Consider the following 1,153,433-nt stretch of genomic DNA (forward strand, 5'->3'; position numbering starts at 1 on the left):
CGGGATAGCTCGAGTGTGTTGATCACACATAGCAGCAACGGTATTGGCTGGAATGCGTACAGGAACCGGCCTTCCCATGGGATCGAGAAGGACGTCCCCCAGACTCCTTGCTTGAGGAAACCTGCTGGCAAACCCTTGGCACTGGTCACTGTAGCTAACGGGTCGATCTGTGGATGGCCCCATTTGCTGAAGATCCAAGACACCAGAGCCTGTTCGGGCTCCCACTCATGGCAGGACCGCAGCTCCCTGCTGAGAGAGTCCGCAATGGTGTTTTGAAAGCCTACCAAGTGGAAGGGGACAAGAAGCATCCAGTGAGCAATGGCCCAGCACCACAGGCTCTGTGCCTCCCTGGAGAGGACGGGGGATCTCGTCCCGCCCTGCTTTTTGATGCAATACATGGTAGTCATGTTGTCTGTGAAGATCCTGACCACCCCAAAAGCTGTGGGCTCAAAGACTTGAGAGCCCAAAAAATTGCTTGCAGTTCCAGGATGTTGATATGCAACATCTTCACTTCTGGGCTCCCTAGTCCCCTGGCGTACAGGTGGCCCATGTGGGTGCCCCAAACCTCAAGAGGCATCGGTAGTCACCATTTCCTGATGTGCTGGGGTCCGTAAGGGAGCCCCTCGTGAGATGTGAAGGCGAATGGACTACCACCTCAGGGCTTTTTCAGAATGTTTGATTGAGGACTATCTTGTCGCTCCTGAGCCAGAGGTCTGATACCATCTGGCATCCAGGAACTCCTGTGCAACCTGCAATGAGTTACCAGATGGATGCAGGTAGACATCATCCCTAACAGGGATTTGATGGACCGCACTGTCGCCACTCCGATGGAGGATAGCCTTTGGACCTTTCCTAAGATGGCACACGCATCCTTTCCTCCAATGGGGGTCACCAGGCTTTTGACTGTGTTGAGTTGGGCCCCCAAGAACAGAGCGTCTTGGGATGGCACCATGCAGGATTTGGGATAGTTTATGGATAATGCCAAAGAGGTTAGAGTCTGCACTGTCTCTGCTGAATGCTGCGCCGCCTGGGTGTGGGAACGTGACCAGACCAGCCAACCATCCACATAGGGGTAGACGTGCACTTCCTTCCGACGAAGGAACGCTGCCACTGGGGCTAGGAATTTGGTGAACACCCGTGGGGCTGATTTGAGGCAGGAGGCTAACACCTTGAATTGATAAGGTCTTCCTTGGATGACCAATCTTAAGAACTTCCAATGTTTTGCGTGAATGGGGATGTGGAAATATGCATCCTCCAGATCCAGCGCCCCGCCAGAAAAAACACCTCTTCTAGTTGGCTGAGCATGTGCTGCAACGTGACCATCCTGAACTTTTGTGACTTTAAGAATTTGTTGAGATGAAACGGGTCCAGGATGGGCCTGTACCTGCCTGACTTCTTACGAACCAGAAAGTATCTGGAGTACACTCCGGGCCCCAAAGGCGCAGAGGGACAGGTTCTATTGTGACTTTTAGCAGCATGGCCTGAACTTCCTTGACAAGTTGGGCTCTGTGCTGTTCTTGTCTCATCACAGAAGGAATGCGGGGGCACTTGTCCTGGAACTGCAGAGAGGATCCCTGCTTGATGACATCAAGTACCTATTTGTCTGTGGAGATGTTGCACCACATTGTCGACAAACTGAGATAGCTGGCCTCCCACTGCGGTGCTGAAGTGGGGGCTCAGGGACTGAGCCTTGCCAGGCTTCCTTCGGCATCTGTGTCCTGGTGGCTTTGCGAATGGCGACTCTGGGCACTTCCCCTATAGGCCTCTATACGCCTTTGGGGTAGTGGAGCGAGAGGGCTGGCGGTAGGAAGGACTGAGCACCTTGGAAGTTCGGGAAACCTTTCCTTTCTGGGAGCAACAGGTCTGCCTCCTTTGTTGCAGTGTCCCCAGAAAGCATGCCATCTCTGTCTCTGTCTTGATGGTGGGAAGGGACTTGTCCACCGCCTTGCCGAAAAGGTTATCCCATCAAAAAGCATGTCGATCACCTTGGCTTGGATGTCCTGCCTAAAGCTGAGCCAACCTTGACGGCGTGACCCCATTGCCCATCTGTCGGAAACCGGCATCTACAATGCCAAGGGTGACTGATCGCATGGTCAGATGCCCCTTCCCCCTCCTGAAAGATGGTCATGGCCTTTATTGTCATCTGGCAGGAAATCAAGAATGGGTCTCAACTTATACCAGAGTTCTCTGTCGTAGCGCGCAAGGATGGCTAGGGCATTGGCGTCCTTGACTGTAGACGCTGCAGTGGTGGTTATGTGCTTTCCAGCCGCATCAAGCTTCGTTCTATCCAGGTCATGAGGAACTGAGCAATAGGATGATGGAATAGATTACCTCTTCCTTGCCGCAGCCAAGACCAGAGTCCAGTGTCGGATAGCCTCTGAGGCATTTAGTGGCTGTATCTGGGACCCTATATTTCTTCTCCAGACTCTGCTTTTTAGCAGGTTCTAAAGGGTTTTCGCATCACCACCAGCCCGTCCTCTCAGACATCATCCAGAAGCGGGACTGAGACCACAGTCTTTCTGGAAGATTAATGGTGTTGGAAAAAAAATCCCTCCCCCTTCTTTTCCTCTAGAACCAGGTTGAAAAGCTTGGCTGCCCAGAAGATCATTGCCTGGAAAGATCCCACTTCATCCCAGGGAGAGTCCCTAGATGGTAGATCTACATCTGGTGGCTCACCACGTGCAGGGATGTATCTGGGTTGGTGTCGGTATTAGTGTGTTCCTGTCGGGACCAACTTCTCTACAATAGAAGGCCGTGGAACAAGAGGTGGCGGTAGTACAAATGGGTTATACCCTTTACCCCAAAATACATTATTACAGATTTGTACTCGTAGCTTGCGCTTGGCCAAATTTTTTTTTTTTAAATGTGCACATGATGGTTGCCTGTTGTGAATGTATTAGTTATGAATACGATCTTAATTTATTGACTATCTTGTCATTAGCGTTCATTCAGCCGACATTTGTTTTGACATAACGTCTTTTTCAAGACTGACACAGTTAATCATAACAACAGAAATTATATAAGCATTAGTTTGGTGACAAAGCAAAATAAATGAACATATAATCATAAAAAAGAAAAAATACATACCAGTGGCAGGATGGGTATGCAGATGAATACAAACGAGACACAGGGGAATCCGAAACTGGTATTGAACAGGTTGCTCCTATAGCATTCTTTATTTGTATTTATTTGTAAAGCGCAGCCTAGCCCTGGGGCAACTGGGCGCTAATCTTACAGGTTACACAGACATGAACTATAAAAGAACCTTACAGGTTACACAGGCATTTTATTTTATTTATTGGTCATTTGATAGGCACTTATACAAATAGCAAAAACTGTTTCAAAGCGCCCATAGGACAACAGGGTGGGGACAGGGGAAGGTAGACAATGAATTACATCAAAGATAAATAATGTAATTAATAGTACAACAAATAATGAGAATAACAGGGAGGGGAGACAAACCTACTATGCCTTGTGAGTGTTCAAAACGTGCAAGTGCAGAGGGGAGGGTGAGGGGGGGGGGTAAGGGATAGGTGTTGTGGTGCTCATGGATAAGTGCTTGCGGTGAAGTGCTTAAGAAGAGAAGAATGTAAGTACAACCTCCAGTGGGAGTGTAAGTGCAGTAAAAATAAACAGAAGCTAGGATCAATGATGCGGGGGGTCAGGGCCCCCGGGATGCATAAGGCCCTGCACTGCAGTCACGCTACTGTATTATTTGCAGGGAAGAGAGGAGGAGAAGGTAAAGAGAAAGGTCTTGAGGCTTTTTCTGAACTTAAAGAGGTCCTGCTCAAGTCACAGAGGGAGGCTATTCCACAGAAGGGAGCCCGCCAAGGAAAGTGATCGACCACCAGCTCTCTGTTTAGCAATACGCTTCACACGCAGGGAGTTGGTGCCAGAGGAACGCAGGGGTCTAGAAGGGGAAAATTTGGTCAGGAGGCGTGGAAGATAGAGTGGTCAGAACACTGTGGTCAAAACATCAGAAAACCGCTTTGTATCTCAAATATATTTTGCTAAAAATTCTACTTCAAAGCTTGCTACATGCCTGTTTGCCAGGTCCGTACATACGTGAAGCACCCTAGTGCTGGTACATGAACAGGCATTAGATTACATCTGTGCATCCATTACTTGTATGTTAAACTTCCCCACAACAGAAGTGACTGTGTGGTGATTGGCCTATAAAGTAAGTGCTTTCTGGCTGATGCCATGTGACATTGTTAATTAGTCTCCAATAAACCATTGCCTAAATTTGGTTGCTGAATGTCAGACTCACCCCGATCACAGAGTAAGGTGCTCTGTAATATGAATTGAGAGAATCAGGTATCCGGTATTACGCCTGGAAAATAAGCTCTGCATGTTCAACTATTTGGAGAATGATCGAATTCAGAGAGGCTTGAGGATCCCGATTTTTCCAAATGTTGACAATGCAGAAGATAAAGACTTGGCTGATAAGTGGGAAGATAACCTAAATACCAGTTCTACAGTAATGATCGAATTACTGGTAGAACATGCTACCAGGGAACATGTAAGAATTCACGAACAAATTGATAAACGCAACAAGAAATTACAGATGTGACAAGTTTAGAAAGTACCAAACAAAAAAATGATAACGAGATGTATGACATCCTTCGATCTTACCAAGATGAAATCAAAAATCAAAAATTCAGGAAGTCTTTTAGAGATGACCGTGATAATCGCGAAGATCGGGTTTACACGTTTTAAAACAAATTTGATGATACTTACAGAATTAGGTCAAAAGAGAGCACACCCAATTCATCGCAGGGCAGCTAAGATATTGAATCTTTTTTAGAAGATATACGTCAGTATAGGAAAGGCACTACAAGAGATTTTTCGAAACGTGCGATTTGAGGCTCCTCTCGCAACACATATATTAACAGTAAACACAACAGGGGCAGGAGGAAGCTCAGAAAAAGAGTCAAGGGTAACGTGCAGACTGACAGGATCGGGCACATGGCATCAGCCAGAAAGCACTTACTTTATAGGCCAATCACCACACAGTCACTTCTGGTGTAAGGAAGTTTAACATACAAGAAATGGATATACAGATGTAATCTAATGCCTTTGCATGTACCTCCATTAGGGTGCCTCACGTATGTACGGACCTGGCAAACAGGCATGTAGCAAGCTTTGAAGTTGAATTTTTAGCAACATATATTCAAGAGATACAAAGCAGTGTTCTGATTTTTAAAGAATGCTATAGAAGCAGCCTGTTCAATATTAGTTTCTGTTTTCCCTGTGTCTCATTTGTATTCCTTATCTGCATACCCATCCTGCCACTGGTATGTATTTTTTCTTTTTCTTTTTTACGATTATATGCTCATTTATATTGCTTTGTCACCAAACCAATGGTTATATACTTTCGGATATTATGATTAACTGTGTCAGCATTAAAAAAAGGCGTTATGTCGAAACATGTGTCGGCTGAATGTACTGCAACGTCAGGCTGAATGAACTTTAATGACAAGATGGTCAATACATTAAGATCGAATTCATATCTAAAACATTTGCATCAGGCAACTGTGTCATCTGTACATTTATAAAAATATCTTTGGCCAAGAGTAAGTCACGAGTACAAACCTGTAACACTGTTTTTTTTTTTTTTTAACGATGTTGTACAAGGTTGGTGATACACAATAACCTTGGGTGTCCTGTGAAGGCATCACAGAGCAGACAGCGACAACAGAGTCAAGTTTTATCTTCAAAGTTATATTTAATTCAAAATGCAGAGTGGAGTAAGGCCTAACTGGCACTACACTAAAGTGGTATTTCCCCACCTAAAGAAAACTAAGGATAGTCTGTGTCAGAAAGTCCAAGGTAAATGTCTGTCTGGGTCCAAAACCTATACTTACCCTCTTGTCTAACTGTATGCAATTTGTAGGGATGTCAGCATCAAAATGAATAGTGTTCAAAGTAAAGTTCAGAGCTTTGTCCAGCTCTTGGCTTGCAATCAGCTTGCCCTTCCCCAAGTTCAAAACAGTTCATAAGGCACAGGGGGATCCCTTCCCCAAGAGTTAAAATATTCCAGCTTTTCAAAACACAATTCCTGGGGACACTTTCCAGCTTTTATGAAATGGCTCTTTCCACTAGTTCACATAAACAGTTCTGTTTCTTGACTTCAAAACATATATAAAAGTATGTTGTGATATACACACAAGCTTCTTTATGGGTGCATTCAGTGGCTTTTCGATACAGGGGTGCACGCGGACTAGGAGCAGTTGTCGGACCACACGGTCCACACATTACAGGCCAAACAAAACCGGTCCCCCTTCCTTGCTGCTTTTTTATCACCACTAGGTCACTCTTTGAACTTGACAGTGCTCTTTGCTTTATCCACCTATGTCACACTCTCCCGACACTGTGTGGTGGCTTGCTGGCTCACCATGCACTTGGTACACTTTCTCCTGGCTCTTGCCAATGGGTTTTCCTTATAACATACAATTATTTGCCTTCTCTTGGCTGTTGCCAATGCTCGCTTTCTTATCTGATACAGTTCTCTAGAACTCTCTTGGCTTGTGCCAATGCGTGATTCCTTTATAATACAGTTTTTTGCATCTTGTAAATTCACAAACTTTCTTTCACTTTGTTCAATATTCACAAGTTCTCCCAACTTGCTTTCACTCTGTTAGGTATTCAAAATTGCTCATAATTGTATTCATTTAGTTTGGAATTGAAAGGTGCTTTACTTTCACTTACAGTTCGCTTTAAATCAATGTTCATTATCTGCTTTACATATTTGCCTGCTCGTCCAGTGTTCCCCCTTCTTGTACACTCACTGGTCAGCGCTTAGGGCTTTGCTGCGAGGTCCTCAACCGCCACGGGCTCTCTCTTTCCCGTGCGGTACCTCGCTCCTTCTCCTGGCAGCTCTCTGCAGCACCGCTCACCCGGCGATGCACGTCCTGCAGCTTGGGGCTTCCACGACCGCTTGGCTCGGTCACGCTGGTTTCCCTTCTTCGGTCTGCCAGCGTTGTTCAGTGCGGCTTCTCACTGAATAAACTCTGCATTCTTTCTCGGGTCTCGAGCGCTCGGTTTGCCACACCGCTGACTTAGGGAGGTCTGCCTGCACCAGCGGTTCGCATCACTGCTTCCAAAGCCAACTCCATGTTCACAAGGATGTTGGCTTTTAAAGTTCACACCACCATGATTAGCATGGAAAAGACTGACTGCTCACTATGGAAACAGTAGTCTGGTCTTCCTCTTGTCGTCCTCTTCTTTCTCTCAGTACTAAGTTGAGGTTGGTATGTGCGTGTCGTAAAGTTCGTCTCTTCCTCGTCCCAGTACTAAACTGGTGTTTCTTAGGCAATCTGTTATGAGCAAAACAGGAAAGGGGTTGAAAGGAAACGGGATAACATGTCTCACTTAAGGACATCCCCTCCCCCCTCCCCAAGTTCCCTCCATCCGGGTGATCCTCCCTCACATAAGCACCCCAAGGGTCAGGATCTGATAGCGACTGCCTTTCCCAGGTCATCTGGGAGGAGGACATCTTGGGAAAAGAAGTGAGGATGCCCTCAGATTCCTCACAGTCCCCACAGGTGATGGGAGCAGGAGGAGCAGATGCTATGGGAGAAAAAATTCTCATGGACCGGCTGGAAAGAAAAGAGGAGATCGAGGCGGTAGCTTCGGTGGAGAAGTGAGCAGCAGAGCAGAGGTGTTGGCACAGTATTTGATGGTCCACGAGATCAAGGGCAGCTGAATCAGTCAAGCAGAAGGAGTGCTGCCTTGCCAGAATACTGAAGTTCATCCAGTTGACTTTTTAAGTCAAGAAGTGCTGTTTCTATGCCATGGCCTGGTCTGAACCCAGATTGGGGCTAGCCAAGGATGTTGTTGGATTTGAGGCCTGATTGAATCTGGAGGTACGCTGCATGGTCCAGGATTATAAGAAGGAATGGGACGGTTGCGATGGGGCAGTAGTTCGTAGGAATGTTTGGGTCAAGGGTTGTTTTTTCTTTTAACAGTTGAAGGACCTATGCATCTTTTAGGTTGGTTGGCACTGAGCAGGAGGCAAATTAAGTGTTTTCAAGAGTAGAGATGAAGGGAGCGAGCACTTCTGCACAGGCCTTAAAGACAGTAGTGGGGGCAGATGTCCCCTTGGCATTTGGAGGGTTTAGGACCGTTGATGATGTGGATGACCTCAGGTACTGAAACCGGTTTGAAATGGAAAAGCAAGAGGTGTTGCAAAGGAGCTGACAACTCCGCGGCCGGGTGGTTAGGAGGGCAGCTATTCATGGTGTCATTATTCAGCTGAATCTTGTTCTGAAGTGAGGTGATCTTATCAAGTAGGACGATTTGCATGCTGGAGAACCAGGAGATGGGGGTACAGGCGATTCCAGTTCTCGTAGGATAGCAAAGAACTCCTATGTGCTTGAGTTGGCTTTGGTGATTCTGGAGTTATAGGTGGAACTTTTAGTTAGGAGTATTGCTTGTTTGCAGGTCTTAGCTAGTGAGGTGAAGCGATCTTTGTTGGCTGTCGAGGGGTTATTTCTTCACATGGTTTCAGCCACTCACTTGTTAGCAAGGTGTGATTTAAGGTCAGGGTTAAACCAAGTGTTGCAGTGGGCAGCAGTTTTGGCCTTGCGTTGGGTCATGGAGCCACTACATTGATGGTCAATGTGAAGGAGGGATTGTAGGTGGCAACAAGGGTACCCGGGTCACTAGCAAAGGTGTGTGGGTTAGTGAGCTTGCTCAACAAGGGTAGGATGCATGGGGAGGTTATGTTGAGTTGATAAAATGTCAAAATGTCCAAAGGAACATCTCTTGGCAATGGATCTCTCTGAGCCTGAGGCGTCAAGATTGGTGCATGAGACCAGCGGCTCGTAGGGTGAGCAGGCTGAAGCTGTTGCGCAGGCCACGGGCCAGCTGTGGAAACAGAACACCACCACCCTCCATAGGATGTGGGACAATGTCTTCAAGGACGTTCTCCTCCTCTGACAGGATGGAAGGAATGGAGACAGGGGGTAGAGACATTACCATGGGAGGTCTCACAGGGGATGTGGCAGTCAGCTGAGGGGCCCTTGTGGGCTTTGGCAGAAAAGAGATCTGGTGATGCCTCCCTTTCTCTGCTGGAATCTCTCAGGAAGGTCCCCAGCACAGGCACACCTGGAAAAGGCAGATTTGATGGAACAGACCCAGCCAGGAATGATAGAAGCCTTGGAGGCAATGCTAACCTTGAGACATCCGTCATAATCATGGAGGTGCCTGCAGTAGTAGAGGAGCCTGTAGACGTGACAAAAACCGATACCGCTGGCTACGAGTCTTCGTTGACTATGACGATGCTTTAGACAACTGTCTTGGGGTTGTCAATGATGACGCTGCCTACGACGATGAACATTGCTTCGTTGATGGGCTTGATGGAGTGGACGATTTCCGGCCTTCCGAAGACAGGTTTCCCTTCATACCCACCGCTGATCCAGATGACAGAAGCTGCAGTGCTGGTTGATGAGGAAGTTGGAGCGTGCTACTTCCCCCGTCAGTCTGCACGTTACCCTTGACTCTTTTTCTGAGCTTCCTCCTGCCCCTGTTGTGTTGTTGGAACCATCCTCAAAGGATCTCGACCTCTTACCAGAGGGAGTATGCTCCTTGGGCCTCCTAGCCCGTGCAGAGGCCTGACTGCGCACAGCTTCCTCCAACCATGACACCAGCCGCTGATGGCGATCCTTTCTAGGCTTAGAGGAGAAAGACTGGCAGATGGTGAATCCCTCCACATCATAGTCCGGGTGCAGGTAGTAGATACACTTTTAGTGGTGGTCCTCGATGAAGACATTCTTCTGACTACAACTGGAACAGGCCTTGAACAGGCTCTTCTTCTCTGCCTCTGACCTGGCACATGTACTAGGCCCAAAACTAGGTTTGTGGCCTCACACAACACAGCAATCTGACAGAAGGTGGGATCGAGACCAGCAACGGATCCCCACTGCCGACAAGTCACAACGGTGACGGATTGAAGAAAATTCAAAGAAAGAATGATAAAGAATAAGCAAAATACTTGAGAAAATCGAGGACCGAAACTCGAGGACCCCCAGCACGAAAACGTGCAGTACAAATCTGGAGGTGGCCACTAGGGGTGGAGCTAAGGAGGGGAAATGCCATTGTTTGGGACAGTATGACCCAAAGTGACAGCAATGGGCTATACAAGTGACAATGCAGTTTTTAGCTTAAAGCTAAACTACTTTATTTTACTGAGGATTCCCAGCCTGATGAGAGGGAATATTCAAAGCATGTGAACACATGTAAGACCCCATGCTGGAGAAGCAGTGGACTTTGGAGGATGTTCTTTGAAAAGGTGAGGCAGTGTTTTAGTGAGTGGCGGATACTGAAGTGTGAGTGTGCGTGTTTGTGTGGCGTGTGTGTAGAAAGGCTAGTGTAAAGAGTATATGAAGCATATGGCAAAAGGGTCAAATGAGGGTGTTTGAGTAAGAGTAGTGGTTGAAGGGTGGAGCAGTGGTTGGAGGGCATAGTAGATTGGAGGAGGGAGCAGTGGAGTGGAGGAGGATGCAGTGGAGTGGAGGAGGGAGGAGCGGTAACATCAAAGGGTAGAGGCTATAGCTAGGAGGAGTGAAACATCAGAGGGACAGAGAATTGGTGGGTGGAAAAAGGAGGAGGAGGGAGAAAGTGAGAGTAGAAGACGAAAGGAAAGCATGGGTGTGAGTGAAGAAGCCTGAATCGAACCAAACAAGTGCAAGCACTTTCCTAATTCCCTCAAAACTAACAACTGGATAGAGGAGAGCTAGATAGTCACAGAGGAAGTTTAAAGAGCCAGTGTCTTAGGGAGTCACCTGTAGCCTAAGACAGAAGCAGACAGTAGAGGTTACTGGTCGATTGTAATCACGCAGTTGAGGAAGATAGGGACGGCCCCAGGGCCCACAAACCTTAAAACATTCCTTGGAATTCCCCTAAGTCTCAGGAGTGATTTGTGTGCCATCTGTGACACGTTGCACACTTTCTTCCAAGAGAAGAAAACAGTAAAGGCACTAGAGGTTAAGGACCTAGTCCATGGAAACCTCACAGTTATTGAGTTCAAGCAAGCATCTACCGGAGGAGATACGAGCAGGAATTTTCAAGAGCTCAATCCCCAAACAGGCTGGGTCTCTATTTGATTCAATTGATTTAACAATTTTAACAAATTCACATCCAAAATGTTGCCCTATATGAAACAAAAAGGAAACCATGTTCATTTGTTCCTTCTTAAGTTCTTATATTCCTATACTCCCAGCCCATCATGCTTCTGGAGTTTAAGTCGTACTGTTCGCAATTAATTGTACATTCATAAAACGGCCTCGAGTCATAGCCTCTCGGCGAAAATTTGCTCATTTGCGTTCTTTGTCCCCATCTTCTTTTACAGTCTTGTTAATTTTGGCTTCTTTCTACTTGTTACTTATTTTACCAATGCTGCTCTCAAGAGACTCTGGTGGACCCACTTCTAAAGAGACTGACCCGTATCATAGACACGGCAGCGATGACCCAGGCTATTTTAGCTCCTGACATCAGGGCTTCCCAACATGCCTCCTCATCCATAGTCCTAAGGTCCTTCATTAGTGGTTTTAGATATCGTTTTCAAATAGTTTTCAACCCACCACAATAGATCAGTAGATGTTTAATGGTTTCTAGTTGGTCCTGAGATGAACAGAATCAGCAAGAACCTTGTTCTAATTTGCCTCATATTATGTTTATCTGGTTGGTATGTATTAGATTCAAACGCATTCAAGGTGTCTCTATATATCTTGTTAGAAAACTTTCATAAATAACCTCAAAAGACAGTTTAGCTTCATACTGGTAGGGGGTCATTCTCTAGTAAGTTTGTTGGCAGCAGCTTTATCAAAAGTGGTTATCCAGTCCATCTCTAGTAGCAGCTTCTTCACTCGTATAGGGTTCAATATCAGATCTTGTTCAGAGTATCCCACACTCATCCATGTTTTTCTTTTACTGTCTGCTCACTCTGTTAACATATTGTTTGAGTTGGACAGTAGTTCGTCGTATTGAATCTTGAAAAGGAGAGGACTTTCTGGTAGTATAAGTTTGCGATATAAAGCCAAACTATTCCATTCAACAATTGTGGCTACAGATGAGACACCAAGCTCTCTTCGTATTAGTGGCAGGGCCGTTGAATTAGGCAAATTGAGAATTTTCCGCCAAAATGATCCTTCCAGTTTCAGCCACAGCTTCACAAGGATGTTTGGCATTTCCTCCGCTCCATAGGTTAGAGCGGGAACTACTTTCCTCCTGTAAAAATTTATTACAGCAGCCATGGAGAAGCAGCCAAATCTCCTATCCATTATTCTTGCCTAGGTATATAATGTTTTTGCTTTTCCCATAAGGACTTCCTGGACAGGTATCTCTGGCCAACTGTTGTTTAGAGTAACTCCCAAGTATTTAAAAATGTCCACCTGTTCAATCCTATTTTGACCTAGAAAACATTTGAACAAGTTTTTGCCATTTTGCTTTTTGTGAAGGGTCAGTCTTCTCTTTATTTATCTCCAGATGGGTTTGGGTAATGCATCTCTGCAAACTGTTCAGTTGGCGTTGTAGACCTATTTCCGTCTGGTTAATCAATAGAAGGTTGTCCGCATAGAGCAATCTAGTGACTTTCATGTTGCCAATAGTCTGAGGAAAGGACCTTATAGAGGGCTCAAGCTGAGGGAAGTCTGAGATGTAGAAATTATATATGGCCGGAGCCAACAGACATCCCTGTTTACCCCTCTTGTAGTTGGTATTGCTAATTTTAGAGCTCCTGCGCAGTTTAAACGCAATTGTATTGTTGTATCTGAGTGTAACACAGTCAGGGGTTCCAGGCTATCAACTGGGCAATCTTTATCCGTCAGCTTACACCACAATAGCTCTCTGTTGACCAGATCAAATGCTTGTACCAGGTCTATGAAAACTATAAAGATCTTTTTTCCAAAGATGGCTTCGGCTCTTTAATATTCTTAGCAGCATGATGTTAGCTGAGGTTCCGATGTTTTTGACGTATCCTGTTCGGAATGGATCAAGCCAGTTAAATTGTTTTGTCCAGGCGCAAAATTTTGAGAGCAGAAAATAACAAAAGATTTTTCCTATCAAGTCAATTAACGCAAATCAGCAGATAGTTGCTGGGATCTCCCTTATTTCCTTTCTTGAAAATCGAGACTATCGTTGCTCAGACGTTGTTCAGATACGTTCTTAAAGACCATATGAATGAAACAAGCCCATTTGTCCGGATGGTCCTTAAGCATTTGGTTGGTCAGACCATCTGGCCTAGGGGCTCTTGAGGGGTTCAGTTTCTGTATCTTAGATAGAATATCTTCACTCTTGTACTCACAGTTCCAATATCCTTTTGCTTTCAATGTTCTTAAAGGATCAATCTTTGTCAAACCCTTAAAGAGAGTAAGGAAATGTGTCTGCCAAGTTATTTCATTGACGTAGTTCTGTTGGACGTCATGCGTTACAAGTGTGCATGGCTTTATTAGGGTCCAAAAATCTTTGGACTTCCTACTAATTAATGTTCGCAGCATTTGCTCTGCATCATGTTGTAACATTATTGTTCTTAATTGTGCCACCCAAGTTTTATAATGTTGACTGGCTGTTCTTGCTTGTTTTAGGTCCTCGCAATTTGATTTTGCTGCAGCTCTTTTCATTTTTCTCATTATTCTCTGTTTGTCAACTAAAGGTTTATCATAGGTGTGACGGCCTGATCGATCTATTTTACGGCCGCCTACGTTCTTTATACTGAAATAATCCAGGAGAGGTCTATAGTCCACGTACTTACTCTCATGATCTCCAACCTTCACGTTAATCAGTGAAGTGTAGTCGATGGTTAGAGTTTTGATGTCTTTACTCTTTAATCGTAAATGGTTTCCACTATTATTTACTTCTACTGCTAGTCTCATTGTCTGATCAGAAGGATTTAGATCTGAACTCCATGCGGTAGTTAGTAGGTTGTGGTCACTGTTAATAGTCCTGATTACTTCAAATCTTTTGTTTATTTGTAACAGATCCCTGGAGACGTAAATGTAGTCCAGGTCAGTCGCCGGGTCTCTGATCTCCCAAGTCGGAATTAAAGAAGTCCACTTAGAGTTCAACCGTTTTAGGGGGAACATATCTCACGTTTTCATTAGAGTCGACCATAAGTCTCCTCTTATTTCTTGAGGGCGTCTTGGATTTAGATTTCCCTTGACTGTTAGCAGTTTTGGGCAATTTGGATTCAAGTCTCCACAGATAACCACATATGAGACGTTATTGTTTGTGAGTACATCATCAATTATGTTAGTGGCAGTGTCAATGAAGCTGGAATTTGTGGCCGTTTGAGGATTACAATAGCAATTTATGATGACCCTTCTTGATCTCTTGCCACTATCAGTTGTCGTTGGTGTATTTATCAAAGTTACCAGTGGAGACAAAAATCGGGGATCCGAGAACAATACTTTTGAGATGGACATCCCCAATCCTAATTTGATGGCTATCAGCTGGCTGGAGGTTGGACGGGCTTTAGGGCCTCTAATTGCAGGAGCCACCCTTAAATCATAGCCATCTAGGTATGTTATTTTTAATAGCAATGTCTCCTAGAAACATAGGTCATATTTTCCCAGGTTGACGTTGCTCAGGCTTGTAAGTTAACTAAAAAATCTGGTGTTCCAAGATGCCATGGTAACATCATGTGATTTAAAACAGGTTTCAGCCACCGTTGGTATTGATATATCAGCCCAATCTTGTTTTGCGTATGGCTTTTCCTTATGTCGTTTCGCTTGGGCCTGTGTGATCCATGACCAATTTTCTGATGAGTCCTTCTCAATCAGTAACTCTCTATCTTCATCTTTGGTTATTTTTAGATCTTGTCCTTTTTTTGGATTGAAAGTGACCGTTAGGTTTACCCCCAGTCCACTGGGTTTCCTAACCACATCTAAAGGGTATTTATACTGGTTTCATGATTCATCCTTTTATGATCTTGATGGAGTCAGGTGGTAAAGTCGTGACCTCCAGTTTCCTTTGTCTTGGTTCTAGTTCCAGGGTTTTACACTTTTTGATTTGAGCCCTAACTGGCTCCCGCTGTTCTACACAGGTCAAGTAAAAAACAAGTATTCAAGGATGTCCGTTGCCTCAAGTAACATATTTTTCACGACTAGTGAAGTGATATGTAGATATACACTATCCGTAACATGTTTTTCTCAGAATTCCACTATTTTGATGTCTTCAGTTATGATTTGGCGTAGATTCGGTACACAGTGAAGTACCTGCATCACAGTGTTTCTGTTTAAAATCAATGTATCCTTTTTTCGTGGAAATCTTTTTAATTTGAAGTATCGTTCACTTCTTTCGGGGGGTTCTTGGTATCCAAGCTCTCGTTTTGTAATGGACTTTATCCCTCTTTCTCACTGGGGTCTCAGGTCTTCGTTTTCTTTTGACCCCTTCGTCGGTTGTGCCCAGAGGGCTATTTTCTATGCAAGGTGTTAAGGGACCATCGTCCAACCTCCGATTACTCGCCCTATGACCGGACCTAGGTAGGTGGTCGTTGGTGTTTTTGGGTCCTAAGTTCCCTACCTTGTACAGATCTTCCACAACTTTCATCCTGGTGGCAGATCGTTCAGGATCTCGTAAATTTGTTTTTCTCTGTGGATTCTTTCTCGTTTATCTGAAAGAGTTAAGAATAATGGTGATTTTTGACCATCCTTCGTTTAGTGGTTATGGTCGATCCTCCGTTTGCTTTATTTTAGACCATTCCATTTGCCCCACCCCAACGGGCGGGAGGTCCAATTCAGCGTTCTCAAATGAATATGGAGATAGGTCCATAAGGTCCACTGGCTCCTCCTTTTTCTCTGTGATTGTCAGTACAATGACCCTCTCCGAGGCAGACTCCTCAAGTTTTTTTGTTTTAAGTTCCATTAGGTTATCTGATCTTGTTTTTAGTGTTCTGGGTATTGGTCAAGGTGGTTTGGGAATTTCTTTTCCCGTCTTTGTTTTGTCAATTCCCTCCTTCCTTATAACATCTCTTTGATCTGCGGTTTCGTGAGGGACTTCTCACAGGGTGTCATTTCTTTGATTGGGGAAAATTGAGTAATCTTTAAGACTCTTATCTAATCTATTTGACTTTAGCGCTTGTGTTTCTGCAACTGTACATAATGTTATTTCTCTTGAAGAGTCAGCCAGCCTTAAGTCCACACAGCCGTTGTTTCCCTTTTTTGGGTTATTCATGTTAAGTGCAATGGACGTTGTTTGAATCCTGTCTTCCGCTTGGTCGGCAGTCATATCACTCCTTTTTCTCCTGAAGGATCTTTCATGTGCTGCTTTTGTACTTATGTGCATAATGCGTTCCATGGTTAAGTCAATGGGTTCAGTTGGATCTACGATCAAAGTGTCACATGGTATTTTACTTTGAAATTGGTTCAGTTCTGCCATCTGAGTTCCCCGATCTTTTCTATTTCCATGTTGTTGCACTTGAAGATGGGTTTTTTCGAATGCTGTCACATATCCCTCCAGGAAAAACAGTTTAGTGTGCATCATCGTCATGATGGTAGTATGGTCTTTTAAGGTCTTGGTGATTGATTCATATAAGTTTGAAAAAGGTGCAAGTGCAATTGTCACTGTCGACATAATGGATAGTAGGTCTGATTTTCATATGGTCTCGCGCTTTTCTGTTCCGAGAATTTGGTTGACTTTTATTTGTCATTGAGGTGACACGCGGGGTCACGTTGTTATCCTTGGGTTGTTCCATTCCTAGATTCACAGAATACTCTGTGGTATCCATCTGGCTTTCTTCTCCAACCCAGTTATTAAGTTGTTTGTCCTTGATGGGTTTAGCCTGTATGGCTTCCTCATAAGTTTAAATCTTCGTTGCTGAGAGGGCATTGGAGCCCGCCCACCCCGGCCCTATTTTGGAACCTGAAGGTAAAAATTCTTGCAGCGGTTATTTGTGGGAGCTGTGTTGCGGGTTGTCTCGTGAGGCTCCTTGGCACCACTTTCCGCAGCTGTTCCTAAATTAGTACCTTCTTCGTTCGTTGCTGTAGGTTGTTTCGACGAGAGGGCAGCTAAACTTTGACCTTTAGTCGTCAGAAGTCTGCTTGACACTTGTGATCCTCGACAGGTGCTTTCAGTTAGAGTCAGTTGCAGACACTTAGAGATGCTCCTGTTTCCCAGGCTAGAGCTGCTACTTGTTTTGTCCACCAGGAGTTTTTCTCTGAAGCTTTTAATGCCCAATTCTCAACGATTAAAGTTGGCCATCCAGCAGCCTTGGTAGTTTGGGGACCAAGTTCATAGAGGTGAATTTGGTGCATTTTGTCACCGATAGATAGCTGCGAAAATGGCAGGTTTCCAGAGTCCACCTAATTCCAGGAACCTTCTAAAAACTCGACGTCCGACAATTCGTGTGGAGATTCTATGAATGTTTCATCCAACTCTGGTTTCCTTAGTTTAAGGAAGAAGTTCGTCAGGTTCGTTGATAATATTGGTCTTTTTGGTGTCATTTTCCTAAATATTCTTTGGTTTGTCTTTTCCGGAGCACTCTTTTCGGGTGATAATCTCTTGCTTGACTCGTTCTCTACAGGTTCCAGGCTTGTTGAGGTCGTCCTTTTGTTCTTTCCCTTTTTCTTGTTCTTGTTAGTGGGCACCAAACGTTGAGATTTGAGTTTCACTCGAGTTGCGTTCGATTTTCGAACCAAAGCCGTAGTTTCTTTTTTCTTATCTGAGGCAAATGATTTTGATAGGGGAGTCCGTCTGGTAGTGGTATGGGTCTTGGACCTTCACTGTGATTGGCCATTTCACCTTTCCCCCTGGGTTGAGGGGCTTCTCCCACTAACGGTTCATCCACATTGTAACCAGCGTCGCCACTCTCTGGCGAACTGCTGGGGATTTTTCGGTTCTCACTGTCGTCTCCTAAATTACTCTCTGAGGCGATGTTGAGGTCGAGGACAAGGTGTCATTATGGACGTTCGATGTGGGGGCAGAGTGCATTTCAACCTGGACACTGAGGTTTGTGGTTAACCCTCCTTCCTACTGATTAGGATGTAAACTCTCCTTGGCCACTTTTTAATTTCTGATTTTAAAGGGATGGTCTAGTAAAAAATTTTATTTCAAAAATAGATAGGCCACATAAAAAAAAAAATACTAGCATCCTCCATTTTAAAACTTCCTATGTAAAATTTTGAGCTATTCAAGTTTTTAAACTGCAGCGTTTTCCAACACAATAACGTTGTATTTATGTTTGCGATCGCTTCAAAAGCGACCGCAAACATAAATACAAAGTTTTTAAAGCTGCGGTTTTATTTCTAAGTTTTCCGGGCTCCTCCAGCCCGGAAAACTTAGAAAAAAAAACGCAGCTAGTGCTTATTTTTTGTAAAAAAAATAAATAGCACTTACCGAGATTCAGCTGCAGCTTTCCTGCTCTGGTCTCCGGTCCGCATCCTCCGAGTCCCGGCACTAATGAAGGGAAAGCCACCCAGCGGTAGACTTTGTTTACTACAGCTGGCTGGCTTTTCCTTCATCAGTGCCGCAAAAGCCAGCACAGGAGGGCCTCCATTTCACAAAATGTCTGCGCCCCTGTGCTTGCTTTTTCGAATTTTGAGCTTGAATAGCTCAAAATTTTACATAGGAAGTTTTAAAACGGAGGATGCTAGTATTTTTTTTTTTTAATGTGGCCTATCTATTTTTGATTTAAAATTTTTTACTAGACCATCCCTTTAATTCTGGTAGCACGGGAGGCGGTGGGGGGGGGGGGGGGGAGAGTTAAACTCCTTGATCTCCGCTACAGCTCTGCCTCCAGTAGGTGATTCTGTTCGAGTGGAAGGGGTTTTCCCTGTTAATTGAGCCCTTCGATCGTCTTTAGCGTGGTGTGTCGATCCCCTCACTGTCTGTAGGTCTGACTCTTGGTCGGTCCTTTTTCGCTTTTTTCGCTCAATCTGCTCGATCTGTTCCATGACCCCATATGGAGCCTCAACATTTGTTTTGTCGTCCGTGTCTATAGAGATATATTGCGACTGGCTCTTATGTGTCGACATATGTGAGTGTTTTGTCCAGTATGAACGGTTGCGAAATCAGAGTTAAATTTAAAGTCTCATTTGGCTCAGTTGACTCACCCATCACGCCTGCTCCGGATTCTTCAACCATTACGGACGGGTCAGGCATTTCCAGCTGCTCACACTGAACCCTCCCCGTGTCTGGGCACCCCCTCTCCTCGTCTCGATGTTTGGTACTCCGAAGGAGACGCCCTTCCTACTTGTTGGAAACCGTAGAGAGGGCAAGCCAGCCAGGGGAGAACCGCGAAGTGAACCTGCACGACTGCAGGACTGCAACTCACCGCAACTCTGCGGTTAAGGTAGACTTTTAAGTGGGTCCTCCCACTAGTCAGTAGAAGCTGAAAACAGACTGTGGCACATAGCACAAAACAAAGCAGCACACTCAGAGTTGCCTTTTCAAGAACAAATTAAAATTGAATGTAAATACAGAATACGCCTGGAACTCTACTGAAGCGTCCACCTGAAGTTAAATAGACTTGCTATCCCACCATCGCCTGACTATTATTTGCCACTTACCACTAGCATCGGCCAACCATGCCTCTGCAATCTGGACCCCTAACTTAGCCTATTAGCATACTGACTTATAAAATAACACTTCAGCCATGTGCTAGCTTCATTGACTCTCCAAACTCATCCACACTTATCCACCGTAGTTATCTCTAAAGTTTTGCCCAAACCAACATAACCATTTACTTGTCTTAAAACTACTAATCTAATGGTAACCAGTGATTACAATTCAGTAAAAAATAAAGAGACCTTAAATGAAGGGGTAAAAATAATGCAATACAAAAGTAAAGAGGGTAAAAAAACAGTGGCAGAATGAAAAAATAACGACATATTGGCAATTATATATTAATGCAGATTTAAGTTTAAGTGGGGAAAACAAGTCCAACTAGACTTAGGTTAAAAATAGTATAATGGGGAGGATGAAAAAGAGGAACGACAGGTATAAGTGGTCTGGGGGTTACCGGGGGTGTCCCCCCGTAAATGGTATTAGCAAGGCAAAAGTAGGTATAAAGTAATATGGTCAAAGGGAAAAGTTACAGAAAAAACATTTAATAGTCATAAAACCATGATTCTACATTATTAACTGAGCCACTAGATGGCAGTCACAGACTATAGAAACAGCCTGCATGTACATAATATGTGCGATGCATGTCCATATTTATTTAAGAGTTATTAATACTGCTTTATAAATGTGTTTAGATGTTTTGGGAGCGATAAAAATCACATAACCAATCGAATTAGGATGCCTCCCAGGCACCCAACAAAACATAGGGTGAAGGGCAGGCTTAGATTGGCCTATAGGGTAATGCCCGAACCAAAAACACAAAATGCTAGTAGTGTGGGCCAGTTTTAGTGGTCAAAGTGGGCCACTTTTTTAGCCCATGTGGGCTAGTTTGAAATGTTAGTTCACCATGGGACTAGTAGTTTTGACCAGTGTTACTGAATAAATATTCTTTAAAATGCACAATTTGCATCACATTTTATCAAAAACCTCCCCCATTGTTACTACTCAAACAGTCTGTGACAAAAGGAATAAATTGCTATTTACAACAGTGGGCCACTTTTTTCATTGGTGCCCGAGACAAGTTTATGCCCCAGTCCGACCATGGTGAAGGGCGGAAAGACTGGAGGCGTTGGAGGTTTTTCACCTGCAGTACCTTCAACAGAGAATCATCTGGAGGACTGCAGCACTGTAAAGGGTTTTACGCTCATTCTTCTGCTGAGAAGTAATCCAGTCCCCTCCCTGTACTAGTAGCAGTAGACGAGAGAACCAACCTCTATTGGATCAGGTGATAATCACAAGGAACGTCTCACAAGGTGTACTATGTTTTGAATTTGTGGAGAACTGTTACAATGACAAGTGGTGCATTCACAGTTTAGTGTTCCTCAGCAATGCTTGGTCTTTGCCCCAACATAATGGGTTAGGATAGCGTATTAAATTTAGTTAAGAGGCAAACAGACCAATCTAGACATTATTTCATTTGAGGAGGTTCGCCTTAACCACTGCCGACTGGAGAGATTACCTACATGTCTAATCTGCTCAATTGATCTGCGGCAACACCCTATAATCCAGTCCCAGAAATAAGTGCCCACAATGAGTTGGCAGAGCAGAGTAAAGTGAGTGTCACTCTGCCTATTTATAAAAGCCACTGTTAGGACAGATTTCCCCAGCCCACTGTGCAGGTTGAGGGGATATTGGCCCACCACCTAGTCAACAAGGAGTCATTGAAGTACTACTGACTCTTCTAGTGGCAGAGCAGTCAAAGGCAACTCTTAAGAGGAACAGCCCGAAGCCAATTGTTTTTATAAGGGCATGCCCACAAATAAGAGGTTATACAAATATTACATTATCTAATGGTCAGATAAGCGAACAGTTGTGATGGTTACAGTTAAGTAAACTGTTCAAAGAAGTCCTTTAAACGCCCAGAGTTCGTGAAGCAAGCCCTCTAGGCCACAGTCTGTATCCAAAAGTCTGCCAGGCCCCTCTGGTACCCAATCCCTCTGCATTCCTCATGGGCACTTGAAGCGGTCTAACCAGGAGTTAGTGTTTCATAGGAATGAATGGGAGAAGCGGACCGAGCTATGATGGGCTTAACAGAGTACAGTTCCTGTTGCTGTGATTCCCCCATAAAGATGGAGAGAGTCCCTTTAATGAACTTTGAAATTGTCCTTCTTGCTGCACCTAGCAAAGACACCCAAGCGAAGGACCGCAAGAGCCCTTGCTTAGGGAGTTGTAGATCAAGGGTCAGGGTGAGTATGTGGGACACGCAGCAGGTCCTACCAGAATGTGATCCAAATGTTAAGTGCTCCCATGCTGCTGCTAAGCCCCTCCACCTCCACCCAGGAAGCCAGATACTGCAGACGTGGGCCGCCTTTCTCAGTCTCTTGGTAAGACAACACTTGAATCAGTAATCACCGACAGATGAAGATGGCGGGGCTTCTGGCTCCTAGTTCACTCTGGCTGTTGTAGCCCAAGAGAACAAGTTCCCAAAGTATGGCAACTCACGTCCCCTGCGCCCTATGAAAGCCAACATTTTAGTATGCTCAAAATAAAGTATATTATGGAAACAAATGCTTGGAAAAAAGTACTAGTGTAACAATGGATACTCTTCAAGGCTTATTATCTTGTTGAAATAAATCCATATTACTCAACATAGTACAAAAATAAAGTTTATAATATACAAAGATTTGTGGGCAGAGTTACAGTCTGTGTAGGCTGTTCGAAAAATTATGAGTTACTCACCAAAGTGACTAACGTACTACTAGTCCATAGTCCCCTTTCCACCATACCGTAAGGGTGTCCTTTGATTCTGCCCAGTGACAAAACCTGGTCCACTTGCTTTTGTACTGACTCCTGGTAGCATTGCTCCTAGCCCCCTCTATAATGGGCAGGTTAGCCAGTGACAGGTGCAGATTCTTCAGGCTGACCCGTTCAGGAACGAGCTGCAAGGGCTAACTTCTGCGGGCAGGGGTGGATGACCGAGCCTCCGGGCTGAGAGAGTAGGTGTGCTGGGCACAGCCTGAGGTTTCCTGGGGCCTGGTCCGACAGGCTGAGCAGTTCAGAGAACCAGGGTCTTGCTGGTCACAAGGGAGCTATCAGAATCATCTGAAGGTCCCGCGACTCCCTGATCCTGAAGATGACCCTGTGCCACAGGGGAGTGGGGGGCTAAGCATATGAGTTTATGTTCAGCGGTGTCTGCACCGCGTCGCCCAGACAACCCCTTACTTGCCCCATCCAGGAGGCAAACTGGGGGCACCTCCTGTTGGTACTGGTGGTGAAGAGGTCCACCTGTGCATGACCACACCTGTTGAAGATCCCCTAAAGAACCTGCTTGTTCAACTGCCATTCGTAGTTGTCCGCAGCCAGCCTGCTGAGCCTGTCCGCCTCTAGGTTGGACTCCCCTGGGAGGTGGACTGCTGACAGGTGCATGTTCACCAGGGCCCACTCCCACATGTCGATAGCCAGTCTGCAGAGTGGAGGAAACCTTGTGCCACACCCTGCTTGTTTTTGTAATACATGCTGGATAAGCTGTCGGTTTGAACGAGAATCACCCTGCCGGTGATCATGGGTAGGAAGGCCTAGAGAGCAAGCCAGATAGCCATCATCCCGAGCCAGTTGATGTGTGCCAGCTGCTCCTGACGGGACCATACTCCACGGACACTGTGGCTGTCCAGGGTAGCTCCCCATCCCTTTATGGATGAATCTGTGATAATGGTGGCCTGAGGCGTTGGTTGCCAGAAGGGCCTGCCTATCCACAGGCTGTACCCCCACCAGACTAGATCCTGGTGGAGATGTTGTGGTATGCTGAACTGCTCCGCCTGTGAACCCTTCTCCTGGTTCCAGGAGGCTGAGAAGTGTAGCTGCAGCTGCCTCATTTTGAGCCTCGTGTGTGGCACTGCAAGAAGACATGTGGCCATAACTCCCAGAAGGTGTTGGTACCACCATGCCGAGGTCACTGCTCTGCTGAGAAAATGTCCAGTGGCCCTCTTGATTGCTCTGATCTTGTACTCAGAGGGGAAGATACTCTCATAGCTTGGTTCCCAGATAAGGCCCATGAAGGTCCGATTCTGCGTGGGCACCAACTGTCAATTTTTGAGATTGATAGAAAATCCCAGGTCATATAGTGTATCCATGAGGGCGGAGGCCGTATGCTGGACCGCCTCCAGAGATCTCACCCTGACTAGCCAGTCATCTAGATATAGATAAATGTGATGGCCTTGTGCCCCAAGTAGGGCTGCCACTGCGTTCATTAGCCTTGTAAACACCCTGGGGGCCGAAATGAGTCCATGTATTGAAAGTGAAAACCCATGATCCTGAATCTCAGGAAGGACCAATGGGGTTCCCAGATCGGGACGTGTAGGTAGGCATTCCTTCAGATCCAGGGAGCACATCCAGTCTCCCGCACACAATGTCTCCGCTATGAAGGCTGGGGTAACTTTTGGAGGCTAAGTGAAAGGTTCAAGGTGGAAAGGTCTAACACGACTCACAAAATTTGTGAATAGAAGCCCATACCCCGCTGTGAGGCTGGGACTTCCTCCACTACCTGGCTCGCTACTAACGAGCAGATTTCCACCAACAAAGTTGCTGTACCAATCTGAGGGAGCGGCCGGGAGGAAGGAGGAATGGGGAGCCGGAAGCCCATGTATACTACTGAGAGGATACAAGAGTCAGTGAACTTTGTCCGCCACTGGTGTATGTGAAGTGCAAGCCTGCCCTCCACCGGAGACTCGTGGATCCGGATGGGCCTGTCATCATTTCTTCTCTGAAGCTGGAGCGGAGGGGGACTGGAAAAACCACTTGTTAGCCACCTTGTGCTGTTTGCGCCTGTGCTGGCTAGGGGATCTGTCCGGTTGTCTGGACCGTCTCTCCTTTGCGGCTTTGTTGCTTTTCGTTGTGCGCAGGCGCGGGGAGTGTGGTGGCTTCTCGGTGGGAGCTTTGCTTGCTCTGTCCCGTAGCCACTAACCCCCTGCGCATGCGCAGCGCCAGCACTGTTCTATTGGTTGACGCACCCACTGCTCCTCAGCACAGGCGCACATCCTCATATTCTAGCCTAGCGTCTTTGCCGGCTGGACGCATTTTCGCGGCTGCGAGCAGCCTTATAGGCAGCCATATCCACGGCCCTATGCAAGTAAGTTGCTTTCCCCTAGGGGCCCCACTCTGGCTAGCCCCTTTAATATACCGGTGGTCAACTTTTTGTCTGCTGGCAGCATGCTCAATATAGCATTTCGTCTTCTTTCCAGACACACCTCACAATGAAAGTGTTTCGGGCTCTTTGATCGCCCCTCCAGACACACGGACCCCTCTATGCTCAAGTCCCACGCCTATCCGCCTCCGACTGAGCTGGTGTACCATAGGTATGTGAAATTTTTGACACTATCAAATATCGATGCCCAGTGCACCTGCATTTTAGTGGTCCTGCAATAGCACTGTGCATACTCTTTTTGTCTGTTGTGCCCATCTTCACGGCATGTTACTGACATAGCCCTGTTTTGGACATTACAGGATACAAATAACTACTATCTTCAACACCTTAAACAAGGGACATCATACACCGTGAGACTGGATCCCTTTCCACATGATCCAGTTCAAGCTTTGTCCTTCACTCCATTCTCTCCTTAGCCCGGACACATCCAAGGTCAGTTGTTTTAATCCCTTTTTTTAGACCAGAATGCACCTTTATATGTACTTTATCTAAATTCCATCCCCTTTCTTTACACATTATTGCAGGCCTCCACCATCCTCCTGGCCCAGAAGAAGGCCGTTACCTCTAAGGCCGAAACGTCACTGTAGCAGGCTTTTGCCTGCCTCCAGTTAAACATCAGGGATTTTTTTCTGTACCCGACGTTGACCAAGGATTGGCCACCATTACATTGATGTGCAAAGACCTCAACACAAAACATCAAAACTTGACTGACTTAAATTAAACTGCATAAAGCCAGACTGAGCACTTTCTAAATTATGCCACATTTTATGTTAAGTGTGGTCGTTTTGCTCTTTTGCTCTTTTTGCTTATTTGTTGTTCTTTTCTTCCCCCTGACCCTAATGTCATGTACATAACGGCGCCCACATAATACAATACATTCTACTTGTTGTGAGTATTTTCATGATTGGGTCAATGAGCACATACTCTGATTGCATTAGATAATATTGTAGCTCTGTTAGTAAATTACAGGAGCAATATCAATATATAGACCTTTGTTGGAGAAAAAAAGTTATGCTTGATGTACTAGGAACAAACTCTCCTCTGCAGATAGGTTCATGCACAAGAGCTATCCTTCCAACTAAAATGTAAATGCTGGTTATAGTTCTTAACATAGAACTTCTGTTTTTCTTTCATATGGACAATCCTAGTGTTTAACATTGTCTTTCATTGTGTTGCTTTATACACCATGGCAAAATGTAACATAACAAGTCTGCTTTGCCTAAAGATGTGAATATGTCTTTCTTTCTTTTTTATCACATGTAAATAAACACATGCTCCCTGATTAATAAGGGCACATAAAGAATGATTTAATCTGCTTTGTTACTTACAGATAAATGCGAGTTCATGTTTCAGTTCTTGCAGGTTTGGAATAGGGTGATCATTTTTAAACACCACTACAGTTCCTTCGAAATACAACATTCTACATTTTAAGAATGGTTTAACTTTGAACGGCGGTAACCACCCCCCTTGTTATACAGTTTTGTACGTAGCCTTAGGTTCCGCTAGTATGGCTTCCCCCTTCTGTAAAACCATCCCTTCGATGCAGCACTTGCTGTAATAGGGCCCAGTTCAAATAAACCTTGTCTGAGCATCTATTTGCTCCCTCCAAAGACTAGTTACTTGACCCACTGGGATATATTCTTCCCTTCTGACCAAGGTTGTCCATCACACCCCACCCAACCCATACTCCCCATTTTTTCTCCCCCTCTCCTTCTCTCTCCCCCCCCCTACGAACTCCATCCAATCTCACAATGGACCGCACCATGAGCTTCACAGAGGATCAAATAAACGCTATCATAGAGGGCCCATCATTGTTTAACATGCCAGGGGCACTACAAACTACTACTGCCACAGCCTCAGGAGATGAACTCTTGAAATTAAAAAATAAATGCTTTCGGACTGAGGTCCATGGTCATTTTCTAAGGGAGTATTTAAAAGCCAATTTAGTACCAATGGGCCTAACTGTACGCAATGAACCAGCTTTATTTCTTGAAGATCAGGAGTACATGCTGGGTTTCAGCCAAATTGCGACTAAATGCAGTAGAGACCTGATGGTTTTAACCATCACGACGGCGCAACGCATCCACCTTCGGATCCAACTAGACCTAGAAAAAGAAGAGAGGAAATTCCTGAACAACACGGCACTGGATAATGCCAAAGAAAAACTGAAAGAAATTAACACAATTTTGGACCAATTCATGTCTGATACATTAGAGAAAAAACATAAAAAATTAGCCAAAGATATGAATGAGTTCAAACTGGAAAAGGTGTATCCGTACCTGGCTCCCGAATTTAAAGAAAACAAGGAAAAAGAGAGAGCGCAAAGCAATGCAGGCTCGGCAAGACAAAGAAGAAGATGGGTCAAGTTCTCTGACACCTCCAGCTCTGGGTCAGGCTCAGGAGATTCCAATCAGCCAACCAGACCGTACCCTCCACAGAGACCTCCATATTTTCAACACCAGCCGCCTTTTTTAGGCAGAGGGGGTCCCGGCAACATGTTCTGGGGCCCCCCACCCATGCAAATGTACCCCCAGTGGCAGCCGCCTCCAGGACGCCGCCGCAACCGACGACGCTAGCAAATAGTGACACCTTGCCAATCTTTAACCTCTCGGACTACAATCTTTCAAACGAAGAAACAGCTGTCCTTGGTAGAGGGCTTTCATATGTACCTACCAATCCCACCAACTGGTTCACTTTGGAAAATGAGATACAAAGTTTTTTTCGAAAAATCCGTCTGAAAACCTTCTTTCAAGACTCTGAGCCTCCCAATGTGGAAGATAGCACAGGCTTGAAACCTAAATCTACGTTTTGCCCAAGTGATAATGAGACTAAACCAGCTCTCATCACTTTTGAGAAATGCGTCATACAGGAGATTAAAAAACTCCAGAAGAAACAAAAGCCACTCCGTCATAACCTCTCGAATGGAGAACAGCAAGCCCTCAGGCAACTATCATCTAACAACAACATTGTCATCAAGAAAGCAGACAAAGGCGGCGGTATAGTAATACAAAGTCTAAGCCAATACAATGGGATGGTCGCCATACTTCTTGAGGATGAAAACAACTATAGAAAACTTAGTCAAGATCCAACGAGAAATTTCCACCAGTACCAGATACGCCAGAGAACAAAATTGGATCACACAGGATGAAGAAACATTTCTCAACACCTCTGAAGGAAGAATTCCAGCTTTTTATGCACTTCCTAAAATTCACAAAGATGCCTCCAATCCACCTGGCAGGCCTATCGTGTCAGGCTGTGGTTCCATTTTGGAACCCCTCTGTAAATTCATTAACTTCTTTCTGAAGCCTTTGTGCCAACTTACACCGACATATCTTAAAGACACTATGTCTACTATTAACATCTTTGAAGACCTTCCGTTTGACAATAGCCATGACACTCTTGTCACTCTGGATATCAAAGCCCTCTATACAAGCATTCCTCAAACAGCAGCTCTGGATTGCATAAGACACCACCTCACTCATTACATGGAGCAAAGCAGAGTTCCGGTTAACTTTATTTTGGAACTTTTGGAAATTGCTTTCACCAAAAATGTCTTCACTTTTGAAGAAACATTTTACTTACAGGTCAGCGGCACCGTCATGGGAGCAGCATTTGCTCCCAGTCTTGCCATCATTTTTATGGCAGAATATGAAGCATCCTTTGTACTTAATCAACAGAATCCATTCCTTGAGAAAATCTTTCATTGGCACAGATACATTGATGACATTTTGTTTGTCTGGAGAGGTACCATACCTGATCTCACCACATTTTTCACATGGCTGAACACTCAAGTAACAGAAATTCAATTCACTCTCAATTACAGCCGGACCACTATCAATTTCTTGGATTTAACAATCTCTCCAGATGACAACAGGCTTCAATGCACATTATATCGGAAAGAAACCGACCGCAACACACTGCTTCATTTCAATAGCAATCACCCACAAAGTCTGAGAACCAATCTACCTTTTGGACAATTTCTCAGGGTCCGCAGAAATTGCTCAGCAACGCGAGAATACCGCCAACATGCATCTCATCTTGAAAGCAAACTCGTGGAACGAGGTTATCCCAAAAAATTGGTCAAAAACACCCGCAAAAGAGTACTCTGCATCCCTCGAGAAACATTGCTCCAACCCAAGGATCAAGATACATTAGAAGACCGTATCACCTGTGTGACTACCTTCGGACCAGACACAAATAAGATTTAAAAAATCATTAAACAATTCTGGCCTTTGGTACACCAAAACCTTCCAGATGAACCTATACCCAGGATGGCACTGAAAAGGTCTAAAAATCTCAGCGAGTGGCTTACACATGCTCGTCTACCTAAGAAATCTATCAAAACAGGATTATGGGACCTCAGAACACCGACAGGCCACCACCCTTGTGGTAATTGCACAGTCTGCAAATACACAAGTAAAATAAAATCCTTCAAAATTGGAGGGAAGGACTGGACACTTAGGCAATTTACCAACTGTAAAACTCCTAATGTGGTATATGCCATTGAATGCCCATGCGGTTTACGGTATGTGGGCCAGACGACAAGACCAGTACATAAACGCATCGGGGAACATCGTTCAAAAAAGGATGCCGCTCAACTTCAGCACCACTGGTCTCCCACTATGTGGAATTTAAACACACCCAGGATCAGTTGAAATGGTGGGTCCTTGATAAAATCCAACATATGTCAAACATCAGAAATGCTCTGAACTACAAAGAAGCGTGGTGGATGTTCAAATTACATACAATTGAACATGGGCTGAATGAAGCCCCAGCATCAGAAAACTACTACTAAACCCACCCACCATAAACCAACCCACCCCCCCCCCCCTAATCCACCCTTTCCCAGCCTCTTCCAGCACTCTGTTACTATCTACATTTGGGATAGGTCCCTATCGATCTTGCCCACAGAGTCTCTTACATACTGATACAAGTTACATCCTAGAGCGCGTCACAGCCTAGGACCCTTGCTTCCGCCTTTCTTTTTAGCTTCTTCTTAGCTTTTTTCATCTTTTTTGTCTGTGGCTCACAGTACTTTGCTGAGCTTCCATCATGCGCATTCGAGACGCTTAAACATCAGGCTCGGATGCACTTATAGCATGGCTAATCTGTACAGTGCTTCTGATAGTGTATATCCATCCAGGACAATGTTTGTGGCTAAACTGAAATGTCATTGACATGTTTCCGTACAATATGGATATAGCTAATTGGTTCATATCCCCCATGATTGTGGAAGGCTGTGTTTGTAAAGGCAACACTTGCATTTGTAAATGTGGATTGTGTACACGAGGGATTGTTGAGGATGCTGCATTTACTTGTATGCAATATGTTCTCTAGGTTGGATAGTATAGACGTTTGTCTTAAAACGCCCACACGCACATTGTCGCCAGTGTCATCTCTCCTCATTGTATCTGCATCTTTCCGAAGAAAATTCTTGAATGGGAACAGCCTCTCCTGGCCCAGTTCAAAAGGCCAAGACCACCATCCCAAATATTTCCCAATGGCAGAAGTTTGGAATCCATCCAGCTTAGTGTAATTCTGGACATTGGCCTGTGCCGTATCCGGATAGAGCTGTGGGGAACATCATGCTCGGATACACATATAGCATGGCTAACCTGTATAGTGCTCCTGGTGCCGGTGCCGTATGTTTTGGTTGTCTGCCCGAGCCGTCTGCTCGAGGCCGGGCTTCTCCCGTGGCGAGGGACGTGCGGCTTTGTTGCTTTTCGTTGTGCGCAGGCGCGGGGAGTATGGTGGCTTCTCGGTGGGAGCTTTGCTTGCTCTGTCCCGTAGCCACTAACCCCCTGCGCATGCGCAGCGCCAGCACTATTCTATTGGTTGACGCACCCACTGCTCCTCAGCACAGGCGCACATCCTCATATTCTAGCCTAGCGTCTTTGCCGGCTGGACGCATTTTCGCGGCTGCGAGCAGCTTTATAGGCAGCCATATCCACGGCCCTATGCAAGTAAGTTGCTTTCCCCTAGGGACCCCACTCTGGCTAGCCCCTTTAATATACCGGTGGTCAACTTTTTGTCCGCTGGCAGCATGCTCAATATAGCATTTCGTCTTCTTTCCAGACACACCTCACAATGAAAGTGTTTCGGGCTCTTTGATCGCCCCTCCAGACACACGGACCCCTCTATGCTCAAGTCCCACGCCTATCCGCCTCCGACTGAGCTGGTGTACCATAGGTATGTGACATTTTTGACACTATCAAATATCGATGCCCAGTGCACCTGCATTTTAGTGGTCCTGCAATAGCACTGTGCATACTCTTTTTGTCTGTTGTGCCCATCTTCACGGCATGTTACTGACATAGCCCTGTTTTGGACATTACAGGATACAAATAACTACTATCTTCAACACCTTAACAAGGGACATCATACACTGTGAGACTGGATCCCTTTCCACATGATCCAGTTCAAGCTTTGTCCTTCACTCCATTCTCTCCTTAGCCAGGTCACATCCAAGGTCAGTTGTTTTAATCCCTTTTTTTAGACCAGAATGCACCTTTATATGTGCATTCTATGGCCGCTCGTTTTAACTGTTACCTAGATTGCACTAGCTATGGTTACACCCTCCCATGCTTGTACTTTATCTAAACTCCATCCCCTTTCTTTACACATTATTGCAGGCCTCCACCAGCCTCCTGGCCCAGAAGAAGGCCGTTACCTCTAAGGCCGAAACGTCACTGTAGCAGGCTTTTGCCTGCCTCCAGTTAAACATCAGGGATTTTTTTCTGTACCCGACGTTGACCAAGGATGGGCCACCATTACATTGATGTGCAAAGACCTCAACACAAAACATCAAAACTTGACTGGCTTAAATTAAACTGCATAAAGCCAGACTGAGCACTTTCTAAATTATGCCACATTTTATGTTAAGTGTGATCGTTTTGCTCTTTTGCTCTTTTTGCTTATTTGTTGTTCTTTTCTTCCCCCTGACCCTAATGTCATGTACATAACGGCGCCCACATAATACAATACATTCTACTTGTTGTGAGTATTTTCATGATTGGGTCAATGAGCACATACTCTGATTGCATTAGATAATATTGTAGCTCTGTTAGCAAATTACAGGAGCAATATCAATATATAGACCTTTGTTGGAGAAAAAAAGTTATGCTTGATGTACTAGGAACAAACTCTCCTCTGCAGATAGGTTCATGCACAAGAGCTATCCTTCCAACTAAAATGTAAATGCTGGTTATAGTTCTTAACATAGAACTTCTGTTTTTCTTTCATATGGACAATCCTAGTGTTTAACATTGTCTATCATTGTGTTGCTTTATACACCATGGCAAAATGTAACATAACAAGTCTGCTTTGCCTAAAGATGTGAATATGTCTTTCTTTCTTTTTTATCACATGTAAATAAACACATGCTCCTTGATTAATAAGGGCACATAAAGAATGATTTAATCTGCTTTGTTACTTACAGATAAATGCGAGTTCATGTTTCAGTTCTTGCAGGTTTGGAATAGGGTGATAACACCACTACAGTTCCTTCGAAATACAACATTCTACATTTTAAGAATGGTTTAACTTTGAACGGCGGTAACGACCCCCCTTGTTATACCGTCTCTCCTGGAAGCCTCTGAAGGACCGACACTTGTACGAGCGCTGGTGCGTTTGGCTGCAAGTCTTAGGAGTGGACTTGATGAGGATAAAAATGTCACTGTCTGTGAGCTATTCTTTTTCTTATCAAGTTCCTCATCCGTTGTCGAATGGAACAGGTCACCCCCCTCGAAAGGCAGGTCTAGTATGCGTTCCTGCACATCTGGATTGAATTTTGTCACCCTTAGCCAAGCCATCCTTCTCATGTCTGTGGCAATACAAATGACATGGCCTGAGGTATCAATGTGGGACACCGTGGATTCCATTATGTCTTGTGCCACGATTTTGGCCTCTGCCAGTTCAGCCTTGAAGCAAGCCTGTCTGTGGGTAAGGAGCTCAGGGAGGAAATCATCAATCTCCCTCTAAAGCTTCTGGTTGACAGCTGTCAACATGGCGTCAGCGTTGGCCTGGCGCAGTTGGAGAGTGTTGTTGGAATAAATGTTCTTCCTGAATGCCTCCAAGATCTTTTCCTCCTTGCCCAGGAGTGCCAAGGCCAAAGTCCCCAAAGAAGATTGTGGCTTGGAGTATAGTGATACTGTCACTATCAGTGAGGAATGTGGTTGGGGAAGCGCCGACAATATGAGGGGGCCCCCTTCCGTTTGCCTGTACTTAGCGTCAAAATGCCGATTGGTAGGTTGGGTAGAGTGTGGCTCGAGCCAACCTTCATGGCAAGCGCTACGACATCTTTCTGAAGTGGGATTCCCGTTCTAGAGGTAGGGCATAGCGTGAGAACCTCAGCCAGTACCCCCACCTCCGGTTGTTCCACCTGTGGCTGTGGGATTCCTAAGTACTCAGCGAGGCCCGCCAGCCGCTCATGAAAGGCTTTGGCTGACGATGGAGTGTCCAGATCCTCCTCTTCGTCTGTGTACACTGTTGTGTCCTATGGATCCGGGGGAGCAGGAGGAGTGCTGGGCGCAGGCAGCTGTGGTGTGCTGATTATCAGTGCCGGAGGCTACTATGCTGCTGTGACTGGTGCAGGCATGGGGGCTGGGGCTGCTGTGTCTGGCACAGGTATGGGGACCGGGGGTTGACCTGGACCCATGGGCGGTGTGGCTACTTGTGGCTGTATGGAGGGAGCATGTCCCTATCACGTCCCTGAGGATGGTACCCATCTGTGGTGATCTCATCAGTGTGAGGGACTTCTCAAAGAACCTGTCTCGCTGCATAGGGCTAAGTATATCTGCCCTGCGAACTGGATGGATATGATGTTTTGCTCCATGCCTTTTGCCTGAGTCGTGGAACTTGCTGAGCTGGGACCGGCTTCCACCAGTATTCTGAGCGGTGGTGGTGGTTGTGGCCTTCCCTGCACCTCAGGTCAGGCCTTGGCTGTGGTGCCGGTAGTGCTGCGTACAGGCGCCCCCTCAGACATGGGTCCGATGTTGGGGCATAGCCCCTTGGGTTGGGACCCGGTAATAGAGCCTTGCGGCCCCTCAGCTTTAGCACCGGTAGGATCTTGCGACCCCTCTGCCTTGTGGCCGGTAGATGGAGCAGCCTTGATGTTCTTGCTGGTCTTAGGACCTGAGAGGTCCCTCCCACTTGGGCACTTCCTTGGGAAGGAGTCACCTTTGCGGGGTATGGAGGAAAACAGGGCACCTACCTTGGGCCTGGTCTTGTGCTTCACGAATGCTTTGAGGTTCTCTGGAGGCAATCTTCTGAAGAGCTCCCGCCACCTGGCTAGTCGATTCTTGAGCATGCGTGGAGTCAGGGCGTCAGACGCGGTACAGCCGTCCCAGCTGTGGTCTGGGCCAAGGCCCCGGAGGGAAAGGGTGGGGGGGACGGGTGTTGGGAAGGGACCATCAACGCGGAAAAGAGGACTGAGGAGTGGCGCCGGTGAGTGCGAGTCAGGGGAGTGCATTCTCCCCGCACACATCTAAATTTAAAGGGGAAGATGATTTTTCGGGTGAAAAAGGTTCTGTCTCCCGTTCCTAGTGAGGGATCCCTGTGTCCCGTCCCTAGCGAGGGACGCCCATACAGTATGGAGGAAAGGGGACAGGACATCGGAGTAAACTGTGTCTTTCCTTGCTTGCCGTTACCTGGAGAAGGAGCCAGAGCTCCGGAATTGTGAGCAGAGTTAGTCTGTGCAGTCCGTGCTGTGGCGTGAGGATGCCGTTCTACGGGTGCCCGGAGTTGCACTTCTTGAACCACACAGACTCCAAGGGAAGTGCTCCAGATGACGTGCTGTCAACGCTAAAAACTGCTCCAGGGGTAAGCACGTTTGTATTCCCCAGATCTCTGGATTAAAACTAATCTGGGACCGGGCGTTCGGGAGTGCTGCTAGTCTTATCCCCGCAGCCTGCCGCAGGTCGGCTCCTCCCCCTGTTGACCTTAGTCGCTTGTCGGCAACGTATTGTGTAACTGTAATTAACCAAAACAACTGATTAGTCTGAAAAAGGTTTGGCTCGCGTTTTCGGGACTGTGTGGACTGCCCTAGGTAATTAAGTGGTTGCGATGAGGTTGACTGTGGGACTGGGTCCTTTGAACCTCAACCGCGCCAAAGATGTTGTGATGCTAGAAATGCATTTGAAAGACAGGGCCTTCATGTCCTTGTCCTGTACTCCTTTTATCGTGTGTTCATGTGTTATTTTCTGCACATGGGCCCATGTGGGACTCCTGGCAGTGCAGCTCTTCCTCTTTTTGGTTTGGTGAACAGACCCTTGGGATACCCTTATGGCACCCATGGGTGGGGGTACAACCCTGTATCCCTAGTTTATGTTTTTGGGCACCTGTGTGTGACCCACAGAGCAGGGTATGGGCTGGTATCCTGCATTTTGGGATACCCAGGCCCTGCCGCTGGAATCAGTTGATTCCTGATAGGAGACAAGATGGCCCCTGTGGCCTCTTGCTTTCTATTGCCTGTTACCTTGTATTACCAAATTTATGGGAAGCCATGACTCTGTCCCTTCCCCTGACTGGCTTTTGGGTGGAAGTTCCATATATGCTATTGTGGGGAAGTCCAGGCCAGACTGGCTGGAGCCTTCCCAATGACTGTATGTTGTGGGTACGCCCTTGGGGTGGGACCTGGGTGAATGGAGCTTGTGACCAATATACATTTGATGTTATGGGTGTCTGGTTTCTGATGTGTGACACAATTACTGAGACAGCCCTGCCCGAAACTGGTATGAATGCAGTGTGGAGTGCTGAACGTCTGGGTACTTGTCCTAATCCCCATTCCTCGTTGCGAGTGTCTGGATGGAGAAGAATGGCATGAATGCACTGTGAGCCTGATTGGCTGCCTGCCTGCCTGTCTGAATGCCCTTCTGAATGATTGGCAGCTGAGCTTGGCCCAGTAGTGTGAACGAGACAGAACAGTATATCTGGGGAACTCTCACTTACCGGAAATTGTTCAGAAGCTGAAGTTGAAACTTGAAGCTGCTTATTCTTGAAGCCCGCTGGAAGGAGAAGAATTGCTGATGCTTTCCTTCACCAATCTGAAAGCTGCTGTGTCTGCCAAGGACTGATCCAAGAGAGGACCTGGCTAGTAGACCTCTTCCCAAGCTACGAGGGACCATCGTGCATCAGCTTACCTTCATCAAGGCTCCCTGGAAGTCGGTTCTCGAAAGGCTGCCGACCGGAGACGGGGACTGCCGAGGAATCTGAAGCGAAGCACCCAGACCATCATCGTCGATCGCAGCTGCAACGCTCAATTGCCTAAGACATTTGAATCCAGTACTCCCTTGCTCATCACTGTCGATCGCTTTGTCCCACCGGAGAAAGTCAAGGTCGCCGATGAACCAAGGACAATCCGCCGGTGGGTTTCCCGCCACCCCAAGTCCTCAAAGACGCTGACGAAGATCTGAAAAGCCAGCCATGGTTGCGTCCCGCTTGCCGACCCCAGAGGCCGACGACCCGACACCCATGCTGGGCCCACGTTCTTCACGGACTCTTTGCGGCAATGAACTATCGCTGTCGAGGTGCACCACATGCCTCATCTTCGCAGGACATCCACGATCGATCGTCGAGCAGCGCAAGGCCTGAAGCTGCTGCCTTGACAACATTGTTCAGCCCTTTGAGGAATCTCAACGATCTGTGGCTCCTGCCTTTAAGGCAGTTCACTCAAGAAGGATCTGTCGAACAGTTGTCGAACTCTGCTAAACCAAGTACATTGGGGTAGTAGAACATTTGCAGAAGGAAATAAGACTCTGCTAAACAATATATGGACTGGGCTAGTTTAAAATCGTATTTACAGGTTGCCCAGGTGGGGGGGATACTCACACACAACTGTGTCTTTGGTAGGGACCCAGTATCCTGCCATTTGTTTAACCAAATTGTTTTCCTCCCAAGCCTATGTTTGATACCTTTGGCTGCTGATTTGTATGCCATTTGAAACTGTCAGCAGTTGGTGCATTTTAATTGAGTCAAAGAGTAATTGTGGTACCACATAGAAATTGTACATTCATCATTATAGTATTGCCTGAGCACAAAGTGTGTTATTGTATGTGTATATAACTTGAACCTTATTTATATAAAGAACTCTATTATCACTAACATAGTGTGTGGACATTCCTTTGTGAGGGCTTGGGGACTACACTGTACTTAAGAACCAGCCTGCATCACCCCCCGAGAGCTTAAGCCTTGATTGCTCGTCCAACTTTACCAAATAGAGAACCTTGGCTGGGGTGCTCTGTGCTTCTACTCTGCCGTATAGAGAGCAGGAGTACAGATACCCCCCTCCAGTCTTTACTCTCGTAGGAGTAAACTGTGTCTTTCCTTGTTTGCCGTTACCTGGAGGAGCCAAAGCTTAAAATCCCTGTCACACCGCGGAGCAGAGTTGTGAGCCAAGTTAGTCTGTGCAGTCCATGCTGCGGTGTTGTGGTGTGAGGCTGCCGTTCTACGGGTGCCCGGAGTTGCACTTCTTGAACCACACAGACCCCAAAGGAAGTGCTCCAGCTGACTTGCTGTCAACGTTAAAAACTGCTCTGTGGTAAGCACATTTATATTCCCCAGATCTCTGGGTTAAAACTAATCTGTGCCCGGGTGTCTGTGAGTGTGGGTGTGCTGCTAGTCTTATCCCCACAACCTGCTGCAGGTCGGCTCCTCCCCCTGTGGACCTTAGCCACTTGTCGACAATGTATTGTGTAACTGTAAAGAACCGAAACAACTGAGTAGTCTGGAAAAGGTTTGGCTCCTGTTTTCAGGACTGTGTGGACCGCCCTAGGTAATTAAGCATTTGCAGTAAGGTGACTGTGGGACTGGGTCCTTTGAACCTCAACCATACTGAGGACGTCCCGCAATCGCGCTAGCCTATCTTTCTTTTGCTCCTCTTTCCAACAATCCTGGTGGTACAGCTCCGTAGCACGCTGGCAGCCCAGTAAAACACTGTGGAGGTTTCCCAGGACTTTTTATTACCAACTAACCTCCACACATTTGCTCAAACTACCTCAGATTCACCTTATTTATTTATTTAAAATGTATAGAGTGCAACTAAGGGCCAAAAGGGAATCTAGGCGCTAACAGGAGCGGTTGGAGCAAGTTCAAAGGACTAGATGCCAGTGACTTAGCAGGAATGGAGGAAACAATTAAACAGATGTGTCGTCAAGACTCTCTGAAAGACGGAGTAGTCAGACAGAGTTCTTAAAATCAACAGGGAGGGCATTCCATAAACTGGGTGCCAACACAGAAAATGAGCGACCACCTAGATGTTTCTGACCAAATTTGGGTATCCTGAGGAGCTGATGAGAATTAGAGCGCAGATTTCTCGTTGGGCAGTATTGATGCAGTTTATTTTTCAGAAAATGAGGGCCTACATTATGGAAGGCTCGGTGAACTACACATAAAATCTTAAACTCTATGCGGGCCGCCACCGGAAGCCATTCCAACGGTGTAACAAAGGCAGAGAAGGAGTAAACCGGGGTGCTCCAAGTGCCAGACGGACTGCAGCGTTCTGCACAACTTGCATCTGCTGGATCTGGTACTTGAGTTGACCCAGATAGATGCCATTACAGTAGTACAATGAACTAATTACAGTGGATGTCACCAGGGTTATCCGATTTTCAGTGGGGAGAATGGGAAGAATTTTCCTTGGAGCCTTTAATCTCCCAGACCCAGTACTGCAAATGGCAGAGATCTGGGCTTCTCTGGACCCATTTGGGAGAGGTTTGACTCCAAGACTATTTACAGAGGCACAGGTTTGGGCAGGGCCCAAAAAAATCAGGACAGTAGCAAGAGGTCCAAAGATGGTGTCTCTCCAGAGGATTTAAGGCAATTGGAAAGTTAGATAGGTACTTCAACAGTTCAACCAAAATTCCAGTCTAGTTAAGAAAATACAATTTTATTTTAAACATAGTAGTTACAAAATTATTAAACTCAACATGATATAGTACATATAAATTAATACACTTAAAAACTATTCTAAAACAATAGTCTAGTGACGTTAAGATCCACTGAGATGGAATTCAAAAATAACCATAAATGAGTCAGTTAATCAAAAGACAAAGAAAAGCTCTTGTTCTTTCCAATGTTAACAGTGTATGTGACTAATAGTAGTCTTATATAAATTAATATATATCTCCATAGATCTTCATATTGGATTGGATTAATAATAAATCATCCATACGAGCTTCCAATTGAATTGGAATCCCACTAAGGACCGCTTCCACATACTGGCTCAGGTAAATATCTGATTCTTGTTTTATAGCCTAAGACTGTCAATAGTAAATTAAGCATTTATAGCTTACACTATTGTGTGTTTTATCAACAGCTCATACGAATTCAAGCTGAACTATTTTAAAAGAAGGGAAGACAGAGTCCAATACTCTTCATAGTCAATGTGACCCACTACACTCCTCCTGAAGAATGTTCCACAATCAATCAGAGAACAGAAACATTTTGAGCGATATTTTTTAGAAATAATTATAATAGATTCTGATTATAATCTAACATACACTGTTAACATTGGAAAGAGCAAGGGCTTTTCTTTGTCTTTGATTAACTGACTCACGTATGGTTATTTTTTAATTCCATCTCAGAGGATCATAACATCACTAGACTATTGTTTTAGAATAGTTTTTAAGTGTATTCATTTCTATGTACTATATTATGCTGAGTTTAATAATTTTTTAACTACGTCAAAAATATAATTGATGTATTTTCTTAACTAGACTTGAATTCTGGTTGAACTGTTGAAGTATCTCTCTACCTTTCCAATTGCCTTAAATTCTATACCCCCAAAAAATGTAGAGATTTCACTATTTATTTTAATTTTTTTTTTTGCATTTTGGCATTTATGATGTACATCATCAGCTTGCTACAAAGTTTGCATCTTTTTCACATATACATGTAGATTGCATTAAAGCAGTGATTAACCTGATAACAAAACAGTCTTCATCAATAGCTCAGTTCTTGGGGTGCACTTCTTTCTGATGCAAGGGAGAATAGTTGTGTGGGGTGCCACCAGTGTCAGCCAGAGCTAGGGGAGGTTTATTTGAGTTTCCACATTGCAGTGGCCCTGTCCTTAATGAACCTGGGCTTCTCAGATGTAAGCATAATTTGTTCATGGGGGTTTATCGTCTGATGGGTGAAACATGTCGAAGGTCAGTGCCTTCCAGGCCTCAAATGCAGGTCCCACCTCGTCTCCCGCCCTGGCTACCCCATCACCCCAGACCCATGTCTCTCCATTAGACCAGTGCTCAAATTCACTGTACCATCTGGAGTACTGGGGGCCTCCAACCTTTTTCCATGCCATTGCTATAGCCCTTTTAGCCAGCATGCATGCCATATCCATACCTTTAATTGTATGTCTGAGTTTGTTGATTCTTGGGTAAGTCCCCAGGAGGCTTTCTTTAGGTGTCCAGTCATATCTAGTCACCGTGGCCTTTCTGCAGGCTTTCTCTATTGCTGCCCAAAAGCTCCGTACCGTCAGACATTCCCAAAACATGTGCATCATTCCTGCACCCTCCGACCTGCACCAGGGGCAACCTGGATTTACATTTTTGCAGAATTTGGCTATTCTGCTTAGAGTCATGTAGGTCCTATAAAGAACATTTGACTGGATGCTAAATGCTAAATCGGGCATCTCTTGACACTTCCCGGGGGTATGCTAGAGTCCTCTCCCATTCCCTCTCTGTGATGACACACCCCAGGTCTGCTTCCCACCATAGTTTCAGTTTAGCACTATTGGGGTTGGGTCTGTCTGCCAGTGAGTTGTAAAGCCTGGACATAGGTTTCCACCCATCACCCAAGTTGTGTAGCAATGTTAGTAGTGGGTCCGACTCCGGTTCCCCAGGCTATTCTTTCCAGCACTTCTTAGCTGCCCTCCTGATCCTCTGGTACCATAAGAACTGGCCTTTGGGCAGTCCTTCGTTCTCATTCATGGATTCAAACTCCCTGAAGACTCCCTCTTCATATGTGTCCCCCATGTGTATATGCCGTACCCCTCCCACTGCCTTATGGTCGCCAGATCTGCCCTGGTTGTGCAGACTGCGGCTGTGATTGGGGTCTCAGGTGAATAGGGGTATTCGCGTCCTGTCAGCTTGTCCCTGACTCTCCTGCCTAACCGTACAATCATTGGGGTGTTGCTCAAGCACTTTAGTGGAATCCACAGCGTTTCTTTTAGGTGCACAGGTGCAACCAATTGCTTTATCAGTTTTGTCTCTGAGGTGGCCTCATCTGCAAGCCATTTAGCCACAAAGCTTAATTGTGCTGCCAGGAAATACCTTTCCAGGACCAGCAGTTGTACCCCACCTTCCTTGTGCGGTAATGTTAGCATGGTCAGAGAGAGCCTGTGTTTAGCGGTTCCCCAGAGTAGCTCCCTCAGTAGCTTTTCTAATAGATGGAAAAAGGAGGCCGTAACGTAGCAGTGAACGTTCTGAAAGAAATATAAGAATCGCTGTAAGACTATCATCTTGGTAATGGCCACCCTGCCCATTACTGATCGTGGGAGCTTGGACCAAAATTGCATGGACTTCCCGAGTCCTTGCATTGCTAGCACAGTGTTTCCTTTGTGCGTGAGTTCAGGTGTGTGCCAGATATTCACCCCCAGGTACTTGAATGAGTGTGGCTGTCATCGGATCCCAACTTCTGTGAGTTCATCCCCTGATTTGTCCGCTAGTCCCGCCAGCGGGAATATGCAAGACTTCTCCCTGCTGAATGAGATTCCTGACACCCTTGCATAGTTCTTCAGTACTTTTAGTATCGTTTTTATCGTTTTTTAGTACGTCAAGGTGAGGGTCCTGTAAATACAATAGCACATCGTCAGCATATAGGGGCACAACATGATACACCCCTCCCACTCTAATGCCGGCGTCAAATAATTGTTTCCTGAGGAACATCGCTATAGGCTCTAATCCTAATATGTAGAGCATCGGTGACAGTGGGCAGCTCTGTCTGGTTCCCCTTTGGATATCCCATGGTGCTGGCACTGTTCTGCCGGTCTTTACTCTTGCCAAAGGTGCTTCATATAGTATCTTGGCCCACCCAATGAAATATTCTCCCAACCCGAACTTCCCCAGGACAGTTATCAGCCATTCCCAGTATATGGAATCGAACGCCTTTATGGCGTCTAGGCAGACCACAGCATATTGTTGCAGTGATTCTGCCGTTTGTGCAATAATGTGCTGTAGCCTACACAAATTTATTGCAGTGTTTCTGCCTGGAATGAACCTCATCCACTCATGCACTATGTCTCGTCCTCATGCACTATGGTCCCTATGACTTGACAGCCGTTTGGCCAGTATAGTCGTCAATATTTTGATGTCGTGATTCAGCATTGCCAGCGGCCTGTTCGAGCCGCATTCATGTGTGGGTTTGCCGGGTTTGGGTATGGGGACCACCAGCGTTTCCCTCCTAGTTTTTGATAGCATCTTTGTTTTGTATGCCTTCTTGAAGACCTCATGTAGGACCAGGGCCAGTTCGGCGCAGTCCGCCTTATAAAACTCAGGGGGGTAACCCATTGCTCCCTGGGGTGTTACAGGTGGTCAGTGATTTAATCGCCTCATTTATATCGTCGACTCACAACTCCCCGTTCAGCATTTCCCATTGGGCGTTGTCTAGTGAGGGTAGGCCTATTTCTACCTGGGGCACTAACGTGTCATGGCGGTACAATTGGTAGTAGAACTCATAGAAAGCTTTGTTAATCGATGACTGCGTTGTATGCATAGTGCCGGATTAATCTCTTATTTCTGTGATCAAGTGTCTAGGGTTCTCCCTTTTGCACAGCCATGACAGCAATCTACTGGGCTTGTCCCCCTCTGAATGTGCCCTGGTGGTCTTTGCAATGCAGTCGAATTTTGTTAGTCTGGCCCAGGCTTCCTGCCAATCGCCCCTTGCTGTCACCAGCTCTAGCTCCGCCTCCCTTGATTTGTGGGCAGAGGCCTCCATCTGCCTGATCTTCCTTCACTCGCCTCCAGTTAGCTTTTTAGCGACTTCCTAATGCCCCCAGCACTGGCTATGACCTCACCCCTAATCACCACTTTTAGTGCCTCGCAGATTGTGTCCCAGCCCCTCATGCTTCGCACATTATACTCTTTGTATTCTACAATTCTGGTCCAAAGGTCTAAAGGTGCCGGTCAGTGCATCCGTCGGCTTGCACCATAATGGCATGGGCGGACTAAGGCCAAGCTTCCTCCACTCGATGAGTAACGGCGAGTGGTCAAATATCGACTTGCCCAAGTATAGTATCGACTCCACCTGGGGTAGATGTGTTTTGTCTATTAGCAAATAATCTATCCTGGTATATAACCCATGAGGAGACGAGAAATAAGAGTATTCCCTGCACGCTGGATGAAACGCCCTACAAATCTCCGCCAAAGCCACCTCATTGAGTGATGACTGGGCAGCTATTGCTCCCTGCGCCAGGGGGCTAGATCTGTCTAGGGCAAGGTCTCTGACACTGTTAAAATATCCCCCCCCAAATAAACAGGCAGTCTAGGTAGGGGGCCAGCCTCGCGCTCAGCCTGGACAGATATGTTGAGGTTCCACAATTAGGGAGGTAGGCGTTAACTATGCAGACCTCTAGTTGCTCAATGCTTCCTCGTTCTACATCTACTTCCTTAGATATCAGTCTGAACAGCACTGTGTCACTGATCTATGTGTATACTCCCCGTGCATATTTAGAGTATGCTGCTACGTACCCCCGACCGCCCCAGTAATCTGTTACCTGGTCATTGCAATCTGTGGTGAGTTTCCTGTAGCAAAGCTATGGAGGTTTTCTTCTTCTTTAGGAAGGATTTGATCCTGTTTCTGCACATGTAGGAACCCATCCCTCTGACATTCCATGTCAGCACTTTTATGCCAGTTGCCATTGTTGTATAACGTAACCCAGACCCCTGCCACCCATTCCTTGCCATCGGTCACTCACCTCCTCCCTTTCGCATCGCTCCCTGTGTTTCCCGGTTTGGGTATTCTGTTTCCCCTTATTCTAGTTCCCTCTGCCCTCGCACCACTCCCACCCCGATCTCCCATACGCTCCTCATTTAGCAGCCAGTATCCCATTGCGTGCAGCATTGTGAAGACTTTGAAACTTTTCAAACGGTAACAGCAAAAAAACAATATAAACCAACTGCGCCCAGCAGCTGCTCTGTCCGGGCAGCCCTCAGGCGCCCCTACGCCTTCTTGGGCCATCTGGGTCTTTGTGTGAAGGACTCACAGTGTCAGCAGAAGGCCAACACAAGTCCTTTCGCAGAGCGTGTGAATCAGCCCAGGCCAGATGGCCCAGCTGCGCTCCTGTCTTAAGCAAATTCTACATCCTGGCAGTGATGTTTGTTGTCTTCAGTGTCGAACTCCTCTAAGCACTCCTTCTTTTCGCCTCAGTTGCCGGCTTCGTGTTTCCAATTGCGAGAATATAAGCTATGGTGCATGTTGTTCTCCTGTGTCCAGATTGTGTTCCAACCACATGGTGGCCGCTGCAGGGGTCTACAGAAATACAGCCCGGCCTTTGTATAGCACCTTGAGTCTTGATGGGTACATCAACATGTAATTGGTGTAGTTGGCACAGTTTGGCTTTTATCGGGACAAAAGCGTTCCTTGCCCTTTGTACTGCCGGTGTGTAGTCCGGATATATGGCGATTTTAGTGTTGTCCCTTTTTGTCTCTCCTCCTTCTCTCGAGTATCTTGGTATGGTTTTTCGGTCCTGGAAATTCAGGATCTTTGCTATCATTGGACGGGGATATGGTCCCGAAGGGGGTCTCTTCTGCAATGGTCTGTGTGCCCTCTCCTCCACAAAGCCCTGTGACAGCCGGCCAGCACCTATTTCTTGCTGCAGTAATGTCTCCACAAAGTTTGTGGGGTTAGTTCCTTCCATTCCCTCCAGGATTCCCAGTAGGTGCATGTTATTTCACCTAGCACACCCTTCTGTGTCATCTGCTCTCTCCTCCAGGGCAGTGTTTCTACTTTCCAGGTCCTGAACTCTGGTCTGTAGATCTTTTAGCGTTTCAGATGCTTCCTTTTGTCCTGACTGTGTGGTCGTCACTCTCTCCGACAAATTGCGCACATCTTGCCTCATAAACTGCATGTCATCTTTAACTTCCCCTATTTTGGTGTCAATGAATGAGCATAGAGCTGTTATTGCATCTAGCACTTGCTTGACCTTGCTCTCTTCACTTGGGGTTTCCTGTGCCGGTCTGGACCCATTATTAGCTTGAGATTGATCTTTGGCTTTGGTTGCAGCAAAAGCGTCCATGATGGAGGCCTTGTTTTTGTCCTTCGTTGAGGGCTTTTTCTTCTAGCCCAGTGGGGGGTAACAATTCTCTGTGTCCCAACTGTTGTTATCCAGTCGCTATCCTGCTACACACCTGCGCATGCTTCATATGTTCCCAGCACCGCCTCCTTCTCGGCAGCGCAACCCGCACTGCCCAGGGACCCTCGCTCAGGTTCCAGAACTAGTATGTCAGCTTATTTGTGCGTCGCTCCCTGACCCTCAGGTTCTGTGTGTCACCATGTCTTGTCGTTTTGTCCTATGCCAGGTATTGCTTTTAGCGTTCCTCCTTTCCTTTCAGGGCCCAGATGTTGTGGCTGCAATCCTTGTTGTCGCTATCTGTTTGTGCCCTTTAGGCTGTGTGAGTGGCGCGGTTCCACCTATGCGAGTCTCAGCGGGTTATAATCCCTGCTTGGTTCTGTTTTATTGTGACCACTGCTGGGTGAGCAGCGCGTGACTATGTCCCTTTCTGCCCCGTGGCCTGAGAGGTTTAGTTACCCACTGTCCGGGCGGTACACATTCGTTCAAGGAGGTGGCAGATATTAATGTTGTATTTGCTGCAGGTGAAAGCAGCACGGTTGCCAGTGTTTTGTGACAGTTTGCTCCACTTTTACCGGGGTCCAAGTTTTTTCCACCCAGCGTGCACCCAATGCGTGCCTCCTTGTGCTCCAGGGGTAGTAATATAGTGGCTTCGTGGGCAGGCCCCAAGGCAATCGCCGAGCAGCTGCAGGCGCTAGCTCACCATAGTCTTCTTAGTGTCCCTGCAGTCTCTCAGGGCTCCAGGTGCTGGTGTGCCAGGGAAAGGGGCCTCCTCCACTACATCCAACATCGAGCCCACGGCCCAGGCTCTGTGTCCCTGCGCTGTGTGCCAAGTGCCGGCATGGATCAATGCGGGCTGCGCTGCTCCGCTGTGATCCCTCGGTGCGGCGGTTACTGCTCTGTTGCCGCTCTGTCGCCGCTCCGCCAGTTCGTTGTGCCTTCACTCCTGTGCGACACGGCCTTCTGTCACTCGGCTCCAATCCTCCTAGGGGGGGGGGGGAGGGTCAGCCAACTGCAGCAGGGGCTCCGATGCCAGTCAGCGGTTGGAAACACCCGTGCTGCCCATCTCCGCCTTGTCCCCTGGGTACCACTCCAGCCGGGGGTCTCTGCCCGGACGGTCCACCGCTTCAGCGTCTGTCGGGGCCTCGCCTGGTGCGGTTGTCTGATTGTGACAGGTGAGGCCCCTGACACTAGGGCACCCCCCGCCAATGCTGAGCAGTACGCCAGCAGCCCTCTTAACTTCAGGGCGCCGCCGCTCTCACTTCCTCTCACAGTAGCATCCGCTCTTCTTCTCCCCGTCACTAGGTCGTGGCTGCGTCCGCCATTTTTGTTTTCACAGGGCACCCTGTTCGGAAGCGAATTTCTGCGTGAAAGCTGCTCCAATTTCAACCGCTTCCGCACGTTGGGGCCAGGGAATCGGTTGAGGCACCCTTATATGGGTTTATTGATGTTCAAATCTTTATGTGCCGCCAGGTAAAGGATCATATTGAGGATCTCGACAGGAGTCCTAGGTAGGCTCGACCAAGCTCCATGGGTTCAAGCCACGCCCCCTGGGATTTCACTAACTATATAGTGTATTTTGGGTTTCCCTCCTAAATTTTGAGTACTCTCTCTTGAGGACCCATCACCAGTACCTCTATCTTACTGCCATTTAAGTGCAGCCAATCTGCTGCCATCCAGATTCCCACTTTCTCATAGCCATTCAGGGGGAGCACTCCGCGGGGAGTCAAGGCGTAATATAAGCTGCGTATCATCTGCATAGGAGTAAAACAGAACTCCGCATGCAGTGATAAGGTCAGCCAGGAGCCATATATACAGATTGAAAAGGAGAGGGGAAAGAGCTGACCCTTGAGGGACTCCACAAAATAGCTCTACCCGAGAAGAGGGACAGGCCTGAAAAGAGACAGTTTGAGATCGACGAGTCAGAAAATCGTGAAACCAGGCAAGAGTAGGTCCTGGAATGCCTGCCGGCTCGGGCCTGGTCAGGAGAATCTCATTCCACAGTGTCAAAGGCCGCGGAGAGATCAAGGAGAATAAGGACTCCAGTCGCTCTGCGGTCCTGAAGCAATGCAAGGTCATCGAGCAGGGAGATCATCATTGCACTCCATGGTTACAAGCCCCACGAGGCCTATTATGGCAAGTGCCATTACATCTAATTTGCAACACAACGACAATCCTGCAAAGTATTGCTCCAGCACTGGTGGTATCTCTCCTATTCAAGTGCCTTCCGGGGAGTCTCCCTCACTTCAGGCAGAATTCGGCATCTACCAGGCACTACATTTAAATAACCATGACCATGTTTCTGATGTGTCTATCTTGGCTCCTGCAATTTGTCACAAACTTGGGAAATGTGTGAGACTCTCGCTTGACGTCAAATCCAACTGTAGAGGAGGAGCTGAATGCCTCTTCAGAACGTCCCACCCCTAGTCTACCTATATGTTGGAAACACAAAGTCGTGACCTGTGCAATGCCAGTAATGGTACCTATACCGCAAAGAATCTTTGAGGCAAGATATCCGTTGATTAGACCCTATGTGAGGTATCCTCGAAGGACAGATGGGCTCTTAGGAGAAGCACCTGAAGAAGTATAAAAATGCAAAAAGAAAGGAGCTGGTGACGTCACGGAAGAAGAGTGATGCACTGAGGATGACGACCAGAGAAGAGAATGCATAGATGATGAAGAATCTAAAGTCAGAATAAAGAATCGAGTAAGCTTTCATGCGCGAAACGAAGATTGCACATGTGAGGAGCACAGCAGAAAACACAAGTCGTTTTTATAATTGTACAGATGCTGTAACGCAAGTAGACCAAGTATCCATAAGGCTGGCTATAAGTAGTATATAGTGAAATAACACGCCACACACTTGAAAAACTGCGCCACACTTGTGTAAGTGAACTGGTTTGGATTTATGTAGTTTGATTCACTGACATAAATTAACAAACAATGCCCTTTTAGGATAACACGTGTTTCGACACACCAGTGTCTTTTTCAAATCAGGGCTTAAAACAGGTTTATACGAGATACCGCATTCAGACACTGTACCCGACGGCAGGAGAATGTAACGAAACTTTGGAGGGGGATTCATCCCGTGATATATTGGCTCTTCAGATTGGAACAATTGATTTGTAATATAGTTTTTTACTAGCCCTGATTTCAAAAAAAGACTGTTATCCTAAAAGGGCATCGTTTGTTAATTTATGTCAGTGAATCAAACTACATAAATCCAAACCAGTTCACTTACAGAAGTGTGGCAAAGTTTTTCAAGTGTGTGGCGTATTATTCCACTGTGTTTCAAAGGGGTTGGGGTCTTTGCCCCTTTTTTGCCCCACAAAGCTGTGACACTCTTTTGAATTATAAATATCTACTAGGCGAATGGCTATAAGTTAAGTTGGTACCAACAAAACCCCAATAACACTTGCTTCTATAAGTAGTATATAGACTGCAGGCGGTGCCGCCTACATGTATATAGAGTTCTAGACATTCGATGACATAACTTAGTAAGCGAGTCTCCATGGAAGACGACTAATTGAAGGCAATGTGTGTCACAGCAAAGAATCGGTTCAAACTCGAAGCAAGACCGAAGAGGTTGCCTGGCTTGGTGTCAAAGACTGTAAGCAGCCACAAACTGGTTAGCAGCTGCAAAGAACAGTATACGTGAGAAGCTCTGGCATCCCTTGTTAAGTTGCAAAGAGAGAACATCATGGGTGCCAAGTTTTTTCATTAAAGACTATTAATTGCTCGAATATGAGCAAATTCACGGTCTCTGATCACTGAAAATAGACGAAGAGCATTGTGCACTAGATTGAAGATAGCGAGTGACTATACTCCCTTTTATTCCCAGAGGCAAGAAGCTACTACAAGGCTGAGTTCAAAGACCATGTGAATGGCAGACGGCATGAGTGATGAGATACTGGGCTAATTGGGTGGGGAGACATGGTCAGGGTCACCCACCAACATCTGGGGTACCAGCTTACGTGCTACTAGAGCATCAACTATTCCAGAAGGGTACAGGCATGCCAACCAATTGTAGAAGGCTGAATAATGAAGAGCCTTATAGTTTAAGAGCCAATGAAGTGTTGTGTTTCAAGTAGCTATCGAGGATGACTTGCACTTGGGGAGAGCCCGAGTGCCCACCTGACTATAGAGGCCCAATCACAATCCTATCCCATATAGAAATATACTTAGATGTCCCCTTAGAGCCAACCACAATCCCACGTAGGTTTTCTTAATTTGCCACGTAGTATGAGGTCACATATGACTAATTATTATTATATAACTGACTTTTTACGAGCTGCATTGAGATTATGATGTGCGACGTTCGTTGATGTCCGTTGTACTCCCCGTTTTACACAATTGATATTAAAACAGTTAATTGCCAACTTCCTGAGTCGGTCTTGTTATTTAGTTTGAGAAGTTACTCTCTGTCCCATCCACAGTACGACATGTTACCTTGAGTAAAAGAGCCCCCCGGGTTCACGTGGTAGCATGTCGGATGGTTGACAAGACCCATCGACCAGTAGACTCCAGCGCTTCGGACGATTGAGTGCCCTGTGCCATCTAGCCAGAAGATCGCAAGGTTTCCTGTGGAGAGCGGCCAATATAGAAATCTTGCTAGAAAATCGTACAGAACTAATGGATGGGAGGGCAGATATTGCTTATATTAGATGGGAAAAGCATCAAGTGAGTTAGGCAAATGGAAGATCAAGATGAACAAGATAAGAAATACAGGGAATGAGAACAAAGATTAAAAGAAGATGAGCAGAAGAGAGCCAACAGTGGCAAGAACAGCTGTATCAGGAGGAACTACAAAAGAAAGAAGAAAGGGCAGAGGAACAAAGGAAGTATGACAACAGGCAGAGGGCAATGGAAGAACGAGGCAGACAGGAGAGAAAGAGAGGAAGAACAGAAATTAAGAGATAAGAGGATACAAAGAAGACAGGAAGAGGAAGAAAGAAGAGCGGGGAAAGGAGAGAAGAAATGAGAAAAAGGAAGAAGAGAGAATTAGCTGGGAAGCAAAAAAGTGAAGAGAGTTAGATGAAGGAAGAGAACAAAAGACAGCGAGAACGCGAGATACATTTAGCGTATCCAGAATGAATTAATGGAACCAAGTCCAGTGACATGATGGAGCGATATAGAAGAGTTCCTCCCATTACAGGGAGTAACGTCGGGGCCATCTAAAGTTGCATTAGATGAGAACTTCGATATAGGGAGCATCGGAGATAGAATCGATAAAGCTTATCAGGATTTGAGAGCAAAAGGCGAATCAGGAAGCAGAGGAAAAGAAGAGCGTTCTACAATCTTCCAATCACGAGGCAAAGAGGGAGACCCACTTGGTCCTGAGCATAAAGCTCTGTCTCTAAGCAGGTTAACCTTAGACAAGGGCGAAAGAGAAGAGAGCCATACTAGTTGGGGACTAGATATGTCAGACAAAGAGAGGCAATCCTTCAGTGGGGAGGGAAGGAGTATGGGTGCACCCGAGGAAGGTTTACAGGCAGACAAAGAAGTAAGATGGTCTGATTTAGAAGAACCTAAGGATAGGATGCCAGATCCTATAGCATGTCCAGGGCACCCTAAGGGATGATTGTATAGAGAGAGGGACGAATCACCGCCATATGCAAGTCGGCTAAGGTCCCTGCCCGGATGAAGGCGATCAGGAACCATTGTCCCTACTATAGATAGGCAGACAATGGGAGTGGATTGTGGTATAGGGTTTACGCAGTTTCCTTTATTGGAGAAGGGAGGGGAGAGACCACAGTACATTCCGTGGCCACAAATGGACAAGGAAAATTTAAGGTGCAAACTCTCCAGTTTAACGGCGGGTGCAGGAAAATTGATTTATGAGTTAGAGAAAATGACCGGAGGAAATACTCTGGCAACAGAGGACATTAAGGCTCTCCTAGCAGCTATTCTGGATGAGAGCAGGCTATTCGAATGTCACAGCACAAAACATGGCGCACAATGGAGTGCCATTTAATAACTGTAGGGCAGACATTATGACACGAAAGAAGATGAAGATCTGCGTGCTTATATTCAAGACATACAAGAACGCTGGTCTCTTGAAACATGCGAGCTGTGGAGTAAAACAGTGGCAGTATTTTACCACATTTTGTGTCAGGGACTGCCTCAGCCAGTACAAAGGCAGCTTAAGAAATTAGTGGGAATGGAAGCAAAACCATGGCCTGAAATACAGTTGACTTTAGCACATCACTGTCAGCTGCTGCAGGAGAAAAATGAAAAGAAAGACGATGCTAGAAAAATTGAGGAAGCTAAGTTGCTCCAGAAAAACTGTCAAAATATGCCATAGAAAGAGTGCTATTGACAAGCGGAGAAGGACTAGGAGTACAGCAACCAGGGGACACTTTGCAGGCGAATAATCAGCGGCTGATGAACCAAGGAGGCAGTGGGTTTATACCACGAGGCAGAGGCATGGGTTACAGAGGAAGGGGTGGGTTTCAGAATGGACAGAATGAGAATCAGAATGCACAAGGAGGATTTAATCAAGGAGGGCTAATTAGACGAAACCCTCCTATATGATGGACATGTGGGATGACAGGACATATTGCACGCACATGTGGGAGCCAAGGGTATATACAGAATGGTCAATACTTAAGGGGGGGTACAGCTTATCCTCCAGCATATAGCTCACAGGCTAGGGATGGATTCACCCAAGTTCAGACAGTTTATCAGTCACAAGCACAACAGGTACAGCAACCGCAGCAGTCTCAGCAAACACCATTGAACCCACCCCAAGGACAGTCGCAGCATTCCCCTATGCAGATACAGAAGAATGCAAACACAGGACAGCTATTGACACCAAGAATAGGAGATGTCACTGTAGTAGGAGGGAACCCTTTCACAGGTACAGGGGAATGTATGTACTAACACTAGGACAGCTGAAAAGGAGACCTGATGTGTTCACTACTATCTGTGACACCAGACCCCCAAGAGGTACCAAGGGTCGATGTGACAATAAGAGGCAAATCTTTTTCATTTTTAGTTGACACTGGGGCTACTCGTTCATTTATACGAGAGGAAAAATATCCAATGTGAGAAAATGCCATGAATGCTCAAGGGTTCTCTGGAGCTATAAGTAGAGTTCCTTTTACTGATGAATTACCAGCCTCTATAGGAGAATGTGATATGTCTGTTCTGCTATTGTATTCACAGCAGACACCAGTTAATATTCTGGGAAGAGACTTAATGACAAAACTGAAAATGACAATTTCTTTCACTGATGACGGTATAGTGTGCTCCACTCCTGGGATACATTATATGAATGTGGGTGAGTTTATATTGGCATTTACAGGGCAAATGGCCCTGTGAGGTGTCCCGATGGAACCAGAAGTTTTTCTTTATGGGGTGACCATTCTGTTAACATGGCTACCTGGCTTAGTGGGAAGGACTTTGAGAATACCTAATGAGTTTTTGTTCAGACCACAGATACCTATGGATGAAGACTGGGAGCAAACCATCCCCATAGAATTAGATGCAGCCATAGTACGAGGGGACATGGAGATGCTCGAAGGCACAGATGATGAGGGTAGGCCATGGAGAACAATAATTGCCATTGGAGCAGAGTGCAGATTAACTGACATCACTGATGATGACATGTTTAGAGATGATCCAACAGATGAGGAAGTAATATTTGAAATGAGCATTACGTATTGGATCAGGATAGAGGAAAGGGAAATCCCACAACCCATGACAATAATGCGACAACGTCCAGAATTTATTGATGAAGACTTGGAAAAGATGCCAACCGTTTTATGGACTACAGGCCCATTTGATGTAGGCCTATTGAAGGGAGTGGGAGAGGTTAAGAAAAAGTTGAAACCAAGAGCAATTTTATCTCTAGCGAGACAATACTCAATGTCGAGAGAGGCAGATGAGGCTATTTTCAATACTATTTCAGCACTGATGGATCAAGGTATTCTGGTACCATCAGAGTCATCGTGTAATACCACGGGGTATCTTATTAAGAAATCAAAGGGAGTGTCGTGGAGATTTATACAGGACATGAGACCAATTAACCAGATTGAAGAGGCCCAGTTTCCTTTAGTTACAAATCCGACGGCAATACTATGTAGTATCCCGTTGGAAGCGCAATATTTCACAGTGATTGACTTGCAAGACCCGACTACGTTTTAGTTTCGTCAGATTCGACTGAAGCACACAAGGCTGCCTCAAGGGTACTGCGAGTTTCCATCGCTCTTTAATATGGTACTGCAGATGGACCTTGGCAATATTGATTTGAAAAGTACTGTGATGACATTTTGATTTGTAGTATGACAGAAGATGTGTAGACAAGATTCGATTCATTTAATGACTATCCTCGCAGACAAGGGATACAAGGTAGACAAGGAGATGTTACAGTATTCCCAAGAAGAACTGTTGTACCTGGGCCAGTTAATCTCTCATGAGGGGAAAAGGTGACAGAAAGGGCTGAAGCAATTATGAAAACTGCAAAACCGCACATGGTAAAGCAGATGCAGCGATAATTGAGACTATGTAATTATTTGAGAGCATGGTTGTTTGACTACAGTTCATAAACTAGACCACTTCTGCAGGCTTTAAAGAAAGCACAGACAAATAAAGAGAAAATAGAATGGTCTGAGGAAGGTGAGGAAGGATTTGAAGAGCTAAAGAAGGCAATGTGCGCAGCTCCAGCTTTACGGATTCCCAACAAAGTTATTATATCTAATCCAGCAATTAAAATCGGTAAAAGTAAAAGGTTAAGTTACAACCAGGAAAGCTTCAAATTTCACCTTATTACTACAAGGGACATGGTAAAGCTGCTGGCGTCCATGAAACCCACCTCCTGTGCCGAAAACCTACTCCCTCTGAAAATTATCCTAGATAACAGACATTTTTGCACCATTGCTCACCAGGATGGTGAATGCTTCTTTTAGAGACCGAACAATACCAGAATGCATTAAGACAGTCACCATCACACCCCTGGTGGAAAGAAACAGGGCTGGACCAAAAGGACCCAGGTAATCTGCGCCCTATAACCAATTGTAACTTCGTAATTAATGTTTTGGATAAGGTGGCCACTGCACTGCTCCAAACATTTGTTGACGCAAAAGACATCCTGCACAACTGACAATCCGGTTTCAGAGTAGCTCACAGCGCGGAAACAGCTATGTTGGACATACAAACACACATGCTAAGCATTATGGATAAAGGCAAAACAGGTCTACTAGTGCTATTAGATCTCAGTGCAGCTTTCGACCTCCTAGACCAGCAACAGCTCCAATGGGCTCTGAAAAAATGTGGCTAACTGTTCCACAGAAGCCATCAGATGGGTAGTTTCATTTCTATCAAACAGGAAATCTAAAATCCATTGGGGGAAAAATTCTCAGACGAAACGCCAATCAATTGTGGCGTACCGCAGGGAGCCAGTTTATCTCCACTCCTTTTCAATCTATACCTCAGGTGTCTCTGCATAGTGCTCGATAACATCTGAGCTTTTTTTTACAATGCTGATCACAATGCTGTGGTGGAGTTGAGTGGCTATTACACCAGTGATAGTACTAGTGTGGCGGCACAATACATCATCATCGAAGCTTGGATGGAAAGAAATTGGATGCGTCTGAATGGAAAGAAAACAGAGATGATCGTTGGCTCCCACCAAGCCCGAGCCAAGCTGAGCCCAGAATATAAGACCTTTGATATCAGGTAGTCCCCCTTTCCCTGTGGTAGGGAAAGTCAAAACTCTGGGGCTATTCTTAGAAGCTTCCATGGGTGCCAAAGGGCAGGTTATGTACTTAAACAAAAATTGCCTATACTACCTACGGCTCCTTAAAGCCATCCATCCCTACTTGAGCGAAGACAATTGTGCAACCATTGCTAGGGCCACAATATTATCTCGGCTCGATTATTGCAATGCTCTCTTGCTAGGTGCAAACAAGGGATGCTTAACGAAGTGCCAAATCATTCAAAATAATGCATTCAGAATAATAAAAAAAATCAAGAAGAGAACACATCACTGCCAACAGAGTGGCTCTCCACTGGCTGACCGTAAAGGACAGCATGCATTTTAAGTCCATGACTATAGTCCACAGATGCCTGTTTGGGCAGGCCCTGACCTACCTTAAAGAATGGATCACACAGCATGTACCCAGGCGATCACGAAGATCAGAGGTACTGAGTCTGTTTAAATGCCAACCCCACAAATGGTCTAATGGCCTGGGTAGAGCTTTCCCTGTGATGGCAGCACCAAAGTGGAACAGCCTAGATACCGATCAAACTATACAACATTCCGAAAGACCCTGAAAAAACACTTATTTAAATGATGCCGCTGACCCATTTATCCCTCCCAGTCCCTTAGGCAGACTTACTGTCCCATTTTATATGTCTGTTCTCCGTCTTCATGTATGCGCCCTGATGCCTGCGGGCTCTCAGCGCAATATAAACCAATAAATAAATAAAATTTGTGATTTAGTATTAATTTGGAATTTCACCAGGAAATGGTGTGAGCCCTAGATTCGTAGGCCCATTTGTTGTAGAAAACATTACTTTCTCTGCAGTAAACGTTCAGAGCATAAGAGCATGGATCCATCTTGGTGATGTAAATGTTTGCAGTGGAGAGGCTGACATACCCCCAACGATCAATTTGGAAACAAGAAGAAGAATTTCAGCCTGTGCAAACTCTGTCGATGACGAGGAAGAAGGACAAGAAACCAGCAGATTGATTAAAAAGTGCAGATTTGCACTTGGACTGTGGTTCTCACGGACACTCTATATAGATATTATAGCAGGAGTGCAAACTCAGTTCTTGAGCCACAGAGTTCTTTGAAAATGAACTTTAGAAAGTTGATGACACATTATAAATATGCTCAAATGACATCTAATACAAAACTGGAAGCGTGAGCAATACTACACTTCTTACACAATGCTATTATTTGGTTGACCCCATGGTTTTGACAAACGATGATGCCCATAGGATCTTACTTGCTGTTTTCTTATTCATTCTCAGAGCTGATCCTGCTATTGTTGGGTGTAGTATCAACATACCTACTTTTTTGCATGATCCTAAAAATGGCCCTGCAATAAGGAGACTGCTCACAGCAATAATTGACCAGATTCTGCAGCTACCCGATTTACCTGAATTGCCTGATTAAAAAGGTTTTTTCCTTCCTTAAAAAAGTATACAGGCATAATGAGGAACGTTGAACATGGTACCATTTTTAGAAATGAGCAAGTCCAACGACATTCAGAGAATCACAAATGGTAGGGACCAATGTATTGGTGTATAATATATGCATGCTCAGCATTCATCCTTGTTTTTCTGGTTCTTGTGATCCCTGCACTTTATTTCTCTGGTCCAAGCAAAGTAGAAATCCTTTTGATTCTCCCCACACAAGTGATTCACGCATTATTATCTAGAACTGAAATACAGAGACCCTTTGTGATTTTCCCCACTCCTGTAGCTCGTATAAGATTGCCTAGTGCTGAGACAAACGTTCCTATGATCTCTTCTGTAGGATGGACTATTTTGATATGCTTCTTAATTATTATGCAAATACTTATCTTAAAGGAAAGAAACACAAAAGGAGTACAGAGGAAGATGATAATATTGACACATACTTAGTACGGCACATCTGGGTGACATGTGGTATCAGTACATGAAAAAGATGGATGAAAAGACCTCTAAGGAGAGCGGTTATGTTTGTGCGCTCATACCTTATGCTGTGGGGACCTCTAAGATCTTTATAGCTACAGAAGTCCAAGTCCAGAAGGCTCATTGTCTAACACAACTTGCACTCTGCCAGACACAAGGTCAATTCCAAGGACGATCAGCAGCTCTGATATGGGTGGCTTAGAAGACGTATCCACGAGAAGATAACTATGTACAAGATTTGAAGACAAATGAAAAGCCAGAGACACGAAATATAGTAATAAAATGTGAGCAGTCTGGAATGAACGGAGCAGGCATCAGAAGAGAAGAAAACAAGATGCTAGATTGTCAAGGCAAGAATCCAGAAGAGTTACAGAGATGTAAGTAAAGAGGCCAGTTACAAATTAAAGGAAAAGTGTTGACTGCGGAAGGATGGGTGGATTGTGCGCAGAGCAGCAGCAATAACGGGATTTTATGAGCCAGTCAAATACTGCAGAGAATGAATGCAAGCACCAATGGCCAAAGATTGTAAAGCTGTTGGCATGGGTCAACGATAAAGGAGGACCCTTTGCAGATAGTGCCATTGGTTAGCGCAGCCCTAAGCTTCAGAAATAATGGAATGAGGAATGTTGGAATAAATCATCAGTGTGGCCGAATCTTTGATGTACCAGGCATGAATGATGGAACAGTAGTACTAATGGATCACTACTGGGCCTGTGGGTCCAGAGCTTACATGAGGCTGCCCAAGGACTGGGGAGGGATGTGTTCCCTAGTGCTCCTTAATGTTCCAGCATTAGCAATTCCAAAAAGTGACATGAATATTGGAGAATTTCCAAAAGCAGATGCTCATTTGAGAAAGAGAAGATCACTCGAGTTCCTTAATCGAACCAGGAGAGAGAACTACTTTTCAGCAAAATAAATACAAGCCTTTGATGACATTCAATATGAACACAGATTGTTCAGCCAGACCTCTGCGATATTCACAACTATCTTTATGCCTGGAATCCAGACGATGGCCAATGCTAGATGGTTGCAGATTACCAGATGGGAACTCCAGCAGACGATCAACACTACTATAAAGGGATTCAATGCGATCAAGGAAGAATTGAGAGTCATAAGACTGATGACTCTCCAGAATAGGTATGTTCTGGACATGATCACAGCAATGGATGGAGGTGTTTGCGCCAAAATTGGAGAATCATGTTGCACGTTCATACCTTGTCATGATGACGAGAATGGGACCTTGACAGAGGGGTATGCAGTGATAAAATTGCGGCAAAAATGTCACCTATACAAAAACAGTGGTTTGAACTGGTAAAGGTGAACCCTGTTATACCATTTAAGGGGAGCAGGGGTTGCAGGGGTGTCCCCCGCTCCCCTTAAATGGTATAATGGGACCAGGGGTTGCAGGGTGTGTCTCCTGCATCCTTTACATGGATTGCGGCTGCAAAACCACTGCATTTTTGCAGCGATATTTTGTAACCACAGCAATTTTTGCCGCGATTTCATCACATGGAACTGACAGAGGCCATAACGCTGCTGACAAACCTGCATGACAAGATGGAAGACGAGACAGAAGATATTGCAGATGCTATGCTAGTTGGTTTGCATATATCTTCTCATGGGTTCCACAATGGATGGCGAATATCTTCAAGCTCTTGGGAGAAATACTTGTGATGGTGATGTTTGGATTCTGTGTAATCAGGTAATAATTACACAGTGCAAGAAGACAGCGAAGAAGGCAGTAGGAATGAAGATCATGATCGAGGTTGAAACAGGACTTAAATCTAAGGAATTGACAGATGAGGAAATCAGACTACGTAAAGGCCACCACCTTAACATCAGAGGGAACGAAGTTCCTGCATCCAAGAAATCACAAGAAGTATGTGGGATGATGGGTTTACTGCAATCCAAATGGCTGATGCAGTCCTATGACATGGATAGTTCATGAACACGTGAAATCAGCAGAATCGTTGAAGAGAGTAATAAAAAATTAGGCTCAGAAAAGGCACTTTTTCAAGAAAGGATGGCAAGATGTGGAAACTGGTGAAGGTGTGGTCCGTGACTCGACCAGAGGGGGGAGTGTGGAGAAGGAGCTGAATGCCTCTACAGAATGTCCCGCCCCTATTCTACCTATATGTTGGAAACCGGAAGTTGTGACTTGTGCAACGCCAGTAATGGTACCTATAGCACAAAGAATCTTTGAGGCAGGATATCTGTTGAGAAGACCCTATGTGAGGTATCCTCGAAGGATGGATGGGCTCTTAAGAGAAGCACCTGAAAAATGCAGGAAGAAAGGAGCTGGCGACGTCACAGAAGATGAGTGTGGTGCACTAAAAGGATTACTAGAGAAGAAAATGCATAGACGATGAAGAAGTCGGAATAAAGAATAGAGTAAGCTTTCATGTGCGGAACAAAGATTGCACTTGTGAAGAGCACGGCAGAAAACACACGTCATTTTATAATTGTACAGATGCTGTAATGCAAGTAGACTAAGTATCCATAAGGCTGGCTGTAAGTAGTATATAGACTGCAGGTGGTGCCGCCAACATGTTTATAGAGTTCTGGAGATTCGATTACATAACATAGTAGGCGAGCCTCCATGTGGTACTATGGGCCCCATTGGACTGCCTTATGGTGCAACCGATGATTGTGCTGCTGGGAAGGAAGGTCTGGGGCAGAACACTGAAACTAACGGGACAAAACCACCCTTACTCACCGGATACTCCGATAGCCGCAGACCTCAAGGTCACTAGGGCAGATCTACCTGCGATCAGATTATAGGAAAGACACAACATTTATACTTGGGGAGATCTGTATGAGGAGGGCTGTTTTAGAGATTTTGACGCCATTAGGGAAAAGGAGGGACTACCCGCAGGCCAATTCCTTTTGGTATCAGAAGATCAGAAAGGTGGCGAGCACATACAGGCAACCTGGCCGGAGGAACCGGAGGCAGCACCACTACTAACACTGCTTCATAACCTGGGGGATGGGTGGAGGCCGGTGTCTAGGCTCTACGGTCAGCTTGCGGACAGGCCAAACCCTAAGAGTGAGCTGTTGAAACAGAGGTGTGAGGCGGATGTAGGCAACACTATCACGGAGAACCAGTGGGAGAGAATTCGGTCATATCGCAGAGAAGTGTCCAGAAATGCCAAGTTCTGTCTGATCCAATTGAACGTCCTCTATAGAACATACATGACCCCGGATAGAATCGCCAGGATTAGCACTACTGCAAACCGACTGTGTCATTGGTGTAAAACTGACAACGCTGATATAATTCACATGCTCTGGGAATGCTTGAAGGTATGTGGATTCTGGCACAGAATCTAGCAGGCATGCAAGAGGGCGGGGTTGACGCGGTATGAGTGGACACCGAAGACATGTCTCTTGGGCTCCTAACCGAGGGTCAGCAAACATCGGCACTCAGCCAAATTAATGGACATGGCATGTGTGTTGGCCAAACAAACCATTGCCATGGCATGGAAGAAACCTGGGGGGCCACAATATGCTAAATGGCATGCTGAACTTGAGCGTTGGTCAGGCTCTGAAACTACTGTGTGGGGTGAAGGTGTGGCAAAGGCGGGAGGAGAACAAAGCCCTGCATACAAGGCCTGGAAGGTGCTAATATGGGATATGTCCATCCATCTGATGATAAACCTCCATGAGCACCAAGCATCTGTTCCTTGCCGCTACAATGACAGTGCTCGACTGACACACTTAAATACATAAACTATTGAACTGCCTGATCTCCCCCGCTGCCGGGCCTCTCCCGCACCATGCCCGCAGGGCTCCCCACATCATCTGCGGGCCTGATCCCCGATGCTAATGGTACAAAGACCACCTATTGTTTGTTTTGCTGTTGTATTACTTTTTTGTGGTTGTTATTGGTAATATAAATGCTAATAAAAACATTTTAAAATAAAATAGTAGGCAAGTCTCCATGGAAGAAGATGAATTGAAGGCAATGTGTGTCGCAGCAAAGAAGAAGTTCAAACTCGAAGCAAGGCCGAACAGGTTGCCTGGCTTGGTGTCAAAGGCTGGAAGCAGCCAAGAACTGGTTATCAGCTGCGAAGAACAGTAGACGTGAGAAGCCGAGCCATTCCTTGTTAAGTTGCAAAGAGAGAACATCATGGGTGCCAAGTTTTTTCATTAAAGACTATTACTTGCTAGGGTATGAGCAAATTCACAGTCTCTGATCATGTGAGCTAAGGATGAAAATAGACCAAGAGCATGGTGCACCAGAGTGAAGATAGTGTAACGCTCACCTGGTATCCACGGGGACGTCACTCAGCCTGTTCTGACCTCTTACGACCTCGAACCCTTCCCTGGAGGCTATTCGACTGGAGACTGGGCCTGAAACACAGGATTGGTAGAGTTTAACTCCCTATTGTCTGTGTGCTTGAACCCCTTTTTACCCGGGGTCCAACCCTTCCCTTTGATCCACAGCTCACCTTGTTTTCTTGGCTAGTGTGCTCTCCGTCCTGCTTTCAGCGCAGGGGCGCGTTGATTGATGCAGGCTCGTTGCTGTCTAGTTACTTCACTGGCAAGAGTCCTACAGGTAAGTATAATGAGTCTTTTGAACAGTTCTCCAACTTCGTTCCTTTCCTTCCTTAGATGATGGCTGTCGTCCGGGGATGGCAGCGTGCTGCTGAGATGAGTAGCGCTGAAGGTGAGTGAGAGCGCGATGCGCGATGGATCCCTTTCGTATTTGCATTGAACTAGGTTCTTTTTCTGTGTCTTTTAGGTGCTGCGACGTTCTCAGCATGGATGCCGGTTATGAAGAACAAATGCGGTGGGTAAGCGCGGTATGTGGCGCCTCTAGATGTTTCCATGCTAACCTGGAGTGTCTTTTCCCTCTTGCAGATGGATGAGAAGTTCCAGAGACAGAGTTCCCCCAAAGCGGCTGGGATTCAGGTAAGCGTTTGAAGCTCGTACAGTATTTAAAAATAAGCGAAGATTTGCAGAATGCTTACTAATGCCTTTTTTCTGTTCTTTTCCCTTAGGAAGCGGCGTGCCGGGATGGGAATGACACCGCCAAAGATGCCCGCAGAACAGAAGGAGCGATGACTGATGGACAGAAGCACCGCAAGGTAAGGCTGTTCCTAACGGTGTTCTTGTTCTTGCAGGAGCTGAGCGCAGAAGAAAGATGCAGGCCTACTGGAGACCGATCCGAACACGGTGAGTTTCACGCTGCAGGTGCAGAAAACGCAAAGCATGTTTCTCAGCCTGGGTGTGGCTTAAATAGTCTCTGGGTATCCCAGGTGTCTCTGGGCTGAATCACACCCAAAAGACTAGACCGCACATGCAGTTCTGGGAACCGAAATATGTGGGGGCATCCACCTTGTCCCCATCAATGCACTACAAGTCCAATCTCCAATGTTATCCTATGGGAGTGAGTGAGTGAGTCTGGTGCCACAAGCGCCAAGTCTGACTCCAAGTGGGTCTTTGGAGGGATGGAGAGGGCCATGTAGGTGATCGTGGCCTGGCTCCAGCCTGACATCTTGGAGGGCTGGGGACATGAGGGGCAGGAATCATGACAGATAGCGAATGCCTATACTCCCTTTTACTCCCAGAGGCGAGAAGCTACTACAAGGCCGAGTTCAAAGACAATGTGAATGGCAGATGGCATGAGTGATGAGATATTGGGCTAACTGGGTGGGAAGACATGGTCAGGTTCACCCAACACCACCTGGGGTACCAGCTTACGTGCTACTAGAGCATCGAATATTCCAGAATGGTACAATCATGCCAACCAATTGTAAAAGGCCATATAACGAAGAGCCTTATAGTTTAAGAGCCAATGAAGTGTTGTGTTCCAAGTAGCTATCAAGGAGGACTTGTACTATGACTTGCACTTGGGGAGGGCATAGTGCCCACCTGACTATAGAGGTCCGTTTTTTACAAGCTCCGTTGGTGTACAACTTCCTGAGTCGGTCTTATTTATTGTGACAAGTTATTCTCCGTCCCATCCATAGTACATGTTACCTTGAGCAAAAGAGCCCCCCAGGTTCACAACCAATGGGTTTTACAGGCCCTATCGATGAGGAAGACTATGTCATGGAGGTTATGTTGCATCGGACTGCTATGTCTGGCTATTCACTGAACGGTCTCAATGGGGCCTCTCCCTTAGCTAATGTACTAACGATCTCCACACAGGAAGAAAAAGGCTCTAGCCCCTTTGGTGCCACCAGTCCCGAAGGTGGCAAATAGGGGGTCTCATCTACCACCCAATTTGGTAGAGCTCGGGGGCTGTAACCCTGTACTTGAGCAAACAGTGATCGAAAACTTTCCTTTCCGGTTCTGTCCTGTTTTTTTGGATTCTATGGGCAGGGGTTAGGAAACCCTTAACTTTGAATTAAGGGAGGTGCAGACAATTCTAAAGGATGTCTGTTTCCAAGGTTAATTTTATTGAAGGATTTATTATAGGCTCCCAAGCAAAAATCCCTATCACCCCAGTGAATCTTGAAGAAATTAAGATACCATTTTCACATAATCCTATTCCGAAAGTCCCCACCCCTGACTTTAATATGTGGCTAGCTGCTCCACTGCCCTTTGAGAACTGCTCGGCTGCCGAGACGCAGGCTCCCGAACATAGGAGCTTTGAGAAATCAACTCCCGAGAAGGTACATTCGCCTACCGTCTCTGTGCTTGGCCAAATTGGCCTGACACCACATGAAAGGGCTGGCAAAATCACCATCAGCAGGAATAAGATGAATCTCCAGAGCTGACCCCTCAAAAATCTTCACAGAGGGGGGAAACCAAAGGAAGGTAGCCCCAAAAAATTTCAAAATCTAGAAAAAAAGAGCGAATAACGGCTCTAGGAAATTTCTTCATAACCTAACGTTAAGGATTGACGACATGATGAGGAACTCTGGAGGTAGTCCTCAAGTATCAACATGTGGAAAGAAAAATGGTTCTAAGGGTTTGAATGGGAAAATATTTGTAATTTGCACGGCTACGCCTACCACCTCTCAGGGCCCTATTTCCCCGTTTCTTGGTGCGGTACTCAAAACATGCAAGTCTTTTGACCAGAGTAAGATCTTGGTTTATTCAAATACTGGGAACCTGTCCCTAGACAAGAATTATACTCAAACTAATTCCCTGGGTGGAGCTCACGAAAGTAGTATAAACATTGTGTTGGGTAAATGTACGCTGCCTGAAACCCCGGTGACGACTGGGGGGATTGTGTAAATCGAAGTGCCCCACCAACTGAGGGCCCGATAAAAGAAACAACCACCCAGGGGAAGGAGGTGCTCCCAATATTTAAGACCCTAGAAGAGAAAAGAAGGGACATTGCCCAAAGACCATAGCTCAATGCGGTTTCTAATAATATACTTGCCCACAGCGCCAACCCCCAAAAAAAGGGCTCAATCCTAGTTCAGAACCAAAAAAATGTAGGGGGCCCAATCTCCAAACATAACACAAATGTGAAATTTGCTGAAGAGGATCTTTTTGTGTACTTGGGGTGTTTATTTGAGGAATTCGACAACAATCCCTTACACCGTCAACATATCATCTGTGTCCTCTGAAATTCCAAGTCTAACAGGTGGATTTTGTGTCCAAAGACAGCTTGAATGTTGTAAAATTGAGAACTTAATGACTCCTGCTTCTCCATCAGGTAGGGATACCACTATTGAAAATTGGCCCCCCAGAGAGCATTCCCAGCACTTAATCAATTTGTGTACCAAACAGTCCCAGGGGTCCCAGAAATTTCACCATAATATGCAGGAGGGAGACCAAAGTGCAAGCTACGATTGGGTTAGGATTGTGAAAGCACTACATGGGGGAGGTGCTACCCCGGATGTCCACGCATGATCCCCTATAACTTCTATGGTGTCTTAGAACTCGAGAGGCTTAATAACATTCTCAGTAACAAAGATGTATTAAGTGCCTTTGATATTGCTTGTTTGCAGGAAACCCTAATGTGTGATGTCCCCATTTTGGATCGCCCTAAAGACTACATTTAAAAACTGGGTTTGAGAGCACAGGTTTTTGAGGTCAATCAACGATGCTGAATAAATGCTGGGCTGTTTGCTAAAATGCTGGGCTGTTTGCAAGAGTCCAACTCTGCTAATTTTTGGCGACTCATTAGGTCAAAAGGGATTGATCTGTTTTTACAGATGCAATCTATACCAAATCCAAGTTGGGTCACCTCATTTTGAAACCCTATACAACACAGACAAAGAAGGGTGCAGAGCTGACTACTAGGTACTGTGGCAGGGTGCCCTCTCCTGGGAGCTGGATGATTTGCTGGCTCTTAATGGTTCCAGAAAGAGTTTGAATGCTCCAGGCCTGGATGGTGCATTAGTTATGACACTAAAATCTGATCTGATACTGTGGGCAAAGATACTTTCAGCACTCTTTGTGAATGAACTTGCTGAGAGCAACATCCCCCAATCTTGGGAACTGGCAGCTGTGATGGGAGGAGACAGATTCTCACCCCTTAACTATAGACCAATGTCCCTTTTAGATGCAGGTTGAACAATTTTCTCGAAGCTGATCCTTCAGGACATGTTGACTTGGGCTCAAAGTTTAGGCAAGCTTGACTCTTCCCAATCAGAGTTTAAAAAGGGAGTGGAGACGGGCCTAAATAGGTCAGGAATTCTATCTAGCTACCTGTAAACCATTAGTGGCCTGCAGGGCCAACTGTGAGCATATACTAACAAGGATTTAATCCTCTGCTGAGGAACTTGTCAGTTACCCTAAGGTGAAAAGCAAATTATACACTAGTGAATGGCTGAAGAATAGGCTGACTCTGGTGAACTACCAATGCTTCAATGACCATTTTGAACATAATATAAAAAGCTTTAACACTTCATCTGTTTACTTGAGGAAGCACCAGTCCAGGGACTTCCGAATGAAGGCCGTGAGAATAAGATTAAACTTATAATTAACAAAGGAGGTGCAGGGTTCATGAGATGGCTTGTCCCCCAGCCTGAGAATTTGTCGGTATTGTAACCAAGAACAGGAGTCAGTAAAACATTTATGTGTGGAATGCACCAAGATTTCTCACCTCTTTTATGGGAAGCTGGGTATATGTATCCACAACCCAGGGGTTATACTCCAGACCATTTATGGATTTGTATCTTAAACCTGAATAAAAAAAGTCTTTTAATTGCAACTTTTGAACTTTTAGAAAAAATCCTACCCCCCAAATGTTTATTATCATGAAAATGTAGTAAATTATATTCAATGGTGGTTTTATTTTTTTAAATGATAATGAAATAATACTGTTATATTGTGTTTTAAATTGCCATGTAAACACATGATCAGATGCTTTTGACTGTGTGAAAGGTTTTAAACCTTTAACCAAATGCACAATAAAAAATGGAATAAAAAAATACAAAAATATGTGAAACGCAACACGTTTCGAGAGTTGCTCTCTTCATCAGGGGTCTTGCTCATTTGGAAGTCGGACCCAGACTCAGGACAGAGCCGCACCAGGGGAGACTGCGCAAGCCGAGCGCCTGAATTCAAGATAGAGACGCAAACTAACCAACCCTACTAACAATTTCCCTTTCTGCATACACCTCTCAAACTCCAAACCAAACACAACCAAAATCTACAGCACAACAAACCGCACAAACGTCACTACATTGCAACAACAAAACAAAAAAAATGCATAGTCTTGCACAACATTACACGACGACTACTGGCTGCTAACACCCCAGGCCCAGCCAACGGACCCACCGGGCTGAGGCCGCCAACAGCACATCACTGCTCTCTTGCACTTTTCCTGCCTCCTCCCACTAACTCAACCTCCCCTCCTCTTTCAGAGCCGCCAGAGCGCCAGGGGACCACTCCGGGGGTGATAGTGCGCGGTACAAATGTCCTTTAACATTAACATATAGTATGTTCAAATCTCAAAATCAAAATAATAAAAATTATTTTTCTACTAAATAGCTTGTTAGGATACCATAAGTATGAAAGTGTACCTCATTAGTTCCTTAGTCCAATCTAAACCAATATGAAAAAAAGGATGGTCGATGCTGATAAGAGCAAATGGTAAACGTTCAGTTGCTAATGATGTAAGAGAGATATTGCTGTATTTAGAACAAACCAACTTAAGTTGAGAAAGTAAGTTAGAGTGATAAATATCCAGGATATGGGAAGATGAGAATACCAACTGTCTCAACTCCTCCTCTGTATTGCCCACGTGGGCAGACCTCCGAATATCGTGATTCCTACAGCTCTTGTATTTTCTACTGCCTAGGGTCAAGAGTCATACAGTAGGGAGTTGTTATACAAGTCCCCGTGAGTTACCAGTGATCTGTCATTTAGAGAATGTCCATGAAATCAACAAGGTAAATCACGCACCTCCCATCTTGTTCACTCAATGTACAAGCATGCAAGGATGGTGTGATTATGGTATGATAGCTTGTTGATCAGTTTTCTTACTGGTCTGTAAACCTAAAGGTGCAAGTCATTTCATTAGAGATACCGGATCTTAAGATGTAACAATGTTTTATTTTATATTCATACAGTGTCATGAGCACTACTCCCGAGGAGCCAGGACTGGCCCAGCGCCCCCGGAAGCAGACCCTTCTTCCACATCTCCGGACCCAGCAGACCCCTACAGGGGCCCTTTGGACCGTGTCCTGGCGCCTTTGGCGCCAGGCTCATAAAGGACATCCGTCCCGGCGCCATAGGCGCCGGGCTCATATTGATAAACTGTGTAATAATGCTTGGGTGGACTTACCTGAGGCAGACCATGCTGCACACTTACCCAGAACAATTCAGTCTGGCTGAAGTCCCCAGCCATCAGGGCTGGGAGGAACTATTTCCTCTATTCAGGAACTCTTTTCTTACCTGGGTGGGGCCGGTGGAAGAACACACACCTGAAGCACTCTCTGCTATTTAAACCACGCCCGATGGAATACACGTGCTTCGCGTTATTCTGCATCAGCAGCAGGACGCTCACCGAGTCGGCTCCTGCATCGCCCGCCAGCACCCGGAACACCTGCAAACAGACAAGAAAAGAGAAGGCGAGCATTAGAAATTATACTTACCGGAATCCGGCCTCAGCAATCCTACCTCCGACGATCCTGCAAAGGAAAGGTACAAGATTAGCAGCGCTCTCAAACGCTCGCAGCTGCGCCGCCTTGCCTTACCCATCCGTGGCCTCGCCGAACTCCACCGCGGCCACGACGCCGGCAGCATCTCGGCACCTGAAAAACAGAAAAAGACAGTCATTAGAGGTGCCCGCTCTAAAGCGGCCACATTTACTTACGTGCCTCATCACGCGCGACAGCGGCTGTGTCGCCGGCAGCATCTCGGCACCTGTAAGCAGAAAAAGACAATCATTAGAAGTAAGCAGTCGCTTTTCTTTCACTTACCTTCCTCCACCGCGGCTACGACGCCAGCTACATCCCAGCACCTGCATAAGAGGAATACATGGTGAGCACTAAATAAGCACGGAGAACAAATACTCACCAAGAGACTTACCTGCTTTAGGTTTCTGGGCCCCGGCTCCTGTGGAGAAAAGACACTCATACTTACGGCTACCGCAGGAGAGACGAAAGGACACAGTGTCCGCAACTATTTCCCATCCAGTGACGTAACTGGATTCTACGCACCCCTGCACCTGAAGCAGGATGGAGAGCTCATCTTAACAATACCTAAGGTGAGAGCTCGCAGAAACCAAGTTGGGGGTCAAGAAGAGTGAGAAACGGGAGATTGGTGGGAACACATATCCACCCCATCCACCCCAGCTGGTAATCAATCCCTTTTCTTCCACCTGCAGAAAACATACTCTACAAGCCAGGCAATCCAAATTCGGAGGCCCTGTCCAGAGCATCTTCCGGGCCCTGCGCCTCACGATAGAAGAAAGGTAGCAGTCCAGTTCGGGTCAGCGTCTCTGTGGGAATCAGGTGAGCGTTACATACAGCACATACTTATGAGGCTGAATACGCCTTATTGGCCGATAACAGGAGGCTCACTGGGCGATCTACCTTACTACCGAGACCTTGTTTACACTAATGACATCATTGCCATCATAACGGGATGACATCAGGCAGGCTTTGTACACCACTATAGTGAGCAGCCATTTTAGATCCAGATTCTCCTTTTACATATTAGAATCGGTAACAGTCCCCGAAGAGACATGAAGATCACTCAATGGAAACTAAAGAAAGGCTGGCAGTCCATTGGGGAGGAACCAGCTACATAGCATAAAGACCGAGGAAGGACTACAAGAAGGGAGAAGCCTGCGTGAATGCTGGAAACCCCCGGGAAGTTCAGACCTAGGTGCAAGGAAGCAAGCTGTAGCAACTGATCCTCGCCAGAAAGGATACCGTGCCCTGGTCGGCAGAGAACTCGGGGGAAGGCAGGAGAGAGGATATGGACAGCAGCTGGAAGGAGGACTTTGGTGGCATCACCTCAGCGAGGTTGACCATTCAGTCCTACGATGACACCCGAGCCAAAGAACCTCAGACCATGCAGAGCCAGCGCATGGTGGCAGGGAATTGAGAATGAAGGAGCAGTGATCTCCCTCGTCACAGTAGTGATACCCAAAGAACCAAGAGTCAAGTATTCCTTGGGAGTGATCTCCCTCATTACAGTGGTGATACACAGAGCCTCAAGAGTGAAGGACTCCTCTGGAGAAATCTCCCTTGTCACAGTAGTGACAGTCAGAAAACCAAGAGGCAAGTATTCCTCAGGGGTAATCTCCCTCATCCCAGTGGTGACATGAGAAACCATAAATCTCAAGGGCGCCTCAGGAGTGAACTCCTTGTCATGGTGGAAAAACCAGCATATGTGAAGGATACCTAAAGAGCCAAGAACTGTCATGGAGTAATCTCCCCAATAGTCAAGATATGAAAAGTCCTGACAAAGCTTCAGCAATTAGACAGATAATTGATAAAGTCTTAACTATGTTGTGCATAACCCTCTGGGAGGAATTAAAGAGACTTCTAAAGACTTGTCCAGATAGACCAGGAGACGGGAGTAATTCTCCTGGTCTAAGCATATTTGGTAAACCAGACCCTACTGTTAGAGATCGTTATTAAGTCAACCCAAGACTAGCTGATCACTTCCTTCTGACTGTACCTCCGTCCCCGTGTGCCCCCTCCCGTTTCCACTCCTTCCAGCTCCTAGCTCCCCTGCACTGGAACCCCCTGCCTCTCTCAATTCGTTCTATTCCTACTTTCTCCTTATTTCCTACCTCCCTTAAATCTCTCCTTCTCCACCCCCCGCCTTGAAACTCCCTCACCTTCTTGCTCCCCCTCCTTTCTTTCTGCTGCCCTGGATTCCCTCCCTCCACTCCCTACTACCCTACTCTCACCCTTTCCCCTCTCCTCTCCTCCTCCTCCTCCTCCTCCTCCTCCTCCTCCTCCTCCTCCTCCTCCTCCTCCTCCTCCCCACCTCTCCTTCTCCCTCACATTCCCACTGCTCTTCTCTCCCTATTTCCTTCAGTTTAATTGCTCTTCTTACTGGTTTGTTGATTGATTCATACTGTAATTTGCTTCTACCGTTGTATTGTTTTATGTTTTATGTACCAAGTTGGTCAATTGTGCAGCGCTTTGGCGTAAAGTGCTATATAAACAAATAAATACAAATACAAATAGTTGAGAAGGGAGTCATTCTCCTGGTGGCTTGAATTAGAAGTTAATTGAATCCTTTGTTTTTGTTTAATTGGGAAACAGTGGTTGGTTTGGACAGAGGACTGTATTTTTGTATTAAAGTGTTATGTGGCTTCTTTGGGCTTGCATCTTGACAAGCACCTGTGTTGAGGTAGGGAAACCCCTCTAGAACTAGGGAGGGGTAGTTTCTTCTCTTATTTTCGATTAAAAGTAAATAGCCAAGATGATACCATCTTGACAGCCTCCTTACTCTGTCAAGCCACAAAGTCTGCAGTGCTACTTATAATTGTTGAATCATTTCACAGTACCTATTACTTTATTATCATAACTCTTCCCAAAAGGGTGGTGCCCACTCCCACACTCCTCCATGTTGAGATGATAGCCATTTCTCCCATTGGTCATTCGGTGGCACAATCATTTCAATGGGTATATTACAAAGCACAGAAACTCTGAGAATATTCTGTGGCAAAGGGAATGTGCAAAGCATGTTTTGTGGCATAATCATTTAGATGCCAACCAAATATTGGTATCACTGAAGACTGCTACTGATTTTGCTTGGTGAAACAGACACAAGGTACATTAGTAACTATGGTGACAAACTATAGTTATTATGAAAATGTGCAACAATGGTGTCTGGAGATGGGTACAGCTGGCGACACGTGCATTGACACATTGGTGGGAGAAAAACTCACATTTAAGCAAGATCAAGCTATACAGGTCTAACCATATGGTTGTGCCAAGTCATTTTACCATTGTAAAGACTATACTTGAAAGTATGAGACTATGGTATAAAGCACAGGTTCACAAAAACACTGTCGTAGGGTGCTTGCAATGGCACATTGTTGTACAGAATAGAGATTACCTCCAGGAAGCCTAGCAAACTTTAAAGAAATCTAGATGTTTATAACGTTGCTGGTTTACAAACTGGGTGCCATTCAGAAAAGGGCATTTGAAACAAAGGTTATGTGTTCTGTGAATGATTTGGCTGACGGATAGAAGTGACAAACTGGTCCATTGCTGCCGAACTAGCTCTCTAATGACATATGTGGAAAAGCCTTTTTTCCTGTTGAATGCTAATAGAGTGTATCCTACTTGTATCACCTCAAACGCAATGATTGATTATCTCATAGCTTAGCTTCATGGTCCACAAAGCAGATCACCTAAACTCCACTGATAAGTCTCAACGGTACAAATCAAAGACAAAAGACAAAACAAGGATAGGAATTGAAGTTAATAAAACAAGAAGGATAATTATAATGCAGCGTTGCTGTAGAACAGGCCCTGGAAAGGGCTAACAGAGTAGAAGGTGGTTTGTCTAACTATTCATGGCATTTGAAGCCTAAATTGGGAGCTATACCGTAAAATCAGATGGATTTTCCACAGACAGGCTTAGCACTCTAACTATAAATATTCAGGAACTAACGACCCTATTGTTCAAGGAGATCCTCTCTGAACTCGAGGCACCTTAAAAGTACCTAAACCTGTGCATGGCTCCACATAATCCTAAACCATGATAGTTTGCTCTTGTAAACCTTGTACAGCGCTCTATTGCTTTCTACCTATGTTTCTGCTATATAATTACCATACATATTTGTAAAACAAATATTAAACATACAAAAGAATTGTTAACAGACAGAGGCCCATATTGGGACATAAAAATGTTTATCGTGGCGGGATAGAGGGAGAGATGGCAGTGAATAGTCCAATGACAGACAATGGCAGGAGCATCAGACTCATTTCTTGATCGATTGTTGCATTTGTTTGGTCAGCATAAAAACATAAACCATGACTTATCAACGTGTTCAGAATAAAATCCTTTCTGATGTTTTTCTTTCCAGATTATCTGTACAAGGTAGAAAGAACACAGTCCCTTTGATAGTGTAAAAAAAATGAATGTCCGTTGTTTTTATACACAGCACACAAGTCCATTCCCTTTCACAATTATTTTCCATGTTTCTGCTTCCTGGCTTTATTTTTCTTCAATTTCTTTTGGTGCTTGGATTCTTCTCTCTCAGTCTTTTCCAATTTTCTCTTTTTGTCACTGAAATGAAGGAAATATTTTCTTAGTTTAATTAAATGTACAAATTCCACTTCCTTGAAAACAAAAAAAAATGGTTATTTACCTGTAACTATAGTTATGCAGTGTTGGCATACATTCATATAATTTGAATATTCCCAATCAGCAGGCTGGTAATCCTATGTTTAGGTTTAAAATGGCAGTTCTAGAAATGCTTCAGCGCTATACATGCATCCGGACCACCTACTTCATGACATCTCTTTTAGTCAATGTGGCCACAGCAACGTCAATGGAGGCCATCTTCAGATTTTTAGTGGTAGGGAGTGGAATGTACTATTTAAGAGTTCTGCAAGGGGAGGTGGGTGGGTCACATGAAAAATATAGGGAAGATTTCAAAGCAGGAAAAAGATAGTATGTAAGTAACTTGTTTTTTTCTCGAGCACTGGTTATTGCATAGGTTCATATGCTTTGAATATATTAACAAAGATGTGCTCCAAACATAGCTTCACAGAAATTGACCTTTTCATTTGATCTAAAAATTATTCAATGCCCACAAAGGGAGCCCTGAATTAATGGCAATTTGTTCTAACCGGTTTAGGGTCTGCCACTGTGTGTCTGCTCATGAAAATAAGGTCTTATTGGGAGGCCGCCAAATGCTTGAAAGGTGCATGATATGATATATATTTTATTTATTTCGCGCCCATACACAAATGTTTCAAGGCGTAACGAGGCAAGGCAGCGAAAGCCTCAACTGACACACGCTTCATGGGCCGGATGACCGAGAAGGTAGGTGGCAGTGCTGGAGCTGGGTTGGCCTGCGGGGTAGAGAGGGAGAGATGGGAGGAAAGGACAAAGTGATCCTGCAGACTGAGTTGGGCCAGAGGGAAGAATAGAAAGAGAGAGAGTCGCAGAGGTCGCAAGAGTCCAGAAGAGGGACAGGAAACATGCAGTTTGATATTGAGGTCCCCAAGGAGGATGAGTTGAGTGGTCATGGCCAGGAGGAGGAGGAGGAGCGATCAGCCCACTCGGACAGGTAATAAGGTAGTCGGACCAGGTGGCCAATGGATATTAGCAATTCTGAGAGAGTGGCCGGGAGAGAGAGAAAGCCTACAGACAAGGCATCCGAAGGAGGAGTAGGCCTGCATGGGAATCACAGAGGCAGGAATCCACTTTGGGAAGATCAAGGTTACACCCCACCCCAACGGTTGGATCAGGGCACGGTGAGGATCTTATAGACATCAGGGAGAAGAGTGTCAAAGCTTGTGACAGAGCTGGCTGTGAACCATGTCTCTGTGAGACCGAGGAAATCGAGGTCGGATTCTTCCAGGAGATGGCTGATGTCAGAGGAGTGTTTGACAGCCGAGCGAGAGTTGAGAGTGGCAATATGGAGAAGGTTGCCAGCCTTGAAAGACTTCCAGGGAGGTGTACAAATCAGAGGTACGCCCTGCAGAGGTGTAGAAGGAGACCGAGCGGGGGGTGGGGGGACAGAGGAGAAGAGGGCAACGTAGCCAAGGAGGGGGCAGAGGTGGTAGGCAAGAAAGCCAGAGAGGGGAGAGAGAGGGCGCAGCAGGAGAAGGAAGGAGGTTGATGTGGCGCCAGAGGCGTCTATTCAAGAGAGGGTTGACCTGAGGACCTTGGACCAGGACGGTGCCATTCAGGTAGACATTAATGATTACCTTAGAGGAGTGGAAGGGATCCAGGAAGGCCTCCAACCGGGTGCCACCATTAATGGGTGAAGAAGAGAAAGGAGAGAGCACAGAGACCATATGAGGAGTTGAAAGGTCAGGCGAAGGAATGACAAAGAGGATGTCAGTGAGGGTCTGTCTAGAGGATGCGCGGTGTAAGTGTCAGCGATAGGGAGAGCTGGGTTAGAGACCAAGATATCTCTAGGATAGGGGGAGGGAAGGGAGTGAGAGAAGAGCAGAGGGTGGAGGGGGAGCAGAAGAGGCAGAGCAAGACAGGAACAGCAGGAAAGAGTAGCTTAATGCACTCACTGGGCGCAGCCAAAAACAAAAAAACACAAAAACACAAAACAGCCACAGGGCACAGCTAAATTAAAAAGTTAGCAAAAATCATTTAATGATATCATGTTATTTGTAAATGTATAGAAGAGGTATACAACAATAGTTGTTCTTCAGCAGCTCTCCTCTTGCGAGTTGTCTACCCTTTGCCTTCTTTATAGTCCTCAAGCTGTGGAAGGCTGGTTCCGAGTTGATATCGGATCATTAGGTCACTAGGAGGTCACCTCATGAGGAGTGTGTTCATTTCTTAGTAAACGGCAGTCACAAAAGCGGTAGGGTGCACAGCCGCTTCAAAATACTGGTTCTGCAGTAATCGTAATTAAGTATAGTGAAGCTCGAGGGTCCACTAGTTGCCCTCACAGAATTACTTGCAAACCCTTGCGTCTTATTGAGCAGATATAGGTGTGATCTTGCAAGACAGAGGGAGAGGATGAACTTACATCCCATCCTCGTCACCAGAAAGGAATGGAATGGAACAGAAAAGAAGGGCAGTTAGGGGATAGGAATAAAGGAATACAGACATGCAGACAGTATTCTGTCATCATTTAATGATATCATGTTATTTGTAAATGTATAGAAGAGGTATGCAACAATTGGCGATGAGGAGATGTCTCATATGGTGACTTGTTATCTATACTTAATTACGATTACTGCAGAGCCAGGATTTTGAAGTGGCTTGGATATGCTCTGGTGGGGTCCTTTATCGATTTCGGCCCAAAACTTTCTTCCGCTGCAGCTCCCCTACATAGTTGGGAGCCTTTGATAATGCTCACCCACAACTGGGAGCCACCCATTACCTCTGACACGCTGATTTGTATAGACAAACTTAGAAACAATTTACTTTTGTTTGAAGTCTGTTAGGACATCCATACTTTTGTTTGCTAGATTTCTCAATAGAGTACTTACCTGTAATTGCAGGGCAGTTCTTATTGCATTACTTTTGATTAAATAAAAAGGCGATAAACTCATTTTTTAACTCCAATGATTGATTTGTTTTACGGCTGCACCCGCTTTGACCTGCTGGATTAATTTTCTTTGCATTTTTTTCTGACTATTCTCTTGCTTGTTTGTTGTCTTTTATGTGTGCACCGAGGCCTATGGGCGAGCTGCGAGTAATACGAAATAAATAATAAAAAAAAGATATATTGTGCATACTTTCCATTTTTCGTTATTGCTTATGTGTGTCAAATGTATCTTACACCCTGTCCCCTTTAAGAATGAAGCTTTGAATGCTTAGCCTAACTAATCCAGGAAGTCAAGGTAAACTTCAGGGAAACTCACCAGAGGGCTTTTGGAAAATCTCCATAACAGATGTCTTACTCGAAGCATAACTTTGGTCAGCTCAAAATATAAGTATGAAAGAACTCCCATCAATTTTGCTAGTACTGTACTCAACTACTTTGAGGGAAGTGATCTCCTCCCCAGAGGGAAACTTCAGAAGAGACCATTCAATACAAAGACAGTAAACAGATGTATGATCCAGAGTTTTGGCAAATCTAGAAATGAGTGCTAAATCAACTTGCAAGAAAGCATGTACCAACCTTTCAAGGGTACCATTAGAAGTGGTAGGCTCCTAAATGGAAAATCATGCATCTCCTCACAACAGCAGCAGTGGAAACAAATTTTGTTTGGATTGGAGTCAGCAGTTAACTCGTCGAAAACCATCTTTACTACTCTTTGATTGTTAATAAACAAAAAGATCCTAAATTGTCTTTTCCTATCATACCGATCTAGATACAGTTGACCCATGATACTTCTTACTCGGAGATTACTTTCATTAGGGTCGAAAGTATGCAAACTATTCAATCATCCCCCAGTTCCTTGCAGGAGCTTTGCAGTTCCAGTAATAGTTTGCCCCAGAACCTCCCGAATTTCACTTCAAGACCATTGACAGCAAAGATCTTTGCACCATGATAATTTCAATGAATGCCACTTCATGTGCAGATACTCATTGCCCTAAAGCAATAGCTAAGGATTGTGTTGCTTAGCATCTACCCCCTTTACATGATTTTTGTAAACAGCTTTCTCTCTTTGGGCACTGTTCCTAATTCTCTCAAAATGTTGTGAATATCCTAACTCTTGAGGAAACCTACTTTGGAGCCTGATGACCCGTACCTCCCACCGCCTAATTATTGTCCAGTTGCTAAATCCCTTTTGTGAGGATAATTCTGTCAGAAATAGTTACTATCCAACTTTGGGAATTTGTTGAACCCCATAGCGTCCTGGGTGACAGGCATTCGTCCCTCCCAAAGAAACAAAACTTGCTTTATTAGATGCTTGTGAAAACCTTCTCTGGAACAAAGGCAACCATGAGACTAAACCTTTGGGGATGCTAGATTTCTCATTCAACACCCTTGATCATACACGTTTTCTTAATAGACTTTCTTCGGTGGCCAGGGTGTTCGCTATAGCGTTCAAATTATTTGCTCCCTACCAGTCCAACGGGTCATCGTCTACCAGCCTAAATCACTTTATGGATCGCAAGAGGCCCATCTGTTGTCCAAGTTCTTTGTTGTCCCTTCTTTTTAATACCCTCTTTTCCCTTTCTTTTTAGTACCACCCTTGGAGAAAACAGAAGTGCCAATTCAACTTTTTTGGTAGCCCACCAATTCCAACCCAAAAGCAGAGAGGTGGTAGATCTTTTACAGTGTAAAGCACCCTTGTTTGGAAAAGTCTTCGACTGTTGCTAAGACTTTAATCCAATTATGACCAGTTCTGCCATGGGTTTTTCCCCCCAGTGCCAAGGCCTTTTTTGGTGATTTTGGTATATCGACATACAATGCCTTCTAATGTTTTCTCTTTCATTAACCCCTTAAGTGCCAAGGACGAGGTATCTCGTTTTTAGCAACAAGGAGGTAATCCCAAGGACGAGGTACCTCGTCCTTGGCACTTAAGGGGTTAGGAAAGAATTCAAAACCAACTTCTTTTAAAAACACTGTCTACCTCAGTTCCGTTGAGTGGCTCAAATTACAAAGTGCCTCGTAGTCTTCTGGCCTTCTAGTGCTTGAATGTCTTTGGGCCCTCAGCACTTTATAAGTAAATTTAAATTAACACAATATACCATTTCCACTTCCATTCATATGTTTTCACTTAAGACCCTGACTTGGCAGCATGCAGAATATCCATGCATTCGTCCGAGTTCTACATGTCCAAATTCAGGGGCAACACTTGCAGGCTCAAGGATGTTGGCTTGTGGTCAAGACCTGGATTCAGTCATTGCGTAGAAAAGCCTAAATGGCTTTTAGGATTATTGGGCTTTCTTGGGAGAAACAATTTACACCCGAGTACCAATTCTAACAGGTGTATCGCCAGGGCTAGGCGTATCCTTTGGCATGGTTCTTGTTACATATTCACCCATATCCCTCGAATAAGTATATTCACAGGAAAAGCGTAGGCATATATCCTTGACCAGCAAATCGAAAACCCTTGCTGCTGCTGCTTTAACTCCCATTGATATACGGACGTCGGGCCCCTTAGAGGTGTACCAGTGCGAAGATACACAGATACAATTTGTTTCCACCCCTCCCATACCAGAAAAGCACTTCTTAAGAGCCAGGCGCGCACATCAAGGAATTGCATCAGAAGTGCGGTTAGCTGCTGTGCTGGACATGGTGTTGCTGACATGATATAATTTGTCTCTGCCCCTCCCATACCTGAAAAGCACTACTTAAGAGCCGGGCGTGCACATCAAGAAAGTGCATCAGAAGTGCTGTTAGCTGTTGTGATGGTCGTGCTGGTGCGGACAGGGTGTGCATCAGCGTGAAGACGTACAGGGAGAATTACTTCCTGTTGCTCCCCAATCTGAGCCGTTTGCTGAAGTACTAGAGCACTATTTGGACTATATGGACATTTGTTAAAGACTTATATACTTGTTTTCTTTTTACTTCTTAGATATAATTTGGCTCTGCCCCTCCCATACCAGAAAAGCACTACTTAAGAGCGGGGAGCGTGCGCATCTGTGTATGTGCGCGTCAAGGAAGTGCACCAAAAGTGCTGTTAGCCGTTTGCTGGTTGAGGGTTGAGGGTTTGAGAAAGGCTAATTTTGCATTTAGCTGTGGGAAAAAAGGGAAAGTAGGCTATATTTCCAGTAATATACTAGCCCATATACATGACCAAGTTTGGAATGCTCACTAAATCGAACACTGAGATGGAGATGGAAGGAAATGGCAGCAAAGAAATCACTGAAGTGGCTGCAATGGCGAGTGGCGAGTTAGAACGAGTGAAACTATTAACTAAGAAAACCCATGGTGGTCTGCTGAGCTCACAATCTCCTGTGCGGTCACCTGTGCGTGCCTACCCCCGGCGGGCAAGCAGAACTTGTGTACCAAAAACAAATAGTAGGCAAGCAAACCTGAAAGGGGTGGTGGTGATAACCAATTCCTAGCCCAAATTGGACGTGTTAAGTGGGTCAAATGGGTTAAAAGGGGTAAAAAGGCTAAATGCGGTTGTGGAGGATAGCAGTGCAGGAGACTGTCGGATTAAGTACAGCGCTACCCTGCCTCGATTCATAACTCATTGAACACGTTATGTGCCCGCAAGCAATAGTGGATATGGTCACAAACCAAATAGTGGAAAATCAACATGCGACCTGTGATGTAATCTGCGTCAGGAAACTGGTGACAAGTTTGAAAGACAATGAGTCATCTAAACAGGTCACTGAGAATGGTGAACAGGAGACATGCAATAAAGATGATAAAGATGATAGGTGTGTTGAAGAGGAAAACGGCAATCAATGTGTGAGAAGTAGTGAAATATTGGTTGAATGCTCCGTAGGTCTTCATACCAAAACCGATAGAGCAAACATTGAGCATGTGGGGAGGTTGGTTTAAGTTACAATATCGACTCGGTTGAATGTGAATGTGTTTTTCCACTGATCGTACTAAAGCAAGGAACATACCCGCAATCAGTGTTGGATATAGCTATGGGGGATTTACTTCATGTGAGCAGTCAAAACTCTTTATTGGCTGACTCTACTGAAGCTGAAGCGTTGAGAGGGTTCAGAAAAGTAACAAGAGGTGGGAAAAGAGAAGAATCTAATATGAGCATCACAAGTATTTCCTCTAACGCTATGTTTTCGGTTTTTGAAAATGTGTTGACCACTGGTGGAAAAATATGAGCGTGTGGAAAAGAAAATAGATGTACAACTGTATTGTTGCACAAAAGTATTAATAGAGGTAGGAGAACATGTAGAGATTGTAGCACAAATACTGATGTTATGATGAGGGTATCAGAAACATTGGTAGGCAATAAGGAGGTGCTGTGGGGGGGAGGGTGCAAGGAGCAGCTTTGATCAAATAGGTGTGATTACTCAGAGGAGCACACCACTGATGCAAGCCGAGGTAAACGCAGGTCAACACAGTAGAACTTGATCTAGCTAGAATATGATAAGGTATTTATAACCCGCCTTTACACAAGTGTTTTAAGGCAAACATCTCCTATAAATAGTTTGAAAATAAATACTCACCCGAGTGACTAACGTACTCCTAGTCCATAGTTCCCTTTCCTCCATATTGTATGGATGTCCCTCGCGAGGGACAGGAACGGAACCTCTTTTCCACCAGAAAAAGACATTTCCCCTTTACATTTCCTGACGCGGCCTCAGGAGCGCTGGCTCCCTTAACCCCGCCCAGAGGCACCACACCTCAGTCCCCTTATAACTCGTCAGCTGTATTAATGTCTGACAACCTCACTGGTTTTATTATAGGGGGATGGATGGTGGGACGTAGGGAGGAAAGGGGACTATGGACTAGGAGTACGTTAGTCACTCCGGGAGTAACCCTTAATTACTCCTACGCCCCTGTCCCTTTTCCTCCATCCTGTACGGGCGATTACAACTAACACAACGCCCTGGGGAGGAGAGCCTGAACTCTTAAGCAAATAGATTGTGCAGCACCGCTTGGCCAAATGCTGCATCAGCATAGGCACTGGTATCCAAGCAGTAATACTTGCAAAAGCTGAAGGCATGTCCCATGTTGCCGCCCTGCTCATCACCTGCCAGGGAACGTGGCGCTGGAACGCGTCTGCTGACGTGTTGGCTCTCGCTGCACGCGTGCATGCCCTGCAGCGGATCCTTACGTTGCACCTTGTATGCCTCCTGGATCGCTGCTGTCATCCAACAAGCTACGGATGCCTTGGAGGCCTGCTGCACAGGCCTAGAGCCTCCGAAAGTTACAAATAGTGCATCATTTTACGGATGCCCTTCATTCTGTCTAGATAGAATTTCAACGCCCTCCTACTGACATCTAGGCAGTGGAGCGTTTTAACTTAATTTTCCTTGGGACCGGGAATAATGTGGCAAGCACAATCTCCTCGTATGGCAGGATGAAACTATCTTCATAAGAAATTTGGGGTGTGTGCGGAGCACGACCTTGTCCCTGTGAAACCTAGTGTATGGCTCTGAGGCGACTAATGCATGGATCTTGCTTACTCTGCAAGCCGAAGTCAGGGCGACTAGAAGGCCTGTCTTTAGTGTGACCAACTTAATGTCTGCCGTGGCCATGGGTTCAAATGGTTTATGTGCTATAGCGCTTAGGACTGCATTCAGGTCCCAGATGGGATGAGGACGCCTGAGGGAATAGCCTGGTCAGCCCCCTGAGGTGCCTTTTTACTACAGGATTGGCCGAAGAAAGAACGAGAGAGTCGGAGTTCCTATATGCGCCAATAGTGGCCAGGTACGTTCTACAGGCATCAACCTGGCCACCAGACCTGGTGAGATAGACCGAAAATGACAAAACTTGGTTAAGGGTGCACGTCAGTGGGTTCACACCGTGTTCCTTAGCCCAAAAGCAGAATCTTGTCCATTTGCTTTTGAACTGCTTGCGTGTAGCCTGGCTCCTGGCATTTTGGATGATCTCCAGACAGTCGGAAGACAGCTGAAGGTGCTGTAGGGTCAGCTGCTCAGGAACCAGGCTGCTACGGCTAATCTCTCTGGAGAGGGGTGTAGCACTGTGCCACCCTGCTGTGCTAGTAGAGGGCCCTTCGAGGGGAAGTAGAATCTCCAGCTGAAGTGACATCTGCCGTAGGTCCAAAAATCAGGGTTGCACCGCCCAGCGAGGCACAACGAGGATGATCCTGCGGATCCAGGAACTGTTGATCTTGCTCACTACCTTGTGCAGAAGTGGTGTGGGTGGAAATGCATACGCCCACATCCCGTCCCAGGGTACCTGGAGTGCCTCTCCTAGAGAGTTGCGTCCCCTTCCTCCCCAGAACGCAAACTGCTGGCACATCCGATTGTGAGTTGTCGTAAAGAGTTCTGTTGTTGTGTGACCCCATCTGCTGAACACTTCCTGTAGAATTCTCTCGTTCAGCTGCCATTCGTAATGGTCAGCGGCCAGGCGGCTGAGCCTGTCCACTTTCAGATTGGACTCCCCAGGAAGGTGTAGCCACACTCCTTGGCTGACCGCCCATTCCCAGATGTCCAGGGTCAGCGTGCACAGTTGCAGGGATATGGTGCCCCCCTGTTTGTTGATGTAAAACATGCAGGTCGTATTGTCTGTCTGGATGCACACCGACCTGCCCTTGATGGTCGGCTGAAAGTACCTGTGTGCCAACATTATAGCCATAAACTCCAGCCAAATGATGTGATTCTGCCGGTCGATCGGAGTCCATAGACCATGGAGTGCGCTCCCAGGTTGGCTCCCCGGCCGTGGATCGAGGAATCTGAGGTAATGGTGTACTCTGTGGGGGGCGGATGGAAGGGTTTGCCCACCAGGATATCCTCCTCCTGCTTCGACCAGCTGAGGTTGTGGACCAAGTGTTGTGGAATGGAGGTAGGGGGCCCCCTGGTGGCCAGATTCCTGATCCCCAGGAACCTGAAAAATGTTGTTGGATCCTCCTCATGCGGAGCCTTGTTTAAGGGATTGCCATTAGACATGCCGCTAACACTCCTAAAAAGGTGCTGATACCACCAGGCTGTGGTGATTGATCTGCTGCAGAAATGGCTGACTGCTGATCGGATCGCTGTCACCTTGTCCCCTGCGGGGAACCCGCTCTGCTGCTGTGTGTCCCACAACAGGCGCAGAAACACCAGCGCCTGTGTAGAGGTGAGCTGGAATTTCTGGTAGTGGATGGAAAATCCCAGTTCCAATAGGTAGAGAGGAGTCTGTCCGCTGAGTACCAGACCTGTTCCGGAGAGGAACCTCTGACTAGCTAGTCGTCGAGGTACGGGTAGACATGCAACCCCTCCGATCTGAGGAGCGTCGCCTCCACATTCATGAGCCTTGTGAAGCCTCTCTGAGCTGAATTTAGCCCAAAGGGCAGACCTCTGTACTGGAAGTGCAGACCCATGACTCGGAACCTGAGGAAGGCCCGGTGAGGCTGCACAATGGGAACGTGGAGATACGCGTCCTTCAGATCCAGGGAACACGTCGAGTCTCCCCCACACAGTGTCTCGGTAATAAGTGCTGGCGACAACATCTTGAATTTCTGCAAGTGAAGGTAAAGATTCAGGGACGATAGATCCAACAACCCTCACAGGCCCGCCTGGATCTTCTTCTGGATAGCGAAGATGCAGGAGTAAAAGCCCTGCTCCGGCTGGGAGGGGCGGGGGGGGACCTGCTCTACTGCTTCGCTCTCGACAAGGGAGCAAATCTCTGCTAAGAGAGATGGTGTGCCGATCTGTGGAAGTGGAAGGGTACTGGGAGGGGGAAGAGGTAGCCGGAAGCCCCAGGACACTACTGAGAGGACCCAGGTGTCCGCAAACCTCAACCACCAAGCCTGACTGTGCAGGGCCAGCCTGCCCCCCACTGGGGTGCTGTGGAACTGACACAGAGCGTCATTGCCTATTCTGGTCGGAGGCTGCTGCAGAGGAGGGGGACTGATGGAACACCTTATGAGCAGTTTTTGGTGCTTTCTCCGGTGTTGACTTGGAGATCTGTCCTGTGGCCTGGCTTTGCGATCATCGAGCCCTCAGAAGCCGCCAACTGAGCGAGACTGCGACTCAGTGAAGGGTTTAGTGGCCGATTTTGTATGTATGGCCAGAGACTTTGCTGTCTGGGAGCTAGTCTTCTTTTTGTCGAGCTCCTCATCGGTTTAAGCGTGGAAAAGATCCCCCTCAAATGGAAGATTGAGGATTCTGTCCAGGACATCTTGGTTGAACTAGTGGCCTTCAACCAGGGAGTGTGCCTCATGTCTGTTGCCAGACTGATAGCCTCATTTGCTGTGTCGATGTGGCCCTCCGATGCTACTATTTTCGCCTCCGCCAGACCTGCCTTAAAGGAGGCTTGCTCGTCTTTCGGGATATCGGGCAGGAAGACTCTGATTTCCCTCCACAGAGGTTGGTTAGCCACAGCTAGGACGGCATCTGCGTTGGCCTGCCTGAGATGTAGACCTGCGTTGGAATAGACCTTCTTGCCCTAAGAGTCAAGGGTCTTTTCCTCCTTGTTGAGAAGCGCTGTAGTGGTGGCACTGGAAGCGGAAGCCTGAGTTTTGGCATACATAGATGCCGCAGCAATTACGGGCGACAAGGGCTGCAGGTGTGTAGAACGTAGAATGCTGTCACCCTCAGTTTGACTGATCCTGGCATTGAGTTTCTTGTTGACAGGTTGTGTGGAGTGGGGCTTAAGTCAGCACTTCTTGGCCAACGAGTCCACATCTTTTTGTAGTGGGATGCCAGAACGGGTTTTGGCCTTGATGCCAAGGACCTCTGTCAGAACTCCAGCTTCAGCAAGCTCCTTTTGTGGCTGCGGGACACCCAGGTATTCTGACGGGTGGCAATCCTGTCATGAAAAGCTTTTGCTGAAGAGGGCGTATCCTGCTCCTCCTTGTGTGAGTCCTGTTGGTCAACTGTCCCTGGGGGGGTGGTGTCAGTGAGTCTCTGGGTTTCCTCTGTGGTGGTGATATGGGACCGCACCGGAGTTGCTTGAGGCTCTGCGCTGGGCTGCTGCAGCGGTGGAGCCTGCGGGGTAGGCATGAGGTTTGTTGCGGTGGGCTGCACCTGTAACGCTCACCTTGTTGGTCCACGGGGGCGCCTCTCAAATATCTGGAATGCTCTCGGGAACCCTTTGCCTGTCCTGGGACCTGGATAATCGAGGGACGACTCTGGAAGACAGGAGGGGGAGATAAGCTTTGGTCCTTTCCTTGCAACCCACCTCCCAGGATCCCCTCACAGTTCCCCAGGGAATGTCTCTCACCTGGTTCTCTATAAAGGTGCACTCTCTGTCCTGCCGCGCTGGGCAGGGGCGCGTCGAAAGGTGGCACCGTTCCGCCAAGTTTCTTCACTGGCGAGGGCTGGAGTTCAGACCGGCTGCAACTCCTTCTTTCAGGTAAGTCTTTCTGGCGAAAGCAATGTCTTTTAGGTGCAAGCAAGTCCTTAGTTGAATTTGCAATATTGTCTTTTTCGCTTCTTGTTGCAGATGGCAAGCACTGCGGTGGAAGTCGAAGTCCGGTTAGGACAGGTAAGAAGAACGCCAAGCGGCGCTGGGAGCATCCTAGCAAGTGGCTAACCTGTGATTTTGGTTTTGTTCTGTAGGTTGCAAGGACCTGGAGGAGGATGTTTCCCAAGAGTCCAACAAGATGAAGATGTCTTGCAAATGTTGGCCTTCCGGGCGACCAGTGGAGCTGGTAAGGATGGCGATGAATCTTGCCTCGGATGATATTGAACCCGATGAGTGCTGCTAAGCAGGTAAGGATGGCGATGGCTCTGCCTTGGAAGAGTTTGAAACCGATGGATGCTGCAGAGCAGGTAAGGATGGCGATGGTTCTTGCCTTGGATAAGTTCAGAGCCGATGGAAGCTGCCGAGCAGCAAAGGATGGCGATGGTTCTTGCCTTGGAAGAGTTTGACACCGATGGATGATGCAGGGCAGGATCAGATGAGCGTCACGCTGCTAGGCAGAATAACACGAAGTGCGCGCCCTTGATCGGGCGCGGTTTAAATAGCAAGGCAGTATCCCAGGTGTCTTTGGGGCGGGCCCCACCCTGAAGGTTAGACCGCAGAATGCAGTTCTACAGTATTCCAAATGGGGGCGGCCATGCTTGTCCTTAGTTCTTAGAAACCCCGTCCCAGCAAGCGTCTCCTATGCCAACAGCGCCAGGACTGGCTCCAAGGCATCCAAGGGGATCCGAATAAGGTCCTTAGGGCCCCGTGAGCCCTTGATGGGGCTAAGGTTGTGACAGCACCCATGCAGCCGGATGCAACATATCTAACAATGCCCCTGAAGATGGTGCCCATCTGAGGGGAGAACATAAGTGTCAAGAACTTGTCAAAAAACCTGTTCTCACAGGCTGGCTGCGAGCGGTCTCGCAGTGGGGGCGAACAAGCCAGCTGTCTGCCTAGCCCCTGGCTAGGCAAGGGATTATTGTACCCAGACCCCGGAATGGTAGGATAAGACGTAGAGCAGGTGACCGGTGTCAGTGGTGCCCAGTCTGTCTCATGAGCACTTCTCCTTTGCTGTTCGGTTGGCTGACGGGCTTCCGTGCCCCCTTGCGTGGCTTCCCGCCTTTGAGGTTCGGGAGTGGCAGCCATCTTGTCTTTAGCCGCCATCTTGCCCGCGCCTTGTGCATATGGACCTGCAGCTGGCGTGTTTGCTGGCTCAGTCTGTATGCTCTAGGGCACCAGGTTTGCCCGGCCCCTCGTGTGCACACCCGGCCTCCCTGACAGTAGTGCAGGGTTCTCCATGAAGTTGCCCCCGTGGGTAAGTACCCGGTATCAGGGTGATGCCCCTCGGGACATGTACCGGTGGTTGTAGAGCTCACAGGCCCCTTTGGCTGTGGGGCCGTGAGGGCACTTGGACCCCTCAGCCATGAGGCCGGTAGCTTTGTGAGCCTTGGTACTCCCTGCACTGGTGTGAGGGCCAGACTGACCCCTTCCCGCCAGAGGGCTTCCCCAGGAAGGAGTCGCCTCTGCGGGGTGCCTTGGAAAACAACACACCTGTATTCGGTGTCTTCCTGCGGACGTAGTCTTTGATGTTCTGTGCTGGATTTTTATTGAAGAGTTCCAGGCAACACTCGAGTCAGTGCTTGAGCGACTTGGGCGTGAGGGAATCACACGTAGAGCATCCGTCCATGCCATGGTCCTCATCAAGGCATCGAAGACAGAGCGCGTGGCGATCTGCTGTAGGGAAGGAACCATTGCACGATGGGCACCTGATAAAGCATGTCTGGGCCGACATGCGCTAGGGACACCGTGGATGGTGTTCCCAAGTCTGCAATAGAAGGAAAAAAGTTAGATAAACTACTGGGGAAGCACGTGGAATTACGAGGCTAGGCCTCACCCAGGAGTCCTGGTGGAGAGGTCCATTCCTGTCGACACAGAAAAGGGGACTGAGGTGTGGCGCCAGTGGGTGGGGTTAAGGGAGCCTGTGCTCCCGAAGATTCGCGCCAGGAGATTTAAAGTGGAAATGTCTTTCTGATGGAAGAGAGGTTCCGTTCCCGTCCCTCGCGAGGGACTCCCATACAGTATGGAGGAAAGGGGGCAGGACGTAGAAGTAAGAAAGAAGATTGCCAAAGCAGTGATGTACAGTAAAAGAAATTGTAAAACAGTTAGCATCTCTCCCAAAACTCTATAGTCTGAGCACACACCACCTTCTGTGGAGTGCCAAAGGGATACCTAGTATCCCCCTTGTCTCTACTCCAGTGGCTTTTTAGTCACATAGATCCTGTATGGCGGGCACAGGGAAAGGGAATGGTGATTAGAAATCAAGAAAATGGAGCATCCTCCGAGATGCAGAGAGAGTGCATGACTGACAGTGTGATAGAGATACATAGTAATGCGATAGTGGCAGGTAAAACTGTGCCTATGGAAGTAACATTATGAATGACATTCGTCAGTACCTATGTAATCCTGTTGGAGTGGGTGGTCCCTTGAATACAAAGGAAGTGAATGGTGGCACTGCTCGGTCACAATTACATAAAAAGAATAAACAAAAATGGGCAGTTGGCGTCAGAGATTGTGTATTGGAAGCAGTGCACAGCTTGTTTGTGGATGATGGCGAAAAGAAGCGTAGTGATCGTAAGGTGGTTGGTGGTGCTACTCAGAAGGAAAGTGTGACTTCCATAGTTTTTGAAAGGGTGGTTGTTCCCTGTTTAATGTGGCCTCTCAGACAAGGCCAGTTGGACACACTGAAATGAATAAATGGACAGCCCACAGAGTGAAGTGTGGAGGAGTACCATAAAAAAAAGAGTGCAGCAAAAAAAGATGGCTTCAGTTAGAGTGTTGCAAATGCGATGTGTGTCAGGCATTGGTCGGTATCCACCACTAAATAGGGATACTGTGTTGAATATCTTACAGGCTATTTTCCCACTTCCAGGCATCAACACAGAAGACATGATTGTAGATCAACTGGAAGATAAGAAAAATGTGACATCTAACATATGGTTTAGAACAGTGTGTTACTACATTTTCAGGTATGAGGATGATGTTTTCAAGCTTGGATATTGCTGTAAGGAGGCAAAAATGTCAACAGTTAAATATAGTGCCGATAACAGACACATCTGAGCACACAACTAAAGAAGATGTGAGAAAACCAGATAGGGTTAGCACTCAGAGTCATAAACATGTAGGCAGTGCCACTAACAGCGATCAGAAGAATGAAAAAAAAGTAATATAGAGGACGTCAGCGATAATGTGTGGTTTTGGAAATGGCTCCCTAAGGCCAATAAGGCCCCCTTCTCAAAAACACAGTCGATAACAATAGGTCTGTTCATGGAACACTAGGGGTCATGCCCACCTTTCTGCAGAAGATGGTCTGTTGGCCAATATTAACCGTTTTTGTAGTGTAGCGTTACAGGAGACGTGGATGACCTTGGTTTGTGAAATAGATGGTCGTAGCACATCACAGAGTCTGGCAGTGAAGGGCCCCATTGGGAGACCGAAAGGAGGGCTATTGGTCACAACGCGACATCCGTGGACCATTGTTGACTGTTAGGGAGATTTATCATGATTATGCTTAATCTCCTCTCCTAGTAAGACCCCCAGCACTTTCTCGCCTGACTTCTAGAACTTTCTTTAAATTCTAAATGAGTGGAGCCTTTTTCCATTCATTCATGCTTTTAGGCTCTATCTTTTGGAACTCTATTCTTTGTATTCTACCTATACAATGAAGTCTAGCTCTTAAAAGGCATCTGTGTTTTACTACTGCAGCACACATCTCCTTATGGGCAGTGTTGCTGGCGACCCTCAGGATACTCCTTTAAGATTTTTTTTTAATATCCCCAAGTAACTACAGTTCTCAGGGATAGAAAGATACTTAGTATCTCTCCCAAAACTCTATAGTCTGAGAGATTGGCACGCAACACCTTCAGTGGAGTGCCAAAGGGATGCCTAGTATCCCCCTTCTCTCTACTCCAGTGGCTATTGTGTATTTTTTTGATACCGCAGGCTATGTCCATAGCCTCAGTGGTGAACATTAAGGGCACCCAATACCATATTGGGACCCTCCTTTTTTGCCATTACTAGCATGGTTGTTCTTTGTCAACCCTTCTTCTACCATTGTGGGAGGGGGAGGCCCGTCTGTATGTTTTGCCTTTGGCAGGAACGCTTCGGCTCCAGAATGTCTGGGCAGGCAAGAAATAGGGGAGGAGTTTTCCACCCTCCTGGCCTTTGTCTGCCAGAGTGCCTTAATAGGTCCAGCTCCCGCAGGGGGTCTGGCTGTTCTGAATGGACAGCCAAACATCCCTTTCTGTAAAATGCTGAGGGAGATTGCAGAGGAGTGTGTGCTGGAACTGTAAAAAAAGGTGAGGCTTCTGGAGTGAAAAGCAAGTCGACCACTGGAAGCTGAAGTAACCGAATAAGACAACTAGAGACGCCTGCAGGCCCTTTGCAACACTGAAGTGACCACTGCAATCCTGACCCCGTTTTCTGTACCACAGAGGAGTTCCGAAGAGGACGACTCCTCCCCTTTGGCTGGTGGGAACAACCTGTCCCAAGACGAACTTTGAAACAAGCCATCTTCTGAGGTCATAGGAGTTTCCAGAGCTGCAGAATCCCAATACTAGGAGACCAGCAGCCCATTTTGAGTGCATCGTCGAGGAAAGGCCTAATCTGTCCAAATCTTTGCTGAACCCGTAAGGACACTCCAGAGATCTGATCCAACTCGCCCAGACCCCCTTATTAGAGTGTGGGACTGCAGAAAACAGAGAAGATTGACCGGGCGATCCGTGTCCTTTGTTGGTGCTGCAGAAAAGGCGTAAAAACCGCAGAGTGAATCAAGAAGTTGCTGAAAAGTCATGCCACAGGTGCTCCCTCGACATAGCTGATAAGAGAGGCTGTCCATTGTCCTGCCTTCAGTCATCAGACCAAGCAGATTCAGTGTACTTACCTGCAACTCACATCTTCCTCTTAAAATAAGCCTGACTGCTCTACGATTCTACCAAGGTCCTGCGATAGTACAGACTGATACTAAGAGTTAGGGATCTACAAACAACTGGGCTAGTTTACTAAAGTCTAACTGCCAGTAGGACTATAGGAAAACTCACCTAACACTGGTGTTACAGCTGGTGGGATTTGTGTAGGTCGGATTACACCGATTTCCGGTTGTATTGCACACAGAGAATCCATCCTCTGGGTCACTATACTGTAAAGTACTAAAACTATGTCCACTATGGAAAACTATAAGACAAAAGCTCTTATGTCTCTTACTGTTGAAAACTGAAAGAAATGTGTAAAGATAAATGTCTTAGTACAAAAGGAAAACAAGCTGAGTAAATCCAAAACTTGTTGTATTACCAAACTGCAAGTAGGCTTGTAACCCTTACTTCCAGAATAGATCTAAAAGATAGTGAGGGTCAATGTTTAACTCTTGGCCCTCAACTTCAAGATAATGAGGTAGAAAATGATGTGAAAGACCATGTGAATATTAATCCACCTGCCAATCCTATGGCCTCACCCCTACCTGTATCTAGCATGTCAGCTGAGCTGGTGCTAGAGCTAGCAGAGTCTGAGCAGAGTCAGTTGCAGTCACTGCAGGTCGGACTCTTTCTCCTGCTCCTGTTCTCCGAGTCTGTTTTTGCCCTCTACTACCTGGGTGGATACAATTACCCAGCTACACCGCGGAGCGGTCGCAGTGTCTGAGCAGAGTCAGTTGCAGTCTCTGCAGTCCCTGACAGGACCGGCAGAGGCATAGCAACCGCCCCTGATACCCGGCACCAGCAAAGCCCCAACACCTCCAGCGAGACACTGGATGAAGAAACAATGCGCCTCAGAAGTTCGCGGCAACTCCAACCGCCCGCTACCCACCTGTTTTCCGCCAAACACCCGGTCAAATTGAGACCACAAGCTCTGCTACCCACAAATTCCATCTTGTCAGGCAGTGGCCAAAATTGCACACCAACGGGACTACAGCGCCCAAAAAAAGCGGCAACAACCAGCCAGAAATCCCCAAAGAGGAGCGATCAACCTGGGGCGGACTCTCATTTTCCGCTGATTGAAGCTCCAAATATACAAAAAGCTTCAAGTAAAAGAAAGAACAACGAGACGGAAGCTACTGCAAAACTCCTCTCTGAAAACAAGGAAAACGCCGCTGTAAATGACGCGCACGAGGAACTCGCTTCGAGCAACCAGCCCGTGCCCTGTGACACAGACTGCCCCGACCGGCCGGCCCACCGACCGACCGCGACGGTACCGCCTCCACGGGAGCACGGGCTCGGTCAGGAAGCGGCGGCAGCGAGGCAGGCAAAAGCTGCAAAACAAGCAAACGGCTGCGCTCTACCAGAACTAGCTCTCACCGTGGACGTCTGCCTGGAACAGAGGATTCAAAGCGGACGAGCAGGATTGCCATCCCATGCCGCGAGCCAGGCTGGGGAGCAGTCTTTGACTTCAAGGGCGGAGGACCCGCCAGGGCGAAAGGGCGTGGCGGCTTTAGCGGTCTTGGCCACGGAGACTCGTGCCCTGATACACACGGGCAGCCTCAAGTCTGCCGGAGCCTCTGGCTCACCACCCCTTCCATCCACGGAACCAGCGGGCGGCTCGCACCTGAGTGAGTCTGAATTCAGCGTGGATTTGCTAGCTCCCCGGGAGGAGACTAGTGGAACTGCAGAACAGCCCGAAGAAAATAAAACGAAAGCCGGAGAAACAACTGTCCCTCCCGAGAATGCTGAAGAATGGGAATACATCCAAGATCCTAAAATAAGCCCTCAGACAAAAAAAAAAAACAGCGCCCAAATCCCAAAGGGCGAACCGACCATCACAAAAAAAAAATTGCAAAAATAAACAGGACAAAAGAACCCAAAAAGACTTGGCCAAACTAAGAAGACTCAGCAAAGAGTACCAGCGGACACCATCCCGTAAACCATGATCTGCAACTCCTTAAAGGAACTGTTTGCCAGACAGGGCAAAAGAAAACATGAGGTCCTCATGGAACTAACAGACGATGAAATACTCGAGGCCCTGACGGACCTGCAACCAGCAGTGAAGACAAGAAAGACTGCCCCAATATTCAAAGCCAGCAGGGCTCCAAACAATACAAAAGACAACTCACCTATAAACCTTGCAGCCGAGCCTGCACAAGCCGAACCGAACACAGCAACAGGGGTGGCCAAACCGCCCTTAACATTGGGGCCTCAAACCACAAATCAACCCTCTGAATCTTCACCAACTAAAGTCTTAGGAGACGTAGAGGCAGTCCAGCCCTGCAACATCGAACCCAAGAAAGCGGATGAAAGCCGGGAGACTGGCAGGCAAGGCAGCCAAACAACATCCACGCCGGACCATCCGGAAGTCTTCCTGAAACCTAAACCCTCAAGATCCCAACACGCGAGAACATCAGCAGATGAAGAATGGCTGCTCTATGGCGGACAAAGTTCGGTGAGAAGGTCTTCTCTTCCACACTTCTCACGCGAAGCCCGAACATCGAACCATCACCAGGAGCCAAGGGCTACCCAAGACTCCGACTATGAGGCCCCCAATAGAAACCAATCAGACCCATTGGGTGCGCTGAAAGAAACCCCTACCAAAAAAAACAAGACCTAACGACAATAATGTCAGCCATAACGATAGGCCTATCACCATTTGGGAAACTCTACGAGTCCTTAAACGAGACACTAAAAGACTGCACCACGTTAATTGCTATGCTCCACACAAAGCTAATTTTCATCGAAGGCTTCATCACCGCAAAAGAAAATAGCACAAAAACAAGCGAGGACTCGTCTAACCTCGCCTATGCAAGCTCGAAAGCGAACAAAATGTCAGTAATGGAACCCAAGCCTAAGAGCTCCTGTGTACACACACAAACTGATGCCCTACAAGGACCCTCTCAATTTGTATTTTCGGGCACTACAACTAAAAATGGCGCGGTCAACTACGATCAAAGTGAAATCATATACATTAGTGAAGAAACATCATCCAGATCGTCCAAACATCGAATCGAACACATTGAAAAAGAGCCATCTTCAAGTCAAAACGGAAATCAAATCGAATCAAACGACAAAGACCAGACTTACCCGATCTTCTGCCTACAACATGGAACATCGACAGGGAAAACGGATACACCGGAACCAGGGCCCACACTCCAGAAGGCAAAGATCATCCAATCCTTAAAGGGTAGCCCTCCCATTCTTCAGGGTCCTCCTCTCGTTTTTAAGATCACAAACGACACAAGAGCTAAACACTCGCCAAAAACAGTAGAAGACTTTCTGGCGGACGACCAATTAATAAATATCAGCGAACATCTAGAAAAGGACCTGACAAGTAGTTCGCAAACTGGAAATGACCAAGTTGAGAAAAGGGAAAATAGGAACAGCCCACCACACCAACAAAAGAGCCCCCCATTTTATACAATGGAAGAACGAAGAAATAATCTTCAGTGCACTTCAAGACCAAACCAAAACTAGTCAAAGAAAAGTATCATTTACCTCAAGATCTGAGCCTCCATTTTTTCATCAAGAAACCCCAAAACTGGAGAACCGACATAAATACAGAGAAAGACAGAAAATCAAGCAGAAACAATTCACGACGTGAACCAAATAAAAGGAGCTCAAAGGATCAGCGACCTCAAGAAAATGAGTCGTCGGCGAGACCCCACTATAAATCAAAAACTGAAAAATACCATGATCGACGCTATCCCACTAAAATATCCGTTTGGACTCTAAAAATAGAGCAACGGTCAGAAAATCAGGATGAAATAATTCTCAACAGAAAAGGAATCCTAACCCTTTTTGGATTTATTCCAGCACTTCGCCAGATTAAATCAGAGGACCTGAAACTAGTGGACCCTTATCACTCTAACCATAGAGCAAAAACCAACTTGCACATTCCTTCAAAGAAAATACAGATGCTAATAATCAACGAAGCAGAGGATTTAGCTAAACTTGGCTTTAAGGTGTTTGAAAACTCGACGAAACCTAAAGAGCAGAGAGAAACTCAGGAAAATGACCCTAGGACGCCGAAAAGCAAAGGCACTGCGAGTAACAAGATAAAGGACCATCCAGTCACTGAGAAACTGTGCCAGGAGCAGGCAGACCTTGGAAGAAGAACTGAAAGGAACCCAAGAAGCAGGATAAACAGAGACCTAAACCCTCAAAATAACCAACAGAATTCAGCAAATAATGAACCCTTAAAAAAAGGTGCGCCTAAGGCGCTGCAAACAAGCAATTCACCTCTTACGAAACAATCAGAACCTCAACAACTAAATGAAAACCCGCAGGGAATCTGGTCCTGGCTGCCAAAAGCACTCGCAAAAAACTTGAACAAATAGCAACTCGAAGGTTGGCAGAGCGCCGACGACGACACCTTGCCAGCCGACAAATTCCCCACAGTTCTAAAACTTTGTTCCTGGAACACTCGCAGACACACCCACTTGACGACTAGAAACAATGCCTATCTGGTATCATTCGACGTGATTTGTCTTCAAGAAACATGGCTCATCGTCAAACCCATCCTGGACGGCTACAACGTAGTCCTGGCACCTGCAAAAAAAGGCCTTTTAGGCCGACCATCATCCGGATTACGAATGGCATGCAGAAACGGTGTAGGTTTAAGAATGAAAGAAACCTTGCTGTCAAACCAATCCATACTGGCAGTACTCATCGATCTTGAAGTCTGTGAAAGGACGTCAAGCACAGAAATAGCGATCTTGAACACCTACTGGAATCCGGCACCATTAGATGCAAAAAACTTCACTCATATGATGGAGGCAATAATAGACGAAATTCAGTCAAATCGCCAAGTCTCGTCTTTCATAATCTGTGGAGACCTCAACATCGCTCTCAAAAACCCCAACTCAATAGAGGAGAAAAACTCCAATTCGACAAAACCAACTCAAAGAGGAAAACTTTGGTGCAAACTGATGACCTCACGGCATATGTTAAACCTGGACACAGTCTTTTCAGATAAAGACCGTTTGCCGACTTGGGAACAGGGAGCGTTGCGAGCAACAATTGACTATACCTACGTCTCCCATCCCTTTTTGGACACCGTAACAACCTTTAAGGTGCGCAAGACAATAAACAGTGACCACAACCAACTAATAACAACGTGGTCAACCAACTTCTGCAGAACCAGCGACGAACCATTTGGCATTGAAGTAAATAACCAGGGAAATCGGCTAAAACTTTCAACATCGGCAGTAAGGAAGCTCACACAAAGATACTCCGAAGGGGGTATATGTCGGAAGAAAATCCAGAACCTGACTATGTGCCTCTGCTCGCGGCTTTTTCCACAAAAACGACAGTTCAAATTACCGACACCAAACATAAGCATACCTATGATGCCCAGTTAGCCCAAAAAAGACGCGAATTTCGAAAAACCAAGAGGCAACTGAAGCGCACACAGTCCAGCGACCAGGGGTCAAAACTAGCATAAGCCTCGAGAAACTACAGAAATTGGGTTAAAAACCATCGCTCAAACCTCTACCAACAAGATTCGGAAAAAGTACTGAAGGCGATTTGCGGCAACAAAACAAGAGAATTTTGGTCCCTCATAAAAACCACGTCATCATAAAAAAAAACTCGATTATCAACTCAATGGGGGAGCAGAAATGGATCGATCACTTTTTAACGCTCTTTGAATCTGCAACCAAAGAGGACGTTGGGCCTAGAGAAAACGACCCCTCGAGCTGGTTATGTTTTGATGACCAAGAAGAAATCTTCGAGACTCTAAAAAAACGAAAAAACTCACGAGCGGTTGGCCCAGATGGGATTTCCAATATGGACCTTAAAAAAAATACGGCAGAGTGGTCATAACTACTAATAAAGATCTTCATGAGATGCGCAAAATCTAAATCCATTCCACCATCCTGGACCAAGGCAACCATCGTCCCGATTTATAAAAAGGGAGATGTGTGTGACCCTACAAATGTTCGGCCAATAGCCCTTCTAGACTGTATTGGAAAGGTCTTCGGAGCCTTACTGCTGAAAAGGCTGCAAACTTGGACTAAACTTGCACCATGCCACGATCTATTCCAAACTGGCTTCAAAAAAAACATTGGCACAGCGGCGAACATCTTGGTCATCAACATATTAAAAAGCAAGGTCCTTGAAGGAAAACCAAGAACTTTTGTGGCCTTCGTTGACCTTTCCCAGGCCTTTGACCTGGTAGATAGGTCAAGACTTTGGTCAAAACTTGAAGGATGGAAATGTCCAAAGGAGATCCTTCTACCACTGAAGGCCTTGCATACAAACACCACCCTCAGAGTACGATTAACCCCGCAAGGTCAAGTCTCAGCAGAAATCCCCACAAGTAGGGGGGGTCAAACAAGGTTGTCCTCTCGCTCCGGAGTTATTTCTCGCATACATGGGCGACTTCAGTGCAACAGAAGATTTTACAAAAACCTTTCCGCCAAAACTGTCCGAGGTACAAATCAGCCGCCTTATGTACGCCGACGACCTCGCCCTGTTGGACCAGACCCAAATAGGTCTACAGAGACAACTCACAAACCTGCTACACTACACAGCGAAAAATAATCTACAAATCAACAAAGAAAAAACAAAAATACTAATTCTAGAATCAGCATCGAAAAGATCGGACAAATTCAAATGGCATCTAGAAGATACAGAGATTGAAAGAACAAAAGAGTTCAAGTACCTCGGAGTGACCCTTGACAGTTCCCGCACAGAAAGTGCAATGCAAGAAAGCTTAAAAATAAAAATCAGAAAACTAGCAGCACAAGGCAAAGCTATAGATCTCAAATTCGGAAAATTTTCAACAATCCCGGTAGTTGAATTCTACAAGAAAAAAGTAGTACCATCAATTACATACGGAGCCGAAGCAATGCCCCAAATTCCCAAAAAACTCTGGACAAAGCTTGAAGGGCATTTTTGGAGAAAAGTGGTGTGTTTGCCAAATTCAACTTCAATGCCGGCGATTCGATGAGAATTGAAACTCCTCTCTTTAGCAGGCACGGTAAATATCAACTCGGTCCTGCTCTACCGCAAGTGCATCGCCCAAGACAAACAAAACATCTACACAATGATTGGCAAGGAAATGAAAATGGACAGTGAAAATGTTGACAAAATGGAAAATGGAAAATTTAGCATCACTGGATTCAGTAGCTTGTACAGAAGCTGACCTGTCCTCAAAACTGGCCAGGGTGACTTAAAAACTCAAAAATCTGGACTGGTCAATCACCATAGCAGATGTTACAGCAAATAAACTTTTAAGTCATCTTCCTCACACCCAGTGCAAAGTAAATGAACTCCAGAGGTACATTAAAAAATTCCCAAACAGAGCTTCCAGAAACTACCTACTCAGGATAAGACTAAACTTAATCGAAACAAATGAGATTCGCCACATTCGAGGTATCTCTGAAACAAGCGAGTGCCTATTCTGCGGTGCCGAAAAGGAAACAATTCGCCACCTACTAATGGTCTGCCCAAAAAACCAAGCAATAAGATCTGCTTACCTCGACCACCTACTCGCAAACGAACACTTAGATGCGGACCAATGGTGGCTAAGACTGATTGGAGAGGATCGAACAACGTGGCAAATCGCCTTGGTAAAGATCATCCAAGAAACATTGAAAATCCTGGGCATAGGCCCCTGAGGACTTGCGGATATAAAGGAACAACATTTTGTAAAGTTCCATTTTGGAACAAACACAAATAAAAATAAAAAAATAATAAAAAAATAAATAAATGCAGCTTGAATTTAGGAAATTGGAGATTCAGTCTGAAATGAGAGACAAGGAAATGAGGAAGGAACTGCAACTTGGGGGAAAAAGATGAAAAAGGTTGTCCCTTGATTCCACTTTCAGAGTCCTCTTTGCCAGACAACGCCAAAAGCAGGCAGCCTGGTCTCCCCAAAGATTTGGTGGGTATGTATGATGTGAAAACTGATATTCTTGATTGGCTGAGTATATTTGAATTTACATGTAAAGTACAAGGGATTTGTGAAAGTGAGTTTTTTTCCATGGGTAATCTCTATGCTCCCTCAGAATGGTTGTGATGGAGTTGAATGATGTTGATAGACAATATTACCAGTTGGTAAAAACTGCTCTCATAGTCAGGTTTCGGAAGACCCCTTCCCAATTCCTAAAAAGGTTTTGGGATCACAAGAAGAGAGATGATAACTTGTGGGCCACTTGGGTGTGTGAAAGCCTGAAAAGCCTACATAGGTGGATTAAGGGCTACAAGGTGAACTCTTATGAAGGCATGAGGTGTCTTTTCATGCCGGAAAGTATTTTTGATGTCTTTTCCCCAGAGCTGAGACAGTATCTTGTTGACTCTTAGGAACTGGATCCCAAGAAGCTAGCAGTGGCTGCTGACATGTGGGTGGCCAATATGGCTACTCAAAAGGAGTCTGTGGCTCCTCACAAGAAAGAGGATTGGGAAAAGGCATAACAAGGATGAGAAGGATCATTCTAAAAATCCCCCACCATAAGAGGGCCACAAACATAACAAGGGTAAATTCCCCCATAAGCAACCTTATAGAGCTAGTGAAACCTTTGGACCCTAAACCAGAGGAAGGTTATCAGAAACCCCCATTTCAAAATACATTTGGGAAATGGGTAGTTTGTGGGTGTGTTGATCATGTGAAAAGAGATCCCAGATGTAAGGGTAAGGCTTCAGTGATCCCCTCTGTCAGCTTAGCATTCACACATGATGTGGATATTCCAATGACAGGAGCTAGCTTTCATCCTCAAGCTGAAGAACCCATTGGTGTTCAGGCTCGAGTTTCTTTAGTATCTCTGGGACTGTGGGAAAAACAGAACATTGAGGTCTAGAATTCCATTCCTGATCATACCAAAGAGTATTATAAAGACAGTGTACTTGTGAATGGTCAGGGCACCCCTGCCATTAGAGACACTGGGGCCAGTACAACTGTGGTAGATTAAAGTTTCTTTCAACCTGAGGAAGTTGCTAAGGCTCCCAAAAGGCTTACCAAGTTAGCCGGAGGGTCCAGCCCAAATGTGCCTAGTATTGCCAGCTATCATTAAGTGTAATGAGATGACTGTTATAAATGCCTGTACGTATTCATTCATAAGTACCAGGAAGAGTACTGTTGGGCAATGATTTGAAGGCCTTATGTGTAGTCTCCAGCAAACCCAACCCCCCTCTAAGAAGAAAAGGGAGTTGGCAAGGAAAACCAGAGAGGCAACCTTAAGAGATCTTCCACCAAACCTAGATGTCGTCACCCCTGCAACCCCATCACCAGCTGAGGCTGAGTTGGTGCCAAAGGAATCCCCTGAAGAACCCTTTTCTGATGAGTCCGAGGAGGAGGAGATTCAACCCTCTCTAGAAGATCTGGATCCAAGAGACCATCCTAAGCTGCAGACTTTGCTTGCAGAAGGTGGACCCTCAAGGACAGACTTCAGTAGGGAACAAAGAAAGCATCCCTCTCTAAAAGGTCTGCGCCAGCAGGAAGCTACCTAGAGGGAAGGGCAAGACTCACGGAAGCATTGGCTATACTGGGAGGATGGATCCCTCTACAGTGAGCCTATAGACTATTGCCGGAGGGGAGCTCATGGTGGACAGAGGCTGAGGCGCCGAGTTCCGGCCGAGACGCCGCATCTTGATCCTTTTTCGCCGTAAGCAGGCATACCTCCGGGGCCACATCGGACCACGGTGGTGCGGAAACCGATCCTCATCAAGAAGCAGTGCCTCTGATAAGAAATCGGGACGCAGAACGTCCACAATCCCGCCCGTTCTGCCCTACCCCTCCGGCACCTAAGATGGTGGCCGTTCCATGACGCTGCACCAACTCGAGAACAGGCAGTCAGTTATTCACGCCGCAGCGCCCGCAGGAGGAGAGAGGCGCCAAGACCGCGGTCGAGGAACGCACTGAAGACCGCTGCGCTTTACCGCCCCTTACAACACAAAATGCACCGGGCATCGGACGACCGGACACAGCTCTTTCCCCGAGTCCGTCCACGGAAGCCCGAAAACGCGAGACATGAGGGGGAAACCGCGAGGAGACACTGCATCGGCTCCCTGCCATCAACGAGACCACTATGTTGCCGAGTCCCGTGGAGAGTGGAGCCAAAGTCAATGAGGTGAGGAGACCTGGGGGGCAAGCCACCAGACTCTGGGGGCTATTCGAATCACCAGCATAAGGGCCATAAGCGAGAACTGAGGCACGAATCTGACCAGACAGGCCCAGCGCTAAAGCGCCAAGACTTTAACATGTCCTCCAGGAGCAAGCCGAAACCCTCCACAATGGACACGTACGTCACCGCCAAGTCAAAAAACTCAGCCTCCCCACACCTCCACACTCCAGAACCCGCACAATCAAAGGGTGCTGAATCCGCCAAAAATCAAACCCAAGTACTAGAAGCCATAGCATCGCTTTGCACATTCAACGATTCCAGAATAGACAAATTCAGATCAGACATCCAACTGATGCGCCAGGATGCTAGAAATTTAACAGAAAGGGTGACGAACTCCAAATCGACCATAAAAGAGACGACGGAAGAAACAGTCGAACTGAAATCCAAAGTCGCAGACCTTGAAAGGCAGGTCGCCATCCTCGAGGCCAGAGCCGAGGAAGCCGAGGGACGTGCCTGACGGGGCAACATCAGGATACTGGGAGTGCCAGAAGGCGACAAAGGCCCGAACCCAACAGCTTACGTAGAGGCCTTCCTACAACAAGAAGTATGCGCAGGAAAACTCACACAAGGCTTTGCAGTTGAAAGGGCACACAGGTCCCTCCAGAAGAAACCCCCCCCCCCGGATCCCACCCTCGCCCGATAAATCGCCAAAATACTTAATTTCCAAGACCGAGAAACCATATTGAGGCACTCCAGGGAAGAGGGCCCCATTGAACGTGGCAATGCTAAAATCTCTGTCTACCCAGACTATACCCCAAAGGGGCAAAGGGAGAGAAACTCATTCGTACCTATCAAGGCCAGACTCCGGCAACTGAACCTAAAATATATGTTACTCTATCCATCGAGACTAAAGGTCATCCACAAGGGCCGTGCGATCTTCCTAGAGTCCCCAGCAGCCGCCAATATGTGGATGGAAGACAACAATCTAGCAAAAGACGGGGACACTTATCCCAAGAGCAAATGAGGAAATCCACTTATCTACGCACTTGACACATAAGCGCATACCGCATCACTACCCTACGACAACCAAGGAGGTAACCTACACCACTATTTATCAAACAGATGCGGCCCTCGCTTGGCCTCGCACCAGGCACAGGACCTAGCCCCCACGAACAGACCAGGACAGACCAGTTGCCTGCCCGACCCCGCTCGAGCCCGATACCCGGATGGGACCTGACGGCGCGAGAGCGCCTGAGCACCGCGAGAAAAACGCAGTCGCTGGGCGCACCAGTTCCAGTTTTGTTAAATGTTATTCTAGTTACACAGTCTTCACACTAGCGCAACCAACAAGGCAGGAGGCAAGACCACCGCAGATCACAAGCAAAACCAGAACTAAGAACCGAGATCTGGGAACCACCGAGGATGATCAACAACCGATGAGAACCACAGGAAAGGGCAGACGCACGGAATCCAACACTCCATCCCAATGGCGACACAACTGAAAGTGATAACTTGGAATGTACGTGGTATGGGATCATACATGAGAAGGAATAGGATCCAATCCTATCTCCGCAGAAAGAAGGTATCCACCTGTCGAAGGAGTCCTCGTCCAAGTTAGCTGAGCGGTGGGGAGGCAACCCGAAAGGAGCACCCTACTCTAGCTATGCTTGAGGAGTTTTCACGTGGGTGAACCCGAACGTGCTATTCTGCATACTGGGCTCGGAGGCAGACCCTGAAGGCAGGTATCTAATAATATGGGGAACCATTGAACATACGGCAGTCTGTATAGTGAACTCCTAATTTCCACAACACGGAATTCCCTCACACCTTAAAATTCTCTGTGCCAAAATGACGCATCACAGGGAAGGCACCTTCATATGGGCTGGCGACTTTAACTGCTATAGAAACGGAAACATGGATAGATCCACACCCCCCAGCAACCGAGAAACGCTGCCACTCAAGCACTCAACGATGCGCTAGATCATCTCAACTTGGTTGACATTTGGAGAGAACACCCCCCCAACGAAAGAAGCTACTCATATTACTCGGCCCCTCACAAGATTCACACAAGGATCGATTATCTGTTCATCAACAGAGAGCAAACCTCAATGGCAGACGCAACAGCATACCTAGGCAGATCGATCTCCGATCATTCACCATTAATTATGGAATGGAAATTAAGGGGACCCAGACCACCGATCCCGACATGGAAAATGCCCACCGCAGCCCTCATGGATCAAGAACTCAGGGAAGCCCTCGGCAACAAACTTGAGGACTACATAGACAATAATAAAGGTTCTGTATCAACCTGGAGCACGCTTTGGGAGGCGATGAAGGTAGTGGTAAGAGGAGAGGTGATAGCGGGCGCCGGAGGCATCCAGAAACACCTGACGGCAGCCCTAGAAGAACGAGAAGCTGAAATAACACGCCTCGAGGCATGCACTGTCACCACCCCGGAAATGGAAAAGACCCTACAAGAAATTTGCGAAGAATGTCGCACAACCTGGGACAGGCTAGCCAAATTCGACTTTGCAACAAACACCGCCAAAACCCATAAAGAAGCCGATAAACCAGGCAGGATACCAACCTGGTTATGCAAACGAGAACAACCAAGACACACTCCTACAGAGATCATAACTGAGAACGGGACAACATGCAGGACCCAACAAGATATCAACAACGCCTTTGCAGAGTTCTACTGTAAACTATACTCCCACAATAGGCAAATATCCAGAGAGGAAATCAAGAACACCCTGGAAGAGATTGGGCTACCGAGACTATCCGAGGAACAGAGAGAAGCTTTGGAAATGGAGATCACTACAGAGGATGTTAAGGAAGCTATCAGGTCGCTGCCCACCTGTAAGACTCCTGGCAGCGACGGCCTCCCGCCTGAATTTTATAAAGCTTACGAAGATATCATCAATCCTATACTACATGAGGTCTACATGGAGGCATACGAAGTAGGGATACTCCTTAACACTATGAAAGAAACAATCATAATCCCCATGCTTAAGCCCAACAAACCGCCCACGGACTGCGATTCATACCGCCCATTAGCAATGCTAAACTACAACAGTAAGATCCTAACCACTATCCTAGCCAACAGACTTGCAAAGGTGGTGGGAACCCTGATTCACGACGACCAAAATGGCTTTGTCCTGGGACGCAACACCACGGCCAACTTAAGAAGACTTCAACACACTATCGAGGAGACCGCCGCGAGAGACGAGGATCTTGCGGTACTCTCACTCGACGCCGCCAAGGCCTTCGACTCCATATTGTGGGAATGGTTGGTCGAGGTGCTGAGAGAGTTTGGATTTGGAGAGGGTTTTGTGAGATGGATCTAGGTGCTCTACAACTCACCAATGGCAAGAGTGAAAACTGGAGGGATGATCTCGAAGCCCTGGGAGATTCAGAGAGGCACTAGGCAAGGATGCCCGCTATCACCGATGCTATAAATCTTAGGCTTGGAACCAATTGCCATCTATTTTAGATAAGTTCTTCGACGCAGGCATTAAACTGGGCAACCAACACTCCATAATATCCCTATACGCCGACGATGTACTCTTGTATGTGAAAGACCCACAAATAAATGCACAAGTCATACTAGACGTCCTCGACAACTACGCACTTTACTCATGAAAAAAGTTTAGCAGATCGAAATCCTGTGCATTCCCGCTGGCAAGACTCGGAAGCCTAGCAAAAACTGATTTACCAGTAGTGGGGATAAAATGGCAACCCGAAGCATTCCCATACCTGGGAATAAACATCCATCACTCCCCAGAACTCACACACGACCACAACACCGAAAAGGCGTTGAAAGGACTCCGCAACTATGAAATTCTGGTCAAAACTGCCACTTGCAATGATGGGTCGGGCGGCCATTACAAAAATGATAAATCCTCCCCCGCTTCCTATACTTCTTCACGAACATTTGTTACTATATCCGCCCCACCTTCTTCAAGACACTTGAAATATTAATCCGGGACTTCCTATGGGACCCTTCCAGACACAAACTACGCCTCTCAATCCTCACGCTACGACACAAAGAAAGCGGAATACAACTCCCCGACTTTCAGATGTACTACTTAGCTGCACAGCTCAGCCACGTGACAAGGTGGCTTCAAGACGAACAAAACAATGAATCTGCGCTGCTAAGGCAAATACCCTCCAATCTCTTCCCCAAGGAAGTACTCTGGAACCCACTCAAGCAGACACAGAATGTCCCCATGATTGTGAAATTAGGCAGACAGATCTGGACCAGAACTCGCTCATTCCTACAATCGAGCCATCCATATTCACCCAACTCTCCCATCCTAGCGGATGCATGCAAAACCACGACGGACCTGAAGGTAGCAAGAAGCTGGGAGAGTGCCGGGATCTATGTATGGGGGGACATGTTCAAAGAGGACAAATTCAGAGACTTTGAATCGATGCAGGAGGTTGAAGGACTCTCCAGCGGCCAATTTCTATGGTATCACCGACTCAAACAGATCGCCAGAAGCAAATGGGACAGCTGGCCCGAGGAACCCACTCCGGACCAGTTATTACAGGAGATGTACAAGCTAGCGGATGGATGAAAACCGGTAACCCGGCTCTACAGCCGATTGATGGACAAACCTAACCCCAAAGGCCTAGCACTCAAGGAGAGATGGGAAATGGACCTGGGCATCACACTAACCGACAAAGAATGGGAAAGAATTTTATTGTACCCAAAAAAGGTGTCCCGCAACGCCAGGTTCAGGCAGATACAACTGAATACCCTATACAGGACCTACATGACCCCACAGCGAGTGGCTAAATTCAACAAGAAAGTCTCACCGAATTGCCCCTCGTGCGGCAGTGAGACAGCTGACATGATCCACATGTTTTGGACCTGCAATAGGGTAAAGACACTCTGGTCCAGAGTTAGGCAGACCTGCACAACTGCTGGCATAACCAGATATGAGTGGGACCCGAAAGTCTGCTTATTAGGAGCTCACCCCAAAATAAGCAAATACAGACACATAGTCAAACTGATGGACCTATCCTGCATCCTTGTGAAAAGAACTATAGCTATGGCCTGGAAGTCCCCAGGGGGCCCGAGATATGAACGTTGGATTAAGGAACTAGAAAGGTGGTCCGAGGCAGAGACCAGAGCATGGCAGGAAGGGGCCAACTATGGAACAGACGAAGCAAACACCCTCGAATCGTGGAAGGCCCTCCTAAGAGATGTGCCCTTTACTGCAGACCACAAACCCCCCTGAAGGGAACCCCAGAAACAACATAATGCCAGGAAGAGGTTCACCTAAACTTCCAAAGACGCCCGACTTGCCCCAACCTCGGCACCCAAACTCACAAATTCACCTGCCTCTGCCCTTGTATAGACACTGAAGATACCACAAATCCTAATGAAGACTGTTTTGTTTGTTTAACACCTCATTTTTTGTTAAATATTAACTATATTTAAATGCTAATAAAATACGTTAAAAAAAAAAATAGACTATTGCCGGAGACCTCAGGAGACTGGTGGCACCCCAAGAATTAAGACCCAAATTCCTACAGTTGGTACATGAAGTCCCCCTGGCTGGTCACTTAGGTTTTAAGAGGACCAAGGGGAGGATATCATTGTACTTCTACTGGCCCAAGATGGGTGCAAAGATTGAATAACACTGTAGAAGGTGGCACACTTGCCAATTATCTGGTAAGAGTGGAGCCAAATATGTAGCACCCTTAGTGCCTCTCCCAGTTGTGGGAGTTCCTTTTGAGAGGGTGAGGATTGACATTGTTGGTCCCCTAGACCCTCCAACATCTTCAGGCAACCGATTTATATTGGTTGTGGTGGACCATTCCACCAGACACCCTAAAGATATTCCAATGAGAACTGTTAATGCCCAGGCAGTGGCTAAGGCCCTACTCAGTATTTTTACCAGAGTAGGATTTCCAAAGGAGGTTGTATCCGGCAGGGGTTCAAAGTTTATGTCCCACTAAATGCAGGCCATGTGCAAACCCTGTGAAAACACCTACAAGTTCTCAACTGCCTACCACCTTCAGACAAATGAGCTGGAAGAGAGGTTTAATAGGACAACGAAGAGCATTATTGGAGCTTTGGAAGAACCACTTAAGAGAAAGTGGGACCTTCTTCTGCCATGCCTTCTATTGGCCTACAGAGAAGTTCCTCAAGCTCGAGTGGGCTTTAACCCCTTTGAATTACTTTATGGTCATCCATTCAGAGGCCCTTTCACCCTGAGAGTCTGGAGAGTGCTCCTTCCCTCAAGCCAGTAAGGAATGCGGACTATGTGCTTGGCCTCAGATAGAGGATGGCACTTATGATGACAAAGGTTACTGAGAATTTGAAAGCCCGTCAAGCTCTGGTTAAGCAATGGCATGCCCAGAAAGCAAACCTGGTGGAGTATACTCCAGACCAACCAGTTCTCATCATGGTCCCAGTAAGACAAAGCCTTACAGGACAAATGGACAGGACCCCCCAAAGTTGTAGGAAAACCTGGATAGGTCAATTGTTTGGTAGACTTGGGTAACCCCAAGGTCTTTGATGCCAACGGCCTGAAGGCTTATGTTTCCAGAACAGAGATAGGAGCTTTGCTCTTAGCTTCTGATCAAGAAGAGGAGAGTGAGCTTCTCCCAGATCATATGAGGGATACACCCTTCAGTTGGTTCAGTAGAAGGGGTAAAACGTTCTACCAATCTGACAATATAGCAAAAGGAGGAGTACAAGGCTTTGTTAACTCACTTTGCCCCTCTGTTTTCATTTACACCAGACTTGACCCCTTGGGGCCAGCATGACATTGACACTCGTGATAGTGTACCTGTAAAAAGCAGGATGTCAGATAATGTGAGGAATCACATAAAAGAAGGTCAATAAAATGCTTGACCTTGGGGTGGGTGATTGAACATTTTACAAGTCCATGGGCTAGCCCAGTTGTGTTAGTACCAAAGGAAGAAACTAAGGAACTTAGATTCGATGTGGACTATAGGGCATTAAATGCAGTTACCACGACTGATGCCCATCCCTGCCAAGGACAGATGAACTGGTGGATAATCCGGGCTCAGCAAAATTCCTCAGTACCTTTAACCTGACAAGTGGTTATTGGCAGATTGCCATGACTGACCAGTCCAAGGAGAAGACAGCATTTTCAACCCCAGAAGGGTTGTACAAGATTAAGGTCATACGCTTTGGTTTAAAGAACGCACCTCCCACATTCCAGAAAATGGTTAACCATGTTCTGAATGGGTTAGAGAACTTCTGGATGACATAGCAGTGTTCAGCCCTACCTGGGAAGAACAATATGACCACCTGGGACATGTCTTGCAGGCCCGTCAGCCGGCCAATCTAACCATCAAAGCAAGTAAGTGCCAAGTTGGTCAGAGTAAAGTGGTCTACCTTGGTCATGAGGTAGGAGGAGGGGAGATCAAGCCCTTAACAAGCAGAGTACAGGCTGTACAAGACTGGGCCACTCCAACTACTCAAACTCAAGTAAGAGCCTTCTTAGGACTTACTGGTTATTACAGGAACTTCATTAAAAACTATGGGACCATGACTTCTCTCCTCTGAATACCATATCTCTCCCAAGTACCCTACAAAGGTCAAATGGAATGAGGACTGTGAAAAAGCCTTCCAGGGGTTGAAAGATGCCTCTGTAAAGCTCCAGTGCGGAGAGCTCCAGATTGCACTCTGGCCTTCCTAGTCCAAACTGAGGCTTCCAACACAGGGATAGGAGCAGTCTTGAGCCAATTTGATAGCAAAGGCAGGGAGCACCCCAGCGGCTTATTAGTAGAACATGAAAAGATAGGGAAACAAGGTGGGCAACCATTGAACGTGAATGTTTTTCGATTGTGTGGGCCCTGAAGAAATTCAGACCATACCTCTATGGAACTACTTTCAAGATTCAAACTGACCACCAACCCTTAAGGTGGCTGATGCAGATGAAAGGGGAAAACCCCAAATTGCTCAGGTGGTCCATAAGCCTACAAAGCTTTAACTTCACTATTGAGCACAGGTCAGGTATCCAACATAATAATGTTGATGGGCTCTCCAGGAAGTATGACCGACTGGATCAGGAGAGCCATCCAGGAGTGGATTAGAACCTCATGTCCCTAGTCTGGGGGGACGGGGTATTGCTTGCCTGATTCCAAGAAGTTACTCCAGAGCATTGGATTGCACATAGAGGTGTCGAGGGCAAACCCCTCGGACCCAAGCTGCTGCTTGTGTCCCTTCCTCAAGTCCGTTTTAAGGTCTCCCTGGTTAGTTAATGTTCTGCTTCAATAACACTAGAGACTGGAAGACGTCCAAAGGAACTCTTCATAATTTGCTGCTTGTCAAGTCTTCAAGCCCTCTCCGAACTGCCTTTAGCTAGGGTTTGGGGACAAAAGAGTTACTATGCGAAGAAACCCTAGTAGAACCTTGAATCAAGCTCCTGTTTTACTAACCATTTTCCTCCCTTTAAGTGACTTTACTACATGTGTTTGCAGAGTAAATGCATTACTGTATAAACCATTGAAAAGAGCATGAGTGCGCAATAACCGATAATACGATAACATTTTTTTTCCCCTTTCTAACGTTGCTACACATGTTACTGTGAACAAACACAAAAGCGAAAGTGCACTTTGAAGTGTATTAACAATTATTCTGAAGTGTTCTAGTATACACGTCTAAAGTATTTAAAGTGATTCTGGTGTAAATATAATTAATATATACTTTTATATAAATTATAAGTGTAAGTGCTTCTTTGTTGGGCCTGTCAAACTAGACTTACTTACAGCTCACGTCTTCCTCTAAGATAAGCCTGACTGCTCTGCCACTCTACCAAGGTCCTGAGTTAGTACAGACTGATACTAAGAGTTGGGATCTACAAACCACTGGGAGGATAGCTTACTAAAAAGTCTTGCTGCCAATAGGACTTTAGGAAAATTCCCCTAATATGGACACTAAGTGGTCAACATCTACGGTGCAAGCTTTGAAAATAACTCAACATATACCATCCACCTAATCTAGTGGCACATAGCCAAAATATTGCAACAGTGAGAAATATAAGTGAGATAGCTAGTGGGATTCCGATCATGGTGGTAGGTGAAGTTAATGCCAGAATAGGAACAAATCAGGAAGGGTTTTCTATACAGAGAGCATCTGCCCCCTTTAAGATGGTGGAGAGCAATAAGCAGGGCAAAGGGTGGGCCGAAGTGCTCTACTTGCACAGTATGATTATGCTAAATGGCACTGTAAGGGGGGCGGCCAGAAAGCCTATGCGTGCATTAGTGGGAAGAGTGTATCCACTATAGATTATATTTTTGTGATGATGTGGCACTTGCACTGGTGGAGGACATGGCGGTTTTAACACGTGAAGAAAGTGACCACATGCCTATGTGTGTATTGTTAACTACACATGGGAGTGGCGAACAATATGATTTGAATGGAGACATTTGATTTATAATGAAGCATATCGAGTACAGTGGAATCCCACCAATCGAGATAAAGTGGGGGTTGTGTGCGATCGGGTACTTCCCTTGTTTGCTGAGAAATGGCTAAACAAAAGTACAAGTAATGGGACCGTGCAGATGATAGAGTTTGTGGAGATGATCGCCAGTAGAAAGGAACTAACACAAAAGAAACACAAGTATAAGAGCCCCACTGAGCGCTGGAATCGAAAGCATGGTCGCGGACACTGTTGAGAATAAAATACAGGCTGCAAAAAAGAAACAAAGTATTGACATGGCTAAAACATTACAGCTAGATGCAGTGGTAAGGACATAATCTGAAATTTCTAAGTATATAAACTGCTTAAAACTAGTTATCGACGATGGCCGAGAGGTCATTTTGTGAGGAGTAAGAACGAGTTGGGGATGCAGCTTGCTCATCACGCCAGGACCAATAACAAGATGGGAATATGGTTAGTGGTGAGGGGAGCAGCCAAGAAATATCTATCGATTAACAGTGCGTCTGAGGAGACTTAGCTGGCCCACATAGGGAATACACTGGGGTCCGTGACACCTGTCGATGAAACACACACAAGTGAAGCTGTGAGCTGGACTTGTAAATCCACCATCTCTGACATAACCAGTATGATGGCAAGATTGTCTTCATCCTCTGCTGTTGGTCCAGACGGTACCTGCAATGACTTGTATGAGAACCCAGAAGGGGTCTCACCCGCTAGTACCCGGTGGTCAGTCTCTCAGGTGGCCAGGGCACGGCCATCTCCTTTGGATCCAGACCCTGGGGGTCGACCAATGCGGGAGGATCACCTGGGTGAGGGGTCTTTGGGGAGTGGGAGACCTGATCGCGAGACGCAGTATCCCCCTCCCTGTAACACCTTTATCCCCATCCTAGCCGGTAGGATATTTGGGAACTTAACCCGTCCGCCCTCTTTTCCCTTCACGAACACTTTCACAGGGACAGCCTGCTCTGGGAGAAAACAGACTCACACCCGAGCATTGTACCCAACATGTCCCACTACTATGGTCAGGCAATTACTGGTAAGCACTCAGACCCGACTTCCATTAAGCTTCCCCACACGGTTAAAAGTCGGAGACCGAGAGCACACTCTGAGCGAGGCAAAGCACACAAAGGAACAGCATTTTTCAGACGGCAGCTGAACGAGGGAAGAAAGACGGCAAACCAAGAAGGGTGTGCAAGGACGTAGATACCTTTGACCTTTCCAGCGAGAAACCGTTACTTTCCAAAATACTTCTTAGGCCAGGAAATCAGACTGAAGAATCCTGCATTGTATGTCGGAGATACCTGGGGCCCTCCTGCATGGCTGACCAGGTCAGGGAGGAGTAGCAGCCGCCGTGGTACGGTCCGTGGCTCCAGGATCAAAGCAGCACCAGAGATATCAACACAGCTGGCGAGTTGGGGAGACCGATGCAAGACCTGTCTGTGTTGAGTCAAGGTTGCAAGCGGCAACACTGCATAAAGAGCTCAAGAACGAAGATTAGCAACGCGTGTGATGAAAGACGCAAGGAAAGCTTAATTGCTGATGGATGAAAGATACAAAACCAATGACAGAGTGGTCCGACATCGCAAGAGTGTTCAATCAGGTCTCTGTGAGGTATCCATCCAAGAAATGGCAGAAGCAAAAGTAAAAGATGAGCATGAGAAATGAAATGATTCGAAGTGGTCCTAAGATAGTTTAAGCAAAATCCATTGCACAATCGAAAGTCATTGGATTTTTTATACAAAGAGAAAAGCTTAGAAAGTGAGAATAAAGGGTCAGAGCCTGAACGAGGGACTTGAGAACTTGTGAATGTGAAAATCCTGATAAGAAAGTAACTTTGGTGCTTGTTTATGATGTCAGGTCCTCTGTAATAAGAGATTGTTATTTGGAAAGAGACTTGGCAGAAGGCCCTGATACCTATGCTTTGAACTGTATCCCCATGGCAGAGAAGCCAGAGTGCGTGCGAAGCTCGAGCGTGCCGCCTTGTCCCATGTTGAAAACGTGGGGAAGGGAAGCCAACTGCTCAACTATCCTGACATATTTCTTGAATACTTTCGTTTTGCATACATTGTTGTCCCACATCATTTGTATTTAGAAGTAAGGATTGGCAATAGGTTTATTAGTATATGCTCTTTTATTTTAACAGAGACTCCACAAGGCCTGTGTTATTATTTGATGGTCGTAGCTTGCTCTCATCCTTAGATTTAGGGTTAGAGGGGCATTCAACCAACCCAATGAAGTTCAATAAACATCCTTGAACTGTGATCACTTGTGTCCATCTTCACTGTTAAATATCATGCCTTTCTTACACCTGGTAAAGGTTTCGCCAGGTAGATAGGCACCGGCGTTACATACACTCTTTGAGTATTGGTAAAGACGGACAGGTTCCCCCTTCATGGAATGAAAGCACAATTCTCCCAATTTACAAAAAGGGTTGTTGGAAAAATCCCTCTAATTATTGCATGCTAGCCATGTTTGATATCCCGACCAAAATATTTGCAAGAGTATTATTGAGTGAACTAAATAAATGCATAACAGACAACAAAATTCTTCCGCCTAATCAGACGGGGTTCAGAAGTAAATCCAGCACCATCCACCTACTTACTTTGGTATCCACAATCGAATATGCATGGAATCGTCGCCATCTCCCTGTGTATGGTGCGTTTATTGATTTTAGCACAGCTTTCGATACGGTCATGAGGAACAGAATATGGAATAAATTTGATTCATGGAACATTCCCTCATGGCCTATTGACTATGATTAGGCTGTTACATGATGACACCAGTGTAAGGGTGAGGCTGTATGCTGAGGGGAGGGTTGTGTGCTCATTCCCCATGGCTAGAGGAGTGAAGCAGGGATGCATTCTGGCCACTACCCTCTAATTTATATTTGGCAGATCTGGTAGAGGTCTTAAATCCCACAGTAGCATGTACGGTGAAGATTGTGGCGCTAAAAATAGGTCAGCTCGGATACGCTGACAAACTTCTTTTACTAGACCACACCCTTAAAGGCCTTCAATGTACACTTGCTGCATTAGGGGAATATGCTAAAGTCAATCGGCTATGAATTAATATTGAAAAAACTAAGATGGTGGCTTTCACTGGGAAAAATGACAATAAAACCAGTTCACAAATCATTTGGAAGCTTAATTAGAAAGTAGTGGAGACTGAAGGATGTTATACATATCTGAGTGTACTGACTGATAATAAACTTAAATGGATGTCTCAGTGGGAGGAAAATAAGACTAACTGCATGAGAATCACACAATCACTGAGCCTGTTCATTAGTAGACATTAAGACGATATTGCTTCTATACGTGGCCAAAATTGTACCCTGTTTATTATATGGTGTTGAAGTATAGGGAAATTTGCTGAACCTTGACAACGGAACAATCATGGTTGAGGTGTTTTAGGCCCATAAAAATATAATGGTATGAGAGATTTAGAACACTTGGAGGTTAGTTGGCTAAACACCAAACTCTGGATGGCAGGACATGAATGCCAGGTTGAGGGGTCAATGTGAAAAGGCTGAACATATGAGTAAATGAAAAAAACATACCATTGTGGGAGTAATGCTGATTTTGTACGATTAACATCAACTGTTAATGGTGGGTTGTTTATCCCGTACTGGTTGGAACATAGTGCTGTGCCAAAATATATTGAGGCCTACCCTAATAGTGCCATAATCAGGCAGTATCTCCTGTTTAAATTTAACAGCACTCAGGTATTGGAAATAGAGGGAGCAAAAGGGGGAATACCCCCGTCTGAGCGCTTGTGTCAACTCTGTGGGGAAATGGTCATCGAATCTGCGGAACACATAATGTGCCATTGTGTTAGCTTATATGCTATCAGGAGTACATACATGAAAGCCTACTGTAATAAGATAAATTGTGATGATGCAATGTTGCTGTGGACCTTGTTGCTACAGGGTATTGACGTTAATCTCATGTCACATGGTTACATTTTATGTTGCATGTATGGCGATTTTAGGAGACTTGTCTCAAGGGACTTTTAAGTATAACAGGAAGCGCTGTATGAGGTGGAAATGACTCCTCCTTTTATGTTTATATGTTTTATGTATTTATTGTGTGAAATTGCATATGTGTTGTATACAAAAAGCAATTTTTGTGCTGGAAGTATATTAAATTAAATAAGGAAGTAACTTCTGTACTGAAAATTTCTGCTATACATTGCTCACACATGTCAGATGCTTCTAGTGGTCTTATTATTCATCACCCAGCTTTATTGTTAAGGCTGGATAAAAAAAGAGGAAAGGTCTAGTTTATTATTTGTATAGGGCTGCCTGGCCCTGGGGCATCCAGGCGCTTGAGATGAATACAACAAGATTAATACAACAAATCAATATGATAAAATATGGTCATAGGGGACCAGTAACAGAGGTTGCGGGAGTTGTCACTCAGTTGCAATTACAGATAGTTACATATATGGTATAACATGATCCAAGGTGGATGAAAGCAATACATTAAGGACATTATCAAACAGTTGCAGGTAATGTACAGGTCGATTTACAAGTTTACAGTCTAAGTGCATGCTAGTAAGGTAAAGCTATGCAGTTTACGTTTCTTTGGACAGAAGCTATGTTTTGGTGCTGTGTCTAAATCTGTGAAAGGACGGTTCTGATCTCAGCTCGAGTGGAAGTGAATTAGAAAGTTTAGAGGCAAGCATGGGGAAACTAGAGCCACCTGCTTTTTGGAGCTTATATCTCGGGATATTTAAGCAGTGTGTTTGCGCTGATCTAGTAGGGCGTGCTGGGGTGTGGTGAGTGAGGTTGTCAGATAGGTATCTGGGTGCTTGGTTAGCTAGGCATTTGTGTGCGAGTGAGAGGGTTTTATATTCAATTCTTTGTGGTATGGATAGCCATTGGCAGGAGCGTCTGGCGTCCGAAATGTGTTCATGTTTCCGTATGTTCAGGGCTGCTCGCAGGGCGTTGTTTTGGATGACTTGTAGTTTGTTAATGTTTTTCTGACTGGTGCCCAGGTATAGAGCATTGCAGTAGTTGACTTTGGAGAGGACTAGCGCTCTGGCTAAGGTGGTGCAGTTGGATGGTGTGAGGTAAGGTCTGCTGGCATTAATGAGCTTACAGGTGTAAGCAGTGGCGGATGAGATGGAGTTGATCTGTCTTGTCAGTGTGAGGGAGGAATCGAGGTAGATTCCTAAGGTTTTGACGCTGTCTATAGTGAATGCCTGATAGAGTTTGTCTAGTTTATTAAGTCTGGGTTGGGATCCTAGGAGAAGAAGTTCTTTCTTGTCGTCGTTGAGGCATAGGCCATGCTTGGCCATTCATTCTTGGATAATGGAGTAAATGTTGTTGAGAGCGGTGAGGTTGGTGGAGTAGTCGCCTGTTAAAGGGATTAGTATTTGGGTGTCATCTGCGTAGTTGGTGTAGATGACACCCAAGAGGTCCAATATGTCAAAGAGGGGTTTCGTGAACACATTGTATAGAGTGGGGGAGACGCAGGAGCCCTGGGGGACGCCGCAAGTGACTGGGGCTGGGTTGGCAGAGGCTGTGGGTGCGAAGACTCTCATGGATCTGTTGTTAAGGAAGGATTGGATCCAAGCATTGGCATTATCTGAGAATTTGGCTGCTGAGGATAGATGTTTGCAGAGGATGTCGTGGTTGACCAGGTCGAAGGCGGCTGATAAGTCGAGAAGGAGAAGGAGGGCCAGTTTGCCATTGTCTTTGATGTTGTCCATCTGTGTCTTAAGGTCAATCAGGGTGGTCTCAGTGCCGTGTTTGGGGCGGAAGCCTGATTGTCTGAGTCCTAGTAAGTTATTTTTCTCGAGGTGGTTCTGTATCTGGAGATAGGCAGCTCTGTCAAGGATTTTTAGAAGGAAGGGTACAGTCGTAATGGGTCTGTAGTTGGTGGGGACACTTGGGTCTAGGGTGGGCTTCTTAAGTAAGGGAAGAACCCAGGAGTCCTTGAGGTTGTTGGGCGCTATGTTGGATGTGAAAGATGAGTTGATGAGGGACATGATGAAGGGAGCAAGTTGTTTGGCTGCTTCTTTAATGACTGGGACCGGGCAAAGGTCACCTTGGCATTTGGACGGTTTCAGTGAGTTGATTATTTCTTCAACCTCTTTGATGGTTATGGTGGGAAACTCAAAGAGGTTATTGTCATCATTTTGGGGGGTGGTGTGGGTGTGTGTAGAGGGGGTGATGTTGTCAGTGAGGGTGAGGCTTTCTTTCTTGGTCAGGATTTTGGCTTGTAGCGTGGCAGTTTTGCCTAGGAAGGCATCCTGGATGTTCGTGCACCAGTGGATGTCTTTGTTGCAAGTGTCTGGAATGGGGGAGGGTGATTCGAGATCTCTCAGGATATTGAAGAGCTCTTTGGTATTGGATTTGGCGTTGCAGATTCTTTCATTGTACATGTTTTTTTTTGACTGGATGATAGCTGACTTATAGATGTTAGAGGCCAATGTGTAAGATGTCTTGTTAATAGTATATGGTGACTGTTTCCATGCTAATTCAGCTTGTCTTTTGGTTTTGCGGAGTGTTTTTAGTTCGGGGGTGAACCAAGAATTGAGGTGTGCGCGTGGTTTGGCTTTCCGAAACTTGAGTGGTGCAATGGTGTTTATGGCCTCAAGGATGGTTGTGTTGTATAACTCTACTAGTTCAGTAGGGTTAGTCATGGTAGGTGAGAAGTCGATGATGGGTTGGAGTAACAGGAGGAGTTTCTCTACTGTGAGGTTTTTGTTATTTCTTATGAGCGTGGGTGGGGCATTGGGGGTGGCCCTGGTGTTTGAGTGCCTTTGTTGATGGTGAAAGTAATGAGGTGGTGATCGGTCCAAGCGCATGGTGTGTTGGAAAGGATGGTAGTGATGCAGTTAAGATCAGCTATCCAGTCAAGGATGCGGCCTTTGTTATGTGTGGGTTGTGCGATATGGTGGATGAGTCCTAATTCTGAAATGGTGTTGGCGACAGTGTAAGCTTTGTCATCTTTCTCATCGTTGAGACCTAGATTAAAGTCTCCTAGGATGAGTAGTCGAAAGTTGGGTTTGATATTGTCCCATTTCAGTGCCATCAATGAAATATGCATGTGCAAATTCTTTTCACATGTAGACAAAGAGCCTTTTGTTTACTGCTCTTCCAAGTGTGCCCCCTAAAACCTTCAATGAAGCATGTGTCACTATTGGGGCTATGCAGTCTGATTCCTGGAATAGTGTTCCCTTGATTAGGTGGCCCACATTCTTCCAGCAGTGTAGGGGGATGCCCTGAAACTCCAATCCAAGGAAATCATGTCTTCCTATGAGACTGAGATTTGCTGCACTCTTGTGCATAGGTAATGCCGAACTGTTCTCATATGCAGTCTGTAAAAGAACTGTTCTCATATGCAGTCTGTAGTCGGGTCGGTGGTCCGTAGCAGCAATTTGTATTGGCACACCAAGACTTGTCTTTGGCGATCATCTGGCTTAGATTTTGTAAGGAACACATCCTTCTTTAAAGTTCAGACTGGAGCCACCACAGAGAAACGCAGCTACCAAAAACATTAAAGAAATTGATGACATGAACAGTGGTTTTTCAAAAAACAAAAAAGGTGGTAGATTGGTCCACTGGTTATTGCAAAGATACTTCAGTCTGCTCCCGTCAAGGTGCAGATCAGTCACTTGTCTAGATAGGGATAGAAGTGGTACCTTCCCCTCTAGTGGCGGGTGTCTACAGGTGTCAATCATTTCATGAAAACCTTTGGAGAACATTTTAAGCTAAATAGTAGAACATTGAATTGGTTGTGACTGTTTATTACTCAATCAGAAAAATCACCTGCGTTTTATGTGAATGGGAAAATGAAAGTATGTCTCTTAAAGGTCTATGCAGGTTAAAAAAAAATTCCCAACTGGCAGACCCTCTACCGAGAAGGAACACGGCCAAATAGCATGTTCTATGGGAAGATGCCCATTCGGGAGGGCTTTGTGCAATTATTTATTAAGTGTATAAAATACACACCAAGCAAGTTAAACCTTTAGTCAAATATTGTGCCACCAATAATATAAAACAGATAAATACATATACTATGCGGACGATTTTTATTAATGGATAAAACCCAGATAGGCCTGCAGAGGATGATTAACAGCTCCAAAGACTACACAGACAGGAATGGTTTGAGTATAAATGAAAAAAAAAACTAGGATTCTAATTTTGGGTAAAAATAGTAAATTGAAAAAATTCAGCTGGTACTTCAAGAATCACAAACTCGCAATTAGAAATTCATTTAGGTATTTAGGCTACCCCGTGTTTACTAAATTGAAGAAATGTTAGTATTGGAATATATTGGAAGAACGAGTGGTTTCTATGATGTCTATAATGAAAAGAATGAACAGGATATATTGCAGATATTCCATGCTTCCCCTGTTACGTTTCAATAATCTAAAAGTTATCTCAAAAATGAGCTACGGTCTTGAATTTTTTCCTAAGTGTACTCAAAATTGCTTCAATGGGATGGAAGCAAAAATTTGGAAAGGTTTGTTGTACTTTCTTCCAAAATGCATCCCAATATCTGCTATAAGGTATGAATTGGGTTTGCAATCTCTCAATAGTATTGTTGAATGGAAAAAAATGGCACTATTCCGTAAGCTGATTACGGCTTCAGGCAATTTATATGCTATTCTGGGATCACTTAAATCAGGGAAAACAAAATCCTGGTTATTAATCTCCATGTATGAAAGCTCTAAACTATCTCTAGGTAAGATCGGAGTTGATATTAATCTTCTTATACAGAATCCCATGAAAGTGAAATCCATATTAAAATGCTCAGATTGGGAGGACTCAAACGCTCAAGTACTGTCATCTCCACTCTCCACTCTATTATCACCTAGTATCTAATTGGAAGTCTATTGGATTATTGGAACCCTTTCTTAATCAATTTCCTGATAGTAACTGGAGGAATAATGTAATGCGCTTTCGCTTTAATGTTTTGGCTACAGGGGAAATCCTTGAAATTAGAGATAGGTTGGGAGGGGGACATATACCCTGTTGCTTTTGTAAAAATACTAATAATATGAAGGAAACATTAAGACACTTACTTGATTGTGAAATCCTACGATTAGAAAGATTGGAGTATTTTGGAAAATGTGTGACCAACACGGAGAGAGTACTTCTGGAAGTAATGTGGTGGAATATGTTGCATGGAAAATCTGTTTCCTTGAAAATGGCTATTGTGAGATTCGGAAATCACGTCTGTAGTTTAATGTCTATTGTACGATTGTTCGACTTTTAAAAGGAACTTATAGTTAATGCTCAATGTTGCGGCTAAGGCAATTAAGAGAATCAGCAAAATGGGTGTAGAAGGAATGCTTGTTTCTACATCTCTAATGACATTGAATATGCTGTACAAAACCTGTTTTAGTGTGGGGTTTTAATCCATGTTTGATTTATGTCTATGAGTAAGGCACTTTTTGATCACAGAACAACAAATCTGCATTTTGCCTTACTTTCACTTTAAAAAATCTATTAGAGATCTAATGAATTTGCGAGATACAGTACCATCTAGTTGTTTAAAGTAATTGATGTGATCAATGGAAAGTAACAGAGAAGTAAACCTTTTAATCTCGTAATTGTGAATGTGATGATATGTATATTTTAATGGAAAAATATTACTTTGTGTATTTTTGTAAATGTTTTATTTGAAAAGCCAAAAACAAATAATTAAAAAAAAAAGGATATATACATTCACTGTTAGGAGATGCAGGAAAACATTTGATTCAATAACCAGTACAACCCAGGTAAGAACTCCGATACGTTAGAAGTAGGAAAGACACTTTAGAATAACCACAGAAAAGCTTCCCTAGAGCATCTAAAGTCCAACCCTAAGATGATTTGGGGCCTTCTGCGCAAAAGCTAGGTAGGTTTATTTAGATATTTACAATGCCAGTGGTAAAGAGCCCAAAATTTAGGTAAAGTTCAGGCAAGTAAATTCACTCAATCCCAATCACTAGCATAGGCCTATGAATTCATCTTTGACCAGGCATCCACTGTCCAAAGTCAGGAAAGAGTCATTTAGGGATAGGACCTTATGCCCATGTAACCCTATGAAGAACAGGGGAGACAAACAGGTATGTTAACTCGACTCACCTCCCCAACCCCAAATCTGATTTCTACAGAGACCACTGTTGAAGCTACAAAGACCGTTGGGGATACGATCTTCTGCGCTTGGTACTGTTGAAGAAGGCCATGGGGTCGCGGATGAAGACGCCACTTTTGGACCGGGGATTTAGTTTCGGTCAGTCACGGTGCTTAGGAATCAGTTCGATAAACACAAAAGGTGTTCCCGACAACCTATAACAGTCTCAATAATTTAGATTGTAATCAAGCATCAAATGCAATGTATACTTGTAAAGTAGTATTGATCCAGTATGTTCTGTTAATTTATAACATTTCATTTTATTTCTTGTTTTCCTTCTTTTACAATTAACAGTAATGCCAAGCTGCACTGAATGCAACCCTCAACTTCTGCATACAGCAATGATGTAGTGATTCCACTTAAGCAACATACACACATACAATATCATATTCTAGACGCAAAACAATTAAATACTTAATGAAGTAACAACAAAATAAGCAACAAAAAAATCAACAGGACATAGTTCCATGCAACCAACCATAATACAAATAGCTGTCTAAAGTGCTGACATGCTCTAAAGTGATCAGTGTATTCATGTGCTAAAAAACTATTCAGGATTCCCCAGGAATTCCGACCGGCCTGTTAATCTCACCAGTCCTCGCACTTGCCCCAGGCCTCTGCACTCTGCTCACCACTACTGCACTTCAGGAATTCGTTCCATGAGAAGGGTAACCTCTCTGCACTTAACCCAGGGCCCTGCTGGACTGGGCGCACTTGTTCCCTTCCCCCCTTCCACTCTGCGCACTTACATTACCTAGAATGCACTAGGCCTAGTTCGCCAGGCCTAGTATGGTAGTTATTTGTTTCTGTATGTTCTTCTCCTTCTCCTCCCCATTATCACCTACCTCTTTTGTCATGCACTTGCACTATCTGAAACGTCGTTGGTCTAGTACGGTAGTTTAAGGATTGATTGTTTTTCTCCATCTCCCCCACCCCCCTTTTCTCGCCTTCTTTCTAGTTTGCTAGTCGTTTTTTGTTAGATCATTCGGAAACTTCAAGGCCTAGGAATTACTCTGTATACCCTTGTTCCCTTCCCGCCTTGAAGCGCTTTGAAGCACTTCACTTGTGTATAAACGCTTTACAAATAAACAATTACAATTCCCATGAAATAGGAATCGGTTCCGGACAGCTTCCAGCCGAACACCCAAACAAAGAAAATATGAAGATTTTGGTTGGGCAGACCACCTTAAGACACCTCCAGGGAGCGATGAAGACAATGGGGGTTAGCACAATCAGGCAGCGACAAGCGATCTTCAATGTACTAACAAAGGAGCAGGCCCAGCACAGCTTCTGTGATGCACGAAGGCTGAAAATGCAGGGGCAGTTGTCTTGATAAACATACTGAAGATTCCCCAAGTTCCAAGGATGAACTCAGAATGGCGACAGCTGCAGCGACGTAGCCCAGGAGAGAGCGGGTTAGTCCACCAGTGTGTTGAGGGACACTTCTGAAGGCAAGGATCCTCGATCAAGGGTTGAGACAGGTTGTTCCCAGCCGTTGAAGCACCAGGGTTTCACTGGGACTCCAATCGAGTTGCTGCTGGTCAGCTATGCGTCATCCTTGGGTTGTCAACTGGATGTTCTTCTTCATAGAGGACTTGGCTACAACTATGATCTGTTGAATGGCTGCAGGAGCGCTCTTTCAGTCCAAGATTTGGGCTAGGAGTTTGCCCAAACCAAGTAATGGTAAGGATCTGCACCATTCAAACCAGCCTTTGCTAGCCAAACATCGATAGCCAATCGCCACAAAATCTGCCCAGCAACAGACATTCAGTCACCAGACTGTGCACTGGGACTAGTCACTCCCAGCACCCACATGCGGGCACACACAGAAACCAGCCCTTTGCCTGGGAAAGGCCCTACCATAAACAGCATTTCCTGGCCTAAAATGGCAGGAAGAAGACCAAAGAACAATATGGCCAAATGACAAGCAAAAACCTCATGGCAGTGCCATCTAACGGTGCTAGCCACCCTTACTAGACATTTGCAGTAAGTGCAAAAGGGCACAAGTGAAATATTACAAAAACGGTAGAAAAGTAACCGCTGCCACCAACTTATCCTAGGTACATTGCAAAAGTAACCAAAAAAGCCATTATAGTTATAAGCATACAGAATATCCTAATCACGCTTCAAGGTGATGTGTGCCTTTGTAAAAATATAAGAAAGGCATAAAGAGAGGCTGTGTTTCCCCATAAGAATGAGCAAAAGGGTAGAGAAGTAAAGTTGAATGCTTTACTTACCTCAAAGTTAGGAGCGGAGTCTAAACAAAGCAAAAGGAAATGGTGTCCATAGACGTCTATGGGAGGAAAGCAGCCAAAAGAAATTATTTCCCAACAGTCATCACTTGAAAACTTTAGTTTTTCCTTAGTAGCTTCTTTTCTTCGGCTTTTTCCACATGATGCGAGTTTGGTGGCTCTAGTGTCAACATACCTCTTGGGGCAAACACATGCAGCACTTTACAAAATCCCTACCATACCACAGCATGCACTGCAAGCATGGCCCAAGGCTTGAAAATGAAATACAATGTGTGACTATGTTGCAGAAGGGAGATGATCCATTTGTCTGAAGCAACAGTCGCCCATTAGTGCTGAAAATGGGTCATCTTCTCTCCCACCGAGAAGGAGAAAGTTCAGGCCTTTACAAGAGAGCCCCGATACCCCCAATCCCTCCAAAAGGGCCACCTATGGGAGAAACAACCCTATAACTCCTCAAAATGAAAACAATTTCAAGAGGTACAGAAATGGGAAGATTAGATTCCTGCAGCTGTCCAAATCTCAATGGATGTAGAACAGTGTCCTGAGGACTCCCTCAACACAAAGTCAGTGAAGAATTTGAAAAAAGCCTCCATCGGAGGTGCTTAGGCCGTCTCCCCTCATTGGTCACAAGACAAATGGACTAAAGGTGCTGGACAGTCTTCTGCAGTTTTTCTTTTAACTATGGTTTAAAATCTATAACTAGTATTCTTAGTCTGCCGGAGGAAGGGTGTGGGAAGGTGAATTGAAAGCATGTAAATCTATGAAAAGGTTAAAAGCTGGAAAAATAAAACAATTTACATTGGCTGCTCTTTCCCGCATCCTGCGTCTTCTATGGAAATAGATTAGTATTTGTATACAAACCAATTTTATTGGCAGAGGGAATCTTTTCTTTCAAGCTCATAGTAAGTAACTCATGCAATATAAAATATACACTAAAAATACTCATTTTTTTTTAAAAGTACCTCCGCACACTATGATCGAAAGAAATGCAGAATGACAAGACTCAGAGAATGGTAATGTCTCCAGTGTAACAAATGAGATCTCATAGCACTCAATGGCTCACTGAAAACATTTCAGATGTGTATTGCCAGAAGGTAAATGTTTAGTTGTAATCAAAGATTTTGGAACGGTGGTAAAAGTCCTTAAAAAAGATAGGCACATTTATGGCCTAATAATTTATTTATTTTTATTTACAAATACTACAGGTTTTGGTTGAAAATGGAAAATGTGTTACTGTTTGAAAAGTACAGTCATAAGATTGTATTAATCATTGTTGCAACCTGGCCTTTGCGGGCTTAACTACACCATGGTCTGTCCCCTTTACCTTTTTAAGCTTACGATGGAAGCATTCTTTCCAGCTTTCTTCAGGACATCATTCCACTCTTCATCCTCCCCACGGATGATGTACCTGAGTAAGAATACGAGAGAAAAATTTAGTGAACTTACCAGTGTACTCAAGACCACCAATGTTGAAGCATTCAAGAATGCTGTGAGTGTGTGACCCATCGATTCATACAAAGGCATCCATTCCTCATCTAAGATGGCCACGATCTAACTGGAAGTTGGGCCCCTCTTTCATTTCCATGGCAGCCATCATTGATGTCTGGTGAGGTCTGCGGTGCCGCAACCCTGCTACAGGTAAGTGGGGGGAGGCATGGAACGGAGATGTTGAAGAGGGGGTGGAGAGGGAAGAAGGTCACCGGGTGCCTCCAGTGCTCGGGTTATTCAGAACCTGGCTTGAATCGTTATATTAAGCCTGGGTTTTGAGAAACCTGATTGGCTGATGCAGCTGCTGAGGGTGCTAATGATAAAATAAGAAAATGCTGCCACCCACCGGCAGAATAGCTAAACAGTAAATACCTGAGACGGGAGCCTGGGGAGATGCGCCCCCAATTCCCCATTGCATTCAGGGCCTCCATTTCACCTTATTTATAAGGAAGTAACACTTACAGCAGAGGCACATGCAACAACCCCTAATTCTCAGTTGTAGTGACAAATGTAAGTGAAGCTCCATCTGGTTATGATAGGCTTTTCAGCGCTAATCTTCTGAATGGGGGAGGTGCATCCATGGTGTTAAAATGGATTTTCAAAATCAGACACTGAGAATAGCCACATCCAATCAAGAAAAAGTAGCAGAGCACTACGGCTTAGTCTCAGAAGGGCTGTGAGAGTGGTCTAGGGCTACAGTGAGTCCATACAGAACACCACCAATAATTCCAGTTAGACAGGCAAGTTGAAAAATATAAAATTAATTAGGCTTTTAAATAAAACACTAAGCAACTAAAACTTCTCGGCAACAACTACCACACACATACTATAAAACAAATATATACAGTTGCCCATATGAGAAGAAAGCATTTGATTCAATAAGGAGTGAAAGAAGTAAATACTCTAGATGCATGAACTCCAGTAAAATAAACTTTAGAACCTCCACAGAACAGTGTTCCTAACACTTAAAGATGGTTTGGAGCCATGTGCCCTAAAGTCACCAATTCTCAAGTTATACTTTTCAGGTACGTTTACTAAGAGATTGGATGATGCTAGCGGTTATAATACAAAGTTCAAACAGGTAAGCAAAGTTCAGGTAAGTAAACTCACTGAATCCCAGACACTAGGATATGCCTAAGAATGGATCCTTAACCAGGCCTACACCAACCAAAGTCAGGAAAGAGTGATTTAGGGACAACTTTAAACCCATGCAACCCGATGGAGAACAAGGGGGAATGAACAGGTATTTTAACTTAACCCCCTGACTCTGATTTCTCCAGAGACCACTGCTAAGGTTCTGGAATCTGTTGAGGACACAATCGTCTGTGCTTGGTCCAGTTGAGGAAAGCTCAAGGTTTGTGGGTACCGAGGTCACTGTTGGATGCAGGATTTAGTTTCAGTCCTGCTGAACACCCAAACGAAGAAAAGATGAAGATTTCTTAGGTGCAGGCGATTTCAGGACACCTCTAGGATGCAAACAAGACAATTGCAGTGGGGGTGTACCACGATCAGACAGCAAAAGGCGATCTTCCAGGGACGAACAAAAGAGCAGGTCCTGCATGGCTTCAGTTGATGCAAGGCGGCTAAAAATGCAGGAGCAGGCATATTGGAGTAGAAGTTGAAGATCCTCCAAGTTCCAAGGGTGCGCTTGGTAGCCCAGGAGAAGGCTGGTCAATCCACCAATTGGTCTAGGGACATTTCCGCAGGCTCAAAAGGCACAGATACTCGAGCAGGAGTCAAGACTGGTTCTTCCCACCAGTTCAGGGGTCAAAGCACAGACAAAGGTCCTCTTGAGGTCAGGCAGAGGAGCAGGGCTTCATCAGAACTTCACTGAGTTGGTGCTAGTCAGCTGCATGGGTTGTTCTCAAGTCTCCAATAGACTGTTCTTTGTAGAGGACTTTGCTCCAATAATAATCTGAAGACTGGCTGCAGGGGACCACCTGTTCTGTAACATCTGTCTACCAACAGGAAGGATCTGGACCATTCAAACTGGCAGTGGCTATCCAATCCTGGATAGCCACTTGCCACAACATCTGCCCAGCAACAGACATTCTGGCACCAGGATGTGTACTGGGACCCATCAGTCCCAGGCCAGGCACACAAACCGCCTCTTTTCCATGGAAAACAGGAGCTTTCCCCAGGAAAGGGCTTCCCATATATGGAAATTCCAGACCTGAGAGGGCTGAAAGAAGGCCAAAGGACAAGCAAAAACCATGTGGCATGCTCATTTTAGGGTGCTAGCTACCTTAACATAGCCCTTTGTACAAGCAAAAATACAGTAGAAAAATATCTGTTGCCAACAGCTCATCCTCGGCACATTGTAATTGTAACCAAAAAGCCACTACACAAAAGGTTATAAGGATGCAAATTATCCTAACCGCACTTCACTTTAGGGTGATGTGTGTGGTTGTAACAATACAAGAAATTTGCTAGGAGAGAAACATTGCTTCATTACAAGTACGACGGTGCGGTAAAGAAATGGCAGTAACATTGTGGTAATTCCGTTACCGTTGGATTACTGCACCACCATACTATACGTTTGGTGGTAAGGTAGGGGATTTTTGCTGGAGGAAAATCTGCCGCCTTATCACCCCCCAAAAAGGTGGTGAAAATCAGCTGAATTACAGCTGGTGGTAATTCTGCCAAAATCACCATGGCGTAGTATGGACTCCAGAAATGGGGACTTACACTGCCTACCACAACTTGTAATCCAGCATTAAATCTGCTGGACTGAGTGATGTTAACAGTAATTCCGTTTGGCGGTATTCCACCGGATTTACCATCTGAATACTGCGATACTTGTAATGAGGCTCAATCTCTCAGAACGGATGGTCTTATGGACTGATCCGTTTTCCCATAAGAATGAGAAAAAGACAACAGAAGGAGAGCAGGCGGCTTTACATACCTGCAAAAAAAAAAATCATATCAAAGCATAAAGAGGGTCTCCCAAAGAAGTCTATGGGAAGAAAGTGGCAAAAAGAAAATCTTTCCTAACACATAATATTGAAGTTCTTTAAACATTATTACATACAGGGAAGAACAGTGTCCTTCAATACTTAATGGTGCTACAGAATTAAGGAACACAAGGTACTAAAGAGGCGGGGGATAGCTGAATGCAATTCAAGTGGTCCCCATTATCCATCCAGTGACAACTATGAAGTCCAAACAAACTATTTAATGAAATCAGAACTGTTATTTAATTTAGGTGTACTGACATCTGAGCTCCAGTAAACAAATATATGCAAGAACTGATAGTGTCACTCTCAGTGCCAACTATTTCCGTGGATACAGGATCCACAAATCTTAACTACCCCGCCTGACCCCTGTAACTTCAAGCCGAGGAAACACTAAGTTTCATATTTGAACAGTAAACGAGCATCAGGAAAAATGTACATGGAGGGAGAACCCCAGACAGCACAGCGGTTATAGTGACTCAATGCTGAAGACCAGAGACAAAAACAAGGCAAATCTGTCACTCTCTCTATTCCAGGAGGTAAGAGTCAGAGCAGAATTACTTTCGTAACCTTCACTATCCTGCAGCAAACTGCTGGCAGGACACTGTTAAAAGATACACTCTGGTTCAGTGGAAAAACCAGTAGATTAACACACTTGAACGTACCATCCCCAACATATGTGTTTATATGTTTAAACAACTGGGAACCCATTACAGCAGGCTCCCAGAATTCTTTTTACTTTTATCCCCTAGTAACCAAGCTACACGTAAACACCTGTGAGGCATTCTGCCTAGACCAAAGAACAATTTACATGTTAACAAAGGGCCCCGATATGGCACTCCCTATGAACCCCCCCCCCCCCTTGCGGGTCTCAATAGAGGCACTTCGTATCATCGATCAGCTGAGCAAGGTTGTGCACTCTAGGGGCAGTAGTCTATCGCACAGAATTCTAATCCTAAAACCTCAACTACAAAGGCAAGGCCAGCATTTGAAGACATTCGGGTTCCAGTGTTCCACCAAAGGCTTCACTTAGACGCACAGTGCACCCAGCCTCAATATCATACCAAATAAAATACTTCATATTGGAATAGGGTTAGCAAGCAAGAACCGCCTCTAAATGCGCTCCTTTAAAACATTTGACCTTTTACTCACATCTTACTTATAAATTGATATTCAGTCATTTTGCACTGCACTAACATCCCTGATCCAGAGTGTCCAAGCCTTGCCCAGTGCTATGCTCGGTCTACTGCAGAAACATTCTGTTAAGAGAGTTCGTCAGAACACACTCTGGTGAGGGGTTCTGAATAGCCAACTCAGATGCAACCAATATATACTTAAGTCTTTGATTAAACTCTCAGTGGTAAGATAGATGATCAGTTAAGCTTAGCAGAGAACAGGCATACTGTAAAGTTGTGCTAACCAGAGCAAATTCTTAAACAGATGACCACTCAGGTAAGTAGTAAGCTTTAGTGCCCGTGGAGGGGGGCTGGACATTCTCAGCATTAAGTGCCTCAACGTCCAACTTTAGTAGGTCTTCTGGCACCTAATGAACAACTAAATCCCCTCCAGCAATCCGTGGATTGGGGGCGGGGTGGTGGTATGCTGCAACAGTGTTTTATTTATTTATTTTCAAAAGGCAGATGCTTGGGGGGAAGAGATCCATAGTGCTGGGTTATGGAGACCGGACACTTCGCACAGAAAGGACAGGCAACATGAGGATGTAGGTGGCACACTGAGTGGGGTAAGAGCTGTTCACCGGAGAAGGCTGGAGATTAAGAAGCCACAGGCAGGCAAAGCAGTTCCCGGGAGAGAGTGAAGAGGGTAAAGCAACGAGGAGGGACAGAGGGGAGCTCCAGGTAAGAAACATTATGGCTGTGCAGCAGGACAAGAAAGATAATTCCAAGCTACAACTTGGAGATAGTGCCCTGAATTCTTGTTTCTGATTGGATGAGCCAATCAGAACGTTCGAGTAAGGGTACTAACATGTATTAATACAGGGAATCAGTACAACCAACACACTACTTGCAAGTAAAGTCACTATAAAGCATACACACACCACAGTTTGTGGTAACACTGAAGTGAAATGACTACCCCTTTAAATTATAAGGCAGCTTAGTAAAGAAATGTACACTGCAAATAGCTAAGGAGGGGGGCAGAAATGTTTAAGAACAGTTTCTCTGGTTAGAAATACTTTAGCAACAGTTTAGAAGTCCAACCCTAGCTTTGTTAGAGTAGTCAGTCAGAAGCAGGTGCTTTTATCAATGAAGGTCTTGTAAAATGTCACTGTAGCAGAGTCCCAGAGAGTCCTCGGACTCTGGAAGGGGTAGACTATCAGTACCCACAGTCAAGATGACCCAAGAGACGACTCCTGACTCAGGCTCCACCACCGTTGTCCTAGTAAGGTGGCTACTTTGAACTTAAGGGCTTTGTGCCCAATTGGGATAAGGGTGCATAAAAGATGTAGGGCCTCTCCAACCCCTGGGCTCTAACTTGTAACGCCACAGACACCATGGGACAGGTAATCGGTAGGAACAACTAGGCTCACTATAGACTTTGCTGTAGGAGGCTCACAAACTGCGGGTTTGAGGCTTCCAGCGACAGTTAGCGATGGCTCTCTGCCAGTGCCTTGTCAGGGAGAGATCACAGGCCCAAATGGACTCTTTTTGGAAAAGCTAGAACTGTATCTTGGGTCTGAAACCCTATAATGTTCCAGAGTGATGATTCCTGGGGATTTTAATGCTTGGTGTAATGTCTCCAACTATGCCGATTGATTAAGATTGAATTAATTATTGGTGGCGTGCAATTTTATCAGACTAATGTTATCCTTGAAGGGTTGCGACGCAAAAGCCCCCCCATAAAATGAAAAATCAAAAATGGCGTTGGTGGCGTACAAACCGGGAACAGTGTTGGCGATATCTCAGTTGCTCCAAAATCAAATTGAATCTGCCAAAAATCATTCTAAAGTATTATTCGCCACAATAAAAAAATCTTACATCACCAGTTTGCGCGTTATCTAATTTAACTCCTTCCCGTACTTTGGCTAATTAATTCAATGTTTTTTTCAATGAAAATGTTAATTCTATTTGAATGAATATCGACTGCCAAATAATACATGTGGATTCAATGCCCCGTTTCTCATTTCCACCCGTAGATTTGAAGGCTATCGAAGCCATTATTCAAACGTTTAAACCCACGAATCATGACTAAGATCCCATTCCAGCATATCTTGCTATGAAACATGCTTTTAATCCTCAATCTTTAATAACAGAGTTTATGAATGCATCTTTAATTCTAGTGGAACAATTCCCTGAATCAAAGACATTTTTTCTCACGCCGTTATTAAAAAAACCTTATCATGCTTTAGCAAATTATCGCCCAACTGCTGGTCTGTCATGGCCATCAAAGATTCAAGAAAAACCGTCACCCTACAGCTGCAGAAGTACTTGGAGGAAAATTCCATCCTTGATTCTTTGCAATCGAGCTTTAGGCCCAGGCCCAGGACCGAGACAGCTTTGGTGGCAATATGGGATGATATCCTAAGGTGATCTGAGCATGTTGATTATGCCCGATTTATCAGAGGCCTTTGACACAGTTGATTTTGGACTTCTGCTTTCCAGGCTCTTTTAGGTTGCCTTGGTATCATAAGGCGCAATGAAATGGTTCACTTCCTTCTTAGAAAATCAATCCCAAGTGATTAATCTAGGAGGTTTTTACCCTGATGCTCTCCCGATCTTATGTGGTGTACCTCAGGGGTCGTCACTATCTCCAATTTTAGTAATGTTTAGCTTAAACAATTTTTTCAAAGTTCAAATTGAACTATCATTCCTACGCGGACGACACCCAAATCTATGTTAGATTAATAAATGCATCTGATGCGATTGAACGCATGCTAGCTTGTGCCAAAGCGATTAAAAGTTGTATGATTGAAAAGCAAGCTTCAGCTCAACCCCTCTAAAACAAAGATTACAGTGTTTGGGACTAAACATCTTCTCAGTAACTATCATAATATTACTACATGTCCAGCCATTTTTGATGCAGCAACATCCTTTTCAAATAAGGTAATTAATCTCAGCTGCATCTGGCAAGCTTCTTTGGGCTGTAATGCCCACGTCTCAGAGGTGGTTAAGTCGGTGTTTTATCATCTCAGGCTATTAAAACCTATTTTGCCATTCATTTCTGAATCAGACCGTGCAGTAGTCGTGGGGACAATGGTCAATTCCAGACTTGACTACTGCAGCACTCTCTTTCTGGGAGCACCCGAGAGCCAACCTCAGAGGTTCCTGGTGGCCCAGAATGCCGCTGTCAGACTGGTATTTAGCTTGCCAAAAACACTTCCCATTTCCACCTATTGAGGAAGACTGTACTGGTTACCGGTTCGGAAGAGAATTGAGTTTAGAACACAGTCTCATTCACAAGTGCATCCATGTAATAGCACCCAAGTATCTGGTTTCTAAAATTAAGCCCCATTATCCTATACATGTTTTGCCCTCATTTGATAAAAATATGTTGGCCATTCCATTCCCTCATTGGTTTTCCCAGAGTGATCGTTGTTTCTCTATCAGCGGCCCAAGTCTATGGAATATACTCCCTGAAGACCTGTGGAAAATTAGCTCTAATGCCCTTTTTTGCTACATACATTCCAAACCAATCAATCACAGGACATGGTAAAGACAGCACACATTTGGCTCTAGCAGTACAGGAGGAATCCTCAGGAGCAGCAGACTGAAGTGGACGTTTGTGTGACCCAGTACAGGGTCGGCAGGCCCCGAGGAGGAGCACAGGCAGGCTTTGGGTTCCTGCAGGTCCCTTCCTGCAGCAAGTTGGGGAGGTCCCAGCAGAGCTCTGAGGATGCCAGTAAAGTTATCCACAATAAGGCAATAAGGGCCCCCATGAAAAGCTGCAGTCCAGTCTAGGTCAGCTGCAGGCTAAATGCAGGCCTGACAAAAACTCTGGCCTTGAAACAGCAATGTTTTCAGAGTAGGGCTGCAGTATGGTGGGTGCCAGTATTGGGTAAGATTTTCATATCAATGATCAATCTTCCTGACCTTGCTTTGACTAGGTAACTATTTTACCTTGTCCCTAGGTGAAGGGTAATCTTTTTCCCCTCTCACCTAGCCTTTTACTCTTGTATGGGTGACCCTTTTTATGTCTCTCCATAGTGTATGATTGAAGTTATAGTTTCCTACAATGTTTGGATTTATGGGCTCCCCTGTTAAGTTCTCTTTGACGTACTTGGGTGAACTACAGTTCCCAAGTAGTAAAGAGGGATTTTCATCCCCCTTTACATTGTATATAGTGAGCCAGCACACCCCACCTTATGTGGAGTGCTGGGGGGATACAATGTATCCCCTTTCTTACTTACCTGGTAACATTTTGGTACAATTGCGAGTTTTACATGAATGTCTGAAGGCAGTGGTTTTACATTTATGACGTTTAGTCTTTATTACTCGCAGGCTGTTAATTCAGCCTCAGTAATGCACAAAAGGGCCACCATTTTTGTAAAATGGTGGGCTCCTTTTTTGCCATTTCTTGTGTGCTTGCCTTTTCTGAAGTCTTCCCCTGCCATTCTAGGCAGGAACAACCTCAGTGGCGGTTTTGTCTTCAGCAGGAATCGTTTAGATTCCCTGCCCAGGCTCCAGAGTGTCTAGAAAGGAGGCTCCAGAGTGTCTAAAAAGGTAGGAAGCAAGGGAGGAGTCCAAAACTCTGCAGCCCTTTGTCTTCCCACCTTGCCTGAAAGGAATCAACTCCCAGTGGGTGGGTGGCTGTCCCGATTGGAAAGCCAGACCATCCCCTTACTGTAAAATGCAGGTAGAGAATGCAGAAGCTGTGCTGGAGTTCCTGAAAAATACTCTGATCCTGCAAGCTGCAGACGAGTGGACCACTGGAACCAAATCCGAAGAGGAAGATGAAGAAAAGGCAGCTGAGAAGATTTCCAGTGAACGGAGAGCATGCTGTGTAACCAGAGCCTGCTGTTACCCATCCTTCCAAGTGACCAGAGGACTCTGGAAATGACGACAGAGCCTGGTGAGATCCACTAGACTCAAGAAGACCTGCATTTTGAGCCATCCCATGTTGTGCTGCGACCTTGCAGGGCTGCAATAGCCCAAAACCCTGCACGGTCTTCTGAAATCGAGTTGAAACTTGGTGGCATCTTGCTGGAACTTTAGCGACACGATTTGAGTCCTAAAAGTCCCCTCACCAGAGTGTTGGACCTTCCAAGTGACGAGAATCCATCCAGTGATATTCTGCCGTCTGGCTCCTGAAACAGACGCCAAAACCACAGAGCTGCATCCAGCCATGAAGAAACTCTTGCCTGAAGCCTTCCCCGTTGATCCTTGCATCAAAATCCCTTCCAGAGTCCTGTCTTCCGTCTTCATGACAAAGGAATCTATCGACTGGGTTTTTGGCTGCAGATCCTGAAGTATTCCTGCTGCAACTCTTCTTTCTGTGCTGAGGTACTGTGTTGGCTGGGGAATGTACTTACCTTAAGCCTGTGTGATTTTTGTAAAGCTTTTGGGGTGTTTTCTGTGATTGGGAGCCCTCAGCCAGTTCACCCAGGCCCACCTTCTGCGAAGACACCCTGGGAGGATTCCAGAAGTTCCTGGACCCTAACTAACTTTAAAGTGAACTACTTACTTGTTTGAACAATCTTCCACAAGAACTGTGAATTTTGCCTGCAACAGAAGCCTATCTCACCCTGTCTACAACTGGCACCTAGACCACTAAGATCCCTCTTCTGCCTCTGAGTGACTCGTGCAATAGAATAGGGAAGGACTGGATAAGTAAAGGATTTTGTCTTGAAAAGTATAACAATTGTTGAAAAGTACGTACTTGTTTGTGAAAGAGTTAGTTGACAACTGTAACTCCGAGAGTGAGCAGTTATAAAAGTTCTTACTTACCTTGAATGTGTGTGGTGCCATTCTGAAAAGTATATCTAAGGTTATTTTACTCACTTGTGAATTGGTTGTTCCTCTTTCCCAAAAGTAATGCTGTTGGCTTCACTAACTATTTCTTTCAGAGAATAGGTGACAAGGTTCCCCAACTGGGTCTTGCTTCCCCTATGTCGCTTTATAGCCGGTTTAGAATAAGTCTGCCTTAGGTTTTACCTACCTAGAATAACATTGAGTCAATCAAAGTGCAACACTGGGGTTTGCTTTCCCTGGTCTATTTTATACAGATTATAAAACCGTCTTAGGTTTATACCCACCTTTAAGTTGCTGGTAGTTCCTTAAAAAAAAGGTATATGGGTTTTGCTTACCTTGGTCTGCCTTGGGACATCGTAAATAAGTTATTGCTTACCTTAGTCTGTGTTTCACTGATCTGAAAACTAACTGTAATAGTGTACTACATCCTTGGGTTTTACCTGCCTAGAATAGCTGTGTGCCATTCTTAAAAGGTGTTCTTAGGTGTAGCTAACCTTGGCCTGCCTGGTGCATCATAAATTAGTGGAAAGAGTTCTTGCTCACCTTAGTCTATGTTCCACTTATCTGAACAGCAACTGTATTGAATATTACACCAAAAGGTCATATTCACCTGGTACAACTGTGTATTCCTTAATTTAGTTATAGGTATATACTGTTCCTTGAGTCTGTGTTCCACTATTCAGAAAAGTATCCTGGTCACAGGGTTGGTTGATTATGTGATTTCTTAACAGAGTGACGCTGCATGACTGACAGGGTTCTACTACCCTTTAATTACTGTAAAGTAATCTGAAAGTAACTTATCGTTTTACTCTCCATGAATAGGTGTGCACTAAATGTGTTTGATGAGGTCTGATTTACCTAGAAATACTATGCTTTGAACTGTGTACTTTAAAGCATAGTGTTGTGTTTTTATAATTGTGGTTATATATAATGTGATAGGACTTATTTACCCACAATTTACCTTGGTCTACTTGTATTTGAATAAAACCCTTTATTTTTTACAATCCATAGTGTTTCTTTGGACCACATGTATGTTACAATTTCTTTGTACCAAGCTACAGCCCTCTCTCCCTCCTAAGATGAGTCTAGCTGCTCTGTCTACGCTACCATTTACTCAAGTGGTACAGCCTTATAATAAGAGTGGAATCTTGTACTGTCTCAGTTGAATGGTTATACTAAGCCCTTAGTAGGACTTCAGAAAAATTGTCCTAGCAGCGAACAGCCCATTAAAGGAAGGAAACGGGTGGAGGTCTTCCCAGCTGAGCGGAAGGCAGATCCGGAACGTGGTGTTTGGCTTGGTCAATGCTGGCCGCAGCAGCACTTCTCTGGCACTCCCTCAGTTTCAGATTATTTGATACTAGTGGAAAGGCCGTTGCACACAGGCCAAGGTTGTTTTGGATGGAAAATAATTGTATTTATAGAAAGTTCTTGTAGGGGGGGGGGACAGGATGGAAACAAAGTAATTTATTCCAAAGGCAACAGCTCCCTCTAGCTGTGACAACAGTCGAAGCGACAAGGAGGTCCTCTCCTTTTATCCAGATTTCGAGGTGGGGGCTGCCCTGCCCACTTATCTACATGACCTGCAACTTTCTTTTTTGAGTATACATCACAAAATCGGGATGCTACTTATGATCGCAAAAATGAGTCAGTATTCAGACAGAAAGCATTTATTCTAGGGGACTGAATTAAAGTCAATGGAGGCAAGGTGGGAAAAAAAAAAGAAAAAATCATTTTCTAAAACGACCTCTTGAAGGACCCTTTTCTGAGGTGCAGAGAGCCATACAAGTATGGCAGAATAATAATAGTGATTTATGTGCGAGAGGGGCTCACACTCCCATACCTAAAGGAAGGAAATCGTCTGGAGTATACAAAGGAAAAACCTCTAGTCCAGGATCATTGTAGATGAATCCTTCCCCATAAGCACATTTACTATTGGTCAGAAGCATGTTACATGCCTCACTTTGATAGGTTAAACCACCAGACAGTCAGCATACGTCACCTCCCCAGGTGTTCTGATGTCACAGTGCTGTACTGCACTACAGTCGAAAGTATGCTGCATCACAGTGGCCTCAGCTAAATAATCAAACTGATCCCTGCAGGTGATGTCACTGCCAACATCGGGGAAAAGATGAAGTTAATCGTCTGCCAGCCATGCTGCAGTCCCAACGTATAAAAATACAGAAATGACAGAGGAATGCCAAACACCAATTTAAACAGGGTACATGCATGACGACATCATCAGCACTTCAGAAACGTTCGTTCAGTTACAAGGGGACTGCTTCCTTGCATCACCAAGCCTCTGCCAAACTGTGATGCGGGGGCAGAGAAGGGGCGTGGAGAGAGTAATCAAAGTCAAGGGAGTGGTAGTTACCCCTTCCCTTCATCTGCAGCTCTTGCTGTGTGGGACAGCAAGAGCCCCAGTTGGAAGGAGGTGGATCTGGATTTCACAATCATTCACACTTCTGCCCCTCCTCTTCCTCGCTGCAGAGATTGCCACAAGTTCAAGTATATGAAACGATGAGCGGCCATTCTGTTTGAAATAAAGTCCTAAATTGGGACTCTGTGGTCTCCTGTTATTTACGGATTTTCCTGTACAGCCCGTTGGTCTTTTTTTTCTAATGTTAAGATGGAATTGCAGAAGCAGCCCTGTGGACAAATTCTGAGAGGGCACCCTATTCTGATTAACAGGGACAAACACAAATGTCTAGCCAAACTCTTTTTGGATGGTGTAACTGAATAGCAAGGCTTAAACTTGGGAGGATGAGAGTGTAGTCTAGGGTTCAGTTAGGCAGAATGTATAAAAATACAGTTAGTTACTTAGGCCTTAGACAAACTCTCAATGGAAAAACCACAGGTAACACACTAAAACATTCACTACTAACATACATGCATGCATTCCCCTTGGTGATGCCTAATAAGAGCACCGACACTTCAATTTCAAAATACTGTTAGAATCAGTTTTCAGATGTAGTAAAGCAGGTGTATAAAAAAATAAAACAAGGTAAGTAATCAACTCTTTAAGAACTAACATGCTGAAAATAAAGGCCTTCGGAAACACCATACAAAAGTAAGGCACTATTCTTTAAAAGTCCTTCCCTACCTAGAAAATCTGAGGCCTATTGCCTGTAGAGTGTCACGTACCAATTAAAGTCTTTTCAGGAGGAGAGTAGTCACTTTGAGAAAGTTGAACAAGTGCTAGGTTGATTCAACAAATAGTTTGTAAGTGCTCTTAAGTAAAATAAAAACCAGAGTATAGTCTTTAAAAGACCCCCCTTCCATTCCAACCACCTAAAGGGAAACTCATCGGAGGATGCCCGACTAGAACACCACCGTTCAAGGCCAGGAAATGGAGAGGTAGAGTTAAGGCTTTACACACATACAACCTTACGCAGAGGACTCCCAGGAAGCAATGCAGGGGGAGAATAGCCATTGCCACTTGAAGAAAATGGCATAGGGCGACCCTTGTGGCAGAAACAAAAACTGATCCTGCAAGGCCCCTCTTCATGGTGGAGAGCTGCAACCTCAGGAAACCGGTGCAGCGAAGAAGCCCAAAAGGTTGCCTGGCTAGCCCACAGGATGACTCTGGGACTCTTCCAGGCTCGCCCAGCAGCTGGACCTTCGAGCAGAGGTCGGGACAGGTTGTTCACACCAGTCCAGGGGTCAAAGCACCGATTAAGGACTCCAGGAGACCTGCAGAGAGGCAGACTTATGCCAGGCAAGACAAGAAACGGCTGCTGGGTAAACGAGTTCTAGGTCTTAAGCAAGCTGCTCTGCTTCATATGGGGTTCGCTTCCAGTAATGATATGAAGATGGCAGGAGTCCCCCCCCCTCTTATCCAGAATCCTGGATGGAGTGGCCTCCAGCCCACCAGTGCAAGGATCAGCACCATTCAATATTGGCAGGGGCTGTCCAATCCTGGACAGTCTCTGCCAATGCATCTGCCAGCAACAAAGGCACTCTGGCACAAATGTGGACTGGGTCCAGACAGATCCAGCCTCCACATCGTGCCACACACACAGAACCCCACTTTCCCCACGAAAGCTCAAGCTTTCCCCAGGAATGGGCTTACCCTATATGGAAATTCCAGCCGCACCAGGAAGAACGTCAAACTACAAGATGGCCAAAGGACAAGCGAAAATCTCATGGTACGTCAACTGTGGATTATATGGTACTCTAGTTGGAATTAAGCAGTAAAATGCAAAAGTGCATGTCACTATAGAAAAGACAGCAATACAAAAGTATCAGCTGCCACCAGCCCATTGTGGACACAACATGCAAGTAACCACAAAGTTGGCAAATACAAAGTTATAGAGATAGAAACTGTCTCTACCAGACTTCTCAGAAGGTCATGGGTGCAGGTAAAAAAACTGAGAATTTTACTGTGGAGAACAGAGTTCTCCGGGAAGAAGAGCCATAGGAACTCGGTGGCACCAAAACAGATGAGCATAGCAAGGGAAGTCGAGTGAAAAGGCTTCACTTACTTCCAAAAGTCAGGAAAGGTTCAAGACAATAACAAAAGTAGAGAGTACCATTGTAGTCTATGCAGGGAAAGGAGCAAAAAAGAAAAATCTTTCCTTACACCGAGTAAGTCACCATTCAAGACCTCACTGGCAATATAACTAAACATATGTGGCCCTGGGATTCTTAAAGATTTCCAAGTTAGGGTGCTCAATTAAAATGGCCACCTGGGTTTAGAGGGCCACTGGGACTAAGCAAAGTATGTGCCATATTTGGTCATGGCATTCCAGAGACGCTAGGACCTATTGGTAGCCATACCAGCTCTGGTTGAATACATGAACATATGCCTGGGATTCACTCTTGAACCCACACCTTGTGTGTTTGCCGTGAAGAAGCACAGCAAGGTTTTTATGTGGCAACCACTCCTAAATGGGGGTGTCAAATAGTTGCATGGAGCAGCCTGCCTGACTGTAGGCTACATGTGCATCCAGCCCCCAGGATTTGTATGAGAACAGGGGTATCTGCAGAATACCTTTGTTAAACGCTGGGACTGGCACCAAAACAGCTGGAAGAAGGGCTTATCCAAGGAAGATCCGATAGCAAAGTGCTGTTGCACTCCAGACCTTACTGTGGAACAAGAGGGAACCAGGCCAGCGTTCCCTTCCCTTGAATTTGCATCCACAGTTTAGTTAAGCTCCCCAGAAATCCAGATCTGACTGGAATAGCACGTGTAGCCACTTAAAAGGCACCCGTTGTGTCCGAGATGCCAACTCGCCTGCATCCGAAAAGCAGTAGTTAGTGTCGAAGACCTACAACTCAAAAGCATCATCTCACATTCGGAACAGCTTGGCCTCCCTCCACATAGCAGTTTTGCTCAGTTCCAATAACCTCTCACCTGACCTAAAAAGTCACTGGAAATTGGACCCTAAAGTACATTTGTGAAAACCTAGGGACTTCTGGCAAAGTCTTTACCTCTAAAAATAGCCAATCCTATAAAGGAACTTAGCTATATATTACCACCCAACCATTTTTGCACAATCCTACATCACAAGCTTATTTTCCTAACTATACTGACAATCCCTTATTTGCTTTTAATTCAGTGGATTGGTTTACTTAATAAACCTTACACAAAAGTAGACATGCAGCAAGAAATTCAACGAATAAATACAAATCGAGAACATGACCCCCTTATTGTGTGCACTTATAGGTTACCATGTACCTTCTTTTCCACCTCACTCCGCACTAAAAAGTATAGTTTGGAAAGCTTAATCACGCTATGCACTGAGTGAGGCCATGAACTGAGAAACCCTGCAATCGAGGTGCAGATTGATCTTCCTGAGCCTTACATATAGGGTCTAGGAAAATCCTTCTAACACTCTGTATTGGATTTTTATACAGGGGTCCCCTCAAGATCATCCCTTTGGAAACGGCACGCTGACTACTACTTGTACAAGTACCATAAAACGGAGAAGCATGCACAGCTGTCTGTGCGATGTTGCTAGCACAGGTAACAGGGGTTGTCCCGCAGCACCCAAACCCTCAGAGACTTTTTGCATCTCAAGGAGCACATCACAGAGATGTTTCCAGGATAAGGGTCATGGAGGCAGGCTTCTCAGGCAAAAAGGTTGACAAACATGTCAAAAAAACTCAAAAAAGGTTCAGAGTCTCGTGCCAGAGGTACAGTTTAGGACTTTCATCCTCACACTCCTCAACCAGGTCAATACCAAACTGCTTCAAGTAGGAACACTCTTCGATTTGCAGTGTGCCCTGTGGTTCTTGACACTCTGGAGTTTTCCTTCACTTAACCCAATCCTACTGGGGTTCGTTATTGGCATCATGTTCCATCAGCATCTTCCGAATGGATCCAATATACTCCTCAGAGAGAAACAGTTCTTGTGGTAGTGAAGTGCAGACTCATTTATTACATTCCTTACATTTTTCTTTTTCACTTTGTGTGTCTCTTTTTCCCCCATTGTTTCCCTTTCTCTTTTAGCCTTATGTTATTCCCCCGATTAACTTGTATTCTTTGTTCTCTGTCTTTTTCCCTTATTCTAAGCGCTTGTTCAATAGTTTTTAATTGTTCTTGCCTCAATTGCTCATTGCTGTTCATTGCAAGTGAACATTCATTTGACTGTCGACAGACAGCATTGAAGGTACAGACGATGGTTCTTTACTAGCACTGATTCTCAGGACACCTGTTTTGCAATTAAAGTTGATCGATGTGAGGGCTGGGTTTAGTTTTGGGCTGCTCCTGAGAATTTATTCGGTTTTCAGTGACCCTAAAATGTGGAAACCCCCGGGTAGATTGCTGCGCACATTTCAGCTTAAATCAGAGGGTGACAAGAAAATAAATATGTAATGCATAATTACTTGGAAAGGAGAGGTTTGTGCCCTTTGCATAATTGTAACGTGTGAATTGTACAGAATGGCTTCTCAAAACACGGGTTGGAGGTCTGCTTAAAACAGACACCAAAGAAATGAATCCCAAATTGTAAACTCCAAACGTCGGTTGCCTACTTTAGCCACAAGATGACAGAGAGCTACAGGATTGTCTTAGATTTTATTGACAAACCCTGTAACTCGCCAATTCCTCTTCCCTGTTGCCTCCCCACCTTCCCACCCTCCCGCTCACTCCCCCCAAAGGAAAATAACCTTTTATCACACCCTCTCCCTCCCCACTTACCTGGTGGACCGGAGCTTTGTGCTCAGGTCCTGGCGCTGGTCCCACCCGCGTCCTCCGCCATAGAAATGGAAAAGGGACTTGGCAATATGCGCAGCACATGACCAGAAAAGAAAATAACTATTAGCACACTGGGCAAACCCTGGGGTGTGAATTCGGGGGTAATAGCTATAATCATGCCATTAGCCTTTTCAGTCAGTGGCAAGAGCAATAGGTCCCCACTAACTACTACTGAATTGACGATAGAGCACATTTACCATTGTCTGTTGTAATTCATATTCCCAGAGATACTGATAGTGAGGGTTCCAAGGTACAATTGAAGGGGTCAATGTGGGGAGATTTTATAAACTAGTGAGTTAGTTCAGTGAATATATTTCATTTGTTGAAAGCTTCACTGGTTCGAATCAGGAGGTTCAATTCAAGCTTTCAAAGTGCATGCTATTTTAATTGTTAATCTAGAATCAACCCGAGGACACACCTCAAAATGGATGACGATCACTACTAGTCACAATTATGATAGTTTTGTTCTTGATACATAATCCTGACATAATGCTAATGGTATACAAATTGAAAGAATTCGGGAATTATCCCAGGATCTCACTTCTGTAGTGGTGAGACATTAATTCTTCTAATTCCAATCTTGAGAAGAAATTGCTGCCACAACACTAGGTTCCAACAGAAATTAGATTTACCATCTTGACCAGAGTATAAGACTTTCACTTCCTGGATCTATAATAGAAAAACCCTAGAACCAATTAAAGGAACCATCACCTTTAGCTCACGTCTTACTGCATTCCTAGGAAACCATCTCCTGGCAGAGCTGTGGAAGCACAGATTTTATTGTCAGCGCTAGGGCAGAATTCTAGTTTTGGTGGTTGTGCGGTTTTACATTATGGGACCCCAATAGTTTGCCCCCTTTGGTTTTTCAGGATTGCAGTCGTCTTTTTGTGGGCAGCGGGACTTTATTTATATACAAGAGGAACAATGCTCTTTTGATCATAAAAGAACATACAAATAGATAAGAAATCAGATTTGACGGGAAGCAGTGGGCTTCTTACAATAGAGAGTCTGAGGGACATTCTGACCAGGTTGTGGAGGGGAGTAAATGTAACAGTCACCAGGGACAATACATAAGTAGACATACATAGATTAAGGGTAATGAACATTGGACATTTTTAAGTGCAGGTAGGCAGTACGGCCAGCTGTGCTCGGGATATGACCATGATGGGTGAAATGCTATAATCGAGGCAGAGGAAGCGAGGTACAGAGGCAAATTAGAGACAAGGGAAAAATGTTAGCTAGCAGGCAGATGGGAGGTAGTTTAGGAGGGTAACTTGGAGGCAATGAGGTAGGCTTTTTGTTTGGTGTTGAACAAATCCGTGTAGACTGGTTCTCTCGGATGTCTGGGGGAAGAGAATTCCATGCCAGTGAAGCAAGGAGAGAGAAGGAGAGAGAAAGAGAGAAAGCACAGGGAGGGCCAGGAGCCACAAGGGTAGTCAAGGTGGCAGAGTGGAGATTACGAGAAAGTGTGTAGACTTCAATTACCCCCCTGCCACCCTTTTAGTACATGGCTGTTCAGATGGATTTCTAGAATTTAGCCTGGACGACATATTTTAGAAGGCCAACCAAGTTATAGTGAACAAGAAACGCCGAGAGGTTAGCCAAAACCCGATCAATGTAAACCTGGATAGTAGTCAACGCTATTGTCAGGAGAGTGGGATCAGGGGGCCTCAATGAGTCCACACAATAATTAAATTTAGACAGGAATGTATTGAAATACAATAGTGATACTAGGTCTTCCACAAAAACTGAAAAATGAAACTAGCAGGTTATATCACAAAATACTCAATAAACCTATACACCACAGGTTCATAAAATGCATTCAAATGACTTATTAAACACAGGAGGTAAGTAATATAATGCAGTAATGATGGCACCAGGTCACAAGTGAAATTCCCTAACTTCAGCAGTCCAATTCCTAACAAGAATGGGGCATTGTGCCCAAAATGTCAGAGGAGCCACAATGCTTGTCACCAGAATGAGTCTTTGGAGGTAAGTTCTAATTTACTTGTGTTGATGATAGTTCAAAGAAGATAATCAACAAGGTTACTCAAAGTTAAGCAATTGTATTCTTATCTTTCAGAAAAGATTACCCAGGTTCAATGACCAAGAGACAGTGGAATGGATCAGGAAACAAACATATTCCAAATGTTATCCTATGGAGGACAATTGCTTTGCGTTGGACTTCGATTTTCCCAGATGACTCGACGGCTTGACTGGGGGTCGCTCGAGGTTGCATTTGCCGCTGTTGGTTCTGGTGAGAAGTGTCCAGGAGCTGCAAGTGCAAGGATTCTTCCTGTCAAGTTCAGGAGCCGAGTGTAACCCTTGGTGATGGAGAAATGCAAGAATCACTGATGCAGCCCTTGTCAGGACACTTCAAAAGGACAGGGGAAGGAAAGTTCCAGTGACGGCCACTGCACACAGATGACGGCAGGCATACTTCCAGTTGCAGAAGTCCTTCCAGGACAGAATCCTGTGATAGAGGCACTGAAATTCACTGGGAAGGCAACTTATACCACACGCAGGCGGCCACCAAAGTTCCGGTTGCAAGCAAGGAATGTCAACAATTGTGGTAAGGTAGCCCACAAGAAAGATGATCAGCCCACCGGGTGGTCCAGGGACTCTTTCGAAGGCTCAGGACAGCTGGATAATCGAGAAGGCGTAGAGATTAGTTGGTCGCACTAGTCCAAGGGCTGAAGCACCACTCATGGTCTTCGGAGATCAGGTACTCCAACAGGGTTTCACCGCGCCAGACGCAGGAAGGGATGCCAGGCCTCGTCAGGAGTCTTCTTTGGATCTTCAGTTGGCTGTTTGTCTGCAAGGGAGTCTTGGATCCAATGCTGATCTGAAGAAATGGCTGCAGAAGTCCTCTTATACAAATTCCAGCTTGAAAAAACAAGTCCAAGCTCACCAATGGTAAGGATCTGCACCATTCAAACAGCCAGCAGTTGTCCAATCAGGGTCAACTACTGGTTTCACTCATGCCGACACCTACACTCTCTGGCACCATGAATGTGGAATGGGACCAGACAGTCCCACCCCCTTCCTGGGCGAGACACAGACACACCTAGCCCATTAAAGCAGCAGCTTTCCGGGGGAAGTACATGACCTCATATGGGATTTCCTGCCCAAGCAAGGTAGGAAGATGGCCAAACTACAACGTGGCCAAAGAACAAGTGCAAATCTGATGGTTCGGCCATTTTAGGGCACTAGCCACGTTTAGTAGCCATACATGGTAAAAGCAAACGTGCACACTAAAAATAGTGCAAAAATTGTAACAATGTATCTGCTGCCACCAGCTTGTCTTTAGGCACGTATACAAGTAAATAAAAAGCCCAAGTGAAAAAAGCTAGGGTGATACAAAAGTATCCTCATTGTACTGCATTCTAAGATGTTGTGTGCAATGTTAAAAAGTCTCAAAAGGGAAACTGTTCCGATACTGATAGTCTGAAGGACTGATTTCGCCATAGTAAGTGAGAAAAAGGGAAGAGAAGCTGAAGGTCAAAAGGTCAGAACGGGTTCAAAAACAGAGCAAAAAGATTGGGGGTTGATAGGGACTATGGCGGGAAAGCTGCAAAGAAATAAATCTTTCATAACAATGGCCGTTTATTAATCCATATGGTTCTTAGAACAGCAATGATTTTTAAACATCCCATTTTGGCCCTAGGGTGAATTAATCACTACATATGCTTTGGTGAGTAGGATGATGGCAGATGTAATTTAGTATTGGTTTCAAGCAGGGGTGCAGCCGATTTTACAGCATTAGTAGCGTAATGTACATTTTTGGTAGCCATTGCCAGGCTATTATGCAAGTCTATGCAAAAAGGATGAGCATACTCGTCCTTGGCACTTAAGGGGTTAAATTCCACTATTAGTCACTTAATTTGGGGGAAAAACACAAGACAGGCCTAAGGTAACTGTTAAGCAAACATGAGCCCACTCCGAGCCCCGCCCTGCCCCCTATATTAAGGTCTGTACTGGTTTACACTGGTCTCTGGCCCTAGACAGGCAATTACACATATGGTGTGGGTGGATCTGGGTGTTATAAGGCCATTCTGACTGGCTGCCTGCCACAACCTTTGTGCAAGTGCTCTCATTTGTGACTGCAAAGCTGGCTTAGGCCAGCCCATGGGTGAATTTTTATTTTTATTTATTAGCATTTTTAAAGCGCTCACACAGCCCGTGGGCATCGAGGCGCTGTTACAGGAATATTTTTTTTTGTAGTTGCGTAATGGTTTTGTTTTCTTTGTCGAACCTGTGTTGCTTCGTGTCATCTTGCTTCCAAGGCGCGCACGTTGCCGCTGAGCTATCCTCCCGGGACAATTTGAGAATATCTTTGGGAGACCCTGACTGTTCCTGAATTCTGCTGGGATTTTTGAAGGTTCCTTAACCTGTATGTTGAAAGATTTTGCCACAAAGCGGTTCTGCTGCAATTTTAGGGCCAGGTTTGGCCAGACTGGATGGGCCTTGTTTCCTTACCTTTAGCTCTCGTTTTCAATTGTGGCTGCTGGACATCCTTCCTGGGCTGTCCAAGTCTTATCCCCCATCCTCTAGGGATGGGCTGTGTTTCTCAGCTGTTTTCCCACCATCTTCCCTAAGGTTGGTGGGGCAACACTACTTCAACTCAGTTGTTCATTTGGGCCATTTTGGATTGCCCCAACCATTGTTTCCATCATGGGACTGCTGGATGGCAGCTTCCTTTTGCCCATCAAGCTATTTGGATTCGATTGGTCAAGTTCCTCAATCTTCCAGGGGTGGTCCTTGCTGTTGTTTTCACTTAGTGCTGGTGGGTCACCCATTGGGAAGGCCAATTGTTCTTTTTGTTCAGCTGTGTCTTCGTTGGTCTTGGGTTCAAGTACCTGGGTGATGGGATCCTGCAACTCAAACCTAAAAGAGAGGATTTGTACTCATCGGGTTGTTTGCCGTTCCTGAGCCATGGTTTCAGAAACTGCTGCCTTCAGTACTTAGCTGCGGACCCTGGGCTGGTGGTTTATTCTTCAAACCTACCCTCAGCGGGTCCCTATGGTTGTGGATTTCTACAGGTCCCCTTCTACCATGTTTGAATTAGACTTACATTGGCATGAATCCTTCTCCGTGTCTCTTCTTACTGGGCCTGCCGTACCTGAAACATAGTACCAGAGCTCTACAAGAGGGTCTCCTCTGGCACCCCCTCGGGTCAGTTGCGATCTTCTCGGCAGACTTACCTGACTTCTGCCAGTAACTGCGGCTCTGCCTACATACTTTGGCTCCTTATATCCTATGGGGAACTTTTGCCACCTTAAAGGTACTTAACTGAACACTGGCATTTTTCCTGTAGTTTCCCACAAAAGACTGGCATTTTAGCACATACTACAGATTTTATACATTTTTAAAGGCTTAGTATTACGCTCGTCGACTAAAAATAAATGCTCTGGTACATTGTATGATTGTTGGTTCCAGAAGTGTAATGACACCATTTTGGGTCTAGTGCCAAGAATCTAACCTAATCGCAACTTTTGTTGACCCTCTAGGTTTAGCTGAAAAGTGCCCACTTCTTTTTCTCCTTTGAGGTACTATATTTTCTATGCATTACTGAGACTTGGCTCTCATCTTTTAAGTCTGCTATTCGTGCTTCCTTATTCACTTCCGATACTGTGTTTACTTATACACCTCTTTCTCTGGGTCGTGTAGGAGATAGTGGTATTCTTTACTGCCTTCCTCCACGATTCATCTAATTCTCTCTTGTTACCTACTTTTACTTCCTTTGAATGCTCTCTTTCCACTTTCTCCAAGTCTTGTGTTGTACCTTTCTTTTGATCTATCGTAGTCCGAGCCTTCTTTCTACTTTGTGACATTGATGCTCTACTCAGTGTTGTCCTGCTTTGCTCTAGTGCTTTTGTACTATTGGGCGATTTTAATCTGCATCTTTTTTCTAGTCATGCCTCTTCTCCATTTCTTGCGATTATTGACTCTTATTGTTATCTCCCCTTCCAACGCCTTCTTCACACATTTCTGGATCCTCAGATCTTATTTTAACCTCTTCTATGTCTAGCTCTGAGGTTTATATTTATCAGGTTTACTCCTCTGATCACCATTTGCTCTTCTTTTCTATTTATTCTCCTGTTTTTGAAACTTGTTAATCCCCACCTGGACCTACCCCATCTTTTCTCCGTGGTGCTCTTCATACTTTCAATACCCCTCTCTTTGCATCTTCCATTCACATCTACTTTTTCAGCTCTCTCAATGGATGATGATGCTGTTTCAGCTTTCTCCACTTCCCTTTCCACCTCTCTTGACACTATATCCTCTCTATACATTTGTTCCTTCTCATAAACCTTCCCAGACTTGGCTCACTCCGTAACTTTGCTCCATGTGAAGGGCTCTCTGTCGCCTGGAGCGTTGTTGGCATAGATCGCGATCTATGTTTGATGTTGTGTCCTTCTCTTCTCATCATACATTATATGAGGCACTTCTTTCTTCTAAACGTCTCTATTATTCTGATCTCTTGCACTCTCAATCATCTCATCTGTGCTGACGTCTACTCTCTCCCCCTCTGCCTGATCACTCCCTTCTCTCTAAACTTACTGCATCTGACTTTGCTAACTCATGTCCCTGCTTTCTTCTTGCCATTTCCCCTGACCCTCCTACTGTGGTTCTTTCTTCTTTCTTGCTGATCCCTAATTCTGATACTTCTTTACTCATCTTTCGGGCTCATCCCACTGCCTCTCCTATAGATCCTGTTCCATCTACTCTTATTTCTAAAATCTATCCTTCTCTCAATTTTCACATTACTAGTCTTCTCAATATCTATCTTGCTACTTTTACTTTCCGTCTTCTATTCAAACATGCGGTTATTCATTCTGTCCTGAAAAAACCTTCCTTGGATCATGCCGCTGCCTCTAATATTTGTACTATTTCCCCTTCTTCCTTTATTATTGGAGCATCTTGTTTACTCCCAGGTTTCTTCCTTTGTTACTCTTAATTCTATTCTACCTCGCTTTCAGTCTGGTTTTCAACCTCTTCATTCTACAGAAATGGCTCTTCTTTCCGTCTGTGACTCTCTCCTTTCTGCCTGTTACGCTAAACATTCTTATACTCTTGGGCTTATCCGCTGCTTTTGATACGGTGGATCACACACTACTTCAATCCTTTTCCACCTTTGGATTCTCTGGTTCTGTAATCACATGGTTTCAATCTCATCTCTCCGATCGCACCTACTCAGTATCCTGGGCTGGTGTCTGTTCTGATCCTCTTCGTCACGGTGTTCCACAAGGGTCTGTTCTTGACCCATTTCTTTTCTCTCTCTATACCTCTCATTTTTCTTATATCTCTTTTTTTGGGTGGTCTCATTTTTATGCTGATGACACCCAATTATTTCTATCATTTTCTTCTTTTACATCTTCGATTCACTTGAACCTCTATGTCTGTCTTTCCAGCTACTAAAACTTGAATGTCTGACCACTTTCTCGTTCTAAATCTATCTAAGACTGAAGTCCTCTTTTTTCCTGCTAATACTGTTCCCCTGCCAGTCTCACCTCCCTTTGTTCTGTTTTCCCCTTCGCATCTGCCCTTTTCTCTGTCTGTCCGCAATCTTGGCCCAAATCTTTCTTTCGCTCATATTTCACTCACAACTCGGTCCTGTAGTTTCCATCTTTTTAATATTTGAAAAGTTAAACCTTGTCTCACTTTCAGTGCCACTAAGCTTCTAATCTCTTTAATCTTTTCCCGATTATTTTACTGTTCTGTATTCCTCTTTGGTCTTCCTGTCTCTCGTCTAGCACCTCTTAAATCTATCTTCAATTCCTCTATTCGTCTTCTGTATTCCTTATCTATTCGCAACTTCGCAACTCTATCTCTCCCTCTTTGGCCTCTCTTCGATGGCTACCCTTTCACTGTCAACTTAAATTCAATTTTCTCTGCATAGTATTTAAATCCCTTTATGGACTTGCCCCTATTTATCTTACCTCTCTTTTTTCCTTCTACGTTCCGTTCCTTCTCGTACTCTTCGCTCTCTGAGGCAAGAATTGAGGTAGTAACCCTGTGGGAGACTACACAACTCTTGTCCTCTTGGTATTAGGTAACCCACCTTTTGGTATAGGCCTGTACTACACAAGTTTGGTAGTGTGACTGAGCAGCCAGGCTCATGAGTGTCTGTGTGCCCCCGGTACCCCCCTTGAGTGTCTGTGTGCCCCTCCTCCCTCCATGAGTGTATGTGCCCCCACCCTGCCTTGCCCCCTCCTTTTTTTTGGCTCTGTGTACCCTTGCCCCTCTTATCTGCCTTTCTACCTCCTCCCCCCTCCATAAATCCCTCCTCTTCCACCTTCTTCCTACTCCCCATCCCACTTATTTCTCCCTCCTCTCAGCCTTCCCCCTCTTAGCACTTACTCTTATCATCTGTTCCCTTGGCTTTTGATAGCAGCTGGTCTGTCTCCCCTCCTTGTCCTTCTCCCCGCCCCCCCCTCCCACCCCTCCTCTGTATACCTCCTGCACTACATCAATTGTCATCAGACATAGTAATGTTACTGCTTGCTTTGTTCTTCTTTTCCCTTCCCTCTTGCCTTACTTGTTTCTATGCACCTGCACTATCAGAAATGTCGACAGGCCTATTACGATAGTTATTTTTCACATTCTGTATTGTTTCAAGGACTTTAACTGAATGTAACTGTATTTTCCTATGTTCCCTCCCTCCTTGAAGCGCTTTGAAACACATTGTGTATAGGCGCTATATAAATAAAGTATCAATCTCAAGAGGGGTACGTGTGAGCTGTAGAGTAGTAGCAATGAAATTCACAAATACAAGTAGCCAAGTAACACTTGCACTCAATGTTTTAGTTATAGTTATTTAACAAAATAAGCATTCTTTGAAAAGGGCAATATATGTAACAATCAAATATACTTTAAAATATTTTTCCAGAATCAGCACAAAGCTAGTGGATACTCTTTAGAGATGTTTTTTACACACTTCCTACGCCTGGAGGTGACTTCATTCAGAAGGACAGTAATGGCATTTATATATCACTAGTACACTTTGCACATTCTGAGGTTTGCAGAAAGGAAAGGTTAAAGGAAGGAAAAAGGTTAAACAGGTTCTCAGGGCATGTGAGTATACTTAAATCTTCCAATGAAGTCTAGACGAAACCTTTCCCAGCAATTATAGTTTAAAACAAAGTTATCACCTCTGATGGACAGAGGGGAGCCAGGACAGCCAAAGTGAATTGGAGCATGGTCTATGGAGCTGAGGCACTTCTTATTTAATAAAAGTCTTGCAGAGTTTTTTTTTTTTTTTATATCACTGTAGGGTCACAAGCGGTTACACTTGTGGAGAGTAGAGCTGAAATCAACTCTAGCAAAAGAATAGCTACTGAAAGTCTCAACTGAGAAAAGCAAAGTTAAAGACACTGAGGTAAGTACACCAATTCTGAACAGTACCTCTGGTTAGAAGAAGAGTGGTCTAGCTGGCTTCTGTCGTGTTGCAGCAATGCAGATCTGGAGTTCCTGAGCCTCAGTCGTGGGGACAAGAGGGAGGACATCTGGAGGACTCCTGTGGCAGCAATTTGGAGGTCGGCGGCAGCTATGTGCTCTTTATGGATAAGCAGCACTTCGCAGTTTCAGCGTGCGGGAAAACAGCACCACCTGGATCTTGGATACGGGTTGGGATTCCTTCACTCCTTGAGTCCTGCACTCTGGTGAGGGGACTCGAGCTCTGTTTGTCCTGCTTCTGCAGGGTCCTTAGGAGTCTCCTGGAGTTTGTGGCCGGATCACAGATGTTGCACTCGACTATGGATTTCTTGGTCCCTGGCACTCGGTGCCCGCACAGCCAGTCGGGGAAGGTGGTCCAGTGGAGTTCATCTTGGGGTGAGTTGGTCCCACTAACCGAAGGGAAGAAGTCGTCACCTTCCAGAGCTACTCTTGTCGATCAGAAAAAGGAGTTTCAGCACAGCAGCAGGGCTTCACCGGGCAATTCAAAGGTCCAGGAGGATGCAGCAAGCTTCGTTCACAGTTTCTTCGTCGGGTGTTCTTACCAGTGGTCGACTGCCTCTAGTCCCAAAACCCTCGCCTTTTAAGCAGGTTTCTACCATTCATGCAAAGGCTAGGCTGTCACTCAAACAGCAGGGTGGCTGTCCTAAAAGGACAGCCAGACAATCAGAACTGGGTGCATTCAGGCATTCCTAAAGACAAAGGACAGGGGAGATTCGGGAACCTCTCTCATTTTCTGCACTTCCAGACACAATGGAGCCAGAGGCGGGTTTCAGTACTGAAGCCTGCCAAAGGCAAAATGAACAAAGGGCTCAAACCTGGCTTGGCGTGCAGAGTAAAACCCAAGAAAGACCTCACAAACAGAAAATGGCGTAAAAAGAAGACCAGGGCCATTTTGACAAAATGGTCACCCATGGGTGCTATACTGGAGCGGAGGGTTCAGCTGCGGTAGAAAAGCACAATGCCATTGAAAGTAGTGAGGGTAACATAGCATTTTATACATGAGTAGGTAGGAATAGGGGCTACCAAGTAACCCCCCCAGCACTCCACATACGTAACTAAAGTCAATCTCACTTTACTATTCTTGGGAACAGAAGTTTACACAATAAAAAGTTACTTAAACCGTATGAGAAATCTAAAGGATTTTTCTGTGACACTGCACTGAAGGTGATGTGTGTCACCATACAAAAAGTAGATGCCTATGGAGTTTGTGAGACTCCAAAACCAAAGGAAACGCATAATCCAAATCAGATCAAAACACATGAAAGAGTGAGAAAAAGGGCTCACTTACTCCAGGGTGAAAATTAAAAAGTCCTAAAGTCCAGCAAAAGAGCTGGGGTCTATAAGGTTGTAGGGAATCAGCACAGAAATTAGAATTCTCCCTAACACTCTCAAACCCACTTTCTTGTAACTGTACCTCGTCCTCCAGGTGCTTCCTCTCGTTTGTTCTTTTTCTCTATTGGCTCCTCCCTACTGGAACGGTCTTCCTTTCTCTCTGCGGTCTATCCACTATTATTCTACTTTCCGTGCTGCTCTAAATAAATTCTTACTTCAACCTTAGTTGTACTCCAAGTCTCATTGTAAATCATATTGTTTTTATTGTATTCACTTACTCATTTCTATTGTACTGTAAATTTGTTTTGGTCAGCGCCTTGGCGTAAGGCGCTATATAAAAAATAAATACGAAAAGAAAATATTGATGTATGGTGCCTTTGTAGCATCTATGCTACTATGTGCTAGAGTTATAGGAATTACTGTAATCATTATTTTATTTGACTCGTTATCCAGCACTGGTAATACCGAGAGGGTCTCAAAGAGCCTTCCGAAGTTCAAAAGGGAGGCAGTGAAGGAGAAGTTAGAATATTTTCAGATCAGGATAGACAAAGGATAGCGAGGGTGGTGTGGTCTAGCTGGATTAGGTGTGGGGAAAGATGTATAATTTGAAGCTTTTTCAGAAGGTCGGGTACGGATCTTAAGTGGCAGGATGTTGCAGGATCTGGATGCCCATTGGGCAAAGGCTTGTTTTTTTAGGTGACTTGCCTGGTGTTTGTATGTGGACGAAGAGTTTGTTGTGAAGCTAGGATTGGGTTTTAAGGTGGATGGCTTTGTATGCGAAGCAAAGTCCATTGAAATCAATTATCTGGGGCACTGGGAGCCACTGGAGCTGTGAGAGAGTTTGGGAGATGCTTGAGTGTTTGGGTAGGTGTGTAACTGTTTACTATGTGGCATTTTGTGGTCCTGTTCATGACTGTATTAATTTATGTTTTTATTGTTTAGGGGTCCCCTTTTCTTCATACTCCTTAGCATTGTACTGTGTCTACCACCAGTTAGTGGGCAACACATGTAGTTTAGGAAGTGGTTGGATCTTCACTGACCTCTATGCTTCGCATTGTGTGTGGTTGCCCCATATATTGGTAATACAATACAATTTGATAAAAATGATATGGCATTTATAACGCACCTTTACACACACGTGTTTCAAGGCGTAAAATTAGGAGTACCGTTGTTGGAGTAGGCAGACACACGTCTGCTGCTTGTAGCACCAACCTTTCCTTAAAACCTCAACCTGTTCAGCAGCTGGAGCGCCCTACCATATACTCAAAAACCTACGTTTCCTATAACCAACATACTTTATAACATGGGACAAGAACGTAAATATAATCTTACTGGGAGAGGTCCATGCCCTTCAATTTTTCAATTTCTTGGTTGTGCTTGTCCTGGAATTCTTTTGCAGCCTCTTCCTGAATGAGGGAGAGAGAAAGTTAAACAGAAATTATGCAAGCAAGAAGAGTGTTCTTCTATTAGGCATTGGAATCGGGTCTACATTCTCAGTCTCCTAATCCACTGCATGGCAATCTTCCATGCATACTTGCTCATAACGTTAGTTCACAAGGTTGGGTTGGATAACTAATTTAAATTCACGGTGCAGCAACACCATGATAACAGTGTAAAGGTGGCATTGCATGCTGCCTACATTGCAAAACCTTTAGAATACTCAAGTTACAGGGAGCCGGCTGCCAGGTGACAGGAAATGACATTGCAAGAATTTCTGCTGGAGTTAGTGTCTCCGTTTATGTGCAACCTCGTGAAACGGATAGTTTTTCCTACCATTTAAACAAAGCATTGTAAAAGGGGTTTCAAAGAGGAAAGGAAGCATCACTAGTCTTACAACGAAACCCACCTCAAAGTACTGCTAAATGTGCAATATGACTAAACTCCCAATCAGCTATCATGTATGGTTCTTTCCACTTAATTATGGTTTTATTCAGAAACAGTTTTGCATACAATTAATAAAATATAATGATTTGACTTTATTCTTTCAGCTAGGGACCAACTGAAATTCCCCGCTAACATCGGACACATTCAGGGAGTGTTCGGGAATTAAGTTTTATGTAACATTTCTCTTGCTGTGGGCAGTATTTGGGAGATGTGGTCCCAAATGATAAGCTGTCTGGATCTGCAAAACAGTGATCCATAAGACAGTATAGATCCAGTTCCTTACCAGGTTTGCAAGGCAAACGGGCCTCTGCAAAGATGACTCTGGTCCAGTCCCATAAACCTTTACCCTGCAAGGAGTCATGTGCTAGTAACATCTTTAAAATGTTTCTGCTGTGGGGCACACAATACCCTTTACTCATCACAGACAATTAGGACATAAATACAGGTAAAGGGCAAGAAAAGGACAATTTAATTCTGACACGTATAAGTCTACTCTAACGGCAGTCAAAATGTGTTTATCTTACTTTAGTATTGGGTGGAATTCACTACTCCTGTCATTATCTATGTACACGCAAAACTCTTGAAAGCGAACAAGAACTTTATTCACACAGATTCAGTGCAAAGAGAATTCCACAATCAAGGTCAGAGTAAGACATTGTTTTTTGTAGTGTAATTTCAAACAAATTGATTAGAACAATTAGCAGTGATTAAGATTCATTCATAATCATCCAGCCATCAACCTTCAGTTTTTCATTGGTCTCCCAAAGTGCGACAGGTATGCCCAGACGTGTGTCCCAAGTCTGATGCACCTAGAGACCCAAGCTACACCTCACGGATAATGACCTAATGAAGAGTAAACATATCTGGGGTTGCTTGTGGTCTTGTACCAAAGGGGTGTGACTTAGCAGTTAGGGTTGGCCTGCCCTTTTTGGGGTGTTACCAAGCCTGATATGCACATGGTCTTTGCCCTTCTACAAATGAATGGCAGGCTGAATACAATGGTCGGTAGAGTTGCCAAGAGCTCCTGCCAGTGGTTAAGATTCATTGAAAACCTTTCAGCCATCAACCTTCATCTGCATTCAAACTGGCCACTTTCACTCCTAGAAGAGGTGCCGACAGCAGAGCAAATCGGGGCCTTTTAGTTTTCCTTTACACTAGAACGGTAGCTGTTTGGAGCATTTTGGAATTTCTTGGAGCTGGTCATGCGTGTCACGTTAAAGTCATGAAGGCTCATGAACATGGGAAACATTTTCCTAGTAGCTGGTGCTGAGGCCATTCTTCATGGAAAAGAGGGGCAAATAGGATCGGGTAGAGGTGATGCTATACTGGCAAGTCCTTATACTGGAGACTAGACATTGTTCCAGTTAAGTCTTGGGTTGACTATGGCAGTTACCAACAAAATATGTTCTCTAGTGGCCTGAAATGCAGAACTCACTTTACAGCAAAAGGTGTAAAATCCAGGTTAGTCTTGAAGCAGCATAAACAGTGAGAATGAAGGTGTGTAATTACTATAAGTGGACAATTTAAGAGGGGGTATTACGTTGTCGAGCTAAACCAACGTTGGTCTCAGAGGGAGATTCTTAAGAGGTTGGAGAGAAAGGTCAAGCAATACCCTAATACACAAGTTTTACAAATCACGAAATGTGAATAATTTGCAACTACTGAAAACACACCCTGAAATGATCATACTTTTAAAGAGCTCTAGTGACAGTGTGATTCAGTAATTGGTAAAGCATGTGATAATGGCTCGGATGTCATTTGGGTTGGAACTGAAAAAGCTAGTAACTGGTAACTGACGGGCATCTGCCAGATGTGTAGAACAGTGTTGGCTTGGGAACAGGCAATCCACAGTAAACCATGTCTTTCCTTCCCTATGTGAAAGCCAACAAGCAGTCTCCAATAACGATCAAAGAATGTATTCTCATCAACCCATATCACCAAAGTAAATGTCATCTCACCAGGTCATCATTCAGAGATTTCAGGGTTGGTTCCATGACAATCTCTTTGGTTGCCACCATCTGTTCCTCCACAGACTTCTCCAGGATTCTGTTGAACAACTGGCAAAACAATGAACACACATTAACAATGTGACTGAGCACTTTGGAAAAGCCATGGAAATTATGTCACATCAAGCTTGAATATAAAAATCTTAACCTCGTGACTATGTGTTAAGATGGATTTCTAAAATCTGATTGGTGTACAGATTTTAGGAGGCCACATTAGTTATAGTGAACAGAGCAACTCTGAGAGGTTACCCAAAACTCAATCAAGGTAAACGTGGAGAGCAGTCAAGGCTATTATCACGAGTGTGAGAGTGGGATCAGGGGGTCCACAATGAGTCCACACAATGAGGCACACAATAATTCAATTTAGACAGGCAAGTACAAAAATATTATATTTATTTTGGGCCCAAAACACACTATAAAATGAGACAAGCAGGTGATAATATTGCACTTGCACAACACTCAATTATAAACCTATATACAGTCAACATTGGTTCTTAGAAATGCATTCACTAACAATCAACACAAAGGTAAGTGATGCAGGAAATGGAACCAAGTCAAAAGAAACGTGCCCTAACTTCAGAAGCCCAATCCCTATGAAGAGTGGGGGCGTTGTGCACAAACGTCACAATGCTTCTCCCCCAGAAAGTGTCCGATGTAGGTAAAGTTCTTGTGTTGGTGAAAAGTTCCAGAGAAGATGTTCAACAAAAGTTACTGGTGGGTAAAAAATGTGCTATCTTTCAGGTACAACTGCTTTAGACACGACGATCAAAGAACAGTCGAATGGAATAACTCTGGTGTATTCTAAGGAGAACAGGGGTGGGGGGGCACAAGATATGCGTTTACTTACCCCCCTCTAACTCCAATTTTCCCAGATGACTAGGTGGGTCGATTGGGGGGGTCACTGGAGGTAGGTTTTCCCACTGTTGGTTCCAGTGATAGGTACCCAGGAGCTGTTGGTGCAAGGATTCTTCCGGTTGCTTCCAGGAGCAGAGAGCAACCCTTGGCGATTAAGAAATGCAGAAGGCACCGATGCAAACCTTTTCAGGACACTTCACAAGACAGAGGAAGGAGTGTTCCAGCGATGTTCACCTCACACATGCGATGGAAGATGTCCTTTCAGTCACTGCAGAAGAAGACCTTCCAGAGCAGGATCTCTTGAAGCTGGGAGACTGAAATTCATCAGGAAGGTGACTTACACCACAAGCTGGTGACTACCAAAAGTCTGGTGACAAATGCATAATGGGGACGGCTCTAGCGTGGTAGCCCACTAAAGAGCTGGTCAGACCACCGGGTGGTCCAGGGACACTTCCGAAGGCTTGGTACAACTGGATCCTCGAAAAAGCATTGAGACTTGTTGGTCCCAACAGTACAGGAGTTGAAGCACCACTCAGGGCTTTCGCAGATCATGTAGTCCAACATGGCTTCACCAGGGCAAACGCGGGAAGAGATGCTGGTCCTCTACGGGAGTCGTCCACGGATCTTCAGTCAGCTGCTTTTCTACAGAGGATACTCTGCTAATCTCCGGAAATTGCTGCAGGAGTTCTCTTATTATCCAAGATTCTGCCTGGAAGGAAGTCCATCAATGGGAAGGATTTGCACCATTCAAACATCCAGCAGTGGTCAAATCAGGGACCACTGTGGGTTTCACTCATACCACACACATAGCTTCAGAAATCACAGATGTGGAATGGGGCCAAACAGTCCCCACCCACTTCCTGGGCGCCACACACAAAGGTATCCCTAGCCCACAAAAGCAGCAGCTTTCCCAAGCAAGTGCATGGCCTTATATGGGATTTCCTGACCTGGCAAGACAGGAAGGCGGCCAAACGGTATGGCCAAAGAACAAGTGAAAATCTTGTGGTGTGACCATTTTAGGGCACTTGCCACTTTCAGTAGCCATATGTGATAAACGCAAATGTGTACACTAGAAATGACGCTAAAACGACTGCTGCCACCAGCTTGTCTCTAGGCACATATTAAAGTAACCAAAAATCCCAAGTGTAAAACACTAGGGTAATACAAAAGTGTCCCCACTACACTGCATCGTAAGATGCTATGTGCACTGTTCAAAAGTGACCAGGAAAAGGTAAAAAGGTAAAAGGGAAACAGTTTTCCAGTACTGCTGTTTTCCAGTACTGCTAGCCAGAAGGACTGATCAGTTTTCTCCATAACAAAATTAGCAAAAGGTCAGGAGAGTGAAGCTGGAGGCTTCACTTTCCTGTAAAAAGTCAGTACAGGTTCAAAAGCAAAACATTTGGGGATCCATAGAACTATGGAGGGAAAGTAGCCAAAGCAGAATCATATGAGCAAAGACTCATTGTGCCATATTGTTCGTTAAAAGAGCATTCAAAGTGAGAGAGGGATTGCATTTTCCTCAGCGCAGTTATTGGAACCGAGGTGTTCCACCAGAAGTTCCACTTTCTAGAGCCTGATATGCAGGGTGCAATAATTTCATTTCTTCTTGCCTGTTCATTAAAGTCCTGTCATGTGGCAATGTTTTATAAAAGGGGAAATTTTGGTCCTTGCAAGGGAACAAATGACCCACATGGTTGAGCTGGCATTCAGGTCAGAAAAGACTGACTAAAAGCAGGTAACTTGACTTTGGGTTCTATTCACTGTAAAGTGCGGAAGGAATAGATAGTAGCTACAACCTCCAAGAGGGGTACTTCATTTTAGTTTATTTATTGAGCTGGTTGTATCGCAGCAGCACCATCACAGGCACCTTCAGAGCACCTGAGAATAAGAACTTTAAGAGAATAGGGATATTAAGAACCCTGAAACCTGGGTGGTCTAATGTTCTGAAAAAGACTTTCAGAGTGAGGTTCCCAGTGCAGGTGGCGTTTGGGTACCAAGTTGGGATGGTTAGTAGAGCGGACGGGAGACAAGTCGATAACGTGTGGAATAGGCTTTGGACTTCAAACGGATCCTCATGACAGGGGCAAGAGCATCAAGATTAGGTCAAGTATAACAGTCATTGTGGTTGAGAACAGTGAAAAATTCACTCAGAAGAGTTCTGAATGGATTGCCTCCATGACGATTGTTAAGAAGAATCTTCTGAATCAGCCCTGTTTACAGATTCTGAGAGGCAATGCTGTACTGATGAACAGGGACCAACACTAATGTCTAGGCAAACTATAAATGGGTAGTGTAAATGAACAGCGAGGTTTAGAACTAGGAGGGTGTGAGAGTGGGGATGAATTCAGTTAAGCACACACAGAGAACTCCATTATTTATTTACGACTTCGACAACTCTTACCAATGAAAAACCACAGGTTTTAAGTAACACTAAACATTCACTACTAATGAATTGTGACAAATTCAATGAACTCGTCCCCTCTCCCCAAGGGGGAGTCAACCCCTTGGGGACTAGGGAGCTTGGCCCACTAAGCTACATACCCGCTAGGGGACAGAGTAAGAAGGATCCCACTGGAGTGACCCTCACCTGGAGGAGAGGCCGACGCTTAGTAGGGATATGTACCACCCTCTACTTCCTCAGACAGCCAATGCCTTCATGGGCTATCTGGGAACAATCTCAAGACAATGTAAGAAAGTTGTACCTGTCTTGGCTTCTGACCCGTTGCTGTTCTCGTTACCTAACCAATGGGTCGTTTCCTCTCAGTTTAGAGGCAGACGTAAAAGTAGGGTCTCACCGACACCAAGAAGAAAGAGAGCTAGCAGGAGGGAGGCTTGCGGACCTGCGGAGCCAAGATGCAGAGGAGAGCCCATCCCCCTTCGAGGTGGAGTTCAGGAGAAGTCCTACGCAGTCAGTGTAGAGCACTGGGTAGAGAGGAAGCCGGCAGAACGCTGCTGCCTGCCACCAGGACAGGAGCTCAAGGAGCCTGGCCTTTTTGTACCAAAGAAGTGACGCAACCACCAGAGTGGTTGTCGACTGGCATTCCGGGGATCTATGTGATCACTGCGTTGCCCGTAATTCCACCGACAAAAATTTCGACTCCAATTACGGCACGGCGCAGTGATGAGATAGATCACTTTTGCCAGCATGCCCCGGCCCACATTGCCATACCTGCTCCTGCACCACTTATCTTTACGGTGGCACATTTCTGTGTGCACAGCCGACACCCCACTAACCCTGCAGTGTCAGTTCCTACCACTTACTTGGGTCTGAAATAACGCAGCAGGGTTCTTCATCTTTTTATTTATTTATTTGAACTTTCTTAAAGAGGGTAAAGAAAGTAGGAGTCGGAATTTTTTGTAATGCCGACTGCGCAGTATACGTGCAGTCGGCATTATAAAGGTGCAGTATTTGTACGTTTACCATTCCAGGAAGCCGCCAGAAATAACCTAAGCCTGCGCACTGCCACAGAGGCCAGAAGTGAAGGAGGACCCATGCTGCCGCCATCCCTGGGGAATGTCCCACTGTGAGCCAAGAAGCGGAACAATCAGAGAGCCAATAGTAGGCAGACTGGCCAGGAAAGACCACAAGCCAGGGTGAGATGAGCTAAAGTAATGCCAATACAAAAAGGGGCAGAGAGCCCGAGAGCGGGAAGAGCAGACTTACAACCCCACGATGGGGTGAAGAATGCGAGATTGCAGGCAAGGGCTGGGACCAAAGCATTTCCAGAGCAAACCGGGAGTGGCCCGGCAAACAGACATTTTGAAAGGAGTTTGTTAAGACTTTAAGAGAACCACAGGCCCAACATCATTGAGAGACTGGTTTCCAGGAGCCTTGGGAGCTGATCTAGGCTGGAACTGGTAAAAGGGCAACAGCTCTTAAACCACCACCTAACAAGGAGTTACAAGGCTACAGTGTGGGCCAGAATCCATTACACTCTCTTTAGGTTTTGTTTCTTTATGGTGGAAGGTTAGATAGGTTGCTGGATGGGAGACATTTATTTGGACGGCTATCTGACGTGCACTTTCAAACCCTTTTTCTTTCTTTTGCTATAGGGAACAGAGTGATGGGGTTAGAGTAGAGAGTAATGTGAATAAATAAAAGTTCCAAGCCAAAACTATAATGAGTTTTCCATCTCCTGTTTCTGACTTACCTCAGTATACACATTCACCTCAATGTGCTCTGCTAAGAGTGCTAACACTTCACTTTGGAATATAGGTAGAATCACTTTTCAATATACTGAAAGAGTAGCAAAGTAAGTTAATAAAGAAATAGAACTAGGTAAGTAGTCAATACTTTGAAAACGAATAGGTTTAGATTAAAGAAGTTAGCAAACAACACACAAAATCTTAAAACAGATTCTAACCTTAAGAAGTCCTTCCTTAGCTAGAGAAGATGGGGCCTAGTGCCCCAAGAGTCACGGTCCAAATACATTTTCAGGAGGCTAGGTGTCTCTTTGGAAAGATTTCAGAAGAGTTGGACTGAGCCAACAAGTAGCTGTAAGAGGAAAGTCTTTAAAAGACCGTCTCCCAATCCAGCTAACTTAGGTGAGACGCAGGAGAGAATACCAGGCTAGAACATCACTGTTCAAAGCTAGATAAATCCCTGTTGTGACAGGGCCAGCGTTGTGCTCCGTCAATTGGGGGTTTGAGGGGGAGACCCACCCTAACCCAACATGGGTGGCTAAGTGCAGGCTGGCCCTATACCTACCCCTCCTTACATGCAGAGGAAGACAGCAGCGGTCTACAAAAAATGAAGGGTTGCCACAAGCAGCACAACACTGGACGCCTAACGCAGGAGGGCGTGGAAAAGGATTGCAGAAAACCTTCCACATCAGCCATTCACAACATCAGCCATCAGTGTGAGCCTGCACCGGGACAAGCCTCCACTAGCCCACCAGAGATCATTTTAAATAATAAAGGCCACACAAAGGCCTTACACCTACTATGCCACAGGGAATATTATTTTTAAAAGGCCATGCAAGCCTTGAGCAATCCCCAACAGGGATCTGGTTGGAACATGGCAGAGCTTACCAGGCCTATCAAGGCCTCCCATGGCCTTCCCCTATTTAACTCCTGGAGCCAGTTAAGTTATTTGTTAAGGTAAGTGGCCAATCCTGGGAGGGGGTGGAGTATTTAAATAAGTTTGTGTGAATGCTTTAGTGTTACGCTCACCTGGTATCCACGGGGACGCCACCCAGCCAGTTGGTCGTTGGTGCCCTTCCCAATGATTCCCTGGTGTGGTCTCGGTGTCGATGGGATTCCGCCTGGAAATGAAGACTATATTAGGACTGGGCTACCAAGGTAAGTTTTCCCCCACCTCCCTTGTGTTTCCAGCCCCTCCAGGTTCTCTTACCTGGTTGTCGGAATCGGTGGGCTCTCCGTCCTGCTTTCTCTGGCAGGGGCGCGTTGTCTTTTGTGGGCGCGGGCGGTCCAGTTACTTCACTGACTGCTGCCCTTGTAGTGTCTTTCAGGTAGGTCTTATTGCGATTGATGGCGTCGTAATTCTTGCATGCCTTTTCTCTGTTCTAAATGTCTCTTTTTTATCTCCCTAGGAGCGCGTAGTGTCCGCTTGGAGAACTGGATATGCTGGCTCTCACCGGGAGATGATGGCGCGCTATATCGCTATGATGCGGTAAGGAGGCGCTTTGCGTAGCGCAGCGATGTCTTGTCCTCACTGACCTGTGCTTTTCTCTTTTCGTAGGTCGCGGTGAGTTCCCAGCGCAGATAGAGTTCCGGAGCTATGCCGGCCGAAAAGCAACCAACCAGGTAAGTCTTTAAGCGCTTTGTGGTTGTAATGTCTCCACTACCTCCTTTAATGATGTCTTTCTCCTTTTCTCAGGTCCTTCGATCCGGGCGGTGAACTCCACCACCAGAGCTGCCCAGGAGCTGCGAGCAGTGAAGGATGATGAATGCAGGTAAGATTCTGCTGCTAACGATGTTCTTGGTTTTTCTGCAGGTCCGGAATTCACCAGGCTCGTGAGAAAGCTGGACACGGTGAGCGTCACGTTGCTAGAAGCAAAGAAACGCAAAGCGTGTTGTCTTGTTCGGGTGTGGTTTAAATAGACACTGTAAAGTAGTCCAGGTAAAGTAGTCCCTAGGCCACCACACCCAAAACACTGGTTCTAGGAATCAATCTATGTGGATGCCTCCATGTTGCCTGAAAGCCTAAATAAAGTAGTTCCTCAAGCAGATGTATTTCCTTACTAATGAGCCTGGCACCAAAGGCCAAAGGGCCTGAGAAGTGGATGCCAGGCCTCATTAGTGATCCGAGCCCTGATTCCACCTGGCCAATGGGCTTGCCAGTGGGGATCAGGGCTGAGGGTCGTGACATTTAGTGTGGGATAGTTGGGGAGGACAGGAGGCGGTGGAGGACGTCAGAGAGCAGAGGAGGCGAGAGTGATTGAAGTGCATAGGCTATTATTAAGGAGGGGGTCCGTGGAGTGTTTCAGTGTGAGAGTATAGTGTGTGATTATAGCAGTAGAGCATGAGAGGTAGAGCGGTGGGGGAAGGGGGAAGAGGGTGAGCAGGGCACCATATCCCAGAGGTTTGTGAAGTAGCACTGCTAATTGGGAGTTAGGACAGTAGGTAACGGGAGTAGTGAAGCGGAGAAATAGGTAGAAGAGTGGTACTGGGTAGCCGAGGGAGATAGTGTACATTAGTGAGTAGAGAGAAGTAAATTTACAGCAGTGGTAGTGGGGCGGGGGTGAAGGTAGTAAGGAGATAGTGAGCAACGAAGTAGAAACAATAATAGAGTCGGAAAAGTGACAGTGAGTGGGTAAACGGCAGCAGCTATTGACCTAGAGTGAAACAGGGAGTCTATGTAGAAGAAAAGTAAGAAGCAGGGAAGTAGTGTGCACGGAAGGAGGGAAATGAAGACAACAGAGGTAGAGGGATAGTTGGAGGTACAAGCATTAGTAAAAACATGAGTAGGAAAGGAAGTAAGATGGAAGGGTGGAGGTGGAAAGACATAGTGAAATATTGGAGGCATAGGGACATGGTGGGAGGAGAACATCTTAAAGAGACCAGTATAGTGAAGGGTAACATACAAGTGGGTGTGAGTGAAGCGAATGTGATACCGGGTGGAAGAAGGCACCATTCCTAACTCCCTAAAACTACTAAGAGAGCTAGGTCAGGAAAAGCCTAGAAGGTCCCTAGGGAGAGAGGTAGCCATTGTCTTGGGGACAATATCTTTGTTAGGTAGAACTTAATTTTTGTACAATATTCTCCCCACTTATGAGTCCCCCAGCTGGACTCTTGGATTTCTGATCAGTTCTCCTGAGTGATTTGGAACCTTTTTCCTCCCCTCACTCAGTCTTTTACTCCAACACTGGGAACCTTTTTTACCCTTCTGGTTGTATTGTTTTGGAGTAATGCCTTCCTCCACCTTTTAAGGAATCTGCGATTTACTATTGCAGCACACATCATTTTCTATGCAGTGTTGCTTGGAGATCTTTGCACTGCCCTTTTTACTTTTCTTATGATAACGGTTTCCAAGGATGGGGGATACTTTCTATCATACCTTACTTTTATTGTGTGGAATCAGCCCACCCCACCTCAGGGGTGTTGCTAGGTCTGGAAAAAATCTGAGGCTACATTAATGTTAGGACTGTCGGGACTCGGGCCTAGCTAGCCTTTTGGTTGTAGCCTCTGAGCTTCTATCTGGGACTAGAAACAAACAATCCTGGGCCATAGCCCCCTCAGATTTCCCCTAGCAATGCCTCTGCCCCACCTTATTGGGGAATCAGCACACCCCACCTTATGTGGAGTGTTGAAGGGACACAATGTATCCCTTTTTCCACTTCTCCTGTAACTTTCTAGTTACATTGACAGGTTCATCTGAGTAGCTGGTGGTAATGGATATTTTCTACCGATTTTTGGGGAAACTTACATGCAGGCTGTGGTCGCTGCTGAGATAAGGGACACATCGGTCACCATTGTACTAAAAATGGTGCTGGTCTTTTTTCGCCAACTTTTGATGACTTGTCCTTTTTCATGAGTGTTTTTCTGCCGTACTGGGTGGGGGAGGGCCCTCTCACTCTTTGCCGGGCTCCCACTGGGAATCCCGCCTGAGGGCGCCAGCGTGTCTGGGAGGACAGGAAGCTGGGAATGCACCGGAATTCTGCAGGTCTTTGTCGTCCAGTGTGTCTGCTTGAATCCAGTTCTGACTGTGAGGCTGGCTGTCCCCTTGGGAAAGCCACCACCCAAAGTTTGAATGTTTTATGATGGCCGATTGGCTGGGTTCCTGCATAAGGGCGAGGGTCCTGGAGCAGAACGAAAGAGTCAACCCATGAACGAAGAATCCGATGAATAAGAAGGAAGGACATCTGCAGTTACCTCCAGCGACTGCCAGTGACTGGTGTGTGACCGCTGCTGCTCCAACCTCCTTTTCTGATCGACTGGGAAGATCCAGACCAGACGACTTCCTCCCCTTGACTGGTGGGCCTAACCAGTATCGAAACAACCTGCATTTTTAGCTGTCCCTCGACTGCAATTCCCCAATACCCTGGGACCCGGACCAATCTACTGTGCATAATCTCCTAAAGCATGGCTTCGGCTGGAACTTTGTGCATCCTGCTGGACCTAGATAGAGTGACTATTTCCCACTCTCTACCCTTCCAAGTTGGGGACCGAGAAATGGAGACAAGCCAGACGTGTGACAACCATCGCTGAACCAAAGCCTGTGTTAAGTCCCAACGAGCCATTATCTTGAAGATAGTCTGCTGGGTGACCCCATACAAAGAAGCTGATGGTCTGCTCCCGCCAAAAGTTCCTTCTTCAGCCTCCAGGCCAAGAATTTGAACAGGAGCTGCTGTCTCCTCACCTGGTGGAACCTCCAGTGACATTGTCTTCTTTCTTCATCTTGCGCCTAGGTACTTACCTAGGTGCTTGCTGTGTTGAATCGGAATTCTCCTGAGCTCTCTGAGACACATTGGGATGAACAACCAAATTGTGTTCTCGAGGCCCAAGGACACTGGTCCTTTGGTCTACAAACCTTCAGGGGTTCTACCCGACCTCCAAGAACCATTTTTAACTAAACATTTTACTTACTTGCAATGTTGAAGATTCCTGCTATCTTGACAACTTTGCCAGCGTCTGCCTGTCTTTGTTCTGCTGCACATGCTTAAATGTCTTACTGTATAAATGTGAATAAGTTTACTTACCTGTGTTTCTAATATTGTGCTAGTTGCCTTAGTATTTATAATGAATAACCATATTTTTATAAATCTACTGTGTAGAAGTGTATTCTTGACTATAGGTGTGCCCTGAGGTCTTTGTACTTACCTACACATCTCTTCTCCCGCCCCCCTGGACTAAGCCTGGCTGCTCATCCTTTGCTACCAAACCTTTTGGGTAGTTCTAGTCAAACCTAAGAATTGGAGCCATGCACACCTAAAAGTGAGTTTTTTTCGGCCCTACCATAGGTGGACTTAAGTAAAAATCTCTAACAATCTTTAGCCCCAGTGTTGGGAAGGAACTGGGGTCTTCCCGCACCTCCAAGTGCTTTAGAATTGGGCAAAACTTCTTTTAGGCGCTATAATGGACTAGGGGGGGAGGAGGGGCACTGGGAAGGCTCTCTTATGCAGATATAATCACAAACACCGACATGGGCAGGCACTGAAGAAGGCAGTTATTGTTTAAATATAAGGCGCAATTAACTATTAGCTGGATATATTTGTAATGTCAGATCCGATGCATTCTAAAATCTTAGTGCTGTCGAACTCTTCCCTCCGTCCCAGAAGGAATGTGGTCTGCGCTAAAAATGGACTACAGGTGCTTCCGCTGTGTTTCGTCACTAAGACTAGCAATGGGAGCACACAAATTAACTCACCAGCTGTCCGTCAAGGGTCCATGCAGGATAAAAATGGGATTTACATGTTCTGTGTGACAAAATTCAGAATGGGACAGATTATGAAAATAAGGTGTAAATGAGACTACAGGGCCCAGATAACATTAGCAGGAGTGAAATATGGACAGAATGAATGAAAACTGTTTACTAAAATGTTTAGTTTTTCCTGGGGCTAGGCCTCAATGTTTGTAAAATTCTGCAGGGCTGCAGTGTGTTTCTGAATAGGGCAGAAAAATGTACAGCAGCATGCCCTGACATAAATCCACTAACAATGAAGAAAAGAAGGCTTTGGAGCATTCCTATTATGGAAGGACGACGGTTTGGGATGAAGCTATGGTCCATATCCAGTGACGCCACTACAGCAAGGCAGGACTATATAAACCCCTGCCGGGCACCACTTTGGCAGGAAGGAACGGAAGAGGGACAGAAGAAGACCATTCAGGCAGCAGAGTCCTTTGCTACCATCCTCATGTTTGTAAGATTAAAACTAGTTATCCTTACAAGATAGACTTTTTGCCTTATTTCCCTAGAGGGGTGCATTTATTCTGGTGTGAGCGTAATTAGGGACACCCTTATATCAGTCAGAAGACAACAGTTAGGGGTTACCAATCTAAGACCTACTAATCCCCCTATTAGGGAAACCTGGGTTAGGGAGGTGGGGATAAGACCGGAGAAGCTGATGCAGAGAGGGACGGCCCTAGCGCCAATTCCCCTTAGACCATGGTGGGCCCTGAAGAAACTTGAAATCGGAAGCCATTTTGACCATCTGTAATTTTTATACACACCCTTGGATGTACGACCCATGTAGCAATGTAGTCCAGGAGGATACCTGGCTAGCAAACAGGATGCACTTCCAGCAACTGGCTCTTCGAGCAGAGGTCGCGAATGGTTGTTCCCATCAGTTCATGGGGCGAAGCACTGATATAGGTCTTCAGGAGATCTGCAGAGAGGCAGGACTTTGCTGGGCAAGTGAAGAAAGGGCTGCCAGCGATCTTCTAACAACGAGGTCTGGGTCTTCAGCAGGCTGCTCTCTTCAGGGGTCTTGGCTCCAATGAGGATCTGAGAACTGGCCGCAGGAGTCCATTTATCCAGGCTTTCGACTGGAGTTGTCCCCAAGTCCACCAATGGCAAAGATATGTACCGTTCAAACTGGCAGGAGCTGTCCAATCATGGACAGCCACTGGCACAACATTCTGCCCAGCAACAGACACTGAGTGGCATTGATGTGGACTAGTACCAGACCGTGCCAGCCGCCACATCCGGCCACAAAAGTAGACAGCAAATTTACCTGGGAAAGCAGGAGCTTTGCCTGGGAAAAAGGCTTCCCATATATGGCAACTGTGGACTGAAGAGGGCAGGAAGGCGGCAAAGGCACAATATGGCCAAAGGACAAGCAAAAATCTTGTGGCACAGATATTTTAGAGTATATGTTATGTTAAAAGCTCACAAGTAAAATGTCAAAAATAGTGTACGAAAATATCTGCTGCCATCAGCCCATCCTGTGCAGTTTGTGCTTATAGCCATAAAGTTACAAAAGAAAGAGTTATAAGGATGTAAAGTATCCTAACCGCACTTCAGTTTAAGGTGATGTGTGCAGCATTAAAAATACAGAATTCCAATAAGGGACACAGTTTATCCCAGGACTGACTGATCAGTCCTTAAGACTATCAGCTTCCCCATATAGTGAGCTAAAAGCAAGGGAGGTAAAGATGAGGGCTTTACTTGCCTTCAAAGAGTCAGGCCAGGTAACAGTCAATAGCAAAAATATAGGGTGTCCCATTGAAGTCTGCAGAAGGAAAACAGCAAAACGAACATCTTTCTTAACATTCGCACCCTGGGAAGACGGCTCCTGGCACTGGACAGCTGGACGTCCCTGGCACGATGAAGAGAGGACCACCACATTGGCGACTATTTCAGAGGGTCCGCCTCAGAACAAGATCCAGGCGGAGAGCAGCAATGGCCACTGCAAAGAAATGGCGGAGGTCAACCCTCATGGCAGAAACAAAGAAGTTGGCCCTGAACTCAAAACAGTGACTTAAGATGGATTTCCAAAATCAGCCCTGGGGGGAGAATTCTGGGAGGCCACCATGTTGTGGTGAAAAGGGAAGAAACAGAGATTAGCCAACCCCAAACAAGGTAAAATAGCAGAGCGTTAAGGCTTAATCTCAGTAAGGGTCCAATAGTGGTCTAGGGCTACAATGAGTCCACACAGGCCACCACCAATATTTACGGTCAGGCATGTAAAAATATACAATGATGTATTAGGCCTTTAAAATACACACTAAGCAAGTAAAACCTTTATCTTTTGATTCAATGATCAGTGAAACACAGGTAATTATTACTCATATGCCTTAGAAATACAAAACACTTTAGGATAATTATAAAAACAGCTTCCAAAGTTCTTATACAGTCCAACACTAAGATGATTTGGGAACTTGTGCCCAACGTCACCAGTTCCAAAGTAGATACTTCGAAGGTAGATGTATAAAACAATTGGCAGTGCCAATGGTTATGATTCACAAGAGAGTCAAAAAGTCCATTAAAGTAGGATCACTCAATCCCAGTCCTTAGGATAGTGTGAGGAAGGGATCCTTGACCAGGCCCCCACCGACCAAAATCAAGAAAGTTTGTTGGAAGGAGAAGACTTTATGCTCATGTAACCATATGGAGAACCAGAGGGGGACAAAAAACAGGTAGGTTAACGTACCCCTCTGACTTCAATTCCTCCAGAGACCACTGCTGGTGTTTCAGAATCTGCTGGGGGCACTCTTCTGTGCTTGGTCCCATCGAGAAAGGTCTAGCGGTCTCTTTCGGTGTCAGGATTTAGTTTTGTTTAGTCACAGTGCACAGGAATTGGTTCCAGACATTTTACAGTAGAACACCCAAAAGAGGAAAGATTAAGACTTCTGTGGGACAGAACTCCCTCAGGACATCCCACTTGATTGAAGGAGGAACGTTGCAATGGGATTCACCATGTTCAGGCAGTGACAGGCGATCTTCAGGGTACGAATACAGGAGCAGACATAGCACAGCTTTAGTCCATGCAAGAAGGCTGAAAATGCAAGAGCAAGCATGGTTACATAAGCTGAAGATTCTCCAAGTTACAAGGATGCACTCAGAATGGCAACGGCTGCATCGAGGTAGCCCAGGAGAGAGCTGGTCAGTCCACCAGTTGGTCAAGGCACACTTCCGAAGGCGTGGATCCTCGAGCAGGGGTCGAGAGTGTTACCACCTAGACGGGATGGAGGTCTTCTTGAGATTAGGCAGTGGAGTAGGGCTTCACCGTGACAGCACTGGAGTCGATGCTGGTCAGCTGCAGTGGTCGTCATTGGGATGTCAGCGGGATGCTCTTCTTCATGGTCAACCCAGCGATGATCTGTCAAATAGCTGCAAGAGCCATCCTTTTATCCAAGATTTGGGATGGGAGCACCCTGAAGCGCCCCAATCGCAAAAATCCACCAATTCTGGGTTGGAGATATGTGTGCCCAATTTTAGAGAGTAGAGTGTAGTCAATAGTATCGAATGCCATAGAGAGGTCGAGAAGCATCATTAGTCAGATTGACCACGATCCATTATGTACAAGTTAGAGTCCATAATATTCCGTAATATCTAAGAGTCGTTTTAGTACCTCTACCGGGACAAAAAACAGATTGCTGGTCACCCAAAAATTAGTATGATTCCAGGTGGGCTTGTAACTGGAGATCGACCGCACAATCTCTAATTTTTAGCAGGAAGGGGGTGTTTCTAATGGGACGATAGTATGCACATTCAATAGGGTGTAATGACATTTTTTTGAGAATGGTGCCATCCAGGTCTCTTTGAACGTATCCGGTACAATTCCCTCGCTACAGAAAGAGGAGATATGACTAATTAGTGGGTTCAAGGGAGCGAGCACAATATGATAATTCAGGCCAGACATTGATCACTTGGGCAAGTGTCAACACCCTGCCTTCACTACCCACAATAATGTTGTATTTTGGGGAAGGTACATTGACATAATGATTTGGAAGGGAACCCAAGAACAACTAATGGTGTACTACAATCACTTAAATCAAAATAGGCACATTTTGAAATTAAAAATTACATCCAGTCAAACTCAAATCAATTTCTTGGACCTCCAACTATATGTCGAGAACAATACCATCCATACCACACTACATATCAAACCAACATCAGTCAATAGCACATTGCACGTGACAAGTAACCATCCAACCCACGTCAAACCAATATCCCGTATGGAGAATTGTTACGAATCAAACGGAATTGTACAACCAGTGAGGAATTTGAAAAACATGCAACCAATTCCATATTGAAGTTTAGAAAAAGAGGCTAAAACCCTGAGCATCTGAAAAAGTCCTATGCCAAAACCACAAACCGTACAAGACAAGACCTTTTACTTGACAAACCACCAGCTCAACAAACCTTAGCTAAACCAAGGTTCATCACACCGTATAGCAGCAACAGCCAACAAATCAAACGCATTCTTAAGAAGAATTGGAATATACTAAAATTGGACCAAGAACTTGACAACATACTGGATGATCAACCAACCATTACATTTCGCAAGTGCAAGAATCTCAAAGACATGCTGAGCCCATCACATTTAAATCCTAAGAAATATACACAAACATAAAAATCAACCTCATAGCTACAACCACCTACAACAGGACATTTTAAATGTGGACAATGCCAAATGTGCCATTTTTCAGAAAATGCCAAAAGCTCAATGCCACACAGGTCTAAATACTGACCAGGAACTACACCACTTAAACACTGCTAAAATAAAAATAAAAAACACTAGCACTCACACCATATCAAACAGATGCACTAAGCACAATTATAACTATTCTTAGCCCTCTATCGACCCCATACATACAATTCCAAATCAATCAAAAATGCAACCCTACACCAAAATTGCATAATCAACAAACCCACTTTAGGTTTAATTATCATTGCCATCTATTAACTTTAATAGTTATTACAATCCATTTTATCAATGGTCCAGTCGCCATAAGTTCCATGAAACCTAAGCATGTACACTAAAATGTTTATTTTGACTCATTATCAAACCAAAAGAAATAAGGGCTACATTCTATCAAAACTAGTCCCCCTTTTTTCAAATTGAAATCAAGAAAATTGAACTTTTATTGACATAAATACGAGCAGTAATACCGAACTAATCCAAAACCAACCTAAAAAGGCGTCGGTGCACATGACGTCAGAGCGTAACGAAACGCGATGACGTCATCGCACACTATAAAAAAAAGCCTCAAAATTATTAAACAAGGCAATCGGACCGCGGCAACCAGAAAAAGGCGAATCTGCAAAAATAAGGTAAAATTCTTCTCTTTCTTTCCAAAATTAGATACCCTATGATCTCTTTTCTTTTAACCAATTACACTCTTGATACTGCAACAATATGGGGAAAGAAATAGCATGTAAAACAGAGCCATATTTTTCTCACAGGAAGCTAACTTTGAATTATTGGGCTTGAAACAAGACATCCCAATATACACAATCCTCACTATCAGAAGTACTTAGAATTATCCTAACCAGTGGACAGCATAAGGATGAGAGCACAAGAGTATCTCAGGTAAAATCTCAAGACCTAGAATGCTATTAGCATTTTAAACAACACGTTTACCTCTTTTGCTGTTTTTGAAAACAAGAGTGAGGACATTTGTAGGCAAAGTGCAAATTTAACTCGTGCAATTCTGCCCTAAAGGCTACAAACTGCAATCTGCACAGCTATACCAATAATTTGAGGATAATGACAAAAGCTATGCAAAAAATGGAAAACAATTAAGAAAATCTTTGCAACAATATCCCTTATCGACTCACAACTTGAAAACTTAGTATCACAACAGATTTCTTTTTTTTTTAAACAATAGAGCCCTAAACCCATGTAGCACATGTTTGGGACATATGCATCCTCGTTTCATACATCTTTTGATTTTCCAATTTTTAAAGGGCATCAATACACCATCCAACAAAAAATATGCACCTCCTGATGAACCGCTATATCATAAGGCGGGGAAACACGTGTTGAGGAGCAAACTACAAAATAATTAGGGGCAACATTTGCACCCATCAACAAATCACCAGAATGACAGTATAATCCTAACTACCTAAAAAGCGACGAGTAAGAACACAAAGTTATCATCACCTACTAATTAAGAAATCAGCAATTACTGGATACCCTATCCAACTATTTACTCAACTTAGGATCCATAATCTCCAAGAACCCAAGTGTCTACAAATTGAAGGGAAAACTGAATGACAATTCATTCACACATGAAATAAGGATCTAAAGGACACCATTGAATTACATTAAATTTAATCATGCAGTAAATCGTGCACTGAACCAAGGATCAAAAGGAAACAATTGCATGACATTAAAGCTAAACTGAATGACAATTCAGTCATGCAATGAAATAAGGATCAAAAGACAAAAGGATCTAAAGGCAACAATTGAATGACATTAAAGCCAACTATATATTGAACCAATGATCCATAAACGTTATGAAGAAAGAAAACAGCAACTGAATGATCACAAATTCAATTGTTCTCCCCATATTGAATCCATTAACCTAACAAACTAAATTTAGGATAGGCTCCAAAGAATTGCCAAAAATACAAGTGTATATATATCAAAACTAAAAAAAATCAAAAAGTTAATAACTTGAAGAACCTACAGTGTACTACTGTCATTATTTATACCTATTATCCAACTAATACAATTGTAATCAGTGAAAGCGCAACTGGATTCTTATCTCTTTGTTACTTGTTTTAAGAGAGGTAAGAATGGCTTTAATATCTTGATCGGAGAGTGGAAAAAAGTTGAATACTAAGGAGATGTCACTAGAGGTATCTCTGGGAATGGGATTCGATGAGACTAAAAGATAGCCATTGCCAGATTTTACATTCACCGTTAATAGGGCCTGACTTAACATCTCTGATTGTTAAGATTTTATCTTAAAAAGATGTCTGAATTTTGTCAGGCAAAGAGGGAGAGTAGTTCTCAAAATTGGAGGGTGATCCTGCATTCTTTAATTTATTGAATGTTTTTAAACGTTAATTATAAGAATTTGAAGCAGAATCTATGGCAAGAGCATGACATTATTTTTTGCACTCACCATGGCAGATTTATAGACCTATTATTTGGGTTCTTTTCCATCTATGTTCCTGACATCTAAGACTGTTTTAAGGTGGAGAGTTCTGGAGTAAACCATGTCTTGCCAACATGGGTAGCTTTAATTTAGTCTTTAAAGGAGCAATTGAGTCTACAATGTTTCCAATCTGAGATTTCTAGTTGGCATCTCCGTCAAGGTCAATAAATATATTATTGTACACATGATCCAGAGAACTGGCGGTGAGTAAATGTTTCTCTCTAAAAGTTACAGTCAAGTTGAGGCAGGCAAAAAAAGGATAGCAGCATGGTTGGACCAGTCCAAGGGAATAACAGAGCGAAGTACAGGAATTACTTCGCAAGAACAAGCAGGGCCCCTGCCATGACCGGCTGACAAATGCCTTCTTGCCATGCCCAAGATAGGTCGAATTTCCAGCAGGCCACCGAGCACAGCAGCAGAGCATGCTAGAGTGAGATTTGAGGCATCTATCAGTATTCTTTGGAAAGGCTAAATGGGTGCCTGCAGCGTCAAAAGTCACTTAGCCCTTCACTGAATCAAAGATTCTTGCCTCCATTAACCCTTAGCATGTAGGGTGTCATAATTGATGAGTTTCCAGATTGTTCCCTCCCCTTTGTTAAGATGGATTTCTAAAATTGGGCCTGGTGGACAGATTTTAGGAGGCCACCCTAGTCATGGTGAATAGGGAGCTCAGAGGGAAGTCACAACCTATTCAAGGTAATGTGGAGAGCCTTTAAGACTGCGGGCCTCCTTATAACATTGCTGGTCCGGTAACAATGGTGCCGGTAGGCTTACCGGCACCGTTGTTACCAGACAGGCAAAGTACAAGTTTGTGGCTGGGATGCCCGCCCACCAAATCTGACCTGGCGGGCAGAACAGCACCTGCACGCAGACTTTCACAGTAGCACCAGCACCATTATTAACAGTGCTGGTGCTATCGTCCTCCCCATTCCCATGGAATCCTGTGGCACTCAGATGGGAACGGGGAGTAACATTTTCCGGCGCCTGGCTTCCGGGACCGCTGGAGCAGGCACCCTCAATGAGTACACACACACAGTTATGAAAAGACAGTTATTTATTTTGGCCTTTAGAACACACTGAATAATTAAATTAGCAGGTTGTTTTATCATACAATACTCTATAATACAAATATATACTATCACCAGTATGTTCAGTCACACCAAATCATCAAAAAACGAAACATGTAAAACAGTTAAGTAATGCAGATGAAGGTTCAAATGATGATAACCAGTCACACGTTCAAATCTCTATAGTTTAAAGTGCAACCTTAAGACGTATGGGGCCTAGTGCCCAAAAGTCGCAGGTTCTAAAACATGGTTGGAAGAATCAATAAATATTATAGGGGTACTTTACATTTGACCACACATAAATCTCCTAAAATAATTAAGTTCTGTTTATAAATCTTCAAGAGCAATTCTTGGTGTTTGTAGGCTTATGCTGGTTTCTAGCGAAAATTAATAACAATAACAGTAAAGCATTTGTTACAATTTATTTTATTGAATTGTAGGAATTAGGAAAACAAAAGAGGACAAGCGCGCTGATGAATACACATTTTCGAAATGCGTTGTGCAATCTACAGTTTCACATTAGGAGAAATAGATTCATTTATGGTTACATTTGAAAAATATGGAGTTCAATATGATTGTTGGCTCCAAAACCTTTTGTTATGCAAGTTTAAAAAATATTGATCAAGTAATCAAATATTAAATAAGACTTGTAAGTGTTGTATTTTGAAATTTTGTTAATTTAAAGGAAGGAACACGTTACTTACCTGTAACTGTTGTTCTCCAGCATGGATCTGGCATGGATTCACATGCTCATGAATATTCCCAGTCGTCAGGCTGGGAATCCTCGCTAAAGAAAAAATCAGTATCAGTTTTGTTTCTAATCTGTCTTTCTTAGTAGCAACCAATCACTGGTCTCTGGGTCATACTGTCCCCAGCCAATGACTGCCCTCTCCCTAAGCACTGCCCCTGGCAGCCATCCTCACATTTGGTAGCACGTAAAGTGGCAGTATGACCAAGTGAAGAGCCGCAAAGGGGGAGGAGGGAGGGTTTGCATGTGAATCCATGCCAGACCCAGGCTGGAGAACAACAGTTACAGGTAAGTAACTTGTACCTTCTCCAGCATGGGGTCTGGAATGGATTCACATGCTCATGAATATAAGAATACATAGCAGTACACACATGCACAACCACGGGAGGTGGCAAGGCTCAACATTAAGCATTACATAAAACTCAACATTAAGCATCTCGTACCTCCTCACCAGGCTCACCTTAAGCGAACAGGTTGCGCAGCACTGCCTGGCCAACTCTGGACTCCTCCCTGGAATCCCGGTCGATGCAGTAGAATCTTGTGAAGGTGTGCATCGACCTCCACGTAGCAGCCCTGCAGATGTCCAGCAGGGGCACACCAGACAAGAACGCCGTGGTAGCAGCGATCGCTCTGGTCGAATGGGCTCTCGGACGGCCGGGCAACAGTCAGTTTGCCAACCGATGATAGTGCATGATGCAGGCAGAGAGCCATCTGGAAATGGAAGCCTTCGAGAGAGCCTTCTCTTGGTTCACAGGTCCAAAGTTCACAAACAGCTGTGATGTCTTCCGAAAACTCTTCGTTCGGTCCACGTAGAACTTCAGCGCTCTAGCTACATCCAGCGAGTGCAAAGTCCTCTCGGCCGGCAACAAAGGCGACGGGAAAAAGACTGGTAACACCAAGGGCTCGTTGAGATGGAAGTCCGACGGCACCTTGGGCATGAAGGAGGGGTGCGTCCTCAGCACTACCCTCGTCTCGTGGAAAGTCAAGTATAGAGGCTTGCAGGATAGGGCCTGAATCTCTCCCATGCGTCGTGCAGAGGTGATGGCCACAAGGAATGCGGTCTTCCACGACAGGAACTTCAACAGAGCCGAATACAAGAGGCAAATGGCGGGCCCATGAGCCTGGTCAGCACCATGTTGAGCTCCCATGCCGGGGCTGGAGCCTTCGCCGGCGGGAACGATCGAAACAGTCCTTTCATAAACTCCTTCACCAGCCGATGAGACCACAGGGACGACCGTCCTGCAGTTCTGGTGTATCGGGAAATCGCTGCCAGATGTACTTGATGGAAGCATGAGCTAGTCCAGCTTTTGCCAGCGACAGTAAGTATGGTAGCACTTGAGGGGCCGTAATCCGTAGAGGGTTAATCTTCTGTGCACGGCACCAGACAGAGAACCTTTTTCACTTGTGTCCGTAGCACTTGAGAGTTGAGGACGCCCTGGCCTTTGCAAGAACCTCTCTGCAGTCAGCCGGGATATCGTACCCTCCAAACTCTAGTGCTGCAGGAGCCAGGCCTGCAAGTTCAGCGACCCCGGGTCGTGATGAAGAATGGCGCCTCCTTCTCTGGAGAGAAGATCTGCGTCCGTCGACAATTTGACTGGTGGGGACGCTGACAAGTCCAGAAGGTCCGGGAACCATATCTGTCTCGACCACCTCGGTGCAACGAGGATCATCCTGCACCGGGACCTCTTGAGTTGGTTGATGAGCCTGAGCAGCAACGGCAAAGGAGGGAACGCATACAAGAACAGGCCGTCCCAAGGGAACGAGAAACTTTCGCTCATGCTCCTCGGCTGGGGGAACATGCTGGCGAACCTCTGGCACTTGGAGTTCGTCGCCGTCGCGAACAGGTCGATTTGGGGCTTGTCCCATCGCCGGAAGAGTTGATCGACTTGATCCTGGCGTAGTTCCCACTCGTGGCAAGAGCGCAGCTCCCTGCTGAGTGAGTCGGCGATGGTGTTTTTTATCCCTGCTAGATGAAAAGGTACCAGAAACATCCCCTGGGCAACGGCCCAGTGCCACAGATCCTGGGCTTCCTTGGACAGGGCTGGGGATCTGGTTCCTCCCTGCTTTCGGATGTAGAACATTGCGGTGGTGTTGTCGGTGAAGATCCTCACCACCTTACCCTTGAGGGACGGGAGGAATGACTTGAGGGCCCAGAACACTGCTCGGAGCTCCAGTATGTTGATGTGGAGCGGCCTCTCCTCCGGAAGCCACAGGCCTCTCGAATGAAGATCTCCGGTGTGCGCTCCCCACCCCTCCAGGGAGGCATCCGTCATCACCGTCACCTGGTATGCTGAGGTCTGAAAGTGCGTGCCTGCCGCGAGATGCGCGTGGGTGCCCCACCATCGAATTGCTTGGCGGACTACTTTGTTGAGCGAGATCTTGTCCTCGAAGGTGCCCGTCACTTGATTCCAACGGGCGTCGAGGAACTCCTGCAGAGGGCGCATCCGAAGCCTGCACAGGCGCACCAGATAGATGCAAGAGGACATCATCCCGAGAAGGGACTTGATGGACCTCACTCTGGCCACGTCCGTGGCCAGCAGACGCTGTACCTTGCCCAGGATGGCCTGTGTTCTTTCCTCCGACGACGAGGCCAATCGCGCCACTTTATCGAGCTTGGCTCCCAGAAACAGCGCGACCTGAGACAGAACCAGGTGGGATTTGGGGGAAGTTGATGGAGAATTCCAGGTCCGTGAGCAGCCGGACGGTCTTTGCTGTGTGTTCGACGGCGAGTTTCCTTGTTCCTGCTCGGATGAGCCAGTCGTGCAGGTAGGGGTAGACGTGGATCCCCTGCAGGCGCAGCCGCGCCGCCACTGTTGCCAGGCACTTGGTGAACACCCTGGGTGCCAACTTCAATCAGAACGGGAGGGCCTTGAACTGGTAGTGCCGCTCTTGGACCTGAGAAACTTTCGGTGTCCCTTTAGTATGGGGATGTGAAAGTACGCATCCTCCAAATCCAACGATGATAGGAAGTCGCCTTCCTCCAGCTGGTCCAGCACGTGCTGGAGGGTGACCAACCGGAACTTCTGTGCCTTGATGTATTTGTTTAGCCGACGCAAGTCCAGGATGGGACGCCAACCTCCTGTCTTCTTCCTGACGAGGAAGTATCTTGAGTATACTCCGGAGCCCCGGAGCCTCTTTGGGACGAGCTCAATGGCTCCTTTTTTGAGCATCACCCTTACCTCTAACAGCAGTTGAGGGACGTGGTTTTCCTTCCTGGCCACTGGAGGAATTCGGGTGCACCTCTTTAGAAATTCCGAGTGTGCCCAGGGGCCAGGGCATCCAGCACCCAACGGTCGGTGGAGATGGACTCCCACACGCTGACTAACTACGCCAGCTGGCCGCCCACCGGGGTGCTTCGGTGGGGGACCGACGCAACGGCCGGTTCAGTCTTGCTTGGAAGCAGCCTTGCCTCCTTGGCCTCCCTGGCGACGACGGTAAGATCCACCTCACTAGCCTCGTCCCCTGTAGGCTTCTTGCGACGAGGAGTGGGCCGCCTGACGGTAGGTCGAGGAGCGCCGCCGAATCCTTTGGAGGTACCTTGCTTGCCTCCGGAGTTCTGAAAGGGCAGCCGCTGTTGCTGCAGAACTCCCAAGGCCCGAGCCGTCTCCGTGTAGGTCTTGATGGCCTGCAGCGACTCATCCACTGTCTTTCCAAACAGATTGTTCCCGTCTAAAGGCATGTCCAAAACCTTGGCTTGCACGTCCTGGCCGAAATCCGTCGCCTTGAGTCACCCCCGCCGTCGAAGGCAAACGCTGTTGCCCAACTGGCAAAAACCGGTGTCGGCAATGTCCGTGGCCACAGTTATGGCGTGGTCCTACACCACCTCACCCTCCTGTAGGATCGCCAGGGCCTCTGCCCTCTTGTCGTCCGGGAGGAAGTCCAAAAGGGGGGCGATCTTGTACCAATATTCCCTGTCGTAGCGGGCCACAATCGCTAGGGCGTTAGGCGCCTTAATCGTCGTCGCCGCCGCCGACGAGATGACTCGTCGTCCCACAGCGACCATCTTCTTTCCCTCGCTGTCCGGTGGGGAAGTTGAATATTAAGCCGATGCCCCCCCCTCGTTTTCTTCTTGGCCTCTACTGAGACGACCGAATCCGGGGTCGGCTGTGCCCTAAGGCACAATGGGGTGGCGTCAGGGACCTGGTACTACTTCTCGTACCGGTCCCTCTTGGCGGGTGTCGTGGACGGGTTCTTGAGGAGGGCAAGTCCCTCGTCCTAGATGTCATCCAGCAACGGCACCGTGAGGACCGTCTTCCTCTTGGCCTCGCGCCGTTGGTAGAGGAAGCCTTCCTTCTTCTCTTCGGGGCAGAGCTGAAAAAGCTCAGATGCCCTGGCAATCATGGCGTGGAAGGAGCCAATCTCGTCGAGGCCGCGTCTGTTCCCGTGTCGTCCCTCGGGACCAGGGAAGGTGACAAAGGCTGAGAAGGCCGTAAGGGCTGAAGGGGCACTGGATGAATTCTCCTCCTCTTGTTTGGAGGGCTTCTCGACGAACCCAGTACAGCTGGTCGTCCATCAGGGGTAGGGCAGTCTCGCCCTTATCCCTGTGCATAAGGCTTGGATTGCCGTCAAAATTGGCCACCAAGTTGTCCTGCGGCTCGGGTTGCGACAGGTGTGCCGGGAGTGACGGTTGTTCCTCCTCCACGGGAACCTCATCGTCGTTGCCACCCTCGATCTCGTCGTCCCCCTCGTCGGGATTCCTCCCGTGGGACCGGGCCTCTTCCAAATTCTGGTCAGTTCTTCCTCGGAGGTTGTGTCTGTGTCCGTAACGGCCACCGGCACCGCCCCCTCTTTTTCCACCGGGGTCTTCATGGGGGTCTTCTCGATGGGCTTAAAAGAGGATTCCCTCCGCGGAGGCAGGGAAACTCTGGGCCCCGAGGTCGCCTCCACTCGGATAGCCTCCACAGGCTTCGCCAGGGCTACAGCGACTCCCTCGATAGAGGCCTTAGCCGGGTGAATCAAGGCGTTCACCACCTTGGGCGCGCTTGAGGCCTTCACCTTAGGGGGAGGGTCACCGCCTCGCTCCCCCTCGGCCGGTTCCTTCGAGATCAGCCGGGGCCTCTCCAGAAACTTGGCCAGGTTCTCGGATTTTCTCTTCCCCGAGCCAGAACGTTGGCTCGTGGTTGATGGTGTCGGTGAAGGTGCGCCCTGCCCGGCAGCCGAGGAGCCCGACCGTTCGGCGCTCCCGGTGCCCACGAACTCACGGTGCTTTGCCTTCTGTTGGGCCCCCGTCGCCGGGGAGCCCTCACAGGATTTAGAAGACCACTCGGACTTCTCCTTCTTCTCACCTGCTGGGCTCTTGCCTTCCAGCCAGTTGGAGGGACGGGTCCGACGATCCCTCATAGTCTGATCCGACATGTTCATGCAAAATGCACAGTCCTTCACGTGCGTTTTGTCCTTGTGGAGGCAGTAAAGGCATTTCGAATGCTCGTCCTCTTTGAACACATTTTGTAGATTGCATCCAGGGCAGATCCTGAGCTTCCCTTCTCCTGGGCCATGTTCTTCTCGTCTGCGAGGTAGGCCTCAGAAACTTCTGGAATCCTCCAAGAAGCATAACTTGATGAAAACTTCGCCCTTGAGGGGTGTAGATAAATCCGAAACGGGTCCCCGTTGATCGGAAGTAGAAACGGTGGAGCTTGAGGCTCGATTAAACCGAAAAATGAGGTAAAACTCTTTGAAAAAGCGCAAAACACAGTAAAAGCTCGAGAGCTATAGCACGAGGACTCCCAACACTTGAACGTGCGGTAAAAATCTGAGGATGGCTGCCATGGGCGGGGGCTTAGGGAGGGGGCAGTCATTGGCTGGGGACAGTATGACCCAGAGACCAGTGATTGGTTACTACTAAAAAAGACAGATGAGAAACGAAACTGATACTGATTTTTTCTTTACCGAGGATTCCCAGCCCGACGACGGGGAATACTCATGAGCATGTGAATCCATGCCAGACTGTTAGGGAGAATTCTCTGTGAAGGCTAATTTCCCAAACCTGGTGAGTCCCCCCAGCAGCTTTGCTGGATTTTTGGGGTTTCTTTTTTTCTCCTGCTAAGAGTGAGACTCTTTTTCTCCCACTCTTAGACATGATTTGAGGTGTTCCTTTGACTTTGAATGTGTTTTATGGGCTATGGGGTCCTTTACCCCATAGGGCTTCATGTGTTTTTGGTATGTGGGTTACACAGCACTCTCCGTGCTGTAACCCAGGGGTGTCGTAGCGACCCCCAAACATAGACTCCATACCCTGGGACTGACTACTGTCTCCCAGGGCATGTAAAGTCACCACTGGCTTTACTAGTCCCAAATTATGAACAGGAACCAGTACAAACCATCATATTGTGGACGTACTGGTCGAGGCAATTCGATTGCCCCTGGGTCTGTTGTTCGAGGGGGCACGTCTCCGTCCCCCCTGATCGAGTTTTGGCTGGTGTCAGTGGATACTACTTTTTATATTCGACCGCAAATATTTTCCTATGGGATTTTCCCATTGTTCGAGGCTACCACTTTTTAATATAGCCTCGAACATACCGCCGGTTTATTAAATTAATATAAAATCACTGGTTGGTAATTTTTGACGAAACTCGGTTCCAAAATGGCTTGTGTTCCCTTCTGTGACTCCAACCCAAGCCGAGCCCTTTGTTCCACTTTTTGGCGGGCTTCTCCACAGAAGCCTCCAAAAGTGGTGCCACTCTGTCTGGGTACCACAGGGGGTGTGGGAGGGGGTTTAGGCACCCTGGACTGAGTTGCCTTGGCAACTCAAGTCGCACTCTTGTATGATTGGCCCAAGTGGTGAGCCGCCCGGCTCACCAATTAGCATGTTTGATTGACAGCTAGGCTGAATGAATGGGGGTTTGCTGCATAAAAGCAGGGCTTTGGGGACTGGAACTTCAGAAGTCACCGCAGGACCTAAAGAATCCGAAGAGGGAGAAGCTGAGCCGACCTGCAACGACGACACCACTGGTGGAGCCCTGCTGAACTGTCTCACCACTTTTCCCGACGACAGAGGAGATCTCCAGTCCGGAGAGTCTTCTTCCTTTGACTGGTGGGGATAACCAGTTTGCCCGTCTTTTCGCCTTCCCGGATCATCTCGTGGCCACCTTGCCTGTGCCAAGCACCCCGGCAACCGGAATACCACGGTTTTTCCACCACCACGAATAAAAGGGTCTGACCTTTTAACCGGAGAACTCCGCGGCTGGTTTCTTCCCTGGCAGTGCAACGACCTTCAGCTTTCCTCCATGTCGAGACCATCTCTTCCTCTGGACGACGCCATGACTTGCACCTGCTGCCAGGAACAACTGCCCCCGCTGGAGGATCCTCTCCACTTTAAAAAGGTACTGTGTCCGCCTGGCCTCCCTCGCAACGGTCTGTGTGGAGTGACTGTTAAAGCTTCCACTTCCCACTTGGGTCGGCCCTAGGCTGGCTAACTGAACTTTTCTGAGCTGACTTAATTCTTTTCTGAACTCCCTGCAAGACTTTTCAAGACTTTTAAAACTGTGTGATCTTGGGCGCATTGGTGCTCTGTTCTCTCAAAGAGGGAGCCTGGCCTCTGAACATTTTTCTCACAAGTAGACTTGACTTTCCTGCCTTGCTGGGTGCTTCAAAAGTATTGTGCTGTGTGCTTTTCCTAATTTCTGCCTTTTCCCTCCCTTTTTCTTAACTTATTGGAGTGCCATATTTAGTTAAGCGCTCACCTCTGTCTGGAAATAAGTTGTGTTAACTAAGACTTGTCTAATAAGGAATAAGGGATGTACATCTAGTAATAGTGACTGTGTGTTGAATTTACTTATCTCTTTTTGTGCTAGTGTAAATTACAAGTGTGTCTTTAAATAAATCATTATATACTTTTACACCAAAGCTCTGGTCAGTGTTTGCTTGTACTACTTTGTCTCTGTACCTATTGTGTATACTCTGCATACTGCCTAACTCATCTTGAGAGAGGTCCGACTGCTCAGCCCCAGCTACCAGGTAAATCTGGGTGGTACAGACTGCTACCAATTGGGTTTACTGCCAACCACCTGTAGTCCTAAATCTTTTACAGTGGTCCCTAAGGGAACTGCACAGGTTTCTGCCTAACACAGACCCCATGCTGGAGAATAATGTTTTACTGTCTGATATTCCTGTATTTATAAAGAAAGAGTATTTTTACTCAATAAGTGTGCAGTTGGCTTGCAACAAAAATGTTGCTGTGATTGTGATATTAATTCCAACACAAGTTTACTCACAGGCAAGTATGCTCTAACGGGATGCAATTAACTTGCGGTGGCGATTCAGAATATTTTCAAACTATTTAAAAGTTCTGCAACAATTTACCAGAAGACAAGTAAGCTTGTGTCACTCTTCCAGACCCACGGTTAACCCAGTGGCAGGATACTTGACCCAGGTTCGGCAACCAGAGGTAGGTAAGAGGGAGATAGGAGACAAAGGGCTTTGTTCCCAATATTATCCTATGGAGGACAGATGGGACAGACACAGGTATGCTTACTCCTCCACCTTACCCCCCTTCCCCGACTCCAATTTTCTCAGGGATCACAATGGGTCAAATGTGGGATTGATGGGAGAGCAGTCTTCCGTCCTTTGTTCCAGTGAGAGTTGCCCAGGGGTTGCAGGTTTGAGGATTCTTCCATTGGGTGCAACTGCAAGATGCAACCCAGTCAATGAAGAAATGCAGATTTCAATGATGCAGGCCTCTTCAGGACACTTGACGGGATGGAGGAAGGCGAGTTCCCGAGCTGGGGGCTGTTCACTGGGCTTATCTACGTGACACCAGGTTCCCAGCCAAACTGGGACAGAAGTATTGCCATCAGATCTAGGTGAATATACAGTTAAGTTTGGGGCGAGAAGTGTGCCTGGCAAGCAGTTAAATAGGGAAATAGATAATCTCATGTGTAATAATGTTATCCTTTTTTCTCTCTCAAAGTGTGTTTCGCGCCAACTTGTGTCCAAGGTCAGATGGTAAGATTGTGCACAGCTGTTTCTGTTAATGTGTGTGAACACAGTAATGAAAGGCATTTTTTTTCTCATGTCCATGTAACTTGTATCACATAATGTAGTTGTCTGTACAGCTTTGAATTTTACCATTTGATAAAAACCGAAAGGTTTCAAAAAAACTGGTTGTGCCCGTATTATGTGACTGCAATTTTATTAGCACATTGTCTGAGGATCAACAGGGGTTCGTTTTTTACCATAGGCAGTAATTCATATTGCCACATGAGGTAAAATCTGAAATAGATCGTTTTCTAATAAATGAGTGTTAGGAGTGCCAAATGCGTGTGCGTGTGTGTGCGTGCGTGCGATTATTTGTTTATGATATAAGCTATAGGCGTTAAATTTTGGCCATACAGCGCTATTGTACATACAATGCTGTGAGTTGGAAGTACTGATCACCCCACTGAGTGTACCAAGTCCAGTACCTAGTTGCAGTGAGTAACCCTGGTAAATACAACACTGTTAGGATATATTCTGAAGTGAGTCTTACCACTGTAAAAGGGAATATACCAACGAATTACCACAAGAGATAAATCACAATAAAATACCACTCTTTACCATTGTAGTAAAATACAACAGAATAAGGTTTAAATCCAAAATATTTCCAACACAAAGTAAGTCCAAGCCCGCCAATGGCAAGGATCTATACAATTCAAACAGCCAGTAGTTGTCCAATCAGGGCCAACTAATTGTTTCACATATGCCCCAGTAGCAGACTTTCTGGCACCAGTGATGTGGACTGGGACTCCAAGGCCCCTTCTTGGGCCTTACACAAAGGTTCACTAACCTGCGAATACAGCAGATTTCCCGGTCTAGTGAATGGCCTTATAAGGAATTTCCTGACCTGGGACGTCAGGAAGAAGGCAAAACTACAATATGGACAAAGAACAAGCGAATATCTTGTGACACTGCCATTTTAGGGCACTAGCCATGTTTAGTAGCCATACGCTGTAAATGCGAATGTGCACACAGAAAATAATGCAAACTCAGTAAAAACGTAACTGCTGCCACCAGCTTGTCTTTAGGCACACATAAAAGGAACCAAAAATCCTAAGGAAAAAAAGTTAGGGTGATACAAAAGTATCCCCATTGCACTGCAAGGTGCTGCGTGCAATGTAAAAAAATAAATTTAAAAAAATTCAAAAAGGGAATGTTTCCTAGTCCTGATAGTCTGAAGGACTAGTTAGTTTCCCCGTGACAAATTAGTAAAAGGCAAGGGATGTGAAGCTGAAGGGTTTACCTTCCCTTCAAAAGGTCAGGACATGATCAAAAACTGAGAAAGAAGAATGAGGTTCCATAGAAAACTATGGAAAGTTACAGAAAGAAAATCCTTCCTAGCATTCCTTAGCCGTCAACTCACAGATGCTTGTGTGTTGCATATGGGATACAATGTATCGATTTCAGAGCGAGATGGATTAACAGTGGAAATGTGAGCTAGTGAAATGTGACCGGTCTGGAAGAAGCCAGTAGTCTGAGTGCAGGGTTGCAGATTGTTTTGCCTTGCAAGGCCTACTCCTCCCGTACCCTTGACAAACCGACTCCACTCTAATATCTTCTGCCACCTTATACTATACACACATACATACTGCCCCAACAGGGGACCGCCAAAGGCCTAGCCATTACCACATTAACACTAACTTTTAAGATGGATTTCTAAAATCTGGGCTGGTGGACAGATTTTAGGAGACCACCCTAGTTCTAGTGAACTGGGAGTTTAGCCACACCCAATCAAGGTAAGTGTGGAGAGTGGTCAAGGCTAAGTCCCAGGAAAGGTGAGTGGGTTCAGGGGTCCACAATAAGGCCAATCTGTGAAATACAGAATGATTCTACTTATACAGGCAAGTACAAAAATGCTCTATTTATTGTAGGCCCCAAAACACACTATTAAAATGAATCAAGCAGGTAATATGATCACACAACACTCTAAATATAAAACATATATACAGTCGTAGTTGGTTAATACAATGTATACAATTCACCATACACCGGAAAGTAAAGGTAAGTAGTTAGGCAATTGTATAACCAGTCCAGAGGAATAGAAGCCCTAACTTTAGGAGTCCAACTTTAAGTTGAATGGGGCTTTGTGCCCAAAAGTTCACAAATTACCTTTAGAAAATGGGTCAAAGTTAGGAAATGGTCCTGTGGGTGTGAAGATTGTCCCATAAATCTTTCAAAGGGATTAACAGTTAAGTGAAATACCTTTCCTAGCTCCTAGAGCAGAATTTTCAACAAACGTTTAAAAAGCAATGGAATGGAATATAAATCAAGTTCTTCATAAACGTTATAATGGAGGAGATAGGGGAACTGGTAAATACTGCGACTACTCACTGCTCTTACTCAGATTTTCCCAAAGGACTTGGCAGGTCGAATGGGGTGGGGGGTTGGGCCACTGGAGGTAGGTTTTCCCAATGTTGGATCCAGTAGAAAATGCCCAGGAGCTGCGGGTGCAAGGAAGTTTCCAGTTGGGCCCAGGAGCCGAGTGCAACCTTTTCTGGCGAAGAAATGCAGCAGGCACCGATGCTGGACTCTTCAGGACACTACCAGACAGGGATGGCCGGTTCCAGCGACAGTCACCGCACATGGGCGACAGCAGGCATCTCACCAGTAGCGAACAAAGGAAGCCTTCCAAAACTGGAACCGTTGATGCTGGTACGCTGAAACTTGACAGGCAGGCGACCTGTATGACTAGTTGGAGACCACCGACGGTAGTCCAGAACGGAGATGGTCAGTCCACCAGGTGGTCCAGCGACTCTTTCGAAGGCTCCACACTGCAAGATCATGAGCAGGCATCGAGACTAATTGGTCCCACCAGTCCGAAAGGTCGAAGCCCCAGCAAGACTCTTCTGAGATCCAGTAGTCCAGCGGGGCATCACCGGGATAGCAGCAAGAATGGTTGCTATGCCTCTTCAGGATTCGTCCTCGGGTCTTCCATCGTCTGCACAGCTACACAGCCTACTTGGCTCCTCTTCTGATCTACTGCAGAAGTGGGACCATAGTGGTCTAGGTGCCAGCTGTAGGCAGGATGAGCTAGGGTTCAGTTGCAGAAAAGGTCAGAGATCCTGTGGAAGACTGTTCAAACAAGTAAGTAGTTCACTTTAGAGTTAGTTAGGGTCCAGGGAATTCTCAGCACACAAGAAATGATTGAAAAAAGAAGGAGCCCGCCATTTTAGAAAAATGTGAGTGATAAAGACTAAAAGTTATAAAGGTAAAATCACTGCCACCAGCCATTCATGTAAAGCTCGCAATTGTAACAAAATGTTATCAGGTAAGTAAGAAAGGGGACTCATTGTATCACCCCAGGACTCCACGTAAGGTGGGGTGTGCTGGCTCACTATATAAATGTAAAGATGGACAGTAAATCCCTCATTAGTACTTGGGAACTGTAGTTCACCCAGGTACATGAAAGAGAAATTAACAGGGAAGCCCAAAGAGGCAACCCAGCCTAAGCCCAAAAGTTGTAGGAAGCTATAACTTCAACCATACACTATGCAGCGATATAAAAAGGTCACCCATAAAAAAAGTTAAAGACTAGGTCAGAGGGGAAAAAGATTCCCCTTCACCTAGGGAAAAGGTAAAATAGTTACCTAGTCAAAGCAAAAGGTTACGGGGTAGACAGAGGTCAGGAGATGAATCATTGATATGAAAATCATACCCAACAGGTGTAGCTGACCTTGGCCTGCCTGGGGCCTCATAAATTAGCGTAAAAGGTTATTGCTCACCTTACTCTGTGCTAGTTATCTGAAAAGCAACTGTAATTGTATATTACACCAACAGGTCTTACTCACCTAGTATAACTGTGTGTTATCATAAATGTAGTTCTTGGTATATACTGTTCCTTGAATCTGTGTGCCACTATTCAGAAATCTATCCTGGTAACATGGTTGGTTGATTATGTGATTCCTTAACGAAGTGTCACTGTCTGACTGACATGGTCTACTACCCTTGAATTACTGTAAAGTAATCTAAAAGTAACTGGTGGTTTTACTCCCCATGAATAGGTGTGTCCTATACTAAATGTGTTTAAAAAAAGGTCCAACTTCCCTAGAATGACTGTCAGGTTTTCTGAACAAGGTCTATGCTTTGTGTCTGTGTACTTTAAAGCATAGTGTTGGGTTTGTATAATTGGGTTCATATATAATGTGATAGTACTTATTTACCCACGATTCATCTTTCCCTACTTGCATTTAAACAAACCATTTATTTTTTACAATACATACTGTTTCAGTGTTTCTTTGGATCATTTGTATGCTTCAATGTCTTTGTAACAAGCTACATCCCGCTCTCCCTCCTAAGATAAGCCTGCCTGCTCTGTCTACGTTACCATTTACTCAGGTGGTACAGCCTTATACTGCCTCAATTGAATGGTTTTACTAAGCCCTTAGTTGGACTTCAGAAACAATGTCCTAACAATGACATAGGTGTTGCATCTGCCTCTCGCACTGTTGCACTGATGACCCTCCCCCCTCTTGTCACAGAGCAAAGCGTAGTGAAGGAACCAATAGTGTCAGAAGGACGCTATACAAGGCCACTTACTTTACATTATTTTGGAAGGTAGTGCCAAGGTATGGCAGAATGCTTTAGACTTTGCCAAGTATTGGCACAAAAATGTAATTGACATCTCTGAGCACGAGTTACTTATAGCACAGAGATCTGTCCATACCTAATCTGTCATTAAATGGGGTCATTTATGCTTTTCTTGAAATAAATGATACAATAGCACTGATGGAAGGCAGTTGGCAGGCAACAAATCTCTAATTCTTATCAGTGGCTCAAAAAAAGAAAAAAACAGCTTTGTCAGATAATATTTAGTCTTGAATCCCCCAACTCTGTGCTAAATATTCTGACTGAGGGAAACAAAGCACGCAAAGCCATCTTTTGCAATTTGAAATCTCTGGCTCATCGAGGGAAAAGAAATTGCAGTAACACACTTGAGGTGGAACTATACCTGGACTACTTTACGGAGGATCCTGTTAAAAAGTCCCATTAATTGACTAACTGGAAGCTCAATCTCCTTTTCCAGTTGGTCCATTGTTTTGTGTTGCAGTCCAATGCCTACGAGAAGAGCCTGGCAAAGAAGAATTCACTTAATTAGCATTCAAAAATGTCTTTGTATAATACCTATCAAAAACAAATATAAGAACAGAAAGTCCCTCTTCCCTAGCTCCCATCTAACTCCCAAGCTAATGTTACACAACAAAAGCAGCAAAATAAGCCATTCAGGACAGCACAGCTTCAACATGATCACATACAGACTGTGCTGGAGACAGGGTCATCTCGCCAAGCTGCTGCAGAAAGAACATCCTGGATACGACGGGGATGAGGTCCATTATCAGATGATAGTCCACCATGTTTCTTGAGTACATCTCTAGCCGCTTCAGATCGTAGGGGATGAAGAGAGATTCTAGCTCTGGACGACTTATTACTTTGAAGGAAAAAGAAAGTTTCACTCCTATATCAACATACCAAAGAGTAAGGATTGACATACATCACACATTACAGTACTCAATTACATAGCTGCAAATCACTGTGTAAAGCAAATGAGGAATTCCTTCTATCAAGGCCATGCAGGGATCCGGGGGCTATAATAAATGCTTTTTTATTAACAACTTGCACAGATTGAAACAAGAATCACTTTTCTTTCTTCCCAAGATTTAAATCCATGTTGACGCTCAGAACAGAAGTAGGGCCAATGATCTGAGATCAATGGTACAGTTAAACAGGGTTCTACTCTTGGTTCTTCAAGGCATTAGTTGCCAAGGTTTGGGCAAGCCTTGCGGTTAGTGAGATTTGTCATTTGTATGCTTCATCCCCCTTCCTAGTGAGTACCCAGTACTTTTTGCTGGACTTCTGGACCCTTTTCTGAAATCCTGAATGAGTGGAGCCTCTTCCCACTCATTCATTCTTATGTGCTGTCTTTTGGAACTCTATGCGTTGTATTCTTCTTGTCCTACAGAGTCTATTTTCCTCCTTAACTCTTAAAGGCATCTGTGTTTTACTGTTGCAGCACACTGCTCCTTATGGGCAGTATTGCTGGGGACCCTTAGGGTCCTCCTTTGAGATTATTTTCATTATCCTAGAGTAACTACAATTCTTAAGGATAGAGAGATACTTGGTATCTCTCCTAAAACTTTAGAATATGAGAGATTGGCACACACCACCTTATTTGGAGTGCCAAAGGGATACCTAGCATCCCCCTTCTCTCTGCTCCTGTGACTTTTTAGTCACATAGAAAACCTCTAGTTATGGCTGTTGGCAGTGGAAGTTTCCTACCTACTATTTTGAGACTATTTGTCCATAGCCTCGGTAGTGCACAATAGGGGCACTCAAGTACTAGCTTGAAGTCTTCCTTCTTTTTGTCAGTCCTCCTACCACCATTCTGGGAGGGGGAGGCCTATCTGCATGTTTTGACTTTGGTGGGAACTCTTGGGTGTCCCCGCCTAAGCACCAGAGTGTCTGGGTAGACAGGAAGTAGGGGAGGAGTTTTCTACCGCCCTGTCCTTTGTCTGCCAGCGTGCCTGAATGGACCAGCTCGCACTGGGGGTCTGGCTGTCCTGACTGGACAGCCAACGCATCTTTCTGACTGCTGAGGAAAATTGCAGAGGATTGAGTGCTGGAACTGGATAAAAGGCGAGGCTCCTGGAGTGAAAAGCAACTCGACCACTGGAAGCTGAAGTAACCGAAAAAGAAGACTACCAGAGATGCCTGCAGACCCTTTGCAACACCGTGAAACGACCGCTGCTGTCCTGAACCCGTTTTCTGTGCGACAGAGGAACTCCGAAGAGGATGACTCCTTCCCTTTGACTGGTGGTAACAACCAGTCCCAAGACAAACTTTGATTTGAGCCATCTCCTGAGATAATGTGAGTTTCCAGAGCTGAGGAACCCCAATACCAAGAGACCTGCTGCCCATTTCGAGTGTATCATCGTGAAAAGTCTGACACCGTCCAAGTCTTTTCTGAGCCCTCCAGGACACACCAGAGACGCAATCCAACTCCTTCAGACCCGCCCATCAGAGTGTGGGAATGTAGAAAGCGTAGAAGATTGACTGGGCAAATAGAGTCCATTGTTATGGCTGTAGAAAAGGCGCCCAAACGCAGAGTGACCAAAGAAGTTGATGAAAGTGTGCCGGAGGTTCTCCCTAGAGACTGCTGCTGAGAGATCCTGTCCACTGTCTTGCCTTTTGTCAAGACCAAGGAATCCGAAGGTCGGGTCCAGGGCTGCAACATCGCAGAGCATCCACCACAAAAGTTTTCTTCAAACTTAAGGTACTGTGGGGAAAAGGTATTCCTTACCTTATTCCAGGTATCTTCTTTCTTAGAGACTAGAAACTAACCACAGGAACTTTTGACTTCTGCCGCTTTTCAAGACTTTAAGCCTCTCCAAACTGCCTTTTATCTAGGGTTGTGTTTTGGACTTTAAAGGGCTGGTGGACTTCTTCTCTGATGCGCAGGGAAACTGCCTTTAGAACCTGAAACTCTGCTAGGATAACAATAACCAACTATTTTCCTTCCCAATAATCACTATCTCATATGTGTATGCCGAGTAAATGCAATTCCTGTATTACTTTGTGGGTGTGCATTATTACCGATAGTATTACCGATAGTACGGTAGACCTGACAAGCTCCTGTAACAATTGTGCGTGTTCAGCAACTACCAACTAAGAAGTGGCCTTTTGAAAGTATTGAAAAGTATACCTATGTGTTTTGGTTTATTGTGCTAAGTACTTAACAGTGACTCTTGGGTAAATATAATGAATCTATATTTTACTATACATTTATGTTAAGTGTTTCTTGGATGTGCATTACTAACTAGGTTCAGTGTACTTATCTATAGCTCACATCTTCCTCTTAAGATAAGCCTGCCTGCTCTGCCACTCTACCAAGGTTTCCGAGTAGTACAGAATGATACTAAGAGTTGGGGATCTACAAACCACTGGCATTGCTTACTAAAGTCTTACCTCCACGTGGGACCTTAGGAACACTCCCCTAACACTTGCAACCGAGAACTCAAGTTCCATGCCCAAGAAATGTATGCAGTGAATCTTTGGGAGGCGGAGGTGTATTAGTGAGCTAGTCGAATCTGCATTTGCGGCAGCTCAAACCTGGAGAACTTGTGTCAAGGAATTCTGAACAGTCAAATATTCCAAGGTATGAATACTTTTCTAAAGGGTGCCAGCCAGTTATAGCAATGGAATCGCTATGTGCCTAGGGAGCCTTGCAGCCACAACGTGAAATATTTACATGTTTTCAGGTGCCAAAGGATTAAACTGAATATTTCAGAAGGTGAATGAGGCACAGGAACAAATATTAAATATCATGTCAGTGTGAGTAGTGTACACTATGGCTGTAAAAGCAGGGGGTACGTTTATATGATGTGCACATAAGTATGACTGCAATGCTTACAGAGCAAAATATTTACGGCTAGCTACTTTAGCTGTTCAATACTGACATGTATGATTAGAGTCTACAGAAACCAATTACCTTGTATAACTGTAAGAACATTCAACTACACACAATTGAACTTTGGGAGAATATAGATGCAATTCTGGGAAGGAAATCAGAACCATATAAAAGCACTCACCAGATGAAGAGGCTTTCCTGACATTCTTGTTCTGCAGAATGTTAAGTGCCAGGGCAGGAGAGAAACTACTGAACTGATACGAAAGTAAGGTCAGGAAGCGCCGTCTAAAATCTGCATGCAGAAAACAAGTGCAAAGAAAGGTTGCTTATTTGTCAACACTTTATGAAGGCAAGCCTAATTTTACCATGTGGACCTCTGGTCCTTCTCGGCATGGCTTTGGGAGAAGTTACAATGCTCCAGAGCAGAACAAAAATGTTCTCTTCACTCCTGAAAAGAGGTGGTTAGCGTTGGCAAGCAATGCTTTAATCAAATGGAAATTGAAGACATTTAAATGATTAAGTGGGCGCAAAAGGGAAATAATATGGAAGGAAGTTGTGTGTCGCAGGAATTGAAAGCAAGAATGGATTAGATATAAGTTAATGTAGCTAAAACAAATACAAATATGATTACCTTTCCAGAAAGCTGTCAGCCAAGGTTCCCTCTCAGCTTCCTCCTCCTCACCCAGTGTCTTTAACATTATGCATGAGTGTTCTCCCGTGAGGTCATTCTGGGGGACAGAGGATTTAATTAGGCCTTAATTACCTTCTAAAAATGTCACAGTTATATGGGAATAATGGTGACAAGTCAACACTAGTGATTCACAATAACTGCATTCTCTTTTTGGACTAGACACTAGGAAAGAGCCATTCCATCAAGCTCTGCGTAAACACTAGAGACAATGCAACACACATATGCTGTCAGCTGTTAAATGATAGAGGGTGCCTTACATTGGCATAGTAAATTTAGTGAAGTGAGCTTCACGCTCTTCGCCTACAACGACCGAATAGCCTCATGTCTCCTAAATTATACCAGAAGACGACTGAAGGTGCTGAAAGTGCTCATCTAATGAGCCACAACACGAAATCCACTGTGCAGCTTTTAACAGTCATTCTCCAACATCAACAAAATCAGTATCATGTGAAACATCGTCTGTTTTCCAAAATTAAGGTAAATGCAGAATATGTTATTAACCCATTCACTTGGTCAAAAGCAAAAACTAATTTGGCCATGCCAGCCACTCTCCAGGTCCCAGGCAAAGTGACTTGGGTGGCTGTTTGCACGGTCAGAGAAGGGCACCGATCAACAAGATCATACCGCCCCAGACTCCCTGAATCCCTATTTGTCTGTTGCATGCCACTGCCCTTGTTTCTAGAACAATACCCTTAGCTCCATTAAGTTGCCACCAATGCTAAACCTGGCACTAAATTACCACCAAGGAGTCACAACTATGGAGCCTAAGGACATGAGTAGATTATGTATGGTTCTACAATGCAATACTTACACACACAATATATCAACAATATTGCCTCACACATTAGCATGAAAGTGTAACCTATGAGCAAAAACTAAAAAGAGAAAATGTTCACTATGTTCAGATAATTGTTGACACGATCTTATATTTTGGTAGCTGCTAGGTGAGCAGTCTAGCTTTGTTCTAAGGAGGAAAGAGTGGTGGTACTAAGGTACAGGTAGGTCTACACAGAATATTTTATGAGAAATATATCCATTATTATAAAGTCAAGCATCAAGAAATATATACAGCACAGTGTAGGGGAGGCATGGTATCACAAGTATGACACTGACACAAAAGGAACAATTTGTAAAACCTTTATTAAAGTTTCTGGGTTTGGAGAAACTCCTACTTTGCCCTATAACTAGGACGGGAATAGTCTCGACCATCAAATAATAAATACAACAGTCCTAGTTGAGCCCGTCAAATCAAAATGGCCTGTGCTAACAACACCTAATGCATGCCCCATCTCTTGTACAAAAAGTGTATAAAGGAGATATGCATGTAAAGGTAAATCAATGTTCAAATATAAAGAAAAAATGTGGCTGAATCAGCTCTACTCCCCACGTTCAACAGCACAGAGTAAGGCGGTCCCCAGAGGCAAGATGACACACTGGCTCACGTTTTTAACACAAAAACAGCTCAAAACATGGATCGAGGCTCGTCTGGCCTTCCACGTTAAAGTCTCTCTTTCCAGTCTTCCAAACAACGTTCAACAAAAAGTTCACGCCGGTCCCCCTCTGTCAGGCTCAGATCTCTTCAAAACAATAACAGACAATGCTTCCACGCTATTGGAAGCATTGTAAAGGTTAAGAAGCGCAACTCCAATCCAAGGATAAATAATTGTTTTTCTGAATAAACAAAGGGGATTTGATCTCTTAGTCCAGCCAGCAAGGTTATATGTAAGCTGCTGGACATCGTTCAATCATTTATTTGGAATATTTAAACAGGAGAAAGGTAATACATTGGCCCTGAAGAAGACCTGTGTTCTGTAAGGTCGAAACACGTGTTGGCAGGAGGATATTAATCACCAATTGAAATTAAATTTGAACATGAAGAATCTGTTGAACTCTCATTTGCGAAAAATTGGAAAGAACACTGATACCTATTGATATCATTGTATATTAAGGAGAGAATTGATCAATGGTCTATGCGCAGTGGTTGAATCAATACCTTGTCTGTTATACCACTTGTTAGGCTCATCAGGGACTCTAGGTCTACATTGGCAAAACCCTGCAGCAATGATGTTCTTGGGTTGAACATTTGAGCAATATTTTGTGTGGTTGCGCATCAGAGAAGAAGTCCACCAGCCCTCATTTTTGAGGGGGAGGTTTTTGTCTTTTACTCTTCAAAACAATAGTTCACGTTGGTCTCCCTCTGTCGGGCTTAGACCTTTCACAACAAAAGTTCAATACTTGCAGGGGGCTCCCTTCCCCAAACTTATTACACTTCAGGTCTCCCTCAGTCAGGCTCAGACCGTTTCCGGATGTCTAACACTTTTGAATGTGCGTGGCATTCTCTACAGACCTCTGCAGGACCTGCCACATGTAAAACCAATTGAGCAGGACCTGCAACATGTTAAACCAATTGATCCCTTAAATATTCATCTGCCACCCCTGTAAAGTTTCACGACGATATAAGACCTCATAATGCAGATATATAGGTGTCAACACTTTCTCCTTTACATTGTTTCCTGGAGAAAAATCTGTATCGCTCCAATACAATGTTGGTTTTATTTACAAAATGTTTGGTTAATTTTGTCATTGCAGTCTCATATTTCCTAACACTACTGGCAGAGTCTCCAAAACCCTCCTCTGTATCTGTTAAATCGGGCAGTGTCCTAAAGCTACTCAGAGCTTCTGCACCCACACAATTCAGCAGTGTGGGTTCCTTCAAGTCATCATTGTATTTAGCCCCTCCAATTGCTCTTAGGTACACCTGAAAACTGTCTTGCCACTGTTCCCATGTGCATATCGGGTTGCCGGGGTGTGCCAGAAATTGTACTGGGGCTGCAATGTTCTGCATGTTGCACTTGTGTACTTCCTAGGTTTATGTTCACTCACTTCCTTATAGCATCTCTTACTGTGGCATTATTATCACATGTGCTAATTGTATAAGTCTTTTCAAACAAAATCTCCTTTATGTGGTAATTTGTCTGCAAAATGACTATCTTGTAAAATATCGGTTAACAAAACTTTGCGATATTCCTTTTAATATTTATTAACTTCCTTGTTGCATTTGCACTTGACATTTGGTTGCACTCCATGCAACGTTTATGCTGTCAGCATGGCAACGTAAGTTTGTGATTCCAAAATGGCGTCACGTATTAGACGTTTTCCAGGTGCCTTACTTTAGCGTTATTTCCATTCACCACTAACAGGTCCCAAAATGGTGGCACGTAGCAGACGTTTTCCAGGTGCCTTACTCTAAGCTTATGTACGTTGGCCCTTATAGCACGCACACCGTTTGTAAGATGCAGCGTCTCAAACCTCTAACTATAAAGGTAATTTCAACTTTTTTTTTTATATTGAGTTCCGACCGCCGCATTTACATATGTCCTTGACTTCTGTTCTCTCTGTTTAGCATGATGTTCGATATGTCACCACTCGGCCCTCGTTCATTCACAATTGGGTTCGTCAATTCGAATACACTCGATCACAGCCAGGGACTTCCTTGACGAACAACTTCTTGTCGCCAATTTGTAGCAAAATGACGAGTTCGTCACTTCAGAAGATTATAATGCATATGCTGGTTTATTGTACTAAGGAAGTCCCCGGGTGGGCCAACTTCTCATCAGCAACTCCGCTTCATATATGATTCTGGAATCAGCATTCCAGAATCATATACAGATGCATGTGCATAAGAACATAGAACTATGTACATCATAATAACTATAATACATCATAACAGGAACCTTAGAAACTTCCTGTGGTTTTGGTGTATCGGCACATGGAAATATGCGTTCCTTCGGTCTATCGACACCAGCCAATCCTGGAGCTCGAGAGTGTGGAGAATCTCTTTCAACGTCACCATCCTGAATTTGTCCTTCCTCAGGAGCTTTTTCAAGGCCCTGAGGTCCAAGATGGGAGGGAGACCCCCCCTCCCTTCTTGGGCACCAGGAAGTAGCAGAAATACCAACCCGACCCTCTCTGATCGGGAGGCATCTCTTCCACGGCACCCTTCGATAACAGGGCTCTCAGTTCTTCCTGGATCTCCTGTCCCGGTTGGATTGGGGGAGGTGCAGGTCTGTCTGGAGGCCTCTTTAGGAAAGTCAGACAATAGCCCCACCGAATCAACTGCAGGGTCCAGGCATCGGAAGTTATTTCCTGCCACTGGGGCCAATGCCCTGCCAACCGTCCACGAACAGGTGCATCGTGGGAGGAGAAATCAAAGCAGCTTTGAGGGCATGGGTGACCCTGCCGCTGTTGCTGCTGCATGTTGGCCTCTAGAAGCCCCTCTGCCCGTTCCAGGACGCGAGAAGAGCCTCTGCCCTTGCCTGGCTTGCAGGAGCTGTGCCTTTCTGCCATAGGGCATATAACGTCTGTAGCCCCTGGAGGCATAGCTGAAGGCAGGCCGTGCCACTAGTCCCAAAGATTTAGCAGCCAATTTCTACTCCTTCAATTTCTCCAAGGACTAATCTGTTTTCTGTCCGAAGAGCATATCACCTTCAAAAGGCATGTCCAGCAGTCTATTTTGGACATTGGGGGAGAAACCAGACGTTTTAAGTTAAGCTTGGCATCATATCAGAACTGCTGAACCCATTGCTCGGCCAACACAGTCTGCCACGTCCAGGCCCGTCTGCAACAACTGTTTGGCTACCTCCTTCCCATCCTCCATCACCTGTAAAAAATGTCCCGCATGGCACCCTCAGGGACGTACTCAGCAGCCTGTTCTACTACATAAGCCAAATGAATATTTGGCGAAACCACATGCCACGTTAGTGGCCTTGAGCACCATGCTACCAGAAGTGAACACCTTTCTGGCCAGCGTGTCACATTTCTTTCTCTGTCCATAGGCAGATTTGAGGTGGATGCCGCAGATCTAGTGCAGACAGTGGCAGTCTGAATCACTAACACCTCTGGGGAAGGATGTGTGTTGAGGAAAGAAGGATCTCCTCTTACCGGCCTATACGTCCCTGTGAAAATTGCTTTCAAAGGAGGAATGGTACATGGTCATGCCATAAGGAGGCTAAGGAGTCTGCAATAGCAGGGTTGAAAGGCATTTTGGTCTTGACTGTGGGACGCTCATCTAAAACGTTTGTAAGATCATAACCCCGAAGAGAGACAGAGGACGTCTTCAACCCCAGGGTGTTCACTATCCTGTGAACCAGCTCCCTGAACTTCACACTAGTGTGGGTATAGGGTCGTTTGTTGTAACTCCAAGTCTGGAGAAGTATCTAGACCACTGTCATCATGTAAACCCTGAGCCAAAGCTAATAAATCAGCCTGGTCATCAAAATAGTGGACAACGCTGCCGCATGTGTCCTCAGGGTCATCATGTTCCTCAGCTCTGAAAATGGGAGTGCATGGAATCGAAGAAGAAACCTGATCGATAGTGAAAGAAAGGAACCGTCGCCGACTGTCAGCGCCGAAGGTTTGAGGGTAGACTTCGAAGACGAAGCTATAGATCCCGATGGTACTTTCGGCGCTGAGGGATGCTCGGCAACCGGGAGAAGTCTGGGGCCTCGGCCCTATGGCCTTCTGGTGACTGATTCCTGATGGCAGTTACACCTTAAGACGCTTTCGACGCCGACGATGGTCGGCTTGGGGTCGGAGCACTGGTGGTGGTGCCACTTCTTCTGCGAGGAAGACGACGATGAATGGCTTCTCGAATGGGACCGCTTCTTGGTCTTCTTACAATGTCAGTCTTTTCCCTGAGCAGGGGTGGGCTCCGAGGACTGGACGAGCAACCGCGCCGGAGACTTGGCGACAGGTCTGCCTAAAGCCAGTTTCGGATTTCAGCTGCATTTTTACGCACGACGCGCAGGCCTCCGTGCCGTGACTACCACCCAGACACCACAGACAGATGTCATGGGGGTCGGCCATAGACATTTTGGCCTCGCAATCGCGGCATCTCGTGAAGTCCGAAATCCTGTGGGAAATCCTGTGGGATGGCATCGCTTTGAGGTTTGTAAGAATACACGTATGAAAGTACAATAAGAACGTTGAGTAAACTTGAGTCGTGTTCCCTGTGCAAGCGTACGACGCCCGACGTCACGTCCGGAGCCACCGATCGAGAGTGAGACAAGACGGATCGATCAGTGACCGAGCGTTGAGGTCCACTACACCACCTGGCGAAAAAGTTTTCAGAGCAGCAAAGCTGGAGATGATCATCTATCGTGATGAGGAATCTATACGAGAAAAGCAATCCATTGAAGAATACCCCTGTGATAATCTCTTCCTCTTCATAAGGAAGTGTCAGATTCACATAGTGGACTCCCAAGGTCTTACCCTTACATCTGGGGTCCCTCTTCACATGGTCAATTGCTCCACAAGCTACACAAAATCCACTGGACCTCGGCATGTAAAGAGGCTTATAGTGTCCCCTCTCATACTTGGGATAAATAGTCCAACTACCCATTCCAGGCTCGCGTGACTTATCCCGCTTATGAAACCTTTTGTGGCCCCTATAGGAAGAAGTGTTATCAGTACACCGTCTCATTCTCTTTTTCCCCTCCTCACGCTTATTAGAAGCATGCTTGTCCTTATGGGACACTATGAGAACCCACAGTTCAGCAGCAATGGCCAGCTTCTTAGGATCAAACTCATTTGAATCTGCCAAATGCTGCTTAAGCTCAGAGGAACAAGAGGCAAAAATATGTTCCATCAAAACCAGGTTGATCATGCTTTCAAAAGTGGTTACTTTATGGCATTTTACCGAGCTACTGCAGTTTTTCAAAGAATCTGTAACAAAATATACCCAAGTATGATTATCCTTTGTATTGTACTTTCTGAACCTTTTTAGGTATTGGGCAGGAGTTTTCCAAAACTTTAAAAGGAGAGACTGTTTCAATTTGTCAAAGTCCTTTTGACATATACATAAAAACAGTGCACCTAGATTGGAGTAGTCTGCTGATTAACCAAGCATTCTTATCAGGCTCACTTCTTGCACCTTACTAGCATACGCAAAAGTTGTAAGCCAATCAATAATGTAATTTTTTCATCATACATACTGAGCAGATCAGTAGGAAATCTAGGATGAGAATAGAATCCAGAACCACTCTCTTACCCCTAGGAAAGCCTTGAGACATTTGTAGTCAGGGTAACTCCAACTGTGATCTCTATCTTTTTGTTTCTCAATCCTGTCAAATTCCAGCGTAGACATGTTAAAATCCAACTCTGTCTGAGCCGAAGCCTCTCTCGTTTAAGCTCCCACAAGACCTTGGCTTCTGAAGTTGACAGTGAAACATCAGAAGTCACTTCTTCCTCTTAATGTGCATTCTAAATATTGGCAATTACCACAATCCTATTGCTACTGCTGGGACCTGCCTCATCATCTACTGCATCACTATTAACAGGCAAAGGAACAACTTTAGACTCGTGGTGAGCCAATAATTTCAGTACCAATTCAGCTTTGTTTCCAGAGGATGGCCATCCTCTTTCCACACAAAACTTTTTTAAATTGTCTACTTTAAGTCCAGCAAAGGTAGACATAGTGAATGTTTCCATGTTTAAAAAAATCGTAGGCAACTGCTGTTAGAAAACATTTCTCTTGCAGAAACTTTTCCTCCATAGTCTATGAACCCCCCAAACTCTTTGCATTTGTTACTGTATACCTGACTTTTTACAGTGGAGCACAGCCTTCACCTGCACTTCACTGGGCATTAGCTCATTGTAATGGGGAAAATGACACGTCCTTCAGGATATCAGTACTGAGAACCCTTGTTTTCTCTTAGTCTTACAACTGTGTTGCCACGTGTTGGTAACATTTTAACATTGCACAAAGTACATTACAGTATTGCGCAATGGGGCCATTGTGTTTTGTGACCCTAGACACCCTCCAAGAAATGTGTGGTGATTATACAATGTGCCTTGGAATAGACTGGTGGCAGTAGTAGCCTTTTCTTGTATTTTGATAACCTTTTACCAAGCCCTACCGTGTTTATTATGTATGGCACATAGCTGTGGCTAGTGTTGTGGGATGTTTTTACCCATGCATCCAAGCCCTACCATAAAACTGTGCAGTACTGGCATGGAAAACATCATGATGGCCAGAATTCCCCAGAGAGTGCACAGGGAAAACATGAAGAATAGGCTGCCACCCATTTTTGCCTATGTTGTGAGCACAGGAGGGCACTGCCTAAAACCACCATTGGGCTACACACACAGTAGCCTGAAACCATTGGGAATGGCAATGCTGATTGCCAAAAAGCAACTCACAACTGTGGGGAATTCATTTTCTTAATCCCAAAAATGGTTGCATTACCAGTACTCACCACTATCAGAAAGCCAGCGTTTTAAAACCACCAGACTTTTGTGTAAAACTGAACAAATGAAACAAAACCAGACCAAGGAAAGACTTGCTAAGAGGTGGATACAATGTAAAACTATATTCTGAAATGACTTGAAGGAAGTAATTATTTAATGTATAGGTAAAAATTGTCAGTTTGATTTGAATGTATAAAACTGGGAACAAAAAGTGACATTTAGCTGAAACCTGGATTAATGAAACTGAATTCTGCCTGACAACTACCCCCGACAGGAGTTGAAACTGGAACAACAGCCACTCTTCCCAGGCCTAGCTGCATCCTGCTGCCCCTTGCCAAAAGGAGTTGACACCTCTCTGATTAGATTAGGGGTGGAGCACCTGGGAACTGGAAGGGACCGAACAATGCAACTTCCTTGACTCAGGCAAATGTTATATTGGGGGTGTCGTAAAATAGCTTCCTCTTGGGAGAAACTGGGGGGCAGCTGTGCCTCTGAACAAGCTGGCTTGGGGGAAGTGGATAAACCAGTTATTCCACCATGTGATGTGGGAAGCCACACCCCTTTTTGACCAGGACATAATTTAAAAAAGATGGATAATTCATAGTACGGACTTGTCAGAATTATAGAAGTAATACCATTATTCTTGTGATTTTTCGGTGCACATTTTAAGAGGCGTTAGGACCCTGTGGTGTATTCTGGGGGGTTGCTAGCGGAAAATAGGGTCTCACTCCAAATGTATGCATGTTAAAAATCTGACACTTTATCATCTGTAACCCATTTACCTGGTGCACATTTGTGTAAAATCTGGAAAGGTTTAGAGGTCGTTATCTGGATGAAAAGGGGAGAATTCTGTCATCAGTGGACACGACATCGTACAAAGACAGGGATCGGATGGTTTGGTGCTACAGAAAATATGTTAACTGGACCTATAATATTAGAAAAATGGTACATAAATATGTATTTGGGTCAGAAATAGATTTGTGTGCAACCTGACAAGGGGAGGTTCCTCTGACCATAAAACCTACAGCATCACTCTGACTCACATTTCCTTCCCCCAATCAAGGGAGAGAGGAGGAATTGGCCTATGATAAGTGAGAGGGGCAGGTTTAGATGACCAACGCACACACCCACTTTCCAAAACACATAAAAAGAGACTGCTGGGACAGGTAGAGACATTCAATTCCATTTGCTGCGGAGCATGCTGACCGACGACTTCACATCCAGAGATCCAGACTTCAAATCCATCAATCTCCAGAACCTGTAGAAGAAATTAACTCCAGAATTTGTAGCAGAGAGGCCTGAATCCACCAGTTGAATCCTCTTCAGCAGGCCTGAAAACTATTCAACAGCCGGGCCAGCTGTTTGAATTTTTGCCGAGAATTTTTGCAAGTACCTGTAGCAGTACCCAGAAAGCAGTGTTACATCCAGAATCCAGAGAGGCTAGACCAGCAGAGCAGAGCTGACCCAGATCGCTGTGAGCAGAACCGGTGCCTGATTGACCCGCCGAGCAGACAGAACCACAGCCGGACGTGTTGACCAGGCCTAGTTCAAATTTATATTGTGAGTACCTAGCAGAACTGTGCAGAACCAATCTCTTAGTTAAAATAATCTAATCCAAACTATTTTAACCTAAGTAGAACTGCCTCCTAGAAATCGTGTCATCTGTCATTTTTAAAGCTGCACAACTGTCACCTGTCAATTCTGCAGCTGCAAGCTGTCAGCTGTCATTTTGAGTTTACTTTAAATCCGAAAAACTACCTTTATTTAATCGTCCGTATCTCTGGAACCGTTTGGACTAGGAACGCAATTCAACTTTCATCTGAAGGCTTAGAATCTAGGCTTTACAACGAACCTAGAACCGACTTCCTACTCCCTATACCTTTCCCGTAATCGCGAGACACGCACTCGCGAAATTTACAGCGATTTGGCCCTATTTCTTCATCTGTAGAAATCAGCAGCTTTTTGCTTATCTTTGCTAAAAATTTGTTTGCAATCTGCTAATACCTCATAGGGCATTGCTAAAGTTAGCCTGAACTAATACCAACAAGCATCTCTCACTGACCCTGAATTAAAAGCAATTTTAGCACCTTTTCACTTCCTTGCAAACCACATTAAAGTAATTCGCCTGTGTTTTCTCTAAGCTTGCTGGGGGAACTGGAACTGTGTATTGCATTATAAAGTGTGATTTGTTGGGACTCTTGAAGACTGTGTGCTCTCCTTCCATTTCTTGTATTGCATCGGGGGGGGGGGTGAATTGTCAAAAGAAAAAGTGATCATATTACCTTTTGCTAAAATCATAACAAGTTATTTCTGTACTGCATTTTATTCCACCTTGCGTTTCCTTGAACCATATAAAGCATTCTTTCCCACCTTATTCTTCTGTTCCTATTCATAAGTTACCTCTTGCGGACTACTGCTCATATTCACAAGTGTAATATCCATTATCAATTTATTTATAGAAGTGTGATATATATATATTGTTTAAATTTTCAAATAAACCTTTTAATTTGCAAACCTACTTCTTGGCTCAGTGGGGTCAGGGGGATTCTAAGAGGGGGAGTTATACAAGGGTTGTCATCCAGAGTACTGAACTGGATATAAAAATACATCAATAAGGGTTTTCCTCATTATCCCAGACTAGGCATTGACTTAGCTGTAGTGTTGATTGAATATTGCTTACAGTGTCCAACATGTTTATTTATTTATTACATTTGTATAGCGCACAGCAGTCCTTGGGCATCGAGGAGCTGTTACTTGAAGGGAGCTTAGTTACAGGGGGAGGGCACACGGGGAGCAGTAGTTATACATTGAACAAATATAGAGCAAATATACATTAGGAGACATATAATATACATATAAGCATGGTACATTTAAGTGATTTAGCAGGTTTAGCTGGTGATCATGGCGAACATGGCCGTGCCACAAGGTCCTTTGTCTTTTCCTTTGGCCATTGTGTCTCTTGGTCATCCGCCTGCACTTCCAGGTGTGAGACTTCCTTATTTGGGCATGCAATTGCCCGCAAAAGCTGCTTCTTTCACAGGTCCCTGCAGGTCACATGTGTAGGCACCCAGAAAGTGGGCTAGGACTGTCGGGTCCCAATCCACATTACTGGTGCAAGGGTGTCTGGTGTGCATGAGAGCATGAAAACCCCAGTGGACCCAATTGGACCACTACTGGCGTGCATACATGGGGGCAAATCTTCTCATTGGCAGGCCAGATGAGAGCACTCGCCTTACTTTGGATATGAGGTGGGGTCCTGCATACATTCCATCAGATCAGCAACAGATTTGAATGGACCTGCAGAAGGAACAAAGTATCCTGAAGAGCCGAGCAGAACAAAGGACGATCCTGAGACGCACTGAGGAGGGCTGGCACCAGAGTCCCGTTGTTGTCCCGGTCGAGCCCTGCTTTATGCTTGATCTCAGAAGACCTGCGAAGGTGCTTCAAACCCTTAGAGTGGCCAATCACTCTCGACGCCTTTTAGTAGCCCTGCAAGTGAGCCCCTTTGCAAGTGTCCTTGGGCCATCCAGTGGACTGTCCAGCTCAATCCTTTGTTACCGCTCAGGAGAGTCACTGTTTCGAGTTTCGACCATAGACTTTGGGGAATCCCAACTTATCCTACACCAAGCACCCTTCTACTGAATTTCACTGTCCCAGCTACTTTGGGTCGTGAAATAGGAAGCTGCATCTTACCGGCGAGAGTTGGGTGACCTTGCATCACTGTGCGACAGTGACTGAAGCTAGTTTTCCTGCTTTCCTTCTAGTGCCCTGAGGCCCTCTGCATCAGCGTTTTCTTCGTTCTTCATCTGAATCAAGAGTAGCAGCTCCTGTTCCATATCAGACGTGCAACGCCTGTTCATCTGGAAGCCGAACCGAGGATGGGAAATCGAACCTCTGATGACCACCTATAGACCTGTCAAGTCTGGACCAAAACCGAGCTAAGGGCGGTGAGAAGTGAAGTCACTTACCGGTGGCCCTTTGATCATCCAAAGGCATTTACGCATTGAAGGTTATTTTGACCTTCTCTTGGGCAGTATTCGCTCCCTAAAGCCTTCCGAAAGTCAGGAACAGCTTTGTTCGCCATAGCAAATCCTATCCTAACCTTTGCCACCCCTTCAAAATTCTTCCCCTAACTTTTTCCTGCATTCTAATAAGTACTTTGCGAACTTTACAAACTTTTATGCACGTATCAAACATTTATCTAGGGGCTGAATTTTTTAAGTTAGGGTTGTCATCTCTGAAGTTTGTCTGCGCTATAAACGTTACTCGCCCTTTTCCTTTGCAGGTATTGGTGGGGTTCTTAACTTTCTCACACTGACTCCAGTTATTGTATATTTGTTATATAGTGTGCTGCTTGTGTGATATTTTACTATTGTATTTCATGACTCATTTGTTTTGTTATTTGGCTTATAATACATAGTATAATTTAGTATACTACCGTCTAATTGTAATTCTTGGTGTTTCACTGTGTGTGCTCATTGGAGACCTCTGAACACACTCACCCCTCCTGAGATTTAGCCTTGACTGATCTCCAAGCTACCATGAATTGGTTTAGCTATCTTCCCAGAAGTGTTCCCATGTTCATTTAACAAGGGTGGCCTCCTAAACATCTGTCCACCAGGCTACAGTTTAGAAATCCATTCTAACAACTGAAATCCCAACTACTAGGTTCAAATCACAGTGTTCTGCGTAAATACAATTATGCTACTACACCAGTGAACACCACTGGGGTACCAAATACATTACGCGCACCGCTGAGTACCAATTTGTTAAGATGGATTTCTAGATTCTGGCCAGGTGGACAGATGTTAGGAGGCCACCCTAGTTTTAGTGAACTTGGGAACTCCAAGATCAGCCAAACCCAATCAAGTTAAGCATGGCAAGTGGTCAAAGCTTAGTCTCAGGAGAAAGGGAGTGGGGTCAGGGATCCACAATGAGTCCCCACAGTGAAGCACACAATTCAATTTAGACATTTAAGTACTGTGAGAAACCTGAAGGTGTCTCACCCGCTGGTCCCCGGGGATCTGTCATCCAGGTGGCCAGGACATGGCCATTGCTTTTGGATCCAGTTGCTGGGGGTGGACCAGTGTGGGAGGATCACCTGGATGAGGGGTGTTCGGAGTATCCCCTTCCCTGTAACACCTTTACCCCATCCTACTAGGTAGTATACCTAGGAAACTGAACCCCCCCCCCCGCCTACCCCTTCCCGGCGCGACCAGCTCACCGTGAGCGACAACAGACTGGCACCAGAGCCGTATAACCGACATTTCCCAATACAATGGTCAGGTAAGGTCAGGCAATTACTGATCATTACTGTCACAAGCGTGGCTGTTATGGAGAGTATGAATACCTCCGTCCCCAAGTACCGGTCAGAGAGAATAGATGCACTCACTGACCAATCTTTAGGGCCACAGGTGGCTGGAACAGTGACACCGGGTCTCCGAGGCGGGAATGGAAATAGAACAGGTAAGGTTCAAGGCAAGCATACAACAGGTATTACTAGGGCAGGTGTGAACACCTACCTAAGCGGAGACTGTAGTAAGTGGGAGCGGAATATCAGGGTTCCCGCAGTGCAGGTGTCCGCTGTCCACCCCAATACGGTGCAGGGTAGATGACGAGGTTCCAGCAGCCAGGGGCTCCTTCAGGACGATGACGGAAGGATGACCTCCAGCAAACAATGAGGAAAAGCACCTCAATCAAAGCAAACAATGTTCGTGGGGAGTTCAAGGCAATCCGTTAGGCAGTCTGATTGACAATGGCAGGAATAAGACAGTTCCGTGGGAGAATCCAAGACAGGAGTCAAAAAGGGTGGTCCGAGGTCAAGTACCAGAGCAGCAGCAGTCCAGGCGAACAAAGCAAAGGGAAAAATCCAAGATAGTACGTGGTCCGGAAGCAGGAGGGGTCAGAAGCCAGGAAATCCAAATGTTAGCAGAAGAGCGAAAACCGAACGCCACACAAACCGGCAAGAGCACAGATGCGAAGCAAAGTGTGCTGTTAGCCGGGGTGTAATAAATTCTAAAGTTGAATACCAGGAGAAAGACGGCAAGGCCATAGAGGGATGCACGGAGGGAATTGTCCTTGACCTTTTCAGACCGCTACTTTCGCAAACCTTGGAAAGTAAGAAACCTAAGACCGGGAACTAAAGCTGAACAAACCTGCATTGTGTGTTGGAGGTACCCAGGGCTCTCCCGCGTTGATAACTGTTAGGGAGAATTCTCAGAAATGTGCTAATTCCTCTCTAGCTTAGAGAGCCCCAGCACCTTTGCTGGATTTTAGAACTTTTAATTTTTAACCTGGAGAGAGTGAGACCTTTATTCCCAGTCTCTCATGTATTTTCTTGTGATTTGGACTGTGTTTCTTTTGGTTGTGGAGTCTGACAAACTCCATAGGCGTCATCTTTTTACATTGTGGCACACAGCACCTTCAGTGCAGTGGCACAGGGAAGTCTTTCAGATTTCCCAAAGGTTTAAATACCTTCTCTTGGATAAACTACTGTTTCCAAGAGCAGTGAAGTGAAATTGACTTTACTTACATTTGTAACTTTCTAGATCCAGCACACACTATCTTACAATAGGGTGCTGGAGGGGTTTCTTATAGTTTCTCATGTAACATTTTTGTGTTACCCTTTCTACAATTAATTGCTGGGGGCAGTGGTTTACTTTTAACTACTGTTGTGCATTTTTACCGCAGGCTGTGTTCGCAGCTGCAGTAAAGCACCCATTGGTGCCATTTTTGTCAAAATGGCCCCCGTCTTTTTTTTTCGTCATTTCTTGTTGGAAAGATCTTTCTTGAGATTTACTCAGGTTTGGTCCCCTTGTTCGCTTTGTCTTTGGCTCCAGGGTGTCTGGCAGGGGCAGGAAGTGAGGGAGTACTCCCTGTACTTAATCTCCTTGGTTACAGGAATGCACCCAAAGGCGATTGGCCGGCTGGCAGTCCGGCAAGGACAGCCACCCTGCTGTGTGATTGACAGCTAGGCTGGAATGAATGCGAGAAACCTGCATAAAAGGCAAGGCTTTTTGGCTTGGAAGGCAGAGTCGACCACTGGACGAAGGAATCTGAAGAAGAACTTGGAAGAGACGCCTGCTGCAACTCCTGGACCGTTGGTTTGCCCGGTGAAGCCCTGCTGCTGTGCTGAAACTCCGAATTTGCCTCGACTAGAGAAGCCCTGCAAGGACGACTTTTCCCCTTGAGTTGGTAGGACCAATCAACTCCAACATGAACTCGTCTGGACATCCTCTCGGAGCTGGCTGTACTTCCACTGCTGCTGGAACCGAAGTGGCAGGGAGAGGAACACCAGATTGAGTGCATCACTTTTAAGTCAGACCCGAGCTCCAGGAAGATCCTCCGGACTCCCAGGAAGCAGGACTGACCAAGCCTGAGCCACCTCAACAGAGTGCTGGACCCCAGATGCAGGGAAAGTCCAAAGTGGTAGACAGTGGTGCTAGTTGCTGAGAGGCGAGGAGCTTAAAGAGCAAAGTGCCGCTGAAATGAAGTTGGCCATTTGCTGTTGCTGATCGCCTCATTGCAGTGCAGGAGTCCCCGGAAGTCCTCCCTCTTGTCCCCACGACTGAGGCACAGGAACAAATGGATCTGCAGAGCTGCACAGGAACAGAAGCCAGTTGGAACAATTTCTTCTAACCAAAAGGTACTGTAAAACTAAGAGGACTTACCTCTTGTTGTGTATCCTTACTTGTTTTCAGTTGAGACTTGTCTTGGTTGCTTCTGTAGAGTTGCTTGCAGCTTCTACCCCTCACAAGCCTCCCAGCTTGTGGCCCTACATTGATTCTACTTTCTTCACAAAGACTTCTAAAACATTGTGCAAGAGTTTTACTTACCTGCAAGAAGTGCTTCAGCTCACCTAGACTTTTGCCCAATTGACATTGGCTGGCCTGGCTCCCTGAATGACTCTTCTTCCATCTGATTGTGTGTTTTGACTTCCTTCCAGGAAAGGGTTAACTTACTTTGCATTGGGGGTTCAAAAGTACTTGCCTGCTTCAGAATATTTGTGTGACCTCTCATCTCAGTATTCCTCTAAATGTACCAGTGACATATTAATGTCCACAGTGTCCTAGTCCTTCAAGTCTGTGTGCGATCCCAAATGGGTACTTGCTGATTTTGTTACGCTCACCTGACTCCCACTGAGGCGCAGGTCTGGTTTGGAGTGTTGTTGCTTCTTCTATGGTGAAGCGCAAGACCCGGAAGATGGACTGGACCGGACCTTCGAATCTGGCTTGTCTGGCTCGCAGGAATATCTTTCTGTATGTGAAAAGGGAGTATTAACAATCTGCGGGAGAAAGTATAAGCCTCCCGCTCCCTTCTCACCCCTCTACGAAACCCTCCTGCGACCCCCACGTGAAGTCTCACCTTAGGGTTTGAAAGGTTGAGCTCTCCATCCTGCTTCTCATGCAGGGGCGCGTTGTATCCAGTTACTTCACTGGTATTTTGATTGTAGAGGGTTCAAGTTTTGTTTTCCCGGTATAGTACCGTAAGGATTCTGTTAATGAGTATGATTCCGCAATAATAATTGTTCGTTGTCTCTTTTTCAGGTGCGGAAACTATTCCGAGAAGAGCTGTGGAACCGAAGAATGAGACTCTGGTGAGCTTGATGAGAGTTCTCAGTGTCCTTGTATCAATGCGCTCACTAACGCTGATGTTTTTTTTCCCCATAGGGGCCGGGGTCCGGAAATGCCTGGATGCGGCACCGACCCGAAACAAAGATCAATCCAGAAGAAATCAGGTAAGTCTTTAATGGGCGTTGGGTAACGTCTTTTCATGCGCCCACTAACAGTGATGTCTCTTTTTCCCCTTAGGGGCCGGGGTCCGGAAATGCCAGGATGCGGCACCGACCCGAAATGAAGTTGGAATAACCCAACAGGTAAGCTTTGTAATGGAAATTAAGGTTTCCTTGTTTTCTTTCCCCTCTCACCTTTATTCTTGTCTTTTTCTCCCTAGGCGCGGTGATGTGGCTGCGAGTCCAGATGTCGCCGTAGAACGTGGTGGTACCTTGTACAGGTGAGTGAGATGCGGCGCTGCAGCGATCGATGCGATGTGCTTTTAAATGGATGTCTTCCTTTTCAGGACCGTTGGCGAGATGTCTCCGGAATGCGGATTTAGCAGGTAAGGACTCTTCTTTACCCTTTTCTCTTCTCTTCTCTCTTTGCAGGTGTTCCAGGATGCTGGCAGGAGTGGCAGAAGACAGAATGCAGGAGCAAACACGGTGAGCGTCCAGCTGCTAGATGCAGAACAACGCGAAGCGTGAGTTGCTGCTTGGGCATGGCTTAAATAGCCTTCAAAGTAGTTCCAGGTATGTATCCTTCCTCTCAGGTATGTATTCCTCCCCTGACCACACCTGTGTGGTTAAGTAGTTCCAAAGATAAAGTAGTCCCATTCGGGCCTCAGAAGGCCTGGATGTTGCAGCATGGTCTGCATCAGGTAAGATAACACTAAGCACCTTTAACACAAAGTCCCCTTTTATGAGCCTGGCGCCTATGGCACCAGGACTGAGTCCAAAGAGCCCCTACTTGAGGCTGTTGTGACTTCCCTTGAAGACATGATGTCTGCCTCTGGGGTAGCTGGGTCTTGTCTGGCACCTTGGAGGTAGGCATCATGACAGATTTAGAGAACTAAGAGTGCGTATTTTGGAGTGTATTTGTGTGTTACTGTGTTGTTATATTGCCCCTTCTGAAGAAGGCTTTTTCAAACTGACTGTTAAATAAATTAATAATTTTTTAACCAAGAAAACCTCGAGTATAAGCGTTTATTTGGATACTTGTCACTGTGAATCTCTGTGTAAAAACCCTACGGCTCACATTGACCCGTGTTGAGATAAGCCTGGCTCTTCAGCCACACTACCAACCTGTGTAGTACAGGCTTATACCCAAGGTTGGGTTCCTATTGTTGTAGTGCACCCATAGGGTACTGCACCAAATCTTTCCTAACAATAACCAAGGCAGGGAGGAGTGTTTGCCGCTGTGGTACTGTCCTTGGCTCCTACAACAAAGCAGCGCCAGTAAAGACAGCAAGCCGGTGAGTCGGAGAGACTGATACCAAACCAGCCTGTGTTTGAACTAAGGTTGCAAGCGGCAACATTGTATGAAGAAATCTAAAGAGAAAAGTGTGTGGAACAGTGTGCGTAACGAGCGACAAGTATATAATTGAAAACCAAAGAGGTAAGTGAACTTTGGGATGCCAAAAAAGATACAGTAGACAGTGCTCATTCGGCAATCTCTGTTAGGTATCCAACTGATGCTAAGTGTTATAAAGGGAATTTTGAGATCGAAGTGGTCCTGCAACTGGTCAAGCTAAACCCTGTGCACATTCGAAGGTCTTCTATACATTTATGTGATCTGCAATTGGTCCTTGCCTGGCTGGGGGAGTCTAATTGGGTAAAAGGAAGGATCTGAGCCCGGCTGAGTGGGATCCGGGGTGAACCGTGAGTCAACTGAGAAATAATATTCAATGAACATTGTAAACAAGGGGATCTGAGCCCAGCTGAGGCGGATCCAGGTTTAACCATCCGAATTGAATACTTGTATAAATGAAATTTGTATCTTGCTTTTGTACATCAGGCCCTCTGAATCAATAGACTTTTTGAGAAGTAAAGAGAGTTGGACACAGAAGGTCCTGATGCTGGTAATGGAACTGTATCCTCGTGCTGTAGAAGCCAGTGTGTGTGCTATGCTCGAGAGAATTGCCTTGCCCTGTGCTGAAAACGTGGGGAAGGTAGGCCAGCGGCCTGAACATCCTGACGTATTTCATTTTGTGAACACTTCTTTCTTGTTCATGAACACTAACCCACACTATTTGTAATTAGTGGTAAGGATTGGCAATTGTTTTTTTTTTTAGTAAAGGCCCTTTTATTTTTACAAGACTCTACTAGGACTGCATTATTATTTGATGGTCGTAGCTTGCTCCCATCTATGGAGATAGCTGTTTATCACACCCTTGTGAAAGTTCAATAAACACCCTTGAACTGTGGTCACCTGTGTCCGTCTTACTGTTGATACCATACCTTCCTTACAGTACAACAATACTATATTTATTAAAGGCCCAAACACACACACAAATAAATGAAATAAGCAGGTAGTAATATCACACAATACTCAATTATCAAACATTGTATGCATTCCTGCAACCCTAAAGGTGACTGTATACATAATTTAGACAACTAAAAGAAGGTATGTAGTGATGCAGTAGAATGAAGCCATTTCACAAGATGTATGTCCTAACTTTATAAATCCAATCAATTCACAAGATGTAAGTCCTAACTTTATAAGGCCAAGCTCTATGATGTATGAGGCCTTGTGCCCAAAAGTCAAAAGCTTCTTCTTAGAAGAGATGGCCGATGTAGCAAGAGTTCTTGTGATGGTGAAAATGTTTCAGAAGATATTTAACAAATGTACAGGTAGGTAAAATTACATTCCTACTTTTAAAACACAAGCTTTTAGATTGGACCATCAATAAGCAATGGAATAACAAAAGGTTTATTCTAAGGGGAACAGGGGGAGATGAATGCGTTTCACTTAGCACCCTGACTCGGATGTTCCAGGAAGACCAGATGGGTCGACTGGGGGGTCACTGGAGGTTAGTTTTCACGCTGTTGGTTCCAGTGAGAGGTGCCCAGGAGCTGCGGGTGCAGGGATTCTTACGGTCTGTTACAGGAGCAGAGTGTAACCCTTTGCAAAGAAGAAATGCAGAAACCACTGATGCAGACCTCTTCAGGACACTTCACCAGACGGGCTAAGGAGAGTTCCAGAGACATATACCGGACGCAGGCAAAAGCAGGCATCTTTCCAGTCCCAGTTGAATAAGACCTTTCAGAGCAGGAGCCCATGATGCTGGGATGCTGAAATTCAGCAGGAAGGCGACTTTTCCCACAAGCTGGAGACCACTGAAGTTCCGGTGACAAATGCAGAGCAGCAATCATTCTACCAAGGGAGCCCACTGGAAAGCTGGTCAGTCCAACGAGTGGGCCAGGGACACTTCCGATGGCTCAGGAAGCTGGATTCTTGGGAATATGTCAATACTGCTTGGTCCCACCAGTCCAAGTGTTGAAATACTGCTCTGGGCCTTTAAAGATCAAGTAGTCCAGCAGGGCTTCACCGGGCCAATCACCGGAAAGGGTGCTGGGCCTCTTTGGGAGTTGTCCACGGAAATTCGTCCATCTACTCTTCTACATAGGATACCTGGCTCCAACGCTGATCTGAAGAAACGGCGTCAGGATTCCTCTTATCCTAAATCCAGGCTGGAAGCAAGTCCAAGCCCACAAATAATGAGGTATCTGCACCATTCAAACATCCAACAGTGATCCAATCACTCTGGGTTTCACTCATGCCGCACACCCACACTCTCTGGCACCACACATGGAGTGGGACCAGACAGTCCCACCCACTTCCTGAGCAACACACACACACACACACACACATACACACACACACACACAAAAGCATCACTAGCCAGCAAATGCAGCAACTTTCCCGGGTAAGTGCATGACCTTATAAGGAATTTCATGACCTGAAAAAGCAAGGAAGAAGGCCAAAGAACAATATGGCCGCCAAAGAACAAGCGAACATCTCATGGCACTGCCATTTTAGGTCAATAGCCATGTTTAGAAGCCATACGCAGTAAATGCTAGCGTGCACACTGAATGTAACGCAAAAATGGTAAAAAGTTATCTTCTGCCACCAGCTTGTCTTTAGGCACATATAAAAGTAACTGAAAAATCCCAGTGTAAAAGTCAAGGGTGATACAAAGGATGCTGTGTGCACGGTTAGAAAAGTTACCAAACCTGTAGGGCTTCCTATGCCCCCCCCTCCCTGAAACCTCTGGGGCTTCTCTCTGACACCCAACCTCTGGGTCATCTCTCTCCCCCACCCAACCTCTGGGAAGTCTCTCTACCACTCTCCCCAACCACTGAGGTCTTTCTCTCAAACGTCAGAGGTATTTCTATCCACATCTTCTTTCTGATCTTCACCATCCCTTTTCCCTTCTTTACAAGCCAATTTTGTATATCTATTTGTCAATTTACCTCCTTCCCAGTCACTTCCTCTCCTCACTTCCAACCGCCTCAAAAATACTTTTCTCTCCTACAGCACACTCCTCCGATTCCACTCTCTCCAAACACCAATACCACCAGGTCCTTATGCTTGCCTTTTATACTCCGTCAACTACACCCTGGGGGTAGGTCTTTGGGCTATGGGTTCCAGATGTGTATATTCAGGACCATAGGTTTGTAATTGGGTCTATCTTTCCTGGATATTTGCTTAAACAGCCCCGCCATTTTCTTCTGCACAGACCTAGCTCTCGTTCCTCTCCACAGAACTGGCTCTTTTAAAGGTGGTCAGCCTTATTGAAATGTTGGCCCACGGATGTAATCACAGGATTATCTAGGGGTCTGAGGATCATGAGCTATTTTATCTGGTCTTCTGTACCTGCGCAATAATGTATGTGTGAGCAGGGATTTCAAGCTTGCGTGTATCAACACCCAAAAACAAATTGATTCTGGCATGGAACTCATGAGCATCCGCTAGGAAAGCATGCATTTGGAAGTCTCTGTTCTTTAAGGTCTTTTTTCTCTATGCAAGTTACACCTGCATCTCCACAGCCTAAACCCATCACCTTAAAGGGTAATGTCAACAGTTAAGCACCTGTCACAAGTCCCTACCAAGACTGCAAGTGAGGGTGGGGTAGACCAAGGGATTTTCCTCACTCCACTCCAGTATCACATGTCTGGTGGCGATACAAAGCCTTTTTGTTCACCCTATCACCAGCCGATGGAGCATGGCAGGGCGCTTCGTCACAACAGAAAACTTCTCAGAGACAAGCTGTCTTTTGAGGCTTTCAACCCAGCTCTTCCTGACAGATTAGGGGAAGGGCATAGCGATCAGTTGATTCCCTATGGTCTCACAAGAAGTCCATTAGCCATAGGCAGAGCTTCACTGTGAGATGGGTCTTGGCAAGTTGCAGCAGCAAGGCTTCCTCACAATCTTCAGTTTGGAGTTCTCTTATTTTAGGTCCCATCCCAAGGTCTCACAAACTAATGAGGCAAACTCACAGTTTATACACACTACATCACAAGGGTGCATCCATTCAAACATCAGATGGCCAGCCAATCACTGGTGGTCGCCACATTCAAACTTTTCCTGTGCTACTTCCTGGGTAGCCACTGTGAATGTAAATTCTAAGGAAATCCAGGCCACCATTTAAATGGCCAGATCTTCTTTTGGCTTCTTCTGTCGTCCTTCACGTCAAGCAAAAGCCATTATCCTATATGTTTCTTTAAAAGTTTCATTTCAGACAAAAGGGAAAGGTTTAGATATAAAAACTCAAAGTGGATTTCTAACACAAGACCACCCTTTACAGTCGTCTTACAGTGTAACTTGCCACCAATCAGAATGAGACAAAATTAACTGTGTGAGAAGACTAACACAGGCACAGAATGTCTTTGGGACACCCTAGCCCTGACAGGCCATGGGTCTCTCAGGGGTACACCATAGTAGCATCCTAGATGAGTGAGTATAAGGGTGTTACCCAGAATTCATATTTTGAGCATTCTAGGCCCACTTTTTGGGGCCCCTCAATCATTTTTGCTGTCTTTTTTAGTTCAGTGGTCTTTTTGGTTGCCAGAGGGACTTTTCCTGAAGCCCCCTGCCATTCTGTCCCTTTTTCCCTTCTACAAGTTACAGGGTGTTGGATTGCCCGTAAGGTGCCTCTCAGGCTCCCTATTCTATCACCCTTCCCAGGTTTTAGGAAGTAGACAGGAGGCAGCAATACCTTTGTTTTGCCTCACCAAGGGTGCAAGCCATTTTATTGCATAAGTTGGCCAATGTACCTTTTTGGTAACCATTTGGGTGCCAATAAGATTTTTAAATACTGACCTCTGCTGTTTTGTGTTTCAGGGCTTTACTTTGTCTGGCTGACCATTAGGGTAGGCTTAAAAGGGCCATTCTAACCATGTGGGCCTTTTGTGAGCCAGCAATGGCAGCCCTACTCATCTAACCGTCAGCACCCATCCCCTTTTAGTGATTGGCTGGCTGGCCTATGACCAGCTCCTTTGTGCAAGGGTATTTAGCCTTTTTCCGGCCCCTGTTGCACTCTCTTGGTCCATAAGGTGGTTGCAGTCTCAACTACCCACTAGATACTTAGCTTGGAACATCCGAGGGTGCATCAGACATTGTTTCTGTCTTGGGGCCGTTGCTGCCATACTACTGCCTTTTTTTGTTTGCTCTGCTGCTAGTAGCTTGCTCAGGTTCCCTCTTCTTCCTGAAGTCTACCTTGCTAGATTTTTCACTTCTGGCTTTAAGGTAACTGCTGGGAAGGACTGTTTTCCTGGGTTGCTAGGGCCTTCGTTGGGCCAGGGTACAAGTCCTAGAGAACTGAATCTTCCTGCAAACCACACCTGTGGGAAAGATCCATTTACTCACCGGATTGGTTAGAGTTGCGAGAGAGGTTTTCATGGAATATAGCCGAACTACCTTTGGGTCCTGGGGTGGGTGATTATTCAAGATGCTCACCCATATGTGTCCCTCTGGTCTGGGCAGAGATCTCTTGGGGGCAAGTCCTTATTGCAATTCCCATAGGCCTCTACTGGGGGTTCTCCAGCTCTGCAACTTATTCTGGGATCATGGGTCAATTTTTCTACCACTTGAACACTTTCTTGGGGTCTCCTGTGGCCTTCCCTGCAGCTTCCGTATGGGGTCAAACAGACCTACCTCTGCTAAAGCGGATGGACCTTTACTTTCTCTCATTCACTCCAATGGAACTGTGAACTTACCTGGAACTCTCCTAACATGGACTCTGGGGGACTTAGATGCCCCCTGGACAATTTTCCTGGATCCCCCAGGGGCTCAGTGAGCTCTAGACCACGTTTGGTATTTTTGGTACTTATCTGTGATTTTTAAACACTTCATCTGCATTTCTTCCATAGGGCTGTAAGTGTAACATTGTGACTTTCTAGTAACTATGTAATCATTTTTCCCTTTAAATGTATGAATCAGGTAACTGTTACTAAACTGTTTTGCTAATTCTTGGACAGTTTTGACTAGGGTTTACAATTGTTTCATTCCCTCTCTGCCTTTACAATGATATTATATGTGAAGCTGACGTTAAGTGGCTGCAGTCACGCAGTCAAGCAGGAAACAGGTAAGGGTGAGGCCCCCCCCTTACCGTGTGACTCTTATTGTTGGGGGATTCAGTTACATAAACAAACCCGTCACTAAACAGCTTTACGCAACCAGCCGACACACGCTTGGGCAGAGTGAGAGGGAGCACGCCGCTCATTAAATCTGTCAAACTAGTACTTTACCTGATACCCACCGCAACCACCGGGGGAAGTACTTTCGCGGAGTCTTTGCGCGGAGACTGCGTGGCCCTAGCAATTTGATCAACGTGGGCACTTCACTAATGAAGGAATGTGACAGGGGAAGGGGGAGAGAGGGAATATCTCCCTCGTAGCAGCGTGCCCAAAGTAATGCTTATGAACGACTCGGCTAACTTCAGTGACATTATCACTAATGCTGTAAATCATGCCGATCTAGAGAAATCACTGGATCAACATACATCACTCATGGTGGACGTATCGACGCCATGTCAGCTGGACATACGGGTTGAGATCACCACAAAGACAAATTTGCTGCTTAACATTATGGAGAGCCTTAGCGAACAAGTTACTTTCGAACTGCCGGGGTACGCACCAGGAAACAAAAATGGCAACAATAACTTTGAGGCTGAACAACCCCCTGAGGAAACTCTGAAACGTCTAACAACTTAGACATCAGAACAGTTGGGGACTCTTCAAACACGTCCCCGACAACAAGGATAAGACACTTTGACAAGGAAGTAAAGGTGGCAAAGGACATATCTTTGAAACCCTACACTTTGAGTCACCAAACAAAATAAGAAGCAGTCCTGTAATGTGCCGGGCCCTTCGGTTTGGAAACCAAAAGGCCTTACTTCGATCATCTCACAGACTAAGCAACACTTCTTCTACGCATGGCACAAGCCAGTTATAACTTCTAAAGACACACCTGGTACTATAGAATAAAACAATATTACTTCTATAAATGAACCGCCTGCCCAGAGGTAACCTGGAGTGCGCAGGCCTTCACGAAGAATTCATAAAAAACCCACAACTGGAACCACATATAGTGGCAGTAACAGAATGACAAATTGGACAACCCGGGAGGGTGTTGGGGGTGCACGCGCAAGAAACCGGCTACAAGCAGAATACGGCACTGGATGGACCACAGACTAGGCCGATAGACCAGGCCCCGGAGGAAATTCTAAGTGCCTCACCTGAAAAACAGCAACATATAAGAGAAGCACCCAGTAAAAAAGGAATGTTTAATGACTCTATATTGCTGGGGACTAGTTTGTCTCACTCAAGTTTGGGAAGTCGGCTGACCCAGGCTACCAAACGTCACCGATTGACATCCTGCACCGAAGACGCCAACATAGCAGAAATGAACATGTTAACTGACGAAGACCTGCTTCTAGACTTAGTTGTTGCCCAAATAGAGGCGATAACAACCAAAAGTCTGTCAATAGACGCAAACATGGTTGCAGTCTTCTCCCTGACAATGGCACCCTTCATGAAGTTGTATGAAGGAGTAGCAGATAAACTTAAGGACCAAACAACTCTACTGGCCATGTTACACTCAAAAATGATTTTTGTTGAAGGATTCATTACGGGCCTAAAAGGGAACGAGGACAAAAGTCTCGAGCATATAACAACTTTAAGAAACTTCCTCGAGCCTATTACAAAAGAAAAGGACAAAAGGAGGGCCTCTATGCTAATAAACCAGAGGTCTACCCGGCTGTTTGCTCATGCTCTAAATGACACCCCGACTCAAGGAAAAACGGACAAAGAAGTCGTAATTGTGGAAGACCAAACCACCAATACTGAGGTGGGGGGAACAAATATAACCAAAATACATGATAAACACGACAGAAATAACCAATCAGCAAAAAAACAAAAAACAAAAAAAAAAAAAGGAACAATCGCTAAAAACGTCTCTATTATAGCTCGACCCCAAAATGAAAAAATTACAAGGACCACCACTGAACACGACATGGAATCCAGCATTGTGTCCGCTTCCGAACTTCGGTTTGATAAAAATGATGGGAAATTCTCAAAACCTTTGGACTCACCACAAAACATAAGTGAGATCAGCAGACAAATTACCAAAAGAAACGTAACCTTAAGGATATCCTCGCAGAGGCAAATCAACCAAAAATCAGAGAACCCACTCCCTAAATAGAGAAGAAGAACTGAGCTAGTGAAGAATCTGAAGGAAACTGATGGCCTATAGTTCTCTAAAAGAAATAAACAGTTGGAAGAATGTAGGGGGACTCTAAAAGACAATTCAATGGATGGCTCCTACATAAGTGAACCATATGATGGCGATTCTCAAAGTTCTCCTACTAAACCAGAACCCATGGTACTACAAACAGGTGGTGATAATTTATCTTTTTAACACCATTTAGACAAACAATTTATTCCAATTACTTAATCCTATGGTCTAAGTCCCTATGTCTAACTAAATATCCCTGTATTTGCTAATTGGCCCTCTCTACAGGTAAGGGGCTCGCCCTCGGTGGTTACTAATATTACACCTGTCAAGGGAACACAAAAGGAGGTGAAGTCTATCCCTATCCTTACTCACTACTTTCCTGTCTGCTAAAATGTTGCACACATCATCAGGTCGATATTTTTACTTTATTGTCATCTCCTTAGATCTGTGTGGCTTACAGTACTCAAAGCCTTGATTTTACCAATCAAGGAATTCCTAATACCAAAAAACAGCTACCAATCTTGTAAGGGCTGCTTATCTTAAAAAGATGCTACTATGTCTGTGCCGTGTCTACAACTTCCGTTTGTAGGGAACACGGGATCTAGGTCATCACTCCTGGATCTGTTGTCTACCGGTTTCAGCGGTATCTCATTACTTCCCGCTTTCTTCAGGACATATACTGATTTTAGTGTTACTGGTCTCAATTATTAATAACAGAACAGCAGAGCAGAAAAACAACAAGAAGAATGGTGACTATTCTTGTCATGTGTGGCCACATTTATAGGTTGTGGATCCTTTCCCCCAATTTACTGAAGGCCGTGGCATTCTGGTCACGTGCCCTAAAGGGGAAGAGAAAGAGAAAAGGGGGAGGGAGGGAGGGGAGTGTTTGTTTTAATCTAGTGTATGTGAATTAATACCACATATGGTTGCATATCAGGGAGGATTTCTCACCTGTCTTCTCTTTTGTAAAGATGATCTTATGTGTGCTTTTCCCAAACGTGTAATTGAGAAATCTGTAAAACATTCATATATTTGTTTTGTATTTATTTTTTATATGGGAATATCCTTTTTGTCTCACCACTGCTTACATGGTGTGTACCTGTATCTTCCAGGGTCTGAAATTTCCTATTCTACAGTTCTTTTCATCTCCCCGCCCGTGTGCGTGGTTATGGATAAGCCAGGCTACTGCCTTCTCGCCGTGCTTCCCACTGACTAGAGACAAGGGAAAAACACATTGTTTCTATGATGTGTATGCATATAATTATAGCGCCACTTCTATATTTATCCACTATTCTTATAGCCTGTACCCAGTCCTGCTATATTTAACTTCTGTTGCTCTTACCTAGCGTTCAAGTTCCACAGGCACTGCTCTGCTGTCACTGGTGCGGCCGCCATTTTGGAAAAGCTCCTATTTATATACACAGTGGTCATGTGATCGTGTCTCATTCCGTGTTTTGTATCGCTATGAATCTAGGTCATTTGTTCTCTCAAGTAATGCCTCGGATTCCTACTTCTAAAAGTTTGACTTCTACATCACGTTGTCCTGTTTTTCACCTCGTTTGCGGTGTTCGTGTCAGCTAGGCTTATGAACTACTGCTGACCCTAGGTGTCATGGGAAATGTAGTTTTTGGCAATGGCTATTTTGTTTTTTCTCTGTTGGTGCCAAGGATCTCCTCTTAGCTACTTGGTGCAATTCCAAGACTTAAAAGCCCCCATGCTTAATTTTCATGCGTTTCTCCCTTGTCTCTAGTCAGTAGGAAGCACTTCGAGAAGGCAGTAGCCTGGCTCATCCATAACCACCCACCTCATCTACAGACCGCCGGGTCCCATATCCTCATTCAAAGAAGACATGGCTCTCCTGCTTTCCAACAATACCAAACCCAACTCACGACTACTTATTCTTGGGGACTTCAACCTCGGACTGAATGACAAAAAGGATAACATAGCAAGTACCATCGCTAATACCATCTCAGAATCAGGTCTTACCCATCATATCTCTCAACCCACACACAACAAAGGCCGCACACTCGATTGGATAGCAGACTTCAACTGCAATACCACTATCCTCTCTAACACACCATGCGCCTGGACCGACCACCACCTCATCACATTCACCATCGACAAAGAAACAAAAATCTGCCTCCTCCCTAACGCTCCACCCACACTCACCAGAAACAGCAAAAATATCACAGTCGACAAACTCCTCCCTCTACTCCAACCCATCATCAACCTCTCATCCACCATGACCAACCCCACTGAACTAGTAGACCTCTATAACTCTACCATGCTCAAGGCCATAAATACTGTAGCACCACTCAAACTATGAAAAGCCAAACCACGCGCCCATCTCAACTCCTGGTTCACCCCCGAACTAAAAACTCTCTGTAAAATCAAAAGACAAGCGGCGTGCAAACAGTCACCCTCAGCTAACAACAAAACTTCCTATTCCCTAGCCTCCAATACCTACAAGGCAGCAATTATCCAAACTAAAAAAAACATGTACAACGAGCGAATTGGCAACACCAAATCCAACACCAAAGAGCTCTTCAACATCCTAAGAGACCTCGAGTCCCCTTCTCCCATCACTGACACATGCATCAAAGATATCTCATGGTGCTCTAACATACAAGAAGCACTCCTTGGAAAAATTGCATGTTACAAGCCAAAATCGAGTCAAAGAAAGAAAGTCTCACCCTCACAGAGAACCCGACCCTTCCCACCTTCACCTCACGAACGGACGACACCAAACTATTCCAATTCTCCACCATCACCACCAAAGAGGTCGAAGACATAATCAACTCTTTGAAACCCTCCAAATGTCAAGGTGACATCTGTCCCGCGCCAGTCATCAAGGAAGCGGCCAAACATCTCGCCCCCTTCATCACATCTTTCATAAACTCATCCTTCACCTCCAGTACTGTACCCGACAACCTAAAGGACTCTTGGGTTCTACCCCTTCTCAAGAAACCCACACTTGACCCTAGTGTCCCCACGAACTACAGACCCATTACCACTGTGCCCTTCCTCCTAAAAATCCTCGACAGAGCTGCCTACGTTCAGATCCAGAACCACCTAGAGAAAAACAGTTTACTTGGATTAAGACAGTCAGGTTTCCGCCATAAGCACGGCACTGAGACAGCCTTGATCGACCTTAAATCACAAATGGATAATCTCGGAGACAACGGCAAACTAGCCCTTTTGCTCCTCCTCGACCTGTCGGCCGCCTTCGACTTGGTAAACCACGACATCCTTTGCAATCACCTAGCCTCAGCAGCTAATTTCTCTGACAAGGCCAATGCATGGATTCAGTCTTTCCTGAACAACAGATCTATGAGGGTCTTCGCTCCCACAGCCTCTGCCGAACCAGCCCCCGTCACATGCGGCGTCCCGCAGGGTTTCTGTGTTTCCCCCACATTATACAATGTGTTTACTAAACCTCTTTTCGACATTTTGGACCGCTTGGGTGTCATCTACACGAATTACGCAGATGCCACCCAAATACTCATCCCACTGACAGGCGACTACGCCACTGACAACTCAGTTCTCAACAACATCTGCTCCATTATCCAAGAATGGATGGCTAAACACGGCCTTTGCCTCAACGACGACAAGACCGAACTTCTTCTCCTAGGCTCCCAATCCAGACTCAACAAACTCTACCAGGCATTCACCATTGACGGAAACAACATTACAGTCTCCAACAATGTCAAAACTCTTGGGATTTACCTGGACTCCTCCCTTACATTGACAAGACAAATCAACGACATCTCAGCCGCCACCGCTTACACTTGTAAGATCATCAACGCCAGTAGACCTTACCTCTCCACCTCCAACTGCACCACATTAGCCAGAGCACTAGTACTCTCCAAAGCAGATTACTGCAACGCCCTCTACCTGGGCACTAGCCAAAAGAACATCAACAAGCTGCAAGTTATTCAAAATAACGCTCTCAGAGCAGCTATGAACATACCCAAACACGAGCACATCTCTGACGCCAGACGTTCCTGCCACTGGCTATCCATACCCCAAAGGATTAAATATAAAACACTCTCCCTCACACACAAATGCCTATCCAACCAAGCACCTAGATACCTATCAGACAACTTCACGCAACATACCACATCTCGCCCAACCAGATCAGCACAAACACACTGCCTAAACATCCCCAGATTTAAGCTCCAAAAAGCAGGAGGCACCAGCTTCCCTGTGCTCGCCGCTAAACTCTGGAACTCACTACCAGTCGATCTCAGATCCGAACCATCCTATCACCGATTCAGACACACTGCCAAAAACTGGCTTTTGACCAAAGAAGTCTAAAACTCCAACTTACCCGACTACCGCATTTACTGCCTGCATAAACTGTATTAGCCCAAAGCGTGTATATATGTATGATGTGTATGTTATCTATAACTGTTTTTATATACCTAAATGTATGATGTAACATATTGGCTACTATGTAACTGTACCAAGCGCCTGGATGCCCATGGGCCAGGCAGCGCTATACAAATAATAAACTAAACTAAACCACGCACATGGGCGGGGAGATGAAAAGAACTGGAGAATAGGAAATTACAGACCCTGGAAGATACAGGAACACACCATGTAAGCAGCGATGAGACAAAAAGGATATTCCTATATAAAAAATAAATACAAAACAAATATATGAATATTTTACAGATACCTGAATTACACGTTTGGGAAAAGCACACATAAAATCATCTGTACTAAAGAGAAGACTGGTGAGAAATCCTCCCTGATACGCAACCCAGTGTGGTATTAATTCACATACCTTAGATAAAAACAAACACACACCCCCCCGCCCCCTTTTCTTTTTCTCTTCCCCTTTAGGGCACATGAGCAGAATGCCACGGCCTACAGAAAATTGGGGAAAAGGATCCACAACCGATAAATGTGGCCACACCGGACAAGAATAGTCACCATTCTTCTTGTTGTTTTTCTGCTCTGCTGTTCTGTTGTTAATAATTGAGACCAGTAATGCTAAAATCAGTATATGTCCTGAAGAAAGCGGGAAGTAATGAGATACCGCTGAAACCGGTAGACAACAGATCCAGGAGTGATGACCTAGATCCCGTGTTCGATACAAACGGAAGTGGTAGACACGGCACAGAGATAGTAGCATCTTTTTAAGATAAGCAGCGCCAACAAGATTGGTAGCTGTTTTTTGGTTTTAGAAATGTCTTGATTAGTAAAATCAAGGCTTTTGAGTACTGTAAGCCACACAGATCCAAGGAGATGACAAAGTAAAAATATCGACCCTGATGTGTGCAACATTTTAACAGACAGGAAAGCAGTGAGCAAGGATAGGGATAGACTTCACCTCCTTTTGTGTACCATTGACAGGTGTAATATTAGTAACCACCGAGGGCGAGCCCCTTACCTGTAGAGAGGGCCAATTAGCGAATATAGGGACATTTAGTTAGACATAGGGACTCAGACCATAGGATTAAGTAATTCGAATAAATTGTTTGTCTAAATGATGTTAAAAAGCAGTCGGGCGAAGACAGGATAAGGAAGCCTCTGACTCTGAGTCATTTGTATATACGGTGGTAATTTATCACCAAAGGATGTATCAATTGGTTTTAATGAGCTATTGAACCTTTCAACTTATTCACATGATTGGGACGAGATTTTTCCAACGAGAGAGCCAACGAGATACGCGCTGGTAGAACGTCTAGTGGTGCTGAGATCAAGCCACCATACAAGTGGTCAGCCTATTGTTGTCACAGACAGCGTAAGAAGTGACGAACAAGAAGACATTTGAGCGACAGATTACCAAAGATGACAATAAAGTACATATCCAACCGGGGAACGCTGCCTCACGGTCTAGACTAAAGGTAACCTCACGGGTACACATGGGCAAACGATACCTAGTAATTAAGAGGGTTACCCTGTTGCAGAGCCCTAAGAATTGCTTTAAGGCTTTAGAACAAAAAAGGTGAGACCTAAATAGACAAGTCGATTGGCGGGATAAAGGGAGCCTCTCACGTGGCTTTAAAAATAAAAACAATACATTGTCTCGACCAGACCAAAGGTATCGAGAAGCAGAAATGAGACGTGAACCCAAGCTAAAGATGAAACTGGAAAGAATATTGTACATAAAGGACGATTTGATCCAAAATAGAGCGAACATTTTGAGGCTATTTCATAGCGTTCCCGCATTAACCTCGATCCGCTCTAAGGATCTTGACTTGACTGACTTTCCGGACAAATGAAGGAAAGACAAGGTGGTAATTCAACTTTTTTCAAAAGAAATAAAACTGCTTGTCAGTGAAACATCACAACTGACCTTGATGGGATTTTCTTTAAAAGAAAAAGATCTACATACACTTGAGAACATTGAGAAAGTAGAGGAATCTAGAAGACCTCAGCAGAAAGGTATCCATAACTTGAGGAACAGACGAGCTAAGGGGCAGAGCAATGACGAACTGACACCACTAACGAACCTCAGGATAGTTGTAGACAACTCTAATCGAAAGAATAAGAGGAAATTGCACCAGTAAAAACATGTAAAAGATAAAGAAGATGTAAGGGAGTGGATCGCAGGTGCATTAGCATCAAATTTCTAATGCTTAAGAAATGGGGCGGACGGAACACTGAAGGATTTTACCATTGGCTGCTGGAACACTAGAGGCTTTAGGCACCTGTTTGGTGAAAGAGAATTGCCCTATGAGACTCTTGACATAGTTTGTTTGCAGGAAACCTGGTTAAGAGAGACACCTAACTCAAAGGTTTCACATCTTACTTAAACGCGGCCCTCAAAGGTCAGAAGGGCGGACCGATGGCAGGCCTGATCTTCTTATTAAACGACAAAGGCCTAAAGGTAACTTGGGTTAAGAATGTGTCACCCCTCATCCAAATTGTCTTGCTGGGCAGAGAAACTCCTCATGATAATACCACTAGGGCAAGGCTTATCTTCAATCTATACTGGAATATAAATTCTGAGATGGCTAAGAACTTTATTGACCAGGTCATGAACAAGATCGATGATGCTAGCGTTACAAGGCCAGACCTGATGATAATTGTTTGTGGAGATCTTAATATACACCGTTTCAGCAAGGACTTAACCCTAAGTGAAAACCCAGTAGCACACTCAGACAAAGCCGTCCTACGTGGTCTGAAGTGGAGAAGGGAATTGGGTCTAAGAAATATCGAGATTTTAAATGGCTTCACTATGTGAGATTCACCACCAAGTGGGACTTGGAAGAGGGGCCCTGAGGGGCAAATTCTCGACTACATCTTCACTTCAGATAATCTTAAACCTTACATAAAGGATTTACTAGAAGAGGAAAACCTTTCACCCATCAGCAAACTTTTGACATGGCCGTGCTTGAAAAGCGGTGGCAGCTGAATAGACTAAAAAGTGCATTTAAAAGAAGAACTTCGTCAAAATCCTTGGATAAACTCAAAAAAGGCAAGCAAAATTATAAAAACTGGCTGAAACAGCACAAACCCACCATAATCTAGAAGGACGCAGAACACATGTTAAAGTTAGTAGCTACCAAAAATTCTGGCGAGATCTGGAGAGTCCTTAACTCTATTGAGGCTCCCCAACAATCTTTGCTAGCCAATCCCATCCCTGCTGGAGAATGGATAGTCCACTTCAGTACACTGTTCGCCAACAAAACAGAAGTTGACATGGACAGACGAGACTCCTCAGGACACTCTTGGTCTTTTGACACAGGAAGGGAAGACATCCTGGATTTAATTCAACTTTCAAGTACTTCGAGAGCCGCAGGACCAGACGGTTTAACAAACATGACCCTGAAGAAGAACCCGTAGGAATGGGCATGCTTCATGTTTGACTTGATTAAACTAATAAAATACCGGTATCCTGGACCACATCGATAATAGTGCCAATCTTTAAGAAGGGTGATAGGTTGTTACCTGGAAACTATAGGTCTATCGCCCTTCTGGACATTATTGGGAAAATATTTGCGCCCCTCATCCTGAAACATCTGACCGTCTGGACCAAAGAAACAAAACATTGTGATCCTTGGCAGTCTGGTTTTGAGAAAAGCACCAGAACCACCCTGAACCGGTTTCTGATCAACATGTTGAAAACAAGAACTACATTGAAGAACAGCAAGAAACTTTATCTGGCCTCAGTGGGCTTATCGCAGGCATTTGACTCTGTAAATCGTCAAATTTGTGGTCTACATTAAACGCCTGGGGTTGTCCTAGGGACACAGTGGAAGCCATTAAGAGCCTCCACACAACCACCACAGTCCGAATATGATTGAATAAAGCTTGAGACTTAACAGATGCGATTACTACAACAATTGGCTTAAAACAAGGGTGCCGTTTGGCACCAGCAATCTTTAACTTATACACTGCTGAGATGGAGGAGGCATTTAAAGGCACAAGGTGCATTCCTCCCACTATAGCCGGAACATCAGTCAATAGATTGCCATAAGCAGACGATGTAGTAATTATGGATAAAACACCAATTTGCCTCCAGCGACAACTCGATGTACTGGCTACGTACCTGACAGGAAACGACATGCGAATAAAACCTCTTAAGTCTAGTGTTCCGATATTTGGGAGGATATCTGGCGAGAATGCAAAAGGCTGCAGTTGGATTATCGAAGGAGCATAGATACCACTGATAACTCAGGTGACCTTTTTGGGAATATCGATAAACGACAGTTCAGCCGATGTACACCGTGAAGAGGGGTTGAGAAGGAAGACAAAATGCCTGGCTGCACAGGCAAAGATCATCAGATCATGATACTGTACATTTTCACTCAGTCCAGTCCTCCCTTTCTACAGAATGAAAGTAGCTCCCATATGGACATATGGGTCGGAAAGCTCACTATCGCTGCCTTGGAAAATCTGGCCCATCATTGAGGGGCTTTTTTGGAGACACGTCTTATCTTTACCAAACTCGATGCTTGTGGCAATTATCAGAAGAGGACTTGGCTTAACTTCCTTATATACTCTAACAGTCCGGAAAACCCTTTCCTTCTATTGAAAGTGCCTTATGCCTCCATCTGAAGGAGGGTTTACTTTATTGAACCAGGCCATTCACACCAGAAGTGAACAATCACTGGAAGAATGGAGATATAAATGTATAGGAATCTTAAACAGCATGGGCCGAACTATGATCTCATTAAAAGAAAACCCTGAGAAAGTAAAGAAGGTACTTTATGAGCAAGACTGGATCAATACAATAAAGGCAGTTTCTGAGTATAAACTTTACGGGAAACACTGTATGGACATCAGAAAGCAAGGAACAACCCTGCCTTATCTGACAAAATTTCGATCAGACAAAGCCCGCACTCAGTTCTTGAGAATACGGTTAAACTTGTTCCCGACAAAGGAGTTGCTTGAAGTCAGGAAACCGGAGGAATGCAGGGATTACCGTTGTAGACTTTGTAGTTACCCACTGGAATCCATGCACCATCCGATCATGAACTGCCCAGGCGTTATGGATGTTAGATCTAACCTGATGAAAACATTCTTTGTACATTACCACACATTAACAGAGAGAGACATTTGGCTCCAACTGATGCAAGGGTCCAGGATCTCAGTGACATTTGCTTTACTGGAATTTGTTTCGATTATATTTGAAAGAATCGATGTACTAGCTAAGGGAACAACTGCATCTGCTGAGATAGCTACGAAGCTAATTGTAAATGACTAAATCACACAGAGGAAGTGATATCCTTTCTCATTTTCTTTTCTTACTGCCTTTCTTTCTTATGATATTTTAGATGCATTTGTTATGAGTAAGAGCTAAAAGGTTTCAATTGGGAACCATATGTTAAATAATAAAATTTTAAAAAATGATTATATGTGTCTGGGCATTAATACGTGTATAATGCCCTAACGAATTCAAATAAATATGGAGTGCTGTTTTAGACCCTATGGATTTATTACATATTTTTGCTGTTGGTACAATTATATTTCTCTTCTTTTCCAATAGGTGCTTACTAGTAGGGTCTAGAGAAGTGGTCTTCAAACGTTTTATGCCAAGGCCCCTCTGAGCAAATAATAAATTGTTTGGGACCCTCTTGCCCCGCCCCTGTGTGGTGTTGGTGCTTTTTGTTTTATCAAGATAGCTGCAGAATGCGTGGTGCCATAATTTCAAAGGGATATGTTGTTGAGGAGACATTCCAAGACAGTAGGACAATCACTTCCAATCCAAACATAGAAACCATGTAAATAAACACAAAATTCGCCAGTAGGGCTTTTATTTTCTCAAAATACATTCCTATTAGTATATTCAGCAGATGTAAATTTGATATTACAGAGCAAGTACTAACGGGAAGGGTGGGCCTGTCTCTCTGCAGAAAGTGAGTCAATGTGTGGCTTTATTTTTGAGACCGCCACTCTGAGGTTGTCCTCCACTTCCAGCCTTGTGCGGTATTTCGTTTTCAGTACAGCCAATGCTGAAAAGCCTATTTCGCACAAGTAGGAAGGGCCAAAGGGTAAGAGACTGAATCCTTCAGCCAAAAGTCACCCACTGCAATTTTCCTAAATTCAGATTGCAGAGTAGTGTACGACTGAATCAATCGGCTCCTCCTGGACATCAAATGGAAAGGCTGCATCCCCCAGTCATTAATGCCAGCATTTTCTTCAGGGAAGTATTAATCAAAGCTGGACCTTAATGTTGTTAGGTGACTTGATCAGCATTCAGTGAGTAAAATAACCTTGTAAAAATAAAATGCAGTTTTGCATTAAATTAAAGAGAATTTTGGGATTATCAGGAACGGTGAAGGCCCCTCATATGAAAATGATGAAATGCCCTGGTGCCCTACCTGGCCACTGCTGCTGCAGAGGAAATTAGGACCATGAGGTCTTTGTTCTATTCACTTGTACAGAGTCCCCACAGTCCTCATTTCTCCCCCGCTTAGAGTGGAACCAGTCTGCGGCACACAGCTTGGAATGCAAAGCGCACATTTTAAGCACCAGGACAAAAAACAGAACTAAATACATTGCTGACCTAAATTAATTCTGACTGGCAACATGGTGGCAGTTGCCCCCCCCCCCTACGACTTCCTCCCATCTGAAAGTAGTGCAGTATGTCAATAATGAGCCATCATTAGTGATTTCCTGCTCTGCATTCAGATGGGGGTCGGTGGGCTGGTCATCCCCGCAAAGGAAGGTGGGTGCTGTAATCAGGGCAGTTTCTAGCCAACTTGGAGCCCAGGGCGAAACATCAGAATGCGCCCCACCCCACCCCCACTGACTGGCACACGTCACTCCCAAACTACACCTCTGTCGTGCGACAAAACCCCTCCTCAATATGAATAAATAATTGCTACATAAATGAAGCTGGCTTGATTACAGTGTAATTCAAGTACTTTACAATTCTGTAATGTGAAAACACAGCTGTTGCTGCCCAAGTAAATGGTTTTTCTGTCACCTGCTCTAAGGGAAGGCCTTGCCGGAATGCAGTTTCAAACTGTCCGTACTGGCACACTGCGGTGTGAACAGCCTATCGGCGTCTCAGGGCCCACTGATCTGGCCCTGTGTTGCAGGTGTTCTGTTCGTACCACATCACTTGTATTTCGCAAGGGGCATTACTAGACTAACCATATGAATTATTTTCCGATAGAAGGTTATCATTCCAAGAGGGACAGTCTGGTACACTCTTATTGTACTCTTTCAAAATACCTCTCTGAGAATGGGAAAGGGGACAAATATCACCAATGAGTATTTCTGTATACTTTACATTAAATCACAGAGCATTTCAGGACTAGAACAGTGATCCGAGATCTCTTCATTTGCTAAACAAGTCTGTAATAAAAGGATTGTATGTGTGAATCTCTAAATGCATAACTGATGCATGGCTTGGTGCTCACATCACGGTTCACAAAACTCACCCTAACTTTAAAATGTTTGTAACCATGAACCATACATGCTCATTTGGACAGCTTACATTTTTGGAGAGTATAGAATGGCTGCAACATCAGACACTCAAATGGGGTACAAGGGCTCTTTTGCTTCTTGTTTCTGAAGAATTTTAGAGGAGGAAGGGCTGGGTCTCAGTGTGGGCATGCCCAACACAAACATATTTAGGGAATTATATCTACAGACAGGGCAGGATACCGCACAAGAGACGCTGCACAGAAAGGCTACACAGAAAGGATTGTACCTCTTTCAAACTTTAGCCTGTCCAGTGATAAGCTGATGAAGCGTTTTAAACAAAACCGTTTTCTGGTGCGTGATAAAGGGCCAGAAGTTCCTCAGCCACTACCTCCTCACCATTGCGCAGGCCTCAGGGGTTATTTCAGCAAAAAATAGCAGGCCCATGCTTTATCTAATCGAGCTAGCATTAGCATCTCTTATTAGTGCTGGCCTGCAACTAGTGAAAATCATGGTGTGGCAGTGTAGAAAGGGCATTTGGCCTCATGGATTTACAATTAGAGGCAACTTCTTTGATTGCTTTATGTGTTTAAGTGTGGGCACAGTATGGCATGCTCAATCGAGTCCCATACACAACACAGTCCAGTGTGCTCTTGTATGGACATTGGGCACATCAGACAAAAACAGGTTTATGTGCTGTTACTTAAGGGAGCAACACAGACACCATTAACCAACAGGGTGGTGACTTGTGCAGCGCACAAATCATTGCTGCACACATCACTGCATTGATTTGCCATGGACTACTGTCTGCATGGTGAGACACAATGAACTCCACTTTCCTAATCAAGGTGCCAAGTGACAATCAGTTGCCATCTGGTGTGCTCGCTAGGCAGTGGCTGGCTTGTTTAGACAATTAAAAGACAATTGATGCTGAGAGCATGCATTTAGTCCATGTCCCAAAGCAGCCACTAGAATACTTAAGTAAGAAAATTACAGTTAACCTTTCCAGGGATGCGCCATATGAAACCAAAAAGTACATTTAAAAATAAAGAAAATAGTTTTAAACTTTTCTATGTGGCACAGTAATTCTCTTTTGCATAGGTTTGGTCAACAAACTGATACTGTTGCTGGCCTGGTGAATAAAAATGACCCATGTTTAGTTCTTAACACTGAAATGTTTGTTTTTTTAAAACAATTTTTATTGATTTTAACAAACAACAACCAAAACAAACCAAACGGTGAATAACGGTCATAACATCCGGTGTCATATACTGTATCATGTTTTATCCTTGAGTTTGCTGACATGTGCCAGCTTACGCGGCCTAGAGAATCCCCGCACCATGCATGCCCACAAAGATTCTACCTCCAGTTTAATCTCTTTCTCGGACAAGAGATGGGCCACCTCCCCCCAGAATTTCCTTATTTCAGGGCACGCCCAGAACATATGTATTATTCCTGCATCCACCGCCCCACGTTTGGGGCATGTTGTATCCCAGCATTCTTAAACCCTGCAATCCTCGGAGGGGGAGCGGGGGGGGGGGTAGTCAAATACGCTGTATGAGTGACATATAACTGGATTTGCTGCAGCCTTGCATTCCTAGATGACAATGCATTACTTACCGTAAAAGCATTTCTGATGGTTGTATCTGCTTAGATTCCCATGCTGTGCATACTCCGACATCCAGTGGTCACTGCGGAGTATTGCATTTTGTTTTCGTAGTCGAAAAGGGGGACGTCGACAAGGCGGGTCTGTAACACTATCCCTATAGTGATGTGCAGTGTACCCACAATCCCTCACGCGTCTAGGTCTCTCTGTTTGTATTTTTTCTGCAATGAGGGAGCCTATTAGACATGAGTGAGTACAGAAAAGAGAGAGATAAAGGATGTCTATGTTCCTTCCAATCCGAGCAGGGAGGAAGGGTGGGCGCATGTGAATCCAAGCAGATACAACCATCAGAAATGCTTTTACGGTAAGTAATGCATTGCCTTCTGATGTTTGTTAATGTGCTTAGAATCACATGCTGTGCATAGACTAGCGAGCAGTACCCGGAGTTGGAGGTGGGTTGTGAGAAGGAACAGTAGAAAAAAGAGGTCTTAATACTGCTTGTCCCACCTGGGAATCAGATCTAGAGTGGGCATCTAGACAGTAGTGTTTTGTAAAGGTGTGTACAGAACTCCAGGTTGCCGCTTTGCAAATGGACTCGAGGGATATTTGCAATGAATGCAGTGGAAGCCACAGTGTCTCGAGTAGAATGTGCTCTCGGCTTGTAGGGTAGTTCTCTCTTAGCAAGAGTGTAACAGAGAGTGATGCATTGGACAATCCATGTAGACATAGTGGATTTTGAAACTGCATCTCCTTCTCTTCCTGCTGCCACCGAGACAAAGAACTGATTAGTCTTTCTAAGAGGTCTAGTTCTTTCCATATAAACATGACGGCTCTGCGCACATCCAGTGTATGCAGGCTCTTTTCTCCCAAATTTGAAGGGTTTTGAAAGAACGTTGGTAGTTCTATTGACTGGTTGACATGGAATTTAGAAATGAATTTTGGTGCAAACCTAGGATGTGTGCGTAGAACCACCTTATCCTTGTGAACTGTTACAAAGGAGTCTAGTATAGAGAGCGCTTGTAGTTCACTCACTCTCCTAATGGAGGTGATAGCTATTAAGAAAGCAGTTTTAAGAGTGAGGTTCTTAAGGGATGCTTTGTGCATGGGTCCAAAGGGTGAGCCCATCAGCCTGGTAAGTACCACATTTAGGTCCCATCAGGGAGCTGGGTTAGCTATAGGAGGGTGTATCCTCTTTACTCCCTCCATGACGGCTTTAATAACTGGGACTTTCCACCATGACACTTTGTGTTGAGAAGTGGCATATGCGGAAAGTGCAGCTAGATGAACTTTAATAGAATTAAAGACCAATCCTGAGTCTAATAAGTGAGTCAGGTAAAGAACAATCAGTGTGGGAGAGCAGTCAACAGGGTTGACGCTCTTACCTCTACACCAGATGACGACTCTCTTCCACTTGCTAGAATAGCAGTAACGAGTGTTAGGTTTTCTAGCCTCCCTAAGAATGTCCATGCATCTTTGAGGGAGCTGTAAATGTCCAAATTCTATGACCTCAGGAGCCAGGCTGCTAAGTTCATCGTCTGTGGGCATGGGTGTAGCGTCTTGCCCCTGTCCTGTGACAGCATGCTGTACAGGCAGGGTAGTTTCACCGGTGGAGATAGAGACATCTCCATCAGGTGAGCGAACCATGGCTGCCGGGCCCACTAGTATCATGGTCTCCGTGAAAACCTGGGTATCACTGGTCAGGCTCTGGCGTGGCTGACTACTTTCCTTTCCAATCGACCCTCCCAGGTCCAACTTGGGTCCTTCCTCTCTGACGTCTTCTTCTCCACCTGTGGTGTTCCCCAGGGATCTAATCTCTCTCCCTGGCTTTTCAACCAGTACTGGTCACTCCTTGCTCACTGCATTGCCGCCCTCTGCCCCAACTTTCAGTGCTATGCGGACGATACCCAGCTCATTTTCAGGCTACCCTCGGCCTCCTCCTCTCCTTCCCTCATCTCTGATTGTCTGTCTGCTATCCAGGTATGGTGTGCCGCCAATGACCTCTGCCTTAATGCCAGTAAGACTGAGATTCTACTCATTGGCACACCCACTCCCTCCTTCCCTGCAGCTCTCTGGCCGGCCTCTCTTGGCTCTCTTCCTGCTCCTACCTGCAAGGCTAAAAACCTTGGGGTCATCTTCGACTCTACACTCTCCTTCTCTCCTCACATATCTGACGTCTCTAAGAAGTCACACTACCAGCTGCACCTCCTCAGAGGTATTCTTCCCTTCCTCTCCTTCCCCCAGAAGCTCACTGTCTCCCGAGCCCTGGTTCTCTCGAAGCTGGACTACTGTAACAGCCTCTATCTTAATCTGCCTGCCTCCACTCTCCGCCCTCTGCAACTCATCCAGAACAGAACTGCGAGACTTGTCCTTGGCCTCAAGCCCAGGGACCGTATCTCTCCAGGACTGAAATCTCTACACTGGCTCCCAGTGGCTGCGAGGATTAAGTTCAAAACCCTCTGCATTATCCACAAGGCCTTCTGGGGCCTGGGGCCAAAATACCTTCAACTCTCTCTCCCTAAATATCTTCCTTCCCGAGCCCTTCGCTCATCCGTCTCCAACTCCCTCAGGGTCAGCCGCTTCTCAAAGCAACGAGCTGGGGGTAGATCTCTCTCCGCGGAAGGGGCCTCCCTCTGGAACAGCCTTCCTGCCTCCCTGAAACTTGAGGAGAACCATCTCCGGTTCCGGAAGCACCTCAAAACCTTCCTCTTTGCCTCTGCCTTCTCTGTCCCTCTCCCATGCTAAATTCTACACTGAAATTGCACTGAATCTGCAACTGGGCCACTCTCACCGACCTCGGTCCTGGGCCCAGCCACTCTCCACTTGCACTGCCTCCCTGGCATCGCAACCCCTGCACTGCGGGACTGTCTCTGTATCCCTACAGCGCCCCCTTCCCAGAACTTGCCTGCACCTACCTTGTATTTGCCACCAGCTGGCCCTATTTATTTATTTATTTTTATTTCTACTTACTTGTACTGCACTTCCCCCTCCCCTTCCCCTTGCACCTTTTCCCTTCACCTACCCCTGCACTTGCGCGGTCTGAATGATACCTGGCCTAGTAGGATCGTTGTCTGTCTTCCCCTTGTTCCCCCCCCGCCTCGTCGCGCCTTGAAACACTTGTGTATAGGCGCGTTACAAATGCCATATCATATCATGGTGACTGGTTCCTGGTGCATCTTGTGCACTATTTTGTTGAGAAGGGGAGTCGGGGGAAAAACGTAAACAAATTTTGCTGACCATGTCATCCAGAGACCGTTGCCCTTGGATCGGTTCTGGGGGTACCTGGTGGCGTAATGTTGGCATTGGGAGTTCTCCAGAGTTGCGAACAGATCTATTTCTGGGAATCCCCATTGTGTGAAAACGTTGAAGACGATGTCCTCTCATAACCGCCATTCGTACTTGCTTGTTCAGGTAGTACATGGCTGTGGTGCTGTCTGTGAGGACCATCACTGTCTTCCCTTGCAGATGTGCCTGGAAAGCCTTCAGTGCTTTGAAGACCGCTAGCAGTTCCAGCAAGTTTCTGTGCTTGGACGCTAAACACGGAGTTCAAACTCCATGTGCAGTCTGATGGGATAGGTGAGCCCCCCATCCTGTGAGGGATGAGTCTGTGGTTAGAGTGGCTTCCACTACGGGGGTGGCGAATGGTTTCCCCATTACAAGGTTTTCTTTCGACCACCACCGTTGCGAGAGAACCAAGGCCTGCAAGACCACCACTAGTTCGTCCGATTGTCCGCTCGCCTGACACCACTGGCTGTTGAGCCACTCTTGCATTGGGCGCATGCGCAGGCGCGCGTGAGGTACCAAATATATACATGACGCCATCATTCCTGCATTGCTTTGCGTACCATCACCTCTCGACCGGCCACATATTGAGGGATCTGAAACAGCATATTTTGGACCCTCTCGTTGGAGGGGAAGACGAGGCCGTCCTTTGTTCAAATTAGAGCCCCTAGGAATTGTTTGATCTGGCTGGTGTCTAGGCTGGACGACTTCTCGTTGATGGAGAAGCCCAGTTGGAACAAAAGGTCTACAGTCTTTTGGGTATTTGAGAAGCATGTCTCGTAAGAACCCCCTGCTATGAGCCAATCGTCGAGGTAAGGGAATACTGGGATGGACAACCTGCGCAGGTGGGTCGCTGCCACTGCCAGTACTTTCGTGAATACCCTTGGCGCTGACGCTATGCCGAAGGGTAGCACTCTGAACTGGTAGTGTTTGCCCTCTATCATGAAGCTGAGTTATTTTCTGTGCGCTGGCAACATTAAAATATGAAAGTATGCATCTTTCATGTCCAGTGTTCTCATGTAATCTCCCTGTGAAAGCAAGGAGATTACTTCCTGTAAGGTCACCATGCGAAATTTTTGAGGTTTGACAAATTTGTTTGCTGGGCGCAGATCTAATACAGGGCGCATGGTTAAGTCCTTTTTGGGTACAAGGAAGTACACTGAATAAATACCTTCCGTTACCTGTGATAGAGGCACAACCTCTAATTGCTCCTTTTAGTAGCAGCAGTTCCACTTCTTGAAGGATGGCGAGGTGCTCCGGTGATGGGCGTCGTCCCCTTGGGGGTCTGTATGTGGGCGACCGACTGAATTCTATGCAGTAACCGTGGGCTATAGTTGACAATACCCAGCATTCTGATGTTATTCCCTCCCATGCTGGTAGGAAAGATGTTAACCGGTCACGACCGGCGATGCATGGGAGGGGACCCGAACCTCGGGTCATTTGGTGTTAGTAGCCGGGGAACCTTTGGGAGTGGGGCCCCGACCTCTACCCTTGCCACAGCGTTGTCCTCTGAGTGTATAGGCCACTGGTTCCCTGAGTAGAGGACCAGTTGCCTGCAGTGTACTGCTGTTGTTGATGTTGGCCTCGAAAAAAGCGTTTGTTGCCGAATCCTCGCTTATTGGGAGGCCTTGGGATCTGGTCTAAAGTCTTTAGGGGGGTCGAAATCCTTCTTAGCGGTCTCCAGTGCGTCGTCCACCGCTTTCCCAAAGAGGTTAGAATCCTTGATTGGTTTATGAGTGACGCCTGGGTCTCTGGCTTAAAACATGAGTTCCGGAGCCAGACATGACGCTTCAGAAGTATCCCCTGGACTAAAGAACGGCCAGCCGTTTCTGCAGCATCAAGTGTGTTTTTAATGATGCTCTGGTTAACCAGAGTTCCTTCTGTTACAGTGGTTAACAAGCGAGTTCGTAAGGGCTCAGGGACCTCCTCGAGGTCTTGGCGAAACTTCCCCCATTGGGCATCAGCATAACTTGCCAGTAAGGTATTGTTATTGGCAATTCTGCTGGAAAAAGCTGCCAAGGCTGTAATTCTCTTACCCAGGGCGTAGAGTTTCTTTCCTTCCTTGTCCGGGGGTGCTTCGCTAGATGATAGTGGAACCCCTGCCCTTTTCCTTGTGGTAGTTACTACCAAGGAATCTGGTATTGAGTGACCCTTAATGTATAATGGGTCCGATGGAGAGGGAGTAAACAGTTTTTCAATTCTTGGGTTGACCCCTCTAACCAACGCAGGTGTAGACAACGATGGGATGATTCGTCTCTTAACTGAGGCGAGGAGGGGAATGGGCTGGCTAGTGGGAGGTTTTTCCTTAATCATTTTTTCTACAAAATCAATATTGGGAGTAATTTCCCCAGTTTCAATTTCAAAGTGCGTTGCTGCTTTCCGTAGTAGCGCGTTCAAAGTGGGTTGGTCATCTATAGGTGAAGAGTCCCTGACCGGTGTGGTTTGAGGAGAGGAAGGTTCAGAATCACAGGGTCTGTAGACGCTGTTGGGGACTGCCAAGGCTGTGAGCCACCTTCATCTGGGTCTTCTTCGAAGCCCCCCCACCAATGTCAGCGTTTTCCTCAAAACCTTCTTCTTCGAGGTTCTGTTGGTCTTCACTATTTAAGAACTCCTCATCCTCTTGGAAGTGAGAGTCTTCTTCAGTGAGGTCATAAGTATTAACCTCCTCTTGAAGGGGGGTTAAATAGTCTAGGATATTTAGCCATGGGGTCCTCATGAAGTGCCTCTCTTGGCCTCTTGGGTGTTTTATGTTCAGGAATGGACATAAATCTATCCAGCTTGTTCATACATGATTGGAATCTCTCAAATGTCCAATGTGGTAACCCAGAACAGTCAGGAGGCGTAAAAGGAAGCTCCGCTCTGTCCCATAACGTCAAGGATAAACTCCCTTCGCCTTCTGAGAAACCTTCTCGTAGGCTAGGGCCTTCCTTCGACGGCGGGAGCGGACCCTGCCTCCCTTCCGGCATTCTCGGCGTCTCCCTGGCCTTGTGAGCGGGGTTCAGCGTATTACTCGCCGTCCGTCTCTGGCCGTCAGTGGAAGCTATACGAGCCAAGCTCTCGACGATTAATTTCTCCGTCCAGGGTTCATCTGGCGTCGTGTTGGGCGGTGCCAAGTCTCTTTTGGCGACGGTCGCACTCTTACGAGGCGCGTCGCCTGGCGTTTTGGTGGTAGCGCCCTTGTCTGCAGGTAGCCCAGTCGCTAGTCGCGTCTGCGATGGCGGGGAGGGCTTGCGACCCTTACGGTCGGTGGAGGACATCGATAGGCCTGGCATCTCCGTTGGCGCTAGGGCTTTCTTTGTCTTTGACGAAGAAGTGCCATAGGTTGTGTGCTTATGTTTTCCGTGTTCGTCAGTGTCGCCAGGGTGTTCAACCCCATAAGTAGGGCGAGAGCCGAACTTGTCGGGGCCAGGGACAGGCGCTGAGGAGCGGGTACGCTCCCTAGAGAGGTCTACAACCTCCGAAACGGAGGTCGGGTTATCACTGTCCTCGTCACACTCGGCGGCGGCGGCAGGTGAGGAATCAGCTCTAGACATAGCGTAGGCTGCCCACCTCTTGACCCTGCAGTCCTTTAAAGTCTTTGGGCGAAGAAGTTTACAGGCCGCACAGCGTCCTCGTTGTGGTCGAGGGGTAAGCAACGGTTACACCGCTTATCCTTCCATGTGAATTTGCCCTTACAGCACAGGCAAAATCTAAAAGGAGTTCTCCTCATAGCTGAGGATACAATTAAAAGTGATAATGACCCCAAAGGAAAGGGGGGTGAAAGAGAAAGGCATTCTTAGAAGAAAAAGAAATGTCCCATGACCCCCAACCTCCCTACTGTCGAAGTTCTTAATCGGCGGTGAAACAGCTTCGCCGTCGAAGGAGGGATCTGATGTAATGTATAAGAAATAACGACCAAAGAGTCGAATAAATGCTTTGCAATTTCTCTCAAACGAGCTCTGCGTTAAGGCGACCAATTTCTGGGCAGAAAAAAACAATCTGAGGGACCTCGACGCGTGAGGGATTGTGGGTACACTGCACGTCACTATAGGGATAGTGTTACAGACACGCCTTGTCGATGTCCCCTTTTCGACTACGAAAAACAAAATGCAATACTCCGCAGTGACCACTGGATGTCCGACTATGCACAGCATGTGATTCTAAGCAGATTAACAAACATCAGAAATCTTTTTATGGTATCTCTGAACCCTCCTCCACAACCCGTCACTCAGATTCCCCAGCATGCTCTTCCCAGTCCTGTCTCAACTGGAGCACCTCCTTCCCCACAATTCACATCAATAGTTCATAAATTTGGGAAACTTCATGGCCACCGTCTGACATATCATAGAATGTTTCTATGGCCGTATCGGGCGGACCCTCCAGCACTATTTCTGACCACGTATCTCTCATCTTCCACACCAGCCTAGTATAGGTAATATATTGTCCTCGATGTAGACCAGTATCTGCCATCAGTGTGTCGAACCCCACTACCTTCCCTTCTTGCCAATCTCCCAACATAGCTATTCCAATCAATTGCTTGTCTACTTCTTTCAATGCCACTAGAGGCATTTGTGGGGAACATGGGGTCGGGTTCCCCATGATCCGACATGCTCTTCGCCAAATCTTCGATCCCAGGTCTAACATTCTTGTCCTCCTATCTTGCTGTGGCTTTCCCATCCATATCCACTTTTTTAAAAAACGGGCTACACTCAGCCCTCAACAGTTTGGACTCTGATGTTGAGTCTTCCCATAACCATCTAACCACATATTGTAACTGGCTGGCCAGATAGTAAATCTAAAAATTGGGCAATCTGATGCCCCCTTGGTCATATGTATTTTGATGCTTCCACAATGCTATCCTGTTTCTAGTATTGTGCAATACGAACCCTCTGCATATACTTTCAAGCTTGACAAAGAATCTCTTCGGTATCATGTATGGTATTTTCCCAAAGAAATGCAGCAACCTAGGAAGCACCACCATCTTCAGTAATGCGCTCTCCCCATCATGGCCATGGGGAGTTTGACCCAGAACCTCATACTGTTTTCGATATTAACCACTGCCTTCTCAGTGTTAGGCTTATATTCAGCCTCAACTGTATGGTATACTTCGATCCCCAGGTACCTGAAGGTTCTGGTATCCCATTCTATTTGTAGTACTGGCATTCCCCGCCCCCCCCCCCTCCCGTGGTATCCCCTTATATCTGCCTACGTGGAATATACATGATTTCTTGGGATTTACAGTTATGCCTGACAGCACCGCATATCTCCCCATCACTTCCAGAATATACTGTAGGTTATCCTCAGGGTATCGTAGATACAGCAGCATATCATCAGCATACATTGATATCAAATGTTGCCCTCCCTTCGTGCCGATTCCCACTTCTCCATATTGCTGCCTCAGGTATATAGCCTGGGGTTCTAGTGCTAAAATAAACAGCATCGGGGACCACAGGCATCCTTGTCTAGTACCTCTACTAAGCTGCCATCCATCTGAGATCGTCGCTCCCGTCCTAGCACGGGCCAGGGGAGTACTGTATATCAGCTGTGCCCATCTCAATAGTGGGTCCTTAGTTTAGTTTGTTTATTTATAAAGCGCGTCTGAACCCTCAGGTAGCTGGGCGCATAATCATGTGCACAGCAGAGTTACATATCGTTACACAAACACCTTAATACACCAGTCAGAGCATACATTAGTCCAGGCTCTGAGTAGTTACATACAAGAATAAAGTATACATAGAACAGTGTACAAGATAGTTACAGTGGAGAGCGAGGACCGGGTTACAGGGTGGTCCTGAATCGGATAAAGCCAGGGTGAACATTACTACATGGTGGCGAACGGCGGCTGGCCGAACGTGTCATTGAGAGATTGGATGTTTAGGCTAGTAACCATGATTTCACCATGGCTCTGAATGGCCAGAATGCGAATTCCGATCTAATTGCAAGAGGGAGGGTATTCCAGCATTGTGCTGCGAGCCCTGGGAAGCGTGAACCTCCTGCTGTTTGTAGGTTATAGTTGGGGATCTTTAGTTGGTGCAGGTAAGGGGTTCTGGTGGGTCTAGTGGAGCAATGTCTAGCGGATTTGTCTGAGAGGTAGCGACGGGCGGTGCGTGACAGGCACTTATGGGTGATGACCAGGGTTCTTAGCTTGATTCTGTTGCAGATCGGGAGCCAGTGGACCTTCAAGGCCGCCATCAGCCAAGGCCACTTGACCGAGTCGAAGGCCTTCACTGCATCCAATGAGATTCTAGCAACCTCCTGTGGGTCCTCCTCTGTCTGTTATATGACGTAATGTAGCCCTCTAAGATTATCCTATATGCTCCAGCGCGGTACATACCCAGTCTGGTCGGGATGTATGAGTTTGTTGATAACCGGTCTCTGTCTATTCGCCAACACTGCTGTGAGTATCTTGCTATCCTGATTAAGCATGGACAGCGCTCGATATGACCCACAGTCTGTGCATAGTTTGTTGGGTTTAAGAAGTGGGATAATAATCGCTTCCCTCAGGGACTCCGGCAGTATCCCTCTATCCAGAGCTTCATGTAGCACTGCTAATAGCACGGCTACCACCTCCGCCCTGTATGTTTTGTAGAACTCACTAGGGAGTCCATCCGCCCCTGGAGTCTTACTAGTAGGTAAAAGCGTAATCACTGCTCCTAGTTCCTCCCCTGTAATGGGAACCTCCAAGGCCTCCCTCCTTGCAGACTCCAACTTGAGAAGGCCAATACCTGCCAACGTTTCAGTCACCTCCTCCTCTTCACCCTCCTCAACATCCCTATACAATTGCTGGGAAAACTCTACAAAGCCTCCGTTGACCCCTTCTTGGGTATCCAGTATTTGTCCATCCATTCCCCGTACTGCTCTAATTGTTTGCCTGGGTGTCTCGCTCTTATAGAGCCAGGCTAGTAGCCTTCCCGGCTTGTCTCCCACCGCATGTTGTCTTGCCAGTATTTTTTATAGCTCAAGTTACATAATGTCACCCAATGCTCCCCATAATCCTGTTGCAACTGTCTTATCAATCCAGCCTCCTCAGGGGAATGCTCGCCCTTCCGCATAATTGCCTCCATCTTCCTCTCTGCATCTTGCTGCTCGTGTATTATTCACCCATGCAGACCTTTGGATTTGGATATTGCTGCTCCCCTCACCACCATCTTAAATGCCTCCCATACTGTGTCAGCCGAGTCTACACTTCCCGTGTTATGTTCAAAATATTCCACCATTTCCTTTCTCATATCCTCCCTAAATATTGCATCTTTCAAAGCTTCGGCACCAAGTTTCCATGTGGGGATCCGTGGCCTAGGTGGCGAGTATTGCCACGTTATAATTAGAGGCTAGTGGTCAGAGAGGACTCTCGCTTTGTATTTCGACCTCACCAGCTCCCCCGTCAACTCCGATGCAGCAGATGAACAAGTTACTTCTTACCTGGTAACGTTCTTTCGACGGGATGTTCCTCCGACGTATTCCTTATCTTTGATAATACGTTTCCAGCTTGCTGGCCTCGGAGAAATTTTGTGTGTAGAGGGCGCTGCGTGTCGACGTCCGCCGAGTCGATGTCCCTCGACGGCCACCGTATCGGCGCCGACGTCACCATGCCCATAAATAGCCACGCGCTGCGTCTGTTACTCAGTTCCGTTTTATAGCATAAGAAAAGTCATGCCTGAATTGGTTAGTGACCTTGAAGGAGCGTAAACTGCAACCACAAGGGAAGTTATCGCTGCGGGGATGGTTGGGAGGGGCGATGAGGAATACGTCGGAGGAACATCCCGTCAAAAGAACATTACCAGGTAAGAAGTAACTTGGTCTTCGAAGGGATTGTGTCCTCCGACGTATTCCTTATCTTTGATAGACTCCCATAGCAGTGGCATGTAATTGGAGGTGGGAGTGATATTGTTATGTATCCCTTTAGGGATGGACCGAATGTAATACGGCCTTGCCAAATCTGGTCTCTTGAGCAGTGGAGGAATCCAGATTGTAAAATTTTGTGTATGTATGTGCGGACGACCATGTGGCAGCCGCACATATGTCCCGGACCGGTACCCCTCTTTGGAGAGCCGAAGAGGCTGCGATACCCCTGGTTGAATGAGCCCTGAGATTTTGGGGTGGCTCTTTCCCTGCTAGTCTATAACATTCCAGGATGGCCAAAATAATCCACCTGGAGATGGTTTGTTTTGTTATGGGTAGTCCAAACTTGTGACCTGAGCATCCTATAAACAGTTGGTCCGCTTGCCTGATCCTAGCCATTCTGCTGATGTAAAAGCTGAGAGCTCGCCTATGGTCCAGCCTATGTAGCCTTTCCTCCTCTTTACCCGGATAGGGAGGAGGGTAGAATGAAGGCAAGGTAATTTTCTGAGTAATATGAAATTCAGAAACCACCTTTGGGAGGAAATTAGGCTTCACCTGTAGGACAACTTTTTCCTTGTGGAAGATTGTATGTGGGGGTTTACAGGAGAGAGCTTGTAGCTCACTCACCCTCCTAGCAGATGTTAGTGCTACCAATAGGACAGTTTTAAGCGTGAGAAATCTCAGCGCGCAAGAGTGAAGTGGTTCGAATGGAGTGCCCATTTAGAAGTTTAAGACTAAATTTAAGTCCCATAAGGGAACCTGGAATGGATTTGGAGGGTAAACATAAGTTAGTCCCTTGAGAAATTGTACCACTAGAGGAATTTTGAAATACAATGGTTCCTCCGCAGTGCGCTTGAAGATAGAAAGCGCTGCAAGATAGCCTTTTACAGTGCCCACTTGAAGGCCTGAGTTTGCCAAGTAGAGTAGAAACGATAACACCGTTGGTGTACCACATGAAAAAGGGTCGATATTCTGTTCCCTACACCAGCTGCAAAATTTGTTCCAACGGCAGCGGTATAAAGACTTTGTTGCTGGTCTTCTGGCCGAAAGCAACACCTCCATGACGTCATCCGGGAGATCCCAATCCTTGTACCTCAACCTTTCAGAAGCCAAGCGTGAAGGTTGAGGGTTCTGGTGTCTGGATGGAGAACCTGACCTCCCTTCTGCGAGAGAAGATTCTCTTTGAGTGGAAGACGGATTGGAGGACACATGGACATATCTAGAAGGTCCGGGTACCACGTTCTCCTGGCACAATCCGGGGCAATTAGGATCATGGTTTTCTGGAATCTTCTCAACCTCCTGATCATTTGAGGAATAACAGGGACTGGTGGGAACGCGTAAAGGAGTGGAAACTCCCAGTCCACTACGAACGCATCTCCTAGAGCTCCTCTCGGGGGAAATTCCCTTGAACAGAACAGATCGCACTTCCTGTTGGTGCTTGTGGCGAACAGATCCACCTGAGGGGTTCCCCAAAGGGTGAAGATCTCTTGAAGGACTTCCTGAGCTAGCTCCCACTCGTGGGAGACTGTGCTCTGTCTGCTCAGAGCGTCCGCTGTCAAGTTCTTCTCTCCGGCTAGGTGGACTGCCGATAGAGAGATTCCTTCTTGGATTGCCCAAAACCAGAGCTGCATCGCCTCTCTGCACAGTGGCAGTGACCCTACGCCTCCTCTTTTGTTGAGGTAGTGCATGGCCACTGTGTTGTCCGTCATTATCAGGACATTTTTCCCCTGTACGGATGACAGGAAAGCTTTCAGCACTAGTCTGATTGCTCTCAGCTCTAATAGGTTGATGTGTAGTCTGGACTCCGATGGAGACCAACGACCGCTGATGGTCAAGTCGTTGGCATGGGCTCCCCACCCAGTGAGTGAGGCGTCTGACTACTGTTATCTCCGGCCATGGTTGTCAAAACAGTTCTCCTTTCAAGATGTTCTCTGGATAGGCCCACCATTGCAGGTCGCGGGCTACCTTGTCCGGAATCCGGATGAGATCGGTCATTCTCCCCGAGAATTGCGACCACTGACTTCTCAGTGCCCACTGAAGAGATCTCATTCTCAGGCGAGCCTCTGGCACAAGGAAGATGCAGGATGCCATGAGGCCTAGCAACCTGAAAAAGTCGAAGGCTGGGAGACGTTGGGCATTTTGAAACTTGGTGACCATCTGTAGAATATCTTGAGCCCTCACCTCTGGCTTTTCCCAGGGAAGCGTCCAGGACCGCTCCAATGAACTGGAGTCTCTGTGATGGTATCATCTGTGACTTCTTTAAATTGAGGGAGAAGCCCAGTCTGTGAAGAAAGTGGCAGACATAATCTAGCTGGGTCTGGGCCTGTTCCGAAGATACGGCCCTGATCAGCCAATCGTCCAGATAGGGGTAGACGTGGATCCCTTCCCTCCTTAGACTCGCCGCCACTACCGACATCAGCTTGGTGAAGACCCTCGGGCAGAGGTCAGCCCAAATGGCAGAACTCGAAATTGATAATGAGATTCGCCAATTGCGAACCTCAGGTATTCCCTGTGTTTGAGATGGATTGGCACATGGAAATAAGCATCCTGAAGGTCCAGAGATACCAGCCAATCCTGGAGCTGGAGGGCCTGAAGGATCTGAGAGAGAGTTACCATCTTGAACTTGTCCTTCCTGAGGAACTTGTTCAATTCTCGTAGGTCCAGGATGGGTCTCAGTCCTCGGTCCTTCTTTGGTGTGAGAAAGTAGGGGGGAGTACCAGCCCTTGTTTCTGTCCGCTACAGGTACCGGTTCTATGGCACCTTTCTCTAGCAGGTCTATAATTTCCTGCAAGAGGAGCGGATCTGGAACTTTTAGAGAGCTGTAGCCCCGGTGGATGACTGAGGAATGTGTAGAAAGGGTAGGCAGTAACCTTGGGCAACTGTCTCCAATGCCCAAGCATCTGACGTTATAGCCTGCCATTCCGTCAGATGGTGAGTTAACCTGCCCCCTGCAGGTGTATTGTGTGGGAAGGCCTCAGAGTGGTTTGGGGGCGGCTGATGCAGATGCCGAGGGTAAAGAGGCACCTGCTGCTGCTGCGGTCTTAGTACTTTTGACCCGTCCACCTCGGGTGGATCTCCTTTGGCCTCTTTGAGCCGGCTGTCCTCTGCCTTTCCCGAATGCAGAATAATAGCGAAAGGACTTTCCTCTCCCAGAGGTTCCTGAGGGGCGAAAAGGAGTTTGGCGGATAGCAGCTCCTAAAGATTTTGCTGCTGCTTTAGAAGTCTGTAACTTTTCCAGACGGTCATCAGCCTTTTTCCCGAATAATGAAGAGCCATCAAAGGACATATTCAAAAGTCTGGCCTGTACATCATGGGCAAAGCCCGACTTTCGCAACCACGCATGCCTGCGGATTGTTGTACTTGCCGCCATGGCCCTGCTGAGACTCTCAGCGGAATCGATGCCAGTTTGAAGTGATTCGCACATGGCATCTTTGCCATCTTTAATAATGTTAAGGAAGGCTTCCTTTTCCTCTCCTTCGGGCATGCAGTCAGCCGCTGATGAAGCACACTCCCACAGTGTGTGACTGAACCTGGCGAGCGTACAGGTGGTGTTGATGGACTTCAACGCCATACTACAGGCAGAGAAGACTTTCTTTGCCATAGAGTCGTACCTCTTGTCATCTCTATCCTGTGGGACAGTAGGGTAATGTAACGCTCACCTGGTTCCCACGGAGGCGCGGCGTCGAAGGCGCAGAACTCTGAAGATGGACAGGAAGGGCCCCTCTATTCTGGCTTCCCTGGCTCGTTGGATACCCGCCTGTGCGTGAAAAGGGAGTATTACCAACTGTGGACCAAATGCTCAAGCCTCCCACTCCCTTCCAACCCTCCACGATACCTCCTCCACGATTCCCCGTGAAGCCTCACCTTAGGGTTTGGAAGGATGAGCTCTCCATCCTGCTTCTGATGCAGGGGCGCGTTGAAACCCAGTTACTTCACTGGATTGAGGATTGATGGGAGTTCAGGTAAGCTTGACTGTTCAGGTAAGGCGCTGTAAAAGTTCTGTTCAAAAGTTCAAGCTTAATAATAATGTTCGTTGTCTAATTGCAGCAAGCGCTAATGCTTATGTCTTTTTCCCCTTAGGGGCCGGGATTCGGAGTGCCGGAGATATGGCGCCGACCCGAAGTGAAACAGTTCTGGATGAGCGCTCAGGTAATGTCTTTGCATTCGCTCATTCAATGTCTTTGTCTTTTTTCCCCATAGGGGCCGGGGTCCGGAGATGCCAGGAAGCGGCAGGACCCGAAATGCAGTGGGAATAATCCAACAGGTAAGACTTAAAAGGAAACTGAGCTTTCCTTATTCCTTTTCTCCCTCTCACCTTTGTTCTTGTCTTTTTTCCTCTAGGCGCCGGGGCGTAGCTGAATCCGGAAGATCGCTGCTGAAGATGGAAGCGCCTTGCAAAGGTGAGTAAAATGCAGCGCTGCAGCGATCGAAACGAAATGCCTTTAAAATGATGTCTTCCTTTTCAGGGCCGTTGGAGAAATGACTCCGGGATGCAGATTTAGCAGGTAAGGGCTTTTCTTCTCCTATTCTCTTCCTTTCTCCCCTTGCAGGTGTTCCAGGGTGCTGGCAGGCGTGGCTGAAGTCAGGATGCAGGAGCTGACACGGTGAGCGTCCAGCTGCTAGGTGCAGAACAACGCGAAGCATGTGTGGCTGTTCGGGTGGGGTTTAAATAGCCTTGGAAGAAGTTCCTGGTATGTATCCTTCCACCAATCAGGTATGTATCCTTCCCCGACCACACCCGGGTGGTGAAGTAGTCCTACAGGTTAAGTAGTCCCATTCAGGCCTCAAGAGGGCCTGGATGAAGCAGCAAGGTCTGCATCAGGTAAGTGTGCACCCAAGCACTTAAACACATATCCTCTTCTATGAGCCTGGCGCCTAAGGCGCCAGGACTGGGGTCCGCTAGGAGCCTGGCGCCTAAGGCGCCAGGACTGAGTCCAAAGGGCCCTGACTTGGGCCCGCTGAGACTTCCCTGGGGAAAATGATGTCTGCCTCTGGGGTTGCTGGGCCCGGCCTGGCTCCTTAGAGGTAGGCATCATGACAGTACTCCCCCTCAAGGCCCCTCCCAAGGTCTTTTCCTCCGGGGGTTTTGGTTTGTGCGGGAATCTTCGATGGAATCTTTGAATTAATCGTGGTGCGTGAACATAGTTACTGGGTTCCCAAGATCTTTCCTGAGGTCCATATCCTTTCCAATCAACAAGATAGAAGAGTTTCGACTTAACTATCTTGGAATCTAAAATGTCTTTCACTTCGAATTCTAATTCTCCATCAATTTGGACAGGCCCTGGGGGCTCAGACAGTCTGGTTCCAGGTTGTACTGGTTTTAGAAGAGATGCGTGAAAACCGGGATGAATCCGCATGTTGGATGGTAAATCGAGTTTAAAGGCCACTGGGTTGATAATAGCTTTGATGGGGTAAGGCCCAATGAATCTGGGATTAAAAGTTCGCTGACCCTTGAGGGGTAGATGTTTAGTTGCTAGCCATACCTGATCTTCTACTTGGTAAGGAGGAGTTTTACTTCGGTGCAAATCAGCGTTTTCTTTATACTTTTTCTTGGCTTGCTGTAAGTGGGTTGTAGCTTCTTTGAAGGCTTGGGTTATTGTGGAATGTAGGTGATTTACTGCAGGCATCTCCAGGGTCAGAGGTGGATCTAGGTCAGAGGTCCGAGGATGGTGACCATACAGGGTATAAAAAGGAGTCTGTCCGGTTCCAGAATGCACTGAATTGTTGTATGCATATTCTGCAATCCAAAGGATGTCCTTCCAATTCAACTCGGATTGGTGTAACATGCACCGCAGATATTGCTCGAGAGTCTGATTGGTTCTCTCGGTTTGTCCGTCGGTCTGGGGGTGGTGGCTGGTGGATAACCGCACGTCTATTTGTGCTAGTTGGCAACATTTCTTCCAAAAGTGGGAGATAAATTGACTTCCACGGTCTGATACTAATATGGAAGGGAAACCATGTAACCGCACTATATTTTCCATAAATTCCTTGGCCAAGGTGGAAGCTGACGGCAATCCTTTTAAAGGGATAAAATGGGCCATTTTGGAGAATAGATCCACTATTACGAGAATCGTGTTGTAACCACCACAAGGAGGCAGGTCAGTTATAAAGTCCATTGACAAGGTGCCAAGGTGCTGGTGGAATGTCCAAAGGTTGAAGTAGGCCGGCTGGCCTTTTCTTTTGACTCTTATTTTGGGCACAGATTCCGCAAGACAACACAAATGACTTTGTCTTTTCTCCAAGAAGGCCACCAGAAGTGGCGTTTGATCTTTTCTTCTGTTTTCGCGATACTGGGGTGTCCTTCCATTAATGATTCATGATGACGGGTAATGACAAGTTCCTGCAATTCTTTACTTGGCAGAAATAACCGCTCTTGGAAGTAGGGTAAATCATCCTTAATGGTGTAGTGAGGACCCTTTTGACTCCATTCCAGTAAGGCAGAAGAGTCAAAAAGCTGTTTTACTTGAGCTTGGATGTCCTCAATGGTTTGCAATGAAGTCAAGCCCAGAATTCTTTGTTCCGGTATGATTGGCACAGGTTCTAAACTCGAATTGGGTTCTTCCATGCCTATCCGGGATAAGGCATCTGCCTTACCATTCTTGCAGCCAGGGCGATAGGTAATTACAAAATCAAATTCCGCAAAGAATAAAGCCCATCGGAGTTGTCGCGAAGATTGAGCTTTGGCCGTCTTTAAATACTGCAAATTTCTGTGGTCCGTAATTACGGTGATGGTGTGTCTTGCACCGAGAAGATAGTGACGCCAAGCCTTGAAAGCTGATTTGATAGCCAGTAGTTCTTTGTCGGTAATTGCGTAATTGAGTTCAGGTGGAGAGAATTTTCTGGACCAAAAGGCTACAGGGTGTAGTTGGTTAGTTTCTGGGTCTCTTTGCGACAGGACAGCGCCCATGGCCGAACTGGATGCATCGGTTTCCACGATGTAAGGGAGATCTGGGCGCGGGTGCTTCAATACAGGTGCAGAGGTGAATTTGGTTTTCAGGTCCTGAAAGGCTTGTTCAGCCTCAAGAGTCCATTCAAAGCGTTTATTTTTCTTTAGGAGAGCTGTGATGGGTTGAACAGTTCGAGAAAATTCCGGGATGAACCTTCGATAGAAATTGGCAAAGCCAAGCATGCTTTGCACTCCCTTCACAGAGCTAGGAGATGGCCATTTGAGAATGGCGTCCACTTTCCGCGAGTCCATTCGGATTCCTTGAGGTGTCAGGATGAATCCGAGAAACTCCACTTCTGTGGTATGAAAAACGCATTTTTCGAGCTTGGCAAATAATTTGTGCTGGCGCAATTTCTCAAGAACTGCCCTAACATGGTTTCTGTGATCAGATTCTGAGGAGGAATACACCAGGATGTCGTCAATATAAACGATGACACAAACATCGATAAGTTCCCGAAGAACATCATTCATGAAGTACTGAAAGGCGGCAGGTGCGTTGCACAAACCGAAGGGCATTACTTGATATTCGAAGAGCCCAAATTTGGTGCGGAATGCAGTCTTCCACTCGTCGCCCTCTTTTATACGTACCAGGTGGTAAGCTCCTCGGAGATCTAGCTTGGTGTACACACGAGCATCTTTTACTTGGTCGATAAGCTCAGGTATCAGGGGCAAAGGGTAACGATTCTTAATCGTTATCTGATTTAGGGCGCGGTAGTCAATACAGGCCCTAAGGTCTCCTTCCTTTTTAGGTACGAAGAACAAAGCGGAAGAGACTGGTGACTTTGATGGGCGAATGAAACCATTGGCCAGGTATTGATCCAAATACTGGCGCAATGCAGGTTCTCAGGTTCAGTAAGAGCATAAATCCTACTACAAGGTAGTTGTGCATTGGGTACCAAGTCGATTTGGCAATCGTAAGACCGATGGGGAGGTAAGGTGTTAGCTTGCTCTTTCTGAAAAACGTCTTGGAATTCTTGGTATTCAGATGGTAGCTGTACAGGGGTGGAAGTTACAGAGGCTAGACCCATAGCTGGATTCCTTGGGTAACAGGTTGGTTCACAATCAGGAAAAGTTATCTTCTTTGCTCGCCAGTCTATTCTCGGATTATGGGTTTCTAACCAAGGGATTCCAAGAAGTACTTGAAATTGTGGGGCCTTGATCACATCAAACACTATTGCTTCCCGATGTCCGTCCTGACCCACCAGAGTGATTTCAACTGTGGAATGCGTTACAGGCCCTGAGGCTATTTCGGTTCCATCAACTGTAGTAATTACATCTTGGGTTACTTTCAGGCGGAGAGGAAGCTTAATCCTGGAAGCCAATTCACGGTCTATGTAATTTCCAATAGCTCCACTGTCTATGTATGCTTTTATAGCATGCAACTGCTGAGGCTGTTTTGGGTTCACAAGCACCATTGGCATGACAAAATGCGAGGTCAAAGAGTTTGTTTCAAGCTCGGCAAGCGGACCCCTACGCTTGTCGGGCTAGGTCGTTTCCCGAACCAGGTGTCAATAACTCGTTATCAGTGGCTCCAACCACCTTCTTGGGTGGTTTAACTGGACAACTTTGAAGAAAGTGACCGGAAGTTCCGCAATACAGACAAAGTTGCATTTGTCGCCTTCTCTCTCGTTCCTTCTGCGTTAATGGTCCTTTAACACTGCCAATTTGCATAGGTTCGGAAACGTCAGTACTCTTGGAGTTAACGTGGGTCTTGATAGGTACTCTGGTTTCATACTTGAGCCGATCTGCTTTTCTATTTTGAAGTCTGTGATCAAGTTGAACCACTAAGTCTATGTAGTCTGCGCAGGCCTGGGGTGGATCTACTATCTGAGCTATAACATCTTTAAGCTCTCCGCGCAGGCCTCGATGAAACAATGTGATCCTTTTATTTTCAGGCCATCCGGTTTCCACAACTAGTCTATTAAAGGTGGCGATATAGGACAAAAGATCCTGATTACCTTGTCGTAAGGATAGCAGTTCGTTGTCAAGGGCCTGTCCCTGCGAGTGTCGAGCGAACAATCTTTCCATGCTGGCCTGGAAGCCCTGGAAATCCCGGAGAATGGGATCATCCTGATTTACCAATGGAATAGACCAATCGGCAGCACAGCCACTGAGGTAAGATAGTACAAAGGCTACTTTGGTCTGGTCGTTGGGGAAGGCCCCGGGCCTGCATAAAAAGTGTAAACGGCATTGGTTCATAAAAACGGCATATTTCTTGGGATCCCCCGCAAAACGTTCCGGCGGGGCCAAAGGCATGTGTCCAGGTTGATTGATTTGTACCGGGTTATTCGAACCCATTGTTGTAGAAATATCTCCGGAAACAGGTAAAGGAGTGTGCTCTGCCTGGCCCTGCAATAACCTTTTGGCCAGATCATCAGTTCTTTCCTTGGATAGGATTAGTTCCCTTCTGAGAGCATTAGTCTCCTGGCGGGCTGAGTGCACTTCTGCCCGTAATTCCCCTAAAAGATGGGCCAGCTGATCTGTCTCGGAAGTCTCCATAGCGCCCAGGTGGGAAATTGTGGTATGGCTTCGCGTTCTGTAACGCTCACCTGGTTCCCACGGAGGCGCGGCGTCGAAGGCGCAGAACTCTGAAGATGGATAGGAAGGGCCCCTCTATTCTGGCTTCCCTGGCTCGTTGGATACCCTCCTGTGCGTGAAAAGGGAGTATTACCAACTGTGGAACAATGCTCAAGCCTCCCACTCCCTTCCAACCCTCCACGATACCTCCTCCACGATTCCCCGTGAAGCCTCACCTTAGGGTTTGGAAGGATGAGCTCTCCATCCTGCTTCTGATGCAGGGGCGCGTTGAAACCCAGTTACTTCACTGGATTGAGGATTGATGGGAGTTCAGGTAAGCTTGACTGTTCAGGTAAGGCGCTGTAAAAGTTCTGTTCAAAAGTTCAAGCTTAATAATAATGTTCGTTGTCTAATTGCAGCAAGCGCTAATGCTTATGTCTTTTTCCCCTTAGGGGCCGGGATTCGGAGTGCCGGAGATATGGCGCCGACCCGAAGTGAAACAGTTCTGGATGAGCGCTCAGGTAATGTCTTTGCATTCGCTCATTCAATGTCTTTGTCTTTTTTCCCCATAGGGGCCGGGGTCCGGAGATGCCAGGAAGCGGCAGGACCCGAAATGCAGTGGGAATAATCCAACAGGTAAGACTTAAAAGGAAACTGAGCTTTCCTTATTCCTTTTCTCCCTCTCACCTTTGTTCTGGTCTTTTTTCCTCTAGGCGCCGGGGCATAGCTGAATTCGGAAGATCGCTGCTGAAGATGGAAGCGCCTTGCAAAGGTGAGTAAAATGCAGCGCTGCAGCGATCGAAACGAAATGCCTTTAAAATGATGTCTTCCTTTTCAGGGCCGTTGGAGAAATGACTCCGGGATGCAGATTTAGCAGGTAAGGGCTTTTCTTCTCCTATTCTCTTCCTTTCTCCCCTTGCAGGTGTTCCAGGGTGCTGGCAGGCGTGGCTGAAGTTAGGATGCAGGAGCTGACACGGTGAGCGTCCAGCTGCTAGGTGCAGAACAACGCGAAGCATGTGTGGCTGTTCGGGTGGGGTTTAAATAGCCTTGGAAGAAGTTCCTGGTATGTATCCTTCCACCAATCAGGTATGTATCCTTCCCCGACCACACCCGGGTGGTGAAGTAGTCCTACAGGTTAAGTAGTCCCATTCAGGCCTCAAGAGGGCCTGGATGAAGCAGCAAGGTCTGCATCAGGTAAGTGTGCACCCAAGCACTTAAACACATATCCTCTTCTATGAGCTTGGCGCCTAAGGCGCGAGGACTGGGGTCCGCTAGGAGCCTGGCGCCTAAGGCGCCAGGACTGAGTCCAAAGGGCCCCGACTTGGGCCCGCTGAGACTTCCCTGGGGAAAATGATGTCTGCCTCTGGGGTTGCTGGGCCCGGCCTGGCTCCTTAGAGGTAGGCATCATGACAGGTAAGCGGTCCTACTGCTAGATGAAGTTGCCGCTTGAACCGCCAGGCTCTCTGGGGTCGGGTGTTTTGACAGGTATTCAGGGTCAGCAGCCGCTACCCTATACTTGGTTGACAATCTTTTATTGACTGCAGGGATAACTTCGGGAGTTTCCCAATTAGATGCAATTTTCCTTTGTAAGGCTGCATGGAAGGGGACCACCGGGTCCTCCTGTGGGCCTTTGTCCAATATATCTGTTAGGTCATCCTGTTGGAAAACAGGTGAAGGAGCAGACCAACCCATAAACTCAATTATTCTTCCCATCAGGGTTCTATATGGTGTTTCGGGATGTTCCCTTGGGTCTGGCTTAACAAATTCCACTTCTGGGGAAGTGTCCACCCCACTTGCCACATGTAGTGACTCCTGTAGTTCCTTCAGCCTTCTTTCCTCAGAGGTGAAATCCTCTGCAGTAGGCAGTGTGGTCCTCTGTAACCCGAATGTTTCCTGGTCAGAATCTTCCCCTTCTTCATAAATTGAAGAAAGTCCAGGGTATTCTGACCTCTGAAATGGAGTAAAACCCATTTCTAAGGCAGAAGGAGCCAAACTCGTCGTTATTGGACGAGAAAACGTTGATGTCGTTGACGCTGATGTAACAGGCTTCGAAGGCGCCGAAAACGGTGTCAAAAAAACTGGAAGGGGTCTCGAAGAACTCGAGAGGATCGGGATCCTACTCGAGGACATCGACAACGGTCTCGGCGGCGTGCCTGAGGCCCTTGAAATCACCGTTGGCTGGGTGGCCTTGGTCCTCTCTTTCATCAGCGTCGAGTCGATCGACCGATGCGTCGAGGAACCCTTTGACAACGGCGTTGATGGCGCTGATCCGTGCGTCGAAGGAATCCTCGACGACGGCGAAGACGGTGCCTTCTTACCCGATGGCTCATGGTGCTCTCGGGTGGAATGTTTCGCCGGGTGCTGCGACTCGCAGCGTTTTGATTTTTTGGGTATTTCACCCGGGGTATCACCCTCAGCTGTCTTCGAGGGGGTCGAGGACGCGTTCTCGAAGACGCTTAACATTTTCTTTCTGAATTCCTCCCACTCAGCTTGAGAACTGTGTTTAGTGGGACAGGAGACTCTTTCTGGGGACACAGAAGACGACGAGGAATGGGACCTTCAACGTCTCTTTTTTGAGTGTCTTGATCTCGACGAATGGTGGGAGCTGCTTCGAGATCTAAAATGGGAATGTTTTCGATGGCGAGGAGATGAATGCCTTGACTCAGCCGACGAAACTTTCGAGGAGGTTTTGGCTGACTTACCTCTCTCGAGCTTCCCCTTGCGCTCCTTCAAGGCTTTCGCCGTCATGGACATGCAGTCCTCACACTCCGAACAATGGTGCTCGGATCCCAAGCACCATAAGCAGATCCTGTGTGGATCCGTTATTGACATTTTTTTACCGCAGTCTCGACATTTCGGATCGCGGCATCGTCGGTTCTGATGAAGAAGCCATCGAGAACGATAAGGTATATTTCGAGTAGAAATAGATACTATCCTGACTGAACTGAGCAACGACGTTCCGAAGCCCCGCGAAGCGTGGAAAAACGGAACTGAGCAACGGACGCAGCGCATGGCTATTTATGGGCATGATGACGTCGGCGCCGATACGGTGGCCGTCTCAGGACATCGACTCGGCGGACGTCGACGCGCAGCGCCCTCTACAGAAAGAATTTCAGAGGCCAGCAAGCTGGAAACGTATTATCAAAGATAAGGAATACGTCAGAGGACACAATCCCTTCGAAATGTAGTCTAGCCTTGTGTACAGGTTATGTGGGGTGGAATAGTGGGAGTAATGCCTGTCCTGCGGGTGGTGCATCCTCCACATGTCTACCAGATTGAAATCACTCAATAGGGTCTTCAGGGCTTTAGCTGCCGAGGTAGGCTTGTACATCTTCATGTCTGATCTACCTAACCTGGGGTCCAGTGTTCAATTAAAGTCGCCCCTCCCCCCACCGTATGGACTGATTTTGTTGAATAAGGACTTGAAGTAGCCTGTAGCATCTTGATACGTGTTGATAATGCTCAGCACCCTATTTTCCACTAATCCCCTTATTAGTACCATCCTCCCATCGGGCTCTATGGTAGACTGTAGCAGTTTAAAGGGGACATGTGGTGCAATCCACGTAATAACCCCTCTGGCGATTGCCGAATAAGTCGCCCCTATGGTGGTACCGCTCCATTTCCTCCCCACCAATTCTTGTTCCTCTTTTGTTAGGTGAGTCTCCTGCAATAAGGCAATGTCAATTCTCTGTCTTTTCAAGTACATCATGACCTTATTCCTTTTTAAATAAATATTGAGCCCCCTGACATTCCATGTCACCATCTTGAGATTCCCCCATCCAATCCATACCCTGTTCCGCCCTTCACCCCCTTCGCCCTCCGCAGTGATGTTTAGATGCAAGCTCGCTCCCTACCTTTTAACACCCCTTCAAACTCCCCAGCTCCTTCCCCACCCCCCCATCCCACCCATCCTCAACTGTTGCCCAAACAACCCCAACTGTCACCCAGCTCCATCCCTGGATCTCAGGCTATCCTTCATCTAGCTCTTTCTTGGTGGTGCCAATACTCGTTGCACTGCAGGGGGATACTAATTTAATAGTATCCCAACTAAACTGTCCATCTATGGAAAGATAGCGTGTTTCTCTGTGCTGCCGCTTTAATGCAGCCCCTACATCTCCCGCTTAAAGCTCACACATTACCGCTCAGCCATCTCATTTTGTCTTTTTCCTGTTCTTTTTCCGCATTGCTCTATATTCCAGTCCCAACGTCAACAATTCCCACGCTCACCCACTCCCAGCACCCACAGGTTCACTTATCCGTCCCACTCTCCGTCTGGTCATCCGCGCCCGCCGGGAAATTCTGTGAGTCCAGCCATTCTGTTGCATTCTCCGGAGTCTCAACAAATAGGGCCCTTCTCTTATGAACACACCTTCAGTTTCACTGGGTACATCAGCATGTATTTGTAACTTGCTTCGCGTAGTCTCCTCTTGATTGCCCCATAGTGCAGTCGCTGCCTCTTTCCCTGGAAGGTGTAGGCTGTGATGGACGCAGATGCTCTTTGTATCGTTCCCCCTTTTCGGAAGTGCTCCAGGATCTTCTCCCTATCCCTGTAGTTCAATATTTTGGTGATAATCTGTCTTGGGGGGTCAGGGGGCCGCCTGGTGGAGGTTTTTGCACTTGTGCTCTCTCCACTGCAAACCTCTGGGTGAGCACTCCTCCCTTAATTTCCTGCAGCAACATAGTCTCAACATAGTTAGTCAGGTCTGATCCCTCCGCTCCCTCAGAGCCCCACGATTCGTATGTTGTTCCTGTGCGCCCTCCCTTCTGCTTCCTCTGCCCGGGTCTCCAGGTTACACACCTGTTGTCGTAGCGCGTGTACTTCATCAGCATTCGTTGTGCACGTCGCCGTGTTGGCTTTCACCTTTTCTTCAAGTCCGCTAGTGTGTTCCGCTAGCGCTCTCACATCTTGCCGCAGCAGATTAATGGCCACTTGCACTGCGTCAATTTTAAATTCCAGTGATGCTTTTAGTTTGGCCACTGCAGCATCTAGCTTAGCCTCCCCCGATGCCTTCAAGTCTGCTATTGCTTCCAGGATCTTCTGATCGTTCCTCATCTGGGCCGCCTCGCTTTGTGCACTTTGCCCCTTAATTCGCACCACTTCTGCAGTTTGTGGGGATTTAGCAAACTCTTCCATCGTGGACTGCTTCCCTTTCCACTTCATCAGCTTAGTGGTCATTGTTGGTATAGGGAGTGTACCTTTCGTGTGCTGTTCCACCTTGGCACAGTTCCGCTTGACACTCCGGTCTGCTTCGGTTCCTGCCCTACAGTGGAGTTTGTGGCTGTGCAGTGCAGCACACGTATATTGAGTCCCATCACTTAATTGCGCTTCTATCCATTTCTGGTGCCACATCTGCAGGTTACAACCTTCTCCTCGTGGCAGTGGATGTTTTCCAACCCTGTTGATGCTTTGGAGCCTGTCTCAATCTTCGCAGGCCATTTAGTTCCAGGCGTCTAGCAGTTTCAACTCTCCGGACCACCCTGCGCCACTCCTGTAATTGCTGTGTTATCGATGCTGCGGTACAACCAGCAATGGAATGTCTTAGATGTCTGTCCCACAGCGGGCTGACCACCCAAATAATAGATGTGCAGGGGTCTGTGCAATTTTGTTAATTGATTATTTTGTTTTGCCCAGACAATTCATTCTGTTTTCAGTGCTTTTGGGAGTTCTCAGGGCTATGGAATCTGGGTTGTGGGCTCCCTGCACAGTGCACAGTGACACCCGGCCTCCGTATATTGGTATTCTTACAGTATTTAGCATAGGTTGGTGCCTTTCAGGAACCCTCCTGCCATCCTGCTGTTTCCATTTTCTAGGGGGCTGCTTTGTACCTGGGTATATTGTCCCATCAGGTGCTGGACCTGTATATGTGGTCTCAGCGTGGGGATCCCCGTGTTCAGGAAACCGAATGATGATGTTGCAGTGCTCGCAGTCAGCTGAATCACTCAGGGCTCATTTCCATATTGTGCTACAGCACGCCAAACAAGGAAGACTTTCACCTTCATGGTGCTAACTTTACTGCTGCAGTCACTGCCTCCAAGACACCACTTGCCAGCTTGTCTTGTGTGTCAGTGCTACTTGGAACCCCATAAGCGCCAGGCGGCTTTGTTGGTTTTATTTATTTATTTATTTACCCTCCCCCCCCCCCTCTTATGTATTCTTCCATTTCGCAACAGTGGCAATCCCATGGGACCCGTCGCGCTGTGGTAATTCCAAATTGCAACAGTAGCCCGTATCGCGCTGCTTCCCTGCTCACTATAGTCCCGGCTCGTTTCGCGTCTCCTTCTGGCACCTATCCTCGTGGGTGCACGCGTGATCAGGAGTCTCCACCGAGCCGCCCTCTGTACTTTGTTTCAGTGCAGGGACCCGACTCCTCTGCCTTCAGGTTCCGTGGTCACTTTCCCTTGTAGATGCCGTTACGGTGCGGGCTCACCGAATCCTGAATCCTTTGTCTTCAAAGGGCAGCCACTTGCCCTGCGTGTGTCTGGACTCCGTCAGGATCACAGTCTGTATCTCGCTTAGGGTGCATCGGATTGAGCTACCACTCAGTGCACAGCATCCTGTTCCATTCGTACACATGTGGGTCCAAAATAGAATTATAGGCGCCTTCTTCTTTTCACAAGTGCTTCAGGAGGATTACGAATCCGCGGGAGACATCGAGAAACACTGCCTATCGCATGGCTTGCTAGCCACACCCCCTTAACACTGACATTGTTAAGCATATACTGTATAAAAACAATGGCTTGTTAAAGGAGCCATCCCTTACAAATGAGCCCTGAGTGATTCACCACATATACAGGTCCAGCACCTGATGGGACAATATACCCAGGTACAAAGCAGCCCCCACAAAGAATGAGGGGCGCTGGGTGTGTGACTGCAGAGCATCTCACACGCTGCGTTTGGAATATGCATTCCTTTGTTTGCATATTCCGAATGCATCGTAGTCATCCATAAATAAACAGATCAGCCAGCCACACACCGCAGAGCAGCGCTCACCAGCACAGCAGGCTTCTTAATCTGTTGTCCGGCAGCTTTTCAGGCTATGGATGTCCGCCCACCTGGGCATGAGGCTGCAGCCCACCAGAGGGGCGCGCCCCACAGTATGAATACTGCTGGTCTAGAGCCTTCCACATACACCAGGGTTGAAATGATTATATAGGACACTGTACTGGATGGTGCAGGCCCCTAGGGGACTTACCCGCTTGTTAGGCTTGACGGTTCACCGATTCTGCTTACCTCCAGTTATTTTAAGTTGGGGGCTTACCATTGGTAAAAGGACCAACATATTGACACTGGTGTTAGGACAGTCCTTGTATAGACTTTACTGTTTTTATAATACGCTGGTATCAATTTAATACTGGACATTAATACCCAAAGAGCTTATGTGAACTTATAGTTTCATATATGTCACTTTATTAAAGGATATATTTTTCAATATATCAAAGTCGTGTATACTCAGAGTTCTGTGTGTGGACAAACGGGTACCTCTGTATCGACCTACTACCACTGCCTCTACCTTTACCTGAGAGTACAGCTTTGCCGCTCTGACCACATTACCTACACTAAGAGGGGTTTGGCTTCCCTTTCTTGTAAGGTGTTGTTAGGGAGTTTTACAAAAGTCCATCTCTAGTAGGACTTCAGAAGACCAACTCCTGGATGCACAACACTCCAAATCTTAGGTTTGGCCTGAACTACCCAAAAGGTATCATCGATATGGTCAAGCAGCCAGGCTTAGTCTTGGAGGCAGGAGGGTTGTAGGTAAGTACAAAGACCTCAGAGCACACTTCTAGTCAAGAATACACTTGCACACTGTGGTTTTATCAAAATATGGTTATTTATTATAAACACTAAGGCAGACTAACACATTACTAGGATTTCAGGTAAGTAAACTTATTCGCATATATACAGCAAGGCATTTTCTAAGCATTACTCAATTCAATGGTAGACATTAGATGATATACAGGTAAGTAGTCAGAGGAGTCATCGTATAATCTTACTAATGTGTGATATGTGGTTCAAGAAACTATAAAGTCATTATATAAAATCTGGCTGATGTTTTCAGCAATAAGGTGTGCAGTGGACGGGAGCATCCGATACTTTGGATACTTTTCTTCTGTGTCCTGATTGGACAGCCAGTCGCCCCTTTCTGTAAACTTCAGGTAGAGTTTGCAGAAGTTGTGCTGGGTTCCCGATAAATAGTCCTGACAAGTCAACTACTGGAACCAAATCTGAAGAGGAAGATGAAGAAAAGACGGTTGTAACTGTTTCCAGCGACTGCAGTCTGTGCTGTGTAACCAGAGTCAGTTTTAACCCTTCCCTCCAAGCGACATGGGGGTCCCAAAAATGATGGCTCCTACCCAGAGCTGGTGAAACCCACTGGTCTCAACAAGACCTACATTTTCAGCCATCCCTGGACGAGCTGGTATCTTTGTTAGGGAGAATTCTCAGAAATTTGCTAATTCCTCTCTACCTTAGAGACCCCCAGCTCTTTTGCTGGACTCTAGGACTTTTACATTTTTACCTGGAGAGAGGGAGACCCTTTTTCCCACTCTGTCATTTATTTTAATGTGATTTTTACTCTGTTTCTTTCGGTTTTTTGGAGTCTGACAAACTCCATAGGCATCTTTTTACTTTGTAGCACACAGCACCTTCAATGTAGTGCTACAGGGAAGTCTTCCAGATTTCCCCAAAGGTGTAACTACCTTTCTCTTGGATAACTACTGTTTCCTACAGTAAAGTTAAATTGACTTTACATACACTTTTACATTTCTAGACCCAGCACACACTATCTTACCATAGGGTGCTGGAGGGGTTACATAGTACCCCCTGTGTCTAGCTTCTCATGTAAAATCTTTACGTCACCCTTTCCTCGATGAATGGCTGGTGGCAGTGGTTTACTTTCAACTACCGTGGTGTGTCTTTACCGCGGGCTGCGTTCGCAGCTGCAGTGAAGCACCCTTGGGTGCCATTTTTGTCAAAATGGCCTTGGTATCTTTTTTTTTGCCATTTCTTTGTGGAAAGGCCCTTCTTGAGATTTAGTATGCACGCCAAACCAGGTTTGGTCCCTTTGTTCGTTTTGTCTTTAGTGGGATTCACATGTGAAGCACGCCTCTGACTCCAGGGTGTCTGGTGGGGGCAGGAAGTGAGGGAGGTGTCCGAAACTCCCTGTGCTTAGTCTCCTAGGAGACAGGAATGCACTCCTAGGCGATTGGCCCGCTGGCTGTCCGGCAAGGACAGCCACCCTGCTGGGTGATTGACAGCCAGGCTGGAATGAATGGGAGAAACCTGCATAAAAGGCGAGGCTGTTTGGCTTGGAAGGCAGAGTCGACCACTGGACGAAGGAATCCGAAAAAGAACTTGAAGAGGAAGCCTGCTGCAACTCCTGGACTGTTGGTTTGCCCGGTGAAGATCTGTTGCTGTGCTGAAACTCCAAATTCGTATCGACAGAGAAGCCCCTGCAAGGACGAAGTCTCCCTTTGAGTTGGTGGGACCAATCAACTCCAAAGTAAGCCACCTGGACATCCTTCTCTGAGGTGGTTGAATGTCCACAGAGTTGCTGCTGGAAACCCAACTACCAGGGAGAGGAACACCAGTTTGTGTGCGTTGCTTTTAAGCTGGCCAAGAGCTCCAGAAAGATCCTCCGGACTCCCAGGAAGCAGGACTGACCGAGCCTGAGCCACCTCAACAGAGTGTGCTGGACCCCAGATGCAAAGAAAGTCTGTCTCGACATCCAGGAAGCGTGGTGGTACTGTTTGTGGTAGACGCGAGGAGCTGAAACACCAAATTTCCACTAGTTTGAAGATTGCCGTTTGCTGTCAGTAACCATCCCGTTGCAGTGCAGGAGTCCTCAGAAGTCCTCCCTTTTACCCCTACGACTGAGGCCCAGGAACACCAGGATCTGCAGAGCTGCATAAGAACAGAAGTCCTCTGCTGCATTTTATTCTAACTAAAGGTAGTGTAAAGTCTAAGAGAACTTACCTCTTGTTGTAGATTTGCGTCTACTCTTCACTAGCCTCACAGCTTGTGGCCCTACATTACTTACCTGCAAGAAGTGCTTCAGCTACAGAGACCTTTGCCTATTGACTTTGGCCTAGCCTGTTTCTCTGAAAGACTCTTCTCTCCTCTGACACTGGGGAGGTTTGAAAAGTATTTGCCTGCTGTATGTTCTTAATAATCTTTTTTTTTTAACACATCTCAGTACCATTCTAAATGCTAACAGTAACATATCAATGTCCACCGTGTCCTAACAATTGATGTCACATGAGGTTGTAGGAGATGTCTGTGTGGCATCCCCAATGGGTGCCTGCTGATTTAGAAAATAAAAGTGTGTATTTTGAAGGTATTTGTGTGTTGCTATCATATTGCTCCCTTCTACAGAAGGCTTATACAAATGACTGGTAAATAAATAAATAATTGTTTTATCAAGAAACCTTGAGTTTAAGTGTTTGTTTGAATACTTGTCACTGTGAATCTTTGTGTAACCACTCTACAGCTCACATTGACCCCTCTTGAGATAAGCCTGGCTGCTGGCTACCAAACTAACAACCTGTGTAGTTCAGACTTGTACCAAAGGTTGGGTCCTATTGCCAGGAGGCTGAGATTGTTGTAGTGCCCCCTAAGAGCACTACCCCAAATCTGTACCCAACAACCTTGCTGTGCTACAAACCGCCAATACCCAGGGACCTCGAGCCAGTGTGCGTTGCATGGTTTTCCGAAGTCCAACTCCTGCCGAAACATTGATGGACTCCTGCTGACCTCCTTAGACACAATTTGAATCCTTGAAATCCCATCACCAAAGTGCAGGACCAGATTAGTGAAGAGTCTAACCGGCGATATCCATTTTTCATCAGGTACCTGTAAAGGGGTGTGTGAGAAACCCGAGGGTACTCACATGTACTCCCCAGGGATCTTCTGTTCAGGTGGCCAGGGAAGGCCCATCGCTTTTCGATCCCAACTCTGGGGGTGGACAAGCGAGGGAGGATCACCATGGTGGAGGGTCTTTGGCCATTGGAAAGAGGGTGCCTGAAGGCGAGACATGGTATCCACCCTTCACCAACACTGACCTACCCGACCCTCCCTCAGCCTTCATGGGATATTATCAATACTATCTCATTCTTCCCTGTAGTTTCCCACCAAATACTGAAAAGAGGAAGAGGCAGCTAAGAGCAGTGCACACTTCCTAAGGCAAACAAAACTCTAGTACTGTGACAAAGAAGAGTGGCCTGGTGGCATCTAATAGTGACGATCAGGCAAGTCACACTAACAGGCTTATACAAGGTCAGGCAATCAAGTCTAACACACCTCACCTGCAACCTGTTAGTAATAGTAAAGAGTATAAAAGGTGGAGCCCAAAATCACAAGTAGCGAGAAGGGAGAGAATCAGCTGTGCTGGGACTAGAAGCAGAGACGCCGGCTATGATCCTGAGAGACATGCAAGACCAAGGACCCTCTTAATGGAAGACGGACAGCAGGTGCTGCCGTACAGCAGAGGTGTGTGTGTGTCTGTGTGTCTGTCTGTCTGTCTGTCTGTCGATCGATCTGGCAGTTTGTTTCCAAATTGGGGAGAACCACCAGGAGGAGCTGCAACAAACCGATAAGTGTCAGAGGGCACTGTGGAGACCGGAGTGCTCCAAAGGGACCGTAAATAAGTAACGGTCAATGAGCATAAGTAAATGCTACCCATATTGAATAACACACTGAAAGAAAGCTTCTAATTGAATACATTATGATGCCATTTGAATGAGCACAAGTAAATACTACACATATTTGATATTGAACTGAAAGAAAGCTGCTATTTGAGTAAACTATGATGTGCTGAACGGTGAATGAACACTCTAAGCCAAATAGACATATCAAACGGCACACTGACAAAATGCAGTATGAACTTTTAACATCACAACTGCAAATATAAGAAAGGCTGTCAATTATAACTGTAAACTTGAGAAAGCGTCACAAGTGTACGACAAGCCAAGGACTGGTATCAAAGAGTGTTATAAGTAATACAAGTGTGGAAAGTGAAACCCCAAGGCAGAAGAGCCTACAAGGGGCACAACAGGTTTGGGGGAGACTTGTGGTTGCACGACCTGTGATGGGTGGACCGTGCAGTCTAATAACTGCGCCAAGACAAGAAATTCTCCCAATGTGAACATTACAAACATCAAGAATGAAGCCAAAGAAAAGTATAGGATTTCTGGTTGCGTGACCTGTGATGGGTGGACAGCGTGGTCTGATAACTGCGCCTAGACGAGGAAACCCTGAAAGGTGGACAAGCTGTAAAGAACTGTGAAACAATTGGTGACGCAAACCTGAAGATGGGTCTAACGGACCCAGTGATTTCTTTTGAACTTTGAGCAGATGAAACCAACAGCGTGGAGTGAAAGTCTTGGGGAAGTCTTGGGGAAGGGAACCCTGAGAATCAAACAACCGGAGAACTTTGTCTTGGTGAAGGGAGTCCCAGGACCTCTGTTTTGTGTGAACTGTGCTACATTTGTACTTGGAGAAGGTAATTTCAGAACTTAACCAAACACTGTTAAAGTGAACTTCCATTGGAAGTGTATTGAACTTGCAATAGGGAACTTGTTAGGGAAAGTTTGTATGCAGTACCCTTTGGGACCACTACACACAACTAGGACTAGAGGCGTAAGCAAAACCAACCGTTGGTATAAGTCTGTACTACACAGTTTTGTGGTAGCGTTGCTGAGAAGCCAGGCTGATCTCAAGAGGGAATGTGAGCTATAAGGATGCTACACAGAGGTCTATAATTACAAGTATTCAAATACTCTTATACTCCAGGTTTCTTGGTAAAACACGTATTAATTTATTTCACAGTCAGTGAAAACATTTACTAGAAGGAGGCAATCTATATCACACAAAAACATACTTCAGTACTTCACAATATCAGGTTCTGAGGCATTTAAACTACTTTGAAGGAGGATCAAAATGGCATTCAGAGCATTTGAAGTATGAGCAAAAAGGCATAAGTTAATAAAACAAATATTACAGTTACTCTTAAACAATGCAAATAGTTTGAGTTCACCAGAAGAGTTAATTCAATGCAATTGGTTAGGCCAAAGTCAATGGGCTAAAGTCTTATATAGGATAAAGCAGTTCTGGAAGTTAAACAGAAAAGTCTTTGTGAAGTTCTCAGAAGTAGTTTGTAAAAGAAAGATTCATATGTTGGTTCACAAGCTGACTAGGCCTGCAAGTTGCCAAAGTTTCAAGCACTTTCGCAGTGAGAGGTAAGTGTTCTCGGTCGGATTTTCACAGTACCTTACAATGAAGAAAAAGATGCAGCTGAAGTCATCTGTTCCTGGCAGTTTCTGCAGATCTCGCTGTTCCTGAGACTCAGTCGTGGGGACAAGAGGGAGGACACCGGGGGACTCCTGTACTGCACTGGGACTGGTCAAAAAGCTGGTAAAAGGCACATATTCAATTCCGGTAGCTGTCGTCAAGCACACAAACTGGTGTCCTTCTCCCTGGCTATTCGGTTTCCTCCAGCACTCTGGGGAAAATACAACCAGCTCCGAGAATGGTATCCAGGTGGCTTACGAGTTGATTAGTCCCACCAACTCAAAGGGAGAAGTCGTCCTTTAAGGGCTTCTCTGTCGAGATGACCTTGGCGATTCGGACCTGCAGCAGGGCTTCACCGAGCAAACCAACGGTCCAGGAGTTGCAGCAGCCGTCCTCTTCCAGCTCGTCTTCGGTTCTTTTGTTCCAGTGGTCAACTCTGCCTTCCAAGCCAATAGACTCACCTTTTATCCAGTTTCCTCCCATTCATTCCAGCCTAGCTGCCACTCACCCAGCAGGGTGCCTGTCCTTGCCGGACAGTCAGACAGCCAATCATGCAAGAGTGCATTTGGGTCTCCTAGGAGACTAAGCACAGGGAGTTTCGGGCACCTCCCTCACTTCCTGCCCACCCCAGACACTCGGGTGCCAGAGGCGGTCTTCAGTCCTGAAGCCCACCAAAGGCGTAGGAACAAAGGGACCAAACCTGGTTTGGCGCGCAGAGACAAACTCTAGAAGGACCTTTCCAAAAAGAAATGGAGAAAAAAGAAGACCGGGAGCCGTTTAAACAAAGGGGGCTCAGATGCCATCTTGAAAAACATGGCTTCCGCAATTTAACGCTACCGGTGTTCGCGGTCGGAAAAAATCATGGTAGTTTGTTGTAAAACCACTGCCACCAACCATTTCGAGAGGAAAGGGTAGCATTCGATTGCTACATGAGTTTCTAGACATAGGGGATACTAGGTAACCCCTCCAGCAGATATGCAGTAATAAAATCGCAGCAAAAATGTCACCTATACAAAAAAAATCAAGGCAAAAATGCTGTGGTTTGACCTGGTAAAGGTGTACCCCATTATGCCATTTAAGGTGAGCGGAGGTTGCGGGGGTGTCCCCCGCCACCCCTTAAATGGTATAATGGTCTGGGGATTGCGGGGTGTCCCCCGCATCCTTTACATGGATGGCGGTGGCAAAACCACAGCCTTTTTGCCGCAATTCTTTGTGTAAACGGCCATTTTTGCCGCGATTTTAACACATGAACCCTCCAGCATTCTAGTGTAAGATACGGTGTGCTGGGTCTAGAAATTTGAAAAGACTAGTAAAGTCAATTTCACTTTACTTTCTCTGGGAAACAGTAGTTTATCCCAGATAAGGTATTTAAACCTTGGGGAAGGCTGGAAAGGTTTCCCTGTGTCACTGCACTGAGGGTGCTGTGTGACACATGAAAAGATTATGCCTATGGAGTTGTCTCAAACTCCATAACCAAAGAAAACACACAGAAAACAAACATAATTTAAAATGTTCAAAGTCCCAAAGTTTAGCAAAAGAGCTGGAGGGCTCTAAGGTGGGAGGAATTGGCACATTTTGAGAATTCTCTCTAACAGACCCAAGAAGAAACCAAGCTGAAAGTAGCTTAGTCTTTACTTTTGAACACTTCTGTCTTGCTGAAAATATTCATATACCATGTTTTGTTATAGTTGTGAGGACAAGCATAGGTTTTGACGCAGACAGACTGTTATTTTGGACACAGAGACAAACTTTCCTTATTTTCTTTAGGCATGGAAAATCCCACTATCATATAGGGCAAGTTAGGCGTTACACCATCCTGAACATTAATAACGTTTTGTTTACAACTATACATCTGTGGTCTGCATAATCGCTCTTGATACAATTCCTGTCTCACAAGTGCCAAATCCACAGAGCCGTTAGAAGCCTTGAAGAATCCTTTGTTGGAAGCCTCTCCTGTCAACTGCTGTTGCCAGTTTCCCTGCAGTGTCCGTTTATTCATCCACCAGACCAAGAATCCAAGGACCGGATCCTGTGCTAATACCTCAGGAAGACAACCATCTCCAAGTTATTCTTCTTAGCTGAGGTACTATGTAGGTTTGTATACTACTTACCTTAAGTCTTGTGGGGCTGAGTGGGTGATTTGTGTGTTTGCCCATACCATTCGCCCAGGCCAAATGCTGAACGCATATAGGGAGCCTTCTGTGATGTCCCTGAACACTTTTCACTAAATCTGATATTTACTTTTTTGGAGAGAAATCCTCTGGAACTCTGACTGTCCTGCATCTGAACCCTATCCCGACTTGCAAACTGCTGGCTCCTAGACCTCTAGGGTCCCTCCTCTGCCTCTGCTGAAAAAACTCATGCCATAGAATATGGAAGGACTTTAAATAAGGCTTCTGTCTTGAAATTATAACAAGTGTTGAAAGTACCTACTTGTAAATGTGTTGGTTTTGTAACTTTGATTCCTGAACACAATAGTGTCCTGAGGTTAATATTTCCTTTTGAGTTGCTTACTGCCCCTCTAAAAAGTATATAAGGTAAGCTACTAGCTTTGAACTTTGGTTCATTCTTCTAAAAAGTAATTAAGTTGGTACTGTTTTATGATTTCTAAAGTGACAGTGTAAACACTTACCAATACAGTTTTACTCACCTTCAAAAACTGTTGCTCTTCTAAAAGTGTACTATTGGGTTTGGTTTCCCGTGATCTGCTTTAGTGCAATTCTAAAATAATCTTAGGGTTCCTACTTGTCTTAGAGTTGCATACTGCCCTCAGAAAAGTATCTGGGTCCTGACATACCTTGAACTGCTGATTGCCTTTCTTAAAAAAAGTCTCCTACTGAACCTAGAATTGTATCCTACACTTCTGAAAAGTATAACTGGTTAAAGGAATGGTGTGCTCAGAAATATTATTGGCCAAAAAGATGGCCAATAATAACAAAAATATCGATTTTTTTTTTTAAAGTCCCTATGTAAAGTATTGAGCAAATGAAGCTCAAACTTTAAAATGGGAAGCACTAGGAGGCATCCATTCTGTGAAATGGATGCCGCCTGTGCTTGCCTTTGCGGCACTAATGAAGCAAAAGCCAGCCAGCTGTAGTAAACAAAAGCTACCACTGGGTGGCTTTTGCTTCATTTGTGCCGGACTCGGAGGACGGAGACTAGAGACTGCAGGCATGAAAGCTGCAGCTGCATCTCGGTAATTGCCAATTTCTTTTTTTTAAATAAGCACTAGCTGCGTTTTGTTTTCTAAGTTTTCCAGGCTGGAGAGCCCGGAAAACTTAGAAATAAAACTGCAGCTTTTAAAACATTGTATTTATGTTTGCGGTAGCATCAGCTGGGCTCCAAGCTGAAGCTACCGCAAACATAGATACAACGTTTTTGTGTTTAAAAACGCTGCAAGTTTCTTTCCAAGTTTCTCACGCTCCTCAGAGCCGGAGGAGCCTGAGAAACTTAGAAAAACCACAGCATTTTTGAAGCACAACCGCGTTATATATGATATATGACATGACATTTGTAACGCGCCTATACACAAGTGTTTCAAGGCGCGACGAGGCAGGGAGAGGGGAACAAAGGGAAGACAGACAACGATCCTACTAGGCCAAGTGTCATTCAGATCGCGCAAGTGCATGGGTGGAGGGAAGGGAAAAGTGAGGGGGGGGGAAAGTGCACTACAGGGAAGTAGAGTAACACATAAATAATAGGGCCGGCTGGTGGCAAGTGCAAGGTAAGTGCAGACAAGTGCTGGGAAGGGGGGCTGTACGGATGCAGAGACAGTCCCGCAGTGCAGGGGTTGCCAGGGAAGCAGTTCAAGTGGAGAGTGCCTGGGCCAAGGACCGAGATCGGTGAGAGTGGCCCAATTGCAGATTAAGTGCAGTTTCAGTCAAGAATTTAGCAGGGGAGGGGGGGAGAGAAAGCAGAAGCAAAGAGGAAGGTTTTGAGGTGCTTCCGGAACTGGAGGTGGTTCTCCTCAAGTTTCAGGGAGGCAGGAAGGCTGTTCCAGAGGGAGGCCCCTGCCGAAGAGAGAGATCTACCCCCAACTCGTTGCTTGGAGAAGTGGCTGACCCTGAGGGAGTTGGAGACGGATGAGCGAAGAGCTCGAGAAGGAGGATATTTAGGAAGAGAGTTGAAGGTATTTAGGCCCCAGAAAGCCTTTGGACAATGCAGAGGGATTTGAACTTAATCCTCGCAGCCACTGGGAGCCAGTGTAGAGATTTCAGTCCTGGAGAGATACGGAGATACGGTCCTGGGGCTTGAGGCCAAGGACCAGTCTTGCAGTCCTGTTCTGGATAAGTTGCAGAGGGTAGAGAGTAGAGGCAGGCAGATTTAGATTTAGAGGCTGTTACAGTAGTCCAGCTTCGAGAGAACCAGGGCTCGGGAGACAGTGAGCTTCTGGGGGAAGGAGAGGAAAGGATGAATACCTCTGAGGAGGTGCAGCTGGTAGTGTGACTTCTTAGAGACGTCGGATATTTGAGGAGAGAAGAAAAGTGTGGAGTCGAAGATGACCAAGGTTTTTTGCCTTGCAGGTAGGAGCAGGAAGAGGGCCAAGAGAGGCCGGCCAGAGAGCTGCAGGGAAGGAGGGAGTGGGTGTGCCGATGAGTAGAATCTCCCTGGGGGGAGCCCGCAAGCCCCAAAGTGAAAGCCGCTGCAGGCAGAAACACAACACAGGTGTTTTGAAATGCTGCAGTGCTTCTCACTGCGGCAGCTTCCGCATGGAGTCTCCTGGGCTCCCCCAACCCTGAGGGAGTCCAGGAGACTCCAAGCGAAAGCTGGCGCAGTGAGAAATACAACGTTTTTGTATTTGTAAATGCCGCAGTATTTACAAATCCAAAAACGTTATTCTAAATGCGGCAGCTTTCGCTTGGAGTCTCGTGGACTCCCTCAGGTTTGGGGGAGCCCAGGAGACTCCACGCGAAAGTTGCCACTGTCAGAATAACAACGTTGTTGTATTTATGATTTCCGTGGTTTTCCAACCACAGCAATCACAAATACAACAACATTCTATTTTTAATTGTTGAGCCTCAGCTTTTTGCCTTCATTTTACGTTTTCTGTGCTTCCCTGGGCTTGGGGAGCACATAAAACATAAAATGAAAGTGAAGGCAGCCTCCCCAGCTCTGCTCTGCTCTGGATGCAGTAAGCAAACGCTCCCAGTAGGGGGCTTTTGCTGCTTGTTTAGTGCTGCAAGGGCAGAGCTGAGGAGACTGCCTGAAATCACAAAACGGATGCTCCCATGTAAACACTTTGAGCCTCGTTTTCTCAAAGTGTTTACATAGGAGCTTCCAACCATTCAAAATATGTCTAGACTATGTTTTAGACTATTGCCAATCATTTTAGTAATTAATATTTCTGAGCGCACCATTCCTTTAAACTGTCTATTCCTGTATTATAAATAGTGTAATAGTTTAGATACCAATAGGTTATACCGACCCTGTATAGCTGCTGCTCTTCTAAAACTGCAACATTGGGTTATGCTTACCTTGAAGTGCACTTCTAAAATAGTGTATTGGGTACTTACTTGTCCATTAGTAGCTGGCTGTCCCTCTGAAAAGTATATGAGCTACTCTACTAGCTCTGAACTGTGTTCTTAAAAGTAATAGTGGTATGGTAACTTATCAATTCTTAACAAAATAAAGTTCCATATGTTGCAAGGTAAATACTTGTAACAGAGTTGGACTAACCAGATGATTCTTGAGGCTGAATAACACTGTAGATTTGTTTTTTTATTATTGAACGATTAAGTTTGAAAACAAACTTTTTCACTCATATGAACATTTCATGACTATAATTTAAAAATTAAACTTATGATAAAGTCATTCTCATATTAAAAAACAAAAAAAAAAGCTCAATATCTGTATATTCTGCACAGATCAATCAAATCCAGTGAGTCTTTATTCCAGGGTACTGGTTGTTGTTATGAGTATCCAGAATTGGATGATTGTATAGATTAGCTTGTTTTGACTTCCTGACAGAATGCTGGACCAACGCTCTCTCGGTTCTAGTGCGATAGATTGTCGCGGCCACATGTTCTGGAGCAGTTGTCTTTTAATTCTCAACACTAGACACTCCATAATAACATGGTGTAAGGTCCCAACCTGGTTTTTGTTCTGGAAAAATCGACATAAGAAGAGACCTGGCAGTTGTTTGATTAGCGTCAGTCTTTCCCTGGTCGGTAGTAAATTCAGCCGTAGTCTTAAAAACACGTGTCTCAGTCTACCGTCCGGGATCTGTTGAAGATAGTGTGGGAGTTGAAGAAGGGCACGAACATCAATATCATGGGTTATTGATAGTTTGTAAGTTGCATTTTGTTTAATCGTGCGTAGCCAGTCATTTCTTTGTACGAGTAGTTTTGCTTTTTGTGTTCTATCTAGGAGCATTTCCAGCTTCATTTCTTCACGCTCTAAAAGTTTCTGGCAGGCGTCTTTCCACGCTTGTAACACTGTTGCAAGTTTGTGCAGAGGATGTCGATGGAGGAAGACTGTCATTTCGGTCTTTCTGAATAGCATTAGAGTTTTCCAGTTTTTCGTTGCTTCTAGCGATAATAGGCCTAATTCATGGTGTATTCGCGGATCCGGAAAACTCTGTAGGTTATGAACAATCGGGTCTACTGCCCTTAAATTACTTATTGTATTCTGAGAGTAAATCGAACTTGGTTTTACTCCCCAAGAATAGCATATTGCCATTCAGAATGTGTATCTATAGGTTTGACGTACCTTGACTTGCTGAATGCTTCTCTAAATAAGGTTATACTTTGATGTGTACACCACACGTATTGGGTTGGTTTCTAGGATTCCGTTTATATAATAGGTAACAGTACTTACCTTTCCAAAGATTTATCTTTGCCTACATCTTTTTATAATAAACCATTATTTTTACAATACATAAGTGTATCAGCGTTTCTTTGAACTATATGTATGCTACAATTGTACTTATCTACAGCCCTCTCTCCCTCCTAAAATAAGCCTGGCTGTTCCATCACGTTACTAAATATCTCAGGTGGTACAACCTTATACTAAGAGTTGGAGAGTCTGCATTGCCTGAGGTATAGTTTTATAAAGTCTTCGTAGAACTTTAGAAAAACTGTCCTAACAGGCAGACGCTGTCAAAGTTAAAAGTTTAGCAGGAGTTTTCAATGTTGCAGGTGAGTAAAATGTTCAGTATAAAGAGGGTTCAGAGAGATTCGATAGACCCCATGAAGGAATGAAGCCCAAAGGACCGATGTCCTTAGGCCTGGGAGCGGTGTCCCCCCAATGTGTTTGGAAGTTCAGGAGGAGTACAGATCAACACAGCAAGCACCCAGGTAAGCCCCTAGAAGTGGAGCAGTACCTTTTCTGAAGAAAGAAGACAGTTTCACCTCACCAGCCGGTCTCTGAGGTAAGGCAACAGCAGCTCTGGTTTGGATTCTTGGCCTGGAGGCTGAATGCAGAACCTTTGGCGGGAGCAGATGGTCAGCTTCTTTGGATGGGAGGCCCAGCAGACTATCTTCGCAGTACTAGCTCATTGGTTATCGACACATGCTGCAAAGCAGCGATGGTCGACACTCAGCAGACTTCCCTCTGTTTCTCAGTCCCGGCTTGGAAGGGGAAGACGTCTCCGAGCAGGAAAGTCACTGCAGGCCCAGAAGGAGGCCCACAAGGTTCCAGCCAAAACTCTGATACAGAAGACTATGCACTGCAAAATGGTCCAGGTCCCACGGTATTGGGAGATTGCATCCCAGGACAGTTGCAGCTCTTCGAGGGAAGGCTCAAAACGCTGTTAGTCTCGAGACTGGTTAGGCCCACCAGTTCAAGGGAGGAAGTTGTCTGGTCTGGATCTTCCCTGTCACGCAGACAAGGACGTTGGAGCAACAGCAGTTGCTGAGCAGCCACTGGTGGCCGCTTGAAGTGGCTGCAGACGTCATTCTTTGGATTCCTCTTTCCAGTGGTCGACAGAGTTTCTGCTCCAGGACCCTATCCTTTTATGCAGGAAAACCGGCTGGATTCACCAATCACCATTTCAATCCTTCATGCAAATCTTGGAGCTGGCTTTTCCACAGGTCAGCCAACCTTCCAGTTCGAACAGGATCCAGGCAGACACACTGTAGGACAAAGACCAGGGGAAATCCGGTCACCACCCCACTTCCCGCCCTTTCAGGCACTCAGAGAACTGTGGCGAGCTTTCACAAGGAAGTCTGCCAAAGACAAAAGTCCTAGCATGAACTCCCCCACCCAAGTAAGTAGAATAAGGCTCAGGAAAGGACAAGGCATCAAGAGATGGCCACAAAAAAAAAGTACAGCCACCATGTTCGGTTAATGGTGACCCATGTGTCTCTTACGGCAGCTGTTCGCAAAAAGTCGGTAGAAATCATCCACTGCCACCAGCCACTCAGATTAACTTGTCACTGTAACTAGAAAGTTACAGGAGAAGTAGGAAAAGGAATACAATGTGCCCCCTCAGTCCTCCACATGAGGTGGGGTGTGCTAAATCCACAAAATAATAGTCAGGTAGGACAAAAATAATCCCCCCATCCTTTAACGTTTGTTATCAAAAGGAAAAAGAAAAGGGTAGCTCAAAGAGCTCCCAGAAGTACTGCACAGAAAGTTCTCTGGGGTGCAGTAATACATTGCAGATGTCTTAAAAGTTGGATAACTCCAAAAATATACAAGAAAGGTTGAAAAAGGTTCCCAAAGACACATAAATGGATGAGTGGGGGAAAAAAGGTTCCCACTCACTCAGGAGAACTTGAACACTATGGTCCTGATTCATGGAAGTGTTTTATAATGGCGCAATCCCATAGGATAACGTTCCATAAATCAAGCCCTATGTATTGTAAAAAAAAAGTGCTTATTTAAATACCATCATCATATTAAGTTTATTCGGAAACAAATTATCCATAAACCATACACAAACCATACACAAAATAGAACTGCATAGTAATACAAAATCCAATTCAATTTCTTTTTTTAGAAGTCCACGATATAAGCTTACAAACATTACATATATTAAAAAGAAGATTAAAATGTGCATGTGTGTAAATCAAGATAAAATCCACAGGAAGCGTCCAGGCGAATCAATAAAATGTTCAGGGTTCGATCATATTTTGGGCAGTAATTTTAGTTCTCTGATACCAGACCCTTCTCAAGTAGTCCACCATGCCCCAGGCCACTGCCATCGTAGCGGCTGAAAGCAAATATCAAAGCAGGCCTAGCCTGAGACAAGCCAGCGGACCTAAGTAGTGACAAAAGTGTTTTCCGTCTTAGGTCTGTGAAATGGGGGCAGAACAACACGAATTGTAGAAGGTCCTCCACTGGCCACTGACAGCAGGGGCAAGCTGTAGGTTGCACATTATGAGTCCAGCTTTTTGTTCATGTCCCTAGCCATAAGCAATCAAACCAGGCTCGGGTCAAAGCCCAGCGATCTTCAGGATTATCACTGTGGAGCAAGTACGGCTGAATAGCGTCCGCAGAGGTTAAGACAATATGCCTTCTGTTTGCAAGAATGCCCAGGGCAGCGGACTCCCTATTTGCCACCAAGATGGATTTAAACATTTCCTTGTATACCCTAACCGCACAGGGGGTCAAGAAGATTTGGGGGGGGGGGCAGACAAGAATAGCACAATTTAGCTGTCTAATTCATTTCTGTATGTACATCAGCCAAGGGATTTTCATTACAGCTGAGCTACTCACCAGGGCTCTTATGATCTTGTGTGAGAGAGTGACTTTCTGGTTACCCCACAGTGCCAACCAGTGCGAGACTGGAGCCAATAGCCACTCATCGGCAATATGAGGACATCCCAATTCCAAATGTGTCCCATAGTTTGGAGCAGACTGTGGTAGCCCAAGCAGTTTTTTAAGAAAGGAGTTCTACACATTTTCGATTTTTGGGATCCTTTTGTCACAGGTTTCCCCCCTTCTCACCTGTCTTTGTTGCCTGATGACCTCTTTAGGCGGAGTCTTCTTTCGTATGGTTCGGGACTTAAATAAGCCCACTCGGCTGTCCTCGGCTTCCAGATTACGTTCAGCTTCGATGTCCAGGATCAAGAGAAAACTCCACGAAATTCAGGAAGGAGTGGGGGGGCACGCGGAAGCGGCGCAGGGATTCCGGGAAGACTGGATGAAAAGGAAGAAAGTCGGAAGAAGGGAATCCAGGGGCCAGGGAATAGCAAGTAGCACAAGGGAAAGTACAGAGCACACATCCGATCACAGCTAGCAGCAGCGTTGAGACGCGCAGGGCCGCGGTGGTGTGGTTTCTTTATAGAGTACGCTGCATAGAACATGAAATCTGTGAGCAGCGTTCTGAGCTTGCCGCCATGTTGGTAGTATTATGGAGTGTAAGGCTCGACGTGTCAGGGACCAGGAGGCCCAGAAGGGGCGAGTTTGATGGTTCATGACACCTTTCCATACCCCACAGTGCTGCCCCATAATTAGTGGCAGTTTTTGTTTCAGCCCTATATACTTCGACAATTAATTTGACTGGGCGCCCCACAGTTATATTGAAACCGGGACACGTAGGCCCAGATAAATCTTGGGGGAAATAGGTACTATCAAAGATCATGTAAACAATTATAAAAACCCAACATTATGCTTTAAGGTACACAGACCAAAGTATAGACCATTTTATTTTAGAAAACTACCAGTATTTCTAGGTAAGTCAGACCTTATCAAACATTTAGTATAGGGCACCACTATTCACATACACCATTAGTTACTTTCAGATTACTTTACAATAATTCAAGGATAGAAGACACTGTCAGTCATGCAGTGACAGTTAAGGAATCACATTATCAACCAACCCTGTTACTAGGATACTTTTCTGAATAGTGGAACACTCATTCAAGGAACAGTATAAACCTACAACTACATTTATGACGACACACAGTTATACTAGGTGAGTAAGACCTTTTGGTGTAATATACATTTACAGTTGCTTTTCAGCTCAGTGGAACACAGTCTAAGATAAGCAAGAACTCTTTACACTAATTTAGGATGCACCAGGTAGACCAAGGTCAGCTACACCTAAATAACACTTTCACGAATGGCACCCAATGTTGTAGTATATTATTACAGTTGCTTTTCATATCAGTGGAACACAGACTGAGGTAAGCAATAACTTTTAAACTTATTTTAGGATGGCACACAGCTACTTTTTAAAGGAGCTATGAGTAACTTAAAAGTTTGTATAGACCTAAGACTGTTTTAGCATCTGTATAAAATAGACCAGGGAAAGCAAAATCCAATGTTACACTTTATGAATGACTCCATGTTATTCTAGGTTGGTAAAACCTAAGGCAGATTTATTCTAAACAGGCTATACAGCAAGTTAGGGGAAGCAAGACCCAGTTGGGGAACTTATACACACTTGTTTATAAGCGTGTTATAAATGCCATATCATATCATACACCTATTCTCTGAAATAAATAGACAGTGAAGCCAACAGCATTACATTTCGGAAAGAGGCACAACCAATTCACAGGTGAGTAAATTAACCTTACATATACTTTTCAGAATGGCACAACACACATTCAAGGCAAGTAAGCACTTTTGTCACTGTCCTCGCTCATTTATCAACCAACTCTTTCACAAGTAAGTACTTTTGAACACTTGTCTTTTCAAGGCAGAACCCTTATCTTAACCAGCCCTTCCCTGGTCTATTGCATGAGTTCTCTCGGAGGCAGAAGAGGGACCCTAGTGGTCTAGGAGTCAACTGTAGGCAGGGTGAGATAGGGTTCTGTTGCAGGCAAAAATCACAGTTCTTGTGGAAGACTGTTCAACAAGTAGTTCACTTTAAAGTTAGTTAGGGTCCAGGGACGATTCCAGCAGTGGGCCTGGGTGAACTGGATGAGAGGACTCCAAATCGGAGAAAACACCCCAAAAGCTTTTGCAGAAATCACACCGGCTTAAGGTAAGTAAATACCTCAGCCAACACAGTACCTCAGCACAGAAGAAGAGTTGCAGTAGACTTCAGGATCTGCAGCCAAAAACCAGTCGATGAATTCCTTTGTCATGAAGACGGAAGACAGAACTTTGGAAGGGAATTTGCAGCAGGGATCGACAGAGAAGGCTCTAAGCAAGAGTTTCATTGCAGCTGGATGCAGCCCTGTGGTTTTGGTGCCCTTTTCAGGAGCCAGAAGAAGACTGAATATCGCTGGTCGCATTCTCATCATTTGCAAGTTCCAGTACTCTGATGAGGGGACTTTTAGGACTCAAATCGTGTCTCTGCAGTTCCAGCAGGATGCCACCAATGTTTCAGCTCGATTCGGAATTCGGAAGACCATGCATCGCACATTTTCTCGAGTTCCCATTGTATTAGGGTATTGCTGCCCTACACGGTCGCAGCACGATGTGGGATGGCTCAAAATGCAGGTATTCCTGAGTCTAGTGGATGTCACCAGGCTCTGGGTCGGGCTTGTCCGTTTCGGGATCCCCAGGGCGATTGGAAGGAACAGCAGGCTCTGGTTGCACAGCAGGCTCTCTGGTTGATGGAAATCGTGAGAGCCGTCGGTTCTTCATCTTCCTCTTCAGTTTCAGCTCCAGTGGTCGACTTGTCAGCAGCTTCCAGGTTCAGGGTTTCAATCGGGACCTACAGCACAACCTCTTCATTCTCTCCCTGCATTTTACAGCAAGGGATGGTCTGGCTGTCCAATCAGGACAGACCAGCCCCCCACTGGGGGTTGTGTCCTTTCAGGCAAGGTGGAAGACAAAGGGATGCAGGGTTTTGGACTCCTCCCTTGCTTCCTGCCTTTCCAGACACACTGGAGCCTGAGCGGGGAATCTACAGGATTCCTGCCAAAGACAAAAAAGCCACTGAGGTCGTTCCCGCCTAGAATGGCAGGGGAAGACCTCAAACAGCAACCACACAAGAAATGGCGAACAAAAGGAGCCCACCATTTTAGAAAAATGGTGGCCCTTCTGTGCCTTACCGAGGCCGAATTAACAGCCTGCAAGTAATAAAGACTAAAAGTCAACAGTAAAACCACTTGGTGGCCATTCATGTAAATGTTACCAGGTAATTAAGAAAGGGGATACATTGTATTCCCCCAGCAATCCACATAAGGTGGGGTGTGCTGGCTCACTATATAAAACGTAAAGGGGGATGAAAATCCCTCTTTACTACTTGGGAACTGTAGTTCACCCAAGTACATGAACGGGGAAAATAACAGGGGAACCAAAAGGGGCAGGTCATCCTAAGCCCAAAAAGTTGTAGGAAACTATAACTTCAACCATAAACTATGGAGAGATATAAAAAGGTCAACCATAAAGAGTAAAAGATTAGGTGAGAGGGAAACAAGATTCCCCTTCACCTAGGGACAATGTAAAATAGTTACCTAGTCAAAGCAAAAGGTTCTGGGGTTGGCACAGGTCATGAAGATTTATCATTTATATGAAAATCCTACCCTTATTTTTGCAACTTTCCATCCATAGTTTCCTAGTTTTCTTTTGGCTCTGTTTGTATCCTGTCCTGACTTTTTAAAGGGAAGGGAAGCCTTCAGCTTTCCTTCGTCTGTTACGATTCAGAGGATGTCTTCCCTTCTTCCCTATGGGAACACATTTCCCATGGGGCCAGGGCGGTGCGTCTACAGAACAATAGTCCCCCTGGGTGATGCATCGCGGGAGGATCACATGGGGAAAGAAGCCCTTTATTGGACTGGACCATTCTTAGAGAACGTGGTGTACCCCTGCTTCAATACACCCAACCCCTTATCCATGCCAAATCCTCCTTCCCCCCCAGATAGAGCCAATGTGTTCTGTTGTCAAATAAGTCAAGACACTGAGAGACAGAATGCGCAGCCGGCAAGAATCAGACGTCTTCAGAGCCGCTGCAGACACCACCGGTTACCCGAATGTTACTGGTGCCTCGAGAAGGGGTGCAGTCGCTGGTGCCTGCACGGAAGAGACAAACAGGTACGCAGGTTACCCGAGAGGTGAAAGAGGTCGGGGGAAGCAAGATAGAGAAAGAGCAAATGTATGTTTAGCAGGAAAGTGAACCAAGCAGATACGATAATGAATTGCAAGTCTGGGACCTGCACCCATATGAGAAGCCAAGAATAAGATGATCTGGGACCCCGATTGTAAAAGAGGCAAACAAGGAAGAGTTGTGTGTTTGGTAAGGGAGTAAACCAAGAGGATACAATGCTACATTGCGAGTCTGCGACCCGCACCCATGTGAAAGACAAAAACAAAGTCACAAAGACTAAGAGGGTCTGGGACCAAAGAGACAGTCCATGAGAGGATAGTTGCTTGGCAGGAGAGTAAACCAAGCCGTTCAGAATATTGCGAGTCTTGGAACCCCACCCACAGGAAAGGTTGAGAGTAAGAGGGTCAAGAACCCTGGAACTGAAAAGGACTAATTAGAAGGAATCCATCGCTTGATAGAGAAGCATGCCAAGGTGGTGGGCTAAAGACCTGAATCTGAAACACATCCTTGTGAATTACCCAGTGACATTTAACCAAGAGGATATGGGGCTCAGGAGCCCAAAAGGAAGGAAAGTGGAACAAGAAGTCTGGGGGCACGACCCTAGCCTTGGTGCATTACATTTGTGATTTTTTTTTTATTGCATCTGATTACCAGAGAGACTGGGAACTTTTCTATTGGTTGGAACAACCATAAACACTTTACTTTGGTAAGAGATCATCCTTGCACAGTTGATTTAAGTTATTAGTGTTCAGGACAGAGGTAGGCTTTTGAGAAATGACAGCGACAGACTTTTTAGTTTTGGACAAGTTTTCTTTAAGGCAGGAGAACTCCTCTTAGCTTTAGGGATAGAGAGGCATGTTCCCAAAAATATGCCACCATTGTGTTCGAGCCTTACTTCTGCACCCTTACACACCCTAGCTTTATACACAGATAATTTCTGTTTATTTTTATATGTGCCTGGCAGCAGTTACATTTTGTACTTTTTTTGGATTTTGTCTGGTGTGCACATTCATGTTTTCTGTGTATGGCTACTAAATGTGGATAGCGCTCTAAAATGGCTGAGCCACGTGATTTTCACTTGTTCTTTGGCCATATTGTAGTTTGGCCTTCTTCCTGCCCTCTCAGGTCAGGAAAGTCCTTATAAGGTCATGCACTTGCCCACAAAAGTGTTGGTGTTTGTTGGTGTGTATGTGTGTCTGTCTGTCTTAGGAAGGGGGCTGTGACTGTCTAGTCCCAGTCCACATCCTAAGTCAGCTACTGGGGCAGCTGTGAAACTAGTAGTTGTCCCTGATTTGGCAACTACTGGATTTTTCAATGGTGCAGATCCTTACCACTGGTGGGCGTGTCGCCTCCCGCTCATATTTTGGATAAGAGTAAGATCTCTGCAGCTATTGTTCAGATCTACACTGGAGCCAAGAAACCCTCAAAAAAGAGCAACCCGCTGAACACCAAAAGACGACTCCTGAAGTGGCCTAGCATCCCTTCCAGTGGCCAGCCAGGTGAAGCCATGCTCCTCTGCATGATCTCCAAAGACCCTGAGAGGTGCTTCAGCTCTTGGACTATTGGGACCAACCAGTCTTGACGCCTCGCAAGTATCCATGCCTTCGGAAGTGTCCCTAGACTGCTTGGTGGACTGACCAACTCGCATGGGCTACCTCGCAATAACCGTCACTGCTCCGAGTTAAAGCCCAGAACTTTAGTAGTTGCCAGAGCGTGCCACAAGCCGTCTTATCCCTTAATTCCAGCTTCCCACCCCTAAAAGGGAAAGTGTGCTCAAAAATGTTATTTTCCTGAGTGTTCAGGCATGTGTTTTTAAGCATACTGTGACCGATGGTAAAAAAAAATTCCTATGTATCTTACCTTAGTTTTCCTCACTTTTACACATGCGAAAACAACGGGTCGGGCATGGCTATCTTGTGCTAATCTTATCCATTGCTGCATCGCCCTAAATTCAATTGTCCTTGTGGCAGTAAATCATATCACCCGCCCCTGAAGCTGACATCACTTCACAACGCCAATGCACGTCTTGCGTCAAGGTTCTCTGTGTGCAAGCTATTTACGTGTTTCCATGGAAATGGCTGCACGCCTCTTTCCTCAATAAGTATAAACAGACCCTTCCTCATCAGATAACATCAGAGTTGCTTTTTCAATCGTTTCACTGTCTTTTTTTTGGATCGCCTGTGACTCGTTTCTGCTTTGTTCAGCTATCTTCATCGCACAAAGCCCCTGCAAACAGATACTTACACTAGCATTACTATTGATTTGAATTATTACTTGAGTTTAAAAAAATAAATTGTCGTACAATGGCAACAATATGGCCCTACCAGTACGAGCCTGAGTATTCTGAGGAGGAATTAAAATTGAAAGAGAAAGATGCGCACGATAGTTGGCAAGATGTATCACCGGGGCATGAGCCTGAGACTAGTCACCTGGTGTACCTGCAATCGCTGCTGGGTCATGGGAGTACTGCTGCTGCAAAGAAAATTCTGAATGCTTGGTCTACATATCAGAAGGAGACACACCACTGCTATGTGTTACCAAGCTGCAGGACTCCCGTGTTGAGGATTATGATGGTGCTTATGCACGAACTTCGCGCAACAGTTCGCCCTCGCAATCCAAGTGACGAGTAAGTGTACTTGAGATGTGATGTCATTTTGAACACTGAGACTACCAACATTTCATGTTTGTCTCCTATATTGTCCTAACTTTGATCGATCACTGCCAAATGAATGAAGTCTGCAAATTGAATTTATTTCTCGTGCTTTTGGGAAATCGAGTGTACATCCGACGTGTCTTTCACATTCAACTGAGAAACAATATTTCTCTGTGCCCCCAAACGTTATGGATTGAATGGGTGTTCACTTTTGTAATGTGTCGAGACTTCAAAGCCCAAGTTCATTTATCCATGAAGTAACTTTTGTACGGGCAACTATGCCATAGAATACAGTGTCCATTTTCAATTAAGGGTTGTACAATTTTCAGGTTCAATTAATTACAGTATGTATGTTTTTCTTCCACAGGTGGTCCAGGCTGGTGGCCTACCGTTCATTTACATGGTGGCATCAACATCACCTAACGAAATAAAATACAAATGAGCATATACAAATAGTTGTTTCAATTTTTCAGTGAATAAGAACACGCTCACTCATTTATGGAGGGACATAAAAGAATGGTTGGTGTCCTTTTACGGTCACCTCGTCCGCAAAAATCCATTCCCACTCCATTATACCCCAGGTGGGTGTGAACGGCCAAGGTGCCAAACGCCATGTCTTGGGAGGATAGCTCAGGGGCAACGTTCTCGCCTTGCAAGCAAGACGACATTGAGCACCACAGGTTCAATCCCTGGGGCAGCGCTTAGAAACCTCTGGGTATTAAGTGCGTTATAAATAACTTATCATATACACTTCAAAAGTGTTTCTTCTGCACGATGACCATTGTTCTCATGCCCTCCTCAGACCCAGTGTCTCCAGGCTCCCCTCTTCAAGACCCAGCCCCTGAAATCCACATAAGTGTGTCTCTCTTCAAGAGTGTTCCGGGCCTTTTGCACTCGCCTCATGCCCATCCATCCCCTATCCGGTATCAATGGCCGTTCGCACCTGTGACCATGCGCTTGCAACGGGGCTGGGAGGATGGCAACGGCCAAGGTGCCAAACGCCATGTACACTTCAAAGGGATATTCTGCACACGGACCATTGTTCTCTTGCCCTCCCCAGACCCAGTGTCTCCAAGCTCCCCTCTTCAAGACCCTGCAACAAACACGTCACACATTCACATACACAGCCACTTTTCGAATCCTTTATATACACCTTGACATTTTACAAGAGAACATCTTTGAGCTCTGCAAGGTATCTCTTTATCGTGCTACCTGTTCCCTGGCTACTTGCTCCCCTGCTTGCTGAGTCGGCTTGTTTGTTCGTCCAGTTAAGGGTAGGTCACCCATTTACTTCTCTATATTCAACGATTGCTGATCTCAAATTTTCTATCTATTTCCACCTAATGTACCCAGTATTGTAATGTCCATTTATCTCAATGACTTCACCTTTGTCTAATGTTTCAAGTATTTTGATCTAGATAAATAGCACATTGCATCTATGTCCATTGTAATAGAATGGAATCTTTCATAGTCCATGTCTGTAAGCATGTTTCCTTTTGATGCATGAAAGTGCATTCAACAGAGGAGTAACACGTTACGATTTGCGGTATACCAATCAATTCTGTAAGAAAGTTATCGCCGTGTTCATTCGACTAGGTTACACAGGCTTTCCCTCTTTGACTAAAACAAATATTGCATAGAAAGCTGTGATATAATTCCATCAATCACATGCATACAGTACAATTTTTTTAAACTGCTTTTATACAGATCTTACAGACTTTTAAAAGGATGCCTGCTTGTATGGTTTTCGGTTGCCCTTCTATGAGCCATGCCAAAAGTCCGGGCACAGTCCTGCATACATTCCCGAAGGATATTGATTTAATAAGAAGATGGGTTAAATATTGTGGTTTTCCAGTGGACGAGATTGAAAGTAGAGCACAGAATGTCTTGAAGGACGTGAGGGCCTATCGATTCTGCATCTGCAGCAGGCACTTTACCGATGATATCTACGAACAATCGAAGTACACAAAAAAGCATTGACCCAGAATTCTTCGTAAATTGCTTCCAAATGCAATTCCAACTAAATGTATGCACACGCTGCCTCGGGTGAGTCCTGGATGATGAAATAGCTGTATTTGCTGTTATGTAGGAAGATGTTCTGCAAAAATAGGTATTCTCTCTTATCTCTCGAACTAATTTGGGTATGGTATTGAAAAGTTAACGTCGACGGATGAGCTTTTGTGTATATTTACTTAAAATGTGTCCTACTAAAGTTTCCATAGTTAGCAGATTTTATTTAATTTTTACTATTCTACATTTTACTGTACTACATCCGTCCCCGCTTTCTGGAGGCTCTAATAAATCAAGGAATTATGACCATTAGAAAACAATGAAATACTGCCCTTTAAAAGTTGCATAATGTTTTTGTAATCGGTTGCTTGACATGCCCCTTTTCTTCGTAGAGCATACTGATGGAAGCACAGACCCTCACAAGCGACAAAACCACTGACACGTCCAGTATCCCAATGGTGAGTCCTACCGACATGCACAAAGTGATATTCTCGAGCGTTGGATCTGCCCACATATCTAATATAACTTTAATTTTCCCTTGTACCACTTTATGACCATAAACTGAAAATGAAGAAGCAAGATTCTGCATCAATTTCTTTTCCGGAGTCAACATCAAGTTCACTCGCCTATCAAGTAATTTTATTTTACTTGCCCTTTACGAGAATGTGTTATGGTTGAAATTTCAAATATTGTGAAAAAGTTTATGTATGCTATCGGTTATGTACACTGAGTGGAGTGTATGGGTGTCTCTATATGTGCACCATTGTCTGCCTCTCATTGTCTCAGTTCCATTTCGCTGTTTTTTTTTTTTTTTAAACTTTTATTTTTGGCGGCAGAAGGTTACATGGTACAAACAGCAAGGCCTCAAGCATGGGCACACGTTACAAGGTGGAGCAATACATAAAGCATAGTACAATGGTAACAGTAGTGTCAGGCATTGGTCACATGAGATTTATACAAGTATGTGTTCATATAGTAGGGGTGGATACGGAAGGAGTGGGGGATAAGCCGGAGCTGGAGGTGTTCGTGCTTCTACTGTTAAGGTATGAGTTGAATTCCATCCATATGTTCTTGGGGCGAGAGGTGGCAGGGAGCATGGATATGAATTCTTCCTCACAATTGCGTGACCAAGTAAGCATTTGGAGCCACTTCCGGTGGGCCGGAGGGAAGGGACTTTTCCAATTCTGAAGAATGCATTTTTTGGCTATCATACAACCAATATTAAGGAATCTAGCTGAACATCTAGTGTCATCGGTCCTCCAGGCACCAAACAGGACGGCCAGCGGATCCGGGTCAATTACCGTTTCAGTGATAGCAGAGAGTGTTTCTAGGATACCCTCCCAAAATCCAAGCAGTTTGTTACAAGACCAGAACATGTGTAGGTGATCAGCCTCTGTCGCCCCGCAGCGGGGGCAGGGGTGCGCCGCAGTACGGGCGAACCTCGAGGTTCTATACGGAGTATAATAAAGTCTATTTAGAAGTTTGTACTGCATGGCGCGAAAACGGAAATTGAGGGAGACTCTTTGGGTGTGTAGGCACATAGTCTCCCAGGCCCCATCCGATATTTCCAGGCCCAGGTCGCTGGCCCATTCATCTCGTGCCTTGAGAGTGGGAGTAGGGGAAGCAGCCTGAAATATCTTGTAAAGTGAGGAGACCACTCGACGGGCACCACCTGAGTTGGCAATGTATGCGATGGCCGAGTTGTCTGGGGGCTCGTCCGGGAATGTGGGCCATTTGGAGCGAAACGCGGCCCGCAATCTATAGTATTGGAGGGTTTCCAAGGCGGTCCCGGTGTGTCCCGGTTTCCAAGATCGGGGGTCAATGAACCTGCCTTCGGGATAGAAGTCCGTCAGTGCTTGGTATCCCAGCTTCCCCCAGTGTCGGGCCAGCGCTGCATCGTGAGTTGGTTCCAGGCCGGGAAAGGCCCACACAGGAAGCCACTTGTAGTACGGGGAGGCTCCAGGTGTCTGGAATAGCAGGTGAGCCCAGGCTAAAAGAGTCGTATTGAGAGGGTCAATGGGAGAGTCGGGTGTGTATTGACGATGCAGTATGATGGACATTAGATCGGTACCAGCAGTTGCCAGTTTGTCCAGTTTGACATGGGGACGCACCGGTGTACCAGGATACCAGTGAGTAGCATGTTGGGCCTGAGCTGCGTGCCAGTAAAGTGATAGATCCGGAGCCGTGAATCCCCCTAGTTTGTATGGAAGTGTCATGTCCATCCACTTTTTGCGTACTGCGCCCGAGTGCCAAAGGAACTGCGCAAATAATGTGTGTAGCCTGGCAAAATAGTCCTTCCCAGGCCACACGGGTACGTTGCTAAACGTGTAAAGAAGTTTGGGGAGCAGGATCATTTTAATGAGGGAGAGCCGTCCAGCAATGGATAGTGGGCGGGTACGCCACCGGAGGACTTTAGTCTCAACTATTCGTGCTACCGCAGAGTAATTGTCAGCAAGGAGGGTGGATTTAGCTAAGGATGTGTACGCCCAGATATCTAACACCATTCGGTGACCAACGGAGGGGGTATTCAGAGGTAGGTTGCTGGGTGGATTTAGTGAGCGGGAAGATCTCCGATTTGGAATAATTAATAGTGAAGCCGGAGTGAGTGCCAATGCGGGTAATATCCCTCAGTATTGAGTCAAGGTATGTCGCAGGGTCTCTGATATATAACAAAACATCGTCCGCGTATAGAGATATAATTTCGGGGCTGTCTTTCAATCTTATTCCCTTGCGGGCGTGATGAGCACGGACATAGTCTGCCATTGGTTCTATTGCTAAAGCGAACAGTATTGGAGAAAAGGGGCATCCCTGTCGGGTACCTCTGAAGAGTGTGAAAAGGTCAGATGTTAGTGTATTGGTTCTAACCCGCGCCACAGGAGAGGTGTATAGCAATTTGATGAACCTAATCATATTTGGGCCAATGCCCATAGTCTCCAGCACCAGCCAAGTGTATCTCCAGGAGACCATATCAAAGGCCTTTTGGGCGTCCAGTGTGACCGCCACCGCTTGTACATCCTGATCAATGCGGGACATTACGTTAAATAGTCTTCTGATGTTGTGGGAGGTGGACCTTCCAGGTACAAAGCCGGCCTGGTCCTCATGGACCAAGTACGTCATAATGGGCAGAAATCGGTTTGCTATAATTTTTGCAAAGATCTTTGTGTCAAGGTTCATAAGGGAGAGGGGTCTATAGGACCCACATTCATCATCCGGTTTGTCAGGCTTGAGCAGCACTGTAATGGCTGCCTCGCGCATGGAAAGGGGGAGGATAGAGACTCGGAGCGATTCATCCCAGACCTCAAGTAGCTTGGGGGCGATTATGGAAACGTGTTCTTGGTAGAAATCGGCGGTTAGGCCGTCAGGCCCCGGGGCTTTGCCTTTGGGTAGGTCGGAGATGGCTGTTACTATCTCATCAAGTGTAATTGGGGAGTCTAGTCCGTCTCGAGTGGTGGAGGAGATCTCTGTGGTGGGGATCCGGTCGAGGAGTTCTCGCATATGTTGTTCAGTGTGCTCAGCAGGCTGAGAGTAGAGGGACCTGTAGAACTCGGTGAATGTGTCTAGGATTTGTTGGCCAGCCCATTGAACATTGCCCTGTTCATCTTTAAGAGAGGTGATTTGTGTTCGACCAGATTCCCATTTGATTAGTGTCGCTAACGTTTTCCCGGGCCTATCTCCCTCACCATATTTCCTGGCCGCTTGAGGGCGGCCAAGGAATTGTATCTCGCTGACGGCGAGTTTGTTGAATGCCTGGAGTTCATCGGAGATCTGGGCAAGTGTGGCAGGGTCGGCACCAGAGGCACCTTGCAGCTCCAATTGCTTCAGTTTGCTTTCAGACCGACCCAATGCTGTTCTAATTGATTTCAACACCCCAGCTTCCCGGGAGATGGACATTCCCCTGATATATACCTTGAAGGCGTCCCATCTTACTGCAGCAGAAGTGTCCCGGAGTGTGTTTTGTTCGAAGAAAGACAGAATGTCAGCAAGTATTTCAGCCTTAAATACAACATCTCGCAGGGCATTGGATTTGAAACGCCAGGTGCTAAACGTCGGAACAGGTATCCCCAGTCTGGCTGAGAGTGTAATCGGGGCATGATCAGACAGCGTGCGAGGCAGGATCTGGGAGTCCACCACCCCTCCCATGACTCCTTTTGAGACAAAAAATAGGTCTATCCTAGAAGAGCTATCGTGCACTGATGAGTAATAAGTGTAATCCCTAAGATGGGGGTGTAGCATTCTCCAGGCATCGCAGATGTCGAGGGTCTTAATGTGAGAGTGCAGTCTGCGTGCAGCGCTGGACAAAGGCCGGGGAGTAGTTCCAATTCTATCTAGGGCCGTATCAAGGATAAGATTTAAATCTTCCCCCCCAAAGGATCAGTGTGCCCACATATCCCAGCACTATGGTGGTGATTTTATCCAAAAAATCGGGAGAGTCCACATTTGGGCAATAGGTATTGACAAGTAGATATTCTTTGTTGGCCAAAGTACAGTGTAGTATTACATAACGTCCCTCAGGGTTAGTGTAATTTTTGTGCAATGTAAACTTAATGGATTTATGAATCATGGTTAGAACCCCCCTGGATTGAGTGGAGTAGGAGGTAAAAAATCTAGCAGGTCCCCATGCCGGGGCCATGGTTCTAGGAATGTGGCCATTGGAGTGTGTCTCCTGTAGGAGCAGTATTTTGCAGCTATGTCTGTTGGCATAGGCCATGATTTTACGTGCCTTGGTGTGATTGCTTACCCCACGGACATTCCATGACATTATGACGGTAGCCATTGCAGTGACTGACACCCCATTATGCAACACGTATTCTCAATGAACGTCTAGGATCCAACAATAGTGTATGACCCGAAGCTTGAAGATAAACTCGCGATCGCGGCCCATTAGTGCTCGCCCCATGCAACCTCGTGTGCCTTTGTAGATAACACCCGGTTTCCTCCCCCCCACCCTCACCACCAACCCATGGTTAGCAGTGTACACCCCACCCATCCCAAACAGCGCACAGTCGGATCGACCCCAACATGATCCAGCCTGTGCAAGAGCCCAACAGGGGCAAACCCAGAACAAAGGTATAAGAAGCAGTGCAATCGCAGTGGGGTGCGCTATTGCCGTGTGCTAGCACGCTTGGGACCCAAAGGTGTCCGTGAGAAATTAAACAGTGTTCGCGGTTTAGTAATGCATGTCACAGCATCTATATGTAGCCGTGTCGGGCCTAAGTGTGAAACAGAGAAACGTTACATTCGACGAAGACAGGAAGTCAGCATGGTCACGATGAGTAGTTCAACAACATGAAAAATGAACAGTGCGTATCTGAGAGTTTAGGTACAGTGAGTACAGCCCGGAGGGCATGGGAAATATAACAGCAGGGTAGTTGTGGGGGAGGCCGATAGATGGTGGAGCCGTCAGACCGCTTGAGCAAACGACGATCAAGGAGAACAAGTTTCGGACTAAGTTCAGTCATTCTCCACCACATCTTCAGCAGGTGGATGAGGGGGAATGTGTGCCTCTATGAATTTCACCGCTTCCGAGGGCACCGTAACGAAGTAAAGTTTGTTGTTAAATGTGAACTTTAGACGGGCAGGGAATAGGATGGCGTATGGAATGCTTCTATTCCTGAGCAGTTTCTTGACTCCAAGAAATTGGCGACGCTCCTGCTGAACTGCGATCGAGAAGTCAGGGAACATTCGGATCACCTGCGAGTCCAATCTGAGCTCACCCTTCTCACGTGCGAGGCGGAGGATTTGATCCCGATCTCTAAAACTCAGAATTTTTGCAATAATGGGCCTCGGAAAGTCTCCCGGTTTGGGACGTGGGGCCAGTGCCCTATGGGCCCTTTCGATGGTGAAGAAGGGGGACATATCCGGGTTGCCCAACAGGTCTTTCAAGAGGTTCTCGACAGCCAGTTCGAGTCGACCCTTCAGCGCATTTTCCGGGACCCCAATAATGCGTATATTGTTCCTCCGTGATCTAGATTCGAGGTCATCACATTTGGCCCTCACTAATTTCATGTCCGTGACAAGGGTGGATACCGTGCTCTGCAGTGTGGTTATATTGTCCTCATTGGAACTGATCCTGTTTTCAGTTTCGGTGATTCGCGTCCCTTGTTGGTCTAGTTTGGTCCTGAGAGATGCCACATTTGCATTGATGTCATCTAGCTTCTCATGAAAAGCTGCAAAGTTTCTAGCCATTGACTCCATGACGACCGTCAGGTCCGTGGGGGGGCCTTCTGCAGAGAGTGGTACTTCGATCTGGTCGCATGATGTATGGGCCGAATCGGGCCTCGGGGTGGCCTTCGCAAATTTGCCCATGGCCCCTGTCTTACTAGTGTTCCTGGACCTGTTGGACATCGTGTGTGGCGTGTGGTACAGAGTGTTCAAAGTGGTTAGTCTCGTGCGGGTATCGTGTACCCTGAAGCGGGGCGGAGCAGTGACAAGATGGAAAAGGCTGCTCTCCTGTTGGTGGCGTAGCAGCGGCCCGCAGAACCGGTAGGCAAGGATAATAAATGTCCTTGAGCCAGAAATCCAAGTGCCGGGGGTGGTGGCTAAAAAGTTCACCCTAATGGAGCACAGCGCAGTTCCTAGGGCGGCAGTCAGATTGAACCAGGGGGGTTTGCAGAAAAATACTGCACACAATGGCCTCCCCAACTCCTCACCTCAGGCTCGGTTCACATCCGTGAGCAGGATCAGGATAGTGGCGTCTTCAGCGGAGTCTTCAGCGGCATCACACGCAACCGATGATCCAGCCCCCAGCGGTGACCAGAAAGGCCTCCGGGCCGTTAGGCGCGGAGGGAGCGTTGTCTCCGGGGCGTGCTGCGGTATCACAGAGGCAGCAGGGGGAGAGCCAGGCAAAGGCGGCGCACGAGCCGCGGTCGGCCGCCAGGAGTACCAGATGTCAGGCGCCGGACTTCCACGCTGGATCCGTCCACGCGCATCAGCGTAGGCAGCACAGGCGGCCCCCGCGCAACGAACCCGGTCCCAGCCACAAGGCAGCCGGGCGCGGAGGGCCAGATAGAGAGCCAGATAGGGAGGTGAACCGCTGGGCCGCCAGCGGCCACAGGCGTCAATCAGCGCCGCCGCTCGCGTCGTTCACCGGCAGTGCGAGGGCACAGCTCGGCCCAACACGGGGGCAGCGCCAGCGGCCGAATACAGGGTCAGAAGGTCCGATTCGGGGCCAGATTTCACGAGCAGGTGGCCCCGAGTGTCAGCAATGTGGGAGCCAAATCCAGAGACGGGGCAGAGTAGCAAACCGCAGATCGAAGCAGATGCAAAGCGGCAGCCCACGGAGCTGAAAAGCTAGGCAGCCATTTTGTCGGCTGTCCAACAGCGCCCCCCATTTCGCTGTTTTTGTCCGTACTAAAACAAGTACTGTGCTACAGGGGGATTCTGGAACTTTGACTACAATCACTTCCTCCTTTGCAACTGGTCCAGAGTATGAGGTATGCAGATTTACAGTTCCCTTGCAAGAATGTAAGTAAATCCTACAAAGGATAGTATTAGAGAATCAAATGCATATGTTTAACACTTTTATTTCAGTTGTAACGTTACACTTCCTCCCTAGTGCAGAATACATAATGATCAAGTACATGTGTATTATTGTACAGTTATCAGGTGAAATTTGAAAAGTATATTATGACTAAATGATGCACACTGTTTGTGAGGGTATATTCATACGAATGTTCTATTAGTGTTGCAACAACAAACCTTGTAGTATACGGTTCTTCATAATTTAATACTACTTTGTGTGTAGGTGCTCTGTACGATGAAAGAATTTAATTTCCAGTACGATTGACTTTTTATTTTTTTAATTAATATTCTTTCTAAGGAATGTACACAAGTTGTGGAATTAGAAGAGGAGGCACATGGACCAGAGGTGAACATAACCTAATATTGAATACAATTTGACAATACATTCCATTTCTAATACATTTTAATGTTGTCATTTTTTCTATTCAGTCAAGTTGGTTCTGTTTGTAGATATTTAAATATGTTTGTTTGCGTGGAAATGAAATGTGCTTGATTGAAACCATATAAAAAGCTATTTTGTCAGCTTGCTGGTGCATTGGGAAAGGAGAAGCCCACGGTTTCAAAGAAAACAAAGAAAACCAGGATAATGAACAAACAAGTTTGTTTTGTAGAAGGTTTTAGGCTGGTGTTTTATTATAATATCATGTTTTTGTTTTTAAAGTGGTATCTGCTGTATGTGGGCTGTACATTGAGCATGTTTTTCAACACATCTATTAGAGGCCCAGAAGGAAGAGAAGTATAAAGACACAGACAACAAATGAAACCAAAGATATCGCTTGCCAAACAGACTTCACAATGGAGCAACTACTGTTTGGGGTGCAACGTGGTCCCGTCACCAAGCAGACTTGTGATGCTTATGCCCAATGGCCGGAAACTGAATGGAATGTGACCGGCGATTCGTGCAAAGTGTCCATGGACCATTGTTACCATGTGACAACTGGACAAGATGAAACTGAATATAATGAAGATGCATTGCAATTTCTCGCAGACCCTTTGACACACAATCTACACCCGCTAAAAATGTTCCACCCAAGTACCATTCCATGTTACCTGTTTCTCCAATTTGTGTGCGAATATCACAACCTAAACTAACAGAGACTGAAGCGTCAACGCAATTGACCAAGGATCTTGCTAAAGATCTTGACTTTAGTTTACCTAGTTTGGGCGATTTGTCCACCACAGCCGATTCACAAACCCCATTCATGTCGGACGATTGGCTAATAAAGGAGCAAAAATACATTGTATTTGACAGCTGCCTGGTAGTGCCTGGTAGAGATTGTACAGATGCTGAAATGTGTCCATACATTGAGGGGGAACATATGCGGGGAGCCATTGTCTTGTGTATTACAAGGCACTAACCTGAAAATCCAAGCCAGCTGTGTCCACCTCCATAATACATTTTCATGGGCCGCTCAAACGATGCTGGGCAAAGGGGCAGCAGGAAAGCTATGTTCAGCAGCTTTACTTTTCAGCGCGTGTACTTTCGGTAAGATTTCCAGTTTCTGTCAATTTGTGGCAGTTGAGTTCCTTTCTAAAACCCAGTACTACAAATATCAAAGGGAATTCTTATTCCCCGCTATTAGTCAAGCCTGGAAAATTGAACAGATGTCAATCGAAAGCACATTCTCCGGCAAACGTTTCTGGCTAGCTGGCGACAGACAGCAAAATTTCAGCAAAATACTGCACATACCATTTTCAAGACATGGAAAGTAAAAAAGATGGTGAGTTCAGAGATTGTGCAGGTGTCCGAATGGACATCTTCTATGGCTATGCAGAAACATGTTTTCATCAAGTCCGTAGAACATCTTCAATCGAGGGGTATGCAAATAGACCTGACAGACACGTTTCAATAGCCAAGGCCATGCAAGAGCAGTTTCCACACATTCGTCATCAATTTGATGCTATGTTATTTGGCATTTATATAGCGCCTTATGTATCATTGGTATGATCTCAAAGTGCTTGTAGGTTGAACACCCTCAGGAACCGTAGTTCAAATCAGTAGAGAGAAAAAGAGTCAAAGGGTGCGTGGTTGCACCAGATGTGTGTGCAGCCGGTGTGGCAGTTGCATGATAGCTACTTCTTAGCGGTAGGTGTGGTGGTGGGGCGGTCAGTTGTATGTGTTCAATTCTGGAGGGTGGACACCCAGATTGATTTCTGGCTGTGTTAGGCCTGAGGAGACGCATAAACTAGCGGTGTGTGCTAGCTGTGTTTAATTAGGATGATGAGTATGTGGCGGGTGTTAGTATGAGAACAGCTATACCGAATGTGTCATAGTATCGCTGTGTTCTAGTTGAGTAGTGGTGTGTAGGAGAGAGTAAGCGTGGTAGTGTGATATGGTGGTTATCAGTAAAGCGCTTGAGATAGAGTACTCCATCTGTGCCATCTATTCTATCCGTTTTATTTACTCTGTCTGTTCATTCCAGTTTGTCTGTTCATTCATTTCGTCTTTTACATCTATTTAATCTAACAGTCCTTCTATCCATTCCATCCACTAGACCCTTCACCACATGGTCTACTTCATCCATTCTGTAGACCCATTTCGTCCTTCTCATCCGATTAGTGTGTTCTATTCGTTCCATCCTTCCTATTCATTTGATCCGCTCTATGTGTTCGACCCAACTCCACTTGTTCCATCCGCTCCATCCGTTCCGTCGACTCGATGTGTACAAACCACTCCATCTGCTCCACCCACTCCATCTGCTCCACCCGCTCCATCTGCTCCACCCGCTCCATCTGCTCCACCCGCTCCATCTGCTCCACCCGCTCCATCTGCTCCACCCGCTCCATCTGCTCCACCCGCTCCATCTGCTCCGTCCTGTCTACTGTATCCGTTTCATCGACTGCATTCGTTCCATCTATTCCATCCTTTTCCTCCGTTCTATTCGTTCAGTCTACTCATACTTTCCATTTGTTCAATCTGCTTGTTCGTCTCATCCGTTCAATCTACTTATCTGTTGTATCCGTTCCATCCCTACCATCTACTGTGTGTGTTCCTTCCACTCAGTTCCATCCACTCCATCTGTTCCATCTAGTCCATTTGTTCCATCTACTCGTCCACTCCATCTGTTCTATCTAGTCTGTCCTATCACTCATCCGTTCCATCCATTCCTCCATTCCGTCGGTTCCATCCACTCCTCCATTCCGTCGGTTCCGTACACTCCGTCAGTTGCATCCGTTCCATACACTCCATCCGCTCCATGTATGTATGGCACGTTGCCAAATCAGTCAATAAAATACCTACAGCTGCAGGTTAAAAAAAAAAAACGGGTTTGGAAAATATTGTAGAGTGGTGTCAGTCTATCAGCAACCATCTTTGGTGGAGCTCCAAAACTCGAAAAATGGCATTCATTGATGCACCATTGTTCCAACGTACACTCAGACAGAAAGCCAACATTTTCACGAATATGCACATGGACCTTTATCCAAGGAGCAGGAAGGCAAGAAGAAGTGGTTGGTGCCATGTTCACCTCCGCACAAAGCTCTTGAGAAGATTGTGTACGATAAAACTCTTTCAAGAGACCTGACGGGACTCACAGAATTCTGTCATACCGGAGATTTGGAGGTGTTCCATAATATGTGCCTAAAGTACAGGCCCAAAAGGTTGCATTTCGTCACAGACGGTATGGAGGCCAGAACAAGACTAGCTGTACTTGTGCACAACAAGAACGTTGGGAGGGAACAAGCGAAAACTGCAGGAAAGTTCAGGATGCTTTGTTACCTCTTGGCCTTTACAAAAATGAGGCAAACAGTGGGTGGCCAAGCCAATATACCAGGAAATGGAATTCTAATTTGTGAAAGATCTGACATTAACTGTGTTGGCCATGCATACTCATGGAATCGAGCCGGATTTTGTTCCTAGGACACATACAATGCCACAAAACATTGCTAACGAGCCCTGTCCACCCTAAAGTGGAACTTATTGAAAAGTTGACTTCCCGATTTAAATGATTTGTAGCTGTCTTCATATATGTTCACAATAACATTTTCAATATGTTCTCCAATGTTTGGACATTGTACATCAACAATCGAATGCTATTAGACTGAATTTCAATGCTATAAAAAGTATTTAATTATGCAGATTTAATCAGGTGTATGATTCATTAATGTATATCTTTTACCTTCCCTTCATTTATATTACTGGTCCTCGATCGATAAGACATGTCTGTGGTTGCTATTGGTGAAATATTTCAGAATAAAATTGCCATAGCACAATGGTGCTGCACTGCCCATTTGGGTCGCTGAAATACTGATAGGCAAATTAATATTTGACATCAGTACAAGGTACACTGAGGCTTGGTGTCTGTCAAGCCCTCTGCTAGACCCAAACCACATCCACACATGCAGTGCATGGCACTGGCGTTGATGGCCTATGGCGGGTAAAGTTTTCATAGCAATGATCAATCGCCTGACCTGTGTCCACCCCATAAGTAACAGAACGTTTTGCTTTAGCGGTGTATTATTTTTTCAAACACCTTGGCGAACGGGCACCTTTTTACACACTCACAGAGTATTTTAGTCTTTTGAAGTGTGTAATTTTTTGGGTTCTCCATAGCTCTACATAGCTCACCATAGCGTCCAAATTGTCTTTTCAAACGTAACCTCTTTGTCAACTTTTTGCCAATAAGTGCCTGATGTTGCTAGGTTGCCATACAGTGCAACTCTGGGTTTTGCTTTGCATGAGCCCCTCCCTGTGTCCTTCCCCCCGCCTACCTCTGCCAGCCTTCCTCTTCTCTCCTCTCCTCTCCCTACCTTCCTACCCTATGGTGCACTCTCTCCTATCTTTTCTAACTGCTTCTCTATCGACTATCCTGCTCTCCTCACTAAATCTGGCAGGAAGAAGTTTAAAAAGGACATCCTAGTCTCCAACCTAGGACTTCCCCATCGCTGATACCTATACCAGTGCTTCCTCCAGGCCAACGCTCACCAACATCCTCTTCGTCGTTCCCTCGCCAGACCTTTGGACTCTACATATGGTCTCTGTGCTCTCTCCTTTCTCTTCTCCCAATAATGGTGGCACCCGGTGGGAGGTCGTCTTGGCCTCCTACTCCTCTAAGGTCATTGTTAATGTTGACTTAATGCCTCTTAATTAATGCCTCTGTCATTCCTACGCAGGCCAACTCATCTTACGAATGCCTCGTCTGCAGGCTCTCTCTCCTGGCCATTCCCTTACTGTGGCTAGATAGATATCTGCCACCTGGTCAGGTCGTCTCCTTCTGAGTGGGCGGACCTCTCTTCTTCCCTCCGGGTTTCGACTACTGAACTCCTCCTTCTTGGAGACTTTAACATCCACCTGGATGCTTCCTGTCCTTCATCTGGACTCACAGAAACTGTTTCGCATTTGTGAAGTGGTGCGGAAGTATGGAGACGGCACTACACATTCTGAACTACTGCAGATTGCTTATTTGACTGGAACTACAGCGCTCTTTCTAAAGTGGATTGGCCACATTGTTGTCACTGTGCTGCAGCGCTGTTTTCAAGGCAGATTGTCCCTATTTGCCATAAGAAGTTGCCGCCCATTTCCACACTGCCTGCCTTCTCCACTTCCTATAACTAACACGAACATGCGCATTGCGCGCGCCGTTCGTGAAGTCGCGAGGAAGTCTGGAGGTAGGCTGCTTTGCTGCTTCGCTATTTAGACACTTGTTACGTGAAAGTCATTCATAGTTGCTCCAGTTGATGAATTTCTGATTCAGTGCTAAGCCTTTTCTGAGGGGTATAAAGTGTTCGTTCTCTCATTACTTTTGTTATCACTATCATAATTGTAATTTAGATCACACTGAACATGGCTGTTCGGACGGTTGTTACACGTGCTTCTTCAATTCCCTAAAGGGCTCTCACCAAAAGCGATGGTGTTAAAAGTGTCAGCTAAAAAAAAACAAAGACCCTTGAATTATTAAAATTGAAACCAGCTAATGTAGACATTCGTGAATTTTGCATTATACTGCTATTAACTCCACTACATTGGAAGACGACTGTTTTAGCCAACTACGATAGAACCTCTTGAGTCTTTGTCTATTCAAACTGATGAAAACATTCAGATTCCAGCAATATTGGATACTAACACTGACCCAGCTCTTGTAATAGCAAGTGATAATGTAATTCTATCAGTAACGGACAATAACAAAATGACGCAGTCTGCGGATAACTCAGAGGTTGATTTAGTTGCAGATACTCCTATGCAAGATGTGTTTCTGGCAAATGAACCTGATATAGTAGATCTTTCTGATCACCCAGTGACACTCCCTTGCACGCCAAGTGCATCCATGGCATTAAGTCAGGATAAGACATTTGTTGCAAACAAGTCTGCGGTTGTGACCTCCTTGCCCAGTAGTCACCACAATGATTGCTCGAATTCCTCATCGCAAACACCAGATATATTTGAAACGTCCAAATGCAATTCCCTGATGTCATCCTTTATATTACCGAGACCTCGTGGACATCAGGAACGCAGTAGGACATCTCCACTTGACAATGCCCCAAGCAAGGGATCATTAATACAACCATCCCTAGTGGAAATCACATTAATGGACATGCATTCCACAATTAAATCATTGTTCACACTATTTGATGCGATGGATGAAAAAATGAGTAGACAAGCAGTTCAACTAGAGCAGCTTATTAAACGTATGGAAAATATACAAATAAATAGCATTGAGGCAAAAATAAAGGTGACTTGCCCATTGAAAACTAAAACAGTGGCCGATTTAAAATTGACGCCTGCCCTTCACTCTGAAATTATGCTTAAGACCATGGCCATGGAGTCTCTTCCTTCCATTCCATATATTATTTCCGAAGAGTCAGAATGTAATAATGTTTGAGTGAACCTACCTATAGAGATTAGTCAGCTAACCAATAAACCTACAAATGGGGCAGATCAGGTGAATGTCCCCAAAACATCCCTTGTTCCTCACTCAATTTTTGTTAAACCAACTAAAAATGACAAAGTTGAAGCCCAGCGTGAACAGGTGCATTCAATACCAAAAGGCAAAAAAATGAAGAATGAGAAAACGCCAAAAATGACTAATACCTCTCAAGTAAAGCAATTTGTCAACATAATACAAATACCTAAATCACAGTAGTCATGCGAGTCTGGCCATTATAGCCAAATACAAGTCGCGGATTGGCCTTAAGACCAAAATGAAGAAATGTAACAATCCATTAGTTGCCCATCCCCCATTGGACAGCTAGGTACCCTGATTGAAGATGAATAGTCACAAAAGAAGTCCACCCTGGGCATGCAAACTGCCCAGAAAGAAACATGTGCTGATACAGGGGAATTGAATAGTGTGAAACGAATTTCCACGACAACAGATAACTGGTTACCACAATTAAAGGTTGAAATTTGTAAATCGAATGAAGAATACCTGCGAACCAAAATAAGTAATTCAATGTCGACTCTTCAATGGGTAATGTTTCAACTGACCTAAGTAATCCAGTGATTGTGAATTATCACCAATCAAACCACACGCAGATTATTAACAGCAATCAAAATGCAAATTCCACCCGACAGGAGCTGTTGGTTAGGAATAAATGTGACTGAGAGGTACAAGATAACAAATCTTCTAAGCTGAGTTGTCGGCCTCAATGTCATCAATTGATTTTGAAATGTCGACCTGCCCCCTTTGCCTCCTATGATTTATGTCGGGCAAGCTTAATAAATATATTTTCAGAAATACAAAAATTAGAGGACATAACCACAAATGATATTGAACAGGTCGAATTTCTAAATGATCAAGATCCATCTGTAGTGAGGCTGTGGGTCCCTTCAGGTATGGTAAGGAACACCATTTGGTTAGCGAAAATGGATCTGTTTGCAATGGGATTCCTGATAGCAATGGATCCAACGACATTTGATTTCGTTGATTATAGCAAAAGTGCACCTAATTCAAACAATAGGAATACAGGTGGCAGAACTAACAAGGTCTGTCAATCTGATCAACAAAGACAATCGAGTAGTCTTGCTGGGTCAGGTGACCGCTGGAGTAAATACTCAAACTGAGAACCAATTTTGTCTGATGAAAATAGAATGATAAATGTGGCTTGTTAGAACACTCAAGGCCACCTCCACTTGATCAGTGAAAGTTCCGAACTAATTGACTCTTATGATATAGTCATTTTTCAAGAAACCTGGCTGGTTGATGCACCAATTTGGAATAATCATGAAATCGATTTAATACCAGCTGGGAAAAAACACAAAGGTCGCCCGACCTCAGGTCTTATGATAGCCTTAAAAAACAACATAGGCTTGGAATTACAAGCCTGGGCCTCACAACGATCATGTACAATTAGTAAAGATTGTTGGTTATGAGAGAGTATTGGCTATAATAAATATATACAGGAATCCTATAGCTCCGACTGATGATACATTTTTTAGCGACTTGGAAGACATCATGACGACTATACGTATATCATCTGATATCACAGATGTTATACTGGCCGGTGACATCAATTTTCGGTGTATTAATGATAATAGAGGAATACATACCTCTCGGGAAAGAAGCCAAGCGATAGTTTGCAGGGTTTAACAAGGTTAACGTTTTCCGAAATAAAAAACATCTTCAAAAAGGTGTCTGCTCTTCCAGAACGTTGAGACTCCAAAATGAATGATTTGGCCTATAGGTTCATAACCCGCACTAGTGATTGGTAAAAAAGTATTCATGACCGTGCAGCATTGCTGGATGCCATCAAACAATTAATTTATTTTTCAGGCGTATTTTGAATGCCACGTTGGTTAGCTGGGCTCATCGCTCCCATGAAGTGAAGGTCACTTCATGGGATGATGCTTGTGGGGATAGAAGAAATTAATCAGTTCACACTGACATGTCTTGTCAGGTATGTTTTATTATTGTGGCATTCTTTCACAAAAACGAAACCTACCACGGTGAAAACAAGCTTCAATTGTTATTTGACCTTGGACGAAAGGGAGCATTCGCTCAGCTAGAAGGAAATAAGGTGTTGAATACCCGCAAAAAAGATAACCTTTACTATATTGAAAGTGGACATAGGAAAATTTAGTTTCAATTTATGCAAACTGTTGTTCTGAGCGGACACTCTGCATTACGCCAAGAGAATGGAACTACCAAACATAACATAAGTTCAGCTATCCATAATATTATTGCGATTAAAAACGGCATTTGTGCTGTATGCATATGGAACAATTCAGAGACTTGTGAATATGCCATTTGACGAAAATAGTGTAGACAATACGTTGTTCCGTTGATTACATTTATACCATGCCACATTTAAAAAACCAATTGGATAAACTTGTGGTTTGTTTATAAGTCTACTAATAATTGTTATTTGTGTAAAGTTTAAAAAGGAATGTATTTTTTTAATGGTATTGCTTACTGACATAGTTATGGGTTGTTAGTTGGAGCATATTGTGAAGATTATTCATCGACGACCTGAAACCACAAATTGTATGCAGGCTAGACATATCTAAACCATTTAGTCCCATGGAATATCAGGGTGTGCAATCAATGTTGCATTATTGGATGTGCCGGGGGCAGAACATTTTCCAAGGGAAGTTGGTCTGCTTTTCGATTTATAATATTCCAAGTTCTGTTATAATGCCATCTGTCTGTCTGTTCCATTTGTCCGTCAGCTTCTCCATTCCATTTGGACATATACCTATTTCACAGCGCTAACCTTTCATGCACATCGTAGTCTCAAATACTCTCCCATGTTGCCTGTGTCTGTTCATTAATTGTGGTTTGTGTTCATTATTAGGTTTCATCCGGTGCAGAATTACAGGGTAAATGGATACATTTGAATAAAGAACGGCTACTAAATATATTTTATTATGTTATCTACACAGATATATTGTACCTTTCTGCGAATGCCAGTTTCCAGCTGCCGTGGGACGGTTTCTTCAACCAACAATGGCAGATACTCCTATATGCATCTATTTGCATCACCCTCATGTGGGACGATAGACCGGGACCGATATGCCCTTTGGCGGTACCAGCGACAAGGAGCAACCAGTCATCGTTTACAGTCTAGCAAGAAGCTGATGCCAAAGCCTTGCGATTTAAGGTGCGTTGAATCTGCATCTTCTCCCGAAAGGAACACCATGTGCGTTATTATAAAGTTTTGATGCTCTAACGTCCATAATGTCCATAGCTGTGCACGTTGGAAACTTTTTCGGCAGAGGGCGTCCTGCGTGGATGGCGTCAGGTCCATGTCCCTTGAAGTCCTCCGTCGAGGGCTATGTCACAGGATGTTATAAATAGGACGCACGACGCCTGTAGCCTCAGTTTAAGTTTTGTCCCCCAGAACGTGTGGCACCAGTCTGATGACTGCTTGACTGCACTTAGCATTGCGGGAAAACAGAAGCTGCAATCGCATAGGAAATTCTCACTAAGGGGCAGTCTGGGAGGGCGATGTGAAATGCGTTGGAGGAACATCCAGTCGAAAGGACGTTCCCAGGTGGTAAGTAACTTGTTCTTCGAATGGCTTGTGTCCTCAAATGCATTCCACATCTTTGACAGACTCCCAAAGCAGTACCAGTACATGGAGGAGGGAAAAGAATTTAGAGTACCCAATTAGATTGTGGAATAAAGAACTGCCTTCCCAAAGGTCATATCCTGACCATGGATTGTACCCAGGGAATAATGTTTTACAAATGTATGGATTGAAGCCCAAGTAGCGCCACACCCCTAGTGGAATGAGCTCTCAACCCATCAGAAGGGTTTTTCTCTCAACCCATCAGGAGGTTTTTTACCCCCCCAACCGGTAACACTCCATAATGGTAAGGATAATCCACCTGGACAAGGTCTGTTTGGTAACAGCCTGGCCCAATTGGTGTAAAGCATATCCTACAAAGAGTTGATCGTCCACTCTGACCCCGGACATCCTAGAAATGTAAAAGCTAAAAGCTCTCCTAGGATCCAACCGATGGAGACGCTCCTCTTCCTTACCAGGATGAGGAGGAGGGTAGAAAGATGGAAGAACCACCTTTTGACTCAAATGATATTCAGAGACTACCTTAGGTAGAAAAGAGGGACATACTCGCAGTACAACCCTGTCCTTGTGAAAACCAGTAAAGGGTGGATTAGATGAAAGTGCCTGCAATTCACTCACTCTCCGAGAGGAAGTAACCGCAACCAAGAACACAGTCTTGAAGGACAGTGATCTCAAAGGACAAGAGTGCAAAGGTTCAAACAGAGCACCCATGAGAAACTTCAAAACCAAATCCGGCACCTGGAAAGGGGATGGCGGAAATACATTAGTCAGTCCTTTGAGAAACGGAGAAATCAAAAGGTATCTTAAAGTAAGAACATTCTTCAGACGAGCGCTTAAAGATAGACAGCGCCGCCAGGTAACCCTTAATGGTACCCACTTGGAGGCCCCTGTGGGCCAAAGAAAGTAAAAAAGACAAAACCATAGGAATGGAGCATTGAAAAGGATAAACGTTGTGATTTATGCACTAGTCGCAGAACCTGCGTCAACAGCAACAGTACAGGGATTTTGTTCCAGGCCGTCTGGCTGAAAGCAACACCTCCATCACGTCATCCGGGAGGTCCCAATCCTTATACCTCAACCTTTCAGAAACCAAGCGTGAAGGTTGAGAGTCTTGACCTCTGGATGGAGAACTTGACACCCCCCCCATGCCCTCACTCATGCGAGAGCAGATCCTCTCAGTGGGGAAGAAGGCGTGGAGGGCAGATGGACATTTCGAGAAGGTCTGTGTACTACGCTCTCCAGGCCCAATCCGGAGCAATGAGGATCAAGTGGGAACCGAACTTCAATAACCTCTGCAACACTTGAGGAATGACGGGGACTGGAGAAAGCGCGTACAGCAGTGGGAATGACCAATCCACCACGAACGCGTCTCCTAAGGCTCCTCTTGGAGGAAATTCCCTTGAGCAGAATCTCTTGCACTTCTGGTTGGCACTGGTGGTGAAGAGATCCACTTGCAGGGTTCCCCAAAGGGCGAAGATCTTCTGAAGGACTTCCTGAGCCAACTCGTGGGAGACCGTGCTCTGCCTGCTCCGAGCGTCGGCCGATGCATTTTCGTCTCGGGCCAGATGAACTGCCGAGATCCAAATTTCCAGCTGGATGGCCCAGAACCAGAGCTGCATTGCCTCTCTGCACAACGGAAGTGACCCGTACCCCCCTCCTCTGTTTGTTGAAGGAATGCATGGCCACTATATTGTCAGTCATGATCTGGACACTCTTCCTCCGTACAGAGGGCAGAAACTCCTGCAGGGCTAGCCCGATAGCCCTCAGCTCTAACAAATTGATGTGGAGTCTGGACTCCTACGGAGACCAACAACCGCTGGCGGTCAAGTCATTGGCATGAGTGCCCCATCCTGTGAGGGAAGCATCCGTCACTACCGTTACCTCTGCACACGGTTGCCAAAACTGTTCCCCCCCACATCAGGTTCCCTTCGTTGGCCCACCAGAAAAGATCCTGGGAGACCGAGACTGGAATCTGAACGGGATCCGACATCTTGCCGGAGAATTGCGACCACTGCATCTTGAGCGCCCACTGTAGGGATCTCATCCGCAGCCTGGCCTCTGGCACCAGAAAAATGCAGGATGGCATGAGGCCGAGCAACCTTAAGAATTAGAAAGCCAGGAGACTCTGGGCATGTTGAAACTTGTCCACCATCTGCACAATGTGATGAGCCCTTACCGTGGGAGGCGTACACTTCCCCAAGGACGTGTCCAACACAGCCCCGATGTACTGGTGCTGTTGGGAAGGTGTCAGGTGCGACTTCTTGAAATTCAGGGACAAACCCAGCCTGTGAAGGGTGCGGCAGGTGACACTGAGATGATGCAATGCTAGCTCGGGAGAGCGCGCCCAGATCAGCCAGTCGTCCAGGTAGGGGTAGACGTGAATCCCCCCCTCGCCTGAGGTATGCTGCCACCTCCACCATGAGCTTGTTGAAGACCCTCGGGCGGAGGTCAATCCGAACAGAAGGACCGGAAACTGAAAGTACGAGTCGCCAGCTGCAAACCTCAGGTACTTTCTGTGTGTGGGATGGATCGGCACATTGAAGTAAGCATCCTTGAGGTCCAGAGACACCAACCAATCCTGAAGTTGAAGGGCCTGGAGGACTTGAGAAAGAGTGACCATCTTGAACTTGTTCTTCCTGAGAAGTTTGTTCAACCAACGCAAGTCCATGATGGGTCTCAATCCCCAGTCTTCTTTGGGATAAAAAAATAAGAGGAATAGCATCCCTTGTTCCTCTCCGCTACAGCCACCAGTACTATAGCACCTTTCTCCAGCAGGCTCAACATTTCCTGCGCAAGGAGCGGATCCAGAAGCTTCAAAGAGTTTCCTCGGTGGATTTTCGTGAGGCCGCTGAAGGAAGGGAAGGCAGAAGCTGTGGGCAATGGTATCCAGAACCCACGCATCTGAAGTAATGGCACGCCATTCTTCAAGATGCTTAGACAGTCTGCCCCCAAAGGCGAACCATGGGACATGGCCTCACGACTGTTTGGAAGCGGCTGCGGCAGTGCCTAAAGGCATAGAGGCAGCTGCCTGAGCGGATTTGGCACCACGATTTCTCTGACCACCACGTGTACTCTTTCGCTGGCCCTCTGACTGGCGGCCCCACTCGGTCTACCAAAGGAGGAGTAGTAACGAAAGGAACCTCCCCTCCACTGCTGTCCCCAGGACGAAAAGGCGGAGGATGACGCACCGCAGCGCTTAAAAGATTTTGCCCCAGCTTTTGAGGTCTGCAACCTCTCAAGGCTCTTGTCAGCCTTGCTGCCAAACAAATGTGCGCCATCAAAGGGCATGTTGAGAAGACGGGCCTGCACATCTGGAGCAAACTCCAACTTCCGCAACCACGCAAATCTGCGTATAACGGTGCTCACAGCCATGGATCGGCTAACACTGTCAGCCGTATCCAAACCCGACTGAAGGGATTCACACATGACATCCTTGCCGTCCTTCACAAGAGCAAGGAACCCATCCCTGTCTTCCCCCTCAGGAATATGCTCAGCCGCCAAAGAAACAATTCCACAGAGTGTGTGAAAACCTTAAGGCACACGTGGAGTTGGCCGATTTCAGGGCCATTCTCCCAGCAGAAAATACCTTCCGGGCCCAACCGTCGAAGCGCTTGTCGTCCCGATCCAGAGGGATGCTAGGGTATTGCGCCTGCCTCGAGGTGGCTGTAGCCGCCTGAACCACCAAACTCTCGGAAGTGGGGTGAGTAGATAGAGAGCTGGGGTTGCTAATGGAAGGGCAGTATTTCTTGGTCAAATACTTAACAGCCGGAAGAGATTCCAGGGACTGCCAAGCAACTGCCACCCTTTTCTGCAAGCTAAGATTAAATGGCAAAACAGGGTCAGAGGACGGACCTTGATCCATGATGTCCGTCAGATCATCCTGCACAAAGTCTTCAGGAGGACTAGACCAGCCCAGATACTCAGACTTGCACCATGAGTCTCCTATAAGAAGACTCTGCATGAGCCTCGGGCTCTGGTCTACCAAGCTCCACTTCCGGGGAAGTGTCCAGCCCACTTGCATCATGGAGGGTCTGCCTCAACTCCTCCAACTGTCTCCAGAAAAAAGTGGATCATCAAGGTCACCAGGTTCCTCAACCTCAGACCTTTCCTCCTCTTCATAAATATCATCCAGAGTGAGTTGAAACCCAGGTCTGGGGACAGAGGAGGGCCTTGAGGCCCAAACCAGCCTCACAGACTTCGACGTAGCCTTCCTTGGAGGATCCACGATATCCGGGTACTCCAACAGCAAATTTAGAGAAAAAATCCCCAAAGGCGCCGTTGTGATCGCCGAAGGCTTCGGTGTAGACACAGGCGCTGACGGCGCCGTGGGCTGATACGACGGCAAGGCATTGATGTTTGAATCGGACAGACATGGCACCGAACTAGTCGACGCCGGCCCCAAGCCCTCAATAGGTTGCTGCGGTCTCGCTGGGGACGAGGACCGAGACCTAGAGACATGTCTCTTGCGACCTTTCGATTCCTTGTCCGTACGGGACTGCAACGGCTCCCGATGTGTCACCACGGAACAAGACCGATCCTGGCCGGCTTCGTCAGAAGGCGCAACCAGACCCGTGTCCTGCGATTGAAAAATCGCCATCATGGATTTCTTAAACGCTGCCCATTCCTCCGGAGTTGAGGAATTTGTAGGGCACAATCCTTCGAGGAGGACGGGGAAGGCGACCGGTGACGGCGCTTCCTCAAGTGCCGGGACGAGGAAGAAGAGTGGCGGGAACCACTCTGGGACTGAGATCCCCGGGGAATCCTTCCGACACGAAGAGTCGCCCCTCGAGTCATCAGTGGAAACCCCCTTGGACTTGGAAGCACGGGACTTAATGGGCTTTGAGCCCTACCTACCTGGAGCTTCCCCTTCCTCTCCGGCAAGGCCTTGGCAGTCAGCGACTGGCATTTCGAGCAGTCGTTGGTGTCATGCGACTCGCCCAGGCACCACAAACAAATGTGTGGGGGTCGTGAGCAACATCTTCGACTTGCAGACCCGACAGGTCTTCAAGCCAGACCGCAGAGTCGGAGGGGTCGAAGAGAAAGACATCTTCTACAAAGAAAACACGAGTCTCACAAAGTTAACACGTTCGCGGAAAAATCGGAACTGAGACTACGGGTGCCGTGCGTCCTATTTATAACATCCTGTGACGTCGCCCTCGACGGAGGCCTTCGAGGGACATGGACCCGACGCCATTGACGCAGGACGCCCTCTGCCGAAAAAGTTTCCGAAGTGCACAGCCGTGGCCATTACATGTCAAAGATGTGGAATGCGTTGGAGGACACAATCCATTCGAAACTGTGTTGAACTCTGACTTTTGAGCAAAAGGCCCCTCAAGTTAGGATATTGTTCTTGTGATTGGTTCCAAACTTGTACTGCATCTAACTTACTTACTGCATTGCTTAAGTTATCTGATGCCCATTAATTGAACCTAATGGAGATTGCATTATCATGTATTGTGTGGTAGTACTACCTGCTATTTTCATTTTTGAGAGAGCTGCAAAGGCCAAAAATAAACAACTATTTTTATAATTGACTAAACTGAATCATTGTGTGCTAGACTGTGTGGACTCATCCACCTACCTTGATTGGGTTTTGGCTAACCTCTCAGAACTCCCTAGCTTCCTAAAATCTGTCCACTGAGCCTGATTGCAGAACTCCATCTTAACAAGGTGTATTCGCCTTCCCCTAGGGTAAGTGGTTGTAGCATTCCCAACAGAGGGTGGTACACAAACTGCCTTAACAAAGGTTCAGTAAATCTTTCCAGAAAAACAGAAAAGAAAAAAGGGTCACCAGATCTAGGACTTTTACCCTGACCGATTTTCATCCCCCTTGCCTACCACTTCAAAGCACTTGTTCACTATTAGCACAGTGTCACTGTGAAAGTCTGGCCTCAAGTTGACATATTGCAGAACATTTATACAAATGTCCCCAAATCTCAGCCCAAGTGCTAACCAGTTTGTAATTTTACATCTAGTGGTAAATGGCTGCGAGGCAGTGATGATGCAAGTGGTTGAAATACATCTTTAGGGATTATGAACATTTTTAAATGATTGTCATTTTCTGTGTATGGCAAATAAATGCACTGTCAAACTAAATGCATTTCCAAATAGTTTACAGAAATTGTGTTTAGTAATAACACAAACACTATCCACAAATGTTTGGCGCACGTGTAGAAATACAATTTCACAGTGAACTTACTGGAGTCTGCCTTAGATAAACTGGTACAAATCCACTGCGCTTCCAGAACCTGGACAAACAAATAAGAGTTAACATTATTCTGTATAATTAAAAAACAGTTAAATTAATACCACCATTTACTGCAATGGACTTTGCATAAACGACCACAAAGTGCTTACATAAAAGGCTGAATCAAAACAAAAGACCTCACTTGAATTGATGAGGCAAATGCATTGCTGCAACACTTAAGTTTCAACAAAGCAGAAATATATGTGGTGATGAAAATGAAATCAGTTCGGAAAGGCTGCTTTGTGGTACAATGTTTAGCATACAGCCCGGGCAGAGTTTAACTCTCTCAGGTGATTTAAGGCTCTCTTGTTTGGGTACAGCCATCTAACCCCACTTAACTCAGTACCATCCTCATGAATTTCCCAGAGCAGCCGAATCTAGCCACTGACAGCTGATACAGACAAAATCCTAACAGTGGATCATGCCTGGAGTCTAAGAATGAGGCACTTTGGAGAGGTCATCATTCTCTGCCCACTGTCTTTGCAACTGTCCCTCCAAACAGTAGAGTCAGCCACTCACTTAGACAAAGTTACCTAGCATACCCTATGAATGTGATAAATGTTTGCACTGGAACTGCACAGCATCCATAACTTGTATATACATTTTCTTGAACTTTTATGTATATGTCTTTTAGATGTGTTTTTACTCTGGTTTTGAGATTTTGTTCAATTGGTCCTCTTGTTTGATTATCATTATAATTGAGTTTATTTTGATTCCTTTGTATTGTTTAAGAATGTGCCATTAACATCCATTTGCAGTTTGCACATTTGAATCATCCCTGAGTCTCTGCGGGCTACCCCGGTTGAGTGATCCCCCTTCATTCACCTATGGATACCCCCCAGTCACTCCTGTTCTTTTCATTTGTGGGAATTTATTTAGATCGATTTATTTCCTGCTGATATATATGTATATTTTTTCGAGGTTCACAATTGGCATTAGCACTTTACCACAGTATGCACTTTATTTTCTTACATTATACAATATAACCTTATGCATTGCACAGGTTTTTGTAAGCTATTTAATTCTGTGTTTTAACATATTGAAATAAATTTATATGAAATCCAATAAATGTAATTTTTTAGTATATATTAATTGATGTATTGTGATCTGCTTTATGACCGGCATTACTGAGTCCATTTCCATAATGGTAGGACTAGGTCTCTAAGGTGAACTTATATATTTCCCGCTGACTTGATTTCTGTTCATTATGGTTGTGCTCTTCAGACAGAGGACGGTAGGATGGCAGACAATCGAAGTAGTGATAGGTGGGAACAGATTCAGATCAAACATTTCACCACAGTCCTAGGATATCCTGGGTTAGCTGCTCCTAGGCCAGAGATGATTGAGAACCGTCAAAAGGGCCTTATCTCAACCCCCCCAGACCCGATAGAGTGACAGGATTTATGATTCCTTTTTAATAGGCTATCAAAGCTTGGGGAAATTCAATATAGTGGTTCAGAGTTAAGTGATATAAGTGGCCATCGCCTAAACAAGCCTTAGAATGGGAAAGGTGCCAGCAAATGACAAAGTTAGATGGTGCTTGGATCTAATAATCATGCATCTTCAGAGTAAACCCATCATTAACTTACTTTAATAGTTGGGGTGTTAAACCGTATGACACTCCAAGGTAGTCCAAGCTTTCTGCTTGTCGCTCACTTAGTTTTAGAAGTAATGGAGGCAAGTCTTTTCTTGGTTTCACAGCCTCTTCTATCAAACTAACAGCCTGGAGGAAAAACAAGAACAGCAGATTGAAGACCGTCTCAAGGATCGATCCATTTTACAACATGCCCTAAAGATTAACTAAATGCTGATAAAACGAGGCTTAGAATCTGGACTACATTTTTATAAGAAGTTATGAAGCTGTGCAAAGAAATGTACAAATGGTTTTATAATGTGGTGTAACATGTAACAAAAAGCCAACACTGATATTCTATAAATAATATAAATTTGCTACAAAGAATCTCTGCTGAAAAAAAATCCTTGCCCAAAAAAAACAAATTACTTTATATATACACAAGTTAATAGCGCTTACTTGAAGCAACTGGTACCATCAATCAGTAAACATTAAGGAGGGAGTCCTATTTTACACAAACCCTTAAAGTGATTGGATACCTGAGAATTTAAGCGGTATAAAATAATAAAATTGCAAGCGGAAAATGCAATCAGTTCTGCTCGCAGACTTACTCTTCTGCATAGTTTTCCCCAACAAAAATATTTCACTCACGTAAAGTAGAAACTGTTATCTGGTGCCTTTCAAAGTCAATGTTGCAAGGCTGCTGCATGCAGATAGTAAGGAAAGATGTGAAAACAATGTGGAAGCTAATAAACTGATAGAAGTGGAATGAGCAAGGTAAGTGGCTGAAGTTAGAACTTGCACCAAAAAGGATGTTTACCATACTTTTTCAAAGGCCTGCCATACTGTTTCAATATGCGTTTATATTGGATCCCAATCTAAGGCTCACCTTTTCATACCAGGAGTGATTCAGGCTCAGGAATTTTCCACCCACCCCAAAGCAGACGCGCACAATTATTATTTAACAAAGTTATTTTTATGAACTTGGGAAATGCCAATTTAACATTATCAATTACCTAGCATCTCCCTCTCCCCTTTCAGGACAAGAAACACACAGGTTTGCACAGAACATCCATTTATTAATTAAATAGCAACAATTAAATCAATTTAACAGATGCACACTATACATCTATAAAATCACAATGTCAATGGTTATTACAATGAAGGATGATCAAAGAATCATTAACTTCAATGTAGACTTTTAATGCACACGCAACACCATATATACATTGGGTTTGCCCTGAGCGCACATCCACCACGCGTTGAAAAGTGTAGAATGGCTCAAGAAAAAGCTGTCATTTGATTAAAAAAAGAATGCAGAACATCCCTGTTAATCGAAATATCTCTACCTCTCCTTTATTGAAAAGAAAAACCTCTCTGCATACTCAATGGACATGCAAGCCTCTCAAACATCATTAATCTTTACTCAATTAAAAAACAGGCTGTTAGGAAAGATTTCTCTTTTGGTAACTTTCCCTCCATAGTTTCTATGGACCCCCAATCTTTTTGCTTTGCTTTTTAACCGGTTCTGACTTTTTGAGATGAAGTACTTCCCCCTGCCTTTTGCTAATTTGTTATGGGAAATGTGATCGGTCCTTCAGACTATCAGTACTGGGAAACTATATGTCCCTTTTTATCTTTTACTTTTCGTAACTTTAACATTGCACACAGCATCTTACAATAAAGTGCAACAGGGATACGTTTGTATTACCCTAGCCTTTTACACTTAGGATTTTTGAATACTTTCATCTGTGCCGAAAAAAACGCTGGTGAGCAGCAAGTATATTTTTACAATTTTTGTGTTATTTCTAGTGTGAACATTTGCATTTACGGCTACTAAACGTGGCTGGAGCCCTAAAATGGCCACGCCACAAGGTTTTCGCTTGTTCTTTGGCCATATTCTAGTTTGGCCTTCTTCCTACCTTGCCAGGTGAGGAAATCCTATATAAAAGGGCAGGCGCTTGCCCGGAGGGCTGCAACTTTCAAAGACTAATGATGCCTTTTGTGTGCATGTGTGGCCCAGAGGGGGGTGGGACTGTCTGGTCCCACCACACAAGGTCTGGATGTGGGGCATGAGTGAAACCAGTAGTTTTCCCTGATTGGACAAATATTGGCTGTTTGAATGGCGCAGATTCCTACCATTTGCGAGTTTGTACTTGCTTGGACTTGCTTCCGGGCCGGATTTTGGAAAGGAAGAGGATTCCAGCAGCAATTTCATCAGATCAGCATTGGAGCCAAGAATCCCTCGTAGACCAGCTGACGAAGACTCCTGAAAAGGCCTGGTATCCCTTCCTGCGTCTGGCCCCGTGAAGCCCTGCCGAACCTCTAAAGACCCTGAGGGGTGCTTCAGCCCATGGACTAGTGGGACCAAACAGTCTCAAGGATCCAGCCGTCCGTCCTAAGGATCCAGCCGCCCTCAGCCTTCCGAAGGGTCCCTGGACCACCCGGTGGACTGTCCAGCTTTCTCATGGGCTACACCGCCAGAAGCATCCCCATTCAGCATTTGCATCTGGAACTTTGGTGGTCGCTGGTTTGTAGTACAAGTCACCTCCCCTGCAAATTTCAGCCTCCCAGCCTCAAGGAATCCCGTGCTGGAGAAGCTCCTACAACTGCAACTGGAAGGAAGCCTGCCATCGGCTGTGTGCAGTGGTCGTCGCTGGAACTAGACTTCCCCCGTTCTAAGAAGTGTCCTGAAGAGGAGTGCATTTGCGGATCTTGTATTTATTCCTTACCAAGGATTGCATCTTCCATTTAGACAAGATTGGAATAATCCTTGCACCCACAGCTCCTAGGTAGTTCTGACCTGAACCAACAGTGGGATATCCAACCTTCTGAGACCCAGCTGCCCCCCAGTCGACTCATCAAGTAATTTGGGGAAATCGGAGTCAAGGTGTAAGTAAACGAAAAGTCTTTGTCCTTTTCGAGTGAAATTCTCACCACCTGTGAGTCCCCCAGCACTTTTTGGACTTTAATTCGCTTGAGTGGTAATCTTTTTCGACACTCATTCTTTTACTCTGTACTTGGGAAACCGTTTTTCTCTCTTTTTGGTACTTTTTAATGAAGTTATGCTTTTATCCATCTTTTCGGCAACTACATTTTACTATTGCAGCACACAGCACTTTGAGAAGTGTTTCTGGAAGCTCCTTGAGCTTTCCTTTTTATTTTGCCTGGGTTAACTACTGTTACCAGGACAGGAAGACGCCCCTTTGTCCCCCCCTGTGTTTTATTTTGTGAGTTCAGCACAACCCACTTTATGTGGAGTCCTAAGGGAAAACATTGTCTCCCTTTTCTCACTGTTCCAGTAACTTTTAGTTACTGTGTTAGGCAAGATTGTATGCAGTACGGTATCCAGTCATTGCATAGAATACAAAGCATTGAATGCCAAAAGCATCGAAAAAAAGCATTGAATGCATTTTAAGTATTATGGGTTTTAAGGGGTAAAACAATGGGGGTTGAGGGGACCCTCCACCCACATTAAAAAAAAATGCATTTGATGCTTTTCTTTTTAGATGCTAAGGCATTCAATGCTTTGGCATTCGATGCAATCACTATAAACCATGCAGTACCCTTTGGGAGACTACACCACCTTGCCCTCCTGGCAATAGGAACCCAACCTTTGGTAGAAGTCTGTACTACACAGGTTGGTAGTGTGGCTGAGCAGCCAGGCTTATCCCAAGAGGGGTCAATGTGAGCTGTAGGGTTGTAACAGAGATTCACAGTGACAGTTATCCAAATAAACTCTTACACTCAAGGTTTCTTGATTAAACAATTATTTATTAATTTAACAGTGAGTTGAATAAGCCTTCTTCAGAAGGGAGCAATTATATGTAGCACACAAATATACTTCAAAATACACACTCCGTTTCAGTAAATCAGTAGATACCCATTGGGGATGGCACACAGACACTTCCTACACCCTAAGGTGACTTAAATAACTAGGACACTGTGGACATTGATATATCACCGGTACATTTACAGCAATACTGAGTTTGGTGTCAAAGAAAAGGTTTTTGGTAATAAAACAAAGGTTAACAAATATTCTTAAGCGGGTAACTACTTTTTGAATCCTCCAATGCAAAATAAATTACCCCTTTCCTGGGGGAAAGGTAAAACACAAAGTCAGAGGTAAGAAGAACCAGGACAGCCGATGTTAAGTTAGCAAAAGTCAAGGTGAGCTGAAGCACTTCTTGTAGGTAAGTAAAAAAGTCTTGAACAATGTTTGAGAAGTCTTTGTAGAAAAAGTAGAACCAATGTAGGGCCACATTAGGCTTGTGAGGGGCAAAGCTGCAAGCAACTATGCAAAGCAACAAAGACAAGTCTCAACTGAGAGCTAGCAAAGCTACAACAACAAGAGGTAAGTCCCCTTAGTTTTACAGTACCTTTGGTTAGAAGAAATTTATTGCAGCTGGCTTCTGTTCCTGTGTAGGTCTGCAGATCCTGTTCCTGGGCCCCAGTCATGGGGACAAGAGGGAGGATGTCTGGGCGACTCCTGAACTATGAATGGAAGGTCAGCAGCAGCAATGGGCAAACTTCGAATCAGCAGCACTTTGTGATTCCAGCTCCTCGCGCCTACAGCAAATGGCACCACTGCGGTTCTCGGATACCACTATGGACTTTCCTCGCATCTGGGGTCCAGCACTCTGTTGAGGTGGCTCAGACTTGGTCAGTCCTGCTTCCTGGGAGTCCGGAGAATCTTTCTGGAGCTCGGGTCCGACTTAAAAGCGATACACTTAACTTGGTGCTCCTCTCCATGGCACTTTGGTTCCAGCAGCAGAAGTACAGGCAGGTCCGAGAGGATGTCCAGACGAGTTCACTTTGGGGTTGATTGGTCCCACCAATCCAAGAGAAGAAGTCGTCCTTGCAGGGCCTCTCTAGTGGAGGCGAATTTGGAGCTTCAGCACAGCAGCAGGGCTTCACCAGGCAAACCAATGGTCCAGGAGTTGCAGCAGGCGTCTCTTCCAAGTTCTTCTTCGGATTCCTTCATTCAGTGGTCGACTCTGCCTTCCAAGCAAAAAGCCTCACCTTTTTATGCATGTTTCTCCCATTCATTCCAGGCTAGCTGTCAGTCACACAGCAGGGTGGCTATCCTCCAAGGACGGCCAGCCAACCAATCACTTTTGGTGCATTCCTGTAACCAAGGGGATTAAGCACAGGGAGTTTCGGGCACCGCCCTCACTTTCTGCCCCTGCCAGACATACTGGAGCCAGAGGCGGGCTTCACCAGTGAATTCCACCAAAGACAAAATTAACAAAGGGACCAAACCTGGTTTGGCGCGCAGAGTAAATCTCAAGAAGGACCTTTCCAACAATAAATGGCGAAAAAAGAAGAACGGGCCATTTTGACAAAATGGGCACCCATGGGTGCCTTACTGCAGCTGCGAATCAGCCCGTGGTAAAAACGCACAATGGTAGTAAAAAGTAAACCACTGCCACCAGCCATTAATTGTAGAAAGGGTAACAAAATGTTACATGAGAAACTAGACAAAGGGGATACTAAGTAACCCCTCCAGCACCCTATTGTAAGATAGTGTGTGCTGGGTCTAGAAAGTTACAAATGTGAGTAAAGTCAATTTGTTAGACTCCAAATCCAAAAGAAACACAGAGTTCAAATCACAGGAAAATACGAGAGAGTGAGAAAAAGGTCTCACTCTCTCCAGTTGAGAAATTAAAAGTCCTAAAGTCCAGCAAAAGAGCTGGGGATCTCCAAGGTAGAAGGGAATTAGCACATTTCTGAGAATTATCCCTAACCTACTGTTTCAAGTTCATCTGACAAGCTGGTGGCAGTGTACCTTTTTGCACAACTTTTTGTGGACTTCTAGCGCAGGATATCTTCTCAGCTGCAGTATGAGACACAGGGGTCACCATTTGCCTAACATGGTGGCTGTACTTGAAGCCCTTTTCCTGGTGGCTTGCTCTTACTTTAGCCTTATTCTACCTGCATGGGTGTGGGAGGTCTTGATAGGTCTTTTGTCTTTGGTAGACTTCCCTTGGGCCCTAGGCCACACACATCTTAGGGTTTAGACTTCTAAAGGTTAGGGAATTAAACTTGCGACTGGTTCTTGTTGGGTAGAATTTCATTTGTGTGCTATATTCTCTGATTTGTGAGTCCCCCAGCACTTTTTCCTGGACTCTTGGATTTTTGTGATCAGCTCTCGAGTGAGCGGGACCTTTTTCCCCAGTCAGTATTTTTCTTTACTTCTGGGAACCTCTTTCAACCCTTTTGGTTGCATCTTTTTGGAGTAATGTTTCCTCCACCTTTTAAGGCATCTGCAATTTATTATCGCATTACACGGCACTTCCTGTGCAGTGTTGCGGGGAGCTCTTTGCGCTGCCCTTATGATTTTCCAACGATAGAGGGATACTTTCTAGCCTGCCCCAACATTTATTTTGTAGAATCAGCACACTGAACCTTATAAGGAGTGCCAAGGGGACATAATGTATCCCCTTTTTCACTTCTCCTGTAACTTTTCAGTTACAGTGGCAAGTTCTTCTGAGCAGCTGGTGGCAGTGAATATTTTCTACCAATATTTTGTGAAATGTACACGCAGGCTACTGTCGAAGCTGCGGTAAGGGACACATGAGTCAACATTGTACTGAAAAGGGCAGGTCGTCTTTTTTCCCCAACTCTTTATGACTTGTCCTTTCTTGAGCCTTCTTCTGTCGTCCTGGGTGGAGGAGGTCCCCGCTCACTCTTTTCTTTGCCAGGCCCCCATTGCGAAGAACGCCCGAAGGCGCCAGCGTGTCTGGGAGGAAAGGAAGCTGGGAGTGCACCGAAACTCTGCAGGTCTTTGTCCTCCAGTATGTCTGCTTGAATCCAGTTCTGATTGGGAGGCTGGCTGTCCCCATGGGAGAGCCACCACCCAAAGTTTGACTGTGGTATGACTGCTGATTGGCTGGGTTCCTGCATAAAGGCGATGGTCCTGGAGCAGAGCAAAAGAGTCGACCCATGGAATTAACAATCCGAGGAAGAAGAAGCAGCAGAAGGATGTCTGCAGCCACCTCCAGCGACCGCCTGTGACTGCTGGGTGACCGCTGCTGCTCCAACATCCTCTTCTGATCGACAGGGAAGATCCAGACCGGACAACTTCCTCCCCTGAACTGATGGGACCAACCAGTCTCAAGACCATCTGCATTTTTAACTGTTTCTCAAGGGCTGCAACCATCCTGGACTGCAATTCCCCAATACCTTGGTACCTGGACCAATTTGCTCTGCATCATCTCCTGAAGCTCGATTTTGGCTGGATCTTCGTGGGCATCCTGCTGGACCTACTGTGACTCAGACTTCTTACCTTCCAAGGTGGGGACCCAGTGAGAAGTCTGCCGTGTTACAACCGTTGCTGAACAAAAGTCAGTGACGAGTCCCCAGCTAGCCAGTATCATGAAGATCGTCTGCTGGACGACCCATCGCAAGAAGTGGACCCTATGCACCCGCCAAAAGTTCCCTTTTTAGCCTCCAGGCCAAGAATCCGAACAGGTGCTGGTGTCAGCTTACCTGGGGACTCCCTGCTGACCGTCTTCTTTCTACAAGAAAAGATACTGTCCCGCTCCTATGTATTCACCTGGGTGCTTGCGGTGTTGAATCATACTCTTCCTGAGCTTTCTGCGACACTTTGGGGGGGACAACCCATCAGTGTTCTCTAAGGCCTGAGGACACTGGTCATTTTCTCTACAATCCTTCAGGAGGGGGTCTGCATGACCTCCCTGAACCACCTTTTACCTACCTGCAACACAGAAGAAACCTGCTATTTTTGACAACTTTGACATCGTCTTGTCTGCTTTGTTCTTCTGCACAGGGGCCCTGGTCCCCCAGTGTTCCCACTGACTTTAGACACTCATTAACAGACAATGCTGGCGTTTCTAAAGTATAGGTTGCCTAAAAGTACTTCCCAATATCTGTGTTGCTTACCTTAAAAGTGGGTTATAATAAATGATGTGCTAAATTTGAATGCTACTCTATGATGAATCGGATGAGGTCATCACTCCTTTCCCGAAGGTAGCCTCTCCACATGTGGCCAGAGGGTGGGAGCCGCTACCCGATCACGACCCTGGGGGTGGCTTTATGAGGGATGACCACATGGTGGGAGGTGATGCTCAAAGGGATACCATGGCATCATCAGATGAAGGCACATGCCCCCGTTCCCTTTTAGGGATGTTCCTTCCATACCTCAAGCTTTTATGGCTTGTTGTAAAAGCTCCCTCCCAGATCTACTTATAACCCCTTCCGGTATCATGTTAAAAGAAAACCCAGAAAGGCTCAACCTTTTCATACATATGAGAATAATGAGACTAGGAGGCTGAAGATTAAGATCCATGAGACTGAGACGAGCAGAACGCACTTATGACAGGAGCCGGGACATTTAAAAAGCGGAACCTAAATGGAGAAAGAGCTCCCAAGGGAAGCTGTGTCCACTCGACGCTGACCAAGGGACTACCGAGCCGCTGAAGAAAAGTCTGTGGAGCCAACTGGCTCTAGGGGGAGGCAGAAGGAGGAAGGCTGCAGGAAACGGTTTACCGCTCTAGGACCACACCAGAACAGAAATGCAAGTCTGGTTGGCGGCCGCGGGAACCAAAGAGCAGCACTTCAGCCGCCCGAACACAGAGAAAGTCTCAGCAATCCGGCTGGAGCCGTTAAGGACGTGGAGACCGGCGAGTGAAGCTGGTGAACTAGAGACGGAGCACCAAAACACTGCTCCCCGTCTACCGCAAGAGAACCGAAGAACGCTACAGAAAACCGGTGCATCCTAAAGAGGGAGATTGGGACACTGAGGCGCTTCAGCAATGATACCGAAGAACGGTTAAAGACAGTGAATGGAATGTAAAACATATGTGACACAATTTTGCCAAAAAGGAACTAATGGAAATGAGTATAATCAGTATAACAGTGTTACAAGTGTGTGAAAGGGAAGCAAAGCCCAAGAGAGGTCAAGGGGGGAGAAGGATAAACACCCTCACCTCATGAACTCTGTGACATAACGACAATTGCAAGTATATAAAGAGACTTATGGTAAAAGGCCTAGCAGGAAAGTATACCAGGCAAACCTAAATCTGCAAGTGTGTGAGGAAATTCAACATAAAAGCCCTGCCAAAGAGTATACCAGATAAACCTAAGGGTGCAAAGTGAATTGTGTTTAAAGTCCTGTCAAGAAGCACACCAGGTCAAAGCCAAAGTTTCAAAGTCTATAGAGCAGACCAGATAAAGTCCTAGTCGAGCAATACGACAGGCCAATACAAGACTGTGAATAAAGTCAAACTAAAGTAGAGGCAAACCTCGCAAGGGAGTACACCAGGTGTCGTGCATGGTTACAATTCACATGCAAGTTGTTTTTGAACATACGTGTTTTGTTGCTAACCAGGAACCTTCAAAGGATATTTGTACCCTTGGGAATCTTAAATCTCTTGAACAGAAACCTGGGGAAGGGAGTATCCCCTGGAACGGTGAACCTTATCCATTGGGAACTTTGTGTTGGAGTATATTAACAGACTTCTAAAGCACTACATAGACCCGAGGGTATCATGGCACTGAGGATTACCTGTGGTGGGATCCAGTTTGGGAAGAGCAATGGTGCTGGGGCAGAGAGGCTAAAACAGGTGGGTTTTGAATGCCATGCAAAAGGCAAGATGATCAGTAATGGTGCGCAAGGCCAGGAGGAGCGTATTCCAAAGCCCCAGAGCCGAAACAGTGAAGGCTCATCTGCCAATTGTGGACCTGGTAAAGCAGGCAGCACACAACAAAGCTGATTAGCAGATCGAAGATTCCTTGTGGGAGCACACACAAGCTTTTCGTGTAGATAAAGTGCTAAAGAGTCATAGAAAGCCTGATGGACCAGCCAAAGTGTCTTAAATGTAATTCTGATCTCAACCAGTGAAGATTCCGTAACACTGGCGATATGTGGCCAAATTTGGGGAGACCTACTGCCAAGCGGGCGGCAGAATTCTGCAACACTTGGAGACGCTGTATTGAAAACTTGGGTTGGGAAAGTAGCGCTGCGTTGCAATAATCAAGAATCCCCGACATGGAAACAGAAACAACCCGGCTCCACAAATATGCACAATTATAGGGATAGATGTTCTTCAACTGCCTAAGCTTAGCGTGATTTATGGTGCATCTGGCACTTTAAGGGGAAGCAGAAAGGGATTAACCTATTTTTTAAAGTTTTTTTACAACGAAGCCCAGTGAAGGTGGACAGAAATCGCTGGTACAGAGGGCCTTGGCAGCTGAAGAACGCCCGAGGACCATAATTTCAGTTTTCTCTACATTAAGTTTTAGCCAATTAGCGTTCATCCAGATGCCAATGTCATCCAAGCAATTTCTCAGGGGAGAGGCCATCAGATCCTGATCTTCATCAATTCTAAGAATAAGTTGCGTATCGTTCGCATATGCATAGAACCTGAACCCATGAGAATGAATTAGTTTAGCAACACAGATATTCAAGAGAAGAGGTGAGCAAGCAGAACCCTGAGGGACTCCACAGGTCAAGGAGGACAAGGAAGAAAGAAAAGGAGGAAGTGAAAGCACTTGCGTCCGATCCACCACGAAGGAGCTAAACCAATCCAGGACTACCCCCCAATTCCAATCACTTCGAGACATTGACATAGAATGTAATTGTCAATTGTTTCAAAGTCAGCAGAGGGGTCAAGCAGTATTAGCAGACCTACTCCGCCCTGGTCAAGGATCATGGTCAGTTCATCAATGACAGACACAAGCAGACTGCATACCCATTGTTGGATGGAAGCCAGATTGAAATGTGTCAAGAATCGAAGACTGTTCTAAAGAATCTCTAAGTTGGGGGTACCAATGGCTTCCAGAGCCTTGATCAGAAACATTAGTAGGGAAATGGGTGAAATATTTGTGAGGACTACAGGATCCAGGGTAGGTTTCTTCAGAAAGAGCGATATGATGGCACATTTAAAAACGGAGGGAATGAACCCAGTGGTCAGGGAATGGTTAAGTGCTGTAGTAAGCAGGGTCCAGTTCCGGCTTAAATATTTTTATATCTTATCAGGGATAGGGTCCATTGGGGAGTTGGGGGGGGGGGGGGGGGGGGGGATTTGAGATAGCTGACAATAATAAGGACCAGACTTGTGTAGCAGGAGAAAAAGACAAAGGAAGCCGGTCCACCTCTTAACACCCTCTACGCGGAGATGTATCTCTGATTTTTACAATTTTTTTAACAAAAGAACAGAGTGAGTCACACATGGCCTGAGAAGCTGGAATAGTTAACTTAGCAGACGCTGGGGAGCATAATTATCGCACAAATGAGAAAAGCATTTTAGATTGGTTGTTTGCTCCAAGGATGCGTTCCGAAAAATATTTAGTTTTAGCATATAAGATAGCTTTGCGATAATGAAGACACTGATTTCAGCAAAACGTTCTTGCAATCTAAGTATGCTTGGCGCCAGAGGCCTATATTGTAGCTTCAGTGCTTCTACATTTTAAGAAAGTCAGGGAGCTGGTGAGCTTCTTCCATTTCTTTATGGGTGCTAACTCATATGCTGCGAGATTAAAAGCAGTGAATAGTGCAGAGATAGGGTCCGTGGGAGGGAGAGCCGTAGCAGCAGCGCGACGATTGTGAATAGCAGCAAGCAAAGTGGCGAGATCATCAGAGGAACAAGCAAAGGAGGATAGCCAAGTTGGTTTGCTACTGGGGGGCGTTGGCGGGGAGTGTAGGAGAGCGATATCTAAAAGGAATGACATAATGGTCAGACCTCTCAACCGGGAAGTTGGAATGAGCAGTCATACTGCTAGCCTCTTATAAAATAAGATCTAAGGTATGGTGTGACAATGGTTAGGACCCGAAATCCGCTGTTCGAGATTTAAATCAGCCACAGTGGCCCAAATATTGGCCCCTTGTAAATCTGCGTGATCGTCAACCCAGAGATTGAAATTCCCCAAAATGATAAGATGGGGGTGCCTCAACTGAAACATAGCAATACAATCAGCGAAGGTTGTAGAGAAAGAACTATCATATGATGGTGGGCGATACACCACTAGAAAATGAGCTCTAGGAGTAAGAGAAAGTCACGCTAATAGCAGTCCGATTTAGAGGTGACAGGAATGACTGTGCGTTTTAGGTGTTTCTTAAAAATCAGCGCTGTCCCACCTCCCGGGTGAGTGTCGTTCCGGTAGGCATGCAGGATAGACTAGGCCGCTGGGACAGCATGAAGCAGGTCAGGTATCAAGGTCTCTGATAACCAGGTCTCTGTAACACAGAGATCAGGATTATGGGTACATAAAAGATCAGAAAGATCAAATTTATGTTTCACCATCGAGCAGATGTTTATGAGCAGACCAAAATAAGGCATGCTTTCCAATAGCGGCTACAAAGCAGCCTGTATAGAGTGAGGCTGCTAGTGTAAACGCCAGCTGGTGGGGCAAGTTGAAGGAGATCCGTAGGGTATTTAATTACCCAGAGGGCCTCCCTAAAGGGGGAGCCCAGACCCCATCCGGTACACGGGCCGGTTTGCCTTTTGCGTGTCTTCAGTGCGCATTAGGCACACCCGCTGCGCAGACGTGGTTGTCGGCACATAAGTGCCGAGTGGAAGGATCACGTGACAGTGACACACAGAGCGTTGCCGGTCAATGGCCAGAGAGAAGATACTGCAGCGGCATCCATTGGGAACATCTATATATTTCTTTTGAACTTAGAATTACTTTTAGAATGTAAGGGCAAGAATAGGAGTTCGGACACAGGACAGTTTTGCTTTGGACATCTTGACATTGGACAGATTCTTAGTTTTTGGTTGAGGTAGGAAAATACCTCTTAGGATAGGGAGGCAGTTTTGAATAAAGGATTATGACAACAAACTTGAAGTCCTCTGTGTCCGTGTCTCATTCCTGTTTCATCACACTGCTTACCTGTATATCATCTAAGCGTTTACTATTGAACTGAGTAATGCTTAACAAATGTCTTACTGTAGATACAAGTGAATACGTTTACTTACCAATAATTCTAATACTGTGTTAATTGCCTTAATATTTATAATAAACAACAATAGTTTTATAAAAATGACTGTGTATAAGTGTATTCTTGACCATAGGTGTGCCCTGAGGTATTTGGTTTTACCTACAGCCCTTCTCCCTCCTAGACCTGGCTGCTCGTCCATTGCTACCAAACCTTTTGGGTAGTTCAGGCCAGACCTAAGAGTTGGGGCCCTATACATCTAAGGGATGTACATGAAAATATCAAATCCATTACTGCGAAGCAGAAAATGCAGATTTATTTTTCTTTTATCCCTTTTCTCCACATATACATGTAGGCGGAGACCCCAGTAGTTCCCCCATACACCCCCACATTTGCTATTAACTTAACGCATCCCTCACATTTATATGCAGTGAAATGGGGCTGTACAAAACTGCATTTTTGGCTTTGCAGTGATGGTCTGCAATATTTTGTAGTAATACCCATCTAAGATTGAGTCTTCTTTAGTCCTACCATAGGTGGAATTTAGTAAAACTCCCTAACAGTTCTCATTTAAACTGCATCTGCATACCCTTACTTGTTTTACATGGAAAGTTATTTTAGGATCCTCCTCCCTCCCCTTACTTGTCCTTCCCCCTTACCGCCCTCCCCCCCTCCAGCACTATCTGAAATGTGTCAGGCCTAGCACGATAGTCGCTTATTTTGTTCCTCCCCTCCCTTTCTGCACCCCTCTCCCTCACCTTTTGTTTTTCTCTGACTCTACCAGAAATGTCGTCAGGCCTAGTACGGTAGTCGCCTGTGTTTCCATTTCCTTCCCACTCTCCCCCTCCCTTCCTTATCAATGTCTTAGCTCTTGCACTATCTGAAATGTCATCAGGCCGAGTACGATAGTTAATTTCACATCCTTACTGTTCATGGGCTGCAAGAATATCATTGTATTTTCCCTTGTTCCCTCCCTTGCCTTGGAGCGCTTTGAAACACATTGTGTATAGGAGCTATATAAATAAACTATCATATCATGCATAGTGAATGAACATACTAGTGATTATATATATTTGTATTAGAATGTTGCGTTATAATACTACCTGCTAATTTCATTTTTCAGTCTGTTCTAAAGGCATAAATGAATTGGTTCTATGTCCGTTCGACAGTTTTTTCTATTTTTTTTGCCGAAATTAATCCATCAAAAAAACAAATCAAACCCACTCCCCCTTATTATTACCACCAGACCACTCCCCCTAACCCCTCCCCCTATATATTTCAATTCGTTTTTTCGATTGTATTATTTTGGTAAAAATTCCAGTGAAAGAACTACGGTTGATGAAAGGACAGTTTACCAAATAAATTGCTGTATTTTTATGACTGGCTGTCTGAGGCTTGACTGCTTTCCATTGCTACCTTGATTGGGTTTTGGCTAAACTCTCAGAGCTCCCTTTCACCATAACTAGGGTAGCCTCCTAAAATCTGTCCACCTAGCCATATTCTAGAAATTCATCTTAACAGGTGACGCTTTAGCTTAAGCCACCTCTTTAGACAGTAGGGTCAACCTTCAGTAGAACTAACTTGTTTTATCTATATCATGGGGGAGACTGGCCAGAGGTTTCACATTCTTGTGGAAATCCAAGGTCTCCCAGTGTTAGGAAAGGTTTCTCTTTTAGGCAACTTTCCCTCCATATTTTACGGACCCCCAAACTTTTTGCTTTTGTTTTTGACATGTCCTGACTTTTTTTTACAGACAAGTGAAGCCTTCATGTTCAATTCCCTGGCCTTTTTGCAAATTTTTCTTGGAGACACGGACTAGTCCTTCAGACTGTCAGTACTAGGAAACGGTCTCCCAGTTGTCTTTCTACTTCTTACCTTCTTTGGTAACTTTTTAACATTGTACACAGCATTTTACAGTGCAGTACAATGGGGATACTTTTGTGTCACACTAGTCGCTTAGCTATGGGATTTTTGGTTACTTTTGAATGTGCCTAAAGTCAAGCTGGTGGCAGCAGATGGGATACATTATTCACCGTAATTGTATTTCTGAGGCTTGAGGATCTGCTATATTTTTAGTATGCACATTCGTGTTTACTGCGTTTGGCTATAAACAGTGGCTGTGCCATGAGTTATTTCACTTGTTCTTTGGCCGTTTTGTTGTTTGGCCTTCTTTTCCCAGTGTCAGGAAATCCCTAATATGGTAATGCATTTGCCCGGGAAAGCTATTTTCGCAGGCTAGTGCAAGCCATTTGTGTGTGTTGGGCAAGAATTGATCCCTTCCGGAGCTTCTCTTGTCGATCAGAAAAGGGAGTTTCAGCACAAAAGCAGGGCGTCACCAGGCAGTTCAACAGTCCAGGAGTATGCAGCAAACTATTTTCACGGTTTCTTCTTCTGGTTGTTCTTCCCAGTGGTTGACTCTGTCTTCAGTCCAAGAAGCCTCGCCTTTTAAGCAGGTTTCTCCCATTCATGCACAACCTAGCTGTCACTCACACAGCAGGGTGACTGTCCTGCAAGGACAGACAGCACCAATCAGGACTGGGTGCATTCAGGTAACCAAGGAGACAAAGGACAGGGGAGTTTTGGGCACCTCCCTCACTTCCAGCCCTTTCAGACACAATAGAGCCAGAGGCAGGTTTTAGTACTGAAGCCAGCCAAAGGCAAAATGAACAAAGGGCTCAAACCGGGTTTGGCACGCAGAGTAAAACCCACGAAAGACCTCACAAACAAGAAGTGGTGAAAAAAGAAGACCAGGGCCATTTTGGTACTATGCTGCAGCTGAGGATTCAGCCTGCGGTAGAGAAACACAATGGTAGGAACATTAAACCACTGCCACCAGCCATTTAAAGTAGTGAGGGCAACATACAAAATGTTACATGAATAAGTAGGAAAAGGGGCTAATAAATAACCCTGCAGCACTCCCCATAAGATCAGGTGTGCTGTACCTACAAAGAGAAAAGGTAAATCAAGTCAATTTCACTTTACTAGTCTTGGGAACTGTAGTTCACCCAAGAAAAGGTATTTAAACCTTATGAGAAATCTAAAGGATTTATCTGTGACACTGCACTGAAGCTTAGTGCGAAAAAGGGCTCACTCTTTCTAGGGTTAAAATTAAAAAGTCCTAAAGTCCAGCAAAAGAGATGGGGGTCTCTAAGGTTGAAGGGAATTAGCACAGAAATGAGAATTCTCCCTAACAGTCTCTACTATAAGGAGCCAGGAATGAAACTAACACAAGGGGTTCATAGTTTTGGTCAAAGACTTATTAAAATAAAAGGGGTTGGGGAAATGACACTCTGTCCCTTCACTAGAGGTGTTTCCCTACCTAAAACCAAAACTAAGGGTGCGTCAATGTCAGAATGTCCAAAGCAAAACCGTCCTGTGTCCAAATTACTATTCTGGCCCTCACACTCTAACAAAATAAACTCTAAGGTGAAAAGGTTAATGTCTTTGGCCATGAGTGGTTTGGGAAAATGCGTAACTCCAACACAAATGTTCACGAAAGACAGAGTTCCTTATTACAGAGGGCAGCTCCCTTCCCCTGGAATTCCCTTCCATCTGTGGTATGTTCAAAGATATCAGTTCCTTGAATGTCTCCTAATTCAAAGTGCAACTGTTCCAAAAAAATAACTTGGTTATTTCTCTTTATCTTGTTGGGATACCTGGTGTATTCTCTTGCAAGGTTTACACTACTTGGTTCCACGCAGGTTTGTGACAGTGCTGTGGGCGTAGGCGGACTGAGTGGAGCAGTTTGGATCCTGCAAGCTCCTCTCGCATCTCGACTCCGCTACTGCGCCATGCCCGGCTCCCGGGGGCCAGGTGAGTGGAGCCCAGACGGCATTGCCGCCTGCGTGACTGCGGGTCCCACACATGTGGGCCTATCAGCGAGTTTTCGCCTAGCTTGATGTTGAACCGGCAGTGGGAGCCAGCCGGACAGGACAGGGAGAGTAGTGCTTTGCGTTGCCTCCTTTCTGCGTGTGGGCCAGAGGCTCCTCACTCCCCGGCGGGTGAAGCAGGGCAGTGCCCCCCCGAGGTCAGCGGCACGCGCCGGCCAGGTGGTTATCGGGTGTGTTTCTCTGTAAAGAGGGGCGGCCGCCCCAGTGATCGCCTTTGTGGTTGGCGTCGGCGGCCCACCTGGAGGTCCCCGCTGCCTGGGGGCGCCCCCGCAGGGTCATTGTTCCGCCCAGTCGACACAGCTCCTCATCCGCACCTTCCCCCAGGCATCCGGGACTGTCGGGTGTGGGCGGATCGCCTGCTCGGCCTCACTCCTCTGGATCCCCAGCGGACAGGGCTGTCTGCATGTTGTGCTGGGTGCATCCGACAGACTTCTCACCGATTCCGCTGCACCCGACAGGCGTCTCCAGGCAGTTGCGTAGCACGGAGCCTGGCGGTCGAGGCAGCCCGGCCCCCTGCACTGTATGCCGCCCCACGTCGAAACACGCACTCAGCTGGATCGGATTGGCAGAATTCATACACCGGTACGTTCAGTGGGACTCACAACGGCACTTTCCGCCAGCTATCTGTTGGTTTCTGCTCTCCAATCGGCTATAAATTCAGGGTTAATGGGAGCCCAACGTGGAGCTCAAAGCAGAGCCGCCATCTTGGTGGGCTCTCTAGCGCCCTCTCTGTTCTTAATCTTTGTATGTGTGTTCAGCTAACAGTCCTTTACACCCTCTTGCTATTACTAATGGCCTCTGAAGCTCTCAGGTTTCCACTTGGCCCTCTCCCGTACTTTAATAATTCCTGTTACCTGGTACTTGGTGTTGGGAGTCTTCACTGGATTGGGCTTCGTTTTCGTGAGGGTCAATTGCCTTTTTCCACTCTCGTCACAGCTCGCTTCCTAGGACCTGTACAGCTGGCTGTCGGGAAGCAGGCCAGGGACTCGACCTTCCTTCCCTGAACGTCCAGTCACCACCTCTCTGTCTACTGTACATGTCTGTGAAAGTGGCTGTGCGAACGGGTAGGGTTAGTAGTTTTGGTGTAGTTGTTCATCCGCCCGGTCTACCCTTTACACATCACGCCACCACGACCCAATCTTGTGTCCTATGAATGATGTACCTCTGGTTAACCAGGGTGTTCTGCCACTTCTCTTGTTTGGCTTGCCTCTCTCCCACTGGCCACCAGCTTTCAGTTGTATAGAGTTTGGCGATCTACCTCCATGTGGAATGCCTACTCCCTTCTTCGTTTCTGCTTTCTCCATGCCAATCCCCCGTCAGCCTTCGAGACGACCTTGTGCGTTCCCTTGCACCACACCCTCCATGTCTCTTGCTGGAGCTTCTCAGGCATTCCTTCGGGTTTTCTCTTGGATTCGATCTCTATCTGGTTCTCAATTTCTTTCTCCACCTCAGCTGCTCTGTCCCATAGCGTCCTTATCCCAGAAAGGAATCTCTGTCCAAGTGATCCTCCCGCATATTACCATACCTAGAGGGACTATTGGTTAGCGGCCTCACCTCCCTAGCCTCATGTAGAGGGGTTCTGCCCTGGTGAGAAGTGACACCATCTGAAGCATTGTCACAGGAGTGAGTGGTTCTGCTGTTTGATCGTCCATGTTTGTGTGGTGAATATGTAGGAAGGCTAGTGTAAGGAGTGATTGTAAAGCAAATGTTACAGAGTGAAAGGAGAGTTTGTGTAGCTTAGTAGAGTGAAGGAGGGAATCACTCAGCAGAGTGAAGGAGGGAACAGCAGAGTGAAGGAGGGAACAGCAGAGTGAAGGAGGGAACAGCAGAGTGAAGGAGGGAACAGCAGAGTGAAAGAGGGAGTAGTGGTGCAGAGGAGACGGTAGAGGTGCGGGGGAGAGAGTAGAGGTGCGGGGGAGAGAGTAGAGGTGCGGGGGAGAGAGTAGAGGTGCGGGGGAGAGAGTAGAGGTGCGGGGGAGAGAGTAGAGGTGCGGGGGAGAGAGTAGAGGTGCGGGGCAGGTGCGGGGGAGACGGTCGTGGTGTAGAGGAGGGAGTAGTGTTGGGAAGGAGGGAGTAATGTTGGCAAGGAGGGAGTAGTGGTGGCGAGGAGGAAGGAGTGGTGGCGAGGAGGAAGGAGTGGTGGCGAGGAGGAAGGAGTGGTGGCGAGGAGGAAGGAGTGGTGGCGAGGAGGAAGGAGTGGTGGCGAGGAGGAAGGAGTGGTGGCGAGGAGGAAGGAGTGGTGGCGAGGAGGAAGGAGTGGTGGCGAGGAGGAAGGAGTGGTGGCGAGGAGGAAGGAGTGGTGGCGAGGAGGAAGGAGGAGGGATTAGTGGTGTGGAGGAGGGATTAGTGGTGTGGAGGAGGAGGGATTAGTGGTGTGGAGGAGGAGGGATTAGTGGTGTGGAGGAGGAGGGATTAGTGGTGTGGAGGAGGAGGGATTAGTGGTGTGGAGGAGGAGGGATTAGTGGTGTGGAGGAGGAGGGATTAGTGGTGTGGAGGAGAAGGGAGTAGTGGTGTGGAGGAGAAGGGAGTAGTGGTGTGGAGGAGAAGGGACTAGTGGTGTGGAGGAGAAGGGACTAGTGGTGTGGAGGAGGAGGGACTAGTGGTGTGGAGGAGGAGGGACTAGTGGTGTGGAGGAGGAGGGACTAGTGGTGTGGAGGAGGAGGGACTAGTGGTGTGGAGGAGGAGGAAGTAGTAGTGTGGTGGAGGAGGAAGTAGTAGTGTGGAGGAGGAAGTAGTAGTGTGGAGGAGGAGGAAGTAGTAGTGTGGAGGAGGGAGTAGTAGTGTGGAGGAGGAGGGAGTAGTAGTGTGGAGGAGGAGGGAGTAGTAGTGTGGAGGAGGAGGGAGTAGTAGTGTGGAGGAGGAGGGAGTAGTAGTGTGGAGGAAGAGAGACTAGTGGTGTGGAGGAGGAGGGACTAGTGGTGTGGAGGAGGAGGGACTAGTGGTGTGGAGGAGGAGGGACTAGTGGTGTGGAGGAGGAGGAAGTAGTAGTGTGGAGGAGGAGGAAGTAGTAGTGTGGGGGAGGAGGAAGTAGTAGTGTGGAGGAGGAGGAAGTAGTAGTGTGGAGGAGGAAGTAGTAGTGTGGAGGAGGAGGGACTAGTGGTGTGGAGGAGGAGGGACTAGTGGTGTGGAGGAGGAGGGAGTAGTAGTGTGGAGGAGGTGGGAGTAGTAGTGTGGAGGAAGAGAGACTAGTGGTGTGGAGGAAGAGAGACTAGTGGTGTGGAGGAGGAGGAGGGAGTAGTGGTGTGGAGGAGAAGGGAGTAGTGGTGTGGAGGAGAAGGGAGTAGTGGTGTGGAGGAGGAATAACATCTAAGGGTGAAGGCGATGCCTAGGAGGAGTGAGAGCATCTACAGTACAGAAGAGTGGTGGGAAGTGTGTAGGAGACCAGAGCAAAGAGTAGAAGGAGAGACGAGAGTGGACATGTAAGAAGTTTGAATCTTACAGGGTTGTCTGTAAGGCACCATCCCAGAAGATCACCAACAACTGGATGAGCAGGGACAGTTAGGAAGTCTCAGAGGGAGTGTAGACCACCATCTTTAGCTTAAGCCAGCTCTTCGGAAAGTAGGTTTTGTGAGAAACCTGGGGATATTCTCCCATGAAGACCCTGAGAATCCTCTATACGGGTGGCCAGGGGAGGGCCATCGCTTTTGGATCCCAACCCTGGGGGTGGACGAGCGAGTGAGGATCACCTGGGTAGGGGAGTCCAGGGTTGTGCCCATGGGAGGACTCCATTTGAGACAAGGTATCCCAAAGGGACAAGAACTGAAGAGGAGGAAGTCCCTGAAGCCTTCATGGGATATATAAGTCCTGCTGTCCCTGATCTAAGAGGGAGTATTGTACCAGAATAGAAGCAGGCACGAGGAAGGTCAGCAGAGACAAAGGTCTGGCTTTGACCTCAACACCCAGGCACCTAACATTCACCATAGACCCCTGACTCCACTTGACCGCCAGTTAGGGTATAAAAGGTGTGTTTCTGCAGACAAAGAGCGAGAGCTGCGATTGCTGGATGGATCGTGGAAGCCAGGGAACAGGTATTTGCAGCAGGAGGAGCCCTGAGGATTCGGAGGAGAACAGGACGCCAGGACGCTGACCCGGTGTGTCAGAGGGGTTGCAGCATGGCGAGGGAGACATGACCCCATTGATATGGATTGGGGATAGCTGTGAGCTCTTTGTCGTATCCAGGCCAGTGCTCATTCCCCTGGGATGTGTGCCAGTCCCAGGGGTTTCCGAGGGGCAGGTGGTGAGACCCTGACATTGATTCAGATATCCCGAAGAAACTGCCCGCCAGCGCTGCGCTACTCAGTGAGTTTCATGAGAAAGAGAAACTCAATAGCGTGCGGGTGGCTGGAACAGTAGCAGCGGAAGGTGCAAGCGGCACGATACTGAAAAGCGAGAGAAAGTAAGGGAAAGAAAGTGCGCTAGTGGAGCAAAAGCAGAAATAGTGAATAGCGGAACGGAAAAAAAAGAAAGGGTATGAACAACCAGACAGAGAAGGAAAAGTGAGAAAGGTGCGGGCAGCACGCAGCAATCAGAGAAGAAGTGTGCATGGCAGAGTAAAAGAAGGGTGCAAGAGGCACGGCAAAGTGGGAAGTTTGCAAGAAGCCCAGACAGACAAAAAGTGGAAGAAAACAAGAACCAGAGTGAAAGAGCCACAGGAAGGAAAAGGTGCAGAAGAAAAGTACAGCGAGGGGGTCTAGAAATCAGAGTGGTCGTGCATAGGAGGAGCAAAAGCCCTGCGTTTTCTAAGGTCTCCAATACTGCCCTGTGCTATGAGAGGTACAGCCTGACCAGGTGAACTTTTGTTTGAGACAAGAGGGGCCTCGGCTTGGGAAAGGGAACCCCGAGAGGCCCACAGAAAATAGAAAGACATTGTTATAAGCAGAAAGGTCAAGGGTTGGGGAAGGGAACCACTTTTGGAACCAGTGGGCCAGAGCCTGGGGAAGGGAAACCCAGAGATATTGTGAACTATATTCTTTTGGAACAAGAAGGGTCAGAGATTAGCGAAGGGAACCCAGAGACATTGTGAACTATATTGACTTGCTTTAAGAGCCCTACCTGGAAGATCTTGAGGACACCCCTTTTGCGTTGAACTATTTTTAAACTGGCAGAACCAAACCCGACAGTAAGGCTACATGAAACCAGCCTTGGTTTGCATTTCCTTTCGAACTACTATTTTTCTTTGAGAAGACCCTACAACACATTTGTTTTAAGAGTGATGGCAAGCATAGGTTTTGACACAGACAGACTTTGGTTTTGGACTTGCAGACATTGACAGACTTTAGAAGCATTAGTTGAGCGACAAACCGAATTAGAGTTAGGCCCAGTTAGGCATTACACCAACCCTAGAAAGTTTTATAATAAAAGGTTTTCAAACTGTTACTTTTGAGTCCGTCGCCCTCTTGATACCATGCCTGCCTCACAGGGTCAACCTTCAGTAGCACTAACCTGGAGCTGAAGGATGCCTGGGCTAAGGAAGACATTTGTTACAAGAGGAGGGATAGCGCTAAGGCCCCTCAAAACCTCCTTAAAACACAAACTCCCTCAGAGAGTTGGAGTATTTTTGTTGCCATCTGACACACCCTTTTCCTTTTAGTAACATTTATGTTCATTTTGTGATATATCCAAGAGGGGCTGGTTGCAGCAGCACTTTTGCATTGGTCAGCAGAATACTATTACGGGTACTATACACTCAAAATGGCAGTGTCACATGTTTTCTGACCTGTCCTTTGACCATCTTGTTCTTTGGCCTTCTTTCTGCCCTCTGGGGCCTGCAAATGCCATATAAGATGAGCTCTATCATGATCAAAACCTTGAGTTTCCCAGGCAAAGAGATGGTGTGAGCATCTGGTCACATGTGGAGGCTGGGACTGTCTAGTCAAAATCCACACTCTGGCCAGGAGCATGTCTGTTATTGGCAGATGTGCGGCAAGAGGCTGTCCATGACTGGACTGCCCAGGCTAGTTTTTGTAGTGCCAATGCTTAACATCGATGGGTTGCGGGATGTCCCTGGCTTGAATTCTGCAGACCGTTGTTTGGATCCAAGAACCCTTTGAAGAATTGCAGCCCACTGAAGACCCAAGGACGCCCACTGAAGGCCTCTAGCATTGCCTCCAGCCAAATCCCGGTCAACCTCCGTCTCTCTCCAACCAGCCCGGACCCCTGAAAGAAGATCCTGCCCTTTGCCTTTGAAAATTTCCTTGAATCATCCTGTGGACTGACCAGCTCCAGACGGAGCATCAGTTCCCTTTCTGAGTTTTGGATTGGAACTTCACAGGTCACCATCTTGTGGCCTAAGAACAGTCCTCCTGCAGGTGCGGCTCTCAATCACAAAAGGTGACCTTTTGGAGCAGTTTCTTTGTCCAAGGTCAGTTTTGCGAGTCGAATGCCACCACCCAAGAATAGTTTTCTTTGCTGCTGTCCACTTTCATAGTGTTCTTGGGGTCTCCTGTCATTGTGGGACCTGTGGTGGTCTGCCTCTAGGGGTGTCTGGGTCGTCCAGCTGCAAAGCACCAGGAACCATCTCACCAGAGCTCAGAACTGCTGCCTAGCTAGAACCAAACCCCAAAATGAGCACTACACCCACAACCCAACTATTATACTGGGATTTTCTTAAGGTCCACATTAGGGGCTCCTGAATTCACTGGGCCCACTTGCTCTGTCGAGGGAGGCTCAAGGGTCGCTGGCGCAGAGGTCACTTTCGGTGTTGGGATATAGGTAGTTGGAAGTTCTGTGCTCTGGCAAGACGGTACCTGGGCTGGCAAGCTGGGCGACTTATGGCACGATGAAGAAAGGACCACCACATCAACTACCTTGGAAGATCCCCAGGACAAAATGTAGGCAGAAAACAGTGATGGCCACCACAATCAAATAGCAGAAGTCAACCTTCATGTCAGAAACAAGGAAGCTGGTCTTGAAAGACCCCTCTTCAGGTTGGAGAGCTGGAACTGTAGGTGGTGGGCACTTGTTTAATAGGTGGAGGATCTGCTGAGTCTCAAGTGCAAACTAGGGATGGAGACTGATGCAGCAATGCAGCCCAGGAGGGAGCTGGTCAGCCCAGAGTATGGTTAATGTGAGGCAGCTGAAGGTTTACATGGGCAGAATTCTCAAGGGGGTTGAGACTGGCATTCTGGAGATCTGAAAAGGAGCAGGGCTTTGCCAGGATGGTTGTAGAAGATAATGCTGATTGGCTTGAAGCCGAGTTTCAGATCTTCAGCCGGATGCTCCTCTTCAAAGGGGTCTTGGGCTCCAATACGATCTGAGAATGGCAGCACAAGTCGTCCTTTTACACTAAATTTGAGCTGGAGTTGTACCAAGCCCACAAATGGTAAGGGTCTGAAACATGCAAACTTGTAGGGGGCTATCTAATCATGGACAGCCTCTGGATACCACATCTGCCCAGCAATATACACACTAGGCCAGTATGTGGACTGGGACAAGACAGTCCCAGCCCCCACATCCGGCCACAAACACTGCTGCTTTACCCAGGAAAACTGAGGCTTTCCTCAGGAAAGGGCTTACCATTTATGGCAAATCGGTCCTTCAGATGGCAGGATAAAGGCAAAAGACAAGATGGCCGAAGAAAAGGGCGAAACCGGTCAAACCTCATGGCACAGACATTTTACAGTATATATGGCTCTAAAAGGCAATATAAGGTAAATTGCAAAAGTGCACAGAAGAATGTAAAAACCACGGTACAAAAATAGCTGCTGCCACCAGCCCATCTTGGAACCATCATGCAAATAACCATTAAGCTACTAAAAACAAAGAAAAAGGCATACAAAGTGCCCCCAGCGCACTTCACGGTTATGTGATGTGTGCAGTGCAAAACCAACAGAGAATTTCGCAATGGAGGTCAGTGTCCCCCTCGCACAGTGTGTGCTAGCTTGAAGGTCCTGTTAACACTGCTATCGGAACTGTGTGAGAAATGTTTGGGGGAGGCTGATGGTATTCATATTTTAATCTCAGGTGATCTAAATACAGTGTGTGTACAGCGGGACGGACCATTGTCTGCCTTGCAAATGTCTAATATAAGTGGCCCAAGAGCTGCGTCTTCGGAGGGTTTGAGATGGTGTGAATTTTGCGACGTATGGGGTTTGAAGATTGTGAACAGCTCTGTGGCCCATGATGATCCACCTACGCTGAGATGGGAAAATGGTGGGTAAACTTCATGCAACAACCAATTAATCCTGTCTGATTCTCTCATTAAGGAGTGTAGGGACTTTAAAGTGGTTCATACATCACTAAGTGATCATAACATGATCACTGCAACTTTCGGAATGGGGGTCCTGGATCAGGTTCACTTGGCTTTTGCCAGTTTGGAGGTTAACTCTGGGAAAAATAGGCTGGCCAAGAGAATAACACAGGCGGAGATGTTAAATGGTAGATTGAGTGATTACCAGGTCAGTTTCCCTCTAGATGAAAAGCTAAGAAAGAAGAGATAGAGAAAGACTATAAAGGGGTTAATTCACAAAGGTCCCTTGTGACCAGTATATTTAGAACAAGTAAGGAGAGTAAAACAGGAGAATACAAATTGGATTAAGAGTTATAGATTCACACAATTACAAAAGGAAGGAGAAAGGATGTTACGGATGGCGACCCAGAAGGACTCTCGCAAATTCTGGGGCCTGAATGAGGTTGAATACTTAAGGCCACAAGATCTTGTACAGAGAAATCCGGTACCTGAGGGCGCCTGGGAAAATCATTTCAGATGAATCTATCGGGAGCTAGTGAACAACATACCTCATTTACAATCAGATGTTCCATGGGAAGTCCTGCTCTCTTTAGACTCTACTGAAGACAAAAACAGTAACAATAAAGACCTAATGGCATAATTTCAAAGCTAGCAGGCTCTTTTTCAATGATCTGTTATCTAATAAGTCAACAGATCTTTAAACTAAAATTGCTTACGAATTGTGTGTGCAGTGCTAATAATGTGGGAATCCGAAAATCACTCTTCCAACTCTTCGCCAGGGGCACTGCCCCCATCGGATTCCTGCAACTGGCTGCTTCTATGCAAAATTCTGAAGTAGAGAAGTTCAGCGCGGCAGCCACATGTTCCAGGTGCTCTCACCCCCTCTCTAAATCTCTACTGAAGACAATTTGTAAATCATCCAACTCTAGAACTCGTGATCCAAATGACCTGTCTAATATCTTTAAGAAGGCATTGGGCTTTGGGCCACGGACCTGTGTTTTTTATTCTCCTTCAGCGCAAGACCACTCCCTTGTCTTGGAACCAATCTGTGGTAGGAGCGTTCCTTTAAACTATCGCCCAATTGCCCTTTTAGATAGTAAGAGCAACATTTTTGTGAAGTTGGTCCTTACTGAATTAGAGGCTTGGACGAGTGCAGCAGGGGTGCTACAGAATTATCAGAAGGGATTTTGGAGGAGGCTCTACACAGTGGTCAATGGTTTTGTGGTAAGTTGTTTGCAGGAGGGTGGGGGTGCAGGGCTGCCCCTCCATTTACATGGCTACCGCGGGCTTCTCCATGGCGTTTGATGCTATCAATCGCTCATTGCTGTGGGCAAAGCTGAAGAGATTGCAGATCCCAGATAGTCTGCTCTCAATTTTGGTCTACCTGCATGAGGGGAGCACCCCGCGAATGAGGTTGAACAGGCTGGGCACCTTGACGGATAGTTTCCCTACACTTCGAGGTCTCCTTCAGGGATACATACTGTTCAACCTTTGTCCAATTTAAGATTCACTTTGGGAGTACAATTTAAGAGTACTTTGGGGTGGAATCCTTTGCTCCCCCTCGTATTGGTACTTTATCTGTCCCATACCCAACATATGCATATAACGTACTACTGCTGGACATAACAATTGAGCCGACAGGGCTATTGAATGCAATCACTCAGTATTCAGTGGAAAATGAATTGCAGATCAATGGGGGAAAGACGTCCATTATATGTTTTTGTAGGAATGTGAAAAAAAAAAGATGGGTTTTACCAGGACAATCAACGATCAGAGATTGGCCCCCGTTCAGAACCTGACATATTTAGGCTTTAGTTTGGACGCATGTTCATTGATGAAAATTACGCAGTTGAAAATTTTATCTAAGGGGACCGGTGATGGCCCAAATGAGGAAGATCCATTTGAAATACTGTTGTTTCTCAATCAGGCCTTTGGTGGACTTTTATAAAAATGAAGGCGTTACCTGCCTTGCTCTATGTCATGGCTTTGAGTAAAACCTCAAGGGCAATTAATGATGAAAGGGTGAAGGCCAAACTTTGGAAGAAGGTCCTTAATCTTCCAAACAGATTCAAACTAGGGCTGATGTCTATGAAATGTTGTTTGGACTGGCGGGACCCATCAATTTTTCATATGTTTCTGGATCCTCCTGATGGATCTCCATTATCTGATTTGCGGGTAGTCCTACATTTTAAATCCTGTAGGTCTGTGCGGAATTTCCAAAATTATGCAGAACTTATTTTGCCTAAATGTAACCAGTCTGTTGTACAGAGTATTACAAATCCAGACCGCATTAAAAAAAAAAAGATATAGGATTACGATTGGACATTAACAATCGAGAAAGTGTGGGCTCTGAAATTGTCAAAGTGTGTTAGTGAATTTAATTGAATTGATTGTTCATTTGTATAGCGCTTATACACAAGTGTTTCAAAAGCGCTTCAAAGAGGGAGGGAACAAGGAAAAAATACAATACATTCTTACAAGTCCTTGAAACAAATCAGAATGAAAAATGACTATCCTAATCAGCCTGGCGACATTTCAGAAAGTGCAAATGCAAGGAACAATTAAGGAGGAGAGGGGAAGGTAAAATCTGAAAACAATACTAGCATTAACATTACTATGCCTGACAACAATTGATGTAGTACATGAATAACAAGAGGAGGAGAAGGTGAGGGAGAGGGGTGTGGGGGGAGGAGTGAGATGGGAAGGGGGAGGTACAAAACAAGCACTATCATGTTGGGACAGAAAAGTGCTGGGGGGTAGGAGGAGAAGACAACATGGGAAGGGGGGAGACAGACAGGCTGCTATCAGAGGTCAAGGGACAAATGATAAGAGTAAGTGCTACTGAACATAAAAGGGAGGGGGAGAGGAGGGTAGATGGCTGCGCAAGACAGGCAGCTACAATTACTATGCCTGACGGCAATTGGGGTAGTACCAGGCTTTGACAAGAGGAGCTGAGGGGTGGGGGAGAGTAGGTGGCTGCACAAGACAGGTGGCTACAATTACTATGCCTAATGGCAATTGGGGTAGTGCCTGAATTAAAACAGGAAAAAGGAGGAAAAATAAAAGAAAATGGGGGGGGAGGGGTTAGTTAAGAAGGGGAAAGAGGTGAGTAGGAGGGGAAGGGCAAAAGGCAATTTACTAGGTCAAGACCTAACAAGTCATGCTATGGGGGATGGGCAGGAAACTCACAGGGGTCAGGGTTTGGGACGGGGGCCCAAGAACACTCACGGGGGCAGGGGGGCACAAGAACACTCACAGGGGCAGGGGGGGACAAGAACACTCACAGGGGCGGGGGGACAAGAACAGTCACGGGCGGTGGGGGTGGGGGGGAGGGCACAGGATGGGTGGCAGTGCAGCATACCGTGGTAGACAGGGGCCTTAGGATCGGGCCTTGGGAGGAGGGCCGGCCAAGCCTGCTAGCCTCCTCATTGGCCATTATGTAGAAGGCCATGACCAATCCTGGGCCCCATGCATACCAGCCCCAGCACTCCGGTGCCTGAACAATGGAACCGCCATCTTGGTATGGCAAGTTCAGCAAATATAGTATGTGCGCACTCGCACAATAAAAACGTATAACGGAGCGATATTGGGCTCAAATACAACATTGGACAAAAGAGGATGACGCACATGTCCAATAAAATGAAGTACCTTCAATTATCAATTTTTTACACGCAACGTGTGCCGCTCACTGCAGCCCAAGGGGGCAAGCCAGGCAAAGTGGAATTGCAATCAGTGCACTAGGAGGCCATCCGATACAGGCAGAAGTAGCGGCAGCGGCAGCAAGAAAACAAAAGGAGAGAGGCAAAGTGAGCACTTTACATGGGGCCAGGATCGGACCTTCGGAGGAGGGCCGGCCAAGCCTGCCAGCCTCCTCATTGGGCATGATGTAGAAGGCCATGGCCAATCCTGGGCCCCATGCATACCAGCACCAGCACTTCGGTGCCTGAACAATGGGCACCGCCATCTTGATATGGCAAGTTCAGCAAGGATAGTATGAGCGCACTTGCACAATAAAAACGTATAACGAAGCGATATTGGGCTCAAATAAGTGGGAGATAAACCTTTGGGGGTCGGTCTTGTGCAGGTATCTGTGTAGGTCCCCCAATGCCTCCTGGTGGACTCAGATATGGGTTGAACTTGATTCCCACTGGGGAGATTTTCAGAGTAGGATCTATTACCAAAGATGATACAATGGGAAGTTGTGTACTGTGTGGGCCGGGGATCCCTTGCAGCCCAGGAAGCATATCCTGGTGGATTGCTCCGCTTTGAATTGCATGAGATCGTTGCTTTTGGAGTCTTGGTACACAATGTAGTTTACACAAACTTGGATGATGTATTTCTAAGATTGTCTAGTGGCAATGTAGCCATTGCGGTTATCAAATTACTACATCATGAGGAAGGGGTGAAGATCACATGGTGATTTAGAGATCACTGTAGCTGTGACCGCGTTTTATGGCAAGAATATTATTGTAACATTTATTTATGATTTTGTGTTTGTATGACATTGTACGATACTGTTAATTTTGTGTAAGGTTGTTAATTGTCAACCAATCTATCTATATTTATAAAGGTCAAAATGTGTGCGTTTGTGGCTTGGCAAAGCGTTGTTCCTTATACAATTCCAACTGTTTCACCAATCTGCACCAAATGTTGCATAGTTACCTGTTAAGACCCTCTGAACATTACCGGCTAAATGACATTTGGACACCTCACCCCTTTCTCTGGATTTCAGCATCTTCACACACGAGACGGTTGCCTGAAATCAGCGAAACATCAATGTGGTCATAGAAGGACCTGCCTCGACACAAGGAACAAAACTCGAAGGTCCCTATGGGATCTCGAAAACCACGTTTCAAGGCCCTAGGATGCAAGGTTTCTGAGATATATGCACCGCAATGAACTGCACCAAACGAGGGGGAGGCAACAGGTGGCGAGGGAGCACAGAAGGTCCCAGTGTGCAGGAACACACCAACTCTCGCCTCCCCCCCAACGTGTGCTACAGGGTATGACAGCCAGCCACACATGCCCATTTTCAGTGCAGTTTACTTAAGGGTGCAAAGCACATCAAGCAATAAGCGAATCGGAACAGTGACCTACAGGATCATTGATTTTAAACAATTGATAAGTGTTATGTCTATCTACAGAACCAGTACTTTGTTAGAATAACAATAAAAAAAATAAAAAAAGACATTATTTCCCAACAGCCAGAATTCCATCAACCAGTGATAGACTCGGGCGTAATGCTCCCTTTCCTTGCTCTGGTGGGACAAGCCTTGCCACAATCTCTTAAGGATGCCAGCAAAGAATTGCTACCGGTCTGTGCAGACCTGGCACAAATTGGTGAAAGCACTGGACACTGGTAGAACGGACAGATTCTGAGGCATTTGGTTGCAATCAAATTAAGATCAATTTCTAAATATTACTGGGCTTCTCATCTCATCGCCGCGAATGAGTGGGATTTTGGCAACCATGGTCTGGCACACATTAGAATGGGAAGGGATGGGAACTCATCCCCTCTTCTGGTTATATATATATGGGCAGCCACATAAATACAAACTACCCCAACCAGTAGTATGCACACTCGAAGCCCGGAGGGAAGTACTCGGGGCTGGGAGTGTATTTTAACGCTAGAAGCACCACTTTGGGGAAACGTAGACCTCCCGGAAGTAAACAAAATTGGGCCCCAGTATAGATGGTATGCACAAGGGATCAGGAAACTCCAGCACGACATAATCAAAAATCAATTGTCTTCATTCCAACAACTACAGGAAACGTCCTATCTAGCGGACAGAGGCTGTTACACTTACTTGAGATTACAACATGCCATGATGCAAGAAAATAGAGATAGCTGTGATATCCCAAAGCGCTCCCATAAAGAAGCAAATCTCTTGGAAGGGGAAATTACGGGGAGCGCAATCACTCTGCTATACCAGGTAATAACTAACTTCACTTCAAAGCCCCTGTGCAAACTAAAAGAAAAATTGGAGACAAACGTAGGGACACTCGAAGAGGAAGCCTGGATAAAGGCCCTGGGTTCACCTAGGGAAGTGAGTATAACTTGCAGATGGCGCCTCGTCCAATATAAAATAATGCATCCAGTATAATATACCAGAGATAGGCTGCATCGTATGGGGAGAGCAACTGAATCATTTTGTTTGAAGTGCAAAATAGAAACTGGCACTTTCACACAAACGATTTGGGAATGCCCCGCTGTACAATCTTTTTGGAGATTAATTAGGGACTCTGTGTCCAGAATCCTTGAGCCCAATGTACCAGATTGTCCCAAATTAGGTCTCCTGCACATTTGGGGTAACACAGGTTTCAACTCCAAGGAGAAGAGCTTCATTAAGACTGCTCCAATGGTAGGCAAAAGGAAACTCGTGGCCGGCTGGCGCAGTCCAACAGCACCAAATATGCACAGATGGTGAGAAGAACAAGTTACTTACCAACTGTAACATTCTTTCGATTGAATGTTCCTCCCACATATTCCTCATCTTAGATATTCGTATCATCAGCTTTGCTGCCTCGGAAAAAAAAATCCCACCAGGGGGCGCTGTGCTCGATGTCGTGGCGTCGATGTCCCTCGAGGGCTGCCGTAGAGTGTCGACGTCATCAGTAGTATAAATGGCTCGAGCCGCACCCGTTGGCTTCAGTTCTGTTTTTTTCAATATTCCCAATCGATAAGTTGATAAGGCGTACCATTAGACCATAAGCTCTCAAGGAACATTCAGTGTAAAATATGTAAACTGTAATGTGGGGTAGGTAGGGAGGGTAAATGAGGAGTACGTGGGCGGAACATCCAATCGAAAGAACGTTACAGTTGGTAAGTAATTTGTTCTGCGAATGGACGGTGTCCTCCCACCTATTCCTCATTTAAGATACCAAAGCAGTGAACATTTGGAGGAGGGAGTACTAATACATTCTACTCATGGACCGTATGTAGAACAGCCTTAGCAAAAAGACCCCCTTTGGGATGAGGTGGAATGTAAATAATAGTGTTTCATAAAAGTGTGCATTGATGACCAGGTGGCTGCTGCACAAATATCCTGCACCGGGACACCCCTCTGAAGAGCCGTAGAAGTCGCCATGCCCCTAGTAGAATGAGCCCTTAGCCCATCTGGAGGTTCTTTACCCGCCAGCTTGTAACACTCTCCAATTGTTAGAATTATCCATCTGGATAAGGTTTGTTTTGTTACTGTCAGGCCCAATTTGTGGCCGGTGTATCCAATGAAAAGTTGGTCACTGTGTGGAAAGTTTGCTAGTCTAGAAATGTAAAAGCTGAGAGCCCTTTTTGGGTGCAGCCTGTGGAGCCTTTCTTCCTCCTTACTTGCATGAGGGGGAGGATAGAAAGATGGCAATGTGATCTTTTGAGACAAGTGAAAGTCAGAGACTATTGGTTAGAAATGAAGGTTTGACTTTTAGTATAACTTTGTCTTTATGAAATATGGTGTGAGGAGGCTTACAAGAAAGAGCCTGTAACTCAATCACCCTGCGGGCTGATGTTATAGCCACTAGTAGTATTGTCTTTAAAGTGAGAAGCCTTAGCGGACAAGAATGCAAATGCTTGAAAGGAATGCATGTAAGGAATTTCAATACTAAATTTAGATCCCAAACAGGGACTTGAAATGGGACTGGGGGGTACACATTTGTGAGACCCTTTAAAAACTGCACAATCAATGGAATTTTGAAGTAAGACACCTCTTCTGAGGAGTGCTTAAAAATAGAAAGCGCAGCTAGGTATCCCTTTATCTGGAGGCTGCGATTGTAGTAGGAGAGAAAGTACCACAGGTGTACCACATAGGATTGGATCCACATTCATATCCTTTCACAAGTTACTGAATTTTTTCCAACGACACTGGTACAAGGATTTTGTTGCTGGCCTTTTGGCCGAAAACAAAATGTCCATTACGTCGTCCGGGAGGTCCCAATCCTTATATATGAAGGCTGAGTGTCTTGACCTCTGGATGGAGAACCCGACCTTCCTCTTGCGAGAGAAGATCCTCTCTTTGTGGAAGACCTATTGGAGGGCAGATGGACATGTCCAGAAGGTCTGTGTACCACGTCCTCCTAGCCCAATCCGGGGCAATTAGGATCATGGTTTTCCTGAACATTCTCAACCTTCTGATTACGTGACGAATCGAGTAAATGCATACAGAAGTGGAAATTCCCAGTCCACCACAAATGCATCTCCTAGAGCTCCTCTTGGAGGAAATTCCCAGGAGGAGTACTGATCGAACTTCCGGTAGACACTGGTCGCGGACAGATCCACCTGAGGGGTTCCCCAAAGGGCAAAGATCTCTTGAAGGACTTGAGCTATTTCCCACTCGTGGGAGACTGCTCTGCCTGCTCAGAGCATCCGCCGCTGTGTTGTTCTTTCCGGCTAGGTGAACTGCCGACAGAAAGATTCCTTCTTGTATTGCCCAGAACTAGAGCTGCATTGCCTCTCTGCACAATGGTAGTGACCCTACACCTCCTCTCTTGTGGAGGTAGTACATTGCCGCTGTGTTGTCCGTCATTATCAGGACATTCTTTCCCCGTACAGAGGGCAGAAAGGCTACAGCGCTAGTCGGATTCCCCTCTGCTCCAAAAGGTTGATGTGTAGTTTGGACTCCGATGGAGACCAACGACTGCTTATTGTCAGATCGTTGGTGTGAGCAACCCATCCCGTGAGTGAGGCGTCCATCACTACCGTTATCTCCGGCCATGGTTGCCAAAAAGATTCTCCCTTGAGAATATTGTCCTTGCAAGCCCACCATAGAAGATCTTCCGCTACTCTGGCCGGAACTTGCAGGAGATCTGATATATTCCCTGAAAATTGGGACCACGGAGTCCTGAAAACCCATTGAAGGGATCTCATTCTCAATCTGGCCTCTGGCACCAGAAAAATGCAGGATGCCATGAGGCCGAGCAACCTCAGAAAATCGAAGGCCGGTAGATGCTGGGCATTCTGGAACTTTGTTACCATCTGCAGAATGTGTTGAGCTCTCACCTCGGGAGGCGAGGCTTTCCCAGAGGAAGTATCCAGGACTGCTCCAATAAATTGGATTCTTTGGCATGGTATCATTTGGGACTTCTTGTAATTGAGGGAGAAACAATGTCTGTGTAAGAAGTGGCAGGTCATGGTCAGATGTTCTTGGGCCTGTTCGGGTGAACGCACCCGGATCAACCAATCATCCAGGTAAGGGTAGACATGAATCCCCACCCTCTCCTGAGACTCGCTGCCACTACCGCCATCAGCTTGGTGAAATCCCTTGGGGCGGAGGTCAGCCCGAATGGCAGAACTCGAAATTGATAGTGAACTGCCAACCGCGAACCTCAGGTATGGATTGGCACATGAAAGTAAGCATCCTGAAGGTCCAATGATACCAACCAGTCTTGGAGTTGGAGAGCCTGAAGGATCTGAAAAAGGGTTACCATCTTGAACGCGTCCTTCCTGAGGAACTTGTTCAAGTTTCTTAAGTCCAAGATGGGTCTCAAACAGAAAGTAAGGGGAGTACCAACCCTTGTTCCTCTCCGCAACAGGTACATGTTCTATTGCACCTTTCTCTAGCAGGGTTAAAATTTCCTACAACACAAGCAGATCTGGAAATTTTAGCAGAGCTGGCTCCCAGTGGATGATCCCGAGGCCTTTTCAGAAAAAGGAAGGCAGTAACCTTGAGCCACCGTTTCCAGTGCCCAAGCATCTGAAGTGATGCCCAACCATTCGTTCAGATGCGAGAGGTCCTGCCTCACACGGGGTCCTGTGGGTCAAGGCCTCAGAGTGGCTTTGAGGAGGCTGCAGCAGCAGCTGAGGGGACAGTTGCCGCTGCTGGAGTTGATCTAGCACCTTTTCCTCTTCCACCACGAGGACATTTTCTTTGCTGTCCTCTTTGACTGGCCTGTCCTCTTCCAAATGAGGAATAAAAACGAAAAGGACAACTCTTCCAGGAAGATGAGCCCGAGTAGGAGTGTTACTGAGGTTGTCGTATGGACACGCTAAGTGACTTAGGTGCTGCTTTAGAGGTCTGCAGCTTCTCCAAACTTTCATCCGCCTTGCTGCCGAACAACCTCAAGCCGTCAAATGGCATATTAAGAAGTCTGGTCTGCACATCCGGTGCGAAGCCCGACTTTCTCAGCCACGCAAACCTGCGTAACACTGCTAGAAGCCATGGACCTGCTGATGCTGTCAGGAGTGTCCAGTCCTGACTGGAAACATTCCCCCATAGTCTCCTTTCCATCATAACAATTGCTAGGAATCCATCACGTTCCTCGCCCTCAGGAAGGTGTTCAGCCACTGCAGTAATACAATCCCACAGGGTTTATGTGAATCTTGCATGGGTGCAAGTCACATTTGTTAACTTTAAAGCCATACTGCTCGAAGAAAAAATCTTGAGAGACCAGGTATCAATGTTCTTATCGTCCCTATCTGGTGGAATAGAAGGGTATGCAGATTGCCTGGTGGACGTAGCTGCCTGGACTACTAAGCTTTCTGGAGTGTGATGCTTAGTAAAATATTCAGGGTCAGAGGAAGATGGTTTATATTTTTTTGCAAAATGTTTGTGTTGACTGCCGGTCCATATTCTGGGGTTTCCCATGCGGCCATAACCTTCCTCTGAAGTGCTGTGTGAAAAGGAAGAACAGGATCTTTTTGAGGACCATGACTGAGAATGTCTGTCATATCATCCTGTTCATAGATGGGTGAACCTCTGTTCCATCCCATGAATTCCACCACCCTATTCATAATATTTCTATATGCTGAGTCTGCATGATCAGCGGGGTCCAGTTTGTCGAATTCCAATTGAAGTGATGTGTCTATACAACTAGCTGTTTGGAGACAGACAGAGGTCAGACATTTTTGACTCTGTGTCAATGAGTTCCTCAGGTGGCGCGCGGCTAAAGCGAAGAGCGAATAAAGACAAACAAGGGACTCTGGCCCAACAGTTTCCATGGCGATCAACAAACATTAAATATCGGACTAAGATGCCATTCAGTGCCCGATTAAGCAGCCAACGCGCATGGAGACAGTTTTACAGATGAGACACGGTAAGAGACCGTCGCAAAATTATAATCCCTTATGGTTAGTTATTTCAATCTAAGAAATGCTCACTCGCAATAGGCAAAGCGCACGCATATGCAGTGTAATGGAGAAAACGTTTGAATAACATTGCTCAGTTCACTCGCTAACATGTATTAGATATAAAGGATACACGTTTTAATCGCAATCTAGATGAATGGTATAATCATGCATCACAAGTTATCTACAAGATATACACCTATATGGTGAAAGTACAAATGCTTATTTAAGACTTATTTGTGTTTAATTCACTGCATAGGGATTGAACCCTTTTATTGATCGAGCAACCATTCCATAGTCCACTGGGGACACACATCAGAAGGTAAATCAATTATAATAAACATAAATTAATACATATTTACAAGTGTATTGGATTGGGGTCACAACTACTAATTATGCCCTTCTCTTTGTCCCCTTTTCTCTTATATTTAAACATATCTCTTCTTATTTTGTTTCTCCAACCCTTTCCTTTTAATAACGGTTTTATAACTTATTTAACATGAATGTGAATGAACATTTCATTATCTTGCATACATTACTTATTATTTTGCGCAATGGTTCAAAACAATCAATATGTAATAATTTAATTTGACAACCTTTGATTTGTCTGCACTCTGTCAAACATTTTTTAATTAGCACTTGAAACCATTGTTTAATACAGTATTTTAAGCCCCTGATTTGAGAAAGGCTTTAAAGTCTGATAAAGGCTTTGAAGATAAGCGAAACACGTGTCATCACCAAGGGCAACCATTTAAAATAAACTTATGTTTTGAGCACTAACTTTGGCGCTGTCTGAAATCTGAGTATTTTTGTTCAATACTAGTTCCTCAGGAACGTTCCTAGTACCATATTTCACCCCAAAAGGAGAAATCTTCCCCTCAGATAATTGCTCCTCCTCATAAATAGAGGCCATAGACCTGACAAAGTATTTTCTTGGTACATGGGTATAAATATTACCCATGGTTTGTGAAGGCATCAACCTTAGTTTTGCCAAAGGCATCGATACTGTAGCCGGAATCAATGTTTTCCTCGACAAAGGCGTTGATGGCGTCAATGTTGTCGACGCTGGCTTCAATAAGATCGAAGGAGCTTCAGATGGAAGCACCGTCGAAGATGATGTCGACGGAGCCTTCGACACTGGTGTCGAGTAAGTCCTCAACATAGGCGTCGAGGAAACCTTCAACACAGTTCTCAATGATAGCTTGAAACTTGACGCCATCTTGTCTGACGTCGCTTTATGCACCGATAGGTCTGTCTTGCTCTTTTTATGAGGCATCGGACAGGTTTCTCTCAACGACACTCTCGACTATTTCTCACCCGATTTTGAGCATCTAGTCTCTGACCTTTCTCTGTCATCCTTAGAATGAACTGGGGCATGGACTTCACGCAATTTCTTCGAAGGGGTCGGGCCGCGTTCTCGAAGATTTGCATCATTGAGGCTCTAAACGCCTCCCAATTTCTAGGGGAATCATACTTAGGACAAGTGATAACTCCTGTATCAGAAGACGAGGGAGATCGGTGATACCTCTTCTTTGCCTTCTTCGAAGAAGATTTTCTTGACCGACTCTCCTCTACCTAGATGTCTTCAATTTAAGTCGGGACTTATCCCTAGACTCCGCAGAGCCTTTATTTTTCTTCGAAGAGGCCTTTGAAGATTCCTCCCCCACCGCCAATTTACCTTTATGTTCCTTGAGAACTTTATTTGTCATAGCTTGACAGGAACCGCACTCATCAACTCGATGGTCCGGACCGAGGCACCAGAGGCAAACTCGATGGGGGTCAGTAATAGACATTTTCTTCCGGCATTTCTGGCACTTTTTAAAGCCAGTTTAGGGTTAGAAGGGTTAGATGAGGAAGACCTCTTGAAAGACTGAAGCGCCGTTTTCATACACACGAAGCAAAAGCTTTCGGAAAAAACAGAACAGAAGCCAACGGGCGCGGCTCGAGCCATTTATACTACGCATGAGGCAGCTCTCGAGGGATATCGACACCACGACATCGGGCACAGCGGCCTCTAGTGGGATTTTTTTTCCCGAAGCAGCAAAACTGATGATACGAATATCTAATATGTGGAATACGTGGGAGGCCACAATCCATTCGAAGGGATGGATCACTGTTGTGAATTGGAAAGGAGGGTATATAGAGATTGGGGTTGCACCCAGAAACATGACAAAATCTGCAAGCAATGGATGGAGATGGTGTGAACTACACCACAGAGGGTCGATTGAACGGGACTATGTGCTTTCAATGCTGGGACAGTGTATGGAACCTGCCGACACAGGGCAGGAGCACAAGGGTATTGGATGGGAGGGGGTGCCATGGGCTAAGAACTGGGGATCGGTGATGTGGGATTTCAATTCTATCGTACTGAATGGTGGATTGCTTCTTTGGTTTGTTTACTGTATTGCACTGATGAAACTGATATTGTTTTGGGAAAAAATCTGCTTTCTAGAATTTGGCCTGGGTGACAGATTTTTGGAGGCTACCCCCGTTGTAGTGAAGTGGGAACTCTAAAAACATGGAGCAGTCAAGGCTATTCTCAGGAGAGAGTGAGCGGGGTCAGGAGCCCACAATGAGTGTCACACAATATAATACACAATAATTCAATTTAGACAGGTATATAAAAATATAAATATTCTAGAACTTTACAAACACTAACACATGAAACTAGCAAGTGACATTATCGCACAATACTGGATAATAAACATATATACATTTGCCATAGGTTCTTAAAATGCATTCAAATGACAAACACCAAAAGTGGTAAGTAAATTAAGGCAGTAAAGGTGGAACCAAGTCTTAAGTAGATTTCCCTAACTTCAGCAGTCCAATCCCTAAGAAGAATGGGGCCTGGTGCCAAAAAGTCACAGGAGCCACAATACTTCTCCCCAGAATGTATCTGTAGCAAGTAAGTTCCTTCAGTGAGTGATGGTTTTAAAGAAGATATTAAAAAATTGTACTAAGTGAGTAAATTGAGTGCTCATCTTTCAGGTGGTACTACCGAGGTTCGACGACTTAATTACTTTTCAGTTAATATTACATGCAGGCTTTCAAACGAGCCGCAGTAATGCACAGAAGGGTCGCCATTTTGCTTGAATGGTGGTTTCTTTCTTTTTTCACCATTTGTAGTGTACTTGTCCTTTATTGGGTCTTCTGCCGTCGTAGGTGGGGTAGGTCCTGGTTGAAGTTTTGTCTTCAGCGGGAATGTTTTGTGTATCACGCTGAGGGAGGAGTCAAAATCTCTGCAGCCATTTGTCTTCTGGTGTGCCTGATAGGAACCAGTTCCTACTGGGGAGTTGGCTGTCCTGATTGGACAGCCATAAGCCCCTTTGTGTAAACTGAAGGGAGAGTTTGCAGAAGTTGTGCATGGGTTCCTGGCTATACATCTGATTCTAGAAGCTGAAGACAAGTTGACCACTGGAGCTGAATCCAAAGAGGAAGATGAAGAAAAGACGTCTGTAACTGATTCCAGCGACTGGGGATGCCTGCTGAGTATCCAGAGCCCGTTCTGACCCATTCTTCCACCCGACCTGGGGGTCCTGAAGACGACGACCCCTACCCAGAGGGTGGTGACACTCACTAGTCTTGAGACGACCCGCAAAACGAGCCATCCCTCGAAGTACTGCGACCTTCCAGGGCTACAAACCGCCAATACCAGGGGACCTTGAGCCTGAGTGCTGTGTAATTAGCTAAGAGAATCAGACCAGCGATACCCATTCTTCATCAGGTACCTATAAAAGGGCGCCATATCCACAGAGGTGCAAGAAGCATTGACGATTCCTTTGTTGGGAGCCTCTTCTGTTGACAGCTGCTGCAGTTTCTCATCCAGTGTCAGTTTCTTTCGTCACCAGACCAAGAATCCAGGGACCAGGTCCGGTGCTGCCACATCGTGATGGAGTCCATCCACCAGCTCTTCTCTGCTGAGGTACTGCGTTGGCTTGGGTAATACGTACCTTAAGTTTTGTGGCGATCCTTTGTGGCAGAGAGTGATTTGTGTGTTTGGGAGTGCACCCATACTGTTGGCCCAGGCTTAATGCTGGAAAACATCTAGGAAGACTTCTCCAAAGTTCCTGAACACTTTCTGCTAACTTTGAGGTCTGTACTTACTTGCTGAAAGAGAAATCCGCTGACACTCTGCATCTGAGCCTCATCCTGACCCGCCTGTTGGCTCAGAGACCATTAGGGTCCCACTTCTGCCTCTGAGCTAACTCGGGCCCTAGAGTAGGGAAGGACTTAAAAGTACAAGCCTCTGTCTTGAAAAGATCACAAGTGCTAAAGGTGTGCGTTTGTAACTTTGAATCCTAAACAGAATAGGTTACAAAGTGTACTAAAGTTCGTAACTACCTTTGAGTTGCCCCTCTGAAAAGTATAAGGAGTTGTTTACTTACCTCTGAAATTGTGTTTCACTCTTGTAAAAAGTAATTGAGTGGATAGTGTTTTATTATTCTGAAACTGACTGAGTGTAAAAGCTTACCAATAGGGTATCCTCACCTTGAATAGCTGTTGCCATTCTAAAAATGTACCATTGGGTTTTGCTTAACCTGAACTGCTTAGTGCATTTCTAAAATAGTCTTGGAGTTCTTACTTATCCTAGAGTTGCACACTGACCCTCTGAAAAGTCTGCTTGAGTTCTTACTTAACTTAGAATTGTATTCCACACTTCTGAAAAGTGTTACTGGTAAACTGCCTATTCCTGTATTAGAAATCGTGTTAGAGTTTATTTACCAATAGGGCTTTATTTACCTTGAATAGCTGCTGCTCTTCTAAAATTGTAATATTGGGTTGTGCTTACCTTGAATTGCTTAGTGCACTCTAAAACAGTCTTACTGAGTTCTTAATTATCCATGAGTAGGTGACTGCACCTCTGAAAAGTAAGTTCTTTACTTGCCAAATTACTTATGTTGCAAGGTGTATACTTGTAACAGAGTTGGTATAACTAGGGGATTATTGTGCCATGGAATTAATACATTCTAAAAGTCTAACTAATTTGGTTTTACTTCCCATGAATGGCCGTTCTAAATGTGGATCATTAGGTTTTACTGGCCTTGAACTGCATGTTGCTGCTCTAAATGAGGTTATACTTTGGTTATCACACCATAGTATTGTGTTGGTGTTTATAATTGTGTTTATAAGCTCCGACATAGTACTTACCTTTCCAAAGATGTATCTTTGCCTACATGTATATAAATGCACAAAAAGGTCTGGGAGCCCCTCTACTGAGAATGAACACGGACAAATAAACAGTTCTATGGAAAAGGTGCCCACTCGGGAGGATCTAAAACCACATTTTAGCTCACTGTACCTTTCACAGAGGAGAATTACCATTTGCATATCAGTCTTTATCCCACCCACAAGGTCAGTCCAGCACCAAAATGCTAGGCAATTCTCCTCTGAACAGGAGTACCGACAGCAACCCCAGACACGTGTTTCGGCCTAGTCAGGCCTCATCATTGAGGTGAAGCTGTGCCACTCTTAAGCACAGTGAGCAAGGGGTCCACGTCTGGATAATCCTGGGTAACTTAGGGTGAAACCCCAAGTTCTGAAACATACAAGAAAAGGTCTGGGAGCCACTCTACCAAGAACGAACACAGACAAATAACCTGTTCTTTGGGAAGGTGCCCACTCGGCAGGTTCATGACATCTGTGGTGCCAAAGAGTCTGGTGTGGGGCAGGAGTGAAACCAATAGTTGTTCCTGATTGGGCAAGATCCTTACCATTGGTGGGCTTGGACTTTCTTGCTAAGAAGAGGCCTCCTGCAGCAATTTCTTCAGATAAAGGTGGAGCCTAGAATCCATCCCTCAAAGAAGAACAGCTGACTGGAGAGCGGAAGAAGACTCCCCAAGACGCCTAGCATGCCTTCCTACCTCTGTCCAATGAGGCCCTGTTGGACTACCTGAGCTGTGTTGGCCCTTTGCAGTGCATCAACCCCTGGACTGGTGGGACCAACCTGTCTCAACGTGTTTGAGGATTCAGCCGCCCTGAGCATGTGTTCCTGGATCACCCAGTGGACCGTTCAGCTCTCCAGTGGGCGACCTCGCTAAAAGGGTCGCTGTTACGCATTTGCACTTGGAACTTTGGTTGTCACCAGTTCGTGGTATAAATCACCTTCCTGGCAAATTTCAGCCTGCCAGCCTCAAGGTATCCAGTCCTGGAAGGACATCTGCAACCGTGAATGGAAGGGCACCTGTCATCTGTGTGCGGTGGCCATCGCTGGAACTCTCCTTCCCCCGTCCTCTGAAGTGGCTGCATTGGTGCATTCTCCATTTCCCCATCACCAAGGTTTGAACTCTGCTCATGGACCCAACTGGAAGAATTCTTGCACCAGCAGCTCCTGGGCACCTCTCAAAGGAACCAACAGCGGTAAATCAAACCACTAGAGACTCCCAGTCGACCTATCAAGTCATCTGGGAAAATCTTTGTGGGGAAGGTTGGTAAGTAACTGCAAAGCATTTGTCTCCCCCTGTCCTCCATATGATAATATTGAGAACAAGTCTCTTTGTATCATTCCATTCCACTGCTTTTTGGTCATCGTAGTACTGCTACTGAGCAGTAAAACCTGAAAGATGAGAACACATTTTTACTTAACTAGTAACTTTGTTGCATCTCTTATTTTTAACAATCATCAACACAAGTACCTTGCCCGCTACAGATACATTCTGGGGGGGGAAGCATTCTGAATTTTGGGCACAATGCCAGGCCACACTCTTCTTTGTGACTGGACTGCAGAAGCTATGGAATATCACTTGGGACTGGTTCCATCTTACTGTATCACTTTAATTATCTCTTGTTGATTTAAGTCACTGAATACATTTTAATAATCTGGTGACTGTACGTAGGTTTATTGAGTGTTGTGCAATATCACCTGCTTGTTTCATTTTTTTAGTGGGTTTAAGGTCTAGGATAAATAACTTTTTATACATTCCTGTCTAAAATGAATTAGTGTGTGCTTAACTGTGTGGACTCATTGTGGACCCCTGAACCCACCCACACACTCCTGAGAATAACCTTCACTGCTCTCCATTGCTACATTGATTGGGTTTTGGCTAACCTCTAGAAGTTACCCTATTCACTATAACTAGGGTGACCTCCTACAATCTGTCCACCAGGTCAGATTCTAGTAACCCATCTTTAACAAGCTCTCGGAAGTGAAGTGGCTAGGACACCTGCCAGTGTGAGGAGGAAAGTTCCTAGAAAAGTTCTGTTGGAGATAAAACTCCAAGACTTTGGTCCCGAGAGAACCACTGCAGACTTTTCAAGCACAAGGTCTCAAAATCAGGCTGCCTTAGCAAAGTGTAAGGTGAAGCCTAAGCCAAAGCGGAAACCTACGGCGAAAAAAAAGGAGAAAGAAAACATCAAGGAAGAGAGCAAGAAAATATTTCCCCCTGCTATACCTACAAATGAAGTTTAGGTAGTTGTCAAAGACCCTAAACCCGACGAGGAAGAGGGACCGTTAGAAAATGGATTCCTATGAGTATCCTGCAAGGCCAAGCTTGCTTGCAGAAAAGGATTACTCTAATGATGAGATTAGTAAGGGTTAACAAGAAAGAACATCCTTAAACGGTCTATGGAGAAAGGGCTGCTTCCAGTTGGAGGGGGAGCCCCCTTTGAAGCAAAGAAGCCAAGAAGAAGGTTGGTTACTAGTGTGGTAGCCCACTAGAAGAGACCATAAGAGGTTGGTGGTTCCTCAGAATGTATGGCCCTTCCTCCTGCAGTTGATGCATGAAGTTTCCCTTGCAGTTCATCTTGATATCAAGATAACTCAAGAGTGGTCAACCATGTAATCCTGCTGGCCCAAGATGAGGGTCACAGTGGATAACCACTACAGGGTTACACACTTTCTGTCAGCAATCTGACCAAAGTGGAACAGGGATTTAGAATTCATTAACACCACTACCAGGAGTGGGTGCACCCTTTAAGGAGATAGACACTAACTTTGTTAGTCCCCTGAACTCTTTCGCATCCTCAGACAATAAGGTTATTTTAGTGGTTGTGGATCACACCTCAAGGTATCCTGCAGCTAACCCATTCATAGTGACTGTCTTGTCAGTTACCATAGCTTTACTAGAACCTTACCAGGGGTGGCTTCCCTGAAGAGGTTGTGCCTGCTACAGGCAGTAGCTTCAGGTCTAGATATAGCCAGGCCTTGTGGAAGGAATATGGCGTGACATATCTGTACCACCCATATCCAAAACAGTTATCTAGTCTGATTGAGAACCCCTGAGGAGCCCCAAAGAAGGCAGCGGGACCTTCTTCTGCCATACTGTTTCTTATTGAAGGCGTTATCCCCAAGGTAGAAGGGGAGCCCTGCTCCCGGTTTCAGAAAGGGAGACAGAACTCTGCATCTGTGACCTGTGCCAGAGCAGCCCTTCTTCTAGCTTCACTGAGGGTGACCTTGAGTCTCCTCAACTGATTCTACATCAGCAAGGTCAGGTGAAAGCTTTGCTGAGGCAACTTTCCCCCTTGTTTTCCCCTTTTCCCCATGTCCAGGTTTAACACCTTGGTGGGAGCATGACCTTGTCACAGGAGTTGGTGGACATACCAAGTTTAGGAGTTGTGGACCATCAGACCAAAGCAGGTCTTACATCATGATTGAGGTCAACAATATGTTGAAACTAAGGGCGATAGAACCCTCCAGTTGTCCTTGGTCAGTATAGTGGTTCTGGTACCAAAAGTAAGAACTCCTGAATTAAGATTCTGCATGGACAGATGCACGAACAGATGAGTTGGTGGACAAGCTAGGTGCTGGCAGGTACCTCAACACCATTGACCTTAATGCAAGGTATTGGCAAGTATCCCTGACAGAAAGTGCCAAAGATAATACAGCATCATTCCGAACACCAGTGGGGCTTTACCAGTTCAGGGTAATGCCCTTTGGCTTGTAGAATGCACCTGCCACTTTTCAAAGGTTGGTCCACCATGTCCTGAATCAGTTGGATGTATTCTGCATGGCTTATCTGGATGATACAGCAGTCTTCAGCCCCACTTGGGAGGAACATGTGATACACCTGGATAATAGTTTTGCAGGCTCTTCAACAGGCCCACCTGCCCATAAAGGCTACCAAGTGCTAGACTGGTCAGGGTTCAGTGACCTACCTTGGCTGTACAAGATTGGGCATCCCACATAACTCAAACCTAGGTTAGGGGTTTTCTAGACCTCACTGGGTATTACAGAAACATCATGGCAGACTGGAATCTTAGCTGCCCCTCTGACTACCCACACAACTCCTATAAAACCAAAAAAAGTTACTTGGACCGAGTATTGTGAGAAGGACTTCCAAGGCCTGAAGGCTTGTTCTCAGAGCACCTGATTACCAGAGACCTTTTATTGTGCAGACAGATGCCTCTGACACTGGGATAGTTTTAGGAAAGATTTATTTTTAGACAACTTTCCCATTTTGCTTTTGAACCAGTGCTGACTTTTTACAGAAAAGCGAAGCCTTCAGCTTCACACGCCTGGCCTTTTGCACATTTGGTCAGGGGGAAACTGATCATTCCTTCAGACTATCAGTACTGGGAAACTGTTTACCTTATGAATGTTTACCTTTTTCAGTAACTTTTTAACAGTGCACACAGCATTTTATAATGCGGGGCAGAGAGGATACTTTTTATCAGCCTAGTCTTAAACACTTGGGATTTTTAGTAACTTTTATATGTGCCTAAAGACAAGCGGGTGGCAGCAAATGACAATGCATTACTTACCGTAAAAGCATTTCTGATGGTTGTATCTGCTTAGATTCACATGCTGTGCATAGGTCCGACATGCAGTGGTCACTGCGGAGTATTGCATTTTGTTTTTCGTAGTCGAAAAGGGGACGTCGACAAGGCGCGTCTGTAACACTATCCCTATAGTGACGTGCGTTGTACCCACAATCCCTCATGCGTCGAGGTCCCTCTGTTTGTATTTTTTCTGCCCTGAGGGAGTCTTCTATACGTGAGTGAGTACAGAAAAGAGAGAGATGTAGAAAGATGTCTATGTTCCTTCCATCCGAGCGGGGAGGAAGGGTGGGTGCATGTGAATCTAAGCCGATACAACCATCAGAAATGCTTTTAAGGTAAGTAATGCATTGTCTTCTGATGTTTGTTAATCTGCTTAGAATCACATGCTGTGCATAGACTAGCGAGCAGTACCCAGAGTTGGCGGTGGGTTATGAGAAGGAACAGTAGAGAAAAGATGTCTTAATACTGCCTGTCCCACCTGGGAGTCAGATCTAGAGTGTGCATCTAGACAGTAGTGTTTTGTAAAGGTGTGCACAGAACTCCAGGTAGCAGCTTAGCAGATGAACTCAAGGGGAACATTTGCAATGAATGCTATGGATGCCCCAGTGCCTCGAGTAGAATGTGCTCTTGGCTTGAAGGGCTGTTCTCTCTTAGCAAGAGTGTAACAGAGAGTGATGCATTGAACAATCCATCTAGTTATAGTGGACTTTGAGACTGCATCTCCTTCTCTTCCTGCTGCCACCGAGACAAAGAACTGATTAGTCTTTCTCAGTGGCCTGGTTCTTTCCATGTAGAACATGACAGCTCTGCGTACATCCAGTGTATGCAGACTTTTTTCTCCCAAGTTGGAAGGGTTTTGAAAGAACGTTGGTAGTTCTATTGACTGGTTTACGTGGAATTTCGAGATGAATTTCAGTGCAAACCTTGGGTGTGTGCGTAGAACCACCTTATCCTTGTGAACTGTTACGAAGGGGTCTAGAACAGAAAGAGCCTGTAGTTCACTTATTCTCCTAATGGAGGTGATAGCTATTAGAAAAGCAGTCTTAAGAGTGAGGTCCTTAAGAGTTGCCTTGTGCATGGGTTCAAATGGCGAGCCCATGAGTTTGGTAAGTACCACATTTAAGTCCCATCCGGGAGCTGGGTTAGCTATCGGAGGGTGTATTCTCTTTACCCCTTCCATGAAGGCCTTGATAACTGGGATCTTCCACCACGACACTAAGTTGGGAAGTGGTGTATGCAGAAAGTGCCGCCAGGTGGACTTTAATGGAATTGAACACTAGACCTGAATCCAATAAATGGGTCAGGTACAGAACAATTTGTGTGGGAGAGCAGTCAACCGGGTTGATGCTCTTTCCTCTACACCAGATGACAAATCTTCTCCACTTGCTAGAATAGCAGTGGCGAGTATTAGGTTTTCTGGCTTCCCTGAGGATGTCCATACATCTCTGCGGGAGTTGTAGATGTCCAAATTCTATGATCTCAGGAGCCAGGCTGCTAAGTTCATGTTCTGAGGGCATGGATGCAGTGTCCTGCCCTTGTCCTGTGACAGCATGTTGTGTGGGCAGGGAAGTTTCACTGGGGGGGGGATAGAGACATCTCCATCAAGTGAGCGAACCATGGCTGCCGGGCCCACAACGGGGCCACTAGTATCATGGTGACTTGTTCCTGGTGCATCTTGTGCACAACTGTTGAGAAGGGGAGTCGGGGGAAAAGCGTAAACAAATTTCCCTGACCAGTGAATCGACAGACCGTTCCCCTTGGACTGGTTTTGGGGGTACCTGGAGGCGTAACTTTGGCATTGTGAGTTCTCCAAAGTTGCGAACAGGTCTATTTCGGGGAATCCCCATTGCGTGAAGACGTCTAAGACGATATGTTCGTGCAATCGCCATTCGTACTCTTCGGGCAGGGGGAAGTCTCTGCTGAGTTTGTCTGCTAGCAGATTGAGTTCCCCTGGTACGTGTTGTGACAGTAGGAACATGTTGTGTCTGAGAGCCCACTTCCATATATTCTGGGACAGCTTGGACAGTCCTGGAGAGTGTGCGTGTCCCCCTGCTTGTTGATGTAGTACATGGCTGTGGTGCTGTCTGTAAGGACCATCACTGTCTTCCCTTGTAGATGTTCTTGGAAGGCTTTTAGTGCTTTGAACACCGCCAGTAGCTCCAGTAAGGTTTATGTGCTTGGATGCTACGCTCGGAGTCCACACTCCGTGAGCAGTCCGATGGGATAGGTGAGCCCCCCCATCCTGTGAGGGATGCGTCTGTGGTTAGAGTGGCCTCCACCGCGGGTGTGGCAAAGGGTTTCCCTATTATCAGATTTTCCTTTGTCCACCACCGTAGCGAGAGAACCAAGGCCTGCGAAACCACCACTAGATCGTCCCATTGTCCGCTGGCCTGACACCACTGGCTGTTGAGCCACTCTTGCATTGAGCGCAGGCGCGTGTGAGGTACCAACTAAATACACAACGCCATCATTCCTAGCAAGCGCATCTCTTTGCGCACCGTCACCTCTCAACCTGCCACATATTGGGGGATCTGAAACAGCATGTTTTGGACCCTCTCGTTGGAGGGGAAGACGAGGCCGTCCTTTGTTCGAATTAGAGCCCCTAGGAATTGTTTGACTTGGCTGGGGTCTAAGCTGGACTTCTTCTCGTTGATAGAGAAGCCCAGTTGGAACAAAAGGTCTACAGTCTTTTGGGTGTTTGAGAAGCATGTCTCGTAAGAATCCCCTGTTATGAGCCAGTCGTCGAGGTAAGGGTATACTGAGATGGACAACCTGCGCAGATGGGCCGCTGCCACTGCCAGTACTTTCGTGAATACCCTTGGTGCAGATGCTATGCCGAAGGGTAGCACTCTGAACTGGTAGTGTTTGCCCTCTATCATGAACCCGAGGTATTTTCTGTGCGCTGGCAACATTAAAATATGAAAGTATGCATCTTTCATGTCCAGTGTTGTCATGTAATCTCCCTGTGATAGCAGTGGGATCACTTCCTGTAAGGTCACCATACAAAACTTTTGGGGTTTGACAAACTTCTGATACAGGGCGCATGGTTAGATCCTTTTTGGGTACAAGGAAGTACACTGAATAAATACCTTCCGTTACCTGAGATAGAGGCACGACCTCTATGGCTCCTTTTTCCAGCAGTTGGTCCACTTCTTGGAGAAGGATGGCGAGGTGTTCTGGTGTCATGCGGCGTCCCCTCGGGGGTCTGTATGTTGGGGAACTGTTGAACTCTATACAGTAGCCGCGGGCTACGGTGGAAAGTACCCAGCGGTCTGATGTTCTTCCCACCCATGCTGGAATGTTATCCGGCCCCCGACCGGCGTTGCATGGGAGGGGACGCGAATCTTCGCGTCACTTGGTGGTGTTGGTGGCTTGGGAGCCTCTGGGGGTGGAACCCCGGCCTCTCCCTTTGCCACGGCGTGGACCCCTCTGATTGTACTGGCTACTATTTCCTTGGTAGTTGCTGGCAGAATACTTTTGTTGTTGGTTTTGTTGCTGGCGTTGGCCACGAAAAAAGCGCTCATTACCAAATCCCCACCTGTTAGGGGGTTTAGAAATTTGGTCTAAGGTCTTTATTGTGTCAAATTCTTTCTTCGCGTTCTCCAGCGCGTCATCCACTGCTTTCCCAAAGAGGTTGGACTCCTCTATGGGCTTATTAATAAGGGACGCTTGTGTTTCTGCCTTAAACCCGGAATTGCGAAGCCAGACGTGACGCTTCAGCAAAATTCCTTGGACCAAAGTGCGGCCAGCCGTCTCTGCTGCATCGAGGGTATTCTTGACGATGCTTTGGTTGACCAGAGAGCCCTCGTTAACTGTCGTCAGCAAACGAGTTCTTAGGGGTTCAGGAGCTTCTTCAATGTCCTGTTTGAGCTTTCCCCATTGAGCATCAGCGTAGTTTGCCAATAGTGTGTTATTATTGGCAATTCTGGTAGAGAATGCTGCAGAGGTGATGATTCTCTTGGCTAGGGCATAAAGCTTCTTCCCCTCTTAATCTGGGGATGCCTCGCTGGTAGATAGTGGGACTCCGGCCCTTTTCCTGGTGTTGGTGACGACCAGGGAGTCCGGGATTGAGTGACCCTTAATATATAATGGGTCTGATTGAGAGGGAGAAAACAGTTTCTCAATCCTCGGATTGACCCCTCTCACCAGTGCAGGAGTGGAAAGAGAAGGGGTAATACGTCTCTTAACTGAGGCGAGGATGGGGATAATTTGGCTAGTGGGGGGTTTTTCCTTGATGATCCTCTCCACAAAATCGGTGTCTGGGGTGACCTCCCCAGTTTCAATTTCAAAATGTGCTGCTGCCTTATTGAGCAGTGCATTGAAGGTGGGTTGATCATCAACAGGCGAAGGGTTCCTGACTGGTGTAGTTTCAGTGACTGCCAGGGATTTGGGTCGCCCTCGCCTGTGTCCTCCTGGAATCCCTCCTCACCTAGGTTAGTGTCCTCGTGAAAACCTTCCTCTTCTTGTTGGTCTTCAACATAGGTGAACTTGTCTCCCTCCTGGAAGAAGGTGTCTTCCTCAGTGAGATTGTAAGAGTATATGTCCTCCTGTATGGGGCTATAAAACTTCTGGTATTTAGCCCTTGGACTCTCCAGGGGTGCCTCCCTTGGTCTCTTGGTTGCCCTCTCTTCTGGGATGGACATGAACCGGTCTAGTTTATCCATACAGGTCTGGAACCTTTCAAAGGTCCACTGAGGTCGGCCAGGACGGTCTGGGAATGAAAAAGGAGTTTCTTCCTCCTGTAATTGTCTGGTTCTGTCCCACAACGTCGAAGAAAGTGAGCCTTCGCCTTCTGAGTAGCCTTCTCGCTGGCTAGGGCTTTCCGTCGGTGTCGGGAACTGGCCTGATCTGTTTTCTGGCGCTTTCGGCGTATCTTTGGCCTTTTGCGCGGTTTTCGGCGTCCCACTCGCCGTACGTCTCTGGCCGTCCTTAGATGCTATGCGCGCGAGGCTTTCGGCGATCATTCTCTCCTCCGAGGGATCGGTCGCCGTCGCGCTATGTAACGTCGAGTCTTTGCTCGTGGAGTCCTTGCTCGTCGAGTCCCTGCTCGTCGAGTCCCTGCTGGCAACGTGAGCGCTCTTACGATGCGCGTCGCCGGAGGTTTTGGTATTAGCGCCCTTATTTTTAGAATGCCCAATCGCCTGTCGCGGAGGCGGTGAGGGCTGACGACCCTTACGGTCGGCGGAAGACGCCGGTGGGCCCGGCGCCCCCGTTGGCGCTATGGCCGCCTTCGTCTTCGACGAATGCATGCCGGGGGGGTATGTGCTTTGGTGTTTTTCTGTGTGCGTCCTTGTCGCCGGGGGGTTCATCACCATAAGCTGGGCGTGAGCCGGGCTTGTCGGGGCCGGACCACGAGGAGCATGAAGGCTCCTTTGAGAGGTCTACAACCTCAGTTACGGGGGCCGTGTAGTCACTGTCCTCGTCACATTCGGCGGCGGCGGCAGCGGGCGAGGAATCAGGCCTAGACATGGCATAGGCCGCCCACCTTTTGACCCTGCGGTCTTTTAAAGTTTTGGGCTTTAGTAATTTACAGGCCGCACAGCCGTCCTACTGGTGATCGAGGGGTAAGCAACGGTTGCGCCGTTTGTGCTTATCCTTCCAGGTATATTTACCCTTGCAAAGCGGGCAAAACCTAAATGGCGTCCTCTCCATAGCTGAGGGCAAGAAGTGCGACTACGACCTCGAAAGAGAGGGAGGGGAAAGAGAAAGGCATTCTTAAAGAGAAAGAAAGACCACACAACCCCACTCTCCCTACTGTGTGTGGCCGGCGAGGCCAGGCCACGTGTTCTGCAGCGCCGAAGGATCCCCTTCGCTCGTCTTTCCGTCAAAGATCTTGCTCAGCGGAGAAACAGCTCTGCGTCGAGGGAGGGATGTACGTTATTGATATTAATAACAAACGACCAAAGGTCAAAGAAACTATTTGGCAATGTCTCTCGAGGAGCTCCACATAAAGGCGAGCAGTAGCTGGGCGGAAAAAAACAATCTGAGGGACCTCGACGCGTGAGGGATTGTGGGTACAACGCACGTCACTATAGGGATAGTGTTACAGACACGCCTTGTCGACGTCCCCTTTTCGACTACGAAAAACAAAATGCAATACTCCGCAGTGACCACTGGATGCCGGACCTATGCATGTGATTCTAAGCAGATTAACAAACATCAGAAAAATTGTTACCATTTTGGTGTTATTTCTAGTGTGCACATTTGCGTTTACCGCATATGGCTACTGAACGTGGCTAGTGCCCTAAAATGGCCATGCCACAAGATTTTCGTTGTGTGTGTGTCCTAATGTCTGTCTGTCTCCCAAGAAGAGTGTTGACTGTCTGGTACCATGTCACATCTGTGGTGCTTGAAAGTCTAGGTGTGGGGCACGAGAGAAACACACAGTGGTCCCTGACTGGACAACTGCTGGCTGTTTCAATGGTGCAAATCCTTACCATTATTGGGCATGGACTTTCTTTCAGGTAGAATCTTTGATGAGACGATTCCTGCAGCCATTTCTTCACATCAGCTTTCCAGCCAATTATCCTGTGTAGAAGAGCAGCCGAGGGAAGATCCGGGGATGACATCCAAAGAGGCCCAGCATCCCTTCCTGCGTTTGGCATGGGGAAGCCCTAGTGGACCACCTGATCGGCAAAGGCTCGGAGCGGTGCCTCAACCCTTGGACTGGTGAGACCAACCAGTCTTGACACATTCTCAATGATTCATCCATACTGAGCCTTTGGAAGTGTCCCTGGACGACCTGGCGGGCTGACCACCTCTCCAGTGGGCTACCCTGGTAGAATCGTCACCGGAACTTCGGTGGTCGCCAGCTTGAGCATCAAGGGATCCTGCTCTAGAAGGTCTTCAACTGTGACTGGAAGTACACCTGCTGCCGCCCGTATGAGGTAGCTGTCACAGGAACTCACCTGCCGTCTGGTGAAGTGTCCTGAAGAGATCTGCCTTCTGTATTTCTTCTTCGCAAATGGTTGAACTCTGCTCCTAGTACTGACCAGTAGACTCCTTGCAGCAGCAGTTCCTAGGCATCTTCTACTGGCTCCAATGGTGGGGAAACCTACCTCCAACGACCCCATGTCGACATGCCTAATCACCTGGGAAAATCGGAGTCAGGGGGTAATGAATTCCAATGCATTCACCTCATCCTGTTCTCCTTACAAAAAACTTTGGTTATGCCATTCTATCGCTTCTTGATTGCCGGATCTAAAAGCTTGTATTTGAAAGATAGGAATAATATTTTACATACTTGTAACTTGAATATCTTCTGGAACATTTTTATCAGCGCAAGAACTCTTCCTACATCCGTCCCCTATCCTAAAGAAGAAGCTTTGTGACATCACAGGGATTGGACTTCTAAATTTGGGCCATCATTCATGTGAACTGGTTTCATTCTACTGCACACTATTTACCTTCTTTTAGTAGTTTAAATGATTGTATCCAGTCTTAAAAACCTAAAGATGACTGTATATATGTTTGATAATTGAGTAGTGTGTGATATTACTACCTGCTTGATTCATTTGCCTGGTGTGTGTTTCTGGGCCTATAATAAAAAGACTATATCTGTACTACCTGTTTAAATTGAATTTTTGTGTGCTTCACTATATGGACTTATTGTGGACCCCTGACCCCACTCACTTTCTCCTTGACCACTGTCAACGCTTACCTTGATTGGATTTGGCTAACCTCTTTTCACTATAACTAGGGTGGCCTTCTAAAAAGTGTCCACCAGGCCAGATTATAGAAATCCATCTTAACAGATAGGTGCTATCCTTTCACAGTTAGCACAGCTGGATGATCAAGTCAGGGAACATCCTATATGTTTTAATAGTTACCAGCTTAAGGACCGAGACCTCAGGAGAACGAACATGGAGACGGAATGTTTCTCTATTGTGTGTGCCCTTCGGAAGCTGAGACCCTACGTCTTTGGGACTCACTAAACTGTGCAGACTGACCATAAGCCCTTAAAGTGGCTAATTAACACTTTTATGCTGGAACCCATTCATTCAGCCCTATGGAGATGGCAATCACCTGGGGCTGGCTGTCTTGCAGGACAGCCAGCCTCCCAGTTCAAACTAGATTCAGCCAGGCATACCATCAGACAAAGGCCATCGAAGGTTCGGGATCCTCCATCACTTCCTGCCTGAGGAGACACACTGGAGCCTTGGCGGGATTCACAAAAGAATCCCTCCGAAGACAAAACTCAAAGAATGCCCGGTCCCACCTGGAACGGTAGATGAAGGGCCAGGAAGGAAGAGAATCCTAACAAATTATACAAATGATGAAAGGGCATCGGAAGTGAAGCTGAAGGCTTTATTCACCCTCAAAAAGCCACAACAGGTTAAAAAACAAAGCAACAAAGATTGGGGGTCTGTAGAAACTATGGAGGGAAAGTTGCCAAAAGAGAAAGCTTTCACAACACAAAGAAAGATAACTAAGCTAACAAAGAGGGGATGCCTTAAACTGTGTGCCCTGTAGAAGCCTTGCTGGTCACTGCAATAACTGTAATTGTTAGGTATGTTTTTCTAAAGTACAATTTGGGTTGGACTCTAAGACTCATTTCTTGGTTTCAGGGCTCCAACTTCTAACATAGGCCTGTACTACCAAAGGTTGGTAGCGTGGCCGAGCAGCCAGGCTTACCTTAGGAAGAGAAATGTGAGCAGTAAATCAGTACACAGAAATCAGAACAAACAAGGCCAAAGAAACACACACTTCTGGTTATATCACAAATTGTAATTGATTGTATCTATACACATGGCAATAAGTAACTAAAGAAATACTGCATCAACTAATAACATCAAATGCACATCAGGATAAAATTAAGATATAAAGCAGGTGAGTAAATTACAATGGGCTCTTTTAACCACACATGAATGACTTCAATCAAGTAAAAGCACTTTTTGAAATAACTTGGCAATAAATCAAGAATGTGGAGTGTTATGGAGAATTCTCTGTTAAGGCTAATTTCCCAAACCTAGTGAGTCCCCCAGCAGCTTTGCTGGATTATTGGGGTTTATTTTTCTCCTGCTAAGAGTGAGACTCTTTTTCTCCCACTCTTAGACATGATTTGAGATATCCTTTGACTTTGAATGTGTTTTATGGGCTATGGGGTCTTTTACTCCATAGGGCTTCATGCGTTTTTGGTATGTGTGTTACACAGCACCCTCCGTGCCATAACACAGGGGTGTCATAGTTACCCCCAAACATAGGCTCTGTACCATGGGACTGACTACTGTCTCCCAGGGCATGTAAAGTCACCATTGGCTTTACTAGTCCTAAATTGTGAACTGAGCCAGTACAAACCATCATATTGTGGGTGTACTGGTAGGGGCAATTCAATTGCCCCTGGGTCTGTTGTTCGAGGGGGCACTGTCCAGTTCCCCCTGAGCGAGTTTCGGCTGGTGGCAGTGGATACTACTTTTTATATTCAACCGCGAAAATATTCCTATGGGATTTTCCCATTGTTCGAGGTTAATACTTTTTAACATAGCCTCAAACATACAGTTGGTTTATTTATTTAATATTAATTCACCGGTTGGTATTTTTTGCCAGAACTATGTTCCAAATTGGCGTTCGTGTTCGCTTCTGTGATTCCAACCCAAGGCGAGCCCTTTGTTCCACTTTTTGGCAGGCTTCTCCACAGAAGCCTCCAAAAGTGGTGCCACTCTGTCTGGGTACCACAAGGGGTGTGGGAGGGGGTTTAGGCACCCTGGACTGAGTTGCCTCGGCAACTGAAGTCGCACTCTTGTGTGAATGGCCCAGTGGTGAGCTGCCCGGCTCACCACTTAGCATGTTTGATTGACAGCTAGGCTGAATGAATGGGGGTTTTCTGCATAAAAGCAGGGCTTTGGGGACTGGGACTTCAGACGTCGCCACAGGACCAAAGAATCCAAAGAGGGAGAAGCTGAGCCAACCTGCAACGACGACACCACTGGTGGAGCCCTGCTGAACCGACTCACCACTTCTTCCAACGACAGAGGATCTTCATCCCAAAGAGTCTTCCTTTGACTGGTGGGGATAACCAGTTTGCCTGCCTTTTCACCTTCCCGGATCATCTCGTGGCTGCCTTACCTGTGCCAAGCACCCCAGCAACCGGGATACCACGTTTTACCACTACCGCGAATAATAGGGTAGTACCTTTTAACCGGAGAACTCTGCGGCTGGTTTCTTCCCTGGCAGTGCAACGACCTTCAGCTTTCCTCCACGTCGAGATCTTCTCTTCCTCTGGACGACGCTGCGACTTGCATCCACTGCCAGGAACAACTGCCCCCGCTGGAGGATTCTCTCCACTTTCAAGGTACTGTGTCCGCCTGGCCTCCCTCGCAATGGTCTGGTGTGGGGTGTCTTGTAAATCCTCATCTTACCACTTGGGTTGGCCCTAGCCTGGCTAACTGAACTTTTCTGAGCTGAAATGATTCCTTTTTAAACTCTCTGCAAGACTTTCCAAGCCTTTTAAACTGTGTGATCTTGGGCGCATTGGTGTTCTACTCTCTCCAAGAGGGAGCCTGGCCTCTGAACTTTTTGCTCACAAGTAGACTTTGACTTTCCTGCCTTGCTGAGTGCTTCTAAAGTATTGTGTTGTGTGCTGTTTCTAATTTCTGCCTTTCCCTCCCTTTTTCTTAACTTATTGGAGTACCATCTTTAGTTAAGCGCTCACCTCTGTCTGGAAATAAGTGGTGTTAACTAAGACTTGTCTAATAAGGAACAAGTGATGTACTGTGTTTTTGAACTTGCTTACAAAAATAGTGCTAGAGTATTAAGTGTGTCTTCAAATAAATAATTATATACTTGATACCAAAGCTCTGGTCAGCGTTTGCTTGTGCTACTGTATTTTGGTACCTATCTTGTATACTCTAGATACTGTCTAACTCTTCTTGAGAGAAGTCTGGCTGCTCAGCCACAGCTACCAGGTAAATCTGGGCAGTACAGACTGCTACCAATTGGGTTTACTGCCAACACCTGTAGTCTTAAGCCTTTTGCAGTGGTCCCTAAAGGAACTGCACAGGATTCTGCCTAACATGGAGAACCAACATTAACAGGTAAGCAACACTGTAGTAATTATTTGTAAGGCTTAGTTGTAAGGCTTATGCAGTATTTCCCTAACTAGAAAATAGTTAGTAAGTTCAGGTTTTGTAGGGAAACAAGCAATGCCAAAGTTAACAGGAATGGAGCAGTTCTGATGAAATTCTTCTGAGCACAGATATATAGCAAGTTAGTTGTTCTTAAAAAGTAACAGGGGCTTTGGAGAAGGCAGAAGGGCTTTGGAGAAGCCTCCCTTTAGGGGCACAAGCTGTTAGGCCTGGGCGACTGAATTTGGGTGAACACCCAAACGCGCAGAGACAGCACTCCAACTAGAAAGGAGCGACACCAATGGCTCAAGGTAAGTTTACCAAGAGCCCCACAGTACCTGGAGAGTGAAGATGATGATGCAGCTGGACACCTTCACGATGCAGACCCAGTCTCCTGTTCCTTGGTCGTGGGGACGTAAGAAGGGTCTCTGGGTGGGACCTTGTAGGAGTAGATGAGAGAGGGACTCAGCAGCAACGGATTCTTCAGCCTATGAGTTCAAACTGGATTCAGCCAGGCATACCATCAGACAAAGGCCAGCGAAGTTTCAGGATCCTCCCTCACGTCCTGCCTGAGCAGACACACTGGAGCCTTGGCGGGATTCACAATAGAATCCCACCAAAGACAAAATTCAAAGAATACCCAGCCTCACCTGGAAAGGTAGATGAAGGGCCAGGAAGGAACTTACAAACAAAAAATTGCGAGAAAAGACGAGGGGGCCATTTTGGGAAAAAGGTCACCTATGGGTGCTTCACTGCAGCTGTCAAAACAGCCTGCGAGTGAATTACACACAAATGGTAGAAAAATTGAACCACTGCCACCAGCCATTTAAGTTTGTCAGTCACTGTAACTAAAAGGTTACAGAAGCAGTGGGAAAGGAGTTACAGTGCAACACCTAGCACGACATATAAGATGGCGTGTGCTGATCCCACAAAAGAAAGGGTAAGATAGAAAATACCCTACTACCCATGAGAATATGTGTTCTCGTGACCCCTAGCAACACTGCACATAGGGTGCTGTGTGCTGCAAAAATCAATTACAGATGCCTGTAGTAAAATACACGGAGGAAAGCATGACTCCACTGAAGTAAAAATAAAACAAAAACAGGGTTCCCATGTCAGAGCAAACAAAATGAGTGGGGAAATGTTCCGCTCACTCAGGCCAACAGAATAAAAGAAATCCCAGAGTCCAGCAAAGGTGCTGGGGGTCTCAGGTTGAGGGGAATTGGCACAGAAAATGAAAATTCTCCCTAACAGTAATGAAGAGTTCAGAGTACATGCACCAAAAGAAAAGAAACAGAGTCCACACAACCTGCAGTTACAAGGTTTATCACAGGGTAGAGCCAGCCAAGTCACCAGGCCTGGTGCTTTCACCTCTCTTTCAGGAAATAATGTTTTATATATGGTGACTGCACATTGGTGCATGGATATCTTTTGGGGTTAATATTAAGTAACATGTATTGGCTGCACAGAGACCACTAACCGTTTTGATAATGAGTAAGAAACGCACTTAGAGATTTTCTGGACCTGCATTACCAGCACCAAGCTATTTCACATGCTTACCAGTAGAAGAACAGGTTACTTACCCCTGGTAACTTTCTTTCGACTGGATGTTCCTCTCACGTATTCCTCATTTTATGATATCTTCCCATCCAGCATCAGCTGCTTCGGCAAAAAAATGTCTGCAGAGGGTGCTGTGCGTTGATGCGGTCGACTCAATGTCCCTGGAGAGCTTCCATCTCGGGTTGACTTCATCATCGGTATATATAGCACACGCATTGCCTGTTGGCTTCAGTTCTGTTTTTACACCTTCCTCATGCAGAATGACCAGCCTCAGTGAGTCCTAGACAGTACTAGACTCTGAAAGAGCATAAAGTGTAATGGCTGGGAGGGCCGATGCGGAATAAGTGGGAGGTACATCCAGTCGAAAGAACGTTATCAGGGGGAATTAACTGTGTCCTCCCACGCATTCCTCATCTTTTGATAGACTCCCAAAGCAGAGTTAGATTTTGGAGGAGGGAATACGAATTGTCAGTTTCAAGATTTGTCATGGATGGAGTATAAGACTGCTTTCCCAAATCCTCCATCCTGGCTAGAGGATGAATCCAGACAGTAATGCTTAGTAGAAGTGTGGATTGTAGACCAAGTGGCTGCCGCACAAATGCCTTTTATCGGCCCCCCTCTTAGAAGAGCGGAAGATGTTGCCATGCCCCTCGTGCAATGGGCTCTTAGGCCTTCTGCTGTATCTTTCCCGGTCAATCTGTAGCACTCTGAAATAGCAAGAATTATCCATCTGGACAGAGTTTATTAACCGGAAGTCCCAGTTTGTGTCCCGTGTACCCAATGAAAAGCTGGTCATGTTCCTGTATCTTCGTCATCCGAGAAATGCAAAAGTTGAAAGCCCTTCTGACATCATGGGCATAATTATAGGGGGGGGGCGGAGGGGACAAGCCCCCCCCCAACTTTTGTGGCATGCCTTTTGTCCCCCCCCCATCATTTGGCAGTGACAGGGCCGGGGGCCTGAATTGCGGCTGCCGCCTCAATTCAGCGCGCACTTGGCTGGGACATCCAGCCAGCCTTGCGATGTCCCATTGGTTGGGTTGACACAGCTGTTGACCCTTCCGAAGTCAATGAAAGAGTAAGAACCACTGAGTCGGTAACAGTGAACACCTGTTAGTTAATACATAAAGCGGGCAGTATTTTGTTTCTATGTGCGCCTACGCCTGCTGCCCCATTTCTAATCAGCAAGTACTTTTGGTTGACGTTTGCTGGTGTCCCCTTTAGTGTAGTCTTTGATGTATTTCGTGCCCCGACTTTGCTGCCATATGGAGGCATACGCCTGACACACAACAAGCATCAATGCAGTGTTTCACTGGGGTTTTAATACTCAGTCACATTTCGGAAAGCCTTCAAATGTATTCCTAGGTTGGTGTATTTGGATGTGTGTTCAATGCTTTCCCAAACTAATTTTTATTTTTTGTTATAATCAACAGCAGACTGTGGGCCTGAATCATGGACGTTTTGTCACGGTGCAAAGTGAACTTGCACAAGGGAAAGGTCACTTTGCACCGTGCAAACAATTCCATGAATTATTGGGGGGGGGCGGGGGGGGGGAGAGAAAGAGAGAAAAGTGGGACACATTGCAGTTACTGAACAGTGGTCACAATCTCAGAGCTGAATCCAGAATGTTGTTGGTCTATGTATTGACTCCAGTTATTGGTCGAAGGTTTGGTTGCTTGTTCAAGTTCAGTTGCTGTGCTCCTTCATTGATCCCACCCATTTGATCCATTGGTCGCTTGTTCACTCCCACAGGCAGCGCAATCCTGCCAACATAATCTCTCAACTATGTTTATGCAATAGAGTGGCATAGCTATGTATATCCAATCACTCCAGGGGCCACTTGCCTCATTCCTCTACACATGGGCGTAATTATTTTGGGTGTGGGTTCAAGGGTGTTTGTCCCCCCCACCTTTCCTGGCACACCATTTTGTCCCTCTCATTTGGCAGGGGGTCCCTTTCCTTTAGATGTCATGTCCCCCCCCCCAACATTTCCAGCAAAGTTACTCCAGTGTCTGCCATCAAACCTATGTAGCCTTTCCTCGCCAGAATGAGAGGGCGGCTAGAAGCACAATTGTCTGGGCTAAATGGAAATCTGACAATTCTTGGCAAAAAGAAGGTTTAACTCCCAAGGACAACCTTTTCCTTGTAGAATATGTTAAATGAAGGCTTACCAGATAGGGCCTGCAACTCATTCACCCTGCGGGCAGATGTTAACGCAACTAACAGAATGGTTTGCAATGTTAGCAATCTTAATGGACATGAGTGGAGTGGCTAAAAAGGAGCCCAGATCAGAAATTTCAATACCAGAGTAAGATCCCAAATTCGGGCTTGAAAAGGTGTAGGAGGAAACACATTAGTGATCCCTTTAAGAAATGGTATAATCAATGGCATTTTGAAATATGATGCCTCTTCCGAGGTGCACTTGAAGATTGAAAGCACCGCCAAGTATCCTTTAATGGTCCCCATCTGGAGCCCCAGATTAGTCAAATGTAACAAAAAAAGACAACACCACAGGTGTATTGCACTGAAAAGGGTCCACCTCCTTTTCCCTACACCAGCTGCAGAATTTCTTCCATGTCAGCGGTATAAGGATTTAATTGCTGACCTTCTGGCCGAAAGCAAAATCTCCATTACGTCATCCAGGAGGTCCCAATCCTTGTATCTCAACCTCTCAGAAACCATGCATGAAGGTTCAGTGTCCTCTGGATGGAGAACCAGACCTTCCTTTCGCGAGAGAAGGTCCTCTCTATGTGTAAGACCCATTGGAGAGCAGACGGACGTCCAGAAGGTCTGGGTGCCACATCCTCCTGGCCCAATCTGGAGCAATTAGGGTCATGGATTTCCCAAACTTTCTCAGCCTCCTGATCAGTTGAGGAATGACGGGGACTGGAGAAAACACATATAGAAGTGGAAACTCTCAGTCCACTATGAACACGTCCTCTAGAGATCCTGTTGGGGGAATTTCCCTGGAGCAGAACAGTCTGCACTTCATGTTGACACTTGTCACGAACAGATTCACATGAGAGGTTCCCCAAACGGTGAAGATCTCTTGAAGGACTTCCAGAGCTACCTCCCACTCGTGGGAGACTGCGCTCTGCCTACTCACAGCGTCTGCCGCCGTGTTCTCCTCTCCGGCTAGGTGACCTCTGATATGGAAACTCCTTGAATTGTCCAGAACCAGAGCTACATTGCCTCTCTGCACAGTGGTAGTGACCCTACACCAGCTCTCTTGTTGAGGTAGTACATGGCCACCGTGTTGTGTGTCATTATCAGGACATTCTTTCCTCATACAGAGGACAGAAAAGGCTTCAGCGCTAGTCAGAGCGCTCTCTGCTCTAAAAGGTCGATGTGTAGTTTGGACTTCGATGGAGACCAACAACTGCTGACTGTCATAATGTTGGTGTGAGATCCCCAATCCGTGAAGCGTCCTTAACTACTGTTCTCTCCGGCCATGGTTGCCAAAAGGGTTCTCCCATCAGAATATTGTCCTTGCAGACCCACCACAGAAAATCCTGTGCAACCCTGTTTGGATCCTGAAGAAAGTCTGACATGTCTGAGAATGGAGGCCACTGCATCCTGAGAGCCCATTGAAGGGATCTCATTCTCAGGTGAGCCTCTGGCACCAAGAAAATGCAGGATGCCATGAGGCAGAGCAACCTCTGAAAATCGAAGGACAGAAGACGCTGTGCCCCCTGGAATTTGGTGACCATCTGCAGAATGTGTTGAGCCCCCACCTCGGGTGGCAAGGCTTTTCCCAAGGATGCGTCCCTGACTGCTCCGATGAACAGTCTATGAGATGATATCATGTGGGACTTCTTGTAATGGAGGGAGAAGCCCAGTCTCTGGAGAGAGTGGCATGTTATGCTGAGATGGTCCAGGGCCTGTTCAGGAGAACGTGCCCTGATCAGCCAACCATCCAGGTAGGGGTAGATGTGAATCCCCCCTCTCCTAAGACTTGCTGCAACCATCGCCATCAGCTTAGTAAAAACCCTCAGGGCGGAGGTCTGCCCGAATGTCAGAACTCTAACTTGATAATGAGAACCGCTAACAGCTAACCTCGGGTACTTCCTGTGCTTGTGATTGATAGGTACATGAAAGTAAGCATCCTGAAGGTCCAATGACACCATCCAATCCTGAAGCTGGAGGGCCTGAAGAGTCTGCGAAAGTGTGACCATCTTGAATTTGTCCTTCCTGAGAAACTTGCTCAAGCGTCTCAAGTCCAAAATGGGTCTCAACCCCCCCGTCTTTCTTGAAGATTATGAAATAAGGAGAGTATCACCCTTTGTTCCTCTCCATCACAGGTACTGGTTCTATAGCACCTTTCTCTAGCAGGCTCCAAATTTCCTGCACAAGGAACGGATCTGGAACTTTGAAAGAGTGGCTACCCAGTGGATGATTCTGCGGCCTTTTGAGAAAGGGGAATTATACCCTGGGCTACTGTTTCCAACACCCATGCATTTGAAGTAATACCCCTCCATTCTTTCAGATGTTGCGAGAGGCTACCTCCCACCAGGGTTTTGTGGACTAAGGCCTCGGAGGTTTTGAGGCGGCTTTAGCAGCGGCTGATGGTAAAGTAGTAGTTGCTTTGGAGGACGATGCACCTCTCCCTCGTCCACCATGAGGGAACCTTCTCTGACCCATTTGACTAGCCAGTCCTCTCGCCCTTCCAACTGAGGAGTAGAATCGAGAGGACTTACCCCTCCAAGATGATCCACTGGGACGAGAGGGTTGTGGCTGTCTGATGGTGGCTCCAAGGGATTTGGCCGCTGCCTTTGAGGTCTGCAGCTTCTCTAAACCTTCATCAGCTTTGCTGCCAAACAGCTGGGTGCCGTCAAAGGGCATATTGAGGAGCTTGGACTGTACATCCGGTGCAAAACCTGACTTTCTCAACAACACAAATATGCTTATTACGTGCTTGCTGGTGAGTCCAATCCTGATTGTATAAACTCACAAATAGCCTCCTTGCTATCTCTTACAATGTTCAGGAAGCCGTCTCTCTTCCCCTTTGGGCAAATGATCAGCCTTCATAACCATACAGTCCCACAGGGTGAATGAATTTTGCTAAAGCACAAGTGGCATTTGCAGACTTGAGAGCCATGTTTCTGGCAGAAAATACCTTTCTGGCCCAAGCATCGAAATGCTTATCATCCCTATTGAGTGGGATGGTAGGGTATGCAGTCTGTTTTGAGGTAGATGTCTGAACAACTAGGCTTTCAGGTGTTTTGACAGGTAGCTACGGTTGCTACTAGATGTTCAGCAGTTCTTGGTGAGGTTTTTGTTCACCGCTGGATTCGACTCAGGAACCACCTAATTTGCTATAACCCTTTTCTTGAGAGCTACATGAAAAGGAAGTATGGGATCCTTTTGTGGACCTTTATCCAGAATATCTGTTAGGTCGTCTTGCTCAAACGGTGGAGCAGGTCTGCCTCATCCCAGAAAGTCAATGACTCCAGTCATCAGGTGCCTATAAGGAGGCATCCACATGGTCTGCTGGGTCTGGCTTGCTAAATTCCATCTCAGGTGAAGTGTCAACGCCACTAACCGACTGCAGGTTTTCATATAAATCCTTTAACCTGGATTCTTCTGTTAGGTGTGCCGAATTCCAATCCAAATGGTGGAGATTGTGGACTGAAGGTTCGTAATCCTTATAAATAGAAGATAAAGACTTAAAGAAATCTTTCTTTGGTAAAGGACTGTAAGATTTCTGAATTTCCTTTGGTTTAGAAGGTAAAGGCGTCTGCTTCACCAAAGGCATCGACGATTGACACCAACGGTGTCAACGACTTTATCGTCGATGGCATTGACGGTATCGACACTAAAGGCATTGATGTCCTCGATGATGGTTCAGTCGATTTGGTCATCGACTGAGCCCTCAAAGGGCTTGACTCTCGACTCAAAGGAGTCTTCGACGATTTCTCGTTGTTGTGAAATCTCAAAGGATCTTAATGGATCTTCGACTTACGTACCGGGCTCGAGGGCGCACGGGGTGTAGCCCTAGGCGTTTCCTTGTCTGCCTCAGGTGGCTCGACAGGAGCATGGCTTTTTACCTTCTCCTTCGAGGGGGTTGGAGCCTCTTTCTCAAAGATTTTCAACACTTCCTGTCTGAAATGTTCCTGCTAAGATGGAGTAGAGGATTTGGTAGGGCAGGTTATACGTCTCTCCGGAGTGGAATCAGATGAACTCGAAGAGGGTGACTTACAATGCCTTTTCTTCGACTTCCTCGAAGATGACTAGGAGTGGTGGCACCCGCTCCTGGAGCGTGAGCGTTTTCTTTCTTTACCTTTTCCTTCGTGGAGAGTCACTTCTCAACTCAGATGATTGTTTTTTCGATGGAGCCATCAAAGGGGATTTAGTAGGGGGCCTACCTGCCGCTAGTTTCGTTTTACACTCTTTCAGAGCCTTTTCTGGTCATATTCACAGTCCGCCGTCCTATGCTCGACGTCAAGGCACCACAGACATACCCGATGGGGTTCTGTGAGGGATATCTTGGCTCATCAGTTGTAGCACTTTTTTAACCTGTTCTTCGGGGTTGAAGGTGCTGAAGACTAGGCCGTTGTACTCAAACAAAGCTTTTCACACAACAACTGAAGTAGACAGGTGCATAATGTAATGCAGTTTGGTTGCACCAGGTTTGTAGCCACCTCATTATTAGCCCAATGAACCCATGTCGTGGCCATTGGTGTAAAAAGCCCTGCTCCCTGTCATTTTCGTTTGTGGCTTTTCTTGAATGTAGCCACAACCAAATCTGATTCAAGAATTGCTCGACTGGCACCCCCAACAGAACCTGACCGTAAATGCCTGAGAAAAAAAAAGGGGAGCAACTTAAACATCTATATTTACAGTATACTATGCGTGGTGTGTCTTATTGCGTATGTGTGTCTAATTGTTCTTTGATACCAGCCAATTACCCTCCTAAGAGTAAAGCCTGACGGCTCACGCACACTAGCAATTGTGAGAGTTGGGAATAACTTGATGGAGACCATGCTATTTCATGAATGCTAAGTACACCGACACCCCCTTATCACAGGTCTGTGGAATAACTTCCCTAACATATACAAACAATGTAATAGTGACAATTGCAAAGTCTTAGGGAGTTTTGCAGAAATCCACCAAAAGTAGGACTTGAGAAGCTTCTCACTTGGAGCACAGGGCTCCAACTCTTATTATAGGCCTGAGCCACACAAGTATCTTGGTAGCAATGGTTGAGCAGCCAGGCTTATCTTAGGAGGAAGAAAGGGTTGTAGGCAGTACAAAGAACGTAGAGTATACATATAGGCTACAGAAACACCAACACACTAAAGGTCATGTACAAATTAATGATTTTATATATACACTAAGGTAAAGGCAACTTAACACACAATAAGTAACTTAGAAAAACCAATGCAATATTCACAGTTAGTAAAACACTTTTGTATACTTTGAGAATAGCAGATTCAAAAGGTAAGTAAAATACTGTTGTAAAAACTGTTCCAGATAACTATTCATGAAGCAAGACCAACATAAAGCAGGTAAATGCTTGCAATAATTTCAGAGAGGCCTTAGGCTTAAGTAGTACATCCCTATCTAGTTATAAGTGTCTAAGACTTAGATTGGAGGGCCAAACAAGCAAGGCACAAGCTGCAGAAAGTCCAAAGTTCCCGAGGGAGTCTTCAGTAGCAAGTCTTGGTTGGGAAAAGGTTCAGGGACTTCGTAGAAGGCTCCCTGAGGGCACACATGAGTTAGTCCTGGGTGAACGTGCATGGGCAAACTTCCAAACACACAAATCAGCATTCCAGCAACACAGGAGCAGCACAGCAACTCTAGCTAAGTACTACCAGGAGTCGGACAGTACCTTAGATGTGAAGAAGAAGAAGAAGAAGATGCAGCACGATGCCCTCACGATGCAGCAGCCGCAGACCCAGTCACCGGATTTATGGTCAGGGAGACGAAAGAAGGGACACTGCAATGGATCTCGCAGCAGCAGTCGAGTAAAGAGGCTCCAGGCAAAGGATTCTTCATGGTTCTGTGATGTTGGCACCCTTTTCAAAGCACCAGTGAAGAACGGTTACCGCCCAGTCGATTCTACTCGCTTTATCGGTCCAGAACTCTGGTGAGGGGACTTCAAGGAGTGGAATCTTGCCTCTGGAGGTCCAGGAGGAGTCCAGCAAAGACAATTCAATCTTCAGAAGGCAATGCATTGCACAGTTGCCACCGGTCCCAGGGTATTGGCGGTTTGCAGTCAGTGAAGGTCACAGCTCGTTATGGGATGGTTCGGGATGCAGGTCGTATTGAGATTGATGGACCCATGGGCGTAATTTTACCGGGGGGCAGGGTGTTTGTCCCCCCCAACTTTCATGGCACACCATTTTATCCCCATTCATTTGGCTGGGGCACCTTTTGTTCAGATGTCATGTCCACCCCCCCCCCCCCCAACATTTTCAGAAAAGTTACTCCACTGATTGGACCCACCAGTATAAGGGAGAGAGGAGTCCTTTTCAGGGCTGTGTTGATGCTTGGAAGAAGGGGTCGGATAGCAGCAATTACTTAGAAGGCATCTCCGGTCGTCTAGACAGGCTGTGGGCGTCTCTCCTCTTCCTCCTCCTCGTCGTTGCTTCAGTTCCAGTGGTCAGCTTGTCTCCAGCCTCAGGGTCCATATCTCTTATGCAGGAACCTAGCCAATTAGTACCATGCCTCACCATTCAAACAGTAGGTGGTGGCTGTCCTTTTAGGACAGCCAGTACCACGAATGCAAAAGAGGTCCATGTACTGAAGAAACAAGTGGCCAATTTGGAAAACCGGGCAGAGGAAGCTGAAGGACGAGCTAGACGAAGCAACATACAGGTGGTCGGCTTGCCGGAAGGGGAAGAAGGCACGGACCCCACAGACTATGTCGAGAATATGTTGCTTCAGGCAGTAGGAGCTGGTAAACTCTCCCAGGGATTTGCGGTGGAGCGAGCGCATCGGGCCCAGACGAGAAGACCGCAACCAGGGGCGCCGCCCAGAGCTATAATTGCAAAGGTTTTGAACTACAGAGATCACGAAAAGATCCTGGAATTCTTCCGGAAAGGTGGTACTATAACACGAGCGTCAGCAACGATCACGGCCTACCAGGATTATACTATGCTGGTGCAGAGGCAACATTACAGCTATGTGGCAGACAAGAGGAGGTTATGCACCGCAGGGATGAAATACATGTTACTCTACCCGGCTAAACTAAAAGTTCTGCATAAGACCCCGGAGGAAGCAACATGTTGGCTGGACACGCATGGATGTCCAGAGCCGGAGGGGGACCAGGACCGAAACGGAGAGGATAAGTGAGCCGAAGATATGGGGGCCGAGGAGGTGGGAGCGACATTGCATAAGGGTAAGGGGGCGGGGTTAGAGTTGAATGGTAGCAGGGCAGAAGCCTCCTGCCATAAATGCTTGCCAAATGAACACTGTGGACTGGAATACAGTTATAAACATTCTGGATATGTGATGCATAGCTCTGCTCCTTATAGATATATCGGAGCCACAGGATACATGCGCTTTACCCCCATCAGTAGAAGTAGTAGGCGCGCCGATGGGACTCAGTGGGGAGATGTCGCCCTAAGTACAGGCAGTGCCAATGAAAGGGCTAGATGTAGGGAGCCTGAGATCCAGGGATGGAGCTGGGCAACAGTTGGGAGGGAAGGTGGGGGGGGGGTTACAGTGTGAGTTGGGGCGGGGAAGGGGAGGGAGTTGGGGGAGTGTGGTGGGGTTGAGAAGGGAGGAGGGTGGGAGGGAGTGGGGTGGAGGGGAAGAGTTTATAGTTGAGGGATGTTTAAAATGGGGAATGAGTCTACATGAAAGGAGGGAAGAACTGAGACTTGGACTGTACTTGCAGAGCGAAGATTGGGACCTGGAGATGTTATGGGAGACCTTAAAGTAGTTACCTGGAATGTTAGAGGGCTCAATAGCTATTTAAAAAGGAATAAGGTTATGATGTATTTGTGCAGGCAGAAAATAGACACAGCCTTGTTACAAGAGACTGACCTAACGCAAGAAAAACTGGAGGTGGTCCGAAAGAAGTGGAGAGGGACTGTTGTGGGTACAGCATATTCAGCTTATGCCAGAGGGGTGATTACCTGGGTCGCACTGCATGTCCCGTTTCAGTTACTGCACTCCACGGTCGAGCCAGACGGGAGGATGGTAATAATAAAGGGGTTGGTGGAAAAGAAGGAAATAAGTATTATAAAACACATATGCCCCGAATCAGGATACGGCGGCATACTTCAGAACACTATATAGCAAACTTAGCGGGAGCTTGGGGGGGTGGGGGGCTGTGATTTGGGGAGGAGACTTTAATTGTATATTAAACCCGAAAATAGATAGATCAGATACTAAAATAGACAGACCCACCCCAGCTGCCAGGACATTGCAGTCTCTGTTTGCGGATTTCGGGTTAGAGGATGCACGGAGGTCACGCCATCTACAGGATAGACCATATTCGCACTATTCAGCCCCCAGAACCTACACACTAGACTGAATTATGTGTTCGTCACACATGAACTGATGACAGAAATAGGACAGAAATAGCGCAGATAGAATATAAAGCGAGGGTCCTTTCGGACCATTCGCAGCTAATATTAGCATGGCAATACCGGCCCCCGAGAGCGAAGATACCGACATGGCGCCTCCGAGCAGAGGCGTTGAAGGATAATATTTTTAGAGAGGACATGAGAGAGGAAATAATAAGCTACTTTGAGATCAATACTGGCAGCGTGGAGTCAGCGGGTATGCTCTGGGAAGCCTTTAAAGTAGTAGTGAGAGGGATAGCTATAGCCAAGTCCAAGGGGCTACAAGAAGGGATCTTGGCTGAACTACAAGAAGCGGAAACGGAGCTAGAAATAGCATTGAAAAGGGGAGGGAACACCAAAGGAGATAATGAAGCAATACGTAGGCTGCAGCAGAAATGCGCGGGATATTGGGAAAGGCTGTGCAACCTCAACTATAAAAAATACATAGAGAGGCAGCATGCGGGGAGGACAAACCAGGGAGAGTTCTGGCATGGCTATACAAAAGCGAGACTCCCAGACCAACAATCAGGACTATAGCAAAAGAGGATGGGCGTATAGTAGACACTCAAGAGGGAGTTAATCAGGAATTCACAGACTTACCGTATCCTATACAGAGATGCGGAAGAAAATGACAGCAAGGAAATAAGAGAAACACTGGAGGATATTGGATTGCCGCAGATTAGCGCTGTGGAGCTAGAGGCACTGATCACACTAGAGGAATTGGAAGAGGTATGATATGATATGATATGGCATTTGTAACGCGCCTATACACAAGTGTTTCAAGGCGCGACGAGGCAGGGAGGGGAGGAAACAAGGGGAAACAGACAACGATCCTACTAGGCCAGGTGTCATTCAGATCGCGCAAGTGCAAGGGTGGGGGAGGGGGAAAAGTGCAAGGGGAAGGGGAGGGGGGGGAGTGCAGTAAAGGTAAGTGGCGTAAAGTAATAAGTAAATAGGGCCAACTGGTGGCAAGTGCAAGGTAAGTGCAGAACAAGTGCTGGAAAGGGGGGGGGGCTGTAGGGATACAGAGACAGTCCCGCAGTGCAGAGGGGTTCCAGGGCATCAGTGCAAGTGGAGAGTGGCTGGGCCCAGGACCGAGGCCGTTAAGAGTGGTCCAGTTGCAGAATCAGTGCAGTATCAGTGAGGAATAATTGGCTGTTCAGCAGGGGAGAGGGAGAGAGAAAGCAGAGGCAAAGAGGAAGGTTTTGAGGAGCTTCCGGAACCGGAGATGGTTCTCCTCAAGTTTCAGGGAGGCAGGAAGGCTGTTCCAGAGGGAGGCCCCTGCCGCGGAGAGAGATCTACCCCCAGCTCGTTGCTTCGAGAAGCGGCTGACCCTGAGGGAGTTGGAGGCGGATGAGCGAAGGGCTCGGGGAGGAAGATATTTGGGAAGAGAGAGTTGAAGGTATATAGGACCAAGGCCCCAGAAGGCCTTGTGGACAATGCAGAGGGTTTTGAACTTTATCCTCGCAGCCACTGGGAGCCAGTGTAGAGATTTCAGTCCTGGAGAGATACGGTCCCTGGGCTTGAGGCCAAGGACAAGTCTCGCAGTTCTGTTCTGTATGAGTTGCGGAGAGTGGAGGCAGGCAGATTAAGGTAGAGGCTGTTACAGTAATCCAGCTTCGAGAGAACCAGGGCTCGGGAGACAGTGAGCTTCTGGGGAAAGGAGAGGAAGGGAAGAATACCTCTGAGGAGGTGCAGCTGGTAGTGTGACTTCTTAGCGACGTCAGAAATATGAGGAGAGAAGGAGAGTGTGGAGTCGAAGATGACCCCAAGGTTTTTTGCACTGCAGGTAGGAGCAGGGAGGGGGCCAAGGGAGGCAGGCCAGAGAGCTGCAGGGAAGGAGGGAGTGGGTGTACCGATGAGTAGGATCTCAGTCTTACTGGCATTAAGGCAGAGGTCATTTGTGGCACACCATTCCTGGATAGCAGACAGACAGTCAGAGATGAGGGAAGGAGAGGGGGAGGCTGAGGGTAGCCTGAAAATGAGCTGGGTATCGTCCGCATAGCACTGGAAATTAGGGCAGAGAGCGGCGATGCGGTGGGCAAGGAGTGCCATATACTGGTTGAACAGCCAGGGAGAGAGATTTGATCCCTGGGGGACACCACAGGTGGAGAAAAAGATGTCGGAGAGGAAGGACCCCAGTTGGACCTGGGAGGGTCGATTTGAAAGGAAAGAGGTCAGCCACGCCAGAGCCCGACCAGTGATACCCAGGTTTTCACGGAGACAGTTGAGCAGGATGGCATGGTTGACAGTGTCAAAGGCAGAGGAGAGATCGAGCAGAATGAGAACACAAGGAGTGTTGGAATCGAGGTTCAAGAGCAGGTCTTCAAGGATGTTCAGGAGAGCAGTTTCCATGCTTCTGGCAGCTCTGAAACCAGATTGATGGTCATGAAGACTACCAACAGATTCAGCATGGAGGTTTAGCTGGGAGATGGCCAGTTTCTCCAGGAGCTTGCCCAGGAAGGGAGTGATGGAGATAGGGCGATAGTTAGCCGGGCAGGAGGGGTCGGAAGAGGGTTTCTTGAGAAGAGGGTGCACAAGGGAGTGCTTGAGGGGGGAAGGGAAGACTCCAGGGGCGAAGGAGTGGTTGCAAAAGTCAGCCAGGGCAGGAGCCAGGGAGTCGATGTGGTCCTTGATAGTTTTGGAGGAACAGGGGTGAACCTGTTTAGACGAGACTTTCATAGATCGGACTTGTCTGGAAACCTCGTCAGAGAAAAGTGGAAAGGCAGAGAAAGAGGGAGGGGGGGTGACTGCAGAAGGGCCAGAGGAAGAGCCGGGAAGGGAGGGAGGGAGGTGAAAGGAGGAGAGCGAGGACAGGATGTCCTGAGTTTTAGAGATGAAGTGAGAGGCCAATGCAGTGCAGAGGGCCTGGGAGGGGACAGGAGAGGTAGAGACTGCAACAGGGTTGGCCAGCTCCTTGCAGATTTTAAAGAGTTCGGCGGAGTTGTTAGATGCCGCAGAGATGCGGGCTTGGATAAGGGCTCTCTTCTTGGTGAGAACGGAGAGCCGATACTGCCTTTGGAGCAGGCGGCAGGCCAGTTTGTCAGAGGATGAACATGAAGCACGCCATTTCCTCTCTGCAACCCGGCACTTGCGTTTTAGGGTGGCGAGATCGGAGTCATACCAGGAGTTACATTTGGCTTTGGGCTTCAGGCGGATTCTCATGACGGGGGCAAGGATATCAAGAGTAGCAGATATAGCAGAGTGGAGCATAGAGAGGGCTGTGTCAGGGTGGGAGTCAGCCGAAGGGGCGGGGGGGGGCGAGAAGGTAGCAGCGAAAGCCTCAACTGACACACGCTTCATGGGTCGGATGACCGAGAAGGTAGGTGGCAGTGAAGAGGGTGGCTTTGCCTGTGGGGTAGGGAGGGTGAGGTGGGAGGATAGGAGAAAGTGATCACTCCAGGAGAGAGGAGTGGAGAGAGGGACGGAGAGGGGAAGGTCAGAAGAGATCAGAGCATCAAGAGTGTGCCCAGCAGAGTGAGTAGGCCCAGACGGGAGAATAGAGAGTGAGAGAGAGTCGCAGAGGTCACGAAAGAGAGCAGTGGAGGGACTGGAGGCATCAAGGTGGATGTTGAAGTCGCCATGAAAGAGGAGTTGAGTGGTTGAGGACAGGAGTGAGGAGGAGAGGTCAGCCCACTCAGAGAGGAAGGAGGAAATTTGACCAGGTGGCCGATAGATAGTAGCCACGGTAAGGGAATGGCTAGGAGAGAGAGAGAGTCGGCAGACAAGACATTCAAAAGAGGAGTAGGTCTGCGTAGGAGTGACAGTGGCAGGAATCCACTCAGGGAAGATAAGGGCAACACCACCCCCTGCACGGTTAGGCCTGGGCATGGAGAGGATCTTGTAACCGTCAGGTAGGAGTGTGTCAAAGCTGGTGGCAGAGCTGGCTGTGAACCATGTCTCAGTGAGACAGAGGACGTCGAGGTCCAGTTCCTCAAGAAGGTGACAGATATCAGAGGAGTGTTTGATGGCAGAGCGAGAATTTAGAGTGGCAATGTGGAGAAGGTTGCCCTCCTTGAAGAGCTTCCGGGGAGGGGTACAGATCAGAGGTACGCCCTGCGGAGGTGTTGAAGAAGGAGGTGAAGAAGGAGCACGAGAGGGGGCAGGGAGGGAGGTTAGAGGCAAGGTAGCCAAGGATAGAGGAGGGGGGACAGCAGGAGAGGAGAGGAAGTTGATGAGGTGTGGGAAGCGTCTATCAAAGAGGAGAAGGTTGGCCTGAGGGCCTTGGACCAAGATGGTCCCATTAGCGTAGACATTAATGATGGCCTTAGAGGAGCGGAAGGGGGCCAAGAGGACATCCCAACAGGTGCCACCATTAATGGGAGAGGAGGAGAAAGGAGAGAGCACAGAGACCATATGAAGGGTCCATAGGTCAGGCGAAGGCACGAAAAAGAGGATGTCAGTGAGAGTTTCCTTAGAGCAGGCACTAGTGTAGGTGTCAGCGATAGGGAGGCCTGGGTTGGAGACCAGGATGTCCTTTTTAAACTTTTTCCTACCAGATTTAGTGAGGAGAGCAGGATAGTCAATGGAGAAGCAGTTAGAGAAGATAGGCGAGACAGAGAGCACCATGGAGTAGGAGGGAGGGGGGGGAGACCGATGAAACGAGAGCACGCAGACAGGAAGTGAGCGGCAAGCACAAGTTACCACAATTAGAGCAAACAAACAGTAGAGCGTATTAGGTACAGGGCCACCTAAGTTTGAGAATCCTGCGAGGGGATAAAAAACACCCTAGTTTACCACAGTTCAGAGCAAAAACAGTAGAGCGTATTAGGTACAGGGCCACCTAAGTTTTAAAATCCTGCGAGGGGAGAAAAAACACCCTAGTTTACCACAGTTCAGAGCAAAAACAGTAGAGCGTATTAGGTACCGGGCCACCTAAGTTTGAGAATCCTGCGAGGGGAGAAAAAAACACCCTAGTTTACCACAGTTCAGAGCAAAAACAGTAGAGCGTATTAGGTACCGGGCCACCTAAGTTTGAGAATCCTGCGAGGGGAGAAAAACACCATAGTTAACCTCAACTGTGAATACAGTGAGGCAAGGCCCCATGCGGATGTAACCAGGAGTAGGAGGGGTGGGCCGGGGAACGGAGAACAGGTGGAACTGGCGCCTGGCGTCCCCTGCGGACACCTGCAGACACACAGGGAGCCGCACTGTAGGAGTCGCCTTTGGCCTGGGGCCCTTAGCCGCGGGGGCTGCCGGGCAGAGGGCTGCCCAGGAGGGGGGAGGTTATAGGCAGAGGGAGAGGAAAGGGGGGGGAGGTGTGGGCGGGCAGGGAGGCGGGGAGGGAGAGGAAGACCAGGAAGTGGGAGCGGGGAGCAGGAGAAGGCCAAACACCGCGCTAGGAGCGCGAAGAACAATTAAACTAGGTTTGCAGAAACAAAACTCACGGAGGCCCAGGCAGGGCTTTCCAGGCCTGCTGTTCCCCTCAGGCCACCGGCGACCGCTCTCCACGCTCAGCTGGAGAAAAGAAGCGAGCGGGGGGAACGGCCGTCGAATAGGCCAGAGGGGAGGCAGGCACACAACCAATCAGAGGGGGGGTGGGCGGGCAGGGAGGCGGGGAGGGAGAGGAAGACCAGGAAGTGGGAGGGGGGAGCAGGAGCAGGCCAAACACCGCGCTAGGAGCGCGAAGAACAATTAAACTAGGTTTGCAGAAACAAAACACTCACGGAGGCACAGGCAGGGCTTCCCAGGCCTGCTGTTCCCCTCAGGCCACCGGCGACCGCTCTCCACGCTCAGCTGGAGAAAAGAAGCGAGCGGGGGGAACGGCAACTATCCACTAATAAGACCCCGGGGTCTGACGGACTCACCAGCAAATTCTATAAAATGTACAAAAATGAGGTATTTCCCCCCCCCCGCTCTTAGAGATGCTAAATGAGGCATATGAAGTCGGAAGACTACCAGAGTCCCTAAGAGAGGCGATCATCATACCACTCCCCAAACCAAATAAGCCTGGCCATGAGTGCGGCTCCTACAGACCCCTGTCGATGTTGAACCAGGACAGCAAAATATTGACGGCGGTCCTGGCAAATAGAATGAGTCATTAATAAATTAATACACCCCGACCAGACAGGTTATGTCCCTAACAGGAACATATCCAACAATCTTAGGCGACTCCACCGAGTTATTGAACATGCAAACGGGGAGGCGGGTGAGATGGCAATAGTTTCTTTGGACGCAATAACGGCCTTCGACTCGGTCAAATGGCCATGGCTGATTGCGACCCTGACCAATTACAGAATAGGGCCGGAGTATCTCAAAGGGGCCAAACTACTATATAGTGCGCCGCTGGCCAGGGTGAAGACAGGAGCAGTTATATCAGAGAGGTGGCAACTAGGCAGGGATGCCCGTGGTCCCCCATGCTGTACATTTTGGCCTTAGAGCCCCTGGCGACATACCCGAGGCAGCAGTATGATATAATAGGCATCACCATAAAGGGGGAACCGCATCTAATTTCCTTGTACGCTGATGATATGTTGCTGTATCTAAGGTACCCGGAAGAAAACCTCCAGTATGTCCTGGAAGTGATGGAGCGATTTGCAAGGTTTCAGGCATAGCTGTGAACCCCAAAAAATCTTGTGTATTTCCACTGGGCAGGTATAAAGGGATCCAGCTAGAGCAGTTACCGATCCTGCAGATACCATGGGAGGTCACAGCAGGTTCCGATATCTTGGGATAGACATATCATACGGTGGAAGCAGAGCACCAATACAACACTGAGAAAGCTATCCGGAATATTGAAAAGAGTATGAAGTTCTGGGTGAAGCGCCCCTTGGCGATGATGGGGCGAAGGGCAATGCTTAAAATGGTGGGCCTCCCAAGACTGTTGCACTATTTTGGGAACATCCCATATTTGATACCTAGGCGATTCTTTGCTAGTATGAACAGCATATGCAGGGAATTCCTCTGGCAGGGGACAAGGAACAGAGTGGCCCTTTGGAAGCTACAAAACCCACACGAGAAAGGGGGTATAAAACTACCAAACAATGAAATTTACTATATAGCAAGTCAACTACAATATGTAGCTAAATGAACCCAGGCTGTTCCAACTGGACTGCGCCCCATTCTTCCTAAAAGAAATTATGTGGTTGCCCAGATCAGATAGGGAAGGGCGCCCGAGAATGATTACATTCGGATGGGAGATATGGCGGAAAGCCTGTCAGGTAATGGATAGCCCGTCCCTGTGTTCCCCGCAGATCCCATTAGTCGCTCTGGCGGGAAAAGAAAAGCAACTAAGACTAATGATTAGGAAGCACTGGGAGCCGGTGGGGATAGTGACGAAGGGCGATATATGGCAAGAGGGGAGTATAAGGGACTTTGAGGGGCTGGTGGAGGAAACGGGGTTACATACAGGGCAGTACATCACATATCATAGGGTGGTGCAGCGAATTAAAGAGACATGGTCCAAAGCAATACTAGCAGATGAACCGGATGCCACCATACACACAATATATGATATAGCAGGGGGGAGCACAAAATATCTAGAATATATGAGCTGATGATGACCAAAGTGGGGAAGGAAGTAGTACAACTCAGACAAGACTGGGAAGAGGAAGTGGGTGCCCCAATGAGTGATGGGATATGGGAGCGTGCCCAGGGATATCACAAAAAAGTGTCAAGAAATGCCTGATTACAACAGATACAATTATATATTACTCACAGGGCGTATATGACACCCCAAAGGATAGCCAAATTCAAAAATACAGGACAATCATGCCCCAAATGTGACGAAGAAAATGCCGGAATGGTACACATGTTTTGGTCATGCCCAATAACAGAGATTCTGGGGAGAAATAGCACATAGGATGGAAGACAAAGGGATTAAAATAGAGGTGGATACAGTGTGGGCTTGCCCGATAGGAGGGTTTCCTAGACCACGTAAACTCAAGCATGTGAGTAAATTGAAAGACCTGGCGTATGTACTAGCAAAGAGGAAAATTGCAATGGGGTGGAAGGCATGTCATAGACCAGTAATAGAGGTATGGTGGAAAGATCTACAGAAATGGGCAGAGGAGGAAACGGCAGCATGGCAAGAGGCAAGCAATGTTGGGGGTGGGGGGAGAAGAGGCTGAACCTTGATAGCTTGGAAAAAACTGATAGCTGAATTATTTGGGCCCACGCATGATGGGTCAAGTGACTGGGATCCAACAGAAACCAGTGACGAGGAATCCCTACTGCAAGACGAAGAAACAGTACAGGAAGGAGAGTAGGCTCGGAAGGGAAAAGAGAAAAAAACAAACAAAAAAAAATTAACATCTACCCAACACAAAGCTTAACACGTTCATCCTGTTACAATTCAAACAATTGTATCTAAAAATGTTCACCTAATACAAGGAGTGTAATGGGAATTCAATTAGCTAGACAGAACAAAATGTGGAACGAGATGTATATAAAGCCATCTGTGTGGTCTGGCTTGTCTTATTTTTTTATTATAATTGATAGGTCAGATTCAATTTGAACCTCATCTTCAGCATTGGACAGTTAATGGTATGCCAAGATTAAAGTTTGTACATGCGTTTTTTGAGCAGGTTATTAACTCAACAATAATATCCCCCTCAAAGAGTATGATGACAGAAATAACAGTCCTGAATTCCAAACTCTTCCCGTAGAATAGGTTTCATCCATGCTTAAGTGTAAACCGAAATAAAACATAATAAAAAGAAAGTTGTTGCAGGAAATAGCATACCTCACTGCTTACTGTGACTATCTCCTGTGACTTCTGAATACCCTTTTCTTCCAGGCATGGAAACCTTCCTTCGTAATACATTTGCAACAGCTGCAGAGCTCGGCTGCCATAGCCCATCTGGAAAATATAAGGCAAGTCTATTAAAAGTGAAAAAACAACATGACGTCTGAACAGATTTTAGGAGGCCGCCCTAGTTAGGTTTGTTTTTTTATTTGTTTTATTAGTTTATAAAAAACTTTTAACAATTTACATCTACAGATTACCAACTTCTGTGATAAAGGCGAGCCAAGAAGAGAAAATAGACAATAGCCATTAGACAATCGGTCATACAAAACAACTGAAAACTCAATTTCTCCTTTTAACATTCGCCCATAAAACAGACTCTTCCTAATGGAGGCACGACCATAGTTCTCGTCACTCATGATCATCAGTTTGTGATCAGGGGTCTATTTTCTCAAAGTTTCCTAACGCTGCTTCCAAGAATTTTACCAAAGCAAACATAGTTTTTGGCTTTTGCCTCCATATAATGTCTCCCACCACATCTCAGCGTCCAGCCCAACTTTTTCAATGACTTTGTTATAAAGCTTTATCATCCTTAATTCTTTGAGCTTTGGGCAGAATAGAGCTAAACCTCAGGGACTTGTTCTTTGGCCCACAAAGTTATTGTGAACAGGGGAACCCGGAGTGGTTAGCCAAACCTAATCAAGGTAAGTGTGGAGAGCGGTCAAGGCTTTGTTAGGCAGAAACCTGTGCAGTTCCCTTATGGACCACTGCAAAAGATTGAAGACTGCAGGTGTTTGGAAGTAAACCTACTAGGTAGCAGTCTTTACCACACAGATTCACTTGGTAGCTGTGGCTGAGCAGTCAGACTTCCCTCAAGAAGAGTTAGGCAGTATGCAGAGTATACACAATAGGTACAGAGACACAGTAGTACAACCAAACACTGACCAGAGCTTTGGTGTAAAAGTATATAATTATTTATTTAAAACACACACTTGTAAATCACACTAGCAAAAAAAAAAGAGGCAAGTAATTTCAGCACACAGTCACTATCATATATATACAACTCTATTCACTTTTAGACAATTCTTAGTGAGAAACACCACTTATTTTCAGACAGAGGTGAGCGCTTAACATAAGATGGCACTCTAATAAGTTGTAAAGAAAGGGAGGGAAAAAGGCAGAGTTAAAGAAGCACACAAGTTTCAATACTTTCTCAAAGAACCACAGTAAGGCAGGATAGGCAGAGTTCTACTGGAGAGCAAGGCAGTCAATTGCAAGGCCCACTCTTGGAGAGAGCAAGCAGAAGGGGTCCAGGTTCACCAGTGGGGTTATGCCCAAAGAGTCTTTGTAGACAGTTCGCACAAAAAGGATGAAATTACAGTCAGGAAAAGTTAGCTAGGTTGTCCCAGGCCAGCCCAGGTTAGAAAGTCGAGGCTTTACTGTCACCCCGAACGATCTGTCTCAAGGGAAGCCAGGCGGGACACAGTACCTTAAGTGTGAAGGAAGCTCCAGCGGGGGCAGCAGGTGCAAGTCGGTGTTTCGTCCAGAGGAAGAAGATATCTCGCCGTGGAGGAAAGATGAAGGTCGTTGCACTGCCAGGGAAGAAAGCAGCCGCGGAGTTCTTCGGTTAAAAGGTACTACCCTTCTCTTTGCGGTAGTGGTAAACCGTGGTGTTCCGGTTGCCGGGGTGCTTGGCACAGGCAAGGCGGCCACGGGATGCTCCAGGAAGGTGAAAAGAAGGCGAAACTGGTTATCCCCACCAGTCAAAGGAAGAAGACTCTCCGGTCTGGAGATCTCCTCTGTCGTCGGGAAAAGTGGTGAGACGGTTCAGCAGGGCTCCACCGGGGGTGTTGTCGTTGCAGGTCGGCTCAGCTTCTCCCTCCTCGGATTCTTAGGTCCTGTGGCGACTTCTGAAGTTCCAGTCCCCAAAGCCCTGCTTTTATGCAGCACACCCCCATTCACTCAGCCTAGCTGTCAATCAAACATGCTAAGTGCTCACCACTTGGGCCAATCACACAAGAGTGCGACTTGAGTTACCAAGGTAACTCAGTCCAGGGTGCCTAAACCCCCTCCCACACCTCCTGTGGTACCCAGACAGAGTGGCACCACTTTTGGAGGCTTCTGTGGAGAAGCCCGCCAAAAAGTGGAACAAAGGGCTCGACTCGGGTTGGAGTCACAGAAGAGAACACAAACGCCATTTTAGAATCGAGTTCTGGCAAAAAATACCAACCGGTGAATTAATATTAAATAAAGAAACCGGCGGTATGTTCGAGGCTATAAGAATTAAATAATTAAAGTTGGTAGCCTCGAACAATGGGAAAATCCCATAGAGATATATTCGCGGTCGAATATAAAAAGTAGTATCCACCGCCACCAGCCAAAACTCGATCAGGGGGGACGGAGACGTGCCCCCTCGAAGAACAGACCCCGGGGGAATCGAATTGCCCCGACCAGTAGGTCCACAATATGATGGTTTGTACTGGTTTCTGTTCATAATTTGGGACTAGTAAAGCCAATGGTGACTTTACATGCCCTAGGAGACAGTAGTCAGTCCCAGGGTATGGAGTCTATGTTGGGGGGTCGCTACGACACCCCTGGGTTAGGGCACGGAGGGTGCTGTGTAACCCACATAAAAAAAACACATGAGACCCTATGGAGTAAAAGACCCCATAGCCCATAAAACACATGGAAAGTGAAAGGAACACCTCAAATCATGTCTAAGAGTGGGAGCAAAAGAATCTCACTCTTAGCAGGAGAGAAAAAAATAAACCCCAAAAATCCAGCAAAGCTGCTGGGGGACTCAATAGGTTTGGGAAATTAGTCTTACACAGAATTATCCCTAACAGGCTTAGTCTCAGGAGTGAGCAAGTGTGGTAAAAGGGTCCACAATGAGTCGACACAGTGAAGCACACAATAATTCTGCTTAGACATTGAAGTAAAAAAATACTCTATTGTAGGCCCAAAACACATGAGAAAAATGTATCAAGCAAGTAATATTATCAAACACTGAAGTTATCAAACATATATAGTCATCTTTGGTTTGTAGAAAAGCATACAATTCACTTAAACAACTAAAAGAAGGTAAGTAATGATGCAGTATGGAAAACCCGTTCACAAGAATAATACCCTAACTTTATAAGTCCAATCCCTATGTTGAACGGTGCCTTGTGCCCAAAAGTCAGAAAAGCTTCTTCTCAGGGGAGGGGACAAAAGGTAGAAAAGATTCCTGTGGTGGTGAAAACATGTTGCAGTAGACTTCGAGAATATTACAGGTAAGTAAGATGTTTTTTCTATCTCTTAGAACAACATTTAAAAAGCGGAGGAATGGAATAACCCAAAGTGTATTCTAAGGTTTATTAAAGGAGAGACAGGGGTGGCTCCAACTATTGCGATTACTCACCACCCTTACTCCAATTTTCCCAAGTGACTAGGAAGGTTGACTTGGAGTCGCTGGAGGTAGGGTTTCCCACCGTTGCATCCCTACAAGAAGTCCAGGAGCTGCGGGTGCAAGGTGGATTCCGGTCAGGTCCAGAAGCTGAGTGCAACCCTTTCCAATGAAGAAATGCAGCAAGCACTGTTGCAGGCCTCTGCAGGACACTACCAGATGGAGGAAAGCTGGTTCCAGAGACAGTCACCTGTCAGAAACCCGAGGGTGTTCTCACGGATAGACCCCGAGGATCTTTTGTTCAGGCAGCCAGGGCACGGCCATCGCCTTTGGAACCAGACCCTGGGGGTGGAGCAGTGCAAGAGGATCCCCTGGAAAGGGTGTCCTTGGGGACAGCGGGAGGAATGCCCTCGGGAGAGACGCAGTATTCCCCCCCCCCCCCCCTCTCTGACACACCCCTACCTGACATCCCCTCAGGCTACATAGGATATGTTAAACCCAATTTTCCCATAATAACCAGAAAACACCGACTTTCCAACCCCCCCCCTTTCTAAACACAGACAAAGAAGAGAGGGATTGAGAGAATGAAGATCACGGAGGAGAAACACACTCAAACACAGAAGACCGGCTCTTCCCTTTTAACAACAGACTGTCTCCTTAACAAGGTCAGGCAAGGTCATGCCCCCCCTTGACAATCCGTCTAACCTGAGCCTCCCCCTAACTATAAAAAGGCAGAGCACAAAGGCACACTCTGAGCGAGCTGGGGATACTGGATGGTGCACGGAAGCCAGAGGGAGAAAACTCGAGCTGGAAAGACCCTGGGAGAACTGGAGGACTGCCTTATTGCTCGGCTTGCGAGTACAGGGGAGGTTTTGGAGGTCTTCCAAATTAGAGATGCTGAGAAGGCGAGAGCCCGCTTAAAGGAATATAAAAACGCCTCATTTGTGGCAAAAAAAGAATTCCTCCAAGGAGAAATCAAACAGGCAGGTAATCAAGATAAAGCTCTATTTGATGTAGTGACAAGGTTTAGGCACCCTAAATGTATGGCAGCACCCACTGCCGACTCACAGGAGCAAGCTAACAAGTTCAATGGTTTTTTTTAACAAAAAATTGTGGATATCCAGAAGAGCATTACCGAAGTGATGATTGCGGAAGAGTGGGAAGAACCCAGAGGAGAGATAGAAGTGGTAGAAAACCAGGAAAAAGAAGAGAGCTTCTGCTTCCAACCCATTGAGAAGGAAGCAGTTCAAGCCCTAATACTCCAATTAAAACCCACAAAGGACTCGGCTTTTCCTATGCCAGCATGCACTGCCATTCGCTTGGCAGCTAACCTCACTCCATTTATAACCTCCTTTGTTAATAAATCCATAATGGAGGGCTATGCCCCACTCTCACTTAAGGGAGCTTTGGTAAAACCCCTGTTGAAGAAGCCTAACTTAGATCCTATGGTTTTGAAAAACTACCGCCCAGTTGCCAACTTATGCTGGCCCACTAAAATCCTAGAAAAAATCGTCTGCAACCATTTCCAGCAGTTTGTAGACAGTAAAGACCTTCTAGATGAATATCAATCGGGGTTCCGCCCAAACCATGGTACAGAGACTGCCTTATTGGCAGTCCAGGATGATCTGTTGGAAGCTGCAGATAGGGGAAGCTCTAGGATACCACTGATGCTCGACCTGTCGGCGGCGTTCAACACGATCAATCATAAGATCATCCTTCAACGGATTGAAAAAATAGGGAGAGCTACTAAAGTAGTGGTGGACTGGTTTGACTCCTTCCTGCAGGATAGAACCCAGCAGGTGATACTGGGAGCCTTCCTTTCAGAGTTAATACAGTTGAGATGCAGAGTCCCCCAAGGCTCAGCGCTCTCACCTCTGATCTTTAACTTGTACATCCGACCACTGTTTGATATTGTGAGAAAACACAGTTTACGATTCCATTCATATGCTGACACCCAGATTTACGTGGAGACAGATAATTTGTCTGAGGCAATTCAAGGGATTGACCGGTGCATGCAAGATATAAAAAAAATGGATGGCGTGTAACCAGCTGCAGCTCAATGCAGCTTAAACAGAAGTAATAATATTTAGATCAGAGAAAAAAAAGAGCAATGAAGAAAAAAATATAACACCGCAGATCCTGGGTGAAGACATTCCGTTTTCGAAGAAAGTGAAATACCTTGGGTGCACTTGGCAAGAAAACCTGGCCAGCAAAGCCCAGGTAGGGTCCAAAGTTAAAGCAGTGTACTACTCCTTGTGCATGCTCAGGACCGTACTCCCTTTTATACCACCTCAAGATCTTTCTGTGGTTGTAGGAGCTTTGGTAAATTCCCATCTCGGCTATTGTAATAGTCTGATGACAGGGATCCCAGTGAAACAGATGGTGAGACTCCAGAGGGCCCAGAATGCGGCAGTCAGGCTAATTGCCCATCTGGGAAAAAGGGAACATGTCTCAACATCTCGGAGAGCACTCCATTGGCTCATGGTGGAGAACCGAATTAAATTCAAGGTGGAGCATTTTATGTACAAATGTTTTTATGAACTCGCACCTAGATATCTTAATACCAGAATCCACCATTACCAGCCAACCAGAGACCTCTGGTCAGGAGATAAACTCTTTGGTCCGAGGGACGTCCACCAATGCACCTCAAAGGGTGACGGGAGGTTTTCTGTGTTTGGACCAAAGCTGTGGAACCAGCTACCTATAGGTATACGATCATGCACCTCATTAGAAGGCTTCAGAAAAGAACTTAAAACCATCTTATTTAAATGAATCTAAGTAATAAGGGCGAATACAGTTCATCACAGCTAGAACTCGACTTTTTAGTTAAGAACCGCGCCCGAATTCAGTTTATTCTGCCCGGTGCGCGTAAGAAATAACCAAATAGACATACAGTGTGGAAAGAGAACTGTACCTCCAGAAAGCCAGACCAGGGGCATTTGGGGGTACCTGGCGGTGCCCACACCAGAGCTCATCCCCTGGGAAAAACAGGTAAGCCCAGGCCTTTGAGGGGCAGGTGGCGAGACCCCGACCTCAACAAGAATCCCCATAAACTCCTGCAGCTCCCAAAACTGTCAAAAGAGGAAGCTAGCGAAGTGGGAGCAAAATCTGAATGAAGGATTCTGGGACTGGAAATCCAAGGACATTTATTTTGTAAACCTTTTGAGGGGTCTGAGCCCCGCTGAGGGAGACATATGTGTGAAATTTAAGGAGGGGCTCCGAGGCCGATCGAGGGAGACCCCTGGAGAAAACCAGGAAATTGAATTGTGCTTAACGGACGCCAGCAACCCTCCTAGGCGAACGGCAGAGTTGGGGAGGCGAGGCTAAACCTGTGGTGTTAACCTTGACTCGTGGAAAACTGCAGAAACAAGAAGGAAGATGCACGCAGCCGGTGAGTTGGCAAGTAACCGGAGGGACCGATGTGCGCTAAGAAAGATTCTAGTTTGCAACAATATATCGCAAGTGAAGGCTGCAGGCCTTGCAAATGTACCTTAAAGCAAGGACAGCTGTGGAATCAGCGATCCTGATTAACGGAGTGGTCCGGCGAAGGGATGTAGACAATTCGTAAGTCTCTGTGAATGGTACATTGTTTGTAGTGATAAAAATGATTGAAAGTGAACCAAGTTAATCCAGAGAGAAGTGGAGAGGAAAAGCTGAATATTGAATTCTGAGTTGAAGTAGTTGTGCAGTGGTCTGTAAAGAAGCCACGCACATTTGAAAGTATTTGACATCTGAAAAGCGGTCTGAGCCCAACTGAGGGAGACTTAAAGTGTAAAAAGCTTGGGCAAGAGAGCCCCGGCAAGTGTTTGTAGAACTGTGATAGGGGGGGGAGCAATGTTGAACTTTATACAGAGAATGAGACTGTTGGAAAAGGGTTGGTGACTAGATACATGAAGAATATCATTTCCTGGATACAAAAGAGTGAATTCTGAACTGAAAAAGCCCTGGCAGGAGAGTAAACCAAGCATACTGCAAGTCTGGGACCCACACCCAAGTAGCAATATCATAAAACCCTGACAGGGGAGTAAACCAGGGATAAGAGAAAAGGGGAGGAAGTTCCCCGAAGGTGAATTCTGGAATAAGTACAATTCTGAAAGGGAAGAATCATACCCCTTTGCAAAGGAACATTTAAGGCCCAGAAAGCAAGAACTGTATATCAAAAAGAACTGTGTTATTTAAGGAACTTTAAGGGAAGAGCTGTCCCGCTTGTGAGTTGAAACAGGTTAAAGTGACACTTGAAAAGACAGAAGTAATCTAGGGGCGGGAAGGTCGCTTTTCTGGTAGAACTTTGTTTTTCTTTTCTTCACTTTTTGAACTTTATGTTTGGAACTTTGAAAGTAAGCTGCAGGTGTACATCTTACAGACATCGATATCTTCACGTTTTATTGATTTTAGTGTGTGAGGGTCAGTTTAAGATTTTGGACACAGGACTGAACTCTGTGATTTGGACATCCTGACACAGACGTTCCGTAGTTTTGTTGAGGCAGGGGAAACCTCGTCTAGATTTAGGGATAGATAGGCTTTCCCCAAACACTTCTTTTTGTTGTTGTTTGTTTGTTTATTAATTTATAAAGCGCACCGGACCCATGGGTATCTGGGCGCATACATGTCAGTTTCAAGGATACAAATTAGGTTACAATCATTATATACATGCCTCCGTTTTCAACTTGCAGACAGGAAATTAGCATACATTATACACACAAAAAAGAATGTAATAGTACATACATAGTTTGCCTTACATCTATAATTTACATAAGAGTAGACAGAGTTATGCAGTGAGAAGGAGATCTAGAATATCCAGCAACACTTCATGAGTCTTTGGTGAGTAGCCGGTTTTTGGTGTTTTTCCTAAAACTGTGAAATGACTGGTCTGTTCTCAAAGAAATGGGAAGAGAGTTCCATAATTGGGAGGTCATAACGGGAAAGCTGCTGCCTCCTGGTTTTTTCAGATTAAATCTTGGGACTAAAAGGCAGAAAGAGTTGGCTAACCTAGTTGGTCGTGTAGATGTTTTTTTGATAATATTTTCCATTAAGTAACGTGGGCTGAGTTATTGAGGCATTTGTATGTGAGCGAGACAGTTTTGAACTGAATTCTGTCATTGATAGTAAGCCAGTTAATGTTCCGTCTAGCCTCTGAGATATGTTGTCTCCTAGGTGTGCTAAGGGCAATTCTTGTTCTCAGGGTGTTATTGTGAAGTATTTCAAGTTTATTGACAATGTATTTACTTGCCAAGTAAAGGGCATTACAATCAAGTTTGGATAGAATTAATGCTCACGCTAGCATGATGCAGCTTTCAGTGGAGAGGAATGGTTTGCAAGCTTGTATCAGCTTGCAAGTGTAGGCTGTTGCTGAAGCAGTAGCCTTAACTTGTTTGCCTAGACAGAGAGTTAAATCTAGGTAAAAACCTAAGGTTTTGACCTCCTTAGCCACATTAGTGTTGATGCCGTCGATGTTGAAGGCAGAGTATTTACTGCTAAGTTTGTTAATGTTGGCCGAAGTTCCTAAAATGAGGAGTTCCAGATGTGTAGGAACGTTGCATGATAGAAATGAAGCATGAATTAGTTTGGTAATGAAGGGAGCTAGCTCACTGGCCGCTTCTTTGATAATCTGGGCTGGGCAAATATCGCCCTTACACCTTGTAGGTTTAAGCAAGGCAATGATATTTACCACTGCTCGGGGGTGACTTGTGCAAATTTGAAGCGTGGAAAGGGTTTCAGAATATGATCTTGATTTTTGTGATGTGAGCCTGTAGTGGACAGGTTCACATTTTGTTCTGTTATTTTTCTTTGGAGGAGGGACATTTTGCTAGAGCGTGCATTCTGGATGTTAGTGCACCATACTTGATCCTGCACGTGTCCACAGGAGGAATGGGGGCTTTGTTAGGCAGAATCCTGTGCAGTGCCCTTAGGGACCACTACACACAATTAAGACTACAGGTGGCAATACAAGGTTTACCTCTGGTACAAGCCTGTACTACTATGTTAGAGTGGTAGCAGTAGCGGAGCAGCCAGGCTTATCTCAAGAGTATATGAGCAGTAGCAGAGATTACATAAAGGGACCACAAGTACTGTGACTCAAGCAAACACTGACTCAAGGGTTTAGGTAAAAAGATAAGTACATTTATTTTTAAACCATTTGTTATCAACACAACACTTCTATAAATTGAAAAACCACATGTAAAATTTACAACTAACCAATTCACTTTGTACAGTATTATTCGAGGTAAGTACCCTGTGTTTGAATGGACTGGTGTTACGAAACAGAACACGTTACCGTGAATACAATTGCGATCACTTTTTGACAGTTCCGTCTACTACATAAACGCATATCTGCGGCAAGAAATGCTACCGGGGTAAAAACACACTTAGCACCCGAAATACCCAGAGAGAGATGGGGCAAATATCACAGGCAATATGTTGGTTAGGCAGACAGAATCGAAGAACACACAGACAGGAATTCAAGAGTCAAAGGGCCAGAGCCAAAGTCAGGTGACACCGGGTGCTTGTTGTCGAGGATCACACCGTCGGACAGTTCGAGATTCAACGTTGCCAAGAGTACTTTGATATTGTCAATGTTCGGAAGCAAAAGTTATAAGAAGGAGAGAAAAGTAAGGACAAGCCTTAAAGTAGAGAAATAGGGATTTCACCCAAAATTCCTCAAACAGGACAGTACCTTTCTCAAAGAACGAAGCTGGTGCCACGGCAGTTGTTTCTGTTAGTTTCCCGCAGACCCACGCTTTCCTGCAGCTTCAGCACGAAGGAGGACTATAAGGGGGTCCGCACCACACAGGGATGAGGCCGGCAGCAGCGACAATGAATAAAAGGTGCACTCCTTAAAAACAGGAGAGGGTCTTCAGGTGGCTATCCGGACCACTAAAGCAGTGTGCAGCGATTTCAACCACAAAGGCAACCTCTGGCTCAAGAAGATGAGCTGGTTATCCCCACCAGGCTCCAGGGAAGAAGAGTCCGGACTGGATCTCCTCTTAGTCGTTGAAGGGTAGATAGCGCAGGACTGCATCAGGGCTTTACTGGTACGGGGTAGTTGCAGCAGTCGACCTCTCCTCCACTTCTCGTCGGTTCCTTGGGTTCCATGTAATAATGTCGCCACAAAGATCTCACCATGCAAAAATATCGCTGAAAAATGGCCGGTTTTTGTGGCGACATTATTGCATGGAACATGCGGGGGACACCCCCCGAAACCCCCAAATGTATTTTTTTCTTTTTAATTTTCTTTTTTTTTTAAAAAAAATGTTTTTGCCCCTGTCCCCATATATGTGGTCACCCATATAATATCGCTGCAACCTTTTCCCGGCGATATTATTTACGGCAACCATATATATATGGGAATAATATTACCTGATACCGTTCCTTGTAGGTCCAGTGGCGACTCTCTGACTTCCAGCCCAAGAGACATGCCTTTTATGCGAAAACCCCCCATTCACACAGCCTGGCTGTCAATCACCCAGCAGGGGGGTTTGTCCAGCCCGGACAACTACTCTGGCCAATCATGACAAAGTGCGACTTGGGTTTCCTAGGATACCCTGTGCAGGGGGTGACTACACCCCTCCCTCACATTCAACCCACCTAGACACCCAGGCGCCTTGAGGAGGGCTTCGAGGTAGAAGCCTGCCAAAATACATTGAACAAAGAAGGCGAACCTGGTTTGCCACGCAAAGAAAAACACAAGAAGGAGTTTCACAAAAAGAAATGGCGAATAAACCGCACCGGAGCCAAACGAAAAAATGATTTGGTCAAGCGGGTTTAAGTTTGAGGCTAACACAATAGCCTACAATATTACCACGGTTATATAAAATAACCGTGGTAGAAATCTAGGGTAGATACCACTGCCACCAGCCATGTCTAAATGTTAAAAGAGTGAAATAATGCTCTAGGAGGTACAGATAAAAAGAGTTCCGAGTTAACCCTTCCAGTACTCCATGTAAGATAGGGTGTACTGGATCTGTGGTTATGTTTGACTAAGTAAAGTTAATGGCAACTTTACCCTTGTCTGGGAGACAGTAGTCACCTCAGAAATTGAGTCAGTGGGAAGTCTGAATGACAACCCTGTGCCACTGCACAGAAGGTGCTGTGTGACAAACAAAAAGAAGGGGGCTACTGAAGTGGTGTACTCCAGAGCCCATAATCACAAAAACAGGTAAGAACACATAGCAAAATACAAGTAAGAGTGGTGAAAAGCTCACACTCTTACTAAGTGGAAAAGAAACAACTCCAGAGATCCAGCAAAGCTGCTAAGGGACTCACTAGGTAAGGGAAATTAGCCATGAAATGAGAATTCTCCCTAACAGGCTTCCAAGTCTCTAAGAATAATAAAAAGTTCCTTGGTGCTTGAACTGGCTTTATTGATCCTGTTATAGGTTTCTCATTTAGTGAGTAGTATTTCAGCTTTATATTTAGCAGAGATTTTCAACAAGCTACATTTGTTGTCCTTAGTCGGGAGGTTTTAACACTGGACTTCCATTTTCCTTTTTTCAGCTCTAAAGGCTTTAAGTTGTGGTGTAAACCATGAGTTCAAGTGGGCTCTAGGTTTGCTCTTATACAATTTGAGTGGGGCAATAATATCTAGGGCATGTGTAATAGAGTTATAGAAGTCCACTAAGGTAGCTGGGTCAGAAGTAGCCGGCAACAGGTTCACGATTGGCAACAGATGTGGCATTAGCCTGTCCACTGTGATATTCAGTTTGTTCCTAGTAAGGAATGGGGGAGCTATTGGCATGGTCTTGGTGGGTGGAGTACTAGCTTGTATAGTGAAGGATACTAAGTAGTGGTCAGTCCACGACTGGGGTACAATGGAGGTAATCACGGTCTCGCAATTGAGACCGGCCACCCAGTCTAAGGTTCTGCCTTTCTCATGGGCAGGCTGCTTGACTCTTTGTGTGAGGCCAAATTCAGTGAGGGTGTTCGAGAGCGCCAATGTGTGTTGATCATTAGGGTTGCTAAAACCAAGGTTAAAGTCTCCTAGCACTAGTATTTGCAAGGTAGGTTTGGTATTTTTGTGGATATTATGGTGGTAAGGTCTTCCTCGAAGGAGCCGATGGGACCTGGAGGTCTATAGATTAGGTGCGCCATTACGGTCCGAGACTCCGATATGGGGAGTTTCACGGAGAGCAGTTTGCAGGACTGGACATGGGGTGAGGAGGATACTCTCAGCCCTATATTCGACTTGGCAATGAAAGCAATGCTGCCCCCTCTAGAGGTTTCTCTGTCTGTTCTCAAGATGGTGTAGTTCTCTGGTATCGCAAGTAAGAGAGAAGGGCTAGCAGCAGCGTGGAGCCAAGTTTCCCGTAATAGCTAAGAAGTCTAATTCATCTGAAGTGATCAGGTCAGCTGTCAATGGCATGTGCTGCCAAGGATCTCGCGTTAATTAGGGCACCTTTGATAATCGTGGTATCCGTGATTGGAGGGTTAGTGATGGGGTTTCTCTGCCTAGTTTTGTATTTCTTTTGTATTGTTGGTCTTGGTGGACGGGTTGTTAAACACAGGATTAGTAGACAGGCAAGCCTGAGGAGAGAAGGTTCAGTAAATCTTGAACGAAGCCTAACATTTCTGGTTTCAGTGGAGTATGTTATGTTAGGTACTGGTCTGGTGGTAGGGTTTTTTGGCTCTTGGTTGAGAGATAAGGTACCTTCTGAGTCAGTAGAGGAGACAGCATCTAAGTGATGATGCTTGCTTACTAGTTTTAATTCTGGTAGGAAGGTAGTGGATTTGATGGATGTTGACTGAGGCAATACATAAGGTGAGGTAGGAATTTGGTTGGCTTTATCCATGACGGTAGTGAGAACAGGGCAACGGTGTGTAGGTAACAGTGAGGACCGTGTCTACCGGTTACAGGACTGGACTGAGCGTCTCAGAAGTTCAGCGTGCTGGGTTGCAGAGTGTACATAGATTTCAGGCGTACACTGCCTAGTAGTGTCGAGGAGAGAGGTCTACTATAAGAGTGCCGGTTCCATTACGTCATTCGTGGTTTGTGAGAATAAAAGTCTGTACCCAGCACTAAAATGCCACTGTGTCCGAGTCTTACTCTTGATTCCTCACAGGGGATACAAAAGTATCCCCATGCACTGCATGTAAGAGGCGACGCGCACTGTTAGAAAAGTTAACAAAACAGATCAAAAGTAAAAGACAAATGGGAAACCGATTCCCAGTTCTGATAGTCTGAAAGCCTAATGAGTTTTCCCATGACACATGAGCAAAAGGCCAGTGAACTGAAGCTGAAACCTTCACTTCTGTGTAAAAAGTCAGTACAGGTTCAAAAGCAAAAAGTTTGGGGATACATAAAATATGGAGGAGATAAAGTTGTCTAAAAGAGAAATCTTTGCTTACAGACCTAAGCCCCCATTTTTCTTAAGAACCAGAAAAATTCACAAGCTATGAATAGATTATGTAGCATTACACAGTAGACTGGGGTGTATAAAGGTAAAAACCACTAAATTTCCGCTCAGTAAAACATTAGAAGCATACCTTATTGGAACAGGCATTGCAGGACTGCAATCTCTGCTTGCACATCCTTGGCGTGCTGCTTCTCCAGGCACTAGTGCCTCATGACGTTATCTGGCACTGACCAGGTAGCAGCCTGGCAAATGGCTACGATCGGGACCCCCGACCACCACGCCATCGAGGCAGCCATTGTTCTTGTGGAGTGTGCATGTGGGGGCACCTGGAGGGGCTTACCTGCTTACTGGTGACAGAATGCGATGGTAGAGGAGATCCACCTTGCTATGCTTTGCTTCGAGAGTGGATTGCATTTATTCATTGGACCATACGCTAGAAAAAGCTGCGTCGAAGTTGCAGATGGATTGGGACCAGACAATGTAGTATTTCAACGCTTGCTTGACATCAAGGGGATGCAATGCTACTTCTGCTGGGGCGATGTTGGCTTGTTGAAGAATATATTTGTAAAGAAGGAGATCGACTTAATTTCTTACAATTATCTCATCAACCAGACTACAAGATCACTGATTTTCCAGCACACTTAGTCCTGAAAAAATAGACTGTATGCAATTATTCTTCAAAAGTTCTTAAAGTTAATTTTTTCAAAATATTCATCACTAAAAAAACATATCGACCCAGACTTCAAACACAGTGAGCAAAAGTTATTTATAAATTATACATTGTTAAAGAAGACTGGCAGTGCGATTTTTGAGTTTTTGTTAAAGACTGAGGGAACTTTGGGAATAAACCGTGGGTTGGTCATAGGAGTCCCTTGTCTTTTTGAAAACGCAGGTAGGGCTGGTTAACTGCGAGGGCCTGCAGCAGGGATACCCTCCTGGACGATGTTACCACCACCAGAACAGCTACCTTCCACGACAGATATTTCAGTGATGTAGTGGCCATCGGCTCAAATGGTTTCTTTATGATTCCCAAGAGTATGGTGTTAAGATATCCGTTTGACTGAGGGGAAAACCCTAAAGAAGACTACGAGGCAGTGCTAGATGAGTCTGCGGCCGTAGAGGGGAGTATCTTCGATCCGTCTAGTACAGGGGTCTCCAACCTTTACGTTAGCTAGAGCTACTTGTAGTGGAGGCCAACAGTGGAGAGCTACTAGCGGGCAATATCGGGGTGGGGATGTATATAAACCTCCGAATTTTAACCAATATTTTTTGGGCCCAATTATTTCCCCTCTATAAACAGATGGAATAACATATTCCTTCGCGATTATATTAAGAACTTCAAAAACCTCTTTGTTGCATTATTATTTATTAGTAGCTGTCTCAAAAAAGACAGATATTTGTTGGACTACCACACAAATATCCTGTAATTTTTGCGCCTCTTGCTTTGCGTTTTATGCAGGCTTTCTACATGCTAGGCACACTATTGTTTTCTAAATGTGCATTTCACACTTCATAAAAATACAGTAATTTCCAAATTGAAAAATGCTGCTTGCGTTCACTAGTTTTCTTTGAAATGTTTTTTTTTGTCAGACACCACACATACTCTGTTATTTGTGTGCCCCTCTGTGTTTTAGCACAGGTTATATTTATAAATATGTTATCTGCTTGTCAAACTGGTTAATCACAGATAAATGCTTCTGTTGTGCTGACAGCAGGTTTTAGGAAATGAAACTGTGGATCAATGGGTGGCAACTTTTGATTTTCACTACAGGGGCAGAAAAATCCCCCCTCCTCCCTGAATATAAGCAAGCAACCAGCCCAACCCATGCCCTGGCCAAACACATTTTATAGCCCTTTTTTTATAAGGCATTGCAAAAAGGCATACGATTAACATGTAGTTTTGAATATATAACATCTCAGCATCAGTCTGTCAACCAGCTGAGCTACCCTGGTAGGCTTTTACTGTACAGCGTGTCTATGGACCGCTTAATGTACTAAAAGTGGGTGTACCTGTGTCATGGAACTGATTTAAAGTGGAAATGTACAGTGTGGAGTTTGGAAAGAAGCCACATGAAAGAAATTGCACCATTTTTTAAATATTATTTTGAACATTTCCAGGCGAGAGGCAGTGCTACTGTGATATTTTCATTACATGGTCACAATGATCCTGATCCTCCCAGCCCCTCCGACATCTCTGGCAAACAAGAGCAGCTTGCTTAAGCAAGACAGTGTCATGGGGGCGCACAAGGCCAACTGTGGTACTACAGGCAGCCTGCAGAAGCAGAACGTGATACTGACATCTGTCAGTGAATCTACAAGCAGCTCCACGTGGCACAACAGCCATGCTCCCTACCTGCAATTGGGACGACCAGTGTTCGCATCCTGAGCACAGAAAATAGCTGCAAAACAGACCATTAAATAATGTAACGAAAAAAAGTTTTTATTTTTCGGTATCCCCAGTGCGGGCGACTGAAGAGGCTCAGGCGAGCTACTAGTCGCTCGCGATCGACCATTTGGCGACCTCTGGTCTAGTATATCTAGAGATGGCTTCCATGGAGCTGTAGGAGAGGTCCTGCTTGGCTAGTCTGAGGAGGTATGGCAGTATGTCTTCCGGCGTTACCTGGAACAGGTTGAGCCTCTCCTGGTTTTCCCCACACTGGGTTTCGAATCACCTGCAAAACTGCATCCACTTCAGGCCGTATGACTTGTTAGTGGAGGGGGACCTTGCAGCTGCTAAAATGTCCCTGCATTCTTGCAATATAGTCAACCCTCCGAACTCTGCAAAGTCAGGAGCCACGCCGTCGGGTGGAGTGATTGCAGGTCATGATGTATCAACTTCCCTTGGCCCTGGGTGATGAAGTCTGGGTGATCGGTGAGCCGGATGGATTTGTCCCCGAGTATTACCTTGCAGGGGTGCCTCTTGATCATCTGTATTGTACTGCGCAAGTTTGGGAACGGGGGGAAAGCGTACGCGAAAAAGGCAGTCTCGTGGAAAAGCAAACATGTTTCCCAGTGAGCCCCCGTGGGGCATCCTGCTGGCGTACCTGCAGCACATTGTGTTGTGGACTGTGCCGAATAGGTCTACTACGGGTTGCCCCCAGTGCCGGAATAGTGACTGCAGTGTTGAGGTGTTGAGTTCCAATTCGTGGCTTTGCTACGCTCGCCTGCTGAGGCTGTCCGCAGTCTGGTTCTGTACTCCTGGAAGGTGGAACGCGTGTATGCCGATATCGTGGGTAATGGCCCAATGCCAGGTCAGTTGGGCTTCCTTGGACAGCGTCTTGGACCTCGTCTCACATGCTTCCGCAGATAATACTCATTGTGGTTGTATTGTCCATTAGGACATTGACGGTCTGGCCTTTCAGTATTGGGAGAAACTATTTTATTTATTTTATTTCTAGAGCGCTTGAACAGAGGCCCAGAGGCATAAGAGCACTGACACAGACAACAGAAAACATGTAAAGCAGAAAATCCTAGGGAGAAAAACAGAAGGAGAGCGAGGCAGGGGTCACTTTTTTCAGCAAGAAAGGTTTTCAGGTTACGTTTGAAACTGGAAAGACTGGGGCACAACCTCAGGTCAAGCAGAAGGGTATTCCACAGATGAGGGGTCGAGATTGGAAAAAAATGTTTTACCTGCACCAATTTGGCCTTGGGTATAATTAGACTATCAGTGTTGTTGTAGCCATTTCAGCTGTGCTGCCAGGTAGGATGGACTCTTGCCATACATGCAAGAGAGTGCAATGCAGAGAGTACGAAACATGACTCTCTTTGCTATGTGGAGCCTCTGAGCTGTTAAGACATGATCCGTTTCACGCATACCTACTACAACAACTTTTAGACTATTAATTCTCCTTTTCCCATGCCTAGTAAACTACTGCCACAATAGTCCAAACGGCTCCAATAATAGCCCTGGCCAAAGTGGCACAGCTGGATACATCAAGGTATGGTCTGATTTGTGGCAGCGGTTTGATGTAATAAGTGGAGTTTGACACTAGACAACTGATGTGGGACCTCAGTGAGACCTCTTGGTCAAAGGTAATTCCCCAAGTCTTTACTTTCTTGAGGGTGGGGAGAAGACAGTCTGCCATTTGGAAGGATGAGTAGGCCTGATCTAGATGATGCAGCTTGGGGCCAGTGCCCAAGATTATGATCTCAGTTTTAGAGTTGTTCAGGGCTGGGCCGTTATACAACATCCAGAGATGGATTTGGCTGTATGAGGCATTGATAACCTCAGTGTCTTTAATGTAGTCACCTGAGAGTGGAAAAAGACACAGAGTATCATCAGAAAAGTTAGCATAACAGGTACCCTCAGCATCAATTTGATCAAACATTGTGAGCATGACTAAATTGAAAGGGGTAGGAGAGAGACAAGCCCTGTGGTACTCCACACTATAGGTTAAGACCCTCTGACATAGCATCTCCATGGAAGACCTTGGCCGTCCGGTGTGACAAACGGTCTGACAGAAACAAGAGCACCCAGCCGACTGCTTCCTTAGAGAAGAGGGCCCTCTCTAGCAGTCTGTTGGCTCAGATGGAATGATCTACCAAGTCAACTCGGCCGTCGGGTCTAGGATCATCAGCATTGATGTTTTATCCTCGTCCATATATTGTAAGATGTTAGTCTTAAGGTCCAGCAGGGTGGACTCGGTGCTATGCGCACTCCGAAATCCTGATTGTTTATGGCCTAGTATGCTATGTGCACTCAGAAACACTGGATCTGTTTGTGCGCTATGTTGTCCAACACCTTCAGAAGGAAGGGAGAATTGGTAATTGGGCAATAACTGCCCGCCAAACATGGATCCAATGAGGGCTTCTTCAAAAGAAGGGTGATCCATGCTTGCTTGACGCAAGCAGGTACAGAAATGTCTCCAAATAATGCATTTACAAATTGCATAATCAGCAGTGTAAGCGACTGGGTACACGTCTTGACTATTTTGGCAGGACAAATGTCACCTCCTACAGCTGGTGGGTTTTATCCTGGTTAATAAATCCAAAACCTCAGTTTCCGTCGCCTCTGCAAAGGCAAACGGATTTGGCGGGGCTAGCTGGAGTCGAACATAAGGTAGGAGAGGTCAAGGATTCAATTGGGAAAGCCTAGATTTAATATCCTCTTTGATTACGGAGATCTTATTGGACAAAGCCTTTTCAATTTGGGTACACCAGTCTGAATCTTTTACGACTGACATTACTGGGACAAGGGTCTCCGACTTCTCTGAGGATCTTGAACAGTTCTGTTGTGTCTGAGGCAGCCTACGTAATCTTCTGCTCATAGGAGCCCTTTTTTTGCAGTGCAAATAGCATCTGTGTGCTCTTTAGCTGCACGGCTATAGTTGGAGCGATTTCTGCCATTTCCACCAAGTCTTGCTTTTCTTATCTTTGATGAGTACCAGCTTTTACATGGAAAAGCTTTTTCAGGTCTTAACTTCAGAGGAGCTAGAATCTCTACAGCTTCGATCATCATCTTTTTATATGCTGCTGACAAGTAGGCTGCAGATTTATACTGAGCAGGGTTCTTTAAATAGGGAGCAAAGAGAGGGGCTAGTACCTCTGGGGTAAGTTGCGACAAAACACTTTCCCCCGTAAATGTTTAACTTTCTTTCTGGCAGAGGTTAATGGTATTTCCAAATGTATGAAGCCATGATCTGACCAGGGGCAGGGTTTAATAATTTCTATCTTATCAAGTCCAATTCTGTGTGCTACTACCCAATCTAGAATTCTGCCACCTGAATGGGTTGCTTGCAAGATATATTGTGTGAGATCCAGGTTTTCCCGTGCACTCTTGGTTGCTTTCGCAAGGAATCTGATGGGTCGTGGAAACCCAAGTTGAAATCTCGAACAAACATGAAAACCTAATTTTAGCCCTGCAGCAACGCAAAACTCAACTAAAAATATAACAGGCACAGAGGAAGAACACATCACCTTATTAACAACATCCACACTTTGGCTTCTATCAGATGTTCAGATAAAGTTCAAACCATTTGTCTAATTCATAGGGCCACCTATTCCGATTCAACTGCCTCCTTGATACCAAAAGAAAAAAATGTGTATGTTCGGGAATCCAGTTTTGTTAAATTTAGTTTCATTACGTTTTTGTGAGTATGTACTTAAATAGTAATACATGTTAGTTACAGTAAAATGTATTGTATTTCATATATTTAAAGCTTTGTGCAAGGTTAGATTTAAACCAGATGCAAGCAAAATTAAACAATAGAATATTAACTATGTATCCACTTAATCTTCTAACTCAAGATAACAAAGCAGGCCTTTCCCGCATAGATCCCCATATTTGGTGCAACACAGAAAACTGTAAACATGGACACCCAGACATGGCTGCTTTTCAATATTAAGCCAACCTGAACCCTCATGCGATTTTTGGGTGCAGTAAGCTTATTTTCTATGGAGCACACAGCATAGAAGGTATTCCATGCAGCTGGTAAAACCTATCCTGAACTAGTCAAGGAACGATGAGCACAAGCAAACAAGAGAAAGATATAATGCATCCTACGTAACTTATCCTCAACGCTTCAATAACTGTACATGGACTCTAAAGAAATTCAGAAGTTTAGGCACACTTGTTTCAATGTATTTACATTGTTCATCAAATCACTCTTTGCTATTAGGACCCTGTGATGTACACTGGCGTTTCCTATGGGGTGGTTTCTGGATGTTTTTGAAAAATAAATACATACCCCCTGATAGTCCGGGTGAACAGCAATACGTACTACTCGAGCACCAGACAAGCAGCCAAAATCTGGATCTTGAAACTACAAAAAGTGACAACAGATTAGTGAGAAACGACGACTCACCCACAAAAGTATTAAGAGACATCAATATGCACCAGATATTACCTGCTCTGATACAGTCCATGGAATAAGGTCTCCTGATGCCTTCTTTCCTCGTGACAGACTGCTCATGATTGACTGCCGAGAGATCTCACCCTCCAGGCACACCTGTCAGGAATAGGCGAATGAGAACAGATAGGCCATGTATGATGGGACAACAAAAGCTACCACATTCAGGGTCAAAGCTTCACACACTGCATATTATATGCTCTAATGTGAATGGGGCAGCAATCCTGCGCTTTCAGTGTCTGAGGATTTGAAAAGATGTTGCCAAAGTAAGAGTATAAATCACTACCCGCGGCCAAGGTTTGGTGCAACTGGACACCATGTAGAAACCTTGTTACCAAAAAGGTGGTAACATTCATTACTATGAACAGTGACTACCACTGGTATGGGGCTAAATGATTATTTCACATGTTTCTTGTGGGTATTTATGAAGCTCAGATCTAGCTTCGTCAGGTAGAGTGTTTGTCAAAGCACATCAAATAGAGAAATTAGGTCTTTCAATTCTAATATGATCCTTTTCTTAGTCTACAATTCAGTGTGCTGGGACCTGGCAGTCATGGCTTCCTACACTATGATTGGGACACCATCTATTAACTGTACATGCAGAGTAAGCTACTGCGCCTGACAAACAGACCAATATCCTTCTGTTAAGCTGTGCAAAATGCATGGCGGTGCTCAGTGCTTCTAAAGTGTGTCAGGGTTACACAGTGTTGAGATGTATTTTGAGAGGCCAACCAATTATGGTGAATGGGAAAGACACTGAAGTCTAGCCAAATCTAATCAGGGTAGGTAGCAGGGGGGCAAGGCTTAAACTCAGAAGTGGTATGAGAGTGGTCAAAGTCTACAATGACACCCACACACTGAGCACTCCAATAATTCCAGTTAGATAGCAAAAGTACAAACATATATAATGATTTATTAACCCTTCAAAATATACACTTAGCAATGAAACCATCAGGAAAGTGTTATCAGGCAACTATTATCAAAATGCATATATACATCCACAAGTGGGGATTCTAAACAGAATCCCAACACTTTACCTTAAATAGAGTTAAGTAGCAGTTAGCAAGACATTTAATAACTGTATGAGGTTAAGTGAGTGAAGAGGGTAAAACTCCCCTAACTCTTAGTAAGTTCAGCACTGAGATACAATGTGGCCCCGGCCTAATGCCCTAGACTCACCAGTTCCACAAGATATACTGTTCAGGTAGGTTTAGGTAGGCAGTGGGTGCGATGACGTGTTCCAAAAGTGTAAAACAGTTTGGCTACATTTGTCTCTCAATCCCACTACACTAAACTCGTCCCGGGGGCTGGAGGGCGAGTTCCAGCGACTGCCACCGCACACAGACGACGGCAGGCATCCCTCCAGTTGCGTTTGTATAAGTCCTTCCAGGAAAGGGTCCCTTGAAGCTCTGTGGCTGAAATTCGTCAGGAATGCTACTTATAAAACAAGCTGGCGACCACCAGATTTCCAGCTGTAAACATGGAACAGCAACGGTTCTATCAAGGTAGCCAACTGGAGAGCTGCACAGTCCACTGGGTGGTCCTGGGACACTTCTGAGTGCTTAGGACGGCTGGATCCTCGAGAACACATTGAGACTGGTTGGTCCCACCAGTCCCGGGGTTGAAGCACTGCATATCAGGTAGTCTAACAGGATGTCAGCAAGGATGCTGGGCCTCTTGGGGAGTCTTATTTGGATCATCAGACTGCTGTTGTACAAGGGATTCTTGGCTCCAACGCGGATATGAAGAAATGGCTGCAGGAGTCCTCTTATCCAAAATCAAGCCTCGAAGAAAGTCCAAGTCCACCAATGGTAAGGTTCTGCACCGTTCAAACAGCCAATATGTGTGCAATCAGGACCAACTATTGGTTTCACTCATGCCGCACACCTAGACTCCCTAGCTCCAGGAATGTGGAATGGGACCAGAGAGGCCCACCCCCTTCCTCAGCCACACACAAAGGCATCACTAGCCGAAAAAAGCAGCAGATTTCCCAGGCAAATGCATGACCATATATGGGATTTCCTGACCTGGCAAGGCAGGAAGAAGGCCAAGCAACAATATGGCCAAGGAAAAAGAGAAAATCTTGTGGCATGGCCATTTTAGGGCACTAACCACGTTTAGTTTCCATACGCGGTAAAAGCAAATGTGCACACTAGAAAGAACACAAAACTGGTATAAATATAATGGCTAAGAAGAGCAAAATTGGTGTTGTAGACTGTAAACTATGTAATAAGGAGCTTGTTCTCTTCCCTAAATATTGTAGATTCTCAATGGTTTTAAATTGCAGAAATGTGTTAAGTTTTGTGTTGTTTTATATGAATTTTATAATCCTCTTTAATTAACTGTTTCAACTGTACAACTGCTTTTATGGTTAACAATGATGAATAAAGCTTGTTTGAACACATAATTGCTGTCACTAGCTTGTCTTTAGGCACACATAAAAGTAACCCAAAATCAAAGTGTAAAAGACTAGTGCGATCTAAAAGTATCACAATTGCACTGTATTGTAAGATGCTGTGTGCAATGTTAAAAAGTTGCAAAAAGTTAAAGACAAAAAGGGAAACATAGTTTCCCAGTATTGATGGTCTAAATGACTGATCAAATTCCCCATAACTAATCAGCAAAAGGCAGGGGAAGTGAAGCTGAAGGCTTAAGTACCCCCCAAAAAGTAAGAGCAGGTAAAAAAAAAAAAAGCTAAACGATTGGGGGTCCATAGAAACTACAGAGGGAAAGTTGCCAAAAAATACAATATTTCCTAAGAAGCGTTTGCCATGTACAGCCATCTCTGACCAGTGGACCTTTTCTTTTCCATTGAGAATATAATATGCCCTGTGATGGTGGACATTTCACCTTTTTCTTAAAAGAGAGAGGCTGGCCATTTTCACCCTCAAAGCCTCACTCTCATTGTTGTAGAGGTGTGACGGAGGAGAGGTAGGTACATAAGAAAAGGTTGGGTGGGGACAATTTCACTAAAACATAGGGAAGGTTATATAGCGCTTATACATATTTCAATGTCAAACAGAAAAATCTGAAAAAGGACTTTAAAATGACCCACTACGCTAAATGGAACCTCAATGTAAGATGATTTTGTTTTAATATAAGAATGTGCCCCTTTATAGGAATCCTTTCATCAGTGGATAAACACATATTTAGATACATCAAAATGGCACATGCCACATTTATCATGCCATATTGAGCTTGTTGGAAACAATAGTACAATACTATATACATTTACTAGAGAAGGAGTGCTTTGCAAACAACCCCAGCAAACATGGCTAAACATTAAAAGTGCTTTCAAAATTAAAATTCCTTAACAACCATGTGTGAGGGCATTTAGTCATGAGGTGTTTGATAGTTTCTAATGCTTCAGATTATATGTAGGGTTTCCTGTTTTAGGGGTTTATATATTATTTACTTCTGGGGATGTTTGTCCAGTGTTTTCAAAATAAAGTCAGACTCTGTTTCAGTGTTTTATAGTGTGCCCCCTTTGAAATACACAGATAACAGTTTTTTCCAGTGTAAACACAACAAATATTCTTTTATTGTTTCATTGCTTGCATAAGTAGGGTAGTATCCCTCATGACCGGCTGCAAGAATAACATATGCCCAGGTTAGAGAGGTTAACCTTGAAATCCAGTGATATTGTTATGTATACAAAACGGCAGGCTTGGATTAGGCAATGCACAGTGAGATTAAATTATTTGCCATGGATCACACACTTTGGATCACTGATGGTGTGCTTCATTAAGTCACTCACAAAGCTCTCCATCGATCCATGTACACTGTGCTCCATTGTGCCACTGACTCTGCACTGCATTGAGCCACTGCCAGTGGCTCAATCATATCACTGGCACTGCACATCACTGGGACATTCACACTGTCCTTCACTGATCCACTGACACCGTGCTCCATCAGATCCCTTGCACAGTGCTCTATTGGGTACTTGCACTGCACTCCATTGGGCCGCTGGCACTACACTCAATGGGAGGCTTCTGATGATACCATTAGAACATGATCTTCATGGTGCCCTTTTCTCTTTTGCACGTGTTTGTTGGGGGTGAGAAATCGGTCGACTTCATCCCCTTGCATTTCCTCTATTGCCTCTATAGCCTCAAAGCTAATGCAGGCTCTGTACAAATCCAGGCAGATCAGTAATAGTTTATTCCTTTCCTCTTGATTTGGTTCTCAGTTTTCAAGGAAATCACAGAGATAAAAATGGTTTAATGTCATTTCCGCCTATCAAGGTACTATTCTAAATGCTTGATCAGATCGTAATCAACATATGTGTTTTTAATGGACTCTTGAACAAGTGAAACTGGTATTTGTAAACACATGTAACCATCCTGGAAAGCATAGCTGCGATACATGGGTGTCGAGAAACTGCAGTGCTGCCTCATGGGAGCATCCCCATAGAAAGTTGTACGTGCAATGGGTGTCTGACTTCAGACATCGCTGAGGCTCTTAAGTGGGGGACATCTGCACCTGACCTCCCTATGGTGTACAATAACAAAACATGCAGCATTTTTCAATAATTGACACAAGGCATTACAGTAATTGTTTGAAAGGCACTGCTCCATTATGTTGGTAACCACCCTCCTGAATATATTGTTCAGATAGATCACCTCATGTTACGCTGCAATTATTGTACTGCAGCGGACTGTGTGTCATAACGTGTCTTTGGGAACCGTGGCTAGGCAAAGTGCAGTGTACTACTCTACTAGAAATACAGCATCCGTGCCCCATGATGGTTTCCTCTCGCAAGGGGCCTTCAGAGCAAGTAAACGCATGAGACACGGCATGGTAGCCAAAAAAACAGATTACCCTGGCAAAGGCTATGACTTCTTATCAGAATGGTTCTGAATCCGCTCCTATCCGATGATCCTTTTGCATGTGTTAAAATGTCGTGATCAGTGCTGGATATCTGTAAGAGCAAGCTAATCAACACTTTTTACCCATCCACCAAAGTGGATAGTGACATTTTAATTTTTCTCAGTCCGTTTCACATATATATGTAACACGATTCGCTCTAGATATAGGGGCTTGCGTTTTGGACTTCAACTCCCATCACGTTTAGCCAGCATAGTCAACTGCGTGGGATTATGGGAGATTTAGTCCAAAACATCAGCAATTGCTTCCTTATATTATGCAATCAATGGGGCTGACCAGATCCCTTCCCAACAAGAGATTCAACAGTGCCATCTAGTGGCTTGTAAAAATAAATAAAGTCATCTTTGAAGCAAGTCAACGCAGAGCAACAGGGTTTTGAATCCCGATTCCGCACTTAAACCTGGCGTGATGGCGAAATTAATTAAAATACTGGTGTTTATTGGAGCCCCCCGAAGAAGGAAACTACAATCCCGGGGTCCGTTTCTGAATTCTTTTCGGAATTTACCGAAAACCAGAAACCCTACTCATATAAACTACAAGTCCTGTTATCCTTACTCGGGCCGAATAACTTGCTAGTTGGCACTAGGTGAAATATAAATATGTTGACCTTTATTAGTGGGCAATTTCACGAGATGGTTTGGTAAGGTATTCCAAGATCATATTATTTTTCACTGTATTAAGTATATGATTTGATGTTCACTTGAGTCATTCAGCAGTCTAGGTTGCATAACTTATTCTCAACTCTTTTGGGATTGGCTAACAGTATATCAATGTCGACTCCAATAGAATGCAAAATTCTCTCATTTATATCAACAAATTTAGTTAAGGTCAGAACCCACTTATTAAATTGAATCAGTCTAAGAGCTTCATAAAGGGAGTTTATAACAGGATCAACATTTCTTTGCATATAGACAAACAAGTTACTTAACTTCAGTAATGTTCTTTCTGATGAATGTTCCTCCCACATATTGCTCATGGATATCCATCTCTCATCACCAGCTGCTCTTTCGGAAACTTATTCTGCCGCCATGGGGCACAGCTCCGCTTCGTGTTAACTCTGCCCGACACCTCTATGCGACCCATGCCAGACATGATGTCGGGGCCAGTATGGGATACATTACTCACCCTAATAGTATTTCTGGTGCTTGTATCTGCTTAGATTCACATGCTCTGCAGAGTCCGACATCCAGTGGAAGTCACAGAGTATTACAAGATTTGTTTTCAAAACTCAAAAACAGACGTCAACAGGGCATGTTAGTAATACTATCCCTAGTGTGACGTGTACTGTGCCAATGGCCCTTCACGTGTTGAGGTCCGTCAGATTCTTTGTTTCTGACATGAGGTTGCAGGAAGTGTAGCGTGAGTACAGATATGATAAAGCAGAGACAGTGATAACCCAGAAAACATATATGCGCCTTCTACTCCAGAAGGGGAGGAAAGGTGGGCGCATGTGAATCTAAGCAGATACAAGCACCACAAATACGATTACAGTGAATAATGTATCCCTTCTGGAGCTTGCGGATCTGCTTAGATCACATGATATGCATAGATTAGCAAGCAGTATCTGGAGACAGTGTGGGAAGTTAGAAGGTACAGTGGCAAAGATCTGTTTTAGGACCGCTTGTCCCAAATGTGAATCTGCTTTAGAGTGTGTGTCAATGCAATAATGCGGTGTGAACGTACGGGTGGAAATCCATGTAGCAGCCTTGCAGATGGCGTCAAGGGGAATGTTTTGCTATGAAAGCTAAGGTGGCTCCTGTACCTCTGGTAAAGTGTGCGCTGGGGGTGAAAGGTAAGACTTTCTTGGTTAAGGAATAGCAGAGCTGGATGAACTTGACTAACCATCTGGAGATGGCGTTCTTTGATATGTGTTCGCCCTCTCTACCAGGTTCTATGGAAACAGAGTTGGTTTGTTTTCCTTAGAGGTTTTGTCCACATAGTACAAGACGGCCCTCTGTATATCAAGTGTATGGAGGCTTCTTTCTGCTGAATTTGAAGGATTTTGAAAGAAGGTAGGTAGTTCTATGAATTGATTTACATGAAACTTTGAAATGAACTTAGCTGAGAACCTAGAATGTGTCAGAGGACCACCTTATCCTTGTGTATAATGAAAAAGGGGTCTCGTACGGACAAAACCTGTAGCTCACTGACTCGACTTATGGAGGCGATAGCTACTAGGAACGCAGTCTTGTAAGTAAGATGTTTTAAGCTGGCCTTGTGCATAGGCTCAAATGGTGGACCCATGAGCTCGGAGAGCACAACATTGAGATGCCAACCCGGAGGAGGGTTGGAAATTGGGAGTTATATAGCCTCTTTACCCCTTCCATGAATGCCTTGATGACAGGGACTTTCCACCAGGACACCTTATTCTGTGAAGTGGTGTAAGCTGATGGGGCCGCCAGGTGCTCCTTTATGGAATTAAATACTAGGCCGGAGTCTAGTAAGTAAAGCATGTAGTGTAGAATATTAGCTGGAGAACATTCCATTGGATTTAGTGATTGTGATGAGCACCATATCACAAATCTCTTCCACTTATTAAAACAGCAGTTCATGGTGTTGCGTTTTCGTGCCTCTTTAAAGATATCCATACACCTTTGTGGAAGATTTAAGTGGCCAAACTCTATGACTTCAGGAGCCAAGCTGTCAAGTTCATAGACTGTGGCCGCGGGTGGAGGGATGCCCCCTTGTGTTGTGTCAGCATGTTGTATGGGCACACAAGCTTGATTGGGTCACACATCGCCAATTTGAGCAGGTGTGGAAACCAAGGCTGTCTCGCCCACATAGGTGCAAGCCGGATCATAGTTACTTTCCTGGTGCATCTTGTGCACTATCTTGCTGAGGAGTGGTGTCAGGGGAATAGCGTAAGCAAATTTCCCGGACCAGTTCATCCACAGGATGTTCCCCTTGGAACCCTAGTTGGGGAAACCTGGATGCGAAGTCTGGGCATTGTGCGTTTAGGTTCGTGGCGAACAACTCTAGTGGGGGGTTACCCCATTGCGAGAATATTTTGTCTAGGATATCTCTGTCGAGTCGCCACTTGTGTTCTTCTGGTAGAAGATGTCTGCTTCGAGAGTCTGCCAGAGAATTGAGTTCCCCTGGAACATGTTGAGACGTTCGGTACATTTTCCGCTGGAGTGTCCACTTCCATATTTTTTGGGATAGCGTGGACAGACTATGAGGGTGTGTACCTCCTTGCTTGTTCAGATAGAGCATGGCCATCGTGCTGTCTGTGAGGATCTGCACTTTTAGACCCTCGAGATGTTGCTGAAAGGCCTGAAGAGCCTTGAGGGCTGGCAAGAGTTCTAGGAAGTTCTTTGGGCAGTAGCATGTGTCCACTGGTGTGGACTGTGTGGTGGAGGAAGTGCCCCCCCCCATCCGACGAGTGAGGCATCTGTGGTTAGCATTGCTGGTGAAGCGTGAAAAGGTTTTCCTTTTAACAGGTTGTCCTTGGATCACCAGTGAAGAGCCTGAACCAGGGCTAGTGAATAAAAAACCACTAGATAGTCCCACTGTCCGCTTGCCGGAGACCACTGTTTCACTAACCATTTCTGCATTGGACGCAGGCATGCGTGTGGGCCCAAGTGAATGCATGAGGCCATCATCCCGAGCAAGCGCATTGCTTTGCGTGCAGTTATCTGGCGACCAACCTTGTAGTGAGGTACTTGCAACAGCATATTTTGTACTCGCTTGTATGAGGGGAAATCTAGCTCCTCTTTTGTGTTTTAGATAGCCCCTAGGAATTGTTTTATTTGGCTGGGGACTAGACGATCTTTTTTTGATGGAGAAACCCAGATTGAAGAGAAAGTTTATCGTCTTTTGCGTGTTTAATTTGCAAATTTGAGGATATTCCCTGGTGATTAGCCAGTCCAGATAAGGGTATACTGGGAGGACTTTCTGCACAGGTGTGCTGCCACTACTGCAAGCACCTCTGTGAATACTCTTGGTGCCGAGGGAGTTTCTGTGTGCAAGGTGCATTGAAATATGAAAGTATGCACCTTTCATATCCAATGTTGCCATGTAGTCTCCCCGTTGTAGGAGTGGAATCACCTCTTGGAGAGTGGTCATACTAAACATTTGGTGTCTGACATATGTTTGCAGGGCGCAGATCTAGTACTGGGGCGCATGTTAAGGTCTTTCTTTGGCACAAGGAAGTACGTTGAATAAATACCCTTGTGTACCTCGTTTGCCGGCACGATCTCTATGGTGTCCTTTTTCAGCAGCGCCTTTATTTCCTCCAGCAGTATGCATTGTTCTTCTGCTGTCATCTTTTTCTGTATTGGTAAGTGGTAGGGAGATTTTTGTAGTAACTTGATACAATACCCGTTTGCCACGGTGGACAACACTCACATATCCAACATCATTCCCTCCCATGCGTGGGTGAAGTGTGAAATCCGGCCTGAAACAGTGCGTCATTATTTGGGAGGGGTTGAGCCTCTCCCAGGTGAGGTACTGCCCAATCCTCGGCCCCTTTTATTTCTTCTTTGAAAACTGGACGAGAAACCTTTGCCTTGCGACTGGCCCCAAGACGAGGACTGTCCGCCCTGAGTGTAGCTTGAGGAATGTTGAGCACCCTGGCCCCAAAATCTCCTAGAGTTTGGGGAGCTCCGTTGGCAATACGGTTTGTTTGTTAACTGTCCAAGGGACTTAAGAGTTGTATTCCTGCGGGGGCGTGGCCTGGAGCGCCGCGGATGATGCTGCTCCATTGATGGCCTGCGTTGGGGTCCGCGGCTCCCATTGATCTTTGGCTGGTTCCCGCTATGCTGTTGCGGTCTCCTGGAGGGGATCGATAGCGGAACAAATCCTGCACCTGTGGCCGCATCCCGGACAGCTAAAGTGGCGGAGTCTCCGAAAACGCGGCGTGGGAACTTTGCTGCTGCGTTCCCCGCCACAATTCATGATGGCCACCGTGCCCAGGGCTCCTCACCACCACGGCCCATGGGCCCTCCTCAGCGAGCCTTAACCCGATGCGGGGGTGCGGCTTGTCTCCGGCCCGCCAGTGCACTGCGCTGGCAATGCCTCCGCTCTCCTATCCCCCATCCTCACGGGGCACATGATTAGAGGCGCCAGCTCCTGTGACCGCGCTGGACCCTTCCTACCCCGACGCCGGGAGCTGCAGCATCTCAACCTTCCCCTTCGTCTGGGCCTGGCGGCGCAGGGGATCCCAGCTGCTGCTTCAGTTCACTCCCGGGTGGCTCTCCCTGCATCTTGAGGTCCGGTGGACCCGCTGCCCAGCGCTCGTCACCCTTGGCCGGTGGGCGCGACGTATCTGCAGTTACTGGGGACCGTCCTGGAGGGGGGCTCCCCAGTCACCATCTCCTGCACGGCCGGCGCCCTAGGATCGGATATCATTCCAGGTGAGCGCCTCTGGCCTCATTGAGTGAGGCAGGCTCCTCTCCCCTTGGCCCGGAGCCTGTGGGGGCCCGGCCTCCCACCCCACCTGACCTGGGGCTTCACCCCACCGGCACCTGCTATCAGCTACCCCCGGAAGGCTTGCTCCTGGAGGCCTGCCGCCATTTCTGCATCCCTAAATCATTGAGGCTCACCGGATCGCTCTCCCCCCACTGACTGTGGTTCCCAGGCTCCCCACGCTCCTGGTCACTCATGCCCTGATCCCCAGGCGATTGCCTCCCCAGCGGTGGACCCAGTGCCCCTGCAGCTTCCTGGGGTGCCCCTGCCCACCATCACCACTCATCGCTGAACAGAGCCGCCTCCTTTCCATTGTCCTGGATCCTGGCTGCGGTGGAGGGGCCTCGTGCCTCTCTCTTTTCACCCTGTGTGGCTTGTCACCAAGATTGTTCTACCACCCCATGAAGGCACTCCTGCCCCTCCTGCCTGCATAACCCCCTGGGGCGCCCCGGCCCACTTTGCTCTTTGCCAACACCACCTTAGGTTCCTGTGGCACCTGGCGGTGCGCACACCCCTCCACCCCCCAACACGAGGCCATCTCTCGGAAGCCATAAATTGCCCCCTACAACCATGTCAAAAGCAGTGAAGTCGTCGAGGTCCACCGACATTACCACCATGCTGCTGGCCCCGGAGAAGGGGAAGAGAACCGATCCCCCCCAAACTAACTCCTCAGAAGGCCCCCGATGAGAAGGGAACGCTCGCCACCAAGGAGGAGCTCCAGGCCTTCATGCCAGACATTAAAGCGGAATTACGGACCTGCATGACCGAACTCACAGCCAAGCTGGAACACACAGAACAACGGGTAGACAACAATGAACACCGCATAGTGGAGGTTGAGGAACTGGCAGTGGACAACTCCAACTCGCTGTCGGAGTTGCAATGCACCATCCATACGTTAATGGATAGAACCGAAAATCCTCGAATTCAAGCAGGAAGATATGGAAAACCGCTCCCGGCGCAACAACCTACGCATTCGAGGGGTGCCCTCATCATTCTCGGATAAGGAGCGTCCTGAATACATAAGCACCCTCTTCCAATCCCTACTGCCGGACTTGGATGAAACGCAACTCCTACTTGACTGCACCCACAGAATGTCATCACGAGAGTCCACTTTTTCACCACCAAGGAGGCCATCTCTGCGATTGGCCGCTCAAAGGACGAACTCTCCTTCCAGGGTTGCCCACTTCAAATCTTCCAGGATCTATCCCCTCTAACCCTCCAAAAGCACAGAATGCTCCGTACCCTCACTCTCTTTCTCTGAGACCAGCAGATTTGTTATCGATGGCTGTTTCCCACGGCGCTGCAATTTTCATACAAAGGCACTCCTCGCACCATCAGCCACCTGGACGACGCGGCATCCATTCTGCGGCCGGACTCCCCCCGGGGGCATGGGGCCTTCTCTCCCGCCACGGGCAGACCGTGCCCTCGAGGCAGGCTCCCCCCAAGCCGAGACGGACCCCCTAGTCGCGGGTGCAGAGATCCCGCAAACCCAGATGACGACTCATGTTTCCCCCGAGATCGCATAGCACTGGAGCCATCTAGATTCCTTCAAGCTCGCCGCGGATCCCGTGCAGCCTAAACCCTCCTCCAAGGTGGATGACACTATTACCCTTGGAGAACACCTCAACCATGTTGCCGAGGTTGCCCGTTGACGACCTGGGCGTCCGGGGAACCCACTGACAGTCTTCGATCGGTCCCCCTGGCCACAGTTAGACCCTCCCGTTGGAGGCCAAAGTTGGAAGTTCGGATCTCCTGTTGGAGATTATTACTAAAAACCATCAGCCACAGAAGATCCAAATTCTCTGACACCTCGCAGCTATGGCTAACCTAACTCCTTCTCAATCCCCCCCCCCCCACGGCAAACGACCTCGGATGGCCGGCCCCCGCACCTGAAACTGAAACTCACCACGCTAAATGTCAGGGGCCTAAACTCCCCCCCGAAGAGGAAATCTATTTTACACAGGCTGCAAACCGACGGAACCTCAATCGCTCTCCTAAAGGAAACACACCTAATTCCAGCGGACTTCCCCCGCCTGCGAAGCAGGCTCTTCCCCACGCAATTCTTAGCATCCAATGGTATGAAAAAGGGAGGTACCACCATTCTCTTCGCTGCAGGCCTGAATCCCCAGATTCTTGACTTATTGCGATACCAAGAGGGTCACTTTATGGCAGTCAAATGCACTATTCATGGGCCAACTCTACACCCTCGTCTCAGCCTACGCCCCGAACGAGTTCCAAGAAGGGTTCTACTAAGACCTGGAGGAGATCCTCCTCCCGTTCACTGAGGGACAACTCGGTAACGGGGCCCCGGACCCCCTCAAAGACAGATCACATTCCCCAACCTAAGGATCAGAAGCTGGCTGCGGCCCTGCTCCACTTGTTTCGCACGCTTAACGTCGTCAACACCTGGAGGGTCTTGTACCCAGAGAAGGACTTCACCTTTTATTCATACGTACACCGCACGTTCTCCAGAATCGATCTGGTGCTGGCCTCTCCCCAGATCCTGGCCTTCACGGACGACGTCACGATTGGCCCCCGGATGTTCTCAGACCATGCCCCAGTCTCGCTCTCCCTCTGAGCCCATGACCCAGACCCCCCCTCCTCACCACCAGTGGAGCCTGTATGACCCTATTCTGGGGGACATGACAGAGATGCGATGGCCAGGACAATTAAAAACTTCTTCACCGAAAACCGCAACGAGGACACTTCCCCAGCTAATACCTGGGACACCATGAAGGCCATCCTCAGAGGGGAACTGATCGCCCAAGGTGCCGCGTTTCACAAACAGAAGAAGGCGACTCGAGATGCCTTGGAGGCTGAAGTCTGCGCAGCCGAAGCTATCCACAAGCGGAAGGGCTGGTCCCCGAAATCTTACAAAGCCTTACAGATGGCGAGGAAGAGGCTTGAGGCGCACCATGCCGACACCACTGCAAATCTGATTGCGAGGACCAAACAATGGTATGTCCACAACAACAAGCTGCTGGTCAGTAAGCTAGCCAGGGAAAAGACCCGGAGATCCAGCCTAGGGCTTTGCGATCCACAGGGGACGGTCCACTATGCGGACCAAGAGAAAATACGGCTAGCAGCCGCCCACCAATCTGAAATTATGACAGCTTTCCAAGGGACCTAGAGGTGCAGCGCGCCTATATCCATGATGCAGCCCTCCCGCGCCTGCCCACTGAGGTTAGACAAGAGCTGGAAACTCCTATCACGAGCGAGGAGGTGGCAGAAGCTATGAAAATCCTGAAGCCCAGGGCCCCCGGCCTGAACGGATTCACCACCTGTTTCTATAAACTCTTCCGCTCCCAACTGGTCACACCTTTGACCCGCTTCTTCAATTCATTTGCGGCTACCGGAGCGGTCACTCCAACTATGCAGGAATCCATCACTGTCCTCATTTTAAAGCCCGGAAGGGACCCCCAGGAGAACAGCTCGTACAGACCCATCTCTCTGCTAAACTTGGACGCCAATATTTATTCCAAGATCCTGGATAACCGCCTCGCACCTGTCCTAACGAACATTATAGACCCGGACCAAACAGGCTTTATTAGCCACCGCTCGACGAAAGACAAAATTCGCCAGGCATTGAACCTCATAGAGGTGGCCACGCAGAAGTCTCAACAGCTGGCCTTACTTGCCCTGGATGCGACCAAAGCCTTCGACAAGTTGGACTAGCCATACCTGACCCTTACCCTCGAAGCCTTCAGCTTTGGCCCAACCTTCAGGAAAATGATTCTGGCAAACTATCAAGCCCCCAAAACCCAGCTCGGAATTAACGGCCGCCTGTCGGACCCTATCCCTCTTACCTGTGGAACGAGACAGGGATGCCCACTGTCCCCCCCTACTTTTCGTCCTGGCGATGGAGCCGTTGGCCCAACGAGTCCGGGCTAACCCGCAGATCAGCGGCCCGAGGATAGGCACCACCCAACACAAGATTGACCTCTACGCGGACAATGTATTGCTAACCGTCACTAACATCAAAACCTCCCTGGGGGCGGCCCTGGCGGAGTTCCGGAGTTTCGATAAGGTAGAGGGATTCACCATCAATTTCTCAAAATCAATAGCCCTCGGAGTGGGCCTGAGCCCAAACGAGAGGGACGCCCTGGTGAGACAAAGCCTGTTCCAATGGAGCACCCAAGCAATCCCATACCTGGGGGTCCAGATCTCTACGCAGCCGATGAAAGTTTACCAAGCCAACTTTCCCCCACTCTTTGAGGAATTGGATAAAGACCTAATTCGCTGGCAATCACAGGAAATCTCCCTGCTGGGCCGCATAACGACATGCAAGATGAACCTTCTTCCCCCCTTTCTATACGCTTGCACCTCCCTTCCCGTCTTAATCCCTCTTCCCCCTATACAGAAGCTCCAGGGGAAAATGATCGACTTTATATGGAAAGGCAGGAAAGCGAGGATTCCCTGGAAAACAATGGTGACCAGCGCAAGACTGGGTGGGCTGGGGGTCCCCGACCTTCGCAAATACCATATAGCAGCACAGCTGGCCAACCTCCAGGCATGGGGACTGGCCTCAGGTCGCACAAAGTGGGTGGAGATCAAACAATCCCGCCTTCCCCTTCGTTTCTTCCAGTTTCTCCCCAACGCCTTACGCCGGACCTGGCCGGATGTGCTGATGGCCACGAAACAATCGATAAAGGCATGGGAGTGGGCCTGCAGATATGGAGGTGTCCCAGGTGATATAAGCGCGCTCTCCCCCATCTTTCACAACCCAGCCTTCTCCGCAGGAGCTCATCTAGTGAACTTCAGGAACTGAGTCGCAGGAGGCCTTGAAACGCTGTGACAACACTTTGCAGGGGACTCCCCCGACACCTTCGAACAATGCAAAGCCATCTTCCGGCTAGCGGAGACGGAGAGATTCACTTATGCCCAACTAAGACACTGGTGCTCCAATCCCCAGATTCGAATGGCTGCAACCCAACCCCTTACCCCCCTAGAGCTCACAGCGACAGACCTGCTCACCCGGGGGAAGCTCTCGGCTCTTGACAAATTACTTCAAGAAGACCCGCTCCATACTAAACCCTCCTACATGTCCCAATGGGAGGCTGACCTGGGCCAGGCTGTAGAGAACCATACTTGGGTGGACATCTGGACTAGGACGCGCACGGCATCTCGCTGCATCACCAACCGGGAATGTGCCCATAAACGGCTCTTGCGATGGTATTACCCCCCCCTTTGCGCCTGCATCATTTCCAACAAGCCCTGGACCCTCACTGCTGGCGTCTTTGCGGCCACTCAGGATCCTACTTCCACATGTGGTGGACCTGCCCCAAGGTGAGGCAGTTTTGGACCCAATGCCTCGCTACTATAAAAGACATTACCCAAGTGATTATCCCGCTGACCACCAAGCAGGTCCTCCTGGGGATCCCGCACCCAGACGCTTACCCGAGAACAAGGAGGGGAGCCACGCTGATAACTCAACTCTTGTTGGCTGCCAAAATCACGGTAGCCCGCACCTGGAAAACTGTGGAAGGCCCCCTAATCCCCCTATGGTGGATTAAACTCTGGGATATACTAATAGCCGAAAAGGTCACGGCAGCCAAGGCGGGCCGACTCCACTAATTTACCGACACTTGGGCCCCGGTCCTAGACTATGACCAGAACTATCCAGCGCCAACCTTTAAGCCACGCTTGATCGCAAGAGCTCTCCACTATATGGGGGACACCTTGCCGCCTTGCCAATCTGAATGAGGCCCAGGAACAATGACCTCCTGAGGAGCGGGGGGTGGGGGGAGGGGAGGATTTCAAGTTTTGCAGTGTTGTATTCCTCCTTGGCACTCTTAGGGCGTCCTCTACGGCCTTCCCGAATAACACATTTGGCTCCACTGGCATATTCCAGAGGGTTGCCTACGTTTCTAGCTTAAACCCGGACTGTCAGAGCCAGGCGTGGCGCTTGATGAGCGTTCCCTCTGCTACAAGGAGTCCTGCATTATCTGTTGCATCAAGGTTATTATTTAGGATGCAGTTTGAGATGTGATTGCCTTCTAAGATGGTCTTCAGTAACTGAGCTTTTAGTGGTTGTGGGATGTCTTCAATTTGGCGTTTTAGATCATCCCATTTGTGGCAGCCGTAACTAGCTAACAGCGTAGTTTTGTTACCGATTCTGGTCTGGTATGCTGCAGAGGAGGTGACCTTTCTCCCGAAAGTATATATCTTTTTGGTTTCCTTGTCCAGCTGGGCTTCAGCCAATGCCAGGGGAGTGCATGGCCTCTTTCTGGTGGTGGTGACCACTAGGGAATCTGGTTTAAGCTGACCCCTAATATACAGGGGGTCAGTGGGCACGGGTCTGAATAGTTTTTCTATTCTGGGGTTGACCGGCAGCTTGAGACTGCGCCAGTAGGGATGGCTGGATGCATCTTTGGATAGACTGCAGGAGTGGTACTAACTGGGTTGCAGACTTTTTGTCCCCCAGTATATCTTCCACGTAGTCCTTGTCGACCTGTGCCTCCCGAGTGTCGATATTAAAATGTTATGGCACCTTTATTAGCAGTTCCTTGTACTGAAGTTGATAGTCAACAGGCAAATCTGCTACCAGCTGGTCCTAGTGGTCTGGCGACAGGATCACGTAAATGTCATCATCATTGTCATAAAACTGGTCTTGCTCTTGTCTGTAGAGGTCCCCCTGAGACCCTGGGTATGCTTGGTCCTCATAATACAAGGTCTGAGAAGGGTCTTGGTATGTCGAGGCCGGAGTGCCTAGAGCAAGACTTCTTGGCAGGGGGCTGCTGTGCGGATGCCCCTGGCTGTGAAGCATCTTTAAGAAGTGTTAATTGGTCAGTGTGTCTCTTCATGAAGTCTATGAAACTAGACATTCTTCTTAATATTTTATTGAACTGTTCAGGTGTATATTTGCATGAGGGCGGGAAGCCTGACAAGACAGGGGTGGCTTGGGAGGGAGTTGCATCGTTGTGGTGCATGGCCCCTGAGGGAGTGCTAAGGGGGTGGAAGAGACCGCCTGTGTCTTTTGGGACCAAGGGCATCAGAAAATGTGTCTTTCAGCGACCATGCTTTAAGCAGGGAAGCACCGACGTGTTTCTCGATTAGTTCCTGCATTTTTGGCATTTTCTTGGGGGACACCGAAACGCCCGTCGCCGCCTGTTTTTCGGCTTGCGAAACGAGGGCCGTTTTATGTGCGGTAACCGATCCAACTTTCGCTTTCGGCTTTGGGGAACTGTCATGAGGCGAAAGCGTATGCGATGGCCCAGAGGACAGTGAAGTACCTGAGGCTTTGGCTCTGGACACCGCATGGGCCTCTGCGCTTGATGGTATTGTCGAGAGTCGGCCGTGAGGTATGTCCTTAGTGTGTTTGTGCTTATTTGTGCCTTGGCCGCCAGGTGTCTTCTCCATCACAGAACCACCGGCCTGCTTCTTGGAGCCGGGAGCCCGCACATGGGGTTACGATGGACCCTGGTCACCTTCGGTGTCACTCATGACCCAGATACTGCCCTTGCTTGAGTCTTCCGTCACGCCGATGGACGCCTCTGTCTGCATGGGGTGAGCGGCTTACAATTTGGTCCACCAATCCTTTAAGGTCTTTGCCTAAAAAAGTTAACAGGATTTACAATCATTTTCGGGGTAATCCCTCGGGAGACAGTGATTGCACACTTGGTGCGTGTCCTTCCACAGGAATTTGCGGTGGCAGGAGGGGCAAAATTTAAACAGGGTTTTGTCCATTATATTTTAAAAGTGCAGCTTGGCGAGAAAAGAAGCAAGATAACAGAATAAGCATTCTCTAAAGAAGTCTGTATGACAAACCTCCCCCCGCTCTCCCTATTGTAATGGGCCGAAGCCCAAAGAGGCCCGTGAACACCGCGCCTGTTCATCGATCAGTCAGTCGTCGACGACAATGAGGGTGTTAGTTGAGAGCCGTCGAGCAGTCAGGTGGTCGTGCGGCTAGCGAACAAAGGAAAGAAAGAAGTCTATAATTACAACTTTAACTAATTAAAGGCATCAGCCTGTAAGAGAATGCCGTATTTGCGACCGACTTCGATGGAGGAAAAAAACAATCTGAGGGACCTCAGTGCGTGAAGGACCATGGGTACAGTATATGTCACACTAGGGATAGTATTACTAACACACCCTGTCGCCGTCATTTTTTGAGTTTCGAAAACAAATCGTGTAATTCTCTGCGACTTCCACTAGATGTCAGACTATGCAGAGCATGTGATCCACAAGCTCCTGAAATGCTATTACGGTGAGTAATGCATGTCATATTTGCTTAGATTCACATGCTGTGCATATAGTCCAACATCTAGTGGTAATCACAGAGTATTGCATCTTTCTTTTGAAGATCGAAAGGCGACATCGGTGTGACTGTAACACTATCCATAACGTGGACAACGTTTATCGGAAAAACCACGTGAACGATAAAAGAAAAGTTTTTGTCCAACAAATTGTTGTGAAACAAAATTGTAGACTGATAACAGAATGGTCACGTACTAATCTCACTGTTTGCACAATGTGCTTATATGTAATTAACAGTAGCCATTTAAAATGACAGTGTGCAGATTTAAAAGCACACAATCACTCTGAATTGTTTGTGTTTTTTTGATGAATAAAATATAATGATGTGTAATAATCGGTGACCCTACATATGGCCTTAGAGGCCTGACATTTCCAGAGCGACTTGCCAGCCAAGGTGCAGAAAAAGTTCATACAGAAGACCTCCACCTACCTTCGAGACCCTTCTCATTTTATGAACACATTAGAAAACATAACTGATCTACAACTGAACGACTCTGTTTACCATTGAAGTACAGAGTTGGGGGCGTGGCTAATTGGACAGCCATGGAGTAGGACGTGTGTCCTGAAGGGCTCCAGAGGATCCGACAAATGATCCACAGAAACTACGTTGAAAAACGCCTCAAGGACCCCACGAATAATAGCACGGGCGTCGGAACGTGTGCTCTGCACACAGGGCAAGGATCGAGGGAATCGGACGCTGTGAACCAAAAGTATCACTTGAAATGGAATCACGACCGTGAGATTCATTGTCTCAAGATGGCCGCTAACAAAGGAAGGAAAACGGAAACTACTGAAGCGGCTCCGTAGGGCCAACAGAAGATCGCGGAAAAGGACGTCGGGAAGAACCCGGGCTCCTGTGCATATTGCAAGTGAGGAGGCGGCGAGCACTAGACAGCTACAGTAGCGCGAGGTCGCGCCGACGATCAGCTGTTCCAGCGAATTCGAGTGGAGCCGCCAGCTGGGAGAAATGATTCATGCTGGCATGCGGGGAGAAACTGGAGCCCCCGCGACAATAAGCCGCATGCAGGCTCTAAGAGTAGCTGGCCTGCGATGCGGACCCAACTAAGGGAAAGTCTAACCTCAAGGCGAGGGCCCGAGAGTGGTGGGAGCGTGAAGAGGGGGGGGGCTGGCACACGGAGCTGCACAGTCCTCACTCGGGTACAGCAGGAGCCCCTGCTTCGCATGGCCAAGTGTGCAAACAGGGCGATCCTGCAGTGGGAATTGGCCGGAGTCCCGGGTTGCACAGTGGCACGTAGCGCGCCGGAGGGAGAAGTAATAGGTTGCCTTCTGCGCGAGGACACAGCAGTGGACGGCCGGTACAAACTTCTCTTCGCTCCCAGCAGATCTGCCTTTTTGGTGGCTGGAGACATAAGCTGGTCTCCTTCCTGCAAATCCGTTGAAGAGTCTTAAAGGATTAATTTCTTTCCAGCCCACTACACCATCTGCATGTTAATGGGCATGACATTTCTGATGTTACCTCTAAGTGCAATACTGTGGAAAGGAGTGGCGAACAGGGCACGGCGGCGGCCTAATAAACATTAAAATGGTAGCTGAGGGTGGGATAGACACTTGGAAGCAGGGACTATTGAAATATGGGTTATGGACATTGAACAGGCTCTGATGGAAGCGACCAGTGGGCTTGTGAGAAGTACAAGGAGCGAATAACGGTCGTCACCACGCAAAGCAAGGCACGCACAGCAAGCTCAAGCGGCTGTGGACACAATCGGTGGGCGTTGCACATAAAGGGTCTGGAGCTAGGCGACTACACCAAGGGTAGTGTGGTCTCTAGGACGCAGTGAGACACTTGATACGAGGGAGGACAAAACCCACTCTGAAGTTGGAGCTTAATATACAAAAGCTAACGCCAGGGCACCTTTAGGACGGCTGCCTCACACCTGAGGAGGTACACTGGTGCTGTGCTTATACAGATAAGCAAGACTGTACATCTGAGGCCAGTCAACCTCTGGGGCGTAACAAAGACTGCGAGATGTCGGGGCGAGGGGCCGTGAGCAAAAACACGAAATACCAACCCACGATGGAGGCATACGCCAAAACGCAACAATCTCCAGCGGCCATAACGCCTAAAGGCTTGATAGCACCGGGGGAGAGTGCCGCAGTCACTGACAATCGCCAGATACTAACGGCCATAACGGAGCTGCAAGACTCATGGGGGACAGCGATGTCGGACCTGCGCACTTCCCTGGAGGCTAAAATAGACGCAGTAGGTATACAAGTTACCCTGCTGAGGCAAGACGTTAGGGGGCTGGCGTAGAGAACGAGCAGCTTGGAAAGTGCGGTGAAAACCAATACCGACACCAGCACTAGCAACGCAAAGGAGATCCACGTACTCAAACAACAGATAGCTAACCTGGAGACTCGGGCAGAGGAGGCGGAAGGGAGAGCGAGAAGGAACAATATCCGCGTGGTGGGACTGCCGGAGGGAGAGGAAGGACAGGACCCGACAGACTACATTAAGAATCTACTCTTACAAGAAATAGGGGCTGAAAAACTCTCGCAGAGATTTGCAGTGGGGCGCGCACACAGAGCCCTGTGAGGAAGCCTAGGCCCGGGGCCCCACCCCGAGCAATCATTGCCAAAATTCTTAATTATAGAGATTGCAAGAAGATACTGGAGTACTTTCGAAAAGGAGGGACGATTGAAAAGGCTTCAAACACTGTCACGGCGTATCTGGACTATACAATGCTGGTCCAAAGGCAACGGTACAGCTATGTGCCGATCAAAAGGAGGCTACGAGCGGCCGGCGTAAAATACATGCTTCTGTACCTGTAACGCTCACCTGACTCCCACGGGGGCACTGGCCTGGTTCGCGCTGCTGTGACCTCGTCTAAGGTGATGCGCAGGGTTCGGAAGACGGACTGGACCGGGCCCCAGATCTGGCTTTTCTGACTCGCAGAAGTATCCTTCTGTAGGTGAGAATAGGGGGTTAACTGTCTGCGGGGTAATGCAATCGGCCTCCCATTTACCCCTCTCACCCTCTTCAAAACCCTGCTGTGCTTCCTCGTAGCGTCTCACCTTAGGGTCTGGAAGGACGAGCTCTCCATCCTGCTTCTGATGCAGGGGCGCGTTGGTATCCAGTTACGTCACTGGATTTTCGGATGGGTGAGAACCAAACTTGCTTGGCTTCCAGGTAAGTTTTTCTATAAGTGGTTCCCCTTGTGTCCATGCATTAATGTTCTAATGCTAGTGTCTTTTTCCCCATAGGGGCCGGGGTACGGAATGCCGGGGAACAGGCACCGACCCGAGGTGAGCGGTGAAATCCTTGTGGAAATCAGGTAAGTCTTTAATGAGTGTTTTGGTAATGTCTTTTCATTCACTCATTAACGCTGATGTCTTTTTCCCCTTAGGGGCCGGGGTCCGAAAATGCCTGGATGCGGCGCGGACCCGAAATGAAAAGGGAATGACCCAACAGGTAAGTCTTGACATGGAGTTTTAGCTTCCCTTTTCCCTTCTTTCTCTCACCTTTGTTCTTGTCTTTTTCTCCCTAGGCGCGGGGGCGCGACTGCGAATCCGGATGGTCGCTGCTGAACATGGAGGCGCCCTGTAAAGGTGAGTAGAATGCGGGCTGCAGCGATCGATGCGATGCGCTTTTAAAAATAAATGTCTTCCTTTTCAGGATTGTCGGCGAAATGTCTCTGGGATGCAGATTTAGCAGGTGAGGCCTTTTCCTTCTTCTGTTCTCTTGTTCCCTTCCTTTGCAGGCGATTCAGGATGCTGGCAGGTGTGGCAGAAGTCAGGATGCAGGAGCAGACACGGTGAGCGTCCAGCTGCTAGATGCAGAACAACGCGAAGCACGTGTGGCTGATCGGGTGTGGTTTAAATAGCCTTGGAACGTGTGGCTGATCGGGTGTGGTTTAAATAGCCTTGGAAGAAGTTCCTAGAATGTGTCCTTCCTCCAATCAAGTATGTATCCTTCCCCGACCACGCCCGGGTGGTAAATGAGTCCCACAGGTAAAGTAGTTCCTTTCAGGCCTCAAGGAGGCCGGGGTTCTGCAGCATGGTCTGCATCAGGTAAGTGCACCCAAACACTTTCATAATGAGCCTGGTGCCTATGGCGCCAGGACTGACGTTTTCTATGAGCCTGGCGCCATAGGCGCCAGGACGCTGTCCAAAGGGCCCCTATAAGGGGTTGCTGGGACCTTCCCAGGGGACTTGATGTCCGCTTTCGGGGACGCAGGGCCTGAGCCGGCTCCCCGGGAGCGGGCATCGTGACAGTACCCTGCGAGATTGAAGGTGGTGCACAAGAGTAAAATGTAATTTTTTGATTCTCCAGAAGAATCAACAACATGGCTGGACCTGCAGGGTTGCCAGGAACAGGACGCGGAGGAGATGCGAGAGGAACATGATAAATGACTGGTACACTGTATGCATGCATATAAGGCGCATCGTGAGCACCTCAGTGATGCATAGATGAAGATTGATACTGCTGGGTGGGACTAAGCATGGTTAACATTTTGTTAAGACACCACTGGCTGGAACAAACCTTAAGGACTGGAATATAGCAATAAGTAGGCATGCGTAAATTGCGCAGCTGTGCGTAGTTAAACTGAAGCGAATAGGAGCGGCAGGGCAAAGCACCCTACCACCCCCCGAATTTTAGTTGTAGTAGTAGTAGGCTAGCCACTAGGGCGACCTCACCCTGCGGCGCTCCCGAGTACAGGCGAGGGCCGGAAAGGGCTAGATGCGGGGGAGCCTGAGATCCAGGGATGGAGCTGGGCAACAGTTAAGGGGAGTGATGTTGGGGCAGGGATGGGAGGGGAGGGAAAGGGGGAGTTCGGGGTGGTTTTAGTTAAGGGGAGTTTAAAGTTAGGGTACGAGTCTATACGGATTGGAAAGGAACTTGGAGGCAGACTGCACCTGTGGGAGGTGGAATGGAATTTGTACAGACCATGGGAGACTTTAAAATAGTTAGATGGAATGTACAGGGGCTCAATAGCTACTTAAAGAGGAACGTATGTTGTACCTGCGTAGACAAAAAATAGATATTGCATTGCTGCAGGAAACCCACCTCACGCGAGACAAAATGGATAAGATAACTGGGAAATGGAAGGGAGTGATGGTGGGCTCATCATACTCTGCTTATGCGAGAGGAGTGCTTATTTGGGTGGCGCCACATGTCCCCTTTAAGCATCTGCAAGTGATAGCTGAGACAGACGGTAGGATGGTGGTATTGAGGGGACTGGTGGAAAATAGGGAGATAAGCATAGTCAATACGTACACCCCGAACCAGAACACAACGGCGTACATCAGAACATTGTGTACTAATCTGAGCGCATGTGTGGTAAGCGCGGTGATTTGGGAAGGGGACTTCAACTGCGTACTAAATCCAAGGGTAGACAGATCGGATGGGAAGACGGATAGACCGGCTCCTGCTGCCAAGGCGTTACAGGCATTGCTGATGGACTTTGGCCTGGAGGATGTATGGAGAGTGAGACACCCCCAGGAGAGGCAATACTTGCACTACTCTGCCCCACAACAGGTCTTTACCTCGCCACAATAGTGGAGATCACGCAAATGGAGTACAAGGCCAGGGTCCTTTCGCATCACTCGCCCTTGATCCTCGAATGGCAAGACTGCCTGCCCCCCCAATGCCCCCCCCCCCCCGAGAGCGAGGATACTGACATGGCGTCTACGAGCGGAAGCACTGAGAGACCCCTTCTTTAGGGAGGACCTGAGGGAGGAGATTGTAAATTATTTTAAAACAAACACCGGGAGTGTGGACTCGGCAGGTACACTATGGGAGGCCTTTAAAGTGGTGCTGAGGGGAGTAACTATAGCAAAATCCAGGGGCCTACAAGGTGGGATCCTAGCTGACCTACAGGAGATAGAGGAGAAATTGGAGAAGGCTCAGAGGGGCGGGGATGATACAGCAGAGAGGGTGGAACTGGCACTCAAGCTAAGGCAGAAATGTGTAGAGCATTGGGACAGATTATGTTATCTCAATTATAAAAAATATGTAGAGAGACAGCATGCGGGGGGTGATAAGCCGGGGAGACTTCTGGGGTGGTTATACAAGAGCGAGCATCCCAGAGTCACAATCAGGACCATAGAGAGAGGACGGTAGCGTAGCAGACACCCAAGAGGGAGTCAATCAAGCATTTATGGACTATTATAAGATATTATATGGAGATGATGGTGAAAGTAGTTACGCAATGATGAGAGAAACGCTGGAGGACATAGGAAGATGATTGCCGAAGATAAGCGAGGAAGAGAGGGAGGAATTAGATGCACCAATTACCTTATAAGAGTTGGGGGAGGTGGTGAGGCAGCTGCCTAACAGCAAGACCCCTGGGACCGATGGACTCCCAAGCGAGTTTTATAAAGTGTACATAGAAGAGGTCCCCCCCCCACTGCTAAAAATGCTAAACGAAGCATTTGAGACAGGAAGCTTACCCGAATCATTGAGAGAGGCCGTCATAATTCTGCTCCCCAAGCCCAATAAGCCGGGGCACAGCTGCGGCTCTTACAGACCCTTGTCGATGCTGAATCAAGACAGCAAGATATAGACTGCTGTCCTAGCAACTAGACTGAAGAAGGTCATAGGCAATCTAATCCACCCAGATCAGATGGGCTATGTCCCAAACAGAAATATTACCAATAATCATAGACGGCTCCATAGAATTGTTGAGAGTGGAGGCGAAAATGAGGATATGGCGATTGTGTCTTTGGACGCAATAAAGGCCTTTGATTCAGTTAAATGGCCATGGTTGCTTGCGGCCCTGGAGTGTTTTGGCCTAGGGCCTGGATATGTAAGGTAGGCAAAGATATTGTACAGCGAACCACTGGCTAGGGTTAAGACAGGATCTGTGATATCGGGGAGATGGCAGCTCAGCAGGGGCACCAGGCAGGGATGTCTGTGGTCCCCAATGCTCTACATATTGGCCCTGGAACCTCTAGCAATATACTTGAGACAGCATAGGCATCCAAGTAAGAGGGGAAAGACATCTGATTTCCCTATACGCTGATGACATGTTGCTGTACTTGCGATACCCAGAAGAGAACCTCCAGTACATCTGTAATGAACAGATTCGCGGGGTTGTCTGGCATCGCGGTGAACCCCAGAAGTCCAGCATGTTCCCATTGGGGAGGTACATAGGGATCCCATCGGAGTGATTGCCTGTACTGCAAGTACCGTGGGCGGTCAATACATTTCGGTATCTGGGGATCAATATATACCATAATGTGGCAGAGGAGCATAGGTGTAACACAGAGGTAGCTATTGCAAAAATTGAGAAGTGCATGCAATTCTGGGCCAGGTTACCCTTAGGAATGATGGGCCGGGGAGCAATGCTCAAGATGGTGGTTCTGCCAAGACTTCTACACTATTTCGGGAATATACCGTACCCGATCCCTTAGAGGTTCTTCACTAAACTGAATAGCATGTGTGGGGATTTTTTGTGGCATGGCACGAGGAATAGAGTGGAAGTTACAGAATTTCCATGACAAAGGAGGGATAAAACTGCCCAATTATGAGGTGTATTATGTGGCTAGCCAATTGCAATATGTCGCCAAATGGCTTTCAGATGAAGAAACCTCAGAATCTAGGCTGTTTGGTCGAGATTGTGCACCATTTTACTTAAAAGAAATCATGTGGGTACCCTGGGTGGAAATGATGGGGCGCCCTAAGATGCTGTTATTGGGGTGGAAGATATGGCATAGGGCATGCCAGATGGAGAGCCCGTCCCCATGCTCTCAGGAGGTTCCATTGGTTGTATTAACGGGGGCAGATGTGCAGCTAAGAATGACAATCAGGAGCCACTGGGAACCGGTAGGGGTGACAACAATGGGAGATATCTGGCGGGAGGGCTCTAGTATCATCACCTTCAAGGAACTGCAAGAAGAAACTAGGTTGCACAAGGGCCAGTACATTACATATTACAGAATGGTGCAGCGAATTAAAAGAATATGGCCTGAAACAGTGCTGGAGGAAGAACCAGATGCCACCATAGATACAATATGACATAGCAGAAGGGGGTCATGAAATTTCCAGAATATATGAAATGTTGATGTCTAAAGTGGGGAAGAAAGTCACGCAGTTGAGGATGGACTGGGAAATAGAAGTTGGTGCCCCGATGGAGGATGGGATGTGGGAACGGGTGCAGGGGTATCATAAGAAGGTGTCTAGGAATGCGAGACTGAAACAGTTACAACTATATGTTACACATAGGGCATATACATGACACCTTGGAGGATATCGAGGTTTGAGAATGCAGGACAGCAGGCATGCCCCAAATGTGATGAGGAGAACGCGGGCATGGTTCATATGTTCTGGTCATGCCCGGTCATTGAACGTTTCTTGAGTGCAGTAAAAGAGAAACTGGAGAAGAAAGGGGTTAAGATCGTAGTGGACACAGTGTGGGCCTGTTTGTTGGGGGGGTTCCCAAGATCACGGAAACTCAAGCTTGTGAGTATATTGAAGGACCTGGCTTATGTGCTTGCAAAAAGGAGAATTGCCATAGGTTGGAAGACCTGCCATATGTCAAATGTGGAGGTGTGGTGGAGAGATTTACAAAAATGGGTGGAGGCAGAAACCATGGTGTGGCAAGAGGCTAGTAATGCAGGGGGTGAGGAGGAGGCGGAGTCCCTGATGGCCTGGAAACTAATGATAGCCGAGTTGTTTGGGTCAATTGAGGACCCGGCAGATACTATAGAAGGGGAGACCGTACCACAGGTTGCAGAATCAGAAGACTAAAACTGACAGACTCGTGAAGGGGGGAGGGAATGGGAAGCACGAAGCGGTTGTAGGTTGCACTGCTTGTTTGGTTTGTATTGTTTGTTGTGTGAATAAATCAATAAAAACATTTTTTTTTTTTTTTAAAAGTACAGAGTTTATACACCTCAATTCCCCACAGTTAAGCTCTATAAGCAATAAAATGGCTACTACTCCAAGAAGAATATTTTCGGGCTAACAAAATTCTAACACTAGAACTCACGAAACTCATTCTGTACAATGGGCCTCATTACGAGGATGGAGGTAGCCATGGCGCTGTTAGCGCCATGGCTACCTCCAAACTTGTTCCGACTCCGCCCTGGTGAATGGAGCAATTACCGGTCCATTCCAAGGTTGGTGGGACCGGTAATTCCCCATTCACCCGGGCCCATCCCCATTCCCATTTGAGCCCCCGTAGGGCTCAATGGGAATGGGGAAGGCGCTAATAACGGTATCGCAAATAGCGGTACCGTTATTAGCTCCGTACCGTTATTAGCTCCAGAGTCCCTTTGCAGGTCCCGTCCTTAACGCCTGGAAAAACCAGGCGTTAAGGGAGGACCCGCAAAGGGAACTCGTAGTAGGGTGGTAAGGGATTACCGGCACCGGTGCCCTTACCGGTGCCAGTAATTCCTTACCGCCCACCTCGTAATGAGGCCCAATAACTCGTTCCGCTTTGGAAAGAACTACCATCTACACACATCAGGGACCTCAATGGGCTCAGCGGTGGCCCCAGCCAACGCAAATCTTTTTATGTACGCTTTTGAAACAAAACACGTACTATAGCCAACTGAATGGGCAGACAACCTAGAAGTTTGGAAACGATTCATCGATGACATCTGGAAAGGCTCACAAGAAGAAGTGGATAGATTCTTTACATGTCTTCATTCATGTCATCCACGCATCAAATTCACATTGGAAATAGGTAACCCCAATACACATGTTCTTGATGTCGAGGTAACACTCAACAACAAATTGGAAACATCTATTTACCGTAAGCCAACATACGTGAATAACACTTTACATTATACTAGTTTCGATCCACAACATCTCAAAGACTATTTGCCACTCAGCCAATATCTTAGAATCGGGAGAATCATTTCAGATGAAACAAAATATGAAGGAGCCTCAAGAGTCATAACAGACGATTCAAACAAAGAGGATACCCAGACCAAGTACTAACCAAAGCGAAACAAAAATGTAATCTCAGAACAAGGAAAGAACTTCTGGGACCAAATAAATACAAAGACAGTCCAACTTTGATTCACCTAATGAAATTCTCCAGGCAAAGCGCACAAATTTCACGCCCGCTGAAAAAAAACTGGCAAATTTTACAACTGGACACAAAGCTGGCCAAACTCTTTCCAAAACCACTCATGGTGACCTACACTAGAGGGAGAAATCTGAGATACTCGTAAAAGCAAAGAGTCACAACCACCAGGGAATCCTTTTTAGCAAAACCAAAACAAGGGACATTCCTGTGTCTAAATTGCAGCAATTGCAATCACATTAAAAAAGGAGAACACGTCAGACACCTATATTCTGGTCAAAATATAACATTCAAACATTTCACCACGTCTGACTCTAAAAATTCTATTTATGAACTGATTTGCCCCTATGGGAACTACGTGGGACAGACCACTAGAGAAATAAAGGAATGTTACAATGGGCAAAAGTAAAACATCCGAACTAAATCAAAAATCCCAAGTGGCCAGCCACTTCGAAGCCATGAGACACACACACTCACAACTAAGGTTTGTCGTCTTCGTACAGATATGGAGACCCTCCCAGAGGAGGGTACCTAAACAACCTGATGACTAGAAGATATATGTTCTGGATACACAAAATGGATTCACTGGAACCAACGGGCATGAATGAAGAATTGTCCCTAGCCCTCTTTCTTTAAATTAACTAGGAAGTTACATGACTACATTATGTACATTCTGAGGCATAACATACAGGGTACAATTTACCAAGACATATTGTTAATGATTACTCTAATTAAACAATCAAGACATTAGGGGCTCTAAAACCATTACCCCAAGACAACATGGGCATTGGGCAAGGAGGTGAACACACTCGGTAGCATCATATGCAAATATTTGTATGTTTCATTTTGAAAGGACATACATTTTGGAGACCCAACCCTGTTTGTCTAGAATAGTATTCTGGAGAAGGTATATAGACAATGTGTTCGCTATTTGGAAAGGAACTAAAACAGAAATCTTACAGTTCTTCGGGTATCTTAACTGTCACAAGCACATTAAATTCACCCTGGAAGAAGGGGAACCTGATATTAACCTTCCTCCCGAGTATATATAGAAAACCTACTGATGTCAACAATGCACTGCATTTTAAAGGTATCCATCCGTCACACTTGAAAGAAAGTCTGCCTTATAGTCTTATTGTAAGACTGAAACAGATAGTCTTGAATGCAGACATCCCACCTAAGGAATATGACTTGATGAAAGATAGATTTAACAAATCGAGGCTACCCCGAAGAGATCTTAGAGAAAGCAATATCTAGATCTGAGATACATAAGAGGGAAGACCTCCTTAAAACTGGCTCTATCGAAACAAAGTACTAGAATGAGCCGTACCCTACGTTTCTCTGCACAGAGTCACCAAGTTAGCAGGATAATCAAGAAAAACTGGTATCTGATAAAGTTGGACCCTACCCTACCTCGGTTATTTCCAGAGCCTCCAATGATGGCATACAAGAAAGTAAGACATTTAAGGGAAACTTTGGTTAGGGCAGAAAGGCTGAAGAAATCAACACAAAGAACGCTATACATCCCTAAATCAGGCACATTTGCCTGTTTGATCTGCCAACATTGCAACAGCATTATTAAATGGGATCACATTAGACACCCAAAAACAGGCAAAAAGATTAAACTGCATCATTATGGCACATGCAACAGAAAGAATGTCAAATATGCATTAAGATGCCCTTGCAGGAAATATTACGTGGGCCAAACCACACGTAAAGCGAAAGACAGATGGACAGAGCATAAAGCTAACCTTAGAACAACCAATATTAGATCGCCAATATACAGACACTGAGACAATTGACATACACTAGCACAAAGTAGATGGGCCATTCTGGATATTGTACACCCCTTAATGAGAGGAGGAGATTTAGCCAAGAAGCTAGCACAGAGGGAACTACATTGGATCTACCTTCTGGATGCAATAACTCCCTTGGGTATGAAGGGGTGTTCTACCTTGCCCACATCAATAAACGAAGGGCCACAACATCTAATACCAAGGAGTAGGTGTTAAGTAGACAACATGTACGATGAGATGGTTGCATTTCTGGTGTTCTATTACATCAAGAAGACATTTTCTGAAGACCATTTAACACCCACATAAGATGTCATAGATTGTGCACTCTTCAGAGGTAGATGCACTTATAGGACTGAATAACATTCTCGATGTCTAATTATTGCAAGATACAAGATGTTTTCCTATCATTAACCACTATGGGCACTCGTGAATATGACGCGGTTGCTTGTGTTTTATTCTAAGGAGTTGGTTACATGTTATAACCTCACTGAGTTACATAGATTGTATGCCCCTGTGAGGGATCATGAACATCTGTCCTGACCAGCTAGTCATTCTAGACAGACTATCTCTATGATAGACTTTTCGACATATAGTACTCTACTGGGGTATTTATTGGCCACACGATGGGTAATCATTTTTGATTGATTCCACTTCAGGGTTGGATATTTTACAACCAGATGCAGAGTAAGGATGTTTACCCCTATTTCTTGTTTATAATTGGTTTAGTTATACATTTTCCATCAAGTGACGTGGACAACTAATTACATACCATCTATTACCCAGCCTTTTTGGTTGAGACGGCCTTGAGGCGAGGGCACGGTTCGCTACACAGCAGTACAGCAGACATTCTGATAACAATTGGGTTAAGGATTTAGGTTAATTCACCATACTATATACCCTATGTTGAGGGTGATATTCAATATTAAGTTTATAGGATGTTATGATACAAACCTGTGTTCATTTACAACAGGGATTGATTCGAGGGATCACCATTTTTAAAGCAGCAGTGTGCTATGTCACTCGTTGAAGACACATTATAAACACCTCCATGATGAGGTGAGTTTATCATTGTATTACATAAGTGTTTGCATTGGGAAAACAATATGGAATGTTTTACTTAACATACCGTATATTTACAGTGACCATTTATTTCATAGGTCACAGATTAGGCAATTTCACTGACTCACTATTTAGATTCTGGTGTATTAATTAACCCAGAGTATTCGACACCTAAACCTGGGTGAGTAACATGATTGGATACTCTTGATAAATCATGATTTTAACAATTGCTAAATGAGCACGCAAGTGGAAACTTACAAGTACTCTATGATACATTATATCAATAGGCGGACAACACTGGTTATTACACAACCCGACATAGTGAATATTCGGATTTCCTCTTTTGTGAAGAAACTTTGAGCCGCAGGATTATAAGGAAAGATGCAATTTCTCAAAAAAAAACTGGTGTAAAATGTAGCTTGGGTGAATTACGGAAATTACTTTTTGAGCACATTAGAGCAGGTCATCCAATAATTTTTTTTATCATTGGGGACGGATCGCCCCACCTTTGAATTCTGGAGTCCCAGAATTTCTACTTCCTAGAACAGTGGTAACACAAACCATGGAATTAATTAAGTACATCATTATTATTATTGCTGTTAAGTTTCTGAAATGTAATGCTAATTTGTCATCATACTTCAGAAAACGTGTACCTTAAAAATTGGACACCGAGTAGATTGCTTTGAGGTATTTTGGTAAAGGCACCAACAAAAGTCTATCTTCGTTATTATTTGTAGAAAAATCAACCTTTCAAGACCCCGAAGAAGAGTTGAAAGCTCAAAACGCGTTGGGTCATACTAATAAATATATGTTTATAATTATTTTTCTTTGAGAGCATATGTTACTGAAATTGATTGAAATCAAGTCCATTTACAAAATGTAACCTTGCAGTTACTGCAGACTGGACATTAAAATTGTGTTTACTGATAACTACGTTACATTCTTGGCTGATTTTTTCAGCCGTGCAAGTGTGCAGGGGACGGGAGTTCCCTATCATTTGGGAACTTTATCTTGTTCTTCAATACATCAACGTAGCAATGCAATGTAAGGATCAACCATGAAAGTGTCATCAGATGATCGCGGCATGATAACATCTATGTGAAAAAATGTAAATTGTGATTTATATAAATGTGTATACATTTAAGCACCCGATATAACCATGAAAATTAACTATATGCCAATGATACTAGGTCGGGAACTAGATTGTGAATGTGGGATGATTGCTCCCATTCATACCTGGCTGACTCATGTCATTCATGATTATCCACCATACATGCTTGAGATGACTGGCTATATTATGGCCATACATATCAGAGCCCAATTAAAATGTATTTATTTTATTTATTGGGTATTTATAATGCGCCTATACAGCAAAAGGTGTTTCAAGGTGCAACAAGACCGATGCGGGGGGGATAGATGACAAACAAAAAATGGTCCTACTAGACCTTGTGACAGTCGGAATGTGCAAGTGTAGGGGGGAAATGTCGATCAGAGCAGAAAGCACCAGTGCCAAGGAGGGAAAGGAAGTGCAGGTCAGAGTGGAGAGCGTGCAAGTGCTGTGGTGGGGAGAGGAGGATGGGGGAGAGGGCCCCTGGGTTAGGCGAATGCTATGGGGAGGCTAGGTGGACAAGTGCCAGGGGAAAGCAGAAGTGCAGGGGAGAGAAGGTCCACAAGCAGTGGACGGGGATGAAGGGATCAAAGCAGTGCAGGCCCAGCCAGGCTAGTTGAGGGGAGGGAGCCCAGGTGGGCAAGTGCAGGTTAGAGGGTAGGGGGGGGTCAGGGGAGAACGAAGTGCTGGGGTAGACTGGGCGAGGAGGGCCTGGTGCCCTGTATGAATCGGAAGGCACAAGGCAGCCAGTCGCAATGGCAGAGGGGGGACTTTAGCAGGGGAGAGGGAAGGAAGAAGAGAAAAGGAGGGTCTTGAGAAGCTTCTGGAACTTAAGGAGATCTGGCTCGAGTCAGAGGGGCACGGAGGCCATTCCAGAGGGAGGCTCCTGCGGAAGAGAGAGAGAGAGAGGGATCTACCCCCCCCCACTCTCTGCATGGATCGACAGAGAATTGGAGCTGAAGACCGAAGGGCTCTAGCAGGGAGATATTTAGGGAGAGAGTTGGATGTAGTGAGGTCCCAGTCCCCAGAAGGCCTTGTGGATGATGCAAAGGGTCGTGAACTTGATCCTCGCAGCAACTGGGAGCCAGTGGAGAGATTTTAGGGCTGGAGAGTAGTGGTCCCTGGGCTTGAGGGCAAGGATAAGTATTGCAGTCCTATTCTTGATTAGTTGAAGGGGGCAAAGGGAAGATGAAGAAAGATTGAGGAATAGGCTGTTGCAGTAGTCCAGCCTGGAGAGGACCAGAGCTCTCGAGACATTGAGTTTCTGAGGGACGGTGAGGAAAGGGAGAATGTCTGAGGAGGTGTAGCTGAAAGTGGGCCTTCTTGGCAAGGTCCATGATGTGAGGAGAGAAGGAGTGAGAGAGAGGGGTTGAAGATGACACCAAGGTTTTTTGCCTCATGGGTGGCTGAGGGGACCCATGGAGGGCGGCCAGAGAGTAAGAGGGGAAGGAGGGAGCTGGGGTCCCAATGAGAAGAATCTCAGTCTTACTGGCATTAAGGCAGAGATCGTTAGCAGTGCACCATGCCTGAATAGCAAACAGACCGGAATGAGAGCGGAAGAAGAGGCAGTGGAGGGAAGCTGGAAGGAGAGCTGCATGTCATCCGCATAACACTGGAAGTTAGGAGAGAAGGTGGAGATCAAACACTGAGATCCTGACTACCACTCCTTGTGCTTGGTACGACCACGTGATCACTTTCACGATACAGGACCAACTCACTTTAAACCCTGGGCACATTGTCCCTCCAGCCCTCACAAGAAATAAACGAAATATGACAGCAGAAAGGATACTACCCCTACTCAACCCCATTATCAGCCCTGCCAACCTTGACACCCTAACACCTACAGCTATGGTAGAGTTATACAATCAGACTCTGTCCCAAGCCGTAGACTAGGTGGCCCCACTAAAAATGCGTAAAGCCAAACAGGCGGCTAATCGAAATAACTGGTTCACTACAACAAAAGCTACTCAAGATTGAGAGAACAGCAGAATCAACATGGAAAAAATATCCCTCATCCGTCAACAAAGACGGAATTGTAATCGCCTCCAAGAACTACAAAAAAAACGCAATCCACCAAACTAAAAGTGACAGTTATAATGCAAGAATCACTAATGCCAAAACAGGTACAAAAGAATTATTTACAATCCTGAGAGAATTAGAAACTCCAGTGACCCTGCCGGAACACTGCATAAAAGACACTGCTTGGTGCACTAATATTGAAAAGGCATCGCTAGAAAAAAATCTTGCTCCTTCAAACCAAAATTGACACCAAAGAATGTAGCCTCTCATCTGACCCCTCACGTTTCAAGCACCCAGACTCTACCTTGAACCGGCCCTCTTCATTTCAGTTTGCACCAGTCTCGATAACTGAAGTGACAAACTATTGAAGGCCTCAAACCATCTAGATGCCAGGGAGACATATGTGCTGCCACACTTACCAAAGATGTTGTCGCGGAGCTCACTGCCTTCATCATCACATTTATAAATGCCTCATTTGAAACTGGCACAGTCCCCACTAATCTCAAGGATACACGGGTTCGCCCACTCCTTAAGAAACCTACACTAGACCCAAACACACATATTAACTACAGTCCCAGAACCACAGTACCCTTCCTAGTGAAAATTGTGGATAAAGCAGCATATCTGCAAATCCAAAGTTATCTAGAATCTAATAATCTACTAGGCCTACGCCAGTCAAGTTTTAGACCAGGTCACGGCACAGAAACAGCACTCATCAACCTTAAAAAACAAATGGATGAGTTAAAGGATAAAGGCAACTTATCCCTCCTTCTCGTAATAGATTTAGCTGCTGCCTTTGACCTGGTCAACCACAATATCCTGTGTCAACATTTGACCTCAGCGGCACACTTCTCTGCTAAAGCCACATCCTGGATCAAATCCTTTCTCTCAAATAGAACAATGAGAGTATTCGCCCCAACTGCTATAGCCGACCCGTCGCCTGTTCTTTGTGGAGTTCCCCAAGGATCCTCTGTTTCACCTACTTTGTATAATATTTTTACCAAGCCACTATTTGACTACCTTGACAGTTTGGGTGTCACTTTCACTAACTATGCAGATGACACACAAATACTCAATCCCCTCTCAGGTTGCTATGATACGGACTCTAAGCTCCTGAACAAAATATACACCAGATTATTCAGGCCTGGATGGCCTGGATGGCCACTCATGACCTTCATCCTAACTACGATAAAACTGAGTTGCTACTGATCGGATCTCAAAATCGCCTAAACAAACTGCCAAAACAGTTCTAATCTTTTCATATTGATAACATTAATATAAAAGTTGCTAAAGAAGTCAAAACTCTTGGTATCTACTTGGACTCGACACTGTCGCTAACCAAACAAATCAATGATACAGCTTCCTCAGTCACGTATACAGCTAAACTTATCACCGCTTGCAGGCCTTCTCCCCCCGCGACTAGCTGTATCACACTGGCCAGAGCCTTGATACTATCAAGACTGGATTACTGCAATGTCCTATACAAACCTTAACAAGTACTACAAAAGAACAAGTTACTCTCTTACCTGATAACGTTCTTTGGATGGGAGGGTCCGACGACGTATTCCATATCTTTGACAGTAATCACCACAGCTGTGCTGCTTGGGAAACATTTTCGGCGTCTGCGTCCTGCGTCTATGACATCGGTGCGCCGTCCCCGAGGACCACCTCCGACGGCCGCCGTCACCCGATGTGACAGTAGGACGCACAACGCCCGTAGCCTCAGTTGTAGTTTTTTCCCCCAGAACGTGTGACACCAGTCTGCTGCCAGTCAGACACACAAGGCCTTGCGGAAACGTAAGCTGCAATCGCATAAGAAATTCTGCAGCGGGGAAGGTAGGGAGGGAGCGATATGGAATACGTCGTCGGACCCTACCATCGAAAGAACGTTGCCAGGTAAGAGAGTAACTTGTTCTTCGAGGGGATTGGGTCCTCCGACGTATTCCATATCTTTGACAGACTCCCAAAGCAGTACCAAAGCAAGGAGGTGGGGAAAGAATTTAGAATACAAATTTAGCATGCCCAATCAAATTGCGGAATAAAGGACTGCCTTGCCAAAGGCCAGATCCTATCCTCGGATGGAATCGAGGGAGTAGTGACGTACAAAAGTATGTACAGTAGCCCAGGTGGCTGGTTCACAGATGTTACGAATAGGAACACCCCTCTGCAGGGCAGTAGATGCAGCCATACCCCCGGTAGAATGGGTCCACAAGCCAGCCGGTGGGTCCTTTCCTGCCAAGCGGTAACACTCGGAGATAGCCAAAATAATCCAACGAGACAAAGTCTGTTTCGTCACAGCTTGTCCCAAACGCTTTCCAGCGTAACCAATGAAGAGTTGATCGTCCACTCTGACCCGAGACATGCGTGAAATATAAAAGCTCAACGCTCTCCTCCTAGGATCAAGCCTATGGAGCCTCTTCTCTTCCTTACCAGGATGTGGAGGAGGATAGAATGCCGGAAGAACAACCTTCTGGCCCAAATGAAATTCCGAAACCACCTTCGGAAGAAAGGAAGGACGAACTCGAAGAACAACCCTGGTCCTTATGAAACACAGTGAAGGGTGGCTTAACTGAAAGTGCCTGTAACTCACTCACTCACTCTGCGAGCGGAAGTAACCGCAACCAAAATCACAGTTTTCAGAGTTAACAGTCTCAAAGGGCAAGAATGCAAAGGCTCAAACGGAGCACCCATAAGAAACTTAAAAACAATATTCAAATCCCAACCTGGCACTAGAAAAGATGACGGAGGAAACACATTAGTGAGCCCTTTCAAAAACGGAGAAATTAAAGGAATCTTAAAATAGGAACATTCTTCGAACGAGCGCTTAAATATGGACAGCGCCACCAGGTAACCTTTAATGGTCCCCACTTGCAAGCCCCTGTGGGCCAAAGAAAGCAAAAAATACAGAACCTTGGGAATGTCACATTCAAAAGTATCCACATTCTTAACTCTGCACCAGTCGCAGAATTTACACCAACGGCAACAGTACAGAGACTTTGTTGCCGGCCGTCTGGCCGAGAGCAACACCTCCAACACGTCTTCAGGGAGGTCCCAATCCTTATACCTCAACCTTTCAGAAGCCAAGCGTGAAGGTTGAGGGATCTGACCTCTGGATGGAGAACCTGACCCCCCTCCCGTGAGAGCAGATCGTCTCGGTAGGGAAGATGACGTGGAGGGCAGATGGACAAGTCGAGAAGGTCTGGGTACCACGTCCTCCAGGCCCACGCCGGAGCAATGAGGATCATCCGGGAACCGAACCTCCGTAACCTCCGCAGTACTTGCGGGATGACGGGGACTGGAGGAAACGCATACAGCAGTGGGAATGACCACTCCACCACGAACGCGTCTCCTAAGGCTCCTTTTGGAGGAAATGCCCGCGAGCAGAACCTTTCGCACTTCCGGTTGACACTGGAGGCGAAGAGATCCACTTGAGGCGTCCCCCAAAGGGCAAAGATCTCCAGGAGAATCTCCTGAGCCAGCTCCCTCTCGTGAGAGATCGTGCTCTGCCTGCTCAGAGCGTCCGCCGTCTCGTTGTCGTCTCCGGCCAGATGAACAGCCGAGATCGAAACTTCCTGCTGGATGGCCCAGAACTCGAGCTGCATCGCCTCCCTGCACAGCGGAAGTGACCCTGCCCCCCCTTTTTGTTGAGGTAGTGCAATGCCACCGTGTTGTCCGTTAGAATCATGACACTCTTTCCTCGCACAGTCGGCAGAAAAGCCTTCAGAGCTAGCCTGACGGCCCTCAGCTCCAACAGATTAATATGGAGTCTGGGCTCCAACGGAGACCAACGACCGCTGACTGTCAACTCGTTGGCATGAGCTCCCCATCCCATGAGGGATGTGTCCGTCACGATCGTCACCTCCGGCCAGGGCAGCCAAAATGGGGCCCCCTTCATCAGATTGCCTTCGACGGCCCACCACAGAAGGTCCTGGGCGACCGAGGGTGGCACCTGAACAGTGTCCGACATCCTGCCGGAGGACTGAGACCACTGGAGCTTGAGTGCCCACTGCAAAGATCTCATCCGCAGACGAGCCTCTGGCACCAGAAGAATGCAGGATGCCATGAGGCCGAGCAACCTCAAGAACTCGAACACCAGGAGCGTCTGGGCAAGTTGAAACTTGTGCACCATCTGCTAAATGTGAAGAGCCCTCATCTGGGGAGGAAAACACTGCCCCAGGGATGTGTTGAGCACTGCTCCGATGTACTGGAGCCGCTGCGTTGGTGTCAAATGGGACTTCTTTAAATTGAGGGAGAAGCCCAGCTTGTGAAGGGAGTGGCAGGTGATGGACAGATGATCCAGGACTTGCTCGGGAGAGCACCCCCTGATCAACCAATCGTCCAGGTAGGGGTAGACGTGAATCACCCCTTTCCTGAGATGGGCTGCCACCACCACCATGAGCTTGGTGAAAACCCTTGGGCGGAGGTCAATCTGAACGGCAGGACCCGAAACTGAAAGTGTGAGTCGCCAACCGCGAACCTCAGGTACTTCTTGTGGTTGGGATGGATCGGCACATGGAAGTAAGCGTCCTTAAGGTCGAGAGACACCAACCAGTCCTGAAGTTGAAGGGCCTGGAGGACGAGTAACCATCTTGAACTTGTCCTTCTTGAGGAGTTTGTTCAAACCGCGCAAGTCCATGATGGGTCTCAATCTCCTGTCTTTCTTCGAAATCAAAAAATAAGGGGAATACCATCCCTTGTTCCTCTCCGCTACAGGCACCAGTTCTATGGCGCCTTTCTCCAGCAGGGCTTGAATTTCCTGCGCAAGGAGCGGATCCGGACTCTTCAAAGAGAGGTTCCGAGGTGGATTGTCGTGAGGCCTCTGCCGAAAGGGAAGACAGTAGCCGTGGGTTATGATCTCCAGAACCCACACATCTGAAGTAATGGCTTGCCACTCTACAAGATGCTGCGCCAGCCTTCCCCCAACCGGCGAACCATGGGACCTGGCCTCATGACTGAGTGGTAGCGGCTGCGGCGTTGCCTGAGGGTAAAGAGGCAACTGCCCGAGCGGCCTTGGCACCTCGCGTACCTTTAGTTCCACCTCTGGCACTCTTACGATGGCCTCTTTGACTGCTAGCTCCCCTCGCTTTACTGAAGGACGAGTAACAGCGAAAGGAACCTCCCCTCCATTGCTGTCCCCTAGGACGAAAAGGCGGAGGTTGGCGAACTGCAGCGCCCATCGACTTCGCTGCAGCTTTGGAGGTCTGCAACCTCTCAAGGCTCTCGTCAGCCTTGCTGCCAAAAAGATGTTCACCGTCAAAGGGCATGTTGAGGAGCCGGGACTGCACATCAGGAGCGAACCCCGACTTCCGCAACCACGCAAACCTGCGTATTACGGTGCTCGCCGCCATGGACCAGCTAACACAATCTGCCATGTCCAAACCCGACTGAACGGCCTCACACATGGCATCCTTGCCATCCTGAACCATAGCAAGGAAACCATCCCGTTCGTCCCCTTCGGGAATATGTTCAGCCGCTAATGCAACACAGATCCACAGAGTGTGTGTGAAACGAGACACGGAACATACTGAGTTTGCCGCCTGAAGCGCCATACCCCCTGAAGAAACACTTTCTTTAACCAGCCATCAAAACGTTTGACGTCCCTATCCGGAGGGATGGTAGGATACGATGCCTGCTTTGCCGGGGCCGTAGCCGCCTGCACCACCAAACTTTCCGGAGTGGGGTGCCTGGACAAGTAGCAGGGGTCGCTACTGGCTGGATGGTATTTTCGCGACAAAGACTTGCCCACTGCCGGGAGACTCTCCGGAGCAATCCAAGCCGCCGCCACCCTTCTCTGCAGAGCCATATGAAACGGGAGTACCGGGTCAGTGGGGGGGACCAAGATCAAGGATGTCCGTGAGATCATCCTGAACAAACTCCCCTGGGGGAGCCGACCATCCCAAGTACTCGGTGACCTGAGACATAAGGTGCTGGTACTAAGAATCGGCATGAGTGCCAGGCTCCGGCCTACAAAACTCCACCTCCGGAGAGGTGTCCAGTCCACTGGCATCATGCAGTGACTGCCTCAGGTCATCAAATTGGCTATGGCTCGAGAGAAGCTCATCAGACACCGTAACCAGAACCAAGCCCTCATCAGAGCCCTCATTACCCTCTGAAATGTACTCCAGGCGGTGAGAGGAAGACACCTGGGACCAAAGCTAAGCCAGAGCCTTTCTAGGGGCTACCCCCATGCCACGGGGCCCCTCCGACACCACCGCCTCGAAAGGCGTTGAGGGCGCCGAACGAATCGGCGTCAGCCGCAGTGCCGCCAGCACCAGCGGCGTCAACACAGGCCTCGAAGCCAGGGCTCCGAGCATGTCCTTCGACGACCTAGGTGCTGACAGTATCGACTTCCCCCTCGAAAGCGGAGCCTCGAGAGAGGTCGTCGACGAACTCGGCGCCACAGGCGTTGACGTCTTCCTCAAAGACGGCACAGGATCACGCGGTCTCAAGTGCGTCGAGGACCGGGACCTGGAACGGGTATTACAAGAACGGTTACCCTTGTCCAAGCGGGACCTCACCCGCGAACCATGCCGACCACTCGAGCCCGAAGGCGTGCGAGCAGTGTCTCTCGACCGATCACGACCGACCCCACTTGGAGGCGCGGACGGACCGGTGCCCTGCGATACAAGAATCGCCAACATCTTCCCGAAGGAAGCCCATTCCTCTGGTGTCGCTTGCATGGTGGGATAAGCGACCCGCCAACGGGCGGAGTCTTCGGAAGAGGACGGGGAAGGCGACCGATGCCGGCGCTTCCGGAATGCCTCAAAGAGGCAGAGGAGTGGCGAGACCAACTCCTGGAAGGAGACCCACTGGACCTCCGACGATGACGCGGAGAGTTGCCTCTCGAATCATCCGTCGAAAGCCCCGCAGACCTCGACTTCCTGGGCTTAGACACCCTATGTACTGACAACTTCTTCTTGCGCTCCCCGCAATGGCTTGGCCGTGAGCGACTGGCAGTTGACACAGTCGTCCGTGTCGTGGGCCTCCCGGAGGCACCAGAGGCAGGTGTAATGCGAATCCGTTACCGACATCTTGGACCCACAGTCCCCGCATTTCTTGAAACCCGGACGCAGGGTTGAAGACGAGGTAGACATTGTCACAAACAGGCTTTTCATAAAAACCGAACAGGTTCAAAGAACCGAGATAGAATATAACAGAACTCCAACGAGTCGAGGTGTACTGAGATTCATGGAGCGAACATGTTCGCGGAAAAAACGGAACTGAGGCTACGGGCGTCGTGCGTCCTATTTATCACATCGGGTGACGTCGGCCGTCAGAGGAGGTCCTCGGGGACAGCACATCGACGTCATTGACGCAGGACGCAGAAAATTTTTCCGAAGCAGCACAGCTGTGGTGATTACTGTCAAAGATATGGAATACGTTGGAGGACCCAATCACATCGAACAACGCTTTAAGAGCAGCGCTCAACATTCTTAAAGTCTATGTCTCTGGAGGATAGCTCAGGGGCAACGTGCTCGCCTTGGAAGCAAGCCGACACGAAGCAACACAGGTTCGATCTCCGGGTCTGCGCTTAGAAACCTCAGGGTATTAAGCGCTTTATTAATAACCTAACATATAATAACCACATTACTACCACTAGACAATTGGTCCATTGGCTCTCAGTCAAGAACAGAAAAGCTTTCAAAACACTATCCTTGACCCACAAGTGTCTGGCAAACAAAGCCCCTCAATACTAAAATTATAAGTTCACCAGGACCCAATCAAACAGACCCACCAGACCTGCCCAGATGAACCAAATATTGGTACCAAAATACAAACTAGCAAAAACAAAGTAAGAGTTTCCCAGTCCTAGCATCCAAACTTTGGAATTCGCTGCCACCTGACATTACAAATGAGACTGCCTACTGGGCCTTCTGAAAAAAACAAATCCTGGCTATTCTAAGAGGACTAACAAAGATCCCAGTACCAGATTACAGACCTTTTTAAAACACCATGCCCGGCACCAATACTGTATCCCCTCACTATAGTTTACTCTTTTGCAATGGTCTTTAATCTGACTCTGATAACTGCTGTATCTACTGTGTTTACTGAATGTACATCACATGGATCTTGTAAAAGCACATTTTACTACTGTAAATATTATTACTGTTTTTAACTTTAATGTATATATTACTATTACTGTATGCACCATGTTAATATAAAATTAAACTACCTGTACATCAATTCTAACCTGTAAAATGTGCACCCAGATACCTTTGGGTTAGGAGCACTATATAAATAAATTAAATAAATGGGCTGGAGGGGCAAGGTAGATGTTGAAGAGCCACGGCAAGAGGATAGAGCCCTGAGGGACACCACAGTTGGAGAGTATGATGGATGAGAGAAAAGAGCCCAGTTGAACCTGGGAAGGTCGGTCAGAGAGGAAGGAGGTCAACCAGTCCAGAGCCAGGTCTGTGATGCCAATGGTATCACAGAGCCGATTTATAAGGGTGGAATGATTGATAGTAGCAAAGGCATAGGAAAGGTCAAGAAGGATGAGATCGGCAGGAGAGATGAAAATCAAGATTAGAGAGCAAGTCTTCACGGGTGATCATGATTGAATTTTCCGTGCCTCTGTTGGTCGTGGAGACAACCAACAGATTCAGTGCGGTGGGTAAGATGGTAGATGGCCAGCTTCTCCAAGAGTTTGCCCAGGAAGGGAGTAATGGAGATAGGGTGGTAGTTAGCCAGACAGGAGGGGTCGGCAGAAGGCTTTTTGAGGAGAGGGTGCACAAGGGAGTGCTTGAGGAGTAGCGGGAAGGAGCCAGTTGCAAAGGAGTGATTGCAGAAATCAGCAAAGGCTGGGGCAAGGGAGGAAATTCTGCCCTTGATGGTTCTGGGGGAGCAGGGAAGCATCCGTTTGGTTGAGACTTTCATAGAGAGGACTTGTCTAGAGACCTCATCAGGTGATATGAGAGAGAAAGAGGGGAGTAGGAGGGAAGGGGTTAGGGGGGCCAAGGGAGGACTGAGAGCAGGTGAGGGTTGCAGAGGAGAGGGAGGACAGGATGTCCTGAGTTTTAGTAATGACGTGAGAGGCCAGTGCAGTGGGTTAGGGAAGGCAGATGCGGGCTTGGATATAGGCCTTCTTCGAGCAGATGGATAGTCTGTATTGCCTTTGGAGTAGGCGGCAGCCCAGTCTGTCAGAGGATGTGCTCGAAGCCTGCCACTTCTGCTCAGCAGCCCTGCAATTGGGTTACAGAGAGTTTAGGTCGGAGTCATACCAGGTATTGCATTTGGAGGCAGGCTTCATGCTGATACTCATGATGGGGGCAAGGATGTCCAGAGTGTTGGAGATGGAGAGCTGAAGGTCTAGAAAAGGCTATGTCAATGTGAGGGTCAGTGGCAGGAGTGGGAGGTGTAATGAAGGTGGCGGAAAAAGGAGCAACTGATACTCGCTTCATTGGTCGAACAACAAAGGAGGAGACTGGCAGTGTGGGCGGGGGCTTAGCCGGGGGACCCAAGAGGTCCAGGTGAGAGGGCAGGAGAGCATGATCAGACCAGAAGAGCGGTGTAGTGAGAGGGTTGGAGATGGGGGTGTATATGCTGAGATGAGAGCATCCAAGGTGTGTTTGGCTGAGTGCGTCGGACCAGAAGGAACAATGGAAAGGGATAGATTCACTGAGGTTGCTGGAGAGCCAATTCCTACGCTACAGAAGGAACATCTCTGAGAACACCGAGTATGAACGCCAATAGTCACTACTTGAGACTAAATTTAAGTCAAGAGGTTACAATCACTCTAAGATCACTTAAGTGGCAGAGAAAGTTAGGGGTACCGATCGAGATACACTGATGGTTCCTAAACCACCCAAATCGGGGGAGCCGTTAGTCTAGGTTATAACTTATTCTATGCAGAGCATGAAGATAAAGAGGGCAATCCAAAAGAATTGGGCAATGCAGGGAATGGACCCACAGCTACAACAACTATTTCAAGATCTGCCTACCTTCGCATACAGAAATAGTAGGTCCTTACGCAAAAGTTTGGTTAAAGCAGAAGTACCATCCCCTCAAGCACAGAATCAATTCAAGGGAACTGCACTGTGGGAATATCATCAAAGGCAACAACATAGCACATCCTCACTCTGGCAAACCAATTTCGCTCAGACATTCCTGCACTTGCGATGCCCAAAATGTGACTTATGCATTGAAATGCCCCTTTGGCTTTTATTATTATTTTGATTAAAGCGCTACATAATCATAATAAATACAAATACAAATTACGTGGGTATGACCACCAGAAAAGTGAAAAGAAGATGGTCTGAACATAAATCCAATATCCGCACCAAGACCAAAAGATCCCCGGTAAGCACGACATACCATCGCACAACTGAAATGTGTTATTTTAGAACAGGTAACAGTGGGGAGCAGGGGTGGTGATTTGCAGCGTAAATTGCTACAATGGGAAATCCTGTGGATTGAACTTTTGGACTCACTGAGCCCTCGAGGCATGAACACTGAATTTGACTTAATGTGCTTCGTATAACACTGATATGTCTGTCTTCTAGGTGAATAAGCAGTGTTATCATCCTGAATGTACATGTGAATATATATACACATGATGTATGAGGTCGTACATAATGATCCACAGTGGCGGACTGACTCGATTCACACAGTCTGCATTGGCTTCCGTCCCTGTGTTTTGACTTCTATGTGCCTGTGGAATTTATGGAGATGTATCTGAATTTGTAAAAATATAGCAGATTGTGGGTACACAACTTACTCATATAGACGTGAGGTGATGTCTAGATATAGTCGACCCCTTATCCCGCGATTCTACGTGTAAGCACCCTTATTTCCATTTCTAGTTGTTGGATTCCTGTAACAGTCAGTGTGATTATTCGAGCATGATTTATCCACAGGAGACTCGTTACCTCGGGACACGCTATGGGGGCACCACGCGGATTCTTTTGAACTGCGGTTGTGCCCCCATGCGTGCCTTCAAATGCGGACCTCTGATTTTACTATTTCAGCCTTAGAGACTCTACCTATAGCACACAATGGGGGCACCCCGGAGATTGTATCTAGCCACAGTTGCCCCCATAAGTGCGTTTGAATGTCTCTTTCCAAACACTACATGCAACCCACTGGACGTGGGTGCCAGTTTTCTGACCAGATTTATCCACCGCGCCATGGGGGCCCCACGCGGTTTCTATGGCGCTGCGGTTGTGCCCCCATGCGCGTTCAAAGTTACTTTACCGCATCTTAAGCAGATCAGCTACTATTGTCTGGGGCTCACACGGATACCTCAGCCTGACGTTGAAAACTTGTAGGCAGGGGCCACTGGTTGCGCTCTTGCTCCGTTGTCTAGACGACAAAGCATTGCACCAAGCCCACACCAAGATGGGCGTCGTCCTGGCGCCCCACGCGCATGCGCGGGGTTGCCAGGACGACGCATAATGCTATGGCTCACTCACACCGCGCGTTCCTTTGCAGTCTGACCGAGCAGAAGAGCTTGTGTCCCGAGGTAAGCGGAGCACACGGCTCGGTGCGACACCAGAACCAAGCCCTCATCAGAGCCCTCATCACCCTCTGAAATGTACTCCAGGCGGTGAGAGGAAGACACCTGGGGACCAAAGCTAAGCCAGAGCCTTTCTAGGGGCTACCCCCGTGCCACGGGGCCCCTCCGACACCACCGCCTCGAAAGGCGTTGAGGGCGCCGAACGAATCGGCGTCAGCCGCAGTGCCGCCAGCACCAGCGGCGTCGACACAGGCCTCGAAGCCAGGGCTCCGAGCATGTCCTTCGACGACCTAGGTGCCGACAGTATCGACGTCCCCCTCGAAAGCGGAGCCTCGAGAGAGGTCGTCGACGAACTCGGCGCCACAGGCGTTGACGTCTTCCTCGAAGACGGCACAGGATCACGCGGTCTCAAGTGCGTCGAGGACCTAGTCTAGGTTATAACTTATTCTATGCAGAGCATGAAGATAAAGAGGGCAATCCAAAAGAATTGGGCAATGCAGGGAATGGACCCACAGCTACAACAACTATTTCAAGATCTGCCTACCTTCGCATACAGAAATAGTAGGTCCTTACGCAAAAGTTTGGTTAAAGCAGAAGTACCATCCCCTCAAGCACAGAATCAATTCAAGGGAACTGCACTGTGGGAATATCATCAAAGGCAACAACATATCCTCACTCTGGCAAACCAATTTCGCTCAGACATTCCTAGCCACAGTTTGCCCCCATAAGTGCGTTTGAATGTCTCTTTCCAAACACTACATGCAACCCACTGGACGTGGGTGCCAGTTTTCTGACCAGATTTATCCACCGCGCCATGGGGGCACCACGCGGTTTCTATGGCGCTGCGGTTGTGCCCCCATGCGCGTTCAAAGTTACTTTACCGCATCTTAAGCAGATCAGCTACTATTGTCTGGGGCTCACACGGATACCTCAGCCTGACGTTGAAAACTTGTAGGCAGGGGCCACTGGCTGCGCTCTTGCTCCGTTGTCTAGAAGACAAAGCATTGCACCAAGCCCACACCAAGATGGCCGTCGTCCTGGCGCCCCACGCGCATGCGCGGGGTTGCCAGGACGACGCATAATGCTATGGCTCACTCACACCGCGCGTTCCTTTGCAGTCTGACCGAGCAGAAGAGCTTGTGTCCCGAGGTAAGCTGAGCACACGGCTCGGTGCGAGTGTGTGTCCTCTTTCCTGAGGGGCAACGGCCTCGTTAATGAGGTTACTTTACTTAGAGACCCCTTGAGAAGGACAATGATTATTAGTTTTATGACTGGATTGGACAACTCCTGGCCACTCTTAATGCGTAGCGGTCTAGTCGATTCCTGATTTAGCACCTTGCCTCTTCCATCTACCTGGCTCCTTATTTACATATCATGAGCCACCTGTTAGATTGACTCAGTAACACAGGTTTTTACACACGAGCCCTTGGTTTGATTAAGCACTCCGCTTTATCCATTTCCACAGCATCCTGTATACAGAGCAGGAGCCACCTGCTAGATTGTCTTGATAATGCATATTCAATGCATGTAATTACAAACAGGCCATTTAGTTTGTTTTAGAGCTTCTATTGACCGCACTCTATTGTAGCCCAGTCATTCAGGATCACTGCCCGTAGGCTGGGTAAGTAGATGGGTCAATTCTATTTATGTTTTTACTGAGTTTAATACTTATGGGACTGTTGGAGTTTTTGCCCGGAGTCCTGACACTCCTCTTCTTTTCCCTGGTACGACTGTTAGGTCATTCACTGGACCCCCACTTTTTTTCGGAAAGTTTAGTGGTTTCTACTTACTATACATTATTGGCCATTGAATTTGAACATAGAAGCCGAGAGTAATTACTAAATAGATTTCTATTTCCATTACCCTGTAGGCTCCATTGTATGATTACAATTACGAATAGGAACAGTGAAGTCCATACCCTGAAGATGGTTCTTGGAACCGAAACGTGTCGGTTATCTTTTGATACTCAAAAGGGACTTATTCCCAACTCTACGTGGAATAAAATCCTCAGACCTAAAGATAGTGGACCCTTACCACTCGCATGACAGAGCAAAAGCGTACATCTACATCCCTTCGAAGAGTGTTAAAAGGGAAATAGCTCGAGCAAAGGAGGATTTAGCCTTTTTAGGTTATACCATCCAAAACCAAAGCCTAAATGCACATCCAAAGGACTTGCGCCACTCGGAGAGAAACTTGGCTCGCCAGATTAAATCCACTGAACACGAGAAGGGCCGCGAAAGCAAAAGAATTACGGGAATTTCCCAACCTGGGGCCAATTTAAAATCTAAGCTCCAAGCATCCCCCACGACCCTTTCACGGGGCAAAACAAGGCCGATCAAAGCTGACAAAAACTATCGTATGTCAGGTAGAAAGACCCCCTGATGATCAATTCCGAAATGTCAAAATCGGAGACGAATCCGCTCCCTGTGCAGTGACAGAGGGACACCCCGCGAGCGACAAAAGAAAATGCCACCCCGAACGTAAAACAGAGATAAACCACAGGGGCTTTGGGCTTGGCTTCCCAAGGTGCTGTCGCAAATGAACAAATAGCAACCCGCAGGTCGGCTCGATGGGCCTTTGGATTGTCCGACGGTCGACCACCATCGCACTACACTCCAGTTCTGCTCATGGAACACCCCAGGTCACCTTCACCTCACAACGAGGGGCGATGCAAATCTAGCATCACTCGACATCATTTGCCTCCAAGAGACTTGGCTGGTACAAACACCGGCAGTGGACGGCTACGACACCATCCTGGCACCAGCCAACAAAGGGCTACTGGGCCGTCCGACATCGGGTCTCCTGACGGCATGTCGGCAGGGCATCGGCCTGAAATATAAGGCTACCCTTCAAGCAAACCTCTCAGTCCTGGCAGTGCTATTTGATTGGGTTGAAAAACCGCATTCTAGACCATTCCAAATTGCTATTGTCAACCCCTACTGGAATCCAGCATCCATAAACCAACAGACCTACCTAACCTTGATGGAAAATCTGATCGATGAAATTCAAGCCTCACACCAGGTCCTCTCCATCATAATCTGTGGAGACTTGAACGTCAAATGTCACGACGGCTTCGCAAAGTCGGACAAAACATCAAATACGACTCCAGCAGCGAAAAGAGGAAACCTGTGGTCATCCTTAATGTCATCAAGAAACTTGGAAAACTTGAACTTAGTCTTCCCAAACGCTCAGCGCTTCCCAACTTGGGAACAGGGTTCCTTCCAGGCTACCATCGACTACATCTACATATCTAGACAACTCCTGGGCAGGGTGAAAAACTTTGAAGTGCGCAAAACAACCGCCAGCGATCACAATCAGCTCACAATGTCAATGGTTAACCACTTAACACAGCCTAGCCCGTATGTCCTGGGAGTGGAATCAAATCCTTGTGGAAACCGACTGAACTTGACAGTGCTTGCAGTCAACACCCTGAGAGCCAAATACGCTTGCAAGGGGATCATCGATGTGAAAGAAATCCTAGATTACGTTCCTTTACTGGTCCAACATCGGGTGAAAGCAAAACAGTCAACTTCCACGTTTATCCAACCAAGACACACCTTTGACGCTACACAGGTAGCAAAAAGACGTGAAGTCCGCAGGCTGACAAGGCAGCTGGGAAATCGACCGCAAAATAAAGACCAACTAAAACGGGCAATATCAACCTATAAAAACTGGGTAAAACATCACTGATTCCAACTCTACCAGCAAGATGCGGAATCAATGCTAAAGGCTATTTGAGGAAACAAAGCAAGAGAGTTCTGGTCACTACTGAAATCTTCGGGGCCCTCATTTAACAACTCTACCATAAACGCCATGGCTGAGCATAAATGGATATCCCACTTCACTTCTGTCTTCCAAGCTCCTGATATAATTGCCCAAACTGGATGAAATCTGGCGGACTCGGATTGGGTTAAACTAGACGATCAAGTTGAAATCGGAGCCCGCATTAAAAAATTGAAGACCTCCAGAGCAGCAGGTCCTGATGGAATCTCTAACACAGATCTGAAGGCAAACCAAGCTGAATGGGTACCGATGATCGCATCCATCTTCAAGAAATATGCAGAGCAGAAATCCCTGCCGCACTCATGGACAAAATCCATCATCGTCCCGATCTACAAGAAGGGTGACATTACAGAGCCACTAAACTACCGCCCTATAGCTCTCTTGGACTGTATCAGTAAAGTCTATGGGAGTCTGTTATTGAAACGATTTCAATCTTGGGCAGAGTCGGCCCTGTGCAATGACAAGTTCCAGACAGGCTTAAAAAAAAAGATGGGCACGGCGGCAAACATCTTAACCATCAGCACCCTGAAAGGCATGGTCTGGGAGGGCAAACCCCGAATTTTCATTGCTTTCATCGGCCTCTCCCAGGCCTTTGACCTAGTCGACAGGCAACATCTGTGGCAAAAATTGGAAGAGTGGAGCTGCCCTCAGGAGATCCTGCAGCCAATCAAAGCCCTACACTCAGACACCACCCTTCACCCTTAGGGTTCGTCTGTCACAAAGGGGAAACCTATCAAGTGAAATCCAGACTGGGCGGGGGGTTAAACAAGGCTGCCCCATGGCACCAGCACTGTTCCTGGCCTATATTGGCGACTACTGGGCCACAGAAGATCTGGCGCGTACTTTTCCACCATCAATCGCAAATACAAAAATAAGTCACCTTTTGTATGCAGACTGTCATGATCTCTGCTTCCAAAAGGTCAGGGTTTTCCCAACTCCCTTGGAAGCAGATCCATAACCAAGGTTCCGAGTGCCAACCAGTCCCAATTGGGACCTTTTGGACCCAGTCCTGGCGCCAGTGGCACCAGGCTCATAAATATGCCCAGTCCCAGCGCTGGAAGCGCCGGGCTCATAATGCTTGGGTGGACTTACCTTCAGCAGACCATGCTGCTTACTTGCCTGCCAGTTGAGCCTCTGATCCTCTTCTGTTTGGAACTACTTTTCCTGTTGGGTGGGGCTGGAGCCACTCCCTAGATTCAGAACACTGGAACTCTTCTGGAAGGCAGGAACTCTTTTCTTACCAGGAACTCTTTTCTTACTTAGGCGTGGCTGTGGAAGGAGACACCTAAGCACTACAGGAGGCTATTTAAACCACACCCGGTGGATGAATCTTGCTTTGCGTTATTCTGCAACCTCTGCAGCAGAACGCTCATCGTGTCTTCTGCATCCGGTCCTGGGCCTAAGGAAAAAGGCTTACCATCCTGAATCCAGTCTTCAGCAACACCTATAAAGACAAGAAAGAACAGGTTAGCATTCCGGCATCTGAAAGGCAAAGGCTTACCATCCTGAATCCAGTTTTCAGCAACACCTATAAAGACAAGAAAGAACAGGTTAGCATTCCGGCATCTGAAAGGCAAAGGCTTACCAACTCTTTGCACGCTCCGGAGGCCTTCGGCGCTGCATCCCGCATCTGAAAGACAAAACAAGGTGCGTTTAAAGACATTGGGGAACTTTAATACTCACGTGCCATTACTCCTTTACACATCTAATCCAGTGGGTATTCCAGCACCCTGCAGCCGCTCCGAACTCGTACCTGCAAAATAAAAAGACAGTTAGAGCGCATAGTGAAGCAGGCAACAAGCGCTTACTTACGTGCTTCCAGGCGCTTCTATTCATCACACAGGCTCCATCTTCAACGCACTTCAGCCCGTCATCCGCCATCGCCGGAACCCTGCAAAACAAGAGACATCATTACTAAAGACTTTAAAGACATTTGAATGACTCGAAACTTACCGTTCGTGCAGTAAACGACGGACAGCAGTCCTCTGAAGTCAAGAGGCCTGCGCTACCAATCCAGTGAAGAAACTGGTTACAGCACCCTGCCCCGAGGCAGATGGAGAGCTCGGCATTCACTTACCTAAGACATCTTACTCTACACGTCAGGCATACAGTGCACAGAGGTCCAGCCCAAAGAGCCAACCGGGTGCTACACATCACCTTTGAAGATACGGTAGTCGCCCAGTCAAGACCGGCGCCTCTGCGAGAATCAGGTGAGCGTTACACAGACGACTTAATCCTTCTGGATCAGACCCAGATTGGCCTCCAGAGGAAGTTATCCAACCTACTCATTTACACCAAAGAAAACAACTTAAAACTAAACAAAGAGAAAACCAAAATCTTGATAATGGCAGCTGGAAACAAAAGCAGCAACGACAAATTCAAATGGTCTCTTGAGGGAAATGAGATCGAGAGTGTCACCGAATATGAATACCTGGGAGTTTCGATAGACAGCTCGAAACATGAGAATTCTATGAAGGCTTCCCTTCAGATCAAAATAAGGAAGCTGGCCTCGCAAGGGAAAGCAATAGACTTAAAATTTGGAAAATTCTCATGTATCCCAGTGATCGAATTCTACAGGAAAAAAGTGGTCCCTTCTATCACCTACGGTGCTGAAGCTATGCCGTCGATTCCTCCCAACACATGGCAGAAATTAGAAAGCCAGTTTTGGAAATCGGTCCTTCCACTCCCAAAATCCACACCTATTGCTGCAATTGGTCGTGAGCTGAGCCTGCTGTCATTAAAAGCAAAGGTAAACATCAATGCCCTTAGGCTATACAGGAAGTGTATCATGGACGACAGCGATCATATCTATGGAGTGCTAAATAAAGAACTCCATTCCAGTAAGGTGAAAATGTTGACATCATGGAAGGAATTCAACAGGGCTCCACTCGAGTCGGTTGTGTGCTCGGAAACCGAACTTTGCGCAAACCCTACAAGAGTCTTCCAGAAATTGAACGATCTCGATTGGATCCAAACACAAGAGTCAGCAGCAAATAACAAAATCCTCCTTCATCTTCCACTCTCGTTCTGCAAACTCAACGAGCCGATGAAGTACCTTCAAAAATTTCCTAGCAGAGGGGCCTGAAACTCTCTCCTAAGGATTAGGCTGAACCTGCTAGAGACAAATGAAATTCGGAACATCAGAGGTCTATCGGATACAAGCTCCTGTCGTTTGTGTAACTCGGAGACAGAAACTATCAGACACCTGCTTCTGGTATGCCCGACAAATTCCAACCTGAGAGTGGCTTACTTGAATCATCTAATCGCGGACAATCAGGGGTAGGATGACGACACCTGGTGGCCAAGACTGATTGGAGGAGACCGCACTTCCTGGCTCCTAGCAACTATAAAAATTCTTGAACACACCATGAAAATGTTAACACCGTGAGGGCCCCACCCTGTGTAGTCACTATGATTTTCATTTTTTCTCAACTTTTTCTTTGTAAAGTTCTCTCTTGAACACAAACAAACAAATAAATAAATAAATAGGGACTTTTTCTGGAAACATATGTCAATTCGATCGATTGAGTTATGAAGTGACTATTTGTGAATACTTTAAATTGATTTGCATAATGCCTGTTGCTATAAGGCATTTCCTGTGTTGAAAATGCTTTTCTGCCCTGTATGTAACATTGACAAAATATGCTCTATGTGTTTATATGGGATATATTGCAAATTTGATTTCCTCACTTCAAATGACTTTCGTACTTGAATGATTAAAATTCAAGAGCTATCTCTATGATCTAGAATCTGGTTTACCTATATGTTTGACATTGAATTGTGACGCTTCATCTTGAATATTATATAACAGCCATTCGATTTAACTTGAGAAGAGATTTAGTTACGTTTGAAATCTAATGTCCGCCATTTTGGCGCCAATGTTTATGAAAAGTACTAATGTGTAAATGGGGATTGTGGTCCCCTAGGAGTGCATCTTGATTTGCCGTGTAGCAATACACGGTTCTGGATGTGTTTGATTTGTTTGTCCCAAGTATCCTTGTGACGTCAACCCGCCTGCACCTGAAATAATCTGTAAAAAACCATTTAATCCTTGATGATGAATATCCCCCCTAAATATTTATTATAGAAACAGTGAATGACCTTTTACACAGATCAGTGCACCCCTATATCTCACCCGTTGCTGGAGAGTCCCCAGGCCACATCGGGAGAGTCAAGGTGAATACTGAAGTCTCTGAGGAGAAGCTTGGAGGTGGAGGCCAAGAGAGAAGAGGTGAAGTCAGACCACTCAGAGGAAGTGGGAAAACGGACCGGGGGGCCCATAGATGATGGCAAGGGTCAGCAAGAGGATAGGAGAGACACCAAGCCTGCAGATGAGGCATTCGAAGGAGGAGTAGGACTGAATGGGTATGATAGTAGCAGGGACCCATTCAGGGAAGATCAGGGCCACTCCGCTCCCGGTCCAGTTAGGCCTGGGCTTCGAGAGGATCTTGTAGCCCTCTGGGAGGAGTGTCAAAACACGTGACAGAGCCGACTGTGAACCACGTCTCGGTGAAACTGAGGACATCAAGGTGAAAGTCTTCAAGGAGGTGGCAGATGTCAGAGGTGCATTTAACGGCAGAGCGAGAGGAGTGGCTCAGTGGAGTTGGATGCCACTTTTGAAGGTACAGGAATGTGGTACACCCGTCGGTGGTGGAAGAGGGGTGGCAGAAGGAAGAGTAGCAGGAGAAGGGAGGAAGTTGATGAGAGACAGAAGACACCTATCAAGGAGGAGTTTGGGCTGAGAGCCCTGGACCATGACAGTGCCATTCAGGTAGACATTAATGATGACCCTAGAGGATGGGAAACATGCCACGAGTACTTCCCATTGGGTGCCACCATGAATGGGTGCGGAAGAGAAAGGGAAGAGCACTGAACATATGGGGAATCCAAACGTCCAGAGAGGGAACAACAGAGGATGTCAGTGACAGTCTGCCTGGAAGAAGCGTTGACATAGGTATCCGCGATGGGCAGTCCTGGATTGGAGACCAGGAAATCCTTCTTGAACTTTTTCCTTCCTGACTTCGAAAGAGATAGGATAGGTAGAGAAGCAGTTAGAGAAGATAGGGGAAATTGAAAGCACGCACCCTGGAGGGAGAGCGCAGAGAGAGGAAGGGGGGGAGAGAGAGGTGGGGGGGAACTGCAATGCACAAACTTCAACACAACAGCAATTCATCCAACCAGATGCACGTTTCCTGGATAGAGGAAAAAAGCCTAGGTTTCAACATAAAGAAAAAAATCGAAAACACCCGGAATCGGTCTTTCTGGATAGGGCAAGAGTGCCCGATATGGACAAGCATTTTGGTAAAAGGATTAATAAGAGAGGTGGGACAGTTTAATATGGAGCAGCAACGGCTGTTCCCCCTACCCGCAACAGCTGCCGTTTGCCTCCGCGCCCTTTGCCGAGAGGGCTGCATGGGCAGGGGGCTGCCCTGGAGGGTCCTGTTAGGTAGGGCAGAAGGGACCAATCAGACAGAAGGGGTGGGAGGTTTTCGGGAGGAAGGGAATCCACAAAAGGGAGCACAACAAGCTTGCAGGCCACAAGGTGGCTTACCAAAAGATTACAATTCAATACTGCTTTTAAAAATGTGTGCTACAATTTGAAGCTAAGGCACAGAAAGGATGCTGCCACAACGTTACTCACTGCAGATTGGATACAAAAAAAGCAGCCGAGCATCGGCGGGGGAGGGGGTACACTTCAGCCCGAGCCACAGCAGGACCGAAGGGCCAATCAGACAGCAGGGGAGGGGTGGGAGGCGGAAGGGAGGGAATCCAGAAGAGGGAGTACAAAAATTACAAAAAAATTACAATTCAATTACATCCGAGATTATGGATATACCATTAGTTTCTTTAGTACAGAGAAGACAAACCTTTGGATACCTAACACTTTGTCCTCTGTGTTAGAAAAATGGGATCATTACCAACAATCAACACTCTTAGTGCTAGAAGAATTGTAGGTTTATCGCGATAAACGCAGGGACCACACTGACGTCATTGCGTCTGAACGCGATGTCACATGAACGTGCGTATACATTTAGCGGCCATTTTGTCCTCTAACACAAGGATTCTTGAATGAATGGAGCGCTGGATGAGAACCCGATACAGCATGCAGGTAAGAATAAAAGGAATGAAAGCTAGAATCATTAACAACCGTTTTAAGTTATTATGATCCACTAACCTAATGACAGACGGGGTCATATTTGTCATTTCAGCTCATGATGACATTCAATCTTGCATTAATGTGCCATCAATGAAGCACACATTCGTTGAGCATTCTACCATTCCTGCTTTTGAATGGGTAGTCATCTATTACTAACTTGCCAAATGCTGAAATATCTGGAAGACATTGCAGTAGAGTACATCCTTACACATCCCCATATATCTTACAGCGAAGACATCATTCTGAACTGTGAAATAGTGAACACTGGAGCCAGAACTAATAGCAGTTGGGACTATGTCATTACTTGACAATCATCTTTGCTAACTAAGAATCAGCCACTTATATAGAGAACATCTATTGTTACACTGATAGAGAGTCTGTTACAGTAGTGAGCACATCTTTTAAAACATTTTCAAGACATTGCTGGAATCTGATTAATAGGGAATCTGCTTGTTGGTGTTGATACACATCATTACCACACAAATATACCCACTTCCTGAGTCAGCCAGGTAAATGGCAGTAAGATACCATGAAGACTTGAACACAGTTTGTGCACTTAAGCGACAAGACTGATGTAGAAATCACTTAAAAATACTTATAATTCTCTTTCTACTTATACTTCAGATATTTGAAGCAGACAGAAGAATCTATTGAATTGAAACTTGTTCCTGATGAAGGCATACCACAAAACGTGTTGAGCTATTATATATTTTGTTTAAATTTGTTTTGATGAATTAAAGATATTGTCACAAAGGCAAAAAACTGTTTCAGAATACCTTGTCATGTTGAAAATGATGTTACTTCCTAAATTCTAACAAATCTTGACTGATCCTAGATCAGTAAGCATGGTGTGTAGGGGAGGGTAGTGTTCAATACTCAAGGGCACTATTTTGGTTGTTGATTGTAAAACAGTTTACAGTACCAAAGCTGCATTCTTCTCCGCAGCACCTCAAATAGAAAAACATTGTGCTCAAGTTCATACAGATTACCCTCATATCTAGAGGTGTATGTACTACAATTTTAGTTATTGCCGAACAAGTTCATGCTATCAAAGGTCATCTCCTGGAGCTTCTCCGGGACATCTGTAGTGAACCCGGACACCTTCAGCTAAGAAAAACGCTGCACGACGGTGCTAGTGACCATCGTCCTAGCGACGCAGTCTGCGGTGTCCAGTCCAGACTGCAAAATCTCTCAGGAGGCTTCCTTGCGGTCCTTAATAAGGGCCTTAAAATCATCCTGCATCTCTCCTTCGGCGATGTGCTCAGCTGTCTCGGCCATCACTGACCACAGGCCAAAGGAGAATTTGGCTAAAATACAAGAGGCATTTACGCACCAGAGAGCCAGACTCGAAGAGCCAAAAATCTTCCTGCCCCATGCATCCAAACATTTACTCTCTCTCTATCCAGAGGGAAATGACGGCAATCAGGTGGTCTTGATGTTTGCCATAGCGGCCTGTAATACCAAACTCTCCACAGAAACATGGCCAGAGAGAAATAAGGGGTCTGAAGGAGCTGGCCTATGCCTCTTAGCCAGGTCACGGTCCATAGTAGGACCGACGCCGGTTTGGCCCACAGTTCCATCATAGGCTTCTCCACTGCTTGATTGAAAGGCAGCAACGTCTCCTTAGGACCCTCGGCCAAGATATCAGTCGGGTCATACAGCACCTTAGGCCATGAGGGGGTTGGGAGGCAGACCTAAGTTTTCTATCAACTTTGTTATTAGGCACTGCAAAGCTGCCTGTGGCTTGGCACGGGTGGCAGCAGGCATTGTGTTGACCTCTGGTGAGGTGTCCAAGTCGCTTGCCTCCTGCAAGTCAGCTGCCAGGTCCACCAAACCACCTTGTTCCCCATAAAACACCTTTGGGAAGTCTCTTACTTCCCCTGGGGTGGGTGCATTCTAGTACAAAAGGAACAGGATCCCCTTCCCCATCATAAATCCCCTCCAGCTGTGACATATGTGCTTTTCTTGGGAGCGGAAGGCCTGTTTCACAACTCTGGTGTCGTCAGCGCCGCTGGACCAGGACAATATATGAGGGGACCGACGTCTAAAGACAGAACGGTGTGCCCACGATGTAGCATTTCATTGCAGACTCCTTGCCGGCTCTTTCAAGTGTGGTGGGACCCGTCCGCTTGGCCAAAGCAGACGGCACCGATGCCTTGGCCACTGGTGTTGGGGCCAGAGTCGCCAGAACTGGGGCCTTGGCAAAGATGTTAGCATCTTTAATCAGAAAGCTTCCCTTTCCTCTGGTGAAGAGAATTTAGTTGGAAAAGGTAGCTGTGGGTCCCCTTCCACATGGCCCTCCTTGGAGTGATGGCTCCTCTTAGAAGACAAAGATGAGTGATGTTGTGAAGAACCGCCGGGTGATCTTGACCTCTTGCAGTGCTCCTTTTTCTTTTTGTCATTTCGGTCAGCGGACCACTCCATTGTGCCGCATTCTATGCCCGGTGACCTCGTGTGGGTCTGCTTATCCCCCTTCTCCTTGTGGAGGAAAGTGAACAGTTTTACTTCATGTTCTCAGAGCGCCTTTGGGGTGCATCGACTAACAACGTACAATCCTGCACATTGTAGCCTTCACAATGGCAGTAAAGGCATAAACGGTGCACGTTCGATACGGACAGCTGATGTCCACAATCCATGCACGGTTTGAACCCTGAAGACCTTGTCAGATTCGGCATTGCGACGAACTCGAGAGGAAGTAAACATTTGGTAAACTAATAACGCTAAGAGCAGTGTTCCTATTAGCAGAGTGCGTGGAAAAAAGGAACTGAGGTCACAGGGTGCGGCGCCTTTATATATACTGGCCCCGACGTCCTGACTGGGGCACATACAGGCATCGGACAGAACTGTGCGGTGCCCCCTGCCGATGGAAAAGGTTTCTAAAGACCAGCTGGTGCTGGGAGATGGATATCATAGATGAGGAATACGTGGGAGGAAGGAATATATCAGAATCAACCTTTTCCAAGCTGTGTGTGTTTGAAGGAAGTAATACCTAGTTCATTTTTCAATATACAAGGCAGTGAGGCAGGTAGTGAAATCACTTATCTCCAAATCATTGCTTCCAGTCTATTAAGAAGCGATGTTAGCAATTTACTGTCTTTACAAACACATGATGCAACCATTACAATAACCCAATACATTTTTACTTCAGGGAAAATAAGTAACAGAAAAAGATGACTGATAAACAAATTACATTGTTTGAATTTTAAGTGACTTGTACCTGAATCACAGCTAGCACTTCTGGCAGGGAATTCTGGGTAGGAGTGACAGGTGGCAATAGGCAGAAGAGGTGATGCGCAGGAGCATCAGAGAGCATCTGGAGATCATTGGGAGAATTCTACAGGAACAGAAGCAAAGTACTGAACATTTCAGCATGGGAACAATGTATATTACAAAACACTGGGGGACCCACATTTTAAAGGAACATTTCACACAATTCTTTGTTCATACCTACACAATGAATCACTTGGAAGTTTCACGCTTGAATTACATTCCAGTCCCTTTGAATCAACATTCGTTCTGACCACAGCGGAACATTTACACATTAATGCATAACGAACATTTTTCAGTAAAGTAAAAAAAAAATTTAAAAAAAAGTTGATTTAATGACGTCAATTTTGAAGTGATGTACAGGTAGTTCCATTTCATGAGAGGGAGAAATGTGTTCCCTTTTAGTACGGGTTCTCTCTTCCCCGATTTATTGGGATGAGGAAGCATTAGGGATATTTTTCTTAGGCCTTATTTATAGGTGCAGTGTTAAGATCGATTGTCAGAATCAGCCCCGTGGACAGATAGGGAGAGACCACCCTATAACTGATGGAAAGTGAAAGCCACTAATGTGTAGCCAAACTATCTGGGTAGTGTGAATGAACAGCTAGGCTTAGGGGAATGGGAGTGGTGGAGGGTTCAGTTAAGCACAAACGGAGCACACTTAACAACACAAGTTAGGCAGAATGTATACAAATAAAATAATTTAAGCATTGGGCAGACCCAAGTATCATATAATATTGTATGCTCATTTACCTTTGGGGTGCTCTGGTTACAGAGCACCAATACTTTACTTTTGAAGAGAGTTAAAACAATCTTAGCAACTCAGTGTAGCAAAGTAAGTGAAAAAGTGCAAGGTAAGTAAGAAAGAAAATAGAGAACTAATATGCAGGAAAGAGTTAGACACACCATACACTTGTGTTCCCTGGTTAGAAAAGAGGGGGCTTAGTGCCCTTGGATTCCCAGGTCCCAATGCAGTTCTTTCCAGAAGACTAGGAATCTTTAAAGGGGTCTGAATAACAGTTGGCAAAGCCAAGAGGCAGCTTGTAAGAGTTTCAAAATCGTAGAACAATTGTGGAAAAATGATTGATTGCTGTGTATGGTTAACTGTACTACCACCTCTATCTCCTGAAGTCTGCCTTACTGCTCAGTCTATGTTACCTTGCTAGAGTTTGGCTAGACTTAAGTGTTAATCAACCTGGTAACTAACTACGGTGGCCTAAGAACCCTCCCACAGGGCTAACAATTAGAAATTTCACAAATGAAACGGTCACCAAGATGAACTTACCTCCATGATCCAATTACCACAATTGTGGACTGATGTGTAGCACTAATCTTAAAATATGGCAGTAACACAGAAGTACAAAAATATACTAACTTATTAGAGCTTTAACTCTAAGCAGGTAAAGTAGTTATCACTAAAAACACATTAATATACACATAAATGTATAGACAGAGGGAAGTAACTATTACCGGATGCGCTGGTCTGCCTAAATATAAATGTGGCTATGATGCAGCAAAAAGGTGGTCCCGCTAAGGTGCGCATATTTGTTCACTACGCAGGATCGAGCACGATTACTTACATTCAGGTATCAGCACCTCTAATTGGTATGACTCATTACAATACCGTACGATTTTGAGATGGAGGGTTTTTAACCTTACGAGATTAGTGAAACTACAATAGATGATCGGGAAAGGAACCCAGTGACTACACGCCTATTCTTTACCAAAATAGGGTCAGTATTTGTGAACTGCACTTGCGTTGTTTGATATAAAAGAATAGCAGAAGACATTTCCACATATCAGTTGCACAAAGATTCAATCCTGTGAAATTCTGTGAAACTCTCCACACCAGGAATCAGAATCTGCATATTACAGTAATCGCCTTGAAGATGACCAATTGGTCGAAACGTGTCGGCTGTGCTAGGCTGTGTTAATAAATTAGGCATACTATATGAAACTAGTGATTTCTGTGGACTGTATTAAGACAGATGATTTCTTTTGGACTTATGAGAAAGACGTTTATTGGGGTCAGAGCGCGCAAGGGTAGCCGCAAAAAATCTATTTCTATTGCATAAATGTATAAAGTTGAGGATCTCAAAGTGAGATAACCCACGCTTTACAATTGAAAACATTGAAAGCAGTTCAAATCAATGAAACGAGGAAGACTTAGTAGTAAAGTGATAAACAATGCATTTAAATCAGTAACTATTGTTAAGATGGATTTCTATAGTCTAGCATGTTGGACAGACTTTAGGAGACCACCCTAGTAATAGTGAACAGGGAACTCTGAAAGGTTACCCAAAACCCAATCAAGGTAAACGTGGAGAGCTGTCGAGCCTGTTCTCAGGAGAGTGAGTGGGGTCAGGGGGCCTCAATAAGTCCACACAATATAATACACAATAATTGAATTTAGATAGAAATATAGCAAAATACAAATATGTATTCTAGGCCTTCTACACACACTGACAAGTGAAACTAGGACACGATAATATTGTACAATACTCAATAATAAAAATGTATACGTTCACTACAGGTTTATAAAATGCATTCAAAAGACAATGAACAGAGTGGGTAAGAAAAAATGCAGTAGATGATGGAACCGTTTCACAAGTGATATCACCAACTTAATCAATCCAATCCCTATGATGGATGGGGCCTTGTGCCCAAAGAGTCACAGAAAAAACAATGTGTCTCTGTGCAGAATGAGTCTTTGCATGTCAGTTAGAATGTACTTGTGTTGGTGATAGTTAGAAGATATTCATCAGTGGTACCAAGGTAAGTAATTGTGTTCTTATCTTTCCAAAAATATTACCCAGGTTTGACGACCAAAAGGCAGTGGAATGGAAGGTTAGGAGGCAAAGGGACTGGTTCCCAATGTTATCCTTTGGAGCACGGAGGGGAACAGATGCACTGTTTACTTATCCCCCTGACTCTGATTTTCCCAGATGACTTGATGGGTCGACTGTGGGTCGCTGGAGGCTGGATTCACTGTCACTGGCTCCAGTGAGAGGTGCCCAGGAGTTGCAGTGCAAGGAGTCTTCCGTTCAGGTACAGCAGCAAGATGTAACCTCTGGAAATTAAGATATGCAACATTCACCGATCGAGGCCTCTTCAGGACACTGCACAGGACAGGGGAAGTTGAGTTCCATGGGCTGTCTCCACACGCAGCGCAGAGGACGACCTGCATCCTTCCAGTCACGGTTGTAGAAGCTTCTCTAGGACTGGATACCTTGGTGCTGGGATACTGAAATTCGAAGGGAAGGTGACCTGGACCTCAGGCTGGCGACCACCAAAGGTCCAGGTGCAACAACAGAACAGCAACGGTTGCGGCGAGGTAGCCCACGAGACAGCTTGTCCAATCAGGGACAACTACAGGTTTCACTCATGCCCCACACCTAGACTCTCTAGCATCACAGATGTGGAATGAGACCAGACCATCCCACCGCCTTCCTGGCCACACACACAAAGGCATCAGTAGCCCGCAAAAGCAGCAGACTTCCCGGGCAAGTGCATGACCTTATAAGGGATTTCCTGACCTGGCAAGGCAGGAAGGCGGCCAAACTACAATATGGCCAAAGAAAAAGCGAAAATCTCGTGGCACTGCCATTTAGGACACTATCCACTTTTAATAGCCATATGCAGTTAACGCGAATGTGCACAATAAAAAATGCAAAAAAGGTAGAAATGTATCTGCTGCCACCAGCTTGTCCTTAGGCACATATAAAGGTAACCAAAAATCCCAAGTGAAAAAACTAGCGTGATACAAAAGTATCCCTATTTGCACTGCATTGTAAGACAGGGACGTAATTTCACCAAAATGCCTGGGGCAGCGGAAGTGACATCACACAACCCTTGACCTCTGATGACATCAGAGGAAGTAATGTCATTTGACTCCACCCCAAGTGACATCATGGGAAATGATGGAACAGGAAAAAACGGCAGAGAGGTGGGCACCACTATAAGTTCAAAATTTGGATCAAGTGGCGTGTTTATTGCGTTTGCAGTAATTTGCTTCTCATATATGGAGCTACCAGGTTAGGAATAGCCCAAATGACACCAGGGCTATAACGAAAACATAGCATCAAAAGAAAAAAAGAGTGGGGTCCACCTTGTAAAGCCTGGTGCTCCTCGTTGCTCCTCGAAAGGAGCTCAATTTATTTGTTCTCAAGGTTCCAAAATTTTAAAGCTTTTGTTTGTAATATGTTTGCTTCAATCTTCGATTATATTTTTGCTAGTTTACTTGCTTCAATGATCAGATGTTCAAAATATACTCATTCGAAAATATGCTGTAAAAGATTTGTGTTTTAATCACACAATTATCCCAAGAGAATCAACAAATCCTCAGTTAACAGTACAAGCTCTTTGGCCAATGCATTTCGGTGCAAAGCACCTTCATCAGGGCTACGTTAGTTCAAAAAAACATTAATTCAAACAAACATTCCAATCATGTAATTAATTGTAAGTATTTACATACCCCCATTTGAGCGTGTCACAAAAGATGCATGGTTGTATGCCGATGAACAGGTCAGGAGAAAACAGAAAAAGACAGAGTACCCTAATTAGAATGTTCAAACCCATATTTGCATTATGCATCGTACCTTTTACCAAATTCAGTTACTCGCGTCATGTTTAATAATTACCTTAGCTATGACTGGCGGGAATATGTGTCTCGTGTTCCTTCAATTTCAAGTATACGGGGTAGAAATCTCTGCGGGAGAAATGGTATGCAATGAACGTGTTGAGCTTCATGGTGTTGCTGTGTGCGTTTCAATACCCGTACAGGTAAAGCCCTTACCTCTATGCCGTATTCGTTGAACCGTTCTGCTCGCGCGGCGGGCTGCAAATGCAACTGCTCACCCAAGCTTCGTGTTTAAACATTGCCATGATGACCGAGGCGGCGCCACACGTCCAGGATTGGACAGTGCAGACGTGCCTCGGGTCCAACCCTCCCAAGGCATTGGAGGGGCGGGACGTGGTCAACGTCATGACACCGCTCTGTCTGGAAGTAGACACTTCATTCCTGGTCAGTGAACCATGTAGTTATGTGTGACTGTAAACACGGCGGTTCGGATTATCCTTAAATCAAAGTGCGAGCCAGACACCCGACTCACACCTTGGTAAGAAATCGCATGCAATAGGTTCTGGTGTGTGTTGAAACGAGATCGGAAGTCGTCACAATCGTTATAGAAGAACAAGTTACTTTCTTACCTGGTAACGTTCTTTCGATGGGATGGTTCGACGACATATTCCACATCTATGACAGGTAATGTCCACAGCTGTGCTGCTTCGGAAAATCTTTGGCGTCTGCGTCCTGCGTCGATGACGTCGATGCGCCGTCCCCGAGGACCTCCTCCGACGGCCGACATCACCAGATGTGATAAGTAGGACGCACAACGCCCATAGCCTCAGTTATAGTTTTTTCCCAGAACGTGTGCCACCAGTTTTCTGCCAGTCAGACACACAAGGCCTTGCGGAGGAACGCAAGCTGCAATCGTAAAAGAAATTCTGCAGCGGGGAAGGCAGGGAGGGAGCGATAGGGAATATGTCGTCGGACCATCCCATCGAAAGAACGTTACCAGGTAAGAAAGTAACTTGTTCTTCGAGGGGATTAGGTCCTCCGACGTATTCCATATCTATGACAGACTCCCAAAGCAGTACCAAGCAAGGAGGTGGGAAAGAATTTAGAATACAAATTTAGCATGCCCAATCAAATTGCAGAATAGAGAACTGCCTTGCCAAAGGCCAGATATTGCCCTCTGATGGAATCGAGGGAGTAGTGACGTACAAAAGTATGTACTGAAGCCCAGGTGGCTGCATCACAGATGTGACGAATAGGAACTCCCCTCTGCAGGGCAGTAGACGCAGCCACTCCCCTGGTAGAATGGGCCCACAAGCCAGCCGGAGGGTCCTTACCCGCCAAGCGGTAACACTCGGAGATAGCCAAAATAATCCAACGAGACAAAATGTTTCGTCACAGCTTGTCCCAAACGCTTTCCAGCGTAACCAATGAAAAGTTGATTGTCCACTCTGACCCGGGACATGCGCAAAATATAAAAGCTCAGCGCTCTCCTAGGATCAAGCCTATGGAGCCTCTCCTCTTCCTTACCAGGATGTGGAGGAGGCTAGAACGCCGGAAGAACAACCTTCTGGCTCAAATGAAATTCCGAAACCACCTTCGGAAGAAAAGAAGGACGAACTCTAAGGACAACCCTGTCCTACTGAAACACCGTGAAGGGTGGCTTAACTGAAAGTGCCTGTAACTCACTCACTCTGCGAGCGGAAGTAACCGCAACCAAAAACACAGTTTTCAGAGTCAACAGCCTCAAAGGGCAAGAATGTAAAGGCTCAAACGGAGCACCCATAAGAAACTTAAGAACAAGGTTCAAATCCCAACCTGGCACCAGAAAAAGTGACAGAGGGAACACATTAGTGAGCCCTTTCAAAAACTGCGAAATTAAAGGAATCTTAAAATAGGAACACTCCTCAGACGAGCGCTTAAATATGGACAGCGCCGCCAGGTAACCTTTAATGGTCCCCACTTTAATGGCCCTGTGGGCCAAAGAAAGCAAAAAAGACAGAACCATGGGAATGTCACATTCAAAAGGATCCACATTCTCAACTCTGCACCAGTCGCAGAATTTACACCAACGGCAACGGTACAGAGACTTCGTTGCCGGCCGTCTGGCCGAGAGCAACACCTCCATCACGTCTTCAGGGATGTCCCAATCCTCATACCTCAACCTTTCAGAGGCCAAGCGTGAAGATTGAGGGATCTGACCTCTGGATGGAGAACCTGACCCCCCCTCCCGTGAGAGCAGATCGTCTCGGTAGGGAAGACGACGTGGAGGGCAGATGGACAAGTCTAGAAGGTCCGGGTACCACGTCCTCTGGGCCCACGCCGGAGCAATGAGGATCATCCGGGAACCAAACCTCCGTCACCTCCGCAGCACTTGCGGGATGACGGGGACTGGAGGAAACTCGTACAGCAGTGGGAATGACCACTCCACCACGAACGCGTCTCCTAAGGCTCCTTTTGGAGGAAATTCCCGCGAGCAAAACCTTTCGCACTTCCGGTTGACACTGGAGGTGAAGAGATCCACTTGAGGGGTCCCCCAAAGGGCAAAGATCTCCAGGAGAATCTCCTGAGCCAGCTCCCACTTGTGAGAGATCGAGCTCTGCTTGCTCACAGCGTCCGCCGTCTCGTTGTCGTCTCCGGCCAGATGAACAGCCGAGATCGAAACTTCCTGCTGGATGGCCCAGAACTCGAGCTGCTTCGCCTCCCTGCACAGCGGAAGTGACCCTGCCCCCCCTTTTTGTTGAGGTAGTGCATGGCCACCGTGTTGTCCGTTAGAATCAGGACACTCTTTCCGCGCACAGTTGGCAGAAAAGCCTTCAGGGCTAGCCTGACGGCCCTCAGCTCCAACAGATTGATATGGAGTCTGGACTCAGACGGAGACCAACAACCACTGACTGTCAACTCGTTGGCATGAGCTCCCCATCCCGTGAGGGATGCGTCCGTCACGATCGTCAAAATGGGGCCCCCTTCATCAGATTGCCCTCGACGGCCCACCACAGAAGATCCTGGGCCACCGAGGGCGGCACCTGAACAGGGTCCGACAGCCTGCCGGAGGACAGACCACTGGAGCTTGAGTGCCCACTGCAAAGATCTCATCCGCAGGCGAGCCTCCGGCACCAGAAGATTGCAGGATACCATGAGGCCGAGCAGTCTCAAGAACTCGGACGCTGGGAGATCCTGGGCAAACTGAAACTTGTGCACCATCTGCTGAATGTGAAGAGCCCTCACCTGAGGAGGAAAACACTGCCCCAGGGACGTGTCGAGCACTGCTCCGATGTACTGGAGCCGCTGCGTTGGTGTCAAATGGGACATCTCTAAATTGAGGGAGAAGCCCAGCCGGTGAAGGGAGTGGCAGGTGACGGACGGACAGATGATCCAGGACTTTCTCAGGAGAGCTCCCCCTGATCAACCAATCGTCCAGGTAGGGGTAGACGTGAATCCCCCCTTTCCTGAGATGCGCTGCCACCACCACCATGAGCTTGGTCAAAACCTTCGGGCGGAGGTCAATCCGAACGGAAGGACCCGAAACTGAAAGTGCGAGTCGCCAACCGCGAACCTCAGGTACTTCTTGTGCTTGGGATGGATCGGCACATGGAAGTAAGCATCCTTGAGGTCGAGAGACACCAACCAGTCCTGAAGTTGAAGGGCCTGGAGGACTTGAGAAAGAGTCACCATCTTGAACTTGCCCTCCCTGAGGAGTTTGTTCAAACCGCGCAAGTCCATGATGGGTCTCAATCCCCCGTCTTTCTTTGAAATCAAAAAATAAGGGGAATACCATCCCTTGTTCCTCTCCGCTACAGGCACCAGTTCTATGGCGCCTTTCTCCAGCAGGGCTTGAATTTCCTGCGCAAGGAGCGGATCCGGACACTTCAAAGAGGTTCCCTTGTGGATTGTCGTGAGGCCTCTGCCGAAAAGGAAGACAGTAGCCATGGGTTATGATCTCTAGAAACCACACATCCGAAGTAATGGCTTGCCACTCTACAAGATGCTGCGCCAGCCTTCCCCCAACCGGCGAACCATGGGACCTGGCCTCATGACTGAGTGGTAGCGGCTGCGGCGTTGCCTGAGGGTAAAGAGGCAACTGCCCGAGCGGCCTTGGCACCTCGCGTACCTTTAGTTCCACCTCTGGCACTCTTACGATGGCCTCTTTGACTGCTAGCTCCCCTCGCTTTACTGAAGGACGAGTAACAGCGAAAGGAACCTCCCCTCCATTGCTGTCCCCTAGGACGAAAAGGCGGAGGTTGGCGAACTGCAGCGCCCAATGACTTTGCTGCAGCTTTGGAGGTCTGCAACCTCTCAAGGCTCTCGTCAGCCTTGCTGCCAAAAAGGTGTTCACCGTCAAAGGGCATGTTGAGGAGCCGGGACTGCACAGCAGGAGCGAACCCAGACTTCCGCAACCACGCAAACCTGCGCATTACGGTGCTCGCCGCCATGGACCGGCTGACACAATCCGCCAAGTCCAAACCCGACTGAACGGCCTCACACATAGCATCCTTGCCATCCTGAACCATCCCGTTCGTCCCCTTCGGGAATATGTTCAGCCGCTAATGCAACACAGTTCCACAGATTGTGTGTGAAACGAGACAAGGCACATATGGAGTTGGCCGTCTGAAGCGCCATACCCCCTGAAGAAAACACTTTCTTCGCCCAGCCGTCAAAACGTTTGTCGTCCCTATCCGGAGGGATGGTAGGATACGACGCCTGCTTTGCCGGGGCCATAGCCGCCTGCACCACTAAACTCTCTGGAGTGGGGTGCCTAGACAAGTAGCAGGGGTCGCTACTGGCTGGACGGTATTTTTGCGACAAAGACTTGCCCACTGCCGGGAGACTCTCCGGAGCAGTTCAAGCCGCCGCCACCCTTCCCTGCAGAGCCATATGAAAAGGTAAAACCGGGTCAGTGGGGGGACCGAGATCAAGGATGTCCGTGAGATCATCATGAACGAACTCCCCTGGGGGAGCTGACCAACCCAAGTACTCAGTGACCCGAGACATAAGGCGCCGATATGAAGAATCGGCATGAGTGCCAGGCTCCGGCCTACAAAACTCCACCTCCGGAGAGGTGTCCAGTCCACTGGCCTCATACAGCGACTGCCGCAGATCATCAACTGGCTATGGCCCGAGATAAGGTCATCTGGAACCGTAACCGGAACCAAGCCCCCATCAGAGCCTTCATCACCCTCTGAAATGTACTCCAGGCGGGGAGAGGAAGACCTCTGTGGACCAAAGCAGTGCCGGACCTTAGCCATAGCCTTTCTAGGGGCAAACCCCGTGCCACGGGGCCCCTCCGACACCACCGCCTCGAAAGGCTTCGAGGGCGGCGAACGAGTCGGTGCCGGCGTCGACAGAAAAGGCTTCGGCGTCGAGCGAATCGGCGTCGACGTCAGCTGCAGCGTCGCCAGCATCGGCGGCGGCGACACAGGCCTGGAAGCCGGAGCTCCGAGCGTGTCTCTCGACGACCTAGGTGCCGACGACGTCGACTACCCCCTCGGAGGCGGGGCCTCGAGAGAAATCGTCGACGACCTCGGCGCCACAAGCGTCGACGTCTTCTTCGAAGACGGCACAGGATCACGCGGTCTCGAGCGCGTCGAGGACCGGGACCTGGAACGGGCATGGCGAGAACGGCTACCTTTGTCCGAGCGGGACCTCTCCCGCAAGCCGTGCCGACCACCCGAGCCCGAAGGCGTACGGGCGGTATCTCTCGACCAGTGCCGACCGACCCCACTCGGAGGCGCGGACGGACCGGTGCCCTGCGATTCAAGAATCGCTAGCTTCTGCTTCCCGAAGGAAGCCCATTCCTCCGGTGTCGCTTGCATTGAGGGATAAGCGACCCGCCGACGGGCGGAGTCCTCGGAAGAGGACGGGGAAGGCGACCTATGTCGGCGCTTCCGGGAATGCCTCAAAGAGGCAGAGGAGTGGCGAGACCGACTCCTGGAAGGAGACCCACTGGACTTCCGACGATGACGCGGAGAGTCACCCCTCGAGTCATCCGTCGAAAGCCCCACAGACCTCGACTTCCGGGGCTTAGAGACCCGGCCTACCGACAGCTTCTTGCGTCCGTATCATGGGCCTCCCCGAGGCACCAGAGGCAGGCGTCGTGCGAGACCGTGACCGACAACTTGGACCCACAGTCCCCGCAGTTCTTGAAGCCCGGACGCGGGGTTGAAAATGAGAAAGACAGCGCCACGAACAGGTCTTCACAACAAACCGAACAGGTTCAACGAACTGAGAATTGAAAACAGCAAACTCCAACGAGTGGAGGCGTACCGAGATTCACGAAGCGAACATGTTCGCGGAAAAAACAAAACTGAGGCTATGGGCGTTGTGCGTCCTACTTATCACATTGGGTGACGTCGGCCGTCGCAGGAGGTCCTCGGGGACCGTGCATCCACGTCATCGACGGAGGACGCAGACGCCTAAGATTTTCCGAAGCAGCACAGCTGTGGACATTACCTGTCATAGATATGGAATACGTGACAATACTCATGGGGGAAGATTGAGCGTGCACTCTGACTGCAAACATGGTTTAACTTTTGGTAACCACACCGTGAGGTTGTCATGTCCCTATCTGTGTAGGGATATGGGTGTTGACGCTACACAGACGATGCACTAGCACCTTTTTAGGGAACCATGTGGATATGACGTAGGGACCCTTTAAGGATGGGTGGCCCAATCTACATTTCTATAACGATCATGACGACTTCCGATCTCGTTTCAACACACACCAGAACCTATTGCATGCGATTTCTTACCAAGGTGTGAGTCGGGTGTCTGGCTCGCACTTTGATTTAAGGGTAATCAGAACCGCCGTGTTTACAGTCACACAACTACATGGTTCATTGACCAGGAATGAAGTGTCTACTTCCAGACAGAGCGGTGTCATGACGTTGACCACATCCCGCCCCTCCAATCCCTTGGCAGGGTGGGACCGGAGGCGCGTCCGCACTGTCCAATCCTGGACGTGTGGCGCCGCCCCGGTCATCATGGCAACGTTTAAACATGAAGCTCGGGTGAGCGGTTGCATTTGCAGCCCGCTGCGCGAGCAGAACGGTTCAACGAATATGGCATAGAGGTAAGGGCTTTACCTGTATGGGTATTGAAACACACACAGCAACACCATGAAGCTCAACACGTTCATTGCATACCGTTTCTCCCGCAGAGATTTCTAACCCGTATACTTGAAATTGAAGGAACACGAGACACATATTCCCGCCAGTCATAGCTAAGGTAATTATTAAACATGATGCGAGTAACTGAATTTGGTAAAAGGTATGATACATTATGCAAATATGGGTTCGAGCATTTGTAATTAGGGTACTCTGTCTTTTTCTGTTTTCTCCTGACCTGTTCATCGGAATACAACCATGCATCTTTTGTGACACGCTCAAATGGGGGTATGTAAATACTTACAATTAATTACATGATTGGAATGTTTGTTTGAATTAATGTTTTTTTGAACTAACGTAGCCCTGACGAAGGTGTTTTGCACTGAAATGCATTGGCCAAAGAGCTTGTACTGTTATCTGAGGATTTGTTGATTCTCTTGGGGTAATTGTGTGATTAAAACACATCTTTTACAGCATATTTTCGAATGAGTATATTTTGAACATATGATCATTGAAGCAAGTAAACTAGCAAAAATATAATCGAAGCTTGAAGCAAACATATTACAAACAAAAGCTTTAAAATTTTGCAACCTTGAGAACAAATAAATTGAGCTCCTTTCGAGGAGCATCGAGGAGCAACAAGGAGCGCCAGGCTTTTACAGGGTGGACCCCAGTCTGTTTTTCTTTTGAAGTGATGGAACACAACCTTTCACCCCTTGACAAAACTGGAAGTGACCTCACATAGCATTGTTCCCAAGTACACTACGAAAAATATGGTTACGATATCACTGTAATGTGATATACATTTCATACAAGAATGGATCACCATATGTATCGTTAATATCAGTGTGTCTAGGCCCATATTACCAAATTACTGTGCATGCAATGCAGACATCCAAGGCCAAATGATAATGTTGTGTTATTATTTAGCACTTATACTTTTGTTTATTTAGAACAAATATACATACAATATCACCGAACCAGTGTTGGTAGTCATTTATCAACCTCAGAAGGATGAAAGGCTGAGTTGGCTTCACCGGGATTCAAACTTGCAACCTGCAGATCATACAGACATCGCAGCAGCGAGCGCTCAACCCACTGAGCTATCTTACCGGCTATAGTAAAATGAGTAATTACATGCCTGAATGTTCTCAAAGTCAGAAAGCAAATTACACTCTGTACTGGATACCATTAAACTGGTAACTGAGATTTCAAAGCAGGCCATTTCATCTGCAGGTCTGGTGCAAAGTTGGCCACATGTCAAGCCTGCGTGATTCGACTTTACAGGCTTCAGAGGTTGGCAAAATACATACCATTGTGAGGATTCATAACTGTGTATTAAAGAATTTAGAGTAGCACAGGGAAAACAGCACACGACATCCCGTATTCTGGGCACACGTTACCTCATACACGCAAACTAACACCCTGAACAGCATGCCAGGAAAGATAGACATATTACAACAAAGCATTAATTGTGGCAAAATAAAATCAAGGGCCACTTTATGTGCTACGATCAAACATGTCTACATTGTACACAAGCTTTTAGGCACAATGATTTTGTCAAGTGACTGAGGACACTGAGATGGAATGTCTTGGGATGATTGTAACAGACAACACCAGAAAAAAACATGCTAAAACTGAAACTTGCGAAAAGCAAAATATAGTCCGAAATGGATGCTTATCCTACTAGAAGTGCTTTTTGGATGTTTTTGTCTGCATTGTGAAACAGACTAAATCAGTGACTCACCCCATGAAGTGTGCCTGAAATAAACCTTTAATGAGTAGTAATTATTGTATCGAATTCCAGAAAGACAAATTATTTGTTATTCCTATTCTTTCTGAATTAGGGTCACTGCTCAGTGTTACCCTTGTGGCCCTGTGTTTTTTTTTTTTTTTTTTAAAGAGGCCTGAACAAGAAAGTCAGCCACTACAGAAACAAAGAACCACATGGCACTGGCCACAGGCCAGGAGATTCAATAAAACGTTAACCCCTTTAGGTGCCATGGGTTTTTTCCCCCCCAGTGCCAAGGCCTTTTTTGGCGATTTTGGTATGTCGCCATTCAATGCCTTGTAACCTTTTTGTTACATGAGATATCTCGGCCAAATTTGGCTCCTTTTTTCCCCACTTGTAGGCGGTCGTAACGCCACCCAGGAATCCTAGGTTGCTGTAGGTGGGTGAGACAAAATAAGCCAAAAGGGCAAAAATGTTGGCTTTTTCAAAAAATAACAATAAAATGATGCACAAAGAAGCCTGTGTTTCTTTCCTTGTAAGAGCTAGGAACAAATGGTTTGCTGTGCTGAATCCCCCAAGTTCCTGGCCTTCAAGAACAGGTTGAGTGGGAGGAAGGCAATTTTGCCCATTTTTGCCAATTGGACATGCGTGGAAGGAATGGAAGAAAAGGGTAGGAAAGACGAATTGGAGGACAGAAAGGCATACATTTCTGAAAAGTAGACGACAAAATTCCAAGTTTAGGAAGGGGTAATTTGCGCAGGTCAGGCAACAACTAGGTAGGGGAAAATTCCATAGTTTGGGGAAAAAGCGGGAAAATGACAGAAAAAAAAGGTATGTGGTGGACATGGTTGGCTTGGTACGGCAATGGCTTCTATGAATGTTCAGAAAAACAGTGCTCCGCTACATTCCCCTGACTCTTGCAGTTAAGAAATCACTCATTTTTTGTAGTGTTTCACAAAACAAACAATACCACAAGCCAAACACTGATCCATGGTACAAAGGAGTTTTATGCTTACGGCCTGAACAGACGTACATAGCATGCGTAAATCAGGAAAACTAATGTAGTGAGGAACGGCAAGCATACATTTATTGAAAGGGCACAGGCAGACCTTTTCAAGGGTACGACTTGTGCAGGTTACAAAAGTGTATGGTGTCTAAAGCAGCGACTAAATGTAGGGCACATTTAGGAAATGAAAGGGTTGTGTGACAAAGGGAACCAGCAAATGGGTCGAAACGTTATGAAAACCACACAAACACAACAAATGTCATACATCCCGAGTTCCCACACGTGTCCCGATAAAAACGGTACCTCACATGTGTGGGTGCACCTACCTGGGGGAAAAGGCGAGAGCCAAAAATGCGGCTAACCCCAAGTCTTTTCCGACAGCTGAATTTCACGATTTTTTCAGAAGGGCGCACCATACAGATATGGTCCTAGGGTGTCCAAGCCACCAAGGAAAACAGGGAACCCCATGCATTTCCTAAAAGAGGACACGCGCGGGAATCCGCAGAGGTCTGTTGCACAAATCTGCACAGAATTTATTACCCAGAACCCCTTGCAAAGTCAGAAATGTGGCGGGAAAAAAAACACAATTTTCGCACATTTCACTCGGCACACCCACCGAAACACGCCGCCAACAACACATGGCCTAGCTTCCCGCGTTCCCACAGGTGTCCTGACGAAAACGGTATCTCACGTGTGGGTGCACATACCTGGGGGCAAAGGGGAGAGCCAAAAAGGTGGCTAACCCAAAGTCTTTTCCGACAGCAGAATTTGATCAATTCCATGGAAGTGCACACCATACAGATTTGGGCCTAGGGTGTCCAAGCCACCAAGGAAAACTGGGAACCCCATGCATTTCCAAAAGGAGGACACCTGTGGGAATCCGTAGAGGTCTGATTTGCGGATATCGGCCCAGAATGTATTACCCAGAAACCCTGACAAAGTGAACATTGTGTTTTTTCCCCACCAAATATCACACTTTGTCGGGAATTGTGGGTAATAAATTGGTAATAAAAATGGGTGTATACGATTATAGAATAAAACACCTTCGGAGTTGTGACAAATCCATAGATGTCGCACTTCACCCTGAGGGGGAACCTCTTCCCATGAGGCCAGGGAGGTGAGGCCGCTACCTGATAGTCCCCATGGGGGTGGTAGACAGCATCTCATGGGGAGAGACTCCACCTCTAGGTACAAGGACGACCATCTAGGAAGAGCACGGTGTGCCAACCCTTCTTCACCTCCACCCACCTACTACCAATCCTCCTATCCCTTCACTCAACCCTCTGTAGCCCACACTTCCATTTGTCTCTGCAGCATTAAAAACTCAAGATTAACTGGGACGAGGAAAGGTAGGAATGACTGTAGAGGAGCAGGTAGACTCCATCCTGCCAGTTCCCGCCCCCTCGCCGCCATCATATTGGAACAATCGGAGAAGAGCCGTAGATGGGACCTCCTACATCGTTCCTATACCGTATTGAGTGTATGAGAGACATTATGCACTCAGGCAGCCATATAGAATGTACCCTTGCACGGAAGGTGTGGAAGGATGTCGCCTGCCAAGATGTCAGAAAGCATCTGTGGACATGATGGAAATATGTTGAGATGAAATCTGAAAAGGACAAAGTGATGTCACGAAGAAGATATATGAACCTATGTTGAAACTATATGAAAATACAAAAAAACAATGCAACTGAAGCACTAAGACTAACATGTACCTAAAGCTAAAGTAATCATGGATCTAAAGAAAAATAAAGTAGCTAACTGACCAATAACTGTAAATACGCTGTAATGCAAGGTAGAAAGACAACATATAGCTTGCTATAGAGGAAAATATAACGTGGCAAGGACTGCCATATTAGGAAAATGGATGTTGGCTCACGTTGAACATAACCAAGCTACAGGCAAGCGATAGGCCGATGCTGTAAGAATCAGGAGATGCATTAACACAGTTTAGTGTGCAGAGCCGACAAGGAGTCAGAGTTAGCCTCGAGTTAATAGTGGTATTTTCAAGGAATAAGCACAGAACCCAAAGGGAGTACATGGATAAGCTCTGAATGTGGGACATTCTTCATAGATGGAAGACGAAAACATCTCTGAGAGCCAAACTGTTGGTCAATTAAAAGTGTACAAAGTTCATATGAGATAAGTGTGCAAGTCTCTTGAGGCCAAGAGGAGCAACAGCACCTTGCATAAATTGAATCAAATAGCAGTAATGGAAGAATGAAATGGACAAATGTGTGGTCTTTTAAAAAAATGAAATAATTGTGATTTCAGTTGCCAAAGCAACCTTACAGAAAAAAAAACATATGGATACTGAACATACTAAATAAAATGGGAAATGCATAATTCTCATTAAATAAAAGACAAAAGCAATTCTCACTGTATAAGAGCAGGAACACAATAAAAATTGATAAAAGGATAAAATAAGTGAGACATTATGGCCCCACATTAACCGGGACCAGAAAAGGTCAATAAAGAAGTCATATTCCCTTGGAGGGTATCGTTTGAAACATCTTTATTTTCCTGAAAAGCTGTATGGAGCCGGAGCATCTTAAGTTCTGGAAACTCCTCAAGGCCTTCCTCTTCTCCCTCCCTCTCCCCTGCTAACCTCTGTTCGCTTTCTTCTCCCCCCTCCTTCCCTCTTCTACTCCCTAACTCCGTTCAGTTTTTGCTGACTAGTTGCCTGGTACACCTCCAGAGCCTTGCAGGTCCCAGGCTCCCCCGCCAGTCTTTTGCACTTGCCTCTGGGCCACTGCACTATGTTCAGCATTACTGCACTTTCAGCTTATGCTCCATGAGCAGGGCAACTTCTCTGCACTTAACCCAGGGCCCTGCTGGACTGGACGCGTTTGTTGCCCCCATCCTCACACCTCCGTCTGTAGGCATGCATGACTTAAATGTACTAGGACTAGTAAGTTTGTCTGTCCTGTCCCACCCCTCCCCTTTTGTTGTCCCCCCCCGCCCTTGCTTGGTCGCAATTGTAACACTTCATGCACTTGCACTAGGAGTATGCTAGATTTTCTGTTAGATCATTCGGAAACTTCAAGGCCTAAGAATGATTACTGTATTCCCTTATTCCCTTCCCGCCTTGAAGCGCTCTGAAGTACTCCACCCGTGTATAAGCGCTGTATAAGTAAACAATTACAAACAGTGACCCAAGGCTTAAGGGTTTCCTGGTCATACGTACTTTCACAGAACCTGCAATGAATGTTATAAAGAAGAGGTTGTTGACCTTTCCAATGTGAGATACGTTCCTTTGAGTGAAATGAGTTGAGGCGAAGTGTAGATAAGCCTCAGGAACTCTATTACAAGGTAACTTCTGTAGATATTGAGGGATACATTCAATTTTATGTACAAATTTAGCATATTCAGTATATGTACTATACAGATAAAATGTATCAACTGTTTCCACTGAGTGTAGTTTATACAGTTTAGCCTTTAGATATCCAGGACGATGGACTAATTCCTCTTCCGTTCCACTGATATTAATCAGAATATCATGCACTCTCGTGATAAAGTGATTAACGGAGGGAACTGAAGATGCTTTGGTAATACTGGACAGATTGTGAAGACTATTGGCTGGTGGACAGAGGATCTTAGAATAGGTAGCCAGCATACACCAAATATAGCGTTCCTTAAGCGAGATAAGGCCCAATTCATGCCCGATGATACAGTTGGGGATAGCGGCAGAAAGACGCAAAAACCTGTTCCCACAGTTTTCCTTGCACAATATTTAGATAATCCCCCAAATCTAGTAGGCAGAAATCAAGTCCGTACAATATCACAGGTTCAACTTTTGCCAAGTAAAAACAGCAGATTGATGGTAAAAAGGATGTCTGTTAAGTGTATTTCTTCCAGAATGTTCAAAAAGTGAGTACTGTCTTTTACGTAAGTAGGTGTTTTCTGTATCAAAGGCGGTAGAAATTAGTCAATATATGTTCCTAATGGTTGTAGGATGCCTCCAGTGGCGGCCACTATTGGTCTTCCAGGTGGGTCGTTCAGACTTTTATGGATGTTTTGGTAGGAGGTAAAAATGAGGAGTTTTAGGATTCGGATTAAGTAAATATGCCTTAGTTTTCTTCGTTATCATCTCTTTCTTCAGCTTTATCAAGTAGTTCTTGCAAGTTTCTTTGTATTTCTGAGATTGGGTTAAATAAATAAGATGGTTCACAGATGTTATAAGTAATGACAAATGAGAATTGCTATAACAGAAATGCTATAACAAAATATATTTATGAGATACTTTTTTGCTTATGTTTTCTCCTTTCTGTTGATTGTGTGTTTGTAACTGTGGGGGCCCTGTACATATTAAATGGATCAAATATGTTTCATTAATGTCTTTACGCACAATAGATTTGAACATTCCAATATATAATGTAGTCTTGGTATTTATGATTTAGTGGACATTTACAACCTGGCTCTGATGAAGGATTTCATTCCGAAATGCATTAGCCACATAGGGTTGCATAATTGTTTGCCTCTGACACAGCATTAGCCTAATTGGTGAAGCTGCACTTTGAAAAAAATTGGACAATTGAAATCCAAGAGATACTTGAGAAATAAAGGATCTTAACATAACCAGACCTAGATGACAACTTTTTTTGATAAAGTTTCATAAAAAACTGATGAACCCGAAGTGGGTATTAAGGGTGTGCGGCCCACACCGAAGGTTTAAGACAAAGAACCCTCCCATATAAAGCGCACCCTCAGAGAAGTGCCAGAGTGGAGCAACACCAAGAGCTGAAACAGCCTTTTGGGTACATCCCAGCTGAGCAGTTTGTTCCACAAATGGGATCTCACCACACAATCAAAGGCACTAGATAAATCCAGATAAGCCATATAGACCTCCCCTGCATCTTTATTGTGTGTATTGGATTAAAGATGCGCAAGTACAGTGGCACTGAGTGGAGTGCCCATGGTTTTTCTAAACCCAACCTGGAATTTTTTAAAAGTGACCAAATTGCCTATTATGTAGGTCAAGGTCCCTAAGTAGGAGAATAGAAAAACCTTACAGGTGGCATCAGTGAGGGCCATTGGTTTATGATTGCTAGGGTAAGCAGGATCTCCCTTTTCGTAGATGGGTATAATTGACTGAACCCATGACGGCAGGATAAGAGGAAACGTGAATATTGCATCAAAGAGGGGCTTATGGAGGGACACCCATCAAGAGGGAGAGCTCTTTAATACAAATGGCGGCATACCATCCAGGCGAGGAGCCCTTGATGGTTTGAGGCTTTCAGTGGCTCAGATAATATGAGACACTTCCCATGTGTATTACCCCATTCAACTGGTCCCAAATGAGGGTCTGCACAAGAAACCCTTAGATCTGGAGGCAAATATTTAGCCTCATAAAAGGCCACCCAAGTGGTCTCAGAAATGACAGAATCCATAGCTATGGCTATCGGTTGCTTCCCACACACAGAGTTAAGGGTCGCCAAAAGGGTTGCCTCGTTATCCACACATAGGCTGTCCAGCATAGGCAGATTATCTCATTCATAAAACTCGATAGCTAGAGATTTAACCAGATTTTTATTAGTCTGCACAGCTTTCTTCCTGGCAAGTTGGTACTCTACAGAATTTCGTTTCAATCTCTTAAGCCCCCTGATAGCTTGTGGTTTGGCTCATTTAGAAGCCCGAATCCTATGATGTAAGGTATGGCCCTTTCTCCCTGCAGTCAAAATCCCCTTATTGTGCCCCAAGGCATCAAGACCTTCACTTGCAATACACTGGACGAAATTGACCTGTGTCCCCAAAGACAGCACACCCCTATTCATTTCAGAAAACCTCTTAGAAATGAATTGAGTTAAACTGTCCTGTAGTTCCAAGTAACTGTAACTGAGGGAAAGGAACAGGAGTGTCAACAGTAAATGGTCTCCCACCCCAGGGTCGACATGGGTCAAAGAACAGCAAGCTCCCAGAGTTGTGGAAAAATTGACATAGCCGATCCTTGATTGAGAATTCCCCCTATGCCAGGTATATGCTAGTTCACTAGTGGTCAGATCTTCCAATAAGAACATACCCCATTAGCTCAGGAACTAATCCCATTCAAACCCTCACTTTACGTTCAAGGCCTTGTGGTGAGGGCCACTATTAGAGTAGTTCAGCAAGGCACCCTCAGCACAATTAGAATTGAAGTCCCCAGCTTGAATGATGTATGCCCCATTCCCCTTGGCATACCAATCCTCAAGTAGTTGTCCTAAGTGATTGGTTACATCCTCAAGAGACACCATGACAGGATTCCAATACAGATTCACCACAAGGTATGCCCTCCTAGATCCAGTGGGGGTAATTTTAACAGCAAGGAGCCATTCGGATTCACAAATAACCTCAGAGATCAGTTTAAGGCTGAGGTCAACAGCTACTGCAAGCCCCCCACGCTCCCCCCCCCCCCCCCCCCCCAACACCTTTGGACATCCAAATCCAGAGCAAACAGCTGGTCTAGTAAAGGTCTGGTAGCCAACCAGATCAAAGTGTACAGTGGGCATAGTTGCCTGCAGTAATACCATTTTAGGCCCTTCAAGATGCCGCATATTCGGGCAGAACTTGTGTAGGTTGATCAGCCGCCCCGACATTCCAAGATATTAAACTGACACATTTGTGGCCCCTACACATGTGACTCCGAAGCAGAAAACAAAGCCTATTCATTAGAGCCTTAAGCTAAGATAATGGTGTGTTTACACTCCCTTGAATGTCCCAGGACAGTGAGCAGGCACAAGTTCAACTACAAATGGAAGACTTTGGCTGATAGCCTACCGATGAGAGATGGACTAATTGGGGAAAATGGGGAGTAATCCGATGGGATTCATACACCTAGGTTTCGTTTCATGTGTGTGCTGCTAAGTAGCCAAAAGTCCAAGGTTATGATAGTATGCCAACCAATCAGTGGGGTTGGGGAACAACCCAACAGTTGCAGAAGACAATCCACTGTTATGTCCACTATAATAAGTATTATACGTATTAAGAGGTAGTTCAAGGCATGCCCTAAAGAGAAGGGCCTTCAGATCCCCCTTCTCCAAAGACCCCGATATACTCAGACAGACTTATAATACCTCTATTAAATTAGCTGTGGAAGCTATTGCCCCTCTTACATCTCGGAAAGCCAAGCCAACTAGACACACCAAAGCCTGGTTCAACCCTGAGTTACAAGAACTCTGCTCTAAAAAACGGATAGAACTATCTTTCTGGCAAGCAAATCACCCCGATTCAGCCAAGCTCGAGTTTCGCAAGCTTGCCAAAGAATACAAAAAAGCAATCATCCAAGCCAAAGCCACGTCCTTCAACAGAAGGATTGCCAACGCTAAATCAGATACTAAAGAGATCTTCTCCATCTTCAGGGAATTAGAAACACCTACCCACCCCTCCGCAGACGGTCAGCAAAGATGAAGCTTGGTGCAATGGTATACAAACAGCCACGCTAAGCAAACTAGACACCCTTCATAGAAATCATTGATCCATCCAACCTCACTCCACCCACTCCATAAAACTAGCATGGCCTCCCCTCTCTTCTGCTTCAAGGATGTCAATGAGCAGGATGTCCTCATGAATACTATCAAACCTTCAAATTGTAAAAGGGACATCTGCCCGGCCTCTCTCCTCAAAGAATGCGCTAGCACACTCGCACCCTTCCTGACAGCCTTCATTGACGGTTCCTTCGCGGCTGGATCTGTCCCAGCCTGCCTCAAAGAAGCATGGGTTTGCCCCCTCTTAAATAAACTCTCACTTGACCCCACCTCCCCTGCAACTACAGGCCCATAACCACAGTGCCATTCCTGCTAAAAATACTGGACAAAGCTACCAGCCTCCTTGATCTCTGTCAGTCCGGTTTTCGCCACGGAACCAAAACAGCCTTACTTTACCTAAAAAACCAAATGAACGACGTTCGGGACTCTGGTAAACCTGCCCTACTCCTCTTAGAATCTGGGACCGGTCAGCAGTTTTTGACCTTGTAGACCATAACATCCACTGCCGCCACCTTACATCCACAGCTAATTGCCCCCCCCCCCCCCCCCCCCAACGCCACAGCCTGGATCACCTCATTCCTGCAAGGCAGGGCCATGAGAGTCTTCACAGACCAAGCCTCTGCTACACCAGACATCATCCAATGCAGTAAGGCTCATGCATATCCCCCCCACTCTATACAACATCTTCACCAGTCCACTCTTCAATATTTTAGATTCGCTAGGCATCACATATACCAACTACGCTGACGACACAAGTCCTCCTCCCATTATCTGGTGACGGAGTCTGATGCCAAGACCCTCAACGCCGCTTACTCCACCATCCAAGCCTGGATGGCTGAGAATGGGTTGTGCTTGAAAGGAGACAAGACAGAACTACTACTGAATGGATCCAATGAAACTTTAAAGAAACTGGACAACAAATTCCTTTACTTCACAATTGACATAAAAATCACAGTATCTCATGCTGTAAAAACCCTCAGTCTACCTAGACTCCAACCTCTCCATGTCCAGGCAAGTGAACGCCATTGCGTCTTCCGCTGCTTGTCACGCTAAGCTCCTCAATGCAACTAGACCCTTCCTGTATAGGGATAATTGCCTCACCATAGCTAAAGCTATAACAGGATCCTGACTTGACTACTGCAACATCCTCTTTGCTGGCACATCAGTAAAAGACGTGAAGAAACTCCAATCCATCGAGAATAGTGCGCTCTGTGCTGCCATTGGCATTCCTAGAAGGGACCATATCTCTGTTGCTAGGAAACAGGCCCACTGGTTACCCATCAAAGAGTGTGTCCTCTTTAAAACCTTGGCCTTAACCCATAAATGCATCAACCACACAGCCCCTCAATACCCAACACAAAGAATAAACAGATCAGCTTCCTCTAGTCCAACCAGAACACCATATGCTAATCTGCTCACAATGCCGATAATTAAACGAGCCAGAGCAGGTGGCTCCAACTTCCCATTCATCGCTGCCATGCAATGGAACTCTCTTCCACCGCACCTGAGAGCTGAAACCTACCACCTAGCTTTCCGTTAGCTATCAAAACACTGGTATTTGCCTGAAATCAACAGCTGTTTTAGCTAAACGTACCCCTTGCCATGTAAAGTTCCACACGTTAATTCCTAACTGTATGTAATATGTATAATGTTTGTCACTTGTAACACTTTTATGTATGCTCAATGTAACTGAGTAATTTCCTTTTAACAGCACCTCAATGCCCCTGGGCTGTTTGTGCCCTTTATAAATTAAAAAAATAAATAAGGGGTAGCCAATGATGCACTAATCCTTAAATGTTCTATAAGTTCCCTTTAGCAATTCCTTCCCTGGATAGGTTTTGTATTTTGCCATGTAGAATGGCGTCACAGACGATGCATATTGGGGTATAAGACCTCCATGTAATCAAATTTGGTTGTGAGTGTGCAAGCATCAGTCCGATGTCTGCCAGTTGACCCTACTTTATTCAACTGATAATAAAGTAGTACTTTGCCATATTCTTTCAGTCTGTCCGATTATTTGGTCTGATATTTATTATTTTAATTCCATCTAGCACAAAAGACGCTTCAAGGAGCTTTAGCACATGACTTTAGAATGACTTCCCTGGACGGTACTCAGACGAGGAAAACATGCAGAGCAATGAAGCATCCTCAAAAGAACATACATACACATTCTAGTTGGTTTACTAGATTCAAAATAAAAACAGACAAGGGATTTGCAAAGGAGTTAAGCCCTCCCTCGAAGAGCATCGATCATGGAAGCTGTGCCACGCGAGAAGGGGCTGTAGACCAGTACGCCTACCAGAGAGACAAGGAAACCCTGAGAGCCTGTACAAAGAGGAGAGCTGTGGGGGCCCGAGAAACCAGAGAGGACCGGGGAAGCAGTGGGAGCTGGAAAACCACAAAAAGACAGATCAGAGAATCTGGGGCCTTATGATCGTAGCACACACAGCAATAATCTCTCTCATGAGGACAGGCAACTGGTGTTGAGTTCTCCACACAAGGGAACTTCAGTGCTGAATGGCAGCAAGGGAAGAGCATAGTCCGGTGAGAAGACGCCAAAGGAGTGTTCCGCTTGCCCAGGGACAAACCAGACACTGCGGATCTGCCACAAAAGACAGGAGCGAGGACAAGGTAACACAAGACCCAAAACCGAAGAAGGAAGCATCCGAGAACAATCAGAGAACGACGGCAGAGGCCCAAAAAGGTACATGGGTTGCCGAGACAGTTGGTGGGTTGGGGCGACAGACTTGATATGGTAAGTCATTTATAACGTGCATGTACACAAGTGTTTCTATAACAAAACTGACGTGGGTGTGGGGACGGCACCCACAGAAGAAGATCCCTACACGTAATCATCTTCGTGGCAGTACCTGGCAGGGAAGTGAAGCAGGTTTGCCACACCTAACTGACACAGAAACAGGAGTCTGGGACACACATACATTGGGAAATAACTCTTGGAGAGTTATCTTCTTCGTGGCAGAATCTGGCAGAAGAGTGAACCATGTTTGCCAAAACCAAAGCCTTTGAAAAGCTAGGGGAAGGGAGACATTCACCCTGGTGTTGTGAACTTTGAAAGTAAGCCAGGAGAGCGTGTGAACAAAGCCGAAGGAGGCCAGGGGAAGGGAGTCATTGCCCTGGAATTGTGAAATAGTGAAACCAAGTGAAGAGAGAGTCCAAGGGAATGGAGTATTTCTTCCTGGCTGTGTGTGGAGAAAATCACAGAGAGCCAGACAAGACCTCGGGAGAAGGGAGTCATTCTCCTGAAGATTGAGTTGACAAAGAGAATCAAACCAGTAATCCAAGGGAACTGAGTCAATCCCCCTGGAGAGAAGAAAGCATGAAATCAGCAATCCTTTATGTTGAAATATTGAAGTCAGGGGAAGGAAGTAATTCCCCCTTGTGCTGGAAAAACCAAGGAACAAGACACCTGGAGAAGGGAGGCATGCTCCAGGAACCCAATAGTGAAGAAGCAACTATGTGCAATAAGGAATGTTGATGTTTGAACTGGAACTTTATCTTTTGAGTTTGTTTAAATTTCATACTGAGAACTTTACTGCTTTTTTGCATTACAACCTGGAACTTTGCTTTGTGCCTTGGAAAAGTATTGAGACCTGGGTAAGGGAGTCATTCCTTCAGGTAAAAATACCACCTAACAATCGGAACTGTGATCCGTTGTCCAGAAGAAGGGCGCAATTCTTCTTGACCAAGATCAACTACCTCTTTAGTTTAGTTATAGGTGTAAGGGACAGAAGTAGGTTTTTGACGGTAGATTCTTGATTTTCAGACATCTTAATCACATCCTTAGTATTTTAGTTGAGGTAGGGAAACCCCTCAGAGTAGGTAGAGGTAGGTTTTCTCTTTATTTCTGGTATAATAAAGTTTTATTCCAACCACTATGATACCTGTGTGTCAGTCTCCTCCTTCTGCACCCTTAGAGAGTTTATAAGACAAGTAAAGATTTTAGTGGCACTCTTCCAATTTCACCGTACTAGGGGCTTCCCGGGCAGGGGAGTGGGGCTGGGGGGGATTGATCCTTGGCCAGAACCCCACCGATCACAACCAGACAAAAGAGTTAGGGAGTGAACTTTACAGCCATATAATTCTGATGGTGGGGGAAAGGTGTGCAAAAACAGGTACGCAAACCTGCAGCCCTTACTCTGATTTTTTGAGTGAGTACCCCTGGCAGCTCTACCTATGTAGGCTCTTTCAGAGCTCACACAGGCCTCTGATGAACAGCGTTCTGCCAGACCTCCCATACCACATAGGTGTGGATGCACCAGAGAGTATGTAACTTTGGCTGGCTGTTACAATAGATTTCTCTTTTGACAACTTTCCCTCCATGGTTTCTATGGACCCACAAACTTTCTTTGTTTTTTAACCTGTTCTGAATTTTTGAGGGGTGGTAAAGTCTTCAGCTTCATGTCCCCCCTGCCGTTTGCTCATTTGTTATGGGGAAACCGATCAGTCCTTCAGTGCCTGCTGCATTTATTCATCGGGAAGAGTTGCACTCAGCTCCTGTACCGACCAGATACATCGCAATAGTTACAGCCACCTCTGTCTCCACTATAATAAACCTTACAATAAACTTTTGTTTATTCCATTCCTTAACTTTTTAAACATTTGTTCTAAAAGTTGTTCCAAAAGATAGAACAAGCATCTTACTTACCTGTAATATTCTTGAGAAGTCATCTGGAAAAATGTTCACCACCACAAGAACCTTTCCTACCTTTGTCCCCTCTCCTTAGAAGAAGCTTTTGTGACTTTTGACCACAAGGCCCCATTCAAGATAGTATTTGACTTATAAAGTTTGGGTATTATTCTTGTGAACTGGTTTTCCTTACTGCATCATTGCTTACCTTCTTTTCAGGTATTTAAGTGAACTGTATGCATTTCTACAAACCAAAGGTGACTGTATATATGTTTCATAACTGAGTGTTATGTGATATTACCTGCTCAATTCATTTTTCTAGTGTGTTTTGGGACTATAATACATAGAGTGTGTTTGTACTTACTTGTCTAAGCACAATTATTGTGTGCTTCACTGTATTGACTCATTCTGGACCCCTGACCACACCCACCCACTCCTAAGACTAAGCCTTGATGACCACTCTCCACACTTACCTTGGTTGGGTTTGGCTAATCTCTCAGAGTTCAGCTGTTCACTATAACTCGGGTGGCCTCCTGAAATTGGCCTACCAGGCCAGATTTTAGAAATCCATTTTAACACCCCACCCCTTTATCATCAAGTTTTGGTTAACATTTTCAGTACATTGGGGCGGCGGGTGCTAGAGAGCCCGACTAAGATTGCTGCATCTCTGAACTCTTTGACGCCACCAGGGAACTTCTCAGAAATCCTGATATACCCTGGTCTCTTGCCGTGCTAGAGAGCACTTGAATGGACATTGGGGCTTGCTGTTGGAGTTAACTCCTAAACTAGAGGAACTACGCCTGTGAGGGTGCACACTGCGGCACTGAAGGCCTAGCCATGAACAGTGTCGGCTGGAGCCAGGGAAGCTTGGGTGAGCCGTGGAGGGGTTGTAGCAGTGACGGTGTAGCGTAGGTATGTGAGCCGCTGGCAACCGAGGTACAGTCCCGCGATCCCCCTGGGATTCCATTGGCGCAGCCACACTGGTGTGGTGCCTAAGCAGGGAATCGACTTTCCTGTGGATTGCTGGAGCAAGGGGTCACACTGCCCGGGGTGCAGAGCCAGGAGAGGAGAGGCAGCCAGGCCTTCCGCAGTGTGCACTGCAAAGAAGCTGTGCGGGCCCGTCGAGCACGGGGGGGAAGCCACAGGAAGAGGAGCAAGGGAGGGGGTCGACTTGCAGGATGTTAGGAAGGGCACGTGGGGAGCTGCCCATTCTCAACTTGCTGAGTCGCCATCTAGATGTTTGAGAAGGAGAGCTGTGCCTGGGCCCCCATTGCAGGCCCCCAGGGGTGCTGGAAAAAGAGGACTGGAGATCTGGGGCGATACCCAGGTGAGAACCTACCCTTGTGATGGCCCTGTGAGGGGATATGGGCGGGCGGAGGTGCCTTTAGAGGTGGCCGGTCAAAATATGGTCAAGGGCCAGCAGCAGAAGCTGGAGCAGAGTCTGGGTGGCAAAGACAGGTAGCCCAAGCAGAAGCAACAAGCTATGGAGGTGAGCGGAGATGCTAAGGGACCGGAGGGTACCATTACAATAGTTCGGTTTACATATTCAGATCAGTATATATTCAATTATCTTCATCTGATCCCAGATCCTCACTCTACAAAAGAGTATACATATAAGTTTTCATAAAACAACATATAGGAGCTCCAAATTAAAACCATTAATTTCTACTACATTCCTGAGTAGAACATCCCCTTCTAAAAGCTCCTTAAATGCAAATCCCTCAACCCCAGGGACATAATGTGCAGGAATGCAGTAAAAGGCTGTTAGAAAAACTGCCACCCTTGCAACAATCAATGGTAAACGCTACTGAGCAGCAAGCCCTGGAGGGGGTTACTTTCCCATTCAGCGCTTGGAAGAGAATTAAACAAAATACATTAATAACTTGAAGCCAGAGTAAGGTTTTCATCAGAGAAAGGCAGGACCAAGAAATAGGAAATTAAATATTCAAATTTTTCCATGGATTGCCGCTCAAGTTTTTGTCTACCTACAGGAAAAGCCAACATGTGTCCTCTGTTCCTATAAAAAGAACCCATTTTACAGATGAGGTTTGCTTCCTAGTGCAGTACAAGATAGTCCTACCTTGTAATGAGAAGCCACATAAAGGGCCATTAATCTCTGAAGAAAAGCTTCTGATGCTTTGTGGTAGCAGAACAGTGTGTCCCGGTTCACATAATACCTGCAGATAGCTTGCGTTAAGGTCAAATAAAGGAAAGACAGTGATTTCATGACATCTGACCATTCTTAGTAGTGTATTATATGACTGAGCCCCAGGTTGCAGACAGGGATATACACTTCCTTTAATACTTTCAAGCCAAACAAGAGCCTTAGTGCTCTACGCAAAAGACAATGAGTAAGCAGCACGGATGTTGCAGTTTGAGGATGTGTTTGGAGTGAGACCACCAATATGCAAACTGCAACATTTTGCATTATTTGAGCTTTCTTCCTAATTTCTCTCTCCCCTCTCGCACCCCCCCTCCATCCAACACATTCTCCAAGGAAGAAATCACAGGCCATGTTTTAGGGCGACCAGTGATGATCTGGGCAACCCAGAAAAAGACCAATACGCCTTTGCTGGGGTGTGGGGTTTTCGGGTTACCAGGGAGGTGTAGGAACCCAGCCAAGTGGATCCGGATAGCTCAGAGGGTGCAAAACAGAGCCACCACCCATCAGAGAGCATTCCCTTGAGAGGGGCAACAGTGTAGGCAACCCAAGAAGGCACATACAAAGAGCAGACGTGGGGCAGCAGTTTCCCACAACCCTCCTGGATGACGGAAGCTTTCAACCTCAAGGCACTAAAACCAGGTGGATAAAACGAGAAGAAGGCTGGGCAATGGCCCAGACATAATCCCAGCATGAAATATCCAGACCATCATGTAAGGAAAACCAGGAGGAGGAACTGGAGGAATAGCCCAGGAAAAACATCTAGCAGCCAAAATGTGAAACCATATCAAGAGACCAAGGACCCAGGGCTCTGCCAGTATGGCCAAACCGGATCATAAAAGATTCAGCAGCCCAGCTTTGTAGCAAATCCTCCAGTGATTCAGGTAAGAATCATTCAGAATTCAGGCATGCACCGGGTCTTCAATACAATTACACATTCACCCATGGGTTGTCCTAGACAAGCCCTCCAATCACACAAAAGGGAGACACAGAGGATTTGGCACCAGCCAGTCAGGCTGGACTTAAAAACTGCCAATCACTCAAGGGTAACCCATAACAGTGTGTATTGATCTATTTGAGGCAAGGGATCAGTCTAAACAAGTCCAAATCAGAACAGGGGGTCCAGATTTGGGCTCAGAGTGAGCCCATTTTTTCAGAACAGCCATTTTAGGCCTGCCTCATCATTTTCACAAAGAGGGCCCAAAACAAAATGTCCAAGTGTATGTGTTAGGCAGAATAGTGTGAAGTACCCTTTGGGAGACTACAGCAACCTTGACCTCCTGGCAATAGGAACCCAACCTTTGGTATAAGTCTGTACTACACAGGTTGGTAGTGTGGATGAGCAGCCAGGCTTATCTCAAGAGGGGTCAATGTGAGCAGTAGTGTTTTTACACAGAGGTTCGCAGTGACAAGTATTCAAATAAACTTTTATACTCAAGGTTTCTTGATTAAACCATTATTAATTTAACAGTTTGTTCAATAAGCCTTCATCAGAAGGGAGCAAATATATGCAACACAAAAATATACATCAAAATACAGACTCAGTTTCAGTAAATTAGTAGATACCCTTTTTGGATGGCACACAGACACTTCCTACACCCTTAGGTGACTTAAATAACTAGGACACTGGACATTGATACATCACTGGTACATTTAGAGCAATACTGAGTTTGGTGTCAAAGAAAGGGGTTTAGGGAATAAAACAAAGGTTAACAAATATTCTTCAGCAGGCAATCATTTTTAAACCACCAATGCAAAGTAAATTAACCCTTTCCTGGAGGAAAGGCAAAGCACAAAGTCAGAGGTAAGAAGAGTCTTCCAGGGAGCCAAGACAGCCAATGTAATTGAACAAAAGTCTAGGTGAACTGAAGCATTTATTGTAGGTAAGTAAAAGTCTTGCACAATGTTTTAGAAGTCTTTGTAGAAAAAGTAGAATCAATGTAGGTCCACAAGCTGTTAGACTTGTGAGGGATAAAGCTGCAAGCAACTCTACAAAGTAACCAAGACCAGTCTCAACTGAAAACAGGTAAGGCTACCACAACAAGAGGCAAGTCCCCTTAGTTGTACAGTACCTTTACAGTTTTACAGTAGAAGAAATGGTTCCAGTTGGCTTCTGTTCCTGTGTAGCTCTGCAGATCCCGTTGTTCCTGGGCCTAAGTCGTGGGACAAGATGGAGGAAGTCTGGGGACTCCTGCACAACAACTTGAAGGTCAGCAGCAGCAATGGGCAGATTTCAGATCAGCGGCACTTCGCGGTTTCAGCTCCTCGCGTCTCAGCCAATAGCACCACTGCAGGTTCTTGGCTACCACTCTGGACTTTCCTTGCATCTGTGGTCCAGCACTCTGTTGAGGTGGCTCAGACTCGGTCAGTCCTGCTTCCTGGGAGTCCGGAGGATCTTCCTGAAGCTCAGGTCTGACTTAAAAGTGATGCACTCAATCTGGTGTTCCTCTCCCTGACACTTCGGTTCTAGCAGCAGCAGCAGTGGAAGTACAGCCAGCTCCGAGAGGATGTCCAGACAAGTTCACTTTGGGGTTGATTGGTCCCACCAACCCAAGGGGAGAAGTCGTCCTTGCAGGGCTTCTCTAGTCGAGGCGAATTCAGAGCTTCAGCACAGCAGCAGGGCTTCACTGGGCAGACCAATGGTCCAGGAGTTGCAGCAGGTTTCTCTTCCAAGTTCTTCTTCGGATTCCTTTGTCCAGTGGTCGACTATGCATTCCAAGCCACAAATCCTTGTCTTTTATGTAGGTTTCTCCCATTCATTCCAGCCTAGCTGTCAATTACACAGCAGGGTGGGTGTCCTCTGAGGACAGCCAGACGGCCAATCACCTTTGGGTGCATTCCTGTAACAAAGGGGATTAAGCACAGGGAGTTTCGGGCACCTGCCTCACTTCCTGCCCCTGCCAGACACACTGGAGCCAGAGACGGGCTTCGCTCGTGAATCCCACCAAAGACAAAACGAACAAAAGGACCAAACCTGGTTTGACGCGCAGAGTAAATCTCAAGAAGGACCGTTCCAACAAGAAATGGCGAAAAAAGAAGTCCAGGGTCATTTTGACAAAATGAGCACCCATGGGCGTCTTACTACAGATGCAATCGCAGCCCACAGTAAAAACACACAATGGTAGTAAAAAGTAAACCACTGCCACCAGCCATTAATTGTAGAAAGGTTAACATACAAATGTTACATGAGAAACTAGACAAAGGCGATACCAAGTAACCCCTCCAGCACCCTATTGTAAGATAGTGTGTGCTGGGTCTAGAAAGTTACAAATGTAAGTAAAGTCAATTTCATTTCACTGCTCTTGGAAACAGTAGTTATCCAATAGAACCTTGGGGAAATCTGAAAGACTTCCCGTGTCACTGCACTGAAGGTGCCGTGTGTCACAATGTAAAAAGATGATGCCTAAGGAGTTTGTCAGACTCCAAAACCAAAACAACAGTTCAAATCACAGAAAAATACATGATTGAGTGGGAAAAAGGTCTCGCTCTTTCCAGGTTAAAAATGTAAAGTCCTAAAGTCCAGCAAAAGTGCTGGGGGTCTGTAATGTAGAAGGGAATTAGCACATTTCTGAGAATTCTCCCTAACAGTATGACTTAAACAATACATTAGTACCACAATGGGTACAACGGGCTACTAAAGTTGCAAAACCCAGCTGCATCCCCAGTAAAGCCAAAATTAAATTTCTGCTGCCATAATCCTACCGCACAACAGTTGTGTTGGGTGTTATACTCACGTTAGGGCCAAAATTGGGATGCTAAAACACCCCTGCCCCAGCAGCCATATGGGCTACCATAAGGCAGCATAGGAAAAGGGTTGCAGTGGGACTCCTACCGAAGTCCCTCTAACCACAAAATGCAGTCCAAGATACAAGCAAAACTACAAGGAAACAGGGTAAAAAGCATAGGCGTCCCATAAAATGGGACAGCAGAACACTCACAAATGGAATTCACCCAGACAGTATTTGTTTTGGCATCCTGCTTGCTTTGGGGGTGAACAAGACAGTTTGAGCCTTGCTCACCTGCTAAACTCGCTTGGTTTGGGGGCACTGGTCAGTTCCTCAGACTGCAAACGCACAGTGCATTTTTCTCCCATCTACCCATCTCTTGTGCTTTTACTTTGGAATGCAAGTTACCTTCAGTGAAATGGTACACTTTCAATTTGTGTCTCTTATTCTTTGTCTGGAAATATTTCTTATGCCTTTTTGATGTTAGTGACGTTTTATTTTTTCTGCTTTGTGTAACTGCAACTGGTGGAACATGGAATTGGTACTGCCTGCTCATATTTCTCACAGGGCATGTCTATTGCTGAGCAGATGTAGGATAGCTGGTTTTCCATAATTTGACAACCATTACCTGTTTGAATGGTGCAGATCTTTCCCATTGGTAGGCTGAGGACAGCCCCCCATCCCTGATTTTAGGATAAGTGGATAAGGTCTAGAGCCAACCTGAAGGTTGTACACAGGAACCAAGATTCCGAAGAGAAGGTATCGCCAAGAAGAGCCATAGGACTGCATATGAGGGAATCGGCATTGCCAAAGCCAGCCACCAGGGTTCCTCTGCTTAATCTCCAGCAACCAGGGAAAACTTTTGTCAGTGCCTTCCTCTTCTAGTGGACTTAACCAGTCTCATGTCCTGTAAGTGCTCCAGGAGCATCCTGGTGGCTGACTTCCAATTTTAGAGCTATCTTCGCTGCACTGGACACCGCCTCAAGTTGAAGATTGAGACTAGGCAGATACTCAACTTGTGGTCCAGGAACCTTGTTGCCCACAGCAGCTGCCCCCTACCTTGAAGAGGAGCATGCCTAGATACGGTCTTACACCACCACCAAGTGGCAAGCCTGCCAGCCCCTGACCAGAGTTTCCTCGCAGTCTCTCTGTGCTTGCAGTGTCCGTCTAGTTGTCCAGTTGTTGGATGACTGTATAGATCCATGGATGGGACCCTGACCCTAGGATTTGGGTTAAGAGAAAATGGGTATTAGTTTGAAGAGATCGAGCCAGGAAGATCAGTCATCCCAGAGCAAGAATACAGGAAGAGGGGTAGACCCACCGAATCCAAGTGATTTTCCCGCGGCTGAAATTACTACAGGTAAATCGTTCGCATGAGAAAGGTGCGAACCACCAAAAGTTTGCACTTTTCTCATGCGAACACACTTACATACTACGGGGGCTGCAGGGGTTTCCCCCGCGGCCCCTGATTTTTTTTGTTTTTGTTTGCAGGTGTGTTGCAGGGATGTCCCCCGCAACACCCCGCTCACTATACCACACAGTATAGTGAGCGGGGTGTTGCAGGGGACACCCCCGCAGTCTTTTCTTTTTTATACTTACCTATAATGCTACCACTAAAGGTTTGAACCTTTGGTGGTAGCATTTTTAGGAGTTTTTGACCATGGGAACTTTTGCATGCGGCAAAACGTCCTAAACCGACCCACCGCCTTGACATTGGGCGTTACCCCCCCCTGTAACCACAGAGTTCTGCCAGACAGGCCAACCCTTCCTTATTGAGACCTTTCTTTGGTTGGGTTCATAGGCTCTGTCCGGCAAAGTAGGCAATTAACTGTCTGTTATGCCTCCCTCCCCCTACCAACCTCCCTATTAACCTTAACCTTTGTGCATGCAAGAATAAACATTACCATATTCTAACGGTAGCATGGCCACAAAATTATTAATCAGCAACCAGCAGGTTACTCATATGGTTGCCACCACAATGTTTTAGTGAAACAACCTAAGAAGATTCAAAAACACAATGAAGTTCACTTGCAAGTCTGACAATAAATTAATATGCACGTGGGTCGTGAAATGTTGGGGTCTGGACTTTCACTTTAAATAATCACAAACTAGCCCTTTTCCAGTGTAATACACTACAGTACTGCAGGTTACTTTGAACAAGGTTGCATTGAAACACCAAACAGCACAGTCATTAAGTGTGACATTTAACACACAAAAACAGCCTCCCTCCTGAAACAGTACTCAAGGAGGATACAGATCGCAAGTCTCTGGCAAAGGGCAGCCAGAGATGATTCTTGTAATGTTCAGGCAATCCAAGCACAAGAGTTCGTTGAGCCACTTCTCCACTGCATCTCCAGGAGCATATCGGATTGACTCATGAAGCGACACCTCGTGCAATGTTCGAGCTGCAAGACATTGAAAATTCAAAGATGAGCCAAGAAATAGAAATGGACTTAAAACAAAGAAAACCCGGGAAACCAACCTAATTCATACGTGTGTTGCTAGGGTTATAAGGGTGCAGGGATCGCAGAGGAACCTAAAATCTGAGTGAGAACCTTTTCCCCCAGTCACTCAGTCTTTTTCTCTTTCTTTCGGAACCTTTTTCAACCCTTTTGGTTGCATCTTTTTGGAGCAACACTTTCCTCCACCTTTTAAGGCATCTGCAATTTATTATTACAGCGCATGGCACTTTCTGTGCAGTGTTGCTGGGCGCTCTTTGAGCTGCTCTTTTTATTTTATTTTGGCTAACTATTGTTTTCAAGGCTAGGGGGATACTTTGTATCCTACCTTGCATTTTATTTTGTGGAATCGGCACACCCTACCTTATGTGGAGTACTGAGGGGACAGAAAGTATCCCTTTTTCCACTTCTCTTGTAACTTTATAGTTACAGTGACAAGTTAATCTGAGTGGCTAGTGGCAGTGGATATTTTCTACTGATTTGTAGTGAAACTTAAACGCATGCTGCTGTTGCAGCTGCAGTAAGGGACTCAGGGATCACCATTGTACTAAAACGGTGCAGTCTTTTTTTCACCAACTCTTGATGACTTGTCCTTTCTTGAGCCTTCTTCTCCCATGCTGGCTGGGGGAGGTCCCGCTCACTCTTTTGCTCCCATTGGGAAGCCCCCTTATCCCCCGAGGGCGCCAGCAAGTCTGGGAGTACAGGAAGCTGGGAGTGCACCAAATTCTGCAGGTCTTTGTCCTCCAGTATGTCTGCTTGAATCCAGTTCTGACTGGTGATTGATGGGTTCCACCATAAAGGCGAGGGTCCTGGAGCAGAACGAGAGTCTCGACGGATGTAAAGAAGAATCCGAGGAAGGACGATGTCTGCAGCCACATGCATCGACCACCAGTGACTGCTGAGGGGCCATTGCTGCGCCACCCTCCTCTTCTAATTGACAGGGAATTGACAGGGAAGATCCGAAAAAGACAACTTCCTCCCCTGGACTAGTGGGCCTGACCGGTCTCGAAACAACCTGCATTTTGAGCCGTGCCTCGAAGAGGTGCGACCGTCCTGGGCTGCAATTCCCCAATACCTTCGGACCGGGACCAATTTGCTGTGCATCATCTCCTGAAGTGAGGTTTCAGCTGAAAATCTGTGGGTATCCTGCTGGACCTATAGTGACTCTCTTCCGCTCTGAGACATCTCCCCTTCCAAGTCAGGGACCGAGCAAGAGAGAAGCCTGCCGTGTGACAACCGTTGCTGAAAGAAAGCCTGTTTCAAGTCCCAACAAGCCAGTATCGTGAAGATCGTCTGCTGGGCGTCACATCCAAAGAAGCTGAAGGTCTGCTCCCACCAAAAGTTTCTTTTTTTTCAGTCTCCAGGCAAAGAATCCAAACAGGAGCTGTCGCATCACCTGGGGGCCCGACGGTGACACCGTCTTCTTTCTTCATGAAAAGGTACTGTCCCGCTCCTAGGTACTTACCTGGATGCTTGCTGTGTTGAATTGGAATCCTCCTTAGCTTTCTGAGACACACTGCGGTAGGCAACCCAACCTTTTTCTCTCAGGCCTAAGGACACTGGTCTACAATCCTTCAGGGGGTCTACCTGACCTCGCTGAACCATCTTTTAACTAAACATTTTACTTACTTGCAATGTTGAAGATTCCTGCTATTGACAGCATCTGCCTTTCTTTGTTCTGCCGTCAACAGCCCTGGTCGCCCAGTGTCCCAAATGACAGACTCTCATCCCCAGATAGGGCTGGACTTAATAAAGTATAGGCTGCCTAAAAGTACTTACCAGTATTTGTGTTGCTTACCAGAGTGCTGGTAAAAGAATGAATTGCTACTCTGACTACTTACCTGTATTCATCTAAAGTCTACTATTGCCTTGAGTAATGTTTAAATGGCTTACTGTATAAATGTGAATAGGTTTACTTACCTGTGATTCTAATATTGTGTTAGTTGCCTTAGTGTTTATAATAAATAACCATATTTGTATACATCTACTGTGTATTAGTGAATTCTTGACTATAGGTGTGCCGTGAAGTCTTTGTAGATACCCAAGGCCCTTCGCCCTTCGTAGATAAGCCTGGCTGCTCAGCCATTGCTAGCAACATACTTGTATAGTTAAGAGTTGGAGCCTTGTGCCCCAACTATGAGTCTTCTACAGCGCTTTGCTGACGAAATGGGGGAGTAAATTAGTTTTAGTGCGCTCTACCCGTGTAATGAAGTTTTGCGAGTTTCTGTTTAGGTTTGTTAGGGAATTATCCAGTTGCTGCACAGCTACATAGATACTGGTATCCACCAACCAGTCAAAGTGGCCTGTGCGCATTTGGATCGGTGAATTGTCAAGTACATGATTCTAGATGTGATCTCATTGTTTTTCTGGTTTTATTGTATTTTATTCATAGTTGCATAAAACCTTTATCCCAACATTAATGTTTGTATTGTAATGCTGTACAGTGCTGCCAATATTTGTATTGTAATGCTCTACAGTGGCGCCAACAATCTCTACCTGGAGGCACTTGCAAGCGTTTCACCCTTTCTCTGGCTTTTTCAAGGCATAAGTGATACAAATTATTCAATAATCAATTGTGAGACAATACATTTGTCCTTGCATATTTGATTCATTTTGCAGTCATTTTACAGGCAAAAATATTCCTCTTATTTAAGTTTTTTTTATTGCTGAATGGAGGAGTTTCCTGTGTAGCTATAATGGTAGAAGGGGAAAGAGTAAACTATGGTTGGAATCCATTTTGATAGCTACATCGTTATTGTAGCTTGACATTTTATCAATGTTGGAATTCAAATTACTTAAACATTGCTTACCTTTCTGATTAAATAGGTAAGAATGTGATGATTGATTTCTACAATTATTGCAAAGGCAATTTTGCTAGCTTCTTTGTTCAGTATTGGTGGGGTTCAGTTAACCCAAGTAGAGCGCCCTTGGTTGGGTCCTTGTTGGGTTATTCCTTATTCCTGTTGATTTAAAGAATAGATTGACTTCCATTTGAAATGCGCTTGATCCCATTGGTCCCTATTCTTGTATATTTTGTACAATTCCATGGTCCCAGGAGTCATTTTAAAATCGGGGATGGTCGTTTAGTACGATTATCATACCTTGTTTAGCTTGGTTGTAAGAGTCCCCGGATCGTGAATGCTGCGGCGGTCAAGGAGCTAAATACATGCTGATTCAATCCGTGTGTGCTCAGTGCGTTTTTTAGAGGATTTCAGGCCGGGTCTTTATGCGGTCTAATCCTCGTATTAGTGGTTGATCTATCAGGCCGTAAACTAAGTCGGTTCCATTCTAAACTTTTGCGTGTACTGCATTCAGTGAATAGTGGGGACGTGTCCCTGTTCTAACAGAGTTATTATTGCGTGCTGCTGTATTGAGATTGACTGTCATTGGAGTTAGTGTTCAGTGTGTTTTGGTTCTAGTCAATACGTGCGAGTGCGCTGCATTCAGTTGGCTGAGTGGACGTGTCCCTATCGTGACTTTGTTGGTATTAAGTGCTACTGCTTACAGAATTAGTGATAAAGTGTCAACTAGTCAATAAGTTTCCAATGTTGGTCTGAATCTTACCTGGTTATTCGATATGCTGCGGTTACTGACTTATTGTTATGGCGTCTCCTCGGGGAGAAGGCAGGGCCCTCATCCCCCCCAGGAGATGACATAACAATATGCGTCACAGTTTTCCCAAGCAAGTCACCCTGTTTGGTCTTCCATTACTCACTGGCTGGTAGCAACTCTTTGTATTATTTTAGAAGGCAGCAGGCTTCTGCAGTCATTTTGTGAATAGAGAACAATGTCTTGTTCAATGCATGAACCAAATTTTGATCTGGGATTATAAACCCAGTGAAACTCCACCTCAAAGCTGTTTTTACCTGATAAGCATGGAAAAAAGTGTGTGCCATACATGACTGTGGCCTTTATGAGACCTGGCTTGAGAGCTTAGTGTAGCCCTCATCATTGGGGCCAAGATTCCTACGAAGAAGAGAGGCCGCCGACGGCCCAAGAACAACTCTTGAAACTAACCACCATCGACTCCAGGGGTTGGTCTTCTTTGCACGCCTTGGAAGTCTTCGGAAGTGTCCCTGGACCATCCGGTGGATTACTTTGCTGCAGCCATCGTTGTTCCGAGAAGAAACTGGGACTTACAAGATCTTCAGCATTTGCCATTAGTCGCCTGCTGCTGGTATGTCAACTTCCTATCTTCAAGGAAGGCTGGGCTGGAGATGCTTTTGTGTGATTTTAAGCCCTTCTCACAACAAGGGAAGCTGAGCTGATGCTACTTCTGTGTTCACTGTTGGACGATCACCTGACCATGGTGACCTCTGCTGGAACCATCCTGCTGCAATCCCATGAGGTGTCCTAAAGGGTCTGCTTCGCCGAGGTCTGCATCTTTTCTTCATTTCGAGGTCTTCTACAAGAAGTTGCCTAGAAACGTCTCGTGAGAACCACGACCAGCTCCCGACATGAAAAGTGACCTCTGCACCCAGAACCCATCTTCTCTTGTTAACTGAGCCCAGGACAGAAGATTTGAGTCCCAGAGAATTCCACAAGACTTGCAATGTCACCTGGAAGAATCAAAGTCAGGGAAAAGTAAGTGAACATACCCGTTTCTGGCACCCATGTCTCTCAAAGAGTAACATTGGGTAGAGTCCTCAACACTAAACTCTCTCTGGCCTGGCCTTTGGTCGTTGAACGTGTGCTAAGGATCCTGTCCTAGGGCTTACCTTTGCAACAGGATAGAGTGGGGTACTTGCCTAACTTAAAGTAAATTCTTACCTTGATTTAATGAATTTTCCAATCACCACCACAGCCCACTGCATCAATTCTGGAATACATACATTTTGACTTTTTGGGAACAAGGCTCTGTGCATCTCAGGGCTGGACTACACAAGACCAAGGGGACTGGATTTGTGATTATTCTAACTAATTTAACTGTTTTTCTTGCATTGAATTACTCACCTTTGGAATACTGGTATTGAATGAATATGCAATCTTATTTCTAAGGGTGAATATATACATATGCTATATAAGGTTTTTGGTTACATTACTTACCTGTGATTTTATTATGCTTAGTGTGTTCAGAAAAGGCCTAATACATAATGATATTTTTGATACTTACTGACTAACAAATTATTGGTGGTGTTCTGTGTGGACTCATTGAAGCCATAGACCACCTCTGACACTTTTCCTGAGACTAAGCCTTGACTGCTCTTCCACTCTTCCTTGATTGGGTTTTGGCTAACCTCTCAGTGTCTTGACTATTTACCATAATTAGGGTGGCTGCCTAAAATCTTCCCCACAGGGGCCGATTTTAGAAGTTAGTCTTAACAAGGTGGGAGGCGACAAAGAAAAATGACACGGAGGGATTGTGTGAGAGAGTAGGCACGCATGAGAGAGTGTGTTGCGGAGCAATATATGCAGGAGGAAAATGTGCTTAGATGGGGCATAAAGTAGTGGTAAAGAGTGCAAGCATGATAAGTTGGAGAGCAGGAAAGGAGAGACATGGTGATGTGATATATGAAGTGCCGAGATTAGGGGAAAACATAGGGTGAATTGGGTAGGGAAAGGGAATTGAGAAAGGAGAATACAAGACAGTGGATTGGCTGCAGATGCTAGTGTGACATTTCTGGGAGTAAGGAGTTTACAACAGAGTACCTGATGACAGTTTTGTGGTGGTCGTCGACTTGTTTTCTGCAGTCATGCTGACTTGGCTTTGGGCGCTCTGTTGTCTTAGCTGTTGAATCAGTTTAAGTGACAAGGACCGGCCTGTTCCCTCATACCTACAAATGAGCACAGGCAGAGTGTAGTTGGAGTCTAACCAAAGGATTTGTAGCAACCTCTCTGCACAACATTCAGATATTTTCATCAGCACATAGTGGAGCCATATTTATGGCACATTTAGTGCATGCACGAGTTCCCCAAATAACTTTAAACATTGATTTCCAAACATCCAAAAAGTCACACTTTATGTCAAACCCAGAGCATCCCTTAGGAACCATAAGGTGGTCTGTGCCCACCAACTGTGAAACAAAAAAGCCCTCACTGGTAATCATTCATGGGATACGTCCAAAGACCCTACATTTATGGGTCCAGAAAGGTCAATCCAAACTTAGGTCGCAGGCTTTTAGAAAGTCAATATGAAAGCTCAATAGTTATGGAAAAGTGGAGCTTTTAAATTATTGCGTTGACAAGATGTGGTTGCGCTCAGATTGTGCCAAATGACTTCTAATGTGTCAATGTTATTCAATGAGAAAAAGCCAAGTGGAAATTCAGTTATAGTAAAAAGTTGTCAAATCCGTGATTTTGGGGAGGCGGCGCAAGGTATGTGCCCTCCATGCCCCCCAACCTCCCACCAGAAAGGACTTTGCAAGAACCTTAGGTGATGTCCCTGGAGTGAAGGAAAAGGAAGCAGATACCTGGGATATAATGCAGCTACTTTGGTAGCACGGATTGCAGTCTTGTTATTTAAAGAAGTACAGCTGATCGCACACGCGTTTCAAAAAAGGTGTGTTGCCATTCTGGACAGTCGAAGAGCACAGATCCTACCTTTTGACAGTCCTTTACAGGAGATTTGTTTTTCAAGAAATAAAAAGGGCTGCATGGGGTCCAAAAAGTGTTATTCCAAGGAACCAGTCTTGTACCCAGTTGTGAATATCAGATTGGGTACTCCCAAAAATGTTTGGTTACAGGGGGGGGGGGGGGGGGGGGGGGGTCAAGTCTGTTTGAAAGGGAGAGTATACTGAATAGAAGCAAAGGACAGACTGACTACCCCTCTCTAGAGATCCTTTATGGACACCAGGGTCGGAGGAAAGTGGTCTACCCTATTAGTGGGTAGAGGGGTCACCTGGGTAGAGTTGGATTTAGAGCCAACAGCTTTTACTGCAAAACAAAATTCTCTTTAATTATTTATCATAAAATCATATTAAAAAAACATTTAACATTTGATCCTTCGATCATCATTCATTCAACATGAACTAATACAATCTTGGGGTACTGATTGTTCAACTTGATTGTTCTTGGAGCATAACAATCAATAGATCATGCATGTAAGACATAGGAAAAAAGCATTAGATTCCCTTTAGAGGTCGAGATATGTTTCGGCCCTTGGATGTATACCACCCTTGTCTGGGGTGATCACTTGTGCAAATTTAGGGCCATCTTCAAGACATAGATTATTTTTGCTGAAAGATCAGTTTCATTCCCCAATGGTAGATTTAATGATCTACAAACATACATTTAAAAAAAAAAAAAAACTTCTTTGTTTTAACAGAGCTAGTGTTACCCAGCTGGTTTGTAAAGGTGATGACTCATGTAATATACTTAAGGAATCACCCACTTAACCCACCTGTTGTCCATACAGTGTAATTTAGGACGTCTGAGTTTGTCTACTTGGAATTATTTCAACCAGTATGCAGTTTTCAGAAACAAAATTGAAAACAAGGAACTTGTGAGTGTTCCCATATTTATTTTTGCTACGGATGTATCCTTAAAGATTTTAATGGAACTTACAAAAGTTCACTTGTCGAGCCGTATGTTCTATTATGGTATCTCGATGACGCTGGAGCTAAATCTAATCTCGAAGGAGGAAGAACCGGGAATGACAATCCTATGACATGTCATGTCATTGTCATATGGGAACACTCAAAAATTCCTTGTTTTCTATTTTTTTCAGAAATCTGCACCCAGCTGTGCCCACAGGATCAAGGGAGCAGCAGTGGGGCACCCTCTGGTCATGTGGTGAGTGATCTGGTGTGTGTTGAGCCCAGTAATCTTTTGCTGTCAGATTGTAGATTCATAGCGGATACAGAGCCTTTAACTTGCATAAACTAAGGTAACGTGCTGGTACACCTATTTTTATACAGTTCTTGTGAGCCGAGTGCATATCCTGATTCGGAACAGTTACACTGCACAATTCAAACATTTAGTGTCCTGTCAATATGGGATAGCCACCACATTCAAGGGTTCCCGGCTACACCCTGGGAAAACACTCCAACTGTGCATTCAGCAGTGTATCCCAGTCATTGTGGTAGGTCAGAAGAAGGAGACAATCACTGGTGACATTTTAGCAATCAGTTTTATTTAAATAATAAAGGAAAAGGCCTATCTATCCCTAATAGTACCTAACGCAAATCTAACTCGGGTGCTTGTCGTCAGTGAGTGTCCAAAGTAACAAACTGTCCTACATCCCAAACTACACTATTCTGTGCCTACCCCTGTTCAAATAAGGCACTCAAAAAAATGAGGGGTCCAGAAGAATGACTCCCGTCTCCTGGATAGGCTTTTATAGCCTCAACAAGTCTTTCATGGGATGGCCTTTGGTGGCTCTTTGAACAAGTTCCTTTAATTCTTCAATGGGGCTCTTGTTCCCCCGGGGCTTCCTCTTTCCAACTACTGGGACTGGGATGAGTTTGGTCACTCCCTTGTGTAGGGCAGGCATGGTATCACAAGTATGACACAGACACAATGCATACAATTTGTAAAACCTTTATTGAAAATGTTGGGACTGGAGAAACTCCGACTTTGCCCTATAGCTAAGATGGGAGTGGTCTCTACCATCAAACGGACAGTCCTAGTGGAGTCTGTCAAATCAAAATGGCCTATGCTAACAAAACCTAATGCCTGCCCTATCTCTTGTACAAAAAGTGAAGAGGAGAAATGCATGCAAAAGAAAAATCAGTGTTCAAAAGAATAAATGTGGTTGAACCAGCTCTTCTCCCCACGTTAGATCTCACGTAGTAAGGCTGTCCCTTTAGGCAGGATGACACACTCTGGCTCGGTTTCCAACACTATAAACAGTTCCAAAACGTGGATCGAGGCCCGCCTGGCCTTCCGCGTTAAAGTCTTTTAGTTCAACACAAAGTTCAAAGGTCCCACTTCTGCCAGACTCAGACCTTTCACCCCTCAGTTCACTTATGTCCCCCTCTGTCGGGCTCAGACCTCTCACATCAAACTTCAACACAAACTTGCAAGGGCCTCCCTTCCCCAAGCTTTTTATACTTTGTCTCTCCCTATGTCAGGTTCAGACCACTTTCAGACATCGAAGACTTTTGAATGTGCGTGGTTTTCTTTCAGACCACCGAAGGACCACATTGACTCAAAGTTCACGTTTACTCTTGTTTACTTCACTTTTTCTGTTCATCCCTTTTATTATTCCAAACAATGCAACTTTCACGTAGACTTTCGAGTGGGTTACTTCCTTTCGCCGGACCACTTTGTTACTTAGTATCGCTGATCTCACAGCTGTCCTTGTTTCAAAGTTCACTCACAGGTCTGCCTTTCTTCACGTCGCATTCACACGCGTGCAGCCTTCACTTGCTTTTCATATAATGTTGCCACTTCATTCGCTTTAACACACACATTCGCTTTAACACACACTGGTCTCTTAGGTCGCTTGCCAACTCACCAGCTGTATGCGTCTCTTTTTTGCCATTTCCAATTTACGAGTCAAGGTAAATACCACAGGCTTGGCCTCGCCTCCCCAAACTCTGCCGTTCAGCCGGGAATGTCGATGGCTTCCTTGAAACACAATGCAATCTTCACTTGTGAGATTCGGCCTTCTCCACGTGTCTTTTGCGGCCTATCGGAGGAAATGACATCCAGTAGGGATCTCCTGATGTTTTCGACCTGCTGCTCTCGCCCCTTGGTCCGTTGCTTTTCTCCAGAAGGTGTGCCTTTGTCCCGGAAGTTCTGCTTGAACTCATGTTCCGACTTGCTCAAATTGTGTCTTTAGGTGTTGCCTTTTATTCATGTGAGGAGAGCCAATTGGTACCAGGTGTATGCACTTAAAGTGCCTAACTTTGCCTGACTCGATTAACGGGACATGTCCAATACGATGTGAGAGAGTTGGTCTGTCTGGTTGCTCTCAGTCACCCTCCTTCCTTGGCCCAGTGTTTGTGTAAAAATAAAAAAGGGAGGGGGGGTTGGGACTTCAGAAGATCCTAAAAAAATAGGATGGATAAGATGAACAAAAGAGGGGGGAATACTGCATCTCGCCATGGGTTGCCTCACCCCCAGTCCCCGAAGACCTCTCACTCAGGTGATCCTCCCGCACTGGTCCATCCCCAGGGTCTGGATCCAAAGGCGATGGGCATGCCCTGGCCACCTGAGAGATATCCCAGGGGACTAGTGTGTGAGATACCCTCTGGGTTCTCACACTTGGTAGCCTTTGTTATCTTTACACCATTCACTGGTACTGGCACGAGTATGATTGGTCCCTTGGAAATCTTTATTCAATTTGTGCCACTTCTCCGCCCCCCCTCACCCACCCTGGTCTCCTGCTGTTTTCGTTACCTCTGTCATAGAGGGCAGGCGTCACTCGTTCTTCCCGCAGGATCAGGTTTGCCCATCCGACATAACCTGCATGGACTTCCTCTTCTTCCTTCTGTGGCCCAGCTAAGCCATTCATGGTACAGTATCAGCATTGTTCCTGGACAACTCGGTCCACCCTGTCTGGGTCACGCCACCGCCTACCTCCAGGCCTTCCTCGGGTGTCCAGTTTGGGCTTGTGCCTCCCGAATGCTTCTCTCTTCCCTCGATCTGGTTCGCCTGCTCCACAACAGGCAGCTTTGCATTTGCAGACTGCTTCCTCAGCTCAGATTCGAATCTCCCGGGCTCCTGGAACGAGATCTCTTTCCATTGGTCCTTCCTTGGTTTTTATGGAGGAAGTGTTGGGCCCTCCCAAGCGTAGGCCCACAGTCATTTATCTCTTTCCATGGTGCATTCGTCATGCTTTGCCCTATCTTCTTCGTCTCAGTGTGGTTGGCTGCCAACCACTAATTACACTTCATGGTTCTCCCATTCCTCTTCTTCATAGTATGAGTGGTTGGTGAAGGTTGATTACTGATAACATTACAGTAGCAAATAGTGACTGGTTTTGAGAGAATGTTTTGATTCTTTGATGTTATAGTTAGCTCCTCAGGAGAGGTTATAGGGTGTTTCTGGACAGAACGGGAGTCCTTGTCCTCAAGAGGGGAGTCTCTCCCTGTGAGGCAACGCTGACCGCCACCCCCTAGAGGGATTGTTGGATAGCAGGCTCACCTCCCTAGCCTCAAAGATGAGATCCTGTGACTCATCATAACACCCATTCAAACATACTGGTCCTGACTACTCGAGATCCCACTTTGCAATCACAGGAGGACCAGGACCATATAACCCAATACAAAATAATGCATTTGTGCTCAAAAACTGATTCCAGAACATGCAATGACTTCTCTTGCAGAAATATATATATCGTGCATTACTTACCGTAATAGCATTTCTGATGATTGTATCTGCTTAGATTCACATGATGTGCATATAGTTTGACATCTAGTGGTAATCGCAGAGTATTGCATGTTTCTTTCGAGAATCGAAATGGGACGTCGACATGGGCGTGCCTGTAACACTATCCCCAACGTGACGTGTAGCGTACACAAAATCCCTCACGCGTCGAGGTCACACCGATTGTGTTTTTTCGGCCATGAGGGAGCCTTATGACTACGGTGAGCGAGTACAGAGAGAGAGAAGTGTAAGATGTCTATGTTCCTTCTACTCCAAGAGGGGAAGAAGGGTGGGTGCATGTGAAGCTAAGCAGATACAATCATCAGAAATGCTATTACGGTAAGTAATGCATGTCTTCTGATGCTTGTTAACCTGTTTAGAATCACATGCTGTGCATAGACTAGCAAGCAGTACCCAGAGAAGGTGGTGGGATGTTTGCAGGAACAGTAGCAAAGAGATGTCTTAGCACCACTTGTCCCACTTGAGAGTCAGACCTAGAGTGTGTATCTAGGCAGTTGTGTTGTGTAAAGGTGTGTACAGAACTTGAGGTTGCTGCTTTACAAATTGACTCAAGAGGAACATTTGCAATGAATGCTATGGAATCCCTAGTGCCCCAAGTAGAGGTTGCTCTAGGCTTGAAGTGCACATCTCTCTTGGCAAGAGTGTAGCATAGTGTGATGCAGTTGACGATCCACTTTGAAATGGCTAATTTAGAGACAGGGTCCCTTTCTCTACCAGCTGCCACTGAAACGAAAAACTGGTTTGTCTTGAAGTGGTTTTGTTTTCTCCAGATAATATATCACTGGTCTCCTCACATCAAGTGTGTGGAGACTTCTTTCTGCCACGTTAGTGGGGGTTCTGGAAAATGGTGGGTAGTTCTATTGACTGGTTCACATGAAACTTTGAAATAAATGTAGGTGCAAACTGTGGGTGAGTGCGCAGGACCACCTTATCCTTGTGAATCGTGACACATGGGTCTTGAACTAAAAGTGCCTGCAGTTCACTAACTCTCCTTATTGATCTAACTGCCACCAGGAAGGTGGTCTTGTAAGTGAGTGCTTTAAGGCTAGCCTTGTGCATAGGTTCAAAAGGGAGGTCCCATTATTCTAATCAGTACAACTTTCCGGTCCCATCCGGGAGCTGGGTTGGAGATAGGGGGATGAAGTCTTTTAACCCCTTCCATAAAAGCCTTGATCACTGGAATTTTCCACGATTAAACCTTTTTCTGGGACGTGGTGTAAGCTGAAAGTGCAGCTAAGTGGACCTTTAAGGAAATGAAAACCAGGCCTGAATCTAGTAGGTGAATCAGGTACAGGGCAATATGTGTTGGTGACCGGTCAATAGGATTGGTGCTCTTGGTATTGCACCAGACGACAAAGTGTTTCCATTTGTTGGAGTAGCAATGTCTGGTGTTAGGTTTTCGTGCTTCTCCAAGTATGTCCATGCATCTTTGAAAAAGTTAGAGGTGTCCGAACTCTAGGACCTCAGGAGCCAGGCTGCTAAATTGAGAGTTTACGGGCATGGATGAAGTGTCTACCCCTTGTGGCAGCATGTTGTACGGGTATAGCAGCTTCCTCGCAGGTGAGACTGACATTGCCATGAGATAAGAGAACCAGGGTTGGCGGGCCCACCAGAATCATCGTGACTGGTTCCTGATGCATCTTGTGCACTGGTGCATCTTGTGCGTTTTGTTGAATAGTGGAATCAGGAGGAGGGGCGATCCGGGGGGTGGGGGGGGCAAACTAGACACATTTCCCTGACCATTTTATCCAAAGACCGTTCTCCTTGGAGAGGTTCTGAAGGTACCTGAAGGTGTAATCTGGGAATTGTGTGTTCTCCAGAGTTGCGAACAAGCCGATCTCTGGGAAGCCCCAGTCTGCGAAGACGTTTAGAACAATGTCTTTGTGTAATTGCCATTCGAACTCTACAGGTAGTGGGAAGTATCTGCTGAGCACATCCGCAAGGTCGAGTTCCCCGGGAACCTGTTGTGACAGGAGGAACATCTTGTATTTGAGAGCTCATTTCCATATGTTCTGTGACAGTTTGGAGAGTGTGTGCCCCCTTGCTTGTTCAGGAAAAACTTGGCCATGGTACTGTCCATGAGGACTAGGACCATCTTTCCCTAGAGGTGTGTTTGAAAGACATTCAGGTCCTTGAACACTGCTAGCAGTTTCAAAAGGTTTATGTGGTTGGATGCTACTGTAGGGGCCCAAATGCTGTGAGCCGTCTGATGAAGGAGGTGAGCCCCCAGCCAGTCACAGATGCGCCTGTGGTGAGAGTGGCTTCTACTGCAGGGGTGGTGAAGGTCTTCCCCTGCAAGAGGTTTTCCCTTGACCACCTCTGCAGAGAGAGAAGGAGGGCTGCCGAGACAACCACTAGATCGTCCCATTGTCTGCTGGCCTGACACCATTGGCTTGAGAGCCACTCTTGCATGGGTTTCATGCGCAAACATGTGTCCCTAACAGTCGCATGGCTGTGCGTACTGTCACCTCACGATTTGCTACATAGTGAGGGATCTGGAACAGCATGTTTTGAACCCTCTCGTTGGGGGGGGGGGGGGAGACTAGCCTGTTTTTGGCCCGAATTAGAGCACCCAGAAATCACTTGACTGGCTGGGGTCTAGGCTGGACTTTTTCTCATTGATCGAGAATCCCAGACTGAAGAGGAGATCTACTGTCTTCTGGGTATTTGATAGGCATGTTCCGTACGAATCCCCTGTTATTAGCCAGTCGTTGAGGTAAGGATGGGCTGGAATGGACTGCCTGCGCAGGTGAGCCGCTACTACCGCCACTACCTTCGTAAACACCCTTGGGGCTGAGGCAATGCCAAAGGGGAGAACCTTGAACTGATAGTGCTTTTTCTCGATCATGAACCTTAGGTACTTTCTGTGCGCTGGCAACATTAAAATATGAAAGTATTCAACTTTCATATCTAGTGTTGCCATGTAATCCCCCTGCGTCAAAAGGGGGATTACTTCCTGCAAAGTTGTCATTCTGAATTTTTGTGGTTGACAAATTTGTTCGCTGGGCGCAAGTCTAACACAGGGCGCATGGTGAGATCCTTTTTGGGTACAAAGAGGTACAATTAATAAATACCGTTGTTTACCCGATTAATGGGGACGACTTTGATGGTGCCCTTTTCTTGAAGGATCTGCACCTCTTCCAGCAGAATCTGCAGGTGTGCTGGCGATAGGCATCTGTGTTTGGTGGATGGTATTGAGGTGGCCGGTGGAAATCGATACAACCGTGGGCGACGGTCTTGAGCACCCACTGGTCTGAAACAACCCAATTCTATGCTTGAAAAAAAGATGTTAAACGTCCCCCGACTGGTGAAGCATGGGAGGGGACCCGGCCTGGCGAATCATTTGGGAGCAGAGGCTGGGGAGCTTCTTGGGGTGGAGTTTATACCCCTATCTTTGCCTCTTCGTTGTCCCCTCTGCTGGTATTGGCTGGTGCCAGCTGTGCCTTGTGCGGAGGACCATAAGGTACCTCCTAATAATAATAATAATTTAGCATTTATATAGTGCTACAAACCCTCAGGTATCTGCGTGCTGCTTATTACCCACAGTGTGTGGTGCTCATATTTCGCCCTCGGAAGCATTAAAGGCTGAGTTTGACCATGCCGGGATTCGAACCTGCACCAGGCTCTGCATAGATGTCAAAGCGAGCGCTCTACTCGCTGTGCCATCGTACCGGCCTAGCCATACTGGGTGTGTGGAGATCAGGAAAAAGACTGGCACCGAAAGGAACGGAAAGTGGTTCCTCCCCATTGTTGATAAGGTCTAGCAGTGATCCGATTAAGAGACTCAAGAGTCTCATGCTCTTTCTTCGCCGTCTCCAAGGCATCATCCACAGCCTTGCCAAACAAATTTGTGTCTTCCACCGGTTTGTTTATTAAGGAGGCCTGCGTCTCTGGCTTAATCCCCGAGTTCTTAAGCCGTCTCTGCTGCATCCAATGTTTTTTTTTTAATGTTGTGGATCACCCGTTTCCCTTCCGAGACAATCGTCAGTAGACGTGATCGCACCGGTTCAGGGACTTCTTGGAGACCTTTCTGAAGCAGGTTCCACTATAACTCAGAAGAAGGGTTGAATTATTAGCAATTCTTGTTGAATATGCTGCCGAAGTGGTGATGCTTTTGCCAAGGGCGTACCATTTTTTGCAGTCTTTGTCGGGTGGTGCTTCTGCAGTAGATAGTGGTACCCCACCCCTCTTTCTGGTGGTAGTGACAACCAGGGAGTCTGGAGTGGCATGTCCTTGGATGTACAACGGGTCAGAAGGAGAGGGTTGAAACAGTTTCTCCACCCGAGGGTTGACAGCCCTTTTAAGGGAAGGGGACAGCAAAGAAAGTGCAAAGCGTTTCTTGATGACATTTAACAAGGAGATTGCCTGACTTGTAGGGGGTTTCTCCTTCAGAATGTCCTCAACAAAGTCAGTGTCTTGAACAGCTTCCTACGTGGCAATTTGGAAATGGTCTGCAGCCCTATTCAGGATTACATTAAAAGCCATCTGATCGTCAATAGGCAATGCTTGCCTCAGTGGAGGCATTTCTTTTGGACCTAGGAGCGTGTGAGCAGCGAAGTACTGCATCTAAACCGGCATTGTATCTGCCAGGATCCAGGCACTGCGAGCGTTGCTCTTGCCTGGCCCGGACTGCTTCCTGGAGGGGGCGGAGTCATCCGGACCATGTGTGTGATCACGTGACTGGCCGCGAGCAGAAAACTGCGCTCGAGCCGCCTGAGCGGCGCATTTCTTTTGGACCTAGGAGCGTGTGAGCAGCGAAGTACTGCATCTAAACCGGCATTGTATCTGCCAGGATCCAGGCACTGCGAGCGTTGCTCTTGCCTGGCTCGGACTGCTTCCTGGAGGGGGCGGAGTCATCCGGACCACGTGTGTGATCACGTGACTGGCCGCAAGCAGAAAACTGCGCTCGAGCCGCCTGAGCGGCGTTAAGCCCGACGGTGAAAAGGCCATTAGCTGTTGTGCGGCTGTTTGGCGGCGTTCAAAGAAGGTAGATCGCTGGGACTAGATTAATTACTGTCAACCGCGGAGGTTCTACTTTTAAAAGTGTTTATGCTCAATTCTATGTGGAAAGTAGTGAACCCATTGATATATTGTCAGAATTTAAGGATTTTTTAACTTTTATATGCGCTGAGGAGCGAAAGTGTGGTTACATTGATGACATTTTTATATAAAGTGCTAGATGCTTGTCATCATCTAATGTTCTAATTCATATTTCTCTTTAATCATAGGTGTAAAGTTGGATTAGTCCCTACCTTTTACAGGTCCATACTAACTTTTATTTAGTAGGTTGTGATTTCTGTTTTTATATTAAAATTAACTATGGCTAATGGATTGCGTAGTGGGCGGTGTACAGAAGCAATACTAAAAGCTTGTACTGAAACCAACAATGACTTCCTAGGTCATAAAAGCAGTATTCCTGATAATGAACTATTGGTTACCAATACTTTAGCTGTGGAAGCTAAAGATGATAACTTAAATAGTATTGATATTCCAGCACAAACTACCTACTTCGCTCAGATTCATGCTAACCCAACTGCTAATATCTGCAATTTTATAAAAGAGGAAGCTAATAATGTTGCTAGGGTGGGCTTGGCGAGCTGCATAACCCCATTATTACCTTGCACTTTGAATGAAGACCCGTTTAGAAATATTATGAGGAAAATGGGTGAACTAGATGAACAAGTTAATCAATCTATTGATATGATGACCCCACTTGTCTATAGGCCTTCTAATAAGGGGATTTTTAACTCCACCTCTAGAAATCGTATTGTGCAAACTCATAACGAAATAATGGGTGACGGAGGCACTGAAGTGATTTCACATGCTTTATCGTATTCCCCTGAGCAAATCAAAGCCCATAGAAGGTCTATAAATGACGATCCTGAGGGTAGCACATCCGACAAGGGAAGTGCCGAATTTCAATCTCCTAGTCCCCTTCCTGTGATCACAAAAATATTAGATCTTCTGGATAAGGGCCACGAACTTACCCACTTGGAACTAAGGGAATTAAAGGCAACTATGCATTTTCTTTGTTCCAAGATGGATAAAATTGAGGGCTTTATAACTGCAATTGATACTATGAGATATTTGCAATATGAAATAGGTGGACAAAGACCTAGAGTGGTTACAAATGATTGTCATGAGAGAAGCACGCAATGTTCGCTCCCTGATCACCCAGAACGTAACAACTCCGGGCAAATATATGGGGTATCATCAGAGATATTGAAGTGCTCCTGTGAGAACGATTTGAGTGAGATTAAGGCTTCGATAATTGCATTAAATAATACAATAGCTTCACAACTACTTAATAAACCACAGCCTTGCGATATGCTGCGTAGTCCTATTCCCCAAGTGTTGACATTAGACCAGCCTGATAGTCCTTCAGTTTTGTTGGATGAAATTGAGAAGCAAAAAGAAGCAGAAATTGAAAATTTGCACACTGAGGTAACCTCAACTTTTATGTCTCGTCGGGCTAGAAGGATGCATATGCGTGCTGTGAAAAGACTTGCGAAAAGAAGGAGGGAGGAGAAGTGCATAAAATCTACTTCTATCCTAGAAATTGCAGATGAGGAGATCATTGACTTGGATCAGCTGTCCAAAGAGAGTCAGGATTCCCTCACACCTGCAACTGAACCAAGTGTAGAAAAAGAGGGTGGAAGCCTTGGCACATCTGCATTATTGAAGGTAGATGTGCATAAGAATACGAGAAAGAACAAAACTTATACTACACAATTGGATCAGTTGTTCAAAGTGAGTCAGGATGCCCTTACACCTGCTACTGAACCAAGTGTAGAAAAAGAGGGTGAAAGCCTTGGCACCTCTGAATTATTGAAGGTGGATGTGCATACGAATATGGGAAAGAACAAAACCTATACTACACAATTGGCAAAATTGAACACTCAGAAAACCCTAACTTCTAAAGCTGTGATACATCAAGACGCAGCTACGATTATTCCAAAGGTCCACTTAATACAGGGAAAGGGAAATGTAAAGCCTAACTCGGACTGCATCATTCAAAACTCACCAAAAATCACCTTAAATGAATATTTCCCCTCAGTAGGTAGATGCTGCACGTCAAAAAATCAGATTAAGCATCAGGACGGAGGAATTAGTGTCCCCCTAAAAATACCTCTGAGGAAATCATATAGTGAGATATGCATTAGTGCCTTGAATATCCAAACACATGTAAATAATGCACATAGACTGAGTAATATAAGAGAATCAGGAGTAGGAATTGGAAATGGTAACAAAATGAACGTAAGATGTGCCGATGCAATAATGTCGGATAATTGCTTACCGGATAAAAAGGAAAATGTAGTGATGGTAAATGGCCGGGGGAAAAAAGTGGAGACCTCTGAAGTACCTTTTACGACGCATTTTGGGAATTTATCAACAAATGAACTAAACAACGTGAATACCCTTTTTGCCCCGAGCCACATCTCCATCCATAGTCCTGCAATGAGTAAGTCCCTACCTGAGAATCAAATTAACATCTCTAACTCAAATAGGGATTACGATTTACCTGTTAGTGGGAGTACATTTTCACCTGAGCCAAATCCCTGTGCGGTTTCTACGACAATTCCACAGGTTGTATCTTTAATGAACACAGAAAAAAGTACACCTGCTACTAGGCCTCATCGAAGTGAACTGGCAACTCAGTGCATCATTGGATTTGAGGGGGATGCAAAGATATTGGCGGATAATCGCATTAATCGATCCTATACATTCTCCGTATTCTCAAAAATACCTCAATTGAGAATAATCAAATCTGAGGATATTACAAGGGTTTCTCTGGCAAGTACAAATAATCACAGGGCTATTTGTTATCTTGCCTCTGAAGCTATAATGAAATTTATATGGTTTAATCGTGAGGAAATAAAAAAGGAGGGTCTGACGTTGTTTACTTTTGATTGTGAGTCGGAGGCTTTAATATTTCTAGAAACACCAGGCAAGGGTATTGAAAAAATTCAAGCTGCAGGTGGTCCTTGTGTGCAATCTGAAGCAGGGTTGGAGGGAGGAATGCTGGAAATTTTGAAACTTGCAGCCAATACAAAAGGTCTACCATGGTTGGAACCTATGCTTTCGGCAATCTTATGTCCGAATCCCCCGTTCCCGGCGAAATAGCTATGCATTGATACGCGCATGCAAATTATATCATGGAATTCTTGTGGGTTTGTAAACCTGATGAAATGGCACTCTGCTCTAACCTATTCAGAACAACCTAATATAATAATGATACAAGAAACGATGAAAACTGACCCATTTGTGATTCCTGGATACTTAACTTTTACATCACCTGCAAGGAGATCTTTGTTAGGTCGTCCATCTGGGGGTTTGTTGGTTGGAGTCAAGATTTCCTTGCAGGCTCAATCAGAATTAGCTTGGGAATCTGTCAGTATATTGGCGATTCATCTTGTAATACCCTCATTTAGGTACTCATCTCTTATGATAATTTCCTTATATTGGAATCCAGCTGCCCTCTCAGTTGATGAAATGTTAGACGAATTAGATGCATGTTTATTAGATATATCTACCAGATACCGCACTTGTGAAATCATTATAGGCGGTGACTTTAATTGTGATTGTAGAGATTTGACTGTGATCCATAAATTTAAATCATCCACTCTTTCACGTAGTAGAGGAGGCAAACTTAGAGAACTCCTCACAGAGTGGGACATGGACTTAATGGTCAGAAACGACATGAATCTTGGTAATACATGGTCAAGAGGAACAATGCAATCAATGATAGATTATATATTTGTATCTCATAATCTGTTTATGCACATGGCACCCCTAGAAATAGGACGGATTGAGATAGGCGATCATGCACAACTTTCTACCTTTTTTCAACTAAAATGTAATTCGCTTATACCTAATATAACCCTGGCAGTGGTTGAAATAGATCGTCCTTTCCATTCCATCAGATGGAACCAAGGAATATGTAACCTTGTTGTTACACATATCTCCTCAGAGATTGAGAGGATCAGAAGTGCAGGGGGAAATTATGATTATACATTGTGTATGCATTATCCAGATATAGTTGCAACTGCTCTTGAACGATTCGGCAATATACAAAGCAATGTGCAACATGCACATCCATATGATCACACATGTAAATTATTAAAAAGGGAGAAGAACAGGGCATTGAGATATTTAAAGAAAGGCAACTTGGGCAGTGAAGTTAGTAAGACAAGGAGGAATGGAATACTATTAGCCTATAAACATAACTTGAGATCTGCTCGTATTTCAAATTATAACGATGCAAATTGTACATTAATTCGTGCCATTTTAGCTCATGACACACGAATAATCTGGCGCACTCTGAAAGCTGATAACAGACGCGTGGCAACGTTCTCGTTAAATTGTATTCCTGAGCACATTTGGCAAACTTTTATAAAGGCTAAATACCAACTACCTTGCAAATTTCACTTTGTCCCTGATGTTTCTCTCGAATATTCTAATATCCCAAGGCTGAACTGGGATTGCAACGATATTATATGGGCAATCTCCAGGTTGACTTATTCAAAAGCCGCAGGACCTGATGGCCTTCCCCCCTGTCTTTATAAGGCAGATCCCGTGTTGTGGGCTGACATCATAAATCTTAAGTTTGATTCTATTATTAAATCTGGGGAAGTTCCACCCTCTTGGCTAACCGCCAATATAGTACCTATTTTTAAAAAGGGTGATCCATCTCTCCCAGAAAATTATCGTCCAATATCGTTAATTGATTCTGAGGCTAAGATCTTTTCTATCCTTCTCTTAAATGAATTGGAGAAAGTAATCAGGGCGAATGACATGTATTCGAAATATCAAACTGGATTCAGGAAGTCTATGAGTACAACCCTAAATGCTTTTATCATGTCGCATGTTATTGCTGGAGTAAAAGAAAGGAACTCTAATCCTGTATATATAGCAATGATTGACATGAGTTCTGCTTTCGACACGGTGGTCCGCAATTTACTGTGGAAGAAAATGTTGAAGTTAGGGATTCCAGCTGTGTTGATGTATTGGATTATTAAGTTGCACTCAAACACTTCGTATAGAATAAGAATCTCCCCAGAAGGCGGGACCACAGCCCCTATACGTACAACAATAGGTGTGAAACAGGGCTGTAATCTCGCGGCTACTTTATTTAATTTATACCTATCCGATCTCGGTGAAAATTGGGAAAAGGGCGATTTGTTTTCTGTTAAAGTGGGGAGTATTCATTTGAAATGGATTGCATTCGCTGATGATATTATTTTGTTTGACCCTACTCCAGTAGGGCTCCAAACTAAACTCTCATTATTTGAGAATTTTGCAAAAGCACATAATTTGACACCTAACCCAGCAAAAACTGCCATTATGACCTTTGGAGTGAAATCAAAAAACGCGAATTTTAGATGGCAAATATTGAATACACAAATTTGCCGTGTGAACAATGCTATCTATTTAGGGTATTATATATCAGCCCTTAACTCTATTAACGCATGGTCAAACATTATTAGAAATAAAACTCGACCACTGCTGTCCCAAATGAAAAGGATTTATAGCCAATACTGCAAATTCTCTTTAATCCCGCTAATAGACTTCATGACATTAAAAGTCGAAAGTGTCATATTGTACACATTAGATATTTGTCTGTGTGACATGACTAGCGTGCTTGATAGTATACAGGGTTCTCTTTTAAAATCTGCAATGTTTCTCCCGATGTCAACTCCTAATGCCATTATTCGACATGAACTGGGTTTGGTTTCATTATCAACTCGTTGGAAATGGAGACAATTGTCCAATTTCGTTAAAATTCATTATCCTCCTATTAATTCATTGTATATCGATTTAAATAAAATGTTGGGCATGCGAACTCCAAAATCCCTTTTTAATTATCAATTGAAAATGCAACAAATTTTAGATAATATAAATACAACCGTTGAGGACATGCAATATCGTCCCGGTTTTGTTAAGAAAAAACTTTTTGAAATGGATTGGTGTATTACTATTGATTTAATTAAAACCTATGTGTTGTATAAGGAATACAGTATGCATGTAAAACAGCGCATTCCACGTTATGACCATGTTTTGTTATTCCCTTGCGAAAATATCCGAAAGGTATATATTCGCTTTAGATTAAATCTATACCATACACGGGAACGGACTAAAAACTGGGAAATGAATAAATTAAATGATCGCGTGGGATGTCGATTTGTTGAATGTAATGAATCGTACGAAACGTTGAAACATTTTATACTGTATTGTCCGCATTTTAAGAATACAAGGACACTCAAATTGAGGAAATTTGCGGAAATTGAATTTGAGGACTGCCTTGAAGTTTTGTGGACCAGAATGATGCAGGGATGTCACAAACCCTTAATATATGAATTGGCAAGTTTTTGTAAACACATTGAGAATGAATTAGAGCTATTTTTGTAATTGTAAAATGATTATTTGTAATATTTTAAATTTTGTAAAGGTTCTGCATGAATTGTTGTGTATTATGAACCAAATGCAAATAAAGAAAAAAAAAAAAAAAAAAATGGTGTCTGGGTCAGGAATATGAGTGGGGAAAAGCCAAGGTACTTCCTCTACAGGCTAATCTCGACCCCAAACTGGGCACTGGTCAGGTGTGTCCTGCCCAAAAGGATTGTCATCCTGGCCATAGGGATCCTCATAGACCTCTTAAGGTTCAGAGAGCCCAAATACTTCTTCCTGTGGAGTATGGCTTGAAAGCTTTTGCACCTTTGGTAAACTAGGGCAGGCATCTTCCTCCCTAGGTCTCTAAGGAGTTATAAACCTTTCTGGGAAGTCTACAAACTGAAGGTTTGTCCATATAGCTCCCAAACCTCAATCTGGTCCACAGGGATGAACCAGAGAGGTCAGGAGGCGGGGTGGGGGGGACGCTCTCCAGGAGGACAGGGGTCCTTAAAAGGAAGGGACTTATCAGACAAAGTCTTAGAAAGGGGCTGGGACCCTTCTGAATACTCCTGTCGACGAGAGGGTGTGCTGCTTGGTCTATTCACTGCCGGAACAATAGCTGCTAAACTCTCGCACAGGTCCAGCGGATGAGAGGGAGATTTTGATGTGCCTGAAGGCGTCGTCATGGTTTTCAGCTCCGCCAAAACCTTTGGGACTGATGCACTCTTAGACGGCGTGTCGGCACTCGTGTGTTTAGAAGAGAAGCCCTTATGGGTCGAATGCCCGGACGCATGCCGAGTCAACAAATGCAGGGAGGCGCGACCGATGGAGAGGATCGCTAGGCACCGTCGAAACATTTGTCGGGTCTGTTGGCATCTGATGCTTCCTCGACGTATCTGTCGAGGGAGCCCGTGGGGTTGAATGTTTAGCCTTCAATGGTGCTGGTGTGCCCCTGTCGCCGGGGTGTGATCTCCCCATAGCAGTGCCGGGCAAATGGGAACCGGACGGTTCTGCAGAAAGGTCTATGGCCTCCACATCAGAGCCATGGCTGCCGCTAGAATCCTCACTGCCGGCGACAGCGCCTACAAGGGAACCACACTATCTGCATCGCGTAGGCCATCCACCACTTCGTCCGCCTATACTTTAGCATCTTTGGACGAAAAGGTTTGCAAGACTTGCAGGACTTCTCGTCGTGATCGCGGGGTAAGCACCTATTGCACTTGCAATGGGTGTCTTTCCAAGGGTATTTTCCGTTACAAGACAGACAATTTAAAATGAGTCCTCTCCATAGCAGCGGTAGGGGCGGCAGCTAGACCAGAAAGGGAAAGAGGGGAAAAGTAAATGCATTCTCAGAGAATCAAACCCCGGGGGCCCACCCACTAATGTATAGGCCTGGACGGAGGGCCGAGGACACGCAGTCGCCAGCATCGACCGATGCACCAGTCGCCGAAAGCCATAGACGTACACAAAGGGGTCCACAAAGCAGCTGTTGAAGGTGAAAGTTGAAGATTAGACGACCACCGGTCGTGGGACAAAGAAATTATGAATTTGCAATATATCTCTTTCGAGCTCCACCTAAGGCGACCAACTAGTTGGGTGGAAAAAAACAATCTGTGGGACCTCGACAAGCGAGGGATATCGATGTTTGAAAGAAAGATGCAATACTCTGCGATTACCACTAGATGTCGGACTATGCACAGCATTTGATTCTAAGCAGATTAACAACTGTGTTGTAGGATTATTTAGCGTGTTTTTGGAGCGCAGCGTCACTACATGGAATCAATATATAGCGTGTTTTTGGAGTGCAGCACCACTGCATGGGATCAATGTATTGCTATAACGTGGTACAGCAAGCTATGTGTTGCCGGTGTAACATATGGATATGTAAATGAAGACAGGCTACTCAGTCAAAAACACAGCATTTTTTTCACATTTAAAAACGCACCACTTTTTTTTTCTTTCACCTGAAATGCCTTTGTTGCAGGAGACACATTAGAGGATTAATGAACTAATATAATTAACAGTACTAACATGATTCTAATCAAATAACATCATAATGTGTTCTCCAGTGCAAAATGAGGTAGAAAAGACAGGCTCTGAAAGTCATTTTAAACGTGCACTTGGATTCATTTTTTTCTCTGTTCACTGTGTTAGCTGGAGTTTCTAAACCCTATAAGCCAAGCCATTGTTGAAAGAGGAGGATAGATTGTGTATTTTGATTGGTGACATGTCACCTTAGGGGCTGTAACAGAGGTTTCCTGAAGAATCCCGGGGAGAAAGAAAGGCAGTGGACATTTTTACACAGCTTGGGTGAGAAGCCTGAGGGGAGTTGCTGTGGGGCTGCCTGATTGAGGGGCATCGTTCCAGTGTACTGCTGACCTTCACAGGCTGGAGATTCCAGTCAATTGGCACCGGTTTGAGGACCAAAGAGTGCAGATTGGAACTGCATGTCCTCGCCAGGTGTTCCAAAGGGAAGCCCCGAGCCATTTAAAGAAAGCGACCTATCCAGAGAGTTTGCGTGCTGATCTGCTACAATTTTGCTGGTAATTATCTTACACAAAGCGAGAATGCGGTGTGTGAATGAAAGCTATTTCAGTCAGGCAGTGTAGCGATAGCTGCGTTCTAATGTTGCTATTCAGAAATGCAAGTCAAGTGATGCACTGTTCTTTTTATTGTTGCAAAGAATCTAATGAAATGCCATGTATTTTGCAATTGCTTCTCTTATGTTTATTCTAGAAAAGACTGCCTCGCAAAACTGGTAATGTATGATTTTTTAAATGAAACTGATGTAAATCACAATCCGTGTAAAGGCTTCTATTTGCTTCTGTTTTTCTCTGGTACAGTTAGCCCATATCACCTGATAAAAGGGGAGGTTAGTAGGCAATATATGCCAAGCATCCCATGTGGAAAAAGTTATGTTATGAGTAATTATAAATAGCTGTGTGCATGGTTCCACTCAGTGTATGTTTCTGTGACTTCTGAGTGGAACACAATCTGATAGTCTGTTGGACGTACATGAGTCAGCAGAGAAAGAGGCCTCTGGAAATAGTTTGACTAATGTAAATACATTAGTGATTATACCACATGTTATTGTGAATACTTTATGGAAGCATAGCTCTCTGGTGTAGATAAATCAGTGATAACAGCCATAAGTGGCACTCCATATGAAAATGTGGTGTTCTTGAATAATGTAGAAGCCTGAGACCTTTAGAGATCACAAGAACAGTCTAAACAAAAGAAAGGGGTTTTGTATGTTGGGGCCACAAATAAAACAAAGAAATTATGCTCATCACTATACCACAACGAAACGCATACCAACTAAATGCATCTGTGTACTGAAATAATGCATAGCCACGATACCACTATAATACCAAACCCAATCTGAATGCAAGGAGTGATTGTTGCTAAATTACTTTTATTCTTGGTGGTAAGAAAATACCGCTAAGCCCTAAATCTACACAAAATACCCTACATATTTATGGTGCGTTGCAGGCCGGGAAAGCGATCATAGAGCACCTACTGGGCGTGGCAAGTGTGTCTCACACCGCCATCTGTATATTAAAGGGAACCCATTTCATAATAGCAGTGTGTCACTAAAAACGAATTTCAGAATGTCTCAAAGGGAAACCACATTCTCAGACCTAGTGCAATATTTAGAGGCAAAGTTATTCGCACATGGGACGTGGTCACCAAACAGTACCTCAGAATGCCATGACCGCATTCAGGGTGAGGTGCAGAAAGAGAAACTAGACAATATTTTTACAGAAGGCAGCACAATTCAGGTCTGCCTTCTAAGGTTATTAAATGCAGCCGATAAAAATGCAGAGAAAGACTGTTTGATACGGCTATGCGCCAAAATCTGGTTTATTTTGAATAGGTCCCTGCGAATGCAAGAAAATGACACCCAGCTAATTAACAGGTTAAAGACTGACTTAGATAGGGCAAGTAAAAATCAGGAAATGTTAAGAGCAAAATTGGATGTATGCCAAAAAGACATGCAGTTAAAATGCAGAGATGTTTATGTTCAATTGTCCAAAAGCAAGAAACAATTTGAGGACAGTGAACAAGAATTGGTACACTTAAAAGCATTGGTGGACCACATTAGACAAGATAAAGATGATGAGGTGGTGTCAGAGATGCAGATTTTACAAAAAGAACATTATGAGAAAGAAAGTGACCCCCAAAATGCGGAACAAGAAATGGTTAAAATGCTCCACGAAAGAGACAAGAGGAATAAAGAATTTAATGAGTGTCAAATGCAAATGTGCGACATGCAGGAGGTAGTTAATAAAATGAGTGATGAAAACAACTATTTGCAAAATCAAGCAAACAGGCTCCTTAAAAGGTGTAAGGACTTAGAACAGCAAATGTGCATTTGCATGTCCCAGGAGAGGCGACAGGGTAACACGTTCAATGGAGTTGAGGTGAATTCTATTTCTACCCAAAAGGCTAGTGCCCCAGTGACTGGGCCGGTGACTGGACTTGGTTGCAGCGCCCTTGGGGGATTTGATACTCCCATTGGGGGCCGCCACCAATCCCATACACCTGGAACCAGGGTTGAGTCACCAAGAAGTGCAATTCCATGCATTGCAACAAGTAGCCCCATAAAGTTAATGAAATCCATTAAAGCCCTGATCAAACCATTTAAAAAAGGAGGGGAATGCTGCATTGAGGATCACTAAGAAGCGGTTCATGACATTTTTAAAGCACTCCAGATACCTAAGGAACAGTACAAGCAATATTTTCATTTAACTTTAGATGCCCCGACGGCCAGTATTATAAGAGGATTGAATGAACAGCAGAATATGACATGGGCGGAGTTTGAAAAAGAGATCAGGCGTCATTTTTCTCCTTTCCAGTCATTGCAGGAGGCAAAGAAAGTCGCTTACACAATCACTGCTGGGCCTAATACATCCCCCCCTTGCCAGTTTTTACAAGACTTAAAAAGAGCATTTTCTCGCTTTGATGTGTTTTTGACCCCAATTCCAATGAGTTTAAAACTGCCTACTTCTATGGGCTGCAGAAAGACATCATATCCCAATTGGTCCGTGAATTTTACCGTGACAAGTCCCTGGAATGGATTGTACACCAAAGCACAAAACTATATGAAGTACTCCATTGTCAGGGTAGAGAAAGTGATAAAATGAGAGATACTAGACCTAAATCTAAAGAACCCTCAGCAACAGTGATGGAAATCAGATCAGCCAAAATGTCCCTTGAGTCTGCTCAAAGTCCAAGTAAAAATAATTTGGCACCTGAACAGAGGGGTAATCAACAAAAGTCATCACACACTGCACCAATGTTCCAATCACATGATCCTAGTAATAGGGAGAGCTACATCAGCCCCAGGTACTTAGGAGATAGGCCCCGGGCAGGCTATCGACCTGATATGTCAGGTATGAACAATAACCAGAGACAATCAGGATCAAAGAAATGATGGTCCTTATCAGACATTGGGGACACAAAGCAGATTTGATCCCAATACCATGATATATGGTTATCAGGATAGACCCCGATATGTGGATCAATTTGCTGATAATGGGAATCAACATAGGGGCCAGCACCCACAACCTGAGAGACAAGACATGAGACAGAACATGAACTACACTTCACGTCAGTACAATGATTCCCCACCAGGGGACTACAACCAAAGGATGGGTGCACCCCGCTCCCCTCCGCAAATTAATCAAGAGTTCAGGAACCATCCCAATAGAAATCATTCTCCTGAGAAGTATCAGAATAGATCCAATCAGGGAGAAAACAACCAATATCGATCTAGGCCACAGAGAGAGGATTCTAGAGAGATGGAAAGATTCCAGTGCCTCGAGGCCCAAGTGAAAATGTTGGCTGAGCAAATAGGAAAGCTCTGCACAACACAAAAACAGTCATCAAGGAGACCGGCAGGGGGCGCGGAGCATGCTGGACGTGTGAGACCAGCGCTCCTCCACCACCGCAGTGCCTAGCACTCTGAGCCAATCCCCGGCCGGGAGTTTGGAGTAACCCCGACAGGAACGTGCGCCCCCGCCGCGACAGCGGCCCAACGAATTGAGCGCCCCTCCGAAAGTGGATATAGCCTGGCCCCGATCTGAGGCCCCACTCGCCGAGCAACAGAGAGGATACCTTTTCGGAGGCCGTGCAGCGGAGCCACTGAGGGCGTCACCTCTCGCGGGGCCTCGGCCGGACCTGCCGCGGAGCCCGGAGCAGCCGATCGTCGTCTCCGCAGCCGTGGCCCGCGCCCATAACACAGAGGGGGGGATGCCGGAGCACGCCCCCCACCGTGCGCAGACACTGAGCGGGCCCCGGAGCTCTGCCTCGGTGGCGTGTGGACATCGCACGAGGCCAGGGACGAGTGGGGCGCCCGGTGGGAGCCCCACGCCACCAAGAACCGCTCCGGTGTGGACAACTAGCAGCAAATCAGGACTCCGGGAGCCTCCCGACCCATCCTCCGCACACGGAGGCCTACTTGAAAAGGAGCCCCCATTGAAGGGGTCCAAGCCCACAATGGACGTGTGGAGGCCCTCGACGGCCCGGAGAAGGTGAGGAGCGCAGGGGGGAGAACTGATACTCGGCGGACTGGGTTTGCCCCCCCCCCCGGCGCCCTCCGGGCACGGACCAGCGCAACTCACCCCATAAAAGCTGGCACTGCCCTCCCCCTTGGAGTACATGGGTCCCCCCTGGAACATTTCAGCCGTGACGCATCTGGGGAAACGGGCCCCAATCACAATCCTAGCCCCCCTCGTGAGGACCGGAGCCATCACTTGCAAGCTTGCCTCTGCAGAAGCAGGGAGGGCCCAAGACGACCAGAGGAAACCTCAAGGCATTAAGGCAGGGTGAGAGGCACCCCCCGCCCCCACCCATACTCCAAAGGGCACCCAGAGACCGGAGCCCTGGAACCAACTCAGCCCACGTGCGCAATCCGCTCCCTCCAACGCTTCCGCCGGTCCGACGCACCCCTCGGTGATCCACACAGAGTCACCATGCCTTCAAGTGCCGACCCCCCCCCCCCGCAGTGCTAACGAAGAACGACCTCAAGGACATCCTCCAGGAGATAAAAGCGATTCGAACGGACATACAAGCCTCTATAGTTGATCTCAGGGGGAGAGTGGAGACGCTCGAGGAAAAAATGGAGGGAATGGAAAATAATCACCTCCAAATGGACCTGTTAGACATGAAATACGAAGCGAGGCTAACAGACCTAGAAATCAGAGAGGAGGATTATAGCCCTGAAAATGGACGACCTAGAGAACAGAGAACGCCGAAACAACCTGCGCATTATGGGTGTGACTCAACAGAGAGGTGAGACTGCCGCAGACGTGGGGGGAAAGGTTCAGGGCCTGATCAACCAACTCTTCACACTCGAGGGGGGGCAAGGAAGTCCAGGTGGAAAAAGCCCACCGAGGGGGAGGTGGAGCGAGGGGCGGCCCAAGGTACATAGTTGTGCGCTTCCTCCGCTACATAGAGAAAATGGAGGTCCTCGAGAAAGCGAGAAGGCTGGAGAGTTTCTTGTTCGAAGGAGACACAGTGAGGATTTACCAGGACCTCTCGGCTTTCACTCTTACCTGCAGAAGAGAGTGCCGGCCACTCACCCAGTGGCTCACCAGCCAAGACATAAGATACAGGTGATCCTTCCCATTCGCCTTGTCTTTTGAACGCTCAGGAGTGGACTATAGAGTAACCAGCGGCAAGGAGGCATCCCAAGTGCTGCAGGTACTCAAAGGGGGTACCCCCAGAGGAAGGAAACGAGATGGAGGCGCAAGAGCCTCTGAGCGCTGTGAGGGAACCGGAGGGCCCCTGGTCCACAAAGAAGAAGATAAAGGGCCGAAGGAAATTCAAGAAACTTAACACCCCCACAACGGAAGCCGAAGGGGACTAAGTGATCAGAGGCTCGCTATTAGTGAGACAGAGATTGAATCAAACAGCCCCGGCCGGGGACGCGGAGCTTAACAAGGGGGCTGCGGTGGATGGACTTGCATTCACCCTGGTGGCTTGCCCGTTGGCAGGCGTCATGATAAAGAGGGGGAGGGGGAGGAGGGAAGGGAGGGAGTTGGGGTTGGGGATCTTGGGGACCCACACAGTCTCAAAACCACATTGGAAGGTGGCAGCAAGCACAGATCCGGGAAGGTATACACAAGACAAGGACCCAATGGCGGACAATGAGAATAGGGGCCGGGCTGAGTCACTGAGAATTGGCTCACTCAATGTAAAGGGTCTGAACTCCCCAGCAAAGCGCTCCCTCTTGGGTAGGGAAATGAAGAACGCTAAAATAGATATCCTCTTCCTACAGGAAACTAGAACGGTCACGGGAGAGGAGAGGGCCATCCCGGGAGCACACGTGGGCCAGACCTTCTGGGCATCCGCTCCCACGAAACGGAGTGGAGTCGGGATCATCCTGCAGAGAAACCAGAGACTCACAGAGGTAACCAGGTGGGGGAGGGAAGACGGTACAGCCATGACTATATCAGGTGACTTGCACAACTCCAGGGTCTCCCTAGCAGCGATCTATTGTCCTAATGTGGGCCAGGTTGAATTTCTCAAAGAGGCGATGGGAGAGATAATGGCCAGGACAGAGGGGCTCCTTATACTGGGTGGAGACTTTAACATGTGGGCAAATCTGGAACTAGATCATAGTGGAGGGGCCATCCCGTTAGGCAGCCGAGGGGGCAGACCCCAGGGGAAATTCCGGGAGCTAATGTGGGGCTATGGGCTCGTGGACACATGGAGGGAATTGCATCTTGAGGGTAAGGGATACACCTTCTACTCAGCGGTCCATGGCACCAGAACGAGAATAGATTATCTTTTCATGGGGCACCAGAACATGAGCCGAGTGGAGTCCTGCATCATCCGCCCGGTTAGCTGGTTGGACCACGACATGGTCTGGGCAGATATTAGTGTATTGGGTCTGAAACCCAGAGAATCCCTGCGGAAATGCAATGACTTCCTGCTAAGGGATGTGGTTTTTAAGGAGGAGATGGAGATTGAGAAGGCGATCAATGAATATTTTGAACTCAATAACACGGGTGAAGTCAACATAGAGACAGTCTGGGAGGCCTCAAAGGTGACCTGGAGGAGTGTTCTGATTAGAGAGGGGGCTTCAAAAAAAAGGACCAGGACTCTCCTGGCTCATAGGCTACGGGCAGAGATAATTGCATTGGAGGGATCTGTTGAGGAGAGGGAAAGGGACTTGGGGGATGCAAGAGAGAAAAGGCAAGAGCTGAGAGTATTGGAGATGGGGAAAATTGTAGCGGGCCTCCAACACCTGCGCCAAAGCTATTATGAGAAAGGGGATAAGGCTGACGCAATGCTGGCGGCCAAACTCCGGGGCCAACGGAGAGATAGATGGGTGTCAAGGATCTCATGCAGGGATGAGGGGACAAAAACAGATCCCGAGGGAATAGTGGAGGAATTTGCGGGGTTCTATGAGACTTTCTACGGGAGGGAAGGAGAAGTGGAGGCGGAGGCACTGGGAGCGTACCTCGGAGGAGTAACATTACCTGTGATGGGGCCCCCCCCAGAGGCATCAGCTTTAGACGCCCCAATAACGAGCGAGGAGGTACTCAAGGCAATATCGGGTCTTAAACTGGGCAGGGCCCCCGGGCAGGACAGATTTACCGCAGGCTTCTATAAGGCCTTTGGAGGCCTACTAGCGGGGTTTCTGGGCCTATTCACAAATATCATGAGGACCGGGAGGGTGCCTCCGTCTTTTGGCAAAGCACTGATAACAGTGATCCCGAAGGAGGGCAAAGATCCAACAGATTGCCGGTCATATAGACCAATCTCCCTCCTGAATGTGGACGCTAAACTGTTCACCAGGATCATAGCCACAAGACTAGACAGCCATATGCCGGTACTCATCCACTCCGACCAGGTGGTCTTCATACAGGGGAGACAGGGGGCGGACACCCTCCGAAAGACCCTGCATCTGATGAGGGAAGTGGCCCCGAAGGGAGACAACCCTGTCTTGGTGGCCATCAACGCCGAAAAGGCGTCGACAGGGTGGACTGGGAGTTTCTACATGGAGTCTTTGTCAAACTGGGCTTTGGCGAGGGAATCAGGCGAGCCATTAAGGCCTTATATACACAGACCCCTCGGCTAGAGTCACAGTGAATGGTCGCCTTTCACGAACATTCAGCCTTCAAAGGGGGACGAGGCAGGGCTGCCCCCTCTCCCCAATCCTGTTCGGCATGACCATGGAAATACTCGTGGAGTACATCAGATGTGTCCCGATGGTCCGCGGTATTGCTGTTGGAGGTCGGACCTTCAAGCTCGGCCTCTATGCAGATGACATACTGCTCCACCTGAGGGAACCTACTAGCTCGGTCCCGGCGGCCGTTCGGGTTATTGAACGGTTCGGCCAATTCTCAGGCTTCAGGATGAACATAGGGAAGTTAATGATCTTCCCCTTTGCCCCAGACGCAGACAGGGACCTCAGGGAGCTGTCCCCCCTGTGGTTCCAAATTTGCACCAAAGGGATTAAATACCTGGGGATCAACATCGTCCGGCCCCACGAAGATCTAAGCCAGGCAAATTACCCCCCGCTGTTTGACAACTTATTTAAAGATATGGAGACATGGGGTAAGAGGCAAATCTCGTGGATGGGAAGGATAAACGCTGTAAAGATGAACCTTCTCCCCAGGGTCCTGTACGTTTTCCAGATGCTCGCTTTGGAAGCCCCAGACACACTTCTTAAAGAAGCCAAAAAACGTATAACGAGATTCATATGGCAAGGCCAGAGACCCAGAATAGGTTACGAAACACTCACCCTCCCCAAGGATAGAGGGGGGGGGGGTCAGCCTCCCAGACTTACGAACTTACCACAGAGCAGCCCAGCTCTGAACCCTGGCCCCCCCACCTCAGAGAGGACCCCAACAAACAATGGGTCTTTCTCGAAAACTCCCTCCTGAGCCCGGTCGCAGTGGGTGAGTGGTTATGGGTCCCGATGAAAAAGCTGCCAAGGAGAATCAGGGATCACCCAATACTAGTAACAATGTGGAAGGCGTTGGAGGGTAAGGGACACGGTGAGAAGGTGACACCTTGGCCCTCCCCCATGAGTCACATCTGGTCCACACCAGTTTTAGAGGAAATCCCAGGCCATGAACACTATCAGCCCTGGTTTGACGCGGGCCTATGCAGTGTTCGTCAGTTGGTCAGGGAGGAGTCCTTTATAAGCATCCAGGAGCTTGAAGAATCCTTGGGAATAGGTAGGCTCTCCCCACTCCTCTACCTGAGACTCAAGGGAATCCTAATGAAACCAAAACTAAAGCCCAAATTACAAAGAAAACTCACCCCAGTTGAAAAAATCTTAGATACCCATGTAGAAATGAGAGGCCTCATCTTTACTCTGCCCTTTTAATCCCCGGGAGGGAACCACCAAAAGCCTCAGGGGGAAATGGGAAAGAGACTTGGGTTGTAGGATAGGAGACGGTCTCTGGGGGCGACTCTGTAGTAGATCATTTAAGACCTTGATCTCCTGCCAATACAAAACCCATGCTGTCAAACTCCTGCACAGATGGCAGTATGACCCGACCACACTTTCTAGGATGTTCCCAGACGTAATCCCCCTTTGCTGGCACGGGTGTGGGGAAAGTGCAAACTAATGGCACATGTGGTGGACATGCGGGAAGGTCCAAACTTACTGGGCCGAAGTCCTTAGCTGGCTGAAAGAGGCGGGAGAAGGTGTGCTCCCGCTGGACCCGATATTGATACTGTTTGGCCTGCAGCATAAGGATGACCACTGTGAAAAATTACCGGACCTCTCACACTCCCTACTGGACTCCCTACTGTTGGCAGCCAGAGCGGCCCGCGCTAGAACGTGGAAGAGGCCCGCCCTCCCCTCGAAGAAAGAATGGGTGATTGCCAAAGACATATTCCTAATGGAAAGACTCACTGCGGCTTTACATGGTTCAAGTACCCAAATAGAGACAGACTGGCTGCAATTTCAACTGGTGTTTGGCAATACATAGGCCACGTCCTGAGACCCTCAAGCGTCCTTGGCCCAGCCCAAAAACAAGCCCCGACATGGAACGAATGGCCTTGGAACCTGGAAAGCCGGTCGACCACTGGCGGAGAAAACCCGGATTGACGCTGCCCTATGCTGCATCCTTTCTGTAAGTAGACAGCAGCGCTCGAGATACTGTGTGGGGTGGGGGGAACAAACGCAGGGAATAATGGCTTATAGTTTGATTTGTTGAGGGCGATTGCCCAAATCTTATAATTTGCGTACCTATGCTGTTTTCCAAAAATCAATAAACATTGAATTTAAAAAAAAAAAACTCAGTCATCAAAGCAGGGGGCAGATGGTCATAGCAATGATCGGCGGGCTTCTGAAAAGTGACTAAGTACTTATGATACCTGCAGCGCCGAAAAGACAGTTTGCTCTGATGTAATTTTGCATGACTGACTGAGATGCTTAATGATTTAAAAGTGAAAATACCAGTACATGAACATGTAACAGAAAATGCAAATACTTCTAAAAGAGAGGTACGGTTTAACCTAGAACTAAATCCAACATTGGCGATCTGTACAAATGAAGTAGGAAAACCTGAAAATCCAAAAGAACAAAGAGACAGGTTTAAGAAAAATGACTCATGCATGGGGAATACCAGTGAACCGGGAGTAAGTGGCGATGCTATAGCTACTTCCCTGGGCAATCCAAACAATCACCAAACACAGGCAGGAAAAAGAAATGCTCAAAAGGAGGATACAGGTCAATCACCTGAAGAATTCTTTGAACCACATATTTTTGAAGAGGTTAAAAGGGCTGGTATCATACTGAATAATCATAAATGCGCAGAATTAGACAATGACAAATTCCCAAGTGATGTTACACATGTTCAGTTGGAGGGTTGTAGTGCGACCTCTGATGATACTGGATGGATGGGCGAACGGTGGCCACACTCCAAAAAACCTCTGAACATGGGGAAATTAATAAAGTCTCTCACACAGGAATGAGCAAAAAGGAGGGAAGAATGTCTTTCCATTTACCAATGTGCTTAGCCAAAAGTGAAAAAGGCCTGAGAAAGGTGAGCCCTGAAATCAGTAAGAATTCGCATTTCCTATGTGTGTTAGAGGAAGTTGAAGACAGGTATTATGCTCCCATCATTGTGGAAGAAAAATGCCATACATTTGCAATGATTGACGCTGGCGCACAGGCCACAATTATGTCTAAAGAATTAGTAAAGAGTATCAATGAAGGGAGATCCCCGCAGAATCAGATCACAGTAAAGGAGAATCAAGGTCCAGTGCATAATTTTAACAGGGAGGAGGTGCCTATTATAGGCACCACCGAGGTTGACAAAGATAGGTAAACAGAATGAAACAGAAGGTATTGGTCACATCCATTTGTGATATTCCATTTCTAATGGGAACAGATTGCCTGAAAAGATTATCTCTGCTCACAGATGGGGTGAATGGAGTACTGTGGTCCTTAACCAAAAAACCATTGAGACATAAGAAACTAAAATCACAGAACAGCAATATAAATGAATGTCACACCGTTGCAAAAACAAATGATGCAGTGGAGGTGTATCTCCAGAATAGTTGCATACCAAGCGTCACTGTTATATTAATGTGTCAAGACAAGATGCAGAATGAAAATAAAAAATTACCTGTGCAAATATACTTGGACCCAAGGAAAGAATGGCCAACTGCCATAGATGAGCACACCTCACGTTTTTATTTAAAAGAGAAGACATGCAAACAGAATACTGCTCCTAGAGCAGGTTCAGAAAAACACATTACCACTCTTGATGAAATACACATGGAAGATGAACCACCATGGGTTCATGTTGGGATAAATGACTATTTTAAAACAATAAAAGCCACTTTAGCGCTTGAACAGGAAAGGAGCTTCATTCATGAGAAATTGTTGCAAAAAATAATGGAAAGGGAGGAGATCCCGAAATTTAGGATTAAAAACCAGTATGTCTCTGGTTTGGACGGTCCAGACTTTGAAAACCGAATTGCAGGTAGATGCATGCTGAAAATTAGCATTGGACAAAAAACAATTTACCATAATGTTTGGATAGTGTGTGGAACACAAAATTACTTTTACATGGGCAATGACATCATGCACAGAATGTGTATGGTGCTAGATTTCCTTAATCAAAAGATATGGTCATGCATAGGTGGGCCGGCACCTGAATTTGAAGACAAAAGACGGGCTTATTGCGCACAGCTGGTCCCTTATGCAATTGAATTACAAATGAGGAAAGATACTGTTATCCCTGCATTCACAAAGCAGTTTGCAATAACACTGAAATGCAAAAATGGACAGATGAGATTCTGATGCATTTGTGTGTCTGAATGAATCCATAACACAGCAAGGCCTGGATTATGAATACATTCCATTGGTAGATGTGGGTGAAGGGTCTGTAAAAATTATGCTGAATAATAAAGGTTATCAGAATATTCATTTAGAGGAAAACTCCCCAGTAGGAATGGCCATACAAAAATCACATTACACAGCAGATCTAAATAACATGGTGATTGGAAATATACCTGAAAAGTATGTAGATGCTAAGGGTGAATTGCCAGAATACCTGGACTCTCAGCCCAAAGGGATATTTAAAATTCTTTCTGTGTACCCTTATGATTCAAGCGAGACGGTGTGCTGTCATCAAAAGGATTGCATAACATTTAACTTAAATGAAAATGAAATAGAAAATCAGCCCATTGAAGTGGAAGCTGATATGCCAAAACATTTAAATGTGGCAGCTTTACAAAGAGACACAGTCACACAATTAGAGGAAAGCGCAGAGATTCCCATGCCAGAACATTTTCCAGAATTCCCCAAAATGGTAGAGGAGCAGATTTTGTTAGCGGATGCATGTGACAACGAGGAGGATAGGAATGAATTGAGGAAGATATTTATGGAGTTTAAAGATGTATTTGCAAAAGATGCTTATGATTGTGGGCTAACTAATTTACATGTGGCCACACTTCCGGAAGGGTGTAGCAGAAGCCCAGTATTTGTACGCCAGTATAGACTACCGCTGCCATGTTTAGAATCATTGGCAGAGATTATTAAAAATTTGGAGTCGCGGGGAATCATCAGGCCCATTCATAGCACATCCAATACACCTATTTTAGGTGTGTTAAAACCAAACGGTCAATGGCGACTGTGTGCAGATTTGAGAGAGTTAAATAAAAGAGTGCCAGTATCCAGATGGCCACTGCCATTCATTGATCAGGGATTAGCTCAGGTACATGGTTCAAAAGTGTTCACCACATTAGATCTCACCTCTGGATATTGGTGTGTGCCATTGGCAGAGGAGATACAGAATTTATTTTCTTTTTCATTTGATAAGACTCAATAACGCATGGGTTAGAACTCCATTCGGGTACGTCAATAGTGGGAGTGAATTTGGCATATTTTTGAGGAAGGCTATGCCTGATGCAGCAGAAAGAGGAAGAATAATTTATGTGGATGATGTCCTGATAAAAAATGATAGCTTGAAAAGCCATTTTGATGAAATAAGACATGTTCTTGGCCAATTGCAGAAAGCAGGCGCCAAAGTATATTTACAAAAAGCACAATGGTGCAAGAAAAAGGTGAATTTTTTAGGCCATGAAGTGACTGAACATGGACTAAATCCAAAAAAGAAGAAAATAAGAGGCCATACAGAAACTAAAAGATCCTAAAAATGTGAAAGAGGTAAAAAGTTTATTAGGAATGACAGGCTATAACAGAAAGTTCATTGAAAATTATGCTGAAATCACTCAACCATTGACTAAACTGCTTAAACTGAATACACCCTGGAAATGGGAAAAAGAGCAGCCTGAGGCAGTAGCTAAATTAAAGGAATGTCTTGTAAAGGCACCATCTTTAGCATATCCCATAAAGGACAGGGATTTCTTTATAGAAATAGGTTTCTCTGAACATTGTATGTCAGCAGTGTTATCACAAAAACATGATTTGAATCACAAAACCATTGCATATGCAAGTAAGGCATTTTCCCAAGTTGAAATTAAATTCAATGAATGTGAAAAGGCCCTATTAACCACTGTGTGGGCGCTACAACATTTCCGCCCCATTGTTCAGGGAGAAAGGTGATTATTGAGACAAATCATCAACCTTTGCAATTTTTAGAGAGTAAAAGAATTAGGTCAGGTAATTAGGCGCAGTCTAGAATCACTTCATGGACGCTAGCATTACAGGGTTTTCCTGTAGAAGTGAGATATGGCCAAAATAAAAAAGCCCAATTGCTCAAGGTTTAGCAGATTTACATGACTGTGCAGCTGAACCAGTATCAAATGAAATAGAAGTGGAACCTAATTGGCAGGAATTTGAACAATCACCACACAAAGCTTTTGATGAAAAAACATGCAAAGACTTGCCAACTGTATATGTTTATGGTTTTGCCTTTCACATTGAAAATGACAGTGATAAACAATTAGTGTCAGGAATAGGGAATGTCTGGTTGAAGTGTGAAGGTATCTCGAGTATAGGGATGAGAATTGGTGCTAGGAGCAGTCAGGTAGCGGAATTGGCAGCCATTTATAAAGCAATTGCTACTGCAGTTGATAATAAATTCTGTGAAATTGTCCTGATGACTGATTCTGATTACGCACGAAATAGCTTTGTGGAATATTTACCTGGCTGGAAAGCGAGAGGCATGATTACATACAATAAAAAGCCATTTAAACATGGAAAAATGATACAAGCCATGGACAAATTGGTGTCAGAAAATGATTTAACAATATACTGGAGGAAAATTCGTAGGCATTTAAAAACTCCAGGAGAGGATAAGGAGGGAAATGATAAGGCAGATCACCTGGCTAAAATTGGGGCTGTGATGGGAGAATTGCTACCTATTGAACATTTACTGGGTGAAATAGAAATTGATGCATTAACACGTTCTAAAGCACCAAAGGAGACAGATCAACCAGTGGTACAGTGGAGTTATGATACACCAGACCAAGATCTGATTGAGGCACAAAAGAATGATCGAATTTTGGGAATCTATTATAATCATTTGATAGATCCTGGACTAAACCCTTTAACAGAAAATGATTGTATGGTAAAAGAAGAGTTGAGGGTTCTATTAAAGAATAAAAAACGAATAAGACTACAAGATGGACTCATGATTAGAGAGTCCATAACAGGACAAATACAGTGGGTGGTACCCATTTCATTCAGAGGGTTAATGCTACACCATGCGCATGATGCTATAACTGCAGGCCACAGAGGCTCACAGAAAACAATGGAAATACTAAAAGATTATGCTTATTGGCCACATATGTCCCAAGATGTAGAATTATATACTAGAGGATGTCTAGTATGTGCCCAATTTAAACCTGCTTCACCAATGCATAGAGCTCCATTAATGAAAAGAGGCCCAACTTTTCCATGGTCAGATTTGCAAATAGACTATGTAGGGCCTGTAAAGAGGTCGAGCAGGGGGAACCGTTATATTTTAAGTGTGGTGTGTTTGATGTCGAAGTGGATTGAGTGCATTCCTGCACCAGATTGTAGTGCGCAAACAGCAGCCACATTGCTGGTGAGCCATGTGTTTTCAAGGTTTGGGTTGCCACAAAGAACAGAATCAGACAGAGGAAGTCATTTTACAAGTGCTCTAATGAGTAAGGTATGGCAAATACTGGGTGTGAAGAGAAAGCTACATATCGCATATGGGGCGGCTTCTTCAGGTGGAATTGAATGCAACAATAGGTCTGTTGTGGACATTTTAAAGAAATTCGTGGCAGAAGCAGGTTCCAGCTGGGATTTACGCTTACCTTTGGTTCTGATGGCAATCAGATCAACTCCTGCCAAAGCAACAGGTATTAGCCCTCATGAAGTTTTAACAGGTAGGAAAATGGTGTTACCACAACACCTGCTATACAGAACACGAGCAAACACTTGTGAGCGCATCCACAGTTCATGAATACATTGATGAACTGAGGAAGCATTTACAACATGCATTTGCTTTTGTACAGAAAAATTTAGAAAGAGCTGCTGACAGTGCAAAGACATATTATGATAAAAAGACGTCCTTAAAGGAATATTGTGTGGGCGATCAGGTGTATAAATTTAATTTTGGAAAAGGTAAACAGAAAAATTCCAAATTTCTACCAGCCTGGCAGGGGCCATATCGAATTATAGATTAAGGTCTCTCCTGTGGTCTATAAAATTTTGAAGACTGACAGTGAAACAGCAACAGAACAGTTTGTTCACGTGAATCAAATTAAACCATGTCACCCCAAACATGAGATTAAGCAACTTGAGCGTGTAGAAACAGATAAAGTCCTTTGAACATACAAAGGTAAAGTAAATGGGTCTAGTAAACAGTAGTGGCAGAGAAGTTGAATGAAGATGGTTGATTATAATAATGGCACATAAACACTAATATATGTAAATATATATATTAAAAAAATGGAAGCTGAAATTTATGAAGTTGGTGTGCAAAATGAAAATGTATTATATATTGAATGCTGTTTTATGTATGTTTGTTTTCTCTTTAACCTATGTTTAATTTCAGAAGGCGAGAGAAAAGGGACAAAATGTTTTGCAAAGCACATTTTATTTTTGGCAAAAGGGTGAAGTTAGTATTGTGCTATATACTTAATTTGTTTCTTTTCTATTTGATTTAGAACATTAACATATTTGTACTTGAAGGACACGGGACCAGAGGACACGGGAGGCGATGGAATCTTGGAGTCCCCTGGAAGAAGATCAAATGATGCCTGCCTCCGGGTGGATGTGAAGACAAAATAATCGGAATGCCAAAGAAAAGATGACTTCTATGGAAAAAGGATCCAAGAGTGCCAAGATGGAAGAGCACCCGAATGAACAAAATGATGCGACATCGCCGGTCGGGACATGTCAGAGGCAGACAAGTGTCCCGGAGTATGGAGTTCCACGTATTTATTATTTTAATTAATTATTTTAACTATTTGTTTTATCTTATTGTTTTGTGATTAACTTCAAGTATAAAATTAAAACACTGGACTATGGACACGTCCATTGGGAAGAGAAAGGTAAAATATTTTATAAGAACTGATGGACTCGAAGATGAATTTTGATATTATGATGATTGAACAGTGACTTTTCAGTTTCATTTTTTTACATATGAGTATTGATTTTAAAAGAAGAAAGGGGGCAAGTTGGATTTCTTTCAATTGTGGCTTGGACCATGGCCAAAATTCTCAGAAAAAGGAGGGGATATGTAGGATTATTTAGCGCGTTTTTGGAGCGCAGCGCCACTACATGGGATCAATATATAGCGTGTTTTTGGAGTGCAGCACCACTGCGTCGGATAAATATATTGCTATAACGTGGTACAGCAAGCTATGTGTTGCCGGTGTAACATATGGATATGTAAATGAAGACAGGCTACTCAGTCAAAAACACAGCATTTTCTTTCACATTTAAAAACGCACCACTTATTTTTGTTTTCTTTCACCTGAAATGCCTCGGTTGCAGGAGACACATTAGAGGATTAATGAACTAATATAATTAACAGTACTAACATGATTCTAATCAAATAATGTGTTCTCCAGTGCAAAATGAGGAAGAAAAGACAGGCTCTGAAAGTCATTTTAAATGTGCACTTGGATTCATTTTTTTCTCTGTTCACTGTGTTAGCTGGATGCGAAATCTGCATGCCAGGAAATGAGTAGATACAGTTTCTAAACCGTATAAACTTGAAAGAGGAGGATAGATTGTGTATTTTGATTGGTGACACGTCACCTTAGGGGCTGTAAAGGAGGTTTCCTGAAGAATCTCGGGGAGAAAGAAAGGCAGTGGACATTTTTACACAGCTTGGGTGAGAAGCCTGAAGGGAGTTGTTGTGGGGCTGCCTGATTGAGGGGCGTCGTTCCAGTGTACTGCTGACCTTCACAGGGTGGAGATTCCAGTCAATTGGCACCGGTTTGAGGACCAAAGAGTGCAGATTGGAACTGCATGTCCTTGCCGGGTGTTCCAAAGGGAAACCCCGAGCCATTTAAAGAAAGCGACCTGTCCAGAGAGTTTGCGTGCTGATCTGCTACAATTTTGCTGGTAATTATCTTACACAAAGCGAGAATGCGGTGTGTGAATGAAAGCTAGTTCAGTCAGGCAGCGTAGCGATAGCTGCGCTCTAATGTTGCTATTCAGAAATGCAAGTCAACTGATGCACTGTTCTTTTTATTGTTGCAAAGAATTTAATGAAATGCCATGTATTTTGCAATTGCTTCTCTTATGTTTATTCTAGAAAAGACTGCCTCGCAAAACTGGTAATGTATGATTTTTGAAATGAAACTGATGTAAATCACAATCCGTGTAAAGGCTTCTATTTGCTTCTGTTTTTCTCTGGTACAGTTAGCACATATCACCTGATAAAAGGCGAGGTTATTAGGCAATATATGCCAAGCATCCCATGTGGAAAAAGTTATGTTATGAGTAATTATAAATAGCTGTGTGCGTGGTTCCACTCAGTGTATGTGTGTGTGACTTCTGAGTGGAACACAATCTCATAGTCTGTTGGACGTACATGAGTCAGCAGAGAAAGAGGCCTCTGGAAATAGTTTCACTAATGTAAATAAATTAGTGATTATACCACATGTTATTGTGAATACTTTATGGAAGCATAGCTCACTGGTGTAGATAAATCAGTGATAATAGCCATAAGTGGCACTCCATATGAAAATGTGGTGTTCTTGAATAATGTAGAAGCCTGAGGCCTCTAGAAATCACAAGAACAGTCTAAACAAAAGAAAGGGGTTTTGTATGTTGGGGCCACAAATAAAACAAAGAAATTATGCTCATCACTATACCACAACGAAACGCATACCAACTAAATGCATCTGTGTACTGAAATAATGCATAGCCACGATACCACTATAATACCAAACCCAATCTGAATGCAAGGAGTGATTGTTGCTAAATTACTTTTATTCTTGGTGGTAAGAAAATACAGTTAGGCCCCAAATCTACACAATACCCTACAGTGTGCAGAGTACTTTGTTAGAAGCCTGTGTGAGACAACTTTACTGTCATAGCAGCCACCTCCCCTCTTAAGAGCGAAGCAAGACATCTCTGTCTCTAAGATGGAGAGAGCTTGGACAAACCTAGTGGACACCCTGTGAACACTACAAGTTTGGCCGTCATACAACTGAGGATTTTCTGAATTACCACCCTAACACTGAAAACACTTAAAAGGCATGCAACAAAACTATGGTAATTATTGTTTCATAAGATTCATCAATTGTTTTATTTAAGACACTAATTAAAGAATGAAGACCACATCATTTTTAAATATAACACACAGACATTTTCTAAGTTCATATTGGCATTCTTACCCATTGATTGTAGAAGCCATGAACACAAGATAGGGCCCAAGCAAGTTTTTCACCAAAGGTAGAGGAATAGCAGCGGCTTCATCTATCACCACAAGCTCAGCTTGGCCCAGTTTAACTGCGTCTGCGGGATGTATGTACTAGGGCAAAATAAGCAATACATCAGTAATACATTTATCACTGCAAAAGAACTGGGCTTGCGTTAGGATTACAGCTTCTAATGTTATGGAAAACACACCAGCTGTTACACAATACAACAAAAAGTATTGATATAATACTTTATTACTGACCAGGTATTAATTGCGAGTGTGCTTCTTTACAATGATGATCCGAAACAAGGACAGTCTACCCACAATTAATGTAACCTTTTTTGGTCTTCCATTTTAAGCTGAGGAGGAACGACTATTATATTTATCCACAATCGTTTTATGGGCCAATGCAAACGATAAGACAATAATTCTAAAATAACAGTGTTGCCTGTTTAAGAATCTGGTCACAAATAATCCTCTGAGCAAGAAATGCTGCAAAAGACACTCTTCTGGCAAAGGGCCCATAAGAACATTTTCAGTAAGTATGGGGTCCACAAAACTGGTGAACAAGAGGAAAGTCACAAATAGTGACTGAGCCATGCACAATCTTTCAATGGAATCATCTGGATAGACGATTAGGAGTGCACATTATTATGTTTATTTATACGTAGATGAGAATTAGTCCCAAATGTGGAACATGCAGTTCTTTCTCCCATGAAGTATTAGCCACTGTCATGAACAACTTGAACAGTGTTAATATAAGAAGAAGGATTACCAATCATCCTGAGAGGGGGATCAATGGAACGTGGGTCACACTATCCTACGAATAGGGGAACGCAACCAGTTACCCAAGGAACATTAAAGGAGAAAGATTATTTTAAAGTGAAGGGCAGAGAAGCCTCAGGAATAAATAATTTACAATATAGACTGTGTCAAGAAAGGTTGAAGGATAATTACACCGAAAACAAACATATAGGAAAGGACACTTTCCACGAATTACCCAGAACATATTAGCCTGGATCATATTCGACAAGTGCCAAAGAAAGTAATCCTGGACATTGAGGGGAATCTAACAGAGAAAGATTATTATAAAGTGAGGCACAGAGAAGCCTTAGCTTATTACATCAAGTTTCTGACCCAAATTCGACCTTTTATCACTAAGCAGAACTGTGCCATGGTTGCTATAGACATTATTGGTATTAAGCTTGATTACTGCGGCAGCCTCTTGTATGGCATCTGCAAGAGCGATATGAAAAGGCTCCAGGTACTTCAGAACAGCACAGTTCGGGTGGTAGCTGGGCTAAGGAGGCAAGATCATGTCTCACAGACCATAAAAGACTTACACTGTCTACCGGTAGCTAAGAGAATCTAATTTCGGCTCCTGACAATAACACATAAGTGCTTGTTTGGCATTATCCCTGCATATTTATCCAAATGCCTGAATCAGCGCCTGGAGCGTAGAATGTTGCATTCTAATAACAGCAACCTTTTGGCGGTTCCCAGAACCAAGCTGACATTGATTACTAAAAGTGCCTTTTTTTGCTGCTGCTCCCATGCTTTGGAATGCACTGCCCCCCAATTTGAGAGAGATCTCTTCGATAGATATTATGTTATGCTGATTTGTGCCACACACCTCTTCAAACGGTCTCCGAAAACTCACATCTTTGCTTTAGATGCCTACTTCTCTTTGCTTGTTCCTGACCTGTATTGCGTTACTTGACCTGTATCTTGTGTCTGCGCCCCGGGCCTTTTCAGGTGCTATACAGATATAATACAATAGTTGTCGACAGTGGACTTATTCCTTTGGACAGTTATTGACGACTGGCAAGCACCTTAGTTAGTAAAATAGGTAGGGAATACCCCATAGCGATAGGGAAAGTTAGGCCTTATTCTTAATCAGTACCCGGTGGGGGCGTGGTCTTGGCCTGCCAGCCAATAAGGAGGCTCAGAATCCCCACCAGATAATGAGGTAAGTGCTCCCCCATCCCCCGCGATCCCCATACACCTACCATATCTACCCCCTTTTCCACACATTTCGCACCCTCCCATTCCCGCACCACCTACCTTCCGCTTCCATCACAACGTGCGACTTACCTCCATGGAAAGTGTTAGGTAGAATTTCCATTGTGTGTGATAATCAGAGAGGCACAGCTCCACCTCACTGATGAGGCCCAACTAGGCCGAAACACGCGTCTGCGGTTGCTGATCCTACTCTTGTTCAAAGGAGGTTTGCCTGGTATTTCGGTGCTAGACTGCCCTTGTGGGCGGGTCAATGACCGATATGCAAATGGTTATTCCTCCTTTGTGAAAGGTACAGTGAGCTAAAAGCGATGGCTGCAGACTCTCAAAGTGGGAAAAAAACCACAGAACATGTCATCATGCAATGTTCTTTCCGAGAGGGGCGCCTGCTTCCTTTTTTGTATTGTGTGATATTCTATTCTGGTGAGTCGACTAGCACTTTTTGCTGGACTAATGGTTTTTCTGACTCTTATGAGTGAGTGGGAATTTTTTTCCTCACTCACCCATTCTTATTTTTTGTACTCTAGGCACCCCTTTTTGGGTTTACTTTGATGGAGTCACTTTCCTCCATCTTTTTTCTATGGCCTCTGTAATTTCCTATTGTCGCACGCAGCAGTGTTACCGGAAGCTCCTTGAGCTTCCCTCTTTTGGTTTTATTTGTATTCCTTGACAGAACTACTGTTCTCAAGGATTGTTTATTTATTTGTTTATTCAGATTTGTAGAGCGCACTTCAGCCCGGGGGCATCGAGGCGCTTGTTACAGACAAAATCTTAGTTACATAGGATACAGAAATTACATATAATACAGAATTTACAGTAGACATGAATACATTAGCAATGCAGAATATTTACATGGATTCCTGAGAGTTTCCTAATTATTTTGTAAGGAATGAGGTTTTTAGTTTCCTGCGAAAAATGTGGAGTGAGTTTTCCGCTCTAATATCTGCAGGGAGCGCGTTCCAGGTTTTGGCTGCAATGTAGGGGAAGCTCAGACCTCCGGCTTTGGCTTTTTTGATGCGTGGGATGCAGATAAGGTTGGAGTATTGAGTCCTGGTGGGACGGGAGGAGGAAGGTTTGAGGATGGTTTCTGATAGATAGGACGGGGCGGAGAGAGAGAGAGGCATTTGTGGGTGAGGGTCAGGATTTTGAGAGTGATCCGTTCTTCGACTGGGAGCCATTGGGCTGAGTGCCTGGCCTGAGTGATATGCTCTCTTCTTGGGATACTAAGAGCGGCCCGGAGAGCATTGTTTTGCGTGACTTGTAATCTGTTTATGTTTTTGGCCGAAGCGCCTGCTAGGAGTGCATTGCAGTAGTCCAGTTTGGCTCCAATGGTTGCCCTCGCTATAGAGAGGCAGTTGGGTTTAGAGAGGTAGGGCTTGATGGCGTTTATGAGTTTGGTGGTGTGTGCGGATGCGGAAGTGATTGCGCTGACTTGTCTGGTCATCGAAAGTGAAGAGTCAAGGTATACTCCCAGTGTATTTAAGGCTGTGGATACGGGGATGATGGAGTTGTCAATGGAGAAGTTAGCGTAAAGTTTGTCAAGTTTGTCTAGGCTGTTCTGTTGACCTAATATCATGATTTCGATCTTGTCACCATTGAGGCAGAGGCCATTAACTGCCATCCATGCCTTAATGACGGAGTAGATTTTGTGGAGTGCCTTGGCGTCTTCGTTGTAGGATCCTGAAAGGGGTAGAAGTACTTGTGTGTCATCTGCGTAGTTCGTGTATGTGATGCCGTATGAGTCAAGTTTGTCAAAGAGGGGCTTGATGAACAAGTTATAGAGTGTGGGTGCAGTGCAGGATCCTTGAGGGACCCCGCAGTGGATTGTCGTGGGAGTGGCGTTGGCGATGTCCGAGAAGACTTTCATGGCTTTCATGGATTGGAGGGTACTCTTTTTATCCAACCTAAACTGTTCTTGTAAGCCCAGCACCCTTCACCTTATGTGGAGTGCTGAGGGGACACTGTGTCCCTTTGTGATGCTGAAAATGCATCGGAGGGACAGGGCCTCCGTATCCCTGTCCTTTACTGGTTTTTTATCGTGTGTTCTGTCGTGTTTTCCATGCAGGAGTTCATGTGGGACTCCTGGTGGTGCAGCTCTCTTTTGGTTTGGTGTACAGACCCATGGGATACCCTTATGGAACCCATGGGTGGGGGTACAACTCTGTGCCCCTAGTGTATGTTTTTGGGCACCTGTGTGTGGCCCACAGAGCAGGGTATGGGCTGGTGGCAGCTCCATGCTGAATTTGACAGGTGTTCCGAGTATCCTCCATTTTGAGATACCCAGGCCCTTGCATTGGAATCAGTTGATTCCTGATAGGAAAAAAGATGGCCCCTGTGGCCTCTTGCTTTCTATTGCCTGTTACCTTGTTTTCCCAAAGTCCTGGGAAGCCCTGACTCTGTCCCTTCGCCCTGACTGGCTGTTGGGTGGAAGTTCCATATATGGTGGTGTTGTGAAGTCCAGGCCAGACTGGCTGGAGCCTTCCCAGTGACTGTATGTTGTGGGTACACCCTGTGGGTGGGACCTGGGTGAATGGAGTGTGTGACCAATATGCACTTCTTGTTGTGGATGTCTGGTTTCTGGTGTTTGACACAAAGACAGACAGCCCTGCCCGAAACTGGTATGAATGCAGTGTGGATTGTTGAATGGCTGGGTACTTGTCCCAATACACATAACTTGTTGGTATATATGGGGGCCTCTCACTGCTATAATCCGTGTTCAGAAGCTGAAGAGAAACTGGAGTTGAAACTGAAGCTTAACCTTGAAGCCCTGCTGGAAGAGAAGTCTTGCTGCTGCTCTACTTCACCAATCTAAAAGCTGCTGTGTCTCCAAGGACTGACTCAGAGAGGACCTGGTTAGGCACCCTCTTCCCGAGCTACGAGGGCCATTGTGCACTGCTAATCTTTGCCAAAGCTCCCTGGACAATCTAGAAACGAATTTGATTTACCATTCAGAGAATCCATATACACACAACATCTTGTGTTGGCAGAGGTATATCGATGTTTTAATGGTGTGGAGGGGTTCAGCGGCTGATCTCCACTCATTCTCTGAATGGATGGATCAAAAAAACTCACATTCAATTTACTGGGACCAACAACATCAACTCGATCGCCTTTTTGGATCTTGTGATTAGAAAATCCCAAGATGGACTTTTAGAAAGCACGCTATATCGAAAAGAGACTGATAAAAACACGCTCTTACGCTTAGACAGCTTTCATCCCTCCAGTTTAAAGGAGAATCTCCTAATAGGACAATTCCTTAGAATTCGACGGAACTGTGCCGAGATTTCAGAGTTTGAACATCACGGCAAAACTCTTAAAACCTGCTTAAAAAAAAAATCGCTGATATCCTGAAAAAACCATCCAAAGGCCATATAGAAGAGCCAAACAGGCAAACTTGCCTCTCTCCATCGGCTAAAATCATCTCAACAAGATCACATGTGTATCAACCTTTTCACCCATTAGTCATGATTTGAGGAAAATAATATTACAAAACTGGCAGATTGTCAAAACCCCTGACTTTGACCCTTTGACGCCTTGCTTCACATTTAAAAAACAATCTAACCTTAGGGATAAACTCGTACATACATACCCCCATACACACATCTGGTCCAATTCTCAGTCAACCCTTTGGTCCTTACCACCAGTGATAGGCCACTATAAAAAATTGGCTCATGTTCTGTCTGTGCCTTGACTAAAAATTTAAAAACGATCGAATTATATGATTTGAAATGGACCTTTCTATCATTCACCAAATGCAACACCCCATGGGCAATTTATGGTATCAAATGTCCTTGTGACTTGATTTAGATCGGAAAGACCAAATGCCTGGTAAAACTGAATTTGTGAACATCGTTCCTGTATAAAAACAAAATGAATAAACCCAAGGTATCCCATTTCACCCAGATGAAACACTCTCATAATGATCTCCTCTGGTTTATCATACAAACCATCCCTGCACCACCATGAGGCAATAACAGAACCTTAATCCTCACCAAACAAAAACAAAAATGGATCTTTAATTTAAAAACAGCGACACGGGGCTTAAACTCCACAGTGGAGTGGTCTTTGTTCTGGTAAAACATGATCCCATTTAGATGTCAACCTCAGTTCCATCATCCAATAATAAGGGAGCTCCAAATGCAATTCCCACATATGGATAAAAAACTGCACAGTACACATGTAACCCACGTTTCCAACTTTTTGTGGTAACTTGCTCATAATGTGACCATCAGATGAATAGTCCATCATGCATCTGATCAGAAAACCATCGATCTTAGTCACTAGTTTTTTGTCTAGAAGTGATGTGACATCACATTAATTTTTTAAGCATCAGCCGTGCTGTGTTTAAAAACCCACTTTATTAGGTCGATAATTGTATAAAAAAGTTTTTTGTTTTTTACACAGTAATTGTCCATTGACTGTGTAATGACTTTGTAAGGTAATGGGGCGTTCTATTTTTTTTTTTTAAATAAGGACCCCCACCATGTTTACTCATTGAGGAACCCGCTTTCGAGTTAATCACACATATGGGACAGAAAAAATGGACAGGAGAGGTCTAGTGTTCAGGACCAATGCACGTCACTTCCGCCTCTTGAACTCACGGCGTTATATGTCTGTCTGCAATGAAGCATTCGCCATTGCCTGGATTAAGACTCTCTCGCACACTTGCTGTTCCTTTCCGTATCCATTCGGAACACTAAGGTAAGAACGGCTCCATGCACTTAAGATTTGTGATCCACGTCTAATGCATTTTGGTGACCTGTCTTCCATTCTCTCTCTCCCCCACCGCCCTCCTTTCTGATCCGGGACTCTTGAATAGGCACCTTGTTAGACCACTCATAAGGGCTTCTAATCCACCTGACATCAACGCCTGTCAAGTACACGCACCTCAACGCGAATGAAGTCAGTCCTGTAAAGGTAAACACACAAGTTGGTTATAGTTTTTCCAATGATGTTCTTTTGGCAATTTAGCAGAAATGAGGGCTCATAATAACCACGCGACATTTCCCTCTTCTGTGTGGCTCCCATTCTGCAGATCATTTACGTGACTGCAAAACGAGCATCTTCTGCCTTGGGTAAAACATCCTGTCATTTAAAGACATAGAACAGCACCCCCGGCCCATCATCCATCCAGGAGCCCTTGCGCTTATGAGAACCTAAACAGGTATTTTAATATAAGAAACACCCGGACGTAGTTCTTCCTACGCCGACTCTTTTCTCTGTTTGAGTTATTTACTTAGACTTTTGCCACTAGAAAACTGTTATTCTTCTTGCTTAGATTCATCTTATAAGAAGCATAACGCTGCATTACCAAAAGTCAGCGCCACGCAATAAAAACTTTTGTTACAACTTGCTTTAATAGGTGAGCAAAATATATCTGTCTTTATTAAAATGATACCTTTGCAGCACTTAAGATAAAGGTTTTAATAAAAAACATTGGATAACACAATTCGTCTTCCAGTAAGAAATAAGAATCTCTAGGATTTGTAATGATACACTTACCCTAGGAAAGCATGAAAAAGTAAAAATAGCATGCAAGTCTTTGCACTACAACCTTTTTGTAAAACGTGCAAGTGATGTACACTATGAGGGCATGTCCTGTTTTTTATGAACGTCGTAAAATTCCATTATGCCTTCTTGTCACCAACCTTCCTTTTTTTGCTTTGTAGTGGGTTATACTTACAATACGTAACGCCAATTAAGAAGTACTTAACACAAGAAAGAAGACCGCCTCTGGCATCTGAGTGTCCGGGGTGGGCAGGAAGTGAGGGAGGTGGCCGAAACTCCCTGTGCTTAGTCTCCTAGGAGACCCAAATGCACTCTGGCGTGAATGGCTGGCTGACTGTCCGGCAAAGACGAGACAGCCAACCTGCTGGGTGAATGGCAGCTAGGCTGTAATGAATGGGGGAAAACTGGATAAAAGGCGAGTCTCCTGGACTGGAAAGCAGAGTCGAAAACTGGAACGAAAGAACCGAAGACGAGCTGGAAGAGGACGGCTGCTGCAACTCCTGGATCGTTGGTTTGTCCGGCGAAGCCCTGCTGCAGGTCTGAATTGCCAAAGCTCCTTTCGACAGAGAAGCACCTTCAAGGATGACTTCTTCCTTTGAGTTGGTGGGACCACTCAACTCGTAGGCCACCTGGATACCATTCTCGGAGCTGGTTAGGATTAACCAGGGGGGAAGGACATCAGCATGTGTGCTTGATGAACAGCTACTCGAACTGAAGTGACTCCATTTTGTCAGCGTTTTCCGACAGACCTGTGCAGTGCAGGAGTCCCCCGACATCGTCCCTCTTGTCCCCACGACTGAGGCTCAGGAACAGAGAGATCTGCAGGAACCAACGTCTTCAGCTGCATCTTTTTGCTTCATGCTAGGGTACTGTGCCAACCCGATTGAGAGAACGGTTCTCTCGCGGTGAAAGTTCGTGAAAAAGTTCCCAACTTGCAGGCCTAATCAGCTTGTGACCCAACATATGATTCTTTTTCGAACAAACTACTTCTGAGCACTTACGCAAAGACTTTACCGTTTACTTCAAGAACTGCTCTTTCCTATCCAAGACACTAGTTCATTGACTTTGGCCTAGGCCTAGGCCTATTGAACTGAATCAAGTCCTCTAGTGAACTATAACTATTTGCACTGCCTAAGAAAGTATTTGTGATCTATTCTGCTAACTTTTGCCTTTTTAAAAAAAATAAAACACTATTGTATTTTCGCATACAAATAAACATTACATCAACCAAAATGGCTTCCATTGAAGCCCATCAAAGTGAACTACTAACATCAAACAATAGATTCGGTCTTGAATACAAGCAACTTCGATGTTTGTTATCACAGCGTTCAATGCACAGTATCAGCATAGCCCCTGGTATCGGAGACCCTGTCGGCCTGATAGGTTAACAGGCATCCTCCCACTTCTGCCAGATTTTCCGCGCTTTCCCTGGGCAACCTCTTGCAGTGTATACTCTGTGCTCCATTGCAATGCCTATTTCTACATCTGTGGCCCATTGCTCAAATCTCAATGTTATATCAGACCCCCATAGCTATGCTATATTTCTTTTAATCAATGCTGTAGTGGTGGACAGAAATAGTTACTCATATCGTGACAGTTCACCTTCTTTCTCCACCCCTAACAGCAACAGTTTCGGTTCTCTGGGAATCGTTCTGCACATAACCCGCGATATTTCGTCACAGCATGCCTGCCAGTACTGCTGGATGTGAGCACATTCCCATAAGATGTGAAAGAAAGTGCCCTCCTCGCTTTTGCAGCGCAGACAGTGAGGATCTGTGGTCTTTCCCCATCGGTAAAGTGCCACTCTCGGGTAATATATCCGGTGCAGTATTTTTAATTGGACAAGCCTAAGCCTGGATGAAATGGCCATCTCCCGGGGGTACATCAGGGATGTTATCCAATCCTCCGGAAGGATAGCACCCAGGTCCCTTTTCCATTTTTTTAAAAAAAACCTCAATAGTTCAGTTGTGGCAAAAGAGGTTATGGCATTGTACATGACCGATGTTATCTTTTGCTTAATTATTTCTGGGACTATGTTACGCTCCAGGCATGTTATTCAGGCATGTTGGTCAGTGCTGGTAGGTGAGCTTGCAATGCGTGCTTCAATTGAGTGTAATGGTTCTGTTCAGAGAGTGGAAGATGGAAGCGGGTTATCAGAACCTCAAATGGGACTACTTTATCCTCCTTCACAACATCGCCAATTTTCAAAATCCCTTGCTTCATCCATTTGGGCCACCTAGGGAGTTTAACTTCCAAGAGATTCCTATTATCCCATAACGGTTGTATGGAGGTCAGTTTTTTATCCCATCCCATCCCATGCATTTGTGCGTTTCAACCCATATTTGCGGCATGTGTTAACATGGATGGTGGGGTCGTATGGCCTACCTAGCGGTAGAGGTATTCCATGGGGGTTTCAAAGGGAGATTAGTGTCTACCCTCTGTATGTGTGGCAGTGACGTGTCCCCGTGCAACATGTCGTTCACAACTGTCATCTGGCTAGCCAAATAATAGGTTTTCAGACGGGGGAGTCCGATCTCACCCTCCCATATAGATCTCTCAAGGGTAGCAAGTGCTATGCGTGGGTGTCCCCCTCACCACAGTAGCTTCCTAAGGAAACGCTCAATTTGGTGAAATTCGCACTGCGGTATGTGTAGTGGGGCATTCTGCAATATATACAAGAAATACAGGAGGGCCATCATTTTGAAGAGTGCTGCTCTACCCAGCAAAGTTAGTGGAAGGGAGGCCCAGTGACTAGCATCTTCTGAGAATCGTATCATAACCAGATGCAGATTTTTAGGTATATAGTCACGGAAATCGTTTGTAACTTGTATACCCAGGTATCTGAATTGCCTCGTCTCTACCCGGTAAGGACAGTCAGCTGGTACTGTGTCTCCCACACTTCCTATCGGAAAGAGTATGGACGTGGCCCAGTTAACACATAGGCCACTCAAAGAGCCCTACCTCTCCAGTAGGCGTGTTACAATGGTGCATTAGTTAATTGGGTCCTTTAAATACAGTAACAGGTCATCTGCATACAATGAGACTTTATCTTCCCAGCCATCTGACCATCGAAAGCCGTTCCACGTCTCTGTGTTCCTTAAAAGTATGCCAAGAGGTTTGATTGCCAGTGCAAAAATCATAGCCAATAGGGGATAACCTTGTCTTGTCCCTTTCTCTAATCCGAAGGGACGCGATAGCCACCCATTCACTCTTGTTACAGCCTGCAGGGAACTATAAAAAAGCTTTACCCAGCTCAAACTGTGGACCAAAGCCCATGCGGAGCATTATTTCCCAGATTTCCTACCAATACACTGCATCAAAGGCTTTCTCAAAATCTATTGCAAGCAGGGGTAGGGGACTCTGGAGAGTGGCAGTCTTTTCAGTGCTGAGTGTAGTCTGTGTATATTAATGCGGATAGATCTCTGCGGCATGAAGCCGCATTGTCTGGACAAATCAGCGATGGTATGACCTGCTGTGATCGGTTAGCTAATACTTTCGCAAGTAATTTGGTTTTGCTATTTATGAGGGAGATAGGCCTGTACTAGCTGCATTTATCAGGAGATTTATCCGCTTTGGGATTACTATTATGGCAGCTTTTGTAAGGTCTGGAGGTAAGCAGCCCTGTTCGAGAGTCTAGGTACATGCGTAATAGATGTTGGACAATTTCATTTGCACCTATTTTCCAACACAGCTCTACCGGAAAGCCATTAGGTCCCGGGGTTTTCCTAAATTGGAGTTCCGACATAGCCGCAACCAATTCTTCCTCTGTGATGGCCTTTTCAAGGAGACTGTGCTGGTCATCATCTAGGGTTGGGAAAGTAACTTCCCCAGGATCGAGGTATCGATAGGGGAGGGTGGAGCCTTGAGCCTTGAATACCTCGGCATAGTAGGAGGCAAAGCCCTCTGCTATTTCCTGGTCTGCAAGTAGTGGATCAGTGTCTTATGGTCTGATCATTCTGACCCTACTATGGCCCTCGTCCCTATGCCCCAGCCACGCCAGCATCTTGCCAGCTTTGTCTCCAGTCTCATACACTCTGGCATGCATCGCTCTGTGTTCATGTTTGGCACGGTCTATAGCTATGTTTTGTAAATGTTTCTGCGTTAGCAACAGTGCCCGGTTTGTTTCGGGTTGGTCAAGAGCCAAGTGGTTCTCTTCTGCTGGTTTCACTTGCCGTTCAGCTTCACGTAGTGTGTTTTGGTGTTTCTTTTTGTGAGCTGTGGTCCAAGAGATGATTTCACCTCTAAGCACCGTCTTGTATGCCTCCCATAGCACCCCCGGGTTATCGACGGACCCTGTATTAAGTTCAAAGTATGTTTTCGTGACATTTTGAATCTGTTCCACTAGATATGGGAACCCAAGATAGTAATTGTTCAGTTGCCACAGAGGAGGGGGCACCGGTCTAGTGGTTCTTAACTCTATTATAGGGGGGGAATGATCCGATATGCCCCTGGGGAGCAGGTATGCCACGCATGCTTTGTGTAAATCGACGGATGGAAGGAAGAAATAATCTAGCCTCGAAAGTGAGGCGTGTGCTCCAGAGTGATGGGAGTATTCCCTTGTGCTGGGGTGTAAATCACGCCATAGATCTCAGAGTGCACTAGCATTGGCGAAAGCAGCAAGATTGATGTGGGTGTTGGGATTTCTGCCACGTAGGTGTGTACAGTCCAATTCTACATTCATGACCTCATTGAAGTCCCCTCCTACAATCAGGACATCTGAGGTGTCCCTGGTGATTATGGGTGTGATATCACCGAGTAGGGTGGCCAGCAGTCCCGTTGGTGCATAGACCGCAAGCATTGCGACAGTATGATCCCATAGTGTCCCTGTTATGTATACAAATCTGCCTCCCGTGTCCTGTGTGATGTTGGAAAGAGCGAGGAGAAGCTTTTATAAAAAAAAAAAACATTCCTGTGGCAGCTCAATGGCAAGATATTCCAGGGTTGCCTAGATTTCTAGATTTCCCATTGTCCAAACTAAACTTTGCAGGTCTGTTTCGGACATCCTCTCCAGCGGCGGCAAGGTAAAGCGGGGCAGCCAGCGCAGGTTTTCATACTTCCTCCTCTCCTGGGCGATCTTGTGCCAGTGGTTGTGGTGGTGGTAGTCTCTGATCTGGAGGGACCCGGGGATTCCTGTTCCTATTGTTCCGGAGCACTGTCCAATCCTCTTCAATGTGCTGTTCAGCCCATCGCCATGCCTCTTTGGGGTCGCTAAAGTGGACCGTTGCACCTTTGTGATATATTTTGAGTTGGGCAGGAAAGAGCAGTCCATATTTGACTTAACATTTGCAGTTGCCTCTTGAGTTGGTTGAATGACTGTCTGGCTTTCTGTACTTCCCCTGTATAGTCTGGGAAGAAGGCTATCTTGGAGCCATTATATGTTATTGTGCCTTTGGCGCTGGCTCTTTAGAGCAGCGCATCTCGATCCCTGTAGTTCAGGAGCTTGGCTATTACAGTGCGTGGAGAGGCGCCAGGCACTGGTCTGCCGGTAGGCATGCAGTGTGCTCCCTCTATTGAGAAGAATTTGAAGAAAGAGTGGTTCAAACATATCCATTAGCCATTGTTCCAGAAAGAGTTCCATACTGGGACCTTCTACCTTTTCTGGTAGGCCGAGTATCCGAATGTTATTGCACTTGGTCTCCCCTCTCCTTCATCCACTCTCTCCTCCATTGTTTTCAACCTATTCTTGACACTAGTCCATTGTTGTTGCAGATCACGTATCCCGTCCTTTATGCCAGAGATGCGTTGTTCTGCCTCCCCAGCACGCAAGGTCAGCTTTTGCAGATCATGACGGAGGAGGGACATGTCCATGCTAATGCCATCCATTTTTTGTTCCATGGAGGCACGCGAGTCCGCAATGGCAGTCATGACATCTTTCAGGGACAGAGTGTTTTCAGTCTCAGCCATTGCGCCTAACATACCTTGGCTATCATGCGCATGCGTCGTCGCTGTTGTGTATTCATCAATTCTGTTTTGTGTGGACTGCTTCGTTGCTTTGTCCAGATCTGTTGCCAGTTTGCTCTACTCCGAGCCGGACAGGTTAAGGGTGTCGATAGTAAGCGATGTTCCTTGGTAGTGCCACCAACTGGTTATGATGTTTTGGATCTAATGCGCCCAGTGCGCGGAATCGCTGAGTTTGTGGGCTCACCAGCACACGACGGGGCAGAAATCCGTCCCACTCCCGGGTGCCGAGTGGTGTGACCGACCCAGGTATTCACATCGGCCCAACTCTGCTGGCATAAACACAATTGTTTGTTTGCATGTTGCTGTGTGCCTCACAGATTCTATGCTATTGGGCTCGCATTATCCGTGTGTCATGTGGACATCTGTTACTCCTGGACTTCTGATTTTAATGCTTACCGCTTCTTACTTCGGTTCGGTCCAGAGCTTACGAGGAACCGTACATTCATCCAATGGAGACGCTCTCTGGCGTTTGAAAGCAACTGTGTACTCCTTGGCTCGTCAGCTCATCAGCACTTTGTGTTTGAGAATTATTGCTGCAGCTTTCCTCTATGTAAGGCACTGCCACGCAGGTATCAGGATTCAGAACTCCCTTCAGGTCAGCCCAGTGGGGCGTGCAAAGGACCCAGACACCTCGGCGGGCACAAGCGGCGTCGTCGTCCGCTGTGCTGCAGCTCCCCACAGGTTTCCCTCACGGTGCTCCGGGTAGGCAACAGCTCTGGGGGCAATCGCCAAGTGTCTGCACCCAGGGGGCTGCCTTTTAGAAGCACTTTTAGCATTCACAAATGCTGGATGGTAGTGGTTTCATTTGGTGTTTCCCCATGCCTTGGTTTCACTTTATGCTGGTCCTCTGCGCACTGTTTCCGACACACCACTGCTTGGTATTAGTTTCAGGGTTGCAGGGAACACTCAGGTGGCCGGAACACTTAAAACATCAGTGTTACTTACTGCGAGCAATGCATGTGTCAATCGGGGTCTTTTATCTCGCAGTGCCTCTGTTTACGAGCAGATCTGTGGCTTTAGGCCTGTGCTTCCGTCTCACCCCTGGAGTTTCCCCATATAGCGCGCACCTTTCCCTCCCGCCGAGGTCCAGTTCTGAAGTGCAGATTGTCTGGGGCTGGCTGTGTGTGTGGTATTACAGCCTCTGCCCAGCCTTTGCTTCCCTGTGCGCCCCTTTCCCACACAGGGTGTTCGGATCCCAACTGACAATGGAGGGTTTGCAGGAGAGCATAGCCCGGTCTCAGCGATTGTATAGCTAGGCCCCGGATCGGTAATCAAAAGGCACCTCTTAATGTCACTTTCCCAGCGGGGCAGCTGTCGGCTATGTGTCGTACCTGATGTACGCTGCAGCGTTGCCTGGAGGGTGATTCGTGGCTCACCGATCTCACACCGAGACTTTGGCAGAAGTGCCACTTCACCGCCGGGCGTTTCACCGGCCATGTCTAGTCTGGGCTCGTAGGTGGTTTAGCGGTCCCTGGGCGTCCTCAGTGCGCCCCATGCGCTGTCCTATTAATTGGGCTGCTTCCCGCTACTAAGCGAGGCAGAGGAGTCCGATATCTCAGCCGCCCCACCGAAACCCACGAGGCGTGAGAACATAGTCTGCAGCGTGTTCTGCAACGATGCCCAAGGTGTATTGTACCAGGGGTTCGGGTGTTTGTAGCACTCTCTGCTACTCTCCTTTCGCCTCACAGCCAAGTCTACGGCATCCACTACGCAGCACCTCCGAGCTCAAATTCGTAATTATCGGCTTCTGCGCGCAGCCATTTTGGTTTCCTCGCCAGAGAGCGTCGTCGGGTTTCGGTTGCCTCCAACTTTGTGCAGTCGATTTGTTTTGCGCCCAACTTTCCGCTATTTGATGCCGCTGGATTTATGTTACTAGCTATGTTCTTTGGGAGTCAGAAGGTGTGGAATAGCAGGCTGGAAGAACAGGATGTATGCGGCGGCCACAGGAGCAGAGTGAACTCACGTCCACATTGTCTCGCTGCTAGCCACTCCCCCCCAACGTGTGCCTTTTTACTCCCATTGAAAGTAACTGAAATGCCATTTTGCTCCTATTTCAGGGGAGCCTAATTTGTCCAGAAGCTTATTGGTTTGCTATTGAAGTATATTTGTTTATATTATAAAGTTGCCTCCTTCTAGTGAATGTTTTCTAAATGATTGTGTAATAGATTAATAAGTGTTTACCAAGAAACCTTGAGCGTGTCTACTTGCACCATTGTGATTGTAAGACCTCTTTGTAACCTCTTGTACTGCTCAAATTCCCTCTTGAGACAAGTTTGGCTCTTCAGCTCGCTACCACAAAACTGAGTAGTACAGACTTATACCAAAGGTTGGTTTTGCTTACACCTGTACTCCTAATTGTATGTAGTGGTCCCAGAAGGTACTGAATGCAATTCTGCCTAACACCCTATCCACTCTATAGTCTCTCTCATCTCTTCAACATTTTCTGCATTTTCTCATTTTCACCTCATCTTGGTGTTTCTTGGGAATATCATACATAATCTTGCAATTTGTATCCTTGGTTTTAGCAGAAGAGTTACTGGCTTCAATGTCCTCTTTGACAGTGCAGATGGCTGTCACTATTGTCACCATGCTCTATTAGTAATTCCAGCATGATTTTAGATCCTGTGACTATGTTGTCTTCCCATTTTCCTACTAAGTCTGCGTCCTCAGGATTGTTAAAGTCAGGAAAGATAACGATCCTGAGACCTCTCAGTATCTTATCTTGTTCCAAGTAATATTGGAGAGTAATTCTCTCCCAAAATGTTTTTCCTTGGTGGATAGCCGTTATAGTTTAATGAATTTATATTGCAGAGTTTCTGGTGCATTCGATTGTGGTGGAAATGCGTGTATGGTGGATCCTCTTGTGTAAAGAGGCATTTGATGTCCTTGTTTCTGGATAGCTAGCTCATAAAGGAGATATCAAGAGAATATTCAAGAAGATTGTCATAAGAAACATATGTTAGAAAGAGAGACAATTCTATAAAGAGAATACAAGGAGACAAGAAAAGACCAGTAGAAGAGAGACATTCTTTTGCCCTACTTTGAGTTGATCATGTTAGTGGTAGGGCCAGGTAGTGTTAGGTTTGGACCAAGGACATTTATTTTGAACTTCCTGGCAACAGACTAGCACCTTTAGTTATTAATATAGGCAAGTTAATCACTTTAGTGATAGGAAAATAATTGGCCTTTTTCTTATAGTTTAAATTAAATAACCCTTGAAATGTCCTTAACGTTTCTGACTCCTTCTTTCGACCTGCCACAGTACGGGGCAAAACATAAAATGTGAAACCTTTTGCATCTACGTTTTCCACTTCCACTTTTTCAAGATACCTGCAAGATAGGGACGGGGCTTGACAGACCAGAAGAATCTTCATTATTGACATGCTACGGCTGTTCAACATCCGATGTGCATAATTAACACAAAAAAATGGAAGGCATTGGACTAACTAGTATGTGAACATCCTCCGTAACACAACATCTGACAGTAATGAAATCTGCTAGGTGTAACTTCTCTGGGATCACCGATATCCCACTACGAGCATGTTGTCTCCAACTACACTGCTGATTATGCAAAAGTGCTTGAGAATAAACTTAATCCAAGGCTGGCTGTAAATGAGGATCTTACCTGTATGGTCTGCCTGTGCTCTTTGAAGACATTCACTCGGACAACGGCTTTGTCAAACTCTGGATTCAAAGACTGAATAATCTCATAATCCAAATGTTCCTATGAAGTAAAACAACAAATTAAACAAAACTGGAACACAACTGAAAAGAAAAGGTTCTCAGGCAGAAAGAATCACGTAATCACACAAATCTGACAGAAAAATGTGAAATTAACTAGACTGAAAGCATGCTTAAAGTAAAGGAACAATTAAGCTTCTGATTTTTGAAAAATCAACAGTAATTCACAGACTTCCAATGCCAATCACTGGAGTTACTGCCACCACCTTGTATTAAACAACTGACACTTTTCACAGTGTTTCAAACTAGTAGGCTAGGGGCATGCAATTACTGCCTGTGTGAGAGTGGATGACATTTGTTAGTCATGTGATGTGGCACCAGAGAGACCTTGATCTTTTTGCTTGTCCTATACTAGTTCACGGACCGTTTCACTAGTTAGTCTAGTCCTCATCCATGTGATTACAATAAGGGTCTATCTCTGTGTTGTGGTCCCTGAGGCAGGGAACCATAAGGTATTCTGTGTTTTCCTGGGCACGTAACCTTGCCCAGTTGGCTGAGAGTGCACTCGAAAATGGGACAATGGCACCCAATAATAGATCTGGAGAATACATAAATAGGGTGTATAGATTCAAGACTGAATCCATATCATGTGCACTTGCCTGGAAAAATGCACAGGAAAGTTTTAATGAGGCTACACTACAAATATATGAAAGGATGCATGACTGATTGGAGGCCGATTGCAAACTCTGCTTTCAATATTCATGTAAGCTAAGGGAGTCTGCACCTAAACCGTTGACAATTGCTGTGAAGCGTCTCGAAGCACAGAGAAGCAACCCTAACATGAAAACAACCGTGCAGAAGCTCTGTTGTGACAACCTGCCCAGGATTACTCTCAGAAGTCAAGGTGATGCGCTGTTGGGATCAGAGTATTCCAGCCTTAACATCCAGAGGGCACCATAAGTGTCAATCACCACTTGAGGAGTCATCTTCGGATCTTCAGTTGGCTGTTCTTCGGTGAGGGATCCTTGGCTCCAACACTGATCTGAAGAAATGGCTGCAGCAGTCCTCTTCTTATCCAAACTCCAGACTGGAAGCAAGTCCAAGACCACCAATGGTAAGGATGTGCACCATTCAAACAATCAGTAGTTGTCCAATCACAACAGCTACTGGTTTCACTCATGCCCCACACCTAGACAGCTAACCTTTGTACATTTTAGAGACACTGCACCATTGCTCACAAAGTCGTTTCGTCTACTCGCATAGTTAAGTAGATTTTATGAAGGGTGAGTAGCATTTACAAGAGATGTTTGAAACTTTTTTTTAAACATTTACTTTGTAGCAAATTTCAAATAAAAGTTTCACTGTGCATGGCTGGCCTCTGGGTGGCAGCAGTGGGCCAAACAAAGTGGGTTGGTAGTGACATGCACCATTTTACAGAAATCGCATTTTACATTTGTTGTCGGGTCGAGTGCATTTCTCTTAGGTTGAATAGATAAACTAAGTTAGCCGACCTGCAGGTCTAGCTGACGTTTAAAGAATTTGCAAGACCCGAATCCTCTCAATGTCTTATTTCAGCGGTACGCAAAACTGCTGTATTGTTACTCATTTCATGTCTAGGGTACAAATAACTTCTGGTGACATTAACAATATTAGTACAAACTTGCTAATCAAATGGGTCTGTTTGCTAATCAAAAAAATTTAAATTAGCAAACTGTTAATCACATTTTGAAAACGAATGCATGCCTTGCACACAGAAAGACATCACTAGCCCACGAAAGCAGTGGCATTCCGGGGCAGGTGCATGACCTTACATGGGATTTCCCGACCTGGCAAGGTAGGAAGAATGCCAAACTACAATATGGTCAAAGAGCAAGCGAAGCTCATGGCACCGGCATTTTATAGCACCTGGCATATTTAGTAGCCATATGCACTAAACGTGAATGTGTGCACTAGAAATAAGGCAAAGATTGTATAAATATATCTGCTTTCACCAGCTGGTCCTTTGGGCACATAAAAAAGCAACCAAAACCCAAAGTGTAAAAAGATGGGTGATAGAAAAGTATCCCAATTGCACTGCAGTGCAAGATGTTGTGCACAATGTTAAAAAGTTACAAAATGTAAAAGGGAGTGTCCCAGTGCCGATAGTCTGAAGGACTGATCAGTTTCTCCCACAACAAATGAGTAAATGGCAGGGGCAGTGAAGTTATAAGCTTTACTTCCACTCAAGTCAGAACAGGTTAAAAAACAAAACAGAAATATTGAGAGTCCATAGAAACTATAGAGGGAAAGTTACCAAAAGAGAAATCTTTCCAAAGACTCACCCCCCAGAATAGGAACAGAGTGGGAACTAATCCACTCCTGGGTGGGTTTCCTGTACAGTTGGTTATACATCCTGGAGAGACCCTCAGCATTGCTATGTTGGGCACCAGGTTCATGCTCAATGGTGAAGACAAATCCTTGGAGGCTTATGGACCACCTGAGCAATTTACGATTCTCTCCCTTCATGCTCACTAGCCACTGTAAGGGTTTATGGTCAGTCTGCACAGTAAAGTGAGTCTCAGCCTCCAAAGGGCCCACACAATATAGAAACATTCCTTTTCCATGGTCGCCGATCTGAGCTCTCTGTCCTTAAACTGGCGACTAATAAAATATTGAATAGGTTTCCTGCCTTTGTGATCTAACTGTGAAAGGACAGCACCTATCCTAGTGTTAGATGCATCTGTCTGCACAATAAAATTATCTGGTAATCAGGTGCCCCAAGGATAGGGGGCTGACAAAGGGAATCCTTGAGGCTTTGGAAAGCCTTCTCTCAATCCTCAGTCCAAGTGACTTTCTTTGGGATCTTAGGAGTTGTGACGGCGGTCAGCGGGACAGCTATGGTACCATAGTCTGCCATTAAATTTCTGTAATACCCAATGAGGCCTAGAAAACCTCTCACCTGGGTTTGGGTTATGGGGTTTGCCCAGTCTTGTACAGCCTTTACTTTACTGGGAAGGACCAAGTTACTTACCTGTAACTGTTGTTCTCTAGCATGGGTCTGGCATGGATTTACATGCTCATGAATATTCCCCGTCGCCAGGCTGGGAATCCTCGATAAAAGAAAAAAACAGTTTCCGTTTCGTTTCTGAACTGTCTTTCTTCTATACACCAATCACTGAGCTCTGGGTCATACTGCCCCCCCCGTCAATGACTGCCCTCCACCTAAGACCCTCCCCAGGTAGCCATCTTCAGATTTGGTAGCACGTAAAGTGGCAGTAGGACCAAGAAAAGAGCTGCAGAGGGTTAGGCGGGACAGTTCGCAGGTAAGTAACTTGTTCCTTCTCCAACATGGGGTCTGGGCATGGATTCACATACTCATGAATAAAGAATACATAGCAGTACACACATGCACAACCATGGGAGGTGGCAAGGCTCAACAGAAGCAATTACTCTTACCTCCTCACCAGGCTCACCTTCAAGCGAACAGGTTGCGCAGCACTGCTTGGCCGACTACGAACTCCACCCTGGAATACCAGTCATGCAGTAGAATTTCGGGAAGGTATGCGTCAACCTCCACGTAGCATCCCTGCAAATGTCCAGCAGGGGCACACCAGACAGGAACGCCGTCATAGCAGCGATCAATCTGGTAGAATGAGCTCTGACGGTCAGGCAGCGGTCGGTTTGCCAACCGGTGACAATGAGTGATACTGCCAGAGAGTCACCTGGAAATGGAAGCCTTGGACAGTGCCTTCCCATGGTTCACATCCAGCAAGTGCAAAGTCCTTTCAGCCGGCGACGAATGCGTTGGAAAAAACACAGGTAACACGAAGGGCTTGTTGAGATAAGTCCGATGGAACCTTGGGCATGAAGGAGGGACGTGTCCGTAGCACCACCCTCGTCTCGTGGAAAGTCAAATAAGGTTGTTTGCAGGATAGGGCCTGAATCTCACCCACTCGTCGTGCAGAGGTGATGGCCACAAGGAAAGCCGTCTTCCACAACAGAAACTTAAGCAGAGCTGAATTCATAGGTTCGGAGCGAGAGCAAGAAAGAGTTGGAAGAATTCCTGATCTATTTGAACAGCATCGACAGGGAACCCCAATGTACACTGTCTGATGTACAGTCATCAAAAGACCCAAAATCACCACAACTCTATTCCCAAAAAATACTGACAGAAACAATCTACTTCATTGTATGAGTTTCCACCCTCCCAACATTTTGCGTACTATTCCTTACAGACAAATGCTAAGAGTGAAGAGGATCGTAAGTGATCCAGAGGATTGTGAAATACAATTGATAAAATTACAAGAAAAACTATGCATGAGAGGATATCCCGATAGAGATTTGGAAACAGCTTCATCTAAAACAAATACTCAAGAACGTGGTCAACTTTTACACAACAAACTGCAAAGAGAAAGCCCAGATTTAGTCTTCTTGACTAACTACTCCATTCAAAGTAGGCAAATCAAACAAAGCATTTTAAACCGGTGGAGCATCTTGACCAGTGACAATAGAACAAAGGATTTGTTCTCTCGTCCACCAGTATTCGCCTACCAAAAAAGTAGCAATCTACGAAACATGCTAGTGGCCACACAAGATAGATCATCGCACAAATAACCAGACAAGCATCCAGGCATTTTCCCATGCCTCAACTGAAATAACGTCATCAAGGGCACCTCAGTGTCACATCCAAGAACTGGTGAAAGAATAAAATTGAAGTACCACGCCACATGCCTCTCAGAGAATGTGATCTACACAATCAAATGCCCCTGTGGGATTTACTATGTTGGGGAAACATCAAGGAAAATAAAGTTACGGATTAATGAACACAAATCATGTATCAGAAAGAATAATCAAACATCAGCAGTGGCCAGACATTTTATGCAGAAAGGACATGCAGTAACACAATTACGATTTCTAGTGTTAGAAATTGTACAAACTAGAGGTTACAGCACAGACATTAAGAAACTACGAGCACAAAGGGAGGCCTTTTGGACCGAGAGACTAGATGCTCTCTCGCCTGCGGAATTAATGAAGAATTCGATTTTAGTTTTTTTATGATTTCAGCATTACAATTCCAGCAAGATGACCATTAATATGTACAATGTATGAAATCTGTATGTTCTGTCAGACTGTCATCATGACTCAAATTGATATGCATAATGCCCATCCGGTCTGACCTATAAAGTTACTAGCTTTGAACACAACGGTACCACACGTTATTAAGGTAGGTTATAGCTCAGTCACTAATTCTCTTCATCCTTCTTAGTCTAAGTGATTACATATTACAGTATCCGAGGTATTACATTTGAATAACACTGCGTTTTTACCATACACCAGAGGTCCCGTGGCAAGGGCTATGTGATTTTATGAATGACCCAATACCAACTTGTTTGTATACCTATTCCTTAAAATTGTGCAGTTATAACTTGCGAATTTTCATCATAACATCACATGCGCTTGAGTCGTGTGCCATATAAAACATTACCATGATTGCTTAATACGGTTGAACATACATAGCTAGGGTAGCCTCTCCATCCAATATGCTTGATATGTTTAATAACCAGTTTATATCCAACCCACTTGCCCACCAGTGCCCCTTAGATCAGTGACACTAAATTGACCATTCCAAGATGGCCGACATGTACAGCGTGGAACTGCGGAATGGTTTCCATGTCCACTCCTTACAACACTAAATATCCCACGGTGCACTCAGCGCGTCCTCGCGGCGCCCGAAGGACACAGCACAGATATACAGTCCAACATGTATGAAGTACGATAGATTGTAGATTTTAGCACAATCATAACCGAGTGATCACAAACACGCGATCCTGATTACTGAATTTATATTTCCTAATAGAGATACTGTCTCGGCGGGAAGCTACCATTGAAACTCGGAACGCCGCATTTCTTACGTGATTCATTCCAATCGTGAATAAAATAGGTAAGGAAACCCTGTTTTTGTAAATGCTCACGTGTAAATCACAATTTCGGTAATACCTATGAGTAATCTGATGGCAATTATTTTTCTTCGAGATATTGAAAAGATCTATAGCATCAGGTTAGTACCAACTCGCAACTATATGCAATTAGCATCCCATTATACCGTTTTATGCGCTGACACATACGCTTTTCTCTATTTTTCCCCTCTTCCTTCTACCGTGACCACATAAATGAACGTACTTATGAATGTTGAAAAACTGCTACACTTTATTGTGATGAACTTTAACCTATACATTTGGATACTGTGTAACATTAGATTCTCATGGATACCGTGATGTATTTCATAATTTGGACTGAAATTTGGACCGATACAATGTGGGTTACATCATTTGATGTGGACTTTTATAATCATAACGAAAAACTGTGGGGGCTGAAATGCCTTGTACATGAAATGTATTGGAATTTTGATGATTACAATGTGAACCTAATGTCGTATGACAATATTGGTTTGAAACCACTCTTTTTTTTTTTAAATATTTATTTTAAACAGGCAGGATTAGGCAATACAAAATGATCAATCACGACAAATGGCATAAAGAAAGCACAGTAGATTACTCTCCCCTTCCCTCCCCCGTGTCTTAACATTCTTCTTCTTCCTGTCGCCGCTGGGAGTTATCGTCCCGTAAGGTCCTCCTGGCTAGTTGGGGCTTGTATGTCAGGGCTGGATAATTCCGATCAAAGTCTAGGATTGGGCCCCAAATGTTTTCGAAGCGATGTAAGCGGCCTGCCCCGGCAGCCGTCACCTTCTCTGCGATTAAGATGTCCCAGATTTTTACCCACCAAAAGGGCATTAACGGTCCTTCTGCTGTTTTCCAAGTGCGAGCTATTACGTTTCTGCCCGCCAATAGGCATTGGGATAACAGTTTGGCCATAGGGCCAGATCTGGGGTAGATTCCAGTGACTGGGGCTCCCAGGAGGATGGGCTCGGGCTCCAGGGGAAGTCGCACCTGAGTGATGTCTGTGATTGTTGCTAGGCATTGTTCCCAAAAAGCCTGGGCCCTCGGGCATGACCACCACATATGGAAGAGAGTCCCTACTTGGCCGCATTGCCTCCAGCAGTTCGGGTTGAGCGTGGGGTTCATATGGTGTAGTCTTAGGGGAGAATAATACCATCGGAGGAGGATTTTAATGGTCATACCACTTTAACACTGTATGACAATGTCGATTTGAAATGTGGATGAAATGTTAACCATGGTACCCAATGAACAGTAAGCATTGGCTCTGATGAAGCACGAGTACGTCCGAAATGCATAGGCCCTGGCTCTGATGCATCTGGAATTATTGACAGAACTAGCCCAGGATAAAATTGAAAAATTTGAATAAAATTGAAAAATACATGTCATAGCTTGTACACGTTTTTCATCGAATCTATGACTTGAAATATATACCACATCTATGTGGTTTTTGGGAGTACAGCCAACACCGCTGTCTGTTCAGCCAAGGTCTTGTTTTTTCTGCCCCCATGAGCCTAGTCAGCACCACGCCGAGTTCCCACACCGGGGCCTACACCGGTGGGAATAAGCAGAACAGTCCCTTGATGAATTCCTTAACAAGACGGTGCTATCACAGTGAAGACCGTCCAGGAGACCTGGTGTAGCGGGAGATAGCTGCCAAATGTACCTTGATGGAGGCGTGAGTTAGCCACGACTTAGCCAGAGAAGATCCGGGTACCAGATCTGCCTTGGCCACGCTGGGGCGACGAGCAGCATCCTGCACTGGTACCGTCTGACTTGACGGATGACTCGAAGTAGTAGTGGCAACGACGGGAACGGATACAGAAACAGGCCTTCCCAAGGGAAGGAGAATGCATCCCCCATGGTCACTTGATCCTGCCGAAGCTCCCACTCGTAGCAAGAAAGTCAGCGATAGTGTTCTTTTCTCCTGCCAGTTGAAACAGAATTCCCTGGGCGACGGCCCAGTGCCACAAGTCTTGCGCCCCTACAGAGCGCCGTGGATCGGTTTCCCCCAAGCTTCCGTATGTAAAAATTGTGGTGGTATTGTCCGTGAAGACCCTCACCACCTTGCCCTTGTGGGACAGAAGGAACGACTTCCAGTACATTGATGTGTATCGTCTTTCTCTCCGGTAGCCACAGGCCTCTGGCATATAGACGTACGGTGTGGGCTCCCCATCCTTCTAGAGAGACGTCCATCGTGACCGTCTCCTTGTACGGGGGCTCTGGAAGGTCGTGCCTCTGGTGATGTAGGAGCTCATGCCCCACCAGCTTACCGCTCAACAGAACTCCGTGCCGAGAGCGATCCTGTCCTGGAAACCTCCGGACCCTGGGCCCAACAGGTGTCGAGGAACTCCTGGGGTGGACGCAACCGCAACCTGCAGAGCTGAATCAGGTATATGCATGACGACATCATGCCGAGCATCGACTTGATGGTCCTCACCGTGGAGATCTTCAGTGCTAACAGCCGTTGCACCTGGCACAAGATGGCCGCTATCCTCTCCTCCGATGGAGCCGCCAGGCAGGACACTGTGGAGCCTGGATCCCAGGAACAGCGCGTCCTGCGATGGAACCAAGCAGGACTTTGCATAATTCACGGAGAACCACAGATCCGTCAGCAGCCGGATAGTCCTCGCTGTGTGATCGATGGTGATGTCCTTTGATTTGGCCCGGATGAGCCAGTCATCCAGGTAAAGGTAAACATGAATCCCCTGTAGTCGCAGATGGGCCGCCGCCGGAGCCAGGCACTTGAATACTCTGGGTGCAGACTTCAGTCCAAAGGGAAGAGCCTTGAACTGGTAATGCTTCCCCTGGACGACAAGCACAGGAACTTGCAATGCTTTTCGTGTATGAGGACGTGAAAGTACGTGTCATCTAGATCCAACGACAACAGAAAGTCTCCCTGCTCCAGCTGGCGGAGCACGTGTTGCAGTGTGACCATCCTGAACTTCTGGGATTTTATGTACTTTGAGTCGTCGTAGGTCGAGAATGGCCTCAAGCCCCCGGTCTTTTTTCTTACGAGAAAGTATCTTGAGTAAACTCCAGAGCCCCGGAGTCGCCTTGGGACCAGCTCTGTCGCCCCTTTTGTTAACTTGGCCGGGACTTCCATCAGCAGCTAAGGGATGTGTTGTTTGCTGCACGAAATTACCCCATCTGCTCGCGAGCAGCGGCGGACACATTTGTGCAGCCGTCGCTGTATTTTGGGGACGAATCGGACCGGGGGACTCCAGTACCAGCCTGAAGACCGCCGGCGGGAGATCCGCGGCCAGCCCAGCGTGAGCGGAAGCGACCGCCCACCCCTCCCCCTCCGAGACTCTCCGACACTGAAGAGCCCGGGCAAAGGGACGCGCCGGAGAAACGCCGGCAGGAGTCACAACTGTGGTCCCTCCCTCCTGCCTGATCTGGGGACACCGCAGGGCGCTGGGATCGGAACGGCTGCTGCCATTGATACACCGCATCCCCCTGGCCCCTGGCGGTGCAACGCACTCGAGAAGCCCCCTCTTTTCTTTCCTTCCTGAACTTGCTGATGACCACGAGGGAAACGCTCCACCATTCCCCAAGCACAGACCCGGGAGCTACCTGGAGCGCTTGCACCAGGCCTGGGCCCACGCTGCCAGCCTTCCCCCAGTAATCTCCCCCCCGTCAGCGAGACTGCATCACCCAGGGTCGAGTCGCGGCACGACTAGAAAGATCGAGTGCTGCGCTCCCCTGCTGGTGGACAACACGATGGCAACGGACCCAGGTACAGCGAGGTAGGAGTGTGTGTGGGGCTGGGAACTTGCCCTGTTTCCCCCCCTACCCCTCCACGTCCCCTCATACACATGGACCGGCGACAGGGCCTGTGAAGCCCATGAACGGAACTGCAAGGGGCGGAGATAGGTACTTGCTAGTGCTACACCAGGGGACAATACAGCGGCACGATCCCGCATTTCCTTGAAAACTGTTTTCAACCCCCCCCCCCCCACCCTAAGCAAGCCTCAGCACACTTGGACTGCAGTGGGGGACAACCTGGAGAACAGCCCCTACAGGGCTCCACTACTGCGGGGGCGAGCTCTCCCCTACTCATACGGCATCACCCCCAAGCGCCTGGCAGCCCTGAAGGAGGGGGCTACACTCCGGGGGAACACGCTCCACTGTCTTCGACGCCGCCCTTGCGTGGACACACCGTGGGCGCCCCGTATTGCTTCAACGTAACAATCTGACCCACGCAGGGCCCCTCCAGGCCTCATCATCCATCCTCCTTGCCCGACAATGTGGAATACTCGGGCCTGCTGCCATACCAGGCACGCCACCTGCGACATGGGGAAAGAAAAATCTAAAAGGCAAACTCTTCAAAGTAAAATGGACTTCTACACAACAGGGCCCCGCCCCCCCGCCAGGGGACTCAAAGACTCCAGAAGAGGAAGGTGCCGGCGAAGAGCCCCATGACCCCCCAATCTCTCTGACAGACCTCATGAAAGCGATTGGGGACTCGAGAACATCACTGGAACTCAAAATGGGAGGCCTATCCACAGAGGTTTCCATTATACGCCAAGACCTCTGCAATCTATCGGCCAGGGTCGGTGAGGCGGAACAGAGAATTTCGGACACAGAAGACAGTTCACCGTTTAGAGCAACAACTTACCGCGATCACTCAGAAAGTAGCCCAACTGGAAAACCGTGCGGAGGACAGTGAGGGGAGGGCGCAATAACCTCAGGATCCTTGGAAAACCGGAGAGGGAGGAAGGCCCCAGCGCTGAACTCTTTCTTGAGGACTGGCTAGCTCATATCTTCGCCCCCAGAAAACTGTCCAAATTCTTCTCTATAGAAAGGGCGCATAGAGTCCCCACCGGTCCACCAACTCCGGGCGCCCCACCCAGAACAATAATCGCACACCTGCTGAATTACCGGGACCGAGATGCAATCCTACAAATGGCAAGGGCCTCCGGCTCGATAACATACAACGGCTACAGGATCGGGTTCTACCCAGACTACACCAAGGACGTCCAGAAGGCCCGCCAATCTTTTGACTCGGTCAAGAAGAAACTTCACTCGCTCTCCTTCAAATACGCTTTATTCTTCCCGGCATCGCTTTAAGTCCACTATGAGGGCACCACTCATCTGTTCTACACACCCAAAGATGCATGGGACTGGCTGGAGACCCAAGTCCTCACTGGTTCCAGAGCGAGGCGCACGCCACCGGGACCGCCCACACAGAGGCCCCGGTCCGATCGACCCTCGCCCCCTCAATCTCCGAACAACGCAGACAACGACGTGACGGGGACCCCCACCGAAAAGGGGTAAGGACCACGCAACGGGGGGACTAATCTGCAACGTAACAACATGGGAGCGCTCAACTAGCGGCCACCGCCCCTGATGCGGCGCGGGCACTATCACAGTCAGGGTTATCCCGAGGAAGTTCACCAAGTTATAAGTTTGTTCACCAAGTTATAAGTTCAATGTTTGGGTGACAGGTGCTCCCAGTTGGAGGGGGGGGGCAGGGAGGAGTACAGGGTGGGGGGAGTTTTGGGGACTCAAGGAAACGGAATCACGAGACAAGAAGGCTGGAAACCGACGAGTACAGGCAATGTAAACGAACACTGTTTTTGGCCAGGACCGTGGACGCAACTGTCTGCCAGTCATCAGGCACTTCAATGCGAGGCAACCCGTGGATGTCTCCTCTGAGAAGAGATCGACATAGGCCCCCAAGAAAGGCGCAACTGCCACTAATCCTCCAAGCCACCCCAACAAGAGGACTCACGCAGACAGGATGAACTCCAACAAGGTGACAATACTGTCCTGGAACGTCAACGGCCTCGGCTCCAGCATAAAGCGGAGACTGGTGCTCCAGTACCTAAACCGACACTCGCCGGACATTGCCCTCTTAAATGAAACACACTTGATAGGCACAAACACCAACTTTTTCAAAAGATCCAACTACTCTAATGTTTACCATGCAGGATTCACAAAAGTTGCTAGGGGCACGATGATACTCGTTCACAAGAGAGTCCCTCTCCAGGTTAGGAAGATCAGAGCGGACCCCCGGGGCCGCTATGTACTGCTGCTAGTGGACATCTGGGGCGAGAAGTGGGGCCTGGCAGCGATCTATGCTGACGAAAGAACTACTCTCCGAACTACAAAGCTTGCTCCTGGAAGAAGAGGCTGATAGGTGGATGCTTGGAGGGGACTTTAATGAAGTCATGAACATCGCAGTCGATAGAACCCATAGGAGATCTGGAACACGCCCCACCTCCACACTGCTCGCCGAGGCCTTGGGATTGGCGGACACATGGCGCTCACTCCATGGAGACGAGGCAGGGTTCTCCTTCTATTCGGGTGTCCACAAATCTTTCTACAGGATTGATTACGCCTTCATCCCCTGCAATATGACCCATAGGCTTCTCAACGCTGAATTCCTCGCGAGAGGAATTTCGGACCACTCCCCGCTCCGTCTAACTGTTAAAAACTCCTGCCGCCGCCTCAACACATACCATCTCAGTCTTCCTGAAATTGCAGAGGAGCTGGAAAGAAAGACTACGGAATACTTCGAACTCAATGAAGGCTCCGTGGACTGCTCGATTTCGATCTGGGAGGCGTACAAAACAGTCCTCCGAGGGGAGGCTATCGCCGCGGTTTCTGCCTACCAACAACGCCAAGTCCAGAAGGTCAGAGAAGCAGAAGCACGCGTCTTGGAGTGTGAACAAACAACCCTAATACACAACACCCAAGAAGCAAAGGAGGCGATGCTCACGGCGCAAGAAGCCCTTAGCAACTTATCTCTAGACAATGCACGAACTGCTCACCAATTAGTCCGGGGCCAAATATACGAACGGGGCGACAAGGCTAACAAGACTTTGGCCTGGGTGGAGAGACGCGAACTAAGCAGAGGACACGTAAGTGCAATCACATCTCCAGATGGAATACTGTTGACAGAAGACTCTGATCTTGTCGAGGCATTCGCAACCTACTACAAAAACCTCTATATCCCACCCACTGGGAACCCACCAATTGAACCCTCACGCTACCTCGACCAAATCGAGCTTCAGATACTCCGACAGCACCAATCAGATCTCCTGAATGCTGATATCACCGACACTGAGCTGCAAGAGGCGCTAGCACAACTCCAACCCGGGAAAACCCCGGGCTCCAATGGGTTCCCGACAGAGACATGGAAATGCCTCGGTGGCATGTTACCTACCCACATGCATCGCATGTTACTGCGCAGCAGAGAACTGGGAGCTCTCCCCCCAGACCTCAGGAAGGCACGCATAGTTGTCATACACAAGCCGAGAAAACCCCAGAGGAATGCGCCTCCTATCGTCCGATATCCCCGATTAATGGCGAAGCTAAGGTCCTCGCCAGAACACTAGCTAACCGACTACTGCAGGTGATTGAGGCCCTCGTCCACCCAGACCAATGTGGTTTCATGCCCAATAAATCAACTCGAATGAACTTACGTAGAGTCCAACTGGCGCTGTCCAGGGCAAAGGAAATCCCAGCCCCACTGGCCCTCCTGGCGGTGGACTTTGAAAAGGCATTTGACTCTGTGGGGTGGGAGGCCCTGTGGGAGATCATGGCTAGGATGAATCTGGGGCAGACATTTATATCATGGGTAAAACTCCTATATGCATCCCCGGAGGCCACGGTAAGGGTGAACGGCAGGTCCTCCAAAACATTTCCCTTGGGTCGGGGCACGAGACAGGGATGCCCACTTTCCCCACTCCTCTTCCTCCTGGCCATCGAACCACTAGCGATTGAGCTTAGAGCTAATACCACCTGGACCGGTTTCGTTTGGCCGGGTGGGGGTGAAGACCGCCTTTCGCTCTATGCGGATGACCTGCTCCTATACCTCAGTAACCCGAGCATATTGTGCCCGGCTGTCTCCCTCATTCTCAGAGAATATCAGTACTTTGCGGGCCTAAAGGTTAATGATGCTAAGACCATATTCTTCCCGATTCAGGGTGGTGAGTCGGCGATCCCGGAGACCTGCCCATACCATGTCTCTATCAGGGATTTTAAATACCTGGGTATACGGCTTGACCCGATGCTCGATGGGTTCCTCCGACTTAATCTACAACCTGTAATTGAGCGGTTCAACAGAGACACCCCCCATTGGCAATCACTTCCCCTATCGCTAATGGGCCGAGCCGTGCTTTTCAAAATGATGACCCTCCCCAGACTGTTGTACGTTCTCCAGAATGCTCCACTCCCCATCCCCCGTGAAACCTTCGCACTCATTGACAAGAACCTGCGCACACTGCTATGGGGTGGGAAACAATCCGAGATCGCCCCGGATACGCTCCAGAGATTGGTGTGGGAAGGGGGCATCGGTTTACCCTGCATACGCACCTATTACCTGGCCACACAGACAGGAGTAGTGAATAATTGGATGCACGCGGACCCCACACTACCACACACCCGTAACTGGAGACCATGGCCCCGCTAACACCGCTGCAAATCCTCTACGCTACCCACGATCAACTCCCGGCGCTGCCGAAAATGACCCACCACATCCGTCGTGCCTGGCGGGACGCACACAAACTAATCGGCTGGAAAGGACAGCCAACATTGACACAACCCATATGGCACAATGCACTCCTCCCGGAACTAGTGAAAATGGGCTCCTTTGGCCACTGGCAAGCAAAAGGAATAAACACACACTAGCACAGGTGATACAAGGGGGTCGCCTCCTGAGTTTTGAGACCATGCAAGACCAATTCGACCTGGCACCCAGGGACCGGTTTCGGCATGCGCCACTGTCCCACGCCATCCACACCCAATTCCCTGACACGACGATCATACCCCCCTGCTCTCCCATTGAGACCAATATTCTCCCGCAGCGCATCTCTTCTAAGGTCACCTCCACTCTCTATCAGGCCCTTAACTCGTTTGGGGCTGCACAGCTCGATGGGCTCAAGGCAAAGTGGGAAAGGGATGTGGGTCCCCTGGAACCTGAAGATTGGATGGAGGCATTAATGTCCCCCAGAGCAATTGGTATAGAATCTAAGCTTAGACTAATCCAGCTGAGGATCCTTCATCGCTCATTCCACTCACGCACCATGATGGCCAGATGGAGAGGAATAGAAGACGGGACATGTGTTCGATGCAAAAAAGAACCCGCCACCTTCTACCATATGATATGGGACTGCCAGGTGATACAGGCCCTTCTGGGTGGACTGTGTTAACACAATCTCGGACGCTCTGGCGACACCAATCCCTACGGATCCCAAGATGGTACTCCTGGGCATCGGGGGTGAAGTAGACCTGTCTAAATACGAGAAAATGTTTGACAACTGCGCTGGGGGCAGGCAAAAAACATATTGCGGCCAATTGGGGGATCAGCCGACCCACTGTGCCTGAACCGTTGGAGTAGGTGCGCAGCCTCAGAGCGCCGGATCTATAACGCACGGGGCTGTCCCCGCAAATTTGAAAAAATATGGGGTAAATGGCTCGATGCTAGCTGAGACCTGCGGGTGGGGGTGCATTAGCAGCACTGTTAGCATTGTTTGCCTGCCTTGGCCTATTGATGTCTTACGGTCTTCGTCCACGTGGGCCCATGCAAGCTGTTATTATTGCCAAATTGCCTTCGTCATATGTATGCCGCTGAATTCATGTCTCATTTAAGTTCATTTCTTTATGTTATGCTGTTTAAACTCAATAAACAGAGTTATTAAAAAAAAAAAGGGATGTGTTGTTCCTGCCAGACCATCAATGGTACCCGAGGACACTTTCGTTGTGATGGGGTGGTCCGACGCCACCTCTCCTTCTTGGAGAATCTCCAAAGCCTCGACCCGCTTGTCATCAGGGAGGAAATCCAAGAGCTGAGCCGTTTTGTACCAAATCTCCCCGTCGTATCTGGCCACGATCGCTAATGCATTGGCAGCCTTGACCGTCGCCGCCGCTGAGTAGATGCCCTTTCTACCGATGGAATCCAACTTCTTCCCCTCATTGTCCGGAGGGGAGGATGAAGAAGATGCCGAACTCGACAATTTCTTCCTGGCGGCTGCCAAGACCACCGAGTCCGGCAACGGTTAAGAACGTAGATACTTGGGTGCAGAGTCCGGCACCCTGTACTCATCTTTTTGAGGCTCTTTTGTGCTTGAATTTGGGATTCTCCTTTTATTCTGAGCAATTTAGGCTCATCTTAAACATTCTTTGAAATCAATCACGTTTATACTCCTTGGTTGTGGGGATAGAAGGCAAGGCTACCGATATGATATGATATGATAAGGCATTTGTAGCGCGCCTATACACAAGTGTTTCAAGGCGCGACGAGGCAGGGAGGGGGTAACAAGGGGAAGACAGACAACGATCCTACTAGGCCAGGTGTCATTCAGATCGCGCAAGTGCAGGGGGAGGGGGAGGGGAGAGGTGCAGGGGGAGGGGGAGGGGGGAAGTGCAGTACAAGGTAAGTAGAATAAATAAATAAAAGGGCCAGCTGGTGGCAAGTGCAAGGTAAGTGCAGAACAAGTGCTGGGAAGGGGGGGCTGTAGGGATACAGAGACAGTCCCGCAGTGCAGGGGTTGCCAGGGAGGCAGTGCAAGTGGAGAGTGGCTGGGCCCAGGACCGAGGTCGGTGAGAGTGGCCCAGTTGCAGATTCAGTGCAGTTTCAGCGAAGAATTAGCAGGGGAGAGGGAGAGGGAAAGCAGAAGCAAAGAGGAAGGTTTTGAGGTGCTTCCGGAACCGGAGATGGTTCTCCTCAAGTTTCAGGGGGGCAGGAAGGCTGTTCCAGAGGGAGGCCCCTGCAGCGGAGAGAAATCTACCCCCAGCTCGTTGCTTCGAGAAGCGGCTGACCCTGAGGGAGTTGGAGACGGATGAGCGAAGGGCTCGGGAAGGAAGATATTTAGGAAGAGAGAGTTGAAGGTATTTAGGCCCCAGGCCCCAGAAGGCCTTGTGGACAAAGCAGAGGGTTTTGAACTTTATCCTCGCAGCCACTGGGAGCCAGTGTAGAGATTTCAGTCCTGGAGAGATACGGTCCCTGGGCTTGAGGCCAAGGACAAGTCTCGCAGTTCTGTTCTGGATGAGTTGCAGAGGGCGGAGTGTGGAGGCAGGCAGATTAAGATAGAGGCTGTTACAGTAGTCCAGTTTTGAGAGAACCAGGGCTCGGGAGACAGCGAGCTTCTGGGGGAAGGAGAGGAAGGGAAGAATACCTCTGAGGAGGTGCAGCTGGTAGTGTGACTTCTTAGAGACGTCAGATATATGAGGAGAGAAGGAGAGTGTGGAGTCGAAGATAACCCCGAGGTTTTTTGCCTTGCAGGTAGGAGCAGGAAGAGGGCCAAGAGAGGCCGGCCAGAGAGCTGCAGGGAAGGAGGGAGTGGGTGTGCCGATGAGCAGAATCTCAGTCTTACTGGCATTAAGGCAGAGGTCATTGGCGGCACACCATTCCTGGATAGACAGACAGAGATGAGGGAGGGAGAGGAGGAGGCCGAGGGTAGCCTGAAAATGAGCTGGGTATCGTCCGCATAGCACTGAAAGTTGGAGCAGAGAGCGGTGATGCGGTGGGCAAGGAGTGCCAGATACTGGTTGAACAGCCAGGGGGAGAGATTAGATCCCTGGGGGACACCACAGGTGGAGAAAAAGATGTCAGAGAGGAAGGACCCGAGTTGGACCTGGGAGGGTCGATTGGAGAGGAAAGAGGTCAGCCACGCCAGAGCCTGACCAGTGATACCCAGGTTAACACAGAGACAGTTGAGCAGGATGGCATGGTTGACAGTGTCAAAGGCAGAAGAGAGATGGAGCAGAATGAGAACACACCTGACATGGTATCCAACCACATTGGTTCTTAATACTCTGCAAGTGCAAAAGAACATTGTCAGGGGATCATAGCAAGAATATTGCACCTACTGTGCTTATTTCGATCTCACATGGTTACGACAGGAACCATACTAATCACACAGGGGGCTACCAGCACTTGTCCTTTTGCATATTGTACCAGTGATTGAACAATATACATCATAGGATCATATCTAGTAGCATGACGTGGTCAAGCATCACTGTAACCCCTATTGTACAAGGCTACATTATCAAACGTACACTTAGTCTGTAATTTTTCTCCACATTTTCAGGATATTAACTATTTTTTGCGCACAGGAAATGTCGCCATGATGACAGTTATCACAACTCTCATTTCTGTATAATAGCAGGCTTCCCTTGACGAGACCCAGATCACGTGGTTGGCTCTTGATTATATAGGTTGATACTATATTTCTTCGCTTCAGTCGACCACGTGACTTCGATCACGTGGTTGGTTCCTGAGTATATTGGTTTATACTATAATCCTTATGGATCCATCAAAATATTAAAATCGGTGATTAAATAAATTCTCATCACAGCTTTATTTTCGGGGCAATGACGACAACCAATATACATTTCATCATGGACAAGAACGTGGTTATCCAACACAACTTCAATCATGTGACCGGCTCTTGGCATTATCGGTTTACACCATAACTTTTTCTTTGATCCCCCGACATCATGATTCTTATCTCAACAGGGCATATGCCCTTAACTTTGTAGCAAACTAATCTTTAAGTTACAGATTCCAATCTATATAGATTTTTCGGCATCAGTAACATGATCGTGACACGATCACCTGATTTCTACCATAGCACTTAACTAATAGTGGCAACGGGGGACGCGAGAAAGTGTCGCTAGTACGCAACAAGACGCCTACACGCGCCTTTGGCTAACCATCATAAGGTAAATCAAATGAATATATTCCTCTTTTTTACTTTGCTTGTTAGCTTAACGCTACATTGACTATACTTTGCAGAATGTGATCCTTTTTTTAATGTGCCTGCTTGGATTTGCAGGTAGCTTTGAATACAAGATGGACATAGAATGAGGCTTGAGTCACACAAAATCACTATATCCGTTTGACTTGCAAGGAATTTTTCGCTATAACACAGTACAACGTCTATGTGGAACCGCTAACCCACAACAGGGAAATTAGTCAGGCATTTCTTCTTTTTCACTTTACTGTGCCCATGTGCATATTACTCTATGAACATTAAAGATTTTATTCAGTCTGTGTGCTTGCTTGGCTTTGCAGGCAGCGCGGAACACGATATTGACGTGGAGGTTTAATAAACATCGCTTTGAACACTGTCTGTCAAGAGCCTAACGTATGGCTTGACTGCGGAGGTGGCGACGACCACAACTAATTAAGGTATTGCATTTGAGCTAAAGTTATCATATTTGCACCCCGCGGTGCAGACTAACCAGTAACTAATAACGCGTTAACTTTTATATCCATTCACTTCTACCTTCATTTCTTTCTATTGGCATATCTCAGCAAGCAGACTTTCTGGTGTCAATAAACACACAACACTTTCATTTCCAGCCTAATAAGGTAATTACAAGTGGCGTTCACACGGGTGTGGCCTTTGTATACTCACGGTAACTAATATCGTGGACATAAATTGTTTCAATGCACAATTGCCTTATATATATATGTTTGTCAATTTACCTTCACATTGGTGTTTGAGAGCCATGACACGGCTACTACATGCGAATTATAAGAGTAACATTCGATCCCAAATTTTATTCACATATTCGCTCACTCAGCAATTTGAATTTAAATCTCACCTATGTATTGGTTGGCCTTACCTCATTCTTTATTGCTATTTGCCATCTTCAAAAGATTACATCTGTTATGTTATCCTAGTTTGAAGCTTATTTTGTTTCAGTTGTTATTCAACAATATCATTATAGAAATCCATTAATTCAATTAGATCTCAATGTCATCAGATGTGTTTGGAACATATTAGGTTTTGTTTCATAGTCAGGATTTTCATCATCACTTATTTATCAACTTTGTGCATTTAATCTGAGTTCTCTTCAGAGTTTTTGACATACAAGTAAAAATGAAACTCTACTAGATGACGGATATTAATGTAAGATATTTTATAATCCGTTTGCCAATAATTGTGTCTCATCTTTCTTTGTCTCCCTTTCTTCCTCCTCTTCCTCTCTCTCTTTTTCAAATTATTTGTTTCATGTACATGAAAATATTACCATTGTGTTTGATAACTGTTTCTTGCAAATGGGGTCCGGATGGACATTCAATGCAATTTCTTTTTGTTGATTTTGTCATCAATAATGGACTGCTGTCAATATAGAAAATTGATTTTGCCCTGAAGAAGACCAAACTGGTCAAAACACGTGTTGGCAAGGTAAATGTGGCACAAGCAGCATTGACCACAAAATAAAAATACAGTCTTATACATTTGCACTTATTGTAATGTGTCATGTGACAGCGCATGTTATTGTAATAACATGTTTTTCTTCTGTATTATTCTAGATTGGGGTAACCTAGCAGTTGCATAACCTGTAACGCTCACCTGATTCCCGTAGAGGCGCCGGTCTTGACTGGGCGTATACCGTATCTTCAAAGGTGATGTGTAACACACGGCTGGCTCTTTGGGCTGGACCTCTGTGCACTGTATGTCTGACTCGAAGGGTAAGATGTCTGCAGATAGAAAATATGGGATTAAGGAACTGGGTTATTGAATGTCTCTCTCTTCTTCCCTTTCTCTTCTCCTGTAGAACCCCAAAGGTTAACGCTCTCACCTTAGGTAAGTGAACGCTGTGCTCTCCATCTGCCTTGGGGCAGGGTGCTGTAACCAGTTTCTTCACTGGATAAGGGGGGCAGGCCTCTTGACTTCAGAGGACTGCTGTCCGTCGTTTACTGCACGAACGGTAAGTTTCGAGTAATTCTAATGTCTTTAAAGTCTTTAGTAATGATGTCTCTTGTTTTGCAGGGTTCCGGCGATGGCGGATGACGGGCTGAAGTGAGTTGAAGATGGAGCCCGTGTGATGAATAGAAGCGCCTGGAAGCACGTAAGTAAGCGCTTGTTGCCTGCTTCACGATGCGCTCTAACTGTCTTTTTATTTTGCAGGTACAAGTTCGGAGCGGCTGCAGGGTGCCGGAATATCCACTGGGTTAGATGTGGAAAGGAGTAATGGCACGTGAGTATTAAAGTTCCCCAATGTCTTTAAACGCACCTTGTTTTGTCTTTCAGATGCGGGATGCAGCGCCGAAGGCCTCCGGAGCGTGCGAAGAGTTGGTAAGCTTTTGTCTTTCAGGTGCCGGAATGCAGTGTGAAGACCTCCGGAGCGCACGAAGAGTAGGTAAGCCTTTGTCTTTCAGATGCCGGAATGCAGCGCGAGGCGTTGGTGACAGCCGATGGACCAGGTAAGTGAAGAGCTGTCACTGAAGACCGTAATGCTAACCTGTTCTTTCTTGTCTTTATAGGTGTTGCTGAAGACTGGATTCAGGATGGTAAGCCTTTTTCCTTAGGCCCAGGATCAGATGCAGAAGACACGATGAGCATTCTGCTGCAGAGGATGCAGAATAACGCAAAGCAAGATTCATCCATCGGGTGTGGTTTAAATAGCCTCCTGTAGTGCTTAGGTGTCTCCTTCCACAGCCACGCCTAGGTAAGAAAAGAGTTCCTGCTTTCCAGAAGAGTTCCAGTGTTCTGAATCTAGGGAGTGGCTCCTGCCCCACCCAACAGGAAAAGTAGTTCCAAACAGAAGAGGATCAGAGGCTCAACTGGCAGGCAAGTAAGCAGCATGGTCTGCTGCAGGTAAGTCCACCCAAGCATTATGAGCCCGGCGCTTCCAGCGCTGGGACTGGGCATATTTATGAGCCTGGTGCCACTGGCGCCAGGACTGGGTCCAAAAGGTCCCAATTGGGACTGGTTGGCACTCGGAACCTGGGTTATGGATCTGCTTCCAAGGGAGTTGGGAAAACCCTGACCTTTTGGAAGCAGAGATCATGACATAACCGCAGCAGTCACCACGTAAATAACTTTCATTAACTTTCCTAGTCTCAGTGCACTTTTTCGTGGATACCCCGCTATCTTTCGTTTCTTTTCAAGTCTGCCTCTTTTTGCCCGGGCTGAGGCAGGGTTCTTCAGCAGTGCCTGCCCCTCATCCTAAACGTCATCCAGGAGCGGGACCGAAAGGATGGTCTTCCTCTTCGCCTCCCGGCGCTGATATAAGAAGCCTTCCTTCTCCTCCTCCGGGGTGAGCTGAAAAGGCTCCGATGCACGAGCGATCATGGAATGGAAGGATCCCACTTCGCCCAGTGGAGAAGCTTACTATTCCTTTCCCGGAGGTTATGAGGGTCCGGGTCATAAAAGGGCAAGGTTGTTTCTCTCCTTGTTGCCCCTTCGGTTCTCGCCGCCTTTGTCCTACTCTTGAATTGCTGTGCTGGGTTAGCTGTCTCGTTGTGCGGTCTGCCTTGCTCTCTGTGTGCTTTTGTGCTCCACCTGTTAACCGTTCGGTGTGTGGGGCAGTGTGTCTGGTGGTACCTGTGGCGAAATATACCCAGGCGGAACTTAATTCTTAACAAAAATACTTTTGCAACATTTTGCGGCGTTTGCAGCATTTGTGTGCCTTTTTTCCAAGTCTTTCCACGTTGCTTGCTAAGAGCCTGGAGGCGTACCCAAAAGAGGAAGATCCTTAAAACTCCAACACGGGCACGGAGCGTGGCACGGTATGTGGAGCAGTGTGTCTGGTGTCCGGGGGCTTGCTGCTTTGTTTATGGTGAGGAACTGGTTACACGCGCTGCATTTTCCGTCTAACCCCCCTTTTTTAACCTAATTACTGGTCTTACAACAGTGTTTGGACATAGCCTATGACCTATTTCAACCTTTGATCCGCATTGTGAACGTTATCGGATTACTCCTTTGCAGGAAATCTATAAACATCCAACTGTTGTGGAGAGGTGCCGACTGGGAAGCGACTGTGGGCTTAGGCCTTTGAACTTCCCATGGCAGGCTCCGTGTTAGGTTCTGGCATGGGGGACTCACTCTGGGTTACGGCCGTGAGCCCTCCCAAGCTGCCCTTTTGCCCAACAATTTTCTTCTGAAGAGTTTGCCTGGGGGGTAACTGTGGGCTATGGCCTTTGAGCTTTCCCAGGTAGTTGACATTACTGTGAGCTCTTGGGAAGCTGTGTAGCTGCTCCTACATGCCAGGGGCACAATACAGGAAATACTTCTGGTGATATTACTGGCAACAGCGTGAGGTGGATCAAAGGGGTTGCGACTGTGGGCTAGGGCCTATGAGCTCCCAGTCTGTTGGGTTGTCTTGGTACACTGGATCCCCTGAAATCAAGGTTTTATAGTGTCGGTATATTTTATATATTGCAGTGACAGCAAACGAACTTATTCTGCCATCTACGCCTGGACAGACCTAAACTGTGGGGAACAGTTTTTATTATTTAAACCCCACTTACTTGCGCACCGTATTTTATGTTGGCTTTTTGCCTTTTATGTTGCAACATACGACAAGGGTTTTTTATCTTTGAACTTTTCTTGGTGATCTGGTCTGGGAGTAAATATTTTTAAGCCTAGTTTCCAGTATTGTTCTGAAATGACTCAGTTTGCACATTGCACCCTACACTGAAATAATACATAGGGTGGCAGCTAATTATATTTGCACCTTGCACTTTAAGGCTTAAATACATTTATTGGACGCCCCTGCTCTTAGTTTTGTATGGCCAAGGAAGGTATGTTACATGGTGCTTTTGGGTCACCAATATTTAGTACTGCCTTGTTCCTACCTGCACTAGCAATTTTGTACTACACATATCAGGGGACCTATTCGTCCAGTAAGTTCTAGGATTTTAACTTGCACACTGCACTTTGTAATAATACATTGTATTATCCTTGCTATCATGTGTACAGTGTACCCTGCATTGGAACATTTCTAGTGTTGGGTAGTGCAATAGGTAATTTTGGAATAATACTTAACTGATAAAAAGTAGGTTATTCCCTTTCTAAATTGGCACTAAAAAGAAGGGTCCCGCTCAAGTCGAGAGGCTCTGGTGTGCCTAGATTACAATAGGGGTATCGCTAAGAAGTAGGGGTTGTATCCCCGATCCTATCATAACTCACCAAGAGCATGACAGTGCTATGGGATCGAGCAGAGGGCTTAAATTTGGACAAAATAATTGTTCCCCTCCCCCACTCTGGTCCCGGATACATTGCCCGTAGTAGAGACCACAGAAGTCTGTAAAAACCCAGCCTGCGGTCGGAAATCCCTGACAGATGGGGAAGTCTGGGCGCATGGATCTCCCTTGTGTGGTAATCTAGGAGATCATGCTGCAGGGGTTCTAAGTAATATAAATCTAGTTTTGTCTAACATAGAAGGCAACTTAGGATCTATGGTTTCTGATGATATGCTGCATGAGTGGGATTTGGTTTCGGATGTTTCAATTCTGGCTTCGGCTCTTTCTCATGAGCTGGCCAAGCATGTGCGGCTGTCATTCGATTTTAAAACTAATCAATGGTCCATTCCAGAATCCCCTGCTCGCGAGGTTGGCCTCACAGAAATAATGTTGCACCAGCATATTGGTAAAGTGTCATCATTGGTAGAACCTTGTCCTATATTACATTCAACCATCCCGGCAAAGCCACATGGTTATAATTGAGCGGCTGAATGTGCTCAAGGTGGTGAGCTATGGGATGGAGACCCTAGGATCAGACGGCAGGGGGGGGGGCCAAGACAAGTAGGGAGAAGGATACAGCAACAGTGATAGATGAGCTGCCCTTCCCCATTTTGGCACAGATTCTTGACTCCATGGATAGAGGGTACGATTCTCTTAACTATGTAATTCGGGAACTAAGACACTCTGAGGGAACTGGTGGTCAAGGTACACTTTTTGGAAGGGTATATAATTGCGGTTACTAATCAGAAGGCATTATTTAACAAAAGGGAAAACATGGCTGAGGAAGCCAGCATGCGGGCAGATGGCAATCGAAAACAGGGGCCTATGTTTTTCTGGTAATCCAAGCAGTTGTAGAAGCAGTTCATCCCCTGCAGGGTGAATCTGTAGCTGAGGAACCGCCACCGCCAGTTTTCTTGTTGGTGGTACCCTTAGAGCAGGGAGATGCTAGGTTACATAGTAGCCCAAAGGAGAAACCCCATTATCTAGTGGCCCGAGTGGCCACGCAATTAAGGAAAAAATACCCTCCCAAAAGAAAAAAGAAAAATAAATAGTAAATTGCCTCAAACAAAATAACAGGGGCTCTAGAAATTTTCTGAGAAAGTTAAAATCCGTCATTTTAACCAAGTAAAATTTCTGTGTAGCCAATAGAAAGGGAAGCCCAGGAAACTTCGGGGAGGAAGGGGAACGTGGAGGATACAAAAATAGTGAAAACAACTGCCCAAGGTGGTGGGAAGTGTTGTGTTTTAAGGGATTCCGGTATGATAGGATTGCTGGGGCCTACTAACTAAAGTCACCGGAGACGGTAAATCCTACTTCATGCCATCAAGGAGGCGAAGTAAAGCAAAAATTGTTGGCAATTTTTTCTAAACCAATGGTAGTGCATGACCTTGCTGGGTGTCTGGATGTTTGAGAGGTCATTTGCGAAATCCCAGTGCCCCCGTCCCGAACAATGGAAGGAGTGTTTGAGTATCCGAAAGTGTCAACAAATAAGGGTAGAAAGGTCAGATGCCATTTGCAAAGACTATGACAGGGAGAAATTTAAACCCCAGCGGACAGTACCCCACAGAACACCTCAAAAACCAATAGTTCAAAAGGATCAGATTTGTATCTACTTCAGACATTTATTTTAGAGTTCTAATATGTACCCGCTGAATAGGCACTACATCCCATCTCTCATGCACGAAATTCCAAAACCTAGGCTGGTGACCACAGGTGATATTAGTACCGTTGAGTTCATGCATGAAGACTGTTTGGATGTAGAAAAAACTTCACTTAAGCCCTTATATTATTAAAGATGTAATCCTGGCAGAAAAGGAGTGCTTCTTGTCATTAAGGTTTGAAGTGGGCGAAGAAGGCACATCAATAATTTCAAGATAAACCCAGTTTTACCCAGAAAAGGGTAGGCCAGAGCATGGTTCATCTAATATGCACCAGGCTGATATGTATAGTGAACGGGTTACACGCAAGGGTCTCTACAAAACCTTGGAACTGCTGGAAGGTGTGAAGGACACACTATGAGGTGGGAGGTCAATCCCAGGGACAGACGTTATTCGCGATGGTCCAACTGGACATTGGCATCTTGGAATTCCACAGGCTTTAAAAATATACTGGACAATCAGAATTTGTATGTTTCTTTTGATATAGTGTGTCTACAAGAAACTTTACTCCTTGAATCGCCGAACACTCAAGGCTTTGATTTAATACATATTAAAGCTTTGCGGGGGGAAGAGAGGTAGGCCCTATGGTGGGTTGCTTAAAGCAATTAAACGGAGCCACGGCATGACCCTCCGAAGAAATGAAGCAGAGTGACATGTTGGTGGCATGATGGAATGGCAACCTGGGGCGATGGGTGTATCCAATAAATGTCGAATGTTTACTTAAATCCAGATAAAAAGCAATTGGAAGAGGCTCTTGCAGCACTATCGTTTACATTATTGGGTGAACTACCTGACGAGGGTGCATCAGTTATTGTCATGGGTGATTTTAACGCAGAATGTCTGGATGATCCCGTATTTGCTATCTAATAGAAGGCAAACCTCTAAGGAATCATGGTTCAGGGATAAGAGAATTCAACAAGAGTTGGAGGTATGGGACCTCTCTTTTAAATGGGCAGTTCCAGGGCGATAGCCCACCTAACTTCACTTGGCAAAACGGGCTCTGGAAATCAACGCTAGATTATATTTTTGTATCCTCAGATCTGCTTCTGGAGGGGGGAACCCTGGCAGTAAAGAAATTGGATTTAAGTGATCATTCGCTAATAACTTACAAAATTATGATGTTACCAAAAAAGCAGGAGAATAACACGAATTTGGTGGTGGAAATAAATCCCTGAAACTTTAAGGTTAAATGGTCCCCAAAGCCGGCAAGGGCTTTCGATATTGGGATTGTGGGACTGAGTGTGAGGGGCTGGCCTTCTTGCGCTCCCCAGAAGGGTTTTCACCTACACTAGCGGCTGTTCTGGATAGCCTTACCGCAGAAAAATACCTGAAAAGAGCGGTGGAAAAGCTAGGGAGCAGTCACGGTTTTGACAGATGGATCCAGGCTCGTAAAAAGTGAATGCGTAGGGAGATAACAAGGCTGAAGAAGACATTTCCAGGAGCATGTATTAATGAGGTCCGGAGGGTAAAACAAGATTATAGGAATTGGGTTAAGGGCAGGCAATTTGTAATGTACATCAATGACGGCAAAAAAAGGTTGCCATTTTTGTCTGGGAATAACTCAGGAAGATTCTGGCAACTGATTAAGCCTGAAGGTAGAGATCGCTATTTACAAACCCAGCCAATCTTAGAGGAAGCTTGGGTTAAACACGTCAGCGACCTTTACGTGAAACCCGGGTTAAATGGGAACCCTGTGTGGTTGCAGACCAGTTGGAAGGGGGCTGTCGAATGGGATCTTGACGATATTGTGATTTTGATGAAAAGTAAGAAGTCCAATGCTCCAGGCCTTGGCGGCCTCTCAAATTTGACCTTTAAATCAAACGTTTTTGTTTGCTCAAAACTATTGTCAACATTATTTGCAAATATTGTGACTAAAAAGAAGTTCCCTGGAACCTGGTCTGCTGCCACCATAATTCTTATCTTTAAAGGCGGAGATAGGTCCTCACCCCTATTCTACAGACCCATTTCATTGTTAGAATCTCGAGCCCAATTTTGGAGCTCCTTCAGCAGCATTTTGGCAAAAATCTTATTCGAAGCATCCAAGTGTTTGGACCCCTTCCAGGTGGGTTCCGGCAGGGTATGGGAACTTCTCTAAATAGTTTTTTTCTGGAATTACTCTCTTCCCAGGTAAAGGGTAGACTTGTGTTCTTGGCATTCTTGGACATTAGCAAGACCTTTGACCATGTAAATAGGGCCTTGCTATGAAAAGTCTGCAAGAAAAGGGCTGTCCATTGCCATTGGTGGGGATTGTGGAGGATCTGCACATGGTCACAAGGATTAGAGTTAAATTAGATGCCCATCCTATACATGATGGATAGAGACAAATAGGTGCTTGCGACAAGGGTGTGTGCTGGCACCTTTCCTCTTTTGCTTCTATATATTATAGGAATACTAGATTATTTGAGCCATATAAGGACAAACCCACCAAGGCTGGGCAAGCTTAAAATTCAACATTTACTGTGTGCAGATATTGTCATCTGGGATTTGACACCGATTGGTTTACAAAGAGCCTTATATGCAGTAGAAGAATGTTTGGGTAATCTGGACCTGTTAATAAATACAGTAAAATCTAAAGTACTGGTCTTAAAGGGAGGAAATAAAAAATGTAAACCTTTCACCTGGAAGTTGAAGGGCTGTAGCCTTGACGTGGTGAAAAAGTATTTAGGGTCCCTAAGTTTACGATAGTAGGAGGGGACCCGATTTACTGATTGACATCAAGGCTACGTTTATGGCAGCAACAGTGCAGCTACGGCAGTTCGACTTCAAATTTGGAAGATTTTCGTTCCTACCAGTTCTAAAACTATATAACCGGCAAATTAGCCCAAAATTAATCTATGGAGTACAGACCAGGAATGTACAAATTGACTGGTCAAAACTTGAGGCGATTATTTGGAGAGGAGTGTTACGCATCCCGCAGTCAGTACCTTTAGTGGGGATATATGAATTGGGTCAGCTCCCTATCCAGACTATGAGTGATTGGGGGAAGCTCTAGTTATTTGCAAGCATATTGGCCCCTCCAGCTGCTTCAATGTATGAGTGTTTGAATATACGTTGGTTAAAAGGCTTGTGGAAGGTCTTACTGGACTGGGGGGCAGATTGTTTAAAGATATTGCTAACGATTGGTGCTTCAGTAGAAGAGCTGAGAGTAACAGCTTACTTGGTAAAGCAAAAACATTGCAGACTTGTGGATTTCACTCAGAGAGGACTTAATGCAATATCAGTGCTTTGGTGACCACTTTATCTGGACTATGAAGAACTACAACAATGTTGCACCATCTGAAAAAGCACCCGTCAAGGATTTTCATTGGGTGGAAGGGAGGTAGATGTGAAGCATCCTATAAAAGCCGCCGGGACTTCATCCTCCTCGCCTTCTTCCCTGGTATAATACCACATCTCACCTGGGGCATTTCCCTGAGCAAAATCCCGGGTTCCCCTACCCAGGTGATCCTCCCTCGCTCGTCCATCCCCAGGGTTGGGATCTGAGATCACAAGCCCTTCCCTGGCCACCTGAATAAGGGATTCTCGAGATCTACTCGGGAGAATACCCTCAGGTTTCTCACAGGTCAGTGAGGAATGTTCTTTAAGTTAAATAGAAGCATTGTAAACTGAATATGATGAATAGCCCACGAAAGCATCGTAAAAAGAAGAAACAGCACTCCAAGCGTTGTATCGTGAACAATCATCCGAAGGCCAATCTTCCAGCTGTGCCGGTTGTAAATTTTTCCCAATTTTATACTGCTCTGCCTGAGTGTATTATGGTCTCCAGGGACCAGGGGGGTGGAACCGTCAGGCAGGTGGCTTTGCACGGGCCATTTAATAAATGCCCTTGACCTCCTCCCATTATAGTTGACCCCTTAGTGCTGGGGTTGGATGGTATTGTCTACAATAAACATGATGCAGGCCTAAACTGTTGAGCTTCCGGGGAGGTCCAGTGAAATCATAGCATTGCCAGCTTCCTTAACACAAGAACAAGAAAACAAGCACTCTCCTGAATCGGGTTTGCTGGTTAAGGATGCTGCTTGGTGCTGAGCAATTCAAGATGCCATGCATGGCAAGTTAAACGGTATTAGGGCAGACATTGCAAAAAATAAAAGAGAGCCTATCTAGAGTAGTAGTAGTAGAAGATTCTAGCAGGGCTCCTGTTAGGTGCCCTTCCATTCTGCAATTTAGCTTTTCGGCTATAATGGTAGCCAATTTGGCTATTATAATGGAACAGTTGAAGGCCACAAAATGTAAAAGTGACCCTTGTTTGGCCATTATTATTAGGACTTGCCCTCCCACTCTGTTAGAAGCCATCTGCAAGTTTGTGAACCCATCCTTTGCGGGGGGGCTCGGAACCCAAGGATCTAAAAAAAAAAAAAAAAGCATGGATATCCCCAATTCTAAAAATAAAACAGTATTATCCATAGAGGCCCCGACTAATTACAGGCCCATCACCAATAGCCCTTTCCTAGATCGAATGGCGTACTTGCAAATTGCAGAGCATTTGAATACATGTCCTATTCTCAACGACCACCAATCAGGATTCAGGCAGGGGTTTGGAACAGAGACGGCGCTGAGTGAATTGAAGGCTAGGCCCCTGGATCGCATGGATAAGAATATGGCATCCATGTTGATGCTGTTGGATTTGTCAGTGGCCTTCGACCTGGTGGACCATTCCATCTTGGTCACCAGGTTGAGGGATGTTGCATATTTCACACCTGCAGCACCTAAGTTGATAGCATCATTCCTCTGTAACCGGAATAGCAGAGTATACTTCAATGAGGCTGGGGCGATGCCTTTAACTTTAAAACGTGGTGTACCACAGGGTTCATGTATATCGCCATGTTTGTACAATATCTTTACAGCGCCTTTCTTTGCTCTGCTGGTACAACAGGGAGTGGTGTTACCAAATTATGCTGATGACACGCAGTGTGTCATCCCTATGTCTGGGATTCACGATATTGATGAAGCTCTGTTAAATAGGATTTATGCACTAATAGAGAATTGTATGGTCCAAAATAGCTTAGCCCTGAACAGAGATAAAACTGAGCTGATTGTTGGATCTCCCTAATGGATACAAAAACTTGGGCCGGCTTATGAGTGCTTTCTCATTGGGGACTCTAAAATAATCCCTTTAAAGAAGGTTAAAACTTTAGGTGTTATGTTTGATCAACACCTTAGTATGAAGGCTCACGTGGGGAGCTTGGTGTCGGCTTCAGCATACTATATTAAACTTTTGGCCCACCTTCGGCCTCTTATTACGCAAGCAAAAGCGTAGACTATCGCCAGAGCAATTGTGGGGGCCAAGATAGACTATTGTTGTAGCCTGCTTGTGGGTATTAATACATCAATCTAACAGGCTGCAGGTTGTACAGAATGGGGCAGTGCAAGCAGTCATGGAACTTGCTCGGAGAGATCATGTATCAGTGGCTAGAAGAGCTTTGCACTGGTTCCCTGTTGAAACAAGGATCCAGTATCGGCTATTGGTCATCATGCATTAATGAAGGCAGGGCATTATGCATGCTTACCTTCATGATCTATTAACGGAAGAAATTCACAGGAGATCGCTTAGATCTAGCAATCGGGAGCTTTTGCTGCTTCCCAAGTGTAGGACCCTGAAGGCCTCAAAGGGTGCCTTTCACAATGCAGCCCCCGAGGCATGGAATGACTTGCCCCTGGAATTAAGATGTATAAAGTCGACAGACCTGTTTAAGAAGAAACTAAAAACACTTCTGTTTGCCTAATGTGCCTACGCATGTTATAACCTGGTCTGATACTCTCCTGCATATGTTTGTTATGACAATGCATTACTTACCGTAAAAACATTTCTGATGGTTGTATCTGTTTAGATACACATGCTGTGCATTGTCCGACATCCAGTGGTCACTGCGGAGTATTGCATTTTGTTTTTCGTAGTCGAAAAGTGGACGTCGACAAGGAGTGTCTGTAACACTATCCCTATAGTGACGTGCAGTGTACCAACAATCCCTCACGCGTCGAGGTCCATCGGTTTGTATTTTTTCTGCCCTGAGGGAGCCTATTAGACGCGAGTGAGTACAGAAAAGAGAGAGAGGTAATGGATGTCTATATGTTCCTTCCATCCGAGCGGGGAGGAAGGGTGGGTGCATGTGAATCTAAGCAGATACAACCATCAGAAATGCTTTTACGGTAAGTAATGCATTGCCTTCTGATGTTTGGTAATCTGCTTAGAATCACATGCTGTGCATAGACTAGCGAGCAGTACCCGGAGTTGGAGGTGGGTTGTGAGAAGGAACAGCAGAAAAAAGATGTCTTAATACTGCTTGTCCCACCTGGGAATCAGATCTAGAGTGGGAACCTAGACAGCAGTGTTTTGTAAAGGTGTGTACAGAACTCCAGGTTGCCGCTTTGCAAATGGACTCAAGAGGGACATTTGCAATGAATGCTATGGAAGCCCCAGTGCCTCGAGTACAATGTGCTCTCGGCTTGAAGGGTAGTTCTCTCTTAGCAAGAGAGAAACAGAGAGTGATGCATTGGACAATCCATCTAGATATAGTGGATTTTGAAACTGCACCTCCTTCTCTTCCTGCTGCCATCGAGACAAAGAACTGATTAGTCTTTCTCAGAGGTCTAGTTCTATCCATATAAAACATGACAGCTCTGCGCACATCCAGTCTATGCAGGCTCTTTTCTCCCAAATTTGAAGGGTTTTGAAAGAACGTTGGTAGTTCTATTGACTGGTTGACATGGAATTTAGAAATTCATTTTGGTGCAAACCTAGGATGTGCGCCTAGAACCACCTTATCCTTGTGAACTGTTACAAAGGGGTCTAGTATAGAGAGCGCTTGTAGTTCACTCACTTTCCTAATGGAGGTGATAGCTATTAAGAAAGCAGTTTTAAGAGTGAGGTTCTTAAGGGATGCTTTGTGCATGGGTTGAAAGGGTGCGCCCATCAGCCTGGTAAGTACCACATTTAGGTCCCATCCGGGAGCTGCGTTAGCTATAGGAGGGTGTATCCTCTTTACTCCCTCCATGAAGGCTTTAATAACTGGGACTTTCCACCATGACACTTTGTGTTGAGAAGTGGTGTATGCGGAAAGTGCAGCTAGATGAACTTTAATAGAATTAAAGACCAATCCCGAGTCTAATAAGTGAGTCAGGTAAAGAACAATCTGTGTGGGAGAGCAGTCAACGTGGTTGATGCTCTTACCTCTACACCAGACGACAAATCTCTTCCACTTGCTAGAATAGCAGTAACGAGTGTTAGGTGTTCTAGCCTCCCTAAGAATGTCCATGCATCTTTGAGGCAGCTGTAAATGTCCAAATTCTATGACCTCAGGAGCCAGGCTGCTAAGTTCATGGTCTGTGGGCATGGGTGTAGCGTCTTACCCCTGTCCTGTGACAGCATGTTGTACGGGCAGGGTAGTTTCACCGGTGGAGGTAGAGACATCTCCACCAGGTGAGCGAACCATGGCTGCCGGGTCCACATAGGGGCCACTAGTATCATGGTGACTGGTTCCTGGTGCTTCTTGTGCACTATTTTGTTGAGAAGGGGAGTCGGGGGGGGAAAAGCGTAAACAAATTTCCCTGACCATGTTGTGCAGAGACCGTTGCCCTTGGATCGGTTCTGGGGGTACCTGGAGGCGTAATCTTGACATTGGGAGTTCTCCAGAGTTGCGAACAGATCTATTTATGGGAATCCCCATTGTGTAAAAACGTCAAAGACGATGTCTTCTCGTAACCGCCATTCGTACTCTGCAGGCAGAGGGAAGTCTCTGCTGAGTTCATCTGCTAGCAGATTGAGTTCCCCTGGTACATGTGACAACAGGAACATGTGTTTGAGAGCCCACTTCCAGATGTTCTGGGAAAGCTTGGACAGTCCTGGACAGTGAGTGCCCCTTGCTTGTTCAGGCAGTACATGGCTGTGGTGCTGTCTGTGAGGACCATCACCGTCTTCCCTTGCAGGTGTGCCTGGAAAGCCTTCAGTGCTTTGAAGACCGCTAGCAGTTCCTGCAAGTTTATGTGTTTGGACGCTACACTCCGAGTCCAAACTCCATGTGCAGTCTGATGTGATAGGTGAGCCCCCCATCCTGTGAGGGATGCGTCTGTGGTTAGAGTGGCTTCCACTGCAGGGGTGGTGAATGGTTTCCCTATTACAAGGTCTTCCTTCGACCACCACCGTAGCAAGAGAGCCAAGGCCCGCGAGACCACCACTAGATCGTCCCATTGTCCGCTGGCCTGACACCACTGGCTGTTGAGCCACTCTTGCATTGGGCGCATGCGCAGGCGTGCGTGAGGTACCAAGTATATACATGACACCATCAGTCCTAGCAAACTCATTGCTTTGCGTACCATCAACTCTCAACAGGCCACATATTGAGGGATCTGAAACAGCATATTTTGGACCCTCTCGTCGGAGGGGAAGACGAGGCCGTCCTTTGTTCGAATTAGAGCCCCTAGGAATTGTTTGATCTGGCTGGGGTCTAGACTGGACTTCTCGTTGATGGAGAAGCCCAGTTGGAACAAAAGGTCTACAGTCTTTTGGGTATTTGAGAAGCATGTCTCGTAAGAATCCCCTGTTATGAGCCAATCGTCGAGGTAAGGGTATACTGGGATGGACAACCTACGCAGGTGGGCCGCTGCCACTGCCAGTACTTTCGTGAATACCCTTGGCGTTGACGCTATGCCGAAGGGTAGCACTCTGAACTGGTAGTGTTTGCCCTCTATCATGAACCTGAGGTATTTTCTGTGCGCTGGCAACATTAAAGTATGAAAGTATGCATCTTTCATGTCCAGTGTTGTCATGTAATCTCCCTGGGAAAGCGGGGGATTACTTCCTGTAAGGTCACCATGCAAAATTTTTGAGGTTTGACAAATTTGTTCTCTGGGCGCAGATCTAATACAGGGCGCATGGTTAAGTCCTTTCTGGGTACAAGGAAGTACACTGAATAAATACCTTCCGTTACCTGTGATAGAGGCACGACCTCTATTGCTCCTTTTAGTAGCAGCAGTTCCACTTCTTGAAGAAGGATGGCGAGGTGCTCCGGTGATAGGCGTCGTCCCCTTGGGGGTCTGTACGTGGGGGACCGACGGAATTCTATGCAGTAACCACGGGCTATAGTTGACAATACCCAGCTGTCTGATGTTATTCCTTCCCATGCTGGTAGGAAAGATGTTACCCGGCCCCTGACCGGCGATGCATGGAAGGGGACCCGAACCTTCGGGTCATTTGGTGTTGGTAGCCGGGGAACCTCTGGGAGTGGGGCCCCAACCTCTACCCTTGCCACGGCGTTGTCCTCTGAGTGAATTGGCCACTGGTTCCCTGAGTAGAGGACCAGTTGCCTGCAGTGTACTGCTGCTGCTGCTGTTGTTGTTGACGTTGGCCTCGAAAAAAGCATTTGTTGCCGAATCCTCGCTTATTGGGAGGCCTTGAGATCTGGTCTAAAGTCTTTAGGGTGTCGAAATCCTTCTTAGCGGTCACCAGTGCGTCATCCACCGCTTTCCCAAAGAGGTTAGAATCCTCGATTGGTTTGTTTATGAGTGACGCCTGGGTCTCTGGCTTAAAACCTGAGTTCCGGAGCCAGACATGCCGCTTCAGAAGTATCCCCTAAACTAAAGAACGGCCAGCCGTTTCTGCAGCATCAAGTGTGTTTTTAATGATGCTCTGATTAACCAGAATTCCTTCCATTACAGTGGTTAACAAGCAAGTTTGTAAGGGCTCAGGGACTTCCTCGAGGTCTTGGCTTAACTTCCCCCATTGGGCATCAGCATAACTTACCAGTAAGGTATTGTTATTGGCAATTCTGGTGGAAAAAGCTGCCGAGGCTGTAATTCTCTTACCCAGGGCGTAGAGTTTCTTTCCTTCCTTGTCCGGGGGTGCTTCGCTAGTTGATAGTGGAACCCCTGCCCTTTTCCTTGTGGTAGTTACTACCAAGGAATCTGGTATTGAGTGACCCTTAATGTATAATGGGTCCGATGGAGGGGGAGTAAACAGTTTTTCAATTCTTGGGTTGACCCCTCTAACCAACGCAGGTGTAGACAGCGATGGGATGATTCGTCTCTTAACTGAGGCGAGGTGGGGAATGGTCTGGCTAGTGGAAGGTTTTTCCTTAATGATTTTTTCTACAAAATCAATATCGGGAGGAATTTCCCCAGTTTCAATTTCAAAGTGTGCTTCTGCTTTCCGTAGTAGCGCGTTGAAAGTGGGTTGGTTATCTATAGGTGACGGGTTCCTGACCGGTGTGGTTTGAGGAGAGGAAAGGTTCAGGATCTGTAGACGCTGTTGGGGACTGCCAAGGCTGTGAGCCACCTTCATCTGGGTTTTTTTCTTCGAAGCCCCCCACCCATGTCAGGGTTTTCCTCAAAACCTTCTTCTTCGACGTTCCGTTGGTCTTCACTATTTAAGAACTTCTCATCCTCTTGGAAGTGAGAGTCTTCTTCAGTGGGGTCATAAGTAATAACCTCCTCTTGAAGGGGGTTAAATAGTCTAGGATATTTAGCCCTGGGGTCCTCATGAAGTACCTCTCTTGGCCTCTTGTGTGTTTTATGTTCAGGAGTGGACATACATCTATCCAGCTTGTCCATACATGATTAGAATCTCTCAAATGTACAATATGGTAACCCAGAACGGTCTGGAGGCGTAAAGGGAAGCTCCTCCGCCTGTAGCCATCTAGATCTGTCCCATAACGTCAAGGATAAACTCCCTTCGCCTTCTGAGGAACCTTCTCGTAGGCTAGGGCCTTCCTTCGACGGCGGGAGCGGTCCCTGCCTCCCTTCCGGCATTCGCGTCGTCTCCCTGGCCTTGTGAGCGGGGTTGGGCGTATCACTCGCCGTCCGTCTCTGGCCGTCAGTGGAAACTATACGAGACAAGCTCTCGACGATTAATTTCTGCGTCGAGGGTTCGTCTGGCGTCGTGTTGGGCGGTGCCGAGTCTCTTTCGGCGACGGTCGCACTCTTACGAAGCGCGTCGCCTGGCATTTTGGTGGTAGCGCCCTTGTCTGCAGGTAGCCCAGTCGCGTCTGCGGTGGCGGGGAGGGCTTGCGACCCTTACGGTCAGTGGAGGACGCCAGTAGGCCTGGCGTCTCCGTTGGCGCTAGGGCTTTCTTCGTCTTCGACGAAGTGCCGTGGGTTGTGTGCTTATGTTTTCTGTGTTCGTCAGTGTCGCCGGGGTGTTCATCCCCATAAGTAGGGCGTGGACCGAACTTGTCGGGGCCGGGGACAGACTCTGAAGAGCGGGTACGCTCCCTAGAGAGGTCTACAACCTCCGAAACGGAGGTCGGGTTATCACTGTCCTCGTCACACTCAGCGGCAGCGGGTGAGGAATCAGCTCTAGACATAGCGTAGGCTGCCTACCCCTTGACCCTGTGGTCCTTTAAAGTCTTTAGGGGGAGAAGTTTACAGGCCGCACAGCCGTCCTCGTTGTGGTCGAGGGGTAAGCAACGGTTACACCGCTTCTGCTCATCCTTCCATGTGACTTTGCCCTTACAGTGCAGATAAAATCTAAAAGGAGTCCTCTCCATAGTTGAGGATACAATTAAAAGTGAGAACAACCCCGAAGGAAAGGGGGGTGAAAGAGAAAGGCATTCTTAGAAGAAAAAGATGTCCCACGACCCCCACTCCCCCTACTGTTTTAGGTCGGCGAGGCCGGGCCACGTGTTCGGCAGCGCCGAAGGATCGCCTCCGTCTAAGTCACCGCCGTCGAAGTTCTTAATCGGTGGTGAAACAGCTTCGCCGTAGAAGGAGGGATCTGATGTAATGTATAAGAAATAACAACAAAAGGGTCAAATAAATGTTTTGCAATTTCTCTCGAACGAGCTCCGCGTTAAGGCGACCAATATCTGGGTGGAAAAAACAATCTGAGGGACCTCGACGCGTGAGGGATTGTGGGTACACTGCACGCCACTATAGGGATAGTGTTACAGACACACCTTGTCGACGTCCCCTTTTCGACTACGAAAAACAAAATGCAATACTCTGCAGTGACCACTGGATGTCGGACTATGCACAGCATGTGATTCTAAGCAGATTAACAAACATCAGAACTGTTTTTATGTCTGTTGCGCCCTTAAGCCTACGGGTGCACAGCCTGCGCATTACAAATTCTGTAAAGTAAAAAAGTAAAAGGAGGGGAAGCTTTTCCATCCTGCACTCCCTGTCGGAGCTTCCCTCCCCCAACTTCGCCTCTGGAATCAACATTTGGTGACTATATAAAGAAGATGGTTTTTGGGAATCTCATAAAAATCGAGGCAATGTGCCCAAAGGGTGGAGGCTTGTTTAATAGATCTCGATCATTAGACATTTGCAAACACTTTTCGAACCTCTCGGCCATTTCTAGTGCAGACATTTTGCATGCCGAACTCCCGAATTGGCTTGGTATTACGAACTGGGCATTGATTGAGTGTGTCTCCCCCATTGTGCCTTCCTTACTATTTCTGTGTAGGGACATATTGTCTAACTGGGGCTTTTGGCTGATGGTCTGTGATCTGCAATTAGCAAGAGCCCATGAGGCAGTTAACCACAGGGGGCCCTTACATATTCCATCTTATAATCGTGCTGTTGGCCATGTACCCATCAGATCAAATCTGTTGCCCGGGGGCGCATTTGTCTCAACTGATTACTGCAGGTGCCATAGGGCGAGGGACAGAGTACCCCAGGATGTATAGCCACTGCGCCAAGTTTGACTGTGTTCCTCCTCCTGATGGAGTGGTAAGTGTTTTTAATCTTGTCCAACTACCACCAATTCCTTTTGCGGAACACTGATTTCAAACATGTGTTGTCGTGTAACATTGCTGGTATCACAAAGCACATGGGGGATTCAGAGTGGCTGGACTTTGAGTGTCCCCCACGACTTGATAGCTATGCAGGAGACACGGTCGCTTGCGGCACATGATCTCCAGGGATATGTTTCTTTTCACATACCAGCGGTAAAGGGGAATAAAGTTCAATTTCCACAGTTCAGGACCTTCTGTGTCCAAGCCTCTTTACTTCTTGCATGTCTCTTGAATCAGAGGGCTTGCAGTACAAACACAACAAGCAAACGTTATTTTCCTTTCACCAGTATTCAATTTGGGTGTTCACACTGGATCCCCCTCAGCCAGGCTCAGATCCCTTTCAAAACAATGTTCAGAGAATTCTCTCTTCGGTGACTCAAGGTTTACCCCGGATCACCCTCAGCCGGGCTCAGATCCCTTTCTTTCACTCAATTAGTCTTCCCTCAGCCGGGCTCGGACCAATTGTGATATACATTAAACTATCGAAGACTTTCGAATGTGCAAGGGGTTTAGCTTGACCCGTTCCATGACAACTTCAATCTCAATATTCCTTCTTCTCACACTTAGCATCAGTTGGATACCTAACAGACTTTCAAATGAGCACCCACATTGGGGGGGGGGGGTCGTGGCCTGCTGCCGAACGATGTGTACATGAAGTCCTGAGAGCTCCTGAAGGCGCAGATTACATCCTGCTCTTCGTGGCGGAATGTGCAGAAAATGCACAGGCTGATACTACAATATATGGAGCTCCTTTAGACCAAGTTTACCCTACGAACTCTGTCACCTGGCAAGGAAACTGGGACCAAGTCTCTGCACCGGAGCTCTGCCCACGCTAGCTCCAAAATGGCTGACTGCCGATGAGGGAAACAAACAAACGTCCATAAAGAACGGACCGCCTGACGAGGCACCTGCCAGCTCTGAGACACCAACTCCTGCCGTACCGAAAGGGACAGCGGCTGGCAGACACATCCTAATCCCAAGGGATTGTGCAGACTACGAGACTGCACTCGTATGTGTCACAAGGTGCCTGTAACCCTCACCCAACTGCATAGACCGAGGGTGAACTGGGATACAACCGCAGGTGTGGCAACGGAGGAGGGGGAGCAGGCGGCTGCCTGAGAACACCACTAGCCTCACTAAATGGGCAATAAGAAACAAATCTGTTGTGACGGCCCAAGGGGGGAGCACACACTGCGCCATGACCCCCTCCTCACTGGGATGCAGATGATACGCAGGACCCGGTGAGAGGTGCTCCCCCCGCCCGGTCCTGCACTCCTATGAAACGCTGCACTGACCTTGGACTGCGGAGAGGCAGTGTCTGGTAGGGTGACCAGATGTCCCTGTTTTCCCGGGACAGTCCGGGGAAATCACCCTCTGTCCCGAGGTCCCGGGCGTTTTTTCATTTTCGAAACCCCATCCGGGGTTTGCATGGTTGGGTGGCTATGGTAATTAAAATTGTAAATATTTTCATAACACTTTCAGAATATCAAGTCAGAGGATTGGCTCGAACCGCCAACCTTTCAAGCACAAGTCACAACACTTACTGACTGTGCCACAGAGACTGACATGGAAATTCTTGTACAGCAAGCCATGTCATATCACTGAGAGCAAACGTGTGTTTTGAATTAACGTGACAAGATTCACAGACAAAACTGCAGTAAATTAGATCATATACACTTTATAGAACGGAGAAGTGCTGGAAATATGACTAGGTGGTGGTTGTGGGGGCGTGTTGGGGGATGGGCGGTAATTGGTGGGCTGCGATGGGGTAGTCCCTCTTTTATGTTGTTCATCGTCCCGGTTTTACATTTTGGAAATCTGGTCACCCTAGTATCTGGACCCTGCTGAGAATGGACACACTGGACCTGGGCTGTGTTCATGTGGCGTAGCCTGAACCCTACAGCTGGTAGCTGCGCAAAAGCCTCCCAGGGAGCGGCGGCTGCCCTACTGCGACTCAGTCGCACTAACAACACAATTGGCACCACATACAGCGGTGCGACCTACAACACCGCCAGATGCACCTAGAGGTAACAGATCCATGCCCTCAGAGTAACGCTGCATGGGACACATGCCCATCCGAGCATCGGACTACTACCCCCCCCCCCCAGTGGGACGCTCATAGCTGAGGCCAACACCATGCTCCTGCCACTCCTGCGGTGAAGCGGACGGGCTTGAGAAGCCCAAGCGGGTTGGTACCGGTACAGGTGCTTCAATACAACCTACACGAGAAAGTGCCTCCCCTTCCAGAACTTCACAACAAGGAACGCGGGTGCTGCAACCGAGACACTGCTGTGGATGCACTCGGCAGGAACATTCCAGGAGCACGGTGCTAACCCCCAGGGACTTGCTGTGATACACAACCACAGGGCGCAGAATCCAGGAGAAAGTCAGTGGGGCGGCCCTCTCCCCCCCCTCCCCAACGAGTATGCATATGTGTTGACCATCGGATGAGCATGGACATACTAGATACTCCATACACAAAAGACGCAGCTGGATTGATGCTGGGCCCCCTGAACTCCATCTCCAACACACTATAAGCCCACAATCTTCCCAAGCACCGGCCTGCCTCTGGGCAGTGAGACTACTGGTCGGGGGGCTTGGGTGGACCGGTAGGTGGGCTGGGAACTGGGCTACATGAAGACACCCAACCTCACCACAAACAAGACAATCAGCAGGCTAGATAAACGGCTGCTGATTTACTACTAACGGCCCAACACGTTGGGTGTGGATGTCCCACAGACAGAGTCCAAGAGATTAAAAAGGGAGAACGCCCAAGCTCTACACACCTCCGGCCCACAATAACACCTGCAGAAGGCACTTGAATACTGTACAGCTGAAGGCAATACCCTCCTGTCCACTTGCACAACATGGTAGGACAAGCCAAAAAAAGACGTCCACGCAAAGCAAAATGGACCAATATGCGACCAACGCCACCCTGCACCTATGGACCAGGCGCCGCAACCAGTCATCCCAGTCGCAGAAATTCTCTCTCCTTCAAAGATGTGATGGCGGCCATAGCCAGCTCCCGCTCCTCGATGGAGAAGAAAATGGATGGTATCACAGCAGAAGTCTACACAGGAGAAGCAGAACAATGTATTTCTGGAACAGAAGATGGCCTCAGAGGGGTTCAACAGCAGCTGTCACATGTAATGACCCGCCTCAAGACCATGGAGGCCCATGTCGATGAAGGAGAGGGCAGATCATGCCGCAACAATGTGCGCATCCTGGGGCTCCCAGAGAAAATGGAGGGACCCAGTATGGAACTTTTCTTAGAGCAGTGGTGGCTGGCAGATGTCTGTGCACCCAAATCCTTGAAATTCTTCTCTCTGGAAAGAGCCCACCGAATACCATCGGGTAGGCCCATTACGGGCGCACTGCCGAGGACAATAATGACCAAAATATTAAACTATAGGGTTACAGATGCCCTACTAAAGTTGGCTCGCACAAAAGGCTCCATCACGTAAAGTGGCTCCAGGATTGTCTTTTTTCCGGACTACACCCATGAGGTGCAACGTGCCAGTCAATCGTTTGAACTGAAGAAGCGGCTCTACTCCATGAATGTGAAATACAGGCTGTTGTTCCCGGCCCAACTCAAGATCTACCATAATGGCACCACAGTGCACTTCAGCCCAACTCCAGGCCTCTCATGGATCCGTGAACGACATCTATATGGTGACTGGGGAACAGAGCCGAAAGGAACGGGTGGGAGACCTTGCTCCCGACCCAAATGCCCCCCCCAAGAAAGACACCCAGCGCAGCCAGACCAGAACGAACCTGAACCAATGGAAGCCTCCTAAGGGCCAGCTGTAAAACGTGGATGCAACACCGGAAGGAACAATCCTGTGGCAATGGAGGACTAGCTGGTAAATCAATCCACTCCCCGGAGCACAGCAGGAAATAGCCATAGAGCTGATATGGCGTCTGCTCTCATGACAAAGTCGAGAAACCCCACCCCCCTTCACCTCTTGTTTTTTCTTGTGGCCTGGACACCTTGCCAGCAACAATTGAAGGTCTATTGCCCAAGACCTCTAGATTGCTCTTGTTTGGGCAAAATAGGTATTTTTGGTTAGAGCGGTCAGCAGGTTCCTTTTGACTGCCAGCCAGTGTTCAGGCAAGAGATGCTTCGGGTTCGGGCAGAGTATGGGGAGGAGGAGAAGGGGGGATACTGTTTACCCTCGTTTACTGTTCGAGTTTGTGCAGATTTGTGTCTTCCCATCGTGCTGGATCTGGAGTTTTGCAGGGAACAACATGGAGTATGAAATGCTGCAGTCTCTCAGGCGTTTCTTGACCCCGCAAAGGACGGTCGCGAAGCCTGCACTGCCACCAAGAAGTCCGGATATATCATCCTGCCAGCTGCTTTTGGGTCCGGTCCGCCCAGAGGGGCCGTATGTTATTGTTCCATTATCAGGGGACACCACTAGCGGGGCGCCCACAACTGTCCGCCAACTCCCTCATCTGACCGCACTGCGGCCGATCTCGCAGCATGGGCGCAGCAGGGTCCACGGCCACCCCAAATTTCAGAAACATATGAGGGGACTCAAGCTGCTCTTCGTGTTCCCCCGAGCTGATTGAGGCTGCCTCAGAAGCGGATCTTTACAGGAATAGGAGCCCTCACGCAGAGCAACAGGAGTACGCCATCTTGGTCGGGCTCTCAAGCACCACTCCCACGTCTCTTTATTGGTTTATCTATCACTCTGTTCTGCTCAATCTCCCACCTCTTATAATTAAAGATTCCTTTTTAGGTGGCCATAGCAATGCATCCAGCGAGCTCCAACAGTTCCATTTATTTTAAGAAAAGTAATGCTATGTCAAGGTTTTCCTATTCATATATATGTGCAATGCATTACATTGTTGGACTATTTGCAATATTTATGCTTGGTTGAGGAATATATTTGAGGTGTACTTTCATATGGGGTGGGCAGGCTACCATTAATGGGTCTATTCAGGATGCTAACGTGACCAAAAGGGGAATTCAGGATGTAAATGGGACCCAAAAACGTTACACACAACACTGTGGCCAAAGACAGCGATGTTGTTGATCAAATGAGAAGTGACAGCCCCACTTGTGATACTACTGATTTCCAAGATATCCTTCGATCTCACCAGGTCTCTTGAAAGTGTATATAGCTTAAGTTTAACATGGAAGAAAAGGCAACTTAGAAAATATAGATATGAGAAGTATAATGGGCTAGGCCTAGATACAACAGAAGATGTGCATCATCCAGAATTCTCAAATAGTTGGTACGCAGACATGCATTCGGCGGGAAAGAGAAGGGTGAATGAAAGTGGCGATGTCTGTTCGTTGATATCACAAGCATCAGGGGCACCCATGGTAATAATATCACAAGAACTACCAAATTTAAGAGGCTAAATGCCGGGGGCGTGGCTTGGAGCCGACGCGATACAGTCGCTCCTGTAAAGCCGCCCGTGGACGGCCCGCTGCTTTAGCAAAAATTCCGTGGTTCCTGGGGCCTATACGACCTACCGACGCCAGCTATGTTGATCGGAACCGATGGAGCACTAGCGGCTCAGGGATGAAAGCTGGGAGAGGGAGCACTTTATCAGTACTCGTCGCCTGAATCCTGGTCCCCCCCTCTACGGCTCAGAAAATCCAAGATGGCGGGCGCACGTATGATGACGGCCGCAGTCACGAGTCGAGGGCTATCATCCCCGTAACACTTGAGCTAGAGGGGACGGCCGGACATCCGGATATCCAGACAAACGGGGACTATTTCCATCGGCCGGCGAGGGCCCCCCCCTGGAACCGGCAGGGAGCCCCGCATACATATGCCCCGTTTTGCGCACCCTCTCCTCTTCTTCCTGGGGCACCCCGGCCCACGTCACCTACACACTTCCAGCAGACGGAGATCTACACGGCTGCGTTAGTGGCCCACCTGGATGCTCGGTGGGGCCTACTTTCCGGGTTATGGACACAGACATCGGCCCTAAGAAACGATTCAATTCCTGGAGCGAAGATGAGAAACCCTCCCCCCAACGGTTGGCGGCGGGAGCCTTCAGCGGGAGCCCCCGGAGGGATTTAAGGTAGGCCTAGCTCGCATGCGCTTCTCCCCGAGCGCCTCCTGGGGCGCCCCGGCCCACAGTCCGGCTCCTCCTCACCACTACATCGCTCCCAGCGGCCATTTCCCTGCCTCTAACATCTAGCGCGATGTTCAAGCAACAAAAGACCACCAAGTCTTCGGACATAGCAACTCTGCTGACCGCTTCTGACAAAGCTAAAAAACAAGATTCTGGCACCTCTCTCCCACGGGAATCCCTAGATAACAAGGGACCTTTGGCGACCAAAGAGGATATTCGTGAATTCATGGCGGATATCAAATCAGAATTCCGCTCTTGTATGGCAGAACTCAAAACTAAACTGGACAGCACAGACAAAAAGGTCTCGGAGGTTGAACAAAGTAGGAGTTGTTGAGGATCATATCCAAGACCATGCCTCCGCGCTAACAGAGGTCCAACGCACAATCGGACTACTGCAGGACAGGTGCGACATCCTGGAATACAAGCAAGAAGACCTCGAAAATAGGGCCCGGCGCAACAACCTCTGCATTCGGGGGGTTCCCACCTCAACCCCAGACAAGGGGTTAGCTGAATATGTGGACCTCTTTTTCCAATCTCTTCTCCCTGACTTCGAAGATTCACTGCTCCTCCTGTATCGCACTCACAGGCTGAACCCCCGACGCGGAGTGGAATCGGATGGCCCCCCCTGACGTCATTACTAGGGTGCACTTCTTTACTACGAAGGAAGCCATCTCGGCAATAAGCCGCTCCAAAGACGAAATTACATTTCAAGGGACTTCTCTCCAGATCTTCCAGGACCTTTCTCCGCTTACTCTCCAAAAGAGGCGAGCCCTTCGCCCTTTTACCGCCCTTCTTCAGGCTCAAAAAATCCACTACAGATGGCTCTTTCCTACAGCTTTGCAATTTTTCTACAAAGGCACCCTCAGGAAAATTAGCCACCTGGAAGATGCTACCGACATCCTACGTCCAGATGCCGTCTCTCCCGCCCTCCGAAGCAGCGGCTGATTCGACCCTGGAGGCCTCCCCTAATCCCACACAAAACTCCTGGTCGAGGGTTCCCAGATTACGGAAGAGGAAATAGCCAGATGTGACCACATGGTGGAACTTCTACCTCGATCCCAGCTTACAGTCCGGCACCATGATCCGATCTACACCCTCAGGAACACAGATAAGCTTTATTCTTAAGCAGCGGGCATTATTCCACGGCCCATGCCCGGTTCCAAGGCACAATCCATCTACGAGTCCTTGGAACAACCACTACGATTGCACATACATTTAGCCATGTTGGCTACACACTGTTCGATGGCCCCGTTGGCCAAGGGAGGCATTAGACCCGCAAAAGGTCAGCCACCCTCAGTTAAAACTCAGTCCCCCCGTTGGCGGCCCGAGAAAAAACCCCACAGGCAGGTTGGGGAATGGCTACACACTCTGCAACATGATGGCTGATTCCTCTATATCTCCCCCTCTTCCCCAAGACTCGTCAACCTCCCCGGTCCTGGCCCCGGAACATCGAACTTTAAGGTTCGTCTCCTTGAATGTCAAGGGACTAAATTCACCTGCCAAACGCAAGTCTATCCTACAGAAGCTTCAGAACGACGGTGCAGCTGTGGCTATGCTACAAGAAACCCAGCTGCTGCCGGCAGACCACAGCCGCCTGCGCTCCCGAGACTTTCCGAAGCAACTTTTCGCATCTGGGAACTCTAAGACGGGTGGCACAGCTATCCTATTCGGGAGGGGCCTGAACCCTCAGATTCTGGACTCTATAAGCTGCACAGAGGGGCGATACATGGCGGTGAAATGCCTATTACTAGGACAACTCTACTCTATAATCTCTGTATACGCACCCAACTCAGGCCAGGCGCCGTTCTATGAATCCCTGTGTACAACCCTCTCCCCGTTTTTGGAAGGCCAGATAGTGATCGGAGGGGACTTCAATGGGGTCCCGGACCCCTCGAAAAACAAGTCACACCTACCCAGCGCTGGCAACCTCGCCATAGCCCTGGCTCTCTTACAACTATTTAGAACCTCGGGGGTGGTGGACTCGGGGAGAGTTCTCTACCCATCCGAAAGAGACTTTTCCTTTCATTCCTATGTCCACCGGACCTTCTCCAGGATAGATCTTCTCCTTGTGTCCCCACAAATCTTTACGTTTACAAACGATGTGACGATTGGCTCCAGAATCTTGTCTGATCATGCTCCGGTGACCCTGGAGATCCGAGTCCAGGAACCAGCTAACCCCCAACAGCGCAGATGGACCCTATATGATCCAATTCTCAACGAGATGCTACTCAGGGACGCAATCGCAACCACGATCTCCAACTTCTTTAAGGAAAACCCCAGTGAGGACACCTCTACCACCAACACGTAGGACACAATGAAGGCAGTAGTGCGGGGTGAACCGATTGCGCAAGGAGCGGCCTATCATAGACACAAGCGTCAAATTCGCCAGAGCCTTGACGAAGATCTTAAAAAGGCAGAAAGGACCAATAAGGGGAAGGGCTGGACCCCTAAAACCCAGCGGGCCATCCGGATAGCACAGAAAAAGATTGAGGCCCACTATGCTGAACACACTGCCCACCAAATGGCAAAAGCAAAACAGTTTTATTATGCTAAAACAACAAAGCAAATAAGCTACTAGTGGCCAAACTCGCCAAAGCGAAGAGGAATAATACAATTGTGGGACTGCGGGACCAACGAGGCAAGGTCCATTACGCTGACCAGGACAAACTGCGGCTCGCTGCGGCCCACCTAACTCAGGTGATGACCGCTCCAGCGCGGGACACGGAGGAACAGAAGGAATACTTGAGGGGTGCGGCACTTCCCCAGCTAAAAAGAACAGCCCGTGACTCTCTGGAGGCGCCGATCACTGACGAAGTGGACGAGGCAATAAAAGCTCTTAAATCCCGAGCCCCTGGCCCTGATGGCTATACAACCAGGTTCTACAAGATTTTTAGACCCCAGCTATTGGCTCCTTTGGTACAGTTGTTTAACTCGTTCAGGACCACGGGCACTGTAACCCCGTCCATGCAGGAGTCAATGACGGTCTTACTACCTAAACTACCTAAACCAGGGGGCGATCCGAAGAACCCTGCATCATATAGACCCATTGCCCTGCTTAATATAGATGCCAGCATTTACTCTAAAATCCTGGCGTCTCGTCTGTCTCGATTCTTGCCGGAGATAAACAGTGCGGATCAGAGTGGCTTCCTCAGACACCGCTCCACGGCCGACAACATTCGCAGAGCTTTGGATCTGGTGGAGCTCGCTTCCCAAGAGTTGGTGCTCCTGGACCTGGACGCGACCAAGGCGTTTGACAAAGTGGATTGGACTTTCATGAGGCTTACCCTGGAGGCTTTTGGATTTGGCCCAGAGTTCTGCACCATGACGCTGGCAAATTACAAAGCCCCCAAAACCCTTCTTAGAGTTAACGGCACCCTCACCTCCCCCATCAACCTAACTTGCGGAACCCGACAGGGATGCCCGCTGTCGCCGCTTCTTTTCGCTTTTAATTTTGGAACCATTTGCTCAGCGCAACAGGTTGAATCCTGCAATCAAAGGCTTTCAATCAGGCTCGGCGCACCACAAGCTGGCGCTCTATGCAGACGATGTGCTGACTATCACGAAACCCCGCTCCTCCCTCCCTCAAGTCCTGGCTGAGATAACGAGCTATGTCAGGGTCCCAGCCTTCACAGTTAACTACTGGAAATCAGTTGCCATGGGAGTGGGCTTGACCCGAGAAGCCCTGGTTCCGCTGTGCCCAATACACTGGTCGACCAAGGAACTTAGCTACTTGGGAGTTCAGATGCCGGCCAGCCCAAGCGAAACTTAATCGGGCTAATTTTCCCCCATTATTTACGAACTTGGAGGCAGATTTGAGACGCTTGGCAACACAGGAGATATCGCTGATGGGCCGTATTACAGCCTGTAAGATGAACTTACTGCCAAGATTTTTGTATGCATGCTCCCAACGCTTACAGAAGAAAATGCTGCAGTTTATTTGGAGGGGGAAAAAACCCAGGATCCCTAAATCCACGATGCTGGGCAACGCGAAACTGGGTGGGCTCGGGGTCCCTGACTTGCAGAAATACCAAATGGCGGCTCACCTGTCTTGTATCCAATCATGGCAAGTCCTTACCAACCGCCCTAGATGGGTAGACCTCGAACAAGCGACAGTGGCGGAATCTCCTGGCATCCACCAAACACACCATTTCAGTGTGGGACAAGGCGTTGAAACAGAAGAAGATCCCGACGGGGCTCAGCCCCCTCTCCCCAGTGTTCATGAACCCGACCTTCTCTCCTGGTCTGTCTCCCCGGAATTTCAAGGCCTGGATTGCAGGAGGCCTAGAGACTCGGTCAACTTTTTGAAGGGGGCCAACCCTGCACCTTTGAGCGATGCAAACAACTTTTTGGGATCCAGGAACGAGATAGGTTCAGATATACCCAGCTACGCCACTGGTGCACTCATCCTCAGATGCGCCAGGCGGCTACTCGTCCCCCCACAGCCATCGAATTGACCCTTAAGGAGCTTCCGCCCTGAGGGAGAATCTCCACTCTGTACAGGTGCCTCCAAACGGACTTCCTAACCTCCAAAACCCGGTATATGGCCCTATGGGAGGCGGACTTGGGCCATACGATTGAAGACCAACAATGGGTAGACATCTGGTCCCGGGCTTGCACCTCCTCATCATGCATCACGAATAGAGAGTGCGCCTACAAGATCCTCCTCCGGTTGCCGGTGGTACTACCCTCCCCTAAGACTCCACCACATGAACTCCACGATCAACCCGCAATGCTGGAGGCAGTGCGGCCGAATAGGCTCCTTCTTCCACATGTGGTGGTCCTGCCCCAAGGCCCAAGCCTTTTGGAAACAATGCCTAGCGACGATAGCGGACATCACTCAAGTGTGACTGCCCTTGGCCCCCGAGCCTATCCTCCTTGGAGCACCGGTCCCCGGGATCTACCCCAGGTCTGGCACCAAGGCCAAACTATTGTCACAATGCCTACTTGCGGGTAGGAACGTGATAGCCCGCACCTGGAAAACGAAGGAAGGCCCTCTCATGCCTTTCTGGTGGATGAAGGTCTGGGACATCCTGATCGCCGAGAAGGTGACGGCTGCCGGAGCAGGCACCTTACATCGCTTTCGCAACATCTGGGGTCCGGTATTGGAGTTTGACCAAAGGTTCCCAGCCCTGACTTTCAAACCCCAACTGGCCAGAAGAACTATCCGGGATGGAGATCCCCTACAGGGAGGTGAAGAAGGAACTTGAGCCCGAGGGGTGGGGTGGGAGGAGCGTCAAATGGGATTACTGTATGCTACATGTCGCAAGTGATTAAGCTTTGTATCGCCATAACCTGCCTGTTTAAAAAAAACACGTTTAAAAAAAAAAAAAGGCTCAATGCCTGGTTGATCTGGCACTGTGTAGGCTGCGAGGCGCATTCCAGGTACAAAATGTATAATTAGAAACTATGGATCGTGATCAGTTGCAATGCAAACAAAACCAGTGAAATACGTAGACAGCCGGTGGCAAGAAACATCAGAGAGTTGTACAGCAGGAGGGTTAGTGGGATTCGCAGATTAAGTATTGGCTCAAGTGAATAAAGTATGTGCACAATTCTGAAATGAACATGTCGCCAAACTAACGTGGGTCAAAACAATGGAAAAGCTAGTAAAAGTGCAGCAGCAAGAAACTCATGAACTATGCTTTTATAACAAAGGAACTGTTTTCGTGGGGGCTAATCTCAAATGCAATTAGAGACTGTTTATCCCAGAACTCAAAAAAGGTGCTGCTGCAGTAATTGACTACTACTGGGTGTGTGGACAGCATGCATTCTTGCACCTCCCACCCTCATGGTGGGGCTATTGTTCATTGGTCACGGTGCACTCAGTAATCCTTATGATACCTGAAGAGCACCTTGCAGTGGGATCAAAGACTTTGCCTGCCCCAGACCCAGCTCAAGCAACAATGGGACCAGCCAGAAACTCGTTACCACACCCCAACATCTGTGTCTTGCCTGAGAAAGAAAAGAACAGCAATTTACACAGAAAAAGAAGATCCAATTATCTATCTCAAGACTCCTCCAAATTGCTCAAAGAAATACCTAATGAATATAGACTGTTTAGCAAAGAAGATTGTTTTTTTTGCATCTTTACTATTACCTGGGGTCCTAACAGCCACCTATGCCAAATGGATCAAAATCGTCAGATGGGAGGTCATACAGCTGGTGAACGATGCCTGCCCTAAGATTGATGGCTCTCCAGAACAGATATGTGCTTGACCTATTAACTGTGATGCAAGAGTGGGGAGAAGGGGGGGGGGAAGTTTGCTGAAACATTGACGATTCCTGCTGCACGTTCGTGCCACCAAATGACGCAGAGAACGGCTCCTTGACGCAGATAATAGGAGCAATGCACAACCTCGGATCGCACATGCAAACTGAAGCTGGCATACAAAATGATGAGTGGTTTGATGGACTTTTTGTTGGGCACCATCCTTGGATGGGGGCGATCATGAATATGCTAGTGCCCATTATCGTGCTCATATTGGTCCTTTTTTGCACGTGCCAATTGGGACTTCGATGTTGTGATAAAGCAGTACCTAGCAGTGCCAGGATGATGGTTTCATTTGGGCTATCAAATGCACCTTGCATTACAAAAGATTGTGCTGTCCAAACAGATGACCCAAACCACCTACACTTGAGCGGTGCTTGCACCCTCCCGGTACCAGCACTACACCTCCACCATACCCCGAACATTATACAGAGCACTGGGGCGATTTAGCAGGGGATGGGGGTTGTATATACATGACTTGCACCTGTAAGGAAGGCATGGTATCAACAGTAAGACAGACACAAGTGACCACAGTTCAAGGGTGTTTATTGAACTTCAACAAGGGTGTGATAAAAGCCTACCTAATCCTAAATCTATAGATGGGAGCAAGCTGCGACCATCAAATATTAATAATGCAGTCCTAGTGGAGTCTCAACAAAATAAAAGGGCCTATACTAATAAAACCTATTGTCAATCATTACCGCCAAGTATAAATAGTGTGGGGTAGTGTTCATGAAAAAGAAAGAATTGTTCACAAAATAATATGTCAGGATGTCCAGACCGTTGGCCTCCTCCCTTCCCTACGTTTTCAGCACAGGACAAGGCGGTTCACTCGAGCAAAGCACACACTATGGCTTCTTCGGCACGAGGATACAGTTCCATTACCAGCATCAGGGCCTTCTGAGCCCAAGTCTCTTTACTTCTTAAAAGTCTCTTGATTCAGAGGACCTGATGTACAAAAACAAAGTTCTTTTCCTCTTATAAATATTCAATTCAGGTGATTCACCCTGGATCCCCTTCAGCCAGGGTCAGATCCCCCTTTTTACAATGTTCAGAGAATATTCTTTCTCGGGCGACTCACGGTTGACTCCAGATCCACCTCAGCCGGGCTGAAATTCTTCCTCTTATACAATTAGTCTCCCTCAGCCAGGCTCGCACCAATTTCAATTCGCATTAAAAGTATCAGTCTTTTGAATGTGCAAAGGGTTTAGCTTGACCCGTTGCAGGACCACTTCGATCTCACAACTCCCTTCTCACAGTTGCCAACCAGTTGGATACCCAACAGACTTTCGAATGAGCACCCACGTGGCGCCAGACCACTCTGTCTACAGTATATTTCTTGGCCTCCAAAGTTCAGTCACTCATCTGGTTTTCAATTATATTCGCACTGCTCGTCACATACGTTTCACATACTATTCATATTAGATTTCTTCATACAATGTTGCCGCTTGCAACCTTGGTTCTAACACAGGCTGGTCTGTTCTCAGTCTCTCTGACTCACCGGCTGTGCAGTCTTTACTACTGCTGCTTTGTTGTAGGAGCCAAGGACAGTAGCACAGCGGCAAACGCTCCTCGCAGCCGTGGTTATCGAGGCAGGAGAGTCCCGCACAGTCAGTACTTCAGACACACCAGGCAGGTTGGTTCAGCTTTAGTCCCCGGTCTTGGGTTTCTTATTATCCAAGGTTCACAAAAATAATGGTCTGAAAAGGTCAAGGGCACTTCCCTCCTTGCAACTCTCTCTGGTCTCACCATCTTTCTCATCATTTTAAACTGCCATCTTGGAACTGATTCTTCCTCATGTGCTTTGCCTTGCGTGTGATTTTGCACTCCACTTTTTATCCGTGCGGGGAAGTGTGATGGAAGCCAGGTGTGTGCAATGATCAATAATTGCCTGACCATTATTTTGGGACATGCCGGGTATACAGCGCTGGTGTTAGTCAACTTTTGCTCACGGTGAGCTGTCCGTGCGAAGCGTTTGTCTCGGGAAAGGAGGGGGTTGAGTTCCTAGGGATACTACCTGGTAGGATAGGGAAAAGGTGTTACAGGGAAGGGGATACCACGTCTCACCATCCAGTGTCTTACTCCCAGAAGACCACCCCCCAATCCAGGTGATCCCCTCCCCCCCCCCTCCCGGCACTGGTCCACCCCGAGGAACTGGATCCAATAACGATCCCTGTGTCCTGGCCACCTGGATGACAGATCCCCCGGGGACTAGCGGGTGAGACACCTTCAGGTTTCTCACATACCCTTCTCCTATCCGTTGTAGCCGCATCTGTTTCACAGGGGAACCAAGAGAGGAACTCCACGTTCCCTTGGTCTTTGCCTTTTTGGTACTCCACAGTGAAACTGTAGGAACGCAGGTCTAAGAAACATTGCATGACTCGAGTGTTAGAATCTTTTCGCTGGCTAATCCAAACTAGTGAATGGTCCGTGACGAGAGAGAACTTTCTTCCTAGGAGGTAGTATCTAAGGTGGATAATGGCCCACTTGATGGCAAGGGTTTCTAATTCCAGCACAGAGTCATTTTTTTCACGTGGAAAAAGTTTGTGACTCGTAAATAAGATGGGATGTTCCAATCCGTCGCAAATTTGTGACAAGACTGCTCCTAGCCCTGTAAAGGAGGCACCTGTTTGTAGTACAAATTCCTTTGGGAAATCTACTACCTTTAGGATTGGGTTCTGGCACAGGGTTTGTTTTAGGTTGTTGTAACATATATCATCCTCGTCAGTCCAATTAATTATCTGGGGTTCAGAGTTCCTTAATTTGTCTGTCAGCCTAGCTGTCCTGTCCGAGAAGTTTTGGATAAACCTACGTTAATAACAGATTGACACTAGAAATGCTCTGCAATCTCTTTTCGTTTTTGGTGTTGGCGGAATCTAGGACGGTGTTAGGCAGAAACCTGTGCAGTTCCCTTCGGGACCACTGCAAAAGATTTAAGACTACAGGTGTTGGCAGTTAACCCACTTGGTAGCAGTCTGTACCACCCAGATTTACCTGGTAGTTGTGGCTGTGCAGTCAGACTTCCCTCAGGAAGAGTTAGGCAGTATGCAAAGTATACACAATAGGCACTCAGATACAATAATACAAGCAAACACTGACCAGAGCTTTGGTATCAAAGTATATAATTATTTATTTAAAAACACACTGTTGAAAACACTCCAGCACTCTTATTGTAAAATATTCTAAACACAGTTACTATTATAATATATACACCCCTTTTTCCTTATCAGATGAGTCACTGTAAAACACCACTTATTTTCATACAGAGGTGAGCGCTTAACTAGATGGCACTCCAATAAGTTTGTGAGAAAGGGAGGGATAAAAACAGAATATGGAAAGGTATACCACTCTAAGATTCAGGAACACTATTAGTAAGGCAGAAGAGCAAAAAGTCACTGGTGAGCCAAAGTCCAAAGGCTGGGCCCCCTCTTAGAGAGAGCAGAACACAAATGTGCCCAAGATCACACAGTTACACTAGGCTTAGAAAGTCTTGCAGAGGGTTCAAAAAGAGTTTAGAGAGGCTTAGGAAAGTTTAGCCAGGGTGTCCCAGGCTAACCCAGGTTCAAAAGCTGGGGGCTTAATCTACCCCGTACAGTCAGTAGCAAGGGAAGCCAGGCGGGACACGGTACCTTAAGTGGGAAGGATCCTCCAGCGGTGGCAGTTGTTCATGGTAGTGGGTGCAAGTTGCGTCGTCGTCCAGGGGAAGAGAAGATCTCCACTTGGAGGAAAGATGAAGGTCGTTGCACTACCAGGGAAGAAACCAGCCTTGGAGTTTTCCGGTTAAAGGTGGTACCTTTGTTTTGCGGTCGTGGTAAAACGTGGTATCCCGGTTGCCGGGGTGCTTGGCACAGGCAAGGCAGCCTCGAGGTACGCCGGGAAGGCGAAAAGACGGTGAAACTGGTTATCCCCACCAGTCAAAGGAAGAAGACTCTCCGGCGGGAGATCTTCTCTGTCGTTGGGAAAAGTGGTGAGGCAGTCCAGCAGGGCTCCACCGGTGGTGGTGTCGTGGCAGGTCGGCTCAGCTTCTCCCTCGTCGGATTCTTAGGTCCTGTGGCGACTTGTGAAGTTCCAGTCCCCAAAGCCCTGCTTTTATGCAGCAAACCCCCATTCACTCAGCCTAGCTGTCACTCAAACATGCTAAGTGGTGGACGGAGTGCGACTTGAGTTGCCTAGGCAACTCAGTCCAGGGTGCCTAAATCCCCCTCCACCCCTCCTAAGTACCCCAGACAGAGTGGCACCACTTTGGAGGGCTTCTGTGGAGAAGCCCGCCAAAAAGTGGAACAAAGGGCTCGACTTGGGTTGGAGTCACAGAAGAGAACACAAACGCCATTTTAGAATCAAGTTTTGGCAAAAAATACCAACGAGAGAATTAATATTAATGAAATAAACCGGCGGTATGTTCGAGGCTACCGTAAATAATTAAATAAAGATAGTAGCCTAAAACAATGGGAAATCCCATAGGAAAATATTCGCGGTTGAATATAAAAAGTAGTATCCACTGCCACCAGCCAAAACTCGATTAGGGGGGATGGAGACGTGCCCCCTCGACTAACAGATCCTGGGGCAATCGAATTGCCCCAGCCAGTACGCCCACACTATGATGGTTTGTACTGGTTCTGTTCAGAATTTAAGACTAGTAAAGTCAATGGTGACTTTACATGCCCTGGGAGACAGTAGTCAGTCCCAGGGTATGGAGTCTATACTGGGGGGTCACTATGACACCCCTGTGTCACTGCACTGAGGGTGCTGTGTAATACACATCACAAAAACACATGAAGCCCTATTGAGTAAAAGACCCCATAGCCCATTAAACACATCTAGATTCAAAGAAACACACTCAAATCATGCCCAAGAGTGAGGGTAAAAGAGTCTCACTCTTGGCAGGAAAAAAAAATAAACCCCAAAAAATCCAGCAAAGCTGCTGGGGGACTCACTAGGTTAGGAAATTCAGCCTAAACAGAGAATTCTCCCTAACAGACGGCCTTCACTTTCTTGCATTGAGGTTGCACACTACCATTCCCTGCAAAGAAGCCAAGGTATTTCACGGCTGATTGAGCTAGTCTGCATTTGGATGGATTGGCATTTAGGCCAGCTTCTCGGAGGGCTCTCATAATACTTAAGAGATGGAAAATATGGTCTTCCCACGTTTTACTATAAATGCAGATATCGTCAATATAAGCCCCACAGAAATCAGAGTAGGACTGCAATATTTTGTCCATAAGTTGCTGGAAAGTGGTAGGAGCCCTGTGTAAGCCAAAAGGGAGGACTTTGAAATGAACAGTCCCGGGTGCATTAGGAAAGCTGTCTTTTCCTCACCAGGTCCATACACTGGGACCTGCCAGTACCCATTTCTTTAAGTCCAAAGTTGATAGAAAAGTGGCGTTTCCGAGTTTATCAATTAGGTCATCGATGCAGGGCATGGGATAGGCATCAAAGTCGGAAATGGCATTAAGTTGGCGGAAACCTATGCAAAACCTCCAGGAATGGTCAGGTTTGGTGACCAATACGATAGGGGAGGACCATGGGCTTGACGAGGGTTCGATAATATTTGCTCTTAACATTTTATCCGCTTCCTCAACCACTATCTGTTTACAGGCTTCGGGGAGTCTATATGGTTTCAGATTAACCACTTTTCCCTTGGGTGTTCTAATGTAGTGATTGGTGCCTTTCACTCTTTCTGGTTTCTCCGAGAATACATCGGAAAACTAAATAATGAAATCCTTTAAATCATCTTGTTGTTGATTAGATGGATCTTGAGGAATTATTTCAAAGTTGGCTATTTCTTCTGGCACCAAACAGGATAGTATTGTGGCATTGGTGGCAGACAGGTTTTTCTTCCACTCTTAAGAGAATTACGTGATATAGGTGGACTTTGTTTACCTTATACAGGTTCCTGTTTGTTCCAGTATTTCATATGGCCCATGCCGCTTAGAGACAAGCTTGTTTTCCAAGGTAGACAAGAGGATCAATACTTTTTGTCCTATGGAAAACGATCTTAAGTTCTACTTTTTGTCATAGGTGGACTTTTGTTGGATTTGGGCCTTTTCCATAGGAGTATAGACTAGATTTCGAACAAGTCTCAAATGCTCTTGAAATATGGCAGCAGTTTGTGAAAGGGGAATGGGTGCCTCTCCTTTCTTCCCAGGTCTCCCGGAGCATGTCCAGGACATCTCTAGGTTCTCTACCATAAAGTAGTTGAAAAGGAGAGAATCCAGTAGATGCCCGAGGGGATTTTCTTACTGCAAATAGTGCCCAGGGTATCATATGGTCCCAGTCCTTCCTGTCCTTATCTACCAACTTTCTTAGGATCATTATAAGCATTTTATTGAATCCCTCGACCAAACCATCTGTTTGGGGATGGTACACTGAAGTTCGTAAGGTGGTAATATGGAGCAGATGCTTGACTTCACCCATGAGCTTGCTCATAAAATGTGATCCTTGATCCATCAGAATTTCCTTAGGAAAGCCAACCCTAGAAAAATACAATAGTAGGCGCTTTAGAATTTGCTGGGTGGTGTTGTTCCGCATAGGGAATGCCTGAGGGTATGTGGTTGTGTAGTCGGCGATCACAAGGACATATTTGAACCCAGTCTAGGCGTTTATAAAGGTCCTACGATGTCCATACCAATTCTTGAAAAAGGGACTTCTATGATTGGTAGAGGATTCAGAGGGGCAGGCAATGGGATGAGAGTACTGGTTTTCTGAAATATTTCACACGTCTGAATAAAGCCTCAGTCACCCCTGAGGAGCATGTCTATTCTGGCCAGAGTTTACCTCATGTATGTAGAGCATGGATTCCACAGGAGGGATCACTGCCTTATTTGGAGGCTGAAAGGTTGGAAGAAGAAAGAAAGGTGGGCTTATGGGGAAGTTCATTAATGTAGGATTAACGAAAGGGGGGAAATGTTGGGAAAGGAACATGATCTTCCTGCACCCCCAGGTGCTTCAGAATAAGGCAAAAGCCGTCATCTGCAATTTAAGAGACCAGAGGGGTGGGGAGTGCCTTTACAGGCATCTACACAATCATATCATTGCATATTTTGTAGGAGTAGTGCACATTTGGGAATTGCTGCTTAGATATTAGCAGCCATATTGTGGCACAAAGCTTAAACGTGGCGTGTCAGTCAGCACCCCAGTCCTGGGCCGCGAACATGAGCAAAGGAATAGGTTGTATCCCAGACACTGATGAGAAAGGCCAGAGCTACATAGATCCATAAAACCCTTCATTGTCCTAAAATGTTACCATCCTTCGTGCCCAGGGAAGAATGTGCCCTGCAAGGCCACAGGAAGAGGGCAGAGTACCTGTGAACAGTGCAATCCCATGAGAAGGAGGGCATGGGCCTCCAACCCCCACCAGTCTCAATCCTAAATTAAAGTACCCAAATGCCATGGCTTTAGGACCCCTGAATTTTAATGTACCAGATAACCCTCAACCACGGACCATGAAGAAGTTTAACCCCCCGATCGTTCAGAAAGCAGGGCCTTCGTGCCATCACTTCCAGGTCACGTGACTTGTGCTGCGAGGTGCAGGGAGTGATGAAATTATAGCCCAGCACAAGGATGGGAAACCGTGGAGAAATAAAGTAAGAGTTGCGCCCAAATTGCTTCAATGCAATAGTTCAGTATTGAAATGTTTTGTTTTGAGCCAGCGGTCTGTTTCGGAGCGCCCCGGGGTTACCTGACAAAGGGAAACTCTCCAGTCTATCTGTGCATCTCCGCTTGACCCGCAGCTCCTATTTCCTCTGAACTGGAGCTTCCAGCCCTTTAAGATGAGGTAGCTGTACCCTAGAGATGGATGGTGGATGCAGAACTTACTCGTATATCAATAATCAAAACGACTCAGGTAGTTGGCAAAAGGATAACTATTTTAATATCAATTATCTAAAACAGGCAGTACAACGGAGGTCAACAACGTTTCCCATCACAATCTCAATGCATTTTGAAAAAAAGCTGGTTTATATAACAAAAAATCATCATAGGTGACGTTGACCTACGTACTACTAACGTCATCCTACGTGGCAAACTACAAAAACTTAGTGGCAAAGGTGATAGGGTATAAGAAGATCATCTAAATATACGATCCATACTCATCTAGGGCAGTGGAATAATGTGATTAGCATCTTAACAGGTGGGGGCAACCAAGCCCTCCCCTTAAACAGGTCACTAAATATACAACGTTCCATTGGTTAAATAACTATAGGACCCTTGATCGTGCGGTCCCCTATCATTGGTTGGCTTCTAACCTCTATCAGTACCTTCCCACCTACGTATAGCAGCAGGCAGGCCGAGAGTCCAGGTGCTGGTGAGCTCGTCTTAACCATAGCTTCCGACCAATTAACATATCCATCCATCATCACCTCAGTGGTCTGCTGTCAATCATGACTTTGAACTTGTCCTTGGGAGTGTTCTTTGCTCTGGAGAATTCAGGGGAGTGAAGGCACGCTCTGCCCTCGTGAGTAGGTGTGACCATCATGCTCATCCAACTTCTTCTCCCCATGTGACTGAAGACCACGAAATCGAGCATCCAGTGTATTAAAAATACTAGTTTCTAATAGACCTCTGACGGCTTCTTGTTTTTGTCCATGCCTCCTGAACAGGAGCTTTGTTCTTTCACACGATTTGTATCTAATGTCAGCTCACCCCAGCCTGATATGGCCTTGGCGTCTTGGCTCATCCAGCCTCACCTTTCTGGGATTCGTCCGTGGGAAACATCCATTCTTTACTGACTCCAAAATATCTGTGTATGTTGGCGCATGCCCCTATCTATTCACTCAAGAACACTTCATCTGCTTGCGTTTCTTTGCATATGTACACGTGTAAAACTGGCTTGATATCTTCATCAGTTCTATGTCATAAACCTCTTCACCTTGATCCCAAGATGTCACTCATCCTTGATGCTTTATAGTATTGCCTGCATTCTTTAGTCTCTGCGTCTCTTCTATGTACGTCAACTCTGTTCTGTGTGATGTCACCATTCGTCTTCATCATTCAATCCTCCTGTTTCTTCCGGAATTTCATTCAAACAGCCATCGCATTGTCTTGTATGCAGGTATGGTTTTCTCAATGGGAACCTTGCTTCCCAGATCCTCCTAGGTATCAGTATTTTCACAGGTACTGCACGTGTCTCACACTCTGGCTTCCAACATATAGGCACTATAGGTGAAGTGATTGAGGTGGGGGTACTTGGCTCCTCCTCTACACCGCTTATTTTATTTTATAGCATTTGTTACACGCCCAGACCCTTAGGTATCACGGCGAGGTTACAGACCGCTTAATAATGCATAAGAACAATGGGCCATTGTGGCACAATTACATTCACATATAAAGGAAATTAATTAACACATGGTAAAAAAAGACAAACACAGTTATTAACAATGCAGTGGGGTATATACAAGTACAGAAGTATTAACATGTGTTGTGCTGGCTGTTTATTGGTATTGATTGAATAGCCAGGTTTTTAGTGATTTTTTAAACCCCGTGAACGTTTCCTCATTTTTGATGGTAAGCGGTAGGGAGTTCGTGTTTAGGGGCTAGGAATTCAAAGCTGCTACCCCCTGCTCTGGTGTTTTTGAAATGGGGGATTGCTAGTAGTGAGTGGTTGTTAGATCTTAGGGATCTGGTGATTTCTTTTTTGGCGATTGCATGGTTTAAGTAGATGGGAGCATTTTTATGGAGGCATTTGAAGGTGATACACAGAGTTTTGAAGATGACTCTGGCTTTGATGGGTAGCCAGTGATGTTCTCTTCTAGTTTTGGAAATATGGTCAGTTTTTCTTATTCCCAGGGCTGCCTGAAAGGCTTTGTTTTGTAGAAGTTGTATTTTGTTGAGGTTTGAGATGGAGGTACCTAGTAGTAGTATGTTACACTAGTCAAGTCTTGGCTAGTGTGATGCAGTTGGTGTGTGTCAGGAATTGGCGACTAAGAGAGATGAGCGGTGTAGGATAAGATTGTGTTGATATGTTTAGTCAGAGAGGTTGGTATCCAAGTAGACTCCTAAAGTTTGTACATGTTTTAGTACTGGGATAGTGGTACCGTCTATGTTGATGGCAGCGTAATCTGGATGAAAAGCGCTTATTTTGGATCAAGGGCCCACGATGAGAATCTCTGTCTTCTCATTGTTGAGGCAGAGGCTGTTTAATGCCATCCAATTTTGGATTATGGCATAGATTTTGTTGATAATCAGGGTATCTTGGGTGTAATTCCCTGCGAGTGGGATAAGGATCTGCGTGTCAACAGCAAAGTTTGTGTAGATGACACCCATGTCATCCAGAGCTGAGAAGAGCAGCTTTGTATAGGCGTTGTAAAGCGTGGGTGAGAGGCAAGAACCTTGAGGAATGCCAATAGGAACTGGTATGGGGTCTGCAGCTTCTTTGCCTATGGACACTCTAGATGTTCATTCCGCAAGGGAGGATTTGATCCACGTGATAGCATCTGTGGAGAAGTTGAAATCTCTAGCTAGGGTAGAGCAGAGTTTATTATGATCTACAAGATCGAACGCTGCAGATAAGTCCAAGAGCAGAAGGATGCACAGTTTTCCTGAGTCTCAAATGGAATCCATTTGGATTTTAAGATCCAGGAGGGCTGTTTTCATACTGTGGTTGGGACGGAAACCAGATTGTCTGGTCCCAAAGAGTTGGTTCTGTTCCAAGTGTGCTTGGACTTGGTTGTAAGCTATTTTGTCGAAGATTGGGGGTAGAAACAGGCCTTTATTTTATTTTATAATTATTTTTTTTTTTTTAGGAGGGGTGTGACCCAGGCTTCCTTGATGCTGGCTGGTACCTGATTGGTATTGAAGGATGTATTTACGAATTTAGTTATGATAGGTGTCAAGAGTATGGGCACATGATTGGACTACTTTTGCTGGGACAGAATCTCCTTTGAATTAGATTCTTTGGGCCTGGATATTGTGTTGAACACTAATTCTTGTGAGACAGTAGTGAAGTAGAATATGGGATTGGTGTTTTCGTTAAGGTTGGGTAGGCGATTGTTAGTAACAGGTGTATCTGCTAGGAGTTGTTTTTTGGTTGTGATTTTGTTTTGAAGTAGGTCAATCTTTGCCGCTAGGGCGTCTTGGATAGTGGTACACCACTCTTTGCTGGAATTGGTAGAGTTGGTGGCTGGGGCTGGATTTTCCAATTCTTTTAAGATTGAGAATAATTCTTTTGAGTCCGAAGCAGCGTTACTGATCCAAGCGCTGTATGCATTTGCTCTTTCTTCGGGTTTGTACAGGCATGTGACAGCTCGGGTAATGTTTCCGTTTCTCGTGCCTTCTGTAGTTGGAGCTTTCTCTGCTCTCTGCTTGCACTCTGTTGAACACCACAGACCGGAGCAACACGCAGGACCAGGAGACCTTCTCCCTCTCCCACGGGACAACTATTCTTAGTGCCACTTTCCACTGCGTGTCCCCTGCATTCAGGATTCCCAACTCCTGCCACTCTTCCAACATGGTGGCCCACTTGTAATACAACAGCGCCTCCAGCGTCTCCTTCCCACTCCTGCTTCCACTGCTTCTTCCTATTGGCCCACACCTGAAGGGCCTTTCAATGTTTAAAGATCCCATTCAGGTGTGGGTCATTACAACCACTAGACTGCACACTACAGTTCAGCAACTCTGAACCCCTCTTCCTCGTCTCAATACTAAGAGAATTATGGGACATGAAGTCCCAAATGTTATTCATTTTAATCTCAGAATTCCCCACTTTACAATATGCCATCAATACCGTATAGTCATTAGCGAAATTATTCAGAGTACTCTCCCATTCTTCCTGAACCTCCTCTCATGAGATCCTCCCACATAATACCGCCCCCAGGGTCAGGCAGCGGCTGTTTCAGGGAGAATGTTCAGTCCTTGTGCAATTTCTCTCAACCTGAGAGACCCCCCCAGCAGTTTTGCTGGATTTTCTAATGTATTCTCCTGACTCACAGTGACTTTTCACCACTCATTCTTTTTTGCACTGGCTTGGGAACCCAGTTGTACTGCTTTTGTAATTCTTTTTACTTTAATGGAGTCATGCTTTCCTCCATGTATTTCACTACAGGCATCTGTAATGGATTGTTGCAGCACTCAACACCCTATGTGCAGTGTTGCTGGGGATACTCCGCACGTACCAGTAGATGGCGGCCTACACAAAGCATGTGATTCTAAGCAGATCCACAAGCCTCAGAAGAAGAAGTTACTTACCAACTGGTAACGTTCTTTCGACTGGATATTTCTCCAACGTATTCCACATTTTTGACATGTAATGTCCAAAGCTGTGCTACTTCGGAAATGTTTTGGTAGAGGGCATCCTGCTTCGATGGAGTCGGGTCGATGTCCCTTGAAGGCCCCCGTCAAGGGCGATGTCACTGGATGTTATAAATAGGACACACGGCGCCCATAGCCTCAGTTTATGTTTTTTCCTCCATAACCTGTGACATGCTCGTACACAATGCCTGCTTGACTGCACATAGCCTAGAGGGAACGCAAGCTGCAATAGCATAGGAAATTCTCCAGAGGGGCAGGCTGGGAGCGCGATGTGGAATACGTTGGAGGAACATCCAGTTGAAAGAAAGTTACCCATTGGTAAGTACCTTGTTCTTCGAATGGATTGTGTCCTCCAACATATTCCACATCTTTGACAGACTCCCAAAGCAGTACCAGAAAATGAAGGAGGGAAAAGAATTTAGAACACCCAATCAGACATCAGATGGCAGAATACAGAACCGCTTTACCAAAGGCCATATCTTCACCATGGAGCGTATCCAAGGAGTAACTTTTGACAAAGGTGTGGATAGAAGCCCATGTCGCTGCGTCACAAATATTCCTAATAGAGACTCCCCCCTGGAGGGCTATGGAAGTAGCCACACCCCTAGTGGCGTGAGCTTGCAACCCTTCAGGAGGGTCCTTGGCTGCCAATCTGTAACATTCAGTAGTGGTGAGGATAATCTACCTGGACAAGGTCTGTTTGGTAACAGCTTGGCCCAATTGGTGTCCAGCATACCCCACAAAGAGTTGATCGTCCACTCTGACCATGGACATCCTAGAAATATAAAAGCTCAGAGCTCTCCTAGTGTCCAACCTATGGAGCCGCTCCTCTTCCTTTCCAGGATGAGGAGGAGGATAAAAAGCAGAAGTACCACTTTCTGGCTTAAAAGAAACTCAGAACACTACCTAAGGCAGAAAGGAAGGACGTACCCTCAGTACAACCCTATCCTTGTGGAACACCGTAAAGGGTGGCTTAGATGAAAGTGCCTGCAATACACTTACTCTGCGAGCGGATGTAACCGCAACCAAGAAAACCGTCTTGAAAGACAACAGCACCCATAAGGAATTTCAAGACCAAATTTCAGATCCCATACCGGCACCTGAAACGGGGACGGCGGGAACACATTAGTGAGCCCTTTTAGAAATTGGGAAAATCAAAGGAATCTTAAAATAAGAACATTAATCAGACGAACGCTTGAAGATAGCCAGCACTGCCAGGTAACCTTTAATGGTACCTACTTGAAGGCCCCTGTGGGCCAAAGAAAGCAAGAAAGACAGAACCACGGGAATGTAACACGGAAAAGGATCTACATCATGTCCTCTGCACCAGTCGCAAAAAACGTACGCCAACACCTCCATCACGTCATCCGGGAGCTCCCAATCCTTGTATCTCAATCTTTCAGATCCAAGCGTGAAGGATGAGAGTCTTGACCTCTGGATGGAGAATGTCCTCTCGGTAGGGAAGACGCCTAGGAGGGCAGATGGACATTTCTAGAAGGTCCGGGTACCACGCTCTCCTGGCCCAATCCGGAGCAATGAGGATCATGTGGGATCCGAACCTCCGCAACCCCCATAACACTTGAGGAATGATGGGGACCGGAGGAAATGCGTACAGAAGTGGGAATGAACAATCCACGACGAATGCTTCTCGTAAGGCTCCTCTAAGAGGAAATTCCCTTGAGCAGAATCTCTCGCACTTCCAGTTAGCACTGGTCGCTAAGAGATCCACTTGTGGGGTTCCCCAAAGGGCGAAGATCTCCAGAAGGACTTCCTGAGCCAACTCCCACTCGTGAGAGCCCGTGCTGTGCCTACTCAGAGCGTAAGACGCCGCATTCTCCTCTCCGGCCAGATGTACTGCTGAGTGATATTCCTTGCTGGATTGCCCAGAACCAGAGCTGCATCGCCTCTCTGCACAACGGGAGTGACCCTAACCCCCCTTTTTTGTGTAGATAATGCATGGCCACTGTGTTGTCCGTCATGATCAGGACGGGATCCAACATCTTGCCTAAGAATTGTGACCACTGCATCTTGAGGACCCATTGCAGGGATCTCATCCTCAGCCTGGCCTCTGGCACCAGAAAAATGCAGGATGCCATGAGGCCGAGAAACCTTAAGAATTCGAAAGCCGGAAGACACAGGGCATGTTGAAATTTGTCCACCATCTGCACAATGTGATGAGTCCTCACCTTGGGAGGCAAGCATTTCCCCAAGGGCGTGTCCAACACAGCCCCAATGTACTGGAGCTGTTGGGAAGGTGTCAGTGGAGAAGCCCAGCTTGTGGAGGGAGTGGCAGGTGAGACTGAGATGATCCATCCCTTGCTTGGGCAAACGCGCACAGATCAGCCAGTCGTGCAGGTAAGGGTAGATGTGAATCCCCCCCCTCGCCCGAGATACGCTGCCACTACCACCATTAGCTTGGTGAAGACCCTCAGGGCGGAGGTCAATCCGAATGGCAGGACCCAAAGTGCGAGCTGCCAGCCGTAAACCTGAGGTACTTTCTGTGCTTTGGATGCATCAGCACATGAAAGTAAGCATCCTGTAGGTCCAGGGACACCAATCAATCCTGAAGTCTAAGGGCCTGGAGGACCTGAGAAATAGTGACAATCTTGAACTTGTCCTTCCTGAGGAGTTTGTTCAACCAACGCAAGTCCAAGATGGGTCTCAATCCCACGTCTTTCTTTGGAATACAAACATATGGGGAATACCATGCCTTGTCCCTCTCCGCTACAGGCACCAGTTCTATAGCGCCTTTCTCCAGCAGGGTAAAGATTTCCTGCACAAGGAGTGGATCCGGAAGCTTCAAGGAGAGATTCCCCGGTGGATTGTCGTGAGGCCGCTTTAGGAAGGGAAGGCAGTAGCCGTGGGCTATTGTATCCAGAACCCACGCATTCGAAGTAAGAGCTTTCCATTCTTCGAAATGCTGAGACAGTCTGCCCCCAACCGACGAACAATGGAGCATGGCCTCAGTTGTTTTGGAGCAGCTGCGGCAGCGCCTGAAGGCAAAGAGGCAGCTGCCTGAGCGGCTTTGGCACCTCTATTTCCCCAACCACCACGGGTACTTTTACGTTGACCCCTTTGACTGGTGGCTCCTCGCGTCCTACCAAAAGAGTAGTAACGAAAGGAACCTCCCCTCCACTGTACGCTAAGTCATTCCCCCACGAGTGCATTATTCGGGAAATGGCGCAATGTCCCGGAGAGGAGGCTCAGATCCTTTATAAATATGGGCTGTGGAAGGACACTAACCCCCCATTGGGAAAGGACTGGCTAACAGAACCGACGTCGGTGGAGGATTGTGAGGAGTTATTTATAGGAACATTGCTGTGCACATCCAAACCTAAATACATTTGGTGCAAATACCCTGTGTACTTAACCCAACTACAGTCTCCATGAACACACGCTAGATTGTATTGAATGCAATGCTGCAAAAGCCTGAAAACGTTGTCTTTTTGATTCCATTACTCTATCTAATAGACTGTTTTGATGTATGTGCCTAACTCTGGAAGATATGGTTACCCACTGTATATTCCGCTTGGATACTAGAATGATAATTGTATGTCTTTTTGCACAAAGTGTAAATAAAATATTTATGATGGGAAAGTAGAGTCTTGTGTAAGTAAAAAACTGCGAATGACCAGCTATGGCCTAACTCTCTGTTTGACCCTAAAATGTAAGCACAATACCTAGTGGAAGACTGTAGATGGATTTCTAGAATCTGGCTTGGTGGACAGATTTTAGCCGGCCACCCGAGTTATTGTTAACAGGGAACTCGGAGGTTAGCCAAAACCCAATCAAGGTAAACATGGAGAGCTGGCAAGACTATTCACAGGAGAGTGCGAGTGGAGTCAGGGCCCTCAATGAGCCCACCCAATATAACACACAATAATTCAATTTAGACAGGTATGTATAAAAATACAACTATTTATTCTAGGCCTTCTACACACACTGAAAAATACAACTAGCAGGTGATATCGCACAATACTCAATAATAAAACATATATACATTCACAATAGGTTTACAAATGCATTCAGATAACTTATTCAACACAGGAAGTAAGGAACAAGTTACTTACCTGTAACTGTTGTTCTCCACCATGGGTCTCGCATGGATTCACATGCTCATGAATATTCCCTGTCATCAGGCTGGGAATCCTCGGTAAAAGAAAAATCAGTTTCGTTTCTGAACTGTCTTTCTCCTATAAACCAATCACTGAGCTCTGGGTCATACTGCCGCCCCCCCCCCCCGCAGCCAATGACTGCCCTCTACCTAAGCCCCTCCTCTGGCAGCCATCTTCAGATTTGGTAGAACGTAAAGTGGAGTAGGACCAAGAGAAGAGCTGCAGAGGGGCAGGAGGGAGGGTTCAAATGTGAATCCATGCCAGACCCATGCTGGAAAACAACAGTTACAGGTAACTTGTCCCTTCTCCAGCATGGGGTCTGGCATGGATTCACGTGCTCATGAATAAAGAATACATAGCAGTACACACATGCGCAACCACGGGAGGTGGCAAGGCTCAACAGAAGCAATCTCTTACCTCCTTACCAGGCTCACCTTCAAGCGAACAGGTTGAGCAGCACTGCTTGGCAGACTATGGACTCCTCCCTGGAATCCCTGACGATGCAGTAGAATTTTGTGATGGTGTGCTTCGACCTCCACATAGCAGCCCTGCAGATGTCCAGCAGGGGCACACCAGACAGGAATGCCATCGAGGCAGCGATTGCTCTGGTAGAATGGGTTCTCGGACGGTCAGGCAATGGTCGGTTTGCCAAACGGTGACAATGGGTGATGCAGTCGGAGACACGTGACCACAAAGTTGATGGGTGGAAGGTTTTGAATGAATCTGTACCACTGGCATTGCTCTGGGCAACCTTCCACACCACCGTTTTTTAGCCTGTCTTCGCCACTTCAAAAGTGGTCCAGCCATATGCAAATCAGTCAGGTACTGCCACCAATGGTAGCAGCCCAGTCCGAACTGCTAAGCCAGGTCCCCTCTGCATGGAAACACAAGCAACCCCAGACATGTTTCGGCCTTGTTGGGCCTCCTCAGTGAGGTGCAGCTTGCCCACAGTTTTTCGTTATTGTTTCAGTCACAATAAAAGGCACTTGGAGTGAAGATCCCAGTACAAAAGAAACACACTAGCACTAAGGATTTGCCTCTACAGAGCAAGTATTATAAGCCGACCAGGACTGAAACCGAATATAAAGAAAAAGACAGTTTGTGCCTAACCAAAGAAAAGAACTTTCAAAAAATGTATGAAATTTTAAAAGAATACCAAGACGATATCAAATTGAGGAAACTACGAAAATGGGATTGAGCCCTAAGACTTCGGTTAATTGATCAATTATGAGAGACTTATCCCAGAGGGGGAATTAAAACCGAAATAGAAAGGCCCGGATTTGAAAAAGGCGCGAGATACACGCCGAAACACGTGTCATCCAACAAGGGCTAAACGACAAGTCAAATAAATTAAGAAAAACTTTTTCAAGTGAACCGACTTTTGTGACTTCTTACTACATGTTATAATTGGCGCAAAGAGGTGCAGGCACAAACTGTCTTTTTCTCATATTTCTCAAACGGAGTTGGGGAACTCAGTGTTTCTGTGTTGACCTACACCCATGGGACAACCCAACATTAAAGGATGAAAAAATAAGCAAATATTAGAGAGAAGACATAATTGGACCTAAAAAGCAATCAGAAACAGGTCGCGAAGGTACACCTCAAAGATATCTCCATACCAAAAAGTTCCTCCACATTACAGTCGAATATAAAGAACACCCTGGCCTCGGCGAGCACCGCCTTGCAGTCCGCTGGAAGATCGTAACACCCAAACTCTAACGCTGCAGGAGGCAGGCCTTCAGGTTCAGCGATCCTGGGTCGTGGTGCAGTATTGCGGATCCTTTCCTGGCAAGAAGATCCGCGACCACTGGGAGCTTGACTGGAGGGGATGCCGACATGCTGAGAAGGTTCAGGTACCAGGTCTGCCTCGGCCACGCTACCAAAGCAATAGCAACGGGGGGAACGCCTACAGCAACAGGCCATCCCAGGAGAATGAGAATGCATCCTCCATGCTCCAGGAGAAACCTGATCGATTTGGTGATTGCCCCATCTGCCGAACAGGTTGTCCACTTGGTCCTGCCGAAGTTCCCAATCCCCACTCATGGCAAGAGCGAAGTTCCCTGCTGAGGGAATCAGCGACGGTGTTCTGTACTAGGTGGAACGGAATGAGGAGCATCTTCTGGTCGACGGCCCAGTGCCACAACTCCTGCGCCTCCCCAGAGAGCGCTGGGTGCAGATCCTGCTCTTCCGGCAGCCACAGGCCTCTGGTGTGAAGACCATCGGTATGGGCTTCCCAATCTTCCAGAGATGCATCAGTCATGACTGTACCCTGGTACGGGGGGTTCTGGAAATCTGCCTCTGGCGATATTGGAGCATACGCCCCACCATCTGATCGCCAATCAGAACTTCTTGTCGAGAGCGATCCTGTCCTGGAAGCCTCTGGACACTTGGACCCACGGGCATCGAGGAACTCCTGCAGGGGCCGCATCTGCAACCTGCAGAGCCAAACCAGGCATATGCATGATGACATCATGCCAAGCAGCGACTTGATGGTCCTCACTGTGGCAATCTTCAATGCCAACAGCCGTTGCACCATGCCCAAGATGGCCGATAGCCTTTCCACCGATGGTGACGCCAGGCATGACACTTGAGCCTGGATCCCAGGAACAGAGCATCGTGCGATGGAGTCAAGCAGTATTTTGCATAGTTCACCGAGAACCCCACGGTGCACGCTGTGTATTCGACGGCGATGTCCCTTGAACCAGCCCCAATCCAACGACGACAGAAAGTCCCCTTTCTCCCGTTGGCCGAGCATGTGCTGTAGCGTGACCATCCTGAACTTCTGGGACTTTATATATCTATTGAGCCGTCGTAGGTCGCGAATGGGCCTCCAGCCCCCGGTCTTCTTTCCCATGAGGAAGTATACGCCGGAGTCGCTCTGGAACAAGCACTATTGCCCCTTTTTGTGACATTACCCGAACCTCCTGCAGCAGCCGAGGGATGTGGTTTTCCTGTGGGGCCACTGGTGGTATTCTCTGGCACTTGATGAAACTCCAGGGTGTGTCCGTTGGTGAGAGCGTCCAGCACCCATCTGTCGGTGGAGATGGTCTCCCACGCGTCGAAGTTCGCCAGCCAGCCTCCCACCAGGGTGCACGGGTGGGGGCCCAACGTCCTGGCCGGTTCAGTCTTGTTTGGAGGTCGGCGGGGCGCCCTGTGGTCCTGGACGACCGCCCCCGAAGGCCTTGGATCGAGGAGCGGGAGGGTTGGCTGTAAGAGGATGAGCCCCTGCAGAAACCCTTCGATGATCTGAAAGACTTCCCCCTCCTGAGGAACGAAAGGACGTTTGACGTTGCTGCAGGGCCTAGAGCACCTGCCGTCTCAGTGTCCGTCTTGATGGCCTGGAGAGACTCATCCGCAGTCTTCCCGAACAGGTTGTCTCCGTCAAAGGGTATGTCCAAAACCCTTGTCTGGACCTCCTGACTAAAGTTGGTGGCCTTGAGCCAACCACAACGGCGAAGACAGACTCCATTTCCCATCTAGCAGAACCCTGTCTCCGCAATGTCCAGGGCCACTGTGATGGGGTGGTCCGATGCTACCTCGCCCTCTTGAAGGATCTCCAAAGCCTCGACCCGCTTGTCATCAGGGAGGAAGTCCAGTAGAGGACCCAACTTAAACCCCAGCTCTTGGTCGTATCTGGCCGCGAGGGCGTTGGCAGCCTTGACAGTTGACGCCAAGTAGATCACTTTTCTACCCATAGAATCCAACTTCTTTCCCTCGTTGCCCGGAGGGGTGGAGGATGAAGAGGACGCTGAGCCTGACGACTTCTTCCTGGCGGCAGCCGAGACCACAGAGTCAGAATGTGTATGCAGAAATCGTGTGATGTTTCTCTGAACTTTCAACTGGACGTGCTTTGGAATAAGAGCACACTTGTAGGCTGAATTTGTAACGATACTTATGATCTCTTGTCGAGAAATGACAGTGTTAGATGCCGACGTCTTGGATGGCATTGGTGGATGCGTGTATGACTGCTTCAATAAGGGTGTGGTGGGAAGAGGATAGTGGAAAGGGAAGGAGGACTGGTCTTGCTGCACTGGGGAGCGGCCCACACAGCAGTTTTGGAAGCGCACGTGCCACAATCTGCGCTTCTCAGCATGCTGGACAATAGAATTGGCAGTGGGAATTAGCCAGTCAGGTACTGAGTTTGTGGGTCACAGGAAGGGGCGGTAATACTGGTAATCAGTAATGTGTGTAGTGAGGCTGGCTGACATGGAGAAACGCATTGTGTTGAGGTCGGGTGATGCGTTTGTGATGGATCTGCACAAGAATGTCAAAGAAAGAAACTATTGCCAATGTGGGTTTGGAAGCCCTCGTCGCATTGTGGTGCGCGTTCCATGACCTCAGTTTAGGCGACATGCATGGAGTTTGCAGAGAACTGCCCAGTTCAGCAACTGTGCATGGTGGCGTCATGCACTATGGCGGCTTGCATTTGGGTAACGTGTGTTGTTTACGTTAGATCTGTCGACTGAAGAGCTGTTGAATGCAGTGTAGAGGCGTCTCCGCACTGCTAAGGTGGTGTGCTCTGCCACACCACCAAGGACAGTATGGACCAATCAAACGGCTGTTGCGCCCAGCATAGGCTGGGAGTTGTCATTTTAAACAGAAGTAAGTCCGTTTTTATATGCGCTCTTGACATGTTTTTCTGTAACAATCACATAATTAGTTCATGAAATGCGGACGTCTTCCAATGAAGTGGCATGTCGTTCTCATCCATTGGTAATGCCGTTTTCAATGGTCATCTCCAAGATGTTCTTAAAAGGTTTACGTAAGAATCGGAGGACGAAAAGGAAACAACTGTATGAAACTGTATGAAACCGTAAAATGTGAAATGGAGAGCGTACGTGCCACAATCTGTGCTTCTCACCTTGCTGCCCATTGGAAATGTGACTGTGGAAATTGTCCAATCAGGGTGTGCGTCACAGGAAAGGGCGGCCATAAGATCTGCTTCAGTATGCTGTTCAAAGAGGCTTCGATGGCAATTTACATTTAGGGGAAGTGGAGGCTTTGTAGTGCGGTGTGGATGTGCGTGCTTTGGCACATTTGATTGCAGAATGTCGACGAGTGGCCACTTTCGGTACTGTACACGTAGTGGTCGTGCACTATGGAGCCTGCTTTTGGGTTCAATAGCTTGTTCACATGTGTGTACCATCTACATAAAAAGATGATGAGAGCAGTGAAGTGCATTTTTCCCACTGCGAAGTTCATTTTTTCATGTATACCATCAAGTCCAGTATATAACTATTCCAATGAAAATTGTCGTCAGCCAGAGGTTAGAAGGCATCTTATTAATAGAAGCATGTGTACATTTTTGCATGCTGCTAGGATGTACTCCTGTGAGAATGACAACATTGGCTATCGATATGTGCACCTTCTCAATGGAAATGGCCTTTCATTGTCGGCCAGTGGCAATGACATTTTGTTTTCCAATCTGCAGGCTGCAGTGAAGACGCTATTGTAAGAATGTGAGACGAGTGCAACAAACAAAAACACTTATGGAAACTGGAAAAAAAAGTGTTTCTATGGACCCACCTAAAATACAAAAATACAAAAACGACTCTTTTTAGAGCTACCACTACAAATGGAATCCACTACCCAGGTTGTCATTTTTTAACCCACTCCCGCACACACAGCAGCACAAGTACGCGGACATCGCGATAGATGGAAGGCTGCACGTACCACATTCGGCCCTACTGGAGATGGCGGACATTGCATTGGCACTGGGCACACAACGGCATTGCTCATTAACATTTCTGAGTGTGGTTCTAACGCCCAAAGTGTAATACACGGTGCACCTGTCCATAAAAATGCTTAAGCAGAGGTTAAGGCTGTGTGCTTCACAAAGCACTGGGTACGGTTTTTGGGGGAGGTCGGAAAACATGGATTGAAAATGAATGGAACACACTGTGCATTGGATGCTCATTTTGGATTCCACTATGTGGATTTCAACTGGTATGGAGTGCCTGAAATGCAGTGCCAGCTTTTGGTTTCTGTTTGTGAGACTTTGGTGACGCGCGATGATGCAGTCATTATTGCTGTACATTGTGGAGGGAAAACTGCACAATATGTTAACAGAGTTGCTGTACTTTTTGCAATGAAGGAGATACTTGCTGAGGTCATGCGCATGTTTCCCATTGTAAGCATATCTCTTTATGGCATTACGCAGACTCAGATGTGCCAGCGTTATTTTTTATTTCGTGTGGGAATGCAGAAAGCGCAGTACATTGTTAAGAGATCCATTTGTGGCTTTTGAACTGTAAAAGCAGCTTTTTTCATTGACTTTGTTTCCTCTTGCAGTTGCTTTCCATTTATTTAGCTCTTGCAACGTTCCACACACAACGAAAAGAAGCCAAGGCCAGGTACGGAAGGTGCACCACCTACAGGCATAACATAGGGGACGTGCAGAAAGAGAGGGAAATGTTGGGTGGCCCTCATTTAAATAGGCGTCAGTCATTGTCATGCTCCCGGCCCAAACTTTCCCAGGCACTTAGAAGAACAAGTTACTTACCAACTGGTAACGTCCTTTCGACTGGATGTTCCTCCAACGTATTCCACATCTTTGACATGTAATGTCCACAGCTGTGCACTTCGGAAACTTTCGGCAGAGGGCGTCCTGCGTCGATGTCATCCGGCCCATGTCCCTCGAAGGCCTCCATCGAGGGCAACGTCACTGGATGTTATAAATAGGACGCACAGCGCCCATAGCCTCAGTTTAAGTTTTTTCCCCCAGAACGTGTGGCACCAGTCTCATGCCTGCTTGACTGCACAAAGCCTTGCAGAAACGTAAGCTGCAATTGCATAGGAAATTCTACAGAGGGGCAGGCTGGGAGGGCGATGTGAAATACGTTGGAGGAACATCCAATCGAACGAATGTTACCAGTTGGTAAGTAACGTGTTCTTAGAATGGATCGTGTCCTCCAACATATTCCACATCTTTGACAGACTCCAAAAGCAGTACCAGAAAATGGAAGAGGGAAAAGAGAAAAGAATTTTGAGTACCCAATCAGATGGCGGAATAAAGAACCGCCTTACCAAAGGCCATATCTTGATAATGGATCGTATCTAGGGAGTAATGTTTAACAAAAAGGTGTGGAGCGAAGCCCATGTAGCGGCATCACAAATATTCCTAATAGGAACACCCTGCTGGGGGGCGGTGGAAGTGGCCACGCCCCTAGTGGAATGAGCTTGCAACCCCTCCAGGAGGGTCCTTACCCGCCAATCGGTAACACTCCGTAATGCTGAGGATAATCAACCTGGACAAGGTCTGTTTGGTAACAGCCTGGCCCAATCGGTGTCCAGCATATGCTACAAAGAGTTCATCATCCAGTCTGACCCTGGAAATCCTACAAATGTAAAAGCTCAGAGTTCTCCTAGGATCCAACCTATGGAGTCGCTCCTCTTCCTTACCAGGATGAGGAGGAGGATAGAAAGAAGGGAGAACCACCTTCTGACTGAAATGAAATTCAGATACTACCTTAGGTAGAAAGGAAGGACGTACCCGCAGTACAAACCTGTCCTTGTGGAACACAGTAAAGGACGGCTTAGAGGAAAGTGCCTGCAATTCACTCACTCTGCGAGCGGAAGTAACCGCAACCAAGAACACAGTCTTGGAGGAAAATAATCTCAAAGGACAAGAGTGCAAAGGTTTAAACGGAGCACCCATGAGAAATTTCAAAACCAAATTTAAATCCAAAACCGGCACCTGGAAAGAACATTCTTTCAGACAAGTGCTTAAAGATAGACAGCTTTAAGGTATCCCTTAATGGTACCCACTTGTAGGCCCATGTGGGCTAAAGAAAATAAGAAAGACAATACAATAGGAATGAAGCACTAAAAAGGATTAACATTTTGTCCTCTGCACTAGTCACAGAACTTATGGCAACGGTACAGGGATTTTGTTGCTGGCCGCCTGGTTGAAAGCAACACCTCAATCACGTCATCCGGGAGGTCCCAATCCCTATATCTCAACCTTTCAGATACCAAGCGTGAAGGTTGAGAGTCCAGACCTCTGGATGGAGAACCTGACCCCCCCCCACTCGCGAGAGCAGATCCTCTCAGTAGGGAAGACAGTGTGGAGGGAAGATGGACAGTGCTAGAAGGTCCGGGTACCATGCTCTCCTGGCCCAATCCAGAGCAATGAGGATCATGTGGGAACCGAATCTCTGTAACCTCTGCAACACTTGAGGAATGACGGGGACTGGAGGAAATGCGTATAGCAGTGCAAATGACCAATCCACTACGAACGAGTTTCCTAAGGCTCCTCTCATAGGAAATTCCCCTGAGCAGAATCTCTTGCACTTCTGGTTGGCACTGGTGGCGAAGAGATCCACTTGTGGGGTTCCTCAAATGGCGAAGATCTCCTGAAGGACTTCCTGAGCCAACTCCCACTAATGAGAGACCGCGCTCTGCCTGCTCAGAGCTTCCGTCGCCACATTTTCTTCTCCGGCCAGATAAACTGTCAAGATCGAAATTCCCTGGTTAATGGCCCAGAACCAGAGCTGCATTGCCTCTCTGCACAACGGGAGTGACTCCTACCCCCCCTTTTTTGTTGAGGTAATGCATGGCCACTGTGTTGTCCGTCATGATCAGGACACTCTTCCCCCGTACAGACGGCAGGCTAGCCTGATGGCCCTCAGCTCTAACAGGTTGATGTGGAGTGTGGACTCTGACGGAGACCAACGACCGCTGGCGGTCAAGTCGTCGTCATGAGCACCCCATTCCGTGAGGGAAGCATCCGTCACTAGTCACCCCCATCATCAGGTTCCCTTCGTTGGCCCACCACAGAAGATCCTGGGAGACCGAGAGTGGAATCTGAACGGGATCCGACATCTTGCCTGAGAACTGCGACCACTGCATCTTGAGGACCCATTGCAGGGATCTCATCTCAGCCTGGCCTCTGGCACCAGAAAAATGCAGGATGCCATGTGGCCGAGCAACCTTAAGAATTCGAAAGCCGGGAGACTCTGGGCATGTTGAAACTGATGAGCCCTCACCTTAGGAGGCGAGCACTTCACCAAGGGCATGTCCAACACAGCCCCGATGTACTGGAGCTGTTGGGAAGGTGTCAGATGTGACTTCTTGAAATTGAGGGAGAAACCCAGCCTGTGGAGGGAGCGGCAGGTGAGACCGAGGTGATCCAATGCTTGCTCGGGAGAGTACGCCCGGATCAGCCAGTCGACCAGGTAGAGGTAGACCCTTGCCTGAGGCACACTGCCACCACCACCATTAGCTTGGTGAAGACCCTCCCTGCGAAGGTCAATCCGAACGGCAGGACCTGAAACTGAAAGTGCGAGTCTCCAGCCTCACACCTCAGGTACATTGTGCTCGGGATGAATCGGCACATGAAAGTAAGCATCCTGTAGGTCCAGGGACACCAACCAATCCTGAAGTTGAAGGGCCTGGAGGACTTGAGAAAGAGTAACCATCTTGAACTTGTCCTTCCTGAGAAGTTTGTTTAACCAACGCAAGTCCAGGATGGGTCTCAATCCCAGTCTTTCTTTGGGATCAAAAAATAAGGGTAATACCATCCCTTGTTCCTCTCCGCTACAGGCACCAGTTCTATAGTGCCTTTCTGCAGCAGGGTTAAGATTTCCTGCACAAGAAGCGGATCTGGAAGCTTCAAAGAGAGTTTCCCCGGTGGATTGTCGTGAGGCCGCTTTAGGAAGGGAAGGCAGTAGCCGTGGGCTATCGTATCCAGAACCCACGCATCCGAAGTAATGGCTCGCCACTCTTGGAGATGCTGAGATAGCCTGCCCCCCACCGGCGAACCATGGGACATGGCCTCATGACTGTTTTGGAGCGGCTGCGGAAGCGCCTGAAGGCAAAGAGGCAGCTGCATGAGCAGCTTTGGCCCCTCTATTTCCCTGACCACCACGGGTACTTTTTCGCTGGCCCCTTTGACTGGCGGCCCCTCTCGTTCTACAGAAGGAGCAGTAACGAAAAGAACCTCCCCTCCACTGCTGTACCCTAGGACGAAAAGGCTGAGGTTGATGCACAGCTGCGCTTAAAGATTTTGCCGCAGCTTTCGCTGCGATGAAACACGAGGTGCGTCGAGTTCTCGAAGCAAACACGTTTGCAGAAAAAACAGAACTGAGGCTACGGGCGCTGTGCGTCCTATTTATAACATCCGGTGACGTCGCCCTCGACATCGACCCAACGTCATTGATGCCCTTCGCCAAAAACGTTCCGAAGCGCACAGCTGTGGACATTACATGTCAAAGATGTGGAATACGTTGGAGGACACAATCCATTCGAAGTAGTTTACCTTTGTAAAGTCGCAAGTTGCATTACACGCACAATACAATGCCATTTGGCAGGTATGGGTGTGCAGCGCAGCATATGGTGTGCTAGGATGTTTTAAGGATCTGCTGCCATACACTACTGTTCCTGTTGGCGGCCGGAGCCGCTGTGCAGAATGCTGCACATAAAATTATTGTACTGCACTGCTGGTAGGGCAGTACCCTGTCGACTGCTGCCTTATGCTTCCCATTTCAGTTCTCGCCACATGCAGTTCGGACACTTCATGGTACACCATTAACCGTACCAGCAACATTCACGGACATGCATATATTATGAAATGAAACCATGTTTACAAGTTGAAATGCACCTTCCTTACGTGCAGCAGGAAGACATTCAGCGAGACCCATGCGGCTACATTACTTTTTTAACCAAGACTTATAATGTTTGCACTCCAAAGAATCTGCTGCTTGTGCACTTTTCATAACATGCTCTTGTATGTAAATGAGCAAGGCGCACCAGCTTTGCCATTGTGCAAACTCACTGCAGACTGTTACATCTGCAAATAAATGTTTACAGCAACAGTACAACCCGCCGGCGAACCCTTTACGCTTTCCGTCATAGTGCTCACTGCAGAAACAGTGCATCTGTTTCATGGGTCATGGAAAGTCAAGCAGTACATCAATCAAATGAATGTGCCATTTAAGACACTCACCGTATATTGGAGGTTATTGTTCCTTGTTTTCCAGTGCGCGTCATACAGGCAGGCATGCGGCCATTGGTAGGTTTGTACAACAACCCACGCTGTCGCCATGACTGCTTGAAATGCAGCAGCCTATCGTATGAATTCATAGGTCTGGCGACAGGGGCTGTGTCACCAGCACACAGAGGATGCCCTACGCATGTGAATAGCTGTGCAACAGACAGACGTCCACCCCCACAAACGTATAAACGTGCATTAGAAGATGCGCCCAGTTCTGGACTGCAATGGAAACTTGCACTGCGATTGCACATACAGCATCCAGGTGGCGTCTCCCTGGGAAACCTCCATATTACTCCCCTGCAACCATCTGATAAAGTACCGTGCGCCACAGATTTACCATGCACTGTTAACAGAAAAAGAAAAACCAATCACACCCTCCCCAACATTTCACATGCACACCTTTAATTTCTGCGATTAGAGACACAATTACCAAAGGGAAGGGGTAGCACTAGGGCATTTGCAGGTTGACCACTTGGAGCAGGTAAGGATTACATGAACACATGTTTATAAAGACACGTTATGGTTCAGTTGCGCTACCTCACAACTTTCACCTTCACAGACAACACTATGCTAATGCAACGTTCTTGTTACAGTGCCCTACTAAAAGCCTACCACATTCACCAACACAAAACACTGCTAACAGACGACCCTTATGATTATGTTGTACTACTAAAAAAATACCCCCTGTAATGAAATAACTAAGCTACAGGAACTTTCGGGATACACTACCCTACTAAAAACCCATGAAATTCACCCACAAAAAACATTGTTTAAGGGATGTTATGGTTAAGTTGCACTACTAAAAAACTATGAAATTCAATGGAAAAACATTGCTACAGGGACATTATGGTTACAGGTAAAACCGAAAAAACACACAAATTCACCGGTTATGGTAAGGTACGCAACCATAACTCACGCCACCACCGTGCACTGCTAAGACCAACACATAGGATATCAAAGATGACATCACAAATGTCATTGATGACAACACATTTCTGTGCTACTTGTTTTTGTTCACTGACATATCTAGGCCAAGAGGTTTTGTTAACTGACAGTCAGAATATTAACATTGAAAAGGTGCTGTATAAGTGGACGTTAACCCAGTCATATGTTCTTAACATACTTTCCTTAGAGTTTGGTCTCAGTTCATGGTGCATATACATGGGGAAATAAGCAGGCCTCAAACGCACAATTCATTAGTATACATGAAGATAAACTTTAATATTATTAACGTTTTCTCATGATGTGGTTTCTTTCTCCCTTGCTTTAGTTTCCCTGTATGTGCCTCTGATTTGTATGCATTGTGGTTCTTCATATGTATTGTTTGTACTAGCACAAGTGTAGTAAGTCTTCAATTGTTAGCTACTTATTACATGTTAACCATCACTCTAAACTCTGATAAGGTACCATTCTGTTACCTCTGTTTTTTCCTTACTATATGCTAAGATTGTATTTTGACACTCTCTGTAACTACGCCGTGATACCTCAGGGTCTGGGCGTATAACAAATGTAATAAATAAATAAATAAAATGCATTATTGTACTATTCAAAATTACAAGATTATAAATATTGCACTTCTATGCTGCACTCATTGCTTATGCTTACATATGTTTATGTTCCTGTATTAACAACACTCCCATACTATGACTTTAGAGGAGTACATTCTTTAACAGATTATGTAGTTCATGGTAGGTCTTCCGATCACGAGGTTACGAACTATATGAACACAACCCCTTGTAGGGACTTTTCATCATACTTATTTTCACATGTGATGCCATCAGTGATGCCATCAATAACATTTGTGATGCCATCTTTGATTTCCTGGGTGTTAGTCTTAGCAGTGCAAGGTGGTGGCGCGAGTTATTTTTGCGTACATTAACATAACTGGTGAATTTGTGGGGGTTTTCGATGTTATTAGTAACCATAACTTCCCTGTAGCAACGTTTTTTCCATTGAATTTCATAGTTTTTTTTTAGTAATGCAACTTAACCATAACATCCCTTAAACAATGTTTTTTGTGGGTGATATATATATATCTAATTACTCACCATAATCTTATTTCTGATGCTTGTATCTGCTTAGATTCACATGCTGTGCATAGGCCGACATCTAGTGGAAGCTGCAGAGTATTACAGTTTGTTTTTCGAAACTCGAAAAGGGGCGTCGAACTAGGGCGTGCCAGTAATACTATCCCTAGTGTGACGTCCACTGTACCCATGATCCCTCACGCATGTAGGTCCCTCATATTGTATTTTTTCTGACATAAGGTAGCATGAGGAGTAGCGCGAGTAAAGATTATCCAAGCAGATAGATAAGGCTACAAGCATCCATGCGGCTTCTCTCAGAGGGAAGGAAGGGCGGGCGCATGTGAATCTAAGCAGATACAAGCATCAGAAATACGAGTACGGTGAGTAATGTATCCCTTCTGAGGATTGTGGAATCTGCTTAGATCGCATGCTGTGCATAGATAAGCGAGCAGTGTTAGAAGGAGGTGGGATGTGAGAAGGGTCATGAGCGAACAAATGTCTTAGAACCGCTTGTCCCACTTGAGTATCTGTCTTGGAATGAGTGTCAATGCAGTAGTGCTGAGTAAAGGTGTGAATAGAGCTCCATGTAGGCTTTGCAAATGGTGTCAAGGGGTACAGTTCTGAAAGGGAGTAACACAGCTCAATACAGTTGACTATCCATTTAGAGATGGCACCTTTAGAGACGTGATCTCTTTCTATGCCTGTAGCTATGGAGACGATCTCTTTCTCTGCCTGTAGCTATGGAGACAATATCTTTCTCTGCCTGTTGCTATGGAGACAAACAGTTGATCTGTCTTTCTTAGCGGTCTGGTCTTGTCTACGTAGTAGAGGACCGCTCTTCTCACATCTAGTGTGTGGAGTTTCACCTCAGCAGAGCTCTTGGGTCCTTGGAAGAAGGCCGGTAGCTCAATGGACTGGTTAACATGGAATTTTGAAATGAACTTAGGTGAGAACCTAGGGTGAGTTTGTAGAACCAGTTTATCCTTATGAACAGTAAAGAAAGGAACCTGCACTGAGAACCTGAATTTCACCGACCCTTCTTATGGATGTAATGGCTACTAAGAAGGCACTCTTATAAGTCAGGTGGTTGAGACTAGCTTTATGCATGGATTCAAAGGGGTGGCCCATGAGTTTAGCAAGCACCACATTAAGGTCCCATCCTGGTGGTGAGTTAGAAATTGGAGGGTGGAGTCTCTTCACCCCTTCCATAAAGGCTTTAACAACTGGCACTTTCCACCATGACTCCTTGTTATGGGAGGTGGCGTAGGCTGACAGCGCCGCCAGGTGCACCTTGAGTGAATTAAATGCCAACCCTGCGTCCAGAGCAGGTGGAGCATGTAGGTGACAATATTGGAAGGAGTGCAATCAGTCGGGTTGATTTGCTTATTCTGGCACCAAATAAAACTTTTCCATTTATAAAAATAACAGTGCCTTGTGTTAGATTTTCTAGATTCTTTCAAGATATCCATACATCTTTGTGGTAAATTGAAATGGCCAAACTCTATGACTTCAGGAGCCATGCTGCCAAGTTCATCGAGTTGGTTTGAGGATGCACTGTTTGTCCTTCGTGCTGGGAGAGTAGGTTGTACCAGCACGGGAGTCTGATGGGGTCGCACACCGCCAGTTTGCGCAGGTGTGGGAACCACGGTTGTCTCGCCCACATAGGAGCAACTAGGATGAGCGTCATCGATTCCCTGTGTATCTTGTTGACCACCTTCCTCATCAGAGGGGTTGGTGGAAAAGCGTAGGCAAACATCCCTGACCAGTTCATCCATAGAGCATTCCCCTTGGAGCCTGACTGGGGGAACCTGGATGCAAATTGTGGTTATTGTCTGTTTTCGCTTGTGGCGAATAAGTCTATAGTGGGGAAACCCCACAGAGAAGAGATCTACGACTTCTTCGTGTAGACGCCATTCGTGTTCTTCTGGAAGGGGATCTCTGCTCAAAGCATCTGCTAGTGAATTGAGATCCCCTGGAACATGTTGAGACGACAGTTAAATGTTCTGTCTGAGTGCCCATATTCAAATTTTCTGGGCAAGCCTTGATAGATTTGGCGAACGAGTGCCCCCCTGTTTGTTTATGTAAAACATTTCTGTCGTGCTGTCTGTTAGGATCTGCACTGACAGGTTGGATAGGTGGGGTTTGAACGCTCGAAATGCTCTGAAGACTGCCAGGAGTTTTAGCAGGTTGATGTGATTCTGGGCCACTGTGTGAGACCAGAGGCCCTGAGCTGTGTGGTGAAGGAGATGTGCTCCCCACCCTGACAGGGACGTGTCTGTTGTGACCACGGCCTGTATCTCCGGATCGTAAAAGGGTTTCCCCTTTGAAAGATTCTCTCTTTTCCACCAGCAAAGATTTTGTACTAGCGTTGGCGAAACGACCACTAGATCGTCCCACTGACCACTTGCCTGAGACCACTGTTTCACCAACCACTCATGCATGGGATGCATGCGCAGGCGCACGTGGGGGACCAGGTAAATGCAAGATGCCATCATGCCTAGAAAACACATCGCTTTGCACACCCTTATCTGGCAACCGGACTGATATTGAGGAATTTGCAGCAACAGATTCCGAATTCTTTCCTCTGATGGAAAGGCCAACCCCTCTTGAGTGTTTAGGACAGCTCCTAGGAACTGTTTTGAGGTGCTTGGCACCAGGCTTGACTTTTTCTTGTTGATTGAGAAGCCCAATTGGAAGGGGAGGTTGATCGTTCTTTGAATGTTGGATCTGCAAATTATGGGAGTTTCTCCTGTAATGAGCCAGTCGTCCAGGTAAGGGTACACTGGGATTGCCTGCCTGCATAGGTGTGCCACCACCATCGCCAGTACCTTGGTGAATACCCTTGGAGCTGAGGCTATACCGAAGGGCAGCACCTTGAACTGGTAGTGCTGGTTCGCTATCTTGAAACACAAGAATCTTCTGTGCGCTGGGAACATTGAAATATGAAAATAGGCATCTTTCATATCCAGTGTTGCCATGTAATCCCCCCTTTTTAGTAGAGGAATTACCTCTTGTAGCGTAGTCATGTGGAACCTTTGTGGCTTGACATACTTGTTTGCAGGGAGCAAATCTAATACTGGGTGCATTGTTAGATCTTTTGTTGGCACAAGGAAGTAAGTTGAATAAATACCCCTGTTTACCTGGTTGGCCGGGACGACTTTGATGGCGTCCTTTAATAGAAGTGTGGCTATCTCTTCGAGAAGGATACGCTGGTGTTCTTCTGAGTGGATCTTCTGTCGTGGGGGGTGGTCATGGAGACGTTTGAGTAGTTCTATACAGTATCCGCCTGCTACTGTGGACAGCACCCGTCTGTCTGAGGTGATTCCCTCCCATGCGTGGGTGAAGCTGGAAATGCGTCCTACTGGAGAAGCATGAGAGGATGGGAGGACTCCTGAAGCGGAATGTCACTTGCTCTGAGGTGGTGTGCCGCCCTGAGCAGGGCCTCTGCCCCGACCAAGACCTCTGTGTTGTCCTCTAGGATAGCCCTGGGAGGATTGGCCTTGATTATTTCCCCAGGAACAATGATGACCTTGACTGTAGCTGGACCCTCGTTGAGAGTTTTGGCTCGTACGGCAAAAATTGCCATGACCTTTCTGTCTGGAAGGTTTGCTGGCGAGTTGACCTAAAGATTTAAGCGTGTCATACTCGCACTTTGCTGTTTTAAGGGCTTCTTCTACAGCCTTACCGAAGAGCATGTTAGGTTCAACAGGAATGTTTATTAGAATGGCCTGCGTTTCTGGTCTAAAACCTGACTGGCACAGCCATGCATGCCTTTCAATAACAGTCCCCTGCGCAATGACTCTTCCGGCATTGTCCGCCGCGTCAAAATTGGTTTTAAGAAGACAGCTAGACACTGCCTCCCATCTGCAGCCACCTGTGCTAGCTGGGATTTGAGTGGCTCTGGGGCAGACGAAAGTAAAGCAGACATTTCTTCCCATTTGTGGCAGTTGTAACTAGCCAAAAGTGCTGCATTGTTCGCTATTCAGGTTTGATAGGCCGCAGAGGAGGCGACCTTTATGCCCAGGACGTGAATCTTTTTGCTCTCCTTATCGGGTGGAGCCTCAGAGCAAGCAAGGGGTGCGCCTGCTCTTTTTCTAGTTGTAGTCACAACTAAGGAGTCTGGTTTCAGTTGCCCTCTAATATATAATGGGTCTGAAGGTGTGGGTCTAAATAATTTCTCTACACATGGGTTTACAGCCAGTGTGAGATTAGGGGCTTCTAAAGATGGCTGTATTCTGCGCTGCACAGATTTCAGTAGCGGGATAAACTGGGCCACTGTCTTTTTGTCCCCAAGGATTTGTTCTGCAAAGTCTTTATCCTCCTGTACCTCCTGGGTGTCAATCTGAAAGTAATCAGCCGCTTTGGGGAATCTATAGAGTACATATTGGCTTCTTGGTCAGCCTTTTGGTCCTCATCATCCCCATAATAAGGGTCCGCTGTATCCTCAAATTGAGGGTCAGTTGCCTCTACAAAGGAGAGATCTTCTTGGTGGTCTGATTCTGGGTCATAGAGATCTATGACTGTAGTTTGTAAAGGAACATTAGTACGAGACCTCTTAGAAGGGGGTTGAGTAGGTAGAACAGGGGCTTGGGAACCAGAGGGAGCTGAGGTGAGTGGAGTGGAATCTCTGCAAGTAATCCAGGTTCTTCTCGAAAAAATGTCCATAAAGGTAATTATTCTCATCACTGCCATCTTGAGAAGACCATTCTTTGGAACTTGGAATAACCACAGGATGAGGGGAAAAGTCCTAAATCCATACCACCTTAGATTTTTCCTTCTGAGATGTAGGCCTAGATTATCTAGGTTTCTCTATGGGCCTGGATTCCCTATGTTTTTCCTTCTGATGGGTTTCATCCCTAGGAGGGCTCTTGTCCTTATCAGGAGTTTTAGAGGATTTTGTGTGATGTTTCTCCCCCACCCCCCACCCTGGTGCCCAGAGGTGTGTTTAGCTGCCTTTCTGGGGCCTACTACTATATCAGACGCTGAGCGTCGATTTTCAGATGCGGGAAGGGACGAGGCTTCATCTGCGGACGATCGACCTTCGGGAGTTTTACGAGCGACACCCTTGCCGTCTTTCGATGGTAGGGCCCTGTCGTGTGGCGATCTCGAGCGAGATTGCCCAGAGGACCGGAACTCAGAGGACCTTTCCATGGGTGTCGAACGCCGATCACTCGACCCGTGTATCGAGTCTCAACCTGGGCTTATGTGCTTAGTGGTGTGTGTGTTTTTGTAGCGCTACCGCTTCTGGGTGTAGTCCCCACAACATGGCCGCCGGCCTGTCCTACGGGGCCAGGGGCATGCGCTTGGGTAGCTGTAGCTACCCCGTCGCCCTCTCCGTCTGAAAGTACGGCATCGCTGCCATCGCTAAAGGCGCCTTCTACCTCCTTGGCCTCAAGCTGCCTGACGTAGTGGGCCCAGCATTTCGTGGAGCGGTCCTTTAATGTCTTTGGCTTGAAGAGCCTGCATGCTCGACAAGACGTTTCGACGTGGTCTCTTGGGAGACACACGCTACAAACTAAGTGTGTCTACCCACGGGAATTTGCGATTACACTTAGGGCAGAATTTAAAAGGTGTATTTTCCGTAATTATAGGCTATGGCAGCCGGGCAAACAAAGTGTAGGAAGGGTGATATATACATCCTAAAATGGCCTCCCCACCCTCTCTCCCTACTGTCTGGGGTGATGCCCGGGGCACCCTTCCAAGGCCAAACGGTCCGTTGCGGTAGCCTTTGACAGGCAGTTTCTCCGTCTTCACGTGAAGTTTCGGAGGCTGGTGAAAGGATAGAAAGAAATACTATCGATAATTGTAAATAGTCAATGGTTTTAAGCCCAAACAGAACTCTGCTATACGCGTCCGTCTAGAATGGCGGAAAAATCATCTGAGGGACCCCGGCACGCGAGTGATCATGGGTATAGTGGACGTCACACTAGGGGTAGTATTACTGGCACGCCCTGTTGCAGTCCCTTTTCGAGTTTCGAAAACAACAACTGTAATACTCTGCAGCTTCCACTAGATGTCTGCCTATGCACAGCATGTGATGTAAGCAGATTCCACAAGCCTCAGAAATATATATATATATATATATACACACACACACACCACACTAAAACATGCCCATTCATTCACTGATTTGTGTATTGACCCCAGCTGCCCCTGGGCTCAGGCCAGGTCAAAGGCCATCGCCATGTCCTTAATGTATCTACACACATCTCATGTTTGACACAGCTAACCACATTCAAGGCGGGGTGCATCTTTTAAGAGGCTCCTTAACCATATATTTTTTTGACATATTCATCTATAGAGAAAGAAATATTAACAGAAATTATTCCTCGGCACTACACAACCACCGTGGGTGGACTTTGAGGCAAGAGCATAGTCTCAAATAATATTACCAGGCACTCACAAACAAGCTCATTCTCCCTAGGTGTTAGGGGAGTCTACCTTCAGTAAGACTTTATAATACTAGCCCTTGGTATACAGGTCCCACCTTCTAGTACAAGTCTGTACTACTCAAGGTTTTGGTAGTATGGCAGAGCAGCCAGGCTTATGTTAGGAAAGAGATGTGAGCTGTAGGTAAGCACAATGACCTCAGTAAATACATAGACCCAAAGAAACATACACACGTAGTTGTAGTAAAATAAATATTTTATATACACAAGGTAAAGTTATTCAGCTAAGTACTATTTTAACTAATCAACACAATTTAAAACAAATGCAATACTGAGTAAACCACAAGTAAAGAATTATACAATTCATGAACACAGTTCAAAGTAAATAAAATCACTTGTTATAGCAACTCCGAAAATGTTCTGTAGTAGGAATAAAAAAAGTTAAACCACACAAACAGTAGCAGGGAAATTCTTTAAGAGACTTGTATTACTTTTCAGAGTCCTTCAGGCGTTAACAGTCCATCCCTATCTAGGTATGAGTTCTTCAAAGTCAGATTGGGGGTAAAGCAGGTAAGGCACAGCATCATAAAAGGCAAAATTCCAGAGTGGGTCAAAAAGGTTTCAGGGACCTTGGGAAAGAGCTCCTATGAGCGCACAAGTGTTAGGCCTGATCAAACGGTATGGGTCAACACCCAAGCACCAGAATCAACACTCAAGCAGCAAAGGAGCGACAGAATGACTTGAGGTATGTACTATCATGAGCCCCACAGTACCTGTGTAGTTGTGAAGAAGATGCAGCTGGATTCTTTCACGGTGCAGCAGCAGTGGACCAGGTCTCCTGTTCCTTGATTGTTATGACAAAAGGAGGGACTCTGGAAGGGATGTTGCTGCAGCAGTCGAGAGAAAGGACTCCCAGCAAAGGATTCTTCATGCTCCAACACAGGTCTGCAGTTTTGGCACCTATTTACAGGCTCCAAGGATGAACGTTTACGGACCGGTCAATCCACCTCCATTCTTCGGTCCTGCACTCTGATGTGGGGACTTTGAGTTGAGGATGGGGGGTCTTGTCTCTGGAGGTCCAAGTGGAGCTCACCAACTTTGAGGGAGGATTTGTTCATGGGAAGACGATGCACTGCAATATGGTCAGAGGTTACAGAGTATTGGCGATTTGCAGCAGGCCACAGCACGTCATGCGATGGCTCGTGTTGCAGATCGCCTTATGACTAGTTAGTCCCACCAGCCAAAGGATTTCTCTGTCAATTTGAAAATGGGGTCAGAGCAGCAGGGGTCTCTTTGTGGTTGCTGGAAGGGGCTGCAGGCATCGCTGGTCTTCTTTGGTTCTTCTGTTCCAGTGGTCAACTTGTCTTCTGCCTTCGGACCCTCGCCTTTTATCAGGAATTCGCACTCATCCTCTGCATACTCTCTATGCAGTTTAGAGATCGGGCGGGTGGCTGTTGTAAGGAAGGTATCAAACAGCGAAGACAGACACAAGTGATCACAGTTCAAGGGTGTTTATTGAACACCTATCTAAACCTTAATCGAAGGATGGGAGCAAGCTACGACCATCAAATAATAATAACGCAGTCCTAGTGGAGTCTTTGTCAAAATAAAAAGGGCCTATACTAATAAACCTATTGCCAATCCTTAATTTTAAATATAAATGGTGTGGCACAACAATGTATGCAAAAAGATAAGTTTTCAAAAAATGTAAGGATGGTTGAGCAGTTGGCTTCCCTTCCCCATGTTTTCAACATGGGACAAGGCGGCGCACTTGAGATTTGCACACACTCTGGCTTCTCTGACACGAGGATATAGTGCAAAGCATAGGTATCAGGGACTTCTGTGCCAAAGACTCTTGCCAAATAAAAGGTCTCTTATTGTAGGGGCTAGATGTAACAAAACTAGCACCAAAGTTCCTTTCTTGTCAGGATTTTCACATTCACAATTGGTCTCCCTCGTTCGGCTCGGACCACTTTGCACAATCTAAAGTCTTACATTCTTGATACAAAGGGTTTTTCTTAAACCGTTGCAGGACCACTTCGATTTACTTCATTCCTCCTTCTCGTTCTTTTACTTTTTTTTCTGGTACTTCTTGGCTGGATACCTCGTAGAAACCTTCGATTGAGCGCACTTGTGGTGCTGCATCACTCTGTTCCTGCTATAGTATCTTTCTTCCTTCGAATTCAAACATCCATCAGCAATTAAGCTTTCCTCGCGTCTTTCATCACACGTGTTAGCAATCTTCGTACTTGCACTCTTTATACAATGTTGCTGCTTGCAAACATGACTTCAACACAGACAGGTGTTGCATCGGCCTCCCCAACTCACTGGCTGTGTTGATCTCTTTGGTACTGCTTTGTTCTTGGAGCCAAGGACAGTACCACAGCGGCTGCTGCTGCTCCTCCCCAACTTGATCGGCCATGCAGGAGGCCCTGGGTATCTCCGACGCACAATGCAGGGTTCTTCAGTCTGGTTTCCTGGCATTATGCTCGTTGATCTGAAGGATTTAGGGAAGTCACAGTTTCTTGCCGGAAAGGTCAAGGGTATCTCCCTCCTTCTAGGTTTGTCGTCTTTCTCCCCTCGTTCAACTGCCAACCGGAAAATGCTACTCTGTGTGCTTTGCCTCGCTCAGAGTGTGCTCTTGTGCTCCGCCTTTTATCAGTGTGGGGAAGTTTAATGGAAGTCCAGTGTGAGTGGTTACCAGTAATTGCCTGACCATAGTAGTAGGACATGTCAGGTACAATGCTCGGGTGTGAGTCTGCTTTCTCCCAGAGCAGGCTGTCCATGTTAGTGTTCGTGGAGGGAAGGGGGGAAGGGGTGTAAAGATCCCAAATACCCTACCGGGTAGGATGGGGTAAAGGTGTGACAGGGAAGGGGATACCACATCCTGCCATCAGGTGTCCCAATCCCCGAAGACCCCTCACCCAGGTGATCCTGCAGCACTTGTCCACCCCCAGTGTCTGGATCCAAAGGCGATGGGCGTACCCTCGCCACCCGAGCGAGAGACCCCCGGGGACTAGCTGGTGAGACACCTTCTGGTTTCTCACACTGTCCAATCAGGACAGCCACCCCCCTAGTGGGAACTGGTTTCGCTCAGGCACACCCGAAGACAAAGAATAGCAGCGTTTTGGGATCCTCCCTTGCTTCCTGTCCTTGGAGGCATACTGGAGCCTCAGCAGGAGACCCAAAGGGTACCCACCAAAGACAAAAATCAAACCAGGACCTCCCCAACCCCGAATGGTAGAAGGACCAAGAAAGGACAAGCACACAAGAAATGGTGATGAAAGAAAGAAGTCATCATTTTGGGTCAATGGTGACCCTTCTGTGCATAACCGCAGCTGTGGAGAAAAATTGCACAAATGTCGGTAGAACACGTCCACTGCAACCAGCCTTAAATGTATGCTCGTCACTGACAGAAATGTTACTGGAGCAGTGAAAACAGGGATACAAGGTAACCCCTCAGCACTCTTTACTCAATTAAGGTGGTGTGTGCTGATCTCAATAAAGGAAAAGTTAAGGATAAAAGGTACCCTCCTAACCTTGAGAACAGTAGTTCTTAAGGGAAATAAAAGAATGTAAAAAGGAGAGCCCAAGGCGCTCCCAGCAACACTGCACAAGAGGTGCTGTGTGATGCAAAAGTGAAACACAAATGCCTTTAAAAAGTAGAGGAAAGCAAGACCCCCTAAAACAAAGTAAAACACAATGAGCAGGGTTTCCATGGTCAAAGCAAAAGAAAAAGGCTCCCCTCATTCAGGATAACAAGAAAAAGTTCCAGAAGTCCAGCAAAATGCACTGGGGATCTCACAGGTAGAGGGGATTTGGCATACAAATGAACCTTAGAGCTGAACCTTCACACCTTGCATTTCGCAAAGCCCTCAAAACATGGTTGGTTGTTTAAACCAAGAACTCTAGGGTAAATCTGTGATCGTTACAATGTATGTAACTGTGTAACTAAGGCGCGATCTCCTGTAACAGCGCTGCAATGCCCCCAGGCAGCCTGTGTGATTTAGAAATGTAAAATAGAAATACAAATGAAAATTCTCCCCAACACTCAGGTTCCAAGGTCCAGTCGTAGCGTATCACCTTACACTCCACACTTTGCACATCAACGTTCTGGCTTGCATAAAGACACTCCACAGCGTGGGGCCATAGTTTCACAGTATATCCCCAAGCCGTGCACCAAGCAAACTCAGTACTTCGTGGGGCATAGGCACATTGTCACCGATGCTTCCTGCCACTGCATGCCTTCAGTGCAGAAGCACAGGGCAAGAAACTTAATTCATGATGTTCCTAGAGCAGGACCAAAAATAAAAGCAGTACAAAAATGAAAACACGATCCCGATAGAGCCTCAGGGCGCATTGTGCCTTCTTTTTTAGGAAGGCTAGCTGTTCACATTTACTACAATCTTTACATATATTTGGACTTTTTTATACTAAGTATTAGAATTCTAAACGAATTATGTTTAAAAAACAGTTAAACTCACTGATATATTAAACTCACTCATTGTTTTATACGTATATAAAAATGTATGCTATATTTAATTTAAAAACATGAAAATGTTATGCTTTCAATGCGTTTGGTTCAGTAGCATCCGCAGCAGTGAACATGCAGCTGTAGCCTTTCAATATTGAAAATGCTAAATACACTTAACTTGATATCTGGAAAATATTTCCATCAAATGGGCGTATTTTGTTCAAACAAACAAATTGAGCGTATCAACATGTAGGGCAAGTTCCTGGTGTGGCTGTAAACCTCTCTAGAAAATATTGATGGACCAGCAGCCAATTAGAAAGTAGAATTCTGGTATTTTACAACATACTTGCTATTCGTTTTTAAAGTGTATTGTGCATAGGTAGCAGAACTACTCACCTGATACTGCATGGCATCAAACCCTTTAAACAGAAACTCAAAGAGGGTGTGGAGGTTGTCAGGACTAGGCGATGTGACGAAGATATTGGAGTAACTACAACAAAAGTAAACAAACGGGAGTGAGTGTCTGTCGATAGAATGACTGCCTGGAAAGTTCAGATTATGAATATTATTATTAATATTATTTTTGTCACCCTAACTGTACTTGTTTTCATGACTTCAGGCACCCAACTAGGAATGAAACTAGAAACAAAATTTTAAAATGTGCAACAATGCAACATCAACATTTTCCCCGATCATGAAACCTTCACTAGAAACAAAGACAGATTTGTTGGATAACGTTTCTTTTTGTAGTGTTCCGATCTACTTCAATGTGGTTCCAAGCATATCTGCTGACTGTTTTGCAACCTGGCTTTTGGGAGAGTGCAGAGTTTTTCACAAATTCTATATTTGTATTACTTTTATATCATTAGAAAGCAGCACAAGTACAAACCATATAAGGTGCATTGTTTAGGATATAGCCTAATAAAATGTGATGTCAATCAACTTTTCTCATGAAATGAGAAGAAAATCTTGGTTATGACAGGAATAACACTACCAACAAAGAACATTATCATAATCAAGGCTTTACAGAGCGGCAGCTCAACAGAATCCCAATAACTTAACATTGAAGAACAAGCTACTTACCAACTTGTAACGTTCTTTCGGCTGGATGTTCCAACGTATTCCACATCTTTGACATATTATGTCCACAGCTGTGCTGCTTCAGAAACTTTTCGGCAGAGGGCGTCCTGAGTCGATGGCATCGGGTCGATGTCCCTCGAAGGCCTCCATCTGAGGTTATAAGTAGCACGCACGGTGCCCGTAGCCTCAATTCATGTTTTTTTCCCCTCCACAACGTGTGACATACTCGTACGCAATGCCTGCTTGACTGCACAAAGCATTGAGGGAACGCAAGCTGCAATAGCCTAGGAAATCCTTCAGAGGGGGCAGGCTGGGAGGGCGATGTGGAATACGTTGGAGGAACATCCAGTCAAAAGAACGTTACCAGTTGGTAACTAACTTGTTCTTCGAATGGATTGTGTCCACCAACGTATTCCACATCTTTGACAGACTCCCAAAGCAGTATTAGTGATCGGAGGAGGGTGAAGAATTTAGATATACCCAATCAGATGGCAAAATAAAGCACTGCTTTACTAAAGGCCATATCTTGACCATGGAAAGTATCCAGGGAGTAATGCTTGACAAAAGTGTGGATGGAAGACCACGTTGCAGCATCACAAATGTTCTTAATAGGAACACCCTGTTGCAGGGCTGTGGAAGTAGCCACGCCCCTGGTGGAATGAGCATGCAAACCCTCAGGAGGGTCCTTGCCAGCCAATCTGTAACATGCAGTAATTGTGAGGATAACCCACCTGGACAAGGTCTGTTTGATAACAGCCTGGCCCCAACAGTATCCAGTGTACCCCACAAAAAGCTGATCGTTCACTCTGACCCTGGACATCCTAGAAATATAAAGTTCAAAGCTCTCCTAGGGTCCAACCTATGGAGTCTCTCCTCATCCTTACCCAGATGTGGAGGAGGCTAGAAAGCAGGAAGTACCACCTTCTGGCTCAAATGAAACTCAGACACTACCTTAGGTAGGAACGACGGACGTAGTCGCAGTACCACCCTATCCTTATGGAACACAGTAAAGGGTGGCTTAGATGAAAGTGCCTGCAACTCGCTCACTCTGCAAGCAGATGCAACTGCAAACAAGAAAACTGTCTTAAAGGACAACAGACTCAAGGGATAAGAGTGCAATGGTTCAAACCGAGCACCCATCAGGAATTTTAAGACTAAATTCAGATCCCAAACCGGCACCTGAAAAGGGGGACACGGGAAACACATTAGTAAGTCCCTTCAGAAACTGGGAAATCAAAGGAATGTTAAAATAAGAACATTCTTCAGACGAGCGCTTGAAAATAAACAGCGCTGCCAGGTAACCTTTAATAGTACTAACTTGAAGACCCTTGTGTGCCAAAGAAAGCAAGAAAGAAAGAACTATGGGAATGGAGCACTGAAAAGGATCGACATTCCGTCCTCTGCACCAGTTGCAAAACTTACGCCAACGGCACAGGGATTTGGTTGCCGGCCTCCTGGCCGAAAGCAACACCTCCATCACGTCACCCGGGAAACCAAGCATGAAGGTTGAGAGCCCTCTCTCCCCCCTCCCTCTGTCCATCTCTCCCTCCATCCCTCCATCTCTGCCTCCCCTCACGCTAGAGAAGATCCTCTCTGGGGAAGACAGTGTGGAAGCCAGATGGACATTTCCAGAAGGTCCGGGTCAACACTCTCCTGGCCCAATCAGAAGCAATTAGGATCATGTGGGACCCGAACCTCCGCAACCTCCTGAGAACCTGAGGAATGACGGGGACCGGAGGAAACGCATACAGAAGTGGGAATGAGCAATCCACTTGAGGGGTTCCCGAAAGAGCAAAGATCACCAGAAGGACTTCTGAGCCAACTCCCACTTGTGGGAGACCGCGCTCTGCCTGCTCAGAGTGTCCGCCGCCGCATTCTCCTCTCTGGCCAGATGAACTGCTGAGAGTGAGATTCCCTGCTGTACTGTCCAGAACCAGAGCTGCATTGCCTCTCTGCTTAGCGGGAGTGACCCTACCGCCCCTCCTTTTTTGAGGTAATGCATGGCCACTATGTTGTCCGTCATGATCAGGACACTCTTCCCTTGCAAAGACGGCAGAAAAGCCTTCAGGGCTAGCCCGACGGCCCTCAGCTCCAAAAGATTAATATGTAGGCTGGACTCCGACAGAGACCAACGACTGCTGGTGGTCAGCTCGTTGGTGTGAACCCCCCCATCCCTTGAGGGAAGCGTTCCGTCACTACCGTCACCTCCGGCCATGGTTGCCAAAACGGTTCCCCCTTCATCAGATTGTCATCTCTGGCCCACCATAGAAGATCCTGTGAGACCCTGAGCGGAATCTGAATGGGATCCGACAGATTGCCGAAGCACTGCGACCACTGTGTTTTGAGAGCCCATTGAAGGGATCTCATCCGCAGTCTGGCCTCTGGCACGAGAAAAAGGCAGGAAGCCATGAGGCCGAGCAACCTTAAGAATTCGAAAGCCGAGAGACTCTGGGCATGTTGAAATTTGTTTACCATCTGTAAAATGTGGTGAGCCCTGACCTTGGGGAGGCGAGCACTTCCCCAAGGACGTTTCCAACACAGCGCCGATGTACTGGAGCTGTTGGGAGGTGTCAAATGTGACTTCTTGAAATTGAGGCAGAGACCAGCTTGTGAAGGGAGCGGTAGGCGAGACTGAGGTGATCCAAGGCTTGTTCTGGAGAACGCGCTCGGATCAGCCAGTCGTCCAGGTAGGGGTAGACGTGAATCCCCCCCTCCCCCGAGATACACTGCCACCACCACCATGAGCTTGGTGAAGACCCTCGGAGTGGAGGTCAATCCGAATGGCAAGACCCGAAACTGAAAGTGCGAGTTGCCAGCGGCGAACCTCAGGTATTTCCTGTGCTTTGGATGGATCTGCACATGAAAATAAGCATCCTGTAGGTCCAAAGACACCAACCAATCCTGAAGTCGAAGGACCTGAGAAAGAGTGACCATCTTGAACTTGTCCTTCTGGATGAACTTGTTCAAGCAACGTATGTCCAAGATGGGTCTCAGTCCACCGTCTTTCTTGGGAATCAAAAAATATGGGGGGCGTGGCCTGGAGCACCAGCGATGAGGCAGCTCCTCTGATGACCTCCGCTCGGATCTGCGGCTCAGCGTTATTTCTACCAGTTTCCAGCTAATTTTGTTGGTCGTGATGGGGAGCTTTCACCTGCTGTGGTCCTGGGCAGTGGATGGCAGCGTTTTGAGGGCATAACGCCTTCGCTAACGGTGAAAACGTGATGGGGAGCGTAAAGGCCTGCTCCCGTAAAATGACCTAAAATGGCCGCCGCATCCTCGCAACCCGCTCCAGGCTGGCGGATGGCTGCCATCATCTGCCCATGAGACGCGTATGAGGCTCATCCCGCCCGACACCGTGCACCGGAGCGTCTCCCCCCCTGTGCCTGGTCCTCGATGGTGCGAGGCCTGCTGCCGGGGCCCCTGTGTTCACCCGACTACCGCCACCTCGCTGGGATTGCTCTCTCTGTGGACCCTCCACCCTCCTCTTCCTGGGGCGCCCCTGCCCACTTTCTGCCTGCTGCCTCTCCCCGCTACCACCGGAGCCCCCCCCTCGTGATCCCGGCTCAAGTGAGAGCCACACACGTCGCCCGGCTGAGATTGGCGGCTCCTCAGCTCCACCTCAGCACCCTCTTCGATTCCTGGGGCGCCCCTGCCCATCTTCGGCCTGCTGCTCTCAGGGGTGGGGCCCTGCCTCCCCCTGCTACTCATTGCAGCATGGCCCCGTCTCGGGGGTCGGCCACGTAGAGGTGAGGTGGGCTGCCCCTCAGCCCTGCCCCAGCAACCCCAGCCTTCACTCCGGAGGCCCTCCATCTCCAGCTACAACGTGGCCCCAATTTGAGCAACACACACCGCCCTGGGACGACCTCCCCTCCGGGCGCCTAATATCTCTGCCGGGAGGGCCCTCGAGCTCCACCTACTCCGACCCCACACGGAGTGTGTCCCCACCCCCTGTGACTTCCTGGGGCGCCCCTGCCCACGTCCGCTCACCACCAGCCGTAGGTGCGGACCCCCACCTTCCTAAGCGGACACCCAGCTCGCTGGACTGCCCAACTTTGAGGAACTGTTCTATTTCGCGAGAAGCTGGAGTCTTCACCTGTCCGCTCCGCCGCCTAGGATCCTCGGGCTTTGCCCACCCCGCACATCTATTTGGCCGCCCCCCTCAACCCCTTGCAAAACGTGAACTCGGGGGACGTCCCCTCCCCGCGGAACGATGGCCAAAGCACTAAAGCCTCCTAAATCAGCCGACATCTCTGCTATGCTGCAGGCCTCGGGGAAGGGTGGGAAGGCGAACCCCCTCAAGCTCACCCCCCAGAAAACGTCTGAGGGCGGCAGAACGCTCGCAACTAAGGAGGATCTTCAGGCTTTCATGAGCGATATTAAATCTGAATTCAGAGCCTGCATGTCGGAACTCACCGCCAAATTGGAACAGGCCGAACAAAGAGTCGTCGGCATCGAACTGAGGGTTGGCGAGGTCGAGGACCTGACCATGGACCACTCCGCTTCACTGACGGAAATTCAAAGCACCATCCAATCGCTGGTGGCAAGAACCGAAATCCTCGAACATAAACAGGAGGACTTGGAGAACCGCTCCCGCCGCAACAACCTACGTCTTCACGGGGTGCCCGCCTCGATCTCTGATCGGGAGCTCCCGGAATATGTTCGCACCTTCTTCCAGTCCCTCCTGCCAGACCTGAACGAGACTCAACTGCTGCTGGATCGGACCCACAGACTGCACCCTCGCCGAGGGGTCGATACAGACCCCCCCCCCCGGGACGTGATCTCTAGGGTACACTTCTACACCACCAAGGAGGCCATAGCAGCGATTGGCCGCTCTAAGGACGAGCTCTTATTTCAGGGAATCCCGATACAGATCTTCCATAACCTCTCCCCGCTGACTCTTCAAAAGCGCAGAATACTCCGGCCTCTGTCACTCTTTCTTCGGGATCAGCAGATCCGTTATCGATGGCTCTTTCCTACGGCCCTACAGTTTTCGTACAAGGGCACTCAGCGCACCATCAGCCACCTCGACGATGCGACGCCAATCCTCCGCCCTGACTCCGAGACCTTAGACCTCTCCGCTCCGGGCGGATCAAGCCCAGCCTCAGAAGCAACCTCCCCAAAACCGAAACGGACCCCATGGTCCAGAGTGCAGAGGAATCGCAAACCCAAATGACACGCCTTAACGCCTGCACTGGAACCATGGCTCTGGAACGACCCTAAGCTTCACATCTTGCCGCGGATCCGACGCAGTCCATAACCCCCTCCAAGGCGGATGACACCACTTTACCCTTGGAGAGACTTTCAAACATGTTGGTGCTGTCGAATGACAGCCCTGTTGCCTAGGGGACATGTCGATAGTTCTAAATCGACCCCCCTGGCAGCACTTTGGTCCTCCCGTTGGAGGTCGCTTTTGAATGTGTTTTCTCCCGTTGGAGACCAGTTAGACCAGTTTAAAAAACCCTCGACCACAGGAGACTCCAGCTCAATCATGCTCTCACGTCCATGGCTGACCTAACCCCCCCACGACCCCTTTCCCCCCCAGCAAGAGGATCGCCCGGATCAACCCCCTCACTTGAAACTCAAGTTCACCTCCTTGAACGTTAGGGGCCTGAACTCCCCCCCCGAAGAGGAAATTGATCCTACAGAGGCTACAAGACAATGGGTCGATCGCTTTTTTGCAAGAGACGCATCTGATCCCGGCGGACTTTTCACGCCTGCGAAGCAAACTCTTCCCACTACAATTCCTCGCCTCTAACGGCACTAAGAAGGGGGGCACCGCTATTTTATTTGCAAAAGACCTGAAGCCTCAGATCCTCGACTCACTACAGTGCCAGGAGGGTCGCTTTATTGTAGTCAAATGTTCCATCCATGGCCAGCTCTACACCCTCATCTCGGTGTACGCCCCCAACGAATATCAGGAGAGCTTCTACCAGGATCTGGAGGTCTCTCTCCTCCCATTCATCGAGGGGCATGTCGTCATGGGAGGAGACTTTAACATGGCTCCGGACCCTCTCAAGGACAGATCTCACCCCCCCCCCCAGTCTTCTAGAGATTTGAAGTTGGCCGCTGGCTTGCTCCACCTGTTTCGCACACTAAACATTGTGGACTCTTGGAGGGTTCTGTCCCCAGACGAACGGGACTTTACCTTCTATTCATATGTGCATTGTACCTTCTATAGAATTGACCTAATCCTGACCTCCCCACAGATCCTGTCCTTCACTGATGATGTGATAATTGGCCACCGGATCCTGTCGGACCATGCTCCAGTTACTCTGACCCTGCGGTCTCATGACCCAGACCCCCCCTGCGCGCCGCCGGTGGTGCCTCTATGACCCTATCCTGGGAGACATGGCAGTGAGGGACTCAATCGCCAACTCCATTAGGAACTTTTTCGTTGAGAACCGGGACGAGGACACTTCCCCGGCTAACACCTGGGACGCCATGAAGGCGGTCCTCAGAGGCGAGCTGATTGCCCAGGGAGCCGCATACCACAAAAGGAAGAGGGAGTCGCGCAACGCTTTGGAAGCAGCAGTCTGAGAGGCTGAGGCTACACATTAAAGGAAGGGCTGGGCCCCTAAATCCTACAGGATACTGCAAATGGCCAGGAAACGGCTGGAAGCCCACTACGCTGAGGCTACGGCAAATCTGCTAACCAAGTCTAAGCAATGGTAATACGCTCACAACAACAAGGCCAACAAGCTCCTGGTTAGCAAACTGGCAAAGGCGAAGAGCAGAAATACTATCTTAGGCCTCCGTGATCCGCAGGGGGTGATCCACTACGCTGACCATGAGAAAATACGCTTGGCAACAGCCCACCACCTGGAAATAATGACGGCAGCCCCGAGAGATCCAATTAAGCAGCACTCATACATCCAAGATGCGACCCTACCACACCTGACCCAGACGGCCGGGGAAGACCTGGAAGCCCCGATTACAATCGAGGAGGTGGAGGCGGCCATTAAGAGCTTAAAACCCAGAGCCCCGGGCCCGGATGGATTTTCCACTTGCTTCTACAAAATCTTCCGGGCCCAACTAGCGGCCCCCCTGGCCCGCCTCTTCAACTCATTCGTGGCCACTGGCACCGTCACCCCAACGATGCAAGAATCTATTCCAGTCCTTATCCCCAAGCCCGGGAAAGACCCTCACGATATTGGCTCATATAGACCCGTTGCATTGCTAAATTTGGACGCCAACATATACTCTAAAGTCTTGGCCACCCAGCTGGCACCTATCCTCCCTAATATCATAGGCCCGGATCAAACAGGCTTTATAAACCACAGGTCGACGAAAGACAACATCTGCAGGGCCCTGGATCTCATTGAAATCGCCACTCGGGATTCCCAACAGCTAGCCCTATTGGCATTGGACGCAACTAAAGCGTTCGACAAGGTGGACTGGGCTTATCTGCGCCTCACTCTGGGGGCCTTTGGCTTCGGTCCGACCTTTCAGAAGATGATCCTGGCGAACTACCAGTTCCCCAGGACGAGGCTGAGAGTCAACGGCCGCTTGTCGGACCCAATCTCCCTCACGTGCGGAATGAGGCAGGGATGTCCTCTATCCCCTCTGCTTTTCACTTTGGCCATGGAGCCGCTGGCTCAACGAGTCCGGAAGAATCCCCGAATCAGTGGCCTGTGCACCGGCCCTGCGCAACATAAAGTGGCCCTCTACGCGGATGATGTTTTGCTTACCATCACAAACATTGAGAGATTCATGAGCGAGGCCTTAACTGAAATCCACAACTTTGGGATGGTCTCGGGATTCGCGATTAACTATCAAAATGCGGCGGCGCTGGGAGTGGGCATGACGCCAGCTGAACGGGAGGCCCTGGTGAAGAGAGGTCCGTTTCAATGGAGCATCAAATCGATCCCCTACTTGGGGGTTCATATCCCTGCACGCCCAACGGAAGTTTACCGAGCTAACTTCCTGCCACTCTTCGAGGAACTAGAAAAGGATCTGACCCGCTGGCAACCCCAAGAGATCTCCCTCCTAGGCCGGATCACGGCATGCAAAATGAACTTACTCCCACGCTTCCTCTATGCCTGTGTCGCCCTCCCGATCACCATTCCGCTTCCCCCTTGCAGCGGCTCCAAAGGAAGATGGTGGACTTTATCTGGAAGGGGAAGAAACCGCGCATCCCGCGGAGAACAATGATGGCCAGCACGAGATTGGGAGGCCTGGGGTTCCCCGACCTCCGCAAATACCATATGGCGGCACAGCTGGCCCACCTCCAGGCATGGGTACTGGCTACGGGTCGACCGAAATGGGTGGAGATCGAACAATCCTGCCTCTCTCTTCCCCTTCGCTTCCTCCCGTTCTTACCCACAGCTTTACGCCGCAGCTGGCCGGGCACTCTCACAGCTACAAAACAAACAATTAGGGCCTGGGAGTGGGCTTGCAGACACCGGGCGTCCCAGGAGACTTGAGTGCACTCTCCCTAATCTTCCTCAACCCAGCTTTCTCCCCCGGGGCCTGTCCCGAAAAACTTCAGAAACTGGGTCGCAGGGGCCTCGCCACTTTAGGACAACTTTTTGAAGTGGACTCCCCTCTAACCTTTGAACGCTGGAAGATGACCTTTCAGTTAGCGGAAACAGATAGGTACTCCTACGCTCAGCTCAGACACTGGTGCCCTCACCCACAGACCCGAGCGGCGGCCACAAGACCCCTTACCTCACTGGAACTGACGGTGAGCGACTTACCGGCCCGGGGGAAAATATCGACCCTGTATAGGCTGCTACAGGAGGACCCCCTCCGGTCCAGGCCTTCCTACATGTCCCAATGGGAAACAGACCTTGGACATGCCATTGAGGAAAATACATGGGTAGACATTTGGACAAGAACGCGGACGTCTTCCCGCTGTATAACCAACAGGGAGTGTGCCCACAAACTACTCCTGCGCTGGTATTACCCCCCTCTACGCCTTCATCACTTCCAACCAGCACTAAACCTTCTCTGTTGGCGACTTTGCGGCCTCCCAGGATCCTACTTTCACATATGGTGGACCTGCCCCGGGTGCAGGAGTTTTGGTCTCTCTGTCTAGCCACCATTAAAGACGTCACCCAGGCGATCATTCTGCTCACGCCCGAACAGGTCCTTTTAGGGATTCCATTGTCAGGCTCATACCTCCGGTCGGGGAGAAGAGCGGCCCCGATATCCCAGTTCCTATTAGCGGCTAAGATCACGGTGGCTCGCACCTGGAAGTCCGCGGACGGACCCTTGATGGCCCTTTGCTGGGTCAAACTTTGGGATATTCTAATAGCTGAGAAAGTCACGGCAGCCAGGGCGGGACTGCTTCATCCTTTTCGGGATATCTGGGAACCAGTGCTAGACTATGACCGGAATTATCCGGCCCTGACCCACAAACCGCCCCTGATCACAAGGGCCCTTCACGCTATGGAGGACCCACCGGTGCCGCCGAGCCAGTCTGACTAAGGCCGAGAACTATGCTTGCCGGGGAACGTACGGGGTGGGTGACGGGGACTCTGGGTTACATGACCTGAGATACTATATGTAATGCCCTTGTATAATCTTTCCTGTGTGTCGATTGATAAATAAACAAATTTTAAAAAAAAATATGGTGAATACCAGCCCTTGTTCCTCTCCGCCACCAGTTCTATAGCGCCTTTGTCCGGCAGGGTCAATATTTCCTGCGCAAGGAGCGGATCCATAATCTTCAAAGAGAGCTTCCCCAGTGGATTGTCATGAGGCCGATGTAGGACGGGTAGACAGTAGCCGTGGGCAATGGTTTCCAGAACCCACACATCTGAAGTAAAGGTTTGCCACTCTTCGAGATGATGAGATAGCCTGCCCCCAAACAGCGAACAATGGAAGCTGGCCTCAGAGTTGTTTTGGAGCGGCTGGGGCAGGGCATGAAGGCAAAGAGGCAACTGCTTGAGCAGCTTTGGCACCTTTTCCCCCCCGTCCACAATGGGTCATTTTACGGTGTCCCCGCTGACTGGTTGCTCCTCTCGCGCTACCAAAGGAGGAGTAGTAACAAAAAGGAAAGCCCCCCTCCACTGTTGTGCCCTAGGACGAAAAGGCAGAGGTTGACGCACAGCTTCACCCAAAGATTTTGCAGCTGCTTTGGAGGTCTGCAACCTCTTAAGGCTCTCATCAGCCTTGCTGCCAAACAAATGGGATCCTTCATAGGGCATGTTGAGAAGACGGGCCTGCACGTCTGGAGCAAAACCCGACTTCCGCAACCATGCAAACCTGCATATCACGGTAATCGCAGCCATGGACCGGCTAACACCATCAGCCGTGTCCAACCCTGACTGAAGGGATTCACACATGGCATCCTTGCCATGCTGTACGAGAGTAAGAAAACCATCCCTTTCTACCCATCCAGGAATATGCCCAGCCGCAAGAGACAATTCCACAGAGTGTGCGAAAATCTTGACAAGGCACATGTGGAGTTGGCAGATTTCAGCACCATACTCCCAGCAGAAAATACCTAGCGTGCCCAACCATTGAAGCACTTGTCGTCCCTATCAGGGGGGATGGTATGGTACGCAGCCTGCCTCAATGTGGCTGTGACCGCCTGAAACTCTCAGGAGTGGGGTGAGTGGAAAGGTAGCGGGGGTCGCTACTGGATGGGCGATATTTCTTAGTCAATGACTTGTTGACCGTCTGAAGAGCCTCTGGTATCTGCCAAGTAGCAGCCGCCCTTTTCTGCAACGCCAGTTGAAAAGGCAACACTGGGTCCGTGGACGGACCCTGATCCAAAATATCAGTCAGGTCATCCTGAGCAAATTCAACTGGAGGGCTGGACCACCCTTTGTACTCTGTAACTCTCGACATCAACCTCCTATAGGAGGATTCAGCATGAGCCCCAGGCTCCGGCCTCCCAAACTGCATCTCAGGAGAAGTGTCGCGCCCACTGGCATCATGTAAAGATTGACGCAGATCTTCAAGCGGACTATCCTCAGAACAGGCCATATATTAGGCACATCAGGAGTCTCACCAGGACCAACAAAAGGGTCCTACTCCACATGAGACCTCGCCTCATCCTCATAGATATCCTGCAGAGAATGAAAACTCTCTCCTAGGCACAGGAGCAGATCTGGACTCAAGAACAGACCTGGCAGACAGAGACAGCCTTTCTCTGAGAATTCACATCCACAGGGGCCTCCAATGGCAAACGTGGCCAATTTGTCCCAGAAGGCGTTGACGGTGACAAAGGCGCCGAAGGCTCTGAGAGACGGATCCAAGGCAAAACCAACAGGCGTAGTCGAAGGACACAGCGCCGACGGAGTTGACGCTGTCCTCGACACCTTCCCAGACTTCGACAGTCGTCGGGAACGAGGACCGCAACCTGGATCTGGCACGTCTCTGGCGATCAACCGGAGCCTTATCTGAATGGGACATCAACAGTTCCAGATGTTTATCGCACCGAATGCTCAGGCTCGAAGGCGCGCGAATGTCGGACCAAGATGTTCCTTGCCGGCTTCAACCGAAGACGTGGACGGAACAGTGCCCTGAGATTGAAAAATCTCCAGCATTTTCTCCCTGAAGGCCTCCCATTCCTCCTGAGTAGAGGATTTAGTAGGACAGGCCACTTTCCTCGCAGAGCCAGTGACAGAGAATTCTCAAAAATGTGCCAATTCCCTCTACTTTAGAGACCCCCAGCAACTTTGCTGGATTTTGAGGACTTGATTTTTTTAACCCGGAGAGCGCGAGACCCTTTTTCCCACTCTCTCGTGTATTTTATGTGATGTTATACACAGTGTTTCTTTTTGGTTATGGAGTCTTACTAACTCCATAGGCATCATCTTTTACAATTCTGTCACAAAACACCTTCAGTGCAGTGCCACAGGGAAGTCTTTCAGATTTCCTAAGGTTTAGATACCTTCTCTGGGATCTACTATGTTTCCGAGAACAGTGGAGTGAAATTGACTTCACTTAGCCCTGTACATTTCTAGACCCAGCACACCCTATCATACAATAGTGTGCTGGAGGAGTTCCTTAGTATCCCCTATGTCTAGTTACTCATGTAACAGTCAGATGTTACCCTTTCCTCTCAGAATGGCTGGTGGCAGTGGTTTTACAATGAACTACCATGATTTACCAAGACCGCGAACTGTTTGCAGCTCCGGTAACGTTAAATCGCGGAAGCTATGTTTTCCAAGATGGTGCCTGAGCCTCCTTTGTTAAAACGGGACCTGGTATTCTTTTTTTGACATCTCTTTGTGGCAAGGAACTTCTAGAGTTTTTCTCTGCGTGCCAAACCAGGTTTGGTCTCTTTGTTCATTCGCATTTGGCGGGCTTCAGGAGTGAAACCCGCCTCTGGCTCCAGAGTGTCTCGGGTAGGCAGGAAGTGAGGGAGGTGCCCGGAACTCCCTGTGCTTTGTCTCCTAGGAGACCCAAATGCACTCTGATGATTGGCTGGCTGACTGTCCGGCAAGGACAGCCACCCTGCTGGGTAAGTGGCAGCTAGGCTGGAATTAATGGGATAGAACTGAATAAAAGGTGAGTCTCTTGGCTTGGAAGGCAGAGTCGACCACTGGACAAAGGAACCGAAGAAGAGCTTGAAGAGGACGGCTGCTGCAACTCCTGGACCGTTGGTTTGCCCAGTGAAGCCCTGCTGTAGGTCCCAATCGCCAAGTTCGCATAGACAGGAGCCCTGCAAAGGACGACTTCTCCCTTTGAGTTGGTGGGACCAATCAACTCCCAAGTAGGCCACCTGGAAACCCATCTCGGAGCTGGTTGCATTTCCTCAGAGTGCTTCAGGAAACCGTAGAGCCAGGGAGAGGGACACCAGATTGTGCGTGTTGCTTGTAAACTGGCCTAAAGCTTTTGGAAGATCCTCCGGACTCTCGCAAAGCAGTACTGACCAGGCCTGACCCCCCTCAGTTGAATGCGGGACCTCAGATGTGAGGAAAGTCCACCTTGACAGCCAGGAACCACGCTTATTGCCATTTGCTGAACCGCAAGGAGCTGAAACGGGAAATAGCCACTAATAGTAAAGTTTGCCGGTTACCAGCTTTGACGGTGCCAGTACAGTGCAGGAGTCCCCCGACATGCTCCCTCTTGTCCCCACGACTGAGGCCCGGGAACAGTGAGATCTGCAGAGCTGCACAGGAACAGACGTCTTCAGCTGCATATTTTTCTTCTTGACTAAAGGTACTGTAAAACTAGCCTAAGAGAACTTACCTCTTACTGTGGAAGTGCTTTTAACTTCTGCAACTCACAGGTCTAATCAGCTTGTGGCCCTACATTTGATTCTTCTTTTTACCAAAGACTCCTTAGTACTTGTGCAAATACTTTTCCATTTAGTTACCTGAAGTGCTGCATCCTATACAAAGACTTTGGCCTATTGACTTTGGCTTAGCCTACTGAATTGAATGACTCTTCTCAGAGCTATCTGAAAGTATTTGTCCTGCTTATGACTATTTGTGTTCTAATAACCTTAGCCTTTTACTTACTTTTTAAAAGAGTATTCTGTATGCCAACAGTAAGGTATTAATGTCCCCAGCACCCTTGTTACTGAAGTCACCTGTGGGTGTAGGTTGTGTCTGTCGGCAATCCCAAAAGGGCCGTGTCTGATCCAGAAACTCAGAGTGTACAGTATTGAAGTATATTTGTGTGTTAGTATTCTATTGCTCCCTTCTGAAGAAGGCTTTATAACTGACAAATACATTATTAATTGTTTATGCAAGAAACCTTGAGTTTAAGAGTTTATTTCAATACTGCAACTGTGAATCTTTGTGTAACTCCACTACAGCTCACATTTCCCCTCTTGAGATAAGCCTGGCTGCTCAACACGCTACCAAAACTGTGTAGTACAAGCTTATATCAAAGGTTGGGTTGCCTATACCTGTATTGATAGTTGGTGTAGTGTTTCCAGAGGGTACTGCATTCAAACTTTGCCTAACAGCCATCATCCGATGAGCACGGGGAAGGCGACCGGTGACACCACTTTCGGGAGTGCCTCAACGAGGACGGGTGGCGGGAACCACTCCAGAACCAAGATCCCCTGGACTCCCTGCCATGGAGAGAGTCACCCTTCGAGTCGTCGGTGGAAAGACCAGCCGACTTTTGGGCAGATTTACGGGGTTTTGACACCCAACCTACCTGCAATTTCCCCTTATGCTCCCGCAAGGCCTTGGCAGTCAACGACTGGTACTTCGAGCAGTCGTCTGTATCGTGGTTCTGGCCCAGACACCACAAGCAGATACGGTGAGGGTCCGTGATGGACATTTTGGACTTACAGTCCCGACATTTTTTAAAGCCAGACCGCAGGGTCGGCGGGTTGGAAGAAGAAGATATCGAAGAAGATACACGAGGCGCGCCGAGTTCTCGAAGCAAACACGTTTGCACAAAAAACTGAACAGAGGCTGCGGGCACCGTGTGTGCTACTTACAATCTCCAATGACGTCACCCTCGACGGAGGCCTTCGAGGGTGACCCAACGCCATTGACGCAGGACGCCCTCTGCCAAAAAGTTTACAAAGCACCATAGCTATGGACATAATATGTCAAAGAAGTGGAATACGTTGGAAGACACAATCCATTTGAAATAAACGTGCTTTTAGTAAAGGGGATGTCACAAAACACCACGTGTAGCAGTATGCAAATCTAAAAAAAGCGAGAGCCCTTCCCCTACACCCAAACCCTCACACCCACAGGATGGTTATCATTTCCCAAATGTAACTAGTGTTATTCAGTGCACAAAGAACTTCGCTAGACAGTGGCCTCTGCCAAAGGGACATTTGTTCCTTGGATATGGAACTAATCAAGACCTGGGCAAATGGGGCCTTCAGTCATTAATGTTCTACACAAGACTCCTTTGTTTGAGTAGATTGCATTAGTGGCAAGTCAATGGGGTCATACTTTGACCAGTACTGGAACAATTCAATGTATCTTGGTAATTAATTTAACCAATGGAACAACTTCTCCATCTGATTTCGGTCTCGGACTTTAACCATTCCTCCTTTGTTGGAGGAATAGCCCTATCCCCCATTTAAGTCAGTGGTGTAGCATTACTACTCCCTATGAATAGTATTACAGGGGAACCACATTTCCCCTTTCTATTGATGGTATGAGCATTTTTCCCACACTTAGTAAAGCCCAGACAGGCTGGTGACCGCGACCCATTCATTCCATTCTTCTTGGGTGTACCTTTTATTTTGCACACCATATTTTTAGACAACGCTTTGGTGAGGGCTGTGCAACCATCTAACCCAAAAGGGAGAACAATGTTTCACATCAAAAAGAAACATCAGGTTCTCTAAAATGGTAGCTGTAGCAGAGCAGTTAAGTACTCACGTTGGTTGTTCCTGGAAAGACGGCTCAGGAAGAGCAAAACAGCCTGGCGATTACAAGATCTACATCTGCAAGACAATTTACAGGATCCAGCCACCCAAGGACTTGCACCGCGGACCAATGATGACTCAGGGGGCCCAAAAGAATAAGAATCATTCTGAAGTGAAAACAGCAAAGAGGGCTCTAGGAGGACGGATGGACACAACTAGATAGGTTTCAGCGGCTCGATGTACAAAGAAAGTCAGCCAACCAGCAGAAAAACGTTCAACAAATGAAACCATGATGGAGGAGACATATGGCAGCCCAAATGAACAGGAGAGGCAGGATATTGAGCAAGGGCAGCTTCCTTCACCAAGGTTTACGACCAAGACCATAACACAGGGAAGTAGCCATGTAACGGGCAGGGGCGGTTCCAGCATGGAAGTTCCAGTCCACCCCTTTGGTGAGGGGGGAGGGAGTGGGAATGAGCAGTGTGACGAAGACAGCCAAGGATTGACACCCAGTAGCCACAATTCAAAAAACAGGGCCACGGGTATGGGACACAAGCCCGGTCATTATGCCTAAACTTGGTCCCAAAATTGCAGCCTCTGCTTGTACACAAAAAATCCTCCAGCAGGTAAGTAAACCTACAGACTTCAACAGAACTTAAGCAAAAATCCAGCAGAAATAAGCTAGGGTTAGGGCCTCCCCTACATAAACCCATACATGCATGGGCTAGCCTAAGACAAACCTCCAGTCACACACCATAGAACCTAAATGAAGATTTTGTCTGCCAGCCAATCAGGATGGCACCAAAAACTGCCAAACATTGAGGTCCAACCACACAGAATGTGCAATGGCCCGTCTACCGCTATGCACTAGTCTACACCAGTCCAATACACAATAAAGAGTGCAAGGCTGTGCTCAGAGGGAGTTCATGTGTGCACAATGGTCATAGTAGGCCTCCCTCATGTTTCACTGAGACAAAGGAATGGCCCAAAATAAAATAGCCAAGATTAAGAGTTAAACAAATTCAACAGTACCTCAATGGCTACAATAAGCTACACTGAGACACTAATATAGTAAATCAGTTTCAACACCTGGTGGTAAAGCCAAAGTTACATTCCAGCTGCCACCAGCCTACTCTCCAAAACCAATGTAGGTTGATATAACTAGGTCTGGGACAACATGGTGTGTCTAAAAAGCACACCTGTCCTAGGAGCCCTATGGGCTACCATTCAACCATGTACTAAAAAAGGGTTGCCATGGCAGAAGAACTTCCGTAGACTTCCTTCTGACCACATAGATCCTAAAAGCCAAAGGGGGGAAAAGCAAAAGGTGTATGTGTCTGTGGCGAAACAGACTGAGTCGGACTATAGATTAACATTTCAAGGATGTTTATTTGAAATAAAGTGAAAATGCCTACCGGTCCCTATTGCTAGCAGGGAATTTCCCTACCTAAAAACTAAACTAAGGGTGCTTGTCAACTGTCCAAATCAAAATAGTCCTCAGTCCGAAACCTAACCTCTATCTGGGGCTCATACAAACTTAACATAAACATTAGCCAGAGAAGTAGCTTTCCACACAGGCTTCTTCTGACTAAAGCTACTTGGGTTGCTCCCAGGTACTGTTCATCTGTCTAACATGAGCTTTCCAAAGTTTATCAAAGTAAGGCTTTCAGTCATCTCTTCAGGTTCCTTATCACATGTTTTAAGTCTTTACACAACTCCAATGGTTCCAGTTCATTTAAGAAAACTGAGAAATGATTCTCTTAGTGTGATTCCACCAACCTGGACATTGTCTTTCAAATTTTTCTTGATTATTGAATAATTGAACCCTCTAGGTTCCCTTGTTTTCCAAGTGTTGAACAATGTTAATTATTTTTTTTTTACTGTTTCTGAAAGCCTTCTGGCCCTCCGATTTTTGCTCAACTCAGCAGGGTCTCTCCTGGGCAGCTGCCTGTGTCCAGCAATCAGGTTTCTTTGACTCTCGTAACCACTTTGGTTTCCAAAGGTTAATTTAGGAATTCGGCAGTAAGGTAGGAGTGTTGCGCTGTGTTGGACTCTTGGCGTTCGAGGAACAGAGTCTTTTTTCCATGCCTGCTGACTGCTGTACTGACTCGGAGGAGCAAAACAGCTGAAACCCCTGTTCAATCGCAGAGCGACACAGAGTGAGGCAGGAGTGTTGCGCTGTGTGTATTGCGGGAGAGCAGATTCAAAGTCCGGAAGCCCGGAACAACTGACTGAACTTACTTCACCAGCCGACGACCGCCACCAGAGAGCAGTCCGCTGGGATTAGTGTGGCTTGTTCCACGCGGTGGAAGACCCGGGTGAGTCAACGGATGAACTATGTATGACCAAGGGTGATTTAAGAACTGTCCCTGGTAATCTGGATATATTAGATATATCAGATACATTTGAAGGTGGTGAGCACAGTGGGATGAGAAAGATAATTACAACAAGTGAGGCTGTTGAAAATAACCAATTACCCGACAACAGTTATCCCGCTCCCCTGCTCCGACCCCTTTTGACATTTCAGTGGATATAACGGCTTCCACTGCGGCAGAGAGTGTAGCATCATTACCTATTGACAAAGACCAAAGGGAGCCCTGTTCAATAAGGACTCAGAAAGGGGGAGGACTGTTCATTAAGAACCAGAGAGTGCAGAGACCTGAAACCCCACTCCCTAAAATGAGGAATACATATGCAAAGAGCAACAAACCAAAATTGGTTTGCAAGCCGTTGACTTTGGGCTTGGCTAAGTCTATAAAAAAACTATAGATTCTTCCATCGCAAATCTTCTATGGAAGTGGGCCAGGACTTGATAGCCGCTTCCACTGAAGGGGGCTCTGACTTGTCAGCAGCTCAGTATTCAAGGATAGAGCCAACAAACATAAGAACTGACATCAACAATGAAGACATATTGGAAAGCTTGAGATCAGTGGAGTCTTCCTTATTCCCTTCGCTTGAGGTATCGCTAACCCCTAATAGGGAAGCTGAACCATCTGCCATGCATAGCGATTCCGTGAGCGAATCCTCGGAACATATTGAGAAGGCTAAAGCTGAACTGGAATCTGGGGGTGCCCCTCCTCCTAGTGGTCTTATGACACTCAAGGTTCCCCCTAACAAGGAAACACCTTATGAAGACGATTGAGTCAGCCCTTCCTGCCCTTGCAAGAAAGACCCTGCTTTCTTCAACAAACCCAACTGCTCAACTGTTTGGGCCAACAAGAATGGGGAATGTGGGCAAGACGACCTCGGCTACAATACCTAACCACAACAAGGCTAACTCCCCTGCCTGGTTTGTCAAGAAAAGTAAAAAAAAATGAGAAAGGACTTCACCAGACTTATGTAGAGCCTGAATTGGGGGACACATGTTCACAGCCCTCACTGCCATCAGATGTGTACAATTAGGCAAGTAGATGAACCATTGCCTCAGGGTGCCAAGTCAGCTGGAATCGACCCCAACACAGTGGCAGCTTTGGCTATAACCCTACCCCTACCCCCACCCCTTCACAAAGTTATATGGGAGTCTAAATGATCAACTGAAAGAGCACACCACAATGCTGGCAATGGTTCACTCCAAAATGCTGTTTGTAGAGGACTTTGTCGTAGCTGCACAAGACAGCCTCAACAAAAGTTCAGCACAAACTACCAACATACTCTGAAGTACCTTGGACCTGATTATTCAGGATAAAAACGAAAGCAGAGTCAAAAGGAAGCAAGTGGCAACATTTACCCAGACAGAAGAGGCCATAGACTTGTCGGAGCCAACGAGGACAGATCCCCCAAAGGTGAACTCTGAGGCCCTGGATCCTCAAGCTATAGCGCCAGGGAACAGTCGGGAGACGATTACCTTGAATGAATCGGGAGAGGAGTGTGTCTTGATCCTGGAGGGTCAGCTCATTTGCGTCTCTATTGAGGAAGATGAAGTACTGCGAGAGGAAGAGCGAGAGCATCTAGCTCCCCAGTTATTGAAAGAATACACAATTTTTGCAAAAAAGAATCAGGATCCAAGTCTGGAAAGGAAAAAAACAATTGAGAATATCAAGTCGCTAAAGGAGAATCAAGGGGAAAACAAACGGTGCGCAGATAACACTCAAACGAATCACGCCAATTCGTGAGAAATTTGACACTTCCTGTTGATACAATGTCGGTGGTGTCTCAAAGCGGCGATAACCAATGCGGCCCAGAAAAAGCCTAATAATGGGAAAATCAGTCGAGATGGAAAAGCAGGGATCGCTCAAAACTGTAATCCAACCCCCAGGCTATGTGAGGGGAAGGTCCGCCCTCACTGCCGGGGGCTGGATTACCTTCAGTTTCACGTTAGCGTTCGTAAAGCTCGTCGGCGTGAAACAAAGTAAATTCTCTGCAGCAGCCATTTTCGGCTGCTGAGGTGAAGAGAGAAGGTAAGAGTCCTTCTTTGTCCGCCTTGATCTCCGGCTGTATTTCAAGCCGGAGATCGAGGCAGGTATTGTTGGAAAGGGGAGATTCTCCCCTTTCCAACGATACCCTATGTGTGGCATTGCTGCTCACGGATCGGGCGCAGGGCGCACGATCCGTAGGCAGCAATGTCACTGGATCAATAGAGATCCATTTGTGACGCGGGTGGAGGAGGGGCTGCTTACTAGGTAAGCGGCCCCCTTCCCCCTGTCGCCCCAAAGCATGGAGCCACAGCACTGCAGACCCCTGGGGGCAGTGATCATCTGCCCCAGGGGTGAAAATTAAAAAAAAGAAACAAAAAAATAAAAAAATAAAAGGAAGGGGAGAGGTGGGAGGGGGTTTGGGGCCCTGGGGACCACTAGCCACCACGGATATAGGAAAACGTGGTGTTGTTGGAAAGGGGAAATTCTCCCCTTTCCAACGACACCATGTATATGATGCATTGCTTGTCACGGATCGGTGCAGAGCGCTTGATCAGTGACCGGCAACCCACTGGATCACCAGGGATATGTTTGTGACATTGGGAGGTCGGGGGCTGCTTACACTAAGCAGCCCTCTCCCCCCCCTGGCCCACAAAGCATGGGGGCACATATGTGCACAACCCTGGGGGCAGATGGCTGATCATCTGCCCCCAGGGAAGGGGGCAAAAAATAATTTTAAAAAAATGAAATAGGGATGGGGTGGGGGTGGGGGGTCCTGGGATTTTTTTGGCCCCCTGAAATGGTGGTGGCCCTCCCCCTCCCACACCAAGTGGAAAGGAGGGGCCACCCCTTGTAGCCCTCCCTGGGGGCAGATTTATGCCCCTAGGAAGGAGTACATGAGGTGGCCCCCCACCATCCAATTGGGGGGTAGGGGGGGGAGGGCCACCAGGAATAAGTGCGCAGGCCCCCCAAAGGATGGGACCTGCAGGTTAGGGCCCTCCCTGGGAGCAGATGGCTGATCATCTGCCCCCAGGGAAGGGGGCAAAATAAAAAATAAAAAGTTAAAAAAATAAACTAAAAGGGAATTTTGGGTGGGAGTGGTGGGGCCACTAGCCACCAGGGATATATTTTACAGAAAAGGGGGGTGGCCCTCTCCCACTCACCCCAAGGGGAAATGGGGGCACCCCTTGTAGCCCTCCCTAGGGGCAGATATCTGCTCCCGAGAAGGGGCATCTGACCCCAGGGAGGGCTGCATGAGATGCCCCCCCCTGCATTTGGTGTGGGGGGTAGAGTGTTACCCCCATTACATTAGAAAATTACCTGGCAGTTTAGGGTGCCCCTCAGCCCGCCCTAAAGTGTAGTGTACCATTTTCCATTTTTTTCTTTGTTTACGAAACTTGCCTTGGCGCAGAGGGTCACATTGGTGTGCCAATCTGGCCCCAGGGTGCTCAAACCTTACTGCCTCACCCACGGGGGGGCCTGTCCCACAATTTTTGGGGCTCCTCTCCCCCCCACCCCAAATGGAGGGGGGTGTACCTCATGCAGAGGTTTGTAGGAGGCCCAGGGAGGCCGGCATGAGGTGCCCCCGCCACCCATTTTGCACCAAGGGGAGTTGGGTTACCAAAGGAAAAAAAAGTGAAAATGGTGGAACGCTTTTCAGAGGGGGGGCTGTGGGGCACCCCAAAGGGTCAGGGCATTTTCTAATGGGATCGGGCGTTGACCCCCCCTCTCCTCACCCGCAATGGAGTGGGCGTCATGTCATGCGCCCTCTCTGGGACCAGATATCTGCTCCTAGGAACGGACGTCTGAGCCCAGGGAGGAGTGCAGGACAGCCCCCCCCCTTATCTGCCCCTGGGGAGGGCTACATGAGATGGGCTGCCCCTCCAATCTGGGTGGGGGTGGACAGGTGCACCTTGTGATGCTGCAAATGCATCGGAGGGACAGGGCCTCCGTATCCTTGTCCTTTACTGCTTTTTATTGTGTGTTCTGCCATGTTTTCCACGCAGGAGTTCGGGTGGGACTCGTGGCGGTGCAGCTCTCTCTTTTGGTTTGGTGAACAGACCCATGGGATACCCTTATAGCACCCATGGGTAGGGGTACAACCCTGTGCCCCTAGTGTATGTTTTTGGGCACCTGTGTGTGACCCACAGAGCAGGGTACGGGCTGGTGGCAGCTCTGTGCTGAAATGACTGGTGCCCTGAGCGTCCTCCATTTTGGGATGCCCAGGCCCTGTCATTGGAATCGGTAGACTCCTGATGGAGACAAAATGGCCCCCGTGGCTTTTTGCTTTCCATCACCTGTTACCTTGATCTTCCGGAAGACCCGGGAAGCCCTGCCTCTGGCCCTTCCCCCTGACTGGCTGTTGGGTGGAAATTCCATACATGGTAGTGTGGGGAAGTGCCAACCAGACTGGCTGGAACCTTCTCAACGACCTTCTGTTGTGGGTACGCCTGTGGGTGGGGCCTGGGTGAATGGAGTGTGTGACGAATACGCATTCTATGTTGTGGGTGTCTAGTATCTGGTGGTTGACACAATGACAGACAGCCCTGCCCGAAACCGGTATGAATGCAGTGTGGAGTGTTGAATGGCTCGGTATTTGTCCCAATACACATAACTTGTTGCGAGTGTCTGGAGAGAAGTGACTGGACTGAATGCACTGTGTGCCTGATTGGCTGCCTGCCTACATGAATGCCCTTAGTCGTGATTGGATGCTAGAGTATGACCCAGCAGAATGAATGGGAGATCAACAGTATATCTGGGGACCTCTCACTGCTAGGAATCGTGTTCAGAAGCTGAAGTCCACTACAACGAGTAACTGGAGTAACTGAAGCTTGACCTTGAAGCACTGCTGGACGAGAAGAATTGCTGTTTCTCTCCTTCACAATCTGAAAGTTGCTGTGCCTCCAAGGACTGACCCAGAGAGGACCTGGTAAGGCGCCCTCTTCCCGAGCTACGAGGGACCATCATGCACCAGCTGATCTTTGCCAAAGCTCCCTGGTAGACAGACCTTCGACAGGCTGTGACCCGATACGGGGACTGCTGCGGAACTCCAAGGAGAAGTGCCCGGACTGGTGCCTGCCACTGTCGAGGACCACCATCGCCGACTGGAGCTGCCGTGCTCCCGTTTTGCCTAAGAACTTTCTAATCCAAGGACGCTTGCGTCCGCATCGTCGCCGCTGCTGGAGAAGGCCTGACCATCGACGCGCCGAGGAGCATCCACCGGTGGGTTTCCCGCCACCCAAAGACCACAGAGACGCCGACAACACGACGCCCTTGCTGGGCCACAGTTCTTCAAACTCTTTGCGGTCCAGAACTATCGACACCGAGGTGTCCTGCACGCCTCTTCCTTGCAGGACGTTTACGCTTCCCCCCCATCAACGAGCACCGCTAGGAACGAAGCTGCCACTTCATCGTCGTAGCTCGACCTGTTCTCCATCGGACGTTCGACGACCTGTGACTCCTGCCTTAAAGGGAGGGCACTCAAGAAGGGCCGTCAATTCCCCGACAAGGAACGCTACAACGCCAGGTACTTTGGGGTTGCAGAACTATTGAAAAGTCTAGTGTGAACAATATATATAGACTGGGCTTGTTTCTTTATTCTACAGGTTGCCCAAGTGTGGGGGATCTCCACATAGAACTGTGTTCAACAGTAGTGACCAGTACACTGCCCATTGTTCAACCATCTTGCTTTCCTTCCTCTCTCTACTGCTGGTTTTCTCTTTATTTGATCTGTGTGTCATTCTGACCATATGCACTTTAATGAGATCTGATAATGTTAGTGGAACCACTTTAGAACTGTATATATTTACCATTGTTGATTTTCGGAGTACTAAGTGAGTTATCGTGATAGTGTACGTGACCTTGAATATTAATTATATAAAGACTGTTTTAACCGATAGTGTGTGGAGTGCTTGGGGACTACACTGTACTTAAGAGCCAGCCTGCATCACCTCCCAAGAAGCTAGGCCTTGATTGCTCGACCATAGCTACCAAATAGAGAATCTTGGCTGAGGTCTTCTGTGCCTCTCCTCTACCATATACAGAGCGGAAGTACACCCCCCCTTCACATTAGAAAATTCCACAGCAGCGTAGGGGGCCCCTCCGCCCCCGCTGAAGGGCAGCCTGCCATTTTGAATTAATTTGTTTGTTTACTATACCTGCCTTGGTCGCAGAGGGGCAAATTGGTGTGCCAATCTGGCGCCAGGGTGCCCAAACCTTACTGTCCCACCCACTGGGGGGCCTGTCCCACAATTTTTGGGGGCTCTCTCCCCTCCACCCCAAATGGAGGGGGGGTGTACCTCAAGCAGCCGTTTGTAGGAGGCCCAGGGAGGCCTGCATGAGGTGCCCCCGCCACCCATTTGGGTAGAGGGGGGAGATGGCCCCCATAAATGGTGGGACAGGCCCCCTAGTGCGTGGGGCAGTAAGGTTTGAGCACCCCAGGGCCAGATTGGCACATCAATGTGCCTCTCTGCACAAAGGGGAGTTGGGTTACCAAAGGAAAAAAGGTGTCCCGACAAAAACGGTACCTCACATGTGTGGGTGCACCCACCGGTGGGCGCAAAAGGAAAAGGTTAACCCGCTGGTAACCCCAAGCCTTTCGCCACAGCACATTTTGTTCATGTGGGCAACCTACAGATTTGGGCCTAGGGTGTCGAAGCCAGCAAGGAAAACCGGGAACCCCATGCATTTCCCAAAAGAGGACACCCGTGGGAAACCACAGAGGTCAGACTTGCGCGAAGCGGCCCAGAATTTATTACCCAGAACCCCAGACAAAGTGAACATTGTGTTTTTTCACCACCAAATATCACACTTTGTCAGGGATTGTGGCTAATAAAAACTGGTGCAATTTGTGTAAGGCAGACCTCTGTGGATTCCCACAGGTGTCCTCTTTTGGGAAATGCATTCCCTGTTTTCCTTGCTGGCTTCGACACCCTTGGGCCAAATCTATAGGTTGCCCACATGAACAAAATGGGCTGTGCCGAAAGGCTTGGGGTTACCAGTGGGTTATTTCAAAAAAGGTAGTAGGCGCTCCTCTCCAGAAAGGACATGGCATGATAACCTCCTCTGAGATGAGAGTTTGCAGCACACGCTTTTTGCTCACTGTACCCACACATGAGGTAGCGTTTTCATCGGGACACCTGTGGGAACGCGGGACGTTAGGCCATGTGTTGTTGGCGGCATGTTTCGATGGGTGAGCCGAGTGAAATGTGCGGAAAATTTATTTTTTCCCCCCACATTTCAGACTTTACGGGGGTGTCTGGATAATAAATTGTGGGCCGATTTGCACAAATCATACCTCTGTGGATTCCCACGGGTGTCCTCTTTTCGGAAATTCATGGGGTTCCCCGTTTTCCTTGGTGGCTTGGACACCCAGAGGCCCATATCTGTATGCTGTGCCCGTCTGCCAAAAGTGTGAAATTCACGTGTAAAAACAGACTTGGGGTTACCTGTGTTTTAGGGTTTCCCCTTGCCGCCCAGGTAGGTGCATCCACACATGTGAGGTACCGTTTTCATCGGGACACCTGTGGGAACGCGGGGAGGTATAACATTTGTTGGGTTTGTGTGGTTTTCATAACGTTTTGACCCATTTGCTGGTGCCCTTTGTCACACAACCCTTTCATTTCCCAAATGTGCCCTACATTTAGTTGCTGCTTTAGGCACCATACACTTTTGTAACCTGAACAAGTCACCTACCCTGGAAAAGGTCTGGCTTTGCTCTTTCAAAAAAAGTATGCTTGCCGTTCCTCACCACATTGGTTTTCCTGATTTACACATGCTAAGTGAGTCTGTTCAGGACGTAAGCATAAAACTCCTGTGTACCATGGCTCAGTGTTTGGCTTGTGGTTTTGCTTGCTTTGTAAAACAATACAAAAAATGTGCGCTTTCCTAACTGCAAGAGTCGGGGGAATGTAGCAGAGCATTGCTTTTCTCAAAATTCATAGAAGCCATTGCTGTCCCAAGCCAACCATGTCCACCACATACCTCATACCTTTTTTTTGGTCATTTTCCCGCTTTTCCCCAATCTATGGCATTTTCCCGTGCCTAGTTTTTGCCTGACCTACGCAAATCACCCCTTCCTAAACTTGGAATTTTGTCTACTTTTCAGAAATATATGCATTTCTGTCCTCCAATTCGGCTTTCCTACCCTTTTCTTCCATTCCGTTCATGCATATCCAATTGGCAAAAATGGCCAAAATCGCCTACCTCTCAAAAAACAGTTGATAACCACATCAAAATAATTGTTTTTCGTTTCCACTCAACCTGTTCTTGAAAGCCAGGAAATTGGGGAATTCAGCACAGCAAACAGTTTGTTCCTAGCTCGTACAAGGAAAAAAACAGAGGCTTCTTTGTACATCATTGTATTGGCATTCTTTGAAAATACCCAAAATATTCGCCCTTTTTGCTTATTTTTTCTCACCCCCTACAGCAACCTAGGATTCCTGGGTGGTGTTACGACCGCCTAAATGTGGGGGGAAAAAGAAGCCAAATTTGGCCGAGATATCTCATGTAACAAAAAAGTTACAAGCCTTTAAATGGCCACATACGGAAATCACCAAAAAAAGGCCTTGGCACTTGGGGGAAAAACCAATGGCACTCAAAGGGTTAAGTATATAGGAAACACAGGAATTGTTCCCAAGTCTTGGAGGATATCTTTGTGGTCCCAATTGTTTAAAAAGGAGATAGGTCCGACCCAAGAAACTACAGGCCAATTTCTCTCTTAGACACTGCAGGAAAGATTTATTCAGCTATAGTGCTGAGAGCACTAACGGAGTGGGTTGACCACTCTGTTAACTGCCATCCTTTGCAGTCAGGCTTTATAAAGGGGATGGGCACCTCGCTATATGTGTTCTTAATTAACATCCTGAAAACATGTGTAAACAGAAGGAAAACCAAACTATATTTAGCCTTTGCAGATTTGGCCCAAATCTTCAACATTGTCGATTGGCGGAAGCTCGAAGCCTGGAGATGCCCGAATGACATCTTAGAGGCTATAAAATGCCTATATGCTGATGCATCTTTCAGGGTGAGATTAGATATTGGTGGGTCGATTTCAGACTGTGTTGTATCTGACAAGGGCCTCAAACAGGGATGTCCTCTTGCACCAGCACCCTTTAATTTGTTCATCTCAGACTTGAGCAAAACTCTAAAAAAGGTCTGCAGCTTCTCAGCAAAGGTAGATGGCAACTCTCTGGATAGGCTGCTATACGCAGATGATTTGGTCCCAATAGACCAAACTCCAGTGTGCCTGCAAAGACAGTTAAACGCTTTGCAGACGTATGTCACAGAAAAAGGCCTAACAATAATGTGTATAAAACCAGAGTGCTTACCTTACAACAACCATGTGGAAAAGTAAATTCTAAGCAGCAATGGCACTTGGGAAAGGACAATCTGCTGAAAACAAACACCTTTGTATAACTGGGGATGTACCTGGGAAACAGCACTAGGGATGTCTCTAGAGAAAAGGTCCTGCGCTCTAAGGCAAGAAATGTAGCTTTGCATGGTAGGATCATCTTGAAAAGATATGGAAAGTTTTCCATTTTCCAGTGATATCTTTCTACCGATTAAAGGTGATACTGATCCTTACTTATGGCGCAGAGGCTTTCTTCGCACTGCTGGCTGGAGTGTGGGCAACCCTAGAGGGTTTATTTTGGAAGCAAGTTTTCTCTCTTCCCAAGTGCGTACCTATTCAGGTGATAAGAGCAGAGTTGGGTCTCATATCCATGTAGGCCATGGTGGTATGGAAACGTTTGATGCTGTATAGGAAATGTATAACATCTAACCCAGCAAGAGGGTTCTTTATCATAAAGGGGGCCCTACTGAGTGGCTCTGACCAAACACTAAAGGAATGGAGGTTCATTTGTAAAGAAATAGTGAATGATTTGAACGTTTCAGATGAGATATTTGTTGCAAATCCGATCTCTGTGAAGGATAAACTATGGTCGAAGGACTAGATAGAGTCCCAGGACCAGAGACAGTCCTTCAAACTGTACAGGCAGCTAACTCCTGAAACTCAAAGATATAGCAATCTACCCCTGTACCTAGCGAAATTCACAGACAGCAAATACTACATGCAGTCCATGAGATGTAGATTAAATCTTTGCCCCACTAAAGAGATCTTGAATGTACGTAGTAGAGATAAAATTCCTGATTCTTCGTGCAGATTGTGTAAACTGGTTAAGGAGAAAGAGACTTTGAAACATCTGGTCCTTTTTTGCACCTCACTGACCGAGCTGAGAACAATGTTTTTGGCTAAATTCATCCACAACCAGAGTTTGCGATGTGCGCAGCAATGGAGGATAGCATTTATGCATGGAGAAAGCCTAACACTAGTATTAGCTCGTTGCATTTTTAAAAAGTTATGTTCTGTTATGTTACTTGGCATTTATATAGCGCTTTATGTATCATTGGTATAACATCAAAGTGCTGGTAGGTTGAACGCCCTCGGGAACCGCAGTTCAAGTCAGTAGAGAGATAGAGTGTCGTATGGTGCGTGGGCACACCAGATATGTGTGCAGCTGGTGTGGTTGTTACATGATCGCTGCTTCTTAGCGGTACGTGTGGTGCTGAGGAAATCAGTTGGATGTGTTCAGTCTGGAGGGTGGACACCCAGATGGAGTTCTGGCTGCGTTAAGCCCGAGGAGATGCCTAAGCTAGCCGGTATGCGAGATATTTTTAATCTTGCATGTCTGAATCAGACTGCATAACTATAATCAGTCTGCACGAGGAAGACGAGTGGCGGGAACCACTCTGGGACTGAGAACCCTGGGATTCCTTCCGACGCAGAGAGTCACCTCTCAGTCATCAGTGGAAACTCCCTTGGACTTGGAAGTCCAGGACTTAACAGGCTTTGAGCCCCTACCTACCTGGAGCTTCCCCTTCCGCTCGAGCAAGGCCTTTGCAGACACCGACTGGCATTTCGAGCAGTCGTGAGTGTCGGACGACTCGCTGAGGCACCAAAAACAAATGCGGTGGTGGTCGGTGAGCAACATCTTGGACTTGCAATCCTGACAGGTCTTGAAACCGGACCGCGGAGTCAGAGGGGTCGAATAGAAAGACATCTTCAATGAAGAAAACACACGAGGCGCGCCAAGTCTCACGAAGTTAACACGTTTGCGGAAAAAACAGAACTGAGGCTACGGGCGCCGTGCGTCCTATTTATCATCCTGTGACGTCGTCCTCGACGGAAGCCCTCGAGGGACATGGACACGACGCCATCAACGCACTCTGCCGAAAAAGTTTCCGAAGTGCACAGCAGTGGACATTACATGTCAAAGATTTGGAATGCGTTGGGGGACACAATCCATTCGAAGGGTTAATTTAAATGCATTGTTCAAATTCCAATTTGTTATTGTTACCACATTGGTGATTGCTGCCGCATATATTAAAAAAGTGTATGTATTTTCTTAAATTTTAAATAAATAAATAAATATTGCCTTTAACAACCAGCCTGGTTCACCATGACAAGGGGTATTTGAAAAAGGGGTGTGATATGAGTAGTGTATCTCTCAAATATTGAATCCATATATAGAACAAAATAAGCATTTCAGTTGTGCGCTGCATAGTAGGCTGAGACCAGGGTGTATCGCCCGATTGAAATACTTAACAGCTCTGATGGGTCAGGATAAGACAGCGCTAAAAATGTAACAAAACAGCCCTGCGGCAACTGATGACAATTTGTATTTTTACTTTTTTCTGAAGAGAATCCTGCCTCCGAGTTCTGGAGGTCAGTTGGGAGCCGGTGTCCCGCGCCTCCGGGCTGACGCCCATGGTATTCTGTGAGTTGGGAAATCATGAGGGGGGGGTTAATCCACTGCAGTTTCGGGGGTGGGCAGTGTGGGAGTGGGGAAGACAGAGTTGGGGTTTGTTGGGGAAAGGAAGGGTGGAGGGGGAGTGTTGCCATAGTGGTGAAGTTTGGTTCATGTTAAAACGTTCACATTTCACTCGGCAAGCCACGGATCAACATTAGGCACGGCACCGGGCGCAAAGTGTACTGGCCCTGCTCTTTAGTCCTCACCCTAGCAATGACAAATAAAGTAGTGAGCTGGAATGTGCGGGGGCTCAATGACCCTTGTGAGGTCCGGAAGGCGATACAGTATTGTGAGCAACACAGGGCGAGGATAGTCATGTTACAGGAGACTCATCTCAAAGGCAAGGCAAAGGGAATGAAGGGGTTGCTAGGAAATGGGGAAGTTGTAAGTACTTTACTACATACTCGGCGTACTCAGCTGGGGTAATGATGTTGGTTCAAAAGTCATTAGAGTTCCGGATCAGTGAATCTGTAGTAGACACAGGAGGGAGGTATGTCATTGTTTCGGGCTTTGTGGGCAACACAATGAATGCTGCTGAACATATATGGGCCCGACGTGGATGATCCCGACTTTTTTTCCGAACACTGCTGGGTCACTGCCAAAAATACTTGCACACTAATATTGTGTGGGCAGGAGACCTCAATGTGATGCTAGACCTTGTAAGGATAGGACTGGGGGAGGGAGGAAGCGCACAAGAGCAGCAGAGGCAGTCCTAAACGCCATGGTTGTCCTGGAGCTGGGGGACATATGGAGGCTGCTACCCCTCGGCTAGACTAGACTAGATTTTAGGGGGCACCCACCTGGTGCGATGCACGGAGGAATGTGTACTGCTCCCTAGAACACTTTCGGATCACTCCGCGGTGTTGTGGTCTGTACGGTTGGACTTCAAGCCATCTCGTCCCCACTGGAGGTTTAAGTCAGCAGCACTGTCCGCCATAGTGTTCAAGAGCGAGATACACAGCTTAATTGAGCACTACTTTCAGGAAAATGTGGGCACGGTGACTGGGAAGGGGACACTGAGGGAGGCGTTCAAAGTGGTACTGAGGGAGGAGGGGGCATGTCCATGGAAATGGGGGTGTTGAAACTGATCCGCAGACAAATTAAAGAAACTGAGCTGGAAATAAAAACCTGGGAAAAGGAGGCAGACAAGGTGAGATCCCCGAGCTCGCTTGCGAAACTGAGGGAAGGTCTACACCGTTTCCATGAGCTAGCTGACCGAGAGATCAAATTCTTTGGACAGCCGGCAATGACCCGAAGATATGGGGAGGAGGTGCAGGCACTTCGCTGCACTGGTGCGACATGAACGCTGCTACAGGGAGATTGCGGCAGTTAGAACACTGAAGGGGGAGGTGGTTGTAAAACCGGGCGAGATCGCTGATGTGTTTCGCGAATATTAGGAATCCCTCTATTCCTCGAGGGGTACACGGAGGCTGATCTTAAGGAATATATAGGCTTGGCGGCTCTTCCCAGGCTCAGTGTTGAAGCCGCAGAGGCTTTAGCAACGCCCATCTCGGTCAAAGAACTATTGGGTGCGATGCAGGCTCTCCCCTCATCAAAGGCATCGGGCACCGACAGGATAACTGCCGAATTTTACAAGCAATGGGGATCGGAAGTAGCACAACACATCCCGAGGACATGGCAGGAGCGGTTGGAGATGCGTCAGCTTTCCCCCACAATACGGGAGGCAGTAATAACTCTGATTCTTAAGCCAGGCAAAGACCCACTGGAGTGCTCCTCCTATAGTCCGATCTCCCTGCTGAACTTGTACACAAAAATTCTAGCAAAGGTACTGGCGGACTGTCTACTCCCGCACGTCTCTCAAATAATCTACTGGGACCAATCCGGATTCATCCCAGGAAGGTCGACCTCCTTGAACCGTAAGCGGTTATTTGCAATAATGGCCCAGCTAGATCCCAATGTACAGGCTGTAGCAGCGCTTTTGGATATGGAAAAAAGCGTTTCATTGCGTAGAGTGGGACTACTTGTTTGAGGTGTTGTCCCAGATAGAGGTTCCGGCGTACTACCTCAGAGCAGTGAGGCTTTTATATGCTAGCCCGGGTGCTCAGATAGACACTGGAGATGTGCTTTTTTTGAGAAAAAAATAAATAATATATACATGTACCCTAACGGGACGTTTGTCACGCAGGAGGAGTTTGCTGAGATGATGGGGGATGGGTTCCAACGCAGGCTACAATACTTTCGGATAAAGTCAGCTTTCAGGGAATGGTCTCCGGTATTCCCCAACCATCCTGCACACAACCCTGCTGTTGCAATATATTAGAAGCTCTCCCGGATGTAGGGGAGTGGTCTCAGCCATTTACAAGATAATTAAGGCCGATTCGCCCCGTGCGCCACTGGGGTGCAGAAGTGGGTGGAATGAGGATTCAGGGGTGACCTTCACCGACAAACAGTGGGCGGTGGTGTGTGGAACAACACACAGAGAAGCTTTCAGCTCTCGGCTGCAGCTCATTCAACTTAAGACCCTACACAGGGCATATGTAACAGACTTGGTATTGTCGAATTGGTGCGGCACAGGTGCACCAATTCGACAATACCAAGACTGTTAAATTCCCGAGAAGTCGCATGGATCCAGCCGATATAGTACATATGCTATGGTCCTGCGATAATCTGCAATTGTACTGGGGGGCGGTGACTGATGTCATGACTAAGATGTTGGGGCAAGATGTTCCCTGTACAATGCTATGTTGCATGTTTGGCTGGTCACCGGGGATACCAAAACAATACAGCAAGTCGTTAGCGACCTGTATGATAGTTGCCAGCAGGAGGTGTATATTAATGAAATGGACTAGTGTAACCCCCCCCCTCCCCGAGAGTGAATCAATGGCTGAAGGAAATTATATGGATGAGCGACAAGGAGTATACAATCCTCTGTAGAAAGCAGAATCGGCCAAAGAACATTTGGAACCCCCTTACAGCTTACTTAGCAATGGGAGAGGAGCATTTATCTGTAACTGGAAGTGCATGAAATGAGAACAAGAAGGCTAAACTGATGTCCTCTCCCTGAATGAAAAAGGAGAATTACTGGGAGGGAAGGGCAGCCTGGGAGCCATAGCCGTGCCTGTATAGACCTTGTAATGTAATCAACTGCTGTTTAAAGTGATGTTGTAAGGTGACATTGTGGTAGAAGCTGATGAGATGTGAACTCAAAGAGGTTTTAAAAAAAAAAATAATAATAACTTTGGGAACCAGTCCCTTTGTATCCCAACATTCCATTCCACTGTTTGGTCATTAAACCTGGGTAGTGTCACGACCCCTATCCCTGACCCCCTCAGTTGAAACAGCCCCCTGGCAGCAGTGAGGCTACAGCCCTCCACAGTGACTCCAAGGGTCTTAAAAACACAGCAACAGCAGACATGGAGACAGTCCTGACGCCTTTGGCGCCAGGCTCATTATCAAGAATAAGGCAAGCCCACTTTGGGCCTTAACCCAACATGGAGGTCCTTCCTGCAGCTCAGTTTCATGAACTGAAGCATGCAGACTAGTGTTTTGGGTGTGGTCGAATCTTCAGGTGTGGCTGGCTATATAAGCCACACCCGAACTGGAATCCATGCTTCGTGTTATTCTGCACTCCTGCAGCATAACGCACACTGTGTCCAGCTCATCTGCTTCTCCCAGCGGCTTGAATCTGCAGTATCAACCTGGATTCCACCGGCAACCTGCAAGAACAAGAACAGCATTACTAAAACACTAACCTGTGCGTAACAGCTCCTGCATCCCTCTGCGCTCGGGGGCCTCACCATCTACAGAGTGCTCCGCAACCTGCAAAGTAAAGGACAGCATTAACAGCGGGTTTTAACATCGCGCTACGCTAATCTGCAATGGTGACGGAGAAACAAGCAAAACACGATTAATCACTTACCTGCATACCCGGTCACCGAACGAACTGCATTCCGGATCATCAGCGCGCCGCCTCCTGTGTGAAGGAGAGAAAGGAATACAGGTTAGCATCTGGCTGGCATTGTGCAGCGCTGCGCTTCGCGCTAAACTACTTAACTCAGCCTGAACCATCCGGCGCTGCGGCTCCGCAACAGCAACAATCCCTGTGGAAGACAGAAAGAGACATTAAGAGCAAAAGGAACACCGAAAAGCAAAGGGAACAAAAGAAGACAGGAGAGGGAATAAAAACTGAAAGACTCACCTGAGCACATTAAACAAGTTGGTTTCACAGCCGGACTGGACCCGATACAAGGGCACAGGACCAGTGAAGCAACTAGGCCCTCAGAACGCCCACAAGTGCCCCTGCACTGAGACGCAGGACGGAGAGCTTAACGCACAAGAACATAAGGTCAGGCATAACCCAAGGGGAAGGGACTTGGTCAGTGGGAGGTGGGAACCCCCATCACAGGCTCAGTATCTAAACCCCCATTCTCCCGTCATAGGACTGGTCTATCAGCCAACATACAAACAAGCAGAAAGGGGTCCAGGACAGCGCACAGCCTCCCTTCCAGTATCGAGTGGCGTCCCCGTGGATATCAGGGGAGCATAACAGGTAGCACCATCTGAAAGAGAAGAACGCATTTTACTTACTGAGTAACTTTGTTGCATCTCTTCTACTGAACAATCACCAATACTTACCTACTACAGATACATTCTTGAGAGGAGCATTGTGGCTCCTGTGACTTTTGGGCACAAGGCCCCATTCCTCTTAGGGATTGGACTGCTGAAGTTTGGGAAAATTACTTGCGACTTGGTTCCAGCTTTACTTCATTAACTTACTTACCTCTTTAGAAGTTATTTGAATGCATTTTAAGAACCTATGGTGAAAGTATATATGCTTATTACTGAGTATTGTGCAATAATATCACCAGCTTGTTTCATTTTTCAGTGTCATTTTTAGTGTGTGTTTAAGCCATAGAATAAATATTTGTATTATTATACATTCCGGTCTTAAGTGAATTTTTGAACAAACTCATTGGGGACCCTTTACTCCACTCACACTCTCCTGAAGATAGCATTGACTGCTCTCCACGTTTACTTTAATTGGGTTTTGACTAACCTCTCAAAGTTCCCTGTTCACTATAACTACAGTGGCCTCCTAAAATATGTCCAAAAGGCCAGATTCTAGAAATCCATCTTAACAACCAATCCCCACATCCAGCCAGATTTCACACACCGCTACGTTGCCCGAGAACTTCAAGCTGGAGTCCAGGAAATGACTTACCGCATATTGCATTTCTTAACCGGTGAGTACAGGAAGAATGCCAAATGACAAAATGGCCAAAGGACAGGGAGAAGTGTGTGGCACGGATATTTTGGATATGTGGTATTCAAAATTGCATTACGCTGTAATGCATAATCGTGCACATGGGTAAAATGAAAAAATTGTAAAATAGTATCAAATGCCCCAGCCCATCCTGGACACATCTTAAAAGTAAGAAATATTTTACAAAAGAAAAAGGGATGCAAAGTATCCCTACAGCACTTAACTGTAAGATGTGTGCTACAATAAAATGAAGGAATCTCAAAACAGGGATCGGCTGCCCCTGCACTCTTAACAAGAGAGCTGACCAATATCCCCAAAAGATGAGGCAGGGAAATAAAGCAACAATACTTGCCTCCAAAAGTCAAGACAGGGTTCAAGCCATAGCAAAAACCTAAGGAGTTCCCTTGATGTCAATGGGGGGAGATCTGCAAAAAGAGCAATCTTCCCCAACAGACTGGGAGCAGAGTTTCTCCCTCAGCCACCAAGGTCCTTTTTAACCAGTTCAGGGTGTCCTTGTGTTGCCAAACAATGAAAACCACGCCAAAGAGGAAGGACGCTCTGCCTACCACAGCCAACTAACTCTTTCCCACCGAATAAAAAAAAACATTGATCAAAATAACAGATTCCGTTTCACCAAAACCTCCATCCTAGAAGTTGAAAAAACAATCCTATCACTTAAACCTTCTAACTGTAAAGGAGATGTCTGCCCAGCACACATCATAAAAGATGCCGCGAGAGACCTCTCTCCATTCATTTCCAAGCTGATTAACGCCTCATTTTCTTCTGGCACCGTCCCAGTCAATCTCAAACAATCCTGGGTTCTCCCACTACTGAAGAAGCAAACTCTAGACCCACTCATCGCCACAAACTACCTCCCTATCACGACGGTACCATTTTTACTTAAAATCTTGGACAAAGTTGCTTACTCGCAGATCCAAAAATACCTTGAGCTACATAAACACCTAGGGGTCAGACAATCAGGATTCCGTCCGCTACATGGGACGGAAACTGCACCGATAGTTTTGAAAACACAAATTGATGAGCTGAGAGACAAAGGGAAGACAGCACTATTGTTGTTACTTGATCTCTCAGCTGCATTCGATCTGGTGGATCACAAGGTCCTCTGCAGGAAACTTGATTCAGCAGCCCACTTCTCCACAGATGCGGTCAAGTGGATAGAATCATTCCTGAGCGACAGAACCATCAGAGTATTCTCCCCATCAGCGGCAGCTGATCCCACCCCAATTGTGTGCGGGGTCCCTCAGGGCTCATGCGTGTCCCCAACTCTGTACAACATATTCACCAAACCATTGTTCGATGATTTGGACCTTCTGGGTATCACCTACACTAACTATGCAGATGATACACAGATTCTCTTCCCACTTTCCGGGGATCACGGCAAGGACTTGGCATTGGTGAATAGGATCTACCTCATCATTCAGGCATGGATGGCCACACACGGCCTATGCCTGAATGATGACAAGACAGAGCTGATAATTCTTGGTACCCCCTCCAACATCTCCAAACTAGGTCATGAATACGCTTCTTTCATCATTGATGGCAAGAATATCATAGTCTGAAAGGAGGTAAAAACCCTAGGTTTCTACCTGGACGCTACTATGGGCCTCATCACGAGTTGGGCGCTAACGCCGGCGCTATTAGCGCCAGCGTTAATAGCCCTACCTCCAAACCCCCCCAGCGCTATTAGCGCCGGATCACAGGTTTGGCGGAAAGGTTATTGCCCATTCCCCATTGGGCCCATTTGGGAATTCCTCATTCCCCATTGGGCCCAATGGGGAAAATTCGCGCCATTACCGCCGGCGTATTTCCCGCCGGCGGTAATCGCGCCGAAAATCAGCATTTTTGCCGCCGATTTCCCCCCATCTCAGAGGGAATCCGCCAAAGCCATGATCTGGTGGACCCTTAAATGCGGCGGTAATGGCGCTACTGCCGCATTTAAGGGTTACCCCCAGACTCGTGATGAGGCCCTATGTCTTAATAAACAACTGAAATCCCTGGCCTCCACTACAGCCTACATGTGCAAGTTGATCAGAGCTGGCAAGCCCTTCCTCTCCAACGACAGTTGCATTATATTGGCCAGAGCATTAATTCTCTCCAGATTAGACTACTGTAATGCTCTCTACAGTAGTGCTAACAAAGCCAGTATCCAAAAACTACAATTACAAAACAACGCTCTTAGAGCCGCACAAGGCATTAACAAAAGAGTGCACGTGACCGTAATCAGACGCCAATATAAATGGCTACCCATAACAAAATACAAGTAAAAATCGCCTCCCTGACACACAAAGCGCTGCCCGAGCTACATAATCAACAAATTGTCTAGAAGAACTTCCAGCAGGCCCACCAGAGTTTTGAAATCTATTACTTGCACATTCTGAGCCCTACCTATTTTGTATTTCATGTGTCAATGTATACCGTTTGCCATTATGTAACTTTGGAAGCCTTGCATAACCTTTACTGTGCCCTGCTACCTCCGGGTCTGGTGCGCATTAGAAATTCAATAAACAAACAAAGTGTACCAGTAACACACCAGATTTCTATAAACCAGAGAAAGACCAAGGAATGATGTTCTCTTATCTTGACCCGGCAGGGCCGGCCGAGTCACAAGATCTCAGGAATCCACTGTTGAGCAGAATTGCATGCAGTACCCTCTGGGACCACCACATACAATTAGGACTACAGGTGTAAGCAAAACCAACCTTTGGTATAAGTCTGTACTACACACTTAGTGGTAGCAAGCTGAGCAGCCATGCTCATCTCAAGGGGGAATGTGAGCAGTAAAAGAGGTTACACAGAGGTCTTACAATCACAGTGGTTCAAGTAGACACTTGCTAAAACACATTAATTTATTACACAGCCATTTAGAAAAAATTCACTAGAAGGAGGCAACTTAATATCAAACAAATATACTTCAATACCAAACCAATACGTTTGAGTAAATTAGGCTCCCATGAAATAGGAGCAAAATGGCATTTCAGTCACTTTAAATAGGAGTACAAAGGCACAAGTTAATAAAATAGATGACAAATACTTTCTTACGCAGTGCAAATAGTTTCAGTTCCCTAGAGGACTCGATTCAGTTCAATAGGCCTAAGCCAAAATCAATGGGCTAGTGTCTTGGATAGGAAAGAGTAGTTCTTGTAGTAAAAATTAAAGTCTTTGCAAAAGTTCTCAGAAGTAGTTTGTACAAAAAAGAATCATATGTTGGGTCACAAGTCGATTAGGCCTGCAAGGTGGGAAAGTTTAACGAACTTTTACCGGCGAAAGGTAAGTTCTCTCAATCGAGTTGGCACAGTACCTTAATATGAAGAAAAGATGTAGCTGAAGACGTTGCTTCCTGGCAGTTCCTGCAGATCTCGCTGTTCCTGAGCCTCAGTCCTGGGGACAAGAGGGAGGATGTCGGGGGACTCCTGAACTGCACGGGAACTGGTCAAACAAGCTGGCAAAATGGAAGATCTTCGGTTCAAATAGCTGTAGTCAAGCACACAAGCCAGTGTCCTTCCCCCTGGTTAATCCTAACCAGCTCCGAGAATGGTATCCAGGTGGCTTACGAGTTGATTGGTCCCACCAACTCAAAAGGGAGAAGTCGTCCTTGAAGGGGCTTCTCTTTGGAGCTGAACTTGGCAATTCGGACCTGCAGTAGGGCTTCACCGGGCAAACCAACGGTCCAAGAGTTGCAGCAGCCGTCCTCTTCCACCTTGTCTTCGGTTCTTTCGTTCCAGTGGTCAACTCTGCTTTCCAGTCCAAGAGAATCCCCTTTTAAACAGTTCTCTCCCTTTCATTCCAGCCTAGCTGTCACTCAACCAGCAGGGTGGCTGTCCTTGCCAGCCAATCACGATTGGGTGCATTTGGGTCTCCTAGGAGACTAAGCACAGGGAGTTTCGGGAACCTCCCTCACTTCCTGCCCACCCCCGACACACAGACGCTAGAGGCGGTATTCAGTCCTGAAGCCCGCCAAAGGCATAGAAACATAGGGACCAAACCTAGTTTGGCGCGCAGAGACAAACTCTAGAAGGACCTTTCCAAAAAGAAATGACGAAAAAAGAAACAAAGGGGCTTAAGGCGCCATCTTGCAAAACATGGCCCCCGCGATTTTTAGATACTGGTGTTCGCGGTCGGGAAAAAATCATGGTAGTTCGCTGCAAAACCACTTCCACCAGCCATTTCGATAGGAAAGGGTAGCATTTGACTGCTACATGAGTTTCTAGACACAGGGTATACTAGGTAACCCCTCCAGCACTCTATGGGAAGCTAATGTGTGCTGGGTCTAGGAATTTAAAAAGACTAGTAAAGTCAATTTAACCTTACATTCTCTGAGAAACAGTAGTTTATCCCAGAGAAGGTATTTAAACCTTTTGGAAGTCTAAAAAGACATCCTTGTGTCACTGCACTGAGGGTGCTGTGTGACGCACATAAAAAGATGATGCCTATGGCGTTATCTAAAACTCCATAATCAAAGAACACAGGAGTAAAACACACATCAAAATACATGAAAGAGTGGGAAAAAAAGGCTCACACTTTTCAGGTTAAAGAAAATCAAGTCCTCAAAATCCAGCAAAGTTGCTGGGGTCTATAAGGTGAAGGGAATTAGCACATTTATGAGAATTCTCCCCAACATCCACTACCTCCAGGAAAGAGCATTGTTGCTAACTCTGTGCAGGCCCAGCATAAAGTGGCAGATTAATAGGATACAGTTCCTGGCAGGAACCCCATCTAGGGTACAGCAGGCTGTACTCCACTACAAGAATACAAAAGGCTGCCAAAAACCAGTGGAACTCGCACAGCCAGCTCTGCAGGGAGACTCAAAGCAAACAGTACTTGTTGTACCCTGACAGTCAGAGACTTACTGTCTTTCTTACAACACAATTGGTGTTCGCGTCTATGGGTTCAGAAGAGGACTCAACAGGGAAAAAGTTATCTTAATCAGGCCTTGTGTCCGAGTGGTAGAATGGGACTTTCAATCTCGTAGGCCGCTAGATATGAACACTTTTATTCCCTTGTTGCTCAGTAAGCGAGTTAAACCTAAAATAACTATGCATCAAGACAGACATCAAGTTGTACATCCTCAAACAAGTTTGGAAACGTAGCATAGAGACATACCCAAAAGCCACAGCTCCGGCTATGGCTAATCCCAAAGCAGCGGATTTACCACGGCCTCTCGCTGCAGTAAGAGCCACAGTGCTTCTCAAGGTCTTCTCTGAAATGGCTTCAATGAACTTCAGCACTGCTTTGGCCTAAAGAACAAATGGATAGTACAGAGACAGTCAGACAATGCAGCAAGACAATCGAACCAGGTATACTGGTGGTAACACAGTAGCTACTCACACTACCAAGCAGTTACTCTTGCCACTGGACCTAGAGCATGCATCTTTAGTTGCATATCTCACACCACACAGTCCCTCCAACGGACTATCTTTTACTCATGTTTCCAACTGAAATTAATTTGGGAAAAAAGATATTGGAAAGTAAATTGCAGAAACATGTAAACCTTCCAGGGTTTGGAATATAACTAATAAGGACAAAACTTTCAAAAAGTAGATAGATACATTATTCAGACTCTTCAAAAAATACTGTGATGAAGTCCCCTGCCTAAACTTGTGGATCGGCAGTGGGGTGGTCATAGGGGCTGGGCGACTACCCCAAGCTAGCAGATGCTGGATTTAGAAGAGGTATACAAAGATCCCGCGATCACCCAAACTGTGCTCCTGTACTAAGAAGGGGAGCAGTCACAGAAAAACTCACAACCACACCTAATCTTTGGTCCAAATGACCACACAGTCACGAAAACACTCACCCCGCTATTCATCCTACAGAGGGGCAGCGGCCCAAACATGATAATCACAAAGATATTCAACCCCCCTCTGCGTATGCCAATTTGCAGGACCACCAAGGGGATGGTCAACGGGAGAACTCACAATCCCAAAATCAAACCTACCAGGGACCAACGGGGGGAAGTGGCCTTCATTAAAAGGCAACACATTCAGAGACCCAATGAGGAACCAATGTTACAATACTTGAAAGTCCTCGACAAGTGAGGAAATACATACTTTTCTTCAGCAGATGCTTGAGAAATTCTCCATTGTGACTTGTACTCTGGCAGCCTACGGAAGTCCTATGACTCTGAAGGCGCACTTTAACAAGGAAGAAGTGATTTGCGCTGGACACACGAGTAAAGAAACAAACACTTCCCATTGTATCTGTGTCACAGGGATTTCAAACTTGAAAACAGTGAACAACTTCCGAGCAGAAGGTTTTCCAACTATGGGGTCAAACGCGGGGAAAGCAGGAGGACCCAGAGTCATGCAGGAAATAACAGCATAGTGCCCAGTCCTAAAGAGGAAGACTCCACACCTGTTCACAGCCCTTCTGCAATCCAAGACAGTGGCAGGCCTTCATAGCACCTCAGGCTAGCCCCCTGTAAGCAATATAACCCTGAGCACATGGCCCAACCAGAGAAAATCAGCCCACACAGCCAAGATGCAAGCTATGTCAATCCCAAGAAAGCACAGAAAGGGTAGGGAAAGGGAAGGATCTGGTTGGAGAGAGGGGAGGTTGGGGAGAGAGATATTTATTTCAGAGAAGAAGGTCGATAGAGAGAAAAAGTGAGGGTGAGGTAGAGGGAAAGGGAAAGGCAGAGGCAGGAGAGGGAGAAAGACTGTTTGGGAGCAGTGCAGAGAGGTACCATCTTGGACAGGAAGAGGGGGTATCATCTGGAGAGCGGAGGAGAGGACTGTTTCGCAGGAGGGCTGGAGGAACAGGAAAGAGACAGGGAAAGATATTCTGAGGAGGAAGGAGTCGATTTAATGAATTCTGGAGTAAGGAGGAGGGGAGTGACAAAAGAGAAGGAGGAGACTACGGCCGCAGGGAGGAGGAAGAAGACAAAGTTTGAAGAGTGTTGGGAAGTGAAGCAGAGAGATTATCGAGAGAGGTGAAAGGGTAGAGAGGCTAGTAAATGTGATAGACCCAAACTATCGGGAGAGGAAAGCGAAAGAAAGGGACGCGCCCACCCCCAAAATAGCCAGGAGAAACAGGAGGTTTCAGATTACTAGATCAGTCCAGGGGAGAGTATAGAGGAGGGAAAGAGTATAGATGAAGGTGGAGGCATATGTGACCAATCGAGGGATTCTGTCACTTCCCCCAAGGGGGAGCCCCTTCCTGTGAAGCTAGGGAGGTGAGCCGCTATGCAATAATCCCTCTAAGGGTGGCGGTCAGCGGGACCTCCCAGGGAGAGATTCCCCTCTTGGGGAGAAGGACTCCCTTCATTTTATCCCCCACAGTCCAACCCTGCACTACTGACTAACACATATCCAGACTACTCTTACAGTTCATGTACTACTATAATGTTGTACCAGAAGACAACCCTGGTACTGTGACGAGCAAGAGCGTAGGAGAAATGAAGAGTGCTTGTCGATTAAGCACCAAGACGAAGAAGCGGACAAGCGGTATAACGAATGTGTCACAAACACAAAGGAAGGACTTTCCTGAAAAGCCGAGAAAGCCCCAGCTGTGTGTCATAAGAAGAGGTGGACTCAGAGGCAGGAAGTGAAGCCCGGGAGTTTCGAACGGGCCGGATCGGGAAGGCTGGGAAACCAAGAGAGACGTGCTTCATGCATGTTGAAGCAACCACAGAGAAGAAGTGACAGCGATGTGCTATGCAACCAACCAAGAGGAACGAGTTCGTAAATGTCCCTAGTGGGACAACCAAGTGTGGGGAAGGAGAGCCCTCCTGTCAGCGTGACAGAGAAGCTGCATGCCAGGAACAGACCAGAGTCGGCCTGTACATGAAGAGGACTGCAATCAGAGAACCTAAGGAAGAAAGTGGTGGCGTAGAAAGGAAACCTGGAGAATCCCCTTTTGTCAATGATACTTCAACAACGTGAAGCATGTCGGAAACAGCGAGAAAGAAAAACCAGAAAACCATCCTGACCGAATACAGGAAAGAGGAAAGAAACGCTGAACCAGTAACGCTGTCACTACAGATAAAACGGAGAGCAGGAGACCCAGGTAGCAAGGTGTAGAGACCCTGCATACTTGTCCCAGTGAGTGGCAAAGATATAAGAATAGTGACTATTACTCAGGAACCCAGCATACTCGTCCCAGTAGTTGGAAAGAGTACCCAAAGTGTGGGAGTCACACAGGAACTCATCATATTTGCACTAGCGAAGACCAAGAGTATTGAATAAACAAAAGTCAAATACAGACTATCTACATTTCTCAGTGTGAAGAGAAAAGGTCGTAAGAGTACAGAAAACAAGTCTTGAAGGAACTGAGAGATATTAAAAGGAATAGCTAGAGACTATTTGAAGATACTGTATTAAAATAAACTGTGCTGAAAAGCATCCCAGGAGAAGGGGGTCATTCTCCAAGTATTTTGTTGTTTTTGTTTTAAATTGTAGGGCGAGAGTAGCTTAGCTTTTTGGACGGAGGACAGACTATTTACTTTGGAATTTACGACTCATGACTAGCACCCAGGTTTAGGTACGTAAGGTGGGGAAACCCTTAGCATTAGGAAAAAGTTAGGCATTTTCTTATTTAAAGAAAATACTTGTGAACATGGTACATAATTGTCTGTCTCCTTCTAACCTACCACATAGGAGATGGTGCTGCTATGCCAGGGGACATGGAGGACAAGCTAGGGTACACCAGAAGAACTCGAAAGCACCAACCTTAGACCCCATGTCACAGGTAGCCCTTTGCTAATCTGTAAGGCAAAGAACAGCAGAGGACCACTAGTATGCAGCAAACTAACAGACCTCTGAACGGTGGGTCTGTAACTCTAGAACGCCCGCATTCCATGCAGAGAGGCAAAGGACAGCACACCCTCTTTCCCAAGGACCTCAATAGGGGACAGACACCCTCCTTGGAGCATTTATTTTTTCATTTTCACACAGGAAAGAACTTTTGGTTTTGCACCTTCCATCATAATTATGGGAACTTTAGAACATTAACCATCTCAATAGGGACTCTGATGCAGATGAGGAAACCTGGTTTTCTGTTGACCCCTTTTGCTGAGACTCACTGGGGCTTCCCTCACATTACAACCAGACATTTGGAGCCATCAACCTTACATCTATCCATTTGGTTTAATGGCATCGTAACACTATTCTCTGAGCACTTGCATAAAGAAAACCCTTAAATCCTACTATTTTGCCTCTGGCCCTCTGTACTACAAGCACAGCACTAGGCAGTCATTCTAGCAGCCTGTCACAATACCCACATCAATAAAAACATCCATCAAGAGACTTAACAGCATGGATTGCCCCGGGTAAGGATTTTATATTCCTCCGCAAAGCACCCTGACTTTTCATGATGCATTATACATTGACATTTGGACAGTTGAAAGACCTCGCAATTACTGCAGCTATTCAGGATTTGGAGCTAGCAAGAAATGTGATTTTCAAACCGACATAAGCCAGATAATGCAGCCAGGGTTAAAACTCATGTTTATCGGTTATATAAACACATGATTAGCCACTAGAATACTCTCTGCTCAACCAGCCAATGCCCAGGGAGGATATGGAGTGAGGGAGTAAGGGAGGAACGGAAGAAGGGAGGGAGTGATGGAGGAAAGAAGATAGGGAAGAAATGAGGGAGGGAGTGAGGGAAATAGGGAGGATTGATTGGTGTTTGTGTTCCTGTTCTCTTCTGATTGTCTTAACAGAAACTTGAACCACATGTTTTTGGCTCTGTACTGACATGATTTCACAAACTTGCTAGGCTATTATGATGATAATAATACAAAATGTCAACGTTTTCTTTTAGAAGCGTGTGTGTTTATACGATTTTGTTGCACTGTAAATAATTGATACTACTAATCAAAATGTGAAGATGCTCAATCAAGCTCAGGAAGATGAAAGGCTGCGTTTGTCTTGCAGGGATACAAACCTGTAACATGAAGGAAGCAAAGATGTCAGCAGTGAGCATTTAACTTGCTGAAAGATCAAACTGGCTTCTTTGAGAAACCTGAGGGCGTCCTCACTTCTCCCCGACATCCTCTGCTCAGGGGGCCAGGGAAAGGCCATCACTTTTGGATCCCTGGATATGTGAGGGAGGATCACCTGGTTGAAGGAGATTTGGGGAAGGTCGAGAGGGAGTCCCTGGGTGAGACAGTATTCCCCAGTCCCATTTCTCAATGAACCTTCAGTCCCAGAACCCTTTATAAAGTACTGTCAAACACCACGCCCCCTTTTCTTCCTTCCAAAATGACCCTCGGAAATACCATCACCATAGAGGGACAAGGAAGAGATCAACTAGGACACCTCCTTATGTGGGCAGGTTAAACCCACATCAAACTCCTCTTGTTAATACAGAGAAATGTCAGAGGAAAAAACAACTGGGAATTGTGCCCCCTTCCATTCAGTCTTTTCCTCTTTCATACGCACAAACTGTCCCACATTCATACTCCTTTAAGATTGGGACGAGGAAGAGGCAACTGGGAGTATACACACTTCCAGTCATTTGCCCCACTTCAGTACTGAGACGTGGAAGAGGACTATGGTGTAGCTTTACAATGGCCAGACATGTCCCACTAATAGAATCAACTATGGTCAGGCAAAGGACTAATACATGCAACCAAGTGAAAGGCTGCAGATGCATAAAAGGAGAGACAGGCATGAGTGAGAGAGAAGCCCGCCTGAGGAGAAGGGTGCTGCAACCCAATGTGGAGCAGGCTGGAGAGGGGCCAGTGAAAAGGATGGCAAATGCTGCAGAGGGATGAGAAAGACGTCAGCCTGAGCAGACCATGAGAGGGTTGAGACCCTTGCAGTCCCCTGTGCAGTGTGTCCCCAGCCGGAGCTGTGGAACACAGAAGACTCCAGTGCGCCGCAGACCAGTGCAGCAAGGTTCGAAGGAAGCGAGCGCTGTTCGCCGGAGTTCCTGACAAGTACAAGGAGAGTGAGAGAAAGCCAGTAAAGAGGACAACAGTGAGTGAAAGAAAGGGAACACTCATAACGGGGTGCTCCAGGGGCTGGAATTGGGTAGATGGAAATGCTGATAGAACTGAAACTTATTATGAATGGGTTTGGAAACCGAATGGAAGAATATTGAATACCGAACAAGCTGCAAAGTACTTTGGAAATGCAACAAGTGTTATTGAATACCGAACTAGAGAAAAGATATGCAAAGTAAATGAAAATACTGCACAAATGAAAAAAGCGATGTGCATTGATGAACTCGGTGAAGCAAGAACCAAGCATTGATGGACAATGTTAAAGTATGAACAAAGTGAAAGCCTATAATGAGCACTTATGAACCAAGTGAAAAGCAATTGATAAGTACTAATGGACAATATGAAAGCAAGGTGGTGAAAGGTAATAAATACCACAGAATGAATTATGTGAAAGCCACGTTGTGGCATAACAAAGACTGTCAAAGAGACACAGAATTGAATGCGAATTGAGAACACCAGTTTAAAGAAAGAAAACCTGTGTTGGCAAGAGGGCCTGAAGGAGTGTATGATATATCAGTTATGGCAAGATGAATCTTAAATAAGTGTGAGCCTGAGGTACCCAAGGTATGGAAAGCACATTATGGCAGAGCCAAGAGACCCTGAGAAAAGCAGAATTGAATGTGGACTAATGCGACAGGTTCAGAGAGAAAACCTGTGTTGGAAAGGAAGTCAGCAGAACAAAGTGCCAAGGGTTATCGGTTTCATGACCTGTAATCGGTGGACCGTGAGGTCTGATAACTGCACCTAGACAGAGTAACCCCTACTTGGGAAGAACCACAGAAAGTCAAGATACAGAAGTTGTTTTGATTAAAAAGTGTTGAAGTAATTGCAGAAAGAAGCACTCTACGTGAACCATTGGAAAACCTGAAAGGTTACAAAGTTGAGCAGGAATAATTATTGAAAGCTCAAAGATTTGAAATTACTGGTTTTGAAGCTGAAAGAGCTACCTTCTTGGGAAAGGGGTTCCGAGACTTTATGAACTGTACCGACCTTGTTGGGGAAGGGAACCCGAGGCCTTATGGAATTGTTTCAAATTTGGGGAAGGGAACCCTCTAGAGCTGTTTAAGCTATTTTGAATTTGGGGAAGGTGAGGCTGAACTGCAAACCAGGAGCTGGAAGAAGCTCGGAACTTTATGTTTAACACTATTTCTTTTATTGCCGACATCCCTACACATTGTATATCTTTAGTTGTGAGGGCAAGTACAGGTTTTGGACACAGACTTTTGGGTTGAACTTAATGACACAGACTATCCTTAGTTTCTTTAGGTAGGGAAATCCCACCTTAGCAAAGAGCAAGTTAGGCACTACTCCATCCTGACATATAAGCAAAATAAACCATTTTTGGGAGAAAAGTGAATCTGTTGTCTGTGTCTTACTTCATGTTTCCTTCACACTTCATAGCCAAAGAAAGCCACTGATTCTGTAGCATAATGCTGAGGGCCGGTTGGTCACAATTAAAGCTCATGACGGACAGAATACTAGTGGTTCACTTGAAAGTTTCTGCATGGTAACCTTTCTGTACTTACCTTAGGCCATAGTATACTATTTTCCAAATCATTTTAAGATTAATCTATTGATTCTACATTCCATTATATAAGGCAACTTAACTGCATCCTCCCCCTCCAATATAGTGGGTACTTTCCCAGCTGAGCCAAGTGATTCAAGCCATTGTACATCTAGGTTTCAAATACTTGGCTAGTGTACGACAGGTTTATGCTTGTAAATCTCAGATTGAGAACCTTAAGACAGCGAAGATTGAAGAGCTTTAATGCACACATTTAAGAATTGCTACTTAGATTCCATTCAACAATATGTTGAAGAGTACTAAATTGTTTTAAGTGGGCTGTGAACATAAACAAACATTTAACAGACTCCAGTTTTCATCATCTGCTGCAGAGGTTTCTCTCACCACTGCGTTCCAGGGAACACGGAGATGGGCTATCCAATCGTGGTACCCGCAAGCTCATACCGGCTCAGTCAGCAGCAACATGGCTTAGTAGGCCAGGACAACTCTGATGATGGCAATGGGTGATGAGTATAACTCATATATATCACTAGAAAAGTTTGCTCTCACACATTATGAAAAGAGACTTATCCTCACAGAAGCAAAGTATCTTTGGTGCAGGTTACAGTTACGAAAACATTATATTAAAGAGTATTTTAATGTTCTGAGGAATTGATCCTATGAGATAGGATTATAGTGAACGTCGTTTTTCTGGCAGATTACCCGGGAAAAGACCTTCAAGTCTGAACCCCAGTGGCATACAGGAATCACAATACACACAACCAGAGGTTTGCACCTCATTAGAATCAAAGGGAGAGGCAACTCAGTTTTTGGTTGGTTTCAGGTCATGATTCTGTGGTACTCCCCCAATTTTACGGATGGGCCTGTTTGTATGTAGTACCCTCTGGGAACACTACAAACAACTCCGACTACAGGTAGAGGAAACCCAACCTTTGGTATAAGCTTGTACTACACAGTTTTGGTAGCGTGTTGAGCAGCCAGGCTCATCTCAAGAGGGGTCAATGTGAGCTGTAGTGGAGTTACACAGAGATTTACAGTTACAAGTATTCAAATAAACTCTTACAGTCAAGGTTTCTTGAATAAATAATTATTTATCAGTCAGTTAGAATAAGCCTTCTTCAGAAGGGAGCAAAATAACGGTAACACTCAAATACACTTCATGAAATACACACTCTTAATATCTCTAAATCAGTAGATACCCTTTTGGAATGGCTCACAGACACTACCTACACCCTCAGGTGACTTCAATTGCTAGGGTGCTGGGAACATTAATATATCACTGTTGCATTTAGAATCATATAGTAATAAGTCAAAGGAAAAGATTATTTAGAACAAACAAGAGACCACACATATTCTTATGCAGGCAAATACTTTCAGATCCCCCAATAAGAGTCATTCAGTGGAAGAGGCTAAGCCAAAGACGATAAGCAAAAGTCTAAGTGAGCTGAAGCACTTCTTTGTAGGTAAGTAGAAAGTCTTTGAACAATGTTTTAGAAGTCTTTGAAGAAAAGAAGAATCAAATGAAGGGCCACAAGCGGAGTAGATTTGTGAGTAGTAGAAGATGCAAGCAACTCTACATTGAGAGGTAAGTTCTCTCAGACTTTACACAGTACCTTTAAAATGAAGAAAAGATGCAGCAGATTACTTGGTTCCTGTGCAGCTCTGCAGAGCTCACTGTTCCTGGGCCTCAGTTGTGGGGACAAGAGGGAGGATGTCGGGGGACTCCTGCACTCAACTGGAACGGTCAGAACTTGCAACCAGCAAACTTCACTTTCAGTGGCCGTTCATTGTTTCAGCTCCTCGTGTCTACCGCAAATAGTAACACTGCGGTTCCTGGCTGTCGCGATGGACTTTCCTTGCTTGTGGGGTCCCGCACTCTGTTGAGGGGGCTCAGGCTCGGTCCGTCCTGCTTCCTGGGAGTCCAGAGGATCTTCCTGGAGTTCTTGGACAACTTAAAAGCAACGCACACAATCTGGTGTTCCTCTCCCTGGCTATGCGATTTCCAGCAGCAACTGTGGGAATTCAACCAGCTCCGAGATGGATGTCCAGGTGGCTTACTTTGGAGTCGATTGGTCCCACCAACTCAAAGGGAGAAGTCTTCCTTGCAGGGGCTTCTCTGACGATGCAAACTTGGCGTTTCGGCACTCCAGCAGGGCTTCACCGGGCAAACCAACGGTGCAGGAGTTGCAGCAGGCGTCCTCTTCAAGTTCTTCTTTGGTTCCTTCGTCCAGTGGTCGACTGCCTTCCAAGCCAAAAGCCTCGCATTTTATTCAGTTCTCTCCCATTCATTCCAGCCTAGCTGTCAATCACCCAGCAGTGTGGCTGTCCTTGCCGGACAGTCAGCTGGCCAATCACAGAGTGCATTTGGATCTCCTAGGAGACTAAGCACAGGGTGTTTCAGGCACCTCCCTCACTTCCTGCCTACCCCAGACACCCTGGAGCCAGAGGCGGGCTTCACTCGTGAATCCTCGCCAAAGGCAAAGCGAACAATGGGACCAAACCTGGTTTGGCACACAGAGTAAATCTCAAGAAGGACCTTTCCACAAAGAAATGGCAAAAAAAGAAAACAGAGGCCATTTTGACAAAAATGGCACCCTTGGGTGCTTTACTGCAGCTGCGAACGCAGCCCGCTGTAAATGCACACCATGGTAGTTGAAAGGAAACCACTGCCACTAGACATTCAGTGAGAAAAGGGTAACAAAAATGTTTACATGAGAAGCTAGACAAAGGGGATACTAGGTATCCTCTTCAAGACCCTATTGTAAAATAGTGTGTGCAGGGTCTAGAAAGTTATAAATGTAAGTACAGTCAATTTCACTTTACTGCTCTAGGAAACAGTAGTTTATCCCAGAGAACTTATTTAAACCTTGGGGAAATCTGAAAGACTTCCCTGTGCCACTGCACTGAAGGTGGTGTGTGACACAATGTAAAAGATTATGCCTATGGAGTTTGTCAGACTCCACAACCAAAAGAAAAACAGTGTACAAAATCACATTAAAATACATGAGAGAGTGGGGAAAAGGGTCTCACTCTCTCCAAGTTAAAAAAATCAAGTCCTCAAAATCCAGCAAAGTTGCTGGGGGTCTCTAAGATGGAGGGAATTAGCACATTTCTGAGAATTCTCCCCAACATGTCCCAATCGTAGGAATAGGGCCAATTCACAGCCTGGATTGGCAATAAGCAAAACACTAGTCAAAGTTCACCAGTGGCCGAGCTAATCTTCAGTTCTTTCAAAACATGTTACAGGCAAGCAGGGCATCAACTGGCCCACAATAAAAGGTAAGGATCTCAAGTTTTGGGAGTTCTCTCAAGGTTAGCCAAACTAATGGCACCCATTCACAGGTTATATAGGAATAATAGGCAATGCGTGTCAACTTAGCTTTCAATTAAAACATTTGGTGACTAACCAATCATTTGTTTTAACTATTCACTGAGATGCGGTTAGAAAACTACGCAGAGAGTAGCCCGCACCCCCGCTCTCACAGAATCACCAAAGATATTCACTTTCCGGGAGCACACAGTGTTTGCAGACACCTCTAGTGTAAGACACTGACCACATCCAGTGTCCCTTTGGCGGAGAACACATGGATCACGCATCGATGGCCCCACACCCCCTGAACTAACTGGCCTGTAGCACATCTGGCAGGAAAAAACAACACCTTGGTGGACAATGAGAAACAACCGCAAGATACAATAACATCGCAACCCAAGAAGGAACTTTGTCTTTGGCTTGGTCCTGCCAACATTGCACGAGGAGACTAGATTTGAAGCCACTGCACTTTTGGAAGCGGCTCTCCGGGAAACATACTTGGTTTACTGCAACTTCACACCTTGTAAAGCGAAAGAAACTAGCTTTTGAAAATTGGACAACAATCAATTGCACACCAACTTGAATTCTCTTTTAAACTGTTTTTTGTTTGTAATGTATATGTCCTGATGAGGTGCACCAGACGGAAATTGTACAGACCATTCTGGTTGCCCGAAACTCGAGTCAACAACACCATAGGGCCTACTCCTCCCAGAGTCGGCTCTAACTTCGGTTTACATAGACAAAATGTGGGAATTGATATGTGTTCATGAGTAACCATCTTGGAACATCTACCCAGCGTTTTACTTTTTTTAAACTGTTAAATAGGTACTTTTGAGCAATCCAAGTTATCAACCCAAATAGATGGGATGTTCTGATTTACGAACAGAACTATCAGGATTGCGTTTATTACACAAGTACGAGTGGCGTTTTTTTGTATGAATGGGGATGAAAGAGTATGTGAGGAATGACATGTGAGATGTGAGCTTTTTTTGTTGGTGTGACAATGTGTGTTTTGATAATTGGTTTTTAATAGATGTGTTATTAATGTATTTGATATGCTCTTTTGTAAATGTTTCTCATGATTACATTATGATTAAATAAATTAAATAAATGAATTCTGACATGCTGCCTTGTGTTTAAAACATACACCTCTTAAATAGGGTCGTTGTTCTGGAAGGAATTATGCAGTGTTATTTACGCATTAATTATATGGATTAACAATAGGAGGGTGTGCACTTATCTACGGATAATTGCAGTTTTGTTTGGTAACTATATTCAAGTCATGAAAGGAATATCTCCACTGCCTTCTCGATAAAGTCACACAGAAGACCCAACTCACAGGAAAGGTAATATCCTCTACCTCACCACCGCCCTGACCACGCTCCATCACTGCTCTCCAATCCCGCTTGACTGCTAGCCAAAATAGTTGTCCCCTAAATCAATCACCACAGATCACCCCCCATGATGTGAAATTGCCAGCTAAAGGCTGACACCAGTTCAAGCCACTGAAGATGGTGCATGGCTAGGCTTTCATTTTAGGAATGACTGTTTCCCTTAACAAAGGTGGCCCCTAAAGAAAGGGCCGGGGGCAGAACTTGAATAAAAATGCATTGGTGCCCCAATAGCTACCAAAAAGGAACAATGGACTACCAATGTGGCAAATTGGCTTGCATTTCTGGTGAAATCAAAACTAAATTACAGTTTCCACCAGTCTACTTCCTATAACAAATGTACAATGTTACAATCACCCTAGGGCCAACACATGGGACTTCTAGAGCACTAGGAACGTTATGGACGACTATAGGACCATATGTTCTAAAAGAGTCAAAAGGGTTAGAGTGGCAGGGGGACGTCAGCAGCAGATCCTCTGGTTACAAAGATAGGTCCGAGATCCCACAAAAATAAGAAGGGTAAAAGTAAAAAGTAACAGGTTCTTTAAAAATGACCTACATAATTCTAAAACATTAAAATGTTGTCTTAATATTTCAAATGAATAGTGTTGGCTACAAAATAAAACAGATCAAGAAAAATGCCCATGCTTTAAAATTAACTAACAGTTTTACTCAACTAAAAATCTATATGGTTAGTTGTTAGTCTATATTAAAAAGTTGAGAGCAAAAGGTTAAATGTGGTTGCTGTTCTATAAGATACTATTGCCCTGGAGGAATTCATTGTATGAAGATTTACATTGGATCTTAATTCAACATATTCAAGGGTCTTTAATAGCTTTGCCAATGAATGCATAAATTACTTACAAGATTATGGCTTGTATGACGAATACCTGTACAACTATTAGGGAAAAGTAAAATATAAATTAAAAATCCAAGATTGTCTCGAAAAGAATGAAGCCCTTAGTAAATACGCATTATTTAAACAATACAAAAATGTTTTAGCTGTGTTTTACAAACATCTGGACATTTTTTGCAGATGATACATTCAGAACAATGTTTATGTGCTTTCATTTTAACCTGTTATGTACATTAGACATCTGGAGTCGTCGTAGAAGTATGGATCCCTCTGAGATATTGCACATTATGTAAGCCAACTACGGAAAGGCAAACGATTAAACATCTTTTTTTGTACTGTAATGATACGAGTGATTTAAGGCTGAGGCTCCTGTCCAAATTCGTTCATAAAATTAGTACTCTCTGAATCGCTATGGTATTGACTACTAAAAGGGCAATCAAATGTCTATGATTATCGCAGTCGTCTATTATATATATAGATTGTATGAGAGACTACAGGAAAAAATACAATAGTTCTACAGCCAAATAGATCTAAACTTAAATGTGATGGGCTGTACAATAAAAATCTTCATTTTGTAATGATTTTAGATAAACATGTGGTTTGTTAGATGAAATGTGATTTGTGGTAAGAGTTGTAAGGATTTATACTAGACATTTTGACTTTGTTATACTTGTACTAAATGATGTTTAGTATTGTTGGGGAGAAATCTCAAAAATGTTCTAATTCCCTTCCCCTTAGAGACCCCCAGCAACATTGCTGGATTTTGAGGACATGATTTTTTTTTTACCTGGTGAGAGAGTGACACTTTTTTCCCCACTCTCTCATTCATTTTGATGTGTGTTTTACTCTTGTGTTCTTTGATTATGGAGTTTTGGACAACTCCATAGGCATCTTTTCATGTGTGTCACAGCACCCTCAGTGCAGTGGCACAGGGAATCCTTTCAGGCTTTCCCAAGGTTTAAATACCTTCTCTGGGATAAACTACTGTTCTCAGAGAAAGTAAAGTGAAATTGACTTTAGTAGTCTTTTCAAATTCCTATACCCAGCACACCCTATCTTACTATAGAGTTCTGGAGGGGGTTACCTAGTATCCCCTCCTCCCCCCTAAAGTCTAGATACTCATGTAGCAGTCAAATGCTACCCTTAGCAGTCAAATGCTACCCTTTTCTATCGAAATGGCTGGTGGCAGTGGTTTTACAACGAACTACCATGATTTTTCTCAACGTGAACACCAGTAGCGTTAAATTGTATGAGCCATGTTTTTCAAGATGGCGTCTGAGCCCCCTTTGTTTCAACAGGTCCTGGTCTTCTTTTTTCACCATTTCTTTATGGAAAGGTCCTTCTAGAGTTTTACTCTGTGCGCGAAACCAGGTTTGGTCCCTTTGTTTCATTGACTTTGGCGGGCTTCAGGACTGAAGACCGCCTCTGGCGCCCGAGTGTCTGGGGTGGGCAGGAAGTGAGGGAGGTGCCCGAAACTCCCTGTGCCTAGTCTCCTAGGAGACCCAAATGCACTCTGGCGTGATTGGCTGGATGACTGTCCGGCAAGGACAGCCACCCTGCTGGGCGAGTGGCAGCTAGGCTGGAATGAATGGGAGGAAACTTGCTAAAAGGTGAGTCTCTTGGCTTGGAAGGCAGAATCGATCACTGGAACGAAAGAACCAAAGACGAGCTGGAAGAGGACAGCTGCTGCAACTCCTGGACCGTTGGTTTGCCCGGTGAAGCCCTGCTGCAGGTCCGAATCACCAAGTTCATCTCAAAAGAGAAGCCCTTCAAGGACGACTTCTCCCTTTGAGTTGGTGGGACCAATCAACTTGTAAGCCACCTGGATACCATTCTCGGAGCTGGTTGTATTTTCCTCAGACTGCTGCAGGAAACCGAATAGCCAGGGAGAAGGACACCAGTTTGTGTGCTTGACTAGAGCTACTGGAATTGAATATTTGTCCAGTCCCAGTGCAGGAGTCCCCCAACGTCCTCCCTCTTGTCCCCACGACTGAGGCTCAGGAACAGCGAGATCTGCAGGAACTGCCAGGAACAGAAGTCTTCAGCTGCATCTTTTTCTTCATTGTAAGGTACTGTGAAAACCTGACCATCAGAACTTACCTCTCACTGCGAAAGTGCTCGAAACTTTGGTAAATTGCAGGCCTAGTCAGCTTGTGACCCAACATATGAACCTTTCTTTTACGAACTACTTCTGAGAGCTTTGGCAACGACTTTTCCGTTTAACTACCAGAATTGCTTTATCCTATACAAGACATTAGCCCATTGACTTTGGCCTAACCTATTGCATTGAATCAACTTCTCTGGTGAACTCAAACTATTTGCACTGTCTAAGAGTAACTGTAATATTCGTTTTATTAATTTATGCCTTTTTGCTCCAACTTCAATGTACTGTGAATGCCATTTTGCTCCTCCTTCAAAGTAGTTTAAATGTCTCGGACCCATACCGTGTAAAGTAATGAGGTATATGTTTGTGTGATATAGATTGCCTCCTTCTAGTGAATGTTTTATAACTGACTGTTGAATAAATTAATAAGTGTTTAACCAAGAAACCTTGAGTGTAAGGAATTTATTTGAATACTTGTGATTATAGACCTCTGTGTAACATCCTTACAGCTCACATTCCCTCTTGCAATAAGCCTGGCTGCTCAGCTCTGCTACAAAAAACTGTGTATTGCAAACTTATACCAGAGTTTGGTTTTGCTTACACCTGTAGTCATAGTTGCGTGTAGTGGTCCCAAAGGGTACTACATACAAGCTCTGCCTAACAAGTATAAATGTTTAATACAAACCATATATTCTTAATCAAATAAATATATGTTCATCCCAAACTCCAAATAGCTTGTCTTGATCCTGAGCTAGAGATCTACTGAATGAACAATGAAAAGAGAAATGTCCAACTCCCAAGGCATTGTAATGTCCTGTAAACAAGTAAAAGTCTCCTAAATGGATGCCAACCTGGTCCATGGTTTTGCAGCTTTCCACAAGCACTCCAACTGGCTGCGTGTCCTGCAGACTCTCCTTCAGTTCCCTAAGATCTGTTTCTTGAGGTGTGAGGCCATCCTCCTAGAAACAAAATAAGCAAATGCATGTATACAATTAGGAGCTCAAAAACATTGCAGATCATCACATGTCTCGTGTGAACAGCTAATGCAAGCAAGAGATGGATAAAACAAATGCAATGTTTAGATTGAGATTATGTAGTGTAAACATAGCTTTTAAATAATTCAGCACATCTTGCAACACCAAAGCCAGTGCTTAATTTGTGGGAGTGATTGGGAGAGCTTAGGCCCTGGCACTTATTTCTTAGTCCCGGCACATATCGTCTCAGGCTCACGTTTGATTTTGGTGTGTTTTGGTAATTTAATTTTTTTTAATTCCAGTCCGTAGTAGCCACACATCAAGCAACAACATTCTGCACTGGCCACATGTCTCGGCATGATTGTAAATCATGAACCTGATTATACTGGCACTTGCTAGTTGTACATTTAGAAGAATGAATTGTCAAGATCTGGCGAATGTCCCCTTTGACCCACTTTATTTTAATCTGCCCTGTTTCACAAGAGCTAAGGCGTAAATACTTAAAAGCTCTATTGATTGATGCAAGGATAAGGAACACTGGAGAAGCTATGTTGTTAACGTGCACATTGGAGCGGAAAGTTGCGTTTGCCTGCCTGCATGCTGCTGATGAGTATTTTTAACTCTTACATTGAAAAGTGATACAAGGTTGTGAGCTTGCTCTCCTCATAGGGGGTAACTCCATCAGCAAGATAATTAACATAGATCCCATTTTAAGATTCATATGTGTTCTTAAGATTGTTGTGTGTAATTTTACGTAAAATGTTTTTTACATTGATTGTTGACTGTGGTGATGAATTGTGCTGAAGGTATAATCTGAATAAAGCTTTTAAAGTGAAATTAAATTAAATCAGTAACAATAAATTGGAAGGTGACAATGCTGAATGCTTGTGTTGGCCGTGCCCGCACACTGCTCCAGACAGCCTTCATGACATGGTGCAGCTCCGATACTGTAATACCCAGCAGCAGTGCCTCAGCAGGATGGATTGACAACAGGACAGCCTGCAGCACATACACAGGAACAATGCCAGTGAAAAGGCCACTGCTGAAGAGAAGTGACTGTCCTAAGTGCCATCCTACATAGGAAGATGTTACTACGGTATTTGACAGTAACAAACAGTTGAGTAATCTTTTGCTTGCGTTTGTCTGGTTTGGGTCTATTTGGCCTAAAACATTTGACCTAATCACATTTGATCATCAAATTAATTTGACCTTTTTTACGGTCTAAAATGCGGGGGGAGACGGCCCGCAAACCCCCACTTCACCTCAACCTAACCAATACCGTTACCCACCCCCATTATTTATATTTAATGAAATTTGGCTGAAAATAAAGTTAAAAAAATTCAATCAAATGTTTTAGGACAAATGTTTTTAGGTCAATTAAGCTAATACCGTTTGTCCATCATCATAGGATGTTTTCTTTATTTTCTCTGGCTAGATGGTCAATAGGTTCCACTTGCCACTAAGAGCAACATTTTATTTTTTATCTTTAAAATCATACATCAGCTATTGTCAGTGTATCCAGCAACCCCAAGTTCCCTGTGCGAGTTGCAACTTTAGCCCCAAATATGTTGAAACTGGGGGAAGTAGTCACGAGTGATGGCAACAGTGGGGGGACCTTCCCATGGTATTCTACCATTACATCAACACGTTTCGCCGCAATGTAGATTGGGGTTTGGTTAGGGTATAAATTAAGGTGGGGGAGAATGAGGGAGGCTGCGGGGGATCTCCCCCGTAATGATTGACACTAAAATAAAAATCAATGAAATATTCTCGAAGAAATCACATAGATCCACTGGCCACTCTATCAAAGATGTGCTAAAAGATATTTGGGCCTCAACACTTATTTTTCGATAATTTTAGCACTGACAGAAATGTAGCACTGACATAAACAAGGCAACACAAACATCATGCAAATCAAGTCAAAGGCACTCAACTTCCCACTTGAGGTGGAGAAACTCGAACACAGAAATTATACTCAATACTGTGCCATGTCAAAGGTCTGTATTCTGGCAAAGTCATTAACAATTGGATTAGTAACATACCACCAAGTCAAGTGAGAAAATGACAAGTACACATTTTGAGGAAAAGTATTCAGGAAATGTTATAACACAAATATAACAGATGGGTGTCTCTTAAAGACTGATTGATTACCTGCGACCTTGGGGGCACTGGTTTTATGTTGGCCACATGACTAGAGATGGGCAGAATGTCCAGCTGGTCATCAATGACAATGCAGTTCTTGCAGGAAGCCAGGGACAGAATAAACCTGCATCACAAAATAATTACAACAAAAGTAAAGTTAAAAGACTGGCCTGAGCAGCTATCGTACGGTAAAGAACACGGCAGCATCTTAAGTCGAAAGACCTACCTTTCATTAAACCTGCCCACTACGTCCTGATGGGCCTCTGTTCTGTAGCGCGAATGAACATCCTGGCAAATCACAAAGTGAGAACAATTAAATCTTCATCTATTGTGGGAGAACCACGTTAACAAAATAAATATAGCAATTTGAAAAGGATAAAGTCTTAAATATGATCAGGCATATTTTGCTTTGGAAGGTTTCAGCCAAATATAGGCCCCATCTTGAGGCATTTCTAAAGGAAGAAGGCACTACATATTGTTCTGCATGAAGAAGGGGCCTATGGCATCCTAAACGCGAGCAAAGCAAAATATAAGTCAGACTAATAAAGATATCAGCATATCACGGTTGCTTCCTGTCAATTTGCATTTTGTTTTTACAAGTACAGGGCTACCTTTGCATTTTTTAAAAAGTTTAAATCAAATAATATATACTAAAACAACCAGAACACGACAAATTAACACTAAGCTAACAGGTTTAGTACAAAAAGTAAAAATAAAAATTATCTGAATTATGTAGAACATGGCACAACCTCTGGCTCCTAAGCAAGGGTCTGCAACCTTTGGCTCTGCAGATGTTTTCGACTGCAACATCCATTAACCCCAATAATCAGGTCACGATGAGGGATATCATGGGAGTTGCATTCTAAAACATCTGGAAAGCGGTTAGTCCCAGACACCTGTTCTAAAATATGTCACATTTCAAAGATGAATGATCAGTGGGGCTCAGAGGTAATGTATAAAATCTATATATTGTAAAAGCTCTTTCTGTACAAGTATTAAATAAAGACATCAGGATAGAGAAGTAGAAGTGAGGCAGATGTAGGTAGGCAGCTTCATCCCCTTTGAAGGGACATATTGCAGGAATAAACTCCAGGAATATTAGACACTCTAAAGATTCCAATCAAATGTTGATACTCATGTAAACAAGTGCATACATTGGTTAGGATTGCCCTGGCACTTGTTGTCTGGTCGTGATTAACACTAGCATCTCTATGAACTCAATGAATTTCTTGTATCCAATATAGGTTACCACACTCGTTCTCATTTTCAAACACAATATTTAGTGATTTGATCATACATTTGTAATGACCTAGTTTTTCACTGCTCTCTGGACCACAGAACCATGTTCTATTGTCAAGGCATCTTGTTTCAGCACTAGACCAAAAATGCAACATTCCGTAACTTCAGTCAATTTTGACAGTGTATCTGATTGTTGTGATTGCATTTGTATTACATTTTGTAAACCGGGCAACATATTCTCAGTCACTTTCTGTACTTCTTTAAAAGTCTATCTGTAGCAAACTAATGTTTGCCATATCTTTATTGATAAATAACATTAAATGAAAATGGCAGGAGTACGCTCATCTCCCGATTAATTTACACAAAGTACCAAGCATCTTCCATTGCCAGGCTGGCCGAGTCCCTCAGTTCTTGTTAAGTGTATTATCAAGTGCAGGAGAAAACCATCACATTAGCAAACAAAAACACGTACCTGGTTTTACTTTGCCAGTTCATGCTGATGTTAGCCATCATACAAATATTAGGAGTTGGGAAATCCAATCTTACATGGACAATCAGAGATAAGGGAATTACAATGCATCTTCAATTTGACTGTTAACAAAGTTATGTTGCAGGGTGATCATAAAGGAAGAGTTATTGCACTGGCCCAATCAAAGAGCAAGGTTGTCTAAATCAATTAAAAAAAGTACATGTTTTCATATCTACAAATACTGGAAGACGTTATTTCCATAATCCACTCCCTGTAGTTCTTTTCAGATCCTTTTGGCCTGCCCCTATCCTACTACCACACCCAAAAAACCCGTTACCTCAATTCAAGTATTAGGCAAGCTAAGTTACACCAATACCATAGTTGAAGTGAGTGATAAAGGTTGGCTTTGTAGTGGCATTCAGCGAGTGTATACTTCAGAGTTTTAGGGTTGATTTTGTAATGGTATATTGTGAGTGTTTGTACCTTAACTATGTTATTCCCACTCTTTGTAGACTAATTTGTAAACTATGGTATACCAGAGTACCGAAGTTCATGCTACACAATCACCGTTCAGCAAACCACTCGGGGCCAAACGGCAAGGGCAAGTTAGAACGGTCCTTTATTTTCCATAACAGACCAGGATCATACAGAAAAACAATTCTCCAGCAATCACAGCTCCTGAGCCCATGTCAGGAGTTTTTGTTAGCAAATGTCGCCACAACGTAGAACCAATCCCCAAAAACCTATGAGCCCATACTATTGGGTGGCTTGGGTGCTCGTACCTATAGAAGTTAGCTGACTGGTCCTTGCATGTCAGGTGGTCTCGCATGAGACTATAGCAAAAACAATCCATTACATTGTTGCAGGGTCGCAGCACTACCATTGGCCCTTGCCCTTTGCAATCCACCCCTGGATCAGTGTTCCCTGATTGGCTGAAGCAGGTCTCCTCAGACCTGCGACCCCGCTCTGTTATCAGCGCTCTGTATCCCCCATTGTTGCCACTGCTATATTCACCTAGCCTGAGAGAGTGCCTGCAGGTTGCAACGCTGTTAGACAACACATGTATGAGTTCTTCTCTTCCCTAGCTGGGAACTGCCCCTCTTCCCACCGAGGATAAATAGTTACTGTTCAGCTTGGCCACACCACGTGGTTGAAGACTGCAAAACTGAGCTTTTTGGTCTGCAATCAGTGAGGATTTATTCTGCTATTTTGCAGGTGGGTCTCTGTCACTGGAGCCAGGAATGTTCTGCTTTCTTGTGACCTTCGCTGAGAGCACCAGTTCTGAGCAGGGTGCTGTAAAATCTTCATTTGTCTCTCATTAGGAGGCCTGTGGCTTCATGTAGCTTTACTATAGTTATGCTATGATTTCTATATGTCTATATTGTACTATTTTCCTTATAGATTAGTGGTACTTGGCGCTTACAGGCTCCTTATATGATCCGGTAGTTCCATATTGTTAGTTGCAATAAGCGGCTGCAAGCTTTCTCTGCATCTCTTGCTTTTTGCATTTCTGCTAATGAAAGACAATAAGAAAGACATCTGACAGTATGTATATGTATCTGTCCTCCATCTATAGAACTGTGCAAGCATGTTCTTCGTGTGTGCACGTGTGTGTCAGTGTAACTTTAACTTCGTGCAGTGATGCGAGTTTGCTTCGTGGCTAACGTTACTATGTTGTGGTGTCTCTAATGACGTCAGCATAGCTGATATTTATCATTAGTCAATCAGTGTTGAGGCACCTGAATCCGCGAAGACGTCAGCTGGATAAGGTTTGAACGGTTGTCTAAGAACATGTTCAAGGCACTAAAGCTGTATCCTGACTAAAAGATGAAAACTGTTTGGAACTTTGTGTCAAGAAAATCCGCCCATCTCCGATTCATAAGCGATCATCAGCGACTGAACATTTTCTGCTGACCAGTACCTGCTGCAGCCGGCTCATTGCAAGAAGATAAATGTTTATGTTTCAGTATTTAGTAACCAGTGAAGATCCCGAGTGAACACATTTTAGCAAATAAGTGTTATGTACCGTTTTACATGCTCTTTGTCTCTTCACTCTTATTTCCCGATTCCTATGATGTCTTTGCAGCTTGTGCCATGACTCATGGGGGGGTGACATGTAATTTCATGTCTAACCATGCTTAAAGTGGTATATTTGAGCCATGCATATGCATTAATATTTAGTAAACATGTGAAATGCACATTACATTCAAACAAGGCTAAGCAAAAGTGTTCATAATTGTACATTGAACAGAAAATAGTGTTTTCATTCAAGAGTCTGGAATGGGTGCCAAACAACCTTGTTATTCGAACACTTTGCGCGCTTAGTGAAAACAATTCCTATGACTGCTCTCCAGGCTTTCTAGGATGAGTGTAAAAGTGTTCTGATAAATAGTAAACAAAGACTGAGATAGCAATAGGAAAGATCTACAAAATTACGAAAAGACTACAGAACTTCCTGTGAAGACCTTTGCTGTCGGGCAGCTTTTTAAAGTTTGTGAAAGGTGCATTAGCCTTGTTCTTAGCACAAACAATTTTTTGCCTTCTTGCATTAAAGATAAGCACTGATAATGAGCTTGTCTCGCCAAATTCAAGCTGCTGCAGAATGTCAAGCTGCTGGCAGATAGATATGCTAATAGGAGGTGTTAACAATTAGACCACAGAGAATATAAAAAGGGCTACATCTGAGTCCCACAGAAGGAGACTTTGCTGTGCACAGACCAAGAGCTGGCAAGAAGACATGAGGCAGACGGAAGGCTGGAGAGAGAGCAGCACTGGGGCACAGGGGAGGGGTCAAGTTCATATTTTTCCCTGATTGGATTTTAAAGCCACTAAATAGAATATTCGGCTTTTCTGGCACATTTTGGGTCCCTAGAGGACTTGGTCTACTGACATCTGAGCAGAAGGTTGCATTTTGATTGAGCTGTATAGGGAGTATTTTTTACTTTTCCACCCAAGGCAAGACAGCTCACAACCTCAATTCTAATTGGCTGCATGCTGGCACCATGGTCAATTCCAATTGACATTAACTCTTTTTAGAGCACGTTTCCTCAATTGTGTATGCATTTTGATGAAAAAGGCCATGTCATTTTTATTGATGGTTTTTGTTATCTTTTTTTTCTTGGACTGTGTAAACCACTTAAGCCCCAGCTCTACCTACCTGCCTATCACAGATAGTGAGTATGGACTTTTTTTTACCCATCATTGGTATCACATTGAGACAGATCTAGAGGTATTGAGGGGGGAGGTGCGTTTAGGTGCTTCTATGAGGATTGCATAGCAGGACCTGGTGACTATGACATCTCGGAGAAGGTTGATCAGTTTGAGTAGATGTAGATATAATGAAACTGCTGTTTACTCATCAATTATTTTTGGCATTTTAAGTGTGTTGTGCATAATGACCATTATGGTAGTAATGTTTCTTTATCACTTATTTCGCATTATTAAAAGATGTACTTAATACATGAAAGCGTAAAACGCATTCATTAAGTTTTCATTACGGAGTGTCTTGTCAGAAGCATTTGAACATGTACATTAAGAGTGGGCAATCCAAGTAAAGGCATTGTGTATTTCAATTTCATTTTCAATATTTGTAAAGTGCGCCTTGCCCTAGAGCACCTGGGCGCATATCTTATGAGAGGTTACAAGACATAATAAAGCGGCATATAATACCTCTAAATACAAGTGAGTTAAATATAGTGCATGTCTTTGAATACACTTATGGAGGGTTACTGGAAAGTATGTGCGATGGACCATCAAAAAGAATAATGTGGCATTAGTAAGCTGCTCCTGTGCAGACAAATGAGTAGCAGCCACCCCCTGCAGGGGGTTGATTGCCTGCTGTATTTACTTATGCGCACTGATAGTATTTACTTATGCGCACTGATAGGTATATGCATCTCTAGTCGTACTACAGCCCCTGCTGGGCGGGGTCGATCTCGGACACTCCGCTGATGGAGTAAGAGGGGCTCTGGAGATAGGGGTGATAAGAATCGCATCATTTGGAATTTGTTAATTGCCCACATAACACACAAAGCCTCTTTCTCAATCACCAAATTCAGAATTTCCTTTAAAGGACGTGACCCAAATGCCACCACCATGTCAACGCCATGTTGCTTTTGAAATAGCACCACACCTAGACCCGTTTCACTGGCCTCCGTCGCGAACCACGTGAGAATCTGCTCAAAGCTCACTAACACTGGGGCCCTCACAATGGCATCCTCGATTTCGTCAAACTCCCCCGACACTCTTCAAACCAGTAAAAAAAAACACAGCTTTCTTGTTCAGGCTTTTAATTCATGTGCACCGGTTCTGCAAATTGGTCAACACGCCTTGTACAATGCTCCACAAGACCCAAAAAAGACATGACGCCTTGTCTGTCCTTTGGCCTCTCCAAACCCACAAGGACCGCTACTAGCTAACCTTCTGATTCAACCCCTCTCGGGCTTAATGTATGTCATAAATACAAGATCTCCCACACTCTTATTCTGAACTTCTGCTTATTCAGCATCAAACTGTCCTCCCCGATTATCTTAAGCACTCTCCAGCCTCTGGTCATGTTCTTTCTCTCATCAGCTCACGTCACTAAGATGTCTTGGAAGCAGAAACACCTTTGACTCCCGTAACCAGGGCATTCATTACTCTTTGAAAAAACACTGCCGCTGCCATGTCCAAAAGGCATTCTCTGAAACCTGTATGTCTCGTTCAACACGAAAATAAAGGTATAGTCCCTAAAAACGGGGGCAAGTTCACCCGATGGTAGGCCAAAGCCAAATCCAATGTGCTAAACACCTTGGCCCCACCTACTAGCCTGATCAACTCTCCATTGTTAGGCAGAGGAAATGTGTCCACTATAATTCTCTATTACGTCCTCTCAGATCCACACACAGTCTAACTTCTCCCAAAGCCTTCCTCACCACAACTTTGGGCGAAACCCATTCAGACACTTCCACCTGCTCGATTACCCTGGGACGCTCCAACTCTTTAGTGGCTTCCTCTCTGAGGCAGATAGGAATATTTCTCACCCTTCCCTCACAACTGGTTCAGCACCAGCCTTTATTCAAATGAGATGTTGGTATCTTTTGAGACATCGCCATATGCCCTCAAATACGTCTGCAAAGTTCTCGGACACCCTGCTCGACTTTCTCTCCTCCGTCACTAGGACCCCACCCCGGCACACTGGGATCATCTCGCTCTGTTCACACCATCCCAAGCAAGCATCCTCCACTCTTGGATGCATAGATATCCACACTGGTTGAATTTGAGTTCCCCTTTGAACTCCCCCACTATGTCAATTTTCACACCACCATTGGCATTGGCACGCACACTTGTTTTTACAAGCTTTAACCCTTTCCCTTTAAAACATGATTTCCAGGAGTCCACCAACATGGGTACAGATATTGCGTTCTCTGACCTCTGCATGAGGTTTCCGTCTCATTTACTTACCTGCTGCCAGCCTGGTTTATGGAAAATTTCACCCCACCTACTGCATCAACCACTCCACACACTATGGCATTCTTCGTCAAACGAGACATCCCGCACACCAGACTTGAAGTCTCAAAACATTGTGCAAAATGCACCTTTTTCCCCACATTTTCTACATTAAATGTTACATCCCGGGCACCTCCCAAAATGGAAGGTACTCTCACATAGGAAACATCTTGGCATTTCTCCTTCTCCTCCTTTCACAAGTCTCTTCTGCACAGTCCCACCACCAGTCTCTTCATTCTTCCTGTGTTCTATGTTCTTATCAGGAAATCGCATTATTCGCAACCGTTTTGTGTTCCATCCTCTTATCTGCACTTTTTATAGCACCGCACCCTTTACTGTCCAATCCCTTGCGTTTATCCTTACTCTCCAGCTCCTTTAGACACTTCATGTGGACAATCCTTTTTGCTATTTGTACAACGTCATCCATGCTGTGATCTCCTTTTCCCCATATTTCTTCCCTAATGTTATGCCCCCTTACACATAGCATAAATTGATCTTGTATATGATCATTATAATGATTCACCAAAGTTGCAGCGGTTAACCAGCTCATGTACATCTGTTACAAAGTCTTCCACCGACTCGCCATCCAACTTGTTCCATCATGCCAAAGTAGTAGGGTTCCACAACAGGGCCTGCTTTTTTTCATAGTGCAAGTCTATTTTTTTATGATTCTCTCAGACATTAAGAGCATCACTGCCTTCTCCTTTTGTATGTCTACTCCTCCAAAAGGCAATTCAGGCAAGCTTTTGACAATTCCCCACCGCTCGAAACCGAGGGAGTGCACGTGGAGCGGCCTTTTTCACGCCACACTAAATGATGGCCTGTAGATGGCCAACACAGTCTTGAAAATCCTCTTTCCAATTATCCCATTTAATGGTGGGTTCTCCAGTGCTCGGAGGAATTGTGGTGGTAGGTTGCTCATCCTTCTTCCATAGTTTCCTATTCACTTTGTTCTTATATTTGTAGCACGTTATGTATTAATCAATATTTCCAATAAGTGAAAGTCACTGACCCTTTAAAGGCTCTTGCCTTTGCTTCTATAAGCTTTACTAATGTTCTATACTTTCATGTACAGTCCTATAGCACATGCAAGCGAGAGCGCCCGACTCTATAATGGCTGCCTCCTCTGACCCAAACAGGCACATCTTTGGCACTCCCGACTTCAGAACGGCCGCTGCTACATGTTGTAACAAACGTAAGCTGGTCAAATGATGCACCGGTCCTCCACCAGTGCAGCACCACAGCGTAACGATATCCCAGTAGGAGGAGGGAGACTGTTCCTTGTCGGGTGCTTTTGGAGGTTCACCCACATTCCCTGTGCAGCGGCTGCTATTCCGTAAGGCACACCTGCCCTACAGTACCTTTGGAGGAAGCTGCATCTCCCGCTAGGCTGGGGGTGCTCAACCTGTGCTGCCACTACTGTTCCTTAAGGCACGCTTGCCTTACCGTGCAGTGTAAAGTCGGTGGCAGTGGAGAAACTTTGCTGAAAATGTTGGGGGGGGGACATGACCTCTGAAGAAAAGGTGCCCCATTCAAATGAATGGGGACAAAATAGTGTGCCATGAAATTTGGGGGGGGGACAAACAACCCCGTTCCTCCCTAAAATTACGCCCATGGGCGGTGGCACCTCCTGCTGCGCTGGTCTGCATTCTCCTACGCTGTGCCTCAACTGCGTCCCTTCCAACTCAATGGGACTGCTTGCAGGCATATTCTAATGCAACAGTCTGGTTGTAAACAACACACTGCTCAGCTATATACACCAAAGGGGCTCTCCTCTACCCTCATCATCAGTGATACAGAGGTGGACGTCCACACCGTTCAGGTAGCCTGTTTAGTATTTAAGAAATATGTCATGGGTAAAAGACCCCCCTTGGTAACCTCCTTCCCAGCCTTTCCGGGCATGCAGCATTCACAGTTTGGCAGCCAGACAATCAGGAGGCTAAGCAAACTTCCAAAACACTCGGTACAACCCTACACATTTGTAGATTGGAAGTCTGGAGGATGTTACGCCAAACCAAGAATTCCTACTTCAGAAAAATGGCAATTTTGCCCATGCCTCATTGTCCAGAAAAAGAAAGGCCACAAATCAAAATGGCCTTTAGGATTTTAAAAGGAAACTTACAAAAATGTTGGCTCCAGTACTGCTCCCCACAATTACTGTGACTTTCGGTGAGCACAAAATCCTGACTCCCATTACTGATCCCAAGCAGAGCGGGGCTTGTGGGGGTGTCCCCTGCTCCTCCTGGGCACGGTGACGGGAGTCAGGGGTTGCAGGGTGGTCCTCGGCTTACCATAATGCTAAGCGGTGGATAAGTAAAAATTAAAAGGAACCTGCAAAGTCAGTATCGACCCAGACAAGTGGGAGGAACTGAAGCTGCAGGGTCAGAAGAGACACGGCGGCACACTTCACTGTGTGCCGCCAAAAAGGTAAGTGGATGGGGGAGGGGCGGGGAGGGGGATGCAGGGCACAATGATCTACGTGATCACTGTGCCATAATGGGAGTCAGCAATTTAATAGTCGACATTGTAGGCGGTACAGTGATCACATAGATTCTTTAAAAATACAGTCGTACCCTATGACTACCATATATGTACTTTGATCGAATAATAAAAAGGGCTACAACGTGGTAGAGCCAAAACAAAAGTACAGTTGCCATCAGCCTACTCTCAGACCTGGATGGCATTGTCATCCTGTATCCGACATGGGGTGCTTGTCCTTGTAGACTCATGTCATGGGACTACAGGGCAGCACACTAATATGAGATCCAGTGACGAAGGGCTTCAGTAGAAGTCCATCTGCGTACAAAAAAAGTCAGAAACCTGGAAAAGCAAGCAAAAACGTTTAGGAGACTCACAAAGTTAAGCAAAGACACCCCAAAAAAGTAACTCTGCCCTAACATTTATTTAGATTATTATACTGTGCGGATATTCAGTGTGTGGATATTCATTATATGTGAATGTAAACCGTACTTCACTGCCACCACTCTCCCCTCCTGGGTGAAGCCTTGACTGCTTTGCAGGCTACCACTGTGAGAATCGGGAAGAACGCCAATGAAACCCTGCCAATCACAAACATGTTGATGTTCTAAAACCCTCACCAGATTTTTGTACAATTTCCCCTCCCCCATCCCAACAGTTACTTCTGGAGTACAAGCTGTCAACATATCAATACTTGGATGAACAACAAAAGGGCTTTTATCTTAGGGCTATGAATGATCTATACCGTAGAAGTGACCGAGTCCAATGTTTTTGAGGAAGAAGTGACTGAATAGTTTAAATTTTTTTTACTGACAAAAACCTTTTGTAATAAAATGTATATGGGTGTGGTAAGGGCTATAAATAAAGGAAGGGCGAGCGAGGGGGCTGTGGCGTGGGTCTCCCCCGCAATAAAGATAAAAACAAATTCAGTCACTTCACTGTTTCGAAAACAGATTCGGTCAAAATCACTTGCATCCATGAATGCTAGCCCACTGTCAGATATGTTCATTCTTTGCCAGCATCTTAAATCAGCCACCCACTTCTTAGACAAAGCTTCCTCATGGATCCGAGCCTTCCTGGCAAACAGAACCATGCAGGTCTTTTCACCCTGCTCCTCTGCTGAGGCGTCACCAGTCCCATGTGGGGTGCTCACAAGGGACCTGTGTCTCTCCGACACTTTATAATGTGTTTACGAAGCCTCTCGTCGATATTCTTGACTCTCTGGGTGTCACCTATGCCAACTACGCAGATGACACCCAAATATTCATCCCTATCACTGTTGATCACGCAACTGACTCCAAAGCACTCAACGATGTTAACTCCGTCATCCAGGCGTGGATGGCGCAACATGGGCTCTGCTTAAATGATGAAAAAACCGAGTTACTCATCTTAGGCTCGCATTTCAGACTCAATAAATTGGACCCTGCCTTCACATCCTTTACTATTGACAGAAACACCATTAAGGTTTCCAAGGATACAAAAACATTAGGCATTTACCTTGATTCCACCTTGTCACTCACAAGACAAACTAATGTTGTGGTATCAGCTTCGGCCTACACATGCAAACTTATAACAGCATTCTAAAGGCCTCCAACTGCATCATCCTCGCTAGAATGCTTGTTATGGCTACAATTCGCCCTCTACCTAGGGACTAGCCAAAGAAACATCAACAAGCTCCAGGTAATTCAGAACAATGCTATTAGGGCTGCCCTTAACATTCCTCGGAAACTTCATATCTCGGACACTCGCCGAAGCCAACACTGGCTCCCGGTAGCCCTTAGAATATCACTCAAAACCCTTGCTCTGACTCATAAGTCCCAGGCCAACCAGGCCCCTGTCTACCTTGCAAACCGCTTCACTGCCCACACCTCTAGTAGACCACCAAGAACTGCACAAGCCCATTCACTATAAAGCTGTGTTTGTATGATAAAGTAAATTGCTTGTTTGTTTTTTTATTTTAAACTGAATATTATTAAAACAAAGAGCAAGAAACTGCCAAACTTGGTATTGAAGGACCCAATTGATATTGGACTTCACGAGTGACCCCAACTAGAAGGGTGCCGACCCAAGAACAATTTGAGAAACTTCCTGGTAAACTTTGCAGTAACTTGTACAAGCATTTTATGCGCATTTTAAAAAGATAATGCATGCGCATTTTCCTGATCATATCTGTGTGGAAATACTGTGTTATCCTGGATCTTAACCACTACTGGCCGCCACCCAATAGTTGGCTTCGACTACTCGACCAAGGCAACCCAGTGAATTCTTAAAGCAACTGGTGTGACTACGGTAAGAGGGGCACGCTCCTTCCCGGAACACAGAGCGGAAATGATCCTCACTAACAGTTCCATGTTCTTGTTCCCTGAACCAATGTAGTAAACCCTCACTTAGGGTCTTTTTTTCTTACCCATTTTCTAACATCACATCATATGTGCACGTATTAATACCGGTAAATGCAGAAGATGTTCCTGGAATTAGCTCTCAAGCTTCAGGAATGCACTGGTGTGAATCTCCATGTTTTCATTGTTACTCCAAGCATTAAACATTACATTTTTGGATGGTGAGGTGCAGTCACCTTGGTAGAAGCGGGCCTCTAATTGAGAGCCTGCATATTAATACCATTAAAGAAAGTAAAAGACCAAAAGTGGAATTACACGTAAAAAGAATAAACGTCTGTCGTCAGCACCGGAAGCCAGCTGCAGGATTACAGCAAACTTAAGTTGGTGTTAGAAGTCTCTATTTGACACAAGTATACGTGCAGACAAACAGTGGAAACGCGGGGCAAAGAGAGAAAAGTATGGTATAGAGGGATTTATTGTGAATGAAACAGTGCAGGCAAACCATGCCCCTCACAGACAGCAAGAGAGAAGGTTCACAGGCACAGGATTTATCAAGCAACATCGAATTCAACTTCGAACTTTAAAGGAAGCATACACAATTTTCAGACCAAACAATGAGTCAGAATCTATTTCCTAAGGTACCATGTATCACGTCAAGCTCAATTATAAATCCAGAGGAGCACTAACAAAGAGCACCACATACCATAGTCATGGTGTACAGCTGCTTCAGCGAGCTCATTGTCCGCAGGAGTAACACGACCATGCCACCCCCTTCGACTGTTTCCACAGTCCTGGCCAATAGGTTTGGAGTGAGTGCTTCAAAATCCTAAAGAAATTAAAAGCAGCTCATTAGAGTTTGTGTATGCTCACATTTTGAACAGCTTCCATGGCACTTATGTAGTGTAGCTTGGCCAAGACTGAACTTTCTCATTTAGACAATGCTCTGAATGCACATGAAGAATTCCTTTAAGCACAATTATTTACCATTCAGAAGGACACTTAAAAGCACATTACTGCAAGAAAAACCTCATCCACTTACAAAAGGGTACATTTTGTCATTCTACAATGTGATCCGTTTAGTGTGCCTGCTACACTAAAACTACACACATTTGTTATGAGACACACAATCTACAGTCTACAGTCTGAGTGACAGACTTATCGGCACAATGCATTTGCCAATTTCAGCTGACAAATACTTTCATTCACACACACAAAATATTACAGAAATCCAACGTCAAATTTCAATATAATCGTGTGTGCACATCAGTACCCATGGGGCAATGTGATTGGCCTGCCTGGAACATTAGCTTAATGTAACAGTATAAGCCAGTATGCCACGCAAGCTGTTGCCTGCTTCAGCTTACTTCCCTCCTACCACCCAAATAAATTAATATAATCACAACATTTATACTTTCCAGACACCTCTTTCACTCCTTCTGCCACTCCCTCCTCTCCCCATTCTCGCCTCTGCTTTTTTTCCTCCAATGCCGCCAAGGAATTATTATTACAGGGTACCTCCTAGAGCACGCTTTTCCATATGCACGGTGGCCATCCTGTTTGTAGGATTTTTTGTGCATGAACAGTCACTATAATCCCCACAACCTACAGTACACAGTAGGATAGTCAAATCATTTACTGAGAGTAGCCACAATAGTCCTATAAAAGCCTAGGGATGCCAAAGGTGAATCACACCAGAGACCTATTTATACTAGGCGCCTGTGTACACCCATTTAAATGTATGTTGGATTTCCAAATAAGAAAATCACAGTAAAAGTCAAAATCCAGATAACAGACAAGGACACCGTATTTCAATGGAAACCCATTTTACATCAAAAAGGTCAATAATAACAGTCAACCTAGAAATCCAACATTTTATTTACCTGAAGCACACACATGCCGTAAGTATTCCCGAGGATTTTGTGGGTCTCGTTGTAATAGCAATAGCGGATGTTTGTTGCAGCAACAAAGAGCTCAAATGGATCATCCTCCTTAATATTGAAGCTTCCAGTCTTAATCTTCTTTTGCAATTTCCGCATTCTTTTTTTGCGGTGGCTGTGAAGAAAAGGTTTTTAGTAGCATGTTCAGTTTTATCTAAACAAATATATTTTGCAATAAAAAAAGGAGATATTGAGAAACAAAAGTTTTCTTTTTACACACAGAGTCGACATTGATTCTGCAGTGCTTGGTCTGCAATTTTGGAACCAGCGTGTAGGTAGTTATCTTCTATACCCAGTACTTCTGAAAGGTTTTGCACTAAAAGGGATTATGTGCATGTGCCACTGACATTGAAGTAGATGTGCCGGGTTGGTACCTTTTTACTGAATATAATGGTTCGCATGAACCAGCAGTTATAAAAATGCTACCACCAAAGGTTCGAACACCAAAAGTTCGATCCTTTGATGGTAGCATTGTAAAAAAAAAAAAAGAAGAAACGGGGCTGCGGGGGTGTCTCCTGCATCGCCCCGCTCACTATACTTTATAGTATAGTGAGCAGGGGTTGCGGGGGACACCCCCGCAGCCTTCCGTAAAGGGAACTGGCACCACAGGGACTCAGCGTGAAGAAGAAGGTAAGTGGAGTTTGTTTATGTTGGGGGTGTGGGTGGGGTGTGTTGGGGGTGTGGGTGGGGGTATGTACGTGTGTTCGCATGAGAAAGGTGCAAACCTTTGGTAGTTCGCACCTTTCTCATGCAAACTTTCCGACCACTGGACATTCAGCCGCGGTCGGATCATGTAGATCCGATGTGCCTTCAATCCAACATATCATACCAATTCATAGATTAGGCACCATTCTTTCTGCCCTTTCTCACCTCTGGCAATAAATATAGCAAACATGTTATTCGCCTACCGGTCTCATGCTCTTTGCTCATTCGCCTCCAATTCCCTCAGAGCCAGTCGCTTCTCCAAGCAAAGAGTTGGTGGTAATCTCCTTCTTCGGCTGGGGCTTCCCTCTGCAACATCCTCCCTGCCACCCTGGAACTTGAGGAGAATCATCTCCAGTTCCGGAGGGCCTCAAGACCTTCCTCTTTGTTTCCGCTTTCTCTCCTCCTCTCCCCTGCTGAACTCCTGACCAAACCTGCACTAGTCTCCTGGCTACCCTCTGATCTCTGGCCCAGGTACCCTCCCCCCGCCAGCTGCACACCTGCACTGCTCCCCCCCGGCAACCCCCTGCACTTGGGGCTGTTTCTGTATCCCTACAGTCCCCACCAGCTCTGGAAACTTGATGGCTGCACTTATCGTGCACTTGCCACAAGCAGGCCGCACTTTTTCCTATAATTTTATTTATTCTTTACTGTTAATCCTATGTATTGCACTGCCCCCTTCGCCCTAGCACTTTCCCTCCCCAATCCCTCCCCTGCACTTGCGCAATCTCAAGGTCACCTGGCCTAGTAAGATCGATGTCTTTGTCTTCCCTCTGTTCCCCCTCCCTGCCTCATCGCGCATTTAAATATTTGTGTATAGGCGTGTTATAAATGCCATATCATGCCACTTGTAACAGTATTGTCTTCAGGAAACAGGCTCATGACTAAGTCTTTGGCTGAAGGAAGGAAGACTAGTGGTGATGTACAGTTAGTCCCAATAGACACCCTATTAGAATACACTACACAGATATACTGAAAAGGTATATAATTTTATTATAGGAGTACACATAAGACAAAGTTCAAATAAGTACTTGCGGAGCAAGACACTAGATCAGTATATAAACAATTAGTAAAGGGTCTTAGGCAGACCCTTCATACTCCTAAGATAAATGCAAGAACTATACCTGGTAGCAAACTCAATACATAGAAGGCTAAGGGGTTTGGGATAAAAAGGGAGATCGAGATATTGAGAAAGAAATTGCTTCAGTCATATTCAGGATATGCACGAACCGTCGCTGTAATCTCTAGTACAGAGAAGAGTTAAAACACAGGTAACCCATATACTTAGAGGCTAGAGAGAGTGAAGGGGTTAATAATTCAGTGACCTGCCCCAAAGAGCCACCAAACATAAAATACACTTCGTATCACAATACCAAACCTACGTGGTCCCACACTCTTAGAAATGGGTGAATACAAAGTAACAAAAGTTAGACACAGTAGCCTGATACATTTCAATAGGCATGAGTGCAGTGCATTGATTTATTACATTAAAGGCAGTACTAAGCGCAAACATTCCAGTCTTTGGTGAGAACCTACAGCCGACCAATTGCCGAAAGTTAGGTCAGTAAGCAAAAAAAGTGAAGAAGTGTCATAAAATGGGACGAGAACCACAAAAATGGAATTCCGTCTTAAGTTTACATTTTATTTATTGGTTATTTGCAATGTGCAATGTGCGCTATACAGCAACAATTCTGTTTCAAGGCGCATCAAGACAAGGGGGGAGGGAAGAGGACGAAGGTATGAAAGAAAAAGTTCTTAAAAGGTCTTGAACATTCGGAACGTGCAGGTGCTATAGACATGCGAGCAGGGGAAAGGGGGAGGCGGGGAAGTGCAGGAGGGGATAGAAGGGAGGGATAGAAACAACGATTTAGAATGTACAAGTGCTAGACATAAAAGGGGGCGAGCGGGAAGGAAGTGAAGCGGGGAAAAGGTGAGGAGTACAAAATGAAAACAAGGTGAAAAGTGCAGTAACAAATAGGTAAACTACATTGAGGAAAAACCACATGCAACTATGTCAAGCTGGTAGGAGTGACTTCAACGTGCAAAGGCCTCGCCTCACGGGGAGACGGGCTGCATCAGCTATGCAGGTACATGTATGTAGTATTGCTGGGTCGAAGTAGCAAGTGAATCAGTAGTCGTAGGTAGGTCAATGCACAACACAGCGAGGACTGCAAGCAAGTTTGCAAGCAGCTGTTCAGTTTGGCAGTTAGTCTAAGCATGCACAAATATACGCTCTTCATGTACAGTGTGTGAAAGACTGCTGCAAACTAAAAACACGGCTTTCAAAAACGGTACATTAAGAGAATGTTTGTCCTCGCTTAAACCAACTGTCACACGTTCATTGTCGCAACATAAATTAACATCCTGGCATAACCAAAGCAACGAGAGATATTTTGTAAAGAAAACCAGTAGTCTGTGAAGTGCGTTTATAGTCCACCGTTTCTTTAGCGCATGGATTAGCGTTGGCAAATCAACAGAAATATCCCATGTCATTAATGAGAAGCGTATCCAGTCAGTCCTGTTTTTGTCTATGCGCTCTGGGACATGCTATTGGATTACTCCATTTTCCATTTTAAATACACATGTCCCAGAATGCAAAGAAAAATCTAGGGATAGCAGGGGCATCCAACAAAAAAATGCTAATACATATACATACTCACTATGCTCGCAGTACAATGAGAAACTCTTGCATGGGTGTCCTCCTGCTGTTTTTTTATTTTGTATTAACACTGTATGCATTTTACAACACTTTACACACACAGTATACAATTAACGTGTCTTAATAAGCTACTCCCTATCCCCAGAAATACAAGCAATATAAACAGAGCTAGTACAGGTCCAGGAATCTACCCCATATCTTCTAAAAAATGTTCTTCCGACGATAAATCAATCTTTCCATGTCAGCCAATTTTAACATTTCATCCATTCAAACTTTCACCTCTGGAGACAGTCTCGATTTCCATCCTCTTAATATCAATGTTTTAGCCACTGAAGCACCTCTAAATACCCACTTTCGTTGAGAGGTGCATAGGTCACTCAATTTCGTCATCACCAAGAATTAATGTAGTAAAATCGAAAAGCAAGTTCTGCCCTAACACATTGTTAAAAATGATGGCGTCTTCTCCAGAAATCATTTATTCACTCTCACACATTCCCAAAGCATGTGTTCAAAGGTGCCCACTCTATGAAGACAACCCCAACAGTCATATGTATCAGAAAGACCCCTCTTATGAAATCTCTCAGGGGTCCAATACACCCTATTCAGGATCTTAATCTGACGCGATCTTTCGCCAAGGTTAATAGAGGATAGGCAAACATTCTTAACAACAACCACCCATCATTCCAGAGTCATCTCACATGTCATTCTCCATGTCCATTCTTCCATTAGGATCTATTGTCTATTGATCAAGATACAGTTTATAAATATTTGTTTTCGCTAGCCCACCCTCCACCTTGCCACCAGCATTCAAAGTCCTGAAATCTGTTCCCTCCTGAGACTCAATCTCCCCAATTGCCTTTTTAAGTCTTTGGGAATCACGTTGTCAGCAATTATGTGTTTGCCTAATCTCCTTCACTTGGTTCAGGGTCAGCCATCTGCCACTACTTCTTAGATCCCCAATCCACTGTACACCGCCCCCCGTCCCCCAAGAAGCAATCTGGCCAAAAAGTGTTTTACCATTCTCCCTTATTTTAGGGTTGTACCATATGGATTCTTTTAAAGGCATTTTCCCCCAGAAGATTCACAAATTCCTTCCAAGAGCTTCTCAAAAATTGCATTGTGGGCTCCACCTTAGTTGTTTGTCCCAATGTGGTTGTCAGGATAGCCAATAGGGATAGAGGCCCTAGTAGTCTTGGTCCAATCATCCGGCTCCTTTTCCAATAATGGTGTATAATATTTGGCTATAAATGCCAGATGATACGCATAAAAGTTGGGAACCCCCAATCTACGTCTCTCCTGAGGCAATTGCAATTTCCATAGTTTCAACCTAGGAGGCGTGTCGTTCCATAAAAACCTCTGTATTAGAGCATCCAATTCTTTCCAAGATTTCATACCAACATCCAATGGTAGCATGCTTAGTACCCAAGTTATCTTTGGTGTCAAGATAATTTTAAGTATGTTGACATTACCCCATAAGGATAGGTTCAGTAGTTTCCATCTCTCCAAATCTGCTTAAGTCCAAAGCTCAGAATTTCATATTCTCTTGTGCCATTCCTTCCAATTTATTGGTCCAAACACCCAAGTACTTAAGTTTATCCTGGCACCATTTGAATCCCAAATTTGTAACTATTAGTTTATCATAACTCCTGGTTAACAGCATTGCATCTGACTATGGCCAGTTGATCTTATAGCATGAGCATACATTAAAATCTGATATAAGCCTCATACGTTTTGGCAGTGAATTGCCTTGGTTCCTCAGCACCAGTAAAAGTTAATCCACATAAAGCCACAATTTCTGACCCACTGCGCCATAACCTATTCCTTGTATGTTCTCTTCTTCGCAAATTGCAGCTGTCAGCGGTTCAATTGCAATCACAAATCAAAGCGGGGACAAAGGGCACCTCTGTCTAGTACCCCGTTCCATCTCAAAACACTCTGATCTCATGCCGCTGTCATGATTCCTGCCCCTCATGTCCCCAGCCCTCCAAGAGGCCAGGCTGGAGCCAGGCCACAATCACCTACATGGTCCTCAAGGGCCTTGCCTCTCCATCCCTCCAAAGACCCACTTGGAGTCAGACTTGGCGCTTGTGGCACCAGACTCACTCACTCCAATAGGATAACATTGGGGAATTGGACTTGTAGTGCATTGATGGGGTCAAGATGGATGTCCCCACATATTTCGGTTCTCAGAACTGCATGTGCAGTCTAGTCTTTTGGGTGTGGTTCAGCCCAGGATCGGTCTCCAGTAGGCCTACATCTTTCTTCTGCGCTCAGCTCCTGCAAGAACAAGAACACCGTTAGGAACAGCCTTACCTTGCGGCGCTTCTGCCCATCATTCATCGCTCCTTCTGTTCTGCTGGCATCTTGGTGGTGTCATTCCCATCCCGGCACACCGCTTCCTAAGGAAAAGGGAAAAGTACAGAAAAAAGGCATTAGTAAGCATTCAGCAAATCTTTGCTTATTTTTAAAGATTGTACGAGTTTCAAACGCTTACCTGAATCCCAGCCGCTCTTGGGGAACTCTGTCTCCGGAACTTCTCATCCATCTGCAAGAGGGAAAAAGACACTCCAGGTTAGCGTGGAAACATCTAGAGCCGCCGCATACCGGGCTTACTCACCACATTTCTTCTTCATAACCGGCATCCACGCTGAAAACGTCGCGGCACCTAAGAGACACAGAAAAATAACTCAGTTCAATACAAATACGAAAGGGTTGCATCGGGCTCTCACTCACCTTCAGCGCTACTCATCTCAGCAGCACGTTGCCATCCCCGGACACCAGCCATCATTTAAGGAAAAAAAGGAACGAAGTTGGAGAACTGTTCAAAAGACTCATTATACTTACCTGTCGGACTCTTGCCAGTGAAGTAACTAGGCAGCAACGAGCCTGCATCAATCAACGCGCCCCTGCGCTGAAAGCAGGACGGAGAGCACACTTTCCAAGAAAACAAGGTGAGCTGTGTATCATAGGGCAGGGTTGGACCCCGGGGAAGAAGGGGTTCAAGCACACAGAGACAATAGGGAGTTAAACTCTACCAATCCTGTGTTTCAGGCCCAGTATCCAGTCGAGTAGACTCCAGGGAAGGGTTCGAGGTCATAAGAGATCAGAACAGGCTGAGTGACGTCCCCGTGGATACAAGGTGAGCGTTATGCCATTGGTTCCAATATCTGCTGTTGGGCCGGTGTATAACAGCTTTACCCAATTGATAAAGAATTCCCCAACACCCATTTCCTTTAATACATCATACAAGTAATTACAGTTCACCTTGTCAAAGACGTTCTCAGCTTAATGAGAAGACTGTTGCATCACCACACTTGTCAGTAGTCTGGGAAACGGTTTGCAAGAGTCTTCTCATATTATTTGCAGCATGTCTACCTTTGACAAATCCTGATTGGTTCTCATGAATTAGCTTCGGAAGTAACAATTCTAGTCTTCATGCCAGAGATTGACAGAATTTTATTGTCTGTATTTAATAGACTGACTGGGCAATAGCTCAAAGGGAAAGTCAAATCCTTATCTTTCTCTTTAAATCAGTGAACTAGTTGCATAGTGGGTTGTTTGGGATAACATCCCAGTAGACCAAGAAGTCACATACATATCACGTAAGAGTTAAATTACAGTCAATTCGTCATCTAAATTGTTTCTCTCTTCTATTGTTAAGTTCGACATCTGTAGTTCCGCTTTAAGGCTCCTTAAGTCACCAAATATATTATTCTCATTTGAGCATAGTTGTTCATGATAATCCTTGAATGCCTCATTAATCTCTTTAGGGTTGAAGGTGATTGACCCATATAATTTAGTAATAGATGGAATAACTTTGTCTGCCTTCTGAATTCTCAAACGATGGGCTAACCAGCAATCACATTTTTTGCCCTTTTCAAAATATGTACACCTGATACGGAATAGGGTTTGTTCAGCCTCCTCGGACATATTTTTTGTTATAATCACTTTTTATGTGGCGTAGCGCCTTAACTTTCTCTTCATTCGGTTTACGGAACACTTCTTCAGTTAATTCTTTAATCTTCTTATCCCGGCTCAAAACCTCTGTTATGCTTCTATTTCCGACCACTCGATAGACTACTCAATAAGCCCCTCATGGAGCATTTAAAGGCTTCCCAGACTATTCTCGCATCCTGTTCCCCTGTGTGGTTTTTAGCTTCACTGATAATCTTCTCAACAAATACATCTTCATCCAGAAGTAGTGTATTCATCTTCCATAAAGATGCCCTATTTATATTAAAACGCAATACTAGGCACATTTCCACTGGTGCATGATCAGATGTATATTCCAGATCAGATCACACCACTTGTATAGTTTTCAGCTGCTTTGTCTGACAATACCATCATGTCTAATCTAGAGTATGTATTGTGGGCATTAGAGAAGAAACTGTATTCCCTACTTGAAGGAAGTTTCCAGTCTCCAGGGTCCACCAAATTGTGTTCATCAATCAAAGCCTGCAAGGATTCAAAATGATTATTCCTTAATTGAGTCCCAGTACCTTTACTTTTAGCTATCAATAGGTCTAATACCTCGTTGAAATCTCCTCCAAGTATTATATTTGAGCTATTCATATCTAGTAATGTCTGGGCAGTATATCTATAAAATGTGCCATCATCCACCGTTGGTGCATATATGTTACATACCGTTACAACTTCATCCTGTCTCAGGAGAATAGCTCAGGGGCAATGCGCTCACCTTGGAAGCAAGACGCGGAGCAACACAGGTTCAATTCCCAGGTCCACGCTTAGAAACCTCTGGGTATTAAGTGCGTTATAAATAACCAATTACAATTACCCTGCATGTTCACTAGCAATGCAATCAATATGCCTTCCTTGTCCCGAGTAATGCTTCATAACTTGAACTGAACATTTTAAAGAATTTAAATCACTACTCCATGTGACCTTAGGATGAGCCAAATACACACACCATCCATCCTTTCTTCAATCTATTCACCTCTTTCTGTATCAAATGATCCTCCTGTAATAAACATACATTCGCTTTAAGGTCATTCAGGTGGTTAAGTATTCGTTTCCTTTTTAACGTGCTATTAATACCATTCACACTCCATGAAATACAGCAAAAATCATCTTTGATAGTGGCCATCCTTTCATCAAATATGCTGTCTATCCTCGACAACACCAGCCCTGTCAACAAAATACATGTTAACAGAAAAAACCACCCTCTTAAGGTAATGTCAGTTCGAAGATGCTTCAACACTATAAAAAAGCATTCCAAAGAACCCCATTACCCCCGTACCCACTCCCTAAATTAGAACACTACTGCATTAACCTATCAAAGATATAGGCTCAACACATCTTAACATTACCCCCACCCCCTGGTACATAAAGGAGTAACACTACAAAAAGGGGAAGAAAAACTACTTAGGTTACCACCCACCATCCACCTAGGTGATCACTACATCCCATGCAAATAGGAGATATATTAACCCAGGATTATATACACAGTATATCTCAAATTGATAATAATTGAATAACAAACCAGGGTATCTGTAAAGGCAATATATGTGTTCTGCGAGCGGGTGCCTTTCCACTCACCAGGCCTCACCTGGCGGGCAGAATGGCACCCGCTTGCAGACCTTGACGGTAGCACCAACACCATTATGAATGGTGCCGGTGCTACCGTCCTCCCCATTCCCATTGAGTCCAATAGGACTCGAATGGGAATGGGGTGTAATTTTTACCGGCGCCTGACAATGGGGAATTACCGGGACCGCCAGGGCTGTAATGCCCTGGTAATTCCCCATTGCCAGGGACCGGGAAAAAAGACTGGTGGTGCCGGCACAGCTACCGCCAGAGTCATAATGAAGCCCATAGCATCTGAAATTGATATTGACAGTAACGTACATCAAAAAAAATTCCTCTAAAAGTAATAAATATCTTCCAGGAGTAAGTAATGAATTCATCATACACCTTACTACTTCATATAGGAGTCAAGTAATATTGAATATAGGACACGTCCCATTCAGCCCATTCTGCCTCACTCTCCAAAATCACTCTCAAAGACCAGCCCAGGAAGGAAAGCGAGTTAACATAATCAAAGCAACTTATAATGAATTTCAAAGCAGCATAGATACTAATGCACAAACCTTCTAAAATCATCTGCCAATTAAACTTCATATAACTAATTCTGGCTAGTGGGCACCCTATTCATGTGAAATATAGGACAATTAATAATATCGATAGTCTTATATAGAGTCGTTGGATAGCTCATCATAACCACGCAGCTGCTGTTGATTCACCATAGTTCACAGTCATTGATGCACTTAAACTAGGTAACACTATCCTTCGAACGGATAAGGAATTAATCAAGTTCTACCGAGTACTTGCACCTTCTCTTAACACGGGTGTAATTCCTTCACCTGTAAGTATGTAGTAGCATCCTCGGATGTGAGGAGCGATCATCACAAGATAAGCACTGTCTGAGAAAATGACTTCATTCCACCGGCCCATGATCAGTAATTGCGCGAAAGTACGACTGTATCCCATGGCCCCCTTCTTTTTGCTGCCAATGTATTCAGCGCCTCTATGCATCAATATGAGCTGGATATGTTCATAATGCAGCAACATTTTAAAGAAGCTTGCTGTAACTCCGATGTCCATTTTCAGGCATATTATTATTACCCGATGTTGCGCTGCCAGGCGGGAACATCAGGGGCGTGGGGGTCTCTGTGCAGTGAGTTTGCAGCGACAGCCATTGTGAAAGCTCCTCCTAACTACATATTGAAGTTGCGTTCCAACCATCTTCACACTCCGTTCTGACGTTGCATATCTTATCCTCCATCCACCGAATAAATCCGTGTCGCTGGCTCGGACTGCATTGTTACATCTAGTTGATTGTATCCAATACGTGCGACTTGTACGTGCCGTTGCATTTCTGATTGTGAGATTGAATATGCAGATTTCTTTTAACATAGTGAGGAATCCTTATTCATTTTCGTGTGACTTCAATTGCATGCTTGTTTAGTTTTCTACTTGCCGCCGAGAGAAAAGGCACTCTTGTGTAATAGCATTTTGTTCCTGAAGCTTGTTGCTCCTATCAGTTGTGTGGACTTCACTTCTCAGAAGTCCTTGCTGCCTACTTCTCCCTACGTCGGGCGCTTCAGCGTGGCACTTCAGGGACCAGCCGGTCTTCGCAGATCATCGCTGCATCCTGGCACAGGTCGCACTCTAGGAAGAGCCATTGTCCTCCTAATAAGGTGTGTCTTCACCCTGCAACTTCTGGTTTGTGAATCCCGCACAACTGCATATCCCTTTAACTTTTAGTCAACGCGAAGCTTGCGTCAGCAGACAATGTTACACACTATACTACTTCCACAAAAGACACGCCCAGTGCTAGGCCAGTGAAATGCCTGGTTTTAAATACAAGAGCTCTGGTGAAGCACTCCTTGGAAGTTGCGGATCACTTCAGGGTAGAGAATATCGACATATGTGCCCTGACTGAGTCATGGCTTCATACCGCAGCGGGCCCGTCGCTACTCTTGGCAGTACCAGAGGGTTACACCATTCTCAGGGAAGATCGCTATGGTGGCAAGGGGGGGGAGGGGTGGCAGTCATTTATCAGAGTGGCCTACCTATTTGTAAGATGAACCTGATGGAAATAACACATTGTGAAGTTCTACTAATCAAATTAGATCTGAATCCTAACTCCACCCTTAATATGTATTATTTGTAGCGACCACCCACCCTGACGGCGGGTTTTGTTACAAACCTATGTGGTTTGATCTCTTCCATCCTTAAACCAAAATCCAAGTGGTGCTGAAGAATCTAGGCTTCACCCATGTTCACCCTCCCACTGACCTTTGTGGCAGAAGCCTAGACTGGGTTTTGTCACAGAAAACTGATCTTGACAAAATTGAAGTGACTGTGTCCCTGGTCTGATCATTGCTTTATCAGTTTTTAAATCCCCTTGATCTCAACTATTAAGAGAAACAGAAGAACAATGAGAAAGTGCTTTGTCGCAAACTTACGTTAGAAGCACTTGCCCCTCTTTGCCCCATATGAAAATGACCTTGACCAATATAAAATCGGTAGTTGACCTGTCATCTACTTATAATGAGATGATGTGGAATGCCGTGGAGAGCCTAGCGCCCCAGAAGCTAAGACGTCAGAGACCCATTCCCTCAAAAAGCTGGTTCTCTCCTGAAATTCACAAAATTAAGCATAAGAAAAAGAAGGCCTTTAGGGGCAATTGGCATTTACCTCTGTGGACAAATCCCACTACAGCCAGGCTGCCAACGAGTATAAAAAGGCCATTTGCAAGACAAAAAAATGTTCTTATGAGAACAGGATAAAAATGGCAGACTCTGATACAAAAAGAGTCATTTCAAATCCTAAAAGAAGTTGAAAATCCATTTTCCAACACACACCTCAGTGGTGAAAGATACCGATTGATACTTCCAGATTGAGAATGCCATGTCTAGTAAGATCTGTCTGATCAAAGAAGACATCAAAGCTATGCGGGCTAATGTGGATCCTCCTTCCCCTACTGCGGTAGCTTGGCACCAGGATGCTCTGCCACCGCTCTTTACGTTTATGGAGGTAACCAAAGTAGAGGTTTTGAAACTTTAAAAAAGGATAAAACCCACAACCTGTAAGGGCGATATCTGCCCTGCAAAAACAGTTAAAGTATGCACCGTGCTTCTTGCCCCCTTCATTACAAAGTATGTTAATGCCTCGTTTGCTGAAAGGCTAGTTCCAAGGGACATCAAACAAGCGTGGATAACTCCACTTCTAAAGAAGCCCTCCTTGGACCTAGCGGTGGCAAATAACTACCGCCAGATTACAAAATCCCTGTTTCTCTTAAATACCCTGGATAAGATGACACAGATCCAGGCTTTTCTGAACATCTATTGCCTATTGAGCCCCAACTAATATTCTATTACAAATGGAGAAAGGCAAAGCTTCGCTATTGATGCTTATGGACCTTACGGCTGCCTTTGATCTGCTATCCTAGCTGACATGCTACGTGATAGCTTGCTGCTTCTCTAGAGTGCTTTCCTTCCTCTCAGATCGCACAGCTACGGTCTATCCTGAGGAGGCCACGTAAAAAGGCTGCACTGGACTGCGGAATGCCGCAGGGCTCCTGTTGGTCTCCTACGCTTTTTAACTTATTACTTATACTTTGATCAACTGAATAGGGAGGGTACCCGTTATGCCAACTATGCTGATGACACACCTTGTCTTTTCCCACGTACAGAGAATGACATCAAAGACACCAAGGTCATCAATGCAACCTACAACAAAATTGAATGCTGGTTGCTGCACAATGGCCTGGCACTGAATAACTCAAAAACAGATCTTATTATACTAGGGACTTCTCCTAAATTGCGTCAACTTGACCTTGTCTACTCCTCCTCACAAACTGCTGATTGTGTATTGCCTACTCTCAAGAAAGTGAAGACCTTGGGAGTTCTCATCGATCAACAGCTATCTATGAGGACTCACATCAGCAGTCTATTGTCCAACTGCTCATACTACATAAGCTACTGGCTCAATTGAAACCATACCTTGCAATATCCAGTTGTGCTGCCTTAGCGAGTGCAATTACAGGCAGTCGCCTGGACAACTGTGCTAGTATCTTACGAGGCGTAGTTAAGGGGGAGATCAACCAACTACAAGTGGTTCAGAATAACATAGTCAGGGTAGTAGCCGGCCTGGGAAAATCTGCCCATGTATTAGCAACTAGGTGATCACTACACTGGCTTCCAATAGCAAAGAGGGTGATGTTTCGTACCCTGTGCATTGCACACTCCTGTCTTCATGGCAAAGGTCCTACTTACCTGGCAGCTCATCTTTAACACCGGCCTACTGCAATCACCAAAGGCAAAGTTGTCCCTGGTGAAATGGGATGTTTCCCATTCTCGACCCCACGCCTTTGGAACACCCTGCCGCCGCCTCTGAAACTCTGCCCTTGTCTCAACAGCTTCAATTGGACTCTGAAAACTACTCTATTTGAATAAACTTGTGACTTAAACGTCTATATGCTCCCATTGATGCTTGCTGGCTTTCCTGACCCTATGTTCATTTTTGTTTGTCCCAGAGCTTGCATGTCTCTGGGCTTTTGGTTCAGCGCTTTACAAATAAATAAAATAAATGTAAGCCTCAGCGATTTTAGAGAGATTGGATATTCCATTTGCTTTCATTTCATGTTACGACCAGCATTCAAAGCTTTGACCAGAGAGATGACGTTTATGGCGCTACGATGTGTAGACGTTGAAGCACACACTAAGGTCCTTTTCTTTATTCAAAATACAAGATATTCTGCCATCACAGAAAAGAATCCTCAAACTAACCGGTAAAGTCTTGAGCCTATTTTCAGTTAACGGTCTGCTCGAGAAAATGCCATTTTGTTGAAGAAGTTCAGGTTGAAGTTAATAAAGGTAATCACAAATAATTAAGCAAACATTTGCGAGCGGTTAACAATACAAAAAAATAAATAAAAAGCACCCAAAAAAGGGGGCCGGAAGCAGCACATACCTCAATGTACATTCTTATCATTGTCTGACCAGGAAGTAGTTCCCAAATCCACTTTTTCCAGCCATAAAAGTGCTTCCGCTGCCTCAGAGGTATATTTTTCTTCATCAGGAAGAGATGATAATGTTAGGACAGCAAATCTATTCAAATAAGCTTTAATTCCTTTTTCTTTGCCAAATTCTTTAGCTGCCTTAAAGGACCTCCTTTTAATTAGTATCTCCATAGGGTAATCTGGAAAAATAGAGATGTATCCCTTTAAAGATGAGATTACCTCTAATCCTAACAGCCTGTAGTAGTTTCTCCTGTACCCTTACGCTGGTAAGATTAACCAGAATCTGTTTAGCTCTGGAAGTGGAGACTTTCCCAACTCTATCGGCAAAGTAACCATGTTTTCATGGTCTTCACCATTCTTCTCAAACCCTACCAGTCTTAGATTCCACAATGAAATTTCAAATCCAGTTCAAGAGATTTGTCCTTTGCTTTCTGGAGTTCGGATTTCAAATTATTGTAAGCTCTGAAACTTCCAGTAATCTCCACCCCAGGTAGACTGAGCTGGCCTCCAGTTTAGTGACCCGGTTATCCAGATGAGACACCTGTGTAAGATCTGCCAGAGATGACTTGACTTCTCCCACATCCTGAGCCACTCAGCAGCAGGGTATAAATGCCTTGTGTGTTGGGGATTTCCTCCATCACCGTGACTTGCTTGGGTTCCTTAGGGATTGGCCACCTCAATCTTTTTCTTAGTGTTCATCATCCTTAAAATTATCCTTAAACGAGAGGGTCCAGGAGCTACAGGTTTAAGCTGATGCCTCGGAGACAAACATTCTGGAATCCGGGTGTCGTCCTGCTCATATTCATGCAGCATTATTTTCGCTCAATGGGCATGTACACGGTAGCGTGTGCATGCGCGATGAGCCAGTTTTGCACTTACATTAGCATAAATGCCTGGTAAGGGGCCGATTAATGGAATAAAATAGCACAGAAAAAGGGGTGTTTGCGTGCAAAACGCCTGCAAGCGCCCGTTTGCCAATTCATGGAATACATTGCGTGTGGCTTACCTGAGACATGCGCTGAATCCTTGCAGGCATAAAACGTCTCAGCGACACCACGAATGCCCCCTCAGTCCGCAGGCACATATACATGCCCACAACACCCGCAGAAAGGAAGGCCTGGTTCAGGACTTTTATGGGGTGGCACACTTCCCGAAAGTGCTTGGTGCCATTGATTGCACCCATGTGGCCCTAGGGCACAGAGCACATCTATCGCAATCACAAGCACTGGCATTCCATTAATGTGCAGGTTGTATGTGATGCCAAGGGACTCATCACCTCTGTATATGCCAACTATCCAGGGTCCACCCATGATAGTTTCATATTCAGAATGTCACCCCTATACCGGGCCCTGGAAGCTGGGAGGCATGGCAACACATGGCTCATTGGTGAGTACAAATGGCCCTGCAAATGCATGTGTGTCTACCACAGACAAAACCACATCACTGACAACCCATCTCACCTCCACAGGGGACAGTACCTACCCACTGAGCACCTACATTACAACGCCAATACAGAACCCCATCACACCACCCCAGGTAAGATACAACACAGCCCATATTGCAACTGGGGCCATAGTGGAGCACACATTCGGGGTGTCACGCTTCCGCTACCTCAACCACTCTGGTGGCGAGCTACTATATATGCACCACCAGTAGTGTGCCAGATGTGTCCTTCACAACATTGCAACACGGTGTGGCATACCGGTGGACATGGTGCCCCCACATCCCCAACCACATGCACGGCGGCTGCGCATGGGAGGGGAAAGGGCACGTGGTGAGGCTGCCCATACCCAGCTTGTGGCACAATTTTTCGCCTAAAATCCAACCCCTGCGGAGTGCACACAGCCCTGGCACTTTCCAGGTCACAATCGATGATGACAAAGGGACAATCATCTGTCCCAACCTTACCACCCTGAGAATGTGGCCTTGGAAGTGCTTCAAAATGTGAATCCCTTAGTACTAAAAGTAACACAATCTGGTGTGTACAAAAGGAACACATGGAAGATGGAGTATTCCACTAACACCATGGCAAAGTACACATCTAAATGCTGGTATGCCACCTAAACCCTCCCACGCCTCATGTCACCTGTCTCACACACCATGCCATTGCATGCAATTTCAAAACTTGAGAAACAAATGGCCAAAACATAACACCAGTGTGACAAAGCACTCAACAATCAACGGACCAAGTTCAGAAATAACTCTCGCTCAACCATAAATCTAACAATGTACACAGGAACATCAAATTGGCCAGTACAACATACCAGATACACAGCACCCAAGAGTGAATACGTCTGACCATGACCATACATAATCACACTTGTGCCTCAATGAGTTGTGACTTCCACATGGCACCCTTGGATATTCGTGTGGCACTGCCAACCAAAGGGGGCAGGGAATCACATACAGTTGTAAGGCCAACAGAAATGGAGATAGTCAGGCCAATACATGAAGATGGAACATGAACGAAGTATGGTTCTCAATGTACAAACAAAAATGGACAAACAATCATGAATCCCACTAGGGGTGTATACACAGGTCTGACTTGAGACTGCCCACAGACATAATGGAAGCCCAATGCCAATGTGCAAGTCACTTTCACACGCTGCACTCCTTGCAAGCCCATGGAAAGGGGAAGCAGGAGTGGCATATGTGTCTGGACCCTAAAACACAAACAAGCAGGGTACCAACACAAGATAAGCCTGTATGGGTCCAGCTGGAATCTACAGTGGATGCCCACGGCTGCCACACAAAGCAACACACTGTCACATATATGCACAATAGACACACAACAACAACAAAAAAGAAAAATGCCCATGGGGGCCCTTCCAGGAGGGAGGAGGTGCAGGGTGTAGGTCAACACCCACATGAGTGGATGTTGATAGAAATTAAAAACCCTCCATGGGTTACTGGGCTGCATGGCTTTCATAAATCCGGAGACCTGTCGCTGCTGTCGCCACCCTCTGGTGTTGTATCAGAATGTGGTAGTACCAAGGGAGGATCACCACATATAGCCCTGGTCTGGTCCTCGATAGCAGTGGCCATGCGAGAATGAGATGCTTGCATCTGCAACATGATGGTTCTGAAGTCTCGATACAACACCTCATGGGATGCACGCAGTCCCTCCGTGATGGCACGAGTCATCAGTTGCATCTGCTGTTCAGAACGTCTGCTGCTGGCTGCCTCGAGAGCAGCCAGTGTAATACTGAGGGACCTATACTCTGACCTCAGGGCTTCCCTGTGGGCCCGACCCTCTGCAGCCAAGGATGCGCGCAGATCCCTCATGTCTGCCCGTCGGCTCCTAGTGCTGGCCACCATGTTCAGCCTGTGTGAGCAGCATGTAGACCGCAATGGCTGCTGCCGGTGCTCCACTCGTCTCGCAGGGGGTATCATGAAATTGGCCACGCTATCCATGCCCTGAGCCAACATCTCATATGAAGCAGCCTGTTGTTGTGCAACAGCATACATGGATTGCTCCCACACAGTATTACCAGCTAACATACGGCCTCCGCGTTGGCAGACCCCACACCAACCCCGACCCTTTATGAGATGGTGCTGTATGTGGCTGCAGGACGGCATCCCTCCTCCGATCAGCTGGCGCAGGAGTCAATACTGTGGAACGTGACCCTGCAGCCGTAACCACCACAGCTGGACGTACCAACACTGACTGGCCCTGTGAGGGTGGCGCCTCCTCCTCCTCCTCCTCCTCCTCCTCAAATAAAACAGCATAGCTCACACACATAGGCATCACAACGTCGGCATGCAACACATCAACCATCCATGTCACAAACTCACACACGTACTCAGTGTCAATGCAAGTGAAGGTCAGCATGATAGCAGACATGGATGTGTGTGGAAGGGCAAAATACCACATGTAGTGCATGCTTCATAGCACCAGCTCCACCCATGAGCTCCTGACTGGCATAGTTCATTCACCAACATCCATGACGCAAACACACATGCCACATAGCATAGCCATGCCTGGACCGGTAAACTGCATGAGACGGAACTTGCTGACTACTGTCCCATAGCTATTTAGAATGGATGTGACATGACATGAAATGTGACTCAATAACTCAATACACACAAGTCTCACAAGGTGCTACGATGCAAGGCTGGTGTAATACAGTGAAGCCAGACACAAACATTCCATGAGGCTATGTCACATGGACATCACGCCAGTGAACATGCACAGTGAAGGTGTTCCCTGTGGTTGTCAGTGGGAGTGGTCAGTGCAGTACATGTGAAAGGCCTAGAAATGAAATACAACATGACCATCCATGAAAATGTTGTGGGCTGCTGGAAGTGGAAGTGTAGACATCAGGTGACAAATGCTGGAAGAGGGTTGTAGGGGTACAGTAAACAGCCACCGAGTGTGGGGGATGGCGGGGAGGCAGTGCATGGGTTCAACTGGTGGCTCAGAGGACCGTGTCTGTGATCAGAGTGTGGGCAGGTGATAGTGCATTCTCTCAGTCATCTGGGACTCCAGCAGCATAGAAGATGAGAGAAAGCACAACACATGAGGAAGTGCCTCCTGTTACGCTCACCTGGCTCCCACAGAGGCATCGATCTGAACTGGACAGCTGTGGTCTCCACCAATGTGACGCGTAGGGCCGAGATGACGGACTGGACTGGCCCACCTAGCTTTGTTTGCTTGGCCCGTAGGAATATTCTTCTGCACATGGAGAAAGGGAATTAACCACATGTGGAGTTGAGTGTAAATCCCCCCCCACCCCTGCTGTTCTCCCCACAGATCACCTTTGATGTCCCCTCTTATAGTCTCACCTGATGGTTTGGAAAGATGAGCTCTCCATCCTGCATTGAGCACAGGGGCGCGTAGATAACCAGTTGCTTCACTGGCTCGAAGGAATTGGTGAGTTCCAGAACAATATTGACTCCGAAAAGTATGTAGTTCGTAAGAGTTCAAATGCCTGACTTTCACTCTTGTCCGATTCCTTGCAGGTTGCAGCTTGACCCTAGTGAAGAGTTCCTTGTGGCAACCGGTAATATTCTGGTAAGGATTTGTATTTTCCAACACAGTTCGATAAAATAATTTCAATATGTAACCTGTTGCTTTCTCCCTTATTCAGGCACTGAGAGAAAGTATGAAGTCTCGGGGAATAATACCTCCGGCGGTAAAATCAGGTAAGTCTATTGTGGTGAGGAGGGTTCCCCTTGATAGTCCCTTTGTTTCACCTTGCTGTCCTTTTGTTTCCCCTTAGGGGCCGGGGTTCGGCGAAGATGCAGTGGAAGCTGCGCTGACCCTTGAAGAGGAATAGTACCCCCGGTGGTAAAATCAGGTAAGTCTATGGGGGGGGTAACTAATATTCCTCTGTGTATTCCCTTGGCTCACGTTGCTGTTCTTGTCTTCTACTTAGGTGCCGGAATGTGGCGGGAACATGCAGGAGGATGCGGTGGAATGTGAAGATGCTGTGAAGGCCGGCGAGTTCAGCGCGGCGCTGCAGCAGGCGAGGCGACGCGCATAAAATAACTTCTTTCTTCCAGCTCGAAGGCGCGATGGATCGGGAATTCAGGTAAGGATCAAAGGTATTTTCTCTTGTTCTAACCTTTTCTCCTTCTTTCTCCCTTTTTCTAGGAGCTCCAAACTCGAGCCGGGCGTGGCAGAAGACTGGATGCAGACTTGCAGGCACGGTGAGCGTTACGCTGCTGGATGCAGAATAACGCGAAGCGTGTGCTGCTTTTCGGGCGTGGTTTAAATAGCCTCCAAAGTAGTCCCAGGTTAAGTATTCCTCCCCAGCCCCACCCGAGTAAAAAATAAAATAGTCCCTAGGTAAAATAGTTCCTTCCAAGCCTCATTTGGCTTGGAGCTCTTGCAGCATGGACTGCATCAGGTAAGCTTGCAGCATGGTCTGCATCAGGTAAGTTCTACTCTATGAGCCTGGCGCCTATGGCGCCAGGACTGACTCTCCATATGAGCCGACCGCACCCTAACAGCCCCTAGCAGGGGTTTTTGGGCTTGCTCAAAATAACTTGATGCCTGCTTCCGGGGTTGCTGGACCTGGTCTGGGTCCCCGGTGGTAGGCATCATGACATCTCCTGACCTGGAGAGGGTTCACCTCAAGTACCATTGAGGCACAGAGGCTGTACCAGAGGGAGACCACAGCTAAAGATAGCCATTAACCACAAACTAATTGATACGTGAGAAGTAATTGACCCCGAGTGAGTACTAAAGGGATGATCAAAGCCCATGAGAAGGAAGCAAATGTGGAAGATGGAGTTGAAGGACCGATAAGGCCCTGTGGACAATGCACAGGGATTGTAAATTAACAGTCATACCCACTGGGAGCCACTGCCATCATCACAGTCCCAGCGAGAAACAATATAGGCCCCCAAGACAAAAGGACAATTCACACAGTCCTGGTCTGGATGATTCTCCGAGGGAAGAGAGTAGAAGCACAGAATTCTTGGCATAGGTCGTTGCAGTACCCGATCATGGGTATGACCAGTCTGCTGGAGACAGTGGGCTGATGGGGGAAGGTGAGAAAATGAAGATTACCCCACCCCCCCCCCCCCCCCGAGGAGGTTCAGCTGGCAGGGGGACCTCTCAAAGACGTCAGAGATGTGCACAGAGAAGGCAAGTGTGGAGTGGCATATGATCACAGGCTATCTGCCATCACTGATTGGAGCTGGAAAAAGGCCAAGAGAGGCAGGCCAAGAGAGGCCGGACAAGAGGGACATGGAGTGAGTGAGCAGGTGTGCAGATGGGGTTTGTCACGGTGTGCAGCACATCGTGCATATGCAGGCTGCAGGACAACAAGCACGTGTCAGTCCACCATGACATGGTTCGCCCATGGCAGTCATAAACGCATGCAGAACTGCCAGGCAATCAATACACTTCATCCAAGCAACAGACATGTCCTGGACGCACACGCATCACCACTCACCAGACATCCCCTCATAAATTGGCAGGTCTCCCACGCCTTGGATCTGCTCCACATCAATCAGCTCACTGATTATTTCCTCATGTAGAGTAAGTTCTTCGTCCTCTTGTGGTGACCCACCTCCAGTCACCAGAGTAGAGGCGTAGTTAGCACCCAGCTTATCCTTGGCTCGGCGCCGGAGGTCATTCCAACGCTTCACTGCCTCAGAAGCTGTGTGCCTCTCAATGCCCAAGGCGCTCATACGATCAGCGACACACTGCCAGAGGGGCATACACTGGCATACGCTGGGCAGGCATGTGTGTGCTCCCTGCCCGCACAAGCATGTCATGTTTGTGTTCCCGCACGTACTCCAAGAGGATCTGGAGTTATTCACCACTAAAACTCCTCTTCCTCGACGTGCGGGTCTCCTGTGCCGTGCCTCGGGACTGAGCCTGTTTGCCGACTGCACGCTTTCCCTTCTTGCAAGCTTGTGCAGTAGGGGCTGGAGCACTGGTGGACTGGGCTGATGCATCTGCCACTGATGCTGTGACTGTAGGTAGCCTTGCAGGCATCTGTACCCGAGTGCTGGTGGATGGACCTTTGTCCACACATCTCTTGGCCTTGGAGACACGGATATCTGCCCGTGTCTCGGTGGACCTGGGCCGTAACCCCTACAGGCCTGGCTTTGGGACCCCGAGCCTGGGTGGGGGTGCTGCAGCTGCCCCTGCAGCTACCTGACCCTGCTTGGTCTGGCCAGCAGATGATACTGCTGATCCTGGACCACGTGCTTGGGACATCAGCATCAGCTGCATTTCCCTGGCCCAGTTGGGTGGGGGTTTGGGGGGAAATGTCTCTCCCTACATGGACCTGGGCACCTCGGTCACCTACGCCAGCTCCGACAGCTCTGCCCCCTCGGCTCAGCCACCTTTGCCTCCCTTCCCACTTGTTTCCCTCCCAGTCATGGCACTGATATATTAGTGCAATGGGAGGTGCAGCTACCAATTGACCTGGGCAATTTGAGTGAGGGAGCAGGGTACGTGATGTCAAACGTACCAGTGTGGTCCAGCAAGGCTCGATGTAACCACTGGGGAAAAATAAATGGGCCGCGCAATGCACAGGCACCCCAAAAAGGAAAAAACGTGTACGCAACCCCTCGGTAGCCCACATGTAAAATTAAAACGCTACGCAGTACGCTGTGGCACCCAGCAACACAAAAAAAGTGTACGTGGATTACACATAAGGTACAGTGATGTCAACAATGGGGTACGCGATTCACAGGGGCTCCCACAGTATGCAATATGCGTACACAACTCACTGTTAGCCTCTTCAAAAAAACAAAATAAAACGTGCGTGCAGAGGCAGCTCCAGCGCCAAAAGGAGAAGTTTGAACTGTCACAGTAGTGAACAATTCACGTGGCACCCCAAAATACTTCGAAGTCCACAGTACGTCCACTACAAATTGCACGTACATTGCAATGTTGTTGCACGCACACCTTTATCCCGATACTGAACGGCAACATTCAGCGCGTGTCACGTAACTTACACGCTTATGGCCTTTCCTCTGATTTTACGCTAACACGCTGTTAGGAGTCACTGTCTCCGACTGGCCACGCGAGTAACACGGAAGACCCACACTCCTGCCTACCAACCAATTTACCTGCCTCCAACTGCCCCGAGCTGCCTCCTACAAGCCATCTGCTGCTGCCAGACCACTCTCTGTGCCTGCTGCCAACGTGCCCTGCAGTTTTGGTCCCTGCTGTATAGCCATTGCCAGTGCTCCTGTCGTCGGACCTGTGACCACCCCTGCTGATCCAGAAGACTCCCAACGTGCCATACCACTGCTCCACAGCCCAACTCCAAGACCACCTTGCCCACCCACACCTGCCTCAGGGGGTTGCCATGTCTGACCCAACATCATCAGAGGCAAGTGGCAACCCTCCGGCAGCTAGGCAGAGGGCTGTCAGCTTCTCAGCCAGGGAAGTGGACATCCTGGTGGCGCAAGTCCTGGGGTATTATGATGCCCTCTTCCACGGACCATCTTAAGTCGGCAAGGAAGGACGGAGGAAGATCTGGGCGGCCATCGTGGGTGCATCAAGGCGGAGAGGGTGGCACCCCATGACTACCATCATGTCCACAAGCGCTGGGAAGACTTCAAGGCCAGGACCCACAACAAGGCCTGCCGCTTGACCACCTACAACATGAGTCCTGGAGTGATTCTACCCAGCACTGCACACCCAGGTCATGGATTTGGCGCTCCGTCCGGACTCGACTGGTAAGTGTCCATGTGTTCTTGTCCAGCATAGTGCATGTGCAGGTTGATGTATGGTTGGAGTGTGCACCTTGGCCTCATGTCTGGCATGCCTCTTGGACAGATGTCTGTGTACATGTCCCCAGACAGTGCTACATGTGAGTCCATTCAAGCATGTGTGACATCAATGGTGTCTGTGTTGCAATGTGTGATGCGCGCAAGCATGTAACAAAACGCACATGGTTTTATGCATGTGTATGGACTGGGGCATGTGAGAGGTATGATACCTGGGTGCTTTCGGCAACATCATGGACATGCATGGTGTGCATGTGTCAGAGTAGTGAGTGTGTGACTGGCCAACACTCATGGATGTATGTTATTTGAGCATTTGAATGTGTGAGTGACTCATGCTGGCAAGTTGACATTGAGTGCACTGTGACATGATAGCTTCAATGCCAGATGCATGACTGTCAGGTGATGTGTGTGAATGAGATGTGTATGTCCCATGATGCATGTGAGGTGGATGCACAATTTTGATGTGCTGACAGTGCCTTGTCCAAGGATGTGAATGTCTGTTGTGAATGACAGACATGATTGTGCATGTGTGTGAATAGCACTTCCTTGTGTGTAGTGGACGGTGATGATGGTTGTGACCTTTGACAGTGCCACTGATGTACATTTGCATTGTGACAAACACACATATGTACAGTACCCTGATGTTTGTGTTCTATGTTTCCCTATCCACAGCCACGATGGAAGAAGAGGGCAGAGAAGGCGCTGTGGAGCAAGGCAGCAGGGATGCCTCCACCAGGCACAAACGCAAGGCCCAGTCATCTTCCCAGTTACTGTCATCTTCCGGGAGCGAGGAGACAGGTGCCACGTCCAAGTCAACGGCCGCAGCTGCTGAGGGTAGGTCCAAAAGCGCAAAGGTGGTGGACTCCTCCTCAGCAGTGGGAGGGACAGGTGAGCCCGTACAGGGGCAAGACACTGCCGAAGACAGTGGGGAGGCATCCAGGTTGTCGGAGGAAGAGGAGGCCGCATTAGCCCAGACCCTGGGGCCTGGCGGGGGTGATGGCGTAGGTGTGACTGGTGCAGTCCAGACTCAGGGGCCGGAGGCAGTGCAGGTAGAGTGCAGGTTGCAGTGGAGGTGCCTGTGCCTATTCCTGCGCCTGGGACTGCGACTGCATCAGTATGCACCTGCGGGCATGCCTCAGGCCGGACCCATCCACAGGTGGCAGATGTTTCCACACAAACAGAAACACCAATACATGCGGATGAAGCCATTCGGGACAGGGTGGAACCTGTGCTAGCCGGTATCATGAGGCGTACAGGCACCATCCGTGACGAGGTGCAGGCTTCCATTCGGGAGCTTGCACGTCATCACAATGAGGTCTGTCTCTTGAACTGGCTAGCACATTTCCTGGTCTCGCAATGGGTCCGTGGGCTGTCCACTTATGTGACCCCTCTTCGTCTTCCTCCTCTGTGCGCCAGTCGTCATCCCTGCTGCCTTCCGGCCCAGATACCACCAGGGCCCCCTGTGTACCTGTCCCAACCCCGGCGGCCAGTCTGGTGGAGATCACATCCCTGCCAGAGTCGGGAGTCGAAGTTGGATCAGCCGAGGTGGTCACCATGCAGATCCAGCCGGCGACAGGAGCTGTGGCAATGGAGGAAGAGCAGGCACCAAGGAGCATGGCACGTGCACAACGGCACTGGGGGTTGTCATCATCCCGGAGGCTGTCCTTGATGCGCAGGCACCAGGCTATTTGGCAGCGGCAGGCTCTTAGTAGGAGGCTACAGGACTCGGGCCTTCAATAGCAGCGAGGTAGGTATCGGCCATCGGGCAGGAGGAAAACATGGACCTTCCCCAACGGATGTCTTCCGTGTTGGAGCGTTTTGGTCAGCAGATCGGGGCAGAGCGGCAGCGGGCACGGGAGGCAAGACTCACCATGGCCAGGGCGGAGAATACACTGCGTCGGGCAGAGAGGCGGGCTGAGGTCCTCGAGGAGACTTGCAGGGAGTTTTTGAGAGGAGCATGTTGGAGTCCCTTCAAGCCCTCGAGGGGAGAGCAGAGGCCCACCTAGTGGAAGTAGATGAAATGTCCAATGATGCCCTGGCCGAGACTTTGAGGGGACATGTTGAGTCGATGGACTAGCCCGCTGCCATTGTACATAGTTCTTTAGGTGTAGGTTTCATTTTTTTGGAGTGTTTGGACTGTGCTCCACTTTTTGCATATCGTTATTTTTCATTTGATTTTTCTGGGATATTTTTGCATGATTTTGTTATAAGTTTGGCACATTGGACCTCTCATATTTGTACATAGTTAGCATTTTTTTTTTATCCATTTCTGTTCACCATGATGCAATGGTTTTATTTTCATTTGTGTTTTCATTTGGATATTCATTTAAGGACATGGACCTAATTTTTTTGTAGGATTTTCTTCACCCCTACATTATTTTTACGTTTGGACACTCTTATTTATTTAATGCATATTTCATTCATTTAATGATAAAAAGTATTACTTCAATACTTGTTTTTAATATATATTTTCATTCATACTCAAATTGGTGTTTGGTCTCAATGGTTTGGTCTCAAAGGCTATTTCACTGTAGGCTATTTCACTGTATGCACAATAGGCTATTTCACTGTAGGCCGTTACACTGTAGATAGCACAGTTACAGTTCAGTCGGGCACAGTGGGCAGGTCCTAGTAGGTGAAGAGGACTTAATCACTTTAGGCAACAAAGAGGTTTGCTTTAGTATATAAGGCAAGTTAGTATCTTAACATATTGGAGGTGCTACCCAAACATTGTATCATGATATGGTGAACTGTGGAGTAGGCCGCCACTAGTACTGGATCAACCCTAAGGTGTGTAAGAGGTTACAGAGATTGCAGTCTCAGAGCGGTATTAGGATGCAGGAGGCGTGCTCAACAGATAGCAGCTGTGTGCCGGTGGGGACGCAGAGCTTCATAGAGTCGAGGTGAAATCACAGGTCAGGGTTACTTACAGTTGTTAGCAGTCACGTTGTAGTTGACTAGCTTGGTGGTGCATGGCATATAACCGTGACTGATACTCAAAAGGGGGTGGGGGTCGCTGGACAGCCAATGCAGTACATGTGGCTCGCACCGGCGAACAGCGGCAAACTTGGCCTGTGTGTGGGCCTTGGGTGGGAGGCCGGCTACGCCTGCCGGCTCCCAATTGGCTCTTTTGGACGCTGGGGTGCCCAATCATTGTGGCGGTGAGTAGGATAACTGTAAATCAGGCTGGGCTCTGTACTCCGTCTGGGTGGGCGGACATTTTGGAAGTCCGTGCAAATGCAGAAAACAGCAAGGCGAGTCTTGTAAATTGCGCTGTGTACAGCGCTTCTACTGGAGTATGGCTTTTCATCAGATTTAAAAGCCAGTAGAAAATATGATGCACTTCTGTGCTAATCTTTTGCCGAAGGTCGGCACAGCGACAATGTGGCTGCAAAAACGCTCATGGTAGCATGAGAAGCCCTGCTGGGCTTACCTCTAATGAAGCAGCTGGTCGGTTCCTTTGGCAAAACTTAGATCGGTTGCGGAGGGTCTCGCGCTCATGGCGGCTTGATAAATGGACATTAGCACCAGGAGGTGGATTACCAGTTGCTATGGATACCAGACTACAACATCTGTTTGGGTGTATGCTTGCCGGCCCTTCAAGCAGCAGCAAGAGTTATTTTTTCTAGAAAATGCACACACAGCGATGACTCGTTTACCAACCAATATTGTCTGGCTATACAGCTCTTGGCAGCCTTTCTATATAGGTTTACAACACAAGTTTAAACACCTCTGATTTGTAGAAGGTATGCCGGACAGTCGCAACGATGACTACCTACTTCCACTGAGCATGTTGAATATGGTCATGGTCGATGATTTGATGACAGACTGTGGCCAGAGTGCTGAACTAGAAAAAGCCTTTACTTATTATTCACATCACAACAAGCTAAGCATTTGCTATATTGTGCAGAACATGTTCCACAAGGGTAGGAGTAACAGATCTATAACACTAAATGCTAGTTATATAGTGTTATTTAAAAGCCCCTGTGATAAGCAAGAACTAGCCGTGATAGCTCAACAGATGTACAGGTCCAATACGCAATTCTTAACATAGGCTTTTGTAGGAGAGACCAGTAAACCCAACTGATATCTGCTGGTTGATTTAAAAACAACCACTCTAGAAGATTATAAATTGCGTGCCGATATAGTTCCACCGGATCTACCCACTGTCAACACCCCTAAAAGACATCTAAAATATCTTTAAAAAAACACCCTTACCAGCATTACCACGTCAGCAGCTACTCATGCTTTCAACATGTCAACACGCATACTGAGAAACATTACGCTGCTCAAAATGCTTGTATATGCCACCACACAGCAACGCAAGGCCATTCTAGTTACGCTAATGACAAACTGGTGATCGCCATTTCTTTTTTTATATTAGCAATATTTATTTACACGAAAAACTTCTTACAACTAACCAGAGACATTGGGAGGCAATATGAAAATTGTTAAAAAATGTATTTCACAAATGCAGATGTTTTTCTCCAAAGACCAAATCCATCTCAGCCACTTTTAGGAAAGATTTCATTTATGTGCAATTTTCTCTCCATTTAAGGACCCCACGCCCCCCCCCCAAAACCTTTTGCTTTTGTTTGGCTTTCCAATCCCGACTTTTTCCAGTGCAGCCCAGCCTTCAACTGAACTCCCCTGGGCTTTTGCTCACTGGTTATGGGGAAACTGACCGTATCCTTCAGACTGCCAGTACTAAACTACGTTTCCCTAAGTCTTTCACTATGTTGCCATTTCTTGGTAACTTTTTAACAGTGCACAATGTACCTTCTAGTACCGTGCGCTGGAGACCCCTTTTATTTTTTGGCCCTAGACACCCTCAAAGGATTTTTTGGTGATTGTATGAGTGTGCCTGGAACGAACATGTGGCAGCAGTTACTTTTTATAATGTTTTACTTCTTTTTAGTGAATCATATCGTGATTACCGCGTTTGGTTCAAGACTGTGGACAGGGGGAAGCAGTTGACCACTGCAACCTGGGGATCTGCTGATACTCCAAGCATAGACCAATTGTCCAACGAGGTAAGCAGATGTGCCTTGCTGGAACACCACATATACAAAGCAAGGGAATGCCCAAAAAAACCTGACATTTGGAGGAAATGGGATGACGCTTAATGAGCCCAACCCCCCTCCTGACCCCACCGGGGTATAAGCACGGACCTCTGATTGACTTCCGACGAAGGGAAACTGTCCATGCCGAAGGGGAGCCCTCCCCCCCCCCCTCCGGCAGCCAGAGAAATTTGATGCCATCAAGAATTGCTCATGACCATTACTGCATATTGTATTTCATGTGACCCTGCTGCATGTTTACATCGTTTGTTATTGTAACAGTCAATAAAAAGAGTTATAAAAAAAAGGGCAGAAAACGGCCGAGCCAAAGTCTTTTGTTCTGTCCCATGGCCATTTTGTCCCTTGCCTTCAACCCAGGTCGAGTAACCCGGGTTTTCCTTATTTGGGCATGCAGCCTCCAGCGAAAACCGATCTCTTTTGCGGGCTTCTGTCTGTCATGTGTGTATGCCCAGGAAGCGGGTTGGGACGGTCTGGTACCAACCCACACTACTGGTGCCAGGATGTCTGGAGTGCCTGAATGACTGACCACACTGGACCGTGATTAGTCCACGATTGGGATACCTGCAAGAGGGCAGATCTTTGATTGGAAGTCTTCATTTTTGGACCAAAGCTAAGATAAGATAAGATAAGATAAGATAAGATAAGATAAGGGGCTCTGCATCCATTCCAGGTCGATCACCTGTGTTCTCACCGAACTACAGAAGGAGCCCGAGTTCTCACCCAACTACAGAAGAAGCCATGTCTCCTGCACAAAGAATCAGACTTGTGAAACCCCTGGAGACGCTTTGGAAGGTTTTGGCACTCTTTGCCTTCTGCTGTCCCGTTGGACCCCTGCTTTCTTCTTCAATCTAGAAGACCCGACAAGGCGCTTCGCCTCTTTGGAAGTGTTCCTGGGCCATCCGGTGAACTGTGCAGCTCTACCTCAGGGTATCCCGCAGAACCATTGCCATCTCGAGTGTAAACCCGAGACTTGGGTAATTGCTTGCTTGTGGTTCCGTGCATTCTCCCGCCGAATTTCACAGGCCTAGCTCCTCTGGGTCCCGAACTAGGAGAGTGCGTAAACGCTGCCCACATCTGTGATTCCTGAGTCACTACCTGTTGCTGACGGTTGCTGTAGATCCCTTGCTGTTCTGCTCTTGTGCGCCCTGACGCCTGCTGCGCCATAATTTTCTTCATACCTCCTCTGCACACTGAGAAAAGGCAACTGTCCCGTCACGGACGATTGTTCTCCCGCACAGCCACTGAGAGCCGGAGCGCCGCGAAAATGCAGGACGCGAACCTACTAGCAACCACGACTAAACTGGCAAAGTTTGATCTGGACTATGCCAAGGGTCGGCGAGTACTTGCATCACTTACTAGTGGCGCTCTGGCACAACCGATCACTTTTACGCATGAGTATCCCTTGAAAGGTACGCAAACTTGGCTGGGTTAACCTGCACTCCCTAGCTATTCTCACCTTTTGAACACTGCTTTGCCGGCAAGAGCAGGGCCTACTCGAATAGTGGGAACCAGTTCTTCATCACCTCAAGTCCCTCCCTGACTCGCTACAGCCCTCCCAAGAAGACCCGCTCACAAGCATGATCGTGCATTTTATGCACAACTGTACACTTTAGCACAAGGCTCCCCTCTTCTTAGGGTTGAACTCAAAAGTTAGGGAACAACTCTGAAAAAATTGACTAATGCTATTAAGGTGCTAGCTCGCCCCTCTCTTCACAGGTTTTGGCTGTATTTTATCACCGAATTGCATTAGGAAATGTAATGTGTATTCGACAATATTTACTATAACCAATTGCGTGGAACAGCGATGGGAACAGGTTTTGCACTGTCTTATGCGAATTTGACAATGGGATGGTGGGAAAAATGTGTTGTCTGGACCGATGCCAATACCAAGTATACTAACCAAGTAGTCCTCTGGCTATGGTTTATTGATGACTTATTCATCCTGTGGAATGGAAAAGAAAAGGATTGGCTTGACTTTGTAACCAAGTTAAATGTCAACAACTTGAACCTCAAATTTATAGAGACTCAGTCATGAATCCTTAATTTTTCTAGATGTACTGGTGAAAACTGACCACAAAGAAATCAGTACAGAACTTCATCGAAAACCAACGAGCTCCGACATGCCATTATTTGCGAGCAGCAATCATCCTATTCCATTAAAATGGAGTATACCATACGGAGGGTTCGTCAGGATTCGCCGCAACTGCAGCAAATTAGATTGTTTTGACAGAATGCAAGATCACAGCTCGCAATTTTGCCAAACAAAGATACCCTAAGGCAATCATCGAGAGAGCTTACACTAAAGCACGAAACATAGATCGAACAGCATTGCTCTCTACCAATCGAACATCTGAAAATATTTCGGAACCGGACGACGCAAGATTAATACTCACGTATGGCTCACACAATAAGGAATATACTACACAAACATTGGCATGTCTTAAAGACTGATGAAGGCCTACTTCCATTCATGGGGGAACAAGTCAACATAACCTATAGGAAATCTACCTCCATTAGAGATACACTAGTCAACAGCTTTATGTCCTCAAAGACGGAAATTAACGCTGCATCCACGTGGCTGAATAAAAAGAACACTGGTTTCTCCAAATGCACCAAGTGCAAAGCATGCCAATTTGCTCTGAACAAAACAAACTATGTACATCCAATATTAGGTCATAATATTGAGGTGAAAACCAAAATAACATGCAACACAGAATTCGTTGTACATGTACTACTTTGTTCATGCAATTTGTGGTTTGTGGGAAGTACTATTGGCAAGCTGAAATTGAGAATATTGCAGCATATGCGGGCCATAAAAAACGTAGATGCTTCCTACCCTATGGCAGTACATATTTTTAGAGACCAACATCAGAGCAAATTAGACAGCTTCAGATTTTTTAGAGAACACCATATTAAGCTCAATCCATGTGGAGGGAACCGCGAGCTGGAATTGCGCCAGATGGAGACACGATTTATCCTAGATTTCCAAACCAAGAAACCAGGAGGACACAACCTGGATGAATAGTTGTATACATTCCTTGGGACATAAATGTCCTCTTCTGCTTTAGTCTCGACAATTCCTTGAAGTTAACAATATAAGAAAATACCCTTTGCTGATCTTTGATAGTTGAGCTTATTTTAACTTTTTCTATTTTATATGTGTGTTGAATTTTTATGTAATAGTGAGAACTGCACAGCTTTTAGCCCTGATTCAAACTACTTTCTCTCCCCTTTTCTACATGCTCTGGTTTATATTTCCCAAATCCTCGTTTTATATTGTATACTTTATACTGGCTGCAAGTACTATTTCACTTTTACAGCACTGAGCACTTTAGCATCTTTTCATCTCGCTGTCACAGAAGACAATCGTAATTTCCAAGAAAGCATTTATAAAACCCAACCAATAAACTGTGAGGAACAAAGTTCAAGATATTAACAAAGCACTTTGCACTATGCACTTTAGGTTTTTAAAGGTGAATTGATTGAGAGTTATGTTTACAGCACTATACACTTTATAATCGTGAACCTGAAAAAGACAAATGCCATGTTTCCTCACACACATATTAGACAAATAGGAAATTAATTGGCGACAGTGTTAAATTATTTTTATCATTTTATGATGCCAGTATCGAATTGAAAATCCAGGCTTTGATTGGGAAAAACGTGTAAGTTCACAGTGAGCAGGCTTTGATTCTAATCAACAAGTATTAGAGTGACAATAAATTTAAATTGTCGTCAAAATGAAAATAAAAACAAAAACCTGTCACTGTGCACTGAACGGCTTCAAAAGATGAATGTGAGATCTCTAAATACGTAAAACATTAGCTTAAATGCATTAAGAGGGAGACTCAACACATTCCAAAATGGCTGCATGCATTTAACATAGAACGTATATGGGGTATTGTAAGAGTTGAAAGAGAAAAGGGACAAATGTGTCGGGCAGAACCATAGAGATTGAGTTTCTTTGTATATGAAAGCACTGTGCAGTTTTCTCATGTTTTATATATGTGAACAAGCAACGGGAGCGTTGCGAAATGAGTCATAGGTTGCAATGCCTTCAATAAAGCTGGATATGGCACAAGAACTTTGGCGAAAGATGGATTGATTTATTTCCTGGAGATTTATGCTGGCGTCCTGACTGCTTTGAGTGCTGTCCCTGTGTGGAAAAGTGCATTTACTTTTCCTCTTTCTTCAAAATATATATATATATATATATATATATATATATATATATATATATATATATATATATTGTATAGTATACAGATTGGTCTGGCTTGTCTAGAAGGTTCCCCTGTTTCACTAAACCGAGGGTGGCCTCCTAAAATTCTGCCCACTAGGTCAGAGTTTGGAAATCTATCAACAAATTGGTGTACAGCGGTGGGATAAGATCGGAGGTACCCAGTGTTGCGCACTGGTAAGGTACCCAAAGACATAGTGCTCGTAGGTTAACATTAACTGTAAGCCACCTGCCTTTACTCATAATATGGAGGCAATTACGGACATTGCTTTGAGTGCCTCTAGATCTGAGACACTACAGAAGGTTTGTACTGAAAGGGGCCTGTCGGCCACTAGAACTAAATCTGAAATGATCCAAAGGAACACAGATTGGCAGGAAATGCGGATTCTGGCTTTGCCCTCCTATGATCGTGTGGGATCTATCAACCCACTAATCCAAGCCCTGCAACATCACTGTGTATTGCTGGCAGCAGAAACATCATAATGGCCGCCGGAAAGCATGCTGCTCACCAGAAAGTGCGCAGTGAAAACCTGTAAAATAGGCCACCATCAACTTTTGCCTATGTCAGTGGTAACACAGGATACCACTGCCAAAACCCACCATTTGGCTGCTCAAAGAGCAAAATCATTGCAAAGGAAACAGAGCTAGTTTCAAAAATCTGCTTTTATTTGGTGTCAAATTTGTAGAAATCATGGCTCACAAAACACCTAAAAGATCCAACCTCTTTATTGGGTGTTCCACATAATTACTGCAAGAATCCGCATCAATACAATGTCAGCAAAAATCATATGTTCTCAGAACAAAATCCTCTTTTAAAGATCCTTGATGGAAAGACAGCTGTCCAAAATGGGTGTAATACCATTGCTCACCTCTACCAAAAAGCCGGTGTCTTAAAACCATTTGTGTAAAGTTGAACAATTGAGCCCAAACTATGCGAAAAGAAGAGAATTCCAACAAAATGCCATATAAGAGTGCCACACAGTGATTTCATGTTGAAAAAGACTTGATTTAAGGATATGTTGCTTATTTTAAGTTTATTAAGTTATTATTTTTCACAAGGAACTATGTTACAATTGATCAAAAAGTAACCTGATGCGATTAAAACTCCAAAAGGCTTGCTTCCCCTGAGAACCCTTCACACCTTTTCCCTGGAGAAAGGCAGCTTCCCCTGCCCTTGGCCAAGAGATTGACAGGCTGGTGTGAACAGGAACTAGCAGAGGCACCCTGGCCTGTTGCTCTCCGAGTCAGCCGAGCTCTAGGAGACAGACCAGACTGAGATGTGAATTGAATTGAAAGCAACTGTATGTTTTATAAAAATGTTTATAACAAATTGTACCAAGCTGACAAAAATTGGAAACTTTGAGATTCTTAAAATTAAAAATTCCCTCACAATTTAAGACTAAGCTGGACGCCGTGTGATGTTCTGAGACCAAACCCCGGAATTTATTCATATTGTACTGCTGGATTGTTGCTATGAACATAAGAAATTACAGTAATATGCCCAGAGAGGATATGAATGCATGTCTAAAAATGGGCGCAGAAATATTGGGAAACCCACCAAAAGCGCAAAAAGTGGTCATCTCTGAACCAAAGCTCCTAGGAAGATCAGAGTTGGACAGATATGTACCTTAGGCAATCTGTCATGCAATTTAGGTAGCATTAACAAGTGTGTATATTGTAAATATGTGTTTTATGAAAAATCAGATATGCTGTACAGACACAAAGGGGAGTGCTTTCACCTAAGCCATAAACATGACACCGGGTGACACGCTGATCCTTTCTCCAGTCAGGGGACAGGAAATCCTCTGACCAATTAAATCCTTAGAGGGTTGGGCATGTAGAATCAGCCTCCCCACCCACTTTGAAAACACAAATAGAAACTGCTTAGGACAGATAACGCACATCTTTCCACTACTCACCGATTTCTTGGCGAAGCACCCTGCAGGAAGACTCCAGACTCTAGATCAGGGGTGCACAACTGATTTTGACAGAGGGCCGAAAGTACCCTACATGATGGCTATAGTGGGCCGAAAAGTAAATGTGGGTGGGGCGGTAGGCGCGGTGGGGCATGGCAGGAGGCTTTTTCAACCCCTATTTTTTATTAAACACTATGCCCCATGGCTCCCACCCCTCATGCAAACACTATGTCCCAAGACACCCACCCCTCATGCAAACACTATGTCCCAAGACACCCACCCCTCATGCAAACACTATGCCCCATGCCACCAAGCATGCACCATGCATACATACTCATACAGACCCCAACCCCCCCCACCCCTGCATAAAAACTAACAAGCATACACCCATACAGACCCGAACCCCCCCACCCCCAACTCCGCACACAAACTCACAAGCATACACCATGCACCCATACAGACCCCGCCCCCAACTCATCATACAAACTCACAAGTATACACCATGCACCCATACAGACCCAAACCCCCACCCCCAACTCAGCACACAAACCCACAAGCATACACCATGCACCCATAAAGACCCGAACCCCCCCACCCCCAACTCAGCACACAAACATACACCATGCACCCATATAGACCCGAACCCCCCCACCCCCAACTCAGCACACAAACTCACAAGCATACACCATGCACCCATTCAGACCCCACCCCCAACTCACCATACAAACTCACATGCATACACCATGCATCCATACAGACCTGAACCCCCCACCTCACCAAACAAACTCACAAGCATGCACGCATACAGACCCGGACGCCCCACCCCCACATCTCAACATACACTGAACGTGCACACAACAACAACAAACATTCAGGCACACCCGACCCCTCCAACCCCCCCCCCCAGCATCTCAACATACACTTCACTTGCACACATACACATTCAGGCAGACCCGACACACACCCCACCCCTGCATCTCAACATACACTGAACTTGCACACAAACACATTCAGGCAGACCCGACCCCCACACCCCCTCCGCATCTCAACATACACTTCACTTGCACACATACACATTCAAGCAGACCCGACACACCCCTCCCACCCCTGCATCTCAACATACAAATACAAACACACCCATACACACCCTCCCCACCTCCACATCTCAACATACATACAAAAACAAAAAACACAGTCAGGACGGACCCGAGACAGACAGACAGACACACACACAATACAGCCCCCCCACCATGTACTTACCCAGACGTGCTGGAACGCTGGCGAGGCTTCTGGCACTACGGCTGGCGTGGCAAGCAAGGCTGAAATGCCTTCCAGCATCAAGCCTTATTGGCCTCGCCAGCCGTAGTGCTGGCCCTCCATTGGTGCAGCGCACACGCACTACGTGGCTCGTAGGAGCTGCGTGGTTCGTGTGCACTGAACCAATGACGGCCAGTGTTTTGTCCGGCCCGGAAGACAACAAAGACTTTCCTAATGGAGGGCAGCAGATGCTGCTTGCGGGCCGCCCTCCATTAGGAAAGTCTTTGTTGCTGGCGGGCCAGACAAAACGGCATGGCGGGCCGCAACTGGCCCGTGGGCCGTATGTTGTGCACCCATGCTCTAGATAGATCCAGAGACCAGTCTCTAGAACCAAACTCTAGAACTTTGAAGCAGAGAGGCCTAATTCACAAGCTGAACCCTTCTCAGCAGGTCTGCAGAATCTAGCAACCTGATTCTAACCCCTAAACTCCCAAGGGGCTCTCACCTTCAACAGCCGGGCTGTGCTGTTTTGCTATTCTAGCCAAGAACCCTGTGCTAGAACCAAGGTCCAGACTCAGAAAGCAGAGCTGTATCCAGAACCCGTCAGATCCAGTCCAAGAGGCCACCCAGACCGCCGTGCAGTGCTGAGAGCAGAACCCAGAGTGTCTGAGACCTGTCTGGTGGCGAGTGAAGCCAAACCCTTGACGAGGCCCACTCCATTCTAAAGCCTAGGAGTGAGTATTTAGTCTAGAACTGTCCATAGTCATCTCTTAGTTTAAAGTAATCTTATTCCATTTCACCCATCCAGAACTGCATTATAGAACCTTTTGTCCATCCTGAATTCTTCTCCACATAAGTCTGTGATAATTGTAGCAATAATCATCTTTGCGCTGATATTTCTGAAGAAGGAAAAGTGTTTTGACGGACAGAGATCAGAGCGGTGGTGCCGCTGTTCTGGTGGCTGCCCGTTGAGTGTCTTGCTTCTTCATAGCTCCTTAGTATACGCCTATCCTTGTTGGTAAATCTTTAAAGCGCATCTGTCATTTCTGAAACCTCTACCTTCACAAAAACATCCGTAACTTTTGAACCGTCCTAGAACCGTAATTTAACTGCCATTTTGAAGCTGAGATCCTAAGCTTCCCAACAAACCTAATACGACATTCCAGTTCATTATAGTTTGTCCATAATCGCGTTTCACACACACAGAAAAATTGACGCGAATTGATTTAGCTCCATTTCAACACATGCCAAAATAGCTGTTTCTTGTTTACAAATGCTGAATTTTCTTTTCCATCTGATAATCATTCATGAATCGTTACTAGTGTAGACCTGAACCAATCCAAAGTGATTCTTACTTATCCTGAATATCCTTTAGTGAATTAAAATCATTTGGCATATTTTCCCATTCATTGCAATCACAATCAAAAGTATTTTGCCTGTTTTAAAATCATACCTGTTTTCTCCAAGCTTGCTGGGGGAACTGGAATTGAACCGTATTGTTGATTAATATTCCTGAAACTTGTGTGCCCTCATTTCCACCTCTTCATATTGCATAGTGGGGGGGAGTGAGTAATAACAGGGGAAAGAGTGATCATATTCTCTTTTGATTGAACCCATATCTAGTTTTATTTCTGTGTTGCATTTTCCTAGAACCATAAACGTATTACCGGTTACCTTATCCTTTCTGTTCCTACTCCCAACTGATTAAAGAGTTGTTGATATTGTAATATTACACAGTACTGATCACTGTTCATATTCATAAGTGTGCTATTCAGATCTTATTTTATTCATAAAAGCGTGATATATATATATATATATATATATATATATATATATTGTTAAATTCTTCAAATAAACCTTTTAATTTGCAAAAAAAACCTACTTCTTGGCTCAGTGAGGTCGGGGAGATTCAAAGAGAGGGGCGTCATATAAGGGTTCCACATCCAGATTTAAAGAACTTTGACATACAAATATATAAATAAGGGCTTCCATTGGGCATCCCAGACTAGGCATTGACTTAATTGGAGTGCTGGATTGAAGTCACTTACAATAGTGAAGAAGGTACTGGGGCTATCCCAAGTACCATAATGTATTGACTAGTGCTACTGTAGAGAGTAGCAAGGATGATGATGAGGAGGATTCCTCTGTTTCACAGGCAGGCTCTGAGGCGGAGGCCATGCTGGAATTCAAGAAGCAAGAGCTGCTGTTTAAGCAGAAGAAGCTTGAATTTTGCATGGCTAAGCTGGATTTGGAGAGGTCAGAGAAACAGAAGGACAGGGACCACCTAGATTGCAAAGCATCAATGGTTCCACTAGAGGGTCTGGTAATGGGTCTGGCTCCTCCTCTCATCCAAGATTTACAAAAGATCTGCTTAGTGTATATGATGACAAGAAAGACATTATGGACTGGTTGACTGCATTGGAGTATGACTGAGAGGTACAAGAAGTAGTGGATGCTGACAAGATTGCATGGTTGCTCAGTCGACTACCCCATTCTGGCTGCAGTGCTATTATGGATATGTCAAAGGCTGACAGAAAAGACTTTGAAAAATTGAAGCACACTCTGGTCTTAACGTTTGGGAAGACTCCTGCCCAATACTTGAAAAGATTCAGAGAATACAAAAAGAAAGAAGGTAATACGTGGGTTTCTTATCTTCCCCAACATAACAGAAAAATCTAGTTGGCACTATGACATTTAGATACACTAACCTAAGCTTCACTGTAAACCATGGAGACAATGCAGTGTTTTACAGAAAGCAATACTGTAGTTATGCATTATGCAACAACTTAAATTGTTAAGAATGCAATTGCATTACTGTTTTTAATAAGGTTACACATACTGGTCTTTTCCAAAGAGGATATAGTTTGCTTAATAAAAGTATCATCACGGTTACTTCTGGTTTTCTATGGTTTGAAAAAGAAGAAAAATATTGGCTAGCACTCCCACACAGGCCACTGGCATTTTAGAGTGAAGGAGATGATTACTATTGCACTCTCTCTCCATTAGCCCATTTGAACTTGCAGTGAGAAGAGCTTGTCAGGAGCCTTGAGAGCCAGAGAAGAATTCAGTGTAAGCACTGTTTTCATTGACCATGGTAATTTAAATGGCTAACTTTGCTACACAAGTGTCCATTTAATTAGCAAACCTACATAACTGCATAGGAAATTGCTATGCGACTGCTTATTTTATGCCTTGCTTTGTACAGCAGATGTCAAAACTAATTTATATTTCAGTTCATGTTTGGTAGTACATAACATAATTTACATACTTAAATGACATAACGTCACAAAGAAATAAAGTTGTACAAGAAGAAAGCATTACCTGCTGAAGCCCAACTCTTTCTTATAACACCATAAAACAGAGGGTCTAGCCTTAACAGAAGCTTTAGATAGCATGTGATGGAGGATGACGACCTGCCAAAAAATAAATAAAAAAAGGAACATATCAAAGCCAAAATACTCTACTCACACATACAGAGCTATGCTATTACCTTTTTAGTATGTCCCTTCCTCTCTCCCTCCTTCCCACTCCCATCCTTTTCCCCCTTCCCCTTCCCTTCCCTCCCTCCCTCTCCATCTCAGTTCTACTGCTTTGCTTCCCCTCTTCCCTCCAGTTTAATTGCTCTTCTCACTGTTTTGTTGGACTAGTTCATTATTGTATGTTGCTTCCACTGTTATTGTTTTTTGTATCATGTTGTTCTGATGCTCAGCGCTTTGGCGTAAGGCGCTTTATAAATAAAATAAAAATACAAATGTATGCCTTAATGGGTATTGTTGGGTACTAGAAGATCCCACCGTTTAACATTCAGTGGCCCGGACATTTTAGTAATCACCAACTCAACGAACGCACAGATGCATGAACATTTTTCAGCAGCCACCCACCGTCATAGTTTGAATTTGTCGGTTGAGGGGTGATGGGTGCACTTTAGCTGCATAATCAACCAGCAACCATGTCCTATTACGTACACATCCGACACTGTTATCTCCCACCCACACAATGGCAGAGGACTTGTTTGTGGAATGCAGGGATGGGTGGCTCCCGAGGTGGATGGTGATCATTTTCAGTGGAGGGACATTACAAAGTTGCAGGTACCAGGCATAGAGATGGACCACTATAAATTTAACTGGGTTCAGGGCGATTCCCCCTTGAAAAAAAACAATACATGCCTAATCACCAGCAGTTCAAAAGAACGTTTTACAAACTCTTCCAGATGCCCGTCTCTACAATGTATGCAGAGGCATTACCAGTGTAAATTATTTCATGATGCAGTCAAAATAAATGGCAATATTCCTACTGGCAATCACTTCGATGACATTGTGCCCACAATGTATGACAGCATCGTCAGTGTATTAATGCCAGCATTGCCAGGGTAAATCACTGATGCCCACACTACATATCCTCAAACAAACATGGGGATCCAGAACTCTATTCCGCCTCCAGGAATTCTCGCCACTTATTTACACGATGCACCGAATGGGAGTAGTTCTGAACTTTAGTTATTCTCGTTATCTATATGCTGGGTCCACTCAGAGAATAGGCAAAACTATCAATTTACTTTACCATATACAAAATGCTAAAAACAGACTATGATTAATATATATTTTTCTCGTGACAGCAGTTAGTACGGGCACACAAACATATTTCTTGCTGCATGTAACAGGAGTCACAATTGATTAATTAGCAGCTCAGAAACCTCCTACACTCTTTTGCATACCAATGTCAAGTTTGTTGAATGCCTCTTACAGTGAAAATCTTTGCACACTGGTCATGGCATAAGTGAGCTCCCCACATTCGATGGAGTGAGAAAATGCACTACATGAATCTTGATCCACCAATCAAGCTTTGATATGGCATATCAAAAAAAAGTAAATGTTGAAAAAAACAGTGTTTTGGCTGTTCTTTACAATACATGTCCCAACAATGTTGCAGACAATCACTTTCATGAAGTTGTGGCCACACCATATGAGGGCATTGCCAATGTAAATCACTTTGATGATGGTGCCCTAAAAATATATGGCATTATTTGCACCAGAAATTACATTCAAGATGCTGCACACACAATATATGCAAGCATGTCACTGCAAATCATTTTGATAATGTTGTACCCACAAGATACGTTAGTATTCCAACTGTTAGTATTCCAACTGTAAATATCTTTCATGATGCTGGTGCAGGCCCGTTACCCCGCCACGCATAGTCAACCACCACATTTGCAAACACACAGGTACGCACTTAGCCAGTCAAACAAACACAAATAAATAAATACAAACACGCACCATCAACTCTTTTGTGCACACTCTCACAAGATGTAACAAGTGACTACAAGGATATTCAATGTTATGCTTTTTATTTAGGTGTATGGATGGAAGGGTTTGTTATCGTGTTCCCCGATACTTCACAAGGACAAGTATGTTCTTCTTTCCCGGGTAAGTCCCCAGGGAACCTTTTACTTTTCTTCTCCTCCTCCTCATTGCCTTCTTCTCGTCACATTCTCCATCTACTAGCCCAGGGTCTGTACTCCTTCCATTCTCTGCTGCCTTTGGGGCACTTCCTCCATCTCTCTGTTCAGGACCTTCACCCTTCCTTTCTTTCTCTTATCAGAACATCTACCATCCCCTTGGCCAGAGCTTTTGTCTTCACCTTCTCTGTCTTTCCCTCACCAAAGGCATCAGCCTTTGCTTCTACTCTCCTTCTTTTGACTAAGGCTGTAGCTAGGTCTCTATTCACCTGCTGTCTGGTCTCAGCTTCAATCAACTTCCTTTTCTGAATTTCTGCTCTGTTTTCAGTCATGTCTGGCCTCCAGATTTTACAATGAGCCTCTTCTTCAGGAGGTTACAATTCACCACTCCACTACAGGTTTTACAATTTACCCAGCAATCTTTCCCCTCTCTATGGGTCTTGCAATCTACTGCAGGTCTTAGAGCCAGCCTGGCAACCTTCCTCTCTTCTCCAGCAATCCTTCCTTTTTAATATCACAACTCGCCCTTACTACACTGCAAAACTCCCTTCCACTCGTGTTATATGTGCTGGCATTTATATAGTGCTTGGACTGATTAGCTTCTTGCGGATTGGCCAAAGGGTTCACATGCCCACTCTGGGCATGCTTTGTAGTCTTGTGTACATGGGAGCATCAGGGGGTGGGAGGGAGGGAGGGATCTTTACAATGGAGAAGCCGCCATCTTAGATCCCAATTCAGTCTGTATTTGTTGCTGGTGGGAAAGGAGCTGCTGGTTGGCTTCTCTCCCTCTCTCAGAGTGGGGAGTTTCCCCTTCTCTCAATTTCGTTTTGGGGACCTCTTGCATAAAACAACTCAGGTTATGTATTATGCATTACTCCTTAAACGTTTATCCTTTGTTTGGTGCAGTACTGGTATCTCTTCCCTTGATTTTAATGGAGGCTACAGCTGCAGGAAAGGCTTTCTCCCTTATGTTGCTAATTGTGAGGTAGTCATGAGTTCTCTCCTCCCCAGTGATCCTGGTAGTGTGGGAAGGAAGTGGAGCTCCGTCTGTGTGTCCATTGTAATTGTAATTGTTTATATGTAAAGCACTTATACACAAATTAAGTGCTTCAAAGGGCTTCAAAGTGGGAAAGGAACAAGGGAATACAGTTGTCATTCTTAGGCCTTGAAGGTTCCAATAACTAGTATACTAGGCCAGAGGCATATCTACTAGTGAAGTGCAGGACAGAGTGAGGGGAGAAGGGGTGGGGGGAGGAGGAACATACAGATCAATAAACTACAGTATTGGCCTGGTGACATTTCAGATTGCTTGGTGGTTGGTCATCCAATGTGCCTATGCAGGAGTATTTCAAGCACGACCAAGCTATGGAGGGGAAACCAAGGGAGGACCGGACAGACAGACTTGCTAGGCCTAGAACATTCGAGGTCAAGCAAATGCGCAGAACAGGAAGTGTGAGGGAGGGGGAAAAGTGTGTACAGTCCAGCAGGGGCCTGAGTTAAGTGCAGAGTGGTTGCCCCTCTCATGGAACATGTTGCAGTAGTGCCAGGCAGAGTGCAGAGGCCCGGAGGCAAGTGCAGGACTGGCGGGGGAGCCTCAGACCTGTAATGCTGTGGAGGTGCACCAGGCAACCAGTCAACTAACTAAGCAGGTTGGGGAAGAGAAGGAAGGAGAGAAAGAAGCAAAGAGAAAGGAGGTTATCAGGGGAGAGTGAGAGAAAGAGGAAGAGAAGAGGAAGGCTTTAGGAGTTTCCGGGTCTTTATGAGCTTCCGGAACTTAAGGAGGTCCGGCTCAAGACGGAGAGGGGTAGGTATGCTGTTCCAGAGGGAGGCACATGCAGAGGATAACGATCTACCCCCAAATCTCTGTTTGGAGAAACGGCTCACCCCCAGAGATTTGCAGAGCGGAGGCTCTAGAAGGAGAGTATTTGGGAAGAGAGCGTTGTAGATAGTAAGGGCCCCGAAGCCAGAAAGCCTTGTGGACTATGCAGAGGGACTTGAACTTGATCCTTGTAGCCAGTGGAGTGAATTAAGCGGCGGAGAGATACGGTCCCTGGGCTTGAGGCCAAGCACAACTAACAGTTCTGTTCTGGATAAATTGAAGAGGTCAGAGAGTAGAAGTATGAAGATTGAGAAAGAGATTGTTGCAGTAGTGCAGTCTGGAGAGAACCAGGGCTCTGGAGACAGTGAGCCTCTAGGGGAAGGTGAGAAAAGGTAGAATGCCTTGGAGGAGGTGCAGCTGCTAGTTAGACTTTCTGGACATGCCCGAGATGTGAGAAGAGAAGGAGAGGGTAGAGTCGAAGATGACCTCCAGATTTTATGCCACACTGGTGGGTGGAGGCGCAGGATCAAGGGAGGCCGGCCAGAGTGAAAGTGGGGAAGTGGGAGCAGAGGTCCCAATGAGGACGAACTCTGTCTTGCTGGCCTTAAGGCAGAGATCATTAAAAGCACACTAGGAATGAATTGCAGACAGACAGCCGGAATGAGCAAGGAGGAGGAAGAGGCAGAGGGTAGCCTGAAAGAGAATTGTGCGTCATCCACATATCACTGAAAGTTGGAGGTGAAGGCAGGGATCTTGTGGGCCAAAGGGGCCATGTAGTCATTGAAAAAAACAGGGGGATAGATTAGATCCCTGGTGCACACCACAAGTAGAGAGAGTAATAGCGGAGAGAAAGGACCCAAGTTCCAACTGGGAAGGACGGTCACTGAACTGCATGGGTGAGAACTTGGCTTTCTGCTGCTACTCTGGATTTTGAACGAGTGATGGATGTGTGTTTCCCAAGACTGGCCCCTTTCTAGGGTGGAAAACACTCCCATAGGCTACTAAATCTTTCCCATAATCTTGCAGATTCAAAATCTGTAAGCGTGTTTTGCTAAACTGGTCCTTGTTTTCCTCTGTTGGGAAGGAAGGATTATAGGAGATGTAGTCTTTTGTTGGTTTGTTAACATAGTCTGGCCTATGGGCGTGTTTTCCAGTCTTCTAATCTAGTTAACCTGATTGGGTCTTCTGTATAGTCCCATATCCTCCTGGGTCTGAAATTCCACTGCGGTTATTGGTTTTGCTCAAGAGAGGAATTATGGACATGTCGTTTTTTTCTGGTTTGTTTATCCCAAAGTGATTGATCTATGACCGGGAATATGCTTTTACAGCGGGCAACCCTGCTGTTGTGGACCCGAGGATTTCCAGGTCAATGTTGCAAAGTCAATGTGCTCACTTAGCCACAACAGTCACACACTCACAGAAACATATACAAGCATGCTGTGAAAAACTAGTGAGTGTTGCACTACCTAGACCCCGGGGGACCGTTGTTCAGGTGGCCAGGGGTGGGCCTTCGCTTTTGGATCCCGACCCTGGGAGTGGACAAGCGAGGGAGGATCACCTGCGTAAAGGGTCCTTGGGGAGTGAGGATGGAACACCCACTAGCGAGGCATGATATCCCCCTGCCAGCACCCCCCCTCACCCCCGGACACCATCCCTACCCCTTTCCCAACCTACTTTGAAGGACACTACAACTCCCATGATCCTCACCATTCCTAATCAGTACTATTGGGCTTATGAAGATCAGGAACAGAGTCATGACGATTACCTCTTTTCAATTGCTCTGTCCACATAATGAGGCCAGGCAAGGTCAGGCCTCCCATTTCACTCATCCCCACCTGAAACCCGTTAACTTCCACACCTGAGATAAAAGGCGGAGCACACAGGTACACTCTGAGCGAGACTAGAATCGAGAAGGGACGTGACTTCATAAGCTGCTGCAAATGCGAGATTGGAGGGCAGAAAGCCAGTGAACTTTCTTGAGACTTCTCCACAGCGCGTAAACCCACGCAAAAGAACTGCGCTTGCAACAAGGAAGGGATTCATCATTACTTCAAACCCCTTGCCACCCTGATCCTTTTGTTGAGAACACTATCCCTTTAATTTTGCGCACATTTCCCTTGCACCTTTTCGTATTAGAATTAGGGCAGGCATTAGGTTTAGAACCTTTTGTTTTGACTGTACTGACTAGGACTGTTTTCACTTTTACTTTATGGTCGAGTTCACTCCCACTTTAGATTTAGGGGCAGTTAGGAAGTCTCCGACCCCTTGCAAAGTTATAAATAAAGTTGTTGAACTTCATCTCTTGTTTGTCACTCTCCTTTTTATACCACGAGTTCCTCACAATGCATACACTCAAACGTGTTCCCACACACAAACGCAAGCAAACACTTGTAAACTTACCGCCTCGCCAGCCCAGCTTGGGATTGTATGCCATCATAGGTGGATGTGTCCATGAAAGAGGAGCACAAGAATAGGCAGATCTCTAGAGGAAGGGCGGAAGGCACTCATGGACTGGTAGTGCAACACTGAACTTGTTGGACAAGATGCACGCAGGCAGTGCAAAGACTCAGCACTTGGTTGCCAAGCCATTGCAACTTACTGGCTGTAGTTAGACATGCTGCGTATACGACAGCACCAATCAGCAGCTCGAGCTACAAAGGTTCTTTTTTTAAATGCAACTAATGAAAGCCAGACCTGTTAAAGGCACATACAGTGAAAGTAGGAGAGAGAAGATTGGGGGACCCCTTATTATGATCGCTGTGAAAGGAGCATTTCGTCCAATCAGGGTATGCCTGACATTGTCATGCGAGGATCAGACACAAACCTTATTAGATGAATGTTTTCCAGGAAGCATGACTTTGTAGCCTTTCATATCTCCACAAATGTCTTTGTGCACAGGAATATTTACTCGGGCAAAGTTGGGTTCACTAATTTGTTTCAGCCAAAACCAAAAAGGAGCTATGATAATCAGTTCTGGGGTTCATTGGTCACTATCGCTGCTTCATTTCACAGTTTTTCTCTCAGGCTTGAGTGGCACGATTTTTCTAATAATAGAAGAAGCAGCTGAACGAAACAACAAAGAGAAAACCAGACAGGGCACACAAAAGAGAAAACTTGCAAGAGATGTTCAGAAAAGCATACAGCTTTCTAAAGACATATTATATAAATATGTCTTATTCATGATCAGTAATCAAATGTTAATAAAGTCATACCAATGTAAATAAAATCATAGTTTGTGATAATGTAGTGAGATCACAATTACCTTCATGCAAACCAATTATTGTTGTAAATCTTGAAAGTTACATCTAGAAAATCATTCAGATAAAGAAAATTCAGGAACAGTCCACAATATAAGGCAAGTACAGAATGATCGCTACAAGCTGCTATCAGTTATTATTACGGCCCCATCTCATCATTTCGCTACGCGTTTCGGAAACCAAGTCCAATCTTGAGGCAACTGTGGACTCCCTCCTGCGATAATTAATATAAGATCTATTTGTTTATTTACTAATGAACACAAAACCTAAATGCTTAAGAGAACACCCTACTAACCTGTTATTTCAAGTTTTAAAACCTAACATGACCGAGCTGTTGGATTCATTCTGAAAAATAAAAAGCCGAAAGAACAGAATACTTTTAGATTACATTATACCTATATGCATATGTAGGATAGTTCCTAGAAATGTGTTCAGGACCCATCAAATACTCAAAATTCCATAAAGGAAATTCAAAGCCTCATCCAGCTCTTGAAGTTGTCTCTGAAAAAAAGAGAGCTGACATGAATATCTTAACTATGCTCCAAAGTACTGATAAAGCGGTGCCACAATACATGAGGATTAGTCTTACCTCAAAAAGTAGTAAATTCAACCGAGCAACGAGGCAGGAGCAGCTGAAAAAGAAGCAGACTTGTGCCCCGAGCTCGATGAAATACACAGGTATCTCACATGATAATGTCTAGGTGGAACGTAACGGGATGACGTAATGCTTGCGTAAATACACGTAAGTGTACGTGTCACTTTCAATAAGACAGCAAAGGGGTCAAAAACGATTGAATTCAGATAGTAATTTAATATTATAAAACTAATGCCGAATTTTTCACCTATACCATGCTCGTGAAAAATCTTAAACAATTCCCCGAAATGCTACTGGTGTAAAGGGCACGTGATCATCACACGTGGGGGCGTGCTGGTAAACCTAATTTCTAACTGAAGATTCCTACTATTATAACCCACCTACAGGATGTTAACCATTTCCCAGGTCAATAACACAAACTTATGAGATTAATTATCCCACCATATTGGGTTCAATTAGGGTAAACAGCAATATATAGAAAGCCTGCGGGGTTGAAGGGCGCGGGTGATTGTTCCCGCAGGGACTGGATGAACAGAGCAGCAGCCCTGCAGCCGCTGCCACCGCTAGGCCCTGCCCACTTGCCTTTGCACACTTTCAGCATTTAAATGGCCCTGGTACCCCACACGAGGGTGAAGCCTGCGGTGGGTTAAGGACACAGGTGATTGCTCCCACCGGGTGATCGTTGCCTGCAGGGAGAGGAGGCCTGTATACACTTGCAGCCAACAAGGGGATCCGTGCTGCACTGTGGAACAAGCTCACCAGAGGATACAAGGTCTCTGCATCTCGATGTACTGCTGATTGACTCCCGATAGCTTGACCAGGTGAGCAAACTGGCGGAGTGGCGTTGACCATATCCCATACTATTGTAACATTATGGCAGCCACACACTTGAATGTTTGGCAGTGCTTAATGCAACTTAATAAGACTTTAAAAATGCTTTCCACTGACTTAAAAACTTCAAGAAGCCTTACCCCAGCACCTTCACAACAACTGGTAACTCTGCCCATAGTGCTTACAGTCTTATTTACCATGATTACGACCTCGCCCCAACAGAAGAGCTTAACCATCAGGAGGAAAATTCGTACTGCCTCCTCCCCACTTCTATCTTCAAGTGCAGCTAATCCTAGGCCTAATATCTATCTAAAAACTGTCAGGGAAGCTCACAGTCTCATCTGTGAAATTCATAAATGTCTTGGTTCAACCAATGTCCCTGTTAGCCTGTACCCCTGGGGAACGGGGGTGGGGTAAAGACACCAAGCATATCATTAAAGCCAGCAAAAGGGGCTTAGGCTCTGGTAACAGGGACAAGGACTTAACCAAGGGATCTACCAAGACTGCAGTTAGTCAGAAACAGTCCGGAGAACAGAATAGCAAATGTCCCTGGTCCTGGCCACAGGAAACCTCAAATTTTGTAACACAGGCATCCCAAGGGCCACTACGGACACTTCATGGATACCATCATGTCCAACAAATCCCCCGCTGGTTTGATTATTCGCCAGTTCCTGTGGAATAATTAGGATATCATTAGCATTGCTGAATGCTGAAGTGGGGGATTTGCCGGTGGGCTGGGGAGCCAGTTACGGCTTATCAGTGGAATCCTGGGGCAATCTCATGAGATTACCATTGTAATGGCGCATGACAGGCTCAAGAAATAAAACTGCGTCACACAAACTGAAGAGTGGTAGTGGGTAATAGAAGAGGGTCAGGGTCGGGAAAGGAAATTCAGGAGAGTGGCAGGGACCGGTAAAAGAGTTAGTGAATGCCTGCGAGTACAGGCACGATTTTGTCATTTTTCATTGTCAAGCGTTTTTCAGTTATCGCTGCAGTCTGAACAGCTAGCTCTACGCTACATAAATCGAAAATGATTCCCGGGAAATTATCCCTAGAATAGGAAATGTAAACAAATTATTTTGCACCTACAGAAATTACATCTTCTAGACATAGAACAATTGGACTTTGAGAAAAATTGGTGCAGATGTACAGCGGACACAGCCATTGCCGATGGACATTGAGCCAACCAGCTACGTTTTAAATATTTGGGGCAGCATGGGAAATGGGCAAAGCTGAAGGCCATGGCCAGTGGACCTCTATGTTTTTACAATGATTTGGGGCAAAATGGAACATGGCCACGGCTAGTGGGCCACTGAAAATGCCTGAACGCCAGTTGCAAGGGGGTTATTGGCCTCAGCCTGTAGGCCTACCCATATATATGCACCAGGTTAAAGAAGAATGCCAAATTCTCCCAGGCAGCCACAGACTGGACTACCTCCTTTTTGGAGGGGAGGCAAGTCAGTGTGGCTAGTGACAGCCCAGAAGCAAAACCCATTACTTTATGCACGGCGTCCCACAGGGAGCCCGTGTGTCGGCCTGCTTTTACAATATCTTCATGATCCCTTTTTTTCAGATGTTGGAAAAGGAAGGGATCAGATTTGCAACCTATGCGGACGACACTCAGTGCGTCATACCTATTTCAGGATCATATCTGGAGGATGAAAAACTCATTAATAAAATGTATCCAAAAAAATTCAGCGTTGGATGGTGGCTAATGGTTTTAGCAATTAACGGCTCCAAAACTGAGTTTCTATTAGTTGGGTCAGAGACCAAACTCGAGAAGTTGGGACCCAGCTATAAGAGTTTTAATATAGACAACTGTAAAATCGATGTCATGAGTAAAAAGAAGACCTTGGGCATCTATCAAGATAAAAATCTGAATATGAAAGCCCAGGTCAACAGCCCGATTTCCTCGGAATCATATTTCATTAAATTGTTTCACTGTCTCAGGCCGTTTAGATCGGAAAAAACTCAGAGACCCTAGCAAGGGCAATTATAGGCTCTAAAATAGATTATTGTTGTAGCCTTCTGGTAGGCCTGCCTCTATCAGAATTTCAAAGTCTCTAGGTTATACAAAATGGAGCCGTAAGAGTTGTTAAACGTCTTACAAAAAGAGACCACGTGTCAGAAGCACGTAGAAGTCTGCACTGGCTTCCCATTCAGGCCAGTGTCTCCTTTAGGCTGCTTCTTATTACACATAAATGTGTGCAGGGAGTAATCCCTGCGTATCTGAAAGAAGTCATCATCCTAAAGCAGAGCACTAGAGCTCTTAGATCAGATGAGTCGAATCTCCTTACTATCCCCCGCTTTAAGACCAAGAAGTCCTGGGACGCTGCCTTTGCATCCGCAGCTCCCCAGGCATGGAACACTCTAATGCCTCCACTGAGAATTATTGAATCTACAGAGGTCCTCAAGAAAAAGTTGAAAACTGTTCTCTTTTCTTAATTTCTTTCCTTGCCTCAAAAAGTATGGTCTTTCCATGGAGACTTCACTATGATCCGCCATTTGAACCTCATCCGATGTCTTTTGTTCAGCATGATGTATTTATGTTTAGCGCCCTTAAGCCGTCGGGTACCTGGCACGCTATATAAATTCGAAAATATAAACAAACATGAACCACCAATAACTGTCCCACAAAAGAGGCACCAGTGGAGTGCCTCAAAGCAGCCCAGATCAAGAGCAGAGGAAAGGTAGTGGGATTTCACCATCCTTCGGGACTTGGGACGCTTCCTACTTTGAGCTGCTAGTACCAGTAGGAAACTGGTAGACAGCAGTAAAATGGCCCAGAAAGAGTCCAAGGACGGGGCATATGATCCAGTCAGCGATAAGGAACAGGAGGAGCGCAAGGAACAGCCCAGAAGAATGCACAAAAGCCAAAAGGTGGAATAGGAAAAAGAGGCAAAGTGCACATGGTCCTAGAAATTTACATCCCAGGTTTGCGGCAAATCCTCCAATGATTCAGGTAACAATACAGGCAAACTGAGGGTTGAAGGCACTAGGACCAGGCGGTTTTTCTGCAATATTTTACAAAAAACTTATATTGAAGATCTAATCCCGGTGTTCACTGCATTGTTCAATACATTTAGGGGAGAGGGTATTATTATGCCCTCGATGGAAGAAGCAAAGGTGGTGCTCTTCCCAAAGCCGGGGAAGGAGAAGACCCAATGTGGATCTTACCGACCCATAGCCCTTATCAATATTGATGCTAAGCTCTTTATCAAAATATTAGCAACCAGATTAGGAAAACAATACCTAAGCTGATTCATCCTGATCAATCTGGGTTTGTTTTGAGTAGACAAAAATTCAACAACACTAGGCAGGTGGCCCATTTGATAGAAATAATAAATAAGGCGGAATTAACAGCAGGGGTAATAACGCTTGACGCTGAGAAGGCGTTCAACAGAGTTGAACCGTCCTTTTTATTCTCAACTTTGGAATGCATGGGATTCAGTCCAGGGTTCTTGCAAATGGTAAAAGCAAATGATCAAACCCCAATCTTGCGACTAGCTATTAATGGAGATCTCTGTGACGAGATTCGAGTTGCAAGAGAGACCAAACAAGGGTGCCCACTATCTCCAATACTATATGCTTTGCACCTTGAGTCACTATTGTCTAGAATCAGGGAAGAGGAGAATATTAAAAGGAATGACCTTTTGCTGACACTGGTGGATACACCATCTTCCTTAGCAGCTTTAACAGACTGACACAATTTGGCGAGGTGGCGGCTCTATGAATTAAAATACAAAAATCAGTGAGGATGAAGTTTCAAGGAGGGAAAATCTTATGGGACAGAGAGGGACATGATAAGCATCTCACAATTATGTAACAGGGTATGCGATACCAAGGCATACAATTAGCAGATTCATTAGAGTCAATGTATAGAGCAAACTATCGCCTTCTCGTGTGGGTCCTTCAAACGGTGGCTTAAAGAACAAAACTGCGTGGCAATATCATGGACGGGACGAATAAACGTTATCAAAATGATGGTTCTCCCAAAGGTATTATACTTTTTTCAAGCATTACCGATAAGGGACCCGCGGCAATACTTCAAAAAACTCAATAAGATAGTGAGGGATTATATTTGGCAAGGTAAGAAAGCTAAGGTAGTATGGAAGATATTAATGGCTCCAGTACAAAAAGGAAGATGGGGTACCCTACTTTCTTATTTAGGATCTGCAGCTTGGTGGCCAGATAGTAAGGGAATGGTTTAGGTGAAAATGTTGGTACGAATGGACAGAGCAGTAGTTGGCAAACCTCTTCATGAAATACTATGGTGTCCAAAACAGGATCGGCCTGTTAACATGTATAAAAGTAAAATAATAGCATTGATAGCGCAGACATGGGATACGATGGTGCGACTAGCAGGGATCACTAGGTTTCCCTCTCCTTTCACACCTCTTTTTCGCAAATCCCAATTTACCCCGGGCCTAGAACAGAATGCATTCAAGCAATGGAAGGAAGCGGGATGTGTGAAGGTCAAGAAACCAAAACTTTCCAACAATGCAAGCAGGTATTTTTGTTAAATGAGAATGAAAGATTAAGATATGTACAATTAGTACCCGGCGAGGGCGCCATCAGAATGAAAGGACCATTCTGATTGGTCCTCGCCGAGGTATTACCCGGTCGGGATTCCATTGCCATTGTCCCCGGCGGGAGGCATGGCAGCCCTTCAGCCAATGAGGAGGCTTGAAGCGGGGCCAGAGAGGCTGCCTTTGCTCCCCGGCATAGACTCAGAGGTAAAGCTTTTCTTTTTTCCTTCCCCTTTCCTGCCTCCTCCCTGCCCTCCCCACCCCACTTACCTTTTTGCTCCTTTGTCCCCGGCAGGGGACGATGGCAGCCTCCAGCCGTGTGGAGACTCGGAGCGGGGCCATCCCCGCTCAGCACCTCCACACGGCAGGAGGCTGCGATTGTCCCCCGCCGGGGACCCAGGTAATTTTTTTTTTTTCATTTCAAATTAAGCCGTTTTAGGGAAAGGTTAACAAAGCAATGCATGAGATATTTGGTCTGCAGATACAAAGAGAGAGAGGAGTCCATGCTGCGTCTGGGAGATGTACTGGAAGTTTTAACTGAAAGGAAACAAAGGAAAGCATACATGATTCCTTCGGTGGCTGCAGGGTCACTAATTACGCAAAAATGGAAATAAATTGAAGCCCCAACTGAACAAAAGTGGCTAATGAAGCTTTGGCACTATGTCGCATTAGAATGGGTACTGCAGGGGGAACAAAAGGAATGATGGGAATTTGTATTGGACTTTTTACACAAAGACTTTCGTGAGAACTGATGCCCGCAAAGACTACAGATTTTGGACTTATTCAATTAAACAATTGGGTGGGTGGCAGGTTCGGTAAGAAGGGTTTTGGGGTGGGCAAGGAGCAATTTTATTTGTAGACGCATTATTTTTTATGTTTAAGTGTTGGAAAAAAATGAAACAACTAATAAAAGTATGATTTAATTTTTTTTAAAAAAGCACTGGTGTCTTAGGAGCCATATCGGCTACAATAGCACAATATAGAAAAGGGATTTAGCGGCAGGGGGACTTTAGTATGAGTTCTTTGGACCAATAAAATAATAGGATAAAATATCCTAAAAAACAAAGGGTGAAAAGCAAAAAGGTTAGGGGTCCCAGTGATAGCAGAAACCCCATAAATTGAATTCTGCTGTAAAACAGACTGTCTACATCTTTAAAAAAATACAATTTACTGTTTGTACCTGATCTTTTCCATGGTCCCCTACGATCACAAACAAGGTCCTCTGTCTCTCGGCCACTCCATTGTCAATCAGAACTCTGATCCGGTTGTCGATCTTTTTACGCTGCATTGTTCAACAGAAAAGTTCTAAAACAGGGAAAAAGGAAACTCAAGTTCAGGGATTATTTAATTTAACATGATATATGATATGATATGGCATTTGTAACGCGCCTATACACAAGTGTTTCAAGGCGCGACGAGGCAGGGAGGGGGGAACAAGGGGAAGACAGACAACGATCCTACTAGGCCAGGTGTCATTCAGACCGCGCAAGTGCAGGGGTAGGGGGAAGGGAAAAGTGCAAGGGGAAGAGGAGGGGGGAAGTGCAATACAAGTAGAGTAAGTAAATCAATAGGGCCAGCTGGTGGCAAGTGCAAGGTAAGTGCAGACAAGTGCTGGGAAAGGGGGGGCTGTAGGGATACAGAGACAGTCCCTCAGTGCAGGGGTTGCCAGGGAGGCAGTGCAAGAGGAGAGTGGCTGGGCCCAGGACCGAGGTCGGTGAGAGTGGCCCAGTTGCAGATTCGGTGCAGATTCAGTCGAGAATTTAGCAGGGGAGAGGGAGAGAGAAAGCAGAAGCAAAGAGGAAGGTTTTGAGGTGCTTCCGGAACCGGAGATGGTTCTCCTCAAGTTTCAGGGAGGCAGGAAGGCTGTTCCAGAGGGAGGCCCCTGCCACGGCGAGAGATCGACCCCCAACTCGTTGCTTCGAGAAGCGGCTGACCCTGAGGGAGTTGGAGATGGATGAGCAAAGGGCTTGGGAAGGAAGATATTTAAGAAGAGAGAGTTGAAGGTATTTAGCCCCCAGGCCCCAGAAGGCCTTGTGGGCAATGCAGAGGGTTTTGAACTTAATCCTCGCAGCCACTGGGAGCCAGTGTAGAGATTGCAGTCCTGGAGAGATACGGTCCCTGGGCTTGAGGCCAAGGACAAGTCTCGCAGTTCTGTTCTGGATGAGTTGCAGGGGGCGGAGAGTGGAGGCAGGCAGATTAAGATAGAGGCTGTTACAGTAGTCCAGCTTCGAGAGAACCAGGGCTCGGGAGACAGTGAGCTTCTGTTAGCATTATCAGAAGCAGGAAGGACTAGGATGGCAAATGCAGGTTTGGAAAAGAAAGCAATACAAATTAAAGTTAACACAAATGAAAAATGAATGAATCCTAACATCAATTTTTAACACAAGCCCCACAAAGGAGAGAGAATCAAAGCACTAAAAAAACAACTCGAAGCTCAGCAGGAATCCATTAATCTTAACACTAGTGATGTTAGCAAGCTATTTAAATTGCTCAACTGTTTAAGAGATAAATCCCCAAGATACATATGTATATCGCACAAGACTGAGGAGTTCCCAAAGCATACAGAGGTCAGTGGATGAGTCTTTTATCAAATAAATATAACTGGCATGAAAAATGTGGAGATCTTTGTGTGCAACTATTTTTCATAAAATGTGGATTCTTGCACCCCTTAAAATCTAAACAACCTAAGCTCTAAGATTAAGCTGTTTTTACACACTTCCATATATAGTATTTTGTGTAAACAATGTGTTGCAAATGCAGTTTATCAAAAGGATTTTTAGGTTTATTGATGGATGACCAGCTTATATCTCCTTCTGAGATGTGGGATACTGAATTAAGTCAATATTCTACCTGGACCCTGAACATGAATCTTGATTTTCCAGCTCCTGGTCAGAGTAAAGGGCGGAACACGGTCCACTGCGCACCTCATGTGCAGAGGAATTACAAAATGTACAAATGCATGCACGGTTCTGATAAGGCTGCTAATAATTGCATTGGTTGAGCCAATTTTGTGGTGGAACCTCGACCGATAGCCATTTAGGAGTTTTAATTGTTCAATTCTGGTGAGCAATTGTGTAGAGTCTTTTTCAAAGGTTTTGCCAATAAACAGAAGGTTCTTAATGGGCCAGTAGTTGGCCAAGTCTTCTGGGTCCAGGGTCAGTTTTCTCAAAGGTCATATGAGACATGCCTTGATGTTGTCTGGCAATGAACTGTCAGTGAGGAAGGCATTAATGATGGTTGCTGAGAGCGCGGTTGAGTGTCAGGCTCACCAATTGTTTAATGATTAATGCCGGTATGATGTTGTCGAAGTAGGAGATGGGGGAGGCATGTTTATTTATTTTTTTTTGTTTTTTTTTTGGAGGTCCAAGGGAGAAAGGAGATAATTAGGTTTAGCAGGGCAGTGTGCATGCTGGGGTTAACCAGGAGCGGGGGAGAGCAATGCCAGGGGAGGTCGATTCGATGATCTGTCCGATTTTGTCTTTTTTTCAATTAAAAAAAGTTGTTGATTCTGTAAAACTTTCCCCGAGTTGCTGGCGCGTTGAGGGTTGGCTGAGGGTTTGGTACATGGCTTTACTACTTCGAAGAGGGCTTTGCTCCCGTTATAGGCTGCCGCAATAGTGGTGGAATAGTAAGCAGCTTTGTCCTTGGTGAGCAGAATCCTACGATTGCTGCATAGAGATTTGAGGTTTGTGAGATCATCTTCATGGCAGTTTCATTCTCTGTCCCCCTCCACCTCAGAAGAGGCTGTTTGCCACACTCCAGAGCCCATGAGCTCCTTCATTAGCAACTCAGCGTGGCCTTTCCATCATAGCCGCCCTGTTGCCTCAGATGTTGCAGCCTGGACTATGGAGGCCCGAAGACCACCTCCCTGGCCCTGGATTGGCTGGGCTACTTGGAAACCAGATGCCCATAGCTGGCAGGCGATGCCGGCCCATCTCCCAAAGGCCCTCACTAAAGCTCCTGTCTAAGACCGTCAGAGTTCCTTGCTACAACACTATTCCTGACTTCCAACAACGTCGGAACAAGTGCTCTGGTAAACAGTGACCAAGAATCACGTTTGCCTTCCTCTTGTCTAGACGCCCGCCCCATCCTCGCCACCACCAACGCTCTTGCGCCCATTACCCATTGGCTGATGCAGCTCAAGCTCGACATTTCCCCCAGTCTTGCATCAAGTCACTCGATAGCTGCTTAATTATCCCACTTCTAGCTATTACGGTACCAAGGGTGTTAAGGCATTAGGGTTTGAGACCCTGTCCACCCTCTTGCATTAACTCCACCTTAGCTTGAGATGCAGCCCTACCACACCTATGTGACTCTCTTGCTGCCTGATGTAGCCCCCTGTAACATGAGGTGAGGCTTTGCCAGACTCTGCACACACATGTATATGCATGTAACCATATTCTCTTTTCATGCACTTTTTATGTATCTTGCACATTCCAGTATCTAGCGCCTAGATGCCTGAGGGCTTTGCACACTGAAATAAATGCTAAATAAATAAATGTTTCTCTAAGGCACCCATTTAGCATTTGCCTCGGCTAATTTTTAAAAGGTGGCATGAACAGCCACCAGTTTTATACAGTTATTGAATAATTCTAGGAGGACCAAAGCATGCCCTGTGGTGGGGAATTCTGGGAAGTTCGCTTCTAACGCATTGATTGGGAAGTCTTTGAATGAGCGGCGCTGGGTGAGGAGGTGTTTAGCCTGTGGGCCATAGTCAAGTGGGAGATTGACAGTAGAATGGTGGTGTGGTCAGACCAGTCAAGTGGGATAGGTTCTGTGCAGTTGATGAGGGAGGATGATGTAAAGACTAAGGGCCTCGTTACGTGTACGCCTGTAAAATCCTGGTGATTCAGTGTTATAGTGACACCGAATCAGTCACCTGTTGCGACGGATCCACCCACCGGCAGAGCACACCCTGTCGGCCACGCGTATACCGGCATGCCAGTAACATTGCCACCAGAACCACAGAAACACTGTGAAAAGACCCATAAATCACACGCACCATAAGCCACAGCACCGGTGCCACTGTTTCCAGCATTGCCATGCCGGTTGCTGCAGCAGTGGAAATAGCCGTTACGGAACCAGTGGCAATGGAAACAACATCATCAGCATAACAGGAACCTCGCCAGCAACCAGTTCCAGTAGCCATCCACACCTTCTGACAGTGCCAAACCACCACCAGCGATGGCATCCTGCCTCCCTGAGCCTGCAGCGCAAGCCGCGCTTCACAGTGGCAGAGCTGACCATCCTCACAAACACCATTGTCCAACATGCAGGGGATCTTGTTGCAACAGACCACCACTGCAGCACCCAAATACACAAAAAATACCATCTGGGAGGAAGTCTCTGAAAAGGTCTCTGCAATTGGAACACCACACACAGTCTGTGACTGCTAAAAACAGTGGGATAAACTCCGTTTGAGGGTGAGGAACCTACTTTAAGCCCACCACAGGCAATGCATGGCCACTGGTGGGGAAACCTCCTCTTTGAAACGACTCATGCCATGGAAGGAGAAGTGCAGCAGCATGCTGCACGTGGAGGGGATTGAAGGTATCAGAGCTGCATAGGGCGGAGCAGGGACACCTGGTGAGGGTGGCAAGTAGAAATTGCCTGACAAACACAGTTGACAGTTAGGCAGCAATCCCCCATTGCAACCGGCTTGTGGTTGCCTAATAAGTACCACAGTTGCACTGCCTGAAACCACAGTGCCACCGGGACAGCACCAATCCCCGTGGCCCGGGATGTCATGTGCCGGAACCAGTGTCATGAGGACAGTGGCAACCCGCTGGCTGCACCGGCGGATCACTGCTGCTCTCGTAATGGTGTCCATTGAATAATGTCATATGGCTGTTGCCCAGGGACACATGAACCCAGTTCACAATTATCCACACACATATGTCCACTGGACACCAGTACCTGCACAGTCACTGACGCCATGTACACAACCCCATACACAAGTCACCTCCCCACCACACCCCGCCCCACCCCACCCCACGGGCGTGCCAGGACCAGGAGCAATGTGCAGCCATCACACAAACACAGCCATGCACCAAAGCCGTCCTGATGAACCCCGCCTGGCTGAGTCGGGATGCCCAGCTGACATGGCCAAGTGCAATGTTGGCCTACCCAGTCCACAAAAGCACTCTACATCTGTCTTGTGACACAGGGAACAACTCATTTGTCTGGTCAGCCCAACACATACCTCCTCTCCTGACCTACCCTACCCTACCATCACCACTGTACCACACCAACAGTGATTTGCAAATGTCATAATCCCCAACTACCAACACCCATCCTGCACCAGCTCTCCATCCCCTACCAAACATGTAAAATCCTGTGCCAATCAAGTCACATGCCCTGTGTCCGATTTCTGGCCCAATCCCACCCATGCGAGAAGCCACCTCACTGGCACATGCGCACTGCAACACACCCACACCCCGGACAGGTCCCAAGTGCCCCCTCCCCACACACCCAACCATAAAAAGTGAAACATCCCACACCTGTGCACATGGCATGACAACAGGGCAGGCCCACAGCACAACCACCCCAGAGGCAGCCTACCACACCCATATGGCCAATGTCACCACTGCCCCCACACCAACAATAGCAATAGGCCACCCACACCCTGTTGACATTGACACACTTCTGCACACCAGAATGCACTTCCAGGGCACAGTAGATAACAATCACCCTGGCCACTGGACAACCCCCACCCGCCTTCACATCTCAGTTCCCCTGCTCCAGCCACACCTGCATGGCACTGTCCCCTGCAAATGCAACATCACTACGACAGAAGGCCAACCACAGCTGTGTTGCATGAACCAACATCCACCTATTTGCAGTTGGCGCCCTGTGAAACGTGCATGAATGCAGCATGAAACGTCCCACAGCATGACCCATCAACACCATGCCAAACGAAGTACAATATGCATGTAGCAAGGCAATGGTAAGCCACAGAGGTGACCAACGTCATGCCTTTCTTCCACCCTCAGCACATCATCCGGCAGCGATGTCGCTGGGCCAAGCCTACCAAGGGGGGGACAGACGTGGTAGGTGGGCAACACCACGCAGCACCGGCACCAGGGACACAGCAGCAACATACATGCAGGCACCTCCTGCTGCTATTAGGTAGGCACCGACAGCAGACAATGACACCACTCCTGCTGCAACAGTGGTGGAACAGCCTGCAGCCATTGACACCGCTCCTGCTGCAACAGTGGTGGAACAGTCTTCTGCAGCAATTGACACCGCTCCATCGGGGACAAGGGTGGCTGCAAGAAGACAGCCATTCCCCCCGACAAACCAGCCTCCAGTATACATGCCCAATGATGAGGATGCTGCACAGGATGCTGGGGAACACAATGGAGGGCACCTCAGGGAACACCCCATACCAACGGCCATGCTTTAGCCCCTCAGACATGCACAGCTCACCACGCCCGGCTTTGCCCAGCGTCAGGGACATGGACAAAAACTTGGGTGCAGGGAGAACGTCATGAGCACCTGGCAGTTCTCGTGCGGCAGCACCTAGAGTGAGCCAGTTTGATGCGGGAGGAGGCCTCTTTGCTCTGTGCAGAGGCACAGTTGATAAGGGAGAGTATGCAGGCCAACGGGCTGCGCAGTGCACTTGCCCTGGGATGGGCAACCTCTGCTACTTGCTCCGAGGGTACGCGAAGGGAATGAGCCCATTTCGGCCATGGCCAAGTCACTGACTGTATCCCTGTAGGCGGACCTGGACCAGCGTGCAATTAACAACACCCACACACCCTCAACCAGCACCACGCCCGCTAGCTCAAAGCAGAGAAGCCCAAGGCGTAGATGCTGGCGCCTGTTGGGACAACCTCAGAGGGCCAAGGCAGTCACGAAGAAGCCAAGGACGTGATCATTGCTGCGACAGGAAGAGTGACACTGACAGCCTAGAGGGTTGTACAATAGGGGAGTGTCTGTGGTGGGGGGGCGTTTGCGAGGTGCTGGGCATTGCAGCGGTAGTTGGGTGTTAAGGGGGGGGTAGTGTGAGTTTGCATGGGGAGGGTAGTGGTTTGGGGTGGGGGTTGTTGGGCCACACTGAGTTTTCTATTTCATGTTCAATACAAATGGTGTTGCATTCAAAATCACGACTGGACATTTAATTTGTGCTCATGTGTATTTATTGGTGCACAGGTCCTTGTGCAGGTACTGTGTGCTCAAAAATAACTTCTAATCAGTTCCCTGCCCATCCGCATCATCCCAGTCATGGTGTTGTCACACATGTTCCTTCATATCTACATTGTCTGCCGGGAGCATGTCCATACCGGGGGCTGGGGGATGTTGCACCAGATGCACATGTTGTACAACATGGCACAGGCCAAGACGATTTTGCCTACTTTGACAGGGCTGTACATTAATGCCTCTCCTTAGCGGTGCATGCAACTGAAGCGTGCCTTCAACAGGCCGAAGGTCTGCTCAATCGTCGTGGATTGCTGGGGTCAACAGCCATGGGAATAATGGGTATCCAGAGTCTCCTGCATGGAAAGGGACACATCAGTGCGTGGTCAATGCGGTGCATCAATGGTGCTTGTGGATGTGGGACACCTGCGTCTGTGTCTGTGCACTTACTGGATGTGCGACACCTTGCATGTCCCAGTGACAGATTCTGCTGCTAAGGACGTGTGTGGGATTAGTACACCGAGTTGGGGTTTGTGCTTGTGAGTGGGGCATGGTGCGGTTTTGCTGTGCTTCATTCTTTGGGAGTGTTGCATTGCGGTACCTGTAGTGCATTACATGTGCCTGTACATCCATGCCCAGTTTGTGCTGTTGTGTCCCTCAATGCACCCATGTGGTATGTGTCTGTAATGGGCAGACCCTCCTGCATGCAGTTGGGTCACTGCATTTGCATGGTGCCTGTGAGACATGCACTACTGATAATGAACACCCCCCCCATTCACTTTGAATGCACTGCGGCTGATGTTGCTGTTTTCACTCAACCAGTAGCCAGGTCTGCCATCCAGCGTAAAGTAACATGTAGCTGGGCAACGTGCTGTTGCACAGGACCATGGAGTCATGTGTACATCCTGGAAACCTGGCACAACAATGTGTGATGGTCATATCCGCGTCACATACTACTTGCACATTCAGGGAGTGGAACATCTTCTGGTTGCGGTACACCTCCTCTGTGGCATGCCTTACCACTAGGTCTACATGTGTGCAGTCAAAAGCCCGAAGCACACTGGGCATGCCATCAAGCACATGGTACCTGATCTTGGTGGCATGGACCCAGAGGCGTTGCTAGAGGGTGGGGGGGGGCGAAGGGGGCTATAGTCCCTGGTCTTTTGGTTGTAGCCCCGGACAGAATCCCAGGAGCTACAACCAAAGGGCTAGCTAGCCCCCAGTCTCAACAGTTCCAACATCAGAGTTGCCCCAGGTCTGTTCCAGACCTAGCAACACCCCTGCATGGACCTGTGCTGGAGTCGTTGGCAGGGCAGAGTGCTGTGACACATGAATGAGGGCATTGAGGACAAAAACCAACGCAGGCTGCGATATGCCATGTAACTCGCCCACTGTGTGCTGGAATATGCTAGTTGCCAAGAAATGCAGCACCAAAACCACCATCAACAGTGGGGGTATGGCAGTGTGGATTCCGATGGCGCTATGGAGGTCATCATGGATGAGGTTGACTAATGTGAGAATGGTCTCCCTGTCCAGGCGGTAGAGTATGTATTTGGCTGTCAGTCAGGGTCGAGGGTGTGGCCGTTATGTGGGTTATTGTTGGTAGCCTACGTGGCACGGCTTGCTGGCCATTGTTCCTTGTCATGACCATTTGCCACCAACTATTCTGCCTTCTCTGCAGTAGCCTGCCGCCGGCCTTCAGCATCCTGCGCATGTACATTCACTCCTGCATGGACCTCCAAGTCCATGGCTGTAGCTACAAGTGGCAGCATGGGGGGGGGGTTCTGGAGGGGAGGGAGAGAGAAAGAGAGAGCGTTTTACTTTTCAGCAGTCACAGTGTTCATTGTGTGCAGCTGGGCCGATTAGGGGCACCTGTGGGCTGTTACTGCAAGATAATGCAAGGACTCAGTCAGCCCATTGACATCGAAGGAGCCGCAGCAGAGTTTTAAACACCACTGCCGGAGTGATACTTACCGATATCCGAGGTAACCAGGAGTACTTAACAGTCCGGATTCGAAGAGGCAATTATGAGTCAAGGGGTTTGAGATAGAGTGAGGCACAGCGCATTAAGGGCGCAGGGACCAATTGTGGTCTCAACCCGTTCACTGTGCCCAGTGAGGGACTGTGGCCCTGATGAAAGTGATACTAAACAAAATAAACCACTGAAAACGGTCGGCCTAAGGATAAGGGTCTTAGTGGCACCCTAATATTTAATCAGCCCACACTAGAAGAACCCTAGTACACAGCACACAGTGCACACCAATACTATGAAGCCTTGTTTTTAGTCTTATTTGTTTTTAACAATGTGACAAATAGCTAAACTAAGTTATTAAAAGCAATCACAACCACGTATGACTTCAAACACCTATCATACCAAGTAACGCCTTGGAGGTGCTTTTAACATCAGCTAAGTGGTGCATCATAGCAAATTAGGGCTAGCTACTCAATGAGGGCTTAGAAAGAATGGTTGGAGGGAAAGATAAACCGTATTCATATGCAGTACCATATATAACTAACAGTGTGTTAACATACAAAGGTTAGTTACAGGTTAGCTATATGTGTTTTCTGGCTGTTAATGCACACCTGAGCCTGCTTAACGCCTGCCCGTGCTGCTCGTGTTTCCAGCACAGTTTTCACAGTAGCACTGGCATTTTGTTGCTGGCGTTTCTGTGTAGACAGCAGTCATAATGCTGCCTTACTACCATCACTCAGGTGTTTCCGTCACACCCTCTGGGGTTGCCTCCATTTCTGTTGCCGACGGCAAAGTCGCACAGTGGCCTATGTTTGCGGAAACACTGTTACCGGCATCACGACTAGTACTTCGGAGGTCCAGAAACTGTGCCGGTAATCAGCGTTACCGGCACGTTGTTTCCAGACTGCCATGCTTGTAACGAGGCCCTTAGTCTAGGGCGTTGCCTGCGTGGGGGAAAGCACAGTTTGCTTACCGTGAACGGATATGGTCAATGTAAAAAGTGTGCCTAGAGTGCGGTTGTCCGCATGAGATTCTGTGACATTAAAATATCTTAGAAAGACATTATTAATGTGTGCTAATTTGGCAGACGAGGGGACATTGGATAGGTTGACAATAAAAGTCACTCCTGTGAGGTGGTCTGTAGACGAGTTTGAAGGTGATAGATTCCTTGGGAGACAAAGGAAACAGAGATTAGCGATTCAAACAAGCTTGTTCTGCGAGAGGAGATGATGGTGCATGGCCAATCGCTCGTGTGGATGATTTAAACGCTGCCTCCTGCCCTTCCGTGCAGTCCTCCTCAATGCCGTCTGCCTGGTGCTGGCCTGGGGCCCTTAAGTAGCCTCCTGGAAGGAGGGAAAACTGATGGTGGCAGGTAGCAACTGAGTGGCAGGACATGGTCACGTGACCAGCCAGCTCCTCAATGGTGTCTACCTGGAGTCTTGTCACTGAATATCCAAGTATGCCAGTGTCCTGCCCCAAACATCCAAGTATAGCTGGTGTCAAGCCTCTTACCAGCCAAACGTTCATGGTTTTCTCCCACCAACCATCTAGATATACCTAGTGCCATCCCACACCATGGGATCATAACTGGTGTCCTGCCTCACATCACACAAATAAAGATACTTGGTGATTTGTCTCCCCATCCAAGCATAAGTGGTGATCCCCGCCTGTACATCAAACCATTATTGGTGTATTTTTCTCAAAAAATACTTGGTGAACTCCTGCTCGCCATACTGACAAATCGGTCTGCCAGCAGATAACCATAGCCAGTGCCAGGCCCCACTTTGCCCCATTCGTCCAAATTGACCATAACACAAGATAAACCCCGACAGACCAACACAAATTTATGATTCCCCCTTCATCAAACCAGATTGGCGTTTTCTTACCTCCATTCAAAATTACCTTGTCCAGAACAGCCACAACCATACACCAATCAAAATGCATTTGTACCTGGAATGAATCTTGCCCTGCAAGATGAGTGGAATCTACCACTGCTGTCAAAATACTAGAACAGTCTCCTCGAAAAGATAAAATCCCACCAGCGAGTCATCTCAAGGGCCATGAACATACTTTTGGTGAGCACACAATTGCAAAGGTAGAGTGCCCACTCCCGTTTTAGTAATAAGTGGTCAACCACATGTTTATCCAGAAGATGCTCAGAAGTCACCTTTGCCAGACTGCCTATGTAACTCAATTAGGAAGCAGCCAACAATGATACAGGCACACAAAAACAGAAATCACTCGCACGCATTCTGCCGTGTTAGATGCAGCAAATCTTGAATAAAACAATAACCAGGCATAACTTTCTAAAGGGGAGTAAGTTCCAATTTGAGGGCTTGTGTTCGTTTGGCTAGACTGCTCCAGATAATGAAAATGAGCATATTGGCAGATAACCCACGATCTCAAGTGTCTTGACTAAGACACTGCTCATGTACTAGGTAACAGTGACTCAGCCACAGGCTACCAAAAATGCATGTGTCATGGAGATACTGATCTGGCCTCCGGTAGCTCTGCAGCTGCTTTCTAGGAGTTCACTGTATTCGGTGGATCTACTGCCAAGAGGTCTCTGTTAGAGAGGTTCTGGATACCTTTTCATCTTGCTTTTTCTGCACCCCCTGGCACCCCGATGACAGATGGGAATTTCTCTAATAGCTAACACATCTAATAATGTGCTGATTGCATCCGTCTGGAATTGTTGGCCTCCATCCGCATTCTAGTACAGTGGCATCTATACATATATATATATATATATATATATATATATATACACATATATATATATATATATATATATATATAGTATGGGCCAAACCAGGGGGAATAAATAGAACAGGTGGGGCGGGTGGTAGCAAATCAAATGGGCCAACAGGACAAACCGGTTTAAGTAAACATGCATTTTACCAAACGAATTAAACAAATCTGACATTACACACGTTCAGAGTAGGCTTAAGACAAAAAGGTGTGCATCAAGTAAATATACACCTTACAACGTTATGTTATGTCCCACAAATGCAAAAAAGGCCATCACAAGAACTTCGAAAGGCATTTAGTCTTGCAATGTGTTTTTCACTGAACACAATTCATCCTTAGTTGCTCTAGATTTAAAACAAGTTATGAACAATTACAGAAAAGAAAAGAAATGAACAGTCTGCAATCACCCCCACTCTTCCTTTTCATCAGGTACCTTCAGGGTCCAACCCACATCACCCTGAATAACAGCCCAGCCAAACATACATATTCCAACTCTCAACTGAACTGGGAGCACACAACGCTCACACTAAGCAGGGAGGCGTTCTGCATCGCCTCAGTGAGGTATATTGGCACTCATCCCCTCTGGGACATGCACCGAACCCATAAGGGTGCACCAAAGCAGCACAATACTGGAACTCCCTTCCCCCTCCTTAAGGGAAGTTCTCCCATACCGGCAATTCAGAACTAACCTGATCCAACGGTTAAAAGAACATGATACCTAACTTCACTCCACTGACAACTGGGATATCAGGCATACCCCCTATACCTATTCTGCGTTAATGATATGCCACTCCTGTCTCATTGTAAATTTACTGTATATACTCTGTATCTCCTGACTTGACATGCCACAGCAATGTAACCGTAGCTGTACTTCTATTTTTAAATATGTAACTTGTAACTTAAGTTGAACAATCCTCTTGCTGCCTTCGCGCCCGAATGCCCCTGGGTCTGGTGCGCTATACAAGTAAATAAACAAACGTAAATAAACAAACAAACTGCAACATTGTTGGAACATTCAAGGGGAGAAACAGGGGTGGGGGGCGCTCACTCATTCAGTTACTGGAGTGATCGGCATTGTCAGATTTACAAAGAAAATCTGGAAATGTGCGCGCTACTATGAAACATGCCGACAAATATACCCATCAGCGAAGTACATCTCTCCCTTAAATGTCGCGCCAGTGAGTATGAAACTGGTCACACGTCAGTGAAGCACATTGTTGCCACTGCAGATACCCGCTTCGTTTACTGACACTACGGCCCTGATACCTACACACGTGTTTGAGCAGATAGAAACATATCACTGAAGACGGTCACAGCTCAAAGACCTGTTAAGAAAGTGGGTAAACCCTCACCTGCAGTCCACAAATGCATTCAGTGCTGAAACTATGTTCTAACTTCTCCCTGTGCTGGACTCACATGGGTCTTGACTGCAGAAAGGAAATAGAAAACAGACTGCACAGGCTAGGGGAAAGGCTACAGCTGCGCAGGCGGCCATCGTATAATTGTTTATTTCAGTGTAAGTCAAGAGGTCCAATAATGTTAACAACGTCATAATTTTGATGAAAACGTAAATAACCATATTATATTTGCAAATATATTTGGAAATGTTTTAAATGCTCCCCCAACGAACCGAACTTTAATTAAAAAAATATTAGTATTATGACTAGTAACACATCTTTAAAATAGCCGCTGGTTAATTTAAGAAGTAGTCTTAAGTATATACATTCTTACTTCCAATAAAGTTCTAAGATAGGCATCGCATTTCGGGTTGGTAGCGTCTAGTTCCCCATCAGAGAAACGGTATCGACTAGCTCCCATTCGAGAAACGGACCATAGCAACGGCCCGCCCACTCTGATGTCATCCGGGTGATTTCCGGAGCAAGGAAGCAGTTCGAAGCAATTTCAGTGAGCGGAGCTGAGCTGAGCTATGCTGAATGCTGGAAGGCTGTGGTTGACGGTGCAGTTGTAACCGGACTCTGCCTTCCTTTGGATTGGAGTGGGGATTTTCTTCGGGATATCGTGAACGTTCCTGCAAACGCTAGATTTAGACAGGGAAGCAGGAAATTACATTTACTTTAAAAGCCATGTTCAGCTATTCAACATGAAAGGTCTGGAGGGCTAAGAAAAGGAACACGGAGACAGTGGATGGTGGTGTTTATAACTGATCAAAGGGGGCTAATAGATTCATTTAATGTTTCAAGAGGGTGTGTTTAAGATGGGTGGTTTTAGAGGGGGTCGCCTGGGGCTATCTGCGTGTGATTCGAGATCGGCACACCGGCATCTTTTGTGAAGGGAAGGGGCATCTTGCTATGTGGAGGAAGGATGGGGCATTATGGTATTGGTCTAGAGGGAGGGAAGGGGCATCTTGGTGGGGTCTGAATGGTTGGATTAGGTGCATGCTGGTGTGGGTCTGATGGGATGGGGCCCATTGGTGTGGGTCTGGAGGTGGGGATAGGAACATAGTGGTGTGGGTCTGGGGCATAGCTCTCAACTCACACGCTTTTGGCGGGTGTCACCCGCCTTGTAAAAGGCTGACTCACCCGCCAAGCCTCCTGCATGCCCATTCATTCCAATGGGCTCTCACCCGCCAAAAACAAAATCGGGTGATTTCACCTGCCATTGCAACACAAATGGTTGAGAGCTATGCTGGGGGGGGTGGGATAGGGACAGTGGTGTGAGTTTGGGGTACATTGGTGTGGGGATGAAGGGACATGGGTCATCTAGGTGTGGGGTGGGATGGGGCATCTTGCTGTGGCTCTGGAGGGAGTGGTGGGGGCTCATTGGTGTGGGTTTGATGGGAGAGATGGGGCACATTGGTGTGGGCCTGGGGGAGGGATGGGGCACATCAGTGTGTTTCCGGAGGGAGAGATGGGGCACAGTGGGTCTGGAGGGTGGCATGGATCATCTAGGTGTGGGGTGGGACGGGAATCTTGGTGTGACTCTGGAGGGGGTGGGGGCACATTGGTGTGTCTGGGGGAGGGATGGGGGCACAATGTAGGACTGGGGGAGGGATGGTCCATCTAGGTGTGGGTCTGGAGGGCGGGATGGGGCCATCTTGCTGTGTGGATGGAGGGATGATGGCATCTTGGTGTGCTCTGCAATGGATAGGGGCACATTGGTGTGGGTTTGTTGTGGGGGCGGGGCACTTTGGTGTGGGTTTGATGGGAGGGATGGGGACATTGGTCTGGGGAGGGATGGCCGCATATTGGTGTGGGTCTGGAAGGAGGGAATGGGGACATTGGTGTGGGTCTGGGACATTGGTGTGGGTCTGGGGTGATGGGGGCATAATAGGATGGGTGGTTTTAGAGGGGGGTTGGCTGGGGCTATCTGTGTGTGATTCAGGATCGACACATGGGCATCTGTTGCAAGGGCAAGGGGCATCTTGCTATGTGGAGGGAGGATGGGGCATTATGGTATTGGTCTAGAGGGAGGGATGGGGCATCTTGGTGGGGTCTGAATGGATGGATAGGGGCACAGTGGTGTGGGCCTGGCGGGATGGGGCACATTGGTGTGGGCCTGGAGGGAGGGATGGGAACATAGTGGTGTGGGCTGGGCAGAGTGATAGGGACAGTGGTGTGGGTTTGGTGGGAGGGATGGGGCAGATTGGTGTGGGTCTGGGGGGAGGGATGTGGCTGTGGGTGTTTTCCGGAAGGAGAGATGGGGCACGGTGGGTCTGCAGGGTGGCATGGGTCATCTAGGTGTGGGTTGGGAGGATGGGATGGGGCCTCTTGGTGTGGCTCTGGAGGGAGGGGTTGAGGGCACATTGGTGTGGGTTTGATGGAAGGGATGGGGCACATTGGTGTGGGTCTGAGGGGAGGGATGGGGCACATGGGTGTTTTTCCGGAGGGAGAGATGGGGCACAGTGGGTCTGGAGGGTGGCATGGGTCATCTAGGTGTGGGTTGGAGGGTGGGATGGGGAATCTTAGTGCCCCTCTGGTGGGAGGGGATGCGGGCGCATTGTGGGACTGGGGTAGGGATGGTTCATCTAGGTGTGGGTCTGGAGGGCGGGATGGGGGCATCTTGGTGGGATCTGCAATGGATAGGGGCACATTGGTGTCGGTCTGGGGGCATATTGGTGTGGGTTTGATGTGGCAGTGAGGCACATTGGTGTGGGTTCGATGGGAGGGATGGGGACATTGGTCTGGGAAGGGATGGCCGCATATTAGTGTGGGTCTGGAAGGAGGGGATGGGGCACATTGGTGTCGATCTGGGGGGATGGGGGCATACTAGGATGTGTGGTTTTAGATGGGGTTGGCTGGGGCTATCTGAGTGTGCTTCAGGATCGGCACATGGGCATCTGTTGCAAGGGGAAAGGGGCATCTTGCTATGTGGAGTGTGGATGGGGCATCTTGGTGGGGTCTGAATAGATGGATAGGGACACACTTGTGTGGGTCTGGCGGGATGGGCACATTAGTGTGGGTCTGGAGGAAGGGATAGGTACATAGTGGTGTGGGTCGGGGGGAGGGATGGGGCGCATTGGTATGGGTCCAAAAGGAGGGGATGGGGCACATTGATGTGGGTTTGATGTGAGGGATGGGGGACACTGGTCTGTGTGCGGGGGTGCGGTGGTTCATCCAGGTGTGGAAATGAAACCATGGAGTGTTCCAGTGCGAATAGTATTAAACAACTGATTTAAAGGCTACCAGCATTTACTATACTGGTAGTTGTCATGAATAAATCACTCAATTTAATAACGAGATACCACCTATCATACTACGCTTGTGTAGTGTATATTGTTATTGGCACAAAACCACAAAAGTACAGGGAGAGATATACTTGTTTAGAAAAAAGGGGAAAACAAATTCTGAAACTCATATGAACAGTTTTTTTATTATATCACTACTTCTAAGAGAAATAATAATGAATTTCACAAAAAGGTAACAAATATTTACAAGACTTACAAATAAAGATCAAATCTTTAAATAACTGTTGGTATATTCAAAAGACATCAAACCTTATGAGGATAATACACAAATACATTTGACTTTCAGGAAAAGAAGAAGCTGAATTAAACCAATCGCGCTCAGTGTGACAGCAGCCTGGGTCTGTCTGTAAGGCTTAATGTGCTGGCTAGGTCATAGAACAGACTATATCTAACTGTCCCTAGCTCAATTAAGGCTAATATCTTTGGCCTTTTTATGCATCAAAATCACCCCAGAATGTAGATAAGAACTGGGTAAATGTTTGTCACAGAACAAATGACAAAAAGGTCAAAAACTTATTCATGGTTAAACATAAGGCTGAAAGAATGTACTACTCCTTCCGCTGTCCTGAGTAATGATAAGCGTGAGTAACCACGTCCACTGGTCACGGTATAAGCACAACCTCTGTGCAAAGACAGTGACAAAGCTGGCCTTTCGGTGGTAGGATAACAAATGTGCACCACCTTCGTCAGGGACATAGATCCTTGGTTCAGCCCCTGCAGAACAACCAAACATAAACTAGTCACTCAGTGATACCTTAAATGACTGGCTGCCAAGCATTAGTATGGACGGTAATTAAAGAGTAACATATGACATATAGGACCGGGTATTTACCCTTATTTGGATAGGTGCCCCAGAACGACAACCCCTCTTCCATCTTCCCAGCTTGGAGTGCAACACAAAACTATAACCAACAAGTGCACAAAGTGCCTCATTCATTGTGTGAAGGTGCTGATAAAGAAACCTTAGTGTCATCCCCTATACAATGTCGGTGGAATGCTTTTAATTAAAAGGTGCAGAAACGAAGGGGGGAAAAAGAAGTAAGGTCAAAAGGGAATTAATCTCAGATCCACTTACAAGGATCATGGTAGCCTACCTATAGCGTTGCTGTGGGTGCCTAGTAGGCAGACATGCTGTAGTCATTATGCTAGTGTAAATGGACTCTTGCCATGGGTCAGAAGTCGCCTCGTAAGAGGTGTGCAACACAATCTAAAACAGAGGAGGGGGACCAGTAACAATATTAGTATACCTAGTCTTTGTATGCACCTTTGGAATCTGGTCGTAATTAATTTAAATGCAGAGACAGGCTTGCTTAAAGAAATAAACTTACCTTCTGTGTGTGGTATGGTGTCACAGTAGTAGATGCCGTTTATTTAGATAATGTTAAGGACTGGGAGCCGTGTTGCTGAAGGCTCGTTACATAGCTGCGTAGTCCCAGCAATGGGGAAGTTCGGGTTCCTACGATACAAAACGTGTGTTTTGACTCGTGGGAATATCGTAGATACATTAAATGTAATAAAAAAGTGCTATCAGTTACTTACCTTAAATTGTGCTACCGCCGTCATGCAACTGTTTGGAACGTCCTGAATGAGGCACTGGAAACAAGTGAAATGTCTTTAGTACAGGGGCGTGGCTATAGGTGTAGACATAGATTCAGAAATGAAAATAGAAAGAGGACTGGCCCAATTAGAGCGATACTCCGTGGTCCATCACTTTTTGACCCCACAGGTCTAAATCAAATGACAGCCAATTCTAATACTGCGAATGATTTACTGAAACTTAAAAAGAAGAACTTTCACACTACCCTCCATGGACACTTCCTTAAGGAGTACTTAAAAAAGAATATCATTCCATCTGGACTCATCGTCCGAAATGAACCATGTGGATTCTTAGATGATCAAGAATATGAAACAAATTTTAGTTATATCGCGACCAAATGCAGCCGTGACTTGATGGTTCTCACCATATCCACCGCTCAAAGGCTAGGAGATGTGGTCCAGCAGGAACTAGACACAGCAGAACAACTCTTCATTAGTGACACTTCTATAACAAACACAAAGGATAAACTTGCAGAAATTAATAAATCATTCCAGGAATTTAAAGATACAACTTTAGTGAAAGAAACCAAGAAATTGGCCAAATACGTTCAAGACTTCAAAGTGGAGGTCATTTATCCATACCTGGACCCCAACTACTCGGCTAACATTGTGAGTCAAAGGAATCAAACGGGCAATTCACAACAGCAAGGTCGAGTCACATTTTCAGGCAGTAGCAGTAACCTTCAGGATCAGACAGGGATTTTTATTACCCCACATATTACACCCCCTTTTGGGGCCCCCCGTATCCTTTTTTAGGCATAGGTCCACCTCCTGGCCCCAGCCCAGGATGGTTTCCCCCTCAGTACCAACCATGGGGAGGAGCCCAGAGGCGACCACATTACTGCAGGAGGAACAGCAGACCAACATGGAGCCAGTAGACCTACCTATCTTTAATCTTTCTCAAATCCCACTGTCCGACACAGAAATGCAAGTTCTGGCCAAAGGGTTGACGTTTATCCCTACTCACCCTGCAGACTGGTTCAATGTACAGACAGAGATTAGAAGATTTTTCAGGTCCCTTAGGCTCAAAATTTTCTTTTTAGATAAAGAATGTCCAGCAGATGAGAGCGATACAGGGCTACATTCGCAATCAACATTTTTTTCCGGATGATAATACTGTGCCCAACGAAATAACTTACAGTTGAGAAATGCGTACTTAGAGACCATAAAAAATTGCAAAATCAGCACAGGCCACACGATATAACTTAATACAACAAGAAAGGCAGGCACTTAAGTCTCTTACTAACAATTCACAGATTGTTATTAAGCCTGCCGATAATGGCGGAGGCATAGTTGTCATGAACCATTCACAATACCACACTATGGTCTCAGAACTTCTTAATATACCAGGGAGCTACCGGCTCCTTTGAAAAGATCCCACGAAGGAGATCCAGAAGTCGATCCTAGAGATTACGAATTATGCATTGCAACGCACATGGATCTCTCAAAAAGAAGCAGAATTTCTCAAAACAAATTGTTCCATCCCAAAATTTTATGCCATCCCTAAAATCCACAAAGATGCTACTAAACCACCAGGCAGACCTATCCTAGCGGGTTGCGGGACTATTGTTGAACCAATTTGTCAATTCATTGACAAATACCTCCAATCAATCAGTCAGCAAATGGAAACATATCTAAGGGACAGCACTTCAGTCATCTTATTGTTTGAAGGTAAGCCCTTTGACACTGCTACCAGTCTTCTGGTCACACTTGACATCATAGCGCTATACACCAATATCCCTCATGATGAGGCCATGCAATCCATACGCTCTAGCCTCACTCTCTCTACATCATGTAATAAGGCACCGGTGGAATTCATCATGGAATTGCTTTCCCTAGCGCTCACTAAAAACGACTTCAAATATCAGGACCAGTTCTATGAACAAACCAGGGAACGGCTATAGGGCAGCATTTGCCCCGAGCCTGGCCATCATATATATGGCAGACTTTGAAGCAAAATTCATCTTTTCAGATCTAAATCCTTATCGTCAGCATTTTGAGAGCTGGCGAAGATATATAGATGATATTTTTATCTGGCACAGCACTGTAGACAATCTCAATGCTTTTTTGTTATGGCTCAGTCAATGCCACCATACAATTAAATTTACCATCTCCATGAGTAATACTCAGATACCCTTCTTGGACCTCCTGATTCAACATCAGACCAAAAAACTGGTTTGCTCATTATTTACTAAACCCACTGATCGCAACATGTTATTGCATTTTGACAGTTTCCATCCACGCACCCAAAAAGAAAATTTACCTTATTCTCAGTTTTTGAGACTAAGAAGAAATTGTACAGCAGTATCCGACTATGACCATCATGCCTGGATCTTGACCACCAAATTCAAACAACGGGGTTATCCAAAAAAACTTGTTTCCGACTCATAAACGGGCGAGGTTTACCCCCCGTGAAACCCTGCTACAACCTAAAGATCAGACACCACATGACAAACTAGTCTGTGCCCTTACATATAGTCCACATACCTTTTTAATAAAAAAAACATTGGTCTGTGGCACAACTTTCTTTACCCGAAGAACCACTTCCAATCTTTGCCATGAAAAGGCAAAAGAATTTGAAGGACCAACTGGTTCATGCTTCCACTCAAAGTAAATCCTCAAGATCAATAAGATCCAGATGGGACCTTCGGCCCCTCACAGGCCACTTTTCCTGTGGTACCTGCTCTGTTTGCAAATTTGTCATTAAAGTTAAAGCTTTTCCTTTGGTAAAATTTGGGAAATACGTCACCATTCAAACTACAAAACACCATGGGTGGTATATTGCATTGAGTTCCCGTGTGGACTGAAATACATTGGCAAAACCACACGTCCGGTCCACACGCGAATTACGGAACATCGTTCCCGCATTCGCTGTAAAGATATCAACTCGCCTCTAGTGAGCCGTTTCATGGAATATGGCCACTTCACTGAAGACCTACGTTGGTAGGTTATTGATGTCGTCAAGAATGCGGCCAATCCACATCAAACATTGGCAAACAAGGAAGCACGCTGGATTTTCTTATTGGATACTATTGAGCATGGGCTAAATGAAGCATTTCCAGTATGGTGAAAACCATTGCTCTTAACACATCCAATTTCTCTTTTGTATCTTTGTTCTGTATTTTTCACTCAAAATCGCACTTTGTAGATTTTTATTAATACATTGTTTTTTCAGTAAATAGGGGTCACTTCATTTGTTTAGTATTTCTTACTTTGATGACTCTTGCACTTTGTATATACTCCATGGGTATCTATTATGACTTAACACCCCGTTTTACTAGCTATTTTGGCCCATGCTGCGCCAGTCCTCTTTCTATTTTCATTTCTGTATCTATGCCTACACCTATAGCCACGCCCCCGGAACTAAAGACATTTCACTCGTTTCCAGTGCCTCATTCAGGGCGTTCCAAACAGTTGCATGACGGTGGTAGCACAACTTAAGGTAAGTAACTGATAGCACTTTTTTATTACATTTAATGTATCTACGATATTCCCACAAGTCAAAACACATGTTTTGTATCGTAGGAACACGAACTTCCCAATTGCTGGGACTACGCAGCTATGTAACGAGCCTTCAGCAACACGGCTCCCAGTCCTTAACAGTATCTAAATAAACGGCATCTACTACCGTGACACCATACCGCACACAGCAAGTACGTTTATTTCTTTAAGCGTGCCTGTCTCTGCATTTAAATTAATTGCGACCTGATTACAAGGGTGCATACAAAGACCCGGTATACTAATATTGTTACTGGTCCCCCTCCTCTGTTTTAGATTGTGTTGCACACCTCTGAGGAGGTGACTTCTGACCCATGGCTAGAGTCCATTTACACTAGCATAATGACTACAGCATGTCTGCCTACTAGGCACCCACAGCAACGCTATAGGTAGGCTACAATGATCCTTGTAAGAGGATCTGAGATTCCCTTTTGAACTTACTTCTTTTTCCCCCTTCGTTCTGCACCTTTTAATTAAAAGCATTCCACCGACACTGTATAGGGGATGACACTAAGTTTTCTTTATCAGCACCTTAATGAGGCACTTTGTGCACTTGTTGGTTATAGTTTTGTGTTGCACTCCAACCTGGGAAGATGGAAGAGGGGGTGTCGTTCTGGGGCACCTATCCAAATAAGGGTAAATACCCGGTCCTATATGTCATATGTTGCTCTTTACGTACCTTCCATACTAATGCTTGGCAGCCAGTCATTTAAGGTATCACTGAGTGACTAGTTTATGTTTGGTTGTTCTGCAGGGGCTGAACCAAGGATATATATCCCTGACGAAGGTGGTCCACATTTGTTATCCTACCACCGAAAGGCCAGCTTTGCCACTGTCATTGCACAGAGGTTGTGCTTACACCGTGACCAGTGGACGTGGTTACTCACGCTTATCATTACTCAGGACAGCGGAAGGCGTAGTACATTCTTTCAGCCTTATGTTTAACCATGAATACGTTTTTAACATTTTTGTCATGTGTTCTGTGACTAAAATTTACCCAGTTCTTATCTACATTTTGGGGTGATTTTGACACATAAAAAGGCCAATGATATTAGCCTTAATTGAGCTAGGGACAGTTAGATATAGTCTGTTCTATGACCTATCCAGCACATTAAGCCTTACAGACAGACCCAGGCTGCTGTCACACTGAGCGTGATTGGTTTAATTCAGCTTCTTCTTTTCCTGAAAGTCAAATGTATTTGTGTATTATCCTCATAGAAGTTTGATGTCTTTTGAACATACCAAAGGTTATTTAAAGATTTGATCTTTATTTGTAAGTCTTGTAAATATTTGAAAACTTTTTGTGAAATTCATTATTATTTCTCTTAAAAGTATTGATGTAATAAAAAACTGTTCATATGAGTTTCAGAATTTGTTTTCCCCTTTTTTCTAAACAAGTATATCTCTCCCTGTACTTTTGTGGTTTTGTGCCAATAACAATATACACTGCACAAGCGTAGTATGATAGGTGGTATCTCTTTATTCAATTGAGTTATTTATTCATGACAACTACCAGTATAGTAACTGCTGGTAGCCTTTAAATCAGTTGTTTAATACTATTCGCACGGGAACACTCCATTGTTTCATTTTAGCATATTACTCCATTTTGTTCCAAGGGTATCTGGAGTTCCTCTCTGTTCTCATTAGCCAGGTGTGGGTCTGGATGGCGCGATGGGGGCATCTTGCTGTGTGGATGGATGGATGGTAGGATCTTGGTGGGGTCTGCAATGGATGGTGGCAAATTGGTGTCGTCTGAAACAGGTATGGGGAATCTGTTGGTCTGGGGGTGGATTGGGGCATCCTGGTGTGGGTAGGATGGGGACATCTGTGTGCATCTGGAGGGTGGGATGGGGCATCTTGGTGTGGCTCTGGAGGGAGTGGTTGGAGGCACATCAGTGTGGGTCTGGGTGTGGGACGGAGCACATTGGTGTGGGTCTGCATGGAGGGATGGAGCATCCTGGTTTGGGTTGGATGGGGATTTTGGTGTGGGACTGTAGGGAGGGGATGGGGAACATTGGTCTGTGTCTTGGGGAGGGATAGGAGCACATTGTGGTTCTGGGAGGAGGCATGGTTCATCTAGGTGTGGGCCTGAAGGGTAGGATGGGGGCAACTTGGTGTGCATGGAGGGATGGTGGCATCTTGGTGTGGTTTGCAATGGATGGGGCACATTGCTGTTGGTCTGAACAGGTCGGGGGCATCTGTTGGTCTGGAGGGTGGGATGGGGCATCCTGGTGTGGGTGGGATGGGGACATCTGTGTGCATCTGGGGGATGGGAATGGGGCCACACTGGTGTGGGCTTGATGTGTGGGCGGGGCACATTGGTGTGGATCTGGGGGAGTAGGGGCGTGGTGTGAGTCTGGAGGGAGTCTGGAGGGATGGATCGTCTAGGTGTGGGTCTGGAGGGCAGGATGGGGGCATCTTGCTGTGTGGAGGGACTGATGATGGCATCTTGGGGGGTTATGCAATGGACAGTCGGTTTGGAACAGGTATGGGGCATCGGTTCTGGAGGTTGGCATGGGTCATCTAGGTGTTGGTTGGTTGGGAGGGTGGGATGGCGGCATCCTGGTGTGGGTCTGGGAGGGATGGGGCACATTGGTCTGGAGGGAGAGATGGGGCAAATTTGTCTGGGTCTGAAGGGTGGTATCTTGGTGTGTGGAGATGGATATCTTGGTTTGAGTCTGGGGGCAGGATGGGGGCTTCTTCCTGTGTGAAGGAAGGATGGGGCATCTTGGTATGGGTCTCGAGGGGGAATTGGTGGCATCTTGGTGGGGTCTGGCATGGAGGGTTGGTGGCTTCTTGGGCTCTGGAATGGAGGGATGGGGCATTGTGATGTGGGTCTAGAGGCATGTTTGCATCCGTGTGTGGGTCTAGAGGCATGGTGGCATCTTGGTTTGGGTCTGAGAGGGAGGTATGGGACATCTTGGTGTGGTTCTGAAAGGGAGGGATGGGGCATATTGGTGCTGGTCTGAGCGTGAGGGATGGGGCTTATTGGTGTGGGTCTGAGAGGAAGGGAAGGGGCACCTGGGTCTGGAGGGAGGGATGGAAACATTGCTGTGGGTATGAAGGGAGGCATAGTACACATTGGTGTGGGTCTGGAGCGAGGGAGGGATGGGGCACATTGGTGTGGGTCTGGAGGGAGGGATGGGGCTCATTGGTCGAAGGAGGGATAGGGGCATCTTTCTGTGTGGAGGGAGGATGGGGAATCATGGTATGGGTCTTGAGGAAGGGATTGGGCATCTTGGTGGAGTCTGGATTGGAGGGGGCATTGTTGATCTGGAATTGGGGGCATGTCGGGGAATAATGGAGCATGTGGGTTAGGGCTGGATCACTCTGGTGGGAAGGAAGGGGGCATCTGGGTGTGAATGGAGGGATGGGGTATGTATGTCTGGAGAGAAGGATGTTGGTTTATTTGAGGAGTGGGAGCATGTGTGTGTCGAAGGGATGGGGTAATCGGGTGTGGGTATAGAGGGCGGATGGCGCCATCTGTGTGTGAGTCTGTAGGTAGAGGTGAAGCATATGGGTGTGGCTCTGAGGGGTGGAGCATCATGGTGTAGGTATGGAGGGATAGATGTTGGTGTCTTTGTGTGGGTCTGGATAGAGGGATGGTGGCATGTGGGTCAGGAGGAAGGTGACATTTGAATCTGGAACGTGTGTTTGGAAGGTGAAATGGGGCATTTGAGTGTGAATTGGGGCATGTAGGGCTGGGGTTTCTGCTTGTGAGTGGTGCCTTGAAGGATCATTAACAGCGGAGCAGCGGGAGGGAGAGCCACAGGCCCGACCTCGTTTGCATCCCAGACGCGCACACCCACAGCCTGGGGCACCTCTCGCAGAGCGGTCCGGTGTGCGTGGTCAACCAGGCTCCAGGGAGCGGGAATTCCGTCCGCGACCCAGCTGATGGATGGGGATGCCTGGCGGGGTTGGGTTAACCTGCTGGGAATGTCCCCAACCACGCACCAGAAAGGGAGCCCTGCGTGGCCCCCTCTCCTCACGAAGCCTGCCTCTGCGCTGGCTGGGGGCACGCACTCCTCTCTCTGACCTGCCAGCGGTTGGGATATGATGGGTACAACCCGGTCAGCAGGGAAGCCTGAGTGGGGGCAGCCAGGAGCCGAGGGACACCTGACTGCTCTCGAGGGGCGCCTCCCCAGGCAGACAGGGGCCCGGCACGCCAGGCAGCAACTCAAAAGTAGAGAAAAGCATGCACGTAGCAACATGATGAATGCTGAGAAAGCATTATTACATGATTAGCAGAAACAGTCAGAATCCATTTGGGCCATGGATAGGGCTTTCCAACAAGATGTGCAAAAGATATATCCCTCTCAGGATTTTCATACATCAGACAAGTTAATTAATCAATTATTGAATGAACATAGTACTATTTCAACTGCACCACCTCCTTATGTGCCTCCCCCGTTGTTGTTCCTCCTCTTGCACCTCCACCTGTGCCAACAGTTGCCGTCCCCATAATTCCGTCTGCACCACCAGTGATATTGCCTCTGCTACCTATTGTACAAGATTTGTATGAACTCTCTTTGCCAGGTGGTTCTGCTCCACCTGTAGTGGTTGAAGGTGCGGGAGCTGATCCAAGAATAGTGACTCGTGGCACAGTATCTAAAGAAAGAAAGAGAGAATTAGATACGTGGGCTAAAAGGTACATAGAAGAGGGTGATGAATTGGCTGTTTTAGTTGCGATTTCTGACCAAGGGGTTATTCTTGAACAGAATATTTTGATAGAACGGATGGCAACATATTTAGTTGTTATATGGAGTGATTTGACGGATATGAATGTCCCACAGGGGTTGAGGGATTTAAATGACCTTGCCCGCGCAAGGGACACTGCTGAGAAAGTATATGAGCATCTAGAGAAGGTATTTGAGTTTAAAATGGAGCTAGATCGGTTACAGAAAGATGAGATGGATGGTAATGAACGGCAAGCTTCATATGTGCAGAAGTGATTTCTTCCTCCATTGAAACTAATGAGTGAAGAAATGTGCATTTGCACAAGAGACGGTCTTGGATGGATTTCAGATGTTTCAATTTCTCCCATTGAAGTGCATGACACGTTTAGTCAGTATGATCCGGCAAAGGAAAGTGTTGCAGGTGATGGTTGAGTATTTACAAGATGAATTTATGAGGAAAAAGGTATGTTGTCCCTCAGATTTGATGGTTAGTTATAAAAGAGCATTTTTAGCCCAATACTGCATTGACTTCTTTGTCACTTGATTTAGCCTTGTTGTTTAATATACATTCAGATTTGCCTTCTTTACAATTGCCGATGAGGGAGGTTCCTCTGACATTTGTTGCGAAAGTAGAGATTCCAGCTAATGCTGCAGCAGGAACACCTGCCACTACTATTGAAGCACATTATGTCTCACTGTTTGTTCATGTCCCGTTTTCTAGACTGGAATTGAATACCATTAGGAAATCAATTCCAGATATTAGGAAGAATCCAAAAGGATTTTATAAAGAATTTGAATCTGTCTTGCATTTGTCAGTTTTCACGCTGAGTGATATAGATTTGTTGTTTCCCATGATCCTTCCTGCTGATTTGTGGAAGCAGATTAGCACTATAGATGATCAGGCAGGAATGGGTGATACATGGGATGCCTTAGTACGAGTCGATGGGGAAAGGAATGCCGGTGAGAAACTGCCACAGGTGATACTGATGTTGCCAGATAGAATAAGGACTAAATTAAAAACTCTGGTTCCTGAAAAAAGAATCATGGGATAAGCTTACGGCTTGCATGCAAGGGAAGTCAGAGGGTGCAACTGAGTATTTTAACAGATATGAGCAAGTATTTTCAGATTTTAGTGGTCAAGATTTAAGTATGGAGCCAGGAAAGAGGCTGTTCATTGATAAGTTTGTGTGTGGATTGTTGCCTGAAATCCAATCACAGATCATGACTTCTGAGAGTGCGTGGCACGCAAAATCACAATCTGAAGTGTTACACATGGCTCAGTACTTTGAAAATAGGGTTAATACAGAGAAAGAGAAGGTGGAAAAGAAGAAGGGAGACCTGAAGACTAGAGTGTTATTGCAGCAAATAGCTAGAGGAGCCAGAGGTGGGAATACGTAGTTCAGAGGCCAATTTACGCCACAGGGTGGCGCACAACTGTGTCCCGTACACATAAACCAGTCTACATATTGTAGACAGGAGGGTCATTGGCGAGCACAATGCCCGATCTTACAGCAGACATCAAATAGCACGTATGGTGCCATGGGTAGACGATCCAGAGGCCGTCCTGGGTTAGGGGGTCCTGGTAGAAATTAGTTCACACAGAACCAACAGACACCATCACAAGATAGTCAGCAACAGAGTGTTAATAGTGGGAATATTTTGATAATCCTTTGAATGTCTACTTTTCTGAGATGTTCTGAGATTTCTGACGATATACTGTTCCATTAGGACAGCCCGAAGCAGGGTCTGAAACCGGTACCTATTCCCGTCAATCAGAAAGGGCCTTACGTTGAAATGAAGGTGGGGAATAGGGAGCATAACTTCTTGATAGAGACAGGAGCACAGAAGTGTTCTATTGATCATTCACATGTTCCAGATATTTCAATGTCAGGGCAGAGCAACATTTCTGTAGGGTTCTCTGGTACGCCAGTGGTTAGTCCAGTCTCTTGGACGGTACCAATTTCATTGGGACCATTCATTGATTCTTGTCCATTTCTATTGATGACAAATTGTGGCGAAAATTTGTTGGGGTTGAATTTATTAAAGAAATTGAATGCTGTGATTTACTGGTCTCCAGATGGAGTGTACTTAACGATTTCTCCCCAACAAACATCCGTTCCACAATTTTTGTCTATGCCTTTGACCAACTGAATTGAATAAGGTTCCCACATGTTTATGGGCAGTTAATGACAATGATGTTGGAATTTTACAGGTTGAGCCAGTTAAAATTGTGTTGAAACCAGGTGTTAAATTGCTGCGTATTCCGCAGTATAAGATTTAGGTTGAAGGTGAACAGGCTTTGAAAAGTATTATTTCTGATTTCGTACACCGAGGTGTCATTGAAGAAATTGCGGGGGGGTGTGTCTAATAGTCCGATTTTACCAGTCTATAAGAAAGGGGATAATGCGATTCCTTTTCGTTTTATTATTGATTTGCGTTCCATTAATAAGGTTGTTGCTCCACAGTTTCTGATTGTACCCAATGTCACCACAATTCTGACTATGATTCCAGCCACGGCTACACATTTTAGTGTTGTGGATTTGAAAAATGCTTTCTTTAGTATCCCTCTGCATGTTGATAGCAGATATTTGTTCGCATTCTCCCTGGGCGGGCGCTCGTTCACATTCACTCGTGTGCCACAAGGGTACACTGAGAGTCCAAGTATCTATAGTAGAGCGTTGAAGGAACAGCTTGATATGCTTCAGTTACCTTCCACTTGTACGTTGTTGCAATATGTTGATGATCTACATCTAGCTGCTGATTCTGAAGATGCTTGCAAAGAGGGCACGTGTTACTGCTTATTCATTTAGCAGAGCATGGGCATAAGGCTTCATTGAAGAAGTTTCAGTGTTGTCGACAGGAGGGCTATCTCCTGTCGAAGGAAGGAAGAAGACTGACACCTGAACAGATACAAAACATCTTTGATATGTCTGTTCCAAATACACAGAAAGAGGTCAGAGCTTTAATAGGCATGGCCTCATATTGTAGACAGTGGATCCCGAATTTTTCCTTGTTGATAAAACCTATGTTGGCACTGACGAAGAAGGACATTTCTTTGCCTTTACCGTGGAACATGGATTGCCAAAACGCTTTTCAGTTGCTTAAGGCTGCGTTGTGTTCAGCACCAGTTTTTGGCACGCCAAATTATGAAAAAGGCTTTGTTTTGTATGTGCATGAACGTGATGGATGTGCTTTGGCTGTTTTGACACAGGAACATGGGGGCAAGAATAGGCAGTGCAGCTATTTTTCCTCCACATTAGACCCTGTTGCATGCGCTTTGCTGAGATGTTTGGGAGCTGTAGCTGTTGCTGCTGCATCTGTAAAACAAAGTGTGGGTATGGTTTTAGGTCACTCTTTAACCATGATGATACCCCACTCCGTAGACGTCTATTAAAAAGAACGCAGATGCAACATCTAACATCAGCTCGAATAACAAGGTACCAGCTGATTCTATTTACTCCCCATATTCAAATTAAGAGATGTTGTTCATTGAATCCGGCTGAACTATTGCCTTCTCCACAAAAGAAGGAGTGCAGTGACGAAAAGTCACATGATTGCCTCTTTATTACAGAACAAGAAACTAAGGGCAGAATTGATTTGATACACCCTTCCTTAAAGAATCTGCAAGGGGAGCTATTCTGTGATGCTCCTGTTTTATACTTCCGGATGGTACCACTGCTTACGCAATCACCACATTAAACACTGTTGTGGAAAGTAAACGAATTCCGCATAATTCTGCGCAAGCTCCAGAGATTATTGTGCTAACCAGAGCTTGTGAAATTTCTGAAGAGCTTAGTATAAACATATATACAGATAGCCAGTATGCATTTGGGGTGGTTCATAATTCTGGTCGACTATGGGCTGAGAGAGGATTCTTGACCTCACATGGAACAAAAATTCAACATGGCACTCTGATAGTCCGGTTGCTGTCAGCACTTGTGCTTCCTACACAACTAGCAATAATGAAGTGCACTGCATACCAGAAAGGGACGGACAATGTAGGAAAAGGAAACACTTTTGCTGACGGAATAGCCAAACAGACTGCTACTGATTTTCACTCAAAAATGTATGTGCTCGATCCAGCAAGATGGGTCAGTGACACTTGTATGATGGACGAAGGGATTAGCAGTGTAAAAGTAATTCAGGCTGAAGCTACTCCAGAAGAAATCAAACGGTGGGCTGAGGGCCCAGGGGGTCTAGACGATGAGGGTTGTTGGGTGGCGAATGAGAAGCAAAGATGGATGCTACCCAATGCCTATGTCACTGCTATGGTCACCATGGCCCAACACACATATGTGCTAAAAAGATTTGTCAAAAATTAGATCCCGTCTGGTATAACACTAATATCCAGAAAACTGCTGAACGTTTGGTCCAGAGTTGCATGATATGTTTACAACTTAACATTGGGAAGGGAACACTGACAACGAAGGGCAGTTTTGGTCCCCCCTCCATGCCTTTTGAGGTGATCCATTTTGATTTCATTGAGATGGAACGTTGCTAAAACTATAAATATGTCTTGGTTGTGATCTGTGCCTTTAGCAAATGGGTTGAAGCTTTCCCACTAAAAGACGACACAGCAATTTCAACGGCAAAGACCATGCTTAGGGAATATTTTCCTAGGTTTGACTTGCCGAGAGTAATTTGGTCCGATAATGACCCACATTTTATTGCTGCTTTCATCCTGCTAGTATGTGTGGGATTACAGATTGATAAACGGTTCCACTCGGCCAGACATGCCAGAGTGCCGGCCTTGTGGAACACCATAACGGAATTCTGAAGAATAAAATCACTAAAGTCTGTGCACACAGCAATCTGAAATGGCCGGACGCTTTGCCATTAGCCTTACTATCGATGCGTATGAATGCACAGTAAAGGACGAGGCCCAAACAGTTGAAAGATATTGAGCATCTACTTTTGTCTGATTATTGTGACCAGTTGACTATAAAACTTGCGTTTGATTCACCAACAGGTACGAGCAGCCCTCCCTGTAAAATACGAGGGTCCAGGTCACCATCTCCAACCTGGTCAGTGGGTCTTGGTGAAAAATTTCGAGAGGGGTACCTGTCTTGCACCTTGTTGGAAAGGACCACATCAGATCATTTGGGTATGCAAACTGCAGTACGAGTGACCGGAAAGAAACACTGGATCCACGCGACACATGTGACAAGGATTCCTTTTCCTCTGCCCTATGACGAAGGGGAGGAGAAGGGAATTGATGATCCTGACGCTCATATTGAGCCTGCTTTGAGCAACACAGAGGGTGCCACGAAAATTGTTCCTGAGCCCGTGAGGCTGGGGAGATTGTTGCTTCCTCTTTGAAAGTTCTTCCTGAGCCCGTGGGGCCTGGGGAGATTGCTTCTTCTTCAATTTCTTCTTCACCGTCGAGCGATCTTGTTTCTGCTTCTTCATCTTCTTCAGGAAACGACAACGCTTTGTTCCCTGATCATTCTGTATCTGGAGTTTTAAGGTACACTCTACGACCACGGAACAGGATTTAGATTTAGGGCCTGCTGACATGACATTAATCTAAATAGAATAAGAAAGTGCAGATAGGATTCTGTACCCACAAGAAACCAATGTTGAGCCAGTCCCTCATCATTCCTCTGCTGCATACAATAAGAGGCAGGGACCGGAAAAGTTACCTTCAATCGAGATGGGCCACGTGGTCAAGTGCCAGCCAAGGATGAACTAAAAAAGCCTAAGAGTGAGTCTTCTTAACGGATGCTGAGAAACCATGCCTATTTTAGGGGCCACTCGTACTAAGAAGGCTACTGATCGTTTTGCTGGTGATGAATCCGCCCATCGAGGGCCATGGTCCCCGAAGACCAAATGAGTACTGATCACAATAACAGCTTGTATCGTAATTACATTGACATTCAGATTTTGTTATCTGGAGGCTGCACATCCGCTTGATATTTTATTGCCAACTGCAAGTGTCTCCACTATGTCTCCACCATATGTGCATTCGCACACTTTTCGTCCTCGAGACCTCCAACATAGAGGGGGTTATCACAACAACACCCTCTTGATGGTTCTGAACGCCACACATGCCATTCTAAATAAGACCAATTGTTGGATATGTTCACATCTGCCGAAAAATCGGGAAAAGGGATTGGGCTGTATATACATCCTCTCCCTCAAACTACTGCTTGCTATGCCTCACTTAGGGCATTATTCTTCAGCCGATGGAACAATGGTGTCACTGGGAATTTTGATGGTACTAATCTCAACGAGTCTACAAAATTAGTTTTAGCACCTTTAGGATGTTCTCTGTTTGCAAATAGGAGCAAGCTAAATGTTGCTTCTATTAGGCCTTCTGATAGACTCTCCAGACCTTTTCAATCTCCGATTACCTTTAAAATGGCTCCCGTAGGTAATAGGGATGCGGTGCCTCCTTCCTATACCATTAACCATAGTCCACACTCTGTTCCATTTTGCATACAAAGAGAGGGTTCCCAGCCAAAGGGTACATTTGAGGGATGTATGAATACTGCCATACTAACCAGTGAGGATAGACCTCTGTATGTAGGATATCCTGTTTACTTTGTCTGTGGTAATAACATGTATCCATGGTTACCAAGAGACTAGGAGGGTACTTGTTATTTAGGAATACTGTTACCAGGTGTATATGTCGCCACCACTACTGAAGTTTCTAGAACTCGTCGTCCCAGGCGGGATGAGGATGGTGACACTCCCTCACAGATTCTGCGTCACGTTGCTTAATCCTTTGTACCATTTTGGGGGCAGATAATAAACTCTCAAAATATTAGAAAATTGGCAAGGGTTTTAGAAAAAACCATCAATGAAACTACTGACATCTTATATAACATGACCCTAGAGCAAAAGGCTATTAGATTAGTGGCTCTTCAAAATAGGATGGTGCTAGACATCATTCTAGCTGAGCGCGGTGGGGTGTGCAAAATGGTGGGATCCGCGTTTTGTGTTTTTGTACCCGATTCCTCCCCCACCATATTTAAGGCAATTAAGAAATTGCACACATTGAGTACTGAAGTTCACGTTCCAGAGGGAATCTGGGATATTGGCACATGGTTGTGGGACTTGTTACGATCTTAGGGCTGGAAAATCTTTGCAGTCCTAATGGTGATCATTGGCATTGTACTGTTTTTCTGTTGTTGCATACAGTGTCTTCCTATCATCTGTTACATGATAGGGGGAAGTTGTGCACAAGTGGTTGGTAAAACTTGAGGAGAACCATCTCCGGTTCCGGAAGCTCCTCAAGACCTTCCTCTTTGCTTCAACCTTCTCTCTCCTGCTGATCTGCTCTGTCCTGGCACTGTGTACCTGGCCACCCACTTTCCCCTGCTCACCCTCCCACCCTTCTCCACTGCCTCCTGGCCACCCCTTGTACTGGGGACTGTATCTGTACCCATACAGTCGTCCCCCCATTTTCTTTGTTTCTACACTTATCAAGTGTTACCCAGTTCTGCTGTCGTAAACGCAGCACTTGCCACTTGCTGGCTGCACTACCACTGTTTATTGCCTCCATTATCTAATTATTTGTATTTTTTATTTTTTTATCTGTTTCTCCTCTGCTCCGCACTTTCTCCCTTCCATGCACTTTTCCCCTTTCCCATGCACTTGCACATTCAATATCACTGGTCCTAGTAAAATCGCTGTTGTGTTCTCCCTTGTTACCCTCCCTTGCCTTGACGTGCTCTGAAACACCTGCGTATGAGCGCGATACAAATACAATATCATATGATATAAATTAGAACCTAAGACACATAGGCCGGGACAAATTACTAATGCCTTGGTAATGCAGGACATCACCATAAAAGAATTAATGGCGATCAATGTTTGTGAAGATAGTGATTCAGGATGCTCTGATGATGATACGTGGTTTTCGGATGATGCTAATGTTTGAGTAATGCTCTTGGCTTAGGCCAAAAGGAGGGTTTGTGAAAGTATATTTTGCATGAACACCGCCTGTTGGTAAACGATTGGCCTAAGCACATTCGCATCGCACTGTAAATCGCATTGAATAAACCTGAAACAGGCTGACTACGCCACCATTTTGAGTTATCCGCCATTTTGATCACCTCTTGCTTTCTATCCGATGTTTAGAATTGTGTTTTTCGCTCCAGCAGAGCAAAATGAACTTTGTACTGTTTCCATGATGTCAGCGTAGATAAGAATGTTGAAGCTGCTAAAGTGGATTGTTTGTCCTACACTGAGAAACCTTGGAGTTAAACAAAAGCCGTACTAATCAGTAATTTAGATACCATCTGTTCCGATAGTGCAAAATAAGGAATGTTACCTTTGTGTCTTATATTTGGAAAACATGTGAAATGTTTAAAGGAAAACAACAAACTATTCAAAGATGTTTAAGCATGACTTAGTTGTGGGGATGGGCCATGAACCCTAGGTAAATGTATTACACGAAGAGGGGCTGGACGATGTGTCCGGGATTGTGGAATACTTGTATAAATACTTGTGTTTTTGAAATGTCCAGCACTCTCTCATCTCACGGTGTCTGCTTGCACACATTGCGGGGTGTTGAGAGCCAGACAGCTGCCTGTTAATAAATGTACATTATACTTTGACCTTGTGACTGGCGTAATTCTATTATGTGGTATTAAGCCTCGATATTCTTTAAGCTTTCAAGGCAGCGCTGCCTCCTCCCTGGCCTCTCTTTGTCCCATTTTGCTTCTTCAATTTCTTATGAAGCTTTTTTTAACGTTATTTTTATTGGCATTTTAAAGTTTTGAACATTAACAATCCCCTTCCCTGCCTGACGACCTCTCCCCCCCACAGACCCCCTGGATCACTGTGCTGCATATCTAATGAGGTGAATGTACATGGTATAACGGGTATTAGTCTATAGTATATCCAATAGTCTTAGTCTCTGAGGACACAATTGTTCACGGTAGTCTTTGTGCAGGATGTTCAGAACGGCGTCCCACTCGTTTTAGAATGTAGTGTAATCCCCGTGGATAGTGTTACCCATTCCAGTGAAGTGTAATGCCAACATTTTGCTATCCATTCCTGTTCGCTGGGGATCATGGTTTATTTCCACTTTTGCGCAATTAGGGAAAGAGGCGCAATGCTTAGGACCATATATGCTTTCCTCTGTGGTTTAGTCAGGAGTGTGTCCAGCACGTGACTCAGGCCCAGCATAGCTTCTCCATTTTCTCTCCGTATTTGGGGACCAAAGATGGCTTTCATTTCTTTGTTGACCACTTCCCAGAACGGTTTTAGGATGGGGCAGGACCACCAGACATGGAGCCAAGTGCCTACTTCTTTGCAGCCCCGCCGACACATCTGTGATACTGAGGGGTATATTTTATGTAGCTTCTCCGGTGTTAGGTGCCACTGCACCAGTATATTGGTTCACATTTCCTTGATCTGCACCCCTCATCAATTTGGGGATTCCCTGCCACACTTCCCACCACTGTTCTTCAGAGATCGGGAGGGGCAGCGTGTCTGCCCATTATTTCATATAGGGCCACTGGACCTGTGCCTCTGGCATGGTGAATAATTTGTACATTTTACTAATCATTTGTCTATCATCTGAATTTGTTAGAAAGTAGCTTTCTAACGGAGTAAATTCTCTGGTGGTGGATTGTTTTGTATCCCGAGAAGAGAGCCTGTGCCGCAGTTGAGCACAGCGGTAGCTATCCCCCTCCCACAAACACATGGTTTGTTTGCAGAGCTGGAATTACTTAACCTCCTGTCCCTCCATCATGTCCCTTGTGCGAATGCTGCCCGTCTTTTCCCACCTGGCATATGCTCCTTTCTCTATCCCTGGGGTCAACTAGGTTACGGAATAGGGGAGTGAACAGAGATGGGTAGGACGTGATCTTTGCTTTTTTAACCATAGCATCCCATGTATCCTCCACCAGGGCTGTAAATGTCATGATGCCTACCCCCGGGGACCCAGACCAGGTCCAGCAACCCCGGAAGCAGGCATCAAGTTATTTTGGGCAAGCCCAAAAACCCCTGCTAGGGGCTGTTTGGGTGCGGTCAGGCGCCAGGCTCAAATGGAGAGTCAGTCCTGGCGCCATAGGCGCCAGGCTCATAGAGTAGAACTTACCTGGTGCAGACCATGCTGCAAGCTTACCTGATGCAGACCATGCTGCAAGAGCTCCAAGCCAAATGAGGCTCGGAAGGGACTATTTTACCTAGGGACTATTTTTTTACTCGGGCGGGGCTGGGGAGGAATACTTACCTGGGACTACTTTGGAGGCTATTTAAACCACGCTCGAAGAGCAGCACACGCTTCGTGTTATTCTGCATCCAGCAACGTAACGCTCACCGTGCCTGCAAGTCTGCATCCAGTCTTCTGCCACGCCCGCCTCGAGTTTGGAGCTCCTAGAAAAAGGGAGAAAGAAGGAGAAAAGGTTAGAACAAGAGCAATACCTTTGATCCTTACCTGAATTCCCGATCCATTGCGCCTTCGAGCTGGAAGAAAAGTTATTTTATGCGCGTTGTCTCGCCTGCTGCAGCGCCGCGCTGAACTCACCGGCCTTCGCAGCATCTTCACATTCCACCGCATCCTCCTGCATGTTCCCGCCGCATTCCGGCAGCTAAGGAGTAGACAAGAACAGTAAGGTGAGCCAAGGGAATACACAGAGGAATATTAGTAAACCCCCCATAAACTTACCTGATTTTACCACCAGGGGTACTATTCCTCTTCACGGGTCGGCGCAGCTTCCACTGCATCTTCGCCGAACCCCGGCCCCTAAGGGGAAACAAAAGGACAGCAAGGTGAAACAAAGGGACTATCAAGGGGAACCCTCCTCACCACATTAGACTTACCTGATTTTACCGCTGGAGGTATTATTCCCACAGACTTCATACTTTCTCTCAGTGCCTGAATAAGGGAGAAAGCAACAGGTTACATATTGACATTATTTATCGAACTGTGTTGGAAATACAAATCCTTACCAGAATATAACCGGTTGCCACGTGGAACACTTCACTAGGGTCAAGCTGCAATCTGCAAGGAATCGGACAAGAGTGAAAGTCATTTGAACTCTTACGAACTACATACTTTTTGGAGTCAATATTGTTCTGCAACTCACCAATTTCTTCGAGCCAGTGAAGCAACTGGTTATCAACGCGCCCCTGCGCTCAATGCAGGACGGAGAGCTCATCTTTTCAAACCATCAGGTGAGACTATAAGAGGGGACATCAAAGGTGATCCGTGGGGAGAACAGCGGGGGTGGGGGGATTTACACTCAACTCCACGGGTGGTTAATTCCCTTTCTCCAGTTGCAGAAGAATATTCCTACGGGCCAAGCAAACAAAGCTAGGTGGGCCAGTCCAGTCCGGCATCTCGGCCCTACACGTCACATTGGTGGAGACCGCAGCTGTCCAGTTCAGATCGACGCCTCTGTGGGAGCCAGGTGAGCGTAACAGTAATTCAGCTTCTGTACATGTTGGGGGGAGGGCCTGTCCGCTATTGGGCACTTCCCACCACTGCCCTATCCATCCTTTACCAGATGCTGTTGAGATTCCCACTGAAGCAGTCTCAGATGTCCCTCAATTGAGCTGCTTGGTAGTGCATTTGAAAGTTCGGAACTCCCATTCCCCATGCCCCCGTGGGAGTGACCATGACCCTCCAGGCCACCCTCAGTCTTTTCCCTTGCCAGATGTAGTTGCATACTAGTTTATTCAGGGTTTTGAAGAATTTTTGGGGGACCGCCGGGGGGTGTGGGGGGAGCCTTAAAGTAATATAGCGCTCTGGGGAGAATTATCATTTTAATGACATTGATACGGCCCATCCATGATATGTTAAGGAGCCTCCTCTCTCCCAGCCAGGTCATGATAGTTTCCAACAGGTGGGGATAGTTTGCTTGGTACATATCATCTAGGGTACTGGTTATTGTCACCCCAGGTATCGAATGGATCCCTCTGCTCATTTGAATTGCCATGTACCTGATGTTTCTGAGGGCGTGCCTTCTTGTAGCACCATTAGTTCAGATTTTTGGTTGTTGGTCTTCAGGCCTGCCACTCAGCCAAATTCCCCTAGGAGTTCTGTTAACCTCGGGGGGGAAGTGTCCATGTCTGTTAGCACGACCAGGAGATCGTCGGCAAAGGCCATTGCCTTATGGTCTTCCCCACTGAATGTAATCCCTTTTATTCCCCTCTCCTGTCTAATTCTAGCTAGGACGGGTTTGAGAAATATCGCATACAGGACTGGTGACATGGGGCAGCACTGCCTAGTACCCCTAGTGACCCTTATCGCCTGGGAGACATGCCCATTCATAGCTAGCCTGATAAGTGGTGCTCCATAGTTGGCTTTGACCAGGTGGAGAAAGCCAGGCCAAACCCCATAACCTCCATGGTAGCAAACAAGAACGATCATTCGACTCGGTCGAATACCTTCTCGGCATCTAGCGCTAGCACCCCCGCCCTTAGGACCGCCCTGTTTGACTTTTCTATCAGGTGGAATATTCACCTAATGTTGTCAAACGTTTGGCTGCCTTTGACAAAGCCTGCTGGATCAGGTCGGGGATTACTTTAATAACCATTCTAGATGTTAGAATTTTTGTAAAGATTTTGGCATCAAGGTTTATTAGGGCGGTAGAAGCTACAGAGGGTTTGTTTCTTGTTTGGCTTAGGGAAGAGGATTACCTTGGCCTCCTCCGTCGACTGGGAGATGCGGCCTGTATCGGAGAAGGAGTTGAACAGGGATGTCATTAAAGGGACTAATGTGGTCTGGAATGCTTTATAGAATGTGGTGGGGTACCCGTACGGGCCTGGAGCTTTATTTGGTTGTAGCAATTGGATTGTCGCGTGCACCTCGTCCTTGGTAATCGTCCATGCTAAAGCGTCACGCTGGCTCTGTTCTTATCTTTTTTAGCCGGTAAGATTTTAAGAAGGCCTTTTGAAGGTCACTGTCCGGTGGCTCCAGAGAGTAGAGGCTTGTATAGAACTCTGTGAGCATCTGCAGGATCTCTTCTGTACGTGTGGTTTCATGTCCCCACCATCTGAATGCAGCGTATTGTACCTGCCGCCTTCTTCTGCTTAACCTACCTGGCTAAAAGCCAGCCTTTCTTGTTTGCCTGGAGGTAATACTTCTGCCTCAAGAATAGGAGTGATTTTACTGCTTGTTTAGCTAGAAGGATATTGATTTGCCCTTTGATATGCCTATACTCCCTCCTGATCATTACCTCCTCTATCGGTGTCCATTCTCTCCATTACCCCTTTTAAGTGCTGTTCTAGGTCAACCTGGAGGGCCTTCTCCTGTTTGGCTCCAGATGCCTGCTTTGCTATGAGCACCCCCTGCATGGTTGCCTTAAAGGGGTCCCATACTACATGTTCCTGCACCTCCTGGGACTTATTTTCCCCAAAGAAGTTGCAGATGGACTCGCGTATCTCGTCCCAAATGACTGCGTGTCTCAGCAGATGACAGGAGAACCTCCACTTCCAGAGCCCCGACACCCCCCTTTCCCATTGGATTTCTAGCTGCAGGGGAGCATGGTCGGACAGGGCTATGGGTTCCCTTTTTATGATCCGTACTTGGCCAAGCAGTGTCACCGAAACCCATATTCAATCAATTCTTGAGAATGATCGGTGCACATATGAGTAATAAGTATACCCCTTGGAGTCCCCTTTTAGTTCATGCCATGTATCCGCTAATGCAATTCTGTTTATGCTGCCTGTAGTTTACTAGATGGGCCTTTAGATGTGGGCGTCCTGTTCGCGCTTCTGTCCGTGTATGAGCACCACGTCAAGTTAAAATCCCCTGTCAGAAGTAGCTGGACCATTGTTAACTGGTCTAGCTTCTCCAAAAACCCCTGCAAGTATCCGTCCTGCCCTGAGTTTGGGGCGTACACTGTGGCGATTGTGAGAGGTTCCCCCCCATTTTATCTGGAAGAAGAGGAATCTACCTTCCTTGTCGGCTTTTGTGCCTATTATTTCGACGTCAGGTAGCTGTCTAAATGCTATGTTGCTATGATGACCCCTCAAGCTTTGCTCTTGTCGTTGGCCTGCAGAACCTGGGGGTACCCTCTCAACTTCATTCTGTGTCTGTCTTGCTTATGGCTATGGGTCTCCTGGAGCGTCACAATGTCAGGCTTGGTTTCCTGGAGGAGGTTCTCCAGTTTCTGTCTCTTAGCCGGTGTGTTTAGTCCTGTAACATTGAGTGTTAGTATTTGGATCCCTTTTCTGCTACCCACACCCTGTTATACCGTGAGAGTAACCATGTTGAAGCAATCCCCCTCGATTTTATTTATTTCCCCTTTCCCCCCCACACCACCTTCCCTCTCGCCCCCTCCGGCTGGACTCGGCTCAACTTCCCCAGGCCATAACGTCATCCTAGGTTGCCAGATCTCGTTCCCATTCTGGAGAATAACTGTGCGGGGAGAGCCATTCCTCTGCTCTCCCCTGTTTCCAAAATCCGTCACCACCCCCCGCCCCGTCTCCCTGAGCCGACCCTTAGACTGACATTCCCCTTGTAACCCCCCCAGGTCTTAACCCTTGTCTCGTGATCCCTGCCGCTGCTGTTCAGTGGACGGCATAGTCAGCCTGGGGCTTTGGTTGTTGACTCCCTGGGTCCCGCAATTGTTTGCGTCTTGTCTTTGACCTCTCTACTCTTCTCCACTCCCTTGGCTTCTATTGGTGGCCTTCATGTTCTGGCCTTTTATTATGTCCTCCCCTGCATCCCCTTCTTCTTCAATATTCAGGATCTTGAGTCCTTCATCCAAGGTGGTGATGCAGTGTTGGCGCCCTTCCCACTTGAAGACCATTCCAAAGAGGAATGTCCATCTGGATCTTACCTGGGCTTTGGTAAGAGCTTTGGTCACTGGGCCCATTTGCCTCCTCTTTGTTAGTGTGGATTTGGCCAGGTCCTGGAAAAGTTCTATGACAGTGCCGTTAACCTTTATCCGGGTTGATTTCCTCACCCACTTGGAGGATCAATTCATTTTGGTTGTATCGCTGTAAAGCCATCACCACTTCTCTCGGCCTGGCCCCGGGTTCTTCTCGCTGCGGACCCACAAAGTGAATTCTATCTATGAGAATTTCTCTCCCAGCCTCTATGTCCAGCAAATCTTTGAACACGTGCTGCATTGTTTCCCTGAGGTCGGCATTGCTCACACTTTCTGGCAGCCCCTTCACCCTGATGTTGGACCTTCTCAAACAGTTCTCCAAGTCCTTGGCTTGGAAGTCCAAGTTGTGTGTCGCTACCGCCTGCTGCTTTGCTAATACATCTATCTTCCGGGTGTCTTCAGTGAGTTCTTGGCGTTTTCATTTGTATTAATTCAACTGTCGACTTTGATTTCCTACAGGGATTGTGCATGTTCTGTGCGTATTAGGCTAAATTGTGTCTGGACGGTAGCCGTCATTTGTTCACTCAATGCCTTAAAACACTGTTGCAGCACCTCGCTCGTGATCTCTTGCCCCTGTGGCAGCGTTGGGGGGTTCCTCCGACCCCTGCCTCTCTGTCACCGATGGATCCTCTTCCCCCGGGGCTTCCCCCTCATTTCTCCATAGCTTTTGGAGGGTCCCTTCCTGTTTTCCTGAGATCTTGGCCACCTTGGGCTTGTTGAGTGACATTGCCTGGTGGTGGCGAGTGCCTGCCTGCACCTTACTGGAGGGGGCTCCTCCCCAGGCCTCTGATGTTCCTCTTGACCCTGGGTATTGGCCAGTTGTTCTGTATGAAGGGGATGCTCCTCTCTCCGTCCAGTGCACAGCGGGGGTCTAGCTCCCCTTTAGAGCCTGAGTTGGTTGCCCTCTGTAGGCCATGGGGCTAGTACACTCAAAGGTGAAAGTGGTCATGGTCGTGGTGTCACTCTGACCCGGAGCCCATGAGCTTCTTGAATTTCTTCCCAGGGTGCACCCCGTGCTCCCACTGCTCCTGGGCCTCTAAGTATGCTCTTGCTCCCCTGGAGGTACCTTCTCGGTTAATCTTGCATGGCAGGGTTAGTTTTCATAAGGGTGGGCGTTGGAGCGGAGCAGCGCTTTCCTGCAGAGTCAAATGCTGGGCGTTGGGAGCAAGCAACACCCCCTCAGCCCCCCCGGTTCCTTCCCTGGCCGTTAGCCAGGGGGATGCTGCAGGAGACTTAATGCTGTCGCCCTTCTATTACTGCATGCTGAATGGTATGGGTGGGGGACTTTGCCCGGGTCCGGTTATGCTGCGGGTCTCCTGCCGTAGGGGGTCCCGTTCCAAGTGTAGGTTATGGTGCATTGGGGCAGATGCTTTCATAAACCTCCATGTCTGTTGTTTGGGAGAGGAGCATCTTGCGTGCGCCTGCTTCGTGGCTGCCAACTCCCTTTATTATGCCTGCTTACCCTCCGCCAGCTGGGGCACATCACAGCTCATGGGGGCCCTGTGCTGCGTTGTTCGTGGAGGCCCAGCACCGCATGGAGCCGGGCTTGCTCTATGGGGCCGAGGCGGGCGCAGGATTTCAGGGGAATACTACCTGCTCCCCTCTCATTACTTTTGTAGCTGGGTGTGCGGGCCGCGCCGGCTCTAACGGATCGCCGCGCTGCAGTGCTTGCGCTAGCGCATCCCAGTGAACGCACTGGTCCGGCAGCATTGTCTCCCCGAGGTCGGCTGCCGGGGATCTGCGATGGTCCGCTCACACTCCCCAGTCTCGCCTATGTTGCCGTGGCTGAATGGGCACCCCGCGTCTTCTGCAGCACCTGCGGGTGTTCTCTCTGATCTCCTACGAATCGGTTGCCAATCCCCACACAGGCATCGCTACTGGCAATCTCGGGTCCGCTCACTCTGCCCCTCTCTGCCTTCAAACGCTCCAGTTGGAGTTTTCTTAGGGACTGCTCGGTTCACAGGTCTTCTCCTTTGCTTTTGTTGCCCTGGGGTCTTGTTTTTAACGCTGCTTATTGCTCGTTTTTCTGGTCACCGGGGAGGAGCGCGCTCCTCACGGTGAAGTGGTCACGGCCGCCATATTGGAATCTTCTTATGTAGTTTTTTGAAGCCTTCATCTGCCCTTTCTTGAGTAATCTTTCTTCTTCTACACTTCCCAATCCGTTTTTCATCCAGGACTTGGCACAGAGGGGGTGATGGTCTCCAACGTTGACAATGTGGTTTGGCTGCACGATTCGGGTGGCGTCAGAGCTTTATTACTTAACTTATCTGCCACCTTTGATACCATTGACCATGCCGCCTTTTCTCGTCTGGGCCGGCCTTTCTGGTGCCGTTCTTTCCTGGTTTTCTTCGTTTCTCTCTGACTGAACAGTCAATTCCCCCCACACCCCTTTTCACTCTGTGACGTCTGCCTTCAGATGTGGAGTCCCTCAGGTTTCCTCCATCTTCCAGGTTTAGTTTAACATGTACGTGCAACCTCTAAGCAAGCTTATCTGCTCTCACGGCTTCCAATGTTATTTTTATCAGATGATGACAGATCCTGGTCCATTTAGATCTCTCTCTTTTCGAGACAGCGACCAGATTTTGGGCCTGCCTCGAAGTTGTGGATGCATGGATGTGTAATAGTTGGTTCAAGTTGAACAGGGAAAACATTGAAGTGTTGGTGGTGGGGCCTCCTTCCTCTACTGCCTTTTGGACCCCCTCTTTTTGACCATCTTTAGGAGTAAATATATTAGCTTTTCTGTCTGCGGAATCTCCAATAAGTCCAGTAGGTCAAAGGGGCTATCTTCAACTGAAAACCCCATAGTAAGGTTTTTTACTATGGGGTTTTCAGTTGAAGAGAATTCGCCCTTTTTGCCCCTAGTGGCCAAGTCCTACATAATAATGGATTTTAGATTACTCACACTGAGAAGGCTAGTTCCCATTAGAGAAATTGCCCTTTTTGCTCCCCTAGTGGTCAGGTCCTGCATAATAATGGGTTTTAGATTACTCTCACTGAGAAGGCTAGTTCCCATTAGAGAAATTGCCTTTTTTACCCCTGTGGCCCTAGCAACCAAAGGTTAATTTCTCGGATGGGAACTAGTATCAACCATTTCTGGTTTCACGTAAGAGTAGTGTTTAGTTCCCTTCTTAGAAACGGACCAAAACAACACCCTGCCTACTCTTCACGTGACTTTGGGCACATTCTCTAATGGGAACTAGCCTACTCACACTGAAGCAGCTATTTCCCATCTGAGAAATGGCCCTAGCAACCAAAGGTCCATTTCTCGGATGGGAACGAATATCAACCATTTCGGGTTTCAGGTAAGAGTCCTGTTTAGCTACCTTCCGAGAAATGGACCATAACAACGCCCCTCCTACTCTTCTTCACGTGACTTTGGGCACATTTCCTACCATTCTCATGGCATCCGATCAACGTCATCATTGTAATTTTCTTGAGCAATTTTAGTGAGTGGGAAGGCTTCGCTTCGGTTACCAGTTCCAATGCAACCGGAATCTGAGTGCTTTTGGCTGGCAGTGCCTCATATTAAGGTGGGCATTTTCTTCGGGATACCGGTAAAGTTTCTGCAAGATGGAGATGGGGATGGGGCAGAATGCAACCGGAATCTGCACGCTTCTGGCTGGCTGAGATTAAGTTCGCCGTTCTTCGAGATACCAGAAATGTTTCTGCAAGGCACAAGATGGAGTGTCTGACTTGTCTTGTCCCTCATCGTGATTTTTGGGAGCGGAACCAGGAAGGCTCTGGCTGCAAGAGCAGCAGGAATCTGTGTGCTCTTGGGTGCCTGAAATTACAATTGCCATTTTCTTCGGGAAACCGGGAAAGTTCCTGCAAGACACCAGATGCAGACGGGCGAGCGAAAAATTAAATTTATTTTAAAAATCATGTTAATCTATTCAACGTGAAAGGTATGGAGGGCTAACAAAAGGAACAGTGCAGGGACAGGGGGGTGTTTAACGGAGTAAAGGGGGCTAATGGGTGAATTTTATGTTTGGTGCGAGTGTTTGGGATGGGTGGTTTTAGAGGGGGTCGGCTGGGGCTATCTGCGTATGGTTTGGGAGAAGCACATGGGCAAGATAGCCGGTCAGATAGCACAGCAAGTAGAGCGCTCACTTTGACATCCATGCAGAGCCTGCTGACGCAGATTCGAATCCCGGCAGGGCCAAACTCAGCCTTTCATCTTTCCGAGGTCGATAAATGAGCACCACACACCATGGGAAATAAGCAGCGCTCAGATACCTGAGGGTTTGTAGTGCTATATACATGCCCAAACAAACAAACATACTTGTGTGGGGCTGCAAAGGGGATGGGGCATCTTGCTATGTGAAGGGAGGATGGTTATTATGGTATTGTCATAGAGGGAGGGATGGCGCATCTTGGAGTCTGAATGGTTGCATAGGGGCACGCTGGTGTGAGTCTGGAGGGTTGGGGTACATTGGTGTGGATCTGGAGTGAGGGATGGGGTTCTTTGGTGGGGGTCTGGAGGGAGGGATGGGCACGTTGGTGTGGTCCTGGAAGAATCGGTGGGGCACGTTAGTGTGGAGGGAGGGATATGGGCACCTTGGTGTGTGTCTGGAGTAGGGATGGAGCACATTGGTGTGGTTCTGGGGGAGGGATGGGATACATTGGTGTGGATCTGGAGGGAGGGATGGGGGCACATTGGTGTGGGTCGGGAGGGGGGGGGATGGGTCATCTAGATGTGAGTCTAGAGGGCGAGAGGGGAGTATCGTGGTGGGGTCTGCAATGGATGGATGGTGCACATTGGTGCATTGGTGTCCGTCTGGAACAGGTATGGGGTATCTGTTGGTCTGAGGCATGGCTTGGGTCATCAGGTTGGGAGGGTGGCATGGGGCATTTTGGTGTGGGTGGGATGGGGATATCTTGGTGTGGGTCTGGAGAGGGGATGGGGCACTTTGGTGTGGGTCTGAAGGGGGTATGGGTGCTCATTGGTGTGGGTCTGGGGAGAGGTATGGGGCACATTGGTGTGGGTCTGGGGAGAGGTATCTGTCATCTAGGTGTGGGTCTGGAGGGCAGGATGGTGCATCTTGCTGTGGGGAGGGATGGGCGGGGTCTGCAATGGATGGGGGCACATCATTGTGGGTCTGGAACAGGTATCAGTCATCTAGGTGTGGGTTCGGGCATCTTGGTGTGGGTGGGATGGGGACATCTGTGTACATCTGGAGAGTGGGATGGGGCAACTTGGTGAGGGGATAGGGGCACCTGTGTGAATGGAGGGATGGGGCATCTGCATGTAAATCGAGGGTTGAAGAAATTAATATTTGGAGGGATGGGGCATGTGAATCTGGAGCACCTCTGGAGCAAGGAAGGGGGGCATTTGCATGTGAATTGAGAAAGGGGGTATCTGTTAATGGAAGCATGGTGGAATGTAGATCTGGAGAAAAAGAGGCAGCTTCTAGGTGTGAATTGAGGGATTGGGCATGTAGGGCTGGGATCATTGAAACACCTGCATATAGGCGCATTATAAATACCTTAATCAATCTGCGTGTGGAGGGAGGGCTGGGGTCTGGAGAAAGGGCTGGAGCACCTGTGCATTGATCTGGAGGGAGCAATGGGGCATCTAGGTATGAATGGAGGGGAATGTGAGCCTAGAGGGAAGGTTGGTTGCATGTGGGTCTGAAGGGAAGGATAGGGCTATGGGTGTGGATAGAGGGCGAGTCTGTCTGGAGGTATGGTGCTGTGAGTTTAGAGGGATGAATCTGGCTCGTGGGTGTGGGGAACCAAAAATAGTTGAAGTTCTTCCTATTCTACTCCACTCATGGATGGCCCTCAAACAAAACTATTCCTTTCTCTGCACTTTTGATGCTAGGTATAAGCCCCATACGGTAGCCTGCCATCACTCAGCGTGCGTGCCAGCCTGCTGGCACAATGCTGTGTAAGGCTCAGGCTCCCGATGCGTAGGAACAAACTGTACTTAATTTTGCACTTTCTCATTGCTGGCATAGGAGCGCTCTGTGGGACGAAGCACTAGGCGTTGTCACTTCTCCCCCGAGGTGGAGCCCCTTCCAGTGAGGCTGCTATCCAATAGTCACCCTGGGGGTGGTATAATGCGGGAGGATTTCATGGGAAGGGACTCCTCCCTATGGGGATAAGGACGACCATCTAGGTACAGCCCTTATAAACACATCTCACCCCCACATACTCCAGCTCCTCTTTCCTCTTCCACTTTCTATATAGGTGGTAGATCTATGTACTGTGGTAAGGCTGAATATCTTGAGATCCTTGAAAGTACTGGGACGAAGAACCATAGGAAACCATGTAATCTAAATGCTGGGACCAGCGGCCCCTGTGGAGTAATGAAGATAGGACCCGCGAAAGAAACAAAGGGCTAATGAGCCTAGGGACAGCTGGCAGCTTTGTATAAAGATCGACAATGTAGTAAACATGGGGATGGTCACAGGCAGCCGCATAGGGTTGCAGGTGTGCTGATCAGCGAACGCAGGAGATTCAAATCTGCGTTACGGATCCCGAGTGAGAGGGCTCCAAGGATGCTGGCGGTCAGTTGCGTCTTATGGTTGGGGGGTTTGCAGGTGCAGACCTTTGCTCTGGGTTGCCAAAAGGAGAAAGGAACACAGACAGCAACTGGGAACGCCGTCACAAAGCCGCAGAGGAAACGAGATGAAGCAGAATTGAATGCCCGCAGTCCCTGGTGACATGTCGAGAACCCAGACAGGGTAAGTGGTGGTGCAGGAGATCTGGGGGGGAACGCTGGGCTGCTCAATAAGTGGGTGCAAGTAGTTGTCCTACAGCCTCTGGGCAAGCACTATGCTTGGGTGGCACGGCAGGAGGTATACAAATCCCCTCCATCAACACCGTAACAGAATACATCCCACTGACCTCCAGAGAAGGGGTGTAGACCCCAAGCATATTAAAGAGGCCCAGGGAGGGAGAATCCCTCACGACAGTGGCAGAGAGGAGCTAAGTGATAACCAAAGGAGGGCTAGATACCCTCACCAAGACAAGGAGAATCTGAGAGGGCGAGTCCCCTGTGACATGGGTAGAGAGAAGCCTACTGACAACCAAAGAAGGGTTAGAGACCCACACCAAACTACCAGTTATCTCCCTCATGGCAGTACTTGGCAGTAGAATGAGCCAAGTCGGCCAGAGCAAAGAAAAAGAGGAGCCAGGGTCTGGAACCCAAAATAAGAGATATGATATGATATTTTATTTGTATCGCGCTCATACACAAGTGTTTCAGAGCACGACAAGGCAAGGGAGGACAAAAACAACATTCTTACTATGCCCAGTGACATTGAGAACGTGAAAGTGCAGGGGATAAGGAAGGGGAAAAGTGCAAGGGAGAGTGGAGGAGTGGAAAGTGCTGAGCAAGGGATAAAACAACAACAACTGGTAGTGCAGACAGAAAGTTGGCAAGTGCAAGGTTAAAGTAGTGCAGACAAGGGGTCTCTGGTAAGTGCAAGTAAGGGGACTGTAGGGTTACAGATACAGACCCAAGTGCAAGGGTTGCCAGAAGGCTGTGCTGGTGTGTGGCTGGGTAGGCAGGGAACTGCACCCGAAAATCAGAGGGTAACCAGGTGCCTAGTGCCGAAGCAGACAGATCAGTAGGGGAGAGGAGGAGCGAAGGCAGAAACAAATAGGAAGGTCTTGAGGTTCTTCCGGAACCAAGGATGGTTCTCCTCAAGTTTCAAAGAGGCACGGAGGCTGTTCCGGATGGAAGTCCCAACCGAGGAAAGAGATCTACCCCCAAATCGTTGTTTGGAGAAGCGACTGATGCTGAGGGAGTTGGAGGTGGAGGAGCAAAGAGTTCGAGTAAGAAGGTATTTACGGAGGAGAGTTGAAGGTATTGTGGACCCAGGCCCCAGTAAGCCCTATGGACAATGCAAAGGGTCTTGAATTTAATCCTTGCAGCCACTGGGAGCCAATGAAGAGATTTCAAGGCTGGAGAGATACGATCCCAGGCCTTGAGTCTAAGGACAAGCCTTGCAGTCCTGTTCTAGATGAGTTGCAGAGGGCAGAGAGTCGAATCAGGCAGATTTAGAAAGAATCAGAGCTCTATAGACAGTGAGCTTCTGGGGGAAGGAGAGGAAAGGAAGAATACCTCTGAGGAGGTGCATTTGGTAGTTTGATTTCCTAGAGACGTCAGAGATGTGAGGAGAAAAGGAGATTGTGGATTCGAAGATGACCCTGAGTTTCTTAGCCTCACAGGTGGGAGCAGGAAGAGGGCCAAGGGAGGAGCAACACAAGTCCTCTTCCTCGTTGCAATTCCTGGAAGGGAAGTGTACCAAGAAAGGCAGACCAAAGAAGGAGAGTAGCAATGGTCATGAACACCTCCAAAAGCTTAGAGGTTAAGAGTGAAGTTGAAGAAAAAGACCAGGGGAAGGGAGACATTCCCCCTGGTTGTAACTGATACCAAGTGAATGGAGCCTTTCTCCTGGTAAACAGGCCTAGTAAGAAAGTCCAGACATCTGGGGAAGGGAGCCATTCCTCCAGACTTTGTGTGAAAACGAACACTAGGAGAAGGGAGTCATTCTTGTGGTCCATCCAGAAGGAGTATAAAAGGTTGTGTTGAGAACTTTACCAAGCCTGGGGTAGGGAGGCATTCCCCTTGATAACGTCTGAGACACAAGACTGTGAAAACTGGTGTTGACAAGCCATGGACCCTAAACCCAGGAGAAGGGAGTCATTCTCCTGGGACAAGAACACAGATGCTTTATTTTGTAGTCTAAGGGATAGGAGTAAGGTTTTCCGGGCACAGGAAGGTTGACACTTTTTATTTGACAGACACTCTGACAGTCACCTTATCTCTTTAGTTGAGGTAGGGAAGTTTCCCCCACCCCCGTAAATATAGGTATAGTCAGGTTTTCTCTTTCCTTTTACTTGAATACAAGTCTTTAACCCTAATCATGCCACCTTTATGTCAGTCCCCTTCTGCACCCTTACACCTGGCATCTCCCAACCCCTATCCAATCGTAGTACTTTCCAATAATCAAGTGTCTCACTTGACTGCATACTGGTTTCACGTTTGCGGTCTGTCGTGTTTTTTGGGGCTGTTCCAGAAATGAGCTGGCAACACGAGAAGCTGGGACGGCAGCCCCAAGAAAATGGCTACCTGGTGATACCGGACCAACTTCCCACACCACGTGGTTGCTTCCCCTAATTACTGTGATGCAAGGACAGTGCGAACACTGACTGGGGCAGCAGAATCTTATTGCCAGATGATGGAGGTGGAGGCTCTGATGGATGGTAACAGGAATCCAAATGAAGCGGCAGCAGACATGGAACAAAAAGGATGTGGGGTGGAACTAGTACCAACAGGAAGCGGGGAAGGATCCAGGACAAGGAAGGGTCAAGATCCAAGTGCGAGCAGGGTGACTGGAGAGGATGGAATAGGAAAAGACCAGGCAGGAATTGATGGAAAAGGGAGTCTAGTCAAGGCAAACTGGAAAGGACAAAAAGTAAGGGTTGAATTCACAAAGGAGAAGTCAGGACACTGCAGACAGGGAACTGGCTGAGCGCATTAAGACACGCTCAGCAGAGGGAGAGAGGGCTTTTAAATATCCATTCCTCAATGAAAACAAGGTTGGCAGCAAAGTATTGCTGTTGAGACCCCCGAGGTTGGCATACACCGCGCATTCACGGGAGCTGGGCCACTGCTCGTGCGCAGTGAATTTATCATGGCGGCACCCAGGAGAGATCTGCGTTCGTGGGCGGGTGCCACAGGTAAGGTCTAGTGAAGGTATGTGTGCGTGCGTGACTGTAGAGAGAGCTGAATTAGAGAGGTGCGTGCATGCTAGTTTGACTGGGTGCATGTAGATCTGAATGGAGATGTGTGTCACAGTACTGCCCTTCAGCTGCCTCCCTACATCACATGGTAATCACATACAGAGCATTGAGACCCAGTGGCTATCTTGCAGAGTATTTGACTCAACCACCACTCCTGGTAACTACATTGTCAGTTGAGTCACTACGTATTTGTGTATCGGCTCCTACAACTTTAGCAAGTTAACTTATTGAATGCTACGTAAAGAAAAGTTACATAAGCATGCCATAAAATAATAAATAACATCTCTTCCCGATGTACAGGTGGACACTACATCCAGAGTTTATCGGGTGAAAAAACAAATGTTTATCATGGCGCATCCATTCTATTAAGTAGTGATCTAGGTGTTTGTTGGTCGCAAATGGCTCCATTGCCATGTATTAGGTGTGATGTGGCAGCCCACCACAAATAACCACTCCAACGCTGTCAGGCAGTCCAATGGTGTTTATTGGTGATTTGTATAACGAATAGGTGGTTGAGGGTTCTTAAAAATGGTCTTTAGGGTCTACCGGGTTCTTAGGGTATGTTTGGCGCTAGGGCTGTCCCTTTCTAGCTGTTGCTTCCCTGGCCTTCTACCCACCTTCCTAACCCAGGCGTCATTACATGGATGTTCGTTGCTGGCCAAAGGTGGCCCCTATCTGTCTGATGTTCTTAATAAGGCTGGTGGCTGTTTCCCTAATTTGATGGCTGACTAACTCCCTAGGAGCCTTCTAGTCTTCCCCTGGCCTATCCTGCTTAGTGTTCTGGAGAGATGGGGATGGTGCCTTCTTCTGCTCAGTGCCAATTGCTCTCATTGCATGCACAGTCTCACCTGATCCCCTCTACACTGGGTGTCACAATCTCCTCCTCCCACGGTGTTCCAATCCCTCTGATCTCTCACTCCTCCTTTCCACCTCCAACCTTTGTGATCTTACTTCTCTTCTTATTCCTGTTCTATCGATCTTCCCTCAAACTTCCCCTCTACGTCTACCTCTGCTGTTATCTTCTCTTCTCGCCTTCCTCTCAGTCTACTTCCTTGCCTCTTGCTATTCTTCTGTTGTAATCTCTCTCTCTGCTCCTACCACCACTTCTATTCTCCCACTCCCTCTTCAATTATTCCTACTCAGTTATTTACCTTATCGCTCTACTACCCGTCTTCCCTCTAGTCTTATTCTTCACTGCTGTTACAGCTACTGCTACCTCAACTCCCAACTACTACTAACTCACACTACCAATAACTTTTACTCTATCACTATTCCACACAATCTGTACTCTCTGTGGTGGGCCAGAAGGACACATGCACGATATTGACCTTTCCAGGGAATGTTTTATTAAACTATAAGAATAATGCCCATCCATCCCTATTGCTGTGAGGGTGTTCCCTGCCTATAAAAATAAATAAAGTACTTGTGTTTTATCGTGACTCTCGAAACCAAAAAACTGTCCACTGTCGAAAAAAAAAGAATTCTATCTGACCCTAGCACTATTCTAACCATAGGAAATGAAGTCAGGATAATTACTCCCTTCTCCTGACTGTCTCTTCTCAAAGACTTTCTTCTTTTTTTTAACCAAATTTTATTTTCAACAGAGACGAGTATCAAATAACAGTTGTACTTTGTTCCATAATACAGCGCTACAATCAGCGTTCTACTTCCAACATTATGAAGAACTTAGACAAAGGGCCTCATTACACGGAATGCGGTAAACCATGGTGCTATTAGCACCATGGTTGCCGCCGGTACCATACCGGTACCACCATGGAGAAAAGGGGAATTACCACCCTATTCCAAGGTTGGCGGAGCGGTAATTCCCCCTTTCTCCATGGCCCTTCCCCATTCCCATTTTTGCCCCATAGGGCTCAATGTGAATGGGGAAGGGGCTAATTACGGTACCGCAAACTGCGGTACCGTAATTAGCACCAAGGTCCCTTTGCGGGTCCCAACTTTAACGGCTGGTCTACACCAGCCGTTAAGGTTGGGTCCCGCAAAGGGACCTCGTAGTAAGGTGGTAAGGGTTTACCGGTACCGGTGCCCTTACCGGTACCGGTAAACCCTTACCACCTACCGTGTAATGAGGCCCAAAGTCTCCACTTTTCCATAAACTTAAACTTCCACCCGTCACCCTTCCCCCAACACCCTTCCTTCCTTATCCCTTTTCTTAGCCAAAAGACCTTGGTCCCTTTCCATCTCTTCTGCCTGCGCCGGACTGCGAGTTATGATCTCCTTAAGCCTCTCAGCGAATATGAATGTTCCTGAGTATTCGTGGTTTGAAATAGTGGGCTTCCCTTTCCCCTACATAGTCCTGGAGGGGGTCCCAGATCGACAGGAATTTCAGATATTTCCCAGTATTTGTGGCACAGATGTTTCCATTGCCATGACTCCCCAAACATTGACCCACCAACAGGGCACGGTGGGACTATCTTTCATCTTACAGCGTTGGGCCACTGTTAATTTCGCTGCTGTCAGTAAATGTGTTATTAAAGCCGCCCTGTTTCCGGACGCAGTGTATTTTCCTTCTGATACTGCTCTCAGTAAGATGATTTTTGGTGACCATGGCAGCCCGGTTCCCGTTATGTCCTTGATGTGCCCCAGAATTTCTTTCCAATATATAGTCACCTTTGGGCACGTCCACCACATATGGAACAGGTCACCCCTTTACCCACATTGTCGCCAACATTCCGGGGGATACGTGGGGTTCATTTTATGTAGGCGGTAGGGTGGCATATACCACCGGTAGCAGAGTTTGTACGCCGATTCCTTGATCGTCGTGGATTTAGACAACTTGTGCGCTCTCGTCCATATGTGACCCCATTCTTCCTCCGTGATAGTTTCCCCCATGTCCTTCTCCCAGTTCTTCTTATATTGGAGATTATCTGCTGCTTGTGCCTTGTTTAGTAGTCTATATAATCTGGTTATTCCCTTCGTGGTTGCCTCTTCCTGCATTGTTAGTTCTAGGCCCATCAGGTTTCGTATTGCAGCCTTCTTTACTGCTGGGTGGGAGATCCAGTGGCAGATTTGCATATATTTATATCTTTGGTTTTCACCGATTCTGAATTTTCTTTTGCAGTCTTCAAATGAGATGGGGGCTCCTTCATGGTACATATCCTTTAATGAAAGTTTTTCCACTTCCCCCCATCCTTCCCAGAATTGTTTGGGAAGTCCCGATGAGAAGTCTGCATTATGTGTTAGAGGGGACAGTGGGCCCAGTGCCCGCTGCACCTTTTCCCCCCGGATTGCTTGATCCCAGCTGCGCAGGGTCGCTTGGCTGGACTCCAACAGTTTCCCCCCATTCTCGCGGGCACCAGGATTTTAAAATTGTAATACATTTATTGGGATTGTCATCAGTGCTTGTTCTGTCCAACCGGGCAGGGGGTCCTGACCCGCCCACTTCAACATTGGTGTCATGTGTGCTCTCAATATGTACCTTCCAACGTCTGGGACTCCCAGCCCTCCCCGAGGAGCATTGGTCGCATCAATATCCATCTTTGGATCCTCAGCTTTTCATTTTGCCATATGAAGTTGACTATAGCATTCTGTAGTTCCTTAATTAGCCTTGGGGGTATTTCAACAGGGATCGAGCTCACCACATATAGTAATCTGGGGAGTAATGTCATTTTTATTGCTGCTATTCTCGCGAACCATGACAGCTCTTGGACATCCCACCTTTGCAGATCTTGTTGGAGTCGCTTCCAGAGGGGCACTATGTTTGCCTTGAAAAGATTCCCCATAACTTCAGAAACCTGAACCCCTAAGTATACCAGCGTCTGCTTTTCTTATTTTAGGGGGTGTAATTTCTCCAGGGGCACTAGCTCTTCCCTCCTTTCTGTGATGTTTAATGCCTTGGATTTTGAGTAATTTATTGTGAATCCCGATACCATTGCAAACTTCTGCAGTTGTGTGATGATCCTAGGTAGTGTGTTTGTAGTGTCTGCCATATAGAGCATAATATCATCTGCATAGAGCGCAACCTTATGCTGGATCCCCCCGCTAACTACCCCCTTGATATTTGGGCTCCTTCTTATACTAACTGCGAACGGTTCCATTGCCATTGCAAAGATCAACGGGGAGAGAGGGCAACCCTGGTGTGTGCCTCTCCTAATGTTGATCTGCTTTGAGGTATGGCTGTTTACCAGGAAGTGCGTGGATGGGAGATGGTAATTTGTCAACACCATCTTGATGAATGCCGTCCACACCCGAACCCCTCCAGCACCAACCTCAGGCATTCCCAATTTACACTATCAAAGGCTCGCCTGGCATCCAGGGCCGCTATCGAGAATTTTTGGTTCGTTCTTGTACCCCAGTCAATGATATCTATAGCCTGTCTCACATTATCCTGTGCGTGCCTCCCTCTTATGAAGCCTGCTTGATCCTCGTGTATAATATCTGGTAGGACCTTCATCAGCCTATTTGCTAGAATTTTAGCATATAGTTTTGCATCTGTGTTAAGGAGAGCAATAGAGCGGTAGCTGGCACAGTCTACCGGGTCCTTCCCAGGTTTTAAGGTTACTATCGTGGCTGACTTAACCATGTTCATCGAAACTGACCCAGCGTCTCTAATTACGTTGAAGAGGTGGGTAAGGGGGTTATGAACTGTGAGCAGAATGTTTTATAGTAGCCATTTCCCAGTCCATCTAGGCCCGGTGTCTTCCCACTTGTTATCGCATCGCTAACCTCTTGGGCTGTTATTCGTTCCCCTAACCTATTTCTGTCTTGTTCTGTAATTTGTGGAATTTGGATTGCAGACATATAGGTTATTTGGTTAGCAATATCTAAATTCTTGCTACTCAATAGCTCCACATGGAATTGGACCATTATTTCTAATTTTGCCTCGTCCTTCGTTTGCAATTCCCCCAGTCTATTTTTCAGCCTAGTGATGTTGTTACGCGCCTATTGTTTTCGTAGTTTGGCTGCAAGGAATTTATTTGCCTTCCCCCTGTGCATATAATAGAATTTTTTAGTTTTCAGTAATGCCTGCGCTGTTCTATCTGCGGTATGGTTCTCTAGTTTGGCTCTAACCTTCCTAAATTCCCATAGAGTCCTGGCCGTCTGACGGGCTTTGTGCTGCTTTTCTGCCTCCCTCAGTTCATCCTCTAGTTTACGTGTTATGAGGGCTTTCTCCCTGTAGTATTGCGCTGCTTGTGCAATAAATTGTCCTTGGACTACTGCTTTCCCCCCATCCCATACTACCCTCCAGTCAAACTCCCCATCGTCATTCTCCTTGAAATAATTATTTATATTACTTTCCATATGTGTTCTGAGCACGATATCCCTCAGGAATATCTCATTTAGTCTCCACTGTGGTCAGGGTCTGTTTCCTCCCCCCTTCAGTTCTATGTTGATAGACACCGGGGCGTGGTCCGAGAGGTACTGTACTCCGATTTCTATTTTTGTGACTTGGGGGGATTAGTGAGGACGAGACTAGAATCATATCTATTCTAGAATAACCCCTATGCACCTCTGAGTAATGCATGTATTCTCTATTTCCCCCTGGAAGAACCGCCATGTTTCAATCACTCCAAAATCCCTAAAGGGCTTCCCGAGAGCCTGTCTGTTCTTCTGGTCCGGGACCGTAGGGGGGAGTGTTTTGTCTAACTTTGGGTCCTTTACACAGTTAAAGTCCCCTCCTATGATCAGCTGGCCTTCGCACCACCCTCCCACTTTCTGAGGCAGTTTGGCGATATATAGGTCTTGTCTTTCATTGGCTACATGGACTGCTAAAATTGTGTATGTTTGCCCCTTACTTGTGCCTTTGCTTCCCACATACCTACCCTCACTATCCCTTATCATGTGTTGTTTTTGGAATCCTAGGTCGCGACTGCATAGAATAGCCACTCCCTTTGATTTTTCCCACTTGAGGCAAAATACTGGAGTGGATATGTCCTGCATCCATCCTCTTTTCATCCTTCTGGAGGAGGTGTGTCTCCTGAAGGATTGCTATCGCTACGTGCATCACTTCTAGTCTACCCAGGATTGCTCTACGTTTAGCGGGGGAATTCAGCCTCTGCACATTAAGTGATACTATAGTCGCCTCCTCCATCATACCAAGGTCTAAGACGGCCCTTTTACCTCACTCCTTGCTTCCGCTTCGGGGTCCCATTACTCTCCAACTGGGAATCTCAATTGCACCCTTGGACCTCTGGCTTATATTTCTTTTGTGTCTCTTGGCTCTCCCCCCTGCCCCCTGCGTCTGGGAATACTTGTGGCCTGGGTTCCTAAGAATCCACCCGCCGATCTCATACAGGCGTTGGGCCATAGAATTATCCCAGTCCTCAGTCTGCCAGGATCTACCCTTATCCTGACTCAGCTTCCAAGATGCAATGTCCTCCTACCTCCGTGCAGACGCATCAGTTCTGATCTGTGCTGCCTGAATTGCATGGGATGTTTCATTACGATTGTCTGTTTTATGGGTCGTTGCTCAGTGTATATTTCTGCTGATCATGTCATTCTTGACTCTGCTGCGGGGCCTTTAATTTTCTCTACCTTTCTCGGTCTTCGTCTTCTCTCTGTCGACCATTCCCATGACTTTCCTGCTGTGCCTAGGGAGTTGCGCATTGGTCTAGTGTCGGTTCATGTTTGGCTGTCCTCCAGTTGCAGAAGTGAGAGGCCTTCGTCACAGGTGTTGATTCTCCTCTGTTTCCCCTCCCGTGTGAATGACAGGCTGAATGGATGCGTCCATCTGTACGGGATATGCTGTGCCTGGAGAGCTTTTGTGATCGGCTGCATCAGCCTTCTTTTGTGTAGGGTGACCAACGCTAGATCCTGGTACAGTTGTATGCGAGCACCATTAATCGTGAGGTCACTGTGGGTTCTCGCCGCTCTCAAAATGTTGTCTTTCAGGCAGTAGGACGTGATCGCTATCAGCACGTCTCTTGGCCTTGTACCCGAGTCGTTTCTCTTGGGGCCCACCCGGAGTATTCTGTCAAACCCGATCATCTCGGTTGGGTGTCATTAAGCAGGCTGCTAAAACATTGCTGCATGGTGTCCTTTAGATCTTTGTCCAGCACTGATTCTGCTAGGCCCTTGACCCTGATATTAGATCTCTTTGAGCGATTTTCGAGATCCTCCGCCTGAAGCTCCTGATTGTTTGTTACAGTGGCCAATTGGCCCAGCAGGACACTATTCTGTTTAGTTTCTTCCGCCACGCTTGAGAGTCCGTTTTCCACTACATCTACTCTTTCCCCCAATTCCGCCATTTCTTTACTGACCTCCTGGAGGGAGGATTTCAGTTCCTCCTTCATTTGTTCTAGTTGGTTTTGGAATGTGTTTGTTAGTCTGGCCTCCATTCCCTTCAGACAGTTCAAAAGTTCCTCTTTGTCGGGTGCCATTGTGTTTAGGGGAGTGTTTTCTGCCTGGATGGCCGGTACGGGCGAGGGGGGAGGTGATACAGTGTGTGTGTGTCTGTCGACTTTGTCTCCAGCACCTCTCTAATTGGCCTTCTTGGGTTCTTGCTCTTGATGAGCCTGACTTTGTTTTGGTTCCTGGCATCTGGGTCGCTGCAACCAAAAGTAGTAAGAGCAGACCGGGTCCGCAAGCTTTGTGCCGATGATGCGGCAATCTAGTAGTCTTTATTCCCTTATTGGCTTCCTATTTTTCACTGCTCCAACAACATCTCCCTTTCCGTTTGCTGTCAGTGGTCCCGGCCTCTATGTGCCGGCCTGCTTTGCTATCTTGGAGGTCCACATTCTATGTGCATTTCTTATCAGGGTGGCAATGAACCACTTCTTCTCCACGACCTCCGCTGCTGACCACCTCCTACGGTACTTATGCCTCCTCACCGTATTCTGCAACAGCTCCTTTTCCCCCCCTATAAATGGTGGGCACTGTCACTTATGTTCCAGATCAGGAGCTCCAGGCAGCCCAAACTGGCACTTGGCGAGCAGCCGATCTTTGGCCTCAGACACTGCGCACCCTGCCTCTCCACTCAGTTATTAAATTGTTTCATAGGGTCCCTTTGGACTCGGCGTTGGGATCAGCTTGCTGCAGCTCCCGTTGTCTCAGTGGCCTCCCTGTCTCACCCGCAGTACTTCCCGGTCCACCAGTCCACCTGCACCAGCTTCCTCTTTTTCACCCACTCGGTGTCTCCAACGGGTCGCTCGGCGGGTTATTCGCTCAGGTCTGCTTTATCGTGGGCTTAATTGGCTCTCGGTTCCCCTCCTTGCCTTCTCAAGCTGTCTTGCTGGTTCACCTTGCACCCTCCGGGCAGGCGGAAGGGAGGGGGTGCCACTGCAGCAATCACCTTTCTCCGTTCCATCTAGTGGATCGCTGCTCCCACCCAAGGTCTGTTACGGAATGCCACTGGGGGGTCCGGCCTCAACCATATTATACCCTTGCTCAATTGCTGTGGGAGTCGTGACTCTGCCCTAGACCAGCCCCGGTCACCCTACGTTTCTTTCCGGGCTCCGCGTAGTCTGTCTGCTGCATCTGTTGTTTAGGCAGTAGCCTGGGCATTGGTGCCAATTTTCTCCTCCGGCAGACTGCACTTTGTGGTCTGCGGTGTAGGCCCGGCTACTTCTGTTGTTTGCCCGCTCTCCCGGGTCCTCTAGGACTCTGGCTGGAGCCAACCATCTGGTGTCTGCCCTAGACCAGCCCTGGTCACCCTACGTTTCTTTCCGGGCTCCGCGTAGTCTGCTGCATCTGTTGTTTAGGCAGTAGCCTGGGCATTGGTGCCAATTTTCTCCTTCGGCAGACTGCACTTTGTGGTCTGCGGTGTAGGCCCGGCTACTTCTGTTGTTTGCCCGCTCTCCCGGGTACCTCTAGGACTCTGGCTGGAGCTAACCGTCTGGTGTCTGCTGTCATACGGGGTGAGTGCATCAGTGGTGCACTTCTCCAGACAGATCCGTCCACCGCCGATGGTATCCCTGTTGCCCGCGCTGTTTCAGGCGTGGAGCCCCCGTTCTTGGCTCTGTTGTGCTGGGTCAGTAACCTCCTTGATGGACAGCACACTCCCAGGAGCCTTCCACCCCTTATCTGCGCCTGCAGCTCCTCTCCCCCACTGGTTCCGATGATGAACTCTGTTCCGCTTTCCTGGCCGACTTCTCTGTGAGGGACCCCGCTACCATATATCACCCCCTCCGAGGTCCGGGGGGCGGGAGAGGACAGGCTGCGTCTGGAGTACCCCTCCTCTGCGTTGTTACTATCTTATGTCTCGGCTTACCGCTCGTTTCGTCGGCCCAGGCAGCTCTGATTCAGCTCTTCTCCCTCCGTCAGGGGGAGCGTCCTGGCTCGCAGCGGGAGCTTCAGTGTCCTGCACTTCTTAATTCTGCCAGGCTCGTTTGAGTCAATTATCAGGCTACTTGTGACAGCTTCCCGCCGGGGGGAGCATTCTGGCTCACAGCGGGACGTCCCGCCTCCTGCGCTTCTCAATACTGCTGGGCTCGCTAGAGTCTGTTGTCCAGCCACTTGCGACGGCTTGGGGGCTGCAGACCTTCTCATATGCCCCCATTAACTCCAGTTTTCAAACTTTGCAGCCGTAGATATTTGCTTTTTGTTGCTTTTGATGCTGTCAGCACGGAAGACCCGAGGTGCACGTCCTCACGGTCCGGCGGCCATCTTGGAATCCCCAAAGACTTTCCTCTTCACAGCAAAGTTCTTTTAATAGAACATTTGTAGATTGTCACTCGTCACCTTCTGTACCCGATCTTGTAACTCCTTCAGTACAGTTTGTGATTTACTCTCTTTTCCCTGGTCCATGTTCAAATGATCTGTTATACTTTGATCAAGTCAGTTATGCCTTTTCGACTCCCATGACATGCTTTCTTAAGTTGGATAGAGTTTCTTGGTGATTGGCATTCTTCCTCTCCTGAGATAGCTAACTTGTCTGTTCTCTCATTTAGGCTCTAGTGGCCTTCTCTTTGCATTCATATGTTTCCCTTTCTGATTTCTTCCACACTGCACGTGTCTTATGGGATATTTTGCCCTCTTCCCAGGTTATTTACACCCAATGCTCATTTGTCTCATACAGGGTTACTCTGGATTCTCTTTCTCACATTGTTACAGTTCTATTGTATTTCCTTTCTATTCCCCATCTCATAAGTTTCACTGGGACAAGTTTTTCCTGATTCATAACAATTCCCTGGTGGCCTCCCGTTTCTCTCGTCGTCCCTTTTAACTCTGGGTCGGCAAGGGAATATCCTCGGGACCAGCACTTGCTCAAGTTGTTCTCCTTGTCTCTGTGTGATCCCTCTTTAACACTGCCAGCATTCGGCTCTTGGTCTTCTCCTTCTCATCGACCTGCTTTAGCTGTGGGCAACCGGATATGTCGCTGTTTCCAACAAGGTGGTCGGTGTTATTGGATGGGCCCATTACGCCACCTCCCGGATTTATCTGCATGTCTCCTCCGGTTCTCCTGTGCTTGTAAACACTGGGCCTCCAGCGTTTCAGTCTTGTCTTATGAATACTTCTCAAAGCCGCTGGCTCCTTGGCTCTGCTTCTCTCAACTGTGACGCTGGCAGGGGGATTCCCCAGCTTACTCTGTTTCACCCTGCATTGGCATGTTCCCCTTAAAGAGACAGATCCTCTTTCTTTCTGGTTTTGCCATATTATGGGTTTGTCTTTAACCAAGTCTATGGATTCCACAATGTTCTTTATATCTGACAGTCCCATATATGCCATTAAGGGGAATGGCCTAGGGAGTTCCTCACAGGAACGGGAGTCCTTGACCCCAAAGGGGGAGTCTCTCCCGGTGAGGTCCCACTTGCCTCGACTCCTATGGAGGAGGGTCTTGCAGAGTTGGCTCACCTCCCTATCCTCACATGGGGTTGGGGGGTACTTACTCTTTGGGAAAAACAAGGGATTCGTCTCATCAGACACACAAACACTCCACAGACGCACTCTCTCCTACAGCCTCCACACTCCTTTAGCTCTTGCCTTCTCTGGTCCCTCTGATGTTGTCATTCAACCTCCTTTTCTCACCCAACTTGCCCACACTAATCCATTCAAACCCCCCGTAAATACTCCATCCTCTCCCATGACCAGTTACTTCCCCAGGCGAATCGCATACCTTGCTCCAGGGGGTGTGTTAGGGGAAAGGCTTGGTAAGGGTTGATGAGGGCTTGTAAGCCGCGCCCCTATTTCTCCAGGCAGTCTTCTTGGGGAACCCTTATCACCCCAAATATCCCTGCTGGCATAGTCGGTCATAATTGCCTGTATGAAAGCGTTCATTTATAATTGATGTAGATTCCCTGGTGGGCTACTGGAGGTTTCCATGAGACAGTTTTAAAGGCCTTTATATGTAAATCCCTGTTGTTTTAGTGGGATCTATTATACCTTTGATCCATAAAAATGAATCCCTGGTGGGTTAGTAGTTTACTTTACCCGCTCGGCCTCCAGCTGACACTGTCAGCTCGAGCTGCGCTTTCCTTCACCCGTCTATATTCAGTGCGCTTGCATGGGCCGCAGCAAAGCAAAACCATTCCTCAGATACACTGCGTCACGCAACGCCTCCCTCTGTTTCCGGGATTCTTCACGGTCTCCACTGAGGTGTTCTCTGGCAGGGAAGTCGTCACAGCGCTCTCACCCTGTGCTGCTGGGGTCGTTCTTAGCCCGCCGGTGCTCTTCGGCGGTGTCAGGGTTCCGGCTCCTCGCTGTGGCAGAGATGCCACCATCTGTTCAGGTAAGCAGGGAGGGGACCTGCCCACACCCAGACACCATGAATGTTTTGGAGAATAGAAGTTATTGGGTTTCGCACACCATGCACAATTTTTACTGTCAGTTACTTTTGTGCTGGGAAAACTCTCATTGTTTCAAGTCATACTAGCAATCAATTGTTGCACACTTTGCTTTCCACGTTGAAATAAATGATAGAAGGAAGTCTGCTTACAATAGTTCAATGGATTACTGGAGAATTGACTGTTTTTTTTGTTTGTTTTTGTTTTAATTTTAATAATGCAGTGGGAGAACCCCTACATCCCCCTACCATAACCTATTTCCTTACCCCACATCTATATTTAATACAAATTAACCAAAATACCTGTTCAATTCTCCGGTAGGTCAATATGGTATTCGATCAATTTGGGTAATAACTAGTTCAACTACTATTGGGTGATACATTTCTCTGTTCTTCTTAGAATGTTGCTTTTTGTCCTCGGTAGTGGACTTCCTACCTGGACCAAACGCCCTCGCAGTTAATGAAACTAAACCAACAATTGTGTGTGCCCTCCACTCAGAATACCGTGCTGTTGCATACCACTGAACCTTTGTTCTCCACTTTGAGGGAAGGGGAACTACGATATTGGCCATGTAATATGTGTCCTCCACTTAAATAATGCCCTGCTTCTCCAGATCACTAAACCCCTATTCTCCCCTTTGAGGGAAAGGTGAGTACAGTAATGGCCAATGGATTAACGGAATACACAAAACTGGTTCCTGATTTACTTGTGTTTTTATTTCTATCACTGCAGAAACAGGGAAGGAGTAAGGCCTCTTAAGGTCTCTGTATTTAGTAGAATAAAAGGTGGACTCAACTAAAGAAACTGTGGTCAGAGTTTGGGATGTTGTTTCTCTATTCTCTTATTGACCACAGTCTAGTCCGGATCAGGTCTGTCACTCTGTGTGGGTTTAACAGTCGCAGATCCTGTGATGTTTAAAGTGGTTCCAGTCACTTTTATGTTTTACCCACTGAGATCTTTCTTTGTCAGGATGCTGCTTTGATCCTTCTTGGCCTCCTGAGATCGTTCATTGTGAAGTTGATCCCCACCAGGATTTACTGCTTCATAGTACCACCACCCAGGTGTCTTGGGTTGTCTTGACCAGGCTCAGGCATCAGACTCCTAAATGTAGATGGAACCTCCAAGGCTAGTATTTTGTTCACCTGCTCGCTGGGCAGTATTGCCCCTGAAGAGCCTTAGTGTGGGTGCTGTCAGCTCCTTAACACTGCTTTGATCTGATCTCGGCATCATTTTTCCCTCCCTCGCTTTCCCTCCTCAGTTTTCCCCATGTTCTTTTCCCACCTGTTCTCTCTTTATCTCTTTTACCACTCCATGTGTTCCACCCACCTGACCTGCTCTTCTTCTCCCACCAAGAAGTTTCTTGCATCCTCTCCTCACTTTCTCTCTCTTATGCTCCTTCCATGTATTTTCTTGTCTTTTCCCCTGCTCCTTTAGATACTCTACTTCCTCCTCTTCTCTCTTGCACTCTCGCCCTCATTTAAGTGTTAGTTCGCTCCCTCTAGATGTTTTCACACTCTTCTTTCTCTTGCTACGTACCTTTCTATTCACTCGCCTCCCTGTTTCCCTTTCTCTTCTCATTTCACCTCTCTTCATTTCTCCTCTGCATGTTCTCCCATCTCTCCCCTCTTTCGCCCCACTCTGTCCTTTCCCTTCTCTCTGCTATGACTTCCATCAATCCTCACTCTTATGTACTTTTGCCAACCTACTCTTAACTCCCACACCATTTCTTGTCATGATCACTTTTATACTCCTCCCACGGTTGTAAATGGGATATTGACTGCCAAATTGGGAGCAAAGGAATTGGGCCTCCCCACGTCTGGCTCCTATTGGAACTACAATTCTTTAATGTGTCTGTTTGCATTTGGCAGAGAGACTCATTTTCAAGCACCAAGTACCACCTCCAAGGCAACCATCCCTAGCTACCAGAGACCCATGACCTGGTCTCCTGTCACAGTAGCCTCTTGTAATGGGTCAAGAGTAAGACTCGGACACAGTGGCATCTTAGGTATTGGTTATAAACCTTTATTCAACAAAATAATAAGCAGGTTGGGGGAAATCCTTTCTAGCCCTAAACTAGCAACAACAATAAGGAACATCTTTGTCAGGATATAAACAAAAGAGCATCCTGTGTCCAACCCCTAAACTGACCCTTACACTCTAAACTCAATATAATGTGCACATGGGGATTTCTGCTAGCTATACACTTATGACTTTTCCTCAGAGTCCCAAAAACAGAAAGATTTAAGGTGTAGAAAAAAAGAATAAAGTACCACCAGGAAAGGGGTCTCCCTTCCCCTAGATTTCTCTTGGTAATTTAAAGGTCGCTTTATCACAGTTCATGATTTTTTATGGGGCATGGTTCACCCCTTTTCCATTGTTATTCTTCCTCATATCCATGGTATGCTCTCCTGCCAGGGTATTTGCCACTTTCTCATCAATCCTCAAAGAAAGGATATGGTTCTTCCCTTTTAATATTAATTTTTCAAAATTTCACTCTTCTGGTTTTCTCTCCTGCCATGATGTTGATCCACTATTCCACAAAGTCAAGTTTGTTTCTCTTCCCACTCCTGGTTTACTCTCCTGCCGTGGTATCACACTAGTGAGTCTCTTTATTTCCCTTTCTTGAATATGATTCCCAGACCGTTCACTAACCTGCCAGGGCTTTTCCATTCTTGCGTCTTATTTCCCCTTATCCATGAAATAATATTTTACCCAATACTGGGGCACTGACCCTTGCTTAGCACAGTTAGTTTCAATATTCACTCTTCCTTTCAACCCTTGGCTCTCTGACCTTTTTCCGAAACTATTTGCATTCGCATTGATGTTTCTTTTGAGGCATTGGGTCATCGACCGTTTGGTATCATTCACAAATGTATCAATTTCTTCAAAGGCTGCACTTTGTCCCTTGTGCTGTTTCTGTGACATGGCATACATTTTCAGGCACCCCGATAACCCATCCGCTTTCCTTGGGCTCACCAGGCAGTTTGTGTCTCTCTCGTGCTGTTTCTATGACCCGGCATACGCTTTCAGGCACCCCGGTAACCCATCTGCTTTCCCTGGGCATGCTGGGCAGCTTTGGTGTTTCTCGCGTCCCTCTGCCGGTCCTCTTCGGTTTGTTGACGTGGCATGCGTCCCGTTAGCTGGTTAGCCCTCGCTTTGCCTTCCTCTGCTGTGCACGGCTCCCACTGCTTCAGTCTCAAGAAGGGCGCTTCATTTATTCTGACTTCTCTGCACACTGTTCAGGGTAGCCTCACTGCTGCTTCTTACGGTTTGCTAGTTTGCAGTGTTTTGACCAGAGTCAGAACAAGTTACCAAACAACTCAGTCTCTCTCTCAGTTATCTATCAGCTGTGGCAGTTTTACACTTCCTGGCATTGCTGAACAATGTCCATAGACTAGACTGCAGCGTTTCTTTACTGCTTCTGGTCATCTTAATTGCTCTCTTACTCGTCTACGTACTAAAAGGAGGTGGTAGGGGTGGCAAATACGATGATTGGCTGGGAATACCTGGATGGTCTTCATCTACATTACAATACGCCATATAGATATGTCAGTCTAGAAAAATGGATACCTCTACTTTGTGACCGCAAACGTATTTTGGTGGCCGTGGGCCAACCGTCTCATGCACGATATGACAGAATATAGGTTTTCGAGTTTGCCAATGAACGGCCATTTTGATGTGACAAGAATTGCCATTTTGTTTTCTAACCATTGCTCATTGCTTTCTGTTCCTATTGCTTCGCAGTATATTTTCCGCTTACACTGCTCGACTGTAAAACAGTATGTGAAAAGGACAAGGCCACTGGGGCGAGAGGATAACAAGAGTTCGCTGAAACACAAACGTAGGCAGCACCAGGAAGAATGCCCGGCTCCCTCCCGTATGTAGCCTTGAAGCGGAGCTGCAGGGCATTTAATAATTTCGCAGCTGCCAGCCAGTCTCGTTATATGGTAGAATATGTTAGAATAATATCGCTAAAGGCTTGAATTATGCTTTTCTTACGGCCCCCCCTTTGCTGAGTGCGCTAGAGCGTGTCGGCTCCCAGGACACGAATAGCACCTAATAGATAGCAAGGTCCGGAATGCAACTCTTCCCCCCGTATGTAGCTCGCTTCCAAGAACAGAAGCGCTGTGTTCTATTCAACAACTGAAAGATGCCTTCACACTCACAAATTGCAAATTGTTACTAGAATAGATGTTTGAAGGTGTCATAGTAGTCGGAGATGTCCATCATCACACCAAGTTCAAAGAAACCCAATAAAGGGGGGTGTTAAACATGTCATAGCTGATTTTTTTATATGCATTTTGTATATATGTAATTGATGTACGTAATTCACTCTCTTACGTCCCTTGAGGTCTAGAGATGCACGTCGCGGGGCGTGAGACCGAGTTGGCCAACTGAGACTTTTGCTTTGCAATAAACCCTAGCTTTGGGAATACAACCTCGTGTCTGGCGTATCTTTCGTATGTGGTGACTTGCCTTGTTTCCATAGACGTCAGGGTCCCCTAGGGGCCCCTTTCAAGATGGCGCCCGAATAGGGACCTTCCCCCACTTGTTCCATCGCATAACGTTGTAATTGAGCAAGGCGGAGAACGGCGAGGACGGGACGATCGAGCCGGGATCAAGAGGTGTTCGGGGCGCCCTGTAAAAGTGATGAGAGACTCTTTTGCAGATCTGCACACATCTGATCCCTGAACGACGTGCCTGGCTAGAGAACAAGGAGGCGAGGGTTCAGAAACGAGGCGGAAGGCAAGAAACGCAGACACGATGTCCTTTGGTGCGTCAGTATACAGATGACTTGATTTATCAGGTGAGTCATTCCCTGATTCAAAGTAATCCTGATATTGGTTGAGAGTTGACTTTGCAAAATCAAACACCCTAGGTAAGTTTGATTAACCAGGGGGAAGGTTGAAACATGCCTGGGGTATTGTCCACCTTAGCTGGGTTTTTCTGCTGTGGTAGACAATCTTTGGAAAATGGCCAAATTGTACCACCTCGGGGAACGCCGGCGTATGAGATGTATATGAAGTATGGAGTGGGTGCGATAATATTTTGTGAAACTTGGCATAGGCAAACCAGAAAGCAACAAGACCATCAGTGGCCGATTAATGGTAGTTTTGAGATAGCGAGGATAGACAACCTGGAAAGGGTGTTGATAAGAAAGAAAGCGCGTCCTGCAGCATTTGAGACTATTAAAGACTGGAGAAAGGAAGCAATGCTCCGATTTAAAAGCAGAGCGAATCATGCGCGCAGGCATAAATCAAAAGGTGAAGTAGCGGAAGAGAAAGAAGAGGAGGAGTGGACTGACAGTCTAAGAAGGGCAGGTAGGCGAGACCAGTTGAATATAGAAAAGATATATCCGCAACGGGAATTACATACTGCGGATGAATTAATAGAAAATATATTGACCCATACAAAACAAGGCCCAAGATCAGAAGTGAGGCCAGACACGTCAGTAACTATCGCCCAAACCCCACCCGTACCTCAAGCTCCCCCTCCGGTAGCTCAAGCCCTCCCACAGCCACAGACCGAGCGCGTAACTCTTCCTATTAGCCAACCAGGCCCAAAACAGACACTCCCTGTTCCCATTGCCCATCCGCACCTCCTGCCTCAGACACAGACTCGGTACCGTCCGTTCCTCCCGGGGTTGAAGTTGAAACCACGGGGGCAAGAGGCGGGACTGACCAACGGGGATGCACGAGGGTAACTCACAGCGCAATCAGCAAAGAAAGGAAGGTGGAATTGCAGCAACAGGCAGAGATGTATATAGACGGGAATGATGGGACGGCAGCAGTGGCTTCGATATATGACTTCCGTAGAAGCAACGAAAGACAGGTAGTGTTGGAATGCATGGGTGAATATTTGGTGGAGAAATGGAAACAGCTAATTGGGAAATTACCACTGCAGCGATTGTTAGATTTGAATGCATTAGCACGCTGTAGGGAGAGGGATGAAGAAGTGAGAGAACATGTATATAGACTTTTTGAGCTTAGAGATGAATTAGATAATGATTATGTCGAAATGTTTACTACACCTATCAAAATGTTTACTACACCTGCGTACAGGAGTAGGGATATCGGGACACCTGGGAAGGGGGAAAAGGGGTCGCATAATAAACGGCAGCAGTTACCATCGCCGGGTCAGAAGGAGATGGTGAACGAATTGTCGTTTCTAAAACAGGTGGGGGCAGACTTGAAAGAATGTCTAATAAGAACACAGGTACTATTGCAGTAAGTAACAGGACATAATATAGGGCGAGGGAACGCACAAGGAAGGAGTAATTCGCATATGCATGGGGGAACAGTGGGACCCAATCAGTGTGCGTATTGTAAGGAGGAAGGACATTGGCGAGCGCAATGTCCGCATCTACAGAATAGAAATGGGTCTGGTCAGAGGAGACAGCATAGAGGACACCCAGGAGCGAATGGACCAAATAGGAATAGTATGCAGCAGCATCACAATAACGGAGGTAATCAAAACCAAGGCCAAAGCCAAAATGCCCCAAACCAGAATCAGGGACCGCAAAATCAACAAGGTGGAAACCAGAGTGGGGGAAACAGAGGAAAGAGTGGTAACGTTTTCGATACACAGCCAAAAACGTATTACAGTAACAGCAATGATTACACATCGGACGATGTGTTATTTCCCCAATAGGACAGCCCAGGACAGGGGTCGGAACCAGTGTCTATTCCTGTGAATCAGAGAGGACCCTACGTAGAAATGAGAGTCGGGAATGAGGAGCACCGCTTTCTTGTAGATACAGGAGCACAGAAGTGTTCAATAGACCATCACTTGGTTCCGGATATACCACTGTCAGGGCAAAAGAATATTTCCGTAGGGTTCCCCGGTACACCAGTCATAAACCCAGTGTCCAAACCAGTCCCAGTTACCATAGGACCGTTTACTGAACATTGTCCTTTCCTTTTAACAGAAAATTGCAGGGAGAACTTGTTGGGATTAAACTTGTTGAAAAAACTAGGTTCTGTTATACATTGCACGGCAGACGGAGTGTTTCTAACGATTTGGCCACACGATGCCCTGTGTCAGAATTCATACCAGGGGAACTAAGTAAAGTACCAACCAGTATATGGGCAATGCATGACAATGGGCCTCATTACGACTCAGGCGGTAAGGGTTTTACGGCGGCGTAAACAGTGCCGACCCTTACCGCCTGAGTACGAGGTCCCTTAGCGCCATGGAGTTTTTAACACCTGCTTTTAGCAGGTGTTAAAATCCATGGCGCTAAGGGACCATGGAGTTAATTACGCCACCGTAATGTACGGTGGCGTAATTAACGCCTTCCCCACTCCCATTATGCCCTATGGGGCAAAATGGGAATGGGGAAGGGTAAATGGGAAAATGGGGATTTACCGCCCCGCCAAGGTTGGAATGGGGCGGTAAAAATCCGCCAACCACCATGGCGTAAACGTAGTTTACGCCATGGTGGTAAAGTCACGGCCCAGGCGGTAATTTACCGCCTGGGTCGTAATGAGGCCCAATGATGTAGGATGTTTAAAGATAGCGCCAGTAAAGATCTTTTGAAAGAAGGTGTTACCCTACTGCGAATACCCCAATACAAAATTTCGGCTGAAGGTGAGAAAGGATTGAAAAGTATTGTTACAGATTTGGTGAAATTAGGGGTATTCGAGGAAATTACAGGCAGTACATGCAACAGCCCGATTCTTCCGGTTTATAAAAAAGGAGGTAATGAGGTACCATACCGTTTCATAATTGATTTACGCGCATTGAATAAGGTAGTAGATCCACAATTTCCTCTAGTGCCAGACGTCACTACAATATTGACAATGATACCTGTTCCAGCAGAATATTTTAGTGTAGTAGATTTGAAAAACACGTTTTTCAGTATTCCAGTGGACAAGGACAGCAGATATTTGTTCGCGTTCACATTAGGAGGACGATCATTTACATTTACGCGGATTCCGCAAGGTTACATGGAAAGTCCAAGTATTTACAGTAGAGCATTAAAAGAGCAGCTAGACATGCTAGAATTACCAGTGGGTTGTGTACTCTTGCAATACATAGACGATCTATTGTTAGCTGCAGACACAGAGGAGATTTGTAAAGAAAGCACTGTATTACTACTGTCACACCTAGTGGCACATGGCCATAAAGCTAGTTTGAAGAAATTTCAATAAAACCGAAAGTAGGTGGCCTATTTGGGCTACCTACTTACAATGGATTGGTAATTTTGCGTTAATTGTGAAGCCGCTGGTGAATTTAACTAGAAAGGATGCGGTTATGCCTTTGCAGTGGGATGAGGAATGTCAGAAAGCATTTGATGAATTGAAAACTGCATTATGCTCGGCTTCAGTTTTGGGTACGCCGAATTATGAGAACATTTTTAGACTATTTGTGTGTGAAAGTGACGGATGTGCATTGGCGGTTTTGACACAGGAACAAGGTGAAAGAAATAGGCAGTGCGGCTATTTTTCTTCTGCGCTGGACTCTGTAGCGCGCGCACTACCACGATGTTTGCGATCTGTCACGGCAGCTGCTGCGTCGGTGAAACAAATGGAAGGGATGGTATTGGGGCACACTTTAATTTTGATGGTGCCACATGCCATAGACGTTCTATTAAATAGGACACAGACGCAACACCTCACCTCTGCTAGACTGACAAGATATGAGATTATCTTGTTCGCGCCCCCTATCCAAATTATGAGGTGTAGCGCTTTGAATCCTGTAAAATTAATGCCACCAACCATAAAAGAAATTGGGAAGGATGAATAACTCCCCCACGATTGTTTAATGGTCACTGAGGAAGAAACCAAGGGGAGAGTTGATTTAAGTGATATCCCACTGAAAGAGCCAGATGCAGAGTTATTTTGTGACGGCTCATGTTTTAAATTACCAGATGGCACGACAACTGCTGCGTATGCTATCACTACCCTAGAGAGCGTTGTAGAAAGCAAAAGAATTCCCTATAATTCAGCACAAGCCGCAGAAATAATAGCATTAACCAGAGCCTGCGAGATTTCTGAAAATTTGAATGTGAATATATATACTGATAGTCAGTATGCTTTTGGAGTGGTTCATAATTTTGGTCGACTCTGGGCTGAGAGAGGGTTTTTGACATCACATGGCGCCAAAATTCAACATGGCCCTTTGATTGTACGATTGCTGTCTGCACTCACGTTTCCAAAGCGCCTAGCAATAGTGAAATGCGAGGCACATAAAAAAGTAACATGCAAAGTAGGAGAGGGAAACACGTTTGCAGACAGAATTGCGAAACAAACTGCCTCTGATTTGAATACCAAAATGATGAGGGTTCAGACTGAGGAAGTACCCTGTATGATAGAAAATGGAGTTGCCACTGTCAAAGAAATGGAGGCCGAAGCTACGGCCGATGAAATACAGGGGTGGGCAGAGGGATCTGCTGAGTTGGATCTGGAGGGTTGTTGGGTGGACAAGGGAACTAGAAACTGGATGTTGCCAAATTCGTACGTGACTGCAATGGTCACAATGGGCCACAGCCCTACGCATATCTGTGCGAAGAAAATAATACAGCACCTTTCTATAGTTTGGCAGAATGTAAACATAAAAACGAATGCAGAGAGGTTGGTGCAGAACTGTATCACGTGTTTGCAACACAATGTAGGGAAGGGAACAGTGACTCCAACAGGCAGTTTTGGCACGCCCTCCATGCCATTTGAGGTGATTCATTTTGATTTCATAGAGATGGAGAGGTGCCAAAACTTAAAATACGTCTTGGTGGTGATCTGTGCATTCAGTAAGTGGGTGGAGGCATATCCCTTGAAGGACTGCACAGCAATGAGCACGGCAAAAGTAATGTTGAAGGAGTACTTTTCCAGATTTGGCTTGCCCCGTGTCCTATGGTCTGATAATGGACCACATTTTGTAGGTGCAGTGGTATTACAGATATGTGCTGGTCTTCAGATTGATAAGAGATTCCATAGTTCAAGGCATCCGAGTTCTGCCGAGTTCTGCCGGTCTTGTGGAGAGGCACAACGGGATTCTTAAATCAAAGATTTGCAAGATTTGTGCAGGAAGCAAGTTGAGTTGGGTGGATGCATACAATAGCACTATTATGTATGCGTACGTCTGTACAGGCTAAAACTGGGCTCTCCCCGTACGAGATCTTGATGGGGAGGCCGGCAAATGTATGGTGCGCACCACAGCCAAAACAACTTATCGAGATAGAGCATCCTGTGCTTAGTACTTATTGTGGCCTTTTAATGCAGAAATTGCGTTTGATTCATCAGCAGGTGCAGGAGGCATTACCAGTGAGATACACCGGTCCGGGGCACGCGCTGGAGCCAGGAGACTGGATGCTGCTGAAGAATTTAAAATTAGCACCAGGTGGCGCGGGCCCTATCAAGTACTCTTGGCGACGCAGACAGCAAAATGGGTGGATGGAAGGAAGTCGTGGATCCATGCCACCCATGCCAAGAAGATTCCAACCGCACTGAAAGACTTGCCTGACACTGATGACCGGAAAGAGACAGCGGTCCCAGAAACGAAAGAAACTGTTGCCAGTAAGCAGCCACCTAATCTGCCAAAATGAGAAGTGAAACTCGAAACAAAGCCTGAGACGATTGCCAAAGAGGGGGAAGGGCAAAGAGTGCCCCAACGTTGCCCAGCAGAATCGACATCACTCCTGGCCGACACAAAATCTGCCTTGCAAATACCAGCAGAAACAAATCGTGTACCCCTTTGGCGCCCAACAGCACTTGCCAGCACGCCAAAGAACGGATCTGCATCATTGGCGCAGCGCACACCAGCACCTGCAGTAGCGCCACAGGCTGACTTTGAGCCTGAATCTGGAAATGCACCGGCACAGTTCACAGATCATACAATACCAGGAACAAGGCGAAACAGCTTGTGGCCTCGGAAGACAAAGTGATCCGCAGTTCTTTTTGGTGTTTTATGTCAACCTCTGGTTCAGCTCATGGACGGAGAGGGAACCAGAGGTGTAGAGGAGAGAAGCGTGAGAATTGTGCAAGTCGGACAATTCAAGACTCGCGGCTCCTCGGTGCGATCATAAAAGTACATGTGTCCTGAACCAGAGCAGACAAGCTGGGCGCACATGATACTAAGGCGATAGGATAACTGATAAAAGGTCCTCTGAGTAGTATAAGGAAGGACAAGTGATCTTGCCTAAAAACGAATAATCACATCCAGGCAAAAAAAGGACAAACAGAACTGAACTGTGACAATTCCATTGAACTTATTAACATCAGAGCAAGCGCGACGAAGAGAGATATTTACAACGAAATGTGATAAGAAAGAAGAAGGACGACGAGAAACATGCCAGGACCGGTTCCAGCCTCCTCCTGCACCACCACCGCTGAGAATGAGTCAATTATAAAGACTGTAAGCTTAACAAAAACGCATGGTAAAAAGAATTGAATGCTGGTACTGACAATAATGATGTGCTTTATGAGCGTGGTAGCAACAATATCGACAGCCCTAATATTATGGTGGGTGGAAACAATACACCCATTAGAAATGTTTTTACCAATAATTAATATATCCACTACTGAAAGCCAGGTCCAGGTGATCACTTATACCCTGCCCCCAATGGAAGAAAGACACAGGGAAGGTTTTGGAAATAACACTTTGCTATTGATCATGAACATGACACATACAATTCTGAAGAAAACAAATTGCTGGGTATGTGCCCATTTACCACAGCATGCTGGGAGAGGAATAGGGTAGTATGTGCAGCCACTACCATTAAGTTCTGCATGTAGTGCATCCTTAGGTGCAATGTTTTATGGGAAATGGAATGAGAGTAATACGGGTCAATTAGATAGAACACACATGAATGAGTTTGAGGAGATAATAATGAAGCCTGTGGGTTGTTCCATTTTCCATAAAGCACAAGTAATAGACCCAGAGCCCACGAGGAAAAGTACACGAAAGATAACACGACAAAATAGACGAGATAGATTGTCCCCACCAGAAAAACATCTGTAATGACGTTTCGTGTAAGAACAGAGGGGGACAAAGATGCAATTCCCCCATCTTACACTGTAAATTATAGCCCAAGAACTGTCCCTTTTTGTCTAAAAAAGAAAGGCTCTTTTTCAGTCTGAACATATACTGGTTGCATGAATACAGTGGTATTGAAATGGGAAATAGAACCAGTATATGTAGGTGATCCAGTTTATGTTATATGTGGAGAGAAAGCATATCCTTGGTTGCCCAGAAACTGGGGAGGTACATGCTACCTAGGGCTACTGTTCCCAGGAGTATTCCTCTTAGAAACAGCAGCAATGGCCAGATTATCCAGAACTAGAGTGAAAAGGACTAACAAGGGTGTTTTAATAGCAACTGATGTAGCAAAATCATTCATTCCATTCTTAGGGCAGATAGTGATTGTACTCCTCCTTAGTTTGATAATTTAAGGCAACTGTCCAGAATCCTAAAAAAATACAATAAACACAACAACAGATATATTATTTAACATGACGTTGGAAGAAAGAGGAATCAGGTTAATGACGCTGCAAAATAGAATGGCTCTCGATGTGATCCTAGTTGATCGTGGGGGAATTTGCAAAATAGTGGATCAGCGTGTTGTGTTTATGTTGATGACTATTCCCCCACGATCTTTGAAGCAATGAAATAAATGCACGCCCTGAGCTTTGAACTCCTTACTGGAGAAGGGAGCTGGGGAATAGAATCTTGGTTTTGGGGAATACTACGTTCTTGGGGATGGAAGTTGATCCAATATTAGTAGTGGTGTTTGGAATATTCCTAACGTGCTGTTGTATACATTGTTTACCCATAGTTTGCGCTGAGGTAACTGAGGGATGTACGGAAGGATGTATGCATATGATGACAAAGAAAAAACAACATCATGATCAAACTGACCCAGACCCAAATGAGATGAGAGCAGTAAAAGAGTTGATGGCAATAGATATTGATGAAGACGATGATGTCTACGATAGCATGCAAAATTCAGACATAAGTACTTCAGATTCATCATCACTAGAGGAGGTTTCAATAAATAGATGAGACGTTTGGCATACGGCCAAAGGAGGGTTTGGTCAGTCTAGAAAAATGGATACCTCTACTTTGTGACCACAAACGTATTTTGGTGGCCGTGGGCCAACCGTCTCATGCACGATATGACAGAATATAGGTTTTTGAGTTTGCCAATGAACGCCCATTTTGATGTAACAAGAATCGCCATTTTGTTTTCTAACCATTGCTCATTGCTTTCTGTTCCTATTGCTTCGCAGTATATTTTCCGCTTACACTGCTCGACTGTAAAACATTGTTGTCCGTATGTGAAAAGGACAAGGCCGCTGGGCCGAGAGGATAACAGGAGTTCGCTGAAACACAAACATAGGCAGCGCCAGGAAGAATGCCCGGCTCCCTCCCGAATGTAGCCTTGAAGCGGAGCTGCAGGGCATTTAATCATTTCGCAGCTGCCAGCCAGTCTCGTTATATGGTAGAATATGTTAGAATAAAACAGCTAAAGGCTTGAATTATGCTTTTCTTATGGCCCCCCTTTGCTGAGCCCGCTAGAGCGTGTCGGCTCCCAGGACACGAATAGCACCTAATAGATAGCAAGGTCCGGAATGCAACTCTTCCCCCCTGTATGTAGCTCGCTTCCAAGAACAGAAGCGCTGTGTTCTATTCAACAACTGAAAGATGCCTTCGCACTCACAAATTGCAAATTGTTACTAGAATAGATCTTTGAAGGTGTCATAGTAGTCGGAGATGTCCATCATCACACCAAGTTCAAATAAACCCAATAAAGGGTGGTGTTAAACATGTCATAGCTGATTGTTTGATATGCATTTTATATATATGTAACTGCTGTATGCAATTCACTCTCTTGCGTCCCTCGAGGTCTAGAGATACACGTCGCGGGGCGTGAGACCGAGTTGGCCAACTGAGACCTTTGCTTTGCAATAAACCCTAGCTTTGGGAATACAACCTTGTGTCTGGCGTATCTTTCATGTGTGGTGACTCGCCTTGTTTCCATAGACGTCAGGGTCCCCTAGGGGCCTCTTTCAGATATGTTGTAAAGGTACCTGGATGTCATTAGAAATGGCTGCAAGATTGTTTCGGTCCAGTATTTTCTTGTCCCTCTGGAGTTTGTCTTCCTCCTACCCCCACATGGTCTTCCCCCAGTTAGCCACCTCCCGGGTCAGTCAGGTAGCTTCTGCCTTTCCGTGGCCACGTAAGAGAACCTGCTCTCCAGAGAAACAGTGACGATGTTGCTGGATTCATCACACTCCCCTGTGACAGGTTTTGACCAGGAACTTAGTAATATATGAAAACATTTTTAAATGCTTCCTTGTTTCTGTGGCATTTGGTACCATAGTCGTGTAATGGATTTCAAATCTGACTTTGAGAACAGCAATTGTTTTGAAAAATTAGAGGGTACCTGGAACTCTTCCAAACTCTGCCACAGTAACTTTCTTGGCACAGTGTCAAACGCCGTCTGTAAGTCTATAGAAGCAATATTTATGGATTTGGACTTCAATTGCACAAACGTCTGCAGAATTAAATATCATTGGAAAGGTCTGTTTTATTGTAGTGGCCCTTTTGTGAAATCCTGCCTAGGCTATTGAGAGCAAATTAAGTCTCTCCATTCTTCAAGTCGATACAACAGAATTGTACAATGTATTTCAGCCAGAGAGTCGATTGGAAATATCTGTCTTTAGTTGTAAGGTACATCGCGGTCACACTTTTTGTATATCGGTATTGTAGTTGCACCCCCTCCAACTATGCGGGGCGGCGGTGGAGTACTGACTATTAATCTCATTAAAAAACTTTGTTAAAAAGGGGACCCACATTTCCCCATTGCTCTTAAAAAGGTCTGAGGGATCAAATGGGGGTTGGGGGCTTTGCCAGAATGTTGTGAGCATATAGCCTGGTTTTCTCTACTTCTGAAGTTGAGAGGGCAATCTTATGTGCCAGATAAATACCTCTGTGTGTCTTCAGCTATGGTTCTTGAGGGCTTCCCGTTGGGGTGTGGAGGGGAATTCCTCTGTATAATACAAAGACTGGAAGTAGTACCATACAATATGCCAACATTCTTTGCTGTTATGTGTATTAGCTGCATCCAAACAGTTAAATTTAGCTTTCTTCCTAAGTATGAGAGTCTTGTAATGTATTATTTTATTTGTGACTCTTTTGGGGTTTCTTCCTTCGGTTAGATTCAGTGCTTGCAAGAGGGCCAATTTTGCTTATCTGTACTGCATTGTGTGTATTTAAATTGTACTCCTCCTTAGTTTGAAGCACTTACCCCCATAGGTTAGTACAGTAAGTACACTTTCTTGTATATAAATATTTTTTTCTGTTTGTTTTGTGTTGTCCCTGGTATGTCCCATTATTTCAACACCCTTCTAAACCGGCTCAACACTTGTTCTCATATTTATTCTATTGTACAGGCACCCTTTGTGGGAATGCCTCGCCATATGTTAATGTGTTATTGCAAGTCATTTCTTTACGAAGTTGACATCCCTGTTCTTCAAAAAAATACAAATTGAAGGGACATGGTCAGTGGTATTTTTAAAGTTTGGTGATTTGATGTTTAAAGTTATATATTTGTTTTGCTGTTTATGTTCTGCATTTGCTGACATCCTTGCATGTTTTTTTCACTCCATAGGTGTAGAGGTGGCCCACCATTGACATATTATACTTCTCACATCATTCTACATTTTATTTTTTATTTAGTTAGTTCATGACGAACGCGATTTGCCAAGGGCAGGGGTTTGCAACCTGTAGCTCTTTTGTTTTTGACTCCGACTCCCATACTCTTATTCCTATCCCCTTTCTTTCACTCTCTTCGGATGCCACACGGATCGGGGGTGGGCCCAAAGCCTGTTTCTGCATAGTTTATACTGAGAATTTTCTGCTAGCATCTGCGCACAGCGTGCTCTGACTTCACCACTGTGCACGGCACCCATCCATCAGTCCCTTTCTCCACATCGGACGGGACGGAACCAACTGCTGCGGCAAGTTGCGCATACATTCTCTGTCTTCCCTGTGTCAAGCACTGTGGGTTGTCCATGGAACCTTTTTTCTGCTGACCCGCACATTTAGGGTGGTCACACGCCTGGCACTCCAGTGACGTGTGTGGTGCACTCTCGGGACGCACTCTCTTTCAGAGGCTTTCATGGTGAGAGGAGTTGGCGAGCCACCTTCATGAGGCGTAGAAGACTGTCAAGTCAAAAGCCAAGGAAAGGTAAGGAAACTTCTTCTCAAGATTACCTCATGTGGGGGACACCCTGCTGGGGTTTCACCTTCTTGGGAGGGGTTGTATATTGCCTACGCCCCCAGCAGCACTATACCAGACTATGGTTCTGGGAGAGGCTTGCAGCATATCTTTGCTCAATGCACCTGTGAGTCACCAAAACGGGAGGAAGACTGCGGAGCAGACTTGCTGAGGAGTATGCACACAGGAGGGAGCATGCTCCTCTCCACATGGGCCCAACGTTCAGACCCTGAACTAAGCAGCACAGGCACAGGAGGGAAGACACTGATAGCTGTCACTGGCATACCAACTACCGTGCCTGCTGCCACTAGCTGGATCCCAGGAGGAGAGGGCACGCCCTTTGCAGTGTCATGGTTGGTCATCATGCTGATTCACAGGAAACAAAAAAAAAAGACTGGTCTGTCCTGTGCACACATGGGAGAGCTCACTGGGAGCTTTGGGTGGATAAGTTGTGCAGAGAACCAAACTGGCAAGACTGACACCCATCTGCTATTGGTGGAGTGGCTGGGCATGGAGCCAGAGGAATCCCCTCATTCTGCTAAGACAGCATTGCGCATGCTTGTTACCAGGATGGGGAAACCGTTAAGGAGGCATGTTTTAGCCGAGAAAGGTCATGTAGCGGCCAAGGGGCCAGATTGTTAAGCAGAATCCTGTGCAGTTCCCTTGGGGACCACTGCAAGAATATTAAGACTACAGGAGTGAGCAGTAAACCCAATTGGTAGCAGTCTGTACCACCCAGATTTACCTGGTAGCTGTGGCTGAGCAGTCAGACTTCTCTCAAGAAGAGTAGGGCAGTATACAGAGGATACACAATAGGGCTAAAAACACAGCAGAGCAAGCAAACACTGACCAGAGCTTGGTATGCAAAGTATATAATTATTTATTTAACACACATTTAAGGAAATACACTAGCACTATAAATCAAAGCAAGTTCAAACACAGTCAGAAAAGTATGCACACCTCCCTTAAGAATTATTAGACAAGTCTAAGTCAAAACACCACTATTTGTAAAAACAGATGCGAGCGCGTAACTTAGATGGCACTCCAATAATTAAGTTAAAGGGAGAGAATAAGGCAGATCATGAAAATAAAAACAGTTCCCAACACTTTTCTAAGACCAAAACAAGTTAGTGAAGGCAGTCTACTGTAAAGCCAAAGTTCATAGTCCAGGCCCACTTTAAATGGAGCAAGGTGAAATGTGCCCAAGATCATACAGTTTAGAAATGCATTCAAGTCTTTGTAAAAATGTTCAAAAGAGGTTGGGTTGATTGAGAAGGCGAAGTTAGAAGGTCTGGGGGCCAACCCAGTTGGAAAGCCAAGGATTTAAGGGTCACCTTTAACAAACCGTAGAAAGGGAGGCCAGATGGAACACACTACCTTTAAAGTTGAGGAAGCTCCAGCTGCCAGTTGTTCCTGGCAGCGGGTGCAATTTGTGGTTTCGACCAGGGGAAGAGAAGATCTCGTCGAGGAGGAAACTTGGAGTCGTTGCACTGCCCAGGGAAGAGACCAGCCGCAGAGTTCGCCGGTTAAAAGGTGCGTTCCTTTTATTCGCGGTCACAGTGGTGAAGCTTGGCTATCCGGCCGCCGTAGTGCTTGGCACAGGCGATTCGACCAAGAGAAGTCATGGAAGGCGAAATGGTGAACTGGTTGATCCCACCAGCTCTGAGGAAGAAGACTCTTTCAGCAGAAGATCTTCTCTTGTCGTCGGGAAAGTGGTGAGGTCGTTGCAGCAGGGCTCCACCGGCGGTGTCGTCGTTGCAGATGGCTCAGCTTCTCCCCTCTTCGGATTTCTTAGGTCCAGTGGCAACTTCAGTTGCTAAGGCAATGCAGTCCAGAGTGCCCATTCCCCCACCCACACATCCTGTGGAACCCAGACAGAGTGGCACCAGTTGGAGGGCTTCTGTGGAGAAGGCCGCCAAAACGTGGAACAAAGGGCCCGACCTTGGTTGGAGTTACAGAGACAGACATGAACGCCATTTTAGAAAAGAGTTCTGGCGAAAAGACCCAACCAGTTATGTTATATTAAATAAATAAACCGGCGGTATCTTTAACATTGCACCAAAAAGTGCTGCGTTTAAAATCAATGGGAAAATCCCATAGGAAATATTCCGGTGGAATATTTTGCGTGGTAACCACTGCCACCAGCCAGAAACTCAACGAGGGGGGACTGGACAGTGCCCCCTTGGAAACAGACCCAGGGGCAATCGAATTAACCCCTTCCAGTACTTCCACAATATGATGATTTGTACCGATTGTGTTCACAATTTTGCACTAGTAAAGTCAATGGTGACTTTACATGCCCTGGGGGACAGTAGTCAGTCCCAGGGTATGGAGTCTATGTTTGGTGGTCACTATGACACCCCGGTGTTACTGTACTGAGGGTGCTGTGTGACACATACACAAAAACAGATGATACCAGGGGCGCTGCTAGGGGGGTTTAGGGGGGCTATAGCCCCTGATCTTTTGGTTGTAGCCCCGGATAGAATCTCAGGAGCTACAACCAAAAGACTAGCTTGCCCCCAGTCCCAACAGTTCTGACATCAGCTTAGCCCCGGGTCTTTTCCAGACCTAGCAACTCCCCTGGATGATACCCTATGGAGTAAAAAAAAACATAGCCCATAAGCACACAATAAGTCAAAGACATACCTCAAATCATGCTAAGAGTGGGAGAAAAAGAGTCTCACTCTTAGCAGGAGAAAAAAACAATTCCCAAAAATCCAGCAAAGCTGCTGGGGGACTCACTAGGTTTGGGAAATTAGCCTTATAAGAGAATTCTCCCTAACACAGATCCTCCACAATTTTCAGTGCAAGAAAATATTACTGTTCCACCAACAATACCTGCCACCTCAGCACCTCCCAGCATGACTCTTAAATGGGGGCTGCATGGCTTTGAATCATGGGTGCACTGGTCAGCGCTCATCAGGGAGCTGTATATGGCAACACCAAGTGGGGGACTATCGCAGACGCCCACGAATCCACCTATAGCGGGCCCTTCCGGACATCCAGTCCACTGTCGACAGCCAGACCCAACAAGGCCGTTGGATCCCAAAGAACAACCGGCCACTGAACTGCCAGACTCTGCTCACCTTGAGGAAGAGGGACATGACATGCCTCCAGTCAATCCATGTATCTCACAAGAAAGGAGGGGACATCATGGAGTTTCTGGAACTGCCCATTCCTGAGGCCCTGCCTTTGACCAGGTTTTTTGGCTGAGGTCCTCATAAAGAGGCCATACAAAACTGGGATCCCTCAACAGCCAGACATTCTTGCTAAGGCAAAGAAAAACTGGAAGAAGTCTCGCAATGTACGTCCCATAGGTAAGGCGTTGAATGCCCTTTACAGACTGACTCTTTCCAAAACGCTATGTATCTGCACAATCCACTGCCTTACTTGGCTGTATTTTGGCTGCTCTTTTGCAGGTCAGTGCGCCTACCACCAGTGGTTCATGGTCCGGAAACCCCCTCACTTACCCTTTCAGGCTAGGAGGATAATTCCCTCGACACAGATGGAAAAAAGATCTACCTGAACAGTGCACTGCATCAGAGTCAGTCAAACTCTTGACACGATACAAGCGGCCTACAATAATCTATGTAGAGAGATGGAAGAGTTTGCATCCGTTCAAAATGGAGACAGGCAGCAACAGTTCTTTTCAGGCATTTGGGAGGCTAGCATGGTTATCCCTGAAATTCTGGAGTCAGCCGCCGGGCCTGCAAAACCCCAGCGAGAGGAATGTGAATGGGCTTGGATTTTCTCAGAGTTGCCTGGCTTCTTGCCAGAAGTGCAGGAAGAGCTCAAGGCTTTACCCTTAGATGGCCTGACTCTTTTTCACGGTATAACTGAAGAGTTTACTAAAAAGGAGACCCACTCTCTCATGGCAAGTAGCTTTTAGCCTACTCTAACCCTGCAGCACTAGAACAGCTGAGGGGCTCTAGGACCTCATGGGGTTTTGGTGGGTTCCTGGCTGAAAAGCGCAAGATTGACAGCCCCTCCTCCCCCACCAGTCCCAGCAGCATATAACACCAGTGGGCAGACCGGTATCCCTCTACATTATAGCATGGGAGGTGTTAGAGGAATTTTCATAAAGTTCTACTAGTAGTAAGACTTTAGCAAGCTATCCCAGTGGTTTGTAGATCTCAAACTCTTAGTATCAGCCTGTACTAACTCAGGACCTTGGTAGAGTGCCAGAGCAGTCAGGCTTGTCTTAAGTGGAAGATGTGAGCTGGAGGTAGGTAAGTACACTGAACCTTAGTTAGACATGCACAGCAAAGCAACTCTTACACTTATGCTTTATATAAAATTATATATTTATTATAATACACCAGAATCAATTTAAATACTTTAGCCGTTTACACTTGAACACTTCGGAATACTTGAGAATACACTTCAACGGACACTTTCACTTTTGTGTCTGATTACATTTGTAGCAATGTTAGAAAGGGAAAAGACAATGTTATCTTATTATCGGTTATTACGCGCACCGGCCGGTAATACATTTACTCTGCAAAGGCATACAGTAAATTCACTTTAAGGGAGTAAAATGGTTAGTTGGTGTAACATTAGCTTGGTTGAAGGTTCTAGAGAGGGTTTCTTCGCACAGCAAGTCTTTTAAGTCCAAAAACACAACCCTAGCTAAAAGCAGTTCAGAGAGGTCTCAAAGTCTTGACAAGCAGCAGAATACGAAGAGGATTTCTTCCAGTATCTAGTGTTATAAAAGCAGCAAGTTAACTAACAAAGTAGAACTGGAAAAGGACTTGATGAAGGGACACAAGCAGCGGCTTCAGTTGGAGGTAAGAGGAAGTGACCCTGGACACCTGTAAGTGTATTGCAATGCTCTGGAGCAACTTCTTGGAATCAGGTAAGCAATACCTTTTTCTCCACAGTACCTGAGGTTAGAAGAGAATGTTTGTGGTGGATACTGCGCAATGTTGCAGCTCTGGACCCAATCGCCAGATTCCTTGGTCTGATGACTGAAGGCAGGACAATGGATGGGATCTATCAGCAGCAGTATCAAGGGAGGAACTAGGGCATGACTCTCAGCAACTTCTTGGTTCACTCTGCGAGTTTGGTGCCTTTTCTGCAGCACCAACTAAGGACACTGATCGCCCGGTCAATATTTTGCCCCCACCTGCAAGGCAAAAAACCTTGGGGTCATCCTCGACTCAAAACTCTCCTTCTCCCCTCAGATCTCTGATGTCTCCAAGAAGTCACACTACCAGCTACACCTCCTCAGAGGTATTCTTCCTTTCCTCTCCTTCCCCCAGAAGCTCACTGTCTCCAGAGCTCTGGTTCTCTCTAGGCTGGACTATTGCAACAGCCTCTTTCTAAATCGGCCTGCTCCTACTCTCCGACCTCTGCAACTTATCCAGAACAGGACTGCAAGACTTGTCCTTGGCCTCAAGCCCAAGGTTCCTATCTCTCCAGGACTGAAATCTCTGCACTGGCTCCCAGTGGCTGCGAGGATTAAATTCAAAACCCTCTGCATCGTCTACGAGGCCTTCTGGGGCTTGGGGCCTCAATACCTTCAACTCTCTCTCCCTAAATATCTTCCTTCTCGAGCTCTCCGCTCATCCGCCTCCAACTCCCTCAGGGTCAGTCATTTCGCCAAGCAACGAGTTGGTGGTAGATCTCTTTCTTCGGCTGGTGCCTCCCTCTGGAACAGCCTCCCTGCCTCCCTTAAACTTGAGGAGAACCATCTGTGGTTCCGGAAGCACCTCATAACATTCTCTTTGCTTTTGCTTTTTTTCCTCGTCCCCTCTGCTGACATCCTGGCTGTAACCGGAACTTGCACTGGCCACCTGGACACCCTCTGATCTCGGGCCGAGGTCCCTCTGCCAGGGTCACACACCTGCACTGCCCACCTGGCAACCCCCGCACTTGGGGACTGTTTCTGTATCCCTACAGTCCCCCCTACCAGCCCTTGACACCTGATGTCTGCACTTACCCTTGCACTTGCCACAAGGTGGCCGTTACTTACTTATTGTTATCTTTTCCCATGTACTGCACTGTCCCTGCCCCTCTCCCACGCACTTGTGCAATCCGAATGACACCTGGCCTAGTAAGATCGTTGTCTGTCCTCCCTTTTGTTCCCCTCCCTTGCCTCATCGCACCTTTGAACACTTGTGTATAGGCGCGTTATAAATGTCATATCATATCATATTCTTTGCTTCCTGCAGTCCCAGACTCTGATGAGGGGAGTCTGGGCGAGTTGGATAGAATCTCTGGAGTGTCCTTATGGGTTCAACAAAGATTTGGATGGATTCAGCCTTTCCACGATGATGCACTGTAAATCGGCAGCAGGTCTCCTGGTTTTGGGGTTCTGCAGCTCTGGAAGCTCCTAGGACATCAGGAGATGGCTCAATTCTAAGTTCGCCTTGGGACTGGTTGTTCCCACCCACCAAAGGGAAGGAGTCGTCCACTTCGGAGCTCCTCTGCTGCACAGAAAACAGAGTTAGCGTCTCTGGTAGTCATCTTCGGTTACTTCTGCTTCCGGTGGTCGACTTCCTTCTCACTCCAGAAGCCTCACCTTAGATTCAGTTCCAGCACACACTCCCCTGCAATCTCTCTCAGCATTTTACAGAAAGGGGCGTTTGACTGTCCAATCAGGATAGCCAGGCCCCCTGTGGGAGCTGGTCCTATTCAGGCACTCTGGCAGACAAAGGACAGGGGGGTGGAAGACTCCTCCCCCACTTCCTGCTTACCCAGAAACTCTGGAGCCTAGGCAGGGGATACCCAAGGGTTCCCGCCAAAGGCAAAACACCTCCCAGAATAGTAGACAAAGGGCTAACAAAGGTCAACAATGCTCGTAATGGCCAAAAAAGAAGGGAGGCCCCAAGTTGGTACTTGGGTGCCACTATTGTGCAATGGCTATGGACATAACCTGCGGTTTAATTACACAATATTTGATAGAACACTTCCAATGCCACCAGCCATAACTACGAGATTGTCTATGTGGCTAAAATGTCACAGGAGTAGAGAGAAGGGGGGAGACTAGGTATCCCTTTGGTACTCCACTGAAGGTGGTGTGTGCCAGTCTCTCAGACTATAGAGTTTTGGGAGAGATGCGAATGGTCTCCCTATCCTTAGTTACTCGAGGATAAAGGAAAATAATCTTAAAGGAACACCTATGGGTCCCCCGCAACACTGCCCATTAGGAGCTGTGTGCTGCAGTAGTAAAACACAGATGCCTTTAAGAGCTATGGAGCAGACAGACTCCATAATACAGGTAGAATACAAAGAATAGAGTTCCATAATACAGAGCCCACAAGAATGAATGAGTGGAATAAGCCTCCACTCATTCAGGATTGAAAGAAAAAGGTCCAGAAGTCCAGCAAAAACTGCTGGGGGTCTAGCTAGGAGAGGGGATGAAGCATACAAAAGATAAATCTCCCTAACTGGGAGTGGGGGACCCATGTCATGATCTCTGCTTCCAAAAGGTCAGGGTTTTCCCAACTCCCTTGGAAGCAGATCCATAACCCAGGTTCCAAATGCCAACCAGTCCCAATTGGGACCTTTTGGACCCAGTCCTGGCGCCAGTGGCACCAGGCTCATAAATATGCCCAGTCCCAGCGCTGGAAGCGCCGGGCTCATAATGCTTGGGTGGACTTACCTGCAGCAGACCATGCTGCTTACTTGCCTGCCAGTTGAGCCTCTGATCCTCTTCTGTTTGGAACTACTTTTCCTGTTGGGTGGGGCAGGAGCCACTCCCTAGATTCAGAACACTGGAACTCTTCTGGAAAGCAGGAACTCTTTTCTTACCTAGGCGTGGCTGTGGAAGGAGACACCTAAGCACTACAGGAGGCTATTTAAACCACACCCGATGGATGAATCTTGCTTTGCGTTATTCTGCATCCTCTGCAGCAGAACGCTCATCGTGTCTTCTGCATCTGATCTTGGGCCTAAGGAAAAAGGCTTACCATCCTGAATCCAGTCTTCAGCAACACCTATAAAGACAAGAAAGAACAGGTTAGCATTACAGTCTTCAGTGACAGCTCTTCACTTACCTGGTCCATCGGCTGTCACCAACGCCTCGCGCTGCATTCCGGCATCTGAAAGACAAAGGCTTACCTACTCTTCGTGCGCTCCGGAGGTCTTCACACTGCATTCCGGCATCTGAAAGACAAAAGCTTACCAACTCTTCGCACGCTCCGGAGGCCTTCGGCGCTGCATCCCGCATCTGAAAGACAAAACAAGGTGCGTTTAAAGACATTGGGGAACTTTAATACTCACGTGCCATTACTCCTTTCCACATCTAACCCAGTGGGTATTCCGGCACCCTGCAGCCGCTCCGAACTTGTACCTGCAAAATAAAAAGACAGTTAGAGCGCATCGTGAAGCAGGCAACAAGCGCTTACTTACGTGCTTCCAGGCGCTTCTATTCATCACACGGGCTCCATCTTCAACTCACTTCAGCCCGTCATCCGCCATCGCCGGAACCCTGCAAAACAAGAAACATCATTACTAAAGACTTTAAAGACATTAGAATTACTCGAAACTTACCGTTCGTGCAGTGAACGACGGACAGCAGTCCTCTGAAGTCAAGAGGCCTGCTCCCCTTATCCAGTGAAGAAACTGGTTACAGCACCCTGCCCCGAGGCAGATGGAGAGCACGGCGTTCACTTACCTAAGGTGAGAGCGTTAACCTTTGGGGTTCTACAGGAAAAGAGAAAGGGAAGAAGAGAGAGACATTCAATAACCCAGTTCCTTAATCCCATATTTTCTATCTGCAGACATCTTACCCTTCAAGTCAGACATACAGTGCACAGAGGTCCAGCCCAAAGAGCCAGCCGTGTGTTACACATCACCTTTGCAGATACGGTATACGCCCAGTCAAGACCGGCGCCTCTACGGGAATCAGGTGAGCGTTACAGAACGCAAAGCCTACCACAAAACTCCCGTCCAGGCGCTATGGAAACCTCGGATACCGACCAGCTAGCCCAGTTACTTGGGGAACTAAGGGCAGAAGTGCATGCAGCCCGTCAGGAAACGAACGCTCTAAGAAGGGAACTGATTATTTCCAAGGAGCGAACAGATGATCTCGCTAGACCATTGCTACAGTCACAAGCCGGACAGACCCCGTTACCCGCATCTGGGGGAAATCTTCCTTCTACATCCTCTATGAATCCAGTGCAGATCAACCTACCTGGGAATGTACCTCTGGCTCCGCCCGAACGATTTTCTGGTGACCCAAAGAGGTTTGCAGTATTTATCAATCAGTGCCGGTTGCATTTCTTATGCCGGCCAGCAGCCTTTCCAACTGATCAAGCTAAAGTAGCTTTCGTGCTTTCGTACCTTAGTGGCAATGCGGCAGACTGGTCGATCCCTCTAGTAAATCAAGATGATCCGGTCCTCCATGATTTTCAAGCTTTTCAGCTCAGTATGGAAAAACTGTTCGCAAGACATTCACAGGGGCAGGCCTTGGACAATGAGCTTCTTTCTTTGCGACAAGGTAATCAAGACCTTTTGGCTTATATTGCGTCTTTCAACAGACTGATAGTGGAAACTCAATGGCCTGAGGACAAAAGGATTACGCTGTTTTATAGAGGTCTACATGGAGAGCTCAAAGTTGTGTTAGCCCAAGTAGTGAATCCCCCAAAAGATTGTTCGGACTATATAGACTTAGTCGTTCAAATAGATCACAGACTGCAGAACAGGAAGGCCGATCGTTCCAAGTTTGATGCTCGAGTATTTTCCAAACCGCCAACTCCTTCCAAAGGAGTAGACTCCGGGGAACCCATGCAAATAGGGGGTCTGAAAGGTCCTCTAACACAAAAGGAGCGGGAAAGGAGAAAACAGTTGCAATTATGCCTCTATTGCGGAAACTCAGGGCACTTTCTTCGAGACTGTCCGGTGAAACCTGCCAAGAAGGCAGTAGGAGCTGCAGTTACCAAAGTTACAAACTCTGAGCAGGGAAACGACCTCGCCCGACAAGAATAGAGGTCCTCTTGCCGAGCGTGAAAACCAGTTCCGTGACCTCGCATTTCGTGATACCTATGGTCCTCATTAGCCCTGATAATCCGGATCGATTACATGCAATTGAAGCTTACGTCGACAGCGGTGCCATCGGCAATTATATGGATCATGAAATGGTTTTGAGGATGAATCTAACTCTTTGTCCCAAGGCTGTAAAGGACGTCATTACTACGGTGGATGGTACGGAGATAGCCTCCGGGCCAGTAACGCATACCACTCAAGAGGTGACGCTAGTAAGTCAAGATGGACACCATGAGAAGATCGTGTTCGATGTGATCAAGGCCCCTCAGTTTCAGATTATTCTAGGAATACCTTGGTTAGAGAAACACAATCCTCTGATCGATTGGCGAGCAAGAACGGTCCAGTTTCCAGAATGTGTCTCTACTTGTCACCCTCCACCTGGTGTTGCACTGGCAGCAATTTCTTCAGAGACTCCCCAGTTACCTCCCGAATACCTAGAATACCAAGATGTTTTCCGGAAGGATCAGGCTAACTCTCTACCTCCTCATAGGTCTTATGACTGCCAGATAGACCTGATACCTGGATCTACTCCTCCTTGTAGTAGAATTTATGCCCTCACCGAGCCTGAGAACCTTCACCTTCGACAATACCTGGATCAATACCTGGCAAATGGGTTTATTCGTCCTTCCAAGTCCCCTGCTTCTTCAGCTTTGTTCTTCGTTCCAAAAAAGGAAGGAGACCTTAGAACTTGTATAGATTATCGCTCCCTGAACCAGATCACCGTTAAGAATAGATATCCGTTACCTTTGATCCCTGAACTCCTGGACCAAGTCAGAAAAGCATGCATATATACAAAGCTGGATCTTAGAGGAGCTTACCACTTGGTACGAGTAAAAGAGGGCGATGAATGGAAGACGGCCTTCCGCACCAAGTATGGACTCTTTGAATATCAGGTCATGCCCTTCGGACTTTGCAATGCCCCGGCCGCCTTTCAATATTTTATGAACGATGTCCTCAGAGAGCTCATAGATGTGTGTGTTGTTGTTTACATTGACGACATCCTCGTTTATTCTTCATCGGAATCTGAACATCGGAAACACGTGAAAATGGTCCTCGAAAGATTGCGTCAACACAAACTTTTCGCTAAGTTGGAAAAATGTGTTTTCAACGTGACTGAAGTTGAATTCTTGGGATTCATATTATCACCTGGCGGAGTGCGTATGGATTCAAAGAAGGTCGATGCAGTTCTCAAATGGCCATCACCATCCTCCGTAAAAGGTGTGCAAAGCATGTTAGGCTTCGCTAACTTTTACCGCAGGTTTATCCCCGAATTCTCTCGAATAGTCCAGCCCATCACTGCCTTGTTAAAGAAAAACAAACGTTTTGAATAGTCTACCGAGGCGGAACAAGCTTTCCAGGATTTGAAGACTAAATTTATCTCTGCACCAATCTTAAAACACCCTCGCCCCAAACTCCCCTACATCGTGGAAACTGATGCTTCAAGCCTTGCCATGGGGGCAGTTCTATCACAAAAGGACCCGGTAACCAATCAGTTGCATCCCGTGGCATTTTGGTCCCGCAAATTCTCGCCTCCTGAAATCAATTACACGATTACTGACAAGGAACTTCTGGCTATCAAGTCTGCCTTTAAGGCTTGGCGGCATTATCTGCTGGGGGCCCGACACACCGTTACTGTGATTACGGATCACCGAAACCTGCAATATTTGAAAACCGCAAAAGCCCAATCCTCTAGACAACTCCGTTGGGCATTATTCTTTGCCGAGTTTGACTTCATAATTACCTATCGACCTGGTACAAAGAACGGTAAAGCTGATGCCCTTTCTCGGATGGGAGTGGAAGAACACTTGATAAACCCTAAACCTGTACCAATCATTCCCGAACAAAGAATTCTGGGTGTAATCGCCACAGAATCCATAGAGGAAGTTAAGGATAAGGCCAGGCAACTTGTAACTCAAGCAGACATACAGAATTGGCATCTGCAGGGAAAGGACTTTGCAGTAAAGGACAACTTATTGTATTTCCAAGAACGATTATACCTACCCAGCACAGATTTACAGAAAAAAGTAATCTCTTGTTATCACGATTCTTTAATGGAAGGACATCCCGGTATGGCCAAGACCTCAGAAAAGATCAAGCGCTACTTCTGGTGGCCGTCTTGGAAAAAAGATATCAGAGACTTTAAAATGTCCTGTGGAGTATGCGCCCAAAACAAGAGTCAAAAGGAAAGACCAGCAGGCCTCTTACACCCTATTGAAATCCCACCTCGCCCTTGGCATACGCTTTCTATGGACTTCATCACCGATCTACCTCCATGCTCCGGATACAATACGATTCTAGTAATCGTGGACTTATTCTCCAAGATGGCGCATTTCATTCCGCTCAAAGGCTTGCCAACAGCAGCAACTCTGGCCCGAGAATTTCTCGAAAACATCGTCCGACTGCACGGTTTTCCTTCGGTTCTAATTTCGGATCGAGGTAGTCAATTTATTTCTCATTTTTGGCGAAGTTGCTGTCGGTCGGCTCAAATTGATGTGAGACTATCGACCAGTCACCACCCTCAGACCGACGGACAAACCGAGAGGACCAATCAAACTCTGGAACAGTATTTACGCTGTATGCTGCAACAAACTGAAAAAACTTGGAAAGACATCCTTTGGATAGCCGAATATGCCTACAATAACTCTGTCCATTCGGGAACTGGGAAAACCCCGTTTTTTCTTTTGTACGGCAGTCACCCTCGAACCTCGGAGTTGGATCCCCTCCAAGATCTTGAAACACCAGCAGTAGACTACCTGCATTCTACAATCACCCACGCCTTTAAGGAAGCTGTTTCTCACCTTCAAAGGGCTAAAGAACAATACAAGAAAGGAGCAGATCAACATCGGAAGGAAGCCCCTCAATATCAAGTAGGGGATCAAGTCTGGTTATCCACCAAATATCTACCTCTAAAAGGGCCACGCACATTCAACCCAAGATACCTTGGTCCCTATTCCATCACTACCATAGTAAACGCAGTAGCGGTCAAGTTGGACTTGCCCCCGCACATGAAGATACATCCGGTCTTCCACGTCTCTCTATTAAAACCCGTGCAACCTCAAACCCGACTAACTAAATCTCCAAAACCTATCCTAGTTGATGGAGAACTCAAGTTTGAAGTCAAAAGCATTCTGGACTCCAAGATCTCCAAATCTAAACTATTTTACCTAATTGACTGGAAAGGCGACGGCCCCCAAGAGAGATCCTGGGAACCTGCTGAATATGTCCACGCTCCTCGCCTAATCAAAAGATTTCACCGAACATTTCCTGACAAGCCAAAACCCCCGGAGAAGCCCGGTTTGGGAGGGGCCTTGAGGGGGGGTACTGTCATGATCTCTGCTTCCAAAAGGTCAGGGTTTTCCCAACTCCCTTGGAAGCAGATCCATAACCCAGGTTCCGAGTGCCAACCAGTCCCAATTGGGACCTTTTGGACCCAGTCCTGGCGCCAGTGGCACCAGGCTCATAAATATGCCCAGTCCCAGCGCTGGAAGCGCCGGGCTCATAATGCTTGGGTGGACTTACCTGCAGCAGACCATGCTGCTTACTTGCCTGCCAGTTGAGCCTCTGATCCTCTTCTGTTTGGAACTACTTTTCCTGTTGGGTGGGGCAGGAGCCACTCCCTAGATTCAGAACACTGGAACTCTTCTGGAAAGCAGGAACTCTTTTCTTACCTAGGCGTGGCTTGGAAGGAGACACCTAAGCACTACAGGAGGCTATTTAAACCACACCCGATGGAGGAATATTGCTTTGCGTTATTCTGCATCCTCTGCAGCAGAACGCTCATCGTGTCTTCTGCATCTGATCCTGGGCCTAAGGAAAAAGGCTTACCATCCTGAATCCAGTCTTCAGCAACACCTATAAAGACAAGAAAGAACAGGTTAGCATTACAGTCTTCAGTGACAGCTCTTCACTTACCTGGTCCATCGGCTGTCACCAACGCCTCGCGCTGCATTCCAGCATCTGAAAGACAAAGGCTTACCTACTCTTCGTGCGCTCCGGAGGTCTTCACACTGCATTCCGGCATCTGAAAGACAAAAGCTTACCAACTCTTCGCACGCTCCGGAGGCCTTCGGCGCTGCATCCCGCATCTGAAAGACAAAACAAGGTGCGTTTAAAGACAATGGGGAACTTTAATACTCACGTGCCATTACTCCTTTCCACATCTAACCCAGTGGGTATTCCGGCACCCTGCAGCCGCTCCGAACTTGTACCTGCAAAATAAAAAGACAGTTAGAGCGCATCGTGAAGCAGGCAACAAGCGCTTACTTACGTGCTTCCAGGCGCTTCTATTCATCACACGGGCTCCATCTTCAACTCACTTCAGCCCGTCATCCGCCATCGCCGGAACCCTGCAAAACAAGAAACATCATTACTAAAGACTTTAAAGACATTAGAATTACTCGAAACTTACCGTTCGTGCAGTGAACGACGGACAGCAGTCCTCTGAAGTCAAGAGGCCTGCTCCCCTTATCCAGTGAAGAAACTGGTTACAGCACCCTGCCCCGAGGCAGATGGAGAGCACGGCGTTCACTTACCTAAGGTGAGAGGTTAACCTTTGGGGTTCTACAGGAAAAGAGAAAGGGAAGAAGAGAGAGACATTCAATAACCCAGTTCCTTAATCCTATATTTTCTATCTGCAGACATCGTACCCTTCAAGTCAGACATACAGTGCAGAGAGGTCCAGCCCAAAGAGCCAGCCGTGTGTTACACATCACCTTTGCAGATACGGTATACGCCCAGCCAAGACCGGCGCCTCTACGGGAATCAGGTGAGCGTTACAACCCAATAACATCAGATCATTGGACACTCTGATTCCACCTTCGCCAGCCTACCCGCTTCGCCAGCCTACCCCCTTCAAGAATTATCATCAAATCTGGAAGAAGGACTTCAGAAAGTCTTGAAGTTGGATGCAATAGAGATAGTATGTCTAATCTCACCAAGCAGCTTTTTCTCGTTTTTATCATCCTCGATCTCTCAAGCTTCAACCAATGCCTTCCAGCCGAAAGGGTCAAGATGGTTACCCTGGGTCAAATCTTGACAGCCCTCATCTAGTGAGTTTGGGTTTGCTTTCTGGACTTGAAGGAGGTGTACATGCACATACCTATTTGGAGGCCCACAGAAAATGTCTACGCTTCCAATTAGCACAATACACAGACCATCAGCACATGGTTCTGTAATTCTGCCTAAATTCCACGCTGAGGGTGGTTACGATGGATGCTGTGATCTACCAACCGCTGTGCCAGGGGATCCATGTTTGGCTAATTTGTGCATCCACTACTTCTCAAATAGTGAAAACTGTCAATCTTGTCGTCAAGCTGCCTTTTGCTTTGTGCCTGCCAATCAACTTGGAGGAAAAGTCTACTTTCATGCCCACTCAGGTTCCAGTATACTGGCCGCATTACGGGATAGCGTGCATGGGAGGGTTTACCTCCTGACGGAAGGGATATTGACACACACAGTTGTGCAGAGTTTTTGAGCAGTACAGACTTTGCAGCAGTGAAATTTCAATGCCTTTTGGACTTGATGGCCTTGCACAACGTAGTGATGCTGCACATGACATTTCGGCAGAAACCCGAAGGAGTGCTAAAAGCATGAACGTCTGTGCCTGGATCACCTATTATTTTTCACCATGGGAAACCTCTGCCAATTACATTACATTACAGGATATTTATATAGCGCACTATAGACCCGCAGGCATGAAGGCGCGGATGACAAAAATAGAAAGGAAGGCGACAGAGGCCTACTCAACAGGTGAGAGTCCTAGGCCAAGAGAATAGAAACTACACATAGCTCACTAGACCCTAGACATCAGAAACGACGTGAAGAAAAGAGGAAAGTGTGTCTGGTATTCTCAGTCAAAAAGGAAGGTTTTAAAAGTCTTCTTGAACTTTACGAGGCACCCAAGATTACGCAGATCATCTGGCAGATTGTTCCACAGACTGGGCGCCTTAAATGCAAAGGCCCTTTTTTCTGCCTTAGATGTTCTAGCTCTAGGTTGCTCCAAAACATTTTTTTAGTCCGACCTTAAGGATCTCATGTATACTTTGTCGGTGATATAACATTGGCGATAAGGAGGCATCATCAACATTCCACACTTAAAGGTAATCACCAATGTTCTGAATTTAATTCTAGATTCCACTGGCAGCCAGTGGAGCCCTCGCCTGGCTTCTGTTACGTGCTCACGCCTTGAGAGGCCAACTACCACTCTCACTGTCCAGTTCTGGACCACCTGGAGTCTCTGTATGCAAAGGGCTACAACAGTAGTCCATCTTTGCTCCTATTATCGCCCTGGCGATAGTTTTGGCACTTTTTTGGGAGATGAGAGGCCTCAGGTGTGACAACAGTTTTACATAGTTTACTGCTGAGGATACGACTGAGGACACATGCGCTTTCATGTTAAGGGACTGATACAAAGTAACTCCCAGTATTTTGGTTTTGGGAAGTGGATTAATTATGTTGTCCCCCAGCTTAAAAGCGCTGTAAGAGGGTTTTAAAGCCTTCAGAGCATGTGGGCCCCCCCACCATCATTAGTTCGGTTTTACTCCTATTGAGTGCGAGGTAGTTATCCAACATCCATTTTTCGATCAGGCTGAAAACTCTGTTTATTTCTAACTCATCCTGTCCATGATTGCCTGTCAATGGAATTACGCATTGGGTGTCGTCGGCATAGTTTGAAAAGACAACAACCTCCTGCTCAAGCATGAAGAAAAAGGGAGCCATAAAAAGATTATAAATGCATGGCAATGTGCTGGCCCCCTGTTGGACTCCATAGAGGACAGAGATTGGATCTGCTTCTGCTGTATCTGAACACACACTACTCAGTCGGTGTGCGAGGAAGGAGGCAATCCAGGACGCTGCTCGCTCCGAAAAATTGGCTACTTCCTTTAGCCTTGTATTTAATATCGTGTGATCAATCAAATCAAAGGCCGCAGATTGGTCCAGTGATATGATCAACGAAAGCTTACTTTTATCTATTTGTGAAAGTAGCCTGGATTTAAGCTCTAGGAGCGAGGTCTCAGTGCCATGTAGTTTCCTAAAGCCCGACTGATGAGAATGCAGGATGGTATACTGATTCAGGTGTTCCAAAATGTGTTGATAAGCTACCCTATCCAATAGTTTCAAAGGGAAGGGGGTGTTTGAGATAGGTCGAAAATGAAAAGGATTATCCCTTGACAGACCTGGCTTCTTGATGATTGGGGTGACCATAGTATGTTTCAGTTCTTTAAGTACTATACCCTCTAATAGTGAGGCATTAACAAATGAACAAACTGCTTCAATGATGGAAGGGGAGCAGGTCTTTATTATCATAGATGCACAAGCATCTCCTCTACAATGCGATAATTGCATTTGTTCAATGACTTTTTTAAATTCCAGTTCACGTACTGGATGAAAATTAAAAATAGGAATATCTGAGCTCCTGATGAAAACCTTAGAGTTGCCAGAGTCAAAAAATGTCTGGTTCTGTGACTTTTTTTCAATCATTACAGACCGGATATTAAGTAACTTATTTTGTAGCCCGTCTTGAATACGTTGAACACCAATCCTTATCATTTGATTCCGAGGTGTTTTCCTGTTCCTTAAGAATTTTAAACAATTCTTTGGTATCGGATTCGGAATTGCTTATGCGTGTGTTGTAATAATTTCCTTTTGCTAAGAAAATGGCGTTTTTATACTCTCCTACAGATTTCTTATAATTGTCTAGTGAGTTTGGAGTAGGCTGCCGTTTCCATATCTGAAAATTCTTAGAGGAGACAGATTGTTGTCTTCTCAGATCCTCAGAAAACCAGCTACTTTTATTATTAGCATCTATGTGTGTCTTTCTTGACTTTAGTGGTGCTATTATGTCAGATATACTGATTAGGTTTTTTGTGAGTGCTACGGCCATATTTTGAGCCGACAGTCCTTTATCAGAGGAGAAATCAAGAGAGTTACCAATCAAAGGCTCTATGTTGGCTTCTGTTAGTTGTTTTGGGTTACGGGACAAGCTTCCTAACAGTTTACAGTACTTACTCCTTACAAATGGCACCGTTATAGAGAAATTAACAAAGAAGTGGTCTGACCAAGGGCATATACTAGTACGCACCTCGCGTATGTTCTTACTCATGTTAAGTCGCCTTACCAGCTTTAGCAGCTTGCCCCATCTTTCACTAATTTTCCTATGGGTTTTCTCCTGCTAGTGAGGATGCCGCTCTTCTTCCTCCTCCCTCTGATTCTTTGAAATGTTTTCTTCTCAATGCCCGCTCACTTTTTGCACATGCCGACCATTGCCACGATATACTACATGACCATCTTCCTGATTTTATGTGTGTCACTGAAACTTGGTTCTGTGCGTCTCCTGGTCCTGCCATTGTTCAGCACTTGCCCACCAACACTGGCATTCTTCAATTGGAAAGTAGTTTCACCCTGCCCTGGTGGCAGGGTAGCTATTCTTTTTCATTCTCATTTTGCTGGGACTTCATTGACTCTTAATCATAATATTCAAATGGAGGCACTGTTTGCCGGCTTTACTATTTCCTCAACCCTGTCCATTCATTTTTTTAAATTGTTTTATTGTCCTCCAGGGCCAGACTCTACTTTGTGTGACATTTCTAGAATTAGCGGCCGATTTACAACTTCGGCATGCCCACCTCTTGTTTGCTGGTGATTTTAATCTTAGAGTTAATGATCCTGCTGACATTAAGTCTGTCAGATTTTATTCTGCCATGAATGAATTCGCCTTTTCACAGCTGGCTAGCGGCCCTACTTGCCGATTGGGTAACACACTGGATCTTTTATTTGCTTCTAAATCTGATGCTAATGTTTACTCTGCACACCCTACCCCTGGTCAGACCACTCCATTATTCCATTCTCTTGGAAACTGGTCCTTCCTAAGTCTGTATCTAAGCCTCGCCTTACTCCTTGCTGGAATTGGCGCCTTCTATCCTGTGATGATCTCTACCCAGCTGGAAGCTTGTTCCTCTCTGACTCCTTATTTGAATACCAGGGCTGTAGCGCCGACTGCGACTGTTGACCTTCTTGCCCCTCTCAAAACACATACACCTGAAGCTTGGGTTTCGGAGCCCTGGTTTACTGATTGCATTTGCGCACTTCGACTCGAACGCAGGCAAGTATAACACAAATGACACTCAAATTATGATGCCACTGCTCCTATCGCGTGGATAACTCTATTAACTAGCCCAAAGACCTTTGTTAAAATTGTTCATTCTCTAACTACGGTTCCATCTCAGCCTATTCACTGATCCATCTCTCTGTGACTCTTTCCTCGTATTTCACTGAGAAGATAATCAAAATCTGAGAAAACATCTGTTCCTCAGGACTCGGCTCTCTGGCCTCTCAAGTTCTGGCCACTATCCCTCCTTCTGGTCATTGCTGGTCTGTTTACTTCTGAGGAAATCACAGTGACTATGCATACATTGAAATCAGCATCCACTTTAGATCCTATGCCTCTATCCTGAAGGACTGTCTTCCCCTGATTGGTCCTCTGGTCACACATGCTGTTAATACTTTCTCACAGGTCAGATCCCAGTTTCTCTCAAACACCCATTGGTTGTTCCACTTTTGAAAAAGCTTTCTATAGACCCTCTTGCCCCAGCTAAATTTCATCCCATTTTGCTTCAATTTCTTATGAAGCTTTTTGAAGGCTTAGTCTGCCCTCTCCTGAGTGATCTTTCTTCTTCCACGCTTTGCAATTCGGTTTTTGTCCAGAACGCAGCAACAAAGGGGTGCTGGTCTCTGATGTTGTTGATCTGGCTTGGCTGCATGACTCAGGCGGCGCTGGTGCTTTATTGTTACTTTGACTTATCTGCTGCCCTTGATACCATTGACCATGCCATCTTACTCTACGGGGCCGGCCTTTCTGGTGCTGTTGTCTGCTGGTTTTCTTCATTTCTCTCTGATCTACCAGTCTTTTTCCCTCCCCCCTTTTCACTCTGTGCCCACTGCCTTCACATATGGAGTACCTCCATTGTCCCGGTTTTGTTTAACATGTACATGCAACCTCTTACCAAGCTTATCTGCTCTCACAACTTCCAATGATACTCTTAACAGATGACACAGATTCGGGTTTGTTTAGATCTCTCTCTGTCGAGACAGCAACCAGATTCAGGACCTGTCTCGAAGCCGTGGGTGCATGGATGTGTAATAACTGGCTCAAACTGAATGGGGGAAGATCGAGGTGTTGGTGGGCCCTTCTTCCTCTACTCGCTTTTGGACACCCTCTTTTTGCCCATGTTCCTCGGGCCTTTTTCCTTCTCCTGTTCCACCAGTGAAGGATTTAGGGGTAAAGATAGCCTCTCTGTATGCAGAATCTCAGATAAGTGCATTATGTCAAAGGGGCTGTCGTCAACTGAAAACCCTAAGTAAGGATCTTCTTTTTCTCCTTTCTCAGTTGCGTGTCCCTGTGGTGTCCTCACTTGTTATGTCATCCAGGGACTACTGCAACGCCCTATTTCTGGCACAACCGGTCTAACTCTTTTGGCACATTGAAGTCCTGCAGAACTCTGTAGCCAGATAAACCTTGTGAGCTTGTGTTCACAGGATCAGACAGAGCGAATAGGTTGTCAGGAATTGCAGGGAGAATGGAGGGAAGCAACCAGACTTTGTGAAGGCCTTTTACCCATCCCTGAGCAGGACCCTCGTGACAGACTCCAGTGTTCAAGGTTGGGGAATCTAATGGGGAAATAGGAGGTCCATGACCTTTATAGTTCGGAGGAACAAGCACGCTATATAAATTGACTTGCACTCCGAGCAATCTGACATTGAAGGCGTTTTGCTCCATCTGGCAGGTCACCACTGTGTGCTGATCTACACTGACAACACAACAACCCAGTTTTATGTCAGCGTGAGGTCTGCCACTGTCTGCATGTTCGCACTCAGTTGTGGGGCTGGTGCCTGCAACGTTTTCCCAATAGCGTCCCACGTGGTGAAAAGGAGACTGTATGGGTGGTCTTCTGAGTTGAAAGTCATACGCTACCCAAGAATGGGAACATCATGTGAAAACATTACAGCCACTCTTCTGAGCTTGGTGTATGCTGACTCGGAAAGAAGAACGTGCACTCTGTATGGATCTTGGAAGGGGGAGGGCGAGAACTCTCATGGGGATGCCTTTCTCCTCACGTGAGATGGCCAGACTCTTTCCACCAGTCCCTCTAGTGCCCTGTACAAATTGAAACACACAAGCAACTGCCATCTAATCCTGATTTCACCAAACTGGTCCAAGAAGTTGTGATACTCCTACCAGAAGGTGCTGAGTTCTGAAGCCCCTTGAAGCTTACCATTGAGGTTGGATCCCCTAGAACAGTAAGGGGGTAATGGGTATTGTACCCAAGCACACACCTTTCCTTGATGGCCTGGTCCCAGAGGACTGTGGTGACCTGGAATGAGCAATCTGACCAAACGCAGGCATGGTTTTGGTTATAAACATTTATTTGTGGATACAAGTATGCAAAACCTATCTTGCCCTTAAATAGAGGTGGTTCCCTACCTCAACAAAACTAAAACGTGGCCCTGAAAATCTGTTGTGTCGAAAAGAAAGTATTCTATCCTAGTCAAACTCCTAAACTCTCCCTGTCACTACAAGACAAACAACTAAGCTAACCAAAGAGTTATTATCGCAACCCAGGAGAGTAAAAGTCTCGTAATGTTCAGTGTTCACAAAGTTCCACATGGCTCCCTCCTATCTAATGTCCAGTTTACGCAGATTACTCTTAAGTATATTTCAGCATTAAATCCTTCATCAATGTGTTTAATTCCTTCCAATGGTTTGGTTTTCTCTTTACTTGAACACTGTCTTTCAACTTGGCCCCACTGGGACGAGGGAGAGGCTGCTTGAGTCTTTCTCAACTACTCAATACCACAGTCTTATGGCACTGACCAGGGAATTGCTTCATAAAATGGATTACTTCTTTTGGTTCTGTTTCCAGTTCATAAGTTGTCCCGGCCCCCTCCCAGACTGTATCCCTTTTCCGTTTACCTTCTCTCAGGGAGTTCTTCACTGTTTTCACCAGGGATCACGGGTTCGATCTTTTACTTTCTTCTTCCACGCTCCTTCGGCTGGCTAAACTGTGCGGCCTGTTGCTCTCTCTTCCTCTGTCCTCTCGACTTTGCAGTCCGTCACTCTCTTCTTTGGCATGCTAAACTTATTACTCTCTTCTGCGCACCGCTTGACATTGTGGTTGGTTATGTCTGGTGGTCAGGGTGCAAGTTTCTGACCAAGCAGTCCACCAATTGCAGGGCTCTCAACCACCGCAGTTTATCGTACTTCCCACACGGCTTAGCTGTAGGCTAGTTCTGATGGTCAGGGTGTTGTTCTTGAATCATATGATCCTCCCACTACAGGTCATGCCACCACTGCACTAACTCCAGGTTTTCTGGCTCTCTACTGATGGATGATGTTAGGAAAGATTTTCATAGTAATGATAAATCTTCCTGACATGTTTCAACCCCAGAATGTTTTGCTTTACTGGAGGATTAATTTTCCTTATACCTCTGTGAGTGTAAACCTTTTTCTACACTCACAGAATATTTTACTCTTTTTATGGGTGTCATTTTTAAAACCCTCCATAGTGTCTTTTAAAAGTTATCCTCTTTGACAACTTTTTGGCAAAAAGTGCCCATTGTTACTGGGTTGCACTAGGGGCTCCCCTTTTAACTTTCTCTGGCTAACCTTGTGAGAACTACAGTCCCAAAGGGTAGAAAGTATCTTTGGATCCCTTTTATATTTTATTAGGTGAGACCAGCACCCCCACCCTATGTGGAGTGCTGGGGAAATACTGAGTATCCCCTTTCTCATTTTGAATGTAACATTTATGTTACAACAACAAACTTACCTTTAATGGCTGGTGGCAGTGAACATCTTTATTAATTCGGTGCACCTTTACCGTGGGCTGTTTACACAGCCCTGGTAAAGACACCCATGGGTGCTCATTTTATCAAAATGGCCCTGTCTTGTTTTTTTGCCATTTTAGTGTACCTTGTCCTTTCTTGTTCCTTCTCCTTGCACCCAGGGTGGAACATTCCTTTGTGTGATTTTTATGTTCTGAGGGAGTCCTGTGGCTCCAGTTTGTCTGTGAAGGCAGGAAGCGAGGGAGGAGTCCAACACTTCACAGCCCTTTGTCTTCCAGTCTGAGTGCAAGATTCCAGTTCAAACTCGGAGTATGGCTGTCCTGAAAGGATTGCCAATCCCCCAAGTTTGAATGTTGCAGGGCTGTTTGATTGGCTGGGTTCCTGCATAAAAGTCTGAACCTGGAAGCTGAAGAGGTAGTCGACCACTGAAACCAAAACTGAAGAGGAAGATGAAGAATTTGTGGTTGAAACGATTTCCAGTGACCGGAGAGCGTGCTGTGTAACCGGAGCCTGATGTAGCCCTTCCAGCCACTCGACCTGAGGACTCCAAAGAAAACAAAGACCCTGACCCAGAACCTTGTGTAACCCACTAGACTCAAGGAGACCTGCCATCTCATGCTGTGCTGCGACCTTGCAGGGCTGCAATACCCCAATACCCTGGGACCTTGAGCCATTGTTCGGTGCACAGTCTTCTGAATCTCGGTGACATTTTGTGGGCCTCCTGCTGGATCTCCAGAGGCACGATCCCAGTATGAAAAGTCCCCTCACCAGAGTGCTGGACCTTGCAAATGACAAGAATCCGACCAGCGATGTTCTGTCTTCCTCTGTGCTCCTGAAAAAGGTGCCAAATCCACAGAACCACATCCAGCCGTGAGGAAAACCTTGCCTAGAACCTTCCCTGTGATCCTTGCTGCAAAAGTCCTTCCAGTGTCTTTTCTTCTTCAAGAAGGAATTCAACAACTGGGTTTTTGGCTACAGATCCTGAGGTGGTCCTGCTGCAAAATCATCTGTGCTGAAGTACTGTGTTGGCTTGGGTATTTACTTACCTCAGGTCTCTTGTGATTCCTCTGTAGTTTTGGGGTGTTTTCTGTGATTGGGCGTCCTCTCGTCCAGTGCACCCAGGCCCCTGCTGGAATCCCCCTAGGGTGTCTTCTGTGAAGCCCCTGGACCTTCACCCAAGTACTTACTCGGTCTAACAGTCTTCCTTAGGAACTCTGACTTTTGCTGTTTAAGAACCTATCCTGATCTGCCTGTTGGGCACTAGAACCTAGTGACACCCCTTCTGCCCATGAGAACACTCATGCTCCAAGAATAAGGGAAAGACTTCTAAGGATTGGGCCTTTTGCCTAGAAAAGAGAATACATGTTTAAAAGTGACTTACTTGCAAAATAAGTTGGTTGATACATGTAACTCTTGAAAGTGAACAGTTACAAAAAAGTTATTACTTACCTTAGACATGTGCTGCCATTCTGAAAAGTACATGTAGCATCTTTCTTTCCTAGAAACTGTTTCGCCATTCTAACAGAAAGTAGATCTAAGGTTATCTTACTCACCTGTGATTTGGTTGTACCTCTTCCCAAAAGTAATCCTGTTGGTTTCACTTCACTATTCCTGTTAGGATAAATGTATGAGTGTCCCCAACTGAGTCTTGCTTTCCCTGACTTGCTGTAAGCCTGTCCAGAATAAGTGTGCCTTAGGTTTTACCAACCTAGAATAACTTTGAGTCATTCATAAAGTGTAACCGTAACAATTACCTCTGGTGCCCTGCAGGAGTGCCTGTTCCGGGTCGCTGGGAGCGTGTCTCTCTAGATGAGGTGGCCTCAGGATAAATTGCTAGCCCAACCCACTCCTTCCCCACTGTTTCCACCGAAAGGCAATTGCCCAGTGTACAATGCGGTTGGGAGTGGCTTGGTTGGGATCTTCATTATTGTTCGGATGAGTGATGGGCGTCTGAGTGAGCCTGTGTGCAAACAAAGTAGTGTGCTAATGCCTGTTCTCCTACTCTTCCCCCCTTACCTCCCTCCTACTCCCCAAGGTTGGCTGGCTGGAGGGCAAGGCCCTGGCTCACCTTAGCACTACAGTAATGCAATCCAAGGTATCAGGTTTGCATCCGGTTCAGTTTTGTCACTGGAGAGTGGCCCAGTCCTGCTGCAGTGCACGTGATGCTGGTTGCAGGTAAGTCTCAATTGTGCTACAATGTCTCTGCTGTTCTGCAGGTAAGTAGTTGGTTGCACTGCAGTGTCCCCTGTTCTTCTGCAGCAATGAAAGTCTTTATGAGGAATGAGGGTGGTGCGCAAAGCGCATGTTGCTTATTGTTCACTTTCTCTGTCTTGTTGCTTTCATTTCAGGGGTGGCGTGCTGTGCTCTGCCGTAGACGGGTCCGTGGCATGCCAAAACTCAGGTAAGTGGTATTTCAGGAAGCGCACATGGTGTAAGGCACAGAGCGTTTAAAAGCGTACTGTTTTGTGTCACTTTTCAGGTGTGGAGTCCCGCAACGCAAGTGCAGCAAGACCGGAGAGCCGCCGGAAGAACTGCGATTGAAGCGAGGTGATCCGGGTGAGTATGGAAGCTGGCAGAACCTCAGAAAAGCTGACAGGTTGCTGAAGATCCGGAATCAGGTGTGTAGGAGCAGCGGCAAGAGCCAAAATCATAACAGTCCTCTTGCATGTGGAACTAGATACACGGCAAGAGTTACACCACTTGCGTTCAGAAGAGAAAAAACAGTAAGCACTGGGTGTGGCCCAGGGCGGGGTTTTTATAGCCTTGGGCTGCACCCTTACACTAGACTACCAAGGATACTGGAGGTATGAGCTACTTGGGGGCCATCTTGGTTCCTGTATTGATTCCTGACTTGGCGGCCATCTTGGCGGGGGCTCTTATCATGTGCAAACAGGTGCCAACTCCTGCTAGCAACCCTCATTGTCCATTGCTTACCAGAATCACTACAGCTACCCCTGCAGTTGTGTGAGCGTGTGCTAGGGGTCATGACAGCAACACTGGGTTTTGCTTTCCCAGGTCTGTTGTAGAGGGACACAAAAAAGGCTGTAGGTTTATACCTGCCTTTAAGTTGCTTATAGCTCCTATAAAATGTGCATAGGTTTAACTTACCTTGAGTATAACTGTGTTATCCTGAAATAAGTTCGTTATTGCTTCCCTTAGTCTGTGAACTGAAAAGCAACTGTAATTGAATATTAAACCCAAAGGTCCAACTCCCCTAGAATAATTGTTATCCTGTCATGCTTTGTCCCTGGAAGTGCTGGCACAGATGGCGGCTCCATTAGATTGTGCCGTTACGTTTCCTTCTGTGGTTCTAGCAGCGGTCTAGTGGTTTTTCAAGATGGCCGCTGCCACTACTCTCAGCTCCCGGCTTGCAGCTCTGTGCATTGCAACCCTTGGATTTGGTTAGACGCTCATAGATTCACTTGCCTTGTCCCTTTTACTCTCTAGTTGTGGCTGGTTTTGGCATTCTCTATTCCCTCAGCGTTCGGACTCCCGACACGCCGTTTCCTGCCTTCCCCCATCTCATTGTATTTTTTGTTTCCACGGCTGCTTCTGAGCCGTTCCATTACTGCAGTTTCAACCGTGGTGCCTTCTCTGGGTGTCGTTCCACTCGCCTGGGATTCACTGTGTCTTTTCTCCTTAGTTCTCCCCGGAATCCCTGCTGTGCATACCTTTTTGTCTCCTCACTGCCCGCTACTTACCCAGTCATGTAATTGCTATAGGACTCTGTTCTCCTACCTCCCGGGAACAGTCATTCATTGGGAAATGGTTCACCGCTTTTACAAGGAAGTTTACTCCTTCAGAATCACATGTACTCTGGACTTTCTAAGTAATATCAGTACAATCAAGACCTTCGGTGAATACTTGAAGCCATCAACATCTTTTCCGTTTTATTTTAACCATAAGGCTTTTTCCCTGACAGGGGTTTGCTCCTCAGAGTCCCCATTCCCTGGTGTACCCTTACCCAGGCAAGGTGGCCTCTGGGGGAGCTCGCCCTTTCCTCTTCGAAAGAAAGAAGGAAAGGAACCAAGAAGACACAAAGGAAAATGAAGACAGAGTCCCAAGACAGTTCGACTGAAGAACCAGGTGAGGAGGATCAGAGGGAGACTTCCCCAGATTCTGAGAGCTTTCAACTCCATGAAATCTCCATGGCTTCTCTGGAACAGTACCAGAAACTAGTTGCAGCTTTGCAAGGATTGACTTTTGAGGTACAGTCGCTCCGCTCTAAAAATGGTGCCCTACGACAACAGAGGAGATCTGCCTCCTTTAACCTTTCCTTTCGGAAAATATGATTGGAACCCTAGGCATCTCAAGGAGTTTCTCGATGCTTGCTTAGTGTATTTCACCTTTCGTCCCAGAGCCTACGAACTGGATAGAGCCAAGGTGGGCTTCCTTATCTCTAACCTGGTTATCCAGTCAGATCGTGCCATGAACCACTACTCCTTGTTCACTCAATTGTTTAAGGCTCGATTTGACAGACCGCATGTCCAGTACTCTTCGTATGAGGCTATGTTGGACATCAGACCGGGTTCACAAGATGTACAGTCCTACGTATCCACCTTCCAGAAGTTACCTGTTGAAGCAGGATGGCCGGACTCCGCTCAACAAACACTGTTTATGAGGGGACTCCACGAGGATATAAAGGACGAGCTGGCACGAATAGCAAGACCAGCTACCTTCCAGGAATTGGTGACGTTGTCCCCCGAGTTCTTCCTATCTGAATGCAGGCAGGAAAGAAGAAGAACATGACCATCCCAACCGGCCACCATCAATCTTTCTATATCTATGAAAATGTCTCAAGGAGAGGAACCCATGCAGATAGGCACGGTTTGAGGACCTTTATCGACTGAAGAGCGTAAGACGTAGAGAACAAGGATTGTGTATGTACTGTGGGTCATCTAAACACCTTTTGAGGAACTGCCCAGAAGTCCCACCTCGACGACAGGGAAACGCTTCACCCCGATCCTAAACAGGGAGAGGTTCAGGGGGGATTTCTTCAGTCCCTGCAATACTACCCAGCGGGTGGAAGAGGCGGAAGATACCAGAATGATGGTATTTCAAGTACTGTTACACATTGAATCCTTACCACTGATGGAAGCCCTGGCCATCCTCGACTGCGGGGCACCTGGAAACTTTATTGACATCACTTGGGCCAAGGACAACAGCATTCCCCTACAAGAGAAACGGAAACCCATTCAAGTTGAAGGGGTGGATGGCTCTCCCTTAACCTCCGGACCCATAGATCGGGAATCGAGTCCCATCCAGGTCTCTATGTTTCGTTATCAGGAAAGGATAGTGTTTGATGTCATCCATGCAGGCCACTTCCCCATCATACCAGGCATTCCTTGGCTGCTGTTACCCTCTTACGAGTGTCAGGAAGGAGGACGCGCACACGGAGGGAGTGGAGGACAAACACAACCTTTATTCTCCATAACAACAGGAAAACTGGCGCTCTCGCGCCTTACCCAGAACTCCCCTTTCTTCCTCCCACTCCCCATGACATAGCTCCACCTTCCCAATGGCGGGGGCCGCACTCCTTAACCCTTGAGTGCCTGGCAACACCACCCCCGAACAATATGTCCAAAAATCAAACTCAACACGCTTCAACGAGTCTCACAGGTTTCTTGACAGCTGTCTGTGGTCTCTCGTCTTGGGCACCTGGCCCTAACGATTCCAGAGTTCCCGTTTCCTGGCTTGTCCCTCCCGGGTCTCCTCCCGGAGGGATCCACAGGTCATCCGGCGATTCTCGCGGTTCTGGGGAAATCGATCGCTGAGGCAACTCTGCTCCCTCTCGCCTGATATAGTGTCTAAATTGCTGACAGTTCCTGGTGACAGGTCTGTTCTGATCCTCGGCTGTCACCATTGTGCCTTTCACTGTGGTCACCCTCATGGGGCTTCGGGCAAACCGCGGATCTGTCTTCCTGGGTATTGGTTGTTGGACAAGCACTTCATCCCCTATGTGGAAGTCTGGCATCACCGCTTGGCGGCGAGAATCAGTGTCTCGTCTTGCTCTCTCTTTGGCCTCTGCATCCCTTTGGAGTACGTCCATGTCTGGCAGTTCCTCATAGGATGTATTGCGTGGTATGCAGGTTCGCACTTCGTAGTGGAGCATTAGCTCGGCAGGTGTTTTGTTCGTAGCTTCATGGGGTGTGTTTCTATAGTCCCGTAGGAGTCGGCACAGTGCCTGGTGCGGATCTACTGCTTCTACTCTGGCTCTCTGTCTCGTCTTCTTAATCGACGCCATGAAGCGTTCAGCCATTCCGTTCGCTTGCGGGTGGCGAGGAGTTATCTTCATGTGTTCGAAGCCCAAATGTTCCGCTAATGTCCCGAACTCATGTCCACAGAACGGTGGTCCGTTGTCGGATTTGACTGTTTTGGGAATTCCCCACTCGCTGAATACTTCCTCTAGTGCCGGTGCTACCTGGGGAAATGCGGTGGTGGTGACCGTTTTGACGATCGGAAATCTTGAATGTTCGTCTAGTAGGAGCAGGAGGTAGTCACCCGCTTACGTGGGCCCATAGAAGTCCATGGCTACGCGCTCCCATGGCCGATCTGGTATCTGTGTGTGCTGTAGCGGGGGTGGATGTTCCGCAGGAGCCGTGCATTGGCAGGCATAACAGTTCTTCACCCATTCCTCAACCGCTGCGTCTAGAAATGGGAACCAGACATGGCACCTCAGCTGCTTTTTGGTATTTTCAGCTCCTCTGTGTCCCTCATGGGCCGTTCCGACAACCTCGTTCTTTAACGTGGTGGGGATGACAATCCTGCACCCTCGGAGGAGGATATTGTTGTCCTTGACAGCCAGTTCCCTATGTATCCTGGCCAGCCTCTCAATCTCCTGTTTGCACACCCCTGGGTGTGCCAGCATTGCTCTGTGGTAGTCCCTCCACTTGTTGGCCGATGTGAGGCTGATGGCGAGGGCTGTAGTGGGGTCAGCAGCTGACGCGGCGGCAACCCTCTCAAGGGATAGCGCCGGTGGCAATGAGTTGGATGCTAGGTACTGCACATAGGCGACGTCTCCTTTCCGGGTCAGCGGGGCCCCGACCGGGTGTCGTGACAAATAGTCAGCGGGGTTAAGGTCACCCCCGGGACGATGTATAATGTCATAGTTGTATTCCTGTAGGCGGATGCCCCACCGCTCAATTCTAGGGGGCATCTTGGTGTGAGGGTTCCCAAAGAGCGACAGCAGCGCCTGGTGGTCCGTTATTAAAGTGAACTTTTTCCCGATGATGAAGTTATGGAAATGCTCACAAGCCCAGACGGCGGCCAGACTCTCTTTTTCCGCCTGGGAGTAGGCCAGCTCAGGAGTGGACAACGCCCTACTTGCGTAGGCGACCACGTGTCTCGGGTGGACATCCGCGCCGCTGGTTTGTGCTAAGATGGCCCCGAGGCCCACTGGGCTTGCATCCACCACAATTTCAGTGTGCCATGAGGGGTTGAAGTATGCTAGGCGGTGAGCTTCTGTCAGGGCCTGCTTGATGTGGGTGAACGCCTGGCGGCACGCAGGGGTCCACTCAAAAATTCCTTTTGTAGGAGTTTCCTCAGCGGGTCGGTAAGGGACGCATAGTGGGGTATGTACCTTGCGCAGTAGCCTGCCATTCCGAGGAAAGAACGGACATCAGCGACTTGCTGCGGCTCACCGAGGTTGGTGATCGTGTCGACCTTGTCAGGATCCGGCAGCATTCCTTCACTGGAGAAGATGTGTCTGAAAAATTTCAGTTTTGTCTTGCTGAAGCGACACTTGGTAATGTTGAGAGTGAGGCCCGCTTCCTGAAGTGCTGCACACGTGGCATGTAGGGCCTTGTCATGGGACTCCTTTGATGATCCAAAAATGAGGATATCGTCGCTGTAGTTCAGAGTGCCCTTGATGGGTCTGATCACCTGCCGTATGGCTTCCTGGAAAATTTCCGCGGCGGACGAGATCCCAAAGTTCAATCGCCGGTACCTGAAAAGTCTGTTGTGCGTCGCGAACGTCGTAATGGGCCTAGACTCTGGGTGTAACTCCAGCTGATGGTAGCCTTGGATCAGGTCAAGTTTGGAGAACATCTGTGCATTGTTTAGTTGTACGATCATGTCCTCAATGCACGGTCCCGTATGCCTCTCACGCTGAATAGCGGTGTTTGCCACCCTCATGTCCACGCACAACCGGATCTTGCCTCCTTCCTTGGGCACAACTACAAGGGGGGATACCCATAGTGTCGGCCCCATAGCTGGTTCGATGATGTCATCGGAAAGCAGTTGTTGGAGTGCTTCCGATACGGCTGCTTGCAGGTGAAAACCTACCCTCCGGGGATGTTGTGGTACTGGCCTCACCGAGGGATCGGTGTGAAGTCGGATGGGAGGGGCCTTCAGTTTTCCCAGCCCAGTGCATAGGTTGGGGAAGTCCCTTGTGATGTCAGCCTGTGTGACAAGGTTTTGTGATTGGTGGCATGTTACGGTGCCAACCGAGTCCCTCAAGTTCAGCCCGCTTGAGGTCGCCGTGATGGTGTCTTCCGTCCTCACGTGTATCTCAATTAACCCCAGGTGGGATGCAGTGTGGTAACTGCGTAGGCACCGACTTCTGGCAAGTGACCGGATGATGTGTATTGTTGTGTCAACTTGCCGACCGTTCAGGAGGAAACGTTGTGTGAAACATCCCACTGTCTGTAGGGGGGTGGCGGCTCCCCACTGAAAGATCCTCAAGCGAGATTGTTCGAGTGCCGGCGGGTCCGGCATCTTGACGTAATCCTGCTCGCCCATAATGTTGACAGTAGCGCCTGAGTCAATCATGAATTGGAATTGGCAGTTTCCCATTTTGATGGGGATTTTGGGGGCCTCTCTGGCCTCTTCTGTGTCAAGTATGAGATTGACAAACTCGTCCTGGTCGTATGGGTCAAAAGGCATGTTGTATGCAGCTTCCTGCTCGTCATGGTAGAAAGTCTCAGGCCTGTATTCTGTCTGTGGGTGGTCATACTCGTCCGTGAGATACCTGGTTTGGTCTGCCTGGTCTGGCTGCAGTGGGTACCCCTGTGGTTGGTACTCGTCAATGGCTCTGACGTTTCGCCTCTGTCCCTGCCCTTGTTGGTAGTATCTGGGTTGGTTATATGGCAGAGGCGGCGAGCGGAAAGGCGTCCTGACAGGCGCTTGGGGCCTCATCGGAGGGAATGGAATGCCTTCTCGGCATACCGAGTGAAAATGTCCCTCTCTTCCACAGTTTGTGCATCGTTGGGATAGAGCTGGGCATGACCCTGCATGTGGAAAGGACATCCCACACCGATAGCATTGTCTCTGTTGGCGTGGAACTTGTGTGGTTTGTGCTCTGTATGGTTGTGACCCTCTGTCACCTGGACGAGATGGCTGTATGGCTGCGACAAGCTCAGCAGTGTCTTGTTTGGGGTTGCCTGGATTTCCCATGGATGTGGCTTGAGCGTCAACCCTCTCGTGTATGCGAGCGAGCTCGCTAACTTATTGGATGGTGAGTGGTTTCTTTAGGAGCTGTTTTTTGAGAGCAGGAGACAGGCATCCTTCTATGACCCTCAATCTTATTGCTTCTTCTAATGAAAATGCGTCGAACTGGCAGTTTGCGCCCTTCACTCTTAGGCGGGTTATGAATTTGTCGACTGTCTCTTGTGGCATTTGGGTGCACTTGTTGAACAAGTAACGTTCATAGTCACGGTTGACTTCTATGATGAGGAGTTTATCTAGAGCCTTGATCAAGTTTTTGAAAGTATTCTGTTCGGCTGCGGGGATGGTCTTCACCACGGTCTTTATCTCCCCCCCACCAAGTTGAGGAAGATATCCCTGATTTTGGGAGAGTCACCCTCACCAGACCCTCTCACATAATGCTGGAACTCCTTCATCCAATCAGTCCATCTCGGCCCCTTCGTGGCTTGTGGGGTCATGGTGAATGGCGGGGGTAGTTGCAGCTGAATTGGCTGTGCTGCGCGGGCCGGTTGAGGTGATCCAGGGTTGGACCCTGAGTTGGAGCCCCATCTGCTCATGACGCCTGATAGTGGGAGCTTGTGGGTGCGCACTCAGCCCGTGCGTGTTCACCAGTTGAGCGAGCGTGTGTTTACACCCACCTGGGAGCCTGTTGCTAGGAGTGGGCAGGCGGCGTCCTTGGTGTTGCGGGGCGGAGGCGTCACCCAGCTCCGTCGGGCCTTCGTGGCGAGCTCTGGTGACAGGAGGACACGCCAGACGTCCGTACGAAGCTGCTGGAGGGCGTGGGTGGGATCACCGGCACGCGATGCGGGGAAAGGCCAGGCGGTCTGCCAGGACCCGACTTTGCGCTTCCCAGCGCTTGCGCTGCCACGTGGGGACCTGGTGGACTGCCAGGACCCGGGATTGCACTTCCCAGTGAAGTGAGGACGGGGTGGAGTGTGGCGCGTGAATGCACGCTTACGCAGTCAGCAGCCGCCCCCAGACAGGAGGAGGAGGAGGCTCGGATACAGCCTGAGTGCGGAAAATGGCGGATTGCCAGCAGAGGAAGCCTCGGATGCGCGCCCAGCGCGGAGACGGCGGAATGCCAAAAGGAGGAGGCTTGGATGCGCTCCAAGCACGGAGGTGGCGGAATGCCACGGGAGGAGGACTCCGTTGCGCCTACGGAACGGCCTCGTCGCCAGTGTTACCCTCTTACGAGGCTCAGGAAGGAGGACGCGCACACGGAGGGAGTGGAGGACAAACACAACCTTTATTCTCCGTAACAACAGGAAAACTGGCGCTCTCGTGCCTTACCCAGAACTCCCCTTTCTTCCTCCCACTCCCCATGACATAGCTCTGACTTCCCAACGACGGGGGCCGCACTCCTTAACCCTTGAGTGCCTGGCAACAGCTGCGCAGGCATAATCCAAGGTTTGATTGGTATGGTTCAATTCCCCGTACTACAGTCAACATTGTTTTACACAACATGTCCAAGGGGCTCGGGAAGCAAGGAAGATCTCTTAGCCACAACTGTGGTGCAGGCTATACCTTCTCACTACCAGGAGTTTTTGGAGGTATTTGAAATTTGAAGACCAGATTCCCCGTACTCTGCCTCCTCACCGAAATGAAGATTGTGCCATTGATTTGATCTCCGACGAGTCTGTGCTTTTGGCAGAATGTATCCACTTTCCCTGCCTGAAAGGAGGGCTCTGAAGGAGTATCTGTAAGTCAATCTATAGAACAGCCTCATCAGAGAATCCCGGTCTTCCGCAGGGGCTTCTCTGTTTTTTTTCCTAAGAAGGGCACTTACTGAGGACTCAACCACCTCACAGTCCGAGACAGATATCCTATGCCCTTGATCAAGGAAGTCCTCGAGGCAGTACAGGGGTCCACTGTTTTCACCAAGCTGGCTCTCCGTGGGGCTTATCATCTGTTGAGGATAAGGAAGGGTGATGAATGGAAGATGGCTTTTCGGACCCCTCTAGGGTACTATGAATACCAAGTGATGCCGTTTGGCCTTGTTAATGCCCCCGCGGTGTTCCAGCGGTTCATGGACAAAGTTTTCGCTGACCTCCTGTATGCCTCAGTAGTTGTCTATCTCTATGACATTTTTGTATTTTCGACGACACCGTCTGAAAATCGGAGTACTGCTCTGGTTGCGCAACAATCAGTTGTTCGCTAAGCCTGAGAAGTGCTCCTTCAAGGTGCCCTCAGTATCTTAACTGGGGTTTATACTTTCCAAGGACGGAGTCCATAGAGACCCAGGAAAAATCAAGGCTGTACTGCAGTGGCACGAACCCAAGAACATCAAGGACGTGCAGGGTTTTCTTGGCCTGGCCAATTTCTACAGGTGTTTCATTCCCAGGTTTTCGGAGGTCGTTCTGCCAATCACCTCGCTTCTTAACAAAGGAGTCAGGTTTGACTGGAACAAGGAAGCAGACGCAGCCTTTTGTGCTCTTAAGCACTCCTTTACTACGGCACCTATTCTCTTTCAACCCAACCAGACTCTGCCATTTAATGTAGAAGCAGATGCTTCCGGGGTACTTTGGAATCAGCCCTCTTACAGAAGGCCAAGGATGGTCATGTACCGGTAGCCTATTTTCCTCAGACTCTCATGCCAAGCAAAAGGAATTACTCTGTACAGGAGAAGGAATTGCTTGCAATTCGACTAGCCTGTGAAGAGTGGAGACATCTATTGCAAGGAGCTGCACATCGATTTCCCACATCCGTACCGATCACAGCAACCTGCACATACTAAAGCAGACGGAATGCCGGAATTCTCGTCATAACCATTCTGCATACTTTTTCTCGCAGTTTGATTTCGACATCATCTACCTCTCAGGGAAAGATAACGTTTTGGTGATTGCCTTGTCTCGCAGTCTCGGAGGAGACTCAGGTGACTATCAGGGTCATGAGAAACTACTGGCAGGCAAGAGGTTCTTAGCTACGGCCAATACCTTTCTACAAGACGTTCGACTATATACCAGTAAGAGCTGTTTTTCCTACTCTCACACACACCCACTGAAGGAAGTAGAGGGACTTTATTTTCATGAGAAGGCCCTGTTTCTACCTTCTAAAGCCTTGCAGACCAAGGCCATCTCTGTCATGAACCATCGGACGCGTCCTTTCTGGACTTCCTGGTCCCTGACCCACAGGGGCTTGCACTCAGCAGAACTCCCTACATGGCCGCCGAAAGCGGAACACTGTTTACCAGTTTCAGTGCCGTATGCATTACGTTCTATAAAGCGGACACGCCCCCGCGGCCCTGCGCAACTCAACGCTACAACTTGCCATGGCTAGACCTGTGCTGCCGTAGTTCACTTGTGCTTATCCTTTGATTCCTGGTTCCCAGTTCCCCTAAATTCCTCCTCCTTCATTCCCCTCTTTTTGTCCTCTATTGCATCCCGGATCTCCGTGCACTCGTCTTCCGTGTGCACTCTTCGCTGTTTTCCTGGATTTCCTCGGACTTCCCCGGACATCTGAACGTTCCCAGGAGTCGGAAAGCTGAACCCACGCTGGAACCCCCAGGACCTACACACAGGGTTATACAAGACCCGAACTGTGCGAAAGAAGAATTCATCGAAGAACTCCAACAAACAACATAGACAGGTGAGAAGGGGGGAAACCTGTGACAGATTGAGATGCCAACAAACTGATACAGATACGGACATGGAGGCTGCAGTTCAAGACCTCATGCGCGGCATGCAAGAGTTAACCACAGAAGTTCAGAATCTCAAATCCGAGAATGCCGCATTAAAACAACTAGTCCTGTCACGTGATTCTGCTACCAAGGAAAGTGTATTGCTGGGCGGAGTAGTGGATAAATATGATGGCTCCTCAAAGAACCTTCGTGGCTTCCTTGATTCGTGTTTAGTGCACTTTACCTTTAAGCCCTACTACTTTTCCACCCCCAGGTCGAAGGTGGGCTTTATGATTTCGCATCTCTCCGGGAATGCATTAACCTGGGCTACACCCTTAGTTAATTCTGGAGATGCCCTCCTGGATGACTATGATGGGTTCGTACGGGCTCTAAAGACCATGTTTGACTGCCCAGAACAGGTTTACAGTGCCCAAGAACGTCTATTGGATTTCCAACAGGGGTCCCAGGACATGCTTACCTATGTAACACGCTTTAAGCAAATGGCCAAGGAAGCAGATTGGTCCTCGGAGGCCTGCTTTACCCTATTCCGGAGAGGACTAAATGAAGAGATAAAAGACGAGCTAGCCAGGGTAGCTCACCCAGGTTCCTTTCAGGCCCTTATGGACCTCTCTTTACAAATAGACTTTCGAATCCAGGAAAGGAAGGCGGAAAAGAAGAAAACAAAGATGCCTTACCAAAAGACCTCTATAGAATCTCCTCCTAAACCCGAGCCCACTCCTGCCCTGACCACAGACCCAGAACCCATGCAACTGGGGGCCTTCCGCGGACCCATATCCCAGCAAGAAAGATTGCGACGGATTCACACCGGGCTGTGTATGTACTGTGCCTCAGATAAACATCTTGTGACAGAATGTCCTTTGGCCCCTCCACGGCGTTTGGGAAATGCCAGCTCCCGATCCTAGATGGAGCACAGCTTTGGGAGAGAGATGTTTGCTCCACATCTATTCCATCCTTGAACTCTCCTGGACAAAACAACCTTGTGATCTTGCAGGCCTTTCTATCGCCGTCCAAGAAAGAAACTTACCCCATTCTGGCATTAGTGGATTGTGGAGCCATGGGGATTTTTATAGATCAGGATTGGGTCACTACCCACCACATTCCATATGAAACTCGAGACATCATGCAACTTGTAGAGGCCATCGATGGACGACCTCTCTCTTCAGGACCAATAACCCTGCAAACCAAAGAGATCCAGCTCTCGATAAACCATCAGCAAGAGATGATCAAGTTTGACATCATAAAGTCTGCCCATTATCCAATGGTACTGGGTATGCCCTGGTTACAGAAGCTCAACCCATACATCAACTGGGCAGCAGGATCCTTGTTTCTTGACTCCGAACATTGCATGTCTCACTGCCTATCCCTGGATTCCTCGTCAAGATCCTCTGAAGGTACGCTGACAGGCCAGCAAGGCCCACTCACGGTCTCAAATATTATCCAGGTCCCCAGGGCCTATCAGGATTATGCTGATGGGTTTTCAACTGCCATATTTCAAGCCCTACCCCCCTCACAGACCTGAAGACTGCGCTATTGATACTGAACCCTCAGCAGTGATTCCCTTTGGAAGGATGTTCATCCTATCAGAACCAGATAAAAGGGCCCTTCGAGAATACTTGGATACTAACCTAGAAAATGGCACCATACGACCATCCAAATCCCTGGCGGGAGCTTCGTTGTTTTTTGTTCCCAAGAAAGATACTAAGGAGCTTAGGCCTTGCCTTGATTATCGTGGTCTTAATCAATGCACCCTCAACGACCTCTACCCATTGCCCTTAATCTCAGATATGCTGGAAGCGGTGAGAGGAGCTGTAATCTTCACAAAATTAGATCTCAGAGGTGCCTACCATCTGATCCGTATAAAGGAAGGTGATGAATGGAAAACAGCCTTTAGAACACCCTTTGGTCACTTTGAATACTTGGTGATGCCCTTCGGACTCGCCAATGCCCCAGCGGTCTTCCAACGTTTTATGGACCGGGTGTTCTCCGATATGCTGTTCCTCTTCATCATAGTTTACCCGGACGACATACTGATATACTCCAAGGACCATCTTAAGCATGAAGAGCAAGTCAAGGCAGTCTTACAATGGCTACGTGAACATAAACTCCTGGCTAAACACGAGAAAGGCCTTTTTCATGTCTCTACTGTTCACTATCTTGGATTTGTCCTTAGTCCAGAAGGAATTGGAATGGACCACTCAAAAGTAAATTCCATACTATCCTGGCCTGTTCCAACTACTGTGAAACAGATTCAATCCTTCCTGGGGCTTGCCAACTTCTACCGGAAATTCATACCTTCCTTTTCGGAGATAGTTCAACTGATCATTACATTGTTGAAGAAGGATACTCCCTTCCTCTGGATCGCAGCCCAAGACGAGGTGTTCCAACGTTTGAAGTCGGAATTTACACAAGCCCCCATATTGACTCAACCTGACATTGATCGACCTTTCCTAGTGCAGACTGATGCCACCAACTACGCCATCGGAGCAGTCTTAAAGCAGGAATTCGAGGACAAGTTAGAACACCCCATCGCTTATCTCTCGCGAACCCTAACTCCTAGCGAGACCCATTATTCTGTTCTGGAAAAGGAATTGTTGGCCATCCATCAAGCCTTCACAGAGTGGCGCCATCTACTCCTGGGTGCTAAACATCCTGTTCAAGTCCGTACGGATCATCGGAATCTCCAAGTTCTACAATCCCTGGAATGCAGGAATAGTCGTCAAGCCCGTTGGGCCTTCTTCTTTGCCCAGAACCAGTTCCAAATGCATCATGTTCATGGAACACACAACATAATTGCTGACGCCTTGTCCCGACGTCCCGACTACAAAACTCTTAAAGATCGATCCTTCCCAAAGATGTTTCCCCATACAATTTTCATAGCCTAAGCAATCACTCTCCTGGAAGACATTTGGATTCAAACCCAGTCCTCTGAGATCTGGAAGGAATTTACTGGGAAGAATCGATGGTATCTTAAAACCAAGGACGGGTATTTGTTCAAGCACAATGGCCTGGTCATTCCCACACAGAGACTGCGACAAAGGATTACAAGCCTCTGTCATGATACCCTTCATTCAGGACATCGTGGCATTACCAACACTCTCTGTTTAATACAAAGACAGTTTTGGTGGCCAAAAATGAAAGTCTGTGCAGTCTGCAATCAAAACAAGCATGATAACAAGAGGCCGGCGGGTCTCCTACTCCAACCAACGCTACCAACAAGACCCTGGGAATTTATTGATACAGACTTTATTGTGGAACTACCACCTTCTAGGGGATACACAACTATCATGGTTACCATTGATTTATTCACTCACATGGCTCATTTTCACCCTTGTATAAACTACCATCTTCCTCAGAACTCGCTGGAATCTTCCTGGAATACATATTCCGACTTCATGGACTCCCTTCCAAGATCATATCAGATAGAGGTCCTCAATACATATCTAAATTCTGGAAACACTTATGCCGTATACTAGGAATCCAACGTGCCCTCTCCTCAGGTTATCATCCACAGACCAACGAAGCTACAGAACGTGTGAACCAAACCCTGGAGCAGTATCTTCGTTGTTTCACCACCAAGGTCCAGGACGATTGGTCTCTCTCAATACCTGTAGCTGAATTTGCCTACAACAATTCGGATCACTCGGCTGGCAAGACCAGCCCCTTCTTCTGCAGCCAAGGATTCCACCCTTCGGTTCTACCATCCCTTCTCCCACATCCTACACAAGTTCCTACAGTCGACTCCTGGATTGAAACCCTCATCAACGTACACAAAGAAGCCAAAGAACACCTCGAAAGGGCCCGAACTAACATCAAGCACTATGCGGACTCCGAAAGAAGACCAGGACCTTCCTATGCAGTGGGTGATAAGGTCTGGCTATCCTCGAAACTACTGCCTCGACACTTACAACCTAATAAGTTGGCTCCTCGGTACTATGACCCCTTTTCCATAAAAGAAATCATTAACCCAGTGGCCTTCCTACTCAAACTACCAGACTCCTGGAAGAGGATCCACCCAGTGTTTCACACATCACTAATGAAACCATACGTCCAGACCTCCCGGACTGCTCCAAGATCTACCACTGTGGTTGTCGATGAACAGCTAGAATACGAGGTGTCCAGAATATGTGACTCCAGGTACAGACGTGGTCAGCTACAGTATCTGGTTGAGTGGAAAGGCTATCCACCCAGTGAACGCACCTGGGCTTGCACTCAGCAGCACTCCCAACATGGCCACCGAACGCGGAACACTGTTTACCAGTTTCCGCGCCATACGCATTACATTCTATAAAGCGGACACGCCCCCACGGCCCTGCGTGTCTCAACGCTACCGCTTGCTGTGGCTAGACATGTGCTGCCGTAGTTCGCTTGTGCTTATCCTTTGATTCCTGGTTCCCGGTTCCCCTAAATTCCTCCTCCTTCATTCTCCTTCTTTTTGTCCTCTATTGCATCCCGGATCTCCGTGCACTCGTCTTCCGTGTGCACTCTTCGCTGTTTTCCTGGATTTCTTTGGATTTCCCCGGACATCTGAACGTTCCCAGGAGTCGGAACACTGAACGCACGCTGGAACTCGAGGACCTACACACAGGGTTATACAAGACCCGAACTGTGCGAAAGAAGACTCCATCGAAGAACTCCAACAACCAGCATAGACAGGTGAGAAGGGGGGAAACCTGTGACAATCTCTTGGTGCCATGATCTCCCTACGGCGGGGCACAAGGGACAAAAGTCTACCCTGGATCTTGTGTCAAGGCATTTCTGGTGGCCAACTCTCCACAGAGATGTCAAGACCTATGTGGCTGCTTGTCTGACACGTGCTTCCAACAAGTACCCTAAATGCAAGCCTCTCGGTTTGCTCCAGCAAGAAACCCTACCTTCAAGACATTGGGATCACTTGTCTACTGATTTCATTGTTGGTCTCCCTCCCTCACGGTGCAACACGGCCATCATGGTCACCATAGACACATTCAGTAAACTGGCTAATTTCTCTCTACTGCAAGGACTCCCTACGGCTCCTGGGACCGCCGCAGTATTCTTATGAGACGTTGTTCAATTGCATGGTATTCCCCACACAATAGTTTCCGACCGAGGCTCACATTTCACCTCAGTGTTCTGGTCTTCACTATGTAAGGAACTTGGAATCCACGGGGGTTATCATCTGGTTACCACCCTCAAAACAATGGCCAGACAGAAAGACTCAATTCTACCCTTGAGCAATACTTAAAATGCTTCTGCAACCAGGCACAAGATATTTGGGCAGAATTCCTTCCCGTGGTGGAATTCGCTTATAACAACACCATACACACCGCCATAGGAATGAGTCCTTTTTTTTGTACTTACGGGTACCACCCAGAGCACATCACCATCTCTGGGTCAATATCTACCAAGACATCTGCGATCGAGTACCTTGTGGAAGACCTGAAGCTCACTCACAAGGAAGCACTCCAGTCTCTGGAGAACAGAAGGAAGGGTTATAAGATCTGGGCAGACAAGAAGAGGGGTAAGAACCCTCCTTGGGACCACGATACTCTGGTATGGTCATCCACAAAATTCTTCCCTCGGTGGGTCCATGCAGGGAAGCTTTCCCCCCGGTTTATTGGACCTTTTCTGGTAATCTCTAAGGTCAATCCTGTGGCATTCCGCCTGTGATTGCCCAACAGTTTGACGAGAGTGCACCTGGTATTTCACTCCTCGCTGCTGGAGGACTACATGACAGACCCCTATGGATGAAAGACTCCAGGTCTCAAGATAACCAAACAACAGGAACCCAACAAATATTAAGTCTCCAGACTCATAGACTCCAGATACAAGCATGATACCCTACAGTACCTTGTGCATTGGAAGGGTTACTCGGTTGCCGACAGAACATGGGAACCCAAGGGGCATATTCATAGTCCACGCCATATCAAGCGGTTTCATTTAGAACGTCTAGGGAAGACAGGGGGTACCCTGATAAATAGGGGTCATACTGTCATGCTTCGCCCCTGGAAGTGCTGGCACAGATGGAGGCTCCATTAGATTGTGCCGTTACATTTCCTTCCATGGTTCTAGCAGTGGTCTAGTGGTTTTTCAAGATGGCTGCCACCACTACTTCTCAGCTCCCGGCTTGCGGCTCTGTGCGTTGCAAACCCTTGAATTCGGTTAGACGCTCGTAGTTGTGCTTGCCTTGTCCCTCTTACTCTCTGCTTGTGGCCGGGTTTGGCATTCACTCTCTCCTCAGCATTCGTACTCCTGACACACCGTTTCCTGCCTCCCCCCATATCATTGTATTCTTTGTTTCCACGGCTGCTTCTGAGCTGTTCTATTACTGCAGTTTCACCTGTGGTGCCTTCTCTGGGTGTCCTTCCACTCGCCTGGGATTCACTGTGTCTTTTCTCCTTGGTTCTCCCCGGAATCCCTGTTGTACATACCTTTCTGTCTCTTCACTGCCCGCTACTTACCCAGTCCTGTCATTGCTATTGGACTCTGTTCTCCTACCTCCCGGAACAGTCATTCATTGGGAATTGGTTCACAAGGAAGTTACTCCTTCTGGATCACATGTACTCTGGACTTTCTCAGTACTATCAGTACTATCAAGACCTTCAGTGAATAATTCAAGCCATCAACATCTTTTCAGGTTTTATTTTACCTCTTCGAAAGAAAGAAGGAAAGGAAAGGTGAAGATACCAAGAAGACGCAAAAGAAAAAGAAGACGGAGTCCCAAGACAGTTCTACTGAAGAACCAGTTGAGGAGGATCAGAGGGAGGTTCCCCAGATTCTGAAATATCCTGAATCAGAGTTATATGTTTATACTGTTCCTAGAATCTGTGTTTCACTAGATCAGAAAAGTATATTGCATAGCTCTCAACTCACACGCTTTTGGCGGGTGTCACCCGCCTTGTAAAGGGCTGACTCACCCGCCAAGCCTCCTGGACGCCCATTCATTCCAATGGGCGTCTCACCAGCCAAAAACAAAATCGGGTGATTTCACCCGCCTTTGCCAAACAAATGGATGAGAGCTATGATATTGTCCAGTTGATATTACTATGTAATTTTTTGCTGAGCGTCACGGTACAACTGGTAGGGTCTATTACCCTGGTATTACTGAAAGTAACTATTGGTTTTGACTTCCCTAGAACTTTTAGGTGTTCCAAATAAGGTTATATGCTTTGGTCTGTGTACCTTCAAGTATAGTGTTGTGTTTTTCCATAATGTGGTTGTATGATCTGTGATGGTACTTATTTCCCCCAAGATTTATCTGGGCCTACTTGTATTTAAATAGACCATTTATTTTTTACAATGCACAGTGTTTCAGTGTTTCTTTGGACCATATGTATATTACAATTTAATTGTACTGATTCTGCAGCCCTCTCTCCCTCCTAAGGTAAGCCTGGCTGCTCTGTCTATGCTACCATGAACTCAGGTGATACAGCCTTGTACTAAGAGTGGATTCATGTACCGTCCCAGTTGAATGCTTTTATTAAGTCCTTAGTTGGACTTCAGAAAAGCTGTCCTAACGGATCAGATGCTGCTTTTCGTCCCTTGGTTCAACTCAGCACTTCAGATGCCTGTCTCGCTACAGCCTAAGAACGTGGGATTTTTGTCAACGTCCTCACTTGTTGGACTCTCATTCTGGGGTTAGCTCTCTCTCTTTCTCTGGAGGTGGTTTTCCTAGTCCTTCTTTCCTGTTTGTCTTAAGTAACTGGTACTCCCCTAGCATAACGTCAGTCCGATTGAGAGCAGCTGGTTGAATACTTCATGCTTGACTGTAGCGTTCTTGGTTTCTTCTTCATCCCAGTCCTTATCACAGGGAGACTGTCTGACACATTACAGTAATATATTGTCTCTGATTTTATCATGTGTAAGGAAGAGTTGGGTGTTTTTACCCCTTGTGATTGGGGGTAATAATCCTTATCCCCAGTCAGGGAGTTCCTCCCCATGAGGTCACCCCTCATGTTACCACCCCTAGGGGGCTAGCGACCCTAAACTCCAAGAAAGAGTCCCCCCCCCGGGGAAAAGTGACACCATCTAAAGGATCATTATAGGACCTAGGTTAGTTACCTGGGATCCTCTCAAAAGAGCATGGGGAGCATTAGGGTCACTAGAAAGGGTTTCCACCAGGTCACAGTATGCAAGTAAATGGATGTGTTTTTGCCACTGGTGTTAATGAAGTGACAAAAACCCACTGCAGGCAATCCTGGATGGTATCTCCTTTATCACACAATTAGTGGAAAGTGGTGTCTGTGGTCTCGTATATAGCCTATTTGGCAACAATAGCGGCATATTAGAACAGCTGACTGTGGACGCTGTCATTAACAAATCACATAATTTGGAGGCATGTTAACGGTCTACATAATGTGGTTCTGTTGGTGCTCATGTGAAAACTGTTTGAACCGCCAATTGTCGATGGTTGTCGTTAAAGGTGGTCTTTTTTGGTTGCTGTCGCCCAGGCCTGCTGGATAAGTAAGCTTCAAGCGCTCCGTGCAGAACAACCTTCTATTATCTTGTATGGGGAAAAGGTGGTTCTCAGAACGCACCCCAATTTACGACCAAAGGTGGTTTCTGCCTTCCAACAGCAACGAAGAAATGGCACTACCAATTTCTGCATAATCTCAGCGTCTGCTGCGTAGCAACAAAGCTCATTACACAAAGAACCTTGTGGATATAGTCTCACTAATTGACTAAATGAACATTACTAGCTTTATTGAAATTAGCAAAAAATGCTGAGGGTAAAGCCCGTGCTAGTCAAGGGCGCTCGCTTTCGGCGCACTGTTTCACTGTTTGCTGCTTTGCTGGGCGCTGGTAGCCCCCCATCAATTCCGCCATTTCCTAGATACCTTTGGGCCGACATTAACCCATTGCTCACTAAATTGAAGTTCACCTGTGACAAGGGCGTCCAGGGATAAAGAGTGACAGCCCAGCCATCTAGACTACACACAAGACAACCCTATACAACCTAGAACGGAGAGCTTTTTATAAATCCCTTCCACCAGCTACCCTTAAAGACTGTTTTTCTTACGGACCGAGGAGTGCTTTGCAAGATTAAAGGACATCAAGGGTGTGGTGCGCTGACGGTGCGACCACCCAGAAATGTCCGAGCTATCCGACAGATGGTTACGGAGTGGGCGCCCATAACGGGAAGACTGGGGGATGGAACTGCGTAGCCCCTTAAAACCATCTTCCCGTGTGAAGAGGCTGACATCTGCCCCAACCTGCATGCAAACGCAGGTTCAAGACGAGAAATCAGGTACGTTACTAATTTGTAGTATGGAAAGCGCTGAAAGCATTGAAAACACTGACAGCATTGATAGCGCTGACATTGTCCAGCTACACCCTGAATTAAACACAGATGGTGGTAATTCCAACTGAAATCCTAATGCGCTCCTGCTCTTACGGGGAGACTCGAATAAACTGTCCGAGCCCCATGTGCTACCTGCCCTCCATTTGGTGGACGGAGAAATCCCGGCTGTCCCAATGAGTCAACCGCAGGAGGCGGCTTGCCCGCAATGGAGAAAACAGTTAACCGGCAAGAAAGACGGCTTCAACCTAGCAGCGAATGATGAGGGGCAAGGGCTAGCGGAAAACTCCTCACCTGCTGTCACGGGCATCTGCGTCTCTCTGGGAATGCCGACAGAGACGCCACCGGAACTCCAGAGAGCACACGAGGAGAGCCGCGGGGGCGGGTCAACAGGGGAGGAGAATGGGGCGGATGCAGGAAACAGGTACTCAAATAGGGAGCCCGTCCAGGCCGAGGAGATGGCTGGGGGGATTCCCCTCCCATGGGAGGGTGAATCCATCGGAGCTGTCTCAGCGGGCAGAGAACCTCTCGTGTTAGGCATCTGCGCACCCGTAGACTGTGAGCCAGAGATCCCGGAGGCAGATAGTCCCCCGGACTGCCAACAAGCTTTGAAAAGCCCCTCCCAAAGCAAAAACACGCAGATCGATGTGCACCCACATAATGAAGTGGAAGATCTAAGGACCCCCCCTCAACTGGCCTGCATTATACAGACAACTCGATCCAAAGCATTAAGGAGTTGGAAGCGACGGACTCATCACCAACAAATAAAAAGCCCCACCTGGTAAAAAGTAACAATGAGCTAGAGGCAAGGGCCATATTACCATCAAAGATAAAGAGTTCTTCGGCCAATAAAGAGATCACAGAGAAAGAAACTCAGTTTCGAGCAACTGAAACATCAAAATACAGCGAGTGCTCATACGGAGCATCAACCGTGGAAAGCGAAGAAGAATGGATCTCGCCATCAAAAAAGAATTGGAACGAAAACCAGTCCTATACCAAGGCGAGCAAAGATTTGGGAAAACAAATAGATAGACCGAAAAAGGTGGAGATGGCCCAGACAATATTACCAATCAATAGAAATTACAGAAAGCAAAGCGGAACAAGAAAAGAAATCACGTCAAAACCACCAAATCACGACTTGCTGGAGAAATTCTTTAAGAAGAACATTTCTGAGTCAGATAAAACGACTAATGATATATCAGACAGCGACATGCTGGAGAGTGTCAACTCACCACATCAGTGAGTCTTGTCAGACGAAATGGATCAGAGCTCCCAGGACATTTCAGCCATAAAATTGGCAGCAGAGTCACGGAAGGGCTACCAATTGCATCCTACATCGACACCGATAAGATGCCACTTTGGACAAAATCCAAAGAATACGGCCCATTTAAAACCTACAAACCGAAATGAGCAATCAACACCTTTGAATGAACAACAGGTAATAGCGGCAGATGGTCACGTGCCGCAAAAGGATCAATTTGAAACGCCTCGAAGCCCAATCGCAGTGCAAGAACCGTTGGGCGTGGTGGAAAAAAATGGCCATGATTGAGCAAGGGGTCCGGCAATAACACCTGGGAACAGAGGACCCCAAGTGTAGTGAAGGGAAAAAGGACTTGGATCCCAAGAGGAAATACCAGGTGCGCCTCAAATTGCCGAAAACTATCGGGGAGAAACATGCAACAAGCCCAACATAGACAAGAAGAACTATACTCCCCTCAGAGGAAACCACGTGGACAAAGCGAGTCCTCTCAATTGAAAGACACCCCAGGGAAAAAAACAGATCTCCTAAATATAATGGTCACAGTTACAATCGCATTGGCGCCATTCAGTAAATTGTATGAGAGCATCAACGATACATTAAAAGATCAAACAACGATGATCGCTTTGATGCACATCAAGATGCACTTCCTCGAGGGTTATATCATGTCGAAAGGATGGGGTACCACTGAAATACTAAACCAAAACCAAATACAACCTGGTAATGACAAAGAGCCACAAAATATCCCTCGGAAAGGCAACAAAGGATTGTAATGAAGTTGCAACGCAAACAAATCTGGTTGGCCCGCAAGATCCACCACCAAGCATGAGTGCGAGAGTTGAAAGCTCGGGAAAAAATTAGAATAACTCAGCTCCTATAACAGAGAAAACGGCCAGATCAAAAATCCAGCAAAAAGGTCCCCCAAAGGCAGGTACTAAGAATCAAACCACCACAAAATCAGGGAAAGGAAATGGATGTATCCCGAAGGGAGAAGACAATGTCTCAAAAATAACAAAAGCAACTTCAGAAGAACAGACCAAAAATAAAGAACCCAATACTACAGCATTTTCAATCAAACGAAATGGCCAAAGGATCGGGCACAGCCGCAAAAAACATTACGAGCCCAAGGAAACAGACAAAAAGATCAGACAACAAAAAAGACAATGATAAACCAGGGGTTCCTCAACACAATGACCCGCAATGGAAAGATGACAAAAAAAAATCAATCAGCAGTCCTGGTAGATGACAGCCTTACATCCATAACTGACCTGATGAATCTAAGTACTTATTTAATCGCAGAGGTGGAATTCGAACAAAAGCAAACCTCGGAACATAAAAGGAAAGCAAACCCTAACGGAAAGACCCATGCAGACGAAGAACCAAAAATGAAAGTGTTCATAATAGAACCAGCCCTCTCAGAAAAACAAATGGAGCAGTCAAACAAAGTAAAAAGCGTCCAAGAAGTCAGAAAGAGTCCAAGAAAGGTGGCGGCCCCATTACCAAGACCACCAAAAGAAAATCAAAGAACAACCAGATGGAAAGATGAAACCAGGGATAGACAAATCTCACCGGTTATAAAATAACGGACAAGGGAGACAAGAAAATCATCAAGCAGATCCCTGTGCAACTCCACTCGGGATCAGAGCAAAAGGAACAAACGGCCACTTACCAAAGCGAGGAGCAACTCACCTAAAAAACAAACAGAATGGCAAGAAAGGGGACATAAATCAAAAGTCGAAAAGTCGAGAAAAATACAGAGTAACTGTATTTTTAAGATGAAGCAAACTAAAAAATTGGATGACAAGCTGACTCTGAACAGAAAGACTATCCGGGGTCTATTCCAAAAAATACCAAATCTTCGGCAACTCAAAACGAGGATATTTGGATAGTAGAACCATGTCAGACTGGCAGAAGAGGCTGCTCCTATCTCCACATCAAATCAAAAATAATACGAAATCAATTAAAAGAGGACGAACAGAGGTTAAACATCTTGGGATACGAGTGTCATGATGCCTACCCCCGGGACCCGGACCAAGTCCAGCAACCCCGAAAGCAGGCATCAAGTTATTCCAAGCAAGCCCAACAACCCCTGCTAGGGGCTATTTGGGTGCAGTCCTGGCGTCCATGGCGCCAGGCTCATATGGAGAGTCAGTCCTGGCACCATAGGCGCCAGGCTCATAGATTAAAACTTACCTGATGCAGACCATGCTGCAAACTTACCTGATGCAGACCATGCTGCAAGAGCTCCAAGCCAAAAGAGGCTTGGAAGGGGCTACTTTACCTAGGGACTATTTTTTTGGGGCTGGGGAGGAATACTTACCTGGGACTACTTTGGTGGCTATTTAAACCACGCCGAAGAGCAGCACACGCTTCACGTTATTCTGCATCCAGCAGCGTAATGCTCACCATGCCTGCAAGTCTGCGTCCAGTCTTCTGACACGCCCGCCTCGAATCTGGAGCTCCTAGAAAAAGGGAGAAAGAAGGAGAAAAGGTTAGAACAAGAGCAATACCTTTAAGCCTTACCTGAATTCCCGATCCATCACGCCTTCGAGCGGGAAGAAAGAAGTTATTTTATGCGCGTCGCCTCGCCTGCTGCAGCACCGCGCTGAACTAACCGGCCTTCACAGCATCTTCATATTCCACCGCATCCTTCTGCATGTTCCCGCCGCACTCCGGCACCTAAGGGGAAGACAAGAACAGCAAGGTGAGCCAAGGGAATACACAGAGGCAATATTAGTTACCCCCCATAGACTTACCTGATTTTACCACCGGGGGTACTATTCCTCTTCACGGGTCGGCGTAGCTTCCACTGCATCCTCGCCGAACCCCGGCCCCTAAGGGGAAACAAAAGGACAGCAAGGTGAAACAAAGGGACAAACAAGGGGAAACCTCCTCACCACAATATACTTACCTGATTATACCGCTGGAGGCATTATTCCCCGAGACTTCATACTTTCTCTCAGCGCCTGAATAAGGGAGAAAGCAACAGGTTACATATTGACATTATTTTATCGAACTGTGTTAGATAATACAAATCCTTACCTGAATATTACGGTTGCCACAAGGAACTCTTCGCTAGGGTCAAGCTGCAACCTGCAAGGAATCGGACAGAGTGAAAGTCAGACATTTGAACTCTTACGAACTACATACGGCGTCTTGCCGGGAATCTCAGAGTCAATATTGTTCTGGAACTCACCAATTCCTTCGAGCCAGTGAAGCAACTGGTTATCTACACGCCCCTGCGCTCAATGCAGGATGGAGAGCTCATCTTTCCAAACCATCAGGTGAGACTATAAGAGGGGACATCAAAGGTGATCAGTGGGGAGAACAGCGGGAGTGGGGTGTGGGGGGTTAACGCTCAACTCCATGGGTGGTTAATTCCCTTTCTCCATTTGCAGAGAAATATTCCTACGGGCCAAGCAAACGAAGCTAGGTGGGCCAGTCCAATCCATCATCTCGGCACTACGCATCACATTGGTGGAGACCGCAGCTGTCCAGTTCAGATCAACGCCCCTGTGGGAGCCAGGTGAGCATAACAGAACGCGAAGCCTACCCACAAATTCCCACCTGGGCGTTATGGAAACCTCAGAAACTGACCAATTGGCCCAATTACTAGGGGAACTGAATGCTGAAGTGCATTCCGCCTGTCAAGAAACCAATGCTCTTAGGAGAGAATTGATTTTGTCAAAGGAGCGAACTGATGACCTTGCTAGGCAACTACTGCAAAGCCAGGCTGGACAAGCACCCCTACCAGGTCCCGGGGGAAATCCAGCTCCTGTGTCATCTAGTAACCCTGTGCAAATAAACATACCAGGAAATATTCCATTAGCTCCACCCGAACGCTTTGCCGGAGATCCCAAGAGGTTCGCCGTGTTTATGAACCAATGCCGCTTGCACTTTTTATGCAGACCTGGAGCCTTCCCAAACGATCAAGCCAAGGTAGCCTTTGTATTGTCATATCTCAGCGGCAGTGCAGCTGATTGGTCAATCCCACTAGTTACTCAGGATGACCCAATTCTTCGGGATTTTCAGGGCTTTCAAATGAGCATGGAAAGACTATTTTCTTGGCACTCCCAAGGACAGGCCCTGGATAACGAACTTTTGTCCCTACGACAGGGTAACCAGGACCTTCTTTCCTACATCACGACCTTTAATAGGTTGATAGTGGAAACTTGATGGCCTGAGGTAAAACGAATCACGTTATTTCATCAAGGGCTTCGAGGAGAACTCAAGGATGTCTTGGCTCAAGTCGTGAACCCACCTCAAGACTGCGCTGAATATATAGACTTAGTGGTCCAGTTAGATCACAGACTTCAGAACAGAAAGGCTGATCGAGCCAAGTTTGAGAATCGGGTGTTGGTCAAAACCCACGCTAACCCCAAAGGAACAGATGCTTCAGAACCCATGCAAATCGGAGGGGTTAAAGGACCCTTAACCCAGAAGGAAAGAGAAAGGAGACGGCAAATGAAATTGTGTCTATATTGTGGAACTTCTGGGCATTTTCTACGGAATTGCCCTGTAAAACCACCCAAGAAGGTGGTAGGAGCTGCTGATAAAAGCCATATGGAGTCAGACTCGGGTAACGACCACGCCCGACAAGCGTAGAGGTCCGCTTGCCGAGCTTGAAGAAGGATACTCAGACCTTCCATTTCACCATACCAATAGTCCTCGTAGATCCAAGGCAGCCATCGCGTATGCATGCAGTAAAGGCATACATTGATAGCTGGGCCATAGGAAACTACGTGGACTACGAATTGGCTTCCAGGATGAATCTACCTCTCTGCCGAAAAACCACCTCAGATGTCATCACCACAGTCGATGGAACTGAAATTGCCTCTGGGCCTGTAACTCATTCCACCACAGAGATGACACTATTGGGTCAGGATGGGCATCGAGAGACTATTGGGTTTGATCTAATCAAAGCCCCACAGTTCCAAATAATACTGGGGATACCTTGGTTTGAAACACATAATACTTGTATTGATTGGCGAGAGAAGAGAATAACCTTCCCAGATTGTGCACAAACATGTTACCCAAAGAAAAATCTGAACGCAGGCCTGGCCACAGTAACCTCAGCAGTCATGCAACTACCTCCAGAATACCAAGAATTCCAGGATGTCTTCCAAAAAGAACAGGCAAACACCTTACCACCTCACAGATCGTATGATTGTCAAATCGATCTCATACCCAGTGCACAACCCCCTTGTAGCAAGATCTATGCCCTTACGGAACCTGAGAACCTTCACCTACGACAATACTTAGACCAGTACCTTGCTAATAGCTTCATTCGCCCATCCAAGTCCCCTGCATCTTCAGCTTTGTTCTTCGTGCCCAAAAAGGAAGGTGACCTCAGAACGTGCATAGACTACCACGCATTGAACCAGATAACTGTTAAGAACCGATTGTCATGATCTCTGCTTCCAAAAGGTCAGGGTTTTCCCAACTCCCTTGGAAGCAGATCCATAACCCAGGTTCCGAGTGCCAACCAGTCCCAATTGGGACCTTTTGGACCCAGTCCTGGCGCCAGTGGCACCAGGCTCATAAATATGCCCAGTCCCAGCGCTGGAAGCGCCGGGCTCATAATGCTTGGGTGGACTTACCTGCAGCAGACCATGCTGCTTACTTGCCTGCCAGTGGAGCCTCTGATCCTCTTCTGTTTGGAACTACTTTTCCTGTTGGGTGGGGCAGGAGCCACTCCCTAGATTCAGAACACTGGAACTCTTCTGGAAAGCAGGAACTCTTTTCTTACCTAGGCGTGGCCGTGGAAGGAGACACCTAAGCACTACAGGAGGCTATTTAAACCACACCCGATGGATGAATCTTGCTTTGCGTTATTCTGCATCTTCTGCAGCAGAACGCTCATCGTGTCTTCTGCATCTGATCCTGGGCCTAAGGAAAAAGGCTTACCATCCTGAATCCAGTCTTCAGCAACACCTATAAAGACAAGAAAGAACAGGTTAGCATTACGGTCTTCAGTGACAGCTCTTCACTTACCTGGTCTATCGGCTGTCACCAATGCCTCGCGCTGCATTCCGACATCTGAAAGACAAAGGCTTACCTACTCTTTGTGCGCTCCGGAGGTCTTCACACTGCATTCCGGCATCTGAAAGACAAAAGCTTACCAACTCTTCGCACGCTCCGGAGGCCTTCGGCGCTGCAGCCCGCATCTGAAAGACAAAACAAGGTGCGTTTAAAGACATTGGGGTGCGTTTAAAGACATTGGGGAACTTTAATACTCACGTGCCATTACTCCTTTCCACATCTAACCCAGTGGGTATTCCGGCACCCTGCAGCCGCTCCGAACTTGTACCTGCAAAATAAAAAGACAGTTAGAGCGCATCGTGAAGCAGGCAACAAGCGCTTACTTACGTGCTTCCAGGCGCTTCTATTCATCACACGGGCTCCATCTTCAACTCACTTCAGCCCGTCATCCGCCATCGCCGGAACCCTGCAAAACAAGAGACATCATTACTAAAGACTTTAAAGACATTAGAATTACTCGAAACTTACCGTTCGTGCAGTAAACGACGGACAGCAGTCCTCTGAAGTCAAGAGGCCTGCTCCCCTTATCCAGTGAAGAAACTGGTTACAGCACTCTGCCTCGAGGCAGATGGAGAGCACGGCGTTCACTTACCTAAGGTGAGAGCGTTAACCTTTGGGGTTCTACAGGAGAAGAGAAAGGGAAGAAGAGAGAGACATTCAATAACCCAGTTCATTAATCCCATATTTTCTATCTGCAGACATCTTACCCTTCGAGTCAGACATACAGTGCACAGAGGTCCAGCCCAAAGAGCCAGCCGTGTGTTACACATCACCTTTGAAGATACGGTATACGCCCAGTCAAGACCGGCGCCTCTACGGGAATCAGGTGAGCGTTACAGAACGCAAAGCCTACCACAAAACTCCCGTCCAGGCGCTATGGAAACCTCGGATACCGACCAACTAGCCCAGTTACTTGGGGAACTAAGGGCAGAAGTGCATGCAGCCCGTCAGGAAACGAACGCTCTAAGAAGGGAACTGATTATTTCCAAGGAGCGAACAGATGATCTCGCTAGACAATTGCTACAGTCACAAGCCGGACAGACACCGTTACCCGCATCTGGGGGAAATCTTCCTTCTACATCCTCTATGAATCCAGTGCAGATCAACCTACCTGGGAATGTACCTCTGGCTCCGCCCGAACGATTTTCTGGTGACCCAAAGAGGTTTGCAGTATTTATTAATCAGTGCCGGTTGCATTTCTTATGCCGGCCAGCAGCCTTTCCAACTGATCAAGCTAAAGTAGCTTTCGTGCTTTCGTACCTTAGTGGCAATGCGGCAGACTGGTCGATCCCTCTAGTAAATCAAGATGATCCGGTCCTCCATGATTTCCAAGCTTGTCAGCTCAGTATGGAAAAACTGTTTGCAAGACATTCACAGGGGCAGGCCTTGGACAATGAGCTTCTTTCGTTGCGACAAGGTAATCAATACCTTTTGGCTTATATTGCGTCTTTCAACAGACTGATAGTGGAAACTCAATGGCCTGAGGACAAAAGGATTACGCTGTTTTATAGAGGTCTACGTGGAGAGCTCAAAGATGTGTTAGCCCAAGTAGTGAATCCCCCACAAGATTGTTCGGACTATATAGACTTAGTCGTTCAAATAGATCACAGACTGCAGAACAGGAAGGCCGATCGTTCCAAGTTTGATGCTCGAGTATTTTCCAAACCGCCAACTCCTTCCAAAGGAGTAGACTCCGGGGAACCCATGCAAATAGGGGGTCTGAAAGGTCCTCTAACACAAAAGGAGCGGGAAAGGAGAAAACAGTTGCAATTATGCCTCTATTGCGGAAACTCAGGGCACTTTCTTCGAGACTGTCCGGTGAAACCTGCCAAGAAGGCAGCAGGAGCTGCAGTTACCAAAGTTACAAACTCAGAGCAGGGAAACGACCTCGCCCGACAAGAATAGAGGTCCTCTTGCCGAGCGTGAAAACCAGTTCCGTGACCTCGCATTTCGTGATACCTATGGTCCTCATTAGCCCTGATAATCCGGATCGATTACATGCAATTGAAGCTTACGTCGACAGCGGTGCCATCGGCAATTATGTGGATCATGAAATGGTTTTGAGGATGAATCTAACTCTTTGTCCCAAGGCTGTAAAGGACGTCATTACTACGGTGGATGGTACGGAGATAGCCTCCGGGCCAGTAACGCATACCACTCAAGAAGTGACGCTAATAAGTCAAGATGGACACCATGAGAAGATCGTGTTCGATGTGATCAAGGCCCCTCAGTTTCAGATTATTCTAGGAATACCTTGGTTAGAGAAACACAATCCTCTGATCGATTGGCGAGCAAGAACGGTCCAGTTTCCAGAATGTGTCTCTACTTGTCACCCTCCACCTGGTGTTGCACTGGCAGCAATTTCTTCAGAGACTCCCCAGTTACCTCCCGAATACCTAGAATACCAAGATGTTTTCCGGAAGGATCAGGCTAACTCTCTACCTCCTCATAGGTCTTATGACTGCCAGATAGACCTGATACCTGGATCTACTCCTCCTTGTAGTAGAATTTATGCCCTCACCGAGCCTGAGAACCTTCACCTTCGACAATACCTGGATCAATACATGGGTTTATTCGTCCTTCCAAGTCCCCTGCTTCTTCAGCTTTGTTCTTCGTTCCAAAAAAGGAAGGAGACCATAGAACTTGTATAGATTATCGCTCCCTGAACCAGATCACCGTTAAGAATAGATATCCGTTACCTTTGATCCCTGAACTCCTGGACCAAGTCAGAAAAGCATGCATATATACAAAGCTGGATCTTAGAGGAGCTTACCACTTGGTACGAGTAAAAGAGGGCGATGAATGGAAGACGGCCTTCCGCACCAAGTATGGGCTATTTGAATATCAGGTCATGCCCTTCGGACTTTGCAATGCCCCGGCCGCCTTTCAATATTTTATGAACGATGTCCTCAGAGAGCTCATAGATGTGTGTGTTGTTGTTTACATTGACGACATCATCGTTTATTCTTCATCGGAATCTGAACATCGGAAACACGTGAAAATGGTCCTCGAAAGATTGCGTCAACACAAACTTTTCGCTAAGTTGGAAAAATGTGTTTTCAACGTGACTGAAGTTGAATTCTTGGGATTCATATTATCACCTGGCGGACTGCGTATGGATTCAAAGAAGGTCGAGGCAGTTCTCAAATGGCCATCACCATCCTCCGTAAAAGGTGTGCAAAGCATGTTAGGCTTTGCTAACTTTTACCGCAGGTTTATCCCCGAATTCTCTCGAATAGTCCAGCCCATCACTGCCTTGTTAAAGAAAAACAAACGTTTTGAATGGTCTACCGAGACGGAACAAGCTTTCCAGGATTTGAAGACTAAATTTATCTCTGCACCAATCTTAAAACACCCTCGCCCCGAACTCCCCTACATCGTGGAAACTGATGCTTCAAGCCTTGCCATGGGGGCAGTTCTATCACAAAAGGACCCGGTAACCAATCAGTTGCATCCCGTGGCATTTTGGTCCCGCAAATTCTCGCCTCCTGAAATCAATTACACGATTACTGACAAGGAACTTCTGGCTATCAAGTCTGCCTTTAAGGCTTGGCGGCATTATCTGCTGGGGGCCCGACACACCGTTACTGTGATTACGGATCACCGAAACCTGCAATATTTGAAAACCGCAAAAGCCCAATCCTCTAGACAACTCCGTTGGGCATTATTCTTTGCCGAGTTTGACTTCATAATTACCTATCGACCTGGTACAAAAAACGGTAAAGCTGATGCCCTTTCTCGGATGGGAGTGGAAGAACACTTGATCAACCCTAAACCTGTACCAATCATTCCCGAACAAAGAATTCTGTGTGTAATCGCCACACAATCCATAGAGGAAGTTAAGGATAAAGCCAGGCAACTTGTAACTCCAGCAGACATACAGAATTGGCATCTGCAGGGAAAGGACTTTGCAGTAAAGGACAACTTATTGTATTTCCAAGAACGATTATACCTACCCAGCACAGATTTACAGAAAAAAGTAATCTCTTGTTATCACGATTCTTTAATGGAAGGACATCCCGGTATAGCCAATACCTCAGAAAAGATCAAGCGCTACTTCTGGTGGCCGTCTTGGAAAAAAGATATCAGAGACTTTATAATGTCCTGTGGAGTATGCGCCCAAAACAAGAGTCAAAAGGAAAGACCAGCAGGCCTCTTACGCCCTATTGACATCCCACCTCGCCCTTGGCATACGCTTTCTATGGACTTCATCACCGATCTACCTCCATGCTCCGGATACAATACGATTCTAGTAATCGTGGACTTATTCTCCAAGATGGCGCATTTCATTCCGCTCAAAGGCTTGCCAACAGCAGCAACTCTGGCCCGAGAATTTCTCGAAAACATCGTCCGACTGCACGGTTTTCCTTCGGTTCTAATTTCGGATCGAGGTAGTCAATTTATTTCTCATTTTTGGCGAAGTTGCTGTCGGTCGGCTCAAATTGATGTGAGACTATCGACCAGTCACCACCCTCAGACCGACGGACAAACCGAGAGGACCAATCAAACTCTGGAACAGTATTTACGCTGCATGCTGCAACAAACTGAAAAAACTTGGAAAGACATCCTTTGGATAGCCGAATAGGGACTGACAAGGGCAGTCAGCAGTGTGAGCAGTGAGCGCTGTTCGAGAGCGCAGTATTTCCTCACTTTCTTTTGGAGGCGTGTGCTGAGAGGCATGTGCTCTGGTGAGCCTCTGGCACATAACCACTTCCCTCCGCGAAGCGGACCGCGAAGGGACTGACAAGGGCAGTCAGCAGTCCGCGGTCGGCGGGAGGAGGAAGGAGAGGTCCTCAATCAGCGCGTGTCGAGGGAAGGGCCTTTCCTCACCATGACTGAGCTGATGCAGAGAGCCAAAAGGAAACCATCGGCGAATGACCTCGAGCCGAGAAATCTACGGAGTAAGAAGCAGCGTTGTCCAGAGCTTCTAAACAGCAGTTCTACCGATGCAGCAGAACAGGTAACAAAATCTGGCCTTTCGCTGGATATACACCATCACCTCCCCTTACCAACATTCTCGAATAATGCAAAGACTCAATCACAGCACTCAGAGTGTGTCTTCAATTTCCTCACGATTGAGAGGAGGGGGGAGGAAATCTTCACCTCGGGGAAGGGTGCTACAGACTTCTCTATGACTAGCGAAACACCCACGCCCAAAACTTCGCCCCATGTGGTAAAAGGAGGAAGCAGGGAACCCCAAGTGTCACCTAAGACTAGTCCAGTCCCACGGTTGGAACCCCCCCCCACTAGACCAGAGAACCATCTACGCCCGCTCGCTCCAGAGAGAGAGCCAATGGACGCTAACGGGAGGAAGGGGGCCCTGGGAGCGGACCCACCCGATATGCCTTTTATGGGGGGAGAACAAGTGAAAATAATGATACATACGATGGGGGAAATGGACGACCTGCGAACACCGCCAGGCGGCGAGGAGATCTCCCCTCCCACATCACCAATCGATCTAGAGGCTAGCTCCGTAGCTCTAGAACTTAGTCCCTCCACCTCCCCGAAGAGCGTGGTGCAAGTGGACAGTGCGAGATCATTGTCGCCTCAAGGAAAGGCCAGTTTAAGGGACTCTCCAAGTCCCCAGGACCACAGCGCCTCAGCTACCACAGCACCCCTTAGCCCGGTAGCGCTGTCCCAGCCGAACGCAAATCCTTTATCCATCGCTTCTCCAGTGATCATCCTACCATCGAGTCCTCTATCTGATAGAAGGAGGACGGAACCCTCTGCTTACCTAAAGACACAGGGGAACTTAAAGAAAACGCTCCCCAAAAGACCAGCGTGCTTAAAAGCGTGCTTAAAAGTTCTGTTCAAGAGGGGGGGAGTAGGAGGGAAAAAAAGCCAGTATCAGAATCCTTCAAATGCAATGATCACCCTCAAAGACTTTTTTGGCAAAAAATCTTGCCGTGAAGGGCGGGGACAGCAGGAATTCTCTGATGCGGAGCTGCTGGCCATAATGGAAGACACGGCCCTACATCTCTCAAATTTAATTCTACCTCCCAAACATAAACCTCAGATGGAAGAGGTCATTAACAAGACGGGGCCAGTGAAGCTACCCACCGACCCTGCAAACGTCCTTCCCAGCAATTTGTTACCAGAGTCTGAGCTCGGGCTTGGCGAGGAAGGAGACATTCAGGCTGGTCCGGATGCGAGAAGAAGTCCTTTGGTGACAAGTGACGTGCTTGAAGTTGCCCCCAGAGAAAGAGAGCGCTCTCTAGCTGCTAAAACCCAGGACCCCGGTCAGCAGCCCCAGGAAGTTCAGGATAAGGTCAGGAGGGGCCTGCGGGAGTGGAAGGAGAAGCCCTCGTTCCTTCATGACTCGGAAGAGGAAGCAGCCTCCTCGTTCAAATCATCCCTCCCTCCGCCGCCCCTTGATTGGAGTTTCCCCCCTTCCCTTAAAGGAGTCAAGGAGACAGGGTTAGGAAGCGGCGTAGATAAATGCATCGGGAACGCACAACACTTGAACTCCCCTGTGCCTCCTCGATGGATTAGCGAACTTACTGCCAAACCGATGCCAGAAACACCCGGGAAAAAGATAGACCCAATGACGATCTTGTCCACCGTCACAATAGCATTGGCTCCGTTTGGGAAGTTGTACGAATCGATCCATGAAACTCTTAAAGATCAAAACACTCTAATAGCATTGATGCACTCCAAACTTATCTATCTGGGGGGCTTCGTGCTGGCCCACAGGACCTGTGGACCTGACTTTCAAAATACCTTGGCTAATAAGAGACCTCAACATGCGGACGGGGACCTGATTGATACATCGATGGCGCCCAAACAGGTTTCCTTAAGTAACCAGGAGTCCCAAACAACGGAGGATGTCTGCAGTTCAGCTGATCTGAGGGCCCTAAGTGAAAACGCAATCCTCTCCCAGCCCTCTAGGATCGAGGCAGTTTCAACAAACCCGCAAATAAAGACCTCAGCAGGCACGAAAAACGGTGTGGTAGTTCTTGACCCCCCGGAAGATGGTCAGATTCAACCTGCAGAGAAGGGATCCAATTTTGCAGCTATCCGGATCCCGTCAACCTTTGAAATCTTTAAGCATGTTGGAGCTCCTTATCCGGCCCAAGGAAGAAAAAAAGACCAGAGGGTGGCCAAACCAGTGTCAACTGATTCGAGAAAAACAGCAAAGCTGAAACTGAATAATATAAGAGAATCAAGGACGGCAAATGACCCAACACCTGTGCAAAACAGAAAAGTGTTCAAAATAAAGCCAGTCGATCAAAATCAGGAGGACCCCAGTGACACGGAATCTGTTAGCGACTTAGACTCAATTGATCTTATCGACCTTAGTACATACTCGGTGGAAGAGGAAGAGATAGATCTGTCGCCCCCAATCCAGCAAAAACGAAAAATCCCAGAGACTCGTGAAAATAGAGCTGCGGAAGAACCAAAAACAAAAGCCTTCCTCATGGATTCGTCAACTTGCTCCCCTCGGGCCAAGAACAAGAGGAACTTGAGCCAGACCTCTAAGACAGGTCCAGAGGGACTGAGAATCAAGAAGGATAAATTCTCACACAAACCCACGGAAGATAGGCGCTCTTCCAGGCCTACTACCAGGAAAAAGTGTGATAGAGACAACAAAAGAGCTCCTGTAGTTCTAAGAGATAGGTCGCCGAGGGATGCAAGAGACCTTAAAGAGAGATCAAAGGCTGGAAGAGCCTCCACAGCAATTCTAAATCCGCATTACAAATCACGAGTCCATGAGCAGAGGTGGAATGAAAGGAGAGTCGGGTCGGAGGGGCTCTCACGAAGAGTAGCTGGGGATATAGATCCTCCAGGAAAAAAAGAAAAGACTACCAGGACTTTCAAACTCCAAAGGATCCAGGAAAAACAGGACAGTTGGACCCTGAACCGCAGAGCCCTGGCAAAACTATTTAGCGAGGCTCGCCTCTCGCAAATCAACATCACAAAGGAGATTAACATTCTCGAACCAAACCCTAATGGAAGAAAAGACAGCTCGTATCTCCATATTGATTCAAACTATACACAGCAACAGATCTGGGGGGAAAGGTCCAACCTCTGGAATTCGGGCTTCGAGCTGATCTATGTCGCAGTGGGCATTCTGGGGCCCAAACCACCCGAAGAGGGTGCCTCACGAAAAGCGACAAACTATAAGGTGAACGAACGAAACTATGGTCGCCAAAGGCCGATCTTGCAAACCACGCGAAGACACGAACCGCGAAGCGAAGAGGGGGGCTTCACTAAATTTGGCAAGATAGAGGACACCCCACTAGCAAGAAAGTGCTTCCAGCAACTATCTACCGGAAGAGGCAGAAATGAGAGGGAATGGGAACCAGACGAGAAGCTGATATCTTCTACTCGTCGAACTTTCCATCTAGTTGAACATCAATTGAGTGACAGAGGGGTTCGCAGGACGCCCCCACGTGATCTGCACCCCTTGAATTTCAATGACCAAAACGGAGATAAGCCAGAATCCAGCAGAGGTCCACAAAGAAGCAAGTAGCCACCACAAGGATTAATCACCAACTTCTTTGGGGATGCCAAGGTACTGTCAACATGGGATCCCCCCTCTCTAAAACTAGGGTCCTGGAACACTAGAGGCTACAAACATCTGACTGTGGAGTCAGACGTCGACCTCACAGGTTTCGATGTGTTGTGTTTACAAGAAACTTGGTTAAGGGAGAAACCTACCTTGGATGGTTACCATCTGATCCATTCGCCGGCCCTTAAAGAAAACACGGGCAGACCCAGATCAGGGCTCATTATCGCCATCAGATCGGGAAGTGGCCTTTACCTGAAAAAGATACTCAAAACAACAGAGTTTATATTAGCGGTAATCATTACTTGGAACACTTCCCGTAACGTTGGTGACAAGGCCACGCAGCTTGACATTCTACTGGTGAACACCTATTGGAACCCTAAACGGGTGACCTGTGATAATTACATCAATCAAATGGAGACAATTATCGATGATTATTTAATCTCGAGCACTGCCAACTACACGATCTTGGTTGGCGACCTGAACGTCGACTTAACCAAAGGATTAAACTCGGCTACGGAAAGATCTCGCAGATGGACAAACCTAATAAAGGCTAGAGACATACATAATCTGCTACAAAGAGTACCCCCTAATGCAGAGGCTATTCCAACTTGGGAGAGAAATAATCAAACGGCCATCATCGATTACATCCAGGTATCAAGGAGCTTTTTAGCAATAAAAGAATCCTTTGAAGTGACCAGGACTAAATATAGCGATCATAATATCGTGAGTTTCTCTTGGGCCTCACCAAGAGCAGAAGTCCGCTACACAAATGCAAATCTGGAAGTTAACCAAAGTGGCACACGGCTGAAGATGTCCGTTTCCGCAATTGCTCAATTGACACGTCTGTATAAAGAAGAGAAAAAGGTGAACCTTATTGGGGCCAAGGCATCGACAGACTACGTCTCAGTTCTTTCGACATTTGCCTGTAACAAAGGAAAGAAGCAGCCAATAGCAAAGCCATTTAATCACGTATTCAACCCGCAATTAGTAGAACGCAGAAAATGGCTGAGAAAATTGAAGCGAGCAGCAGCGATATCGGACTCTCCAGGGAAAAAAGAAGCATCATCTCTGGCGGCGATCAACTACAAATCATGGTTAAGGTCATCGAAATACCAACGTGCTCAAGACGACGCTGAGCTCATGCTACGAACTATTTGTGGTAAGAACGCGCGAGACTTCTGGTCCCTAATTAAGGGGGACTCGAAAGTCCTGAATCAAGCACTTCAAAATTCAATAAGCGATGCAAGTTGGGTATCTCACTTTCTAGACCTCTATGGAGTTCCATCGTCATCTAAAAATCTACCTATTGCAGCTCAGCAGACAAAAAAGATCGTCTGGGCGGTTCCGACGGATATCGAGACGATTGAGTGGAAAATTAAAAAACTTAATAGCTCCAGAGCTGCCGGCCCGGATGGCATCACGAACTATGATCTGAAAAAAAATCCGAAAGCATGGTCAATCTTCATTAAAGAGGTCTTCATGGCATGTGTCAAGAATTCTGAGAACCCACTATCATGGAAGAAAGCTTTAGTGGTACCCATCTTTAAAAAGGGCTCTAGAGACACTCCCTCGAACTATCGCCCAATCGCGCTGCTAGACTCCATAGGCAAAGTTTTTGGAGCTCTACTGCTGGACAATTTTCAATCTTGGATACTTACATCAGCCCTCCGTGATCCTTTACAGGGAGGATTTGTGAAAAACATTGGCACGACGGTAAACATATTCGCTTTGAGCACACTGAAAGCCAAGGTTTCAGAGGGACGGCCTAAGATATATATGGCTTTTATTGATTTGGTTCAGGCCTTCGACCGTGTGGATCGAGGATTACTCTGGGAGAAATGATATCATCACGCTTGCCCATCTGAGATTCTGGATCCAATAAAGGCCCTGTACTCAGATACCTCAATGTATGTGCGATTAAACAATCAGGGCCGTCTCTCTTCCGAGATCAAGACAGAGAGAGGTGTTAAGCAAGGTTGCCCTCTGGCTCCGGCCTTGTATAACGCCTATATAGCGGATTACAAGGAATATGAGGAGAGAGTTCGTAGCTTTCCCCCGACATTGGGATCAAGCAAAATAGCGCGCCTGCTGTATGCAGATGATATTATTCTCATGGACCTTACACCCATAGGCCTCCAAAGACAGATCAACAATCTTAATGCCTATCTCAAAGAAAACCATCTCAAGATGAATTTCGATAAAACCAAAATAATGACGTTTGGAAAATCGTCTCGTGATGCGGAGAAATTCGTCTGGGCAGTAGACAACCAACAGCTGGAAAAAGTGACTAACTTCAAGTACCTTGGGGTTATCTTAAACAAAAGCTCAAAAGAAGTCCCAATGCAAGATAACATACTGACTAAAACCCGCCTTCTTGTAACCCAGGCAAGAGCAGTAGCGACCAAATACGGCCGTTTCACATTAGTACCAGTCCTGACCTTCTACAGAGCGAAGGTAGTCCCTACTTTGACGTATGGAGTTGAAGCCCTACCCAATTTACCATCGAACTTTTGGGAAAAAGTGGAGGGACTCTTTTGGAAACACCTGCTCAATCTGCCGCAGTCGCTCCCAATTGTATTAATAAGGAGAGAGTTGTCACTTCAATCGCTGAGCTCCATTGTGGCTCGAAATGAAATCATGCTTTATCGAAAAATGCTACTACCCTCTCCGCCGTTGATACTAAAAGAAATACGTCAAGAAATAATAACAGGGTCGTGTAAAATGCTGTCGGACTGGTCATTAAGAATGACAACTTTCTTAGACTGGGCAAGCAGCTCTAGTGACGAGCTCATTAACAACCCGGTAAAGGTGAAAATGCGCATTAAGGAGCAAGATTGGATCGACACATTGGAGAAGGCATCGAGCTCGAAATTGATATCCGACCTACCCCCAATTTGGCAGAAAGTTAATTCTACTAAACAGTACTTGTCGAAATGTCCTGACAAAAAAATACGCGAGTCCTTCCTGAGAATTCGATTGAATATTATTCATACAAAGGAAATTCTGTTAAGAAGGAATAAGTCGGAAGAAAAAGGGTGCAGATACTGTGAAATTGGGGACAAGGTGGAAACTATTAAGCACCTGTTAATGAACTGTCCGGCCGTGCTGATAGCACGCACACTACACCTCGGTCCTCTATTCAGAAATCTGCAGTTTTACGATGAAGAGGAATGGTGGTGTCGCCTAATCAGCGGAGAAAAGACGTCCTGGGTCATAGCAGTGGTGGGCTTTTTCCGTGCTATTGGCCTAATAACTCAATAAGGAAGAGAAAGCAAATGGAAACCATGGCTCGAAAATCATCTCTCTATTGCTATTGTGGGAGACCAGAGAGAAACAACATGACTTTTGCAGTCCTCCCCGTCCTTACTCCTCTCTCTATCCTCTTCGTCTGCTGCTTTCTGTCCTTTCTTCTGACTGTGAGATCCTTTTATCATCATCAAGGTCTTTCTCTTTTTTTCTTTTTTCTGTCTCTTCTCTTCATCTTTTGACCTCAAGGATTCAAAACCTTGTAAAAATTGTTTTATACAATTAAATCAAGTAAAAAAAAAAAAAAAAAAAAAAGATAGCCGAATATGCCTACAATAACTGTCCATTCGGGAACTGGGAAAACCCCGTTTTTTCTTTTGTACGGCAGTCACCCTCGAACCTCGGAGTTGGATCCCCTCCAAGATCTTGAAACACCAGCAGTAGACTACCTGCATTCTACAATCACCCAAGCCTTTACGGAAGCTGTTTCTCACCTTCAAAGGGCTAAAGAACAATACAAGAAAGGAGCAGATCAACATCGGAAGGAAGCCCCTCAATATCAAGTAGGGGATCAAGTCTGGTTATCCACCAAATATCTACCTCTAAAAGGGCCACGTACATTCAACCCAAGATACCTTGGTCCCTATTCCATCACTACCATAGTAAACCCAGTAGCGGTCAAGTTGGACTTGCCCCCGCACATGAAGATACATCCGGTCTTCCATGTCTCTCTATTAAAACCCGTGCAACCTCAAACCCGACTAACTAAATCTCCAAAACCTATCCTAGTTGATGGAGAACTCGAGTTTGAAGTCAAAAGCATTCTGGACTCCAAGATCTCCAAATCTAAACTATTTTACCTAATTGACTGGAAAGGCTACGGCCCCCAAGAGAGATCCTGGGAACCTGCTGAATATGTCCACGCTCCTCACCTAATAAAAAGATTTCACCGAACATTTCCTGACAAGCCAAAACCCCCGGAGAAGCCCGGTTTGGGAGGGGCCTTGAGGGGGGGTACTGTCATGATCTCTGCTTCCAAAAGGTCAGGGTTTTCCCAACTCCCTTGGAAGCAGATCCATAACCCAGGTTCCGAGTGCCAACCAGTCCCAATTGGGACCTTTTGGACCCAGTCCTGGCGCCAGTGGCACCAGGCTCATAAATATGCCCAGTCCCAGCGCTGGAAGCGCCGGGCTCATAATGCTTGGGTGGACTTACCTGCAGCAGACCATGCTGCTTACTTGCCTGCCAGTTGAGCCTCTGATCCTCTTCTGTTTGGAACTACTTTTCCTGTTGGGTGGGGCAGGAGCCACTCCCTAGATTCAGAACACTGGAACTCTTCTGGAAAGCAGGAACTCTTTTCTTACCTAGGCGTGGCCGTGGAAGGAGACACCTAAGCACTACAGGAGGCTATTTAAACCACACCCGATGGATGAATCTTGCTTTGCGTTATTCTGCATCCTCTGCAGCAGAACGCTCATCGTGTCTTCTGCATCTGATCCTGGGCCTAAGGAAAAAGGCTTACCATCCTGAATCCAGTCTTCAGCAACACCTATAAAGACAAGAAAGAACAGGTTAGCATTACGGTCTTCAGTGACAGCTCTTCACTTACCTGGTCCATCGGCTGTCACCAACGCCTCGCGCTGCATTCCGACATCTGAAAGACAAAGGCTTACCTACTCTTTGTGCGCTCCGGGGGTCTTCACACTGCATTCCGGCATCTGAAAGACAAAAGCTTACCAACTCTTCGCACGCTCCGGAGGCCTTCGGCGCTGCAGCCCGCATCTGAAAGACAAAACAAGGTGCGTTTAAAGACATTGGGGAACTTTAATACTCACGTGCCATTACTCCTTTCCACATCTAACCCAGTGGGTATTCCGGCACCCTGCAGCCGCTCCGAACTTGTACCTGCAAAATAAAAAGACAGTTAGAGCGCATCGTGAAGAAGGCAACAAGCGCTTACTTGCGTGCTTCCAGGCGCTTCTATTCATCACACGGGCTCCATCTTCATCTCACTTCAGCCCGTCATCCGCCATCGCCGGAACCCTGCAAAACAAGAGACATCATTACTAAAGACTTTAAAGACATTAGAATTACTCGAAACTTACCGTTCGTGCAGTAAACGACGGACAGCAGTCCTCTGAAGTCAAGAGGCCTGCTCCCCTTATCCAGTGAAGAAACTGGTTACAGCACCTTGCCTCGAGGCAGATGGAGAGCACGGCGTTCACTTACCTAAGGTGAGAGCGTTAACCTTTGGGGTTCTACAGGAGAAGAGAAAGGGAAGAAGAGAGAGACATTCAATAACCTAGTTCATTAATCCCATATTTTCTATCTGCAGACATCTTACCCTTCGAGTCAGACATACAGTGCACAGAGGTCCAGCCCAAAGAGCCAGCCGTGTGTTACACATCACCTTTGAAGATACGGTATACGCCCAGTCAAGACCGGCGCCTCTACGGGAATCAGGTGAGCGTTACACCGATACCCATTGCCTCTGATCTCTGAACTACTAGACCAAGTGAAGGACGCTTGCATATACACTAAGTTAGATCTCCGGGGGGCATACCATCTGGTACGTGTAAAACAGGGCGACAAATGGAAGACTGATTTTCGCACTAAGTATGGGTTATTCGAATACCAGGTGATGCCTTTCGGGTTGTGCAATGCACCAGCAGCCTTCCAATATTTCATGAACGATGTCCTTCGTGAACTCATTGACGTTTGTGTTGTCGTATATATCGATGATATTCTAGCATACTCCTCTTCAGAATCTGACCATGTGAAGCACGTCCAAGCAGTCCTTCAGAAATTGCGCCAGCACAAACTATATGCAGAACTGGAAAAATGTGTTTTTCATGCCACAGAAGTTGAATTCCTTGGGTTTATCCTGACCCCAAAGGGAGTCCGAATGGACTCACGAAAGGTGGACGCAATCCTTAAGTGGCCATCACCAAGTTCAGTTAAAGGAGTACAAAGCATGCTCGGCTTTGCCAATTTCTACCGCAGATTCATCCCGGATTTTTCAAATGTTGTACATCCCATCACAGCACTCTTGCGAAAAAATAAACGCTTTATGTGGACTGAAGAAGCTGAAAATGCCTTCCAAGAGCTGAAAGCGAAATTCACATCTGCACCTGTATTAACGCACCCGCGCCCTGAACTTCCATACATAGTGGAAACTGATGCATCCAGTCTAGCCATGGGAGCTGTCCTGTCTCAAAAAGACCCTGAAACTGGCCAGCTTCACCCAGTAGCATTTTGGTCCAGAAAGTTCTCGGCACCCGAGTTAAACTATGCGGTCAAGGAGTTATTAGCCATTAAATCCACCTTCAAGTCTTGGCGGCACTATCTTCTCGGTGCCAGGCATACCATTACTGTGATCACCGATCACTGGAATTTACAGTATTTAAAGACAGCCAAGGCCCAATCGTCACGCCAACTCCGATGGGCATTGTTCTTTGCCGAGTTCGATTTCGTGATAACCTATCGACCAGGTTGTAAGAATGGTAAAGCAGACGCCTTATCCCGAACAGGGATGGGAGAGGCAGAAGTGAACCCAGAACCAGTACCTATAATTTCCGAACAAAGGATTCTTGGCATGACTACTCTACAGACACTAGAGGACATTCAGGTAAAGATCCAGCAAATCTTTGATCCTACAGCCCTGCAGGACTGGGTAAAGAAAGGCCCGGACTACTCTGTCACCAATGACCTGCCTTATTACCAAGGGCGGCTATTTCTGCCACACAAGGAACTACAAGAGATAGCCATTTCCCGTTATCATGATACCCTAATGGAGGGGCACCCAGGTATTGCAAAAACTGAAGCTAAAATTAAGAGACAATTCTGGTGGCACACCTGGCGAAAGGATATTAAATCATTTGTGATGTCTTGTGGCATTTGCGCCCAAAACAAAAGTCAGAAGAAAAAACCAGCTGGACTCTTACAACCGTTAGACATTCCGCCTACACCATGGCACACCTTATTGTTAGACTTTATTACTGATCTGCCCCCATGCAATGGATTTAACACCATTCTAGTTATTGTGGATCTTTTTTCCAAGATGGCCCACTTTATTCCTTTAAAGGGATTACCTTCAGCTTCAATCCTGGCCAAGGAGTTCCTCGAAAACATTGTTCGCATACACAGATTTCCGTCGTATTGGTCTCTGACCGGGGCAGTCAATTCATTTCACATTTTTGGAAAAAATGTTGTCAATTGGCACAAATCGATGTGAGGTTATCGACCAGTCACCACCCCCAAACCGATGGTCAAACGGAGAGGACCAACCAGACTCTCGAATAATACCTGCGTTGTATGTTACATCAGACTGAGAGTAATTGGAAAGACATTCTTTGGATCGCTGAATATGCATTCAATAATTCAGTAAATTCTGGAACTGGACAAAGCCCCTTTTATACCTTATATGGGCACCATCCTCGAACCTCAGACCTTGACTCACCCCAACACTTAGAAATGCCTGCAGTGGACCATCTGCACGGTACGATTGCACAAGCCTTTAAGGAAGCAACTGCACATTTAAAACAGGCGAAAGAAAAATACAAGAAAGATGCTGATCGGCATAGAAGTGATACTCCACAATACCAGATAGGGGACCAAGTATGGTTAGCCACAAAACATATACCTCTAAAGGGAACACGGACCTTTAACCCCAGATATTTGGGACCTTACTCTATTAAGGCCATTATCAACCTGGTGGCTGTCAAGTTGGACTTACCTGCTAATATGCGAATTCACCCCGTCTTTCATGTGTCACTTTTGAAGCCAGTGCAATCAGGGACAAGATTAACCAAGCCACCAGACCCCATCCTTGTAGACGGGGAACCCGAATTTGAAGTTAAAAACATCCTGGACTCCAAGCTGATAAAGTCAAAACTTTTTTATTTAATCGACTGGAAAGGTTACGGACCACAGGAAAGGTCATGGGAACCTAGTGACCACGTTCATGCACCCTGATTGTTGAAATAATTCCACCGAAATTTCCCAGACAAACCGAAACCACAGGGAAGAAAGACTTTAGGAGGGGCCTTGGGGGGGGGGTGCTGTCATGATGCCTACCCCCTGGACCCAGACCAAGTCCAGCAACCCCAGAAGCAGGCATCAAGTTATTCCAAGGAAGCCCAACAACCCCTGCTAGGGGCTATTTGGGTGCAGTCCTGGCGTCTATGGCGCCAGGCTCATGTGGAGAGTCAGTCCTGGCGCCATAGGCGCCAGGCTCATAGATTAAAACTTACCTGATGCAGACCATGCTGCAAACCTTCCTGATGCAGACCATGCTGCAAGAGCTCCAAGCCAAAAGAGGCTTGGAAGGGACTACTTTACCTAGGGACTATTTTTTTACTCGGGTGGGGCTGGGGAGGAATACTTACCTGGGACTACTTTGGAGGCTATTTAAACCACGCCCGAAGAGCAGCACACGCTTCGTGTTATTCTGCATCCAGCAGTGTAACGCTCACCGTGCCTGCAAGTCTGAGTCCAGTCTTCTGCCATGCCCGCCTCGAGTCTGGAGCTCCTAGAAAAAGGGAGAAAGAAGGAGAAAAGGTTAGAACAAGAGCAATACCTTTGATCCTTACCTGAATTCCCGATCCATCGCGCCTTCGAGATGGAAGAAAGAAGTTATTATATGCGCGTCACCTCGCCTGCTGCAGCGTCGCGCTGAACTCACCGGCCTTTGCAGCATCTTCACATTCCACTGCATCCTTCTGCATGTTCCCGCCGCACTCCGGCACCTAAGGGGAAGACAAGAACAGCAAGGTGAGCCAAGGGAATACACAGAGGCAATATTAGTTACCCCCCATAGACTTACCTGATTTTACCACCGGGGGTACTATTCCTCTTCACGGGTCGGCACAGCTTCCACTGCATCCTCGCTGAACCCCGGCCCCTAAGGGGAAACAAAAGGACAGCAAGGTGAAACAAAGGGACAAACAAGGGGAAACCTCCTCACCACAATAGACTTATCTGATTATACCGCCGGAGGCATTATTCCCCGAGACTTCATACTTTCTCTCAGCGCCTGAATAAGGGAGAAAGCAACAGGTTACATATTGACATTATTTTATCGAACTGTGTTGGATAATACAAATCCTTACCTGAATATTACCGGTTGCCACAAGGAACTCTTCGCTAGGGTCAAGCTGCAACCTGCAAGGAATAGGACAGAGTGAAAGTCAGACATTTGAACTCTTACGAACTGCATACTTACGGCGTCTTGCCGGGAATCTCAGAGTCAATATTGTTCTGGAACTCACCAATTCCTTCGAGCCAGTGAAGCAACTGGTTATTTACGCGCCCCTGTGCTCAATGCAGGATGGAGAGCTCATCTTTCCAAACCATCAGGTGACACTATAAGAGGGGACATCAAAGGTGATCAGTGGGGGGAACAGCGGGAGTGGGGGGGGTTAACGCTCAACTCCACGGGTGGTTAATTCCCTTTCTCCATTTGCAGAAGAATATTCCTACGGGCCAAGCAAACAAAGCTAGGTGGGCCAGTCCAGTCCGTCATCTCGGCACTACGCGTCACATTGGTGGAGACCGCAGCTGTCCAGTTCAGATCGACGCCCCTGTGGGAGCCAGGTGTAACGCTCACCTGATTCCCACGGAGGCGCCGACCCGTTCTGGACTGCTACAACTTCTTCCACGGTAAAGCGTAGTGCTTGGAAGATGGACTGGACTGGACCCCCAAACCTCGTCTGTCTGGCCCGTAGAATAATCCTTGTGTAGATGGGAAAAGGGAGTTAACTGTGTGGTAGATTGTGTGTGAGATTTCCCCCTTTTTCCCCTTCTCACCCTCCTCGAACCCTAGCTGTGCCTTCCGCAGACTCTCACCTTAATTTCTGTATGGACGAGCTCTCCATCCTGCTTCAGACGCAGGGGCGCGTAGATTTCCAGTTACTTCACTGGATCTCGGATTTGCCGAGGGTTCGATGTCTGCTTGCCTTTACCAAAATGCTGCCGTAAGTATATAGTTCAAAAGATCAAGTCTTATTTGTCCCTTGGCCTTTGTTTAATTTTCAGGGACTAGGTGAGGAATCCGTGTGGAGGAATGGATTCGCCGAGGTAAGCTCAGGTGAGTACTTTTAATGAAGGTGTGCCGTAGTGGTTTGCTCCGACACCTTAATGAGTGTGTCTTATTTCACCATAGGGGCCGGGGTACGGAAAAGCCAGAAAAGCCGCTCCGACCCGAAAAGGGAACTGAGGTCCCAGCAAAATTCAGGTAAGTCTTAAGGTGAGTAATCTGTCCTTTTGCAATTAGTTCGTTGCTCACCTTGTTTTGTCCTTTTCCTCCGTAGGTCTTGAATGTGACCGATGTCGCCTATGGGCGCTGAAAAGGTTGCCGGCGCCACGTGAAGGTAAGTGGAAGCGGCGCGGCAGCGTGAGAAGCGGAGCACTTCTAACTATTGTCTTTCTTTTCCGTAGGTGCTGGGATGCGGCCGATGTCGCCTATGACCGGTGAAGAGCTAGACAGCGCCACGTGAAGGTAAGTGGAAGCGGCGCTGCAGCGAGCGATGAGATGCGTTTCTAACCCTTGACTTTCTTTTGCAGGATCGACAGAGTGAAGAATCCGGATGCTGGATGAAGGTAGGTAATGTCCTAATGCTTGCCTTTCTCTCCTTGCAGGTGTTCCAGGTGCTGGCGGGCGTGGCAGGAACCAGGATGCAGGAGCCGACTCGGTGAGCGTCCTGCTGCAGATGCAGAATAACGCGAAGCATGTGTGGCCATCCGGGCGTGGTTTAAATAGCCTTGGAAAAGCTTCAGGTGAGTGTTCTTCCACTGGCCCCACCCGAGTAAGAAAAGAGTTCCTGAAAGAAAATAGTTCCTCCCCAGCCTTAGTTGGCTTGGAGCTTCAGACAGCATGGTCTGCCTCGGGTGAGTATGCAGCATGGTCTGCCTCAGGTGAGTTCACCCAAGCATTACCATATGTTCTGCCATGATGAGCCTGGCGCCTATGGTGCCAGGACAGATGCCTTTTATGAGCCTGGCGCCAAAGGCGCCAGGACAAGGTCCAAAGAGCCCCTATAGGGGTTTGCTGGGTCCTGCTTGGTGAGTATGAAGTCTGCTTCCGGGGACGCTGGGCCTGTCCTGGCTCCTCGGGAGCAGGCATCATGACAGAACACCCCCCCCAAGGCCCCTCCCAAGGTTGTTTTCCCTGGGGGTCTTGGCTTGTCTGGGACGGTCCGGTGAAATTTTTTAATTAACCGAGGAGCATGTACATGGTCATGGGGTTACCATGACCTCTCTTGAGGCCCGTAACCCTTCCAATCGATTAGATAGAAAAGCCTTGATCTTATCATTTTAGAATCTAAAATGTTCTTCACCTCGAACTCAGGTTCTCCCTCCACTTGAATGGGTTCTGGAGGCTTGATTAGTCTGGTTCCAGGTTGCACAGTTTTCAAAAGTGACACATGAAAAACAGGATGTATTCGCATATGAGCTGGTAAATCTAGTTTAACGGCCACAGGATTGATTATGGCCGTAATGGAATATGGTCCCAGGTATTTTGGATTAAAAGTTCAAGGTCCTTTGAGTGATAAGTGTCTGGTAGCCAGCCAGACTTGGTCCCCAATCTGGTACTGAGGTGCCTCACTTCGATGCCGATCAGCACTTTTCTTGTATCTTTTCTTGGCTTGTTGTAAATGTTCAGTTGCTTCTTTGAAGGCTTTGGTAATTGCGGTATGCAGCTGGTCCACTGCGGGTGTTCCGAGATCATGAGGTGGATCCAGGTCAGAGGTTCGAGGGTGAAGCCCATATAAAGTGTAAAAGGACTTTGCCCAGTTCCAGAGTGCACAGAATTATTATATGCATATTCAGCTATCCAAAGAATGTCTTTCCAGTTACTTTCAGATTGTTGCAGCATACAACGTAAATATTGTTCGAGAGTCTGGTTCGTTCTTTCTGTTTGACCAGCGGTCTGGGGGTGATGACTGGGTGATAGTCTTACATCGATTTGTGCCAATTTATAACATCTACGCCAAAACTGGGAAACAAATTGGCTTCCTCGATCTGAAATCAGCACAGACGGAAATCCGTGTAACCGGACAACATTTTCAAGGAATTCTTTAGCTAGAACCGAAGCTGAAGGTAAACCTTTTAATGGAATGAAGTGTGCCATCTTGGAGAATAAATCCACAATAACAAGAATAGTGTTATATCCTGAACAGGGGGGTAAGTCCGTAATAAAATCCAATGACAGGGTGTGCCAGGGCGATGGTGGAATGTCTAACGGTTGAAGAAGACCGGCTGGTCTTTTCTTTTGGCCTTTATTTTGGGTGCACACACCACAGGACATCACAAATGATTTTACATCTTTTCGCCAAGAAGGCCACCAGAATTGTCTTTTCACCTTTTCCTCAGTTTTGGCAATGCCGGGGTGTCCCTCTATTAGTGTATCGTGATAACAAGAAACAACTAGCTTTTGTAAATCCGTGTGTGGAAGAAATAATCGTCCTCGGAAATAAGGTAAATCGTTATGTATAGTAAAATCAGATCCCTTTTGAACCCAGTCCTGCAAGTCTGTTGGGTCCAGGAGTTGTTTAACTCTAGCTTGGATATTTTCTAGCGATTGTGAAGAAGTCATACCTAAGATCCTCTGTTCGGGAATTATCGGCACAGGCTGAGTTAGTGACTGTGTCCCCCATTCCAATTCGGGATAGAGCATCCGCTTTGCCATTCTTACAGCCAGGACGGTAGGTGATTATGAAATCAAATTCAGCAAAAAACAGAGCCCAACGGAGCTGTAGAGATGACTGAGTCTTGGCGGTTTTCAAGTACTGTAAATTCCGATGGTCGGTGATCACCGTGATGGTATGTCTTGCGCCAAGGAGATAATGTCGCCAGGCCTTAAAAGCAGATTTAATCGCTAACAGTTCTTTGTCCGTGATGGCGTAGTTAATCTCGGGAGCCGAGAATTTTCTGGAACAGAACGCAGCGGGATGCAGTTGGTTAGTCTCTGGGTCCCTTTGAGAAAGGACAGCTCCCATAGCTAGACTGGATGCGTCGGTTTCGACGATATAAGGGAGATCCGGGCGCGGGTGTTTCAATACGGGTGCAGAAGTAAATTTAGCTTTTAGTTCTTGAAAGGCTTGCTCAGCTTCTTTAGACCATTCAAAACGTTTATTTTTTCTTAAGAGTGCAGTGATGGGTTGAACCACCCGTGAAAACTCCGGAATGAACCTGCGATAAAAATTGGCAAAGCCAAGCATGCTTTGAACACCTTTTACAGAGCTGGGTGATGGCCATTTGAGGATAGCATCCACTTTTCGTGAGTCCATGTGGACTCCTTTAGGTGTCAGGATAAAACCTAGAAATTCGACTTCCGTGACATGGAAAACACATTTTTCAAGTTTAGCAAATAGTTTGTGTTGGCAAAATTTCTCGAGGACTGCCCTGACATGGTTTCGATGATCAGATTCTGAAGAGGAGTATACAAGAATGTCATCGATGTATACGATAACACAAACATCGATGAGTTCCCTGAGGACATCGTTCATGAAATATTGGAAGGCAGCCGGTGCATTGCACAGTCCAAAGGCATAACTTGGTACTCAAACAACCCATATTTAGTGCGGAAGGCAGTTTTCCATTCATCGCCTTCTTTGATTCGCACTAGATCGTAAGCCCCCCGGAGATCTAGCTTGGTGTATATGCAGGCATCTTTCACTTGGTCAAGGAGTTCAGGGATCCAAGGCAAAGGGTATCTGTTTTTGACAGTTATCTGGTTCAGTGCGTGGTAGTCTATACAAGTTCTGAGATCGCCGCCTTTTTTTGGCACGAAGAACAAAGCCGAGGATGCAGGAGACCTAGACGGGCGAATAAAACCATTGGCTAAGTACTGGTCCAGATATTGTCGTAAATGAAGATTCTCGGGCTCGGTAAGGGCATAGATCCTGCTGCAAGGGGGTGTTGCACCGGGTAGTAGATCTATCTGGCAATCGTATGACCTGTGGGGCGGTAGAGTATTGGCCTGTTCCTTTTGGAAGACGTCTTGAAACTCTTGGTACTCTGGCGGTATTTGCAAACTGACAGGAGTTACGGTAGCTAGGCCAATGCTTGTATTTCATGGATAGCAGGTTTGTACACACTCTGGAAAGGTTATCCTCTTTGCTCGCCAATCAATTTGAGGATTGTGTGTTTCCAACCAAGGGATTCCTTGAATTACTTGAAATTGCGGAGCCTTGATTACGTCAAACACCATTGCCTCCCGATGCCCGTCTTGACCCAGCAATGTCACTTCCGTGGTGGAGTGAGTTACCGGCCCAGAGGCGATTTCGGTTCCATCCACAGTGGTGATGACATCTTTATTGGTTTTAGGGCAAAGAGGGAGGTTCATCCGAGAAGCCAATTCACGGTCCACGTAGTTTCCTATAGCCCCACTATCGATGTATGCCTTAATTGCATGCAACCGTTCAGGCTGCTTTGGATTTACGAGGACCATTGGCATGGTGAAGTGCGAGGTCAAAGAGTTGGTTTTTAAGCTCGGCAAGCGGACCTCTACGCTTGTCGGGCGTGGTCGTTTCCCGGCTCAGATTCGACAAGATCCTTATCCGTGGCTCCTACCGCCTTTTTGGGCGGTTTTACAGGGCAGTCTCGTAAGAAGTGTCCTAAAGTTCCACAGTAGAGGCACAATTGCATTTGCCGCCTTCTTTCACGCTCCCTTTGGGTCAAAGGTCCCTTGACTACTCCAATCTGCATAGGTCCAGTAGCACCGACACCCTTGGGGTGAACCTGGGCTTTGGCAAAAACCCGGTTTTCAAACCTGGACCGATCTGCTTTTGTGTTTTGAAGCCTGTGATCCAGTTGGACCACTAAGTCAATATAGTCCGAGCAGTCCTGGGGTGGATTTACGACCTGGGCCAAGACATCTTTAAGTTCTTCACGTAGACCTCGATGGAATAGCGTAATTCTCTTATCCTCGGGCCATCTTGTTTCCACAACTAACCTATTGAAGGTCGCAATGTAAGCTAAGAGGTCCAGATTACCCTGTCGTAGAGATAGGAGTTCGCTGTCCAGGGCCTGTCCCTGAGAATGCCTCGCAAAAAGTCTTTCCATACTTGTCTGGAAGGCTTGAAAGTTCTGAAGGATCGGGTCGTCTTGAGTAACCAATGGGATTGACCAATCAGCTGCGCTGCCGCTGAGATAAGAAAGTACAAAGGCTACCTTGGTTTGGTCATTCGGGAAGGCCCAAGGTCTGCAGAGGAAATGCAATTGGCATTGATTCATAAATACTGCAAATCTTTTGGGATCTCCAGCAAAACGTTCAGGCGAGGCCAGTGGCACGTTTCCAGGTAGATTGATTTGCACTGGATTAGTTGACGCCACGGGGGTGAAACTACCCCCTGAACTTGGTAGAGGAGTTTGACCAGCTTGACTCTGCAACAGCTGGCGGGCAAGATCATCAGTTCGTTCCTTTGACACAATTAACTCCCTCCTGAGGGCACTCGTCTCCTGGCGAGCGGAATGAACTTCGGCCCGTAATTCCCCTAATAGCTGGGCCAGCTGGTCTGTCTCGGAAGTTTCCATGGCGCCTGGGTAGGAAGTTATTGGTAGGCTTCGCGTTCTGTAACGCTCACCTGATTCCCATGGAGGCGCTGACCCGTTCTGGACTGCTACAACTTCTTCCACTGTAAAGCGTAGTGCTTGGAAGATGGACTGGACTGGACCCCCAAACCTCGTCTGTCTGGCCCGTAGAATAATCCTTCTGTAGATGGGAAAAGGGAGTTAACTGTCTGCTAGATTGTGTGTGAGATTTCCCCCTTTTTCCCCTTCTCACCCTCCTCGAACCCTAGCTGTGCCTTCCGCAGACTCTCACCTTAATTTCTGTATGGACGAGCTCTCCATCCTGCTTCAGACGCAGGGGTGCGTAGATTTCCAGTTACTTCACTGGATCTCGGATTTGGCGAGGGTTCGATGTTTGCTTGCCTTTACCAAAATGCTGCCGTAAGTATATAGTTCAAAAGATCAAGTCTTATTTGTCCCTTGGCCTTTGTTTAATTTTCAGGGACTAGGTGAGGAATCCGTGTGGAGGAATGGATTCGCAGAGGTAAGCTCAGGTGAGTACTTTTAATGAAGGTGTGCCGTAGTGGTTTGCTCCGACACCTTAATGAGTGTGTCTTATTTCCCCATAGGGGCCGGGGTACGGAAAAGCCAGAAAAGCCGCTCCGACCCGAAAAGGGAACTGAGGTCCCAGCAAAATTCAGGTAAGTCTTAAGGTGAGTAATCTGTCCTTTTGCAATTAGTTTGTTGCTCACCTTGTTTTGTCCTTTTCCTCCGTAGGTCTTGAATGCGACCGATGTCGCCTATGGGCGCTGAAAAGGTTGCCGGTGCCACGTGAAGGTAAGTGGAAGCGGCGCGGCAGCGTGAGAAGCGGAGCGCTTCTAACTATTGTCTTTCTTTTCATTAGGTGCTGGGATGCGGCCGATGTCGCCTATGACCGCTGAAGAGCTAGACAGCGCCACGTGAAGGTAAGTGGAAGTGGCGCTGCAGCGAGCGATGAGATGCGTTTCTAACCCTTGACTTTCTTTTGCAGGATCGACAGAGTGAAGAATCCGGATGCTGGATGAAGGTAGGTAATGTCCTAATGCTTGCCTTTCTCTCCTTGCAGGTGTTCCAGGTGCTGGCGGGCGTGGCAGGAGCCAGGATGCAGGAGCCGACTCGGTGAGCGTCCTGCTGCAGATGCAGAATAACGCGAAGCACGTGTGGCCATCCGGGCGTGGTTTAAATAGCCTTGGAAGAGCTTCAAGTGAGTGTTCTTCCACTGGCCCCACCCGAGTAAGAAAAGAGTTCCTGAAAGAAAATAGTTCCTCCCCAGCCTTAGTTGGCTTGGAGCTTCAGACAGCATGGTCTGCCTCGGATGAGTATGCAGCATGGTCTGCCTCAGGTGAGTTCACCCAAGCATTACCATATGTTCTGCCATGATGAGCCTGGTGCCTATGGCGCCAGGACAGATGCCTTTTATGAGCCTGGCGCCAAAGGCGCCAGGACAAGGTCCAAAGAGCCCCTATAGGGGTTTGTTGGGTCCTGCTTGGTGAGTATGAAGTCTGCTTCCGGGGACGATGGGCCTGACCTGGCTCCTCGGGAGCAGGCATCATGACACCAGGTGAGTGAAACAACGAGCTGACGGAAGAAAAACAACAGCCTATAGAAAGACAAAATAGAAACAACATAAGAAGGGACAGTGGAGATCGTTCGGAACAGCCACGAGAAAGCTCAAGGTGGGAAGAAAGGCAAGAGCAAGCCGATCACCACTTGGGCCCCTAAAACAAGAAAAAGGAGGCTTACAAGTAAGCAAACAAAAGGGAATCGATTTAGAAGGGGAAAGAGAAAAAAGACCCCTCTCAAGAAAGATTGATCCAAAAAAGTGGACATGGACTGCGCCCCCAATGAGGCCCAGTTCTGGCAATTAGCCACCAGTAAATGACATGGAGACTTTGAAGGAAGGAGCAGTAAGACCAGACACACCTGGAAATACCTCAGTCATCTAAATGACATCTTGGAATACAAGAGGATTCAGCCATTTGACAACCTCTAATGATGCAGACCTGGGCTCAAATTATATCATCTGTCTACAAGAGACGTGGCTCATGACAAAGCCCCTCCTGGATGGCTATGATATAATTTTTACTCCAGCAAAAAAAGGCCTGACAGGCCGCCCAACTGCGTGCCTTATAATAGCAATTCGCTCAGGATCAGGACTCGAAATGTGTGCCCAGATATCCCTTACACCATTTATCCAAGCTGCAGTACTGTTATGGAACAGAAGATGGAATACAGAAGGGCCCATGGTTAATGAAAACATCGCCCTAATAAATACATATTGGTATCTGGAGGCCATCAAAGATGAAGAATATCTAACGATATTAACTGACACATTAGATGAAGCTTCCTTGAACTTCCATTTGGACCACATCATTGTTACTCGGGACTTTAACGCGATTTGTGCGGACATAGGCGATCAAAAAAAGCACCTTGCAAGATCTGCCCCAATTCTCGTAAGAGGAAAATTGCTGGAACAATGGAAGGCTGGAAAAAATCTCCACAATCTCCACTGGACCCGACACAGATCGAACACCAACATGTCTACCTGGGAATGAAATACTCAAGTCAGCACGATAGACCATATCTATGTTTCTAAAGAACTTTTGGGGCTGACAGTAAACTTCGCAGTCATCAGAAATTCCAACAGTGATCATAACATCTTAAAAACAAGTTGGAGAGCCCTAAGAGACATGAAGTTAAAAATGCAATACGAAATAGAGCAGGCAAATCATGGCAATAGAGTGAAGCTATCAGAAAGGGCAATCTAGTCAATAGCAAGCAAGTATCTAGAAAATTCGGCAAGTAAAATCAAAAGTAAAAAAGATACAAACAAAGTAATCGACTATACTACCCTCCTTCAAATCTATATGCCAAAAGGAGGAAACAACCCTAAAAGAAAGAAGCACCATTGTCATAGTTACGATACACAGCTGGTAGAGAAAAGGAAAATTCTGAGGCAATTAACCCGAATTAACAAAAAATCTCTGATGTTGGAAAATCAAAAAAGGCTGAATCAGGCCAAGATTCAGTACAGACACTGGCTGACACAACAAAAATACTCCCTATATCAAAAAGATGCTGAGGATATGCTCAGGGCCATACATGGAAAAAATACAAAAGCTTTCTGGTCGCTAATTAGAAACACCAATGGTTCAACGGACGATCTTTTGATGAATACTGTTGGGGAAGCCAAATGGGTCTCACATTTCAGCAACCTATGCAAACTCCTATTGTCTTCAAAAGACGAACTTCAACACGCAGCAAGGCAAACTGGGGGATCTCGGAGGATATTGAAACAATTCTATCTAAAATCAAGAAACTGTCAAACTCGCGAGCACCGAGCCCAGACGAGCTATTTAATTTAGAACTGAAGAAAAACCTGGAGGCTTGGGCACAACTAATGAGCAAAATCTTTAAGAGATGTAACAACACAAGAGAAATTCCAGCCTCCTGGAGAGAAGCTACGGTAATTCCATTCTTCAAAAGAGGTGCAAGGGACGATCCAGCACAATAGCGGCCGATTGCATTACTGGACGTAATTGGCAAGGTTTTCGGGTCCCTTGCCCTGGACGCCTTCCAGACTTGGCTAAAAGCCGCCGATTTGGCTGATCCATTTCAATCAGGTTTCACAAAAAACACGGGGACCACAAGGAACATCTTGCTGGTGAGTGCCATAAAAGCAAAAACCCTCCAGAAAGGCCCGACAGCCTACCTAGCACTAATAGATCTGGTGCAAGCGTTTGACCAGGTATGCAGAGAAAGGCTATGGAAAAAACTCGAAAACAACAATCACTGGTCCAATACAAGCATTGTATCAAAACACTAAAATGCAAGTAAGATTGAACAAAGCGGGGGATCTGTCGGACGAGATAAAAACGGCAAGGGGAGTGAAGCAGGGGTGCCCGTTGGCCCCTGCTCTGTATAACGCTTACATTGCAGACTTTGCAGACTCCGAGAAAGAGTTAAGAATCTTTCCTCCAACAGTAGGTGGCGTAAAGGTCTCCAGAATCATCTATGCTGACGATATTATTTTGCTTGACCTGACACCGGTGGGCCTTCAAAGGCAGATAAACAACTTGTCAAATTACCTGGATAGAAACAACCTAGAAATGAATAAAACTAAAACAAAAATCTTGGCCTTGGGAGAAAATAAAAAACAAGAAGCGAAGTACAGATGGACTGCAAATGGCATGGTCTTGGAAAAAGTAGAGGTGTTTAAATATCTAGGTGTGACGCTTAGTAGCACAGCTTTGGAACACCCAATGCAGGAGGTCTCTTTTCGCAAAAGTACAAATGTTAACATCGCATGCAAAAGCTATCGATAACAAATACGGCCGATTTTCCCTAATCGTAGTGATTGACTTTTATAAATCGAAAAAGTAACAACAAGCTTATTATATGGATCTGATGCTATGCCACAGCTGCCAGGACACATCTGGGCCAAAATAAAGAGCTATTTTTGGAGGAATATTTTAGGCCTGTCAAAAACCACATTTATAACTCTGATCAGAAGAAAACTCTGCCTATCATCACTATCGGCAATGGCGGAGAGAAATACGCTGATGCTCTATAGGAAAACGATAACAGAGCCGAAATCAAAGATAATGCAAATTATCAATGCAGAAATGGAGTGTGGAAAGAATATTGTTATGTCTAAATTGGCAGCAAAAAACAAGCAAATGCTGATAGACATGAATATCTCAACAGAAGAACTGTCTACAAATCCAAACAAAGCCATCCAGAAATTGTTGGAAATGGACTGGATTGCGACTGTGGATCTGGCAGAACAGAACCAGACAACAAGAAATATTCCAACTATTCCTGCAAAAGTGAATACAGTAAGAACCTATTTGGCTAAATTTCCAGGTAAAAAATTGAACAGACTATTCCTGAGGTTTAGACTAAACCAAATGTTGACAAATGAAGTAAGAGCAAGAAGGAACCACGTGTTGGACGCTATTTGCAAATACCCTGACATTATGGTCATTATTGGTGGTGATTTTAATGCATTCCTATATGCACCCTTAGCTTCTTCTTTGCACAACATTCCATCTAAACACTTTAAGATTGCCTGTGCAAATGGTAAAAAATGGGTTCAGTTCTTGTCACATTGGGCTCTTGTTGTGACTCAACCACATTGTCATACATCCTTTTCTACTTGGCAGCGGGATAACCTCCGCTCCTCTATCGACTACATTGTGGTCTCTAAACTTCTTTCAGGACTTATTTCTCCGATTAGCGCGAATTTCCCTTCTTACGGAGATCACGCTATATTGTCAAGCACTATGATTGTTGAATTAGCGTCTTTTACTACCTCCCAAATACTACCCCTAGTTCATAGCGATCGCCAGCTTCTATCAATTAGGTGGAATACTTCAACCTGCCGCCAAATAACCTTTCTTGTAAATCGTGATTGGTGGCCCCTTTCCAAATATGAAGCCAGGAATTCACAAACTATCTTATCCTGGAATCTTCAGATGATAAAACTGCATCTAATTGCCATTGCTAAGTCATCGATAAAACAACACAATACCTGTCGCACTGAAAGTCTTTTAGCAAACACGCTAGGCAATTTAAAGTATGAAAGAAATAATGCATTAAGAACACTGAAAAAACAATTGGCTTCAATGGATAGCACTAGATATACGGCTACAAAAAAATGTCTCTTAAGGAATTACAAAAACAAAATAAAGGCAGCACGTTTTTCATTCCAAATAACTGGGAATCAAAACTTGGTGAGGTTAATTTGTAATCGTAACATCCGTGATATATGGAAAATTCTTAGGGGAGCGAATAACAGTACTCAGCCCTCTTTTGAATCTGCCGTGGATGGCGCTTCTTGGGCTGCTTTTTTTAAACAAAAATATCTCCTACCAGAAAGTTTTAAAGAGGTTGATATTTTGGCCCTAGCTATACAGATTCCTTTGACCTGTCCATGGTCCACAGAAGATGTCCTCTGCGCTATATCTAAGTTGAAAAGTTCAAAATGCGCAGGCCCTGATGGCCTTCCGCCGTGTGTCATAAAGGACGACTCCCTTTTTTGGGCTACATTATTTTTGAGGATCTATCAATCTATTTTTGTGTCAAAAAGTCTTCCTGTATCCTGGACAACTTCTATTATCATCCCGCTGCATAAGAAAGGGCCTTTAAATAATCCATTACATTTTAGGCCCATTGCACTTATTGATGTTGCAACCAAAGTTTTCGCTCGTCTTCTCTTGAAAGATGTTGAAAAACACATTTTGGAAAAACGCATTTTAAATAAAGCACAGACTGGCTTTAGAAAAAACATGGGAACACATCTAAATGCAACCATTTTAGCACATCTTACAGCGGGAGCACATAGCCCCCTTAGCGGACCTGTTTTTATTGCCTCACTGGACCTTTCGTCCGCATTTGACTGCGTCATTCGCAGTAAATTATGGTATAAAATGCTAAAATTAAATTTTCCAACATCTTTAGTTGCACTTATCGCCTTGTTGCATCACCACACTTCTATTAGAGTCCGTATTTCTAGTAGCGGGTTGCTAACTGACGCCATTCCGACAGCAATTGGCGTGAAACAAGGTTGTAACCTTGCGGCAGTACTATTTAATCTCTATCTATCGGACATTGAAGATCTCTGGGAGTCTTCACAAATTAACGCGGTTCGGCTTGGCAAATTTAAACTTTCTTGGTTAGCTTATGCTGACGATGTGCTTCTATTTGATAGCACGCATTCCGGCCTTCAGAAGAAACTTGAAATCTTCAATCATTTTTGTGTATTAAACAATCTTACGATAAATTTCTCCAAATCTAACATCTTAGTTTTATCTTCCAAAAAAAAAGTGCGGAAATTTAGTTGGCATATCAATTTAAATCATCTTCAAATTGTTACACAAACTACATACTTGGGATATAATCTTGCCAATAATTCCTCTGCTACGTTTTGGTATAAAGCATTGAGTGAAAAAATTATTCCTTTACAAAACCAAATGAAAATCATTTTTCGAAAATATTGTATGTTTTCTCTAGCACCATTGTTTGAATTGTATTCAAAGAAGGTGCAAGCAATCATTTTATATGGTCTTGATCTTTGTCTTTTAGACGTATCCATTTTTTTAAACAAACTTCAGGCTAAATTATGGAAGGCAACCTTAGGATAACCAACATATCTTCCAAATGCCATCCTTCATCACGAACTAGGCTTAAACTCGTTGGCAGTGCGTCACAATTGGCGCATTTTTAAAACCTTTACAAAGATGAATTTTCCGATTGAAAATTCGCTTTATGAAGACTTGTACATCATGTTACAAACTCTACATCCGAGATCGATAAGAAATTTTCAAAAGCGTATTTCCTCTATCTTATCTGAAATAAATATATCTCCTCACGAGTTAGAGGATAAATTATCCACTGCACATAAAAGGTTATTTTGGAATGACTGGGCAGCTACGTGTGATCAAATCTCACTTTACGCATCCTTTTCGGAATACGCATCCTTTAGACACAAACAATCTCCACGCTTACAATATCTTTTGTTATGCCCGAGTGCTGAAACTCGGATACATTATTTGCGCTTTCGCTTAGATCTTTTACCAACAAAAGTAAGAACAAAACACTGGGTTAAAACTGCTTATAATGTTCAAGATGTTTCTTGCAGATTTTGTAACAACACTAATGTTTTAGAAACCTTAAAACATCTCTTTCTGACATGTCCTTTTTTTGAAACAGATAGGATGTTAAACCTTAAGTCCTTCACTTTCACACACTCAGAAGTTGGAAGAGAGCTAATATGGTCTCGGTGCATGTGGGGATCTTGTAACTCCATTATCTTTGCAACTGTGCGCTTAGTGAAAATTATTGAATCAGCTTTAAATGTATATATCGTGACCTAAAGTTTGTGTATTTATATATTTGTTTGTATTTTGAATTTATATGTTATAATTCATCATGTTAGCGAATTATGTAATTATATATTGTTTTGCTGCGTAGGATTTATACTCTATTTTTTATTACTGTATGTATTATTCTGGAATTAGAGACACTTTTCATTTATTGTTTCCTTATAATGCACGGACAGTAACTGCATTCATTTGTTCTTTTAATATTGGAAGTATGAAACATTTTTTTACATTATGATGTAACTTACGGAAGTAAATAAGAACTGCATCAATATTTTGTAAAGATGCGTATGCATCAAAAACAAAATTTTAAATAAAAAAAAAAAAAAAAAAGAAGGAACCAAGCAGTTACAAATAACTGTCGGTTTTGTGCAGGAAATGCTATAAAAGAAACCTTCCGCCATCTGCTATTAGCCTGCCCAGGGACCAACCTGCAAAGAGAACAACATCTGACAAAAATGTTGGCAAGCAAGACATCTTACGATGCAGAGACATAGTGGAATACTCTGCCAAGCGGGACAAATACACGATGGGGAACGGGGGCAGCTCTTTTTTTTCAGATCTCTGATGATTGATAAACACGATGAACAATGAGAATGAGAACGAGTAAGCTAAAAGACTGAAAGAACATACAGAATATATGGACTTGTTCGAAGCTTTTTGTAAAAATTGTAATTCAATTAAACAAAAATAAAAAATAAAAAAAATGTTGCAAAATAATGTATTGATATAATTAAGAGTAATTTTCCTCAATACTTCAGACAGTGTGGAGCATAAATAAGTGAATTGTTTGTGAACAAAAATAAACGCATAAAAGCATAATGCATATAATACATGTAATGGCAGCAAAATATATGCAGGTGCAAGGTAATAGAGAAATACGTACCACTCATTTTGCCCTGCTCACAATAACTTATTACAAAACACTAACTGCATACCTAACACAAGGTGCTCATTATAAAAACAAGAAAACATATCAAAACACATAAATGCATGTTAAATACTGACAAAATTGCCTTTTATCTACAAATACATTATACATCCATATAAAAGCGCTGAGTGCAAAATGCATCATAAAAAAGTCAATGCAGATCCATATTACTTCAGCAAGGCAAATCGTAAATATTGGAAATGCCTGACTAGAGTGCAGAGTATAACCGATTTTTTAAAAAAAGTGCCAGGTGTCCTTCAGAAAAGTGTCAAGTGCCACATGTTTGAAAAGGTGGTAAGTGCCATTTAAAAAAAAAGTGTTGAGTGCCTACTAGCTAAAACCATATTAAATCTTGTTGTAGTGTTCACCCAGACTACATTCACTTTCTATTCATCATATAGACCAGGGACTGGCTAGTTTAGATGAAGAGCATAGAGCCTAGTCTTCCTCAGGGCAGAACATTCTATATAAAAGTTTGGTTTTGGGAGAATATTAGCTTATGCCAATTACGCTCTCTATTAAGTGGTGTATGAGACATGGCAACATGCTCTCATCCCATTCCGTGCAACATCCCAAAATGTTGGTGGAAAGGATCTTTGGACTAAGAGTAAAGGTGTTACCATTCACTATGCTGGTTAGGTCTGATAGGAGTTGTCCTAAACATCTGAAGTGGTCAAAGAGTAAGGTTTTGTTTCAGAGTTCTTTGCACTCTGATCACATTTTTTATTTTAGGCAGTGTGAGTTGCTTTTCATGTTACTTTAATGCATTGTGATATACATCCATATTTCCAGTGAGATTTTTTAACTTGTAAATGTTTTTTCTGAGATCTTTAGCTGTCTATAGTTTACCTGTACTTGTTCACACTACAACACAATTATTCAAAGCAAATCATTTATAGATCGATAATTGCGTCACATACTTCAGGCACTGCGTATCAGCGTGCACCTGCTGAAGGTGTGAAGTCCTGATATCTGTTGATCTCTTAAAGGAAATATTGTGACAAAAGATTGGGAACATTTGCAATAATAAAGTTTACTTTTTCCGTTCCCAAATTTTTGCAGCTTTTCATATGCAGTTATGAGAACCATTTTTCTGCAAATGTTTCACTCTTAGGCTTCTTTATTTCCTAATCTCCCCAGTTAAAGCAGATGCACTCCATATGGCTCCACCAATTTGATCTTTGGTTTTAAAAAGACAATTGCCAAATCTACTGTGTAATCTATAGTATGTATTCAGTCTAGATATGTGTATGTACTATTTGTTGCTTTATAGTTGTTCTGACTTGAATGTCGTGTAGACCGTTGAGACCTCCGTCCCCAAGTGACGCACAGGGGAATCAAAAGAACCCCGCTATGCAACCTTTGGAGCCACAGGTGGGAGATGTTACTTCCCGGATCCACAGAACCTCTGGAACACCGATGCTGCTGAAAGAAAGCGGGGTTAAGTACCAGGCAAATACAATGGAATACAAGAATCACAGGATCAGAATAATCTTACCTATCCGGTGATTGGAAAACCCGGGAGACCTAGTGAGGGAGGTTCGAGACTCAGATGAGAGGCGGTCCCCAGAACAACAGGGACCGGAGTAACACGTGGAGCACAGGAGAGCCAACCTGAAAGTAGAGCTGGAAACATAGTGTGAGTCCCCAAAGGGCAATGGCGTAGAAGTCCAACAAAGTTCCAAGGGAAGATCCAAAGGCAGGTAAGGGACGGGCCGAGGTTCAGCAATGAGTAAACAGTTCCAAGCAAAGGTACAAAGGGATGATACAAGGGAGTCCGGGTGCGTGATCCAAAGTCAAGGTAATCAGCAGAGTAAGTTCAAAACGTAGCGCCAGAGTCGAAAGACAGCTGAGAAGCGGTGAGCGCTTCGTGCCTCAAGCGTTATATACTGTGCGCTTCCGAGTCATGTGACGCCCTCTATCGTCACGTGGAAAACGCTGCTCTGACTCACGTGAGCGGATGAATGATCGATGCGGAAGCGTTCCGCCGCCCCTTCTGCTGTATGCTCTCCATGGCAACTGCCAATGCAGGAGGGGCTGCAACCGGGCACGAGCATTGTACCCGGTGCAGAGTTTTCGGTCCTTTGGGGTAACCACATCACGTGAGTCTCGAAACCTGGAGGGAGTAGTGTGGGAACCCGGGGAAGGTGTTGTGGAAGTGTTAGCAGTGTTCTGGTGTGCAGAGGAACGTCTAACAATAGTGTAAGCACTGTCATAATAAAAACACTTCCATTACCCAATTGTCTATTTATTTCTTACGTTACTGTTAACCAATCAATAAGACCAACTCAATGGTTTGGCAAAGGGAAGTCCGTTTAATGACAAGTACAAAAAACGGGGAAACATGGAAATCAACAGTGATGCGATTGCCCGTCTCGCTTCAACTCCCCACGATCTTCATTCAAACAGCAATAGTTATAGTAAAAATTTGTCATCATTGTATTCAGTCTACATATGTATATGTACTATTTGTTGCTTTATAGTGTAAGCACTGTCATAATAAAAACACTTCCATTACCCAATGGTCTATTTATTTCTTACGTTACTGTTATTCTTTTTTAAAATTTGTGTAGATTTTTATTAAGAATATTAGTGAACATAACACCAAAAGGTCGATGGTGGGTTGGGGTCAGACAATATTGGTTTGGGTAAGGGGTGGTGGAGGTGCGACCTACCCCACATTCTGACATTAAAAAAATTAGGTACAAAACATTTGGGGAAAAATGCAACTAGTTCAGGTTCAATTAGAACACATAGATCCATAATTATGCCAATGCGAATGTAGGTGCTCTTTCCCTGGCTGCTGTGTTCCACTTCCGAGGGTCTCTCAAATCATTGTTTCTCCAATTCTGGGTGTACAGGAGGACGGAGTGACCTCTGACGGGCCCATAGGATCAGAGCTCACCCTCGAGTACTTAAAGACGAGATAGCTGCACCTTAATGTGGATGGGGTGTGGGATTCTCTTACTCCAACACCAATCAATGAGGACAACTCAATGGTTTGGCAAAGGGAAGTCCGTTTAATGAAAAGTACAAAAAACAGGGAAAAATGGAAATCAACAGTGATGCGATCGCCCGTCTCGCTTCAACTCCCCACGATCTTCATTCAAACAGCAATAGTTGTAGTAAAAATTTGTTATCATTGACGTGGAACACTTAAAAGTTTGTCATGCAATTCTATTGGTTGGAAAAGGTAACTTAAGTATAGGTGCTATATCTGTATATGGTAACAGAGTGTGAGGATTGGATAACTCTTATCGGGTGGCCATCTATGCCCTTCCCTCTACATTACTCGTGCAAAACATCATTAAAAGTATGACGTCTCATTGATTCTACTATCTATTGGATCTTAGATTGGCCCACTGTGATTGGGCTGGGTATAAGCCTAAGCATACATTTCCACTTTAATTAGCAGCATGCAGAATGGTCACCCAGATGCGGTATGCCCCACAATTCACCCTGCCTCCTTTCCATCAATCAGTACTTTAGGGCTCTGTGTCAATTAGTTGGCTGAGGTTGGCCTCGAAACTGTAGCTTCTTATCAGGAAAAGTTATTGTATCTCCTGCCTTTTGGGTGACATCAGACGTTGGTACCTCTTCGCGCTCGGCTGGTCACGTGTTAGTACACTGTGAATCTGCTTCTTTTTCCTTGTATTTGTGCATTTAATTCTCCTTTAGGCCCGCCAACTGCATGGGCCTCATTATCTCGACCTTCGCAGGGCAGGCTGCTCTGTTCTTAAGTTTCGATTCTCCGAAAATACTGTCTGCCTCTCTCACTTGGTTTGACCTCGACTTCCCAGGCACGAGCTGCCTCTTGCTGAGTTCCGATTCTGACCTCCCGTCTTGCCTTTGGCTGGAACATGAATCCTGGCCTGTTTTGACCCTTAGTAACCTGGGTATTTCTGCTATTGTATAAAGTGGACTCGCATTTATATAATGTGCTTCATTGAGGTAGATATATAGTTGGCGCTTGCCGCTCTACTCTTCTACTAAGCATAGCAAGCCGCACCGTTTTCTTAGCTTCTTGCGTTCCACGCCTATGTACAGGTGTTAGCTAGTTGCATACTTTCATCCTGCATTATAGTTACGTTTCTTTGTATTTCAACATTGTCTCTTCTTCTATGTCCATTACGTTATTTTCATACATTTCGTCTTTGTGGTTGTCGTTTCTTTCATCAGTGGGTCTGTCCGGGCCCTTGTGCCGTCACTATTCACCTTCAACTGAAGCCCTTTGGGTCTCTTCTGGGACAGTTTGTAAGTAGTCTTCATTTCGTGTCATTTGCTGGTACGGTTCTCTCAATGGATACCTTACTGCCCATGGTTGTCTGGTTATTGGCACTTGAAAAGGTGTTGCTCTTCTGATGGGCACTGGGCAGAGCTCTAGTGCGGCTCTCTGCTGATTTATTTGCTCATGATATGTCACATATCTTGGTGTGTACGTTCCTGGTACTTCAAAATGGGTGACTGGAGTGCAGGCCATATCTGGGACCTCCTCTACACTCCCCCCTCTGGTCGGTTTATCGACCACTTCTTCAACCTCCTTTGGATTTGTCTTACTTGGTTCTTCTGTATCCATTTCTTCGTCTTCTGGGTTTGTACATGATGGTGTGAAAGAGTGTGTCTTTGGAGTCCATATTTTTATCACTCCTTTCAAACTTCTTGTTGTTTTTACATGTTTGTCTTTGTTCCAGGTCATTAGCTGGCACTGTCCATTTAGGCTGCAATAGATCCATGTTCCTTCATAATTTCTTAGTTTCCTGGGATACATAAACTTTGTTCCTTCTGGTGCACATTCGCTGGCCTTCACAAAGTCTCTTATTTCACCGTCAGTCAGGTCTCTGGGCTTCCATCCTGGTTTGACATCGATCATGATCTTCATCCCTATGGCTTTTTTTCGCAGTTTTCTGGCATTGCGAGATTATTGTTTTGATAACACAAAATCCTAGTAGTATCATCAATAGCAGGGCTCCCAGGATCTTGAATATGTCTGCCATCCATTGTGGGACTCATGAGAATAGTGATCCAAACCAGCTGTCGTCATCAACCTCATCAGTTTCGTTGATCATCTGGTTCTGCAGGTTTGTTAGTATACCTATGGCTTCTGTTAAAGTTGCATTTTCTTCATCATGAGAAGGTATAAATGGGGAACATGATTCTACGATTTTCGCACAAACACCTCCATCGATCGCTGTGATCATGTCAAGTACATATCTGTTCTGGAGAGTCATCAGTGGAATGGCTCTTAACTCTTCCTTGATTGCATTGAATCCTTTTATGGTCTGTCATAACTCCCATCTGGTTATTTGCAATTTTGGACTTTCCAGTGGCACTATCTGCAGGGGTCCTCCTCTGTCTTTGACCCATGTCAGTAATCTTGGGAGATTTGGCCGTAGAGGTTTGCACAACCTCTGTGAGTTTTCAATTGCTTCCTTGCAGGCACCAAGGACCAGCCATGCTCAGCAGATCACCACTCTTTCTCCCCATCCGTCTGGTGAAAGTACTGTTCCCCAAATCTGCATTACGCCTCTGTTCTTCCAAATTTGAACCTCTTCTGGAGTTTTTCCTTGGACTTTCAGTTTCAGGTTTATTTCCCATCTTATTCCTGCTCCTTTAACTTCAGGCTTCTCATACCTGATCACGTGATTCCTAGTATGAGCTCTATTTCTCGACTTAATGTCCTGAACATAATCATCTTCGTCGGGGTAATCTGCTTCAGTTGCCCATATCAATGAGGTATCCCTCCCTATGAACTGGCCTCTGGTGTTGCACATTGCTACGTGTGACAGACAATGGACTGTTGGGACATCAATTTCTACAGCCACAAAGATCTTGGATTTCCCCATGCTGTACGGTAGAAGTGCACAAACGAAGCATTCTCCTTCTGAAGTTCATCTTCCAACTTCTTTGATGTGCTGGTACCAAATGTTGTTCCCTAGATGTGCTGTGCTGTCCATGTAATCGTTCAGTTCTTTGTTATCTTCATGTAGGCTTCTCTTGATTCTTAGTGTCTTTCGGTAGTTTGCTATAACTACATCCTTAAAAGCATCTGTATGGCTTTTTCTTGCTGGAGGACTCTCAGGCATTCTGGTCCAAGGTGCAGGCCTCTTTATCTGCATCGATGGGGTGGATGGAGGTTTTGCAGTTCTCTCCTTCTCTTCTTGCATCCTTCTTCCGCCCTCTATAAGTGCCTTTATCAACCACCAGCTTGTTGCTGGCCCAGTGTATGGCTGTATCATAGGCCTGGTACTTGTCCCTCGTGTTGGGACTTGTGTGCTTGTCAATACAGTCTCTGTGGTTTTATTTTTCTGTTCCCCATGCAGTTTCCTCCCTCTAGCTATGTACCGGAATAAAAGATCTATTAACATTTGTGTCTTCGCAGTGAGTTTTTCAGCAGCCGCTTCGGTCTTCTTAAGGGCTTCTGATATGACTGCTTTTGTTGGTCTTTCTCTTGATTCTTCTCGGTTTCTCTCATTATTTTCTGGGACTGGTTGTTCAGTAGGCAGTCTCATCTTCTCTGCTGCTTTCATTTGAGGTTCTGTGGTCATCGACATTAGGCCTGGTGCGTGTGCATTCAGTGTGTGTGTGGGTTTCAGTGCTATGTTTTCCTTCATCTCATGCTGACCCTGTCTCCAGCGTTTCTTTTCATTCGTTACCTCAAGTGTGTGCATACCATTATCAATCATGTTCATTTCAAGTTAATTTACTTTACCATCAGATTTTCTAGGGACTGGAATAACTATATAAGGTCTGGGTGCTTTTGTGGGTTTCATGCGTGCATCATCAGGTGGGTGCACTGAAATTAGAACGCTTCGTGCACCAATAGAAAATGCAGTTCTGATCGTCAATGACAGTAAAATTATGATAAACACAATGCATAGGTACATTATAATGCGATAAGTAAGGCGGCAGCATTTTCTTCCAGAGAAGCGAGTGCCCCTCTGCTTGTGGGAGGACCAGGTTACTGTTCTGGGCCCCCATCTCGATCATCTACCAAATGTCAGTGTTATTGTTCTCTCACTCAATATTTGAACAGTTTGTGTCATAAAGTGTCACATGCTTCACAAGTGTCCCCCCTCTTGTGGAAGGTAATTGTCTCTTGATACAGGATACAGTTCCTTTGCTACTATGGGAAAAATATATTAGAATACTACTCTCGATAAGTCACTTTTACTGTATATGTTCAAAGTAGATGAGTTCCCAGTCCACCCGCGAATCTGCTTCAGTCCTGAGGACATGCTGGACAGTGGTCAATGTGAAGAAATGGGGAAAATATCAACACATACAACAAAGGTTTTGATTCTGCTTCCTCGATCTGTCCCTCGGCAGAAAGTTTCTTCAGAATCTCCTCAGATACTCTCTCTGAAAGTTAGAAAGCTCTACTTGTAACATTATGTCATGGAGGAGCATTCCTATCTATGCGACATTAGCTGGATCTCTGATGAAGGTGAGGACGTCAACCTCGATAGGTCTCCCCACCATCTCTGGAAAGTCAGTGACTGGGCGAAAAAGGATATTATGTGTCAGTCTGCTGTCTTCGGGTGCCAAGGACATTTGCCCTGCCTTGCTGGGTTCAGGATTATAGGCTCTTCTCTTGATGGGAACAATGCTTGCACTGCCCGGTTGCGTCGAGTGCGACTAAATAACACATTTTGTTCAGCAATTGGCTCAAATGGTCAGTGTTTGCTGGATCTCGAATAAAGGTCAGAGTGTCAGTTGTTCTCCCAACAATAGATGGACAGTCTTCGATTATGCGAAAGAAAAGCGTATTGATGAGTTCATCTAGAATCGTCTGTGGTGGAAGCAGTTGTGTCCTTTTCACTGTACTCCAGGGGTAAAATGAAGGCTTCCGCAACGACAGTAAGCAGGTGCCAGATTACTTTCTCGTTGGCAGGATCTTGTAGAAAGGCTGTGACACTCGTGACCCTTCCCACCGGCGACGGATATGATGCCAATACTAAGTCGAAATAGGTGACCACGTCCTTTGTGATGTCTCTATTGTGGGACACCATAAGAGCTGGCAAACAAAATTTCGATATTGCATGAATCAGGATACTGTATTTGCTTTCAATGTAAAAGTCCTTGGTCAAAGTTTGTTATAGTCTTTTCCTCAACAAGGCTTAAGTGTGATTTGGTTCAAAACTTTGTGTCAACAACGTGCTGTGGCTTACGTGTGCAATTTTCTTCTTCACCCTCCAACTAGGATGCACAGAGTGTCCGTTTTTATGTCCTTATCCCCTTTTTGCTTAGGGGAAATGTCCAATTTAAGCCACAATTTGCAAAAGGGTTCTTTGTCCTCCTTTACTGCTCATGCGTCCTTCTTCCTCGTCATAGATCTTGTCTGCACGTGCTGTGGTTCTTCGCCGTTGTCCGTAGTCTCTTCGGGGTGGGGTGCAGGCAGGGGGCTTTCTCCGATATAGGGCTTAATGTCATTGAGAAAAATCCATGCTCTCCTGCCCTGTAGTTTCACAGCTGACGGAGTGCAGTCCTCCACGATGAAAGGACCATTGAATCTCGGCTCGTCCCACCTTTTCCTCGTATATTTCTTCACTAAAACAGTATCTCCAGGGAAGACGAGTGGAACACATAGACCTTGAACTGGGTCTGCTGCAGCGTCCCCCTCTGTGTTTTGTGCTGTGCTGCACCCTTTTTGTCGTCGCTGCAACTGGTCTGAAATTACAGTAAGGCTGGATGTAATGCAGTTCAGGTACTTTTGCATTTCAGATCCCAGGACCTCTCGGGTTGGCTGGGCATCACATCTAGCTCTGTCTCGAGGGGTAAGGGGAATCTTTATCCTCCTCCCTTTGACTATCTCGTGTGGCGTAAGATGATGGTCGGAGCCTGGTTGGTTCCGAAGAACATACAATGCCAATGGAAGGCAGTGCAACCATCCCCTCTTTAGAGTAAGCTTCAACTTGGCTATCCTTTCCTTTAACAAGCCGTTGAGCCTCTCACAAATCCCATTATCTTCTGGATGATACGCCAACGAGAACTTAGGCTTTATACCAAGCAACAAGCTAATCTGTTCAAAGACTGCATTTACGAAATGAGTCCCATTATCTGGTCTCATTACATCACACACCCCCCTCACTAGGAATTTGGCCGCAGAGGTAGAGTCTGGGTGTGTACATGGACCTGCTTCTATCCATCTAGAGAATGGACACACCACAACAATTAAGTATCTGTACCCGTTGCATACTTGAATCATGTTGACGTAATCGACATGCAGATGCTGAAAGCTCCCATTTGGCCTGGGGATAACTCCTCTCAATACTTTTAAGGTGTGCCCAGCAGTGAATTGCTGGCAGATTATGCAGTTCACCATAAAGAATGCAACATGCTCAGCTAAATTCGGGATGAACCAGTCTTCCGTGAGCGTTGCTGCTAGATTCTCTTTTGTTAGGTGCATTGGGTAATGCAATTGTTCCAACGCTATTTTTAGTAGGGCTACAGGCATTACTGGTTTACCAGTGCTGTCTTGCTGCCAAAATCTGTCAGAGGGGTTTAAGGAACACCATCGACGTTTCCACAGGTTCTTCGCTTCCTGTGGTGCCTCCCCTTGAAGCTCCATTAGTTGTGTCTGCCCCAGATTTCTATGGGCTTCAGGTGTGGTTTGTGCCACCATCATTCTCTCATGGGTGCACGCCACTTCCACTTCCATAACCGTCTCACTTTTGGATGCCATACGCTTGGCTTCCATGTCTGCTGCATGGTTTCCGCGTGACAGAAAATCTGTCCCCTTCGTGTGGGCGGCGCATTTCACAACTGCTATGCCCACTGGGAGTTGTAGTGCCTTAATCAGCCTGTCCAATAAGGTGGTATGCTGCACTGGCGTGCCGTCTGCTCGGAGGTAGGCCCTCCTTTTGCAGCGTGCTAGGCCTGCATGCACTGTTGACGTCACATAGGCAGAGTCACTGTACAACGTCACTTCCTGGTCTGCGTGATTCTCGATGGCGAGTATCAATGCCAGTAATTCTGCAGCCTGTGCTGAATAATGAGATGGTATTCGTGCACTGACGAGTACTCGAAATTCTCCATTTGCTGTGTGTTTCATCACAGCAACGCCTGTATATCTTTGCCCATCACTTTGTTCGATTCTCGAAGACCCTTCAATAAAGACAATCTCTCCTCCTGCCAAGGCATTTTCTTTTACCCTGGGGATTTCATCATAGAATTCTTCATAATTTGCACAGTCATGTATCGGTTCTCCTTCAGTGACCTGCTCAGCTATGAACGTGGCTGGGTTCGCTGTTTTACATCAAACTATTTTGATCGATGGATTTGTTATGATCACTTCATAAGCAGAAGCTCTCTGAGATGTCAATGTGCCCTTTGGTTTCTCTAAAATGGCAAATAATTAGTGCTTGACGTATAATGTCATGGAACATCCCATTACAGTGGTTGTCGCCTTCTCTATGGTGAACGCTGCGGCAGCTAAACTTTGTTCGCATGGGAATTGGCCTTTCATTACTCTGTCCAGGTTCCCACTGTAATATGCCAGGGGCTTGTACCCCAACGAGGTTCTTTCAGCGAGCACTGCCGTCATAACGCTGCCATCTGTGTGCGAGAACAGGTAGAATTCCTCTGCATAATTAGGAATTCCGAGAACTGGAGCTGTACAAATCACTCTCTTGAGTTCAGCAAACCCTTTTTCCATCGCCTCAGACCATTTAATCTTGTCCTTTGTCCTTTGTCACCTGGGCCTTCTTTAGGGCCTGGAGTAAAGGCCTGGTATACGAGCTGTAATCGAAAACCCATGCTCTAACATAGTTGCACAGGCCTAGAAAGCTCTGCATTTGCTTTATCGTGTGTGGCTTAGCCGTGTTCAATATTGCTTCAGCCCTTTCTGGGGTCACCTTCTTTCCTTCATGAGAGATCAGCTGGCCTATGTACAGCACTTCCTGTTGACAATATTGTAACGTTTCCTTGTCAACCTTATATCCTTTCTTAGCCAATATAGTCAGTAGCTGAACAGAATCGTGTCTGCATTGCTCTTCTGTGGCGCTGCAGATTAGAATGTCATCCACATACTGTAAAACAACACTTTCTAATGCAATATTGCTTAGGTCCATCTGTAGGACTCTATTGAAAATTGATGGGGACTCACAGTACCCCTGTGGCAACCTTGTGCTTTTCAGACGCATTTGTCTGAACGTGAATGACATCAGATCTTGTGAGTCACAGTGCAACAGAATTGAGAAAAAGGCATTTTTCAAGTCAATCACTGTGAAATATGTTGCCTCGACGGGTATATTACATAGGATTGTAGATGGATTAGGGACTAGAGGGAAATCGGCTTCAACAATATCGTTTAATGAGAGAGGGTGGGTTGACAAAACCTAGTTTGTTGGTGGCGCTGGCAAGGGGGTTGGTGCCCCTTGGTTATTACACAAATCACTTTGAAGATGTTTTTGTGTGTGCAGGCATATTTATTATTTCAAGTGCAGCATAACACCTGGGTTATAGTGTACCAGGTTGGTGAACCGTAACAATAGAAAAAACAGCCGGCGCGCGTTTCAAGCAGTCTTTCTCAAGGCATTGAAGTTGGGGTGGGTGCTCCCTTCGGAATATATGTAGAAGAACCCTGAGTAGGGCGTTGAGTAGATGCTGGATAGCAGATTTCTGGGCTGGTGGTCTGTTAGCGTCCGGGTGGTTTCCAGTTTAATGCTCTTAAATCCTGGATTAAACGCCAAGACCGCCCCTTTGATTTTTTGACAGGGTAAACCGCTGTGTTACATGGTGACTCTGATGTCACTAAGATGCCCTGCTCCATCATGGCAGAAATTGTCTTTGCGATCCCTTCATCCGCCTCTCTGGACATGGGATATTGTCGGGCTCTCGGTAGAATTGCTCTGGTTTCAGTTTAATTTTCACTTATCCCACCCCCTTCAGGAGGCCTACTTCATAGGGTCTTGTAGTCCATACTGAGACAGGTACATTAGCTATATCCTCATCAAAATATTCTGGACGCTTCAGCGCCAACATCATTCTCTGAGGCACTTCTCTCCTGATCATTCTTACCCAAAATACGAGACTCACTTCCACCCTTGTCTCTTCTGAGTCTGGTTGCTCTTCAAACAGATCATCATCAGTAATGTCAGTCACTCGATACCCTTCTTCGATGGCGATAATCGCGCACCATTGTCTGCCCTCATCATTGTAACCTTCAACCAACGCTACTTTCCCTCGCACTGCTGCAGCATGTATCATCAAGGGAAATACTTGTCCCTCCTCTTCTTGTCTGGGTATTCTTGGTCTGAATAAAAACTAATCGGGGGTTCTCATAGTTCTATCTGCGAGGCCTGGCAATCCTGCCATAAGCACATGCATGCCATATGCAAACATTTCTGGCTCTAATGGTATAGCTCTCCTATCTATCTCAGGGGTAATATTCCTGCATCGCCGTCTGCTTGGTAATGTCCTCAATCTGTCTGCATAGGCTGGTGACGGCACCTCCCTCTGACCATGGGGTGTTCCTTCATGCCAGTCAGACTTTGCGGCAGACTCTGATGTCCTCGGTGCAGACTCGCTAGTGTCTGACCATCGTACCCCTTTGTCCCTTGGGAGCCGCCTTTCATGCCTTCTCCCTTCTTCATTTGCCTCGCTCTCCTCCTCTTCGGAGTCGGACATTGGTTGTTCCCAATTCACGCAACTCCTTGTGTCATCCTCGTTTCTACTGATATCTCACCTGTCCACGGACAGTTTCCTACTCCCACTACTTCGGGTGACATCCTAAGTGTCGTACAGCTGAGTGCTTTCCAAGCGCTCGTCTTCTCCCTCTCCTTGGGATATTTGTTCTAGCCCCATTTCATCATATATTTTATCGATCGTTTCTCTGATGCTTCTGGTGTCGAAGTCATCATCAATATTCGCCCTAGACACACCTGGTACTGAATCGTACACGGGAAAGAATTCTTCAATGTCTTCCCAATCTACCACTGTATCGGGTTTTTTTAACTTCCCTCTCCAAATATTCGAGATCGCGTGCCCTTTGTCTACGCTTGCGTTCGATATCATCATCGAATTCTTTGTGCTTCCTCGCCTCTTCGCTGACTCTATCTTCTCCCTTCTCTTTTAATTTCTATGTTCATCTGCCCTTCGAACTTCTTCATCCCTTCATCTCCTTATCCTTTTTTCACGTGCCCTTTGTTCTTCTTCTAGCTTTTGCTGTTTCTGTCTATCTTGACCATGGGCTATTCTCGAGTTGTGATCGAGCTGCTTTTCTTGCTCTTCGCGATATAGCTGTTCTCGCCTCAGCCTATCTTTCCTTCTTATCCTTTCGTCCCTTAACTCCTTTTCTTTCTCCTTTCTCTGTGCCTTGTTTAACCTCTCTTTAGGTGTCACTTCATCACTTCCTTTTCCATCGAGTTTCAATAATATTTGTCCTCCCATTCATTCGTCTTTTGCGAATGCTATCTCATTAGTTCTGTCTTCACTTCCTTTCTGCTTCTTTCCCTCTCTCTCCTTATCGAGAGATGCACTTGGCCATGCCTGATCCTTTCTTTCATCAGCGCATCTCTCCTTGTCCCTCGGGACTGCAGAGGTAAGATTCTTGTCCTGATCCTTCCCTTGATTTTCGTCACTACTGTGTGTAGGTGACTCATAAGCGGGGTTGCTATACCCTGTGGCTGCTTTAAGCTCTCTTAGTGGGTAGAGTCCCTCAGGCTTACTTCCCTCGGTTTCTGTTTCAGGCAAGGCAGGTGGCACGGTAGGCATCTCACCCCCCTCCGTGCATACATTTAATATCCAATCTGCAGGTGGCTCTTCCTCCTTGGACTGTTCGAACATTTTCCAGAGTTATAGAACAGCAAGGCGTTTCTCTAGCTTCTTGCCTGTATATGTGGCATGCAAGTAAGTCGTCATGTGCTGTAAGTTGGCTTTAGATAAAGACCCATTTTGTGGCCATGGCATAAACATCTTGTGGGCAGTATCCTTAACCCACTCGGTGCTATATTTCTTAAGCTTGCGTGCGTGCTTCGGCAGTTGCTTACATAAGTGTGCTAATGGAGTAATGTCTTCCATGCTCAAATCTGGTCTAGTTTCCTCTTATACAACACTTTTCAATGCTTTCATGCAGCTTTAACACTGCCAACAATATGAGCGAGCACCAAACACCGCAAGCTCCAATCCAATTTGTTTTTCCTGCCAAAATCTCTTATTTTACCAATTTACCCAAAAACATCAATTCATATGCGATTCCTTCTCAACTCTTGAATCGCGTAAAATCCTGATCAGTTCTAAACAACAAACAACACATTTTTTTACATGTGACACACAACAGAACACATACAACAGACACTTAACAGACTAGACAGACACCAGCTGGACACAAATATCTCTGCCTCTAATCATTACCCCTACATGGAGTTTAAACAAACCCCGTTCACAACGTCTTTAAACGTGGTCGTAGCCTAGTCGTCCCCTATTATGTGGGGCTCTGAGTTCACGTTTCTTCTGACCGCTATAATAAAGCGCAGGAATAAGGCGTATCCTCTCTCTTCTCAGGTGTCTACCCTGGAATCCTCTCTCTTCTCGGGTGTCTACCCCGGTAACCTCTCTCTTCTCGGGTGTCTACCCAGTAACCTCTGTTTTCTCAATTATTCTCGAGTCATTATCCCCTTATATATATACAGTCTTCTCTACTTCTGACTATTTTGTTTTTTTCCACCTCCCTCCGTTACCTTTTCCCTTTACTTGTTCTAAAGCCTATGACATTTGCCAAAGCACTCAATTTTTGTTTCACTCACCGTTCGCATCGTTCCTCTCTGGTGCCTCAGGATCATCGCCTCCGTTACGCCTCCTTCAGTTTTTTGCCTGATCCGCTGCCCGTAGGAATGGGGAGGGTTATGGTTTTTGAAAACAGGTCCCTTCAGGCTCCACTGCAGTTTTGGAACAATTATACTACCATTGTCCACGGGAAGCTTCACAGTCTACTCAGCCGAATGGCGGAGGACTCGTGATATTGCCGAAGACCTAGAGTTACTTCGTGTCGACGGTCAATAGGTGTCTTATTTTAATCAATAATCAATAATTGTTGGTCATAACCATCCTCTGCTACCAAGTTTACAGGAGGGCAGAATGACCTATGACGGGACCATAGGATCAGAGCTCACACTCAAGTACTTTAAGACGAGATAGCTGCACCTTGAGGTGGATGGGGTGCGGGATTCTCCTAGTCCAACACCAATCAATAAGGACAACTCAATGGTTTGGCAAAGGGAAGTCCGCTTAATGACGAGTACAAAAAACGGAGAAACATGGAAATCAACAGTGATGCGATCGCCCGTCTCGCTTCAACGCCCCACGATCTTCATTCAAACAGCAATAGTTATAGTAAAAATTTGTCATCATTGACGTGTAAGACTTAAAAGTTTGTCATGCAATTCTATTGGTTGGGAAAGGTAACTTAAGTATAGGGCTATATCTGTATATGGTAACACAGTGTGAGGATCGGATAACTCTTATCGGGTGGGCGTCTACGCCCTTCCCTCTACATTACTCATGCAAAACGTCATTAAAAGTACGACGTCTAATTGGTTCTACTATCTATAGTGCCTTAGATTATTTGGCCCACTGTGATTGGGCTGGCTATAACCCTAAGCATACATTTCCACTTTAATTAGCAGTATGCAGAATGGTCACCGAGATGCGGTATGCCACACGATTCACCCTGCCTCCCTTCCATATGTGTCAATTAGTTGGCTGAGGTTGGCCTCGAAACTGTAGCTTCTTGTCAGGAAAAGTTATGGTATTTCCTGCCTTTTGGGTGACATCAGACGTTGGTACCTCTTCGCACTCGGCTGGTCACGTGTTAGTACACCGTTAATCTGCTTCTTTTTCCTTCTATTTGTGCATTTAATTCCCTTTAGGCCCGCCACCTGCATGGGCCTCCTTATCTCGACCTTCGTGGGGCAGGCTGCTCTGTTCTTAAGTTTCGATTCTCCGAAGTTACTGTCTGCCTCCCTCACTTGGTTTGACCTCGACTTCCCAGGCACGAGCTGCCTCTTGCTAAGTTTCGATTCTAGCCTCCCGTCTTGCCTTTGGCTGGAACATGAATCCTGGCCTGTTTTGACCTTTAGTAACCTGGGTTAATTCTGCTATTGTATAAAGTGGACTCGCACTTACATAATGTGCTTCCTTGAGGTAGATATATAGTTGGCGCTTGGCGCTCTATTCTTCTACTAAGCATAGCAAGCTGCACCGTTTTCTTAGCTTCTTGCGTTCCAAGACTATGTACAGGAGTTGGCTAGTTGCATACTTTCATCCTCCATTAAAGTTACGTTTCTTTGTATTTCAACATTGTCTCTTCTTCTATGTCCATTACGTTATTTTCATACATTTCGTCTTTGTATGTCACCTTTTTGGTTATCGTTTCTTTCATCACTGAGTCTGTCCGGCCCTTGTGTCCTCACCATTCGCCTTCAATTAAGGCCCTTTGGGTCTCTTCTGGGACCGTTTGTAAGTAGTCTTCATTTCGTGTCATTTGCTGGTACGGTTGTCTCAATGGATACCTCACTGCCCATGGTTGTCTGGTTATTGGCACTTCAAAAGGTGTTGCTCTTCTGATGGGCACTGGGCAGAGCCCTAGTGCTGCTAATTTATTTGCTCATCATACGTCACATATCTTGGTGTGTACGTTCCTGGTACTTCAAAATGGGTGACTGGAGTGCAGGTCATATCTGGGACCTCCTCTAAATGGGTGTCTCTCCTCTAGCAGTGTGTTCCAGCTTTGAGTGCCCCTCACCACTGCTTGGTTTCTGTCTCTCCCTAGACTTACAGCTGTGCTCTGAGTCAAAGTGCTCCAGAACTAGATACCCCACCAGTACCGGGCCCCCAGTTTAGCTGCTCCACCGCCACTGCTCTGGGGTTATCTATCAGAAAAATAGAAAGGTAATGTAAACTACCAGTGGTTTAATAGCACGAGGAGTGCAGACATCCCAGACAGGCAAAAGGGTAAGGCTACATAGCGTAGATTCAGGAACCACCTGCCAGCTCTGCACCATTAAGCCCCACCCCTCAAACCAATGTACAAGCCAACGGACCCAGTCTGATTCGCACTCCCCCTCCCTGATAATATTCACAGACAACAGAAACCCTCAAGAAAACCACAAGTAAAAGGGGAAACTAAAACTGAACAAACAAAAAAGACAACAAACCCAACAAAAACTCGGAAAACCCAAGGAGACCTACAGCAACGGCAACAAGATACAAAAGAGCTCAGTGATGAAACATGCCTAACAGAACAGATCCTACATCCTGTGAAGAATTAGGAAACTCACAGACAAACCACACAAAGATGAAAACAAGAACAAAACAGGACATTATGAAGAAAAAAATAAACTGCAATTTAATGAACGCAAGATCAATGTCCAAACAAGCCACAGAGATCTACGATCTACTCGACGATGGCGGAATAGACATCCTATTAATCATAGAAACCTGGCTAGATGACAACTACAAAGTCACACTACACAGCTGTCTACCTGACAATATCAAATGCATACAGGTAAACAGAAAAGGTAAAAGAGGAGAAGGACTTGCAGTAGCCTACAAAGAGCAACTGAAAATTAAAATAGCTGACCCGCTGAACATCCCGAACAGCGAATCCCTCGTTCTTCACCTAACTTCGGACTGGCAAACTGACCTTGCATTCGTACTCGTCTATAAACCACCGATCTATGACACAACCTTCGTAGACACCTTCACAGAAGCCGTCACAAATATGTCCATTAAACACGATCACCTGATCATCCTCAGGGACTTCAACATATGGTTCGAAGACGAGAATGTGAACTCCCAGAAATCACTAACTAAGCAACTTGAGACAATGAGATTACGACTGATGTGAAAGAAGTGACATACATGGCAGGACGCACCGTTGATGCAACCTGTTGTAATGGGCATCTGTGTGTGGATGCAGGATGGCTTTGTGTTGCCTTGTGTTGATTATTAGGGAGGGAGAAGTGTTGTAATGGGCATCTGTGTGTGGATGCAGGATGGTGTGCTGTCACATGGAACCTGGAGTGTTGGTGAGACTGGGTTCTATGGGTTCCTACAGTGTCAGTTGGAGTTTCTGTGCTGGCTGGGGTGGATGTCCCAGTATTTCTGTCCATCTATCTTACCTGTACTCACAGTCAGGGAATAAACGTACCTCCTGACTCCAGCGTTGTATGTGAGCTCGAGAACCCCATTACTTCACTGGCGACGAGGATGTCTTGGCTGCTGCGAGGGCGTAGCAGGGGATTAAGTACTACCCTCCAGGTGTGACATCCATCCAGGAAGCTGACAGTTCCTTGTGGGCCAGAAGGAATTGGTCCGGAGGATCCTGCAGGTCAAGTGGTGCAGGAGCACCAGCTGCTCGGGGCGAGGCCCAGTCTGGGTGGCCTTGAGGGACTGTCAGGCCTGGCAGACCAGCTGGAGTGGCGCAGGACCAGCAGCGACATTGTGTCGTGGCCCAGTGAAGGCGGCCCTTGTGGTTACTGTCCGGGCGGGCAGTACAGGTGGAGGGACTGCTGGTGTCTGGATCCCTGGAGGGCGTTCCGCCCCAGGAGGAGAGTGTCGGGGCTAGCAGGCCATGCTTTAGGGCACCAGGAGGCGCAGCCAGGAGGTGCACCGGAGCCAGCTGTGGTTTAAATCTCTCTGGGAAGTGAGCACCGGAGTGGTGGCGGGATCGACAGAGCTTTTAGATGTGGTGGCGGAGTGTCCGGGGGCTGCCGCAGTTCCATTGAGTGACTTGGCAGGTGTGGTCGTTTCTGCACCTCTTCCGGAACTGGTAGTAGGTGTGGAGGGTTTGCGGTGCCCTGGAGGTGTTGCTCAGTCCGTGGGGAGAGTCTCACTGATGACGTCAGCTGGTGTGTTAACGTTTGCACGCAGCTGGCATTCCTATCAGCTGACTAGTGGCGGTTATGATGAGTGCTCTGTGGAATCTTGCATCACAAATCAGGCATACCAGGGACAACGGAGCCGGCGTGCTGGGGAGATTGTGGAGGCACATCAAGGAAACCTTTCGGAATGGCGTAAGGGGTCTGGAGATGTATTTCAGGCGTGCAACAGGAGGAGAGTACGGGGACCGTTACGGGCACAGAGGTTTGCTCTATGCCTCAGACCTCTAAAGAAGGTATGCTGTTGTTTGTAGTGTGGGGCAAGAGGCGCTGTGCTCATGCCGACATTGGTGGTCTAAGCACAGCAAAGGAGGGCCGTGTGGAGGGCCAGGTTGATGTTTTCCAGGAGTGTGTTGTGTGTGCGCATCGCAGGCTCTGCACAGGTGTCACATTTGCTAACCCTGCAAAAGATTTGTGGGTAATCTGAAGGAATTTGACCGAGACTTGTGGAAATTCTACATGCAGCTTAAGGACCTCAGCATTACAGATGAGGAATAGTTATGTGGAATGAGGCCTGTTTCCTTTTAAAATTGTTGTCTTTCAGTATTGGTGGCCTCAGGAATATTGGAGTCAGCTGGTTGGATTTTGGGCTAATGTTAGTGTCTGAGGCCTGTCATCTGAAATATGTTGTGTTCATGTTTGTGGCCTTGTCTGTTTAGGACATATTTTCAGATGCGGGGGAGCATGCAGGTTACTGCATATGTTCTCTCTGGACTCGTGGGTGCGGGAGGTGCACTTAGAGTTTGGGGTACTTTACTTTTGGTTTCCATTGTTGTTTTTATATTGTGACATTGCTTTTCCTTTCTAGGGGGCTATGTGGACACGTGGGTGCGGGGATGCACGGGACTTGTTGGGTCTTATATAGACATGTGCATGCAGGGTTGCATGGACCTCTGTTTGGAGTATTTTTATTAGCATTTGTTAAACAATTTCTAAACTACCCCCCTCTCCGTCCGCCTTCCCCTCACCGCCCTCTCTCTCCCACCCCTCCCTTGAGGAACCGCATTTCCATATTCTGTATCCTCCTGAGCACGATGTTCTGTATCCATTGCTCTCTACTGCTTTTTAGTAGGTCATCCCATGTCCAGCACCCTTATATTTTGAGGGTACCATTGGTGCACAAAGTCACTTTTTAAAAATCATAAAGTTTCCCCCATTCCTTCTAAAACCTGTCTGCATCTCCTTGGACCCTATATGTAATACACTCCATCGCTACTATGTCCCAGAGTTTGCGGAGCCAATTTACCACGGTTGGGGGGCTGCTTTGATTCCATTCTTTGGCAATTACCAACCATCCAGCTATTAATGATGTAGCCAAGGATCTTTTCTGAGACTTTGATATGCTACATAGCGCCGGTCTTATCAGCCCTCTCGGAGTTACTATTTACTGAAGAAATCTCATAATTTCCTCCCAAAAGCATTAATCTTGGGGCAGCCCCACCAAATATGTAACGAATCTCCTACCCACGTACACCCTCGCCAACATTTCTCTGATGATGATCTATCTTGTGTAATTTGCTGGGGGTATAGTGCCACTGGAGCATCATCTTGTACCATGCTTCTCACAATTGCAGTGACCTAGTCTTGTTATATTCCTCCACAATTCTTCCCAATGTCCCTGAGGTATTACTTCACCCAGAGAGGCCTTCCACGCCGCTTGATACGGCCAAGCTCTTGGGTCCGCACTTTCTTGCAGTATTCTATATATGTCCGCCACTAAGTGTTTGTCCCCAGAATGTGAGGTAATATATGTCTCAAAATTTGTTAGAGGCCTGGTAGCGGCTTAGTAAATCTCCTTCTGTCTTAGCCAGTGTCTCAATTGTACATATGCAAATCTATCCCCTTCCCCCACTTCCACCTGGTTCTTGCATTCCACAAAAGACATTACTTCCCCTTCCCTTAACACGTCTCTGATCTCGGTACATGCCATTTCCTTCCATCTTTTAAATGCCCACTTTGCCATGCCCAGTGTGAAGTTGGGATTATTAAACAATGGGTTAAAGGGTGATGGGATAGAAACTAGGTGTACCTTCCTGAGCCACCTGTCCCAAATGTCACAGGTAGTGCGCAGAACCCTACAGCGTCTAGCTGACGGGGGTCTTTCATTTCCATGTGGTCAGAGCAATCCCCTCAGGGGCATTCCTGCCGCTGCTCTATCCTTGCGAGCCCATATCTTGTCTGTACTTCTGAGAACCACTCCCGTACTACTTGCAGTTGGGCTGCTTCATAGTGTTGGTGTATATTTGGGGACCTCAATCATTCCAATGCTACTCTCGGGCATTTATTCTGCCATATACATTTTGAACATAGTTCATTTATTGCTTTGAAGAAGGTGTTTGGAATCGCGATTGGTAGAGTGTGGAATCTATAAAGTACCCTCGGGAGGGTCACCATCTTCACTGTCTTTATCCGCCCCAACCAGGAGATCCGCATTGGAGACCATTTGGCAAAATCTAAAAGTGTTTGTTTAATTAGCTCAGGAAAGTTTTCTTTATATAGCGCAGCTACCTTGCTTGTCAATTGTATGCCTAGGTATTTTAGGCTACCCCCCGCTAGACGAAATGGAGAGTTATCCAGAATCTGTTTGGCCTGTTCGTTCGAAAGTCCCACCTCTAACATTTCCGATTTCCCCATATTTATTTTCCAGCCTGACAACCCTTCCTGTTCTTTAAGAATACTTACTATTGTTAGTAACTTATCATCTGCGTAAGCAGCCGTTTTATGTGTTTCCCCTCTGAATGGAACTCCCTTAATGGGCTGATTCTGTCTAATTCCTGCTAACAGAGGTTCTAAGTAAATAGCATACAGATGCGGCGACAGGAGGCAACCCTGTCTCGTCCCGCGTTCTATATGTATCGTTTCTGAGATCTGATTGGTTATTACTAGTTAGATTGATGGGTTGCTATAATTTGCCCCTACCATTTGCATATAGTTCGGTCCGAAGCCCATTTGTTCCATCGTCTGAATGAGATGAGAGTGGGCGGTATTTGTTTTACCCCAGTTTTCTAAAAGATGGATCACCATTCTGGTGTTATCCCATGTTTACCTCCCCTTTATAAAACCTGATTGATCTTGCTCTATGACCCTAGGGAGAACCTCTTTTACTCTTTCCGCTAATATCCCGGTATATAATTTGGCATCTATATTCAATAGTGCAATAGGCCTGTATGACCCGCAAATTGTGGGGTCCTTATTTGGCTTCTTGAACAGATCCACCTTCGCCTCCGTCATTGAGCTTGTCACTCCTTCCCTATTCCTAAATGTGTTGAACAATCTTTCTAGGAAGCCTTTAACTTCTTTACAGAACACTTTGTAGAACGTTCCAGTGTAACCATCCGGCCCTGGTGACTTATTACTCGGCAGGGATTTAATCACCCTTTTCACTTTGGCTTCTGTAATTTCCCTTTCCAGGCTATCCCTCTCTTCTGCCTTAATCTTGGGCATTTCTATCCCATCTAAGAATGTCTGTATTTTTTGTAAATCTTGGTTCCCTGAGGAGTAAAGCTCCCTATAGTATGCTTTGAAGGCTTGCATAATCCCCTCCGATTCAGTTGTTAATGAGCCGTCTGCTTGTTTATTCCCTCTGTATGTTGCTGCCCCTTCTGCTGTTTCAGCAGCCCGGCCAACATTTTGTACGCCTTATTGGCGTCCACATAGTACCGCTGTTTGAGCCTTAACAAGGTGCTCTCTGCCTTCGATGTGTTCAATAGTCTTAACTGTCTCTGCGCCTCCTTTACTTTATTATTCTCCCTATTCTTGCAGCCTGCCAATGTGCCTTGTGCCTGTCTCAACTCTGCCTCCAGATTTTTCTCTAGTCTACCCCTCTCCTTCCGCCTCTGAGCTTTTAGTGAAATGAACTTCCCCCATAGTTCCGCCTTGAAGGCCTCCCATACACATCTCAGTGAAACCTCTTTCGTGTCGTTCCGATCGAAGTATTGTGCCATTTTCTCCCTCAGTGTGTCCTGTAATACTGGGTCTCTCATGAGTTCCCCTGGGAACCTCCACGTCCAAAGCGGATTGCTTGACTTTAGCCCCCCTAAATGTATCTTTATCAGTGCATGATCCAATAGGGCGATCAGGTTGAGTTCGATATTTGTTAAAGAGCCAAGTATTTTGGGGATCCCCCAGGCGTAATCTATTCTACAGTATGTGTGATGCACATGCGAGAAGCATCTATACCCTGGATCCTGCCACCTTTTTGCCCTCCATAATTCTTTGAGTGCCAGTCCTTTCATCTTTTCTCGCACCGCCCCGAGGGGTTGGTGCCACTCTGCGTACTCTGCCCACTCCTATCGATCTCCCAGGTCATATTGAAGTCTCCTGTAATAATGATTTACCCTATAGAAAACTGTTCTAGTTTCTCCAGAACCTGGTTTAGAAAGGGATCTTGTCCTGTATTGGGGGCATATATTGTGCCTATCTGCATTTGCAAAAATATGTACCTCCCGTTACGGTCTGCTAGTGTTTTGAGTATTTGTGCCCCCAATGTATTCTTAAAGCCCACCATAAATTCTGCTGTCTTATTATGGGCATTTGCTTGGTGTAATTGTGTGAACTGCTGTATCTGTGTTTTGTGACTATCCTCTTTCCGAGTATTTGTCTCTTGAAGTAGGAATATATCAGCATTTCATCTCTTTATCTGAGTGAGCACCTTCTTCCTTTTTATCAGAGTATTCAGGCCCCGGACATTGTGTGAAAAGATCTGCAAGGGCCTAGCCATTAGCCTTTACACGTGTTCCTCCCCTAGCCCATGTGATCCTGGTGTGACCTACCAATTTCGTTTGCAGCCATCCATCAATGCGGTTCCCCTTGTCCCCCCATTCCCATCCCCATCTTACCCCCCTATCCCTCCCATCCCCCCTCCCCACTCCGGGTATGACTCGGTATCCGAGGATACTTCCCAATATGTGGGCACCGACCCATGTTTCTCCCGTACCCTAAGGTTGACCTAACCTTCTATAATTCCAAGTGGTGCCTCTTCCCCTCCCTACCGGGCCTCCAGGACCAGGGATCCTCCTCATTGGACTTTAAGTTGTCCATTTGATTTATACATGCCCCACTCCCCTCACGCGCATTCCATCTCAGGTTGACCTTTAGTTATTTGTTGTCCCAAGGTTGTATAGATCTACTTCTTCTTCATTTTCTTGGTCTAGGGCCTTTCAATTTCTCTCCTCTTTTCCTCTGTGCCAATGACCATTCCCAGGGCTTGGGCCCCCTCCATTGTGTATCGCTGGATCTCTCTCCTGAGGCTGCGTCTTCCGGTTCCAACCCAAGGACGGCGATTCCCTTGTTGCACGTGGTTACTCTCTGATGTCTCCCTCCCCAAGGAAATATCAAGAAAGAGGGAAATGTCCATTTATAGGGGACTTTTATTTGCTGGCGTTTCCTTGTCACTGGTCCCATCGCTCTTCTTTTCTGCAGGGTGGATGCAGCCAAATCTTGAAATAGACTTACTTCCAAGCCATTTATTGTTATCGATTCTTGCCCTCTTGCAGCCCTTAATATTTTCTCCTTCTCCCTGTAGGACGCTAAGGCTGCTAGGACATCCCTAGGCCTGTTTCCTTCTCCACTTCTCTTCGGGCCCACTCTGTGTACACGATCTATCTGAATCTCCTCCTGGGTACTATCTGTCAGCAAGGTGGCAAAGCAGTGCTGCAATGTAGATTTCAACTCTGTATCCGGGCTGGCCTCAGCCAGGCCTTTAATCCTTATATTCAAGCGTCTTGAATGATTTTCCAAGTCCTCCCCCTGTATTTCTAGGTTTTGTGTGGCAGAGGCTATCTGCTCTAATAGTTTGCAGTTCTGCTGCACCTCTTTTTCCATTTCGTATATCCCATGCTCCACTGCATCCACCCTGCCCCAGAAGGAGTTGATATTGTCTCTAATTTCTTTTAGCGAGCACTTCATGTCTTCTTTCAAACTCCCTATCTGCTGCTGAAAGGAGGCTCTGATTCCCTCCTCCATTCCCACTAAGCATTTTTGTAGATCTTCATTGTTTAAGGCCATTGCCCCAGTCACCTGTGTGTCTTCCTTGTCCCTGTCTGCTTGGCCCGAGTCTTCCTGCCCCGTCTCTGAGGAAACCTGTAGTATAATACCTTCAATGAAGACAGGAGCCTCTGATCTGGTGACGATGTATTCATTCACTTAAACAGCTTTGTGCAGCATGCAGACACATTAGTGCATAAATGATAAAGGCCGACGGGCCTAAAGTGGCAGAGAGAATGTTGCCGTGATGATTTGGGTCCAAGTCGTGTAAGGAGCGGGCCCCGTAGCAGGAGGGCTATGCAGGACGCACCTTCGCGTCCTCCGCTCGTCCCATAATGCGCGCGAAGCGCGCGGGGGCGGAGCTTGCTCCACTCGCGAGATCTCGCGAGAGCAGGGGCTCTCGCGATGTCTCTACACATCTCCCCTTTTCAACGCACATCAAACTCATTGTAAAACATAGTCATTATATCTCACCGGTCTTCTGTGTTCCCTTCTGGGACGATCAACAGTCTGGGTGAAATTCTCTTGTTGCTCCTGATCAGGATCTTCACCCAATGGTTCCGGTTCAACTTCTGTTTCACCCCTCTCTCTGTCGTCTCTTTCTGGTTCTCTTTCTTCGCCTGCTCCAAAATCCCTTTCGGTTTCCGCTGGTGGTCTCTCTGGGGTCTTTGCTCTTCCTCGATTCTTCTGGTATAATGCTACTCTTTCTAAATTCCACGCTCGCCCATCTTCCGTGCGGATGTGGTTTGCCCCTTTGTGAATCACTTTGATGGGTCGGCTAAACCGAGACCCTGTGCTTTGATCCTTCTTCGGTAACTGGATTTTGACCAAGTCTCCCTCTCCGATGTCTGACGTCTGCTTGGTTCTTCTTCTTCGATCGCTCCATGATTTCATGCGTGCCTTGTCGCTTTCAATTCTCCAGACTACTTCCGCCATGTCCACCGCATCATCCTCACGTATTTTCGACAACCATGGTGGGATCAGCGTGGATGCAGCACTCCTCCCTCTCAACAATTTGAACGGGGATATTTGGGTGATCCCATTTGGTGTGAGTCTGTGGGCTGCTATGGCCTCCTTGGTGGTTTTGAGCGGGTCCATGCCCGAAGCTGTCGCCAATTGGATGGCGCCTTTTATGAACCTGTTGGCCCTTTCGACAAGCCCATTTGCTTGTGGGTGATACAGGGCCGCTTTCTTTTGTTTTATGTTGTTTCTTTTTAAGAACTCCTCCATGTCTTTCGAGACTAGTTGCACCCCATTGTCAGTGACTACTTCCTTGGGAAGACCTTCCCTCTGAAAAATTTCTGTAAGTACTTCTATTACAGTTGCCGTAGTTATGTTCGGGACGAACGCGGCCTCTACCCACTTGGATAGGTAGTCAACCAGTACTACGCCGTACCGGTGTTCCGGTGCCATTGCTTCCAAAGGTCCTATGAAGTCAATGCCGACCTTTGACCACACCGCTTCTGGAGTTCCTGTGGGTATTAGGGGTGCTTGGCGAACCTTGAGTCTCTTGTCACTGTTGAGGCATTCATGGCAACATTCTATCATGGATCGAATTTCCTGGTCCATGGATGGCCACCAGTAGGCCTCTCTCACTCTGCGACGGGTCATGGTGTTTCCCAAGTGGCCCGCGTGGGCTCTACCTAGGATGATTCTTCTCATACCTGTGGGAGGAATAATCTGGTCTGACTTCATGATTATTCCCTCCGTTTCCGATAGTTCATCCGACACCTTCCAGTAGGGTCTCATGCCCTCGGGTAACGCCTTTTCACTCGGCCAACCTTCCTTTGTCCATTTGCGGATCATGGCTATGGTGGGGTCTTTTCCGTCTTCCTCTTCCCAGTGTCTCTCACTGAGTTCCAGGTACTCTGGCGCTCTCACATCCATAATCGATGCCACTATGCATTCTCCGTGGAGGAAAGTGTTGGCTTTATCCTTACCCTCCGGCAGTCTCGACATGCTGTCGGCTTGTGAATTTTTCCAGCCTGAAATATGCTGGATCTCAAACGTGTACTCTTGCAGCTTGGCTGCGATGCGTGCCAATCTGGGTGTGGATACTTTTGTGCCTCCCGGGCTAAGCATATGGATCAGGGGCTTATGGTCAGTTACCAACTTGAATTTGGTGCCCCATACATATGTCCTGAAATGCTCCACCGCCCATGCGCAGGCCAACATTTCTTTTTCAATGGTGGAATAGTTCTGTTCCGCCTCTGATAATGCTTTCGATGCAAAGGCCACAACGTGTTCAGTGTCGCCTTTCTTTTGTGTGAGCACTGCTCCCAGCCCATAGGCACTGGCGTCGGTGGTGACAACCGTTTCCCACGCGGGATTGAACGGTTGGAGGCATGGTGCTTCTACGATATGCTGTTTTATCTTCACCATCGCTGTCTTTTGGGGTTCTTGCCACACAAATTCCGAGCCCTTTTTGAGTACTTCTCGAAGGGGTGCCGTGGTTTCGGAAAACTTCGGTATGAACTTCGCATAGTACTCAGCCAGTCCCAGAAATGACCTTACTTCCTCTTTGCTGACTGGTTCCGGTGCTTTAATGATTGCTTGCATGAGATTCTGTTTGGGACTGATCCCTTTTTCTGAAATCTTATATCCTAAGTATTCAACTTCTTTCACTCTGAACAGACATTTCTCATAGCGTAACCGCACCCCAGCTTCTTGTAGCTTGTTTAAGACAATTCTCAACGTGGCGTCGTGCGTCTGCTCATCTTCCGCATACACGAGGATGTCGTCCTGGAAGTACACTACATTTTTAACTTTCTTCAGCAAGACGTCCATCATGCGTTGGAACGCCGACGCTGCCGATGACAACCCGAGTGGCATCTTGGTAAATTGGTATGTGCCAAATGGAGTGATGAATGCCGTGAGGGGTTTCGATTCATCATGTAGCTGTATTTGGTGGTATGCATTCCTCATGTCCAGTTTCGAAAATATCCTGGCTTCTTTCATTAACAGAATGAGTTCATTTATGCTTGGAAGGGGGTAGTTATCGGTGATGACTTCCAAGTTTAAGCTGCGTAAGTCTATGCATACCCTGAGTTCCTGTGATTGGGGTTTCTTTATGAGCACGACGGGGCTCAGCCATTCTGATGCTTCGATTTCTTCTATAACGCCCTCCATTTTCATCTTTTCCAGCTGACTTCTAAGGGTAGCCCTTGCCGTGGCAGGTACTGGCCTCACTCGGTGCTTTACAGGGACGGCATTCCTTTTGAGTATTATCTTGTGGAGAAAACCCCTGATGTGCCCCGGCTCCTCAGAGAAAAGTGTTGGGTAGTCGCTTTTGACCACGGGTCCTCTCGTCACCCTGACTGACAGGACTTGTTCTTCAGTGCTGGTATCCAGTCTGATCTTCAGCTTGTCCTGGTCGTCCCACCCTAGCACTGCTGGGCCTTCGTGACTGAAATAGACCCTGGTCGTGGTTCCCCTTCCTTTGAATTCCACTTTGGCTTGGATGTATCCTAGTAGTTCGACTGACGCCCCTCCAAACACCGTAGGTTTGTGCTTCGTTGTGAGCACTTGCACCTTTTCCTTTCCCACCATGTCCTTGTACGTGCGAAGGGGAAGGATCGTTAGATCGGACCCTGAATCTGCCATGACCCTAGTTTCTATTCCATCAATCTTGATCACGCAGTGGGGCTTCTCTCTCCTCGCTCTTGTGCTGTTAACCATGATGACAGTGGGTCTCCCTTCATCTTCGGAGGATGACTCTTTCTCCGGATTGCGATCTGCATTGATGCTGGAGACTTTCTTGTTCCTCCACCGACACACGATGGAGAAATGGCCAATGCGTTTGCAAATGGAGCACTCCCTGTCTCTGGCTGGGCACTCCCTGTCAAACGCCAGGTGTTTCGTGCTGGTGCACCTGTGACACTTTAGGGGTTCTTTTCTGTTCCCTCTCCCTTCTTTCTTGTCAGCGGCCATCCTCTCTTTTCTTGCATGGTAACCCACTGCCTGTATTTCTGCCGAACTCTGGGCCCCCGTGAGCTCCTTACGTCTTCCTGCCGTTTCTTCGACTGCCCTGGCGATCTCAATCGCTTTCTCCAACGGCAGTTCTTTTTCGACAATAAACTTATCTTGGACCTTCCGGCTGTTGGTGTGGACGACCAACATGTCACAAATGAGACTCTCCGCGTTGTTGCCAAAGTTACACAGCGCCGCCAATTCCCTCAGCTTGGTGACGTAATCGTCAACTGGTTCAGATATTTCTTGCTTTCGTGTGTAAAACCGTATTCGGTGGAGCACTGTGTTCTCTTTACTGGCAAACCTTTTTATAATTCTCCTGACAGCCTCCTTAAAAACATCGTCATTGTCGCCAGCCACTGGTATCGGGGTGAGACTCTCAAATATTCTCTGTCCTTCCACTCCCAAGGCATTTAATAGCATGGCCCTGCGCCCAGCCGCTGAAAACCTAGGGCCTCCACATATGTCGTGAATAGGGGCTGCCATTGTGGCCATGGAATGGCAGGCCTACCTGGAGTTTGGAGAAATGGCGGCGGTGGCGTTGCTCCTTGCATGTTCCTCCGTGGGTTCTGGTGGTGATCCTCGTCGCCAATTTATGTAGTATAATACCTTCAATGAAGACAGGAGCCTCTGATCTGGTGACGATGTATTTATTCACCTAAACAGCTTTGTGCAGCATGCAGACACATTAGTGCATAAATGATAAAGGCCGACGGGCCTAAAGTGGCAGAGAGAATGTTGCCGTGATGATTTGGGTCCAAGTCGTGTAAGGAGCGGGCCCCGTAGCAGGAGGGCTATGCAGGACGCACCTTCGCGTCCTCCGCTCGTCCCGTAATGCGCGCGAAGCGCGCGGGGGCGGAGCTTGGTCCACTCGCGAGATCTCGTGAGAGCGCGGGCTCTCGCGATGTCTCTACAAAACCCTTTGCCAATACTTTTCAAGCTGGCTTTTCTTATGGGTTTCCTTTGCCGACTGCTGTCCTTGTGTCTGTTTCCCTTTTGAACCTGGCATCTGAGAATGAGACCGTTCTCCAGTATCTGTGTTTCTCCGCCTACGTGTCAGAACTATCCCTTCTTTATTCTATTAACTGCCTCATCTGCTCTCCCTCCAATCAGCAGCAGCACTCCTTCTTCGGCTGTCCCCGAGGCACAGCCTCTTCCAGGCCCCGCTTCCCCCACCTTTCAGTTACTGAGCCTTTAGGGGGCTTTTAGGCCTTTCCTGTCTTCACTTCCCAGCCCTTTATGCCTTCTGTTGCCTTATATATTGCGGTCACCGTCACTTCCTGTGGTGCTTCCCTTCAGGCGTCTACTCCCATTAGCGTTACTGTCTACTGAGGCTCTGTTTATGTAGCCCTTTATCTGTCCGAGCATGCTGGCCTCTTATCAATATATGCTGCCTGAAACTCTCTGTGGATTCTATTCTGTGGAGGGTGCTAAAAGTGGCGCTCCTACCTTTATCCGCCTTGCCGGCGGATTACACGTGTCTTCCTGTCTTCCTCACCTTAGAGCCTCTGCACCTGGGCTCTCCGCTGCCTCCGGTGTCCCTAGTTTTCTAATACAGGTTTCCTGCATCCTCCTTGATGGCTCCGGTCCCCACAACAGAGTTTCACTGCTCCTCCCCGTTTTCCTTTCTGGAGCTGATCTTCGATGCCTGCCGGCACATCTTCAGCGCAGGAGGTTTGGGTCTCAGTTGGGGCTCCCCACTCTGATTACTTCCCCTTAGGGGGCTACGCTGCTGATGGAGCTCCTCTTCACCTGCTCTCCTTCATGCCGGGGGCTGGGGCAGCCGTTTCCTCCCTGCTCTTGCTCCAGAGGGGGTGCAGCCTTCACTCTGCTACCTCTGGCCGGGGTCCTCTCACCTGGCAATGTTCCTCGGTCCTCCCTCTGGCAAGCACCGCCTCCTTGTTGCGTCATTTTGTTCTGCCTCACCCCGTCCGGCTATGAGTCACTGGACCCCGACGAGCGATTGTGTGGAGCCTGTGCTTGTTTCTGTTCAGCTGAGGCTGCCTCTGCTTCACCTGCTCGCCATATTCTCTATCCCTCTATTCTGCTTATGGATCTTCAGATACCCTTTTCTCCTTTATTGTCCACCTTTCTACGGCCTGGCCAGGAGCTCTCAGGAGTGCACCTTCACACATCGGCAGCCATCTTGGAAATCCTCTGTTTTTGTTTTAAACACTTTGGACATGAGGGTGTGGGGTAAGCGCTGGGACTTAAGCGCTGTAACTCAGGTGCTGGAACTCGTGATTTGAGTGTTGGTTCTGTGTTTTGGGGCGAAGCACATTACATGTAGTTGCATGTTTTTATGTCTTGTGTGTTGTTCGTAGGGGATTTTCCCCTGGTGGATCTTGTGCATTTCTCGGGATGGTCGGGTGAGTCCTGACAGTTTTTGCAGTGAGGTGCTGCTGTGTTCAGGATAGCCAGGTGGGTCCTGTATGTTTGTGCATTACAGTGTAAAATACCATAGTTATTACTGGGTCCCAGATTGCAGGCTCACTTTTATAGAGGTCCACGGCACCCCATTGGGTCACATTTTACCTGCCTTCTGTACTCTTATAGCCCTCTCCACTTCTGCCACTGTGAATGTTAGATTGCCAGGTCCACCTTGCTCCCGCCCCCTCAGACTGAGATGAGTACAAACCCGCAAAGTGAGCATACCATCTAGATCGGGCTTATACGTTTGGGATTGGTTGCATCTCCCTTTGTGTCCATACCCATAATAAGTCCCAGAACCCAACTTGGTCCCCACTCTGCACATTCAGTCAGGGTAGCCCACCTACCATGTAGGTATTGAGACTTTTTCCTGGCTGTGATCTCCTTATATAGCCTCCATGATTGCTGTACTTGAGCTCTGTCTACTTGTCCATTGCACCTCAGGCATGCGACAGGACCCTTTTTGCTTTCTACACACCTTATCAAACCACAAGTTAGATTTTTTATCCTCCTATCTTAGTCGCCTCACCGACACGGTCAGGGATTCTCCTAGCGACTCTGTTAAAGTGAGATAACTCACACGTTTACTTTCAAGAGAGGTACTTGCTTCACAAATGCACTTGAGCTGCACTATAATTTTGCTGTACAAAAGCAGAGCAAGATCACCCAGGTTCAGGCTCGCCCATTTCACAGTACGCCTAGCAATAGCATGAAACAATCACGGGCGCTGCCCTATCCACTGTCAGGTCTGGCTCGGGTGAGAAGTCTTTTGAGTGGAGAAGTATTGCCTATGATCACTCTCTAGACGCCCTAAAACCTTAAACCCTTCTATTATCTGCTAGTCTAATCCTGACACTAGGGCAGAATCTATTCTAGAGAGGCCTTTCAGGCTGCTAAAAATATACCCTGCTGGTTGTTCAGTAGTAAACCGGTCATTGCAGGGTCTCAGTCCCGCATTATGCAATCTCCTAATGGTGTCGTAGAAGGCTGGGTGTAATCTTACTGGTGCGTCAGCAATTATCTCTGGGATACCTCAAGCCTCATCCTGGTCATCCGAAAGAACTTCCAGCAATGTAGATGGTTCTATCTGAGTGTTAAAGTCCCCCATTGCAATAACACAGTTCTTCCCACCATTGTCTGGCAATCACCATTCTAAAATATCACAGTGCCCAGACTGCGTCAGTCCTGGCCTTAATATTAGGTCTATTATAAACGTTAAACAAAAGAAGTTCACAACAAGTGGAAATGGTGACCTCCAAGGACAGCATATCTAAAGACCCTGTGTTTTTCTGTTTAGCTACCCTGTTTTGTGATGTCTTTACCCCTACAAGAAGCCCCCGTGCCGGTCTCTTGGGTTTGATCTAAAAATGTTTGTACCATTGTATCCTTATTTCCTCCGTGGCCCATGTCTCCTGGAACATTATGATGTCGTACAGATCCAATGACCCCACCCATTCGTTATCAATGAGGTGTTTAGAGAGACCTGCTATGTTCCAGGACAATAACTTTATTCGAGTCGGCCATGGGTCAGTATGAAAAACTGCGTCCTTGGTAGTCAATCTACCTACCGCCTCTAGGTCTGAGCTCGCCTCCATCACTCTACCCCTAGAGCTCTAAGATGGGCACCCATTGGGTATCTAAGTCCTTGGGCTCCCCATACTCCTGCTCCGCTTGGGCCCTGCCCTGTATTTCTCAATTCAGGGGGTATAGCAGCCTTCAATTACATTTTGCAACACACAGGAGGATATGATCTAATTTCAATGCCAAGTATGTGGCCCCAATATAGAAGACTGGTGGCGAGATCTAAAGAAATGGGCTCTAGCCGAAACAGTGCCTTGGAGGCGCGCAGTACAATTGTGCCCTTCTGACACCAACAAAGGCATTACTTTATGGAACGAGCTAACACAGTCACCATTTGCACTAGAGGCCGAGGGTCCTGAACTGGCAGGCGCACTTCTCGACGCAGACAACCCAGCATTATAGAATCACCATATACATAAGCTAGGAGTCAACACCACAGGCAATTCAGAGGGGGTGGGAACGGGGTGTGGGGGGGATGAGAAAGTTGGGGGAATTAAGATAATTGTAGTAAAGGGCTTTGTTATGCCATTCATAGACACGTTTACAGATATTGTACTGCTGATATAAAGGTCAAAAATAAATAAAACAAATAAAGCCCGTTTTAAAAAAAAAGCAGCAGACCTGGGCTAGGAGCAGTGTAATCACGTCCTCTGCTCCCTCGGAGGGCTCGAGCATGCTCTCTCTCATCGCAGACAGCGCTCGCGCACTTCATTCCATGCGGGCAATTGCTGTGATGTGAGAGGCCGTTATCACACACTTACCTTACTCAATAAAAATCACGTTCTTCAGATAAAATGGAATTACATCTGCATGGTAATTTCGTCTCTTCTCAGTTCGGTTCTCTGGATTTTTTTCAACTATCTCTTCTGTGGGGCGTGGGGACATCATAATGCACGGAGAACCAGAACCCTCGTCCTCGATCCGCATGTGACTGAAGGGTCCCTCCTGCTGGTCAAGCCTTGGCTGGTACCGGGCACTGTTCAATCCCTCAGAGTCACTGCCTGCCAGGACTATGTCCTCAGAGTGTCTTCCTGGATTTTCATGCAAGGAGTCCCTATCATAGATCCAGCTCAGATTTGGGTCACTATGTCCTTCTTGTAAATGTCCTTTTTATTAGAAGCTTCCTTTTTTTGTACAGGGAAACTCTCCAGATTGCACACCCTGCTATTGTTCCAGAGGATCAAGTGGCCACCTCTTTTCAACACCTGCATGGGTCGCGGAACAAGGAAAACGCATCATCATTTCCATGGTTTTGTTTTAACTTGATCCAGTCCCCTACCTATATGCTAGAGGCTTCGGTTACCTTGTGCCTGTCCTACTGTTCTTTATCTAGGTTGTTTCTTGTTAATCTGCTACAGAAAGTTTTCCACTGTCACTGGTGTGGTCTCCCAAATGCCAGGTAGCCACAGTGGAATGAGCACGAGTAGGCCTTTCCAGTTAATTAAGGTGGAATGCAGAAGGGGCCTCTGGCATGAAGGAAGGGTTTGTTTGAAGGACAACCTTAGACTGATGAGAAGCCAAGTATGGAGGCTTGCAGGAGAGGGCCTGCAGCAATGTCGTAACTGGGGCCCCTGCAGCCCTCGTGGTGTGGGGGACCCCACCACATATGTCCAGGGAGGGGACCCCACTTGGAGTAAAAACAAATGCAAAAACATTTTTTTTCAAAGAAAAAGAAATAAAAAAATGATTTTCCTTTTTTGAATTCCCTCTGCATTCATAAAGAAATGATTTCTGTAATAGAAATAAAGTCTTTATGAAGGCAGAGTGACTACAAAAAGAAACTTTCTTTTTGAAGTCCGATGGCACCCTGCATGACAAGACCCTAGGCTGGAGGCCTCCATATCATCAGGATGGGGGGAGCCCTAGGACTTCAAAAAGAAATAGTTTCATTTTGAAGTCACTCCGCCTTCATAAAGAAATTATTTCTGTTATGGTTCGGTCCTTAACTGAAATAATTTCTTTATGAAGTCAGATTGACTTCAAAAAGAAACTATTTCTTTTTGAAGTAATAGGGCTCCCCTCAACCCCATGACGTGTGCATGTGAGTGTATGGTGAAAGGGTGCACACTTAAATGTATATGTGAATGTATATGTGGCTGCCTGGGTGTGCCTGTATGGTGAAAGGGTGCACACTTAAATGTAAGAGTGGCTACCTGGGTGTGCCTGTATGGTGTAAGGATGCACACTTAAATGTATGGATAGCTGCCTGGGTGTGCCTGTATGGTGAAAGAGTGCACACTTAAATGTATAGATGGCTGGATGTGCGTGTGTGTATATGGTGAATGGTGTGTGTGCTTGTGTTCAGGGATAAACCAGAAACTACATTGCAGGGGGGCATACCCTTCAAATGTGAGAATGAGCGGTCTCCTGTTCCCTCTCTACCCTTCCAGTCACTCCCCTGGCCTGCAGGTACTAAACCCACATCATGATTTCTACTGGCTAAAATATTTGGCATTTGAATGCAGGTACTAACAGTGAAATGCTTTACGTTAGTAATTGCTGGGCCTTTGTTAACAATGAAACCCAAGTGCTGTTTAACATTGTGTTCTTTTCGGTCTGGCAACTGCTCTGTAGGTCAGCCAGGTCGAGTCAACATAGCCCAAAATTTCAGGGGGGGGGTGCTGAAGCCCAGTTAGCTCAATTGTGTTGCACCACTGCTTGTGTTTAATGCCTTGATTACTTTAAAAAAAAACATTTTATTGAATTATAAAAACAACCAAACAATACAAACCAAACAAACAGTGCATGTTCCAACAGTTTCATTACACTTACTTAACTTCTAACCACTACTTCCCTTAACCCACCCCCCTCTACGAGTCTATTGCATTAAACCTTCAGTTTCCGCATCCTGTGGTTCGGTCTCCTCTTCTACAGGCTCCGCCGGGTCATCTAATGACCCAAACAGTTCGGCTATCAGTGATTTCCAGGCCATCAGGGACTCAGTCTCCTCCTCCTACCCTGTGTTACTCGCTTCTTGCCATGCCATGGTTTCGGCTTCTGCCCATTTTTGCAAATCTCTCCACCACACCTCTACCTTTGGCACATGGCATGACTTCCATCCCATGGCAATCCTCCTCTTTGCAAGCACATAAGCCAGATCCCTCAGCTTACTTATGTGCCTGAGCTTCTGTGGTCTGGGGAACCCCCCCCAGCAGACAAGCCCACACTGTATCCACTACCATCTTGACCCCTTTTTCTTCCAGTTTCTCTTTCACTCCCCTCCAGAAACGCTCTATGATCGGGCATGACCAGAACATATGCACCATGCCCGCGTTCTCCTCATCACACTTGGGGCATGCTTGCCGTCCTGCATTTTCAAACCTAGATATCCTCCAAGGCGTCATATATGCCCTATGTGTTATGTACAGCTGAATCTGTTTCAGCCTCGCGTTTCTAGACACCTTCCTATGATACCCCTGCACCCGTTCCCACATCACATTTCCCATCGGGGCTCCAACCTCCATTTCCCAGTCAAGTCTCAAATGCGTGACCTCCTTCCCCACTTTAGACATCAGTATTTCATACAATCTGGAAATCTCATGACCCCCCTCAGCTATGTCATATATCACGTCTATGGTGGCATCTGATTCTTCCTCCAACACAGTTTCAGGCCATGTTCTCTTAATCCTCTGTACCACTCTATGATACGTAATATACTGGCCCTCATGCAACCCAGTTTCTTCCCACAGCCCCTCAAAAGTAATACTAGAGCCCTCCCGCCAAATATCACCCATTGTTGCCACCCCAGCCGGTTCCCAGTGGTTCCTGAGTATCATTCATAGCTGCGCGCCTGCCCCCGTCAAGGCAACCAGTGGTATCTGCTGTGAGCATGGGGACGGGTTCTCCATCATTTGACATGCCCTGCGTCACACCTTCCACCCCAGTAGCATCATTTTAGGGCGCCCCACCATTTCCGCCCTGGGTACCCACATAATCTCTTTCAAATAAAAAGGTGCACAATCACGCTCAAACAGCCTAAATTCCGAGGTCTCTTCATCAGAGAGCCATTTGGCAACATACTGTAACTGGCTTGCCACATAGAACACCTCATAGTTGGGCAGCTTTTTCCCTCCTTTGTCATGGAAGTTCTGTAGCTTCCATAACGCCACTCTATTTCGCGTACCATGCCACAGAAAGTCCCTACACATGCTATTCAATTTGGTGAAGAACTTCTTAGGAATCAGGTACGTTATGTTCCCGAAGTAGTGCCGGAGCCTTGGCAGGACCACCATCTTTAGCATTGCTCCCCGCCCCATCATCGCCAAGGGCAGCTTTGCCCAAAACTGCATGCACTTCTCAATTTTTTTAGTGGCTACTTCTGTATTGCACCTATGCTCCTCCTCCACGGTGTGGTATATATCTATCCCCAGGTACCGAAATGTGCTAACCTCCCATGGCACTTGCAATACAGGTAGCCGCTCCGCTGGAATCCCCATGTACTCCCCTAATGGGAACAAGCTTGGCTTCTGGGGGTACACTGCTATACCGGACAGCACAGCGTATCTCTACAGCACTTCTAGGATGTACTGGAGATTTTCTTCTGGGAATCGCAAGTACAGCAGCATGTCATCTGCATATAGAGAGATCAGATGCCGCTCCCCTTTCACCTTGATGCCTATGGTGTCATATTGCTGCCTCAGCTATATTGCTAGAGGTTCTAGGGCCAGTATGTAGAGCATTGGAGACCACAGGCATCCCTGTCTAATACCCCTGTTGAGCTGCCACCTTTCCGATATCACAGATCCTGTCCTAATTCTAGCCAGCGGTTCGCTATATAACATTTTTGCCCACCTTACATATCCGGGCCCTAACCCGTAGTGCTTCAGGGCCGCAAGCAGCCATGGCCATTTAACGGAGTCAAAGGCCTTGATTGCATCCAAAGACACAATTGCCATTTCCTCATCTCTTTCTCTGCCAAACTCAATGATTCTCTGGAGTCGCCTATGATTATTGGTAATGTTTCTATGAGGGACATAGCCCGTTTGATCCGGGTATATTAATTTGCCAATAACCTTCTCAGTCTATGTGCTAAGACAGCAGTTAATATCTTGCCGTCTTGATTCAGCATTGACAAGGGTCTATAGGAACCACAGCTGTGCCCAGGTTTGTTAGGTTTGGGGAAAGGTATTACGACGGCCTCTCTCAGTGACTCCGGTAAGCGTCCCGACTCGAATGCATCTCTAACAGTGGGGGGTTGACCTCTCCATGTATACTTTGTAAAACTCACTTGGGAGTCCATCTGTCCCTAGGGTTTTACTAGTAGGCAGCTGCCTCACCACCTCCCCTAATTCTTCCAAGGTGATCGGGGTATCTAGTTCCTCTCTCTCATCCTCGCTTATCTTGGGCAACCCCATATCCTCAAGCGTTTCTTCCATCATAGCGCGACTACTTTCCCCGTCATCTCCGTATAATACCTTATAATAATCCACAAACGCTTGATTAACTCCCTCCTGGGTGTCCTCTACGCTACTGTCTTCTCTCTCTATAGTCCAGATTATGACTCTGGGGGTCTCACTCTTATATAACCATGCCAAAAGTCTCCCCGGTTTATCACCTCCCGCATGCTGTCTCTCTACGTATTTTTTATAATTAAGCTTACACAATCTCTCCCAATATTCCGCACATTTTTGCTGCAGCCTAAGTGTCAATTCTAGCTTATCTGCTGTATCGTCTCCGCCCCTTAAGGCCTCTTCTAATTTTTCTTCCGTCTCCTGCAGTTCAGCTAAAACCCCACCTTGTAGGCCCTTGGATTTCGCTATGGCTACCCCACTCATGACAACTTTAAAGGCCTCCCATAGTGTTCCCGCGGAATCCACACTCCCAGTATTTGTTTCAAAATAATTTACAATCTCCTCCCTCAAGTCCTCCCTAAAAAAGGGGTCTCGCAACGCTTCTGCTCGTAGGCGCCATGTCAGGATCCTCGCTCTCGGGGGGCAATATTGCCATGCGATAATCAGGGGTGAGTGGTCCGAAAGGACCCTGGCCTTGTACTCTATTTGTGCGATCTCCGCTATCATTTCGGGTGATGTGAAGACATAATCCAACCTCGTTGATAACTGCTGTGGGGCAGAATAATGTGAATATTGCCTTTCCTGGGGGTGCCTCACTCTCCATGCATCCTCCAAACCAAAGTCATCCAGCAATGTCTGTAACACCCTGGCTGCAGGGGCCGGTCTATCCATCTTCCCATCCAATCTGTCCACCCTCGGGTTCAATACGCAGTTGAAGTCCCCTCCCCAGATCATCACGCTTCCTACGCATACGCTCAAATTCACACTCAATGTTCTAATGTACGCTGCTGTGTTCTGGTTCAGGGCATACGTGTTAACAATGCTTATCTGCCTGTTCTCCACCAGTCCCCTCAGCATAACCATCCTCCCGTCTGTCTCAGCCACCACTTGCAATCGCTGAAAAGGGACATGTGGCGCCACCCAAATAAGCACTCCTCTTGCATAAGCAGAGTACGATGAGCCCACCAACACCCCTTTCCACTTCCCAACGATCGTGTCCATCCTCTCTCGTGTAAGGTGGGTTTCCTGCAGCAATGCAATATCTATTTTCTGCCTGTGCAGGTACAACATAACTTTGTTCCTTTGTTGAGCCCCCGCACGTTCCATGTAAGTATCTTAAGGTCCCCCATGGCCTGTACCAGTTCCGTTCCTCCTCCCCCAGGTGCAGTCTGACTTTGAATTCCAATCCAATCTGTATAGGCTCGCATCCCATTCTAAGTTCCCTTTAACCAAAAACACACCAAACTTCCCGTTCCCCCTCCCTCCCGCCTCCTGTCCCTTCCCCAACATCACACCCCCCAACTGTTGCCCAGCTCCATCCCTAGATCTCAGGCTCCCCCGCATCTAGCTCTTTCTGGCTCTCGCCTGTACTCGAAGCTCCGCAGGGTGAGGCCGCCCTAGTGGCCAACCTACTACTACTACAACTATAATTCGGGGGGTAGGGTGCTGTCGCCCTGCCGCTCCTATGTCACTTTGGGGTTACTACACATTGCTATACAATTTGCATATATGTACACCCTACTATTTTCCAGTCCTTCAAGTCTGTTACAATCAGCGGTATTTTATCAAAATATCAGCCTCCTACAGCCGCGCCTATTGTTCTTAATCTTCATCTAGGCACCCCTGGGGTGTTCACTCGACGCCTTAACAGTATGCATACCGTTTCCCAGTCACTTATCGCGTCCCTCTTGGGTCTCTTCCGTGTCTCGTTCTGGGCAGCCCTGCAGATCCAGCCACGTCGTTGCTTCTTCCGGAGTGTCAAAAAAATACATTTTGCTCTTGTGCACCACCTTCAATTTCGCGGGGTACCGAAGCATATATTTTATCCCAGCTGCACAAAGCCTTCTTTTGATTGCCACATAGCTGTACCGTTGCCTCTGGACCAACATAGTGTAGTCCGAATACGCCGTGATGGTGCTCGAGGCCCTTTTGATTGTTCCACCTTTTCGGAAGTACTCCAGTATTTTCTCGCGGTCTTTGTAGTTCAATATTTTGGCGATTATCGCCCGGGGAGGGGCTCTGGTCTCGGCTTCCTCATAAGGGCTCTATGTACACGCTCCACTGCGAATCCCTCTGAGAGTTTGCCAGCCCCAATTCCTTGTAGGAGTAGGTTCTCGACATAGTCTGTCGGGTCCTGTCCCTCCTCACCCTCCGGCAAGCCCACCACGCGAATATTGTTCCTCCTCGCTCTCCCTTCTGCTTCCTCTGCTCGAGACTCCAAGTTAGCTACCTGTTGTTTGAGTACATGGATCTCCTTTGCGTTGTTAGTGCTGGTGTCCGTGTTGGTTTTCACCGGACCTTCCAGGCTGCTTGTTCGTTGCGCCAGCCCCCTGACATCTTGCCTCAGCAGGGAGACTTCTATGCCCACTGCGTCTATTTTAGCCTCCAGGGAAGTGCGCAGGTATGACATCGCAACCCCCCAAGAGTCTTTCAGCTCTGTGATGGCCTCTTAAATCTGATGGTTATCAGCCACTGTGGTGCCCTCCGCTGGTGCCATCGAGCCTTTGGGCGCGATGGCCGCAGGAGAATGTTGCGTTTTGGCAAAAATATCCATTGTGGATTGCTTATTCTTGTTCTTGCTCACGGCGCCTCGCGCCGACATTCTGCGGCCTCTGTTGGGCCTCACTGTCTCGAATCAGCGTCCGCGTGCCTCCCCAACCGTCTTTTCCACCCTTATCAGCTGTTTTAGCACTCTTCAAGCAGTCGCACCGTCCGCCGCCTCTCACCGCGGCTTTCTGCTCATCGATGCCGAGCGAGCGCTTCATATGTCTGTCGTGGCGCGGCCTATCTGTTCGCACCCCCGCTATCCCCGGGCCCTTGCCTTCCGGGTCAGCACGCAAGCCAACGTGACACAAGGCTTACCGCCACAGGGGTTTCGCTCCGTCTCCACTTCGCCATCATCATTCTTTCCCCGCGGCTGCCGTCTCTATTCTGCCGCTCCGGGTGCTTCAGTTTCGTTTCCTTTGTTGTCGGCCATCTTGTGTGACAATGGAACAAGCAGCCGCAGTCGTTCGCCGAGCAATTCCTCCAGAATTCCACACATGATTCATTCGGTCCTTATACAGTGAGCAGAAGACACGTTTCCAAGCATGTATAGTCAATCCTGGAACCAGTAGCGCGTTTCTCTAGGTAGTTTCCACGGATCATATGTAAGATCCTCCGGAGCTGCTCAGGAAGCACGTCCTACTCCATGGCTGCCCAAGCCACGCCCCCCCAATGCCTTGATTACTTATTGGTAATTGTCATTACTCCTAGACCTATTCTTCCGCATCCCAGTACTTGCGTATGAGTCACTCTGCCTCATACACAAGTATTTGGATGAGGTAGAGGTACATGAAGGTAATGCCTGACTTAGCTACCTGTGCTCTTCCTTACTCGTAGTCCCACTCTTCCTCATCCTAGAACTTACCTATGATGCAAGGAGCCTCATATGTAAGCACTGGACGTGGAGGTAATTCTGGGGCAAGGAGCTGATTTTGGAGTTTGGGGTAGTGGGTAGGATGGGTGAGATTGTGTGATAAATATTAATGGTCTATGTCCAGGCTAGGTAGGCATGATATATGGTATTAGTGGCTAGGGAGGCATTTTGGTGCAGCCAGTCTAGTCATTCCTCAGTTTGGTATGACTTTTATTAACTGGGTATTTCTGATAAAGCAGTCCTGCTAAGTGTAATTACCTGGCTAGACTGGCATTTGGGTGCTGCCAGTCTAGCCGTTTCTTACTGCGGCATTGTTTATTTTTCTGGGTATCTGTGATAAAATGATATATGATATGTATTTGTATTTATTGGTTTATAAAGCACTTTACACCAAAGCGCTGTACAATTGAACAACTTAATACATAAAACAAAACAAAATATGATAAGTCCTTTATAACCCCCCTGTACACAAGTGTTTCTAGGCGTGACAAGACAAACAAACTTACCAGGCATTGTCATTCAGATCGTGCAAGTGCGAGAATGAGAAGTGCAAGAGGGAGGGGTAAACAGGGCAGCAATGCTCTGAGTAAGTGCAGCATGGCTCTGGGTAGTGCAAGAAGAATGAGTGACTGTGGGGTCACATTTACAGCCCCTAAGTGTGTGGTAGGCCCGGAGGCAGTGCAATGGTGATTGATCAAGAAAGAGCCTGGACTCAGTGAGACTCTGAGGATAGCCAAGCAACCCGTTGGTACATCAGACAGGTAGGTCAGCAGGGGAGGGAGAGAGAGAAAGCAGAGGAGAAGAGGAACGTTTTGCGCTGCTTCCGGAACTTCAGGTGGTCTGGCTGAAATTTGAGAGGGGCACGAGGCCACCTGCAGAGGAGAGAGATCTACCCCTCATTCTCTGTCTGGAGAAGCGTCTAACCCTTAGAGAGTTGGAAGTAGCTGAGCAAAGGGCTCGAGAAGGAAGGTATTTTGGAAGAGAGCATTGCATGTAGTGCAGGCCCCGGCCCCAGAAAGTCTTATGCACAATGCAAAGGGTATTGAACTTCATCCTTGCAGTCAAAGAGCCAGTGGCGAGATTTCTGGACTGGAGAGATATGGTCCCTGGGCTTGAGGCCAAGGATAAGTCCTGCAGTCCTGTTCTGGATTAGATGCAGAGGGTGGAGAGTAGAGGAAGGTAGATTGAGAAAGAGGCTGTTGCAATAGTCCAGCCTAGAGAGAACCAGGGCTCTGGAGACCGTGAGCTACTGGGGGAAAGGGAAGAGTCCCTTTGAGGAGGTGCAGCTGGTAGTGGGACATCTTGGCGACGTCTGAGATGTGAGGAGAGAAAGAGAGTGGAGTCGAAGATGTCACCAACGTTTTTTGCCTCGCAGGCGGGCGAAGGAAGAGGGCTCAAGGCGGGCAGCCAGAGTGAGAGAGGGAAAGCAGGGGCAGGGGTCCCAATGAGAAGAATTTCTGTCTTAGTGGCATTAAGGCAGAGATCATCGGAGGCGCACCAATCCTGAATCATGGATAGACAGTCAGGAATGAGCGAGAGAGGAGAGGAGGCTTAGGGGAGCCTGAAGGAAAGCTGAGTGTCATCCACATAACACTGAAAGTTAGAAGAGAAGGTAGAGATCCGGTGGGCCAAAGGGGCCAAGTATAGGTTGAAAAACCAGCGTGAGAGGATAGAGCCCTGGGGAATGCCACACGTAGAGAGAGAGGTGGCGTAGAGAAAGGGCCCAGGTTGGACCTGGGAGGGGCGATTCAAGAGGAAGCTCAGCCACTCCACGTCCGGGAGGATAGCTCAGAGGCAACGTGCTCACCTTGGAAGCAAGATGACACGGAGCAACATAGGTTCGATCGCCGGGTCTGCGCTTAGAAACCTCTGGGTATTAAGTGAATTATAAATAACCTATCATATCATATATCTATCATATCACTGCCTGATCCGTGATGCCCAGTTTCTCACAGAGCCGATTTATCAGGATGGCGTGGTTGACCATGTCAAAAGCAGAGGAAAGATCAAGGAGGATGAAGACAGAGGAATGTTGGAATCAAGGTTAGAGAGCAGATCTTCACGGGTGTTCAGGAGTGCAGTTCCCGTGCCTCTGGCAGCTCTGAAGCCAGACTGATGGTCATGGAGACAACCAACAGATTCAGTGTGTAGAGTAAGCTTGGAGATGGCCAGCTTGTCCAAGAGTTTGCCCAGGAAAGGGGTGATGGAGATTGGGCGATAGTTTGCCGGGCAGGTAGGATCGGCAGACGGCTTCTTGAGGAGTGGGTGCTCAAGGGAGTGCTTAAGGGGAGAGGGGAATGTTCCAGTGGCAAAACAGTGATTACAGAAATTGGCCAAGGCTGTTTGGACCTGTTTGGACGACACTTTCATAGATCGGACTTGTCGAGAAACTTTGTCAGCTGTTGTCAGAGAGAAAGAGGAGAAAGGAGGGGGAGATGACCAAAGGGTGGCCGAGAGAGTAAGAGGAAGAGGATGTCCTGAGTTTTAGCAGAGAAGTGAGAAGCCAGAGCCGTACAGAGGGCCTAGGAGGAAACAGGAGAGGTAGAGACCGCAACAGGATTGGCAAGTTCCTTGCCGATTTTAAAGAGTTTGGCCGTGTTGTTAGAGCTTCCAGGGACGCAGGCTTGAATGTGTGCTCTCTAATTGATGAGTGTTATTGCTTTGACTGGCATTTTGGTGCAACCAGTCTAGGTATGTCTAAATGTCTACACTGGTCTACATTGTGCAGGCAGTTGGATATGTTTTCAGTGTAGCACTGCATTTTTTTTATAGAAAGCATTAATGTTCCTGTGCACTGTCGGTGACTTGCATGTATTGGCTTGGTGTTACCCTACAAAACAATTGCAAAGACTGGCTTTTTAGGCAATTATTTTCGTACAGTATGCTGTATATTGCATTAAAACAACATATTTATATCTTTCTCCTAGTGAAGTGTGCAGCATACCCCTTCAGCAGCACGTTTCTGCGTATTGCGCAAGCGTGGTAATCCAGGCCGGCCCAGGGTGTGGCCCGACCCATGATTTGTTGATGAGTTGGGGGGGAGGGGCCCTCCGCATGGCTCGCAGGGGGGGCCCCAAATCTTGTGTTACGCCTCTGGCCTGCAGTTCTCCTACCTGTCTGGACAATGTAATGGCAACTAGGAATGCTGTTTTCCAGGAGAGAAACTTTAAGGCGGCTCTGTGTAGAGGCACGAAAGGAGTGCCCATTAGCTTTGAGAGGACCATGTTGAGTTCCCAAGCTGGAACAGAAGCTCGGATGGGGGAAAATGGCGAAAAAGTCCTTTGAGGAATTCTTTCACCAACCTGAGAGACCAAAGGACCTGAGAGACCAAAGGAAAGGAGTACCTGGGGCACACATGTAGTGTGAAATGGCTGCTAAATGCACCTTGACAGAAGAGTGTGCTCAGCCAGCATTTGCCAAAGCCAGGAGGTATGGGAAGGCATCTGCAGCCTGAACCTGTAACGGTTCTAGGCATGGATGTGAACACCAGATAGTAAAGCACTTCCATTTGCTTCTGTAGCAGGACAGTGTAGATTGCACTCATGCCCTAGCCAAGATGTTCCTGCAGGAGCCAGGCCGTCAAGTTGAGGGACGCTGGGTTGTGATGCAGGATGGACCCGCTGTCTCTGCAGAGGAGGTCAGAAGATGAAGCAGGTCTGAGCACCACATTTGTTGCGGCTAAGCCGGGGGCACCAGACTCATGCAGCAGTGTTGCTTTAGTGCACTAAGAACTCAAGGCAGAAGAGGAATCGTGGGGGGGCATAGAGTAACAGTCCCTCCCATGGGAACGAGAACACATCCCCTAGGCTCTCCCTCTGAGGAAACCTGCTCACAAACCATGTGCATTTCTTGTTGGTCGCCATTGCGAACAGATCAAAGTCTGGATGTCCCCACTTGGAGAAGAGGCCGGGAACCTGGCCTTGGTGAAGTTCCCATTTGTGGCGGGACATGAGCTCCCTGCTGGGCGAGTCTGCTATCATATTGTGGATCCCTGGCAGATGGAATGGAATTTGAAACATGTTGTGCTCTAGCGCCTGACCCTCTGTAGATAGAATTGGCGAGCGGGTCCCCCCTTGCTTGTGAATATAGAACACTAACTGTTGCCTGCGGCTTCGTTCGTGTGGAATTTGGTACAACAGTGGTTCTCCCTTCAGGTGCTAGGATTACCAGAGAGCTAGGTGAGCTGACTCTGGAACAGGCCACGTAAAACTTCCCACATGAGAAGCAGTCTTCCCCTAGGTCAAACCCTGCTACCTTTAAAGTCTGCCCCTGAGATTTGTTGATGGTCAATGCGAAACAAACCTTTAAGGGGAACGCAAGTCTTTTGCATTCAAATGGATATTCTGAAGGTATAAGATGTATTCATGGTATGAATACGGACTCCCCCTGGCCAGAACCGGTTAGCACCAAAAGCCTCAATCACATTTCTGTGGAGAGATTTCACTCACAATCTGGTGCCATTACAGAACTTAGGTGGGATGAGGGTCCGCAATAATATCACAGGTGCTCCCACTTTGAGAAGAAGTTTGTGTTCGGGAAGACCAGGAGGATTTAAAGTGTTGAAGAACTCAACGGGGTTGTGGACTGCGTCATCACTTTAAACCACTGAGTTTACAGATTTGTACTCCATCAGAAAGAATTAAAAGTATCTTATTGATCATAGCAGCCATGCTGTTCTTTAGTGTTAACATGGCACATTTACATAACCATTCTGTAGATTTCTCCATTAGATTCTTTATGTCGGGTTACATTTTGGATGTGAGGTCTGTTAGGGAATTGACGCCTGTGCCTAGGTCGGAAGGGATGACAATTTTGCTCTCAAATACTGGATATTCTCTGTTACCAATTTTAAGAAGCAGTTCAGAAACTTACTTTTTAATGAAGATTTAAAATGTACATTTTAGGGGCGTGGCTTGAAGCGCCAGCAATGTGGACGCTTCTATGAAAGCCTCCGTGTGAAGCCCACGTTGTGAGCAGATGTTGCCAGTTCTAATGCCTCATCGATGCCGATAAATTCACGGTATAGCTCATGAACTGAGGGGGCACGTACGAGGCGAGCGGCAGTGCAGGGAATTGCTCTGGAGCTGAAAAATCCAAGCTAACAGCTCCGCCGCACCCACGGCGAAGCCCAGACAAGATGGCGGCTCCTCACCGAGCGAGTATTACCCTGCCTCCCAGCCTTCTCTCAAGTGCTTCCCCCGCTAGGGGGGTGAGCACTGAGACAGTGTTCCCGGTGATCCAACAAGGTGGAGCAGTTGCTGTTAGAGACGCCAAAACATTTCCAAGCATACCGCATATCAGAGGATGGGGAGGAGCCCTGCCACCGGGCTCATGCAGGCAGCAATCGGCTGGTGTGGATGAGGTGGTGAGAACCCCTGCCCTTCACACCCCCCATAACTGGCAGTCGGTGCCCGACTATGAATACAGTTCAGATGTGAGAAAAAGTGTCAGCCATGCTCCTCTAAGGACTAATTCAAATCCCATATCCGGCAGTCCTTCAATCTAACCCTCCCCCCCGGAGGACTGCTGAGTGGAGATGGAGTCCGGAGTGGACCTGCCCAAAGCCCTGTTAAAACGTTCACCTTCGGGCCTCACCCTTTGGGCCCGACACGCTAGACGGAACAGCTTTGGTGTAACAGGGGCTCTGCTGGGCAAGGACGCACTTCGTTCTGAGCCTGCCGCCCCGCTGGATAAAGAAAGGAGGTACCTGTGTACCGAACGGGCGGTCGTGATCAAGTGGACAGCAGTACTCGCCCAGGGAGAAGCCACTAACAGCATCAATCATGGCCAAGCAACAAACGCCGCAAGAAAATGCCGACATAGCCTCACTCCTACAATCACAAGACAAAGGGAAAAAAGTAGAAGCGGTGACGGCCCCCTCCTACTCCCCCTAGCGCCCTGCAGGACCATTAGCCACGAAAGAGAACCTACAGTCCTTGATGTCAGAGATCAAGATGGAATTTCACAACTGCATGACTGAGATCTCGACGAAACTGGACGGAGTGGATCATCATGTTTTCGAGGTCAAACAAAGGCTCAGTGAGGTTGAAGACCACTCCACAGAACAATCATCCCTAGTGGCAGAGTTACAACACAGGATTGAGGTACTAGAGGGGAGAAGCGAGGCCATAGAGAGTAAACAAGAAGACTTGGAGAACAGAGCTTGCAGAAACAACCTCTGAGTTAGGGGGGGTCCCCTCCTCGATTGCAGACCAGGCACTGGGCGGCTATTTGGGAGACCTCTTTCAGACGCTCTTCAAACAGGGCAATGTTACTCTTGGACCGCACCCACAGGCTGAGGACCCGCAGAGGGGGCTCCTGAGTCAACACACCAGATGTGATAACACAGGTCCACTTTTTCACTGTGAAACAGGAGATTCTAACAGCGAGCCGGGCCCAAGCGGAATCGATCTTTCATGGGGCGTCGCTACACATCTTTCAGGACCTCGCAACGGCTACAGTACAGAGAAGAGCAGTGAGGCTGATAACCACTCTTTTGCAAGATCGAAGATTAAATATCGCTTGTTGTTCCCCTCTACCTTGCAATTGGGGAGGGGGAATAGCCCTGGGGCAGCGCGTTTGTCTTGGAAGCAAGACAATGCAGCGCCACACAGGTTTGAATGCCAATCCTGCACTTAGAAACCACAACGCTGGTATTAAGCGCGTTATAAATGAACAATAAAATAAAATAAATTCACTTATGGGGACGCAACCCAAACCATTAACTCCCTAGAAGGGGCCGAGGACATTCTGCAGGGGAGTCACCCACGACAAAGATGACTTTCTCACGGAACCCCTCACGCCAAAGAAACGGGACACCCCGAAACCAAAACATAACACTTGGGAAAAGGTAGCCAGGGGACGGAAGCCCGGAACACCCCCGCAGCCCTCTTGAATTCCTTTCTATATTCCGTGGCGCCCCCTCCCGGCACACTGTCACCCTGCAACCATGCCGGTAGCTCCCTTGAAGCTCTTACGTCGAGATCCGGGCTTCACAAGGCCTAAGCCTGGCCGAGTGTATGATGACACTTGTAAGCCTGTGGTGCAAGATTCCCTGTTCTAGTTTGATTTAACAGTTACAGTTAACGTGTTGGGCTGAAAAATTGAAAACCTGGTTGCCACCTTGAGCTGAAGCTACAATGGAAGTAAGTGATGAGTTTAACACTCTTGGATTCCCCCCTCCCCTACGATAGACTTGGACTCTCTGAGAACCCCTCCCCTACATAAGAAATTGTCCTTTGTCTCGCTGAATTTGAAAGGTCTAAATTCCCCAATTAAACACAAATCTACGCTGCTACACTTAAAAGACTTGAACAGCTCTGTGGTATTTTTGTAAGACAATCATCTGACTTTGACAGATTTTTCCCATCTGCATAACAGGGACGTTCTGAAATGCTACTTGGCCTTCGATGGTTCCAAACAAAAAAGGAGGCACTCCAATTCTTCTGGCGAAAGGTATCCTGATTGTGGAACTGGAGACTTTGTTCAGCTCCGAAGGGTGCTAAACTGGGGTGAAAGGTATGTGTTACGCTCACCTTGTCTCTGCGGGGATGTTGGGGCACGGTTGCAGCCCTCCTTGGAAGCGAATTCCCCTCATCAGGTTTCTTCCCCTGCTCATGTGCTGTGTACTGCGCTGATTGTTGACACTGCTTCTGTGTGGATGTGAGAGACCCTGAGAATGTGGTTATATGACTGCTGTCTCCCTCAAACTCGTCTTCCCAGAATGTGGTGAGCATGAGCCGACCCATATAGTCTCACCTGTTGATTGATGATGATGAGCTCTCCGTCCTGCTTCTCTATGCAGGGGCGCTTTTGATGGACCGAGTTCCTTCACTGGCCCATGTGTGTGGCAACCCAGACCATCTGTGGCTGAACTACTCTTGAAGGCAAGTGTCTTTTGGCTTTTAAAATATTGTGATTTTGATTCTTGATTATAGTCCGTATCTTTTATAATGTCTTTCCTTCGCTTTCTCCCAACAGGTGAAATGCCGCCAAGCGGTAGTTGCGGTGCAAGAAGCGAGGCCAAATGGGAAGAAAATGAAGTCCACGACGCTCCAACAGAAGGTAGGTGTTGGTTTAAGGTCAAGCGCAAGTATTTGTCAAAGCGCAACCTTAAACGTAATGTCTTAGCGAATTCTAACCTTGTTTTTCTCTTTTTCTTTTGCAGGCACCGTTTTCAGATGGATTGCTCTTGGTGTCGCAACGTCGGGCTGGAGCGCTGCTTTCCGGAAGTCTGGAGATGGATGATGAATGCCAGAGTCAACGATGATGCGTGCCGAAGAAAGCAGATCCCAATGTAAGTGTAGCGGCTGGTAGCTGGAAACAAGGTAAGATGCGCTCAGGCTGGTAGCTGGTAGCAAGGTAAGATGCGCTCAGGCTGTAGCTGGAAACAAGGTAAGATACACTCAGGCTGTAGCTGGTAGCAAGGTAAGATGCCCTCAGGCTGTAGCTGGAAACAGGTAAAATGCGCTTATGCGGCGGTGAGCGTTACGCTGCAACAGCAGAATAACGCGAAGCGCGTGCAAGAGGGCTGAGCAGGTTATTATGGCCTGGCTCTGGCCCCACCCTGCCACTCCTAAGAGATGCTTACACGTGCAGTCAGACTCTCCCCAGCAGCCACGCCCGACCGAATGCACGAGGAGGCCCCTGCAGGGAAAATAAAGTACTTGCACCAAATAAAAATGTGCTTGTGCACATTTAATCATGAGCCTTGCGCCAAAGGTGCCAGGACTGAGTCCAGCTGGGCCTTCCCTGCTGTATTGTCCCCAAGGGACAATAAAAGGTAATGTTACTCCGTGCTCTCGTTCCCTGATGGTGCGGCATCTGGGTTTCTGGGCCAATGGCCATGACAGTATGCTTTTCGGTGAGCTCTACTCTTTGGTTTTGTTTATGCTCCTAACGAGGGACAGGAAGCATTCCTTTTAGACCTGGAATCTAATATTCTCCCCTTTCTCGAAGGCCAGGTGGTCATTGGGGGAGTCTTTTGAAAGGCAGCCCATACTTACAGGGGTACCCCATAAATATATTGGGGTACCTCTTATCACGCTTGCACCAGAGTAATAGCTCACCCCTCTAGGGAATTAAGGCCAAGAGTCTATCTTGCAAGGATAACAAATTTAATCTGTACAAAGATGCGGATGGGGGGGCAAAGGACTCTGCTCCCCGACCAGCTTTCTGTGTTCCGTGGCTGGCTTCTTCAGACTGGTGCTAAGCAGGCACTTTATATACTGATCAACTTGGTTACTGGATACTGGCATAGCTCATCCAAAACTGTTCTTCCTTAAAAGGGATGCTGCAGTCTTCCTTCTTGCATGGCCAGGTTCCCATTTAGGACAAAACTACTTAGCATATTGCTAGCTATGCAAGAATACATTGTAGCTCCTGTTTATCATCATTTTCTATATTATAAACATGTATATATATATATAAAAAACACCTTCCTGCCATACTCTCCACACTGCACTCAATATACTTATATTTTATCTGGTCCAGTAATTCTGCTTAAAACCCCGTTTTCCATAGTACTCTGTATGTTGTGCATTGAGTTTTTAGTCTTCATGGGTTTTTGATGGACAGAAACAGCTGCTCAGCCACTTTGTGTGCTCTGCCAGAGCTAGCCGACACCAGGCAATGCCTGTAGTATATTTTTAGCACAGGCAGCATTCACCGTGTTTTGAGATTTTGAAACTACATAAAATAACAGAATAACATTGACAAGTATATTGAACTAATGGTTATTTGCACCTTATATTTAAATACTATCTACATTTAGTGCCTGGCCATGCCTGTGTGTGATTATTTTTGCATGAAAAAAGCTTTCTCAGTTCTAAAGTGCTTAGAGAAGTCTTGCCTAATTGTAAAGCGTTTGGGGGTGCAGGAAGGGGCTAGCTCCTCCCCAACACTTTAATGAGGTCTCCGACCCAGTACTTGACGAAACGCCCCAACCCATGTCAAGGGACTTGAAGATTGCCTTTTTAGGTCCCTCAGGGTGGTTGACACCTGGAGGGTACTACACCCGGGCGAGAAGGATTTCTCATTTTTTTCTCATGTACACTGTACGTTCTCGCGTATAGACTTATTACTGGCTATTCAAAGCTGAGGCTGCTCTCGGACCACCCTCCCATACTTTGTGGTCCAAATTGAGGACCCAGAATCCCCCCACCCCAGAACCCAGTGGACTCTATATGGCCCAATTCTGAATGATATGGCACTCAGGGACGGTATTTCTAGGGCCATCCGTAACTATTTCCAAGAGCAATCCCACTGACCTCACCTCAACAGCTACCACTTGGGAAGCCATGAAGGCAATTATTAGGGGTGAACTAATAGCCCATGCTGCCGCTTAATGGAAGTGTACCTTAGCGAGGCAAACGCGGCTAGAAGGGGAGATCGTGGAGGCAGAGCGCAGACATAAAAACAGCCGGTCCCCCAGAACCCATCAGTCTCTGCAGGTTGCCTGGAATAAAACGGAAGCCCTTTACGTGGAAGAAACTGCCCGATCTGTACTCCAGATTAAACAGGGATACTATGCCAAGAGCAATAAAGGAAACAAATTCCTGGTTAGAAAATTGGCAAAGTCTAAATGCCAAAATATAATTCTGCGCCTCTGGGACCCGCTGGGTGCTGCCCAAAATGCTGTAGAGGTGAAATTGCAATTAGCGGCCGCCAGAGGCGTAGCCAGGATTGTCCATCAAGTGGGGACAGAAGCTAATGTATTTGGGCCCACCACAGTAACATTAACATCTGTAAATGCCCACACAGCACTCCTGAGTGGGCATTTCCAGACTTTGGGTGGGCCTTGCCCACTCAGGCCCTACCTTGTCTATGCCTCTGGCAGCCACCCATCTTGTTGAAACCATGATGTCATCCCCCCGGGCCCAGTTTGAACAGAAACAATACATAGAGGGAGTCGCCCTTTCGCACCTGCCTGAAACAGATTGTGAGGACTTGGAAGTGCCTTGGTAATCAAATCATTAAAACCAAGGGCCCCTCCCAAATGGCTTCTCAGTTAGGTATTTATAAACTTTTCCGGGCCCAGCATCTGTTCTGCCTCCCCCCCACCCTCTTACAGCCCTTTTTAACTCCTTCTGCGACTCTGGCTGCAATACCCCATCTCTATGCAGGCCTCGTTGACCATTTTACTGTTAAAGCCAGGGAAAGACCAAAAGGATCCTGCCTCTTAGAGGCTGATCTCTCTGCTCAATATAGATGCAAATATCTATTCTAAAGTGTTGGCCAACTGCCTAGCCAAAGTCCTGCATAAGTTGATTGACTCGGACCAAACAGGCTTTGCTCGGGGCAGATCAACGGGGGATAATATTCGTCGGGCCCTACATTTGGAGGAAATTACCAACGTACAAAACTGCAAACTTGCACTTCTGGCGTTGGACGCAACTAAAGTGTTCAATAAAGTAGACTGGTATTTCCTACAGTTCACTCTTGAGGCATTACAGTTTGGACCACTCTTTCGCACAACTATACAGCCCTGAGTGCAGTGCGAGCAGCAGGATCTTGTGGTAGTCTGCCTACCATTTCTAACGTGCTGACAAAATCCCTTTTTGGGCACAGAGCGCCACAGAGTCTGTGAGTATGCAGTTACCGGCAGTGCAGTGCAAGTGTGAGCAGCAGGATCCTGTGGTAGTCTGTCTACCATTTCTAACGTGCTGACAAAATCCATTCTCAGGCGCGGAGCGCCATGAAGTCTGCAGTTTGTGGCAGGGAGTGGCGTGTGGAGTGTGACCAAGACCTTCTTGGGACTCTGTCGTGAGTACATCTATGTGGAAGTGAGAGCTCCTGTTTCAACGAGCTGTGCTTGTGAAAATCATTATCTGTCTGAGAAATTGCCTCACTGATATGGCCACCTATGACCTACGTACACGTTCGGTGGCACAATTGCCAAATCCAGCCCAGTCTCTGACATCGCCTACTTTACCTCCCCCCCAGGCCCTTCTGGCCCCTTCTGTGAGCTGGTAACTTAGTCCAATGGTGAAAGCAACTCTCCCTTCATGGGGGCGAGCTCTACACTCCCTTATCAGATACAGCGCTGGCATCTGCTGTGAACCCTGTGTTATTGGTAGACATACCCATAAACACTTCTACCCCGGACTTGGTTGGAGAATCCCTGAAAACTCAAGCTATTGGGAATTTAACCTTGATGACTGTGTGAGGACTGGAACGGGTGAGGGAATTCCTTTACCCCCGGCACAATTGAGGAATGTGTTACTTGAGGCAGTTCCCTCATTTTCCTCCCCCGCCCTGAAGCAAGTTTGCTTCCATCCTGCCCTCCAAGCCTCAAATCCAGGGTCTGTAACACCCCCCTTGGCACCCCCTTCAAGCCCCCAATACAGCTCCTCCTAGGATTCCGAGGCATACTGCAGGGGATAGGGTCTTCCATTTTGGGTAATCTCACTGTCAATCTTTCTCCTTCCAGAATGAAATAATTGGGGGGCCATGTTCATCAACTGGTCATCTCATTAATCCATGTTCGATTTCAGAGGTGATCCCAGTGGAGAATGACTCCTTTTTGGCTCTTCTTACCAAAAATAAGAAAATCCTAAGAGATTACGGATCTAGAACTTGGATCCTACTTCAACAAAGATGATGTTTGGTCCCCTATCGCTGTGTCCGGTCCTGCTGCAATGGAAAATCATACTCCTCACAATGTGAACAGCTCTTTTTCAGACCTCTTGGATCCTGACCAGAGGAAAATTGCCTCTTTGAATTCAAGACCTTCTGTTGCTTTGTTGATCGCTGCAAAAACATCTCAGGTGATCCAGGAGGTCGACCACCCAGTCTCAATCCCCTGCCAACTATTATCTGTCAATGTTTTACCATGCCCGTTGGAGAGTGTGGGGGCATGTTTAAAAGAAAAAACACTGGCACCATGTTCTGTGTGTGTAGATGCACGACTGGATTTAAAGGCATTATATGACCAACAGGATCTGCAGTGCGAGCAAATACTCATCTACTGTCTGTCTTGATGGATAAAGTGTCCTTTGTAGAATCTTTTTTAAAAGACCTGCAGTAGTCTCTGTTGTTTGACTTTATGAGAAGAGTCGTCTCCACTGAATTAGTGGGGATGCAGGCCCTGACAGGTGTGCCATTAATCCCTCAAGTGAGCACTGCCCCTGAAGCTGAGGAGGTAGCTTGATGCTGTTTGCAGCCTTTGGATGCAGCGGCAGACAGCTTCTTTGAAGACTCAAGAGGGGTTATGGTGAAGGCATCAGTACATATTGATCCGGCCATTATGGAAACGGCTGAGGCCCTCCTACGTGAAGGGCGCGAGGACGTGACTGGTAGTACTCCCTCGGTATTGGAGGTAGAGTCATCATCCCAGGGACCTTAAATGCCTTTTGCGATCTTTGGAGCCCCAGAAGGGAGGGAAAAGAAGGTACCTGCAATCTTTGAAGAAAAACAGTCCGAGAACCAAGCGGCATCCTCAAGCAGACTTCCGGCTATAAAGAAATCGAAATACAGGCAGGGTGGCCATAGGAAGGCTGGTAAGGTCTCACAAAAATTCCTTAGGAATCTGACTTTGCCTCGCCTTCCCTTTGGACCTCATGCCTTGAAAGCCTGTCGAGCAATACCTCAGATATCGCCAGTGGCTTTAGACGTGCAATCTATCTCACTTTCAGATAACTTGCCATCTGGTTTGGTCTCTGGGATTAATGTGGGGGAACATGGCCTCCACATTGAAGATCTTCAACTGGGCACTGATGAGGCTGGAGGAGGGGAAAGTTGTACTGTAACCAATATCCCCGTCTTGGAGGGGTGCACCTTCAGATGCCTGGGGTTGCAGTCTGTGGCTGCCCCACTAGTTCATGCCCAGGAAGAAAGAAGACTGAGTCTTCAGGAGCCCCTTGGTGAGCATCCGGGTGATAGCAGAATGTCCTCCTTTCTAACATTGGAGGAACGTCGCTTCAAACTTGTTAATGAGGATCCAACTCAACTATCACTCCCAACTAAACGGGATTCCTCAAATTTGCAGGTACTCTTGTCTTAGTAGTTGAAGGACTGTGTCCAATTGATCCTGAATAGGACGGCTGTACTGAAATTGCTCACCAGAGTGCCTACATTGTCCCATTTGAGTTCAACTGATATTAAGCAGGTTGAGTTTTGGAACAACCTGAGAGTAGATAAAATAATTCTCCACTTTGCTTCCCGGCTGTTTGTGAACTCGGTTTTTACAGCTTCGGCCCAACTGGAGGCTTGGGGCTTCTTTATTTGTCCCTATAAAAGTGCAGTCCAAAGCTCTAGTCCCCTGACAGTCAATTCTGAGCCCAATATTCAATCAGAGGTTACAAGAGCCTCCCAGTCCCAGCCTATCCTAACAATTACTTGCTCTGGGGATGGGTGGGCTGGTAGACATGTGATAAACCACTTAATGGGCAAGGTGGAGTCAAGGGATGGTATGGACTGGAATTGGGTAGTGGCATGCTTGAATGCGCGTACCCATTAGCAACTTGAACCTAGTAGGGCTACCACTTTTACAACGATCAAGTGCCTCTAATGGAACTCTAGGGGCTATGTTAATTTACTGTCAGCAAGAGTTACTCCGATTCCTGAAGCCGATATGTTTTGTGTACAGGAGCTCAACAAGAACCAGTTGCAGGCTTATGGCATCTATTTCTTTCAGTGTAGCAGATAGTCTCTTTAATCAAGCGCAGTAGGAACTCTCATGCACCAGGGCCCGATGGTCGTTCGAAATCAGTCATGAAACTTGAGCACAATATTTGGGCGCATATGTTGGGTGTCATTTTTAATACCATTACCTCTGCAGCAACCATGCCGGAAACATGGACTCAATCCATTAATGTCCTGATTTTTAAGAAGGGACAATGATGGCTTGCTGCTAACTATAGGCCCATTGCACTTTTAGATATTCCAGTCAAGATTTTCACAAGTATATTGCTGAGCGAGTTATCGGACTGGACTTCTGGTGCTGGTAGATTGACGCACTACAAACAGGCTTCAGAAAGGGGACAGGCACGAATACCAATATCTTTATCCTGGGGATGCTTAAAAAAGAAGCAATGGTGAAGTCGAGACCCGTTTACGTGGCGTTTATCACCTTCACCATGGCTTTCGACAGCAAAGATCGATCTTGCCTATGGTCAAAACTCAGGAAATGGGATTGTCCTGCCCATCTATTAGCGATTCTTATTTCTTTATACACTAATACTATTAGAGTGCGCCTTAATGCCCAGGGTAAATTGTCAGTACTGATTATGTCTAGGTGTGGACTGAAGCAAGGCTGTGCACTGGCCCCTTTACTCTTTAGCTTCTTCATCTCTGACCTTGCTGAGATCTTTCAAGGTATCTGTAGCTTCTCGCCAAGCTTGGCGGATACTAGTTTGGACTTCTTTATACTGACGGTTTTGTTCTGTTTGATTATACCCCAATAGGATTTCAACACAAGCTTGATGCCCTGGCTGAATATGCTGAATGGAATCATCTATGTATAAATATAAAAAAATGTGAGATATTGACATTCAGACCAGTGATGAAGAGCAAATGAGACAACTTTCTCTGGAGCATCAGCAGTACACCCTTAGAAAAGATCTACAGCTTCTGTTACCTGGGCTGCAGATTACAGGAGCTACAGAACAAAATGGAGTTCCAAAAATACCATCAATCCAAAATGCTGATGCTGGCTACTGAAGCTTGTGCTGTGAAACGGATGTTTGGTAATTTCTTCCGGAGCCCAGTATTGAAATTCTATAAAGCTAAGGTTTTACCATCCTTTACATATGCGGGTGAGAATTGGGGTCTTCCTACTTTACTACATTGTGATGCGGTGGAGGATATGTTCTGGAGGAAGGTACTATGCCTGCCCAGTGGTGTTCCTGCAGCAGTCATACGTTATGAGTTGGGCCTTTCTTCCATACACTTCCATCTTGTTTGGAAGAATCTGTCTCTATTGAAAAATGTACTTTGCGCTAGAGAAGGCTCTATATGGTGGCTTTCAAAACAATAGCTGTACAAAAAGTCCTGATCCTCTCTAAATGCTTGGGAAATGGAATGCTACTTGATTTGTGAAAGGTATGGAATCTCGAAAGAAACAATTTGCTAGAATGCAACTAGACTAAAAAGAAGACTCAGAGCATAGGACTGGATTGTCACAATCAGTAAAGTCAGAACATATTGTGTATATGATGACCTGCTGGTTGATTTCAGACCTCTTGGAATCTGCCCAGAATATCTGATTAAGTCACCGAGCAGATTATGGCGGTCTAGGGTAATGAGGATGCGGTTAAATCTGATTCACACAAAAGAAATTCTGGGTGCCAGGAATAACGTTCCAAGATCCTCGAGAGTATGTCGCTTTTGCACAGCGGCAGAAGTTGAAACTCTGCGTCATACACTGCTGCACTGTAGACCCTTAGAGGAAAGGCATATGTTTTATTTTGGCAATCTTATCCATCCTTATCCCCAGATCCATACTGAAAGAGTGTGGCAGCTGATTAGGAATTCTCACGGTCGTAGTAAATGAATCATTGCCGATATTCACTTTTAAAAGGACATTCTGAACCCTGGTAAGCTGGTAACTTGATTTGCTGGCCCTTCACTCAAATGCACATACAGTTGTTTTAGTCCAGTTTTCAGTTATGTTTTCCTTTTCTGTTCTTTTTTTAATGTACCAAATTAAGGTATTAATGCAATGTAATGTAACAATGTTATGCTTTTCTATCAGTATGTGTTTGTTAAAGGTTACTTTGTTAACCAAATAATAAAAAATAAATTTAAAAATACAGCCCCGAAGACTTCCTTATGGGTTAACTCCAGGCATACAGACCCAATTCCCCTCAACTCCAGGCATACAGCCCCAATTCCCCTCACGTGTTGAATGAGACAGGGATGTCCTCTATGCCCCCCTACTAACTGCCCTGATTATGGAGCCCCTTGCTCAAAAGGTTAGTCTCAACCGCTCTATGGAAGGGGTCAAGATAGTCCACAAACAACATAAGCTGTCCCTTTACGCAGATGAAGTAATGCTTACCCTAACAAACATCTATCCTTCTCTACAACAAGCGATTTTAGAGTTTAACTCATTTGGCCGGGTGGCAGGGTTTGACATTAACTATGGGAAATCCGTAGCTTTAGAGGTGGGATTATCTGCCCTAGAGATTAGCACTCTTCAACCCGCCTTCACAAATCAAGTGGAGCAGGAAAGCAAGTTATTACTTGGGGGTTCATATCTCAGCATGCCCAGGAGAGCTATATACAGTTATCCCCCACACTCTCTCCAAAGAGTTAGAGGCCAATCTGGACAGATGGTCCACCCAAGAAATGTCTCTGATGGGGCGCATTACGGCCTGGAGGATTAACCTGTTCCCCCGGTTCATTTATGGGTGCTCATCACTCCCAGTGGAGATCCCACAGAAGCCCCTCCTATGGCTGCAACGAAAACTGTTCAGATTTATATGGCCGGGGAAAATGCGAGGATTCCCAAGAAGGTGATGATGGGCAATGCCGTCCGGGAGGGCTGGGAGTCCCGTATCTGCGCAATAATTATTTGGCGGTGCAATTGTTTAGCTTCTGAGCCTGGCTACCTTCCACAGACCCTCTGAAAGGGTTTGACATCGAGCAGTCTATACTCCCTCTCCCCCTCCTCTCCCTCTCATACATTCCCCAAATGGCACGAAATTCTCTAGTCCACCAAAACAACAGGTAAGATCTGGGACTGGGCCATGAAAATTTGAGGGATCCCCAGGGGCATAAGATCCGCATACTCAAATGTTCCAAAACCCAGTCTTTACCCCTGGCCTGTTCACCTTAAACTTCAAGAATTGGACCTGCGGTGGGTTGAGTACTCTTTCACAACTGTTTGAAAACACCCAGCCCTGCACCTTTGAAAACTGTAAGGGAGTATTTCAACTTTCTGAGATAGACAGGTTCTCCTATGCCCAGCTTCGTCATTGGATTACGCACCCCCTTAATTAGACAAGGGGACGCCCCCGGGACCATAAGCCTCTTGAACTTACTCTACTGGAGGGCTCACAGGGGGGGAACATTTTTAGGCTGTCTATGCTCCTGCAGGAGGACTTTCTGGCTAGCCCTCCTAATTACATGTTACAATGGGGTCATCTTCGATTCCACACTCTCCTTCTCCCCTCACATCTCTGACGTCTCTAAGAAGTCACACTACCAGCTGCACCTTCTCAGAGGTATTCTTCTTTTCCTCTCCTTCCCCCAGAAGCTCACTGTCTCCAGAGCTCTGGTTCTCTCGAGGCTGGACTACTGCAACTGCCTCTTTCTAAATCTGCCTGCTTCTATTCTCCACCCGCTGCAACATATCCAGAAACGGGTCTGCAAGACTTGTCCTTGGCCTCAAGCCCAGGGATTGTATCTTTCCAGGACTGAAATCTCTGCACTGGCTCCCAGTGGCTGCGAGGATTACATTCAAAACCCTCTGCATCGTCCACAAGGCCTTCTGGTGCCTGGGGCATCAATACCTTCACCTCTCTCTCCCAAAATTTCTTCCTTCTCGAGCTCTCCGCTCATCCACATCCAACTCCCTCAGGGTCAGTCGCTTCTCCAAGCAACAAGTTGGGGGTATATCCCTTTCTTCGGCTGGTGCCTCCCTCTGGAACAGCCTCCCTGCCTCCCTTAAACTTGAGGAGAACCATCTCCGGTTCCGGAAGCACCTCAAAACCTTTCTCTTTGCTTCTACTTTTTCTCCTCCTCTCCTCTGCTGACCTCCTGGCTGTAACCGGAACTGCACTGGCCACCTGGACACCCTCTGATCTCGGGCCTAGGTCCCCCACCCCCGCCAGGGTCACTCACATGCATTGCCCACCCGGCAACCTCCGCACTTGGGGACTGTTTTCCTGATGTCTGCACTTGCCACTAGCTGGCCTTACTTATTGTTATCTTTCCCATGTACTGCACTGTCCCTGTCCCTGCCCCCTTCCCTCGCACGTGCACAATCCGAATGACACCGGGCCTAGTAGGATCGTTTGTCTGTCTTCCCTTTAGTTCCCCTCCATTGCCTCGTCACGCCTTGAAACACTTGTTTATAGGCGCGTTATAAATGCCATATCATATCAATGGGAGGCAGATCTGGGTCTCCAGTTGGATGATCAAACCCGAGTAAACATTTGGACAAGGAAATTCTCCTCCTCGAGATGTGTGACTAATAAGGAGTGCGCCTTCAAACTGCTTTTTCGTTGGTACTATCCCCAGTTCGACTTCATCACTTCCAGCCCTCATTGGATCCCAAGTGCTAGCGAAATTGTGGGGCATGAGGGACTTACTTGCACATGTGTTGGGACTGCCCCTTGTTCAGGCCTTCTGGGAGGAGGTGCTCGCCTCGATCGAGGCCATCACGAGTATCAAGCTTCCACAGTGCCATGAAGTGATTCTATTAGGATCTCCAGGCCGAGGGGTTTACCCTAACTCTGGGACGATGTCCACATTATTGATCCAACTCCTTTTGGCAGCCAAGATCACGATCGCCCGTCCCTGAGGGCCCACTGTTGGCATTACGGTGGGTCAGGACCTGGGATATCCTGGTCACGGAGAAGGTAACCGCAGCCAAAGATAGCTTTTTACACCAAATTACGAACAATTGGGCCACGCTTCTGGAATATGACAGACATCCCTGCACTGACTTACGTGCCTCAGCTGCCAGGGCTGCTCTTATGAACCCGCTCGGAACTGGGGTGTCGCTCCCCCAGTTTACCGGGCCAACCGTGGGGAGGGGTCAAGGATGGACTGATAACCGCTCGGGTGGATTGGTCCAATTTTTGTAATGGTAAAAGAATGACACTCAAGTGTGTTTCGCAATTACATTGTCACTTTATATATGCAACTGATTTAAATAAAGTTGTTAAAAAAAAAAATTGAATTTTAACTTTTCCAACATCTTCGGTTTGAGACATATGGGTATCCTTCAGAATAAATTCACCCCCTTTTCCACCTCCCTTAACTGGACTTTTCAGAAAATGGTAAAAGACATGTTTCTCTATTTTTGAAGAAGAATCAAAATACCAATTTTCACGTCTGTAACATCTTCAGTTTTTAAGATATCGGTACTGTCATTAAAACATCCACCCCCAAACCCACCCCCGTTTCACTCTCTTAGGGGCGGAATTTCAAAAAATCCTTCCTTAATGGGTGCCTACGTCATGAAAACAGTGTACCTTTCAAATTTCACGTTCCTACGTTAAATGGTTTGAGCTGGGCGTTGATGAGTCCGTCAGTCAGGACTCTTTCCTTTAAATATATAAATGTGTCACATCCAGACAGAATTGTGAAGATTGGCATTGTGTCACATCCAAACAGAATTGTGAAGATTAGCATGCGTCACATCTAGACAGAACTGTGAAGATTAGCCTCTCACATCTAGACAGAATTGTGAAGATTAGCTTACATCACATCTAGACAGAATTGTGAAGATTAGCTTGCATCACATCTAGACAGGATTGTGAAGATTAGCTTGCGTCTCATCTAGTCAGGATTGTGAAGATGAGCATGTTTTGCATCTAGATTAGCATGCGTCGCTTTGAAATAGCGATGCCACTAACCAACCTCACTAAACAATCTCATCCCACTGCATACGCATCTCAAACTCTAACTAAACACAGCCATACCTCTAATGCACTAGGCAACAAAAGGGACAGCCCTGGAGCGGGAAGGACAAAGGGCTGGAAAAAGCACTAAAACAGGGGGGTGTCCAACCCTCTAGGATTCAAATCTATGCAATAAATAGTGCAGATGTATTCGTACCCTTGTAAAAAAACAAAAGGACATCAATGGGGTACTGAAACATTTGTCTCATTGGTAAGCAACCTGGAAATACACAGTCATTCTGTTATATTCACACAGCTTTTTATTATTTTGCTGTTTTTTAAAACTTTTTTTTTACAAAGCAAAATATAAATCAAACCATTGTGCCCATAATGTGAAACAGAAACATAAAGGTTCTTGAGCAATGAAAATGAACATAAATCTGTAAGACACAACTCATCAATAAGTCCACATTAGTTGAATGACAAGTGGTGAAAGAACCATATAAACTGATGCAATGATCCCATAGTCTGAGTTAATACTCTGATAAGGAGACCTTGGTCGAGGTACCCCTATGCCCAGCTGAAGTATGACCTCATGATACTACACATAGCCTCATGCAACAGCACACAACGGCTCCCAACCGAAAAGCACACCTAAGCTCAGCAAACAGTACAAACCGAACTGAGGCTGCCAACAACACATCACAGCTCTCTTGCCTTTCTACCGCTCAATCCTACTAACCTTCCTACCCTGTTCCCTTTTCAGATCCGCCAAAGCACCTGGGTACCACTCCGGTGGTGACGATGCACTGCACAAATAACTTTAATATTAACATATATTCACTGAAAAATCTTTGTTAAAGGGACATTATGGTTAAAAGTAAAAACCGAAAAACCTCCGAAATTCGCCAGTTATGGTAAGCTAAGTAACCATAACTCACATCACCACCGTGCACTGCTAAGACTAACATCGAGGACATGAAGGATGACAGCATAAATGTAATTGATAACATCACAGATTAAATGAATTGTAATAAACAGTCCATACAAGAGGTTGAGTTTATAATGTTGAAACAAGATGTTAGGGGTCATGAACTACTTAATGTATTAAAGAATGTTCGCATGTAAACAAATCATTATATTCTAGTGTTGTTACTAGAGGAACCTAATCATACATACATGTAGGCAATAGTTGCAGCATGCACCACAGAAGTACAACATTTTTAATCTGGTAATTTCCGATAGTAAAATAATAAATGCTACCATATGAGAGTTTTGAGTAATGTTAAATATGGTATAAATAGGTAACAATTGAAAACTTACCATACGCTTGTGTTAATAGAAAAAATACATATATAAATGCACACAAAAAGAGGTCAGGGCGCCCCTCTGCGAGAAAGAACACAGCATGATAACCTGTTCTGTGGGAATATACCCACTCAGAGACCGCAGGCACGTTTTACTCGCTGTGCCTTTCACAAAGGAGGAAAATCCATTTGCATATCGGTCTTTGTGACACCCACTTAAGCAGTTCAGCACTGAAATGCTATGGCAATCATCCTTTGAACAAGAGTACCAACAGCCACCCCAGACACGTGTTTCGGCCTTGTTGGGCCTCATCAGTGAGGTGGACCTGGGACTCTCTGAGCACAGTGAGTAAGGGGATCATGGGCCTCATTCTGAGTGGGGCGGTAAGGGATACCGGGCACCGGTAAGGAGACCGGGGCCGGTAATCCCTTACTGCCCTACTACGTGTTCCCTTAGTGGGTTCCTCCTTTAACGCCTGGTCTGACCAGGCGTTATGGACGGGACCCGTTAAGGGAAATCAGAGCCAATAACGGTACCGCAAATTGCGGTACTGTTATTAGCTACTTCCCCCTTCCCATTGAGCCCTATGGGGACTCAAATGGGAATGGGGAATGGTTTTTTCAATGGGTACTTACCGGTCCCGCAAAGGTCGGACTACACCGGTAAATCCCCATTGAACGAGACCAGTGCCGGGACCGTTATTGGAGGCAGTCATGGCGCAAATAGCGCCATGACTACCTCCAATCTCGGAAAATGAGGCCCCATGTCAGAATAAAAATGCACAATGCATACAAATTAGGGGCACAGTTAGGTAAACTAAAGTAAGGAAGAAAGAAACAGCACCACAAAAGTACAATAACATTCGAGTTAATCATCATGTACACAAATTGTGGGTTTGAGGTGTGGTTATTGCCCCATGTATGTGCTCTATCAGCCCAGATTAAACTTTAAGGAAAGTACTGTAAGAACATATAAAAAGGTTAAGGTGTAGATATATAGCACCAATTTTGGAAATTCTCATTGTCAGTAAAAACAAAAAACTATCCTAATCATGTTAGTAAACAAAAACAAGTGGCCCAGATATGTGATATCATCAGTGCCATTTGTGATGTAATCTTTCATGTCCTGGGTGTTGGTCTTTGCAGTGCATGGTGTTGGCATGAGTTATGGTTGCTTAGCTTACCATAACTGGCATGTTTCGGAGGTTTTTCGATTTTACTTGTAACCATAACGTCCCTTTAACAAAGTTTTGTCATTGAATTTCATAGGTATTTATTAATGCAACCTAACCATAACGTCCCTTTAACAAAGTTTTTAAAGTGAATTTTATAGGTGTTTATTAGTGCAACTTAACCATAACGTCCATTTAACTAAGTTTTTTCTGTGAATTTCATGGGTTAACAGTTCATGCTAATTTCCTACAACTTACCAATATGATACTTAGCAACATTTTTGTCCAATTTACAAACTTTCACCTTAAAACTCTGCCATTTCCAACATTCCAGCATCCTTTTTAACACATCTATACACTTTTTGCAACTTTTTCCACTGTTTTTGTGTTCAGCGACGTCCACGAACGTCTGACATCATCACAGATTTTCCAGACAGTGTCACATGACCTTGCCTGTGCGGCACAATGAGGTGTGCGCAAACGCGTCTGCACTTCACGATCGGGTCCATGCTTTGCGGACAATGCAGAACTGCATTCTCTGCCGATCTAGCAACTTTCAAGCTTAACATTTACCCTTGTACAACTCCTACACCTATTGTTACTCATTATCCATTAACAATCTAGCACAGAGCATATACTTCGAATAATATTCGCAAAACTGCTATTTATCTTACAAATGACATCAGCTATTGCCATGCCTCCTCCCCAAGAGCCACCACCACTACCAGCTGGAGGACCTACACTACAAAAGAAGTTCAGTACTTCAAAAGCCAATGAAGAGGACCAAGAAAATGAGGTAGAGGAAGGGCCTACCTCTAGCACCCAGAGCGAATCATGGGTGTGGCAGTCCTTTAACACTGTTCGGAACGTACCAAAGGCTAAAGTCACCAAAGTGAAATGCACTGAGTGTACTCAGTCGCGGACTACCTGGACAGTACTCCTATGGGGCCACCTCCATGCGCTGCCACCCAAATCCAACCACTGCAATGCTCTCAGGAATGTTGTTCCTTCCTTAGCAAGTACTAGGCTGTCTTTGTCCACTTTCTTCCTCAACCAATACTGTAACCACACAGCCTACTTCTGTGGGACCCAAAATACAACCAGCTACCTTGCAAGCGATAAAAGAGGCTGTTGATCCATATCTTTCCAAGACAACAGTACTCTGTATATACTGCAACACACCACTCTGCAGGGGGGAGCAATTTCGAAGTGCTTTTGAAGCTGTAATCTAGGAGTATGAGAAACACTGCCCCCTACCTTAGATGTAGCACACGCACAACATCTTCCCCATGTCCACCTGCCACTCCATATTACTTCTTAGTGCTCCTTTCCTTATTTCACTCCCCACCCTACTTTCTGACCTCTCCTATAAAACAAAAAAAGGTTCCTTTAGGAACCACCTCTCACAGTTAAAAAATAGAACTAAAAAGAGTAATATTATAGACTCCATCTACTTTACATTTCTCAAGTAGATGGACTCAATAAGATTTTCCAAAATTTCCATTAGCATTTTGTATTATGCTAATGGAAATAGTGTAGCGTTTCTCCCCAATTCCAGGGGCTTGAACGGGGGATAACTGTCAGCAGCCCAAATGATAGGCCCATGCAAAGCGAGGTGGATAAAGAGGGCTCCGGACCATTATCCCCTGTTCCAGCCTTGCAACGGAGGATGAAGGCCACTAGCACCCCGGGTTGCCAAGCGGTAACCCCGGGTGCTAAAAAAAAGTATTTTACTTCCTTCAGCAGGAAGACATGCGGTGTCCACATGTAGGAAGGAAAATCCTTTCCCAAGAAGGCCACCACGGAAACGCAAGGCAGGGAGCCATACAGAGCCCCTGCTCACTTTCCATGGTGGCCTGTGAGAGGCAAAGAGAAGGAGCGAATGGCCCCGCCGCCACCGAAATAAAGTAGGGGTGAAAATAAATATGGGACAGAGGTTGGGGAGGAAGATCAGCTTGTACCAGCGGATCAAGCCCCCCATTTCTACCCACCTGATTTACTGGCTCCCCTGCCCAGAGTAGAGAAAAATATAAAACAACAGAAACAATTTTCTATCCCAAATACTTTTTTCTAACATACAATAAGGACCATAATCGATTAACCTTTATAACTATCCACGGTTTCCACAGTCCCCTTTCCATGCCATGGATTATTAAAAGACCCAGATGGCACGTGCACACCATCACACTTGTGTATAGGCGCGCTACAAATGCTATATCATATAACGCACAGGACAGCCCTTCTACCCTTTTTAATTTTTATATTTGTAACACTCCTTCAATGCCTCCTTTCAAACAGTCACACATCCATCCACTAATCACTTCCAAAAACTGTACTTATAACCTTTGAGAAACCTGAAGGTATCTCACCCGCTAGTCCCCGGGGAGTCCCCATTTTGTGTTATGCTAATGGAAATAGTGTTGCGTTTCTCTCCAATTCCAGGGGCTGGAACAGGGGATAACTGTCAGCAGCCCAAATGATAGGCCCATGCGAAGATAGGTGGATAAAGAGGGCTCCGGACCATTATCCCCTGTTCCAGCCTTGCAACGGGGGATGAAGGCCACTAGCACCCCGGGTTGCCAAGCGGTAACCCCGGGTGCTAAAAAAAAAGTATTTTACTTCCTTCAGCAGGAAGACATGCGGTGTCCACATGTAGGAAGGAAAATCCTTTCCCAAGAAGGCCACCACGGAAACGCAAGGCAGGGAGCCATACAGAGCCCCTGCTCACTTTCCATGGTGACCTGTGGGAGGCAAAGAGAAGGAGCGAATGGCCCCGCCGCCACCGAAATAAAGTAGGGGTGAAAATAAATATGGGACAGAGGTTGGGGAGGAAGATCAGCTTGTACCAGCGGATCAAGCCCCCCATTCCTACCCACCTGATTTACTGGCTCCCCTGCCCAGAGTAGAGAAAAATATAAAACGACAGAAACAATTTTCTATCCCAAATACTTTTTTCTAACATACAATAAGGACCATAATCAATGAACCTTTATAACTATCCACGGTTTCCACCAGCCCATTTCCATGCCATGGATTATTAAAAGATCCAGATGGCACGTGCACACCATCACACTTGTGTATAGGCGCGCTACAAATGCTATATCATAATGCACAGGACAGCCCTTCTACCCTTTTTAATTTTTATATTTTTAACACTCCTTCAATGCCTCCTTTCAAACAGTCACACATCCATCCACTAATCACTTCCAAAAACTGTACATATAACCTTTGAGAAACCTGAAGGTATCTCACCCGCTAGTCCCCGGGGATCTGTCATCTAGGTGGCTATTGGATCCAGTTCCTGGGGGTGGATCAGTGCCGGAGGATCACCTGGATGAGGAGTCTTCGGGGAGTGGAAGTGGGACACCGACAGGTGAGACGTGGTACCCCCTTCCTTATAACAGGCTTTCCCCATCCTACCCAATAGGATATGTGAAAGCTCGACCCCCTCCCCCTTTTCCTAAACAGACACTTTCTCACACTGCGAAAGACAACGGACTAACACTAGAGCCGTTTACCTGACATGTCCCAACACAAGTCGGGCATAACTACGCACACCTGACAGCCCTTTCCCTTGCCCACAGGGATAAAAGGCAGAGCACGAGAGCACACTTTGAGCACGGCTGAAAGCACGAGGAAGGTGCTATTCCAGGACAGCAGTTCAAACGAAAGAGAAAGTCGGAGGAAACCGAAAGGACGACAAGGAGGGAATTGCCCTTGCCCGTTTCAACCCAGACCCGCAAAGCCTTCAATAAAGGAAAAGTAAGAGCGGGAATTACAGCTGACGATCGGTGTGGCAGATGTCACCGGTACACAGGGTCCTCCCGCACTGATAGCCAGGGCAGGGAAAAGAGCTTGCCGCCGTGGTGCCGTCCTTGACTCCAGCAGAAGAAAAGCCAATGAGTTCAACACAGCCGGTGAGTCAAAGGAAACTGATAGTAAACCGGACTCTGTTAAGCTCATGGTTGCAGAAGCAACATTTGCATAAAGAAAAGAAGATAATAGACAAAGGTTTTTTGTGAACAACCGAGGTAACAAGATTAGAGTGGTCCGGCGTCACGTGGGCACTCTTTCGAAAAACTCTAACGAATGCCCCGCTCCTGAACAAGGAGGATGTGTTTGAACTGAGAAAGCTACAAGAACCAAGAGGCCTAGGGGAGGCCCGGGAGAGATGTCAAAGTGGTCATACAAGGGTCAAGTCAAACCCATTGTACAGCCAAAAGCGATTGACACATTGTGAATTGGAAAGCTAAAGTGAACTGCATTGAGGTAACAAATGTGAACCTAACTGAGGGACGTCCACAGTGTGACATTGGTCTGAGCCCGATTAAGGGAGGCTGACATTTTGAAACGGATTGGAGCCCGGGTGAGGGGGATCCTCGGGTGAAGAGTCGCCCGGCCTGAAGAGCTATTGAAGGAACTGTTTGTTTGTCATTGTGATACATCAGGCCCTCTGAAGCAAGAGACTTTGCATAAAGGGACTTGGGCACAGAAGGTCCTGATATTGGAATAGGAACTGTAAACTCGGGCCGGAGAAGGCTGAGAAGTGTGCTGTGCTCGAGAGTCCCGCCTTGTCCTGTGCTTCAAACGTTGGGAAGGGAGACCCAGGCTATAACATCCTGAATCATCCTTTTGATAACACCTTTTTCTTTCTTTGTGAACATTATCCCACACTATTTTGTATTTGGAGATAAGGACTGGCAATAGGTTTTTTTTCTTAGTATAGGCCCTTTTTATTTGACTAGACTCCACTCGGACTCTCTTATCATTTGATGGTCGTAGCTTGCTCCCATTTTAGATTTAGGTTTAGATTAGGTGTTTATCCCACCCATTTGTGCAGTTCAATAAACACCCTTTAACTGTGATCACTTGTGTCTGTCTTGCTTTCATACCATGCCTTGCTTACAAACCCTTTGACCATATTAAGCTTCCACACACCAACTGCCACTTAATCTTTTACAAATCTTTTGCATCTACATTTCCCTTACTTATACACAACATTTTTACATACTCCTATAAATGCACAATGATGTGCAGTGAGAGAAATGCATAAATACAACTGGCAGTACGGATGGGAAAATGCTCATGAGAACCCAAGAGGGGTATGTCGAGATGGGACGCCACTGGGTAACTACTGGAGCAGAGGAATCCCAAGGGTGGGATGCATCTTAACCATAACATCACTCTAACCAAGTTTTTTCTGTCAATTTAATATGTTTTTATAAGTGAAATAGTTTCATTATGTTACATCACTATATATACGTTATTAATAATTCCTCTTTGCAGATATATGAAAGAACTATAAACCTCCAACACATTCTTATGTCTGTCGTTATCAGCAGCGCACGATGGGGATGGAAATCATTGTTCAACTGCCGACAGCATAAGGCACTGTAAGTGATTTCAATCCGACACTTCACCTAAGTCAATGCCTAGTGTGAAATGCACAACTGAAACTCTTAATTATTTATTTGTGTCTATAAGTTCTTTTATTCTGAACGATGTACCACTTATATCACGTCCCTCTCTTTTAAGACCCCCGGTCACACTGAACCAGGAATCAGGCTGGTTTGTAAAGTTAAAATATTTATTTTATATATACACAATATATATAACACTATTTTTAATGGTTATACAATAATCACTAATAGGGTGAGGTCACACTACACAATCTCTTTAATCACAAGGAGTAATGATGGGAAAAATTAATGCAGCACAGAAATAATACTTTTATGTGTGTTCAATCAAATGGCAATGTGATTACTATTTCCCCCTGCCCACCCCTCAATTCCCCAAATATACAATATAAAGAGATAGGAAGAGAGAGAACAGGTTTCAGAAATGCAGAATTCAAGCAAATGTATCAATCCCAATTTCCCTCCAGCAAACACCAGAGAAAAACAGAATTGATTGGCAAACTTGTCAAAATGGTTTTAAAGTTGGCTTTGAATGAATGGGTAAAACACGGAAAATGGTTTTAATTCACTGAAATTGTTGAAATACTAATGGAATCCACTTTGTATGGTTTCAGACAGACACTAGCAATGATTTGAGAGTAATAAGCAAGTAGAAAACTTAATTTTGAGGTCAGGTGCAATGAAAAGCTATTTTCCACGTTATAGATTTTGGCCACACGAAAAATTTGCGGCAAACGTTTCCATGCGAGGTAAGCGCGATTGCGGAAAAACTATAAGGAGTTGAGATGCGATTTTGGGTTCTTTAAAACACTTAGGATGTTAGTCATTTCTAGCATAAAGTATGAAGAAGTTATGAACGTTTTCGTGGAGGTCGTTTTTTCCAGATAGAGGCAAAATTGTAAAATAAGAATGCACTTTTAAAATACAAACAAGGTTTCTTTACACTAGGGATGGACTATGAAGATGCAAACTACACGACAGCACAGCCAACATACCAGGACGTCTCTGAATGGTCTTTGCCCGCTGAGACGCTTGCCTTCTTCAGATGAATATATCAGCGCAAAGATGATTTTAACAATATTAGTACAGAAGGACTATAGGATAAGAGAGAGAGTCAGGCAGGACAGAAAGATTTCTAACAATACAGTTCTGGATATAAGATAGATTTGATTTGGATAGGGATGACTATGGACAGTACATAGGCTAGTGACAATCCTATACTATGGATACTCACTATCAATGTTTTGGATGGAACCGTCAGGGATCTGGTCAGGGATACTTTCTGGGACAGACTGCTGGGCACACCGGACTGGGCTGGTTCCGTGATCAGCAAGGCGCTCTGGACATCGCATGGCAGGACTGGACAGCAAGGCGCTCTGGTCTACACTGCACAGAACGACTGGATTGGATCTGCAATGGCTCTCTGGTCTGCATAGCACAGCACGGCACCAGACTGGGATTTAATCTGCCCTTCTGGTTATGAAGATAATTCTTTGGCAGGCAAGCAGTTACAGCACAGCCTGGCTGCTCTTTGGTTTCCCCTTTAAGTCGAGGGATGGGTTTTGGAAGTTAGGCCCAGCTGAAAGTGGATCAGCTATGCTCTGAGCCTTTCTGCTTGCAAAGTTTTTGGAGTCTGGAACAAGGAGTATGGATGGATCTCCTTAAAAGTGCATTGCCAAATTCGGGATGGTGGGTGGATCGGTGTGTTTTTCTATGTCCTTAGCTGTCTCTATTTATGTGTTTGATAAAGGGGTGGGTATGCTGAACTATCCTAAGTGCATCCCCATCTATTGGCTAAAGTCTGCTCTCTCCCTTGATTGGAGGAGAAAACAGAGTGTCATCATGATGATGTGGTTTATGAGGCAAAACATCCTCCCCTTTGCCTTTTGCACATAAAATCTATTTTTGATATAATACATCTTTTCATGTGTACAATATTGATACCAATAACATACATAGATCACATATTTTGTGGAGCAAACCCTTTTCCAATCCTCGTTGCGGTGGGATCTTGGGTCTGCATTTGACAAATTTCCACACTTATTGTCTGGGACACAACATCAGATTTGTCCAGAATTTTGTACATATGTGCGCATGATATCTGGGCATAATCGTATGAAGTTTCATGCTTCTGAAATAAATACAATCACTACAAAACCAGAATTTTCACTGCGCCTTCTCAGACCATCGCACAGAGTTCTGGCTCCTCTTAAAATGTGCACAAAAGAATCACATTAACAATGCTATTAATTTTATAATTTTTACAAATTCGCACAGTCCTTTATAAGTCTTTTTCAAAAATATGCTTTCCGTGCTTTGTGAATCCACAAATGGTCATCTGTCCCCGCCTCCTTGGCACACTGGCAGGTCTGAAGCAATCTGCTCCCTTCCTTCTGGCAAAGGCCACTTTGACACTTTACAATCTACATATCCTTTCAGCCAAGGAAGGTTCATTGTCTCTCCCAGGAGCAGCCCAAGTGCCCCTCCCCTCTTAATCAACACCTGAATCTGAGTTCCTGGTCCAGAGAGCAGAAGTGAGGTGCCTTGCCCAGTGGGGGGGGTTGCTTTGTAGTTTTGGCTTGCATCAGGCTTACTTTAAAAGTCACTTTGTTAAATATTTCTTTGTTGAAAAAAAACTTGCAATTTTAAAACAGGCAACTAGAACTCTAATTCCATTCTCTAAACCATGGAGATTAAATAGTTACAACCTATATTACTTTTGATAACATGTCACTTAATTTATAGACATTTGATTTCAATTGCACGCGTTTAAGCTTCTGATGCAACTAATGATAGCTGTCATACAGGCGGCCACTGGTACTGCGCCCATATTTTGACAGATTTTCACAGGCAAGCACACTTTTTACTGTGGATATTTTGATGACAGATTCAGCTTTTCCTGGCATTGTGTGTTCATAATGATTCCTTAAATGAAGTGGCGGGTAACACCCAGCAAAGATATTGGATGTTTATTGGTGTTTTGGTCCGGTATTTTGTATTTTCAGCAACCAAGAAAAAGGGAATTAAGAGCAATTTCGGGGTTTCTTGCAATAAAGCACTGCCTTTCCTGCATTGTTATTTTTACTTGGTGGGCAGCCCAGTAACATGTTTCAGCAGTGTTGTCTCCTTTCCACTACTGGCAACAGGCAAAGTAGATTTGGCAGCCATCTTTCCGTGTTTCAAAGCGCAATTTTCATAGGTTTGGCACGCATAGGGCTTTTGCAGCCATTTTTGATGATTCTTTCACCATCAGCACCCAGGGATGTCACAGGGCAGAGCCTAGTGGGTTAAAACATCCCACAGCTCCACCATGACCCCAGCCAAACCAAATCACCCCTACTATTCACTGCACCTATCCTGCATTCTAGCTCAGTGTCCACTATACCCTAATAATGTACCCAATGGGCAGTGGTCATGGCTTGCAACCGTGGCCAGTCTTCAAATCCATGGGGCATAGGCCATGCCGCATTTCCCAATGAGCAAATCAGAGTACACATTTGTGTTTGCGGAGGTACAGGCCCACTACCCAGACACCAAATTTATATTGCTAGTTGTTCTACTTACATTCTTACACTTTTGAAAAATAAAACACAAGACATATTTCCAGAAACATGCTTTCAGGTCCTTGCTAATACTCATCTCATACGTTGGTTGCAGTCTAGTCCACCACTTCAGGCTGTAACTGCAAGCAGAATATTTTTCCCATTGAAACCTACTGCTTTGGCCTTGCCACATGCCCCAACATACAAATTACAGTACACATTTCTTCTTGCTGACGGCCAGGCCCAATGCCCAGACACCAATGTTATATCACTGTGTTGTGCACTTACATTTTACACTTTAAAAAAAAAAAAACAGGACATATTTGCTTGCAAAACCATACTTTCCAGTTCTTGCTGACGCTTCTCGTGCATATTTGCTGCAATCCCATGCAGCACTTCAAACCAGTACCCACAAGCATTTTTTTCCCTTTCAAACCTATCCCAGGTTTACCAACTTTGCCCCTGGTGGTCATGCCCACTTTAACCCCATTGCTGGTCCCTCGTAGTCATGGCCAGTAGCCAGATTTTCCAGGTCATGGCCTTTTGCCATGAACCAGACAGATAATCTGCCACTACATATGGCCACAGGCTATATCTAAGTCACCAAAGGCATATCACTGTTTTTTGTACCTACATTATGACACTTTAAAAAAAATACAACACAGACACAATTGCAAAACAATGCTTTCACGTCCTTGCCAATGCTCATTACACGAGATTTCTGCAAATCCCCCCATGTTTTATTTTTGAAAAAGTGTCAAAATATACATACATTCAATTGTCATAACTTAGGCCCCACTTGACAAAATTCATTCAGACTGCACAAACATTTATGGTTGGGTCTATAATTTTTCTGAAACCCTTTGTCCACATTCGTTAAACGGCAAAGTTATAAGCTATCTAAAAATGTTGAGACACCCCTCAAATTTTGCCCCCTCTTGACAAAATCCCACTAAACGTTGCAAAACCATTCATATCTAGATCCAGAATCGTTTTGTAAACCTTTGTGCAGAGTCGTCAAATGGCACCACATTTATAAACCTTTACAATATTTTGGGACCCCCCTCTAATTTTGTTTCCTTTTGATAAACAGCACCACACTTTGCGAAACCATTCAGAATGAGGTCTAGAATGAAATTCCAGAATTTCATGCAGTTTCAGTAAGTGGCGCCAAAGTTAAAGCCATCCGAAAACTGCTTTTCACCAACCCTGTAATGCAGAAATAAGCATGCATGCCCCCGAACATCTCAGATGTCTGCGAACATCACAGAACTGCCGCAGACTGTTTGCGGACATCAGAGAAGAAAAACGCCTGTTTTTTGGCTTTTCATTGCCATATCCCATCCTCGTCGCCCCCTAGAGATTGTTTCATTAGTTTGGCAAGTGCAATGTTGTGATTTTTAATGTGATTTTACAGCGATGTCCGCGGACAACGGGCATTGTCTGCAAATCCAACATGGTGGGCGTTTCCAAAAATCTGATGCACCCAACACTTTTCACCATCCAATCAGCGTTGTCCGCGAATCCAACATGGCGGGCGTTTCCAAAAATCTGATGCACCTAACACTTTTCACCATCCAATCAGCACTGCCCGCGAATCCAACATGGCGGGCGTTTCCAAAAATCTGATGTACCTAACACTTTTCACCATCCAATCAGCAGACACGTCTGAGTTCCGCGGGCCTCACGTCGGCCTCAGGACCAATCGGTGGTCGATCCGCGGAGCGAACAGGCAAGTGAGTCCGCGGACCGTACGCAGAAATCACTTTTTTTTTTAACCTACATTTTGCCCATTTATAAAAAAAAAAATACGAAGTTATAACCCGTCCAAAAAGTGCTCTTCCTATGGGTTCAGCAACTTAACCATAACTACAGGGCCGCTATCTCAGGCCCTGCAATATAGATTGTGGTGGTGGTGTCCATGGAGATGCACACCACTCCGTTCTGCAATTGAGGCTTGAATGACTTAAGAGCCCAGAACACTGCTCACAGCTCCAGAACATTGATGTGTAGAGCTTTTTCTTCGGGAACCAACAGGCCCCTGGTGTGGCATTCCTCTGTTTGAGCTTTGCAACATGTCAATGAGGCATCCATGTTAACAGTGCCCTGATGAGCTGGGAGGTGAAAGGGGACACCCCGAGTGGTGTTGAAATGACAACTCCACCATTGGAGAGCGTCTCGAAAAGATTACATGAGGTGAAGTTTGTCCTCCCATGACCATTAGATTTGTTGCCATCCAGGAACTCCTGAAGTGGTCTCATTCGAAGTCTGCAGTGTGGAATTAATGGGATGCAGGAGGACATCATCCCCAGGGGTGACTTGGAGAGCAGAGGGAAGAAACCAATAGGCGTGGCAGCTGCTGGATCTTGCTCAGGATGGCATTCACCCTGTCCTCTGAAGGTGTGGCGACACACGAGTGAGTTTTGAGGCGTGAGCCCAAGAACAGCAGGTTCTGAGTAGGAACTAAGCAAGTTCATCAAGAACTCCAGTGAAGTTAGGCATAGGATTGTGTCCTTGTTTGCTGAGTCGCTAGTAGAAGCAATGAGGCGCGTACCAGCCAGTCATCCATATATGGGTAGACGTGAATTCCTGAATGCCAGAGGTGGGCTGCGGATGGAGGAAGACATGTGGTAAACACCCTTGGCGCTAACTTTGGTCGGAGGTGCAAGGCCTTGGATTGCTAGTGTATTCCTGCAAACTTGAATCAGAGAAAACGCCTCTGCCGCTGAATGGGGATATGTCATCAATGCGAAAAGTTTGAGACTTGAGGAATTTGTGGAGTCTTCTTCGGTCTAGTATGTGCCTTCAGCCTCCTCACTTTTTCTTCACCAAAAAGTATATGGAGTGCTGGTACGACCTCGATTGCCCCTTTTGTTAGGAGGGGCCGTACCTCTTGTAGGGGGCAGGTGTTTTTCCACGTTTGGAAGAGAGGAGGGGGGGACCCAATGAACTCCAGGGTATGGCCGTGATGAATGATGGATAACACCCATTTGTTGGTGGTGACGGACTTCCATTGCTTGACAAAGTTGGCTGGGGTGTTGAAGTGGGGGAGTCGCAGCCAGATCCTTGTCAGGCTGTTTTGGCACTTTGCTGTTGGAGGAACCACTGTGTCGTGTGTGGTTCTCTCGATAAGCTTGTGATCTTTCCTTGTAAACCTCTTGGGTGTTGCTGGCCCAGGACGTTTGCGTAGGGTAGGAGGATCTATAATCCCTCAAAAATCTTGATTTCCCTGAGTGGAAGGACTGGTATCGCTGTTGAGTTCCCAACGAATGAGCGGTTTCGGTATCAGCCTTGATGGCCTGTAGTGTTTCATCCACCTTCTTGCCAAATAAATCGATCCCGTCAAACAGCATGTCGACTACCATGGACTGGACTTCCGGCCGGAAGTTGGTGGCCTGAAGCCAATCTTGATGGCGTAACATTGCCCTGTTACCCATCTGGCGGAATCCTGTGTCCACAATGTCTGCAGCAATAAAGGTGGCATGATCTGATACACTTCTGCATTAGGGCGAAGCAGCAAGCAGCTCATCCCGCTTATCGGCAGGAAGAAATTTAAGGATTGGCCCCAGCTTGAACCAGAGCTCCCGGTCGTAGTGGAAAGGATTACCAATGAGTTAGCTGCTATGATCATTGTAGCGGCCGTAGAGATGACCCTTTTGCTAAAAGCATCCAGTTGTTTGCCACTAGATCTTCAAACTCGTCCATAGAGTTAGTGTGCGTGGAATCGTCCAACAGATAGTCGGTGTCTGTATCGGTGAGGGTGGCTGCTGGGAAAATCTGGGCCCCTGGAGAGGATCCGGAGGGTAGTGGAGGAGCCAAATCTCTTTGCACAGGGCTGCAAGAAAGAAGGCAATGGTGGAGCTGGGAGCCGTGGTTGAAGCTCTGAAACGAGCATCTGCAGCGTTGATGAGGTATCCATAGACACGTTCCGTGAGCCTGAAGTTGCTGAGGGCGCGGAGACCTGGTGAGGTCTGTGCAAAGCTTGTACTTTGTCCGGTGGCACCATACAGGGGGACCTTGGCTTCCGGGCGGCTGCAGAGATGAATGAGTCCGGGCAGGGTTTTTTGCAGAGGCATTTGGGTGCTGAATCTGGGACCTTGTACTTCTTCTCGAAGCAATCTTTGCTGGGCGGCGCTGAGAACAGATTTCTCATGACCAGAAGGCCATTCTCCCAAATATCTTCCATCATCGGGATGGCTACCACTGATTTTCTGGCCGATTCCTACCTTTAATAAAGGACCCCTCTTTTTTCTGCTCCTCTCGGAGAAGATGAAATAGCTTCACAGCTCATGACATGAAAGCATGAAAGGAGCCAATTTCGTCTGAAGGAGAATCTCTTGGAGGTAGATCTATGTGCTCGCCACCACCTGCCACTAGATCTTCAAACTCGTCCATAGAGTTAGTGTGCGTGGAATCGTCCAACAGATAGTCGGTGTCCGTATCGGTGAGGGTGGATGCTGGTAAAATCTGGGCCCCTGGAGTGGATCCGGAGGGTAGTGGAGGAACCAAATCTCTTTGCACAGGGCTGCAAGAAAGAAGGCAATGGTGGAGCTGGGAGCTGTGGTTGAAGCTCTGAAACGAGCATCTGCAGCGTTGATAAGGTATCCATAGACAAGTTCCGTGAGCTTGAAGTTGCTGAGGGCGCGGAGACCTGGTGAGGTCTGTGCAAAGCTCGTACTTGGAGAAGGTTGAGAAGGACCCTGCTTAGGTGGCGCCACTGGTGGCATACTGGTAGGAGGAGGCACACTATCCTTCCCATCACCTGAAAACACTCCTTCTGGTACACCCAAGTTAGAATCGGCCCCCTGCTGCAGCAGTTGGTCCAGAGGGGGCATGGCGGGACAGCAGGTAGTGCATATGGTGTCTCTGAGAATAATGGCTGAGCGCAAGTTGGCCTGGGAAGGTAGTATAATGCTGACTGGGCCTCCCGATCCAATGCAACTCCCCTTGGAAAGTATGAAATCAAGGGCCTGTGAACAGGCCTCATCGTCGACGAGGACATGCTTATCGAAGGAGTGGGTCTAGCTGACAAGGGGGTGGGTGTCAGTGATTTAGATATAGGCGAGGTTGACTTGGTCATCAACAAGGTTGTCGAAGGAATGGATGTAGTTCATTTGGTCGTCGACGAAACGGGCGACAGTCGTCGATGGAGTCGTCATTGTAGTTGTTACCATCGAAGAGAACTTGGGACGTCTGTGGGCCGTCGATGGGGATGGTGTGGACTGAAGGGCCATAGTGGTGGATAAGCAGCACTTCTCCAAAGAGTGCTTTGGTGACAACGAGGGCGTTCTCGTCGCTGTAGCAGACACCGGTGTGGCCATAAGCGTGGACGAAGATGTCAACGAATCCGTCGATGAACACCCCGAGTGTGTGATCCCATGTCCCTTTTCTGCCCTCTTCCCACAGGAAGATTCTTCATGGGACCTCAACCTCTTTGATGAGGGAGAACGCTCCAGGTGTCTGCTGTGCTTAGCAGAAGCGTAACTATGGTCAGAGGCCGAGTCTGAGACCCCAGCACCCATCGTCCATCCAAGCCACTAACCTCCTTTGGCAGTCTTTGCAGATTTCTGGATGAGAACGATTGGCAAATGGTACAGCTGTCCAAATCATGGTCCGGATATAGACTGTAGAGGCATTCTTCATGAAGATCCTCGATGCACAAGTTCTTAAGGCGACAAGTCAAGCAGGCCTTGAACAGTGTCTACCATGATGTCCACAGACTCTGAAGCCCCCCCATCAGAACAAAAGCAATACAGCAACCCTGGAGGCGATAGAATGGGATGAATGTTCACCCCAGCCGGCAAGAAGTGGCACAGCACCAAACCAGATGGATTCATATTTTTTAAAAAAAGAATCTCATGTCCTGTCGCAATTATCCACCAAAATTAAACAAAACCCTGATTGCATGGATTTCCTATGCTGATGATACCATCCTGCTCGACCGCACCCCAATAGGTTTGCAATGTTCTTTGACTGATTTCTATGAATTTGCAGCAAAGAACAAATGGAGCATCAATTTAAAAAATACCAAAATAATGATTATGGGGAAAAAGCATAGAGGATGACAATTCCCATGGAAACTGAATATTGAATCTTCGGAGTTAGTGGATGCCTATATTTATTTGGGCATCCCTATGAAGTTTAATCATTCCATATCATCTTATAGAATTGCTTAGTAAATGGTATGTAATTAAAAATGTCATGGCCAGAAAAGGGGGACATTATATTGTGGGCCTCTTAGAGGTCTACAAAATATGCGTCCCTCCTGGAATATTATTTCGGCCTTGAAACACTCCCTGCCGTGTGGTTGCATATATTCGAAGGCAATCTTTTAAGCTCCTTGCTTGGGCTGCCAAGAGGTGTTCCGGTGGAGGCCTTAAGATTTTAACTTGGTCTCATCTCACTTTATGCACTGTGGCGGATAAACAAATGTAAATTATATGCTAGAATTAATTGGGTTAGGGGCTGTTCGGACTTGCTTTTGGGTTTCAATACAGAGGACCCCATATAATCTCAGCCGAATTTAACATTTCGTGAATTAGAGTCTATGGTAAAGGAACATCTTAAAAACATTGATGTACAGCTCACTGAGGAACATTTAAGTCGTGAATTTTATAAAAGAATGAAACAAAATACTTTTGTTTGGGACCGATCACAGAACATGGAGAAACGTATGGTAAAATCACCTTCTGTCTATTATATTAGACAGAGTTTCACCCGCCTGCTACCTCCCCTAAGCTATCTAACCAAACTTTGTGATCTGGAGCTTGGACGTTATATCGTGTACCTTTGTTTAAATATCCTTCCAGTGCTTGAATACACAGGTGCCTGAAGAGATCTTACTTGTGAAGCCAGGCAGTGACGACTATGTGCGACCCAACTGCAAACTGCTTACCATATTCTCACCAATTGCCCTACATTAATGGAGCAATATTGAATGGGATATGACAGCCTGGTGCCTTCTATCCAGTTTATAGTCACAGATCAATTATTGGCTAACATTTACTCTGCATATTCTTTAATTATCACAGCTGCTTCTTATATGGAAAGGTGCACTGGGATTTCTTAGTATATCCACTCTATTGAATTTAATTGACTTTCTAAGTACCAGCTGTTCCCGGCATAACATACACCGTTCTAGCATAATTTAAAGGTAAATATCAGTTGGTAATTCATAGGACAACTTCTGTCCCCCTTCTTAAATAGCGGAATTGCCACTGATCACTTCCAGGAAAGGGGCGTAGGTCCCTGTGACTTATTAATGGTCATTGAAAAGGCTAAACGTATCGGATGGAATGAGAGGTATGTGCGGTATAATAACAGTATCTAAGTTCCATCTATTACACGTACCTCTATGATGTGTCTTTGTAGATACGTAATTATCAAACATGTTCCATTGCAGAGTCCCCGTGATGGCATAAAATTGCGTAGTAACATAATTACAGCACCTACTTTCAGTTTTAGCTTGTGAGTAGGCGTTCATCTTACAGCGTTTTGCTCTTTAGAGACTGAAACGTTGAGCCAGTAATTAAATGTTAATTGATACTGGAACTGCCGTGCCTTGTGTGAAGAGAAGTGAGGGTGGAAAGAAGTATCATGAAATTATTCGGAATGTTTGTTTAGTGGAAGGTGAAGGTGACTGTGTAGAACTGTGCTCATTCTGTTTGTTAAAATGATAGCTGTCGTTGAAATGGAAGGTGTGAAGGCATCACGAAGTAGACAGAGACAACTGAGGGAGGTTTGGGCTACAAACTTTTATTAAAATCAAAAAGAGGTTGGGATAAGGCCTATCTTGCCCTATGCTAAGGTGGGATTCTCTACCTAACTGAAACTAAGGATAGTCTGTGCCAGGAAGTGCAAAGTAAATGTCAGTCTGTGTCCAGAATCTAGACGTGCCCTCACATCTATCTGTTCAAACTGTGTAGGGATGTTAGCATCAAATGAAAAAGAATTCAAACAAAAGTTCAGAGTGTCTTTTAGCTCTTGGTTATGAAAAGGGTTCTCTCCCTTCCCCAGGATTTCAAATAGTTCACTTTCAATCACAAGGGGGTTCCCTTCCCCACACTTTCAAGTCTCTCCCTGTTTTCACAACAATACAATTCCTCAGGATTCTTCCCAGCGTTCAGGCTTCTTGGCTCTTTTCAACAATATCATTAAATTCAACTCTTGAAGTTCACAACAGGCAAGCTTATTTGGATATTCAACCATAAACTTATAAAAGGTTTCTCCTTAGTGGAATGTAGTTGATCTAGGCGCAGTTGTCGGAACACACAGTCCACCCATTACAGGTCACGCAACCAATACACCTGATTGGCTTTGTTTCCATAGTTACACCACCACTGCTTCAGCTCAACATTGGCATTGGATTCATATTCTTGCAGTCCTTTTCAAAACTTGTTTTGCCACCATTCACTTGCTGTATTACCTAGTGTTGCCAAAATTTCAACTGGCAACTTGGACAGTTCCTCTTTTCCGTGTGGCTCTAGCCAATGCTTGCTTTTTCTCAACTTGTTTAACTCACATTTCTTTATATTCACCAACAAGACTTGCTTTCTTTAGTTTCCATAATTCACAGTTCCTTTGTATCAGATAATGCTTTCTACGTTTTCCACTCACATGGCATTCACTCATTGCTTTTCTCAGGTTCGGTATTCAAAAAGTGCTGTTCATTCTTTTCAAAACCTATGAACTGCAAATTCCCAGTTGACTCTCCTGCTGGGAATTTTCACCTTGCATTTAATTTCAAGTCTACTGCTTTTCTGGCCCTTCCACAGCATTCTTAATCTCAGAACAGTTTGGTATACACTAACCATTCTTTTCATCAACCTTCACTGTCTTGTGGTCATTCAACATCTGTTTTTCAGGCAATCACATTGCCTCAGCTGTTGCTCGCTCACTGGGGAGCGCTCTGACCTTTCTTCACCATGCGGCTCGTACCACATGGCCCCAAAGTCACTCAGCCTCACTTTACTCACCGGGTACGTTGTCTTCATGTGCCCTTTTCCGGGTTCAGTTGGTCCTTCATGCTGTTTCTGTTCCTGGCTCAGCAAAACCCCCCTCCAGGATCTCTGAAACTACGGGTTACCAGAGAGGGAGTCCACTTGACTCCAGGAGGTCGGCAGCCTAACCCTGCCACCGAAGACCTTCCAACAACGCCAGCCACACACTGCTTCCGCTGCAGAGAGTCTGCAGCACCTCAGCATTTCAGACACACGTCTCCCTGCCTTCACATCTGGCGCCTCCGTCTGCAAGCACTCCACAGGCGATCTCAATCTCCTGACTTCCTCTTTTAGTGTCACCTGAGCGGGCCATTTATACCACCCTCTGACTTCAGGTGCGGCCCATTTACAGTTTTTTTTTTTTTTAACTTTTTTTATTTGAATTGACAGCTTACCAGAAACACAGAGGGAGCCACACGGCGCCAGCATTAAAACACAAGCAATGTACATATTAGGCAAAACGTAATGAGTAGACTGAAGCACCATCGAAAACAGGCAATATACAAAGTACTAACAAGTGTATCAGAGGAGAATGCATCTACGGGGGGCCCATCGGAGAGGAGGACGGAGAATTTGATGGTGAAGCCATGGCGGTCATATATTCCCGGAATTTACACCAGATGTCCCTCGGCCTGGAATGCGGGTGTTGCATTGCGTTCCAGGATTGCTCAGTGTCGTTAGCCCATGTGACTGATCTGAGCCACTGTGTATAGGTAGGCGCTCTAGGGCGGAGCCAACATAGTAATATGCAGTGGACTGCCAACAGCATGCAGAGGCCTGCTAGTTTCTTAGAGTCACGGGCCAGTTGAGGGAGGTCATGGAACAAGCAGTGCAGTGGGGTTGGGGCAATAGTAAGTTCCAGGATGTCCGACAGTGTGGAGCAGATGTCCAGCCAAAATTGGGTTAGGCGGGGACAGTCCCATAGCATATGGATATGGGAGGCTTGATCCATGCCACACCTGGGGCATGTGGGAGGGGTGGCGTGGAACATGCAATGAACTCTCACGGGTGTATGGTGGAACCTGTGCAGAACCTTGAATTAGTTTAAATTTGGTGTTATAGGACACATCATGGGTTCGAGCACACATTCGAGACCATCTATCGTCTGTAATTTCAATCCCAAGATCCTCCTCCCACCTGCGCCTGAGCTTGGTGAAGGGGGGGGCTGCTCCAGTCTGCAGTAAGGAATAAAGCCTCAACACTTTACCCCTGAAGAAGAGATAGGAACAAAGCTCCCCAACTATTGGCTTGTCAGGGGGTAAGGCAGGGAAATCAGGATACCTGGATTTGAGACTCTCCCGAAGTGAAGAGTATTGCAGCCACACCGAGGGTTGGCGTTTGAGTAAAAGGAGGAGATCAGGCCATTCGATAAAGTTTCCTTGTTCAAAGGCATCGGGAGCATCAGAAAGCCAGCATCCGCCCAGTGAGACACTACTGATCGTGGAATGAGTGGGATATCGGGAAGGAAGTTCCATAACGGCAGATCCCTGTGAAATGGGTGAGGAGAGTCGACCCTTGCCCAAAGTTTAGTTAATGCCAAGGATGTGCTAGCGACAGGGTCTGCAGAGTTTGAGTCAGGGGGGGGATCGGCTTGAGGATCAGAGATCCAATCACTCGGTCACTGACAGTCAGCTTCTCTAGACGAACATGTGTGGGGGGGGTCGATAGTGTTGAACCAGTGTGCAGCGAATTTAGATTGGGCCACCACCCAGTACCTGATAAAATATGGTGCGTCGAATCCGCCCAGCGCCTTGGGGGCGGTCAGCGTGGAGAGTTTGAGGCGGACCGCGCCCGAGTGCCAGAGGAAGGTGTTGCTGAGGGAGCGCAGTGTTTGGAAAAAAGCATCACCAGGCCACACAGGCAGATTGGTAAATCGGTAAAGCAATTGGGGTAATACAACCATTTTAAGTATTCCAATTCTGCCTGCTAGTGAGATGGGGAGCCTAGTCCAGTAAGAGGTTTTTGTTGCCAGGTTAGTGAGGTAACTCTGGTAATTTTCGACGCGTAGTTGAGTTGAGCGTCGGGAGACCACCACCCCCAGGTAAGTGAAACCCGATGGAGACCAGTTGAACCCATGTAGGTCCGGGGGAAGGGGGGGTTGCGTTGAGTCAGTGAGTGGGAATAAGGTAGACTTGGAGCAGTTTACTATCAAACCAGATATGTCTCCAAAACGGGCTACATCAGCCAGTATGGGGGCAAGGTTGGTTTCAGGGGAGGGGGGCATCACCAGCATAGAGAGAAACTATATTGGATTGGCCGGCAGTGCGCAATCCCCTGTGCGAGTGTGATTTCCGAACCATGTCAGCAAAGGGCTCCATGGCTATGGCAAAGATGAGTGGGGAAAAGGGGCATCCTTGGCGTGTGCCTCGGGATATTCGGAAGGGGACGGAGCATCTGTCTTCCGTGCGGACTCTGGCCAACGGGGCGGTGTAGAGCAGCTTGATCCAGGATCGGAAGTTGGGGCCAAACTTGCATTTCTCGAGAACTCGCCACAGATATTTCCACGAGACCGAGTCAAATGCCTTCTGCATGTCCAGCGTGGCCGCAACCGCCTGTGTAGACGGGGTGATCCTGCTGATCACATTGAAGAGCCTTCGCAGATTTAGGGAAGTGGACCTGCCAGGGACAAATCCTGACTGGTCAGGGTGGATGATGTGGGACATGTACAGGGCTAGGCGGTTGGCTAGCAGTTTCGTATGTATATTAATGATATCACTGTTAATCAGCGAGAGTGGTCGGTATGAACCACACTGAGTGGGGGGTTTGCCAGATTTGAGGAGCACTGTAATCAGTGCCTCACAGAGAGACGGGGGTAGTATTTCTCTGTCACATGATTCCTCCCACAGGGCCAGTAGGCGTGGTGCTAGATGAGATTTGTATTGTTTATAGAAGTCCATAGGAAGCCCATCGGGACCAGGGGCCTTCCCAGATGCCAGCGACTCAATGGCTTTGATAAGTTCCTCCAACATGAGGGGTCTCTCAAGGAAGCCGTTTGCGTCGGCTGAGAGGACTGAATGGGGAAGATCATTCAAGTAAGAGTCGATTTTGGGGAACTGGGGGCCATCGGCCTCCGAGGATAAGGAAGTGTAGAACGAGAGGAACTCGGAATTGATGTCCTGTGGGGAGGTGGCGAGTGAGCCATCAGGTCTAGCTATGGCCGGGATATTGGGGGCACCAAGTTCACGACGCAATAATCTAGCCAGCATTCGACCAGGTCGCTCTCCTTCACCGTATTTCCTCGCGGATTGAGGGGTGTCCAGGAACTTAACCTCGCGTTTAGCCAGGGCGTGGAAGCTGTCCAGCTCAGTTCCTAGCACCGCTAGGGTGGCTGGGGAGTGATCTGCAGCGTATTGGAATTCGTAGGCAGCAAGGGCCGATTCGCTATCTGCAATATCGGCGCGGATGCCCTTCAGGATTCCACATCTTTTGGAGATGGCGATCCCTCGTGTGTGCCTTGAATGATTCCCAGAGACCAGCTTGTGTTGACACAGAGTTTGTATTGATCTTGAAGTATTCCTCAATGGAGGATTCCAGCTCAGACGCGAAAACCTGGTCGAGAAGCGAATGAGGACTCATCCTCCACTGCCTTGTTTTATTGGCATCCGGCCCCCAGTTTAAGGAGATAAGTACCGGTGAATGGTTTGATAGTGTCCTGGGGAGTATAGCCAGGTGAGATAGGCATCGGACCAACATGTCTGTAATGAGCCATCTGTCTATTCTAGAATGGGAATCATGTACTGAGGAGTAAAAGGAGTATGTACGAGAATCAGGATTCATCAGATGCCAGGCATCCACCAGTGCCAGACAGGGAAGTGTGGTAAGGACAGTATATGCTGCTTTAGACAGTTGGCAAGGTCTAGAGCCCGATCTATCTAGGGTAACATCTAGTATTGTATTAAAATCCCCGCCCCATAAAATAGGAATCAGGGGGTAGCTTTCAAGTAGAGTGGCCAGGTGTAGATAGAAATCGGGGTCGTCAACATTGGGACCATATATATATTCAGGATGACCACCTCCTGATGTTGTAGTATGCCAGTGATCCATACATACCTGCCAAGTGGATCTATGTGGGAGTGGTGACAGGTAAATTTCAGACTCTTGTGTATTAAGGTGAGGGTGCCACGGCTTTGGGTGGAATAGTTGGTATAGTACCTCTGGGGTCCCCATTGTCTAGCGAATCACTCACATTGCACAGAGCGAGCATGGGTTTCCTGCAGGTATAGGATTTTAACTCCGTGGCGCTCGGCATAGAGCTGAATCTGCTGCATCTTTTTGTAGTTGCCTAACCCCCCGGATGTTCCAGCTCATAAAGGTCAAGTCGGTGCTAGCCATAACTCAGGGGGTAATGCTTGAATTAGCCATTCACAGTTTTACAATGGTCTTGGTACTCAGCTTCCTTCTTCCTCGTCCCAGTACCAGAGTGGTGTGTTCATATGTCAAAGTATGAATGCGAGTTCCTGTGTGGACTCTTCCTAGTTTCAGTACCAGAGTGGTTTACATTGGGGAATGGTTCTCTAATGCAATAGAGAAGGTATTGGAAATAGCCCAAAAAAAGCCCAGGCGATGTTTGATTCCTGATGAAAGGTAAATGGGGGATACCATGTCTCACCCAATGGTGCCTCATGCCCACTCGCCAAGTCTCCTCCTCCCAGGTGATCCTCCCTTGCATATCCACCCCAGGGTCAGGATCCAAAAGTGACGCCTTTCCCTGGCCACCTGGGGGGAGGATATTTTGGGGAAAGAGGTGAGGACGCCCTCAGATTCCTTGCAAAGGACACACAATGGTGCACTTTGCGATTTGGTCAGTAGAGGGCAACCTAACACTGACAAATTGCATGAGCTGATTAAGGAAACATACTTATGCGTTAATATATGTATATATATATATATATATATATATATATATATATATATATATATATATATATATAGCCACTGTATTGAATTTAGCTGATTTGTTTAGTATAGCCACTGTATTGAATTTAGCTGCAACTGCAAACTGCCTGTGCAGAACTGCTCGTGCATAACTGCTCGTCTACCCTCGACTCCCCCGACGTGTCCTTGTCAACACAGCAGAACTTTGTAAAAATACACGTGGCTCTCCACATCACCTCTGCAGATGTCATGAAGGGCACCCCCACCAGAAAGGCAACTGTGGAAAATATCACCCTTTGGCTTGCCAGGGAGCAGTGTACTCGTGGGCTTGCGTCAACAGACAATGCAGACTGCCAGCCATCTTTTCTTGGCAGCTTTAGAGACCCCTTTTCCAGCTCCAGTAGGGCCAAATGCAACAAACGGTAGGTTGGCTGGTGGAAATATTTGGTGCGGTCTAGGTACTACTTAAGTGCCCTTATGACATCCAAAGAATGCAGAGACCTCTCAGAAGAAGTAGATGCTTTATTGAAGAAAGCTGGATGCACCAGAGGTTCACTGAGGTGAAAAGAGCAAGGAACCTTGGGCATAAACCTGGAATTAGTTTGAAGAATAACTTAGTTGTGTGGAACACAAGGAAAGATTCCCACAACGATAGAGCCTGCAGCCCGCCTACACTTCTGGCTGAGGGGATTGTGACTAAGAATGCGGTTTCCCATTTGAAAATACTTGAAAATCGCTGTGCACATCAGCTCAAACGATTGGCACTTCACCTATGTGACGACCATACTGAGCTCCCACCATTGAACAACTTTGTGAATCAGCAGTATAGTCCTGAAAAGAACTCTCATGAACTCCTTGATCAACCTCAGAGGCCAAACGTCACCCATGGAGTCCAGGTGTACCATGAAAGAGCTGCCAGGTGGACCTTGATAGAAGAACCGGCAAATACACTTTTCACCAGATGGAGCAGGTATGGCAACAACTGAGAGGTTTAACAGTGATTGGATTGATGCATATATTCGCACACCAGATAGTAAATATTTTCCTCTTTTTGTCATAGCATTTGATAGTGGAAGGAGCTCTGGAAGTGGAGAGAATTTGTCTGCACACTCGAGGCAGGTCTACATGACCAAACTCAATGTGTTCAGAAGCCAAGCATTGAGTTTGAGGGATGTCGGGTCATGTTGCAACACCATTCCCCTTTCCCCTGACAATAGGTTGAAATTTAGCGTGGTTGGGACAGGAACAGCAGGTCTGAGAACCACCAATGTCTTGGCCATGCCGTGAAATTAAGATCAGCCTGCACAGCTACATCCTTACTATCTGCAGAACCCTGGGGAGCGGTGGAAATGCAACTTGTTAGCACACGAGATGGAGAACGCCTCTTTGAGGCTGCCTTGCTGTGAGACCGACTGGTGAACAACTACATTTGGAGTTTTCTCTAGTGGAGAAAAGGTCTATTTTTGGGTGCCACCAGACTTGAAATATGCAGTCCACTTGATGTTGGTTCAACTCACATTCATGGCAGGATTTCCTCTCCCGTCTCCGAGATGGAGTTTCTAATTCCTAGGAGATGCCAGGGAACAAGGAACATGTTGTGGTGTTGCCTGTGAGAACGTTCACCACCTTTCCTCTGACACAGGCAGGAATCACTTTATTGGCCAGAAGACTTGATGGAGCACCAGAACAGTAAGGTAGAGTGTCTGTTCAGTTGGAGACAGCAGCCCCTTCACCTACAGGTCCCCCAAGCGCCCCCCTCAACCTACCATGAAAGCAATCGCCATCACTGGACCAGTGGGATGCATGATGAGTGTTCCCAAGGAGAATTGAAGTATTGGATGATAGTGACGTCTTTCGCTTTTAGTGTCTGCACCTTGTAACTCAAGTTTTTTATGGTGGTTCTTGTGAGGGCTTTGCCACCAAGGTTGTAGTGTTCAGGGCACTCTCAGAAAGACAGCAGCACTCAGCAGAACAGAATAGACTTTCTATAGTTTATGAAGATGACTAACAATGTCAGACATTTCTCCACTGGCTGGGTATGGTGCTCTCCCTGTTTTAGAGAAGGTGCTCGGATTACCCTATCAAAGATGTATGGATAGACGTGCATCATTTTCCTCCTGAGATGGGCAGTTAAACATTTGGTGAAAACTCTGGCTATTGATTTCAACCGAAAGGAAGCACCCCAAACTAATAATTCTGTCCAGTCACCACAAAGCGAAAAAAGCTGCTATGTCTTGGGTTCATTGGGATATGAAAATACGTGTCCCCCATGTCTAGGGAGGGGAGGAAGTCTTCTATTTGAATTTGGCTTAAAGTCCTATGTAGTATTACCATTTGGAATGACGGACTGTAGAAATATGTTGAGAAATGGGTGGTCAAGGATAGGCCTCCAATCCCTCAACTTCTTGTGATCAGGGAATAGCAGAAGTAGACTCCTTGATTTTGATGACCTTGTTGAACCCACTTTTTGGCATGCTTGCACAGGAGCACCTTGACTTCGTGTGGTAAAATATCCAGATGGGGTGTGGGTAGATAACAGGTGATTTGCAAAAACAATTTCCAGAATGTACCCATAGAACATTATGTAAAGCACCTATTGGTTGGTAGAAATATGATTCCATTGTTGAAGATATGCCATGAGATGCCACCTACTAGGGTGCTGAAGAGCGGAGCTGGCTGGCCAAAGAAGTTAGGCCTGTTTGGTTGACTGGCCCCAAGGGTGTGAAGCACCATGCCATCTGTTGTCTCCGGCACAGGACTGGGACGTTGCCTTACCTTGCACTACTCTCACGTCGACTGAGAGGCACCCTTGTAGGATTGGGAGTGGAATAATGTACGTGGAATCTCTGCAAGTTCTGGAAAAATGTCTAGAATAAAGGAGTGATGAGGCCTGCAATATTGTTAAGTACCACAGGATTGTGCCATTTCCGCGTCTTGTTTTTATTCGCTAGGAGCGTATCGTCTACATTTTTGCCAAAGAGATCCTCCTAGTCATATTGACTACCGTGGTCTGGACATGCCTTCAGCAGCCTTGTCGGTGAAGCACTGCTCTGTTACCTACATGCAATGTCCACTGCCACTGAGATGGTGTGGTGTAGTCAGACATAGCTTTCCCTTCTCGGAGGAGCGACAAAGCGTCCTGCTTTTCATTATCAGGCAAGAACTCCAAGAGTGGGCCCAACTTGCAGCACAACGCCCTGTTGTAGTGCAAAAGAATGGCCATGGAATTTAATGCGTTGAATATGGTCACTGCTGTGGTAATTACTCATTTGCCAAACAAATCCAGCTGCTTTAATCCCTAGTCAGGTGGGACTGCGAATGGGGAAGAGGGGTTCAATGACCTCTTTCTGGCCGCCGCAGAGACCACGGAGTCCAAGCTTGGATGTATGTGTCTTACATTCCCATCAACTTTTTAATTACAGATTGGATTCATCACACCGACATGTGAACATATCTGCCCTGAAGAAGGCTCTGCCATAACATAACATTATTTGACTTTGGCACCCGAAACTTAAGTTGGCATCAGAAACCAACAAGGAATTTAAAAAAAAAAAAATGAAGTGTCCTTATCAAGTAAGGCGGCGCTGAGCGACCTCAGTCTCTGTTTGGTGCAGCCCTGGGTCCTTAGGCTTGTGGGAGTGGTGCCCAAAAGGTTCCAGTCGCAGCAGACATGTGGGGCTCTGTAGTTTCATAGCCGACAGCGCTGTCACCTGCACCACAGGGGCCAGAGCCACTGGCACCTTGGCAAAGGTGTGCAACATTTTCAGGCAGAAGTTCTCAGATTCCTCTTGTTTGGAGGACTGGGTAGAAAAAGGTACCTGCACCGGACGGTCAGGGACTCCCTGGAGCAGTGGCTCTTCTTTAAAGAGGACAAGTGTCGGTGTGCGGACTCATTCAGGGAGCAGCCCCTCTTCCGATGCTAAGCATGGAAATGGTGGGTGTGTAGTACTACTGCGCACAGGACACCAAGTTCAAAATATCAAGTCGCCAAGTCATTCAATATTCGAAAACACAGCCATCCAGATTTGTGAATAGAGATTTTAATTGTGTTCGCAGCCGACACGTGTTTCGACCCGAGGGGTTGTCCTCAAGGCAAGAAATATTAGGGATATGCCCCTCAACAGAACAGATTTTGTATAATTCCAGGAATACAACCGTGTGTCTCCTAGACAGATACCAAATGGGTATGCTGTGTGAGCCCCATTGATGCGAAGAATTCGTCTTTCAGTAGGGTTCAATAGGATATTTCAATAGGCGAATCATTGCAAGGTGTCAATGCCTGTGGATGAGTATATAAGGGATAAATGCCCTAGAAATGCAGGAGCGTGAGGTCCCTGCCGCTGCTGCTTCTTGTCCTTTTCTTGCAGGGCGACGCTTGTTCCTCAGAGCATCGTTCTGCATGCAACCTTCACTGAGACCACAGAGCCTCACCCTTAACCTTGTGGATAAAAGTGAAGATCTTTACCACCCTCTCCCGGAGTACCTTTGGGTGCATGAACTGGCATGACCTGCAATCGTGGGTGTCATGCTCTGCGATGAGAGAAAAAGGGGGCAGAAACCCTCTTTTTTGTAAGGGTGCCTGACGCTAGAGGGTTAGGTAGCAATAGCAAATTAGAAAACAGAGTCAAAGGCTACCCTTGTCATTAATGCACGGGAGGTCACCCTGTGTTGGCAGTGAAGCTAGATTAGTATATACTAGCTCAAAGATCACCAGGAGTAGAGATATCTTAAAACAAAGTTTAATTTCTTACATGGACACATATTTAAGAACACATATGTGCCTTAAGTGGCACGTGGGGTATGCGTAACAGAAAACAGTATGCATATCCGTGGGTTAGTAGGCAAAGTAAAAAGTGACTATCATTTCATGTACTGCTACATCAACTAGCAATACGCAATAATTGTGGACACACAGAATTTATGGTGTTTCTGGTTGGGTGAGAAATGGAACTATAGCAGGGGCTGTGTAGATTAAACAGCACTGTTAAGGCACCAAACTGTCCTCAGGACATTGATTCTGATGTAGACGGACGATGTTGAACAAAGTATGATCTACAGCTAGAGAGAGTTAGAGGGGGACAGGTTTTAAAAGGTGATCAATGGGTGGAAATTCACAGGGAGGGGACTGCGCAAGGGGGACCTACCTAAATTAGGATGTAGGTGTCCTGGCATGGAGTTGTTAGTGGTTGGCCGGCTGTCTTATCTGCAGATGGCGTGATTTCAGTCTGTGACATCAGACTCTGGTATCTGAATAATAAAGATATATAGGTATACGTATAAATGCCGGCTTGCAATTATTCACCGAAACATATGGATTAGTAGTGAGAACAGGAAGCGGGACCTGATGATTGGAGTCCAAAGGTAGGGTAAGTATCCAGGAATAACCTGGCTGGGTCTTCAGAGGTTGTTCATTCAGTAAGCCAGTGGAGGCTTGGCACTGCCTGGAAATAGGAGTGCAAGAGTGTAAATAGCTGTAAAAAAAAGCGGCTTAGACGTTGAATAGGATGGTGGATCGATTGTGAGGTTGTTTTTAGCCGTGCAGTGAATTAGAAGAGTAAGAGTAATACTAGCGGTGCAGAAATGCAGCAATAACGCAGCTACAGGGAGTGAGGCGAGGTGACTCTCCGTTCTGTTAGATACAGGCGCGAAATGAGTGAGTATTTTGGCGATCCTTAATAGGTCGCGTGCGTGCTCTTAAATGAGGTTGGGTCTGGAAAAGTGCTTGTTCAGAGTTGGAGAGACGCAGGGCATCAGTGAGATAGCATGGCGGTCTTTGAGCCCGTGAATCGCTACAGTCTGTTGCAAGGAAAAAGGAGTGCAAGATGATTATGCGTGTGTGTGCTCTTAAACAGTGGGGTGGACGGCTGCGAGGTGGTAGGTACTTGTTCGGTACTGTTAATTCAAGGCACCATGCAGATCTTCGATCAAACTGTAGAGCGTGCCTAGCAGCTTACTTTTGCAGGTCAACAGCCAGTGTTATGGACATTTTCATAAACGGAGTGCAGTTCCTGTTCATTGTTTATACATTTGGGTGTTTGGGGAGTGCTACCCGCGTAAATACATGTGTGAAAAAGGAGAAAAAAGCAATACTCCCTTGAAAAACAAAAAATCAAATTCAGTTACAAGATCGCAATTGTGAAGGAAAACACAAGAGCAGGAGCACGGGTTAGGTTGACATGCAGTGACAGGTAGTGGGAGTCCAAACATGGGTGTGTGTAGTGGTTGGGGGGGGGAGTGTGGGGGGACTGGGGACATCCACCTTAAAGGAGGAGCACAACAAAAGTACACATTAAAGTTAACACACATTTAGATTTGGGTACAAAACACATACAGCTTAATAGAAAAACATTGAACAGCTTGACAGGGCATACCAAACCTAAGAGGGCAGAACATAGCATAGCACAGCCGCATAGCCAAACTTGCCGTAGCATAGGAAACAAATAATAATGCAACCCAGCATAACGGCACTGCAACGGTAGCATGTCCTAAATAAACAAAAACACACACACCTCCACACTCAAGATTGGAATGGGAAGCTGTTTGGTGGACAAGTCCAAGCAATCAAAGCCATCCCACACTGGGGCAAATGGCTCTCTTCTTTCATTAAGAGATGTTATCTCCTGACTACGGGAAGAAACATGTGGGTCCTCTTTGAGCATGACTATACATTTGAAAGAAATAGGGGCTTCCATATCATTTATTTTTATTTGTTTTGTGTTTTATATAGCACCACTAATATGCTGCCTCACATTTGCCTTCCAGTGCTTTGAGCTACTTCAGAATGTTAGAAAGCCTACGAAAGAACACATTAATCAAATTTTAAAAATACATGGTTAAGAAAGCTGCATGAGACAAAAGAGGCATTAGTGCATCATAGGGGCTGTGCCCAGTCCCTACAGCCCAGAAAGAGACTCCGAGGACTGGTGCCCTCAAAATACTCTGTGTACCAGCTAACTAGTGGGCTCTGTGGACACTTTTCCAGGAATGGGATGCAGTGCAATGTCCTGTATTGCGTTCTGTTAGACATCTTTTATACTGTGCCAAATGATGGGTTGATATGGTTTTATATTGCAGCAAATCACTTCCTTAATAGTTTCAAAACATCTAGGCATGTAAGTCGAATAGCAAATTGTGTCCCCATCCTGGCTATCCAGACCTTAGTCAGATGGAGGAAAGGAAATGAGTAAGAGGAAGACAGGAGAATGGAAAAAACTGCAAATAAATACTACCAACCCAGGGAGGGAGTGATGCAGCGAGGGAAGCATATTTTTGATAGCATGCATGAATGCCAGTCCTGTCCTGTGGATGATAGTTCTGAAAAAGGGAGGAGGTGTATATAACAAAGTTTAGTGATATGCATATGGAACACCTTGCCACTGAGTATTAAATTGACCAAATCCTTCCAACTGTTCAGAAGATTAGTCATCAGTTGGCTTCTGGAAAAGGAAATCCTCAGATAAATTAAGCTCAGTCCCAATTGCATTTACTGTACATACTTTGAATAGATTGACTTAGATCAGTACCAACTGTATATATTGTACATACTTTGAAATGTTCCTACTTCCTGCCTGTACATTCTATATTTGGCATCTTAACGCCACAATTGTATAACTGATTATTTACTGCAATTATGTAACCTATCCTTAAGCGCCCATTTACCCCTGGGTCTGGAGCGCTATACTAAATAAAAAACAAACAAACAAACAAACAAACAAAGCATTCTTGTCCTTTATAGTTGCACGGCACTCCGTGGGTGGCCTTCAGCTTGGAGAGATTCTGAGATTCAGGCCTTATTGGTTGCACTGCCATTGTTGGTGTTCAAGTAAAAGGTTACTTTGATGGTCAGTCTCTCTTTTTGCCCCCAAGATGCTCTCTGAATTTCACCTTGCGCAAAATATCCATCTGCCAGTGTTCTTTCCTCCTCCGCCTCCCTCTAAAACGGAGGAAGAGTTTCAACTGATAAGACTTTAAGAGTACCTTGAAATGCTGTGTGTTCATTACGAATTAATTGTAACAGAATGACAAACGTTTTGTGGAATTTGCAGGACCTAGACGTGGGAAGGTGATTGCCAAACAATCTCTAGATGGATTGTGTTACATATCAATTGAGTGACAAGATGGGCGTGCCTGTCTGGATAAACCAAACATCATGATCTTAACACTCTTGCTGGTGAGGAAACTCAAGTAGAACATTCTGTCTTTCAATGGCACCTCCATCCTGCGTTCCCTCCCATTTATCTGCACTGGCCATAATTACCTCCCTAAGTCTGTCCCATTGGCTAAGAAGGTAGGGGTTTCTTTGGAGGCTCACCTCCGCCCACTGAAATGTATAATCGGTTGAATTAAATCACACTTCCAACTATATGTTCAAGCATATTTTCCCTTTCCTCAACATGCCATACAAAGTGGAGGTTACTTGTAGTACAGGTCTCATCCAACTCTACCATTGTAATAGTCTCTACTTGCGCCTTCCCAAAGGTCCTATCTGCCTAATCCATATCATTCACATTAACCATGCCAGGCTGATTTTTAGGTTGCGAACATGAGACTTTATCAGGTCAGCTTTAAATCTCCTTACTTGCTTCCGGTGGATACATGGATTATGTTTAAAACCATCTTTATCATTCATCGAAGCTACAAATGTGCCGGCCACAATTACCTGAAACTAAAGATCGAACAATGCAGCCCTTTGAGATTGTGCAGGTCTGCAACCTCTGTCCCTTAAAACCAGTTTGAAGTTAGAATTTTGGACTGAACTATCCACTTACTGTTCAGAAAAAGAAACTTTACCACCAGGAAAATCACAGGCTTTTTAGGACATCCTGGAAGAATCTAGTATCCCTTCTTGGAGGTACGTCGTTCAAGCGTCCCGACTCATATGGTATAACAGTCTGGTATAATCCAGGCATTAAGGATGGGGGAAAATGTTGTTCTGGCAGTAATGGTTTCTTTGTGTTCAATGGTTAGGAGATCTCAGGAAAAATGGAAAATGGCTTAGGTCAACTGAGAGCTTGCTAGCATATTACCCATTGTACAATACAAGAATTCCATACTCTAAAGAGGGTTATTATGGACGTTTCGGAGGAAGATGAAGTTGACTTTGCGAGGCTGAATGCTCAGGCTGAGATTGAAGGGCATCAATCGAGCAAATATTACAATTTGATGATGTCCTCGGCCAATAGCAATATTGCTTTATTGCAGAAGTGGTCAGCTAGGTTGACAAGTGAGATGACGGAAGCCCACTGGGCAAATGTCTGTAGGAATGTTGGTCTTTCGACTATCACCTTGGGGAAGAGGTCCAGGCAGATTAAGATCCTGAATAGGGTCTACTGGACACTGGAAAACACATTTACAAGCATGGTATGACAGACACGACTGAGTGTGGGGGGGGTGCTCTCTCAGAACGAGGATAATAGAACACATGTTAAGAGGGTGCATCAGAGTGAGACATTTTTGGGAGAGGTTGGCCGTGATATTTAATGGTGTGCTGGGATTATCCCTGGTATATGAGTTTTTTAAACGTTAATCCTGGGTGATGAGTTGACTGTAGCACAGAAAAGATGGCTGTTCAGGGGCTCCTTGATGGATAAGAAATTAATCTTATGGAATTGGAAGTCAAGGACTTGTCCTGAAGAGAGTCTATGGATTGATAAAATGTCTAGTCTGGCCGGAATGGAGAGAGTGATTTATAAACGTTGGAAGAAAATAAAAATGTTCGATAATATCTGGTCAGATTTTTGGATTTGTACTAATTCTGTGATTAAATCGTTGGCATTGGGGTGTAGGAGGGGTGTGCTTTCTTAGTGTTTGTTAATGTACGTTTGTAAATATGTGAATACAATTTTTTTAAGCCTTTGACTCTTGAAAATCTCTGGACCCCAATTGTGCTTTCACCTGCCGCCTGCCTGTTGTCCAGACATACTGCAGCTTACTTTTGGGGATTTCCCACATGCACTTAGTTTCACATTACTGATGTCCTATATGTCATAAGCTGATTGCACTTCTTGCTAACTGTAACTCCATCAGCACTTTTACCCCCTCTCCTGCACTTTAACAATATGGTATGACACCAGGCTGTGAAGGTGAAGCTGTTCACTTCCTATTGCCTCTTTACCTTCCCTCTTGGGGCATGGCAAAGTGACTGCGTTTACAGTTGGTGCTTTATATACCACCAATAAATAAATAAAAGGTTTCTAGTGTGGAGCATCTTCCTCTTCCCTCCTCCCGTCTGTACTGCTTTGAGAACCTTTTCAGAGATGAAGAATATATCCTTTAGGAGAATAAGTTAACGTACAGCCGTGTTTTTACTTATGGTCCTTCAATGATCCTTTCCCGCCTACCCTGCTAAAAGGTCTGATTTCTACCCTATATTAGTGTCTGCGACCTGGTTGGGACTGAGGTAAAAGGGAGCCTGTGGCTATATTATTTATAGTCATTCCAAAAGCTATATCGGTCTGAAAACTTCTATGCAGTTTCATAAAACCCAGGTTGCTGTCGCAAGTCAAAAGGGGTATATCCCTTTCTAGGTACACACCTTTCTTGGACACGCGCTGGAATCTTATCCTCAAAGACATTGGTGCCAATCCACAGCGAATCCGGTGCAGGAGCTCACCGGATGGACTATTCCGAGGCATGACGCACAGCCATGGAGAAAGTCAGCTTTGGAAAAATGCCTGCCCCACCCAATGTCTCTATTGGAGCCAGTTGTGAAAGCCATGCGTTGAGGGAGGAGGCAATATACAGGATTTATGGTTTTCAGAAAAGGTAGTTGTAAGCCATCACACCTGACAGTAAAAAGAGAGAAAAGAGCTACAAAATGGGTGGGAAAAAGGAAATGAGGATGACTGTTTGATGCTCTATAAAGAAAGGTGGGGCCTGCTGCAGAGTCCATTGATAGGGTTTAAAGAGACAGCACTCATTTTACAAATGGTTCCTGTGCCTGCATGCCCACTGCAGGTTTATAAAATAGCTACTTTGTTGGGAAGGAGAATGAGCATGACAACAGAAATTCTCATTGGCCAGTGTCCATTTGATACAAGTAGTACTATACACCCTTCAGAGGCCTCCGCATCCAGTGATAATGTTGCTGGGAAAATGGCCGCCCGGTGGACACATTTCCCTAGAAACGAACCCTCCACACAAACACTTTCCCCAAATATTCGAAGACTGGAGGTAATAATATATAAAGATACCCCTCCTAGAATATTTGGGGAAAGAAATTTAGGGGTCAGGAAAAAAAAGTCTCCTACCTGGCAACTTTTTCACAGCGACATTACCACATGGAAGCGAGCCCTCCAGGTTCACCCGCTCCAGTACTGCTGTTCAAATGTTCCCGGCAGCGCCTCATCATGACTGATGTAAACAGTTGTGTGCCCTGTACAGTTACATTACATATAAACCATAAAAGCTGCAAGATAACATTCTTTTAAACTTTTATTTGGCTTGTATACCATTTGATCCATTATTGCAGGGTTTTTATACTTCCGTTTAAGAGGGAATCTCATCAGTGCATGCCAGAATTCACCGTCGGCAAGAAATAAAATGTTTTGCGCAAATTTACATCCTAGCAAAAACATAAGAAAGCATTTGTGAAGAGAAAGATGATTGAAATAATTCTGCGGTTGCGATCTAATGGGAAAAGCTTTGAAAATTAGCAACCATGCCTAAAAGCAGCATGGATATTGCATTACTGTCCCTTACAGCAGTCACTGCGCAAGAGCTAAAACTACTGCAGAAACGCAGTCGTAAAGTTCACATTAAATAGATAGGCGACTGTACAGATAAGTTTCCATCGCTAGTGGGATGCAACAAAAAAAAGCAAAAGCAAAACGTTTCCATAAAAAATAAACCTTATTAACTGCATTTAGCTGATACAAAGTAATTCAGCATTAATTACAAGCATGTGCTTAGGCTGGGCATGGATGAAAAAGATAACCATAGAAGGAAATCATTTTTGTCTACTTAATGATACCCAGCCTCCGCTGCAATTTTATGAAAAAGGGCACATACAAGATGGTAACTGTGTATTAGGTTCCAAAACTGGAGATGTAAACTGCAGTTGCTCTGTAATCACATTGCACTGTTCCTTTAAACATCCAATGGCTCAATATCTAAGCCCAAAGGTGGTATAGTACACTGTCACACTATGTCAATGTCGCTTTAAATACTAGCACATCAAACGCAGAGCTCCCATTAGATGGAAATATTGCTTCGCTATTGGTAAATCACGTAGGACAACATGCTCGGAATCAGGATGGATGGCGTGGTATTTAACTCCGGGGATAAAGTAACATTTCCTTCCATATCCTGTAACAAATTCACCTAAGCAGTTTTGATTTAACCAGGACATTGAGGACAGTATTTAAAATAAACGTAGTCGGGGAGAACAATGAACTCTTCTGGTAATGGAGTTGCATTAGACACAGAGGTCAGTGTGTTTCCATTTGACTTCAATTCAGTGAAATCATTTAGTTCACTTGTTGACTGTTCATCTGGGGCATCTCTCGGGTGGGTCTTGGTGGTCCACCACGACCTGAAAAATAAAACAAACACCATCAAATGTATATCTCATGGTTGATAAACTTCCATTCATTTGCACATCGGTGAACACTAGCTAATACATATATCAGCTTTCAGGAAGCTGAAGCAGTTAAGTCTACTAGGTGCAATGTGTGGGAGTACATGTTCTCACTCTTAAAATGGAGTCCCAAAAACGTTCCCCGTCTCAAAACATAGGAGGTGAGGTTTAATGATGACATTCAGAGTTAAAAGCCATACGGATTTCCTTACTACTTTATACAGAGATGTTTTTAATTGAACATTTGTGCAGCACAACCCATCATCTGAATTGTCTCAATGATAAGTTGAAGATACTATTACTACTACCGTAGCAAAAGTAATCTTATTCTAATTAATTTGGAAGGATAAAATGGTGATCCATCCAATGCGGAGCTATGATTTTCCAGCAAAAATTACAAGGGGAGAGACCTTAGAAGACCGTAATCCGGATTGATTTGGTTTCAGTCTGCAAATTGGTAAACAAATCCAAATCCGACATGAGCATTCTGACCTTCCACAAAAGAAAATCTGAATCTGCTATTGACTTTGATCCAGTCACAGGCTGCAATACTGGGAACTGTGTGTACATTCTGAAATGATTCAAATCGTGTAAACAAGGGACCATAATCCCCAAGCTAATGGAATACAAAGTAAAGATTATCAAGATCGGACTCTCATCCTTCTGACTGGGAAAAACGTTGGTGGTTCAGCAATGCAAAGAAAAGGGTTAATCGATTGCTGAAAACCCCAGAGGATCAAGAAAGGATTGCTCCATTTGGTAGAATGCTCATTCATCGATGGGTGCAATTTCGATGTTTTTTTTCACAAGTACATTTTACCAAAAAAACTCATAGAAATATGTAGTGGGGTTGGAAAATTATGGAAAATTATATATTACGGGGTGGGGTCGGGAATAAAAAAAAACAATGGGGGTGGGGGGTATTTAACCCCCAAAAATGAAAATAAAACTATTTCAATGACTTTTTTCGGTAAAACATACTCGTAAAAAAACATCGAAATTGCACCCATCGATGAAATGACATAGAACACTCCATTTGAGACAAACATTCTGGAAACCCATCTAGCAACCAGTGTATAAGAAATATTATCAAGGTCTGATTAGGACAGGAACTTGGGTTAACAAAAGGTCCCGGCCTGAAACCGACAACGATGATACAATTTCTAAAATACCAGTACAACTCTTCATGCATGAGGAACAGAACGATAATTGAAACTATTCTGGGGCTGAGCCTTTTATAGGGCTAAATGGGCAGCGTGCATAAAAGCAGCAAAGGAAAAAAAATCAAAAGCATTCTGGGCTATGACAGCAAAAGGAACCACAAATTATGATACCAACATTGATGCCAAAATAACGAAATAATGGGTTGCGTATTTTGCCTTAATCACTATGAGCAATTAGGCAGAAGTAGCAAGGCCACAATAGGGGACTCCACCAAAGCAAGCTCTCCATAACCCAATACCTTGGCAAAGGTGGAGGAAGTTCCCCAGCAAAAACATAGGAGAGGCAATAGACAGTCTATAAAAAGGCAAAGTTCCAGGGCCAAACATTTTCCCTCCTGAATGTGTCATATAATTCATATCATGGTAGCTATATGTCCAGAAAGGGGTACTGATGTAATATTTAAGGGAGGCCAAATTCTCTGAGTCATAGCATACCAATGCCCCTGTACCAAAAGTAATGCAAACGTGTGCAAAAAGAATGTGCAAGATCACACATGCCAACCTGGATAAAGCCACAGGGGCAGAAACAGACATCTGTCATTATGCAGAACTCAAGGCTTGGAAAAACGTACAAAAGAAACAGGGTGCTTTAAAGCAATTCCCACTGGCACTAGAAGCAGATCTAGGCTATCTATTTAAGTCAGAGCATCAATGATGCCTATTTACTGTGCAATAAAACACCATAGTGGCAAGGAATACCAACCCAGGTGCCAACGTTGATAAATACAATACTTTGGCATTGGTATCTAAATCCCTGGCAGTAGAGGAAAAGCAGAAGCAGGCAGATATCAAAGACAATGGGCCTCATTCCGACCCTGGCGTTAACCAAGGCGCTATTAGCGTCGTTATCTTTCCGACTCCGCCATGGTGAATGGCGGAATTACCGCCCCATTCCAAGGTTGGCGGGGTCGGTAATTCCCCATTCACCATGGGCCCTTCCCCATTCCCATTTTTGCCCCATAGGGCTCAATGGGAATGGGGAAGGTGCTAATTACGGCACCGTAAATTACGGTGCCGTAATTAGCTCCAAGGTCCCTTTGCGGGTTGGTTTTTTAACGCCTGCAAAAAGCAGGTGTTAAGTTCCAACCCGCAAAGGGAACTCGGAATAGGGTGGTAAGGGTTTAACGGCACCGGTCTCGTTACCGGTGACCGTTAACCCTTACCGCCCGACTCGGAATGAGGCCCAATATCCCTGACCAACTCTGAGGCAACGAAAACAAGAACAAACCAATAATACCTTCATCAACAGAACTCCATCCTATGGTTAGACAATATTTCACCTTCCCTTAATCATCTGGAAGAGCTGCATCTTTCATGCTGGGCCTGTAACAATTTGTTGCATGGGAAAGAAACTAAAAAAGGACAAAACAGAACCAAGGCGATACTTGCTTTAGCAGCGTTAATGTAAAGGGATCAATGCAGCATTTTCGGCCACTATGTCCTCTAATAGAAGCACCAGGAATGCCAGAGTGATGATAGTCCACCGCCTTATAGACGTTAAAAGCGACAGGGCCAGCAAGAACAGCCTCCTCTTTGAGAGAAGGTGGAACATTAGGGAACTGAAAGCAAAACTTGTTACAAAAGAGCAAGGTAATCAGCTTAAAGAAAGGCAAGGTAGTAATCATGCCCAAATAGAGCGATTTATACTGCAGGACTTTCATTTCTATCCTCACAACATGTTCTGCTATGTAAGAAGTAGTTTGCATTTTGTGTGATTGTGTCTTTTGGCATGAAAGGATGACGCAATACAAAACCATGACCTCTGTCTGTGGCACCCCACCCACTGATCTTTCTAATCTGCTCCACGACCTCTGTGGCACCCCACCCCATCCACTGATCTTTCTAATCTGCTCCATGACCTCTGTGGCACCTCACCCACTGATCTTTCTAATCTGCTGTAAATGACAGATGGTTAACATTCTACATTTTTACATTTCCACATAGACTTTCTCAAATAGAAATAAAATCAGAACATTAATGAAGAACTTCCAGCATAATGGTGAATTAGTTTCACGTTCTTTTAGATCCGAGACATTTACATGGTGAAAAAACATTGTTAGCAAGTTGGGGGTTATGAATTATAAAAATGTTTACATTTACTTAGGGATAATAAATCGACAAAAACTTATCTGCTAAATTCAACTTCAAGAAATATGAAACCGTACACAAACACAAACGGTAAAGCAATGTTATCAAACTTGACAAAATAACGTTTGCAACTATGAAAATGACAGTATGCCCGACGCCCGAAAAAACAGTGGCAAGATGGTAAAGGTGGTAGATGGTGTTGGGCTAGGAGATCGTGGGGGATTGGCCCCATTAATTGGCTTTTCACATCATAGCACAAAAAACGATGCTGGGTTAGGAAAACGGGAGAATAGATGCAGGCAGGCTGAAAAAATCATCACATGCAGTAAACTCAAAAAGTGGGAAAGAAATAGTGGGGCTGAAAAGAAAGGTGGCAAGGGGAGTGAGCTGAATGCAACTTCATAAGTCTTCAGATATTTCCGAATCCTTTATTTAAATGTAAGAGATACCATCTGCCCTCTACATTTCTCCAGGATTTTGGCATTCTCCACACGCTGATAGAAATTCACTAGCAAGCTTAGACCTCAAGTTGGTTTCCGCCCCACCGCTGCATTTCCGTGAAATGAGGCAGGATGTTTCTGCACCCAAAGACTACAGCCATCTGGAGATAAGGTTGTAATTTAGCTATGATTGTTTACAACCTATACCAAGAAAATGTGTAAGCAGGCACGTGGTGCAATATTCTAAGGTTTTGGGACTGCAAGAAGCACTTTGCCTATCAGCTCTGATTTCTATGGACTGTCTCCCTGCATGTCACTAGACTGATTACCAGGGTTGATGCAGCTAGCCATTCCACTATTCAGGGGGCACAATGAGCTCGACTATGACTGGAGACATGCCTGCTTTGGTAGGAATGCTTTTCCAAGGTTCTCATCAGGTCGTTGCGGGAGCCTAGTGCTGACAAGTCAACAGACGTTCTAGGGGAAATCGTTGGAAAATGTGCTATCTGCAGTATCCAGAACTGACTGGATGCATTCACACATCGCCTCCTTGCCATCCTTGATGATAGCCAGGAAGCTGTCTATTTCTTCTCCTTCTGGGATGTGGTCAGCCGCCATAGCTACACAGTCCCACAGGGTAAAAGTAAACTTTGACAAGGCAGAGGCTGTGTTAGTTGATTTTAAAGCCATTCTTCCAGCAGTAAATATTTTTCTCACCCATGCATCCATCCTCTTATCCCTATCGGGAGGGAAAGAAGGGTATGCTGATTGCTTGGTAGATGTAGCAGCTTGAACTCTGGTGTTGGGAGATTTCTTAAGTACTCTGGTTCACTGCTGGATGGCCTATATTTCTTTGCAAACATTTTATTTACTGCAGCTGCAGTCTCTGGAGATTGCCAATTTGTTGAAACTCTTTTTTGAAGGGCAATGTGAAAAGGCAAAATTGGATCTCTTTGGGGACCCTGATCCAAAATATCTGTAAGGTCATCCTGCTCGAAAGAAGGTATAGGCCTGCTGCAACCTAAACATTGTACCACCTTGCTCATTAGTTGCCTGTATGATGAGTCAGTGTGGTCAGTTCTGGAAAGGTATCTATACCACTGGCTGTCTGTAGGTTATCATACACGTCTTTTAATCTTGACTATTCAGAAATCAACTCCTCTGGCACATTTGGGGTGCCATATTGTAAGACAAATGTTGGTGTATGATCCTCTGAAGGTTCATTGTCTTCATAAATTGAAGTTAACTTAAAAAAATCTTTCTTAGGCAAGGACGACGACTTCGAAGTCGGAGTCGACTTTGACACTGTTGTCGACCGCTCGGACGCTGACGGCGTTAGCGAGGCCGTCTGAGTTACTGACTTTTTATGTTTTTTCGAAGGAACCCTCGATTTATCGTCGCAACAAGATTTCTCTTGATGTAGTTCTGGCTTACAGTTCGGACTCGAAGGATTCATCTTCGACTTCCTTTTGCCGTCTTGATGCAGATCGACAGGGGCATAGGCTTTCTGCTTGTCCTTTGAGGTGGTTGGGCCGCATTCTCGAAGATTCTAAGCATTTCTTTATGAAGTGCATCCCATTTAGCTGGGGAGTCTGACTTAGTTGGACATTAGATTACCTCGGCCGAGGAATCACTGTAGGTCGAATGTGACCTGTGATGCCATTTCTTGGCGTTCTTTGAAGACGAAGAATGGAGCGATCGACTTATTGACCGAGATCTTTTAGACCTTTTCCACTGAGGAGAATCTCTCGACTCATCAGATTTTCTTTTGGAACTCTTTGAAGGAGACTTCGAAGACAACCTCCCCACCACCAATTTACTTTACGCTCCCCTCAGAGCCTTTTTGGTCATCGCCTAACAGGAGTTAGAGTCGGAGGTACGGTGACCGGTAGCAAGACACCACAGACATATGCGGTGGGGGTTGGTGATCAACATCTTCGATCTACAGTCTTGGCACTCCTTGAAGCCCGTCTTAGGCATTGCTGGAGCCGGCGGGGAAAACATTTGTGTCTGAAAATGTGACGAAGTTCAGTGAAGAACCGGTGTGTGCCGTAATTCTTTGAAGCGTTAGCTTGGAAAAACTGAACTAATGCAAACAGGCGCTGCATGAGCTATTTATACTGATGAAGATGTTGAAAGTCGAACGGAGGCCCTCGAGGGACGACTCGACAAGACTGCACACAGTGCCCCTGTCGAAAACTAATTCCAAAGCAGCTAAAGTTGGAAGGATATTTATCATAAAATGAGAAATACTTGAAAGGACACAATCCATTCAAAAAGGGTTTTTATCCCCCTTGTACTGTGTTAATAACCCAACGCACCTACAGGGTAGCCATTGTGGTACAAGTGCATTTTAAGCCCTGCTTCGGTCGCCTGGCTTTGTCTGTGTGGACCGCTACCAAAATGCCAGTTTTGCTGGCATGGGTTCATTCTGTGCCAAGGCATACTCATTTGTGGTTTAAACTGGTGTAGACTGGTTCAAAGTCCTCCAGTATTTCCAATCTGCATCTTGTGTTGGTGCGCCTATGTGTTTGGCAGGTATTAGGGCCAGCCTGATTGCTCAAAACCTGTGTGCGCTGCCTGGATGTTGATGTGTGGGCTGGCGTAGGCCAGCTCATTTGTGAATGTGATTATCTGTAGGAGGACCCTGGGATTTCTTAGTTCCTTACCTGAATTATTGAGGACCGATTCTGAACAAGGACTGCTGCTGAAGATCTTGGTTTGGCCTTACTGGCTGGGTCTGGTACCTTTGTCCTGGGCATTATTATTCTTGCTGGTGGCAAACTGTCCAGGGCTATTTCCTTTGCTTCTTGCAGTCTACCTGTCCTTTGTTGAACTCCTTGTCGCCTTCAGTACTGGCCCGGAATAAACACCACCTGGCCCGAATCCCTAACAGTTGGGGACCTGCCTAGCTGGGAGAATGAAGTAGTTCACTGCTGCTTTGCCATAGATCCAACTTGGGTCACCTTCAGCCAGTTCCATGTGTCAAAATCGCTGCTCAAAATGGCCGTTTACACAAAAACCTGCAGCAAAAGGGCTGTGGTTTTGCCGCCGCAATCCATGTAAACCTCCAGACCCACATTATACCATTTAAGGGGAGCAGGTGACACCCCCGCCCCTTTTTAAATGGTATAATGGGGTACACCTTTACTGGGTCAAACCACAGCATTTTTGCCGCAATTTTTTGTAAAGGCGACATTTGTGACGCAATTTTATTACTGCATACCCTTCAGCCATTGCCTCCTTTGTGGAACAATTTTCTTGGTAACTGGCTGCCCCTCTTGCCACCTTTGGTTGATGTGGGATCCCGTTTCCAGGTCGAGGGTGGGTTGGAGGTTTGAGTCCCTTTACCAGAAAGCATAACTTCTGCTACCCTACTACTGGACTATTTTGTAGCAGACTCTGCTATACCATTCACCAGGGCTGTCCTTAGACCTTGATCCTATAGCTGGATGCACTCCCCTAGGTATTCTGGGTTTGAAGGCATACATGCTTTTAATGTCCCCCTCCACTGCGTAGCTGCACACTTTTGTGTGGGCTCCAAGTTAGCTCTTCAACCAGCTTTTCTCAGCATGCAGATTCTCAAACATGGACTGGATCTCTTCAGGGGATCACCTAGTGGGCTGGTTGAATCTACAGCCTCATGTGGGGGTAAAAGAATAACCCCCCTGACTTTTCCCCCATAACTGAGAGGCCTATTGGGTTTGCCCATTTGATTTCTATGTGGAACACTTTTGGAAACTGTTAAACTCCTGTATAGTGCCTTAAGAAGGTATTTAGCTGGGCATTAATCTCTGGTCCCCCTTGGAGCCATGGAAGTTCTAAGGCTGTAAAATGTAATTTTGGAAAGTACCTCTGATTCATTAAAGAAGTTAGTATAATAGATCACTGCAATTTACTCTGTGTAATGTTACAATAACAATTTGTTACATTGCCTTTACCTGTTTCTTGGGGTAAAATCATCAGACCTATTCAGGCTCAGTGCTGTCCGACTAATTTTACATTCTCGCTGTTGACTCCCTGGGCCTGCTGATTACTAGTGTATATGCTTAGTGCTTCTGTTAGGATTTTGATATCATAATATATTGTGTGGAGCGAGCGGGTATCAACCTTAATCAATTACTGTGTTTTTCGAATATATCTACTTTGTTGCTGTATGATTGCTGGTACACATTTAACTGTGCCTTTTTGATCTTAATGCAATACTAAATAAATGTAAGTGTATATAAAATGTGTTTCCTGTAGCACCATGGCATTAATACCCAGTCTGTCAATGTACGTAGCTTTAATCTAGCAATTCAGGTCTCCAAAATTCCAAAACTAGTTATTTTTAACAGCAGAGCCTTGTTCACTGTAGCATTACTCACAAAACGTGTCATCCCTTTAATGAAAAACCAACACAACCAAGCATTACGCAGTCTACCAACATATGCTCCTTGATATATTGCAATCATTTTAGTTTTAAAGTATCCCACACAATCACTACCCACCTCCAGCACAATGTACAGTGCAGAGCCAGTCTAGTAAATAACTACCAGTCAAGCTTCCAGTTGAATTGTGGCACCAAAATGGCCCTTTTTGATATCCGAGAAAACCTTCTGAAGTAATTGGACCCTGATGATGCGTATATACTAATCCTATTAGATCTGTCGGCAACATTCAACACTATTGATCATCGGATGCTACTTGACAGACTTGCTCTGACTCCAAAGCTCAATTTAACTTCCTATAACTAGTTTTCCTAATTTATTTACAATTGCACATCAACAGAGACACTTGCAACATTAAAATATTCCCCGCCCCTTTGCCCCCTTTGCACTGTGGTATTGCGCAGGGCGAGTGTCTCACCCGTTTAATTTAATCTGTCCGTCCTGTCAATTGATGATCGGATAGCTAGTCTAGGGGTGATCTTTTAAAACTACACCAACGACACCCAGATAATAATTATACTTCCTGGCTCCACATGACATTTTGAAATCTTTTCAGGATACCTTTGCAGGTTGGATGGAAATCTCAGGCTTAAGAAATCGAAACCAAAATGTTTCTTACTGAACACTCATCGCCTTAAACTCAATATTACTTCCATTTATCAAACTTAGAGAAGCATTTAAATATGACAAGTATTTTAATACGTAAAGTACAATGCAAAACTGATTGGAAAAAAAGAGCACATGTAGGTAATCCTACATATAAATAATAATTTAGACACGAAACCAAGATCAAAGATTACGTTTTTGTTGCAGAAAAGGTCCAGAAATGACAAACCTTTCCTATAATATAGAACTAACAAAGACATACACGAGTAACAGACAACCTTTGATTTTGAACATCAAAAAACGAGTCAAAAATAAAACCTATATCCTCACACTAATCCCATTTCGTTGCACTGCCCAACATTAAGACTGCACATCATGCACAATACCTTCTTGTTTGTTTATTTAATATTTCTTATTGTGCAAAATACAGGGAAGAAGCTAATTAAAGAAAACTAATCAAACAAAAAGGTACGTTGTCAAGACTTGCTTGAAATATTTCAGAGCGCAATAGCCTTGCAGTTCAGGTGGTATGGCATTCCAGAATTTAGGAGCCACATAATCAAAGGTGCACTGTCCAGCTGACACCAACTTTCTTCTCAGTACCATCAGCAGAATGGTTAAGTTGGACCTTGATGTTCTCCATGCAGGAAGTCAAGAAATCCTTTCCATTAAGTAGCTAAGTAGCTAGTGCTATTACCAAATAGGCACTTGTGCCTGAGGGTGCAAAGTCTTGCAAAGGTTATCTAAGCTTCCACAGGCAACCAATGAAGAGCGGGTCTTGCCTGAGAGATATGATCTCTTCTTCCTAGTCCTTCAACCACTCGCATAGCATTATTCTGTCTCACTTGTAGTTCAGCGATACTGCCCTTGCTTATTCCATGCAGCAGTCATCAATCTTCATTTACAGTCATACCTTTACGCCTAGCTACTTGTCGTCATCATAACCCCATAAAAGATGAGCAAAAACGTTCCCACACATGAGGATTCTTTATTTATACTGAACCAAGTTTTTTGTAAATGCACATTCTGCATGCGTACACCACTCAGTATTTCTCATTTCAATATTTTCCAGGTATGCTAATTATTTTGGGGTCACAATTTCCAAAGACCATCAACATCAAACCCAGCTCCAAAAATTATCACAACAGACTTCATACATTTTCCCTCACGAGTTATCTTTAAGGACTGCCGAGGTTGAAAAGCTCATTGTTTCTATTAAAGGTGAAACAAAAAGCTAGCATTACAGGTTCTTCAACAAAATCCTTGAAAACAAAATTCACAGAATGATCTAGAGATCAATGGCATTTTTCACAGATGCCAACAAAAAAAAGTCCTGCCAAAGGGCTACCATGCCTGGAGGCAGGACCTGTGGGTGGATGTACAGGATCTATGATATCTCACTACAAGCAAGCTCACCAAAATCCCAACGGTCCTAAGTGAAAATGTATTTTTTTTTTACAAAAATAAAAAGAGACTGATTTATCTTTCTAAATCGAACTGTCGTGCCGCGGCCGTACATAAGTGTGCACAGGGACTGACAGGCCAGGCAGGGGAAGACAGAGGTCGCAGACATGAGAGGTAATTAATTGAGTGTTTGTGTGAATGTGTATTTTGAGGGGGAATGATTGTAGTGGGGAGGGGCAGGGGGAGAAGGTAATTAAGTGTGTGGGTCGAGGAGGAGTGTTTGTTGCGTGGAAGCGAGGGGGCAGGTGTGCGAGTGTCTGTGTTTCTGTTTGTATGTGAGAGGAGGGTGCTTTTGTGTATGAATGTTTATTGCAGGGCAGAGGGTTATGGGAGGGGGTCCGCGGGTCAAGTTCGATATGGGGGATTGAACCCCCAAAAAAGTGATATTTTCGAATATGGAAGGCAGCACCAAACTGGTCACAACAACAACAACAACAAAACAACAGTATTTTTGGTGCTTATTGCAGCCATCTCACTGCAAGTCAATTCATCAAAATGGCATTCAGCGACTTGGCGGAGTAGAAATGGGTGAATACCAATAGGTTTATCTACCTGATAGTGTCTGGACCACAAGACTAGTTCACCTTTTATCTGAAGGATTGGCTGTCCTTAAACTGTGGTCACAACGCTAACTGTTCCGAGGCAGATGTTCTACTAAGGCAGCGCAGCATGTCCCTCTACGAATTGATAGCCTAAGCCCAATGGAGGGAGGCTATTGTAACCAAGAGGAAAGCTAAGGGAAGTAAACCCTGCATTGTGTAAAGCAAAGTGAACTGTGTAACTGGCAAATGTGAACGCAGATGAGGGATGCCTATAAAACGGGGTGAAGAGCAATAACCCCATGAACATTGTGTTGACAAGAGTGAACCCGGCTGAGGGATGTCCCCAGTGAAAGATTGTTTAAAAAGACATTGAGACTTGTGAATACAACAAGTAAAATATTCTGAGTAAAAGGCTGTAGTTAACTCGATGGAGGGTGGCTAAGATTGGAGAAGAGTCTGAGTCCGGAAGAGGGGGATTCAGGGGTGAAGAGTCATCATCCAACATATATACGGAAAGGAGCTTTTGTTTTGTTATTTTGAACACATCATGCCCTCAGAGCCAAGAGACTTTGTAGAAAAGAGACTTCACCACCAAAAGTCCCGATATCGCTGAAAGGAACTGTAACCTCATGCTGGAGAAGCCCAGGTAGTGTGCTGTGCCTGAGATTCCTGCCTTGTCCCATGCTAAATACGTGAGGAAGGGAACCCCGGCTAGAACACCCTGACTTATCATTTGTCAATACTTCTTTCTTTTCTTGTGAACACTATCCAACACCCTTTTGAAACTTAGTAAGGATTGGCAGTAGTTTTTTTAGTATAGGCCTTTTTATTTGACAAGACGCCACTTGGACTTGACTATTATTATTTGATGGTCGTAGCTTGCTCCCAATCTTAGATTTAGATTAGGCATTTTTATCACCCATTTCTACAGTTTAAAAAACACCCTTGAACTATGATCACTTGTGTCTGTCTTTACTGTTGCCATCAGGAGTTCCTTACAGTTCCAAGTGGCCTCTGAGGGTGGAGAAAGGCCTTGTATAAATTCTCTGACACTTTCTCACACACTGACACGAGTGATGGTGTTAATTCCTAGGACAGTCTGGTGCTCTGTAAAAAAAGTGTCAATTGCAGAGAGAAGACTTCATCTGTGTTCACTCCTGTGCACTTAGGTCCCATCCGTGCTATTTACATCATTTGCATTGCACAAAGTGCAAAACAAAGTGTTCATTCTGGCGGATCTAGATTAACACAAAGGTATTGCACGTCGTAGAGCAAAAGTGCGTAAATGCCTTCTGCAATCTACGCTTGAGGGAGGCATTTACAATGAATTCTTAGGGAATCTGCAGATGTTCCACAGCAATTCAATGGTTTTTCGCCAGCATGAAAATGTCAGGCTGGCGGAATATAATTCTATTTTTGCAGTCGTACATAGTAATCCCCATCAGTATCTAACTGCCAGGAAAAAAAACTAAAAAACCCTGTACAGTGGCAAAACCAGTGTGACCCACACAGTGTTTAAATCAATTATGGAAGGACAGTCTTCTTTTGTAAAACCACCAAAGGATAACTCTTTTGTGTCTACCCAGTTCAACACTATCTGCTTTCATTTGAAAATCATTGATTACATAATGTTTGCTCAAGTGTTTAGTTGATTTGCTAAATTTTTCCTGTTCAGGTTAAAGTAACCTGACCAAAGTTGGTGACGTTTTTTCAGACACTAATTAGATCCTGTTTGTGTTCGGATTCTATTCCATTCATTGACTTCCACTCTCTCAAACAGATTTCAGTAGAAGAAGCCGCACCTTTTGCCCCCTCCACCCTTTACTGCACTAAGGAGAAGCATAACCCCACTTGATCAGCATTATAAAGCTGCCCATACTAAAAGGGGCGCCTCAGCTAACAGCAGATTACTCTCTAGTAAATAGGATAGCCAATAGAAAAAGGACCATTTTCATTTGTGAACGTAATCGGATTGTTCAGGTTTGCCCTTCACTTAAAATGTTTAATTCTGTTAATTCCTAGCTAAGCTAATTAAAAAGGACTACTTTAATAGTGGCATGGATTACTAGGACACCTACCTTTTGCAATATCATTATGAATGACAATTTTCATTGCAGGCAGGGGCAATTGTCCACATCAAGTAAATTTATACGGCACACTTCCAGAGGACTAAAAGTCTTGAGAGACCACACTTAAAAAACACAACACGAGTCAGATTAGCTAAGGTCAAGCGAACACTCAAAAACCCCTCAAGAGATGAGCAGGGTTTTTAAGATTTTCCAAAAGGAGAGCAAGTTAGCGTGCAGCCATAGGGAGGTAGGACGGCTGTTGTCCAGCCGAAGGCGCTGTGTATAATAGCCAACAAATCCTATACCAGCAATTGTAACCACTGTTTCCTATTGTATTGTATTTGGTTATTTATATGGTGCTCTTTCCCCACTTGTGTGGCCTCAATGCACTTTTTCTGGTTGGAAAGCCCTCGGTGACCGCAGTCGATGTGGTGGAAAATTCTAAGGAGTTTAGCTTAGGAGATGCATGTGTGCATGTTGCTGGTGTAGGGCTTGCGTGGCTGGCAAGGCTCGACTAAGAAGCCCGAAGAGAGGTCAGGTGGGTGGGCGCTGTTGAAGGTGTGCAATAGATTGCTATTTTTGTTGGGAGAGTGGATGTATGGCCAGCTGTACAGAGTTCCTTTCGGATGGTAGTCACTGCATGCTAGTGGCAGAGGTGTTGAGGTAAGTCAGGTGTTTCAGTCTGGACGGCTCTATGTGATGCTAGACCGGATGTGCACAGCCATAGCAGCATTCTATCGAGCATGGATGCTTGGCTGTGCCTGCGGCCTGTGTCCACACTGGTGGTGCGATATATATGATTATCAGAAGACAGACACACAGGTATATTTGCAGCTACCACAGATTACTCTGACCAGAAAACGTTGTACAACTTGAAATTGCTGTAGCAGTTTTTCAGATAGTCCAAAAAATAATGCCTTGCAGTATTCTATGCGGGAATTGGCCAAAACATTCACCACTAATGCCCAATCAAAACCTGGGGATACAGTGCATCACATGATTTAAGTGATGCTGTTGGAAAAAAGACAGTTTAGTACGTACTGCACTAGGGATTCCATTGTTTTCAATGCCCATTGATCCCCAGATTTGTTACTTTGTCCTTCACAGCTAGGTTTTTGGGGACATTTCAGGGAGGCTTGCTGGATCCGGGATCCTGCATACAATTGACTGGCCAGGTCCAAACACAAAATAAGGTGCAGTAGTGAGCACAAATATACGTTGAACGGAATGGGGGGTAATGAATAGTTATGGGGAACAGCGCAGGTGAGTTTGTTCCAAGCAGACAAATGGCCCTCCAGACATACTACCAATGACTTCTTGTCCTGGAAAGTTTGAAACATTGTAGTGCTCCAAGGCTGGCTCCTGAAAACTCTACCAGACATGAAGGAGGAATGGAAACATATGATGTTAAGGCCACAGGTGGTGCCAGGAGCGCCAAGAAGGCAGCTGCTCCTGTCTCTGTAATTATCTGGAGCATGTCCCACACCGCTACAAAGGCAGACTCAGTGCCAGTGCACAAACTGAAATCTAATGGCATGGTTTGAAGCATGTGGCCAGCCTCACAATGATCTTGTAATTGTTTAACTACTTCACTGTCTAAGATACTAGTTACAGGAAGGAGAATGGTGCTGTGACAGATGTTGATGGATCCAAAGTAGTTTAATCGGGCCTCTTTTCAGTGAGCAGTGTGGCAAAGGGAGTTATTAACTATGCTAACTGCTTAGGAGTTAAAGAAGACACTGCCGCCACATAGAAGGGACATAATGCAGGTTGATGGGTATGCTTAAATTGGAAATAATGAGAGAAAGGGTCTTTATAGGACCAAAACCATGTAATTGTTTCCAGTCACCCAAGAATAATTGAAACAATTTGAGAATAGATACTGGGCTGCCAGTGGTCTGCTGCAATGCTTCAGAATTACAGCAGCCAGTAGATCAAATGAAGTAAAGAGGTCTAGGATATTGAGCAAGGTTATGGTGTTAGCCTGCTTTGGAAAGGATGATGTCCCAAAATAAGACCGGCTGTGTAACATTTCCATATCGGAGACGGAAACCACAAGGGCCTATGTTGCAGTTGGGTGTCACATACTGTGAGATTGCAGGTCTTCATAAGATCTTGGAGATCCAGGGAAACATATGAGGAACTGTGTCCCTGCACTGCTTACTCTAAGCATTTTATTTTAGGAAGGATAGAGAACAGAGTGGTTGAACACTAATTTGGGGACAAGATGTGCAGGGAGAAAGAAAATGGCGTAAGTTACAGATGTAGCTAGGATACTGCCCCTACTGTTTGGTCAAAGAAACAGGCATAGCCTTATCTGGGACTGTCAAATGCTGCAGCAAGTAAAGGTCCTCAGCACCATCAAGCTACCACCCTATCTCTCTGCTTCCCTATCTCTCTAAAATCTTGGAATGTTTGATTTATACTCAAGACTCGTTATATCTAGATCATAACTCTTCCTCCAACTCAATGAGGTTTTTGTCTTTTTCACTCTACTATACGGCTCTACCCTGTTTCTAACCCTCTCTTATCTGCTAGGCGTTCTAAACTTTGTTCTATCCTCATTCTTCTTGATCTCTCAGCAGCCTTCGATTCTGTGGACCACTGTACTCTACTTTTCACTCTACACTCCTTTGGATTCTCTGGTACGGCCCTCTCTTGGTTTAGGTCCTATCTGTCTGGCCAGTCTTTCTATGTAGGATGCACTTGCGCTATTTACACCTAAATGCTTCTAAGACAGAAATTCTCTTTTTCCCTGCCTCTACTCTTCCTCCTCCGATTCGTTCATCTTCCATTAATGTTCCGCCTATCTCTCTTCTCTTCTCATCTTCTGCCTGTGTGTTAGGTTTTCTCTGATTCTTCATTCTCCTTTTCTTCCCATATCTCTAACATTGCTCGGTCCTGTTGTTTTCATTTCTAACATTCGGGAAGCTTGCCCCTTCTTCACTTTTCATGCCACTAAACGTGTCACTACTTTAGTCTTCTCCCTTCTTGACTACATCTTTTTGGTCTACCTGCTTCACATCTTTTGTGCTCTCATCTTTTGTGCTCTTGTGCTCCATATTTAATTCAGCAGTTTGCACTCTCTGCTGTATCCCCCCTCACTCTTCCGTTTCCTATTCTCTTTGCTGTTTTTTTTTAATCCCATCTCCAGTTTAATTTTTTTGTATTACCTTCAAATTTGTCCGGGGGCTGGCCCTTAGTTACCCTTACTCACTGGTTTCTTTGTATACCCACTTGTTCCCTTAGGTCCCAGTTTCTTCTATCTGTTCCCAGGTGCCCCTGTGTCAAATCTCGATTCTGCTCTTTCTGTCTTCTCGCTCCAAAGTTCTGGAATGCTTTGCCACTTCACATCCAATCTATTTCTTCCTACTCTGTTTCACACACATCTCAAAATCATCTCTCCGCTTTGTCTTAACCTTTCTCCTTTTTGTTTGTGGTGCATTCATTTTTTTAACCCTTTTTTTATCTATGTGTGACGCTTTGGCAAAAGCACCTTATGATATGATAAGTTATTTATAATGCGCTTAATACCCAGAGGTTTTTAAGCGCAGACCCAGTGAATAGAACCTGTGGTGCGCAGTGTTGTCTTGCTTCCAAGGCAAGCACGTTGCCTACTGAGCTATCATCCCGAGACAAATAAAATAAAATACAAAGATTGAGATGGACTTGGGTCTGGTTAGAGAAGGTAAGAGAGAAAGTGAAATGGGAGTTGCTACGGGGCAGATCTTGTTTGGTTGTGGGAGGTTAGGAAGACGGAGGAAGCACAGAACTTTAAAGGCCTGGATTACGGAGCTGTGCTTGAAAGGGTATTGCTAATTAAAAGGTGCCTAGGAAATAACAATGCTGATGTAATAGTGGGTGAGTAACATTTAAACTGACATCCATCCTGAATTATTTAAATTGCAAACAAAATGCTTAGCAGGAATACGTTTGGGACATCAAGACTAACTGTGCTGGCCAGGGCATCTCATAGGGGCTTAAGCCAGCCCTCAAGGATTTTTTCATTTATCACACACCACGTGGTGAAAATAGTAAAACCAGGACTGTTATTTAGGTGCAGCAGCTGCTCCCCGTGGCTCCTCCTTTGCGGACCAAGGCTTGCCATTGCAACCCTTCGGAATGCAATGGACAGAAGGCAGACATGCTTCTGAATTGTCTGAAACACCCGACCCTGGGCCCAGCATTCACCACTGTCACCAAGTGCTCAGATGTTAATCACTGCATGGCTTGCACGCTTCGGAATCGAAAGTAAAAAAAAAAATAATAATAATCACAACTCATGCCTGTTCATTCCACCAGGCACCCACTTATTCCCGGTCGGTCCTCTTATCCTATCTGACCAGCTGGCAGAGAAAGTGAAATGACATGTCTGTCCCACTACTCATGCTTTTATACAAGTGAGGAACATTTAGAATTTGTTTCTCTTGTTTTCATAGTGATAGAGAGCAGCTAAAGCTCACAGTTGAGTCCCTTCATTTAGTTTGTAATAAAAGCAGTTCCCAACAGCCTGCAATAGACAATGTGTATGGGATGAACGTTAAACTAAATTATTCACATTTTTTTACAATCTATATACATTAATGTATTAGAAAAATAATCAGGGTGTGCTAGGCAGCTAAAACATTACTATGGGGCCCAGGAGGCTGCACTTGGCATATGATGGTAGCAACTGAGTAGGCGTTGCTGCATCTCACTTCTGGAGACTGTGCAATACATACATAGTTCAACAAGGTAAGGATTGGCCTCTGATATGGGGCAAACCTACACATCATACGTTTGACACTCGGCAGCATCAACTCAGCCCTTCATTCTTTCAAGGTTGGGTAATATTGGAACAGTGATTAGAAGCAGGAGGGACCAGCATGGAGTAGTAAATGAAATCCTGGTATTATTATAGAGCATTAGTTGGCATTATAAAGGCAAGGGAGTCTGCACTTGGCATAGGATGGCAGCAACTGAATAAGTGAGTGTGCAACCAACACATGGTGATTAAACCAGACATTACCTTGCATTAGAAGGGATCGGAGACTGGGCTTGACATATGGCGGCTGCACATGGCCAGTCTGTACCTTACATATAGGTGAGTTTACCAGGAATATTAATTATTTACTGGCATTAGATGGCATTGCTGGGGAATTTGAGGTTGCACTTGCATACAATTTCACCCACACATGCAAGATTGTACCTTGCATATGGTGACTATACCGAGCATTGGAGGCAATTAAAGAGGACTGGCATGAATACTTAATTTAAATACGGAGTGCGTCAATCCACTCTGGGAATGACGGTCTTTCCTAGAGTGGATTGACACACTCCGTATTTAAATTAAGTATTCATGCCAGTCCTCTTTAATAGAAGGGTGGTGCTAGATTTGGGACTCAAGGGGGAGTGTCCTGTGGGCCGACAATAGTTGGCAACAATCTAAAATGACTGAGGTTGAGATAGATAAGAGGGTTAGGAAGCAAGAGAGGTGGCCCAGAGTGTGTATCCAAAGGTCAGATGAGTGACGAGGGTCACAACTGCAAATCATTAAGTTCATATAGCAATCGATGCATATTAGAGTCATTATTCGCAAAGGAAAATTAAGTCATTCTGAATCGCTAAAACATATGGTCTCTTTTTCATGACATCCCAACCATGAGGATTATTGTTTCAGTAGACATTACTCAGGTAGAGCTCCTGATTGAAGATAGATTGGATGTGGCGATTATTGATGTTGCCTCCCCTTTGGTTTGTAAATGCCTCTTTAAAGCACTGAATGAGCTCAAATCACAGGGATATGATTTATGTCCTTTTGAGGAACACATTTACCATGCTCAGGATAAGTGGCCATTTAGTAAGATTCAATCTTTGTTTCGTAGGGATCATTCCAGTGGGAAAGTAGTACTGTGGGAAGATGTGATGAGTGCCATTTTAAGAGTGAGGACTGGTCTTGGATTGCGGCCGATTTATCTGTGGCAAAGCCGCAATCCAGTGGGGCGGGGGGGGGGGGGGGTGTGAAGAACAGGTTTTTAACATCCTCTCAGGGAACTCACAAGGATTCCCACACCTCACAGAGAATTGCAATCCTATTGTTGAGTTGGGTGGTACAGAAATCATTTTATTACAGTAGACCTTTATGGTGAAGCCTATATCACTGGATGGGTATGCTCTCTGCCAACAAGAAGCATTAAAAGGGACGAGAGGCCGTCCAAGAGGTAGCCTTTTGGTCGCCATAAATTCGAGCTGGCTTGGAAATCTCAGAATGTATTTTCCCTGTCTCCCTGTTTGTTAATTGCAAATATCCAAACACGTTCTCCTAGTATATTATTGTTGGTAGTAAATGTGTACTCCAGTTACAGCGAAATAGCGCTATATTTTATGCTGGCAAATATTGAGGGAATTTTACTGCAGTGGTATCAGTCTTATGAGGACTTTTATGTGATCTTACCAGGCCATTTTAATGTTGATTATCTTTTTATGGCAAGAATCAGTGCAGGGGAAGTTATGGTATCAAACGACAGGTGGGTGAAATGTGGGCAGAATTCTTGGATAAATGGAACTTGACCCCGTTGAATGGTAATGTCATCTGGGATGAGGAAGGTCACAATGCGTGGATTCGTGGGTCACAGGCCTCAAGGAATTGATTTTATGATGGTATCGGAACATTTATTTCTTTGTGTATCCAATTTAAGATATCCAGGGCACCAAAGTGATCATCAGATTCTTCTGGGAGGGTTCAATTACCTGGTGGTTCGAGCAAGGGCAGGCCAAATCCCGATAGATTCTGTAAACAGGGGGGGGAGAACAGACTGGCATGGAATAACAGGACAGTGAATAGCCGCTCCTCTCCCTCCCACCCTCTTGAATATGGAGTTCCCCAAGGCTCTGTGCTGTGTCCCTTCCTATTCTCACTCCACACATCCCCCTCCTTGCCCCCGTGATCTCCTCTTTTGCCATCTCTCACCATTTCTATGCCGATGACACAGCTCTTTCTTTCCTTCTCTTCTGACCTCCACCTTAAAATTTCCTCCTGTCTCGCTACTATTAAAAACTGGATTGCTTCTCGCTTTCTTTCCCTTAACTCGGACAAAACCGAAGTCGTTTTCTTCCCTTCCCACTCCCTCTCCTCCCCCTTTCATTCATTTTCCTCCCTCTAATCTCACTTTCTCCCACCACGCTCGTAACCTAGGCTTTCACCTTGACTCTTCTCTCACTTTTTCCCATCATATCTCACTCACCTCTCGTGCTTGTCGCTACCACCACTACAATATACAGAAAGTTCGCCCCTCTCTTACTTTTCATGCTACTAAGCTCTTAATCTCCTCCCTTATCTTTTCTCGCCTCTTCTACTGCTCCTCCTTACTTTTTGGCCTTCCCACTTCACATCTTGCCCCCCTCAAATCTATTCATCACTCTACCATCCGTACCCTCTGTCTGCTCTCCCCCCGTGACTCCATCTCTGCTTCCCTTGCCTTCATTGGCTGGCTCCCCTTTCATTCTCAACTTAAATTTCACTTCCTCTGTCTGGTCTTCAAATCTCTCTATGATCTTGCTCCCCCTTATCTCTCTTTCCTTCTCTCATTCTACATGCCCTCTCGTCCCCTTCGTTCTGCTGACCACTTCCTCCTCACTGTTCCTCCCACCCCCTGTGCCTCCTCCCGTTTCCGCTCCTTCCAACTCCTGGTCCCCCTCCACTGGAACTCCTTGCCTCTATCTGCTCTTCTCCTACTTTCTCCTCTTTCCACACCTCCCTCAAATCTCTCCTTCTCCATTCCCAGCCATGAAACCCCCCCCTCCTCTCAACCCCTTCTCCTACCCCTTTCCCCTCTTCCTCCCTTAACCTCTCCCCACCCCCTCCTTTCCATCTTACTCATACCTTCCCTCCCTCTTCCTCCTAGCCCTACTCCTCCTCCTCTCCCTCCCCCTCTGAATAATTGCTCTACATACTGTTTTTGGTGACTGATTCATGTTTGTAATTTTCTTCTGTTATTACAGTTTTTGTTATGTTAAATGTACCCTGTTGTTGTAACTGTACAGCACTTTAGTATAAAGCGCTATAGAAGATAAATATAGAATGATGTGAAAGCTAGGTGTCACTTCACAACTCAGCTGGAGAGAGAAGCAATGATTCAAAGTACAATGCAAAGGTGGGATGCTAACTATTGGAAATTGGTGAATGCTGTGCATTTTTAATGCGCAGAGCAGCCCTTAGGCATCGTTAGCACAGGAAAACCCCATTTCAGAATGTGATTGGTTAGGCACTTTGAACATTCATATAGGGCTCCTTCCGGATGGAAATCTTTCATTCCGAATAACACCTAATGGAATCAAATTTTTGACATTGACGATGTAAGGTTACTGATCAAGAAGTGTACTGAATCAAAGGCCCTGGCCCTAATGGGCCTTGTAACTTAGTTTTGAAGCCAGACTCAACTTTCTGGTTAATTACTCTTTTTAAACTTTTTACAGTAATAGTCTGGGCTCAAAAACTACCTTCTACCTGGTTGATATCCAATAGGGTGCGGATATTTTAAAAAAAAACTAACACAAATTAACGCATTAAATACAGACCCATTGCTTTACTTGATGCAGACTTAAAATATTTTTCGTTGTTAGTCCTTAAAGAACTTGAGGCATGGGCTGAGTGGTGCAGAATAATAAAACCTTGGCAAGTTGGCTTTAGAGAAAATCTGCGTACATCAACTGGTGGGCTCGTTGTGGATGTTGTACAGCAATTTGCATGGTAGAAGCTTACCCCTGTTGTCTATGCCGTTTAGCATTGATCTATCTTTAGATTTAAAAGAGGTCAATCGCAATTTACGTTGGCATAAACTTCAAAGATGGGGTGTGCCAGCTTCTTCATCAAGTATATTGGTGGCACTGCATAAGAACACTAGTGGGTGTAAGATTGAATCAGTTGAGAAATATGACCAGAGAGATAGTACCTGGAATGGATTAAAACAAGGCTGTATAATGACATTATTTGTTCAATCTGGGGTGCAGTATTTTCAGAGCTCCTTGGAAGACGGGCTGTATTTTGCAAATACTTCCTGTTCAGTGGCATCAGTTGGGAGAACAAATTATTCCAAGGTGCAAACGAACATGAGGAGAAGCTGCAGATGAAATGTGGGTGCTCCCGGTGAGCGAGTGCCCTCGATCGCTAATCCGTTACTTGAGAGACCATTGCTGCTGAAGCGAGCGGCTTCCCGCACCCCATGGCTGGAAACGCCAGGGGCAACGGACCTTGTGCGCGACCTACAGAAAGTTAGGGAGAAATGCTAGTCCGACTGCGGAACAACTGAAACACCTGCCCGCCTTGCTTGGCTATCCCTAGTATCCGCCGAAGCCAGCTGCGTCGGGGAGAATACCGGGGGCTAACCGCTCATGCCAGATGACCGCTGACAAGAGGACCGGAAGTGAGCTTGGGGGACCGCAGCTCAGATGGGGCCAAGAACAGACGGTAATCGGTCCCTGCCAGGGGGGGCTCCTGTGAGACGGGGCAGGGGGCACAGATCAGTTCTCTGCTATGAAGTGGGAGAACAAGCCCTGCTAGCCACAATGAGCATCTACACTCACATTCTCCCCGAGCATGGTGCACTTCCAATGAAGAGCAGTACGATTACTTGCCAGAGAATCCCAACCTGGCAGCAGCACAACAGAGAGCTCCCGCACCTGCCCCCTGGCCCACAGCACTGAGGTTGCACACACTGACACCTACCAGACATGCCAATGAGTTGGTGTGCATGTGTCACCATGCACAATCAAGGTGAGCGGTGGGGCTGAGTGATACAGAGTGAGCGGTATCGATCTCAGATATACGTGATTTTTTCCAAAAATATTTTACCTAAAGGAGAAGTGACCAAATGTATTAAACTTAAAAAAACAAAAATTACTTTTTATACTCGTTTTTCTATAAAACTGGGGGGCGAGACCCCCACAGCTCCTCCTTGCCCCCCACCCGAACTTATACCCCACCCCCCCTATTATGCACTATACATATACCACATTACCTACCATTTTCAGTCAAATAAATTCGGAAACTTCTCCTTAGGTAAAATTATATTCGGTAATGTCTAACAATACCAATATCTCTGAGCCCAGCTCTCTGGTCCTGGCAGCTCCAACGGGAAGAGAACTGTACAACACAGTGATCACCAGCTCACATCTCCTCAACAATCACCAGCAGGTGCTCCTATCCTAGGTACATCCTATCCACGCTGCCATTTAGAAAAAAAGAGGCCCATCATAACTGTGAATGTTCTCCCATATGCTCGCAATATCTGGAGGTACCATGCACACTATACTGGCATCCCCTTTCTGGATGTATCACTAGTTGCCAGTCCAGGTCCTTCTTACACTATTATGGCAACACATCATCGCTGTGGTGCGCACTCCCAGGTACGCTGCTGCCGCCTCAGTAACCGCAGGAGACAGATTGTTGGAGACCCGTGGCCAACATACAAAAGCTGAGCCCACTGACATGGGCGCCTAAACTAGCTGCCTGCCTGAAAATGGATGGCCATTCCCAGTAGACTCTCTGGGTTGAAGCCACAGGGACTTTATGCCGCTGCACATGCTGAGCATAGCGCCAAGGGTCTTCCAATCCATGAGGCTATATAACTGACCACTAGGCTGGACCCTAAACTGCTACATGCTCTGAGGACGTGGGTGCATGCAATGAGCGCCAGGGATTCTTGATTCTAATAGTGGGGAAGACGCTAATCCCACCAAAACCCCACTCCGGTGATCCGCCATGCATCCTCCAAAAATGGATATTCAAACTTCAAGGTATACTAGGTAAAATTAAGTTAACTGGTCAGCAAACTCAGGAGACTAACGCTACCGTCCAAGACTTCAAAAGGGAGATTCAGGATGTCAACATGCATATGAAGGCACAGGACGACAGAATGGCAGACAATGTGCAACGTATTAGCATGCTTGAAGAGAACTATGATACTGCTAATACAGACCTGGATGGGCTCATCAGAGAGGTGCAACGATTGGGGGCCAAATTGGAAGATCAGGAGAACAGGGCCAGACGCACTAACCTAAGATTGGTGGGCATTCCAGAAAACGCAGAGGGGAGTGTCCTGGAGGGCTACATCTATGGCATCTTGCAGGACAAAGTACATCTGGACAACCCCCACTCCTATGTCATTGAAAGGGTCCACAGAGCTCCCGTCCCCAAGCCACCGCCTGGCGATCACCCAAGCACCATCATGATGCACTTACTGAACTTCCAGCACAAACTGGTTATACTCAAAGCCTACCAGGAGGCTGGGACTATTCGACTGGATAATAACACCATACGCATCTTCAACCATTACTCCCTAGAAGTATCCAAGCACAGGTGTGCTTTTAACCCGCTCTTCAAGAAGCTAAAGGATCTCAACATAAACATCTCAAATTCCTGGCAGTATGGTCCATCCAACTGAATCGCAAATGCCACTCTTTTGAGCATCCTGAGGAAGCATGGCGCTTCTTAAAACTTTGGGATATGATCACTGCAGAGTACACCACAGTGGATGAGAAATCTGTGCAAGTAGATGGGATGTACCCATTGTCCCGCGCACATCGTCAGACAAGAGCTTGCGGTGGGCTGAAAACTGCGGACTGGAATGCTGGCAAGAAAGCTCTGCAAAGTGACAGGTGCAGGATGACGTATAACAGACTGGGTCCTACTCCGGTGATGCCCCGGGCCTCCCTTACATGAATGCGATGGACTATTGGCACGCGTGAACATTTTAGCATGGCAATGACACGGTATGGGTGCAATGCCACCACCCGGACGCAGGAAGATCAACAAAATCACACCGACATGCCCGCTTGCTAGCAAAATCTCTGGGACTAGACCGCAGGGAAGGAACACGTTACTTACCTGTAACTATTGTTCTCCAGTATGGGTCTGGCATGGATTCACATGCTCATGAACATTCCCTGTCATCAGGCTGGGAATCCTCGGTAAAAGAAAAAAGCTTTGCACTTTCACCTACAAACTGTATTTCTCCTTTAAACCAATGACTGTACACTAGGTCATACTACCCCATCCAATGACAGCCCTCTACCTAAACCCCTCCTCTGGCAGCCCTCTTCAGATTTGGTAAGCACGTAAAGTGGCAGTATGACCAAGAAGAGCCGCAGAGGGGTCGGAGGGAGGGTTCACATGTGAATCCATGCCAGACCCATGATGGAGAACAATAGTTACAGATAAGTAACTCGTTCCTTCTCCAGCATGGGGTCTGACATGGATTCACATGCTCATGAGTAACAAATACATAGCAGTACAATATTACACAACCACGGGAGGTGGCAAGGCTCAACAGAAGCAATTAACTCTTACTTCTGGAACAGACTCACCTCAAGCAAACAGGTTGTGTAGCACTGCTTGGCCGGCACTGGACTCCTCCCTGGAAGCCCTGTCGATGCAGTAGAATCTAGTGAAGGTGTGCGTGGACCTCCATGTAGCAGCCCTGCAGATGTCCATCAGGGGCACACCAGGCTGGAACGCCGTCATCGCATCAATTGCTTTGGTGGAGTGGGCTCTCGGACGGCCAGGCAGCGGTCGGATCGCCAATTTATGGCAATGCATGATGCAGCCAGAGAGCCACTTTGAAATGGAACCCTTGGACAAGGCCTTTCCATGGTTCACAGGACCAAAGTTCACGAACAGTTGTGAAGTCTTCTGAAAACTATTTGTGCGCGTCACATAGAACTTCAAGGCACGAGCAACGTCCAGCGATTTCAAGGCCCTTTCAGCCAGTGGAAAAAAACAGGTAAAATCAAAGGCTTGCTGAGGTGGAATTCCGACAGAACCTTCAGCATGAAAGAGGGTTATGTCCGCAGCAACACTCTCGATTCGTGGAAAGTCAGGTATGGTTGCTTGCAGAATAGGGCCTGGATCTCCCCCACCCTCCTGGCAGAGGAACTAGAGTAGGGCCTGATGCATTGGCTTGAAAGGGGCCCCCCCCATGAGCCTAGTCAGAACCACGTTGAGTTCCCACACCGGGAAAGATCGAAAAAAAAAGTCCTTTGAGGAACTCCTTGATGAGTCAGTGAGACCACACTGAAGATGTTCCCCGGAGACCTGGTGTAGTGGGAGCTAGCCGCCAGATGTACCTTGATATAAGCGTGTGCCAGGTCGGCTTTGGCCAAGGAGAGCAAGTATGGAAGAATTTGTGGGGCTGTGACCTTCAGCGGGTTAACCTCCTGCGACCAGCACCACGAAGTGAAACACGTCCACTTGTGACCGTAGCACTTCAAAGTCGACAACGCCCTGGTGAGGATCTCTTTGCCGTCTGCAGGCAACTCGTATCCACCAAACTCCAGGACTGCAGGAGCCAAACCTTCTGGTTCAGTGATCCTGGGTTTTTATGCAAGATTACGCCTCCTTCTCGGGTGAGAAGTGTTAGGGAGAATTCTCCTTCTAGGGCTAATTTCCCTCACCTAGTGAGTCCCCCAGCAGCTTTGCTGGATTTCTGGAGTTTATTTTTTCCACCTGGTAAGAGAGTACATCTTTTTTCCACTCTTGGCCTATGTGTTTTTACTCAATGTGTGATCTTGGGCACTGGAGCACACCACTCCAGGTGCCCCTGTTCTTGTACGGGTTACACAGCACCTTTAGTGTAGTAACCCAGGGTTGTCTTTAAGGCTTCCCACTGACTCCATTTCGCTGGGGCTGACTACTGTCCCCCAGAGAAAGGTAAAGTTGCCATTTACTTTACATAGTCATTTTTTCCACAGACCCAGTACACCCCCATCTTACATGGAGTACTGGAAAGGGCTCATCTGTACCCCTTTTCTGTCTGTACCTCCCTGAGCATTGTTTTGCTCTTTTAACATTTAGACTTGGCTGGTAGCAGTGGTATCTACCCTAACTTTTCTACCGCGATTATATTAGATAAACGTGGTACTGTTCTTGGCTATTATATTAGCCTCGAACATAAACCTTCTTGACCAAATCGTCTTTCTTTTGGTTCCGGTTGGGTTTATTCGCCATTTCTTTTTGTTAAAGTCCTTCTTGTGTTTTACTTTGCGCGGCAAACTAGGTTTGCCTTCTTTGTTCACCGTCTTTTGGCGGGCTTCTGCAGAGAAGCCCTCCTCTTGGCACCTGGGTGTCTTGGTAGACTGAATGTGGGGAAGAGGTGTAGTCACTCCCTGCACAGGGTATCCTAGGAAACCCAAGTTGCACTTTGCCATGATTGGCTGAGGTGGCTGTCCCGGCTGGACAACCCCCCCCTGCTGCGTGATTGACAGCCAGGCTGTGTGAATGGGGGTTTAGCGCATAAAAGGCAGGTCTCTTGGGCTAGAAGTCAGAGTCGCCTCTGGAACTACAAGGAACCGAAGAGAAGCGGAGAGAACAACGGCTGCTGCAACAACCCCGTCCCGGTGAAGCCCTGCTGCAGTCCTGAGCTATCTTCCCTTCAACGTCTACGAGGAGATCTAGTCCGGAGTCTTCTTCTCTTGAGCCTGGTGGGGATAACCAGCTCGTCTTCTTCAGCCAGAGATCTCTGCCGTGGTCGAAATAGCTGATAGCCACCTGCTGAGCCTCTCCTGTTTTTAAGGAGCACACCTTTTCGTTGTCGCTGCTGCCGGTTTCATCCCTGCATGGTGCAGACCCCCTTCAGACGTCCTCCTTCACAACGAAGCTCCAGGAATCGTGCGTCTGCGGGAAAACAAAAGGAACAACTGCCAGGGCACAAGCTGCATTGTTGGAATAAGGTACTGTGTCCTACTCGAGGAAACTGGGTGAACCCCTTTTCTTCAACTTCAAGGCTCGTCCTGGTCTTCCCTCCTTATAACTTTTGCTTCCGAACATTTGACAATATCCAAGTACTTTTGGGCTACGCTGAATCGTGAACTGTCTAACGGTGTGATCTTCAGCACAGGTCTCCGGTGTCACCTAAACCTGGTTCCGACCCTTTGACTTTTGAACTCCTGTTTCTGTGTTCTCGATACTGCCTGCCTACCCTAAATATTGCCTGTGATTTTTGCCTCCAACTCTCTCTGGGTATCTCAGGTGCTAAGTGTGCTTTTGCCCCGGTAGCATTTCATGTCACGGATATGAGTTTATTAAGTAGACCGAACTGTCAAAAAGTGATCGCAACCGTATCCGCGGTATCATGTTTTGTTCATAACACCGGTTCATTCAAACACAGGGTACTTACCTTGAGACATACTGTACAAAGTGAATTGGTTAGTTGTAGTATATTTAACATGTGGTTTTGTTTAAAGTTTAATAGAGGTGTTGTGTTTATAACTGATGGTGTAAAAATAAATGTACTTATATTTTTTACCTAAAACCTTGAGTCAGTGTTTGCTTGAGTCAAAGTAATTGTGGTCCCTTTGTGTAATCTCTGCTACTGCTCATATACTCTTGAGTTAAGCCTGGCTGCTCTGCTACTGCTACCACTATAACTTAGTAGTACAGGCTTGTACCAAAGGTAAACTTGTATTGCCACCTGTCGTCTTAATTGTGTGTAGTGGTCCTTAAGGACACCGCACAGGATTCTGCCTAACACTGGTGTACAGCGGTGAGGATTTGGAAGTAGAGTGATTACACTTAGAGTGCTGCTATTGCTTGGGTTCAACTAACCACAAGGCTAACACCACTAAATCTATTTAACTGAGAAATCATGTCAAATATGGAAAACTACACTGAAGAGAGTCTTTTACTCTATACTGCTGAAGTTCTTAGAACCATGTGTAGGGATAAGAATCTCGCTGGTAAAGGAAAGAAATCTGAACTGGTTGCAAAGTTAATGGGAAAAAGTCTGGAGAGTGGGACAGAAGGGCCTACCACTCCAGCCAATGTGGATTTTGATGTTTCTGATTATGAGAGTGTTAATTTAGAAGTAGATTAGACCTTGCTAGGAACCCCTACAACTCCTTTGCCTGCTCAGAATGCACCGCCTCTGTCCACAGGGACCCCCACAGGTCCTACACTTACTCCTGAATTTATTGCACTTGAGAAAATGAGACTTGAATTAGAAGGGAAACGTATTGATGCACAAACTGTCATGAAACATCAAGAGTTAAGGCTCAGAGAAATGGAGCTGAATCATGAACTAGAAATGAAGAAACTGTCTCTAGAAAATGCTTCTCTCCCAGAGTCTTCTAGGTCTTCCAGCCCTAAGAGACCCTGTATGCCAAAGGAAATGATTGGTATGTATGAGACTAAACTTGATGTTTTGGATTGGTTAGCACTGTTTGAGTACAATCATGGGATTCAAGGTATCACAGGGAATCAGTTGATTCCTTGGCTTTTCTCTAGGCTTCCCCCTGTTGCAAGTGATGCTGTAATGGAGTTGGGGGAGGAGGATAAGCAGGATTATGAGTGTGTAAAACTAGCATTAATAGCTAGGTTTGGGAAGACCCCTTCCCAGTATCTTAAGAGGTTTAGAACCCTCATAAAGCATGATGGTACCCCTTGGGCTACCTGGGTGTGTGACTGTTTGAAAAACTTAGATGGTTGGGTTAAGGGTTACAAAGTGAACACTTATGAAGGTTTGAGGAATCTTGTAATGTTGGAGTCTATTTTTGATGCCTGCTCTCCTGAGCTTAGACAGCACTTGGCTGATTCAAAGGAGATGGCTCCTAAGAAGTTAGCTAAGGCTGCTGACTTGTGGGTTGCCAACAGGGCTACTCACAAGGATTCTGGGGCAACTCAGAAGAAGGAAGAGCAGTCCAAGAAAGACAACAAGGAGAATGTAACGCTCACCTGATTCCCGTAGAGGCGCCGGTCTTGACTGGGCGTATACCGTATCTTCAAAGGTGATGTGTAACACACGGCTGGCTCTTTGGGCTGGACCTCTGTGCACTGTATGTCTGACTCGAAGGGTAAGATGTCTGCAGATAGAAAATATGGGATTAAGGAACTGGGTCATTGAATGTCTCTCTCTTCTTCCCTTTCTCTTCTCCTGTAGAACCCCAAAGGTTAACGCTCTCACCTTAGGTAAGTGAACGCCGTGCTCTCCATCTGCCTCGGGGCAGGGTGCTGTAACCAGTTTCTTCACTGGATAAGGGGAGCAGGCCTCTTGACTTCAGAGGACTGCTGTCCGTCGTTTACTGCACGAACGGTAAGTTTCGAGTAATTCTAATGTCTTTAAAGTCTTTAGTAATGATGTTTCTTGTTTTGCAGGGTTCCGGCGATGGCGGATGACGGGCTGAAGTGAGTTGAAGATGGAGCCCGTGTGATGAATAGAAGCGCCTGGAAGCACGTAAGTAAGCGCTTGTTGCCTGCTTCACGATGCGCTCTAACTGTCTTTTTATTTTGCAGGTACAAGTTCGGAGCGGCTGCAGGGTGCCGGAATACCCACTGGGTTAGATGTGGAAAGGAGTAATGGCACGTGAGTATTAAAGTTCCCCAATGTCTTTAAACGCACCTTGTTTTGTCTTTCAGATGCGGGATGCAGCGCCGAAGGCCTCCGGAGCGTGCGAAGAGTTGGTAAGCTTTTGTCTTTCAGATGCCGGAATGCAGTGTGAAGACCTCCGGAGCGCACGAAGAGTAGGTAAGCCTTTGTCTTTCAGATGCCGGAATGCAGCGCGAGGCGTTGGTGACAGCCGATGGACCAGGTAAGTGAAGAGCTGTCACTGAAGACCGTAATGCTAACCTGTTCTTTCTTGTCTTTATAGGTGTTGCTGAAGACTGGATTCAGGATGGTAAGCCTTTTTCCTTAGGCCCAGGATCAGATGCAGAAGACACGATGAGCGTTCTGCTGCAGAGGATGCAGAATAACGCAAAGCAAGATTCATCCATCGGGTGTGGTTTAAATAGCCTCCTGTAGTGCTTAGGTGTCTCCTTCCACAGCCACGCCTAGGTAAGAAAAGAGTTCCTGCTTTCCAGAAGAGTTCCAGTGTTCTGAATCTAGGGAGTGGCTCCTGCCCCACCCAACAGGAAAAGTAGTTCCAAACAGAAGAGGATCAGAGGCTCAACTGGCAGGCAAGTAAGCAGCATGGTCTGCTGCAGGTAAGTCCACCCAAGCATTATGAGCCCGGCGCTTCCAGCGCTGGGACTGGGCATATTTATGAGCCTGGTGCCACTGGCGCCAGGACTAGGTCCAAAAGGTCCCAATTGGGACTGGTTGGCACTCGGAACCTGGGTTATGGATCTGCTTCCAAGGGAGTTGGGAAAACCCTGACCTTTTGGAAGCAGAGATCATGACAGAGAATTCCAATAATTCCAATCCAAAAGAGGGCCCCAAACATAACGAGGGTAAGCCACAAGGTAAACCGAATCAGGCTAGTGTCCCATCTGGTTCCACACTAGATGGAAGTCAGAGCAAGCCCCCATTCCAGAGAGCATTTGAGAAATGCTTTGTTTGTGGGTTGCTTGGCCATGTGAAAGGAGATCCCAAGTGTAAGGGTAAACCTTCAGGAATCAACACTGTCTCCTTAGCCTTCTCCCAGGTGGATGAAGTACCTATGACAAGTGGAAACTTTCAGCTACTAGCTGATGAGCCCATGAGAGTCTCAGCTAGTGTTTCTTTAGTGTCATTGGGTCTTTGGGAACAACAGAACTTAGATGTCTACAACTCAATCCCAGATAATACTAAAGAGTATTACAAAGATAGTGTTCTTGTGAATGGTCAGGAGACCCCTGCCATCAGAGACACTGGAGCCAGCATAACTGTGGTTGATGAATGTTTTTTCAAGGTGGAGGATGTTGCTAAGGCACCCAAACACCTAACCAAGTTAGCTGGAGGCCCTGTGCAAATGGTTCCCCAGTTACCAGCTCTCATCCAGTGTAATGACATGACTGTCGGGATACCTGTAAGTGTGCAAAATAATGTACCTGGGAGGGTCCTGTTGGGGAATGACCTTAAACTGTTGGAGTTGTGTCCAGTACCCCCAGGCCCCACAGCAGAAGGAAGCAGGAGCTCACAAGGTCTGCAAGGGAGAGAACCTTAAGAGGCTCTCCTGGGGACATGAGGAAGCTATCACCCCAAGTCCACAGGACTGACTTACTGCCACTGCAGGGCAAGAAAAGACAAAAAGGAAACCTAAGTCTGCCAGCAAGAAACCAGAAGGCACTCCTGTGACCAAGAGGACATCTTCGGGACTGTCCAAAGTCACACCTGTGACTCCCCCACCGGCTGAGTGTGAGGTTCAACCCTGTATGGTCAAACTAGATACTGAGGGATCAGATCTAGAACAGGATCTTACCTTGGTAGCAGATCTTGACCCTGATCTTGACTGATTCTGGGAAGTATAGGTTGCACTGGGAAGAAGGCCTCTTCTACAGTGAACCAACTGAGTCAACCCCTGGAGACTACAGATGACTTGTAGTACCTCTAGTGAACTGACTCTAGTTTCTGAAGTTAGCCCATGAGGTACCTTTGGCTGGTCACTTAAGTTTTAAGAAGACCAAAGGAAGGCTATCTCTGCACTTCTACTGGCCTAACATGGGTACAGAAGTAGACAAGTTTTGCAGGAGCTGCCACACTTGCCAAACCTCTGGCAAGAGTGGATCCAAGAATGTGGCACCCTTGGTGCCTCTCCCAGTGGGGGGAATTCCTTTTGAGAGGGTTGGGATTGACATTGTTGGTCCTCTTGACCCTCCCACAACTTCAAGCAACAGGTTCATCCTGGTTGTAGTGGACCATGCCACTAGGTTTCCTGAAGCTATACCTATGAGGACTGTTACGGCTCCGCCTGTGGCTAAGGCCCTACTTGGTATTTTTACCAGAGTAGGTATTCCTAAGGATGTGATATCTGACAGAGGATCAAATTTTATGTCCCACTACATGCAAACCATGTGGAAAACCTGTGGAGTTACCTACAAGTTCTCAACTGCCTACCACCCCCAAACCAATGGGCTGGTAGAGAGGTTTAACAGAACTATGAAGAGCATGATAGGTGCTTTAGAAGAACCCCTTAGAAGAAAGTGGGCCCTTCTACTGCCATGCCTTCTCTTTGCATATAGAGAAATCCCTCAGGAGGGAGTAGGATTTAGTTCCTTCGAACTTCTTTATGGCCATCCAGTCAGAGGTCCATTGGCCCTGATTAAGGAGGGGTTGGAGAGTGCTCCTTCCCCCCAAGCCAGTCAGAGTGACTGACTATGTGATAGGTCTCCGGAAGAGAATGTCACACACGATGGCAGAGGCAAGTGAAAACTTGAAGGCTGGTCAAGCTCTGGTCAAACATTGGCATGACCAGAAGGCTAACATGGTTGAGTTTACTCAAGACCAGCTTGTTCTTGTTATGGTCCCCACAAGGCAGAGGGCCTTGCAGGACAAATGGATAGGACCCTTCAAGGTTGTGGGTAAACTTGGAGAGGTGAACTATCTGGTGGACTTAGCAATCCTAAGGAGGCTCCCAGAGTCTTTCACACCAACCGTTTAAAGGCTTATGTCTCCAGACCTGACATAGGAGCTTTGCTTCTAGTTTCAGCTCAGGAGGAGGAGGAGGAGAGTGACCTCTGGCTAACCTCCTCAGAGACTTACCTTTAGATGAGCAAGTGGAAGGAGTTAATCTCTCTTCCAGTCTCACATCTGACCAGCAGGATGAGTGCAAGTTACTGTTAAATCGGTTTGCCTCCCTGTTCTCACTTTCAGCAGGCTTGACCCCTTGGGGCCAGCATGACATACAAACTGGTGACTGTTTGCCTGTCAAAAGCAGGGGGTACAGAATGTCAGACAATGTCAGATCCCACATAAGGAATGAGGTCAACAAGATGCTTGAACTCGGGGTAATAGAAACCTCTACTAGCCCATGGTCTAGCCCAGTTGTGCTTGTACCAAAGGCAGGATCCAAGGAGTTGAGATTGATTCTGCGTGGACTATAGAGCACTAAATGCAGTCACCACGACTGATGCCCATCCTTTGCCTAGGACAGATGAGCTGGTGGACAAAGTTGGTGCAGCCAAGTACCTCAGCACATTTGACCTAACGTCAGGCTATTGGCAAATAGCCCTGACAGACCATGCCAAGGAGAAAACTGCATTCTCCACCCCAGCTGGCTTCTACCAATTCAAGGTAATGCCTTTTGGGTTAAAGAATGCACCTGCTACATTTCAGAGGATGGTCAATCAAGTTCTGAATGGGATGGAGGACTTCTGCATGGTGTACTTGGATGACATGGCAGTGTTCAGCTCTACATGGAAAGAACATGTTGAACACCTAGGTTATGTATTGCAGGCTCTTGAACAGGCCCATCTGACCATAAAGGCCAGCAAATGTCAAATTGGTCAGAGTACAGTGGTCTACCTTGGACATGAGGTAGAAGGAGGTGAAATAAGGCCATTGCCTAGCAAAGTACAAGCTGTACAAAACTGGGCCACCCCTGCTACTCAAACCCAAGCGAGAGCCTTCCTAGGTCTCACTGGGTATTATAGGAACTTCATAGAGAACTATGGGACGATAGCTTCTCCCTTGAATGTCATCTCCTGAATGTCATCTCCTCTCCCAAATTTCCTAAAAAGGTCAGGTGGAATGAGGAGTACAATCAAGCCTTTGAAGGCCTAAAGAAAGCCCTTTGTCAAGCTCCAGTCCTAAGAGCTCCTGACTATCACCAACCCTTCATTGTACAAACTGATGCTTCTAATGTAGGTATAGGTGCAGTCCTTAGTCAACTGGATGAGAAAGGTAGGGAACACCCCATTTGTTTCATCAGCAGGAAGCTAAAGGATCCTGAGACAAGGTGGGCAACAATAGAAAGAGAATGCTTTGCTATTGTGTGGGCACTGAAGAGGTTTAGACCATACTTGTATGGATCTACCTTCACTATTCAGACTGACCACCAACACTTGAGATGGCTGATACAAATGAAAGGGGAAAACCCAAAGTTACTCAGATGGTCAATCTGCCTGCAAGGATTTGATTTTTCCACAGAGCAGGAAGTCACCACCAAAATGCTGATGGTATCTCTAGGATGTTTGTAACCGACTAGAGGTATGAGGTCCATCCAAGAGTAGATGAAATCCTCTTGTCCCTTATTCTGGGGGGGCGAGTGGGAGAATTCTCATTTATGGCTCATTTCCCTCACCTAGTGAGTCACCCAGCAGCTTTGCTGGACTTCTGAAGTTTATTTTCTTCCACCTGGTAAGAGTGAGAGCTTTCCCCCCACTCTTACCTGTGTTTTGCTACGTGTTTCCATCTGTTTTTGTGATTGTGGACTCTGAAGTACACCACTTCAGTAGCCCTCTTCTTTGTGTGTCACACAGCACCTTCAGTGCCGTGGCAGAGGGTTGTCTTTGAGACTTCCCTCGACTTCATTTCTGAGGTGACTACTGTCCCCAGAAAAGGGTAAAGTTACCATTAACTTTACTTAGTCAATCTACCACAGATCCAGTACACCCCATCTTCCATGGAGTACTGGAAAGGGATAACTCGTATCCCTTTTTATCTGTACTTCCTAGAGCATTGTTTCGCTCTTAACATTTAGACTTGGCTGGTGGCAGTGGTATCTACCCTAACTTTTCTACCGTGATTATATTAGATAAACGTGGTACTGTTCTTGGCTATTATATTAGCCTCGAACATAAACCGCTTGACCAAATCGTCTTTCTTTTGGCTCTGGTTGGGTTTATTCGCCATTTCTTTTTGTTAAAGTCCTTCTTGTGTTTTACTTTACGTGGCAAACTAGGTTCGCCTTCTTTGTTCACTGTCTTTTGGCAGGCTTCTGCCCGGAATCCCTCCTCAAGGCACCTGGGTGTCTAGGTGGGCTGAATGTGAGGGAGGGGTGTAGTCACCCCCCACACAGGGTATCCTAGGAAACACAAGTTGCACTTTGTCATGATTGGCCAGGGCAGTTGTCCGGGCTGGACAACCCCCTGCTGGGTGATTGACAGCCAGGCTGCGTGAATGGGGGTTTTTCGCATAAAAGGCAGGTCTCTTGGGCTAGAAGTCAGAGAGTCGCCACTGGAACTACAAGGAACCGAAGAGAAGTGGAGAGAACGACGGCTGCTGCAACTACCCCGTCCCAGTGAAGCCTTGCTGCAGTCCTGAGCTATCTGCCCTTCAACGACTCAGAGAAGATCCAGTCCAGTGTCATCTTTCCTTGAGCTTGGTCGGGATAACGAGCTCATCCTCTACAGCCAGAGGATCCTCTTCCGTGGTCGAAATCGCTGTACACTGCCGTAGTGGTCCGGATAGCCACCTGAAGAGCCTCTCCTGTTTTTAAGGAGCGCACCTTTTATTCAGTGTCGCTGCTGCCGGCCTCATCCCGGTGTGGTACAGACCCCCTTCAGACGTCGTCCTTCTCGACGAAGCTCCAGGAATCATGGGTCTGCGGGAAACCAACAGGAACAACTGCCAGGGCACCAGCTGCACCATTGGAACAAGGTACTGTGTTCTGTTGAGGAAACTGGGTAAATCCCTATTTCCAAGGCTTGACCTTGTCTTCCCTCCTTATAACTTTTGCTTCCGAACATTGACAATATCGAAGTTCTTTTGGCTCCGTTGAATTGTGAACTGTTAGACCGTGTGATCTTCGGCAACTGGCCCCGGTGTCTTTCGACCCTGGCTCCGGCCCTTTGACTTTTGAACTCCTGTCTCTGAACGTTTCTTGATTCTGCCTGCCTAACCAAAATATTGCCTGTGATTTTTGCCTCCAACTCCCCCTGGGTAGTTCAGGTGCCAAGTGTGTTTTTGCCCCAGTAGCATATCATGCCATGGATACACGTTTGTTTAGTAGACCGAACTGTCAAAAAGTGATCGCAATCGTATCCGCGGTAACGTGTTTTTGTGCCTATCACCAGTTCATTCCACCACACGGTACTTACCTTGAGACTTACTGTACAAAGTGAATTGGTTAGTTGTAGTATATTTAACGTGTGGTTTTTATTTAAGTTTAATAGAAGTGTTGTGTTTATAACGAATGGTTTAAAAATAAATGCACTTATATTTTTCTACCTGAAACCTTGAGTCAGTGTTTGCTTGAGTCACAGTAATTGTGGTCCATTTGTGTAATCTCTGCTACTGCTCATATACTCTTGAGATAAGCCTGGCTGCTCCGCCACTGCTACCACTATGACATAGTAGTACAGGCTTGTACCAAAGTTAAAACTTGTATCACCACCTGTAGTCTTAATTGTGTGTAGTGGTCCCTAGGGGCACTGCACAGGATTCTGCCTAACAAGCGCCACCAGGTAACCTTTAATGGTACCCACTTGAAGGCCCCTGTAGGCCAAAGAAAGCAAGAAAGACAAAACCACAGGAATGGAACACTGAAAAGGATCAACATTTTGTCCCCTGCACCAGTCACAAAACGTACGGCAATGGCACAGGGATTTTGTTGCTGGCCTCCTGGCCGAAAGCAATACCTTCATCACATCATCCGGGAGGTCCCAATCCTTATACCTCAACCTTTCAGATATCAAGCGTGAAGGTGGAGAGTCCTGACCTCTGGATGGATTACCTGACCCCCCCCCCCCCCCCCCATCTCCCTTGCATGTGACAGCAGATGCTCTCGGTAGGGAAGACGACGTGGAGGGCAGATGGACACTTCTAGAAGGTCAGAGTAGCACGCTCTCCTGGCCCAATCTGGAGCAATGAGGATCATATGGGATCCGAACCTCCTTAACACTTAAAGAATGACGGGGACTGGAGGAAACGCGTACAGCAGTGGGAACAAGCAATCCACTACAAATGCATCTCTTAAGGCTCCTCCTGGAGGAAATTCCCATGAGCAGAATCTCTCACACTTCGGTTGGCACTGGTGGCGAAGAGATCCACTTGTGGGGTTCCCCAAAGGGCAAAGATCTCCAGAAGGGCTTCCTTAGCCACTCAGACTCGTGAGAGACCGTGCTCTGCCTGCTCAGAGCGTCCACCGTCGCATTTTCCTATCTGTCCAGATGAACTGCCAAGAGCGAAATGTCCTGCTGGATTGCCAAGAACCAGAGCTGCATTGGCTCTCTGCACAACGGGAGTGACCCTACCCCCCTTTTTGTTGAGGTAATGCATGGCCACTGTGTTGTCCGTCATGATCAGGACACTCTTCCCCCGCACAGACGGCAGAAAAGCCTTCAGAGCCAGCCTGATGGCCCTCAGCTCTAACAGGTTGATGTGGAGTTTGGACTCCGACGGAGACCAACGACTGCTGGCGGTCAAGTCTGCGGCATGAGCTCCCGATCCTGTGAGGGAAGCGCCCGTCACTACAGTCACCTCCGGCCATGGTTGCCAAAACGACTCCCCCTTCATCAGGTTCTGTTCATTGGCCCACCACAAAAGATCCTGGGAGACCGAGAGTGGAATCTGAACGGAATCTGACATCTTGCCTGAGAACTCCAACCACTGCATCTTGAGAACCCATTGCAGGGATCTCATCCTCAGCCTGGCCTCTGGCACCAGAAAAATGCAGGATGCCATGAGGCCGAGCAACCTTAAGAATTCGAAAGCCGGGAGACTCTGGGCATGTTGAAACTTGTCCACCATTTGCACAATGTGATCAGCCCTGACGTTGGGAGGCAAGCACTTCCCCAAGGGCGTGTCCAACACAGCCCCAGTGTACTGGAGCTGCTGGGAAGGTGTCAGATGCGACTTCTTGAAGTTGAGAGAGAATCCCAGCCTGTGGAGGGAGTGGCAGGTGAGACCGAGGTGATCCAATGCTTGCGCGGGAGAATGCGCACAGATCAGCCAGTTGTCCAGGTAAGGGTAGACGTGAATCACTGCCACGCCTGAGATGCGCTGCCACTACCACAATTAGCTTGGTAAAGACCCTCAGGGCAGAGGACAATCTGAATGGCAGGACCCAAAACTGAAAGTGCGAGTCGCCAGCCGCAAACCTCAGGTACTTTCAGTGCTTGGGATGAATCGGCACATGAAAGTAAGCATCCTGAAGGTCCAGGAGGACTTTAGAAAGAGTGATCATCTTGAACTTGTCCTTCCTGAGAGGTTTGTTCAACCAATGCAAGTCCAGGATGGGTCTCAATCCCCAGTCTTTCTTTGGAATCAAAAAATAAGGGGGAATACCATCCCTTGTTCCTCTCCGCTACAGGCACCAGTTCTATAGCGCTTTTCTCTAGCAGGGTCAAGATTTGCTGTACAAGGAGTGGATCTAGAAGCTTCAAAGATTTCCCAGTGGATTGTCGTGAGACCCCTCTAGGAAGGGATGGCAGTAGCCATGGGCTATGGTATCCAGAACCCACGCATTCGAAGTAATAGCTCACCATTCTTCGAGATGCTGAGACAGTCTGCCCCCAACCAGCGAACCATGCAACATGGCCTTATGACTGTTTTGAGCGGCTGCGGCAGCGCCTGAAGGCAAAGAGGCAGCTGCCTGAACAGCTCCGGCACCAGGATTTCCCCGACCACCATTGGTACTTTTACGCTGACCCCTTTGACTAGCGGCTCCTCTCGTTCTACCAAAGGAGGAGTAATAACGAAAAGAACCTCCCCTCCACTGCTCTCCCTTAGGACAAAAAGGCAGAGGTTGACGCACAGCTGCGCTTAAAGATTTTGCTGCAGCTTTAGAGATCAGCACCCTCTCAAGGCTATCAGCCTTGCTGTCAAACAAATGCATCATCAAAGGGCATGTTCAAAAGACGGGCTTGCACATCTGGGGCAAAACCAGAATTCCGCAACCACGCAAATCTGGTATGATGGTGCTCACAGCCATGGACCGGCTAACACTGTCAGCCGTGTCCAAACCCGACTGAAGGGATTCACACAGGGCATCCTTGCCATCTTGCACGAGAGCAAGGAACCAATCCCTCTCTTCCCCATGGGAATATGCTCAGCCGCAAGAGAAAAACAGTTCCACAGTGTGTGTGAAAATCTTGCTAAGGTACAAGTGGAGTTAGCTGATTTTAGTACCATACTCCCTGCAGAAAACACCTTGCGTGCCCAACCGTTTGTTGTCCCTATCAAGAGGGATGGTAGGGTACGCCGCCTGCCTCGAGGTGGCCGTAGCCGCCCGAACCACCAAACTCTCGGGAGTGGGGTGAGTGGATAGGTAGCTGGGGTCACTACCGGAAGGGCAGTATTTTTTGTTTAACGATTTGTTAACAGCCGGAAGAGATTCCATTGACTGCCAAGCAGACGCCACCCTTTTCTGTAATGTCAGATGAAAAGGTAACACCGGATCAGAGGATGGACCTTGATCTAAAATATCTGTTAGATCATCTTGCACAAAAGCTTCAGGAGGACTGGACCAGCACAGATACTCTGTGACCCTAGCCATGAGCCTCCTGTAGGACGACTCAGCATGAGTACCAGGCTCAGGCCTGCCAAATTCCACTTCCGGAGAAGTGTCCAGGCCACTAGCATCATGAAGAGTTCGCCCCAACTCTTCCGATTGGCTATCCCCTGAAAAGACAGGAGCCCCATCAGGCTCAACAGGGTCAAGATCAAAATCTGACTCCTCCTCCTCCTCCTTATAGATGTCATCCAGAGGGAGGTAAAAGTCCTGTCTAGAAACAGCCGAGGGTCTGGAGTCCAGAACAGGCCTCACAGACTTGGAAGTAGCCTTTCTAGGAGGATCCACAGTAGAAGGGATCTCCAATGGTAAATTTCAGCCAAAAGCCTTCGAGGGCGACCTCGAGCCTTATACGGTTTCTGTGGTCTCGCTGGGGACGCGGACCGAGACCTGGAAGCACGTCTCTTGCGACCATCCTGAGCCTTGTCCGAACAGGACCTCGAAGGTTCCCGACGAGGATCACGCAGAGGACCCGAGCCTGAAGGCGTGCGAATCACGGATCAAGACTGTTCCTTGCCGGCTTTGTTAGAAGGTGTGGGCGGAACTGTGCCCTGCGATTGGAAAATCGCTAACATCTGCTCCCTAAAGGCAGCCTATTCCTCCGGAGACAAGGACTTCGTCGGGCAGGCCACTTTCCTCGCGGTGCCATCCTCAGAGGAGGACGGGCAGTTGACCGGTGATGACGCTTCCTAGAATGCCGGGACGAGGAGGATGAATGGCGGGAACCACTCTGGGACCGAGACCCTGGGACTCCTCCCGACACAGAGAATCACTGCTCGAATCGTCGGTGGACATAACCTTGGACTTGGATATACGTATACGGGACTTACTGGGTTTCGAATCCCTACCTGCATGCAGCTTTCTCTTACGCTCATGCAAGGCCTTAGCAGTCAGCGACTGGCATTTGGAACAGTCGTCGGTGTCATGACTCAACCTTGGACTTGGATATACGGGACTTACTGGGTTTCGAATCCCTACCTGCCTGCAGCTTTCCCTTACGCTCATGCAAGGCCTTAGCAGTCAGCGACTGGCATTTGGAACAGTCGTCGGTGTCATGACTCTCACCCAAGCACCACAAACAAATGTGATGCAGGTTGGTAATCGACATTTTCGACTTGCAGTCTCGGCAAGTCTTGAATCCAGACCGCAGAGTTGGAGGGGTTTGAAGAAGAAGACATATTCACGAGGAATAAACGAGGCGTGCTGAGTCTCCGAAGCAAACCTTTTTGCGGAAAAAACGGAACTGAGGCTACAGGCGCCGTGCGTCCTATTGACGTCGCCCTCGACGGAGGCCTTCGAGGGACATCGGCACAAAGCCATTGACGCAGGACGGCCTCTGCCGAAAAAGCTTCTGAAGTACACCGCTGTGGACATTACATGTCAAAGATGCGGAATATGCTGGAGGACACAATCCATTCGAAATTGACTTTACTTAGATTTTGTAACTTTCTAGAGCCAGTACACACTATCTTACCATAAGGTGCTGGAGGGGTTACTTAGTATCCCCTTTGTCTAGTTTCTCATGCAACCTTTTAATATGTTAACCTTTCTACAATTAATGGCTGGTATCAGTGGCTTACTTTTTCCTACTACTGTGTGTTTCTACTGCAATTGGCCCCGGGCATCTTTTTGACATTTCTTGTTGGAAAGGTCCTTCTTGAGATTTACTCTGCGTGCCAAACTACGTTTGGTCCCTTTGTTCGTTTTGTCTTTGGCGAGATTCACTAGTGTCTGGCAGGGCAGGAAGCGAGGGAGGTGCCCGAAACTCCCTGTGCTTAGTCTCCTTGGTTACAGAAATGCACCCAAGGGTGATTGGCCGGAGGGCTGTCCTCGGAGGACAGCCACCCTGCTGTGGGATTGAATGGGAGAAGCCTGCATAAAAGGGTAGGCATTTTGCTTGGATGGCAGAGACGACCCCTGGACAAAGGAATCCTAAGAACTTGGAAGAGACGCCTGCTGCAACTCCAGGACCATTGGTTAGCCCGGAGAAGCCCTGCTGCAGTGTTGAAGCTCCGAATTTGCCTCAACTAGAGAAGACCTGCAAAGGACGACTTCTCCCCTTGGGTTGGTGGGACCAATCGACCCTAAGACGAGCTCATCTATCTATTGATTTATATAGCGCCTTACGCCAAAGCGCTCTACATAGAACAACATGATACATAAAACATGAACGATAAACCGTTGAAGCATAACAATATGAATCAATCAAACAACAAAACAATGGAAAGAGCAATTAGCTGAAGGGGAGGGAGGAAAGAGATGGGACAAGTTGGGGGTGGAGTGAAGGAAGAGGAGGGCAGGAGGGGGAAAGGGAGGGAGGAAGAGGGGTGGGGTGGGTACTTCCACTGCTGCTGCAGGAATCTATTGCCAGGGAGAGGAACACCATACTCCAGTGAGTGTCTAAGTCGGACCCGAGCTCCGGACTCCCATGAAGCAGGTCTGACCAAGCCTGAGCCACCTCAACAGAGTGCTGGACCCCAGATGCGAGGAAAGTCCATTAAGGTATCCGAGAACTGCTGTGATGCTATTTGCGAGAGTCGCGAAAAACTGAAACAGTGAAGTGCTGCTGATCTGAGCTTTGGCCATTACTGCCGTCGACCTTCAATTCATAGTGCAGGAGTCTCCAGACGTCCTCTCTCTTGTCCCCACAACTAAGGCCCAGGAACAACATGATCTGCAGACCTACACAGGAACAGACATCAGCTGGAACCAATTTCTTCTAACCAAAGGTACGGCAAAACTAAGGGGACTTACCTCTTGTCGTGTAGCCATGCTAGTTCTCAGTTAAGACTGTCTTGGTTGCTTTTGCAGAGTTGCTTGCAGCTTTGCCGCTCACAAGCCTCCCAGCTTGTGGCCCTACAGTGATTTCATTTTTATACAAAAACTTCTAAAACATTGTGCAAGACTTTTTACCTACTTGCAAGTAGATTTTTGCTCAACTAACATTGGCTGTCCTGGCTCCCTGAAAGACCTTTCTTACCTCTGAATTTGTGTTTTGCCTTTCCCTCGGGAAAGGGTTAATTTAACTTGCATTGGAGGTTTCAAAAGTACTCACCTGCTTAAGAATATTTGTTAGCCATTGTTTTATTCCCTCATCTTCTCCTTTTGGCACTAATCTCAGTATTGCTCTAAATGTACCAGTGATATATTGATGTCCATAGTGTGCTAGTTATTTAAGTCACCTCAGGGTGTAGGAAGAATTTGTGACAGATCCCAAATGGGTATTTACTGATTTAAAAAAACCGAGTGTGTATTTTGAAGTATATGTTTGTGATATATATATATATATATATATATATATTGCTCCCTTCTGAAGAAGGCTTATTCAAGTGACTGTTAAATAAATTAACAATTGTTTAATCATTTGGATATTTGTTACTGTGAATATCTGTGTGATAAACCTACAGCTCACATTGACCTCTCTTGAAATAAGCCTGGCTTCTCAGTCACTCTACCAACGTGTGTAGTACATGTTTGTAACAAAGGTTGGGTTAACTATTGCCAAGAGGTCAAGACTGGTGCAATCTCCCAGAGGGTACTACACACAATCTTGCCTAACAATGCTTCTCTTGCTACTAAGACACAGTTCTGCGCGAGGATCCCCCCACCTGGGCAGCTTGTAAATAAGGAGTATTAGCAAGCCTAGTCCATTAATGTTTAAGATAGTATTGTTTCCTGCAAAAATGTTCTACTACCCCAATGTACCTGAGTTTAGCAGAGTTATTTCGATGGTTCGTCGACGGATCTTTCGTGGGTGAACTCCCTTTAAAGCAGGAGCCACGGGTCGTCGAGATTCCTACGAAGAAATGTGAACACTTGTCGGTGGAGCAGCTTCAACCTTTGCGATACTCGTCAACGATCGATCGTGGACGTCCTCTGAAGATGAGGCGTGCGGTGCACCTCGATGACAAGTGTTAGTTGCTACAAAGCAGATCGATGAAGAACGCAGGCCCAACAAGGGCGTTGGGTCGTCGGCGATCCGGACTCAACCACGGTTGGCTTTCGGATCTTAGTCAGCGTGTTTGTGGACTTCGGGTGGCGGGAAACCCACCTGCAGATTCTCCTCGGTTGTCGACTGCCTCGACATCCTGATGCTTTACTTCAGTGTTTCTTGGCGGACTCCATCTCCAATTGACAGCTGTTTGGGACTGACATCCAGGGCACCTTGATGAAGATCAGCTTCTGCACAATGTTCCATCGTAGCTCTGGGAGAGGTCTCCTAAAAAGGTCCTCTCTTGGATCAGTCCTTGACAGACAAAGCAGCTTTCAGTTTGGCAAGGGAAAGCAACAGCAATTCTTCTCCCAGCAGGCTTCAAGGATAAGCAACTTCAAGTTTCAACTTCAGCTTCTGGTCAGTGAGAGGTCCCCAGATATACTGTTCTGTCTCGTTCACACTACTGAGCCAGGGTCAGGCAGCCAATCATTCAGAAGGCCACTCAGCAGGAAGGCAGACAATAAGGCTCACGCTGCATTCAAAATGGAGAAAAAGAGACCTAGGCAATTATGCCTTCGGTGTGGGCCGCACACCCCAAATTCCTGCTAAGGGTTAATCAATTTCTTTTGTGCTCGTTATTCAGTTAATAAAGTCCAACTTCAATCATAATTAAAAAATGTGTAGATTTTTTTTATTTTTTCAATTATTGTGTTTATAAAGTTCATAAAAAATTGTGCTTAATTGGTTAAACTTCACCAAAGAAGCTAGTTATCTCAGTTAAGGCAAAACAGAAAACCCATCCGGCTAATGCATTTCGGATTGTATCCTTCGTCAGAGCCAGGTTAATACTGCACACGTTATAATGCATTTTGTGTATGGATTTAGAAGGTTTACAATGTTTAGATTCATAATTAGTCCATGCACCATGCACAACAACCAGATAATCAATGATTAACAACAAAAATGATCATAATTAATGAACAGGGCGCCCACAGGGACAGACAAATATTTAACATAAAAGTGAAATTGGAGAAAAAAGAAAACAAATGGGCATACATCGTTATAAATCATAAAAATGCAACATTTACAAAGATAATGATTTTACTCTATAGTTCAAATGGTTAATGGAGCTAGTCAACTATATACTAAAATGGCAACGTGATCCCTCGTGATGACTACGGTGCTTAAAAGTCAAACTAGCGGCGTGTGCTTACTGTGCCAGGGTGTTAATTGTCGTGCTATACTTTGTGTAAATGCTTGTGACTAATTTAGCATTTCACTAACCTGTGTGCCAGTTTGCAACCCACGCGTACTGTTCACGTGTGGTGTTTCTCTATGAGGCACTGCCTGGTATGGTGAGAACAAACGTGTTATCTCCTACGTGTTACATACTGCTGTCAGTCTATTCGCGATCGGGCGTCGCGTTTCATTCTGCAAAGATGTATTGCTTACCTGGAGCGTTGTGAGCAGCGTCTTGCTCGAACAACTCCGAACAGCGTCTGGGGCTCGCGGTTCGTGTCGTTGCCCTGGGCAACGTTATGTAAACAAGATGGCCGTTCGTGTGATACCAAGTCAGCCATATTGGATAGATCGCTCGAAGCAAACACTGACCAGAGCTTTGGTGTAAAAGTATATAATTATTTATTTAAAGACACACTTATAATTTACACTAGCACAAAAAAAAAAGAGGTAGGTAAATTCAACACACAGTCACTATTACTAGATGTACATTCCTTATTCCTTATTAGACAAGTCTTAGTTAACACCACTTATTTCGAGACAGAGGTAAGCGCTTAACTAAAGATGGCACTCCAATAAGTTAAGAAAAAGGGAGGGAAAAGGCAGAAATTAGGAAAAGCACACAACACAATACTTTAGAAGCACCCAGCAAGGCAGGAGAATCAAGTCTACTTGTGAGCAAAAAGTTCAGAGGCCAGGCTCCCTCTTTGAGAGAACAGAACACTAATGCGCCCAAGATCACACAGTCTTGAAAAGTCTTGCAGGGAGTTCAGAAAAGAATTAAGTCAGCCCAGAAAAGTTCAGTTAGCCAGCCTTGGGCCAACCTAAGTGGTAAGTGGAAGCTTTAAGAGTCGCCCCACACAGACCGTTGCGAAGGAGGCCAGGCGGACACAGTACCTTCAAGTGGAGAGGATCCTCCAGCGGGGGCAGTTGTTCCTGGCAGCAGGTGCAAGTCACGGCGTCGTCCAGAGGAAGAGCTGGTCTCGACGTGGAGGCAAGCTGAAGGTCGTTGCACTGCCAGGGAAGAAACCAGCCGCGGAGTTCTCCGGTTAAAAGGTAAGACCCTTTTATTCGCAGTGGAAAAAACGTGGTATTCCGGTTGCCGGGGTGCTTGGCACGGGCAAGGCGGCCACGAGGTGATCCGGGAAGGCGAAAAGACGGGCAAACTGGTTATCCCCACCAGTCAAAGGAAGAAGACTCTCCGTACTGGAGATCTCCTCTGTCGTCGGGAAAAGTGGTGAGACGGTTCAGCAGGGCTCCACCGGTGGTGACGTTGTTGCAGGTCAGCTCAGCTTCTCCCTCTTCGGATTCTTTAGTTCCTATGGAGACTTCTGAAGTTCCAGTTCCCAAAGCCCTGCTTTTATGCAGCAAACCCCCATTTATTCAGCCTAGCTGTCAATCAAACATGCTAAGTGGTGAGCCGGGCTGCTCACCACTTGGGCCAATCACACAAGAGTGCGACTTGAGTTGCCAAGGCAACTCAGTCCAGGGTGCCTAAACCCCCTCCCACACTCCCTGTGGTACCCAGACAGAGTGGCACCACTTTTGGAGGCTTCTGTGGAGAAGCCCGCCAAAAAGTGGAACAAAGGGCTCGACTTGGGTTGGAGTCACAGAAGCGAACACAAACGCCATTTTGGAATCGAGTTTTGGCAAAATTTACCAACCGGTGATTTAATATTGATTTAATAAACCGGCGGTATGTTCGAGGCTATATTAAAAAGTGGTAGCCTCGAACAATGGGAAAATCCCATAGGAAAATATTTGCGGTCGAATATAAAAAGTAGTATCCACTGCCACCAGCAGAAACTCGATCAGGTGGGACAGAGACGTGCCCCCTCGAACAACAGACCCCGAGGCAATCAAATTGCCCCGACCAGCTCGTCCACAATATGATGGTTTGTACTGGTTTCTGTTCATAATTTGGGACTAGGTAAAGCCAATGGTGACTTTACATGCCCCGGGAGACAGTAGTCAGTCCCAGGTTATGGAGTCTATGTTTGGGGGTCGCTACGACACCCCTGGGTTACGGCACGGAGGGTGCTGTGTAACCCACATACCAAAAACACATGAAGCCCTATGGGGTAAAGGACCCCATAGCCCATAAAACACATTCAAAGTCAAAGGAACACCGCAAATCATGTCTAAGAGTGGGAGAAAGAGTCTCACTCTTAGCAGGAGAAAAAATAAACCCTAAAAAATCCAGCAAAGCTGCTGGGGGACTCACTAGATTTGGGAAATTAGCCTTTAAAGAGAATTCTCCCTAACACCAGGTCCCACAACATACAGTCATTGGGAAGGCTCCAGCCATTCTGGCCTGGACTTCCATACAATACCATATATGAAACTTCCACCCAACAGCCAGTCAGGGGAAGGGACAGAGTCAGGGCTTCCCAGGACCTTGGGAAAAACAGGTAATAGAAACCAAGAAGCCACAGGGGCTATCTGGTCTATCAGGAATCCACTGATTCCAATGGTAGTGCCTGGGTATCCCAAAATTGAGGATACTCACAGCACCTGTCAAATTCAGCATGTAGCTGCCACCATCCCATACACTGCTGGGTGGGCCACCCACAGGGGCCCAAAAACACACACGGAGTACAGGGTTATTCCCCCACCCATGGGTGCCATAAGGGTGCAAGGGTCTGTTCACCACAACCAAAAAGAGCTAGAGCTGCACTGCCAGGAGTTCCATATGGTTTCCGGTGCAGAAAACACCACAGAGAACACATAAGGGAGTACAGGACAAGGAGGCCCTGTCCCTCCAATGCATTTCCAGCATCACATCCCCATAGGCATTCCTTCTAGTTATGGGGAGAAGAGACAGGTTTCGAGTAGTTTCTTGAATAGAAGGTGATCTCTAATGTTACTCATGTTCTTTTGTAGCTCATTCCAGGTTTTTGGTGAAAAGTGAGAGAAAGAGGATCCTCCAAATGTTCTTTTGTTGTATGGTTTTGGTTCCAAACAGATGTGGCTGGTAGATCTGAGTGGCCTTGTTGGGTAGTAGACATTTATTTTCTCTCTTAAGAACTCTGCCCCTTGGCCGTGGATTGCTCTATGCGTTATGCACATTGATTTGAACTTTATTTGCTGTTTCATTGGTAGCCAGTGTAGCATTTTCAGAGTTGGTGTGGTGTGTTCTCTTCTCTGTATTTTGAGGAGGAGTCTGGCTGCCACATTTTGTATGCAGTAAGAGTTTTTATAGAAGTCGGTCTGGCATGCATAGATATAGGCTGTTGGCATAGTCTACTCTGGACATGAGAGCAATGATGGTGAATGTTTCACTCTGGACTATTAGTTTTGCTGGATCTAGTTAGGGAGATTCATCAGTTTTAGGCTTAATCTCCTCTCCTAGTAAGACCCCCAGCACTTTTTGCTGGACTTCTGGACCATTTTCTTTCTATCCTGAATGAGGGAAGCCTTTTCCCCCTCATTCATTCTTATTTGCTCTGACTTTTTGGGAACTCTGTTCTTTTGAGCTACCTTATCATATGGAGTCTGCTTTCTTCCATATCTCAAAGGCATCTCTCAAAGACATCCGTGTTACACTTTTGGAGCACACAGCACCTTAAGTGAAGTGTTGCTGGGAACCCTTTGGGCTCTCCTTTGATATTCTTTCAGAGTGGCTAACCGGTGCCCTGATTGGAAACGGTAAGGAGTTCCAAAGGCCTGCAGCTGCCACAGAAAAGGAACGTGGGGATAGAAATGAGGCAGGCATTAGCAGAGCACAAAGCTTTGGCCTGACGATATTCGGTCCCCTGGCTGTAAAAAGCCCTATGTACCAGGGAGAGGACTTTGAAACTGATAAACTTTGTAACCGAGAGCCAATGAGGACTCCTGAGAATAGGATATATATGAGCCCGACAAGGGGTGGAGGTAGCCAGGCGTGCTGCAGAGTTCTGAAGAACCTGGAGGTGCTGTATGATGTAGGCAGTTTGGGCAAGAAACAAAGAATTGCAACAGTCGATAGCAGAAGTGGCAAGAACCAAGACTGCAAGTGCACAGTGATGAACAGGGATAACGGGGAGAACACGACACAGGATTAAGCAGCTATTAAGCTGGAAATAGCCCCGTTGAAAAATAGAACTCACCTGTGACCCCATAGAGGACGAAGAGGAAAGTTTGACACCAAGATCTTTGACAATAGAGACAGGAGTCGGAAATGGGCCAAGAGAATATGGGCAGAAATCAAGAGTCCAAAAAGAAGCAGCAGAGGAGGACCGGGGGGGGGGGAGAACCCTCCACAATCACTGCAGTCTTACCCCTGTTCAACTTAAGCCAGTTGTTCTGCATCCATTCTCCCACGGCCTCCATCAAGACAGGCACAGAACCTGGCCGCCGATTAACAGATAGAAAGATAAAGATGGACCAGACCAGGATCTGGGTGTTGTCAGCATAGGAATAGCATAGGAACCATGAGAGAAGTTGAGTTTGGTCAGAGGTTGAACGTAGGCAATAAAAAAAGACCAGGGAGATGGAGGACCCTTGCGGAACCCCACAAGTGAGGGCTGCTGCCTAATATAAAAGGGAGGAAGAGAATGTTTGGCGACGGTTTGAAAGAAAAAAGGAGAACCAGGCCAGGACATCACTCGAGAGGCCAGCCTCTGCCAGGCGGCCTAGCAGGACTCCATGATCAATGGTATTAAAGATGGCAGAAAGATAAGCAGCAGCAAAGTGCGAACGCCACCTCTGTCCTGGGCCCTGAGCCAGATCTTATACAACAGAGATCAACACACAACACTGTTCCTCGTCCTGGCTGGAAACCAGACTGCAATGAATGGAAAAAATGGAAAAAAGAAGGATTTCTCAAGAAAAGTAGCGAGTTAAGGGCAGACCAAACACTCCAGCAACTTCATAGGAAAAAGAAGGAAGTTGGCAGTGACCCTAGGGTCCAGGCAAGGCTTTTTCAGCAGTGGAATGACTGTTGCATGCTTTAAAGAAGACTGGATAACACCAGTGCAAAATTATATGTTGACAGCATCAGTAGCAGATGGACAAACTGGGGCAGAATGGCTTTAATTATCGAAAGAGGTCTAGGATCCCGAGGAGAGGCAGACTTAAGTTTAGATACGGCCAGCCAGACATCACTAGAAGAGAACCTGGGAAAAGTGGACCATGAACTGACAGGCATTGATACAGAAGATGACAGACAAGACAGAGGAGAAGAGAACGAAATAGGAGTCGGCTGCAGAGTCTTTCTCTTGACTTTGCTGCTGATTTCATTTACCTTTGGAGAACTGCAACCAGTCCAATTTCTACTTCTACTAACACCCACTACAAAATACCCAGCTACCTGCGGAGCGGGCCGCGGAATCGGCTGCAGAGTCTTTTGGTTTTTGGGCTCTGCGGCACCGCTCCCCCTTCTCGGTTGCCTGCTTGCACTTTTGATCTGTAAGTGACTTCAATTCAGCACTCCAACTAAGTCAGTGCTCAGTATGGGATGCCCAATGGAAGCCCTTATTTATATATTTTTATGTCAAAGTTCTTTAAATCTGGATGATGAACCCTTATATAATGCCCCTCTCTTTGAATCCCCCTGACCTCACTGAGCCAAGAAGTAGGTTTGTTTCGCAAATGAAAAGGTTTATTTGAAGAATTAAACAATATATCACACTTTTATGAACAAAATAATATCTGAATAGCACCTTATGAATATGGACGGTAATCAACAAGGGGTAATATTACAAAATCAATCTCTTTAATCACTTAGGAGTATGAATATGGAGGATACGGTAGCAGAGAATACTTTGTGATTCCAGGAAATGCAATAATGGGAAAGAATGCAACACAGAAATAGACTCGATATGATTTCAATAAAAAGATAATATGGTCACTTTTTCCCCTGTGACTACTCACTCCCCCCCTATGCAATATGAAGAGATGGAAATGAGGGCACACAGGTTTCAGGAATACAATCAAGAAGGCAGTTCAATTCCAGTTCCCCAAGCAAGCTTAGAGAAACAGGTATGATTTTAAAACAGGCAAAAATACTTTTGAATGTGATTGTAGTGAAAGTGAAAATATGCTAAATTGATTTTAATTCACTACAGGAGGTTCAACACTAGTGAGAATTACTTTAGATTGGTTCGGGTCAACACTAGCAATGATTCATGAATGATTATCAAATGTAAAACGAAATTCAGCAGTTGCAAACAAGAAACAGCTATTCTGACATGTGTTGAAATTGTTTTGGGTTTGTTGGAAAGCTTAGGATCTTAGATTTAAAATGACAGTTACATTTTGCTTCTAGGACGTGTGGTTCAAAGGTTACAGAGGTTTTTGTGAAGGTAGATTTTGCAGAAAGAAAGTCAAGATTTCAAAATGACAGATCGTGCTTACAGATTTGGAATCAATAGGATGGACACTAGATTCTATAATGCAGTTCTGGACAGGTTAAAATGGATGGAAGAGGATTACTTTAAACTAAGATTGATTATGGACAGTTCTAGACTAGATACTCACTCCTAGGCTTTGGAATGGAATGGGCCTCGTCACAGATCTGGTCAAAGGTTTGGACTTCACTTGCCACCGGACGGTATCAGGCACTGGGTTCTGCTCACAGCACGGCCTCTGGTCTGGGTCTGACGGGTTCTAGATACAGCACTGCTTTCTCTGGGTCTGGATCTTGGTTCTAGCACAGGGTTCTTAGCTAGAAGCAAACAGCACAGCTTGGCTGTTGAAGGTGAGAATCAGGTTGCCAGATACTGAGGCCTGCTGAAAAGAGTTCAGCTTTTGGGATTGGGCCTTTGTTTCAAGGTTCTAGAGCTTGGTTCTAGAGCCTGGTCTCTGGATCTGTCTGGATTCTGGAGTCTTCCTGCAGAGTGCTTCGCAAGAAATCGGTTGAAGAGTGGAAAGAGTGTCTTTCTCATCTGTCCTAGCAGTCCTTATTCAGGTGTTTCAAAATGGGTGGGTAGGCTGATTCTCTATGCCCAACCCCCTAAGGATTTGATAGGTTAGAGAATTCTCTGTTCCCTGACTGGAGAAAGGATCAGCGTGTCAGAATGAGTCCGAGTGATGCTGTGTTTATGGCTTACCTGAAATTCCTCCCCTTTGCTTTTACAGAGAATATCAATTTTTCCCAAAAACAGATTTCCCAGATACACAAGTTGTTCATAATACATATACACATCACAGATTAATTAAGGCATGTCTCTGTTCAAGTCCCATGTTCCTACGAGCTTGGGTTCAGAAATGACAACATTTCGCGCTTTTGGTGGGTTTCCCGAATATTCATTCTGCTCCAAATTTGATACATGCATTCATATCCTCTCTGAGCATATTACTGTAATTTCTTATGTTCATAGTAAAAACACTGCAGCTGCAATATTAATAATTCCGGGGTTTAGTCTCAGAACATCACACAGCGTCCAGCTTAGTCTTAAATTGTGAGTGGATTTTTCATTTTAACCGTCTCAACGTTTTACATTTTTGCCAGCTTGGTACACTTTGTTATAAGCAATTTTATAAAACATATATTTGCTTTCAATTCAATTCACACAATGGTTTGTCTCTGCCCCCAGATCTGGCTTGACTCAGAGGTCACATGTCCTGTCTCTCCCAGTGCAGTTGTTGACCAGTTACACCCAAATCAGGATATTCCTATTAATCCCAAACCCCCCATTGTTACTTCCTCCGGGCTGCAGAGAAAATCTCCTCTCCAGATTTACATGTCAATGCAATATCCTCTCCTGTTGGTGGGAAGGCCCCAGGTGTGAAGGATTCTCATGAAAAGAAGGCCTCTTGAAGTTTTATCTAAATCAGATTACCATCTGGTCAATTGCAACATAGTTCCTTGTAAATAAAATACATTTATAAACTGACAATAAGCAACATATCTTTAAATCAAGTCTTTTTCAACAATGACATCACTGTGTGGCACTCTATATGGCATTTTGATGGAATTCTCTTCTTTGGCATAGTTTGGGGTTCCATGTTCAACTTACAAAGAAATGGTTTTAAAACGCTGGCTTTCTGGTAGAGGTGAGCACCGGTATTGCACCCATTTTGACAGCTTTCTTTCCACCAGTATCTTTAAAATAGGATTTTGTTCTGAGAACATACGATTTTTTTCTGACATTGTATTTGTGTGGATTCTTGCAGTAAATGATGTGGAACACCCAACAAAGAGGTTGGATCTGTTAGGGTGGTTTGTGAGTCATGATTTTAGCAATTTGACTCCCAAGAAAACTGATTTTTGAACAGCTCTGTATTCCCTTGCAATGACTTTGCTCTGTGTGCAGCCAAAGGATGGTTTTGGCAGTGGTCTCCTGTGTTACCACTGGCATAGGCAAAAGTGGATGGCGGCCTGTTTTTCAGGTTTTCACTGCGCATCTTCTGGTGATTTTGAGCGAGCAGCATGCTTTCCAATGGCCATTCTGATGTTTCTGCTGCCAACAATGCACAGTGATGTTGCAGGGCTTGGATGAGTGGGTTGATACATCCCACAAGCCCCCTCTTGCGATGGCCGTTGATCTTTCATCGATGGAACTTCGCAAGACTGGGATGTCAGCCTCATCTCTCCGGATTCCACAAATGGCACAGTTAATCGTCTTTTCCTCCATCAGGGGTGGATCGCTTGGTTCTCCTCGCCAGTCCTGATAGGAGTATTGAGCGATACCCTGGGCCCCTCGGATCTTTGCTCCTGGTCCCCGGGTCGTCCTCCTTGGTCAGTCTCCATGGTTTCTCTCTCCTTGGATGACAAAGCAAAAAGGCAACAACATATTCGTAGACATTTCCACACCACTATTAATGTAGTGGGGCAGGCATATACATTTTGTTAATCAGGAGACATTTGCATTTTTATTGTATTTTATAGACTATGTGTGGAATGGTTTTAGAGTTGGAATTTTATTGATCTGGAGCGGCCCCGTCTGGGGTTCTGGAAGACTCCTCCAGTTGCTGCAGAGTGTGCCTAGCATGGCAACACTTTAGCTGATTAATATATATCCACTTATCTTCCCCCTCTGCCAAACTGCCCTTGGGGATACGGATCTTGTAGGCGACTGGTGAGATCTTGTCTACAATTTCAAAAGGTCCCTTCCAGGTAGGCAGACATTTCCGCTGTTTGGCCTGGTTCCTTTGGAAATTGTATAGATACACCCGGTCTCCTACACTGTATTCTTTCCTGGTAGTCTTCAAGTCATAGTGGGTCTTCATGCTATCGGCTGATCTTTCTAGATTTCGCTGAGCATAGGTAAAAGCACGTTGAAGGTGTTTTCTTAAATTTTCAACATACTCATGAGTTGTGGAGGCATTGATCAATGTCTGCTCTAGGGTCCTGTAAAGCAGATGCTGGGGAACCACCATCCTGCGTCCAGTCATCAACTCAAACAGTGACATTTTAGTTGCAGATGAAGGGGCAGATCTGATGGCCATTAGGACAAGAGGTAAACGAATATCCCAACTTGGCCCAGAATCTGCCACACATTTTTTTATTATGCTCAAAATGGTTTTGTTGTAACATTCTACTGCACCACTAGAGGATGGCCTGTAAGCAATATTTAGCTTCCTTTTAACCCCAAGTATCTCCCACATATTTGTCATTACTTCGCTGGTGAAATGGCTACCTCTGTCTGACTCAATCCTTTGGGGTAGTCCAAAACGCGAAAAGATGTGATTGATCATCAGGGCAGCTGCTGTTTCTGCCTTGCAGTTTGGGGCCGGGAGACATTCCACCCATTTAGTAAATAAGCATGTCACAGTCAACATGTACTTATTCCTCCCTAGAGGAGCGAATCACGGGCCCAATGAAATCTACTTGTAAATCTGACCATGGCAGTGTCATCCCCCTCTTTTGGAGAGGCGCACGGTGTGTGAGGGATGTTGGCTGAAATTGTGCACACACAAGACACCCCTTCAAGTATTGGTCGAGGTCCTGCCCCATGTGTGGCCAGTATGCAACCTCTCTTAAGATCTCAAGTGTTGTATGAAACCCCCTATGACCGGCTGTGGCCGCATCATGGGCGTGACTTAACATCAGGCTTCGGAATGAGGTTGGAACCACCCACTGATCATGGCCAGCTTGGGATTTCCTTACCAACAAACCGTCTTGGATTCGGTGGACATTTCATCAACACTCTGAGGTCCTCTTTCCCTATGTAATCGGTATCTGTCAGGGGAAAGTTCACAGGGTCCTTAATGTGTTGATAAAACTTACCAATTATTGGATCCACCTTCTGAGCCGTAATCAGATCAGCATCTGGGGTCTCCGTGCTCCATTGTGCAGTTGAAAGATCATTGTGAGCATTGGTCTGGGACCTAGTGATAGCAGTGACCTGGATTTCCCCCAACAGGGACTCTATCTCTATTAGATCCCCTTGGATGGCCCCGGTTTTGGCCAGCTGAACAGCTAAGTCATTTCCAGTTTTGTCTGGTCCCTCTACTTTGGAATAACCCTTGATCATCTTCCAGTAGATGGTCATCCCATTCAAGGTGACCAGATCATCAATATTTTGGATTAACTTCCCATGTTTCAATGGTTTATTAGCACATAACATGTCTCTGGTTTTCATATTAACCAGGTGCTCCACGAACCCGTTCCGTACATAATCCGAATCTGTGATTATGACCAGTTTGTGGAGTTGATGTTGGACAGCAGTGAGGATGGCTTCATGCACAGCCATCAACTCTGCCACTTGACTACTTCGGGGACCGATCTTGTACCCAGCGGAGGGTTCTGGGGACTCATTCACCCATGCATTCCCTACGCCAGCCACAAGTTCTTTTTCCCCCGTTGTTGTCAACATGGTAAGAGCATCCATCCACATAGACAGTGGGCATTCCCTCACACTTGTCTTCTTCAAAGACTTTGTGTGGGGAATTAAGGTATGCCTCCATGTTGTTCTTGATTTTTAGACTTTCGTCCTCGAGACAGTTCTCTCTGGCACAATCATGCAAGTCAGCCAGACCTTGCACGAGGGGACTCTTCTTGTTTTGGCCATATCTGACCTCCACAGGAAAGCCTTGCATTGACAGAACCCAGGAAGTAATTTGGGAATTACTCACATTTCCAGGCCGGATTCTGTCACTTTGGAGATATTGCAGAGGCTGGTGTGGAGTCTCCAGTATGATATGTTCCCCCTGGATAAACGGGCGGTAATTCTTCAATGCCCACACAGTTGCCAGGAGTGCCTTCTAACAGTCGTTGAATTTTTCCTCCGCAGAGGATAAAGTTTTACTCGCATAGGAGATTACTTGATTGACCTTGTCATGCTTTTGGTATAATACTGCAGTCAAGCATGTATTGGAGAACCCTGTCTCCAAGAACTCCTGGTTTCTGACCGGGTAAGCTAGGCAAGGCGCTTGTGAGAGGCTTCTTTTGAGTTGTCTTACTGCCTCGGATTGTTCTGGACCCCATTCCCACTTGACCCCCCCCCCCTTCAAAAGATGAATCAGGGGTCTGGTGATCTCTGCGTAGCCCTCAATGAACTTTCTGCTGTAATTAGTGCAAGGATGCTCTGCAGTTCCCGCTGAGTTGTGTGGTCCTTCAGTTTCTGGAGTGCTTCCACTTTCTTTTCCTGGGGACAGAGACCCTGAGGAATAAACTCATGCCCCAAGAAATTCACACAGGTTCTACACCACTGTGCTTTCTGAAAGGAAAGTTTTGCTCCGGCGGCCCTCAACTGTGTCAGAACATAACGGATCTCCACTATGTGTTCCTCCACAGTTGAGCTTTTGGTGAGGACATTATCTACATAAGCCAGGTTACCCCTCGCACCCAGGTCGGGCATGGACTTGTGTAGGAAAATGTTGAATTCATTGCCGGAGTTGATGTATCCGAAGGGAGTCCGGGTCCATGTGTACTGCTGGCCCCCAAAGGTAAAAGCCAGCTTGTATTGGTCCTCCCTACTGACAGGTACAGTCCAGTATCCATTGGTCAGGTCTATTGCAGTGAATACCTGTGACCCCTGGATCTGGGCCAGCCCTTGGTCAATGTAGGGAAGAGGCCATCGGGAAGTATGGACCCGTTTGTTGAGCTCCCTAAGGTCGGCGTAGAGTCTCCACTGGCCGTTTGGCTTAAATTTCCCCAGCACCAGATTATTGAAGGTGCTGTGGACTGGACGGATTATCCCACGGGACTCAAGGTTCTTAATGATTTCAGTCAGGGACTCCATTGATGCGAGAGGCAAGCGATATTGCTTCACAAACACTGGAGTCATACCAGGGTCCGTGGGTATAATTGTTGTGTGGCTGTCGGTGCAACCACAGTCATATGAGTCCACCGCAAACAGATCTTGAAAATCCAAGAAAACTTGTTTCAACTTTTGCTTCTGCTCCAGAGTCGCACAGGCATCAGCTAGGTTGACTCTCTCTTCAACCATCTGCCTGAAGCCTGGAAAGACTTCTGGTTTCACTATCTCAGCGGCCTCCTCCAGCTGGGTGGAGAAGTCCCTGGTCAGAGTGCTGATTTGGACTGGTGGCTTGAGGTGGAAAAGGCAGCCCTCATGGACCTGGAAAATCACCTCATCCCTCGTGAAGTCACAAGTCACATCTTCCTTACCATAAGGGCAGGAAGTGTACACCAGGAAGTTCCCCCCATGCCGGGTAAAGATCCTGTCTGGTTTTGTGTTGTCATCACTGTCACTGTCAAAACAGTCCTTGGGGATTGGTCCTAACAGTTCATTTCCTAAATCAATGGAAAAATGTTGGTCATCAACCGCCATTCCAATAATGGTGCCTGCGACCAGAGTGATACTCTTTAAGTCGCTGTTATCCACCTCTATTGGAATGGTGTCATGTTCTGTATTGACTAATGGTGTTGGGTTTACCCACAACCCTTGCTGTTGGAGAGAAGCATTTAGATGAATATAGGCACCAGGGTTTTTCAATTTCTGTCCTCTTTTCACTTTCACTTCCAAGGAGAATTGTCGGGTCCTTTCTGGGATGGTGACTTCATCTCCAATCTGAATTTCAACTGCATAAGGTAACAAATGAGCTGACCTAAATGCTTTCTCTGGATCAAAGCCCATAGGATTATCCGCTAATCGGGACCAAGCTTTGAAGTTTATTAGGTCCAAACTAATGGCAAAGCGATTGAGAATGTTACTGCCTAAGTAAAAGGCGGCAGTGACGTCTCGCACGACCCAACAATTATGGACTATGCTCTTGTTGCCTATGGAGATTTTGAGCATACACCTGCTTGGCAGGAGATGTTTGGAATTGGGTGCTTCCAGATCCATTTCCCATTTGTCTATGAGTCTAAATGTGGGAATAGCTGGATCTTTTGGGAGTTGGCGGACATGGCTTCGCTGATGAAGCTCTTACAGTTGTTCACACACACTCGGGCGAGAACAGAATCTTTCCCATCATTTAACTGAACAGGGATGAACAACTGCTCTCCAGTTTGCTGAATATCAGCCAGGCTCTGAGCTGATTTCACATCTTTCTGGACTATAGGAGTGGTAATGTCTGATTGTGGATTGGTAAAGAATTTCAGAGTGTTTCCTTACAGTGTGGAATGCCACCTTAAACTGAAAGGAAGGTTGATTTTCAGAAAGAGAGAGGACCCCCCCCATCACCAGTCTGTTGTCCTACTGCTATTAGTGTCAAATCTGGAATTTGGTTGTTCTGGAAGTGAAATTCTACTTGGTCAGATTTTTGTTCAACCATGTGGCATGTGCCGTTTAAACTAATATGGTTGACACTCTGTTTCAATTTTATGGGTCGGCTAGTCTGGATCCAGAGGACCTTGTTTACACAATCTATTAGAGGTAACAACCTTCTCAGGAGGTAATTCCCTAGTAAAGAAGGGGTGCCCTCTGGAGTCACTACTATGACCGGGTGTTTCACCTTATGTCGCCCAATTTTAATGTCCAGATCTGCAGCCCCCTTGACAGGAATTTCCTTCCCATCACAGTTCTGAAGTTGTCCAGGAAGAGAGGCGAGAGGAATTTGGCGATTCTCCCCCCTTCCTGAATTTAGTTCATCTAAGGCCTTTCTGGACAGAAGGGTAGCTTGGGATCCAGTGTCCACCAGTGCCAAAATTGTACCCTGCCCCTGTACTTGTACCGGGGCATAGTATCTTCCCTCCTTCTCCGCAAGGGGGCAGGGATAATGCACATTTTTGGACAACTGGTAGGCTAATTTTCTGGTTTTGGACATGGAGAGAGAAGAGATTTGGGCAGAATTATGTGGAGAGTCTTGGGGATCTGAAAGAAAAAGTTGGCAACTAGAGATACGAGAAGTTTTGAGTTCCCCTGGTTCCGGGCCGCAACCCCCCCCTTTTTGGAGGCAGTCACCAGAATGTGTTTGAACCAGGGGATTTTCTTGCTGTTGGTTCTGGGATGGGATGATGGGCGGCGCAAGCTCAGTCCCCACATCTACCCAGTCTGGATTTGAATCCCTTGGGACCCATTTTTTTTAGGAGTTCCCCCATCTCTGAAGGAGAAGATCCTTTTCCCAGGATCCTCCGAGGATCCCTCTCCCTCAAATTGGAATATCTGTACCTCTTCCTCAAAATGGGTCTGTTTGGGTCCTTTGTTTCTCCTACCCCCCCTCTGCTCCTTGGGTGGCAGACCTTCAGGGGTAGGAGATTTTGTTTCCGGTTCCTGGGTTTCCAGGAGCTGTTTACCAGTGGGGAAGGAAGCTTCCTCCAAGGCTTTACATCACCCTTCCCCTTGTGCCTCCTCCCTGGGAAACGCGGGGTTGTCGGGGTGCTGCCCCGTCATTGTTCTGGAGTACCAGGTCCAGAGTTTGGGGCATTCTGCGCCGGCATGCCCATCTGAGGGTTCTGCTGAGCCCTCAGCATGCGACCCAGATCCTGTGCCATATTTTGGACCTGGCGCTCTAACTGTGAAACCCGCTCAGGCTGATACGGGGTTCTGTTTTCTCCCCTGGGCTGATCCCCGGGAAGGGTAGCTATCCCTTCTCTGGTAGTACCCCGGGTTGGGCAGATTTTGGTACCCCTCCACCCTTGGCTTCCCCTCTCCCGGATTAGGTGGTCTGTGCTCAGGGAAGTGGGGAAAGAAGGATGGATGATTTGGGGGTTGGAAATTTTGTGGATACCTGGGAAAAAAGTTCTGCCCAGGATTTGGTGAATTTCAGCCCTCCTGGGGGAAGTTAGAAGGGAAGTTCCCTGACTTAGGTGCTTGATTGGACCCCCCCCCCCCTTGGGCTGGAGGAGTCCACACATAACCCAGGTTGGGTCGGCTTCCCTTGTAGCTGGGACTTACATAGTCAGGGGAGTGAGGGACCCCATTTGTGGAACTACCTCCTTGACTCCCTGTCTGTGACTGGCCCGAGGGTTTTCTGGGCTTGGAATTATTCTGTGCAGGCAAGTTTTTAGGCCCCCCCATCTCCAAATCCAAACTGGGGGCAACCTTTACCTCTGCCATCTTGGCAGCAGCAGGGGTGCTGGTCGGTTTGGGGTTTTTCTGAGAATTATTTTTATTTTCTATGGGCTTCTGCACCTCAGATTCAGGTGGCCTGTTCAATAACCCAGTCTAGTGACCTTTTCTCATGAAAATCTCTCACTAGCTGGGTCATGATGTATTTGGGCAAAGCATGGAAAAACGTGTTTGAAAATTCTTTACTGTCCGTGCGCACCCTTTTGGTAGTCTGCGCAAAGGCATGCTTCAACTCCTGCACAAATTCTTATGGGGCCTGATCCTCCCCACATTGCAAATTGTAGGCTGCCTTGCGAGCCCCTTGGGGATTTCTATGAACAGAAAAGTGCTTTAAGATGGCCGCCCTATATGTGGACCATCTTGAATGGTTTTGGTTCCCCCAGCCCTGCAAAGAAACTGGAGTATTTTAGGGAGGATGTCCATTTTACCTACTGAATGCAGCTACTGGTGTCTTTCAAATGGAAAGTCTCCATCATTTGCTCACAGAGCTCCAAGTGTTCCCAAACAGAATACTTGGAGTTCTTATGATAAGGAGTGATGACGCTCCTTATTGCTTTGATCTGTTTTAAGGGGTCCTTAAGCAAGGCCCTATTGGCCTTCTTGGTTCTTCCAGGTTTTCCCGGATTCTGCGAGCCTGGGAATGCCTGGCAGAATGTGGGGACCTAGTCTCCTGTGTCCTGGGATGCTCAGAGGAGTCTTCTGATTCCTCCTTGCTCCCGGGATTTGATGGGTACCCCCCCCACTGACCTTACTGGGCAGAGGTTTTTGGGATGCCCTTAGTGGGAATACTCTCCTGGGGTTCCCCACTAAACTTCACAGTACTTGGGTGCTCATACCCAGATGCCCACCCATCCATGCCTGGGAGGTACTAGTCCATGAGTCCCATATTTCTGACTGAATAGTAATCTGCCATCCCCGTGGCCCTGGGCTCATGTGCGCCAGGGGACATGGGGGTGTCAGAATCCAGGGATTGGGAGAGATGAAGGCCTCTGGTACTAGGGCTCCTGAGGTTATGCTCAGGTGTTTCCCTTTCCCAGCGGACCTCATCTCTATCAGCCCCTGCTCCCTGTTGCCATGCAAGAGCCTGAGCTTTCAGTTCCTCAATCAGTCTCTCCTGCATGGCTACCTGTTGCTGGAGCCTATCATTGTGCTGGCAGAGAGCCTCATTCTCTCTGTGTGCCTCCTGATTGGTCCTGGAGTACTGGGCCAGTCTTTGCTGCAGGAGGGTTACCTCCTGTGTCCCATCCCTACTGGCCTGCTCCTTTCTTGCCAGAGCCTCTTCCACCCTCCTGGTGTGCTCTAACAAGTTTTGATGCTCTTTTTGGAGATCACCCAGTCCCTGGAGGGCCAGGTGATTTTCCTCCAGCTTTCCTTTTAAGTGACAGACTTCCTGGCTTAAGGTATCCCTTTCCTGAGTAAGAGCCTGTCTCTGTGACACCAGGTTGTCCCTCTGCCTTTGAAGGGCACCAGCTCGCTGGCGCTCCTCATCAAACTCTGCCTGGGTATCCAGGTCTTTCAAAATCAATTTGTTGCTCTCTGCCTTCACTCTATCTAGATGGCTTTGCAGGGTGGCTACCAGCTCTGTGCATGCCCTATTGAAATCCAGTTCTTGCTCCAGCTTTTTCTGGCTCTGCAGTAGGGAGTCCAAGCCTTCTTGATAATCCTTCTGCAAGGCTAGAATTCTGGTATGCTGGTCTGCCCTTTCCTGTTGCAGGATACCCATGTCCTCTTTTATTTTAATTAGATACTGCCTACTTTCGTTTTCTGACTCCTGGCTCTTCTGCAGCTTCTGCTCAGAAGAGTCCAGTTCAGATAGGACCTTCTCTAATGCCATCAGTTGCCTACCTGCCAGATCTTGGCCTTCAGCAAATTTGTCCTGTATGGCTCCCATATATAAATATGCCGCTATCCTGACAATCTTGTCGTGCTCATCCTTGGCCTTAGGGGCTATATATAGTTCACTCAAGGCCACGTGTAAGGGACCCTGTTCTTTCTAGATATCTAGCCTAGTTGCAGTGACCTGTCGTGTGGTTGCCTGCAACCACACATTTTGGTCCTGCTCAGTCCACTCACCTCTCACAAATAGCTTATGTAAGAGGTGCTCTCTAGCTATCTTGATATCTACCAATGTCGCCATTCTGGAAATTGATTTCCTTCCTGACTTACAGAAGTTTATTATTTTATTTTGCAAAACAGACCGTTTCCTGAGAGTGTTCCTTTTTGAGGGGTGCTTTTACAGCGTAACACAGCGTGGTAGCCCAACAGGATTTATGTATCCTATTAGTTAGTACACTGTATTAAGCTGCCCAAGTGGTAGATCTAATCCAGAAGTCCCGAAACGAGCCCCCAATCTGTAAGTGACTTCAATTCAGCACTCCAACTAAGTCAATGCTCAGTATGGGATGCCCAATGGAATCCCTTATTTATATATATTTATGTCAATGTTCTTTAAATCTGGAGGATGAACCCTTATATAACGCCCCTCTTTGAATCCCCCTGACCTCACTGAGCCAAGAAGTAGGTTTGTTTTGCAAATTAAAATGTTTATTTGAAGAATTAAACAATATATATATCACACTTTTATGAACAAAATAATATCTGAATAGCACCTTATGAATATGGACAGTAAACATTACAAAATCAACAATCTCTTTAATCACTTAGGAGTATGAATATGGAGGATACGGTAGCAGAGAATACTTTATGTGATTCCAGGAAATGCAATAATGGGAAAGAATGCAACACAGAAATAGACTCAATATGATTTCAATCAAAAGATAATATGGTCACTTTTTCTCCTGCGACTACTCACCCCCCCCCCTATGCAATATGAAGAGATGGAAATGAGGGCACACAGGTTTCAGGAATACAATCAAGAAGGCAGTTCAATTCCAGTTCACCCAGCAAGCTTAGAGAAACAGGTTTGATTTTAAAACAGGCAAATACTTTTGAATGTGATTGCAATGAAAGTGAAAATATGCTAAATTGATTTTAATTCACTGAAGGAGATTCAGTACTAGTGAGAATTACTCTAGATTGGTTCAGGTCAACACTAGCAAAGATTCATGAATGATTATCAAATGTAAAACGAAATTCAGCAGTTGCAAACAAGAAACAGCTATTCTGACATGTGTTGAAATTGAGCTAAATTGCAATTCCCTGCACTTTTTCCACGTGCGTAAATCGCGATTACGGAAAAAACTAAAATGAATTGGAATGTCGTTCAAATGTTAGAGGTTTTTGTGAAGGTAGATTTTGCAGAAAGAAAGTCAAGATTTCAAAATGACAGATCGCGCTTACAGATTTGGAATCAACAGGATGGACACTAGATTCTATAATGCAGTTCTGGACAGGTTAAAATGGATGGAAGAGGATTACTTTAAACTAAGAGATTGGTTATGGACAGTTCTAGACTAGATACTCACTCTTAGGCTTTGGAATGGAATGGGCCTCGTCACAGATCTGGTCAAAGGTTTGGACTTCACTCACCACCAGACGGTCTCAGGCACTGGGTTCTGCTCACAGCACGGCCTCTGGTCTGGGTCTGACGGGTTTTAGATACAGCGCTGCTTTCTCTGGATTTGGATCTTGGTTCTAGCACAGGGTTCTTAGCTAGAAGCAAACAGCACAGCCAGGCTGTTGAAGGTGAGAATCAGGTTGCTAGATTCAGAGGCCTGCTGAAAAGAGTTCAGCTTTTGGGATTGGGCCTTTGTTTCAAGGTTCTAGATCTTGGTCTCTGGATCTATCTGGATTCTGGAGACTTCCTGCAGAGTGCTTCGCAAGAAATCGGTTGAAGAGTGGAAAGAGTCTTTCTCATCTGTCCTAGCAGTCCTTATTTATGTGTTTCCAAAGTGGGTGGGTAGGCTGATTCTCTATGCCCAACACCCTAAGGATTTGATAGGTTAGAGAATTCCCTGTTCCCTGACTGGAGAAAGGATCAGCGTGTCAGAATGAGTCCGAGTGATGCTGTGTTTATGGCTTAACTGAAATTCCTCCCCTTTGCTTTTACAGAGAAAATCAATTTTTCCCAAAAACATATTTCCCAGATACACAAGTTGTTCATAATACATATACACATCACAGATTAATTAAGGCATGTGTCTGTTCAAGTCCCATGTTCCTACGAGCTTGGGTTCAGAAATGACAACATTTTGCGCTTTTGGTGGGTTTCCCAATATTCATTCTGCTCCAAATTTGATACATGCATGCATATCCTCTCTGAGCATATTACTGTAATTCTTATGTTCATAGTGCAAACACTGCAGCTGCAATATTAATAATTCTGGGGTTTAGTCTCAGAACATCACACAGCGTCCAACTTAGTCTTAAATTGTGAGTGAATTTTTCATTTTAACCGTCTCAACGTTTTACATTTTTGCCAGCTTGGTACACTTTGTTATAAGCAATTTTATAAAACATATTTGCTTTCAATTCAATTAATGGTTTGTCTCCGCCCCCAGATCTGGCTTGACTCAGAGATCACATGTCCTGTCTCTTCCAGAGCAGTTGTTGACCAGTTACAACCAAATCAGCATATTCCTATTCATCCCAAAGCCCCCATTGTTCCTCCCTCCGGGCTGCAGAGAAAATCTCCTCCTCTCCGGATTTACATGTCAATGCGATATCCTCTCCTGTTGGTGGGAAGGCCCCATGTGTGAAGGGTTCTCATGAAAAAAAAGGCCTCTTGAAGTTTTAACTAAATCAGATTACCTTCTGGTCAATTGCAACATAGTTCCTTGTAAAAAAAATACATTTACAAACTGACAATAAGCAACATATCTTTAAATCAAGTCTTTTTCAACAATGACATCACTGTGTGGCACTCTATATGGCATTTTGATGGAATTCTCTTCTTTGGCATAGTTTGGGGTTCCATGTTCAACTTACAAAGAAATGGTTTTAAAACGCCGGCTTTCTGGTAGAGGTGAGCACCGGTATTGCACCCATTTTGACAGCTTTCTTTTCACCAGTATCTTTAAAATAGGATTTTTTATGAGAACATATGATTTTTTTTCTGACATTGTATTTGTGTGGATTCTTGCAGTAAATGATGTGGAACACCCAACAAAGAGGATGGATCTGTTAGGGTGGTTTGTGAGTCATGATTTTAGCAATATGACACCCAAGAAAACTGATTTTTGAACAGCTCTGTATTCCCTTGCAATGACTTTGCTCTGTGTGCAGCCAAAGGATGGTTTTGGCAGTGGTCTCCTGTGTTACCACTAACATAGGCAAAAGTGGATGGGTGCCTGTTTTTCAGGTTTTCACTGCGCATTTTCTGCTGAATTCTGAGGGAGCAGGATGCTTTCCAGTGGCCATTCTGAGGTTTCTGCTGCCAGCAATGCACAGTGATGTTGCAGGGCTTGGATGAGAGGGTTGATACATCCCACAGCTCACACATCTGAAACAACCAAAAAGCTCTTAATTTAATTTTTTTTGTTTTCGATTATACCACCCGTTCTACTTCGTGGTTCAAGTGACAAGAATTCATGCATACAACCTATTTCTGAGACGCACGCAAATGAGCCACCCCAAGCTCCCTACCAGAGACCTTCTTCAGCTGGTCCCCCGAGCGCTGCCTTGAGCTCTCCACCTGCGGCGCTCTGATCCATCGAGCTGTGACGAACAGCGGTGAGCCACCTCGAGTCGCTTCAAGCTCTGTACCTCCGACTTTCTCCAACTGGTCCGAGCTGCGGCGGATACCAAAGTCCTGCATTGTGCACCCTATCTCCCCACTTGCGGCACTCCCCGCTGATTCATCGAGCTGCGGCGAACATCGACGAGCTGCCCTGAGCTCCCGCCCTGCGGGGCTCACCAGCAGATCCATCGAGCTATGGCATACATCGGCGAGCCGCACTGGACTCTCCACCTGCAGCGTTCTACAGCTGGATCATCAAGCTGCCGCTCCTGTGCTTTCCATCTGTCTTGGAAGGCAGCTATCAAGCCTGCCCACTCTGCTCTTCACCCGACTTTTACCGCGACTCCAGCTAAGATTGCATTCGCGCTGCCTCCCGTCATTCTGACCTCCTGGTGACACTCGGCGCCTGGGATCACCTCCCCTTCCCCCCTGCGAGGTCTGACATCGCCACCCATTGGCCATCTGTCCTTGTCCTGTCCTTAACTGCCGATATCTTCGGTACTGGAGGGGTCTCCCCTCCCTACGAACTGTTGCACTTCCTCCCAAAAGCGTCTGGAGTGCAACCCCCAGGTGGCAGTTTCCTGGAAATCATCCACTGATACCTGAAGCCCGAGACAAAGCTCCAGCACATTGCGATTGCCGCAGTATTCTTTACTTTGCCCCTTCACCTAGCTTGCCACCCCCCCACTGGCAAGGGACAGAGAGGACTTCACTCGGATTGAGCCCATTGCTTCTTGCTGTGATACGCCTACACACTCAGGCAGGACACCACAAGCCCAATCCCTGGACCAACCCACCAACGCTGATCATCATTGAGCAGTAAAAGACTGCCAGGAGACCGAAAGGGTTCGTCCCTTGGATCCTGACAAACTCCCAACGACGGTGATTCATCAAATACCCCAACTGGAGACCGAAAGGGAACCCCCTTGGATCCAGTCTTCACTGGAGAACTCCCTCCAGAATACCGAACCAATACCTTAAGGATTGGAAGGAGACCGGAAGGGTTCGACCCTTGGATCCTGACGACGCAGAATCATCATATCATTCGCCTGTAGACCGAAAGGGTAACCCCCCCTGGTCTCAGCTCACGCCAGAGAACTCTGACCAGCGAACTATTATCTAAAGGATTGGCAGGAGACCGAAAGGGCTCTACCCTTGGATCCCGCCAAACCCCTACAAGGGAACTCCTTGTTCCACCTAAAGGCGAAAACCAAAGCAAACGACTTTCCACTATAACCTACATCCGAAACAGAGCCACTAAAATTAGTGACTAAATCCCAGTCACCATCACAGACTCGTGAGACCCTACCCTCGAACAAACAAAGGGGAAACAGCTCCTTGAGCCTGCTCTACACAAAGAACTGATCAGCACATAGGAACCCATTACCTATCGGCTACCATGTCATCAAAACCAGCAAAACCACATTGCTTGGCGGGCCCAAGACAAGACTGAGATGCAAACAAAGCTTGACCATCGCGGATTCTTCGCAACTCACGCTGGAGCAGACTCTATTAAGACCCACCAAAAATAAAGGCAACCCAGGAACTCCCCTAGACACAATCCAACCTCCCAGATCTTACCTCCTCCGCTCCCCCCAAACAGACTTCCGACCAAACACATCTTGAACAACCAACCCCCTCTGCCCTATGCGGAACTACCTTTGAGGAAATCCATAACATTCCTATCCAAACGCATGCTCAGATTCACATCACTGCAGACCGGAATCATCAGGCAAAATCCTGCCCACAGAAAGCGAAGCAAAGTCCAATCATGGAACCACATAGAATGAAAGAAGCTTCCTCCAACGATCCATCACCTGCAACAACTGATGCACAATTAGCTACCATGTTGGTTCTCCTGGACATTGATAGACTCACCCCTCGATTAATAGAAAATCCATCAAACCAGTCAGCACTCACTGACACGTAAGAACAACGCTCAACTATACCAAGATACCACATCATGCAAATGGAAGTAAGAGCTTTAGCACAAGCACTTGGGAAGCACCAGAAAGAAATCCGAACCAATAGCAGTCCACACCAGATCCCACCCATAGGAACTGCAACAATGAAGAAAGAAAAGGCCCGATTAGCCAAGCTCTCATGGCTACAAACCCATAACTCCCTCAAAATCTCACAAACAATAGTAATTGAGCCAACTCCTGAAGCAAAAAAAGTCGCAAGACTCTCAATGGACATTACTGAAATTGAGCCAATCATGACCAACATGGAAAAAAGAAAGGAACTATTCGGTACCTCAATTGGCAAGCAACAGCCGAACTTGACGTCTACCCCATGTACAAAAACAAATGACCAGTGACACTCCGTCACAGCCTCATGTCAAAAATGAGAAAGGAAATCCCAATTTAGCGCCACAACCTCCAATGACATACTTCACCTATGACTCGGAAGAAACCTTTCATACACCAGATATCATGATCGGAAACCATCAAATTCCAATATCGAGGAAACTGTCACAAAATAAAAACACAAACACACCACTGGAAAATGCCCCCAGCAATGACCAACTATCCAAGGCTACCTATGAACATGCAAGATCTCCAAAATATGCTAAATACTGTACTATCGCAATCAATGATACTGTTTCTCAAACTCCAGGAAAACATGAAAGAAAACATCTGCGATCAAGCTACCCTACTGGCCATGATCCACACCAAACAAACGTACACAGAAAATGTCATCATTAACATTGAAAAACGCCTGAAAAACGCCTGAAAATCAAAGCAGAACAGAATCAAAAGACTGTATGAAATCGCAAGAAGCGATCGCCAAGAAAAATCTCAGTTAACATCAGAAGTACTCTCTGTCCTAAAGGCGCATCACCAACAACAAGCACTCAGATTCCCTTCAAGCTACTGACCGATCCAGACCAACTCTCTTAATCCCGCTTTTGGCACAAGATTTGACAACGCCGCTTTTACCCACTCAAAGATGTCTTCCAAACGAAGCCATCGAGAATTTCTCCATTGTTCAACCCACAAGCACCCACTCTTTGAACAACCCTTTTGCAGATTCTTCCAAATCTTCTCGCAACCGAAGAAAACACAGGAAAATAAACCACAACTTCCAAAAACACAAAATAAGCAAACGGGATCCAGAGCATTTCTACGCACAGTGAAAAAACCAGAACCACCAAAAGCCACCCCTAAGGAAACCCTACAAAAGCACCGGGCTTCAGCCAATGCACAAAAACAGCGAATCCAACAGGAATCTACCCCGGAACAATCTGTGGTGATCACCATACCCCATGAGATATCTCAGATTGACGAAGACCTACTCAATCTGTCCATCCACAAAGACCCTCAATCAACAAATCCATCCATGCCACAATCACTGGCGCCTGCCACAAGCTTTATAATAATAGATGAATACGGTTCAGAACCTCCATCTTCCCTAAGGAACAGTTATGAAGATATTTCGGACTCATCTTCCCTAAGGAACAGCTATGAAGATATTTCGGACTCATCTTTGAGCGACACAACAGCAGACGAAAACTCCTCTGCAACTTATGACCAAATATCTACCAACACTTTGGCGTCGACATCTAACAGCGACATGGAAGAGTCTTGTATCCATCTCTCATTCATCAATCCATTACAGCAAAAACAACAACACATAATCTGCATAGAAAACACCTGGAATACAGGAGCTCCTCTTATTCTAAACAGAACTAATTCTCTATGCCTGTTCCGAGCCATCCCGCAATTAACCCAAATCACTAGCCAAGATATTGAACTGATAACCTTCAAAGACGATCATCTGGACACAATCTACATGGAGCTAACAGATTCAACAACCCTAGAACCAATACCTACAACGCATTCCCAACTTAGAAAGCTGGGATTCTCTTGCTGGTCAATCACAGGAAACTCCTCAACCAATACACAGAACCCAAGCAACACAAAAACCAATTCTTATACCACCGCAAGACCCCAAGTGGCGACCGCAGACCTCAAGAAAATAGCACAACACCCGAAACAACCTATCAGCTGTGACCGGCCATTGAGAAGTGTTAGGGAGAATTCTCTGTTTTGGCTGAATTTCGTAACCTAGTGAGTCCCCCAGCAGCTTTGCTGGATTTTTGGGGTTTATTTTTTTCTCCTGCCAAGAGTGAGACTCTTTTACCCTCACGCTTGGACATGATTTGAGTGTGTTTCTTTGAATCTAGATGTGTGTAATGGGCTATGGGGTCTTTTACTCCATAGGGTTTCATGTGTTCTTGTGATGTGTGTTACACAGCACCCTCCGTGCAGTAACACAGGGGTGTCATAGTGACCCCCCAGTATAGACTCCATACCCTGGGACTGACTACTGTCTCCCATGGCATGTAAAGTCACCATTGACTTTACTAGTCTTAAATTCTGAACAGAACCAGTACAAACCATCATATTGTGGACGTACTGGCTGGGGCAATTCGATTGCCCCAGGGTCTGTTAGTCGAGGGGGCACGTCTCCGTCCCCCCTGATCGAGTTTTGGCTGGTGGCAGTGGATACTATTTATATTCAACCGCGAATATTTTCCTATGGGATTTCCCATTGTTTTAGGCTACTATCTTTATTTAATTATTTAGGGTAGCCTCGAACATACCGCTGGTTTATTTAATTAATATTAATTCTCCGGTTGGTATTTTTTTGCCAAAACTGGAATCTAAAATGGCGTTTGTGTTCTCTTCTGTGACTCCAACCCAAGTCGAGCCCTTTGTTCCACTTTTTGGCTGGCTTCTCCACAGAAGCCCTCCCAAGTGGTGCCACTATGTCTGGGGTACTTAGGCGGGGTGGAGGGGAATTTAGGCACCCTGGACTGAGGCAACTCAAGTCGCACTCCGTCCTGATTGGCCCAAGTGGATCCACTTAACATGTTTGAGTGACAGCTAAGCTGAGTGAATGGGGGTTTGCTGCATAAAAGCAGGGCTTTGGGGACTGGAACTTGAGAAGTCGCCACAGGACCTAAGAATCCGACGAGGGAGAAGCTGAGCCGACCTGCCACGACACCACGACCGGTGGAGCCCTGCTGGACCGTCTCACCACTTTTCCCAACGTCAGAGGAGATCTCCCGCCGGAGAGTCTTCTTCCTTTGACTGGTGGGGATAACCAGTTTCACCGTCTTTTTGCTTTCCCGACGTATCTCGTGGCCGCCTTGCCCGTGCTAAGCACCCCGGCAACCGGGATACCACGTTTTACCACGACCGCGAGATAAAGGTACCACCTTTTACCGGAAAACTCTGCGGCTGGTTTCTGCCCTGGTAGTGCAACGACCTGCATCTTTCCTCCACGTCGAGATCTTCTCTTCCCCTGGACGATGCCGCAACTTGCAACCACTACCAGGAACAACTGCCACCGCTGGAGGATCCTTCCCACTTAAGGTAGCGTGTCCCGCCCGGCTTCCCTTGCAACCGACTGTACGGGGTAGATTTAGCCCCCGGCTTTCGACACCCTGGCTAAACTTTTCTAAAGCCTCTTTAAACTCTTTTCTGAACCCTCTGCAAGACTTTCTAAGCCTAGTGTAACTGTGATCTTGGGCGCATTTGTGCTCTGCTCTCTCTAAGAGTGGGCCCAGCCGTTGGACTTTGGCTCACCAGTGACTTTTTGCTCTCTGCCTTGCTAATAGTGTTCCTGAATCGTAGAGTGGTTTAATCCTGCATATTCTGTCGTTTTCCCTCCCTTTTCCACAACCTTAGTAGAGTGCAATCGAGTTAAGCGCTCACCTCTGTATGAAAATAAGTGGTGTTTACTGTGATTTTCAAATAAGGGGAAAGGGGTGTATATATCATAATAGTAACTGTGTTTAGAATATTATTCAATAAGAGTGCTGAGTGTTTCACTGTGTGTTTATAAATAAATAATAAGATACTTAGATACCAAAGCTCTGGTCAGTGTTTGCTTATATTATTGTATCTAAGTGCCTATTGAGTATACTTTGCATACTGCCTAACTCTTCTTGAGGGAAGTCTGACTGCTCAGCCACAGCTACCAGGTAAATCTGGGTGGTACAGACTACTACCAAGTGGGTTTACTGCTAACACCTGTAGTCTTAAATCTTTTGCAGTGGTCCCCAAGGGAACTGCACAGGTTTCTGCCTAACAAGAAGAAACTATGACACAGTCATCAGATGCAGGAAATTCCCCTACAGGAAGATCATAACCACTAATCAACCCTGACCCCCACATGGTCACTGTGTTCATGGAACACCAGAGGCAACTCGCACCTCTAATAATTCCTTACATGAATTCGATAACCTCCAAATCATATGCTTACAAGAAACGTGGCTCAGTGCAACACCTGCGTGGGATTTCTTACTCTCCTAAATCCAGCACTTAAAAAAAACCAAGGAAGACTGGCTTCCGGCCTCCTTACCCTGATTAAGATCAATCCACACTGGACCATACTAAATACAGAAAATATCAACCCCTGGATACAAACTACCACAATACAGACCACAGGAATTCACACAACCCTCCAAAAGAACCCACTTCAAAAAAGAGGTGAGACCATTATCATACTACTGAATCTCTACTGGAACCCAGCGGCCATCGCAAACAAAACTTTCATTGATGGGGTATTTTTGGCAATTGAGAGGCTCATCACCAAATATCAATCAACTGAACTCATATGTGGAGATCTAAATATTCACCTATATGATCAAAAAGGCACCCTTATTAACCAAAAGAATCCATCAACCCAAGCCAGAAGATGGATGAAGGAAATCTCCACCTGGAATCTCAAACTACTTGATCATGCCACTGACAATTCAAACCAACCAATTCCAACATGGTCAAGAGGCAACTGCAATGCGATAATTGACTATATATTCATGTCACTAAATTTACATGATATTATATCAAAAGTATAAACGGTGCTCTCCGACAAAAGTGACCATAACCAACTGATTATACATGGCTCTGGCATACAAAACCCCCCGAAGCTGTCTCTGCAAAGCGCTCTGAACTGAACAGCGCTGCTACAAGACTAAGCATCTCACATCAAACGATGTCCAGACTACCTACTATCTTTCAGAGCTCTGACCTGAAAGATCAAGAAAAACTTAACTACCAGTGGATACTGGTGCCCTTTCAAAAGTCCGGCCAGTCCCGACCCCAGACCCACCACGAACGTGCTTACAACCAAGAAACAGCGGAAAAAAATGACCTCGCCAAAGCACTACGCCAACTGAACAAACACAAAATTAAGGAAAACAGTGCAGCGGCTAAACAGCTCAAACAAAAATATTCAAACTCAAGGAAATCTCATAAGAAACTCCAACAACAACTAGACGCAGAATCCTCCATCCTGAACACCTACAAGTCTCATAATACGAGAGAACTGTGGAATTGACTTAATAACTCACAGAATCAACTTAAACTACCGGCTAACGTCTCACAGGAAACTTGGACTCATCACTTTTCAAATATGTACAAAACCCGAGCGACAAGAATACAGCAGTACTAGCCTCGAAAAACCAAAATGGCAAGTCAACACAGATTACGATGATTTTCTTCAACTGATCAAAAACCTGAATACCTCAAGAGCTCCAGGTCCTGACTGTACGACCAACGCCACCATCAAAGACGATCCACCTGCATGAGCGAAACTGATGTCCAAACTGACAACTCTGATTAACGACCTGAATCAAATCCCGAACTCATGGAAAACCGCAATTATCGTCCCAATTCACAAACAAGGACCACGAGAAGACCCAGCAATTTTTTGCCCGATCGCCCTCCTCGATCCCCTTTGGAAACATTTTGCATCTGTCCTTCTAAAACGAACAACTTGGGCGACAGAAACGGGCAGATTCTGTGCCAGACAAATGGGCTTCACTAAGAATGTTGGAACTAACAACCTCATTCTATTAAATCTAATCAATCAAATATGAGGCCATCAAAAGCCACACTACAGTGCACACTGCCTTCATAGACTTACACATGGCCTTAGATGCAATATCCAGAGAGAAACTTTGGACTAAACTGAAAGCATGGGACTGCCCAACAAACATTCTGGAGCCAATCATACTTCTATATTCGGAAACGCCGATCAAGATCAGACTGTGGAAAGAAGGCGCTACCACAAACTCCATTCCAACAGAAAACAGCTTAAAACAAGGTTGCCCACTTGCAGCAACCCTCCACAACCTCTTTACTGCCGACATCGAAAAGAACATATTAAGCAGCCAGACAAACCTGCCTAAGATAAATTCCATTCCTGTACCGATCATGCTCTACACCGATGACATCATCATCCTCCTCGAAAAAACAGCATCAGGACTTCAAGTGGCCTTGACGGCACTGAGAAAATACATGTCCTCAAACGAATTTACAATTAACACAGAGAAAACTAAGAATATGACGCTAGCTAAAATCCCATTCAAGCAACAAAAACAACTTACATTCATATTGGATGGGACCAAACTGGAAAACGTCACCTCTTTCAAATACCTAGGTGTCCAAATAAATCAATCAAACTCAGAGGAACAATGGCTAGACAAAATTGAACAAAAAGCGCAATCACTAGCACGGCAGCGCTGTCTGATACACCACAATTATGGCAAATTTTCCTTCAAACCGATTATAGCATTCTACAGACAAAAATTAATTCCAATCGTCACTTATGGAACAGAAGCTATGATCAATGTCAATTCAAAAATCTGGATGAAATTTGAATGAATCTTCTGGCACAAAATGTTACACTTACCACCATCATTTCCGATGCCAAGAATCAGATATGAGATGGCAACTCAATCATTAGCCTCCATTGTACTGTGTAAACAACTTGAATTTTTTTTCGAAAACTCATCACAGACAAAAAAAACACCAGCTATACAAATCCTGAGACACCATCCAAACACCTTCAACAATACAATACTTCAAAAATGGAAACGGGATCTCCGACAAGAAATGGCAAATGAGGATATTTCAGAAGATCTGCTAACGATGCACCCTCAACATGCCAAAATCAAACTTTTACATAATGATTGGATAAAAACCAACAGCTACCAACAGAATCTGAACTGCACGTCAGATATCCAGAAAATACGTGAACTGCCCAAATACCTCACGCTGTTTCCAGATCCTTCCATAAGATCAACTTTCCTCAGAATACGTTTGAACATGATTCTGACAAGATCACACCTTGCCACCACCAAGCAGATTCCAGCAAGGACCAATAATTTCGCTTTTGTGATGTGCAAAAATACACCGAAACACTGTTCCACTTTGTAATGGAATGTCCCTCCCTTTCTACCCAACGGAAACAATTTGGTGCTTTTTTGAATTCTCTGAGCAAGAAATGACCACAGAAGAAAGATGGTCTACATTCCTAAGCGGGCTGAACAACAAATACACCTACACAATAGCCCTATTTCTCCAAAGCATCCTTGAACTTAACAAACAAAGGGATTAGTTTTCTTTTTCTCTTTCATCTCTTAACCTATATTCTTTTAAAAATAATCTATTCTTGTAAAATTACTTTAATATAATGAAAGTTTATAAATAAACGATACCATTAAAAAAATAGGAATAATGTTGGACCTGATTTTATTAATTTCTTCTACAAACTAAAGGCACAAGGAGTCGCAAAGGTCCTGCGTAGAGGGAACTGGGTCAGATGGTGCAGAGGAGAGACCACGCACAATTTTAAATAATTCCTTTCAAAGGTTAATGGATGCCTCAATAAGTGCAGCATTGGGCCTGCATAACAGTGATAATAGCCCTATGGTACTGAGCTGTAACGTGGGACACATTTTAGCAGAGGGAGCATAAGAAAGTCTCCATTTGTGCTCAGACTGTCAACGCTGCAAATGGAGCACTCCAAGTTCAGAGAACCATTGCTGAGATGGACGAGAAGATGATCTAATCGTCTACAGCGGGGCAAAGGAATCTGCAACCAGGACAAATGTCTCAGAGAGGCTAGGTCCGGGGGATCAGCTCCAGAGTACTTGGCACATATAAGTGCACAGATATCAGCGTGGGGAACAGAAAGCCATCAATGACGAGAGAAGACCTGAGAATAAGGGGAGTGCTGCCGTAAATTAATATCCCAGGAAAACGGGACAATAAAATAATGTGTCCATGACACTGGGAAGGACGGGAAAACCGTAACCTCCGAGTACCGCAAAAAAATGAGGTCCTAGGAGTTGCCCAATTTATGAGCAGGGCCATTAACTACTTCAACAAATGAAGCATCCTCCATAGCAGAGATGAAGCTTTGAATTTACGGGTTGCCCAGATCATTAACTTGTAGATTAAAATCAACAAGAATAACAAGGTGTGTGCCTAAACTGAATATCTGCAGCAAAATCCAGGAAGGCATCGTAAAAGGAAGGGTCAAAGCCCGGTGGGTGGTAGACCACTAAAAAATCAATACAAAAGGTAGTTAGTTGATTGAGAAATGCAACACCATGACCTCCATTTTCATCTGGTGGCGAATAGCAGAGTCCCGGAATAGCAAGATTGAAAAATAATTGCAATGACACCCCCAGACCGGGGAGAATATAGAAATTTTAAATTTGGAGGGAGAATTTGGGCGAGAACAGGGCCCGATGCTTTGCTGAGCCACGTTTCAGTAACAGGTAAAATCTGGGACAAAATCCATGAGAAGATCATGGCAAAAAGCGGAGTGGGCAGGCAAAGACAGAGCATTAAAAAGTATTCAATTTAAGGACATTTGAGAAGAGGACACAGGACTGTTACCTTCTTAGGTATCACAGCCTCCCGGAAAAACTGTAGACACAGGGGGTAACAGAAGTAAGCGCTCTTGAGTGTAGGTAATGCGATTGGAATCGGGCAGAATGATCCAGTGGAACAAGCCACTTGAGCCGGCCGAGTCACGGACGGGCACAGACTGGCTTGACTTAGCCGCACGCACGCTGCGCCTCCTGAGAGACACTTGTCTAAATAGACACATGATATTGCAGAGGTCAATCGGGCAGACCCTAGACGAACAAAAAGGGAAAAAAGGCTGCCGCCGGGTGAATGCAGGTAACAGAAAGTAAAGACAGCCGCTTGAATGAGCCCTGGTGCGGAGGGAGACCAGGCACTCTGCAGCCGTGAATGCGGTACAAGGAGAAAATGAAATAAATTATTAAGAACAAATTATCAAATAAATTTAAATCAGTGAAGCAGGAAACTGTGAAAAGTAGGCGCCCAGTCATGCACAGCGGGCCGGGCTAGCCGGTCCGTGAAAGGAAAATAAAATATTGAAACCAATCTAAACAGCAAAAGCGTCTAAGTATAAATGTGATTGCAGCAAACACCACAGCGATAGCAGGCAAAGCAGGGGCGAGTGAACACCCTACCTGCAAGTGCTAAGGGGATACCTAGTACCCCCTCCTCTCTGCTCCTGTGACTTTCTAGCCATTGACAATCCTAATTACGGCTGGTGGTAGCGAACGTGTTCTACCAACTATTGTGCTATTTTGTTTAACCTCAGACTGTTAACAAACTCGGTTATGCACAATAGGGTCACCTATGTTCTAACATGGTAGCGCCTTTCTTCTTTGCCATTTCTCATGTGGTTGTCATTTGTTAGCCCTTCTTCTAGCATTCTGGAAGGGGGATGTCTGTGTATGAGTTTTGCCTTTGGCAGTAACTCATGGGTGTCCCTATCTAGGTTCCAGTGTGTCTGTGAAGGCAGGACGCAGGGGAGGAGTTTAACACTCCCCAGTCCTGTGTCTGCCAGAGTGCCGGAATGGAACCAGTTTCTGCTTGGGGGCTGGCTCTCCTTATTGGACAGCCACCCGCCCCTTTCTGGAAACTGCTGAGAGGGTTTGCAGGAGTGAATTGGAAATCCAAATAAAAGGTGAGGTTCCTGAGGCAGAAGGCAGGCCGACCACTGGAACGGAAAATCTGAAACTGAAGATGACCGTTGACGCCTGCAGAACCTTCCAGTATCTGAAGTGACCACTGCTGTCCTGACACTGTTTTCTTATCGACAGAGGAGCTCTGAAGAGCACGACTCCTTCCCTTTGGCTGGTGGGAACAACCAGCCTCTAGACGAACAACAGATCAAGCCATCTCCCGAGGTGCTGTGATCTTCCAGGGTTGCATGCCATGAATGTCAGGGGACCTCCGACCCATTTACAGTGCAACGTCTTTGTGAGGACAAATCGGCCCAGAACTTTGGTGAGCTCCAGTTGGACCTTCAGAGGCACAATCCCACTCATCCAAGTCCCCTCACCAAAGTGCAGAACTGCAGAATCGAGGAAGATGGACCGGCTGATTACCGTCCTTTGTTGGAGCTGATAAAAAGGTGCCACAACCACAGACCGATGTGGGAAACCAAATAAATCCTTTCTGAGGGTCCTTTCTCGTGACTGCTGCTGTGACATCCCATTCAGCGTCCTTGATTTCATCAGCAGACCAAGGAATCAGGAGACCAAGTCTGTTGCTGCTGCACAGGAAATAATCCAGCTGCATTTACTTCTTCTAATTTAAGGCACTGTGGGGCTAAAGGTAGAACATACCTTAAGCCAAATAGTTGTTCCAGTGTGACGAGTGTGTTACAAGGTGTTTAGCTGTCCCCCCATACCTTTGTCCCAGTCCTAACAGCTTGTGCTCCTATAGGGTGACCTTTGCACCCTATAACTTGTGTTATCTACTAAAGCATGTTTAAGTGACTAAAGTGCAACATACAACTTTTGTCCAACTTCTACACTGACTTTTAGATAGTTAGGGATTGGACTTGCAAAGCATTAGAAGCCCTGAAAAGTGTTGCTAATAAATGAGTTATTGCCAACGTTTGAATAACCCTCATTTTCCTTCCCACATACTTTGTTGCGACTATTATCTGAATGGCATTACCGTTTCCCTGTAACCTATGAAGTGCACGGCACAACTAGTAATATGGTGAAACTGTCATTAGTGTCATTCTCTCTAACAATTGTAACCGCAAACAACTACAATTGAAGCAGTCACCTCTGAAAAGTATTGGGAATAATTCACATGTGCTTTGGCTAGTCTAGAAGAGCATTTACTTACCTGCCTTGTGTATATAAAATAAATATATTTTAATATAACTTTCAGTGTGTAAGTTTCTTTGGACAATTGTATTGATTTAGTTCAGTGTACTTACCTACAGCTCACATCCTCCTCCAAAGATAAGCCTGGCTGCTCTGCCATTCTACCAAATCCTTTAGGTAGTAGAGACTTGTAAACCAAGGGATCGTTTTAGTCTTACCTCAAGTGGACTTTAGGAAAACTCCCCTAACGTGTGTATTATCGGGTAGCTCGGCACTGTTTATTCTAGTCACACTATTGCATTGTATTAGGACCGTAATATTACTATGTTACACAATCTGTATTTCACAAAAAGCTGAGCTAATTTTCTCATCAAACCTCAGGACACAATGCATCACACTTCAGGCCCTCTGCTAATACATGAGACATATATTCTATGGCTTCCTAGAAATTGTTTTTTGGAACTCTTGACATTGTTGTTTGGAAGTCTCTTGACTCTAATTCCAGCCTGTAAAAAGGGGGAATGAGGGATGCCCAGCGGACAACAGCAATTGAGAGCTTGGTGTGGGCCGCTGCTTCTTGTGCTCTCAAGGAAAAGATAGCACCTCCATATCATCTTGAGCAAGCCTTAACACTATGCCTGGCCAAGTTTTACTTTATTTTCTTTTAAAACAAGTTCAACAGAAGCTTCCATAGAAGAACCAATTTAGTTTTTTGACTAAAGCAGATTTAAATCGAACGTCCCGGACTATGATCGGTTGATCTTCATGTTTGCACAGACTTCCCGCAGGGCCCTACAACCCACAGAATTTTGCAGCCATAAAGGAAGTAGGCACTATTCAAATAACATTAGAAATGAACATTGTGATTCCAAGATGGTGGCAGGTCTTGGCAGGATGTGGCAGCGCAGCCCTTCCCTCTCTGAAATTTGCAATAAAAGTGGGGTAGCTGCTGCCCCCATGTCTCCTGTCCCTCCTCCCATGACAGGGAAACATTGTTGTGACACCTGATGCATGTGGGGGTCGTCTCCGTCCCACCTGCCATGCGATTAAACACCTGTGAGGCAGCGCAGAGCCTCGGCCCACCGCCACATCAAAGCCGGCTCTGCTCTGAAGGTTTGGTGGAACAAGTGGTCGGACTTGCGGTTCAAGGCGGCCCCAATTTTGGGAGGAGGTGCAAGCCTGCACTCGCACACAGACGCATCCAAGAGCAGGGTCCTGCTAAGCAGAGCTGGCGGCTGACGTTGACGGAACCCAGAGAAAGGAGCAATTTCGGGCACCTCGCAGAGAATCAGAACCTGGCTCCGCCAAGACAGGCAGCACCCCAAGAAGAGGAGACCGAACGCAAGGGAAGCGAGCAATGTGGAGTGAGTTTGAGACAAAAGGTGCCCATAGCGGCTGCAGTGGATTGGGCCCTGGGACCTTTAAATCAAGAGATTCCTGCAGGCATTGATTATTTGCCACGCCTGCCCTGGCTGAACCATCTATGCACAAAGCAGCACACAGCACTGGGCAAAAGCCGGAACACTCACTCCTGATGGAACTTCAAGGCTAGCCCAGAACGGATCTTAACGCCTCAAGCACTCTCTTCAGCACCTTAAATAAAAAGACTTGCGTTGTGCCAACTGTTTGCTACAGGGTGTATCAAGGATACTACATGCCTACAACATGATTGCCTTTCTTTGAGACTGACAAGAACGGCAAGGAGACGGCTGAAGCTGAGGTGGGTGTTTTCATTGCAATAGCCAGGTGGTCGTGGAGAAAAGGTTGAGCTGCCTTCTGGAATCCGCTTTGACTGTTCCGAGTGGTCCGCTGATTAGGTGTTGGCAGCTGGGTAAACCAAAACCGCAGACATTTCACCGTCAGGCGACGCTGCAGGAACTGAGAACCCATTGCAAGATCCAACAGCAGTAAACAAAGAGGACCTGGTACCATGTCTGACAGACTGCCAAACGAAGATCAGAGTCGTTCCAGAAGCAAGTTGCAAATTTAAGATTCAAACTAAAACACTCAATGCAGGAGTTTCGAGGTGAGCTTGCAAAGCTATTTAAAAGGGTGGACACTAAGGAGAGGGCACTGCAGGACGTCACGGAAGATTCAAGGAAGACGGATGAGGCCCTAGAAAACCTGTCCCGGTTGTGGCATAAATTAGACCTGCAGTGTGAGGGTCTTGAAAACAGATTGCGCCACTGAAACATTTGCTATAAAATGTCCCAGAGGATGTCCTGGATAAAGATCTTAAGGCGACGGTGCAACACTTCACGGATTTGCTGTTGGAGGCCCCCTGGAAGGAGTGTGCCGGGACAGAATACATAGGGTCGGCCCTCTGCGCAAGGAACCCGGGGCTCGGCCAAGGGACATGCTGGCGGCCCTAATTTCCTATGGACAGAAAGAAGAAATCTGGTGGCACCGTCGGCTGGCTCCCTGAGGATTAACAGGGTTGAAATCCAGCTGTTTCAGGACTTCGCCCAATCCACCTTAATCAAGGGAAGATTGATGGGGCCCAGTCGTTAAGATATTGATCCAAGAAAATGTTTGATATACATGGACATTCCCGTTTGGTTTGTTGTTCATGTGGAAGGGGAAGCAATATAGGATGTCTTGCGATGAAGGCATGGACATTTTATCACTGAATGACGCTGCTGGCCCATCTGCCGCACAGGACACTGCCTTGGATAGCCAGAGGAGAAGACAATGGGAATGGTCCTTAGTGATGCGAGCAAGTAGTGGATCCCGAGAACTGAATGGACTGATTAAGAACAAGACCTCAAAGGGTGATGATTCAAAACAGCCGATACTGATGGTTGATAGAAGGCTTGTTGTCTATAATGGCAGAATGTGTGCAGTGTGAGCGTTATTTATTCTCCGAGAGCAGTCGAAAATTGGGTTAAGTGGTAGTTGCATTGCAGGGCTCAAGATCGGGGGGGGGGAGATGTGTTGAGGGCCGGGGGGCTGGTTTTTGGAATTCATAGGGAGTAGTAGTAGTGACTCCCACCAGTTTGGGGCTCAGGTTCAGCTTCATGGCCAGTGGTTTCACCCTGGGATGTCAATAGGATCCATGGTCCGACCTGGGTGGGTGGTTGTTATTGGGGGTAGTTGGGAGAACAGGGGGAGTTTGGAGTAGAGGGGCGGGAACAGTGTGGAACTAGACTGACGGCTGCATGCCCCGATCTAGGTTTTACTTGGTGGGGGAACGGGCATGTTGGTGGATACAGGAAAGCTACAGTGTAAGTGTTGGTGGGCGGATTGGGGAGGGGATGGGGCGGATTTGGAGTGGATGGGAGGCCACTAGGGGGCAGGGGGAGGGGAAATTAGAAGTTACACACCGTAGTGACTAACGTAATCTTCAACCCCTTTCCTCCATACTGCATGGGCGTCCCTTCCAAGGGACGGGAGACAACCTTTTTCACCAGAAAAAAACGTCTTCCCCATTAAATTTAGAGGCACACAGGGGTGCGGCCCCGACAGCATGCGCTGCCCTGACTCCGCCCTCCGGCGCCACACCTCAGTCCCCATGGACGCATCGACAATAGATTTAACATTGCCTAATGACACCAGTTTTATTAGGGGGAGGTTGGTGGTACGTATGGAGGAAAGGGGACTAAGAGCACTTAGTCACTACGGTGAGTAACTTATAATTACTCTTACGTCCCATCCCCATTCCTCCATACTGCATGGACGATTACAACTGAGTGTAACCGCAGGGTGGAGAGGAGACCCTCCTTAAGCAAACAGGTTCCTAAGAACTGCCTGTCCGAATGCCGTGTCTGATCTAGAGCCGGCATCCATATGGTAGTGCTTGCAGAAAGCAGAAGGGGATGACCATGGGGCCGCCCTGCTCATGACCTGCCAGGGGAGATGCCGCTTGAAAGCAATGGCCGCTGCCTTGGCTCTGACCGCGTGGGAGTGCATGTTGGCCGGCAGTGGCTTATGCTGTCCCTTGTAAGCTTCCTTGATGGCTGAGATATCCAACGGGCTATGGAGGCCTTGGAGGCCCGATACCCTGGTCGTGATCCGGTGAAGGTGACAAAAAGAGCATCTGACTTGCGGAAGCCCTTGTTCCTATCCAAGTAGAATTTCAGGGCACGCCTGAAATCAAGGCCGTGCAGAACTCTGCGCCTCGTCTTTGGGCTCAGAAAAAAATAAAGGCAGCACAATTTCTTCGTTCAGATGGAAAGCACCTTGGGTAGGAATGCTGCGTGCGTCCGTAGGACTACCATGGCCTTGTGAAAGGTAGTGTATCGCTCCGAGGCAACCATTGCCTGGATTTCGCTGATTCTGCGAGCCGAGTTGAGGCCGACTAACAGGGCCATCTTGATGGTCACCAGCCTGATGTCCGTGGACACCATTGGTTCAAATGGTTTGTGGGCCAGGACACGTAAAATTATGTTGAGGTCCCACATGGGGTGCGGCCTCGTTGGGCGGGTAGAGCCTGGTGAGTCCCGTCAAATGTTTCACAATCGGGTTGGAAGAGGAAAAGGTCTCCTCTGAGTTTCTGTAAGCCCCAATGGCTTCCAGGTAGGTGCGGCAAGTATCTACCTGCACACCTGAATGGGCGAGATGTGCCGAAAAGGAGAGCACGTCGTCCAGGGTACATCCCAGGGGCAGAACTGGTCCACTTGCTCCTATACTGGGCCCTGGTAGATTTGCTCCTGGCGCCCTGTATGATCGCTAGATTAGCCGGAGAGGCGCCGAGATGTCCTAACGTGACCTGTTCAGGAACCACGCTGTGAGGGCTAGTTTCTCTGGAGCTGGGTGGATGAATCTGTCCCCCTGTTGTGCCAGAAGATGTGCTGGGCCCGTCGGAAGGCGAATGGCAGGCCTCTCTGCGAGGCTGAGCAGCTCCGAGAACATAAACCATGGCCTGGCTGCCACCATGGAGCTATTAGAATGATGCTGAGGTGGCAAGACTCCATGATCTTGATCAACCTGTGAATCAGCGGTATGGGTGGAAAGGCGTACGCCGTCATCCCGTCCCATTGTATCTGGAATGCATCGCCCAGGGAGCCTTGGCCCTGACCCTGCCAGGAGGCGAACAGTGTTGGCACTTCTTGTTGCCCCGGGAGGCAAAGAGGTCCACCTGAGGGTGTCCCCATTTGTAAAATATCTCCTGCAGTACTAGGGCGTTCAACTGCCACTTGTAGTTCTCCGCTCCTAGTTTGCTGAGCCTGCCTGCTTCCAGGTTGGATTCCCCTGGCAGGTGGACGGCCATAAGGTAGATATTGTTCTCCAGGCCCCATTCCTACACGCAGACAGCTAGCCTGCACAGTGGGGTGGGGGGAGATCTGGTACCTCCCTGCTTGTTGACCTAGAACATGCTGGTCGAGTTTTGTGTCTGAATGAGGACGACCTGGCCCTCAATAACCAGAAGGAAGGCTCTGAGCGCCAGCCAGATGGCCTTCAGTTCCAGCCAATTGATGTGGTACTCCTGCCGGGTTCAGGTGCCATGAATAAAGTGGTTGTCCAGAGCAGCCCCCCAACCCTCGAAAGAGGAGTCTGTGGTGATGGTGACCTGTGGGGTAGGTTGCCGGATGGGCTTGTCTGTCTGCAGGTTGCAGTCCCTGGACCACCATGTGATGCCTGGGTGAAGAGACAGAGGAACATTGATCATCTCTGACTGATGGCCCCGTTCCTGGTTCCAAGATGCTGCAAAGTACAGCTGTATCCTCCTCATCTTGAGTCTCGTGTGGTGGACGGCCAAGAGGACAGAGGCCAAGAGACTCAGTAGATGTTGGTATCACCAGGCCGATGTAACTTCTCTGCTGAGGAAGTGCGCCGTGGCCCTCTTGATGGCCGTGATCTTGTTCTCCGAGGGGAAACACCTTCTCGGAGCATGTGTCTCAAATGAGGCCAAAGGTCAGTCTCTGCGTAGGCTGCAGCTGCGACTTCTTGAGGTCGAGTAAGAAACCCAGCTTGTGCAGTGTGTTCATCAGAGCCTCGCTGGGAGGCTGGGACTTCAACTGCTTGGCTCTCGACGAGCGACTGGATCTCTGCCAAAAGAGTTGCTGTCCCAACCTGTCGGAGTGGGGGAATAGAGGGAGGAGAGGCTGGGATAGGGAGGCAGTACCCCATGGATACTACTGAGAGGATCCAGGGGTACGTAAAGTTCTGGTGCCAGAAATGTGCATGGAGAGCAAGCTTGCCCCCCACTGGAAACACATGGACACGGAGGGGCGTGTCATGCCTTCTTTCCCTCTGAGGTTGTTGCGTAGGAGGGGGACTGGAAAAAGCCCTTAGTCCCCCCTACCCCCTCCTTTTTGTTATTTGCGCCGATGCTGGGTCAGCGAACTGTCAGGCTGCCTGGACCTCTGCTCTTGGAAGCCGCAGAACCCTATGTACGTACGCCCCTTCTCAGAGAACTGCTGTGACTGGGTGTCCGTCTTGGGCATGGTCTTTGTAAGGATGGATAAAGACTTGGCTGCGCTGTGCGCCGTTTTTCTTTTTGTCCAGCTCCTCGTCCGTTGTGGAGTGGAAGAGGTCACCCCCTTCGAACTGAAGATCTAAGATGCGTTCCTGGACATCCAGGTTGAATTTCGTAGCACAGAGCCAGGCCCTTCTCATGTGGCAATGCAGATGGCATGGCCAGAGGTGTCAATGTGGGCCACGGTGGACTCCATGATGTCGTGCGCCACGATCTTGGCCTCTGCCAATCCCGCCTCGAATCGTGATTGGCTCTGAGCCGGAAGCTCTGGGAGGAAATCTGCAATTTCCCACCAGAGCCTCTGGTTAACGGCTGCCAGCATGGTATCGTCATTGGCTTGACGAAGGTGCAAGGGCGCGTTGGAATACAGCTTCTTCCCGTACGCCTCCAAGATCATCTCCTCCTTGCATAGCAGCGGTGCAGAGGAGGCGGCTGAGGACAACGGAGGCTTCGAGTATAGTGATGCCGCAGTGATCACTGAGGAGTGTGGGTGAGGGTGGGCCGATAGCAAGAGTGTATCCCCCTCCATCTGCCTGTACTTGGCGTCCAGGCGTTTAATCACCGGCTGGACTGAGTGATGCTTGAGCCAACCCGTCTTGGCCAAGGCAACTACGTTCTTCTGCATCAGGATCCCTGTTCTGTCCACGGGACGTAGCGTGAGGACTTCTGCGAGGACCCCCTCTGCTGGTTGCTTGATCTCAGGTTGAGGAAGGCCAAGTACTCTGCCAGCCCTGCAAGACGTTCATGGAAGGCCTTGGCTGAAGACGGCGTGTCAGGGTCATCATCTGTGTCCACCTGAGGGTCCAGTTGTTCCGGGACCGGAGGAGGGGGGCTCGGAGCCGAGGGCTGCTGCGTGGAGACCGGAGTCGAGGGCTGTGGAGGAGACTGTTGCGGAACTGCCTGGACAATCGAGAGGGGGGCCAGAACAGGCTGTTGAACACAACCAGAGCCTGCGGTACCAGAGCCATTGGCGGGAGCACGTCTCGGATGGTGTCCCCGAGGATGACCCACATCTGAGGGGATTTCATGAGCCTGAGGAACCATTTCAGGGCGGGGTGGTGGTAGGCGATATTGACTGGGTAGCGAGCGGCTGCTAGAGCCGTTGCGTGCCCTGCCCATATGGACGCAGCAGGAACCTGCCTTGCGCGAATGAAGGGTAACCTGTAAGCCACATACCTGGTTGACACCAGTCCCACCTTGAGACCTGTCCCTCCACCTGCTGCCTTCCTTGGAGCAGCGTCGTCCAGATGTCTGGATTTTCTGGCACGTGGCCATTTTGTCGGGCTTCCTTCCACCTGCCTGCGTTGTGTTGCTCGGCTCACTAGGCCCCGCCTGTAACGGCTCACCTGGTTCCCACGGGGGCGCTGGTCTAGTCTGGATTGCTGTGGCCTCTTCTAGCGTGATGCGCAGGACCCGGAACACCGATTGGACAGGACCTCCAAATCGTGCTTGCCTGGCCCGTAGGAATATCCTTCTGCAGATGAGAAAGGGGATTAACAGTCTGCAGAATAGTGTGCTAGCTCCCCCCTATCCCCCTTCGTTCCTCTCCAACTTCCTCCAAACCCCGGTTTAAGCTCAACTTATGGTTTGGAAGGATGAACTCTCCATTCTGCTTCTGGTGCAGGGGCGCGCGTTCGTCCAGTTACTTCACTGGTTTTCAGAATGGCGCTGGCAAAATCCACTTGACTTTCCTGAGCGATGCGCCGTAAGTATGAAAGTTCAAAGTTCAAGTGAGGCCCCCTTTATGTTGTCTTTCTAACCTGTGATCTGTCCTTTATTTCAAGTGCAGAATGAAGGCGATGCGTCGAGGGGTTAAACTGCCGAGGTGAGTAGTGATGAGGGCGATCCCTCTAAATGTCCTTATCATTCCGCAGAAATGTCTCTTGTCCTTTCCCCATAGGGGCCGGGGTACGGTACCTGCCAACGGGGCGGCGCCGACCTGAAATGTGGAAGAAAAGCCGGTAAGTATTATGGCTGTTAATCAGGCTTTCCTTCTGTGTTCCTTCTGCTCACCTTTTGTTTCTTCCTCTCTCCCCTAGGTGCACAGATGTGGCGTCCGATGCTGACAGCCGCGAGATGTCGCGAGGACAGGTGAGTGAAGCGTGGCGCTGCAGCGAGCAACGCGATGCTTTTAAATGGAAGTCTTTCTTCAGGGATGCTGGCGAGAAGATTCCGGATGCAGGTAAGAAGTTTGAAATAGTCCTTGGTTTTCACCTTTCTCTTCTCTTCCTTCCTTGCAGGTCTTCCAGGTTCGAGGCGGGCGTGGCTGGAGTCCAGGAGCAGGAGCAGACACGGTGAGCGTTGAGCTGCAGGAAGCAGAACAACGCGAAGCATGAGCTGCTGTCTGGGCGTGGCTTAAATAGCCTCCAAAGAAGTCCCAGGTATGTATCCTTTCCCAACTAGGTATGTATCCTTCCCTGGCCACGCCCGAGTGAAAAAATAGTCCCTATGAAAAAATAGTCCCTTTCAGGTCTCAGGGAGGCCTGAAGCGTGCAGCATGGTCTGCATCAGGTAAGTGCACAAAACACCTCCCTTTATGAGCCTGGCGCCTATGGCGCCAGGACTGATGTCCAACATGAGCCTGGCGCCAAAGGCGCCAGGACTGAGTCCAAAGAGCCCCTATAAGGGGCCGCTGGGCTTTTACCCGAGGGCATGATGCCTGCTTCCGGGGGTGCTGGGCCTGGTCTGGTGCTCCGGAAGTAGGCATCATGAAACCGCCCCGTCCAGGACACGAGTGTGGATCATGGGGCCTACCCTGTTCCTCAGGCTGAGGCCCAGTAGGCATTTCGCCCTTGGAAGATCTGCAGGTAGAACTGCGTATAGGCGCCCCATCGGACATGTTGCCAGTAGTAGGGCGTAGCCCCTCGGGTGAAGACCCGGTAAAAGAACCGTCCGGTCCTTCAGCACCGTCACCGTGAGGATCCACTGACCCCTCGGTCTTTCTCTCATTTCAAGAAATGCATGTATGGAAATGTGAAGAAGGAACAAGTTACTTACCTGTAACTGTTGTTCTCCATCATGGGTCTGGCATGGATTCACATGCTCATGAATATTCCCCGTCGTCAGGCCGGGAATCCTCGGTATAGGAAAAATCAGTATCAGTTTCATTTCTGATCTGTCTTTCTCACTAGTAAACAATCACTGGTCTCTGGGTCATACCGCCCCCAGCCAATGACTGCCCTCTCCCTAAGGTCCGCCCCTGGCAGCCATCCTCAGATTTGGTAGCACGTGAAGTGGCAGTATGACCAAGTGAAGAGCCGCAGAGGGGTAGGCGGGAGGGTTCGCATGTGAATCCATGCCAGACCCATGCTGGAGAACAACAGTTACAGGTAAGTAACTTGTTCCTTCTCCAGCATGGGGTCTGGCATGGATTCACATGCTCATGAATATAAGAATACATAGCAGTATACACATGCACAACCACGGGAGGTGGCAAAAGGCTCAACATCAAGCAATACAACAACGCAACATTAAGCAACTCTTACCTCCTCATCAGGCTCACCTTAGGCGAACAGGTTGCGCAGCACTGCCTGGCCGACTCTGGACTCCTCCCTGGAATCCCGGTCGACGCAGTAGAATCTCGTGAAGGTGTGCGTCGACCTCCACGTAGCAGCCCTGCAGATGTCGAGCAGGAGCACACCAGACAGGAACGCCGTGGTAGCAGCGATCGCTCTGGTCGAATGGGCCCTCGGACGGCCTGGCAACGGTCGGTTTGCCAACCGGTGACTGTGCATGATGCAGCCGGAGAGCCATCTGGAAATGGAAGTCTTCGAGAGAGCCTTCCCTTGATTCACAGGTCCAAAGTTCACAAACAGCTGTGATGTCTTCCGAAAACTCTTCGTGCGGTCCACGTAGAACTTCGGCGCTCTAGCTACATCCAGCGAGTGCAGAGTCCTCTCGGCCGGCGACAAAGGTGACGGGAAGAAAACTGGCAACACCAAGGGCTCGTTGAGGTGGAAGTCCGACGGCATCTTGGGCATGAAGGAGGGGTGTGTCCGCAGCACCACCCTCTTGTCGTGAAAAGTCAAGTATGGAGGCTTGCAAGACAGGGCCTGGATCTCTCCCACTCGTCGTGCAGAGGTGATGGCCACGAGGAATGCTGTCTTCCACGACAGAAACCTCAACAGCACTGAATGCATAGGCTCGAATGGTGCCCCCATGAGCCTAGTCAGCACCACGTTGAGCTCCCACGCCGGGGCAGGGGCCTTCACCAGCGGGAATGATCGGAACAGTCCTTTCATAAATTCCTTCACCAGTCGATGAGACCACAAGGACGCCCGTCCTGTAGTTCTGGTGTAACGTGAGACGGCAGCCAGATGTACCTTGATGGAAGCGTGAGATAGGCCAGCCTTGGCCAAAGACAATAGGTACGGCAATACTTGAGGGGCCGTAATGCGCAGAGGGTTAATCTTCTGTGCACGGCACCAGACAGAGAACCTCTTCCATTTGTGTCCGTAGCACTTGAGAGTTGAGGATGCCCTGGCCTTCGCGAGAACCTCTCTGCAGTCGGCCGGGATGTCGTATCCTCCAAACTCTAGTGCTGCAGGAGCCAGGCCTGCAAGTTCAGCGACTCTGGTTCGTGATGAAGAATGGCGCCTCCTTCTCTGGAGAGAAGATCCGCGTCCGTCGGCAGCTTGACTGGTGTGGACGCTGACAAGTCCTGAAGGTCCGGGAACCAGATCTGCCTCGGCCACGCCGGTGCGACGAGGATCATCCTGCACCGGGACCTCTTGAGCTAGTCGACGAGCCGGAGTAGCAATGGCAACAGCGGGAATGCATAAAGGAACAGGCCGTCCCAGGGGAACGAGAAAGCATCGCCCATGCTCCTCGGTTGGAGAAACCTGCTGGCGAACCTCCGGCACTTGGAGTTCGCCGCCGTCGCGAAGAGATCGATCTGGGGTTTGCCCCATCGTCGGAAGAGTCGGTCCACTTGATCCTGGCGCAGTTCCCACTCGTGGCACGAGCGCAGCTCTCTGCTGAGTGAGTCGGCAATGGTGTTTTTTATCCCCGCCAGATGAAAGGGTACCAGAAACATCCCTTGGGCGACGACCCAATGCCACAGATCCTGGGCTTCCTTGGATAGGGCAGGGGATCTGGCTCCGCCCTGCTTCCGAATGTAAAACATTGTGGTGGTGTTGACGGTGAAGATCCTCACAACCTTGCCCTTGAGGGACGGAAGGAAGGACCTGAGGGCCCAGAACACTGCACGGAACTCCAAGATGTTGATGTGGAGAGTCTTCTCCTCCGGGAGCCAAAGGCCTCTCGCGTGGAGACCCCCGGTGTGCGCTCCCCAACCTTCCAGGGAGGCATCCGTCGTCACCGTCACCTGGTGGGCCGGGGCTAGGAAACCTGTTCCCGCTGTCAGATGAGAGCGGACACCCCACCATCGTATCGCCTGACGGAACGCTTCGTTGAGTGGGATCCTGTCCTCGAAGCTGCCCGTCGTCTGGATCCAGTGGGCGTCAAGGAATTCTTGCAAGGGCCACATCCGAAGTCTGCAGTGGCGCACCAGATAAATGCAGGAGGACATCATTCCGAGGAGGGACTTGATAGACCTCACTCTGGCCACGTCCGTGGCCAGCAGACGTTGCACCTTTGCTAGGATGGTCCTTATCCTTTCCTCCGACGGTGAGGCCCGCCGCGCCACTGTGTCGAGCTGTGCTCCCAGAAACAGGGCGACTTGCGACGGGACCAGGTGGGATTTTGGAAAGTTGATGGACAACCCCAGGTCCGTGAGCAGCTGGACGGTCTTCGCAGTGTGTTCCGCTGCAAGCTCCCTTGTCCTTGCCCGTATGAGCCAGTCATCCAGGTAGGGGTAGACGTGGATCCCCTGCAGGCGCAGCCGCGCCGCCACCGGTGCTAGGCACCCTGGTGAATATCCTGGGCGCCGATTTTAATCCGAACGGGAGGGCCTTGAACTGGTAGTGCCGCCCTTTGACCGCAAACCTGAGGAACTTTCGGTGTCTCTTTAGAATAGGGATGTGGAAGTAAGCATCCTCCAAGTCCATCGACGACAGGAAATCGCCCTCCTCCAGCTGTCCCAGCACGTGCTGGAGGGTGACCATCCAGAACTTCTGTGCCTTGATGTATTTGTTTTGTCGCCGCAGGTCCAGGATGGGACGCCATCCTCCTGTATTCTTCTTTACGAGGAAGTATCTTGAGCTCGATGGCATCTTTCCTGAGCATCGCCCTTACTTCCAACAGCAGTTGAGGGACGTGATTTTCCTTCCTGGCCACGGGAGGAATGCAGGGGCACCTCTTCTGGAACTCGAGGGCGTGCCACAGGGCCAGGGCGTCCAGCACCCAACGGTCGGTGGAGATGGACTCCCACACGCTGGCGAACTTCGTCAGCCGGCCTCCCACCGGGGTGCTTCGGCGGGGGCCCGACCAGACGGTCGGTTCAATCTTGCTTGGAGGCAGCTTTGCCTCCTTGACCACCTTGGCGACGACGGCGGGATCCACCTGACTTGCCGCGTCCCCTGTAGGCCTCCTGCGACGAAGACCTTGCCGCTTGACGGTACGTAGAGGAGCTGCTACCGGCTTCCTTGGAGGCACCCTGTCTGCCTCCAGAGCTCCGAAAGGACGGCCGTCGCTGTTGGAGCACACCCAGTGCACGGGCCGTCTCCGTGTCCGTCTTGATCGCCTGAAGGGATTCATCAACCGCCTTGCCAAAAAGGTTGTTCCCATCGAAAGGCATGTCCAAAACCTTGGTCTGAACGTCCTGGCGGAAATCCGTCTTGAGCCATCCTCGTCGTCTCAGGCAAACGCTGTTGCCCAACTGACGGAAACCGGTGTCGGCGATGTCCGTAGCCACCGTAATGGCATGGTCCGAGGCAATCTCACCTTCCTGTAAGATTTCCAGGGCCTCAGCCCTCTTGGCGTCCGGAAGGAAGTCCAACAGAGGGGCGATCTTGAACCACAACTCCCTGTCGTAGCGGGCTACGATGGCCAGGGCGTTGGCCGCCTTCATGGTCGTTGCTACAGATGAGATGACCCGTCGTCCCATCGCATCCAGCTTCCTACCCTCGCCGTCTGGAGGGGAGGTTGAAGTCGAGGCCGATGCCCCCCCCGCTTTCTTCTTGGCCGCCACCGAAACGACCGAATCCGGGGTAGGTTGCGCCCTAAGGCACAAGGGGGCAGCGTCGGGGACCCGGTACTTCTTCTGGTACCGGTCCCTCTTCGCAGGAGCCGTGGCAGGGTTCTTGAGGACGAGCCCCTCATCCCAGATGTCATCAAGAACCGGTACGGCGAAGACCGTCTTCCTTTTAGCCTCGCGCCGTTGGTAAAGGAACCCTTCCTTCTTCTTTTCTTCAGGGCAGAGCTGGAAGAGCTCGGATGCCCTGGAAATCATAGCATGGAAGAATCCAATCTCGTCAGGCGGGGACGCCCGGGCAGGGGGCGACATGTCCCGTCGCCTCTCGTCGTCGCTTCCGTCGTCATCCGTACCCGTCGTAGTCGTGTCCATGCCTGTATCATCCCCGTGGGTAGTGGACCAGGGGGAAGGAAGAGAAGGCCGCAGAAGCGGGAGAGGAGGCCTAGGAAGCGTCCTCCTCCTCTTAAGTGGTGGGCTCTCCGAAGGTCCTGGCTCCCGTTCCCCCATCGGGTCTGGCTCAGGTACCTCCATCGGGGGAAGGGGCAACCTAGTCCTTATCTCCGAGCATAAGGACTGGATGGCTGACAAAATGGCCGCCGAGGTGTCCTGCGGCGCCGGAAACGATGGGAGCGAGGGCTCTTGAGGAGCCTCGTCTGTGACACCGTCGCCCTCGTCGTCGCCCTCGTCGGGATCCCTCCCGATGGGCTGGGCCTCCTCCACGACTTGGATGAGCTCCTCTTCAGAGGTCGTGTCCGTATCCACGAGGGCCACCAGCCCCTCCCCCATCCTTTCCAACGAGGACTTCATGGGGGTCTTCTCGATGGGCCTGAAAGACGACTCCCTCCGCGGTGGCAGGGAGACTCTGGTACCTGAGGGCGCCTCCACTGGTGTAGCCTCCACAGGCTGAGCCAGGGCCGTGGCGACATGCTCAATCGAGGTCCTAGCAGGGTGAATTAAGGCCAACGTCACCTTCTGTACGCCTGGGGCCTTCACCTTGGGGGGAGGGTCCGAGCCTCGCTCCCCCTCTGCCGGAATCTTCGAGATCGACCGGGCCTCTCCAGAAGCTTCGCCGGGTTCTCGGACTTCCTCTTACCCGAGCCAGAGCGTTGGCTCGTGGTTGATGGCGCCGGGGAGGATGCGCCCTGCCTGGCAGCCAAGGAGCCCGACCGTTCGGCGCTCCCGGTGCCCGCGGACTCGCGGTGCTTAGCCTTTTTTTGGGCCCCTGTCGCCGGGGCACCCTCACAGGACTTAGAAGACCGCTCAGACTTCTTTTGCTTCTTCTCGCCTGGCGGGCTCTTACCTTCCAGCCAGTTGGCGAGACGGAGGTGGCGATCCTTCATGGTCCGCTCCGACATGTTCCCACAAAACGCGCAGTCCTTTTCCTTGTGCGTCTTGTCCTCATGGAGACCGTAGAGGCATAAAGAATGCTCGTCCTCCTCGAATACGTTCTGAAGCTGGCATCCAGGGCAGGTCCTGAACAGCTTCCCGGGCGTCGAGCTCCCTTTCTCCTGGGCAATGTCCGGGTAGGCCTTGGAACTTCTGGAATCCTCAAAAAGCGTAACTCGACAAAATCTTCACCCTTGAGGGGCGTAGAAACTCCGAAACGGATCCCCGTTGGTCAGATGTAGAAACGGTGGAGCTTGAGGCTCTATTTAACCGAAAAAATGAGAAAATCTCCTGAAAAAAGCACGAAAACGCAGCAAAAGCTCGAGAGCTACAGCACGAGGACTCCCAACACTTGAACGTGCAGTAAAAATCTGAGGATGGCTGCCAGGGGCGGGGCTTAGGGAGAGGGCAGTCATTGGCTGGGGGCAGTATGACCCAGAGACCAGTGATTGGTTATTACTGAGAAAGACAGATCAGAAACGAAACTGATGCTGATTTTTTCTATACTGAGTATTCCCGGCCTGACGACGGGGAATATTCATGAGCATGTGAATCCATGCCAGACCCCATGCTGGAGAACATAGATTAAACCTACGCACGTACCCACATGTCTTTCAAGCTAATGCTAAAGATAAAACAGCAGGGGTTATGCTTTTAAAGATGTCCCCAATCTTACAATATTGGGTACAAGGGAAGACAACTAGGTCCGGTATCTCTGTCAAATTCAAGATTGGAACTCACACATACGATGGCCACGATCTATGCACCTAGCTCGGGGCAGGATCGGTACTTGCAGTCGGTCTTGGCAGAAGGAGAACATGGCTGAGGGGAGTATCATTCTGACCAGAGATTTCAACCTGGTCTGGGTTCCGGACGCAGACTGCAGTGGGAATGGCCATCGGATGCAAGGGGCCCTTTCTCAAGGGCCAAAATCATGGTTGCCCAATTTGGAGCGGTTTGATGCGTGGCACGCATAACGTGGCTCAGAGGCGGGTTACACATTCTACTCCCCCATGGATAGATCACTCTCGCGCATTGATTGTATCTGGGTTTCAGTGCAATTGGTGGGCAAAATAAAGGCGGTTGCATTGAGCTCTTTTGCTCTCTTGGGTCTTGCTCCTTTGGTTGCTTTGCTAGTTACCTTCTGCAAGCTCCCTGTGCTTGTGGCAATGGTCTTTTCCTGAAGAGGTTAAGGATGGGGTACTTTCTGAGGTCGTAGGTGACAAGATTGAGGGCGATTTCAATAGTGCGCCGGACACCTCCCCAGGGAATTGGTGGCATGATTGCCCTAAAAGCTTCCAAGAAATAAACAGACATGGGTGTTGGAACAAGAGTTGGAGGCACAATTGAAGGAGATATTGAAAATGGGGGGCCAAACAACATGGGCAACATTGAAAAAGTACAGAGAAACCCAGGGCCAATTGGATCTCTTTAGGGCAAAAGGGCAGAAGAGCTTGCTTAACACGAAGCAATCGTGTTACATCAAGGGTAATAGAGCCGATAGGCTGCTGGCCAGGCAATTTAGGAAAAATGTATTTGCGGCTCAGACTGTCCTGAAATTGTGTAAGGCGTCATGACAGAAACTGGGTAAGTGTTAAAAATGTTTGAACACTATAGGTCTATGGGACCCTCTATGTCTTCGGAAGGGGATATCATGGAGGAAGAGGGCCGTACTGCCATAGGGAGACTCCCCATGCATAAAACGCTGGATCCTGATGGTTTTACAACTGCATTTTATAAGAAGTAACTGTCATACTGGCCCCAAAGTTGTAACAACTGTATAACTCCTTTGGGACTGCTGGGGGTATCTCGGCCTCAATGGACCAAGCAAAACAGGTGGTATTTCCAAAGGCTCACAAGGACTGTGATGAAGCCAATTAAATCATTACTCAAACCCCGGTATGGGCCTCCTCTCATGTAGCCAGGGGAAGGCAGCCGGAACATGATCCTGACCCTGGGGTCGGTGGGAGGATCACGTTGGATGAGATTCGTATCGGCAGAAAAGGGTAACTCCTTTGACTCTCAATTCCTCCATTCTCCATGAAACATTCCTGGCATATTGTAAGTGCAAAGCAATGCAAATGCTATTCACATAATATATCTCAGCTCCGATTACTTTCAGTTCAACAATCAAAACTTGAACATTAGGGACTTCAAGACCCATAATGCCTATGGCACTGGGACATGGAAGAAACACACATTTAATGATGATCAATGGTGGTACTAAGAACGACGTGCTGTTTAGTTGTTTCAATACAAGTCCCCCAAGCAGGACATTTAAATGTGGCAATCATCCACAGGTAGATGAGTGGGTAGCAGAGGCAGAAGCAGTCAGGAGAGAAACCAATGAAGTCAGAAAAACTACTGAAGGCCGAAAAGCAGTTGAAGTCGAATCAGGAGTAAAAGCCCTAGCAGAAGCCGACATGGGACGAGAAGGTGAGCGGTTTTTCAGAGTATGTGCAGCAGGAAGCAGAATTGTGGAAGACGGCAGCAGGGAGAGAAGCCCAGCTGTTTGGGAGACGTGCTCCAGACTCGATTTGAGTTGCTTAGTTGTGCTGGAGGAAGCAGAGATGAGACAGCCTGTGGAGCTCCATAGAAGGGCTGTGCAGTCAACGCCAGTCACAGTAAAGCTGTCAATGGTATTGCCCGGACCAAAGGGGGTCTGACAGTTTACTGAAGTCCTGCCTTCATTGATACTCCAAAGCTGCATCAAGGAATGACGCGGAGATGCGAAAAGACCATTTAAAATACCGAACAAGCACGATAAAAGGGAAATAGAGGCACAATTCTCCTTTCATGAAATCAGCTGGGGAAGCCTGTAAACCACAATGCCAACATCCAAGAGAATATAAATACAGGCAAATGTTGTATAAGGAACAAGTTACTTACCTGTAACTGTTCTTCACCAACATGGGTCTGGCATGGATTCACAAGTTCATGAATATTCCCCGTCAGGCTGGGAATCCTCAGTAAAGAAAAAAATCAGTTTCAGTTCAGTTTCTGAACTGTCCTTCTACTATTAACCAATCACTGGTCTCTAGGTCATACTGCCCCCAGATAATGACTGCCCTCTACATAAGCCCCTCCTCTGGCAGTCATCTTCAGATTTGGTAGCACGTAAAATGGCAGTAGCACCAAGAGAAGAGCCGCAGAGGGGTAGGCGGGAGGGTTCGCATGTGAATCCATGCCAGACCCATGCTGGAGAAGAACAGTTACAGGTAAGTAACTTGTTTGTTCTCCAGTATGGGGTCTGGCATGGATTCACATGCTCATGAATACAAGAATACATAGCAGTACACACATGCACAACCACGGGAGGTGGCAAGGCTCAACATTAAGCATCTCTTACCTCCTCACCAGGCTCACCTTCAAGAGAACAGTTTGCGCAGCACTGCCTGGCCGACTTTGGACTCCTCCCCGGAATCCCGGTCAACGCAGTAGAAAATTGTGAAGGTGTGTGTCGACCTCCACATAGCAGCCCTGCAGATGTCCAGCAGGGGCACACTAGACAGGAACGCAGTAGTATCAGCGATCGTTCTGGTTGAGTGGGCTCTCAGACGACCGGGCAACGGTTGGTTTGCCAACCAGTGACAGTGCATGATGCAGCCGGAGAGCCATCTGGAAATGGAAGCCTTCAAGAGGGCCTTCCCTTGGTCTACAGGTCCAAAGGTCACAAACAGCTATGATGTCTTCCAAAAACTGTGCGGTCCACGTAGACCTTCAGCGCTTTAGCCACATCCAGCGAGTGCTAAGTCCTCTCAGCCGGCGACAAAGGCGACAGGAAGAAAACAGGTAACACCAAGGGCTTGTTGAGATGGAAGTCCCACGGCACCTTGGGCATGAAAGAGGGGTGCGTCCTCAGCACGAACATCATCTCGTGGAATGTCAGGTATGGAGGCTTATAGGAGAGGGCCTGGATCTCTCCCACTCATCGTCCGGAGGTGATGGCCACAAGAAAAGCGGTCTTCCATGATGGGAACTTCAACAGTGCCGAATGCAGGGGCTCGAATGGCAGACCCATGAGCCTGGCCAGCCCCACATTGAGCTCCCACGCCGGGGCCGGAGCCTTCACCGGCGGGAACGAGCAGAACAGTCCTTTTATGAACTCCTTCACAAGGCGATGTGACCACAGCGACGACCGCCCCAAAGTTCTGGTGTAGCGGGAGATGGCCGTCAGATGGATTTTGATGGAGGCATGTGCCAGCCTCGCCTTGGCCAGCGACAGCAAGTACGGCAGCACTTGAGGTGTCTTGATCCGTAGGGGGTTGATCTTTTGTACACAGCACCAGACAGAGAACCTCTTCCACTTACGTCCATAGCACTTAAGAGTCGAGGATATCCAGGCCTTTGCAAGAACTTCCTTGCAGTCCCCCGGGATGTCGTAGCCTCCGAACTCAAGTGCTGCAGGAGCCAGGCCTGCAGGTTCAGCGATCCCGGGTCGTGATGTAGGATGGCACCTCCTCCCCTGGCGAGAGGATCCGCGTCCGTCGGCAGTTTGACTGGGGGAAGCTGACATCTCCAGAAGGTCCAGGAACCCTATCTGCCTCGGCCACGCCGGTGGGACGAGGATCATCCTGCACCAGGACCGTCTGAGTTGACTAATGAGTCGCAGTAGTAACGGCGGGAACGCATACAGGAACAGACCGTCCCAGGGGAAAGAGAATGCTTCGCCCATGCTCCCCGGCTGGGGAAACCTGCTGGCGAACCTCCGGCACTTGGGTGTTCATCGCTGTCGCAAACAGATCGGTCTGGGGATTACCCCACCGTCGGACTAGGAGAGCCACTTGATCCTGCCAAAGTTCCCACTCGTGCCAAGAGCGCAGCTCTCTGCTGAGTGAGTCGGTGATGGTGTTTTTCACTCCTGCCACATGAAAAGGTACCAGGAATATCCCCTGGGCAACGGCCCAGTGCCACAGGTCCTGCTCTTCCTTGGTAAGGCTGGGGGATCTGGTACCCCCCCCCCCTGCTTCCGGATGTAGAACATCGTGGTGGTGTTGTCGGTGAAGACCCGTACCACCTTGCCCTTGAGGGACGGAAGGAAAGACCCGAGGGCCCAGAACACGGCCCGGAGCTCAAGGACGTTTATGTGCAGGGACCTCTCCTCCAGGAGCCAAAGGCCTCTTGCGTGGAGATCTCTGGTGTGCACTCCCCATCCCTCCAGGGAGGCATCCGTCGTCACAGTTTCCTGGTGCGCTGGGGTCTGGAAATCCATGCCCCACCACCGGATCACTTGACGGAAACTCTCGTTGAGTGGGATCTTGTCTTCAAAGCTTCCCGCCACCTGCATCCAACGAGCATCGAGGAACTCCTGCAGTGGCCGCATCCGCAACCTGCACAGACGCACAAGGTAGATGCACAATGACATCATGCCAGCAGGGACTTGATGGACCTCACCCTGGCCACTTCCATGGTCAACAGCCATTGTACCTTGCCCAGGATGGCCTTCGTCCTTTCCTCCAATGGTGAGGCCAACCGCCCCACTGTGTTGAGTCTGGCTCCCAGGAACAGGGTCTCCTGCGATGGTACCAAGTGCGATTTCGCAAAGTTGATCAAGAATCCCAGTTCCGTGAGCAGGCGGACGGTCTTCGCTGTGTGGTCGACGGTGTGTTCTCTTGACTTTGCTCGGATGAGCCTATCGTCCAGGTAGGGGTATACATGTGTCATGATGCCTACCCCCGGGGACCCAGACCAGGTCCAGCAACCCCGGAAGCAGGCATCAAGTTATTTTGAGCAAGCCCAAAAACCCCTGCTAGGGGCTGTTTGGGTGCGGTCCTGGCGCCTATGGCGCCAGGCTCATATGGAGAATCAGTCCTGGCGCCTATTGCGCCAGGCTCATAGAGTAGAACTTACCTGATGCAGACCATGCTGCAAGCTTACCTGATGCAGACCATGCTGCAAGAGCCCCAAACCAAATGAGACTTGGAAGGGATTATTTTACCTAGGGACTATTTTTTTACTCGGGTGGGGCTGGGGAGGAATACCTGGGACTACTTTGGAGGCTATTTAAACCACGCCCGAAGAGCAGCACACGCTTCGCGTTATTCTGCATCCAGCAGCGTAACGCTCACCGTGCCTGCAAGTCTGCATCCAGTCTTCTGCCACGCCCGCCTCAAGTTTGGAGCTCCTAGAAAAAAGGGAGAAAGAAGGAGAAAAGGTTAGAACAAGAGAAATACCTTTGATCCTTACCTGAATTCCCGATCCATCGCGCCTTCGAGCTGGAAGAAAGTTATTTTATGCGCACCGCCTCGCCTGCTGCAACGTCGCGCTGAACTCACTGGCCTTCGCAGCATCTTCACATTCCACTGCATCCTCCTGCATGTTCCCGCCGCATTCCAGCACCTAAGGAGAAGACAAGAACAGCAAGGTGAGCCAAGGGAATACACAGAGGAATATTAGTTACCCCCCCATAGACTTGCCTGATTTTACCACCAGGGGTACTATTCCTCTTCACGGATTGGCGCAGCTTCCACTGCATCTTCGCCGAACCCCAGCCCCTAAGGGGAAACAAAAGGACAGCAAGGTGAAACAAAGGGACTATCAAGGGGAACCCTCCTCACCACCACAATAGACTTACCTGATTTTACCGCCGGAGGTATTATTCCCTGAGACTTCATACTTTCTCTCAGCGCCTGAATAAGGGAGAAAGCAACAAGTTACATATTGACATTATTTTATCGAACTGTGTTGGAAAATACAAATCCTTACCAGAATATTACAGGTTGCCACGAGGAACTCTTAACTAGGGTCAAGCTGCAACCTGCAAGGAATCGGACAAGAGTGAAAGTCAGGCATTTGAACTCTTACGAACATACTTTTCGGAGTCAATATTGTTCTGGAACTCACCAATTCCTTCGAGCCAGTGAAGCAACTGGCTATCAACGCGCCCCTGCGCTCAATGCAGGATGGAGAGCTCATCTTTTCAAACCATCAGGTGAGACTATAAGAGGGGACATCAAAGGCGATCTGTGGGGAGAACCTCGGGGGTGGGGGGGATTTACACTCAACTCCACGGGTGGGTAATTCCCTTTCTCCATTTGCAGAAGAATATTCCTACGGGCCAAGCAAACGAAGCTAGGTGGGCCAGTCCAATCCGTCATCTCGGCCTTACGTGTCACATTGGTGGAGACCGCAGCTGTCCAGTTCAGATCGACGCCTCTGTGGGAGCCAGGTGAGCGTAACAACGTGGATCCCCTGCAGGCGCAGCCATCGGTGCCAGGCACTTGGTAAAGACCCTTGGAGCCGACTTCAACCCGAAGGGCAGGGCGTTGAACTGGTAGTGCCGCCCTTGGACCACGAAACGAAGGAAATTTCGATTTCCTTTGTGTATGGGGATGTGGAAGTAGGCATCCTCCAAGTCCAGTGACGATAGGAAGTCGCCTTCCTCCAGCTGTCCCAGCACGTGCTGAAGGGTAACCATCCGGAACTTCTGGGATTTGATGTATTTGTTGAGGTGTAGAAGGTCCAGGATGGGCGGCCAGCCTCCGTTCTTCTTTCGGACAAGGAAGTATCATGAGTATATTCCGGAGCCCCGGAGACTCTTTGGGACGAGTTTTATCGCGCCCTTTCTCAGCATGGCTCATACCGCCAGAAGCAGCTGTGGAACATGGTTTTCTTTCCTGGCCACAGGTGGGAAATGGGGACACTTCCTTTGGAACTCCAGAGTGTGCCCGTGGACCAGGGCATCCAGCACCCAATGGTCGGCGGAGATGGACTCCCACACGCCGATGAAGTTCGCCAGCTGGCCTCCCACCAGGGTGCTTAGGTGGGGGCCCGACGTCACGGCCGGTTCAGTCCTGTTTCGCTGAGGCCTTGCCACCCTGGGGCTCCTTGGCTACGATGACTATTCACCGGCCTTGCTGCAGCCTCTAAGCTTCCTGCGATGAGGAACGGTCAGCTTGGCAGTACGATGATGAAATGCCGCCGAATCCTTTGGAGGCACCTTGGGATTTGCCTCCGGAGGTCCAAAAGGTGTCCGCTTTGCTGGCCTGTAGAGACTCGTCCACCGCTTTCCCGTACAGGTTTGTTTCCGTCGAAGGGCATGTCCAGTACCCTGGCCTACACATCCTGACAGAAGTCGGCGGCCCTGAGCCAACCGCGCTAGCGTAGGGAAACACTGTTGCCCATCTGACAAAAACCGGTATCGGCGATATCCGTAGCCACAGTGATGGTGTGATCCGACGCCACCTCGCCTTCTTGCAGGATTTCCAGGGCCTCTGCCCTCTTGTCGTCCGGAAGGAAGTCCAGGATAGGGGCAATCTTGAACCACAGCTCCCTATCATAGTGGGCCACGATCGCGAGGGCGTTGGCCGCCTTAATGCTCGTCGCTGCCGACGAGATGATTCAACGTCCCATGGCGTCTAGCTTCTTTCCCTCGCTGTACGGTGGGGAAGTGGAGGATGACGCTGTCGCCCCTGCCGCTTTCTTCTTGGCTGCCGCAGACACTACGGAATCCAGGGTCGGTTGTGCCCTTAGGCACACTGGAGCGGAATCCGGGACCCGGTACTTCTTCTCGAACCGGTCTCTCTTCGCAGGGGCCGTGGAAGGGTTCTTCAGAAGGGGCAGTCCTTCGTCCCATATGTCGTCCAACAGCAGGACAGAGTGTATGGTGTTCATTTTGGCTTCAAATCCCTCTTTCTTTTGTTCCTCACGGCACAGCTGGAAAAGCTCAGATGAAGCTCCGATGCCCTGGCGATCATGGGAGATCCATTCATTCGTCTCTGTCCCTGTCTCCGTCGCGTCCCTCGGAGGAGGGGGATGGGGTGAATGCTGGAAGGGAGGGGGAGGATGGACTCGCCTCCACTTGCTCGGTGGGCTCCCCGACGGTCCAGGCGTCGTCCGCTGGGGATAAGGGCAACCTTGCCCTTATCTCCGTACACAGGGTCTGCAAAGCCATCAAGATTGCTCCTGAATTGTCCTGTGGCGTAGGCATCGGTTGCGACGGCTGAGGCGTGGGGTCCTCTGTTTCCTCCGCGGCCCGCGGCTCCTCGTCGGCTCCACCGTTGCTCTCTACATCCGCCTCGTCGGGATCCTTCCTGTAGGTCCTGACATCCTCGACCTTCGTGTCCAGGAAAGCGTTGACGCCAGCCAGCTCATCCTCAGAAGTGGTATCTTTGTCCGTTAGGGCTACCGTGCCCCCCACCCTTCCACATCCCGGGGTTCCACGGGGTCTTCTCGATAGGCTGGAAAGAGGTTTCCCTCCGGGGTGGCAGGGAAACACTAGGCCCGTAAGTGGCCTCCACTGGGGTAGCCCCCGCAGGCTGCGCCAGGCCACCACGACTCCTTCAATCGAGGTCTTCGCCGGGTGAATCAGGGCCTTCAGGACCTTCGGCGCGTCTGAGGCCTTCGCCCTAGAGGGAGGGTCACTGCATCGCCACCCCCTTGGCTTTCTCCATCAGGATCGACCAGGGCTTCTCCCGAAGCTTACCCGGGTTCTCCGACTTCCTTTTCACCGAGCCAGAGCGTTGGCTCATGGTTGATGGCATTGGTGACATCGCACCCTGCCTGGCAGCCCAGGAGGCGGAACCAACAGCACTCCTGGTTCCTGTGGACTCGCTGTGCTTTGCCTTTTGTTGGGCCCCCGTCGCCGGATCGCCCTCAAAGGTCTTAGAAGACCGCTCGGACTTCGCACCTGCTGCTGGGCTCTTCGCCTCCAGCCAGTTTAAGACTGTCCTTCATGGTCCGGACGGACATGTTCTTGCAGAACGCACAGTCCTCCTCCACGTGCGACTTGTCGGCGTGTAGGCAGTAGAGGTACTGGGAGTGCTCGTCCTGCTTAAAGACGTTCTGCAGTCCACATCCTGGGCAGTTCCTAAACAGTTTGGATCCAGTAGACGTCGAATCTCCTCTGTCCTGGGCATGTCCGAATCGGGGTAGGCCTCAAAGGTCTTCCGGAATCCTCCAAGAAGTGTAATTCGATGAAAATCCACCCTTGAGGTGTGTAGAGAAATTCCAAAACGGGTCCCCGTTGATCGCAAGAAGAATCGGTGGAGCTTGAGGCGCGAATTGACCGAAAAAATAAGAGTAAACTCTTTGAAAAATCACAATACGCAGTAAAAGCTCGAGAGCTACAGCACGAGGACTCCCAACACTTGAACGTGCGGTAATAATAGGTAGATGGCTGCCAGAGGAGGGGCTTAGGTAGAGGGCAGTCATTGGCAGGGGCAGTATGACCCAGAGACCAGTGATTGGTTAATAGTAGAAAGAAAGTTCAGAAACGAAACTGATTTTTTCTTTACCAAGGATTCTCAGCCTGGTAGCTGGGAATATTCATGAGCATGTGAATCCATGCCAGACCCCATGCTGGAGAACCCCTCCTCACACGGGATATTGGTGTGGAGAACCTGGAACAAACATTGCCGCTAGCAGAAGAGAACATTTACAGTTGTAGGAGCTTGTATTGCTGGTAGGCAAGTAAACCAGGAAAGAAATAGTGGCTTTGCAGAAATGGGGTTGCGGTACAATAAATAAAGTGTTGTGGAAAGAAACGTAACTTTATCATCGTGACAAACTGTTACATAACAAAAGAGATCTGCTGTGTTGCTCTGACAAAAGAATTCCACCAGATTAATAACTGATATTCTTATAACCGCTTTACATCTTGGGTCGAATATTTTGTAGAAGAAACAGTCGCTTTGGTTTTGAACAAGTGTTTTGTAAAAGACATTTACTTAACCAAGTTGAAAGACTTACTGGATGGAAAAGACATTTTGTGTTTAACTGAATAGAACTTTGCTGAATCAGAATTTATTCAAAGGTCTTCCTGAATTGATTCAGGGGATGGGAACCAAACCCTGGTCACAAGGAGTGCTTTGTCAGAATGATACATTTACCTTATGAACTTGTATATGTTAGTTTGAGGGTCAGATACATTTGGACACAAGGTAATCTTTCTTTAGTTTTAGTTTGCTATGTAGGAACATTGTCGTTAGTCTAGGGACAGATCAGTGTTTTTCTCACCCCTTTATTTTTAATAAATATGGCAAACATTTAGAAAACTACAACTTTGTGTCAGTCCCTCATTTCTGACCCCTCACAGGACCCCATGCTATGTAACTCCTATCGCCTTATTGCTCTCATAAATATCTATGCTAAAATCTACACGAAGATCTTGGCGACTAGAATGGAGGCCCTACTTCCGAACCTCAAACATCCAGACTAATCAGGATTGATCAAATCCTGCCAAACCTTCGACAACATCCGATGGGTGTGTCATTTTGTAGAAAACGTTTCCAAATACCAAGACTCCTGCCCTCTTACTATCATTAGAAGCTGAAAATGCACCCTATAGGGTTAAGTGGTCATTTCTCTTACTCACAATGGACCGTATGGGATTTAGGAACAGATTTCTGCAGATGGCCCGGCCAATTATTGCTCTCCCAAAATGCGATTGGTGATCAACAGTCAACTATCACCAACCGATTCATTTGGAAAGAATGACAAAATAGAGCTGTCCCCTCTCGCAGCTGTTATATGCTTTATACTTGGAACCTTTTCTGCAGTGGTTGAGAGAGGCCCAATAGTGAACCGCATAATGTTTAGGGGCGATGAGCCCAAGTTGATGGCCATAGCTGACAATCCGCTGCTGTTTTTTTCTGACCGGTTACCTCACTCACTGGTGGTGGAAGTGGATGCCTTTGGCAACGTGGCAGCAATACAAAATTAATGAATAAATCAGAGGCTCTGAATTCGTCCATGTCGGGTGCAAGTCCCAAAATGAGTTACTGCAAGTAAAAGAACACTTAAGCTCTGGGGCGTTGCTAGGGGGGGCTAAGGGGGCTATAGCCCCTGATCTTTTGGTTGTAGCCCTGGATAGAATCTCAGGAGCTACAGCGAAAATACTAGCTAGCCCCCAGTCCCAACAGTACCGACATCAGTTTAGCCCCGGGTCTTTTCCAGACCTAGCAACTCCCCTGCTTAAACTAAAACAAATAACACAGAATGGATGCATTTTCACAGGGGGACTTACTAGAGGAGGCGTGGATGTGTTCTGTTTCAGTGGGCTACGGAGCGAATTAGTCATTTAGGTGTTAATATCACAAAATCACTTGGCTCCTCATATGGAGCAAATTACATGCACCTGTTAAGTACCACCAAAACAGACTTGGCTAGATTGAGCCCCCTTAATATCTCATGGATGGGCAGGATGGCCTCGATTAAAATGGTGAACCTCCTGAGGTTCCTTCACTTTTTTTAAGCTTTGCCAATACCGCTTCCAAAAAGCATTAAATAAGCTCCACTCTGCGTTCCTTTGGGATAATGAAAACCAAGGGTGGCCCTGCATTCATTAATGGCCCTGAGAGCATGTCCCGAACCTCGACCACTAATTCCAAGCAGCACCATTAAGGGTATTCAAGCATTGGTTTATGTGCAAGGATAATGAGCTGTGGGTTCAAATGGAGAGAGCAGTGGTGGGTTCCCCATTAGCAGAGGTTTTGCGGCTCACAAAAGCATATAGACCAGGAGGCATGCATGTTTCTCAAATTACAGCATTGTTGGACAATGTGTGGGATGACCTATTGAAAAGTAAAGTGATACCATCCATCCAGACCCATTTACTCCCTTTTTCCACAATTTTCTCTGGGAAAGGTGGGGACCTTCTTTAATCGTTGGAAGGAAGTGAGGTGTATGTGGCTTCTGGATATCATGAATGAACAAGAGGTAATGTCCTTTGAACACTGTAAACAGAACTTTGATCTGAGGGAAGGGGATAGACTCTGCTATTACCAGATAAGTCACTGCATGTGGCATCCACATAATAAATCCACTGTATATAGACAATTGGCGTCGTTCGAAAGATACATTACTACTCAATCCGGGGATAAACATTTGGTTTCGGCATTATAGAAAATCATCTCTAATAACACGGGGAGCAGGACTGGACCCTATATATGGGCAAATGGGAAGGGCCGCAACGGTTGATCAAGAGGAATGGGACTTTCGCTGGGGTAATATCCCAATCTGATTAGATCTATTCAATTGTGGGAAATCTGGTACAAAGTCCTGTTTCAATGACACTACACTCCGGTGAGATTACAGAAGATGTTCCCTGACATATCGGTTGAGTGTTGGAGGGCGTGTAAGGGTAAGAGAGACTGGGCCCACATTGGGTGGACCTTTCCGACCATTTAAACTTTTTGGGAAAAGGTGATGTCTTCCATCAACAAATTGTTACATGCAAACTTTATTTCTGGTTACAGAGACTTGTTTGTTGGGCCTTTGGGATAAAGAAATAGCGCCACATAGCAGATCACAATTTAAAAGCATGCATGATGTTAATATTGGCAGCTGTCCTAGCAGAGGCCAGGAATTGGAAAAACAAGGATACCCATACGGAACATGAATGGTTGACAAATGTCGAGAATTTTAGCGATGGAATGGGTGACATGATATCCAGGGGGAGTTTGTGAAATTTAGACAGGATTGGGGTATGGTCCTTTTATACCCACGCAGTGATTGTCAGTGTCTGCTATGGCTGAAAAATCGAAACGTTTTGGATATACTGTAAAAGCTCTCAGTACTATTTACTTGCTTAGGAACCCTGCCGACAAAAGGGGCACTGTCTTTCTCATTTCTTCAGGTGGGAATGGGGCAAATGGGGGATGCGGAGGGTTTTCTGTGTACTATTGTTAATATAATAAAAATACCTATAAAAAAATGGACATTGTAACATTTTAAAATGAGGCAGCAGCAGGGTCTGGACAGTTAAATGTACCTTTTTTTTTAATGCTTTCCTTGGCTGAGAATGCGCACTATTCTGTCTCTCCAAGTGTACTTTCTTGGAAGAGGTTGCGCTTTTGTTGAAACAAATGATTAGTTTCTTGGCGAAGTTTGATTTTATTCGCTGGTGAAGCAGACCGGACCATCCAGCAACAGCAAACTAATTCACACAAAACCAACTAGATTGCCTCCCCACTTCAAAAAGCACTGTCTGCGCAATGGAGTAAACACAGGCAAGGCAACAGACTGACATCTGGGTCAGGGGATAGGTGAAACAAGGCAGCTGTTGCTCCAAAGCAGCATATCCGTATGTGACCTCATGATCCACATATTTGACAATTTGCAAATACACATTGTTAGCAT

General features: G+C 46.6%; 2 protein-coding genes across 9 annotated transcripts in view; both read right to left on the reverse strand.

Moving 5' to 3' along the window:
- Window positions 1–71,826: 71,826 nt before the first annotated feature.
- NAT10 (N-acetyltransferase 10) lies at window positions 71,827–794,428 on the reverse strand. Of its 3 annotated transcripts, none has more exons than XM_069623384.1 (29): window positions 794,392–794,428; window positions 780,976–781,100; window positions 766,628–766,719; window positions 727,645–727,816; window positions 726,468–726,590; window positions 713,979–714,040; window positions 713,762–713,876; window positions 711,488–711,595; window positions 695,603–695,736; window positions 655,163–655,256; window positions 563,849–563,947; window positions 546,710–546,846; window positions 508,418–508,542; window positions 502,564–502,714; window positions 496,504–496,600; window positions 467,849–467,965; window positions 408,708–408,809; window positions 408,549–408,623; window positions 388,126–388,242; window positions 310,573–310,706; window positions 308,936–308,984; window positions 192,321–192,417; window positions 191,871–191,981; window positions 188,541–188,713; window positions 188,237–188,356; window positions 154,585–154,683; window positions 152,075–152,148; window positions 122,713–122,796; window positions 71,827–72,222 (listed from the first exon to the last, which is right to left on the reverse strand). In XM_069623384.1, exons 2-29 carry the CDS (start codon window positions 781,081–781,083, stop codon window positions 72,123–72,125), a joined length of 3,069 nt encoding a protein of 1,022 aa, XP_069479485.1. In that variant the 5' UTR covers window positions 781,084–781,100; window positions 794,392–794,428; the 3' UTR covers window positions 71,827–72,122. The 3 variants fall into 3 exon arrangements, with proteins under 3 accessions (XP_069479485.1, XP_069479483.1, XP_069479484.1); XM_069623382.1 differs by lacking the exon at window positions 794,392–794,428 and adding an exon at window positions 794,013–794,102; XM_069623383.1 differs by lacking the exon at window positions 794,392–794,428 and adding an exon at window positions 792,498–792,627.
- A 249,763-nt stretch (window positions 794,429–1,044,191) lies between these two features.
- Window positions 1,044,192–1,153,433, reverse strand: part of CAPRIN1 (cell cycle associated protein 1) — a 1,156,748-nt gene continuing 1,047,506 nt past the window's right edge. For 3 of the 6 annotated variants that reach the window (XM_069623386.1, XM_069623389.1, XM_069623388.1), the window contains exon 18: window positions 1,045,014–1,045,308. In XM_069623386.1, the coding sequence (XP_069479487.1) occupies window positions 1,045,244–1,045,308 (65 nt within the window). In that variant the 3' untranslated portion in view covers window positions 1,045,014–1,045,243. Of the gene's footprint in view, window positions 1,045,309–1,153,433 lie in introns of all 6 variants that reach the window. The other 3 variants (XM_069623390.1, XM_069623385.1, XM_069623393.1) reach the window with 2 other exon arrangements.

Source organism: Ambystoma mexicanum, chromosome 11 (genome assembly GCF_040938575.1).
Source record: "Ambystoma mexicanum isolate Mex_15411 chromosome 11, UKY_AmexF1_1, whole genome shotgun sequence".
In the NCBI taxonomy this organism is placed as follows: Eukaryota; Metazoa; Chordata; class Amphibia; order Caudata; family Ambystomatidae; genus Ambystoma; species Ambystoma mexicanum.

Coding starts and splice junctions, on each gene's coding strand:
- NAT10 (XM_069623384.1), bottom strand. CDS start 781,083: ATGCAGCGTAAAAAGATCGACAACCGGATCAGAGTTCTGATTGACAAT. Junction 695,737..711,487: donor GCTGCAAAACCATGGACCAG/GTTGGCATCCAT, acceptor TTTGTTCTTTAG/GCCAAAGCAGTGCTGAAGTT. Junction 408,810..467,848: donor AAGTGCTAGCTGTGATTCAG/GTACAAGTCACT, acceptor TATTCCTGACAG/GTGTGCCTGGAGGGTGAGAT.